The following is a 1,076,378-nucleotide window of genomic DNA, read 5'->3' as shown; positions in this document are numbered from 1 at the left end:
AAAAGTTTAAAGACTCGATTCACTCCGCTTTTCGTCCTGCTGGACGCATAGGAAATAATGCCAGCTCGGGGTTTTTCGATTCTCCACGAGCAGGTCAGGGGGTCCAGGCCGGACACCACAATGAAACTGGTCACCCCCAAGGAAACATGTACGTAGGGGACAGGGGAAATTTGGCAGCTGTGTCAGTGTTTGTCTTTCCTGTCGCACTCTCACGGGGACCGTCCTCATCCCAGCGCGGCCCCACGACCGTGGCACGGACATCGTCAATTCCGACTCCCACCCCGCTTCGCCCGTGCCCTTCTTGGGCGCTCAGACGGGCGAAAGCGCAGGAGCGGGTCCCCGAGCGAGCATGCGCGACGGCTGCGCCGAGCAGCGCGAGGACGCTTCTGCGCGATTGGGCAGCCGCGACGCACGCCAGCCAATCAGGGAAGGCGATAGGGGCCGCGGGCCCGCTCGCCTAAAAGTTTGCCCCACCCTCGCGGTCTGTCACTGCTGCAGCGCCTCAGGGAAAAAAGGCGCTTTTTAATGGCGCTGTCCCCATTAAAATGCCAAGTCCTGGAGAGAGACTGTTAGGAACTTAAACTTTATCTCCGCCCCGCGCCACTGCTGCGTCATTAGAGGCTGCCTCATTTGAAGCCATCATCACAAACTTGGACAGAGACTGCGGAACTGGGCAGAGCCTCTCCCTGGAGCTGGGGAGGAAAATGGCTGTTACAGAAGGAGGGGGATGATGGCGAGGGTGGAGCGAAAACTGCATAATTCAAATTTTTCTCGTTTTAACTGAGCTATTCCTTTCGGTTTTATTCCTTTTGAAAGGAGCCCTAGTGGTGCAATGGTTAAAGCGCGCGGCTGCTAACCCAAAGGTCAGCGGTAGGAACCACCAGCCAGGGGGAGAAAAATGTGGCAGTTTACAGCCCTGAAATCCCTGTAAGGCGGTTCTGCTCTGTCTTTAGGGTCACGATGAGTCAGAATTGACTGGATGGCAGTGGGTTTGGTTTTTGGTTTATATCTGTTGGGCTTCTCCAAAAATCGTAGTTCTAAAAACACGATATCTTGCGTAGATCTAATGCTAATAAATGTTTCCAAACATTGCTTAGATACTAATTTTAAGGAAACGTGTTTGTCAGCACGTTTAGAATCAAATAACTCCATTCTCTTCTCTACAACTCGCAGTAGTTTAAAGTGTTTATATTATGCATTTGCTATAAGTATAATTTTTTTATAAGTATATTTCAATTTCTGGGCACTAGTCATATCCAGGAGCAAGATTTGCCATTTTGAAACGTGAGTTTGTTGTTTGTTAGTTACTGTTAAGTGGATTCCGACTCATGGCGACACCATGTGTGCAGAGTAGAACTGCTCCTTGGGATTTTTAAGGCTGTGATCTTTCAGAAGCAGATCACCATCTTCTGGGGCACTTCTGGTGGGTTCAAACAGCCAGCGTTTTGGCTACTAGTTGCCTGCTTAACCGTTTGTGCCCCCCAGGAACTCCTTTAAAGGTAAATGAGTCAAATTGCTGGTTACTTTTTATTGTTGGTCAGAGAGAATCTCCTCTTAACAATTATTTACATTTTGCAATTAGTGTAACTTGTTATCTGTGAAAATATGTTGTTCCAGTCAGCAGAATTACTCAGTGGTTAAATGTGAAGCTTTTACACATTTGCTCTCCTGTGCAATATAATACGATAGAAATTTACCATCTTTACATGGTGTTTATAATAATTTTAACAAAATGCTCCTCAAAATACTAACTTCCCTTACTTAAAGAAATGCTTTAAAGGATGGGTCGAGTGCTCCCACCTGCGAAATTTGGGACGGTATGGTAATTAAAAAAGAATAGTTAGAAGATTTGATTGTAACACATTGAATTTAAAAAAATGCATACGTTCACAACGCAACTGGAATAAATAAAAGCGAGGAAGGAATGAAAGTGTTTGTTTACAGAAGAATACCAACTAATGTTTTACATTCCAGATATAATATATTCAAGCAAAGTTCATCAATGGAGGCTAAGAGCCACTGGGTGAAAGATTGTAGGAATACCAGATCTTCACATGGTCTCAAAGTATCAAGCCATAAATTACTTATTACAAAAGGGAAAATGTACCTTTAAAAAAACCCTATCTGAAACAAGTGACCAAAGTTAGCATCACTAATACTGGAAAAATCTTATGTGCTTCCTCATGTAATGAATTAGAAGACCATAACATCTAAGAGATACTCTTGCCAAAATGATTTAGCCTGAATTTAAGCAAGCTTCTTTTAAACATCAGTTCTCAATCAGAGGTCCCATTCTGCCCCCTCTCCGCAGGGGGCATTTGGAGACATTTTTGATTGCCAGAACCTGAGGATGGGGAAGACGGGGGCAACTGGCATCCAGTGGTTAGAGACTAGGGATATTGCTAAATATCCAACAATGCACAAAAGCCCCCACCCGCAACATCCAACAAAGAATTTTCTGGCCCAAAATGTCAGTAATGCCAAGGTCAACCTCTAGATCTAAACCCTGCTCTAGACCCAAACACAAATTTAGGGGACATATAAAGGATATTGGAAGGAATTACACATGGAGAGACGTAAATCCCAAACGTGCCATGTTCTGCAAGAAACGTGGCCTGGACTCTTCAAAAGAGCCACTGTAATTAAAAAACAAAATGCAATAAGCTAGCCTTTATTGGATACTGGTCTAAGAAAAAATATATATATATAAAAAGGTATTTTGGGACCAATTAGAGAAATTTAAAGATAGAGTGGATACTAATTAGTATAATAATGGTTTTCTCAGATGTGATAATAGTATTGTCTTTAATCTTGGGAATTTATGCCAAAGCATTCACGGCTGAAGAGTTGTAGTGTGTACAACTTGTTTTCAAATGATTCAGCAAAAAATAATATATGTATAATATATAAAATATATACATATACAGTATATGTATAACATTTAAAATATATAAAATAATACGTATAATACATAAAATATGAAACAATATGTATAATATCTATAACAAAATAAGAGAGAAAGAAGGTAAACATGGCAAAATATTAACAATGGGTAAATGTAATTTAACGGCCCGGGTACCTACTGTATTTTTTTTTTTTAACTTTTCTATGGGTTTAATTTTTTCAGACTAGAAAGAAAAAATATAGATTATACTCACTTCCTTCACACCTAAATTTTTAAATTGAAGTTATGTTCTATAGATAGGGAACCCCTGGTGGTACAGTGGTTAAGCACTTGGCTGCTAACCAAAAGGTCAGCAGTTTGAACCCACCAGCTGCTCCTCGGGAGGAAGATGTGACAGTCTGTGTCCTTTAAGATTTACAGCATAGGAAACCCTATGGCGCAATTCCACCCTGTCGTATAGGTTTGCTATGACTTGGAATCGACTCAGCGGCAATGGATTTGGTTTGGTTTTTCTGTAGATAAGTTATTGCCAGGAAGTATGATTATAGCTGGCTAGACAGAAAAAAAAAATGGTTTTCCATTTTTAGTAAGATCACTAATTCACATATAATGGAAAGTCCACAATGAGCTGAAAGTTGGAAGAAATCCTAAGGATGACAAAAACTTTGTTAGGTATAAGCAGACAAAAAGGAGTTAAATCTGTTCAGTGAATTATGTAAAATAACAGAAAAAAAGATAGATTGAGAATCCATTCACCCTCTGTTTTACCTCTGTCGTATCAATGAAGGAAAATGTTCTCAGACTGAAAAGGAAAGAATGTGGATAAGTAGGAAAAGATACCAGAATAAAAAATGAGATTATAAATGCGCCTAGCCCCTCTGATGTACTTGAAATCTTTTGACCCTAAACCAGTTACGTCATGTTGTATGCCACCAAGTTAATTCGGACTCACAGTGACCATGTATGACCCCATGGGGTTTCCAAGACTGTAATTTTTATGGGAGCAGGACGCCAGGTCTTTTCTCTCACAGAGCCATTGGTGGATTCAAACTGCCAACCTTTCGGTTAGCAGCTGAGCATTTAACCATTGCACCACCAGGGCTCCTTAGTTACATCATAGGGAATACTGCAATAACCTGTGATGGACTTAGATGAACCACTTCCCAGGAGCCTTGAAAAACTGCTAAGTTCTTCAGGAAATGTGCTAGAAGTCTGAAAACTGGCAAAAAAAAAAAAAAAATCAGTTTTAAAAAAGAATCTTTTCAATGAATGATGGAAACATCTCAGTCTCTATTCAAAAGAATAACTTTGAACTCCTTCTTCATATGAAAAATTAACCCAAAATGGATCACATACCTAAATAAAAAAGCTAGAAGGAATTACAGGAGTATATCTTCATGACCATGGGTTAGACCATAGATATAACGCATACACACACAAAATTCATTGCTGTCAAGTCGATTGATGGCAACCCAATGTATTTCAGAGTGGAGCTGCACTCCGGAGGGTTTCCAATGGCTGTGATCTTTTGGAAGTAGATCTCCAAGCCTTTCTTCTGAGGTGCCTCTGGGTGGATTCCAACCACCCTTTTGGTTAGTACCCATGCGCTTAACCATTTACACTACGCAGGGACTCTGTAACATCCAAAGCATTAAGAAAAAAAATAGATAAATTGGAATTTATCAAAATTTAAAATTTCTGTGCTTCAGAGGATACCATCAAGAAAGTGAAAAGTCAATCCATAGAATGGGAGAGAAAAGGATCTTGTATCCAGAACATACGGAGAACTCTTATAATTCAATAAGAAGAAGTCAGATAACCCAAAGATACAATTTCACAACCACTAGGATGGCAACACAATAGCAAGTGTTGGTGAAGATGTGGAGAAATTGGAATTGTTGGGAGAATGTAAAATAGTGCAGCCACCATGAAAACAACTTGGCCAAGCCTCAAAAGGTTAAATGTAGAGTTTCCATATGACCCAGCAACTCCGCTCCTCAGTATACAACCAAGAGAAATGAAAACATACGTCCACACAAAAACTTGTACATGGATGTTCTTAGTATCATTATCCATAACAGACAAAAAGGTGGAAGCAAGCCAAATGTCCATTAACTGATGAATTGATGAAGAATAGCAGTGGGGTTCCACAAACTAAAGACCAGGGAATTTGCTGTTAACTCCCTAGTCATGATTCTAGAGCTTATTATTTAAAAGATGAATTTTTAGTAGAAAGAGGAAATAGTTGACGTTGAAGATTGATTCCTAGAATTCTAGGATTCTAAATCATGTCAGATATTCAGATATATATGTGATAAGAATAAAAGCAATTTTTAATATGAATTCCTATAAATCACTAAGAAAGTGGTAGGGTGGAGAAGGGAGAGTTGACACATCATGGGGTTGGCAACTAATGTCACAAAAAAAATTGTTTTAACTGTTTAACATTTTGTTTAATGTTTGCTCTGTAAACTTTCACCTAAATTACAATAAAAAATAAATATCCACCCATTGCCGTTGAGTCAATTCTGACCATAGCAAGCCTATAGGACAGAGTAGAACTGCCCCAGAGAGTTTTTAAGGACAGCTGGTGGATTTGAACAGCAGATCTTTTGGTTAGCAGTTGTAGCTCTTAAGCACTGTGCCACCAGGGCTATATATTTAAAAAAAAAAAAAAAAAGAATAGAGGTAAATAGCCCAATAGAAAAATGAGCAAACTATATAAATAGGCAATTTACAAAAGTAAAGTTTAAGTATTCAATAAATATTTATCCACCTAAATAAGAAAATCAAAGCAATGAGATACGATAATAAAATTCCATTTTTAACCAAACCCAATGTTAAACAAACAAAATGGCAAGGATATGAGGAAATTGATTTTTTAACACACTGCTCATAGAAGTTGATAACAGCCACTTTAGAGAGTATTTTGGCAATACTTAGCAAAATTGAAAATGTGCGTATATTACAATAGAGCATTTCCCTGTCTAAATACTTATTCTAGAGAAAGGTGTTCACTATCACATTGTTTAAAATAGTAAAAGATTGGGAACAGGACCCATACCTCACCATACACAAAAACTAACTCAAAATGGATCAAAGGCCTAAATATAAAACCTAAAAAAAGATCATGGAAGAAAAAAGTGGGGACAAAGCTAGGGCCCTAATATATGGCATAAATAGAATACAAATCATAACTAACAATGCACAAACACCAGAAGATAAATTACATAACTAGGAGTTCCTAAAAATTAAACAATTATGATCATAAAAAGATTCACCAAAAGAGTAAAAAGGGAACCTACAGATAGGAAAAAATTTTTGGCTATGACATATTTGACATAATCTCTAAAATCTGTAAAATACTCAACAACAAAAAGATAAATAATTCAATTAAAAAATAGACAAAAGATATGAACAGATACCACCAAAGAAGACATTCAGGCACCTAAAACAAGAGGAAGTGCTCAAGATCATAGCCATTAAAGAAATGCAAATCAAAACTACAATGAGATACCATCTCACCCCAATATTACTGGCACAAATAATAAAAAATAATAATAAATGTTGGAGAGGCTGTGTGAAGATTGGAACTCTTACGTAATGCTGGTGGGACTGTAAAATGGTACAGCCACTATGGAAAACGATATGGCGCTTCCTTAAAAAGCTGGAAATAGAGATATCATAAGATCTAGCAATTCCACTCCTAGGAATACATCCTAAAGAGCCATCACGTGAATAGACGTATGCACGCCCATGTTCATTGCAGCATTATTCACAATAGTGAAAAGATGGAAACAATCGAAGTGCCTATCAATCAACAGACGAATGGAGAAACAAATTATGGTATATGCACACAATGGAATACTATGAAACAAGAACAATGATGAATCTGCAAAACATCTTACAATGTGGATGAATCTGGAGGGCATTATACTAAGTGAAATAAGTCAATCACAAAAGGACAAATATTGTACGAGACTTTGTCTTAAGCAGGGCTGTATAGAGACACAAAACCAGCAAAGCATATAAATACATATAGAGAGAGATTTATATCAAGCAAATGGCTTATACAGTTGTAGAGGCTGGAAAGTCCCGAGTCCATGGATCAGGCTAGAGTCTTCCCCTGACTTATGTCCCTCAGGGGCTGGGGAACCTGATTTTGGCAGGTCAGTCAGCAGACCTCTTGCTCACAGGCTGTAGAGATTGATGAATCCCAAGATCAGCAGGTTAGCTGCTGGCTGAAGTCCCAAGAACCAGAGGTCAGATGAACAGAAGCCAGCTGCATGATCCAGACTGAGCAAGAGTCAATGAGCTTTGCCAGAAAGCCCACCTATATTGGACGCAGGCCACACCCCAAGGAAGCTCCCTTTCAACTGATTAGCTGCTCGTAACATCTCATCATGGAAGTGATTACATTGTTACATAGTTACCAAACTACACCATAACTGCCAAACCACTGAGAATCATGGCCCAGCCAAATTGACACACAAACTTATCCATCACAGACCAGTATTACAAAAACTCAAGAAAAGGTTTCCACACAGGAAAAAACAATCTCTGATGGTTATGAGGGAGGGAAGAGGTGGGAAGGGGAAGTCACTAACTAGATAGTAGACAAGTGTTAACTTTGGTGAAGGGAAAACAACATACAATATACAGGAAGTGAGCACAACTTGACCAAGGCAAAGTCAAAGAAACTTCCTAGACATATCCAAATAGCTTAAGGGACTGAGTTACTAAGGCTAAGGGCTGGGGCCCATGGTCTCGGGGGACATCTGGGTCAATTGGCATAACATAGTTCATAAAGAAAATGTTCTACAGTCTGGTGAGTAGTGTCTGGGGTCTTGAAAGCTTGCGAATAGCCATCTTCCCGTCCGAGCAGCAGGGAATGAAGAAAACCAAAGACACAAGGAAAATATTAGTCCAAAGGACTAATGGGCCACATGAACCACAGCCTCCAACAGCCTGAGCCCAAAAGAATTAGATGGTGCCCCCAGCTACCACTGACCACTCAGACAGTCCCAAACAGAATAGAAGGAAAATGTAGAACAAAATTCAAATCCACACACACACACAAAAAACAAACAGATTTACTGGTGTGACAGAGACTGGAAGAACCCCCAAGACTATGGCCCCTGGACACCCTGCTAACTTAGAACTGAAGTCACTCCTGAGGTCCACCTATCAGCCAAAGATTAGACAGGCCTCTAAAACATACAATAACACATGAGGAATATGCTTCTTAATTCAGTTAAGTATATGAGACCAAATGGGCGACACCTGCTCAAAAGCAGAGACAAGAAGGCAGGAAGGGCCAAAAAAACTGGACAAATGGCCACAGGGAATCCAGGGTGAAAACAGGGAGAGTGCTTGACACATTGCGAGTATTGCAACCAATGTCACAAAACAATGTGTGTACAAATTTTTGAATGAAAAACGAATTTGTGCTGTAAATTTTCACCTAAAGCACAATTAAGAAAAAGATTAGAAACAACTTAAATGTCCAGTTGGGGAGAAATGGGTAAAGAAAGGGTGATATTTTCACAAAATAGAATGCTCTGTGCCAGTTTAAAGACATTAACTAGGCCTCTCTATATATTAGCATGTGCAAATCTCAACAACATAATGCCAAGTTAAAAAATTGATAAAGATATACAGAGTATTACATTATGTATGTGAAATTTTAAAAGCACATACTAAACTACATATATATTCCGACAGAGTTCATTCTCTGCAATGATAGAAAGGTTCTATATCTGCACCGTTCAACATTATAGCCACTAGCTACGTGTAGCTATTGAGTGCTTAGAATATGGCTAGTGCAGAGGAAGAACTGATTTTTATTTTACTTTACTTCGATTGAAATTTAAACAACCACATGTGGTTAGTGGCTACATACTGGACAACAGAGATATATTTATGTCTGAATGTATAGATGGATGCATGTGTATGCAGAAGTATAAAAATAGATTTGAGGGATGCACAACAACCTCTGGACAATGGTTGATTCTGTGGGCATGGGGAAGGAAGGAAATGGGTCAAAGGGTAGTTTCCAAAAAGTGTTTTTATCTGTGAAATTTATTTCTTTAAAAAAGAATGAAAACAATTATGACAACATATAGTTACTGTTGTCTGGGTAGCAAAAATATGGATTTTTCATATTCTCATTTATACATTTTGTTATATTTTGAATAGCTCACAAAAGCAAGTTATAACACTTGTATTGCATATTTTTATAATAATAATATACATTTACTTTGTATGGTATATTCTGTTACATTGTTAATGTGATCATTTTGTAATACGAAAAGAGGACAAAAGAAGTACTTTAATAGTGACCTTCAGAAATCTGAAAGACTCTCACATGGGAGAAAATGTAGGCTTGTTCTTATTAGTCCCAGAAGATAGTCCTAAAACAAAAGGGGAGAAGACTTCGGCATAATGTAATAAAGAATCTTAATCTAAGGGCAGTCCAACAAGGAAACATGCAGCCACAAAACAGGGTGAGTTCCACAGCATTGGAGGTATTCAAGCCTCAGCTGGATGAGAAATCCAAGTGGTTGGACTGGTTCTGTGGTCTTCAAAGAGTTTTCTAAGCCAAAGTGGCTCCATTTGGTGGTGCCTGAGGAACCACTATAGGGGGCAAGGAAGAGGATCAACAAGCTGGATTCTAGGCCCCTAAGTCCCATTCGAAGCAGAGCAGCACTCCTCTTATCTGTTTTATAAAAGGTGTGATTTGAATAAAGGATTCAATAAATAAGAACTTTTAAAAACCATAGGACTAAATAAATAAATCAATCTTTCATTAAACTGCAATTTATTAAACCCATAATATGAGTCAACTGTTATGCCAGGCACTGTATGTTGGTGAGAATGGTAATCATGAGCCCCCCACTTTTGGAATTTCTAGTCTATCTGAGGAGAAAAACATTAAACAAATGACTTATGTATAGTTATCCAATTAGTTACAATTATAGTAAGTGCTATGAAGATATCCATTCAGAGCTGCAATCTTATGATACCGTGAATCCACATTTTAATTATTAAAATAAGTAATTTTTAACTAAATTGATTTTGTGTTCTGTATTTTATGTGTGTCCTTGAATGAGACTCTGGATTGTTGATTTATTCAAATACCTTTTAACAAAAATTTACTTAGATACTAAAAAAAAAACTTAGATACTAGGTATGGGAATATAGCAGTGAATAAGATAAATGGGTCCCTACCCTTGTAGAGATTTCCTTCTAATTGTTTAGGGAAGAAACCTTGTGTTATATTTAGCAATTAAATAGTATATTTATTAAATATTATTTATATATTATATTTAGCAATTAAATATTAAAGCTCACCACTGTGGTTTCTGTCTAGTACACCTCCTTCAGTATGGATTGCACCTCAAAATAAAGAAAAAAAAATCCTCACAACTGGACCAATCAGCAACATCATAATAAACGGAGAAAAGATGGAAGTTGTGAAGGATTTCATTTTACTTGGATCCACAATCAACAGCCATGGAAGCAGTGCCCAAGAAATTAAAAGACGCATTGCATTGGGCAAATCTGCTGCAAAGGACCTCTTTAAAGTGTTGAAGAGCAAAGATGTCACCTTGAAGACTAAGGTGCGCCTGACCCAAGCCATGGTATTTTCAATTATATCATATGCATGTGAAAGCTGAACAATGAATAAGGAAGACCAAGGAAGAATTGATGCCTTTGAATTGTGGTGTTGGCAAAGAATATTGAATACACCATGGACTGCCAAAAGAACGAACAAATCTGTCTTAGAAGAAGTACAACCAGAATGTTCCTTAGAAGCAAGGATGGCAAGACTGCATCTTACATACTTCGGACATGTTGTCAGGAGGGATCAGTCCCTGGAGAAAGACATCATGCTTGGCAAAGTATAGGGTCAGCGGAAAAGAGGAAGACCCTCAATGAGGTGGATTGACACAGTGGCTGCAACAATGAGCTCAAGCATAGCAGTGATTGTGAGGATGACTCAGGATCCAGCAGTGTTTCGTTCTGTTGTGCGTGGGGTCGCTATGAGAACCGACTCAACGGCACCTAACAACAACAACACACCTTCTCCTTACTTATCCACATGGTTAGGTTCCAAAGACATTATGTAAAATCAGTGTTATGTGAAAATGGAGGATGAGCATATCAGATCACAAAACAGAGGATGACTATATCATGACATAACTGCCAAATTACATCATTGCATGACTGCCAGGTTACATCATTACATAATTGCCAAATTATATCATTACAAAACTACCAAACCAGTCTGAATCATGGCCCAGCCAAGCTGACATATAACCTTAACCATCAGCCAAAACCAAACCAAACCCAGTTCCGTCGAGTGAATTCCGACTCATAGCGACCCTATAGGACAGAGTAGAGCTGCCCCATAGAGTTTCCAAGGAGCACCTGGTGGATTCAAATTGCCGACCATTTGGTCAGCAGCCGTAGCACTTAACCACTACGCCACCAGGGTTTTCTTAACCATCAAAGCTAGCTTTATTCTCGCCTCGCACCTCAGTGTTCGTTACTGCCAGATGTATGTCATTAATGCACAAAATAGATCGATAGATTTTTTACCATCGTCATAAATGCAAAATATTAAATAATGAGATAGTTGATAAGTGAGGAGGAGGTATACTACAAATTATAACAATCCAAGAGCGTAATTGTACATAAATATACAAAATAAGTGAAGAAAAAGAGTGAGAGGATAGATACGGAAATGTTTCTGGTGTAGATTTAGGACAGAGACCATATTTATTTTGTGCTCAAAAGATGATCTGGTAACGGTGCACAAGGTGATCTGTTTTTAAAGAGAAGTAGGAAATGGCCAAGCAAAATCTTTGTAAATTTTTGCTATAATTTTCATGCTTGATGAAATTTGCAAAGATTATCCCATGTATTTTCTCACATTCCTCAAAAAAAGGCTTTTTTGGTATTTTTTTTTTTAATTATGCTTTAGGTGAAAGTTTACAGAGCAAATTAGTTTTCCATTCAATAGTTTGTACATCAACTGCTCCATGACATTGGTTGCAATCCCCACAATGTGTCAGCATACTCCCCATTTCCACCCTGGGTCCCCCATTTCCTTTTGTATGAATTTTCTCCCCCTCCCTGCCTCTTTGCTTGTGGGCAAATATTGTCCTTTGATCTCATATAATTAATTGTTCTAAGGAACACATTCCTCTCGGATGTCATTGCTTCTTTTATGGGCTCGTCTATTGTTCGTGGCCCTGCTGGCACAGTGGTTAAGAGTTCAGCTGCTAACCAAAAGGTCAGCAGCTTGAATCCACCAGCCATTCCTTGGAAACCCTACGATGCGGTTCTACTCTGTCCTATAGGGTTGCTATGAGTCAGAATTGACTCTACAGCAATGGGTTTCATTTGGGGGTTCTTTTTGGCCCGTTGTTTGGCAATATTGCAATATTGAAGGATTCTATGGCTAAAATATTGAACGATGCAGGATGTATCAAAAGTAGGTTGAAGGAATACACAAAGTCACTGTACCTAAAAGAACTGGTCAACTTTCAACCATTTCAGGAGGTAGCATATGATCAAGAACTGATGGTATTGAAGGAAGAAGTCCAAGCTGCGGTGAAATGAATGGCGAAAAACAAAGCTCCAGGAATTGACAAAATACCAGTTGAGATATTTCAACAAACAGATGCAGCACTGGCAGTGCCCACTTGTCTATTTCAAGAACTTTGGAAGACAGCTTCCTGGCCATCCAGCTAAAAGAGATCTATATTTCTGCTCATTCCAAAGAAGGGTGATCCAACCAAATGCAGAAATTATTGAAGAACATCATTAATATCACACACAAGTAAAGTTTTGCAGATTATTCAAAGGCAGCTATAGCAGTACATCAGCAGGGAACTGCCAGAAATTCAAGCCAGATTCAGAAGAAGACATGGAATGAGGGATATCACTGTTGATGTCAGATGGCTCTTGGCTGAAAGCGGAGAATACCAGAAAGATGTTTACCAGTGTTTTATTGACTATGCAAAGTCTTTCAACTGTGTGGATCATAGCAAATTATGGATAACATTGCAAAGAATGGAAATTCCAGAACACTTAATTGTGCTCTTGAGGAGCTTGTACATAAACCAAGAGGGAGTCTTTTGAACAGTACAAGGGAATACTGCATGGTTTAATGTCAGGAAAGGTGTGTGTCAGGGTTGTATCCTTTCACCATACTTATTCAGTCTGTATGCTGAGCAAATAATCTGAGAAACTAAACTATATGAAGAATAGGCATTAGGATTGGAGGAAGACTCATTAACAACCTGTGATATGCAGACAACACAACCTTGCTTGCTGAAAAAGAAGAGGACTTAAAGCACTTACCGATGAAGATCAAAGACTATAGCCTTCAGTATGGGTTACACCTCAACATAAAGAAAACAAAAACCCTCACAACTGGACCAGTAAGCAACATCATGATAAATGGAGAAAATACTAAAGTTGTCAAATATTTCATTTTACTTGGATCCATAATCAACACCATGGAAGCAGCAGTCAAGAAATCAAAAGACACATTGCATTGGGCAAATGTGCTGCAAAAGACCTCTTTAAAATGTGGAAAAGCAAAGACGTCACTTTGAAGACTAAGGTGCACCTGACCCAAGCCATGGTATTTTCAATCACCTCATATGCATGTGAAAGCTGGACAATGAATAAGGAAGACTAAAGAAGAACTGATGCCTTTGAATTATGGCGTTGGTGAAGAATATTGAATATACCATGAAATGCCAGAAGAATTAACAAATCTGTCTTGGAAGAAGTACAGCTAGAATACTCCTTAGAAGGGAAAATGGTGAGATTTCATCTTACATACTTTGCACATGTCATCAGGAGGGACCTTGATAAAGTAGAGTGTCAGAGAAAAAGAAGAAGACCCTCAATGAGATGGACTGACACAGTGGCTGCAACAATGAGCTCAAACATGGCAGTGATTTTCAAGATGGCATAGGACCAAGCAGTGTTTTTTTTTTTTTCTGTTGTACGCAGGGTTGCTATGAGTCGGGATCAACTTGACAACACCTAACAACAGCAACAAGAAATATTTTATAAACCACTAATTCTCTTCAAATACTGACACTTACACCCAACCTAACATGCTTCTCTCTCTTTAGAGCCTCCCCTACCCCCAGAGCTCAATCGCTGCCATGAATCCCTGCTCTTTGGTACTTAGCCAGTATTTAAAACACTAGTAAGACCAATTTGAATTAATTTTAGAGCTAACATTTCACAAGAAACTATGTCAATGAAAATACAAATATTCTTTTTTAAACTAACATTATTTAGAGTACAAAAATTAACTAAAAATAGGTCAACGATCCAAATAAAAAAGCTAAAACCATAGAACTCCTAGAAAAAAAAAAAAACATAGGCATAAATCTTCAGGACTTTGTGTTTGACAATAGATTCTTACATAGAAACCAAAAGCACTAACAACAAAGGACAGAAGAGATAAATTGTACTTCATCAAAATAAAAAAAGCTTTGTGCATCGAAGTACATAAGAAAGCGAAAAGACAATCCACAGAATGGGAGAAAATATTTGCAAATCATTTATCTGATAAGGGTTTATATCCAAAAAATATAAAGAACTCCTACAGCTCAACAACAAAAAGACAGCAACTGAATTAAAAAATGGGCAAAGGACTCAATCAGACATTTCTCCAAAGAAGATGCACAAATAGCCAACAAACAGATTTAAAAAAAAGTTCAACATCATTAGGGAAATGCAAGTCAAAGCCACAATGAGATACCACTTCCTACCTTTTAGGATTGCTATTGTCAAATAAAATAACCAGCAGAATCCTCGCGCATTGCTAGTCAGAGTAGAAAATAGTTTGGTGGTTCCTCAAAAAGTTAAACGTAGAATTTACCATATGACCAGGAATCCCACTTCTAGGTATATACCCAAGTGAATTGCAAACAGGGACTCCAACAGACACGTGCACACCAGTGTTCATAGCTGCATTATTTACAATCACCAAAAGGTGGAAACGACCCGTGTCCATGAACAGATGAATGGATATATACGTACACTAGAGTATTAATTCAGCCACAAAAAAGGAATGAAGTTTTAATACATGCTACAGCATGGCTGAACCTTGAAAACATTATGCTAAGTGAAATAAGCCAGACACAAAAGGACAAATATTGTATGAGTTCACTTACATTGAATAACGAGACCAGGCAAATTCATAGAGACAGAAAGAAGATGAGAAGTTACCAGGGGCTGTGGGAGTGGGTAATGGGGAGTAATTGCTTCGTGTGTACCCAGTTTCTGTTTGGGGTGATGGAAAAGTTTTAGAAATAGTAATGATAGTTGCACAACATTTTTAACGCAATTAATGCTACTGAATTGTGTAAACTTGAAAATGATTAAAATGGCAAATTTAATGTTATGTATTTTGGAAAGTTGCATTAAGTTGAACACCTCTTTCTGTGAGATCTTTAATTGTCACCTTGGTTCTAGGGATGCATTTTACATGTTATATTTTACATTGGGCTCAGTTATTTACAGTTGGGTTTCTGTAACTCTTCCTGTAGCTCTGATCCCGGGGATGCTTTCCATGTCATTATACACCTCACTTGGCAGATTTTTTTTTTTTTTTTTTTCAGATTCATGCTCATCAACTGTCAGGGCACTAGCTGGCATGCTTTGCTTCAGTGGAATGTTTCTAGGCCCAAAAAAAGTTGATCTGGGCTTTGAGACCCTGCTTTCATAGTACAAATCTCTTCACTGGCATCCAGGGCTGAATATAGTGAGACCTCTGAATCACCACCATGAGTCACCTCTGCTCATTTTTGCTATACGTGAAAATTTCTAAGCCCAGGGGAAAGGCAGCAGGTCCATATTCACTTTTATGCCAAAAATGTCTCAGTAATCAATAGAAGGTGGTTATTGCTGTTCAAAGCTTTATTTATTTATTTTTTTTAACACCTCTGCTCTTCCAAACTAGCCAATTAGCATCTGTGCTCGACTTCTCCAGAAAGACCATTAGACCCAGGTCAGCTCATGCAGAAGAATATGGTATGAACAGGGATTCAGGGAAGTATTGGGCAGAGGTGCTCTATCCAGCTAGTGCTATTAAAAAAAAAAAAAAAAAAAAATTGGCACATAACTTTCCTATGACCTACGTGCTATGCACCTTTCTATGTGTTAGCTCATTTAATTCTCACAACAAAGTGTGTGTGAGTTTGTGTGTGTGTGCATTAAACCCCCATTTTGCAGATGAGGAAACTGAGGCTCAAATTCACATGGTTAATCAATGGCAAATCTGGGATTTAAGTCTAAACTTCTGATGCAAGTCATCTAACATCCACCACTTACTTAACTCCACTCCACTTGCACACACAACTCAAGTTATATTTGTGATTTTGTAAGCTTCCGAAGTTACCCTGGATTCTGGGTGACATGAGGACTTAGAGGTGGGAGAGAAAATGTTAGAATTCTGGGAACAGCAAAGAATAAAACAGTAAACAGGACACCCAGATTAAAGGTGTGGATGGCTAAATTTCAGCAGTAACAACAAAAAGTAGTCTAAATGTTTTCAAATAGTTAGATGCTTCGGTAAATGTTTTTTAAAAAGGTGGTAAGTGGAATGATTTTACATGCTTCTGCTTCACTCAGAATGAATGGGCGGGGGGTGGGACTGGGAGGGCGATAAGGGGTAGTTGAGCCATGTGTGAGCACTGTAGTTATGTTTCAAAGAGTAACAGTAAAATTTGAGTATAAATGCTAATGTAGCCTCATTTAATGTATTCTCAGCATTTTTAGACATAAGGTACCAAAATCGTTCTTCCAAACCAAAAAGGAAAAACCCAATGCCGTTGATTCCAACTCATAGCACCCCTATAGGACAGAGTAGAATTTCCCCATAGGGTTTCCAAGGCTGTAAATCTGTACAGAAGAAAACTATCACATCTTTTTCCCGCAGGCGGGCTGCTGGGTGCAAACTGCCGACCTTTCGGTTATCAGTTGAATGCTTCAACACTGTACCACCAGGGCTCCTCATTCCTCCAAACACCCTTCAAAATTCTAAGAGGCCAAATAAAATCGTTGCTAATTAAATGTTAATTGTAGATCATATATTAGTTACAATCCAAATTTTCCCAGGCCTCATCTGCCTGTGGACTCAAATGAGGCTACATTAGTATTTACACTCAAATTTTACTGTCACTCTTTGAAACATAACTACAGGGCTTATACATTGCTCAACTACCTCTTTCCAGCCTCCCAAATCCCACTCCAGGCCAAGTGATAACTAATCCTAGCGTTACCAAGATTCCTCAGGCATACCTGTGCAACATGTGGTCAGTAAGAGTCCTCCACCATCTTCTGTTCTGGCCTCTTAGTTATGCCCAGTGTGCTCATGGCTCATTAGAGGAAAGTACCCGGATATTTTAACTGTTGCAGTGACCTCTTTGAAAATGCTGTTTCTTTGCCTTGAGTATCGTTATTAGCTCCTCCAAATCTGCAAAACTGCAGTATATCAATCAGCAATGTGTTCCCTCCATTATGTAGGGACTGCCCCTGGTTGCACTTGGGTCACCCAGGATCCAAAGCAGCTATTCTCAAACTATGGGTCTCACAAATTCCTTTTGAAACAGCTTTTGCATCAACCCTCTGGTTCCCTAAAGCTCAGCCAAGAAACTGCGTGGAACAGGCTGAGGAACAGACCCTATCCTCTCCACTTTCTGTCTTGCAGAAGATTGCGCCACACGTGCAAGTAGACACCAAAGAGGTCACCCACCAGCCTGTTTATCAGACGCCACCTATAGTTTTTTAATCCCAGTTGGAAACCTCCTTCCCCAAAATTAGTTATAATAATTAAGATTTATCATAAATAGGAATTTTATTTGTTTTAATGTGGATGGATAATTTCAAATACATTAAGCTCCTTTTCTAATCAGTAAATAAATTCAGACACATTTGGTGGAATTTTTATAGGGAAAGTTAGTGTAGAATAGGGATTCAGCAAACCTGGTTCAACTGTGGACACCGGAATAACTAGTTGAAAGGCCTCATGTCCATCATTTGCTTCTCTGGGCCGCTGCTTTTCATTCAGACAGAGGGTTGAATTTCCCAAACGGCTGGGTTATGCAAACCTCCAAAACAAACAAACAACAAAAAAAAAAACAAACCCATTGTCGTCAAGTTGATTCAGACTCATAGAGACCGTACAGGACAGAGTAGAACTACTTCACAGGGTTGGCTCTTAGGATTTCCAAGGGTTTCCATATGCCTAATATCTACGGAAGCAGACTGCCACATCTTTCTTCCACAGCGCCGCTGGTGGCTTCAAACAGCCAACTTTTCGGTTAGCAACCCAGAGCTTAACAACTGCGCCACCAGGGCTTCTTATAAAAAACTCTAGATTGTCCCAGTTACTATGATTTTAAGAGTAATTTTATTGTATTTCCCAAATATTGGGTGTGCATATATACATATATGTGTATACCCAGACCCAGTGCCCTCCAGTGGATTCCGACTCATAGCAACCCTATAGGACGGAGTAGAACTCCCCCATAGAGTTTCCAAGGAGCGCCTGGCAGATTCGAACTGCCGATCCTTTGGTTAGCGGCCCTAGCACTTTACCACTACACCACCAAGGTTCCCGACTATATGTGTGTGTGTGTGTATATATATATATATATATATATATATATACACACACATAAATATATCATCACTCATAGCGACCCTATAGGGCAGAGTAGAAGCACCCGGTGGATTCGAACTGCTGACCTTTTGGTTAGCAGCCATAGCACTTAACCACTACGCCACCTGGGTTTCCTACAGGGTCGCTATGAGTCGGAATCAACTCCACGGCAGCAGGTTTTGTTTTGTTTTTGCTTTATATATGTGTGTGTGTATGTATATAAGATCCTACACGCTCTTCACACTATGTGCCATTGACATGCCGCCGCTAAGAGGCGAAAAATATATTTCATCCTCGTAAATCTTTATAACTTCTTTGACCAGCAGAGCATGTAGAAGTAAGGTTGCTTGACTTTCGAGGCTAGATCATAAAAGGCAATGCAGCTTCAAGCATAGTCTTGCTAGGTTCCAGACACCATGTTGTGAGGAAGCCCATGCCACACAGACAGGCCACATGTAAGTGCTCCAGCCAACCCAACCCGTTAACCCATTAACCCATTGCCGTTGAGTTGATTCCAACTCATAGCAACCCTAGAGGACAGAGTAGAACTGCCTCATAGGGTTTCCAAGGAGCACCTGGTAGATTCGAACTACCAGCTTTTTGGTTAGCAGCCAAACACTTAACCACTACGCCTCCAGGGTTTCCGCTGCAGCCAACAGCCCTAGTTAATCCCCAAATGAAAGCTACCATCAACTACCAGACATGTGAACAAATGAGCCTTTAGATGATTCAGCTGTCTGCTTTTGAATCTTCTAGATGAGGCCGCAGACATCAGGGACCATAAAAAACCTGCTGTTCCCTGTCTGAATTCTCAATCTACAGGAACCATGAGAAATAATAAATGGTTATTATAGTTACAAGTAATAAAATTTTGGAGAAATTTGTTAGGCAGCCAAAGCAACCAGAACCTGGGATGAGAAAAACTAATATATATGGATTGCCTACTGTCTTAGGCTGGGTTCTCTAGAAAAGCAAAACCAGTAAAGTGTATAAATATATAGAGAGATTTATATCAAGGAAATGGCTCACACAGTTGTAGAGGATGGACCGTCCAAAGTCTGTGGATCTGGATAGATAGAGGTTTCTCCTGATTCACATAGCCGAAGGGGCTGGAGAATCCAAGATGGGCAGGTAGGAGAGCAGGGCTCTTGCTCAGGGGCTGTGAAGATCAAGGAATCCAAGGATCCGCAAACAAGAGTGCAGGTAAGCGGTAGCTCACATCCCAAGAACTGGAGGTCAAACGAACAGGAGCCAGCTACAGGATCCAAAAGGAACAAAAGCCCCCAAGCCTTGCCAGAGCATCCCATTTTATTCAGATGCAGGCCACACACCCAAAGAAACTCCTTTTCAACTGATTGGCTATTTACAGCAGATCCCATCATGTGGGTGATCACACATCAAATCTCAACAGGGAAGTGATCACAACATTATCGGACTGCCAAACACTGAGAGTCATGCCCTAGCCAAGTTGACACAAAACCTTAACCATCATACCTACTGTATGCCAGGCACTGTGTGAGGCCCCTTGTTTGAATCATATCCTTTAGTCCTCACTGTAACACATATTTGTTTTTATGCTATATTATTGGATGTATCTGTGATTATGCCAAATCATTGGTCAGTAATACAACTCCCAGATACAACATTGTTCCTTGTGAAAAATAGTGTTTACTTTATGATGTTCAACTCCCCAACACTATTGCCAGAGGGGCTCTGCACTGCCTGATTAGTACAGAGAGAAAACTACCATAAGGAAATAGAGACTCATCTCAAAGTTGATGCTCTGGGAGAAATGTTTAAATACTGACAATTTTTAAATAGCTGTTTTAAAGATGATTACGGTTTAACTCTAAACTGCCTTCCATCTCAAAGGTTTAATTCTGTAAAATTATCAGCATATTTATTTTTAGACACCTTTTATAAAGGAATTTTAGTCACTATCCTAAAACATTTCTTCCACTTCTTCTCTCATATTAATAGACATTTTTCTTTAACTTTGCTTAAGGTAAGAAGTCTAAGGAAAAAAGTGGTCAAATGAGACAGAGGTGTTGACACTTTAAAAATTTTATTAAAATATATGTTATTGCCAGACTCTGGTTTGTTACAGAAATGCAACCAGGAATTTACCTAGTATCTAAGGAAGACGACTTTCCCCCAATCAATCTATCATGCAAAAATAAAAAGGTAAATATAGTCATATAGTAAAATTATATATACATATAAACACATAGATATTGATGTTTATGTTTAATTTTATGCTTAATTATGATTGATGGTAATTAGTACCATAAATAAATATTATTATCATTATTATTATTGAAATACTTGGGGGGAGGAATTCAACCCATACTGAGTTCAAAGCAGCAATTCAAACTGCTTTGTTTTTTTGGTCATCATTAAATGAAACATGCAGTATTATGTTGACAGATAATATTCAGTGGTATATTGGATCTTGAACTAGAAACACCGGTGAATATTAAAGTCATAAATTATTCAATCCTTTGTAGAGTCAGTGCATGGCCTCAAAATAACCTTGTTCAATCTGAAGCCACTGGTAATGGCCCAAAGTTCGGCAAGGCCAAATCATACCCTGCCATATATAGTAACACACTGTAGTATGGAGTTTCAACAAAGAAAATACAGTTAGCATAATAATGAGGCATTAGCTGAAATGCACACGGAGTTGTTGACCTGAAACAAAAAATCTACAGAAAGGATGTGTTCTGAAGGATGCTGACAAAGTAATTAAAATAACTAGAGAAATAGACCTCGCTTAAAACTTAGCAAGCCGTAAGTCCTGTCTTAGTCACTTAACCTCTAACTTATGCTCCCTGACCCTTACAGACTATTTTAATATTCAGATATGCAGTAGTGTAAATTCAGAGCAGTGCCGTATTTAATCCAACACTCTTGCCACAAGCACCTCTACCCCCATAGCAGGCTTCATGATTTCCATAAAGTGCTAATGTCTTTTCCTTGTTGGTGGCTTTTGACTTACTGTGCTCTTAGCCTTGATTGTGTCTCTTCTCCTTCCTGCTGCGGATTTCACTTCTGTGAAACCACCCCCTTCCCCTCCTCATTTACCCAGATACAGCTACTGCCTCCCTCGTCTGTGCTTACGTGACATCTTGTACATTCATTGTCTGCTGTTCCCGCACTGATAACATTTATCTACTTATCCATCCATTTCCGCCTCTACATTGTGAGGTTAAAAGCAAAGACTTTCTCATTGTCATTTTACTACCCAGCACAGACCCAGAGCATGATAGTCAAGAGTATTGGCATTTTTGGAAGCTAGATTCCCTGGGTTTCGATCTTGGCTCTGCCTTTTATTAGCAGTGTGATACTGGAAGAGCTACTTGGCTTCTCTGACCCTCATTATCCACTAATGCATCATCCTGATAGGATTGCCTTGAGGACTAAATGAGATAAAATACAAGCACAGTGCCTGTTACACAGTAAGCACTAAAAAACATTGGCTGTTGTGAGTAGTAAATCCTTGCAGTCATCTGATTAACTGGAAATGTTTACTCTAAATTAGATCAGTACCTGAACAGACTGAAATGAGTATAGTGAAATCATATGTCCTCTCTGGATTGAAACAACTTTATGCACATATGAATGATATCCGGTAAATCTCCAGTGCAACATGGGCAGCCATTAAAAAATTCTTACATTATTTGAGTCAATACCTTCACCTGTTCCAAGATACTCTAAAATTCAACAGGTGATCACAATAACCATAATAGTTATCATTGATACCAAAATCACTTCCCACAATCTTTCTCTGTTCATATGGGAGTGCATTTAAATTGATCTGTTAAAATTTAAATGTGAAAAGTTGATGCATAATTAGCATGATAGCAAATAACACTATTATATATAAAAGATTCAAAAACGAATCAACTATTTAATATCTTTAGAAAAGGGAAGTAATGGTGAAGAAGTAGGAACCAAGGTGGAATAGTTTTTAACTGTGTTTCCTTACAAAATAGCACTGCTTGGCATTATGCCTAGCCCTACACTAAATACGGTGAAAGTCAATATTCTGAAATATGCATCCGCAGGCTGCGTGAAATATAATCATTCAGCAAAGGTCACAATCAAGGATGTGAACTGTTCTGTGAGGAGGGCAAGTGAACTTAATGAGGAATAGGATCCTGCGCCTGCTACAGGGCCAGGAGTTTGAAACATTTTGCATTTTTCAGTATCAAACTCACCCTGAGAATGAATTTAATTTGGATAATTGACTTGATATAAGTTAACCTTCCTCATGGCCCCAGACGGTAATAATAATGAGCTGCCAACTGCCTGAAGCCATAGTCCTGAAGACAGGACAGTGGCTGATTGAAGGGGAAATCTCTGTTTAGAGCAAAAGAAGTCAGAAGTCCTTCCCCAGGGAACTGGAGAGCGTTTCTGAAATACGGCAAAACCGAACCGTGTCTCTCCTATCCATGCCAACCTTTTTGCCTTATAAAGGCTGCAGATGCTTTTCTCCTCTCCACATGAAAATGCAAAGTAACATTAAGGACATCCCCTACTACTTAAAAACTGTGTGCAGGAGGTAAGAACTTAGCTGTATAATAACACTGTTCAACATTCGTTTTCATTATCACTGCTCTTCATTTTTTCTTGTACTTATACTCTTTTCAAAAATATTGAGCAAATAGCCAGTATGAAATTACCTCAGAATGCACATTTTAGCTACAAATAGTGCCGGGGAGAGGAGTAGTTGATACTTATTACATAGAAAGTCTGAGGCTTTTAAAATTCAAAGCCCTTAGAGAAGGCTGAGTAAATTCATTCATTCTCAAATTTAGACCTTCCAGCTGATAATACCTTAAAAACCGATTATTTTGACTTTAACAAAGTAAAGTGAGATTTCTGAATAAGTATAAATAAAATCCCCCCCAAAAAACCCAGTGCTGTCTAGTCGATTCCGACTCATAGAGACCCTTTAAGACAGAGTAGAACTGCCCCATAGAGTTTCCAAGGAGCACCTGGAGGATTCAAACTGCCAACCCTTTGGTTAGCAGCTGTAGTGGAATGAAATATAATGGATAAAAATATAAATAGATTAATAATGCCTTGGTTTTATATTGCTTTTGTTCATGAGACCTCAAATTATCTACTAAATATGCTTTTGTTCTGGTTACTCTTTTAATCTTCTCTGTATGGATGAAAGAACTTACAAATGTATTTGTGGGAAGTTAGGTAACTGTCTCTTGATAATTTTGATGGCAAATGAGTTAAAAGCAGAACTCAAGGATTCTAAGTAATTCAAGTCAATAAATATATTAGCTGTCATAAATTTTCAACCAAGGTACCATGAGCCAGTAGGGTAGTTACACGAATGTGACAGACTCAGTAGAGAAATACCCTTCTTACTGAAGGAAATATATTCAAGGACATGTAGTCAAAAACTTATTAGGAGGAGAAATAATACCAGAAGCTCTCCTGTGCAACCAAACTCCTTCAGAGACTCAGTTTCTCCAGTTCCTGTCCTCCCATTCTCACTGAAACTCATTTCATTTTGTTGCCATTCTAAACCTGTTGCCTTGAAGTGCATTCTGATTCCAATTCAGCAACCCTAAAGTAGAACTGCCCCATAGAGTTTCCAAGGCTGTAACCTTTACAGAAGCAGACTGCTGCATCTTTCTCCCGTGGAGCTGCTGGTGGATTCGAACTGCCTTTCGGCTGAGCACTTAACCACTGAGTCACCAGGGCTCCTCCTTGCCCCCATTACTCCATTGAAACTGCTCTCAGCAAGGTCATCAAAAGCCTCCACATTGCTAAATTATGCTACCAATCTTTCCTCGTTTTTTTTTCACCTCTCAGTGTTGACATGTAGCACAATGAACACTTCTTCCTCCCTAATATACTCTCTTTACTTGTCTTACAGAATGGTATACTCTCTTGATTTTTCTCCTGTAATAAAGAGAAATTCATAGAAATTGATCCATTTGAAGAAAATATATGAAGAAGCACGTTTGGCAACTGTCCTATAATCCAAAAGGCCTCTGGGTCCACTGAACTGTAGGTTTGCAATATTGTAAAAATAAAATTCTCTGTACCAAACTAGAGAAATGTAAATGAAGCAGGAAGTGGGAAACATAGCATGGGGTGAGATTGGCACCTAAAAGAAGCCTAATACTCAAACTCCTACCTAGCATCTCTTGTTATGAATTCTGTTCCTGCAAAAGGGAATAATTACTCTAATTGCCAATATTCACTGGGCATGCAGCTTGGAAACCAGCAGCTGATTAGCCATTGCCTTCTCACCCGCAGACCACATGTTCATTGTGCTGTGAGATAGAAGCCAAGATAGAGGCCTTGAAACTGAGGTCTGGGCAAAAAAGAAGGAACTGAAGGTAGGGTCTAAACTGAACATCTCTAACTTGACAAGATCAGTGGGTTTGGTGATTAACCCATGGCGTTGCAGACTCAGAGCCAACTACGTTCTTAAGAAATTTGTTTTTCTAGAGCAATCTCAAGTTTATTAAACAGATTTTGAGATGCTCAATCCCTAAGTCTTAAGTAATCTGTGTTGTTTTTAGCTGCTGTTGAGTCAGTTCTGACTCATTGCAAGTCCGTGTACAAGAAAACAAGTTCTTGCACCATCCACACAATCGTTGCTATGTATGAGCCCATTGTTGCTGCCACTGTGTCAAACCATCTCATTAAGAGTCTTCCTCTCTTTTGCTGGTCTTTCTAGTTTTTCAAGCATGATGTCCTTCTCCAGGGACTGGTCCCTCCTGATAATATGTCCAAAGTATGTAAGATAAAGTCTCATCATTCTTCCTTCTAAGGAGCATCCTGGCTGTATTTCTTCCAAGACAGGTTGGGTCTTTCTTTTGGCATTCCATGATATATTCAATGTTCTTCACCAACACCTTAATTCAAAGGCTTCGATTCTTCCTTGGTCTTCCTTATTCATTAGCCAGCTTTCACATGCATGTGAAGAGACTGAAAATACCATGGCTTGTCAGGTGCACCTTAGTCCTCAGAGTGACATCTTTGCTTTTTAATACTCTAAAGAGGTCTTTTGCAGTACATTTGCCCAGTGCAATGTGTAATCCCTAGGCCTCCTCTTATTTGTGTGCTGGTAAATTCTTAACTAGCTAGGGGTCAGGAAAAGCCTTGATTGGTAGCATTTACTGATTTCTGTGTTATAAATATTCCATCATGACCAATTTCAAGCTACCAGTATGTGCCACTGAATACAACATTAAGAGATGTACACAGTCGGCTCTTACACACCTACCTCCTCAGCACCATTAGGAAGGTGTTTTCCATCTACAATTGCATTTTGAGTATATGGAAGGGATTTTATTTATTGTTTAGCCATAGCTTGCCAAATCATGAGATTACTAGAACTAGTTGAAAACATGCATCACCAGATATCCTAGATTTAGAGCTATATGCAGTAACTATACCAAATGTTTCATTGTCTCCCTTTAGGGAAGACATGAGTATACATGAAAGTGCACCATTATGTTAGGCTAAGGCATGCTTGAGAGTTTATACGTATGGAGAAACATGTATTGACATTGGGGTACCAAAGGATGGACTCCAATTGTTTTTCTCTAATAGTCCTTCCCCCTTCTTTTGGTAACTGTATCCTATTAAGATTTCCATTGGGACCCAATTTATCTCCCACTCTCATTCATGTAGTCTGAGCACAGTTTCATCTCTTGCTTTAGGGGTAGTCCATGCAACTCCATGTGATCAATCAGACCACTGATTTCCTATAGAAAGTGATTTGATCTGGGATGGGCATATGGCCCCAGTTGGCCCAGTAATTATGAAATGGGGACTTCTGCAGGAGTTACCAGTAAGAGACATTTTCTCTTTTCTCCTGAATTTGAATCTTAGAGATACAAGCCTGGAATTGCCAAAAACCCATGATTTGCGGCCTTGAAATGATGGCCCACAATGGAAGATGTGGTTGAAAGAAATAAATTGATTTATATTAAACCATCAGTTAGGCCAAGCCTGAAGAAATTAGGTTCATGAGCCAATAAGTTCTGTCTTACTACAGCCAGTTTCAATGGAATTTTCTGTCTCTTGCAACTATTTCTTGTACTTCTCTTGAAACCCACTGCCATCGAGCGACCCTATAGGACAGAGTAGAACTGCCCCATAGTGTTTCCAAGGAGCACCTGGCGGATTTGAACTGCCAACCTTTTGGTTAGCAGCCGTAGCACTTGACCACTATGCCACCAGGGTTTCCGTACTTCTCTTAGCTTATTTTAAATCAAAGAGAAAAAATTTACCCTAGGTTATAGAAGTTTTATATTTGTATTTAAATATTTATGCCTCCTCAGATCCCCTTAGCCACAATCTGCTTCTTTAGTTAAACCAAACACTATCATTTTTAAAAAATAATTTAATCTTATTTAGGAAAGATAGAATACTGATTATCTTACCTTTTAAAAAACTCCAGAAATTTAATACATAAAGCAAACACAGGCATATTTTTGGTTAACAAATTGAATTGAAAAATGGAGATTTCCATAGTAGCTGGTTTTTGTGACATTGGCCCAGGCCTGTCATCTATGATCAAACGTTCTCCTGCCATCAAGAGCTTGTCTCTGCTGTGTTCTGCTCAATTTTATTGACCCTCAGACTCATCAGATCTCTTGTCTCTACAGAAATCAAGATGATAAATAGCTCATATAATTAAATAATTTATATTAAAAAAAATTTTTTTTTATTTAATAGGAGAAGGATATTCCCTAGTAAAATATCCTTTTTGCCATGACACATAGAAATACTTTGAAACAACCTGACTTTTGGTGTCCTTCAAATCAAAATTGTGCTGGAAACTTCCTACTCTGACAAATTACTACAACAATTCAAGTGACTTCCTTTTAAGTCATAAGTTAAAATATGATTTGAAAGAGCATAGGATTTTTATCATGGCAAAGTTTTACTGATGTTAAAGGCAATTGAGTAACATTTGATATAGGTAAATTGCAACTCATACATAAATTAATACAGTATATTTTTTTATATATATTTCTTATATTTAATGACCTATAACCTGAAATAATATATTTGATCTTTCATTGAACAAAGAGGCTACATTTTCTTTTTTTGTTGTTGTTGTTTCTTAAACAATGTATTTCTTTGTTTTCCATTCTTGTATTCATAAGGAATTCTTTGTTCTCCCTATTATATGAAGCCAAAAAACCAGACCTGTTGCTGTCAAGTCACTTCTGACTCAGACCAACCCTATAGGACAGAGTAGAACTGCCCCATAGCGTTTCCAAAGAGTGGCTGGTGGATTTGAATTACCAACCTTTTGGTTAGCAGCCAAGCTCTTAACCACTGGCTCATGTAAATTCCCAGGCTGGGTCATTGAGTACCAGAGCTCAGTTGTTGGTCTCAGAAAGACTAGAATTTGAACAGAGGAAAGCAGAAAATGTGTGTACAGCAAAAATGAAATAAATTAGGTACTAAATTTTCATTTTTAGAAAAATATTGAAGCACTTACTGGGATATAGTGAACTAGGGAACATTTGTTCTTAGTCTGCTGTGCTAAGGCTAGACCAGCACTCAGAGCTCAGAGGGCACTTTGTAGGGAATAAATAAGATTAAGTCAAACACTGAATCTAGCCCCTGACTTCTAGTTCCTTCTCTTTGAGAAAGAGGTGAATGCATGTGCCTGTTTTGTAAAGTTTACAAAAGAAGGATATTTATCACAATCTGTTAAGACCATGTCTCTTTCTGCTCTGTGCTGAAATTGTTGCAGGCATTTGGGGGGGTTTGTCTAAGGGGAAGCTGAGTCGGGGGTGCATTTAATTTGGGTCTGTGCAACCCCATTTTCTTTGAATGCTGTCTTGATCCAGGTTGGAGGCTCTGGCTGGAGGCCGGTCTGTTCCTTCTTGAGCATCTGAGTAAGTCCACTCTTCAACCATTCCCCTTCTCAGGCTCTCACCCTCATGTGCCACTATGCACCAGTTCTAATCACCCCAGGGCCAAGTACCCAACAACTAGGGACAGCCCCTATGTCCTGTGAGCCTGCGGAATTATTAAAAATGCCCAATTCCCTAGAAGCCCAAGAAACCTAGTTAGCCCTGCCCTGCTTGCCATACATATATGCTCTCTTCTACAATTTCAGCTTGTTAACGTGTCCTCAGTTGCAACCCTCTGTGTAACCCTAGGTCATGGCATGCTGTGCTTCCCTGTCTCTGGGAACTGTGAGTATAATTAACCTCGTTACTTTTCATGACCTCCCTGACCTCTTCCTGTGTCTCACCTTACTAACCAAACCCATTGCAGTTGAGTCAATCCCGACTCACCGCAACCCTATACCAACAGCAGTTTTGTAGTATACGTTTATGTGGTTTGTAGGCATTTCCCTATATAGTTGTTTTTGCTAGCTGTCCCAGGATAGGAATGGCCTCCAGGAATCTTCTGAGAGTCCGCCATGCAGACCCACCCAGCAACACAACACAATGACAAATCGGTTAATGAGCACCCTCAGATCGGTCACTGTCCAAGAGATCCTTACATGTTTTGACTGTATGCTCATTGTTTCTTTTATCATTTCAAAGAGACAATGAACATACAGTCAAAATGTGTAAGGAAAAAAGTGTGAGAGAAAAGTATCATCTATTAAAGCATTTTGTTTATTTTCTGATCTTTGTGGTATTTTTCAGATTTTTGAGATTTGCAATTTATTGTGATTTCTACTATTTTCTGCCCTGGTGGCACAGTGGTTAAAGTGCTTGGCTGCTAAGCAAAGAGTCAGTGGTTTGAACCCACCAGCTGCTCTGCGGGAGAAAGATGTAGCAGCCTGCTTCCGTACAGAAATCCCATGGGGCAGTTCTACTCTGTTCTGTAGGGTTGCTATGAGTCAGGATTGACTTGAAGGAGGTGGGTTTGGTTTTTCTTACCAAATTTCATACTCACAATTTCATATTCTTTTTCTTAAAGAAGCCCCCCCAAAATTGTATAAGCTTCAACACACACAAAACTTAGATCCATACACACCTTCAAAATAAACAGCAACATAATTCTCTCTGAATAACCAAAACCAAAACCAACCCAGTGTCACTGAGTCGATTCTGGCTCATAGCGACCCTATAGGACAGAGTAGAACTGCCCCATAGAGTTTCCAAGGAGCTCCTGGTGGATTTGAACTGCCGACCTCTCGGTTAGCAGCCGTAGCACTTAACCGCTTTGCCACCAGGGTTTCCTCTCTCTGAATAGAAAGTAAAAAATTCTATCATTGAACAGGTTCTACATATCTAGATGGTTCACTTATTTTTGTAAACTTCTCACCAAAACACTTAACCATCAGAGAGTCAAATCGATGAATGACATCCCAGAAACAAACACATTAGGATCTGGTTTAGAGATTGCCAATTCCCCATGCAAGGAAGCCTCATAAGTTGAAGGAGTCAGTCCCACTGAAAATTAAAGAAAGTTTTAAAGTACTATGATAATCATGAAAAATCTTGTTTGGCTCTTTATCTCTTTGTCATATGGGTCTTCTCATCTAAACACAACAAGTTCTTCCTTTAATTTTTTATTCAATATCTTTTGACTAGGCATAAAACAGTCACTATCAATTTCTCAACAGTTTCTGAACACCCTAAGTTGAAATTATTTTAGAGTAGCTATTCACAGAGGCTTGCAAGTTGAAATGAAAATGCACTGAAAATCAATTTCATTATAAGCTTTGAAGTAAAGGCATGTTGCATCAAAAAAACTCAACTGGTTGGTAGGTGGTATTTACTTATTTTATTCTGGAATGCTACAGCAGAGCAGCTTTTAAACCACTGAAAAACCCAGCTGGTGATGTTCTGAATTGCATTCCTAGTACATAATCAAGGAAGTCTCAGCTTGACTGGATGTTTGCACAGAATTCACTGTAAAGAATACATCTGTATTATTTCCTGGCAGTGGCTTCATTTATAACATTATGCACTTTCCTTCTGCTAGTGGATGCCTCGGTTAACGACCCTGTTCCATAGCAGGTTGGATATTTTCCCTGATGGGTATCGAAATAGTGAGATGAACAAACATTTCTCAGAACCCTGAGGACAGTTCAAAAATCAAAGTTTGCAGTATTTAATGGGCCGGAAGCCTAAGGTTCCAAAGCCATGCATACATAAGCAATGTGAAGTGAAGAACTGCAATTGACAATCACAAATTTTAATACCCCAAGTGATGCTTCTGTTGGTGGCATACCAACTTCTACGGGAAACACAGAGTTCATTTCTAATCCCATTCACTCTACCTTGTGAAAAGAATCAAGGACAAAATGGAGTCCCATTGAGTTTAGCAGAAATTGCAAAGGTATAGTTAACAGAACTCAAATGAGACCATCAGCCTCCCCTCCTATGCCACTGGACTGGATTTCTCCTCAGTGTCCTTATGTGACTCGTGTGCCAGAACAGAGTCTGAGAACATTTCTTCTATGGAACACCCTTTCTCCCCACACTTAAGCAGTGTGGTTCTTTGTGATACTGCAATATCTGAGAGCAACAGAGAACTGTTTACTAGCAGAATCCTGACTGAGGATGCCTTAACTTTGGACGGTCTAGTGGACATCAGGGTGGGGCCAGTGAAAAAAGAGGTGCAAGGTCCTCTAGTCCACAAGGAGAAGGATTCTCTTTTTCTCTGCCTAGATTCATAGGTAAAGTTCCAGGGGTGGGGAGGAAGGTCAGTGGTTTAAACCTAACAAAGAAAACCAAGGAGCAGGCCCCCACCCTACCTTTGGCATAAGCTAAGAAATTATCAGGAATCACAAGGTGTCCAACTCCTTCACCAAGCAGGTGACCAGATAGTGGTTTCCACCAAAGCCCATACTTCAGTCTTACACATTTCAATGACTGCTGTCAGTCAGGCAGATAACAGGCTGAGCCAGGCAAGCAAGGTCAAAGGAAAACCACAGCATGAGTGCTATGATAAATGATCAATGACTCTTACCCTCAGGATCAGAGAGGCAGGAGTGTGGCAAACTGGAGTGCCCACCCGATCCAAAATGGGCAGCCGCTCCTTCAAACAACTAGAACGGCCACAATGATTTCCCAGTTAGTGATCACATCCTTTAGCTGTGACTTAATCATCTTCAGAAGGCAAGTAGACTTCCCATTCAGGCCCAAAGGATAAGAATCATTGAGCCCCATGAATCAAAAAAAAACAGAAAATAACAAATGTTGGAGACTGGAACTCCTATGCACTGCTGGTGGGAATGCAAAATTATACAACCATTTTGGAAAATGATATGGCACTTCCTTAGAAAGCTAGAAATACGAAATACCAGATGATCCAGCAATCCCACTCCTGGGAATATATCCTAGAGAAATAAGAGTCGTCACATGAATAGACATGTGCATACTCATGTTCATTGCAGCATTGTTCACAATAGTAAAAAGATGGAAACAGTTTAGATGCCCATAAACAGATGAATGGATAAACAAACTGTGGTACATACACACAATGTAGTATTACTCAACAATAAAGAATAACAATGAGCTTGTGAAGCATCTCATAATATGGACGACTCTGGAGGGCATAATGCTGAGTGAAATAAGTCAATCACAAAAGGACAAATATTGTATGACACCACTACTATAAAAACTCATGAAAAGGTTTACACACAGGGAAAAAAAAAAATCTTTTATGGTTACGAGGAGTGGGGGATGGAAAAACACTTAAAAGACAATTGGTAAGTGATAAGTCTGGCAAAGGATAAGACAATACCCAGTACTGGGGAAGCCAGCACAACCTGTCCAAGGCAAGGTCATGGAAGCTCCAATAGACACATCCAAACTCCCTGAGGGATTGAATTGCTGGGCTGAGGGCTGTGGGAACCATGGTCTCGGAGAGCATCTAGCTCAACTGGCATAACATAGTTTACAAAGAAAATGTTCTACATTCTACTTTGGTGAATAGCATCTGGGGTCTTAAAAGGTTGTGAGGAGCCATCTAGGATATTCCACTGGTCTCACCCGTTCGGGAGCAAGGAAGAAGGAAGAAAACTAAAGATACAAGGGAAAGATTAGTCCAAAGGACTAATGGATCACATCTACCATGGCCTTCACTAGACTGAGTCCAGTACAACTAGATGGTGCCCAGCTACCACCACTGACTGCTCTGACAGGGATCACAGTAGAGGGTCCTGGACAGAGCTGGAGAAAAATGTGGAACAAAATTTTAACTCAAAAAGAAAGACCAGATTTGCTGATCTGACAGAGACTAGAGAAACCCTGAAAATATGGCCCCCAGACACCCTTTCACCTCAGTAATGAAGTCATCCCTGAGATTCACCCTTCAGCCAAAGATTGGACAGGCCTATAAAACAAAATAAGACTAATGGGGCACCTCTGCCCAGGGGCAAAGACTAGAAGGCAGGAGGGAACAAGAAAGCTGGTGACAGGGAACCCAAGGTTGAGAAGGGAGAGTGTTGACATGTTGTGGGGTTGTTAAGCAATGTCATAAAACAGTATGTGTACAACTGTTTAATGAGAAACTAGTTTGTTCTGTAAACCTTCATCTAAAGTACAATTAAAAAAAAAAAGAATAATTGAGCCCCATGATGACAATGGTGTCAGTACAGCAATCAGCACAGTGTCCACTTGTGGAATCAGAATACTTGTTCCATTACATGCTTTTATAAAAGAATGAAACAATCCCAATAGTTTATGTAACTTCCTATGTCACTTTGTCCCTTCCTTCCTCAACTGTTATCTTCTTTACTGTGTGTTTTTGTGAATATAAGGAGTAAGTGTTCCAAAAAGTGTGTTCACATCAGAGCAATTTACTAGTAATTACTTAAATGTATCTTCTCTTAGAAATTAAAAATGGAAAAAAGAGAGTGCTGCTAAGTAGAATTACAATTCACTTAAAACATGAATTAACATTTTTAAGGTGAAAACATGAAGAGTTAAATTTCGTATAGTCTGACTTAATATAATTATTTCCATTTCACTTCCCTGACTTTTAAAACAAATTTATCTAACTTCTAGAACACAATTGGAAACATTAGTGGTCTTAACTCATTTAAAAGCTATATATATATATGACTAAATTGGATATTTCTAACTATACTTCAAGAGATAATTCAGAAAGATACTTGTATACACCATAGAACAATTAAAACTTGATTTCTACCTATTGTGCTCAAATTAATCACCCAATATCTTCATTTCACAATTCTCTACACTTAGTTAAATACATGTTTCTTAATATATCAAAAAATTGCACCAAAAAAAGAATTAGATAAGTTTATGATATGATCAGTAAATCCAATTAACTTGATCCAGATCAAAGATAATGGAAGAGAAATTATTTTTACAAAGAGATGATGAATCAAGAATGTTAAGTGCTTAATAATCATTTTTGCATTGCCATTTACATAGCATTTGTACCCAATAAGTAAGGCTGAGATTCAGCCTTGACCCTGAGTCTAGTTATTTATTGACCAAACTTTTGCTCCTCTTGAATTATGTTAGAATTAGAGAACAGTTTGTATATCTTTGTGTGTTGGGGTGGGAATAGGGGTATCTGCTATGGCCTCCTTGTGCTCCATGAATTGACTTTCCTGACCACAATGAGAATCTAGGGTGAGCATTCAGCTGAATATGGACTATTACACTACGTTATCCCTCTGTCACAGTGATTCCAGGGGATGGGTAAATGGCTCAAGAAAAGCCCATCAAAACTTTCCCCAGAAGCTGAGATGTCATTCCTAAATGATGATGAAACTGAGAGGAAGGGAACTTAGGGTTGGGCTTCTGCTCCCTCCACCGTCTTGAAACTACTGAGGTGAAGATCAACAAGACCTTCAGTTTGCCAAAGCTAATAGCCATTTTTTCTCTTCTTCTCTTACTTGACATATCAACAGCATTCAACACAGTTTACCACTTTGCCCTCTTTGAAACTTTTCTCTTGACTTCTATGACACCACACTTGATTTTCTCCTACTTCACTGGTATCATGGATTGAATTATGTCCCCCCAAAATATGTGTCAACTTGGTTCCTGAATAAACTGAACACTTCGGAGGCCAGTGTAGCAGGGCCAGGGGTTTGGGGACCATGGTTTCAGGGGACATCTAAGTCAATTGGTATAATAAAATCTATTAAGAAAACATTCTGCATCCCACTTTGAAGACTGGTGTCTGGGGTCTTAAATGGTAGCAAGCAGCCATCTGAGATGCATCAATGAGTCTCAACCCACCTGGATCAAAGGAGAATGAAGAACACCAAGGACACAAGGTAATTATGAGCCCAAGAGACAGAAAGGGCCACATGAACCAGAGACTACATCATCCTGATGGTGCCCAGCTACCACCGATGACTGCCCTGACAGGAAACATAACAGAGAACCCCTGATGGAGCCGGAGAGCAGTGGGATGCAGACCTCAAATTCTCATAAAAAGACCAGACTTAATGGTCTGATGACTAAGACTAGAAGGATCCTGGTGGTCATGGCCCCCAGACCTTCTGTTGGCCCAGGACAGGAACCATTTCCGAAGCCAACTCTTCAGACATGGATTGGACTGGACAATGGGTTGGAAAGGGATGCTGGTGAGGAGTGAGCTTCTTGGATCAGGTGCACACTTGAGATTATCTTGGCATCTCCTGCCTGAAGGGCTGCTGAGAGGATGGAGGGGCTTAGAAGCTGATGAAATGGACACAAAAAGAGAGAGTGGAGGGAGGAAACGGTCTGTCTCATTAGGGGAAGAGTAATTGGGAGAATGCAGCAAGGTGTATATAAGTTTTTGTGAAAGAGACTGACTTGATTTGTAAACTTCCACTTAAAGCACAATAAAAATTATATTAAAAAAAAAAGTGTGTCAACTTGGTTAGGCCATGACCCCCAGTATTGTGTGGTTGCCTTCCATTCTGTGATTTTCCCATGTGTTATAAATCATAATCTATGCCTGTAGTTAAAGATGATTACAGTGGGATGTAACACCCTTGCTCATGTCACATCCCTGATCCAATGTAAAGGAAGTTTCCCTCGGGTGTGGCCTGCACCACCTTTTATCTTACAAGATATGAAAGAGAAGCAGAGAATGGGGACCTCATACCACCACAGTGCCGGGAGCAGAGCGTGTCATTTGGACTCAGGGTTCCTGTGCGAGAAGCTCCCAGACCAAGGGAAGACTGATAACAAGGATCTTCCTCTAAAGTCAACAGAGAAAGCCTTCCCTGAAGCCTACACCCTGAATTTGGGCTTGTAGCATACCAGACTGTGAGACAATAAATTTCTCTTTGTTAAAGCCATTTACTTGTGGTATTTCTGTTATAGCAGCACTAGATAACTAAGACAGCTGGCCATTTCTTTTTAGCTTCTTACCTGTCTCCGCCTTCTTAGTTCCTCTAAATGTTGGAGTACTGTAGTGTTCTTTCCTGGGCACCATTCTCTTTTCTATCTATACTCTTGCTCAGAAGTTCTTATCTAGACCCTAGGCTTTAAATGTCTTTTATATACCAGTTGCACCCAAGTTTCTGTGCCTCCAAGTCCATCCCCTCACTTCTGCCTATTTGACACCCCTTTTAGATGCCTTGGATTCTCAAACCTACAATGGTGGAGCATAATTCGTGATTTTCACTGTCATTTCCTCCCACCTCCATTCTAAACTCTCTTTTTTCCTCTCAGTTCTTCCCACCTGAATAAACAGTACTGCCATTGACCCAAACCAAATTGGTAGCGTAAAAAAATCTAGGAAGGGCTGTGGGGACCATGGTCTTGGGGAACATGTAGCTCAATTGGTGTAACATAGTTTATAAAGAAAATATTCTACATTCTACTTTGGTGAGTAGCATCTGGGCTCTTAAACTCCTGTAAGTGGCTGTCTAAAGTAATCCACTGGTTTCACCCCATCAGGAGCAGGGGAGAATGAAAACTACAGGTAAAAGGGAAAGATTTGTCCAAAGGGCTAATGGACCACAACTACCACTGCCTCCACCAGACCGAGTCTACCCGGCCTCCACCACGGACTGCTCTGACAGGGATCACAATAGAGGGTCCCAGACAGAGCTGGAGAAAAATGTAGGACAAAATTCTAACTCACAAAAAAAGACCAGACTTACTGGCCTGACAGAGACTGGAGAAACCCTAAAAGTATGGCCCCGGACACCCTTTTAGCCCAGTAATGAAGTCACCCTTGAGGTTCACCCTTCATCCAAAGATTAGACAGGCCCACAAACACCCCAAGACTAAAGGAGTATATACAAGCCCAGGGGCAAGGACTGGAAGGCAGGAGGGCACAGGAAAGCTGGTAATAGGGAACCCAAGGTCGATCGATAAGGGAGAGTGTTGACATGTCACGAAGTTGTTAACCAATATCATAAAACAATATGTGTACTAACTGTTTAATAAGAAGCTAAAGTACACTTAAAAAAAAAAAGAAAAAACATGTAGGCATTATCCTTGATTATTCTTATTCCCTCAGTGCCCAAATCAACAAATCTTGTCAATTCTACCTCGAAAACATGCTCCAAGTCCACTCACTTCCCTCTATCTCAATTATGACCAACCTAGTCCGAAGCACCTTCATCTCTTACCTGGACCACTAAAATATCTGACACAGCACCTAGAGTGATCTTTTTAAAATGCAAATATGTTCATGTCACTCTGCTTCTTAAAACTCTCCAATGACTTACTGTAGCACTTATAATTAAATCCAAACTCCTTCCCCCAGGTAACAAAGCCTTAAGGAACTGGCTCCTGCCTACCTTACCAACTACATTTTGTACCACCACTCTCCCCCTCATCCACCGATGTTCAACTACATTTCGCTTTCCCTTGCACAAACTTGGTCAGGTTTAGAGACTTTGCACTAGCTATTTTTATTTTCTTCTGCCTGGAATGATTTTCAAGAAGCAGGCTTCTTGTCATTCAGATATCACCTTAAATTTCACCTCCTCAGAGGAGTCTTTCATAACCATACACATCCATTCCCTTCACATTCTGTCTCTAATTTATTTATTGTTGTTGTTAGGTGCTGTCCAGTCACTTCCAACTCATAGTGACTCTATGTACAACAGAATGAAACACGGCCCAGTCCTGCACTATTCTTACAACTGTTGCTATGTTTGAGCCCATTGTCGCAGCCAGTGTATCAGTCCATCTCCTTGAGGGTCTTCCTCTTTTGTGCTGACCCTCTACTTTACCAAGCATGATGTCTTTCCCCAGGGAATGGTCCCCCCGATAATATGTATAAAGTACCAAAGTATGTGAGACAAAATCTCGCCGTCCTCACTCTAAGGAGTTTCTGGCTGTACTTCTTTCAAGACAGATTTGTTCCTTCTTCTGGCAATGCATGACATATTCGGTGTTCGTTACCAACACCATAATTCAAAGATATCAATTCTTCAGTCTTCCTTATTCATTGTCCAGCTTTTGCATGCGTATGAGGCAATTGAAAACACCATGGCTTGGGTCAGTCTCACTTTAGGCCTTCCACAATACTTCATGCTTGCTCACTACCTTATCACTAGCACCTAGCACAGAGTATACACTTGATAAACATTTCTTAAATGACCAATTGAAGGAGCAGCTATGCTCCCTGGAGCTTCTCTGAATAATTTTCTTTCTCCTGCCACATGACATATTGTTGTTGTTAGACGCCATCAAGTCGATTCTGAGTTATAGTAACCCTATGTACAACAGAACCAAACACTGCCTGGTCCTGTACCATCCTCACAATCAATGCTATGTTTGCGCCCATTTTTGCAACAACTGTGTCAATCCATCTTGTCTTATTTTGAGTGCCTTCCATCCTGAGGGGCTCAACTTCTGGCACTATATCAGAAAATGTTCCACTGCTAGTCATAGAAATTTTCACTAGCTAATTTTTTCATATGTAGACTGCCAAGTCCTTCTTCCTAGTCTGTCTTCGTTTGGAAGCTTTACTGAAAACTGTCCACCATGAGTGAACCTGCTAGTATTTGAAATACTGGTGGCATAGCTTCCAGCATCAGAGCAACACGCAGGCCACCACAGTACAACAAACTGACAGATCTGTGGTGGACCACGTGACATACGATCATGTATTTCACAAGAGCTGCTTTATATTTGCATGCCATTGCATCAACCTAGCCACCCTCATAAGCCTATTGAGCTGTTTCTAAGAAGCACCCAAATTTGCAAAATTGAGGGGTTTGTCTTTTACTTATTAATTTGCAAGGCTCTTTGTACATTAAAATATTAGACTTCAACTATCAAATTGCATTTTTCCAATATTTTGTCACTGGTAATTTAAATTTGTTAATAAACTTTCATGTTTATTTATTTATGTTGTTGTTACGTGCCATCGAGTCAGTTCCGACTCATAGTGAGCCTATGTACAACAGAACGAAACACTGCCCAGTCCTGCGCCATCCTCACAATTGTTGTTATGCTTGAGCCCATTGTTGCAGCCACTGTGTTGATCCATCTCACTGAGGATCTTCCTCTTTTTTGCTGACCCTCTACTTTATCAAGCATGCTGTCCTCCTCCAGGGACTGATTCCTCCTGATAATATGTCCAAAGTATGTGAAACAAAGTCTCACCATCTTTGCTTCTAAGGAACATTCTGGTTGTACTTCTTCCAAGACAGATTTGTTTGTTCTTTTGGCAGTCCATAGTATATTCATGGTTGAGAACTACTGCTCAGAAAAAAAAATTATCACTCATTGACAATGTACCTGGTCACCCAAGAGCTCTGATGGAGATGTACAAGGAGATTAATGTTGTTTTCATGCCTGCTAACACAACATCCACTCTTGCAGGTCATGGATCAAGGAGTAAGTTTGAATTTCAAGTCTTATTAAGAAACACATTTCATAAGGCTATAGCTGCCATAGATAGTGATTCCTCTGATGGACCCGGGCAAAGTAAATTGAAAACCTTCCGGAAAGGATTCACCATTCTAAATGCCATTAAGAACATTCAGGATTCACAGGAGAAGGTCAAGATACCAACATGAGCAGGAACTTGGAAGAAATTGATTCCAACTCTTGTGGATGACTTTGAGGGGTTCAAGACTCCAGTGGAGGAAGTACCTGCAGATGTGGTGGTAACAGCAAGAGAACTAGAATTAGAAGTGGAGCCTGACGATGTGACTGAGTTGCTGCAATCTCATGATAAAACTTGAGCACATGAGGAGTTACTTCTTATGGATGAGCAAGGAAAGTGTTTTCTTGAGATGGAATCTACTCCTGGTGAAGATACTGTGAACGTTGTTGAAATGACAACAAAGGATTTAGGATATTATGTAAATTTAGCTGATAAAGCAGCAGCAGAGTTTGAGAGGATTGACTCCAATTTTGAAAGAAGCTCTACTGTGGGTAAAATGCTATCAAACAGCATCACATGCTACAAAGAAATCTTTTGTGAAAGGAAGAGTCAATCGATGGGGCAATGTCTTATTTTAAGAAATTTCCACAGCCTCCTCAACTTTCGGCAACCATCACCCTGATCAGTCAATAGCCATCAACATCGAGGAAAGACCCTCCATCAGCAAAAAGGTTATGACTTGCTGAAGGCTCAGATGATGGTTGGCATTTTTCAGCAATACAGTATTTTTTAATTAAGGTACGTAAATTGTTTTTTAGACATAATGTTATTGCACACTTAATAGACTATCTATTAAAAAAAAATTGCCATTGAGTCAATTCGGACTTATAGTGACACTATAGGACAGAGTAAAACTGCCCCATAGAGTTTCCAAGGGGTACCTGGTGGATTCAAACTGCTGACCTTTTGGTTAGCAGCTGCAGCAACTAACCACTACGCCACCAGGGTTTCCTACAGTTTGAATAGGTATGGTGATATGATACAAACATGACGTACACCTGTCCTGATTTTAAACCATGCAGTATCCCCTTGTTCTGTTCAAATGACTGCCTCTTTATCTATGTACAAGGTTCCTCATGAGTACAATTAAGTGTTCTGGAATTCTTGTTCTTCACAATGTTATCCATAATTTTCTATGATCTATAAGCCGAATGCCCTTGCATAGTCAATAAAATACGGGTAAACCTCTTTCTTGTGTTCTCTGCTTTCAGCCAGGGTCTGTCTGACATTAGCAATGATATCCCTCATTCCACATCCTCTCTTCTGAATCTGGCTTGAATTTCTGGCAGTTCCCTGTTGATATACTGCTGCAGCCACTTTTGAATGATCTTCAGCAAAAATTTTACTTATGTGTGATATTAACAATATTATTTGATAATTCCACATTCAATTGGGTCACCTTTCTTGGAAATAGGTGTAAATACGGATCTGTTCCAATCGGTTGACCAGGTAGGTGTCTTCCAAATTTCTTGGCTTAGAAGAGTGAGCATTTCCAGTGCTGCACGCATTTGTTGAAACATCTCAATTGATACTCCATCAATTCCTGGAGTCTTGTTTTTCACCAATTTCTTCAGTGCAGTTTAGACTTCTTCCTTCAGTATTATCAGTTCCTAGTCATATGCTACTTCCTGAAATGTATGAACATCAACCAGGTCTCTTTGGTGTAGTGACTCTGAGATTTCCTTCCGTGTTCTTCTGATGTTTCCACATCGTTTAATATTTTCCCCATGGAATCTTTCACTATTGCAACTCGAGGCTTGAATTTTTTCTTCACTTCTTTCAGCTTGAGAAATGCTGTGTGTGTTCATCCCTTTTGGTTTTCTATCTCCAGCTTTTTGCAAGTGTCATTATAATACTTTACTTTGTCTTCTCTAGTCACCCTTTAAAGTCTTCTGTTCAGCTCTTTCACTTCATCATTTCTTCCTTTCCTTTTAGCCACTCGACTTTCAAGAGCAAATTTCAGTGTCTCTTCTGACATCTGTTTTGGTCTTTTCTTTCTTTCCCCTCTTGCTTTCTTCATGTGTAATGTCCTTGATGTCATTCCACAACTTGTCTGGTCTTTGGTCATTACTGTGCAACACATCAAATCTGTTCTTAAGGTGGTATCTAAACTCAGGTGGGCTATACTCAAGGTCATACTTTGGCTTTTGTGGACTTGTTCTAATTTTCTTCTCTTTGAACTTGAACTTGCATATGTGCAAATTGATGGTCCGTTCTGCAGTTGACACCTGGCCTTGTCCTGACTGATGATATTGAGCTTTTCCACCTTCTCTTTCCACAGATATAGTTTATTTGATTTCTGTGCAACCCATCTGATGATGTCCACATGAATAGTTGCCATTCATGTTGGTGAAAAAAGCTATTTGCAATGAAGAAGTTGTTGTCCTTACAAAATACTATCATGCAATCTCTGGCAAACTTTCTATCACCAAGGCCATATTTTCCAACTACCAATCCTTCGTCTTTGTTTCCAACTTTTGCATTCCAATCACCAGTAATTATCAGTGCATCCTGATTGCATGTTCAATCAGTTTCAGACTGCAGATTTGGTAAAAATCTTCAATTTCTTCATCTTTAGCTTTAGTGGTTGGCGCATAAATTTGAATAATAGTTGTATTAACTGGTCTTCCTTGAAAGCTTATGGCTATTCTCCTATCACTGGCAGTGTTGTATTTCAGGACACATCTTAAAAATTATATGTTACTGCCTCTGATTTCTGCTTAAAATATTCTTTCTTCCCAAAGACTATATAACTATTGATCTATTGTTTGCTAATATATTTTTGGGCAAGTTGTTTACATTTAATCCCTCTGGAATTTGCTTTGCTGTCAAGTGGGAGGTAAGGATCCAAGCTTATTCTCTTCCAGATAGTAAGTCAATTGTCACAACACCAGTTACTCACTCATTCTTCCTTTTGCCAGCAATATGAACTTGAGGCAGTATGTGTGTGTGGTGGTTGGTAGGATGGCCTTGAGTTCAGACTGCAGAGGTTACAATCAGGCTTATCTTCTTATTTGCATGCTGTTTAATGTTTCTAAAGCTCAATTTCTTCATCTATACAAATGAGACAATAATAGTATCTCCCTCAAAGAGTTACGGCAAGGATAAAATGAGATAATTGAAAAATAACATGATTCCTGGCACATGGTAAACTTCATTACTATTTTTATTGTTACTAGTATTCTTCTGCTTATCTGTCTAATATCTGATAACTCCACGTGATGGTTTTTTTCCCTAAATTTTTTTATTTCTTAGTCTAGTCTTTCAACTTCAAATGGAATTTTTATTGGGTTTGTACTGACTGTATAGATTGATTTATAGAATCACCACACTTACAATATGCAGTTTTCCCATTCAGGAGCACAGCATGCCTCTTATTTTTCAAGTATTTTTTTTAGGGTCTTTGTAAAAGAGCTGTGCTTTCTTTTTTCCACTCTTATTAAGCTTATTCCTATGTAATTTGTATGTTTTTATTACTATTGTGAATAGTATATTTTTCTCATTATGTTTTCTAATTGGTTAGCTTTACTTAGAATTCTATAATTTCCAAAAAAAAAAAAAAACTCTGAACATGTGATCATAGCTCTTCTTTCCTAATGATGTGTATTTCTGCCTTCTCTCTTATTTCACTGGTTAGACTTGCCAGATGTTAATCTATCTTACTGACCTTTTTAAGATTTACACAAATTCCATTTTTGTCTTCGTTTGCCTATTTTGTTGTTTCTGTTTTATTTTAAGCTTATAGAGTTAGTAATACTGTATTTTTAACCAAGTAACGCTCACCTTCTATGTTTGTTTGCCAGCCACTTCCTCTCCACCACGAGATATTTTCATAAGTGCTACTGTGCCATCTTTTTTACGTGTTGCTGTTAAAAAAAAAAGTAGCATAACGAGCTTATGAAAATACCACGTGCGAGGGAGCTGTTGGTAAACAAATGTAGAAAGGGGTGTATTATTTACATAAAAATAAGGTATTTCTTCTTCTTCTCTTTTGGTTTATATTTTTGGTCCTCCCTCCGCCCCAACTTTTTAGTTCTGCTCATTACTTATTTAAAATAGAGCTTTCACTGTATTCCATAATTTTTATCTCCAGGATGCTCTCATTTTTAATTTCTAAGTTGTCAGAAAATTTCATTTCTGATAACATCAGGGTGGAATATTCAACACTCCCACCGAAAACAAGTAAACAACAACAAAAACCACTTCCTTAAAATGTTATTAATTAAACTATTGATATCCCATGCATGTTCATTTGTGCTCTACTCAACTTAAATGGTCTCAGTTTTTACATTTAATTCTCTCATCATTTTAGAATTTAGGTTTAAGGTCTCTATTTATTATCCATTACTATGTAACAAGTTACCATAAACTCAGAGGCTTAATACTACATGCATTTATTATTTCACATTTTCCATGAGTCAGGAGTCTAGGTCCAGTTTAACTAGATCCAGTGCTCAGGATCTCAAAAGACTGAAATCATGTTGCCAGCCTTGATGTGAGTCATGATGTGATCCTTTCTGGAGTTGGGCTCCTTTTCCAAGCTCACTTGTTTGTTGGCAGAACTCAGTTTCTTGTGTGTTCTAGGACTGAGCACCCTCTTTTATGCTGGCTTTTAGTCAAGAGTAACTCTCGTCTCTGATCCTGCAGTTCTTCGCCAAGTGGCAAAGAACTCGTAATAACAACATGGGTATTTGTTTTTTCAAGGCCAGCAGGAGAATCTCTGACATCTATACCCTCTTTTAAAGGGCTCAGCCGATTATGCCAGACTTATCCAAGATAATCTTCTTTTAGATTAATATAAAGTCAACTGATTAAAGATCTTAATCACATCTGCGAAATCCCTTCAGTTTTGCCATATAATATAACCTAATCACAGGAGTGACGTCTCATCAAATTCATTAGATCCCACCTAAAAGTGAAGAGGACATGAAGCACTTACTGATAAAGATCAAGGCCTCTCTGTGTGGATTACACCTCACCATAAAGACACCAAAAATCCTCACAACTGGACCAAAAGCAACATCATGATAAACGGAGAAAAGATTGAAGTTGTCAAGGATTTCATTTTACTTGGACTCACAATCAACATCCATGGAAGCAGCAGTCAAGAAATCTGCTGCAAAAGACCTCTTTAAAGTGTTGAAAAGCAAAAGATATCACTTAGGATTTAAGATGCCCCTGACCTAAGCCATAGTTACACAAGCCATGGTACTTTCTATCACTTCATATGCATTTGTGAAAGCTGGGCGGTGGATAAGGAAGGCCAAAGAAGAATTGATGTGTTTGAGTTATGGGTAGTAGAAAGAACATTAAATGTACAACGAATTGTCAGAAAAATTAACAATCTGACTTGGAAGAAGTCCAGTCAGAATGCTCCTTAGAAGCGAGGGTGGGGAGACTTCATCTCACTTACTTTGGACACGTTGTCAGGAGGGACCAATACCTGGAGAACGACATTGCAGTAAGTAGAGGGTCAGCAAAAAAGAGGAAGACCCTCAACAAGATGTATTGACACAGTGGCTGCAACAATGGCCTCAAACATAGGAATGATTATGAGGATGGCACAGGACCAGGCATTGCTATGAGTCAGAAACCACTTCAGGGCATCTAACAAAAACACCCCCAACAAAGCAGAGGGGATTATACAGGGCATGTACACCGGCAGGCAGGAGTCTTGAGGGCCATTTTAGAATTCTGCCTACCACAAGGCGTGAAGTACAACATCTCAGAGATACTGTGGTTTCTGTTCCAGACCACCACAATAAAGTGAATATGGCAATAAAGCAACTTGCATGAATTTTTTTGGTTTCTCAGTGCATTTAAAAGTTATGTTTATACTTATGCTGTAGTCTGGTCCCCCTTGGAAACTCTATGCAATTCTACTCTGCCCTGTAGTGTCGCTGTAAGTCGGAATTGACTCAATGGCAATGTTTTTTTTTTTTTTTTAATAGATAGTCTATTAAGTGTGCAATAACATTATGTCTAAAAAACAATTTATGTACCTTAATTAAAAAAATACTGTATTGCTGAAAAATGCCAACCATCATCTGAGCCTTCAGCAAGTCATAACCTTTTTGCTGATGGAGGGTCTTTCCTCGATGTTGATGGCTATTGACTGAACAGGGTGATGGTTGCTGAAGGTTGAGGTGGCTGTGGAAATTTCTTAAAATAAGACATTGTCCCATCGATTGACTCTTCCTTTCACAAAAGATTTCTTTGTAGCATGTGATGCTGTTTGATAGCATTTTACCCACAGTAGAGCTTCTTTCAAAATTGGAGTCAATCTTCTCAAACTCCGCTGCTGCTTTATCAACTAAATTTACATAATATCCTAAATCCTTTGTTGTCATTTCAACAACGTTCACAGTATCTTCACCAGGAGTAGATTCCATCTCAAGAAACCACTTTCCTTGCTCATCCATAAGAAGTAACTCCTCATGTGCTCAAGTTTTATCATGAGATTGCAGCAACTCAGTCACATCGTCAGGCTCCACTTCTAATTCTAGTTCTCTTGCTGTTACCACCACATCTGCAGGTACTTCCTCCACTGGAGTCTTGAACCCCTCAAAGTCATCCACAAGAGTTGGAATCAATTTCTTCCAAGTTCCTGCTCATGTTGGTATCTTGATCTTCTCCTGTGAATCCTGAATGTTCTTAATGGCATTTAGAATGGTGAATCCTTTCTGGAAGGTTTTCAATTTACTTTGCCCGGGTCCATCAGAGGAATCACTATCTATGGCAGCTATAGCCTTATGAAATGTGTTTCTTAATAAGACTTGAAATTCAAACTTACTCCTTGATCCATGACCTGCAAGAGTGGATGTTGTGTTAGCAGGCATGAAAACAACATTAATCTCCTTGTACATCTCCATCAGAGCTCTTGGGTGACCAGGTACATTGTCAATGAGTGATAATTTTTTTTTTCTGAGCAGGAGTTTTCAACCATGAATATACCATGGACTGCCAAAAGAACAAACAAATCTGTCTTGGAAGAAGTTCCTTAGAAGCAAAGATGGTGAGACTTTGTTTCACATACTTTGGACATATTATCAGGAGGAATCAGTCGCTGGAGGAGGACAGCATGCTTGATAAAGTAGAGGGTCAGCAAAAAAGAGGAAGATCCTCAGTGAGATGGATCAACACGGTGGCTGCAACAACGGGCTCAAGCACAGCAACAATTGTGAGGATGGCGCAGGACTGGGCAGTGTTTCGTTCTGTTGCACATAGGGTTGCTATGACCCGGAACTGACTCAATGACACCTAACAACAGCAGGTCTCAACAGTGGGCTTAAAATATTCAGTAGATCATGTTGTAAACAGATGTACTGTCATCCAGGCTTTGTTGTTCCATTTATAGAGCACAGACAGGGTAGATTCAGCATAATTCTTAAGGGCCCTAGGATTTTCAGAATGGTAAATGATCATTGGCTTCTACTTAAAGTCACCAGCAAGAGAGGCAGCGTGTCCTTTGAAGCTTTGAAGCCAGGTATTAACTTCTCTCATCTAAGTCCTAAATGGCATCTTCTTCCAATGTAAGGCTGTTTCATTTACATTGAAATCTGTTGTTCAGTGTAGCCACCTTCATCAATTATCTTAGCTATCAATTATCTTCTGGATAACTTGCTGCAAGTTCTGTATCAGCTCTTGCTACTTCACCTTAAAATTTTATGTTATAGAGACTGATTCTTAAGCCTCATGAACTAAACTCTGCTAGCTTCAAAGTTTTCTTCTGCAGGTTCCTCACTTCTCTCATCCTTCACAGAATTGAAGAGGGTTAGTACCTTCCTCTGGTTTAGGCTTTGGCTTAAGGGAATGTTGTGACTGGTTTGATCTTCTTTCCAGACCACTAAAGCTTCCTCCACATCAGCAATAAGAGTGATTCACTTTTTTATCATTCCCCTTTTCACTGGATGCCATTTATTGAATTGTGTCCCCCCAAAATATTTGTCAACTTAGGACATGATCCCCAGTTTTGTGTGGTTGTCTTCCATTTTGTGATTTTCCCATGTGTTACAAATCATAATCTCTGCCTGTGGTTAAAGAGGATTGGGGTGGCATGTAACACTCTTGCTTAGGTAACATCCCTGATCCAATGTAAAGGGAGTTTCCCTGGGGTGTGGTCTGCACCAACTTTTATCTTACAAGAGCAGAGCGTGCCCTTTGGACCTGAGTTTCCTGCACTGAGATGCTCCAAGACCAAGAGAAGACTGATGCATCACAAGGACCTTCCTCCAGAGTCAACAGAGAGAGAAAGCCTTGCCTGGAGCTGGCACCCTGAATTTGGACTTCTAGCCTACCGGACTGTAAGAAAATAAACTTCTCTTTGTTAAAGCCATGCACTTGTGGGATTTCTGTTATAGCAGCACTAGATGACTAAGACACTGGAGTAACACTTCTAATTTCCTTTTAGAACTTTTCCTTTGCATTCACAACTTAACTGTTTGGCGCAAGAGGCCTAGCTTTCTGTCTATCTCTGTTTTTAACATGCCTTCCTCACTAAGCTTAATTATTTCTAGCTTTTTTTAAAACTTGATTGTGTTTTAGATGGAAATTTGCAGCACAAATTAGTTTTTCATTCAAAAATTTTATACACGAATTGTTTTGTGACATTAGTTGCAATTCCCAAATGCTTCAGCACTCTCCCTCTTTCCCTTTCCACCCTGGATTCTCCATGTCCATTTGTCCCATTTTCTTGTCCTTTTCTGCCTTCTTATCTTTACTTTGGGGCAAGTGTTGCGCATTTGGTCTTGTATACTTGATTGAACTAAGAAACACATTCCTTATGTGTGTTATTGTTTGTTTTATAAGCCTGTCTAATCTTTGGCTGATAGGTGGACCTTGGGCGTGACTTCAGTTCTTAGTTAACAGGGTATCCAGGGGCCATAGTCTCGAAGGTTCCTCCAGTCTCTATCACACTAGTAAAATGGTCTTTTTTTTCAAGTTTGAATTTTGTTCTACATTTTTCTCCTGCTGTGTCTGGGACCCTCTATTGTGATCCATGTCAGAGTGGTCAGTTGAGGTAGCAGGGTACTATCTAGTTCTTCTGGGCTCAGGCTGGTAGAAGCTGTGGTTCATGTGGCCCATTAGTCCTTTGGACTAGTATTTTCCTTGTGTGTTTGATTTTCTTCATTCTCATTTGCTCCAAACTTGATGGAACAAATAGATAATGTCTTAGACGGACATATACAATCTTTTAAGACTCCAGTTGCTACTCACCAAAGTAGGATGTAGAACATTTTCTTTATGAACTATACTATGCCAATTGATCTAGATGTCCCCCAAAGACTATGTATGGCCCCTACACCTCAGATGCGGTAACTTGGTCCCTGAAGGTGTTTAGATATGTCTAGGAAACTTCTATGATTTTGTGTTGGTCAAGTTGTCCTGAGTTCTATATTGTGTGTTGTCTTTCCCTTCACCAAGTTAAAACTTGTCTACTATCTGGTTAGTGATTGACCCTCCTCACCCCTCTCCTTCCTCATAACTGTCAAAGATTGTTTTCTTCTGAGTGTAAACCTTTTCTTGGGTATTTATAATAGTGGTCTCATACAATATTTGTCCTTTTGTGTTTGACTTATTTCACTCAGTATAGTGCCCTCCAGATTCATGCATGTTGAGATATTTTGAGGATTCGTCATTGTTCTTATTGTTGCATAGTATTACATTATGTGTATGTGCCAGAATTTGTTTCTCCATCCATCTGTTGATGGGCACTTAGGTTGTTTCCATGTTTTTGCTATTGTGAATAATGTTGCAATGAACATGGGTATGCATATGTCTATTCGTGTGACAGCTCTTATTTCTCTAGGATATATTCCTAGGAGTGGGATTGCTGGATTGTATGGTATTTCTATTTCTATTTTCCACAGTGGTTGTACCATTTTGCATTCCCACCTGCAGTGCATAAGAGTTCCAATCTCTCTGCAACCTCTCCAACATTTGTTTTTTGTTTTTTTTTTAATTCTTGCTAATAATGTTAGGGTGAGATCATATCTCATTGTGGTTTTAATTTACATTTCTCTAATGGCTAATGATTGCTAGCATTTCCTCATGTGTCTCTTAGCCACCTGATGTCTTCCATATCCTTTGCCCACTTTTTCATTGGATTATTTGCCTTTTTGTTGTTAAGATGCTTAAGAATTCTATAGATTTTAGAGATTAAAACCTTGTCAGATATGTCGTAGCCAATTTTTTTTCCCAGTCCGTAGGTTCTCTTTTTATTCTTTCGTTGAAGTCTTTTGATGAACATAAGTGTTTAATTTTTAGGAGCTCCCAGTTATCTAGTTTATCTTCTGGTGTTCTGCATTAGTTATGGTTTATATTATCTTTATGCCATGTATTAGGGCCTGTAGAGTTGTCCATATTTTTTCTCCCATAAACCTTATAGTTTTTGGTTTAATATTTATGTCTTTGATCCATTCTGAGTTAGCTTTCGTGTATGGTGTAAGGTATGGGTCCTGCTTCATTCTTTTACAGGTGGACATTCAGTTTTGCCAGTACCATTTGTTAAAAATACTGTCTTTTCCCCATTTAATGGACTTTGGTCCTTTGTCAAAAATCAGCTGACCATAGCTTGATGGATTTACATCTGATTTCTCAACTCTGTTCCATTGGTCAATGTGTCTGTCACTGTATCAGTACCAGGCTGTTTTGACTACCGCGGGTGTATAATAGGTTCTGAGATCAGGTAGTGTGAGACCTCCTACTTTGTTCTTTATTATTTCTAGCTTTGGATTTCAAGTGAGAGCTGTACAACTCTTCCTTTCACTTGAACACTTAGAAACTGCTGTAGCATTATTAATTGGCCTAATTTCAATATGGAAACCCTAGTGGCTTAGTGGCTAAGTTCTATGGCTGTTAACCAAAGGGTCTGCAGTTTGAATCCACCGGGCAGTCCTTGGAAACTCTATGGGGCAGCTCTACTCTGGCCTCTAGGGTCACTATGAGTCAAAATCTACTCCATGGCAATGGGTGATTTCAATATTGTGGTGTCTCAGGGAATAAGAAGGCCCAGAGAGAGACGAATGACCAATTAGTGGGGCAGTCAGAAAACACACAACATTTATCGATTAAGTTTGCTGTCTCATATGGGAATATTTCGTAGCGCCCCAAAACAATTACTATAGTAACATCAAAGATTACTGGCCACAGATCACCATAACAGATATAACAATAATGAAAAGGTTTGAAATATTGTGAGAATTGCCAAAATGTTAGACAGAGACATGAAGTGAGCACATTCTGTTGGAAAAATAGACTTGCCTGATGCAGGGTTGCCAAAAACCTTCAATTTGAGCAATAAAGTGAAATCCAATAAAATAAGATGTGCCTGTATCTCAATTTTATTTTCCAGATAGAAATCCACTTTTTTCAATACCATTCATTGATTAGTCCATTTCTCACCTGGTTTCAGTTGCCACATTGATCACAGACTAATTTACAATACACATCTGAGTATGCCCCCACATGTTTGTCAGTTGGTCATACTATGGGGGCTTGTGTGTTGCTGTGATGCTGGAAGCTATGCCACCAGTATTCAGATACCAGCAGGGTCACCCATGGAGGACAGGTTTCAGCTGAGCTTCCAGACTAAGACAGACTAGGAAGAAGGACCCAGCAGTATACTTCTGAAAAGCATTAGCCAGTGAAAACCTTACACACAGCAGTGGAACATTGTGTGATATAGTGCTGGAAGATGAGCCCCCCAGATTGGAAGGCACTCAAAAGATGACTGGGGAGGAACTGCCTCCTCAAAGTAGAGTGGACCTTAATGACGAGGATGGAGTAAAGCTTTCAGGACCTTCATTTGGTGATGTGGCACGACTAAAAATGAGAAGAAGCATCCATTAATACTCAGAACCTAGGATGTATGAAGCATGAATCTAGGAAAATTGGAAATTGTCAAAAATGAAATGGAACACATAAACATCAATATCCTAGGCATTAGTGAGCTAAAATGAACTGGTATTGGCCATTTTGAATTGGACAATCATATAGTCTACTATGCTGGTAATGACAACCTGAAGAGGAATGGTGTTGCTTTCATCATCAAAAAGAACATTTCAAGGGCTATCCTGAAGTACAACACTGTCAGTGATAGGATAATATCCATACGTCTACAAGGAAGACCAGTTAATACGACTATTATTCAAATTTATGCACCAACCACTAGGGCCAAAGATGAATAAATAGAAGATTTTTATCAGCTGCTGCACTCTGAAATTGATTGAACATGCAGTCAAGATGCATTAATAATTACTGGCGATTGGAATGTGAAATTAGGAAACAAAGAAGAAGGATCAGTAGGTGGAAAATATGGCCTTGGTGCTAGAAACAATGCCGGAGATCGAATAATAGAATTTTGCAAGACCAACGACTTCTTCATTGCAAATACCTTCTTTCACCAACATAAATGGTGACTATACACATGGACCTCACCAGATGGAACACACAGAAATCAAATTGACTACATCTGTGGAAAGAGATGATGGAAAAGCTCAATATCATCAGTGAGAACAAGGTCAGGGGCCAACTGTGTAATGAACCATCAATTGCTCATATGCAAGTTCAAGCTGAAACTGAAGAAAATCAGAGCAAGTCCACAAGAGCCAAAATATGACCTTGAGTATATCCCACCTGAATTTAGAGACCATCTGAAGAATAGATTTGATGCATTGAACACTAGTGACCGAAGACCAGGCGAGTTGTGGAATGACATCAAGGACATCATCCATGAAGAAAGCAAGAAGTCATTGAAAAGACAGGAAAGAAAGAAAAGACCAAGATGTATGTCAGAGGAGACTCTGAAACTTGCTCTCAAACAACCAGCAACTAAAGCGAAGGGAAGAATTGATGAAGTGGAGGAACTGAAGATTTCAAAGGGTGTCTCGAGATGGCAAAGTAAAGTATTATAATGACATATGCAAAGAGCCAGAGATGGAAAACCAAAAGGGAAGAACACACTTGGCGTTTCTCAAGCTGAAAGAACTGAAGAAAAAATTCAAGCCTCGAGTTGCAATAGTGAAGGATTCCATGGGGAAAATATTAAAGGACACAGGAACCATCAAAAGAAGATGGAAGGAATACACAGAGTCATTATACCAAGAAGATTTAGTCGATGTTCATCCATTTCAAGAGGTGGCATATGATCAGGAACCGATGGTACTGAAGGAAGAAGTCCAAGCTGCTCTGAAGGCATTGGTGACAAACAAGGCTCCAGGAACTGATGGAATATCAATTGAGATATTTCAACAAACAGGTGCAGTGCTGGAAGTGCTCACTCAACTATGCCAAGAAATATGGAAGACAGCTTCCTGGCCAACTGACTGGAAGAGATCCATATTTATGCCTATTCCCAACAAAGGTGATCCAACTGAATGTGGAAATTATAGAACAATATCATTAATATCACACACAAGCAAAATTTTGCTAAAGATAGTTCAAAAATGGCTGCAGCAGTATATCGACAGGGAACTGCCAGAAGTTCCAGCCAGTTTCAGAAGAGGTCGTGGAACCAGGGATATTATTGCTGATGTCGGAGGGATCCTGGCTGAAAGCAGAGAATACCAGAAGGATGTTTACCTGTGTTTTATTGACTATGCAAAGGCATTTGACTGTGTGGATCATAACAAATTATGGATAACATTGCAAAGAATGGGAATTCCGGAACACTTAATTGTGCTCATGAGGAACCTTTACATAGATCAAGAGGCAGTTGTTCAGATAGAACAAGAGGATACTGATTGGTTTAAAGTCAGGAAAGGTGTGTGTTAGGGTTGTATCCTTTCACCATAACTATTCAATCTGTATGCTGATCAAATACTACGAGAAGCTGGACTATATGAAGGAGAACAGGGCATCAGGATTGGAGGAACACTCACTTACAACCTGCGTTATGCAGATGACACAGTCTTGCTTGCTGAAAGTGAAGAGGACTTGAAGCACCTACTAATGAAGATCAAAGACCACAGCCTTCAATATGGATTGCACCTCAACATAAAGAAAACAAAAATCCTCACAACTGGACCAATGAGCAACATCATGATAAACGGAGAAAAGATTGAAGTTGTCAAGGATTTCATTTTACTTGGATCCACAATCAACAGCCATGGAAGCAGCAGTCAAGAAACCAAAAGACTTATTGCATTGGGTAAATCTGCTGCAAAGGACCTCTTTAAAGTGTGGAAGACCAAAGATGTCACCTTGAAGACTAAGGTGCGTCTGACCCAAGCCATGGTATTTTCAATCACATCATATGCATGTGAAAGCTGGACAATGAATAAGGAAGACCAAAGAAGAATTGACACCTTTGAATTGTGGTGTTGGTGAAGAATATTGAATATACCATGGACTGCCAAAAGAACGAACAAATCTGTCTTAGAAGAAGTACAACCAGAACACTCCTTAGAAGCAAGGATGACGAGACTCTGTCTTACATACTTTGGACATGTTGGCAGGAGGGATCAGTCCCCGGAGAAGGACATCATGCTTGGCAGAGTACAGGGTCAGCGGAAAAGAGGAAGACCCTCAAGAAGGTGGATTGACACAGTGGCTGCACCGATGAGCTCAAGCATAACAAGGATTGTAAAGATGGCTCAGGACCGGGCAGTGTTTCGTTCTGTTGTGCGTAAGGTTACTATGAGTCAAAACCTACTTGACAGCACCTAACAACAACAACAAGAACAACATTGGTTTTTCTGGGGGCTTTGTAATATTTTAATGTGTGTAACTCTAGTTCTACCTCATTGCTTTTTTTTTAGGATTTTTATGTTTTATTCTTGCTTTTTTATTTTTTGACTGAAATTTAGAATAGCTCATGTATGTTAAAAATAAATTTGTTGTATTTTTATTGAGATCACATTAAATTAACAAATCAGAGGAAAATTATTTGGATCTTAATCAAGAATATATGTTTACCACTAATTCAAGCATTTTATATGTGTACTTCTTTTGTATTTTAATTTTTTTTTTGTTCATATAGGCTGTATAAAAAATAATTTTGCGATTTTATTCATTTATTTCTTTCATGCTTGGAACATATCAAATAGCATTAGAATTTATCTTTTTGAAAGGTTTTATAGAAATTCCTATAAAACTGTCTGGGCCTGGCAACTTTTTTGGAGAACAGCTCTTTGAGAGCCACTATTTCTTCTTGGAAGTTAGCCTATTCATATTTCTGCCTCTTTTGTGGTAATTTATTCATTTTAAGCCAGGATTTTTCAGTTATTTGCATAGATTTAAATAGAGTAATTTCTTAAATTTCTTTGACTGTCTTCCATTTTGGGGGTTACTTTCCCAGTGCCTGTAACTACTTTAAACTACTAGTAGTACATAACTACTTTATGTAGTTATACTTTTTCTATATTTTTCCTTGATTAGGTTATCTAGTTTATTTGCTTTATTGTTGTTCCTCAAAGATTCAGGTTTTGGGATTTATTTATCAGTTTTATGTTTTTCTGTTTTCTAATTCATTACATTCTGCTTTTAAATTCATTAATACTTCCTTCTCTTTTACTTTATCTCACTCTTTTCTTCAAAACTTAATTCATTTATTTTTATTCTTTCATATAAATATTTAGGACCATGAACTTTTTTTGAATACTGTTGTGTATTGTTTTCTTTATCATTATTTTTAAAGAAATTTGTTTATAGCTCTTTTTTTAACCTTGAACCAAAAATTGTTTAAGAGTTTTAAATTATTGGGTTAAAGGATATTTTTATTTTCTAATTTATTTCTAGTGTTATTTGATTGTGATTGAGAAATTATTTGGTTATGATCAAATATATGGTTGAGAACTTCTCTATAGAGTAATATTTGAGCAATTTACATGATTGTTCCATAAGCATTTGCAAACAAGGTGTAGTTTTTATTTTCAGGTACAGAGTTCAACATATATAAGTTAGACTTATTTCAATAATGTTTTGGTCCCTTAAAATCTTAGTGCCCTATACTACTGTATTTTTGTCTATCTCTCCCTGTATTTCCTATCATTCTATTTTATGAATATTATTATTATTTTGATTGGTGCATAGATATTCATGACTTTTATATCTTAATTTTGAATTATAGCCTTTGGTATTATAAAGAATATTTGTTAGAAAATGATTTTTATCCTGAATTCCACTGACCTGATATTAATATCTCAACACCTACTTTAATTTCAACTCTTCCAAAAGTTTTAGATGTGTCTCCTGGATGCACAACAGAGTTGAGTTTTGCTTGGTTTCCAATCTGAAAATATTTTTTAATAAAAAAATTAGTGAGTTAAATTCATCTACCATTGATATGATAGATATGTTTGACCTTAATTCTGGCATATTGTTCTATGTTATGTTGTCTTATAACAATTGTTATTAAAAGTTGTTCCAATGTAATTTGTTTAATTTTGTGTGTATTTAGTTTTTTGACATTTAAGGCAGCCTATGTTTTTTATTTCTATGTTTAGCCTTATTTTTTAAGATGTTGTGTGTGTCCTATTATGACCAATGGTCATATTGGAATGTTTTCTTCTTTTCCTTTCTCATCCAATATGAGTCAATAAAATTATACTTATTACTGTTTGCTATAAATGTTTTTACTTCCAATATATGACTGTCAAGTTGAAATAATACCTTTGAGTTCCACATATGACAGATAAGACAATCCTCATCCTTCTAATTATGTTAGTTAATTCTAAATTGTGAGGATATGTAAGGTTTAACTTCTGTCACCTTTATCTCCTTATTTGTCTTAGTCTTATAATTCTATAGTTAAATCTATTTAATTTTTGCAGCAAGTTCTTTGGCTATTATTTCCCTAATTATTTTTGGTTGATACAGTTTATCCCCCAAAAAACTTCTTCAAAAGGTCTCATGAGGATACTGCTCCTTCAGTTCTTTATGCTCAGAAATGTTTGTCTAAGATCTTGAAGGACAACTTGAGTAGAAATAAAATCATAGCTCAGTAACTTTCTAGGATGTCTTGGAAAGATCATTTTAGTTTCATTTCCTGACTGAAACTGTGTAAGCCCTTTCAATTGGCTGATTCCCCGAAATTTTAAGCCTTAGGAAATTTTTTTGGTAGTTTCCACTGACCTATTCTTCCTTTTTAAGGACTTCAATCATGCATACATTAGATCTTCTTTGCCTGACTTCTCTATTGTTTTCTCAATAATTTTTTAACTCTTTTTTTTTTCATTTTTCCAGTTTCTATTTCTTCTATTCCTTATAATCCTTATAATCCTTATATATTTCTCACAGTGTCTATTTTCTCTTGCCCTTTTACCAGTTCATCTTCTTTTCTATAACGACTTCACCTTTTTCTTTCTACTTCTTCCTTGAGTTCTCCCAGGTCACATTTCATTTATTTCTGTTATCCTACATTTACTCAAATTCTTGTATATAGTTCTACACTGAAAAAATTGTTTCATTTACCATTTTGAAAAGGTTTGTTATGAAAAGCTGAGTTCCAATCATCAACTATTCTATGGCATCAATTTTTGTACAGTGTTCAGCTCTTGATTGATATTGCTGCTCAGTTCTTTTTCCTAGAGCATCTTTGTACCAATGCTGTTCCAGTTTCTTTTTCTTATTAACCATTCTTAAAGACTGAGATTTCTTTTTTTCTGGCTATCTGTAGTTGTTTCATATGGAAGGGTTGGAGAAAATTGCTATGCAAACCATTGAAACTACACTGCCAATGATACCTTATTTTTATTTAATACTTCATAATTAACAAAACACTAAGGACACATACTCTCATTTTTTTTGTCTCATTAATGCCCTTTGAACTAGAGTGGGCAATTATTATATCCATTTTCAGATGAGGATATTTGGGCTCAGACAGATTATAAAATGTTTCCAATTAGCAAGTGATTAGGACTTGGTGTCCATGGCTCTACACTTCAAGTCTAGGCTTCATTACCAAGTGTTCTGAAACTAATATCTCTCCTTGTACTTAGCATAGGTATCTTTCCTTTCAGTGCCCTAACACATCTGTCTTAGTTATACAGTGCTGCTATAACAGAAATATCACAAATGGATGGCTTTAACAAAGAGAAGTTTATTCTCTTGGTGTTGTGAGGTTCCCCTGTCTCTCTGCTTGTTTTTTTTTTTTTTTCTTTTATATCTCAAAAGAGATTGACTTAAGACACAACATGATCTTGTAGACTGAGTCCTGCCTCATTAACAAAACTGCATCTAGCCTCATTAATATAGACGTAGGATTTACAACACATGGGAAAATCACATCAGATGACAAAACGGTAGACAATCACACAATACTGGGAATCATGGCCTAGCCAAGTTGGCAGATACCTTACTCTTTCTGGGGTGGGGGGAGAAGGGGGGGACATAATTCAATTCATGACACCACCTTATAATTGGTAGTGAGACATGAATTTGTTGTTGTTATGAAATAACTCAGTAAGAGAGTAAATTCATTTACTATTGGCTTCCCTCTTAAATTCTTAAATTATAAGGCAGTTCTACTCTGTCCTAGAGGGTTGCTATGAGTCAGAATCCACTCCATGACAGTAAGTTTGTTTTGTTTTGTTTTGGTTTTGGTTTAAGAATGACCTCAAGGACATAATATGTCTATCTCCTGTTCTATGGAAAAATAACTGACTAGCTAGTTATCGAACCTCCATGGGTCTCAGTTTCTTTATCTTTAATGTGCTTAGGTTTTAACTCAAGTATCCAAAACTAACATTCAAAGGCACAACTCTCAGTATCTATTGAACAGAGACAAGATCATGATATCTTGAATCAAACAAAACATTGAATCACAAGATGAGACTCTCATTACCCTTTTCCTACAGAAAGGTATATACAGTTTCCTAATAGGAGGGTACAGCATGGGAAAAACAATAGGACATTCTATGGATTGTCTAATGTGGCATTGACAGCCTCAGCCTTCCTCCCTGCATAGCAATTCAGTTTTACCCAGAGTCTCAAGGCTAGACAAACTTAAACTAATGTTGAAGGTAATTTCATGGGACAGAGAGTTGGAAAGTCTCTGCTCCCTTTCTTTTTTCTACATTTTCTTCCCATCTCTACGTCTTTGAACTCATTGCCTCTGTTTGATATAATGGCAACTGCTGCTGTGCTTCTATGACTCAATAAACATATTTTTTTTGCCTACTACATGACAACACGGTGTTATGAACTAAAGCTAATGCTTGAGAAATAATTATTATTGAAAGGTATAAAATCTCAATCTATTCTGAGGAATAAAGCTATGGAAGTTCAGTCAATAAGGTAGGGAAACTGTTGTACTATAGCTTATTGTTATCTCCAATCTGGAAATGTAACAACAAACATACTTTGTGGTTTACACAGTTTTTATTTATTACGTATCGTTTTCTCCTTCATCCAGATTTGTAGCTTACAAAAATAACCAAATATTTGTTTACAAATTGTTATAATGAAAATCTGTAGCCTGCTGCAGTGAGATTCATTGTCATGAGAACTCTGAAAGCATTTGTTTGCATTTGGAGTATGGGGGAATAATTTAAATTTAAAATTTTTGCATAAATTATTTATATGTTGAGTCCAAGATGTAGAGCAATCACTACAATGTTCTTTAGAAGTCAGGCAGAAGTATAAAATTTATAAATACCTCTTTACATTTTGGCTACACTACAGATAGTTTTCTAGAAAGCTGTATTTTTTGTTGTTTGAATAGCAGTTAGCTGTTTCCCTTCTCTCTAACAGATGGAACCAAAGCATTGTGAACATTTTTATTAAAACAGCAAATGAAGCTATGAAAGAAGTGTCACATTGCCAGATATTCATCTTGCAAATTAAATTCTACAACTTAGCAGGTGGTTGAAGTTCCCTTTAGAAATTTGAAATCAGCTTATTTCATTTCTCTGTGGTTTAACAGAGACACAGGTTCACTGCTGCATTCACTCACACAGAATCTGTTTGCACGCATCCTAGAATTGGCAGTTGGGAAAATATTTGCTAACTGTCACTCAAAACGCCACATTCAGATGACTGAGTCTTCAATTGCCTTCACTGTTGAAGTCTACCATTTGTCTATGGAGTCTATTTACAAGGTCCTGATGGATCCCAAAACTAAAAACCTGAATTCAGTAGGTTTTGGATCATTCTGATACACAGCGTTCAGTGAACTGGTACTATATTACCCAATACAGAAAACTCTAATATTAGGTGGTAATAGTTCTAGTTCAGAGGATGACAGTGAAATAATTGGTACTTCCAGGTCTTTACAAGACTGTCCTAATGAGCTGAGGTCAATCAGATACATTAAAAAGTTACCTTTGGTGGCATTTCAGAGGTGAACAAGTAAAACTACTTTTACTTCTTCTAATGGCACTGCCACAAGATTAATTTCACAAAACCATCATTTCCCATACACAAAAGTTTTCAATTTTTTTCCATTACCTACTGAGTAAAACTTAGACTCATCATTTACCAACTTCTTCAGTTTAACCCCCAAATTCTTTTCATAACTGCATCTCAGCAGAACTTCTTGTTCCAGTTAAAGTGGTAGGGAGCAATGGGTTGCTTTTATATGGCCTTTCTAACCATGATATTGTAACTTTCACCAAAAGATTGAGTGGGACTACCTAAATAAGTTTTTTGTGGCCCACCCAGGGGATTGGACAGCTTGCTAACAATACAAATAAGGTGCATGGCACCCTTATGGGGATGGGACGATGCAAATAAAGTGTATGGAACCCTAATGAGGGGTTTGGCCGGATTTGCCATCCACTAGGCTTAAAATAAGCCATCCCAGAGGCAGAAAGGGGGGCCTTACTACCACCAAGAAAGAAGAGCCGGGAGTGGAGCATACCCTTTGGACCTGGGGTCCCTGCACTGAGAACCTCCAAGACGCATAAGACAGAGAGCTGTAACACTAGAGATGGTACAAGAAGGTAAGAAGTGGCGGCAAGTGCGGCAAAGAATTGGCAGCAGCAGAACCAGGAGACTGGCAGGATATAGCACAGTGGGCTTCCCAGCCCATGGAGCAAGAAAGCTGAGTGCCTTCAGGCAGGAGGCTTGCTGGTGGAGTAGGGTGCCTCTGGACACTTTTTGGCTGTAGAGCTAGACTTCCTGACCAGGGAGCTAAAGAGTTGAACTTCTTCGGGCCGAAGCTTACTGGTGAATTGGGGTGCCTCTGGGCACTTATCGGTGGAGCTAAAGAGCTTTATAACACTTGTCCCAGAAGGGCAGGGGATGGTCTGGCCCAAGAGATCCAAGAAGGCCAAGGGGCCAGAAGGCTGAGGAGCTGAGGGTCAGGGAGAGACCTGCCTGTGGGCACGGCCAAGAAGCTGCCCTGACCAGAGAACTGTATCCTGAGTTGTTCCTGATCCTGAATTGTAATCTGTTACTTCCCAAATAAACCCCATATTTGTGAGCATTGTATGTGAGTTCTTTGTGGCCATTGCAATGAATTATCAAATCAAGCAAAGAAGTAGAGAGTGCCATAGGAGGGATGGCTGGTGTCAGATTTGGTAAAAAGGTTGGAGATAGTCGGTATATCTGACCTGTGTCTCATAGCAATCAGCCTTGGGCTGTTAATGATTCTCTTCCCTCCTTGTGAAGTTAGCTGAGGAGGGCTGAGGCCCACACGCTACCATGTTTACAAGTAGTCTATTGTCTCCCAAGCAGGTTGCTACTTCTTTGCCTATCCCTCCTTATCTTCTTTCTCTTCTTCGGTTGTCTAAGTTCTTCTTTTCTAAGCAGACACGGCTAAATCATAACAAAGAAAATAACAAGAGTTGGTGGAGAAATTGGAATCCTCATACATTGCCAGTGAGAATGCAAAATAGTGAAGCCACTTTGAAAACAGTGATAGTTCCTCAAAGACTTAAACATAGAGTTGCCATGTGACCCAGCAATACCCAAGAGATTTTAGAACAGATGTTTGAACAAAAACTTGTACACAAATCTTCATAGCAGCGTTATTCTTAGTAACCAAAAAGTGGAAACTACTGCTGAATAGATAAATAGAATGTGGCATATTCATATGATGAGATATTATTTATCCATAAAAAAGAATGAAGTACTGATTCATGCTACAACATTGATGAATCTTGAAAACAACGTGCTAAGTGAAAGAAGTTGAAGCCAAGGCCTACGTCTCAACCACCCCAGTGAGTTTCTGTTTCTTATCTAACCTCCCCCATGCCCTTTGCTTAATCACTTTCATTAGCTTGTTTTGCTGAAAAACACTGGATGTTCCAGGAAACCAAGACCAGAGTGGTAAACAACAATCAGCCTGAACCAGATCTGGCTGTCAGACCATGTGCAGGCCAGCCAAGCCTACTGAAAGTAACTTTATGACATATCCCCTGCGAAAACTCCTCTGCCGATCACGCTAAGGATGCCACATGCAAAGAATGACTGTTGAGCCTGCACTCTCTCTGCTCCGAATTACCTATGTATGGAATTTCCCAGAAAATTGATGAATATGTATAACTTCCTAGACTGGAATCCCAAAAAAGGCTGTAACCTTACCCCTGCTCAGGGAGTCAGATCTGATCAAGTTCCCTGGCTCCTTGCATTGCTGCTCTGCAATAAACTACTCTTTTCTCAAAACTCGGTGTGTCATGTCTCGTTGGCTTTGCAGTACACTGGGCAGGGACTCACTTGGTCCAGCAGCAAAGTCAACCACAAAAGACCACATATTGTATGATTCCATGTATATTAAACAACCAGAAGAAACAAATCCATAGAGACAAAAAGTAGATTGGTATTTTCTAGGTGGTGGCAGAGGGAGAAATGAGGAGTGACTGCTAATGGTTATGAATTTCTTTCTGGGGTGATGAAAATATTCTATAATTAAGTAATGGGATGGTTGTACAACTGTGACTATACTAAAAACCACTGAATTGTACACTTAAAAAGGATAAGCTTTATGGAATGTCAAGTCTATCTCAACAAAGTGCTTATTTAAAAATAAAAAAAGAAGCGACATCCATCATATCTGCTCACTGTCATTGGTCAAAGAAAGTCATGTGGCCATGCCTAACTCTGATGGGACCAGGAAATGCAAATCTATTTTGTACCCGGAAGGTAAGTAGAAATATTGGTGAACAGTACTAGTGACTTCACGGTTGCCCTCAGCCTTTAGCCATAGCTGTGGCAGGAGTCTCAGTGAGGGCCAGTCATGATATGATTGGTCCAGTAGTAAGCATGAGTTATAACACGGTCAACCACCTCTCTCTTCTGATTAATGTGTGATTACAGGCAGAAAGATCTTGGGATTACTAAATAGGAGGGTAGAAGTCTGGAACTATTAGAAGCCATCTTATCAGCCTGGTGGAGAGAGATCGTGTGCAGAATGAATCCAGGCAAAGACAAAGAGACTGGCCAGGATGCAACTATTTGAACCATATTTAGTTGTAATTGTTCAACCTCCCCAGTTTTCCAAGATACAGAAGAATTCTGTTTGATAAGTTGTCAACAGCAATATTGGAATTACTGGAATTCTAATCTTATATTTCATTGTTGATCGGATATCTCACATATTTTCCAAGCCATCCTGACAGTATTTCTTCTTTGCCCCTTTCTGGCATCTGCTGTTTTCCTCACACTTCTTCCAGTGCTCAGAGGGGAGGATTGTCCTTCTACCTCAGTTGCCTGTGTTCTCCCTTTGCTATAAGCAGGGCAATTTCAGGCACCATCTTTGATGGTGCTACCAAAGGGAAAGATTTCTGATGAGGCTTGTCCTTTTGCATTTTCCTGCCTGTGATGAACAGCTTCTAAGAGATGCATCCCAGTGATCCCCACCTCCTGGTAGCCATGCCTATGAGTAATCCCTACCACTTGTGTGCAGACTGGACCTAGGGACTTGCTTCTAGCAAACAGAACACAGCAGAAGTAGTGGGAATTCACTTCCAAGATGAGGTTACAAAAACACTTTGGTTTTAGATTCCCCTATCCTCTCTGGATTTTTTTTTTACCCTCTCTTACTCTCTTGCTTGCTTACACTGATGGAATCCAAATGCCATGTTGTAAGCTGTCCTGTAGGGAGGCCCACCTGACAAAAAACTAGAGGTGGCCTCTGGTCAGCATTCCATTAAGAACTAAATCCTACCAACAATCACATGAGTAAGCAAAGAAGTGGATACTCAACCAGCACACATTCCCAGTTGAGTCTTGAGATTTCTGCAGCCCACCTGACACCTTGATTTCTACCTGTGAGAGACCCTGAAGCAGAGGATTCAGCTAAGCCATGCCCAGATTTCTAACCTACAGAAACTGTGAAATCAAAAATGTTTGTTGATTAAAGTTTTGGGGTAATTTACTATATAGAAATAGATAACAAATACACTGCCCCTCTTTCAAAATTTTGGTGTTACCCAAAGCGGTCCTGCTCAGTGCAGCTCCTCATCAGTAAAGACACACTGAGGTGAGGAGGGAGAAAAAGCAAACTCTTTATTGCAAGAGTGCAGGCAAGGAGCAAGAAGGTGTATGCCTCAAATCAAGCTCCCCCACGAAAAGGAAGGCAGAAACTTTTATACCATCTCTCACAAAGAAGTACATACAAACATTATGGACTACATAGATTATCATGGCTCGCAGTAAGACAAATTGCGTTTTTTTCTTTGGCGTGTAGGCTAGTAAACTGGGTTTGACTGGCTTGAGCTACACGCAGAGCTTTGAGGACAACGGACAGGAGGAGGCAGGTTCTGCTGAGTCTGAGCAGTTGCTAATTAAGCCACACCCAGTGCTATCACTTAAGACATTGTTTAATAAAGGCTAAGCAGCTCCTTGTTGTGTTGGCTATCATTAGCACAAGCTCTCTTTACATCTGGGCTGGGAGTCAAAACGTATAATCTCGTTCTAAACTGTTTTCAAAAGTATCCATCCTTACTGACTGAATAGATGGAACACAGGACATTTTTAGGGCAGTGACGTACTTGTTACCCAGTTAAGTTCTGGGTTTTGGGCCCAGTGCAACTCTTGCCAATAAAGACAACGCCAGGGTGAGGAACAAAGACAGGATTTATTCCGAGTTTGTGCACCAGCTGAGGCAGAGTGGAATACAGTCTTCAGATTCTGCCTGCCTTGGGTTACACAGGTCAGATCTTCTATATTCAGAGAAAAGGGAGTTCTTAACAAGTCATACAATTACAGGTTTCTGTATTTTGTAAGATACTAGGCAAGCACAATACAGTCCTAACCTCATTATAATGTTAACATGTCTCATTATCCTGTTAAGTCTCTGCCTGAGGGAATGATTTTTACTATGCTAATGAGCCCTTTTCTGACCTTTGGGCTCAAGGTTCTGGTGCAAGGGTTAATATTTGACAGTTGGCCTCTTTGTGGTTATTGTTCTGAATGTTTAACAGGGAGTTGCTGTTTTGTTCTTAGTGAGCTTTGTGTAAACTAGGCTCTTTCAGGATATACCGATGATATCCGGCTCACTGTAATGGTGGTCATATGACATTAAGCATTTGTCAAAATGCATAGGAGTGGATAACATGGAGTGTCAACCGTAATGTACACTACGGACTTAATTAATAACAATGCATCAATATTGGTTGATCAGTTGTAACAAATGTCCTACAGTATAAGAATATAAGATGTTAATAGGAGAAACAGTTGTGCAGGAAGGAGGGAGTATATGGGAACCGTGTACTTTCTGCACAATTTTTCTGTAAACTTAAAATTGCTCTGCGATAGATTGAACTCTGTCTTTCAAAATATATGTTGAAATCCTAAACCCTATACCTGTGGATGTAATCTAACCTAATATAACATAATCACCTTTCATAATTCAATCTAAGGTAAAGTAATCCATCAGTTGAGGTCATCCTAACCTAATCGCTTCTTTGTTATATAAAGAACAACATAGACATACACACATGCACATACACGAGGGAAGACAGATGCCATGTGAGGGTCACCAAGGAACCAAGGAACACCCAGAGCTGTTGACAAGAGAGAAATTGACATGGCCCAAACCCTGGTTTGGACTTAGCCTCCAGAACTGTGAGAAAATTATTTTGTATTCTTTAAAGCCACCCGTGTGAGATATTTGTGTTACACAATACTAGGAAACTAAGACATGCTCTAAAAAATAAAGTCTATTAAAAATTTTCTTGTCTCATGCCAGTAAGTTTTGAGGTAATTTGTTACATAGCAATAGATAACTAATACACTGTTCCTACCTCAAAATCTTGGCACAAGCTCCTTGTAGGTCTAGAGGTCAATATGTGTGACCTTGTTTTAATCTGTCTTCAGAAAGTATTTGTCCTTATTGAATTCTCATTCAAGGCTATGCACCAAGCAGATTTACCCTGCTTCTCTTCCTTTCAGTGAGCTGCTTCCCCATCACTCAGGCTGCCTGGGGAGGTTAGCATTTGACTTATGCCTATTCTCTTGTCTGGTTTTAACTCCAATATGCCCAGTAGTTTTCTCTCCCAAAACTGTTTTCACACTAACAGAGCCTCATTCCTCCTGGACACTCTTCAACATGTTCCAATTTGCAGTGAGCATATAGTTAATCACTCAATATAGGAATCTCATTACAATAAGTTCTGGGTGAGAATCAGGATAGCAGTAAAGTACAGAATAGGCTTAAGCAGGCTTTTGATATGAGCAAGTGAAGGTTCTACAACAAATATCTGATCATGTCACTGCTACTTTTAATCCTCCAATGATCCATCAATCTCTACAGAATAATGTCCCAGCTACCGATCATTCCCCCTCTATCCTCTGCCCCATAATCCTTCCTCACATCCTGGGGTCCAACCATGCTACGTTCTTTGGCATTCCCTTGACTTGCTAAAACCTCTCAAGCTTGGTATCTTTAGTAAGTGGTTCCCTTGGCTAAGAACACTCATTTTTAGGTTTCCTTAGGCTTCAAAACTTAGCTCATATAGCACTTTGTGCCTCTCAGGGAAGGTCAGGGCTCCTCTCCAATCTGTCCCTCCTCAAGAAACCCTTCATCAAGATGGGGGGCAATTGTTAAGACTGGTCATTTTAAAGACATTTTCTTGATCATTGTGAGAGGAAAGGAGCTTTTCCCTGGGCTGAACAAAGGAGTCAAAAGTTGAATCCACGTGTGGAGAGCCTGTGTGGTCTGGTCTGTTGCTAAAGCTGTGCAATGGTAGGGACCGCTGCTGCAGCCTCAGCCGGAGGGCGCAGGAGGTAGGTGGTCTGTTCATGGGTGGGAGTGGGGGTGAGAGAAAAAAAGAAAATATGGCCAAGAAGGACTTGGGGGCTACTTTTGCTCTGGCAACTTGACTTACATAGTTCCCATGATCTATCCTAACTCATCCACATACAACTGGCTTTAGGACCAAAATTGGTCATTAGACTGTACATACATTTTTCTGTTGGACTTTGAAAGGCGCGATTACTAGTTAAAAAAAGAATTGGTAGTCCAGGATTCCCTGTTCTAGATATCCGTATATTGACATCCCATTTGATGTGACTCACTCCCTCCGGAAGGATGTCTCTAGCTGCCAAGCTAAGTTGGATATCATCCTCTGCACTAGTATTAGACTTTGTACTTGCATCTGATACAACACAGTAGGCTATAATTTTTCTTTAGCTTGTGTTTCTCCACCAGACAGGAAGCTTCTTGAGAGCAATAGTCATGTTATTCATATTTGTGTCCTCAGGGCCTGGTACGGCTCTTGCCCCATAGTATTTTCTCGTATATTTAATATATGAATTAATGTTCTTCAATGACCTAGTTCTAATCCAATGTTTATTACATGATACTAATTGATCATATATTATCTTAACTTGTTATGTAATAAATTAACTTTCACAAGTATTGTCTCCCCATTTTTATAGATTGTGTCCTTTAAAAATATGTGTTGTAAATCTCAACTTCTATGCCTGTGATTATAATCCCATTTGGGAATGGGTTGTCTTTGTTATGTTAATGAGTTAAGATTAGTGTAGGGTGTATCTTAAATCAATCTCTGTTGAGTTGTAAGAGATTAAACAAGTAAGTGAAAAAAGCAGAGAAGGGGGAAGAAAGATATCAAACCACATAAAGATTGCCCAGGAGCAGGAGCTCAGAAGAGACAAAGACCTTCCTCCAGGGCCGACAGAAATAGAAGCCTTCCCCTGGAGCTGGCACCCTGAATTTGGACTTTTAAACTGTAGAGAAAATAAATTTCTGTTTGTTAAAGCCATCCACTTGTGGTATTTGCATTGTCGCACCACTAGATAACTGAGACACCCATTCAGAAATGAAACTGTGTCCAAACTGATGTCAATTCCTGCTCCTGCCCCAGCCCTTTTCCAAATGGTACCAATGGCCCTCTGTATCTGCGTGCTGCTCTGTCCTACCTCAAAATCAAATGAGAAGATACTGAGTCAGCACACCTTTCTCATCCAAGGAACCAATTGGGTGTGAAATATTCAAACCAGAGACAAGGAGCCCATGATATAACTCCATTGGAGAACAGACTACCTATCTGGCTCTTCTGTGTGGGTTTCTAGGATTCCTCTTTCTTGGCCAATGCCTCCCACACACAGACACCCACTCACACACACAACCTTAAACATACTAACCAGAGCCCTAGCTCTCTGTGAGACCTCAGACAATATTTCCTGCCAAAAGCTGGGATCTGCTAATCACCTTGATCCTGCCAGCCCTACTCCCAGAGGACTGGGGCCAGCTCGCATCTTAATTTGATGACAATAGTAATATAATAGTTTAATACAATGGTAGTATATGGTCCCTGGGTGGCACAAGTGGTTTGTGATCAGCTGCTAAACTAAAGGTTGGAGGTTCCAGCCCCGTCAGCGGCTCCACAGAAGAAAGGTATGGCAATCTGCTTCCATATGGATTATAGCCAAGAAAACCCCATGGAGCAGTTCTACTCTGTAACACATGGGGTCACCATGAGTTAGAATCGACTCGAGGGCAACAGGTTTGATTTTATTGGTTTATAATAGTATAATAATAATAATCATACAAATAAATTCAAACATATAAAGTATTTTGTAATTTATTGTGGTCTTTTTCTCAAGTTGGACAGCTCAGGCAGCATGGGTGAGTGGTTCTTCTACACATCCTTCTGTCTGGCTGTATCAGCTTTTTACCCCCTTGGCATCCTCTCAGGTGACCTAACCTGCTGAGCATAGTCCATGGGATGGGGGTCAGGCCTTCACACTCACAACAGTGCCTCTGCTGGAGTTTTGGTTAAAAATGTTTTCTCCTTCTCATTATAGTTGCTTTGGATGCAATTTCTAGCATGATCTGGCCCTATGCCTGATAAATCCTTCTTTCTCTGTAAATCTCTCCACTCCCATCTATTCAACCATCCCTCCTCCACCTCCCAACAATAAAGCACCCCTTTTGCTTCCAACACTTGTTCTAGAACTGGGCTGAATTGTCAAGCCTTGGTTGCCCTTCCCCCAGCTGAGCCTACATTGTTTACCACTAAACCCTAGCTTTGGGAAAGCCCTGACAATAGACTGGGACAGCAAAGCTTTTTTTGTTCTATAGATGTGTGTGCTAAGCCCGAGGCGGTGTTTTCTCCTGGATCTGCACGCAGGGAAGCAGATTAATCAAAAAAGATCTTAAGCAGGCACTGTTTGTTTTGCATGAACAAACAGCAATTGCTCTTTGTTTAAATTTAATAGTTAAAAATGAATAGTTCTGGTGATAATTGCCACATATTTATCTCGGCATTTTACCTTTTAAGTTCCAGAAGAACAGCAGTTTAGCTCAACTGAATCATATTTATGAAGCAAAGGTTAAGTACTATTGCCTTTTAAAATTAGAGAAGACAGTGAACTAACTAAGAAAATGCCCCCAAATTAATAGTCACATATAATATACATGAATTTGTTGGGGAAGGAGTGAAAAGAGTAATAAGAGGAACTAACAATAGGTCGAAGGAAATAAGTAAAACATTTATCTACTAATATCAAAAAAAACGAAGTTCAGAAAAAACGGTGCAAACCATTAACGCATTTGGCTGCTAACCGAAAAATTGGTGGTTCGAATCCACCCAGAGGCACCTCAGAAAAAGGCCTGGCAACCTACTTCTGAAAAATCAGCCACATTGAAAACTTTGTGGAACACAGTTCTACTCTGACACACATGGCTTCGCCACGAGTCAGAATCGACTCGACCGCAACCAGTATCAGAAAAAGTACACAGAAAATTATCATTGCCGCTCACATTTGCACATGCTGACTTTGGTCAAAGAAACATGTTTGTAGTAGGAGACACTGCAGCACAAACCAAACACTACAAAGTTCACACCACAAAACTAAATCCTGCTGATGCAGCTCATAAAACCAAAAACAAAAGCGAACTAGTTACTATTGAGTAGATTCCAACTCATAGCAACCCTATAGGACAGAGTAGAACTGCCCTATAGGGTTTCCAAGGCTATAATCTTTATGGAAACAGGCTGCCACATCTTCCTTCCACAGAGCAGCTGGTGGTTTCTAACCACTGACCTTCTGCTTAGAAGCCAAGAGCTTGATGCAGCACATACCACACTATAAATAAGAATGTTGAGAATGGTGTTTTTCATGAGAATATTGCTAGTGATAATCTCATGGCTTATGAAATGCATTGTTGATTTAAGAATCATGGTTAATTTTAATCTTGTTTCTAACCACCACAAAGAGGGTATTTCCCTTTTTCATTGTGACCATCTATTTGCATCTCTAAGATGTTTTTTGCCAGTGCTTTAGTACAAAGTATTTTAATTAAAATTTATATATATGAGAACATCTTACCTGCTCCTAGTAAATAATTCCAAAGAGAAATGTTTGGAAAGAGACCAAGTTATGAATTGGAAGCAAGTACTAATTTGGAATTAGAAATAGAGTAGATTACACTTAACATGTTTGTTAAAATGTGCTTACAGAGACACTACTTAAACTATAGAACGGGAAGGGCTTTACAGATCAAGATCAACCTCATCTCACTTTACTACACGAGGTAACTAAAAAAAAAAGAGGTTAATTATGTTTCTGAGACCACACAACTGGTGACAGTGGTGGAACTAATACACTGAGCTCTTGATTCCTAGGTTAGCATTCTTTCTACAACCTTAGTGTTCCACTAGTAAGTTAAATTAATTTGAAGTATTAAGCTTCATTGTATTTTAATAGATCAATTTGCTAAATGAAATTAAGATATCAATATTTCAACCAGTCAAACCATTGGCTTTGCGTGGATATATTTTCATGTTTATAATACTTTGCATATTTAATATTCTAGATGTTCTTCCCAAAGACCTAATTTTCAATCCCTACAATTACTCAAGGTTGAGGGAAGGATAAAACATAGGCTTTTAATATTTGCATCCTTCATGCCAAATGAGAGCTCAAAAAATTAGTTTCAGTGAGGTTTTAACATTAAAATATGACTTGAATTGTAGAAGTATACATTAATAAGAAATACATATTCATTCTCAGATAAGTAAAATGCTTAAGCCATTATTCCTAAACTGGTTTTTTGTTGTCTTATAAGATTAAGTTGCTGATTCCATTTTATTAGAAAAGTGCTTTACAACACTCCTTGAATAATGCTTCATACAAATAACCTTTTCTTGAGAATTTGAAATAAATCAGTACTCTATGACAATTAAAAATAGAAGCAGCCTTAATATATCACTGTATCAGATAAGACACTTCAGCTACAAGTACCAGAAACCTTAAATTAAACTGACTAAACAACAAGGAAATACATTAGCTCAAATAACAAAGTTTGTTTTGGTTGATTTGGCCGCTCAGCCATGTCATCAAGGACTTTGGTTCCTTTAATCTTTCTGAACTGGTGTCCTAAGTGCCAGTTTCATCCTCTGTTGGGTAGTGTCTTAGTCATCTACTGCTGCTGTAACAGAAATACCACAAGTGAATGACTTTAACAAAGAGAAGTTTATTATCTCACAGTCTAGTAGGCTACAAGTCCAAATTTAGGGCATCAGCTCCAGGGGAGGGCTTTCTCTGTCTGCTCTGGAGGAAGGTCCTTGTCATCAATATTCCCCTGGACTAGGAGCTTCTCAGCGAAGGAACCACCCTGGTCCATAGGACATGCTCTGCTCCCAGCACTGCTTTTTTGGAAGTATGAGGTCTCCCACTCTCTGCTTCCTTCCCTTTCCTTTTATCTCTTGTAAGATAAAAGGTGGTACAGGCCACACCCCAGGGAAACTTCCTTTATATGGGATCAGGGATGTAACCTAAATCAGGGTGTTACAATTCTACCCTAATCCTCTTTAACATAATCTTGTCTCATTAACTACAGGCAGAGATTAGGATTTACAACCCATAGGAACATTATAATCACAAAATAGAGGACAACCACACAATACTGGAAATCATGGCCTGATCAAGCTGACACATATATTTTGGGGACACACTTCAGTTCATGACAGGTAGGTAGTAGCATTATCCCCATTTTACAAATGAAGAAATCCACGGTCGAATGTGCCCTCACGGTTCCTTTGTGTCATAAAATGACTTCCAGTAACAATCCAAAAAAACCCAAAACTCACGGTGACCCCATGTGTGTCCCAGTAAAACCGTGCTGAACGTGGTTTTCAACGGCTATGATCTTTCTAAAGTAGATTGAGAGGCCTTTCTTCTGAGACGCCTCTGGGTTGAACCGCCAACGTTTTGTTGCTAACTGCTTAATCCTTTGCTTCACTCAGTAACAATCCAGCCCACTGCCGTCGAGTTGATTCCGACTCAGAAATGCCATGGGGTTTCCAAAGCTGTAAATCTCTACAGAAACAGACTGCTACATCTTTCTCTCGTGGAGCCACCGGTGGTTTTGAACTGCCGACCTTTTGGTTAGCAGTCAGTGGCTTTCACCACTGTACCACCACAGCTCCTCAGTAACAATCAGGGCTATATTATTTGCACCCTATGAGAGACAGACACTGGCTTCCTGTTGCTCTCTAATAAAAGAGACAGAATATTTACAGCAGCTTCTAGTACATTTCTCCTTGTGTGGTAGTGTCAGAATTGGACCTCATGCCCATCCTTGAACAAACATTTGCAAGAGATGGGATAACTTTTAACTCAGTCTTGAGTCAGTGTCACTTTTAGTGCTACAAAAGAAGAGGATTACGGGTTGTGGTGGGCAGGTAATAGCTTCCACCCCTCTCCAAGCTTATAATATTAACTAATCAGTAGCCACACTAGCTTTTATTTTCTCCAATACCTATGGGACATTTCTACTCTGTCCTATAGGGTCACTATGAGTCTGAATCAACCTGACACCAATGAGTTTTTGTACCCATCCTTATGGATCCTTGACTTGTTCCTTGTTCTTTATTGGATCTGTTGCTCTCTTATATATGTCAGATTCTTTAGTACAGGCATCCTTTTCTCATGAGCACTTCTCAGTGGCTTCTTTTACTTTGGTCATACTGTGCCCACTATACCCACCTTTGGTGCACCTAAAAATGTGATTCAGGAGAAATGGCAATTTAATGTTGCTGAGGCAATTCCTCTAAACAAACCTACCTGATAACACACCTCCCCCAGGAGTAGGGTGGGATTGCCCCCCATCCAGGCCTTTACCACTCCCATACAGTCTTCCCCAGTGCAGGGCACAAGGAATAACTTGTTTTAAGAATACAACATATTGTACTGTCATAGAGAGAAGCTCATGGTAGGAACTATATTCACAGGGTCGTCTCCGTAGGCTTTTTGGGGGGCCTTTTTCCCAGGGTCCATCCACACACTAGCTCCAATCCTTAGTCATGCCCTTCTTTCCTGTTACAGCACCTTCTATTCCTCAGCCAAGACAGATGACTTCTCTTACTTTCTTTAGTCACTACAGAAGCTTAGCTCTAGGTCAATGCATTGGTTTTGGATTGAAATTATTTTTTTCATCTCCACCTGAAGATCCATTTGGTTGCCTCCAGGAATTCAACCTAATTCATTCAGTAAACTCCCAATAAGCATTTGACTAAGTGCCAGGCACCATGCAACAAGCTGGGAGTCTGAAAGTGGTTGCTTTTCAAACTCTGACGTGCACAGGAAGCACCAGGGCTCCTTGTTAAAATGCAGATGCCTATTCAGTAGGTCTGGGGCGGGGCTCAAGATTCTGCATTTCTAACCGGATCCGGATCCGAGGTGATACCTATTTTGCTGGTCCTAGGATCACACTTTGAATAGCAATAGAGAAAGGCAGGCATATAAAGAAATAAGCAATTAAGTTCAATAGTTATTGAATTAAGTTCAATAAAGATGCTGTGGTAAATAGCTTTAAACAATAGATTGACAAACTGAGAATGGAAGGGGGTCTCTCAAATCCCTCTGGTCTGAGCTTTTTCCTCAGTAACCTCCCCTAGGCTGCTCTTGGTTTATTTCAGTATTCCCAGTCTTAGTCTAAAAAAAAACCTACCCTAAAAATTTGCTAAGTAGCTACTCACAACGAATATTCTTTTTTTTCTTGTCTACCAAAGCATCTCTTTGCTTGGCTATTTCCTTAATACTCTTTCTTTGTTTCACTTAAGACTTTACAGAATTCCCACATTCTGGCTTTTAACTTCTCATTCTTTATAATCAGTCATCCCTTAGGCAGTTTAATTTTTCAAGCATTTCATCCTTATACTTACCAGTTGCCGTGAAGTTGACTCTGACTTATGGAGACCCCATGTGTGTCAGAGTAGAACTGTGCTCCATGAGGTTTTCAATGGCTGATTTTTCCAGGCCTTTCTTTCAAGGTGTCTCTGAGTGGACTCAAACCTCCAACCTTTCACTTAGTGCTCAAGCACACTAACTGTTTGCACCACCCAAAGACTGCTTATGAACACTAACCAAAAAAAAACCAAAACAAAAACCAAACCCATTGCCGTTGAGTCGATTCCCTTATGAACACTAGTGGTGTATAAAACATGTTGTTAGGTGCTGTCGAGTCACTTCCAACTCATAGTGACCCCACGTACAACAGAACAAAACACTGCCCAGTCCTGTGCTATCCTCACAATCATCCATATGTTTGAGCCCATTGTTGCAGCCACTGTGTCAGTCCTTCTCATTGAGGGTCATCCTCTTTTTTACTGACCCTCTACTTTACCAAACAAGATGCCCAGGAGGGGATTAACCAGTAAGCAAGGTACTCACAGGCTTAATTGTACTTACTTACTAATCTGCAGTGTACAATTTCACATGTGGTGAAACCCATGTGAAATTGTGCAGTGCAGACTAATAAGTAAGCACAAGTGAGCTTACGCATACCATGCTTATTGAAGAATCCGTCCCTGATGAAGTCTTTCTCCAGCGACTGGTCCCTCATGATAACATCTCCAGAGTACGTGAGACTACGTCCTGCTATCCTCACTTCTAAAATACATAGATGTTAAAATTTTACATTCATGTATTGATTCTTTGTAAATAATAATAATAACAATATCTAACACTTATGGGGAGCTTAAAATATGCCAAGCACTGTGCTAGGGGCTTTACATGTACTAATTCTTTTGATTCTCACAATAGTCCTGGAGACAGATACTAACATTACCCCATTTTGCAGACTGAACAGAGCTGAGACTTAGAGAGATTAAAGCTACACCTTTGAAGTGTCAAGTGGTGGAGCCATGACATAGGTAGGTCTAAAGAGAATTAAAAAAAAAAAAAAATTTTTTTCTACAGTGAACCGTACCTTTTAAAACAAACTAGCTGCAGCACAATCTACTCACCTTTGTGGTAAGGAAGGGAATGTGCGTGTCTCTTAACCATCCATGTAGTAATGGTGTCTTAGTTATCTACTACAGCTATAACAGAAATGCCACAAGTGGATGGCTGTAACAAACAAATTTATTGTCTCACAGTTTAGGAGGCTAGAATTGAAGTCCAAATTCAGGGCACCAGCTCCAGAGGAAGGGGTTCTGTCTCTATCAACTCTGGGGAAAAGTCCTTGTCATCAATCTTCCCTGGTCTAGAAGCTTCTCAGTGCAGGGACTCAGGACCCACAGGACACGCTCTGCTCCTGGCTCTTCTTGCTCTCCTTGCTTCGTGGTAATGAGATCCCTCTTCTCTCTGTTTCCTTCTCTTTCTTGTATCTCAAAAGAGATTGTCTCAAGATACAACCTAATCCTATAGATTGTGTCCTGCCTCATTAACGTACCTGCCTGTCATCCTGCCTCATTAACATCATAGATGTTAGAATTTATAACACATGGGAAAATTACAGATCACAAAATGGACAACAACCACACAATACTGGGAATCATGGCCTAGCCAAGTTGACACATATTTTGGGGGGAACACATTTCAATCCATAATACCTGGGAACCCCTCTCCTCCATGATACGGAAGGAATTGGGCATTTTCTCCTCCGCCTATCAGTGGAAGGGCATTATGGAGAACTGGTATTCAACAAATGTGATTTCAAAACCAGCTTAAAAGACTGTGTATCTTAACTTAGGTCCCCGGAAGGGGTTAAATTCTTAATCCAGTTCTGCCTTTTATAGATGAGAGATTCACTTTTATTTGATGCTTTACGTTTTGATCCAGCCTCTCAGTCAAGTGTGTCAAGATGCAAATACAAATTATGGGTTTATAAACTCATCTGGGTTTAGCAGTAAATCTGATCTCAATAGAGAATTGTATCACGTTCGATTCCTTTTATGCTGTCACTGTAATTGAATTGCCTTTTCACCAAAAGGATTATTTTGAACTCATGGAAAACTTCTTAAAAAAAAAAAAAGTAAATGGCAATGAAAGCCCAAAGGACAGCCAATATGAAACCAAATTATTATAGCATTAAAGGATCTAAGTTAAATCTGTGAATGCAAGAAAATTCAAAGCAAAGTTTCAGAAATAAAATTCCTCAGTTTCATGCATGGTCCTTTCCTTAAAAAAAAAAAAAGGAGGGAGCTCTGGACGGTACAAATGGTTAAACACTTGACTACTAGCCAAGAGGCTGGAGGTTAGAAGCCACTCCGAGACACCCGGGAAGACAGACCTGGCCATCTGCTTCTGAAAGGTCACAGCCTTGAAAACCCTATGGGGCAGTTCTTCTCGGCACACGTGGAGTTGCCATGAGTCAGAATCAACATGACGACAACTAACAACAACACAGGCAATTAATTTAGCTGACGACAAATCCCATTGACCTTTAAATCAAGACAGGAACTTAAAAATATTGGTAATAGGAGCAGAACCATAAGTGAATGATCCAATTTTTTTTTTCCCCAAATGAAATCTTTCATTATTTCTATATTCTCTCCCCTTTCTTTGTCCTTGGTATTTTTTCAGCTTGCTTCCCAGAAGCTATCTTTTGGTCATTAAAATATTGCTATAAAATAATAAGAGTTCATTTCAAGCACTATTACCGTACTTTTCCCCTAACCTACCTACCTCCCACCCCCAACCAACCATCACTGCTTCCCAGATTCCACCTCCTAATCTTCATTTTCATTCTTTCCGTTAGCCCATCCTAACAAAAACAATCTTTCTTTGTTCTTTCCATTAAGGCCAATAAAAATCTCAAACACAATTACTCCATTTCCTATGCTAGTGTCTTCACTAGGTGTCTGTATTATCCTGATGACAATATATGGCTGTTTTCAACATACACTCTTGTGAAGTGTTCTAATATTATGAACAGGCAAGGACCATGCTCCTGAATCAGTTAGCAAGTGGGAGCTTTTTTCTATTTAATCAGATTACTCAAAAAGCCTTGAACCTCTATAATGTGCTTCATATTGAACCTAAGAGGAAAATGCTTCCTGTATCTTTTTATTCCAAAGTACATATTCTTGAATCCCTTTCATCCATACATGATAACTCTTTTTTTGTAAGTTACAATAACGTCTATCAAATCCTCAGATTCTTTTTCTACGGCAACTAGAGAGCGTCCCTGCCTGGGCAGGCTCTGGTGAGTGCAGGTGTTTATCCAGCGCTGGGAACAATTTCCTTTCCCTCAGTTGTGTTTAACAACACCTTTGGTTTAAGTATGAACACAGCTTTACAATTTAGAGCATCGAGCATAATTTTCCCTCTTCTCCTTTTGGAATCAAAATATTCTGAAATCTGGCAATTCCCCTTGCAGTTTCAACTCAATATGTTAACCTTCCCTTTCTGATCTTCTAGGCTCTTATCCATGCTACAGAAATATCTGGGAGGGTGGCATGTCCACCTACTTTTTACTTGTCAACATTAAGTCTAGACAAGTTAATGGAAGTCTACTGATTAATCTTTATTACGCTCAACTCTTCAGCTCTATATCCCTTCCCTGTCATATTTCAGTTTATTCAGCTTATATGCTGCAGTTCTGCATCGTTTCCACAAGGTGGCACTACAAGTTTCCTTATTTATTATCAAGCAGGGACATATAACAGAATTCCAAAATTTATAGTTTAAATTACATAAATTGTAGTTGAATATTAAAGAGAATATAATAGCAGAAAACTATATATGATGATCTAATTTTCTTTAAGATATTTTAACTCCCTTTAAAAAAGTAATCAGTGAAAATCATAATGAACTCAAGGAAATTTGCATTTTTATTTCTCCCTTGTTTTTAATATCTACTAAATCAGGAAAGGAGACGATATAGTATTTCCACTGGTGCAGAGATGTCACACCTCTATTTAGCCTCTACTTTCTTGATTCATTCTTTCAAATAATATAATGAATACCAGGAAGTCAACCATTCCATTGTTATTAATATATAAAAATGTCAGAATTTTTCCAGAAATTTTGTCTGGGGGAAATCACAGACCTATAAGCTCAAAGTGGGTTCTTAATACTACCTATGAGCATGACCTTATAAAGAGTAGACATTTTTCAAAAGAAATTAACAGATAATGGAAGTGGTGGGGAAATAAGAAGTAAAGAGAACATGTAATTATTTAAATTCTCCTAGTGCCAGGCAAAGAATATTAAAAATACCTTGGACTTCCAGAAAAATGAACAAGTCTGTCTTGGAAGAAGAACAACCAGAATGCTCCTTAGAAGCAAAGATAAGACTTCGTCTCACATACTTCAGACGTGTTATCAGGAGGGACCAGTCCCTGGAAGAGGACATCAAGCTTGGTCAAGTAGAAGGTCAGAGGAAAAGAGGGAACCCCTCAGTGAGATGGACCGACACAGCGGCTGCCACAACGGACTCACACAGCAAGAACTGTGACGGTGGCGCAGATTTGGAGCAGAGTCTTCGGGAACTAACAACAAAGTGGCCGGGCCCTAAGATATGCATTTCTAATTATTCTACGGAATAATAATGACAATTAACATTTATTGAGCTCTCACTCTGCCAGACACTATGCTGGGTTGTTTACATGCATGAGCTCACTTAATCTTCAGAGTCCTGTGAGGTGGTTACTACTGAGAGCCGCATTTTGTGTGAAGGAAACTGATCCTCAGCAAGGTCAGCCGCCTGTTTATTTATTCATTCAACAAGTAATTATTGAGTGCCTACTATGTGAATTGTACTTTTATAAGGAGCAGCACAAAGTACTGTGAATGTGAATTAAAGCTGTACTGCCCGTGAAGCACCCGGATACCATAATCAGGGCTTAATATTTGTGGAGACAAAACTCAAGGTGCAGATCTTTTACTCAGCAAGAAATTGATTTCTCTGACTAAAGTCAGAAACTGAGAAAGAGTTGTCCTGCCATGGGGCTAACGGGCCTTAAAAAAACCCCGAAGACAAGTATCTGCCTGGGGACGTGGTGGAAATACTTTACATGGAAGAGTTGAATCTATGCTCAGGTGAAAGTAGCTAAGTTTGCATGACAAATATCACTAAAAATTCTCAAACTAAAAAATATGATAGCTCAGGAACTCAGTAGAGGTGATATGAAACCACTTCTATGGAATGCCTCTAGAGCCCATATGAAACTGCTGTCAATGATAAATCTTACAAGAGATGAACTCAGAAGCAGAAAGTGTGTGAGAAAGCTTAGTGGCAAACAAGGGCATTGGTGGTTCAGTGGTAGAATTCTCCCCTTCTGTGAGGGAGACCCTGGTTCTGTTCTGGCCAATGCACCTCATATGCAGCCGCCTACTGTGTGTCTACTCGACGGCACTGGGTTACTGGGACTGTGTGTCAGTGGATGCTTGTGTGTTGCTATGATGCTGACAGGTTCCAGTGGAGCACCCAGTCTAAAATGGACTAGGAAGAAAGCCAGGTGATCTACTTCTGAAAATCAGTAAGTGAAAACCCTGTGAATCACAACAGTCCCATCCTCTTATGCACAGAGCTGTCATGAGTTGGGGGCTGATTCGACAGCAGCTAACAATAAATACAGAGTTCGTGAGTCTTGGTACGGGAGATGGATGACATAGAGGGGACCCACTATAAATGCAGAGAGAGGAAATGCAGCAAGGTGTCAGACTAAGCCTGAGACTTAGAAAGTAGCCTACAAAAGAACGACAGGAAAAAAAGCACAGCAGTCTACAGCAGCAGCAGCCCTCAGTACTACGCTGTGCAGGAGAGCATAACTGCAGAAGGAAAAAGAAAGTGGAAAGAAAATCATGCCTACATCCAGGACACTTACATCTAGGACAGCAAAGATTTAGTAATATTCAATGGTGCGTTCTTTTATCGCTCATTCATTCATTCAAAAAGTATTTATGGAGCTGTAGTAAGGAGTCCCCACTTTATATTTTAAGAAATCCAGAGATAGTAAATGATATTAAGCATGAAGAATATGGCCAACACTTGTTGATGAACTACCCAAAGCCATTCCCATCTTCCTTCTTCCTTGTCCATCTCCTGTTCTAGATGCTGCAAAAAAAAAAAAAAAAAAAAAATTATGTATTTACTTTCTCAGCCTCCCTTGTAACTTAGATGTCCATGGGACCCAGTTCTGCTCAATGCAACTTCAGAGGAAGTCTGACGGATGGATAGGCTTCTAGGAAACATTTTTCTTCCCGAGTAAAAGGGGAGAGGAATGGGTGAGAACTCTCTCACCACCCTGGCCCCACTCTTACTTCTTGTCTTTGAATTTTTAGGCCTGAGAACATGACGTCTGGTGCTGCAGGGAAGGCCAAGATAATCACAGAGATATTAACAAACACTTAAAATTCAGAGCCACTAATCTAATTCCCAAGCTATATGCCTTAGGGCTTTAGTTACATAAACAATAAATATTTTCATAGCTTAAACCACTGTCAACCAGAGTTTTCTGTTACATGCAGCCCAAAGCATTTCTGCTATAGAAAGTGAGCTACAATATTCATAAACTAAATTAAACTTGTTCTAGAATTTACCAAAGACTCTAAATCAGCAGCCCACTTACAGTTAAATAATGTTGCAAATTCTTACTATTTATGCATTGTAGATAGTTGAAATTCTTCCTGCTTTCTGGAAATGCTCTTTATTATCAGTATATCAACAGTGTATTGTTGATTTCCTCATTTTTTAAAATGCACTCTTATTCTTACTCTTTAATTATAGAATACTGTTAGCTTCAATATTATCAATTTAGTTTGTTTTGCATTTACTGATTAGGCTTACAATGTAGGCTTATTTACATTTGATCTATAATTTTCCAAGCGTTAGACTTTATTTGGTGAAGGGTAAGACAGTACACAATACTGGGGAAGCTAGCACAACTTGTCCAAGGCAAGGTCATGGAAGCTCCATAGACACATCCAAACTCCCTGAAGGACTGAATTACTGGGCTGAGGGCTGTGGGGACCATGGTCTCAGGGAACATCTAGCTCAATTGGCATGACATAGTTTATAAAGAAAATGTTCTACATTCTGCTTTGGTGAGTAGCATCTGGGGTCTTAAATGCTTGTGAGTGGCCATCTAAGATACTCCACTGGTTTCACCCCATCTGTAGCAAGGGAGAATGAAGAAAGCCAAAGACAAGAGAGGAAGATTAGTCCAAAGGACTAATGGACCACAACTACCACGGTCTCCACCAGACTGGGTCCAGCACAACTACATGGTGCCTGACCTCCACCAATGACTACTCTGACAGGGATCACAATAGAGGGTCCCAGATAGAGATGGAGAAAAATATAGAACAAAGTTCTAACTCACCAAAAAAAAAAAAAAAAACAGGCTTACTGGTCTGACAGACTGAAGAAACCCTGAGAGTATGGCTGCTGGACACCCTTTTAGCTCAGTAATGAAGTCGCACCTGAGGTACACCTTTCATCCAAAGATTAGAGGGGCCTACAAAACCAAACAAGACTAAAGGGGCACACCAGCCCAGGGTCAAGGACTAGAAGGCAAGAGGAGACAGGAAAACTGGTAATGAGGAACCCAAGTTTGAGAAGGGGTAATGAGGAACCCAAGTTTGGGGTTGGAAACTAATGTCACAAAATAATGTGTGTCCTAATTGTTTAATAAGAAGCTAGTTTGTCCTGTAAACCTTCCTTTAAAGTACAATTAAAAAAAAAAAAAACTAGACTTCATGTATACATTGTGGTTCAAATAGATCTCAGCCACATTATTACTGATAAAACATATGTAATTGTATCTCACAAAATTTTGTTTGTACAAGGACACTTCATTGGTGACGGGCTATCACTGGATTCGTGATTAAAAACAACAACAAACTTACAATATGCTATCATGGTGTCATAAAATTACCGGGTTATTTTTAAATTTAAAATATGAAATCATGCTCATATTCTTCTCCTATAAAGTATAAGCAATTCATGTGTATTATGACATTCAAATGTTTCCTAGTTCCCTCTCTTCCACTTTCAGGAAGAACTCTCCTTTCTATAAAGTTAACCAGGTTTGAGCTTACATTTCTTTAGAATGTGTCTCTAAGATTGCTCCCACTGGGGACTGCCCGATAGCACTGCTAATCAGCACTTGGAACTCTGACCTACAGTCCACTCAATAGGCCAATGCCACCTTCCCTGAGGCTGCCATGTTCTTTCTCTCTCTTCAGACTTGCTAGCAACTCACACTGTGCAGGCATATGCAAATTTTTCTTCTGGAAAGTTGGAGTGAAAAAGGTTAAATATCTAGTTAACATAAAATTTTAATTTTGTTATCAGAAGGAAGGGCACCAGCATCTTGTACCTTCAGAAAAGCTAAGTGTCCCTTCATAACCTGGCTCTCCTGCATACAGTTCTCTTGAGCTCTCTTCTGGGAACATTCTGCACCTTTGCACAGTAAGAGACCCCATTTCCTGGTTCTTTTTCCTTCTTCACATCAGGCTGTTGTTGCTGGCTGCCTTCAAGTCTTACCATGACTCCTGGCATGCACAAAACGCTGCCTGGTGCTGCACCATCCCTATGATAGATTGCAGATGGACCATTGTGATACATAGGGTTTGCATAGGCTGATTTTGGAAGTAGATCATCAGATCTTTCTTCCTAGTGTGTTTTAATTGGGAAGCGCCATTGAAACTCATTCAGCTTCATAGCAAGACCCAAGCGTCCACTGACATTCGGTTGGTGGCCATGCATCAGGTGCACTGGCCAGGAACTAAACCCAAGTCTCCTGCTTGGAAGGTGAGATTTCTACCACTGAACTGCACGCTTTTCCATCATGTCATTGTTGTGTGCCATCAAGTCGATTCTTACTCATAGCCACCCTAGATGGCAGAATAAAACTGCCCCTTAGGGTTTCTTGGCTATAATATTTATGGGAGCAGGTCACCAGGTCTTTTCTCCAAAGGAGCTGCTGGGTGGGTGTGAACAGCCAACCTTTCAGTTAGCAACCAAGTGCTTAATCATTGTGCCACCAAGGTTCCTTGCACTACTAAGGCCCCTTCTTCCCATCACACAATACCACAAATACAAACTTCAGCCAGGAGATTAGGGTTAGGTTCCATTTCCATGTACAAAAAAAGTTGTTGTTAGTTGTTATCGAGTCAGTTCTGACTCACAGTGACTGCATGTATGAGGAATAGAATTGCGCTGCAGGATTTTGAAGGCTCTGACCTTTCAGAAGTAGATTGCCAGGCCTGTCTTCCGAGGCAGCTCTGGGTGGGTTTGAACTCCCAATCTTTGGTTAGTAATTGAGCACTTAACTGTTTGAGCTACCAGAAAAAAAAAGTGGATATTCTCTATTTTGAATTCCTGTTCTATTTTTCCAGTAGTTTCTTTACCTGTGACATGTAGATAATAACAGTACCAATCTCACTGAATTGTTAGGAAGATTAAAAAAGTTTGTATTCATAGCTTATCCATTTAGTTATTATTGTTGTAACCATATGCCAGCCACTTTTTATGCCTCTGAACCTCGTAGGTAGTACATTATTCTGTTTCCAATGCATTTAGTGTCAAGGTGGGTCCCTTTTGAGATGGGTAAAGCTCAACAGACCAGAGTTGGAGCCTCGTTGTTGAGTAGGTTAACCATTCCATTAGGTGATTTTCCTGGATGTGTTATTTTTATAAACCTTTGCTGTTTTTCCCTTTATTTCTGTAAGATAAGATTTGCAAGCATGATTACGGCTTTCCTGTGTGATAGTTAGGGAGTTCTGATGGGTTTGCTCTGGTTTTTCTGTGTCATATTTGGAAAACCAGCGTTTCCCCATGTAACCTAATGGAAAGGCACTCGCAATAAACTATTTAGGTCTTAACAGTATATTGTCATACCACAGACTGTTGGTGCCACTTGACTTATTGGTGGCTTGTATTACCAGATCATATATGTCAAAATGAGTCAAAATCCATAATGCACATCAAAAATTCCAAATTGGTCTTTGAATCATCATGCCATGATTAGTGAAAACATATAGCATCAAATTTTTTTTTTCAGTATGAATTTAGTAACAAAAGGGTTATGACAATGATTCGCACATAGAAATTGCTATAGAGGAGTTTCTGTTTTAAAAATGTGAGAGTTCCTTTGACTAGTGTATTTAATTAAAATGTGTATATCTCCTTACAACACTAATTTTCTGGTTAGAGTAGAATATGCTAGACAGGTCTGTGCCTGGCTATTAGTTTGTTTAAATGGATGAATACAATAAGTAACTAAGTAAGAGGTTTAAGTAGTGCTATGCCAGATAGCAGAAAAAAGAAAGGCAGAAAACAAAAAACTGAAACTAGAAAAGGCCATTGGATTATTTTAAAAACAACATAAAAGGAAGATAATGAAATAAAAAGTAAAACAAATAAAACAATGGGAAACACAGTAAGAAAACATATTATGGGAGAACAAAGAGAAAAAAGGAAGAAAATCAAGTTGTTTGTTTCATTAAACAAGCCCAAGAGTTAATGAATCTAGTTTCCTGTGGATTATGGCCAGAAGAAAATTAAGAGTTTAGGTAACAGCCAATCCTCACTGGATGCAGAGGTCCAGAAAATTGCCAAGGCAATAGCAGCTATTTATGACATTCTGAGAGGAAGGGATTTTGGGAATTTCTCTTTATTAAGCAGCTGAGACAATGGCAAGATACCATCAAATGGTGGAGGTGAGGAACAGAGCATGTCGAACACCCAGTGGAAATGCAGACAGCAGCAATACCAGTGCAGGGGAGGCTCAATAAGTGTTTGTGGAATCCAATTGAAGTGAACGATAAAAGAGATGTAAGAATAGTGAAAAGAAATATGGACGCTAAAGGAGAAACAGAAGGAGAAGCTCTGTGTTTTACAGCCTCTATAAAGATGGGACATGGCTTTTAGTGCCAAAAGAAAACTTGGCTTTGAATCCTAACAGTATGTCACTGGACAAGTTACTTAAACACTCTGAACTTCGGCTTCTTTACCTGCAAAAAGGAGCTAATCTTAGAGGATTACACTGGAGATTAAGTGGAATCGTGTTGTCCCTGCCGATTTTATGATAGGTGCTTCATAAATTTTAGATCTTTCTCCCTTTCTTCAATTAAATAAGAAATTTTATTTTTTATGATGAACAATCAGAGTACTTAAAAATTGTTGTTAGGTGCCATCCAGTCGGTTCTGACTCATAATGACCCTATGTACAACAGAACGAAACAATGCCCGGTCCTGCACCATCCTCACAATTGTTATGCTTGAGCCCACTGTTGTAGCCACTGTGTCAATCCATATTTTTGAGGGCCTTCCTCTTTTTCACTGGCCCTCTACTTTACCATGTCCTCCAGGGACCAGTCCCACCTGATAAAATGTTCAAAGTACGTGAGATGAAGTCTTGTCATCCTTGGGTCCAAGGAACATTCTGGCTGTACTTCTTCCAAGACAGATTTGTTCATTCTGGCAGCCCATAGTATATTCAATATTATTCTTCACCTACACCATAATTCAAAAGCGTTGATTCTTCTTCGGTCTTTCCTTATTCATTGTCCAGCTTTCCCATGCATATGAGGCTACTGAAAACACCATGGCGTGGGTCAGGTGCACCTTAGTCTTCAAGATTACATCTTTGCTTTTCAACACTTTAAAGAGGTCTTTTGCAGCAGATTTGCTCAATGCAATGTGCTGTTTGATTTCTTGATTACTGCTTCCATGGTGGTTGATTGTGGATCCAAGTAAATGAAATCCTTGACAACTTCAACATTTTCTCTGATTATCATAATGTTGCTTATTGGTCCAGTTGTGAGCATTTTTGTTTTCTTTATGCTGAGGTGTAATTCATACTGAAGGCTGTAGCCTTTGATCTTCATTCATAAGAGCTTCAAGTCCTCTTCACTTTTAGCAAGCATGGTTACACCTTCTGCAGGTCATTAATGAGTGTTCCTTCAATCCTGATGCCCTGTTCTTCTTCATATAGCCCAGCTTCTCGGATTATTTGCTCAGCATACAGATTCAATAAGTGTGGTGAAAGCATACAACTCAAAATTAGCATAAAACAAAACAAAACAAATGAATAATATTGGTTTGTATTTGGACTGTAATTAAAGTCGAAAAATAACTGAAAGGGTTCTGAGATTCATTTCGACCCTTTAATAATCTAAGGATTATTACCAAGCATACCCCCCCGCTGTATATATTTGAATACGTAGCTTAACTCTAGAATATGATTGGTTTTATGCCTATCGTACCTAACTCAAACTCATATATCTAATTTCCTAAACAATATCTTAACTTGAATATCTCATCCCAAAACCAAATCCGTTGCTGATTCTCACTCATAGTGACGCTATATGACCAAGCAGAACTGCTCCATAGAGTTTCCAAGGCTGTAAATCTTTATGGAAGCAGACTACCACCTCTTTCCACTGTGGAGCAGCTGGTAGGTTCAAACCTCTGATCTTTTGGTTGACAGCCAAGCTCTTTAACACCGTGCCACCAGAGCTCCCTGAATACCTCATTTAAAAAAAAAAAAAAAAAAAACCTCTTGCCATCAAGGCAATTCCAAGTCATTGCAACCCTATAGGACTGAGTATAGCTGCCCTATAGGGTTTCCAAGGAGTGGCTGGTGGATTTGTACCACTGACCTTTTGGTTAGCAGCTGAGCTCTTAACCCCTGCACCACCAAGGCGCCTGAATATCTCATAAGTCAGACCAAACCCATTGTCGTTGAGTCGATTCCAACTTATAGCGACCCTACAGAACAGAGTAAACTGCCCCATAGAGTTTCCAAGGAGCGCCTGGTGGAGTTGAACCACCAACCTTTTGGTCAGCAACCATAGCTGTTAACCACTACGCCGCCGGGGTTTCCGAATATCTCAAAAAAAAAAAAAAATCTCATAGGCACCTCAAATTTAGAGTGTTCAAAACCATTCCCCTAAGTCAATCAACACATAGTTCTCTTTAGGGCCTTCTCAGCACAATAAATAGCAGCACTGTTCACTCAATTCACACTCAAGTCCTAAGAATTTACCTTGATTCATCCTTTCCTTCAGCCCCACATAAATTTATTTTTAAGTTTATTCATCCTACCTCCAAAATCTGCCCATTATTATTCATGTCTATCGCCACCCTTTGCTCCAAGCCACTATCATCTCTAGGCCAGATTACTGCAATATGGTTCTACTCAGCTTCCAACTTCAAAAAAAAAAATTTTTGTACTTTAGATGAAGGTTTACAGAACAAACTAGCTTCTTTATTAAATAGTTAGGACACATACTGTTTTATGACATTGGTTAACAACCCCACAACGTGTCAACACTCTCCCTTCTTGACCTTGGGCTCCCCATTACTAGCTTTCCTATCTCCTCCTGCCTTCTCATCCTTGCCCCTGGGCTGGTGTACCCCTTTAGTCTCATTTTGTTTTATGGGCCTACCTAATCTTGGGATGAAGGGTGAATCTCAGGAGTGCTTTATTGCTGAGTTAAAAGGGTGTCCCGGGGACATACTCTCAGGGTTTCTCCAGTCTCTGTCAGACCAGCAATTCTGGTCTTTCTTTTTGAGTTAGAATTTTGTTCTACATTTTTCTCCAGCTCTGTCTGGGACCCTCTGTTGTAATCTCTGTCAGAGCAGTCAATGGTGGTAATTGGGCACCATCTAGTTGTGCTAGACTCAGTCTGGTGAAGGCTGTGGTAGTTGTGGCCCATTAGTCCTTTGGACTAATCTTTTCCTTATGTCTTTAGTTTTCTTCATTCTTCCTTGCTCCAGTTGGGATGAGAGCAGTGAAGTATCTTAGATGGCTGCTCACAGGCTTTTAAGAACCCAAACGCTACTCGCCAAGGTAGAATGTAGAACATTTTCTTTATAAACTGTGTTATGCCAGCTGAACTGGATGTTCCTGGAGACCATGGTCCCCACAGCCCTCAGCTCAGTAATTCGTTCCCTCAGGCAGTTTGGATGTGTCTATGGTGCTTTCATGACCTTGTCTTGTACAAGTTCTGCTGGCTTTTCCAGTATTATGTACTGTCTTACCCTTCACCAAAGTTACCATTTATCTATTGTCTATTTAGTGTTTTGCATCCCCACCTCTCTTCCCTCATAACCATCAAAGATTGTTTCTTTTTGAGTGTAAACTTTTTCATAAGTTTTCATAGTAGTGGTCTCATACAATATTTGCCCTTTTGTGATTGACTGATTTCAGTCAGCATAATGCCGTCCAGATACATCCATGTTGTGAGATGCTTTGCAGATTCATCATTGTTCTTTATCATTGTGTAGTACTCCATTATGTGTACATACCAAAGTTTGTTTATCCATTCTTCTGTTGATGAGCGTCTAGGTTGTTTACATCTTTTTGCTATTGTGAACAGTGCCGCAACGAACATGGGTATACATATGTCTATTCATGTGATGGCTCTTATTTCTCTAGAATGTATTCCTAGGAGTGGGATTGCTAGATCATGTGGTATTTCTATGTCTAACTTTTTAAGGAAGCACCACATCATTTTCCAAAATGGCTGTACCATTTTCCAATCCCACAAGCAATGCATAAGAGTTCTAATCTCCCACAGCCTGTCCAACATTTGTTATTTTCTGTTTTTTTTTTCATCTGTGCCAGTAATGCCGGGGTGAGATGGTATCCTATTGTGGTTTTGATTTGCATTTCTCTAATGGCTAGTGATTGACAGCATTTCCTTATGTGTCTATTAGCTGCCTGAATGTCTTCTTTGAAGTGTCTATTCATTTCCTTTGCCCATTTTTTAATTGACATATTTGTCTTTTTTTTGTAGAGGTGTTGGTTTTCTTGTAGATTTTAGAGATTAGAACTTTGTCAGATTTGTAATAGCCAAAATTTTTTTCCCAGTCTGTAGGTTCTCTTTTTACTCTTTTGGTGAAATCTTTTCATGAACATAAGTGTTTCATTTTTAGAAGATCCCATTTATCTAGCTTATTTTCTGGAGTTTGTGTCTTCTTAAAAAGGTTTGTATCCTGTTAATGCCATGATTTATGGCCTCTAGTGTTGATTTTTTTTTTTAGTGTTGATCCTATTTTTTCTTCTATGATCTTTACAGTTTTTGGCTTTATATTTAGGTCTTTGATCCATTAGCTTTTGTGTATGGTGTGAGGTATGGGTCCTGTTTCATTTTTTGGCAGATGGACATCCAGTTTTGCCAGTGCATTTTGTGAAAAAGAATGACTTTTCTCCATTCGATGGACTTTGGGCCTTTGTCAAAGATCGGGTGACCGTAGGTGAATGGATTTACATCTGGGTTCTCAATTCTGTTCCATTGGTCAATGTATCTGTCATTGTACCAGTACTAGGCTGTTTTGACTACCATAGCTGTATAGTAGGTTCTGAGGTTAGGTAGTATGGGTCCTCCTACTTTATTCTTCATCTTCAATAGTGTTTTACTTATCTGGGGCTTCTTCCCTTTCCATATAAAGTTAATGATTAGTTTTTCTTCTCTTTAAAGAGTGTTGCTGGTATTTGAATCGGGATTGCATTGTATATGTAAACCACTTTGGGTAAAATTGCCATTTTCACAATGTTGAGTCAACCTATCCATGAGCATGGTATGCTTTTCCATTTATGTAGATCTCTTTTGGTTTCTTGCAGTATCCAACTTCAACTTTTGTTTACTTACAGTCTATTCTTCACATAGCCACAAGAATAATCTTTCGAAAACACAAATCATGTCTTTTGTGTTCGAAAAGCCTTCAGTGATTTCCCTTTGAATTTATGTAAAATCCTACTCCTTTCCAAGGCCCTATATGATATGACCCAGGATTACTCTACCACATCTCATGCCACCCTCCACCTCATGACACCCTCCACCTCACACCATTGTCCACCTCACGCCACTCTCCACCAGGCCACCAACCTCCGACAATTTCTAGAACATGCCACGCTCTTTCCTGTTCCAAGGCTTTTGTGTTTGCTATTCCCTTTGTCTGAAAAACTCTCCTACAGCCCCTGACATGGCTGACTCCACCCTTCCCTTAGTTCTCAGGCAAGTCTTTTCTGAACATCCAATGTAAACAATTCCTCCTTTTTACTTTCACTCACTATCACAACCTGTAATTATTTATTGATTTATTGCTTTAGCTTTTACTTATCTGTCTCTCCCACTAGAATGAGGCTCTATCAGGATATAGACTTATTCTGTGGTGTAACCTTTAAGTCCAGGATTTCCTTGGCATATATTAGATGCTTTATAACAATTAGTGAAATTAATGAATATTTAATATGTTTTCTATATTTCTCTTTCTGTTAATATGTATGTATGAATATATACATTTACACATATACTCAGGGTTAAAAAATATTAAGCCTCCCTAAGTGCAATTAAAAGTTTCTTTTCCTTTAATTTTCCTATCATCTAAAAAATATTCTGCGTTTTCTTGTTTCTGTGATTATTCAAGCCAAACACAAAGATTATTTTCCCCCACAGTAATTAGCTCCTTCTGGGAAAATTTTTTAGAAAAGTTCTTTGTGGTCTTGCCCGATATGAGCACTGGTCTTATGTTAATTTTTTTGCCTGTTATATTTTCTCTCAACTGGCAAAAATACTAACTGACAGCTTAAAAATCCATGTCCCTCTCCTGGAGCAGAAATTGATACAGGGATTAGGAAACACCAGCCCAGAGTAAGAAATTCAATTGGCTGCTACAAATTTGAAGTTCAAAAGAACACACGGGCCAGATGGTTTAAATGTGCGTTGTAACTAATAACAGTACAAAGGAGAAAATAACTCCCTTGGTAGACACCATGTTTCAAATGGTTTTAGATATAGAAATTAAGGTAAGGAAAAGCAGGTGAATAAATACCAATTTTTCTTGTTGAAAATGCAGGTGGTACTTTCAAGTGCAGCTGCAAGGTTTTAAAGGAAGGTATTTTTTTTAATGGAAATGTAGATTTTTAATTCTACAATTTTGAAACTTCAGTTTTCTTTGGAAAAGTGTGAAACACTGCACAAATGCAAGATGTTATGATAACCAAAACCAAACAAACCCAGTGCCATCAAGTCAATTCCGGCTCATAACAACCCTATAGGACAGAGTAGAACTGCTCCGTAGGAGTTTCCATGGAGCACCTGGCAGATTCGAACTGCTGACCCTTTTGTTGGCAGCCATAGCACTTAACCACTATGCTACCAGGGTTTCCAGATGTTATGATAGTTACCATTAATAATGACATTACTGTTTTATTACTTATCTATCGTTTAACAAACTACCCCCAAACTAGGTAGCTTAAAGTAACATTTATCATCTCATAGTTTCTATAGGACAGGAATCTGCGTATGGCTTAGTTGGGCCCTCTGCTTTCAGGTCTCTCACAGGCCATAATTAAGGTGTCAGTGGGCTGCAGAAATCTCAAGGCTCAGCTAGGGGATGGATCCACTTCTATGCTCACTCACATGTTTGTTAGCAGAATTAGTTCCTTACAATGTGGGGACCTCCCTAAAGCCAGTTGCTGTGGAGTTGACTCTCACTCAGGGCAGTTAACTGCATGTGTGTCAAAGTAGAACTGCGCTCCACAGAGTTTCCAATGACTGATTTTTCAGAAGTAGGTCTCCAGGCCTTTCTTCTGAGGGGCCTCTGGATGGATTTGAGCCTCCAATCATTCAGTTAGAAGCAAAGCACATTAACTGTTTGTACCACCCAGGGACTCCACAGGGCAACTCAAAGCATGGCAGCTTGCTTTAGTAGAGTGAGTGAGCAAGAGGGCAAGAGCGAATGCCAGTAAGAGAGCACCATCAGGACTGAAGTCACAATCTTTTATGGGCTAATCTGAAAAGTGACATCTCATCACTTCTGCTGTATTCTATTTGTTAAAAGTGACTAGGTCGGGCTTACACAAGGGAGTTAATATCGGGAGATGGGAATCATAGGAGCCATTTTAGGAGCAGTCTGCCATGTTATTACTATTTTAGGTCTGCTAGGACAATGTAGTATTGTACTTAAGAGCACAGGCTTTGAAGTCAGGCAGAAGGCTTTGAGTCTCAGATCTGTTACTTTGTTATTTATTAGTTATGTGACTGAACATTTTATCACCTGTTTTTCAATCTGTAGTTTTCTTCCTCTCTTCATGGCCACATTGTCATGCTCGGACAACAGCTTACCCTCTGTCTTAGTTACTTAGTGCTGCTATAACAGAAATACCACAAGCAGATGGCTCTAACAAACAGAAGTTTATTCTCTCACAGCCTAGTAGGCTAGAAGTCCAAATTCAGGATGCCAGCTCCAGGGAAGGCTTTCTCTCTTGTTGGCTCTGGAGGAAGGTCCTTGTCATCAATCTTCCCATGGTCTAGGAAATTCTCTGCTCAGTGACCCTGGGTTCAAATGGTATACCCTGCTCCTAGCACTACTTTCTTGGTGGTATGAGGTCTCTCTGCTCAATTCTTTCTTTTATATCTCAAAAGAGATTGACTTAAAACACAACCTGATCTTGTAGATCGAGTCCTGTCTCATTAACATAACTGCTGCTAATCCCACCTGATAACATCATAGAGGTAGGATTTTACAACACATAGGAAAATCACATCAGGTGACAAAAAGGTGGACAATCACACAATACTGGGAATCATGGACTAGCCAAGCTGACACATATTTTGGGGGGACACAATTCAATCCATAACACCCTCCTAACTGGTCTCCCCAATTTGTCTCTTTAGGTTCTCCACTGAAGCAACATACAGCAACCAAGGCAATATTTAAAATATTATAAAACACCAAATCACATCGCAGCTTTAACATCTTTCAGTGACTTCTTGTTTTACACAAAATTCAAATACTTTAATGTAGTCTATAAGGTCCTGCCTATCTTTTCAACTTTATCATGTTCCATTTGTGCATTGCCCTTTATACTCAGCTATACTGGCCCTTTTTTGCATGCCTCAGGGCCTTTGCACTTGCTGTTTTCTCTGCCTGACTCTCTTTTTCAAACACTCCTTCTAGCTGACTCCAGTCATCCTTCAGGTTTCAGCTCACATATCACTTCCTCAGAGTAGACTTCCATCGTTGTTCTCCTCCAGTCCTAATGAGGCTTTTTTATTCTTTCTTCTTATAACATCTTGTTCTTTTCCTTCACAGTTTCTATTTTTCCATTTTGGAGGAATTATTTATTTAACACCTGTCTCTTCTGAGAGGGCTGAGGCTGTGTCTGTTTTATTCATCATCTTGTAGCCAAGCCTAACATAGTACCTGGTACATACAAAAAAAGAAAAAAGTTGCCATCAATTCGAACTCATAGTGACCATATAAGACAGGGTAGAATTGCCCTGTAGAGCTTCCGAGGCTGTAATCTTTCTGGAAGTAGACTGTCACATTTTTCTCCCAGGGAGTGGCTGATGGGTTCAAACCACTGACCTTTCGATTAGGAGCTCAGTGCTTAGCCACTACAGGTGGTAAATCAATGAGAGAGAGGAGAAAGTTCAATATTTGGACTGCAGCATTTACCCTAGTACAAAACTTCTGTCCTCACTTATAACACTTTACCCTACTTATAACAACTTATTTTCTGTTTAAAGAGGTAGATAGCATCTCTAAGTTTCAGGAATACTTACATCCATTAGAGAACAACTCAACTTTCTCCTCATCTCATTCCATCTTAAGGGATAGTATTTGATAAACTTTAAATTAAGCATTTAAAGACTCAAAATAGTCTCATATTATTTTTAATATTTTAGCTGAAATATTAACATTAAGGATTAAATAAAGTCCTTCCTCAATTTTAGAGATATATACTGAAATATTTTCAGATGAAATGATATATTGTCTGAGTCTTGCTTTAAAAATTTGGTGTATTTGTGGGGGAAATTGTGGGTATATATGAAACAAGACTGATATGTTTTGAAGTTCGGTGATGGGTACATGAAGGCTCATTATACTATTCACTATATTTGATACTTTCATATTTGATATTTTTCATTAAAAAAGTTTAAAAGAATCCTTATAACATTTTTGAAACTTTCTAGATTATGTATGTTCACTTTCCTTTCCCCAGCCCCACCTTATGTTATGATTCTGACCACACAAACATACAATCCTGTTGATTAAGAGTATGTTATGGTTAAGACTGATCACTCATCTGTCAGTTTGTTTTACTGTGGTGGCTTGCATGTTGCTGGGATGCTGCAAGCTATGCTACCTGTATTTCAAATACCAGAAAGATCACCCATGATGAATAGATTTCAGTGTCGCTTCCAGACTAAGACAGACTGGAAAGAAGGACCTGGTGATCTACTTCTAAAAAAAATTGGCCAGTGAAAATCTTATAATTAGTGGTAGAAAATTGTCTGATACAGTGCCAGAAGATGAGCCCCTCAGGTTGGAAGACACTCAGAATACAACTGGGGGAGAAAGTAGAGTCAACCTTAATAACGACAATGAAATCAAGCTTTCAGGACCTTCATTTGCTGATGTGGCACAACTCAAAATGAGAAGCAGCAGCTGCAAACATTCATTAACAATCTGAACATGGAATGTATGAAGTAAGAAGCAAGGAAAGTTGGAAGTCATCAAAAGTGAAATGGAATGCATAAACATCGATATCCTAGGAATTAATGAGCTGAAATGGACTGATATTCGCCATGTTGAATCGGACAATCATACAGTCTATTATGACGAGAACGATGAACTACAAAGGAATGGGGTCATATTCATCATCAAAAAGAACATTTCAAGATTTAACCTGAAGTACAATGCTGTCAGTAATAGGATAATATCCATATACCTATGAGCAAGAGCAGTTAACACAACCATTATTCAAATTTACACACCAACCACAAATGTCAATGATGAAGAAATTGAAGATTTTTACCAACTTCAGCAGTCTGAAATTGATCAAACATGAATCAAGATTCATTGATAATTACTGGTAATTGGAATGGAAAAGTTGGAAACAAAGAAGAAGGATCAGTAGTTGAAGAATAGGGCCTTGGTGATATACACAACATGGGAGATCATATGATGGAATATTGCGAGACCAATGACTTATTTATTGCAAACGCCTTTTTCAACAACGTAGACTACACATGTGAACTTTGCCAGATGGAATACACAGGAATCAAGTTTACTACATCTATGGAAAGAAACAATGGGGAAATTCAATATCATCAGTCAGAACAAGGCCAGGGGCTGACTGTGGAACAGGTCATCAATTGCTAATATGTAAGTTCAAGTAGAAGCTGAAGAAAATCAAAACAAGCCCATGAGAGCCAAAGTGTGACCTTGAGTATACCCCACCTAAATTTAGAGACCATCTTAAGGAAAGATTTGATGAATTGAACATTAATGACTGAAGACTAGCCAAGTTGTGGAATGACATAAAGGATATCATACATGAAGAAAGCATAAGGTAATTAAAAAGACAGAAAAGAAAAAAATGGATGTCACAAGAGACCCTGAAAATTGTTCTTGAACATAGAGTAGCTAAAACAAATGGAAGAAATGATCATGTAAAAGAGGTGAACAGAAGATTTCACAAAGGGCAGCTCAAAAATACAAAGTAAAATGTGCAAAGACCTGGAGTTAGAAAACCAAAAGGGAAGAACACACTCAGCATTTCTCAAGCTGAAAGAAATGAAAAAATTCAAGTCTTGAGTTGCAATATTGAAGGATTCTATGGGGAAAATGGAAACCCTCGTGGTTTAATGGTTAAGAGCTACAGCTTCTAACCAAAAGGTCAGCAGTTCGAATCTGCCAGGTGTTCTTTGGAAACCCTATGGGGCAGTTCTACTCTGTCCTACAGGGTCACTCTGAGTCAGAATCAACTGGACAGCAATGGGTTTTTATGGGTATGGGGAAAATATTGAATGGCGCAGGAAAAGGTGTTCCAGCGGAATGCAGAAATTATTGAACAATACTATTAATATCACTCACAAGTAAAATTTTGCTGAAGATAATTCAAAAACAATTGCAGCAGTACATTGACAGGAAACTGCTAGAAATTCAAGCCAGATTCAGAAGAGGACGGGGAACAAGGGATATCACTGCTGATGTCAAATGGATCTTAGCTGAAAGCAGAGAATACCATAAAGATGTTTACCTGTGTTTTATCAACTATGCAAAGGCATTCAACTGTGTGGATCATAATAATTATGGATAACATTGTGAAGAATGGGAATTCCAGAACACTTAATTGTGCTCATGACAAACCTGTACATAGACCAAATAACAGTCATTCGAACAGAACAAGGGGATACTGTGTGGTTTAAAATCAGGAAAAGTGTGTGTCATGGTTGTAACCTTTCACAATACTTATTCGATCTGGATGCTGAGGAAATAATCTGAGAAACTGAACTATATGAAGAAAGACAGAGCATCAGGATTGGAAAAAAACTGATTAACAACCTGTGATATGCAGATGACACAACCTTGCTTGCTGAAAGTCAAGAGAATTTGAAGCGTTTACCGATGAAGATCCAAGACTATAGCCTTCAATATTGATTACGCCTCAACATAAAGAAAACAAAAATCCTCTTGACTGTACCGATAAGCAACATCATGCTAAATGGAGAAAAGATTGAAGTTATTAAGAATTTCATTTTACTTGGAACCACAATCAATGCCCATAGAAGCAGCAGTCAGAAATAAAACAACGTATTGCATGGGGCAAATGTGCCTCAAAAAGCCTCTTTAAAGTGTTAAAAAGCAAAGATGTCACCTTGAGGACTAAGGTGAGCCTGACCCAAGTCATGATATTTTCAATCACCTCTTATACATGTGAAAGCTGGACACTGAATAAGGAAAACCCAAGAAGAATCAATGTGTTTGAATTATGGTGTTGGCAAAGAATATTGAATATACCATGGACTTCCAGAAGAAGGAACAAATCTGTCCTGGAAGAAGTACAGCCAGAATGCTCCTTAGAAGCAAGGATGGTGAGGCTTCTTCCCATGTACTTTGGACATGTTATTAGGAGTGGCCAGTCCCTGGAGAAGGACATCATGCTTGGTAAAGCAGAGGGTCAGTGAAAAAGAAGAAGACCCTCAACAATATGGACTGACACAGTAGCTGCAACAATGGGCTCGAACATAGCCACGATTGTGGGTATGATGCAGAACTTGGCAGTGATTCATTCTGTTGTACGTAGGATTGGTATGAGTCAGAACTGCACCTAACAACAACAACAACATTTAAGACTTCTTGAGTTTGAATCCTGGCTCTATCATTTACAAGCATGCATTATTGAAACATGCTGGAAAAAGTCAGCATAACCTCTCCATGACTCACTTTCCTTGCCTATAAAGTGGTGATGACATTATCGATCTCATAAGATGATTGTGAAAATACAATGAGGTAAAAATTGTGAAAATACAACGAGATAATGAATGTTAAATGCAGAGTTTGGCACATAATAAGTACTTATTCCTGTTAATAATAACAATCATTCTAAATTAATCCCATTGATTATTTATTGAGTGCCTATACTCCATGGTGCACTGTTTTAGAGGTATGTGTTATTAGTCTAAGATTTGGCTATCAGCTATAAATACACAGAAACAATGAACAACAGAAGAAATTTGAAGAGTTGGGAGAGAAAAAGGAAAGGCATTGAAGAATAAGTATGAGAAAAAATGAAATCAAACAGGAAATAAAAAAGTGGATACTGATTTTGTCTCTATTTTCCTCCTTTGTCCTTTCTTCTTTGTACAGGGAGGGGAGAGAAAAGAGAACGTTTTTGGTTTTTGGAGGACATAGGCCCCACAGACAGAAGATATACTTTGAGGGTCATCTTTATAATGAATAAGAATGCAATTGCCTGGTTTAAAAAAAAACAAACAGAAAACTGTGTGTTGGGAATGCTTATCCACTCAGTAATGACAAACCTGAAATTTTTATCTCAAAATCCTTCAGAGAAAATATTCATAAAAATTTGATATGAATTTCCTTTTTAGGCTACATTAAAGGGAAAAGTCCCTCACATCAGCCATGTGTCTTGGGTTGCTTATTTATTCCTTAGCCATCATGACCTTAGAAAGGTCCAGAAGCAAGTGCAGATCGGCATTTTTTTTCCTCAAGGATAAAGTTTGTTGACTTTGTGAATGCCCCTCTTCTCCATTTGTGGATTCCTGGACCTGTCCCCTGTACTAATTCTCTTCAGCCTTTACCTCTGGCCAAGGACTTCAGACCCTAGTGTCTGGCTCTTTGTATGAGGTCTTCTTTATTGCCTCTCCTCTGCTGCCTGCCTGTCTCCTGGCATGTCTGCTTAGGGCCTGGCCTGCCGCTGTCTACTTCTGTGCCCCCCAGGTCAGCAATGTCATGAGCCAGCCACCACCTCAGGCCTTGACACTGTCAAGAGAGAGAAAGAGCAAGAATCATGCCCTTGGAAATTAAAACTTTTAACAGTAGCAGAATTATTAAGAGTTATCTTACAGGCAAGAAAGGGAGAAAACAGAAGCAAAACTTTTCTTTTTTGGACAGCATATTAGTTAGTTAAAATGTGGAAGTTTTATTTAGGGAAAGAATTCCAGAGAATTTTTTTTAGAATGTATTTGAAAGACTTAGAAAACTAAAAACTTTTATAGAAACCTCAATTATCTCCTCACTCAGGATGATCACAGCATGACTTGGGGAAGGAGGCATCCTTCTACCTCACCGTGTGGTATCTGTGACAAAATAAGAACCGTGTGTCTTTTTAAAAGTTATTTCGTTTATTTTGATATTTGTCAAGATATGAATTAAAAATGATTTTTTTCTTTTCTTCTATTTCTTAAGCCATCAGCTGGAGAGAAAGATCATCTGATAGTATCTTCCTTCCAGTGATATTTGTAGTAATTACAGGAAAGAACTGAAACTCGGTTCTTTCTGAAGAGAAACAAATGAATCGATGTGATCTTTAAAAATTGCTATGAATTTTATAGAATAAATGACAGTCTTTGATGAGTATTTTCCTAATATTGGTGTAGGGGTGGGATGGGAGTTGGTGGAATGCCCACTTTTAAAATCCTGAGGGTAACTGAGCAACGTTCAGTTGTGTAAGTGCTCAGTATTGCTCAGTAACTATTTCATTCACCCCGAGCTGATTTTCTGTTGCTAACAGCCATTGTGGACATTTTCCACTCTCCTTAACCCTTCTGAGCCCTCCCTACTCTTCATTGTCTGCTGCTAATATCACCTCCTGTTCTTTTTAGGTCACTCAGGATCATGGAATGTAAGCTTTCTCAGCCTTCCTCTTCTTCACTGTAATTCTTAAAATTTGTATAATCTCAATTAACATTACAAAGTAGGTGTTATGGGGAAAAAGGAGCCCTAATGGCCCAGTGATTAAAGCACTCAGTTGCTAACTGAAAGGTCGGCAGTTAGAACCTACCAGCCGCTCTGTTGCAAAAAGATGTGGCAGTCCGCTTCCATAAAGATTAAAAAAAAAAAATTATAAAGATTACAGCCTCGGAAATCCTATGGGAGAGTTCTACTCTGTCCTGTAGGGTCACTATGTTACCGCAAACTGCAGATTCATGCCGCCTGCTGCAAAGCCAGTACTGAGACAGGAGGAGGTAAGCAACAAGAGGGCTTTATTGAATATCGGTATTCAAGAGACAGAGAGGGTTAAATTGCTCTGAAATTCTGTCTAAACTTAGAGGACTAATTGGAGAGTTTTATAGGGGGAAGGTCGGGGTTTAGAGGTTTTCAGGAATGTTGGTTTTTCTTGGAGGTAGACACGATGATAAACTGATCTATTATTGAAGTCCTGCAAGTCTCTTCATGCCATCTTGGAGTCCTGCAAGTCTCTTCATGCCATCCTGGTTTCTGTCACAAGATGGATCTAAGCTTTGTTCAGCTACCTCAGTTTTGTGTGTGTTTTCCTTGGGAGAGGAACATAATTTAATCAGCAACTAAAAATTGATTACCTTATTTTCCTTTAAAGGAACAATCATGGGACAGATTCCAGAGCAAGTAATTACGTTTCAAAGACTAGCTTATACAGTTATATTAAAACATTAGAAAATATATTATCTCTACTTCAATACTAAAACACTAAAGAAACCATGTTTTCTCTACTTCAACTATCAGTCAGAATTGACTTGATGGCAATGAGTTGGGTGTTGGAGGAGCAGGCAAGAATTTTACAAAAATACTAGCAGTGGTATTCTTTCCTGGGGAAATTATAAGGAATTGCTACTTGCTTTTTAACTTCTCTGTCCTTTTCAAAGGAAAGAGCAGTCAGTAATATTTTGATCAGAAAATCTCTACTTTGCAAATGACTTAGAGAATTTTTTTTCCTCTTCCCCTTGTTATTTCTCCTTCTTTACCTCTGATACCTCCTTTGTTCCTCAGCTAGTATCAAAGGAATAGGGAAAAAAATATTTTGGAGACTGTCATAGATTGAATTGTGTCCCTGCAAAATATCTGTCAACTTGACTAGGTCATGATTCCCTTGTACGATTGTATGATTGTCTACCATTTTATCTTCTGATGTGATTTCCTTATGTGTTGTAAATTCTATCACTATGATGTAATAAGATGGATTAGAGGTAGTTATGCTGATGAAGTCTACAAGATCAGATAGTATCTTAAGCCAATCTCTTTTGAGATATAAAAGGGAGAAGCAAGCAGAGAGACATGGGGACCTCATACCACCAAGAAAGCAGCACCGGAAGTAGAGTACGTCCTTTGGACCTGAGGTTCCTGTGCTGAGATGCTCCCAGACCAAGGAAGACTGATGACAAGGACCTTCCTCCAGAGACGATAGAGAGAGAAAGCCTTCCCCTGGAGTTGATGCCCTGAATTTGGACTTGTAGCCTACTTGACTGTGAAAGAATAAACTTCTCTTTTTTAAAGCCATCCACTTGTGGCATTTCTGTTACAGCAGCACTAGATGACTAAGACAGAGACCTAGAAGCAAAACAAAACAAAAAAAGTCCTTTCCCCTCAGCCCAGTATTCATAGTTCCCAGGTACCCAATTTCCATCTAGTCATGAGGCTAATTCTTCTTCCCTCTTCCCCCATCACCCTCCGTCTTTATCCCTCACCCTCTGGTCTTTTTCCTGGTGCTTTTCCTAGACTCCCTGTGCTTAATCTCATGAAATCCCTCACCCCTTCCTGTCCTTCCTTTGTCCTTCTAGATCCATGGTCTGCAAGCCCTCCTATGTCTCCAACTTCCTGAGTGCAACTTACATCTCTGGTCTTAACTGAAATCTGGCTGTTTCCTGAGGGTACCTCTCCCTTGCAACCTTCACACACTCCAGTGCTCACTTCCACATCCAAGCCATTTTTATTCCTTCAAAGTCCCAGATCCTTTGGTTCTCCTGCTTCCTTACTTGCCACATTTTCGTCCCTTCTTTTGCTGTTCTCTACTGACCCTATTCACTCTTCTTTGAAGATTTTTATATATTCACCCTTCTTCGAAGATTTTTGCTCATTGTCTTTACACCCTCATAATTATCACCATTCCCAGTGACTTTTGACATCCACAAGGATGACCCACCCTGACTTCTCTAACCTTGGCCCCCTCAAGTCTATAAGCTTTTCTTCAAGCCCATGTCAGTCAACCACACTCATGGTCACAGCCTAGTCCTTGTCATCATCAGTAACAGCACACTTTGGAAATCTTTCTCAATAAATCACCTTTTAAACACCACCTCCTGTCTGTCCAGTTCACTTGTTGCAAAACACACTCTGTACCAATTCTTTGACCCTTCCCCCTTAATTATTTAAATGACCTCTTTCCTCTATTCCTTGTTCCTTTACTGTTTTCATTCCCCTGGTCTCAGATTTCATGCTCTACCACTCCCATGCAACCACTCTCAAGAAACTTTTCTGTCCCTTCTTTCATCACACTCACCTGTCAAAACCCCAACCTGCTTGAAACCTTATCTGCACCAAAGTCATTGACTTTTGCTAGGAAAATGATACATTGGACTTATGGGATAATTGGTTACATCCAAATTCATGATCACAGACTCTAAATGAGCAGCCAACAGTGCCCAACAATCCCACCACATTTCCCTAGTGACTTTGCTTTCCCCTATGTGAAACCACTCTTTCACACCTTCTGCTCTCTTCCCAAACCTCCCACACTCTCTTACTCCCTCACTCCAGCTGATGACCTTTCCTCATACTTCACTGACAAGATAGAATTAGGAATGCTCTCTTCTTCCTACCACCAAATCCAAAAACCTTTTTACTTCTTATGTTCTCTGCTTTCCTGTATTACAGAGTGTGATGGTTAATTTTATATGTCAACTTGGCTATGCTTTGGTTCGCAGTTGTTTGTCCAAACACTAGTCTCATTGCTGTCATGGAGTAATTACATGTGATGAAATCAGTTGGCCTTGGGTAGAACAGATTACCTCATGATGCAATGTAATTACTATGTTAGTACATCTGATGTAATATAATCACAGTCCATAATGTAATCTGGAGCCCTAGTGGCGCAGTGGTTAAGGACTTGGCTGCCAGCCAAAAGGCCGACAGTTTGAATCCACCAGCCATTCCTTAGAAACCCTATAGGGCAGTTCTACTCTGTCCTATAGGGTCGCTATGAGTTGAAATCTACTCAATGACAACCGATTTGTTTTATATTGTAATCTGATCAATCAGTAAGCTGAAGTCATACCACTGTAAGATGAATCCTAGCCCGAATCAATTCTGAGTTAATAAAACACCAGAATAGACACAGATGCACACTTGCAGGGGAAGACAGATGACATGTGAAGATTGTCTGCAAGCAAAGGAACATCAAGAATCTCTAACAGATGCCAGAATGAGGAGAGAAGCTCTCTGAAGAAATCTGCATGGCTGAGACACTGGTTTGGAATTTTAGCCCTCAGAAGTGTGAGAAAATGAATTTCTGTTCTTTAAACAATTATTTAAATTTAAAAGCTTTAAATAACAATTTCTGTTGTTCAAAAAAAAATGTTTTTTTTCTGATACAGCAGCAATAGAAAAGTAAGAAACAGGGGAAGAAATGTTTTTCACCCCTTCTTGTGTCTTGGATTTCATCTCCTCTCTCTTTCTGAATGACTTCATTCCTTTGATTATTTCCTTTCTTTCCAGAATCTTCAGTTTCTCGTTTCCTGTTGGATCATTCCCATTAGCACAATAAACATGCTGTGGTGTGTCCTATTTAAAACAACCACTTCTTTTATTCCATTTTTCCTTACAGTTTTCTCCTTATTTCTCTCTTGCTTTCAGTGCAAAACACCTCCAAACCTGGTCTATATTGTTTCCACTTCTTCACCTTTCATTCTCTCTTCAAATGACTTCACTCTGGCTTCTGCCTCCACTATTCTACTGAAATTCTCTTGTCAAGGTCACTAACGACCTCCAGTTTGCTAAATCCAATCGGCACTACTTTGTTCATATCCTAACCTTTTGGCAGTGTTCGACAGAGTTGATAACTTTCTCTTTCTGGAAACAGTTCCACTCTCCAGGTGTTCTCTTCTACCCCTCTGGACTCTTGTTTTCCATTTCAAATGTTTAAGGGCTTCAGGGCTCCCCCCTTTTTTCTTCTATAGTGATGTTCTCTCCACAGGTGAATTCATTCACCACTATGTCTTTACTGTTTTTGTTGCTGTTAGGTGCCATCCAGTCAATTCCGACACATAGTGACCCTATGTACACAGAAGGAAACATTGCCTGGTCTTGTGCCATCCTCACAATCCTTGCTATGCTTGAGCCCATTGTTGCAGCCACTGTGTCAGTCCATCTCATTGAGGGTCTTCCTCTCCTTCTCTGACCCTGTACCCTACCAAGCATCACGTCCTTCTCCAGGGACTGATCCTTCCTGATAATATGTCCAAAGTATGTGAGACGTAGTTTCACCATCCTTTCCTCTAAGACCATTCTGGTTGTGCTTCTTCCAAGACAGATTTGTTCATTCTTTTGGCAGTTCATGGTATATTCAATATTCCTCGCCAACACCACAATTCAAAGGCATCAATTTTCCTTCGATTTTTTAATTCATTGTTCAGCTTTCACACGTATAGGAGGCTATTGAAAACACCATGTCTTGGGTCAGGCACTCCTTAGCCTTTGAGGTGATATCTTTGCTTTTTCAACGCTTTAAAGAGGACTTTTGCAGCAGATTTGCCCAGTGCAATGCATCTTTTGATTTCTTGACTGCTGCTCCTGTGGATGTTGATTGTGGATCCAAGTAAAGTGAAATTCTCAACAACGTCAGTCTTTTCTCCATGATGTTGCTTATTGGTTCAGTTGTGAGGATTTTTGTTGTCTTTATGTTGAGGCGTAATCCAATACTGAAGGCTATAGTCTTTGATCTTCATCAGTAAGTGCTTCAAATCCTCTTCACTTTCAGCAAGCAAGGTTGTGTCATCTGCATAACACGGGTTGTTAGTGAGTCTTCCTCCAATCCTGGTGTTTCTTCCTATAGTCCAGTTTCTCAGATTATTTGCTCAGCATACATATTGAATAAGTATGGTGAAAAGATACAACTATGACACATACATTTTCTGACTTTAAACCACAGAGTATCCCCTTGTTCTGTTCAAACGACTGCCTCTTGATCTTGTACAGATTCCTCATGAGCATAATTAAGTGTTCTGGAATTCCCATTCTCCACAATGTTATCCATAATTTGTTATGATCCACACAGTCAAATGCCTTTGCATAGTCAGTAAAACACAGGTAAACATCTTTCTGGTATTCCCCGCTTTCAGCCAGGATCCATCTGACATCAGCAATGATATCCCTGGTTCCACATTCTTTTCTGAAACTGGCTCGAATTTCTGACAGTTCCCTGTTGATAACTGCTGCAGCCACTCTTGAATGATCTTCAGCAAAATTTTACCTGCATGTCATTTTAATGATATTGTTCGATAATTTCTTCATTTGGTTGGATAACCTTTCTTGGGAAAAGGCATAAATATGGATCTCTTCCAGCTGATTGGCCAGGTAGCTGTCTTCCAAATTTCTTGGCATAGACAAGTGAGCACTTCCAGCACTGCATCTGTTTGTTGAAACATCTCAATTGGTATTCCATCAATTCCTGGAGCCTTGTTTTTCACCAGTTCCTTCAGTACAGCTTGGACTTCTTCCTCCAGTACCATCAGTTACTCATCACATGCTACCTCCTGAAACAGTTCAATGTCAACCAGTTCTTTTTGTTATAGTGACTGTGTGTATTCCTTCCATCTTCTTTTGATGTTTCCTGTGTCATTTAATATTTTCCCTGTAGAATTCTTTAATATTGCAACTCAAGACCTGAACTTTTTCTTCAGTTCTTTCAGGTTGAGAATGCTGAGCATGTTCTTCCCTTTTGGTTTTCTATCTCCAGGTCTTTGCATATGTCATTATAATACTTTACTTTGTTTTCTTGAGCCTCCTTTGAAATCTTCTGTTCAGCTCATTTACTTCATCATTTCTTCCTTTAGCTTTAGCTACTCTCTGCATTCAAGAGCAAGTTTCAGAGTCTCCTGTGATACTCATTTTGGTCTTTTCTTTCTTTCCTGTCTTTTTAATGGCCTCTTGCTTTCCTCGTATATGACTTCCTTGATGTCATTCCACAACTCGTCTGGTCTTCAGTCATTAGTGTTCAAAGTGTCAAATCTTTTCTTGAGATGGTCTCTAAATTCATGTGGGATATACTGAAGGTCATACTTTGGCTCTTGTGGCATTGTTCTAATTTTCTTCAGTTTCAACTTGAACTTGCATATGAGCAATTGATGATCTGTTCCACAGTCTAATGTGCATCTGAAAATTGGCATGTCCAAAGTTTCCCACCCTCAAAATCATCTGTCTTTCCAGTCTTCCATGCTTCAGATGATAGAACCATCCACTCAGCTATTAAGCCAAAAACCTAAGGGATATTTTACTTCATCTTTTTTTCTTTCTCCTTCCTCCAATTCATTAGCAAATCCTGTCATTTCTTTCTCAAAATATTTCTAGAATCTTCCCATTTTCTTCATATCCACAATCACCACTCTCTTCCAGGGTACTGTAAAATTCTCTTAAATGAGTTTGTGCATCCACTCTTGTCCCCTTTCAATCGATTTTATACAAAGCAGTCAGTAAGTGTAATCCATTAAAGTGCAAATTGGATCTTTTAGCACACACTTTAATGGCATGCTGTTATACATAGAATACATTCCAAAATCACCTTACCTCATTCCCTTATGTCCTAGCCCAGATGTCACTTTTTCCATATACTATGTCCTTTCACTCCACTCTAGGTCTGAATCAGCTGCCCTTCTCATGATCACGGCAGCCTGCCTTTTCCCTATAATTCTGCCCCCATAATTCTTTCCCTACAACTCTACCCCACTATTTTTCCTCATTGTCTACCTCTGTCATGCTGCAGATCCTGTTAGAGCAGGAAAAAAATGCTTATTACGCTCATCATTATATCCCAAGCAACTACCTAGCACAGGGTCTGCAGGTACAAAGTAAATAATTATTTATTTATAATTATTATATAAACAGATGGATTATTCTCTCTCCTCTGTCTGCCTCTCCCCTGTAACCATCATATTTCACACTTTACATCACTCTGATAGACCCTTCTCCCCACCTGTAACAGATAAAGAATCTTGTCACTGATTTAAGAGAATTTTTTGTACAGTACAGATTCATTAATCCTTATTTGATGAACATTAGGCAGATAAGCAGCATTTTTTCTTTTCATAGTTTGTAGAAGACTTGAAGGTGTGAAAGGGATCTGTGAGTGTATTTTTTGTGCCTCCTATTATGCCAGTGACTATAATTACATGTGGGACAGCGACAGATATTCAGGACCTCCAGTCTTCTGTAGCTAATAGTAAGAGCCTAAAACCACATAAAGTATATCTCATTTGAGTCCTTTTGGACTTTTTAAAAATGTCTACAATAAATATTTAATAAGATAAATAGTTCATTCTATTTTATCAATTATATATTCAATAAATGTCCTTTGAGACCTTCTATGTGATGGAGCCCTGGTGGTGCAGTGGTTAAGAGCTCAACTGCTAACCAAGAGGTGGCAGTTCGAATCCACCAACTGCTCCTTGAAAATCCTATGGGGTAGTTGCACTCTGTCCTATACGGTTGCTATGAGTCAGAACCACCTTGAAGGCAATGGGTTTTGTTTGGTTTCCATGTGTAAAACATAGCAGAGAGCAAGACCCAAAGGTGTCTGCTGTCACAAAGCTTACATTCTAATAGGGAGATAGACATTAAACAATTAGTTACAGAATCCATCCTTTAGTTACAATTGTGACAAGTAACAAATAAGGAACACAAGAAATTATGAGAGCACATGGTGGGGCACAGTCTCCATTTGGCCCTCCATATAATCCTCTCCCTTTTCTGCCTGCTCTGTGCCCTGGGAGGGTGGCATCCTTGGGCTACATTTGTGAGTTTCCTTTCTTTCTGGCTTCCCCTTGTGTTCAGCAGGAGATTAGAGGACAGAAGGGGAGTGAGACCAGGGTATGTACTGCCTGGGCTCTATCCCTACCCAACTCTGGAGTGGCAGTGGCTGCATTCCTCTCTTCAAGTTCTGGGAATCATTTCTTCCCCTTTTCCCTCAGGCCAAAGGGTGGTCATGGCTCCCCACTTGCTAGCCTGGCATTTCTCACCATCTCTGTTGGTTTCCCTTAACCCTGCACATTTGGGAATCATCTCTTTGTTAAACTCATCAGTTTCCCAGTTTGAGTGTGTCACCTATTTTCTGTTGGAATCTTGACTAACTCAAAGCAGATAGCTAGGGTATCTGACCTGATGTAGACAGAGGGGGTGCGGGACATAGAAGACTTCCTTGACAAAGACATGTTTAAGTAGTGTGCTACTGAGGAACTGCTGGGTGGGTTTGAACCCCAGTCTTTCAGGTAATAGTCCAGTACTTAACCCTTTGTGCCACCCAGGGACTAGTTACTATCCCTTCTTATACCCCTGTTTTCCCTCTGCCTCAAAAGATCATGTCAAGAGGACAGTAACAGAATAGTCCATCATTATTCGTACCTTCATCCCTTTTCTCCACTGCCCTGCATCAACCCTCACAGCAAACACTTTCTTTCTAGTTTTACTAGAACGGACCCTACTCATAGGTCTTATGTCTTCTGAGATCTTTCTTTCTTCCTCGCTTCTCCTCCCTGATCTCCCGTGTCCTGTCACCATCCCTTAAATATGTGCACCCTCCCCAGTGAGACCCCTGATGTGACCAGTATATGTTTGTCTCTCCTGCTCCTATATATTCAGCCAAACCAGACCACTTGCTGTTCCCAGGCCTTTGTTCACACTGTTTTCATCTCCTGGGTCATTCTAACCTCACCTGCCCCTTCTGTTGAAATCCTATCCGGTTTAAATGCCATCACATCTGTAATGCCTTCCTAAAGGTCTCAGCAGGATCTGCATGCTTCCATTATTTTTTGTTCCCGTAGTACTTTTTTACCTTTCTTGAACTTCCCACAGTTTATAGTTTTGATTTTTGTGAAAATGGTTTATTTCTCTCCCAGGATTATCAGAGAAGGCAGGAACTAATATATTTTTGGAGGATCTACAATACCTGATATAATGCCCAACACATAATAGGAGCACTATGGTTTTTAACACCTATTTATATATAAACTTCTATGTCCTTAGAATCAAGGACGGCAAGACACATCTCACTTACATTGGACATATTATCAGGAGGGACCAGTCTCTGGAGAAGATCACTGCCTATGTCATAATAGGGCAGTAGAAAGTCATTCCTAAATTTTCCCCTTATACAGCAAAATAAATGCAGGCATTGGAGTGCCCTCTCTGTATGTGATCCTTGGCGTGGTTACTTCCATAATCTGTTTTTTATTGCAATGCAATTAAATTGTACAGTTAAAGCAACAATAACTAGGGGAAATAGAGCTAAGAATATTTTTTCCAGTTAAATCTTGTAAGGCCTAACTTTATTCCTCCATTTTCTAGTCTTTTAATATTCCAGAATCAGTCATATCAAAATATTTACCATTTCAGGAAAAATATAATAAATATTTTAAGGGCCTCCAGATACCATATCGCTGCATAGGGCTAAAGAAGTCAGAACAGGACTTAGGTTGAGGAGAAGATGACAATATGTTTCCTTTGCTCCGTGCCTTACCCTTCAAAGTGGGATATCTGGAAGTTCTGCAGGAGGTTTTTGTTATGTCTGTTGCTTGGCTTATTAATATTGGAAGATGACGAATGTAAAACTTGTACGGTTAGAGGAAAACAAGACAAAAATATCTGAAAGAAAATGGCTTTATAGGGGAGAAAAGTTTTAGGAGCGTGAAGAAAAGTATCAATCAATGGCGAGGCAAATGAAAGAGGTAATTAGGGATAAATAAAATGGCAGGCACATTGCTGGGAGTTTTAACCCACAGAAGAGTTTTCAATTCATGTTCTGTGAAATTGAATTTGGTTTGAACGGCAGTTTCCTTATTTTCAAGATATATTTCGAATAAAGTTGCAATAATGTAGTTACCGTTTATTAATCACTCAATAATATTTTTCATCTTTAACTAGTTCTAATGCAGATATTACTGCCCCCATTTCACAGATGAGGAAACAGAGATTCAAGATGTTAATTGCCCTGTTCCAGGGCAGTTTCCATGTGGCTTCTCTGCCTTGGTCCAATGCTCATGCTCTGAGCTGCTATGCATACGTCTTTCTGACAATATCGCTGACAATGCGCATTTGCTTGGCCATCTTCAGTGTATGCTGTGAATGTTCTACAGCCCTCTGAAACCTGCACTCCCTCAGCCCCTTCCTCAGAAAGGAGAGAGTCATGGAGAGCTCAAGAAGAGATGGCCTGGCCAGAAAATGGACCAGACAAAACGTGCGAGAAGTGGATCAGCTCCACACAGTGCCTTAATAGGGCTTCTCGTGCCTTCTCAATCAACAACAGCTGGGAAATGAGTCTGTTAATTGTCTGGGAAGGAACGTATGGAAGGACCAAAGAAGGACTTTCTGCCCTGCACATGAAAGTGACCATGCTCTGAAAGCATGTATCAATCATATTCTATCTTAAATATCACACTCTTGTAAGAGCAGCTTTTATGGTGGTTAAGGAGCCCTGGTGGCACAGTGGTTAAAGTGCTTGGCTGTTAATCAAAAGGCAGGCAGTTCAAGGCCACCAGCTGCTCCAAGGGAGAGCAATGCTTCCATAAATATTTACAGCCTTGGAAACCCTATAGGATAGTTCTACTCTGCCCTACAACATTGCTATGAGTCAGAATTGACTCTGTGGCAGTGGATTTGGTTGGGTGGTGGATTTCTTATGCTGTTTTCTATGCATATCTAAATATATTTTTTTCAGTTGTTACATAAGTCGTTTAAACATCAAAAGCTTCTAAGACAAAGAAAGCTGAGGAAAACATTTTTAACTGGAGTGAAGCTACATTTTTTAATCGAAAAAGCAGTCATCGAAGTGGTTTTCCTCTTTTCTATCTCACATATAACAAAACACCTCAGCGGTAAGATGAGAGACAGTATTCAGAAAGCAATTCCAAACACGTTAAAAAAGCTGCTTTGGAAAAATGAGTCAAGTGAGTTTTTCCCCTTCAAAGGCCACCAAAAAAAAAAAAAAAAAAAAAACCTTCTTACAGGGCAATAGGTTGAACAGGGGATAAGAGGGGGACACAATATCTCATCTAAAATCTGGCAGGCAAGAACGTTTATTACTGCAGGAATCAGAAGGTGAGCTGAGCTTATAAACGAGGTTCTGCGGATGAGGGAGATGTATCTTGCTGAAGTTTTACTGTACAGAATGAGCCTTAAAGCTTGGACACCGAAGGCATAAACCATTGTCCAATAAATCTAAACTGATGAATTCATTTTTAATAAAAGAAAATGCTACATAGCGTGACCACAATAATATGTAATTTTTCCCTTGTGTTTTAATTCTCAACAGTTGGTTCGTTTTCCTTAAAATGTTACAGAAAACTGCAAGGGATTAGATGAAAATAACTATCCTCTCCTAGAACAATGTTAATTTCATCAACATTTTCCCTGACACTGAGAAACAATAACAGAATACTCAAATATGAAGACTTATTTATGGTTTACCTACTTAAAAATTTTAAATACTCAGATTGACACATAAATAGTTACAGGAAGAGATGGTGAAAAAAATTTTTGAATATTTGTAAGTCTTTTATTTGGATATCTAAATTTCCTGCAAAGAAGGTAACTCCTATAGGAAGGAAATAAATATTAATTATGAAAAATAAAGAGCATTGAACAGGCCTAGTATTATTTTGTTGAAAATGGTCCTCAATATGAATAATCCGTGTGGTTAATTGTACCCTTGAGTTCAAATGACTGCTGAAGCTGGTTTTTTTTTTTTTTTTTAATGTTTTGCTTAATATTATATTAGGTTTTTGACCTCAGCTTTGTTTTTCTCTCCCCTTTTTTCCCCTACTTTCTTTCCTGCTGCTTTCAAAATAGGATTTAAGTTAATCTTGTTAAAGAAGGCACAAACAAGAAAATAAATGAACTAGAAATAGAAATAAGTAGGAATGAGATAGTAATAACAGTTGTTTGAGATTGCCTCTGGATTTTAGAATCTTTCTGTGTCACTGACAATGCACATAAGTGAGTTTTATGATGGCCTGTGGTTTCTCTTTGCTCTGTTTACCTGGTCCCATTGCCATCAAGTCAAATTCTGACTTATAGCAACCCTATAGGTCAGAGTAGAACTGACCCGTAGGGTTTCCGAGGCTGTAGTCTTTAAGGAAGCAGACCACCACGTCTTTCTCCCAAGAAGTGGCTGGTGGGTTCGAAACACCAACCTTTCAGTTAGCAGCTGAGTGCTTACCCACTGTGCCAACAGGGCTCTTTTTATTTACCTGGTAGATGCAGGCAAATGTTAGTCCTTCTTTCTCAACGACCAGAGTTATCAGTTACTTCCCCTCTGCCAAGAGCCAACTTACCAAAGAAACTTCTCATTTCAATTACATAATTGTCTTTAATGTGAGGATGTTTTTCTCGAAGTTCATATCACTCCAGAAAAAAAAAAAAGTCTGGATGTGATTCAAGCAATACTGATTTTCAGAGATTTAATGTCTAAAACTTTAGTTTTTATGTTGAAGAGAATTTTTAAAGGTTAAGAAATGACAACTCAAAGCTGCTGGAAGAAATTATGGCTCAGAAAAATATTGACAAGAGGCATTGTACACCCAGAATGCATACTTATCAGGAAACAAAAGAAAAGTGAGCACAATACTAAGTATAAGAACAGCAGACTTCCATTGACAGACAAACTCAACAAGGCTGTCTCTGAAGCACACCTAAGAGAAGCCGTTTTTAAATGAATGAAATGTAAATAGTAGCCATGTTTTTAAAATTTATATTATTGGACCAATTAACTAGTAAAGGTCCTAATTCAATTTTTTGTTGATAATAGATGACACATAATTAGTTTATTAAATTATATAATTAGTATCAAACATATGGTGTAATTCAAGGAGTTTATATATGCTCCCCGAATCTTGTTTACAGTAGAGTTGCTGAATATGCCCTGTTTTCAAAATTAAAGCAAAGGAAAATTTCAGTCTATCTCTGGTTTGTTGTCAAAAAAATTCTGAGTACCTAAGTTAGGTGTAAATTGGTGAGATTTTTAGCATGCAAAAACAAAGAACCATATCAAAGTAAGGGATGTGGAGCAATTTTAAATACAGAAAGAGGGCTATAAAAGTCCACATGTTGGGTCCGTGTTATAGAGATAGTCTGATACAGTTATTTCAAATAATTTTAATGATTAGGGTAAGTTAATCTGGAAAAAAGGAAAAAAGCAATTTGAAAAGTGGAGACCTCGTTGAGTACAATACAGAGGATAAGAGAGCAAATACGAAAAAGAAATGGAAAGTGTTCAGGAAGCAATTACTTGCTATCCTAGGGTTCTGTGAATGATCTAACAGTAGGTGCCCCGGGAGTGGAAAGGGGCCACTGTGAGTGAATAGAACCTGAGGGAAGTAATCAGAGATAAGAATACCATGTATCAGAGGCACAAGATATAGAATAGAGAGAGAGGATGACAAAGTTTACAGCCTTAACTTCAAAGACGTTACACAATGAGAAAGAAAGCTAAAGCTGAGAATTAAATGGAGAGTCTGCTCACAAATATTATGAAAATGTAAAGTGATGGAATACAGGTTTGCTGAAGATGGTAGTTAGGGCAACTGAGAGAAAACCCAGGAATGATGTACAGAAAGCAGGGATGTTATCAAAAGCATAAATGAATTTTTAGACTTCATGTTCAAATGTGTAGATGGGAAAGGTGAGTAGGTCCTGTGGTTAGGAATATAATTCTCAGAAGAAACAATTTTGAAAAACCACAGTCTCATTTAAACTGAAAAACAGAAAATTAGTCACTGGCTATCATGGATGCCACAGGGGTCATTTTCCCTTGCAGAAGTTTCAAGGATATGCCATTAACGGAAACTAAAACAGAAAAGCTTAGAGCCTTTCCAAACTGTGTATTTGGGAAAATATCAAACACACAGAACAACGTAAATGTTGAAAATAAATTAATAAGAATTATGAGAAATAATGCCTTATACATTGATAAACAAATGTAAAAACTGAGGAACTATTTGAATTATTCTACAACAAGCCTACCATCTCACAACCTCCCCCCGAAACTTATTTCTTTATATTTATGTATAAATATTGGTATCAATCCAAGTGTTTATTTTTAATTGAGAGTTACTGTTTTAAACGTCAGATGATATGGTTTTATATCCAGTTTTGTCTCTTTCCAGCTGTGTCACTTAATACTGCTAAGTCTCAGTTTTCTTATCTGTCAAAAGGAGCTAAAAATGCCTGCAGTATATACTACATACTGTTATCACTGTAAGGATGGATCGTATGAGATAATGTAATGAAGGCTGAAATTTGTGACCCATTTTGTTACATTAATGTTAGTGTGACTAGTATTGTTGTTCTGTTTTTTCTTTTGTCACTAATAGTCATATTACCAGTCTGCCTCAGTCAGATACCATGAAAAGAAAAAAAAAAGGTTTCTTCTAAAACAACATAAAGTTTGTTTGAGATAAGCTTGTTTTTCCCTACAGAATTTTTTAATTAAATCCTAAATTTTATTAATAACCATATTTTCTGCAAAGAGAAGAGATGCACATGAAAAATCTTTTAAACAGAAATTAGTCCAGTGTAATTAGTGTGAATTACTAAAATACCAGCATATAAGAGTATATATGGAGAGGATTCAAGATGACGGCCTAGTCAGATGCACCACACCATCCCTCTACAGCAAAGACCTGAGAAACAAAGTGAAGCAGGTACAGATGACAACCCTGAAACCCTGAGCAAGAAATGAAAGGATATAGAATTAGATCAAACACCAAGTGGAAAAAGAAACTGAAAACAACAGCAGTGAATAGGGAGAAATACAGAGTAGAGGTATCCTGCCAGACAGTCCAGCACAGTGGGGCAATTTTGAGACTAAGCCTGCAGTGACACTGGGTGAGGAGCACAGGAAGACAACATCATGGAACTCCCAATAGGACACAGAAAAATTGTGTCAACATACCTGGCGTAAAGCAAGGTGAGCAGGACGTAAACTGGAGCTAAAGAGGGAAAGTACAGGAAGGAGGACAGGCACTTCAGGGATTCTGACATACACAAAGCAGAGATGAAGCCAGGACCCAGAGACAGGGTGACTCTCCATCAGTGGTACCTGATTGGTAGGTGGGTGGTGAACATGGAGCAATAGATGAATCCTCCCCCCCCTTTTTTTTCATTTTCTGTCTCTCTCCCCTCCTCTTCTACCACTTGCCCCTCTCCCCCACCCAGCACAGTGCCTGTGTGATCCCCAGCTGCCTGCCCCTCCCCTGCCCAGAAGAGTATCTGTGCATGCCCTGGCCACCTGCCCCTTTCATCCCCAACTGGAGAGAGCACCTGCATGACTCCTGATCACCCACCTCACCACTCTCCCATCACAGGGAATGCCTGTATGCACCCGGGTAAACTGTCCCACTGCTCCCCTACTGGGAAGAGCACCTGTGTGCCCCCAGGACAACCACCCCTTGTCCATGAGAGGGTGAGTGCCTTAGCACCCCCAGATGCCCACCATGCTTCTTGCCCATTACCCACCCACCAATGGGAGACTGTGAGCATTCCCATTTGGCTGGATTGTGCCAACCCAATACATCTTCAGCCATCTCACACACACAGTGGACGAGGAGGGCTTACCCCAACCACCATTGCCCCATCCAACTGGGGGCAGGAAGTGCACACTCCTGTGCCATCAGAAAAGCGATCACCACACTACACCCAACACACCCACACTGATAGATCAAAACAAAACAAAAAAATCAAAAATAAATAAAACAATACTTTAATGCCTCAGAGACAGTAAATTCCAAAAAATTAAACCTGTTGCTGTCAAGTCGATGCCAACTCATGGTGACCCTATAGGACAGAGTAGAACTACTCCATAGGGTTTCCAAGGAGCAGATGGTGAATTCAAACTGATGAAATTTGGTTAGCAGCTGTAGCTAGCTCTTAGCCACTGCATCATCAGGGCAGACAATATCAAATTTTATGAAGAAACGAGACAAGATGGCTAAACCAAGTGACCAAAATAAAGGGGCAGAAAATCTTCCTGAGGAAGAGATGGTAATGGAAATGCCTAATAAGGAATTCAAAAGGCTTATATGAAGGTTCCTCAAAGAGATCAAGGAAAACACGGACAAAACACTAGACAAATCCAGGAAAACAATACAAGAGCAAAATGACAAAGTAAATAGATAGTTAGAAATCACACAAAACAACAACTAGAAATCAAGAAGATTAACACTAAAATATCAGAAATAGGTAACTCAGTAGAGGAACACAGAAGTAGAATTGAAATAATGGAAGAAAGGATTAGTGAAATAGACGGCAAATCCCTTGATGCCAATTTGTTTGAGGAAAAATCAGAAAAAGAGTGAAACAAAATGAAGAAAGCTTAAGAGTTATGTGGGACACTATGAAGAGGGATAATTTACACATGCTGGGAATCCTAGGAGAAGGCAAAATACTTAAAAATTTTTAAAAATCTCAGAGAGGATTTTTGAAGATTTACTGGAAGAAATCTTTCCCAATATCATGAAAGACAAGATTTCCATCCAAGAAGCTCAATAAACCCCGTACAGAATAGACCCCAAAAGAAAACCAGCTAGGTATATCATAATCAAACTTTCCAAGTCCGAAGATAAAAAGAATTCTGAAAGCAGCTCAGGAAAAATGAAATATCTCCTACAAGGGACTCCAATAAGACTAAGCTCTGATTTCTCAGCAGAGACCATGCGGGCAAGAAGGTACTGGGATGATATATATAAAACCCTGAAAGAAAAGAATTGCCAAACAAGAATCATATATCCAGCAAATTTGTCTCTCAAATATGATGACAAAATTAAGGACATTCCTAGATAAACAGAAATTAAGGGAATGTGTAAAAAACAGACCATGCTTACAAGAAATATTAAAGGGAGTCCTTTGGATAGAGAACCAATGACAGCAGATAACAACCTAAGAGTGAGTCACACAATAGCATCACCAAGATGCCAAACCAGATAGAGAAAACTCAGAAGTAAAATAAAGCTACAGAACCAAAAACAGGGAGCCAGAGGTTAATCCTGAAATTGATGACAACTTCAGAACAAAAAGGGGGAATGAATGGTGTAGTTACAGACCTTTCATACGGAGAGGAAGTCAAGGCAATATCTAAAAATAACAGACTGTTTTAAACATGGGATGGTAAAAGTCAACCTCACAGTAACTGCAAAGAAAATTAACAAATCCACCTGCCAAAATAAAGAAAATAAAAAAAACTCAGTAAACACAAAATCAACAAAAAAGAAGGAAATGAAAACAAATTCATGAACAAAAAGAACTCAGCACAAAAAATTAAGCAGGGCTAAGAAACTGTCAACACCACAAAAAAAAGCATAACAAAATGACAGCAGTAAATTCCTATCTACTGATAGTCACAGTAAATGTAAATGGTTTAAATGCACCAGTCAGAATGGATAAAAAAACATGAGCCATCAATACGTTGCCTACAAGAGACACGTCTTGGACACAAAGATGAAGAAGTTCAAAATCAAAGGGCGGAAAAAATACATCAAGCAAACAGTAACTAAAAAAGTTCAAGATTATGGCAATATTAATCTCTAATAAAATAGACTTGAAATCAAACTCTATCATAAGGGACAAGGAAGGACATTATATAATAATTACGGGATCAATCCACCAAGAGGACATAACCATAACAAATGTCAACACACCCAATGACAGATCTCCAAAATACATTAAACAAACCATAAGAGAAATGAAAAGAGAAATAGACAGTTCTACAATAATAGTAGGAAATTTTATCACCTACTTTCAACAATGGAGAGAGCAACTAGAAAGAAACTCAGCAAAGATACAGAAGATCTAAATAACACAATCACTTGGCCCTATAGACATATACAGAGCACTCCAGCCAACAGCAGCATAGTACACATTCTTCTTCAGCATGAATGGATCATTCTCTAGAATAGACCATATCCTAGGCCACAAAGGAAGCCTCAATAAGTTTAAAAATATCAAAATAATACAGAGCATCTTCTCAGACGACAGCACTATAAAATTAGAAATCAATAACATGAAGAACAAGGAAAAAAAATCAAATACTTGGAAAATAAGCAATGCCATGTTTAAAAAACACTGGGTAAAAGAAGAAATTAAAAATAAAATAAAATAAAAATTCCTAGAGTCAAACAAGAATGAAAATATAACATAACAAAACCTTTGGGACACAGCAAAAGCAGTGCTCAGAGGACAATTTATAGCAATAAATGCACACATAAAAAAGAAGGACCAAAATCAATACCTTAATCCTACAACTTGAATAAATAGAAAAAGAACAGCAAAAAAAGAAAAAGGCTCACAGCTGTCAGAAGAAAGGAAATAATAAAGATTTGAGCAGAAATAAATGAAATAGAATACAGAAAAATGGTTCATGGCTCTTTGAAAGGATAAATAAAATCAACAAACCAATGGCCAAATTGCCAAAAAAATAAAAGGAGAAGATGCAAATAACCCAAATAAGAAATAAGATGGGCAACATCACAATAGAACCAACTGAAATAAAAAGGATCACAACAGAATACTACAAAAAATTATACTCCAAAAAATTTGAAAACCTAGACAAACGGACAAAATCCCATAAACATACCACCAACCAAAAATAACACAAACTGAGGTAGAAAATCTGAACAGACCTATAGCAAAAGAAGAAATTGAAAAAGCCAACAAAAAACTGCCAACAAAAGTCATGGCCCGGACAGTTTCACTGGAGAGTTCTACAAACATTCAGAGAAGAGTTGACACTAATACTACTCAAACTATTCCAGAACATAGAAAAGGAAGGAATACTCCTGAATTCCTTCTATGAAGCCAGCATAACCCTGATACCAAACCCAGGCAAAGGCACCACTAAAAAAGAAAATTATAGGCCACTATCCCCCATGAACATTGACACAAAAATTCTCAATAAAATTCTACCTAATAGAATCCAACAACATATCAAAAAAAAAAAAAAAATGACCAAGTGGGATTCATATCAGGTATGCAAGGAAGGCTCAATATTAGAAAATCAATCGACATAATACACGACATAGGTAAAACAAAGGAAAGGAATCACATGATCATCTCAATTGATGCAGAAAAGGCATTTTATATAGTACAACACCCATTCCTGATAAAAACCCTCACCAAAATAAGAATAGAAGGAAAATTTCTCAACGTAAATAAGGGCATATGCTTTAAACCAGCAGCCAATATTATTCTCAATGAAGAGAGACTGAAAGCATTCCCCCAGACAATGGGAATCAGATAATGACACCCTTTTACTCAACCACTCAACATTGTACTTGAAGTCCTAGCTAGGGCCATAAGACTAGAAAGGGAAATAAAGGGCATCCAAATTGGTAAAGGAGTAAAACAATCCAATTTGCAGAGGACATGATCCTATACATAGAAAATTCCAGAGAATACACAAGAAAGGTAGTGGAACTAATAGAAGGATTCAGCAAGGTGGCAAGGAACAAGATCAAATCCAAAAATAAGTCGGATTCCTCTACACTAACAAAGAGAACTCTGAAAAGGAAATCAGGAAAACAATACCATTTACAATAGCCCCCAAAAGACAAAATACTTAGGAATAAACCTAACTAGGGACATGAAAGGCTTATACAAAGAGAACTATAAAACATTACTGCAAGAAACCAAGAGACCTTCATAAATGGAAAAATATACCATGCTTATGAATGGAAAGACTTAACATTGTGAAAATGTCAATACTACCCAAAGTAATCTATAGAGACAACGCAACCCTGATCTAAATTACAACAAAATTCTTTAATGAGATGGAAAATCTAATCACCAAGTTTATATGGAAAGAAAAACGCCACCAGATAAGTTTAAAAAATTACTGAAAAAGAGCAACGAGGTATGAGACCTCACACTCATCTCAGAGACTACTATAGAGCTACAGTAGTAAAAACAGCCCGGTACTGGTACAAAAACAGACACATAGACCAATAATGGAACAGAATTGAGAACCCACACATAAATCCATCTACTTATGGGCACCTGATCTTTGACAAAGGGTCAAAGTCCATTAAGTGGAGAAGTGATAGTCTCTTCAACAAATAGTGCTGGCAAAAGTGTATATCCATTTGCAGAAAAATGAAACAGGATCCACACCTCACCCCACACACAGAAATTAACTCAAAATGGACCAAAGGCCTAGATGCAAAACCTATAACTATAAAGTTCGTGAAAGAAAATACAGGACAAAGCTAGAGGCCCTAATCAATGGCATAAACAGAAATACTAAGCATAACTAAAAATGTACAAACTCCAGAAAGCAAACGAAATAACTAGAATTTCCTATAAATTAAATACTTATGCTCATCAAAAGGCTTTTACAAGAGAAAAAAAGAGAACCTACAGACTGGGAAAAAATCTTTACCAATGACATATCTGATAAAGCTTTAATTTCTAAAACATACAGAAGACTTCAACAACTCAACAGTAAAAAGACAAGCAACTTAATCATAAAATGGGCAAAGGATATGAACAGACACTTCACCAAAGAGGACATTCAGGCGGCCAACAAATATATAAAAAAGATGCTCAGGATCATTAGCCATTAAAAAACCAAACAGAGATGCAAATCAAAACCACGATGAGATACCATCTTAGCCATGCAAGAATGGCACTAATAAAAAAATCAGAAAACAAGGTCTTAAAAGCCTGTGAGTGGCCATCTAGGATACTCCACTTGTCTTTTTCCTTCAGGAGCAAGGAAGAATGAAGACAACTAAAGATACAAGGGAAAGATTAGTACAAAGAACTAATGGACCACATCTACCATGGCCTCCACCAGACTGAGTCCAGTACAATGAAATGGTGCCCAGCTACCACCACTGATTGCTCTGACAGGGATCACAATAGAGGTTCTCGGACAGAGCTGGAGAAAAACATAGAACAAAATTCTAACCAAAAAGAAAGACCAGACTTGCTGGCCTGACAGATACTGGAAAAACCCTGAGAGTATGGCCCCCAGACACCCTTTCAGCTCAGCAATGATGTCACTCCTGAGGTTCACCCTTCAGCCAAATATTGAACAGGCCCATGGAACAAAACAAGACTAAAGGGGCACACCAGTCCTGGGGCAGGGACTGAAAGGCAGGAGGGAACAGGAAAGCTGGTAATAGGGAACCCAGGATTGAGGAGGGAGAGTATTGAAACGTCATGGGGTTGTTAACCAATGTCATAGAACAACGTGTGTACTAACTGATGAGAAACTAGTTCATTCTGTAAACCTTCATCTAAAGTACAATAAAAAAAAATTTTCAGAAAACAATAAATGCTGACAAGGTTGTGGGGAAATTGGAACTCTAATACACTGCTGGTTAGAATGTAAATGGCACAAACACTATGGAAAATGATATGGCACTTCCTTAAAAAGCTAGAAATAGATATACCATATGATCCAGCAATCCCACTCCTAGGAATATATCCTAGAGAAGTAAAGCCATCACACAAATAGACATATGCACACCCATGTTCTTTGGAGCATTATTCACAATAGCAAAAAGATGGGAACAATTTAAGTTGTTGGATAAACAAATTATGGTACACACACACAATGGAATACTATGCAATCATAAAAAATAATGATGAATCCTCAAAACATCTCACAACGTGGATGAATCTGCAGGGCATTATGCTGAGTGAATAAGTCAATCACAAAAGGACGCATACTGTATAGCACCACTTAAGTTTTATAAAAACTTAAGAAAAGGTTGGCACAGAAAAAAAAAATCTTTGATGGTTGTGAAGGAGGAGAGGGGTGAGGAGGGGAAATCACTAAGTAGATAGTAGACAAGTGTTAACTTTGGTGAAGGGAAAGACAATACACAGTATAGGAGAAGTCAGCAGAACTTAACCAAGGAGAGGGAAGATATTTAGAGGAACATAAGGGAAAAAAAAAAAGAGAAAGAGGCAACCACAGTAAATACTATAGCATACAACAGTACAAAAACAGTAAAAACAAGTAATAACTTACAAGCAGATACATAGGAAAATATGTATGCTGAAAAGGGGTTGGAGGGTGGATAGGAGTATACTCACATGTATAGGTTAGGCTGCGAATATTTTTGCATACATATTTGTGTGTACAGTATGATTATTCACATATATAATAGAGCACAGTCATAGAAGCTTCCTAGACACATCCAAATACCTTGATGGACTGAGTTACTGGGGCTGAGGACTGGGGACCATGGTCTCAGGGGACTTCTATGTCAATTGGCATAACATGGTTCATAAAGAAAATGTTATACATCCTAATTTGGTGAGGAGTGTCTGAGGTCTTAAAAGCTTGCAAGCAGCCATCTAAGATACGTCTATTGGTCCCATCCCATCCAGAACAAAGGAGAATGAAGAAAACAAGAGACACAAGGGAAATACTAGTCCAATGGACTAATGGACCACATGAACCACAGGCTCCACCAATTTGAGCCCAGAAGAACTAGATGGTACCTGGCTACCACCACTGACCACTCTGACAAAGATCACAATAGAGGGTCTCAGAAAGAGCAGAAGAAAATTGTAGAACAAAATTTAAATTTACAAAAAATATCATACTTGCTGGTCTGAAAGAGACTGGAGGAACCCCTGAAACTATAGTCCCTGGACACCCTTCTAACTCAGAACTCCCGAAGTTCATCTTTCCACCGAAGATTAGACAGTCCTATACAACAAACAAATAATAACACACATGAGGAATATGCTTCTTAGATCAATCAAGTATATGAGACCAAATAGGCAACACCTGCCCAAAAGCAAAGCAGAGAAGGCAGGAAGGGACAGAAAAACTGGACGAATGGGGGACCTGGGGTAGAAAGGAGGAAATTGCTGACACATTGAGGGGGACTGCAACCAACATCATGAAACAATTTGTGGATAAATTTTTGAATGAGAAACTAATTTGCTCTGTAAACCTTCACCTAAAGCACATGTACACACACAAAAAAGAGTATATGTGTCCTATTATAAAAACCAGGTGTTTAAATAAGATAAAACTGTCTCCTTGAATCAATAAGGGATTTGAGTTAAGGTATACTTTTTAAATACAAAAAATATTATTTCTAATTGTTTTTCCATATATACCAAATTCATGCATTTTATAAAAATTTTCAAAAGAAAATTATCAATGCAGTGTGGACATTTGCATGCATTTCAGCCACTCTCAGTGTATCTTTGGCCCTAAGAATGGGAATTTAACTATCAATCTACTATAGAATAATAAATGAGAAAATGCAAACCAAAATGTAAGAAAAAAATTTTTTCTTACAGAATCTTGTGTTTAGCACAGGCATTTCTGCATAAATGTTTAAACCTAGGAAGGGAATATAAACTTAGCACATGGTCCTAGACCTGGAGGAGGCAAGAGGTGACCGGCTCAAGTAACAGGTAGGAGGTTTGGCAGGAGAAAGGGACACCAACCATCTGAAACAGGATGAAAGTAACTGATTACAGGTGTGAACGCAGTTTCTACATGGGGAATTTAAGGATGGCCATGCTCAATGGCCTCAATATCCTTGATTAATTGGTAGGCAAGATTGTCTGCTGAGAGTGGAGTTGGCAGGGGAGAAGGAGCTAAAATTAAAAGCAAAACTAAAAGAAGCATTATCACAAATTTAAGGACTTAGATAAACCCTAAGAAATGTCAAACATTTATCATTTATATCTTTCTTTTTACATCTGTTCCCAAAGATGTAAAAGATCATAATCTAGAGTCCTAAATATTTCACATGGCCATTGGATTATCCTTTAATCTCCCATGTAGTTTACACACTTATAAACATTTTCAGTACCAGTGCTACACACAGAGGCATAACAAGGTTATGGCAGGCAGGGCTCAAACCCTGGCCACCACTTGAGGAGGGGTGCTAATGGGCAGTTTCTATTGGCCATTGCAGCTTCCATTGTCAGCTATGATGAGAGATCATTCAGCAGTTTAAAACTAGGTGTCATAGGTGCTATATTCCATAGCTAGGCCCCTGGCATACACATTATTTGTGTCTTACTCTGTCTGAAAAATCAGTGCATCAGTCTGTAGTTCTCCAAATATATCCATGCTTGCAAAAGTTGATTTTCCTCAGACTTATAAGAAAGATCATCTCTAGGGCCCTATATAGTGGCTCAAACGGTTTGTGCTTGACTACTAACCTAAAGGTTGATAGCTAGAACCCACTCAGTGGCATGGTGGGAGAAAAGGCTGGTGATCTGATTCTGTAAAAATTGTTGTTGTTGTTGGGTACCATAATGCCATAATGCCGTAATGAGTCAATTGTGACTCATTATGACCACATGTGATGGAGTAAAACTGTCCTATAAGGTTTTGTTGGCTGTTATCCTTATGGAAGCAAATCATCAGGTCTTTCTCCCTCAGAGATGCTGGGTGGATTCAAAACTCCAACCTTTTGGTTAGCAGTTAGACACTTAACTTTTGTACCACCAGTGCTCCTTTTCATAAAGATTGCAGCCAAGAAAACTCTATGGAGAAGTTCTATTCTGTAGCAGTTGGGGTCAACATGAGTTGGAATTGACTCAATTACAACAGGTTTTTTGTTTGTTTGTTTATATGTGCATGAGGCTGTGTCTTAGCAAAATATCATCATGAAACTTTGGTTCTTACTGAGTAATTTGGTCTCTAAAGATTATATTCTAGGAAAAATGCCTATAATTCCTAATTACTACGGTTTTCTGGAAGAAGCCCTGTTTGAGGGTGAAGACAATTTGTCCTGCTCCTTTAGTTTACTGTTTGCCAGGAAACATCTTGTCCCTTCAGTTTTTACCAAAAACTTGTGGGGTAAAGAAAAGTTTTTAGCACCTAGCCAACAAAACTTACCTGTCTGATTAGCAATAATATTTGTACTCCTCAGACATCAGTAATTGAAAGTAGGCGTGGTTAGAGAGGAGGCTTAGGCTCAGCACAATGCCAAAGCCTCAGCCCAGATAACATGAATTTGTCAAACTACTGTGAAAGTGAAACCCATCACATCATGACACCTGGTGGTATCATTGTCTTACTTTAGACCAGGGCTTTGAACCAGTTTGTTCAAGTTCGAACTCCTGCTGAGAATTTGCATTTCTAACAAGTTCCCAGCTGATGCTAATGCTGCTGGTTAGGGATCAACTCTGAGAATCACTAGTAGAACAGTGGTTCTCAACATTTATTACACATAAGAATCACCTGGGGAATATCAACAGGCCAACATTTGCCTAAAAGCAAAGATGAGAAGGCAGGAAGGAGTAGAAAATCCTGATGAAAGGAAACAGGGAACCCAGGGCAGAAATAGGGAGAGTTCTGACACACTGAGGGGAATGCAACCAATGTCATGGAACACGTTATGTACAAACAATCGAATAGGAAACTAATTTGCTCTGTAAACTTTCACCTAAAAAAAAAAGCACAAAAAAAAAAAAAAGAAAAGAAAGACAGACTGACTTGGGGGTCTTGTTAACATGTAGATTCTGAATCAGTATATCTGGGATGGAAATTAAATTCTCAGCAGAGGTTCAAACTGGAGTAAACTGGTTCAAAACCCTGCTTTAGACAAGCCCTTCAAATAGATCTACGATGGTTGAATCAATTTGTGGTTCACCTCCAATCAAATAAGGTGTTGGAATATTCATGAGAGAAGTCTGCTGCCACTTCTGTTAGGGAATCCCCTTTTGTCTTTGATTAATCTTCATGAAACCCTGGAACGGTTCTTCAAAACAGCTGGTGTAAGAAGGATTTGGGGCCCCTGGGTCTGGAATTTGAAAGTATTAAACTTAACTACCATATATAGGTGATGAAGACAGGAAAATATATACCACCTAAAAGTACCATTTCATCACCCACTTCCATCTATAGCCAATTCACGAGGAAAATCAAATTTCTGGGTGTTATGTTGTTGTTAGGTGCCATCGAGTTGGTTCCAAATCATAGCAACCCTATGTACAACAGACCAAAACACTGCCAGGTCCTACTCCATCTTCACAATCGTTGCTATCTTTGAACCCATTGTTGCAGCCACTGTGTCAATCCATCTTGTTGAGGGTCTTCCTCTTTTTTGCTGACCCTTGACTTTATGAAGTAGTATGATGTCCTTCTCCAGGGATTGGTCCCTCCTGATAACCTGTCCAAATTACATAAGACAAAGTCTCACCATCCTCCCTTCTAAGGAACATTATGGCTGTACTTCTTACTAGACAGATTTGTTTGTTCTTCTGGCAGTCCATGGTATAGATTGCAATAATAAAACCCTAGGTGGGTGGCTAAGAGAAAGGAAGTGATGAAGCTACACGATGTTCTAGAAACAGCCAGAACTGATTCAAAGAGATGGAAGCTCAATTAGCTAGAGTATATCCTGTCCTCTTACTAAAAATCAGCAGATGAAAGGCTGTTGCTGTGGCTGAGCACTGGGAATCAGCAGTTTGACAGTGTACATTGATTTGAAAGTCACACATCTCAAAAGATCAGTAGAAACCCAGGACCCAAGCAAATATGAACACCCAAGGAGAGGCAAAACTGTATAGCATGATTGGATTTAAGCACACTTGCTTACTCATTATCCAACCACCTACCTCTTAATAATCATAGTTCATCAATCAGAAAAAAAAGGAAAAATGCAAAAAGAGGCTGCTGTTTTGAGTCACTGTGATTTAGTCTAGGCAAATGTAATCTAAGATGGAAGTTCTACCTTTCTCCTTTGAAAATAAGGAATAATATCTGTGTCTTTCTCTCTGTTAATAGTATTGTATCAATTTCAATATCCTAATTTTAATAATATACTGTGGTTATGTAAGATGCTATCATTGGGGAAAGCTGGGTGAAGGATATATAGGAATTCTTTAGCAATTTCTTGTGAGTCTTAAATAAAAAGTTTTAAAATATCAGTCCAAACAACTCTCCAAATCTGTTCTGCAGATTCAGTGCAAATCCTTTCAGCATTCCAGCTACTTCTTTGTAGAAACTGAAAAGTTGATTGAAAAATTTATATGGAATTGCAAAGGTCCTAAAATAGTTAAAATAATCCTAAAAAGAAGAATAAAGGAGGAGGACTCACACTTCCCAATTTCAAAACTTACTACAAAGCAAAGGTCATCAAGAGTGTGATACTGGCATAAGTGTAGACATACAATTCAATGGGCTAAAACTGACAGTCCAGAAATAAACCCGTACATCTATGGTCAACTGATTTTTGACAAGGCTATCAAGTCCATTCAATGAAGAAGGAATAGTCTTTTCAATAAATGGTGCTGAGACAATCAGATTTCCGCATGCAAAACAATGCAGTTGAGCCCTCATCACACACCATATACAAAAAGTAACTAAAAATGAATCGAAGACCTGTATGTCAGAGTAAAAACTATAGAACTCTTAAAAGAAAACATAGGAACAAATCTTCATGACTTGGGATTTGGCAAAGGATCCTTACATATGACACCAAAAGCACAAGGAGCAAAAACAACAACAAAAATAGACAAATTAGACTTCATCAAAATTAAACATTTGTACTTAAAAAGAAACCTTTAAGAAAGTGGAAAGACAACCCATATAATGGGAGAAAATATTTGCAAATCACATATCTGACAAGAGACTTCTATCTAGAGTACATAAAGAACTCTTACAATCCAACAAGATGATAAATAACCCAATTTTAAAATGGGCAAAGGCTCTGAGTTGACATTTCCCCAAAGAAGATATACAAATGGCCAATAAGCACATAAAAAGATGTTCAAAATAATTAGTTAAGAGGACAATGCAAATTAAAACCACATTTCAATACTACTTCCTTCACATTAGGCTGCCTAGAATCAAAAAGTCAGATAACCGCAACAGTTGGTGAGGGTGTGAAATTATTGGAATGCTCATACACTGCTAGTGGAAAAGTAAAATAGTATAGCCACTTTAGAAAACACTAGGGTAGTTCTGCAAATTATTAAAAATAGAGTAATCATGTGACCCAGCAATTCCATCCCTAAATATAAACTCAATAGAAATGAAAAAATAGGTCCATATAAAAACTTGCACACGGATATTTATAGCAGCATTATTCATAATAGCCAAAGATGGAAACAGCCCAAATGTCTAACAGACTAATGAATAAACAAAATGTGGTATAGTCATACAGTGGAATATTATTCAGCCACAAAAAGGAACGAAGTACTAATACATGCTACAACGTGGATGAACCTTGAAAACATTATGCTAAGGGAAAGCAGCCAGTCACAAAAGACCGCATACTATATGATTCCATTTGTATCAAAGTCCAGAATAGGGAAATCTATAGAGACAGAATGTAGACTATTGGTTGCTTAGGGTTGTGGGCGAGGGGGAAATAGGGGGATAAAGGGGTGATAGCTAAAATGTACAGGGCTTCTTTTTGAGGTGATGAAAATGTTCTAAAATTGGCTGTGCTGAAAATGTTCTAAAATTGACTCTGCTTACGCATATCTGTGAAATGAACACTCCAAACGGGCGAATTACATGGTATATGAATTATACCTCAAGAAAGCTGTTTAAAAAAAAATCAACCAAACAACAATCTTTCCCAATCTGTCTCCAGTGACCTGTTAGTCAGAAAAAGATTATCTGCATTGTTCGCAGAGGAGCCATTTCCTTTCTTTCCTTGTCCCAGGAGATTTCCACCTTACTCATTGCTTAAAGGTGGTAGTAGAAGTAAAGGAGGTCTGAGGAACAGGCCCAACCTACACAGGCACAGTATTAGTGAGAAAATGTTGTATTAGAGCTACTGTATATTTGACTTCTGTGGGGAAACAAAGCCCAGGCAGTCTTTGATTTATGAGGGTTGGTACAACTGGTACTAGGCTGACTTTACATCCTGTACCTGAAGTGGGCTCCTGGTTGGGCCTGGAACTGGCTTCTCTTTCCAGGGTCAAGGAGAAGGAGAAGGCTAGCTCACTAGCCCATTTATTTCCGCCTTTTATATCTCTGTTCACTCCCCTTACCTCCCCACCCCACCAGCTAATGGAAAAGAGAGGGGTTGAACAAAACCAGCACAGGCTTCATAGACTCATCTATTCACCTAGAGATTTACTAGAAAGTGCTCTTCTCTGAACTGGATAATGCTCCCAGGTAATCCCCACTGCTCATTACTCCAGCCACATCCCTAGCATCCCATGGCCAAGTCCTTCTCCAAAGCTCATTTACTAATGTCCCAACAATCCAAAGCAAGGCCTTATTACTAGACAAAGTCTAACTGCATTTTTATTTCTTCTTTCGGCTCTACTGTTTATGATTTTTACATTGTAAATGGCCATTTGGTTCACCTGCTACACATGTCCAGTTCACCAAAGATGTGTAGAAGAAAGCACTAGCACAGAGCTTGTAAGCTGGCTCTGCACTTTGGTCGACTTAGACACTGGTCCTTATTCTCCAGAAATATGCAAGGCAGATTAATACGAGAGCTAAGGGACCTCATCCAATATGCATCTGCCTCCCACAGTATTTTACTGCTTAAAAAAAAAAAAAAAACAGTAAAATATGTGGGAGAGATCTCAGACAGGCTATGAGTCAGGCTTGGAAGACAGAGTCATGAAATACACTGGCCATGCTAGCTTTTCACTTTGGCAGGTATATTAAGAAGTGTTAGGTGAATATGAGGAATACAAACCAGAAATGTTGAGATGCAAGACAACAGAAGGAGGCAAAAGGTAAGAAGCGGAAGGGAACATCCAGTAAGCCAACAAATACATGAAGAGATGCTCACAATTATTAGCCATTAAAAAAAACAAATCTGTTGCCATTGAGTGAATTCCAATCCATATCAATCCTAAAGGACAGAGTAGAACTGCCCCATAGGGTTTCCAAGGAGTTGTTGGTGGATTTGAATTGCCGATGTTTTGGTTAGCAGTCGTTTCACTTAACCACTGCGCCACCAGGGCTCCCATTAGCCATTAGAGAGATGCAAATCAAAACTATTATGAGATACCATCTCACACTGGTAATAATGGCCCTGATCAAAAAAACAGAAAATAACAAATACTGGAGAGGCTCTGAGGAGATTAGAACTCTCATACACCGATGGTGGGAATGTAAAATGGTACAAGCGCTATAGAAAATGATGTGGTGCTTCCTCAAAATGCCAGAAATAGAAATAACATATGATCCAGCAATCCCACTCCTGGGTATCCGTCCTAGAGAAATAAGAGCCGTCATTCAAATCGATGTATGCACACCCATGTTCACTGCAGCACTATTTACAATAGCAAAAGATGGAGACAGCCTAACTGCCCATCAACAGATGAATGGATAAACAAAGTGTGGTACATACACACAATGGAATACTACACAATGTTAAGGAATAATAATGAACCCACGAAACATCTCACAACATGGATGAATCTGGAGGACATAATGCTGAGTGAAATCAGTCAATTACGCAAGGACAAACATTGTATGAGACCACTATTAACAAAAATTTCAAGAGAAGTTTTTCACACAGACAGAAACATTCTTTGAAGATAACCAGAAATGGGGCGGGGGAGACCACTAACCAAATAGTAGACACGTACTAACTTTGGTGAAGGGAGAGATAATACACGATATGGGCGAAGTCGGCACAACATAATCAAGGTAAAGGAAGACATTGGAACATACCCGAGAGTAAAAAGCCGCAATTAAATACTAATACATATGCAATCCTGCAACAACAGTAATAACAAACGACAATGTACGAGTGGATACATAGGTAGATATGCAAGCTGAACAGGGATGGGAGGGCATATGGAAGTCACCCGTGCACATATATATTGTGTATATGCTGCAAATATACCCATATGCAAGAGTGCATACAGGGGTCACAGTCATGAAAACCTAGCCATAACCATATACCTCCTGGGATTGAGATACTGTGCTTGAAGGTTAGGGATCATAGTCTTGGGGGACATCTAGGTCAATTGGCATATCATTGTCTCCATAGAAAATGTTCTACCCTTGGTGAGTTTGCAAGTGGCCATCTAAGATACAACAACTGGTCTTTTCCCGTCCAGAGCAGAGTGAAGAAAACCAAAATCTCAAGGAAATAATTAGTCCAAAGGTCTAATGGACCACATAAACCATGCCTCCACTAGCCTGAGACAAGAAGAACTAGATGGTGCCTGGCTAGCACTACTGACCACTCTGACTAGAACCGTCATAGTAGGTCATGGACAGAGTGGGAGAGAAATGTAGAACAAAATTCAAACTCATAAATAAGACCAGACTTACTGGTCTGATAAAGACTGGTGGAACCACCAAAACCACAGCCCTTAGACACCCTTCAAACTTGGAACTGAAATCACTTCTGGAGATCACATACAGCCATACAATAGACAGGCCTATTAAATGAACAATAACACCAGTGAGGAATGTACACCTCAGAACAATCAACTGTATGAGTCCTAAAGGGCAGCATTTGCCCAAAAGCAAAGTTTAGAAGGAAGGACCAAAAAAAAAACAAACCTGTTACTGTTGAGTCAATTCTGACTCATAGAGTGAACCTATAGGACAGAGTAGAACTGGCCCATAGGTTTTCCAAGGAGTGTCTAATGGATTTGAACTATCGACCTTTTGGTTAGCAGCCAAGCTCTTAACCACTGCACTACCAGGGCTCCATAATATGTACAACGAAGAAAAATAAGCAGGACAGTAAAACACCTCAGGAAGTGGGGTGTTTAATTTTAAGTAAGGTGATTAAGAAAGTTTTCACTAATAAGTAGACCAAGGAGCCCAGATCTGAAAGAGATAATAAGCCATGAGGATATCTGGGGGGTGGGGGGTGGGAGGAGGAGAGTTCCAGGGAAAGGAAGTAACAAGTGCAAAGGTCCTGAGGCAGGAGAATGCTTAGGAACAGCAAAAACATCAAGGCGACTCACGTGAAATGAGCAAAAAAAAAACCAAACCCATTGCCATCAACTCAATTCCAACTCATAGTGACCCTGTAGGACAGAGTAGAAATGCCCCATAGGGTTTCCAAGGAGCACCTGGTGGACTTGAACTGCCAACCTTTTGGTTAGTAGCTATAGCCCTTAACCACTACACCACCAGGTTTTCCAGAATGAGCAAAGGGGAGAGTAAAAGGAAGTGAAGTCAGAGGGGAGAGTAATAGGAAGTGAAGTCAGAGAGGAGAGTAATAGAAGTGAAGTCAAAAAAGTAATGGGAGTTCTATCATGTAAAGCATTGTCAACCCTTGGCTTTTACTTTGAGTGACAAGGAAGGCTTTGAAGGGTTTTGATCAGAGAGGAACTACGATCTGACTTACATTTTTAAAGAATCACTCTGTCACTCTGGCTGTTCTGTTGAGAATGGACACTACAGGGGCAAAGGAGCAAGCAGGGAGGCTAGTTAAGTCACCTATTACGGCAACCTGGGGGAGAAATAACGGCAGCCTGGACCAGGGTGGTAGTGATGGAGATGATGAGAGGTGGTCAGATTTAAGGCACATTTTAAGGACAGAATTAATAGGGTTTGCTGAAACACTGGACATGGGATGTGAGAGAGACAGAAGGGTCAAGGAAGACTCTAAAGTTTTTGAACCATAGGGAGAATGGAAAGCTGGAAGGGTAGGATGAGGAAAACTGCAGTACAAGCAGTTTGGGGCAGGGTGTGGGGAGATAAAACATGAAGAAGTGTCAAGGTCATAAACATTCTCATATGTTTATAATGTCTAAACAAAAAAACCAAACCCTGTTGCCAGAATGTTTTTTTATTTATTTTTAAGCCCCCTCAAATGATTGCTAGTATGGTTATATAATAATACCTAATTGCTTAAAATTAACTTTATTTTCATGCTACTGCATATGTTAACATACTCTTTTCTCAAGGGAGCAGGAATTAAAACAACTGGTTGCAAAGAGAGTAACACAAGAATAAGCGAAGGTTGAATGTGATCCAACTCATTTTGTATGTTAGTCGCGTAATTTGGAAACCTCTACATTAAAAACGAAACAAAACCAAAAAAGCCTCACAGTCTTCTGTTCTGGCTATTGTTGATTTCATATCCAAAGGCATCTATGCTGTCAATGCTATGAAAATGAAAAACTATTGACCTCACTGTATCCACAGATACATGAGAAATAAAATTTGACTTATTTCTCATTTTTTTTAAATTCACAAGCTTATATCTGGTGTTCAGTCACACAAGACTGTAATCAGCTACTCTTAACGTTCTCTTCATTTTCTAAAGTTCAGCTTATTTGACTCTCGGATATCAGAACAAATGTGTTCAGAGTCTTTCAAAAGACTGCACGTCATCCTTTCTGTCTCACAGAGTTCCAGAAAGTCAGAACCCAAGCCCGGGGCACTGGGAACTCAGGCTGTGCTGAGCCCGGGCAAGTGGGTTCCCGTGTTCATCATTTCTGTGGATCAGAGACAAGTGGGTATGCAAGGCAGAAATGCAGCCATGTGAATGTTGTTATTCTGGGATCGAACTGGTTTAACTCTGGCATTTTATCTGATCTATCTTTTCTCTCAACATCCCTTGGGTGAACAATAAAAAGATCCTGGATTTCAATTAGCAGAAGAAATTCTTTTATGGCAATGAAAAGAGACATGGAGGAAAGATACAGTTCAAAATAAGAAAAGAATATTAAATACAAAAGAATATTTTTAAAAAAAGGTAAGAAAAGAAAGAACAAAACAGGGACTTCCCCAAATACAGTTTGTGTCATGGCTACTAAACTCAAGGTTGGCAGTTTGAACCCACCCAGCGCCTCCATAGAAGGACCTGGAGAACTGCTTCAGTAAAGATTACAGCCAAGAAAACCCTATGGAGCAGTGCTACTCTGTAACACATGGGGTCTCCATGAGTGAAAATGGACTTGACAGCAACTGGTTTGGTTTTTCGGTTTTATGTTTTCCCCAGTTTTTGTCCTGTCCCCCATTTCCTAGTCACTATTGTGTTTTTTTGTTTTGTTTTGTTTTTTTTATTGTGTTAGGAGGAGCTCTGGTGGCACAATGTTTAAGAATTCGGCTGCTAACCAAAAGGTTGGCAGTTTGAATCCACCAGCCTGTCCCTGGAAATCCCATGGGGGGCAGTTCTACTCTGTCCCATAGTGTTGCTATGAGTTGGCATCCACTTGCTGGCAATGGGTTTATTGTGCTAGGAAAGGAGCCCTCGTGGCACAGTGGTTAAAGCACTCAGCTGCTAACTGAAAGGTTGCAGGTTTGAATCCACTAGTCATTCCACAGAAGAAAGATATAGCAGTCTGCTTTGTAAAGACTTATAGCCTTGGAAACCCTACGGGGCAGTTCACTTCTGCCCTGTTGGGCCTCTATGAGTCAGAATCAACTTGGCAGCAATGGCTTTGGGTTTCGATTATTGTGCTAGGTAGTTTTCAGATTCCAATTGGGTTGCCATTGTGATTTCTATCCCTCTATCCCCTCCTCTTTCTTTTCTATTAACCCTTAGAGAGCTTTAAAACAGGTAAGCATGGCCATTAATGTAAACAGAACATTTTGATGTAAGCAAAAAACCGGAGTGAGTAACTGGTTACACAATTAGCAGGGTACTCCATTTAACCTCAAGGTTACCAGAGAGCTTCCTTCCCCACACCATTGCCTTAGCCATTGCCATGGAGTTGATTCTGACTCGTAGCAACCCTACAGGACAGAGTAGAACTGGTCCACAGGGATTCCTAGTCTGTAAACCTTTAGGGAAGCAGATTGCCTCATCTTTCTCCCTCGGAGCTGCTAGTGGGTTCGAACTGCCGGCCTTTTGGTTAACAACTGAGCACTTAGCCACTGCACCACCAGGGCTCCTTCCGCCCTCCTTAGGGATGAATACATTCCTCCTAGTTAGTTAAAAAAAAAAATAAAATAAATCCACAAGCTTGTGCTTGGCCTGCTATGCAAGAGAATGAAGTGTTTGAATGGGGAAGGCTACAGGCTAGCATTTTTTAATTAAATAATCCAGATAATTGCTCAATTCTTCATATCATTCCACTAGAATACACAATAACCAAAAACCCCAGTGCCATCGACATAGACCGAGCTAAAAACTTGCCTACCATCCTAACTTTTATTTGTTTAGGTGCAACCATTGAACTTTCTCGGGTTATTTTTTTTAGTCCCTAGATTTAAAAAAAAAGTAGGCAAGGGGGGAAAAAAAAAAAAACCCAGAAAGGAGAAGGAAAGATGAGTGATTTGATCATCACAAATCCCAGAGCCCTGTTAAAAAGTATTTGTACTTTAAAAAATCTTTTTTGCTGAAAGGTTTTTCAGGAGAAATAAATTATACTGACTCTATATAAATAAAAGCAGAAAGAGCAAAGATGAACATGAACATATATTACCAATGCCATTCATCAAATATCGTTGACACTTCAATCTAATCCGGCAAATGAAAACACAGACGTTTATAGAGTTATAGGAAGTAAGCAATTTAAACATACCAGGCCACAAGGTCATCTAACAACTCGCCTAGAAGATGTTCCCTTTTCTTTTCCCTTTTCTGTCTTTCATCCTTTCAAATCTCTCAAGTTCTGATTGATATCCATGTTTCTCACAGGCTGAGGTGATCTTTAAATCAAGCAATTAATAATAGTCATCCAAATGTCCCCTAACAGGTCCACCTTCCTCCAATGCCATAAAATAAAAGGACATTTCACACTATCATTACGGCGCAAGGTTTCTCTTTCCATAATAAAGTCATACATTTCTTAACTAATTAGTTCATTAATGTTAAATATGATTCTCAGTAAAAACTCTTTGAGACAGTTCATCTTTCTTAAAAATGTGTGAGGTTGTAAAGAACAGTTCTCTGAGCTCCGTCACCACCAATCATTAAGGGTCTGAATGGGTGAGGAAACACAGAGCTGCGAAAACACATCTCATTTGTTTTTAAAAGCAAACCTCCAAGGCCACTTTATACCCAGAAATCATAGCCACGTCATGCAGCTGTGGCAAACTTTACGGTTCCAATTAGGAGCGGACAGTTTTCAATGCACCGCTCAAATGCTTTGCTAGTCTATATGTAAATACTTCACTAAAACCACTGAACGGTGATGGGGTTCAATATTAATATCACAAATTAAAGATGCCATCCAAATGCCTACTATCCAGAAGAGTGATCAGAGCTCATGGTAAGGCAATAATCAGTGGCTTAAGCAACTTTCAGGCACCATGGGGAAGAAAACAAATGTGATGGAGCTTGGAAATTTTACTGGTGCGTGAAGAACATACCATATTAAAGAGCAACTGCTGATTGACCTGGTGATGAAGTGGAGGATATGACCATATGCTTCCATAAAGGAGGCGTGGAAATGGCTTTGGGATGATCCCCTGAGGGCTCATGACTATTACCTGGTGTATTCCCATTAATCGACAATGTAAACTTTCTCAGTAACAGTGAAATAAGCTGTCAACATAACTGCCTGTCCTCTTGGAAGGAAAAAATTACCTGAATAATTATCATGCCCAGGATATTTTCCCAACAGAAATATCAAAGGGTTATGCTGGCTGGATTTCTCCTAAGTATTGTAGTCATCGGTTGGAAGGAAGAACAGTTTACTTTATTCAGGTAATTTGGATGGAGAAAGTAGGCATGTCAATGTGGAAATTAGGATGTAAAGTATGCGGTTTCTCTCTGTTTTATGAAGTTAAATGATTTTGTTTATATTTCTGGAAGATAAAAGGAAGTTGTGAGGCTCTTAAAAGATAGATGTCCAAGTCAATACTATTATAGAACATATACATTACGTTAGAGAAGTTTTGACCACCCAAGGCTAGAGTTCCTCAAAGTAGCTGAGGCTAAGGGTGGCCAGCCCATATTCTCTAGGCCCTACCATTTTGCACACAAGGCCTGATTTATAACCACTAGCACTTGAGCATCTTTGCCTGAAATTCCCTGTCTCTACAGTTTGTTTGCTAGTGCTACTGTAACACAAATACCACGAATGGAGTAGCTTTAAAGAACAGAAATTTATGTTGTCACACTTCTGGAGGCTAAAAGTCCAAATCAAGATCCTAGCCATGTCAATACCTCCTATGGGCTTTTCTTTTAGTTTCTGGTGACTGCCAGCAATCCCTGGTGTTTCTTTGCTTGTAGATGATCATCACATGGCATCTGCCTTCCCCTGCGTCTATTCTGCTCTTTTGATAAAACACCACTCAGAAATGATTAGGTTTAGGACCCACCCTACTTTGGTATGGCTTCATTAACATAACAAAAAGCCCAAACCTGTTGCTGTCGAGTCAATTCTGACTCATAGCGAGCCTATAGGACAGAGTAGAACTGCCCCATAGAGTTTCCAAGGAGCTCCTGATGGATTCGAACTGCCAACCTTTTGGTTAGCAGCCTTAGCTCTTAACTACTATGCCACCAGAGTTTTCAACATAACAAAAGAACACTCCTATTTCCAAACATGGTCTTATTTACAGGTACAAGGGTTAGGACTTCAACATAACTTTTTGTTGTTGTTGAGAATATACATAGCAGAACATACACCAATTTAACAATTTCTACATGTAAAATTCAGTGACATTGATTACATTCTTAAAGTTGTGCAACCATACTCACCCTCCTTTTCCAAACTCACTGTCCCCTAAGTTCCCAATCTAATCTTTCAAGTTGCTACTGTCAATTTGATCCCACATGGATAGTTCTTAAAAAAGCACAACGCTCAAGGCATCAACATAACTTCTAGAGGGACCCAATTCAATCCATAATACTCTGTTTGCCCTCACAGGTAGCAAATCAGAAGTACTGGTGAATCAATGCCCCTGGAGCAATCTTCAATAAATAACTGAGAGAAATTGGTCCCTAAATGCCCAGCTCCCTCCCCCTTTGAGCAGGATAACTCTGAGGAGAATGTTCTATACTGTGTCTCAATGACATAGTGGTAACTAGCTTAGTAATACACTCTTTATTGACTTCAGCCTGTTTTTCATCTTACTTCCCCACTCTCCTTCCTGGTTTCCTGCGATCGTCTCCTAAATAAAAAAAAATGTGTATACATATACTAGAATCCTTGTCTCAGGGTCTGCTTCTGCGGAAACCCAAACGAAGACATTCAGTCAGCATTTTTTCCAGTGGTTATCACTAGTGCCTGCCATAGGTTGAAGAACTCCAGTGGTTACACTGAAGGTTACAGACACTGTGTCAGCAGCAGCAGCAGCAAGGCAAACACCTGTCAGTGAGTGAACAAGGTGAGAAATAACCATAGAGACTATCATTTTACGGGAATCCTCCATGGCTTTTGTTTATGGCCTAGTATCTTTCTGCATATTCTCAGTTCCAAGAGGCTTTAAACTAGGAGTACTAGAAGAAATGAAACAAGATATGGAAAGAGTACCAAACATAATGTTGCTTTACTGTAATTGCTGTGAGCATAGAGACAGATTGTGAAGAACAGGTGTAACATTGGGTCGAGATTTTCTCACCTGCACTTTTTCCAGGGAGGCAGTCACAAGTTGAAGGATGTGACCTGAGAGCAATCTCCCTGTAACAGCCATCTACCACAACTGTGCAATCCGTAAGAGCTGAAATAGAGAAAGCAAGCCATAATAAAGGTACATTACCTTGCCTCTGTGAGATCAAACAACGCTCAGGTTGATGGAGGGGACCTTTTAATGTCTCCTGAAAAGTCCGTATTTCTGGATATGGCTGAAATACCAAGACTTTTCCTAAGGTAAGGTTAAAAAAATAATTGTGGTTTAGGCTTCTGTTTCAAAAGGGGAACAAACTGTTATTTAAGCTCTGGAGAGGACAACGGAGATGCTGAATATAGACAGTGTCTCAGGCCCACTGTATAACAGAATAAAGATAAAGCTGGAGCTATCCATTAATACCCTGCCCTGAATTTAAGGGCCATTGGAGTGGGAAGGACAGATGGGGGTATTATTATTTTTTAATGGCTACTTCAACAGAGATGTTCGCGTTCACCTTGTTCTTGGGGAAAAAGTTTTCATTCTGTAAGATACTTGACACACTCCAATTAAAAACAGATTTATTGTGAAGAGGGAGTAGAATATCAGTTTCCTTCCACCTGCATTTTGTCTATTGTTGGAAATCTTATATTAAAAAAAAAAAAGCTGTAAGACCGAGAAGAGCTTTTACAAGTCCAGAGTGCGGAAATATTGCCACTTTTAAGAAATATCATTTCTGAAAGACAGCAGAGGTGTCGGAGACAAAGAGAAAAGACAGAAGATATGTCAGTCAGTCAATGGTATTCACTGAACACTCACAGTGCGGGGAGGACAGAATACACTTGGTGCTTGTTCTCCAAGTGCTTGTAAACTAACGAAAGGACGGCATTAACACAAGTAAACACTTTTAAAACAGACACCTAGAAGAAACCACTTGACTAATTGAGACTTTAAGGAGCTATATACGAGCATATGTGTGTGTGTGTTTAACAGGAATTCAAAAGTAAGAATTAACCACAGTAATGAAATCAGCAAATAAGCGCCACTGAACACATGAGAAATGATATAAGAATACAAATTATCCTGTTAGCACTTTTGTCTTTCAATTGACTCTTCTCCGACTGTAAATCAGAAGACAAAATATAACACAGGGTACCTTTCTTGTCATTGGGATGTCAAGAAACTGGCATCTCACCATGTCTGATAGCTAATGCTTAAAAGATATCCATCATATGTATTTCTGTTCCACCTCGTGGAAGTGATTTGACTTGAAAATACAATGACAGGGAGCCATATTGGGGAACAGAAATTGTTTACATAATTGCTTGGTCTGTTGGTGAATCCAGGCCTTCATTTAGAATTCATTAGTTTATAATCTGCACAAAGGGATTTCCAAGTTGTCAAGCTTGGTTTGTAAAAAATAAAATAAAAAGATATGATAAAATGTCCGGCACCAGCTTTTCGGAGTTTAATTTTTTTTTTTTCTTCTGTACTATTCATCTTCCCAGTCATAGCAGGTACTCCATCAGCAGTGATAGCTGCTATTTTCTCTGGATTTAGATCAAACAACCTCAGAACATCCATCAGGGCCAGTTTTACATCCTTTTTCCTTTGATGCCAAACCCCAAAGATTCCCCATCATGTACAGTCTGCAAGTTGTTGGACTGACAAGCATCAGTAACCTTGGTATGTCATCCAGACATCAGCCTTCATCTTGGAGAAGGCTAATGAATTTTGCTGCAACCAACTTGGTCTTGAAATGATTTTTCTTTAGGTCACCTTTCATAGTTAAAGTAGTTTGTTTTCTTATACTTTTTGTCTGCTGAGGTAGTGTGGCAGAGAGGACTGACCACGAGGCTAGAGAGCCTGGGCACAAAACTCCCATATCTATTTTAACACTGTACAGGCAGTCCCCGAATTATGACAGGATTCCATTCCAACAACTCTGGTTTAAGTTGGTTCTGACATAAGTCAAATACCCCCCCGTTTTTTTTTAGTTTTCATTATTAGTGCCTTTTATAATCAGTATCTTTATAAGTCATAACATTTGAACATCTGGGAGTGAACATCTGAGAATGATATCATCAGCAAATTACCCACTGCGACACTGTATGTTGTACATATTACTAACATTTTAAGTATGGTTCCTGGTAACTTGCATACATCATAAGTCAGAGACTACCTGTACATTTTTCTAACCATCCAGAGCAAAACTTAGAGTGTCCCCATCTGCTAAATGTGAATATAAGAGTATAGTCCATAATTTAGAGTTTTCAATTTTTTTAAGCCTGAGAGCCCCTTTTAAAACACTATATATATACATTTAGTATGCTTTCAATATACATGCATACACATATGTGTGTATAAATATATTTTTTTATTTATATACACACACACAGGCTCCCATGTCAAATCAATGATACATTTGGCACCCCTTAAAAGGGGAAATGCAAAATGACATAAAGCTAACTTCTGGAAATTTTAAATGAATTTGTGTTTTATTAGGCACAATGGCAACGGCAGATACACCTTAACAGGACAATGTACATATGTGTCATATAGCAATTGTCAATGCAGTTCTGGTATGCATAAAATTTACCTGTTTTTCAAAGTAACTGAGTTCTATGAGGGTCCCACAGATTTAAGAACCACTGGTCTAGGGCTGGAGCCCTGGTGGCACAGTGGTTAAGAGCTTGGGTGCTAACCAAAATGTTGGCAGTTCGAATCCACCTTGGAAACCCTATGGGACAGTTCTACTCTGTCCTATAGGGTCACTATGTGTCAGAACTGGCGCGATGGCAATGTGGTTTGTTTTTTTGTTTTTTGATCTAGAGCTGGACCCCTGGTGGCACAGTGGTTAAGAGCTTGGCTGCTAACCAAAAGGTTGGCAGTTTGAATCTACCAGCTGTTCTTTGGAAACTCTACGCGGCAGTTCTACTCTGTCTTATAGAGTCGCTATGACAGGAACAGGCAACCGTCTAGAGCTATAGTACATAATAACTGTTCTGCGTCTACAGATATACTCACATACAGAATAGCGTCAGTGCAGTTCAAGTGTTCAAATCCAAGATTTATGCATTTGTGTAATTAATATTTGTTGAAGCCTAACTATATACATTTCACCACTGTTTTCCCAGCTTTAAATACATTGCTTGGGGCAGAGGAAAACAAACAAACAAAAAAAACCCAGTGCCGTCGAGTCGACCCCACAGGACAGAGTAGAACTGCCCCATAGAGCTTCCAAGGAGCTCCTGGCGGATTCGAACTGCCGACCCTTTGGTTAGCAGCCCTAGCACTTAAACACTACGCCACCAGGGTTTCTGGGGGATAGGTGACCCTCAAAATTTCACATCAAAATAAATAAATAAATGTATGTAACTTAAGTTTTTTCTTTGTCCCCTGGGTCTATGGCTACCACCGGAGTTACTCAAATTACTGAAATATTCACTGGTTCCTACCCTCACCAGCATATTGCAAGGCTTTAATTACCTGAAAAAACACGGGGCATTTCTGAGTCTTCAGGATGAGTCTCACAGGTGCTCAGAGTCTTTGCCTGATCTTCACTCCAGTCGCCACCCACAAATCCACTGGAGGGCGCCAATGCCCTCCATGAGAAGGCGCTGTCTCCCAAGGCTCCCAAAGCTGCAAAGTAGTCGTTTCAGAGGACTGTCGCATTCCCTAAGGACTTATCATTGACACTTCACCATGTTTGTCACAGGATTGTAGGGAATTCCCCTCTTTCCAACTTTGTGTCACATTTTATCAGCTAGACATCCAAATAGCAGATGTCTCACCTAATCCTTCATGAAAACAGCTCCCTCAGCTTTTTCTGCAGCCACAATTCCACAGGGCTCATGAGGAAGATCTGAGAAACCCGTACCTGAAAGGTGCCCTCTACACTATCCTCCCCAGACCCACTTCTTCCCTGCCTCCTTCACATCTAATCGCCTTTACACTACCAGTTCTTCTGTCACGACCCCGCAGTGCTTCTCAGACTTTATTACGCATCTGAATTGTCTGGGGAGTTTGTTAAAATGCAAGTTCTAATTTAGTTAGTCTGCCCTGGGGTCCTGGTGGTGCAGTGGTTAAAGGGCTCAGCTGCTAACCAAAAGGTCATCAGTTCAAACCCACCAGCTGACCCACAGGAGAAAGACGTGGCAGTCTGCTTCCATAAAGATTTATAGCCTTGGAAACCCTATGGGGCAGTTCTACCCTGGCCTATAGGGTCTCTAAGAGTCGGAATCAACTCCACAGCCCTGGGTTTTTTGGTTTGGCCCTGGGGCCAAGGAGCCCTGGTGGCACAGTGGTTAAGAGCTCAACTGCTAACCAAAGGTCAGAGGTTCAAACTCAACGGCCACTCCGAGGCAGAAAGATATGGGAGTCTGCTTCTATAAAAATTATAGTCTTGGAAACTCTATGAGGCAGTTCTACTCTGTCCTACAGGGTCACTATGAGTCAGAATCAACTCCACTACCGCAACAAGTTTGGCCCTGGGGCCTGATATTCTGCATTAACAGGGCCAGGACTAGGAACAAAGTTTAAGCGGGGGTCAACAAGCTCAATGTATTAGTTTCCTAGGGCCGTCATAACAAAATACTACAAAGTGAGTGCCTTATCCAAATGGAAAATTATTGTCTCACAGTTCTGTACGCTGAGAGTCTAAAACAACATGTCGACCAGGCCGAGCTCTCTCCGGTATGACCTCATGTTAACGCAAACTATAATATATTCAAAGACCCTGTTTCCCAACAAGTTCACGTTCACACGTACCTGGAGTAAAGACTTCAACATATCTTTCTGGGAGACACAATTCAATCCATAACACTCAGTAATCAAGATAAATAATATTTTAATAAGTCAAAATTAATGAAAAAAAATCCATGATGAGCAAAATAACCAAATTTTTAATCACAGGATTAAATATTCTAAGTGATATTGATCAGATCACATTTTGAGCAGTGAGGTTCCATTGTCAAAAATTTCTTAATTCACTCCAAGAAGTCATGCCCCTCATTTTACCAATGATGTACTGATCGGCTAATTTGGAAGCAGGCTAGGACCATTGATATACACACAACTCATCCTCACTATTCAGTGAAGCCGTATAATTCGCTGAAGAAACTTATCCTCCAGAGCAGTGGTTCTCAACTGAGGAGGAAGGCAAGTGTTTGGTGGTTAATCAAAAAGCAGTTCTAATCCACCAGCTGCTCTCCTCGGAAATTATGGGGCAGTTCTACTCTGTCCTATAGGGTCGCAGTGAGTTGGAACTGACTCGAGGACAATGGGTTTAGGAGACATTTAGCAGTGCCTGGAGACATTTGTTTGCTAAAAAGAGGAGGAGGGTACTAGCATCTGGTTAGGTAACCAAAAAAAACAAGCCAAACCCATTGCCACTGAGTCGATTCTGACTCATAGTGACCTTATAGGACAGAGTAGAACTGCCCCACAGAGTTTCCAAGGAGCTCCTGGTGGATTTGAACTGCTGTCCTTTTGGTTAGCAACGGTAATACTGTACCATTATGCCACCAGAGTTTCCTCTGGTTAGGTGGATGCAAGGAATACTGCTGAACATTCTGTAACCTACACTATTACTCCCACAACAAAGAATTATCTGGCCCAAGAAGATCTCTAACCATATTCTCTGGTTTGAAATTCAGAAAGTTTAACTTATCTTTACATTTTGTAGCCCCTCAGATTTGAAGCTAGTAGAAACTCGTCTTTTTAAACTTCTCATATCTGTCAGTTGAATAAGAATCCCAAATGCAAAAAAATCGCTTAGGAACATTATTTAAATTTGTGAGTGCGTGAATTAATGAAACTTCAATATAATATGTTCATCTCACAATAATATTTTAGGGGTATTACAAATGTTAGGATCCAACCTTACTCTGTACCCCTTGTGATCATAAAAGACCAAGGCATAAAACAACTATGAATGATTTTAAAGAGTTTAAAGAAAAAGTAAATTTTGCTGGCCCAGTATAAAATATTTAAACATAAATGTACTAAATTAGCTAATAATTATTGTGGAGCTATAGGCTGATGATTTGCATAGTGTCTTTCAGCCCCAAAGCCACCCTTCTATGATCTGCTCTGTGATGCTGTGGCCAGGACACTAAAAGTACATTTCCCAAGCCCTGTTGACATCTACCTTCTGTTAGTTTCCTCAGTGGAAGGCATAAACAGGAGGTTGACAGGCAGAAGGAGGAAAGAGAAGGTATTTCTATTTTGTTCTGCTCTGTCCTATAAGGTCACTAAGACTCGGAATCGACTGGATGGCAGTAGGTTTTTGGTCTCTAGCTTCTGGACAGCCACTGCTCCAGCCTCCAGTTTCCTATGGAACTCCCAACACTAGACATGCTGTAACTCGTCAGGGACCACCAGCAGCTGAGAGGAGTGACGTCTGAATCTCCTCTGAGCTTCTAGGTTCTGATGACCCCTTCACTTTCCTTTTGTTCCTCCAGGCCTAGGGTTGGTAGCTGTTCCTTGAGCTACATCAGCAGTCCCTTTCTGCTCTCTCAGCCTTCAAACTTCTGTGTAAATAATTCTCTGTATGAAATCCTTCAGCTTGAAATAGCTATCTCAGCTTTTATTTTCCTGACTAGAACCTGACTGATACACGATATTATGGCCACCTAAAGTAATATATGTTTTATGGAGTTTTCCTCTTGAAAATACCGTGTGTTTCGGTGGACTAGACGGCATTAGGTTTGGCTGCCCCAACAAAACTCATACAAGTGTGCTGATTATCAGTTGCTGTTGAGTCAACGCCAACTCATGGTGAGACACGTGGGGTCGTCATGTGCTGATTGTGCCCTTTCAAACACAGCTTAACAGTTGTGCATTTCCCAGTGACCCTGATAGAAATAAAGTATAGAAGATTACAAGCATGCCTGGCACAGAATAGGTGTTTACAGAGGGGTGTGATGGTTAAGGTTGTGTGTCAACTTGACTGTGCCATGATTCTTAGTGGTTTGGTAGTTGTGTAATGATGTAGTTGGGCAGTTATGTAATGATGTAATTTTGGAAGTTATATAATGATGAAGTCATTCTCCATGATCAGCCAATGTGATCATGTGATCAGCCAATCAGTTATAGGGGGAGTTTCCTCAGAGGTGTGGCCTGCCTTCAATGTATATGGGCATTTTGGCAAAGCTTGCTTGCTTGCTCTGGATCCTACATCTGGCTTGTCATCATCTGACCTCTGGTTCTCAGGACCTGAGCCAGCAGCCTGCCATATTACCTGCCAATCTTGAATTCATCACCCTCCTCAGCTTGTGAGCCAGCAGCCTGCTGTCTGACAGCCAATCTTAGGTTCATCAGCCCCTGCAACTCTGAGTCAAGAGAAGCATCCAGCCTGACACCTGACCCACAAACTTGAGAGTTGCCAGCCTTTACAGCAACATCAGCTATTTCCTTGAGGTAAATCTCTCTCTCTCACTACAGACACACACACACTCACATATATACATAGATAGATAGAAATATAGATATATACTTCACTGTTTTTGCTTCTCTAGAGAACTCAGCTTAAGACATTTGGTACTGAGGATGGTTGTAGAGAAACAAAATAATAAGGAAGAGTTTTCTAAATTGATTCTCAAGCCTGACTAATCTAAAAGGTGCTGATGACTCAGCCTCCAAAAGTAAAGAGAGTACTGCTACTCCATGGCGTGATGTGGCAATATTAATACACAAAATATTACCACCAATAAATCAAGTATTGGAGAGAAGCTAGGCTCTGGGTGATGGCATGTTTGATGCTTTTCTGTAATTTTGTCAGAATGAGAAGTATAGGGAAGTTGATTGGTTGTTCCTACTTTTGCTGGACAAAGTGGTGAAAGAAAGGGATGAGCTCAGGGCTTCACTATCACAGCTAAAGCACCATACAAAAGACCTTAAAGTTGCCACTTTTGCCCTAAAAGAATGCCTTATTTCTTGTAGTAACAGAGCTGATATTGCTGCAAACCAAACCCGGAGGCTTATCATGAGAGTGGCTGGATGACAATGCCAACTGAATTCCCAGCTTTGAATGGTGTCTGAAGTTAAAGTGAGGGCATTGATTGGGAAGAAGTGGGGTCCTGAAATTTAGGTTGGGGATACATGGTCAGGTAATCAGGAAGCTGGGGACATTGAGCCCCTAAATTCCAGCACTCTTACTTCTATCTGAAGTGATTACTCCATCTTTGTCTGCTAAGCCACGCTCCCCAGTAAAGCCGCTACCTCCACCACCTCTATCTAATAAGATTAAACCAGCTGTGTCTGAAAAGCCTGGAAATCCTGGTGGCGTAGTGATTAAGAGTTTGGCCGCTAACCAAAAGGTCAGCAGTTCGAATACATCAGGCGCTCCTTGGAAACCCTGTGGAGCAGTTCCACTCTGTCTTATAGGGTCACTATGAGTCAGAATCCACCTGACAGGAACTGGTTTCTAAAAAGCCTTTGTCGGAGACATCACCTGTGTCTGCATCTGAGTCATTGCTTGAGGCATCACCTCGCATAGTTGCCTTACAAGACATTCCTAAATGTTCCCACGACCCATTCCCACCACCCATGTTTGCTTCTAGACCCATTACTAGACTTAAGTCCCAGAGAGCCCCAAAAGGTGAAGTACAAAGTGTGATCCAGGAGGAGGTATGCTACACTCCATAAGAACTGCTTGACTTTTCTAATATGTAGTAACAGAAACCTGGGGAATATGTGTATGGCTATTAAGGGTGTGAATATGATGCAAGGAACGTAAAGTTGGATCAGTCTGAGTTTATTAATATGGGCCCACAAAACACAGATTCTTCATTCAATGCTTCAGCTTGGGAGGTTAGAAAAAGATGCAATAGTTCATTTGGTTTGTTCTCTGAAGCATAGATTACACAGTGGCCTACATTAAACTACCTTGAAGTACCAGACCTGCCTTGGCGTATTGTAGAAGAAGGTATCAAAAGCCTTAGGGAAACTGGCATGTTAGAGTGGATTTATAGGTTAGACCCACAGGCCCACATGCAGAGTGCCCAGAAGACACACCTTTTACCACAATGTCACGGAAAAAATTTGTGAAGGGAACCCCGGCATCTTTGAAGACTGCTGTGATTGCTATTTTATGTAAGTCAGATTTGACAGTGAAAATTGTCCTAACTGAATTAAGACACCGAACTACGATGGGGCTGACTGTACCCCATGGTGGTAGGGGACAAGTGGCAGTACTCAACAAGAATAAGGTGGGCGTGGTTATCGTAATAGTGGAATCAAAGCAGTAATCAGAATGGTCTGACTCCTGTGGACGTATGGCATTGGCTACTAATTAGTCATAGTGTTGGTAGAAGTGAAATAAATGGAAAATATACAAAATATTTACTTGATCTGCACGAGCAGCAAAATGCTAGATCAAGTGAATGGCAGTCGCACTCAAATCACTAAATAGAGAGTCACAGCCCCTCAATCAATTCCCAGACTTGAGCCTGTTTGCACACCTAAACTCCTTGGCTTTATTCTGTTACTCTTACTCCCAGCCTTCCCCAAAGATATCTACAGCCTTCTACGAGAGTGACTGTTCACTGGGGAAAAGGAAATAATCAGATTTTGGGGGGATTACTGGATACTGGCTCTGAACTGACACTAATTCCAGAAGACCCAAAACATCACTGTCGCCCACCAGATAGAGTGGGGACAAATGAAGGTCAGGCTATTAATGGAGTCTTAGCTCAGGATCTTCTCACAGCAGGTCCAATGGGTCCCCAAACCCATCCTGTAGTGATATCCCCAGCTCCAGAATGCATAATTGGAATAGACATACTCAGCAACTGGCAGGACGCACACATTGGATCCCTGATATGTGGAGTAAGGGCTGTTGTAGTAAGAAAGGCTAAGTGGAAGCCATTAGAACTGCCACTACATAGGAAAATACAAAGGGATACTGCATTCCTGGAAGGATTGCAGAGCTTACCGCCACCATCAAGGGGTTGAAGGATACATGAGTGGTGATTACCACCACGTCCCCATTCAACTTGCCTATTTGGCCTGTGCAAAAAACAGATGGATCTTGGAGAATGATAGTGGATTATCAAAAACTTAACCAAGTGGTGACTCTAATCACAGATTAGATGTGGCTTCGTTGCTTGAGCAAATTAACATATCCCCTTGTATCTGGTATGCAGCTATTGATCTGGCTAATATCTTTTTCTCCATACTTGTTTCGAAGGACTGCCAGAAGCAGTTTGCCTTCAGCTGGCAAGGCCAGCAATACATCTTCACTGTCCTGCCTAAGAGGTATATCAATTCTCTAGCCCTATGTCATAATGTAGTTTGCAGGGACCTTGATTGCCTTTCCCTTCCACAAGACGTCACACTGGTCTACTATATTGATGACATTATGCTGATTGGACCTAGTAATGAAGAAGTGTCAATTACTCTGGACTTATTGGTAAAACATTTGTGTGCCAAGGATGAGAAATTAATCCAACAAAAATTCAGGTGCCTTCCATCTCAGTGAAATTTCTAAGTGTCTAGTGGTGTGGAGCAGGTTGAGATATTCCCTCTGAAGTAAAGGATAAGTTATTGCATCTGGCCCCTCCTGCAACTAAAACAGAAAAACGATGCTTGGTGGGCCTTTTTAGGTTTTGCAGGTAACATATCCCTCATCTAGGTGTGCTGCTCCAGCCTATTTATCAAGTGACTTGAAAAGCTGCTAGTATTAAGTGGGGCCCACAACTAGAGAAGGCTCTGCAACAAGTTCAAGCTGCCGTGCAAGCTGTTCTGCAACATATCCCTCATCTAGGTATGCTACTTACTCCAGCCTATTTATCAAGTGGCTTGAAAAGCTGCTAGTATTAAGTGGGGCCCAGAACTAGAGAAGGCTCTGCAACAAGTTCAAGCTGCCAAGCAAGCTGTTCTGCCACTTGGCCCATATGATCTGGCTGATCCAATTGTGCTTGAAATGTCCGTGGCAAATACAGATACTGTTTGGAGTCTTTGGCAGGCCCTTATTGGTGAAACACAGTGCAGACCCTTAGGATTTTGGATCAAAGCTCTGCCATCCTCTGCAGATAAAAACTCTCTTTTTGAGAAACAGCTTTTGGCTTCTTGCTGTGTCTCAGTAAAGACTGAATGCTTAACCGTGGGCCACCAAGTCACCATCTGGCCTGAGCTGCCCATCATAAACTGAGTGTAGTCTGACCCAAAAGTCATAAAGTTGAACGTGCACAGCAACACTCCATCGTTAAATGGAAGTGGTATATATGAGATAGACCCCAAGCAGGACCTGAAGGCACAAGTAAGTTGCAAGAGGAAGTGGCTCAAATGCCCTTGATTGCCACTCCTGTCACATTACCTGCCCTTTCCCAGTCTGTATCTATAGTATCATGGGAGTTCCTTATGATCAGTCGACTGAGGAAGAGAAAACACATGCCTGGTTTACAGACGGTTCGGGGCGATTTGCAGGCACCGCTCAAAAGTATACAGAACCAGCACTACAGCCCCTTTCTGGAACCTCCCTGAAGGACATTGACAAAGGGAAACTCTCCCAGTGGGTGGGACTTCGTGCAGTGTACCTGGTTGTTCACTTTGCTTGGAAGGAGAAATGGCCAGATGTGCAATTGTATACTGATTCATGGAATGTGGCCAGTGGTTTGGCTGGATGGTCAGAGATTTGAAAAAAACATGTTTGGAAATTGGTGACAAGAAAGTATGGGGAAGAGGTGTGTGGATAGACCTCGCTGAATGGGCCAAAGAAGTGAAGATATTTGTGTCTCATGTGAATGCTCACTAAAGGGTGACCTTGACAGAGGAGGATTTTAACAATCAATTGGATAGGATGATGCATTCTGTGAAAACAAGTGTTTTTTTTTTCCCCCAGCCACTCCCAGGATTGCCCAATGGGCTCATAAACAAAGTGGCATGGTGGCAGGGATGGAAGTTATGCATTGGCTCAGTAACATGGACTTCCACTCACCAAGGCTGACTTGGCTGCAACTACGGCTGATTCCCAATCTGTCATCAGCAGAGACCAACACAGTGTCCTCAATATGACAATATTCCTTGAGGTGATCAGCCAGCAACCTGGTGGCAGGTTCATTACATTGGACAGCTTCTATCATGGAAAGGGCAGTGTTTCATTCTTGCCGGGATAGACACTTATTCCGGATACAGAGTTGCCTTCCCTGAACTCGATACTTCTGCCAAAACTGCCATCCAGAGACTCACAGAATGCTTTATCCACTATCATGGTATCCCACGCAGCATTGCCTCAGATCGAGGGATTCACTTCACAGTAAATGAAGTGTGTCAATGGGTCCATGCTTATGGAATTCACTGGTCTTACCATGTTCTCCATTATCCTGAAGCAGCTGGCTTGATAGAACAATGGAATGGCCTTCTAAAAACACAAACATGATGCCATCTAGGTGGGAATACCTTGCAGGGTTGGGGCAATGTTCTCCAGGAGGCTGTATATGCTCTAAACCAGCGTCCAAATACAGAGCTAGTTCTCCCATAGCCAGAATTCATGGTTCCCAAAATCAAGGGGTAGAAATGGTGGTGGCACCACTCACTATTGCTCTTAGGGACCCACTCGCATAATTTTTGCCTCCTGTCCTCATGATCCTATGTTTTGTGGGTCTAGAGGTCTTAACTCCAAAAGGAGGAATGTTTCCACCTGAAGACACAACATGGATTCCATTGAACTGGAATTTCAAAATGCCACCTGGCCACTTTGGGCCCCTCATGCCTCCTGATCAACAGGCAAAGAAGGGAGTTACCATGTTGGCTGGAATGATTGATCCTAACTAAACCCAGTGCCATCGAGTTGATTACGACTCATATGAACCTATAGGACAGAGTAGAACTGCCCCATAGAGTTTCCAAGGAGCGCCTGGTGGATTCAAACTGCCGACCCTTTGGTTAACAGCCATAGCACTTAACCACTACACCACCAGGATTTCCTGATCCTGACTGCCAAGAAAAAATCAGACTGGAGCTGTGTAATGGGGGTAAAGAAGAGTATGTGTGGAATATTAGGGTGTCTCATATTACTGCCAAGCAATGTGATTAAAGTCAATGGAAAAGTACAGCAACCCAATTCCAACATGACTACTAATGACCCAGACCCTTCAGGAATGAAGGTTTTGGTCACCCAACCAGGCAAAGAACCACGATGAGCTGAAGTGCTTGCTGAGGGTAAAGGGAATACAAAATGTTGTGGTGGAAGAAAGTACTAAGTACCAGTTATGACCACTAGACCAGTTGCAGAAACAAGGACTGTAATTGTTATGAGTACTTCTTCCTTGTATGTTTGCATCAAATATTTTTGTTTTCTACACTTATAAAATAAAATAAAAATCCAAACCCATTGCCGTTGAGTCAATTCTGACTTATAGTAACCTTATAGGACAGAATAGAACTACCCCATACCGTTTTCAAGGAGTGCCTGGTAGGTTTGAACTGCCAAACTTTTGGTTAGCAGCCATAGCTCTTAACCACTATGCCACCAGGGTTTCCACTCATAAAATATAAGATGTAAACAGGGCTAGTTCATTTTTAGTTGTACTCATGTTAGTTGTATCATGTTAGGCACAAGTATGACTTTATACTTGTCTTTGTTTAGAGATCGTGTATGGTTTAAGATATGTACAGGTGCCAAGTTGACAAGAAGTGGACTGTGATGATTACGGTGTGTGTCAACTTGACTGGGCCATGATTCTCAGTGGTTTGGCAATTGTATAATAATGTAATTTGGCAGTTATGTAATGATGTAGTCATCCTCCATGATATGATTTGATGTGGTCAGCCAATTGGTTGTAAGGGGAGTTTCCTCAGGGGTATGGTCTTCATCCAATATATAAATGGACATTCTGGCAAAGTTCACTTGCTTGCTCTGGATCCTGCATCTGGCTCATCATCATCTGGCCTCCAATTCTTGGTACTGGAGCCAGCTGCCTGTCATATTGCCTGCCCATCTTGAGATTCATTGACCTTCCCAGCCTGTGAGCCAGCAGCCTGCCATGTGACCTGCTGATCTAGGGTTCATCAATCCCTGCAGCTATGTGAGTCAGAAGAAACTTGATGCCTGACACCTGACCCATGCACTTGGGAGTTGCCAGTCTCTACAACCATGTGAGCCATTTCCTTGAGGAAATTTCTCTGTCTTTGTATATATGTATGTATGTGTATATATATCTATGTATATATATATATATGCTTCACAGGTTTTGCTTTTCTAGAGAACTCAGCCTAAGACAAGGGGGTATAGGTAGTCTCCAAGTATGCTTTTTCCCCCCATCAGAGAAAGTTGAAGATTTAGGCAGATCAAAATTATATTAAAAAAATTCCAGCTGTTTGGCCAAACGAGGTAATGTCTGGAATACATTTCAATAATATATCTCAACCAGATGTTAGCTGGAGTTTTCTCCTTTTTAAAGCACAATGAAGCCTGTCTGAAAGAAACACTTTAATCATCCCGCTCTTTCTTTGGGACTATGGGAAATTGCTGCTTCCAAATGCTACATGTTTAATTGATCATGTGTGCTGAGTATATATGTATGACTTTGTATAACTTACTTTATGGTATTCTATTCCTGACTTGCCTATTCATTTTAAACAAATACTTCTCCATTTTTCCATACATCCTGGGTGTTCTTAAGTCTTAAAAAAAAAAAAACTTCAATATTTTGGCAGCCTGACTTCCATTACGTACATTTTACTATGCCCTGAAACAGAGTCCTAGGAATGTTGAAATTTTTTGTCTATTCTGGCAATCATTTTAATCTACACAGACATAGCAGTTAGTGATTTTATACCAATTTCAATGACATTTGGTATGTGGGTAGGAGATAAATAAATGTCTGTATGATTATAAAGCCACTTAGACATCTTAGAAAATACTATGCCTTGTTGTTCATAACATCCTTGTTGGAGGAAAATGTTCTTTTGCTTTCATTCATGAGACGACAATGAATGAGATCTACAGTTTATAGAACCACTTATATGGCCACTTTCTGCAGTTTTCCTGTGGTCCGGCGTCATGGACAATCCAATGAATGCAGAAGCACATTCTGGATGTTACTAGGGGATAGACACAAAGGGAATATAAGATATGGGCCCTGCTTTCCTAATCCATTGTCTCTTGCAGGAAGCGATGGAATAATCATATGTACCCTTACATCAGTGTGACGAACTTTATAAATGCATGCACAGATGGGTGACTTTTTGTGCTGCACTGAGAAATGCTCCCATGTTAGATGATTCATGGTGGAGAGGTCATGTGGAAGTTAGGGGAAGAATTACAGTGACCTGTGGTATTAGTCTGTTGTCTTAGCTTAAGTTCCTCCCAGGAAAACAAAGCCTCAGAGCAGGGCTTATGTGCAGGGAGTTCGTTTTAGAACGCAATTTCAGGGAACAGAATTGTGGAATCAGGAAGCATGAAACCAGGAAGGAGGAGAAGGCAAATCAGGAGTGCCTTATTGAGTTAGTCACCACTGTGGGCAAATGCAGCTCTGCTCCTGGTACCTTCTGAATGGCTGAATAGAACGTCCCTCAGACTGTCCACCCAAATGATCATGTTGCTGTTATTGTTAGCTGCCGTCCAGTCAGCCCCTGACCAAGAGGTTCCCTGATTCATGGCGACCCCATGAATAATGGAATTGGACCATTGTGATTCATAGGGTTTTCACTGGCCGAATTTTCAGAAGTAGATCACCAAGCCTTTCTTCCTGGTCCATCTTTGTCTGGAAGCTCTGCTGAAACCTGTTCAGTTGGTAGCAACCCACAAGCCCCCAGTGACAGATGGGTTGTGGCTGTGCTAGAGGTGTATTGACTGGGAATCAAACCTTCATCCCTGGCGTGGATGGTAAGAATTCTACAACTGAACCACCAATGCCCCTAAATGATCATTGGATTTCTTTTGGCTGAGGGTTGACCATAGGGTGTTAATTCCCTCATTCTTCCAGGGTCACAGGTGAAATGTATCATAGCATCAGAGAAGCCCAGAGGCAGACTGTGAAAAAAGCTGGGCTTTCAGCACAAAATTGCTTAAAGCTTGTGTAAACCTATTCACAGTAGCCATAGCTACAAGAGGAAGCGAGACTGAAAGGAGTGAAGCAGTGCACAAGAGGAGTCCAATAGATCTGAATGTACTGAACAGGGTTTACACAAGCAAGTCCTCTATAACAGAGATTTGGCCTTCTATACTATAGTGAGTGTTTTCATAAGAAAGTACCTATCAGTATATCCTGGTTTGCAATTTTCTTATTTTTATGAACCATCTTATTTTTGCAGATAGCCCACTAATCTGAACTACTTTACTTCTTAACTTTCATGTAAGAGATATGTCACCGATTTTGAAGGGAGGCAAACTTTCTTGTCTTACTTTAATCTGGTTAGAATTTTAATCCTTTTTTTTTTTTACTATAGCTCTTCTCAGAGGCACCCCTACCTAGGGTGTGTGAGGAAGCCAGGCAAATGGTTTTTTTTACAGGGCCCATGTCTACGTAAGGAGTCCCTGGGTGGTACAAATGGTTAACATGCTTGTCTATTAATCAAAATATTGGAGATTCAAGTCCATCCAGAGGTACCTCAGAAGAAAGGCCTGATGACCTATTTCCAAAAAGTCAGCCGTGGAAAATCCTATGAAGCACAGCTCCACTCTGGCACAGTTGGGGGTACCGTGAGTTCAAGTTGACCAGACGGCAATTTTTTGGAATATATAAACAATTTGAGTCACCTCTTAGCACCATTCTGATGGCTCAACCTCACACAACCCCACAAGATAAATACTGAGCCAGCCAGCAAGAGTGATCTTTCCTTACCAGGCTGCCCTCTAAAACCAGCATCAGCTACAGGACCACAGGACAACCCCACAGACATGAGTCCTAGAGCTCTGCAGCACATGTGACCAGCCCCACACTTGGGGCAGTGTTGTGGATAAAGGACGGAGAGCACCCTAACAGTGAGAAACGGGATCCAGGGCCCACACAGGTCCTGGTCCAGCTCAGGGCACGCTGCAGGGGTGACATGGCTACTCTAGTTGGTCCCAGGTGCTGGAGAAGGACTTAGAAATTTTTGATCAAAGTACTTCAAAGGACATGGGGCAAAGATGGGATCCTCCTGGTCCAGGGTGCAGAGCTGGGGCCTTTTTGCCTGGGTCTAAGGGTATCACTAGCTTTCTTAGCACCTGCTCTTATTAGCTGTCATTGAGTCAGCCCCCAGTTCACGGCAAACCCATGCACCATGGAACAAAATGCTGTCCAGTCTTGTGTCATCCCCACGATTGGTTGCAGATCTAACGGTTGTAATCCATAGGGGTTTACTGACCAACTCTCAGGAGTAGATCGCCAGGCCTCTCTGCCTAGTCTGTCCTGAAACCTATTCAGCATCATAGCAACATATAAGGCTCCACTGACAGGCTAGCGGTGGCTGCGTACAAGGTGCATTGGCTGAGAATCGAACTCAGGTCTCCCACACGGAAAGCAAAAACTCTACCAAATGAACCACCAATGCCCCCTCTAAGTACCTTACAAAAGCATCTTTTCGAGAAACCAAGTCACTGTTATTCTGATAGACTAAGCACTTGGAGAAATGGATTTGCCTTTGTGTGCTAACGCCAAGCGGTTTTAATTTGGGCTTTATGCGGTGCAGAAATGTGTATGTATATTGGCAGCCCTTCTTTATCTGCAGTACAACCAAGGGGCAACTCATTAGTGGTGTTAAAACACCATCTTCATGCTTTATAGATTACTCTCCAGACATTCATATTCCACTTAGAATGTACTTCTAGTTTGAGCGAAATGGAACTTATCTCATTTTCATTTGATGTGTAATAGAACCTGTAGGTAACACTGTATATTTTCTTCTTTATTTTGAAAGGTGCCTCTTTATTATCTTAGCACTTGGTTAAGATTTCTTACAGCCTGTATTTACCACGCATTCTACAGGAAACATTATCAAGGTCATCTAGTGCAGACGTTGTCACGTATACCCTTTCTTAAGAAGACAGCATTAATGTCGCAGTTACTGTTAAACTGTTCCTGTTTCCATGAGGTTAACATATAAAAATGCATTATTCATGAAAGAAAATGCATTTCATGTATTTTGCCAATTGTTATTATTGTTCTAGAGGGTGAAATAAATGAAAATGGTGGTAGTTGCAGAAATGCATCCTTATTCAGGACTTAATATACAATACCAAGTTAGACTACTTACTTCCTCAACTTTAAACCTTCCATTATACTGCAAAGTTGATGTCAGCTAAACTCTATAAATGTTAATTTAAGGTCAAGGTGCTCCTGGGAAGCATTTGAATGCTTAGAGCAGAGGCCAAGAAAACTTCTTTTCAAGGATTTATGGCTCTTTTCTGAAAAATGGGAACCCTATTTCTACTTTTTCCAATCACTTTCTATTTCAAGCTCTAGGACACACTTTCTTTATGGATCTTTCTGAGATATTTAATAGCATTCTGGAGATGTTAAAATGCAAATTTTTCTATGTGTAATGTATAGTGTCTCTCCAATTTAAACTTCATTTAGTAAAGCCAAATGCTTTGTATAGTGAGGCATGAATCATTCGTAACTCAGAAGCACCTTCCTCCATAACAATGTCCAAAACACAAATGCATTATTTTTCACAACCAAATTATCATGAAGTAAGGTTTTTAGCCAATAATGTCTTTTCCTAAATCACATACCAAAACGCATTTACAGTTTGGTTCAAAGAGGCTCAGGGTCCAGTTTTCTCTGCTGTAACAACGACTGTGTGGAACAGCTTCCCCTTTTCGTATGCTACCAAAGTTTCCTGAGCCCCTGGGTGCTCAAATGGTGGCTCAACTACTAACCAAGAGGTTGGCAATTCAAACCCACCCGGAAGTCCCTCGAAAGACAGGCCTGGCAATCTGCTTCCGAAAGATCACAGTCTTGAAAGCCCTATGGAGTACAGTTCTACTCTGACACTCATGAGGTTGCCATAGTCAGAACTGAGTTGACAGCAACTAACAACAACAATGAGCAAAGTGTCTTTCATCAGGGGTCTGGAATCTTTTTTTTTTTTTTTTTGATGCGGGGGTGGCAGCATGGTTGCTTATTTTCCTGGAAGCCATGAGATCATTCTCTGCACCAATGTGAGGGGCTGAGTGTGAACTCTCTCAAAGAGGGGGAGACATCATTGCCATATCCATAACTCTCTCTGAGTCATTAACTAGACAGACCAATGTTTACTGACTCTCCTAGGAAACCCGCATCCACTGCCACTGTCAAGAAAAGGAGACCTGGGTGGCCCTTAAACATTTTATGTAATATGCCATCTCCTAGATCAAGTGAATACACTCAATGACAGGCCACCCAATATATAGCCTTTCTCAGAGGTTTATTAGGCAGCCTGACACAACAGCTTCCTCCAAAAAGGGATGATGTTGATGAGTCCAGGCAATGAGATTCTTTTCTCTCAGGAATTTGAAAGTGAAATAAGAGACAGAGTTGAGCAATTAGTGGAGGAGTTGAAGGCAAAAGGACACACTGAGAAGGCCGTTTGCAGAGGCCAAGAGGCAATAAAGGGTCATAAATGAGCAGAAGCTCTAATAATGCTGGAGTCATAAAGTAGAAAATGGATATGTAGAAAGTCCTCAGAAACAACAGGAGAGGGAAGTTAAGTTGTGTTAATTACAAAATACCAGAATATAAACCCTCTCCATGAGGCTTTTTTGTAAGCTTTTTTCCTAATTCCCTGAGGTACTTGCTGTCCTCCTTCCCACATGTTTTTTCACAATAAATTCCTTGTTACTTGATAAAACCTGATTTCCCTCTGCCCAGGAATATCTAAGAAAATACCAACAAAAAGAAGCATGATGGTAGCAACCAGCTTGGCGCTTCCAGGGAAGGCTGTGAAATGAACTAATGAATCCTTGACTTTTGATGGAGGACTTCTGAGTTCTCATGACTGACAAACCAAAAACCCGTTACCATCGAGTTTATTCCAACTCCTAGCGACCCCATAGGACAGAGTGGAACTGCCCCATAAGGTTCTCAAGGAACAGCAGGTGAATTCGAACTGCCGACCTCTTAACCACAGCACCACCAGGGCTCCAAATTATGCAGACTTAATAATAATCATTGCATACTGTGAAGAGTTCTGTCTAAATAGCACCCCTTTTTTGGTGGGGAGGAGTCCCTGGGAGGTGCAGTTAATGTGCTTGGCTGCTAACTGAAAGGTTGGAGATTCGAGTCCACCCAGATATTCTTCAGAAGACAGGCCTGGCAAACTCCTTCCCCAAAATTAGCCATTGAAAACCCTATGGAGAAGCTTTACTCTGACACACGTGGGGTCACCATACATTAGAATCTACTCTAGAGCAACTGGTTTTTTGAGGGGAGGGGGCAGTTGGAGGTTGGTGTGGATGTGGCTTGCAACAGCAGCAGCAGAAGGAGTCCAGATGGGCCCAGAGTAAATGTTACCCTGAGGGCCTGAGGGAAGAAAGTCTTTCATAGACTTATTGTTAATGCTTTTCCCCAGTTGATGTTGATGGGCCTAGTTTTCTAGGCAAAAGTATATCTTTGGGTCTCTCATTTATTTGAGCCTGGAAGAAAGACCCCAAAATTAAAACAGCCTCTTGTAATCCTTAACAGTAAGATTTGCTAAAACCAGTTTTGGCCTCCCATTAGGAACTCATTCTGTCAGAAAAAATCTGGACTAAAAAAAAAAGGAAACTAGAGAGTTGTGACGAATTTCTAATTAGCTTGGCCAGCCTTGTCTGTGAGGCGGGGCATGGTGGAAAGAGCACTGAGTTGGGAATATGGAAACTATCTGTGACCAAGAATATCTCACTTCACTTCTCTGGAGCTCAGTTTGGTCATGGGCAAAATTGGGTGGTGGAATTAGATACATCATAAGGCCCCAATTCTAAAGACTGGAGGTCTCTGATTCGATTCTGGCTTTCTCTGGGACATATTTGGAGACTGGAAATGGAACATTTTTCAGATAAAAGCTTTGCAATTGTTGGCTATAATTACCAAATGTTAACTTTCAAGGTTGTGGGTAGGTATGCAAATATTGACCCGTAGCCGGCTCAGACTCTATAATAATTTGGCCTAATCAAATTTACAAGATGCATGAGAATGCGAAAGGGTATAATTCTCTAGTAAGCAATGTGAACAACAGCAGCCTGTTAAACCCCTAGGGAATACTTGTCCTCTGAGCCAATGTTCAGTTTCAATCTCCCACCAGTCTAATCTAATCTTTCCTAAGGAGGAAAGCCCCTCATGGTAATTCCCATCTGTCTCAGGCCTCTCTGACAAACTTATGCCCAAGGATGATAGGACATCAGCTTGTTGAGGTTTGTCTTAATTTGAGGTTCCCCTGGAAGCAAACCCTGAGATGAGAAATGGAGTTTATTTGGGTATTAATCTCAAGAGAAAGGGCAGTGGTGGTTCAGTGGCAGAGTCTCGCTTTCCGCGTGGGAGGCCAGGGGTCAATTCCCAACCAAAGCACCTCACACACAGCCTCCACCATCTGTCAGTAGAGGCTTGCGTATTGATATGATGCTGAACGGGTTTCAGCAGAACTTCCAGATTAAGGCAGACTAAAACAAAGTCCTGGAGATCTATTTCCAAAAATCAGCCAAGGAAAATCCTGTGGATCACAAGCGTTCCATTTGCATTTTGTTCCATTGGGCATGAAGTTGCCATGAGTCAGGGGCCAACTTGACAGCAGCTAACAACAACAATCCCAGGAAACTGTGAAGAGGTGTGAGGCAGTAAGACACGGAAGCAAGGAAAGGTTCACAATCAAGCCAGTCCCACTGTGGGCAGCAGAAGCCCATTTTCACCAGGGAAACTGTGGCAGCCAGTGTAGGACACATGCCTTAATGTTATCCCACCTGAGGGGCAGTTAGACACAAACTCCCATGAATCATTGGTTGAGGGTTCAGGAGGGAGGTCAATTCCCTGGCACTCCTGGCCTGCCCAATAGACTACAAGGTGAGCACTGGCAGCAAGAGAAAGTTGGAAGCAATGAAACGCAGGAGCTAGCAGCTGGAAGTCATCTGGTGTGCAGTGAAGCTGTAAGGAAGAGCCCTGGAAGTGCAGTGGTTAAGAGCTTGGCAGTTAACCAAAAGGCTGGCCAGTTCAAATCTACCAGCCGCTCTTTGGAAACCCTATGGGGCAGTTCTACTCAGTCCTACAGGTCACTATGAGTCAGAATCGACTCAATGGTTTTTTGGTTTGGGAGCCGTAAGGGCAAGGAGATAGAACTGGGGGAAGACAGGGCCTATTATGAGGATGCTACAGTTTTTGCACTTTCACAAAATGTGAAAGGGAGAAACCAAAATCTTTGCTCCTCAAACTCAGCTAAGTGGCCCTGCGCCCTCACCTATAGTCTACCTCACTTGCTTTGTGAAACTCGCTGGACTCAGCTCTTCTCATTATGGAGGAATATTTAGCTCTGTGACTGCATGCTCAGTGTTGCACTCAGAAATTAGAATTTTTCCTGGCACATAGAAAGAATCAAGGAGTCATGATTAGTGTCTCATAAATTGGTATATTAACAGTGGCAGGGTTCTTGCCTCCTCACATTTTTGGAGAAGAGCTCATTCATTTACTCATCTCTTAAACAAATACATAGTCACCCTCTACAATGTGCTTGATCATTGCGGCCTATAGTTAAGAAATGGTTCTTAGAATATCTACTGATATATTGACTTTCTATAAAGGATATGAGGCCGATTTGTTGCATCGTAGTCTTTAGAGTTTGAAGAAACTTGCAAAGTTTCTTGGAACAGTTGGTCCACTGAGGAGTTGTTTAACATAAATTGGTATATTAACAATGGCAGGGATCTTATCTCCTTACATTTTTGGAGAAAAGCTTATTCATTTACTCATTTATTGAACAAATATCTAGTCACCCCATACAATATCCTTGGAACTATTTTAGATGCTGGGATACAGTAATGAAGAAGGTATGCTCCTTATGTTCAAAGAGCTTTCTGTCTAGTGAAAAAGAGAGAACAGCCAACTGCAATACAATGTGATGAGCTCATTAATTAGGGACATAGACGGGGTGCTCCAAGGAGTAGGCCCATGGGAAGGGTGGCACTGAGCCTTGAGGTGTGGAAGACCAGAGGGAAAAGTACGAATTTAATAAGGCTAAGGACAGAGATGGGAAGTATGTGTGTGGAAGTGTTTGGATGTGTGTGGAAGCATGTAGCTGTGTGTGGAAACCTGTAGATGTGTGTGTGCACTCATGAGGCCTCTATTTTTGTATGTCTGTATGTGAGAATTTTTAGGGCTGGGCGGGGGTTTTAGGTAGAGAACACTACATGGGCAGTAGACCCAGGAGTAAGGGAAAAAAATGGCAAGTAGCTCACAGTGGCTGGAGCTCAAGGTAGAGCGAAGAAAGAAAAGGTTTGAAATGAAGCCCATAAACCAGATTAAAGATTTGGATTTTATTTCTGAGGTGATAGAAACTTATTGAAGGCTTTTACATGAGGAAATGACATGACCAGCTTTCACTTTCGGGAATGTTACACTGGCTGCAATCTGGATGAAAAAGTGGAAGCAGCAAAGCTGAATGCAGAAAGGCCAGCCCTGATGATACCGGTTGTCATGGATTGAACTGAGTGCCCCCCAAAAAATATGTGTCAACTTGGTTAGGCCATGATCCCCAGTATTGTGTGGTTGTCTTCCATTTTGTGATTTTCCTATGGTTATAAATCATAATCTCTGCCTGTGGTTAGAGAGGATTAGGTTGGGATGTAACAAGAAAGAAGTACCGGGAGCGGCATGTGTCCTTTGGACCTGGGGTCCCTGTCCCTGAGAAGCTCCTCAACCCAGGGAAGATTGAGGACAAGGACCTCCTCCAAAGCCAACAGAGAGAGAAGGCCTTCCCCTGGAGCTGACGCTGTGAATTTAGACTTTTAGCCTACTGTACTGTGAGGAAATAAATTTCTCTTTGTTAAACCCATCCACTTGTGGTATTTCTGTTACAGCAGCATTAGGTAACTGAGACACCAGTATAGTAGTGAAGATGAGAAAGAGTTGTGGGTAAGGTGGTGGCAGTGCGGATGGAGAAAAGTAGGCAACCCCAGGCAGACACAGGCTGTCTTCCTGTGTTTTCTCATTGAATGCCACACATACCTCTGTGGTTTCATTTTTCCTGTCCTACTATAATTGTTTGTTGCATGTCTGTTTGCACACTGGGCAGTAAATTCCCTGAAGTGAATATCTGATTATTTTCATCTAGTTTCCAATCTGCCAGCACTCGGCCTATTGCCTAAATGTTTGCTGAAGGAGAAAAAACTATCCCTTATACATTTCACCCATTTTCTTAATTCTACCACTGTGCAACTACAATGACCATATTTAAATCCCTTTCTATATAAAGAAACCTGGTGGCACAATGGTTAAGTATTCAGCTGCTAACCGAAAGTTCAGTGGTTTGAACCCACCAGCTGCTCTGTGGAGAAAGATGTGGCAATATGCTTCCATAAAGATTAAAAACCCGTTGCCATTGAGTTGATTCTAAGGAGCAGCTGGTGGATTTGAATTGCCAATCTTTTGGTTAGCAGCCATAGCTCTTAACCACTGTGCCACCAGGGCTCCTTAGAAACCCTATGAGGCAGTTCTACTTTGTCCTATGGGTTACTATGAGTTGGAGTCAACTTGACAACAATGGGTTTCTATATAAAGTGTCTTCAGAGTTGCCTCTCCACTTCCGGTTTCAACAACTTAATCCTTTCAACAGTACGTTGTCTGGCATGGTTTCAAATCCGTCAACATCCTGATTCACCTAATTATGCAACCCATTGCAGTTGAGTTGATTCCAACTCATAGAGACCCTGTAGGACAGAGTAGAATTGCCCCATAGGGCTTCCAAGGAGTGGCTGATGGATTCGAACTGCCAACCTTTTGGTTAGCCGTCAAGCTCTTAACCACTGTGTCACCAGGGCTCCTAGTTATACTAAACTCTTAGTATTCTGGATTGCACTTCTGGAATCTTGAGAAAAAAGAGCCAATTTCCAGAAGATAAATGAGACTGAAGGATCTAGCCAATACTATACTGTTTACCAATGCCTATTATCTGCAGCTTGCTGCTGTTGTTTTTGGTTAAGTGTCTTCAAGTAGGTTTTTTCCAACTCATAGTGACACCATATGACAGAGTAGAATTGTTTCATGGGGTTTTTTTTTTTTTTAATAATTTTTATTGAGCTTTAAGTGAACATTTACAAATCAAGGCAGTCTGTCACATATAAGCTTATATACACCTTACTCCATACTCCCCCTTACTCTCCCCCTAATGAGTCAGCTCTTCCAGTCTCTCCTTTCATGACAATTTTGCCAGTTTCTAACACTCTCTACCCTCCTATCTCCCCTCCAGACAGGAGATGCCAACACAGTCTCAAGTGTCCACCTGATACAAGTAGCTCACTCTTCATCAGCATCTCTCTCCAACCCATTGTCCAGTCCCTTTCATGTCTGATGAGTTGTCTTCTGGAATGGTTCCTGTCGTGGGCCAACAGAAGGTTTGGGGACCATGACCGCCGGGATTCCTCTAGTCTCAGTCAGACCATTAAGTCTGGTCTTTTTATGAGAATTTGGGGTCTGCATCCCACTGATCTCCTGCTTCCTCAGGGGTTCTCTGTTGTATTCCCTGTCAGGGCAGTCATCAGTTGTGGCCGGGCACCATCTAGTTCTTCTGGTCTCAGGATGATGTAAGTCTCTAGTTCATGTGGCCCTTTCTGTCTCTTGGGCTTATAGTTATCCTGTGACCTTGGTGTTCTTCATTCTCCTTTGATCCAGGTGGGTTGAGACCAATTGATGCATCTCAGATGGCCGCTTGTCAGCATTTAAGACCCCAGATGCCACATTTCAAAGTGGGATGCAGAATGTTTTCATAATAGTATTATTTTGCCAACTGACTTAGAAGTCCCCTTAAGCCATAGTCCCCAAACGCCCGCCCTTGCTCCTCTGACCTTTGAAGCATTCAGTTTATCCCGGAAACTTCTTTGCTTTTGGTCCAGTCCAGTTGAGCTGACCTTCTGTGTATTGAGTATTGTCCTTCCCTTCACCTAAAGTAGTTCTTATCTACTAACTAATCAGTAAATAACCCTCTCCCTCCCTCCCTCCCCCCTCGTAACCACAAAAGTATGTGTTCTTCTCAGTTTAAACTATTTCTCAAGATCTTATAATAGTCGTCTTATACAATATTTGTCCTTTTGCCTCTGACTAATTTCACTCAGCATAATGCCTTCCAGGTTCCTCCATGTTAAGAAATGTTTCACAGATTCATCACCGATCTTTATCGATGCATAGCATTCCATTGTGTGAATATACCACAATTTATTTACCCATTCATCCGTTGATGGACACCTTGGTTGCTTCCAGCTTTTTGCTATTGTAAACAGAGCTGCAATAAACATAAGGGTGTGCTTATGTCTGTTTGTGTGAAGGCTCTTATATCTCTAGGGTATATTCCGAGGAGTGGGATTTCTGGGTTGTATGGTAGTTCTATTTCTAACTGTTTAAGATAACGCCAGATAGATTTCCAAAGTGGTTGTACCATTTTACATTCCCACCAGCAGTGTGTAAGAGTTCCAATCTCTCCGCAGCCTCTCCAACATTTATTATTTTGTGTTTTTTGGATTAATGCCAGCCTTGTTGGAGTGAGATGGAATCTCATCGTAGTTTTAATTTGCATTTCTCTAATGGCTAATGATCGAGAGCATTTTCTCATGTATCTGTTAGCTGCCTGAATATCTTCTTTAGTAAAGTGTGTGTTCATATCCTTTGCCCACTTCTTGATTGGGTTGTTTGTCTTTTTGTGGTTGAGTTTTAACAGAATCATATAGATTTTAGAGATCAGGAGCTGGTCAGAGATGTCATAGCTGAAAATTCTTTCCCAATCTGTAGGTGGTCTTTTTACTCTTTTGGTGAAGTCTTTAGATGAGCATAGGTGTTTGATTTTTAGGAGCTCCCAGTTATCTGGTTTCTCTTCGTCATTTTTGGTAATATTTTCTATTCTGTTTATGCCTCTTATTAGGGCTTCTAACGTTGTCCCTATTTTTTCTTCCATGATCTTTATCGTTTTAGTCTTTAAGTTTAGGTCTTTGATCCACTTGGAGTTAGTTTTTGTGCATGGTGTGAGGTATGGATCCTGTTATATTTTTTTTGCAAATGGATATCCAGTTATGCCAGCACCATTTGTTAAAAAGACTATCTTTTCCCCAATTAACTGACACTGGGCTTTTGTCAAATATCAGCTGCTCATATGTGGATGGATTTATATCTGGGTTCTCAATTCTGTTCCATTGGTCTATGTGCATGCTGTTGTACCAGTACCAGGTTGTTTTGACAACTGTGGCTGTATAACAGGTTCTAAAATCAGGTAGAGTGAGGCCTCCCACTTTCTTCTTCTTTTTCAGTAATGCTTTACTTATCCGAGGCTTCTTTCCCTTCCATATGAAGTTGGTGATTTGTTTCTCCATCACTTTAAAAAATGTCATTGGAATTTGGATCGGAAGTGCATTGTATGTATAGATGGCTTTTGGTAGAATAGACATTTTTACTATGTTAAGTCTTCCTATCCATGAGCAAGGTATGTTTTTCCACTTAAGTAGGTCCTTTTTAGTTTCTTGCACTAGTGTTTTGTAGTTTTCTTTGTATAGGTCTTTTACATCTTTGGTAAGATTTATTCCTAAGTATTTTGTCTTCTTGGGGGCTACTGTGAATGGTATTGATTTGGTGATTTCCTCTTCAATGTTCTTTTTGTTGATGTAGAGGAATCCAAGTGATTTTTGTATGTTTATCTTATAACCTGAGACTCTGCCAAACTCTTCTATTAGTTTCAGTAGTTTTCTGGAGGATTCCTTAGGGTTTTCTGTGTATAATATCATGTCATCTGCAAATAGAGATAATTTTACTTCCTCCTTGCCAATCCGAAAGTCCTTTATTTCTTTGTCTAGCCTAATTGCTCTGACTAGGACCTCTGGCACAATGTTGAATAAGAGCGGTGATAAAGGGCATCCTTGTCTGGTTCCCGTTCTCAAGGGAAATGCTTTCAGGCTCTCTCCATTTAGAGTGATGTTGGCTGTTGGCTTTGTATAGATACCCTTTATTATGTTGAGGAATTTTCCTTCAATTCTTATTTTGGTGAGAGTTTTTATCATAAATGGGTGTTGGACTTTGTCAAATGCCTTTTCTGCATCAATTGATAAGATCATGTGGTTTTTGTCTTTTGTTTTATTTATATGGTAGATTACATTAATGGTTTTTCTGATATTAAACCAGCCTTGCATACCTGGTATAAATCCCACTTGGTCGCGGTGGATTATTTTTTTGATATGTTGCTGAATTCTATTGGCTAGAATTTTGTTGAGGATTTTTGCATCTATGTTCATGACGGATATAGGTCTGTAATTTTCTTTTTTTGTGGTGTCTTTACCTGGTTTTGGTATCAGGGATATGGTGGCTTCACAGAATGAGTTAGGTAGTATTCCGTCATTTTCTATGCTTTGAAATACCTTTAGTAGTAGTGGTGTTAACTCTTCTCTGAAAATTTGGTAGAACTCTGCGGTAAAGCTGTCCAGGCCAGGGCTTTTTTTTTGTTGGGAGTTTATGATTACCGTTTCAATCCCTTTTTTTGTTATGGGTCTATTTAGTTGTTCTACTTCTGATTGTGTTAGTTTAGGTAGGTAGTGTTTTTCTAGGAATTCATCCATTTCTTCTAGGTTTGCAAATTTGTTAGAGTACAATTTTTCATAATAATCTGATATGATTCTTTTAATTTCAGTTGGGTCTGTTGTGATGTGGCCCATCTCGTTTCTTATTTGGGTTATTTGTTTCCTTTCAGTATTTCTTTAGTCAGTCTGGCCAATGGTTTATCAATTTTGTTAATTTTTTCGAAGAACCAGCTTTTGGCTTTGTTAATTCTTTCAATTGTTTTTCTGTTCTCTAATTCATTTAGTTCAGCTCTAATTTTTATTATTTGTTTTCTTCTGGTGCCTGATGGGTTCTTTTGTTGCTCACTTTCTATTAGTTCAAGTTGTAGGGACAGTTCTCTGATTTTGGCTCTTTCTTCTTTTTGTATGTGTGCATTTAACGATATAAATTGACCTATGAGCACTGCTTTTGCTGTGTCCCAGAGGTTTTGATAGGAAGTGTTTTCATTCTTGTTGCATTCTATGAATTTCTTTATTCCCTCCTTTATGACTTCTATAACCCAGTCTTTTTTCAGGAGGGTATTGTTCAGTTTCCAAGTATTGGATTTCTTTTCGCTAATTTTTCTGTTATTGATTTCCATTTTTATGGCCTTATTGTCTGAGAAGATGCTGTGTAATATTTCGATGTTTTGGATTCTGCGAAGGTTTGTTTTATGACCTAATATGTGGTCTATTCTAGAGAATGTTCCATGTGCACTAGAAAAAAAAGTATACTTTGCAGCAGTTGGGTGGAGTGTTCTGTATAAGTCAATGAGGTCAAGTTGGTTGATTGTTGTAATTAGGTCTTCCGTGTCTATTGAGCTTCTTACTGGATGTCCTGTCCTTCTCTGAAAGTGGTGTGTTGAAGTCTCCTACAATAATTGTGAAGGCGTCTATCTCACTTTTGTTAAAGTTTGTTTTATGTATCTTGCAGCCCTGTCATTGGGTACAGAAATATTTAATATGGTTATATCTTCCTGGTCAATTGTCCCTTTTATCATTATATAGTGTCTTTCTTTATCCTTTGTGGAGGATTTAAGTCTAAAGTCTATTTTGTCAGAAATTAATATTGCTACTCCTGCTCTTTTTTGCTTTTTGTTTGCTTGATATATTTTTTTCCATCCTTTGAGTTTTAGTTTGTTTGTGTCTCTAAGTCTAAGGTGTGTCTCTTGTAGGCAGCATATAGATGGATCGTGTTTCTTTATCCAGTCCGAGACTCTCTGTCTCTTCATTGGTGCGTTTAGTCCATTTACATTCAGTGTAATCATAGATAAGTATATGTTTAGTGCTGTCATTTTGATGCCTTTTTTATGTGTGTTGTTGACAATTTCATTTTTCCACATACTTTTTTGTGCTGAGACGTTTTTCTTTGTAAATTGTGTGTTCCTCATTTTCATAGTATTTGACTTTATGTTTGTTGAGTCATTATGTTTTTCTTGGTTTTTATTTTGAGTTATGGAGTTGTTATACCTCTTTGTGGTTACCTTAATATTTACCCCTATTTTCCTAAGTAAAAACCTAACTTGTATTGTCCTATATAGCCTTGTTTCCCTCTCCATATGGCAGTTCTATGCCACCTGTATTTAGTCCCTCTTTTTGATTATTGTGATCTTTTACATATTGACTTCAATGATTCCCTGTTTTGAGCGTTTTTTCTTTTTAAAATTAATCTTAATTTGTTTTTGTGATTTCCCTATTTGAGTTGATATCAGGATGTTCTGTTCTGTGACCTTGTGTTGTGCTGGTATCTGATATTATTGGTTTTCTGACCAATTTCCTTTAGTATTTCTTGTAGCTTTGGTTTGGTTTTTGCAAATTCTCTAAACTTGTGTTTATCTGTAAATGTTTTAATTTCACCTTCATATTTTAGAGAGAGTTTTGCTGGATATATGATCCTTGGATGACGGTTTTTCTCCTTCAGTGCTCTATATATGTCATCCCATTGCCTTCTTGACTGCATGGTTTCTGCTGAGTAGTCTGAACTCATTCTTATTGATTCTCCTTTGTAGTAGACCTTTCTTTTATCCCTGGCTGCTTTTAAAATTTTCTCTTTATCTTTGGTTTTGGCAAGTTTGATGATAATCTGTCTTGGTGATTTTCTTTTTGGATCAATCTTAAATGATGTTCGATGAGCATCTTGGATAGATGTCCTTTTGTCTTTCATGATGTCAGGGAAGTTTTCTGCCAACAGATCTTCAACTATTCTCTGTGTTTTCTGTTATCCCTCCCTGTTCTGGAACTCCAATCACACACAAGTTATTCTTCTTGATAGAGTCCCACATGATTCTTAAGGTTTCTTCATTTTCTTTTAATTCTTTTATCTGATTTTTCTTCAGCTGTATTGGTGTCAATTCCCTGGTCCTCCAGAGCTCAAACTCTGCATTCCAATTGCTTGAGTCTGCTCCTCTGACTTCCTATTGCATTGTCTAATTCTGTAATTTTACTGTTAATCTTTTGGATTTCTGAATGCTGTCTCTCTATGGGTTCTTGCAACTTATTAATTTTCCCACTATGTTCTTGAATAATCTTTTTGAGTTCTTCAACTGCTTTATCAGTGTGTTCCTTGGCTTTTTCTGTAGATTGCCTTATTACATGTCTGAGGTCATCCCTCATGTCTTGAAGCATTCTGTAAATTAGTTTTTTATATTCTGTATCTGGCAATTCCAGGATCGTATCTTTGTTTGGGAAAGATTTTGATTCTTTAGTTTGGGGAGTTGTAGAAGCAATCATGGTCTACTTCTTTATGTGGTTTGATATCAACTGCTGTCTCCTAGTCATCACTAAGATATTGTAGTGATTTATTCTATATTTGCTCACTGAGTCTTATCTTGTTTTTTTTTTTTTTCAGTATATGTAGATGGGCTACTAGATTGCCCTGTCTTGATTGTTGTAGTCCTTGAATCACTTATGTCCTATTACCAGCTGGTTTGGGCTGTTACTAGATATATGAGCCTAAGAGTCCATTCACTATTCTTGAGTAGAATCTGATTTTGGGTCATCAAGCGTGCAGTGCAGACTGTCATCTATCCACCTAGAGAAGTAGTGGTTATAGTTTTGTGCACCAGATTCTAGTAGCAGCTGGGGTTCACACTCCAGGGGCAGCAGGATGCTGACAGGCTTCCCCCAAGTGCCAGTGAGGTAGGTGTGTCTCTATTCCTGAAGCACTTTGGTGGGTGGGATCTGCAGCTGTACCTTAGGCCCCCAATGCAAGCACCTCTACAGATTGGTAGGTGTCACCCTCCTTAGACCCCTAAGGCAGGAGGCTAGGTGGTCGGGGGGAGCTTCAGCCCTCAGTTCCCTGTTGTGGGTCAGTGAGGGCTCTGTTGAATATGCAGAGATATCAGACCTGGGAAACTTGTCTTTCCAGTAATCTGCTAAAACAATTATAGTCAGATCCCTATCAGAAATGCCTTTGCATTGTAATAGCCACCTTGTTCCCTGTAGGGATGAAAGCCCAAGACTGCGGATCACATATGTTTGGCTGGAGCTGGTTCTGTGTTTTCAGTCCAACTAGGGAAGGATTTTTGGTCCCTGGGTTTTTTGTAGCTGCTTCTCTCAGGCCAGGAGAATGGGTTAGGAAAAGACCTAAAAAAAAAAAAAAAAGAAAGAAAGAAAAACCGCAGCGCAGTTCACTCTCTGGCTCAGGAAATTCCAATGTTAATGAAGCTGCCTGGGAAGGGGAGGGGAGGGTTCAGATAAATAGGAGAGAGTAGCACCCCGGAATATAGACAAAGTTACTTATCTTGCTTAGGATGACTGTTTTATCTGAGATTCCTGAGGTGCGCACCGACTGTGTGCACTGGCTGGGTAGAGATTGCCCCTGAGGGTCAGGCCTGCGTCCCGTGCTTGCGCTGTCTCAGAAGCCGTGGTTAGTTCCTCCGGTCCCAGTCCAAAGCCCAGTGCCAAGGTTCCCCAGCTGGAGCACCGCACTCCAGGCTCCAAAACCAGTCGCTGCCTCCTGGTGACTTCTCCTCCTGTCAGCTGCATCGCTGCGCTGTCTGTGTGCACTGGCTGGGCTTCCCCCGAGGTCACTTGGGGGGCTAGGGCTGCGTCCCCTGTTTGCACCGTCCCAGGATGCCCTGCTCAGCTCCCCTGCACGCAGTCCAAAGCCCGGCTCCAAGGTTTCCTGACTGGGACTCTGGCTCCAGGCTCTGAAAACAGTCGCTGCTTCCTCGTGGTTGTTCATTCTCAGTCTCTGTCACTCAGGTCAACTCTTTAGATCTGTGTTTGGTGGTCAGGGTTCATAGATTGTCATGTATGTGATCGATTCACTTGTTTTTCTGAGTCTTTGTTGCAAGAGGGATCCGAGGTACCTTCTACCTAGTCAGCCATCTTGGCCCTGCCTCAGTTTTTTTTTTTTTTTTTTTTTTTAAATCATTATTATATTTTATTGTGTTTTTGTGAAAGTTTACACAGTAAACTAGGTTCCCAGTTAACGATGGCTGCTAACCAAAAGGTCAGCAGTTCAAGTCTACCAGCTGCTTCTTGGAAACCCTATGGGACAGTTCTGCTCTGTCCCACAGGGTCACTAAGAGTCAGAATTGACTCATTGGCAAAAGGCTTGGTTTTTGGATACATATTGTTCTGTGATATTGGTCATATTTTCCACAAAGTGTCAATATTCTCTTTATTTCCATTCTGGTTGCTCGGTTTTTATTAATCTAGCTTCCCTGCTCCCTACCCCTTACTTTCTCATCTTTGCTTTAGGGTAAATGTTAACCCTTTGGTCTCATACAGATAATTTTTCAGAGGAACATGGTACTCAAGGGTGATATTGCTTATTTTATGAGCCAATCTGTTATTTAGCTGAAAGGTGACTTTCAAGTGTAGTTTCAATACAAAGTTTAAAGGGTATCTCAGGACAATAGTCTTGGGGATTCCTCTAGTCTCTACTGGTCCAGTAAGTCTGGCCTTTTTAAAGAATTTGAGTTTCATTCTACATTTTTCTCCCATTCTATCTGGGACCACCTATCGTGTCCCTGGTCAAAATGGCCAGTAGCATTAGCAGGCCCATAGGATTTTTTTTTTTGGCTATAATCTTTATGGAAGCAGATCGTCAAGTCTTTCTCCCACATTGCTGCTGGATAGGTTTAACTGCCTACCTTTTGGTTAGCAGCTGAGTGCTTAACCATATGTGCTAAGAGGGCTCCTACCTGCACCCTGCATAACCCCGTTTTCAAAGATCAAGCCAGAGACTAGAGCAAAGAGAAAGCCCCTCAAGGAAGTGAACAGTTCCCCCATACATTCTCCAGTAGTTTCTTTCATGTAGATGTTTGTGGAGGAGTAGAGAGACTGGGAGGGAAGGCGCAACGTGCATCCTAGTTGCAGGCTTCTAGTCAACCCCATTAGCAAAAAGTTGAAATGAAAACCTAAGAGGGTCTGTATTGCAATCTATCCCTTAGGCTGTCAAAGCACTGGATATAACAATAGAATATCAACTTCAATCCCACTCACAAGTTGCCCAGCCATCTCTTTCCCACAAAACTGAAGTAGTTAACATTCCTTGTCATTTTTCTTTAGGTATACATACATAAGCACATACTTTCTAGCAAGAGGAGAAAGATGGCAATATTGAAGAATAAAAGTCCCATTGTTCTGTTGCTTCTGGAGTAAATGATGGAAGTTATAAACTAATTTACATATCGGAGATTAGCAGAGTATCCTTTTATTCCTATTAATATATTTTCCTCTCCTAATTATAAAGATTTGAATCTTTCTAAAACAACTTTATACAACACATTTGTGTGGGTATAAGAACTGCATGTTAAATGCTAATTCTGGATGAGTTATTTGCATAACCTTACAAAGGCGCTAAATTGCTTGTATTTAATAATAAATAGAGAGTTTAAAAAGGATTGCGGATATCTTGAGAGAATGTGAAACAGAGAAAAAATTTGCTTCTATTTTAAGATATGGAACTTTTTTTTCCCCCCCAGTTTGAATTTAAAACTACCCTCAACCCTCTAGGGAAAACTTGTCCTAACTTTCAGATAAGCTTCATATTCCAAGGCTCCTACAACTTGGCGATTCAAATAAATTGAAGGTGAAAAGCATGTATGTTTTTAAATGAAACAGGTCGTTTTCAAAAAAATAATAAAGTGTATGTAAAATAGTTTTACATTTGAAGAGTAGAGCTTTTTTAAAATGATAGAGTCTGCATATGATAGCAAAATGGACAGAACCATGGAGACGATCCAAAGAATTCAGAAAGAAGCAAAATTCTTAAAGAAGGATTAAGGACTTTTATTTAAAATTTGTCATTTGATGGAGTTCGTGACTCAGAGAATAGTCATCATTTCTGAAGACAGACAGGAGAAACACACTGGTAGGTGAAATACATGTGAAATAACTAAGATGACAAACACATCTAATTTTGATTTGATGCTTATGCTTTTTGAGGTCAGGAACCAGTTTCTTATCAGCATTCAGTACAATGGACCCCTTCATCCTTCTCTCTCTTCCCTCACCCCTAGCTGTTTGTTTAATTGACACCACACTTTCTTGGTTTACCTTCTACTTCTTTGCTAAATACCCCTCAAGTTCCTTTGTGGACCTGTCCTTCTCTCCTTGACTTCTAATTTTTGCCATTCCCTAGAATTCAGTACTGAGTCCTCTTCTTTTTCCTCATCACCTTCTCTCTAAGTGATTTCTTCAGTTCCCATAGCTTTAAACACTATCTATATGCTCCCGATTTCCAACTGTACCCCCCAAAGCCTTTCCTCTGAGTTTCAGTTTCCAGATTCCTGCCAGACAGCTCCTCTCAGATGTCTCCGAATATCTAAAGTACCAACCATTCCAAAATGTTGCTCACCACCCTGCAAAGGGGCTTTTAAAATTGAGGTGCTTGGCCTATTTGAAATGGTTAGTTCAGGCGTGGACCCGACTCCATTTTGCAAACTTCTGCTTTTGTCTTAGCAACAGTTAACCTTTGTATAGGCCTAATCATTCAGCCAAAGAAATGTTTTTCTCCTTACCTAGGCTACTGAATGTCACAGTATGTCTTGTAGCACTAGGGGATAGGAGAGAGTTATCGAAACCCATTGTGTAAAATGTTCTCAAAAGAACTTTGCCTTAAGCAAGTTAATCTTTACCATCTGTTCTCAGAAAATTCATCATGTAATCATTTTGTGACCACCTTGTGACTCTCTTGCAAGTATGTACTGTACCCAATCCCCCCTCCCCTGAACCCACATATACTTTGTAACCAAGTTAAGGTCTCTAAGGAAATGTTTGTTTTTGTAACCAAGTTAAATAAGAAAGAATACTGTCAGTATTACCCCAGAGAAACCACATAGTAGCCAATCAACTAAACCCCCATCCAGCTTTTAAGCAAATCACAGAAGTTTTCCTGCTTCCAGATATCCCACCTTCGACTACCTTAACTCACCAAACACCAATCAGAATATTGCACCTTAAAGTTCCTGCTTTTACTATATGTGATCGTTAAGGCTGTGTATCAACTTGGCTGGGTCATGATTCTCAGTGGTTTGGCAGTTATGACATAGTTTGATTATCGTATAATGATGTCTCCCACGTGTCTGTCAGTTTGTTGTACTCTGGGGGCTTGTGTGTTGCTGTGATGCTGGAAGCTATGCCACCAGTATTCAGATACCAGCAGGGTCACCCATGGAGGACAGGTTTCAGCTGAGCTTCCAGACTAAGACAGACTAGGAGGAAGGACCCAGCAGTCTACTTCTGAAAAGCATCAGCCAGTGAAAATCTTATGAATAGCAGCTGAACGTTGTCTGATATAGTGCTGGAAGATGAGCCCCCCAGGTTGGAAGGCACTCAAAAGATGACTGGGGAAGAGCTGGCTCCTCAAAGTAGAGTCGACCTTAATGACGTGGATGGAGTAAAGCTTTCGGGACCTTCATTTGCTGAAGTGGCAAGACTCAAAATGAGAAGAAACAGATGCAAAAATCCACTAATAATCGGAACCTGGAATGTACAAAGTATGCATCCAGGAAAATTGGAAATTGTCAAGAATAAAGTGGAATGCATAAACATCGATATCCTAGGCATTAATGAGCTGAAATGGACTGGTATTGGCCATTTTGAATCAGACAATCATATAGTCTATTATGCTGGGAATGACAACTTGCAGAGGAATGGTGTTGCATTCATCGTCAAAAAGAATATTTTAAGATCTATCCTGAAGTACAATGCTGTCAGTGATAGGGTAATATCCATATACCTACAAGGAAGACCAGTTAATACGACTATTACTCAAATTTACGCACCAACCGCTAGGGCCAAAGATGAAGAAATAATAGATTTTTATCAGCTGCTACAGTCTGAAATTGATTGAACATGCAATCAAGATGCATTGATAATTACTGGTGATTGGAATGCGAAAGTTGGAAACAAAGAAGAAGGACCCGTAGTAGGAAAATATGGTCTTGGTGATGGAAACAATGCTGGAGATCGAATGATAGAATTTTGCAAGACCAAAGACTTCTTCATTGCAAATACCTTCTTTCACCAACATAAACAGCGACTATGCACATGGACCTCGCCAGATGGGACACACAGAAATCAAGTTGACTACATCTGTGGAAAGAGATGATGGAAAAGCTCAATATCATCAGTCAGAACAAGGCCAGGGGACGACTGTGGAACAGACCATCAATTGCTCATATGCAAGTTCAAGCTGAAACTGAAGAAAATCAGAGCAAGTCCATGAGAGCCAAAATATGACCTTGAGTATATCCCACCTGAATTTAGAGACCATCTGAAGAACAGATTTGATGCATTGAACACTAGTGACCTAAGACCAGATGAGTTGTGGAATGACATCAAGACAATCATCCATGAAGAAAGCAAGAGGTCATTGAAAAGACAGGAAAGAAAGAAAAGACCAAGATGGATGTCAGAGGAGACTCTGAAACTTGCTCTGGAGTGTCGAGCAGCTAAAGCAAAAGGAAGAACTGATGAAGTAAAAGAACTGAACAGAAGATTTCAAAGGGCCTCTCTAGAAGACAAAGTAAAGTATTATAATGACATGTACAAGGAGCTGGAGATGGAAAACCAAAAGGGAAGAACATGCTCAGCATTTCTCAAGCTGAAAGAACTGAAGAAAAAATTCAAGTCTCAAGTCGCAATAGTGAAGGATTCCATGGGGAAAATATTAAACGACTCAGGAAGCATCAAAAGAAGATGGAAGGAATACAAGAGTCATTATACCAAAAAGAATTAGTTGATATTCAACCATTTCAAGAGGTGGCATATGATCAGGAACCGATGTTGCTGAAGGAAGAAGTCCAAGTTGCTCTGAAGGCATTGGCGAAAAACAAGTCTCCAGGAACTGATGGAATATCAATTGAGATATTTCAACAAACAGATGCAGCACTGGAGGTGCTCACTATGAAATATGAAAGGCAGCTTCCTGGCCAACTGACTGGAAGAGATCCATATTTATGCCTATTCCCAAGAAAGGTGATCCAACCGAATGTGGAAGTTATAGAACAATATCATTAATATCACACGCAAGCAAAATTTTGCTAAATATAGTTCAAAAATGGCTGCAGCAGTATATGGGCAGGGAACTGCCAGAAATTCAGGCTGGTTTCAGAAGAGGACATGGAACCAGGGATATCATTGCTGATATCAGATGGACCCTGGCTGAAAGCAGAGGATACCAGAAGGATGTTTACCTGTGTTTTATTAACTATGCAAAGGCATTCGGCTGTGTGGATCATAACAAATTATGGATAACACTGCAAAGAATGGGAATTCCGGAACACTTAATTGTGCTCATGAGGAACCTTTACATAGATCAAGAGGCAGTTGTTCGGACAGAACAAGGGGATACTGATTGGTTTAAAGTCAGAAAAGGTGTGTGTTAGGGTTGTATTCTTTTACCACACCTATTTAATCTGTATGCTGAACAAATAATACGAGAAACTGGACTATATGAAGAAGAACGGGGCATCAGGATTGAAGGAAGACTCATTAACAACCTGTGTTATGCAGATGACACAACCTTGCTTGCTGAAAGTGAAGAGGACTTGAAGCACTTACTAATGAAGGTCAAAGGCCACAGCCTTCAGTATGGATTGCACCACAACATAAAGAAAACAAAACTCCTCACAACTGGACCAATGAGCAACATCATGATAAATGGAGAAAAGATTGAAGCTGTCAAGGATTTCATTTTACTTGGATCTGCAATCAACAGCCATGGAAGCAGCAGTCAAGAAATCAAAAGATGCATTGCACTGGGCAAATCTGCTGCAAAGGACCTCTTCAAAGTGTTGAAGAGCAAAGATGTCACCCTGAAGACTAAGGTGCACCTGACCCAAGCCACGGTATTTTCAATCACATCATATGCATGTGAAAGCTGGACAATGAATAAGGAAGACCAAAGAAGAGTTGATGCCTTTGAATTATGGTGTTGGCAAAGAATATTGAATATACCATGGACTGTCAAAAGAATGAATAACTCTGTCTTGGAAGAAGTGCGACCAGAATGCTCCTTAGAGGCAAGCATGGCAAGACTGCGTCTTACATACTTTGGACATGTTGTCAGGATGGATCAGTCCCTGGAGAAGCACATCATGCTTGGCAGAGTACAAGGTCAGTGGAAAAGAGGAAGACCCTCAATGAGGTGGATTGACACAGTGGCTGCAACAATGAGCTCAAGCATAACAACAATTGTAAGGATGGCACAGGACTAGGCAGTGTTTTGTTCTTCTGTACATAGGATCGCTATGAGTCAGAACCCACTCGATGGCACCTAACAAAAACCACAACATCACGATGTGATCCCCTCCACGTTGAGATCTGATATAATATGATCACCTCCATGATAGGATCTGCTGTGAGTAGCCAATCAGTTGAAGGGAAGTTTCCTTGGGTATGTGACCTGAGTCCCATATAGGTGGACTTTCTGGAAAGGCCCATGGGCTTTTGCTCACTCTGGATCCTGTAGCAGCTCCTGTTCTTTAGACCTCCGTTTCTTGGGACTTGCGCTATTAGCTTACCTGCCGTCTTGCCTGCCAATCTTGGAATTCATAGTTCTTCACAGTCTGTGAGCCAGAGCCCTGCTGTCTCACTTTCCGATCTTGGGTTCTCCAGCCCCTGTAGTTTCATGAATCAAGAGAAGCCTCCAGCCTGACCTACAGGCTTGGAATGTTTCAGCCTCTTCAACCAAGTGAGCTGTTTCCTTGATATAAGTCTCTCTATATATATTTATATGCTTTACTGGTTTTGCTTACCTGGAGAACGCAGCCTAAGACACTGTATAAATATGGCTCTGTGACTTCCAACACAGTGAAGCACTGACTTTCACTTTGTGAGATTCAGTGTCTTCCTGGCTAGAACTGCCTCTTTGCTTTCAATACATCTCCTGATTTTATTTTATAGTTGGAATTGACTAGACAGCAGTGGGTGGGTTCATTGGGAAAACTCTTTTTCCTTGCTTTTTATGTGACTAACTCTTCCTTTCTCAGCTTAAATGCCACTCCCTCAGAGAGGCCTTCCCTGCCTGCCAATTTTGAGTAGATTCTCCTGTACAATGTACTATGTATCACTCCACCCTGTTTTCTTCAAGGCACTTATCACAATTTGTATTTTTATATTTATTTTTTACTTGCCTATTGTTTGCCTCTTCTACTACACTGCTAATGCCTTAAGGACAATGAATAACCTGCTTTATTCACTAAAGTACCCAGAGCCTAGTGTCACATAGTAGAACTTCAATAAATATTTGTAAAATCAGTGAATGTATGAATAAATGAAAGAGCTGGAGGTAATTACAGAGATAAAGTGTTCTACCAAATTACTGGACAATCGACTTGACAGCAATGGGTTTGATTTTTTGGTTTTGGGAGCAAAACTAGTCAACTGCTTAGTATCCGGAAACTTGGTGGTTGGTGACTATACTTTGTTGCTTTAGAGTTAATGCAGTTTAGAGAAGAAATTATGTCCTCTAACAATGTTTTCATGTCTGAGAATATTAAAAGTCTTAAAATGTAGCCTTCTGAAATGTCAAGTGCCCATCGTGTTGATGTTTTTAATGCTTTACAGTGATTTAAGCTAAATTGCATTCTCATTATTTACTCACAAAATCCTTGCCTGGCCCCAAGGAATAGAGCCAAGCCCTACAAATGAAGACAGGGAAGTCAGCACTCAAAGGCTGAAGTGGGCTGTCTTTGCAGGTCTCTAATTTTCCCAGCATGAGATGGAAAAGCTTCATGGCAGGTGGCTGGAGAGTAGAATTACTCACCAATGGGGCTGTGACCAATTGACTTTTACTCTGAAAGTACATGATTCAATGACTGTCAGCATATTCAATGAGCTGATATGGCTCCTTGGACTTCTATGCTATTTTCTCTATTCCGATATAATTTTTCCTTAAGTCTTACACATTGCTTCTGGAGTTATCCAGAACAAGTATGTATGCAAGGGCCATGTTAAAACCTTGGCAATTCCAAGCATATATATGGTGACCCATCAGGGAATATCTTCTGCCCTGCTGATTCCCTCTGAGTGACATTTCAAAGCTGATTACTTAGTCCCATTCAGACAGAAATCCCACTGCAATCAACATCCTTCTTGTGTTAGCCTCAGTGGGGATTTTTGCCTTAATAAGAAATATAGAATTGGATTCTTAATAATAATTATGATAATTTTCAAAGGACAAGTCTTTCCCTTAATAAATAATCCTTATCTAAGAGCAAGCATCCTTGAATCTTATCTCTGCTGTTTTTCAAATTAACATTTCAAGAATCAATTTTGATACTTGAGACCTATGCAAGGATAAGTGGAATTCAGAAGTGACAGATTCTGCTTTTATGTGGAGATGGATGTGCACCTAAAGCCAACAGAAAGGAGAAAATAAGCAAATTTATATATTAAGGTCCTCTTTAAAATTCTAACATCAAAGACAACCTCAGATTTATATTAAGTAAAATATCCCACCCTTGTCATAAATTAATTAAAGCTAACAGAGGCTGTCTTATCAGCATATTGTTGTAATTGTGGTTTAATAGAAGACAGGTGGTACTGGGATAGCTTTAGGAGATTTAGCACCCACATTTCCATTGCTAACCCCCACCCTGCCAATTCACCTCCAATAAACACAAAATTAAGTAAAAACAGAGCTCTTTTGGTAGACAGATACAGCTGTAAGTCCTCGGCCCTCCTTTAAATTCAGAGTGCTGCTTCTAAGATGCTCGTATATGAGAATTCTGGATCCACCATTGGAGACCAGCCATGTGTTGACGTAGCTCAAGCTATACAAAGGTTCTGAAGGAATACAGAACTATTTTAGGTTCCAAGAGGCAGTGCGGGTATATGGGGTGGGGAGGGGAGTCTTACAGGGTTCTCATAACACTGTCTCTTGTTACTGCATCACAACTCAAGGCAGACACCAGGGTGCATTATTAGAATGGTAAGAGCCCTGAACAAAGAATCCAGACAGCAGGGTTTTAATTTGGTCATGTTAGTAGTGGATCCTTATCAATGCTTTAATTTTCTCATCTTAAACTTGAATGTTTCAAATTTCTGCTTCTGGAGAGATAGATGTATTTTCCTTATTTGCATCACTAAGTACAACTCAAAGCTGTGGACATTGTATACAAAACATAAGAACACAAGAAGACACTGAAAGACAGACAGAAGGCAGCAGACCAGCAAGAGACCTTGGGACATGAGAAAAGACACTGTGGTGAGTTCCCTGGGTATTCTTTTCACTTCATATACCCCAGGTTTGGACCTGAAGTAGCTAGCAACATGGAAAAGCCAACTGGTACAAACAAGCAAACAAAAAAAAACTTGCAACAGAGACATTCTCTCTCTAGCCATAGAAACAGGAAAGGAACAGCCTAAGAAGACAGAAATCTTTTAGACAATAAAAACAAAACACCACAGAAAAAATTGTGACCCTTCTCCCACCCATGTCAGCAAAGGATGAGTATACTGAGGAGCTGAGATTTTTGCCCATACAGGACTGTAACAAGGCACTACAACATCCCCATGTGTTGGTATCTGAGAAGGCCAAGTAGAGAGCCAGGACATTCATTTCTGCTAGCCAGGACAGCTCTACTCTGACACACACGGGATTGTCATGAGTCAGAATTGATGGCAACTGGTTAATTAATTAGTAATATTAACAATGACCCCACAATGAGTATATATTGTTCCTTGAGACATTAGTGAAGCCATTATGATTAGAAAGACTTTTAAAACCGAAGTATCTCCATGAAGCAAACCTCTACTATTTTCAGCTACATTTAAAGGCATGTGATATACAATCCAGGACAAAATTTCATTAAATTTGATGATAAATTTTTAGAAACCACTTCTGGATTTTCTTACATAGCAGCAGAGGCAAAAGGTCACATACTGCTGGGGAATGACTTGATGTTTCTGGTGAAGTAAAAGTGACTGAAAGACTACATGAAAAACCATATGGCAACCACTACAATGAATACCTAGGCCACCAGTACTGTTGGAAGACCCTTAGAACACTCTGCCAAGTCTTTAAGAAGCAAGTATTACAAGATGAATCAGTTTTTAGGGTTTGGTTTTCAACTATAAATAGACATCCAAGAACCAGTAGGTGTGTGAGGATATTTTCCAGTGTAAAAGATAAAAAAAAAATTAACAGAAAAATTAAATATAAAGGAAATATATGCAAGCAAAAAGCAGGGAAAAAAAGGTAAAATTGCTAACTAAATAGTAACGTGACGAGAAAGACAACACACAATATAGGGGAAGTCAACACAGCTTGACCAAGGCAAAGTCATAGAAGTTTCCTACACACATTCAAACACCTTGAGGGACCTAATTGCTGGGGCTGAGGGCTGGGAACCATACTCTCGGGAAACATCTAGATCAATTGGCATAGCCGTTCATAAAAAAAAAAAAAAGTTTTACATCTTGCTTTGGTGAGTAGCGACTGAGGTCTTAAAAATTTTTGAGTCATTGCCACCTAGGATACATCTATTGGTCCCATCCTGTCCAGAGCAAAGGGAATGAAAAAAATTAAAGCCACAAGGAAAATATTAGTCCAAAGGACTAATGGACAACATGAACCACAGTCTCCACCAGTATGAGCCCAGAAGAACTAGATGATGCCTGGCTACCACTACCTACTACTCTGACAGGGATTACAATAGAGGGTCCCAGATACAGTGGGAGAAAAATGTAGAACAAAATTCAAATTCACAAAAAAAAAAAAAAAAAAGACCAGACTTATTAGTCTGACAGCTACTGAAGGAACCCCCAAGACTATGGCCCCTGGACAGCCTGTTAGCTCAGCACTGAAGCCACTCCCAAAGTCCATCTTTCATCCAAAGATTAAAAAAAAAAGCATAGTACACATGAGGAAAATGCTTGTTAATTCAATCAAGTATATGAGACCAAACGGGTAACACTTGCCCAAAAGCAAAGACGAGAAGGCAGGAAGGGACACATAGACAAGGGGAACCTGGGGTGGAAAAGGAAAGCAGGAGAGTGCTGACACATTACAGGGATTGCAACCAATGTCACAAAACAATTTGTGTATAAATTTCTGAATGAGAAACTAATTTGTGCTGTAAACTTCCACCTAAAGCACAATTTAAAAACTTTTCAGTTAAAAGAAAACCTACCATTAATATTAGTAGAGAAGAAGGAGAAGATATTGTATATTGTATCCTAGGACATCATGTTCGGTAAAGTAGAGGGTCAGTGAAAAATAGGAAGACCCTCAACAAGATGGATTGACACAGTGCCTACAACAACGAGCTCGAGTGTAACAACGATTGTGAAGATGGCCCAGGACTGGGCAGTGTTCCCTTCCATCGTACGTAGGGTCATTATGAGTCAGAACCAACTCAATGGCACTTGACAACAACAATCCATGAAAAAGATGAGGGGGAATAATAAGCAGATAAAAACAGCTTTAGAGAATTAAAAACATGATAGCAGAAATAAATATACAGATGGTTTGGGGCAAAAAGATGATAAAGTGACTTTTAAGAAAGCAGAGCCAAAAGACAGATAGAAAATACAGAAGAAAAGGTAAAAATTAGTTGATTTGGATTGGAAGTACCATGAATGAATATAAGAATTTATAGAAAGAGACTACAGAGAAAATGAATGGAAAGCAGTAAAGAAAGCAACATTGAAAACTTGGAGCAATGCGTTCAAAATTTTGTAAGAAAGAAAAGGATTTCAAACTCAGTTAAATTATTATACAAAAAAGATGTTTTCAAAATGTAACTGTTCAGAAATGTTACCTACCATGTATCGTTTCTCAGCAAGCTATTGGAAGATGTGTAGTAAATAAGCCAAGGAATGTCTATAAGTCAGGGTGGGCTAACTGCTATACAAGAACAATCTCCAGCTCTTACTGTCTGGACACAGTGAGATTATTTATTGTTTATGGATGTGTCCAACAGCAACGCTTTAGAGCAACTCTCCTCCAAACAGTGACTCAAAGACCTCTTCTAGGTCCCAGAGTCTTCTCCATTCAGCCAGAAGTTGAGGATAATACATGGGAGGTTTTTAATAGGCATGAAAGTGGCTTACATCACTTTTGCTTACATTCCATTGGCCTGAACCCAGTCACACAGCTGCAATTAACTGCAAGGGAGGCTGGAAAAAGTATTGTACCAAAAATTTTTTAAAAAGAGCTGACAGTTTGAAGTCAGTATTTGTGTTGACTAAGACTGGATGCTGGGAAGTAGGGAAGGGAGCTATTGTATACTATTCTATTTAATTGTTAAACTGTATGATGGATTTTTTGAAAATTATTCTGAAACTTTTTTATAGTAATAAAAACATAAAATAAATGGGCACCTAATATAAATGAACAGTCAGTCAGGTATTTAGAAATGGTAACCAATCTGTTTTGGGTATGTGATTTTCTTTTCTAAGTTTTTTTTTTTTTTTTTTAAAGATATATCAGTATCTAGGCCTATTTGTCAATGTAGATGAAGAAACAAACAAGAAAATAATGCTTAAGTTCAGCTAATATTTTATTCAAAATACATATAAACATCTTTTTACTGGATTCATGTAAAAATAACCACGCCATTAACAGATGGGGTGTGTGATGAAGACTAAGCATTAAACTATACAAATCTAGATGAGTTTACTTTCTTTTTAAAATTAGTCTATAAACTAGTATCGAAGATGACCATTTCTGAATGCTTAATTGATATCTAATAATATTCTCTAGAATTAGGGAATTAATCTAATTAATTTTGTTAAGCTTACAACAAAAAGCACAGAAAACAACTCGAGAAATACAGATCACATAACAGATGACTATTCTTATTACCTCTGGAAATAATAATTCCCAGGGAAGATAAAGCGTTCATCATGTTGTTATAAAAGGAATGAAAGCTGCAATTTACAATTCCAAATCCTGATAACATAACTGTACAAGAGAGGAAAGTAAAATTTACAGGGAACAATTAGAAAAATTATAAACACTTAGGTTTTCTAAAATTATTTTATAATGTATTTGATCACTGAGCTATTAAGATTTTTCTCTCATAAAATTATAATAAATTCTAGGCAGTCTGAAAACCCTATCAGCAGGAAGCATGTGTCTCTTTTTAATGCGATGTGGCTTTTAAGATGAGCAATTCCCAATTATTAACCTTAAAACAGCTCAACAGACAGAAATAGAGATAAATGCTTTGTTTTTCTGGAGCCCCACACCAGGCATTTTCATTCTTTCATCCTCTTCATAGGAAGCAATTAAATCTTTGCATATACGATTTACAAGTCTTTGGGAAAAGCGAAATCATTAGGACAAAAACAATGTGACCATTTGAAAAGAGTGTTGGGGGTAGATAATGACAACTCAACTTTGAGTTATTAAAGCAATATATTTTTTTAATCAATTTGGGAATTGTATCTGAAATCTTTACTTGGTATTAAAGGATTTTCCTCTTCTGAGGTAAGCATTCTCAGCCTGACCTCTTAAGGTTCCTTCAAAGCCTCTTTTTTTTTTTTTTCAGACCTCCTAAAGAAATAAAGTTTTGTTTTTTTTTTTTTTAAAGATCAATTTGTTTCATTTTGTATAATTCTTGTGTAAGTTAGCTCTCACACAAATTCTAGGGTATTGGTAAATACACTTCTCCTTTTTAACCTCATCAGATACCTGAAGTTGACAGAAGCTCTAATGCCCTTAGCTGACACCCAATCAGCCCCCAGCTCATGGCGACCGACCCCATGCACAGGAGGATCAGACCATTGTGATCCATAGGGTTTTCACGGGCTGATTTTTGGAAGTATTTTGCAAGGCCTTTCTTCCTAGTCTACCTTAATCTGGAAGTGCCACTGAAACGTTTTTAGTATCACAGCAACACAAAAGCTTCCACTGACAGATGGGTGGTGGTTGCACATGAGGTGCATTGGCTAAGAATCAAATCCGACTCTCCTGTATGGAAGATGAGAATTCTACCACTGAACCACCAACAGCCTTATTAGAAGCTACGACACCGTCCTTCTAGTAAGGTTAATACACAATGATATTTGTCAGATCACCATTACTACATAAGTTTGAGCATGTTCCACCAACAATAGAGTGAAGCAAGGTGCTTAACAGGCCCAGTTTTTAAATAAGCAATTGCAAACAGGACCCCAGAAACCAAGAATGAGATTTGCTTAAAACCTCCAGGGAAATCCTTTCAGCTCAAGAGAGTGCAAACACCATAAAAAAAGGATCTCGGTTGTCAAGCAGCTGAATGCTGATGAATGTGCAACCGTACTGCACACACCAGCAGATTTGCTAGATGTGGTACTGTTTTGGGAAGTCAGCACAGAGTGGTGTGTTCATGACCAGTGAAAGACCAAGGACAGGTCACAGCCCAAAGATATGGAGAGCAAAAGTTCAGAAGCACACAGCTGTGGGCTGAGACCAATTCAAAAATGCCCTAAAACGTTTTTGAGGGGATTGAACTGTTTATTTGCTGGACAAGTACATCATGTTTGGTGAAGCAGAGGGCCAGCAAGGGCAAGGGAGACTTTTTGTGAGATGGACTGGCACAGTAGCTGCAATGATGGGCTTGAACCTGCCAGTGATCCGAGGATGACACAGGACCAGGCAAAATTTCATTTTGTTTTACGTAAGGTGACCATGATTTGGAGTTGATTAGAAGGCAGCTATCTATCTCTACTTTTTTGTTATTGGTGTTTACAGCTCTTTAACTTTGAGGTAATCTATATAATTTATAATAAAATTTATATATATGAATTGTACATTCATTGAGTTTTTAAAATGCAAACACCTGTGTAATACAAACCTCTATCAAAACATAGAACGGTATTGTCCTCCCAGGAAATTCTCTAATACCACTTCCCAGTAATTTCCTCCACCACTCCCAGAGGTAACAAACTCTTCTGATTTATTCCACCAAAATTTAGTCTTATCTGTTCTGAAACTTCATATAACTGGAATCATAGAGCCTGCTTCCTACTTCTAACAAAACGAACAAAACTCCTTACAATACTGCTTCCATTCTTGTCCTGACCCCAATACCTTTTACCAGGATTACTGATACCAAAAAACCAAACCTGTTGCCATCGGTTCTGACTCATAGTGAATAGTGACCCTATAGGACAGAGTAGAATTGCCCCATAGGGTTTCCAAGGAGTACCTAGTGGGTTCAAACTGCTGATCTTTCTGTTAGCAGCCATAGCTTTCAGCCACTACGCCACCAAGGTTTACTGATGCAGCCCCTATTTCCCTAACTTCAGTCTGTTTCTATGAATCCTCAGATTTGACTGTGAGCTGTTGCCAAACTAATCTTTCTAATGTGTTGTTCTCACGCATCCTTCATCTTTGCACATCCTCTGTACTTCAGTGAGGTTTGCCCCAAGTGGAAGATTGTTTGCTTAAAAGGCTCCTCCCTACTTCCATATCCTTTGCAATCTGACTCTGAAGCTTCTCCTATCAAGGCAAAAAAAAAAAAAAAAAAACCCAAACCTGTTGCTGTTGAGCCGATTCCAACTCATAGCAACTGTATAGGACAGAGTAGAACTGCCCCAAGGAGCACCTGGCGGATTCAAACTGCCAACCTTTTGGTTAACAGCCGTAGGTGGAGTCTATTTCTCCACCACTTAAATTTGTGCTGGCTTTGTGATATGCTTTGACCAATAAAATGTGGCAGAAATGATAATGTGCCAGGTTTGAGACTAGGCCTCACAAGTTCTTGGCGTGCTTCTGCTCTCACTCTTCTTGGCCTCATGATGAGGATAAACACATACCAGCCAGCTGCAGAATGAGACACTAATGGAGACTACATACACCCAACCCATAAGTGAGTTATTCTAGACCAGCCAACCCCCAGCTGACCAACCAGCTAACTGCAGAAACATGAGCAAGCCCAACTGAGATCCTCAAGCCTGGCCCAGGATAGCAGAACCACCCATCAACCTTAGAATCATGGGCAATAGCAATGGCCTTTATTTTAAGGCACTAAATTGGGAGGTCGTTTGTTACCTAACCAAAAATGTAGCCCCCACACTTTCCATGTCCATTCCTAGCTCCGTGTTTATACCTACACATCGCTCTTCCTGGAATGCCTCTTTCATCCACCTCCGTCTGTCCAAACCCTTTTAAGGCCCAAGTCAAGTCCTATCTCAGGAAGTTTCCTTAGATTATTTCAATCTACGTAAATATTCTCCCTTCAGGACTTCCCTATATTTCAGTTCAGTATTAAAAAAAAAAAAGAAGTTAATTTTTCTCTGGCATGTTTCACGTATCCTTTGCTAGATTATACATGCCCTGAGTTTCCCTCAGTCCCACATCCTGAATGCTAAATAAAAATTTACTGGCTAAAAGCAAACAGATTTGATATTCTCCCTACCCACCCGACGTGTATCCTGGTTTAGGCATCAGTGCTAACTTTCTCAACTGACTGTGTCTTGGAACTCATTAACAGGTACAAACATTTCCCTGTGGAAGTTCTTTATAAAGAGAATTGATGGCTGTATAAATACAGTTTACTTAAGCCATCAATTTCCTTTAAATAAAAGCACAGTGTTGGTAGATTTTTCATGTATATAAAAAAAGCTTGAGAGAATTCCTCCTTTGTAAGGGCTATCAGTTCTTGTTTCTGCTTATTAAGGATGCACTTCATATTCATTTTTCTTGACACTACAGGAAATTGTGCATGCCTCAGGCTACATAATTCTGAGCCTATTTCAGAGATGCTTTGTCTATTATTTCAAGCTGTCACAAGGTCGGTTGACTCTTAACATGCATCAGGTAAAATAAGAAATGTGTATAAACATATTAATTTAAATACCATAATAAATTTCTATGTTCAACATAATCCATGAGCACCTCAAGTTCTAACATCATTTTTTCAGAATATGTGAAATTTCTACATGATAGTGCAAAAATTATAGCATTGGCATTTTAGTGCAATAAACAATTATAGCATATTTACCATTTTGGATTCACCCATCATCTCAGTACAACTCCAACAATTAGACTGAGTAATTTAATGATTTTAAAATTAATTTCTTTTAAGGATAGTTTTTCTTTTACTGAATTTTCCTTAGAAATCAAGGAACATATGTTCATTACAAAAAGTCTTGACTCAGCACAAAACTTATCTCATTCAAGATTCATATTCAATAATAATATTAGTGAATATCATAAACAGGCCATTCGAGAGGCAAATGTAAGCCAATTCACAACTTGGCTGATACAAAAATTGCTATCTGCTAAGAGTGGTACTGGTTAGAAGGAATGAGAGTAGCAATTCCTTATTTAAAAACAACCATTTACTGAGTATTTACTATGTGTCGGGTACTGTATAAAGAACTTTAACTTTGTGATTCTGATTTAATTCTCACAGCAATCCCAGGAAACAGGTACAACAAAACTTGCAAAAGCCAAAAACTGTGTAAGGCAGAAACCTGTCAGAAAAGGAAAACTCAAATATTTTTCACTAACAGCAATAGAAAAGTGGTAAGACTGCACCCTGTCAAAGGCAGAAGACTTGTGAGACCCGGAAAAACAAGGCAGTGCCATTGAGTTCCAGCTCTCACATGTTTCACTGTATTAGTCTCATTTTTTTAATCACACAGATAATGGGCCACATTTTTAATATAATGTACCTCCCAGATTGTTCTGTTTTTAAGAAGTCTATATCTATTGCTAAGGTTCCTCTTGGCATAACTCAGTTGACAAATCTTCTGCCGCATCACATCCACTTTGTCTAGGTACACTGCAATCTTCTGTGCACAACCAGAAAAAAAGGACTGAATATGCTGCATAGATTTTTTTTTACATAAATAATGTTAATGCTTATGTCTTGATTTTAAAAATCAGCTAAACTTATTAGTGCTAAATTATTTGGAATGTGTGTTATAGAAGAAGATAACCAAGAAAAGGAAATACTTAATCCAAATGAAGCAGTTGCTAGTGGCAGACTATTAGGTAGCTGTAAGGATATATAAGGAGCCCTGGTGGTGCAAAGGTTAAGTGCTCAGCCACTAACCAAAAGGTATGTGGTTAGAACTCCAAGGGGGAAAAGACCTGGCGATCTGCTCTGGTAAAGACTGCAGCCAAAGAAACCCTATAGGGGCGTTCTACCCTGTCACATTGGGTTGTGAGGAGCTGGAATTGACTTGACAGCACACAACAACAACAACACAAGGATGTACAGGTAGAAGAGTGGCTCTCAGTCTTGGCAGCACATTAGAATCACTTGTAGAGCTTTTGAAAAGAATCTTTACTCAGTGATCCCCAGAGGTCCTTATTCAAGTGCTTTGTGTGGTAAATATTGGGTACCAGTGCATTTTATAAAAGCTCCCCAGGTCAACGAGGGTAGAAAAAGCACTATAAGAAGATAACCAAGAAAAGGAAATGCTTAATCTAAATGAAGCAGTAACTAGTGGTAGAATATTAGGTAGCTGTGAGGATGTATAAGGAGGGTAAGGAGGTCCTAGAACTGTCTAGAACAAAATATCTACATATCCAAAATTTGAATCTGGTCTTGGTTTTCCTCAGTGTACCAACCCATGGTGCTGAGCTTACTCTTCAAATGAATCAAAGAACTCTTAACAACATACTAGTATGTGCACGTCAAGATTTAAAAATTTTTTTCTATGAGGATGCTACAAAAAAAATGGAGGGAAATGTTGATAATTCTAAAGTGTGTAATGGCTAAATAACATAATACTCAGAAGCCAAAACAAAAAAGACTGATAAATTGGGCTACAAACCTACTATTTCTGCATAGCACAAGTTACCATAAAGAAAAGAAAAACCTTAAACTGAGAAAAGTTATTTATAACACATACCAAAAATGGATAATTTTCTTAAAATATAAAGGGCTTGAAATGACTGAGAGGACCTGGCAGCAACAACACCTCAGTAACAATGAGCACACCAAGAAATCAAGTCTTGTTTTCTAAATACCCTTCTCTATTAAAAGGAACTAGGGCTCCTTGAAGAAACGGCTTATTCCAGGGCTAGGACAGGGAAAGGACAAGATGAACCTGGAACATTTTGATGTGCCAGAAGGTAAGGAAATACTTTTAAAAAATGATGGGAGCATGTGAAAAAGGCACAGGAATCAACATCAAGGGGATTCCATTGGGCAAACCTGAAACAAGATGAGCATAAAAATAAACATCATAAGGGATTACAATTCATTGAATAAAACATATTCCTGAGTTCATACTGATACAAATAAATAAAATGAAAGATGAGGAACGGGTTATTTACATATTCTTAAAGTGAAAAAACATATTCTTAAAGTAGCTACCCACAAAATACATATTAATTACAAAGGAAAGCAAAAATAATAACAGTCCTCTAGATACAACAAATGGGTAAACAATTTGAGAACCTGCTATGTAAATATATGCATATATAAAATATATATGCATATACATATATATATCCATCCTGCTCAAAGATTCCAACATTGATCTTCCCTTGCCCTCTGACATTTAGGATTGCCTCTATGAACAGCATCAGGTAAGAGAAATAACCTGTACTTTCTTGTCAAAATTCATGGGGGAAAAGAAGGAATCTGTGAAGAGAAAGTAAATGAAGCCCAAAAGTTCTGTAGCAGCTCTCTAACAAGCCTGAACATTTAACTACATTAAAAAAAAGGGGGGAAGGGGCATAAAAGATTTATAAAAGGAAAACTATAAAACACTACTGCAAGAAACCCAAAGAGACCTACATAAACAGAAAAACATTCCATATTCATGGACTGGAAGACTTGACATTGTGAAATGTCAATATTACCCAAAGTGATCTGTAGATATAATGCAATCTTGATCCAAACCACAACAACATTTTTTAGTGAGATGGAAAAACTAATCTCCAAATTTATATGGAAAGAGGTCCCAAATAACTAAAGCAATAGCGAAGAAGAACAAAGTAGAAGGCCTCACACTTCCTCACCTCAAAACTTATTACACAGCTACAATAATCAAAACAGCCTGGAACTGGTTAAATGACAAACACATAAACCAATGGAATAGAATTGAGAATACAGAAATAAATCCATCTGATCTTTGACAAAGGAGTGAAGCCTATTCAATGGGAAAGAAACAGTCTCTTTAACAAATGATGCTGTTAAAACTGGATATCTATTTGCAGAAAAATGAAACAGAGTCCATACCTCACACTATACAAAAAGACTAACTCAAAATGGATCAAAGACATAAATGTTAAAGCCAGGCTATAAAGTTCCTGGAAGATAACATAGGGACAAAACTAGGGGACATGATTTTTGGCATATCAACTATCAAACACACCTAAACATGCACAAATGACAGAAGATTAATTAGATACCTGGGACCTCCTAAAAATTAGATACCCATGCTCATCAAAGACTTTACCAAAAGAGTAAAAAGAGAACTTGCAGACTGGGAAAGAACCTTTGGCACCAACATATCTGTAAGGGTTTAATCTCTAAAAATTATAGAAAACTTCAACAACTCAACAACAAAAAAACAAACAATCCAATCAAAAAATTGGTAAAGGACATGCATAGACACCTCACCAAAAAGGATATTAAGGCAGCAAACAAACACATGAAAAGATGCTCAGAATCATTAGCCACTAAACAGAAAAAAAACCCAAACCCATTGCCTTAAATTAAATTTCGACTCATAGCCACCTTATAGGACCGAGTAGAACTGCTCCATAGGGTTTCCAAGGCTATAAATTTTTACAGAAGCAAACTGCCCCATCTTTCTCCCGTGGAGCTGCTGGTGGGTTCAAACTCGAACTACTGAAATTTTGGTTACCTGCTGTGTGGTGTAACCACTGTGCCACCAGAGCTCCTTCAATAGCTATTAGAGAGATGCAAATCAAAACTACAATGAGATACCATTTCACTCCTGCAAAGATGCTCTGATCAAAAAAACAGAAAACAACAAATGCCGGCAAGGTTGTTGAGAGATTATAACTCTTATACAATGGTCCAAGCCTTCTGGAAAACAGTATGGCACTTCCTCAAAAAGCTAGAAATAGAAATACCTTATGATCCATCAATTCCACTCCTAGTGTATATCCTAGAGATATAAAAGCAATGGCACAAATAAACACATGCACATCTATGTTCATTGTGGCATTGTTCACAATAGTAAAAAGATGGAAACAATCGAAGTGCCTATCAATGGATGAATGGGTAAACAAATTGTGGTACATACGGTCAATGGAATATTACGCAACTACAAAGAATAACGAGGAGTCTGAGAAACATCTTACAACACGGATGAATCTGGATAACATTATATTGAGTGAAATAAGTCAATCATAGAAGGACAAACACTGTATGGTCTCACTGTCATAAAAGTCAAGAATAGTTATATATACAGAAAGCTATATTCTTTGATGGTTACCAGGGATGGGAGGACGCTGGAGGCAAAATCATTTTCTAGATAGTAGAGATTTGTTATTTTTGGTGATGTGAAAGGCAATACCCAATATGGGTGAAGTCTACACAACTTGACGAAGGCAAATGAAGACACTAAAAAGTACACAAGAATAAGGGACAATTTTGGTAAATGCTACAACATACAATTGTACAACAACAGTAATAATAAAAACAACAGTAATAACAACCAAAAAAATATGAATGTGGTTACATAGGTATATATGTATGAATACAGGTGTATAGGAAGGCATATATGCATGTATAGGTGTATCTGTAGGCATATGTATATACATGCTTGAGTGTGTTGCATATATATTCATATATATAATAAACTATATAGGAGGCACAGTTACAGAGACTTCCTGGACATATCTAAACACCTCACAGGGTAGGTTTCCTGGGTTAAAAGGCTTAGGACCATAGTCTCGGGGGACAACTCAGTCAATTGGCATAACATAGTTCATAAAGATAATGTTCTACATCTTAGTCTGGTGAGTAGAGTCTGGTGTCTTAAAAGCTGGCAAATGGCCATCTAAGATACAACTATTGGTCTCTACTAGCCTGGAGCAAAAGAGAATGAAGGAAACCAAAGACTCAAAGAAGAAACTAGTTCATGGGACTAGTAGCCCACATGAACCATGGCCTCTTCTAACCTGAGATCAGAACTAGATGGTACCTGGCTACCACTACAAACCATTCTGACTAGGCACACAGTAGAAGGACCTGGATAGAATGGGAGAAAAATGTAGAACAAAATTAAAAGTCCTACAAAAGACCAGACCTACTGGACCAATAGTGACTAAAGGAACCCCTGAGACTATCACCCTAAGATCCTCTTTGAACTTGGAACTGAAGCCATTCCTGGAAGTCAGCTTTCAGCCAAATAATAGATTAGTTTAAAAAAATAAACAATATCACTCTTGATTAATGTGCTCTCTTAAACAATCAAATATGCGAACCCAAACGGTCAACATTTTCCCAACAGCAAAGATGAGAAGGCAAGGAGGGGCAGGGAAGCTAGATCAATGGAAACAGAATAACAGAATGGAAATGATGAGAATGCTGACACATTGTGAAAAACTGTAATCAATGTCACGGAATAATTTGTATAAAAATTGTTAAGTGGGAACCTAATTCGCTGTGTTAACTTTCACCTAAAACACAATAAGATATTAAAAATAAAAAACACCAGTATTTATGAAGTTTCAACACATTCACAAGTACACTTTTTCAAAAGTACACTCTTAAGTTTCTAGAATGTTACTTCTAAGAGATATGAAGGGCATGCTGTTCATTGAATTAGAGCTTAAAGAGACCTCAGGAGCTCATCTAACCTAAATACCTCCTGCTGTAATATCACCCCCAATGCCTTTTGTTCTGCCCTCGGTTGGTGTAAGAACAGATGGAAGTCATCCTTTGATGGGGTGAGCTCCGGGTCTGCAGGTAGAGAGCCTGCCACCTGCATAGACCTGTACAGTTACCATCGTGCTGTGCCTGACTCTCCATCCCGCTCCTCCACCTGACGTCTGTGTCTCCTGGTTCACAAGCTCCGCAGGCAACACATTCTTCAGGACAGCAGTGCTTACCTCCCGGCTGGTGTTTCTCATTCTCCTGTGTTGTGTTGCTTCTGGACAGAGCTTCTAAGTACAAAAAGGAGGAAATTACCCTTCATTTATGCTCTAAGTATGTCTGTGGAGCCCACGATGGTCATATTTCACCCCTTCACAGAGTATAATCATCTTTCACACAAGATTGTTTCTTCAAATCACCTACCCAGCTTCCCTTCCCAGACTTCAGACTACCCCACTACCAGCACATCACACTCAGTCTCACTACCTCAGGCCCTTTCTTCCTGGACCCTGTCTTCTATAGGATGGCTTTACCAACTGTCAAGTGGATTGATTGAATTGCCCCTTCCTGTTTGCTGTTGTGGATATGAGATGAGAGGAACCAATGTGGAGAACGACACAGGAGAGGGCAGAGATAATGCTAAAAATAGAGAAATAGCAGGGAAATATTTCCCTAGGAATCTGAATCCAAATGTTTTATACCTGAAATAAACCACAGGAAATCACTGAATCTTCATTAAACCACAGTGGGGAAAGACTTTATAGTCGCTTGGTCCAGCCGAAACTTGCGCACTAAGGATACTCAGGAGATATAGTCCACATAAACTCATGAGCTAGAATCCTCTTTCTTTATTAAAAGTGTTTTTCTTTCCTCCCTCAATCTACAGGAAGAAAGTTTGTTTCATATGGCCTGATCCCTACAATTTACCGACTGAGTCTTTCCCTCCACCAGGACAAGGATGTATAGAAAGTATATTCCTTAAGCCTCTCCAGCTCCCTATGAAGTACCAGTTAACCAGTACCTGTTGAGTCAATTCCAACTCACAGTGGCTTCATGTGTGCCAAAGTATAACTGTGCTCCCAAGGATTTTCAATAGCTGATATTTCAGAAGTGGATGTCAGGCCTTTCTTAAGTGCCTCTGGGTGGGTTCAAACCTCCAACTTTTAATTAGCAGCTGAGCATGTTAACCGTATGCTCCACCCAGGGTCTCCTGTTCCATAGAGTTTTCACTGGCTGATTTTCAAATATAGATCACCAAGCCTGTCTTTCTAGTCCGTCTTAGGTGAGAAGTTACACTGACACCTGTTCAGCATCATAGCAACAGACAAGCCACCACCGACAGTCACGGGGTGGCTACGCTTGATGTACAGTGGCCAGGATTTCTCAGATGAGAAAATCGACTGTTAGTTAAGTGACATACCCAGAGTCCCCAAGCCAATGAGAGACGGAGCAAGAACTTGAAGCCTGAACTGTCTAATTCCAAGAAATTGTTGTAGTAATCTCACTTTTGAAAAATAATTGTAATATATAATGCATACAAAAGATTATATGTACCATATTTATAATGTTCTGGTTATCTATCACCTAATAAACCACTCCAAACTGTGTGACTTAAAACAACTTATTACTGTATCTCTCTCAGCGCTGAGGGTTGAAATGCCTTTCTCGCCTCCTCCTGCCCCCAGCTGCATCCAGTCTATTCCTTGTCGTTGCACCTGTTGTTTTTTATTTTAATTACGTTTCACTGTCAGCCTCTCTTAAGAGGAAAGGTTTGGGAACTCAAGTAATGTATCTTATTGCCCATGCTTAAGGAATATTTGCTAAATTCAATGATTTTCCCAAGGTCACAAAACCAGTTCATCTACGATTAAAAAAAAAAGTTGCTGTTGAGTTGATTCTGACTCATAGGGACCCTACAGGACAGAGTAGAACTGCCACATAGGGTTTCCAAGGAGTGGCTGAAGGGTTTGAACTCCTGACTTTTTGTTTAGCAGCTGTAGCTCTTAACCACTGTGCTGCCAGGGCTCTGTATCTAGGATGAGAACCTAAAATCTTTTGTTTCTAGTCCAGTGATATTCGTACCCCGTGTAGTCAGTCCTAATGACTAAACGTCACCTTACCATAGTGTTCCTAGTGTCTGGGCTGAAAGAAGAGGGGTCACCTCCATTCCCTCCCTTAGGAAAGAAGTACAAATTCATCCCTAAAGGATTACACTGAAAATAATGTCAGAAGTGTACGCAAATTTTCAGACCTCGATATCGTCCCAAAAGGACTACACCATAGTTGTCCAGCAGCCCTGGTGGCATAGTAAAGAGCTTGGCTGCCAACCAAATGATCTATAGTTAAAATCCACCAGCAGCTCCTTGGAAACCCCAAGGGGCAGTTCTACTCTGTCCTACAGGGTTGTTTGCTATGAGTTGGAATCCACTCGTTGGTACCTAACAACAACGACATAGTTCTCCAAGGAGCCCTGGTGGCACAGTGGTTAAGCGCTCAGCTGGTAACCGAAAGGTTGGCAGTTTGAACTCACCAGCCACTCCACAAGATAAAGATGTGTCAGTCTAATCCCATAAGGATTTCAGCCTGGGAAACTATCAGTAGTTTTCTGTTCGTCCTATAGGGTCACTATGAGTCAGAATCTATTCGACGGCACACAACAACGTGGATCCGCAAAGCATAAGAAAAATTATTTCTACTCATTTTAGTAAATATCTTAACTTTGAAAACCTACCATTGTTTTTAAAGGTTGCCTTTGCAAAAGTAAGATTTACTTATTTTATCACTTACCTTTCTCCTATTTGTTGTAATTTCATTTACCTTCAAAAAAAAATTTTTTTTTCATTTACCTTCACCTGCTATTATAAGCCTTTTCTGTCTGTAGTTATAGTTGTCTCCATTGTTTTAATAAAAACCCAGACCATGTGGAATTGATATAAAACTACCCATCTTTCATAATGTGCTTTTTTGGGGTGGAGGAAGGCAGGGTGGGAAAGGATTCTCCATAGAGCAGAATGTAGATTGAGTTTTTGTGTTGTTGAATTTGGCTTCTAGCTTTGGAATTCTCTCCAAATGCTCTTCCAACCAGGCTTTTAGGCTCTGCTTTCAGTTAGTGTTTTCATGCTTCTGAATCTCTGCGCTTTATAGAACAGCCATGCTACATGCAACTTCAAAGAAAATATAAACAACAGAAAAATACTGATCTGAAAAGTCAGTAAAGGTGATTATTGGTTAAATGCGGTTAATTCCGTGTTGGATTAAGTCAAGGTACTTCCGTTTCATGACAAATCTTATTTTACTAATATGAATTCTTGCCTGACCGTAAGCCAGCAGACAACTAGAGACAAGAATCATTAATTAAAAGATGCATTTCATGAAGCCGATGACATTGACGGAGTAAGAAATAAGTAAAGCCGAAAGGCAAAGCAGAATTCACAATCTAAAGATGAGACACTAAAAACAAAAAACAAAAAAAAAACCCCAGCCCTTTCAAGTGGTGTAGGTATTTTCTTCTGATGAACAAAAATGCAGAAGGCAATTCAACCCTTTAGAAGTCTGTTTTTCATCAGCTTTGATCTGAAAATTGAGACAAGTGTTTGGAGTACTGTCGCTGATAAGAAGGGAAGTGAGGATTGGCAGCACACTCGAGCAGAATGTGGTTACTCACACCCTGAGCGATTAAACACTCACTGTATTTTTTAAGGCAAATTCCGCAAGTCACACAGCTTCAGAAATCATTGCAGAGAAAAAGAACACCACACATTACTTTCATAAGAGCAAAAGCTGTCATGACCACAGAATACCAAAGCATAAGTTGTGCACATATTCCCAGTTTCATCTTTAGTTTTTCTTATTTGTTTCTAGACACTGTCTTCTCTGCCACCGACAATGTTTACAGTTTCCGACTGTCACGTAATGAAACAGAGGCGGAAAGCCTTTATTGTGGTGTTAGTACTTTAGAAAGATACCGGCATAGCTGGGTGTTGGACTGCCTTTTCTTTTATTTTCTTTTTATTCTCTCTCCTGGGGCAATGCTATTTCCTCAATCTGAGCTATCCCAAGGAATGGTCTGCAAGTCACCAATGTGCTGGTCCTTGGAAGGTCCCATTAATAGGACTAGATATATGGTTAAGGTGCAATCAAGAGAAACCAAAATGATTATCAGCATTTGCCTCGTGGAAGAGCCATCCTAACAGCCAACCCCTTAATGCAAGAGGAGATGCCCTGGGCGGCAAAACAGTTAAGCGCTTGATTGTTAACTGAAAATTTTGTGGTTCAAATCCACCGAGATGCACCTTGGAAGAAAATCCTGGCAATCTGCTTCAGAAATGGCACAGCTTTGAAAACCCTGTGGAGTGGTTCTACTCTACACACATGGGGTCGCCATGAGTCAGAATGGACTCAGCAGCAAGTGGTTTGTATTTTTGTTGTTGGTGTTTTGTTTTGTTTTAATGTAAGAGGTAGACCAATAAAAGTGAAACTTCTCCAGCTCTCCCAGGTTCGACCTGTGGAAAGTCTGACCATTTTATGGAGTGCACCTCTCAGTTTTAGGAGGGGCAAGACTCCACATGCCATCAGCTGTTAAACAGAAACTTTTCACTTAACCATTATGCTTTAGTTTCCCCATCTGCATTGATGGAATGCATGAAATTTCTTTGGAGTTGTGGCTTTTCTGTATCAGTGCTAAATGACTGTGCATGTGTGACGAAGAAGTATAGTTAATGAAATCACTTAAACATGACTCATTGCTCACTGTGTGGCAGAGACTGCAAGGCACTGGAAACACAAAGGGGAATAAGACATAATTACCCCAGCCCTCAAGCAGTCCTGGTCTAGTGGGGGGAGACAGCTCCGCAAACACCTAATTAGAATACAATGGCCCACTGTGGTAAATGCTGTTACAGAGGCATGCACAGCAAGCTGTAGGAGCTCAGGGAAGGATGAAGTAATCCGACTGGGTTTCCAGGAAAACTGGGCCTGGGATCATATGACAGGGGATGCAATAAACTAATCAGCTCTCCATGTAAAGGTGGCACAGAAACCATTCCAGAAAGAGGAACCACCAAAAGCCAAGAATGGCTGTTTTAAAGGGTGTATAGGAAACAATTTTTTATAGGAAACAACTAGTCAGGTAGGTCTGTTATCAAATTATCTCATTGGACAAGGGGAAACCTTGGAGATAAGAACTTATCTTCACCCTAATATTAGCATACTCGTATAGGGTCACTATGAGTTGGAATCAACTCCACAGCAGTGGATTTGGTTTGGTTTCAACACTGGCCTACAGAGGAAAGCAGACAAAAGAAACATTAGAGCTGCCTTGAAAGGGAGAAGTAGAGATGATTCAAAGAGACTACAGGAAGCATGATGGGAAGGGAGAAGGGTAAGACGAGGTAAAGCCAATCCGTGGCTACTGAGTGGATTCCTACTCACAGGGACCCTATAGAACACAGTAGAACTTTCCCATAGGGTTTCCAAGGAGTGACTGGCAGATCTAAACTGCCAGGCTTTTTGGCTACCAACTGTAGCTTTTAACCACTGCACTACCAGGGCCCCAACATAAAGCCAAACAAACAAGCAAAAAACCTAAACCCATTACCATGCAGTAGATTCCAACCCATAATGACCCTATAGGACAGAGTAGAGCCATCCCATACAGTTTCCAAGGAGCTCCTGGTGGATTCAAACTGCCAACCTTTTGGTTAGCCGCTGTAGCTCTTAACCACTATGCCACAAGGTTTTCCAAGATAAACCCAGTCCCGGGCTAATGACCTTCTCTTTACATGCTGTTCCCATGTCCACACATTCATCTGTTTGATCCTTTTTAGTTTTCACACACCTTACCCAGCAATCTGGACTCTGAAGCAGTACCACACCTCTTAAGTGACTGGGTTCAAAGATATATCCAGGCTTTGCCATGTTATTTAAATTCCAAGAGGGAAGTTGACTAGAGGTTCCTTCAGAAAAACAAAAATAGAAGGGAGACAAACACTGCCTCAGTAGAATTTGGAATCCTGAGAAGAAAAACTCTTTGGAGTAATAGAGCCCCTACCACCAGTAGAGTTTGGGAAGCCTGTTACCTGACTGACCGGGGACACTCAACCAGAGCTATTGCTGATGATGGGAGGATGCAGTGAGTAGACAGAATTTAAACTCCGTTGGTTTCCAAAAGATTATGGGCAGACTGATATGTCAATGGAAGAAAGATTTCTCAGGGAAGCCTTCTCTTACTCCCATGATAGGTAAAGTTCCTTTCTTACATTCTCTCCAAGAACTGTGTTTCTTATGCCATAGTATTTAGCTCAGTTTATATGATTCGGTTTCATTTTTATAATTATTTCATTAATGTCTTTCCTCCTTCTGTTATACTATAAGCTCCACAAGAGCAAATTCTATCCTATTTTTGTTCAATATCATACCATCAGTGCCTAGCACACAGTGTTCTTCTTGTTGGGTGTCCTTGATTTGGTTCTGATTCATAGTGACCCCATGTATGCCAGGAAAAAATATGACTCAGTCTTGTGCCATCTTAACAATAGTAGGTATGTTTGAGCCCATTTTTGCAGCCACTGTGTCAATTCATCTCACTGAGGGTCTTCCTCTTTTTTCTGACCCTCTACTTTACTAAGCATGACGCCCTTCTCCAGAATTTGATCACTCCTGATAACGTGTCCAAAGTAGGTGAGATGAAGTCTCCCCATTCTTGCTTCTAAGGAGAATTCTGGCTGTACTTCTGCCACAGATTTGTTCATTCTTCTGGCAGTCCATAGTATATTCAATGTTCTTCACCAACACCACAGAAATGAGTCAAGTCCTCTTCGGTCTTCCTTTTTCACTGTCCAGCTTTCACATACGTGTGAATTGATTGAAAATACCATGGTTTGGGTCAGGCACACCTTAGTCATCAAAGTGACATCTTTGTTTTTTAAGATTTTAAGAGATCTTTTGCAGCAGATTTTCCCAGTACAATATGTTGTTTAATTTCTTGACTCAATACATGTTTGTTGAATGAATGCAGTTCCTCCCATCTTTTGGGAGATTACAACATAATTATGCATATAATCTCCCTTGTAAAATAGCTGTTAGGTGTTTGACCTATGAGTATAATGTAGATCACTTACAGTTAGGAGATAAAGAAGAGGGCAGAATTTGCCAGGTAAAAGCCCCAAAGAGGACCTGAATTCCTTGGTAATATTACTGAAAGCAGGTCATTTTCACTCTACCTTTTCTCCTAGTGCACCCCCTATCTCACTGCACTTATTTCTGTTCCTTAAACACGACATGTTCTCATTTGTGTCCTGGCTTTAGCACATACTATCCGTTCCTCTCCAAATAACACTATACCACCTTTTTTAGTAAATAAAGTTTTATTGGAACACAGCCATGCTCATTCATTTACATATTTTTCTATGGCTGTTTTAGTGCTGTTTCAATAGCAGACTTCAGTAGGAGTGACAAAGAGCTTATTATCTACCTGGCCCTTTACAGAAAAGGTTTGCTGACCCTGTTCTAGATATAGTCTACAAGTTTCAGGAAATACAGTGTCTATAAAGCCAAAGCCAAGTTAAATGGCATGACAATGATATAATCAGCCAAATCCAGAATGTGGCATATTCTAGACCAGTTTCTCAGCATACCAGTGGCTTTAAAATAAGGGTGAGAGAGGCTGTTACAAACTGCAAGGCACTTACCAGTCAAAAACGCTTACAAGGAGTCAAAGAGATGAATAAATGGATAAATTTTGGTAAATATACACTAGTAAAAAATGAGTGGTAGTGCCTAAATGAATTTAAAAATTTTTTTAAGTGTTTTTTTTTTGTTGTTTTTTAATGTTATGGAGCCAACAAAACATGCAGACTGACTGCATTCGGCCAAACACAATTAACTTGTGACCTATCCTGTGGATGACGAACACCTCTTAATGAAGTCGGCTTTATTATCCATTTATTTCTCAAGCTTGTTCAAATTAAATATCTGTTATTTTGTTGTATTATTATTAATTGGTCTATTTATCACTCCCAAGCCCTTTAAGGTTTATATATATACATATTTTTTTTAATATTTTATTGCATTTGGGTGAAAGTTTACACAGCAAATTGCATTCCCATTTAACAATTTCATACAAATTGTTCCATGACATTGGTTACAATTTTCACAATGTGTCAGCATTCTCATTATTTCCATTCCGTTTGTTCTGTTTCCATTGACCTAGCTTCACTTCCCCTCCTTGCCTTTTCACTTTTGTTTTTGGGTAAATGTTGACTGTTTGGTCTCATATAGTTGATTGTTTAAGGGAGCACATTACTCACAGGTGATATTGAACTTGGAACTGAAACTATTTCTGGAAGTCACCTTTCATCCAACTAATAGATGGGCTTATAAAATAAACAACATGTACCAAGTTTTGGTTCTTTCTTATGTTGAAAACATTTCATTTAGTACCATCTGCAAAGCTTACTACATTTATTTCTTCTTTCTCAGAACTAATAGAGTATTAAATGAGACCTTTTAAATAGTAAGTAGAAGTCACATAACTCAATCTTTAATTAAATGACTATTTAATAAAGCTGTTTAATCTCTGTTGTTATTGTTAGTGGCCATCAAGTTGACCCACAACTCACAGTGACCCCATGCACAACAGGGTCGAACTTTTGTGATCAATAGAGTTTTCATTGGCTGATTTTTAGAACTAGATCACCAGGATCTTCTTCCTAGTCATCTTAGTCTGGAAGCTCCACTGAAACCTGTTCAGCATCATCGTAACATACAAGCCTCTGCTAACAGACAACGTGGCTGCATTTGAGGTGCATTGGCAGGGAATCGAAACCCCATAGAAAGTGAGAATTCTACCACTGAACCACCATTGCCCTTTGTTTAATTTCTAAGTACTTCCGTTTTCTCCATGCTTCATTGTCTTAATTTATTTATTACCACAAGTTCAAATATTCATGAGGCGATCTCCTCCTTTTTATATGAATAAGCATCAGTGCCATAAAATGGCCCAGTTGGTATATCTTTTTTTCTTTTTTAATGTTTTTTGTTTGTTTGTTGTCACTAACTAAGTATTACAAGAAACAGTCTTGCATGAAGGAGTCTTGCAAGAATTTGTTTCTCTGGTTCTGCTGTGTCATTTAGCAATGTGATTAAAATTTGTGTTTGTAAAATACAAGAAATATAACTATAATAGAAAATGTGAAGTGCTCTAACTTCCAACTAAGAAAAAAAAAATGTGATATATAGGGATATATAAAATATATTTGGTTTCATTGAAACTGTAAATCTAGCACATGAGCAGCAGAATTTGTATAGGCCTACAAATGACACATCTGAACAAAGACACTTAAATAGTTTCTATACATGCGAAAATCAAGAATTTGGAGAAGATTCAAAAGATCTGTTGGAGATGAGTTGCACAGAATAGAAAGCCCAGAAATAGGCCCAGGTACAAATTAAAATATAGTATATGAATAAAGGTGGCATCTCAAGTCACTGGAGCAAAGACGAATTTTTTTCAACTGGTGATGGGATAGTTTTGGGTAAAAAAATAGATCTGTTTCTACCACTATACACAAGAAACTCCAAATGGATTAAGGACGCAAATTTTTTAAAATGAAACTATACGTGCATTTGAATTAAAACCATGTATGGAAACACTTTGTGAGTTAAAATTAGAGGCTATGAACTTGACTATACAATAATAAAAAATTTGTATGGCAAATATAAAAAAATCACAGAAATTTACAAACTGAAGTGTGGAGGACACACATTTCCTGGTTTCAAAATTTACTACGAAGATACGGTAACCAAAACTGGGGTACTAGCATAGAATAGACATACAGATCAATAGCACAGAATCTGCAATAGACCCTTATGTTTATGGTCAATTGATTTTTTTTTTTTTTTTTTATAATAACTTTTATTAAGCTTCAAGTGAACGTTTACAAATCCAATCAGTCTGTCACATATAAGTTTACATACATCTCACTCCCTACTCCCACTTACTCTCCCCGTCTTGAGTCAGCCCTTTCAGTCTCTCCTTTCTTGACAATTTTGCCGGCTTCCCTCTCTCTCTATCCTCCCATCCCCCCTCCAGACAAGAGTTGCCAACACAATCTCAAGTGTACACCTGATATAATTAGCTCACTCTTCATCAGCGTCTCTCTCCCACCCGCTGACCAGTCCCTTTCATGTCTGATGAGTTGTCTTCAGGGATGGTTCCTGTCCTGTGTCAACAGAAGGTCTGGAGAGCATGACCGCCGGGATTCCTCTAGTCTCAGTCAGACCATTAAGTTTGGTCTTCTTATGAGAATTTGGGGTCTGCATCCCACTGCTCTCCTGCTCCCTCAGGGGTCCTCTGCTGAGCTCCCTGTCAGGGCAGTCATCGATTGTGGCCGGGCACCAACTAGTTCTTCTGGTCTCAGGATGATGTAGGTCTCTGGTTCATGTGGCCCTTTCTGTCTCTTGGGCTCTTAGTTGTCATGTGGGCTTGGTGTTCTTCATTTTCCTTTGCTCCAGGTGGGTTGAGACCAATTGCTGCATCTTAGATGGCTGCTTGTTAGCATTTAAGACCCCAGACGCCACATTTCAAAGTGGGATGCAGAATGATTTCATAATAGAATTATTTTGCCAATTGACTTAGAAGTCCCCGCAAACCATGTTCCCCAGACCCCCGCGCTTGCTCCGCTGAGCTTTGAAGCATTCATTTTATCCCGGAAACTTCTTTGCTTTTGGTCCAGTCCAATTGAGCTGACCTTCCATGTATTGAGTGTTGTCTTTCCCTTCACCTAAAGCAGTTCTTATCTACTGATTAATCAATAAAAAAACCCTCTCCCACCCTCCCTCCCTCCCCCCCTCGTAACCACAAAAGTATGTGTTCTTCTCAGGTTTACTATTTCTCAAGATCTTATAATAGTGGTCTTATACAGTATTTGTCCTTTTGCCTCTGACTCATTTCGCTCAGCATAATGCCTTCCAGGTTCCTCCATGTTATGAAATGTTTCAGAGATTCGTCACTGTTCTTTATCGATGCGTAGTATTCCATTGTGTGAATATACCACAATTTATTTACCCATTCATCCGTTGATGGACACCTTGGTTGCTTCCAACTTTTTGCTATTGTAAACAGAGCTGCAATAAACATGGGTGTGCATATATCTGTTTGTATGAAGGCTCTTGTATCTCTAGGGTATATTCCGAGGAGTGGGATTTCTGGGTTGTATGGTAGTTCTATTTCTAACTGTTTAAGATAACGCCAGATAGATTTCCAAAGTGGTTGTACCATTTTACATTCCCACCAGCAGTGTATGAGAGTTCCAATCTCTCCGCAGCCTCTCCAACATTTATTATTTTGTGTTTTTTGGATTAATGCCAGCCTTGCTGGTGTGAGATGGAATCTCATCGTAGTTTTAATTTGCATTTCTCTAATGGCTAATGATCGAGAGCATTTTCTCATGTATCTGTTGGCTGCCTGAATATCTTCTTTAGAGAAATGTGTGTTCATATCCTTTGCCCACTTCTTGATTGGGTTGTTTGTCTTTTTGTGGTTGAGTTTTGACAGAATCATGTAGATTTTAGAGATCAGGCGCTGGTCGGAGATGTCATAGCTGAAAATTCTTTCCCAATCTGTAGGTGGTCTTTTTACTCTTTTGGTGAAGTCTTTAGATGAGCATAGGTGTTTGATTTTTAGGAGCTCCCAGTTATCGGGTTTCTCTTCATCATTTTTGGTAATGTTTTGTATTCTGTTTATACCTTGTATTAGGGCTCCTAGGGTTGTCCCAATTTTTTCTTCCATGATCTTTATCGTTTTAGTCTTTATGTTTAGGTCTTTGATCCACTTGGAGTTAGTTTTTGTGCATGGTGTGAGGTATGGGTCCTGTTTCATTTTTTTGCAAATGGATATCCAGTTATGCCAGCACCATTTGTTAAAAAGGCTGTCTTTTCCCCAGTTAATTGACACTGGTCCTTTGTCAAATATCAGCTGCTCATACGTGGATGGATCTATGTCTGGGTTCTCAATTCTGTTCCATTGGTCTATGTGTCTGTTGTTGTACCAATACCAGGCTGTTTTGACTACTGTGGCTGTATAATAGGTTCTGAAGTCAGGTAAGGTGAGGCCTCCCACTTTCTTCTTCTTTTTCAGTAGTGCTTTGCTTATCCGGGGCTTTTTTCCCTTCCATATGAAATTGGTGATTTGTTTCTCTATCCCCTTAAAATATGACATTGGAATTTGGATCGGAAGTGCGTTAAATGTATAGATGGCTTTTGGTAGAATAGACATTTTTACTATGTTAAGTCTTCCTATCCATGAGCAAGGTATGTTTTTCCACTTAAGTATGTCCTTTTGAATTTCTTGTAGTAGAGCTTTGTAGTTTTCTTTGTATAGGTCTTTTACATCCTTGGTAAGATTTATTCCTAAGTATCTTATCTTCTTGGGGGCTACCGTGAATGGTATTGATTTGGTTATTTCCTCTTCGGTGTTCTTTTTGTTGATGTAGAGGAATCCAAGTGATTTTTGTATGTTTATTTTATAACCTGAGACTCTGCCAAACTCTTCTATTAGTTTCAGTAGTTTTCTGGAGGATTCCTTAGGGTTTTCTGTGTATATAATCATGTCATCTGCAAATAGTGATAACTTTACTTCTTCCTTGCCAATCCGGATACCTTTTATTTCTTTGTCTAGCCTGATTGCCCTGGCTAAGACTTCCAACACGATGTTGAATAAGAGCGGTGATAAAGGGCATCCTTGTCTGGTTCCCGTTCTCAAGGGAAATGCTTTCAGGTTTTCTCCATTTAGAGTGATATTGGCTGTTGGCTTTGCATAGATGCCCTTTATTATGTTGAGGAATTTTCCTTCAATTCCTATTTTGGTAAGAGTTTTTATCATAAATGGGTGTTGGACTTTGTCAAATGCCTTTTCTGCATCAATTGATAAGATCATGTGGTTTTTGTCTTTTGTTTTATTTATGTGATGGATTACATTAATGGTTTTTCTGATATTAAACCAGCCTTGCATACCTGGTATAAATCCCACTTGATCAGGGTGAATTATTTTTTTGATGTGTTGTTGGATTCTATTGGCTAGAATTTTGTTGAGGATTTTTGCATCAATGTTCATGAGGGATATAGGTCTATAATTTTCTTTTTTTGTAATGTCTTTACCTGGTTTTGGTATCAGGGAGATGGTGGCTTCATAGAATGAGTTGGGTAGTATTCCGTCATTTTCTATGCTTTGGAATACCTTTAGTAGTAGTGGTGTTAACTCTTCTCTGAAAATTTGGTAGAACTCTGCAGTGAAGCCGTCCGGGCCAGGACTTTTTTTTGTTGGGAGTTTTTTGATTACCGTTTCAATCTCTTTTTTTGTTATGGGTCTATTTAGTTGTTCTGCTTCTGAATGTGTTAGTTTAGGTAGGTAGTGTTTTTCAAGGAATTCATCCATTTCTTCTAGGTTTTGGTCAATTGATTTTTGACAAGGATTTCCAGAATAGTCTTTTCAACAAATGGTCCTAGGATAACTGGATATCCACATGCAAAATAATGAAGTTGGACCCAACTCACAAAAAAATTTAATTAAAAAATAACACAGAATGGATCATAGACTTAAATTGAAGAGTTAAAACTATAAAAGGCTTTCAAGAAAAAAAATAGACATAAATCTTCACAACCTAAAAAAATAAATTAGACTTAATCAAAACCAAAAATTTTTGCGCTTCAAAGGATACCATTAAGAAAGTGAAATGAAACAACAGCTCACATCATCCTAAACGGAGAGAATGAAAGAATTCCCCTTGAGGACGCAAATCAGATAAGAATGTCCTTTATCACCACTCTTATTCAACATCGTGCTGGAAGTCCTAGCTACAGAAATAAGGCAAGAAAATAAATAAAGTACATTCAAATTTGTGTGGAAGAAGTAAAACTATACCTATTCACAGATGATGCGATCTTATACACAGAAAACCCCAAGGAATCCACAAGAAACCTACTGGAACTAATTGAAGATTTCAGCAAATTAGCAGGATACAATATTAACATACAAAAATCAGTTGAATTCCTCCCCAAAAAGAGAATTTCAAAAAGGAATTCAGCAAATCAATGCCTTTACAATAACACGAAGAAGGTAAAATAGGAATAAATCGAACCAGGAATGTAAAACCTATGCAAAGAAAACTAGACAACACTAATGTAAGAAACCAAAAGATATCTACCTAAGTGACAAAACATACCATGTTACTGGACAGAAAAACTCGACATTGTAAAATTGCCAACACTCCCCAAAGAGATCTACAGATACAATGCAATCTTGATTCAAACTCCAATAAAAAAAAAAATTCTTTAAAAACACAGACAACCAAATCACCACCTTGGTATGGAAAGGGAAGAGCCTCCATATAGGCAAAACATTAACAAAGAAGAACAAAGAGGAAGGCCTCACACTACCTGATCTGAGAACCTATTATGCAGCCACGGTAGTCAAAACAGTCTAGTACTTGTACAACAATGGGCACGTAGACCTATGGAATAGAATTGAGAATCCAAATGTAAACCCATCCATCTATGAGCAGCTGACATTTGACAAAGGGTCAAAGTCTACTGAATGGAGAATAGACATTCTGTTAACCAACAGTGCTAGCATAACTGGATGTCCATCCATTAAAAATGAAACAAGACCCATATCTCAAATCCTCACATCATACACAAAAACTAACACAAAACAGATCAAAGAAAACAAAAAAACCAAACCCGTTGCTGTAGAGTCAATCCTGGCTCATAGTGACCCTATAGGACAGAGTGGAACTGCCCCATAGAATTTCCAAGGAGCCCCTGGTGGGTTCGAACTGCCAACTTTCTGGTTAGGAGCCATAGCTCTTAACCACTACTCCACCAGGATTTCCATGGATCAAAGACATATAAATATAAAACTTAAAATGATAAAGAGCATGGAAGAAAAAATAGGGACAATGCTAGGAGCTCTAATACATGGCATAAAGAGAGTACACACCATAACTATTAATGCACAGACACCAAAAGATAAAGTAGATAACTGGGAGCACCTTGAAATTAAACTTATGTTCATAAAAAGAATTCATCAAAAGAGAAAAAAGAGACCTACAGACTGGAAAAAAAATTGGCTACACATTTCCAACAAGGTTCCAATTTCTCAAATCTGTACAATACTTTGACACCTCAATAACAAAAAGAAAAATAATCCAATTAAAAAAATAGGAAAAGGATAAGAACAGATACTTCACTAAAGAAGACATTCAGGCAGCTAACAGATATATAAGGAAATGTTTGTAATCATAGGCCATTAGAGAAATGCAAAAAGAAAAAAAAATCTATGGTGAGATACCACCTGTTATGGATTGAATTATGTCCTCCAAAAAATGTGCATATCAGTTTGGCTGGGCCATGATTCTGGTATTGTGTCCACCATTTTTCATCCTATGTGATTTTCCTATATGTTGTAACTCCTGCCTCTTTGATGTTAATGAGGAGAGATGGGTGGCTGTTATATTAGTGAGGCTGGACTCAATCTGCAAGAGTGGATTGTGTCTTGAGGCAGTCTCTTTTGAGATATAAAATAGAGAAGTGAGCAGAGCTACAGGGGGAACTCATAGCACCAACAAAGCAGCACCGGCAGCAGAGCAGTCCTTTGGACCAGGGGTATCTGCATGGAGAAGCTCCTAGTCTGGAGGAAGATTGATGGGAAGGCCAACAGAGAAAGAAAGCCCTCCCCTGGAGCTGATGCCCTGAATTTGGACTTCTAGCCTACTTCACTATGAGGAAATAAACTTCTCTTTGTTAAAGCCATCCTCTTGTGGTATTTCCGTTATAGCAGCACTGGATGACTAAGACATTACCACACCCAGACATTACTGGTACTAATAAAAACAACCAGAAAAAAAAAATTTGGCAGGTAGCAAGGAAATTGGAACTCTTATGCACTGCTGGTGGGAATGTAAAATGGTGCAAACACTATGGAAAACGATATGACAATGTGGTGTTTCCTTAAAAAGCTAGAAATAGAAATACCACACAATCCAGCAATTCCATTCCTAAGAATACATTCTAGAGAAATAAGCCATCACACAAGTAGGCATATGCACAGCCATGTTCTTTGCAGCATTATTCGCAATAGCAAAAGTTGGAAACAATCTAAGTGCTCATCAACAGATGAATGGATAAACAAATTATGATACACACAATGGAATACTATGCAATGATATAGTACAATGACGAATCTGTGAAACATCTTACAACATGGACGAATCTGGAGGGCATTATGCTGACTGAAATAAGTTAGTCACAAAAGGACAAATATTGTACAAAACCGCTATTATAAAAACCCAGGAAAAGGTTTACACACAGATAAAAACAAACTTTAATGGTTACAAGTAAGCGGAGGGATAGGGAGGGGAGAAATCACTAACTAGATAGACAAGTGTTAACTTTGGTGATGAGAAGGAAAACACACATTATAGGGGAACCCAGCACAACTTGACCAAAGAAAAGTCATAGAACCTTCCTAGACACATCCAAACACCTTGAGGGACTGAGTTACAGTGGCTGACAGCTAGGGACCATGATCTCGGGAAACATCTAGGTCAAACGGCATAACATAGTTTGTATAGAAAACGTTCTACCTCTTGCTTTGGTGAGCACAGTCTGGGGTCTTAAAAGCTTGTGAGCAGATGTCTAAGATGTACTTATTGGTCCCATCATGATCTGGGCAAGGAGAATGAAGAAAACTAAAGACAAATGGAAAATACTAGTCCAAAGGACTAATGGACCACAAGAACCACCAAAACCAAAAACGAAAACCCACTGCCGTCGAGTCGATTCCAACTCATAGCAACCCTATAGGACAGAGAACTGCCCAATAGAGTTTCCAAGAAGCGCCTGGCGGACTTGAACTACAGACCTCTTGGTTAGTAGCCGTAGCACTTAACCACTATGCTACCAGAGTTTCCACAAGAACCACAGCTTCCACCAATCTGAGCCCAGAAGAACTAGATGGTTCCTGGCTACTGCTACCAAACGCTCTGACAAGGATCACAATAGAGAGTCCCGGACTGAGCAAGAGAAAAATATAGAAAAAAATCCAAATTCACAAAAAAACACTAAACGTACTGGTCTGACAGAGACTGGAGGTGTTCCTGACACTATGGCCCCGAACACTGTGTTAATTCAATACTGAAACCTTTCTTGAAGTCCACATTTCAGCCTAATTATTAGACAGACGTATGAAATAAAAACAACACACCTGAGGAATATCCTTCTTAATTAAATCAAGTATATCAGACCAAATGGGTAACATCTGCCCAAAAGCAAAGACGAGAAGGCAGAAAGGGAAGGGAAAACTGGACGTATGGACACAGAGAACTCAGGGTGGAAAGAGAGAGGGGAAGAGTGCTGACACTTGGCAGGGATTGCAACTAATGTCACAAAACAATTTATGTATAAATTTTTGAATGAGAAACTAATTTGTGCTGTAAACTTTCACATAAAACATAATTAAAAAAACAGTGGGAAAAAAAGAAAGTGAAAAGATAACCCACAGAATGGGGAAAATATTTTCACATCATGCAATTGATAAAGGACTTGTATCCAGAATATATAAAGAATTCTTACAACTCATCAATAAAAAGTCAAATAACCCATCAAAAATGAGCAAAATATTTAAATAGGTATTTCTCCACGGTAGATATACAAATGGCCAATAAGCACATGAAAAGATGTTCAACATCATTCAACATCATTAGTCATTAGTAAAATGCAAATCAAAACCACAATGAGATAACACCTCATACCCATTTAAAATGAAACAGTTATTAAAACTACGATGAGATTCCATCTCACTCCGACAAGGCTGGCATTAATCCAAAAAACACAAAATAGTAAATGTTGGAGAGGCTGCGGAGAGATTGGAACTCTTATACACTGCTGGTGGGAATGTAAAATGGTACAACCGCTTTGGAAATCTATCTGGCATTTCCTTAAACAGTTAGAAATAGAACTATCATACAACCCAGAAATCCCACTCCTCAGAATATATCCTAAAGAAATAAAAGCCTTTACATGAACAGATATATGCACACCCATGTTTATTGCAGCACTGTTTACAATTGCAAAAAGCTGGAAGCAACTAAGGTGGCCATCAATGGATGAATGGATAAATAATGGTATATTCACACAATGGAATACTATGCATCGATAAAGATCAGTAATGAATCTGTGAAACATTTCATAACATGGAGGAACCTGCAAGGCATTATGCTGAGTGAAATTAGTCAGAGGCAGAAGGACAAATATTGTATAAGACCACTATTATAAGATCTTGAGAAATAGTTTAAACTGAGAAGAACACATTCTTTGGTGGTTACGAGAGCGGGGAGGGAGGGTGGGAGAGGGTTATTTACTGATTAGATAGTAGATAAGAACTACTTTAGGTGAAGGGAAGGACAACACTCAATACAGGGAAGGTCAGCTCAACTGGACTGGACCAAGAGCAAAGAAGTTTCCGGGATAAACTGAATGCTTCGAAGGCCAGTGGAGCAAGGGTGGGGGTTTGGGGACTATGGCTTCAGGGGACATCTAAGTCAATTGGCAAAATAAATCCTATTAAGAAAACATTCTGCATCCCACTTTGAAGTGTGGCGTCTGGGGTCTTAAATGCTAACAAGCAGCCATCTAAGATGTATCAATTGGTCTCAACCCACCTGGATCAAAGGAGAATGAAGAACACCAAGGTCACAAGGTAATTATGAGCCCAAGAGACAGAAAGGGCAACATGAACTAGAGACTTACATCATCCTGAGATCAGAAGAACTAGATGGTGCCCGGCCACAACCGATGACTGCCCTGACAGGGAGCCCAACAGAGAACACCTGAGGGAGCAGAAGAACAGTGGGGTACAGACGCCAAATTCTCATAAAAAGACCAGACTTAATGGTCTGACTGAGACTAGAAGAATTCCAGTGGTCATGGTCCCCAAACCTTCTGTTGGCCCAGGACAGGAACCATTCCAGAAGACAACTCATCAGACGTGGAAGGGACTGGACAATGGGTTGGAGAGAGGTGCTGATGAGGAGTGAGCTACTTGTATCAGGTGGACACTTGAGACTATGTTGGCACATCTCCTGTCTGGAGGGAGACGGGAGGGTACAGGAGGTTAGAAACTGGTGAAATGGACACAAAAAGAGAGATTGGAGGGAGGGAGTGGGCTGACTCATTAGGGGGAGAGTAAGTGGGAGTATGTAGTAAGGTATATATAAGTTTTTGTGTGAGAGACTGACTTTATTTGTAAACTTTCACTTAAAGCACAATAAAAATTATTTTAAGTAAATAAATAAATTAAATAAAACAGTTGCCTTGGAGTTAATTCTTACTGAATGGCAACCCCATGAGTGTAAAAGAGTAGACCTGTACTCTATAGGATTTTCAATGGCTGATTTTTCAGAAGTAGATAGCCAGGCCTTTCTTCTGAGGCACCTCTAAGTGGACTGAAACCTCTAACCTTTCAGCTAGCAGCTAAGCGCGTTAACCATTTGCACCACCCAGGGACTTCTATGTATATTTATAAACTAAAACCTAAAAAAAACCACTTTGCTCTCAATTCCAACTCATACCAATCCTGTAACCACTATATCAACCCTGTAGGACAGCATAAAACTGCCCTATATGGTTTCCAAAGCTGTAAATATTTATGGAAGCAGAATGCCACATCTTTCTCCCTGAAGAAGCTAGTGGGTTCAAACAGCTGATGTTTGGGTTAGCAGCCAAGCACTTAAGCACTGTGCCACCAGGGCTTCTGTATTTATATTTATACATGCATATTATTTCTTCTCTTCTCTGCAAAAGACTAGAAGCAATGATACTTCAGTAGCAATAAGCCCACCTAGTACTGAGATCTTGAATTCTAAAACTTTTTTCTGTAAAAGGGACCAATGCTTTCAGGAGAAATGGATGGTCCAAGGACTGAGGCAAGAAAAATACAAGAGGAGACTGAAACACCTTTGGTTGCCAGACAGTAAGGAACTACTCAAAAATTGAAGTGGGCATGTCAAATGGATACAAGGGCCAATTTGAAGAAGCCCTTCATGGCCAAAAGCTGGAAAAAACAACAAAATAAATAATGAGTCCCAGCTACCACTACCAACTATTCTGACCAGGGACACAATAGAAGGTCCCAGATAGAATAGGAGAAATATGTAGAACAAAACAGAAATTCATAAAAAAAAAAGTTACTGGACTGATAGAGACTAAGAGTTACCCCCAAAACTATTGCCATTAGACACCCTTTTAACCTGGAACTAAAGCCACTCTTGGAGGTCACCTCTCAGCCAAATAATAGATTGGCCTATAAAATAAACAATAACACTCCTGAGGAATGTGTTCCTTTGAACAATCAACTATATGAGACCAAACTATCAACATTTACCACAAGCAAAGATGAGAAGGCAAGGAGGGGCAGGGAAACTAAATAGATAGAAATGGGGCAGATGGAGTGGAAATGGTGAGAGTGTTGACACATCGCGAAGATTGTAACCAATGTCACGGAGAAATTTGTGCATGAGTTGTTGAACGGAAATCTCATTTGCTGTGTAAACCTACACCTAAAACACAATGAAATACTTTTTTAAAATAATAAATAAAGACAGAAAAAAATAAATATCCATGAGTCCATTCTTATATAATTTCGTTATATCTTTTCCACAATGTATGTATTTACAAAAATGGGGATAATAATATTTATCTTGCTTTCTGTTGTGACTATTAATTGATGGAAAGTGTTTGAAAGAACAATTAAAAACACACTTTAACCTGAAACACAATAAAGTTAAAACACACACACACACAGAAGACGCCTATGAATGTTAATTTATTTCCCTGCCTCATTCTCTTTGTGAACAGTCATTTCCCAGAAAACCAAAATATCACAATTCTGAAGTTGAATAACTGGTAGAGTTTGATTTAGTTTTAGGAAGACAGCCTTAGTCTTTTTTTTTTTTTTCTTTTTTGAAGCTGGTTCCTTCAAAATGGGGCCTGGGTGGCACGAGTGGTTTGTGATGAGCTGCTAACAAAAAGGTAGGCAGTTCAAACCCACCCAGTGGCTCCGTGGAAGAAAGACCCTAGGTGGTGCAAACGGCCTGCACTGAACTACTAAGCCAAAGGTTGGCAATTTCAGCCTACGCAGCAGTGCCGCAGAAGAAAGGCAAGACTATCTGCTTTTATGAAGCTTACAGCCAAGAAACCCCTGTAGAGCAGCTCTACTCCATAACACGTGGGGTCTCCGTGAGTCGGAATCCACTTTAAGGCAACAGGTTTGGTTTGATTTACCTATTGATTTGTCAGGATCTTTTTTTTTTTTTTTTTTAGCCTAGAATAATCCTTAGGAATTCATGATCACTCCTCTGTGTACTCTGCCACCCAGTTGCTTCTACCCTCAGGTAAACTGTAGAAGTGAAGCTCAGACTTAAACTGTCAGAATGCTGATTCTCTTGCACACCCTGGACAGCTGGCAGTTAGGGAGCATTGCAGGTTTGGAAAAGGAGAGCTACCTCCTCCTCAGTGTATAGCCCCAGGTAAGAGCAGCTGTCATCAGAATAAAGATACTGATCTTCCCTGGAAGAAGTTCCAGTTGACCACAAGAGGTTTTTTCAGCATTATTTCTTTTTTTGTCTCAATATCTGTGTGGTCCATTTTTAGAGTTGTTGGGAAAAGATGAACCTGTATTTTCTATGCATATTGTCTTCTTTGGACAGTTGGTATGATCCTTGAAGGCAGAGAACGTTCCTACTTTGCTAATCTCTCAGCATTTAATTTAATATTCTGTACACTGGACTTGATGCTATCAATCCAGTTTTGGTTGCAAACTAATCTTAGGAGACAGATATAAATCCAATCCTCCCTCTGTTAGAAAGAGATAATAAGACAGATCTGTTTTTACTGATCATATAGACATGTGTAGCCATGTCATTTTTAAAAAATGAGAAAAACATAACATGACTTATGCATAACTGCTTAGGATTCTTTGGCATAAAGATAACTAATTCATTGAATATATTATTACTTTACTCATACAACAAATACTTATAAAGCACTCAGTATAGATAGGCCTGGACTTCATTAAATAGTGAGGATGAATGTGATTCAGGGCAAATAAAAATACATCTGCCTTCAATGGATTTACAGTCAAATGGAGGGTAACATATGAGTAAATATATACAGTAAAGTGTTATTGTGCCATGTAACCATCTCTACAGGCTACACTGAAGCACAAGAGTCAGTGAATCTATTGAAACTATTGAGAAAGCCTTCACAGAGAAACTATTAATTTGAGCTAATTTGGAAAAATAATCTACTAAGAGCATGAAGAACAGGTAAAAGTGTGTCCTGTCTGCAAGCAATGAGACCAGTTAGGGACAATTGTAAGAGTTCAGGCTGGAGACAATGAGATCTGGGCAGTGACAAAGGAGAGCACTCAGTACTAGGCCTGCCTTCTGGGAGGAGCTGAGTGCATACATATTTACTGAATATATGAAAGAGGGATATAATACAGACAATGAATCTTAAAGAGTTAGATATGACAGGAATTGATCATTCATTCATTTAACAAATATTTATTGTACAACTACTAACTGCCAAACACTGTTGGAAGTGATAAGGATATGTTATTGTTAGCTGCCCTTCAGTTGCCTCTGACTCATGGCAACCCCATGCACAATGTAATGAAAGGCTGCGTGGTTCTGCACCATCCCCATAATCGGTTATGGATGAGGCTGTTGTGATCCACTGGGTTTTCACTGGCTAATTTTCAGGAGTAGCTCGCCAGTCCCTTTTGCCTAGTCCGTCTCAGTCTGTAAGCTCCACTGAAACTTGTTTAGCATCATAGCAACGTGCAGCCTCCACTGACAGACGGATGGTGGCTGCACATGAGGTGCTTTGGCTTGGAATAGAACCTGGGTCTCCCACATGGAAGGTGAGATTTCTACCACTGAGTCACCAACATTTCATGATAAGGATATAAAGTTCATAAAAAAGACTCTGCTGTTAGGGAATCTAAATTCTAATGAAGAAGAAAGAATAAGCAAGCAGACAATAAAGAAGAATAAAGCAAGAGCAGAGGACCAGAGAATGTTAGGGGAGTGGGTTGCTGTTTTATATAGGGTATTCGGGAAGGCCTCTCTGATTCATTGTTAAATCAGCAGAGAGTTGAAAGAAGGAATTGGGGAACCATCTGAGCATCTAGGGAAAGAAAGATGCAGGTGGAAATAAGAAGGCTAATGTTTCTGAAACAGGGGGAGTGAGTGAAAAAAAGGCACCAGGTGAAGGCAGAGAAGAAGAATATGATGGGGTGATCTTGGGTAGATTGTGGTGGATGTCTTTTCAGGAGCACAGGTTGTCCTGCAGATCCTGAGTTCTGTTATTAGAGTTCTAACAGCCACCATTGGTAGCTCCACTGATGGTGGAGGTGTTATCTCTAGGAACACAGAGGGCTTTGTGGATGTGGAAAGACTAAAGAGCGACTTCACTCTTCTTGGATGTATTACTAGTGCCATCCAACCAGATATATAGTATAGAAAACACAGACTGTGGGTGGGGAGGGGATTCTATTTTGGATATGTTGAGTTTGAGTAGTCTAGGAGATGGCCAATGCAAAAGTTGGAAACAAAAACAGAAGGATAAGTAGTTGGAAAATATGGGCTTGGTGATAGAAACAACTCTGGAGATCACATGAGAGAATTTTACAAGACCAACAACTTATTCATTGCAATAGCTTTTTTCAACAACGTAAATGATGACTATTTCATACAGGTGGACCTCACTTGATTCGACCATACACTAGAATCAAATTGACTATATCTGTGGAAAGAGATGATGGAGAAACTCAATATCATCAGTCAGAACAATGGCTGACTGTGGAAAAGACCATCAATTGCTCATATGCAAGTCCAAATTGAAGCTGAAAAAAATTAAAACAAGTCCGCAAGAGCAAAAGTATAACCTTGAGTATATATCACCTGTTATGGATTGAATTGTATAGCCCCAAAATGTGTGTCAACTTGGCTAGGCCATGATTCTCAGTATTGTGTGGTTGTCTACCATTTTGTGATCTCATGTTATCATGCTATGTGTTGTAAATCCTACCCTCTATGATGTTAATGAGGCAGGATTAGAGGCAGTAATGTTAATGAGGCAGGATATAATCTATAGGATTAGATTGTATCTGGAGTCAGTGTCTTTTGAGATATAAAAGAGAAAAGCAAGCAGAGAGGAGGGGGACCTCATTACCACCCTTCAAGAAAAAGCAGGAGCAGGGCATGTCTTTTGGACTCTGGGTCCCTGCACTGAGAAGCTTCTAGACCAGGGGAAGATTAATGACAAGGGCCTTCCCCCAGAGCCGACAGAAAAAGAAAGCCTTCACCTGGAGCTGGCACCCTGAATTTGGACTTCTAGCCTCTTATACTATGTCAGAATAAATTTCTGTTTGTTAACCCATCCACTTGTGGTATTTCTGTTATAGCACCAATAGATAATCAAGACAGCACCTGAATTAAAAGATTATCTCAAGAGTGGATTTGACACATTAAACACTAATGTCTAAAGACCAGAAGAGTTGTAGGATGACATTAATGACATTATACATGAAGACAGCAAAAGATCGTTAAAAAGAAAAAGACCAAAATGGATATCAGAAGAAACTCTGAAACTTTCTCTTGAACATAGAGTAGCTAAAGTGAGCAGAAGAAATAATGAAGTAAAACAGCTGAATAGAAGATTTCAAAAGGTGGGCCGAGAAGACAAAAGTATGATGACAAAATGTGCAAAGACCTGGAGTTAAAAAGTCAAAAGGGAAGAATATGCTTGGGATTTTTCAAGCTGAAAAAACTGAAGAAAAAAAATTCAAGCCTCAAGTTGCTGTATTGAAGAATTATATGGGCAAAATATTGAACCATGCAGGAAGCATCAAAAGATGGAAGAAATACACAGAGTCACTGTACCAAAAAGAATTGGTCAATATTCAGCCATTTCAGGGGGTGGTTGTTGTTGTTTTTGTTAAGTGCCCTCGAGTCGATTCCGACTTATAGCAACCCTATGCACAACAGAAGGAAACACTGCCTGGTCCTGTGCCATCCTTACAATCGTTGCTATGCTTGAGCTCATTGTTGCAGCCACTGTGTCAGTCCACCTCATTGAGAGCCTTCCCCCTTTCCCCTGACCCTGTACTTTGTCAAGCATGATGTCCTTCTCTAGGAACTGATCCCTCCTGACAACATGTCCAAAGTATGTAAGACGCAGTCTTGCCATCCTTGCATCTAAGGAGCATTCTGGCCGCACTTCCTCCAAGACAGATTTGTTCTTTCTTTTGGCAGTCCATGGTATATTCAATATTCTTCCCCAACACCACAATTCAAAGGTGTCAATTCTTCTTTGGTCTTCCTTATTCATTGTCCAGCTTTCACATGCATAAGATGTGATTGAAAATACCATGGCTTGGGTCAGGCGCACCTTAGTTTTCAAGGTGATATCTTTGCTTTTCAACACTTTAGAAAGGTCCTTTGCAGCAGATTTACCCAATGCAATGCATCTTTGATTTCTTTGCTCCTGCTTCCATGGGTGTTCATTGTGGATCCAAGTAAAATGAAAACCTTGACAGCTTCAATCTTTTCTCTATTTATCATGATGTTGTTCTTCGGTCCAGTTGTGAGGATTTTTGTTTTCTTTATATTGAGGTACAATCCATACTGAAGGCTGTGGTCTCTGATCTTTACCAGTAAGTGCTTCAAGTCCTCTTCACTTTCAACAAGCAAGGTTGTGTCATCTGCATGTTAATGTTGTTAATGAGTCTTCCTCCAATCCTGACGCCCCGTTCTTCTTCATATAGTCTAGCTTCTTGGAATTATTTGCTCAGCATACAGATTGAATAGGTATGGTGAAAGAATACAACCTGATGCACGCTTTTCCTGACTTTAAACCACTCAGTATCCCCTTGTTCTGTCCAAACAACTGCCTCTTGATCTATGTAAAGGTTCCTCATGTGCACAATTAAGTGTTCCGGAATTCCCATTCTTTGCAATATTATCCATAATTTGTTATGGTCCACACAGTTGAATACCTTTGCATAGTCAATAAAACACGAGTAAACATCCTTCTAGTAATTCAGCCAGGAGCCATCTGACATCAGCAATTATATCCCTGGTTCCACATCCTCTTCTGAAACCAGCGTATATCTCTGGCAGTTCCCTCCCTATATACTGCTGCAGCTGTTTTTGAACGATCATCAGCAAAATTCCGCTTGCATGTAAAATCAGTGGTACCAAAGGAAGAATTTCAAGCTTCTCTGAAGGCATTGGCAAAAAGCAGGCTCTAGGAATTGATGGAATATGTACCAATTGAGATGCTTGAACAAACAGATGCAACAATGGAACACTTGCTCATCTATGCCAAGAAATTTGGAAGACAGCTACATGGCCAAACAACTGGAAGAGATCCATATTTATGACCATTCCAAACAAAAGTGATCCAGTGGAATTCAGAAATTATTGAACAATATCATTTATACCACATACAAGTAAAATTTTGCTGAAGATAACTCAAAAACAGTTGCAGCCCTACATCTACAGGGGACTCCCAGAAATTTAAGCCCAATTCAGAAGAGGGCGTGGAATGAGGGATATCACTGATGATATCAAATGAATCTCGGCAGAAACTAAGGAATACCAGAAAGACACTTACCTATGTTTTATTGACTATGCAAAGGCATTCAACTGTATGAATCATAACAAATTATGGATAAAATTGCCAAGAATGGGAATTCCAGAACACTTAATTGGGCTCATAAGGAACCTGTACATAGACCAAGAGACAGTCATTGGAACAGAACAAGGGGACACTGCATGATTTAAAGTCAGGAAGGTGTGTGCTAGTGTTGTATCCTTTCATCATACTTAGTCAATCTGTATGCTGAGCAATAATTCCAAGAAGCTGGACTATATGAAGAAGAATGGGGCATCGGGATTGGAGGAAGACTCATTAACAACCTTCGATACGCTGATGACACAACTTTGCTTATTGAAAGTGAAGAGGACTTGAAGCACTTACTGACGAAAATCAAAGACCACACCCTTCAGTATGGATTATACCTCAACGTAAAGAAAACAAAAAATCCTCTCAACTGGACTAAGAAGTAACATTATGATAAACGGAGAAAAGATTGAAGCTGTCAAGGATTTCATTTTACTTGGATCCACAATCAACACCCATGGAAGCAGCAGTCAAGAAATCAAATGATGAAGCACTACATTGGGCAAATCTGCTGCAAAAGATCTCTCTAAAGTATAGAAAAGCAAAGACGTCACTTTGAGGACCAGTGTGTGCCTGACCCAAGCCATTGTATTTTGAATCACCTCATATGCACGTGAAATTTGAACAATGAATAAGGAAGACCAAAGAAGAATTGGTGCGTTTAAATTACAGTGTTGGTGAAGAATAAGGACTATACCATGGACTTCCAGAAAAACAAACTAATCTGTCTTGGAAGAAGTATAGACAGAATGCTCCTTAGAAGCAAGGATGTCAAGACTTTGTCTCACTTACTTTGGACATGTTATCGGGAAGACAAATCCTTGGAGAAGGAAATCATATTTGTTAAAGTAGAGGGTTAGCAAAAAAAAGGAAGACTCTCAATGAAATGAATTGGCACGGTGGCTGCAACAATGGCAACAATTGTGTATATGATCCAGGACTGGGCAAAGTTTCCTTCTGTTGGGCATGAGGTCACTATGAGTCAGAATTGATTCGACAGCACCTAACAATAAGGGGATGGCCAAGAGGAGATATTCAGTAGATGATTTACAGAGCAATCTGTCATTCAGAAGGGACTTTGGAGTTGAAAATGAGAGTCATGAGCTCAATTGTTATAGTTACATCATGGGAGTTGCAGTCACTGAGGGAGAACATATAGGGAGAAGAGGGCCAGTGTCAGTACTTGAGAATTACTAACATTTTAAGAAAGAGCAGAGAAAAGGAGTCTACAAACTAGACTGAGAAGGAATGTCTCGGAGAAGAAGTAGGAGAAATGTGATGTCTTAATATTCTCTAGAGAAACAGAACCAGTGACATACATATATAGAGAGAGAAAGAGACAGGAGTGGGGTAGAGAGAGAGATTTACTTCAAGGAACTGGCTCGCATGATTGTGGGGGACAAGCAAGTTCAACATTCATAGGTCAGGCAAGATTCCTGCAGGCTTGAGTTCAAAATCCATAGACCAAGCAACGGACGAGTGCAGTGTAAAATTCTGCTAAAATATCTATTTATATTCTGGAGGAAGAACAAACGCTAGGAAAACTCTCTTTTCCACTGAGTGATTGATTGCATTACATTGGATTACATTATGGAAAGTAAATACAATTTACATTTTATTTTACAATGTATGGAACAGCAACTAGAGTAGTGTTTGGCCAAACAACTGGGACCTATAGTCTAGCTAAGTTGACACATCAAATTTACCATCACATGTGATATCATGGAAGTCAAAGAAGAAGAGGTTTCTTAAGAAGGCAGAAATAATCAACACTGTCCAGTGAGGAAATGCCAACTGGGAGGTGAGAACATAAAGATATTTAGTGCGGATTGTTTTTTTAATGAACTTTGGTGTAAAGGGAAGAAGTGAGGGAGGTGCTAGCCAGAGGGAAATAGAGGCAGTTGAGTAAGGCAGTTCTTGCTTTTGTTTTTGTTTTAAAGGTTGTTGAAAATTAAGCGTGTTTACTTTGAGAAACAAGGGGCAGTACAGAGAAAGACACTGAAATGCTACGAGCCAGATAAAATAGCTGAGAGAGCAAACTCTAATAGGAGGCAAGAGGAAATGTAAACAAGTGCATTCCATTTGAAAGACTTGTTTATTAGTGAGAACATGCACCCTTTTTACTAGTTTGATCTTGTATTTCAAATATCGATACTTTGTAAATCATGGACTTCTTATATTAATTTTGATTTTTTTTTAAATCAGATTTTGCCTCATTCTTTTCACCCTAGTCACAGTCCTGGATGACCCAGACACACACGTGCAACTTACCCACCAATTAAAATGTGAGGGTTAATTGTCCAGGGAAGAGGTTAATTCTGAGACAAGCCACGAAGTTTTAATTGGAGGTGGACACTCTTTGTGGCTCAGAGGTGTAATGGCCCTACACTCCAGGAGAGCAGAAATGTTCAGTGAGTTCCCTGGTGAAGGAAAGTAGATAGAAACGCACCCACAAGGGACCTGCTTACCAATGGGACTGGTTTTAAATGTGAGCACCTAATAAAAAAAAAAAATTTTTTTTTTTTTATAGTAGCCTTTAGATATTTGTTATGTAGCTCTTATGTCTTAATCCTAGATTATCAGTAAAGTCTTCTTTCTACCAAGTGACAAACTGGTAACTACCCAGCAAGAAAATACCACACTCTTGCCAATGAGCTCATATTATTACCAAATTATGAATCCACACACTACATTTCCTTACTTTCCTTTACACAGCACAATTTACGTGTTTCCCCTCGTGATGGATTTTTCTCTATCTCTGTCTGATATATTCATGCAACAGATTTATGAATTTCATCTTTACTGCTTTTCTAACAATATAAAATGCTACCCACACAGTTGATTGGCATCGTTTTTATTTCTTGTTGAAACCCAGCTTAATTCTATATCGCTGCTGATATACAATTTTCACCGACGATAAGAAAGAATAAGGAAATCCACTTGTCGGTATGACAGCTCACAAAATTATATAAATAGCTAGTACATGTCAAAATGCCCCACTAGCTAGCCGTGTAAGCCTAAGTAATTGTTTTGTCAGGTATTGACAAAAAGAAATAGACATTTATCTATGCGCTCCTTACCAATGGTGGGCTTGTAAATGTTTAACAACTAGCTCTGCACAAAAGAAAAAAACCCCTAATTTTTAGTGTTTCCCAATTTCCGTGGTGTAAATACTTCTACCCACGGTCAGTTTTAAGCTACCAAACTGACGTCACTGAATGTGGAATGGGGAAGAGTTGTCCAGCAGCTTATCATTATGTACTATTTCTACCATACAGATATAATAGACGTAAATAATCTCAAGAGCATAGACAGTTATAAAATGTAGTAAAATAACTAGAAATTCATGAGTTTTGAGTATGTGTTACCTTTATTTTTAAATTAATTTATGTCTAAGTTTATACAATTTAATTTATTAATAATGACCTGCAATATTCCTGAAAATCTAACAATCGGCTCTAGCGAGCCAGTGTAATCCCACTTCACCACACCACTGCTCCCTACCAACCTTAGCGAAAGGATTTGATTATTAAAAGGAAGAACAGTCCTTCTGAGCGACATTGCCTGCCTTCACTGAAGGAACTACAACAGAGAAACTGGGAGACTCCGGAAAGAAGCTTTTCAATGCAAGGGTGCAAGATTAAAATATATTACGGCTATCATATGCTCTGAAAAATTCGTAATGCTTCGTGCTATACTAGTTGGGCCACATTACTGAATCTTCCCTGCTCCACTACCCTGCCAAGTAACTTTGTTTAAAAAGAAAAAAACCAAACCCAGAGCGGTCGAGTCAATTCCGACTCATAACGACCCTACAGGACAGAGTAGAACTGCCCCATAGAGTTTCCAAGGAACGCCTGGTGGATTCAAACTGCCAACCCTTTGGTTAGCAGCTGTAGCACTTAACCACTATGCTACCTGTTTAGGAGCTTGAAAAGTTTTTCCTCTGTAGGTTTATACAAAGGAGCCCTGGTGGCACAGTGGTTCAGAGCTCAGCTACTGACCAAAATGTAGATGGTCTGAACCCACTAGATGTTCCATTGGAGAAAGATGAAGCAGTTTGCTCCTGTAAAGATTTACAGCCTTGGAAATCATATGCAGCAGTTCTTCTCTGTTCTATAGGGTCACTATGAATCAAAATCAACTAGACAGCAATAGATTTGGGTTTAGGTTTATACAATCCTGGGATTCCGCTCTGGAGCTGGAAAATGGAGGCTCGTCATGGAGATGGTTAGGTTTCCCAAACATAACACAGGGTGTTGTTATTTGTAGTGTAATGCCTCTGGGATCAAAGTCCCTTTCAGCAAAACAAGATCTGGCCTGCCTGGGTTGGAAGAAAATTTCCATTCTTCCCAGTCCTATATGAAAGTTATAGCTACCTAGGAGAAAGTCTTTGTGCTATCTGCACTACAGGTTCCTTTCAAATGGGCCATCTTCTGGACCTACACTCCCAGAATTTAAATCAGTCACGCAGTCTTGAAAGCACTGGACCGAGGCCATGTGCAAATTTTAACTACTGGATGGACACCCACTGGGAGAGAGGCAAGAGAACCCTCTATGTGTTGCTCCAGAGTCCCAGCTCATCACACCTTGAAGAAGGTACAGAATGAAAACTTAGAAATGCAATCTTGAACTCGTAAGCCACTTCTATCACTGGTGACAAAGCATAATACTATAATGAAACTTTTCATTAATGTAGTTATTTTGTTTATACTATAGCACTGGTTTCTTCTGGTAAAAACAAAATATAAGTAAATATTACTTTAAAAACCCTGTATTACTTATGTTCTACTTAATGAATTTCTATTCTTTGAGCAAATAATATTTTTATTGCTTCCCTGTTCTGCTATGAAATCTGCCAGTCTAATAAAGAATTTTTGTCATAGGGCAGTAGTTTTCCAATGATCTTCCCCATAGGAGTCTCTTTCTGAGCAGCTCTGCTTTGCTGCTTGACTCCTGAGTATGATTTTATTTGATAAAAGAGTTTCCTTAGCTCAAAAATCAAATTTGAACACCACTGGTGAGGGGGAAAAGTGGCTGTATCTGTGCAACATGACAAAAATAGGAAGGAACTAATCTAAAAGCACTAGAAAGGCACTGTTAGAATTTAGACTATGATACAAGCCAGTTGGTTTAAAGCTAAAAGAGATGTGAAAAAAAGACCACAATATTAAATTGAAGATTGTTGTCCTGATATCATTCTTACTTGAGGACTATTGATTTTTTTTTTAATCAAACTGTTTAAAAATGTTGTGCTAAGGATGAAACCATATTCAATAACAAATGGACTGCATAAACTCTCTTCACAGGGCCTTATCAAAGCCTTTCACATGGTGCCTGGGTGGTTTGTTTTGATGGGCAGAATCTGAGTCCTGCACCCTTATCTAGCTTCATTATTATGGATATGGACCTGATTTCCGAGACTCTCACTGGTTCCACAAAAGGAGATTTTTTTTCAAAAGCAGCCTGATAAATTCTCCATTCAATGAGAGCTGGAGAATATTTTATTCCGCTGCACTGTAGTAGCTTAGAGGCATCTGATCTGAGTTTCTGGATGGAGTTGTTTTTATAGGGAGAATATTTTGTTCACAATCTTTAAATACTATTCTCCTCTTTCCTCTTTCACCTGCTCCAAACCAGGATGAAGTGCTTTTTTTTTTTTTTTAACTTTTCTACCCTTAAAACTTCAGGAACAACTAGGAGGGAGGTCTACTGCCAGAGATCAGGGGAGAAGGAGCCAAGAGATTTGCCAAACACCTGGAAGAGTTTCAGAGGAGCATCAAGTTCCCTTTACCACTCGATTCATTCAGATCAGTCCAACTTACTTAAAAAAAAAAAAAGTAGTTTTAGGTCTAAAGTACCACAGCACATTTTCTGCTACATATGTCCCCAGTTTATGCAGTTCTTCTCTTCTGGTCTTTGGTTAACAAAAGTTGAAAAGAGCTGAACTTATAGCTGAAGAAGAAGGAAGGCGGTCATCAGAGTCAGTATCATTAGGCTCTCAGCTTACTAGCATGAGTATTTACTGCAGGCTAAACATCATGCAGGTTTCCCTGGGTGGCATAACTGGGTAAGCATTTGTCTACTAACCGAAAGGTTGATGGTTCGAATCTAACTACATGCTCTTCAGAAGAAAGGCCTGGTAATCTACTTCTGAAAGGTCACAGCCTTGAAAACCCTGTGGAGTGCAGTTCCACTCTGCACACCTGAGGTTGCTGTGAATGTCTGTGAAGTGGATTCTGGCTCATTGTGAACCTATCTGTGTCGGAGTAGAACTGTGCCCCATAGGGTTTTCAATGGCTGATTTTTCAAAACTAGATCACCAGGGCTTCTTCTGAGGCACTTCTGGGTGGTTAGCTATCAAGTGTGCTAACAGATTGCACCGCCCAGAAACTCTTATGCTCAGATTATCTAATTTATTTCTTATAACAACTCTCAGGAAGGAAATTATATTATTCCTATATTGTAGATTAGAAAATTGAAACTTAGAGGGGTTATGTGACTTGCCCAAGTTCCCTGAGCTAGTAAATGGTTTAGAAAAAGAAAAAGGACACAAACCTGGGCTGTGGATTCCCAGATCTGAGCACTTAACTGTGTATACCAAAAAGCAAACAAACAAAGCCCATTGCCATCAAGTTGATTCTGACTTATAGTAACCCCATGTGTTGCAGAGTAGAATTGCTCCATGGAAGGGAGGAGGAACTTTGCTATAATCTCTACAGAAAGCAGCCCTGGTGGTGCAATGATTAAGTGCTCAACTGCAAACCAAAAGTCAACAGTTCAAACCCACCAATGGCTCCATGGGAGAAAAGACTTAATGATCTGCTCCCGTAAAGATTTACACATAGGAAACCATATGGAGCAGTTCTGCTCTGTCCTATAGTGTTGCTATGTATTGGGATTGACTCAATGGCACACAACAACAAGAATCTTTACAGAAGGAGACCATCAGACTTTTCTTCCTCAGCACCATTGAGTGGGTTCGAACCATCAACCTTTAGGTTAATAGTCTAGCTCAAACCACTTATGCCTCCCAGAGACCTGTGTACTGTTTAGCAGTAAAGTAAATGGAAGTGGCAAGGGGAAGTATAACTGCAACAGCACATTAATACAGGGAGAAGCCTTAAGAGACAATAAAGATTCTCCTCTGCCATGAGACCAGAAGAACTGGATGGTGCCCGGCTACCATTACTGAACATTTTAATCAAAGATTCCATAGAACTATCCTGATCAAAAGGGGGAAAATGCAGAACAGAATTTCAAATTCTCATGAACTTCAGACTTTGTGGAGCCATAGAGGCTGGATAAACCCCTGAAGCTATTGTCCTAAGATAATCTTTAAAACTTCAACCAAAAATATCACCTGAAGCCTTCTTAAAACCAAACAATAGTTTATCTTAACTAGTAAAAAATGTTTGCCTTGAGCATTATGCTCTTTCAACATCTATCTATATGGGATCAGATTGACAACAGCAACTGGAAAGATTAGATAGAAACTTTAGGGGGCAGTGAGCTTATGTTAATGGAAGAGAACAAACTCAGAAAAGGAGGGTGAGAATGGTTGCACAACTCAATGTATTCAACGTCACTGAAATGTACATGTAGAAACTATTGAATTGGTGTATGTTTTGCTGTGTATATTCTCTACAACAACAAAATAAAATATTAAAAAAAGAGAGAGAAAGAGAGGGAGACAACAAAGATGAAGAACAATCTCTTTTCTTCTGTACAGGCTATTTTGGATCTTGCTTCTTAGTATTCATCTATACACAGGACTACTTTTGGTTTCCATACATAATGTAAAATTTTCTACATCTCTAAAACTTTATGATGTACCTTATGTAATACTCTGTAGAAGGTCAAATTTGCATAAGACGAGTGTTGAGTAACCTGATAAGCATCTGTACATTGTTATGCTGTAATAGAAAGGGAGAAGAGAAAGATGGGTAGGAGAGAGAGAAAGGAGCATAAGGAATAAAGAAGTAAGGATGGGAAGGAAAACAGAGATTAGGAGAAAGGAACAGCAATTGGAGGGTGGAAGTTAACTCTTACTTTTTTGTGAGAATGCCCGTGTTAACTTCAATCCTTCTTGCTTTTTCTTTTTCCCCTTCCTTCCTTTCTTTTCATGTTGGTTTCTTCCTTTCTCCTTTTTCTTTTTCCCTTTTTTATGTCTTCCTTTCTCTTTTTCTTTTTTCTCTTCTCCTTTCTTCCTTTCTAGTCATTCTTTCTCCTTTTATCGTTTTTTCTCTTTTTCTCATTTCTCTCTCTCTGTTTCGTATTGGTTTTGTTATTAAGCTCTTTCAGATTCTCAGCATCATAAATGTGCTTAGGGCTTCTCAATTAATGGGAATTATTTGTAGGGAAACCAAGGCAAATAAGGAAGGTAAGAAAATAGGTGCGGCCGGGGGAGGGGATGGAATTCAGCGGCTAAACAAATAGGTCTTTAGAGTAAAGGACATTTATTCACAAAGTCAGAACTCGAAAAGAACCAGAACAGTACTCAGTCCCCACATGGTAAATCAAAAACCAAACCCATTGCGGTGAGATCAGCTTTAAATCATAGTCAATCCTGTAGGGCAAAGTAGAACTGCCCCATAGAGTTTCCAAGGCTGTAAATCTTTATAGGAGCAGATTGCCACATCTGTTCCCCACAGAGTGACTGGTGGGTTCAAACCACTGACCTTTCAGTTAGCAGCCCAGTGCTTTAACCATTGTACCACCAGGTAGTGGCTCATTATTTCACCATCTTCTCATCAATAGGCTTCTGGTATCTCTCTCTGTCTCTGCTTCTACTTCTCCTACCACCACTGATTCTCCTTATTCTCTCCTTCTTTCTACCTCATGGCTTCTTCTTATCCATGACTTCTACTGCCTCATGCCTTTGCCTTCTTCCATTCATGGCTTTAGTACAACCATCCAAAAAAGTTCCACTTATTCATTCTTTCATTCAAGGAATAGTAAGCCTAGACTAGATGCCTCCCCTATGCGTTCCCTTAACACCTATTTCTTCCCTGATTGGATAACTTTTAGAACATCTGACCAACTCACAAGTAGTCCCCTTAACTGCCCTACCCATCCATGATAAATGTGGACCACCAGCCATTTTACAACATGGTCCCACGTCCCTTCCTAACCTCACCTGTTTCAAGCTCAGTCAATCAGAGCTCCTTCCTTGGTAATTTGAAACTATGACCAAAAGAATGAGTCAGTCTCTCCAGGTGGCTGGGCCTTTAACATGTGTAACCCATGTGCCTACTCCTTCCTTTGTGCATGTGCTATATGACTTTGCTCTAACCTCAGCACCTTCACTAGTTTCCATTAAAAAACTCAATCAGTCCAAGGCCTTATAATTTTTGTAGTTTCTACTCAAAATGGGGTAGAGGAAGGAAGTCATTCAATTCCTTCTCTCCTCTTTCTCCTTTCTAACTCTGTCCAGAACCCCAAAAGAGCCAAACCTGTTGTCGTGGAGTCAATGCTGACTCACAGCAACCCCATGTGTAACAAAATAGAGCTTCTCCATAGGGTTTTATTGTCTGTAATCTTTACGGAAGCAAATTGGCAAGCCTATCACTCTCAGCACCACCGGGTGAGTTCAAACTGCCAACATTTAGATTAGTCGTCAAAAGCAAACTGTTAGCACCACCCAGGGAACTTCTTTGTTCAGAGCCGTTCTTCTCTGTGTTTTATGCACAGCAGTTTAGAGCAGGAGTCCTGGTGGTACAGTGGTTAAGCACTTGGCTGCTAACTGAAAGGTCAGCAATTTGAACCTACCAGCTGCTCCTCAGAAAAAGATGTGGCAGTCTCCTTCCGTAAGGATTACAGCTTTGGAAATCTTATGGGGCAGTTTAACCCAACCCCATAGGATGGCTATGAGTCGAAATCCCTTTGAGGGCAACAAGTTTAGTTTAGAGCACCTGTCTTTTACAGTTTGAGCACACCCTGAGGACTAATCCTCTAAGCCAATCAGCTTATCAAAGTATTACTTCCAAACTATATACTTCTCCTTAGGGGAATTCTGGTGAATATAATTGCCTTCATCTCCTGATAGGTCTGTAGTTGGAAGCAGTAGATCAGCTTATAACAGCAAGCAGGCTAGAGAGCAAGGAAGTTGGTCTTTGGAGAAAGATTTAAAAAAAAGAGAAAGGAGAGTCAGAAAGAGAACATTTCCTGGGTAGACAATGGGTCTCCAATTCCCGGTCCTTGTTCCCCCTAAAGACCAAGCTACCATCCTCTCTTTATATTCTGTGAAACACCCCATTACCTAATAATTTTCTTTTCAACTTAAATGAGCTATGTTATTTACTTATCACTCAAAAACCTTAATTAATACATTCCTCTATCAAAAAAGATCACTTGTTATTACAATTGCCAGTTATCTTGTCTGATTGAATGACTCTTACGACAAGGATTGGTATTTGTGTCATTCACTACTTTATTCTCAACACTTAGCATGTTGCCTGGACACTTAATAAATATACCTTGAATGATTGTACAGTTATTGAATGCCAGCTGTGTACCATGCACTATTTTATATGCTGTAATTATAAAGATGAAAAGACATGGCCCTTGATCTCACCTTGCTTAGAGCCTAGGTTACTCCCAAATCAATCTAGTTGTATTTCTACTTAATTACCCCTTTTATTGGTTAGGACTCTTTGAGCTTCAGCAAAAGGGGGCAGTATTGGTTCATGTGACCAAATCTCATGAGGGTATGGATAAAACTGTGCCTCACGGATGGCTGGAACCAGGGACAAATATAGCTAGAACTCTTCTTGCTCTCTTGTCTCAACCTATAGATTGACTTTACCATGTCAGACTCATTTCCCTTGAGAGTGAAACAGTATCCACCTGCAGGTTTCAGGTTCATGTTATTCCAGCTTTGTTGTTGTCGTTAGCTGTCATCAAGTTAGCCCCTGATTCACAGTGACCCCATGCACAATGGAACAAATTGCTGCCCAGTTCTGTGCCATCTTCATGATCAGTTGCAGATCAGACCATTGCCATCCATAGGATTTTCACTGACTGATTTTTGGAAGCAGCTGTCCAGGCCTTTCTTCCTAGTTCGTCTTAATCTGGAAGCTCCACTAATACCTGTTCAGTATCATAGCAACACACACGCCTCCACTCACAGGTGAGTGTGGCTGTGCATGAGATGCATTGGCCCTGTTCTCCCTCGTGGAGGGCAAAAATCCTACCATCGAACCTCCAACGCCCCATAATTCCAGCTCTGTGTTGTTGGATGCCATCAAGACAATTCTGACTCACAGCAACCCCATGCGGCAGAGTAAAACTGCCCCACAGTGTTTCTTGGCTGTCATCTTTATGGAAGTAGATAGCCAGGTTTTTCTGCCAGGGTGGGTTCAAACCATCATTTCGGTTAGCAGCCAAGCGCTTAACAATTGCACCACTAGGGCTCCTTTAATTACAACTTTATCATTCTCAAATTCACGCTTTTCCATGGTTCCAATAGGAAAAATCCTGGGGAAGACCTCTGATTGGCTCAGTTTGGGTTAAGTGTATGTCCCTAAACCAATCTCTACAGAGGGGGAAGGGGGAGGCAGTATGATTATTTCTCTTTAGGTTTCTATCCCTACACCAATCACAGAAGAATCTGCAGGAAGATGGTAGCTTCTATTCTTAGCCTCATGGATGGAACATCGCCCACGAGGGGGATACATGTTCCTTTGGCAAAAAAAAAAAAAAAAGCAAAAACCAATAGAGATCCACTCCATCCCCTCATCCTTATATTCTTAAACTGCTTTCCTTGACTTTGTTCAATAAATATTTATTATGTACTCATTTCATTCAAAGCATTGCACTAAGCTCCTAAACCAAACTTTTTTATTTTATGCATCAAAATCAATTATTTTTAAAGGAAAAACAGCTTTCCTTAATCCCTATGATCATAACCCGATCTTTTATGCTTTTGTTTTTCAGAGTTACAACATAGTGCAATCTTCAAGCACTGGTTTATTTGGGCCATCCCAGTGCACATGAATCAGGTGATTTTATCTTTTGTTCTTATTCTGCCATCCCTAATCTGTCAGGCAGCCCTGAATCTATACCATCAGGCTTGTTTGTTCTGTTTCTCTATCCTTTTATCATGGTTCCATTAACTCACATCCAAGGATGTCAAGAGAATAAATAGCCCAATAAAATAAAAGAATATACTCCAGATTCAAAAAGACAGAAACATAGGAGAAATACATAAATCATACTGTATGACAATAGCCCAGAAGATTGCATGGGAGCATCTTTGTGTTTTCTGTAGAAGAAAAGAAAAATCGAATTTCCATGCCTTGCATCAACACTTGGCAGCTAGTTATTGTACATTTTGGTGCCAAAGAGGAGGGATAAGCATCAGAAATAATTTTGCCTGAAATAGATACAGTTCGATGGAGGATGACCACATATTTTCTCTGGTGATGTTTTTCTTATACTCAGAAACAATTTATACAGGAGTCTAACCTACACTTTATCCAGGAAATTCTTAAACATAAACTCTTCCTCCTAAAAAAAAAAAAAAAAAAACCAAGTTCCTTTAGAACATGAGCTTGACACACCCACTTTTTGTTACTTAATGTCACACCTATGTAATAGAGATTCATGGCTCAGTGAGCTAGTCCCAGATAAACAGAAGTCACTTGTCCAAGAGTAATAAACACCTGGTATACAGGTTGCTAAGAGCTCAAATAAAGATAAATTTGTTAGCCTGACCCAAATGTTCCCTGGATCTCAAATTAATCTAAATGTTATCTGACGTTTGGCACTTTATCTAAACCAAAAAGACCACTCTGATGAGGGTCTCATCACTCTTCTTCAAGAAGTGACTGTTGCTTTGCCTCCCGGTGTTAACATGCTGCTTCAGTAGGGTACATTGTGATCTCTAATGCAGCACCCAAACCCAGGCAGAATGCAATTCTAGTCATTCCTGGGATAGATGCTAATATAAGTCCAAGCCCAGCATCAAAAGGGAACTTTTTTCTTAGGTTCTCTCCACGACTTGATTTAGAAATAAATTATGCTAGCATTTGAAAATGCACTATAGACATCTCTCAAGTTAAGCTTCATAGTTTTACAGTTGAGGGAACTCAGACTCCAAGAAGTAATTTCCCCAAGGTCACACAAATCTTAGCGACAGAGTGCTAACTTACACCAGAACATAATTTTGTTTTTACCTTAATTGTGGAGAAAGTGAAACCATTTAACTCTTCTAACTATGCTCTATATACTTTTTGATACGTGTAGTTACAGCAAACAAAAGAAATTCTTTTCTGTCAACAGAAAGCCGGGCTGTCAAGCCACCAGCAAGCTTACCTGGGAGCTTCTATAGATTAACAAGGTAATAATTACCTTACCTTTCTATGAAGTAAAGATTCAGAACACTAAGCTCTGAGAGGAAGAAGGCAATGCAGAAGCAGAGAGACATCACTGAGAAGGTCACCAGCTGTAGATGCAGGAAGCACCTACCCCAACCTCCCGCATTAGATAAGAACAGACATAGTCAACGATAATACTATTCTTATTTAACTTAACCTAACTTCTGTGTCCTCCCAGAGCAATCTCTCAAACAGTCTGCAGTTCTTGGGAATCTCTTCTCCTTTTCTGATCAAAGCCCACCTGTTGTTTTCTAGAAGCCTGGGGTTTACAAAGGGCAGTTTGCAGACAGCTAAGACCGTAATGAAAACTTTTCCTTGCCATTCCCACTGGAACCTAACCTGGCCTTCTGCCTAAAGCAGGTGAGATGGCTTTGCAGTAGAAATAGAACAGGCGACTGGAATCACACTATGCTTCTGCCTCCAACCTAGAAGGGTTTTTACGGCCCTGTGCTCCCTGCAAACCTCGAGGCATACAACAAGTTTCCCTTGCTTACCATGTTGTCAAGCTGGTCAATCCCTCTCCCTTCCAGCTCTGCCTATGCTCTCGTCAGGATGGCCGGACAGCCCTACAGATTTTCCAGAACTGCTGCCACTTTTACTAATTCAGAAGTGACAGCTCTCCAGCTATGACAGCCTGACCTCCTGTCAGGGCCAAATACTTTAAAGGGAACGTTTTACTTTTTTTTTTTATTTCATATTTTCTCCTCTTAAGAGAGTTTATTTAACAATGCATTTCTTTACATCAGAGCAAAGTTTAATTAAAAGGAAATTTACCATACGGGCACAGTTACAATCCTTCTTAGATGTTACCAAATAACTCACAGGATTGGCTTTCTGGGTTTGAAAACTTAGGACGGTAGTCGCACGTGGCAACTTGATCAGTTGGCATAATATACTTCATAAAGTTTATGTTTCACATCATAGTTTGATGAGTAGTGTCTGGGGTCTTAAAAGCTTGTGAGCAGCCATCTAAGATACAACTATTGGTTTCTACTCGCCTGGAGCAAAAGAGAAAGAAGAAACCTCAGACTCAGAGAAGAAACTAGTTTATAGGACTGATAGCCTACACAATCCACATCTCATTTACTCTGAGACCAGAAAAACTAGATGGTGCCCAGCTACCACTACTGACCATTCTGACCACGAACACTACGGATGGATCCTGATAGAATGAGAAAAAATTTGAAACAGAATTCAGCTTCTTAAAAAGTTCAGACTTGCTGGACTGTTTGAGACTAGAAGACTCCCCAAAACTATCACCTTGAGGTACTCTTCAAACCTTGAACCAAAACTATCCCCTGAATTTACCTTTTAGCTAAACAACCACTGGCTCATAAAATAAAGAATATCACCCCGGAGTACAGTGCTCCTTTAAAAAGATAACTATATGAGACCAAATGGTCAACAATTACACTAAAGCAAAGATGAGAAGGTAAGGGGACAGGGAAAGTAGATTGCTGGAAATGGAAAAACTGGAACAGAACTAACGACAACATTGACACATTGTGAAAAATATAGCCACAGTCACTGAAAAATTTGTGTAGAAATTGTTAAATGGGAGCCTAATTTCCTGGGTAAACTTTCACCAAAAACACAAGATATTATTTAAAAAAGAGGAAGAAATTCACTAAATTTTTTTGTGTTTTGCAGAAGGCAGGTTACAGAAATCTAAAGTCCAGTGACAATAAATACTCCACAGCAATGAAAAAGAATGAATTCCAGCTATACACATATTATGAATCAATCTCCTACATATAATGTTGAGCCAGAAAAGGTATACACACACACACACACACACACACACACAAAACCACTGGAAATTCCGTATTTATTCAGTTCAGAAGCAGCAAAACTAATCTATAATGAAACAGGTCAGATGGTGGCTGCCTTTGGCAGGACACTGATGTTGGCACTAGGAATCAGCTGGTGATACCAGCAGGGGCAATCTTGATTTGGGAGGTGGCTAAACTATTTATTCATATATAAAAACTCATCAGTTGTACATTTGAGATTTGTGTACTTTGCTATATATAAAAAATATATATATATACATGTATAAAATATTTTTATTTTGTTTTTGGCAAAGTTTTACACAGCAGTTTAAGTTTCCATTCAACAATTTCTACACAAATTGTTCAATGACATCGGTTACATTCTTCACAGTCCATGGGCATTCTGATTGTTTCCATTCTGGTTGTTCCATTTCCATTAATATAGTTTCCCTGCCCCCTACATTCTCATCTTTCTTTTGAATTAGTTGTTGACCGTTTGGTCTTGTATAGGTCATTTTTTAAAGGTGCACAGTATTTACAGGTGATATTCATTATTTGTGAGCCAAAATGTTATTTAGCTAGCTACAAGGTGACCTCAGGGTTTAGTTTCAGCTCAAGGTTTGAAGACTATCTCAGGGCAATAGACTCGGGAAGTGCTCTAGTTTCCAACAGTCCAGTAGGTTTAGTTTGTTTTTTGTTTTTAGGAATTTGAGGTTCTGTTCCACATTTTTCTCCATTCTATCAGGAACCATCTATTGTGGCCCTGATTAGAATGATCAGTAGTGGTAGCTGGGCACCGTCTAGTTCTGCTGGTCTCAGGGTGGATGAGGCCATGGTTTGTGTAGACTGTCCTATAAGCTAGTTTCTTCTTTTGGGACTTTGGTTTCCTTCTTTCATGCTTGCTCCGGAAAAGTGGAGACAAATAGTTGTATCTAAATATGTTATTTTTAAAAAGGTTCAGTGATATACTCCAGTCTCTCAGATTCACATAGAAGCATTCCTCAGGGTCACCATTCCTGTACTTATGAATTTCCTTTTCAGGGTACACAAAGGCTACAGTCTTACTTTTTGCTGGTGGAGGAGGCTCATGTCTCCTCATGCTCCACCAAGGGGCATTCCCAGGCAGACTACTCTGCAGGGAAGGTTGTTAGCTACCCTAGAGAAAACCCCAACTCATGGTGACCCCATGCACGTAGACCAAAATGCTGCCCAGTCCTGCACAGTGGCTGATCAGATCATTGTTATCCAAACAATTTCCATTGGCTGCTTTTCAGTAGCCCTCTTCCATCTTAGTCTGAAAGCTTCACTGATATTGTTCAGCATTCTAGGGTCAAAGCTTTGCTGAAACCTCTTCAGCATCATACCAACCTGCAAGCCTCCACTGACAGGCAGTAGTGACTGCACATGAGATGCATTGTCAGGGAACTGAAACTTGGTCTCCCTCATGAAAGGTGGGAATTCTACCACTGAACCACCAATGCCCACACACAGGGAATGTTGTTGCCCCACATTCCTTCACTGCAGCCCTCTAGATCTTCTGGTGTTGCTATGATGGCCTGATGTTTTCTCCTAATCAGAATCATCTCCCAGACATCTAAGCTACCCGTGGGTCTTTCTGGGCAGACCAGAGATAACAAAAAGAAAACTAAGACATTCTCCTTTAAATATATTTTTTTAATATTTTAAACATAACAGCTTCATAGTAATAAGGAATATTGATGTAGATTCATAATCATGACAAAATAATACAAGAAACGCAGGAATGGGGTGTCTATAATTATGGCACACTAGAAAATCACTTACCCTCGAATGTCCATCTTCTTTGTTGATGCTTGTCTAAATGTAAAAATATTTTAAAAGACATAATCATATTTAATTTTTTTAGGTAATAATTAATCATAGATATTTTTCCCATCCTGTAAGTCTTTAAAATTTTAATCTTAGCAAATGAAAAATCTTTCATTAAACTGATATGTTATTTAATTACGCAGTCATCTTGTTCCATTTGTGGACCATTTTCAGTTCTTTGATAGTATAAGGATGAATATCTTCAAGCACATAGGTTTTTCATTTTTTTGGACACCATCAATGGTCTAAATTTTCAGAGGCAGGATTACTGGGTAAAAAGACTTCATATGGCTCTTGGAACATACAGTCACATTTGCTTTGGAAAAGGGTTATATTAATTACCACAGCTGCTAGCAATGTATAATTGTACCAGTTTCACCATAGCTTTGCCAACACTGAATAACATCATTTTTTTAATAACAACTTTATTGAGATATAATTCACGCACCACCTGTACCCACTGGTAGTCACTTCCCCATGTTTCCCTCCCGTCAGCCCCTGGCATTGATCTACTTTCTGTCTCTGTGGGTTTCCCTCTTCTGGGCATTTCATATAAATGCAATCATACAATATGTGGCCTTTCATGTCTGGCTTTTTTTTTACTTAACCTAAATTAACCGAATGGTAGGTGGTTCAAACCCACCCAGAGACACCTTAGAAGTAAGGCCTGGAGATCTGCTTCTGAAAGGTCACAGTCTTCAGAATGCTGTAGAGTAGTTCTACTGTGCATTCATGGGGTCGCCAGGAGTCAGAATTGACTCAATAGCAACTAGTAACAACAACTAGAATTTTTTCAGATTTATCCATGCCGTGGCATGTATCAGTATTTCATTTATTTTTATGACTGAGTAATTAATATTCCATTGTATAGATTTATCACATTTTGTTTATTAGTACATCATTTGATGGACATTTCAGTTATTTCCACTTTGGGCCTTTATAAATAATGTTCATAAACATTCATGTATAAGTTTTTGTGTGGACATATTTCTAGTTTTGTTGGATATATAACTAGGAGCCTAATTGATAGGTTATAATAACTCTATGTTAAACTTTATAAGAACTTGCTTAATTGTTTTCCAAAGTGGCTACAGAATTTTACATTTTCACCTGCAATTTCAGTTTCTCTATATTTATATCCTCATCAACACTTGCTTGCTATTCTTTGTCTTTTTTATTATAGTCATTCTAGTGGGCATGAAGTGGTAGCCTCTTGTAATTTTGATTTGCATTTTCCTAATGACTAATGATAATGAGCATCTTTGCATGTGTTTATCGACCATTTGTATATCTGCCTTAAAGAAACAGCTATTCATATTTTGTCCATTTTTTAATTGGATTATTTGTCATTTTGTTGTTTAGTTGTAAAAGTTCTTTGAGTATTCTGGATACAATCCCTTATCAGGGACTTGATATATGATTTGCAAATATTTTCTTCCATTCCATGCATTGTTTTTCATTTTCTTGTGGGTGTCCTTTGAAGTCCCAAATTTTTAAGTACGATGAAGTCCATTTTATCTTTTTCTCTTCTTATGGCTTTTTGGTATCATATCTAAGAAACCACTGCCTAATCCTAGGTCACAAGGATTTACCTCTGTTTTCTTCTAAGGTTTTATAGTTTTAGCATTTATGTTAAAGTCATTGATCTAGTCTGTGTTAATTTTTGTATTAATTTGTGTGAGGTACAGACCAACTTCATTCATTTGCATGTAGCTATCCAGTCGTGCCACCAACATTTGTGGAAAAGGCTATTCTTTCTCGCGTTGAATAATCCTGTGACTCTTGTTGAAAATCAACTGATTATAAATGCACAAATTTATTTCTGGATTCTCAGTCCATTTTCGTCAATATATATCGCTATTCTTATGCCAGTACTACAATGTCCTGATAATTGCATCTTTATAGTAAATTTTGAAATTGGGACGTGTGAGTCCTCAAACTTTATTATTCTTCTAGATTGTTTTGGCTAGTCTGGGTTCCTTGAATTTTAAAATCAGCTTGTCAATTTCTGCAAAAAAGATATCTGGAATTTTAACAGACTTTTTTTTTTTAATCTTTAAAAAATGCTTATTGTTGTGAATTATATATAACAAAACATTTGCCAATATAGACATTTTTATGCGTACAATTCAGTGACATTAATAACTTTCACAATGTCGTGTAACCATCACCACTATCCATTTCTGATTTTTTCCATCACTCTTAACAGAAATTCAGTACACTTTAAGTAATACCTCCCTCACTGCCCCCTCACATCTGCCCCTGATAACCATTAACAAACGTTGGTCTCTACTCGTCTGCCTGTTTTAGATATTTCATATAAGTGGAATCATCCACGTTGAAGCATATGTCAGAACTTCATCTCTCTTTATTGCTAAATAACGTCCTATTGTATGGATATACCACATTTTATTTACCCATGCATTTCTTGATGAACACTTGGTTTGTTTTCACCTTTTGGTTACTGTGAATAATGCTGCAATGAATGTACAAGTAACTGTTTGAGTCCCTGCTTTCAATTCTTTTGTGGAATTACTGGATAATATGATAATTCTATGTTTAACTTTTGAGGAACCGCCACACTTTCACAGTGACTGCACCATTTTATTATCCCACCAGCGATGGATGAAGGTTCCAATTTCTCCACATCCTCAACAACACTTATTGTTTTCCTTTTTTCTAATAATAGCCATCCTAGTGGGTGTGAAGTTGTGTCTTATTGTGGTTTTGATTTGCTGCTCTCTAATGACTATTGACATTGAGTATGTTTTCATGTGCTTATTGGCCATTTGTCTATATATATATATAACCCAAAAAAAAAACCCAGTGCCATTGAGTCATTCCCCCACCCCTTTGGTGAAATGTCTATTCATGTCCTTTGCACATTTTTTAATTGGGTTGTCTTTTTGTTGTGGAGTTGTAGGAGTTCTTTATATATTCTGAATATTAAAATCTTAGTAGCAATTTCTCAAATATTTCCCCCTTTCTGTAGGTCGTCTCTTCACTTAGTTGATAAAGTCCTTAGATGCACAAAAGTTTTTAATTTTGATGAAGTCCAATTTATCTCTTTTGTCTTTTATTGCTCATGCTTTTTGGGGTCTTGATAGGGATTTTGTTGAATCTGCAGATCAATTTGGTGAGTACTGCCATTTAAATGGAAACCCTGCTGGTGTAATGGTTAAGTGCTATGGCTGCTAACCAAAAGGTCAGCCATTCAAATCCACCAGACACTCCTTGGAAACTCTACGGGGCAGTTCTACTCTGTCTACAGCGTCACTATGAGTTGGAATCGACTTGACGGCAACGGGTTTGTTTGTTTGGCCATTTAAATAATATTAAGCTTGCAATACATGAACATGGGGTGTTTTTCCATTTATTTAGGTCTTCTTTAATTTCTTTCAAAAATGATTTGTGGTTTTCAGTCTTGTTCATCTTTTTTTAAATGTATTTCTAGGAATGTTACTCTTTTTGATGCTATTGTCAATTAAATTGTTTTCTTAATTTCATTTTCAGATTATTCATTGCTAGTGTGTAAAAATACACTAGCATGTATATTGATCTTGTATCCTATAACTTTGCAGAATTTGTTTATTAGGTTTGATAGTTTTTTGTGAACTCCTTAAGATTTCTATATACAAGATTATGTCATGTGTGAATAGAGATAGATTTATCTCTTCCTTTCCAATCTGGATTCGTTTTATTTCTTTTTCTTGTCTAATTGCCCTACTTAGTACCTCCAGTACAATGTCAAATAGAAGCAGTGAAGGCAGACATCATTGTCTCATCCCTGACTTTAAGGGGGTAATATCCAGTCTTTCACCATTAAGTGTGATGTTAGCTTTGGGTTCTTATAAATGGCCTTTATGAGGTTGAGGGAGTTCCTGATATTTCTAGTTGGTCAAGGGCCTTATTATGAAAGAGTGTTGTGTTTTGTCAAAAAGGTTTTTTCTGTGCCAATGGAGATGATGATTTTTTTTTCCTTTCATTCAATTAATGTAGTGGTATGAATTGATTTTCATGGGTTGCACTACCCTTGTCTTCCTGGAATAAGCCCACTTGGGCATGTATATAATCTTTTTATATGTTGCTGGAATTGACTTTCTAGTATTTTGCTAAGGGTTTTCATATCTACATTTATAAAGGATATTGGTCTGTAGGTTTCTTTTCTTGTGATGTCTTTGTCTGGTCTTGGTTTCAGGGTAGTACTGGCCTCAAAGAAAGAGTTGGGAAGTGTTCCCTTCTCTTCAAGTTTTTGGTGGAAGAGTTTGCCCCGGAATGGTGTTAATTCATTAAACATTTGGTAGAATTCACCAGAATATAATTTCTTTTTGTACATGTAAATGGTGTAACGTATTAACACAGTGTTATTTTAGCTGGTCTTTCTTTGATAGCTAGCAAGGTTAAACGTTTTCTCGTATGTTTACTTGCTAATTATCTCTGCAGGTGTGTATATTTTGTTCACATGCCCTGCTAATTTTCATATTGGGGTCTCAGTGTTTTTCTTATCAACTTTAATAGCTCTTTACAGTATTAACCCTTAGGCCATTTATTTTAATCTAATAATTTTTCATTGTTCAGAAGTATTAATGTATTGTAGGCATAGAGAAGATAAGTCAGGTTTTATGAACAGTTGTGTTTATAATAATTTTCTTACAACTTTTATCCTGTTGGCACACAAAATCATTCCATACTTAAAAGGAAAGTAGGAGGTCACAAATCTAATTAAAAATGGATTTAAAAATAAATCTAATTAAAAATAAATTCATTTGACTCCCAGATCAATGTGTCTTTAAAATTTTATTTTCTTGCCCATTTATTGGTTTACTATACTAAGCTGGGTGTATGTATCAGCCATATTAGATCCACAAAGTCTTAACCTTTCTCTGAGTTCTTGCTAATGTCTTCATTTAGTCAGTTTCTTTTATTAAGTATCTTGCCTACATACTCACTTCATCCCCTAATCCAACTTCCTCCAACTTTTTTGCCCCAGGCAGATATCAAAATGGGAATCAAACAATTTAAAAAACATGTACATTCAATAACTAAAATTTTCACTGTGCTAAGGAACAGCTAGTGTTATAAGATAACACTTGGTGAGCCCTCTGTAGGATCTGCCTTCTGACTAAGAGGAGCAGTTGACATAAAAAAAAAAAAAAAAAGTTGACATAAGGTCTGACTAAAGGGTTTTAAGTTAAAATGCCATTCCTCACAGGCCTATCACAGTGCCTGACCTCCCCACTACAAATGTATTATTTGTGATTAGATCTGGAAAGGAATGAGCCCTTATTCATACATACATTTTGTGTGGGTTATACTATGTCTGTGTGCATTGGGGTGGTGGATATGTGTGTAAAGGGTGAGTTGAAATGCAAGAAAAGTAAATAAAACACACAGAGGCACAAACATGTATTTTGGTATCACAGATTAGGAACCAAATTACTCTTAAAATATGTCCCAAGGAAGTAATTTAATCTGGCTGATGTGCGACCTTTTACTTGAGTCTTTGCACTGTCACCAGAAACAAAACTGCGTTTTGCTTTAAGCGATATTGATCTCCTACTCCCTTGTCATATAGGATGGGTACTGCGCACAGCTATACAACTTCTTCCAATTTCAGTGCTGCAGAAACAATGCTCATGAAGTACTGGGGGAAAAAGAAGTTTGCTTTGTTTTAGTGATTTGGGTCAAGTTTCTCTTGATCATAAATGGCCACCATTTCTATGCTTTAAAAGACATCTCCAAAGAATAGATATCTACCCCAAAAGTACAGCCCCTGAACGCCCTTTTAACTCAGTAATGAAGTCACTCGTGAGGTTCACCCTTCAACCAAAGGCTAGACAGGCCAATAAAACAAAACGAGACTAAAGGGGCATACCAGCCCAGGGGCAAGGACTAGAAGGCAGGAGGGGACAGGAAAGCCAGTAATAGGGAACCCAAGGTCAAAAAAGAAGAGTATTGACATGTCATGGGGTTGTTAACCAATGTCATAAAATGATATGTGTACTGTTTAAGGAGAAGTTAGTTTTGTAAACTTTCATCTAAAGAACAATTAAAAAAAAAAAGAATATGTATCTGTATGTGCAATTTAATAAAGCTATAAGAACAAGCACACCCTTTTGGAGCAGTGGTTAAGCATTTGGCTGCTAACCAAAAGGTGGGCAGTTCAAATCCACCAGCCGCTCCTTGGAAACCATATGGGGCAGTTCTACTGTGTCCTATAGAGTCACTATTAGTCGGAATCAACTACATGGCAACAGGGTTTGTTTTTTGTTTTGTTTTGTTTTGTTTTAGAGTGGGTGGAACCCTGGTGGTGCAGTAGTTAAGAGCTGCGGCTGCTAACTGAAAGGTTGGCAGTCAGTCTTTGGAAAGCCTATGGGACAATCCTACTCTGACTTTTAGGGTCGCTATAATTTTTTTTTTTTTTTTTATAAGGCATAATAGACTCAACAGCAATTGGTTTGGTCTCTACTTTTATAAATTATCTTTCTGACTCCATTTTTTAAACTAGGCAAGGCTGATATAGGATCGTTGTACAAGTTACTTAACCTCTTTGGACCCCAGTTTTACATTGCTAAAAACCAGTTGCCATCAAGTCGATTCCAACTCATAGCCCCCTGCATGTATGTCAGAGTAGAACTGTGCTACACAGGTTTTCAATGGCTGATTTTTTGGAAGTAGGTCACCAGACCTTTCTTCTGAGGTGTTTTGTGTGGACCTGAACCTCCAAAATTTTGTGTAGTAGCCAAGTGCATTAACCATTTGCACCACACAGAGACTCCATTAGTAAGGTGATAATTCCTTCCTCTCGAGATTGCTGAGAAGGTTTGCCAAAATTTTGCTCTTGTTAATGTTCAGTTGTGAGGCTTTTTCCTCTTGGTCAATGAATGCAATAAGCCTGTTCTTTTCAGTCATAATTGGGTTTATGTTGCCAAAGTAGCTGGAAGATTTTAGAGATGAGTGGGTGTGTAAAGTTGTTTCTGTACCTGTTCTCCTTATTAAAAAAAAAAAGTATAAGAATTGTAGAATGCTTCATAAGACAAGCATTCAATTGCTGGCTGACATAGTCTGTCCCCAAATTATAAATGTTGACATCAACACTTAGACATCTGCTCCCTTTTGAAGAAGAAAGATTTGTGAGTCACTGCTTGAAAAGTTTTCCCCAAACTCATTGCTGTTGTTTTAGGTCCTGTCAAGTTGGTTCTGACTCATAGAGACCCTATGTACAGCAGAACAGAACACAGCTCAGTCCTGTTCCAGCCTTACAATTGTTGCTGTGTTTGAGCCCATTGTTGCAGCCACTGTGTCAATCCAACTCGTTGAGAGCCTTCCTCTTTTTTTGCTGTCCCTCTACTTTACCAAGCATGATGCTCTTCTCCAGGAGCTGGTCCCTAATAACATGTCTGTCTTAGCCATCTAGTGCTGCTAAAACAGAAATACAACAAGCAGATGTCTTTAACAAACAGAAGTTTATTCTTTCACAGCCTAGTGTGCTAGAAGCCCAAATTCAGGGCTCCAGCTCCAGGGGAAGGCTTTCTCTCCCTGTCAACTCTTGGGGAAGATCCTTGTTATCAATCTTCCCCTGGACTAGGAGCTTCTCAGTCACAGGGACCGTGGGTGCAAAGGACATACTGTGCTCCCAGCACTGTTTTCTTCATGGTATGTGTTCCCCTATCTCTCTGCTAGCTTCTCTCTTTTATATCTCAAAAGAGACTGATTTAAGACTCAACCTAATCTTATAGATTGAGTCCTACCTCATTAACAGAACTGCCTCTAATCCTACTTCATTAACATCATAGAGGCAGGATTTACAACACATAGGAGAATCACATCAGATGACAAAATGGTGGACAATAACACAATACTGGGAATCATGGCATAATCAAGTTGACACACATTTTTGAGGCACACAGTTCTATCTATAACATTCCACCTTTGGCCCCCCAAAATCCATGTCTTTGCCACATGTAAAAACACATTCACCTCATCATATCATAGCAAAAGTCTTAAATCAACTCCAAGTACTACATCTCAAAATTTCTCTTCATCTGCAAAATCTAGAATACAAGTTATCTGCATCCAAAATAAAACAGTGAAACAGGCACAAGCTAGATATTTTCATTACAAATAGGAGAAATTGGAAGGAAAGAAGGAATAATAGGCATCAAGGAATTCAGAACACATTAAATTAGCCCTCAAGGCTTGAAAATAACCCTCTGTCCTCTAAAACCATTTACACATTTGCCCTGCCCTCCAGCCTCTAGGTGTAGGCCACACTCTCCAGATTCTGGGTAGAGGCCCCTGGGCCCTAGGCTTCAGCTCCACCTTCCAGGCCACTGGAATGGCAACTCTGCTCCCTCAAACTTGGGAAGCTCCATTTTCCTAGTCCATCTGAGTGGCAATTCCACACTTTGAGACTTCAGATGTCATGGCCCTACCCTTTGCTACTGAGGCAACTCTGCTTCCTGCATTCCTTGTCTTTTCAGCTTCTGCTTCCTGGTTCCTTGGACTCTTAGCCCCTCAGGCCTCACCACCCATGCTGTCCTGTTGGGGGAAATGTTCCAAAGCTCTTCAGCTCCACTGATAAACATCTAGAGGCATCCCACTCCACCAGTAAACTTCAACTGGAAGGCACTCAGCTCTTTTGCTTCATGGGTCATCTCCAGTGCTGCTAGGCACTGGTGTCCTGGTTCTGCTGCTGTTTCTCACCATATGTGCCATCTCCATTTTAAAGCTGTCCTCATTTCCTTGTGAGTCCTAACCAAGATTGTCTTTGATGTCCATAATTCCACCAGTAGTCTCTTCAAGGCAATCTAGGCTTTTACTACGAGGTACTTTAAAGTTTGTCCAGCCTCTATTTGCTCAGTTTCAAAACTGCTTCCACATTTTAAGTATTTGTTAGAGCAGCAGCCCACACCTGGTACCAAATTCTGTCTTAGTCATCTAGTGCTGCTATAACAGAAATACCACAAGTAGATGGCTTCAACAAAAAGAAGTTCATTCTCTCACAATCTTTTAGGGTGCCAGCTCCAGGAGAAGGCTTTCTCTCTCAGTTGGCTCTGGAGAAAGGTCCTTGTCATCAATCTTCCCAATTCTGTCTTAGTTAACTAGTGCTGCTATAACAGGAATATCTCAAGTGGATGGCTTCAACAAAAAAGTTTATTTTCTCACAGTCTAGCAGGCTAGAAGCCAGAATTCAAGGCACCTGGAGGAAAGTCCTTGTCATCAGTCTTCCCCTGGACTAGGAGCTTCTTAGGCACAGGGACCCCAGGTTCAAAGGATGCATAGTGCTCCTGGTGCTGCTTTCTTGGTGGTCTGCTTGCTTCTTTCTTTTATATCTCAAAAGAGATTGATTTAAAACACAACCTAGTCTTGTAGATTAAGTCCTGCCTCATTAACATAACTGCCTCTAATTCTGCCTCGTTAACATCACAGAGACAGGATTTACAATACGTAAGAGAATCATATCAGATGACAAAATGGTGGACAATAACACAATACTGGGAATCATGGCCTAGCCAAGTTGACACACATTTTTTGGGGACACGATTCAATCCGTGACAATGTTCAAATTACATGAGTTGAAATCTCGCCATCCTCACTTCTAAGGAGCACTCTAGCTGCACTTCTTCCAAGACAGATTTGTTTGTTCTTCTGGTAGTCCATGGTATATTCAGTATTCTTTGCCAACACCATAATTCAAATGCATCAGTTCTTCCTTGGTCTTCTAAGGTCTCCACCCTTAACTCACCATTTATGTTTGACCTATTACTAATGGAAATATTTTATCCAAAGTCGAGGAAAAATGTACTTTTTACTCACCTTACTCACATAATTATTCAAATTATGAAAGTATCTACAGTCCTGGCTAAGTGTATCAACATTGCAAATAATTGCAATTTGGTCATCAGAACTTGAAATAGGTATTAAGCATTACCATTAGCAGCCACCCAGAGAGCAGCAGTCAAGAGTTAGGTTTTCATACAAACCAAAGACTTCTAAAAGCTTTAAAATAGAAAAGTGTTTATCAGCTCTTTATATCCAGTGACACGAATATGTTTTATTCATCCAGGGAGTGCACATTGATGCTATACAGGAAGAACTTTCTTCCCTATAGACATCTTTCTTATCACCATCAGCAATGAATCTTCTGGAAAGAGTCAACACCGTGCCTTCACATTATCTCTCTCGACAACTGTGAGCACTTCACAGCAAGAGTAGGAGAAAGAACAAATGAGAACCTGAAAACAACCTGAAGAAAATGAAGGCATGTCATTTCTCATTATGGAGTTCAACTGAACTGAAAAATTTTCCCTAAGTTTGGTGTGAATTCATTTGACAACATAGCCTGACTGGGGATAAGGCTGTTTAAAGACTGTATTTATCCCACTTTGTATGAATATTCATTCATTTCTCTGCAGAAATAGCAATGTCTTTTATTACAGGGCACTGCCCCAGACCTACTGAGAGTGTTACATACTATATGTCAGTACATAACATAAGGTACATGGATTGTATTACCTTTCTGAAAGCTGAAAAATTCTGAATTCTAAAATTCTTCTAGCCTCAAAATTTTAGATAAGGGACTATGAATTTGTACTAGTTATTCCACTTATGTTATACGAAGTTATTCCAGACACTTTAACTTTATATAGCATTTTTAAAAACCCTTTGCCATGAAGTCAATTCTGACTCATGGTGACCCAGGTGTTACAGAGTAGAACTGTTCCATAGGTTTTTTTGGCTGTAGTCTTTACAGAAGCACAGTGATGCTGGGTGGGTTGAAACTGCCAACCTTTCAATTAGGAGGTGAGTGCAAACTGTTTGTGCCACCCAGGCACCTTATACATTATTATACAAAAAAAGAAAGAGGAAAAACAAACCCATTGCTATTGAGTTGATTCCGACTCATAGAGGCCCTATAAGAAAAAGTAGAACTGCACCATAGGGTTTCCAAGGAATGGATGGTGCATTGATCTGCAGACCTTTTTGTTAGCAACCAAGCTCTTAACCAGTGTGCTACCAGAGCTCCATATGGCACTATACTTAACCCTTATTCCTGATTTTAATTTCTTTATTTGTATTCATAACATCTCATCTTACTAAGAATACTAGATAATTACTGATAGTTAAGCACTTAAATTGGTTGATGTTCAACCATTTCAAGAGGTAGCATATGATCAAGAACTGAGAATTGAAGGAAGAAGTCCAAGCTGCACTGAAGGCATTGGTGAAAAACAGGGCTCCAGGAATTGCTGTAATACCAATTGAAATGTTTCAACAAATGGATACAGTGCTGTAGGTGCTCACTCCTCTATGCCAAGGAATTTGGAAGACAGTTACCTGGCCAATCAACTAGAAGAGATCCATATTTGTGCTTATTCCAAAGAAAGATGGCCCAACAGAATGCAGAAAATTATTAAACAATATCATTAATATCACATGTAAGTAAAATTTTGCTGAAGACAATTCAAAAATGGTCGAAGCAGTATATCGACAAAGAACTACCAGAAATTCAAGTCAGATTCAGAAGAGAACATGAAATGAAGGACATCATTGCTAATGTCAGGTGGATCTTGGCTGAAAGCAGAGAATACCAGAAAGATGTTGTCTTAGGCTGGGTTCTCTAGAGAAGAAAAACCAGTAAAGTGTATATAAATAGAGAGAGACAGAGAGATTTATACCAAGGAAACAGCTTACATGGTTGTAGAGACTGGAACATCCCAAGTCTCTGGATCAGGATAGTGGCTTCTCGTGATTCATGTAGCTGCAGGGTCTGGCAAACCTAAGATTGGCAGGTCAGAAAGCAGGGCTTTTGCTCACAGGCTGTGAAGATCAACAAATCCCAAGGTTGTCAAGCAAGACCTCAAGGCTTCTTCTGATTCACGTAGCTGCAGGGGCTTGTGAACCCAATATCGGCAAGTCAGAGAGCAGGGCTCTTGCTCACAGGCTGTGAAGATCAACAAATCCCAAATTTGGCAAGTAAACTTCTAGCTCAAGTCCCAAGAACCAGGAGTCAGGTGAACAGTAGCCAGCTGCAGGATCCAGAGGAAGCAAAAAGTCAGAACTTCTGCTTATGTTTGGACGCAGGCCACACGCGCAAGGAGATTCCTTTTCAACTGATTGGCTACCCACAGCAGATCCATCATGGGAGTGATCACATAGAAACACTGAGAATCATGGCTCAGTCAAGTTGGCACACAATCTTAACCGTCACAGATGTTTACCTGTGTTATTGACTATCCAAAAGTATTCAACTATGTGGATCATGACAAACTATGGATAAAATTGCAAAGAATGGAAATTCCAGAACACTTAATTGTGCTTGTGAGGAACTTGTACATGACCAAGAGGTAGTCATTTAAACAGAACAAGGAGATACTGCATGGTTCAAAATCAGGAAACGTGTATGTCAGGGTTATATCCTTTCACCAGACTTATTCAACCTGTATGCTGAGCAAATAATCTAAGAAGCTGAACTATATGAAGAAGAACATGGCATCAGAATTGGTGGAAGACTCATTAACAACCTGCCATATGCAGATGACACAACGTTGTTTGATGAAAGTGAAGATGACTTGAAGCACTTACTGATGAAGACCAAAGACCACAGCATTCAGTATGAATTATACCTCAGCATAAAGAAAACAAAAATCCTCACAAATGGACCAATAAACAATGTCATGGTCAACAGAGAAAAGATTGAAGTTGTAAAGGATTTCATTTTACTTGGATTCACAATCAACGCCCATGGAAGCAGCAGTTAAGAAATCAGATGAGGTATTCATTTGGGCAAATCTGCTGCAAAATACCTCTTTAACGTGTTGAAAAACCAAGATGTCACTTTGAGGACTAAGATAAGCCTGCCCCAAGCCATGATATTTTCAATCATCTCATATGCATGTGAAAGCTGGACAATGAATAAGGAAGACCAAAGAAGAATTAATGTCTTTGAATTATGGTGTTGGCAAAGAATACGGAATATACTACGGACTGCCAGAAGAATGAACAAATATACCATGGACTGCCAGAAGAATGAACAAACCTGTCTTGAAGAAGTACAGCCAGAGTGCTCTTTGGAAGTGAGGATGGTGAGACTTCGTCTCACGTACTTTGGACATGTTATCAGGAGGGACCAGTTCTAGGAGAAGGACATCATGCTTGGTAAGGTAGAGGGTCAGTGACAAAGAGGATGACCCTCAACAAGATGGACTGACACAGTGGCTGCGACAATGGGCTGAAACGTAACAGTAATTGTGAGGATGGTTCAGGAAGGGGCAGTGTTTCATTCTGTTGTACACAAGGTCACTATGAGTTGGAACAAACTCGATGGGACCTAATAACAACAACAAGCACTTAAAATGATATGTGTGCACACATATATAAGATATATATAAACATATATGTATAAATACATATATATACAGATGCGTTGCTGCTGTATGTGTTACATACACTGCTTCTATGAACACCTTGAATTTAGCAAACACAGGTTTATAATTGATAATCTCCTTCAGTAATCTATTTCTCAGAGGCACAGTTTTAGTTAAGGGCCCTAGAAGCAGATAGGAAAGGGTTCCACTGAAATATAGCCTGAGTTTAAAGAGGCTATCTTCAGGCAGAGAACTCACAGATATCTCATCAAATTGCTAACATCTTAGAGTAGCCTGCTATTCAAAGTGAAAACTAACTTATCTATGTATTGGTTAAAGAATTTATGTGTGACATCTATACCTAACCTGAGCACTAAGAGCCTTTCTTCTTGATTATATTGCAGGAATAACTTAGATTTATATAATGTTTTTCAAAGATCTGCAATATATATTCTCTCTATATAATTCTGCATAATGGAAATAATAATAGCCTCATCAAGAGTTGTACTGAGGATTAAATGACACATTAAATGTCAAGCCCAATGCACTGCACACAGTACCTCTGCGAAGTAACACAACTGGTATTATTATCCAAGTTTAGAAATGAGGCCCAGAAATTACAGGTAGCTTGCCCAAGGTCAGATGACCATAGAGCTGGAAAACTGAGCACTGGGCCTCATTTTGTTGGCAGCAAATTCCGTGTTCTTTCCATATCATCTCACTATTTAAAATTAATGATGGTAATATTTATCATGCCCAAAAAAAAAAAAAAACCTTGTTGCCATGGAATCAATTCCAACTTGTGACGAACCCATGTGTTTCAGAGTAGAACTGCACTCCATAAGGTTTTCAATGGCTGTTTTTACAGAATTAGATCATCAGCCCTTTCTCCCGAGATGCCGCTGGGTGAATTCCAACTGCCAACTTTTCGGTTAGTAGCCAGTGTCTGTGTGTGCTACCCAGAGACTCTGGAAATGATTTTGACATTTTTACTGATTATTCAAATAATACATGCTTCTTTTTCTTATAAAAACAATTGCATAGATCTAAAATTGGATAGATATAAAGAGAAAAGTACCATAGCAAAAAGTAGAAATTATTCATCATTCAACTATATGAACAGAACCATCTTTAATTAGGAGTATAACCTTTCAGACATTTTTCTGTGCATAAATACATGTATATATAACAACAAAATAGGATAATAACATGTTCTGTAGTGTTTGTGGTAGAGTGTTTTAGAGGTAATAATGTTTTTTTAATAAGATTTTGTAGATACCACCCTATGTCAATAAATATATGTTTAGTTATAAGTTTCAGAATCACTACTAAGATGTACAAAACTGCATCTTTCTAACTTGTTTCTGTCATTAGCTGCCACTGAGCCGACTCTAACTCATGGTGACTTCATGTACAACAGAACAAAAGATTGCCCAGTCCTTCATCATTCTCACAATTGCCAGCAGGTTTGAGTCCATCTTTGCAGTGATTGTGCCAATTCATTTTACTGAGGTTCTCCCTCACCTTTGTTGGCCTTCTGTTTCACCAAACGTGATGTCTTCCTCTATCAGTTGATCCCTCCCGGTGATGCATCCAAAACAAATAAGTCGAACTATGTTCTGTTGTGGTCCATAAAGTTTTTATTGCTAGTTTTCAGAAGTAGGTCTCCAGGCCTTTCATCTTAGTCTGTAAATGCCACTAAAACCTGTGCACCATGGGTCATCCTGCTGGTGTTTGAAATGCCAGTGGCATAGCTTCCAGCATCAGCAACTCAAAAAGTAACAGGTGGGCATTCTCCTATAATGCTACTTAATTTATTCCCATGGATCCATTCACCACTGTAGTAGAAAAATCTGGCCAATTCATGGTAGACTCTGTCACTCCAGTGTTTTCTTGGTTACTCAGTTTTACACAGTCACATCATTTCAGAATTTTCTCTTTCCCATCCTTCCTTTCTCCCAGGGTGTTCCCCCCCCCCCCCTTATTGGGCAAGCACCATAAATCACCCAGACCTCAGTGGGGACAGGGTTGGATCCTTGATGATTTCCTCTGTCCTATGTTGCTTTTTATCTGCCCTTCAGCCAACTGCCTCTAATTCTTGCTTCATCTGCTAAAAGAGTTGGAATCCTACCTTGACCTCTAGCTGTCAGAGTTCACATCTTTCATCTTTCTTATTCCAAACACAATGCCTTCTCAGAGCTACCCATCTGTGCCTTCTCAACTGCTTTCCCAATGCCAAACTGGGATGTTACCCGATGTTACCTTGGGACTACCTGATGATACATCTAACACAGCCATTGCTAGGATACCATAATAGGGTAGGCTCAATAATGACCCACAAAGATATTCATTTACTAATCCGAAGACCTGTGAATATGTTACCTTACATGGTGTTATGGACTGAATTGTGTCTCCCCAAAAATATGTCAAATTGGCTAGTTCATGATTCCCAGTATTGTGTGATTGTCCACCATTTAGTCAACTGAGGTGATTTTCCTATGTGTTGTAAATCCTACCTCTATGGTGTTAATAAGGTGGGATTAGTGGCAGTTATGTTAATGAGGCAGGACTCAATCTACAAGATAAGGTTGTGGGTTAAGTCAATCTTTTTTGAAATATAAAAGAAAAGAGCAGAGAGACATGGGGACCTCATACCACCAAGAAACAAGAGCCAGGAAAATAGCATGTCCTTTGGACCTGGGGCACCTGTGCTAAGAAGCTCCTCAACTGCGGAAGATTTATGACAAGGACCTTCCCCCAGAGCTGATAAAGAGAGAAGGCCTTCCCTTGGAGCTGGCACCCTGAATTCAGACTTGTAGCTTCCTAGACTGTGAGAGAATAAATTTCTCTTTGTTAAAGCCATCTACTTGTGGTATTTCTATTATAGCTCACTAGATGACTAAGACATGTGACAAAAGGGACTTTGCAGTGTGATTAACTTAAGGATCTTGAGATGGAGACATCATCTTGGATTATTGGGATGGGCCCAATAAAATCACAAGGACCCTTGTAACTGGGAGGCAGAAGAGTAAAAAGTAGGAAAGAAGATGTGACAATGGAAGCTGAGAGAGAAACTGGAAGATACTACACTGCTGGATTTAGAGATATAAGATGGGGCCATGAGCCAAGAAATGTCGGCAGCTTTTAGAAACTAGAAGAAAGGAAAAGATTTTTCCCTAAAGCTTCCAGACGGAATCCAGCCTAGCCAACATCTTGATTTTAGCCCAGTGAGACTGAATTTGGATTTTGGGGGAGACTGAATTTGGATTTATGACCTCCAGAATTGTAAGGTAATAAATTTGTGTTTTTTAAGTTGCTAAGTTTGTAATAATTTGTTACAGCAACAATAGGAAACTAATATACATACTGAACATAGTGCCTTTAAAAGACCTGAAGTGTCCTTGGGATACACCTAGGGAAGTGGAACACAGGTACCCTCTCATTTGGTGCCCCCCCAGCCTCAACTGGATTTCTATTGTCCCCACTCATTCTACCTCCAAAGTGTGTTCTACTATACTCCTTCTTAGAGGCACCAACAGCAGCCGATTCTATGACCCCACTCTCTGCCTGTAAAAAAAAAAAAAAAAAACTTCCTCCCTGCCCAGAAATGAATAAGAACTGGCCAGAGAATCATTCTTCAACATCTATCACTTGGGTAGATATCACGCTTCAGGGCTTTGGCTTTTAATATCCAAAGTTAAGCTTTTGAAACTAAATATCTTTCCAAAAGTCCAGCTCTGGAAAATTTAAGCTTCTCAATTTAAGTTTAAAATTTCATTCACAAGCACCTTTGTTTTCAGTTATATTTGTCCTCAACCTGCCAATGAATGCATTGGCTCAATGGTAGGTGAGGAGAGAAAGTAGGTTAATATTGCCACAATTTAACCATGGTCACGTAGGCCTTAGACCTCCATCATCATTTTTAATGATTGTGGAATATTCCATTTTGTGGCTACTCCAGAACTTTTCACCTAATTCCCTTTTGATGGACATTGATTACTTTGGTGTGTCCTTTCTAGCCACGGTCTTGAAACTCCCAAACAAGTGATTGGGTGGGACTGTGTAATAGGGTAATTGCAGCCCACCAAAGGGATTGGTGAGTTTTGCCATTCTCCTAGGCTTGAGATGAGTGACCCCAGAGGTGGGAAAGAAGATTCCACCACCACCAACAAGGAACTGCCAGGAGCCAGCATGCCTTTAGACCTGGATCACTGTACTGAGAAGCTCCAGGGAGCAGGAAACGGAGAGAGAGAGAGAGAGCTGTAATCCTGAAGACCGTTAGAAGCGATGGCAGAAGAGACTTGGTAGGAGATACCTGCAGCAGAGACATGGCAGCAGGAGACCATGCACTGGGCTTCTCCGCCCACAGACAGAGAAAGCTGAGTGCCTTTGGGCAGAGGCAAAGGACCAGGAAGAGGCATGCCTGCGAACGTGGCTGGGAAGAGGCTGTCCTGAGAAGAACTGTCTCCTGAGTGTTCCTGAGCCTAAAACGTAACCTGTTATTTACCTAATAAACCCCTTAATCAAGAGTATGGTCTGTGAGTTCTGTGTGGCCATTGCAATGAATAATCAAACCCAGCAGAGAAGTAGAGAGCGCTGTGGGAAGGACAGTTGGTGTCAGAACTGGTAAAGATGGAGGCGAGAGGCATGACTGACCTTCACCTCGTAGGAACAGCCTTGGACTGTTGGTTTTGATTCTCCTTTCCCCTTGTGAAATTAGAGGAAGTCAGACACCACCGTTATGCTGTTTTGACACTTGTACATATATTTTTGATCAGCTATGTAACCCTTTCTTCAAAGAAAAACCATAGGACAGATTTCTAGGTCAAAGTGTATGTACATTTTAAATTTGGAAACTTACTGCCAAATCATTTTTCTTTTCTGGTAGAAGTAAAACAGGAACCATTCCTTTGGTTGTGCCAATTTTTGCTTTCATCTGCGTACAAGTGTGTGAGAATCTCAGCGTTGTTCTTTTTCCTTTATTCTCTTAATAGACCAAAAATAGTATCAAGTTGATATTTTAATTTGCATAATTTTAAGTAGTAGATTAATCACTTTTTTCCATGTTTTTTGGCCATTTCTATTCCTGCTGTGTGTTCTCCAGTCACATTCTTAGACCACATTTCTCTGTCATCTTCCTATTAGCCTTCGTATGTCGTAGCAATTTTTTTTCTCCCCGTGCTTAAAAGGCAAACTTGTCTTTTACCTTTTTATTTCTTTTAACTTTGTATTTTACTTCATTCTTATGGTCTCTCTGCCTCAGGAGGTTGTCAAGTACGTCAATCATTCCTTTAAATTTTCTGATTGAGGTGATTTTCCAGCTATTAATTTTAGTGCCTTGTATGATTTGCGGAATGCGATATTTGGATTAACCAGGAAACATTTTTAAACTTTTTAGTGGCACATGTCAACGGGGTTTATATCATAATAAATAAATAAATACACTTTGATTTAACTGAAGATTTGGGATCCTTAAAAGCCATCAGGCATAATCGAGTGGCTTTCTGAAGTTATGCAGTAATGTTTGTAGCAGCATGTCCCCATGAAAGCAGTCATTTAATGTTTGCAGTTCAACTAATGAGTTATATTTCGCATTTGGCATTTTTTTTCTTCTACAGACTAATAGACTGTCTTGAACCCATTCACCTGAGACTTCTCTTTCAGCCATGCCTGTCTTTTGCGGAACTGTTTGAAATTTTCAAGATAATTCGGAACACTTAGTCTCTAGACAGTTTCTTTCAATGTAGCGTCTTGCTATTCAGACATCTATGACAGGAGTCATATCACTGTTGAGCACACCAGAATTACCCCTGGGTCTGCTGCAAAGTTAGCGTGCTTTGTTAGGTAGCACACATCTTGTGTCTCTGAGGGAAATGGATCCTCTAATTCACCAGGGAGGCACACTGGGACAGAGTTTACACTAGATTACCAGATCAAACACTCAGACTAAAATGAACAGTCAATTCAGTTAAGCACTTTAACAGGTCGTGAAAGTGAACAATTGTGTGTGTGAATTATAACCAATTTAACTAGCAGTTTGGTATTTTGTAAACATGAGCTCTATTTTGGATTCTTTAAACCATTGTCATGGTCTGACATCAGTGCATATATTTTATTTCAACACGTTGTTGCCCTTAATACTCTGTAGTGTGTATGTAAATATGTGGGTGTTGGAGACAGGTAGGTAGTAAAGAGAGAAATCCAAGCCAAGTAACTCCTTGATAGGTCAAAGTGCTTTCACATGGGGTTTTCTTTTTTTTCAAACATCAGTAACTCTTTCCAAGAGATTCTTTATGAACTGATATTAATAAACATTTCTCTAAATAAACACTATTACAATGATGTTTCCCAGATAATTTAAAAGTCCTTATTTAAAACAGCTAAGTAAAAATACTGTGAAATATTACACAGTCAACAAAATGAATTAGCATACATTTAAAAATCGTATTTGTTAATTTTTTTCTCCTAATGTACCAAGTGAAACTTACTTCATCTAACTGATACACATATTCAAGAATGGTTAAGCTATGAGCGGAAGGAAAACTAATGCATTTATTTAAAAAATAACTTCTGGCTCAAAGAGTCATATTATATTGAATATTTCTGAACGTCAAACAGCTGAAATGCTAAAAATCTCCGATTTGGGTTTGCTAACACAGCCTGGTTTAAAAGTTGAGTCCATAGGTAGTATGGTTTTGTCCTGATAAATTCAAGTAGCTTGTAAGAAAGACTATTCAAGTAGTCTCATTTTATAATCTTTACTACAGACATTCAGAAAGCTTTGATACCTCTTGACCACATTCTATCTAAATCAAATCTATTTTTATTTAACAGAAAGTTCAGGAAGACTGCCAGAAAATATTATTAATGTTGAAATACCAAAAGTTTTCTTGGTAATTTTATTTTTAAAAAGATAATTCTAAATGGGATTTTTTTTTAATCTTGATAATGTGTTACTATTTATTTTTCTTGGAACCATTTTTTTCCCCGATACATACAGTTTTTCTCCTGTGGAAGTGAAATCACTGTTTTGCTAATAGATAAACAATATATTTCCCAGATGGTCATTCCCTCTGCCTTGGATCCTTGACCTTTCCCTTCAGCAGTGCAAACTTCTTTTCGACCAGTTCTATCTAAAGATATCCACTGGCTTTTAACAATTAAATTTGCGAAGAACCAATCAGCCCTCTCTCTAATTGCTTTTCATCTCCGGCCTGCTTGTCATTTGTGCTTGCTGACTTATGTGTGCCCAGAATGTCTAACTTCCTTATCAGTCTTGTTATCAATTGTTACTTTGGCAAGATCTTTATTGTATCTAAATTGCATAAATTTGTTTTCATTTTTCTTGTTAAAAGAAAGATTTTTTTCTTAATGACTTCAGTTTCACAGGCATTTTAGAGACATAATTTCATGCTTATCCTCATTTATTAGCAAACTTACTTCCCTTTTTTTGTGTCTCCTTCCCCTGATATATTTGTTAACACCCTATTGATCAGTGTTAATCCTTTATATTAATGGAATATTTTGCTTACTCGCAAACACATATCTTTTCAACTAAAGTCTTGTCTCTGACATGCTAGTTTTGTTTCCTTGTCCTCTTCTCGTTTCCCACGTAGATTGTATTTGTCAGAGAATCTCTTAGTGGTATGTACTCAGGCCACTTGTGGTAGATTTTGTTTTATAGAATCTTCACTCTCAAAGGATAAATGATAGGTTGGGTTTTAATTAAAATCTTTTACACTAAGTACTCCTTCATATCTCCTGATTTAAATATATTTCTTTCCCTGAACACTTGGATTATTTGGGATTATGTTCGTGAGTTATCATACACTCAAATATTTAGTATTATAGTGGCATCAATAAATTTCTGCAGCCATGCAAATAAAAGAGGCAGATTCCGGGAAGGGCCCAACAAGGCTGCATCCTTCAGCTGTCTACAGGAAAATGTCTTACAGTCTCATCCATGTGGTCAGTTCTCAGGCATGAAACAGGGAAAAGTCAAATGTATCAGTCTGGCAGGGTCTTGACAGGAAACATGGCATGTACAAATAAGGTAATTTGAATAGAGTTTTTAATAAAGAGAGTATTTAAAAAGACATGGACAGAATAAAAGAAATCAGAAAGGATAGTTCAGAATTCCAGGACTAGAAACAATGGAATGCAGATCACTTCTGGGCACGAATGTTTTCCAAGTATTTGGTCTTTCAGGAATTTATTTTTTTTAATTTTTTTACTAATTTATCTCCCTGCCCTCTTATTGTACTTCTTAGTCTATTTATATTATTGTTGTTGCTAGCTGCCTTCAAGCTGACCCCTAATCATGGCAACCCCATGTACAATGGAACTAAAGGCCACTGGGTCCTGTACCATTCCCATGATCAGTTGTGGATCAGACCATTGTGATCCACAGGGTTTTCACTGGCTGATTTTCAGTAGTAATTTGCGAGGCCTTTCTTCCTAGTCTATCTTACTCTGGAAGCTCTGCTGAAATCTGTTCAGCATCATAGCAACATGTAAGTCTCCACTGACAGATGGTGGTGACTTCACATGAGGTACACTCGTCAAGAATCAAAGCCAAGTCTCCGACATGGAAGGCAAGAATTCTACCACTGAATCACCACTATCCCCTAGTCTATCTCCTCCTGTCTGATTCATCACTGTATCACCAGACTCTTTGCTGTTGAGTTGACTGCAACTTATAGCAACCCTATAGGACATAGTAGAACTGCCCCATAGGGCCTGTCCCATAGGGTCTGACAAAGACTAGAGAAACCCTGAGATTATGACCCCTGGACACCCTTTCAGCTCAGTAATGAGGTCACTCCCGAGGTTCACACTTCAGCCAAAGATTGAATAGGCCCATGGAACAAAACAAGACTAAAGGGATACACGAGCCCTGGGGCAGGGACTGGAAGGCAGGAGGGAACAGGAAAACTGGTAATAGGGAACCCAGGGTTGAGAAGGGAGAGTGTTGACATGTCATGGGGTTGTTAACCAATATCATAGAACAATGTGTGTACTAACTGTTTGATGAGAAACTAGTTTGTCCTGTAAACCTTCATCTAAAGTGCAATTAAAAAAAAAGACTGCCCCACAGGGTTTCCAAAGAGCAGCTGGTGGATTCAAACTGCCAACCTTTTCGTTAGCAGCCAAGCTCTTAACCACTGTGCCACCAGGGCTCCAACTGTATCATCAATCCCTTTTAAACGCCTAGCATTCAATGAAGGAATGTGGTTGCAATGAAATGAAGGTATACATATACATAGTCTTTTACCAGAAGGTTGGTATGAGTTGGAGCTGACTCAAGGGCACACAAAAACAGCATAGTCTATTACCAAATACCAGAGCAAAGCAAAAGACAGACTTTTTGGAGGGGGTGTCTGATGAACTGTGACATTGAGTTGGGGGATGCAGCCAGATTGCAGGGACTCTGTAGGACAGTGTTTTATTACCACCCCCCCCCCACCATTAAAGAGCCTTTATAAGCATTTGATTCCTAATTGCCTCTCCCCCATGAAAGCTTAATACCACAGACTTAGTGTAGATCTGTTTATGTACTATGACACTTTGGAGACTCACAAACCACTGTAATAGCTAAGGTTTTTTGCCCTTAAGTACCAATTTTCACCCCCTTGGGGGTGAAACTGCCCCCAGTGAGAATATGTACTAAAGGGCGAGAGACGAGAGAATAACTATTTTGAGCTAAGTTATCACCCTCCTGCCCAATAATCTAGTAAACTAGAAGTGAAGGCACGCACAGATGTAGTCTCTACAGATCAGTCTCCTAGGGCACAGAGCTGGGAGGAGAAGGGTAAAGAATGACTCTGGAGGGGCAAACAGAAGGTATTGATACAGATAATAAGTCAATAGCCATGAAATACATTTTGTAAATGTGGTGGTTTTGAGAACAGGCAAAGTCAGAGGAGCTAATGCTCTGAAGGAGATAGAGCAGACAGAAAATCAGAGCAATAAAGGGAGAACTTAATACAAAGAATAAACAAACAGCTAGGGCTAAGCCAATTCAAGACCTAGTTCTTCTACCCAAACCTTTAATTCAGTCATTCTCAAATAGGATATTAGGGTTGATACTCTCTGGTTAGTGTCTAGGTACATTAAGGCTCTGTCAAGAAATGTAGTCCAAAAGGGTTGAGTACCACATTTCATTAAATAGAAGAGAAAATGAGGCCCAGGAGAGAAAGTGATGTAGAAGAATTAAAACTTGTACCCAAATCTTTAATATATCCCAGGCTTTCCTGGTACACCACACTAGACTACAACTTTCTTGCTGACACAAATTTCCCAGATCTTTCCTGAAAACTTCTGCTTCCTTCTTTCTCTATTATGAGAGTGTCTCCTCTACACTTGTTTTTCCTTAAGATTTTACAAGTAGTATTGATAATTAACAAGCTTTTACATTGGAAAATGGTACCAAAAAATTGGTCCTTAAGCATTCACATATTTGACTTTCCAACTTTTGACTGTGAATGACTCCAAATTTTTATTTCATATAGTAATTCGGAATTTTGCTGGAGGTGCTAGTTTTAGTTCTTCATGCTACAAGTTTGTTGTCCTTTAGCAAGTGAGTAAGGCTGGCCATCCATCCCACATCCACATTTAAAATCCCTTTGTAGTTAGTGACTCTTACGGTCATGCACGTGTTTCATGGCAAAAATTATGCATTATTGAGGTATTTAGGAATCATAAGATTTGCAAAGGTGTGCTAGGGGCCCACCATAGTTGAAAAACTAAGACTATAAAATGTAAAAGATCAAGATTTCTCACAGGATTTTGGTTTTGCTATTTTTTAGGAGGTACACTAGAGAAGTTGTCAAGAAATGCACAACTAGAAAGAAAAAAGGAGAAAGACTAATCAATTTTCTCTCCCTGATAAAGCCCCATAACAAACCAAAAGTTTTTCTCAATTTATCTAATACTCTTTATAAGAGGCACAAAATAAAACAAATGGCAATTTTAAAAGCATGAATACTCATACTGTTCTGTTTAAAATAATGATACATATTCCCTTGTAAAAGAAAATGTGTCAGAATTATCACAGAAGAATGAATTCTTGTTATTAAGAATTCACAATTAAAATATTAAAATTCTGACATTATAAAAATGCTCATAAACCCACCAACATCATTTGATGTCAGGATGATATTATAGTCATTAAAAAATAATATTACCTAGAAATTCCATTCTGAACAAAGAAATTAGATAGAAGAATTTTATTAAATAAAATTAGCATTCCTAAAGATGTTTGAAAATCTACCTAGGGTACCTCTTGTATTTGTGAACAGTAAATATGAGCACTAAATACATATTTAAACATGGTGAGTTACATTTAATTTTTATTTTAATCACACATTGAGTTCTTCAATTTGTAGGAAACACTAGCAAATTTATATTCAAATCGACTTTCAATATTTACATGCATATTTAAACATGTTAAAGACACATTTCTTAGCAATATGATACTTTAATAGGCACTTTATATATAGTCAATTTAGCACTGAGGTTGAGTTGTATTCACCTATATGTTCATCAGCAAAATACATTTTTTGAGTAGAGTAGAACTTATGTTTTATTATCTACATATTAAAGCAACAGTTGCATAAACCCAAACCAAACCTGTTGTTGTCTAGTCAATTCCAACTCATAGTGACCCTATAGGATAGAGTAGAGCTGCCCCATAGGGTTTCCAAGGAGCAGCTGGTGAATTCAAACTGCAGACCTTTTAGTTGGCAGCCGAGCTCTTAACCACTGGGATATTCTTCACCAAAACCATAATTCAAAGGCGTCGGCCTTCCTTATTTATTGCCCAGCTTTGGCATGCATATGAAGCAATTGAAAACACCCTGGGTTGGATCAGGCACACCTTCGTTTTCAAGGTGACATCTTTGCTTTTCAACACCTTAAAGAGGTCTCTTGCAGCAGATTTGCCCAGTGCAATAGGTCCCTGGTGGCGTAGTGGTTAAGTGCTATGGCTGCTAATCAATAATTAAGAGGTCAGCAATTTGAATCTGCCAGGCACTTCTTGGAAACTCTATGGGCCAGTTCTACTCTGGCCTATAAGGTCGCTATGAGTCAGAATCGACTTGACAGCAGTGGGTTTTGTTTGTTTTTTCGGTAATATGTCCTTTGATTTCTTGACTGCTGGTTCCATGGGCATTGATTGTAGATCCAAGTAAAATAAAGTCCTTGACAACTTCAATATTTTCTCTGTTTATCAGGATGTTTCTTATTGGTCCTCTTACGAGGATTTTTGTTTTCCTTATGTTGAGGTATAACACATATTGAAGGCTGTAGTCTTTGATCTTCATTAGTAAGTCCTTCAAGTCTTCTTCACTTTCAGCAAGCAAGGATGTGTCATCTGCATATTACAGTTGGCTAATGAGTCTTCCTCCAATCCTGATGCCAAGTTCTTCTTCATATAGTCCAAACCAAAAAAACTGAAACGCATTATCGAGAAGTTGATTCCAACTCATAGCGACCATATAGGACAGAGTAGAACTGCCCCATAGAGTTTCCAAGAAGTGCCTGGTAGATCTGAACTGCCAACCTCTTGGTTAGCAGTGGTGGCTCTCAACCACTACATCACCATGGTTTCCTCATATAGTCCAGCTTCTCAGATTATTTGTTCAGCCTACAGATTGAATAAGTATGGTAAAAGAATACAACCCTGATTTAAATGAATAAGTTTAATAAATGTAATGAGTTATCATACATACTTGAATTTGCTTCTGAAGACTATTCTGTTCTCTGGATCCATTTGTTTTATTCCTATACCAGTATATTGATTTGATGAGTACATGCCCTGCTACATAGTTAAGCAAGCTCTGCCCCATTCAAATTGCTTTTCTTTCCTACATTTATTGACTATCCAATCTATAGTGTACAAAGAGGTTAAGATGAATTTAAAAAAGACAACCTAGTAGAAAAATGTGTAAAGAACACGAAAAGGTTATTTACAAAGTAGCAAATCTAAATGACTAACAAACATATAAAACTATGCTCAAATTCTCTAATAGTCAACGATATTCAATTAAATTAACAATAAGATACAATCTTATTTATCGGACTGGCAATAATTTGAGAGCTCTAATATTTATTTCTGATAAGGACTCAATGAAAAGGGAGTTTTCGTATCTTCCTTTTGGAAATGTGTATTGTTACAGTCTTTTGGGAAATCTAACTGGTGACATCTAAGATAATTGAAAATATGTATATCTTCCAATCCAGCACCCTCTTCCTGAGAACCTATACCATAGAAATAAATTAAGCCATATTTCAAAACATTTAGACAGGTTTGTCGAAGCAATGCTCACTGTAGCACAAAACCAGAAGCAATGTTAATGTCCATTAGTAGGGGAATGGTTCAGTATGTTACAGTACATATGCATTACGAAATGTGTAATTATTTAAAAAGAATTTATTAATGTTTTATCAGTTGGTTCAGAGATTTTCACAATGAATTGTTAAGTGAGAAAAGCAAAATGCAGCAAAGCACATGTAACATGATCCAGGTTTTGTAAAACAAACAATACCAAAAAAATACCTATACAGGCAATTTTCACTTTGCATGATAGGGTGGGATTGTAAAAATAACAGCTCAAGCTGAAACTGTGCAAAGTGATCTCAGTGATCAAGGAGAGACATTATAATTGTTTTGTGACCTTTAACAATTTTAATCAAAACATTAACAACTTTCTGTCAGTTATAATTGTATAAAGAAATGAAAAAAATTGTAAAACTAATATTTTTTAGCACACTATAATTTAAGACAGTAAAAACATTGTGAATTGAAGTTTCATTTCTTTGAAAAAACTTATCAACAGTAGTTTGAATAGTGCTTGCCTTCTCGTCATATAAGTGAGCATCTTTTCTATGCCTTGTTGGATTGTCATACTCTATTCTAAGTTTAGATGAGCTTCTGACATTTTATCCTTTGCTCATTCAGTGTTGTTAAATGTCTTCATAAGTTCCTTTAACATGAAATGTTAGTGTCACTTCCTCTGGGACATCTTCATCCTTTTCATTACAGCCACTTTCCTCATTTATGTTGGTAAATTCACCTTTACTAAGTGCCCGTGGCTGCCCATCTAGACTGGTGGGCAGTGTCCACATTTCGATGGTCAGTTATTTCTTCTATGACTCTAACTGGATTTAAGTTTCACTTCCAGCTTGATTGTTTTTTTTTTTTTTTTTGCTATACTTTCATCTTTGTTGGCCAATTTCCTCTTTCAATTATCCATTTTTGTAAAATGTCACATGGGCGTATCAATGTGGGACAAGGCGGTAACACAACTATACCCTTTGCTGTCTGTGCATGAAATGAATAACAGCTATACAGTAACAAATCACCAAAAGATTTTGAGAGAATTGAAATGATTGGACAATGATCATGATGCCTATCTATTATTTACACAGTGATTTGTAGAGTGAAGAGCTAGGAGCAAAGTTTGTACCGATGCAATTATTCACAATTAATATACTGTGGCAATTGAAATTGGAACACTGTTGTTGGGGGACTGGTGTTATTTAACTGAAATCCATGTATATTGGAATCACGCGAAGTGAGGACTGACTGTATATGTACATATGTACTGCATATATTTTTATATATGATTATATAATCATGGCAAAAGTTGGCAGTTCAAATCCACCTAGATGTACCTTGGAAGAAAGGCCTGGTGATCTACTTCCGAATAATCAGTCACTGAAAAGCCTATGGAGCACAGTTCCACTCTGAAAATCATGGGGTCACCATAAGTCGGAAGTTACACATGGTAACTTGTTAAAATATGTATTAATGGATAGAGGCTGTGTTTCTGAAGTGAAGGCGGAAGAATTAAGCAAAAATGGGAAGGAAAAAAAAGCCTTCATTAAAACAAAACATGTATATAAAATCACATTTAAGTACCTATGGTAAATGTAGATATATTCTTGTCTACATATATGAATAAAAATAAAAAGAACTAATTGAAAAAAATAAAAATAAAATTAGTAAAAGTTGAGAGAAGGACAGTAGATGGCAGAGAGGTAGAAGTAAGCTATTTTCTCATCTATCATTAACAGTCAGTTGATACCTATTGAACAATGATTAATGGAGAAAACAAAGCATAAGCATAATACTCATTATTATGGACATAATGACCAGGAGAACTAGCAACAGAAAGTTAAATGTGGTTATCTCTGCTGAATTGGACTAGACATAGAAAAGGAAAGATTTTAGCTTGGCACTTTATAATCTTCTGTAATGTTTGATTTTCTTTATTACCATGTTTATCTTACTTTTATAATTTAAAAAAATAGGCAAACTTAGTATATATCCCCTAGGTGCTTACAATCAGGTTATATATCACATAAATAATTAAAGTACTGCAAAGGGCAGTATCATTCAACACTATAATTTTGTGTTTGGAAATATGTACATAATATGAGCATTTTTCCTTAAGGAGCATGGTAACAGCATTAATGAGGAGAAAGGAAGCATTACACTTAAAACTTCTGTGATCATTATGCAGACAGTAATGTCTGACATCAAAAAATACTAAGATGAATTAAAGTAAGTAGCAGGACAGCAGTAAGAACATTAACCTAAAATTTGAAATCAATTTAAATATTCTATGGTCAGCTATACTACATAATGGAAAACCATGCCAGTTTCCTCCTTCGGTGGACTAAGACACTTTAGAATTACTAGAACCCATTGCCATCGAAGTTAGGTAGAAATAGAAAAATGGACTCTGATCTAAAAAGTTTTCTAGAACATGCTTGACGCTGAGTAAATTTAAATAGAAACCTTTCATTTTTCTCAAAACTAGCCACAATGAAATCACGGTTTGAATATAATAATGGCCAAATCTCCAGACTTAGAGACTATGTGTGAGTGTACATCAATATTGGGAGTGGCGGGGGTAAAAAGAAGAAATGATTGAATTTGCCAGATTAAGTTGATAAGTACAGATATTAAAAATCTTGAAGTGTATGATGGTGTAGTAGTTGTGTTTGCTGCTGTTCTTAAAAGAATATATTTTGATTTTTTTTTATGGAGCTAAAGAATAATGCGGATTTTTTATTTGTGCATGATGTAAGGTTACAGGCTGGTAATAGACATTCTTCTCTGTATGTTTTGATCTTGAAAGATGTTGTAATAATGTGAAAACTTAGATTTTTTTACCAAGAGGAGCAGAAGATCTAATTACGCTTTCTCAGTACTTATTTCCAGAACTGCTGATATAAATGGACAGAAAGAATGAAATAAATTGGCAAACCACGTGTAAGGGAACATCTGTTGTCCAATCTCACACGTGGCAATTAAGGCAAATCACCTGTTTGTTTGGTCCCTGCTATCTATGAATGCATGGAAAAGCCATCTTGCAGTGATGACTGTTGCTTTCCAGGACTATCATAAAGAGTTTGAAAAAAAAAAAAAAGACATAGGTCATGTATTTAATAGTTAGCATGCTTTCTCCATGAATAAAAGAAAAAGAGATAGCCTCAATATTTATAGAGGATGTTCAGTGCACATAAAAAACAACCTTAAAACATTTTTCCATTGGGTATTATATTTTAAAACTACATACACAAAAACAACCTACTATTAGCCATATTAAAAATTTTCTACTCCTCAATTTAGTTCTGAAGGCATAGTCCATACTAACAAAAGCAAAATGAAGGAAAGAATCAAGGTAATTAAATAACTTTCAAAACATTTAATGTTTAAGAAAATTGGCTGTTTCTGGAGCCTTGGAGTCTGGATGAACCCCCGAAACTATTGCTCTGAGATAATTTTTAAAACTTGAATCAAATAAACCACTTGATATCTTCTTAATACCAAGCAATAGTCTAGCTTACTAGTAAAAAATGTGTGCCTTGAGCATTATACTCTTAAAATCTATCTATATGTGATTAAATTGATAACAACAACTCCCAAAGATTAGACAGGAACCTTAGGCGGCAGTGAGTTTATGTTAACTGAGGAGTAACGACTCAGAAAACGAGGTGAGAATGGTTGCACAACTCGAAGAATGTATTCAATGTCACTGAATTGTACATGTAGAAAGTGTTGAATTCGAGTATGCTTTGCTGTGCATATTCTTAACAGCAACAACAAAATAAATACATTTTTAAAGAAATGAAATGAAAATTGGCTGTTTATATTGGTGGTTGGTCAATTTACCACATCATTCCATTTGTGTAACAAAAACAAAAGTTGATCCTACTTTTAGCATTTCCTTTTACCAAGCCTCTTGTCTACAATAGATTCCCTATTCAGCTCTTCCTAGAAATTAAACTTTATTCCTTTCCCCTCTGGGACTGTGGAAAGCCTCTTTCTATTATCTGATAAACTTTCAGAAATGCACAGGCTAACGTATATCCAGTACACCCACACGTTAAAAAATAAATAAATAAAGGAAACTCCGGAGTTTGGTTTGGAAAACTGAATGAGAAAGGTATAGAAATATAGCAGGCTGGACACATATTAGGTGACACCAGGAGAAAGTCTCTATAAAAGGGCTTGCCCTAGGATTCTTAGAATAAAATCTTATTTAGTAAGTTGTTTTGTTTTTTAATTTCCTCATATTATCTCCAAATTTTTAGGACAGCTTGGTTTACCATTACAGCTTATCCATCTGTTTTGAGGGGGACTAAAGTACAGATAAAATATTTTCAAACAACCTGCAGTGTTTCTACTTGTGAAAGCATGCTCTGAAAAAAAGTCACACTCCTCATTGTAACACAGAAAAGCTTCTTGTCACGTGCCCTGTCATTTGTCCTCCAGCTTTCTCTCAACAACTCTATATGCAGGCTTTACACAAAAGGTTTAGAGCTAGTCTAATCACTGTGTAGTTCTTTTTTACAGATACACTTGAAAACTGAGCCTCAGCCTAAAATTCATAATGAAATACTTTTATACCCTGGAGTCCACAGTCATATTAAACAAACAAACAACAAAACACCAAAAAACTGAAACCCATTACCATCTAGTCAATTCATAGCAACACTAGAGGACAGAGTAGAGCTGCCCCACAGGGTTTCCAAGGTTGTGAATCTTTACTGAAGCAGACTGCCTCATCTTTTTCCCATGGTGCAGCTGGTGGGTTTAAACTGCCAGTCTTTCAGTTAGAGAGAAATGCAGTTTAACATACCAAAGGTCTTTCATGAGAATCAGTGAAGATTTCTCCCCAGAAACTCTAGGACCAGAAGACAATGAAGAAACATATATAAAATACTGATCCAAAACAATTGCCAACCAAGAAAAACTTACCCAGCAAATTTGTCATTCAAAAACGGGAAGGTAATCAAGACATTGAGAAACAAACAAAAGCTCTGGGAATTTGTCACTACTAGACCAGCTTTGCAAGTATCACTCAAAGGAGTACTCCAAATGGAAAGGCAAGAGGATTAAGAAATATATACAAACTAAACCTATCAAATATAGGTTGTATATTGATGTTAATGCAGACACACCAACAGAAATGGAGGAGGGAGGAGCATATCAGGAAGATTTATTATGTTAAAGTTGTATGTTAAGAGTTATTCATATGCTAGACATTGTAGTAATTTTAAGTCATGTAATGTGTAATGTAACATATGTGATAACCACAAAGAAATCACCAAGAAGGAGCATTCAGAAGAAAAGAAGGAAGTTACCCAAATTAAAAAAAAAAAAACAAACAGAAAAATCAGTTTCCTAAAACATAGAAGACATGAGACGCTCAAAAAACAAATACCAAAATGAGTGAAGCAGACAATTCGTTTTCGGTAATAACCTTAAATGCAAGTAGTCTAAACACCCCATGCAAAAGGCGTGAAGCTAGGAATCAACAATAGGTTAAATAAGGGAAAAATAATAAATACATGGAAACTATATAATACAAAAAAAAAATATAATACTATACTAAGAAACTATTGTGTCATAGAAGAAATCTAAAAATGAAATTAAAAAATTCCTAGAATCAAACAAAAATGAAAACACACCATATCAAAACCTTTGGGACACAGCAATAGCAGTACTCAGAGGGAAATTCACAAAAATGCCTGCATTAAAAAAGAAAGATCCAAAATCATTAACCTAAACTGACAACTTGAACAAATAGAAAAGGAAGAGCAAAAAGAAGCCAAAAGCAGCCAGAAGGAAAGAAATAATAAAGATGAGGGCAGAAATAAATGAAATTGAAAATCAAAATACAGTTGAAAGAATTAGCAAAACCAGAGGCTGGTTCTTTGAAAGGATCAATAAAATATACAAACCACTGACTAAACTGACAAAAGAAAAAAAACAGAAAAGGCAAATAATCAAATTAAGAAATGAAATTGGCGACATTATAACTGATCCATCAGAGATAAACAAGCATAACTAACTGCTATGAAAAATTATACTCCAACAAATTTGAAAAGTAGATGAAATGGACAAATTCCTAGAAACACACTACCTACTCAAACTAACACAGAGAGGTAGGAAATTTAAAAAGAACCTTTGCAAAAGAGGAGATTGAAGATGTCATAAAAAAAGAAAACTACAAAACATAAAACCCAAGACCAGATGGCTATACTGGAGACGTCTACCAAACATTCAGAGAAGAGCTGACACCAATCCTACTCAATCCCTTCAAAAACGTAGATGAGGAAGGAACACTACAAAACTTTTTTTTTTTTTTAATTGCGCTTTAGATGAAGGTTTACAGAAAAAAAACTAGCTTCTCATTAAACAGTTAGTACACGTATTGCTTTATGATATTGGTTAAAAACCCCACGACATGCTGACATTCTCCCTTCTCGACCTTGGCTTCTCTGTTACCAGCTTTCCTGTCCCCTCCTGCCTTCTAGTCTTTGCCCCTGGGCAGATGTACCCCTTTAGTCTCATTTTGTTTTATGGGCCTGTCTAATCTTTGGCTGAAGGGTGAGCCTTGGGAGTGACTTCATTAGTGAGCTGAAAGGGTATCTGGGGGCCATACTCCCCGGGTTTCTCCAGCCTCTGTCAGGCCAGTAAGTCTAGTTTTCTTTCAACTTAGAATTTTGTTCTGCATTTTTCTCCACCTCTGTCCAGGACCCTCTATTGTGATACCTGTCAGAGCAGTCAGTGGTGGTAACTGGGCACCATCTAGTTGTATTGGACTCGGTCTGGTGGAGGCCGTGGTAGCTCTGGTCCATTAGTCCTTTGGACTAATCTTTCCCGTGTGTCGTTGGTTTTCTTCATTCTCCCTTTCTCCTGAAGGGGTGAGACCAGTGGAGTATCTTAGATGGCCCCTCAAAGGCTTTTAAGACCCCAGGCACTACTCACCAAAGTAGAATGTAGAACATTTTCTTTATAAACTATGTTATGCCAATTGAGCTACATGCTCCCTGAGACCATGGTCCCCACGGCCCTCAGCCCAGTAATTTAGTCTCTCAGCGAGTTTGGATGTGTCTATGGAGCTTCCAAGACCTTGCATTGTACAAGTAGTGCTGGCTTCCCCAGCATTGTGTGCTATCTTATCCTTCACCAAAGTCACCACTTATCTATTGTCTATTTAGTGTTTTTCCATCCCCACCCCCCCGCCCATGTAACCATCAAAAATTATTTCTTTTTGCATGTAAACCTTTTCATGAGTTTTTACAGCAGTGGCCTCATACAATATTTGTCCTTTTGTGATTCACTTATTTCACTCAATAATGCCCTCCAGATTCATCCATGTTATGAGATGCTTCACAGATTCATCTTTGTTCTTTATCACTGCATAATACTCCATTGTGTGTATGTACCAGAGTTTATCTATTCATCTTTTAATGGGCATCTAGGTTGTTTCTGTCTTTTTGCTATTGTGAACAATGCTGCAATGAACATGGGTGTGCATATGTCTATTTGTGTGACGACTCTTATTCTCAAGAATATATTCCTAGGAATCGGATTGCTGGATCATATGGTATTTCTATTTCTAGCTTTCTAAGGACGTGCCATATCATTTTACAAAATGTTTTATCATTTTGCATTCCCGCCAGCAGTGCAAAAGAGTTGCAATCTCCTCGCATTTTTTATCTCCAACATTTGTTATTTCCTGTTTTTTTTGATTTGTGCCAGTAATACTGGGGTGAATGGTATCTCATTGTGGTTTTGATTTGTGTTTTCTGTAATGGCTAGTGATCACAAGCATTTCTTCATGTGCCTGTTGGCCGTTTTAGGTCTTCTTTGAAGAAGTATCTGTTCATTTCCTTTGCCTATTTTTTCACCGCATTATTTGTCCTTTTATTGTAGAGGTGTTGGACTTGCCTGCAGATTTTAGAGATTAGACCTTTGTCTGATTTGTAATAGCCAAAATTTTTTCTCAGTCTGTAGGTTCTCTTTTTCCTCTTTTGGTGAAGTCTTTTTCTCAGTCTGTAGGTTCTCTTTTTCCTCTTTTGGTGAAGTCTTTTGATGAGCATAAGTGTTTAATTTTCAGAAGATCCCAGTTACCTAGCTTATCTTCTGGAGTTTGTGTGTTGTTGGTTATGGTTTGTATCCTGTTAATGTATTAGGACCTCTAGCGTTGACCCTATTTTTTCTTCTATGAACTTTATAGTTTTGGGCTTTATATTTAGTTATTTGGTCCATTTTGAATTAGTTTTTATGTATGATGTGAGGTATGGGTCCTGTTTCATTTTTTTGCAGATGGACATTCAGTTTTGCCAGCACCATTTGTTAAAAGACTGTCCTTTTCTCATTTGATGGATTTTAGGCCCTTGGCGAAGATCAGGTGACCATAGCTGAATGGGTTTACATCTGGGTTCTCAATTCCGTTCCATTGGTCAATGCATTTATTGTTGTATCAGTACCATGATGTTTTGCTTAACGTAGCTGTGTAGTAGGTTCTGAGGTCAGGTAGTGTGAATCCTCCTACTTTCTTCTTCTTCAATAGTGCTTTACTTATCCAGGCTTCTTCCCTTTCCATGTAAAGGTAATGATTACTTTCTCCATCTCTTTAAAGAATGTTGATATTTGGATTGGATTGCATTGTATTTGTTAATTGCTCTGGGTAGAATTGTCATTTTCACAATGTTGAGTCTACCTATCCATTAGCATGGTATGTCTTCCCATTTACATGGATCTCTTTTGGTTTCTTGCACTAGTGCTTTGCAGTTTTCTTTGTATAGATCTTTTACACTCCTGGTTAGATTTATTCCTAAGTATTTTATTTTTTTAGGGGCTATTATAAATGGTATTCTTTCCCTGATTTCCTTTTCATCATTCTGTTTATTGGTGTATAGGAATCCAATTGATTTTTGCATGTTTATCTTGTATCCTGATACTCTACTGAATCTTTATTTGTTCCAGTAGTTTTTTTGTGGAGTCTTTGGGGTTTTCTATGTATAGTATCATATCATCTGCAAATAGGGAGAGTTTAACTTCTTGATTACCAATTTGGATGCCCTTTATTTCTCTTTTCTTGCCTTATTGCTGTACTAGAACTTCCAGCACAATGTTAAAGAAAAGTGGTGATAAAGGGCATTCTTGTCTTATTCCTGTTCTCAGGAGGAATGTTTTCAGCCATTAAGAATGATATTGGCTGTTGGTTTTGTACAGAAGGCCTTCATTATGTTGAGAAATTTCCCTTCTATACCTATTTTGTTGAGAGTTTCTCTCAGGAATGGGTGTTGGACTTTGTCAAGTGCATTTTCTGTGTCAACTCAGATAATCATGTGATTCTTTTCTTTCCTTTTATTTATGTGGTGGATTATGTTGATTGATTTTCTAATGTTGAACCATCCTTGCTTACCTGCTATGAATTCTACCTGATTGTGGTGTATTATTTTTTTGATATGATGCTGAATTCTATTGGCTAGAATTTTGTTGAGAAGTTTTGTATCTATATTCATGAGAGATATTGGTCTGTAATTTTCTTTTTTTGTGGTGTTTTTGCCTGGTTTTGGTATCAGGGTTATGCTGGCTTCATAGAATGAATTTGGAAGTATCCCTTCCTTTTCTATGTCCTGAAATCATTTGAGCAGTATTGGCATAAGTTCTTCTCTGAATGTTCGGTAGAATTCTCCAGTGAAGGTTTTTTTTTTTTTTTTTTTTAACCTTTTCAATCTCTTGTTATGCATCTGTTCAGATTTTCAATATCATTTTGTATTATTTTCGGTTTGTGTTTCTAGAAATTTGTCCATTTCCTCTAGGTGTTCAATTTTGTTGGAGTATGGTTTTTCATAATACTATGTTATGATCCTTTTTATTTCAGTTGAGTCTGTTGTAAATTCTCCATTTCATTTCTTATTTGGGTTATTTGTGTCCTCTCCTGTTTTTCTTTTGTCATCTGGTCCGTGGTTTGTCGATTTTGTCGATCCTTTCAAAGAGCCAAGTTTTATTTTTGTTGATTCCTTCTATTGTTTTTCTATTCTCTAATTCATTTATTTCTGCTCTGATCTTTATTATTTCCTTTCTTCTAGTGGCTGTAGGCTTCTTTTGCTGTTCTCTTCCTATTTGTTCAAGTTGTGTAGCTAATGCTTTGATTTTGTCCCTTTCTTCTTTTTTGACGTGTACATCTATAAATTGACCTCTGAGGACTACATTTGCTGTGTCCCAAAGGTTTTGGTATGATGTATTTTCATTCTTGTTTGATTCTAGGAATTTTTTGATTCCATCTCTGATTTCTTCCATTACCTGGTTTTTAAGCAGGGTGTTATTCAGTTTCCATGTTCCATGTTCCAAGTGGTTACCTTGAAATTTACCCTTATCTTCCTAGGTTTGAACCAGTCTATTATTACTTGGTATCGCCTTGCCTTCCTCTCCATTAGACAATTCTGTACCTATACCGTTCATTCCCTCTTTTATTGTTCTGACGTTGTTGTCATCTACAGATAACCTCTCTGGTTCCATGTAGTAATTCTTTTGGTTTCAGATAGTCCTTGAGAGTTCATTTCCTAGGTTGGTATCTGGCTGGTATGGTCTTGACTCCTAGATTCAGGCTGTGGTCTGATGTTGTTTGTTCTCAAATTGGAGGGGTCCCTTTAATAATACTTGTAAGTTTGGTTTGGTTTTTACATATTCACTTAATTTCTGTTTATCTGGAAATGTCCTAATTTCACCATCACATTCGAATGAGAGTTTTGCAGGATTTATTATTCTTGGTTGGCAATTTTTTTCTTCCAGAGTTTTATATAGGCCATCCCATTGCCTTCTTGCCTGCTTGGTTTCTGCCAAGTATTATTGTTTCCCCTCTGTATGTGACCTTTTGTTTTTCTGGAGCTGCTTTCAGGATTCTTTGTTTTTGGTTTCAGCAAGTTGTGATTATGATATGCCTTGGTGATTTTCTTTTGGGATCTATCCTATATGGGGTTCATTGAGCTTCTTGGATGGTCAGCTTTTCATCTTTCATGATATTAGGGGAGTTTTCTGTCAGCAATTCTTCAATGATCCTCTCTGTGTTTTCCATTTACTACACCTGTTCTTCTGGTACTCTCATCACTCACAAATTTTTGCTTTTGATTGTATTCTACATAATTCTCAGGGTTTCTTTGTTCTTTTTTCTGGTTTTTCCTCAGAGATGTATCCAAGTGTTTGTCTTCAATTTAGCTGATCCTGTCTTCCATTGTTTCAAACCTACTCCTCAGCCTTTCTATATCACTGTTTCTGGAATCTTGTTGTTTATCTTTTGGATTTCTAATTGTAGTTTTTGTATGATTTCTAATTGTGAATTTATTTTGGCATTTTGTTCATGTATTATTTTCCTGGATTCTTACTTTTTTTTGGCTGTATTTTCCATGAATTTGCCTGACCTTACATGAATTTGTCTATTTTTTCCTCATTTTTGTTGCTTTTTGCTTCTACTGTTGGATAGCTCTGAACATTAGAGATTTGAATTCCCTATCATGTAGTTCTAGTGCCTTTTCTTCTACTGGAAAGCCATCTGGTGTTTTATTTTGGATGCCTCCTGGAGCCATCCTGTCCTTTTTTTTTTTTTTATGTTTTGATATTGTCTGCTTTCTTTGGAGCATTCAGTGGTTATTTTCTTCATTTATTGATTGTAGATTTGTTCATTTCATCCTGATTTTTGGTTTATTTGGTTATGTCTGAGCAGGTGGGCTGTGTGTTCTTTGTTATTTGCTTACCTGTGGGCATGATACTTTCACTTCTTTGTCAAATGGGCAGGGCCAGGTGCTCAGCTGTGGTGCAGCCTGGCAGGTCCAACTGAAAGAGAGGGGTTGGGATGGGTTGTTTGTGGCACATACTAGGGCACACAGGGAAGGCCAGAAATCAGTGCAGGGCAGGTTCTGGTAGGCCGTGCCTGTGCTGCCCTGGGATGTGATGTTCAGCCTATGGTACAGGTAGGCAGGAAGGAGGAGGTAGGTTGTGATGTGTGGAGGTAAGATGAGTAAGGGAAAGAAGAAAGAGGAGAAGGAAACGGGGCTAAAAACAAACAAAAGAAACAAAAATAAAATAAAAAGAGTGCCAACGGAGCTTGCCATTGGAGTGTAGAGACAAGGAACCAAGAAATGGAGAAAAACAAAAAGGAGAAAAAAATGAAAAAGAAAACGTAATTAAATTAACAAAAATTAGAAAAGAAAAGCCCCCAGGGATCCCACCAGCATGGCTGCACAGGCCCAGGGAGTGGCTCCTAAGCTGGGCAGTACAGCCTGGCTAGAAGGGGATCTCAAGCCTTGAAAAGAAAGAAAGAAAAAAAAAAAAAAGCAAAACAAAAAGGCCCCAGGGATCTGACCAGCATGGCAGTGCAGTCCAGGGAAGCAGTTCTTCAGCGAAGTGACACTTCATAGCCTTTCAAAAAGAAGCAAAGCTGACACACGAAGCCAGGTGTTCTAGAGAAAGGGGCAGGTGGGGTGATGAGAGGCAGGGTAGAAACCAAAAGAAGCAGGAAAAAGCAACACCACCAACAAACAAATGGCACTGATGGAGCCTACCAGTGTGGGTGAGGTGAACCCAATCAGCATGGACCTTGCTCTTCCCAGCCAGCCCAGTGACCGCAGCCAGCTAGGAAGTGGTGGAGGCCAAGCAGCAGTGTGGAGAAGGATAGGGGGCAGTTAAGTGTATAACACTGGTTACTGTGTGCTGTTTCCTGCTAGGAGCTCCATGACGCTGCTTTCCCGCAGTCCTTGTCCTTCTATCTCAGACAAGAGTCCAAAATGGCAAATCTGTGCTGCATTAGCTGATAGTGGACCTCCACATAGATTTGTCCTCACTGTCTGTTCTCCGTCAGTTTCTTATTTCATTCGGTGCTTGGCTGAGTTCTTTATCTCTTCATTTCACACTTAGAGTTCCAGTATTGACATTTGTGTCTGTTTTACTTAGTTTTTCAGGTCTTTTCTGCAGAGGGATGGCATCTACAGTGTCATGTTGGTTCCCAGGACCGAAACTCCTTCTATGAAGCCAGCATAACCCTGATACCAAAACCTGGCAGAGACATCCCCAAAAAAGAAAATTATAGACCAATACCCCTTATGAACATAGATGCAAAAATATTCAACAAAATTCTAGTCAACAGACTACAGACATATCAAAAAAATCAGGTGAGATACATACAAACATTACAAAGGTGGTTCAACATCAGAAAAATTGAAAAAAAAGGAAAAAAAGCATATGATCGGATCAATGGATGCAGAAAAGGCATTCAATAAAATTCAACACCTTTTCCTAATAAAAACTCTATGGCAAAATAGGAATAGAAGACAAATTCCTCAACATAATTAAGAGCATACATGCAAAACCAACAGCCAACATTATACTCAATGGAGAAAGGCTGAAAGCCTTCCCTTTGAGAACAGGAATGAGACAATGATGCCCTTTGTCACTACTTTTATTCAACATTGTACTGAAAGTCCTTGCCAGGGCAATAAGACATGAAAGAGAAATAAAAGGTATCCAAATTGGAAAAAAGAAGTAAAATAATCTCTATTTGCAGATGACATGATCCTATATGTAGAAGACCCTAAAGATTCCACAAGAAAACTGCTGGAACTAATGGAAGAATTTAGCAACATTGCAAGATACAAGATCAAGACACAAAAATCAGTTGGATCCCTCTACACTAACAAAGACTACTCCAAAAAAGAAATCAAGAAAACAATACCATTTACAATAGCCCCAAATCAAGAAAATACCCAGGAATTAACCTAACCAGGGACACAAACACGAAAGACTTATGCAATAAGAATTATAAACACTGCTATGACAGACTAAAAGAGACCTACAAAAATGGAAGGACATCCCACGTTTATGGATTGGAAAGCTTAATATAGTGAAAATGTCAATACCACATAAAGCGATCTACAGATACAATGCAATCCCAATACAAATCCCAACAACATTCTTTACTGAAATGGAAAAAACTAATAACCAACTTCATGTGGAAGGGAAAGAAACCCCAAATAGCCAAAGCAATACTGAAGAAAAGAACAAAGCAGGAGGCCTCACATTCCCTGATATCAAAACATAACATACAGCCACTGTAATCAAAACAGCCTGGTACTGATTCAATGATAGGCACGCAGACCAGTGGAATAAAATTGAGAACTCAGAAATAAATCCAAACATCTACAGGCAACTGATTTTCAACAAGGGATCAAAGTCCATTCAATGGGGCAGACACAGTCTCTTAAATAAATTGTGCTGGCAAAACTTGATATCCACCTGTAGAAAATTGCAATAGGATCCGTAACTCACACCAAACACAAAAACTAACTCAGAATTGATCAAAGACCTACTCGTTAAACCTAAAACTATAAAATTCCTAGAAGAAAACCTAGGGAGAAAACTATGAGACCTGATCTTTTGTAAAAATGTATAACAAACATTACAAAAAATGGATGAATAGAAGAAGATAAAATAGATAAATGGGATCTTATAAAAATTGAAAACTTCTATTCATCAAAAGACATTATCAAAAGAGTAAAAAGAGAACCTACAGAGTGGGAAAAAAAGTCTTTGGAAATGATATATCAGATAAGGGTCTGATCTCTGAAATTCATAGAAAACTTCAACAACTCAACAACAAAAAGTCATGTTTGACCCAATTATAAAATAGCAAAGAACATGAACAGAACCTTCACCAAAGAAGACATTCAAGTAGCCAACAAACACATGAAAATATGCTCACAATCATTAGCCTTTAAAAAAAAAAAAAAATTGCCGTTGAGTCAATTCCAACTCATAGTGATGCCATGGGTTTCCAAGGAGTGGCTGGTAGACTGGAACCACCAACTTTTTGGTTAGCAGCCAAATTCTTTATCACTGAACCACCAGGACTCCTCACAGAAAGATGTAAATCAAAACAACAATGAGATACCATCTCACTCCTACTAAAATGGCACTGACTGAAAAAACAGAAAACAACAAATGTTGGTGAGAATGTGGGAAGATTAGAACCCTTATTCGTTGCTGGTGGGATTGTAAAATGTTACAAACCACTACGGAAAGCAGCATGGAACTTCCTTAAAAAAGTAGAAATTGAGATAACTTATGATCCAGCAATCCCACTCCTAGGAATATACCCTAGAATATACCCTAAAAGTGCTGACAGGAACAGTTATATGCACTCCTATGTTCATTGCAGCTTTATTCACAATAGCAAATAATGGAAACAACCGAAGTGTCCATCAACAGACGAATGGATAAGCAAATTGTGGTATATGCATATTATCTTACTTATCTCATGCTGCTGTAACAGAAATACCACAAGTGGGTGGCTTTAACAAACAGAAATTTATTCTCTCACATATTAGGAGGCTGGAAGTCCAAATTCAGGGTGCCATCTCCCAAGAAAGGCTTTCTCTCTTGGCTCTGGATAAAGGTCCTTATCATCAGTCTTCCTCTGGTCTAGGAGCTTCTCAGCACAGGGAACATAGATCCAAAGGACAAGTTCCACTTCCGGCGCCTTTTTCATGGTGGCATGAGGCCCTTCTACTCTCGGCTTGATTTTCTCTTTTATATCTCAAGAGAAATTAACTCAAGATATAACCTAATCCTGTAGATTGAATCCTGCCTCATTAATGTAACTGACTCTAATCCTGCTTCATTAATATAGAGGTTAGGATTTACAACACATAGGATGATCACATCAGATCACAAAATGGACAACCACAAAATACTGGAAATCACAGCCTAGCCTAGTTGACACACATTTTGGGGGGTCACAATTCAATCCATAGCACACACAATGGAATAATACACAACTATAAAGAACAATGATGAGTCTTCAAAACATCTTATAACATGGATGCACCTGGAGGATATAGTGCTAAGTGAAATAAGTCACACATATGAGGACAAATATTGTACTACCCCTCTTTTATAAGAAGACAAGAACAGATAAATACAGAGAAACCAATGTTTATTGGTGGTTATCAGGGAGAAGAGGTAGGGAGGGGGAAGCATGCTTTAGAATGTACAGCATTGTTACTTTGGGGGATGGGAAAAGTAGCATCAAGTACGGAAGTGAGCATAGCACAACCATAGTAAAGATGAGGGTTTGAACACAAGCAGAAGGGTACAGACATAATTAAAGACGATACTGAAAAATTGTGATAAATGTAAATAATGTCAATGAACAATTTGTGTGGAGAATGTCAAAAATAATTCATTGGGGAATATGTTGCAACAACAGTAATAACAACTAAAAACATGTGCATGATTTCATAGATATTATGCATATGTATGTACAAGAAGGCATATATGAATATATGGATGTGCATGTATAGCTGTAACTGTAGGCATATGTATATACATGTTTATGTGTTCTGCATATGTTTTCAAATACAAAATCAAGCACATGGGGGCACAGTTACAGATACTTACTAGACATAACCAAACACCTTATGGGTTTGGTTTACTGAGTTTGAGTGCTTAGGACCATAGTCTCCTGGAGCAACTCAGTCAATTGGCACATAAAGACAATGTTTGCATCCTAGTTTGGTGAGTAGCATCTGGGGTCTTAAAAACTTGTGAGCAGCCACCTAAGATACAACTATTGGTCTCTACTCATCCAGATCAAAAGAGAAAAAAGGAAGCCAAAGGCACAAAGAAGAAATTTGTTTACAGAACTAATAATCTACACAAACAATGGCCTCATCTACATTGAGCCCAAAAGAACTAGATGGTGCCTGGCTACCACTACGAACCGTTCTGACCAGGGACTCAGTAGATGGTCCTGGATAGAATGAGAGAAAAATTTAGAGCCAAATTCAAATTCCTATAAAAGGCCAAACCTACAGGACTGATAGAGACTAGAGGAACCCCAGAGATTATCCCTGTAAGACATCCTTTGAGCATGGATCTGAAGCCACTCCCAGAGATCACCTTTCAGCTAAGTAATAGATTGGCTTATCAGATAAACAATATCATCTGTGAGTGCTGTGCTCCTCTAAATAATCATCTAAATGAAACCAAATAGTAAACATTTCCCCTAGATCAAAAATTACAAGGTAAGGGGAGACAGGTAAACTAGATTAAAAGAAACAGAACAACCAGAACGAAAATAATGAGAAAGCTGATATATTGTGAAAAACATATCCAACGTTACTGAACAAAGCATACAGAAATTGTTAAATGAGAGCTTGCTGTATAAACTTCCAACAAAATGCAATAAAGTATTAAAAAACAAACTATAACCAGTATGTTGACAAGTCAAAACCTAGTGGTTTTGTGTAATTATTTCAGCCTTGCCTACTCAGGATACTGTTCTATCTTGTTTTTCTTGGTAAGAATACACCAATTTCCTTTGAAGGACTCCTCTCCAACTCCTTGTGGTGTGGGTGCAATCAGACAATCCTACTATCCCACATGTATGATTCCACCTCTCTGTTCTCCTACCCTCAAAAACAAGGTTTTTGATTCAGACTTGACCAATCAGAGCCTTCTCTAGGGCTTTATTTACCGACCTAGCAAAGAAGACTGGCAAACTCTTTCTACGGAAGGAAAGAATAAAGAAAACAGAGAAACAAAGAAAAGTGGACACGAAAGAGGTCAGGGAGAAGAAGAGAAGGAAAATCTTGGCTGACTTGAACCTCTAGCAGGGCCAGCATCATGGGCATATGACCTGGGCAGTCACACAGGTTTAACTCTCTGCTGGAATCCCTAGGTGGTGCAAACAGTTAAAGTGCTCAGCTGCTAACTGAAAGGTTGGCTGTTTGAGTCCACCCAGAAGCTCCTTGGAAGAAAAGCCTGGTGATCTACTTCCAAAAAATAAACCATTGAAAACCCTGTGGCACACAGTTCTACTCTAACACGCATGGAGTCACCGTGAATTGCAATCAACTTGATGGCAACTGATTGATAGTCATCTTGCAATTCTTAATAGTTTTTAAACAAGATATCTCACTTTTTCATTTTGTGAATTATGTAGCCAGTCCTGATTGCTAGCTCTCTAGCTCTCTAGCTCTCTAGCTTCCGATCCCTAATTTTTTCCCATTATGTGAACTTCTCTAGTAATTTTTTCAGTTTTGCAAGAAAATAAAATGCCCTTTAGTGCTTAGGCTACTTTGAGTTGAAAATTTGTGCATTGCTACAGAAACAGTCCTGGAAGTTACATCTCCAAACCTGTACTTTCCTCCAGTCCTCTGGATGTGATACCGTCAACCCCTGATTATCTGTGAAGGATAAATTGTTCACTTAGGAATGATTTATGACACTGTTTTAACACTAAATGTTATTTTCCCACCATCTGTCATGCTTTTCACCAATTTCACATCAATTATGTGTATATATTTGTGTATGTACATGCATGTGTATATACATATGTATATGTGTGTATATATGTACATGTGTGTATATGTCTATGTGTACATGTATATGTACGTGTGTGTATATATATGTTTATGTGAGTGTGTATATATATATGTATATGTGTTTACCCACTGCCCTTGAATGAATTCGCACTCGTAGTGACCCTATAGGACAGAATAGAACTGCCCCACAGGGTTTCCAAGGCTGTAAATCTTTACAGAAGCAGACTGCCACATGTTTCTCTCACCGAGGGGCTGGAGGGCTTCAACTGCAGACTTTTCAGTTAGCAGCCGAGCACTTAATCATTGTGCCGCCAGGGCTTCTGTATATGTGTGTGTGTATATATATGTATGTATATGTATATGTATATGTATATGTATATGTATATGTATATGTATATGTATATGTATATGTATATGTATATGTATATGTATATGTATATGTATATGTATATGTATATGTATATGTATATGTATATGTATATGTATATGTATATGTATATGTATATGTATATGTATATGTATATGTATATGTATATGTATATGTATATGTATATGTATATGTATATGTATATGTGGGAGACTGGTGGTGCAGTGGTTAAGAGCTCAGCTGCTAACAACAACAAAAAAAAAATCGGCAGTTTGACTCCACCAACTGCTCCTTGGAAACCTTGTGGGGCAGTTCTATTCTGTGTGTGTGTGTGTTTGTGTGTGTGTGTGTAATTGAGTCCCTGGGTAGCACCAACGGTTAAGCACTCTATCAGCCAAAAGTTTGGCAGTTTGAACCCACCTACAGGCACCTGGGAAGACGGACCCTGTGATCTGCTTCTGAAAGGTCTCACAGCCTCGAAAATCCCGTGAAACAGTTCTACTCTACAAACGTGGGGTTGCCATGAAAAAAAAAAAAAAAAAAGTCGGGATCAATTCAACGGCAATAGGTTTTGTTTCAATATGTGTATTTATCTATCTTTCTCTATATATGTATTTATCTATCCACATAGCTATCTGATATCCATGTAGAAAACATGTGCTGGGAAACTTATGATAATTTATATTTTTAGAGTGATTTGAAATTTATAAAATGTTTTCACATACAATATATTAGTTTAAGAAGTTCTTTATTTTGAACAGAACTAATGCGCCATTGAGAAGGGTTGTGGGCTTAATAGTGTCCCCCAAAATTCAGGTTTCACGAGGAACCTCAGAATGTGACCTTATTTGGAAATAAGATCTTTGCAGATATAATTGGTTAAGTCAAAAAGACATCATACTACATTAGGGTGGGTCCTAAATTCAATGACTAGTGTCCTTGTAAGATGGAAGAGAAGACACAGACAGAGAGACATACAGAGGTAAAAAAATCTGTGAAGATGGAGGCAGACATTGGAGTTACACTGTGACAAAACAAGGAATGCCAGGAGCCACCAGAACCTGGAAGAGACAAGGAAAGACTCTGTCCTAGAGGCTTCGAAGGGAGCCAACACCTTGATTTCTCAACTGTACCTTCCAGAACGACCAGAGAATAAATTTCTGTTGTTTTAAGCTACCACATTTTTGGTAATTTGTTCTGGGAACTAACACAACAGTTAAGCTATCTATTTGGATACAGGTACATTTTCACACTTGAATATTTTGAAAAAATTAACCCACTATTATGTCAAAGCATATTTTATCTACATCTGAAATTCAGTTTGTTATTCTGGTGTTGATAGCTAGCCAGCTAGCTAGATAGACAGACAGATAGATGTGTGGATGTCTGGCTAAATGGATGGGTGGGTGGGTGGGTGAATGGATGGGTGGATGGATAGATAGAGAGATTGACAGAAAGACAGAGAGATACGTAGGTAGATAAATAGATGATATGTAAAAAAAAAAAAAAAAAAAGATATGTAGGTGGGTATAAATATGATAGATGACAGGTAGGTAGGTAGATACAGTTGACTCTGACACCTCATGTCAGCCCACATGTACAACAGAACAAAATGTGCCCGGGCCCGTGTCATCCTCATGATTGCTGGCATGTTCAAGTCCATTGTTGCAGCTATTGTGCCAATCTATCTCACCAAGGGTCTCCATCACCCTCACTGGCACTCTACTTCACTAAACCCAAATGTCCTCCTGCAACGATCATTCCCTTCTGAAGCCGAGTCTAAAGCAAGTGAGTTGGACAAAGTTCTGTTGTGATCCATAGGATTTTCATTAGCTAATTTCAGAAGTAGACCTCCAGACCTTTCTTCCTAGTCTGTCTTAATGTCAAAGCTCCTCTGAAACCTGTCTACCATGGTGACTCTGCTGGTATTTGAAACACCAGTAGCATGGCCTCCAGCATCATAGCAACACACCAGCCAGCACAGTACAACAAATTGACAGATGGGAGGTGGCTGGTTATCACATGTCAGTAAAAATATAGAAGAGTAGAGAAAAATCCATATGTGACCAACCAAAACAACTGAAGGGATCAGGTTCTGCCTTATTAAGACAGAACTCAAAGATGGAAATTTCAGTTTCTTACTGGAAGATTGAAGACTAAAGGAGGACATGGTCAAAATAAATGAATTTGTATAAATTAACTAGATGAACAAGAACAGGTATTTCATATTCTGAAATATTTGAATGAGGTCCTGCCATCTGAAATTCCAGTTTAGGAAGTTAGGCCAAATTAGAAGTGCCCCTTCATTTCGTAAAGCATGTGCACAAATGTATTAAGGACAGAGGACTAAGTGGTTGCTAAAAGAAAATAGACTATGCCTGAACACTAAGATTTAACATAGATTTAAAGGAAGATAGTCACGTCTTCCCATTGTCTTCTGGTTTGGGCTGTCAACAGAATTCTGTGCTAGAATTCTCTCCCCACGGGACTTCTACAGGGCCATAGTGTACCAAAAGAAATGTCTTTTCAGAGTCCTCAATCGTTCTTCTCACTTCTCCTTTTTGTCAGTGTAGTTTGTCCCTGCTCAACACACTTTTCAGGGAACGGGTGAGGTGCAACTGTTCCCTGTCATAGTGTAAATGAACAGAGGATGTTTTATTTTGTTTACGATAAATAGTTCACTCCCTCTTGTTAGTAAGAAGTGGAAATTAGGTTTAGGGAATCATATAACTGAGACAGGTGAGAAATAGAGTTATAGAAATGGCAGGACCTTAAAATGAATTCAGGATTTAGTAACTGTCTGAAGGACGAGGACAGATGGTAAGTTTAGAGGTGTACAAATATAACGGGAAGAGGTCAGATGAATTTCTATAGCAATTGCAAAACTGAGTGATTGTTTTGAGGAATAAAGACGAGACAAGAAGCCATATGGTGGAATGATAATTAGGCTCAAGCATTTGCCTTTAAGAAAAGAAAAACCTTCAAAACCTATTTAGGAAGATACAACCTGAGGTAAAGGAAAAGATTTACTGGAAAAGAGAAGAAAACAATGATGTGATAGTTTTAAATTGCAGAATTCTGGTGAGAGTTTGCAATAAAATTAAAACTAGGAAAATGAAGAAAGGAAATATATAGTAATTTAAACAATGCAGAACTATGAATCAGGCTTCCTAATTATAAGACAGTAGAATCGTACTGACAAATTGAACAGAGCACCCAAAGAAAGTATTTATGAATACTAACAAAAACATTTCGAGGCTGAAAATAAATGAAGTGAATTCTCTACTCCATAATGTAGATTTCTTCTTTGTGTCCAGGAAGAAAGAGTAAGCATCCCTCTACAGTATAGAGAAAAGTCTCTTCCCAGTGAGTGGGTAACTGGCTAAGAGTATTAAACTTGGAAAATTGAGGGATCACTCCCTTCACTAGGTTAGGCTCATATTTGATTTTTTTTAGTGTCAACAGAATGTAAAAGTTTTGATGTCAAACAACTAACCAAAAAAAAAACCAAATCCATTGCCATCAAGTCAATTCCGACTCATAGGGGCCCTATAGGACAGAGTAGAACTGCCCCATTCTGACTCACAGGGACCCTAGAGGACAGAGTAGAACTGCCCCAAGGAGCACCTGGTGGATTCTAACTGCCAGTCTTTTGGTTAGCAGCCGTAGCTCTTAACCACTACGCTATTAGGGTTTCCACCAAGCAACTAGTTAAAAGGTTTTCCTGCTGCTTTTTTTTCTGCTGGTTTCTGCTGAAGAGGTTTCCCCTTCTCGTTCTTTTTTTCTTTTGTAGTTGTTGAGACAAGCCCTGGTGGCGCAGTGTTTAAGTACTCAGCTACTAACCAAAAGGTCTGCAGTTCAAATCCACCAGCTACTCTGCAGGAGAAGATGTGGCAGTCTGCTTTCATAAAAATTTACAGCCTTGGAAACCCTATAGGGCAGTTCTACTCTGTCCTTTAGGGGCACCATGAGTTGGAATTGACTTGGAGGCAATGGGTTTTTTACAGGCTGTCGTTGAGAAGATATACAATAAAACATACACCAATTCAACAGTTTCTACATGGACAATTTAGTGACATTGATTACATTCTCCATTTTCACCCTCCATTAACACAAACCAGGTCGTTCCTCTCCATTAACATAAACTCACTGCCTCCTAAGGTTTCAATCTAAGATTTCAAGTTGCTGTTGTCACTTTGATCCCATGTAGAAAGTTCTTAAAAGAGCATAATGCTCAAGGCAGGCATTTTTTACTAGTTAAGCTAGACTATTGCTTGGTTTTAAGAAGGCTTCATCCTCCTTTTTCTTTTGAGACATCTGAACTCATCTTTTCATCAGTGGACTGGCACAAGAATTTTGTGGGCATTACTATAATTATTAGAATAATGTAAAATTTGTATTTCTGAGGAGGGTGCACACAGTCTTGGTGTGATTCACTTGAAATAACAGCTGGTAGTCTCAATTTGTTGTTTCTTTCTTCCCCCCAAAAGAATGAATAATCATAAAATGTATAGCTAGTACTAACGGAATGTCTTCCTAGTCTCTTTGTAAGGGATACAAATAGCCTCTAGAAGAATAACTCATGATTGACTTCCCTAGGAATTTGGACTTGAGAATTTGGAAGGAATGGGTTAATTGGTTCTCAGTCAAAGGCAGCACTACCCCACCTCACAAGGAAAGTTTGGAAATTAGTAGAAGTGTTTTTTTTTTTGTTGTTGTTATAATAATTGGAGAGAAATACTGGCATTTAAGGGTGGGATGAGGGATATGAAATATCCTGTAATGTATTGGATTGATTGGTACAATAACGAATTATCTGCCCAAAGGACTTGATAGACATTTCATGAAAAAGGATATACAAATGTCCAACGGGCACATGAAAAGATGCTCAAAATGTCATTGTTCATTCCAGACCAAAACCTGTTGCCTTAGAGTCGATTCTGACTCATTAGGGAGATGCAAATTAAAACCACAAAGAGATACCACTTCACCCCCCACTAGAGTGGCTATGATAAAAACAGACAAAAATAGAAAACAGCACGTGTTGACAAAGATATGGAGAGTTTGGAGCCCTCATCCATTGCTGGTGGAAAAGCAAAATGGTTCAGCCACTGTGGAAAACAGTTTGGTGGTTCCTCAAAAAGTTAAACATAGAACTACCATATGACCCAGTAGTCCCAATCCAGGTATATACCGCATAGGATTGAAAGCAGGAATGCAAACAGAAACCTGTGCACCTATGTTCATTGCAGCACTATTCACAACAGGCAAAAGGTGGAAACAGCCTCAAATGCTCGACAGATGAACAGATAAACAGAATGTGGTACATTTATACAGTGAAATACCACTCAGTCACGAGGAGAAATGAAGTCCTGATACATGCTGCAACATGGATGAATCTTGAAAATATTGTTGAGTGAAATAAGTCAGTCACAAAGGATAATTGTATGATCCCACTTACACGAAATAGGCAAATATATAGAGACCAAAATTTATCAGTGGTTAACAGAGATGTGAGGGAGGTGAACAGGGACAGCGATTGCCTTGATGGGGCGAGGGAGGGACAGTGAGTTTCTGTTAATGGTGGTGGAATAATTTGGAAAAAGTGGTGATGGTCGTAGAAGATGAATGTAGTCATTGTCACTGAATCATACATGTAAAAATTTGTTACAAAAAATGTTTCGTTACATATATTTTTACTACCAAAAAAAAAAAAAAAAAAATCTACCCAAAACTGTTGGTAGCTGGACATGTAGAGATATTTTCTGAAAGAGAGAAATGGATTGCACCATGATGGAAAGCCTGCCTCTAGTATCCCGATGGCTTTTCAGGTTAAGCGTGCTGTTACAACAAACTGAAGTTCTTAGGTGGCCTTCAAGGGGCCCATGGCTTTGCAGCCATCAAGGCCTACTACTGGTCTCTATCCGAGGCTTCTGCTTGAGATTTGCCACTTCCTCCCACATTGTTCCCAAAGCTGTGGCACAATCTTACTAGGGGCCAGTAAAGGGAGACTGGAACTTCCTCTCAGGAAACCTTCAAGTTAGATAAGAAGGCTGGAAATATCGGAATTTTCTTAAAAGGATACCTTTTTTGGGATGTTTAAAAGTGGAAACCACAGGTAGAAAGAAACTTAAGGATGCCATAGAGTCAAATGATGCATTTAGGAAGAATGCAAGAAATTCAATAAAAGGTATATAACAACAGGGATGGGGAGTTCAGAGGAAGATGAGAATTGGATATGATTTCTGTATCTAATCTGAGGGATTTCAAAATTGATCCTGAACACTATTAGGATAAGGGCGATGTTGAGAAGGAGGGATGTGAAGGTAGAATATCTAGATTTTAAGCCCGGGAAGTAACATAGATGACCATATGTCTTACAGAGAGCACTCTGGCAGCAGTCTCCAGAATAAATAAGAGAGGTTACAGTTGCATCTGAGACAGCAGTTGAAGATTGGTTCAGTTGAGTGCAGGCAGAGCCTGGCCTGTGACAGGGGCAGCGGTGCAGGAAAAATACTTTTGAGAGGAATTAAGGCCAAGGAATTGAAAGGATTTAGACTGGATGTGAAAGGAGTAGGTTTCTGCTTGGGTAACTGGATAGGCGGTTGTGATATTTAACGTCACGTTGTCAACTTGGCTAGACCATGATTCTTAATATTATGTAATTATCCTCCATTTTGTGATCTGATGTAATTATTCTCCATTTCATGATATAATGTAATCAGCTCCATGATGTGATCAGCCAGTCAGTTGCAAGGGGAGTTTCCTTGGGGGTGTGACCTGCACCCAATAAATATATGGATGTTCTGGCAATGCTCACTTGCTTGCGCTGGCTACTGTTTTCTGCCCATCCTGATCTGACCTCTGGTTCTTGGAACTTGAGCCAGCAGCCTGCCATCTGACCTGCTAATTCTGTGTTCATCTTCACCTGCAACCACGTGAGTCAAGAGAAACTTTCACCCAATGCCTGACTCATGGACTTTGGGATTTGACAGCCTCCACAACCATGTGAGCCATTTCCTTGAGATAAATCTCTCTTTCTTTATATATACACATATATGCTTCACTAGTTTTGCTTCTCTAGAGAACCCAGCCTAAGACATCACTCTTGCTGTTCATTGAGGTGAGCTTGCTGGGTGTGAGGCAGATATGTAGGGAAAGATGCTGAGTTTACTTTTATATGTGCTGAATTTTAGGTGTCTGTTGGATAGTTTAATTTCTTCTTTCTAATTCTGACTGTCAAAGTTCTAATAAATATTGTTATTTAAATGGATTAATAAACTCTAGAAATCAAATATTGGTCCCCTAATCCAGGGGAAAAAAAAAAAGCCTCTTCCCATTATGTGTTAGTCTAATTATTTTAAATCTCAGAAGGACAACCTCATTTCATTTCTCTTTTCCAGGCTTTGGGGAAGCACTCACCTATTTACCCTATGCCACCTTGAATTGGATGCATTTTGTGAAAGAGAGGGAAAAGTCAAAGAAAACTTTCAGAATTTCTACCTAGGGCACTGAAGAATAGTGGTGATGCTGGTTGTTGTTGTTGTTAGGTGCAGCTGAGTCAGCTCTGATTCACAGTGACCTGGTAATGCAGAACAAAACACACTGCCCAATCCTGTGCCATCGTCACAATCATTTTTATACTTGAACCCATTGTGGCAGCCAAGGTGTCAACCCACCTGGTGGAGGGTCTTCCTCTTTTTCCCTGACCTTCTACTCTACCAAGCATGATATCCTTCTCCAGTGACTGGTAGCTCCTGCTAACATATCCAAAGTACATGAGACCAAGTCTCAACATCCTTTCTTCAAAGGAGCATTCTGGGTATACTTCTTCCAAGACAGATTTTTTGGTTCTTTTGGCAGTCCATGGTATATTCTTTGCCAACACCCGTATTCAAAGGTATCAATTCTTCTTTGGTCTTCCTTACTCATTGTCCAGCTTTCACAAGCATATGAGGTGATTGAAAACCCCATGGCTTGAGTCAGGCATACCTTAGTCTTCAAGGTGACATCTTTGCTTTTTAACACTTGAAAGAGGTCTTTTGCAGCAGATTTTCCCAATGGAATATGTCCTTTCAGTCTTAACTTCTGCTTTCATGGGCATTGATTGTGAATCCAAGTAAAATGAAATCTGTGACAACTTCAATCTTGTCCTCATTTATTATGATGTTGCTTACTGGTCCAGTTGTGAGGATTTTTGTTTTCTTTATGTCGAGGGCAATCCATAGTGAAGGCTGTAGTCTTTGATCTTCATCAGTAAGTGCTTCAAGTCCTCTGCACTTTCAGGAAGAAAGGTTGTGTCATCTGCATATCGCAGGTTGTTAACGAGTCTTCCTCCAATCCTGATGCCACTTTCTTTGTCATATAGTCCAACTTCTTGGATTATTTTCTCAGCATACAGATTAAATAAGTATGGTGAAAGGGTATAACCCTGATGCACATCTTTCCCGACTTTAAACAGGCAGTATCTCCTTGTCCTGTTTGAATAACTGCCTCTTGGTCTATGTACAGGTTTCTCATGAGCATAATTAAGTATTCTGGAATTTCCATTCTTTGCAATGTTATCCACAATTTGTTATGATCCACACAGCTGCATGCCTTTGCATAGTCAATAAAACACAGGTAAACATCTTTCAAATATTCTTTGTCTCAGGCAAGATCCATCTAACATCAGCAATGATATCCCCGGTCCATACCCTCTTCTGAATCCAGCTTGAATTTCTGACAGTTCTCTGCTGATGTACTGCTGCAAATGTTTTTGAGTTGTATTCAGCAAAGTTTTACTTGCCTGTGATGTTAATTATACCATTATGAATTCTGTTCGATCACCTTTCTTTGGGATAGCCACAAATTATGGATCTCTCGCAGTTGGTTGGCCAGGTAGCTGTCTTCCAAATTTCTCGGCAGAGATGAGTGAGCACCTCTAGTGCTGCATCTGTTTGTTGAAACATCTCAATTAGTGTCCCATTAATTCCTGCAGCCTTGTTTTTCACCAAAGCCTTCAGTGCAGTTTGGACTTCTTCCTTCAGTACCATTAGTTCTTGATCGTATGCTACCTCCTGAAATGGTGGAACACTGACCAATTCTTTTTGGTACAGTGACTCTGTGTATTCCTTCCATCTTCTTTTGATACTTCCTGCATCATTTAATATTTTTCCCATAGAATCCTTGACTATTGCATTTGAAGCTTGGATTTTTTCAAGTGGTGACCTTGGTAGACACTGGGAATTGGGAGGGGAAGTTGATTAGAATGGCCTTGTGAGAGGTTCAGTTTTTTAAATGCTTAATTTGAGTGCATCCAAGTAGAATTGTGATTTCATAGAATATCAGAGCTGTGAGGAACTTTCAAAGTGAAGGAAATTTAACATTTACTGAACATGTACTATGTACCAAGCACTTTGCTAGAATCCTTTCATGTCACCTCAATTAATCCTGATAATATGCTTATAAATTATTTCTGTTTTGTAAATGGAAACAGTTTAAGTTGGTAGCTAAGAGGGTCACCATGAGTCAGAATCAACTTGACATCAACTGGACTGATTAAGTAGCTCAATGTCACCCAGTTATTAATAGGTTATTTAGAGCATGCATTCTCAACAGGGGCGATATCATCAGGGAGGAAAACACGTGTAGAAGGCAAAAATAATCATAATTTTAAAGATGTATAAAGCACAGATATATATATAGTACTGAGAAACAGTTTTAATGCTCCTGGAATCTAGATTTCTGGGTCCAAGGAGTTTGGTTGACCCTCCCAAGCCATTGCCCTGAGGTGATCTTTTAAGCTTTGAGCCTTGAGAAGACCAGTCTCCTAAAAGTCACCTTTAAGTCAAACAGTACTCTTGCTAATTAGTAAAGACTTTTATCTCGGACATTGTGGTCTTTTAAGAATTCAGTCAGTTTTGGAAAGTAGGAACTCTAAGGTCAAACCTGGAAACTGTGTTTTAGAGTAAATTGGTATTATGAAAACACTGTTTTTGGTCCTTTTGCATGGCAATGTCAATAAGATGGGGTGTGAGAATTTTTGGAAGTTCTTTTATCTTTAGGACCTTTTTGACTTCCTAGTTGAAATGTTAACCCAACTTGCAAATCATGTATTATGTAAACTTCAACCAATTTCTATTTGCTTACTGTAATTTTTGTTTTGACACTACATAAACAAAGATACAGTGTATCTGAAATATTAAAATTTCATGAGGAGGGGAGATTAAGAAAAAAATGTCTAAAGAGACTCCTTACAGGGATGATAATGAGAAAAGTTTGAGAAATTTTGATTTAGAGCTAGGAGTCTTTGCCTCTCAAGTCCACATCACTTAATAAAGCTGTTTAATATCTTTCCGTTTTTTAGAGAATCTTTTGTTTTGTTTTGTTTCACATAAGACCTCATATTGAACAGTAATACAATAGGTAAAATCAGTGTTGGTTTAAATGTCAGGGGGGAGAGGGCCCAGAATCATAGTCTCTAGGATGTATTTTTCTCACTTTTTGCAGTGGCCCTTGAAATACTGACATGAAAACCTGGCGCTGAGCATTCTAGTTTGGACATATGAGGAGCATAATTTAAACTCCACATTTTGCAGATAAATTGAGGTAAGCATTAACTCTAGTCATTTACCACAAGATCTAGAGAACTGAATCAGGCTTTCCACCTATCACACTAGAAGAGGGGAAGAGAAAGAAAAGCCGCAGCAGAGGTCAGAGAAGGAATGTTTAGAGAAATGACAACAGAAGTAAGTGAACTGAGAAGTTCCAAGAGGATACTGTAACCAACTGTGATGGAGAAAGTTTAAAGACTGGGAATGAGGAGCTGACAGTACAAAATTCTCTGGTGACTTCTGACTACAGATTCAGGAGAGTGTGTGAGCAAAACTTGATTTCACAGGAAACTGTAAATATTTTCACACATCATCTACAAAAAAGGTAAGCATGTTAACTTTGCTAACTATTGCAACTAACTATACAGTATTCTTCCTTGCCTCAAATACAAACACCAATACAGTAATCAGGGCAAATTGAGGAAAAAGTTTTTAGTCATTGTGTTACAATAGGATCAGTTGAAGAATTAGAAGGCAAAGCAAATAAGGCACACAGATAAAAGTTTTTAGGAGAGAATTCAATACAGATAAGGTTTATGTGCATTTGGTCTTACAAAATGCCCAAAACCAAACCAATGGCCATAGAGTGATTCCGTGTGCTTCATAGCAGAATTGAGCTCCATAGGATTGCAATGGCTGTGGCCTTTTGCAAGCAAATTGCCAGGACTTTCTTCTGAGGGGCTTCTGGGTAGGTTCAAACCACCAACTTTTCAGTTAGTAGTCAAGGACTTAACCGTTTGTACCACTCAGAGACTACTCAGAATGTCTAAACACCCCCAATGCCCTCGAGTCGATTCCGACTCTTAGTGACCCTATAGGACGGAGTAGAACTGCCCCATAGAGTTTCCAAGAATAGACATTTCAGAATGTCTAAGACCCCTGCAATTAACCTGAGGATAAAAAAAGAAAAATATATTTGGTGATAAGATAGAGACATAGAGGAAAGAAAATTTGAAAATTTTCTACTGGGCACCATTGAATTCTTCTAGTTTATTTTGCATTTATATTTGCTTTGGATGACATAGTTACTATTTGCTATTGTCAGACAAATTACTTTTAAAGTGACTCAACAAATTGTATTTGGGCTTTAGTAATTGTGCTTTAATATGAAGGAGTTAAACTTTAATTTTACAACAGTCTTAATAATTACTTAATTCCTTTTTTCTATTTATTTCAAAAATTGGGAGTGTGATCTGATAGTGACATCTAATACTTTCAACTGAACCTTAGTTAAGTGTCTCATACTAATAGGAATATTCCTGCTTTCCTTTAAATGGCTCTATCATCTACAAACATGGGCAGATTAATTTTCTAATCAAAACATTCTGGGAAACTATTAAGCATGACATTAAACTGTGTTATACTAATTACATTCCTTATGAAGAATTTCATTTGAACTTACAGCATAAGACCCTGGAGAAAACTTATCAGAGCACAAATTGCTTAAATGTATTTTAAGAAGAATCACACAGTCATATAATAATTTTGCTTTTTATACCCACCTTAATCAACTCTGTTCTCTACATTGATTCATTATGATGGCAAGGTCTTCCTGACCTTGTTAAACCGGTTTTTTAAAAAAGGTGTGAAAAGCCATGTGGTATTTAGCTACCTAGCTACCTAGCAAACATTTGTTCAAAAATTAGTATTTGCTTTTTACTAGAGTAATACCTTCATTGAGGTATTTCTAACAGAAGTAATCATTCTATAACAAGGGAAGAAAAAATCCTTTAGCAGAGGTCAGCAAGCTTTTTCTGTAAAGGGTCAGATAGTTAACATTCTAGGATTTGCGGGCCATATTGTAGATACGATTCAATGATGCCGTTGTGGTTCCAAAGCAAACAGATGATACATAAATTAATGGGTGCAGTTGTATGTCAATAAAATTTTATTATCTTACAAAAGGTGGTGGTTCAGCCAGTTGTAGTTTTTTAAACCTTGATTTAGAGAATAAATAATCACAAAACTGGAACCCAAAGAGTCAGAAATCATTGTTTTGAAGTTTTAACTGAAAGGAATATTAACTTTGCTTCACTATGAAATTTTTTAATTAAGAAAAATGTATATGATGTTGCAAAGATTAGTTTGCATGAGGAACTACCTAAACTCATTGATCCTTCTTAATTAACATCACTAAGAGTGGGAAAACCAGAGTTCATGTGCCTTCTTATATGAGGCAATAAGATGTAATCAGCACCTATTTTTGCCCAAAAGAAGAAAACCTGAATTTAACTGTTTTAGTCATTTTGTGCTGCTATAACAGGAAATACCACAAGTGGATGGCTTTAACAAAGAGAAATTTGTTTCCTCACATAATGTAGGCTAACAGTCCAAATTCAGGGCGTTGGCTCCGGGGAAGTCTTTCTCTCTCTGTTGGCTCTGGAGGAAGGTCCTTGTCCTCAATGTTACCCTGGTCAAGGATCTTATCCACGTAGGGACCCAGGTCCAAAGGATGTGCTCTGCTCCCGGCACTGCTTTCTTGGCGGTATGAGGTCCCCCCTCTCTGCTTGCTTCCCTTTCCTATCTCTTTAGAGATAAAATATGGTGCAGGCCACACCCCAGGGAAACTCCCTCTACATTGGATCAGGGACGAGACCTAGGTAAGGGTGTTACAATCCCACCCTAATCCCCTTTAACATAAAATTACAATCACAGAATGGAGGACAACCACACAGTAGTGGGAATCATGGCCTAATCAAGTGGACACATATTTTGGGGGGGGATGTAATTCAATCTATAACACTACAAGTGAAGATTCCAGTTTATAGGAAATATGACAGATAGAAGAACATGTTAGATGACACTGTGAGGAAATTCTGACAAATTTAGAATGTAGGAAATTCTATAGGAGGAATGATCCTCCCCCCTTTTTTTTTCAACAAGGATACAAAGGAAAGATTAGTTCAAAGGATTAACGGACCACAACTTCCACAGCTTCCACCAGACTGAGTCTAGTACAGCTAGATGGTGCCTAGCTACCACCACCAAATTCTCTGACAGGGATCACAATAAAGGGTCCTGACCAGAGCTGGAGAAAAATGTAGAACAAAATTCTAACTCACAAAAAAGGATGAGACTTACTGGTCTCACAGAGACTGGAGAAACCCCAAGAGTATGGTCCCCAGACATCCTTTTAACTCAGTACTGAAGTCACTCCCGAGGTTCACCTTTCAGCCAAAGATTAGACAGGCCTATAATACAAAACAAGACTAAATGAACACATAAGCCCAGGGACAAGGACGAGAAAGCAGGAGGGGACAGCAAAGCTGGTAACGGGGAGCCCAAGGTCAAGAAGGGAAGAGTGTTGACATGTCGTGGGGTTGGCAACCCAGGTCACAAAACAATATGTATATTAATTGTTTAATAAGAAACTAATTTGCTCTATAAACTAATTTGCTCTATAAACCTTCATCTAAAGCACAATACCCACCACCCACTGCCGTCGAGTTGATTCCAACTCATAGTGACCCTATAGGACAGAATAGAACTGCCCCGTAGAGTTTCCAAGGAGTGCCTGGCGGATTTGAACTGCTGACCTCTTGGTTAACAGCCATAGCACTTAGCCACTACACCACTAGGGTTTCCTAAAAGCACAATAAAAAATAAAAAAAAATTGATTTTGTCACTTTGATAGTACACAAATTAATCAGCAGAAGAATTTTATAACAAAATAAACAGCTCTTTTTTTTTTAATGCGTTTTTAATGGCAGTTAAACATAGAAGAAACCCACAAACAAATAAATCAGAGAAAAAAAAATTGGGGGCCTTTTTTTTCTTTTAGGAGCTATCTCTCAATGTCGTGTGAGTAAGTAGAATATGATCAGCAAAGCCAAGGCACTAAATTTACATAAAGAAACCAGAACAAATAAATAAAAAACCCTTAGTGATTTTTTAAATCATTCTTAGTATTTTTTATTATTTTCATTTTTATTACGTAATTATTAAATGTCGATGTACAAATACTGGACAAAAAGATAAAAGAAAAAGTCATTCAGCATTCTACAATTCAGAGTTGACCACAATTAACTCTATCCATATCCTCAAAAATTAATATATATGTATAGGCCAGTGGTTCTCGGCAGTGGAGATTTTTTGCTCTAGAAGGATATTTGGCAATGTCTAGAGACATTTTTGGTTGTCACAACTGGGGGGGCTGCTACTGGCATCATGTGGGTAGAAGCTGCTAAACATCCTAAAATACACAGACCAGCTCTGCACAATAAAGAATTATCCAGCTCCAAACATCATTATGGCCAAGGCTGAGAAGTACTAGTATAGACACATACATTTATACTTTGCTTCCCCCCACCCCCCATTTAACATCACACTGTAAAACAGCAAAAATTTTAACTAAGACAGACAAGCACATAGGTAGTATGGAAGTGACATTTACTCTTTGGTTCATGCCCCAAATCTGGTAGGGCAAGCAACACTATTTATACCTTGCTACTGAGGGGTTGAAAGAAAGATGCAAAGTCGGTGTGAATGAACAGATAACTATTCTAATACCCTGTCATTAAGTACAAAATGATGTAGAATTGAGTTGTGTACATTGAGGTATATACCTCCACTGTATCAGGTGGCAAAATAATGGTGAAAATGGTAAAAAAAAAAAAAAAAACCCAAAGAACAAGAAAACCTGTTGCCCTTGAGTGGATTCTGACACATAGCAAACCCTATAGGACAGAGTAGAACTGCCCCATAGAGCTTCCAAGGAGCCCCTGGTGGATTTGAACTGCCGACCTTTTGGTTAGCAGCTGTAGCTCTTAACCACTACACCACCAGAGTTTCCAGTGGAAATGGTGGGTGCTGTTAAATCACTTAGGCTTTGAATCAGGCTTGTAATCAAGTGGTTCTTGTTTTAATCCACAGGCTCCTTGGAAAGCATGCATGGCAAAGGAATGAATCTTCAACCTGAAACTGGAAGAGAGAAACACAGTGGCTTTCCTTTTTCCTTGGCTCTCTGCCTCTTGCACTCCTTGGAGGGAGAGAAGAGGGATGTGAGATGACTGAATAGAAGAGGGAGGACAAGGTGGAGGGAAGAGAATAGATTACTCAGAATTAAAACAAAAACAAAAACATAAAGTTGTCCTAAAAGGAAATTAATTATTTCATTCTTCCTTACCTGGATTTACTAGCTAGGGGGAACATGATCAGCAAGGCAAAGCATTAAATTTACTTAAAGAAACAAAACAAACAGAAAAAAGCCTTATTGATTTTTTAAATCATTCTTAGTATTTTTTAATTATTTTCATTTTTGCTATATAATTATTAAATGTTCATATACAAATATTGGACAAGAAGACAAAAGAAAAAGTCATTTGGCATTCTACCACCCAGAGTTAACCATAATTAACTCCATATTCTTAAAAATTGTAGTCTTAATGCCAATAAACTAAGATTTTGTGGAGGACAGGAAGAGTTAAAAAGGGATCTCTCTAAAGTTCCTATTTTTCTTTTAAGACATGTATTTTGTTAAAAATTTATTAAGAAAAATTTCCAACAAACAGTAAATTACATAAAATAATAAAACAGACATCAATATACCCACCACTGAAATTAAATAAATGTTAATATTTTGCTAGGTTTGTTTTAGATCTCTTTTAATAATTAAAACATTTACAGATACTTAAAAAACAAAAACCATTGCCATCAAGTCAATTCTGACTCATTAGCAGCCCTACAGGATAGAGTAGAACTGCCCCATAGGGCTTCCAAAGATTCAAACTGTCAGCCTTTTGGCTAGCAGCTGAAGCTTTTAACCACTGCACCACCATGGCTCCACAGGTACTTTAGCGATAAAGTATCTCCTTCTTGTTGGTGGTAAGAATGAGGGGCATTGCATACTATTGTGAGGCTTAATTAAATAATAAACACATATAATGTACTTTAAAAAATAAAAAACTTTATATAAATGTATTATTTTCACGAGTACATTACAGTTCATCTCACATACTTTGGACATGTTATTAGGAGGAACCAGTCCCTGAAGAAGGACATCATGTTTGGTAAAGTAGCGGGTCAGTGAAAAGAAGGAAGACCCTCACCAAGATGGACTGACACAGTGGCTGCAATGATGGGCTCAAGCACAACAACGATTGTGAGGATAGCACAGGACCAGGCAATATTTTGTTCCGTAGTACATAGAGTTGCTATGAGTTGGAATCAACTCAACAGCACCTAACAACAATGACATTGCAGTTTAGATGAATTTCTGTGAGGAAATTTTCCCAAAGTGCTCTTTGTAAAGCTTGAAAATTAATTCTAATAGCTGTTTATTTATATTTACTACCCTCTATTTTTTTTTTTTTTATATATGACAAGGACGTGAGGACATGAGAAGGAAAAAAGCAACCCCTGACATCTGGGAACTGGTCTGACAGCTAGGCCTCAGTCTTGTTAGAAGCTGGCCTGATTCTCAAAGCGAGGCTATATTTTTTTCCTGTTGGCCATAAACAATCTCACCAAGTATTCACATCAGACAAGGTCACTCTGTGACTGTGATGTGAGACATAACAAGACCACTTCCTAATTTTGTCTAAGCACAGACAACAAGGTCACTTTGCAAACCACAAAATATCAAACATCCGTGTCTCCTGGCAAATTTGATGACTGCTACTTCTATATCAATTATAGATTTAGACTCACTCTAGTCTGCCTAAGGAGCCCTGGTGGCACAGTGGTTAAAGCACTCAGGTTGGCAGTTCGAACCCACCAGCCGCTCTGTGGGAGAAAGATGTGGCAGTTTGTTTCCGTAAATATTACAGCCTTGGAAAGTGAATGGGGCAGTTCTACTATGTCCTATAGGGTAACGGTAAGTCAAAATCTGCTCAACAGCAATGGGCTAGTCTGTCTTCCTTCTGTGTAAGATTTATTAAGATACCCAATCATTATTGAACTGTTTGTCCCTGCTACCAGGCATCACCCAATCCAGAACAACACTTGCAGCTTTGTTTCTGTGGAGTATTCCCCAGTTTACCTAACCAAAGCCCAAATCACACTAGTCCTAATACCATATTACTGAGACACTCCACAGTTAACCTTGGTGTACATTCTCATTCACTATGAATAATAAACCCAACATGTTCAACTACAAGGTGTTCGTTTCTCTTGGTGGTTGTTGGCTCCAGTGCACTGACACAGTTCTAAGAGCTTTATGTATCATTTAAGCCTGACAATACCCCTATTTGGCATGTATGTATGTATGTGTGTATGTATTACTAACAGTTTGTTGTACTGTGGTAGCTTGGTGTTGTTGTGATGCTAGAAGCTATGCCACAGGAATTTCAACACAAACATGTTGTTGTAGTTAGGTGCCATTGAGTTGTTTCCGACTCATAGTGACCCCATGTAAACAGAACAAAACAATGCCCAGTCCTGCGCCATCCTCACACTCGTTATGCTTGAGCCTATTGTTGCAGCCACAGTGTCAATCCATCTCGTTGAGGGTCTTCCTCTCTTTCGCTGACCTTTTACCTTACCAAGCATGACATCCTTTTCCAGGGACTGGTCCCTCCTGATAACACGTCCAAAGTATGTGAGATGAAGTCTTGCCATCCTTGCCTCTAAGGAGCATTCTGGCTGCACTTCTTCAAAGATACATTTGTTTGTTCTTTGGCAGTCCGTGGCATTTTCAATATTCTTTGTTAACACCATAATTCAAAGCAGTCAATTCTTTGGTCTTCCTTATTCATTGTCCAGCTTTCGCAAGCATATGAGGCGAGTAAAAACACCATGGCTTGGGTCTGGTGCACCTTAGTCCTTAAAGTGGCATCTTTGTTTTTTAACACTTTAAAGAGGTCTTTTGCAGCAGATTTTCCCAATGCAATATGTTGTTTGATTTCTTGACTGTTGCTTCTATGGGCATCGATTGTAGATCGAAGTAAAATAAAGTCATTCTTATTATTAATGGATGCTTGCAGCTGTTTCTTTTCATTTTGAGTTGTGCCACATCAGAAAATGAAGGTCCCAAAAGCTTGACTCCATCCACGTCATTAAGGTCGACTTTACTTTGAGGAGGCAGTTCTTCCTCAGTTGTATTTTGAATGACTTCTAATCTGAGGGGCTCATCTTTTGGTACTATATCAGACAATGTTCTGCTGCTATTCATAAGGTTTTTCACTGGCTAATTTTTTTTCAAAAGTAGGCCTCAAGGTCCTTCTTCTTAGTCTGTCTTAGTCTGGAAGCTCAGCTGAAACCTGTCCACCATGGGTGACCTCGCTGGTATTTGAGTACTGATGGCATCGCTTCCAGCATCACAGGAACATGCAAGCCCCCACTGTATGACAAACTGACAGACATTTGGGGATTACAGGCATAACTCATTTTATTGCGCTTCGCTTTACCGTACCTCGCAGGTACTGAGTTTTTACAAATTGAAGGTTTGTGGCAACCCTGCATAGAGCAAGTCTATCTGTGCCATTTTTTTAAGTGAGCACTTGCTCACTTCCTGTTTCTGTGTCATATTTTGGTAATTCTTGCAATATTTCAAACTTTTTCATTATTATTATACCTGTTATGACGATCTGCGGTCAGTGATCTTTGATGTTAGTATTGTAATTGTTCTGGGGCACCACGAACCACGCCCGTATAAAATGGCGAACTTGATTGATAAATGTTGTGTGTGTTCTGACTGCTCCACCAGCTGGCTGTTCCAGCGTCTCTTTCTCTCTCCTTAAGCCTCCCTATTTCCTGAGACCTGACAGTATTGAAATCAGACCAATTAATAACTCTATGATAGTCTCTAAGTCTTCAAGTGAAAGGAAGGGTCGCACATCTCTCACTTTAAATCAAAAGCTAGAAATGATTAAGCTTAGTGAGGAAGACATGTCTAAAGCTGAGACAGGCTGAAAGCTAGGCCTCTTGTGCCAGTTAGCCAAGTTGTGAATGCAAAGGAAAAGTTCTTCAAGGAAATTAAAAGTGCTACTCCAGTGAACACATAAATGATGAGAAAGGGAAACAGCCTTATGGCTGATACGGAGAAAGTTTTAGTGTCTGGAGAGATCAAACCAGCCACAACATTCCCTTAAGCCAAAGCCTAACCCAGAGCAAGGCCCTAACTCTCTTCAATTCTATGAAGGCTGAGAGAGGTGAGAAAGTTTCATAAGAAAAGTTTGAAGCTAGCAGAGGTTGGCTCATGAGGTTTGAGGAAAGATGCCATCCCCATAACATAGAAGTGCAAGCTGATTCAGCAAGTGCTGATGTAGAAGCTGCAGCAAGTTGCCCAGATCTAGCTAACTGACGAACGGCTACACTAAACAACAGATCTTCAGTGTAGATAAAACAGCCTTATATGGGAAGAAGATGCCATCTAGGACTTTCATAGCTAGAAAGGAGAAGTCAATGCCTGACTTCAAAGCTTTAAAGGACAGGGTGACTCTTATGTTAGGGGCTTATGCGGCTGGGGAGTTTAAGGTGAAGCCAATGCTTATTGATCATTCTGGAAATCCTAAGGTCCTTAAGAATTATGCTAAATCTACTCTGCCTGTGCTCTATAAATGGAACAACAAAGCCTAGATTATAGCAAATCTGTTTACAAGATGGTTTACTGAATATTTAAAACCTACTGTTGAGAACTGCTGCTCAGAAAAAAAAAACATTTCTTTCAAAATATTATTGCTCAATGATGAGGCACCTGGTCACCCAAGAGTTCTGATGGAGATGTACAAAGAGATTATTGTTGTTTTCATGTCTGCTAACACAATACCCATTCTTGCAGCCCATAGTTCAAGGAGTAATTTCGACTTTCAAGTCTTGTTATTTAATAAATACATTTCATAAGGCTATAGCTGCCATACATAGATGTGGTTCCTCTGATGGATCTGGGCAAAGTAAATGGAAAACCTTCTGGAAAGGACTCCCCATGCTAGAGACCATTAAGAACACTCATGATGATTTTGAGGGGTTCAAGATTTCAGTGGAGGAAGTAACTGTGGATGTAGTGGAAACAGCTAAAGAATTAGAAGTGGAGCCTGAAGATATGAGTGAACTGCTGCAATCTTGTGATAAAACTAATGGATGAGGAGTTGCTTCTCATGGATAAGCAAAGAAAGTGGTTTCTTGAGATGGAACCTACTCCCAGTGAAGATCTGTGAACACTGTTGAAGTGACAACAAAGATTCAGAATACTACATAAACTTAGTTGAGAATGCAGGAGCAGGGTTTGAGAGAATTGACTCCAATTTTGAAAGAAGTTCTGCGGTGTGTAAAATGCTATCAAACAGCATTGCATGCTACAGAGAAATATTTCATGAAACCAAGGGTCAATCAATGTGGCAAACTTCATTGCTGTCTTAAGAAATTGCCACAGCCATCTCGACCTTCAGCAACCACCACCCTAATCAGTCAGCAGCCATCAACACTGAGGTAAGACCCTCTACCAGCAAAAAGATTACTACTCACTGAAGGCTCAGGTGATGGCTAGCATTTTTAAGCAATAAAGTATTTTTTAATTAAGGTATGTACATTGTGTTTCCATAGCTGTCCCCTGGCCCTACTCTGCCTGATATTGAGCTCTCCATTGTCCCTTTCCCAGATGTAAGTCAATTTGATTCTTGTGTATTCCATCTGATGAGGTCCACATGTACAGTCACCGTTTATGTTGTTGAAAAAAGGTATTTGCAATGAAGAAGTCATTGGTCTTGTAAAATTCTATCTTGTGATCTCTGGCATGGTTTCTATCACCAAGGCCACATTTTGCAACTACTGTTTCTTCTTCTTTGTTTCCAGCATTCACATTTCAATCACCAGTAATTATCAATGCACCTTGATGCATGTTTGAACAATTTCAGACTGCAAAAGTTAGGACAAATCTTCAATTTGTTCATCTTTGGTATTAGTGGTTGGTGCATAAATTTGAATAATAGTTGTATTAACTGATCTTCCTTGTAGGTGTATGGGTATAATCCTATCATTGACAGCATTGTACTTCAAGATAAAGGTTAAAATGTTCTTTTTGATGATGAATGCAATGTCATTCCTGGCATAGTATATCATATGATTGTCTGATTCAAAATGGCCAATATCAGTCCATTTTAACTCACTAATGGCTAAGGATATCGATATTTATGTGTTTCATTTCATTTTGATGACTTCCAATTTTCTTAGATTTATACTTTGTACTTTTCACATTCCTATTATTAAAGGATGTTTGCAGCTGTTTCTTCTCATTTTGAGTCATGCCACATCAGCAAATGAAGGTCCTGAAAGCTTGACTTTATTCATGTCATTAAGGTGGACTCTACTTTGAGGAGACAGCTCTTCTCCAGTTGTATTTTGAGTGCCTTCTAACCTGAGGGGCTCATTGTCCAGCACTATATCAGACAGTGATCTGCTGCTATTCATAAGGTTTTCACTGGTTAATTTTTTCAGAAGTAGGCTGCTAGGCTCTTCTTTCTAGCCTGTCTTAGTCTGCAAGGCCAGCTGACACTCCACCATGGATGACCCTGCTGGTATTTGAAATACCTCTGGCATAGCTTCCAGCATCACAGCAACATGCAAGGCACCACAGAATGACAAACTGACACACACATGAGGCCATATTAACAATATATTTGACTCATTAAACACTAATGACTGAAGACTAGTTGTGGAATGACATCAAGGACATCATACATGAGAAAGCAAGAGGTTAAAAAGACAGTAAAGAAAGAAAAGACCAAAATGGACATCAGAAGAGACTCCGAAACTTGCTCTTGAACTCTGAATAGCTAAAGTGAAAGGAAGAAATGATGAAACGAAAGAGCTGAATAGAAAATTTCAAAGGGCAGCTTGGGAAGATAAAGTCTTATTATGAAATGTGCAAAGACCTAGAGTCAGAAAAACCAAAAGGGGAAAACACACTTAGCATTTCTCAAGCTGAAAGAACTTAAAAAAAAATTCAAGCCTAGAGTCGCAATACTGAAGGATTCTATGGGAAAAATATTAAACAATGCAGGAAGCATCAAAAGAAGAGGAAGGAATACACAGTCACTGTGCCAGAAAGAACTGGTTGATGGTCAGCCAGTTTAAGAGACAGCATATGATCAAGAACCGATGGTACTGAAGGAAGAAGTTCAAGTGGCACTGAAAGCATTGGTGAAAAACAAGCCTCTAGAAATTGATGGAATATCAATTGAGATGTTACCACAAATGGATGCAGAGCTGGAAGTGCTCACTCATCTATGCCAAGAAATTTGGAAGACAGCTACCTGGCCAACTGACTAGAAGAGATCCACATTTACGCCCATTGCAAAGAAAGGTGCTGCAACAGAATGTGGAAATTATTGAACAATATTTTAAGATCACACACAAGTAAAATTTTGCTGATGACCATTCAAAAACTGTTGCAGCAGTACACCAATAGGGAACTGCCAGGAATTCCAGCCAGATTCAGAAGAAGGCATGGAACGAGGGATGTCATTGCTGATGTCAGATGGATCCTGGCTGAAAGCAGAGAATACCAGAAGGATGTTTACCTGTGTTTTATTGGCTATGCAAAGGTATTCAACTGTGTGGATCATAACAAATTATGAATAATGTTGCACAGAATGAGAATTCCAGAACACTTAATTGTGCTCATGAGGAACCTGTACATAGACCAAGAAGTCATTTAACAGAACAATGAGATACTACATAGATTAAAATCAGGAACAGCGTGTGTCAGTGTTGTATCCTTTCACCTTATTCAATCTGTATGCTGAACAAACAATCCAAGAAGCTGAATGATATGAAGAAGAAAGTGGCATCAAGATTAGAGGAAGACTCATTAACAACCTGAGATATGCCGATGACACTACCTTGCTTACTGAATGTGAAGAGGACTTGAAGCACTTAATGATGAAGATCAAAGACTACAACCTTCAGTACTGATTGTACCTTAACATAAAGAAAACAAAAATCCTCAAAACTGGACCAATAAGCAACATCAAGATAAACAGAGAAAAGATTGAAGTTGTCAAGGATTTCATTTTACTCAGATTCACAATTAAAGCCCAGGGAAGCAGCAGTCAAGAAATCAAAAAACGTATTGCATTGGACAAATCTGTTGCAAAGACCTCTTTAACATGTCGAAAAGCAAAGATGTCACTTTGAGGACTGAGGTGTGCCTGACCCAAGCCATGGTGTTTTCAATCACTCCATCTGCATATGAAGGCTGGACAAAAAATTAAGTAGACCAAAGAAGAATTGATGCCTTTGACTTATGGCATTGGCGAAGAATATTGAATATACCATGGACTGCCAGAAGAATGAACAAATCTGCCTTGGAGGAAGTACAGCCAGAATGCTCCTTAGAAGCAAGGATGGCAAGAGTTCATCTCACATACTTTGGACATGTTATCAGGAGGGACTACTCCCTGGAGAAGGACATCATGCTTGGTAAAGTGGAGGGTCAGCAAAAAAGAGGAGGACCTTCAATCAGATCGACAGGGGCTGCAACAATGGGTTCAAGGATATCGATTGTGAGGGTGGTGCAGGATCGGGCAGTGTTTTGTTCTGTTGTACATCAGGTCGCTATCAGTTGGAACTTGCCCAACAGCATCTAACAACAACACACCGTTTTTTAGACATAATGCGATTGCACACTTAACAGACAACAGTATGTGTAAATGTAACTTTTATATGCCCTGGGAAACCAACAAACTTTTGTGACTCATTTTATTGTGAAATTAACTTTATTGTGGTGGTCTGGAACTGAACCTGGAATATCTCAGAGGTATGCCTATACCAGCAGGGTTGCTCATCATGGACGGGATTCAGGGAGCTTCTAGACTGAGTCAGAGAAAGAAAGGCCTAGAGATGTACTTCCAAAATTAGCCAATGAAACCTTATGGATCACAACAGAACATTGTCTGACTTGCTAGCTTTAGAGGAGTCATTAGGAGGGATCAATCTTTAGAGAAGGACATCATGTTTGGTGAAGCAGAGAGCCAATGAAGGCAAGAGAGACCCTCCGTGAGATGGATTTTCACAATAGCTGTAACAACAGACTTGAAAATGCTGTCTCAGTTATGTAGTGGTGCTATAACAGAAACACCATAGTAGGTGTCTTTGTGTAAAAAACAAATTTATTTTCTCTAGTTTAAGCCAAACCAAACCCACTGCTGGTGAGGTGATTCTGACTCACAGCAATCCTATAGGACAGAGCAAAAATGCCCTACAGGGTTTCCAAGGAGTGCCTAGTGGATTCCAACTGCCTACCCTTTTTAAACACTATGCCAAATCCAAATTCAGGGTGTCAGCTCTAGTGAAAGGCTTTCTCTCTCTCTGTTGGTTCTGGAGGAAGGCCCTTGTCTGTTTGGGCTTCTGTGCCTGGGCAGTCTTCATGTGGCTTGGCATCTCTCTCCTCCCACCTCTGCTTGTTTGTTTAACCTCTTTTATATCTCAAAGGACACACCCTACACTAAATCTGTCTTATTAACATAAAAAAGACAACCCATTCTCAAATGGGATTATAACTACAGGCGTGTTGTTGTTGTTGTTAGGTGCCATGGAGTCGGTTCTGACTCATAGTGACCCTATGCACAATAGAACGAAACACTGCCCAGTCCTTTGCCATCCTTACAATCGTTGTTATGCTTGAGCTCATTGTTGCTGCCACTGTGTCAATCCACCTCACTGAGGGTCTTCCTCTTTTCCACTGACCCTGTACTCTGCCAAGCATGATGTCCTTCTCCAGGGACTCATCCCTCCTGACAACATGTCCAAAGTATGTAAGATGCAGTCTCGCCATCCTTGCTTCTAAAGAGCATTCTGGTTGTACTTCTTCTAAGACAGATTTGTTCATTCTTTTGGCAGTCCATGGTATATTCAATATTCTTCGCCAACACCACAATTCAAAGGCGTCAACTCTTCTTCGGTCTTCCTTATTCATTGTCCAGCTTTCACATGCATATGATGTGATTGAAAATACCATGGTTTGGGTCAGGCGCACCTTAGTCTTCAGGGTGACATCTTTGCTCTTCAACTATAGGCGAAGAGGTTAGGATTTACAACACATATTTTTTGGGGACACAATTCAATACATAACACATGCCAACCATTGTGAGGATGACATAGAACCAGGCAATGTTTCATTCTGTTGTACATAAGGTTTCCATGACTGAGTTGAATCGCATCTATCTTTTATTACTATTCCCCTTCTACACATAGAGAGTCAAAGAAAGTTAACCATCTTCTGCAACATCATGGAATTAGTAAACAACAGGAATTACATTTACATCTGGGTCTAATGGTCATTAAGACACAAGGAACCCACTTGTAGTTCTGACCTTGCTGTTCTCCTGGAAGTTTCCCTAACGATTAGGTGCTCCTTGAGGAAAGAGACAGAGAGGCTGGCAGAGCAAAAACAAAAAACAAAAAAGATAATCCCCACCCCCCCAAACAAAACAAAACCAACCCAAATCTCAACAACAAACCTGATTTACCTGGACCAAGGCCCATTTTCTGAACCCCTGTGTCAATACCTAATAGATTACCTAGGGTTGTTGTCTTTTACCAAAGTCAATACCGCATGCTCACCAGTGTCTTGGTCCACACCACCTTCATATAGTCAGAAGGCAGAGAATTTAAATAAAAGGCTCAAAACAAAAGATGACTTTTAAAGGGGGAAGAAAGAACACTGACATGAGAGCAAACTGCGTTAGCTCTGCCTCTGTTGTCACTGATTAGTAGCTTAACCTGGGGTATATACACCAAACTTTTTTGTATGGTTTCAGTTCAAGGCCCTTCTATCAACCCCTGAAGTTTTTTCAACTCTAAGCTGTTTACACCTGGTGACCTACTGCTGCCTGGAATGTACTTTAACCGGAGAGCTCCGCCATTCTTTTTGGCCTAATGAAACCCATGGACGCTTCTTTTCGCTCTTCCAAATCTATGCCTTCAGATTTAATCTCTTGTCTCTTTGTCCTCAATAAGCGTCCAAAATAATTGCTGTAACAGTCACATTATTTTGTCATCTGTGTAAAGGTCTGCGAGCCACACATGACACTGGAGCTTTGTGAACTAGCTCTTTCTGTTTTATGGACACCCCCCTCACCCACGTGAGGCCCTAAGTTTGGCACTCAGCAGGTGCTCAGTAAATACGTCGGGAATTTATCCTTTTGGAGCGTCGTGGACACTGTCGTTCGGTACAACCAAGCACCCTAGAAAGCATAGATCCTAGAACTACTGTTCCCGGCAGCCATCGCACTGTGGTGCCTCAGGGGACGACAGATATGAATAGCGGATCATTTCGCGTTCTACAAAAAACAAAAACAAACCAAACCGAGTGCCGTGGAGTCGATTCCAACTCATAGCGACCCTAAAGGACAGAGTAGAACTGCCCCGTAGAGTTTCCAAGGAGCGCCTGGCGGAGTCGAGCTGCCAACCCTTTGGTTAGCAGCCGTAGCACTTAACCATTATGCCATTATGCCACCAGGAACATAACACCAGGTCATGTTCTAGGGCTGTTCAAATGTCGGTGCAGAGCCGGTCTCGCTTGCCTTCCAGAACCGTTGTCCAAACTCCAATCAAATCCAGGAAAGTGACTTCCTCCTCCGCTCTCCCGGCTTCGCCAAGACCCACCCCGCACCTTTTTTTTAACCTGGATGGCATGAAGACTGGCGTGAGGAATTGACGGGTTCCGTAGCCAATCACGTTTCGGAGAACCCGGAAGGGGCGTTTCCTAGGTGTGTCACTGACCAGGCGGCGCGGGATTGGCGGGCCCCGGCGGGCCGGCGGTGGCGGGAGTTTTCGGATGTGTTGGCGGCGGCCCCCTCCGGCAACAGTTGGGCCAGCCTGGCAGGAGGCGTGGGCGGCGAAGGCGGGCCGGCGACTGGTTGCGCTATCACTCTCGCCAATCTCCTGGCTTGTGACTTGCGGAGCCTTTTGTGGCCCCCTCGGTGTTGCGGTGAAGGATGGAGCGGCATCGGCAGCGCCTGCAACACTCGGCGCAAGGCTCCGCGGCCAGGGCCCCATACCCCTCCTCGGCCTCCCTCCGCGGCTGCCGGGACGGCAAAATGCAGCGCAGGAAGGATCCCCAGCACCCTCCACCGCCCGGCGGACCCGAGGAGTCTGGGGAGAAACGCCCCAAGTTTGTAAGTGTCGCCTTGAACTGGGGTGGGGAAGCTCCTGCCCTGCCGATGGGCCGAGGGTCAGGTCCGGGGTCCTTTAAGTTCATTTTCCTGTGACTTGGCTGACAGCTGAGGGTGGTGTCGTGCTTGGTCCCGGGGGGTTAAATTTTGGTCTAGGTTTCCAGAGCTGCCACTCTCATTATAGACTGATGACAACAGAGTCCAATTCTCTTTGGATCCCGTTTCCTAAGAAGATGTGAAAAAGCAATTCAACTGTCGATGTATTGACGTCATCTAGGTGGACACTGCATTCTTTAAGTCGACCGCTCCCTCCCCCAGTGTGAAAGGATATGAGAGTATCAGAGTGAACTTATAGTAATGTTTCTTTTCCTGCTTAATATTTTAATGCAAAAAGAACTCTTTTTTTGGTAACGTAGATATAACTTTACAAGTTGAAACAGCTTGTTTTAAACTTGGCGGGCCATGTGGTCACTACTAAAGAATGTTTTATTTAGTTTGGAAGGAAGTCTAAGTATTTGAAACTCGCTCTTCTGTTTGCTTCTCTTCTTTACTTAACACTCAACAGAAATGTCTTAACATCCTGTAAATCATTTTGTTGGTGTTAACTAGTGAAAGAATACCCAGAGATGTGATAATATGTGTGTAAATAAATCACTTATTCGGTTGATAGGTTTGGGATGAGTCCAACAGAATTGAAAATTTAATACTGACACCTCTGTTTTACTTACAAATATAGGAAAACACTTTTTAGTGATAGGTGAAATTTTACAGAACAGATGTGTCTTTTCTTGTAGACAGGTAAAAACTGTGAAGAATTTAAATCATAATTCCAAAATTAAGGCAATAAATGTTTGTAAACCAGGATTAAGTCACTAAGTGTAACTTTTAGTTAAAAATGATAGGAGTTGACTAAAACTTAGAGCAGTTATAAAATGTATTACGATACTGAAAATAGGGAATAACATGGATTAATCATGCTGGATTAAGTATCAAGATGGCCATGTTGTTGTTGTTGTTAGGTGCCATAGAGTGGATTCCAACTCATAGCGACCCTATGCACAACAGGACGAAACACTGTGGGGTCCTGTGCCATCCTTACAATTGCTATGCTTGAGCTCATTGTTGCAGCCACTGTGTAAGTCCACTTTGTTGAGGGTCTTCCTCTTTCCTGCTGACCCTGTACTCTGCCAAGCATGATGTCCTTCTCCAGGGACTGATCCCTCCTGACAACATGTCCAAAGTATGTAAGATGCAGTCTCACCATCCTTGCTTTTTTAAGGAGCATTCTGGTTGTACTTCTTCCAAGACAGATTTGTTCATTCTTTTGGCAGTCCATGGTATATTCAATATTCTTTGCCAATACCACAATTCAAAGGTGTCGATTCTTTTTCTCTTCCTTATTCATTGTCCAGCTTTCACATGCATAAAATGCGATTGAAAATAACATGACTTGGGTCAGGCTTACCTTAGCCTTCAAGGTGACATCTTTGCTTTTCAACACTTTAAAGAGGTCGTTTACAGCAGATTTACCCAATGCAATGCATCTTTTGATTTCTTGACTGCTGCTTCTGTGGGTGTTGGTTGTCGATCCAAGTAAAATGAAATCCTTGACAACTTCAGTCTTTTCTCCATGATGTTGCTCATTGCTCCAGTTGTGAGGATTTTTGTTTTCTTTATGTTGAGGTGCAATCCATACTGAAGGCTGTGGTCTTAGATCTTCACCAGTAAGTGCTTCAAGTCCTCTTTACTTTCAGCAAGCAAGGTTGTATCATCTGCATAATGCAGGTTGTTAATGAGTCTTCCTCCAGTCCTGATGCCCTGCTCTTCTTCATATAGTCTAGCTTCTCAGATTATTTGCTCAGCATACAGATTGAACAGGTATGGTGAAAGAATACAACCCCGACGCACACCTTTCCTGACTTTAAGCCAATCAATAGCCCCTTCTTTCTCTGAATGACTTCCTCTTAATCTAGGTAAAGGTTCCTCATGAGTACAATTAAGTGTTCTGGAATTCCCATTCCTCGCAATGTTATCCATAATTTGTTATGATCCACACAGTTGAATGCCTTTGCATAATCAATAAAACACAGGTAAACATCCGTCTGGTATTCTCTGCTTTCAGCCAGGATCCATCTGACATCAACGTTGATATCCCTGGTTCCACATTCTCTTCTGAAACCAGCCTAAATTTCTGACAGTTCACTGTTGGTATACTGCTGCAGCCGTTTTTGAATAATCTTCAGCAAAATTTTGCTTGCGTGTGATATTAATGATATTGTTCTATAATTTCCACATTCGGTTGGATCACCTTTCTTGGGAATAGGTATAAATATGGATCTCTTCCAGTCAGTTCACCAGGAAACTGTCTTCCATATTCTTGGCATAGACGAGTGAGCACTTCCAGCGCTGCATCCATTTGTTGAAACATCTCAATTGATAGTCCATCTATTCCTCGAGCCTTGTTTTTCACCAGTGCCTTCAGAGCAGCTTGGACTTCTTCCTTCAGTACCATCGGTTCCTGATCATATTCCATCTCTTGAAATGGTTGAACATCAACTAATTCTTTTTGGTAGAATGACTCTGTGTATTCCTTCCATCTTCTTTTGATGCTTCCTGCATCATTTAATATTTTCCCCATAGAATCCTTAAGATGGCCATAGGAATGGCAAATTTTTGCATATTTTTAGTTATTTAGCAGGGGGATCCAATATGTACTTGACGACTGTCATCATGACAGAGCTGAAGAATGAATAGGATAGGGTTAACCTGGCAATGAAAGAGTCTGCTCAATATGAGAAGAGTCCACTGGGGCAATGACTTTTGCTCCTTTTTCAGTGTACTCTCGGAGTTAAGAACCACATCTCATTTTGTCTCTGATTTCTGTGGTCCAGAATATAATGGTGAAGTGTGATTTGCTGTGACTCATTTCTAGCAAGTAGGTTATGAAAACAGGACCTAAATTGATGTTTAGGTTTAATTTCATTGAATTTCCACTAGGTGATTTGGGCTCTAGTCTTTGTGGTATTTTTCACTTCTTATTTAAGTCGTAAATGATCTCAGCATGTCATTTGTTAAAAGGGTTATTTTTGAAGATGTAATAATGTAATAGAAGAGACAGTACTTTCAAGCTCTAAAACTAGTAAGGGTATCTAAAATACCGTGTGTTTTGTTTTTTGGGGTGGTGGGTCTGATTTGAATCATGACTTCTTAGTTAATTTAGAAGGGATTTGGACCCTTGGTAATCTCTGAAACTAATTTAGGTTCTTGCTTACACAGCAGTTTCTTCAGATACATCTTCCAGTTCACTAATTTTGCCATCATTTGTGTCTAATTTGTGCTTTTAACTTGTTCACTTAGTATTTGATTTTAGCAATTATACTTTTCATTTCAGGCAGTTGAGTTAGTTTCTTTTTCAAATCTGCCTGGTCACTCCTGAGAGCTCTTGTTTCTTACTTTTTTGGGTCTGCAATTTATTTAAATATTTCATGCCTGGCTCTTCTTATCTTTATTTTACAAATGTGATATTTGGACTGTCTAAATTGATTCACAGGGAGCCCTGGTGGCTCAACGGTTATGTATTTGACTGCTAACTGAACGGTTGGTGGTTCGAACCTACCTAGCAGCTCCGTGGGAGAAAGACCTGGTGATCTGTTACCGTGAAGATTGGAGCCTAGAAAACCCTATGGGTAGTTCTGTTCTGTCACAGGGGTCACTGTAAGTTGAAAATCGACTGGACAACACCCAAAAACAGCAACATATTGCTTCCACCATGGTAGCTTGCTCTCTCTTGTGCTTGATGATCTTTGTAATCTCATTGCTTGATCTTAACCTGTAGGGTTCTTGGAGGCCTAAATTAGGTACGTTTTTCTCTAGAGATGATTCGAGTCTGTTTCTACCAGGAGTCTGGGGGTGCTGCTGATTTGGGACCACCTCCGTATTAAGCTGGGACTGTTAACAGGGGTTGGACTTTAGGCTTAACTCTCTAACTCTGTTCCTGGCCCAGGGGTCAGTATCTCAACCTCAAAGCTGCCTCTAGTCAGCCCTTCCCAGTCTGCCCACTGCTATCAACTCCACCCAAGTAATTTTTATTTTTGGGGTGAAGGGTACTCTTTGGAGATCCCAGCAATGCCTCAAAAAGTTATTGTTCAGTGGTACAGTCTGCTGGATTGCCGGATGTTGAGTCAGTTCTTGGCTTTCTCTTGATTTGGGATGAAGTGATATTTGCCTGATTCTTCCAGGTGCCTGGTCATTATTCAAGCCGAGGGCAGCTGCTTTTGACTGGATCAAGTAATATAGGTTGGTGATGTGACAGGAATAGGGATAATTTAGATGTTTGTTGGTTTGCACACTCTACAAAGCTGCAAGTTGTTAGTATTACTGAGTGGTTGACTGGGCACTTGCTCCTGTTTTAGTTCAGGAAGCAGGAGCTCTGATACCTGTTTTAGTTTGAGCCCTGAAAAAACAGACAAACAAATCCTTGTTTTCTACTGAATGTATAGTTGTAGGCTTCAAGTCACTAGTGGACTGTGTATAAAAGTTTGCAGCATAGTCGCTTTCTCTCTATGTATGTAAGAATATTAGAAATTAGTCTGTTGTAAATATATGATAGTTTGGCTGCACTATGAATCAACTGTTTTTGGGCTATTTGTGAATTAACCAACTTGTTTTCAGTAGAATATATGTTAAGCAGTGAGTACTAAGATGCTGGGCACTACTGGGGGACTGGATGCAACCTGAGTAGGTAGGGGGGGACAAGGCAGGTACTGTGTGAAGCTGTGAAGGTAGATGGAATTCAGTAGGATCATTAAACTTGGTACCTGCCCTAGGTCACATCTTCAGTACCTGGACCTGAGTCTTATTTCCTTTCTAGAACAAAACTAAACAGTTGCCCTCCACATCCTGAAAAGCCTCTCAGTGTGATACGTTCTAACCTCCCACTGCTGTTAGCAACATACGGGACACACAGTGGTGGCCACCAGATCCAAAGTGAGAGTGAGACAAGTGGCTTCTGGGAGAAATTTCCATCTCTAGAATGTGGACCAGTAGTTTAAAAAAACCCCAAAACCCAGTGCCGTCGAGTTGGTTTCGACTCATAGCGACCCTGTAAGGAGACCTGTAAATTAGCTGGTCCATGTTGGAGCATATTTTAGTTTCTTAGTGCTGCTGTAACAGAAATACCACCAGAGCGTGGCTTTAACAAACAGAAAATTATTTTCTCACAGTCTGGGAGGCTGTTGTATGCCGTCTAGTCGATTTCGACTCATAGTGGCCCTATAGGGCAGAGTAGAATTGCCCTATAGGGTTTTCTAGGTCACAGTCTTTATGGGAACAGATTGCAGGCCTTTTCTCCAGTGGAACGGCTGGTGGATTTGAACCACCAACCTTTTTGTTAGCAGCCTAGTGCTACCAGGGCTCCTTTAGGAGGCTAGAAGTCTGAATTCGGGGCTCTGTCTCTAGGGGAAGGCTTTATCTGTAGGCTCTGGGGGAAGGTCCTTGTCTCATTTAGGCTTCGGTTTCTGGGTTCCTTGGTGATCTTCATGTGGCCTGTGTCTTTCCCTCTATTTGTGCTTCCTTCTCTGGGCCTAATCTGCTCTTTCCTGCCTCAAAAGTGATTGGTTTAAGACACATCCTACACTGATATGGTCTCACTAACATAATGAAGAAAGCCCTGTTTCCAAATGGAATTACATCCGCAGGTATAGGGGTTTTGGATTTACAACACATATTTTTCAGGGACATAACAGGAGAGTAGCTCTTCTTTTTAATTAAGAATATCCTTTAAAAACCGTCACAGACTTTAATGCAGATCTTGAATCTAATTTTATGGGATTGTTAATTATTCTTTAATCATGTCATTGCAGTATCCCCAGTTTTCATTCTGTTTCTGTCCCTTAATATCTGTATGTCTACTGTGTTTGGACATTGCTAATCAATAAGTTAATCTTCATGAGTGTTTACTGTATGCCAAGTTTATGGTAAATACTTTAAAATATTAACTCCTTTCATCCTTATAACCCTAGGAGGTAGGTATTATGAGCCCTGGTTTACAGATAGGGAAACTGAGGAACAGAGGTTAAACTGCCTTAGGCCACACAGCTGCCAGTTGGTGAGGCTGGGATTTGAACCTAGGCAAGCTGACTCCAGACTTCTTGTTAGATGCCGTCAAGTAGGTTCTGACCCATAGTGACCACCTGTGACAGAGTCTGCCCTATAGGTTTTTTTTTTGGCTGCAATCTTTATGGAAGCAGATTGCCAGGCCTTTCTTCCTTGAAGCCAGCCAGCCTTTCAGCTAGCAGACCAGCGCACATCCTTAATCACTCTTCTGTAATATCCTCCCGTGGCTGTTGAGAGTTTTAATTTTTGCTGCTTTTTTCTCAGCCAGGAACCTCTAACAATGGTTAGTAATGCCTTTAATGAATATAGAATTTGTGATATCCTGATTGTAGGCAGGTTGTGAGGTGGGAAGTGAGATAAGGGTGGAGAATTTTTGCCTATTGAAATGGGACTTGAGTAGAGTTGAAATCAGCATAGAGTTGATGAGATCAGTGCATGCTCATCCAATTACTTTGTGTTTTTTAGAGGCAGGAATAGCTGTGAGAATGACTGCATTTAAAGGTCTGGTTGAACAGTTTATAAATGTGTGTTTTAGAAAACCATCAAACTCATTTAAGTCCCTCCCTTGTGGTATCATTTTATGTCAGAAGGTTTGTAATTCTGGAGGATACAAAATAACTGAGGTTTGGTTTCTTAGAATAACAACCAGAACCTTCATTCATCTTGGTTTGCTGTATCGTTTTCATAGTTGTTAGAAAGCTGCAAAAAGATGAAAGTGATTTCTGTATGCTATTTTTTTGAATTTATGTCTTCTTTGAGTTCTCAGTTTAAGTGATACTCTCACTTACCCTAGAGTTAAGTTGTCAAGAATTAGAGATTGTGTTCCTAGTTGAAGGCTTTAGGTACCTGAATTTTATTCATGTCAAAATTCTACCTAACATCAGACATTGAAACCTTTATAAGAAGGTGAAATCATTTTATTCAGGCCACCCTTGTAAGTACATTGCTCTAAACCTTCCCAGACTTTCTTTTCTATTCTTCTGAATAGAACTGAAAAAAAAAAAAAAAAAAAAGGTTTTTGTTTATTAATATGTGGTTTACCAAAAGAAAAATACATATCAAGTGGCTTTTTGGAGGTTACATTCAGCTGCTCAAAGTTGATCATAGTAATAATCACTTCTAGATCACTCTGGATCTTTTCTTTGAGGGTTAAAAAGGGTGGGGGTGGGGATGATTGTCTCAGATTTAGAGCAACGCTTAATTGTTTTTTTTGAAAGACTCATGTCTTTAATTATGAAGCAAGCAAACTGACAAACATTTATTACACCGTGAAACCTTGCATCTCATCCAGTCTATCTTGTAGCAATTGCTTCTGAACAGATGTTACCTGAAACACCTTTGTGCAGTTGGTGGAATGCTAAAATTTGTCACGCTTTTATTATTGTTGTCTTGAATTAACTCTACTTTATGGCATAACTTTATTGCTGTGTCCTAGAATCTTTATATATTTATTGCCTTATAAATTGGATTTAAAATTGGCTTTTTTATATAGAATGTAAATTAACATGTGTATAACTTGTTTATGCTTGCAGAATAGTATAAGAAAAAACTGCTATGTATTACACTAATGTAATTGTCTTTAACTCAGGACATAGTATCTTCCAAACTAGGCATCAAAGGGATGCTAAAGAATATGCTTACCATCACACTCTTGCTTGTTTATTCCAGAAGCTATTTTGACTTTTAGGTCTATAAAATATAGATTAAGCATAACTTTTACTTCACAGGATATTAAGGATCAAAGCATGGACTTTCTTTGAACAGGGTCTGCAAAGGTAGCTTTTCTCTCCATAGCAGCAGGTGGCATTGGAATACCTTATCATTGGGAGTAATTTTCTCAAATAGCAAAGCAAATAGACACCATTAGGGGGGAATTTAAGAGTTTAAATAAGTTAAGTTTTTGGTGCAAGAATGTTCAAGTTACTAGCTAATTGGTGAAAAACTATTTGGAACTGCTTGCCATAGATGATTTTATTCTTCAAATGATCCCCTTCCATCCTTCTTACAGCTTTTTTTTTTTTTTTTGGTAGGAGAGGCATTATGAATAGAATTTATTTATGAACGGTGACTTGTACCACTTTCTCGGCTCCAGCCCCAGCTATGTCATTCACTAGCTGTAGGAACTGGGACAGGTTACTTAATCTCTGCTCAGTTTCCTTGTGTGTAAATGGATTGTTGTGGAGATTAAAATTTAGTATATGATGGGCCTCATTTATAAGCTCTATGTACATATTTGCTATTTATATGATTGTTGTTTTGTTGTTACTATTAGTAATAGAAGTATTTTAGGGCATTGGGATTATTACATTGGATATTTGAATAATAACTTTCTTATACTGGAAAATCTTAATTGTCCTGGGTATTATGGGAAGGCAAGAAACTATGTAAAATGACCAAAAACAAACAAACAAAAAACCCCAGTCAGTTTTGAGCTCTTTCCTCCTGGTGAGGTGGAGGCAGAGCCATTCTGTTCTCAGTTCTTATGCTAGCAAGCCAGGTGACATTCGGATTGGTGCAGCTGACTGAGGTTCTGATTCCAGTGGCTGAAGGGCCAGAGCAGGGTCCTGAAGCTTTTGAGGAATATGTTCTTTATTTGGAAAATGAGAATCGTGCAACTATGAAACTTGAGTACAAATGAAATTTATAAAAAAGAAACCTACAATAGAAGCACTCTTCTCAAACTTAGAAAAAAATTCTTGTGCTACTCCAGTATGGACTTAGAATGGTAATAAAAATAATTTTATATGTGTAGATATAAAACTAAGTATAAACTCTTTATGTTTATGGCTTTTTGTTTTACAACTTTAAAATGAAAACAAATTTACATGTAAAATCCAAAACAAAACTATAAAACCAATAAAATTCAAATTAACAGCACCATTAATTTAATGTGATTGACGATGATATTATGCTGAAATTAAGTCACCATTATTGCCTTTAATAGTGAAAAGATGTATATATGGTTTTATGTTTTCATTTTTGTCAAGTTGATATCCTTAGATGGAAGTGGAATCTCAGAGGGTTGAGGGAGATAAGTGCAGGCTGATGAGCCCAAAGACTGCCTCACGTTGTTGGTCCTAATGATTAAGCACTTGGCTGCTAACTGAAAGGTCGTTGGTTCAAACCCACCCAAACCTGTCATCAAACACCGCTGTCTTTGTTTGTGTTACAGGGCCCTGACTTAAGACTGTGAGTAAAGTAGTGGACTGTCATAAATCTACTTATGATAAAAAGAAAATTGCCATTTATAAATATATTTTAATAAATTATGTGGCACTGTTGAAAATAATAAAAATCAGAACCAATACCACCAACATCTATATTTATTTTTGTCTTGAAATTTAACTTCCCGTAGTTGTGGATAATTGGTTCCTTGAATGGTGTCAGTAATGGTTTGAATTGTGTCCTCCCAAAATATGTTAGGCCACGGCTCCCAGTATTGTGTGGTTGTCCTCCATTTTGTGATTGTAATTTTATGTGGAGAGCATTAGGGTGGGATTGTAACACCACCCTTACTCAGGTAGCCTTCCTGATCGAAGGTAAAGGGAGTTTCCCTGGGATGTGGCCTAAACCACCTTTTATCTCTCAAGAGTTAAAAGGAAAGGGAAGCAAGCAGAAAGCTGGGGACCTCATACCACCTATAAAGCAGTACCAGGAGCAGAGCGTGTTCTTTGGACCGGGGGTCCCTGCTTCTGCGAATCTTCTTGATCAGGGGATGATTGAGGACAAGGACCTTCCTCTAGAGCCAACAGAGAGAGAGAAAGACTTCCCCTGGAGCTGACACCCTGAATTTGGACTTTTAGCCTACTTTACTGTGAGGAAATAAATTTCTCTTTGTTAAAGCCGTCCACTTGTGGTATTTTTGTTGTGGCAGCACTAGATGAGTATGACAGTGTCATTTTGGAATAATGAATGCATTTTGTAGCCGAAGTCTTTCCTGAGTAGAGGAGCTTATGAAAATCTACTGTGTCATGCTGTTGTTTGGCCCTCACTTGGTACTATATTGGTAGTAAACACACATGCAAGTGTGGTCACCAGAAGTGCCTGATGGGACATGGTTATAGGGTCGTCATTAGGGTAGTACGGAATATGCTTACCTTACTATTGATATTTAGGATAATCTTGATAAAGTATACAATTTAAAACATTTATACAACTGGAGAGGCTGTGGAAGAATGCCGCAGACTTTAGTTTGAGGAATCCCAAGATGACTTATGTCAAGAAGTCAGAAGAGTATTTGAACCAAGCAAAGGTCTTGTACCTTTAGTCCTTTGGCTAGGAATGAGATAAAAATGATTTGTAAGTATTTATCAGTAGTGAAGGATCCATACAGTGTGTTTCAAAACAATTTACTTCTAAATGATTTTCTTAGGGTAAACTTTTCGCTTGCAATCTTTAAAAAACACATCGTATATGTTTATCGTACAAAGAGATACAGAAAATATCTCACACACCACCTACGCTTACTTTCAAGCTTAAGAAATGAAACCTCATTTGCTCTGTTGATAGGTCTTTTTTCCTCTCTCTCGATCTGTATCTCCTTTTAATCTTTACTTTTGTTTCCGTGAGCTAAGGGCTTACAGGCCTGTTTTTTTTTTTTTTTAATTTTAATTGGTATTCTGTTTTTTTGAGGGACCCTAATTTATATCTTTCTCTCTTCCTTATAAGTAGATACCTGAATGGAACTTATAACCAATGGCTTTTTTTTTCTTTTTATAATTTTTATTGTGCATTAAGTGAAAGTTTACAAATCAAGTCAGTCTTTCACACAAAAACCCATATACACCTCGCTGCACACTCCCAGTTACTCTCCCCCTAGTGAGACAGCCCGCTCTCTCCCTCCACTCTCTCTTTTCGTGTCCATTTCACCAGCTTCTAACCTCCTCCACCCTCTCATCTCTCCTCCAGGCAGGAGATGCCAACATAGTCTCAAGTGTCCACCTGTTCCAAGAAGCTCACTCCTCACCAGCATCCCTCTCCAACCCATTGTCCAGTCCAATCCATGTCTGAAGAGTTGGCTTCGGGAATGGTTCCTGTTCTGGGCCAACAGAAGGACTGGGGGCCATGACCACCGGGTTCCTTCTAGTCTCAGCCAGACCATTAAGTCTGGTCTTATGAGAATTTGGGGTCTGTATCCCACTGCTCTCCTGCTCCCTCAGGGGTTCTCTGTTGTGTTCCCTGTCAGGAGAGTCATCCGTTGTAGCCGGGCACCATCTAGTTCTTCTGGTCTCAGAATGGTGTAGTCTCTGGTTCATGTGGCCCTTTCAGTCTCTTGGGCTCCTAATTGCCTTGTGTCCTTGGTGTTCTTCATCCCCCTTTGATCCAGGTGGGTTGAGACCAATTGATGCATCTTAGATGGCTGCTTGCTAGTGTTTAAGACCCCAGATGCCACTCTTCAAAGTGGGATGCAGAATGTTTTCTTAATAGATTTTATTATACCAGTTGACTTAGATGTCCCCTGAAATCATGGTCCCCAAACCCCCTGCTACACTGGCCTTCGAAGCATTCAGTTTATTCAGGAAACTTCTTTGCTTTTGGTTTAGTCCAGTTGTGCTGACCTTCCCTGTATTGTGTGTTGTCTTTCCCTTCACCTAAAGTAGTTTTTATCTACCATCTAATTAGTGAATACCACTCTCCCACCCTTCCTCCCTCCTCTGGTAACCACAGAAGAATGTTTTCTTCTCAGTTTAAACTGTTTCTCAAGTTCTTATAACAGTTGTCCTATACAATATTTGTCCTTTTGCAACTGACTAATTTCACTCAGCATAATGCCTTCCAGGTGCCTCCATGTTACGAAATGTTTCACAAGATTCCTCACTGTTCTTTATTGATGAGTAGTGTTCTATTGTGTGAATATACCATAATTTATGTATCCATTCATCCATTGATGGACACCTTGGTTGCTTCCATCTTTTTGCTATTGTAAACAGTGCTGCTGTAAACATGGGCGTGCATGTATCTGTTTGTGTAAAGGCTCTTATTTCTCTAGGATATATTCCAAGGAGTGGGATTGCTGGATCGTATGGTAGTTCTATTTCTAGCTTTTTAAGGAAGCGCCAAATCAATTTCCAGAGTGGTTGTACCATTTTACATTCCCATCAGCAGTGTAGAAGTGTTCCAATCTCTCCACAGCCTCTCCAACATTTACTATTTTGTGTTTTTTGGATTAATGCCACCCTTGTTGGAGTGAGATGAAATCTCATCGTAGTTTTGATCTGCACTTCTCTAATGGCTAATGATAGTGAACATTTCCTCATGTATCTGTTAGCTACCTGAATATCTTCTTTAGTGAAGTGTCTATTCGTATCTTTTGCCCATATTTAATTGGGTTACTTGTCTTTTTGCGGTTGAGTTTTTGCAGTATCATGTAGATTTTAGAGACCAGGCGCTGACCAGAAATGTCATAGCTAAAAACTTTTTTCCAGTGTTTAGGTAGTCTTTTTACTCTTTTGGTGAAATCTTTGGATGAGCATAGGCGTTTGATTTTTTAGGAGCTCCCAGTTATCTAGTTTTTCTTCTGCATTCTTTATAATGTTTTGTATACTGTTTATGCCGTATATTAGGGCTCCTAACGCCGTCCCTATTTTTTCTTCCATGATCTTTATCGTTTTAGATTTTATATTTAGGTCTTTGATCCATTTTCAGTTAGTTTTTGTACATGGAGTGAGGTATGGGTCTTGTCTCATTTTTTTGCAGATGGATATCCAGTTATACCAGCACCATTTGTTAAAAAGACTGTCTTTTCTCCATTTAACTGTTTTGGGGCCTTTGTCAAATATCAACTGCTCATATGTGGATGGATTTATGTCTGGATTCTCAATTCTGTTCCATTGGTCCTTGTATCTGTTGTACCAGAACCAGGCTGTTTTGACTACTGTGGCGGTATAATAGGTTCTAAAATTGGTAAAGTAATGCCTCCCACTTTGTTCTTCTTTTTCAGTAATGCCTTATTTTTCCGGGGCCTCTTTCCCTTTCATCTGAAGTTGGTGATTTGTTTCTTCATCTCATTAAAGAATGTCATTGGATTTGGATCGGAATTGCATTATATGTATAGATCGCTTTTGGTAGAATAGTCATTTTTATAATGTTAAGTCTTCCTATCCATGAGCAAGGTATGTTCTTCCACTTATGTAAGTCTCTTTTGGTTTCTTGCAGAAGTGTGTTATAGTTTTCTTTGTATAAGTGTTTTACATCTGTGGTAAGATTTATTCCTAAGTATTTTATCTTCTTGGGGGTTACTGTAAATGGCATCGATTTGGTGATTTCCTCTTTGATGTTCTTTTTGTAGGTGTAGAGGAATCCAACTGATTTTTGTATGTTTATCTTGTATCTCGATACTCTGCTCAACTCTTCTATTAGTTTCAGTAGTTTTCTGGAGGATTCCTTTGGGTTTTCTGTGTATAGGTTCATGTCATCTGCAAATAGAGCTACTTTTACTTCTTTCTTGCCAATCTGGATGCCCTTTATTTCTTTATCTAGCCTAATTGCTCTGGCTAGGACTTCCAGCACAATGTTGAATAAGAGTGGTGATAAAGGGCATTCTTGTCTGGTTCCTGATCTCAGTGGGAATGTTTTCAGGCTCTCCATTTAGTGTGATGTTGGCTGTTGGCTTTGTATAAATGCCCTTTATTATGTTAAGAAATTTTCCTTCTATTCCTATTTTGCTGAGAGTTTTTATCATGAATGAGTGTTGAACTTTGTCAAATGCCTTTTCTGCATCAATTGATAAAATCATGTGATTCTTGTCTTTTGTTTTATTTATGTGGTGGATTACATTAATTGTTTTTCTAATGTTGAACCATCCCTGCATACCTGGTATGAATCCCACTTGATCATGGTGAATTATTTTTTTGATATGTTGTTGAATTCTATTGGCTAGAAGTTTGTTGAGGATTTTTGCATCTACATTCATGAGGGATATAGGTCTATAATTTTCTTTTCTTTTGCTGCCTTTACCTTGTTTTGGTATCAGGGATACGGTGGCTTCATAGAATAAGTTTGGTAGTATTCCACCCTTTTCTATGCTCTGAAATACCTTTAGTAGTAGTGGTGTTAACTCTTCTCTGAAAGTTTGGTAGAACTCTGCAGTGAAGCCCTCTGGACAAGGGCTTTTTTTTGTTAGGAGTTTTTTGATTACCTTTTCAATGTCTTCTTTTGTTATGGGTCTATTTAGTTGTTCTACCTCTGTGTTAGTTTAGGTAGGTAGTGTGTTTCTAGGAATTCATCCATTTCTTCTAGGTTTTCAGATTTGTTTGAGTACAGTTTTTCGTGGTAATCTGATATGATTCTTTTAATTTCAGTTGGGCCTTTTATAATATCACCCATCTCATTTCTTATTCGGGTTATTTGCTTCCTCTCTTCTTTTTTCTTTTGTCAGTTTGGCCAGTGGTTTATCAATTTTGTTGATTTTTTTCAACAAACCAGCTTTTGGACTTGTTAATTCTTTCAATTGTTTCTCTGTTTTCTATTTCATTTAGTTCAGCTCTAATTTTTATTATTTGTTTTCTTCTGGTGCCTGTGGGTTTCTTTTGTTGCTCTCTTTCTGTTTGTTCCAATTGTAGGGATAATTCTTTGATTTTGGCCCTTTCTTCTTTTTGGATGTGTGCATTTATTGATATAAATTGGCCTCTGTACACCGCTTTTGCTGTGTCCCATAGGTTCTGATAGGAAGTGTTTTCATTCTCATTGGATTCTCTGAATTTCTTTATTCCATCCTTAATGTCTCCTATAATCCAGTCTTTTTTGAGCAGGGTATCATTCAGTTTCCAAGTGTTTGATTTCTTTTCCCGTTATTGATTTCCACTTTTATGGCCTTATGTTCAGAGAAGATGCTTTGTAATATTTCAGTGTTTTGGATTCTGCTAAGGCTTGGTTTCTGACCTAATATGTGGTCTATTCTAGAGAATGTTCCATGTGCACTAGAAAGGAAAGTATACTTAGTTGATGTCGGGTGGAGCGTTCCGTATATGTCTACGAGGTCAAGTTGGTAGATTGTGGCACTTAGATCTTCCGTGTCTTTATTGAGCTTCTTTCTGGATGTCCTGTCCTTCACCGAAAGTGGTGTGTTGAAGTCTGCTACTATTATTGTGGAGCTGTCTATCTGACTTTTCAATGCTGATAGAGTTTATTTTATGTATCTTGCATCCCTGTCATTGGATGCATAAATATTTAATATGGTTATATCTTCTCGGTGTATTGTCCCTTTAATCATTATATGCTGTCCTTCCTTATCCTTTATGATGAATTTAACTTTAAAGTCTATTTTGTCAGAAATTAATATTGCCATGCCTGTTTTTTTTGATTGTTGTTTGCTTGATATATTTTTTTCCATCCTTTGAGTTTTAGTTTGTTTTTGTCTCTAAGTCTAAGGTGTGTCTCTCGTAGGCAGCATATAGATGAATCTTGTTTTTTAATCCATTCTTCCACTCTCCGTCTCTTTATTGGTGCATTTAGTCCATTTACATTCAGTGTAATTATGGATAGGTATGAATTTAATGCTATCATTTTGATGTCTTTTTTTTTGTGTTGACAATTTCTTTTACCCACTTAATTTTATGGGCTGAGTATATTTTCTTTATATATTGTCCTTTCCTCATATTTGTTGTTGTTTTTGTTTCTGCGGAGTCTGTATTTTTCCCCGTATTTTATTTTGATGAGTAGGATAGTTCTTCTCCTTTGTGGTTACCTTATTATTTACCCCTATTTTTCTAAATTTAAACCTAACTTTCATTTCTTTATATTGCCGTATCTTCCTCTCCATATGGAAGGTGTATGATTACATTTCTTAGTCCCTCTTTATTATTTTAATGTTATCTTCTTTTATATAATAACATTGCTGTTACCCTGTTTTGGGCTTTTTTTTTTTTAAATAATCTAGCTTTGTTTTTCGGATTTCCCTGTCTGGGTTGACTTGTGGTGCTCTGCCCAGTGTTCTAGTCTTGGGTTGATACCTGATATTGATTTTCTAACCAAAGAACTCCCTTTAGTATTTCTTGTAGTTTTGGTTTGGTTTTTACGAATTCCCTAAACATTTTCTTATCTGGAAATGTCTTAATTTCACCTTCGTATTTAAGAGACAGTTTTGCTGGGTATATGATTCTTGGCAGGCAATGTTTTTCTTTCAATTTTTTAAATACATCATCCCATTGCCATCTTGGTGGCATGGTTTTTGTCGAGCAGTCCAAGCTTATTCTTATTGGCTCTCCTTTGTAGGTGACTTTTCGTTTATCCCTCGCTGCTCTTATAATTCTCTCTTTATCTTTGGTCTTGGCAAGTTTGATTATAATATGTCTTGGTGACTTTCTTTTAACATCTACCTATGTGGAGTTCGATGAGCATGTTAGATAGGTATCTTCTCATGTTTCACAATATCAGGGAAGTTTTCTGCCAACAAATCTTCAACAGTTTTCTCTGTATTTTCTGTTATCCCTCCCTGTTCTGGTACTCCAGTCATTCGTTCGTTATTTCTTTTGATAGAGTCCCACATGTTTCTTGAGGTTTCTTCATTTTTTAAAAATTCTTTTATTTGATTTTTCTTCAAATATATTAGTGCCAAGTGACTTATCGTCGAGTTTAGAAATTCTAGCTTCTTCTTGCTCAATTCTGCTCCTCTGACTTTCTATTGACTTGTCTAATTCTGCAAGTTTATTGTTAATCTCTTGAATTTCTGATTGCTGCCTGCCTATGGATTTTTCCAGCTTATTCATCTTTTCATTATGTTCCTGAATAATCTTTCTAATTTCTCCAGTTGCTTTATCTGCGTGTTCCTTGGCTTGTTCTGCGTATTGCCTCATTTCCTTCCTGATGTCTTGAAGGGTTCTGTATATTAAACTTTTGTATTCTGCATCTGGTAATTCCAGGAATGCACTTTCATCCTGAAGATCCCTGGATTCTTTGTTTTGAGAGCCTGTTGAGGTCATCATAGTCTGTTTCTTTATGTGATTTGATATTGACTGTTGTCTCCGAGCCATCTATAAGTTATTGTATTAGTTTATGCTTGCTTACTGTGTCGTAGCTGCTTTCTTTGTTTTGTTTTGGTATACCCCTATGGGTTGCTTGAGTGAGCTAGCTTGATTATTTTTGCCTTTGGTGCTCTGATGTCCTGTCCCCAGCTGGCTAGAGCTGTTATCAGGCATATCAGTCTAGGAGTCCATTCAGTTTTCTTGTGTGAATTCACCTCATGTTTCCAGGTAGCTGATCATCAAGTGTGTGGTACAGGCTCTGTCCTACAGTCTTAGAGGGGCAATGATGATTGGTGTATATACTGGTATCTGATTGCAGCAGGGGGCCACACTCGGAACAAGGCAGGGTGCTGAGAACTGACCCCCAAGTGTCTCTGAGGAAAACGCGTCTGTGTTCCCTAGAGCGTGTTGGTGTGCGGGTTCTCCAGAGGGACCGTGGGCACCCAAAGTTTTTGGTTGTAAGGACTGGGAGGTACCAGTTATCTTTGGACCCCTGTCGAAGGTGGCTGGGTGATCTGAGTGGAGCTACCAGTCCTTAGGTCCCTGATGTGGGTAGGTGAGAACCTTGTTTAATAGGCAAAGCAATGTCAAATGTCAAACACCCACTTCTCCACCGCACAGCTGAAATGGTTGGAGTTTGCCAACAAGGGCCTATTCTTCCAAAATAGGCTCACACAGGTCGATGCAGAAGGGAAAGGTGCTTAAGGTCCACGGACGGTTTATGCCTGGACAGGAGCTTCATCTGTCCTGAGCTTCCCTGGTTAACGGAGCTAGCAAATTATCTTTTCCCCGCAATTGCAAATCTTTTTCTTCCCCAAGCCCGGGAGGATGGCTGTAGGTGCTCACCAGGGTCTATCTCGGGCCCAGGTATTCAGCCACTGACGTGTGAGTAGGCTGTGTGGCTGGCTGCTTCTCCCTGAGGAAACTGCAGCTGAATGCCAGTGCCAGCCTGCCGCCGCTGCTGCAGCTCCGGGAATGGTGCCTGAGGGCTTCCCGCGATTCAGGTCCGGTAACTCCTCTCCACCTCTGAACGGTCTCTTCCTTCCCCTGCCCCTCAGTTCGTTGTCTAAGCTTGCCTTTGATGCTCAGGGCTCCCAGCTTGTCACAGATATACTCGTTTCACTTGTTTTTTCGGGTCTTTGTTATAAGGAGGGCTCGCTGGAAGCATCTGTGTATTACACCATCTTGGCTCCTTCACCAATGGCTTTTAAATCTTTCCATCTTTGAGTATCATAGCACATTTTAAATACTGAAATTTAAGGGGGACTAGGTTTTGGGATTTACTGTACCGAATATGTAGTAAGGGTATTCTCTGTGCTGTGGGACATGACCCAAGTAACTACGGTCCAAGTTAGATGTTCATGGGTTGTTGTTGTTGTTGGGTGCCATGGAGTCAGTTCTGACTCACAGCAACCCTATGACAGACAGAACCATAAGGTTTACTAGGCTGTAACCTTTTTGGAAGCAGGTGGACAGGCCTTTCTCCTGTGGAGTCTCTGGGTGGTTTGAATCACCAACCTTTTAGTTAGCATCCGAGTGCTTAACCATTAAGACATGACCCAAGTAGCTATGGTCCAACTCAGGTTTTCATGGGTTCCAAAAAAAAAAAAAAAAAAACCTGTAACGACCCTGTAGGACAGAGTAGAACTGCCCTATGGAATTTCCAGGGAGCACCTGGAGGATTCAAACTGCCGACCTTTTGGTTAGCAGCTGTAGTTCTTAACCACTACAGCACCCGGGCTTCCTTTCATGGGTTAGAAATGGCTAAATATACATTCAGAGTGCTATAGCTTTCTCCAAGGAAATCACTACTAATTCTAGCCCATTCTGGAAGTAAAAAAAAAAAAAATGCATGCTTCTTTCTTTTTTTTTTTTTTTTAATATTGATTGGTATTCTGCTTTTAAGGGTCCCCAATTTATATCTTTCTCTCTTCCTTGTAAGTTGATACCCGAATGGAATTTATTTATAACCAATGGGTTATGGTGCAGAGTTTCTTGAAATCTTAGGAAGACACATGAATTAGTTTAATTGTAGGATCCATAGGACAGCATTTATTTGGTTAATATTATTATGAAGTATCTTCCCAGGACGTTGGTGAGTTTATCCTGTAATTGTTGCACTTTTCTGCAGTGGGCTGTTTATTTGGATGTCACAAAATGACATCTAGTAACACTCAGTTTTTAAAAGATTTGCAAATTGGTGACATTAGTTATGGATTTTAATATAGAATTAAACTGTTTTTGTTTACCAAACTCTTGGATAGAATTCAATCCTAAATGACAATTACAATTCATTTTTTAATGAAAAATTTGACAGCATGAGAAATGAACATGAAAAATGGAATGCACATAATCTGCATATAGAAATTCCTTGTGCCAGTTTCATTTTGTTATAAAAGTGATGGCCTCAAGTTAAAACCACTGTTCTAACTTCATTCAGCTCATCTTCTGAGAGTATTATTTTGATTTTGTTGATATGTTATCTTGAAACTGCTGTAGTTGCTGATGCATGTATACGTAAATTTTTGGGAATCACTTTCTCTGTTGTACCTGTTGTAGACTTGTGTTTACAGTCTGAATCTGAATACTTGGCTAATTGAAAATCTATGCCCAAATTACTCTTCTGACCTTATACTGCTGGCTCATTAACCCATTCCTGATTAAATTTAAGTGTTATTGACACACCCCAAATGCCATTTCCTTTATAAAAGATTCCAATGGTGACTGGAAAGGACAGGTAAAGACTACCAGAAACCTATCAGGGTCAATGGAGAACAAAGCCTGCCAACTCAAGCTCCCCTAGGGGCCTAGCAGTATGGTTTTAGAGCCCCACCCCTAACCACTGTGATAAAAAGGGCCCGAAACTCTTCAGACAGGGATTGGACTGGACTATAAGACAGAAAATGATACTGGTGAGGAGTGAGCTTCTTGGCTCATGTAGACACAGGAGACTATGTGGGCAGCTCCTGTCTAGAGGGGAGATGAGAAGGCAGAGGGGGACAGGAGCAGGCTGAATGGACAGGGAAATAGAGGGTGGAAAGGAGTGTGCTGTTTCATTAGAGGGAGAGCAACTAGGAGTATATAGCAAGGTGCAAGGTGTATATACATTTTTGTGTGAGAGACTGACTTGATTTGTAAACTTTCACTTAAAGCACAATAAAAATTAAAAAAAAAAAAAGGGCCCAAGCAGGATTCAAATATGGCTGTAGTCCTTGGGCAAGTTAATTAACCTGTTCACCTCAGCATTCTTATCTGTAAAATGGAAATAATTACAGTATTTATGCTGTGAATGTGTTGTGAGGGTTTGTTGAGTTAATGCATGTTGTAATAGCTCTAGGCACAGTGTCAGGCATCGAGTCAACATCAATTATCTAGTTCCTCAAAGTTGCTAGATGATGGTCATTATCATGATAGCTATATTTATTCAGCCTTGCAGTGTGCCAGGCACTGTATTGATCACGTAATCCTCATACAATGATGGGAAGTAGGTACTCTCTTTACCCTTGCTTTGCAACACGATGGAGCTGAGGCACAGAGAGGAAATATTCAGGTGCCACAGCAGGGAATAGGCAAGCCTGGAAATGAGTAGTCAAGCTCTACCTCTTTTTAAAAAAAGTTACCTCTTTTTCCATTTCTCTCAGCATTTCTGTTAAACCCTTATTACTCTCTTTACCTCCTTTGTGGTCCTACCTCCTATTTTTGGTAAATGATTTTAAATTGAAAAAGTAATATATGCACGTGATAAAAAATAAAATCCAAAATAAAGTAAATCCAAAAAATCCAAACCCATTGCCATCGAGTTGATTCTGACTCATAGCCACCCTGTAGGACAGAGTAGAGCTGCCCCATAGGGTTTCCAAGGCTGTAAATCATTACAGTAGCAGACTGCCACATCTTTCTCCTGCTGAGCAGCTGGTGGGTTCCAACCACCATCCTTTCTGTTAGCAGCCAAGCTCTTTAACCGCTGTGCCACCAAGGCTCCAAGTTTAAGAGTATAAAGTGAAATTAACTAAGCCATCCAGACCACCAGTTCAGGATCTCCCCATAGAGGCAACAATGCTTATCATTCTTTTTTTGGTAACCTTTCAATGATATTCAGTGTATATGTATAGATGTACTCCCTACTCACTTTTTACCTGGATGGAAGCATACCATAAAAAAAAAAAAAAATAGCATTCGCTTAATAGATCTCAGAGGTGATTGCCCTTAGCTCCTGGCACTCACGTTGACACCTTCTTCAGAGAGAAAATGAAGACCATTTTGCTTGAACTTGATCAATTTCCTGCTACTGCAGCTATAATCTTCTGTATCTGCAACCAACCTTCATCCTTTTTCCTCCAATATTTATAGAAGAAATGTGTGTTTTCTTGTTCAGGGTTAATCCTTTCATTACAACTCTTGACCCAGCCCCATTCCACAGGGATGTTTCACTCTCTTTATAGCCTCATCTCATAATGCTTAGTTCTCTGCCGTTATGAAAGAAAAAGCAGAAACAAAACCAAACAAGCCCAGTCTCCAGCTTTCCCTTGACCTTTTGCCACCTCTAAATACCATTCTCTGCTTCCTTCCCTCATAGCCAGATTTCTTGAATTAGTTGGTTTTGTTTATTCACTAAATATTTGAATGCCCCTAATTGATGCCAAGCATAACACACGTGGAAACAGTTTGGTCCTTGACTTAAAGAGGAGACTCACAGTCAGTTTAGAATGGAGAAAGAGAAGTGTGAACTAACAAGTGTGCTGAAGTGTTACCAAGGAGTAGGTGTTGTGTAATATTTAAGGACTCACGCTCTGGAGTTAACCTGGGTTTATTTATATCCTGACTTTGATAGCTGTGTAACCTTGGAGGATTACTTTTTCTTGTTTTTTATTTTTGTTTTGTTTCTTCATCTCTAAAGTGGGAATAATAGTACCTATTTTTTTTTTTTTTATATTAGAGGGCAGATACAATGATTCAATGTGTTATAATAGTGGTTAACATACAATAAGCACCAGATAGCTCTAAGCTTATTGCTGCTGTTACGATGGCATCGGTAAAAGGCAAGGTGGGTTCATAAAGGAGAGGTCAGGCCATCTCCCATTAGTTCTTCAACCTTGCCTTTGCTTCTGTCAGTCCACTGAAACTGCTTTGGCATATCACCCACTGTCAAACCCAGTGGCTGATTTCCAAGCTTCATCTTGCTTGACTCCTTCGAAGTATTGACACTCACCGCTTACTTCACGAAAACTTTGTCATAAACAGTGTAATGTCCTTTTTTTTTTTTTTTGATCTTTGCTCATACCTCTTTCTACCCTTTCAAATTAGTGTGCCCAGGTATTATCTCTTTGATCCTCTTGTCTTTTTACTTTTGTACCTCCTTGCAGCATGAGCTTCTGTACAGAACTTCAATACAGAACTTTCTGTATTGATGGAAATGTTCTGTTCTGCTGTGTCTGGTTTGGTAGTCACTCACCACATGTGGCTGTTGAGCACTCGTAAATGTAGTTAGTGCTACCAAATAACGTAATTTTAAAATTTTATTTAATTTAAATTTAAATTACATTTAAATAATCGTATGTGGCTGTGGCTATTAGATAGCTCAGATCTAGATGCTGATGACTCCCTAAACTTGATCCCTGTTTGAGGGTCCTCTCCTCTGCTGTCCAAAATATTCCTATTTTTCATGGATGGCCTACAGATGCCTCAGACTTAGCATTTCTCTACTTGAACTCATTATCTCCTTCCTGCACAAACTTCTTTCTTTTGTATTCTCTGAGTAAGTGATATCGTTTTACCCTCGGACTTGTTCTTGACTTCTATTTGATCTTTAACTTCCTTATCCATTTCGCGGAGTCTGTGGGTGAGGCAAATGGTTAAGTGCTGGCTCACTACGAATTGAAAGGCTGGTGCTTCGAATCTACCCAGAGGTAACTCAGAAGAAAGGCCTGGTGATCTTCCAAAAGGTAATAGCCATGAAAGCCCTATGGAGCGCAGTTTTACTCTGAAACACATAGGATTGTCTTGAGTTTATGGCAACTGGAAAAAATCCATTTGGCTACCCAGGTACCTTGATTGTACCTCCTGAGTACTTTTTATAGCATTCTTCTCCTCCCTGTTCCTCCTGTCCCTGATCCAATTCCAATTCAATTCAGCCTTATTCTTTCTGCCTGGTTGTTGTAGTAGCTTCCTTACTGATTTCCTTGGCTCTGGTCTTGGCCCCACTCTGCTTCATCCATCACATTGCTGCCATAACGGTTTTTTTGGAACACGAATGTGATTATGGAACCTACTTAAAATCCTTCAATCTTTCCTCTCCATTATCCACAGTTTATAGGCCAAGCTATTTAGCATGGGATATAATCCCTTTCATGACCTTGTCGTCACCCACATTTCTAGCTCCATCTCTTTAGTTGTTATTGTTGTTAGGTGCCGTCGAGTCGATTCCAACTCATGGCGACCCTATGCACAACAGAACGAAACATGGCCCGGTCCTGTGCCATCGTTACAATCGTTGTTATGCTTGAGCTCATTGTTGCTGCCACTGTGTCAGTCCACCTCATTGAGGGTCTTCCTCTTTTCCGCTGACCCTGTACTCTGCCAAGCGTGATGTCCTTCTCCAGGGACTGATCTCTCCTGACAACGTGTCCAAAGTATGTAAGACGCAGTCTCGCTATCCTTGCCTCTAAGGAGCATTCTGGTTGTACTTCTTCTAAGACAGATTTGTTTGTTCTTTTGGCAGTCCGTGGTATATTCAATATTCTTCGCCAACATCACAATTCAAAGGCGTCAACTCTTCTTCGGTCTTCCTTATTCATTGTCCAGCTTTCACATGCATATGATGTGATTGAAAATACCATGGCTTGGGTCAGGCGCACCTTAGTCTTCAGGGTGACATCTTTGCTCTTCAACGCTTTGAAGAGGTCCTTTGCAGCAGATTTGCCCAGTGCAATGTGTTGTTTGATTTTTTTGACTGCTTCTTCCATGGCTGTTGATTGTGGATCCAAGTAAAATGAACTCCTTGACAACTTCAATCTTTTCTCCATTTATCATGATGTTGCTTATTGGTCCAGTTGTGAGGATTTTTGTTTTCTTTATGTTGAAGTGTAATCCATACTGAAGGCTGTGGTCTTTGATCTTCATTAGTAAGTGCTTCAAGTCCTCTTCACTTTCAGCAAGCAAGGTTGTGTCATCTGCATAACGCAGGTTGTTAATGAGTCTTCCTCCAATCTTGATGCCCCGTTCTTCTTCATATAGTCCAGCTTCTTGGATTATTTGTTCAGCATACAGATTAAATAGGTATGGTAAAAGAATACAACCCTGACACACACCTTTCCTGACTTTAAACCAATCAGAATCCCCTTGTTCTATCCGAACAACTGCCTCTTGATCTATGTAAAGGTTCCTCATGTGTACAATTAAGTGTTCTGGAATTCCCATTCTTCACAGTGTTATCCGTAGTTTGTTATGATCCACACAGTCAAATGCCTTTGCATAATCAATAAAACACAGGTAAACATCTTTCTGGTATTCTCTGCTTTCAGCCAGGATCCATCTGACATCAGCAATGATATCCCTGGTTCCACGTCCTCTTCTGAAACCGGCCTGAATTTCTGGCATTTCTTTGTCTGTATACTGCTGTAGCTGTTTTTGAATGATCTTCAGCAAAATTTTGCTTGCGTGTGATATTAATGATATCTCTTTAGTTACCCACCTAAAATCCCATTCTTCGTCCGTACGAATTCCTCATAGGTCCCTGAATGATTATGATGTATTTTTAAAAGCTAGAAATGCTTTCGTGATAGCTTTCCTTCCCTTGTTTGTCTGGTCGATTCCAATCAGTGGCCGCTTTACGACACTCAAAGTGTATCTGGGACCCTGAGGTCTTCCCTACCTTCCTGAAGCAGCCCTTGGGAATGCCTGTCCTCCACCCAGGCCTGTTGGGGCACTCATCTCACCACGTTTAATCCTGAAGTTACTGTCAGCCTTACTAAACTGTCAAGTGTGGGAGTGTATGGTTGGAGGAATGCGTCGTTGTTTGAGTCTCTAGTTCGAAACAGGCACCAAGCAGGCCATCCTACGAATTTATCTTTTTCGTCCCGATCTCCTGTACTTAAGAACCTGGCTCATCAGTCTTCTATAAAAATGGCAGTTCTTTCCTAGTGACTTTGCATTTTCTGTGTAAGTAGACTGAGGTTTTAGGCTTAGAATTTCCATGTGCCCTAGGCACCATTTTTTCCCTCTAGTTCTCCTTTAGCTTAAAGACTTTGGCCTGCATTCAAGCTGAAAGGGACTTCTGTGGTCCTTGTAGTCTTTGCCTGTAAATCAGGTGCTGTTTTCAGATTGCCTTCTGGTGATGTGACAGTTTTCCTCAGACAGATAACATGCACATCTTATCTGGCAAAGATGATGCACCTTCATAGCCTCAGAAGCTACCCTCAGTGATAGGTTTGCAAAACAGAACAACCTCAGCAATGACAGAAAGAGGCACAGAATCACCAGAGAATTATCTTTATATCCTTGCAAGATCTGCATTCCTCAGTAATTTCCACCAGGCTATTAAGATCATTGGATGCCTTCCCATACCTGTTGCTGGCTTCCCTACAACCTTTGTTGACTTGTTTTATTAGTGTGCTTGAATGGTGTGATAATGAACATAAAACTACTGTACTTTAAAAAGTCCTATACAAATATGCTTGGGTTATTGGTAGAGGGTCATTGCGGGACCCTCCTTCTGGAGCCATTGGGAGATTGCCAACGGCAGTAAGGCAGCACTTGCTTGAGCTAGCGCTTGACTGCGGAAATTGGTGTGTTCGTAATCTAACACACAGAACGTTGTAAGTTGGAATTTAACTGTGCTGTCATGTGAGCACGTATTAGACCACTCTGTATCTAATCCCATTCAAGGATTTATCTCTCCAGATTCACCACATTCTTTTGGATGAAACATACAAAGGAAACCAATAATGTGAGCAACCTTTGTATGTCAGTGTTCGTAGCCTTCCAGAACAGTTACTGATGCTGTTTTTGAATCACCAAAAAGGAAAAATAGGTAACCCAGTCTGTTTATTTTTCCTCAAGAATCTGTTGGATTGTAAACTCCTTGAGGGCAGGTGCTGTGTTTTATAGGTCTTTATATTTCTATGCCTAGAATAGTGGCTTGCTAGCCTAGATGCTTAATAGATACGTTCTGCTTGATTAATATTTCTAAAAGAAATGTAAAATACCCGCATATTATGCATAGTACTGGGACTGCATTAAAAGCTGGGATGATGCTTTTTTCCCCTCCCTTTTTCATACATGGATTTTGTAAATATACAGTCATCTTTGTGACTTGTTTTAAGTGATACAAAAATTTAGAGGATAGCCAAAAAAGTAATATTCAAATCATGCAAGAAAACTTAACAGTGACTTAGTTATTTAAAAAAAGAAGTTCGAACTTTATCAGTAATTTAAAAGTGAAATTTCTTTAATTAGCTGTTGCCCTGTAAATAATTTCTGACTCGAGTTGTTTTCGTGAGTGACATGTAGTAATGTGGATATCTTTGTGGCTTATGTTTTAGTCTGAATTGGGAGGACAGGGTTTATAAGGCTTGTGGTATGTATAAAAGCTTAAAAAAAATTTATAAATGAGAAATTAAAAAAAAACCTAATTCATTACATTTCTAATGTACACTTGAAGAAGCACCTTTAGGAAACAAAGGGGGAAAACCTATAACAAAACATATATTATTATCATTATTAGTGTTAGACAGTTTACAGATAATATAACCTCCCCACTAGTTCTTTATACATACCTGAATTTTTAAGATATGAGTTTGTAGTCATTGTTGTTAGCACTTAATAATTATCCAATTGGAATTATGCTCATTTTTCTTGCTGAGGTTTCATTTTCAAGTTTCTTTGCCCCATAAGTAACCCGGAAACTGTTTCATTTCCACTGTAGCACTTCCTTCCTAGGTTTGATCACACCTGTTGGAGCAGTAAGGACTAAGGGGAGTGGAGCATTTCTTGAGAGGCAGGGCTGGGAAGTGAATCCAGCCTAAGCCTTTGAGTTAGAGCGGTCAAAGTTATATTCCCAGACTTGCCACGACCAGGTCTGGCAAACCACCTCTCTGAGATGCCATCTCCTTATCTCTCAGATGAGGATAATGGCTCATTTATAGGATTGTTGGGTGTTGTAGGGGAAAAAAAATCCCAAAGTTTAGTAAAGCAAAAAGAAAGTTATATTTGGCATATATTCAAAAAGACAAAAAAGTGGAAAGTGGACAAGCATGCTGCCAGAGCTAATGTCTGCCCGAATCCAAGGAAATATTACAGAGTAAGCAAGAAAGGGAAACCGACAAGCATGCTGCCACAGCTATGTCTGCCCGAGTCCAAGGAAGGTTACAAAGTCATCAGTCTATAATAACATTACAAATGGGAAAAACCGTTGAAAGCTTCGCCTTTTCACAGATCGGCTAGAAACTGTGATCTTATATTTTGAATTGGCTTTCTTAACAATCACTGGTACAGGTTTCAGTAACTGACAGCCAGGAGAGTCTTCATTGGTCCAACAAATTTCTTTTCACTAAATGCTAAGAGAAAGTGATAAGAGTGGGAAGTCTTTTGTGTTCTGGCTTATGTGAAAGTTTCTCTAAAGGTATTTTCCAAGATTGTCCCATCTATTGTCTTTATACCTCAGGGCCCAGTTGATGTGTCACATCAGTCAGGTCACATTCTCTATGCTTAAGGACAGGGAATGATGACGCCAATATTATTTCCTAAATCAGTGTGTTAGTAATTGTGGTATGTGCTCAGTAAGTGGTGGTAGTAATGATGATGAGGTGGGATATATTATAGGGGTACCTAGAATCCATTTTACAATCTTGGGTTCTGTCTCAGTCAAAGCTTATTTGGCTTTAAGGAACAGAACCCATACATTATCTAGTTTAAGCTTGAAAAGGCGAGTTACAGGTTTAAGGATACATCTCTCCATAGGATCAAGCACAAAGTGTAGCTGGCCCTCATGAGGAACTGGAACCAAGAACATGAAGCAGGTGGCTTCTCTTATTCTTTCCCTCTGGGGCCATGTAGTCTCATCTTGCTTTTCATTAGGTATTTGCTTCACTGTTGTGATCTCTGCCTAGATCGGCTTCCACTGCTTTGATCTCCATGTAGCCTAATCTAAAGCCTCCATTTCCATTTGTATGCCTGTGCCCTTGGTTTATGCAAGAACAGAGCCTGATTTGTATCTCTGAGTCCCATTCCCTGAGGACTTGATTGGCTCTGCTTAGGTTTGGGTGCTGAGCCCTGTTGACATCAGCTAGGGCCAGAGCTGAGTCACTAAGAGCAATAAAGAATTCTGGTTCATCACTTTGGCACAGGCATTTTAGAGAAGGGATGCTGTACATGAGGCAGATAAACCAACAAGGCTCTACAATATCTACATGTATGGATCTTTGGAGATTGAAGACAGTTGTGGTGCTAGAAGGCTGAGTTTATAATAGTTTGTGTAATTTAGTGGTTTTCAACCCTAGTTGCGTATTAGATTTACCCGGGAGAGCTTTAAAAATACTGTTGTGATGCCCCACCTTTGGATGTTCTGACTCAGTTGGTCTGGGATAGTACTCAGGTGTCTGAATTACCAAAAAAAAACTAAAACAACTTTTCAGATGATTTTCAAGTGTTTGTTGTTGTGTGCTGTTGATTCTGATTCGTAGTAGCCCTATATGACAGGGTAGGACTGCCCCATAAGATTTCCTAGGCTGTAATCTTTGTGGGTGTTTAATCTTTGTGGGAAGCCCTGGTGGTGCAGTAGTTAAGCATTCATCTGCTAACCAAAAGGTTGGTAGTTCGAACCCACCAGCCACTCCTTGGAAATCCTACGAGGCAGCTCTACCCTGTCCTATAGGGTCGCTTTTTGAGTCAGAATTGACAATCTTTGTGGGAGCAGATCACCAGGTCTTTTCTCCTGTGGAGTGGCTTGTGGGTTCAAATCTCTGACCTTTTGGTTGCCAGTCGAGTACTTTAACCATTGTGCCATCAGGGCTCACGTTCAATCAGGTTGAAAACCACTGGCCTAAAATGTTCCCCGCACTGCTAAGTGTTAAAGATTCACAGATAAAGGAAACATGATTCTTGCCACCTAAAAATAAAGATGAGACATAATCATAGGCAGTTAAACTGCAAGGCAAACCAGGGATCAGTGACCCAAGTCATTGTAAACAAAAGTGCTATGGCAAGACAGAGGTGGGACCATCAACATTTCTGACTACACTCTAACCCACCCTTAGTATGAATTTATCCAGTCAATATTGGATGCATTCCCCCAATACTGTCTGTTTACTTCGCATCTCATTCTTTTATCCTCCTCTGTGTTAGCCTCACTTCCTGAAGTCCAGGCAACATGCTGGCTCTGGGAATAGCAAAGTGAACACGACAAAAATCCCTGCCCTCAAGGAGCCCAAGCCTAGTAGGGGAGACAGGCACACATTTAAATCAATCATAAATGAATAAAATACATTAGAGAATGATTTCAGGGCCCAGAGCGGGAGGAGACTGTTGGGGTAGCCTTGAGGAGAAAGTGGATGACCTAAACAAAGGTGATGCCTGCTGGAAGGAAGGAGACTAACATTTATTAAATCCTGCTAGCTACTGGGTAGGAGTCCCTGGTTGGTGCAGGCAGTTAACTGGTTAACTACTAATTGAAAGTTTGGCAGTTTAAACCACAAAGAGGTTCGTTGAAAGACGGGCCTGACAATCAGCTTCTCTGAAAAGCTATAGCCTTGAAAACTCTGTGGAGCAGTTCTACACATGGGGTTGCCATGAGTTGGAATTGACTCCACGACAACCAACAACAACAAAACCACTAGCTAGTATGTTACATACTTTACAAGGCCTTCTCTATTAAGTCTCCTAACAAGCCTATGAGGTACATACTTTCTTTCTCATCAATAAGGAAACTAAGCCTCAGGGAGTTTAAGTAACCTGTCCACACACCTGTCACACACCTGATCAGTATCAGCTGGATTCCAATCCAGGTGAGTTTGACCCCAGAGCCCAGTGTTTTGACCTCTGCTCTGTATTCTTTATTGTCCCAGAAGAATGCAAGGCAGGATGTAAGGGTCATAAGACAACAACAGCAGCAGCAACAACAACAAAAAACAAAACAATCCAGTTATTATTGAGTCAACTCATGGTGACCCCACGTGTTTTAGAGTAGAACTGTGGTCCATTGGGCTTTCAATGGCTGTGATCTTCTCGAGGTAGATAGATCATCAGGCCTTTTTTCTGGTGATTTACCAGAAATTTCTGGGTGGATTTGAACTGCCAGCCTTTCAGTTAGTAGCTTACTGCTTAACTGTTTGTGTCACCCAGGGCAGCCTAAAGTTGGAATTGACTCTGGCAACTGAAAAAGAATCACAGGAGAGGCCCAAAGAAAGTTTTGATGCAGGGAGGATCAGAGAGTCTTCATGAAGCAGGCAGCATTTGAAGACAAGTAGGTGAACTTGTAGAGTAACAAAAAACAGCCTGCGCACACATGTATTGAGAGGAAAATGACAAGAAATAGAAACCACAGTAGGTTGATTTAACAGGGGGATCATTTACACAGATGTTGGAAGGGAAAGAGCAAAAAGGAGATGCTGAGGTCACCCAGAGATTAGTAACTATGGGATGGAAAGAGATTCCTAGATTGTAGAAGCTGGAGGAGGGGCGGCCACATGGATGGTGCTGGGTGGTCTACAGGATCCCTGTGGTTGGGCTCAGACATCTGTGGAGCTCTATACCATTTGTATACAAACTTCTGGGGGGAAACTTTAGGGCTGATCTCAGACTGCCGAGGGGTCTGCAGAGTTACATTTAAATGCTTATAATTAAGGTTTTTCTTCTTTCTCACCCTCTTTTCTCCAAACATGCTTGTCTCTATTTTTTTCTGTCTGGACTAATTCTACTTAAAAAAAAAAAAAAAAAAAAAGTGTTGCTATAACAGAATTAACTGAGTTTGTGCAAAATTTATACCTTTGTTGGATTTACAGTGTTTAGGGAGTATTTCTAATTCCTTTTAGTAATTGACTCCTGGCAACATAGCCACACAAGTCTGTTAAAGCCCTGAAATAAATGATTGTATGAGTATACACCTGTCTTTTTTCTTCCTGCCCTGTTTCTCTTGTGCAAATCACTGATTCAGCTATTATTACTGTTGAAGTTGATTATTTAAAAAAATTTTATACTGACGAATGGAGTTTTTAATTTTTGTGGAACCCAGATTTCTGGATTCCATGGAGGTCGAGGTGACTCACCTAAGCAGCTGAATAGCTGAGCTTTTGGTTAGCAGCTGAGCTCTTAACTACTGCGCCACCAGGGCTCTGATTTATATTGAGGAACGGAGTTTTTAATTCTCCTGGAATCCAGATTCCTGGATTCCATGGAAGGTGAAGTGACCCACCCAAGCTATCACCCTGAGATGATCTTTGAACCTTGAGTTTTGAGAAAACTGGTTTCCAAAAGTCACCTTTAAGTCAAGCAATAGTCTAGCCTTGGGCTTTTGTAGAATTATCTCTGTGCAGTCAGTTTTGACAAACAAACTCTGAAGGTCAGACTAGAAGCTCTGTCTTAGGGTAAATCAGTATTTATTTTAATTGTTCTTCAAGACGATGTTGTATGAATCCCTCATAACCACAAATTGTTTTTTAATCAGTTCTGTTCCAGCCCCTTTCCATGGCAATGTGTAATTACTAGCGATAAGATAGGGTATAGACTCTTTGGAAGTTCTTTCTTCTTTGGAACATTTTTGATTCTCTAGTTGAAGTGTTATCCTGATTTGCAAATTGTATATTAAATAAAACCAAAAAACCAAACCACTTACCATCAAGTTGATTCTGACCCTTAAAAACCCTATAGGACAGAGTAGAACTGCCCCACAGGGTTTCCAAGGAGCGGGTGGATTCCAACTGCTGATCTTTTGATTAGCAGCCAAGCTCTTAACAACCATGCTTGAGTTAATTTCTATTATTGGCTTAATATGTTTTTTGTTTTCACGATACTTACAAAACACTTGTGATTATTCAGTTATAAGAATAAAAATCCAAATTCTTAAAATGGACTGGGATTGATCTTGTCTCCTCCCTTCTCTCTGACTTCATTTCCTACCCTCTTCCAGAAGGCTATAGCTGTTCTGGCTTCCTTCTTCCTTGAACATGCCAGTGGCCTTTGGTTTGGCTATTCCCTCTATCTGAAATACTTCCTTCCATATCCACGTAGCTAATTCCACTTCATCCACTTTAAGTTCAGTTCTTTGCTCAAATTCCACTTACTTTTTTTTTTTTATGCCTACTCCAGGCCCATTTAAAATTGCAACTTTGGCCTGGTTGAATGGTGGCGTAGTGGTTAAGTGCTATGGCTGCTAACTAAAGGGTCAGCAGTTCGAATCAGCCAGGCACTCCTTGGAAGCACTGTGGGGCAGTTCTACTCTGTCCTATAGGGTCGCTATGAGTCGGAATCGACTTGATGACCCTGGGTGCTGGGTTGCTATGAGTTGGGTTTCGTTTTTTGGTTTTACCCTATACTACTTATTTTCCTCAGGGCACTCATCACCTCCTAATATTTACTTATTGTGCTTATTGTCTGTTTCCCCAATAGAAGGTTAGTTTCCTTTAGGATGGGAATCTTTGTTTTATTCACTGATGTATCCCATGTCAAGAACATAGTAGATGTTTAACAAATATTTGTTGGATGAGTGAATGAATAAATGAACATCTCATTCTGTAAGAAGAACTAATTTTGTATTTCAGGTTTTCCCTAAATCATGACTAAAATGTTGGATTTAGTCTTAGATCACTGCTATAATGTTTGCAGGTTAATTAGCATATATTTAAGCATATGCATTTAGCTGGTAGAGCCTCTCCCTTTTCTTCCAATCACCACTGAGTACCTTTGTTATGGTAATTATCCTGTTGTCTTGCCTTTTGGCTATTTGCTTACATGTCTTTTCACTCTTTCCATTGTAAGCTCCTAAGGTAAGTTCAAATCCACCAGCTGCTCCTTGGAAACCCTGTGGGGCCGTTCTACTCTGTCCTATAGAGTCGTTATGACTCAACGGCAATGGGTTTTGTTTTGGTTTTTTGGGAAGGTGAGGGACTGGGTCCTCATCATATTTAATGTAGGGTCGTGCACATGATGTGGCTTAATTATATTGTGTAGTAGAAAAAAATTAGGTTTTGAGACTAGATCTTGTTTGAACAATCACGAGTCTTAGATTTTGGCATCACGTCCTCATTTATGTTAAGGATTATCAAGTCAGTGGTATTTACCTCAACTTTCTTGAGATGGCATGGTATCATTTACATTTATAAGAAAGAAAAATGATAGATTTCTTTTATCTTTCCTATTAATAAGCATCACAAAATAGAAAAGTAAAGCTAAGTCAATATATTATTGTTACCACAGAAATTGAATTTGTGTCAAAAGGATTTGTGCTTGTGATGTAGTGATTCTTATATTTTCCTTGGAATTAAGTCACTAGCAGGTGACAACATCAATAATTCACAAAACCAGGGAGCTTTTTGAGATTGGTTAATTTATATATGTGAATTAGAAAACAAATGAATAATGTGCTTAATATATTCTGACATATTTGAAAATATGCATTAAAAAACCAGCTTATTAAAAAGCCTGTGTGCACAGTATTTATTAGATTCTTCAGATTTTCATTTTTTCTTTTACTGACTACTACATACATTTTTATTTGAAAAGGAACTAATCTGTATTTTCTGCTTAGTATGAAGAGTATTATCCATGGTAACTTAAAAAAAAAAGTTTTTCTCATTATAAAAGTAAATATGCTCATTGTGGACAATTGGGAAAATACAGGAAAGTATGAAAAAAAAAACCCATGATCCAGATATTTACAAATAACAATGATTCCTGTCTTAACTTTAAGACTAACTTTTTAAATATAACATTGTATTGTAAGCATTTTCTCATATGGCGGTATTATAATTTATTTAACCTTTCTCATGTTTTAGGAAGTTTTATGTTGATTATAATTATAGCAACCTAAAGTAATGTTGTAGTGAAACATATTTATATTTAAACCTTTGACTGTATTTCTTTTTTGTTTAATTGACTATTAATCTAAGAAGTAGAATTACTAGGTTAAAGAGCATGAATATAGCATTTGTTTCACCAAAGCGTTCTCTAAAAAGGTCTAACCAAATTTCCTCCCTTATGTGATGGTGAAGCCCTGGTAGTGCAGCGGCTAAGAGCTCAGAATGCTACCTAAAAGGTCAGCAGTTCAAATTTACCAGCCGGTCCTTGGAAACCTTTGGAACACAGTTCTACTCTGTCCTATAGAGTTGTTATGAGTCAGAATAGACTCCATGGCAACAGGTTTTTTTTTTTTTTTTTTTTTAATGTGATGATAGAATGTAAACAAATAAAATTTCTTTCAAATATATGGTAGATGAGGGCAAGGCGAAGATGGCATAGTAGTCAGATGCTTCCAGTGGTCCCTTTTACAACAAAGACCCGAAAAAACAAGTAAACAAGTAAATCAATTATATATGACAATCTAGGAGCCCTAAACATCAAAGGCAAAGTTGAGAAATTGGACTGATCGGCAGGAGGAAGGAGAGATGATTGAGAAGCAGTGAGGAGTTGCCAGACCTGACCTGGCGGGGAACCGGCACCCTGCAGGCTGAATCCTCTGACTAGCCTGTTGAGGCAGGGATGTGTTTTCCACATTGGGAGAGCCCAAGTGGCGGAGAGTCTACTCAACCTTCCAGAACTAGCGAGAAGCAGCCCTCAATCAGCAAAAGATAATTACATGTGTCTACGGGGAAGTTCTACTCTGTCCTATAGCGTCGCTATGGGTCGAAATTGACTCGACAGCCGTAGTTTTTTTTTGGACCTACTGCACGGATCACAAAACACCCTGTTTGAGAAGAGCCTCTCTCCCTGCTCCCTCCCCGCTCTGTATCAGGTCCTGGGTTGGCTTCAGCGATTGCTGATTGCCACTTCCCCTGGGCCAGAAGTAGGGCCCATCACGCGCTCTGAGCCATTCTCCCAGCCTGGGAGAGAGAACAAATTAACAAACAGGAAAAAATAGTCCACCAGCTCCCCTAAGCTGGGAAGTCAGAGCAGATACAGCTCCTTTGCCTAGGCAGAAGCATACAGGGTCCATGGACTTTGAATGCCTTTCATCCCTGTATAGACCTGTGTGGGCCCATTTCAACAGCGTAGGCCCTTGTTAGCACAGTACAACAGAGTATATACCTGAAGCCTCACTTCACTGTATCAGCTATATGGCGGAACGGCATGTTCGTGACATTTGACACCGCTCTGTCCATTAAGCGGGGTGCTCACCTACCCACGTCAGGGGCCTGAGAACTGGTGGCTCTACCCATGCCACCTAGCCACCTGCAACAGGGAACCAAGAATAAGTGGTGCCCCCCAGTCCTTACATCCAACAGCGTTGGCTGCGATAGTCTGGCTGCAAAACCCACCCACCTATGCATTCTAGGGAACAGGGACACGCTTTCTTCCCAGACAGTCAGGGTCAGCCGTCAGCCCCCTACCTTGTTCAGTGTGTGACCCCATACTGCAGCCAGATACCTGCGCCTACTCCAATCACCCTTGCCAGTCTAGGACTGTAGGTAAGAGCCTGCACCATGCACTTGGTGACTATCTGGACACCTGAGCTGAATCCGTACAAGAAAAGTAAATGGACTCCTGGGCTCACATACCTAGTAACAAATCTAACCACCTGGTGACAGGACATTAGAGCTTCAAAGATGCCAATAATCAAACTCTCTGTCATGAGCAGCCTATTTGGGCATATCAAAACAAAAAACAAGAAGCTAGGACACAGTAAGCAAATATAAAATAAATATAATAACTTATTGATGGCTCGGAGGCAACAGTCAATATAAAATCACATAAAAAGGCAAACCATGATGGCTTCAACAAGCTCCCAAAACAGAATCAAGATATCTTCCAGAAGGAGAGAATTTTCTGGAATTACTGGAGGTAGAATACAGAAGATTAATATATAGAACTCTTCAAGAGATCAGGAAGGAGATCAGACAAAATGCAGAACAAGCCAAGGAACACACAGACAAGCAATAGAGGAACTTAAGAAAATTATAGAAGAGCACAAAGACAAATTTAACAGATTGCAAGAATCCACAGAGAGACAGCAAACAGAAATCCAGAAGATTAATGATAAAATTTCAGAATTGAACAACTTAAATATGAATTTAATAAAGTGTTAAAACTGCATTGTTAGAATTAACTGGTTGCCTTCGAGTCAGTTCTGACTCATGGTGACTCCATGTGTCTCAGAGTAGAACTGTGCCCCATAGGGTTTTTAAGTCTGACCTTTTGGAAGCAGATTATCAGGTCTGTCTTCCAAGGTTCCTGTGGGTGGGTTCAAACTGTCAATGTTTCAGTTAGTAGCGAGTGGTTAACCATTTGTACCACCCATGGACTGTTACTAGAATTAGCCATTATGTTTTCCTGTAATTTCACCTTAGTTTTGAATGAATTCATTGAAGAAAAAGAACACGAGTTATGACAGAATGAAAAACGACTTGTTAGGTGCCCAGGCACTGTGATGTACAATCCAGGTGAGAGTTCCAAGTAGCAATTTGACAAGTGCCTATTCTAGAGAGGTGGTTGTTTCTTAGATGGTATGTGGCAGCCTTTTAATCCTTTAGAAAATGTTATGTTCTCATTAAAATGAATTTTTTCTCTTTACTTATGTGAATACTTGAAAGGTGTCTCCCCCTCTTGAAAGGTGTTCTTGATGACCCTCCTTTCACAAAGTAGGAATTATGGAGAAGGGAAATCAGGATTCTGGGGTCTGTGAGAGAAGAGACGCCTGGATAGTGGACTCGTTCTGAGGTAGGCAGTATTAGGGTGGACAGATTAAAAAAGACATAAGAGCTTTTCGTAATTCACACCTGTTCCTAATATTTCCTCTCACTTTTCTCTATCTCACATTCGAAAAATGGACGCATTAAGTGCAAGTCAACTTAAAAACTTTCTTTACAGGATCAAAGAGCCAACTCTACTCTTGTCCTTAGGGTTTTTTTTTTTTTTTGACCATTTTGAGTTATGGTTAAATTTGGAGCCCTTGAAGAATAGTATTTTTATACATAGGTATGTTTGTAGTTGCCAGAGAGATGACCCCTAGATAGACTCTGTAGGTGTGTTTAGTGTCATGCTTAGTAGTAATATTACATTTATTACATTTCCATAGGCTTTGTAATTAGTGTTCACATTAAAATAAACACAAGTATGTGTACCAGAGAATATACCATGAACTTCCAGAAGAATGAACATATCTGTCTTGGAAGAAGTACAGCCAGAGTGCTCCTTGGAAATGAGGATGGTGGGATTTCATCTCACATACATTCAAAAATGGCTGTAGCAGTATATTGACAGGGAACTGCCAGAAATTCTAGGCCAGGTTCAGAAGAGGACGTGGAACCAGGGATATCATTGCTGATGTCAGATGGATCCCGGCTGAAAGCAGAGAATACCAGAAAGATGTTTACCTGTGTTTTATTGACTATGCCAAGGCATTCTACTGTGTGGATCCTAACAAATTATGGATAACGTTGCAAAGAATGGGAATTCCAGAACACTTAATTGTGCTCATGAGAAACCTGTATATAGATCAAGAGGCAGTTGTTTGGACAGAACAAGGGGATACTGATTGGTTTAAAGTCAGGAAAGGTGTGCGTCAGGGTTGTATTCTTTCACCATACCGATTCAATCTGTATGCTGAACAAATAATCTGAGAAGCTGGACTATATGAAGAAGGATGGGGCATCAGGATTGGAGGAAGACTCATTAACAACCCGTGTTATGCAGATGACACAACCTTGCTTGCTGAAAGTGAAAAAGACTCGAAGCACTTACTGATGAAGATCAAAGACCACAGCCTTCAATATGGATTGCACCTCAACATAAAACAAAAATCCTCACAACTGGACCAATGAGCAACATCATGATAAATGGAGAAAAGATTGAAGTTGTCAAGGATTTCATTTTACTTGGATCCACAATCAACAGCCATGGAAGAAGCAGTCAAGAAATCAAACGATGCAGGGCATTGGGTAAATCTGCTGCAAAGGACCTCTTTTAAGTGTTGAAGAGCAAAGATGTCACCTTGAAAACTAAGGTGCGCCTGACCCAAGCCATGGTATTTTCAATTATGTCTTATGCATGTGAAAGCTGGACAATGAATAAGGAAGACCAAAGAAGAGTTGACACCTTTGAATTGTGATGTTGGTGAAGAATATTGAATATACCATGGACTGCCAAAAGAATGAAAAAATCTGTCTTGGAAGAAGTACAACCAGAATGCTCCTTAGAAGCAAGGATGGTGAGACTGCGTCTTATATACTTTGGACATGTTGTCAGGAGGGATTAGTTCCTAGAGAAGGACATCATGGTTGACAAAGTACAGGGTCAGCGGAAAAGAGGAAGACCCTCAATGAGGTGGATTGACACAGTGGCTGCAACAGTGAGCTCAAGCATAATGACAATTATAAGGATGGCTCAGGACCGGGCAGTGTTTCGTTTTGTTGTGCATAGGGTTGCTATGAGTCGGAACTGACTTGACGGCACCTAACAACAACAACAACACTTTGTACATGTTATCAGGAAGGACCAGTCCCTGGAGAAGGACATCATGCTTGGTAAAGTAGAGGGTCAGTGAAAAAGAGGAAGACCTCAATGAAATGGATTGTTACAGTGGCTGCAATAATGGGCTCAAGCATAACAACAATTGTGAGAAAGGTGCAACACTAGGCATTTTGTTCTGTTGTACATAGAGTTGCTATGAGTTAGTTGGAACTGCCTTGATGGCACCTAACAACAAGAACATGGGTACCAGAAACATGAGTAGGTTAAAGTACATATTCATATGTATACTGGGAAAGGAATAAGATGGGAATTAAAACAATGTGAACAACACTTTAACATATGATCATTAAACACATGTTATGATTAAGAGAAAACAAATATTTGCCTTTTTCTCTTAAGATGTAACTTTGCCATAACTTCAGTTGGTAACCTGCTATTTACTCAGTTTGTCAAGCAAATAGTGTGGTGTTATGGTTTGATATAATGAACAATCTTTGATATGCAGGTAGTATGTCTATGCTTATAAAGATTTAATTATTATACCTTAGAGATAGACAAGGCATTTGGATAAGTGATAAAATTGTTAATTCATCCTACATACCAGACATTATTGTGTTCTCTTAAAACAGTACTAGTTGGTACCTGTCACTTCTTTTGTTGTCGTTGTTAGGTGCCGTCAAGTTGATTCCGACTCATAGCGATCCCATGTACAACAGAATGAAACACTGCCTGGTGCTGCGCCATCCTCAGAATCTTGTTTCGCTTGAGCCCGTTGTTGCAGCCACTTTGTTGCAGCCACTTTGTTGGTCCATCTCATTGAGGGTCTTCCTCTTTTTTGCTGCCCCTCTAATTTACCCAGCATGATATCCTTCTCCAGGGACTGGTCCCTCCTGATAACGAACAAAGTATGTGAGATGAAGTCTTGCCATCCTTAATACTTTTAAGGAGCATTCTGGCTGTACTTCTTCCAAGACAAATTTGTTCATTCTTTTGGGAGTCCGTGGTATATTTGATATTCTTCGCCAACACCATAATTAAAAGTCATCAATTTTTCTTCGGTCTTTCATATTCATTGCCCAGCTTTTGCATGTCACTTCTTTGGTGACATGTAAAACCTCTCCCAATTGTACCAGCCCTTTGTCTTTCACTTCTTCGAAATTCTCTTGTACTTGTTATCTGCACCACTCATTTAGCTTATTTTAGTGGTATTTGGCTTTTTAAGTAAACCACATGATGAGAAATTCATATGTGTTCAGGCTGAGGGAATGTTTAATGGCTGATAGTGGTGAAGTGAGGAGCAAGGTTTCTCCCTTGGTTCTGGGCTAGCTGCAGCAGCATCACACAGGGACCTTTATTTAAGCATGTGGATTCCTAAGCTGCACCTCAGACCCACTGAATCAGTTGTGAGAGGCTGAGACCCTGCAAGCTACTTTTTCAAAGAAAGCCTTGTTGTGCCTTTCTTGTCACATTGAAAAGCTGGAAAACGGCAGGTTGAGAAGGTCTAGTCTGTGAAAATTTGGGTCGCAGCCAAGTGTGTTTGGAACCTTTAATCTTACAGGTTTTTCTTTTGTTGGTTATCCCTCACGATGTTAAACAATGTAAGTTCATTGGGATTAAGTTGCAACAGCAAGAATCATTTCTAAAAATACAGTCATTTGGCTTCAGTGACATTGACAAATTGATCCAAGCCTGCTTGTTAGCTTGACACCTGGTGGTGGCTGTCAGGTACCTAATGACGTCAATGGACAGATCCTGTGTTCCATGATTCATACGTGCTAAGCGATGAAATAAAACATAAAATTTGTTAAAAAATCTGGGGTTGGAATCTTTTTCATTGCTTGTGGACCTCAGGGGTTTTTATATTACTTTGTATTTTTATAGAACTTATTGGTTCTTTGTTACTTGCTTGTAAACTAAGCAGGATGAGGGAGGGAATCTTTCTTCGGACCTCTTTATAGTCACAAAATTCAGCACAGTGCTGTAAAAGCTCTGGATCTGTTTTTTGTCAGCATGCACTGTCTTCAATAAAAGTTTTGATGCATTACTTAAATGAGAACAGAGAAACCTATGTTCTGTGTTTCTCCCCTTTTTTTGGGTCCTGTGTTCTTTAGAAGAAAAGCCTGTAAAGGCTTTTCCAACTCTTTCAATCCCAGAGTGATCCCCTTGACCATACAGTTTAGGAATCGTTATTAGCAGAAACATTGGTATCCATCTATATTTGGTGCTTCTTACTTTTTAGGGAAAAAATAGAATTAGCAAATTGAGAAACATAAAGACCACAGGAAGAAGAGTGAGTATTTGGCTCAGTACATGAGAGGCAACCTTAGTTAAAGAGCCCAATGCACTTTAATACCACACCTTAATCAATTACCAGTGGTTCCATGTAAATAACTGTTCATATTTTGATGTTATCATCAGTTTTATTTTACCCAAATGCCATAAACCATTACTAACACTTAGTAGAATAATAGGCCAGGAGATATGACTAAAAGTCACAAAACACATTTATTTAGGTATGAATGTTTTAAAATGTTTAAAATTGTATCTTTTAACACATATATTAAATACATATATGACATGCATCATATGTATGTCAAAAACATATGTTAATGCATATGACATACAGTGGTGTGTGTCATATATACAAATATAACCCTAAGAAGTTGCTATCAGGCTATTATTTTTCTCATTTTGTTCCTGTTTACTTTCATTTAACAGTCAATTTTATGTTTCAAATTCCTTCTTGCAGTGTATGTCAACAAATGCTTCTCATGAACTAGATCGATGCATGCAGCTTCTGTTTTGCCCAGCCAGAAGACAGTAAAGAACATTGTTGGTGGCTATAAAATAAGCATTTCTTCATTTTTAAGTGTCTTGATTAACCAGACATTTCAGCATATCTCAAGTACCAGTATAAAAGCAATATTTTTGTGTAATAAAGTTTTTTTTTTCTTTTTTAAACTAAGAACATTACCCTTGTAGTATGTACTTACAAAAGGCAAAAAAACCTCACATAATTGTCTGAGGGTTTCCTCTCATCGTCTCTCTCTTTGATAGCAATATCAACTTAATGGGTGGTCATCTTCTTAGAAGTATACAATCTAAACTGGTAGGACCGTGATATAATGTACACTTTTTAATGATAAACTTGACTTTAATATTAACATTCAAACATTCTATAAAAGGGTGTCAGTTGATAATGCCTTTGTATTTTTTTCGCTGAGAAATTCTATTTGATTACTGTAGTTTTCTTTAAGTCATGTTTGAGGTAGTCTGTGATTGGAAACATCACTTTTTAGGAGCTATTCCTTGTTCTTAGATCTATTCAGATTTTAATGCTAACATGCCTTTTTGGTTTCTTTAAGATTGAATGTGTGTAAACTAATAGACGTTTCATCTCTGTTCTTCTGAAAGCTAAATCTTGACGTGAAACCTATTCTGACTTTACTGTTTCAATATAGCAACACAATTCTTAGATCAGTTTTCCAGCCACTTACTCTGTTAGTCAGTATCTCTAGTCCTTTCATAGGCCATTGAATTTGCTGTCATTTCCTGGCCTCCTGGCTTCTCCTACTGGTGGTGAGAATCAAATAGGTATTTCCCCAGAAAAGAAGGAATAATGAACTTGACCTTAGCTTCTTGCTTTTTTCCCAGACTGTTATACTTTCCATACCTACATCCCATTGAGTTATCTTATTTCTCCTTGTTTAACTTTTCCTGCATTATACTTCTTTTGTGATCCTTACTTTTTTTTAAGATTATTTATCATGATATAGGTTATAACTGGGCTTATATATATAACTACATGGTTTAAACAAAAAAAAAGTAAAAACAGGTTAAGCATTTAACAAAATAAGTAATCCTTTTAAAAGTGAGTCCCTCAATAAGATGGTTTAAGAATATCAAAAAACTATGACAAAAAATGGGTCTTGTTTTGTGTCTTGTGTGATACACTGTGTCTCTCTTTTTTTTGAAAATCATGAGTCTAACTCTAACTTAAAAGACTATACAATTTTAGGTTGTTAAAGTTACATAAAAATGCTCTTCTTAGATGTTTACATCTTTGGGATTTTACATCATGTAACTTACATTCCCTACTTTTTCTATATAGTACTTTACTTTCCATATCTTCTATGTAGTTTTTAGATCATAAATCTTGCATGGGCCTTAGTTTCATTTCTCTTAATATTGTCTCTTTTCATTGTTTACTATCTTGTTTTTAATACCATGTTTATGGCATTTTCCTCAGGCAACTTAACCTGGTATTTGGGGATATTTCATTAGTGCAAGTAGATGTTTCCTCTTTAGTGTGTCATAGTATTCTGTATAGGATTTCAGCTTTTATGCTTTCTTTGGCATTTTTTTAAATTAATAATTTATTATTTTTTTTTTGTTGTTGAAAATACACACAGCAGAACATACACCAATTGAACAATTTCTACATGTGTCATTCAGTGACATTGATTACTTTCTTCAAGTTGTGCAACTATTCTCACCGCCCTTTTCTGAATTATTCCTCCCTATTTTCTTTATTAACACAAACTTACCGTCCCCTAATTTTCTTGTCTAACCTTTTGAGTTGCTGTTGTTAGTTTGATCCTATATAGTTCTTAAAAGAGCACAATGCCCAAAGCAGACATTCTTTATTAGTTAAGGAAAACTATTGTTTGATTTAAAAAATACTTGAGGATATTTTTGGTTTAAGGTTTAAAGATTATTTTAGGGTACTGGTTTCAGGGTTCACCTAGCCTCAATGGCTCCAGAAAGTCTGGATCCCATGAGGATTTGAAATTCTCTTCCACATTTTCCACCTTTTGATCAAGATTATTCTATCAAATCTTTGATCAAAATGTTCAGTAATGGTAGCTGGGCACCATTCAGTTCTAGTCTCATGGCAAAGGAGGGAGTTGTTCAGGGAGGCACTTGGCCATGCATTCCATTTTCTCTTCCTATTCCTGACTCTCATTTTCCTCTGTTGCTCCAGGGGAGTAGAGACCAATTGTTGAAACTTGGAAGGCTGCTTTCAAGCTTTTAAGATCTGAAGCACTATACAATGAACTAGGAGATAGAACAGAAGCACTAAACATGGTATTAAGCCAGTTAACTGGGATGGCCCATGAAGCCTTGATTTGCCCTTACTTTTTTAAGTATTAGGCCACTTGGTATGCTTCTATGTCAGAAGATGGCCACTTTCCTGTTTTTTTTTTTTGTCACAGGAACCTGCAATGACCCCTTTCAGGAGTGAGTGATACGGGTTGTGACTGAGACAATATCTCTGGTTCAAGAATAACTAATAAAAGAGACATGTGGTTAACCAAGTGCAAGGAGGGTAGAAACCTCTTTTGACTGGAAAGTACACATACAATGGGCAGTCAGAGGAAGTGAGCCCCAGCAGCCATTTTCATTGCCCCGTTCTCTGCAAACTCAGCCATGCAGTTTTTAAATCTAGTATTGTGATTTAGGGTTGAGACTGTGGCCCAGAGTGCCTTAGAAATTTTATAATCCTGCCCAGGATCATACCCACTTTTAAGGACCTCTGCGCACACTGGTTAATTTAAAAGGCTGAAGAGATCGATAAAAAATAATTTTTTTAGCTCAGAATTAGATATTACTAACCCTTAGTTAATCCAGTATTGTTCCCGATATCCCAGGTTAGAGTAAGAAGTTCTAACTCAGCACACAGTTCAATCTGGAGCCTAGTCGTGTGGCTAATGGTCTTTAATTCAGCTATCTCCTCTTGGATATACAGAAAGTACATTTTGGTTCTCTGCAGTTATTTTCTTACCTCCGTATTAGAGAAAGGAACATCTTGGTCAAAGGAAGGGAGAGGAGAATATGGGATAGTGATTCGTATTGCATGAATTTTTAATCTGGGTCATCACTGAGGTATATACATGAGCAAAAAGGTGTACTCCAGGGTACAGACAGGAATGATAAATTTCATCCTGTTCAATAAACGCTGAATTTAACTATGTGCCACTTACTCTGTTAGGTGATGATTGCTAACATATTTTTTTATGCTTATAAAATAATAGACCTGGTTTACTGTCTAGAATATATGTTTGACCCTTTCTCTGCCTTTTTAAGGATCTAAAGTTACAGTGAATAAGAAGAAGAACCAGAAGATGATTCCAGCTACTTGAATATGAAACCTTGCCTGATTCTGGGATTTATAAAACTTTAGATTCCTTCTTTTTTTGTAAATACTTATTTTTTCATTTGAACACCACTTTGCAGGAAAACTAATTTATTCACTTTCTAAGTGGCCTTATGTTTGTCTAACAAGGAAATCAGCAAAAGGGTTCTCTAAGAAGCTAGCAATGAAATTAAAGTGTCTACTGTCACCACTGGTGATAAATCAAGCTGATGTTAAACATGCAAATAGTCATTGCAGTACACTCTTCTTCCTAGAATTGTTTAAGTTAATTAAGCTGACAAAGTACTTCATTATCTCTTATGCTGCATGCTAATGGTGGATCTAAAGTTTCACTGTCTTATAATATGAAAATGTTCTGAAAATAAAATTTACATCCCTATTCATTGTATTACCATATATTTAAAGGTAATTAATAATATTAATTGGGAGAATATATTTATTGTTCCACAATTAGGCTTCTGTTTTTCTTTACAAAATCAGGTAGTTTTAGTAAATGTTTGGAACGAGTGCACTCAGGGCAAATTTTGTCCATCTTTTTGAGAAAGAGATTAAAACTATATATAATGCATTTTTATTAAATTGTCGAGAATTTAATTACATTCGACTTGGGATTGTAGAATTTTAAACGTATTCTATTAACTAAAAAAAAGCTGTTATAAATTACTGATATGCTTGGTTTTTTTCATTTGCAGCATTTAAATATTAAGACACTGACGGATGATATGGTAAGGTTATCCTCAATGTTTCCTTTGCTGTGAATCTTAACTAACCATGCAATGTTGATGGCGTGCTGCGCTAACACCTTCCTTTGAAATTGCTAAAATTGCATGTATTGGCAATGGCTATTTTCATAGTGTTAAAATAAGAGGCAGAACTGGTAAAAACATTCACCTGTTCCTTTTAAATAGTAAAAGAGAATAAACGGTGTGTTAATTTAAACAAATTTGTTTAATTACAAATTGATAGTCAACCCTGAATCAATCAAATCAGCTCTCATTCTCTGGGGGTGACTTACACATTTCAAAAAGAGGGAGAAAAAGAGCTAAAGACATGCCTGCTGTTCAGAAGTACGTAGTTGCTAAATGAAGTAAACCAGACTGAGATATCATGCATGTATTTAAAATTTTTTTTTGCTTAAAAATGTGAGAACCAAGCATTTCTTACTATATGTTCTACATGTTGAAAATAATAGTTTTCTTATAAGTAATTACCACTTTATAGCATGTCTTAGTTATCTAGTGCTACTATAACAGCAATACCACAAGTAGATGGCTTTAACAAGCAGAATTTTTTTTCTCTCACAGTTTAGGAGGCTGGAAGTCCAAATTCAGGGTGCCAGCTTTAGGAGAAGGCTTTCTGTTTTTATTGGCTCTGGAGGAACGTTCTTGTCATTAATCTTCGCATGGTCTAGGAACTTCTCAGCACAGAGACCCTGGGCCTGAAGGACATGCTCCACTCTGGGCATTACTTTCTTGGTGGCATGAGGTCTCCCTTTCTCTCTGTTCACTTCTCTCTTATATCTCAAAAGAGATTAACTCAATATACAACCTAATCTTATAGATTGAGTCTTCCTCATTAATATAACTGCCTCTAATCCTGCCTCATTAACATTAGGATTTACAACACATAGGAAAATCACATCAGATGACAGAATGGTGACAATCAGTCACACAATACTGGGAATCATGGCCTAGCCAAGTTGACACACATTGCTGGGGGACACAATTCAATCCATTGCACCATTACAGCTTCTTGAATATTCAATAAATTTTTCTGAGAAAGGTATTTTTGAATGTAACTCTTATTTGATGGTAAAGGAATGACAATAAGAACAACAACAAAAACCTAAATAAGCAATAACACCAAAAATATTAGATGCACATATAGATGAAAAAGCAGGGCACTCATTAGACCAAGTTTTGAATTCAGCCTCACCACAGGTCAAAACCGAAGTAGAATGCCTGGAAGATGGTAAGCACTCAAAAAATGTTCAGCACTTCTGATCTCCAGGGTACCCTCCCTAGGCCCCTGGGACATGCATATATTAGTGAGACATAGATTTTGACTAGAAGAATTTAAAAAATCCAATTAGATTGTTAATATATTTTATTCCTGTGGACATCTATAAAAAGGATATATATGTAAAGTTTTCTGGATAACATATATTCTTCATATAGTAGTATTTATAAAGTGAAAGCAATATGGAGCCCTTATGCAGATTACATGTTATTTCTTACCTTGCAAGGTAGATTCTGTCTTCATTTTACAACTGAGAACATTAAGGCTCAGACAGCTGAAGTAGGGAGCTTGCTCAAGTATAGACAGCTGGCAAGTGGTGCAGCCATGGCTTGAATCTCGTTCCACTAGTTCCCCGTGCTGTACACTTACTGTGCTGATTTAATCCAGCCTTCAAATGGCTTCTTAAGGCCAACAATAAAACCGTCTGCAATTTTTATTTTTGAACTTTTATGAAAGTTTATAATGGTATATTTTTAACAGCTTTCTTGAGATATAATTCACATACCATACAATTCAGCCATTTAAAATGTACAATTCAATGGTTTTTAGTATATTCACAGAGTTGTAGACTAGCTCTACAATCAGTTTTAGAGCATTCTCATTACCCCAGAAAGAAACCATATCCCCATTATTACTCATTCCCATTCCTTTTCTGTCTTCTGTTGTGTGTGTGTCTTTGTGTCTATTCTTGTCTTTTTGTAGCTCAGAAGTGTTAGGTTTAGGATCTACCCTACACTGGTATGATCCCATTAACATAATAAAAGAAAACCCCTATTTCCAAACAGGATCACATCCACAGGTACTACGGCCAGGAATTCAACACATAGTTTTGGAAACACAGTTCAGTCCATAACAGGACAGAATTTCTGGGTTGCCTTACCACAGTGGTTTAGGCATATTTTATCAAAGCATTACATTGTTTGCCTGCTTAGAAGTTTAAACTTTTTGAAGGTGGAGACAATGTGTCATTAGTAATACTTCCGGTACCTAGTACATTGTCTGGCATATAGTAAGCATTTTAGTAAATTTTTAAATAAATTTTTTGTTGAATGAATGAAAGAATGAGTCACTGCCTTGACAGCCTACCTGGTATTGTGGTTTCTTTGCATCTGGGCCTGACTTGTTGGCCCTGGCCAGGCTTCCCGGAGATGGAGTCTGACAAGGAAGCTTTGGTAAGGACTTGCTGTTGATCTCTGCCCACTTGCCTGGATCGCTGACTGTTGCCTTCCCTTGCTTTCATCTTAGATGCCTATGTGGCCATCTCTCTGGGATTCCTTGTTGACCTTCGTGACTTTGACTCACTGGCTGGACTGCTATCTGTACACTCTCACTGCTCTCTTTTGATCTTGAGCTTTAGTCTGCTTCTGAGTAGGCTAGGGATTTGGTCCAGGGTAGGATCAAGCAGGCAATCTAGTTTAGGCAACTGGATCCATTGTTGTGGCGGTCAGAGAGTAAGCATAGCTGTCTTCAACAGGAGACTCCAAAATTATTCTTTTTTACTCATTGTTGACTGCTGCAGTGTGGAAAGAGCACTGGATTTGTAGTCAGAAGACTCTTGCTGGAAGACAGGATTTTACCGCTTACTAGCTCGGTGACCTTGGCAAATCAGTTATTTGATTGTTCACTTTTTCACTTATTTGTAAGGTAGGACTAATTATACCTTCTCTACCTTCTTCATAAGGTTTTGGTTTCACTTATGCTGAAGTGTGTTGAAATGCTACATTCATTTTTTCCCCCCTTTAAAAACATTTCCTGATGTATAAACACAGGTGGTGTGAGGAACTTGCAACTGAGCCTTACAGAAGAAATGTACTGCAGATCAATGTAGAGATGTGAGAAGGGAAAGAGATATTCTGAGGGCTCTTTAAACTATTTTTGGTGTGTTAGAGCTCAGGGAAGTGTTTGCCACCGATGCTTTGATATGTGTTGGCAATATGTTTTCTAATTAAAGTTTGCCACCTCCACAACATAGACTTGGTATGCGAGCTTTTAATTTAGAATTACTTAATTTGAATAGTCTTTTTTGGGGCAGAGCTTGAAAGAAGGCATGTTAAGAACGGTGTTCTGCTGCAGTCATAAATTTGAATAACAGTATTTTAGAACCATTAAACAGAAACATCATGGGAAGCATTAACGTTCAAACCCATCTCTTTAAGTTGCTTTGTTAAAGGGCTGCAAGAGTACAGTTCTTTACATTTCAAGGTTATTTCTTCAGTTACTATCAGAATTGAATTTCAAAGGAATGAAGGATTGCTGTGGTGTTGGGGTCCCTAAGCAGAGGGTAATGTACTTCAAACAATGTTCCTTCTACAAACATTTGAGCATTCACTATGTATAAAGTGAATTCAAAGGTGAAGAAGTTGTTGTTTCGTTTATAACTTTCCTTGATTTATATCCGGGGTTGAGATGACTTTCTTACTACAGGCAAAAAGATCAGAAGGTAAGAGAGTGAGGGGAGAGAAGTTTGAAAAGGTATGGTGGAAGAAATTGAATGTGGAGGTCATAATGCCAAATTATCCACCAAAGTGTCCATTGAGTGTTTTTATACTTTAGGAGTTGTTTTTGACCTGCTCTTTTCTGCTGTGTCCTTTACAACCGTTTGTGTAAAGTACAACACTCCTATCAGTGTTCTTCATCCTTTCTTTTATTGCACTGCAGCAACATTACTGTTGTCATCCCTTGTTTCGCCCACAGCAGTGGTTTTCAAAGTATTTTTGACGAAGACCCACAGAAAAAAATAAACATTATATTGTAGACCAGTGTACTCATGCACACACACTCTCTGTCCTTGAAACAAAAGTTTTAAGAACCAGTATTTAACATTTCTAAACATAATAATCTTTTACTTTCCATACCTTTCCCCTCCTTTTCATTTCTCTTGATACCTTAAAAAAATAGTGATCCCAAGCCATTAAATTGATTTGACACACAAATGGTTCACAACTACAGCTGGAAAAAACAACATTGGTCCACACAGCAGCCAGAGGAAGTCATGAGGTGATATGGCAGGGCCTGATAGGGAAGACGTGATAGCACAGTGATTAAGCCTTGCTACTTATTAGCTCTGACTCTCAGCAAGGTACTTACTTCTCAGTCTAACTGGGGTGAAATCAAGGTGCCGTCAGGGCCGCATTCCCTTCTGGAGGCTTTGGGGAGAATCTGTTTCTTTGTGTTTTGTAGCTACTTTGCCCAGTTTGAAACTGCTTAGTTACACCTCTTATTTATAGGTTAAGCCTAAGCTCTTTAGCATGGCATATGAGGCCTCCATGGCAAGACTTTGCCTTTCCAACGATCTGTATCTCTCAGTTAGCCTGCAGGAAACTTCCAGGGAAGAAAAAGATTTAAGTTGTTAGAGAATTTACTTACAGAATAAAACATAACTAGGGAGTAGTGGAGGAGTGTTGATGGTTCAATGGTTAAGCACTCGACTGCTAACCGAAAGGTTGATGGTGTATACCCACCTAGCAGCTCTACAGGAGGATAGGCCTGGCAGTCTGCTCCCACAAAGATTCCAGGCTAGAAAACTCTGAGGCAGTTCTACTCTGTCATGTGGGGTCACTATAAATCAAAATCAACTTGACGGTATCCAGCCACAACAAAAAGGAGTAGTGGTTGCTGGTGAGAAGAATGGTGTATTGAGTAATAGTAAACCAAAAAAACCAAACCCGTTGCCATCGAGCTGATTCTGATTCATGGTGACCCTATAGGACAGAGTAGAACTTCCCCATTGGGTTTCCAAGGAGTGGCTGGTGAATTTGAATGGTCCATCTTTTGGTTAGCAGCCTGTCTTAGTTATCTACTGCTGCTATAACAGAAATACCACAAGTGGATGGCTTTAACAAAGAGAAATTTATTTCTTCACAGTAAAGTAGGCTATAAGTCCAAATTCAGGGAGGCAGCTACAGGGGAAGGCTTTCTCTCTCTGTCAGTCTTCTCATCAGTCTTCCCCGGACCAGGATCTTCTCTGCGCAGGCACCCCCAGGTCCAAAGTATGCACTTTGTTCCCGGCACTGCTTTCTTGGTGGTATGAGATACCCCCTCTCTGCTAGCTTCCCTTTCCTTTTATCTCTGGAGAGATAAAAGGTGGTGTAGGCCACACCCCAGAGAAACTCCCTTTACATTGGATCAGGGATGTGACCTGGTAAGGGTGTTACAATCCCACTGAAATTCTCTTTAATGTAAAATTACAATCACAAAATGGAGGACAACCGCAGAATACTGGGAATCATGGCCTAAGCAAGTTTATACACACATTTTTTGGGGGACATAATTCAATCCATGACACAGCCTGAGCTCTTCACTACTGTACCACCAGGGCTCCTGAGTAATAGTAAGAGCTATGTATTTGTTAGCTTTGTGCAAAGTAGTGTTTGAAATGTTAGCTATATAAACACATATAATCTTTACAACAAAAATGAGTAGGCACTGTTACTATTCCCTTTTTTAAAGATGGGGAAACAGACAAGAAATTAAGTTAACTTGTTCAAAGTCACATGGGGCAGCTGGGAAAAATATCTCTTGGGGTGGCTGCAGAGTCCATGATCTTTACCAACAGTGCTATACTGCTTCTTCAGTACTATTCCTTTCTCTACTCAGAGTGCCAAATTTAAAAACTAGGACTATATCTCATTATTTTGCTTTTTCCTTGAAGCTATCCAGATGAGACTTCTGACCTTTAAATTGACAAGAAAAAATTGTATCATAGCCATTGACCTTAATTTTGAGAAAAATTACTGTAAAGACATCCTGTATCTATGAAGTTTCCTACAGTAAGGAAATGAACTATTTTGAACTGTAAGTAAACAGAATTGAAAAAGGTCTACTCCAATGGAATAGTGATATATTTGACTAAGAGATGGCAACAGATAAAAGAGGTGTTTTGTTTTTTTTTAATTGCAAAGGACACAGAAAAACCTTCCGGTTTGGAAGCCACTTCACAGGTCTAGCAACAACTACAACCTGCTCCCATATACAAGTCCAGGCTTTCCTAGTGGCTCCCAAAGTTCTCCATGGGAATGGGACCTTAGAGCAACTGCTAATGTCACCTGATCTGGGTATGGGTTCTAATGAGCAAGAAGCTTTCTACCCCCTGTTTTCTTGCCCTCCTGATTATTCTCTAGGTGCCTACTACCAAACAACTCCAGTACATTCCTGGGTGTTTTCTGCAAAACTGGTTCTCTCAAAGATGAGTTTCCCACATGAACATGGCCTATCAGGAATGGGCTTCATCTACCTGTAGACTATTCCTGTACCTACCTAGATCTGATGTGTCATGTGGGTTATATGCTAAATTGGACATCATGCTTATAAAAAAAAAAGATTTTGATTATCTGAACTTTCAAGTCAGGTAACAGAACATAAATCATTAGCTTTAAAAAATAACAGCACAAATTAAAAAAATTATTTAAAGTAATTTTTCTCTTTTTGTCCTAGTAGGATACAAAGCTTTCTATTCTACAGTTTAAATTAATTTACATTTTTATTACCTTGCCTTGCGTATTTTCCTTGATAAGTTAAACACAATAGGCAATAAAGCAAAAAGTATTATGATATTTTCCACAATTTTTCTCTAAAATTATATATTTGAAATATACTCTTTCTACTGTGTAAAGTGGAAATACACAGTATGGATTGGGGCAACTGAATAAATGTGGCAAAATACATCAAAACAAATTCAATAAAATTCAAACTACTCATTAAGTCAGGTGGGCCTTTCTTAGCCCATTAATATGAGTTAATTAGGGCTTCCTGTACTTCGATTTTCAGTAGCAACACTTCAGTACTATCTTAGAATCTTTAAATATTTATGGAATAGTTTAGAGAGCTCCTTCTCAAAGTAGTAGAAACTTGAGAATATGATCAAGAGCTCTCAGAATTGAATATACTAAGATATAGTAGGGTCTGCATACTTATTCATTCTTTTGTCCATTCATTCATTAAGCATTTATTGAGTACCTAGTACTTGCTAGGATGAGTAAGACCCTCTCTGCCCCCTGGGACCAGTGGGGGACACAGATGTGTATACAGTTAGTGATTGTAATGCAGTGTAATAAGGGTTGGGATTGTATACAAGGTCCAGTGGACTTGGTAAGGTTAACTTGATCTTGGGGAAGAGTTCACAGAGAAAGTGACTTTTCAGCTGAGTATTGAAAGACAAGTTAGAATCCTGGCTGACAGGGGCTGGGTGCTGGGAGAACCAAGCAGTAATTCTTTAATCTGTACAGAGTTTACTTCCTGGATATCAACTGTATGGATACTGTGAGGTTTGACCTAGAGGAAGTATGTCAGTTTGGCAAGGAGAAATTAGTTCTCTGTCTTCAGATGATTTTTGTGTATGGGTAATTTTAACCAAAGGAGCTCTAGTGGTGCAATGATTAAGCAGCTCAGCTGCTAACTGAAAGGTTGGCTGTTTGAACCCACTCAGTGGCTTCATGGGAGAAAGATGTGGCAATCATTCGCCGTAAAGATTACAGCCTAGGGAACCTATGGGATAAAAAAAAAAAAAGGGATAATTACCGTCAAATCTGTCCTGACTCATAGGTAAAATTGGACTATGTCTTTTAAAAATAAAGGGTAATATTTATTTACAGAACTAATTAATATTTCCTTTCAATATATATTTTTAAGATATTTGTATCTATACAATTAAAATTATACTTTTAGTAGATATGGATAGATAAAACTTTGGAATTTTTTTGAGTCTTAAATTCCTTTTTAGAGATTTGTGCTTCCTCTCTTTGAATGGACATTTTTCTTCATACCTAATTCTTGATATTGAATTAAAGAAGTTCCTGCTTGTTTTTAATGAAGGGACTGCTTTTTAAATTATCAGTGTTAGGAAGAATCTGGGTTTTCTTACTGAATGCATAAAAAGCATAACAGTTGACATTCTCCTGGATATGCTATGTTAATCATTTTTTCTTTAGAATATTATTGAGAAGAATTTAGCAAGGCAAGAAGCAATGATTATTATCCCAGACCTGGAAGAAGCTATTCATTCATTTATTCACTTAAGAAATATTAATAGATTGATATGCTTAGTACCATGCTGAGTACTGGGGGTTGGTTCAGTGAATAATGTTACATCCCCATTCTCAAGAATTTGAAGCCTCGTTCAGTAAACATATAATTTAATAGGCAGTTTCAGAATAATATGTATTGTGAAATGGCAAACACAAGGTCTGAGAGCATCTAACACAGTCTTGAGAGGAGTCAGGGATGGGCTCTTTCTTAGTTGTCTAAACCCATAGTCGTCTAGTGCTGCTATAATAGAAATACCAAAAGTGGATGGCTTTAACAAAGAGAAATTTATTCTTTCAGTCTAGGAGGCTGGAAGTCTGAATTCAGGGTGCCAGCTTCCAGGGAAGGCTTTCTCTGTCGGCTCTAGAGGAAAGTCCTTGTCATCAGTCTTTCCCTGATCTAGGACCTTCGTCATGCAGGATCCCCAGGTCCAAAGGACACACTCTGCTCCCTGTACTGCTTTCTTGGTGGTATGAGGTTCCCCTCTCTCTCTGCTCACTTCTCTTGTATCTCAAAAGAGATTGGCTAAGACACAACCTAATCTTGTAGACTGAGTCTTGCCTCATTAACATAACTGCCACTAATCCCATCTCATTAATAGATAGGATTTGCAACACATAGGAAAATCACATCAGATGACAAAATGGTGGGCAGTCACACAATACTGGGAATTATGGCCTGGCCAAGTTGACACACATTTTTGGGGGACACGGTTCAATCCATGACATTCCACCCTTTGGCTCCCCAAAAGTTACCACATGTAAAACATATTCTCCCCATCATATCATAGCAGAAGTGTTAAATCAACTCCAAGTTCAAAATCCAAAAATTCCTCTTCATCTGTGAAATCTACAATACAAGTTATCTGCTTCCAAAGTACAATAGTGGAATAGGCACAAGCTAGACATTTCCATTATAAATGAGAGAAATTGGAGGAAAAGAAGGGATAAGAGGGACCAAGCAAGTCAGCAGGACATATTATATTAGCCCTCAAGGCTTGAAAATAGTCCTCTGTTATCTGAGACCATTTACACAATTGCCCTGCCTTCCAGACTCTAGGTATTGGCCACACTCTCCAGATTCTCCGTGGAAGCCCCTTTGCCCTGGGCTTCAGTTCTGCCTTCCATCCACTGGAATGGCAACTCTGCTCCCTCAGGTTTGGGTGGCCCCATCCTACTAGTCCAACTGAGTGGCAACTCTACTGAGGCAGCCCTGCTTCCTGTGTTCCTTGTCTCTTTAGCTTCTGCTTCCTGGTTCCTTGGCCTTCTCAGCCCCTTGGGCCTCACTGACAGCATCTGCCCTGCTGAGACAAGTGTTCCAAAGCTCTGTAGCTCCACCGATAAGTGCCTGGAGACACACCACTCTGCCAGTAAACTTTGCCTGGAAGGCACTCAGCTGTCTTGCTCCATCGATAAGTGCCCGGAGGCATCCCACTCTGCCAGGAAGCTTCTTGCGTAATGGCCTTCAGTGCTCTTGCTCCGTGGGTCGGCTCCAGGGCTGTCTTGCACTGGTCTCCTGGTTCTGCTGTTGTCATTTCTCTGTTGCTGCCATTTCCCTAATGCTGCTTCTCGCCATCTGCGCTGTCTCCGGTGTAACAGCTCTCCTCATTTCCTTCTGAGTCCTCGCCAGAATTGTCTAACGTCCATAATTCCACCAACAGTCTCTTCAAGGCAATGTAAGCTTTTATCATTAGGCACTTTGAAACTCTTCTAGGTTCTATCCATTCACAGTTTCAAAATGGCTTCCATGTTTTAGGTATGTAAGAGCAGCACCCCACTCTCTAGGTACCAAATTTTGTCTTGGTTATCTAGTGCCACTGTAAAAGAAATACCACAAGTGCATGGCTTTAACAAACGGAAGTTTATTCTCTCACAGTCCAGTAGGCTAGAAGTCCAAATTCAGGGCTTCAGCTCCAGGGGAAGGCTTTCTGTCTCTGTTGGCTCTGGTGGAAGGTCTTTGTCATCAATCTTCCCCAGTCTAGGATCTTCTCCATACAGAAACCCCAGTCCAAAGGACGCATTCTGCTCCCAGTACTGCTTTCTTGGTGGTATGAGGCTCCCCTCTCTCTCTGCTTGCTTCTCTCTTTTATATCACAAAAGAGATTGACTTAAGATGTAATCTAATCTTGTAGATTGAGTTCTGCCACTAATCCAATTTCATTAACATCATAGAGATAGGATTTAGAACACACGGGAAAATCACATCAAATGACAAAATGGCAATCACACAATACTGGGAATCATGGCCTATCAAAATTGAAACACATACTTTTGGGGGACATAATCCAATCCATGACAGGCTCCTACATGAAATGTAGCTCAAACTGAGACCTGAAGGTTGAGTCAAAACTAGCCAGTCACAGGGGATAGGGCATATGACAAGGATGTGGGCAGATTCTAGACACAAGGGATAGGATGTTCGTTTTAGAATATGTTCAAATTATTATATCTAAAGCATACAGTAGGAGGGTGCTGGAGTGGTAAAAAGACTATCTGGAGAGGAAATAATGTTCAGATCATGATGGGCCTTTGAGCCTTGGTAAGATATATAAATTTCATCTTTTGAAATAGGGATCTATTGAATGGTTTTAAAAGCAGGACTGAGGGACATGTTGGATATACGTTTCTGTAAGATCCATGTGATGTCAGTGTATAGACTTGTTGGGAATGGCAGGGGTAGGGAGCAAATAAAGACAGGGAAGCAAGTTAAGAGACTATAGCAGTAATCCAAGTGGGAACTGATAGTGGCAGTACAGGCAGGGAGAAGGTGAATTAAGAAAACATAGTCCACGTTGTTTGATGATTTACATTTAAAATCACATTGTTTGATGATTTGCAGTTAAAATCACATCAGTCATCATCAGCTGTAATCATCAGTCTCTATCATCTGAGCGACTAGATGCTTCTCTCCCCATTCAGGTCCCTTTATTCTCCTAATCTAACTTTATTTCCCAAATTCCACACTGCCGAAAACCTCCTACTTTGCCCTTTTGAACTCAAAACCTGTCAACTTCTTTGAATGTTCTCTTTCCTTCTCCCTTTAATTGAAACCTAGGTGTTCTTTGAAGACTTTACTTCCCAGTGGCTTCTTCCTTCAAAAGCTCCCAGCTCTTTTTGAAGCACAAACCGTCAGAGTATATAGTCTCTTACATTCTTCCTCGTTGGTTTCAACTGTAGGTCTTCTAGTTCCTCCCACTGATTCATTAAATGCATTAGATCTTGAGTTACTTTCTTCTTTTCCACCACTACTTCTGTTACCATTCCATAACCACCTACCACGGGTTCTTAACCTAGAATCAGTAGACCACTAACGGGTCTGTGGTGGACAATGATGTCCTTGGATTAACATTGGAAAAAGTATTAAATCTTTAGTCTTTTTAGCCATTAATTGAAATTTAGTATTTTCTTCGGTTATAAATATAGGGAACAAACCACAGTAGTATGTGACTTGTGACTTTATCACTAACAGAAATCACAGATGTTTTCAAAGTGTGTTACAGTTATTGAAGATATTTCAAAATATTGTTTATTTTAACACTGGATATTAGACTTGCCATTAAAAAAATTTTTTTTAATGCCATTAGCTCTTGTTATTTAATGCATTAATGAAGAACATATATTACTATATTAAGTTTTATTTTTAATATTTTGACAAGTGTATTTTACTTTAGTTTTCTTTGTAATCATGTGTATTTTATTTTAGGCATTTAAAATATTCTGTGACCTCTGTATTATCTATTGCCACATAACAAACTATCCCAAAACTTAGTGGCTTAAAGCAGTAATAAACATTTAATGTTTCAATTTCTTGGTTCAGAAATTTGAAGTCGAATTAGCAGGATGGTTCTGGCTTGAGGTCTTTCATGAGGTTATAATCAAGATGTCCGCTTGAGCTGCAGTCGTCTGAAATCTTGATGGGGCTGGAGAATCAAGATGCTTCACTCACAAGGCTGGCCAAGTTGGTGCTGATTATTGGAAGGCAGCTGTGCAGGTCTCTCCACAGAGCTTGCCATGACATGGCAGCTGGCTGTAGAATACATATTGCATGCTGTAGCTTATTTTCAAGCAATTTAAAGGAATTTTAAGAGCATAATTATTAAATATGCTTCTCATTTGGTAATATTAGAATACTGTGTGAAATCTAAATGTCAACAGAGTATTGTTAAGTAGGGATTAAGTATTTTGAGGAGGAGTAAAATTTTTTCCAAGAACCTCTTTCTAATAAACTTTTTATAAATTTTTCTAAAATAGAAATTAAGGAGCTGAAGCACTGAATTATAATATTTAGAAATACTGAAGTTAGTGTAGTGGTTGTTGGGTTGGTGGGAGTTGTTACTGAGTGATAAGATCATGGTTTATGGCTAGGATGGCTAAACTTATCACACTTGAAATAATTTTTTCCCCCACAATGATAAATCTCTTTGTAACAGTGATGTCACTAGCATAGTAAAGACGAGGAACCAGGCAGGCGTCCTCCTTATCTGTTAACATGTATGATCTGGTGTAATTCTCATATTAGCCTCACAGGGTTCCCTGATGAATTTGTTTTCCAAAGCTGCTCTTGAGGTACCTTCATCCCAGAATTAATCACTCTTTCTTATCAGTTGCTAATTTACTTGTCCTATGTTTTTCATGGGGGCACTTGTAATATTTTGCCTTAAATTTTGATTAGTTCTTTATTATATATTTTTCTTTCAAGTGGTAAACATCTCCAGGGGTGGCACTGTACTTTTTCATATGAACTGAACACACCCCATTACTGTCGAGTTGATTCCAACTCAAACGACTGTATAAGACAGAGTAGAATCTCCCAAAGGGTTTCCAAGGAATGAATGGTGAATTTGAACCGCTGACCTTTTGGCTAGCAGCTCTACCAGGGTTTCTTATTCATTGAAACAAATATTAGTTGACTCCTAGCGCCAGGTCTTGTGTTATACACTGAACACACAACATTGACTCTAATAGTTATCTGTTGTTGTGTAACCTTAACCCTAAACTTAATGGCTTAAAACAACAAACATTTATTATCACATACAGTTTCTGCAGGTCAGCAAATTGGGAGTGGCTTAGCTGTGTGGTTCTGACTTGGGGGCTTGGAGTCTCTCATGAGGTTGCAGTCAAGATGTTGGCTGGGGCTACCATTATCTGAAGACTTGACTTGGACCGGAGGATGGCTTAGTCACATGGCTATTATCGTGAGGCCTCTGTTCCTCTCTAGCTCTTGGCTGGAGGCCTCAGTTCTTTGCCATATGGACATTTCCTTAGGTTTTCTTTAGTGTCTTTATCACTTGGCAGCTGGTATCCCACAGAGTGACTGATTCAAGAAAGGGCAAGGCAGAAGCTGCAATGTTTTGTATGATCTAGTCTTGGAAGTTGTACTTCATAATTTCCATAGTATCTTATCGGTTAACAAGTCAAAGGATCCTTGGGGGCCATCTTAGAGACTGGCTACCAGGTGACTAAGACAGTTGGTAGTTTGTCTGTCATGGCACTTATATTTTAGTGGGAAGGACAGAATCAACAACTACGAAGTAAATGAGATAATTATGGATTTTTGTATGTCATATGAAAAGACGTATAAAGGGAATACACTGTGTGCTGGGAATAAAATTGGAGATGGGCGAGTGCCTGTGCTACTTTAGATAGAGAGGCCAAGGCATTTCAGTCCTTTTCAGCCCCACGTTGAAAGTTGAGAAGTAGTTTTATTTCTGGATAACAGCCCTCTTGTGGTAGGCACCATCATGGAATGTTACATGGCTTGGTCAAGGTACCACACTGAGCAGCTGGCTGGGTAGGATTCAGAAGTCAAACACGGGAGCCATGTTTTTAATCAGCAAGTTGTTTGTTTAGAAATAAAGCTAATTAAAAAGCCAAGATATGTTAGCAGCTAGACATTTTTTTTTCCTCCTTTTAAATATAGTACAAGATTAATTGAAAATTGTTAGATAAGCAATATATACATTTTTTCTGGATCTCTGTCTGGTATGCATTCAAATAGAATTGATTCTATAATTAGAATGGATTTATGTTCGCTAAGTAATTCTGGATTGCATGAAAATTTCTACTCCCTTCTGAGTTTTAAGGAAGTAAGTTTATGACCATATATAGTTTTTCATACTTTTGAAATTATGAGATGACTAATAATTGTAGTATCTTTCTCTCCTTTTAAGTTAAAAAAAAATGCAATCACTACTCTATTGATATATAAAATGTTATAATAGTGAAAATCCCAAACGCTGAGTTTTCACTATTACAATATTATAGCTAAAAGTTCAGATAGAGTTTTGTTAGAACCTATTTTTTGTTTAATTAATTTTGTTTAAACTGTCATTACTGATTATCAGTGTGATTATTCAGTATGAGATAATACGCAGTAGGGTACTCATTTAACACCCCCTGAAGATAAGTGATAACAATTAATAAAATTTAGTATACCCCAGATACATCCAAAGCCATGTTAATTAAGTGTACCACCTCCAAATGGCATTATGATAGAATTCTCTCAGTCTTCTTTGTGTTTAGTACTTCCACAGAGGGGAATTGTTTACCTCACGTGCCTGGGTTGTATTCCTAGCCCAACTTTACAATAAGAACTTCATATAAAATTAACAGTGGCTACTGTGGTGGCATAGAGGTTAAGAGCTACGGCTGCTAACCCAAAGGTCGGCGGTTCAAATCTACCAGGTGCTCCTTGGAAATGGTGTGGGGAAGTTCGACTCTGTCCTATAAGTGTCGCTGTGAGTTGGAATTGACTCCATGGCAATGGGTTTTTTTTTTTTTTACTACCCACGTACACACGTTGTCCCCCACGTGTCTGTCAGTTTGTCGTACTGTGCAGGCTTGTGTGTTGCTGTGATGCTGGAAGCTATGCCACCGGTATTCAGATACCAGCAGGGTCACCCATGGAGGATGGGTTTCAGCTGAGCTTCCAGAATAAGACTAGGAAGAAGGACCCAGCAGTCTACCTCTGAAAAGCATTAGCCAGTGAAAACGTTATGAATAGCAGCTGGACATTGTCTGATATAGTGCTGGAAGATGAGCCCCCCCAGGTTGGAAGGCACTCAAAAGATGACTGGGGAAGAGCTGCCTCCTCAAAGTAGAGCTGACCTTAATGACGTGGATGGAGTTAAGCTTTTGGGACCTTCATCTGCTGATGTGGCACGACTCAAAATGAGAAGAAACAGCTTCAAACATCCATTAATAATCGGAACCTGGAATGTATAAAGTATGAATCTAGGAAAATTGGAAATTGTCAAAAATGAAATGGAATGCGTAAATATCCTAGGCATTAGTAAGCTGAAATGGACTAGTATTGGCCATTTTGAATCGGACAATCATACGGTCTACTATGCTGGGAATGACAACTTGAAGAGGAATGGTGTTGCATTCATCGTCAAAAAGAACGTTTCAAGGTCTATCCTGAAGTACAACGCTGTCAGTGATAGGATAATATCCATACGCGTACAAGGAAGACCAGTTAATATGACTATTATTCAAATTTACACACGAACCACTAGGGCCAAAGATGAAGAAATAGAAGATTTTTATCAGCTGCTACAGTCTGAAATTGATCGAACATGCAATCAAGATTCATTGATAATTACTGGCAATTGGAATGCAAAAGTTGGAAACAAAGGAGAAGGATCAGCAGTTAGAAAATATGGCCTTGATGAGAGAAACAATGCTGGAGATCGAATGATAGAATTTTGCAAGACCAAAGACTTCTTCATTGCAAATACCTTCTTTCACCAACATAAACGGCGACTATACACATGGACCTCATCAGAGGGAACACACAGAAATCAAGTTGACTACATCTGTGGAAAGAGACGGTGGAAAAGCTCAATATCATCAGTCAGAACAAGGCCAGGGGCAGACTGTGGAACAGATCATCAATTGCTCATATGCAAGTTCAAGCTGAAACCGAAGAAAATCAGAGCAAGTCCATGAGAGCTAAATATATCCCACCTGAATTTAGAGACCACCTGAAGAATGGATTTGATGCATTGAACACTAGTGACCAAAGACCAGATGAGTTGTGGAATGACAGCAAGACAATCATCCATGAAGAAAGCAAGAGGTCACTGAAAAGACAGGAAAGAAAGAAAAGACCAAGATGGATGTCAGAGGAGACTCTGAAACTTGCTCTTGAGCATCGAGCAGCAAAAGCAAAAGGAAGAATTGATGAAGTGAAAGAACTGAACAGAAGATTTCAAAAGGGCTCTCGAGAAGACAAAGTAAAGTATTATAATGACATGTACAAGGAGCTGGAGATGGAAAACCAAAAGGGAAGAACACACTCGGCATTTCTCAAGCTGAAAGAACTGAAGAAAAAATTCAAGCCTCGAGTTGCAATAGTGAAGGATTCCATGGGGAAAATATTAAACGACGCAGGAAGCATCAAGAGAAGATGGAAGGAATACACAGAGTCATTCTACCAAAAAGAATTAGTCAATATTCAGCCATTTCAAGAGGTGGCATATGATCGGGAACCGATGGTACTGAAGGAAGTCCAAGCTGCTCTGAAGGCACTGGCAAAAAACAAGGCTCCAGGAATTGGTGGAATATCAATTGAGATGTTGGAACAAACAGATGCACTGGTGGAGGTGCTCACTCGTCTATGCCAAGAAATATGGAAGACAGTTTCCTGGCCAACTGACTGGAAGAGATCCATATTTATGCCTATTCCCAGGAAAGGTGATCCAACCGAATGTGGAAATTATAGAACAATATCATTAATATCACACGCAAGCAAAATTTTGCTGAAGATCATTCAAAAGCGGCTGCAGCAGTATATCAACAGGGAACTTCCAGAAATTCAGGCTGGTTTCAGAAGAGGACATGGAACCAGGGATATCGTTGCTGATGTCAGATGGATCCTGGCTGAAAACAGAGAACACCAGAAGGATGTTTACCTGTGTTTTATTGACTATGCAAAGGCATTCGACTGTGTGGATCATAAGGAACTATGGATAACACTGCTAAGAATGGGAATTCCAGGACACTTAATTGTGCTCACGAGGAGCCTTTACACAGATCAAGAGGCAGTTCAGACGGAACAAGGGGATACTGATTGGTTTAAAGTCAGGAAAGGTGTGCATCAGGGTTGTATTCTTTCTCCATACCTATTTAATCTGTATCCTGAACAAATAATCCGAGAAGCTGGAGTATATGAAGAAGAACGGGGCATCAGGATTGGAGGAAGTCTCATTAACAACCTATGTTATGCAGATGACACAACCTTGCTTGCTGAAAGTGAAGAGGACTTGAAGCACTTACTGATGAAGATCAAAGAACACAGCCTTCAGTATGGATTACACCTCAACATAAAGAAGACAAAAATCCTCACAACTGGAGCAATGAGCAACATCATGATAAACGGAGAAAAGATTGAAGTTGTCAAGGAGTTCATTTTACTTGGCTCCACAATCAACAGCTGTGGAAGAAGCAGTCAAGAAATTAAAAGACACATTGCATTGGGCAAATCTGCTGCAAAGGACCTCTTCAAAGTGTTGAAGAGTAAAGATGTCACCCTGAAGACTAAGGTGCGCCTGACCCAAGCCATGGTGTTTTCAATCACATCATATGCATGTGAAAGCTGGACAATGAATAAGGAAGACCAAAGAAGAGTTGACGCCTTTGAATTGTGGCATAGGCGAAAAATATTGAATATACCGTGGACTGCCAAAAGAACGAAGCAATCTGTCTTGGAAGAAGTGAGGCCAGAATGCTCCTTAGAGGCAAAGATGGCGAGACTGCGTCTTACATACCTTGGACATGTTGTCAGGAGGGATCAGTCCCTGCAGGAGGACATCATGCTTGGCAGAGTACAGGGTCAGCAGAAAAGAGGAAGACCGTCAACGAGGTGGATTTGAACAGTGGCTTCAACAAGGAGCTGAAACATTACAGCGATTGTAAGGATGGTGCCGTGCCGGGCAGCGTTTTGTTCTGTCGTGTGCAGGGTTGGTATGAGTCGGAATCGACTCGACGGCACCTGACAACAACAACAACAACAACACATAGATTGCAAAACATACATAAACTGCCCACAGCCAAATCAGCAAATACAAAATAACAAGCAACTTAAGAGTCAGGATGTGTTTTTGTGTACAAAAGCATACTGCTTTTATGTTCTGTGCTTTGCTTGAATTAAATCGTGTATGCAATTCCATGAAAGATCAATTAGGAGCGATTTTTCCATTTATGCAGGGAGTCATCGTAGCATTTGATTAAAAAAGGAAACTTCTTTAGAACACTTAAAATGACTTGATAGTAGAGTTTCCTTTGCACCTAGGTTTGTAATCATGTCCAGATTATGTGGAATGTAACTGTAGTGCTTCACAGAGCATCATGCGCTTGGGAATGCTGAGGTAGTCACCAAATTCAATTTACTGTACTAGTGTATGAGGAAGGATTTTTTCCTCCCTTATGACTCTTGCCTTGCTTTGTCTTTCATCCTTTCTAGAGTCGGAATCGACTCAATGGCACTGGGTTTTTTTTTTTTTTTAATCAAGGAAAACAAATAAAAGCATTATATGGAAATTATGAAACACTGATCCTTTTGTATGTCATATTAGTCTTCAGACCTTTGTAAATTTTTAAGAGCTGGATGTGGGATATGCTGATTTTTCATATCTTGCCTTTAGCAGGTATGATGGTGGTAATGTGCAGATTTGTTTTTCCTCTTGGGTGGAACCCAATCTTTTCCCAGAGTTTAGGTGCTAGGCATAGGGGAGAGGTGTGCTAACTCTCAGTCTATTTTATTGTTTTTTAGTATTTTTACAAATTATGATACTGTATATTGATTCAAATGCGCTTCTACTTCTAAAAATGTAATGTTTTTTTTTTTTTTGCCCCCCTTTTATGCTATTCTAAATACTATGATTTTTTTATGTATAATAATGCTTTGGAGCTTGTCATTAGTTGTTCAGACATGCAGTTTCCTCATTATAATGATTAAACAAATGCGCTCAGCCTGATGTTTCTTTTCAAACTCTGAACACAATGCCTGGGAAGAGGCTTAATAAATATTTGTGATTGTTTTAATTAATTTTAGAGGTTCATATTTTAAAACTTTTGGCTTTTTTGGTCAAAACTACAATTTTTTTGGTATTTTTCTATCACCTATAGAACCATTTTTTTTTTATAGAACCATTAGTTTATGCATTTACAAATTAGCCTGTAAAATGCTTAAGCTTAGTATTCCCATTTATTGACATGTTTACATTTATAATATTGATGTTGCATTAATGATGTTTTGCTTAATTTCACTATAAGTTTAGCATATTAATTAAGTTACCTGCTTTTTATTTTTTGTAAAGAGGAGTTAGGATAGTTTCTACTATCAGTAATTGATATTACTTGTACGTAAGTGATGGCAATGAAGTAGTGAGTCAAGGTACAGTAACCAGTCCTAGTTCTCTTTTTTAATTTTATCTATTTTCTTGTTGTTGAGAATATACACAGCAAAACATACACCAATTAAACAGTTTCTAGATGTAGCATTAGTGACACTGTTTACATTCTTTCAAGTTGTACAACCATTCTCACCTTCCTTTTCTGAGTTGTTCTTACCCCATTAACATAAATTCAGTGCCCCCTAAGGTTCCTATCTAATCTTTCCAGTTGGCTGTTGTCATTTTGATTCCATATAGATAGTCCTTAAAAGAGTGTAATGCTCAAGGCAGACTGTTTTTTTACTAGTTAAGCTAAACTATTGTTTGGTTTTAAGAAGACATCAGGGAATATTTTTAGTTTAAGGTTTAAAGGTTATCTCAGAGCAATAGTTTCAGGAATTTATCGAAACTTCATGGCTCCAGGAAGTCTAGATTCCATGAGAATTTGAAATTCTGTTCTGTATTTCCCCCCTTTTGATTAGGATTCTTGTATAGAATCTCTGATAAAAATGTTCAGTAGTGGTAGCTGGGCACTATTCAATTCCGGTCTCATGACAAAGGAGGCAGTTGTTTATGGAGGCAAGTAGCCACACATTCCATATCCTCTTCCTGTTCCTGACTCTCCTTCTTCCTCTGTTGCTTCAGGCTAGTAGAGACCAATTGTTCTGCCTTGGATGGTCGCTTGCAAAATTTTAAGACCTCAGGCACTACGCAACGAACTAGGAAATAGGAGCGCTAAACATGTAATTAGACCAATTAACTGGGATGTTCCACGAATACATGATCCCAAGCCTCCAAACCAGGAACCAAATATCATGATGTTTTTGGTTGTATATAAGCAGACTTAACAGTTACTCTTTTTTTCTCTTTGTTGTAAATATGTCTATCACACAACTTTTGCCATTTCAACTTGTTACAGGTGTACAATTTATTGACAGCAGTTGCAGTAATCAGCTGTGTGACCCTATAATCAATGTACTATTTCCATCACCGTTAACCTCCACTTTCCTTGTCCCTCCCACTCCCGGTAACCACTACCATATTTTTAGGCAAATAACACACGCCTTCTGTGTTTGTTTGCCAACCAGGCTCTCCCCCGTGATGAATTTTTGTAACTGATCAGGGTAGTAGTTGCTGAAGATTCGGGTGGCTGTGGCTGTTTCTTCAAATAAGACAACAATGAAGTTTGCCACATTGATTGACTCTTTCACGAAATATTTCTCTGTAGCATTTGATGCTGTTTGATAGCTCTGTACCCACAGTAGAACTTCTTTGAAAACTGGGGTCAGTCCTCTCAAACCCTGCCGCTGCTTCCTCAAACGAATTTATGTAATATTCTAAATTCTTGGCTGTCATTTTAACAATGTTCACAGCATCTTCACCAGTAGTAGATTTCATCTCAAATAACTACCTTCTTTGCTCTTTCGTAAGAAGCCACTCCTCCTCCATTAAAGTTTTATCATGAGATGGCAGCAATTCAATCACATCTTCAGGCTCCACTTCTAATTTTAGTTCTCTTGCTGTTTCCATCACATCTGCACTTACTTTCTCCATTGAAGTCTTAAACCCCGTCAAAATCATCCATGAGGGTTGGAATTGACTTCTTCCAAATTCCTGTTAATGTTATTTTGATCTCCTCCCACGGATATTCTTTTTCTTAAAATTTTAAACTGTGCTTTAAGTGAAAGTTTACAAATCAAGTCAATCTCTCATACAAAAGCTTATATACACCTTGCTATATACTCCTAGTTGCTCTCCCTCTAATGAGACAGCACACTCCTTCCCTTCACTCTATTTTTGTGTCCATTCGGCCAGCTTCTGACTCCCCCTGACCCCTCATCTCTTCTCCATGCAGGAGTTGCCCACATAGTCTCATGAATCTACTTGATCCAAGAAGCTCACTCTTCACCAGTGTCATTTTCCTTTCCATCGTCCAGTCCAATCCCTGTCTGAAGAGTTGGGTTTTGGAATTGTTCCTGTCTTGGGCTCACAGAAGGTCTAGGAACCATGACCTCCGGGATCCTTCTAGTCTCAGTCAGACCATTAAGTATGGTCTTTTTATGAGAATTTGAGGTCTGTATCCCACTGTTCTCCTGCTCCTTCAGGGGTTCTCTGTTGTGTTCCCTGTCGTGGCTGTCATCGGTTGTAGCCAGGCACCATCTAGTTCTTCTGGCCTCAGACTGATGTAGTCTCTAATTTATGTGACCCTTTCTGTTTTTTGGGCTCATAATTACCTTGTGTCTTTGGTGTTCTTCATTCTCCTTTGATCCATGTTGGTTTAGACCAATTGATGCATCTTAGATGGCCACTTGCTGGCATTTAAGACCCCAGACACCACTCTCCAAAATGGGATGCAGAATCTTAATAGATTATGCCAGTTGCCCTAGATGTCCCCTGAAACCATGGTCCCCAAACCCCTGCCTCTGCTACGCTGGCCTTCAAAGCATTCGGTTTACTCGGGAAACTTCTTTGCTTTTGGTTTAGTCCAGTTGTACTGACCTCTCCTGTATTGTGTTATCTTTCCTTTCACCTAAGTTAGTTCTTGTCTACTATCTAATTAGTGAAAGCCCCCTCTCTCCTTCCCTCCCCTCTCTCGTAATCACCAAAGAATATTTTCTTCTCTGTTTAAACTATTTTTCGAGTTCTTATAATAGTGGTCTCATACAATATTTGTCCGTTTTCAACTGACGAATTTCACTCGGCATAATGCCTTCCAGATTCCTCTATGTTATGAAATGTTTCACAGATTCATCGTGGTTCTTTATTGATGCATAGTATTCCATTGTGTGAATATACCATAATTTATTTATCCATTCATCCGTGTTGGGAAACTTGGTTGCTTCCATCTTTTTGCTGTTGCAAACAGTGTTGCAGTGAACATTGGTGTGCATATATCTGTTCGTGTAAAGGCTCTTATTTCTTTAGGATGTATTGCAAGGAGTAGGATTGCAGGATCATATGGTAGTTCTATTTCTAGTTTTATAAGGCAGTGCCAAATCGATATCCAAAGTGGTTGTACCATTTTACATTCCCATCAGTAGTGTAGAAGTGTTCCAGTCTCTCCACAACATCTCCAACATTTATTATTTTGTGTTTTTTGGATTAATGCCAGCCTCGTTGGAGTGAGATGGAATCTCATTGTAATTTTGATTTGTATTTCTATAATGGCTAATGATCGTGAGCATTTCCTCATGTATCTGTTAACTACCTCAATGTCTTCTTTAATGAAGTGCCTGTTCATATCCTTTGCCCATTTTTAATTGGGTTATTTGTCTTTTTGTTGTTGAGTTTTTGCAGTAACATGTAGTTTTTAGAGATCAGCTGCTGATCTGAAATGTCATAGCTAAAAACTTTTTCCCAATCTGTAGGTAATCTTTTTACTCTTTTGGGGAAGTCTTTGGATGAACATAGGTGTTTGACTTTCAGGAGCTCCCAGTTATCTAATTTCTCTTCTGGTATTTGTACATTTGTAGTAACGTTTTGTATACTCTTTCTGCCATGTATTAGGGCTGCTAGTGTTGTCCGTGTTTTTTCTTCCCTGATCTTTATCGTTTTAGATTTTATATGTAGGTCTTTGATCCATTTTGAGTTGGTTTTTGTGCCTGGTGTGAAGTATGGGTTTTGTTTCATTTTTTAGCAGATGGATATCCAGTTATGCCAGCACCATTTGTTAAAGAGACTTGTCTTTTCCCCATTTAACAGACTTTGGGCCTTTGTCAAATGTCAGCTGCTCATGTGTGGATGGATTTATGTCTGGATTCTCAATTCTATTCCATTGGTCTATGTGTCTGTTGGACCAGTACCAGGCTGTTTTGACTACTGTGGTGGTATAATATGTTCTATGATCAGGTAGAGTAAGGCCTCCCACTTTGTTCTTCTTTTTCAGTAATGCTTTATTTACCCAGGGCCTCTTTCCGTTTCAGATAAAATTGGTGATTTGTTTCTCTATCTCATTAAAAAATGTCACTGGCATTTGGATTGAGATTGCATTGTATCTATCGATCTCTTTGGGCGGAATAGACATTTTCGCAATGTTGAGTCTTCCTATCCACGAGCAACGTATGTTTTTCCACTTATGTAGGTCTCTTTTGGTTTCTTGTAGTAGTATCTTATAGTTTCCTTTGTATAGGTCTTTTATGTCTCTGGTTAGATTTATTCCCAAGTATTTTATCTTCTTAGAGGCTATTGTAAATGGTATTGATTTGGGGATTTCCGCTTCGATGCTTTCTTTGTTGTTGTGGAGGAATCCAGCTGATTTTTGTATGTTTATTTTGTGTCTTGATACTCTGCTAAGCTCTTCTATTAGTTTCGGTAGTTTTCTTGAGGATTCTTTAGAGTTTTCTGTGTATAAGATCACGTCATCTGCAAACAGAGATAGTTTTATTTCTTCTTTGCCAATTTGGATGCCCTTTATTTCTTAATCTATCCTAATACCTCTGGCTAGGACCTCCAGCACAATGTTGAAAAAGAGTGATGATAAAAGGCATCCTTGTCTGGTTCCTGTTCTCATGGGGAATGCTTTCAGTCTCTCTCCATTTAGGGTGATGTTGGCTGTTGGCTTTGTATAAATGCCCTTTATAATGTTTAGGAAATTTCTTTCTATTCCTATTTTGCTGAGAGTTTTTTTAATCATGAATGGGTGTTGGACTTTGTTAAATGCCTTTTCTGCATTAATTGATAAGGTCATGTGGTTCTTGTCTTTTGTTTATGTGATGGAGTACATTGATTGTTTTTCTAATGTTGAACCATCCCTGTATACCTGGTATGAATCCCATTTGGTCATGGTGAATTATTTTTTTGATATGTTTTTGAATTCTATAGGCTAGAATTTTTTTGAGGATTTTTGCTTCTAAGTTATGAGGGATATTGGTTTGTAATTTTTATTTTTTGTGGAGTGTTTACCTGGTTGTAGTATCAGGGTTATGGTGGCTTCATAGAATGAGCTTGGGGTTATTCCGTCCTTTTCTATGCTCGGAGATGCGTAGAAAGTTTGGTAGAATTCTCCAGTGAAGCTGTCAGGGCCAGGGCTTTTCTTTGGTGGGAGTTTTTAAATTACTTTTTCAATCCCTTCTTTTGTTATGGGTTTATGCAGTTGTTCTGCCTCTGGGTGTGTTAGTTTAGTTAGGTAGTGTGTTTCTAGAAATTTGTCCATTTTCCTCTAGGTTTTCAAATTTGTTAGAGTAAGTACAACTTTTCATAGTACTCTGTTATGATTCTTTTAATTTCAGTTGGGTCCATTGTGATATCGCCCATCTCATTTCTTATTCGGGTTATCTACTTCGTCTTCTGTTTTTGCTTTTCATTCTGGCCAATGATTTATCAATTTTGTTAATCTTTTCAAAGAACCAGCTTTCAATTGTTTTTCTGTTTTCCATTTCGTTTAATTGTGCTCTGTTTTTTTATTATTTGCTTTCTTCTGGTGCCCAAAGATTTCTTTTGTTGCTCACTGTCTATGTGTTCAAGTTGTAGGGATAATTCTTTGATTTTTGGCCCTTTCTTCTTTTTGTATGTGTGTGTTTATTGATATAAATTGACCTCTGAGCACTGCTTTCGCTGTGTCCCAAAGGTTCTCATAGGAAGTGTTTTCATTCTCATTGGATTCTATGAATTTCTTTATTCCATCCTTAATATCTTCTGTAACCCAGTCTTTTTTGAGCAAGATATTGTTCAGTTCCAAGTATTTGATTTCTTTTCCCTGCTTTTTCTGTTATTAATTTCTACTTTTATGGCCTTATGGTCTCAGAAGATGGTGTGTAATATTTCGATGTTTTGGATTCTGCAGAGGCTTTCTTTATGACCTAATATGTGGTTTATTCTGGAGAATGTTCCACGTGTGTTAGAAAAGAAAGTATACTTGGATGCTGTTGTGTTGAGTGTTCTGTATATGTCTGTTAGGTCAAGTTGGTTAATTGTGACCTTTAGCTCTTCTGTGTCTTTATTGACCTTCTTTCTGGATGTTCTGTTACTCACTGAAAGTGGTGTGTTGAAGTTTCCTACTATTATTGTGGAGCTATCTATCTCACTTTTCAATGGTGTTAAAGTTTTTTTTTTTTTTTTATACGTTTCTCGAAGCCCTGTCGTTGGGTGCATAAATATTTAATATAGTAATATCCTCCTGGTATATTGCCCCGTAATCATTATATAGTGTCCTTCCTTATCCTTTGTGGTAGATTTAAGTTTGCAGTCTGTTTTGTCAGAAATTAGTATACCCACACCTACTCTTTTTTGATTGTTGTTTGCTTGATATATTTTTTTCCATCCTTTGAGTTTTAGTTTGTTTGTGTCTTTAAGTCTAAGGTGTGTCACTTGTAGGCAGCATATAGATGTATCATTTTTTTTTTTTTATCTATTCTGCCATTCTCTGCATCTTTATTGGTGCATTTAGTCTGTTTACATTCAGCAGGATTATAGATAGGTATGAGTTTAGTGCTGTCATTTTGATGTCTTTTTTTGTGTGCTGTTGACAGTTTCATTTTTCCACTTTTTTTTGTGCTGAGTAGTTTTTCTTTATAAATTGTGTTCTTTTTCATTTTAGTTGATTTCGCTGAGCCTTCATATTTTCTTGTTTTTTATTTTGATGTGTAGGGTTGTTAGTCTTCTTTGTGGTTACCTTAATATTTACCTTTATTTTTTTTAACTTTAAACCTAACTTGCATCTCCCTATATCACCTTGATTTCCTCTCCATATAGAAACACTGGTGGCATAGTGGTTAAGTGCTATGGCTGCTAACCAAAGGGTCAGCAGTTTGAATCTGCCAGGCGCTCCTTGGAAACTCTGTGGGGCAGTTCTACTCTGTCCGATAGAGTTGCTATGAGTCGGAATTGACTCGATGGCACTCGGTTTGGGATGGAAGATCTATGACTACTTTATTTAGTCTCTCTTTATTGATTTAATGTTGTCATCTTTTACATAATGACATCACCGATTCCCTTTTTTGAGCATTTTTTTTTTAAGTTGATTTATTTTTGTAATTTTCCTATCTGGGTTGATATCTGCTTGCTCTCTTCTGTGTTCTAGTGTTAGTTTGATATCTGATATTATTGATTTTCTAGCCAGAGAATTCCCTTTAGTATTTCTTGTAGTTTTAGTTTGGTTTTTGCCAATTCCCTAAGCTTCTTTTTGTCTGGAAATGTCTTAATTTCACCTTCATATTTGAGAGATATTTTTGCTGGATATATTATACTTGGCTAGCCATTTTTTTTTCTTCAGTGCTTTATATATGTCATTCCATTGCCTTGTTGCCTGCATGGTTTCTGCTGAGTAGTTGGAACTTATTCCTATTGATTCTCTTTTGTAGGTGACTTTGTTTATCCCTGGCCACTCTTAAAATTTTCTCTTCATCTTTGGTTTTGGCACGTTTGATTATATTTATTGGTGATTTTCTTTTGGGAAAAAGAAACCTTGAGTGGGGTTCAATGAGCATCTTGGATAGATATCCCTTCATCTTTCACGATGTCAGGGAAGTTTTCTGCCAACAAATCTTCAACAATCCTCTCTGTATTTTCTGTTATCCCTCCCTGTTCTGGTATTCCAATCACTGGCAAGTTATTCTTCTTGATAGAGTCCCACGCGATTCATAGGGTTTCTTTATTTTTTCAAATTCTTTTATCTGATTTTTCTTTGAACATATTGTTGCCAAGTGTTTTATCTTCAATCTCACTACCTTCCAGTTCCTCATTCTGCTCTTCTGACTTTGTATTGAGTTGTCTAATTCTGTAATTTTATTGTTAATCTTCTGAACTTCTGATTGCTGTATTTCTATGGATTCGTGCATGTTATTAAATTTTTCATTATGTTCTTTAATAGTCTTTTCAGTTTCTTCAACTGCTTTATCTTTGTGTTCGTTAGCTTGTTCTGCATGTTGACTGATCTCATTCGTGATGTCGTTCCTGATGTCTTGAAGAGTTCTGAATATTAGTCTTTTGTATTCTACATCTTGTAATCCCAGTAATACATCTTTATCCGGGAGAGTCCTTGATTCTTTGTTTTGGGGGTTTGTTGCAGCAATCGTGGTGTGCTTCTTTTTGTGATTTGATATCGACTGTTGCCTCTGACCCATTATTTTATTTTCTGTTTCCTCACTATGTCCTAGTTTCTTGCTTTGTTCTGATATACTCAAATAGGCTACTAGAGTGAGCTAACTTGGTTATTGGAATCTTTGAAGCACTAATGTCCTGTTACCAGATGGCTAGAGCTGTTACCAGGTATATGAGGCTAGGAGTCCATTCAGTATTCTTGTATAGATTCAGCTCAGGTGTCCTGATAGTTGGTCACCTTGTGTTTGGTGTAGGTTCTCACCTACTATCTTAGAGGAGCAGTGGTGATTGGTGTATGCATGAGTTTCTGGTAGTAGCAGGGGGTCATACTCTGAGGAAGGCAGGGGGCTGACAACCTTCCCCTGAGTGTTTGTGAGGAAGGCACATCCCTGTTCTCTTGAGCGCTCTGGTTGGTGGGCTCTGCAGCTATACCATAGGCACCCAATGCTTTTACTTGTAAGGACTGGTAGGCACCACTTGGAGCCTTTTTGCAGGTGACTAGGTGGCATAGATGGAGCCTCCAGTTCTCCGGCCCCTGCTGTAGGTAGGTGAATGATATCGAACATCCATAACCTGCCTCTCTACCACACAGTTGAAACAATTACAGTCAGGCCTCAAATAGATTTGCCCTTGCGGTGTAACAGCCAGATCCCTTCTGGTGTAGTGGAGCCACCTGGATCCATGCAGGGGTAAAAGACAAAGTCTGTGGATGACTTGTGCCTGGACTGGAGCCACTTCTGCTCTGAGTTTCCAGTTTAGGGGAGTTGGCAGACTATTTTTCACTTGTTTGTCAATTTGTTCCATCTCCAAGGCCAGGAGAATGGCTCAGGGAGTGCAGCAGGTCCTAACTCAGGCCCAGGGAAATCAACTCTTAATGAAGCCTGCTGGGACAGAGGGAGGAGGGATTCAAATAGATAGGAGATAGCTCTTTCAAAAGGAGGAGCTATCAGATCTGCTTTTGGTAAGTTAGACAAAATCACTTATCTTATGCCAAGAGCGCTGTTTTATTTCAGACTCCAGAGGCGTGTGTATCCTGTGTGATCTGCTGGCTGGGTCTCCACTGCATCCTGCGCTTGCCTTCTTTTGGTGAATCTTCCTCATCTTAAGTACCACAGCCAGCCCCGCTGCAGATACGCCAGAGGGCCAGGGGTGCGCCACTTTGCTTGCCCTCTTTTGCTGAAGTGGATGTGTCCCCGAAAACTACCATCAGTCCTGCAGAAGTTGCGCCAAGGAATCGGGGATGCTGCCGCTGGCTCTGCAACTTCTTGCTGCTTCTTCATCGTCTCTCCCTCGCCTGTCACTCAGTCCGATTTCTTAACTTTGCTTTTGATGCTCAGAGTTCCTAGCTTGTCATACATATAATCGATTCAGTTGTTTTTTTGGGTCTTTGTTGTAAGAGGAAGCACCGGAAGCGTCTGACTACTCTGCCATCTTGGCCCTGCCTCCCTGTTTATTTCTATCGGGTCAGTTTTAATATCCTCACTTTGATTTATTTTGGTTGTTTGTATCTTTTCTTTGTCAGTTTAGCTAAAGGTTTGTCAATTTTGTTGATCTTTTCAAAGAACCAACTTCTGGTTTTATTGATTTTTTTCTGTTGTTTTTCTGTTTTTGATTTTCTTTTTAATTTGTGCTCTAGTCTTTTGGTATTTCCTTTCTTCTGGTAGGTTTAGGCTTAGTTTGCTGTTCTCTTTCTAGTTCTTGGAGTTGTCAAGTTAGAATGTTAATTTGAGTTCTTCTCTTCTCATGTAGGCGTTTATTACTGTACATTTCCCTCTGACCACTGCCTTTGCTGCACCCCATAAGTTTTGGAATGTTGTACTTTCATTTTCATTTGACTCTAAGAATTTGTGATTTCTCTCTTTGTATTGTTAACTTAATAATGTGTTGTTTAATTTCCATATATTTGTGTATTTTCCAGTTTTTTTTTCTGTTAATGATCTTAGCTTTACTCCATTGTGATCAGAGAAAATACTTTTTGTGATTTCAGTTTTCTTAAATTTATCAAGAGTTGCTTTATGACCTAACATGTAGTCTATACTGTAGAATGATCCATGTGCCCTAGAGTAGTATTTGTATTGTGTTGTTTTTGGGTGGAGTGTTCTGTTAAGTGTAGTTGGTTCAGAGTCATTCAGATCCTCTGTTTCCTTGTTGATCTTCTGTCTCAATGTTCTGTTCAGTATTCAGAGTGGTATTTTGAAGTCCTCAGCTATTATTGTTTCTCCCTTCAATTCTATCAGCGTTTGATTTATGTATTTAGGTGCTGTGATGTTGGGCGTATATGTATTTACGGTTGTTAAATTTTCTTGATTAATTGACCCTTTTATCACTATTTAAAGTCCATCTTTATCTCTTCTGACAGATATTGTCTTAAAGTCTACTTTGTCTGATATTAGGATTACCACCCCAGCTGTCTTTTGAGTTATAATTTGTGTAGAATATTTTTTTCCATTCTTTATGCTCAATGTGTCTGTTTCTTTGGGTTTAAGGAGTGTTTCCTGTAAATATCATGTAGTTGGATCATGTTTTTTTAATCCATTCTGCCACTCTGTATCAGAGTATAACTATGTTCCTTGTGGTTTTCAATGGCTCATGTTTTGGAAGTAGATTACCAGGCCTGTCTTCTATGTTGCCTCCAAATGGACTCGAACCTCTAATTTTTGGGGTGGGAGCTGAGTGTGTTAACTGTTTGCGGTTTCCAGGGACTGCCTTTTCTTTACCCTTCTCTAACTTGCTCTTCTCTCCCTTTTTGCCAAAGACTAGCCTGCCACTTCCTAGTATTTAGTTTAGAGAGGTTTCTTTGTGTCCTCACCTTTCTAATGGGTTAAAAACAACATCAGCTTTGATTTGGTAGGTTTTCTGGCTTGCTTTGGTTTTTTTTTTTTTGGTTGTTAGGATGAGAGCAGTGGTGTCTTGTCACTACTTTTAAAATCTTACTGGAATCTGTCTTATTCTTATGACTTTAATATTCATATCACGTGAAATGAACCATGTGTGAGCATGTACATTGTATGTTTCCAAGGTATTGCCTTTTTAGTGAATTTTAAAAAATAAGTTATTTTATTTTTTGTTGTTGTTGAGAATATATGCAGCAAAACATAAACCAATTCAACCATTTCTACATGTACAACTCAGTGACATTGATTATTCTTTAAATTGTGCAACCATTCTTATCCTCCCTTTTTGAGTTGTTCCTCCCCCATTAACATAAACTCAATGCCCCCTAAGTTTTCTGTCTGATCTTTCAAGTTGCTCTTGTCAATTTGACACCATATAGGTAGATCTTAGAAGAGCTCAGTGCCCAAGGTAGACATTCTTTACTAGTTAAGCTAAACTATCATTTGGTTTTCAGCAGACTTCAGGGGGTACTGTTGGTTTAAGGTTTTCATAGTGACTTTAAACACTTTTTTCTTTTTTTTAGACAGGGTGGTTACTAGAAAACTTTTCACTTCCTTTTAGTTTTATTGTTATTTTTGAATCTAAAAAATTTCAGTGCTGAATGTTTCTCAGTGGGATTATATTGATAATGTAATTGACTCTCAAGTTTTTTTCCATTTGATGAATTACATAAATAATATTGGTGAAGGAAATACTTGTATGTTTGCTATTTTATCTTTGTAGTTGGACAAATTTGCCAGTATACGAATTCCAGGGAGCAAGAAAGAGAGACCACCACTATCTAACCTGAAGACTGCATTTGCAAGTAATGATTGCTCTTCAGCATTTTCAGAGATGATGGAAAACAACCCCAAACCACTTTCAGAAAATGAAGTCTTAGAACTTTTTGAAAAGATGATGGTAAGAATTTTAATTCTTTATATAAAAAATGTCTTTGGAGGGTCACATCTTAGCTTCTGCTCGTGTTAGTAGAACACAAACTGTATTTGGAGCTCATGTTACCTAGAGTGATTTTTTTATGTCATTTAATATAGCACTTTTAGGCCTTTAGGATTACAAAGATAAAAATCCAAAGAAAAATGGCACACCAGTTTTTAGTTGCATGCAGAATATTTAAAAACATAAACATTTTAAAGCAACTTATGGTAGATTTTTGTCTCAAATGGATTGTGTAAGTGATCTGTCTGGGTTCTGTTGCATTTTACAGTGAGGGTCACATTGTTGTGCTGTTGATGTTAAGTGAGCAATTTTTTTACCTTACTTGTTTTATTTTATTCTTAATTCTCCAGATAATCAGGCTCTTTCTATTCTTCCAACAATTATATCTGTGTAGACTTGGACATATTCTTTTTGGGACTGTACCTTTTCTGGTAGAGACATACAGTGTTGTTTGGGACCTTCTTGGTTTCAAACTGGCAATTCTTCAACTGACTCAGCACTTGCCTTTTGATCTGGCTGGACTAATTTGACCAATAACCTGAATACATATGTTAAGTATATTCAAATCATTACAACGAAACTAATGCTAATTTAATCAAAATAAATTTATTTACATATGTAGTTTCTATACTCGTTACTTATCTCCTAGTATTCATAGCAAGGTTTGAAAAATTAAACAAGTAAGAATTGCCAGAAGGTAGTATTTAATGATTTTTTTTATAACTTCAGAGTAGGAAGAAATTGCCTTAATTTTTTAAGATACCTAATTAGCTTCAGGGAAAGTGAGAATAGAAACCATATTTTAGAAGTCTAGGGAAGTTTTATGGAGAGAGTGAACTAGAGCCAGGATTTACAGGAGGATAGGATTTGGATAAATGGAGAGTGGGCATTCTTTTGAGGTAGGGGAAACAGCAGTGAGCAAAGGCAAAGAGCTAGGGTACAGATAACTCATGGAAAGACCAATAGGAGGTTGGAAAAATGAGATTGGAATGACAATTTGGTACAGATTATGAAAGGCTTTTATATGTCATTCTGAGCTGTTATGTGTTATTTCAGAGTTGTGATTTATTTTATATGTATCTTCTTTCATGTATTAGTTTTGAATAACTGTATCAGCATTCTGGTTCCCAGGGAAATTATTTCAAGCAACTATTTGGTGGCTTGTGTATTGCTGTGATGCTGGAAGTTGTGCTACCAGTATTTCCAATACTAACAGAGTCATCCATGGTGGACAGGTTTCAGTGGAACTTCCAGGCTGAGACAGAACAGGAAGAAGAGCCCAATGGTCTACTTCTTAAAAAATTGGCCCATGAAAACCTAATGAAATAGCAGCAGAACATTGTCTGATATAGTGCCAGCAGATGAGTCCCTCAGGTAGGAAGGCACTCAAAATACAACTGGAAAAGAGCTGCCTCCTCAAAGTAGAGTCGACCTTAATGACATGGATGGAATAAAGCTTTCTGAACCTACATTTGCTGATGTGACATGGCTCAAAATGAGAAGGAAGAGCTGCAAACATCCATTAATGATCGGAATATGAAATGTATGAAGTATGAAGCTAGGAAAATTGGAAGTCATCAAAAATGAAATGGGATGCGTAAACATTGATATCCTAGTTGTTAGGGAACTGAAATGGACTGGTATTGGCCATTTTGAATGGGACAGCCATATGGTCTTCTATGCTGGGAATGACAATTTTTTTGTCATAAAGAACATTTCAAGATCCGTTCTGAAGTACAGTGTTGTCAGTGAGAGGATAATATCCGTACACCCACAAAGAAGACCAGTTAATACAGCTATTCTTCAAATTTACATACCAATTACTAATGCCAAAGATGAAGAAATTGAAGATTTTTACCAATTTCTGCAGTCTGAAATTGATCAAACATGCAATCAAGACATATTGGTAATTACTGGTAATTGGAATATGCAAGTTGGAAACAAAGAAGAAGGATTGGTAGTTGGAAAATGTGGCCCTGGTGATAGAAACAAAGCTGGGGATTACATGATAGAATTTTGCAAGACAATGAATTATTTGTTGCAAATAGTTTTTTCAACAACACAAATGGTAACTACACCTGTGGACTTCTCCAGATGGAATACACAGGAATCAAATTGACTGCATCTTTGTAAAGAGGTGATGGAGAAGCTCAATATCATCAGTCAGAGCAAAGCCAGGGGCAGACTGTAGTAAAGACTATCACTCACTCATATGCAAGTTGAAGCTGAAGCCGAAGAAAATTAAAACAAGTCTACGAGAGCCAAAATATGACCTTGACTATATCTCACCTGAATTTAGAGGCCATGTCAAGAATAGATTTGGTACACTGAATACTATTGACCAAAGACCAGGCGAGTTGTGGATGACATCAAGGACGTATGTGAAGAGAGCAAAATGTCATTAAAAAGACAGAAAATTAAAAAGACCAAAATGGGTGTCAGAAGAAACTCTGAAACTTGCTCTTGAACATAGAATAGCTAAAGCAAATGGAAAAAATGATGAAATAGAAGAGCTGAGCAGGTGATTTCAAAGGGCAGCTTGAGGAAGCCCCTCAATGAGATTTAACTGAGACAGTGGCTGCAACAATGAACTCAGACATGACAATGATTGTGAGAACGGCACAGGACTGGGCAGTGCTTTGTCTTGTATATAGGGTCATTGTTAGTTGGAACCGACTCCACGACGCCTAACAACTGTAAGAATTTAGTTTATAGCTTAAGGTACGCTTGAAATTTGAAAAGAATAAGCCGGTGTCTTCATTGTTCGCCTGAGATTGATGATGTATTTGCCATTAGATAGATAGATAGGTAGATAGAGGGAGATAGGTAGACAGATAGACAGACAGAAAGAAAGCTGCCATGGAGTCATTCCGACTCATGGTGGTCTTATGTACAACAGAATGAGATGTTACCTGATTCAGCGTCATCTTCGTGGTAGCTAAGAAATTTGAGTCCATCATTATGACTGTTGTACCAATCCATCTCACCAAGGGTTGCCCTCACTCTTGGTTCTCTATTTCAGCAAACGTGGTTTCCTTCTGTAGCAACTGATTTGCCTTGATTATGTGTTCAAAATAAATGAGTCAGATAGTGTTCTCTGAAAGTTTTATGCACAGTGATATATAAGGTTTTCATTGGCTAATTTTTGGAAGTAGACCACTGGGCCTTTCTTCCTAGTCTGTCTTATTCTGGAAACCCCACTGAAATCTCTTCACTACTTGATGTCATTGCTGGTATTTAAAATATGGGTGGCATAGCTTCCAGCATCATAGCAACTTGCAAGCCATCACAGTCGGACAAGCTGTGACAGATGGGTGCTGAGTAATTACCATTACATTGCCTTTTTTTCTGTTCATCAACAAGTATTTTTGCCCAGCTGTACACATGGAGCTTTGATCTCGGAGAGAAAGAATGTCTAGTTTGGATCTTCATGGAGTTTTTCATCAGTGTCAGTGATTACTAACTTTCCATTACTGAGCATGCCCTTTATTATTATTTATTTGTATGAACCCTAGTCTTAGGAAAATATTAGCTATTATTTCAACTCTTGTTGAAGTGCTTAATTTTGTTTTTTAGTTAACCACACATGGATTACTCCTTATGAACTCTTTATCACCATGAGTTGATATAATTTCTGCCAAGAACAAAGAAAACTTAGCTTTATTTTGGTCAGCCTTTGCATCTGTTGTTGAGGTCTGTATGAAGGTAGCTGTCTTTCAGTATTATCCCAGGACTCAAAAGAGTAAAGTGCCCCTCATATCAGTATCCTGTATGAGACCACTCACCTCAATTTGTGTGACTCTTATTTTGCTTTACTTGTGACTACCAGTTGCCTTGTTAAAATATTGGGGGGAGACCAACATAATTACTGGTGCCACCTAAGCAAATAGCGCATGAAGTTAAAACATTTATGTGGGCCACATTTAATTATCTGGAGCTGTTCAAAGTGGAAAACCAAAAACCCAAGCCCATTGCCGTTGATTTGATTGACTCATTAGGACCCTATAGGACAGAGTAAAACTGTCCCATAGGGTTTCCAAGGAGTGGCTGGTGGATTCCAACTGCTAACCTTTTGGTTAGCAGCCAAACTCTTGACCACTGAGCCACCAGGGCTCCGTGAAAAGTACAAAACCAAAAAAAAAAAAAAAAACCAATACTGTCAAAAAAAAAAAAAAAAAACCAGTACCGTCAAGTCGATTCCAACTCATAGTGACCCTATGGGACAGAGTAGAAGTGCCGCATAGGGTTTCCAGGTAGTGGCTGGTGGATTCAAACTGCTGACCTTTTGGTTAGCAGCCAAATGCCTAACCACAGCGAAACCAGGGCTCCGTGAAAAGGACATCTACCTAGAAATACTGAATATGATTTATGGTGTTCTGTTCTGAACAAGATCCCTTTAGAAGTATTGTTTTTTTTAAGTCTTAGCCAGGAGAAGGGTAAGACTATCAATTTGAGTGATATAAACAGGGCAGGTACATACTGACATTTTTGAGGCATTTACAGGATGCATATTTAATGACTGGACCAGATCACTTCTTAAACCTTAATCAGCTCTCCCTGTTGGCAGCAGATCTCTTGCAGTCAAACCCTCACATTACTCAGCAGAAGTAAAATGAAATTGTTTTCTTAGGACTGCCTAACTTGGTAGGGAATGAGTTAGTAAAAAATAAGACCTTTTTCTAAAATAATGAGCGGTGTGTTTTCTTCTCTTTGATTCCTTGACTGTATCACAATTTTTTGTAGGGAAAACCTGCCGATGGTTCTGAAGCCCAAAGGTCTTTGAAGCTGAGAGGGGTCTTTTTCCTTCTTTAAACATGCGTTAGTGGTATTTCTCTGGTTTTTCAGAGTACCATATCTTTGTAAAATTTAAAGCTGTTTCTTTGTGGAGGATGCTAGCTTTAAATTGGGTTTGATTTTTGGCTCGTTTTATTCATAAAAATTCTATTGAGAAAGCAACGTTCAGTAATAAATCAGCCATTTTAACCTTTTGGCATTTGCACTTAAGTTTAATACCATTTACCATTTGCATCTAGGTTCTTTGATTTGGCATTCTGTAATTTTTAAAATTATTCCTATTTACCATTATCAAAGTTATTTAAATAATTTTTACATGAAGTAAAAGGTTTGCTAGGAAGAATACCTGTTTTTCACCTGCAACACTTTTTTTTTTAACACAGTCTTTTGAAAGACTATATGCTGAGTTGCTTAGTTAATGAGTTCCAAATATAGTGTAGTGCTTCGGCGTTGGTACTCATTTTACTTTTACTTAGCAAATTGATTTTTTTTTTCTGGTTAATAGTCTTGTTGATATGTGCTTTCTTAAAGTAGTGGTGAATTTCCAGTTATACTTTTTAAGGGCTTTTTCTCTAATTTATGTTTTGGTGAAAGCAGAATATTTAGCTGAAAGCCCACCTGGATCTTAAACATGTGAATTAGTTGCGTGAACATCCTTGCATATGCAACTTGGATTTCTGGAAGTCAGTTTTAGTAGTTTCGCTTGAACTCATCATAGCTATAAGTAACCGTTTTTTTTGAATGAGGTGAACATAGTAAGATACAAGATGTGTCTTCAAACCAGCCCTCTCAGTTTATTCTTTCCTACCTTTGGATAAAATCCCTATCAGGTCCCATAGCTTTCTGGTTGCTTTCAAGTAATAAAAACATTAGCTTAATATAAAAACTTAATTTCCATCCGTAGAAATTTTCTTACTTTCTCTAGTTCAAGCCTGCCTCACTTGGATTCTCCCTGTATTTTAGGGAGATGGTTCACCTCCTTTTTTCCCTACCTCGCTTTTCTGTTCTTCCTTCCTCACTATATAGGCCAGAAGTCCAGGCTGGCTTGACTAGTTTACTCCTCTAACACACAAAGATTACACAAAGAGCAATCAAAGAGAAATGGAAAGTGGCATTTTATTAATTATAACTGGTTATTAGACTTAGAATTTCAAATGAAAGAACTCTGGTTAACAGCTCTGGCCCATGTGGTACATTCCTTCCTCCTCAGAGAATTAGACCTAACTAGTTTCAGACCAAAGCAGACATCGAGGTCTTAGATATTCTGCATTCCCTTCTACCTTCGTTCCCCACCAAGTTCTCCTCCCCATATGCTTAAAACAATAGTAGATGAGATGAGGAAGTACGTAAAATCTACCTATAGTGATAAAGAGGTTATAGAGTCTTGAGAGTTTCCAAAGCGGTGATTTCAAATAGGGGTTATATACTCCAAACTGTATCTGAAGATTTTTCTAGAGACTTGTGATCCTGGAAAATGCATGTAATTTTCATGCATTTGATTGGTCTAAAAACTTATCATGGTGGTTCCTCTTCTCCCACTTTATAAAAGAAAGGCATCCTTTTTATTTATTTGTTTATTTATTTTGGCTGTCTGCCCACTAAATTAAACCTCTGCAGTCAGGTTTATTATAGTCAGGTAGTGACATTGAGTTATCGTCCCAAACAAATGTCCGTTGAATTGTGACTTCTTACCCTTTAAGATTTCTAAGATAATTCAGTTCTGTTCACTTTAAAAAAAGACAACAAAACAAAACAAAACCAGTTGCCACTGAGTCAGTTCCTACTCATGGTGACCCAGTGCATTGCAGAGTAAATCTGTACTCCAAAGGGTTTTCAAGGCTGTGAACTTTCAGAAGCATATAACCAGGCATTTCTTCTAGGTACCTCTGGGGAGATTTGAAGTGGCAACCTTTTGATTAGTAAATAGTCCAGCACGTAACCATTTGTGCCACCCAGGGACTCCTCTGTTCACTTTAGACCTGGTGTTGAGATGGAAATTTGCTTTAATTGCTAATTTGCCCAACGACACAAAAACATTAAAATAATGGATGGAGGAGTGATTCCATGCATTCATACCTTTTCTAGTGTTATTACCTCCCACCCACCCCCATCCCCCGCACCCCCCGCACACACACAGAGTAAATGACAGGGAAGATTCAGACGTTAGCAGTCAGATGGTGGGAGTACGAGAAGGTTGCCAGAAACATGGGTTTTGATTCATTATCTGCTGAGAGAATGAAAGTTATGCAAAAAGGGCATCTATCATGATGTGATCATTAACAGGCATTAAGTAAGCACCAGAATGGGAATTCTAGAACACTTAATTGTGCTCGTGAGAAACTCTACATAAATCAAGAGGCAGTTGTTCGGACAGAAAAAGGGGATACCGAGTGGTTTAAAGTCAGGAAAGGTGTGCATCAGGGTAGTATCTTTTCACCATACCAATTCAGTCTGTATGCTGAACAAATACTACGAGAAGCTGGACTATATGAAGAAGAATGGGGCACCAGGACTGGAGGACGACTCTTTAACAACCTGCGTTATGCAGATGACATGACCTTGCTTGCTGAAAGTGAAGAGAACTTGAAGCACTTACTGATGAAGGTCAAAGATCACAGCCTTCAGTATGGATTACACCTCAACATAAAACAAAAATCCTCACAACTGGACCAATAAGCAAAAAAAAGACTGAAGTTGTCAAAGATTTCATTTTACTTGCATCTACGGTCAACACACATGGAAGCAGCAGTTAAGAAATCAAAAGACACATTGCATTGGACGAATCTCCTGCAAAGGACCTCTTTAAAGTGTTAAAAATCAAAGATGTCACCTTGAAGACTAAGGTGCGCCTGACCCAAGTCATGATATTTTCAATCACATCATATGCATGTGAAAGCTGGACAATGAATAAGGAAGACCGAAGAAGAATTGACGCCTTTGAATTGTGGTGTTGGCGAAGAATATTGAACATATGATGGACTGCCAAAAGAACAAACAAATCCGTCTTGGAAGAAGTACAACCAGAATGCTCCTTAGAAGCAAGGATGACGAGACTACACCTCACATACTTTGGACATGTTATCAGGAGGGATCAGTCCCTGAAGGAGGACATCATGCTTGGTAAAGTAGGAAAAAAAAAAAAATTTTTTTTTTTTTGGGTCAGTGAAAAAAGGGGAAGACCCTCAACGAGACGGATTGACACAGTTGCTGCAACAATGGGCTCAAGCATAACAACGGTTGTGATCATGGCGCAGGACTGGGCAGTGTTGTTCTGTGGTACATAGGGTCGCTATGAGTTGGAACCGACTCGATGGCACCTAACAACAACAACAGTAAATAAGTGACAATAATAACAAAATTATTTTGACAAAAATTATTTAAATGGTAGGCTTCCAATCCCATTCTCTTGTTATTCTCTTTTTCTGGAGGTGAAAATACCCTGAATTTGATGGTTGTCATTCTCATGAATTAATTATTTTTCCCTTTGAGAATAATCACAGACGTTTGGGGAAAAAAAAAAACAAAAACAACTTTTTTCTCTGAACTTCTTGATTCTAAGTTTCTGACTTAATGTCCCAGAATCTGTTTAATTTATATTTCTGATACATAAAGGCAATCTCTTACGTAACCACAGTACAACTACCAAAATCAGAAAGTTAACACTGACTATTTTCTACCAACTAATCCTCAGCTCCTTTTCAGGTTTCACCAATTGTACCAGTAATGTCTGTTATGGGTTGAATTATGTCTCCCCAAAATGGGTGTCAACTTAGCTAGGCCATGATTCCCCGTATTGTGTGGTTGTCTTCCATTTTATGATCTGCAGTGATTTTCCTATGTGTTGTAAATCCTAATCTCTATGATGTTAATGAGGCAGGATTAGAGGCAGTTATGTTAATGAGGTAGGACAAAATCTACAGGATTAGGTTGTGTCTTGAATCACTCTCTTTTGAGATATAAAAGAGGGAAGCAAGTGGAGAGGTGAGGGACTTCATTACCACCAAGCAAGAAGAGCCAGGAGAGGAGTACATTCTTTGGACCTGGGATCCCCACGCTAAGAAGCTCCTAGTTCAGGGGAAGATTGATGGCCTAGAGCCATCAATCCTTCATCAAAGCCTTCCCCTAGAGCTGGTGCCCTGAATTTGGACTTCTAGCCTCTTAAACTATGAGAGAATAAATTTCTCTTTGTTAAAGCCATCCACTTGTGGTATTTCTACTATAGCAATACTAGATAACTAAGACAATGTCCTTCTAACAAAAGAAGCTAGTTCAGAATCATGAGTTTCCTTTGTCATCTGTTTTTAATCTCAGTCTGGAATAGTTCCTCAGTCTTTCCTCTTTTTTTTTTTTATATTAATTTGGACACTTTTGAAGATTTCAAGCTGGTTAATTTGTAAAGTGTCCCTCAGTTTGCATGTTATAAGACTTTTTAAGTTTTGCAGATATGTTGGATGTGTATAAGTTATCTCCTACTTTAAATTTTTTTTCTTTTTCTCTGATCACAAGTGAGGTTGAACATGTTTTAACGTGGTTATTGGCCCCTTGGTTTACTTTTCTATGACTTACTTGTTCATATTTTGTCTTTTTCATGTTGATATGTACAATTTGTCATATATTCTGAATAATAATTATTTACTAGTTTATATTTGTTGTGAATATCTTATCCCAGTCTTTTATCTCTCTCTCTCTCTCTCTCTCTCTCTCTCTCTCTCTATCTCTCTCTCTATCATTTATTTTTTGGGGGTTGTTGAAGTAAAGAAATGTAAAATTTGATATAGTCAGATTTATCAGTGTTTTTATGGTTTGTGCTTTTTGTGTACTGTCTTAAGAAATTGTTCTTGACCCTTATATCATAAATGTGTCCTCCTATATTTTCATCTGAAAATTTTGGAATTATTATCCATGTCTGATGTGAAGTACAGATCCAGTTTTTTTTCCCATACCTGGGTAACCAGTTTCCCCAGCACTATTTATTGAATCCTTCAATCTTCTATATCATTTTTAATACCGCTTCTGTTATAGGGAGACCCTGGTGGTGTAGTGGTTAAAAGCTATGGCTGCTTACCAAAAGGTCAGCAGTTTGAATCCACCAGGTGCTCCTTGGAAATCATATGGGGCAGTTCTACCCTGTCCTATAGGGTCACTATGAGTCAGAATTGACTTGACAGCAATGGGATTGGGCTTTTTTTTTTTTTTTTTTCCTGTGTTATAGAGCAAGTTTCTGCACATATGTGGGTCTGTCTATGAAGTTTTGTTCATTGGTCCTTTTATGCTAGCTCTGCACTTATATCCATAATAAGCCATGATATCTAAGAGTCCCTGCCCTTATTCAAAATTATCTTGGTTATTCTTGGCCCTTTGCTTTTTCATATTAATTTTAGAACCAACTAGTTAAATTGCATTATAAACCCTGTTGGGACACTGATTGAAATTTCAATGAATTTATTGGTTAATTTAGGAATGATGCGTACCTTTTTGACAGTCAGTTTTCCCATCCATGAATACCGTATGCATTTATATCTTGATTTATTTAGATCTTCAGTAAAAAACTTAAATTTCTCTAAAGGTGTTATACATCTTTTTATTAGATTTATTCCCAGATTTATTGATAATATGTAATATTACTAACATTGTTGTCTTTTAAAAATTGTTTTCCTATTAAGCATATTGTTGATTTTCATTTATTGATTTGGTATTCAGCCACCTTTCTGAACTCTTGTACTAGTTCTTCTAATTTGTAGGTGTTCCCATATTTATTATCTATATAATCAGAATGTCTATGAATAATGACTATTTGGTTTCTTTCTTTACAATTCTTCTATTTTTTTTTTTTTTTTCTATCTCGTTGCACTGGATAGGGTTGTACAATAAAGGGGATTATAGCAGTCTTCTTGGCTGTTTAAATGTTTGTTTTTCAAATTTCAGATTTGATTCCAAAAATAATAAACATAATAAAGAATCCTTAATTTTGGAGAGCTGAGAAACAACTGTTACCTGATAATTTATCTGCGTACTCAAGCAGTATCTGCTTCACCCTCCAAAAAAATCTTACTCTGTTTTCAAAACGAAGATCAAACATGACCAGTTCCATCATGCTTTTTCTGATACCTCCAGGAAATATCTTACTTTTTTTCTGTTTCTAAAGTATTTATTAAAATCCTTTTGCTTTCATTTTGCATTACAGTTACTTAAATGATACTCCATGGCCTTTCACTAGCTTGAATTTCCTATGAGGTAGATGCTTGGCCCTTTTATTTATTTATTTTAATAGACTTTACTTTTAGGAAGTTTTAGGTTTGCAGAAAAACTGTGCAGAAGTTCAGAGATTTCTCATATATCTCCTGTTCCCTTTGCACACAATTTCTTCTGTTATTACCACCTTGCGTTTGTGTAGTATGTTTGTTACAATCAATGAACCAACACTGGTACATTATTATTAATTAAATAGTTAACATTAGGGTTGACTCTGTGCTGTGTAGTCCTATGGGTTTTGACAAATGCGTAGTGTCATGTGCCTACTATTATAGTACCATACAGAATAGTTCCACTGCCCTAAATATGCCCTGTATTACATGTATTCATTCCCCACCCTGCCCCCTGAATCCTCAGCTGAGGATTTTTTTATTGTTCTACAGTTTTTCCTTTTTCTGAATGTCACGTTATTGGAATTATATGGTATATACCTTTTTGGGATTGACTTCTTTCACTTAGAAATACACATTTAAGGTTTTTCCATGTCTTTTTATAGCTTAATAGCCCATTTCTTTTCATCACTGAATAATACTCCATTGTATGGATGTACTACAGTTTGTTATCCATTAACCTACTGAAGGGCATCTTGGTTGCTTCCAATGTTGGGGAATTATGAATGAAGCTGCTATCAATACTCATGAGCAGGTATTTATGTGAACTTATGTTTTCAACTCATTTGAGTAAATATACAGGAACACAGTTGCTGAATTGAATGACAAGCCTGTGTTTAGCTTTATAAGGAACTGTCAGACCATCATCCAAAGTGGCTGCACCATTTTGCATTCCCACCAGTAATGAATGAGGATTCCTGTTGTTCCACATTCTCACCAGTATTTGGTGTTGTCAGTGTTTTGCATTTTAGTCATTTTAATAGGTGTAGAGTGTTACCTTACTGTTTGTTTTAATTCTCAAATAATATTGAGCATCTTTTCATATGTTTATTTGCTATTTGTTATCTTTGATGAGGTGTCTGTTCAGATCTTTTGCTCATTTTGTAGTTGGGTTGTTTTGTTTTCTTAGTATGTTTTGGATACAAGTCTTTTATCAGAGATTTGTTTTGCAAATAAATTTTCCTAGTCTGTGTCTTTTTAGTCTGTGGCTTGTCTTTTCTTTCTCAGTCTTTCACAAAGTATAAGTTTTGAAGCTTCAAATTTTAATGACATCCAACTTTACTAATTTTTTCTTTTATGGACCGTGCTTTTGATTGTATCTGAAAAGTCATCACCAAATCTGAGGTCACCTAGATTTTCTCCTATGATATCTTCTAGAAGTTTTATAGTTTTGTATCTTACATTTAGGTCTATGATCCATTTTCAGTTAATTTTTTTTTTTTAAGATTTTTTTCTGAAAGCTGTATGGAGATTAATTTTTTCATTTTTGGCATGTGGATGTCCCATTGTTCCAGCACCATTTATTGAAAAGACTATCCTTTTATCATCTTTTATCATTGAATTGCTTTTGCTCCTTTGTCATGGATCAGTTGACTAAATTTGTGTGGGTCTATTTGGAATGAACTAGATGGCAATGGGGTATAGACTTGTTAGTATTTTGATTGGGATTGCATTGAGTTTATAAATCAAGTTGGGAAGAATTGACATCTTTATAATACTAAGTCTTCCTATCTATGAATACTAATATCTCTATTTAGATCTTTGATTTCTTTCAATAAAGAAATTGTAATTACAATCATAAATCTTATACATATTTTGTTAAATTTATACCTGATTTTCCTTGGTGCTAATGTAAATGGGGTTGAGTTTCTAATTTCAAATTCCAGTTATTCATTTTTGGTGTATAGGAAAGCAACTGATTTTTGTATATTGACTTCATATCCTACAATCTTGCTATCTCTTATTAGTTTTAGGAGTTTTTTTTTTTTTAATTCTTTAGGATTTTATATGTAAACAATTATATCATCCTTGAACAGAGACAGTTTTCTTTCTTCCTTCCCAATCTGTCTACCTTTTATTTCCTTTTCTTATCTAATTGCATTAGCTAGGACTTCTAGTACGATGTTGAATAGGAGTGGTGAGATGGGATATTCTTGTTTTGTTCCCAGTCTTAGGGAGGAAGCATCTAGCTTCTCACTATTAAGTATGTCCTGTTAATTTTTTAGTCCTTAAGCTGAGTATATCCACAATGACTGATTGAGTGACTCTGTATGATATATATGTATTTTTGTCTTCCTTCTGTTTGTTGATTTATTAGATTAGTTTTCCAACCTTTATATCAGAACCATATTTGATTCAACTATGAACATTTAAATTTATTTATATTGCTCATCCATTTGTGTCTTCACAGTGACTATTGCGTGTAGTCATTTTTTATTGAATTGAATGAGTTGATTTCCTTCTGCTTTGGTAAACAGCACGTTTAAGCAAATGATATAAATCTGTGTACATAAAGTTAAATATTGAAATGTCTGTGTGTTTATCTGAGCCTGTGGCAGATTTAGAAGCAATGACTTTTTTGCCTGAAAGAAGGTTAAGGTCCAGGAGAAGGAAGAGTTCAAGTGACCTGATAATACAGGTTGTGTTCATTTAATAATTTGTGATTCAGTGCGTGGGAGGAGGTTTCATCTTGAATGCCTTTTTCCATGCTGCCATTCTGTGTACACACCAATGGTAATTTTTCTTTTCTTTTTATTCTCTTTTTTATTTTTAATCTTTCATGTTAAAGATTTATGCATACCGATTTTTTTACTCATATAAAATAATGTTTATTTTGATTAGTATGTAAATGATCTTTCAAGGGACAGTAGGAATTGAATGAAAAGAGAAACCAGCAAAGAGCCCTTTGTGTAAATTTTCTAAGTGTTTGTTGGCTGCTGTAGATTTCTACCACTAGTTAGTTTACTTCAAGTGTTAGTCTTCTTTACCAGTTTGTTTTTCTGTATCATTAGCATTTTTTATTTCTCACAAACTAAAAAGTATGTTTCAAGTTGACCAGATAAAGTAAGAGAGGTTCTGCGGGAATGCTTTGTTCTGATCTATTAGTTGTCACCTTTGGGTAGAAATGGAAAAATTCAGGGAAAGTTGGTTTAAAAGCAGCCCAAGTAATAATCCCAACATGAGGAAGAAGTGCAGGGCAATTGTCAAGGTGATTTGTGGGTTGTGTTTGTCAGGGGGATAATGTCAATGCTTAGTTTCTCTTCTAGATCCACAAAAATGAGAAAATAAATGATTTAGGAGCATTGGATTTTGCCTGGTAGGATTTTGCCTTGTGGGAGTTTGTAGAACCAATGAAACGGGTAAAGAAGGGATTTTTAAAAGGATGAATGTTATGGTAAGGTTTAAGCATGCTGTTTCACCAATTAGGAAGCATGTAGGCACATCATTTTATAGCTGTGAGGGCCTTTTCTCAGTCTTATTTTTTTATTTTCTTTCACAGAAGAGCCAGCCTTTGTATTTTAAGTCAAATGACTGTTTTATCCTTTATGTAATTTATGACAAAATTGCTGTTTGTTTAGAAAACTTGAAAAGCAAATAAATGAACGAAACTCTACTTATCAGGCCACAGTATTCTTCTGTGCAGGATTACATAACAACTTTATGTGATGGTAGGTGCTTGTGCATATTCTGGAACAGTTTCAGCAAGGTTATGCTCTAAATTAGAGTTGTGCTTGTTAGTTGTTGTTGTTAGGTGCCTTAGAGTCGGTTCCGACTTGTAGTGACCCTGTGCACAACAGAACAAAACACTGCCCGGTCCTGCGCCATCCTTACAATTGTTGTTATGCTGGAGCTCATTGTTGCAGCCACTGTGTCTATCCACCTCATTGAGGGTCTTCCTCTTTTTTGCTGACCCTGTACTCTGCCAAGCATGATGTCCTTCTCCAGGGACTGATCCCTCCTGACAACATGTCCAAGGTATGTAAGATGCAGTCTCGCCATCCTTGTTTCTAAGGAGCATTCTGGCCGCACTTCCTCCAAGATGGATTTGTTTGTTCTTTTGGCAGTCCGTATTCAATATTCTTAGCCAACACCACAATTCAAAGGCGTCAATTCTTCTTCGGTCTTCCTTATTCATTGCCCAGCTTTCTCATGCATATGATGCGATTAAAAATACCATGGCTTGGGTCAGGCTCACCTTAGTCTTCAAGATGACATCTTTGCTCTTTGACACTTTAAAGAGGTCCTTTGCAGCAGATTTACCCAATGTAATGCATCTTTTGATTTCTTGACTGCTTTCCATGGCTGTTGATTGTGGATCCAAGTATAATGAAATCCTTGACAACTTCAGTCTTTTCTCCGTTTATCTTGATGTTGCTCATTGGTCCAGTTGTGAGGATTTTTGTTTTCTTTATGTTGAGGTGTAATCCATACTGAAGGCTGTGCCCTCTGATCTTTACCAGTAAGTGCTTCAAGTCCTTTTCACTTTCAGCAAGCAAGGTTTTGTCATCTGCATGACGCAGGTTGTTAATGAGTCTTCCTCCAATCCTGATGCCCCGTTCTTCTTCATATAGTCCAGCTTCTCGGATTATTTGTTCAGCATACAGATTAAATAGGTATGGTGAAAGAATACAACCCTGACGCACACCTTTCCTGACTTTAAACCACTCAGTATCCCCTTGTTCTGTCCAAACAACTGCCTCTTGATCTATGTACAGGTTCCTGATGAGTACGATTAAGTGTTCTAGAATTCCCAATTTTTGCAATGTTATCCATAATTTGTTAGGATCCACACAGTTGAATGCCTTTGCATAGTCAATAAAACACAGGTAAACATCCTTCTGCTATTCTCTGCTTTCAGCCAGGATCCATCTGACATCAGCAATGATATCCCTGGTTCCACGTCCACTTCTGAAACCAGCCTGAATTTCTGACAGTTCCCTGTTGATATACTGCTGCAGCCATTTTTGAATGATCTTGTGCAGCTCCCTGCATATTCATCTTGGTTCTTGTTTGTTCTGCCAACATATATAATACTCTCACATTTCTTGAGTTTAGGTTTAGGATTCATGGAAATTTGGTTGTAAGTTAAAATAGTTTATACTCTTTTCCTAAGGTCCAGTTAGAATGTTTGACCAAATAATAGTGTTTATGAGTTCATTGTTAATTTCTCGGTATATATCTTTTTCTGGCTTCTCTCTGGTTGATGATAGGCCCCTGGGTGGCTCAAATGGTTTGCACTTGACTGCTATTGGCACACACGGTTGTGTGCTTGACTATTAGCTGAAAGTTTGATGTTTCAAACCCACCCAGAGGTACCTTGGAGGATAGTCCTGGTGATCTGTTTCTGAAAGGTCACAGCCTCGAAAACTCATGGACTGCAGTTCTACTCTTCACTCATGGGGTTACTTGGGGGTGCTGTAGTTGGAATTGAGTCAGTGGCAACTAACAACAACATTTAACCTGAAAGTTGGTGGTTTGAGTATACCCGGTTGCACCATGGAAGAAAGGCCTGGAGATCTGGTTCTGTAAAGATTACAGCCAAGAGAACCTTATGGTGCACTTGTACTCGCTAACACATGGGATTGCCATGAATCAGAATCAACTCGGTGGCAGCGGGTTATCCTGTTAATGAACTATCTTACTTCCTATTAATTTGATGGAACAGTGAAAACCCAGCCATGCTGTTTTAGTTTCCTGGGACTGTCATGACAAAATACAAAGAAACGAGTAGCTTTAAGGAACAGGAATTGATTTTCACACAGTTCTGGAGGCAAGAAGTACAAACTCAGGGTGTTGGCGGGATTATGTTCTCTATCTGTCAGCTCCAGGGAAAGATTCTTCTTGTCTCTTCGAGTTTCTGGCAGACCCTGTTTCTTGGCCTTCCTTAGCTTGTAGGTGGATCCTCATGTGGTATCTGCCTCCTGTTTGTGCCTTTTTCTTCCGATGATTTATTCTCCCCTTTATAAGATACCACTCAGAAGGGATTAGGACCCACCCAACTCAGGTATGACCATGTAAACATGACTGATAGGCTCTTCAAAGAAAGACACGGTCACATTCACAAGTACAGGGGTTAGGACTTCAACATATCTTTTTGGAGGATACAATTTAATCTACTGCAGTCAGGATTAATAAAACCAAAATACATAAGCTCTTTAAATCACATTTAAGCAGGATTATAAAGTTTTATATAAGAAGTTGTATATGGTTAAAATTATGGGCAAAAGAAAAATAAGCTTTTTTTTTTTAATAGCTGTAGCATATTTATAGACATTTGCCCATATGAATATAAAGAAGTAGTAATAAAGTTAATTCTAACTTCCAGGTTCTTGTGTAGTATTTACGGTTTAGTTTCCTAATTATATTTTAACAAATATAAGAGTAAAATTTATTGAATTTCAGAACTAGATAAAATTTATTTGGCATACCCTGTTTGAGAGTATATAATGACCTGGAATGAGGTCATGAAACCTCCCATTGTTTATTTGGCACTACATAGTTCATACTGGTAAAACCCTGTGGTTATAAGAATAAACAATAGCAAGATCTTATGATGTGTGATATGGAAGGTAACTTCAAATATGGATAAGAACTGAATTATACCTTTAGAAGAAATATGGGTAAAATTGTGCTTATGGGATGTTGAGTTCTGAAAAGAGAATTAGGGGATCATTGTGGTCCTCCTCTTAAAATGCTTAACCAGTGTGGGTGTAGTAATAAAATGTTAGCCAAACAGACTGCTACCAAGATTAATAATATTGGCTTTAATCGATGAAATAAAACATAAGGCAGCATTTAAATTCAGATGATGGCTGTTGACTTAATAAGAATTAATTTTTGGTTTTGCTATTTCTGGGCTTCCAGTTTTTACCTTCAACTATTATCATATTGATCCATATGTATGTTTTGATCCATTGTGATACTGTATTTTCCAGAATCCATTTTACAAATCTAATCATGCCTCTGCCTGTCTGCAGTGTTTTTCCTCTCTGGGTGGATTGCCTTGAACCTGACCATTTTCAACAACTTACTGCTTGTGTATATTCACTTAATTTTCCAAATAGTCAATCATTTTAAATTTAATCTGACTCTCCATGGTGTTAACTATCCCACTCAACTTGATGTATGTAAGTTTAATGAGCATGCTGTCTTGTAAAATCCACATCCATGAGTGAAACTATTGAGTCTAACGTTTGTAATTCAGTTGAAAAAATGTCTGCTCTCTGGTTGCCATTCTCTGCTTGATTACTCATTGGTGTTCTAACTAGGTGTTTATATATACAAGAGTCTTAAGATTATATCTTTTTTTTCTCTTAATTTTGCCAAAGGATACCTAGGAAATATTTTTTTTACCAATATTTTATCAGTCTACGTGTGTAAAAATAGGAGCAAACTGGTACTTACCTGGTTGTGGGAACTCGTGGCGCCATCAGACCCATAAGGAGAATCTTTTGGAGTGTCTTACAAACTGCTGCCTTGACCACATGCCATTGACCTGGTTTCCTGGTCAGCGCTGCCACTGACCAATATAATGTCTTTGTGCAAGTTAGGTTCGCTATAACGAGGAGTATCCTTGCCAACATCAGGTGGATCTAGGCTGAAAACAGAATACCAGAAAGATCTCTACCTGTGTTTTATCGACTATGCAAAGACATATGACTGTGTGGATCATAACAACTTGTGGATAACATTGCGAAGAATGGGAATTCCAGAAAACTTAATTTTGTTCATGAGGAGTATGTACTTAGACAAGAGACAGTCATTCGAAGAGAACAAGGGGATACTATGTGGTTCAAAGTCAGGAAAGGTGTGTGTCAGGGTTGTATCCTTTCACCATACTTATTCAGTCTGTGTGCTGAGCGAATAGTTCATGAAGCTGGACTATATGAAGAAGAACGGGGCATCAGCATTGGTGGAAGACTCACTAACAACCTGTGATATGCAGATGACACAATGTTGCTTGCTGCGAGAGAAGAGGATTTGAAGCATTTACTGATGAAGATCAAAGACTACAGATTTCAGTATGGATTACACCTCAACATAAAGGAAACAAAAATCCTCACAACTGAACCAATAAGCAGCGTCATGATAAATGGAGAAAAGATTGAAGTTATCAAAGATTTCATTTTGTTTGGATCCCGTGGAAGCAGTGGTCAGGAAATCAAATGATACATTGGATTGGGTAAATCTGCTGCAGAAGACCTCTTCAAAGTGTTAAAAAGCAAAGCTGTCACTTTGAGGACTGAGGTGCGCCTGACCCAAGCCTTGATGTTTTCAATCTCCTCATATGCATTCGAAAGCCGGGCAATGAATAAAGAAGACCAAAGAAGAATTGAAGAATTGATGCCTTTGAATTATGGTGTTAGCAAAGTACCATGGACTTCCAGAAGAATGAACAAATTTGTTTTGGAAGAAGCACACCCAGAATGCTCCTTAGAAGTGAGGATAGTGAGATTTTATCTCACATACTTTGGTTGGTTGACTAAAGGCAACTAACAACAAAAAGTGTTTAACACAGTGTCTGGCTAAAGAACTTAACCATTATTTAAGATTATAGGAGTACTATGGGTCCTTGTGAAAAACTAGAAAAGGGTACTGGGAGAACAGACAGGAAGGATAGTTCACAGAACAGGCTTGGAAAGAAAATAGGAGGAAATGTAAGCAACTTTATAGATCGAAAAATTCCAAAGAATGTCTGGCCCTTAGGTTCTGATTGAGAATTCTGTGCCGTGTCTTAACTCATCCTTTCAGAAACCTTGGATTTGCCTTGCTAGTGGTTTCTTCTCTTCCCTTCCCTTCATCAGGTCAGCATCTATTTATTCTACCTGAATATTCTGCAAATCTTTTCTTTATATTTAGGGGATTTGAAAAAATTGTTTTATTTAGAGGACTTTTTTAAAAGAATTTCGAGAGGTTGTTCCATTTTTCTCATTCTTCTCAAATTATTTTGATAGCGTTGTTATTTATGACATTGACACTTTTGAATAATCCTGGCCAGCCACTTTGCAGAATGTCCCTCCTTTTGGGTTTCTCTGGATTTTTCTTACACTTTAGATTGAGGTATCTTGGAGAAAAGAATACCACAGAGGTGACATATCCTTCACAGTACATCATATCAGGGGGTGTGCGATGTGGATTTGTCTTATTAGTGGTGGGTTAACCTTGATTACTTCTTTAAGGTGGTGTCTGCCAGGTTTCTCCACTGAGAAGTTACTATTTTCAATTAAGGAGAAAAAGGTGCTTGTACAATCTCAAAGTATCTCCCCTGTGTATTTTATTCTTTGGGTTATAATCCAAATTGTTCCAGCTTCAGCCATTCGGAGCTCTTTCAGGCTGGCTTTTGTGTCCTTTTGACATGCTTTCCCCATTTATTTTGGCGCACTCTTTGTTACTTTCTGACACTGCATGTATTTGGTGTTTTTAACTTTACTTTTTTTTTTTTTTTTTTATGATGGCATAGTTGTGTTTACAGGTATTGAATTAAAAAACTTATTTTTTTGCTGTGTTTCTTCTCTGTGTTTCTGAAATCTATCCCTAGTGCCTGTCAGACTCATGCTGTCAAACAGCACAGCCATTCAATTTATGTGTAGTTTTTAATTAGAAAGTAATTAACTAAAGGAAAATTACTTTTCGATGTTGCAACTTACAATTTCCTCAGGCAAAACCGTGTCTTAAACAGGTAGAGGAAAGTAGTGCAAAGAATGAGTTGATTCATGATGTATATTCCTGACGTATTAATAGAATTTGATAAGAAGAGCAATAACGATATACTTTTCAGATAGAGACTGAAGTTTCAAATTGGTTAGTGCTTACCTCTTTTGAATGAGATATATTCAGCTAGAAAGCCTTTATAAATTATGTTCCTCCCCACATAAAAATTATGTGTTGTAAATGCCTGTCCTTAAAATCTCATTTGGGAATGGGTTGTCTTTGTTACATTAATGAGGCAGGATTAGTGTATAGTGTATCTTTAGTCAATTTCTTTTGAGATATAAAAGAGATTAATCAAGCCAGCAAAGCAGAGATGTGGTAAGGTAGATGCCAAGACCCGTAGAGATATCTAAGGAACCAGGAAGCAGAAGCTGAAGAGACAAGGACCTTCCTCCAGAGCTGAGAAGCGCTTCCCTAGAGCCTGTGGTCTGAATTCGGACTTCTAGCCTCCTAGATTGTGAGAAGATAAATTTTTGTTTGTTAAAGCCATCCACTTGTGGTATTTCTGTTGTAGCAGCACTACATAACTAAAACAAAAGCCAACTGATAAGATTTTTCCATTCAGAGTAGACATTTATTTATCTCATATATCCACTGATATTTTAGTTTCATTTAAATTACTCATCATGCATTATGCATTTATGTGTCCTGTGTTTTTCCTTGGAGCCCTGGTGTTGCAGTGCTTAAGCGTTTGGCTAACCAAAAGGTCGGCAGTTCGAGTCCACCAACCGTTCCTTGGAAACCCTATGGGGCAGTTCTACTCTGTCCTATAGGGTTGCTATGAGTTGAAATTGACTCAATGTCAGTGGATTTGGTTTGTTTTGCTTTATGTATTTCATTGCTCAGTATCTTACCTATAGTAGACATTCAATGAACTGTTGTTGTTAGGTGTCCTTGAGACGATTTCAATTCATGATATCCCATGCAACAAAGTAGAACTGCCCTATAGGGTCTAGGCTGTAATCTTTACGGGAACAGATTGCCAAGTCTTTCTCCCATGGAGTCTCTGGGTGAGTTTGAACTGCCAACCTTTTGGTTAGCAGCTGAGTATTTAACCATTCGATGAACTGTTGTTGTTAGGTGCCGTCGAGTCGCTTTTGACTCATAGCAACCCTGTGTACAACAAAAAGAAACACTGGCCAGTCTTGCACCATCCTCGCAATCGTATTTGTGCTTAAGTCCATTGTTGCAGCCATTGTGTCAATCCATCTTGTTGAGGGTCTTCCTCTTTTTCGCTGACTCTCGACTTTACCAATCAAGATGTCCTTTTCCAAGGACTGATCCCTTCTGATAACATGTCCAAAGTTTGTGAGATGTAGTCTCCCCATTTCTAAGGAGCATTCTGGTTGCACTACTTCGAAGACAGATTTGTTCATTCTTTTCACAGTCAATAGTATATTCAGTATTCTTCTCCAACACCACAATTCAAAAGCATCAATCCTTCTTCAGTCTTCCTTATTCATTGTCCAGCTTTCACATGCATACTAGGTGATTTGGAAACACCATGGCTTGGGTCAGGGGCACCTTAGTCTTCAAGGTGACACCTTTGCTTTTCAACACTTTCAAGAGGTCTTTTGCAGGAGATTTGCTCAATGCAACGCATCTTTTGATTTCTTGACTGCTGCTTGCATGGATGTTGATTGTGGATCCAAGTAAAACGAAATCCTTCACAACTTCAGTCTTTTCTCCATTGATCATGATGTTGCTTATTGGTCCAGTTGTGAGGATTTTTGTTTTCTTTATGTTGAGGTGTAATCCTCACTGAAGGCGGTGGTCTTTGATCTTCATTAGTAAGTGATTCAGGTCCTCTTCACTTTCAGAAGGCAACATTATGTCACCTGCATAATGCAGGTTGTTAGTGAGTCTTCCTCCAGTTCTAATGCCCCGTTCTTTTTCATATAGTTCAACTTCTCAGATTATTTGCTCAGGGTACAGATTGAATAACTATGGTTAAAGGATATAACCCTGACTCATACCTTTCCTGACTTTAAACCACTCAGTATCCCCTTGTTCTGTCCAAACAGTTGCTTCTTGATCTATGTACAGGTTCCTCATGAGCACAATTAAGTGTTCTGGAATTCCCATTCTTCACAATATTATTCATAATTTGTTATGATCCACATAGTCAAATGCCTTGGCATAGTGAATAAAACACAGGTAAACATCTTTATGGTATTCTCTACTTTCAGCCAGGATCCATCTGACAGCAACAAGGATATACCTGGTACCATGCCCTCTTCTGAATTTGGGTTGAATTTCTAGCAGTGCCCTGTTGATATACTGCTGCGACCGCTTTTGAATGATCTTCAGCAAAATTTTACTTGCATGTGATATTAATGATATTGTTTGATAATTTCCACATTCGATTGGATCACCTTTCTTGGGAATAGGCATAAATATGCATCTCCTCCAGTTGGCTGGCCAGGTAGCTGTCTTCCAAATTTCTTGGCATAGATGAGCGAGCACTTCAGCGCTGCATCTGTTTGTTGAGACACCTTAATTGCTGTTTCATCAGTTTCTGGAACCTTGTTTTTGCCAGTGTCTTCAGTGCAGCTTGGACTTCTTCTTTTAGTACCATTGATTCCTGATCATATGCTGCCTCCTGAAATGGTTCAGTGTCGACCATTTCTTTTTGGTATAGTGACTCTGTATTCCTTCTGACTTCATGTTTCTTGTGTCATTTAGTATTTTCTATGTAGAATCCTTCAATATTGCATCTCGAGGCTTGAATTTTCTCTTTAGTTCTTTCAGCTTGAGAAATGCCCAGCATGTTCTTCCCTTTTGATTTTCCATCTCCATCTCTTTGCACATGTCATTATAATATTTTATCTTCTCGAGCCACCCTTCGAAGTCTTCTATTCAGCTCTGTTACTTCATCATTTCTTCCTTTCACTTTAGCTACTTGACCTCTTGCTTTCTTCATGTATGGTATTCTTGATGTCATTCCACCACTCATCTAGTCTTATGTCATTGGTGTTCAGTGTGTTAAATCTACTGTAGAGATGGTCTCTAAATCCAGATGGGATGTGCTCGAGGTTGGACTTTGGCTTTCGTGGACTTGTTCTAATTTTCTTCAGTTTTAACTTGAGCTTGCGTGTAAGCAATTGATGATGTGTTCCTCATTTGGTCCCTGGCCTTGTTCTGACTGATGATATTGAGCTTTTCCATCGTCTCTTTCCACAGATGGAGTTGATTTGATTCTTGTGTATTTCATGTAGTAAGGTTCATAGGTTCAGTCGCTGTTTATGTTGTTGAAAACAGGTATTTGCAGTAAAGAAGTCATTGGTCTTGCAAAATTGTATCATGCAATCTTCAGTGTAGTTTCTATCACCAGGTCCATGTTTTCCAACTACCGATCCTTCTTCTTTGTTTCCAGCGTTTGCATTCCAATCACCAGCAATTATCAATGCATCCTGATTGTACGTTTGATCAATTTCAGAGAGCAGAAGTTGGTAAAAATCTTCAGTTTCTTCATCTTTGACCTTAGTGGTTGATGCATAAATTTGAATAATAGTTGTATCAATTGGTGTATTCCTTATAGGCATATGGCTATTATCCTATCACTGACAGGGTTGTACTTCAGGATAGATCTTGAAATGTTCTTTTTGACAATGAATGCAGTACCATTCCTCTTCAAGTTATCATTTCCAGCATAGCAAACCATATGATTGTCTGATTCAGATTGACCGATACCAGTCCATTTCAGCTCACTAATGCCTCGGGTATTGATGTTTATGTGTTCCATTTCATTTTTGATGATTTCCAATTTTCCTAGCTTCATACCTTGTACATTCCACGTTCTGATTATTAATGGATGTTTGCAGCTGTTTCTTCTCATTTCGAGTCATGTCATATCAGCAAATGAAGGTGCTGAAAACTTGACTCCATCCTTGTCATTAAAGTTGACTCTATTTTGAGGAGGCAGCCCTTTCCCAGTTGTATTTTGACTGCCTTCCAACCTGAAGCGCTCATCTTCCGGCACTATATCAGACAATGTCGTGCTGCTATTCATAAGGTTTTCACTGGCTAATTCTTTTCAGAAGTAGACCGTTGGGTTCTCCCTGTGGTCATTCTTAGTTGGAAGCTGAGCTGAAACCTGTCCTCCATGGGTGACCCTGCTGGTATTTGACTACATATGGAACAGGTTCCAGCATCACAGCAGCACGGAAGCCCCCACAGTTAGACAAGCTGACAGACACGTGGTAGATTCAATGAACTATATACATATATGTTCAATATATTGATATATTGCACTGAACTGCCATTTCACGGTTGTTTTAAAACCTATAGCTGCAGTGTCATTTTGAACCTATGCAGTGTAATATGTGTCCTGACCTATGTTTGCATGGAGGAGTTGGTTATTATGCAACAGTTTTTTTGCTTGTTTAGGCCATATATGTAGGTTTCTATATTTATTCCATTTTATTTAGAAAAATGCCTTATTTTAATAAAATGTAACGTATTTTCAAGTGGTGCAGTGAATGCCATTGATGCCCTTCCTGGTTCCCCTTTATCAGGCTGGTGTATCTGCCCCCAGCATGAAGTGAGCTTTTTCCTCTAATGGCTCACAGCTGCCCCCTTTTCCAGATATTTGCTCTCAGCAGAACTGGGGTCCTGCAGCCAATGAGTGACTGACTTGGGGGTGTCGAGGTAGGGCTGACTGCAATGCAATTCAGCTGAAGCAAGAATCCAGCTGAGGCCCCATCTTTGTGTGACTCTTTTCCCTGTCCTGTCTTGCTTCCCTCCCTCCCCTTACCCTGAGAGCATCTCCTCCATAAATCACCTGCATTAGAATCACCTGACCTAAGATAAAGGGTTTACGTTATAACAACATTGAGCAAATGTAAACTTATAAAAAAAACAAAAACAAAAACTCTAAACCTGTTGCCATGGAGTTGATTCCATACTAAGACACACTAGGAAGAAAGACCCGGCAGTCTACTTCTGAAAAGCATTAGCCAGTGAAAACCTTATGAATAGTAGTGGAACATTGTTTGATATAGTGCTGGAAGATGAGCCCCCCAGGTTGGAAAGCACTCAAAAGATGACTGGGGAAGAGCTGCCTCCTCAAAGTAGAGTCGACATTAATGCCATGGATGGAGTAAGCCTTTTGCGACCTTCATTTGCTGATGTGGCACGACTCAAAATGAGAAGAAACGGCTGCAAACATCCATTAATAATCGGAACCTGGAATGTACAAAGTATGAATATAGGAAAATTACTTTATGCCACTGTGAGTCTGACAGCTATTGTGCTGGCTGATATAAAAAAAAAAATATAGTGTGCTCTTATGGTAATTCAGATACCACAAGCAGTACTGCCCTGGAATACCTAAAGTTCAGAATTGGAACACATCTGGTTGTTAACCTTAAAAACATAAAAATGAAAAAAAGCACAGTGTAACTAGTTCAGTGGTAGAATTCACAGCCTTCCATGTTCCATGAATTGACCTGGGTTCAATTCCTGCCCAATGCACCTCAAGCTGAGCTACTGCCTACCTGTCAATGGAGGCTTGTGTGTTGCTATGATGCTAATAAAAAGTTTCAGTGGAGCTTCCAGACTAAGATGGTCTAGGAAGAAAGTCCTGGTGATCTACTTCTTGAAAATTAGCCAGTGAAAACCCTATGGCTTACAATGGTCTAGTGCCATTGTGCATGGCGTCGCTATGAGTCGGGGAACAACCTGGCCACATCTAACGACAACAACATCAATTAACAGAGTAGGTAGATTCCTGAAAAATCCAATGAATATTAAAACCATGTGTATAAAATATTTAGTCTACCTTTTTATATATTAGTTCAATTTTACATCTAGTACCATTATATTAGAGTCTATTGTTAGATACTTGAATCTCTATGGAATACAAGGCCGTTCTTTATTGTGCAGTACTAGCCTATGTGTGGTAGAATGCCTCCTATACCTGGCCCCTATAAATGCTAGTAGCATTACCTCAACCACAGTGATAACCAAAAGACTTCCAGAAATTTCCAGTTTCCAAAATGCTACCTAGGTCAAGTTATGGCCTATTGAGAATCACTAGCTTGGGGGGGGGGGGGGGGGCAAAAAAAAAATTATTCACATAATAGGATATTTCTAACTAGAACAGCAAGAATGACAATTATTAATTGCTGCCTCTTATTGATGTGTCAAATGGATCAACTTCCAAGATCTTAAATATTTATACCAAGATGAAGTGACAGGATTTTTGATTTTTAAGTGTTTGAAGGGTTTTATAGTCAAAAACTGAGTGAGCTAAGGGCGTAAACTACCATGTTTGATGAATAAGGCACCCTTAAAAAACTTGAAGAAAATTTAATTTTCTGGGCACCATAGGTGCTCCACAGTTCTGATTTTTATGGATCTGTTTCTGAGTAGGTATGGAGTTTGTCCATTCAAGGGTTTTCCCTTGCATATTACAAATGACCCAGGGCTAAGATCAGCAGGAAATTCATTTCAGTCCCCATTCTCCTTCAGCCATTGCTGTTTTACTTTGGGCTGTCTTTCCTTTGCCAGGACAGCCTCATGTTCAAGCAACTTAGTGGGTAGATTTTGGTAGCAATTCATATGTTTATGTGGATATACCTAACTTATATTTTTAGTCAGAATTGGGACTGTACAAGTTCTGTGTTACTTAAACCCTTATTTTGGTTGGTGCCATTAAGAAATGTTACATTTTTTAGGGCATACCTCATTCTATATGCTCAGCTTTTATGTGATTTAGAATATTCAATAAATTAATGAATGAATATTTTTGATGGGTGTGGGAAAAAGACAATTAAAACTATAAAGTGCTTTGCTTTTGATGACGGTATGTGTTTATAGCTATCAGAATCTAGAAAGTGGTTGCTTTATTTTTAATTTTTATGATACACACACAGAGCTGTGCTTTCAAAATGGTGCAAGATAGCTTCAGGTGGTAATGTTAAAATACACACACACACACATAAATGATGAATCTAAAGATCTTATAAGTAGAAATCTTCAACTGTCTAATTAGCTATAGTGATGTAAATGTAATTTTACTAGCCTGCTGTGAATTTAGAAAGGCTTTTCTGTTAAATATTTGTCTCACTTACCTCATGCTGCTATAACACAAATACCACAAGTGAGTGGCTTTAAAGAATGGAATTTACTTTCTCACAGTTGGAAGCTTAAATTTAGAGTGTGGCTCTAGAGGGAAGGTACTTATCAGTAGTAGTCTGAGGTGCATGGTGTGCCTTGGCGTTCCTTAGCATCTGTTTCCCCATACATGTGTCTCAGTGTCTGTGCTGGTCTTTTTATAAGTCAGAAGTGATTAGGTTCAAGCTCTTCCCTACTCTGTTACGACCTCGTTAACATAACAAAAGAAAACCCCTTATTTCTAAACAAGGTCATATATATAGATACAGGGGTTAGGATTTCAACCTTTTTTTTTTGGGACACAATTCAATCTGTAACAGTATTTTACCTGCTAAAATAATCTAGATATTTTCTTCTCTGTTTCCCCAGTTCTTTTCTTTCCTTCCTTAAGGCAGAGCGACACGTAAATCATTCTAAAACAATTAATGCTGCTTTAGTCACAAATTATTGATTTTCTGTTCAAAGCGTATATAGAATTGCTGCTCTACTTAGATTCTAAAATGAGGCTTTTTAATTGTGTTTTCCAGGAAGATATGAATTTAAATGAAGATAAAAAAGCACCATTGCGGGAAAAGGACTTCAGTATCAAAAAAGAAATGGTGATGCAGTACATCAATACTGCTTCTAAGACAGTAAGTAAAACTGTCAAGTGGAAAATTACTGCTGAGACACATTGTAGTATAGAAGACAATGTTATTTGTCTACTGAAGAGCTTAAGTTTGTGGGCAGCCATAATCAGAGGGCTTTTGAATGTACAATTAGAGGCATTAGTAGTATTATAACGTTTATTTAATTTAAAAATATTTGCCATCTTAAAACTTTTAAACTGTTTTTTTGTTTGTTTTTTAGCCAGTTGCATCGCTAAGAAACACTGTGGTTGGTTTCTTCACATTAAGACACTTTTCCCTGTTAGTGAGTTAAGATGTTTATTGATTTCTAATGTCATTTATGAAGAGGGATAATATTTGTGTTGTAGAAAAGTGAGAATGTGATTTTACTCTAACCACCTTAATCAGGACGAATATTTGTAGCTGAAAGGCATACTTTAATTTGAATTTTTCTATGGATAAAATTATCTTGTAACAAATTATAAATTTTGGTATTGAAGGCGCATTAAACCTCCACATGGCTGCCAATTTTCCAGGAAAACATGAAATATGTGGGTGGACATAATGACTCAATGTCTAAGAAACCATTACTGACACAGAATCAATTGCATTTATTTCATGGAACAACAAATGAGCTTGATCAGTCATATAAAAATTGTGAATAAATGGATTGGTCGAAGAATATAAAATGGAAGCTAATGAGGAAGAGATCGGTAGAAAGATAGTAGAAAATAATTCTGGCTGAATTATAATAGAATTGGATTAGAGAGAAGTAGTTTAACATGCTGCAGTTTTCACTGGATACTTTAACCTAAGGCCAGGTTACAAGAATGTAAGGTATTATACTTTAACCCCGTTTATCTATCTACCAGAACAGTCAGTGACTGTGAGGTTATTTTTTTGGAAGAAAAATTCTAGTGATGTTTAATTTTTAAACATGTCTCATGTTTTGGCAGCTCAAGCTTTAGTTGTAGAAATCACTGTGGGCCCTGTGCTTTTTCCAGCTCTTTATATTGTGGTGTTTTTTTTTTTTTTTTTTAATATTGCTGGGCTCTGCACCCTGCTATTGTGATGCTAATTGCTTTCCTCCCTTAATGATACTTAGATCTCACAAATTAACTTAGGGCTTTGGGAGTCAAGAGTTTTTGTGTTCTGGATTTGCTTATTTGCCTTCTTTTCCATCTTAGTCATGTTATTTTCCCTTTCTGGTTTTTAGTTTTCTCATTCCTTAAATGGGAATCATAACTACCTCATAGCTAATTACCAGAATTAAATCAAACCATTTATATTTTTCATGCTTAGAGCATAATAGATGTTTTAGAACTGATACCTGCGTCTTGGTGGTGGTAGTAGCAGTTGCTTTTAAAAAAATATTTCCTTCTGATTTGTTTATTGTTCTTGCTTTTGGAATCATTACACCGTCATGAAAAATTTGATTTTTTGTGAACCCTCATTTCTAAGACATTCGTTTGTTCACTCAATACACTTTAGTGTTTATGCTTCAGGCACTATTCTAGGTGCTGGAGAAGGGAGCACCAAAATGGTCTATGACTATGTCCTATGGCGCACCATTCTCGTAGGGAAGACAGACAGAAACACAGAAACACGTGTGCAGTAGGAGGTGAAACATGATGTGGAGAAAAACAAAGCAGGGTGAGTGGAGATGGTGTAGCTGTTTTATATATGGTAATCAGGGAAGACTACCCTGTTAGGAAATTGTAAATCCACCAAGCATGAATTCACTTAATAGTATGGTAAGAGCTACTACGTTAGTTACAACTGGCTTAGAAAACCATTTTAATATCAACATTTTAGTACCAGCTTTTTAGTATCAGCATTTTATTTCTTAAATTTGAGATAATAAACAGAGTCTTTAATAGAAGAACAAACTTCATTATAGTGGTTCTATTTCAGTTTGCACTCAGTGTTTTTAAACTTTAGTCACTTTGGACTAAGGTTGGAGTTTATTTCCTAGACTTAGATAATTAAATTATAAGGACCAAAATAGATTAGTTATCTCAAGTATGATTACAGCATTGACTCATTTAATTAGTGTGTAGAGGATCACGACTTTCTAGGAGGGTCCTGAATAGTATGGCAGGTGGTTAACATTGCAGAAAGTTCAAGCTGACCAGTCATCTATTTTTGCTCTGGAAGTAGGAACATGTTTTATTAACTCTAGATTAGAGACTTTGTCATGCCACTTAATTTATGTTAGTACAGGAGCATCTGAAAAGTTACTCTGAGAAAAACAGAGTCAGAATTGTTAGATTGTTCTAGAGAGGATGTGGGGAGTCTGTACTAGATACACTTTTGCTCTGATTTCAGCTTTAGAATTTGCTTTGAGGTTCTCATTTGTGGATAAGCCATTGCTATTAATTTTTGAGAAATAATAACAATGCCTACAGTTAATGATTTGAAAATGCTTTAGAAATGTTAGCCCTCAAACCAGCCCTAAAATAGATAAACATGGTTTCTGGAACAGAAACAAAAAAGCAGCTGTTAAGTTTGGTTATTTCTAAGATCTTAGTTTGAATTTAGGCGGCCAAATAGTAAAACTGAATTTCTGTAGGTGGGAAGGATTATTAAAATTTTATCAAAGCTGTGTTATATTTAGAGGCTGAAAATGCCAGACACATTTTCCTACCTTTTTAGGTTGTAGATATGTGATCCAGGCATGACCAGTACAATCTGATGGTGGAGCTGCTGGGGGACTTCTGAGAAAGGCTGCCCTTCCTCATAAGAGGATCCAGAGCAGAAGGGCTGCTTTTTTCTGTCATTGGACGTGGTTGTGAGAGGCTGTGGGATGCCTGGACCGTGACATCCGGGAGCTGATGCTCCCCGCTGACCTAGTCCTGCCTCTAGACTTCTCCATTATGTGATGGTGGATATCTCTATTTAAGCTGCTAATGTAGGCTGAAGCCCTGGTGGTGCAGTGGTTAAGCACTCAGCTGTTAACTGGAAAGTTGATGGTTTGAACCTACCTAGCAGCTCCATTGGAGAAAAGACCTGGCGATCTGCTTCTGTAAGGATTATAGCATAGGAAACCCTATTGGGCATTTTACTCTGTTGCATAGGTTTGCTGTGGGTTGGAAAGGACTCTATGGCACACAACAGCAATGTAGGTTGAGCCTGCCCTCATTTACCCCTTGTAAGCATACTGATATACCATCCTACCATCCAGATACATCTTTACCTATGTGGGCTCTCTTTTTAGCTCTAATTCACTGCGGAAATGACTCCATTGAAAGGAGCATCTTAGGGTCCTCAGGGTATAGAGGAGAGAGGCCTGGTGACCATTGCCTTGTAAATGGCTCACCGCAGACAAGTTTATTATAGAAAACTTCTTCAAAAAGGATGATGCAGACTTTACTTTTGATGGATTACATAGTAAGAGGGTGAGACTATTCAGTTAGTGGTAAAGACCTTGAAAGTAGAATGTGACATAATAGTCCAAACTGAAGAGGATCCATAGGTCCCAAACAATGCAAGAAGCAGAGAATTATGGAACACAACAGAGGATGTTTGCTTCTGCTACAACTAAGGATTCTCACTCTTTTCTAGGTGGAGGGGAATTAGGAATTAATGTAGAAATCTACTATATGAATGTATTTAATTATGCTTAACCTGACTTTGAGTATAGTTCTCATTCCTTAAAACCAAACCTAGCTCATTGCTGTCAAGATGATTCTGGCTCATGGCGACCCTATGTGTTATGGAATACAACTGTTTTCTTGGCTGTAATCTTTATGAAGAACAGATTGCCAGGCCCTTCTTTTGTATCGTTGCTGGGTGGGTTTAAACCGCCAACCTTTAGGTTGCACCACCTAGGGACTTTTATTGTTCCTTTTCTGGTTTAATTATTTTTGATCCTTTTCTCTCCTTAAAAATCCTTAAAGGATCCCTGCAGATATTGTTAAGAATGTTTGTTTTAGTCAAGATTCTTGTTCTTCAAATGGATAACCTGGGCTTAGGAGATATATCCTAATAGAGTTGCTGCCTTCCTCAAATTTATGAACCCCTTCAAGTATTCTTTTTGGTTTGGGTACATTACATCTTTACCTGTGACACCAGTATTTATTTGAGTGCTTATTCTCTTGTTAGGTTCTTGAGTTGTATTCAAAGTGAGCTGTCACTGGGTTTATTATGTCTGAGTGAATAGAAAGTCTCTCATAACATGCTTAACGGAAAGCCATGGATTACTTTTTAACGGAAAGTCATGGATTAATTTGTACCAAAAAAAAAAAAAAGTTAAAAGGGAAGCCTGTAGAGAATTGGATTTAGATCAATAAGGTATTTATTTATTATTTTTTTTCCTATCACAAAGGATCAGTAAAAAAGAAAATATTCACTATACCCTCCTTTCTCATCTGTTGAGAAGAAAGAATCTTCTATTTGTTGTTCCCCTTTTAGGCTTTTTCAGGGTGATCTGTGGCAATACAAAACTAAAGAAGTCCTGAGAGACTAAAAACCCTGCATCCCAGAAAAGTGAAAACCGATCCCTGGAAGGAAGGATGGTCCTGGAAGGAGGCAGAGACTTAGAGGTGGCAAGAGGAAGTGAGGAGGACAATCAGGGGGCAAGGTTTGAGACAGGAAGGAAAGAGACCTGGAAAGAGGCCAAGTTTTTTGTGGCATGTGGTGATGAACATTTATTTGCTCATTGGTGCTTTTGGAGTCTTTTTTTTTTACCCATTTTTTATATATTAATATAATGAGACTGTTTAGATAGTTTACTTAGATACAGATTATATCTGGGTTATTACCTGTGAGCATTTAGTTAGAGTTTTTTGGCTGTACCATTAGGTGTGGATAAAATGCTTTAAAATTTTGTCTTCAAAATGTATTATACTTGTAGTGAAAAGCCCTTCTGGAATACACTAGGCTCTCCGTTCCCCTTCTTCCCTCATCCATACGTCAGGGGCATCTTTATCGCACCTGCAAATAACATGCTTACTTTAGGTGAGGTGTTATCTAATAAGAAAGACTAATCTCAAATTTTTGAGTCTTAATTAGAAGATCCACCCCTTATTATGGTTAGCTTTTTCCTTTTTGAGCTCTTTTTCCAAGGAAAGAAAAAGAATTCCTCTTTGAACATGCTCCTGGAAGTTTGTTAGCCCCTTCTGACTATGTTTTTTAGGTATTTTTCTTCCCTAGTGAACTGGTTTGCAGGTGCCTGCAAGAGTCCTCTGAGGCATTTGTTGAAAAAGCTTGTGCAGAGGCAGGGCCAAGATGGCGGAATAGACAGGCACTTCCGGTGAGCCCTCTTTACAACAAAGACCTGAAAAAACAAGTGAAACGAGTATATTTGTGACAAGCTGAGAGCCCTGAGTATGAAATCCAAGCATAGACAACGAACTGAGGGGCAGGGGAAGGAAGAGACCGTTCAGAAGTGGAGAGGAGTTACCGGACCTGAATCGCAGGGAACCCTCAGGCACGATTCCCGGAGCGGCAGCGGTGACGGTGGCCTGGTACTAGCGTTCGGCCGCAGTTTCCTCAGGGAGAAGCAGCCAGCCATGGCTTCTAGTCACACCTCCAGAACCTGAGGAGAATGGTGCTCTTGGCAAAAGCTAAATACTTGTGTATATTTTGTTGTGCCCCCCCGCCAAGGCGGCTTCAGCGGCTGAATACCTGGGCCTGAGATAGACCCAGAGCCATCCTCCCGGCCTTGGGGAAGGAAAAAATTGCAACTGAGGGGAAAAGATAATTTGCTAGCTCCTTTAACTGGGGGAGCTCAGGACAGAAGCGGCTCCTGTCCAGGCATAAACCATCCGTGGACGTTGAGCACCTTTCCCTTCTGCATGGACCTGTATGAGCCTATTTTGGAAGAATAGGCCCTTGTTGGCAAACTCCAACCATTTCAGCTGTGCGATGGAGAGGTGGGTGTTTGACGTTTGACATTGCTTTGCCTATTAAACAAGGTCCTCACCTACCCACAACAGGGACCTAAGGACTGCTAGCTCCACTCAGATCACCCAGCCACCCGGGAGAGTGGTCCAAAGATAACTGGTACCTCCCAGTCCTCACAACCAAAAACTTTGGCTGCCCATGGTCTCTCTGCAGAACCCACCCACCACCATGCTGTAGGGAACAAAGACTTGTTTTCCTCAGAGACACTTGGGGGTCAGTTCTCAGCCCCCTGCCTTGTTCAGAGTGTGACCCCCTGCTGCAATCAGATGTGGGTATATACGCCAATCACCCCTGCCCCTCAAAGACTGTCGGACAGAGCCTGTACCACACACTTGATGATCAGCTACCTGGAAACCTGGGCTGAATTCATACAAGAAAACTGAATGGACTCCTAGTCTGATATACCTGATAACAGCTCTAGCCATCTGGGGACAGGATACCACAGCTCCAAAGGTGAAAATAATCAAGCTAGCTCACTCAAGCAACCCATAGGGGTATACCAAAACAAAACAAAGCAAGCAGCTACGACACAGTAAGCAAGCATAAACTAATACAATAACTTACAGATGGCTCGGAGACAACAGTCAGTATCGAATTACATAAATAAACAGACCATGATCACCTCAACAGACTCTCAAAACAAAGAATCCAGGGATCTTCTAGATGAAAGTGCATTCCTGGAATTACCAGATGTAGAATACAAAAGTTTAATATACAGAACCCTTCAAGACATCAGGAAGGAAATGAGGCAATATGCAGAACAAGCCAAGGAACATGCAGATAAAGCAATTGGAGAAATTAGAAAGATTATTCAGGAACAAAATGAAAAGTTTAATAAGCTGGAAAAATCCATAGACAGACAGTGATCAGAAATTAAGAAGATTAACAATAAACTTGCAGAATTAGACAAGTCAATAGAAAGTCAGAGGAGCAGAATAGAGCAAGTAGAAGCTAGAATTTCTGAGCTCAAAGATAAGTCACTTGGCACTAATATGTTTGAAGAAAAATCAGATAAAAGAATTAAAAAAAAAATGAAGAAACCTTAAAAATCATGTGGGACTCAATCAAGAGAAATAACCTATGAGTGATTGGAGTACCAGAACAGGGAGGGATAACAGAAAATACAGAGAAAATTGTTGAAGATTTGTTGGCAGAAAACTTCCCTGATATTGTGAAACATGAGAAGATATCTATCCAACATGCTCATTGAACTCCACATAAGGTAGATGTTAAAAGAAAGTCACCAAGACATATTATAATCAAACTTGCCAAAAACAAAGATAAAGAGAGAATTATAAGAGCAGCGAGGGATAAATGAAAAGTCACCTACAAAGGAGAGCTAATAAAAATAAGCTCGGACTACTTGGCAGAAACCACGCAGGCAAGAAGGCAATGGGATGACATATTTAAAAAACTGAAGGAAAAACACTGCCTGCCAAGAATCACATATCCAGCAAAACTGTCTCTTAAATATGAAGGTGAAATTAAGACATTTCCAGATAAACTCAAGCTTAGGGAATTTATAAAAACGAAACCAAAACTACAAGAAACACTAATGGGATTGCTTTGATTAGAAAATCAGTAATATCAGCTATCAACCCAAGACTAGAACACTGGGCAGAGCAATCAGAAGTCAACCCAGACAGGGAAATCCAAAAAACAAAGCAAGATTATTTAAAACAAAACAAAACAAACAAACCCAAAACAGAGTAAAAGCGATGTTATTATATAAAAGAAGACACCATTAAAATAATAAAGAGGAACTAAGAAATGTAATCATATTCCTTCCATACGGAGAGGAAGATGTGGCAATACAAAGAAATAAAAGTTATTTTTAGGTTTAGAAAAATAGGTGTAAATAACAAGGTAACCACAAAGGAGACAAACCATCCTACTCATGAAAACAAAATGCCAGGGAAAAACAGAGACTCAGCAGAAACAAAATCAACAACAACAAATATGAGGAAAGGACAATACATAAAGAAAATCTACTCAGCACAGAAAATTAAGTGGGAAAAAGAAACTGTCAAGAACACACAAAAAAGACATCAAAATGATAGCACCAAATTCATACCTAGCAATAATTACCCTGAATGTAAATGGACTAAGTGCACTAATAAAGAGACAGAGAGTGGCAGAATGGATTACAAAACAAGATCCATCTATATGCTGCCTACAAGAGACACACCTTAGACTTAGAGACAAAAACAAACTAAAACTCAAAGGATGGAAAAAAATATATCAAGCAAACAACAATCAAAAAAGAGGAATGGCAATATTAATTTCTTACAAAATAGACGTTAAAGTTAAATCCATCAGAAAAGATAAGGAAGGACACTATATAATGATTAAAGGGACACTACACCAAGAAGATATAGCCATATTAAATATTTATGCACCCAATGACAGGGCTGCAAGATACATAAAACAACCTCGCTCTATCAGTATTGAAACGTGAGATGGACAGCTCCACAATAATAGTAGGAGACTTGAACACACCACCTTCGGTGAAGGACAGGACATCCAGAACGAAGCTCAATAAAGACATGGAAGATCTAAATGCCACAATCTACCAACTTGACCTCTTGGACATATACAGAACACTCCACCCAACAGCGACCAAGTATACTTTCTTTTCTAGTGCACATGGAACATTCTGTAGAATAGACCACATATTAGGTCATAAAGCAAGCCTTAGCAGAATCCAAAACATTGAAATATTACAGAGCATCTTCGGGCCATTAAAGTGCAAATCAATAACAGGAAAAGAAGGGAAAAGAAATCAAACACTTGGAAACTGAACAATACCCTGCTCAAAAACGACTAGATTATAGAAGACATTAAGGATGGAATAAAGAAACTCAGAGAATGCAATGAGAATGAAAACACTTCCTATCAGAACCTTTGGGACACAGCAAAAGCGGTGTTCAGAGGCCAATTTATATCAATAAATGCACATATCCAAAACGGAGAAAGGTCCAAAATCACAGAATTATCCCTACAACTGGAACAATTAGAAAGAGAGCAAGAAGAGAAACCCACAGGCATCAGAAGAAAACAAATAATAAAAATAAGAGCTGAACTAAATGAAATAGAAAACAGAAAAACAATCAAAAGAATTTACAAGACCAAAAGCTGGTTTTTTGAAAAAATCAACAAAATTGATAAACCACTGGCCAAACTGACAAAAGAAAAAAGAGGAGAGGAAGCAACTAATCCGAATAAGAAATGAGATGGGCGGTATTACAACAGACCCAACTGAAATTAAAAGAATCAAATCAGATTACTGTGAAAAACTATACTCAAACAAATTTGAAAACCTAGAAGAAATGCATGAATTCCTAGAAACACACTACCTACCTAAACTAACACAAACAGAGGTGGAACAACTAAATAGACCCATAATAAAGAAGAGATTGAAAAGGTATTCAAATAACTGCCAACAAATAAAGCCCTTCTCCGAATGGCTTCACTGCAGAGTTCTACCAAAGTTTTAGAGAAGAGTTAACACCACTACTATTAAAGGTATTTCAGAGCATAGAAAAGGATGGAATACTACCAAACTTATTCTATGAAGCCACCATATCCCTGATACCAAAAGCAGGTAAAGACACCACAAGAAAAGAAAATTATAGACCTATATCCCTCATGAACGTAGATGCAAAAATCCTCAACAAACTTCTAGCCAATAGAATTCAACAACATATCAAAAAAAAATAACTCAGCATGACCAAGTGGGATTCATACCAGGTATGCAGGGATGGTTCAACATTAGAAAAACAATTAATGTAATCCACCACATAAATAAAACAAAAGACAAGAATCACATGATTTTATCAATTGATGCAGAAAAGGTATTTGAGAAAGTTCAACACTCATTCATGATAAAAACTCTCAGCAAAATAGGAAGAGAAGGAAAATTTCTCAACATAATAAAGGGCATTTACACAAAGCCAACAGCGAACATCATCCTAAATGGAGAGAGCCTGAAAATATTCCCATTGAGATGGGGAACCAGAGAAGGATGCCCTTTATCACCACTCTTATTCAACGTTGTGCTGGAAGTCCTAGCCAGAGCAATTAGGCTAGATAAAGAAATAAAGGGCATCCAGATTGGCAAGGAAGAAGTAAAAGTAGCTCTATTTGCTGATGACATGATCTTATACACAGAAAACCCTGAAGAATCCTCCAGGAAACTACTGAAACTAATAGAAGAGTTCAGCAGTGTATTGGGATATAAGATAAACATACAAAAATCAGTTGGATTCCTCTACACCAACAAAAAGAAAATCGAAGTGGAAATCACCAAATCAATGCCATTTACAGTAACCCCCAAGAATATAAAATACTTAGGAGTGTAAATCTTACCAGAGATGTAAAAGATTGATACAAAGAAAACTACAGTACACTTCTGCAAGAAACCAAAAGAGACTTATGTAAGTGGAAGAACATACTTTGCTTGTGCATAGGAAGACTTAACATTGTGAATGTGTCTATTCTACCAAAAGCGATCTATACATTTAATGCAATTCCGATCCAAATCCCAAGGACATTCTTTAATGAGATGGAGAAACAAATCACCAATTTCATATGGAAGGGAAAGAGGCCCCGGATAAATAAGGCATTACTGAAAAAGAAGAGAAAGTGGGAGGCCTTACTTTACCTGATTTTAGAACCTATTATACTGCCACAGTAGTCAAAACAGCCTGGTACTGGTACAACAACAGTTACATTGACCAGTGGAACAGAATTGAGAATCCAGGCATAAATCCATCCACATATGAGCAGTTGATATTTGAGAAAGGCCCAAAGCAGTTAAATGGGGAAAAGAAAGTCTTTAACAAATTGTTCTGGCATAACTGGATATCCATCTGCAAAAAATTGAAAGAAGACCCATACCTCACTCCATGCACAAAAACTAACTGCCAATGGATCAAAGTCCTAAATATAAAATCTAAAACGATAAAGATCATGGAAGAAAAAATAGGGGCAGCGTTAGGAGCCCTAATACATGGCATAAACAGTATAGAAAACATAAGGAATGTAGAAGAAAAACTAGATAATTGGGAGCTCCTAAAAATCAAACACCTATGCTCATCCAAAGAGTTTGCCCAAAGAGTAAAATGACTACCTACATACTAGGAAAACATTTTTAGCTATGACATTTCTGATCAGCATCTGATCTCTAAAATGTACATGATACTGCAAAAACTCAACTGCAAAAAGACAAATAACCAAATTAAAAAATGAGCAAAATACATGAGTAGACATTTCACTAATGAAGACATTCAGGTAGCTAACGGATATATGAGGAAATGTTCAGGATCTGTAGCCATTGGATAAATGCATATCAAAACTACAATGAGATTTCATCTCACTCCAACAAGTCTGGCATTAATCCAAAAAAACACAAAATAATAAGTGTTGGAGAGGCTGTGGAGAGATTGGAACACTTATATACTGCTGTTGGGAATCTCAAATGGTACAACCACTTTGGAAATTGATTTGGCCCTTCCTTAAAAAGCTAGAAATAGAACTGCCATACGATCCAGCAGTCCCACTCCTTGGAATATATCCTAGAGAAATAAAAGCCTTTACACAAACAGATATATGCACACCCATGGTTATTGCAGCACTGTTTATAATAGCAAAAAGATGGAAGGAACCAATGTGTCCATCAACAGATGAATGGAGAAATAAATTCTGGTATATTCACACAATGGAATACTACACATCTATAAAGAACAGTGATGAATCTGTTAAACATTTTATAACATGGAGGAACCTGGAAGGCATTATGCTGAGTGAAATTAGTCAGTTGCAAAAGGACAAATATTGTATAAGACCACTATTATAAGAACTTGAGAAATAATTTAAACTGAGAAGGAAACATTCTTTTGTGGTTACGAGAGGGGGCAGGGAAGGAGGGTGGGATAGGGGCATTCACTAAGTAGATAGAATATAAGAACTACTTTAGGTGAAGGGAAAGACAGCATACAATACAGGGGAGGCCAGCACAACTGGACTAAGTCAAAAGCAAAGAAGTTTCCTGAATAAACTGAATGCTTCAAAGGCCAGCATTGCAGGGGCAGGAGTCTGGGGACCATGGTTTCAGGGGACATCTACGTCAATTGTCATAATAAAATCTATGACGAAAACATTCTGCATCCCACTTTGAAGAGTGGCGTTTGGGGTCGGTAATGCTAGCAAGCAGCCATCTAAGATGCATCAGTTGGTCTCAGCCCACCTGGATCAAAGGAGAATGAAGAACACCAAGTACACAAGGTGATTAGGAACCCAAGAGATAGAAAGGGGCACATGAACCAGAGACTACATCATCCTGAGACCAGAAGAACTAGATGGTGCCTGGCTACAACGGATGAGTCTCCTGACAGGGAACACAACAGAGAACAGGAGAGCAGAGAGCAGTGGGATGCAGCCCCCAAATTCTCTAGGGAACACAATAGGGAACCCCTGAGGGAGCAGGAGAGCAGTGGGATTCAGACCCCAAATTCTCATAAGACCAGACTTAATGGTCTGACTGAGACTAGAAGGACCCTGGCAGTCATGGCCCCCAGACCTTCTGTTGGTCCAGGACAGGAAGCATTCCCGAAGCCAACTCTTCAGACGTGGATTGGACTGGACAATTGGTTGGAGAGGGATGCTGATGAGGAGTGAGCTTCTTGGATCAGGTACCCACTTGAGACTATGTTGGCATCTCCTGACTGTAGGGGAGATGAGAAGGTGGAGGGGGTTAGAACGTGGCGAAATGGATTCGAAAAGAGAGTGGAGGGAGAGAGTGGGCTGTCTTATTAGGGAGAGAGTAATTAGGAGTGTGTTTTTTTTTTTTTTAGGAAGGTGTATTTTTTTTTTTTTTTAGAAAGGTGTATATGGGTTTTTGTGTGAGAGACTGACTTGATCTGTAAACTTTCACTTAAAGCACAATAAAAATTATTAAAAAAAAAATTTGTGTAATGTTTAACTTTACACGTTGAACTCTTCCGTAAATATCGTTGTAGACTTAGTTCAGACTTCTTGAACAAGAAATAAAGCTAAATGTCAAGTACTATGGAGCATAACTGTTAAAGACACGTAAAAGACCAACAAAAGTTTTTAAACAACGTGATAAAAAGACTCTTTGAGTCTGAATTGAGTTAATAAATGTAGGATTATAGATTATCATGTATGTATATGTATATTTTTACTGTTGAAAGGTATTATTGAAAGGTTTCATCTTGGTACCACTTGTGCTATCCCTGTAGGGCATGGCGTTCTCAAGTACAGAGAACATGGTATTCTGCAGTATTGTCCTTCTAGGCATATCTTGATCAGAGAAGAATTGTGTTTTGAGAAAACATTAATCATATGTTAAGATTTATGTGTATTTCCTCTAGGTAGAAAGTGTAGAATTGGTTGTTAGCTTTAGTATTGATTTGTTAATATTAGTGAGGGCCGTTTCATTCCTTTCGGTATCTATTTTTCTTGCTTAGAGTTCATCTATTTTTCTTGCTTAGAGTTCAGTTTCACATGTTAATTTTGGAAAACATTGTCAGATAATGGCAAACTAAGGTTTTTTTTTTTTCTTTCAATTTTTTTCTCATTTTCCCTTATGATTATTATTTTTTAAAGAAATATATATTTTAATTACTAGAAACTTAGATGAACCAGTCATAGTTTTATACATTCTTGGCAGTTAAAGTTAACAGGGATTATTTTTTGACTTATATTTCAAGTTAGAGATTTGATAAGAGCAACCTGACAACACAAAAGCTTAGTAAAGTTTTTGCCTTTGGTGCTTGGTAAATTGGTTAAGTATCTAATAACAACAACAATGCCCTTGCTTAGGAAACTTGGCTTGCTTGTCTCCAGGTCTTGCTTGCTGACTAGGAGAAAATTTCAGAGCCGCAGGGCAATGAACGAATTTCTTGTTAAGAGTATTTCCTAATAATATATCTGGCACTTTAATTTCCATTTGTGCTTATAGAGGACAGTTTTTATTTATGTACAATTAAAATTATCTTCCAGTAGCTCACATTCATCCAGCTTCTTTATGAGTCGTTTCTGGGCAGCACTAGTGGCGTTTAATGTTCTCTTCCATTACCACATTATATTTTTGTTTAGGCAGAAGATGATAATGAAGAAAACTGATCATCTTTTTTGCGGGTGGGCGGGGGGAAGAAATTATATAAGGTTCAAATTAGAATTGTATTTCTGGTCTTTCTGAAATCATATAGTTAGGTCACTGTGTTCCTGTATTATAGGGCTTTTTTTTTTGGAGGACTCACCAGATACAGAAACACTGTTATTTATTGGCTGAATTTTAGAGCCTAAAGTGGTCATTGATGCTTATAATACCAATTGATAGAATTCTGAGTTTGTTTATCTTGGTCATTGAATTGTTTCTTGGTCTAAGATATTTTGCTGTGCTTATGCTTATTTTTCAAAATTTTAGGAGCATAATTAAACTCGTATGTCTGATAATTGCAGAAGCTGTAATAACTTTAAAAGTGCCAGTACAAAGGGGTTTGTGATTATGGTGGAAATGAAGGTGATGAGACTGTATCCATATGGGACACACTTTTTTTTTTATTTATTGTGCTTTAGATGAAGGTTTACAGAGCAAATTAGTTTCTGATTAAACAATTAACACATGTATTGTTTTGTAACGTTGGTTGCCAACCCTGCGACGTGTCAACACTCTAATACTCTCCCCTTCTCGACCTTGGGATCCCCATTACCAACTTTCCTGTCCCCTCCTGACTTCTTGTCCTTGCCCCTGGGCTGGTTCTGTTTTATGGGCCTGTCTAATCTTTGGCTGATACTCTCAGGGTTTCTCTAGTCCCTGTCAGACCAGTAAGTCTGTTTTTTTTTTTTTTTGTGAGTTAGAGTTTTGTTGTATGTTTTACTCCAGCTTGGAACAAACTTTTTAGCAGAAGTAATAGTACTGAAGAAAAAAGTGAAGAACTGAGAAAAGTTGTATGTATGTACAATTGTCTTTCAGTGATCAGAGGGGGAAAGGTTATTGATGACTGGGGGAAAAATGGAGTAAGCGGCCAGAAAGAATGGTTCTCAGCCTTGATAGGCATTAGAATCATCTGGAGAACTTTAAAAATCCCAGTGTCCAGGCCCTATCAGTTAACGATTAGAATTTCTGTGTTTGGGACTGAGGCATCAGTATTTAGTAAAACTCTCCTAGTGATTCCAGTGTGCAGCCAAGGATGAGAACTACTGGGCTACAGATGAGCCTCATCACCAGATATCTTAGTCTAATGTTAATTCAGCAAAAAGGCTAGGAGTTGATAGAATTTAAAGGCTAAAATTGGTGGATGTTTACTAGTAAAACTTTGTTGTCAAGCCACTGTGGATTCAAGGTTAGTTTACATGTATATAACATCAATATAAGAGTTAAAATGGTATACTGTAGCTACTAAGAAGTTCTCTATGACACTTGGCCACTTGTGGAAATTAAGGGGGAAGGTTAACTACTTAACAAATAAAAAAATCTGGTCCATTTTTAGGAAAAAGATGTATAATAGCACAGTTATCAGCAAGGAGGCAAGGAGCATGCCTGGTTTCAAAGCTTCAGGGGACTGATTTCACCTTCCTGGTTGGTGGCAGTGAATCTAAACCCATCTCAAGTTTGTTTGGATTTAAGAGACATCCATTAAGTTTGTGCTTATTCTTAAATACAGTAAAATACAGTAAAAAAACAAAAACAAAAACAAAAAACAAACCTTTATTGCTTTATTGATTTTGATGCATTAAAGACCGTCATTCCTAATTTCATGGTTTCTTGATTTATTACTACTTTCTAATTGGTGCAGTATAGTGTTGTTTTTATGTCAACAAATAAGTATGGTCGGTATAGCCTCTTACTCTCATTATGATACAAAATTATTTTCAAACCCCTTCATTATCATTCATTATTAAGTTAAGTTAGGCACTCTGTCCATGGGATTCACTGAGGTGTGAAAACAAAATAGGCCAAAAGTCAATTAAAACAATTCAGAGGATCCAAAGTTTTGAAAAACCAAAACCAAACCCGTTGCCTTCGAGTCTGTTCCAACATATAGTGACCCTGTAGGACAGCGTAGAGCTGCCCCATAGGGTTTCCTAGGAGCGGCTGGGAGATTTGAACTGCTGACCTTTTGGTTAGCAGCCAAACTGCGCCACCAGGGCTGTTGTGTATTACCCACTTTAGTTTTTTTTTTTTTTTTTTAAGACCTTTTCTTGGCAAAACAGTGTTACACTGTTTTACTGAGTTAAAAATGTTTTCCTGGCATTATTTTTGTTTGCTAAAGATAGCTTTGTTTTGTACTTTCTTATTTAGTAGGCATGTCTAGTAGTTATTGCTGTTATTTACATTGTCTGGAATACATCTTAGAGTATCTCCACACTTGTAAATGAGAAAAGACCCAGGGAGTGTGTGACATCTCCAAGCTAGTGCTACATCTGGGACTAGAAAACTAGGGTTCCTGATTTTTAAAAAATCTTTTTATTATAAAATAAAATGAGATATTGAAAACCACAGAAAACAAAATATATAGCTTAATGAGTTATAAGGAAAACACCACCCAGATCAGGAAACAAGACATTGCCCACCGCCTCAGAAAGTCCTTCATGTTCCCCATCCCAGTCTCATATCCCCTCTTCCCACTAAAATAATCATTATCTTGGCTTTTATAGGAATCACTTCCTTGTGTTTCTTCATTCTTTTATCACCCAAAAGTGCATCCCTAGACACTTATTTTGCTCATATTTTAAAGTTTGGCATATATTTAAGCTTCTGTTAATCTTTAGGTTCCCCATCCATCCCTTTATTTTATCGAGGATAGCCTGGATTTTGTTGACTGCATAGTCATGGTACAGTCAAAATGTTTCTCTGTTCTCTGTTTTTCTTGCAAGGTGGCAGCTAGATCCAGAGACTTGATCACCCTCAGTGTTGAACCCTTTGGTGCGACCATAGGAAATATTGTGTTCTTTTATTAGGAGGTGCTTAATGTTTTTTTTTTTTAATGTCTGGTTTATAATTAAAATCCTACAATTTTATTTTCATTTAGTAGTTGGAATGCTTTTATAAAGAGACATTTCCTCTCAAATACTATTTAGTTACCTAGAAATATAGGAAAGTCAGGGTAAATGCTTTATTCTTTTCCTTTATTTGCCAGTTTTGAAAATATTGAATTTGGTCCCCTATCTTTCTCTGAATATGACCAATTATTTTTAATATCATTAAGAACTTATGCCTCACAATTATTAGTATTATTATTGATGCTCAAATTGTCCCATCTTTGGCCAATGGAAGGCTTGTTCAGTTGGCTCCAAGTTCTTTTGACCTGACCCTAGTAGTTTTGGACTTTTCATTCTTGTCTGGTAAGATAAGATGATCTACGTGACTCTTGTATGTTTCCCACCCCAGACCTGAAATCCACCATTTCTCTTAGTGGGAAATGATATTTCAATCTGGGTTGCAGGGATGCTTATTGCTAGTGGGTTAGCCACTGTTTCCAGGCCTCTTCAGTGGACAGGTAGCAAAAGAAAAAAAATATGTTTTTGTGTGTGCGTGTATTTAAAAAAAACAAAAACAAAAAAAATTTTTTTTTTTTACATATACTGTCCCCATCACCTATTGTTTTTTTTTTTGTTGTAGTACTATATCAGCATTAACTGAGCATATAACTATTACAGTTTATCTTGCCCTACTTTTAGCCCTCATTTGCTCTTCTATGAATTAAATGTGTTTTAATGCTCACCACCAGTCCTTATGTCGATGTTTCTGGAAGCTTTTGTCTGAAGTTTGTCCTTCATTCAATTCCTCAGAAGAACTCATGCATGTCTTGCTTGTTAATAACCATTTTTTATCCCTTTTATACTTGAAAGTCAGTTTTACTGGATATAAGATCTTTGGCTCATGTTCTTTTTTTCTTGCTGTCCGGTGCGGTTGGCTCAGTTCCGACTCATAGTGACCCTATGCACAACAGAAAGAAACACTGCCCAGTTGTGCGCCATTCTTGCAGTTGTTGCTGTGCTTGAACCCATTGTTGTAGCCACTGCGTCAATCCATCTCTTTGAGGGTCTTCCTATTTTTCCCTTAGGATCTTAAATATATTATTCCATCTTCTTCTAGCATAAAGTGTTTCTGTCAAGAAAGTCTGGTGGTAGTTAACTTTTATTCTTATAAGTCACTGGCTCTTTTAGTCCAGATGTCTGAGTTGGGGTGATGAGGAATCCAGTGTGCTCTTTTGTTGTGTTTTCAAAAATTTATTTATTTTTTTAATTCCATGGAAGTGTTCTGTGTCCTTGTTTTGGTTTTCTTCTTCAGGGATCCTGTATCTGTATGTTCGATTTTTGCCTGTCTTTATATCTCACTTTCTCTCAATCCTTTTAATCTTATTTTTCATTTCTTCCTAATTTTTGAAAATTTCATCTCTGAATCTCTTATGACATTATCTATTATGTTTATTTGTTCTTAAGTTCCTTCTAATTTAGTCTTCATTTCTGAAATGATTTTTCATTTTGTTTCTATTTTTTCTTGTTCCTTCACCTCATTCAGACTTTATCTAGCTCTGCTTTAGGTTTTTTTTTTTTTTTTTTATGTCTTATATTATTCTCTTAGTGTCTCAACTCATTTTGAAATTGTAAGTTATATAGTTTTGATCAGTTTCATGGGTATGTCTTAGTGGTGGCCTTTCATTTTCTATAGGATTTTTCTGCTCAGTCTTAATTCCACTCTCAGTACTTTCTCCTTATGAGGTGCCTTGTTCTGGAAAGGAGCCCTGACAGCATGGTGTCAAGAGTTCAGAGGACGTAGACTCCTCCAGCCTCTTCAGATCTTACCCTGGGCACTTGTACTCACCCATAATTGGAATGGACCAAATTCTTTCCAGTTTCATCTTCTGTCCCCAAATTGGCCTCCTGAGATGAGTAAATATACCTTTGAGCTATTTTGGGATTCTCATATTTTCTAGTTCATCACATACCTTGTTTCTTTCTCCGCTCCTTCCACATAGATGCTGATACTGTGCAGGCCCTGTGGCTGTTGGTGGTTTGTCTCCAATTGCTTATAATTTGAGGATTGTGGAGATAACCTCATCATTCAATATTGTTGGGCTTTTGACCTTGGTATTTAGTTGCTTGATTTCTTTTTCTGTGGGCGATTTGGTGTGTTTATACTGAAGCTGCCATCTACCCATTTCTTCCAGTATTCTGATTCTTAATCCCATATTCCTTTCTTTAATATTTGCCATTTATATCTTCATTTAAAAAACAATCTGGGTTGTTAGCATCCCTCTTTGACTTTCAGGGAAGAAAATGATGATATATTAAGGAATGACATATTTTTGCATGTAAATTTAACTGATAACTTCAGATTTTGCTGTTTATTTCATCCTTAAACTTTCATCAGACCTCTTAATGGTCCATGACCTACAAATAGATTTAAAGAAAGCACCAGTCTTAGTCTTAATTTCTATGTTATGTTTGTGTGGCATTATGATCTTCTCATGTAGTTTTCATAAGTTATGCAGGGTGCGTGATTTGTATATCCATTATTAGCTGGGAAATTCAGACTGCCCTTCAGTACTTTACCCCACCCTGCAAAAATAGGTCTCATCTGCTGTGTGTGTCTATAAATTAGTGAGTGTGTTAAATCTATCACAGCATGAAATCACTTCAAGCACTGTGAATGACTATCTTAAAGAATTTAAATTGATTGCAGATGTTGGTACAATTAAGCAGGCCTGATGAGCTCAGAATCTTGTTTCTCAGAATTGAATATGAATGCTTTAAAAAATATAGTGATGTAGTCCATGTAAATGAAGTTCATAGGCATCTGAGAGTTTTTATCACCTTGTGTTTTAAAATGGTTCAGCAGTGTGAAAAGTGATGTGCGAACCCTTATGCAGATATCTATATTACTTAGAATGAAGATACTTTATTCATCTTAAGTATGTAGTCCTGTGCTGTCGTTAACTAGAATTGACTTTGAAAGATTATTTCCTTGGTTATTTTATTTGTCTCTCAATTAGTTTGTCTACTGTTTGTGCCTATAATCAATCCATTTTAAAATTATTTTATAGACAGAGAGAAAGCATTGTTATTTCATCCCCGTTTTTAAGAAGGAAAAAAAAAATGAATATACCAAACAAGCCAAATGAGTTGGCATAGATTATAGAAGCATCCCAGTAACCCAGTGCCCTCGAGTTGATTCCGACTCATAGCGACCCTATAGGACGGAGTAGAACTGCCCCATAGAGTTTCCAAGGAGTGCCTGGCGGATTCGAGCTGCCGACACTGTGGTTAGCATAGGACCTTTTTTTTTTCCCTCGAGATCAGACTTCTTGACTAGTATAACTCTGCCTAGCTTAGTTGCTTTGGCTTTAAATGCTGAAATATAAAAGAGGATTTTCTATTTACTATTTTAAAATATAACTTACTGGTTGCAAATCAGAAAGTGAATTCTGAAAAAAAGACCATATCAAGATTAAGTAGAGTGTATGGTGTGTTCATTTTCAATTTATTTCAAATTGATCCATGAACATTAAGTAATTAAATGTATCAATTTCTGTAACACATTGTAAAATGTTATGGACATTAGGACTTTATTATCTATACAGTAGTAAAACTAAATTATAAAAATGATGAGTAATTATATATAAAAAATAGATAACTGTTTTTAAATATTAAGAAAATTACTGAAATATTATTTAAAGTATAGTGACATTAGTGATTTTAAATAGGAACAGAAGATACATAATTTGTAGACGGTGAGATTTAAAGTTGTGTTCTACAATATTTTATAAAGGCTTATTTTACTTATCATGGCAGACTATACTTTGTTTTCATGAGTTAAGAGTCCAGGTTTGTTGGTTGCTTCTAACTTCGTGGTTTCATAAAATTCATTATTTCTGTCTGGAATTCAGTTTACTAAATTATAAAATTTAGGGGTTTTTATGTGGGAAAGTATGAAATGGAAGGTGGGGATAATTTAAAGTCTCTTAATAGTTCAAATGAACTGTAAATTGTGACTGGGTGAACGGATGTTGCAGTAGAAGCCCTCTTACCAGGCTAGTTCTTGAATAAAAAGTCATTAAAAGTGGGAATCATAAAAAATAATACATAAACATGGTATGTTCTTCCACTTAAAGTATACATTCATGTGCCAATCGTTGGATATAGAGCCAAGTCTTTTTTTTTGAGTAGGTTGCTGCTTTGGTTTTTCCTGCATAAGGCATACCCATAAAACATTACCCGAGATCAGCATTTTTTGCTTTGTTTTAAAACCAAGCACTTACATGGGTAAAGGAAACTAAGTTCAGACTCATAAGAGATTTGTATGATTTTTTACAGTATTTTTCCAGTTATCTTGCCTAATTGCCTAATTTGAAAAATAAGTTTTTTTTAATGTAACTCATCCATCTTTCCTAAGTATTACAGTACATCATCAAAGAAGCAACTCTTTCTTTTCATTCTCATACATAAGTACATTAACAAATACAGCTGTTAGAACAGTTCATATACAGCTGGAGGAGCAAACATAATCAACCCTTGACATTCACAGAATTCCATTTCTAGAAGCAGACATGTACAATAGTCCCCCTTATCCACGGGGGATACTTTCCAAGATTCCCATGGATGCCTGAAAGCTGGCTTAGAACCCTATTTATACTATGTTTTGACCTATACGTACATACATATGATAAAGTTTAATTTATAAATTAGGCACAGTAAGAGATCAAAAACAAGACTAAAATAGAACAATTATAACAGTATACCGTAATAAAAATTATGCGAATGTGATCCCCTGCTAGGATGGAGCGGGAAGGTGGAACATTTCATTATGCTACTCAGTTAACATTTTCGGACCATGGTTCCGAAACCCCGAAAAGTGAAACTGAGGATAAGGGCGGGGGTGGGGTGGGGCGCTACTGTATAGCCTACAGCATGCTTTGAGCATCCATCACTATATGTAACAGAATAATGGGAAGCCTAATAGTGGATATCTATCTCTAGAACCTTAAAGAAGCCACACTGCAGATTTTATGGTGAATTGTATTCATTAATTTTCTATAACCTATTTTTTTCCCCAGATAATTATTCTATTCTCTTTATGTTAGCGAAGATTGAAATTCATCTCAAATGGACTCCAACAAAGACAGGAATATGTGGGCTCATGCATCTGGGAAGCCCAGGGCTATAATGGCTTCAGGCAGGGCTAGACCCAGGTTCTCAAATGGCCCCAGGACCCAGCCTGACTCTATCTCATCCCTACTTTACTTTGTGTTGACTTTATTTATGCCCAAGGGCGGATTATCCCATAGGTAAGCATGGTGCTTACTTTGACTACCAGATCATCTGTAGTGAAATTGTTGACTACAGTTTAGTAAGTTAGCACAAGTAAGCCTGTGCTTACCTTGCTTACTGGGTCATCCACCCCGTCAGTGGCTGTAAATTTGAAGAGAGGCTTTGATTCTGTAGGAAGGTGCTGTGGGGTTGGGAGAGAGAAAGATGCCAGCCACACCAAGGCAGAATCTTTGATGTGGTGAAAAAATGTGAAATTGCTCCCTACAGACCAGATAATCTGGTAAGCAAGGAAAGCACCATGTTTACCTTGTCAGTTGGATAATCCTCCCCTGTTTATGCAGGTTCTTTCCATGAAATACAGATGGCTAACTGAAGCTCCTGGCTTACATCCTATGTTTTAAGTCAGTAGTCTCTAAAAATTTTAGATCACTCACCTCATCAATTAAGAAAAAATTGATTACATATGTCACCAAGCAAATCTATGTTTATTAGAAACATTTCCATTGTACTAGTATATTGTATTTTAATATTTATTTTATATGTGATGTAGACCAATTTTTTTATTTCAAATATGTGATATGAACCAAAAACTTAAAATATAAATTAATATTTTAGTGGAAAAATTTTCCTCATAGTCACAATTAAAATCAGTTCAGTTTCTCTTTATTTCATTTTTAATAACTTTTTAGCTATGCTAGATTTATCACATCGACAGATAAGCATACCTTTTTTTTTTCTGCTCTGACATACTTTTACGTAAAGTAGGCATTACTTGATGACTTGTTATTTTCAAGAGCTATAAGACTTTCTGGGCTTCATGCCTTTTTAAAGGTAAATGTTCAGCTTTTAAATTTCTTTTATTAGTTTTCTTCTAAAAATTATACTCCTGCCTCCTGTCTACCTACTTTTAAATGTCCGTTTAGTTTTAAAGTATCCATTCTATTTTATCCCTCATAACGGAACTGTCATTCCTATTTTGAAATGTTCTGGGAGCATGGACACATAAGTGTTTGCACTTCCTGTCCAAAGTTCATGCTGGCCTTCATCTGGCCCACTTTAACTCCTTGTTCTTGCCTGTATTCCCTCTATTCTTGTGCCACTCACCAGCTCCTTTTTTCCCTTTAGCCACATTTAATTAAAGGCTCAGTTTGAATGTGCTGTTTTGACCTCAGCATTTTGTTATTTGCTTAACGGGTGAGTGCTTGAGAGTCCTGAGCAAGATATGAAATGCCCTGTCTCTGCCTTTATGTGTTGTATTTGGAGGAAAAAGACCTAAAGACATACATTGAGGTCATGTGTCATCCAGACAAGATGTTTCTCCATAGACAATATTAGCTTTATGAATTCATCGTTGTCCATTTGTGATGGGGGTCTTGAATGTTCACAAACATGATTGGTCAACACACTAAGACTCAGTATGCATTTCATGAGCAGTATTATAGATGTAATCTAAGCTAATAGAGACTTGTGCATAAAAACCCAGTGTCACTTTGTTAATTTACAATCAGAAGTATTATAAAGGAAAAGATTCATGTATTCTCTTTCAATTTTTTGGTTAGCAGCCGTAGCTCTTAACCACTGCACCGACAGGGCTCCAGTCTATATAGGAAGCCGAATGATTGTCAGAGAGTTGCTTACTTTGTTTGTTGGATGATACACTGGAGATAATGGAGCATGCATTTAGACTAAGTTAGATTCTGCTCCTGTGTGTGCTTGTAGCATCATATGCTTTTCCTATTTCAGCTGTTACCTTACTTCATGTATGAGGCATGTGCTTCAATTCCATAATTAACTGAATGTGATATACTGGAAGCTCCATGAGGGCAGGGAATACCTGCTATAGCACAAACTATTTGTGTTAACGTGCCTGGGCACGCCCTTTCTTGGAGAGTCTTGATGAAATCTCTGTAGAACGTTGGGACTCTGGGTATGTCTGCAGGTGGCAATGCAGACAGCCTCACTTCTATAACACATTCTCACTGTTTTTAGAGTACCTTGAAATTGCTGAGGTCATACTTTTTTATGGTAATTAAAATAAATTAATTTTATCTTGAAGTCACCCTTGATCTTGGTACACATGTGTCATTTTAATGGGAGGCTACTATTATCTCTTATAATTTGGCTTTTCGTAATTTTATTGTCTGAAGTCAGTTTACAGTTTAAATTTGGGGACATCTTAAAGTTGGTAAAATATATCACCCCTGGAGTGCATTTCTTACCTGGTTACCTTTCAGAGGAGAACCAGACAGGAACTGGTGTTTTCATTTTATTTTCTCACTAACTGTTTAGATTTTATAACTCATGATCTTTATACATTTCCCCCCTGTCATTTTTGAGAAATTTCTTAGGAAACAAAGGTTGTTGAAATAATCAAAATGAAATGATTAGAAATTCCAAGATCAACTTGTTTAGTAATCAAGTAGCATTCCAAGTATCATTCATTTATTCAGATGCTCAAATTTAAATTATTAAAATCAAAGATACAACTTAAAAAGACAGAATATCCACTTAATGAGGCTGTCTTCAGCCAATGTGGAATAATTTCTTACTATCTTATTGCATTGTCTGGGCTACTGAGGTGAAAAAGGTACTTGAGTTCCAAATTTCCTTCACATTCACAGTGCTGTAGGAAGAATGCTTTCCTTGTGAGGTAATGGTCAGAATTTAAGTATTATCTTAATTCACAAATAAACAGAGAATTGTTTTAAATAATAATTTTTCTTTGTGTAGTGTTTAAAGATTAATAACAACTTCCAAGTTAAGAATGTGACTATTGGAGAATGTGCTAAATAGAAGTCATTTAAAATATAACAGTTTAAAGTGGCAATCATTTTTATTTCAAAAGGAATGCATTGTAGAAAATACAAGACATACAAAGAAAGAAATTAAAACAGAAAACAAACCAAAGATGAAGCATTCAGTTAAAATCTTAAGGTTGCTTTGATTTTGAAATAGCCTAAAAAGGAGTTATTATTACAGTAAAGCTAAGGTTTCTATAATGGAAATATGAAATGTGACTTTTCCTAGTGTGTCAGAGTTTGGGCCACAGTCCAAAGGCTGAGGATCCAAAAAAAACAAAAAAAAGGAAACCCTGGTGGTGTCAGAGTTTTGGCCAAAGTCCAAAGGCTGAGGATTGCCGGTGCCAAACAACTGGCCCTGAGAAGAAATTGTGAAACTGATTATACCATTAGATTGTTATCCACCTCCAGGCTATATAAGAATAGGTTCAGAATTATTTAAGACATGGCTTACTGTAGAGAGAGGGATGTCAGAGTGCTGTGACATTATCACTGACGCCCTTGTGAGGGAGTGGAGCTGAATGAGTGGGCATTTGAGAGAACCATTCAGAGGTTGATATGTATTACCTCCAATTCAGGGGACATGAGGATTGAAACCTGACTCTACATGTGAATGTTAGGGTCTAAAGGCTGTGTGAGCTACTCTGGTGGCAGACCAAGGAGAAAGGTTCAGGTCTGTTGGAACAAGCTGGACCTGCACCAAAACATTGACTGGGTGTAGACCTCTCAGAAGGAGGCTGGCTTTGAGTTATCTTGGCAGGAATTTTGTCCGGAGGCACTACTTGCATGTGAGATCATCCAAACAGAAAGAGTCAATGTAGGATGAACTACTAAGTCTTAAGCAAGGGCTCTGCTGAGAAACCTACATATAAATACTTCACAGAAGAAGTCAGCATTGGGATAGCAGTAACATCCACCCAGAAGACAGTGGCATCTGGGTACAGCAGTGTAACCTTATGACAGCAGTTTCTTGAATCTTACCTCTCTTTCATCCTCACACCCTCCAGTCCTGCAGGTGCTGGAGGAAACCTGAAGGGCAGGGATAGTGGATTTGAAGAACAAGGGGGAAAATAGTGATGATTTACAGTCCTATTTGTCACTATAGATTTCCGAGCCTGAGTGAGGTCCAGACTGAGGGAGGGGAGGAACTATAAATTAGTTAAGATAGAACTTTTGATATTAGACCTGACTCTTCAGAAAGAAAAAAATTCACTCTTTACTAATAGGCTGCGTACCTTACATGAAACATAGAATATCCTTTTGAGGTGATGTGACTAAAAGTAACCTTGGTGTTAAGAGTGTGTTCTTAAGCAATTCAAATCTAGAATTTTGCCTGGCTTTGGTATCAGGGTTATACTGGCTTCGTAGAATGAATTTGGAATTATTCCTTCCTTTTCTATGTTCTGAAATAATTTGAGTAGTACTGGTTTAAGCTCTTCTCTGAATGTTTGGTGGAATTCTCCAGTGAAGCCATCTGGGCCAGGGCTTTTTCTTGTTGGGAGTTTTTTTTTTTTTTTTAATTACCTTTTCAGTTTCTTCTCTTGTTATGGGTCTGTTCAGATTTTCAACATCATTTTGTATTAGTTTGGGTAGGTAGTGTGTTTCTGGAAATTGACCATTTCCTCTAGGTTTTCAAATTTTATGGAGTATAGTTTTTTATAATACTCTGTTATGATCCTTTTTATTTCAGTTGGATCTGTTGTAATGTCCCCCATTTCATTTCTTATTTGGGTTATTTGCATCCTCTCCTGTTTTTATTTTGTTAATTTGGCAGTGGTTTGTCTTTTTTGTTGATCCTTTCAAAGAACCAACTTTTGGTTTTGCTGATTCTTTCTATTCTCTATTTCATTTATTTCTGCTCTGATTTTTCTTACTCCCTTTCTTCTGGTGGCTGTGGGCCTATTTTGCTGTTCTCTTTCTGTTTGTTCAAGTTGTGTAACTAATGTTTTGATTTTGTCCCTTTCTTCTTTTTTGATTTGTGCACCTATTGCTATAAATTGACCTCTGAGGACTTCCTTTGTTGTGTCCCAAAGGTTTTCATATGATGTGTTTTCCTTCTCATTTGATTCTAGGAATTCATGGATTCCATCTTTGATTTCTTCTATTACCCAGTGGTTTTTAAGCAGGGTATTACTCAATTTCCATGTATTAATTTTTTTCTTTCTTTGCTCTTCCTATTGTAAATTTTTACTTTGATGGTGTTGTGAGCAGAGATCTCAATGTTTTAGATTTTGTTGAGGGTTGCTTTGTGGCCTAAGATGTGGTCTGTTCTGGAGAACATTCTGTGTGTGTTGGAGAAGAATGTATACTTTGCAGCTGTTGGGTGTAGTGTTCTATATATGTCCATGAGTTTAAGTTGGCTAGTTATGGCCTTTAGATCTTCTGTATCTTTGTTCAGTTTCTCTCTAATGTTCTGTCCTTTACTGACAGTGGTGTGTTGAAGTCTCCTACTATTATTGCGGCACTGTCAATTTCTCTTTTCAGTGCCGTTAGTTTGTTTTATGTATTTTGGAGCCCTGTCGTTGGGTGTGTAGATGTTTATTATGGTTGTGTCTTCATGATAAATGGTCCCTTTAATCATTATATAGTGCCCTTCTTTGCCTTTTATGGTGGGTTTTGTTTTAAAGTCTATTTTATCTGAGATTAGTATTGCCACTCCTGCTCTTTTTTGGTAGTTATTTGCTTGATATGTTTTTTTCCATCCTTTGATTTTTAATAAATTAAAGTTTTGTTTCTAAGATGTAATCTCTTGTAGACAGCATATTGATGGATCCTGTTTTTTTAATCCATTCTGTCACTGTCTGTCTTTTTACGGGTGCACTTAGGCTATTTACATTCAATATAATTATTGATAGGTGTGAATTTACTGATGTTGTTTTGTAGTGCTTTTTTTTTTTTTTTTGTGATGCTGACGTTTTCTTTGTTCCTTTTACCTTCCTGTGCTGAATGCCTTTTGTTTGTGGATTTTTTTTTTTTTCATTTCTTTTGTTTTTGCAGAATTTTTTTTTTAACCTGAGACTTTGTTTTTCTTCTTTATTTTGATGAGTAGGTTTGTTAACTTTCTTTATGATTCCTTGAGATTTACCCCTATTTTCCTAGGTTTGAACCAGTCTATTATTACTTGGTATCACCTTGCCTTCCTCTCCATTAGGAAGTTCTATACCTACACCATTTATTCTTTCTTTTATTCTTCTGACATTGTTGTCATTTACAGATTAACCTCTCTGGTTCTCTGTTGTAAATCTTTTGGTTTTGAAGAGTCTTTGAGAGTTCATTTCCTAGGTTGGTATCTGGCTGTGAACTTGCGTTCTAGATTCAGGCTGTCATCTGATAGTTTTTGTTCTCAAACTGAAGAGCTCCCTTTAATAATACTTGTAAGTTTGGTTTGGTTTTTACATATTCACTTAATTTCTGTTTATTTGGAAATGTCCTTATTTTGCCATCATATTTGAACGAGAGTTTTGCAGGATACATTATTCTTGGTTGTCAGTTTTTTTCTTTCAAGGTTTTACATACGTCATCCCATTGCCTCCTTGTCTGCTTGGCTTCTGTCGGATAATCAGAGCTTAGTTTTATTGTTTCCCCTCTGTATGTGACTTTTCGTTTTTCTCAAGTGCTCTCAGGATTCTTTGTCTTTGTTTTTAGCGCGTGTGATTATGTTATGCCTCGGTGATTTTCTTTTGGGGTCTGTCCTGTATGGGGTTTGTTGAGCTTCTTGGATGGTCAGCTTCTCGTCTTACATAATATTAGGAAAGTTTTCTCTCAGCAATTCTTTAATGATCCTTTCTATGTTTTCCATTTTCTCTTCTTTTTCTGGAACTCCAAACACAGATTTTTGCTTTTCATTGTATCCCACATCATTCTTAAATTTTCTTCATTTTTCTTCTCTTTTTTTCCCTGAATTTTTCTTCAAAGTGGTGTCCAAGTATTTGTCTTCAATTTTGCTGATCCCGTCTTCCATTGTTTCACACCTGCTCTTCAGACCTTCTGACACTGTGCATCTCTGAAATCTTGTTGTTTATCTTTTTGATTTCTAATTGTTGTTTTTGTATGATTTTTAATTGTGAATTTATCTTGACATTTTGTTCCCATATTATTTTCCAGAATTCTTCCATCATTTTGCATGTATTTTCCATGAATTTATCTACCTTTTCTATGACTTTGTCTATTTTTTCCTCTTTTTGGTCTGCTTTTTGCTTCAACAGTTGAATAACTCTGAATATTAGAGATTTGAATTCCCTATCAGGTAGTTCCAGTGCCTTTTCTTCTACTGGAAGGTCATTTGGTGTTTTGTTTTAGATGCCTATTGGAACTATCCTATCCTGTTTTTTAATGTTTTGATATTGTCTGCTTCTTTGGAACATTTAGTAGTTATTTTCTTTGTTTATTGATTGTAGATTTGTTTGTTTTGTCCTGATTTTTTTTTTTTTTTTTTAATTTGGTTATGTTTGAGCAGGCGGGCTGTGTGTTCTTTGTTGTTTGCTCATCTGTGGGCATGATACTTTTCACCACCTTGTCCAATGGGCAGGGCCAGTCACTCAGCTATGGTACAGCAGGGCAGCTCCAGCGAGTGCTCTGTCTCTTGGTGGGAGCTCCATGAAGCTTCTTTCCTGTACTCCCTGCCTGCCAATCTGCTATAGGAGTCCAAGATGGCGTATCTATCTGCATTAGCTGATATGGGACCTCTGCTCATATCTCTCCTAGGTTTCTGTTCTCTATCAGTTTCTTATTCCATTTGGTGCTTGATTGAGTTCTTTATCTCTTTATTTGGTACTTAGGGTTTCAGGATTGATGTTTGTCTCTGTTTTACTTAGTTTTTCGAGTTTTTGCTGTGGCGTGTTGCTTCTGTCTATAGCGCCATGTTGGCTGCACCCTTATAAAGAAAAAGATGTGTAAATTTGCCAATATAACAATTATAAACTTATGTTTAAGTGGTGATCGGGGGGTTAACAAAAAGTTAAAAGATAAAAGTGAAAGAAAATATTTGCCACCTATGTCTCATTTTAAAGAATATCTACCAATCTTCAAGAAAAAGGTGAACAACCCAATAGAAAGAAATTTACTTAATGTGAGTAGACAATGACCCAAGAAGAAATACAAATGCCAGACAGCTATTTGAAAAGATATTCAATCTTGGTATTAAATTAAAATAGGTATAGAGAGCATTTTTCATCTGACAAAACAGAAAAATAAAAAAGAGTACTAACAGTGTTTGGTGAGGGTGTGGAAATACATATATATCAATGCAAACTTTTTGGAGTATAATTTGGTAGTATCTATAAAAAAAACTAAAAAAAAAAAAAAACAAAAAACTTTTTTTAGTTTTTTTTATCAAAATAATAATAATATAACAATAGCCTAATAATAATAATGTATAATATAATAATATCACGTGTAAGTAAAATTTTGCTGGAGATCATTCAAAAGCAGCTGCAACAGTATACTGACAGGCAACTGCCAGAAATTCAGGCCCTATTCAGAAGAGGATGTGGAACCAGGGATATCATTGCTGATGTCAGATGGATCCTGGCTGGAAGCAGAGAATGCCAAAAAGATGTTTACCTGTGTTTTATTTACTATGCAAAGGCATTCGACTGTGTGGATTATAATAAATTATGGATAACATTGTGAAGAATGGAAATTCCAGAACACTTAATTGTGCTCATGAGGAACCTGTATATAGATCAAGAGGCAGTTGTTCGGATAGAACAAGAGGATACTGCATGGTTTAAAGTCAGGAAAGGTGTGTGACAAGGATGTATCCATTGCCATATCTGTTCAATCTGTATGCTGAGCAGATGGTTTGAGATACTGGACTGTATGAAGAACAGGCCATCAGGATTGGAGGAAAACTCATTAACAGCCTGTGTTATGCAGATGACACAATGTTGCTTGCTGAAAGTGATGAGGACCCTAAGCACTTACTGATGAAGATCAAAGACCACAGCCTGCAATATGCATTACACCTCAACAGAAAGAATACAGAAATTCTCACACCTAGGCCAATAAGCAACATCATGATAAATGGAGGAAAGATTGAAATTGTCAAGGATTTAATTTTACTTGTATCCACGATCAACACCCATGGAAGCAGTAGTCAAGAAATCAAGAGACACATTGTGTTGGGTAAGTCTGCTGCAAAAGACCTCTTTAAAGTGTTGAAAAGCAAAGATGTCACCTTGAAGACTAAAGTGCATCTGACCTAAGCCATGGTGTTTTCAGTCATATCTTATACCGAAGACCGAAGAAGAATTGATGCCTTTGAATCATGGTGTTGGCAAAGAATATCGAATACACCATGGACTTCCAAAAGAACAAACAAATCTGTCTTGGAAGAAGCACAGCCAGAATGCTCCTCAGAAGTAAGGATGGCGAGACCACATCTTACATACTTTGGATGTGCTATCAGGAGGGATCAGTCCCTGGAGAAGGACATGCTTGGTAGAGTATAAGGTCAGTGAAAAAGAAGAAGACCCTCAACGAGATGGATTGACACATTGTCTGCAACACTGGGCTTAAGCATAACAACAATTGTGAATATGGCAAAGGACTGGGAAATGTTTTGTTCTGTAGTACATAGGGTCGCTATGAGTCAAAACTGACTTATTGGGACCTAACAACAACATCAAAATAAACTTGTATACCCTACTGACCTAACAGTCCCACTCTTTTGAATCTATTTTATAACAATAGCTTGAACATATAAAGAACTATGTATGGGGTGTTTCTTGTAGCTTTCTGTGAAATCTGAAGAAATTTAAACTAACAAAAATTATCATCAAAAGAGAAATGATTAAATAATTTATAGCACATTAATGCAATGATGGACAATGCAACCCTTAAAATGAATGAATGAGATATGATTTGGAAAGTTACCCAAATTAAAGCAAAACAAAACAAAACAATATAGAAACATATTTATGGTGTGAACCAATTCTTGTTTTTAAAAAGTTGATGTTTAAACATATACAGGCATATGTGAATGAGTGAGTCTCTGAATATCTACCCCTCTTTAAAAACAAAAAACAAACTGTTGATGGATTTTCAACAAATTCTTTAAAATATTTGCAATGGTTATCTCAGGATAGAAGTGGAGAAACTGGACCAAGAGCTTTAACTCCTTTGTCCACTTCAACAGAAAGGAGTAGTGGGAGTGAGTGACTTTTAGTTTTGGATGTTTTGGTACATTTCTCAAGATAAACAATTTTTTGACAAAAAAAGGAAGAGGAGGTTGTGGGTTGAAGGGTTGGGGAAGGTGAGAGGACAGACATCTACCAGAATATGTGAAACTCCTGATAGTGGTTAGATAGGAAGCATGAGCTTAACCAGCTGCTCCTTGATTTTAGGCTATTGTAATCCATTCTTTTTCCCACTAATGCAAGGTCCTGGGGAAGTTAATATATGTAAGACAAGGTCTCTGGCACTTCAGAGAGCTTGTTGGTTAGTAGCAACAGAATATATTAGCACATAAGAAGAATCCAGTGTGATATGTGGGCCCTAAGTATATGGCAAAGTGCTGGGTTATTGCCAGCAGCACAGTGTTGAAATTCTGTCATTCTCAGTTGTGTGGAGTTAACGGGAGAGACCCAGGACTGTCAACATCTTGGCTGCCAATCTAAGCATTTCTGGAGTTGCTGCAACAGGCTGCTCCTCCTATGACCTCCTTTATCCAAGTTTTCAGCATTGGAAAATATCCTTTTAGAATATATATTTTATTTGTTTTAAGTATATAGATAACAGAACATTTGCTATTTGAACAATCATCACATGTATGGTTCAGTGACATTATGTTCACCACGTTGTTCAACCATCACCCTTAACTGTTCCTGAATTTTTCCATTACTCTTAAAGATGCTTAGTTGCCTAAGCGTAGAATAATACTTTCTTAGCAAAAACCAAACAATCTGATGTTGTTCCTAACAAAGAATACAATTTTTGTCTTGTTTATCAAGTCATTTTGCCACAGCGCAGATGGCCTGATAACATGGACCACATTTCAATTAGAGAAATAAAACAAATCAGCAGAGCTAAGAGTGTGCTGTTAGCAAAGCTTTTAAATGTGATTTGGAATAGCACACAGATCCGTGTTTACATTCTTGCAGTAAATTGGCACTCATTTAATAATCGCTGTTATCTACAGAAACTTAAGTTTTGGAAATATCTGAATAAATCTGTGAATAATCTAAATGTTCTGCTTGTGATCATTGCCAAATAATACTTATTATTTGGCAAAATAAGTGAAATGAAATAAATGAAAAATATAGGAAACCTGGAGACTCGGCTTATGAAAGAAGTTTATTAACACATTAAAATATATGACAACTATTATTTTATATTCGAAGTATTTCAGGTAATTTTTCTGTCTGCCTTAGAATTTATTTTGTGTTACCTAAACTGATTTTTCCTATTTGAAAAATTAGGGGACTGGATCTGATAACATCTAAGTTACTTTCCATTTTTGAAAATCCTTTGCTTTCTTCCTTTATCAGGAAATGACACTCAAATACAATCTCTGCTTTCAAAGCCATTTAATTGAAAACTTGATGACTTCACCTTAGATACCTTTTTGAAAGTAATGTGTGATAATTGCAGAAAATACAAATAAACAAAAAAGAAGAAAATAAAAGCCTCCTCTTATTTTTTCACCAGCAATAAGTGTTATTTACATTTGTGGTCACTTTTTTCCAGTCCTGGAAAATGGAGTTGAGAATACCAAACTCAAAGCGTTGTTGTGGAGAGTAAATGAAATACTGTATGTTGTTACTCTAGGTGTGGTGTCTGGCATATGTGTTACATAAAACATCCAGCAACATTTAATGACAGGTGTATTCTTTAGTTCTGCAACCTGTTAGTTTGTCTTAACTGTGGTGGCTTGCGTGTTGCTATGATGCTGGAAGCTATACCACTGATATTTTAAATACCAGGAGGGTCACTCATTGTGGACAGGTTTCAGCAGATCTTCTAGACTGTGACAAATTAGAAGAAAGGCTTGGCTATCTACTTCTTAAAATTGTCCAGTGAAAACCGTATGGATCACAATATTGTCCAATACAGTGCTGGAAGAAGAGTCTCCTAGGTTGGAAGGCACTCAAAATACAGAATGACCACAATGATGGACTCTAGCACCAATGATTGTGAAGATGGTATAGGACTGGGTGATATTTTGTTCTGTTGTATGTGGAGTTGCCATGAATCAGAGGTGATTCAACGACAGCTAACAACAATTCTTTAGTTATTTTCTAAGCCAGCATTAATTTTGATATTTTCATCTGTATTTCAATACTGCCCCGATTATATCCCAACTCCTTTTATTCTGTGTACTGTGGTTTGTTAGAGACCCTTAGTAACTATAACTTATAATAAGTAATGTGAAGTACTCTTTGATAAAGATGCATTTGTTTTCCAGTGTTGTTATCGTGAAATTCTGTGTCTCAGGGGACATTTCAATGTTTATGAGTATATAGAAGTTAAGACTGGTGGAAAATCTGTCTGTAGAGGACAGCAGAGTACACATTTTTACCAGAAATTCATAAAATTTATCAGGGCCACCTAGAGATTAGTTTTTTTTTTTTTTTAATTCATTTGTGTAATGATGTGGTTAAAAACTTATCAATGAAGTTAACCTAGCAAGAAGAGAGCAAAGACAGAGGCATAGTGAGAGTTTCTGTTAAGGGGATAGAGGAGGAGGAACCCAGTAGAGGACAATGACAGAGTGCTATACATATATCTACACCCATGGATGCTATAGGGAGAGACAGAGAAGAATTAAAGGATAGTTTAGGGAGTGGGTGTGCAAGTGGGATCATACAACAATGCCTTGTTCGGAGGGATTGGTGAATGGGCATTGAGAAGAGAGATGTGCCTTAGGAACGCCTTCACGTTCATTTGCGAGAGAAGCTCTGGGAGAGGGAACCAAATCTATAAAGGCTTAAGAAGTGGATGTACAGTGAAGAAGCTGAATATGTACCACACTTGTCAGTTGTTTGGTGGTGATGATAGAAATGAGAGAGATGAATTAGTAGCCTGAGAGTGAAACAGAATTGAGGGAGGTCAGGGTGGGAGGGTTGATCTGGTTGAGAAGTTTGTAGAAAAGGTATCACTGGTAAGAAAGAGATTAAAGAGGGACACAGATGTTGGGACTGGACTAATAATTTAGGATTAAAAGTCATAAAATTCAGGAAGCATACATATTCCTTTAGGCAGGGAAATCAGGTAAAGGTAGAAGAAACTGGTTTCCGTGGTGGAAGAGGAAAGTTGAGTCAGTTCATATTGACTAGCTTCAATATTCTCAGTGAAGTGAGGGGCAACATAATGTATTAAGAGTAGGGCAAAGATGGGGTAAAGTTTTGAAAATAGCTATGGGTTTCTGAATGGGCATTGAGCCCGTTGCCGTTGAGTCAATCCAGACTCATAGCGACTCTATAGGACACAGCAGAACAGCCCATAGGGCTTCCAAGGAACAGCTGGTGGATTCAAGCTGCCTCCCTTTTGGAGCTCTTTCCTGCTGTGCCACCAGAGCTCCAACTCGTTTTTGAGTAGGCATTGAAGGAAATGGGGTATGAGGAAAAATAACTGAAAAGTACCTTGAGGGTTCTTTTGAGGATAGAAAAATATAAACAAATACTAATGCAGAATAATGGTTCTCAGTCTGTTTAGTGCAAGAACCCATTTTTAAAAATGGAGTCTTACAGAGAACCTTCTGGATTTGAAAGATAAAGGTGGAGCTGTTCTGTTTGAATAAAGGTAATGGCCCTTAGAGGCAGGCCATGGTTAACCTTTCTGTGGTCAGCCCTGAGCTACCCTGCAGGACCCTAAAGCTCCAAATCAAACAAAAAAATCTGTTGCCATCGAGTCGAATCCAACTCATAGTGAACCTATAGGACAGAGTAGAACTGCCCCATAAGGGTTTCCAAGGAGTGGCTGGTGGATTTGAATTGCCGACCTTTTGGTTAGCAGCCGAGCTCTTAACAACCACTATACCACCAGGGCTCCAAGGGACATCATATAGACTGAGATCGGCTCTCTGGATGGAGGGCAGAGGAAAGAAAGAGGACAGAAATGAAGAGGCTGGCCCTGCATATGGTTACATAGTACACCTTGGTATGAGCTTCTTTGGGAATCAAAAGAAGTTTAAAAACAGTGTATGTAGCACATGAGGTTAATATCGCATCCTATCTTTATGCTCCCGTTGGATATAGATAACTTTGACTGTTTTTTGTGTGTGGCGGGAATGAGTTCTGGGTAAATGTTGCTTCCGTAGTTGTGTGCGTTTGTGTGTGTGTGGGATGGTGGGGATGGTTTCTCAGGGTTCCATATCATGGCTGCGGCAAACATCACCAGATGCCTTATTGTCTCTGCTGCTTTTCAGGGTAGCTTCTGAAGTTTAAGAAATCAGTTGCAGTCACTTGTTGACTTTCGGTAAGTCCGGTGCTGATTTTATTAATAAGTTCCAGAGATCTCAGGATGGGGGGGAGTTCAGGTTTCTGTTCTTGATCCAGATTCAGAGGACTGCACCTACACACCCTTCTTTAGCTCATCTATACAGTGAACTTGTATGTTTGATTTCTCAATTCTTTCCTCCTAGCATGAGACCACTCCAGCACAGAAAATATTTGGGGCAGCAAAAGGTTTCTATATGTTTTATGTATTACTACTGCCCCTTTGTCTTATGTGGTTATTTCTAAATGGTTACTGTGTAGTTAGGAGTCCCTGGGTGTTGCAAATGGTTAATGTGCTTGCTGCTAACCAAAAGATTGGCTATTCTGGTCCATCCGGGGTGCCTTGGAAGAAAGGCCTGGGGATCTACTTTTAAAAACTGGTCATTGAAAACCTTGTGGAGCACATAGTTCTACTCTGACACATTTGGGGTTACCATGGGTCAGAATCAACTCCATAGCAACTTTTTAAAAAAATTATGTAATTGGATTTTTTTTTCTCTCTTCCTCCTCTAAATTTTAAGAGGAGGAATGGTGGAAGTTTGTAGGAATCCTCAAATCCTTTAGGAATCTAGATTTTTCAGTGAGAAAAACAAGTAGCATTGTAAGTGCTTTTTAATTTTACGTATTAGCCATCATATCCAATTCTTTCCAGCCCAGTATCTGAAACTAAAGCTTATGTCACTTCTGGTGTGAAAAGATAGAAAATTCCAAGAATAAAAATGGAATACACATTATTTAAGAAAAAGGCATGTGTCAAGTAGAGCCTTTCAGTGTGTTATCATTGTAGTTCTTAAAAAAAAAAAAAAAGTATTAATTTCAAAAGTTTTAGTATTGTGCATTAATAATTTGATTCCATTTTCCTTAGAAAAAAGAAACCTACTGTGATATTTTCCATATTTTCATTGTATTAACATGTGGAGATTTAGAAACACTGATGTGGGTAATGAGGATGGGAGATAATATACATAGTACTGATATTCTCATACTGGCATAAAAAGCACAGAGTAGCATGCATTAACAATGCACTTGGGTAAGTATATGGCAATATCTCTTTTGGTTGTCAGTGATAGAAGCCCATTTAGAACTAACCTGAGCAAAAAGGGGAATTTATTGGCTCCTGTGCCTGGAAGGGAAGGGGTAAGGCTGGAGATGACTAGACTGAGGATCTGCTACCAGGACCTTCTCTCCCTCTCTCCTTGGCCCCTTCCTTGAACCTTGGTGTCCTTTTTTTTCTGGCTGCTTTCTCCAAGAATTTAAAGTCATGGCTGCGAGCAGCTGCTAGGTTTGGATTTTGCCACCAAAGTGAAAAGAGTTCTCTAACCTTAGTTACAGTTGGACAGATCTAGAGAAAGGGACTAATGGATTCTTTTTGGGACCAAAAAACCAGACCAAACCTACTGCCATCGATTCGATTCCAACTCATAGCGACCACATAGGACACAGCAGAACCACGGGGTTTCCAAGATATGGCTAGTGGATTCAAACTGCCAACCTTTTAGTTAGCTGCCTTAGCTCTTAATCACCACGCCACCAGGGCTCCTTCCTTGAACCTTAGTGTCCTTTTTTTCTGGCTGCAGAACCGCTTTCTCCAAGTGTCCGAAGTCATGGCTGCGATCAGCTGCTGGGTTTGGATTTTGCCACTGAAGTGGAAGGAGTTCTCTAACCTTAGTTACAGTTGGATTGATCCAGAGAAGGGACTGATGGATTCTTTTGGGGACAGTGGAGGGTATTATAATTGGCAGCTCTCTCTGGCTAAGGGAACCCTGGTGGCGTAGTTATTAAGAGCTACGGCTGCTAACAAAAAGGTCGGCAGTTCAAATCCACCAGGGGCTCCTTGGAAACTCTATGGGGCAGTTCTACACTGTCCTATAGGGTTGCCATGAGTCAAAATTGACTTGATGGCAATGGGTTTGGTTTTGGTTTGCTCCCTGGCTAAAGTAGAGGAGGAATATTTCCTTCAAAGAGGAGGATCCCAGAGACAGGGAGGGATGTTGTGCTTACGATACAAGCCTCTGCACGATCTAACTTTGTTCAACTGTTGTAACATGTTCTCTATATAAACTTAGAAAGCCTGTAAATTATACTTAATTATTCATATTATAAAAGATTTACTATAAAATTTAAGTTCTTCCTTTTAGGGTTGTGTCAAGGGTATATTTGTAAATTATTAATCCAAAAGGATAATCCCCCTTTCAAATTTGATTAACATGAGAAATGGAATTGTCTTAAATTCCCACTGGCTGCTTTGTTATTCCTTAAATACCCCAGGCTATGCTCCTACTTCTTGGTCTTTGTGCTTGCTGCTTCCTCTTACTTGAATGCTTTTACCCTGTGTAAGCATGACTGTGGAGCTCTGTTGGCGTAGTGGTTAAGAGCTCAGCTGTTAACCAAAGGGTTTGCAGTTCGAATCCACCAGATGCTCCTTGGTAATCCTATGGGTTAGTTCTGCTCTGTCCTGTAGGGTTGCTATGAATCGGAATCTACTCCATGACAACAAGTTTTTGTTTTGTTTTGTTTTTAAGTGTGAGTGAGGGAGCCCTGGTTGTGCAATGGTTAAGCACTTGGCTGCTAACCAACAGGTCAAAGGTTCAAACCCACCAGACTCTCCAGGGGAAAAAAGACCTAGTGATCTGTTCCCATAAAGATTGCTGCCCAGGAAACCCTATGGGGCAGCTCTACTCCGTCTGTAGGGTTGCTGTGAGTCAGAATCCACTCAAGGACACATGACAACAACCATGACTAAATTGCTCACCTGCTTTTCAGGTTTTCTAAAGACTTAGATGTTATGAAATCATTCAGGAAAATACACCTACCATTAAGGGCAGGTGATAAAATAGACATAATGGACTATAAAAAACCTGAAATTTTTTGATGACCAACTAAACAGGCAATAGACAAACGATGTTGTTATGTGCCGTTGAGTTGATGATAGACCCCGTAAAAAAAATACTTCTAGTGGTTTTGATAAAGGATTAATACCTATACCCTAGAGTGAGTTTTTATCAATTGACTAGAAACACATACACACACACACACACACACACACAATCCAATGGAAGCATGGGCTAAGGGTCTAAAAAGACAATTTAAAAGAATAAATCCAAATAGACAAATACATATGTAAAGATGTGTAGTTATGGACGTTCAAATTAAAATAACTTTATACCCATCACTTAAATTTTTACTGTTTTGGTGGGGGGAAAAGTACCTCTATATATGGCTAGTGGAAGTGTGAAGTGATAATGTATATTTGGAAAGCTATCTGGAATGTCTGTGAAAAGTGAAAATTTCTCTCCTGGGAATTGATGACAGAAATAAAAGCACCAGCAGGCGAAGACATATGCACAAAGATGTGTTTCCTGTGGTATTATTTACTGTGGTAAAACCTGGAAACAAAGTGAATGGAGACAATGGCTGAATAAATTGTGGTTTGGTTTAAACATTCAGTAAATTTAGGTCCTCTGCACTTTTTACCCCTTTATTTATTTAAGAAGCATTTAGAGAGTATTTGCTTAGCACATAGTAGTGCCAAAGTGTCTGATAAATATACAAGACAATTTCACCTTTTTCATATCTGTCCATTTAGTTAAAAGGAAGATGAAGCATAAACAAACAAGTAGTCCAAGTTTTTTGTTTGACTTTTACTGGCTCTTTGCCATTTTGATTAATGCATCACTTCGTGCTGTTCCCTCTGCTGCTCCCTAAACCGTGGGCTCCTCTTTCTCTACCTTTGCCTTGATCTATAAACTGTACAGTTAAAAAAAAAAACTGCTAATTTAAATGAATGAATGAATGAATAAATGCAATAAGCGCTTATCATGACAACATCAGATAGTACAGATATATCTCAAAAAAAAAATTTTTTTAGTGTACTTTAATTTTGCAGTTTTCTCCATTCCATAACCACTGTGGACATTTGACACCAAGAAAACCAGAGGCCAAAGTCATATTGCAGGTTGTAGTGGGATGTGATTCTGATCCTGATCCAAAGATTTTATTCTTTTCACTCTACGACTGATTTTTTTTCTCTTATATTTGTTGATGTTATTCATATGAAGACTATTCTAAAAACTGTATTAGATTTTGAACTGTTTTGTATTTTCGAGCTTTTTACTAGTGTATACAGATTTGTAGGCTGTTGTTGTGCCGTCAAGTTGATTCCAACTCATAGCAACCCCATAGGAAGGAGTAGAACTGCCCCATAGGGTTTCCTGGCTGTAATCTTTATGGAATCTGACAGCCACATCTTTCTCCTGTGGAGCGGCTGGTGAGTTTGAACTGCTGACCTTTTGGTTAGCAGCCAAGCATTTAACCATTGTACCACCAGGGCTCATTATTTACAAGCTAGCATGTGTATATTAGGAAGTAAGGTGGTTGTCTTCTATAAGACAAGAAAAATAAAGAAGGAAAAGGAAAAAAAAAAAAGATGGCAGATAACTGTAAAAACACTGAGGCTTGAAAGTACTACTTAGAATTGTGGAGGCAAATAATTGTGCAATTACCTGGAGGGATTGAAAAACAAATTGCCTGATTTTAAAGACTAGAACAGCTGGTGTTTTCTTACCTCTTTTTTTTTTTTTTTCCCTTTTGGTGGCTGCCCAATGAAGTTTTGTTGTGCTTTTTCTTTCTACATAAACATAATCAACACAATAAAGGAGATAATGAACCAATGACTAAAAGCATCATGGTGTTTTTTTCTCTCTGTTCAGATGTGCCAAATAGATCTTTGTTCTTCATTGAACCATCAAATAGAGGCTGGCAAATTAGAACATCCATGCTTATCAGCTCCCCCATCCCCAATTTTGACTGTTTTTTAGTCTTTAAAGTGCAATTCGTTATTCAGATGAAACCATTTTCCACTTCTAAAAGGTATATTGATAGTAAATAAAAACAGCCTTATTTGACACTGTATAACTTTTTTCATTTAATTTTTTTTTCAGCAAGGGAATGTATAAAGATACTCTGTGTACAATAGTCTAAATAGTATGTTTTGAAGTCTAGATTAAAGATTGAAAGGAATTCAATTTGAATGTCCTGTCTAATCTTAAAAATAGCATAAGCATAAAACATTAGATTTGAAAATGTCTTTTTAATACTTAAAAATTTTTACATTCATGTGGTAAAGTATATTCTTGGTTAAGCTGTCCCTGACTTAAGACTTATTCGCGTTACAACGAACCACACTTACGACTGTCCTTTTGTTTATTTATCGGGGCTTACCTAATGTGCATACAGCTGGAAAAGCAGGAAGCTCCAGTGTTGAAGCTGTAAGTTTATGTAATGTTTCCAATCCCTCAACCCCCAAAGACAAAGATTAGAGTTATAAAGATACTGATAATAAAAGGCACACACACGCGCGCGCTCACACACACACACACACACACACACACACACGCACAAAACCATTGCAGTGGAGTAGACGCTGACTCAGTAATAATGAAACCTTAAAAAAACAAAACAAAAAACCTCGAGATATTCGACTTATGTCAGAACCAACTTACGACGGAATCCTTGCAACGGAGCCCCATCCTAAGTTGGGGGTTACCTCTAATACCATTATCTTATCTATTAAAAAATAACCAAAACCCAGTGTCGTGGAGTCAATTCCGACTCATAGCGACCCTATAGGATAGAGTAGGACTGCCCCACAGAGTTTCCAAGGAGCGTCTGGTGGATTCGAACTGCGGACCTCTTGGTTAGCAGCCGTAGCACTTAACCACGACGCCACGAGGGTTTCCATGTAAGCAGTGGGTCTACTAATGTCTTTACTTGTAAATGCGTTTACTTCTTTGCCTTCTCAGAGCTAAGAAATACACGCATGTGTGTATATGCCACATATGTGTATATGTGTGCAAGTATGTGCTTTCTATCCATATACAGAAAAGAAATGCTATGTGTATATGCACACACCCATCTATATCTATTGCTTTTCTTTATATCTATGCATACAAAAAACCACAAGTATACTGATACCTTCAATCAGAGTCTAACATAGAATTCCTTCTTGTCTTTCATAGTTTCACTCATTTCTGTGACATTTATTGGAAATGCAGTTAGGTTCATTTGTTTTGGATTCACTCCATTTTAGGATTTTCTTTCTTGGTTTTATTTTTTTATTTTAAATATATGAGACATCAACATGGTTCCAAAAGTCAGAACTATGCAAAAGGCATAGTCAGAGAAGTGTTTCTTATCCCCTTCCCTTGTATGGTGTTCTTACTTCCCCATCTTTTCTACCACATTCCCGTTTACCCTCTGAAGGTAACCAGTCTCACTAAAAAAAAAAAAAAAAAAAAAATTCCTTGCTGTCGAGTTGATTCTGACTCAAAGTGACCTTATAGGACAGAGTAAAACTGCCCCATAGGATTTCCCAGGAGTGGCTGGTAGATTTCAACTGCTGACCTTTTGGTTAGCAGCCTGAGCTCTTAACCACTATGCCACCTGGGCTTCCTGGTCTCACCAGTGCCTGGTTGTTCCTTCCTATGTCTTTTTGCACAAATGAACAGATAGATGTGTATTTTCTTATTTCTTTTTCTTTCATAAGTAAAATATAATACAGTGAAACCTATGAGAGCCAGAACTTAACGAGACTGCCTTGTTTTTTGGGTCTCAAAAGTTTTCTGCCTTTAATAGTTCTCTATTGCTTATCAGCTTTCTATTGCTTGTTTTAGTGGGAAATTGAGTTTTCCTTCTTTGACAGTTTTTTGCCTTATACGAGTTCTTGCTTTCGCAGGTTTTACCGTGCACTATAGATATTCTTTTGTACTTTTCCCATTTAAAAATATGTCCTGGAAATCATGCCATATCAGTTCATAGCGATATCCTCATTCATTTTCACAGCTATATGCTGCTCCATTATGTGATTCACCATGGTTTATTCGATTACTATTTTTAAATGTAACATTCAAGTTGTTTTCATTATTTTGCAATTACAAACAATGCTGCAGTGGATAACCTTATGCATATGTATTTTCTATGGTTGGAATTCTCCAACAGAGTAATTTCTAGGAGTAGAATTTCTGCATCAAAAAGTAAATCGTACGTATTTTTGTCAGATAATGTAGGATTCCCTTTTACAAAAAAAAAAAAAACAACTTTTACAGGTATTGTACAAATTTGAGCTTGTCTGTGAACTTTATTTAAGCATACTTGCTTTGAATAGATGTTAATTAAGCTGTCTTTTAAAATTGGTCTAAAACAGCCTAATTGAAACATAAAAAGGAGAATATTTACTTAATCAGTAACACACACTATGATTTGGTGGAAAAAAAATGATTTAGAAACCAGAAATTTCCACAAAATAAAACTTCCATGCTTCATGTCAGGTCTAGAGCTGACAGCAGAAAGTTCATATTTGGTCTGTGAGCTCAGTATTCTCGACCTTACTTTCTAAAGCCTGTAGAAATAAAAATTGATAGAAAAAGATTAGCAGTGTTGAAGTTGTTGGATAAAAATTAAACTTGCAAGAGTGTCATTTCAGGGTATCTCAATGAATCAGGCTTTACATATTTAGTGTAGTCTGTACTGAAGACATAAATTCATAGCAAAAAAAAAATGAAGGGATCATCAGCTCTACGAAACAATTGAAAATGGTATGTAGTACTGATGATTTTATTTTCTAGAGTCAGTTTTAACAGCAGTTTTGGGGAGGTGTATAGAAGATCATGAGAAAATAATAGGTAGTAAAAACAACTCTTGCCAAAGTTAGTTTGTAGTAATTTTAGAAAGAAAATGTGGAAGAAAAGACTTGTACTTTTAGCGCAAGGTTGTTAAAAATATGTTAACACTTGCACAGAAAAATATCAATAAACTTAATATTTAAAAAATTAGAAAAAACACCCTCAAAAAACCAGAAAGCTCTCCATTTAGAAGGATTACCTTTTTTTTTTTTTAACTAAGGATTGAACTTTAAGGAAACCATTTCTTAAAGCATTTCAGTCATTGGACCGTCCATTTTCAACCTAGTAGCCTGTGTAATCATTTAGAACCCTTTGCTCGATCCATGTTTCTTGCTTGCCTAAATCCTTCCAATGATTCTTTACCCTGTGCACTTCGAACATATAAAATCCAAACTCCTTGCTTAGCTGACTTTGGCCTCATGGGACCTGTCTTCTGCCTGCTTCTCCTTTTGCCTCTTGAGTATTGTGATTCTTGCACCACTGGACTTCTTCCCATTCATGGATCACTCCAGGCTTATTGCCGTATTAGGAGCTTTGTATAAAAATTACTGTTCCATTTGCCTGGATGGACCACTGTGCCCATGACTGGCTCTGTGTTATCATTCGGGTCTCAGATCAAATGTAACCTTATTAAAAATTAGTGAGTCTGAAGTGGGTCAAATGTGCAATCAAGATGCATTGATAATTACTGGTGATTGGAATACGAAAGTTGGAAGCAAAGAAGAAGGAACAGTAGTTGGAAAATATGGCCTTGGTGAGAGAAATGATGCTGGAAATCACATGATAGAATTTTGCAAGACCAACGACTTCTTCATGACAGATACCTCCTTTCACCATCGTAAATGGTGACTGTATATGTGGACCTCGCCAGATGGAATACACACAATCAAATTGACGACATCTGTGGAAAGAGATGATGGAAAAGCTCAATACCATTAGTCAAAAAAGGCCAGTGGCTGATTACGAAACAGGCCATCAATTGCTCATATGCAGGTTCAAGTTGAAACTGAAGAAAATTAGAACAAGTCCACGAGAGCCAAAGTATGACCTTGAGTATATCCTACCTGAATTTAGAGACCATCTCAAGAATAACTTTGACTCATGAAGCAGTAATGAGCAAAGACCAGACAAGTTGTGAAATGACGTCAAGGACCTCATACATGAAGGAAGCAAGAGATCATTAAAAAGACAGGAAAGAAAGAAAAGACCAAAATGGATGCCAGAAGGGACTCTGAAAGTTGCTCTTGAATGTAGAGTAGCTAAAGTGAAAGGAAGAAGTGATGAAGTAAAACAGTTTAACAGAAGATTTCAAAGGGTGGCTCAAGAAGACAAAGTAAAGTATTTTAACAAAATGTGCACAGACCTGGGTTAAAAAAAATCAAAAGGGCAGAACATGCTCGGCATTTCTCAAGCTAAAAGAACTGAAGAGAAAATTCAAGCCTCGAGTTGCAATATTTAAGTATTCTGCAATGATAATATTAAACAATGCAGGAAGTGTAAAAGGAGATGGAAGGAATACATGGAGTCACTGTACCAAAAAGAATTGGTTGATGTTCAGCCATTTCAGGAGATACCATGTGGACAAAAACTTAGGGTACCGAAGCAAGAAGTCCAAGGTGCACTGCAGGCATTGGTGAAAAACAAGTCTCCAGAAATTGAGAGTATACCAACTGAGAAGTTTTCAACAAATGGATGTAGTGCTGGAAGCGCTCACTTGTTTATGTCAAGAAATTTGGAAGGCAGCTTCCTGGACAACTGATTGGAAGAGATCCATATCTGTGCCCATTTCAAAGAAAGATGATCCAGCAGAATATGGAAATCATTGAACAATATTAATATTACACACAAGTAAAATTTTGCTGAAGATCATTCAAAAGTGGTTGCAGCAATACATCAACAGGGAACTGCCAGAAATTCAAGCCGAATTCAGAAGAGGACATGGAATGAGGGACATCATTGCTGATGTCAGATGGATCTTGACTGAAAACAGAGAATACCAGAAAGGTGTTTATCTGTGTTTTATTGACTATGCAAAGGCATTCTAACAAATTATGAATAACATTGCACAGAATGGGCATTCCAGAACACTTTAATTGTGCTCATGAGGAACTTGTGATCAAGTTCAAGAGGCAACAGCACTGCATGGTTTAAAATCAGGAAAGATGTTATATCAGGGTTATATCCTTCCACCATACTTATTCAGTCTATATCTTAGTAAATAATCTTAGAAGCTAGACTATATGAAGAAGAATGTGGCATCAGGGTTGGAGGAAGACTTATTAACAACCTGAGTTATGCAGATAACACATTCTCGTTTGTTGAAAGCAAAGAGGACTTGTAGCAGTGAGAAAGATCAAAGAATACAGCCTTCAGTATGGATTACACCTCAACATGAAGAAGAAAATATCCTCACAACTGGATCAATAAGCAACATCATGATAAATGGAGCATACATTAAAGTTGTCAAAAATTTCATTTTACTTGGATCCACAGTCAACACCGATGGAAGCAGCAGTCAAGAAATAAAATGACGCATTGCATGGGGCAAATCTGCTGCAAAAGACCTTTTTAAAGTGTTATAAATCAAAGATGTCACTTTGAGGACTAAGGGTGAACCTGAACCAAGCCCTGGTGTTTTCAGTCACCTCCTATGTATGCGAAAGCTGCACAATGAATGAAGAAGATGGAAGAAGAATTGATGCCTTTAAATTGTGGTGTTGGCGAAGAATATTGAATACACCATGGACTGCCAAAAGAAGGAACAAATCTGTCTTGGAAGCAGTACAACCAGAATGCTCCTTAGAAGCAAGGACAGCAAGACTGCGTCTCACATACTTTGGACATGTTATCAGGAGGAACCAGTCTCTGGAGAAGGACATCATGTTTGGTAAAGTAGAGGGTCAGCGAAAAAGAAGACCCTCAGCAAGATGAATTGACACAGTGGCTGCAACAATGGACTGAAGCATAACAACAATTGTGAAGATGGCGCAGGACTGGGCAGTATTTCCTTCTGTTGTACCTAAGTTCACTGTGAGTTGCAGCCGACTGGACGGTATCTAACAACAACAACCACAGCAAAGTTGGTAGTGAATCAAGCATATTTTTTTCAATAGAGATCATTTCAAAGCTAGTAGTGGTTGGGGGAGGGGTAAGTTTTTGTATTTTATCCTATTTCTTTGTAAAGTATAATTGGTAATCTTAAACTTCTGACGTGTGCTATTTTTAATGTACATTAACAGCAATTTTTGTGATTATAGACATAATTTTTGGCATGCAATAGTAATCATTAAATGTTTATTGGAAAAAAAAATCATAAGTAATTAAGGGAGGTCCTTGCTAAACTTTATTGGCAATTGCACCTTTCTTTAGTACTTTTCATCTTATGATTTCTATTACAAGCTTGTGTAAAATCTTTTGTGAATAACAGATTTTATTGGCAGTGGAGATTTGTTGGGATTGTAAATGTTCTGAAAATCAGTAATTCATACTGCAATGACAGCTTTGTGTTTTTGTTGATCAGTGACATTAGAGATGCTGGAAATAATTTGAAAAATACGAGGAAATTGTATTACAATATACATGATAGTAATTTAGGTTATAATTATTCCCTTGGAGGCAACTGTGCTTACCCTTGTTTTATACAATGTTGACTTTGCTGTTTTCTTAAAATATTGTCATTAGCAATGCAAACTATTTCTTTAAATAGTCTCCACATTTTTGTATCATCTTATTCTTCTTCACAAGTCTCATAACCTGAATAGTTACCGGAGATTCAGGAATTACAGTACTAGAGAGAAGCCAAGGAAGGTAATTTCTGGTAACCGACGTAAATAAAACCCAGATATTATACACATACATGTAGGCACCCATGCAAGAGTGTATCCATGTTCTCATGTAGTATTAGGAGAACTTAGGCTTTTTGTTGATGGTATTTTTCTGTTTTCTGCAGTGTAAAACCTACTAAAAATTACAAAGCAAATGTTATGGATAAGGGTCTGGTATGTAGTAACTAACTTTGCATAACAAAATCAAACAAACAAAAAACGTAAGGTTCAACCTTATAGTCCCTCAGTATTTTGATTTTTAGAGGCCGTATAGTATTACCAGGGAAACCCTAGTGGCGTAGTGGAAACCCTGGTGGCATAGCGGTCAAGTGCTATGGCTGTCAACCAAGAGATCGGCAGTTCAAATCTGCCAGGTGCTCCTTGGAAACTGTATGCGGCAGTTCTACTCTGTCCTATAGGGTCGCTATGAGTCGGAACCGCCTCGACGGCAGTGGGTTTGGTTTTTTTTTTGTTTGGTATAGTATTAGGCCTTCAAATTAAAAATTGCTGGTTTCTCATATTGCATTTTAATGTGATTAAAATACTAAACTATTACCTGCAGTTGAGGATGCTGCATGGTGGATTTTGGTATACGTTATGTTCCGGGAGGAATGAGGTATTGTTTCGTGATCTGGGTAATAGTTTGTAGTGATTGGACTGATGCTTTACAATATAATTTCTGACTCCTGTTTGATGTCTCAGGTCATCTAGGCAAGTATTGAGTAAAGCAAGTGCCCTGTGTTAGGTACTCTACCAGGCATAAAAGAGGGTCATTGTCCTCACCCATTTTGGCATTATTGCTGTGTCATCTTCCTGCAGGGCATACTGGTTTTATAGGTTTAGTTTTCTACTCTTAATATTTTTAGATTAGGTCATCATTAGATGGTGGATTTTCCGTGGTTGTATAAAAATCATTCATTCAGTATTTGAAAAATAAAGTCAATTCCTTAATACTTCCACTGGTAACAGGAAATATGATATATCTTTATTTTGCCATAGGAATGGCATTCCAAATTACTTTGCAAACAAATAAATTAGGCAGAATAGTGAAGAAACGTACACTAAACATGTCTTACACCTGAACTGTGAGGAAATGCAGGTATTGAGGCAGGGACAAAATAATATGTTCTTAGATCAAAGGAAATGGTTACTATTACCTGTAATAGTTACACAACAGAAGAAAAAATGTTTGGTTCTAGAGAAATAGAAATAGTAAGGGAAATGAGTGTGTGAAAGGGTATATTACTTTTTATACTTTAGAATACTTTAATAAGAAATTTGACAAGAGCAATGTATACACTTTCCTTCCTATCCTGCATTTGGTATTTTAGAATAAAATTTACTAAGAGATTAAAAAAGATTTAAAAATTATGTTGGATAAATATCCTTCTAATTTTTGTAATGTCAGGCAGACATACTTATCTCACTAATGTGTTTTGATACCACAGGGGATAAAGCTTTCTAAGTATTTTCATCTTCATGGCTAATGGACTTAGAGAGATGCAGACATATCCTTCCTCTACCCCCCTTCTTCCTACTTCCTTTGAAGTATATAAAAATGAAAGAAATGTAAGAAGAGCTAGGCTTAAAAGGAATATTTTTGGTTATTTATGTAACTCATTTTCTCCCTTCAATTTCCTTTCTTTCATACCTGTATTTTGATAGTAATATAATAAAAGGGGGAAAATTGTACTGAAAACTAATCTCCCAATTATGTGGTCAATTTCCTATGTGTTTAATTTGAACTGTTCCTTTCCAAGTAAACATTTGGTGTTTCTTTTTTTAGTGACTTATCTTCCTTTCTTTTCTTACTTTAGCACTTAGTGTTTATACGCCTTCCATTTTATTTTAACCTCATTCATTCATTGAATGGTGATTGGTGATATGGTATAAACGAGGCAGGAGCCAGTATTGCCCTAGGAGGATGCTTTCTATTCCAGAAAGTGGCTGTTAATCAGAGAGATGCTGGAATGTCCTGACAGATTCCTCCTTATTCCTAGAAGATTTGTCTACCTAGCTTACTGCTTTTCTTCCTGCTACTACCAGTGTCGTTGTCCTTGGTAACTTTATCATTCACATAGATGATCTCTCCAACATTCCACCCTTTCATTTCCTTGATACCATCACTTCCAACAATCTTTATTTTTCTGTCCAGTTTCAAACACATCGTTATACCTTGTCTTAATCATCCAGTGCTGCTGTAACAGAAATACCACAAGTGAATGGCTTTAACAAAGAGAAGTTTATTCTCTCAGTCTAGTAGGTTACAAATCCAAATTCAGGACGCCGGCTCCAGGGAAAGGCTTTCTTTCTGTCAGCTCTGGAGGAAGGTCCTTGTGATGCATCAGCCTCCCCTTGGTCTGGGAGCATCTCAGCACAGAAATCTTAGGTCCAAAGGACGTCCTCTGCTCTTGGTGCTGCTTTCTTGGTGGTATGAGGTTCCCAACTCTCTGCTTGCTCCCCTTTTATCTCTCAAGAGATAAAAGAGATAAAAGGTGGTCAGGCCACACTCCAGGGAAACTCCCTTTATTTTGGATCAGGGAGGAAACCTGAGTAAGAGTGATGTTACCCACCCTAATACTCTCAACATAAAATTGCAATCACAAAATGGATGACAGTCACACAATACTGGGAATCATGGCCCAGCCAGATTGATATACACATTTTTTGGGGGACATAATTCAATCCATGACGCACCTCTAAATATGTTTCACAGACACTCTCCCCTGGGCACTATCTTTCTGGTTTTCTTAATATCCTCACTTCAGTAATTCATTCATCTCATTCATCCTGCTAATCCATTGACATTTTCATGTCCATCACGCCCCTGCCACACCCTTACTTCTTTTTATCTTAGACCCCACAGTCTTTTACCCTCTTGTGTAAACCATCAGATCATTTGCCTTTCCATACTTTCTTTTTCATCTGCAGAAACCTTGCCCTTGAGTAAACCAAACTTTTCCCCTACTCTGCACCTGCACCACAGAACAGCATGCATCTGGAAGGAAGCTTACAGCTGCACTGACTAGTCTTTCCTGAGTGACCACAGCTCCCAAGTAAGCCCTTAGCAGTGGTCAGATATCCTACCTCTTGCTTCTTGTCAGCACACTTCTTTACTATCTGAAAACGATTTCACACCTCTTCTCATAACCCCAGCTTTGCCTCCTCCCTTTTAGATGGTTATTTTTTTTTTCTTTTTCACTCAGAATGTAGATGCAGTCAGAATATAACTGCCATATCTTACTTCCTATCACCAGTTCTAACAATATACTGGAATGTGTTTTCTTAAAGTAATTTTGCTTTTTTTATACAGATAAACTGTATAAGGCTGATCCTTCCTCTTGTATAGCAGTCACATCCTCTGTGGCTTAAGAGTTGTGTGTTTCTCCTGTATCTGTATCTGCCCCCTGCATCAACATGGAATATACTTTGCTTCCTCATTCTCTCAACATACAACCATGCTGTGGTTTCCCCTCAACCCCTCAAAAATCACACCCTGGGGTCCCCTTTAGCTATTGTACCAGTGCTCTGTTCTCCTTTACAGAAAACCTCCTGAAAAGAGTTGTCCATACTTCCTCTTGATCTCCCCTTCAAACTTATGACTTGGCTGTTATACCTAACCCACCACCAAACCTGCTTTTCTCAAGGTCACAATGATCTCCAAGCTGGCTGCTAAATCCAATGATCCAGTCTCCATACTTTCTTACTTATTAGCAGTATTTGACATAGTTGATCAGTACCTTTGATTTTCCTCCTATCTCCCTGTTACTCTGAAAAAAGATCTTTATTTTCCTGAACTCTTAAATTCTGTGCCCTCCAGTCCTGTGGGTGTCAATTCCTAAATCCACATCTCTAGTCTCCCTTTCCCCTCTGAACTCCAGACTCGTATATCCATTTGCTTGCTTAGCATAGCTACTTGTTTGTCTAATAAGCAACCTAAGCCTAACATGTCCAAAATTAAACTCTCGGTTTGGCCCCCCGAAACTTGATAATCTTCCTTTTTTGTTGATGTTTTACCAGCCTTTAAAAATGTAAAAACCATTCTTTGCTCAAGATCACACAAAAACATTTTGCCTGCAGATCTTTGTTTGGTGACCCCCTGCCTCCCTGATCAGGCTCCTGCCTGTTTTGTCTGTCCTTGTCGTCTGTAACGCTTCGTCATGCTCACTAGGATCTAGATGAGCCATCTTGCTGTCCTTTGAACATGCCAGGTTCATTCTTGCCTCAAAGCTTTGTTCTTGCTCTTTCATTTGCTTGAAATATATTTTTCTTTCAGATTTCCTATGTCCTCCTTTTTTTCATCCTGGTCTCTGTGCATGTATTATTTTCTGAGAGAGAATATGCTGTTTTCTCAGACTGTGACTCTTAAATGTGTACTTCCCCTATGGTACTCTCTTCTTTGCCTGTCTTTTTTTTTTTTCTATTTCTCTCCCCCCTTCCCTTCTTTCTTCCTTCCCTTCTTCCCTCTTTCCTTCCTTTGTCTCTCATCTCTTCTCTTCTTCCTCATTTAAATGGATGACACCACATTTTTGTGTAGGCCAAAAACCTAGGCATCATCTTTGATGCTTATGTGACCCCTGCATCCAATACATATGTGTTACTCAATACATATTTTAAGTAATAAATGGTGATTAAAATTATTTTAATACAGAGTGGTGAATGTAATGAAAAAGGAATTCACAGAGAGGGGACTCAGCCTGTGGCTTATGAAAGACCTCCCTGGGGAAGTCATTCTCAGCCCAGCTCTAACCCATGTCAAGAGAGGCCCTGAGAAAAAATGTAAGAGAAGAGAGTGTTGGAGGCAAGAATAGCAGGTGCAGATGTAGAAACTGAGACATTAAACAGCATGTTAGGCTTCACAAACTGGGGGAAAAAAAAAAAATAATGGCTGAAAGAATTATTTCTAAACAGTGGGTTTAATTGCTTTCCCAGTGTTTATTGATCAAATGTACTTTCAGCCCCAATATTACCCCTTTTCACCCCTGTTCTCCAACCATGTATACCAAAAAATTCGCTTCCAGCTCTACTTCTATGCCTGAACTAAAATGGCCCCAGACAAAAGACTGACAGACTGGCCTTGGTCTACTATACAAATGGAACCATATACTATGTACTTTTTTTTTGTTTGACTTTTTAATTCAGTATAATTTCTTTTATTCATCTATCTTGTTGCATGTATCAATACTGCATTCTTTTTATTGCTGTATATTATTCTAGTCTATGGGAATACCACAATGTATTGATGAACACCTGGGCTCTTTCTAGTTTCGGACTATTATGAATAAAGCTGTTCTGAACATTGTATGGATGTATATTTTCCTTTCTCTTGCATAAAATCTAGTTGTGCAGTTGCTGATCATATGGTTAGCATATATATAACTTAAAAAGAAACCGCCAAACCGGGTTTCAAAAAGTGGTTGTAACAACAGTATGTGAGGGTTGCAGTTGCTTCACACCCTTACATTGGTGTGTGGAGGGCGGAGGGTGTATAGTCTTATCTCATTTGTTGTTTTAATTTGCATTTCCCTGATGACAAATGATCTTTCATGTGATTATTGGCTATTTATGTATCCTCGTTTGTAAATATTCAAGCCTCTCGCTCATTTTAAAATGAGCTGCTTATCTCGTTACTGTTGAGTTGTAGTAGTTTTTAAAATATTCTCGATACAACTACTTTATCAGTTATATTTATTGTTGGGAAAGGCAGTGTGCCCTGGTCCCTGAGCATTTCTGCATATTTTTTCTGGTTGTGTCAAGGAGGCAAGGCCATGACTGCTCTTTTCCCATGCCATTTCCCAGGATTGTGTTTGCAGTGAGCAGCTGTAAAAGATGAGGTAACATCTTCCTCTGGACAGTGAGGAGGCTTGCTATTGTTCTCCATAAAAATGGCAAATCCTCAAGCTCAGTGTTCTTTTCCTATGACACAGTCCACTGCTGGCATCCATCATGGGCCCTGTGTGGTCCCTGTGGGATTTGGGGTTGGGGTTAGAGAATAATCTTTTTTGTCTTTGACCCAGGAGTCTCATGTTTTCTGCTAGCATCTGTGAAACAATAATAGATTAACTTAGCTTGTACATAGGGTAAAATCTTAGACCCTGCACAGTTCTTGACACATATTGCAAATATTTTATCCTAGCCTGTGGCTTACATTTTCACTTTCTTAATGAAACCGTCCCAGTTAGTCTTTTGATAAGTGGAAGTTTTAAATTTTAATGAAGTCTAGTTTATTAGTATTGAAATTTTATAGTTTTTTTCGTGTCCTAAGAAATCGTTGCCTTCTCCAAGTTAGCTAGATATTTTATTTAGCGTTTACATTTAGGTCTAGGATCTAGGTTCACTTTCTTTGATATGACTGTCCAGTTATTCCAGCACAATTAGTTGAAGAGATTGTCCTTACTCGTTGAATTACATTGGTTCCCATGCTGAAAACAACCAGATAGGTGTGGATGTATTTCTGGACTATCTCTTCTGTTTAATTGAGCTGTATGCCTTTTTTAGTGCTAATAGGTTTCCAATTTGAGTACTGTATCTTTATATAGTAAGTCTTGCAATTAGATTCTATAAACAATTCCTGACTTTGTTCTTCTTCAAAATCGCTTTGGCTGTTTTAAGTCCCTTGCATTTCTATATAAATTTTACAACCTGCTTGTCAATTTCTATCAAAAAGGTTGCTGGGATTTTCATACTGGTTATATCGAGTCTACAGATCAATATGGGGAAGATGGACTTATTAATAATACTGAGTCTTCTGATCCATGAACACGGTATAACATCTTTATTTAGTTCTTTAATTTCAGTATATAGGTCTTCCCCTTTTTTTGTTAAAACTTATCCTAATTATTTTGTTTTTGTTTATTTTTTGGCATCTGTATTTATAGATTAAAAAAAAAAAAAAAAAAAAAACCAAACCCAGTGCCGTCGAGTCGATTCCGACTCATAGCGACCCTATAGGACAGAGTAGAACTGCCCCATAGAGTTTCTAAGGAGCACTTGGTGGATTCAAACTGCTGACCCTTTGCTTAGCAGCCGTAGCACTTAACCACTACGCCGCCAGGGTTTCCATTTATAGATACAATTGATTATATATTGAGCTTTTATTCTATGGCTTTGGTAAATTCACTTATTTACTCCAGCACTTTTTAAAAATAGGTTTCTTAGTATTTTTTGTGTGGATAATCGTGTCATTTGCTGGTACAATTTTATTTTTTCCTTTCTAATCTGTATGTCTATTATTATTGCCTATCGACGGCACTGGGTTTCTGGGTTATTATACTAAGACCTCCATTACAATATTAGATAGAAATATTTAAGAGCTGACATCCTTCCCTTGTTCCCAATTTTTGGGGGAAAACACTCAGTTTGACTGCCAAAGAAATTATAGTAGCTGGAAGACATTATGAATGGGAACACATAATGTCCATATTCAATGTTATTAAAGAGGACTAAAGAGTTATTAAGATTTCTGAATGCCTGAACTCATCTCTCTGGGACCTTTGCTATAAGGACCCCATAGAGAATGGGTACAGTTATTCTCTTTTCATGAAATGACATCTTTTAGTTCAGATGAGTTTATCTATAATAGTATTTAGAAGATAGAAGAGTAGAAGTTCTAATAGTTTAAGATAGTTTAATCTATATCTTTCATAATAGAAGTTAAAAGTAATATTGAAAACTTACAAACTAAAGAAATATCAGAAGAAGCATATTATATATAATTATCAGAAGAAAGAGTAAAGAGAATTAAGAGTGATTGTGAGGCAGAACTAAGAGGTGAGGCAGGTGGCTTCTGATTTTTTTTTTTAATCTTTTAATACCACTTTTATTTCTAACCAAATGAATTTATTACTTATTATTAAAAAGTATATACTATATAGGGCTTACCCATGTGTTGTTGAAGGAAACAATCCATTTATTCAGTTGTGGTTTATTTTGATCCTACCAAAATCAAGATTAATAATAAATTTAAAAGGGCTAAGGAGATCATGTTGTTTAACCTCTACTGATGTATGTTTGCATAAAAATATTGGCCTGGCAACATGTACAGGAAACCTGAAACATTTATGATAGCAAGGAATTATAAGCAGCATACCTGCCCAAGAGTAGGGGGTTAGGTCGGTAATGATAGGTTAATTACTCTGTAGCCAGGAAATAGTCATATTCTTTAAGACTAATTTACTGACATTGGAACATGTTCTTGAAATATTGCTTAAAGAGCAATGTATATTATATAATATTTTTATATAAACTAAATGCATTTAAATGTGGATATGTATACATATCTGTGTATAAGAAAAAATACTTTAAATAGAAATATCAAATTAATGGTACTCATTTTCAGGTACTTTTTTTTTTTTTTCTATGTTCTCAAGATTTTCTGTGTTGTTCAACTTGTGTTGAACAAGTAATATTTTGGTGATTTAAAGCAAAAAAAAAAAAAAAAAAAGAGGACATTGATAAATCCCATGCCAGTGCAAGTTGAGTATGTTCTCTTTTTAACTACTTAACATAGTCACTGATATAAAAATTGGATGTTCTTTTTCACTGCTCTCACCATGTCCCCTTTCAACTTTATTTTCTTTATCATTTTTACTTCTCTTTTGAGATTCTGCCAGTGAAGTTTTCTTTAGTAAATTGCCACTCTGCTACTGATGTGAATGAAAATAGCCTCCCATCCCATTGCTAAGTTGTTTTGCATTTTTGGAAATGTTTTCTTCCACTACATTATAGCAATTAATAAAAATTAAAAGAAATGAAAAAAATACATCTAATTTTCTGCTAACCCAGCTAATCTGCTTTTGTTTTATTCATGCACATTCCCTTTCCTTGCCCTTAAATGTGTTATTTGTAATTAAATAGATAATAATTTTAGACTTTCTCTTCAGTGTTAGTTCCACATCCTCATCATTCCCCAGCTGTACTAATCTGTACCTTCTCCACAGGTCCCTCTGCTTCTGATCTCAGAGAAAAAGTCACAGTTCTTTTGGTGGTCTGTAAAGCCCATAGTCCCCTCTTTCAGAACTCATTTTCCAGATATCTACATGCTTAGTTCTTCACCTCCTTCAGACATTTATTCAGATACTCAAGTTCAAGGCCTTCAGATTCTTCTCTGTGAGGCTTTCTGTGTTCACCCTATTTAAAATTGCATCCTTCACATCATGCTCCTTATTCCCCTTCTCTCTTATTTTTCTCTATAGCACTTCTCACTGTCTGCAATGTGATATATTTTACTCATTTTATTTATAGGATAAGTTCCAAGTGGTATGGGACTTTTATCTCTTGTTTACTGCTCCATCCTCTGTAGTTAGAAACAGTGCTTGTCACTTGATAGGCACTTAGTGTTTGTTCTCCTAATCCATGTTTCACACTGCTGCTGGATAAAAGTAACCTATCGAGCAATATGTATCATATCGTGGTTCTGTAAGTAAAGTATACTTATTTAAGTCTGAATATATAGAGAATATTATATACCCATCTGCGCATGAGAAAAATACCTTAAATAAAAATGTCAAATTAATGGTAGCCATTTTGAGGTACTTTTTTTTCCCTCCTCCCTGGTACTTTTTTATGTTATCCTTCCAAAACTCCCATGGGAAAACTAATCGTATAGTGGTTTTCTATCATTTCATCATCCGGCCTCTATGTGTGTCTTTTGCCTTTTTCTCTGCCACCCCTGAAGTACCCTAGTCTCTCTCTTTTTCTCTCTCACACACACACAGAAATACCATTGATTAATTTTTAGAAATGGTACCTTTGTAGGATCCCATAGATTAGTGTTGCTAAACTTACCAAATAAAAATACAAGATGCCCAGGAAAATTTGAATTCCAGATATACTAAAACATTATTTTTGTTTCTCTGTTACATTTTGGTCTGGAAGATACTCTTTTCTAATTCTTTGCCTCTTTTGACTCTTAACTCACCTTTTACTTGTTATTCAGGCTTCCCTGATCTGCTTTGCCAAGTGTGGTTTTCATCCTTAGAGTTCCCTTGCAACCGTATTTTAGAAATTAGACTGGTTTTCCAAGACATTTTGTATTTGCAGAAGTAATTTTTAAAAAATTTGCAGACCTTTTGATGTTATATTGCTGTCTTTTGTGGATACCATGGATTGTGAGTTGATAGATTTATAGGCAGAAATAAGAAAATCATCCTCCCAAAATAATATTACTTATAGTAATTGTGTACAGCATTTAAAAATGAAAGGTGAGATTAACTATTATTATTTTGATGAATAATCTTTACTTTTCATAAACTAAGAAAATTTTTTTTGATTTATTTTAAAGGGAAGTCTTAAGAGTAGCCGACAGATCGCCCCTCAGGAATTCATCCATGAACTGAAAATGGCATCTGCAGATGAGAGACTTGTCACATGCCTCGAGTCTCTCCGAGTGTCTTTGACCAGTAACCCTGTCAGGTAATTCACCTATTGGAACACCGTTTGGGCATGTTACTGAATTTAACAGATGTCATCAATCTGTTGTTTTTATTTAATATTTCCCTCAGGCCAACTTTAAATAAAAAGCTGGTCTACCTCAACAACTTCTCAAGGTAAAAATTGAATACATAATATTTATATGCACGAAGAAATATAGTCTCAATAGTAACTTTAAAAAAAAATTGTTTTTAAGTGGTGCATAGCTCATGGACTTTTAAAAAACTCGTTCTTTTATTTTTTTTTCTTAGATCTTTAAAAAACTTAAAGTTTTTTTTTTTAGAAGAGAGAAATCATGATCAGAAACTATCAATTTAATGTGGTTGAGTTTCATTCTGAATTTTGGCATTGTAGATATTCTTTTTGGTTCTTGCTTGACATAGCAAGAAAAAAAAAAGCCATTGATTAATTTTTAGAAATGGTGCCTTTGTAGGAGCCCATAGATTAGTGTTGCTGGACTTAGCAAATAAAAATACAAGATGCCCAGGGAAGTTTGAATTCCAGGTATACTCACACTAAAAAAAATTCATCTTTATCAGACATCTAAATTTAACTATATTTTATCTGGCAACACTACCATTGAATGTTTCTATAAATCAGTTTTCAAGCTTTTGGAGTGGGTTTAAATTTTGATACCTTTGAGAAATAAATATGTAAGAAATTTAAAAATCAATATAACTATATTTTGATAAACTAGCATATTTAAACTTGTGAGATTATTGGATGGTAGGAGACAGACATTAAAAAATCCCAACGAGATGTACCTGAAGTATATCATGTATGTTAATTGTAGTACCTGAATGGATGAGGTTGAATCTATTCAGAGGCTATATGCTAACCTTGAATTAAGGAGATGGCTAAACCAATTACTCTGGAAAAAATTCAGTCTGGAAGTATCATTATGAAATATTCGAGCAGTGATAGAATATTGGGGAAGTATAAGAGACTAAGGTAGATCAGCTTTGGCTTCTTATTGAGTAATAAATGAATATTTATTTATGCTTACTAACATGTATAAATGTGTATGTATATATATTCTGAGGGTTAGAATGGCATGCTATAATTGAATGAATGTTATAAAATGATCTCTTTGACATCTCTCAGGTTAATAATTTTTTTGGATGTTTTTCACATTTGGCTATAGTATGAAAAAATCCTTGATAGTACAAGTTTTTTTTTTTTTTTTTCTAAGTTTCTGTCTACTGAGACAGGAAAGTGAGTGAGGTTTGACTAAGGAATATGAACAGTAAACAAAGACCCTGTAATATATTTAAATTTTTTTTTTTTTGGTGCCACTTTCAGTCTGTTTTCTAGACTCTAAACTAGTGGTCGGGCATGAGAACTGGGATTCATATGTCTTATTTACCTCCCTTTACCAGACACAGTGCTTAGCACATATTTTATCTTGAAGTTTTAATTTTCGCCTTCTTAAGTCTTACCGGTTCTGGGTTTTTTTAAGTCTTACCTAGGCTGTTGTTAGAAATTAAGATTGGACCACGGCATGCATTTAATTACTTATTTATCAGTTATAAGTGAAAAGCTTTGATTTCCAATTTAATTTGTACATGTAAAGTGTAGTCATTCCAAAAATATTGATTCAGCACTTGCTATTTTCCAAGTACTATCTGAGGTGTGTGGCTTGAGTAAATAGCAAAGCAGATCCAGGCTCTGTCTCTGTGGAGTTTAAAATGTAGGAAGCATGTATTTTGGGGTAGAATGGGGAGCTAGCTCACATTCATTTCTGAGTTTATCTGGCAGCCACTGGCCACTGGAAATATCATTTATTGTTTTTCAACATAATTAGCAGTGGTCCCTTCCTTTACCTTTTGTGTTTCAGGTTTTGAGTAGATGAATATGATAACAAAGGAAAATTAAAGTGTTTTATGTTAAGTATAAAGGTATTTATTTTACAATGGATAGGATTATTTATTGTGATGTTACTTAAAAACACTGAGAAATGATACCATATGTCTTTTTCATTTGAAAGAAAGAGAAGTGAGAAGATACCGTAGAGAGTTTCTTTGCCCAGTGCTCCCGATAGAGGAATGACTTAGCTGGGGAGGTAAAGCTTCAGGTTATGGAAATGATCAAATCTTTGTAGTTTTTTTTGCCATTAGTTATGATGTGTCTGCTGGTAAAGTCAGTTTTTCATATATTCTTGTTTATGTACAATATGTGACTAAATTTTAGGGGGGAAGAAGTTCTAATTTTTGTAAGCTTTTGAGGTCATTGTTAGAGCTGTGATATCATTGAGTAAATCAGAGTAAAAAGCCTTTAAAATTCATGAATAGAAATGAAAAATAAACAAGTGAGCTGAGCAATGCTGGTTTGGGATCAGGATTTATTTAAATCAAAAATTTTAGGAAAAACCATAAGCAACAAAAAGTTAGCTATTTTTTCCCATAGGATGTGCAATATTTTTGGAGTCATCCATCAGCTTTGGAAACTCTGCCTAGCAATTATGACCATGTTAACCTTTTACTATCAAGATCATGAATTATATGAAATTATATGAAAAACAGTTCACAAAGTTTTTTTTTTTTTTTGGTAATAAGATTTATTGGTTATCCAGTATTCTTGGGGAGTGTTTTGAGTAAAAGGTACAGTTGCTGTATGTCTTCTTTTTTTTTTTTCTGCTCCTTTAACAGATATACTACAAGTGGGTGGCTTTAACAAACACATTTATTTTCTTACAGTTTAGGAGGATAGAAGTCCGGCTCTAGGGGAAGGCTTCCTCTCTCTGTAGCTTCTAAGGGAAGGTCCAATTTTTTTTTTTTTTATTAACTTTTATTAAGCTTCAAGTGAACGTTTACAAATCCAATCAGTCTGTCACATATAAGTTTACATACATCTTACTCCGTACTCCCACTTGCTCTTCCCCTATTGAGTCAGCCCTTTCAGTCTCTCCTTTCGTGACAATTTTCCCAGCTTCCCTCTCTCTCTATCCTCCCATCCCCCCTCCAGACAAGAGTTGCCAACACACTCTCAAGTGTCCACCTGATATAATTAGCTCACTCTTCATCAGCGTCTCTCTCCCCCCCGCTGACCAGTCCCTTTCATGTCTGATGAGTTGTCTTCGGGGATGGTTCCTGTCCTGTGCCGACAGAAGGTCTGGGGAGGATGGCCGCCGGGATTCCTCTAGTCTCAGTCAGACCATTAAGTATGGTCTTTTTATGAGAATTTGGGGTCTGCATCCCACTGATCTCCTGTTCCCTCAGGAGTTCTCTGTTGTGCTCCCTGTCAGGGCAGTCATCGATTGTGGCCGGGCACCAACTAGTTCTTCTGGTCTCAGGATGATGTAGGTCTCTGGTTCATGTGGCCCTTTCTGTCTCTTGGGCTCTTAGTTGTCGTGTGACCTTGGTGTTCTTCATTTTCCTTTGCTCCAGGTGGGTTGAGACCAACTGATGCATCTTAGATGGCCGCTCCTTAGCATTTAAGACCCCAGACGCCACATTTCAAAGTGGGATGCCGAATGTTTTCATAATAGAATTATTTTGCCAATTGACTTAGAAGTCCCCTCAAACCATGTTCCCCAGACCCTCGCCCCTGCTCTGCTGACCTTTGAAGCATTCATTTTATCCCAGAAACTTCTTTGCTTTTGGTCCAGTCCAATTGAGCTGACCGGGAAGGTCCAATTTTTAATGCATATGTTAATATAAGTACATGTTTCATTTATTCTTTTTTCCTATTAATAATATGTTTTAATTTATTTTTATGCCCATGATATGTTTTGGAATTTTAGATTAGGCAGGCCTGAGATGTAAACATTTTTAAAAATTAGTTCTAGGTTTAAAAAATTTAAGAATTAACAATCTATATAGATTTCGAGTGGTATTAACTGGGATAATTTCTGAAATGGGCAAGAGAAGTAAAGGTTTTACTAGGTGACTTACATTCTTATATTTCTTTTTTCTTTTCTTTCTTTCTCTATCTCTTTTTGATAATGATCCCAGGGAAGTAAGTAATGGCAGGTAGCTTTCTATGTTTTATTTCTTGTGTTGTTCAGTACAGTAGCCACTAGCCACTTGTGGCTTTTAAAATTTAATTTACTAAAATTAAATGAAATAAAAAATTTAGTTTCTCAGTTACACTAGCAACATTTCAAGTGCTCAATAGCCACACGTGGGTAGTGACTTACTATATTAGATGGCACAGATATAGACTATTTTTGTCATCACAAAAAAATTGTATTAGGTAGTTCTGCTTAAACATCTTAGTTCTTTTATGTGGCCACTCACTTCAACAATATTAACTGTAGATTATTATGTTCTCTATGAAAGACCTGGTGATCTGCTTCTGTAAAGATTACAACAGAGAAAACACTGTGAGGCAGTTCTGCTCTGTCACATGGGGTTACCATGAGTCAGAATACACTCGATGGCACCCAACAACATTTATCCAGGAATATGAGAGTATGCAGTGGAAGTAAACTCTGAAAGAGTAACGATTATTTTTTAAAAAACTTCAAGAATGAGTAAACATTCATATCAATGGAGTCTTGAGAAAAGAAAAGAGTGATCTGCGGGAGGTTACCTGGGTAGGTTAAAAATAAGGGGCTGGGCTTTGTACGTGCTATTAAGGAACAGAAAAGGAATGTCTGACAGGCAGTGCTACGGCGTTTGATCATTGGTGGGCTTCCTTGTGGATGCTTGTAGCTGGGAAGAGGGGACGAATCAGCAGTGTGGTATATCATGGAAATCAGAAACCTCCCCTTTGGTAGATTAAAAAATTAGTGGGATGCATAACATTTTTATATTTTTTTATCAGAATTTTCTTCAGAGATATGTTTACTTTTTTTACCTTTAATCTCTTAGAAGTATTTTTTTCATGGTTGTTTCCAAAAGAAGTCAGAAAGTGTAAGGTAGAATTTTAAGGTTCTTCCTTACCTCTTGATTTAAATACTATCATACATCTTAGTATATGCCTTTTATTATTTTTGTCTAAATTATCATTCAGGATCCATAACTTTTATGGTACTTAATATTGATTATTAAATAAATAGTTGTTGAAAATGCCCTCTATTTTTAGGCCATTTTGCTGTCCTTTCCAAAAGCAGTTTAAATGAATGAAAAATTAATGAAACATGCCTTGAAAGAAAATAACTATTAATGCTTTCAAATAAATACTAAACTAGCTGGATGTGTTTAAAGGGCAAGCCACTACTTTCTAGGGCTTTCACAGGTCTTCCAACCTGGCGCCATTGTTCCAGTAGATGCTTTAGAAGACTGAAAGTTCACCAAATGGTAGAGGCTTTCCTTTTGAGGAGCCCTGTTGGCGTAGTAGTTAAGAGCTTGGCTGCTAACCAAAAGTTTGGCAGTTTGAATCCAGTAGCAGCTCCTTTGAAACCCTATAGGGCAGTTCTATTCTGTGCTATAGGGTCGCTATGAGTTGGAATTGATATGATGGCAACAGGTTTGTTTTTTTGTTTTTTTTCTCTTTTGACTGCTGTCATTCACACTGTAGCTTTGATTTAGCTTATAAATGTATTAAGATGTGTCGTAATTATTTGGTTTCAAAATTAACTTTACCTGTGTCTTAAAAGTTTTGATTTGGAATGTAGGATTAACAATAAAAGTAAACACTTTGAAAATATTGTAATTTGTTTTCAAAAAGAAATACATACTCTGTGTACATGGTGAAGAAGAGCTGTTCAACTCAATCTATATTTGACCTGAATTGTCCTAGAATTGTGAAGTATTCCCAATCTCTTCATAAGAAAAATATACATATTGCTCCCAGTCTATTTAGAATAAATTATAAATTGCTTGTTGAACTGCCAAGCTTGTTAAGAGCTCATGCTGCTAACCAAAAGGTCAGCAGTTCAAATCTACCAGCTGCTTCTTGGAAACCCTATGGGCAGTTCTACTCTGTCCTATAGATCACTATGAGTTGGAAGCGACTCAGCAGCAACAGATTTGTTTCTTGTTTTGTGGTTTTATCAATATTTAAAGTCAGCTACAGTGTAACATAGGGCCCAAAATCTTCATTTGTAAAAAGAATAGTTTGATATTCAAGCATAAAAAGGCAGATATATGACTGAAGACTATCTGGAAAGATCAATTTACTGTTTAAAAGACAGCAACAAAACAGAGTTAACACTGTAACAACTTTGGAGAAATACTATTAAGCTTATACAGTTCCTTATGATATAAAGATGAAATATAAGAAAATCCCCTTATATTTTTAATGATAGTCATCTGTTTCTGGAAATATGAACCTTATGCCTTCAAGGCTATAACAGCTATCGGTAAGAAGTTATGTATTGAATATTTTGGTTTCTTTGGCAAACACAAATATTTTACAGGAAGCTAAATTATTGAACTGCAGCAGCTCAGTCCTCTGATTATTACTATTCTACATACAAAAAACTTGATGTGGTTTATTCCTTAGACTTGTATTTTAGCCTTGTTACTGTGTCTTAGAGTATTGCTAGGTGAAGTAAGCAACAAATTTAAAAAACGATGATCTTTGTCTTAGTATTCCCTGACATATCTATAAATAAAGAAAAGGAGGCTTAATACAAAGGGAGGCATAACACTGGCCAAGGAAGAAGTTTAAATTTTTATGTTTCAGGAAACCTTGTACAGGAAAATCCAGTTTTATCATGCATATTAGCCAGGAATTTTTAGTCGTTTTGTTGTTGTATTAGTTGCTCTGGAGTTGGCTCTGACTCTTGGTGACCTTATGTATAACAAACAAAATGTTGCCTGGTCCTACGCCGTCTTCATGGTGGTTGATAAGTTGGAGCCCATAAAGCCATCCTAACCCAACCCATTGCCGTGGAGTTGATTCCAGCTCATAGCGACCCTATAGGATGGAGTAGCACTGCCCCATAGAGTTTTTAAGTCTGTAATCTTTCCAGAAGCAGGCTGCCGTATCTTTCTCCCACAGAGTGGCTGGTGGGTTCAAACCAATGACCTTTCATTTAGCAGCTGAGTGCTTTAACATTGCCACCAGGGTTCCTTTCGGATAGTATTCTATTGTGATCCATATGATTGTCATTGGCTAGTTTTCATGAGTGTATCTCTGGACCTTTCATCCTAGTCTGTATTAGCCTGGAAGCTCTGCTGAAACTTGTCCACCACGAATATGAGTGGACATGGACTACCCTGCAGGTATTTGAAATCCTGGTGGCATAGCTTGCTGTATCATAGTAACATGCTGTTTTGTTGTATGGGCAATATATGTCAGAAAGAAACAGATACAGTTTATTACAACTTCTGTCATATATTAAAGTCATAAAAGAGGACAGAAAAGAATCATGCGAATTAACATTAGAACCATTGAGGTCACCTTGAGTGCCCTGCAGAGCAAAATAGAAGTTAGGGTCATTTGAGCAGATGTCCTATGGAACTTTCTTCAGTGATGAAATTGTTCTGTGTCTATGTTGTTCAATACATAGCCACTAACCACATATAACTCTTGAGTACCTGAAATGTTGTAGTGCGACGGAAGAATTGAACTTTAATTTAAACTTCAATAGCCACATGTGGCTGGTGGCTACTCTATTGGACAGCACTGTTTTGTAAATCAGAAATTGATGTAATTTTCCTTGTGTATTTATTTTGAGCCTGTGCATTGTTGGGTCTCTGTTTTCTGTATGCACGGCTGCCCTGTCCACCATGCTGTGAATTTCTGGGGAGAGGGACAAAGTATTATGTTGTTGTGGAACCTTAATATGGGACCAGAAGAGATGATTAGAATGCAGGTTAAATTCATTTGAATGGTAACAAAAGAATACGAAAATTAAAGCATGGAATAAAATGAAATACATGAATGTGTTCTGCCCATTTTGAAAGTGTTTTGAGTGTCTGTGCACCACCCTGGTGGAAAACCAGACAGCTGCAAAGGCTTCTCCCTGTCCTCAATATGCTGAGCTTCTGTTTGGAGAGAAACATCTACTGTACTTTAAAGAATAGATAATACTACCAACTCTTACCTAGTTAAGTCCTTAAGTACATGGTATGGATAATATGCCAGTAAAATATAACTGAGTATTTATCCATTCAACAAGTATTCCAAGGAGCTGTGCTAGGTGATAGAGTAAACAAGAGACATAAGGTCTTTACCTTCTTTTATCTTACTGTGTAGTTGGAGAGAGAGACCTAGAAAACAAGTAAATAAATAAATAAAACAATTGGTAGCATTACTTCAGTAAAGGAAAAAATAAATAAGGGATTGAGAGAGTAATGGATAGTTTGTTTTTTAAATTTGTATTGTGCTTTAAGTGAAAGTTTACAAATCAAGTCAATCTTTCATATAAAGATTTATATACACATTGCCATATACTCCTAGTTTCTCTCCCCCTAATGAGACAGCACCCTCCTTCTCTCTACTCTGTATTCCCGTATCCATTCAGCTAGCTCCTGTTCCCCTCTGCCTTCTCATCTCCCCTCCAAACAGGAGCTGCCCACATAGTCTCAAGTGTCTACTTGAGCCAAGAAGCTCGCTCCTCACCAGTATCATTTTCTATCTTATAGTCCAGTCCAATCCCTGTTTGAAGAGTTGGCTTTGGGAATGGTTCCATACTTGCGCTAACAAAAGATTTGGGGACCGGGACCTCTGAGGTCCTTCTAGTCTCGGTCAGACCATTAAATCTGGTCTTTTTATGAGAATTTGAGGTCTGCATCCCACTGCGATGGAAAGCTTTTTGATGCAGGCTGGTCAGAGATTTTTCTGAGTTGGTGAGGTTTTTAAAAAAAAAAAAAAAAATTATTAGTTTTTGTTGTTATTTTAGAATATGTATAGTAGAACACACACCAATTTAAGTTTCTTCATGTACAGTTTAGTGACATGGATGAGTTGGTGAAGTTTAAGACAAAGAACTAGTTAAGATAACTGTGGGCAGTGGTGGTGGACCTGGAAGCATCCTGGGCAGGAGGCACAGCATGTGCAGAGACCCCGAGGTGAGGGAAACATTATGTCAGGAAGGTAGAGAGAGGAAGGTAGACTCCCAGAAGGCCCTAGAGATGTCCAAGAGGTGGGCAGGGGCCAAATTGTGAGGGGCATTAAAAGTCATGGTAAAGAAATTAGATTTTATTCTAAATATAGTAGGAGGCTATTGAAGAGTTTTAAGCAGGAAATGACAAATTCTGATTTACTTTTTTAAAAGGATCACTCCTGCTGCTGTGGGAAGAGTGGATTGGAGAGGGGTGAGAGTGTACAAGGAGATCAGATAAGCTATGGTAGTATCCCACAGGAGAGACGAGGGTACTGGGATGAGAACTGTGGCAGTGGTGAGGAGAGGAATGGGAGATTTTACAGATTAACTCTAGGCAGAAACTCTACCACTCGTAGGAAGTGTTGATGAGTTGGATACAGGGTGTGAATGAAAGGGAGGAATCAAGAATTCACACCTAGGTTTTTTATTTCAGCAATGAGTGGATAGTTGTGCTGGTATATGGGGTGTTTGTTGTTACTGGTTTGATGCATTTTTGGGAAGAAAATAAAAATTCATTTGCAACATATTAAGTTTGATGTGTCTGTGAGTTTTCACAGTTAGAGACATCAAACAAGCAGCTGGATTTGGAGTCTGGAACCCAGAGGAGAAACCTGGCCTTGAGATACGTATTTCTTGTTTATATATGGATTGTATGTAAAGCCCTAAGAATTGATGAGATTACTGGGGAGGATGTAAAGATATAGAAGAGTAACCAGAACAAGTCCTGAGGAACTCCAGCATTTATATGTGGCTGGGCAAGTGAGAAGGAGCCAGAAAAGCAGACTGAGGGGTGACCTGTGAGGAGCAGGAGAACCTGGAAAGGCTGGCTTCATAAAACATAAGAGAGAAGGCCTTCAAAAGAAAAGAGTGGCAAACCATAAAGAATGCTACTGAGATGTGGGGCAAGCTATTACTGTTGTAATTGGCAAGATGAGGGTTGTTGGCAACCTTTGAGAAAAGCAATTTTTGGAGTCTTGGCGGCAGCAGTCAGGTAGAAGTGAGTCTGAATGAATGGATGGCGAAGTGCTGTTCATACTTGTGATAAAATTATATGAGACCTTTTGCTGTAAAAGAGAGGAGAGAAATGGGCAGTCAGGAACTGGAACCCAGTGAGCAACAGAAGAAGCAAATTAATGAAGATTCTAAGAAGGAAACTCGAATTAGCCCTTGAAAAGTGAAATTATTTCAGTCATTACAGAGGAGGTAGTTCTGTGGAGGGGAGTATTACGAATGAAGACACAGCAGTAATACTGAATTTTATAGACTTAAGGCCAGATTATGGATTTAATAATTAAGTTTATGGTCTGAGCTGACTAGTATTGGACAGTAGTGACAAGTATTTAGGGTGGGAACAGATGATGGAAGGTGACCGTGATTTCTCTTTCCCCATATATGAGTTGACAAATTAATCTAAATTTTAAAATGAATAATTCAGTTAATGCTTTCATGAACTAATGATGTGTTTGATTTGATACTAAGAAACCTACTGATATTTAAAATGTTTCAAACTGAATATTCCCTTTCCTACAGTATGTTTCTTTTAATAAAACCCGTTACCCTCGAGTTGATTCCAACTCGTAGCGACCCTATAGTGATTCTGTATAACAGAGTAGAACTGCCCCAAGGAGTTTCCAAGGGGCACCTGGTAAATTCAAACTGCCGACCATTTGGTTAGCAGCAGTAGCTCTTAACCACTATGCCATCAGGGTTTCCGTTTCTTTTAACAGCGACCTCAAATTTTGATTAGAGTACATACTAGTATGTATTATTTGAAATCCATAGTTCTCTTACTAAATTTTCATTGGTAGATCAAGAATTAATGTTCCTCTTATAGGAGCTCTGTTTTACATTATTGCTGTTAATCTAGTTTTCTTTTCATTTTATTTGTGAGTAATAATCATAGACATTTTACTGAGAATACATTTCTCTAGATATTTTATGCCTTGCAATATGTTACAGTTAAAAAGGGACTAGGAGAAATGACTGTAAGTTTGTTACTTTACTCATCTAATACCAGGGGGTGAATAAATGATGTTTTAAATACATAATTTTTATACTTGTTTTCCAGACAATATACTTATTAATATTTTGAAGTTTGGTAGATTTTACAACCAGAACATTATTTAGTTTCTGAATTCCTGGTCTGGTTCTGTAATTTAGTATAATTTTTGTGTATAGGCCATTGAATGAGATGTGGGTGTGTGTTTGTTTTACCCTCCAGGACATGCTAATTGCTTTGTACTCTCCCTCACAAGTGTTCAAGTGTTTAGTCACCTTGCTAAGGGTAAGTGAAAATGAAAGCTCAAAATAAGCTATAATTATATTCAGCATTGGTAATATATTACTCTGACAGAAGAATGTAAATTGGATCTGGATATTATACTGTATTAAAGCTGGCCTTCTAAGTTCAAGGTATGAAATTTGTTACTTTGTCACTCGTGACCAGTGATATGTATATACATTTTTTCCTCTTCAAGACACTTCTTATATTGATTTTTAGCAAAGTAACTTTGTGTTTCCCTGGGCATTCATGTATGATAATTCCATTGGGTAATTAAAAATAAATACTTTTCTTATTACAAAATAATATAAGTTCATGATAGGAAAATAAATAATACCCAAAAGCAAAATAAAAAGATGTATAATGTCATCTACTTAGCTGGTCTCTGTCACTTCTTGGGTTGAAATATGTGTGTGTGTGTATGTGTGTGTCTCTCATGTGTCTACTGAAGAAGCCTTCTCTAATGAAATTGGTTGGTTATTTGAAAAAGATAGTCAAAGCAGGAAGTTATAAAATAAGTGATTCACACATATGTAAATATTTTTTTTGATTCAAAACAAAAACATTCATTCTTTGTGACTTTTTCTTTGAGTAGACAAAAGCTGGTTTTGGTGTTTTAAACTGAAACAAGAACATAGAGGCTCTTGGGAAAATAATGGGTACAGAATTACTCCTTTTTTTAAAAAAAGGTTTCAGTTATATCTCCCAGTAACTTAGTTTTTGTGTCCATCTACTTTTATAGCAATTTTATAATATAGTTTTATTTATTTTATTGTTGTTGTTAAGAATATACACAGTAAAACATATACCAATTCAACAGTTTCTATATGTACCATTTAGTGACAGTGATTACTTTCTTTGAGTGGTATAACCATTTTCACCTTACAGCAAAATTTTTAATAATTCATCCCTTTAAACTTTTGCAAAGCATTCTGTTGTACATAGGGTCACTGTGACTCGGAACTGACTCGACAGCATCTAACAGCAACAACAAAAGCATTAGACTTAGTTTTCATAGAAACACCAATTCCTTTCCCAATAATATTTTATCTGTTTATGCAGCATTAATTAAATTATATAGTTATAATAATAAACACAACTGGCATAAACAGATTTGGAAACAAGCCCAACTGATTCGTGGTGGGAGCAGAAGCATGTGGGCATTTTAGAGAGAAGAACATTAGCTCCAAATGTGCATTATGCCAAGGTCATGGAAGCTCTGTAAACCTCCACACTCCCTGAGGGACTGAATTACTGGGCTGAGGTTCTGTGGGGACCATGCTCTCGGGGAGCATCTAGTTCAATTGGCATAACGTAGTTTATAAAGAAAATGTTCTATATTCTACTTTGATGAGTTGCGTCTGGGGCCTTAAAAGCCTATGAGTGGCCATCTAAGATACTCCATTGGTCTCACTCCTTCAGGAGCAAGGGAGAATGAAGAAAACTAAAGACTCAAGGGAAAGATTAGTCAAAGGACTAACGGATTACAGCTACCATGACCTCCAACAGACTGAGTCCAGTACAACTAGATGGTGCCTGGCTATCACCACTGACTGCTCTGACAGGGATCACAATAGAGGGTCCCAGACAGAGCTGGAGAAAAATGTAGAACAAAATCTTAACTCACAAAAAAAGAGCAGTCTTACTGGCCTGACAGATACTGGAGAAACCCCGAGAGTATGGCCCCTGGACACCCTTTTAGCTCAGTAATGAAGTCATTCCTGAGGTTCACCCTTCAGCCAAAGATTAGACAGGCTCATAAGACAAAATGAGACTGAAGGAACACAGGAGCCCAGGGGCAAGGACTAGAAGGCAGGAGGAGATATGAAAGCTGGTAATGGGGAACCCAAGGCCAAGAAGGGAGAGTGTTGACATGTTGTAAGGTTATTAACCCATGTCATAAAACAGTATGTGTAGTAATTGTTTAATGAGAAGCTAGTTTGTTCTATAAACCTTCATCTAAAGTACAATAAAAAAAAAAAAAAGAAAAAAATGTTCATTATGCCATAGGCATTATTCAGTGTTTCACATGAGGTTGGAAAACAGCTAGTAAGTGAGTGACATAGTTGGGTAAGGGTTGATTAATAATATGTTTGTTTAGTTACACTTACATACACATATTTTCTATATGTGATCAAAAGCATATTTTTGAACAAAAATAGAAAATATGACATATACCATTTTTGCTTTTTAAACTTAATGAATATATTGTGAGCATCTTTCCAAATCAAATTGTAGGCTAAGCTTTCTTTGAATTGAGAAGTACTATTTCCTGTAGGGATTTTTCTTTAGCCTCTGGCTAGGTTAGGTGGCCATCTCACCTACTTCTTTGACATCCTTTGCTCACTTTTGTCATAGTGTACATTTTTCACACTATTTTAATTATTTATTGGTCTCTTCCTGTGTCTCTTTCTCACCACCCATTGTCAATAGGAGGTGCTCCTACAAGAAGGTTAAGCCAAATTAGTACCTTTGTTCATGCTGTTTTTCTTTCTTAAAAGACTCATTTAATGTATCTGGACCAATTTCAGGTCCTACATCCTTTGTCAATTTCTTAACTCCAGCATCTAATCACTAGATTCTGTTGTCAGTCGTTATCTCAAGGGCTTTAGTCTCCTAATAAGTATTGCCTCTGACTTCTTAATCGTTAGTCTGTCCCTTTCTGTTGATTTTTTTCCCATATCATGGAAATGTTCAGATTTCGCCCATTTTAAAAACTCTTTATCTCTTATTGTTTACTTTCTCTATTCTTTTCACCCCTTTCACTGCCAGTTCTCCTGCAATCAGAATTTCACTCCCTATTTTTTTATTGATTATAAACTGCTCTCGAAGTCACTTCTGTTGTTCTTTTTTGCCCTTAGTTTATTTGACTTCACTTCAGCAGTTGACTCTGTTGACCATTCTCTCTTTTCAGACTTTCTCTTCTCTTAGGGTTTGCTACATCATTTTCACTTGGTTATCCTCTTACCTCTGTCACTACCTTTTTTAAGGTATCTTGATGGGAGTCTTTGCCCACATTTACACGTTTTTATCGGTGGATATTTCAGATTTGTGCTTCTGGGAAGTTGGAGTAGACATGCTTTTTTCTGTTCCACTCACTAACCATAATTAAAAGCTTTGGCTATTATAATCAAAAAGATGGAAACAACAAAGTATGGTATATATACACAATAGAATACTATGCAACTATAAAGAACAATGATGAATCTGTGAAACATCTCACAACATGGATGAATCTGGAGGCCATTATCCTGAGTGAAATAAGTCAATCACAAAAGGACAAATACTGTATGAGATCTCTTATAAAAACTCATGAAAAGGTTTACACACAGAAAGAAACAATCTTTCGTATTATGAGGGAGGGGAAGGAAGGAGGGAAAAACACTTAACTAGACAATAGGTAAGTGGTCACTTTGGTGAAAGGTAAGACAGTACACAATACAGGGGAAGTCAGCACGACTTGACCAAGGCAGGGTCGTGAAAGCTTCATAGATACATCCAAAGTCCCTGAGGGACTAAATTACTGGGCTGAGGGCTGGGGACCATGATCTTGGGGAACATCTAGCTCAATTGCCGTAACACAATTTATGAAGAAAATGTTCCATATCCTACAGTGGTGAGTAGCATCTGGGGTCTTAAAAACTTGTGAGAAGCCATGTAAGATACTCACCTGGTCCCACCCTGTCTGGAACAATGGAGAATGAAGAAAACCAAAGACATAAGGGAAAGATTAGTTCAAAGGACCAGGGGACTAACCACAACTACCACAGCCTCCATCAGACTGAGTCCAGCACAAGTAGGTGGTGCCTGGCAACCACCATGGACTAGTTTGACAGACATCACAGTTTAGGGTCCCAGACAGAGCTGGAGAAAAATATAGAACAAAATTCTAACTCACAAAAATAGACTAGACTTACTGGTCTGACAGAGATTGGAGGAACCCCAAGAGTATGACCCCCTGACACACTTTTAACTCAGTAGTGATGCCACCCCTGAGGTTCATCTTTCAGCCAAAGATTAGGTAGGCCCATAAAATAAGTGATAATACATGTAGCTCAAGCATGTATATGAGACTAATTGAGAAGGCAGGAAGGGACAGTAAAGCTGGACGAATGGAAATAGGGAATCCAAGGTTGAGAAGGGGAGAGTGCTGACACGTTGCGGGGTTAGCAGCCAGCGTCACAAAACAAGATGTGTATTACTTGTTTAATGAGAAACTAATTTATTCTGTAAATCTTCATCTAAAGCACAATTAAAAAAGAGAGAGAGTAAAAAAAAAACTTTGGCTATTATATATGAAACAAATGTAAGAAAGCAAAAAGGCTAGAGACTTCAAGACCCATGAAACAGCTTGGTGGTGAGTTCTCTGGGTTTTTGTTTTTCTTTCTATAGTCTGGACTTGTAGCTGAAGAAGGTGGCAAACCCAGAAACACCAACAGACACAGCCAAAAAAAAAAAATCTAACAAAGGCCTGCTCTCTCTAGACAAAGAACCAGAAAACGGGCAACCAGCAAGACAGAAAACTTTTAGAAATAACCACCCGATTTCCACCAAACAACACAGGTAAAACTGTGGTGCTGTTCTCAGCCACATCAACAGAGATTGAGTGGGGAGCTTGGATTTCTACCACTTTACTTCGTCCTTGCTGGGGTGGTGTCAGAGGAGGCCTAGTACAAAGTCAGGACTTTCACGACAGTCCAGTGGTAACAAGGCCACCCCAAGCCCCTACATGGTATCAGAGGAGATCGTGTGGTAAACAGCGATGAGGCAGTCCTATTTCTTCCAGCCTCAGAAGTATTAGTGGAGACCTACGGGTGAGCCAAAACTTCCACCCATGCCCAACAGTAATGAGGAGCACTTCCCCTCACGTGTCAGCAGATGCCGAGTGCGGAACTTAGACATCTATTCCTACCTGGCAATAATGAGGTGGCACTTCTCCTTCATTTGCTGAAGTAGTGCCACAGGATTTATGTAGGATTCATAGTCTTATAACTAATATCCGAAATTTCCAGATTTCAGTATAAAGTCATGTCATACCAAGAATCAGGAAGATCCCAAACTGAGTGAAAAAGACAACCCATAAATGTCAACACTGAGATGACACAGATGTTAGAATTATCTGACAAGGATTTTAAAACAGCTATCATAAAAATGCTCCAATGAACAATTATAAATGCACTTGAAACAAAAGAAAAATAGAAAATCTTAGCAAAGAAATAGAAAAAACCTTTAAAAAAACAGATGGAAATTTCAAAAGTGAAAAATATGATAAAATGAAGTAAAAACTAAATGAGTGGGCTCAACAGCAAAACGTAAGGGACAGAGGAAAGAATTAGTGAATTGGAAGATAGAAAAATAGAAATTAACCAGTCTGAAAAACAGAGAAAATAGACTGAGGAAGCAAAACAAAAGACATGGACAAACAAAAATCAGAGCCTCAGGCACCTGTGTGTCTATAACCAAAGGGCTGACATTCCTGTCACGAGAGTCCTGGAAGGAGAGATTAAAGAGGGCAGAGGTAAAAAGTACTTGATGAATTAATGGCTGAGAAGTTCCGAGTTTGCCAAGGCAAACCTACAGATTCAAGAAACTAAGTAAACTCCAAACAGGATAAACTTAAAATAAATAAATAAAGTCACAGTAAGGCACACCATAGTCAAACTTCTCAAAAATAAAGACAGAGAAAAAATCTTGAGAGCAGTGAGACAGCAACAACACTTTACCTATAGGGGGAAAATTTTCAAATGACAGTAGATTTCTCACCAGAAACCATGGAGGCTAAAAGGAAGTGGCATGCTTTTGTTTTTGGCTGTTCTTTTTTTTTTTTTTATTGAGCTTTAGATGAATGTTTACAGAACAAACTAGTTTCTCATCAAACAGTACACACATTGTTCTATGACATTGGTTAACACCCCCACGACATATCAACACTCTCCCTTCTCAACCCTGAGTTCCCTATTACCAGCTTTCCTGTTCCCTCCTACTTTACAGTCCCTGCCCAAGGGCTAGTGTGTCCCTTTAGTCTTGTTTTGTTCCATGGGCCTGTTTAATCTTTGGCTGAAGGGTGAACCTCAGTGACCTCACTACTGAGCTGAAAGGGTGTCTGGGGTCCATACTCTCAGGGTTTCTCCAGTCTCTGCCAGGCCAGCAAGCCTGGTCTTCTTTTTGAGTTAGAATTTTGACCTGCATTTTTCTCCAGCTTTGTCCTGGGCCCTCTATTGTGATCCCAGTCAGTACAGTCAGTGGTGGTAGCCGGGCACCATCTCGTTGTACTGGACTCAGTCTGGTGGAGCCCGTGATAGATGTGGTCCATTAGTCTTTTGGACTAATCTTTCCCTTGTGTCTTTAGTTTACTTCATTCTTCCTTTCTCCTGAAGGGGTGAGACCAGTGGAATGTCTTAAATGGCTGCTCATAGGCTTTTAAGACCCTAGACGCTACACACCAAAGTAGAATGTAGAACATTTTCTTTATAAACTCTCTTATGCCAGTTGAGCTAGATGTTCCCTGAGACCATGGTCCCCAAAGCCCTCAGCCCAGCAATTCGGTCCCTCAGGGAGTTTGGGTGTGTCTGTGGAGCTACCATGGCCCTGCCTTGTACAGGCTGTGCTGGCTTCCCCAGTATTGTATACGGTCTTACCCTTCACCAAAGTTATGACATATATTGTCTCTTAAATGTTTTTCCATCCCCACCCCTCCCCACTGTCATAACCATCAAAGATTGTTTCTTTTTATATTTAAACCCTTTCATGAGTTTTTACAGTAGTCGTCTTATACAATATTTGTCCTTTTGTGATTGACTTATTTCACTCAGTATAAGGCACTCCAGATTCACCCATGTTATGTGATGTTTCACAGATTCTTTGTTGTTCTTTAGCATCGCGTAATACTCCATTGTGTGTATGAGCCACAGATTGTTTATCCATTCATCTGTTGATGGGTATCTATGTTGTTTCCATCTTTTTGCTATTTTGAACAATGTTGCAATGAACATGGGTGTAGATATATCTATTCTTGTGATGACTCTTATTTCTCTAGGATATATTCCTGGAAGTGTGATTGCTTGATCATATGGTATTTCTATTTCTAGGTTTCTAAGGAAGTGCCATATCGTTTTCCAAAATGGTTGTATCATTTTGCATTTTCACCAGCAGTGCATAAGAGTTCTGATCTCACCGCAGCCTCTCTAACATTTGTTATTTTCTGTTTTATTGATTCATGCCAGTAATGCCAGGGTGAGATGTTATCTCATTGTGGTTTTGATTTGAATTTCTCTGATGGCTAGAGACCATGAGCATTTCCTCATGTGTCTGTTGGCCTCTTGAATGTCTTCTTTGGTGAAGTACCTGTTCATATCCTTTGCCCATTTTTTAATTGGATTATTTGTCTTTCTGTTGTAGAGGTGTTGGGTTTTCTTGTAGATTTTAGAGATTAGACCTTTGTCTGATTTGTAATAGCCAATTTTTTTTTTTTTTTTTCTAGTCTGTACGTTCTCTTTTTACTGTTTTGGTGAAGTCTTTTAATGAGCATAAGTGCTTAATTTTTAGAAGATCCCAGTTGTCTAGCTTAGCCTCTGGAGCTTGTTGGTTATGCTTTGTAGCCTGTTAATGCTGTGTATTAGGGCCTGTAGTTTTGATCCTATTTTTTCTTTTATGAAGTGCATAGTTTTTGGCTTTGTATTTAGGTCTTTGATCGATTTAGAGTTAGTTTTTATATACGGTGTGAAGTATGGATCCTGTTTTATTTTTTTGCAGATGGACATCCAATTTTGCCAGCACTTTTTGTTAAAAAGACTGTCTTTTCCCCATTTGATGAACTTTTGACCCTTGTCAAAGATCAGGTGACCATAGGTGGATGGATTTACATTTGGGTTCTCAGTTCTGCTCCATTGGTCAATGTATCTGTCATTGTACCAGTACCAGGCTGTGTTGACTACTGTAGGTGTATAGTAGGTTCTGAGGTCAGGTAGTGCAAGTTCTGTTAGGAAGTGGCATGTTTTTGAAGTATTTAGAGCAAAGAAGTGTTAATCCTGAAAACATGTCCAAAGTATGTGAGATGTAGTCTCGCCATCCTTGCTCCTACGGAGCATTCTGGTTGTACTTCTAAGACAGATTTGTTCGTTCTTTTGGCAGTCCATGGTATATTCAATATTCTTCGCCAACACCACAATTCAAAGGCATCAATTCTTTTTTGTTCTTCCTTATTCATTGTCCAGCTTTCACATGCATAAGATGTGAATGAAAATACCATGGCTTGGGTCAGGCACACCTTAGTCTTCAAGGTGACATCTTTGCTCTTCAACACTTTAAAAAGGTCCTTTGCAGCAGATTTACCCAATGCAATGTGTCTTTTGATTTCTTGACTGCTGCTTCCATGGGCGTTGATTGTGGATCCAAGTAAAATGAAATCCTTGACAACTTCAATCTTTTCTCCGTTTGTCATGATGGTGCTCATTGGTCCAGTTGTGAGGATTTTTGTTTTCTTTATGTTGAGGTGCAATCCATCCTGAAGGCTGTGGTCTCTCATCTTCATCAGTAAGTGCTTCAAATCCTCTTCACTTTCAGCAAGCAAGGTTGTGCCATCTGCATAACACAGGTTGTTAATGAGTGTTCCTCCAATCCTGATGCCCTGTTCTCCTTCATATAGTCCAGCTTCTCGGATTATTTGCTCAGCATACAGATTGAATAGGTATGGTGAAAGAATACAACCCTGGCACACACCTTTCCTGACTTTAAAGCACTCAGTATCCCCTTATTCTCTCTGAACGACTGCCTCTTGGTCTATGTAAAGGTTGCTCATGAGCACAATTAAGTGTTCTGGAATTCCCAGAACTATTAAGTTGTTGTTTATTTTGCTGTGTATATGCTCACCACCACCAACAAAATAAATAAAATAAAAAAAGTAAAAATAAAGATATATGCAGGTTAAAAGTAAAAGGAGAGTAAAAACTTATATTACGTAAACATTAACTAAAAGAAGGGCTATATTAGCATCAGAAAAAGTACTTCAGAACAAAGAAAATTTCCAGCTACAGAGAAGGACATTATGCAGTGAAAAAAGGATCAGTCCACTGAGATGTGGTAGGAATCGTAAATGTTTATGCTGTAAAAAACAAAGCTACAAAGTATATGAAGCAAAACTTGATCGAACTGAAAGGAGAAAGAGACAAATCTGCCATTATAGTTGGGGACTTCAACACCCCTCTCTCAAGAACTGATAGAACAACTAGAACAAAAATCAGCAAGGATATATAAGAACTCAACGTCATCAATTAGCAAGATTTTTAATCTATGTTAGGCACAGTAGTTAAGCACTCAGCTGCTAACTAAAAGGTCGGTGGTTTGAACCCATCCGCCACGTCATGGGAAAAAGATGTGACAGTCTGCTTCCATAAAGATTACAGCCTTGGAAACTCTATGGGGCTGTTCTGCTCTGTCCTTTATGGTCACTGTGAGTCTGAGTCAACTCATTGGCAATGAGTTTTAATGTATATTTATAGAACAATCCATCCAAGAATAGCAGGACTGGTATTGGTGGCATGAAGGTTGAGGCAGGCTCTGTGATATGGTATAGTATGCATCATCTTTTTGTGCCTTTTTCTACATATATAAAGTAAGGGCACTGGCCTGGGCATCACAAACTTAGATGCTATTTCTAAGTGACTGTAACCTCTCTGTATATCCCTTTCCTTATCTTTACAGACGGAAGGGGATTCACGTTTTATTCCCAAACTATTTATTGTGTGCTTACTTTGTCCCAGGTGCTGCGAATTCCAAGACAAATAAGAAATGGCCCTCTATTCACTGAGTGTGCAGTCAAGATTGTCTGGTAGGTTTATTACCTACCTGACAATCTGTGATGCATTTGTCTTTCCCTTCCTAAGAACACATCTGGGAAGAGAGGTAATAACTCTAAACAAAACAGAGGGTCAATGTATGGGAAGCACACATGATGGTGCTTTGTTTCATTTGGCCACAAAGTAAATCTGATACCTGATTATTGCTCTTACTGCTCAATGAGGCAACTGCATTTGCTTCCTAAAGTCAATAATATGTCGGAAACCACTTAGTACACTGTTGATTTCATCCTCTGTCTCTCAAAGCAGTAATTGAATTTCAGAGCCTAAGCTGGATTGAACTTTTACATTTAATCTTAGAGACCTCTTCTCCCTTTCCCTCACTTTTTTTTCCTCCCCTGCTATATACCTCTTTACCTCTTCTTTTTTCCTATATTGAGACTCCTACTTGGAAAGTGCTGTACTTAGAAGTTTCTGTTGAGGCAAATAAAAGACAAGAGTTTGATTTTTTTTTCCTGTTAGGGAATTTTAAGAGGTAGATTTTGTATTAAAGTAGTATTTAGCACACTGCTTCTTGTCATTTTAAAGCAATTTTTTCCAGTACAAATGTCATACTGATTTCTGTGTCATTTCTATTCATGAAGAGGAAACATTTACACGATGCTCATCCATCCGTGAGTGCAGTTTCTAGTTAAACCACGTAATGCCTGATTATCCTACGTTGACAGGCTCAGAACAAATAGTGCAGATTTTGTTTCCTGAAGATTGATCATTTGTAGATTAGTTGATCATTTTGTTTTTTTCCAGATTATTTCTTACACTGATGATTAGAAATTTTACACTTTTGTAGAAAGCTATGGATTTCAATAAACTTCTGTCAGGAACGAAGACCTACCTACGGAATATCACTTTTTATCTTGACCATCTCTTGCAGAAGACATAGCGAGTGATATTTGCGCCTATCCTCAAAAATGATATTGCTGAGAATAGTTGGGGTGGGGAGTGAGGGGGCTTAAGAGAAAGAGGTTTGTGAATGATACCTTTTTAATACGTTGGCCTAACACTAAGCAAAAAAAAAAAAAAAAAAAAGCAAATAGGGAGACTTTATATGCACATTTAATTTCTGTTGTAATATCTTTTCAATAAATATTTTCATCAGCTTTCTTTCCATGTTTCAAAATTCAAGTGTTTCTTTTGGTATTAAACATCTTAGTCACCTCTCCACTTTTTTTTTTTTTTTGATATGTTTTGTGTAATGTGGGATGTAGTCTAGTTTGCAGAAGGCAATTGCCTCCTCTCTAATTGTGTAGAGATTAATTCTCACAGAGTTAAAGCGTTGTAATCTACAGTGGTTTGGTATGATGGCTTTTTGTATTCAACTTTAGTAAGTTTTGTTTTATAGAGAATTAGTTTTTATGTAATATACACGTGTGTCATTTTTTTTTTTCTTTAGTGATTCAAATTCTGCAGTGTAGAATCAACTTATCCATTGTGTCCAGAGATGGTTGATTTGAGATTTTCTGTGAGTTTTATTATTCTAGTGATAGTTGCTGTGTTAGGGATGACATATTTTAAAAACAGCTAATGTTTGATAATTAATTACTTAGATCAGAAAGCTTACTAATCTAGTCGGATTGCTATACTTCCTGAATTTTACCATGGGCCACAACATAAGCATATTCAGTACAACATCTTTTTGTTATATTAACATAACTTAAAATACTTTTTTATAGTTTGGTAGAAGACAATTTTGTGAATAGTGACTTCTTTGTTTTCCACAATGATTGAATATGATAGTATGACTAATCTTAAACCGTTTATATTGGCTTTAGAATATCTTTATAGATATAATTTTGAATATAGAAATTGTTTAAAATGCACTTCAAACAAAATGTCTAAGTCCCACTGTGAAGTACTAACCCAGGAGGGCCTGATGAACAGAGACTCTGGCCATGGATCTCCACACCAGCCCAAGTAAAAGTCTCCAATTACTCCTTCGTGTTTAGATCTCAGGCTTCCCTGGTGCATGTGAAATAGGAATAAATGCCAACAAGGCAAAGTTACGCAGGATGCTGTAGGTGTTTTCATGAAACATGAAAGCAAGATTTGAAAAGCCTACGGGTAATCTGTCTGTGGCTGATAGTGAAGGGTAAACTCTTCACTTTTTGAAATTGCATCTGAGTTTGAAAACACCAACTTTTGTTTAACCTTTTCCTTACTTCAACTATAATAGCAATTTTCAGTCTTCTCCTTTAAGGAAGGGTATCTTTCCTGTTTAAGTGCATTCTTGAATTTTCTTATTCCATAGCTTTTACTGGATCAGTAATATAGCCCAACAAGAGACTGCTAATCTAAACGGCAAGTGTCTTTTTTCTTTTTGTAATATTAAAAATTGTGCACATTTATAGGTGGTCAAACTGTGTGCATAGAAGTGTACAAATGAGGAAGATGAAATTTTTTTTACAGTATTTTTATTTTTCGTGTAGATACTTCAGTAAGAATTTGGTTCTTAGCCTTTTTTGTTTTCACTGTAAATGTTATTATATTTTATCTTAAGCAAGCAAATGTTATATTTTATCTTAAGCAAGAAAACAGCATTTTCTTCTGATACGTGACTTAAGTTTTTTATTATTCATAGCACCCTGCTTTTTTTTTAATTGTACTTTAGATGAAAGTTTACAGAGCAAATTAGTTTCTCATTAAACAATTAATACAATTAATTAATTAAACAATTAATACACATATTGACATTGATTGCCAACCCCATGACATGTCCACACTCTCCCCTTCTCAAGTTGGGTTTTCCCTATTACCGGCTTTCCTGTCCCTTCCTGCCTCTGGTCCTTGCCCCTGGGCTGGTGTGTCCATTTAGTCTTGTTTTATTTTGTGGCCCTGTCTAATCTTTGGCTGAAGGGTGAACCTCAGGAGTGACTTCAGTAGTGAGTTAAAAGGGTGTCCAGGGGCAATACCCTCGGGGTTTATCCAGTCTCTGTCATACCAGTAAGGCTCTTTTTTTTTTTTTTTTTAGTGAGTTAGAATTTTTTTCTACATTTTTTCTCATCTCTCTCTGGGACCCTTTATTGTGATCCCTGTCAGAGCAGTCAGTGGTGGTGGCTGGACATCCATCTAGTTGTGCTGGGCTCTGTCTGGTGGAGGCTGTGGTAGTTGTGGTCCATTAGTCCTTTGGACTAATTTTCCCCATTGTGTCTCTGGTTTTCTTCATTCTCCCTCGCTCCAGATGGGGCGTGAGGAGTGGTGTGTCTTAGATGGCTGCTCACAAGCTTTTAAGACCTCAGATGTTGCTCACCAAAGTAGGACGTAGAACATTTTCTTTATACACTGTTAGGCTAATTGAGCTAGATGTTCCCTGAGACAATACCCTGCTTTTTTGACTGAATTTTGTTTTTAGCATTTCATCATTCAAAGGCTACGCATACATGTATAATCATACAAATACACATATATATGTAAAACACATACATACCAAAAATATACTCACATACATATATCCTATTATCTTTTTCTTTCACCTACATTTTGGGAGACAGCTTATTACCAATATTTTATTTGTTGGTCTAGGTTTTCAGATCACCACTGAGAAAAAGTGTTAATTTCTAAGAAAAAAGGTAGTTTTCCTGTAATCAATGTGAAACCTTGTTTAGTGGCTGTGATGCCCTACTTATGTACAATACTGTGATTAAATCAGTGAGTTTTGGAATAGATGTGGTTTAGTCAAGATGAAAATAATATCTCTTTTTTAAATATTCATTTAAAAAATGATGGAGTTTTTTGTTTTTTAAGATGACTGAACTTTGAAACTTAGAAAATTCATAATGTTAGTAGGTGCATTCTAGTGACCAGAGGGATTGTCTCCTAAATTTGTTTTCCACAATGATTAAATATGATAGCAGTATGACTAGTCTTAAACCATTCATATTGGCTTTAAAATATCTTTGTAGCTATATTTTTGAATATAGAAATTGCTTAAAATGCACTAGTAGCCTTGATTGGCAGCCTTTGGCGGTTTTTGTGGTGTAACTACTGCCACCATGGCCTGCTTCCAGCTACCAACAGGATGTTACTGATCACGGAGCAGGGAAGAGATGTGCCCAGTTGGCTCTCAGAAGTCAGGAGGAGCTGGCACGTGCACACCACTGGCTTATCACAGCTTTACTTCTTTCTTCATGTCTGAGATTATGAATCATGAGCGATTTTGTAAGTGGTATTATTTTTATATTGTATTCATGATCATGAACATAAAACCAAACCAAAAGCCAAACTTGTTGCCATTGAGTTGATTCTAATGGCAACTCCACACACTACAGAGTAGAACTGCTCCATAGGGTTTTCTTGGCTGTAATCTTTATGGAAACAGGTTACCAGGCTTTTCTTTTCTTGTGCCATCGGGTGGATTCTAACCAGCAACATTTAGGTTAGTAGTTGAGCACAAACCGTTTGCACCATCTAGGGACCTTCATTAACATAACAAGCATAAAATATTTGTGGGTATATAACAGCAACAGACAACAAGCAGTATCGTGATATTTCAAACTAGGATATATTTAAAACTCTGAGAATAATGTAAAATTACATTTTTTCTTTTCAGCTGGGTACAAAGCTTTGGACGAGAGGGACTTGGATTATTATTGGACATTTTGGAAAGACTGATTAATGGCAAAATGTAAGTTTTGCTAAGAATTATTTTCAGTTAAGCTACATTTTGCATATCTGATTATGATTTTGACACCAGTATCTTCCATGTTGATACAGCCAAGAAAAAGTTGTAAAGAAGAATCAGCACAAAGTCATACAGTGTCTAAAGGCCTTGATGAATACACAGGTATGTATATAGATAAATTGTATTTGTCCATCAATTTTTATGTGAATTAGAGTTTTGTAATAGAGGATTTTCACCTGCTCTAAAGTGATGTATTGTTTTACCACTCTTTTTGGCAGGCAGTGGAAAACATACTGAATTCTACTGAATTCTAGTTTTGTATCAAACCTACTAGCTTCCAGTTGGGAGAAACTTGCGGGTTAATGGACCATTTTCTGGTATATAATTCCTCATGTGTAAATAAATTCTCTTTCTCTGAGATGTGGTTTGGCTCCCTCCTCTTTTCTCCCCTCAGCTCTCTTTTCTTCCCCCTTATTTCCTCTCTCTTTCCCTTCTTTCCTTCCTCTGTCTTTTAATTTACAGATGTATAGCATGATTCAGCTTTAAAGTACTTAATTAAATGCGGTCTGCAGTAATATTTATTACCAAAGATTCAAGTTGATAAGACTTAGTTTTTCTAATGTAGGAATTTAAAATCTATGATGAAATTATGGGAGCCATGATGCTTAGTACAAGTAATACTGAGACCATCTGTGAACATCTGCAGAATTTTGTTTGTTAAATAATATACATTCAGAAGGGAGGTGCTGTTTAAGCTTTTCACTGAAGTTAGAGTTATCCGAACAGTGTTTTTTTTTTTTTTTTTAATACTGTTAATTGCGGAAATTAGTATTACCCCATTCCATGCATATGCATTGTCTTTAGCTCCAATATCCAAACCCATCTACCTCATGATGTGTACAGTAATGATAGCTGTTTTAGTTGCTGTTAGACAGCAGGAGAGGACATTTTCCTAGGGTGGTGTGATGATCTTTTTCTTATAGCTCAACGAGCTGTATATTTCTGATTAATTGTATTCTGAATTTTATCTTCATTCTCATTTTTAAAATAAGCTTTTAGAGAGGTGCACACCTAAAGTACTGCTAATTAAATTGTTAATATTTCTATATTTCTTTTTATTAAATATAGCAAATATTTTTATTTTCCAGTTATTTTATATTGTTTATATATTTTTAAAGAATTATGAAAGTACATTTTTAATTTTTATTGTGATTTAAGTGAAAGTTTACAAATAAAGTCAGTCTTTCATACAAAAATTTATATACAGCTTGCTATTAAAAAAAAAAAAATTTTTTTTTTTTTTTTACTCCTAGTTGCTGTCCCTCTAATGAGAGCACACTCCTTCCCTCCACTCTCTATTTTTGTGTCCATTCGGCCAGCTTCTGATCCCCTTTGCGCTCTCATCTCCTCTCCAGACAAGAGCTGCCCACATAGTCTCATGTGTCTTCTTGATCCAAGAAGCTCACTCTTCACCAGTATCATTTTTCTATCTTGTAGTATAGTCTAATCCCTATCTGAAGAATTGGCTTTGGGAATGGCTCCTGTCTTGGGCTAACAGAAGGTCTGGGGACCATCACCTACAGGGCTCTTCTAGTCTGAGTCAGACCATTAAGTCTGGTCTTTTTATGAGAATTTGAAGTCTACATCCCGCTGCTCTCCTGCTCCCTCAGGGATTCTCTCTTGTGTTTCCTGTCAGGGCAGTCATCGGTTGTAGCTGAGCACCATCTCGTTCTTCTGGTCTCAGGCTGATGTAATCTCTGGTTTATGAGGCACTTTTTGTCTCTTGGGCTCATAATTACCTTGTGTCTTTGGTGTTCTTCATTCTCCTTTGCTCCAGGTGGGTTGACACCCATTGATGCATCTTAGATGGCTGCTTCTTAGTGTTTAAGACCCCAGATGCCACTTGCGTTTTTAATTTTTAACCAGTGAAGTATTTTTCTTCCTCTCCCATCAAATGTGATTTTCAGGGAAAAGATCTGATGTAGTCCTTTCTATACTGAACCCACTGTTCTGTGAGAGCTAGATTTTAGGTATGTATATGTAGCCTATTCTATAATCTGTTATGAGCATAAGTGAATAAAGGAAGGAATCAGAAACTGCTTATAGAAAGAGGTCTTACCATACTGAGTACCTAGTACTACTTCAGGGGGATCCTTCTAAATGAGTATATAGAAATTGGAAATGTCATTGGTGATGGAAAGTCTGAGTGGAGAAAAATCAGGAATGTTATTTTTAAACCAAAGAGCATGTGGGTCGTATCACACTTTGGGTTTGAGAAGAATATCATGATTAAAGTGAGGCAATATATAGAAGATAATACTCCTGCTTCATTTGGGACTTCACTGGAATTAGAGATATGCTTTTTATATATATTTATCTTTTTTTTTATCTTCTAATTAATCTAACTTATGACAACAAATTTTTTGCTTATAGTTTTTATATGTGAAGTTGTAAAATATTGCCATTTGCTTTTGGTGCTATTACCTGTGCTAATAAGAATACAAAAAGTTAATTTAAGTTACTGATACTTAAAAGCATTAAAATCACATGCTGCCAAGTCGATTCTGACACATGGTGACCAATGTGTGTCAGAGTAAAACTGTGCTCGAGGGTTTTCAGTGGCTGATTTTTCTCAAGTAGACGCCCAGGCCTTTATCTTCTGAGGCACCTCTGGATGGACTTGAACCTTCAGCCTTTCTTCAGCTGAGACCGTTAACTATTTGTACCACCAAAGGACTCCACTGATACTTAGGATTAGAGTTTTACTATCCTGAAGTCTAAACTTAATAAAATGTGGCGTTTTTGGTAAAGCCATTTTTCAAGACTGCTTTTCTGAAACTTTATTTGATCACATCTGTAAGTACAAAATTTGTTAAACCTCAGTATGCTGTCTTAGAGTTCACTGAATAATGAAAAATGGGGTTTAAGAGAAAAAAAAAATGTGGTACCTTATTTGGAACCAAAAATAAATTATATAATTAATACAGTGAGTAAATTTAAGAACATCATACACAAGTGAATTTCTTATAACACTAAACTGTATTAAATAGTATTTCTAAATGGAAGAAGATATTGAAGACTTAGGAGGGAGAAAAAAAAATGAGAAAGTCAGTCAACTTTAATTAGAAGATAATGAGAACAGAGGCTTTGGTCAGTTAACTTTGTGTTTGTTAATGTGAATTGTGGGCACACTTACCCACAGTGTCTCTGCTACTGGCTTTAGCTTACCATGCATAGTTGCTTAGCACTGGTATTTGTGTAGTGTGGGCCCAGAGGTTGGGCATCCTACACAGGGATTTAGGGAATTAGCCTTCTCCTGCCTAAAGCATCATCTTCAATGACCTGAAATTCCATTTATTAGGTAACAATGGGCCTCATGTGGAATGTAAATGTAACCTGACATTGGTCCTCTGATTAGAACAAGCAGGTTGTCATATTAACTAGAGCGGATCCTTGATATTCAAGAGATACACCCTTGGACCTTCCAGAATTTGTTACCACCTTTTTCTAACCTATAGTATCATTCACTCAATGCACATTTATGTCAGCACTGGTAAGTTAGCTATTTCTCACAAAGAGTCAGAGGGTTTTGTTTGTTTGTTTCCTTGGGTTTTACATAACTGAAGGAGAATAATGTTATATAAGTAGGTAGCAATTTTGTCTTCAGTTACAGACACTAAGTAGTGGTAATCTGGGTTAATTCCAGCACTACACATTTATACATTAGGCAAATCAGAGGACACTGTCTATGATGGATTTGCGGGGGGTGGGGGCGGTTACTGGATAATAGTCAAAACCGTGAAATCAGAGAATATTTCACCTTCATATTCCACCCTTCACATGTGGTGGTTTGGGGCTGGAGGGCTTGACAGAGAAGGTAGGTAGTATTACTTGGGAGGGATTGAGTATGAGTCCCTTTCAGTGGCTGGAGGAGCCACAGGATTCTGATTCCAGAAGGGCAGGCATTTGCTAAGGACATTCACATGGTGGAAAATGAAAGGAAAATGCTGGAGACAGGCTTAATCAATCCTCAGCTGTGTTAGAACAGAGTCAGCCCTTGGGTACTTGGTACTTGGTAATCATTGACTGATTGGCTTTTTCAACTGGATCTAAGTGGTGGTTTATAAGCCACTGACAATTCCCTGGAAAGATTATCAAGACATATTGTAGTCTCTGGCCCTATGCCTGCTTTTTCATTCTTTGTTTCCAGTTATGAAACAACCCAGGGCATCACAAAAGTGAACACTTCCTGGCTGGTTTAGCTATCCATTTAATAAACTTTTCCTCTGTCACCAAAAAGACAATTCTCTACAAAAATCATTTCCTGGGGTCCTTGACCATTCTGGGTGTACTTCTTCTGTTGTACCTCTGTGTTTCTTAGATAGTGGTTTATAGCAAATGCAGTATTTACAGTATAGTGTGTGGGAATCTTTATATAAATACCATGTACAAGATTGATAAATTATAAATAGAATTTCTTAACACTCAAAGCACTTTGGTCTAGGCTTGTCATAGATTCAATTTTGATGCTTACTTCTAGTACTGATTTTGAGTTTAAGCCGGAGTCCATAGGTCTGCAATTGGGATTAAGGTTATTTTATAGTGCTTAGAAGTAACTCTTATAACATCAACCAATTCCTCACTCTTAAGAAGGACTTTCTGGGATTCATGATAGATAAATAGTATTGTTTTATTTTTTCTATTGATTGTATTTAGCATTTACCTTCCACAGATTGTAAGAAGTCCCCTAAGAGATGTATGCATCTTTAAATCAAACACTACATCATTAACATAATTCCTTATCTTCTCATTGAATGTAACATCCTGGCAGTATCCACAATTTTACCCAAAATTGTCCCATTTATATGATGTGTATGCAACTGCTTTGTCTTCCTGATGATAAAATACTGTTTCATTAGAATACATGTACTGATTATGGCCAATTCTACATGATATTTGCTTAAATCCTCCTTCATATTTTACACATTTATGAGCTGTTACTATCTGCATAAGCCTGCACTGTCTATTACACACTGTCTCAAGTGGCTGTCAAGCTCCTGAAATGTGGCTAGTTGGATTGTTCTGTAAGTGTAAAGCACCCTAGATTTCAAATATTTAGGAAGAAAAGGATTTAAAATATCAATAAATATTTTATCTTGATCATATATGTATACATGATAATATTTTGGGTTTTTTTTTTTTTTACTGGGTTAATTTTATTAAAATTAATTTTGCCCATTTCCTAGAAATTTAACATTACACTTGTGGTTTGCATATCAGTGCATTTACATGTGGTACTATGTCTCTTACCAACCTCCCATCCCAGGAAGATGATCTTCATGGCCTCAGTGTCTGGTCTAATACCTGTTTTGTATGTTCTTGCTGGGAAATCCTAATATTTCTTACTGTTGCTTCCTTTTTCCAGTTGGCTACTTTTCTAAATGAGTATCAGTCATGTTGTAGTAAAATCACCCGTGGGAGTAATCTGCATTTGGTTGATTCTCATATATAGTTCTTGATGCAAAGTGAATGCTTTTATTGATTTTTTAGGGTGTTACGTGTTCTTTATATTTTTAGGCATGACTAAGTGTAAAAAAATGTATTATCCTTTAAGTATTTTTTAGTAACTATATTTCCTTCAGGGCCCTGTTTTTCTAACTAACTGCTAACATTTAACCTCTTATTTCCAAAATTTTATAGTATGGCTTGGAAAGAATTATGAGTGAAGAGAGGAGTCTTACGTTACTGGCCAAAGCCATTGATCCCGAACATCCCGTCATGATGACAGACGTGGTTAAACTGCTCTCTGCAATATGCATTGTAGGGGAGGAAAGCGTGTAAGTGTTCTCAGTTTACTTCTCTAACTGCATAATAATTTAATGCCGTTTGATTCTGTTAATATTTTTGTTATCTATTCTAGATTAGAACTTACTTTAAATACAATTTGAAGTATATTTTAGCAGTGGATTTAGATTGTTAATAGGTTATTGGCTGAACAGAAATGTTTGAATAATAATTATTGCTTTTAATCAGTACAATAGTTACAAAAATGTTCCCATAAAAAATCAATTTCTTCATCATGTTGACTCTAAATTGTTTTGTACTCAAACCTTAAATTCTAAATGAAGACTTTGAAAAATATACAAATGGGTCCTGTTTTTTTATGTGATTTTGTTTTTCAGATAGATTAATTTAAACTATATCCCATTATAAAAGCAATCTTTATACTATTTGAAGAGCTATATATAAGACAGATTTCCAAAACGATATATGTAATTGTACTTTACCTGTCGTAGGTACATAGTCCTTGAGTATAAAGTACATATCAGAACTTTAAGCTTTAAAGACGTTGACCACATTTGTTAGAGCTGTGACTAAAAGACCATTGTTGTTGTCACTGTTCTTGTTAGCTGCCGTGGTGTTGACCCTTGACTCATGGCGACCTAACACACAACAGGACCAGACCATTGTAATATGTAGGGTTTTCACTGACTGATTTTTCAAAGTAGATCACTGGCCTTTCTTCATAGTTTTCTTAGCCTGGAGGCGCCGCTGAAACCTGTTCAGCATCATAGCAACATGCAAGCGTGCAGTGACAGATGTGTGGTGGCTGTGCCTGAGGTACATTTTCTGGGAATTGAACCCAGGTGTCCCCATGGAAGGCGAGAATTCTACCACTGAATCACCACTGCCCACAAAAAAGACCACTTACATGTACATTAAAGGATAATTATAGAGATAAATCTTTTTTCTTTTTAAGAAGTTTTGTGTTCTAATTACAAAGAAACATTTAGAAATTGTTGAACATTCCTTTTAAAAAGGATGAACTTGTTGCCATCAGGTCAATTCTGACTCATGGCAGCCCCATCTGTAAGAACTGCTCCATAGATTTTTTTGCTGTAACCTTTACATACGCAGATCATCAAGTCTTCCTTCCGCAGCACCACTGAGTAGTTTCAAACCACCAACCTTTAGGTAAGTAGTCGATTGCAAAACATTTGTGCCGTCCAGGGACCTTACAAAAATATGAAATACATGCAACTAAAAGAATAGCAGTATCTTTCTCATATAAAGGTAGGCAGAGCCCTCTGAGTGGAACCTCTTGTATACATTTGAAAAGCAGCCTTGCTGTCATCCTGCCAGAGCTGGTGAGGGCTGACTGCTCAGTTTGAGAGTCAGGGGCTATGATGTGTACTTATAACTATGTACCTATAGCGTATATCCGTGGAAGAAGCTTAGCTGTACGCAGCTGAAGCTCTGAGCACACAAAGCCAGGCGTACAGTTTCAACACTTTACCTTTTTCATTTTAAAAAGGCCATACATATAATTTTGCTGTAGACTTTTAAGAGTAATGTTGATACACAGGACACATCGTATGCTCCCTCCTCTCTCTTTTTCCATTCTCCTCTCTCTCCTTTTCCTTCTTCCCCTCCTTTCTCCTGTTTGCCTACTTTCCTCTTACCTCTTCCTCCCTTCTACTCTTTTCCTTCCCTTCCCTCCTCCTTTCCTCTGTGCTTCCTCCCTTTTCTTTCCCTTCTCTTACTTTATCCTACTTCTCTTTTTCTTTGCCTCCTCTTCCTCTATATTATTTTTATTATTTATTGACTTCAGAATAGATGTCTTTTATAATGTAAATAACTTTGAGGATTAAGGCCACGAAGTGAGCTTCTGCAGTATGCTAGGTACTTCACAGTCCTGTTCTTTCTAAGCCACACTGTAATATTGTGCATATAGATATATGTAAAATGTTAGGAATTAGTTGGAAAAAAGTGCCCTGAAGGAAATGTAGTTATTCAAAGTTATTTATAGAATAATACATTTTTACAGTTAGTAGTGGCTGATAATACAAAGAACATGTAATAGCCTAAAAAAATCCATAGAAGTATTTGCTTCACATTAAGTACTATCAAAAGTAATTTTTCTGTAATTATTTTATTTTATATATGACTATAATACCTCACTAGTTTTTTACCATCACAACTTCATTTACTTAAACTTGAGGGGCAGTATGCTCAGTGGTTAAGAGCTTGGCTGCTAACTAAAAAGTCAGCAGTTTGAATCCACTAGGCACTCGTTGGAAATCCTGTGGGGCAGTTCTACTCTGTCCTGTAGGATCGCTATGAGGCAGAATCAACTCTACAGCAATGGGATTGGTGTGCTGTTTGTTTTTTTTTTTGAAGGACAGTAGAGTATAGTGGTTAAGAGTATTTTTATACTGCTCACTACACAAACTGTCTGGTTTGAAATCCTTGCTCTACCATTCAGTAGATGTGGGACCTTGGACAAGTTGCTTAATTTTTTTCTGCCTTGGTTTCCTAATCTATAATATGGTATCATAATTGTACCTATTTCCTAGAGTTATATATTAAAATGAATTAATGTTTGCAAAAGTAATTGGAGTGTTGCCTGGCATGTGGTAAGTACTAAGTACTTGATAAATAAACGTGCTCATAGGATTGTGCAAAGATTAAATTAATTAAATGGATTAAAATGAATTAAATGTGTAACATGCTTACAGTAGAACGCTGTACATATTACATGCTCAGTAAGCTACTTCTAAAATGTTATTTGTTGCCTATATGTAGTTATTCCTTTAGTAGAAATAAGTAACTATATTATGGCATTTGTGTTATTTACTACGTGAAATTTAATTAATAGATTAAAAATTTCCAACAGCCTTGAAGAAGTTTTGGAAGCTTTAACATCATCTGGAGAAGAAAGAAAAATTGACAGATTTTCTTCTATTGTGCAAGGTCTTCAGCACAATTCAATTCAACTACAAGTAAGTTTTCTGTATATAAATGTATTTTTAAGTGGTTTTATCATGCATACTGTTTTTTAACTGTTTTGTGGCTCGATTATTTTTAAATAGTGTATTATGAAACTGTGTGCCATTTAGTAGACTTTTATATCATTATTTTTAATGACCGAATAGAGTTTCAGTTTATGTTGTTGTTGTTGTTAGTTGCTGTTGCCTCAGACTCATGGTGACCCCATGTATGCACAGTAGAATTACTCTATAGGGTTTTCAATGCTGTGACCTTTTGGAAGCAGAACACCAGGCCTGTCTTCTGAGGTGCCACTGGATGGGTTTGAACCACCAATCTTTCAGGTACTAGTTGAGTGCGTAACCCTTTGCACCTTCCAGGGACCTCTGCTAATACTTATGAGATAAATCTTTTTACATTTAATGAAAATAAAAAGTTATAGTTTATATATATTTTTTAAGCTCTGAATAGCTTGATTATTTAATTGTTACTAATTCTGACAGCAATAGAAAAGCCAAATCTTAGTGGTTAATTTAAAAAGTAAGTAACTTTTTAGTTGCCTAGTGCTGCCATGGCAAAAATTACAGATGGGTAACTTGAAAGAACAGGGATTTATTTTCTCACAGTTTTGAAGGCTAGAAGTCCAAATCAGGGTATCTGGTCGAGGGAAGGTCTTTTTTTGTTGGTAGCCCCGGAAATTCCCCGGTGTTACTTGGCATTCGTCTCTCCCCATACATGTGTTTCTGTATCCATTCAGTTCTTTTTTAAGACACCACCCAGAAGTGATTAGGTTTAGGACCCACCCTGCTTGATATGATCTCATTAACATACCAAGAGAAAACCTCTATTTTCAAACAGGGTCATATTCATAGGAACAGGGGTTCAACACATATTTTTGGTGGACACAATTTGGTCTATAACAAATGATGTTGGGAACTGTCAAACTAATATGTTCATTTTGATGTCATGATAACAATGTTTTGAATAGCTAGCGAGGAACCTTGTTGTGATTTGTTTCTTTCAGCAGAAGGTAGAATTGGCAAGCTGAGTATATGGTCTCTGTCGCATGGGCTACTGGATGCTCAGGAAAAGTGTCCCTGCTCACTCATTTGGGCTTGTCAGAGGATGTTTGAGTGGAATTAGAAATGTATCCTCCATTTCTGCCAGAGACCCTGCTCCTTTAATTGATTGGATGCTAGGGACTTTTAAGTCATATATTATTGTTGTTGTTAGGTGCCACCGAGTTGATTCCAACTCATAGCGACCCCGTGTACAACAGAACGAGATACTGCCTGATCCTGCTTCATCCTCACAGTCATTGCTATGTTTGAGCTCATTGTTGCAGCCATTGTGTCAGTCCATCTTGTTGAGGGTCTTCCTCTTTTTCACTGACCCTCTACTTTACTAAACATGATGTCCTTCTCCAGGGACTGGTCCCTCCTGATAACCTGTTCAAAGTACATGAAATGATACCTGACCATCCTCGCTTCTAAGGAGTACACTGCCTGTACTTCCTCCAGGACAGCTCAGTCATTCTTCTGGCAGTGCATATGTTCAATATTATTCACCAGCACCATAATTCATTTACTCCTTCCTTTTTCCCCTCCATTCTATAATTCCCTTTCTTATCCTCCTCCTTTCTTCTTTTTTCTCTACTATCTTCTATCCCTTCTCTCCCATCTCTTCCCCATTGTCATTTTCCCTTTTGCTTCCCTCCTCTCTTTCTCTTTTTTTCTACTATTCATGTTTTTGCTTTGTGTAGTTGTGTTTTTCATAAGTCCTTTTTCATCTGGCTCCAGGCTTCCTGAATTCACCAAAAGGCTAATGAAGAGTAAACCTGAAGGAAATTTTATAGAGAAGAGTTGAACAATCACTTTATCTGAAATTTTCTCCATTGTTAATATTAACTTATACAATATTTGTGAAAATAACAGTGGGTTGTTAGATATTATATGTGTAGCACCCACCCCAGTGCCATAGCATATAATTTTTAAAATATCATTTATGAACTATAATAGTCACATGTAAACTTTGTTCATCGAATAAAGACTTTTTATGCTAGTATATTGCTTATATGAGTTATAGGGGTGGGAAGTAGTGTCTTATTATGATTAAAGAAATGGGCTTCTGTGTCAGGCAGGCTTTGATTTATGTCCTAGTTTCTTCACATCCTAGCTTCGTGACTAAGAACTAGTTCCCGAACCTCTTCTATGTGTGTTTCCTCTGTTGTAAAATGGGAATAACATCAGTACCTAGCTCATCGTTTATTCAGGGATCACATAGTATAATTATTTAAAATACTTAAGTATAGTGCTTGGCCCATTAGCCTAAGGGTTAAGGAAATTCTAGCTTTAAAGAGTAATTTTGTTATATTAGAAAAAAGAAATCAATAGAGGGTAGATTGAAGATGATCTTAATTTTTGCGGAAACATTTCCAGTGTTGACATTAAAATTGGTATTTAACCATACAACCTAGCAATTATACTTTTGGGCATTTATTCCAGAGAAATAAAAATATATGTTCATTTAAAAACCAATATACATATTTTTATAGCCACTTTATTTTTCATAGCCCCAAACTAGAAACAACCCATTTGTCATTCAGTATGTGAATGATTAAACAAAATGTGGTACATCCATACCGTGAAATACTACCCAGCAATAAAAAGGAACTATCTCCAGATAATTATCAGAGAGTAAAGAAAAAGCCAATCCTGAAAGGTTACATATCGTGTGGCTCCATTTATTCAACATTCTTCAGAAAACTTACAGAGGTGGAGAACAGATTAGTGGTTGTCAAAGTTTGGGATGGGATCTGGAAGAGGAGTGGGTATGCCCATAAATGAATAGCAGGAGAGGGTTTTATGGGGGATGGGCCAGTTCCATATGTTGATTATCATGATGGTTACATGAATTTAAACATGTGCTAAAATTGTATATAGAACTGTAAACACACACACAGAGAAAGATGTTTACCTGTGTTTTATTGGCTATGCAAAGTTATTCGACTGAGTGGATCATAACAAATTATGCATAACATTGTGAAGAATGGGAATTCCAGAACACTAAATTGTGCTCACGAGGAACCTGTACATAGACCAAGAGAAAGTCATTCAAACAGAACGAGGGGAAACTGCGTGGTTTAAAGTCAAGTAAAGTGTGTGTCAGGGTTGTATTGTTTCACCATAATTATTCAATATGCATGCTGAGCAAATAATTAGAAGAGCTGGACTATGTGAAGAAGAAGGGGACATCAGAATTGGAGGAAAACTCATTAACGACCTGTGTCATGCAGATCATACAACCTTCCTTGCTGAAAGTGAAGAGGACTTGAAGCACTTACTGATGAAGATCAAAGACTATAGCCTTCAGTAGGGATTACACCTCAACATGAAGAAAACAAAAATCCTTACAACTGGACCAATAAGCAACATCATGATAAACGGAGAAAAGATTGAAGTTGTCAAGGATTTGATTTTACTTGGATCTGTAATCAACATCCATGAAAGTAGCAGTCAGGAAATCAAATGATGCATTGCGTTGGGCAAATCTGCTACAAAAGATCTCTTCAAAGTGTTAAAAAGCAGTTTTGTTACTCTGAGGACGAAGATGCACCTGACCCAAGCCATGGTATTTTCAGTCACCTCATATGCATACAAAAGCTGGACAATGAATAAAGACCAAAGAAGAATTGATGCCTTTGAATTATAGTGTTGGCAAAGAATACTGAATATACCATGGATCTCCTTCCAGAAGAAGGAACAAATCTGTCGTGGAAGAAGTACAGCCAGACTGTTCCTTAGAAGTGAGGATGGTAAGACTTCATCTCACGTACTTTGGACATGTTATCAGGAGGGACCAGTCCCTAGAGAAGAATGTCATGCTTGGTAAAGTAGAGGGTCACTGGAAAAGAGGGAAACCCTCACTAAAATGGATTGACACAGTTTCTGCAACAATGAGCTCAGGAAGAACGATTGTCAAGATTGTGTAGGACTGGGCAGTGTATTTGTTTTCTTGTTGGTAGGGTCGCTATGATTTGGAGCTGACTTGTTGGCACCTAAAAACAACAACAAATCTATATAATTTAGGCAAGATGTTACCATTGGGAGCAACTGGGCGAAGGGTATTTGGGACCTACTTTTTTTTTTTTTTTTTCAACTTCCTATGAATTTATAATTATTTCAGAATAAAAAGTTTAAAAAATCTTTGTATTTTAGGAAATGCTGCTGAAGTTGAAATCTGAGGTTCCTTCTTGTTTACAACATTAGATTACTTGACGTTTTAAAGCTTTGAGTGGCAGAGTGAAGAACAACTTACTAATGACAAAGCCAAGTTGTGCCTACATAAATGACATGACTGACTAATGCAATCTTAAAATTCATGTTTATTTGGTATGTTACATTTTAGTACCAGAGGTTAAGGTAAATCTGTCTGATCTTTTAAAATTTTTATTGACTGCCATTTTAAGTTAAAGGCAAGCTGTATTAATTAAAAAAAAAAAAAAAAAATTCTTGGGTAAACTTAATCATTTCCTTTATGAGCGGTTATTCTAGCTTTACTGAAGGTGCTGTTAGGGGAACACATTCCTATAGTTATGATAAAGTTGTACTTAGCCAGGAGATATCTACAGAATTCTCTGAAAGATAACTATCAATCAAAAATTGGACATTTTATAGATTACCATTATATAGAAGATATTAAGACTTGAAGAAATTTTTTATTAAAATATATGTATTTATTTACATGTCTGTCTATATATCTATGTATCTATCTATCTACCTATACCTATATACCTATAACCAATGATTTTATGGTTTTGAAATGACCTTTTTTTAACAGCTGTATTGAGTTAAAATTCACATACCATGTAATTTACTCATTTAGGGAATTATTTAATTTTTTTGGTATATTCACAGAATTGTACAACAATTACCACAATCAATTATAAAACACTTCTATCACCCCAAAAATAAACTCTTCACTCTTGACCGTCAGCTTTTCCCCCCGAAACGTCTCATTTCCCTGCAGGCCTAGGCAACCACTAATTTATATTCTGTTTCTATATATTTGCCTATTCTGGACATTTCATATAAATGGAATCATACATTATGTGGTCCTTTGTGACTGACTTCTTTCACTTAGCATAATGTTTTCAAGGTTCATCCATGTTGTAGCAAGTATAAGTATTTAATTTGTTTTTTATTAACAGGCAATATACCATTGATGGACATTTGGGTTGTTTCTACTTTTTGGCTATTATGATCAATGTTGCTGTTATCATTTGTGGAAATGATTTCTTTGTCACTTCTAATTTGGTGTATTTAATGTTAAGGGTGTACAGTTGGAGGGGATGAGAATAGCAGTAAAACCTGCCTTTGAGAGTTGTGGAAATCATGGATTCAATAAGATTTTTGAAACTTTTTTTTTTGCCAAGATGTAGATGGTTGATTATTTTTGCTTTTTTGAAACAAATTGCTTTATTTGTTGATTTTCATGTTTTCTATCATGATCAGTAGTACTGTTAATTTGTGGATGTCATATAAACACCAAAATAAATCTCTTGATATAGTATCAAAGTTCCATTTTTATTGAGAAGTAAAGTGTCATTTTAGCACCATTTTAACTCATTCATTTCTCATTTTTCTAATCAATTAAAGTTAAATTTGAGTGCTCATCATTAAAAACAGGCAATGGAAAGAATTGTTTCTAAAGTCTTAGTTTTCCTACTTAACCATTGTGGTGTAAGTTTTTAGCATTCAATGAAGGTTTCTCACTATTAAGCCTAGGGTGTGAAATAGTCTCGCAGGTGGCAAACTCAAGTTTAGAGTAAAAGGTACTATTTTCCAGATAGCTTACTTAGAACAAACAAACAAAAAAAAGGAAAGTAGATTACTTTTTCTGCCATTGCTGATCACAGTTTTTCTATTTCCTTTAAAATTATCAAGCAATACTTTAGTACTATCTAAAAATACTTTCCTCCTTGGGTGTTTCTGAAATTTCCACAAATAAAGTATATTTTACAGCTAGCTGGTTATCAAAGTTCCCATACAGCTATTGCTTTAAGTGCCCATTTTATTCCATTAGCTATATAATTTGCATTTATTAAAATGTACTAGTCTGGATGATATTAGCAAATCATCAAATTAAAAATAAAACTTGTTTGTCGCTGAATAAAATAGCAACCAATTGTTTGCTTTTAAATTAGAGAAAATGGGAGATAGTAAAATTAAAAAAAATCCTGATTGTTCTTTTATTGCAAAGTATATTTATAACAAAGTACTTTTTAAGGATTATTAGATTTTCTCGATAGTCAGATCATCATAATGAAGATAATTGGTCTGCCTATGATTATAATAGAATTGAGCATACTTTTTTTTTATATTATTATTCTACATTTGATGTAGTGAGAAAGTGAAAAACTGTGCACCTGAAATAAATTTATCCTCGGACCTGGAGAATCTCACTATGTAGAAGGAAATTATAAATATAAGTATCAGACTTAACATTAATACACATGACTTTCTTTTCTGTTCTCACGTGTATCAGACAGGACTGTTCAGCTGCCAGCAACATAATCTACTCTAGGTAATTTAATAAGAAAAGATAATTGGTACTTTACAGATTTTCTAGTGGGCCAAGGAACCATGTGTGGATAACATATAGCCAGAAGTAATGCAGAAGAAAAAATGCCATGCTATACCACAGTAATGTTCTAATGGAAATACCACTCCCAACACTGTCTTCTGGCCAGCACCCAAGACCTAGGGAAAGACAATAGAATTTCTGCCACAGCTGCCCTAGGAGAACCCGACCCTGCATTACAAGGTGTAGTTATAATGTATGCAATTGCCCTCTCGTGTGGGTTGGTTTTTCCTTGGTAGAAGAGAGTTGGAATAAATGTGGGTGAACCGATCTTCAGTTTTTGCCACAATTTAATTTTATCTGTTATTTCCATTTCTTTCCATTTTTATTTTTTCTTTTCCTTTCTGTGCATTTCTGCTGTCTTCTCTTGTCTGAGCTAAAGTTTGCTAGGGTATAAAAAGAATTATCTAGATCCCAAAGAGTTTGTTGAAACCTTTGATGTTAGTTATAGGGTTGATTTGGGTTTGGTAGATTTTTGTCAGAAAAGAAGTCCAATAATGGGAATCCTGGAGTTTTTCAGGTGGATGTTTGGCTTTCCTTCTGTGTGTATGTCATCTGTATATATGTTCTCAGGTGTGTAGTGACAGCTTGCTGTATTTTCTCTTTCCTGTGGTGTCTTTCTGATACAGTCCCCTTGGCATCGGGGCTAGCGAGTGTTAGGAACATGAAGGATCTGAGATTTAACCCTACTTGGGAGCCCTGGTGGCGTAGTGGTTAAGAACTCAGCTGCTAACCAAGAGGTCTGCAGTTTGAATCCATCAGCCTCTCCTTGGAAACTGTATTGGGGCAGTTTACTCTGTCCTATAGGGTCTCTATGAGTCGTAATCAGCTCGACAGCAGTGGGTTTGGTTTTTTTTTTTTTTTTGGTTTTGTAAACTAGTTGGTTTTGTTACTTTATCTCAGTTTTATGAATGCTGTCAGAAGACATGAATACAGTAGCAGAAGCCAGAGTATCAAGATTTCCTCCCACCAGTTCCTTGATCCCCAATTCTCATAGCGTGATGTGAAGAGGGACAGTTGCAGTGGGTTGTATTTCAGGAGAGGATCTCTGAGCTCCAGAAATACGACTCTTGTATTATGCACAGAGATCAATTGCTCTGATTGATCTAATTGATAGAGGCTGTGATCAAATCTTTTCAATTTGTTTCATATAATACATAATTAAGGCTATTGTTAAGAGGACTCCAAGAAACAGGATGAAAGCCAACCTGCAGTATTGACCTCAGCCATTTCCTTCTGAACAAATCCCATGAACCACCAGTTTCTACCTTAAAATACCAGGTGACTTTCTCAAGTTTTTCCCTTGATCTTTCCACTCAGCCCCGAGGTATTAATTCAGGTAGAAGCAGTTGTGGTGTAGTGGTTAAGAGCATGGCTGCTAACCAAAAGGTCGGCAGTTCAAATCCACAAGCCGCTCCTCGGAAGCCTTTTGGCATAGTTCTACTCTGTCCCGTAGGGTCCTTAGGAGTCGGAACTGACTCAACGGCACCTAAGAACAAGAAGAAGCAGATGTGACAGTGATTGCATATATTGAACCTTGTTCTGCAAAAAGGAAGCCTAGGACAATTATTTCATTCGTAACAACCCTGACCAGTTCTTTGATGGTGACTCCCATCGTGGGGTAAGAAGTCAGTTATCCGTCCAGGAAGCTGCTCCCCAGAGTAACCAAGGGTAGCCTCAATTTGGAGAGATCTCTGTAGTTGTCTGAATGCTATATGATGTACTGGTAGTGTTTCCTTAAATACCTGAACGTCACTTATGACAGCGCTTTTGAGACAGAACCAAGTTAATACCTGATTTCCACACAAAATTTATAGTGCTGAAGGTATACCTAGTGTTCCTGGGAAAAAAAGTGTTGTTTGCAGTTGCTGAGGTTCCTCAGCTGGGACCTTTATCAATTAGAGTGCTACAGGTTGACAATGGTTTCACCGTGCCTTCTGGCTAGCTAATAAACCTTAGCGTTCCCATTTCATGAAATAATGGAGTCTAGTTCTTTTTTTCGGAACAGTCTGAGAACAGTTGGTCCAATATGTCCTTTTGTCCAATCCACCAGCTGGGGTAGTATTTGCCCACCCCACAGAATGATTGAGCTACGGCTATAGGAATAGGGTAGAGCAGACATCCAGAGATGTTCATGGATGTTTTGTGGGAGGTGCAGGGGCTGGCGACATCCCTTGCTATTTTTGACAGACTTCTTAGCAACTTTAAGGTTGTTGTTATTGTTAGATGCTGTCGAGTCGATTCCGACTCATAGCGACCCAATGGACAACAGAACGAAACACTGCCTGGTCCTGTGCCATCACAATTGCTGCTGTGCTTGTGCCCGTTGCTGTAGTCACTTTGTCAATCCATCTTGTTGAGTGTCTTCCTTTTTTTCGATGACCCTCTACTTTACGAAGCGTGATGTCCTTCTTCAGTGACTGATCCCTCCTGATAACATGTCCAAAGTATGTGAGACATAGTCTTACCATCCTTGCTTCTAAGGAGCATTCTGGTTTTAGTTCTTCCAAGACAGAATTTGTTCATTCTTTTGGCAGTCCATGGTGTATTCAGTATTGTTCTCCAATACCACAACTCAAAGGTGTCAGTGTTGAGGTAAAGGTGATAAAATAGGTAGAACTGTTTGGCTGGAAATGTCAGGCCAAGCTACAGGAGAGGAACCCTGAGCTTAGGGAACCAGAAACCTTTTATAATGGACCAAAAGCATGCTGGTCCTAGGCTCCAGAGGGGAACACTATCTTTTTTTATTATTGGACATGAAGCATACCTGCCCTTCATTCTGGAGGGAGACACTCTCTGTGTCTTTATAGGGTTGTTTGCTATGCAGACATCTTTGAAAAGATTATTCAGAACAAAGACTATCAATGTGTCTTTTTGCAAGATGTGCAGAAATGTGAGGGAACCATGGAGATTTGTCTCACAACAGAAAGCAGACCACTGAACCTCCTACTGTCACCTCCCTGGCTTCTTTGCCTTCTATCTGATGCTCCTTGTGTTGTTTCTATATATACATTGTACCTTAGATGTAGATTGAATGGATTGAAGCCTTTAGTTCTTTTGGTTCATCTGACACTATAGGAGTATTTGTCCTACATTCATTATTGACTGAAGGGAAAACATGTTTTCAAAGTTTTTTAATCCAGAGGGGAGGGGAACTAGTTCTGCTAGGAGGGCAAACACGAATAAGGGAAAATGGTGAATCTCATTTCAGAGGGACAGAATTAATGTCCTCTTGTCTTTGATTTCTTAATATGAACTCACAGCATCTTTAGTTTGGAACTTGATCACTTAAAAATCTACTTAAATACTTTGATTTAACTGCCTCCAGGTTTCTAAAAATTTGATCTAGTACACTAAAGGGGATACTGGTAATTAGCTGAGTTTGTGTTTTACTTTTGTGGACTCTTACTATCATTTACCATTCTTTAGTAAAAATAAGTCAAGTCTTCTAATTTATTTACCTGCTGTTGAAATACATAGCTTTTGCTCTTTTTAGGCTTCTTTAAACTTCAGTGATTGCTATGAATTAAATTGTATCCCCCAAAAGTGTGCGTCAACTTTGCTAGGCCATGTTTCCCAGTATTGTGTGATTGTCCACCATTTTATCATTTGATGTGATCTTCAAATATGTTGTAAATCCTACCTTTATGATGTTAATGCAGTGGGCTTAGCAGCAGATATGTTAATGAGGCAGGACTCAATCCGCAAGTTTAGATTGTGTTTTAAGTCAATCTCTTTTGAGATATAAAAGAGAGAAGTAAGCAGAGAGATAGAGGGACCTCATTCCACCAAGAAACAAGAGCCAGGAGAATAGCGTGTCCTTTGGACCCGGGGTCCTTGCGCCGAGAAGCTTCTTTGCTGGGGAAGATTGATGACAAGGACCTTCCCCCAGAGATGACAGAGAGAGAAAGCCTTCCCCTGGCTCTGGTACCCTGAATTTGGGCTTCTGTCACACTAGACTGTGAGAGAATAAACTTCTGTTTGTTAAAGCCACCCACTTAAGGTATTTCTGTTATAGCAGAAATAATAGTGATAATCTTGATGCATCAGTGGACAGAGGTGATAGGTGGTAGGTATGTCCTTCTAGAATACCTATGGACGATATTCCTCTACTCTGGAATATCTTTTCCAAAAAGCAGAAGCCAAGATTATAATTCAGGCCTTTGTTTTCTCTGGAACTCTTACTAGAGGAAAACTGTTCCAAACATGCCCAGGTGTCTGGCATGTCCACGGTCTTCACAATTATCTCGTGGCAACATACTAAAGTACAGAGGCCAGCACAGAGAACAAGAAGGAAAAGTAAAAGTGCTCTGTCAAGTATTTAAAAAATCAAAATTTGATGTAGTTTCATAGTATTTATGAATTAGACAATTTGAAAATGATATGCTTACTGGAAGTTGTTTATAAAACAAGACTGTTATTTTGAGTCCTCTGAGAAGTAAGAGGTTTGGTATGCAAGGGACTGGGGGAAATGCCTGTGATGAAACCTGGGAAGGGAGCTGGTGGACGCTGGAAGAGCCATCAGCCTGGGCTGCAGGTTCAATCCCAGGTGAAGGAGAGAGGGAACAAAGAAAGGTCTTAGGCTGATGGTAGTTCCAAGAGATTTTGGCAAGGCTACCTGGGAATCCTTGAGCCAAAGTCTCTCATGTGTCCCAGAAGAAGGTCTGTTTTACTAGTCTTCCTTTTTTCAGACATTGACTGAGAAGAGCTCATGGGAAGTGTGACCTCAGCTCAAACCCTGGGATGGGCTTCAGAGGGCAGCAGCTGGGACCATTGGTCTTTTATGCTCCTCAAAATTGAAGAGAGAGAGGTGCATTTTCATGACTGCTGCAAAGACAGTTTTTTCCATACGTCTTTTTAATCATTTCAATCTGTGAATTTTATTCAGTTCTGTTGGAGAATAGCTCTTTAACATTTTGATTGAATCTCATTTTTCCATGTTTCAGAAAGTAGAAAAAAAAACCCAGAATTTTATTTTTTAAAAGTTGAGAAAATTTTCCCATTGTATCAATAGTTTCGATTCATTAAAGTGTAAGATATTGAGTAGGAAAAATCACACTTAAGCCACTTACAATCATTGTACTTTGAAATTTGTTATCGGGCAGCAGTCAGACAAATAGTACATTGGGTAGTTGAATTAAAACAATTTAGGGGATAAAATGCCTTTCTGGATTTGCCTAACTTAGTTGCTTCTGGTTGTTTTGTACCCTCTACCCCATAATTACTCAAAATTCATTCAAGTTTAATATTACCCAGAACCAAATAAAGGTCTTCCTATTAATGAACAGTCACATCCTGATTTACTTTTTTTTTTTTCCTGTTGTGCAAATCTCCTTCTCTCCCCAAATCACTGTTCAGTAATTTTCAGTTTCAAGTAAATTGTTCTCACAGTTAATGAAGGACCAACTGAAGAATATAGAGTATCATAGAGGATTTATACTTAAGACTAAGTCGTCTCAGAAGCATTTGTCTTTATTCCTTTCTGTTTTGACTACTACTTTTATTGAGTTTTGCATCAGTAGGGTTAATTCATCAGTTCAAATCAGTTAAAATGTCAACTTTTATTAAAATGAATTGGTAAATAATATGCTAGTAAGTTTTTTTTTAAGCTAATAGACATTGAAGAAACACAGTAAATTATTATTCTAATGTGAACCAATATGGTCATATGGAGCACATATAAGTATAAACAAGTGCATCTAAGTATAAACATTGTGGTCTAGAATTCACTGCCAATTTTTTGTGTCTAATACACTTCTCCAGTTATGCTACGATAGACCACAAAAAAGATAAACTTAACTCATGCCTCAAAGTTAACTACAAAGTTTCATAATTAACCAATCACTTTCTTATTCAGGGACTGCTGTACACTGGGCTATGGTACACATTGAACTACAGAGATCCCTAAAGTACTCTCCTGCCCTTAAAAATTGTTCACTCAGGAATTTAAAGCCAGCTAATATATTTTTTTAATACATTTTTTTTAGTATTTCGTATAAATATAGTGATACTAGCAGTTTGAACAAAATGCATGGGAGGACATAGAAGAACTTAATGATGTCTCACTTAGGGGGAGTGTCTGAATAAATATTAAAATAATCCCAGTTTGTAATTTCAGTATTCCTCGTCATGAAAATGATAGCCTGTTGAGTCTTTCTCTGAGTCTTGCATCAAGTATGTAGTTACCTCAGGCTTTGACACGCTGTTTTACTCTGTCTCTGGGTGGTACAGTTAAGTGCTTGACTGCAAGCCAGAGAGTTGGAGGTTTGAACCCACCCAGAGGCGCATCTGTCTGTCTTCCAAAAGGTCACAGCCATTGAAAACCTTATGGAGCAGTTCTACTCTGCATATATGGGGTCACCATGAGTTGGAATTGACTCACGGCAACATCATTTACGGAATATTCAGCCAAAAGAACAAATAAAATTCTAGAACTTTATATCTGCTGATATATTTTACTATTTTTGTATCTGCATTATATGGTTTGTTTAGTTTTTATTCTGAATTAATGCATGTGCGTAGAATTTTTAAATCTTTGGATTTTCTTTATTTGCACTGGAGGAGAAATATTTCTCTGTAAGCATCATTTACTCTTTTAACTTGATAAATGTGGAATTTGATTGTGCAAAGAGAAACAGATGATTTCTGCTCTGGGCTAGAGAAGGTGAGTAACAGCCTAGGCTGTATCTTTCAGGCCCAGATAATAAGTATTTGCAGATCTTGATAGAATTTTTATCTAAGAACTTTTCGAGTACTTATTTGCAATCTGGATTTAGCTCCTGAAGTGGATATATTTTCACAGTGTAGTACAGCCATCATTTTACTTGTAAAAACATCTACCTGTATCCAGGACAAACATGTTGACCTAAGAATGAACTTTCTAAAGAACATTTTCTTTTACTGTTCATTAGACTGCCTGTTAGAGTCCTTCAGCAAAATCGTGTAGAAAGTACTTGCTCTGCAGGCTTTTGAAAAAGTTGGATAGGCTTTGTCGATGGGGCTCAGACCTTGAACTTGTTAGTTACTATACTTTGAATTTTGTGCTTAAACTTGTTTGTCTAAAGGTTAGAAATGCATAAAGTGTTTATTTTTCTCATGTTTGTCTAGCGTATAGTGACACACAGCAATAAATTGTGTATTAGAGGAAACTAAAAATCAAAACCCACCAAACTCATTGCCGTTGAGTTGATTCCAACTCATAGCGACCCTATAAGACAGAATAGAATTGTCCCATAGAGTTTCCAAGGAACGCCTGGTGAATTCGACCTTGTGGTTAGCAACCGTAGCACTTAACCACTACACTGCCATGGTTTCCAAATTTAGGTAGTATTTAGTCACATATGAAGAAACTTCTCTTTATTTTCAAGGACATAAAGCTACTCTGCTGTTTAACTGATATTGATAATGCTATGTTCTTGTGTTTGGCTGTTAACCTCTTCCTTCCATTTCTAATGATTTTCCTTTGATCATTTGCCTTGTTCTTAAGATCACCTTTGATTGTCTCTATCCCCTCATATTGAATAGCTTTGAGATTTTTGTTTACACTTTATCTGTTTCATTGTCTCCTGATATTTGTCTTTATCTTCTTAGTTTTGATATTGCTGACATCTGCCCCACTATTTGTAATTACCTTTTTGGCTGCTCGTGTGCTATTTTCCTGGTCTTTGCTGTGAAGACTTTGATGATCTCAGTTCTTGTACTACATCTTCAGACTGTTGCTGCCCTCGAAGAAAGGCTCAAATATCCTAAATTCTGGATTGACACAAGTGTGCACATGCATGTGCACACACACAAACACTTGTAAACACCTCCAGTTAGGATTCTATGAAAAATACCTTTTCTCAAGTTAAGCCCCTTCGTGGTAATTGGAACAAGATTAACAAAGTTGTTTTACAGTATTTGATTTCACAATGTTGAAATTGAGTTCATGATCTCTCACCATACAGTTTCCAAGGAGCACATGGGTGGATTCGAACTGCCAACCTTTTGGTTAACAGCTCTTAACCACTACACCACCAGGGTTTCCAATTGCCTTACGTAGATTTGATGAAGGGAAGGTTACAAAGCAGTATTTCTAAAGGATAAAGATGTATTTGGAGTAAGGAGGAGAATATTCCAGAGCTAGTTTTTTTTTTTTTTAGTTTTAACTGTGTATTTTAGATTGCATAGGGTTCATGTGAAAAGGTAAGTGTTTTTTATTTCCACTTGGAACAGCAACTTTGTAGAAATTGTTCTTGACAAGCCACCAATGCTTCCATTTTGTTAAACGCCATGGTAATTGATAAATCTTTATTTGACCTATTAGGAACATCTGACACAGTTGATCACTCTTTCCCTATTAAGACACTTTCTTCCCAAACTTCCAGGACACCACAATCTCCTTTTCTTCTACATCACTGATGGGTTCGTGCTTTCCTTTTATTTATTCCTCTGACCTTTAAATATGAGGTGCCCCAATCAGTTCTTACATCTCCTCTTTTCTCTCTCTGTATTGCTCCCAAGGTGATTCTGTCTAAGAATCTGTCCTGGTTTTTATGTACTATATCTATGCTAACCTCTTTCTTGAACTGGTGTCTCCTTTACACAACTGCCTTCTCAACTTTTTCCATTTGGATCACTAATGGATATTTCCAGCTTAGCATCTCCAGGATTAAGCTTCTGATCTTTCTTTCCAAGCCTGTTCTTTTGACAGTCTTTTCCATCTCAATAAATGATAATTTCATCCTTCTAATTGCTAAGGCCAAAACCTTGGTGTCAATTTTGACTCCTCTCTTTCTCTCACAGGGATTTCTGTCTTTTTTTTTTCACTGCTGTATTTCTAGTACCCAGAACAGCTTTGGGCACATAGTAGATACCAATAAATAGGCATTAAAGAAATGAAATACATGTGCTAGTAAAAAGAGAGGGTGAACTGTAGTCTGATGCCCAAAGATGGAGCTACCAGAATCTATTAACTTTGGATGTACCCAGGAAGGCAGAAACCCCTATTCTCTTATCCTCATCAGCTCCAGAGGGAAGTAGCTTTTGTAATACCATCGAAACAATTAGTTTGATATAATGCAAATTAATGGAGATCATATGCTACATTTTTGGAACATCAACCAGAGCATGGTAATTACTTCTTTTTGATGTATATCTCACTTTCATTTCCTTTTCTGTTAGTGTCTCCTGCTCATAACAGAGTAAGTACTCCATAACAATTTTTTTTTTAATTAATAAATGAATATTTGTAACATATATCTCAATCTCAGAATTTTAAAAACTGTTCTCTTAAAATTGTTTCTCTCCTTGAATTTTCTTTTTCTGTTAATGGCACTACCTCCTATTTAGTTGGACAACAAAAGTGGGAGATCTCTTTTCTTCTTCTACATTCCCACATCTGTCCAGCCATCAAATTCTATGTTTTTCTTATTTGTATTTCAGCTGTGGTTCAGACCTACCTCATTGCTTACCCCAATTTTTTCCAAAATATCTTAATTTGTATCCATGTTGCCTTTATTACTTTCTTTGCATTAAACCCATTAAGGTTGCCACTATTTCCAGTCGAATCTGAATTTCATAGCTTGGCACATAAGGCTGGGCCTTATCTGGTCCCTGTCACCTTGTCCGGCCTCATATGTATTGCCTCTATTCTCTGCTCTCCCTTTTCTTACCTCCACAAAATACTTGTGCAGTCTGAATTACTTGCAATTTAATGAACGTGTCCATGTCTTTGACCTTGTTTATTCCTCTCTATAAAACATCCTTGTCCACTTCTTCAGTGGGCCACCATCATATTCATGTTTAAGAGTCATCCCTATTATCCTGCTGTCCTTCTTCTCATTTAGTGTCTCTGTATTCCCATAATATCTTGAGTATATCTTCTTGTACTATATTTTGTGTGATGTTTTTATCATTGTGCCTATTTGTCTTTGTTTAGACAGACAACATGTCCTGTTTACTTTTGTAGTTCTTGAGCTTTTCCCAGTGTTTAGAAATTAACTGATGCAGAGAAGCCAGATCAGTACCATGTCTGCTGGTATGCTGAATTAGTGTGAAATCGTGGGTTTTAAAACACGTCTCTCAGTATATGTTTTAAAAACCTAGAAGGAACTCTTTGGTCTTTGTCTTGATTATGGAATATTTTATCCGTAAGAAAACAATTATACTAAGTTTTGATGCATGCTTATGTATATGCACAGGCATATGTTTGTAGGATCTAAGTTAATCAAAGAGTGCTTGTAGGCCATGATAGTGGCAAATTACTATTAGAATTGAGAAAGGATTTTATAGATTTAATGTAAATTCATTATTTCAATTTAAATCGACAGTTTAAATGTTTCTAATTTTTTTTTAGTAATTTTTATTGTACTTTAAGTGCAAGTTTACAAATAAGTCAGTCTCTGACATAAAAACTTACATACACCTTTGCCACATACTCCCAATTACTCTCCCTCCAATTGTTTACAGTTTTTATTCTCTGGACAATTATCTTTTTAAATGTTTCTGTATATAATTTGTATAATCCTTTCCCTTCTTTCTCCTGAATTTCACAGTATTGTTATCTATATGTATCTACTTTCCAACTAAGTGCTATTTGCTGCTAATTTTGTTTTGTTTATTTTTCTGCTTTCTTTCAGTTGTTTTTATTTTGTCTTTCTAGAAACGAGGTAACGGACTGGTCTAGTTTCTCTGAATGTAGAGAGACGTTATATTCTCTCTGAGATCTTTTAAAATAACTTGGTATTGCTAAAAAAAGTTTTTGTGGGTATTGGATAATGACTGGCAAGGGAATGGAAAGAAAGCATTTTTAAACTTGACTTTTTGACATGAACTGGTTACAGCTGAGCGAACCTGTACTGAAAAGGTAGACTCTGTTTTAAGTATTTTTGTACTGTGTTTTGTTAAGGTACGTTTTCCCTTTCTCTGTTTTTCTTCTGCACATTTCCCCACCTCCACTTAAAACAATCTAAGTTCTGACAGCAGAGGCATGCTGGTCAGATTTGAGCGGTTACATATCAAATACAACAATTACTAAATATTTCAGCCAGCAGGAACTGAGACTCCTGTTGGCGTCTTAATCCAAAAGCGGCATTTTAAATTCATATAAACCTTGCCTTAAGGGTTTGAGAAAGGACAATTTAGGGAACAGCATGAGGTTAAACATATTGATTAGTAGTCTGGTAGTTCCAGCTAGACTTGGGCAGAATGTAGACTTAGGAAAATAGCACCATCAGCAACAACAAAGAATACCATGCTTCTATTGAGAGAATTTCTTTCTTTCTTTTTTTTTTTTTCCTGTTATATGGATTTTAGATGATGAAAGATGTACTTTAGCTAGGAATTAAAAAAAAAAAAGTGGAGAGGTTGAAAGTTGGAGTGTTAAAACATTAACTGAAAAATGTTGTGATTTAAATTTTTTTGTCATTAAAGCTATATACTAAAGGATTTAGTTAATTATAGTATCTATTTATGTGTTCTTAATAAACATGACATACCACAATATTGAATTTTTGCCAAAATATGAAAACCATTGCCTGGTAATTTAACTTCTAGAAATTGTTATTTTGATCTACAGTGTTCATAATACAGTTTTTAGTTATAAGAATTCCATTAACCAGATTCAGGATACTTCTTGATCTTGAGGACTTTGAGAGTTTGGGTGTCTCTTAATGCATGGATAATTATTTCTTAATTCTATATCCCTAGTGCCATCTTAGATTTATAATTTTTCATCTATCATGTGTTCAATTTAAGTTGCATGTGTGTGAGGTATAATTATTTGTAAGAACCTAACTTTAGGTTATAATCTTTTTTTTTTTTTAATACAAGGTACTAATGGCGAATGCTTCTCCACCTCCTTTCCTCCCCAAAACCACCAAATAAATGAAGAATAAAAACTCCGCTGAAACTGTAATTCTTTTATAATTTATAATTGACTAAGATATTTTACTTACAAATTATTGTTTTAATAGGCTTGGCTATGAGAGAAGGATGGTGAAAATAGTTAAGTGCCGGACTGTTAACTGTAAGGCTGGCAGTTCAGACCCATCCAGAGACACCTTGGAAGTAAGGCCTGGTGATTAGCTTTCAAAAGGTCACAGCTTTCAAAACCCCATGTAGTGCAGTTTCTCTTGCACACATGGGGTCACCATGAGTCGGAATCAACTCAACGGCAACTAAAAACAACAACAACAACACTGTGAGGGAAGATACTTGCTAATACTTAGAATAAAAACTTGATGTTTCAGTTCTGTTACTCGTTCTTTAATGTTGGAAACCAAGTCTGAGTCTTGCCGTATAATATTATTATCTGTTATAGGTAGCTTGTATGCAGCTCATCAATGCTCTTGTTACATTTCCTGATGATTTGGACTTGAGGCTTCACATCAGAAATGAATTTATGCGTTGTGGATTGAAAGAGATATTTCCAGTAAGTGCCCTGTAGTCTCCTTATTTATATTTAAATTTAAAGAGTATTTGAGTAGGGGGAAATTTAGATAAATTACTTTCAAGAGTAATTTATCTCTGGGAAAAGGTTTGAGTATAAAAATATATCTTTGAAATATAGATGATAAATTTGAGTATTATTTAACACTTTAAATGTTTCAGTGCCATAAATCAAGTTGAATAGTTGGAGTACTGTTTAAAAAATATATATTTGCTCTATATGTTATTCATTTTTTTATGTAATTAAAAAACAAAATTGTTCATCATAATTTCTCTATTCAATATATTTAGAATTTAAAAGGTATTAAGAATGATGGCCTGGAGATCCAACTTAAAGTCTTTGATGAGCATAAAGAAGAAGATTCAATCGAGCTCTCCCATCGCTTTGAAGATATTAAAGCTGAATTTGAATATCCTTTTGTTCTGAAGTGTAGTTCAGTTTGTAAAATTATCGCTAAAATCACAGCCAACCCCACTCCCTAAAAAACTAAACATCTGAAGCCATTTCTATGTAAACAATATGAAACCAAACCTTTATGAATCAGATGAATGTTTGTATAAACCTTTCTTTCTTTATTTAATGTGTATTTTTATGAATGCACACATGTAAGTGCACAGGTGGGTTCTGTTAGACATGTTCTTATATGTATATATGCAATGTGGTCTTTTTTCGTTTTATGTTTTTTCCCCACCTCAGTGCTTATAACATTTAGGTATAGGGTGACCTCAGCTCAGAGGTTAACTCCTTCTCTGAACCTTGGGTGCATACTCATGTGGGCCCCATGTTAACACCGTGGGTCTGCAGATGTCTGTGTTCTTCGTGAGGTCCACTAGTTCCTAATGTCCGCTGGGGCTTTTTCATGATCAATAAAGCCTGACACCAATTCTCTTGGTCAGGGTACTCCCAGAGCCCAATGCGGTATTCACAATCAGCTGCCCCACTACCTCTTGGCTAAGGAGAGACGGCCCGGTTGGAGTTTACTGTAGAGAGGGAGCCAGGAAGTATTAGGTCAAGTCATCATTGCCACAGTTTGCCCCCATTCTCATCCTAACTACCTGTGTTTTATCTCATGTTGGATATAAAGTAACAGAACAAACAAAAAAGCAACCAGTTGCTGTTCTGTCTGACTCATGATGACCCTGTGCATGTCAGAGTAGAACTGTGCTCCACAGGGTTTTCAGTGGCTGTAGCCTTTCAGAACTAGATAACCAGGCCTTTCTTTCAAGGCAGCTCTGGATGGACTTGAACCTTCAACTTTTTGGTTAGGAGCCCAGCATGTTAGCCATTTACACCATACCAGTACTCCCATGTTGAATACACATGATACCAATTTTAGAGTTACAAAACCAAAAATCCAAACCCATTGCCACTGAGTTGATTCTGACTCACAGTGACCCTGTAGGACAGAGTAGAGCTGCCCCATATGGTTTCCCAGACTGTAATCTACCAAAGCAGATTGCTGCATCTTTCTCCTGTGGGGAGTGGCACAGTAGTTGAGAGCTTGGCTGGTAACTGATTTTAGAGTTAAAAAAAACAACAACAACAACAAAAATAACTCAAACTTGTCCTTGAGTCAATTCTGACTTATAGCGACCCTATAATAGAGAGTAGGGTTTCCAAGGAGCGGCTGGTGGATTCAAGCTGCAGCTTTTTACTTAGCAGTGGAACTCTTGACCACTGTGCCTCCAGGGCTCCATTTTAGAGCTAAAAAAATAGAGTTAGAGACCCAAAAATCTTTCCAAGCCTTATAGAACAGATACTCTGTTCTTGCTTTTTTTTTTTTTTAAATTTTTTTGCAGCTGTTCAGAGTAGAGTATAAATAAAATTACATATTCCTTAATCAATTTACTGAAGCGTGTGATGTTTACAACATGGTGTGGAATATGGTTAAGGAAACTAGAGCAGAGGGATATTTCATTTCTATTCTTCAGCATCTTTTGCTGATTCGAAATGATTATTTTATAAGGTAAGAGGACACTGAATTCTAATGTTTTCTTTCCCTAATAAAAATCTGTTAATTGTGAAATTCACCTGATGTTCGATTTGGGCAAGGGAATAGTTGTAAGATTTTTATTTCTGTCATAGTATTCATAGTATATGTTATATCCTCTGGGCATACGTTTAGATAAATGATTGTAAAGTGACATTACTATTACCTTTTAGGCTCCAGTGGATTCTTGGTTACAGCCTTTCAGCTGAATAAAAATGCAAACCAGCAACAAATTGCTAGCTTATCATGTGATTGGTTATATTTCCTGGTCAGTGCTTAGGCAGTAGGAATGATGTTGATACATTTCTTTTTTTTAAATTATATGACGGGCACTAAATATTGCTCTTATTAGTGTTTAAGGAGCTAGAAAGCTGCATATAATGCTGCTGTGTATCAGAAAAGCTAGACAAATGGCTTTTCAAGTTTGGTTATGTTGTACATATCTGAGTTTAACAAATTATTTATCTCTTCTCTGTGTCATCTGCATCATATGTAGCTATATGTGGATATTACCACCTAACTCGCCGGGTTGTTTGGAAGGTGAAATATGGCAGTATGGGCAAAACTTTTAGCCAAATACCTGGCACAAGGTGTACAGCCATAAGTGTCGTCTATATCCTCTTTCCACTTTTATTACTGTTTTATGAGGGAAGCAGAGATCTTGGAATTAAAAATCATTTTTGTTGCCACCAGTTTAGCTTTGCTGAAATTTCATTCTCAAATACTGTGGGTAGGATGTCTTATTCTAATTTCAAGTAGAGGGATTTGCTGGGTATTTCTCATTCAGGCTGTGTCCTCTGAGTGACGTCAGGGGTGTAACTTGGTGATGTTTTGTTCTACTGAACGATGTAGTAGAATAAGGGTCAAAAAAAGTTAAAACTTAGATTCTTGTGAGTACAGGCCATCCATCTAATCTCCTACCTTTGCAGGTAAAAATTCTATTCCTTTTCTGAAATGTAAGAGTTTAATAAACTCTATGAATTGACACAGAGGCCACAATGATGGGCTCAAGCATACCAACAATTGCGGAGGGCACAGGACCCGGCAGTGTTTTGTTATCAGAGGGTTGCTGCTAGTCAGAACTGACTCGGTGACCCCTAACAACAACAACAACGATAACAAGATGGTGTTTAGTTTGCTCCTTTCTGATAGTTCAAAAATAAAATATAACAGTTTGAATATTTAACTATTTTATAAAAGCTAGATTAAAGATACTAGTAAGTTAGTGAGATATTTAAATATCCTAGGCACCCAGCTAATTATAATACTATATGTCTATCCCAAATTTACATACAAATGGAGTTGAAGCTTCCATCTACTCTAAAGTAACCCCATCTGTTCCTTGATCTGTGTATAGTTAGTTGTTCCTGTCAACCTGATGCTGTTTGAGTTCCCAAGAACTCATGTCTGCTGTTTGCTTTCAAAGGTTTGAATGTGTCTGTACTACTGCTGCAGTTGTGTCTTACTTACGAACTAATCCCTTTGTCTGTGCTCCAAGAGAGCGTGTGGTAGTGTCTAACTTCTGTAACTGAATAAAAAGCACAACAGTCCTGGGCCAGGCTTAGGAGATCCTGTCACTTAAAATCAGTGGAAGTAAGAGGCTTAGGGAAATAGTGAATTGTGGCATTACCAGATTACATTAGTGAGAAATAGGTGTTTAGCTACTTTCACATCCTTTGGATATCAACTTTTTAATTTGATGCTCACCCATATGACTTTCCTCCTTAGATCTTAAAGTCCCAGGACCTTGCTCTTTGTTTTAGATACAGTTACTATGAAGGCAGTGTTCCTTCTATGACTGACTGTAGGGTCACCATGAGTCAGAATCGACTTGACGGCACACAACTGTTGTCAAGAAAATTCCATCTGCTTTTTTCCCATGTTCCAAATCTCTCGTAGTTATTTATTATAATTGTTGTAGTTACTTTTTTCAAAAAACATACCTTTATTATAAGATCATGTCAGAATTATGATCATCTACCTAATATTTTGTCATACATTTATTTTAGAAAAAATTTGTTGAGTTAAAAAATTTACAAACGATAAAGTTGACTTTTTTTGGTTTATAGTTCTGTCAATTTTGTGCTTTTGGTTTTTACCTTCATTTTGCAGTTTCATCTATTTCAGATGGAACTGGATTTTATCTCAAATAACCTGAACATTTTAAACTAATTGTGATATACATAAACATAATCTTTCGTTTTTATAAATAAGTAGATCATGTGTTTTATTACTGAATGCAAAATGTACTCATTTAAAAGAATTAATAGATAAAAATTAGGATCTTTTGTCATTTTCACATTTGAAACAAAAGGAAATTTTACTGAAATGGAACTCAATTAGAGAATATACCGCAAAGGCGGGTTTCCTCTCCTCCAAGGCGGGGGGTGGGGGGGGAATCAAATAAACAGGCAAGGTAATTGGAGTGTGGAGAAGATAAAATTCTATTCTGCAACAAGTAATTAATGACTTACCATGTTCAAAATAGGAGAAACTAGGTAGTGCAAATAGTTAAGTACTAAAGGTTGGCAGTTTGAACCCTTCTAGAGGCATCTTGGAACACAGGCCTGGTGATCTGCTTCCAAAAGGTCACAGCCTTGAAAACCCTATGGAGCAGTTCTACTCTGCATATATGGGGTCACCATGAGTTGAAATTGACTCAACAGCAACTAACAACAACAGCACTTTCAAAATACCATGCTTGTTGAATGTGCATGGGAGATAATTCCTTATATTTGTTCAAAAGACTGCAGAGAAAATGAGGATGATTTCAAAATCCTCTTCAACAAAAATGATGTTTTATCAGTGCAGTAATGGCAGTTTATGCTCATCCCTTAATTAGGATATTCACACATCATCTGACATGTTCATAAATTTACCAATATCACCCATAGAGATTGTTTTCTAGATTTGTATTTCTAGAACCTAGAAGTACATTATTTCTTGCTGGTATTGCCTGCTGAACAAGTTTTTACACAATATTTGAGTTATGTTCTTCTTAATGAACTCATAATTGGGAGTCGTGCAAGAAAAAAATACTGAAATTATGGTTCTTTTAAAAATGACACAAAATAACTTGTGCTGTTAATTTAAGTCATTTTTTATCATTAAAACAACATTATAACATTGAGTAACGGTAAAAAAACAAATTTTCAAACGTGAAAGAAAAAATGTGAAACTTACATACCTTAGGTGTAAATGTTGTTATTATAGTTAAAAAATTAGATGATGGGAGATATTTCATTTGAAAGAAGTTGAGAAAATTGAGTGTATAGATGAAACCATCTAGATTTTTACTCACAAACAGTTTCTTGAACATTTGTATTCTGTGACAATTAATGAGCATTAGTCTTCTTTGCAAATGTTTAACTATAATTTTGTGTAGCATGAAAACCAAACCCCAACCGGTTGTTGTCAAGTTGATTCCGAGTCATAGCGACAAATGGAACTGCCCCATAGGGTTTCCAAGGAGGGGCTGGTAGATTTGAACTTCTAGCTTTTTGGTTAGCAGCCGAGCTCTTAACCACTGCACCACCATAGATGGTTTGTGAGTGCTAGGTAAGTAGATCGTGGAGCCCTGGTGGAGCAATGGTTAAAGTGCCCTGCTGGTAACTGAAAAGGTCAGTGGTTTGAACCCACGCAGCGGCTCCACGGGAGAAAGATCTGGTGATCTGCTCCTGTAAAGGTTATAGGCTGGGAAGCTCTGTGGGGGTGGTTCTGCTCTGTCACATAGCTCTCTGTGAGCCAGCATGGACTCAGAGGCACCCAGTGCCAGCAACAGCAATGAGTGGGTCATAGCGCAGCAGGTCATGGTTCACGGAGAAGGAAAGATGAAGAGGTTAGCGTGCCCATCACATTAATGTTGAGGAGGGGTTAGAGAAGAAAGGTGTGCTAAAAGTCATCAAGGAAAGAAATGTGTCCTACATGGTGGCTAGGGATGAAGGACTATACCTCAGTAGAGTAGCACCCAACCATGACTTTAGTTCCATCCTGTTTATAAAATTCTCTGGCTATTTCTTTCATACATGTTGCTTAGAATCTTTACAGATGTTCTTCAGCTTAATATAAAAGTAGATGGACTGAACTTAACTCTCGTGACAATATGAACCCTAAAGTTTAGATTTTGGACAAACATTGTTATTATGCGTAATTATTTTTCTAGTTTTCTTTTGAGTAAGATATGGTAATTTGATATTTAGTTTACAGTGTCAACTTTTAATTTGATTCCACATTTTAAAAACAGCACTGACAATGTACCAGTTTTAATAACCTTTCATAGAACTTCCTAGAAAAGATATTTGTTTGTTGTATATTAATAAAATTAATTAACAGTAGCAATTATAGAATGTTACAGTAGAAGCAGATTATCTCTACTAAGGACAACTCTAAGCATTTGTCACTTCATCTTAATATTATCTTTTTTACTAAGTCAAGGCTCTGACTTTTATAAGCAAATAATCTTTAAAGCACACTATATTTGCTAAAAGTACAAAAAGATTATAAAAATATGTTTTGAAGTCATTAGAAGGAAAGTGAGGACAATTGTATTTACTCTCACTTTCATGTTTAATCTCTTTAACTCCCATGTTAAATCTGTCAACTATTGAAACTAATAATAAATTATTGAACTCAAAATCATGCTTACCTAAAAAAATATTTTGTTTTGATATAAGTTACAATAATAAGTTGAGTGTACATTTACTCTTTTGTTTGATTTTAGACAACAGTACTTCAAATTAATTGATGAGTGTGTATCCCAGATTGTATTGCATAGAGATGGAATGGATCCAGACTTCACTTATCGAAAAAGACTAGATTTAGATTTAAGTCAATTTATAGGTGAGTATTTCTTTTTTTTTTTATCACTTAAATGGAAATACCTTACTGTCTCTCATTTCGTGAGTTAGCGCAGGGTACTGGTTCTCAAAGTGTGGCCTGTAGTTGCCTGAGTTCTTGAAACCATTTTTGGGGTCCTAAAAGTCAAAACTATTTTCATAAAAATACTAAGATATTGTTTGCATTTTTACTAAGATATTTGCATTTATCGTGCAAAACAATGGTGATGGATAAAACTTTGATGCCTCGTTATAAATCAGGGAAATACCACCAAACTACTGTTAGTCTGTATTTTTCACTCTAGTAAAATAAAGCAACAACTAAAACTGACATTTTTGACAAAAATATTAAAAATATTGATTGCATTAAATTTCAACCTTTGAGCAAACATCTTTTTTAATATTCTGTGTGACATAATGGGGGATATACATAAAGCATTTGTGCTGCACAGCAAAATATGATGGAAAAATACTTGTGTAATTGAATTGTGAGCTGAAGTGACTGTATTTTTTTAAGGAATGCCATTTTTAGTTCGAAAGAAAAACTGTCATACAAGCTGTGGTTATTCAGATGAGTATTTTGCACATTTTTTTCTTAAAAATGAGAAAGTTTGTGGCCAATAATAAAATTTAAGCTTTCAAGTGAGAATTCAAAATTTGGAAAAATTCTTTCTGCTGCTGTCAGATTGACGAATTCTCAATACTAGATTTTTTTGATGAGATTAGTGGTGATACTAACTTACATAATTTTGATTCTTTTTTTTCTGGATGGGTTATTTTTGATACTGTGTAATGAAATATGTCAACGTTTAGATGGTCTTCATGACTCAGCAAGCCACGCTTTCAAGTTACCACTGTGTGATGATACAAATTCTGCATGGGTGAAAAATCCATTACAAGTACAAGATTGACCAATATTTTTAATAGAGTACAACAAATTCATTGATGTGATATGTGATTCTACATTGTAACTAATCTTTAATAGGCTACACTTTGTCAAATTTTGGTGTAATATCAAAGAATATCTACAATGATCTGATAAGCTTGTTAAAATACACCTTCCTTTTGTAACAACATATCTGTTTGAGGTGGTTTCTTCATATATTATCTGAGTCCAGGAAGAAGAATGGATAGAACGAGTAACGAATAAGATAATATTAGTGATAGTGATAAAGAAAATGCTTGTCTTTTTCAACAGAAGAGACAACATTAGAAATCCTTGGGGAGGTGGGAGAACAGGAAAATTAAGAAAATCATGGTCTAATTATGCAATCAACTAAAATGTGGAATGATTTTTGAATAGTGTCAAAAAAGAAAATTCATTCCACCTGGACGTTAGAAATGTTTTCTAGAGTAAGCGAGGGGTTTTGACATTTAGCTGTTTAGAAGGAAATATGATCTTTGAACACAGATTGACTGTATAAGTGGAATGTATTTGCATAGTTAGAATAATTAATATTATTTATTGATTATAAATGTTTAGAATAAACTTATAAACAAGATACAGAAGACTTAATGAGGTAGGGAATGCCACTGTATTTACATGAATAGCTGAGAGAAGAGGAAAGGTTGGGCAGTGGGTGAGAAAGATGTGAAATAACTTTGAAATAACTGTGAAATAACACAGATAACTTTATGAATTAGAGTAGGTTATCAAGAGACACTGTCTAACAGAACAGGAATAAAGATTTACGTATTTATTTAGTGGTACTAAGCCAACCAATTTAAGAAGTAAAGTTATAATTAATTAAGATTAGGTGGAGAATACCATTTTCATCTTTAATAGCAGGAAGTTATATATGATGTCTTAAGTTGATAATCAAGAAATAATGGTATGGCATTTTATTTAGAGATAAGCAGATAACGACCAGAATAATTTAATGCAGAAAGAGCTGTAAGAAGTTGCATTTAGGAAGTGGGACCGACATTTGGATGCAGTGATTTGGTTACTTTTTATTTTAAGCCCTTCTGTTTATATATATAGTCTGTGTGTGTGTATGTACATATATATTCATTTATTGCTTTTATTTAAAAAAAAGAAAGAATAATACATCATGGGAAATCTTTCCATGTCAGTCCATATGTAGCACTTCTGCATAGAATCCTATGATGTGAATATACATCATAAGTTAATCAATCCTTTATTGATGGGCATTTAAATTATTTCATTTTTTTTGCTAACACAAACAATATTTTAATGTGTATTCTTGCCCAAAGGCAAAGTTCCAGAATTGCTGGTGAAAGAAAGTGCATATTTAAACATTTTAGTCCATATTGTCTAGTTTCTCATCAGCAAAGTTCCTTAATTTATACTTTCACTATTGTGTGGTAGAATCAGTTTCCCATGCCATTTCATTATTTTCTGTTTATTACTATCGACTGTTTTCTGAGCTTGTGTTGGGTATCATTCCTGTTTCCTCCTTCAAAATATGTATGGATTGATGATAGAAAGAAATCTTTCAGGATTGTATGTTACAACTGATCTTCCTCCTTTTGTCTAATAGAAAGAAGTTAAAGATTATAACTGGGTTTGTCTTTTCCTTTAGTTTAGTGGCCTTGCTGTCATACTCAGAGAAACCTTTTCCATTCTAACAGTATAATAGTATTTTTCTTGATTTCATTACATTGCTGACAGTATTTCCAATTCTTTTCTATGATTTTTTTTTTTTTTGGTAAACTTTTCAAATATAATGAATTTAGAAGTACTGCAGTTAAAAGTTGCCTGTCATTGCAATTTTAGATGTTTGCATAGATCAAGCAAAACTAGAAGAATTTCAAGAGAAAGAATCAGAACTTCATAAGAAAGTAAGTAATTTTCTAAAGACTAACTTTGCAATATTATGTGGAGAACCACTGCAGACATCCTTCTGCCTCAGGGACTTTGCTTGTTGTTCCCTTTTTCTTCTTTGCCTCTTTCAGATATTTGCATTGACCATTCACCATATTTAAAATTTCTAACTCTTTACTCCCAAACCTGACCCTCCCCATGCCTCTTTCCTGATTTCTTTTTCTTCCATTGTATTTTCTGACATGCTACATGTTTTATTATTTCTTCGTATTTGTCTTTTTGTTGTTGTTGTATATTGTTTATTTCTCTCTCTAGAGAAAACCTCCGGAGGGATTTTTGTTTGCTTTATTCACTACCCCTGCACCTAGAACAATTCCTGGCCAGTGTAAGAAATAAAAAATAAATACATTTTTTGAAAGAGTGTATAGAATCACAATTTTAAGACTGGAGTAATTCTCAAGAAGTCATATAGTTTAATCCCTTAAGATTGAAATTATGGCTAAGGGGTTTTATCCTTTTACCTCTTGCTTAAAAAAAAAAAAAAAATTTACCATTTACTTATTAGACTGTTTCTCTGTCTTTTTTGTTGGGTTATTCCCATTTCAATCCTCATCTTAATTTAAATTCTTAAGGCTGCATTTCTCATATCGGAGGAATGAAAATAAGTATTATTGCTACTACCACAATGAACAGTTGCAAAATGAACGTTTACTATGCATTAGGTACCATGCCAGGAGCCCTTGTGGCGCAATGGTTAAGCTCGAGGCTGCTAACCAAAAGGTTGACCTTTGCAATCTACCCAGCAGCTCTGTGGGAGAAAGACCTGGTAGTCTGCTCCTATAAAGATTAAACAGCCCAGAAAATCCTATGGGACGGTTCTACTGTGTCACATGGAGTTGTAATGAGTCAAAAATTGATTCCATGGCACAGAGCAAGCACAGGCACCATGCGAAGGAGTCTGCGTGTTTGATGTAGTGGGTCCAAAACTTATCTTGAGAGAATTGCACACTTTGATGATGTTTTAAGATGAAGCATAATTGTAAATTGTAGGTATCCTTAACTCTCATCTTGTTTAGTCATACTGATCCTACAGAGCTCATATTAGATATCCATGGGCAAGCTTTCCCTGGCTGTCCAAGACCAGATGAGGAGCCTTCCTACATGCTTACAAAGCACATAAGGGGTTTTCTATCATAGAAATTATCACGCTGTAATATAATAATATCACAGTGTGACATCACATACCTTTATAACATTCACCTGCTGCTTGATGTATCAGATCCGAAATATATCTTTACACTTACGGATGAGGAATTGGGACACAGAGTGGTTAAGTAACTTACTCAGGGTCCTACACCAGCTGCAAACACAAAAGTGCTCTTAGAGTACTTGGTTGTTATGAGTAACTTATGAAAAACACTGTAAATGTCCTGTCCTAAGAAGTCCTAAGGTTTTGAGTTAACCAAACATTTATTGAAAGGGTATTATATCCCAGGCCCTTGGCTGGATGCTGGGGTTATAGCAAGGAGTATGATACTATCATTACTCTGAAGTGACTTAGTTTAGCGGGGGTACAAATTAATGGATCATTTCGATTAAGTATCATACAGAGAGTATTGCAGTTGATTGATATACATGGTATTTAGGTTGTAAGGGGGTTTGACAGAGGGGCCCTTCACCCAGCCACCTTTGTATTCCAAGCTCAGTAAGAGTATTCAAGTTTCACTGGAAAGTAGTAGCAAACTCTTAAGTACTTAATTTGATACATCACAGATAGTGTAAATTTGTTCTCGTTATCATTTGTAGGTGTTAAATATGATCACTTTCTCAAAACATACTTTTAAAATTTTAAGCTTTAGATGTAAGTGGAAGAAAGACCTTGTTCAAGGTTAATTGTCTCCTTTTAGTCAGAAATTATATGTCTTAGGTATATTCAGAAAATATTGTTTGCTCCATAAAAGATTTCTATTGCTGTACCATTTTGAGTACATCAGCAAACACTTCTTTCTGATGGCTTTATAAGGACACATGTAAATGCTTTAGGCAGGAAGCTATCACAGTTGCTAGACACATTCTTTATTTTGGTGCATAAATTTGAAAAATGAAGACCAGAAATGTCAGAAAGTACATAGAGAATATTGAATTATCAACCTTCTTGTACAAAGGCACTAATGCATTTACCCTAGGGGATGAAATTAAGCAGAGTCTCAACCTTAACTGTATTTCTTGACATTTTTGTGTGTAATTTTGTAAGTGTAATTTTTTTAGTAGCTCTTTTTGGAGAAGAAAGCTATCACATCAGTTTTTATAACGTACAACTTTAATGGAGATTCATTTTATCCCCAAGGCTACAGTGATTTGACTATAGATATTATGAAAATGATAAAGCAAAGTTTATATTTCGTCTGGTCCTTTTGTAGGGGAGGATGTTGAAATTTATCTCTTTGGTAAGTAATATATGCTTTCAGTATGGCTAAGTTAATGTAATAAATTTTCTCAGAGTGTACTAATTATGACTGATTGTTTTGATAGCTTTATATTTGTTTTTCTGAATGATCCTTTTTCCTTCTGATTCTTAGTCTAAGGCTTATGAGATAGTGTGGTGTACACATCAACATTGTGGAAAAAGACTTCTTCATTCTTACTCTCCTAAGAAGAATTCAGTTTTTTATTTCTTGCCATACAACTGTAAAACTTGAGCAGTTGTATAAAGACAAATAGAGACAATGACCTCTCAGGTTTTTGGTGCTGGGAGAGTGAGTGCTTTAATATGTGATATTGACATAGCCCTTCAACATATAAAGGAAGATTTGACAGGAGGTAGCTCATTCATGTCACTCAACAAATATTTATTGACTTTAATTATAAATGCAAGTCACTGAAACAGTCATGAATAAAATAGAAAAGATTATCACCTTCAATAAACTTCCAGGTTGGTGAGTGTTACTGAGGTATATGATATCACATTATGGTATTTTTATATTACAGTGCAATAATTTTTATGATAGAAAACCCCTTATGTGCTGTGGAAAATGTGGGAAGCGTGTACAGGAAAGCTTGCCCAAGGAAGTGATATCTGCTATGTAGGATTATTATAAGTTAATAAGGTGAGAAATTTAAGTAGGAGGAATATATAAATTTGTGTCTATTCTAAATTCCCTAAAGGTGTCTCAAACTTTAATATATTTAAAACCAAATTCATTTTTCTTCTTTCTAAAAGTGTCCCCTTCCGTGTATTCCAAATCCTAATTTTTTAAAAATCACAACACTTTATTTCCAACTTGCAGAGTCACAAAACACTAGTTATCATAGATAACTTGTTCATTCCCTTCAATCAGACACAACTCTTGTTTCTATAATCTTCATTTTCTCTCTGTTACTCTGTCCTCTATTTTGATTCAGGTAGGCTCTCAGTTCTTACTTGGATAACTGCAATAGTTTCCAAACTAATTTCCTTGCTTCTGATATTTCTCTTTCAGGCCATCTTCCACAGTGTTGATGGTTGGATTTCCCAAAGTGCAAATTTGATCATGTTATTTACTTATTATAAAATACTCTAACAGCTCCCTGTGGTTTTCAGGAAAGAAAAATAACTCTGGCTAATTGCAGAATTCTTTTCAGCAATCTCATTCCTGTGTATGTTTCTAACTTCATTCCTTGCAGTTTGTTCTCATACTCGTTTTGTGCCCCTTACAAGGAGTTACTGGCCATTCATCTACTTATTGTGCTATTGCCTCCACGTGTAATGCTAGCTACGCTTCTCAGCTAGCTCCTGAAGTTCTTCAAACCTGAAGGCACGCATCATATCTCCAGGAATCATTTACGTGCCACTGGAGACTCTCTCTATCTAGCTTGCTGGTAGTTCTTATGGATTTTGGATTAATTTGCTTTTGCTTTACTACCAGATACTACGAAAACAATGGCCATGTTCTGTTTAACTCTGTATCTCCAGTACTTACTACTATAAGAGACACATCATAGGCATACTATTAGATATTTAGTGTATAATAGGAAATATGTTCAGGGAGGTAGGTTTGGGCCAGATCCCAGAGAGGGTTCATAGATATTAGTTTAATGGTTGTGGCCTTCATAATGAAGCCATTGAAGGTTTAAGAGGCTGTCCTTTAGAAAGAAGAGAGATATTTAAAAAAAAAAAAAAAAAGTTTTAAGAGACAGAGATAAGCAGAGTTTTGAAAATATCATTTTTTTGTGTCTTGAAAAAATGTCAAGTAAGCAGTTAAAAATACCTTTATGGACTAATCCATCGCCTGGAAATTTGATGAGAAATTAAGCTGGTGATAGAAATTTGGAAGCCATCAGTGTATCAGCGGTGGTTGATGCATATGGGTGTGGAAGATACCCTCTTACAAGAAATATGGAATGAGACTAGCAGAGAGGAGTGAGAAAAGAATCTGTGGAATGCCAACATTAAAGGTCTGTGCTGAGGAATAACCAAAAACCCCATTGCCATCGAGTCAATTCCAACTACTAGTGACCCTATAGGACAGAGTAGAACTGCCCCATTGGGTTTCCAAGGCTGTAAATCCTTATGAGAGCCGAGGGCCACATCCATCTCCCATGGAGCAGCTGGAGGAATAGGAACCCATAAAGAAAATTGGAAGGAGCAGTGAAGGACGTGGCAAGAGAAACAGAGAAATGCATTGTAATGGAACATAACAAGAAAAGAGAGCTTGAATATGGAGGTGTATAGTGCAGGACTGCCCAATATGAGATGCTGGACGTGTTTTATAATCTATGTGCTTCAACATGGCAGCCATTAGCCATGTATGCCTAGTGTACATATGTAAAATGGCTAGTGTGACAGAGTAACTGAATATTTAACTTATAAAAATCTTTTAAATAAATATTTAAATAGCCATATGTGGCTAGTGGTGATCCTATTGAATAGCATGACTATAGAAAATAAACTTATAGATAAGTGAGATGAAGTGGGAAGTCTGGGAGATTTGTAATTTGGAAAGGCACAGTTTTGAAAGTGAAAGAATGATAGCTAAGTTGTAGTGGATAATGAAGTGAGGGTCAACAGGGCAGAAAATAAGTACAGACTAAGCACTCTTTGAAGAAGTTGACTTTGAAGAAAAATAATGTTTCAGCTTTAGGGGTGATACGGGGTAAGATGAAGGGCAGTAGAGCAGAGAAGTTAATGGTGCAACAGATGACATCCATGGGAAAGTGGGAAGGAATTTTCTCCAGAGGACAGATAGGGAGATTTGCACTGGGTAACAGGTGGAATTGAGTGGGCTGTCCCTTGAGACCTAAGCAAGGTTGGGGTGGTACATCAGTTATTTTGTTAGGCTGAGGATTTGTACCTTTTATTAAAAAAAAAAAAAATTTTTTTTTGGGGGGGCTTTGGAGTTGTAGGAATAGTGGGAGTGGTAATGTTGGTATGATTTGGGAAAAGTGAAGGACATTTGGGCAGTGATTATCAGTTTCTATTCACTTTGGGAAGAAACACAGGATAATCTGGTGAAAGTATGAGGCTCAGGGACTTGAGATTTGCTTTCCTCCCTGTAAAATAAGAATTATTATAATATTTCTTATTTTACAGAGTTTTTTATCATATGCAAAAATACCTATTTTTGTGCTTTAAAAACTGTGAAGCATTATGTAAACATTAATTGCAAGAGGGTGATGTAGTTTCATGTGAATAACTTAGGCTTTGAGGACAAAATCTGGCTTTTTTAATCTTACATCTTTCACTTACTAGCTGTAGGATGAGGGACTAAGAGCTACCTCTTTGTGTTCCTAAGGACGACTTAAGACACACATACGAAGCCCTTTGTAAACTGTTGAGTTCTGTATTGTTATTTTCCTAATTGAGGTTTGACTGTATTTAAAATCTGTTTGTGAAGTTGTATGTGTGTGTATGTTTTAATGATCGATCTTTTACTCTATTTTTTTTAACAGAGTCAAATACTTGTTCTTGATTATGAAACAATACCTTATTTAAATTCCCCTCTATTAGGAGAGATTTTCAGTCATGATGATGGCAGAGTGAAGCTTTTTGAATCTTAAGATGGGAACTAGAGATTTTGATAAATGGCTATATAAATTAGAAAACTCAATTAATTCACCAAATTTTATGGTTTTCTTTTTTCCCCACCTTATATTGCACTAGGAATTTTGAAAGATTAATTTATCTTTGGAAGATCAGTGATAAATATGACAGATTTTATTCTCTTAAGTGGTTGAATGTTAGGGCCTATGTGTGAGTCCTTATATCTCATAATATTATTATAAGGAGGAAGTAAGTAATGGATGCATTTACAGAATGAAATTGTTTATTCACTAAAAAATGAAAATGGAACTCTTTTAAATAATGAAGATAAACTTCAGATAAGTTTCAAGCATCAGTATTTTGCAGGTGGGGGGAAGGGATTTCAGCACAATGCTTTGCTGTCTATTATTTTGCACAAAGTCACAATGATATTTAGGGACTTTTAAATAAAATGCCAAGGTTGTAGATAACTATGGGCCAGTTTGCTCTGCTCAGAGAAGGTCACAGACTCCATCTCTGGCTTTGTCTGCTCCCTTGCAAATGAATGATTTTGGTGGGACCTGGAGGGACCCAGAGGAAGGTTGTGGGTGACTTAGCAAAAATGTACCTTTTGCTTTCATAAAACCAATTCAGAAGTTTATATTCTACTGACAGATCATTATATAGTGTTTGTCAAATTCCCATCTTTCTCTCTCTTTTTTTTTCTTTTCAGTTTGAAAAAGAGTTTACTGACCATCAAGATACTCAGGCTCAATTGCAGAAAAAAGAGGAAAAGATTAATGAGCTTGAAGCAGAATTACAAGCGTTTAAATCTCAGGTAAAATACTGTCCTGAGTGAATTTGGATATTGAAACCTTACCAGGGGATCAAAGGTCATGTAATATCTTCATTACATGTAAACTGTATGAACTTTCATTGCACATGTATGTTTTCCTAGTTTTGTTCATATGTATTTTTGTTCTTCTATGTTTATTTTAAAACAATTCACGTTGCCACTTTCTTTCTATTTGCATTTTTAGGAATATCCCAGCCTTTACTAATGAATTCTGCTACCTTATGTTTTATTTGAGCATTGTTCCTAATATCACTTATTTCCTAAGTAATTAAGCATAAAGGGTAAGAAAGCCTTTTCCTCTTAGATTTGTCATTGATCATGGATTTTTATCCCACGATAAGAAATTATTGCTCAAGCTATTTATTTTTCAAAACATTCAGCCTATGGGTACCTTGTAGTAAAAGATAACCTCTAGCTGAAATGGGAACATTTTCTGATAATTTTTCAATTTCCAGAAGTAGACAGATTAAAAACTTGACAAAAAAGAGAGCAAATCTAGATTACGAAGCAGATAGCTCCCATACACCCTCTATACATAAAACATTTAGATAGCAAGGAATATATATCATCTGCATGTTTTTTTTTTTATGTTTTAAATGGATGAAAAGGGGGTAAAATATTCATAGCTAGATTTCTGGATGTAGATTTACATACAGGATGATGAGCAGTAAGTATCGTTTTGCTATTTTCTTTTCATCCTAATTTACGATTATGGTGGAATATTCTCAGGTATACTATTTGCTATGTTATTGGCAATTTTGTTTTCTTTTAAGTACTTAGTAGATAGGTTTGTTATGGGGGCTGTGTGAAGACAACTTAAGAGATAGCTATCTGTTAGTGTTCAGTTTTAGAAAAAAAAATTAAATCTCCCATCTATGAGAAGATTATTCTCACTGATTTTCCTTTAGTGCCTCAAGGAAGAAGTACTACATTTTGTCAATTTTTTTTCATCTTTTCCACGTGGCTTCTCGTGTTTCATATTGAAAGAAACATTTACTTGTGTTACATGCTTCAGATTGAGTTATAGACAATGACTGATGTATTTATGACAAGTTTTTCCTGGTCAGGGCTAATATAAATTTAAGAACTTTCTTTTCTTTTTAATTTTTCCTAGCTGAAGGAATACTTGTAGATCTACTCTAGAAAAATCTGTTGATAAGAAATATGTCCACCATCTTTGGATAAGTTATTGTTGAATGGTGCTTTTTTGTAAAGTGGGAATAAATTCATGTTTTGAAACTGAAATTAAATCAAAGTGACTCTTAGGTTGTTTTAAATTGTTCAAAATGGACTATATACAATGATGGCTATCAGAAAAAAGCCTGATATTAAAGAGTTAATAATGGCCACCATATTCATTTTTGAAGAATGGTTGGATAAATTCTTTATTTGGCTATTAGTTTGTATTTCTCATGAAATCTGTGTATTTGTCTTAAGAAACCTTGCTTTGATCAACAGTATGGTGACTACGAAGACTATCAAGAAAGTAAATATCTTCTGTAATCTGTGATTACATTTCTTTATTAATTTAGTTACTTGACAACCAGGCACTTTGTTAGATGCTGGGGATATAATGGCTTCGTGACGGATATATTCAAGCTAATCATGCTTACTGTCTCAGCTAGGACTATTCTTGATCAGAAATGTAGCCATATTTTGTTTTAAGAAATGAATCCAAAAACCCGTTGCCATCAAGTCGATTCTGACTCATAGCGATCCTATAGGAAAGAGTAGAACCGCCCCGTAGGGTTTCCAAGAAGCACCTGGTGGATCGAAATGCTGATCTTTGTGTTAGCAGCCGTAGCTCTTTGATTTGTGGTGTCAGCTTCTTTCATAACACTGTTTTTCTTTGTGAAGATCTGACGGATCATAAAGATCTTAGATTTTAGACAACATCCTAGGCAGAGGGAACAACATGTACAAAGGCTCTGAAATGGGTATGGTGTTGGCACATCCATGGAATTAAGAGAAAGTCACTTGAAAGACTACTTGGCAGGGGACAGGTGATGCCATGCTTTTGTAGCCCTACTAAGAATTTTAGATTGCTTCTCAAGTGCAGTGGGACACCATTGAGAAGGCTTAAGCAAAGCATGATGTGGCAATACCATTTTTTTTTTGATCTTATTTTTTACTTATCATTTAAATGTTAGTGTACCATAGAATTGTGTACATAGGCCTTTTCTTATGCTGCGTGCTCTCTCTGGATGAACTGTATCTACTCCCATGGCTTCAACTGTCACCTAGAGACTGCTAATTTTTAAATCTTCTAAATCCATATATCCATTTAACTCTGAGACATCACCACGCAGATGACCATAATGACTTCAAACTGAGGAATAATATTCTGGCAATTACACTTTTATGAAAACAAAAGCTATAATTATATTCTTAAATTGAGAAACAAATATTGGAATTTTGTTACTAGGTTTGAACCATATAAAGCTATGGATACTCACTAATTTTTTTTTAAAATGAATACCTTATTATTTTTGAGAAAAGTATACTTTTATGTGTCGTGCAGAGTTTTCTTAGTTGTATTTCTTATTATTTTTTCCTCTAGTTTGGTGCCTTGCCAGCTGATATAAGCACCTCTTTGATCCCATCAAAAGAAGATGGGACCGGCCACCCAGGACTCCCTCCTCCTCCCCCACTTTCCTCTTGTGGAGGGTTGCCACCTCCACCACCACCTCCCCCACCCCCTCCACTTCCAGGAATGCCGATGCCGTTTGGTGGCCCCGTGCCTCCGCCACCTCCCCTTGGATTTCTGGGTGGACAACATTGTCTTCCTCCACCAATACTGCCATTTGGGTTGAAACCAAAGAAGGAATTTAAACCAGAAACCAGCATGAGAAGATTGAATTGGTTAAAGGTAAAACAAATAAATGGGGGAAAACGTTTATTTAGATTAAACCATAATCAAAGTGACGTCACATAAAATAGCATTTTTAAAATAAACGTGCTAAGACAAAGCTCTTTGCTATTGATGAAGGCTTTCTGATTTATAAATGTGATGGGAGTCAATGTTGTTACAATGAGATTTAACCTGCAATTAATTGCCTTGATAATTCTACATTACTGTGATCGAATTCTGTATTTTGGAAGAGTGTTTCTTAAAAGTACAAAAAAGTTAGTGTCCTTTGGAAATTTAGCAAAAGTATCATTCGATGTAAGAATTGATCTTTAGTGAGGGTGTAGGAATTCTGAATCCTAAATTCTTAACCAGCTGCAACTTCTTTTGAGAGGTCCTGGTAGAAGAGGACAAGGCCAGATTAAGAAACAGTTATTAATAGCTGGGACATTGACCCCAGCTCTGAGTGTAGTTTCTATAGAAATTCTATCACCTTTTCTGAAGTAAGCTTGGCTGGACCTTGATTATCTGCTATGAGGGCTGACCTAGAGGTGGCCTATTGTTTAGTTAAACTCGAGGCATGTTAGTAACCCCCTTTTCCCAGGAATCCATATGCTAATATGAGTCTCTGGATTTTATACATTTGATGACAAGAAAGTATATCAAATGTGTAAAAGTGGGAAATAGGAAAGAGGAGAAAGGGACTGTTTTCTAGAGCCCCCATTTTTCACATTCATCTTACTTTCTCCGGCTTTCCAATCTTATTTCCTGTCAACTTTCTGGAGTATGGAGAGGATTTCTTCACCCAAATGGAACAAGGCCCTGAGTTCCAGTCTTACTGTGCTCGTTGAATGGGAGAAGATGGTAGAGCATTATAAACAGCTGAATCTAGAGCCCTAGGGTTGAGATTGGCAGTTTTTTACGGATAGCCACAAGCCTGTTAATTTACTGGAGTCCTGGTGGCACAGTGGTTAAGCATTTGGCTGCTAATCAAAAGACTGGTAGTTCGAATCCACTAGCCACTCCTTGGAAACCCTATAGGGCAGTTCCGCTCTGTCCTATAGGGCGCCTATGAGTCAGAATCGACTCGACAGCAGTGGGTTTTTTTTTTTATGGGGACATTTAGCATCAATTACTTCTGAGCTGCTGTATAGAATATCCTGTGGCAGAAGCTGCTGCGTGTGCTGTGATATGACCAAACTTATTGTTACATCCATGGTTGTTACAAGTCTGGGAGGGGAGTTGGTGGTAAGTTTGGGGGTAGAGGGAAGGGATTATAAAAATCCCATGTTGTATGAGTGAAGGAATACATTTATTCATTCAGTAAGTACATACTTACAACCCTCCTTAATATATCTGGCTATTTCGTACTAATATGTCAGTTTCCTCTATTTGCTAAAAAGTGCTTTGAGAAAGGGTCACAACTCAAGTGATTGTCATATGCAGCCTTGCCAGGCTGTGCTCCTTTGTCATTGGTTTATGTCAGATGACCTGCAGAAAAATGGCTTCATGGTCACATAAACTTGGAAATACTGTGTAATATGTCTTGTACATTAATAGTACATTAATAGTCATAGTATAGGTGAGTATTATCAAAGACTTGGAGAAGTATAATTGAGAAGAAGCAAATTAAACTGTATTTCACTCAGGATTTCCCAGCTATTTAATTTTGGAAACTTTTTTTTTTCCCTCATGAAATCTTAGTATTTTGTAGAACTTGTTTCATTGAACACACTTGGGGGGAAATATCTTACGGGATATTTCCTGATAATATGTACAAATTATTATTAATTCATAAACATCTGCTGGCAGCTCTAGGCTCTTGGGTGTGTATATTGGGTATTAACAGGTAAAGCACCCAACTGCTTATGAATCAGTCTTCTCTCTGATTGCAGATCAGACCTGAGGAAATGACTGAAAGCTGTTTCTGGATAAAAGTAAATGAAAATAAGTATGAAAATGTGGATTTGCTTTGTAAGCTTGAGAATACATTTTGTTGCCAACAAAAAGGTAAGTTTAGCATGTTGGTTATTCATTAATTAACTTTTTATAATTTAATGCTGCTACATTTTGTATACAAATCTCTAGAAAGCATTAGTTGAAGAATCTGATACAGGATTTTTTTTTTATATTATTAGTGGGAAATTACATAATCTTATCTAATGAACTGTTTTTATAAAGCCAATTTTGTTTTACAGTGTGTCAAAGAAAAGCAACATTTTAAATGTACATGATCAATACAGAACTTTGTTAAATTTTCTGTGTATCTTTTTTGAAGCTGCTCCATTGGGATCAATCCTACTTTTGTAAGGGAGGATACTTACAGAGGAAATTTTGACATGAAAACACATTCACTTCAGTCATTGTTGTTGTTTTTAGCCGCTGTTGTGTTGGCCCTCAACTCATGGTGACCTCGTGTGCACAAAGGAGCAAAGTGCTGCCAGGTCCTGCACTGTTCCCAAGACCAGTTGTGGATCGGACCATTGTGACCGATAAGGTTTTCATTGGCTGATTTTTGGAAGTAGATTGTTAGGCCTTATTTGTTAATCTGTCTTAAGTCTCGAAGCTCCGCTGAAACTGGATCAGCATCATAGCATTGTGAAAGCCTCCATGGACACATGGGTAGTGGCTACACAATGAAGTGCATTGGCTAGGAATTGAACCCTGGTCTCTCTCATTGAAGGCAAGACTTCTACCACTGAAACACCAAAGCAACAAAAACTAAACATAAGCGTTCCTCTTGTCAGAATTTAACTACGCCTTAATATTTCACGTGACTATCACATAATTAATTGCTGTTGTTGTTGGGTGGAGGCAAGCCAGTTCCCATTCATAGCGACTTTGTGCACAACAGAACGAAACACTGCCTGGTCCTACGCCATCTTCATGATCGTTGATGTGTTTGAGCCTATTGTTGCAGCTTCTGTCACTCCATCTCGTTGTGGGTCTTCCTCTTTTTTACTGACCCTCTACTTTACCAAGCATGATGTCTCTTCTCCAGGAACTGGCCCCTCCTGATAATATGTACAAAGTATATGAGTTGAAGTCTTGCCATCTTCGCTTCTAGGAAGCATTCTGGCTGTACCTCATCTGAAACAGATTTGTTCATTCTTCTGGCAGCCCATGCTATATTCAGTATTCTTCGCCAACACTATAATTCAAAGCATCGATCCTTCTTCAGTCTTCCATATTCATTGCCCAGCTTTCTCATGTATATGAGATGGTTGAAAATACCATGGTTTGGGTCAGGTGCACATTAGTCCTCAAAGTATTGCTTTTTAATACTTGGTTTTCGCTGGCCATTTTTTTCTGGAAGGGGATCCCCAGGTCCTTCCTCCTAGTCTGTCTTATTTTGGAAGCCCTGCTGAAACTTGTCCACCGTGGGTGACCCTGTCAGTATATGAAGTACCATTGGCACAACTTCCAACATCACAGCAACACGCTAAGCCACCACAGTGACAAACTGACAGGCAGTGGTGAAATTAATTAATTATGGGATAGAAATCACATTTATTGAGTGTCTTGAAAGTTGAGAAGTGAATATCAACAGTTTGAAATAGAAGTACATGAGTGGGTTATATGATCTTCTTATTAAAAACAATGGTGTTTATTTTCCAAACTATTTTGTGGTAGCTTTTACCTGTGTAGTGTGATTAAAAAAAAAAAAAAAAAAATCAGGCTTTACCTCTTATCTGAGAATTGAATTTATTTAACCCAATCTCCTGGGCCTACCACTTACATTTCAGGGCTGACAGCCACATATACTGTCAAATTAACTTTTAAGCATTATGTAAAGTTTACATTTTAGTTCTGTAGCACAAGGTGCTTAGATTAGTCATTACCTTTTAATTTTCCAAAAGAACTTTTTCTGTATAGACTTATGTTACTTATGACCTTGGGCTCATTGAACACAGAGAGAGATTGTAGGGGATGGAGGTTTGAGGGCTTAGTGTAGAAAGGGAAGAATTGACTTCTTAAAATGCCTACTGTGTACTAGGTAACATGCTAGATACTTTATCTGTTTGATTAAACTGATTGTCTCAGCAGTCACGGAATGTTGGCAGATATATTAAAAATCATTTTAAATTCCTTTGAAATGCTTTCCCAAAACAATTGCATATCTTTCTGAAAGATCATTTCAAATTAAGGTACCTTTCTAGAATTTGTGGTAAATCCAAAGCCTTTAATAGATGTTTTTGAGCACCATTGGTCTTGTGTAAAATATTAAAAATGATATATTTAGGTCTTTGAAAATAGGGAGAATTTTCTCACCAAGCTTACCCTGGGAAAACTGGTGAAGTAAGCAGATCTTGATTTTACCTTTTGATTATGGAGAATCAAAATTTTCTTTGAATAACATTAGTGCACTCTTCAGGCAATCAAGGAAAATATATGGCAGTTAAAATGGGTATTTACATGTAAAACACTTCAGACTTTCAGAGTTCATAATCTGGAATTGATTAGTTTTCCCTTTGCTTGCTTTGTAGGCAAGAACGGCGGTGCCTGAAAGCTGTCTCAGGGATGCTGCCATCCGCTGCTTTCTCTGTCTTTTTTTTCCTCTCTTTGCTCTGATTACTTTCTTAATTAATGAGGCTCAAAAGGGAAACTTGTTAGCATGTCTTTAATTTAGCTGTAGTGTTAGCCCTAAATGAAATAATTGGACCTTTAAAAAATTCTTAAGTCATCTAACTTTAGCCTTGAGATTCAAGGTTGAAAAAAAAAAAAAAACAATCTACTTGCTCAATCTAATACTAGTTATAAAGATCAAGGTCAGGGAGTGATGACCATTTTCTAAATATTCTGTGCTTTTCTGTCTCTCTCTGCCTTTGTACATGTGGTCCACTCTGCCTGGGATCTCCCTTTCACTTGGCCTAGAGCCTGATAGGGGCCTATGGCTTCATATGTCTCATTTCAAATGCTGTTCTCTCTTTGCTGTGAGAAACCAAAAAAACCAAACCCGTTGCCATCGAGTCGATTCCGACTCATAGCGACCGTACAGGACAGAGTAGAACTGCTCCATAGGGTTTCCAAGGAGTGCCTGGTGTATTTGAACTGCTGGCCTCTTGGTTAGCAGCCATGGCACTTAGCTGCTGCACCACCAGGATTTCCTTACAGGAGGTGATATTTTCCAGGAAGATCAGAAAAGATGGGGAAGCCCAGTGTTGTGTGATCCTGGGCAATGCTGACATTTGAAATGCTGATGGGAAAGGAGCTGTGGAGGTGACTGTTTTTAGCTCTGAGTTTTTAAGAATAGTTCCTAGAAGCATTACTTGAAGACCCTTATAGAAACCTTGGCGGTGAAGTGGTTAAGAACCATGGCTGCTAACGAAAAGGTCATCAGTTTGAATCTATCAGGTGCTCCTTGGAAACTCTATGGGGCAGTTCTACTCTGTCCTATAGGGTCGCCATGAGTCTGTGAGTCAGAATGCACTGAGTGGCAATGGGTTTGGTTTTTTTTTTTGGTTTTTGTAGAGCCCTGGTGATGCAGCTCAGGCTGCTAACTGAAAGGTCAGCAGTTTGAATCTACCAACCGCTCCTTGGAAACTCTATGGGGCAGTTCTACTCTGTTCTGTAGGGTTGCTTGAGTCAGAATCGACTCGATGGCAATAGATTTTTGTTTTGTTGTTTATAGAGTCGGTATGAGTTGGAATCAACTCTGTGGCAGTGGGTTTGATTTTTGGTTTAAGTGTGCTTTTTGACATTAGCTCAAACAAAAGACCACATCCAGTGCTGTCGAGTTGATTCCGACTCATAGTGACCCTGAAGAATAGAATAGAACTGGCCCATAGGTCTCCAAGGCTGTAGATCTTTACAGAAGCAGACTGCCGCATCTTTCTCCTGTGGAGCAGCTCGTAGATTCCAACTGCCAACCTCCTGGTTAGCAGCCAAGCACTGCAACCACTGTGCCACGAGTGCTCCTTTGTTGACATTACTAGTAGGTAAATCCACCACCCATCTGCCAGTTTGTTGAACTGTGGTAGCTTGTGTGTTGTTACGATGCTGGAAGCAATGCCACTAGTATTTAAAATATCACAGGGTCATCCGTGGTGGATAGGTTTCAGTGGAACTTCCAGACTAAGGTAGACTAGGAAGAAAAGCCTGGCAACCTGCTTCCAAAAATCAGCCAATGAAAACCTTATAGATTACCACAGAACATTGTCTGACTTACTTGCTTTGGATACGTCCTCAGTAGGGATCAATAGCTAGAAGAAGAGGTCATGTTTGGTAAAGTAGAGGATCACACAGGACCAAGAGATTCTCAGTGAGATGAACTGGTACAAAAGCCACAACAGTAGACTTGAATATATCAACCATCATGAAGATGGCACAGGACCAGGCAATGTTCCCTTCTGTTGGACATAAAGTCACCATGAGGTGAAGTCAACTTGGCGACAGCTGCCAACAACTAGTTAAATATTTTGTAAAAGACTTTGTTGCCTTCAGACAAAAAAGAAGATTTTACATAGATATTTTACTGAAAAGATCAGAAAAGAAAAAGAGTAAGAAAGTGGTATCCTGAAAACTTAGACAAGACTAAGGGCTTTTGAGTGAACAGGCTACCCCATGCTGTCTCTTTTCTTATGGTCTGGCTGCAGAGACATTAGGTCCAGATATTAGCATTTCCCTGACCTCATGACTCCAAAGGTCACTTTGTTTAAATCAGTTTTGTATGTTCTGCAGAACTCAAACTTAAACCTGGTCTTCATTGTTCACTGCAAGGTAGAGATACAATTCCTTCTCCACTCTCTAGCAAGCAGGGGGAAGATGGAGACATGGGCTGCAAGAAGCTGAAGGGAAATTTTGGATATGATTGATTTTCATGGTTGGTTTTGCATTACAACCAGGCAGAGAAGGCCAGAGAATTCAGATAATTGAAGAATAGTCTGTTTTTAGGGGAGTGAGATAGCTCTGTTTTTTATTGCCATGATTCTTTGGAATAAAAACCATGCTTATTTCTCTGATTATGTAGGTAGGATATTCCATCCCAGGCATCTAGAATGGTATATGCCAATCTTTTATGTTTTCTAAGCATTTGAAATAGTAAGAATAAAGGAACTGAATCTAGTGATTTGAGGAGAAACTTGACATTTTCTCTTATGTATTATTTAATCTTTGTCATTATGTATTGCTTTTTCTTACAAAGGGCACAACTTTACTTTTCTGTGACTTTTAGGTTAAGATTATTGTGTTTTGTATGTCTCATACCTTAAGAATTAGAAGAGGAACTAATAATACCTCTTGAGCACCTGTGGTGTACCAGCCCCTGAACTGGGTTTTCTTCATGTTACTTTTTTAAATCTCTACCACATCTTTCCTCCTGGTCTGTTGATTGCAAACCTAGAATGCTGTGCACAACAGCACCCTACCGCACCTACCCATAGATTAGCCATATATTCTTGGGTTTAGCTTGGGCATTTTATCTGAACTCAAATTGTCCTTTCTTATATTTCTTTTTTTAATTTTTATCATTTAGATTTTACTTACATTGTTTTTTTAAACTAAGCTTCTCCCTATGACCATTTATAGCATTGCTTCTATGGCACAGTACCTTGTGCCATTATCTTAAGGAATATGGGAACCCCTTTCTAAGCCTTTTCTTGTAAAAGCAACATATATTCCTGATTCAGTTGTATCCTTTTCTCATTTTCTCTTTCATATGTTATCTTGCTATTAAATATCTCACTCTGGTTTTTTTTTCTCGGTTATAAGTTTTGAGATACAGCTTAGCTTTCCATATTTTAAATTCTTCTGGAAATACATATGGGTATTTTTCCAGATGATTTTTTTCTTTTTTTCATTCCTCCTCTCATTGATTTCCCCCACTCTTTTCTGTTTTCTATATTTGACTTCCACTATTCAATCCCACAAATATTTATTGCATACATATTATAGGTTAGGCTTTGTGTTTGGCTTTGGGGATGCTGTGGTGAATGTGACCGGCATGCTGCCTGCATACGTGTTGTTTTTACAGTCTTAATGAAACTTGGTCAAGCTCTTAGTTGAAGTGTGAGCATGAGGGGTGGAACAACAAAAGCTGATTTTGGTTTTAGAGAAGATTGCCATATTTTACTATCTTCAGCTTCTGTTAAGACTTAACAAGGTTATAAATAAAAAAGCATTGTTTATACATCTCTCAGAAATGTAATCACAATATTCATATATTGAACATTTGGTATCATCAAAATAATGTTAATGACCTGCGTATTTTTTACCAGATTGGTAGCATCTGTTGGTTAATTTTTACAGGCTGTTGGAAGTGGATTAAAGTATACAGGTTATTGGTGCTAGATTTTTCAACTAAAATGAATATTAATTATGTTTATTATTCACAAACTGTTAATAAGGATTAAAGGGCTTCCTGAAAGTATATGAATAGTCTAATTCAGTTAGATGGCTTATTATGAAAATGCGATTCCACAATTGTAAGCTTTCTGAAGTAATCACATTTTATAACAGGTATGTCATATTTGCCAGGTAGGGATAATAAACTGGTTTATAAATAATTTCTCAAATGAACAGTTATGGCATATGGAAAGAGTTAATGGATTTTGTACTTAAAAGCAAATCCAGCTTAGATTCCTGACATCCTAGTTCAGTGGACAAACTATTGGGATTGGGAGTGATAAACCATGGATTATCCCAAGGACTAGGCTATGTGCAGTATTTCAAACACAGTTTATTCACCTGCATGAACAAATATGTATATAAAAAAATTCTCAACTACCTCACAAGCCTACAATTAAGATTTATAACAGAGAAATATGTTTCTTGGAAATGAATGTTAATAAAGAGATGATGCCAAAAATGAATGTAAGGTATCTTTCTTAAACATTCTAAAGTTTTCTGAAAAGGGAATTTGAATCAATGCTAATTTGGAAAAATTGGGGAGGATGCCAGTGGAGGATTAAATATTTGTCTAAGGACTTTTCATTGGGTTCTTGTCTGTGGCTGAACCTTAAAAGGACTAGAAATTTAAGGTAATTATGAAGTAGTTAGTAATATCTTACTTCACCATTAGAAAATATCTCATTGTTATCAATTATATTGTCTTCTCTGTTCGGTTGCCGAAGAAACAGAAGAAACAGAAATTTACCCCGAAAGCTTTAGAGAAAATCAAAGTCAAAGCCTAAAGATAGTGGGTTTATTTAGCCTGGAGAAACAGAAGGCTTTTGGTCCAGAACACTGTTCTGTAACATGCTTCGTTATACAGAGTGTCTTTCAAATGGTATGATGGCAATTTTAAAGGTCCCTGTAAATAGACATATTTCTTGTATAGTGTACAGATGCTATATATAGATAAGGAAGAGGCTTGAGTGTGTGTGTTTGTATCAGAGATGAGTGTGCATAAACATAGTCCCCCTCCACTCCCACTCAATCACTTTTCTTTCTTCCACTGGAAAGGAATGGTAATGGACACTGGATTCAAAGGGAATGGCTTGAATCTTGGTAGATTGGGAGATGCTGGCTCTCTTCCTCGCAGGATTTCTCTTCCATTTCCTCTGTCTTCTGCCTTATTCCCCACTGGATCTCTAATTGCTCAAAGTGTACTTCCCTATCTTAGGCAGACATTTTTTTTCTTGTCCACATCACATTGTCTCATTTAGAACTCCCACTCATAATTAGTGCAAATTATTATTCATCTAAAAATATAAATGAGGCTCATCCTTCTAAATGTACTATTTTAATCTTAAAAATAATAATTTTGTAAATCTGGCCAGTCTTTTCTTTTGTACCCCCCCCCCCACACGTGCGCGTGCACACACACACATGCACACACCTTGTTTGCCTGACTTGGAAAAGATAGAATCACATGGGGTTATCATCTTACTTGGGTCCCGTCCTTGGGGCACAGGAAGAGAGCTAGCTTACGGTGTTAGAGTTACAAATAGATGCAGGGGGCTTCTTGCTGAATAGTATAGTATAGGATTCTGATATTAAATAAATTGTGGGATAAATCCTTTTCTAACAAAACTTTCTGTAGAAAAGCAACTTCATTATGTATTTTATAATCTTGAATTTCACAAGTTAGATTTTTGAGATAATTATATTCAGGTGTTTAGGTAAGCTGAGTGTTTTTTTGTTTTTCTTTTTGGTCCCCCTATAATTAAACTATGTCAGCACATGACCTATAACTAGTAACATAGTCTGCATTTAACACAAGCTTGCACGGGGTTCGTGGCATCTGAGAAGGCAAGCCCCTTTAGGGACAGTTAGTTACCACAACTCTAGCTAGTCTAGGTGCATGTGTGTGTGTTAAAAGCATGGATCTTTCAAAGTCAGACATACTCTAGCCCAGGGGTCCTTAACTTGAGGTCCATGGGTAGAATTCTGAGGTCTCTGAACTCTGAAAAACTCGCATCATTACTTTCGCTAATCTCTAATTGAAATTTAGCTTTTCCTTCAGTTATAAATATAGGCAACAAACACAGCAGTACTTAAGACTTTCCCACCAATAGAATTCATATATATTTTTACCTCACAGGAGGTTTATTTCAGATATGTCCAAATATCGCTTAAACTTATCACTATGTTAAATTTAGCGTAGTTAGTAGACAAGTGGCTGGATTTTGTTATTTAATACATTAATGAAGGGCATATTTTGTCAGTTTGGTCCTGCAGGAAGCAATGAAATGAAATTGGAGTGCAAGAGGTTTATTAGGAAGTAGGGAGTGGGTAATGCATGTGAGGATTCCCTGGCTGGTGCAAAGTAGTTAATGTGTTTGGCTGCTAACTGAAAGGTTAGCCGTTTGAGTTCACCCAGAGAACCTTGGAAGAAAGGCCTGTTTATCTAGTTCTGATAAATCAGCCATTGAAAACCCTATGGAGCACACTTCTGCTCTGACAGAGATGGCATTGTCATGAGTCTGAACTGACTCCACAAAAACTGGTTTTAATGCATGGAAAAGTAAAATGTGGGAAAAAGAGGACTGGGCAAGAAGAATCTTAGACCTTGATGCAAACCGGACAGAGTGTCAGCCGATCCAGCTGTGGAACTCTGAAGCAGAGAATACCTGTTAGAGGAGTCCTAGTTGAATCTAAATGCCATGCTCAGTCATTGGCTGGGGGCTGCCGGGAAAAGGTGTGACCTGGGCTGAATGGCTGCATAGGATGCTGAAGGTACTCATAGCTTGGAGCATGTCACGTTAGTGCTCCCCTTGCAGCTGAATGAAAAGTTCTTTCCTAAAGGGAGCTCTGAGCAGTACGCCTCCATGGCTGCCTCGCACGTCTATTACTATATCATAAACTGGTATTTACAGCATTTTGATAATTGCATTCCAATGTAATTTGATTCCTTTGAAATTTTATATATTTTATTCATTTAAAAATATACTAAGAAGGGATCCTCATCATCTGACTGCCAAAGGGGACCATGGCACAAAAATGGTCAAGATAGCTGCGGCAGCGTTTCTGATTTGTACAGTGGCGGGGGTGAGGTAGTGAGCCTGGGCCTGGGCTTGACTGTTGCCTGCTCCAGTGTGTGTGTTTTTTTTTTGTTTCTAGAGCCAATACATTATTTGTAATGAGATATTTCATCTAACATAAAATAATTTTTTTTTAAGGCAGTTTCAACATCAAGCCATACATTTTTAAATCTCAGTTTAGCAGACTACTGTAATGCATTTGTTGAGAAACATATCAGAAAAAAAAAATATCAAGGCTGGGAGAAATATGAAACTCACTCTTTAATTAGACTAATAAAACAGCAGTGATAAATGTATTTTTTTATGCAGCGAATGTTTACTTCATTTCTGTTGTTTTGTTTGATTCCCCCAAACAACCCTGTAAATGAGCCAAGGCAAATGTTAGGTGCTTTTTATGTATTAGAAAAAGTTACACTTTTCAAGGGAAGTTCAGCTAAAGGAGCAGCCGCTCTGAATGGAATATAGATCTGAGTCTGAAGCCATTGCTCTTTCTGCTGTGCCACGCGGCTTCCCTGATTAAAAGAAACCCTATTATGTTTTATTTAAAGTGCTCTTCTTTGATTTAAAATAATTTTCCTCTAATCTCCTGCCACCTTACCACTGCCCCACAGCAGTTCACCCTCATCCCACAATTTGTATTAAAGGCTTTAAAAACTTGCTATTTTTTTATTAAGACCACCTTTCATCATTTTGTACCTCTATTCACTTCTGCAAGTATTTGAGCTGTAAATACTAACACCATGCTGTGGCAGAATGTACACGAGAAGTGAGAGACCCTCTGGAGTCCCCCCAGAAGGGTGAGACCCCAGCTTTTACAGCTGTAGATTTTTCCTCTGTAAACTGGAGGAGATAATACCCATCTCATGAGCTTGTTGTGAGGATTCTGTAATAGGATGAATATTTTAAAACACCTTTGACAGTGCCCAGCTCACTGTAGTTGCTCAGGAAATGTTAGCTGAACTTGAAAAATTTGAGACTACAAGGCTCATTTCCACTGGTAAAGTTTAGTGTGTATCATCTCTGAATTTTCTACAGTAGCAACAACCTAAATGACCTCCCGCCAACTTCCACCCCACTTCCAAATGAAGCGTTCAAAATCACAAAATTACCATGGTAACTGACCTATGTCAGTAGACACCTTAAGGACTTGGATAACTCTGGTCTGTACCATTAACTTAACTTTAGAAAATAATAATAGTAAACTATCCTGTACTCCTTATTTCTTTTATGTTTGTGTATGCCTTACCTATGCAATCCTTGGAAGGTGCAAACAATTAAGCGCTCAACTACTGGTCAAAGGTTGGTGGTTTGAAGCCACCCAGAGGCCCTTGAGAAGATAGGCCTGTTGATCAATCTGCTTCTGAAAGATCATGGCCTTGAAAACCCTTCAGAGCAGTTCTACTCTGCACACATGGGGTCTCCATTAGTTGGAATCAACTTGATGGCAACTAACAACAATATGTCTTACCTGCCAAATACTTAATTATTAAGTTCTTTAAAGACAAGGATCAGTTGAATTCAGGAATAAATATAAAGACAAGACTTTTTTTTTCTTTATTAAAATTTTTTTTCTGAGTTTTTTCATGATTTTTCTTTTAGTTTATGAGTCATTCATGGAGCTGGGGCCTAACAATTTTTGTAATTTTATGAAGTTGAAATACTGAAATTTTTTTTATGCACTTTGCTTTTCTTGGCATGATTCAGTTTTCAAGCATTTAGCTGATGACTTCAGAGTGATCCTCAAAAGCTTATTTAGTCCTTTTTAAAACCTTACTGGCTCTTGTTAATAATTCCGTATTTTTTTTTGACAGTTATTTATAGTTTCAAAAATTAGTGAGAATGGTATGGATGGCTTAATATAATTATGAAATTGGGATGCGTTAAAGTGTAGGGAAACTAGCTGATAGGCAAGAGTGCCAGCTGAAGCTTATGGCCTTAATTATCCCCAGAGTTGCAGGAACAGAGATAACTGTTAATTTTCTTGGTTTTGTAGAGCGCTAGCAGAAGGCTCAGAGAAGTGATAATTTTGGGGAATAGGTTACTCCTTTTCTTCTCTAGCTGTATGGTGTAAGCTAACAAACTATTTGGTTGAGCCATGTGAAGTAGTGAAATTTTCAATTTTGACTTGTCAAAAATGGAAACTTCATATGGTTGAACCAAATACTTGTTTCCTAAGCTGGTAAGAAATTAAGGAAATACATGAAAAGATGTCTTTATAGCTTAATTGAAAATTGGTATTATCTTTCTACTTCTCAAGCTTGTCAAGTGTTAGGAAAGGGGGGCAAAACTCTTGAAATGAAGAGAAAAATATCCATCTCAGAATATGACTTTTAACCGCCAAATCTAAGATTGAAGATGACCATGAATTTTTACATGTTGTCTTAATGTATATAAATAATTTTTAGGAAGTTTGGCTGCAGGGAACAATACATAGTCAAAAGTTATTCAGTGTGTCATTGGTGGTTCACTTGTAGAATTCTTGCCTTCCATTGCAGGAGACTTGAGTTCGATTCTTGGCTAGCGTACCTCATGCATAGCCAGTACCCACTTGTCATTGAAGGCTGTGTGTTGCTATGATGCTGACCTGGTTTCAGCAGAGATTCTAGATTAAAATGGGCTGAGAAGAAAGGCTTGGTGATCTACTTGTGAAAATCAGCCAATAAACACCCTATGGATCACATGATGGATCATGGGGATGATACAGGACTTGGTGGTGGAACATTTTGTTCCATTGTGCCAACAGGGTCACCATGAGGCTGGGCTTAAAGAACAGGCAGCTAACAACAGCAACAACACAAAAATGATTTAAACAAGAAGTCTGGTGATTGGTGTTCCCAGAGTTGGTTAATTCTGTACCCCAATTGTATCAGGAGTCTAGGTTACCTTCTAGTCCATTTTATTTGCTTTCTCTCTAGTTTTAGTGTACGTTAGCTAGCAGTAGAGGGAGGAACCATTATGCTCACAACTGGGATGCTGTATTAGTTTTTTATTGCTGCTGTAGTAAATTACTATAAATTTAGCAGATTAAACAACATAAATTTATTATCTTAGAGTCCCGTGAGTTAGAAGTCCAACGTGAGTCTCACTGGGTTTAAATCTAAATTTGGGCAGGGCTGTATTCTTTTCCCTGGTGGCATAGTGGTTAAGTGCTACGGTGGCCAACCCAAAAGATTGGCAGTTCGAATCCCTCAGGCACTCCTCGGAAACCCTATGGACCAGTTCTTCTCTGTCCTATAGGGTTGCTATGAGTCGGAATCAACTCGACAGCAATGGGTTTGGTTTTGGGTTTTGTTTTCTTTTCTGGAGGGGGAGAGTTAGTTTCTTTGCCTTTTCCAGCTTCTACAAGCCACTTGGAGCCCTGCTGTACAGCAGTTAAGAGCTATAGCTGCTAATCAAAATATTGGTAGTTCAAATCCACCAACCACTCCTTTGAAACCCTTTGGGGAAGTTCTACTCTGTCCTGTAGGGTTGCTGTGAGTCGGAATCAAATCCACTGTAACAGGTTTGGTTTTTTTCGGTTTAGAGGCCACTCAGATTCCTTGGCTTGTGGCTCCCTTCCTCCATCTTCAATGACAACAAGTGGCTGGAGTTCTCAGTCACATCTCTCTCACCTTGCTTCTTTGATTATGTCTCTTCCTCTGACTCTGGCTGGCCTCAGTCAGGCAAAGTTCTTTGAAAGACTCATGTGATTAAATTGGGCCCATCTGGATAGTCCAGGCTACTCTACCATCTCAAGGCCCTTAACCTGTTATCACACCTGCAAAATCCCTTTTCCTATGTAAGGCTGCATATTTACGGGTTCCAGGGATTAGGACATTCACATCTTTGGAGGAGGCTGGCGGCGGGGGCGGGGGGGGGGGTGGTTAGGGCAACTCTATGCCATACAGTGCAACATTTCACAAGGTACTTGGCCCTATTAATCCTATCTCATTTACATTATGTCAGTGATCTTGAACCCTACATTCCTTTTACAGGGGTGCCGTTTTAGGGTCCTGGGAATTTTGACTAAGCTTTTAAAATTATTCATCTTGTCCACTTAGTCTGTATTGAGCTTGAGATCTTTACCAATGACATTAACATACATTTTTGTTTTCATAACTAAGTGCTTTTCTGATTTTTTAGGAAAAATCCCTATATCATGTCTTTCTAAGGGCTAGGATTTTTTCCTTCTTTGAATATACTCTATTTTGTTAATGTGCAAGAGGTATTTCAGTCTTTTTTGGGGAAATTATTAAATTCTGAATATGTATCTTCAATTTTTTTTTTTAAAAGAAATCTAGAAAACCCTCCAGAAATTTAGGGTAAAGGACCATTGGTATTTAAGAACAAGTTGATTATTGACTCTCAATGTTACTATTTATTTTAAGGATGAAAGAGAGACTAATCCTAATTTAGAAAAAGGAATTTATTGTACTTTATACATTTTTAACTTTTGGGTGATAACTTTCTACACTGCATGTTGAAAAACTTAATTTCCTCACTTTAACATTTAGGTATATCTTAAAATATTTTTTTTAAAATATAGATTGATGATTTTGTTTCTTTTATGATGTTTCATAACATCTTTTTATTTGAATAATATTCGTGTTCATATGATAGTGACTTTGAGAAAAAAGACCTTTTCCTGGCCCAAATATTACTCAGACCTAATAAGCACCTGTGGAGCCCTGGTGAGTCAGTGGTTAAGAGATACGACTGCTAACCAAATGGTCAGCAGTTTGAATCCACCAGCCACTTCCTGGAAACCCTATTTGGCAGTTCTGCTCTGTCCTATAGGGTTGCTATGAGTCAGAATTGACCCATTGGAAGTGGGTAATAAGTGTCTACAAATGAATATGAATATGTACTTTCATTACAACCTGGAAAGTATATGCTATTATAATTGCATATTTCATTGGATAATTTAGAGCACAATATATAAAAAGTTTATTTTAACTGGAAAAATTTCATCACTGGGGAAAGCACATTTATCAAAAGATCTAATGCAAGCACATTTCACAGAAAATAAGCAATTTATTTTAATTTAATTGTTGGCTCATAGTCATTTGCTAGTCTACTCTTCTGTCATCATATTGCCTGAGATGTTTCCTGAAGCAGCTTCTTCTTCCTTCTTTAATCTTTTCTTTTTCAACTAGAGAACTAATTATTTTTCAGGGGTTCACAGGTCACAGTGGGACAGTTTGGCTCTTTGCTCCTGTAGCATAAGATTCAATCCAAAAGAGTTGAAATAGCCAGTGGGATAATTATGTTTGTTTTTAAATGAGAGATGTTACTCTTTAGAGCTTTTATGTTTTTTGTATATTAGAATTATATTCTTTCTGAACATATTTTTCTGTTTTTTTTCAAATTTTAGTTTATTTTTAATCTTATCTATATAAAAATGAGTATGAAAATTTATTTAAATTGATCAATTACTTGTATTTCCATTACATGACTTTAGCAAATTTAGCAGTGTTTTTAGTACCAAAACCAAGCAAAATTTTAGTTTGTATCAACCTCTATGTAGTAGCAATACCTTTGTTTTATATATTATTTATGTATGTTTTATGTTTATATCAATATGTTTATATTATACATACAATTTATTATACACATATACTGTTGTATTTATTATATATATGAAAAATAACATTATATAAACTAAAACCCAGATAATCTGAAACTGACTAATCACTGGATTTTTCTTTCATTTTTTTTACCATCTTTTTTACTTAGTAAGATTGTCTTAGTGCAGGGAAGGCAACTAACCACCTGACGTGATCATCCTCTGCCCTCTTTTGTATCTCTGAGGTCTACTTTATCAAAAAAAGCTATTTTCATGAATATGCTTGATGAATAAGCAATAACCCACAACCTCAGTAATTCAAAAGTGGTCTCATTATTCTTGATTATATTACAGTTTTAAGAAGGCCAGAGCAGCTGTTGGAAACAAGAAGGAATGGGAGAAAGGAACTGATTTTCACAGTGTAGGGGAATAGGAGTGTCTGCTAAGCCCCAGTGACTGTGCCCAGCCCTTTCATCCTATGGATTTAGGTCTTTGCCTCATTTTAATGTGAAGGGGCTGAGGCTCAGGGAAGTTAAAAATCCTCCCTTAAGGTTGCATTATCTGACAGGAGTTGAACATCAAGATTTGAATTCACTTCTTCCTGACTTCATAACTTGTGTCTTTTCCCCCTGATGGGATCCCAGCTGATTCCATGTGTTACAAAAGCAGACTGTCCTTTCTCATTTTAAGCAAATAGGAATTTTGGAAGGAAAGTAGAAATGTTTCAATGATCTAGATTCCAATGAATTCTGCCACTGATGACTCCAGTTCTGAGTAAGTAACAGGCTCTTTTGTAAATTAAGTAAGAAATTCAGAGAATAATGAAGGCGGCTAAGAGTGGGATAGGTTTGGGACCTATGTTCTAAAATGATTCACTTTTCTTCTTTCCTATTTTAGCAGCAAGCATATATGCAAAGAGGAAAGGATTTATTTCAATTCTATGTTACTGTTGAATAGACCTTGATTTAGTGTCTGCAAACCAGGAACAACTATTAGCAAGCAAATTGTAACATGTTTTATGTTTTTTTTTTCCTGAATATTACTCCTTGGAGGTTTTTGTTTTTAAATTGAGGTGAAAAACATGTACCACATTAACCATTTTAAAGTCAACAATTCGGTGGCGTTTAATGTGCTCGCAGTGTTGTACAACTACCATCTCTAATTCCAAAAAATTTTCCATCACCCCAAAATAAAACCCTGTACCCATTAAACGGTTATTTCTCATTCCCTCCTCACCTTGAAACCTGGCAGCCACCAATCTATTTTCTATTTCTATGAACTTTTCTATTCTGGATATTTCATATAAATATGACTTTTTGTATCTGGCTTCTTTCATTTGGCATAATGTCTTGAAGGTTCGTCCATGTTGTAGAATATATTAATACCATTTCCTTTTATGGCTGAGTAGTTTAGAATTCATATAGGTGTTACGACTGAGAACTTTGTAATTTTCCATGAAAGCTAAATGTGTTCTGGGCTATTTGGTGTTATAACTACAAAGTAGTATATGTACGTTAGTAGTGAAGTAGACAAAGTATTATTTATGTATTTTATTAAAATTACATATGAACAGTTAATTAACTATTTAAACTGTTATAATTTATTTATTATAAAATAATTCTTTTACAGCAATTTTGGATAATTGATGAGTGAAAAAATACCACTTTAACCTCCAGTACTTGAATTCATTGTAGAATTTTGCTGTATTTCCTTTTATCGTTTCAAAATTCATATTTTTATTAACATGATGTTAATCACATTATATATGAAGTGTTATTTCCTGTTGTTTTCATATGTTTCCATACTGTTAAATAGCTTTTGTGATCTCTTGAATGACCATGTAGTATTACATCTACTCATTTTATCATAACTATCTAGAAATCTGTTGATTTCTAGAAATCTGTTGATTTAAACTGGGGCAATTTAGAAAGACTTCATGAAGGAGGTGACTTCATCTTGTTGACCCAATTAATACTTCATGTCTTGGTTTAAGTGTCATTCCTTAGGAAATAACTTCTGAGACTTCTCAGATTACGATAAACCAAAACCAAACACATTGCCATTGACTTGATTCCGACTTATAGCGACCCTATAGGACAGAGTAGAACTGCCCCATTGGGTTTCCGAGGCTATAAATCTTTACAGAAGCAGACTGCCCCATTTCCCTCCCGCAGAGCAGCTGATGGGTTTGAACTGCCAACCTTTTGGTTAACAGCCAAGCACTTTAACCACTGCACCACCAGGGCCCCTCAACGTGATGTTAATCACATTATATATGAAATATTATTTCCTGTTGTTTTCATATAACATGTTTCCATACTGTTAAATAAAAAAAAGCTTTTATAATCTCCTGAATGACCATGTAGTATTCTACTCATTTTATCACAACTAAAAATGTGTTGATTTATACTGGGGCAATTAGGAAAGACTTCATGAAGGAAGTGGCTTCATCATGTTGATGCCATTAATACTCCATGTCTTGGCTTAAATGTCATTCCTTAGGAAATAACTTCTAGGACTTCCCAGATTAGGATAGATCCTTTTGTAATTCAATTCCACAACATTCTTTATTTTTCATTCATAGCACTGGTTTGTGAATGTAATAAAATATTTGTGTTAGTTAATTCAGTGCCCTCCTTTCCTATTATCTCTCCGTGGACAGGAACTATATGTTTTCTCACCACTGTATCCTTTTACCAGGGGCACTGTCTGATGTCCATTTAATAAGCATGTTGGATGGATGAATGAATGAACAAACAGGGAGAGGGAGCTATGAGTGTCATCAAAGGCACTGACATATCTGTACTGGGGTATTTGGGCAATTTATGAAGGCTTGGGAGCTAAAGGGTAGCGATGGAGCATACTTCATTACGTGTTCATGGGGATGGGGAGATAAATGAGGCAATGTCCTTGGATGCTGAGCCTGGAAAGAGTTTGTGTCCATATTAAACCCCCCAAAACCCAAATCTGCTGCCATCAAGTTGATTCTGACTCATAGCGACCCTATAGGACAGAGAACTGTCCTATAGGGTTTCCAAGGAGCAGCTGGTGGATATGAACTGTTGACCTTCTGGTTGGCATCCAAGCTCTTAACCACTGCACCAGCAGGGCTTCACATTAGGGAGGGCTTTATCCATAGAACTTAGTAATTTAAATTGTTCTGTCATTTATAAGGAGTGCTGGTTGCACATGGTTAAAAGCACTCAGCTGCTAACCAAAAGGTCGGTGGTTTGAACCCACCAGCCACTCCACAGGAAAAAGACATGGCAGTCTACTTCTGAAAAGATTTTTGAAACCCTATGGGGCAGTTCAACTCTGTCATGTAGGGTCGCTGTGTGTCAGAATCCACTTGTTGACACTGGGTTTGGTTGTTTTGGTTTTCTGTCATTTATAGGAATTAGTTGAAACATTTTGATGAGGAACATAACATGATATTATCTATGTATTAGCATGGTAACTAAGTATCAGGCAGCTCTGGGTTGTAGGTAAAGACCACAGGGTAGAATATCAATTAGTAGACTAGTTTAATTATCCATGGGATTGGTGAGGAAGTCCTGAATCTAGGTTATTGCTATGGGGGTACTGTAGATTTGAGAGACATGTGTGAAAGTATAATCAACCGGATTTAGACAGTCATTTGCTGATGGACTTTGGGAAGAGAACAGAGCTGTCAGGGGACAGCTCCAGCAAGGAAAGACCCTCACTGTGCATCCTGGTAGATAATCTGAAGAACTGACACATAGCCCTTTCCAGATTCATAGGTTCAGGGAAACTTACTGACATGGGCAAGCAGCTGCTCTCCAGTGGCGGCCGGCTGGAGTATTTTCCACGGCCACCTAGCAAGGGACCCAAGCTTATATACCATTCCTGCTGAGACCAAGGCTCATTGTTTTCTCCCACGTCCTTGGGTAGTCAGTGTTCCCAGGGACTTCATGTCCAGGCCCAGATGTTTGCCTTCTTGTTGCTAAAGCATTCCTTGGCCTTGGCCACTGGCCCAGTCATGCCACTCCTGGCCTTGTACCTTAGCCCGGGTCCATCCCGAATTCATCCCCAGCATGCTTTGGGGAAGAGCAAAGCTGATTCCATAGGGAGGGGGTGCATATAGCTGAATAGCATTGCCCTACAAGAGCCTAGGATTACTTAGGTTGATAAACTGAGTTAGGCTGGTGTAAGTAGATTTTAGGTTGAAGATAAATGTGTTTTGTTTATATCCAGTTGATTTGAGGTATTGTTATGAATTTCCATTGTAGGTTATATCATGAGTCAGCAAAATTTGTTTGTAACAGGCCAAATAGTAAATATTTTAGGCTTTGTGGGCCGTATGGTCTGTGTCACTGCTGTTCAACTGTGCTGTTGTAGTGGGAAAGCAACCATACATAGACTATATATAAACTAGAGGTTGTTACTCTGTTTCAGTAAAACTTTATTTATACAAGTAGGTGGTGTACTGGACTTGGGCTGTAGTTTGCTAACCGCTGGGTTATATTTCAGATTATATTAAATTGTAGTGAATCCCAGTGTGGATTTAATTTCAGCAGTGATCACTGATTAGAAGTAGGACTGGAAAAATGGACTGTTGGAATTACTTAGGTTTGTCATTCCGCCTTCTAGACCTTTGTGACAAATGTCAAATAACCAAGATGGAGAAAGAGACGTAGGTAGGAGCTACGCTAAGAAGTTCAATTAGGAAAGCTAAGCTGGGTAGTGGGAGAAATAACGATGGGGGCTGTCAAAGAGAAGCTAAGTAGAAATACAGGGACTAGAGGTTTTACGAGGGTTAAGAGCAGACTTCTTGGAAATGAGAAGAATGAGAAAATGTGGAATTTTAAGTGGAATAAAGACCTTGCAAGAATAGATCTAATCCTAGAGAGTCAAAGACCTGTGTGGCACTAGTGTTTGGATGAAATAATGGAAATATAAGCAAGGTTCTAATGTAGAAATTAACAATGAAGCCAGGTGAAAAACATCAGCTTTGGAATCAGACTGCCTGGTTTGGAATCCTGTCTCCATGATTGACTTTGGACTAATTTTTAATCTCTTTCAGTTTAACTACAATTTTGCTCATCTGAAATAGAGGATTAATAATAGCTAATTACAGGATTATTAAGAGACACTGCCTATTGAGTCCTTGGCATGATACCTGATTCACATTACTCTGTAAATGGCAACTATTATCATTGTTATATCTATTTCATTTTATTTGTATTACATTATGCACAGAGATTGAGTAGCTGCCAAAGCTGTTATGAATGGAACATTGGACTAGATATTCTCTATTGCATATTCTCTTGCATATCTGGGATTCCTTTTTATTGATATTATTCCAGGTTTCTTCAATGACATTATTTTTATAAAGTCACCTTTTTCAGCATAGTATTCAATGCCACTTTTTGGATAATAAATAATGCTTTTATGAAATTACCATGATTATTAGACATATATGAAACTGTTCCCTTCCTCTTGGTAATCTTTAAATTAGGTCATAAATTTAGGTTATGTCTGACTGCACTACTTGAAAAATATTGCTTCCATTCATGAGCTGGTACAGTAACCCAGATCAGTGGTTGCCATTGTTCTATTTCAAAATAGTAAAATGTTAAGAGAATCCTGCAGAGGGCCATGCAGAGTTAAAGTTAGAGGAGATTGCTGTTTTTGTTACTGCTGTTTCCTGAACTTCTTTTGAACGCTATTGAACATGAGTATCTGACTCCTTATGCTAATTGTAATGCATTACTGTACCCCATAATCTATGAGAGCATTCACCTCTGCACTCTGCCTGTCCAGCTGTTGTCTTGAACAATTATCAGCGAGTTATTATTCTGGTATGAGCTGTGTCATGCTCGAAAGTGGGATGAGAAAATGATAATGAGCATGCATGAATGTTGGCTGATGAAGGTTAAGTGGTTTCAGATATGCACTCTGCATTCTTTCCTGTGAATGTTCAGACTGAGGCAGTGGATTCTGATGAGGGATTACAAACAAATGGTGCTGATTGACAGTTCTTGATTTAACATTAAAATCCAGGCAAATTCTGAGTTTCAGCTAAAGAATAAGCACAGTGTTGTTGACCCCCGGGTGCAGCTCCACACTTCATCATCAGTTTTATTTTACAGTTGTAATTTTTTTCTATTGTACTGGATTTTCAGATTCCTTCATTTTGTATTACACATTATTTTCAAATTGTGCCTGGTGATAGTGGTAGACTATAGTTACAAAGGACAGAAATCATTATGATGTCCATTATGCACTTGGGTTTTTAGAATAATAACTTTGCAATTTTTAGTCTGTTCAAATTAAAATATTGCACACAATAGCTGTCCAAGTAGATCAGCATGGGCCCACACTCATCAGCAGTTTTTTTTTCCACTTTGTGTGTGTGTGTGCATGCATTTTCAAATGATGACCCAGGTGCTTTTTTCAGCAATTTTGTTGTTTATCTGTATGCTTATTCAAGCTACATACATTCTTTTTCAAAAATAATTTTTGCAAACATTGAATTTCATATGCTAGGTAGTGAGCATGGACTTCAAATATATATCTATGTTTTTAATGACAAAAATGCCAGAAATAGTATCAAGAAGTATAAGTGAACTATTATCATTTTCCCCGTTAATAACTGTGAACTTGATGTACAAACTGAAAACTGGGCTTCATGACAGAGATAAGACAATGCTTTGTAAGCTTTAAAATGTTATACAAATATTTGTTTCTACTAACCTATTTTAGCAGAAAGGACAACACAAGGACCACAATGCTTTGTGGCTTGTTAAAAGAAGTAGAAAAAGTAGGGGATGTTTGTTAAATGCTTATAGAATTAGAAAGTTTGTAGGATCCGTAGCTATCATTTTATTTTTTAACAGATGAAAACATTGAGGGCTGACCAGAGCAGACTTAAAACCTTTGCTAATAGAATATCATTTGACATATTTGGGTTATTTGTTGATTGTTGAGAAATATTTTATTTTTTTATGCATCAGAGTTATTTCTCATTTTTTACATAAGCATATTCCTTAATATGTTGGGCTTACTTTTTAAAATTAAATTTATAGGTTTTTAATTTTTTTGATAAAATTAATTTATAATTCTTATAGAAAATACTCATGCATAAACCCTGAGTTCTGAAGGAAATATGACAGGAGTATCCACCTGTACCTCTTGGCACTGTTCCCACATCCTGTAGATCGATATTCCTCTGCAAAAGAGGGCCTTCTTGTCTTATAGTCCAGCAGCTTTGTGCTTAAGGACTATTTCTTCTCAGAGCTATATAATCCCTATTGTATTAACTGCTTTTGTCTTAGTGCTAAAGTGGCTTTTTTCTCTCAGTGAGTGAAATTGGATATACAAATCATACTCCCTCAAGGCTAGCTACTTCTCAATACAGTGCCTAGGATTGCAGTTAGCTGCCATCAGCAAGCAGGTTTTGGTCATTGAGTCAATCACGGCAAATCACGCAGCCAGCCATTCAACCAGCCTGGCCATTAACAAATAATATCAGATGCTTCTCCTATGAAAGGTACCATCTTAGCTCCCAGATGCAGTGTTAAGCAAGACGGCTAAATAAACTCTGCCTTCGTGTAGTATATGTTCAGGTGGAGAAGGTGGAAAATAAATAGTAGACAAAAATAACTATAAATTTTGAATGTGCCATGAATAAATTGAGCAAGGTATGATAGGTCGTGGTCATGGAAGCCCTTTGAGGACATGACATTTAAATGGAGACTCAAAGGAGACATAGGAATTTTGCTATCAAAATATTACAGTGAACATTCTTGTACGTATATTTTTCCATACAAACACAAGCATTTGTTACATCTACTTATAGCTATGCCTAAGTGTCAATTGAGGGAGAAGATCTCCAGGTGTAGGAATAGCATGTGTAAAGGTACTCAGGTTGGGAAGGCTCTGTAATCTAGGATCCATCCATTCTGTAATCTAAGATCAATCAGAAATTCATTATGGCTGAAGCATATTAGGAAACCCTGGTGGTGTAGTGGTTAAGTGCTATGGCTTCTAACCAAAAGGTTGGCAGTTCGAATCCACCAGGCTCTCCTTGGAAACTCTATCGGGCAGTTCTACTCTGTCCTACATGGTCGCTATGACTCGGAATCGACTTGATGGCAGTGGGTTTGGTTTTTTGTTTTGCACATTATGTGAAGGAGAGAATGGCAAGAGATGGCATTTGAGGACTGGACTGTTTCGAAAAGCTCCACAGAACCATTTGAGTTGTCTTAAAGAATGAGTGTGATTTTTGAAAGGAGGAGGAAGGAGAAGGCTAATCCAGCAGAAGGAATGATGTGGGCACAAGACAATTTTACACTCTACTGCAGTGCCTACTAGCCTAGGGCATAGGAAGGTAGATGATGGTGGTTTTTCTGGCCTGCCAGATGGGGTGGTGGTTTTATAAGGCAGCAGTGACTGTTTGGAAAGATTGATTCCAAAGGTCAAATTCTGTCCAGAGGCTTTGCCTTTCTCCTCTCTAAAACGAGGCATAGACGACTCCAGTACCTTTTTTTCTGGCACACAGAAAGTTTTGTTTGAACCATATTAGTGTTAAATAGTGGTTTTTGATGCAACCGTGTATTAATAAATAAATTAATAGGTATATTTAAACAAATAACTATCAAAAATCTCATTGGATCCAGGCTCAGTAGAAGAGGAACTGTGCTAATGTTAGTAAAATGATTATATTTATTCTTATAAAGTTATGAGATTATCACTTAGGTACAGCTGTAAGTAGACGCAACAAAGGCTTATGTACGTATGGAAAATAAAGGTACAAGAATGTTCACTGTAGTATTTTTGATAGCAAAAGTTTAGAAGAAATGTAAATACTTATCAATCAGGAAAATAGTTAAATTATAGTTAAATGGCTAAATTTTGTTACTAAGCTGGGTAGTGCAAACGGTTTATGCTCAACTACTAATTGAAAGGTTGGCGGTTCAAATCCACCCAGCAGTGCTGTGGAAGAAAGGCTTGGCAGTCTACTTTCATAAGACTATCGAAACCTGTTTGCCATTGAATTGATTCTGAGCCATGATGACCTCATATATTACAAAATAGAACTGTTCCATAAGGTTTTCTTGGCTTTGATCTCTATGGAAGCAGATTTTCAGGCCTTTCTTTTATGGCATCATTGGGTGGGTTCGAACAGCCATTCTTTAGGTTAGTCATCAAGTATAAGTTGTCTATACCACCTAGGGTCCTTTTCATAAGATTACAGCCATTGAAAACCCTATGGAGTGCAGCTCTCTGAAACATATGTGGCTGCAATCAATCACAATCGACTTGATGGCAATGGATAGAGGTGATACTATGAAGCTGTTAAAAAGAATGTGGTCTACGTATACATATGAACATGGAAGCTGTTAAAAAGAATGTGGTCTACGTATACATATGAACATGGAGAGATAGCCAGGGTTTATTGTTTCTTGACACAAGCAAAATGCAAAACAGTGTATATGGTACACAATCATTTGATGAAAAAGGAAAAATTAAAACTATATGTTTGTATACATGTACATACTTGTGTTTGTATTTGTATATATAATCATGCACACACATATTTATATTATAGAAGGTTAGGAGTAGTAGCTTTTGTTATTAGTAAGTATTGTTACCAGTAATTTTATTTGGGGGAATACTTGTAGATATGTGTAGGGAACTTTCCCTTTTTTAAAAATGTACTTCTGTATTGTTTTTACAATATTTTTATATTAATTTCTTTTTCCTAGAGAACAAGTTCAGAATTATAGGACAATTAGCTGGAATAGTATGTTTAGGTTTTTTAATTGTATGTTTTTTATGCGTATTGTTTAACAGGAAAGTAAAAAGGTGACTTTGCTTTAGCCAATATAAATGTATCTCAAAAATTGTAACATATGAGTCCTTTGTTTTATTTTTAAACAGCCACAGCTTAGAAATGACCTTAGCTTTCCACAGTGAAAGAAATTTTTTTCAGAGTATATTATATACACGAGGTTCCATTAATTCAATAAACTCCATTCAGAAAGCAATGTATTCAGTAGTTAATTATTCCAAATGGTGCCTCTGATCAAAAGGGACACCCATTTGTAATGAAGGAAATCTGTGTAATGGTTATCCTGAAGAATGTTTGCTCAAGTGTGAGGATGGAAATAATTGATGAAGTGAAGAGTTGCATATATCTTCTTCAGGCTTAGAGGGGACAGCTTGTGAAAAGCTGAGAAAGCATTCTGAGTATTTGAGTAAGTAAAGAGGGCAAAGTGTGGGAATAAGATTTTCAATTTGATGATTTAAGGTAAAGTAATATATATATATAAAAATATAGGTCAATAGAAATCCTTGTTTTATGTGTTACATTCCACTGGGCACTTACCTGTATAGACTTTGGGAGGAAATAGTTTCTTTTTTTTTTGAAGTCCTTGTCACCACCCTACTTCTTGAAATTTAAAGAAAAAACCAAACGCATTGCTGTGGAGTCGATTTCTCGACTCATAGTGACCGTATAGGACATAGTAGAACTGCTCCATAGGGTTTCTAAGGAGCGCCTGGTAGATTTGAACTGCTGATCTTTTGGTTAGTAGCCGAACTCTTTACCACTACACCAGCAGTTATAATATTTGCTGCCAGCGTGGCCTTTTTTTTTCACTCCGTTACAATTGCCTGGTAGATTCAAACTGCTGACCTTTTTTGGTTAGCAGCCAAGCTCTTTAACCACTGCACCACCAGGGTGCCAGTACAGTTGCACGGGACTTTATATCCACTGTGAATTTGAGTCATCATTTTGAAAGTCGAATGTGGAATGGCACATATTCCTGAAAATCCTATGTCCACTGGACCTGTTAGCACAGGCTCATTTACCACTTACAGAACAAGTGTCCCCTTGTTACCAGAATAAGGTTCTTGCCTCTCACTGGTCAAGAATGAGCAGGTAAGGCACGTAGTTTTCCACACGAGCAAAGCTTTATTGAAGAGGCTCACAAGCGGAGACGAGGAGGGCCTAGAGCAACGCTTACCCTCATCTCCCAGAAGAAAAGACAGGCCTGAGTTTTTAAAAGTTCTCGGGTGGGAAAAGATTCATGTTTATTCATAGGCACAGGCAGGGATATGTTAACCAAGGTGTGTGCATAGTAGCTTTCCAAGATGGCTCCTGTCCCGGAGGCCTCTGGGATTCGTAGCAGGACTTATTATGGGGTGTCATGCCTGCGCAGTCTCCCCGCTGCTGCTGCAGCCCCTCACTGCCCCCGGTGGAAGGTCACACAGCGGTCACAGGTGGATGTTCTGCGCATGTCCCTGGGCCTGGTTTTCTCTAGCTGCTTCTGAAAGGCAACTGTAAAGAAGTTTGTGGGCTATTTTTAGATACCCTGCCCCATCATTCTGGGGAATGGCTTTGTTTCTGTGCCCTGGCCCATTTCTTGTTACTTTGTTTGCAGATTTGGGGACCCCTCTGTTCCTTGTCTTACTAAGTGTCTAGGTTCCACACTCAACCCCCTATTACCTCCCTTATAAACCCAGACCCAGTGCCGTCGAGTCGATTCCGACTCATAGCAACCCTACAGGACAGAGTAGAACTGCCCCATAGAGTTTCCAAGGAGCGCCTGGTGGATTCGAACTGCTGACCCTTTGGCTAGCAGCCATAGCACTTAACCACTAATATAGTCTATTTCTCTTTTACCTGTTTCTCCTCTAACCACACCAGTCTCTTCACTGTTTTTGAAACAGGCAGCCTCTGATCTCAGGGCCTTTGCTCCTTGTCTTACCCTCAGATGCACTCAGCGTTTAAAAGTGACGTGCACTCTTCTTGTTCTTCAGAGCTTATTCCATACTGGTAAAGTCACTGTAAGGCAGTCTTTTTGTTATTGTTTTTGTGCTTTAAGTGAAAGTTTACAAATCAAGTCAGTCTCTCATATAAAAACTTACATACACCTTGCTATGTACTAGTTGCTCGTCCCCTAATGAGACAGCACACTCCTCCTCCCCACCCTGTATTCCCTGTATCCATTCAGCCAGCTCCTGTCCCTCTCTGCCTTCTCATCTTGCCTCCAGACAAGAGCTGCCCATATAGTCTCACGTGTCTACTTGAGCCAAGAAGCTTACTCTATGAGTCAGTCTTTTGATAGAGTTCCAGACAGGACCGTTGCCGTCAAGTTGATTCCAACCATAGCAATCCTACTAGGGCAGAGAAGAACTGCCCCATAGCGTTTCCAAGGAGTGGCTGGTGGATTCAAACTGCTCACCTTTTGGTTAGCAGCCAAGTGCGTAACCACTGCACCTACAGGGACAGGAAGCTGGGCACAAATCCCCTCTCTTTTGGGGTTGCCATACTCACTCTTTTTTTTATACTCACTTTCTTTGGTCTTCTGTCACTCCCTGTACCCCTCTCGACACCCCCATTTTGATCTGAGGGAGGAGGGAAAAGAGCACACACTATATGTTGTTATTTTTGTTGTTGAGTGCCAAGTCAGTTCCAAGTCATGGTGGATCCCACGTGTGTCATAGTAGAGCTATGCTCCATAGTGTTTTCAATGGCTAGTTTTTTGGAATAGATCACCAGGCCTTTCTTCCGAGGTGCCTCCGGATGGACTCCAGCAGCTCAGTGTGTTAATGTTTGTATCACCCAGGGGTACCCACATCCTATATAAAAGCAAAAAAAAAAAAACCCAAATCCAAACCCACTGCTGTCAAGTTGATTCCGAATCATGGCAAACCTATAGGATAGAGGGGAACTGCCTCATAGAGTTTCCAAGGCTGTAAATCTTTACAGAAACAGACTGCCGTGTCTTTCACCTGTGGAGCAGCTGGTGGGTTCAAACCGCCAAACCTTCAGTCAGCAGCTGAGCGCGCCTTAACCACTGCACCAGCAGGGCTCCTTACATCCTATATAGTTGTATCTAAATTCCGATACTATCTCCTCTTATCCCTTACAAGTTCTCCGTTGGCCCAAGAAGGACTTTTGTATATTCCCTGTGTCTGAGATTTTGCCCTTACCTCATATTCTGCATCTTTCTAACTTATTGCTGGTAGTAAGAGCTCCTTCTCCATTTTAAATAGTTAAAGTTTTGTGATTACCTTAAAAATTTTTTTTTTTCCCTTTAAGTACCCAGCTCTTTTTTCTTGGAATTGAATACACAGCTTTCAAGACTATCGTCTCCCTGGAGATAATAACAAAAATCTAATTTTCTACCCAGTCCTGAGGAATGACCTCTTATTGTAAGCTTTATCTTCCCTCCCCAGAGGAAGTAAATACCACTGATCCTGAAATGGCAAGGCTAGGGGGAATATTTCAGGAAAGAAAAAAAAAAATTAATCTCCAGTAATCATCTCCAATTATTATCTGGCTCTACTTTCTCTGCAGGGTAGAATGAATCTTAGTCATTCTGCCTTTAATTCCATTCAATTTTCATGTCATCACATTTGCAGTTTGTACTGATGGTCTAGATAGGCTCTGAACAACCAGGACGGGAAAATTTCCAGAGTGGAGTAAGCAGAAGAGTGTGAACCTAGAGCCCTGGTGCCCATCTGCCAAACCCTTAGCCTCTCTATTAACATCCCTGGTGGCATGAACAATTAAGCACTCAGTGGTTAATCCAAAGATTGGAGGCTCAAGTCTACCCAAAGACACCTAAGAAGAAAGGCCTGGTGATCTACTTGTGAAAAATCAACCACTGAGAACCCTGTGAAGCGCAGTTCTGCTCGGGCACACACGGAGTCGCCGCGAGTCAGAATCGACTTGACAGCAGCTGGTTTTGTTTTTGTTTGTCTGTTGTTTTGCTTTAGACGATGCTTCAGTTTTCTTCTCTGTAAAATGAAGAAAAAAAAATTTTTTTTAATTAGATGATTTTCCACTGTCCATTTTAATTGGGAGAAAAAAGGATTTGAAGGTTTTAGAAATTTAAATAATCATATTAAATGTAGGTTTGATGTTTCCAGTACAAAGTAAAGTGTTCTAAAGGATATGAATGTGATTTTCTAAAACATTTTAAAGATTAGAAATTTTGACATGCACCAGAGGGTCCCCCATTAATAGGTGTTCCTAGACTGTCAGAGGTGGTGTTCTGTTTAGTGTTTAATTTCCTGTTCTGCCTTGGCTTGTTGGTATATGTCTTATGAACATTAACTTTTACTGTCTGACATTTTCACAAAGCGTTTAAACTAGAGATAGTTTTTAATTAGCTAGGTTGGAGAGTTTACAGTAAGGGGAATTTCAGTTCCTGTAAAGATTCTTCTCCACTACCACGTTAATGCGTCTCTGCTCAAGTGACAGGTGGCCAAACATAATTGTGAAGTAATTGAGTTTAAAGTGAGATTTTCCAATAAGATTTAAGCCACTCCATTTCCATTAATGAAAGGGTTCCTCCCTTCCTCCTTGTACAGAATGATTCTGTTAAGTACTTTCTTCTTTCTTTTTAATAGCGGATTTGGTCAGTAAGCAAAAGGTAAGATTTTAGGGGGAGGCAGACTGGAATACATTAAAACCAAAAAAACCAAACCCGTTGCCCTCGAGTCGATTCCGACTCCTAGTGATCCTATAGGACAGAGTAGAACTGCTTCATAGGGTTTCCAAGGAGCACCTGGTGGATTTGAACTGCCAACCTTTTGGTTAGCAGCCATAGCTCTTAACCACTACGCCACCAGGGTTAAATTAGAATTTCATAAAAACCCTGTAATTTTTTAAATAAAATTTTTAGGCTTTTTATAAAATTTTTAATTGGGGAGGGGGACGTAAGTGTTCCTTACCTTAAATTCTTAACAGTTTTTGTTGGGGCTTGAGAAGTAGAAAGTATCCAAGGACTCCAGAATCCTGTGTTGGCTCAACTCCCGCCCCCCCCACCTTGGACATTTTCTGGAGATATATACACACAGAGATCCACAACGATGGAAGATAAAGGACCATTTTATTGTTAAATTGACTTTTGTGTCTTTGCCTCAAATAGAGCTTTCTTATCTTTGGCCTGAGGAAGTGGTTTGAGGCTGAGGCTTAAAGCAGGCCCTTACCCAGAACCCAATATTGTACTTTATCCACGTGTGTGCCCACGGCTTCTCAAGGAGAGGAGAGGGGAGATTTCAGTGCAGGAAAATGCCAGGCTCTCCTTTACCTGCGTTGACTTGTTTGAAAGGAAGGATATAAAAGCTGAGAGGACTGCAACCCTTTGCCTGACCTTTTAATGTGAAGAGGAAAACTGAGGGTGTAAAGAATTGCTAAGAGCCTCCTTCTTTATAAAAGTCCGCTTTTGCTTCCTCATTATGCTTCTTTAATGATCCAGTAGTTGACATAGGCTGACATTCTCAGAAACCCTAGAGCTGGGGTGCGGCATTCAAGAAAACAGAAATTTGATTAGGTTCTTGAAAACACTAAATTGCCCAAGAATTAAATTCTTTGAACAATTTGGAGAGGTAATCCAGGGCAAGGGAGTCAAAGAAGAAGGATTCCTTTGTAGAAGCATTATCTATAGTATAAGCAGTCACACAAGTGTGTATGTGTGAGGTGTATTGTCCAGGATATTAGCACTGCCTCTGCCTTTGAACAGTTCTTGGAAAAGACCATACATGTTTTAAATTATACTAGTTAGGCCTGATTTGAGAATTTTGGGGTCACTTTGATTTCTGTCTCCCTACATACATTTTGAAATCAAGGAGAGATGAAATTACCACTATTTTTAAAAAGACAGCAATTTAAAGCTTAACTTTATAAAGATTTTTTTAAATTCTTCCATTAGGAATAACATGAACCTGACTTGTCCCCTCTTAACCTCCTCTCCATAGTTGGAAGGCATATATGGACACTAGAGTTAGGTGGTGAAGTTATAAAACAGGTCTGTAGGTGAACCAGAAGCTTTGTGTGGTGATGTCGGGTCTCTACAACATGAGATCTAATTAGAAAGTCAGATAACATAGTTGTATAAGTATCAATGGTTCAGATGTAAAAATTGGTCTTAAATTCAGGCAGTTGTGGGGACAGAAATTAGCGCAAACTTTGTTTTCTAGAAAACAGATGACATATATAATGGAGATCTAATTAGCTGGCAGCACCCTAGAGCATGGAGAAATAAAGACTCAATAACTGAGAGATTGGGGAAATCACCTGAATTTCCAACTGAGCTATCAGAGACAAAAACATAAAAGCAGGGTAACTACGCATCAGAGAAGCTGGATGAGAAAGTTGCAGTTGAGTTGAACAAATACATAGGTATTGTCACCACCTCCTCTTCTTTCTCACTCACACATGTGCATGCACACACACACACAATAAAGTATTTTTGATTAGAGTAGTGCTGGGCTTATAGGTGGAGATAAGTCCGTAGCTTTTATGGCAGGGGCATGGTACCAAAACTTTATTTCTCTAATCCTAAAGTAAAGGTTAATGTGAAATTGGTGTTGGTATTCCACACTTTTATTGATTAATTCCCTTATGAATACAAGATCCAAAGGAACATGAGAATGCTGTCATAGGATAGAAGTAAGTTCAAGATAAAATTCTGCTTCTTCATTTCTCTATCAGCAAAGTTCTTTTTCACTGTTTTGTAATAATTGGCATTTTATGTCTGATCACATTTCTCCTACCAAGGTTTGGATAATCACTTGCCATTTTGATATGGCTGTGTGTTATTTTCCCCACATGGTGATACACCAGGGGCAGCCTGCTTCTCACCATTTAATAAGGCATGCGTTTTTATCTTTCTTTCATTTTTTTTATCTGTTAGTTAATGTAATTTATCATTACTTTTTCTATTCTCAAGTTGCTTAGCCTTGTGTGTACAAATACCAATAAGTTGGCTTATTAAGTCTTTCTCTTCTACAGTTTGCTAGATATCTGGAATTACCTGTGTCCTCATTTGGACTTAATCCTTCTTTGAAATTAGAAATGTACGCTGAGTTCTCATTTATTATAATGGGTTTTGTTGTTGTTGTTCTCGTTTTTTTTTCCTTCAGTACATTCTCTTGTGTATGCATTAGCATGTCATATATTAACTTTCAGAGCCTTTGCTTTGTAATTTCTTTTAGCAGAGGTATGTTTCTAGTTTCTAATATCACCAAAGGCTATATGGGTGAAGGTTGCACTGGCAAAACAATAGTTAGTAAAAAAAAAATCATGAATGTATGTACAGTTATGAGTCACTTAATTTCCAAAACACATTCTGTGAAATGGAATGTTACGTGATTCGGACGTTGTGAGAACACCATATTATATAGACAGTCCCCGGGTTACAAAAGTCTGACTTAGTACAACCCATAGTCAGGAACCAACCCCATAAAGCCTATTATATTAAAACCTTACGGTAGGCTGCTTTCAGTCGTCCTCATCGCCATGGCTGCCTTGGCTGCTGCTGGAGCCGCTGGCGGAGGCCAGAGGACAGACAGCACAGGCAGTGGGGCAGCAGGGCTGTGGAGGCAGAGGTGAGCAAGGAGGAAGCAGAGTGCCACCTGCCCTCTCACTCTTCCGTCCGCCTGAGGAGCAGGAGCAGCCTGGGACCTTCAGCCCCTGCCCACCTGCCAGCCAGCCAAAGGCTGGGTGCCCGTCGCTAGAGCCATGTCCACATCTTCTGGCGTTGACCACCAGCCCAGCCAGAGCCACGCCATCCCCACCTGCACCATGCCCATCATGGCTTTAAGAGTCTGGGTTTGCGGTCTTTAGAACCATTAGGCGGAAATAATAAAAGGAGAGCTGCTTTCCCTTAAAGAAAGAAAGGAAGGAAGGAAGGAAGGAGGGAGGGAGGGAGGGAGGAAGGGAGGAAGGAAGGAATCTTGTGGGTACATCGCCGTTGCCGTAACAGATACTATGTGGCATATGACTGGGAAATACCCACAGTGAGGAAGAATTCATAGGGGGTAGGAGCTGGAAAAGTTTCTTATAATGGGGAGTTTATGAAGATACATAAAAAAAAAAAAGCAGTTTCATTATGAGACATTGTAGTGAGCCAAGAAAAAAGGTCATATGAAAATAGGATTCATTTTTCTTTTAGCTGAGTTTTTTTTTTTTCTGAATTCCTTTTATGTTCCACTCTCAAACCTTGGGTCTATTCAGCCAATGTCCATCTCAATTTGTAACTAATTTTATTAAAATAATTAACACTAAGATATACACAATAGAAGACTTAACCTTCTCAGGGTTATTTTTCTCCCCAGTGTATAATTTGTTAAGTTAAAGAGGTGTGGATTTGAAGATGTTGATATTTTACTTTATTTGAGCACTGCTTTTCTTGCTGTCTAAATCTTTGGTTGTGAAACCCAAAAAACCAAAACCCGTTGCCACTGAGTTGATTCTTACTCATGGCGACTTCATGTGTTACAGAATAGAGCTGTTCCATAGGGTTTTTTTTCGGCCGTATTCTTTACAGAAGCAGATCTCCAGACCTTTCTTCTGTGGCACTGCTAAGTGGGTTCAAACTCCCAACCTTTAGGTTAGTAGTCAAGCACAAATCATTTGGACCACCTAGGAAGCTGTTTATGTACATGAGGAGCACAAGACAGTGGTTCTTTTTAGTTTCTAGAGGTAATGTTTTTGAAAAGAGCAAATTTCTATGTTAATTTCTATGATTGTGAAGGTCTTTCTAAATCAAGCAGTTTTATAAAATATTTTGATCTACTTGGTATTTAATATGGGAACAAAGAGATGGGGAAATAAATTCTTTTAGGTTTACTTCGCAGGCATCATTATCATTTTGAGGTATCTGTTTTAATGTTTTATATTCCCAGTGCCTTAATGTAATGGCTAAAAAAAAAAAAAGGTCAAGACATTACCTTATTTAAGGGTTTGTTAAATAGGGAGATCCCTTTCCCTATCTATATAGGACTTGACTGTCTAGAGAAAAGTCCTCAAGACTATTTGTTGTGTGACATTGTCTACTACAGTTGAATGTCACAAAAGAAATATACATTTTTCTGTACAATTTTGATGAGTGCTATAGCTGAAATCTGTTCCACACAATTTTATTTAGAGCTTCAGCCACTCTTCCTATATATTACATAATTCTTAGCCATGGATTGCCAAACAGACATCTTTTTGCTAGTAAATATTCTGGTTAGTTATGGCAGTCATATATTAATATTTAAATAGAAAAATTGTCTGCTTCTCCCCTTGATTATTTTCTATCTGCTTAGTTAGATGCATAACCATTTATTTATATGCCTAGAAATATTAAAACTGGGTTTGACAGATCAGATGGGACTAAAGCAATTTATAAAATTATGCTTTTCAATTTCAAAGCGTTTAGTTTGGTATTTTGCCAAGGTTATAGTGCCAACTTAAAAAGTAATTCATTCTAATTTTTTTTTCCATTTTTTTCCGTGTGTTCCATATTTTCTCCAAATCTTCTTTAAAACCATGTTGTCCTATTACATGCACCAATACTGTTTACTCTCAGACATTTATTTTCCTTTCTCAGCCACTCTTCTATTCTCAGATTCTGACCCTTAAGACTTCAGGTGCAGTCCATTCACACTATTGCGTTAAATAACTGAATCCCATCCAAAGTTGTCAACCTTTTTAGAGGTAATGATGGGAAAATTCTTGACTCTTCCTTTGAAAGTGTAGCTTTAAATCCTATTCATTGTGTTCAGGCGAGCAAGCATTTCTTTTTCCTCTCCCAGGTACTTTCCGCTTCCCATTCCATCTCTGGGTGAAATTGTGCAGCAAGACAAACTGGATCAGATTTAAAGGCCAAGCTTGGGGAGCTATGGTTTTCTTGTATGTTTGGTTGCAATGTGCTTTGTTCATGTAGATTCCTTCCCAGGAGCTGCTCCTAGGCCTATGGTGTGGGGGTCAGTCCCCTGGTCTGGGATTTGATCGCAGCCAAACTCTGTGTGACCTTGGTCAAGTAGCATATCTTCTCTGTGTTTTTAGATTTACTTGTCTGTTCAATGAGAGGGTTGAACTCCATATTCTCAGGTTACTCCATTTCTAAAATTTGGATCCTATAAATTTTTGATACTTTATTAACCTCTTAGTGCTTCGGTACTTAAGGAGGCAAGGAAGAACAACTGCAATTATGCAAATAACTTGTAATTCGTAGATGTCTCCCACCCCCACCCCATTCCATTTATAGACTGTGTCAGCCCTCATGTTTTTCTTTTCCTAAATAAATGAATTATCCTCACTTTTTTTCCCTATAGTCTAGTTGAATTTCTTGGCTTCTTTCAGTATCATAGGGAATGCTTATTTAATTGGCTATATTTCCTTTTATCCTCTCAAGGCTAATGTAATAACAACCTAAGGAGCAAAGGTAATTTATTTTAAACATATAACATAAAATTTAATAAAATTTGTGGTAAGTGAATACCAGAATAAAATTTTAAAATGCTTAATATTTTAAAAGGGCATTGGCATAAGATACATTTACCCAGGGAGCACCAGCTAAAAGAGAATAAACAGTTATTTTAGTAGTATTTTAGTAACATTTACTGGTTTAAATAATTGCAGAGAGAGGAAATCTGTGTTATTTTTTACCATTTGTGCCTCTACCAACTCCTTGCACACTTAGAACTGCATATTCTAGGGTTATTTTTTGCAATGGTGAGATAATTTATGATAAAACTTATATGGAATCTTATTCCTAAAGAAAGGGAAAGTCACATTGTAAATCAATCTGATCAGAACATAATGGAGAAAGAACTGGAATAGATGCATTAACCATGTATTACAGGGCTATGATTTTTAATGGATAATTTAGTATGAAAGAAAAAAATTTGAAAGGAGATTCTTTATATAATTTTGCTGCTATTTTTGAAACTTTGAAAATAGAAAAAAGAATAAAGAGAAAATGTAATTAAAAAAGACTTTTTCAGTTCATGGCTGCGGCAGTGAAGAAAGTTTTGTCATCTTTGACTTTCTTCTGACATAAAACCCTTATAAAATGCGGCATATGCTGTGTTAGTGATGAAAACCGTTTTTGAACAGTATTACTCTTCTGTCGAAAGAAAATGCAGCCTTCCTCGGCATCTCTAGGAAGCAAGATTAAACACAGACCTCTAATGGCAAAAAAGCTAGATCACTAGTATAGTTGCCACTAGTAATCTGATTTTATGATTCAAAGTCTCATCTTTTACTTGAGAAAACCTAGTCTTTTAGTGACAGTGTTTTGTACTGGCTTTGGAAGAGTTGTCTACCAGTGGATAGAACTGAGTCCCGACTGGCTCTCCTCTTGGCTGCTGAGTTGTAGTTAACTGCTTTGATTCCGATCCTTACTTCTCTGTCACTGTAGGTGGCGTGGGGGTGGGGGATTACATGAAAGTAATTATTCTCTCCTTTCATTCTTAGAACTACTCTCAGAGGGCAGGTAGTCCTGTGTTACAGAGGAGGGATTTAAGGCACAGTGAGGATCAGTGTCTGGTGTGTGGTGGGCTTGTGATGCAGAACCTGATCTCAGCACTCTCCTGGTGTGGCAGTATTTCATGGAGATGTTCTCAGCATGGGTAACGGAAGTAGTATTTTGTGTGAAAACTTCATTCTCCCTGAATGTCCTCCTTTATTCTGATCCCTCTTTAATTCGCCCTTCTTATTGTTGCCAACATTTAGATGCTGCTTTATCAGTGATCTTGCATAAACATTTTCACTGGTTTTCCACTGATAGGAGGCAGTTCATGATCTGGCTGTATTTTTTTTTTTTTTTTAACTTCCCTTTCCATTACTTCTCAATATGAAAGATTTTATCCAAATCAGTCTATTTGGGTACTATACTGATTTGATTTCATATCACCATAAGCATACTTTGCATCTTTCTTTCCGTGCATTTTCTGCTTTGTAATTTACTTTCCACCTTTTCCCAACTATCCTGTGACTATATGGTAGCAGAGAAAATGGGAAAAATCCATCATTTGATTTTATTATAAGTCTCCTCATATATTAAACCCAGCAAGAGCTTAATTTATAATTTTCTAAAAAAGAGGCAGAATTGGCTGAAGTTACTTCAGTCTCTATTTGAAGTTTGGAGACTTGAAGTGGTCAAGGCTGTTTGGTAAATTTTTTCTTTACTGTGACACCTAACATACTTTCGTAAATGGTGGAAAAATGTTGGAGTCAAAATGAGATGTTTTGTATTCTTTTATCAGATCTGTTGATTACAGTTGGTTAACCTAAGTATCGTTTTCCTCATCATGATTACTGTGATGATAATAATAGTAATAGTCATAGTATAAGATGAGTATTGTAAGAATTATATAAGAAACTGAAGTAGGAAGTAGTATAGTGCCTAGCAGGTGCTCAGCAAATGGCATTTCTTCAAATTTTTATCTTATATTCTTAAAAACTGAAGGTTACTTGTTCCTTTGACATTTATTTTTCTTTAGCTAGGGAAGAAAATGTTTCAGAAAGTGGAAGAATGAAGGAGATAAATCAATTTTAAAAAATTAGTGTCTTCTCTTCTTTTGGAGATAAAGAAAAGAAATTGAAATATATACGTATTCTAATAAGTAGAGGATTGCCATTTGGCCAGGTTAAGCAAGGAAGCCCACTATCATTTTTATTTGCTATCCTCTCAAATTTTAGCCAATGTAACAGGACAAACAAAAGATTTAAATACTAGGAATGAGGAGAGAAGAGTTTTATTGTTTGCTGGTACTAGAAATTCTGTGATAGTCAGTGGAATTACTAGAGGACCAATACCTCTATCCCCATCCCACATATCCTTCCTCCACATCTGTGCATACACCGCCTCTTATACATGGCCATGCGGATGTCCAAGACCTTCTCATACTGAGTATGTCTATGAAACTGCACTGGTCTAAACCTCTTCCTCCTCATTCGTTGATGAATTAACAGCATTGAGTGTCCTGTTCTCTCTCCTTTACTCTGCAGGTTGATACATACCTATACACAATCAACTGTACATGCATATATTCAACAGATTTATTCAGCACCTTTTGTATTCTAGGCTTTATTCTTGGTGCTGAGGATACAGTAGTAAACAAAGTTCATGCCTTCAAGGGGCTTGCTTTCTAATGAAGGAAGAGAGACAATATCAAATTTATGATATGTGAGGAGTAAGTGCTTGGTGGGCTCAGAGGTTAAGAGCTGTAGCTGTTGACCCAAAAGGTCAGTAGTTCAAATCTACCAGCTGCTCCCTGTAAACCCTATGGGGCAGTTCTACTCTGTCCTATAGGGCTGCTATGAGTCAGAATCAACTCATCGGCAACAGGGTCCAGGGAGGAGGAGAAAAGTCAGAGCAATGGTGGTAGGGAGTACTGGGTGGGGGGTTTGCTATTCTATATATGGCAATCTGGGAAGACTTTTGCAATAAGGTTTTAAAGGATTTTCGGCTACATTGTAGAGAAGAGACAGCATGTCAAGCCTGAAAGCTGGGAGACTAGTGATCTAAATGAAAAAAGATGGTGGTGGGTGCAAAAAGGGGAGAAGTAGTAGCCAGGGAAGGAGCCTTATAGGTCATCGTGAGTTGGAACAACAACAGTAGCCAGGGAGGTAGATTTCGTGTATAATTTGGAGTTTGAATAGACAAGATTTGCTGGTGGATTGGATGTGGTTGTGAAAAAAATACTAGAAAAAAAGATGACCTCACAATTTTTTACTTGAACAACTGGAATGAGAGCATTATTTCCATTTTCTGAGATGAGGAAAACTGTTGGAAGAACAAGTGTGGAGGTGGCGATGTGTGTACACCAGGAATCTGGTTTTGGATGTGTGAAGTTAGATAGCCACGTAGAAATACTGAAAGCAGGCAGTTGGATATACAGGTATTCAGGAGAGAGACCTGGGGTGGACCGATAATTAGTCTACTGCCAGAATTCTCGCTTCTCTCCGTTCCTGTTACCTCTGCTCTAGGTGAGGGCGCCAGTTACTCTCATTTGGATTATTTTAACTCCGTTCTCCTTTACCCTTGCCACTGCTTTTGCCACTCTTTCAATCCCCACTGGATACCATAGCCTGAGTTTTTCCTAAAATGCAGTTAGATGAATGTTTCTCATATACTTGAACTGTCACTGGCTCTTCATTGCTATGAGAATAAATCCAGACTTTATAACCTGATTTAAAGGTCCTGCATGATCTGGTGTTTAAGTCATTTCTTTCTACTCAGTATTCTCTGTACTTAGTATCCTCATTTTTTTCTATGTCCTCCAAGTTTTCTCCTCTTTAGACCTTCAAATACTATCCTCCCATTATTTATATCTTTTCTCACCCCCAGATACCTTCTCACCTGGCTAACTCCTGTTTCTCTTTCAAGCTTTAGTTTAGGTATCATTAGTTCAAGGAGTCTGTCCCTGACAAGTATGTGTTAAGAGCTCTTTTTTATACTCTTATGGTACTTGCCATAGCATCGTTGACCTGTCTATGTATTTTAATTGCCATTTTCTTTATAGTCACTTCTATTGGACCTTAATTTCTGTGAAGCCAGGGACATCGCTATCTTGTCTAGCATTTTATCCACATTGCTAAGCATAGTCTCTTGCTTTTAACCCAGACCCAGTGCCGTCGAGTCGATTCCGACTCATAGCGACCCTATAGGACAGAGTAGAACTGCCCCATAGAGTTTCTGAGGAGTGCCTGGAGGATTCAAACTGCCGACCTCTTGGTTAGCAGCCGTAGCACTTAACCACTATGCCACCAGGGTTTCCCTTGCTTTTAGTTAGTGCATAATAAATATTCCTTATTTCAATGGAGAGAAATAATAAGTGACTGATTATAAAACATCTATGGGAATTCAGCAAAGTTTTTATATCCCAATGGTAACTAGTTACGAAGGATGATGTGGAGAAATATAATGAACTAACCACCTCCCCCATCAACAGTACGTAGAAGTATTGTTTAAATGTACTTAGGACAACACTAACAAGAAATACATAGGTCCTCTATGAAAAAATTGTATAAAGTGGAATAACTATAGACACATGCCATGTTCATGATTGGGAAGCTTCAAAGTTGTCAAGATGTCAACTCTGTCTGAATCTATTTGCAAAATGTCTTGCAATTGAAATAGAATTCTAGTGGATTTTCTTTTTAGAATTACTGAATTATTCTAAGTTTCATATGGAAAAATAAACAAGTGAGAAAAGCTAAGTTAAATTTTAGAAAAAAGGAAAATGAATAATTTGAACAGCCAATTAATAAAATATATTACAGATCTATAGGACTTAAGGCAGAGTGATAGTATCATAAGAGTAGTGGACAGAGCGATGGAACAGAATTAGAAGCCCAGAAACCCAGAATTAGTGTATCTAGATACTAATTATAAAATAAATATAATTTAAAATCAGTTGAGAAAGATGGTTGACTGTTCATAAAGTGGTACAGAATTAATAATTGTTTTGAAAAATATAAAATTTGATCACTATCTTACAGTGCACACCAAAAGCAAAAATAATACAATTATATTGTGCCTCTTTCTGATAAAAATTATACAATTATAATGTGCCATCTTTTATATATGAAGATCTTTAAAAGTGTTATTAATTTTGTGTGCTTCTTTAAAATTATTTTTCCCCAATGATAGTGATTTATTTGTGCATATCACTTTGTCGCATTGTTCTTTGTTGTGAAGATCCTAATTTTTTGAAATGAGTGACTTTAATCAATTATCAATGGCCGTAAAGCAGGGGAAAAAATAAAGGAACACATTATTGGCTCTAACACTTAGCTTTGACTATCATATATGGTGCTCGTAACCACAGGTTGTATACTGTCATTTAACATAACACATTCATTATGTGATATATATATTTTTTTATGTTTTTCAAAAATAAGCTTTATTCTATTATAGAAGGAATATTTAAAGATTTTTCTACAATCCTATTTTTCAGTGGACTCTACTGTAAAATCAGTAAATTTTTTTTTTATTAACTTTTATTGAGCTTCAAGTGAACGTTTACAATTCAAGTCAGTCACATATAAGTTTACATACATCTTACTCCTTACTCCCACTTCCTCTCCCCCTAATGAGTCAGCCCTTCCAGTCTCTCCGTGACAATTTTGCCAGCTTCCCACTCTCTCTGTTATGTGATATATTTTTTTTGAGAATAAAGAACCTAAATGCATTTGTTGGTTTTAGAACACTCATAAAATAAATTGAATGTGAAAGCTTGACTGATTTTCAAATATTGGGAAAATAAACAAACAAACAAAAAAACAGTTTCTGTCGAGTCGAGACCCCATGTGTGTCAGAGTACAAACAGTGCTCCATAGGATTTTCAATGGCTGATGCTTTGGAAGTAGATCTCCAGGCCTTTTTTCTCAGGTGACTCTGGATAGACTCAAACCTCCAACTTTTGGTCAGCAGCTGAGTTTGTTACTTGTTTGTACCACTCAGGGAGATATTTTAAATAAGCTTGGTATATTAAGCATAAGAGGAGCCCTGGTGGTACGGTGGTTAAGTGCTCAGCTGCTAACTCAAAGATCAGAGCTTCGAACCCACCAGCTGCTCTGCAGGAGAAAAATGGCAGTCAGCTTCCGTAAAGACTTATAGTCTTGGAAACCCTATCCACAGTTCTACTCTGTCCTATAAGGTTGCTATGAGTCAGAATCGACTAGATGGCAATTGGGTCTTGGTATTAAGCATAAAATCACTGTTAGTTTTTGTTTAACATCTTATAGCTAAGAGCTTAACCCATTCTAAGTATAAGTGTATTATTTTTTATAATTGTGTCCTGTAAAATGTTCTTAAAAGCTAGCTATACTTGTGTTGCACATATAGGTTACTCGAAAGGCTGTCTCAGGATCCCATGTAGCCACCAGACTACTGGGATGAGAATTCTATCCAGTGGTACCAACCACTATTGGTAGGGTGTTATGTGCATTTAGTCTGATCAAGTCATCCACACGAGACACAAGTGCTGGCAAATGAAAGCCGTTTTAATTACTCACAGAAAACAGAAAGCATACAACAGACTAGTTCCATGACAAGTGGCCCCCTTGGCACAAAAGCTGTTTGGGTGGATATGAAAAACTGTGCATGCCCATACTTTGTATGCCAAGTGAGGGACCAAGACAATTCTATGATGACCAGTCCTCACTGACCCCAAAGTTGTCTGGGCAGGCTGGAAACTCTTCTATGCTTGCCCCAGGATGCTCTGTAGACAAGGGACTGGACCGGAGGGCTTTCCACCACCCGGTTTTATATTCCAGAGGCTATGGAGCACAGTAGATTTTCCCATCTCACCACCGGAGGAGAGGGTGATTAGACTTGTAGGCACCAGCATGGAATTATGTCTCTTTAGTCCTGCTGCTTATTCAGGCAAACCATTAGACTTCGGGCTGTGGAGGAGGGTGGGTGCAGGGGGTTTGTTCCTGAAGCCTCAGATGTGGGCAGGGGAGGAGCAGGAAAGACCACAGTCGCTGGGCTTGTTGGAAGGACTGCCTTCTCTCCGCAATTTATTCTTGCACCCAATGGTATTGGTTTCCATGGTGCTGTGTAGCATATCAGTTTTCCTGTTTACCTTCAAATATTTATTCTGAAGAGTTTTTGTGTGTGTTTGTTTTTTTGTTTCAATAAATAAGAGCCACTAGTGCCTATCTGAAACAATTTATGTCTTGGAATTGTAATATTTTATTACTGATTTGTTTTTTTTTTTACTATTCTTTGATGGTAAAAGATTCACTCCCTGCCCTTTTACGATTTAATGCCTTAGTAGTCCTAACATGATTCTCTCCTTGCTCTTACAGAGAGAAGAGAAGAGGAAGGTTTTGAAGAGAAAAAAGCTATTAAGAAAAAAATTAAAGAACTTAAATTTCTAGATTCTAAAGTTGCCCAGAACCTTTGTAAGTATCATATTTCAATACTATTAAATTATGAAAACACACTAGAGATGGCTTCTTTAAATTATTTCATTTTCTTTATGACTTGTTTTTCATTTTATGTTACCTGAAATTTATTATTATTACTATTTGCTTAATAAATTCAAAGGTAATTTTCCTTTCTTTGAGACAACTTATGGGATTAAATTCTTCAAAAGATTAATGCGTATTAGAAGATAAAACGAGAAAGGAATATAGAATGAAATTTTATGTACCTTCACTAAAAACAGAAAAGTACTTTTTTCCCCTAAATTTTATATTATTATTGTTGTTAAGAATATACACAGCAAAACATACACCAATTCAACAGTTTCTATATGTACAATTTAGTGACATTGATTATATTCCTCAAGTTGTGCAAGCATTCTCACCCCTTTTCTGAGTTAACATAAACTGCCTCATTAATGTAAACTCACTGTCTGCTAAGATTCCTGTCTAATCTTTTGAGTTGCTATTGTCAATTTGATCCCATATAGATAGTTCTTAAAAGAGCATAATGCTCAAAGCAAACCTTTTTTACTAGTTAAGCTAAACTATTGTTCAGTTTTAAGATGATTTCAGGGGAAGGTTTTTATTTAAGGTTTAAAGATTATCTCAGGGAAATAGTTTCAGGGGTTCATCCACCTTCCACGGCCCAGAAAGTCTAGAGTCTATGAAAATTTGAAATCTGTTTTGCATGTTCCCCCTTTTGATCAGAATTCTTCTATGGGGTCTTTGGTCAAAATGTTCAGTAACTGTTACTGGCCACCACCTACTTTTTGTGGTGTAATGGCAAAGGAGGCAGTTGTTCATGGAGATAATTAGCCACACATTCCATATCCTCCTCCTATTCCTAACTCTCCTTTTTCCGCTGGTGCTCCGGGTTAATACAGACAAATTGTTATGCCTTGGGTGACCGCTTATAAGCTTTTAAGTAGTATCCTTTCCAGATGGCTCAGCCATAATATTAGCCTAAATATTCATCTCGAAGTGTAGTATTTGATTTGTTGAATGGGGTTATTTAGAATTATTTATATACGTACTAAATCGGATTTCAGTTCTAAGCATAATAGCTGACAATTACAGATTGCTTTTGTGTGCTAGTTCTATATTTGTCCCTTTAATCCTTACTACAACCACAGCAGGTAGGTATTCACATTTATACTGTAATAAGAAAACTCCCAGGTGTAGCAGTTAAGTGATTTGAATAACGTTGTTCATTCTGAAAATAGCCAATGGGTATACCCATTGCCATTGAGTCGATTCTGATTCAGAGTAGAACTGCCCCATAGAGTTTCTAAGGAGTGGCTGATAGATTTGAACTGCTGACGTTTTGGTTAGCAGCTGAGCTCTTAAGCACTGTGCCACCAGGGTTCCAACAGCCAATCTATCTATATATCTATTCCTGTTTCCAGATAACAAAGTCACATTATCACCATAGAGAAAGATCCTGCTTGTCTTGTTTGTTTTAGCTAGAAGCTATGTATCACTTTCATTCAGCTGATAAAGCATTACAGTGTAAGATCAAAAGGTTCAGGACCTATACCGTGTCATGTTGTCTGTGATGTAATCCATTCTAGAATTATTCTTATCCTCTCTAATTATAACCAGTGTTGTGATTTAAGCTTTATGGTTTGATTCACAGCTAGTTTTTGTCTATGAAATTCGGAATCCTTCCAGATGCTGAATTCTGAGAAGAGCCTAATGATGGTGACAACTGATTTATGAATAAGATAAATTGGAGTAAAGCAGTGGTCAGTAGTGGAATACTGATTTTAAAATGGAGAGAGTCACTTCTAAAGTTTATTGAAGAGAAAAATGATGGAGGTGTACTAGATAATTTCTTTCAGATTAACTGAAATATTCCATAGAATTTTGAGGAAAAGGTCTAAATTTCATTCATTCATTCATTTACTGGTTTATGTAAAGGTGGGTTAGGTTCTCTGTATTTTGAGTTATTAGAGGTTTTGGCAAAGTCTCTAGGCTCATCATTATAGAATTCTAGCCATTTGATGATAAAGAAAAGGCTCAGGATTTTACAAAGTTCACGTTGTACAGATTTTGTTGAGTGGGTGTTAAAGTTGTAAAGGGAGGAACCCTAGAATATACAAATTATTGCAAAGGTTTAAATATTTATAAGTTCCTTTGCAGAAAACATGGATGACTGCTTCCAAAATCTGCACACTTTACAATCCTTAACTGAACCCCAAGGTTCCCATTGGGATCTTTATAATCACATTCGGAAGAGTTAGATGCGTATTAGTAAAAAGATTCATTTTAATGGGTCTTTTGAAGCTTTAACTGGGTATCTCCTATGTTATTCTCACTAACTTTTAAGTATTTAAAAAACAACGTCTTTGCTTGTCTTCTGACTGCTGTTAACTGTTAGGCCTTTTCCAATTCCAGTTCCAAAAAAAGCCAAGAGTAATTTTTTTGCCCTTAGTTATTATGGCAAATATTTTCCAAAGGATAAAAAAACCCAAAAACCAAACCAAGTGCCGTCGAGTTGATTCCAACTCATAGCGGCCCTATAGGACAGAGTAGAACTGCCCCATAGAGTTTCCAAGGAGCGCCTGGCAGATTCAAACTCCCGATCCTTTGGTTAGCAGCCATAACACTTAACCACTACTCCAAAGGATAGTTTATTAATAAATTAGGAAAAACTCTTAATTTGTTCAAGCTTTAAAAATATGTGTTTAATAATATATTCTATTTTAATTATAGAATAATAGCCATAAATGGTACACAAATTACAAATATTGAAGAATGTAAAAGAATAAATTATCTGCATTCATAAAGCAAAGTTTTCTCATAATTATTTATCTTCTTTCATGTTATTTATTATTTATTTAATAAGTGTGTAACTAAGATTATATAGTTTTATATCTTCAAAGTTAGAGAACTCCCAAGACCACCCACACTACTAACCAGTGGAAAGTTCCAGTGTCCAAGACATTCTCAGGTTCGATAATTCATTAGGAGTCACAGAACTCACTGATAGCTATTATACTCACAGTATCATTTATTACAGTGAAAGGATACAGGTTAAAATCAGCCAAGGGAAGAGGTACATGGGGCAGAGTCCAGGAGAGTTTTAAGTGTGAAGCTTCCAGTTGTCTCCCAGTGGACTCGTGGACAGCACTAACTTCTTCAGGCAATAATATGTGACATTTCTACAGAGTATTGCCAACCAGGGAAGTTCACTCGAGCTTTGGTGTTCAGAGTTTTTATTGGGCCTTGGTCATGTAGATATCGTTGACTGTTTGTGTATCTGATCCTAGTTTCCGGTCCCTCTGGAGGGCGAGCTGATACTACATGGCTCAAAGACTCCACCATAAATCATCTTGTTAGCATAGACTAACTGATGTGGCCCAAGGCCCCCAGGTAAATGGAGATACTTTTATCAAGATATGCCAAAGGCTTAGAGATCACCTACCTCCCAGGAGCCAGGGACAAAGGCCAGACCACTCTTTGAGTAGAGTTAACGTTAGACTTCATGGTATACTACTTTTGGGGGTGCATTTTCTTTTTGTAGTATTCACTTTAAATTATTTGGTTTATTTTATTCTAGCACATATTACACATAATTACACATAGGAGAAATTACATAAAATTCATGATGCATTTTTAATATAATGGGTCAGGTACTCATAGCTAAACAAATAGAACATTACCAGCATTGTACAGGCTTCTATATGGTTTTCTCTGATCTTATTCCCCTCTTTCTGTTAGAAGTAACCTTATCCTGAATCTTGGGTTAAACATTTCCTTTCTTTCTTTAAAGTTTACCAACATATACATGTCTCTAAACAATAAATTGTTTACTTTTGACTGGTTTTGAATTTTATATAAATAAAATCATGTCATTTTAATGCATCAAGCTATAGGATATTATTTTTCATTCCTGGACAGTATTCCATTCTTTGGCTATCACAAGCTATTTATGCATTCAATAGTTGGCTGGCATTTGAGTTGTTTCTGATATTTGTTGGTAATAAGGCAGAATTTTAGAAACCATGGCCCTCAAACCTAATCTGGTCCATTGACTTCTTTTATAAACAAAGTTTTATTGGAACCCAGTGAGGGGCATTTGTTTTTATATGATCTATGCCTGCTTTTGTGTTATAATAGCAGAGTTGAAAATTTGTGACAGAGAGAGCATGGTTCACAAACCCTAAAATATTTACTATGTGACTCTTTACAGAAGGAGTTTGAGAATCCCTGATCTTAGTATGTATCTGTTTTTTATTTGTACCAACTTACACTTCTACCACCAGTGCTTGAGTATTTCCATTCCACAGCCTCACCAATGCTTGGTGTTTTACATGTGATCTAGTGTGGCTTTGTTTTTATTTATTATTTTCGGGATTTGTTGAGCCTCCTTGATCCGATGATTTGTGTCTTTCCATAATTCTGGGATATTCTCGGGCATTATCTCTTCAAATTTGTTTCTTTCCTGTTCTCTTTGCGATTTTCTTTTGGAATTCCAGTTAAACATTTAAAGATATTTTTACTCATCTCCCATGTTTCTTAAACTAATGTTTTTCATCTCTTTTTCTCTTTGCAGTGTATTTTGGATAACTTCTTTGATTGTGTCTTTCACGTCACCAATTTTCTCTTTAGCTAATGTCTAGTCCATCTGTTGAGTTTTTGATTTCAGTAGTAAAATACATATGTATACATATATATAAGGGACCTGGTGATGCAATGGTTAAGTGCTCAGCTACTAACCAAAAGGTTGATGGTTTGAACCCACCTATCAGCTCCAGGGGAGAAAAACCTGGCAATTGTTATTAGAAAAGATTATAGCCTAGAGAACTTTATGGGACAGTTTTACTCTGTCATATGGCATTGCTATGAGTCAAAAATCAACTGGACAGCACAATAATACATATATATATATTTTTTTATGAACCACCACTGTACCCCCATTTATGTATAAAATAGGGGGTGCGGTGGTAGCTCAGTGGTAGAATTCTCACCTTCCATGCAGAGACCCAGGCTCAGTTCTCACCTAATGCACCTCAAGGGCAGCCACCTGTCAGTGGAGACTTGTATGTTGCAATGGCAGTGACCAGGTTTTAGTGAAACCTCCAGACTAAGACAGACTAGGAAGAAAGGCCTGGTGATCTTCTCAGGAAAAATCAGCCAGTGAAAGCCTTGTGGATCACAACAGTCTGATTCTATTGTGCATGAGGTTGCCATCAGTTGGGGGCTAACTTGATGGCAGCTAACGACAACATATATATACATATGTATATATATAATTTGTATTTTATATATGTATATATACAGACACACACAGAGGCATAACTTGTTTTATTGCGCTTTATTTTATTGCACTTTGTAGATATTGCGTTGTTTGCAAATCGAAGGTTCGTGGCAATCCTTCCATCAACCATGTCTATCTTTGCCATTTTTGCCAACAGCACGTGATCATTTCATGTCTCTGTGTCACATTTTGTTAATTCTTGCAGTATTTCAAAATTTTCATTATTATTATATCTGTTATGGTTGTCTGCGATCAGGGATCTTTTTATGTGTGTGTGTAAACCTTTTTATGAGTTTTTATCATAAGGGTCTCATACAATATGATCTTTGATGTTACTGTTGTAATTGTGTTGGGGTGCCACAAACTGCACCCATATAAGATGGCAAACTCAACCGATAAATATTATGTGTGTTTTGACTGTTCCGCCAATTGGCCATCCCCATGCCTGTCTCCCTCTCCTCAGGCCTCCCTATTCCCTGAAACAGAACAATATTGAATTTAGGCCAGTTACTAACTCTACAAAAAAAAAAAAAAAACAGTGGCCTCTAAATCTCTATTCTACCATACCGCCTGAAATGCAAAGCTATCATTTTTCTCTTCCATTTATTATATTATGCCCCCAAAGTATTCTATCCTTTTGATTTTTTCTATTTAACATTATTTGATGAATACTTTTCTAGTCAATACTGTACCTATATATTTATGTTCTTTACCATTTTATGTCATTTTAAGTAGTACTAGAAAGGATACTTTAGTAGGTATAAGCTTCTCTATCTCTCTTGTTGTATCTGTAGACTAGATTTCTTGAGCAGAGTGTTTTGTATTTCAAAGGGTATCAATATTTTCAAGGCTTCTGATTAATGTAAATTTGTATACCAGAAATGCCTTGATTAAGTTTCTCAATCTGCTTGCTAGCAAGATTTAACATATTACTTGCTATTATTATTTTTTGTGCCATTTTTATTTCTTATTATTTTAATTGTTTTTACATGTATCTTGCCCATTTTTCTATTTGGAGCTCATGGTAATCTATTTATTTTTGGATGCTTTGAAGGAAAAATAACACTCTGTGATTTTGAGGCAGGTTTTCCCTCTAGCTTGTTTGTTTTTTTAATTGTTTTACGTGCTTTGAGATTAGCATTTTCCTTTTATGTTTTCAGATATCAGTCTTTTCACATATTTCTCATTGACTTTTATTCTTGAGAAGTTCTTCTCTAACCAGAGATGAGCTAATTTGTCATATTAAATTTCTTTTAGTATTTGTTTTTGTTGTTAACACTTCCATTTAATCTTTAGTGATCTGCAGTTTTCTACGTGATGTGATTTAGATTTTATTCCTTCTTCATAATTTATTTGTTGATTATTCCTTTGAGATTATATAGTAATTAAATTTGCATGCTTTTTATTTTCTACTGTGGGCTTATACATTTTAATTGTATTAATCTCTATTACCATGTCATTTAGATCCTTTCTTCCAACTTCTTTTTATCACCATGTGGTCTGTTAAACTCAGGGATGATGGATTTTAAAGATTAGATACATTCCTATTTTCTAGCATTATTCCATGTTTATGACTTGGGTTCAGAAATGTGTGATTGAAGCTGGTGATATGAACACAGACTTATTTATCTGTAGGTAAATACGTGGCATCCTCAAGAATGTATAATACAGCTTTAACCCAAGAGAAGCAGATGATGTTTTCTGAGTGTTATGAAAAATAGTGTATCTATATGGAAATACCTACAGACCAAATGACATAGAAGTTTTGTATATAAAATAAATGAGTTATATGTAGCAAGTGTTGAGTGTATTCAAGAAGCGACATCTGTCACTGGAGAGAAGAGACATGAGAATAGTACGATAAGGGGGAAGCAGCAAAAGCATTATATTTAATGCTGTGAAAATATTCTTATATAACTCAATAGCTTTTTGAGTAGACCATTAAGTTATATCACAGGATATCAGAGGTATTAAGAAAAATTTAAATAGTGTTTGGAATTCTCGTTTATAACATATTATGCTATCTAATCCATTGGGACATGTTTTCATGGAGATTTGTTTTCTAAAATTGGATAGTTAAGCTTTAGTTACGTGCAAAGACTATTTCTTTAGCATAGTATTTGCAATGTTTCTGAATGGTGAAGAGCTACTATAGCTTGTACAAGTGTTAATGCACTGCTTAGCAGTCTTCTAAGTGCAATATTTCTGAACTATTTAGTAGGACTGGAATATTTTATATAAGCTAATGACATACATATTTAGATAAATACTGCATGTATATACTGAGGTGTCATGATTTTTTTCATTACAATGTGATATTTTCATAATGTACCAAACATATTTCAGGTTTTTATCACATGGAAATTGGCATCATTACCATGGTAGGCTAATAAGTAAGCATTAAACATCAACCTCGTGACCAGCATAATCATACAGGACTGTTGTTAAACCCTGGAGCTACAACACGAGAAGAGAATAAAATGTGCTAATGAAAGTTTAGCCCATAGTAGTTAATATTAAATGTTTAAGATCTTGTTTTATGTAATTTTTTGGTTTTATAAATAGAAGTACATCTCAAATTCTTTTCTTACCTAATTCATTATAAACCTTTTCTCCCCGCTTAGCAATCTTCCTGAGCTCTTTTCGGGTGCCATATGAGGAAATCAAAATGATGATATTGGAAGTCAATGAAACACAGTTGGCAGAGTCTATGATTCAGGTAAACAAACAGGCAGAGAGCTGAACCTCCACTATTTCACTACAAGCTTCTCATTAAATAGAAATCTGTAAGTGAAGCAAAATTCTTAACCCAAATCATTCAACTGGAAATCATTGCTACATAATTAGTTTCAGCATCACTTCTGCATTGCCGGGAGATAAAACTCTGCATCCTCACTTAACTGCAAACTACATATAGTGCTATCAAAATGATTATATTTCAATTATATGTAAGTGACTCATTTTTTTGAATGGCAATTGATTAATTTTATATCCATGTTTCTGTTTTTTACAGTTAAAACAACTAATATGTTAATTTAAATTTGTTTCTACAGTTCTTTAAAATGGCTTTTTCTCAGATTTTTGTCTTACTACAAATGTTTGTATTAATATTTGCTGTAGAAGTTTGAGGGTGTTTTTATTTTATGTTGCCTTTACCAACAACCCTTCCTTCATCCTGCTCCTGTGAATACTAGAGATTGTTTGATAGTGTTCTGAATTTACTCAGAAGCGTAGAAGTTTTTCTTTTTTTTTTTTTAATGTTTACTGTGGTGCTTTTCTGAATTCCATGTCATGAATCAATAATATGTATCTTGATAGAATTTAACTCCACTGCCCCTGAGTCAATTCTGACACATAGCGACACTATGGCACAGAGTAGAACTGCTCCATAGGGTTTCCAAGGCCGTAAATCTTTACAGAAGCAGAGTGCCACATTGTTTCAAACCGTCCACCTTTCAGTTAGCAGCCGAGTGCTCTAACCACTGGACCATCAGGGCTCATTGATAGAATTTAAAAGTGATCCAAAACACAAATTACACAGTGAGAGAGTATTTTCCATTTACTATCTTTTATTTTTATAATGAGTAAAAGAAAAATAGGATTTGTTTTTAGCAATAACAGGAAACCACTGGTTATTTATTAGTATCAAAAATACAGTTAAAGTTATTCTAGACGTTTTATTCTGTCATTAATAAATGGTGTTCTTAGAAGTTTATTTTTGGTTTTGCCTCTCTGTCTTGTCTTCTAAATGTGGTGGTGATATAACTTCGTAAGTGATTTGTGCTGTGAGTCTCTGAGACTCATAAACAACATAATTCAACAACCCTTCTTTAAACATTTTTTCTAGATTTTTTGCCTTTCTTTTGAGTGATTTTGTATGTGGCTTCTTTCTTAGATTCCATGTTCTTTAAAGAAAGTCTTTCTATTAAATACATGGTTGTATTTTTTAACAATGCATTTGGTAAATAAATATTTACAGAGTAGCTTTAACTTGATTACATGAATGTTTTGGATGATCAAATGCTTTTTGTTGTATAGAGATGGAAAAAAAGATGTTTTGCATTTTTAAATTCATGTCCAAAGAACATTCAGCTACATATCATTTCTCATGTATTAGTTTTCTGTTGCTGCTGTAACAAATTACCTTACACTTTTTAAAACAACACAAATTTATTATCTTACATTTCTATAGATCAGTAGTCTAACATGGGTCTTACTGGGCTAAAATCAACATTTTGACAGGGTTGCCTTCCTTTCTGTGGGCTCTAGGGGAGAATTTGTTTCATTACCCTTTTTAGCTTCTAGAGGCCATATTCTTTGACTTGTGGGCCCTTCTTTCATCTTCAAAGTCAGCAACATTGCATGTCTCTGAGCGTTCTTCCATAGCACATCTCCTTCTAATTCATCTGTCTCTGTCTTCCACTTTGAAGGACTCTTATGATTACATTGAACCCACTCAGATAACCCAGAATAGTCTCCCTATTTTAAGGTCAGCTGGTTAACAACCTTAATTCCATCTGTAACTTCAGTTCCCTTTGCCATGTAAGCTAATATATTTACAGGTTTTGGGGATTAGGACATGGACATCATGAGAGGTGGGGGCATTATTCTATATATCACACTTATCAAATATAAACCAGTCTTAAAAATTTAAAAATTTATTTTGGGCATATTCGCCTCCATATATTCTTTTTTTTTTTTTTTTTTAAACTAGTACTGCTTTTTTTTTTTTTTATATCGTGCTTTCAGTGAAAACTTACAGCTCAAGTTAATTTCTCATACAAAATTTTATACACATATTGTTATGTGGCAATACCTATAATGTGACGGCATACTCCTGTCCATCCAGCCAGTTCCTGTCCCTTTCTGCCTCCTCATCCTGCCTCCAGACAGGAACCACCCATTTGGTCTCGTGTATCTGCTTAAACTAAGAAGCACACTCTTTACAAGTATTATATTTTATAGTCCAATCTAATCTTTGCCTGAAGAGTTGGCTTTGGGAATGGTTTTATTTCTGGTTTAACAGAACATCCGGGGCCATGTCTTCAAGGGTTCCTCCAGTCTCAGGCCATTTAGTCTGGTCTTTTTATGTGAATTTGAGTTCTACACCACACTTTTCTCCCGCTTAGTCAGGTACCCTGTTGTGTTCCCTGACAGAGCGGTCATTGCATATATTCTTTTAAAAGTAGGAATTTCATGCCATTTGAAGTCTCATTTTTAATTTAAAAAATGTGTTCCTCATTTTAAAGTGAAGAGCTGCCCATTTTGAACAGAGCATGAAAACAGCATTATTTTGTAATAATCATCATTTTGGTGGAATTTGCTCATTGTCATCATTTTAGTTTTCTACTTATTTTTTTGATATAGAACAGAAAGTCTGTAGTAGGTTATTTTTGATGCCATTTTTTTACATCATTCTTTACCCATTTCCCCATGTTTGTCCCATCAGTCTTCTATTAGTTAATTCACTTAGCAAATATTTTAATGTACCTACCATTTTATGCAGGGCATTGTATTAGGCTCACTGAGACACAGACTTTGCCTTCTGGGAATTTACAGTTTGACAAAGAAGATGACAGTTACGTGTGCAATTATAATTCAAGATAGATATAGCTATATTAAAATTGACTTAGAACTGGATAGTGTGTGTATGTGTAGAGGCAGGGGCACTTGAAAGATGGGTAAGGTGTGGATGTAGAAAAGAGCAGGCGATTGTGTGAGCAATGTAATGAAAGATAATTGTTCATACAATAATAATTGTGTGAACTGTGAAGGACAAGCTGGGTGTGTGTTGACAATTGTGACGTTTCATTTGAAAGGACCTTGGGATTTGTGATGGGTATGGGATATTCAGTAAGGAGAGAGATGAAGGGAGGTTGAGCCTGTATTCCTAAAAATCGCAGTAGTTTTAGTACACTAGGAAGCAAAAATAATGAAGCGAAAAATTAATAAACTTTTGATGAAAGATTAAAATCTAACTACATCTTAAGTAAAAATATCCGAGGAGATTTGATGGCAATCTTAAAAAAAAAAAAAAAGAAGGATTATCAGGCTAAAAAAACTCAGAGTCCTGATGTAATAAATAACTCAACCCAGCTATCAACTAAAAAAAAAAAAAAAAAAAATTTTTTTTTTTTTTTTTTTTTTAATGGTTAAAAGAAAATGTAAATAACCTGGTCATTTGGTCTCAGGCAGTTCCACTGAGAAAGAGATATTTCTGTTTGTATTGGAAAATCGTATACCTTTATTGTTTTAATTCAGTTTAATAGTATTAGTAATAGATAATTTTTCTAAGGATGACATTAAATTGCCACTTTTTGTTTTTGACCAGTTAACCAAGTTTTTGTCCAAAGGTACACAGTGAGTCTATAACTTGTTCTTTGATCTAACTACTTTGATGTGTAATATTCTCTAACACTACTCTTAACTAATACCACCTTTGGGGGATTTTTTTCCCCCATAAATGTGTATAGCATGATGTAGGCTTAATTCTAATTTGAATTTGACTTTGACTTGTACAAAATTTACTGATGCTGTAATTTGGAATTGTGAGCACCAACCCTGCAATTTGAAATTGTGAGCACCAACCACTCTTTTTAATTGGTTTTATTATCAATATACTAACTGGTTATAATACTACTGTAGTTGACTACATTTTGACAGAGAGGGTCTACATAGACCTTGTCCAAAGATTTGTTTAATCATTTAAGCAGTAACAGGGAAGCACGATTATGTGCATTTCCTTGGCCTTTCTCCAATGGGAGCTGTTCTCTTGTCTAAGCCTGGAGGGCTGGGCATGGACAAAGGAGCCAAAGCAGCCAATTGAGCCTGTGGTTTCTGGACTGCAGATGATAATAGGCCAAGAGCTGTTACAGCGATGGGCAGTTAAGTACCTAAAGGATCTCTTTATATGTATTTCATCTACAAGGTATATTATCCTGTATCTTCGATGCCTTTTTGAATTTTCTTTTACATTAGAAAAGTTACTTTGTTTTAGAGATGTCTTCAATTTTTATTATTAAAATCATAATCCTATTGATCATATCTTGCAAGCACTGTCATTAAAATCCCCTATATTTCTGTTCTATCCTTTAGCTCTCCTTTTAGTAGCAATGTGATGATTTCTTTTATTCCTCTGAGTGAACTGTTAAAGTATGTTTGGCTTTGCCTAAAATTTCTGACATGTAATTCCTTAAAGCTGAAATGTAATGGAATACTGTTAGCCAGGTAAGGAAACCGTTCCTTTGGTATTTAGATTGAATTCTTTTTTCTCAATTATATAGGTGATCAAATAAACATTCAGTAGTGCTTGATTTGGATATGTAATGACACTGATAGAGAAGAGGAAGTGTAAATTAAGGTTACAGGGAATGTGGCTTAAGGTTTAATATAAAGGAGGTTACCAAGAAACAAGACTGCAGATTAGCTTCTTCACTAGATTCCATCCTACAGTTTATTTGTGTATGTATATATATATATATACATTTTTTTTCCCCCTGAAAGTTGAGAATTGCATTTAATGAAGATTTTTTTTCTTTTGGTTTTAATTTTTAGAACTTAATAAAGCATCTTCCTGATCAAGAGCAACTGAATTCGTTATCTCAGTTCAGGAGTGACTATAACAACTTATGTGAACCTGAGCAGTTTGCTGTCGTGGTGAGTACTGTTTCTCAGTGCTAACTCTTTTTTGAGGGGACTAGTATACAAAACAAGACAAAGACAGTGTCAAACTTTTTCACATCATTGTTACTCACATTCATTGAATGCCCATCTTGTTTTTTTTAACCTAGGGATATACTTGAGAAATTAACTTAAAACACATACTGAAGCTCTGGCCTTCAAAATCTGAGGGGTTTAGAAAAGTATATACATCATTGTTTATGTTCTCTATTTAATGTCAGTTATGTAAAATGAAGGAAACCGTGATGGTGTAGCGGTTACGAGCTATGGCTGCTAACCAAAAGGTCAGCAGTTCGAATCCACCAGGCGCTCCTTAGAAACCATATGGGGCAGTTCTACTCTGACCTTTAGGGTCGCTATGAGTCAGAATCGACTTGATGGCAATGGGGTATGGGTATATAAAATGAAAGTTGCACTCCTTATTAATACAGAGTATATTTATGATTTATTCCTATATATTGCAAGCATAGCCTCAGGTTTTCATTATAATCACTTCAGTTCGTCTCATGGTTTAAACTCTAAAATTAGAAATGTAGTCTCTTTCTTGGCAATAAGAGTGAAAAATGAATATATTTTAAAAAAATCTTGGAGGAACTTTGATAATTGTTTTGTGCCAGCCCTCTGTTTTATAGAAGCTGGGGTCTAGAAAGGTGAAAAAACTTGCCAAGGTTATATATTAGCTGGGTTGCAACTTAAAATTAAGATTTTAATCAGACTTTCTTTCCTCTGTTCTTTTCTCCTACCTTTAAATTATCATTTTTAGGTTGGTTACACTCATTCATCATGGTGATGCTTTAAAATAGTACTTTATTATTTTTTTTATAAGATGATTTATTCTTTTTTTCTTTGTCTTCAGTTATATTATTCTCAACTTCCAGGGACAGGATGGAGTTGTGTTTGATGTAATTTTGCAAATTCAGATTGGCTAACTAAAACTAAAAGTCCGTGTGTACCCGCCCATGTTTGGCATGTTGTCGGCATTTGTTGTGAAATCCCTTCCTGTCTCTGCATAAACCTGCCCTGCCCAGACCCCTCCCCGCAAAAAGGCTCCAAAGACCCCAGATTGAACACATACACAAAAAGCTGACTTTTCCTTATTCACAGTCTTATAATTTTTATTATAAAGCTTTAATTCATTTTTTTACATCGTGTTTTATTGAGTTTTTGGTGGAAGTTTACATAGCAAATTCGGTTCTCATTTAATAATTGCTCCATAATTGTTCTTTGACATTGGTTACATTTTTCACAATGTGTTAACATTCTCATTTATTCCATTCTAGATGTTCCATTTCCAGTAGAATATCTTCCCTATTTCCTTACCCTTTTGTCTTTGCTTTAGAGTAATTGTTGACTCTTTGGTCTCATATAGATGACTTTTTAAAAGTGCACAGTACTCACAGGTGTTGTTATTTATTTTATGAGCCAATCTGTTAATAGCTAAAAGGTGACCTCAGGGGATAATTTCTGTTCAAGATTTAAAGAGTATCTTAAGTTGATAGTCTCAGGGAATTCTCTAGTTTTAACCAGTCCAAAAAGTGGGCTTTTTTTTTTTTTTTTAAGAATTTGAGTTCTGGTCCATGTTTTTTTTTTTTTTTTCCCCCCATTCTATCAGGACCCATCTATTGTGGCCCTGATCAGTATGGTAGTTAGTGGTAGCCTGGCACCATCTGGTTCTGGTCTCAGAGTAGATGAGGCCGTGGTTCCTGTAGACTGTTATCCTTTAGACAAGCTTCATCTCTGAGTCTTTGGTTTATGTCTTTCTTTTATGCTCTGGATGAGTAGAGACCAATAGTTGTATCTTAGGTGGCTGCTCGCGAGCTTTTGAGACCCCAGACACTACTGACTGAACTAGGATACAGAACATGAACTTCATGAACTATATCATGTCAATTGACTGAGTTGTGCCACAAAACTATGGTACTAAGCCTTCAAGCTTAGAAAACAAATCTTGTGACGTGTTTGTTTATGTCTAAGGAGTATCCATAACTGTGCCATGTGGATAATTTTATATATGAGTGTACATGCATATACACATACATACAGACACATCTGTATGTGCACACATATGTACGTACACTACATACTATACTCCTACTGTACCACACACATATTTTTTTAGTTGTTAGTGTTGTTATAACATTATAAATGTTATATCTTTTATCAAAAATGCCCCTGTCTCTTGTGTACTTCTTAGCAACATAATTCACTTTTCATCCACATTTGGTGCTACCTTTCCCATCACCAAAAATGAATAACAGAAGCCTACTACATAGAGTAATTCTCAATGCATCTTGATTGCATGTTTGATCAATTTCAGACTTGTAGAAGTTGACAAAATTTTTATTTCTTCATCTTTGGCATTAGAGGTTGGTGCATAAATTTGAATAGTAGTTGTAATTAACTGATCTTCCTTGTAGGTGTACAGATATTATCCTATCACTAACAGTGTTGTACTTCAGGATAGATCTTGAAATGCTCTTTTTGACAGTGAATGTGTTGCCATTCCTCTTCAATTTGTCATTCTCAGCATAGTAGACCATATAAGTTTCAGATTCAAAAAGACCAAAGTAGAAGGATGAGTAGTGTCTTAGTCATCTAGTACTGCTATAACAGAAATATCACAAGTGAATGGCTTCAAAAAAGAGAAATTATTCTCTCACAGTCTAGCAGGTTACAAGTCCAAATTCAGGGTGTCAGCCCCAGGGGAAGGCTTTCTGTCTTTGTTGGCTCTGGAGGATGGTCCTTGTCCTCAGTCTTCACCTGGTCGAGGAGCTTCTCAGGCACAGGGACCCCGGGTTCAAAGGATGCACTTTGCTCCTGATGCTGCTTTCTTGGTGGTATGAGGTCCCCAACTCTCTGCTTGCTTCTTTTTCCTTTTATCCCTTGAGAGATAAAAGGCAGTGCAGGCCACACCCCAGGGAAACTCCCTTTACATTGGATCAAAGAGGTGACCTAAGTAAGGGTGGTGCTATAATCCCACCCTGTTCCTCTTTTTTTTTTTTTAATTTTTATTGTGCTTTAAGTGAAAGTTTACAAATCAAGTCAGGATCTCACACAAAAATTTGTATACACCTTGCTACATACTCCTAATTGCTCTCCCCACCTTAATGAGACACCCCGCTCCCTCCCTCTGCTCTCTCTTTTCCTGTCCTTTTCGTCAGCTTCTAACCCCCTCTACCCTCTCATCTCCCTTCCAGGGAGGAGATGCCAACATAGTCTCAAGTGTCCACCTAAAACAGAAAGCTCACTCCTCACCAGCATCCCTCTCCAACCCATTGTCCAGTCCAATCTCTGTCTGAAGAGTTGGCTTTGGGAATGGTTCCTGTCCTGGGCCAACAGAAGGTCTGGGGGCCATGACCACCGGCGTCCTTCTAGTTTCAGTCAGACCATTAAGTCTGGTCTTTTTATGAGAATTTGGGGTCTGAATCCAACTGCTCTCCTGCTGTCTCAGGGGCTGTCTGTTGTGTTCCCTGTCAGGGCAGTCATCGGTTGTAGCCAGGCACCATCTAGCCCTTCTAGTCTCAGGGTGATGTAGTCTCTGGTTCATGTAGCCCTTTCTGTCTCTTGGGATAGTAATTACCTTGTGTCCTTGGTGTTCTTCATTCTCCTTTGATCCAGGCAGGTTGAGACCAATTGATGCATCTTAGATGGCTGCTTGTTAGCATTTAAGACCCCAGACACCACTTTCTAAAGTGGGATATAGAATGTTTTCTTAACAGATTTTATTATACCAATTGACTTAGATGTCCCCTGAAACCATGGTCCCCAAACCCCCACCTATGCTACACTGGCCTCTGAAGCATTCAGTTTATTCTGGAAACTTCTTTGCTTTTGGTTTAGTCCAGTTAGGCTGGCCTCACCTGTATTGTGTGTTGTCTTTCCCGTCACCTAAAGTAGTTCTTACCTACTACGCATTGAACAGTAGTGACCGAAGACCAGACGAGTTGTGGAATGCATAAACATCGATATCCTAGGCATTAGTGAGCTGAAAGGGACTGGTATTGGCCATTTTGAATCGGACAATCATATAGTCTACTATGCTGGGAATGACAACTCGAAGGGGAATGGTGTTGCATTCATCGTCAAAAAGAACATTTCAAGATCTATCCTGAAGTACAACGCTGTCAGAAATAGGGTAGTATCCATATGCCTACAAGGAAGACCAATTAATACGAGTATTATTCAAATTTATGCACCAACCACTAGGGCCAAAGATGAAGAAATAGAAGATTTTTATCAGCTGCTACAGTCTGAAATTGATCGAACATGCAATCAAGATGCATTGATAATTACTGGTGGTTGGAATGCAAAAGTTGGAAACAAAGAAGGATCAGTAGTTGGAAAATATGGCCTTGGTGATAGAAACAATGCTGGAGATCAAATGACAGAATTTTGCAAAACCAGTGACTTCTTCATTGCAAATACCTTCTTTCACGAACATAAACGGCGACTATACACATGGACCTCACCAGATGGAACACACAGAAATCAAATTGACTACATCTGTGGAAAGAGACTATGGAAAAGCTCAGTATCATCAGTCAGAACAAGGCCAGGGGCTGACTGTGGAACAGATCATCAATTGCTCATATGCAAGTTCAAGCTGAAACGGAAGAAAATCAGAACAAGTCCACGAGAGCCACAATATGACCTTGAGTATATCCCACCTGAATTTGGAGACCATCTGAAGAACAGATTTGATGCATTGAACACTAGTGACCGAAGACCAGATGAGTTGTGGAATGACATCAAGGACATCATCCATGAAGAAAGCAAGAGGTCACTGAAAAGACAGGAAAGAAAGAAAAGACAAAGATGGATGTCAGAGGAGACTCTGAAACTTGCTCTCAAGCGTCGAGCAGCTAAAGCAAAAGGGAGAACTGATGAAGTAAAAGAGCTGAACAGAAGATTTCAAAGGGCCTCTCTAGAAGACAAAGTAAAGTATTATAATGACATGTGCAAAGAGCTGGAGATGGAAAAGCAAAAGGGTAGAATATGCTTGGCATTTCTCAAACTGAAAGAACTGAAGAAAAAATTCAAGCCTCGAGTTGCAATAATGAAGGATTCCATGGGGAAAATATTAAACGACACAGGAAGCATCAAAAGAAAATGAAAGGAATACACAGAGTCATTATACCAAAAAGAATTAGTCAATATTCAACCATTTCAAGAGGTGGCATATGATCAGGAACCGATGGTACTGAAGGAAGAAGTCCAGGCTCCTCTGAAGGCATTGGCGAAAAACAAGTCTCCAGGAATTGATGGACTATCAATTGAGATGTTTCAACAAACAGATGCAGTGGTGGAGGTGCTCACTCATCTATGCCAAGAAATATGAAAGACAGCTTCCTGGCCAACTGACTGGAAGAGATCCATATTTATGCCTATTCCCAAGAAAGGTGATCCAACCAAATGTGGAAATTATAGAACAATATCATTAATATCACACGGAAACAAAATTTTGCTGAAGATCATTCAAAAACGGCTGCAGCAGTATATTGGCAGGGAATTGCCAGAAATTCAGGCTGGTTTCAGAAGAGGACATGGAATCAGGGATATCATTGCTGATGTCAGATGGATCCTGGCTGAAAGCAGAAAATACCAAAAGGATGTTTACCTGTGTTTTATTGACTATGCAAAGGCATTCAGCTGTGTGGATCATAACAAACTATGGATAACACTACGAAGAATGGGAATTCCAGAATACTTAATTATGCTCATGAGGAATCTTTACAGAGATCAAGAGGCAGTTGTTCGGATAGAACAAGGGGGTACTGAGCGGTTTAAGTCAGGAAAGGTGTGTGTCAGGGTTGTATTCTTTCACTATACCTATTTAATCTGTATGCTGAACAAATAATATGAGAAGCTGGACTATATGAAAAAGAACGGGGCATCAGGATTGGAGGAAGACTCATTAACAACCTGCGTTATGTAGATGACACAACCTTCCTTGCTGAAAGTGAAGAGGACTTGAAGCACTTACTGATGAAGATCAAAGACCACAGCCTTCAGTACAGACTGCACCTCAGCATAAAGAAAACAAAATCCTCACAACTGGACCTATGAGCAACATCATGATAAACGGAGAAAAGATTGAAGTCAAGGATTTCATTTGACTTGGATCCACAATCAACAGCCATGGAAGCAGCAGTCAAGAAATCAAAAGACACATTGCATTGGGTAGATCTGCTGCAAAGGACCTCTTTATAGTGTTGAAGAGCAAAGATGTCACCCTGAAGACTAAGGTGTGCCTGACCCAAGCAATGGTATTTTCAATCACATTATATGCATGTGAAAGCTGACCAATGAATAAGGAAGACTGAAGAAGAGTTGATGCCTTTGAATTGTGGTTTTGGTGAAGAATATTGAATATACCATGGACTGCCAAAAGAATGAACAAATCTGTCTTGGAAGAAGTACGGCCAGAATGCTCCTTAGAGGCAAGGATGGCGAGACTGTGTCTTACATACTTTGGACATTTTGTCAGGAGGGATCAGTCCCTGGAGGAGGACATCATTCTTGGCAGAGTGCAGGGTCAGCGGAAAAGAGAAAGACCCTTAACAAGGTGGATTGACACAGTGGCTATAACCATGAGCTCAAGCATAACAACGATTGTTTAAGGATGGTGCAGGACCGGGCAGTGTTTCGTTCTGTTATGCATAGGGTCGCTATGAGTCGGAACCGACTCGACGGCACCTAACAACAACAACAACATCTAATTAGTGGATACCCCTCTCCCCCTCTCCGTCCTTCCCCACTCTTGTAACCATCATCCCATTGCCTTCTTGCCTGCATGGTTTCTGGTGAGTAGTCCAAGTTTATTCTTATTGGCTCTCCTTTGTAGGTGACTTTTCATTTATCCCTAGCTGCTCTTAAAATTGTCTCTTTATCTTTGGTTTTGGCAAGTTTGGTTATAATATGTCTTGGTGTCTTTCTGTTAACATCTACTTTTTGTGGGGTTTGATGTGCATCTTGGATAGATATCCTCTCATCTTTAATGATATCAGAGAAGTTTTCTGCCCACAAATTTTCAACAATTCTCTCTTTATTTTCTATTTTCCCTCTCTGTTGTGGTACTGCAACCACTCGTAGGCTATTTCTCTTGATAGAGTCCCACATGATTCTTAAGGTCTCTTCATTTTTTAAAATTCTTTTATCTGATTTTTCTTCAAATATATTAGTGCCAGGTGATTTATCTTCAAGTTAAGAAATTCTGCCTTCCATTTGCTCAATTCTGCTTCTCTGACTTTCTATTGAGTTGTCTATTTCTCTAATTTTATTTTTAATGTTCTGAATTCCTGGTTGCTGTCGGTCTATGGATTTTTCCAGAGTATTAAATTTTTCATTATGTTCCTGAATAATCTTTTCAATTTCTTCAATTGCTTTATGCAGGTGTTCTTTGGCTTGTTCTGTGTATTGCCTCATTTCCTTCCTGATGTCTTGAAGCGTTCTGTATATTAATCTTTTGTAGTCTTCCTCTGGTAATTCCAGGATGGTACTTTCATGTAGAAGATCCCTTGATTCTTTGTTTTGAGAGCTTGTTGAGGTGATCATGGTCTGTTTCTTTATGTGATGTGATATTGACTGTTGTCTCTGAGCCATCCATAAGTTATTGTATTAGCTTATTTTATGTTTTCTTACTGTGTCCTAGCTTCTTGCTTTGTTTTGTTTTGATATGCCCAAATGGGTTGCTTAAGTGCGCTAGCTTGATTATTTTTGCCTTTGGAGCTCTGACATCCTGTCCCCAGATGGCTAAAGCTGTTATCAGGTATATCAGTCTAGGAGTCCTTTCACTTTTCTTGTATGAATTCAGCTCAGGTGTCCAGGTAGCTGATCATTGTGTGTGTGGTACAGGCTGTCCTACAGTCTTAGACGGGCAGGGGTGATTGGTGTGGGTACTGGTATTTGGTTGCAGCAGGGTGTCACACTCTGAACAAGGCAGGGGGCTGAGAATCATCTCCCACGCGTCTCTGAGGAAAGCGTGTCCCTGATCCCTAGAGTGTTCAGGTGGCTGGGCTCTGCAGACAGACCATGGGCTCCCGGTGTTTTTGTTTGTAAGGACTGGTAGGTACCAGTTATCTTTGAACCCGTGTCACAGGTGGCTGGGTGACCTGAGTGGAGCTACCAGTCCTTAGGCCCCTGATGTGGGTGAGGACCCTGTTTAATAGGCAAAGCAATGTCAACCATCAAACACTCACTTCTCCGCCTCATAGCTGAAACGTTTGGATTCTGCCAACAAGGGCCCATTCTCCTGTAATAGGCCCACACATGTCCATGCAGAGGGGAAAGGTACTTAAGGTCCATGGACTGTTTATGCCTGGACAGGAGCTGCTTCTGTCCTGAGCTCCCCTGGCCAGTGGAGCTGACAAGTTATCTTTTCCCCCAATTGCAATTTTTTTTTCCTTTTCCAAGGCCAGGAGGATGGCTCTAGGCTCTCAACAGTGCCTATCTCAGGCCTAGGGAATTCAGCTGCTGAAACTAGCTTGGGCGGGGCAGGGGGTGGGGTTGTGGTAAAATATTTGCAAGTACTTAGCTTTTGCTGAGAGGGCCGTTCTTCTTTGGTTCCGAGAGTGCCGTTCTTCTCCCTGAGGAAACCAGCTAGTACCAGCCTGCCACTGCTCAGGGAATGGTGCCTAAGGGCTTCCTGTGATTCAAGTCCGGTAATTCCTCTCTGCTTCTGAACCATCTCATCCTCCCCCTGCACCTCAGTTCATTTTCTAAGCTTGCCTTTGATGCTCAAGTTTCTTAGCTTGTCATAAATATACTCGTTTCACTTGTTTTTTCAGATCTTTGTTCTAAAGAGGGCTCGTTGGAAGCGTCTGTCTATCCCGCCATCTTGGCTCTGCCTCTGGCACCCTATTCCTCTTAACATAAACTTACAATCACAAAATGGAGTACAACCACACAATACTGGGAATCATGGCCTAACCAAGTTGATGCACACATTTTTGGGGGGGACGTAATTCAATCCATGACAAGTAGTTAGAAAATATAGCCTTGGTGATAGAAATGACGCTGGGGATCGCATGATAGAATTTTGAAAGACCAAAGACATATTCATTGAGAATACCTTTTTTCAACAATGTAAATGATGACTATATATATATGGAGACTGTCAGATGGAATAAAAAGGAATCAAAATGACTATATCTGTAGAAAGAGACAATGAATGAACAAACCCAATATCCTCAGTCTGAACAAGGCCAGGGGCTGACTGCAGAACAGACCAGCAAGTGTTCATATGCAAATTCATGTTGAAGCTGATGAAAATTTGAACAAGTCCAAGACAGCCAAAGTACAACCTTTAGTATAACCTACCTGAATTTAGAGATTATCTCAAGAATAGATTTGACACATTGAACATTAATGACCAAAGACCAGATGAGTTGTGAGATGACATCAAGGACATCATACATGAAGAAAACAAAAGGTCATTAAAAAGACATGAAAGAAAGGAAAGACCAAAATGGATGTGAGAAGAGACTCTGAAAAACTTGATCTTGAATAGCTAAAGTGAACAGAAGGAATAATGAAGTAAAAGAGCTGAACAGAAGATTTCAAAGAAATGCTCATGAAGACAAAAGTATTACAATAAAATGTGTATAGACCTGGGGTTGGACAACCAAAAGGGAAGAACGTGTTTGGCACTTCTCCAGCTGATAGAACTGAATAAATTCAAGCCTCACCTTCAATATTAAAGGATTCTTTGGGCAAAATATTGAACGACAAAGGAAGCATCAAAAGAAGATGGAAAAAATACACAGAGTCACTGTACCAAAAAGAATTGACTGATATTCAGCCATTTCAGGACGTGACATATGATCAAGGGCCGGTGGTACTGAAGGAAGAAGTCCAGGCTGCACTGAAGGCCTTGGTGAAAAACAAGGCTCCAGGGTTTGACGGAATACCAACTGACATGTTTTCAACGCTAGAATCACTCACTCGTCCCTGCCAAGAAATTTGGGACACAGCTACCTGGCCAACCAAGTGGAAGAGATACATATTTGTGCTCATTCCATGGAAAAGTGATCCATAAGAAAGCGGAAATGATCAAAGAATATCATTAATATCACACGCAATTAAAATTTTGCTGAAGAGCATTCAAAAGTGGTTGCAGCAGTACATTGACAGGGAACCCCCAGAAATTTAAGCCAGGTTCAGAAGAGGACATGGAACGAGGGACGTCATTGCTGATATCAGTTGGATCCTGGCTGAAAGCAAACAATACCATAAAAATGTTTACCTGTGTTTTATTGACTATGCAAAGTCATGCTACTGTGTGGATCATAACACTTTATGGATAACTTTGCAAAGAATGGGAATTCCAGAACAGTTAATCGTGCTCATGTGGAACCTGTACATAGACCAAGAGGCATTCATTCAAAATGAACAAGGGTTTAAACCTGTGTGGTTTAAAATCAAGAAAGATGTGTGTCTGGATTGTATTCTTTCACCACACTTACTCAATGTGTATGCTGAGCAAATGATCTCAGAAGCAAATAAACATCTCATCAGGATTGGAGGAAGACTAACAATCTGTGATATGCACATGGTACAACCTTGCTTGCTGAAAGTGAACAGGACTTGAAGGTCTTAGTGATGAAAATCAGAGACTAGCCTTCAGTATTGATTATACTTCAACATCAAGAAAACAAAATCATCACAACTGGACCAATAAGCAACATCATGGTAAACAGAGAAAAGATTAAAGTTGTCAAGGATTTCATTTTATTTGGACCCACAGTCAATGCCTATGAAAGCAGCAGTCAAGAAATCAAAGGACGAATTTTGTTGGACAGATCTGTTGTAAAAGACCTCTTTCAAGTACTAAAAAGCAGAGTTGTCATTTTGAGGCCTAAGGTACGCCTGACCGAAGCCATGGTATTTTCAGTGGCCTCATATTCATGCAAAACCTGGACGGTACATAAGGAAGACCAAAGAAGAATTGATGCCTTTGAATTATGGTGTTTGTTAAGAATATAGAATAACCATGTACTCCCAGAAGAAGGAACAAATATGTCTTGAAAGAAGGACTACCAGAATGTTCCTTAGAAGTAAGGATGGCATGTCTTTGTGTTACGTACTTTGGACATGTTATTAGGGGGACCAGTCCCTGGAGAAGGACACCTTGCTTGGTAAAGTAGAGGGTCAGTGGAGGAGAAGAAAACCAACGACGAGATGGATTGACACAGTGGCTGTAATGATACACAGTGGCATAGCAACAATTGTAAGGATGTGCTACGTGTTTCTTTCCCACAGTATCTGGTGAGTTTGAACCACCGACATTTTGGTTAGTAGCCAAGTGGTTTAACCACTGCACCACCAGGGCTGCTACCCTATCTCCTAATAAAAGCTCAAAATACCCCAAATTGAACTCACACAACAAAAGCGGACTTTTCCTTATTCACAGTCTTATAACTTTTATTATAAACCTTTAACTCATTGTCTTTTAAAAAACAGAAAATTTTTATTTTACTTTTTTACTCATTTCTCCATGTACTCTTTCTTCCTATCTTTTTTCCCCCTTCTTTTTCCTAAATTTCCTCCTTTGCCTTTTTCCTATTACTTGTCACTTTGTCTTTCTGTTAATCCTTTTTTGATGTTCTGCCTGCCATGTCTTCCATATGAGGCCAGGGAATAAGGGAGAAGTTGAAATACATTTATAAGCACAGACTAATTAGTGTCGTGGTTTTTTGCCCATTCTTTTTGACTCTTGTATTAAAATCATAACCAGTAAGATAGTAGATAGAATTCCAGTTTTGATGTATTTTCCAAACACATTAAATCAGAAACTGAAGCAAGCCTGTATTAAAATGTCTATTTCACACGCAACTTTAATGATTTAAAATTATTCTCAGAAGACTGAGCTCAGATTTGCAGATATGTTATTTTAGGTTTATTTAAAATAGCCAGGTTATGCTCGTCTTTGAAAATCTGGAGTTATCACCAACAGCTGTGATTTACAAGCAGTGAACTCTTAAAGAGGTCAGAAAGTTAAAACAGATATAGTTCCAGATACCACTGCTAGAGGTTACTGTTTTGACTTTAAGACAGAAGTGCATCACCCTCATTTCAGGATATGTCAACTCAGGCTTGACTGGAACCTGCACATTTCATGCCAGGTCAAATGTGAGTGAACACGGGGCGTGATTTGCAAAGACTAATGTTATCGTGAAATATCCACTATGGAGTGTATGAACAGTGGCTTAGTCATCTGTTGGTTATGAGTATTCCTGAACATACTGTTTTAAGTTCTGGTTTATGTGGTATTAACACTGAAATGTGTTTGTTTTTGCGGAGAAAGAGAATTAAGGAAAAATGGCAACTTTTAATATTTTTCTTCATCAAATAGTAATGTTAACTCAACTTTAGGTTTTCTTGTTTCAGCTTTTCACCATTTCCATTTCTGGCTCTTCCCCAAAAAGAGGGAACCTAAAATTCCAAACAGTCTTTGAGAATTGGCAGAAAACCAAACAAACAAACTTGGAATAAGGAGTATGAAACAATGTGGATGCCTGAGATTTTCATTTTCCTTTTTAGATTAAAAGCTCATTTTTAAGTTTGCTAATTTATTAAAGAGTGATATATTTTCAAATAATCACCATTGTATCTATAATACAATAATTTTTGGGGGGGTATTTTATATTGTACTTTAGATGGTTTAAAAAGAGCTAATTAGTTTCTCATTAAACAATTTATGTCATTTTGTGACATTGGTTGCCAACCCCTCGACATGTCAACGCTCTCCCCTTCTTGACCTTGGGCTCTCTGTTACCAGCTTTCTTGTCCCCTCCTACTTTCTTGTCCTTGCCCCTGAGCTGGGGTGCCTATTTCGTCTTGTTTTGTTTTATGGGCCTGTCTAACCTTTGGCTGAAAGATGAACCTCAAAAGTGACTTCAGTACTGAGGTAAAAGGGGGTCTGGTGGCCATACTCTCAGTTTCTCCAATCTCTGTCAGCTCAGTAAGTCTGGTCTTCTTTTGTGAGTTAGAATTTTGTTCTACATTTTTCTCCAGCTCTGTCCTTTATTGTGATCCCTGTCAGAGCAATCGGTGGTGGTAGCCGGGCACCATCTAGTTGTTCTGGACTCAGTCTGGTGGAGGCTGTGGTAGTTTTGGCCTATTAGTCCCTTGGACTAATCCGTCCCTTGTATCTTTGGTTTTCTTCACTCTTCCTTGCTCCCAGCAGGGTAGGACCAGTGAAGTATCTTAGATGGCCGATCACTATAGTATAATAACTTAGTGGTTTAGCCAATTCATTATAATTTTTATGTATATTTCTATGAAATTCCCATAATACTAAGTTTCATTTTTAACATAACAAAATTTTCAAACTACGTTTGTATCAAAAATGGTCAATTAACTTGAACTGTGCTAACCTGCAGATTTCTACTTTTATCTTACCCTCGAAACGCATTTATTTTTTACCTTAGCTGAGCTTTAAAGTATTAATAATTTCTACCAGAAAAATCACCACACAGTGACGAGCAAGGAATAATCAAGGGTTGGAGGAGCTCTTATGCTTTCACACTCCATGATAGAGCCTAAGCGTGTCTTTTTTTATTTTTCACCACAGGTGGATTAACTCTTTGTTCTGTTTCATCTTCAGGTTCTATAGACTGATATTGTAACTTCTAATATTTTCAGTTTAACAAAAGTTAGTTACAATTTCACAGTTATGTTAGTTTCCAATCATTTTGACGTTTTATTTTATCCAATTGTGTAAAGTCAGTAATTTGCTTATGTGAATTACAAATTCCCCAAAATCATAGTTTATATAATAAAAAAAATACAAATTTACTGTATTCGTTTGCATTACATAATCAAGTTTAATTAAAGACAACAATTATATAAGAAACAAACAAACAAACCAAAAAAAAAAGCAGCTTCTGGGGCCCTCGGTGCGTAGTGGTTAAGGGCTCAGGATGCTAACCAAAAAGGTCAGCGGTTCGAATCCACTAGCAGCTTCTTGGAAACCCTATGGGGCAGTTTTACTCTGTCCTGAATGTTTGCTGTGAGTCAGTGTCAACTCCATGGCAATGGGTTTGGTTTTTTTTTTTCAGGACATGGATGTCCCTTTATATTATTTTCTCTTTGATCAAAAGGCAATGTACATAAGCAACAAATTCAAAATGTTAGTAACCAATGTCAATTAAACTAATTCTAACATACTAAAAAAAAAAAAAAAAATTCTAACATACTAGAAACATAAAAATTAGAGATATATTTTACCTTTATTATGGGCTATTTAAGTATAACTTCGGAGGGCTCTACGTCCTGTAGAGTATTAGTATTCAGAGATACGATTTCACTATCCATAACTGGTACATCCTTCAAGTATTCTTCTAACACTGAACCATTTGACATGTCTATATTCTCTCAAAGTTTCCTGTAATACAGAATTTTATACCCATTTTATTGATTTTTCCTTTGAATTGAGAAATAAAATTCTTTAATGTTGATAATACCTCTCTTTCTAATTAAATGTTTTAAATATGTGTGTAGAAGACAGGAGTGGTTTTATGTGACTAAGCGTTGAGTCCTTTCACCCATCATTTCTGGCAATTCAGAATCTTAACATACCTTCCTGAACTGACTATCCTTGTAGTCCCATGACTGGACACTGGCCAATTTGAGGAGGGCAGCTCTAAATGTGTTCTAGAGTTGACCTCACCCATAAGTAGAGTGGTGATAGTGGATGGACTGACAAATTTTAGAACTGAAATCCAGTGGTATGGATTCAGGGCCTTCTAGCTTAATGATATTACTGGCTTGTTTTGTAGGGGATTTTGGTAAATGAAAAATAATAACATGCCAAAAAGAAAACTAATAAGTTGTCATTTAATGCTAAGAGAATAAGGGTTCTGGTCAAATGGTATTTTATAGAAGTGCTCTGGGAGGTAGCTGATTGTGTAGCTGGTATTGAATGAGACAATATTCATGCCCTTTTATTTGTTGGTTTAAGGTTCTGAGCAGAGGAAACTGAATACTGACTGATGTGCTTAGTCCAAAATATTTTTTCTCAGGACTGTCCGGAACAAACTTTCTTGTTGAGAAGTTGGTTTATATTTGGAAGGCAGTAGCCTCCTTCTTTATTCGCCTTCATTTTCTACCAGTAACGCCAAGAAATGAACATACACTTCCTACCTAGAAATAGCCACTCACTGAATCTGTCTCTGTCTCTGTTGTTGGACTTCTTGGTTCCCTTCTCCAGCTCCAGTACCCCCTCATCCATCGCCTCAAGGTCTAGTTTACTCACAAAAGGTGTGTTCCAGAAACATAGACCCTGGCTTTAGTTGTACAACGGCATTTCTCATATTCGCAGTATTTCTTTGATCAATAAACCATTAAGTACAATCTCTGCTCGTAGTGGCATGTTTTAACTGTGTGAGGAATAAGACATGTAAATATTCAATGGGATTAGAAGATTAGATGCAGTTTGGAAAGAAGCCTAAACATTTGCATTTGAAACTTGGTGTACCAGATTTTCTTTGATTAAAAATTCTAGTTTTTGTAGTATTTGTATCCATATTATTAATTCTGTTAAGCTGTCTGTTCCTTAAAGGAATCAAAACATTTCCAGGAAGAATGAATTGAACAATAGTCCTGTTTGTGGTAATGTATTTTGATCTGCCACCATTTGGTGTCACTATAGGGCAGAGCTTTTAAACTTTGTTTAATAGTTCTTTCTTTCTTTTTTTTTAATCCAAGGATGTGGGAACTTCATGAATGTTACCTTGTGTTCCAAATGCCTCGTTTTAAACTATACCGTAATATTTTTGTCATAAAACATTTGGATAACAAATAAAAACATTCAATGCCATGTGGAAGTTCCCCATGTCACAGTGCTTCATTGCCCTCCCCACAAATCATTTTTAACTGTTTGTGGTCCTTTGTCCCAATCTTGTTTCTTTGTATGCATACGTGTTCACATGCACATTTTAAAAAATACGTAATTCTGAAGCTTTTTTCACCTTTGGTGAATTTCTTTTCATGTCGTACTGTTTTTAAAGTCTTGTGTAATATTTCATATTTTGTACTGTGATTTTATCTTTTATCCATTCCCTTAATGAAGGTTGGTTAATTGTTTTGTTTTTGTTGTTGTTCAGACTTTTTTAAAAGATATTTCAGCGTACATCTTTGTATATGTATTTGTGAGGTCATGTATTATAGAGGTGAAGAGCACGACTCTGGGTTCAAATTCCAACTCTACTATTTACTACCTCTGTGATCTTGGGTAGTTATTCATTTTTCTGTGCCTCAGTTTCCTCATTTATAAGTGAAGATTGTAGTAATTTCCTATTGCTCCTGTAACAAATGACCACAAAGTGGCTTAAAACAGCACAATTTATTATCTTACAGTTCTGGAGGTGAGAGGTCCACATGAGTCAACACGGCTGCATTCCTTCTGAAGACTCTGGGGGGGAATTTGTTTTCTTGCATTTTTTAGCTTCTCCAGGCTGCTCAGATTTATTGGTTTATGATCCTGCATCACTGACCTCTGCTTTTGTCATCACATCTCTTTTTCCGACTTTCTTGCCTCATTCTTTCCCTTAAAAGGACCTTTGTAATTATTTATTCTGAGCCCTCATGGCTCAGTGGTTAAGAGATAGGCTGCTAACCAAAAGATTGGTAGTTCGAATCCACCAGCTGCTACTTGGAAACTTTATGGGGCAGTTCTACTGTGTCCTATAGGTCACTATGAGTCAGAATTAGCTCATTGCCAATGGGTTTTGTGATTACTTTGAACCACCTCTCCAGATAACTCAAGGATAATCTTCCCATCTCAAGAGCCTGTATTTGATCATGTCTGTAAAGTCCCTTTTGCTGTGTGAGGTAACATAGTCAAAAGTTTGAGGGTAAGGACATTGACATCTTGGAGGGGATGCTATGTTCTGCCTACCAGAGGGACAATAATAGTACCTACTTCCTTTGAATTGTTCTGAGTATTAAGTAAATACCATGACTTAAGACAACACAAATACAGTGAGCATGTATAAATCACTTTGTAATCCTAAACTCTTTATAAAGCTTAACTTTTATTATTAATTATATGGTTATTTCTTTAGGAAAGAGCCCTAGAATTTCAATTGCTAGGTCAAAATTCATTTTTAATCTTGATAACCAAAAAGTTAAAACAATTCTGACTCATAGCGACCCTATAGAACAGGGTAGAACTGTCCCCGTAGGGTTTCCAAGGAGCGACTGGTGGATTTGAACTGCCCTCTTGGTTAGCAGCCCAGCTCTTAACCACTGTACTACCAGGGCTCCTTAATCTTGATGGCAACTGCCAAATTGCCCTTGCAGGAGGTTTGTCAATAAATAAACAGTGTAAGAGAAGACTTCTTTTTTTTTTTTTTTTTTTTTTACAGTATCATCTGTATTTTATATTTTTTCACTTAGTGTTTGTTTACCTCATGTTTCCTGATTATTGAATGAGATTGAAGGATTATTATATATTTATTGGTATTTATATTTCTTCTTAGAAATAAATATTTCTAATTGCCTATTAATAGTTTATTTTTCTATTGTTTTATCTTTTTTCTTAAAGTAATTTCTTATATAATGTATATGAATATTTTCTGTTTTTCTCACTGCCTGTTGCTTGTCTTTCAGCTTTTATTTATGTATTCTTCTGTTCCTTACATTTTTGAAGTTTGTTTTTAAAAACTGACAAACTTTGTGCTGTGTACCTAGTGGGAGCGTAGTAAATAGCAGTGGATTGATTCTTTGGTGTGATTTTTATGAAGCATTTTCTACAGATGCAAAATGGAAAGGGGCCTGCCCCTGGATATTCTTTATGGGTTTCCTAAAACCATTCACTTCCTCCCCATAACGTTCACATTGACATCCAAAATTCTTAGAATGACTTTAGGGGTTTTTTTAAGAGCAGCTCTGTTTAAGTATAATTGTCATACAATAAAGTGCACATATTTAAAGTGTACAATGTGATTAATTTTGACATTTGTATACCCATGATACCATCACCATAATCAGGTAATGAACATATCCCTTATCACTAAAGATTTCCTTGGGCTTCTTTGTAATCCCCTCCTTCCCACCTGCCTACCTAGAATTAGGTGTTTAGTGAAGCAATTCCTGTCATCCCTCCCACCTCATATCTGACTTTCTCCCTGTGCTTCCTCTTTGCTAAACAACTTACTGTGCTCTGAAGGCACCATGCTCAGGCCTGTCAGCATCCCTCTTTTCATCTCCTTTTGAGAAAATCTTCTCTGGATAGCTTTCTCTCACCACTTGTCTTGTTCCCTACAAAATTCAGCATCCTTCCTTTTTGTTCCTTGTGCATGTCTCTAAATGGCTCTTATTACACTGGAATGTAAATGTTACTTTACAAGTCCCTGTCTTCATTTATGTCCTGAACTTTTTGACTACCGTGAATATATCATACTCATCTTTATGTTCCTAGCACATGCCACATCTTCTGGCATATAGTGGCCACATAACGTTGGTTAAATGGATTATGAAAGAAGCAAGAGATAAAGAGATGGAAAAAATATGGAAGAATTTTTTATGTAAAACATGCTTCTTAAAACCACTTTTCAAATAAATATTTTGAGGATTTTTGGAGATAATTATTTAAATTTTTATTAAATTTTTTTCTCTCCATGGTGATTTCTCTGTGGGTAAGAATGGACTAATTCAAAAGTAGACCAAGTAACCAACGCCTTTAAATACAGAAGTCTTGAGTTCACAACTTAAAAAGAAAAAAAAAATAAAAAGATCACCTTAAGTGATTCTGGCTGTTGTAGGCTACTCAGCTGCTGGTGCTAATATTCTATAGCCCTCTTCATACCTCACCCTAGCTAGATAGGACTTTCTCCTTGTCCTTTTTTAACTCAAAGGCCATGTTTGAGTCTTTGAATATTCAAAGTATCCTAGACAATACTTCTTTTAGTATTTAGTAGATTTCCTTTCTAAAATGTATTCAGCAAATTGTGATTTGGTGTAAGAATTATGCTTATTGAAACACCTTCAGAAAAGACTGACCAAGATAGGTAAGGAACGTAGAAGAATATTTCCACTGAGCCATTGCTTTCCCAGTCTAAATATTTGCAAGGCTTTCTTTTGTTCCTTAGGTATTCATTATTTCAAGCACTTTGCAAATGTCCAGGTATAAAATCAATCATGTTTCTTGGAATTAGCACTTTAAAACTCTTAACAAAAGATATGGAGTTAGTCTGATATAATTTCTTCTTTAAGAACCCATTTTGGCTTCTTGTAATTACTGCTTCCTTTTCTCTTTAATGATTCATCTTCAGTTCTTGTCTGTCAACGACGTAAATCTTTCCAGTCTGAAGTTGGCAGAATCTACTGTCTTACTCCTTCTGGAAAACAGGAGTGCCTTCGTCTGCTGCTGCTGCTTTTTGGTACCTGTCCAGTTGTCCAAGTTCCGTCAAATTCCACAACGCTTCTGATGGCACTTTGACAGTCTCATCTGAAAATTTTTCGCTACTCAGGAAGGACATTTGTTAGTTCTGTGGAAGGTATATTTTTATATACCTTTTCTATTTTTACCTATATAAATATAAAGAAAGCTATTATAACTATATTTATAGCTACTTAAATCTTAGAGTTATGCTTCTCCTAAGATCATAAGCAGATTTTAGTTATTCTTGTCACTTTACCTTGCAACCTTCTTGACATGATTCTACCAGAATTCAGGACTTAATATAAGCTCGTTAGCACAGATGGTTTTTCTTTCACCTAGTTCAGGGCTTATTAATTTAGCTTGCTTTCAATTATCATTGATTTGTAGCTTAAAATTCTTCAGACATTTAATGCTTCTATAATTTCTCTTATGAACTGACTCCATTCTTCCATCACTTTCAGCAGCCTAAGTCAAAACAGTTACAATGCCATTTGAATTTTTAATTAAACTGATTAAAGTTTTGTTGGTTTAAGTAGTTAAAATCAGTCATCACCTGATAGATAGCTTCACCTTGCTCACTCTAATATAATCTCTGCTGATCTTTTCCCTATGGATTTCATCTCAGACTTCTTACATGTGAGACAGTAGAGTTATGTGCTTACACAGCTCTTAGTAGGTGATATATATCTTTTTTTATTTGTTACATGTTTTATACCAAGTACTTCAAAATAATTTGTATAGCAGTTTTATTGATTTAACCAAATATACTAAAATTCACAGAAGATTACAAGCATTTTAACAGTTAATATTGCCTCACTGCTGATACAAAAACCCAGAACCAAACCTGTTACCATCTAGTTGATTCTGACTTATGGTGAGTCCATGAGTTTCGTAATAGAACTGCGCTGTGTAGGGTTTTCAGCGTCTGTAATCTTATGGAAGTAAATCTCTAGGCCTTTCTTCCACGTGCCACTGGGAGGATTTGAACTGCTGACTTTTCATTTAGTAGTCGAACGCAAACCATTTGTGCCATCCGGGGACCTTGCTTCACTGCTGATTGATTGGATATATTTAAGAACTATTCTAGTATTGATCTGACCTTTCACAAGATAACTCTGAAGAAATGGCTTCGGGTAACAACTTTTCTATTAACACAGGCCTCCACCTTTTGGTATTCTAGGGACTTGGACTGCCAGATATTTCATGGATTAATTTAGACCATGAGGTTATATTGGTAACTATACCACTGCTTTGATACATTTTATTTGAATGCCTTGTCTCCTTGCTTGATTGATTGAGTTGATATTTATTGAACACCTGCTCTGTGTTAATCATTGCTCTAGGCTCTGAGTGTATTACAGTGAACATATGCCTTAAACATTATGGATCTTACGTTTTAGTTGGGGACAGTAGCAATATACACGTAAACAGAAACATGCTGTAATATCAGATAGTAGTGGATGCTCTGCAGGAAGTGGTGCGGTGAGTGTGTGTATGTGTCTGTGTGATTAATATGGCTAGGGAAGGCTCTCTGAAGAGGTAATATTTGATTAGAAGCCTGAATGACTTAGCTATGTGAATATCTCAGGAAAACATGTTACAGGCAGAGAGCACTGCAAGCACCAAGGCCTTGAACGATAATCAAGTTTCGCATACTTGAGACCAGTGTGGCTGAGGCAGAGCGGATTAACGAGTGGTAGGATAACGAGTGGTAGGAGAGGATGTTAGAGAGGCCGCCCACACCTTGATCATGCAGGGCCTTGCAGGTCATGATGTGAGGCCTGTGAATTTTCTTCTAAGAAGGCTACTGGAAAATTTTAAGCGAAGGAGTGAAATGACCAGATGTCATCCTGGCAGCTGTGTGGGGGGAACAGATTGTGGGGTGGGGGTGAGGGTGAGGGTGAGGGTAAGGGGGTAGAACATAAATTGAAGCCAATGGTCAATTGGGAAGCTATTACAATGATCCAATTATTAAGGTGAGAAATAGTGGTGGCCTGACAGTGGGCTCACTGGTGAGAAATGGTCATATTCCAGATATATTTTGAAAGTAGTGAAGGCAGAATTTTTTGACTGATTGTGTTTGAGGTATGAGATGAGTCAGGGATGACTCCAAGGTTCTTGGCCTGTGCAATTAGAAAGACAAGCATTTCCAGTTACTCAGAAGAGGGAAAGCCTTGCAAGAGGAGCAGATTGTTGGAAGGGACGATCACTTAAACTGTCCGTAGACATCCAAGTGGACATATGAATTATGCAGTTGGGGTGTAAGCTGGGAGTTCAGGACTGACGATGTAAATCTGAGAACCAGTAGCATATAGGTGGCATTTGAAGCCATGGGACTGGATGAGATCACTTAGAGAGTGAATTAGAAATGTACCACAAGAGGCAGTGAGGGCAAGGTGAAATATGCGAACCTTACTGTTTTTCTCAGCTTTCTCCCTAGAGAGGGACTCATCCTCCACAGGGTTTTGTTTGTTTTTGCTGCTGGTTACCACCTCTCTGAGGAAAATTACAGTCCCTGGTCTGGGGAGTTGTCCAAGGTGATTTTATAATGACACTATTGCAGTTTGTTTCAAAAACTAAGCCTGAGTTGGGGTGAGAGAGCTATTTGGCATTTGTAGAATATATGTCTACGAAAAAAAAAAAAATGTTTTTTTTTATGTCTACGAAAAGAAAGAAAAAACTGCTTTTGCCTGCAGACCTTGCTCTCATGTGAAAGGAAATGAAATAATCTCCAATAAAAAAAAAAAAAAAATCTCCAATACATCGTAATAAATGGATAGTGCATATATTTTGAACTCAGATTGAGTTAAAATGCCAAAAGTGTCCAGACATATTCTTTGATAGCCCTGATTTAATCAAAGGATTGAGTTCATTTAGTTCAAATCTACATCAAAATAGTAAAATGAAATCCTCCATTAACGGGAAAAATCACTCACGTACTACCAATTGTGTTCTCTGTAGAGTGGGCGGATAAGTGGAATTGAGCTCTGAATGAATTCTCTTCTGAGCTTTTGTTACTCCTGTTCCCTTGAAATTAGTAGAATGTCAACTACATTAAATAACTCTGCAATTCTTTAATTTATTAGGACTAATAAAAATACAGCACGACTGAAATAATATGCTATTTCATTGAGTTGCTAACACTACTGAATTTCTTAAAAAGTCTGAATTTTTGAACTGTGATATGTATTGATTTTTCCCACCTTTTTCATTTGGTTGCAAAAGCTACATAATTTTGCTTGTGTTTTATGTAGTGTGCATACATTTGTGAAAGAATCTGTTAATATTCAGAAATGATATATATATCTCAATTTATCTTTAGCATAGTCTACTTTTAATGTAACAACTAGTGATTTCTGTCAGACAATATTCTGTATCTATAACCTAATATAATATCACATAGTAATGTCAGTGATTTCCCATTTTAAAGGAAAATCCTCAATCCTTGCAATGGTCTACAAGGCTGTGCATAATCTACCCCCATCTAGGCATTTCTCGCCTTATTTCCTACCACTCTTCAACTGTGTAACTCAGTTTTGGCTACACGGCCTCTATACTGGTCATCAAACATGCTAGTCACATTCTTGGGGGTTTTACCTTTGCTGGGTGGATTTTATATTTGATGTTTATTTTCCTTGGATTATGCTTCCCATATATATCCAAAAGACTTGCGCCCTCACGTCCTTTGGTCTTTCTTCGTATGTGAACTTCTGGAGATCTTCCTTTAGCACCCTATTTGAAATTGCATGCACAACTGCTTGTTAAATGGTCTCATGTAACAGAATAGCTAGAGGAGATTAAAATATTATTCTGCATTAGTTTGATTATTTTTTTAATATGGTATCTGAGACTTGTTACATAAGAAGATGAGTGTAAGTTTTGGGCCAATGATATCAAGTATGGCACTTACTTAAGTATGGTGACACTGCTACCATAGAGTAACCAGGTAATTCTATACCAGTTGTATTATCTGACTTTTGTATAGTAATGTACAGTTTAGAAAGTGCTTTTATATACATTTATCTGCTATATCCCTCACAACAGCCCCTTAGGTTTACAGGAACTGGAACTCTTATAAGGAGCCCTGGCGATACAGTGGTTAAAGCGATGGACTGCTGCTAACAGAAAAGTTGGTGGTTCAAAACCACCAGCGACTCCATGGGAGAAAGATGTGGCAGTCTGCTTTCGTTGAGATTTACAGCCTTGGAAACCCTGTGGGGTCTCTATGAGTCGAAATCTACTCGACAGCAGTAGGAGGGGCATGGAAACTCATCTACAATAGGTGACTTAACCAAGAACCCCCACACTCCACAAGCAAAAGACAGGGCTTCAAACACAGACTTTCTGACTCTATTTTTCAACATTTCATTTTTAGTATGCTCTGCTGTTTCCAGGTAAAGGGCTCTTGATATACTCACCAAAAAAGTAGATGTATATAGGAAGTGGGGAAAAGGCAGATAAATGCAAATGAAAAGGTTTTTAATGATTGACATAGCTTACATCATGTTTGCTTAGGATCAGTCCTGTTTTCTTTTCTTTTCAAAAACCAAATACTAACCATTTTCTATCTTTAGGAACACAGGACCCGAGTAGGGAGGTGACCTTCTATCCCACCTTAGAGAGCCTTTTTGGGCCTCTCCTTCTGTGGAATGTGAACTGCCTTATCTGATTCATGACTCTTATGGCGTGACTGCTGACCTCACTTGGCAAGGTCTTTCTGCCTTCTCTAAGAGCCCTTTAAAACTTCTCAGTACACAGAATTGGTTGTATAAAGTTTTACTTAATTATGGTGTGGCTCCTGGGACAGAGGGTGCTGGTGTTTGGCCCCATGTTTATTTGGTTAATTATATGACTTGTCTGAGTTTTGCTTTTTTTTTTCTCTTTGCTTATATTTTTATTTTTGTATAGAATTGTATATTTCATTAAACATTCTTATCTTCCATACTAGACTTGGCTCCTGTGAGAGGATAAATGTGTGTGTTTTTTTTTTTTTCTTCCTTCTAACATTGGGTCAAGTTTCTTGTCCTGCAACTCAGCTGTTATCCATTATTATGGCTATTTTTCTTTCTTTCCAAGAATGCCAATTTTGTACCCAAGTTCAGATATTCTTTCCAAGAATGCCAATTTTGTACCCAAGTTCAGATATTGTATTTATTTAGAGGAAGGGATAGGGAATAAAGTACTTTTTTCTCCCTTTGGTGAAAAGCTACGGTTAATTTATATACCATCAGCATCACCACCAGATAATTTGACTTTATATATGTGTTCAAATGTCTGTTAGTAAAATCTAATTATATTCGTGTGTGCGTGTGTGTACTGTACCACTTCGGTACATTGTCTTATACATGAACTAGTCATTACTTAGTAGTATGCATTTTAATTTGCTTAAAGGTTCTCAAACTTTGTGGTTGTATGCTGAAACTGTTTGGGCTAGGGTTTATTCTGCCAGTTTTTATCCACTGATGTCACATTATGTATCTTTTTTTCCTGTAGTAAGCTATGTGGCATTACGAAGTTTTATGCTGTGAGCGAGTCTTTCATATAAGAGTCTTTCATATCCTTTAAGTATCCATAAGTTGCTTCTCACGGAACAACTAGCCACAGTAAAGCACCTAAATCCCTCTCATCAGTTGAAGGCTACTGTGTTCTAAGGGCAGCTTCGTACCGTGGATTTCCTTGACACTCTTTATTTGTGCTTTTCCTAAGTTCTGACCCAGAATTTTTTTAAAGCTTTATATGTTTTGAATTTAATCAAGAGAAAACTAGTTCTGTTAGTTATGGCATGCCTTTCCTTTCTGCTATTCTGTTCTCATTATATCACTTTCTGTACTCTTCTGCCTTCTTTGCTTTTGTAAGTGCTTTTCTGAGGAGAGACTATGTCTACTATGTTCTTAGCCACTTATTTCTTGCTGGGGTCTTAGAACTTCCTTTGGAACTATTGATGATTCTGACCACTGATTTTAATAATTGTCTGTCTTGCCAGTAAAAGAGTACTCACCTCCGCCACCCAACTTTCTCCTCCCTATTATGCTAACCAAAGGGTTGGCAGTTCATATCTGCTAGGTGCTCCTTGGAAACTCTGTGAGGCAGTTCTACTCTGTCTTATAGGGTCGCTATGAGTTGGATTTGACATGACAGCACCGGGGTTTTTAGTTTTATGATGCAGATGTCTCTCAATTTTTTTTCCTAACCAAAGATCTTAGCTATAACTCATCCTTTATTTGTTATGTCCATTGCCTGGACCCAACCCTTCATCTTATCTTAACAGACTTTCATTTGTCCTTAGCATACCTTCGTTGGTACCCACATAGTTCTCCCATTCTGCCTATAATGCAGATCACAGACCTGGCCCTTGTGGCATCTTTGGACAAAGCAATGGACATACTTGATACTGAAGGGCAGAGGAATTGCCTGAAAAAATATGTCATGGTGATTTGATTTTGAATGCTTCCAAAACACACTGACCAAATCAATGGCTTGAACTGAAGCATGAACCCAAACACCCAATGAATTTCTGAAAGGCCATTGATTTATTTTTAGAAGCCCCTGAATGTAGAAGCAGAGAATAAAAACTGCAATCAGTACTAAGAAACACAGCAAGGTATCATTCTTAATAGGTTAATGTTTAGAATAAATACAGAAAAACCTTTCCGTTAATATTCTTGCATCAGAGAAAGAGCAGGGATCTGGAAAATGGCATGAGAAAAATCAAAAGAAAGGAGAGGAAATGGTCATTTGAGGTTATTTGGGGTGAGTCGATATTTTAAAATATGAGCTAATCAGTAGATATTATAGGAAAAGATCCTCTTGTTCGTTATTACTTTTGAATAAACTAATCTGCAATATTGAGGGCTTTTCCTGTGTCACTAACTCTATCTCCACTACTCCCCACCCTGCATCCCCAAAGTACTACCAAAAACTTTAGTGTCTACTAGTGGTATCGGCTTCTGGGGATGGGGATAAAAGGGCCAGCTGACTAGAATTAGGTCCAAGGATCTGTTATAATTTTTGTTTAGATTCTTTGCCTAGCTCCAACTTCCCCTTTTACTCTGTGACTAGCCCACGATTTCCTGGTTCACTGGTCAGTCTTGAACATGCAATTAATTAATCCACTTGCAAGTTCAGAAAATTTAGCTATAGTGACTCTTGAATGTAAATACCCAGTTTATGGTGTTGTCATGATTTCTGATAATCCCTCTTGTGTTAAATGAAATCCTGACAGGCAGGCAGTGTTCGCCATGCTTAGAGTGCTTTTATTTCATAAATGTTAATGAAATGGGAATGGCAAGCCAAATTTAAAATAATATCAAGTGTAGGTGTTACTTTACAATATTGTTGAGAAACAGTATATTCTCAGTGATGGAGATGCGAGGCCAGTTCATCATAACCGTATTTATTTTTGTGTTTGCCGAGTGTTGATCATCTACTGCATTTCAGGCCCGGTGTTTCGTGTTTATGCATTATCCCCTTCCACGTAGCAGCTAGTGACCTTGTGTTATAAAACTATAGAGATTGTACCAATATGAGATTATACCACTTCCAAACTTAAAGTATTCTAATGATTTTTGAAATTTACTTTGTGTACCCTGGTGGCGCAATGGTTAAGCGCTCAGCAGCTGACCAAAAGGTCGGCAGTTTGAACTTACCAGCTGTTACACAAAAGGATGTGGCAGTTTGCTTCCCTAAAGATTTAAAAACAAAAACAAACCCTTGTCAAGTCGATTCCAATTCATAGTGACCCTGTGGGACAGAGTAGAACTGCTGCATACAGTTTCCACGGAGCAACTTGTAGATTCAAATGGCCAACCTTTCGGATAGCAGCCAAGCTCTTAACCGCTGCACCAGCAGGGCTCAGACTTGGAAATCTTATAGAGTTGATATGAGTTGGAATCCACTTAACAGCAATGGGTGTATAAATTTAACCACTCCACTTTTAGTTTGATTAATGTTAGCATGGTATATCTTTTTCTGTCCTTTTCCATTTAACTTACTGGTGTTGTAGGAAGCATATAGTTGAGTCTTGCTTTTCTATTCATTCTGAAGATCTCTGCCTTTTAATTGGAATGTTTAAAACATTCTCATTTAATCTGATTATTCATATGGTAAGGTTTGATTCTACAATCTTGCTTTTTTTTATTTCTCATCTACTCTTTGCTACTTTTTTTCTGCCTTCTTTTGAATTTTTTAAATGACTTCATTTTATCTTTCTGTTGGCTTATAAGCAAGTACTCTTCATTTTGCTTGATTAGAGATTACTTTAGCTACCTTTAAGCGATTTTTTAAAAATATTTTATTTTTGGTGAAAATATACACAGAACACACATCCATTCAACAATTTCCTTTTTTTACTGTACTTTTGATGAAGGTTTACAGAACAAAGTAGCTCTTCATTAAACAGTTAGTACACATATTGTTTTATGACATTGGTTAACAACCCCATGGTATGTCAGCACTCTCCCTTCTAGTCCTTGCCCCTGGGCTGGTGTGCCCCTTTAGTCTTGTTTTGTTTTATGGGCCTGTCTAATCTTTGGCTGAAGGGTGAACCTCAGGAGTGACTTCATTACTGAGCTAAAATGGCATCCAGGGGCCATACTTTTGGGGTTTCTCAGTCCCCTCCCCTCTCGTCTTTCTCTTTCTCTCTGTCTTCTTAGTTATAGTACATTCCATGTGGGCCAGATACTGTCTTATTTTTATTATGAATGCCCTTGACCTAAAACAGTATTTTGCCAGTAATAAATATTTGATACATTAATGAGTGAATAATTCTCCCTGATTCTCTTATAACTCCGGAAACAGGCATTACCATATCATAGATGAGGCAACTTGTTCACTCACCTAGTAACTATTATACCTCAGAGAAGAGCCATGTCTATTTGATACTAAGAACATACTTCATTTTTCATCATAGCAATCACTCTTGTATTTCTGTTTGTTGTAGACGCCTACTGTGCTTGAAGTTGTCTTTAGCAGTAGTTACTTGCTGTATGCTTTATTACTGAAGCAATTAATTTTTTAATATTTGAAGGTTAATGTTGACTTATTAATAGGTACAAATTACTTAGAATGTTTAAATACAAACTGAAATTGATGCTAACTCAAAATAAGTTATTGGAAGTTATGTTAGTTTCTGCTTTTTCACTTAGGGATTTAATTACATTTCTAAATCTTTTATATAAAACCCAGTAGAGTTTCCAAGTCTTTTATATAGAAAGCTTTTTTAAAAATGAGACATTTAAGTCCGAGATCTGAATTGTACATTTTTTTTTTTTCCTAGTATGGAAACATGATGTGTTCTAGTCAAATCATCTATGTAGTATTGAAATTTTATGGCACAATTTGCTTAATTTGTTTCATTTGGAAAAACAAAACAAACCTCATTACAGTCACATACTAATTACTAGCCATGCATCACTCACTTGAAATAAAGCCTAAAGCATTTTATAGTTATAAGCAAAAAGGTCTCTTATGATTCATCACTTTGCAAACAGTACTGTTTTAGGTTGCTTTTTAAATGTACCATCAAGTGCCCAAGAACCATTTTTCTGTATTCCACAAGTCTGATTATGTAGCTGTACATATTCTCTTCTAAGACTATGTTGGAAACATAATGAAGAGGGCAGACTGGACTTATGGAGCTAAGTTACAAGAGTTAGGCAACTTGGTAGCATTTGTTGCATAAGGTAGCAATTGTAGATTTGATAGTTCATTTGCATTTTTGTGTTTTATTCTTGAAGGTACCTTTATTTCTAGAACAATCCATAAAGTGCATTTTAATAAAGTTGGTAGATACTGTAATGGCTATTCTACCCATTGGGCTACCCCCATTAATACAAAAGTGAAAGTTTGATGAGAATTGTTTATTTGCATACTATTTACATAATCTCAAAACATTTGCCCCTATATTATTTATTAACTATAAGGAAAAAAAACTGGTGGGCAATACCTTATGTTAATATGTGTATACAGAGAAGAAAAGGGAAAGAGACTTATAAAGGAAATGGGGCAAAATGTAAAAACTTGATTAACCCGGATAAAGACTTATTACATCATAATAAAAAGTTTAAAAAAAAATTCCATTTACAGTAACATCATAAAATAAATTACTTAAGGATAAGTTTAACAAAAGATATATAAAATACTAACAATGACAAAAGTGGACAAAATATGCAAGTCAACTGTTCTCAGGCAGTGGACAACCAGTAGAGAAAAACTGCAATTCCTGAGAGAACAGAAACTCATAAGCCTCATGACCTGGTGAAAATTTCCAAATTGTAGCACAGAGAACTGGAGTTTGAGCAGAGCATGTGATTCTCTCTGATCTGAAGACATAGAGATCAGAATTTATGGCAGCTGAAACAACTAGGATCTGTAGGGCAGGCACAGAATAAAAGGGAATGATGTAGAAAGGGACTCCAGTAGTCCATGTAATCTCCCTTGAGTCTGTTCCTTAGGACTGGGATGTTCATACACTGGGCAAAACTTACCAGATAGCCCAGCTGTTACAGGATGAGAGTGGAACAGAGATACTGGAGGTTTAGCATTATTGGAGAGTCACTTGGTGGTGCAAAATGGTAATACCCTTGGCTGTTAACCAAAAGATTGGAGATTGGAGACTGGGCTTCACCCAGAAGCCCCTCAGAAGAAAGGCTTGGCACACATGGGGTCTCCATGACACATATGGGGTTGCCATGAGTCAGAATTGACTCAGTGGCAACTGGTAGCATTACTGTGAGGCATTGTAGTTTTGTTCCTGCCAGAATACATATGTCTTCTTAACACATTGTTAACATATCTGACATTAACTCAAATAACAGAAAGATTTCACATTAAAAATAAGGCCACACCCTAAAGTGGAACCTACTCTAGAACTATTCTAAACCAAAAATCTGTTGCCGTTGAGTCAATTTTGACTTATAGCGACCCTATAGGACAGAATAGAACTACCCCACAGGGCTAACAGCAGCTGGTGGATTTGAACTATTGTCCTTTGGTTAGCAGCTGAGCTCTTAACAATTGCACCAACAGACCCATCCTAATAAAGCCTATAACCAAGCCTTGGTAAATTCCTCAGTATAGACAGAGTTTTGATTGATTTGCCTGCTAAAATAAAAATGAACTTTCTTCAAAGCCATATTACAGAATTCAGATTTGCTACAACATTTTACATGTACAATGGTCAATATTCAATTAAAAAACTAATTATAATAAAAAGTGATGTACTGCCTGGGTGGGGGGGAAGCAGCAACAATAAACCAGATCCAAGATGATCCAAATTTTGAGTTTCATTTGAAAAGACTTGAATGTGGATATTATAAATGTCTTCAAAGAACTAAAGAAAATTATCTTCAAAGAATTAAAGGAAAACATGGTCTTAATGATTGAACAGATAAGAAATCTTAGGGAAGTTAAAACTGTAAAAAAATCTACAATATGGAAATTCTAGGATTATAAACATCAATAACTGGAAAATTTAGTGTGTGGGTTTATTAGTAGATTGGAAGTGGCAGAAGAGTCAGTGAATTTGACCTCAGACCTATAGAAATTATTAAGTCTTAAGAATAGAGACAAAAATGATTGATATCATTGTTAAGATGTCATTTCTTTCCCAAAATCTGGATTCACACATTCCTAATAAAAATCCCAGCAGGTTTTATTATGGAAATTGACAAGTAATTACTAAAATTCATATGGAATCCAAAAGACCTAAAAAAAAAAAAAAAAAAAACTAGTGCCATCGAGTCGGAAAATCAATTACAAAAGAAGACACAGTTGGAAGACTTAGACTACTGATATGATATCAAAACTGTAAGGTTTTGGCTTAAGGATATACAAGTATGTTTGTTTTTAGATTGTCTAGAAAGAGATACAGAAATATACCATCAATTGAATTTCAGTGAAAGTACTATGGTACTTGGATCTGCTTTGGACTAAAATGAATCCCAGCTTTGTCATACCACACGGAATAATTAGGGATGGAGTATAGACTTATAGATAAAAAAGGTAAAATGAAGAGCTTTCAAAATAAAACACACATAGGTGGAGAGAGTGCAAAATGATATAAATCACTCTGGAAGAGAGCTTGGCAATTTCTTAACAAGCTAAGTATGCATTTAAACTATATGTTTTAGATATTTAGTGGGGAGAAATGAAAAAGACTCATACAAAACTTTTCATATTAGGCTGTATTAGTTTCCCAGGGCTGCTCTAGCAAATTACCACTAACTTCATGGATTCCCCAAAATAATCCATTGCCATCAAGTCAGTTCCAACTGAACAACACTATCGGACAAAGTAGAACTGCCCCATAGGGTTTCTAAGGCTGTAATCTTTACAGAAGCAGACTGCCACAGCTTTCTCCCACAGAGCGGCTGGTGGTTTCGAACCACCAAACTTTTGGTTAGCAGCCAAGTGTTTAACCACTGCACCACCAGGGCTCCTGCTTCATGGCTTAAAACAACAGAAATATATTCTCTCACAATTCTGGAGGCCAGAAGTCTTAATCAAGGTGCTGTCAGGATTGGTGCCTTCTGGGGGCTCTGGGGAATAATCTGTTCCATGCCTCTGGGGAATAATCTGTTCCATGCCTCTCTCCTAGCTTTTGATGGCTGTAATTCTTGGCATTGTTTAGCTTATCAACAGATCACTCTAGTCTCTGCCTCCATTTCCACACAGACTTCTTTTTCTCTCTCTTCTTTCTCTTACAAAGACCCAGTAATTGGACTTAGCTACCATCCAAAATTTAGGATGATCTCATCCCAATATCCTTAACTTTATTACATATGCAAAGACCCTATTCCAAATAAGGTCACATTCATAGGTACTGGGGTTAGGATTTGGACATATCTTTTGGAGGGGGTCACCATTCAGCTCACTACATAACCCAAAACTGAAACAATTCCAAAAGACTGTCAACAGGAAAATCATTAAAAAAATTTTGATGTATCTTTGCAATGAAATGCTGCTCATTAATATAAAGGAATGAAATACTGAATCTCACTACATGTACATTGAAACCTGCGAGAGCCAGAACTCACAGGACTGCCTTGTTTTCCGTTTTTGACAGGGTGATTTCTTAACACTTTTCTGTTTCTCTCTATTAATGGAAAATATTTGAGTTTTCCTTCTCTGACAGGTTTCCACCTTACACAGGTTCCAGCTTTTGCATATTTTACTGTATCCCATATTTTACTGTATACAAATCTCAAAATCATTTTGTTGAATGAAAGAAGCTAGACACAAAAATATTTACTGTATTATTGTTGTTGTTAGATGCTGTTAAGTTGGTTCCAACTCATAGTGAACCTGTGTACAACAGAACAAAATACTGCCCAGTCCTGCACCATCCTCATAATTGTTGTTACGCTTGAGCCCGTTGTTGCAGCCACTGTGTCAGTCTATCCCTTTGAAGGTCTTACTCTTTTTCACAGACTCTCTACTTTACCAAGCAAGATTACTGTATAGTTTCAGTAATGTAAATTTTAAGCACAGCCAAACTAAGCTATAGTGATAGAAATCAAAAGATTAGTTTTCTATGAGAGAGTGGGAATTGTCTGGAAGTGGGCATGAATGAATTTCAGAAGCTAGGATGGTTCTGTTTTTTTTTTTTTTTTTGCCAGCTTTTTAATTCAACAGATATGCAACTTATGTGTTAAGAGTGTTTGCTAAGACTGCCAGCTTAAATAGGAAGTCTCTCGCTGTCTGTCTTTACCACTTGCACATCCTGAGTATCTACAGAGCTCATTTGGACCTCCTGTAAAATCCTTAGTGGTCCAGTGTTGATAAGGAATTGTGAACAAAGGTGAAGCAATATTTGATATCTATAACCATTTATCTGTTTCTTGACTAGCAGCGAGGATATGTGTTTTTAATATTTTTTTGTACTATTCTTGGCTTTACCTTGCTACTATGAAACATGGAAAAAAGGTACCATATGTACTTTGCTCTGTCGTAGTTTTCTTAAATAATTTTAGCTTAGCAGACATTAGTATTATAAGAGCACATTTATTTAAAGTTTTTTTTTTTTTATATATAGTATTCTGAGCACTACCTAAGCATAAGATATTTGAATAGCTACTTTTTGATGCCTTTATTGAATATAGGAGCTCTGGTGGCACATAGTTAAGAGCTCAACTGCTACCCGAAAGGTCAGCTGTTCGAACCTACCAGCCGCTCTGTGGGAGGAAGATGTAGCCACCTGCTTCCGTAAAGATTTATAGCCTGTGAAACCCTATGGAGCAGTTCTACTTTGTCCTATAGGGTCGCTATGAGTCAGAATCGACTCAATAGCAATGGGGTTTTTATTCAATATGGGATTTTCAGTCTTGAAGCTAAATGAACTTTTCTTTCCCTGAGAGTTCTGGAGATCCTGAAAATACTGAACAGCTAACAGTAAAGGGTAGGTATTTTTCCTGTAGTTTAGTTGAAAAAATCTGATTTAAAACTTTTTTTGAAGGATCTGAATTCTGTTATTAGCGTACTGCTTTCTCAGATGTCACTTCCCTTCCTCAGCCCTTTTTTTTCCTTTTCTCTAGTCTTATAGTTCACAAAAAGGCATTTGATTTTTCGTGTTCTCCTTGCTTGTCATATCTCTCCCATAAAGAACTGAAGAATTAACTAATAGAGAAGTATGAGCGGAGAATACAGTGTGGAGGGGACAACAAAGTGGATCTGGAGAAGTATTACCAATTCGACACAATAGGACATAGTTGGAAATACTAAGGAGAAAGGAAAGAAATATTGACATAGTAGTAGGCAGAGCTCACATCAAAGTCTTTCTCCAAAGTGTGTTATTTAATAGCTTAAAGAAACAAAAACAGTTGCTGCTAAGTTGATGCCGACTCATGGTGACCCATGAGTCGGCATCAACTTAGCAGAGTAGACCTGCTCCATAGGGTTCTCAAGGCTGTGACCTTTTGGAAGCAGATCTCCAGGCCTTTCCTCCAAGCTGTCTCTGGATATGTTTGAGTAGTCAACCTTTCGCTTAGTAGTCCAGCACTTAACCTTTGCACCACCTGGGAACTCCATCCAATAGCTACTGTGGGGGAAATTAAAGCCCATTTTTACTGATAAGAAGGTATAGTAGAGGAAGCTTTGTGCTTATTAATTTCCAATTGTGAAGCTCTTGAGTGGCAAGAAGACTTGATTGCACCAAGTTAGCTCTAGGCCCAAATCTTGCCAGCCATGTGATCTTGAAGGGGTCCTTTAACCTTCCTGAAACTCTGTTCCATTATTCCTTATAATTATGAAGTCACAAAGTATATGAACTAAAAGTTTGCAGTATCATAAAAATTAATGTCAATTAAGACTGAAGCTAGTAGCTTTTCAGTCAGGGGCTTACTATAGTGTTTGAAAGGAAGTCAGATGAATGGTTAAAAAGTTTTATAATGACTTCAGGGAAGAATAACAAAGATATGGAGCATTTACTAAAATTTCTTTTGAGGTAAACCTACGTGAGTCTGCACGGCAGAAACCGAGGAAAAAACCCCAGCAGATTTTGAAAAAGTTGGCTACTGAAAACCTCTTATTTATAAAAGAAACTGTATGAAGGAAATCATATATGATGTTAAACATAACTGGTATAAAAAATGTCAAATTTATTTTGATTTTTTTTCCCCCATGAAATAATGGATAAGATTGAAATTACATGTGGAAAACATAACCATAATGGGTTATGGGAGATGGCATCTCCCTGGGGACTTTTCTGCTTTGCACCCTTTACGACAGATGGAAGGAATTAGATGATACATGGTGCAAGGGCAGCAGCCATGACTTCTGGGCCTCTCACAGCACTGAGTGGGCACCCAGTCAATACTTGTTGGTTCATTGATTTTATAAAGGTCTTTTCATTGTACTTTTTCTCTCCTCCAACAACACATATGTTGCCAAAAAATAAAACTTTGAAACAGAAATTACCCTTAGGGATCTGGATATTGCTTCCTATTTGTTTTTGACCAGTTACTGCTTTCATGGTTTCTTCATTCTGACATGTAGCATAGGTGGGTTTCAGGGTGGGGAGACTGCTCCCGCCTTCAAGAAATAGCAATGAAATCTACGTACTTTTACTTTCTTTTTTATGCCTTGAGATGGGTCCTCAGCTTATAACTCCTTATCGTCATACATTTTGGTGCCCAGAGTTTACACTGCTAAGACTCCTTAATAGTTCAATTATCAACTATTTACAGTTACTTTTACTGTAATCCTTCCCTTCTTCTTTTTTAAATGACTTTCTCTTGCCATTCAGAATATTATTGGGCACCATGGCTTGCCAATTCTGCATTCAGTTTAGTCTTTGGCAGCCTAGACAGAGTTCCAGGCTTCTTAGCATGTGAGCATGAAAATTCCTGGTGTTGAAAGATTACGTGAAGTGGTGAAGATGAGGAAACGTGCTTTGGTTTTTCTAAGCTTTCTCACCTTTTCCTTCAATTGATCCCATCTGATGAAACAAACTTTAATTTTACTAAAGAAAAAAAAAAAATCCTGCCATTATCATTATAGATTCCACAATTTAGGGCTTTAGAACATTAGCTACAATTTAGACTTTTTCTTAAATAAAAAGGGCAACCATTTGGTTTTGGGGATCAATAGTAGAGTACAGACAGGAATTAGCTCAGTAATTTTGTTTACTAAAATACATTTATTTCATAATAGTTAGAAGACTTATCTAAATTTGGGAGAACAATATGAAAAAGGCTTCTAACAAATTTGTCGTTCAGATACCTGTTTTTCAGATTATCTTCCCTGACTTTGCTTTGTCAGGGCTTTTCTTGAACTCATAGCACTTTGTTCTGCATTACGTCATAGACTTACTCTATCTTTTCAAGGTACCTGTCCCTAGTGCCAGATAAACTCATTACTCATACAAATCTAGGTTATATTTTTCTAGGAAAATTAATTACTTTGTGCTGGCTACATATGGTTAGCTTGTCAGCAGGAAAGCTTTAACATATTTTGGGGTGGTATAATGTAAGCATTTAAGCAGTCTTTTTTTCTCTTATGCACAAAGTAGTACATTAATATATGTTAGAATTAATATATTTACGAATACTAATATTTTGCATGGGGTACTGGAGAATTCCTCTCATGCTTGTTTCATAGTGCCAAATACCTGACTTCATAATCATGACTCAGGGTGTAGACTGAAAACAGACATGCTGTAGGCCCAACGTGTCCCTTCTGAATGGCTGTAAGTAATGTATACTATGTGCATGCCGTTTTGGGTGTCTCGCAATTCTACAGGATACCTAAAGAAGGATACACCATTATACACAATTAGGCCAATAGAATATGAATCCCTACCATTTGTAATGTTTAAGTAAGGATAAAAATTCTAGGGAAGTGAATCTACTTGGGGGCCTTACAATATATTTTAAGACAAATCAGATGACTTTCCCAGAAGTAATCACTGCTTAATCCTACTTTGTATGCTGGAGATACAAAATCCAAAAACGATTCATGCCTTCTAAGAATCGATACTAAACTTATTCTATAAAACCCTCATTAGTAATGTTTCTTTATATACATATATATCTTTTTTGAGCTTATAGTCTTGTTACTCTCAGAGAAAAAAAAATATCACCGTATTTTCTCTAAACAGGGGAATTTGAAGACATTCCATCAAATCTAGGAGTTTGAAGGCCTTCTTTAATGTACTGTGTGGAGGGGTTCTCTTATTAAGTACATCAGTTTAGCTCTCAGAACCTTGCTTGTGTTACACAGAAACATTTAACTTGCCAAGTGGGTAGGGAGAATACTAGATATAAACAAGCTAATTATATTATTTGCTAATGAAACTTTTCAATTACTATAAGACTTTGGTCTATCTGAAAATAATCTCTCAGAACTGTCTACTGAAAGCTAATTCTTTACTGCTTAGTTTTTTGGTGTAGGCTGGGTTTTATCATTATGTCATTAAGGCAGTGTCTGTATTATGATAGGGGAGTCTAGTAAGAGTCAAGATTTTGTGTGGTTCATTTTATTTTAAGTAGCAATCGTTATTATAAGCAAGTAGCTTTTTGTCTCTTTAACAGTCATGTTTTCATTGTATTTAGCATCCTACAAGCTTCATGAATTATTGCTTCTAGGCTTTCCTTTAGGGTCCGCAACTAATAGAACTAATCCCCACTTTAACTTTATTGGCTGTATCGCTTGTTTCCCCTGACCTTACCTCAAACTGTTTTCGATATCTAAAACAGTTATTGAATTGCGACAATCAGCTGTCACTGCTGCATCTATATGTTTTAAGTCTCAAGTCCCTAATGCATTTGGTCAAGGAATTTATATACAGCTTAAATGACCTGTGTAGCCAGCCCTCATGTAAGTGCCCCCTCCCCCATTTGTGTTACTAGGACCCTGAGAAGTGAGCTTAAAGACAAAGACTTGCTGCCCCTCTAGCCCCCCTTTGTTCTTTTTGACACCTGCAACTCCTCCCCCCGACCCCCGACCGCCCCACTTTCCAACAGGGAAACCAGGAGTCCCAAACAGGGTTAACTTGGCATGTGACAGAACTGTGACTTTGTACGCTTCTATCTCCCGTTATTCCCACGTTTCCTAACTCTGACTCTGCTAATTTAGTATGTGTCAGGAGTCATTCTACTTTCCTGTGTTTCAGAAGAAAGTCAATTTAGTACAAATTGGGACCTATTTACTTTCCCTCTAACACACACTGTTAGGCAGCAGGGCTTCGACGGAGAGCAATTGCTATTTGAAGAAAACAAACCTTTTTTTGGCCATTCTGAATATGTTTTAAACATGACCCAGCATACATTAGTATTCATCAAAAATTATTTCAAGTAATGATATGGATGGTTTGTACTTTGTCACCTATGTGTCCTATTACCTTTTTTAAAGTTTAGTTTAAAAAAAAAATTACACTTGCTTTTTTACTTAATTAATACTTTCTTTTCATTGAGCATCTGAATTGTTACATTTTTTCCTTAAAGGATGACTCTGGATTCATTACCAAAACAAGCAGGGTTTTTCTCCATTCCTGCTATCAGTTTAGGGGGCATATTGCTTCTTAGGTCCTGTCATACCAATAAATCATCCCAGATTACTTGCAGCCGTGCAGTGCTAAAGTATACCATGCATTTTAAAGGAAATCTGCTATTTTCTTTTCAATCAGATGAGCAATGTGAAGAGACTACGGCCACGGCTCAGTGCTATTCTCTTTAAGCTGCAGTTTGAAGAGCAGGTGAACAACATCAAACCTGACATCATGGCTGTTAGTGCTGCCTGCGAAGAGATAAAGAAGAGCAGGAGCTTTAGCAAGTTGTTGGAACTTGTGTTGCTAATGGGAAACTACATGAATGCTGGCTCCCGGAATGCTCAAACCTTCGGATTTAACCTTAGCTCTCTCTGTAAAGTGAGTTTGTTTTTTTTTAAAACACGTATTTGCCTAGCCACTTACTTTTAAATGTCAGTCCCGATGACATTATTTAGGTATTTTGTTTTGGTGTGCTCATTATCAAGAGCTTGAACTGAACCATGAACTCAAACCCAGAGTGAACTGAGATAATTTGCTCAACCTCTGAACTAAATCCAAATATTACTTTTCTCTGATCTGCCAATCCAAGTGGAAGATTTTGTTTAATAACAAAATTACATCATAAATCTATGTTTTCTCAAACCAATGAAATGGAACATCAAAATATTATTGAAATCTAACATATATTCAGTTCAGGTACCTGGATATGATGGCGTATATATATATTTAGAGTATATATATGTATGTGTGTGTGTATATATATACACACACATACGTTGGTATATGTATATACATATATACAGAGAGTATTGTTTAGAATTGTTACTAAAATTTTTACCTTTAACTATTTAAATCTTTGCAATTTTTTTATAAGCAGATTAAAGGGAGAGAAAATGAGACTGCTTTATATAAAGGGAAAATGTATTATATCAGATATAAACATATCTCAGGTATTATTGATGATTTGAAATATTTTTGTCTTTCCAAATATAATTTTAGAAAATATGGAAATTGAGTAAATTGAGTTTTTTTTTCTCCTTGGTTCTTCCACTGGTAAATATTCCTTACAGCAAACAGAGTCAATTTTTTTATACCAGAGCTCTTTTCCTGAGGAGTGGTCCGTAGTAGAAGTGCTGTATTGATCTGCTTACAACAGATTCTTCTCAGTTATGCATCACAAGAAAAGCTTTCTCTTGTTCTTGACCTTGTAACATCTGCACTCCCCGATTAAGGAATCTGATGATTACTATTGCCAGTTAGGTAGGGAAGGTGAGAATAAAGTTCAACTGTGACTCTGGGTTTTTTTTTTTTTTTTGACTCTGGGTTTACTGAAAAGTTATTCTCTTGGTGCTTTTGTAAGTTTTTTGTACACAATTTCCATGACCTCAGTCTCCCGTTGGCATCACTGCTTTGTGAACCTCCCCCCTCCCCCATCTCTGTCTTTCCATTTTCCTCCCTTTGGTTTCTTAGCCTGCTAGTTTCAGCTTGAGAGACCTAGCACGGGGATGTAGTTCCTAAAACATGTATTGAAGACTGCACATTTATTGAGTGCTTACTCAGAGTGAAATTCTGTGCTAAATGCTTTACCTGATCATCCCATTTAATGAATGGGTTTAATATTTACCTGGCATATGTGGAACTGTTTTTTTTTTTTTTTTTTTAATTGTGCTTTAAGTGAAAGTTTACAAATCAAACCAGTCTCTCACACAAAAACTTATATACACCTTGCTGCATGCTTCCAATTGCTCTCCCCCTAATGAGACAATCCGCTCCCTCCCTGCACTTTCTCTTTTCATGTCCATTTCGCCAGCTTCTAACCCTCTCTACCCTCTTATCTCCCCTCCGGGCAGGAGATGCCAACCTAGTCTCAAGTGTCAACCTGATCCAAGAAGCTCACTCCTCACCAGCATCCCTTTCCCACCCATTGTCCAGTCCAATCCCTGTCTGAAGAGTTGGTTTTGGGAATGGTTCCTGTCCTGGGCCAACAGAAGGTCTGGGGGCCATGACTACCAGGGTCCTTCAAGCCTCAGTCAGACCATTAAGTCTGGTCTTTTTATGAGAAATTGGAGTCTGCATCCCACTGCTCTCCTGCTCCCTCAAAAGTTCTCTATTGTGTTCCTGTCAGGGCAGTCATCGGTTGTAGCCAGGCACCACATAGTTCTTCTGGTCTCAGGCTGATGTAGCCTCTGGTTTATGTGGCCCTTTCTGTCTCCTGGGCTCAAAATTACCTTGTGTCCTTGGTGTTCTTCATTCTCCTTTGATCCAGGTGGGTTGAGACCAGAACTCATACTTTTTTTACGTGTAAGCCATTCATTATAGTGGGGATATATAGGAAAAGTTATGGCAGCAGAGTTGAGAGAGAAATGGGCTCCTCTAAGGAAAGACAGGTAAGTGTTCAGAGAGCTGGGACTTCTTAAAGGATGAATAGGCATTCTCTGAGAGGAAAAGACATTCTAAGCAAGAACCGGCAGTTTGTACAAAGGGTTACAGCATGGCATGTGTGAGCACACTGAGTGGTAGGTAATGGGGCTGGGACTAAATTGGTTTAGATTGTAAAGAGCTTGAATGTCACACTTTGTCATGTAGGTTTTATGGAGATGTGGATTCTTTAAGGCAAGGGATGTGATCAGATGTCTTTTAGGAAGTTAATTCTAACAGTAGTGTGGAAAAAAGTTAGAGATGTGCTGTCTAATACTGTCGCTGCTAGCCACATGTATGATTTACACTTGAATTAACTAACAACTGAAAATTCAGTTCCTCAGTCATAATTTTCAAGTGCTGCATGCCTATGCATGTTCGACAGCAGAAATGTAAAACATTGCCATCCCTGCAGAAAGCTCTGTTGTTAAAGGGTTATAGTGGGGAGAGACTCAGAGATCAGATGACAAGTAGTGCCTGTTCTTAGACATTAACAGAGGAAATGGAGCTGATCTGGAAGACAGTATTGGAGGTGATGGAGAAGAAAGAGGAATCAAAAATAACTCCCAGATTTCTAGTGTAGCCAAGTGGGCGGGAAATGATGCTGCTGATATGTTTAAAGTGGTTGCTCAAAATGCTTTCAGGGTGTTTTAGAATGCTTCCCTCCCCTTGTTTATCTCATTGTATTAGAGGGCTTGTGGTTGAAGCTGTATTATTCAGTTATTCAGCAAATATCTGAGTATCTACTACGTAACAGTCACTGTGCTTGAGATGATGGAGGCCCTAGCTAAGGTAGTGATAGAGGCGTTTGAGGCAGAGTTGTAGAGGGGATGGAGGGAAATACAAATTCAGTTATCAACTTGGAAGCTGAAGGAGAAGGAGGCAAAAAAGACTGCCAGGTTCAGGTCTTCAGCAAAGAAAGGAAAACAGAGGATGGGTCACCAAGGTGAGGGAGAAGCTAAGTTCATACCCAGAAAACCACGGGGGTGTGTTTTCTAGTCCTAATTGCCTTGTTCTTCTTTAGACTTTGCTTCTCACAATTACTGTTGACTCGTTAAAAGTCTGCCCCATGCCCTCCCTCATACCTTCCCCTAAGGAGAGCTCTGGACAAGAGACTGGATCTGATTGTGAGGAGGTGTAACCTAATACATAGTAAATAATAAATTACTGTTGAATGAATGAAAACACGTTGTAAGAGACACAATATAGTGTCTCTTGATTCTTTCGTAGTTGAAAACAAATAGACATTATCTCATATGGAGATATAGTCACATAGATAGTAATTTTGAGATCTTTTACAAATACATTGCATGTTGTTATTGTTTTACTGCAGTTAATCTGTAAACTAGTTAATCTGTCTCCAGATAATAAAGAGTTGACTGTATTTTCATGCAATGATACCGGATATTTTGATCATCTCTATCAGGAGCTTTCTATTGTGCAAGAAACAAAATAAATACCACAACTTCCTACTTTTTATTAGCCTACATGTCAAGTTGAAAGTTATATTGAACAAGATAATATCTCATCATGTTTGTTATCAGAAGTAGCAGCTTAATCTTTGACAATTGTGATTGAATTTCCACACTGAGTATAAAGTGTTTGGTTTGATGATAAGCCCCCACACAAGCAATTCCATATTTATTTGACAGTAGAAAGACAAGGTAATATTTTAATCTGTTAAAACATGCTGGGTAATTATATGAAGCTTAACATTCTACATCCAAAATTTTTAGTTTTATAAATTTATAAAAATTTAACTGAAGAATGAAAAATACATGAAAATTCCTATTATTAACTTTGCTTTGTTTAGAAATATGTGGATCACGAGCTCCATATATATTATAGTTTAATTGCAGCAACTATATTATATCTTCGTCTCTGTTTGTAATCAGGTTGGCTAACCATAATAACTCCAAGTTCAGAGAGAAGAGATTTATTATCTTACTTATATCCCAAAGATTCGATGTGGCCTCTGGTACATAGATATAAAAGATGTAAAGTAAACTTAGAATCCCTTATTAAGGTGCAGACAAAAATTAAAGCAGGTATATATGTTTGGACTTTAAACCAAACCAAACCAATTGCCGTCAAGTTGATTCTGACTTATAGAAACTCTATAGGACAGAATAGAACTGCCCGCATAGAGTTTCCAAGGCTGTAAATCTTTATGCAAGCAGACTGCCACAGCTTTCTCCCATGAAGCAACTGGTGGGTTCAAACCACCAACCTTTTGGTTAGAAGCTGAGAGCCTAACTACGGTGCCTCCAGGGCTCCTACATTTGGGCAAAACTAAGTGGTCAAAGTGAAGTAGTAACATAGCCATGAAGCTTTTCATGAGCTAAAATAATGGTTTCTCTGATTACCTGAATGGCAACAGAAGTTTTACATGTATGTCTTTATAGAAGAAAAATGTGGTATTGGGGTGTGTTTTTATAAATAGCAAATGAAAGAGTCGGTTTTATGAGAATCTTTCTTCTAGCACCATTTCTCTGCCTCCTCCCCTCCCTTCTTTCCACAAATACGTATTCAGGGTGTCTTAAGTTCCTTGACCTCCATGAGAACCGTCATGGTAACAAACAAATGTACTTTTCAATGACACCAATGTTACTCCTGCTTTGGGTAAAGTGGTGAAAGTAACTTGCTCTCTGATGTCTTGACTTTTTGTGAGGAAAAACCTTAGAATATACAGAAGAATGGAGGGACGGCTTATCATTCATAAAGTCCTTCAATGATATTTACTGGGAGCCCTGGTGGCACAATGGTTAAGAGCTCGGCTGCTAACCAAAACGTCGGCAGTTCAAATCTACCGGCTGCTCCTTGGAAACCCTGTGGGGCAGCTCTCTGTCCTGTAGGATGGCTATGAGTCGGAATCCTCAAAGGCAATGGGTTTTGGTTTTTGTTTAGATAAAGATTAGGTTAATAGTTCAAGATTGTATTCCTTTTTAGGAATCTTATTGATTAACTGCAAATCCATACCTTTAGAAATCCAATCAGCAGATGGCAGATGGTTGCGTGACTGAAATGCCTACTTGGAAAATTTTATATCTAGTTTCTGTTGAAGGTGCTTCTCTAAGAGAACCTGTTGGTAGAGCCAAGATCTTTTTTTTTTTTTTCCAAGTAGATTGGCATCCTAGCAAAAGAGTGAATTGACCTAACCATCAAAGTTCAATACTTTATTAAAATATATTCGATGATTTTAGTTTGTAAATTTAAAAAGCAAATGTTACAAAGCCACACACAATGGCTATAACATGCTTTTGCTAATGTCCAATGAGATGTGTGATTTTTTTAATAACAAATCGTTTCAATGAATACAACAGAATGATGCAGCTGCATAATGCAGCTCTTGGTCTAGGACATTAAATAAACTGACTTCCTCTTTTGGAATAGTAAGTATAAATTTTGGAGTAGTTTGCAAACTATAATAATTTTTATTAGTGTTTATGCTAAGTTATTCTTTGGGAAAATTGCAGAAACAAATAACCATTGAGTCCACTTTAAATGTATCCATACGACTTTCTATTCTCTATGGCGGTAGAACTTGAAATGAATTCATCTCAAAAATGAAGTTATCAAAGGATACATAGTAATGGGGCAGTGCATGTTTGGAAGTTGGGCATTAAGGGGGCAGCGGGTAAGATTTTTTACTTTTGCAGAAGTTCTCTTTTCTACTGCATGAAATTTTATTCTGATCACCTGGATATTCCTTTACAAGCACATGCTAACCAAAAGTAGAATGACTTCACCAAATGTGTGTTGGCCATAATTTTTTAGAAACAACCTTTCAGTTTTCTTTCTCTTTAGTGCCTCCTCCAACCCAAGTGAGTGACTTCTTAAAATTGTAAACAGCTTTTCTTTTGCATGGATTTGCAACCCAGAGTATCCTTTAAGAGATACTGGTACCTGGGCCCCTACACTAGCTTGATTACTTCAGAGTGTATGCATGTGGATCGTGGTTATTGGGGTTGTTAAAAAAGCTACCACAGTTGTATTTTAATTTACAGTCTGAGCTGAGAATCACTTTATCTCTCTTCTGTCTTACTTATATATCCCAAAATCGAAGCTCCCTGGTAGGTGATCTAGAGCCAACAAATAAAAGAATAACCACAAAAAGAAAAAAAAAAAAACAATAATTCTATTTCTTCAGTTATGGATTAGTGGTGAACATATTTCAAAAACTGTTTTTGTTTCATGCCAAGCTGAACAGTATTCTGAAAAAGAAGTCTTTTAAAAGGATCATGAATTTCAGGCACAAAGTAGAGCTGAGCTAAATTGATGGCCAGTATCCCAAGTTGTTTTGGATTGCTCTACCTGTACAGGTTGAATATCAGTGATTACAAAAAAACAAGAGTCAGAATACCTCTGCCTATCTCAGGTTGTTTGTATTTTGTATACTTGTCACAATCATACAGGTTAATATTGTGCATCTTTTTTTTAATGAAATTTTGATCCTTGTATTACACATTTTCCTTCATACTATGAAGTTATTTTTTAAGATCTCTCCCAAACAAATCCATTGTTCCATCTGCATTCAGTATATATTTTAGAAGGAGTTTTATTCTATATCAGATTGACAAAATTATACCAGTACACTCTGGCACCCTTTGAAAGTAGAACAGTTTTTGGCCAAAGACTTGCAAGTAACAAATGCCATTTTTATTTTACATCCAGCCCATTAAATCACTGAAATACTGATTTCCAAAGCAATGGGAAACTATTTAGAATTCTTAATCCCCTTTGACTCATTCATTAACATATTTAATCTATAGCATTTTTCGAGAAATATGTACTCAGCTTTACTAAGTAGTGTAGCTTGGTAATTTCTATTCACATAATTTTATTTCAATTGCTAATAAGTATTAAAAAATTAGAAGTTTTCTCTTAAGAGAATTATAAAAGACAGAGAGGCTTCGCTCAGGAAGAACAAATATACTGGATGTGTGCTGTCATCTTGCCTTTGTCACTGATAACAAGCATTGCTATTCTGTCAAGGTTCGTTTCCCACCCAGTAAACACCAAGCCTCAGAATCCTTCTAAACACCGTTCCTTAGGCAGCTCTGTTACCACAAATTGCGGGTTCGAGGCGCCTTCTGCAAAGCCAATACTGAAACAGGAGGAGGTAAGCAGTAAGAAGGCTTTATTGAATACCAGTATTCAAGAGACAGAGGTGGTTAAATTTTTCCCAAATTCTGTCTGCCCTAAAGGGTCGATGGGAGGGTTTTATATGGGAAAGATCAGGGTTACCTAGCGTTTTGAGCACGTAGTCCACAGATGGTCTTATACATCACAAAACAACTACAAAAACTCTTTATTAAACTAAAGATAAACATGTCAGGCATCTGGACTCTAATCAGTATGTTTATAACAGCCTGAAAAACTCTCATAAGAATCTCTCGGCTAGTGGAGCTGTTTTGCCAAGTCCACTGTGGCTGAGATAGGGAGCAAGAAAGAAAGCCTTCCTGTCGGTTTTCAGGCTGAAGGCCATTTCTCAAGAGAACAAAGAAAGGAGAAGAGAGACCAAGGCCACAGGAGCTGAGATAGCTCTGTACCCATTTGGAAGAGACCGGTGCAGCTAGTGCAATTAAGAAGTGTTTAGAGATTACTTAGAGCATCACTATGGCGTTAGTCATGTCAAGCTCTTAATCACTGATTTTGAATAGGGGAAAACATGTTGTAAGGTCTTAGGGTGTCTGTTATGTTTAAGAGTGGAACAGGCTGGTCAGCTATATTTTGAACAGTACCTGCACCATTTTCTAAGGACTGGAGATTAATCACAGCCTATACAGCTATATTAAAACAAATGAGAAAATATATTCTCCCTAATATTAAAACACTAAAGAAAATGCATTTTTGCTACTTCAGCTCCTCCCCATCAGAGGTGGGTAGGTAAGGTGAATCTTACCTACTGTCATCTGGTTTAATCCAGTCTCCTATTTTTATAAATTTTATAAATGGAAGATCAAAAATTAAACAAAATGCCCCAACCCTGATACTCTGGGATACTTATTGTTTACCTCTCCTTCACCAAGGGCCTGCATTGTCTCTACATTTTCATGATTAGAGGCAAAACACGTGACATTATTATCCATATACTTTGTCAGTGGTATTTATGAGCTTTTGTCTTTTGGAGGATGATATGATGATGATGCATAGGTGGCTTTGAACCATGGTTGCAGTGTGGGGACGTGCAGAATAAAACTATCTGCACTACAACAATAACACATGAGGTATATCAGGTAGGGAGTTCTGTTAAGTTCCTAAAACGTAAAGTTTGGAAGTTCCTGTTTTGTTTTTTTCCCTAATGGGGGGAAAAAAAGATCATTTAAAATTAGTGTATTTGATCCACTGTATTAAAGATCTAAACATTTTCACTTTCTTAGCATTTACTTCATTGTTTTTATTAATCATTTCCTTTAAAAATTCTTATTATTGGATTAAGAACTCAAGGCACTAAAATAACACTTTAGTTTAATAGCTTTGGTTCAACAGTATTGTATTCCATTGAGTTTTTTGAGACCATACCAAACCAAGAATATTTTTATAGCTCTTGACATATATTACAGAATTGTTTTTCTAGAGGATGTAAATAATTTGCACATGCCATCAGCAGTATATGAGAATGCCAGTTTCACTGCAGCCTTGCCGTGATTACGTGTTCTCAGTAAAGGGTTTTTGTTTGTGAGAGGGGGCCGATATAGAAATAAAGAAAATTCTTATACAGAATATATAGAAAAATATTATCTTGTATTTTTTATATCTTTGATCACCAGAGAGCTTAACATATTTTTATGTTTGTATTCTAATTGTATTTCTTCCCTTGTGAATTATTTATTCTTGTTCTTTTTCCATTTGGCTATTTAATTGTAATGTTTTCTCTAAATATTAAAAGGAGCTGATAAATAGTCCTTTTTATAAAGAACACTGAGCAGTTTCAGATATTTTGTGGAATAAGGTGGCAGTATAAATAAACAGAACATTGAACAATGCAATATATACTGTAACAAACTCAAATTTTACTAATATGCAAAAATGCTTTTCATGTAGCAGTTGCTATGCTTATGAAAACCCAAGAGAAATACATTAGAAATAAAGTTCAAAGTATGTCTGCGAGGCTATGGTAGAAATCAGCCTATTGCAGTTATAAAGGTCCACGTTGTTTAAAACATTTTCTTACTTATGTTTCAACCCTCTGCTTATGAAACTGGTTATGGAAGTGGCAAAGAGAATGCCAAACTTCTTGTTTTATTGATCTAAGTATTTTTTTTGCCATTCATATTGGAGAGATACCCAATCGCTTTGAAAAATTTGACTGATGCAATGATGATTTTTTTTATATGTATTTATGTGTCAAAAACAATATACTGGTAGTTGGTTTCACGAGTGAATTTGTACTTGCACATTTACTCTGAACTTCCTAAGCAAATAGGAGATAGTCTCAGTGTGTACGCATACATCCATAATACCCATGGATACCTTTAACTTACTTTTACTTAAATGCACAATCCACTTCATTTTGCAAAAGATTTAACGTGGGATCTGATGTTAGTAAATACACTTAAGTAAATCTGTTAAAGGTTAAATTTTACAGATATATTTTCCTCAAACCTTATTGGTAAAATATTTTATCAGTAATCATTTTAATTAGAAATATACTGTTTGAGTGATATGCTTCAGATGACATTTTCTTTATTTTATAGGTAAAACAATAGAATATGATGCTCTCTGAGCTAGAAATGACCTCAGAGGAGACAGTGTCTGTTTTTGGAGGCTTTCCAGAGTAGAATTAGCAGATTATAGGGCTTTAGTATTTTGAACTGCATTAGTGCTCTTTTGTTGTTTTACTACCATATCTGTCCACTGTTTCTGAGAATTTTGTTTCATTTAGAGAATAATAATGAGAGTCGGAATCGACTCAACGGCAATGGGTGGGTAGACTGAGACTTTTGCAAGAAAATTATGTTGTATAGTGGTTAAGAGCTTTGGATTCACAACACCTGGTTTTAAATTTTCCTTTTACCTGTTTAGTAGTTATGTGACCTTGGAGAAACTCCACGGTCTCTTTAAATCTATGTTTTCTTCTCTTAGAAACAGTATAGCAATTGTTCTTCCCTCATAGGGATCTCGTGGGTTTTGAGAGCTTATTATGAGTACCTGCTTCATAGTAAATGCCAAACAAATGAGAGCTGCTGTTATTATCCTCAGCATTAATAATATGCACAACTTCACGTTTTCTAAAATGTTCATGAGGTCATTACAGGGTTCTCAGAATTTTGTCGTGTTTTTGGTGTTCATCAATGTCTACAACATCTAAAGGCTTACTGCTGTTTTGATACAGCTTTAGATCCTAGAAACTTAATGGAGAGAAAAGTTACTTATTTTACAATATTATTAAGATATAAATTTTCTTTATTCATAGAGTGAAGGGTTAGCATTCTTTGGATTCTAAATATTACTGAGAAGTTACTTAGTTATTATTTTTGGAATTTTCTTTCTTGTGACTGAAACAATGGAATATTCTTTTAAGTGCCATCCAAATATGTGCTGATACCTTAAATTTTTTCCAGACCTTGCATTGTAGCTACAAAGGAGTTCTCCAGACTGACAACTAGGCCATGATTTATTACAGGATCTGCTTTTAACATTATTTTGTCTGGAATGAACAGAGTGGTTGGAGAAACTCCATCCATCTTTTTGTTTATTTGACATCTACGCCACATTAAATGTACCTTAAAGAAACAATACATGAATAAGAAATTCTGTTTAACAGTGATGATTACTTATCAGCAAGATAAATCTCTTGACAATAATACAAAAAGAATTCTGTCAAGCAATGTCTGTGAAAATTTAGATAAAGTATATTTCTTAACCTGAACAGATTTTTGAAACAAATATTTAGCTTCATTTTCTTTCCAGGAGTTAGCATTACAAAATGTGCTTTAGTCATCCTTCCTCTGTAACAAAATTAGTACTATTTCCCAAGCTTTTCTCATCCTAGATCAATCACTGACTATGATGAGTCATTTGTAGAAGTAAAATGTGCCCTTTTTATTGTTAATGTTATTCAAAGAAATTAAAAAACTGAGCAAATAGGTAAAGACACTTGATAAATACAACTTACCATGCTTGCATGCTTTTGGAAGGATTGCTTTAAGAAAAAAAAAAAAAGTACTTTGGAGGAAGGAGGTAGGGAGGGGATAGAGTAATTGAGGTAAGAAGAAAACCCTAGCAGCACTGAGAAATTTTTCCTGTGAATGTTAGGAAATAAGTGAAGAATCTCTGCCGTGGCACTTGGAGCTGCATACGTAGTAGGTTGTAATGAGACACCGTGACTTACCAGTAAAAGGGCACCGTCTGTGCTTCCTAGCTGAACCTTTTCTCATTTATTGATCTAGTTTCAAATTTATTTATTTGAAACTTTGAGTAATATTTTAGTCTCCTGATCATTAAGTACAGATTTTGGAAGGATGGGAGAATTGTGCTTCCATTCAGTGAGTACAGTTTTTATTATTAGCCTCTTATCAATATGCTGCTTGCTAATCAATTGATGTTTTTGAAAATACAGCCCACAGAAGTGTCCTCCTCCTTAAATTAGTTCTTAGCTTAATGATTATCTCTGAATAATTAGAGTCTGTGTTTGACATATGTACTTAATGTTTAGTAAACTTGTAGATACTACAAACTGTATTATGCTCAAGAGTTCCAATTGTGAATTCTTGTCGCCCATGAATATAGGTCAGGATTGATACCGTTGATTATTGTTGCATTACAGAGATTTTTCTGGCTGCATTAATGCTGAGGTTAACCACCAAGCCCCCCTTTTCTAATGTCTCCCCAGCATGTGCATCAGGTTCTTCCCACCCCGCGTGTGTTTGTGTGTGTGTTTTCATCACTGCACTCTCCTAGCAGTTTTTGGCTGCTTAGTTACGTCCTAAATACCACTGGAAAACTCTTCCCAGGTTTTACAAGTTATAGAGATAGATGGTGCTTGTCTTAATCAGCATTCCACACAGGTTATCTAAATTCCCAGGAGAGGAGCATAGTAAGGAAGATTGGTGACAGCCTGGGACCAAGAGTCCAGAGAAAGGGCCATTTTCCCCTAAGTAGTCAAATGCTGTAAAGGAGGGGGAAAATAAGTAAATAAAAGAACTTTACTACTCGGGTGCTTAAAACAAAAGAACACAGCTTTTAGCTAACTCTTTGTCTAGGTAAGAGAAAAACATTAGTGAAGGTTTGCCACTTTTTCTTGTTGTTGTTCATTCCAAGATGGTAGTATTTTATTTATACTAAGATAGAACACAATTGTAGAGTTGTAAGATAGCTTTTCCAATAGGATTTAACGCTCTCAAGTTTTTGGTAAAAAGTGAGGCTCACTGACCTAAGCACTCAAAAATAACTTCTGAACTAAGATTAGAACTAGGTTTCCTTATTTTTATTCATATATATATATATATATATATATATATATATATAAGTTACATGTCACTATGTCTACCACCACTTAACCAGTTGTCATTGGGACACTTCCAATTTATGGTGACCCCATGTGTGTCAGTAGAACTATGCTCCATAGGGTTTTCAATGGCTGATTTTTCAGAAGTGGATAACCAGGCCATTCTTCCCAGGCACCTGTATAGACTTGAACCTCCAACTCTTTGGTTAGCTACTAAATGTGTTAACCCTTTGCATCAGCCAGGGTCTCCTATTAACACTTTAGTCCATTATGATGAATACTTACTGCTTGTGGAATAGGAAGTGAACTCAAAGATCCCTTTCTCTGACCAGTTCTGCTTTCTTATTTCAGCCATGTGAAAACTAAGGCCCAGTAACTTGCCTAAGACGAGTTAAAGAAAAGCTTTAGCATTACCAGACCAGCCAGGCATGCTAGTTGGAATTATTCTAGGTAGTAATCAAGTCATTTTTTGAGGCATACTCTTTCAAAACACTCAGCTGGATGTTGTGAATCTATGTTCCTTATAAATGAAACATCAGACAATGGACTAAATAATCATATTCAGTCAGTTTTGAAGATACATGTATTCAGAGGGTCAGCATAGCATTTGAACCTATTGCATGAGTAATCGTGAACATCAGCTGTTTAGGAGGGTAGCTCAGTGTTTCCAGGGATTTGATAGTTTTGGCATCAATGAATAGACATATGTGCAAAATTGTGTGATGACACAGTATCTCTCTCATTTTGCCACTATCAGATATTAACTATTACTCAGTGTATTTCTGATAGTGACATAATATTCAGTGGTATGGAATTTAAAAAATTTTACATATGGCAACATCAATATAGGAGACTATTTTAAAATAAGAAATTGTTGGGAAAGAAGTAAGAAAATAGGGCTGTGTTCAGTTAGGTATGCCAAGAATTTCCAACTCTAAATTAAATTCTGGTATGAAAAGTGATTTTTTTTTTTTTTTTTCCATTTTGTGTATCTGTTCTGAATGTTTACTCAATTGTAGGGAATGCTACCAGATTACATATGTGTTCTCCGTCCACACTCCTTCAAATCCTTTCTCCCCCACTCAAGACACAAAACCTTGGCTAATTTCTGTTCATCACTTAGATTTTAGCTTAACCACCTCCCCCTTCTTGTAGCAATCCCTGGCCATTCCAGCTCAGGATGGGCCTACCCTGCTCTTTTCCTCAAGCCTCAGTCCTCCATTCTTTCATTCTACATGCTTATTTTTGGCTCATTTAATCACCTTTGCTAGCCTTGGGGGGTAATACCTCACAAATTGGTGCTTCTAGACCTGTCTGCCCCGAGTTCTACACCATGCCTTTTAAACAAGAAAAATATCACCTCTGAAGGATCGAAAATGGGTTCTTGGAGCTGAAAATATCCTGCTCTTTTTGTGTATGAAGCAGAAATAATACAGTACATGAACGTGTATACAGCCTCTCTGTGGTTTTAAAAGTTTATGGAGCAGGACAATTAGGAAAAAGGCATCTAAAAAAGCTTGTTGTGGGGTAGGGCTGAACCCAATGCTGTGGTGTCGATTCTGACTCATGGCAACCCCATAGGGTTTTCTTGGCTGTAATCTTTATGGAAGCAGATCTCTAGGCCTTTCTTCCATAGCACCACTGGGTGGTTTTAAACTGCCAACCTTTAGGTTAGTAGTCGAGGGCAAACTGTGTCACCCAAGGACTTTTTGGGGGGAGGGGGCAATAATAAAAACATTGAGAAACATTGTTCTACATCTATATGAACCTTTGTATCTTCAGGACATTTCTACCTGATGTGACATAGAAACTTCTTCAAATTCAACTTGTCCAAAACTGAAACAGTTATCTTCTTTGCCTATCATACTTAAATCTGTTTCTCATCCAGTCTGTTCTATCTCAACTAATGACATTATCTGTGTTTCTGGGCCTGCTTTTCCCTCTTGTCTCCATTCCCAGGCACGACCTCAGTTAAGGCCATCTCCTTTCCCTGCCTGGATTATTGTCACAGCTTTTTGAATTTAATTACTCTTCCTGCTTCTGTTATTGCCCCTTCTCTAATCTTTTATGCGTAACTGCCTAGAAGGAGCTTTCTGAAGTGCATGTCTGATCCTCTCTGGTCCAGCTTAAAACTCCCATTGCTTTTAGGACCAAATCTTATTCCCATTTCATGGCATACCTGTCCTTTTATTTTCTGATCCTTCCCAGCCTTTCCAGATTTCTGTCTTCTCCCTGCTTGCCCTTCCCAACACATGTATGCTGGAGTCACTCAGACCCCCCAAATGTGCCATATTCTTCCTCATCTTTGGCCTTTTTCAGATGCTATTCCATCTGCCTGTGATATTGCCCTTTTGAATTTTCTCCTTTCCTAGGCCTGCGCAGCTTCCTATCTTCCAAGATTCAGTTTAGATGTCATGTCCTCCTTGATGTAGTCTGATTATTTTTTACTGTACTATTTATCACACCAAAGGAGCCCTGGTACCTCAATAGTTAAGGGCTTGGCTGCTAACTGAAAGGTCGGCGGTTCAAACCCACTCAGCCACTTTGTGGGAGAGAAGACCTGGTGATCTATTCCTATAAAGATTACAGCCTGGGAAACCTTAGGGGGCAGTTTTGCTCTGTCACATGAGGTCACTAGGAGTAAGAATCGACTTGCTGACACACAACAACTACATTTATCATGCCAGGGTAAATACATGTTTTCTGTTTCTATCAGCTTCCTGAGAAAACATTGTCTTAAATATTATTTTATTGCCAACTCCTACAGTAACTGGTAGGCATTCAGTAAGCATATGCTAAATGAATACATCGATGAATGCTCAGACTGTTTATTTCAAGCACTACTATTGTTAGACTTTCAGATTATTCCATTTTCCTAGGCATTTCACCATATTTATATTTTTCCATAAAGCATTGCGTACTAGATTGAGTTAAACTTATTGCTTCTTTATAACAAATATTAATGATTTTGACTAAACAAGTAAAATGTAGCTTTTCAAGAATTTAAATATTTATTTTTCAAAATGGAATCAACTAATGCAACTCTCATCTTCTCTACAAAATACAGTATTAGCTTTGTGTAAGTAGGCCAATTATTAAAATATTGTTGCATCTTATTCTGTGTTTTTCTCTCTATTTAGCTAAAGGACACGAAATCAGCAGATCAGAAAACAACACTACTTCATTTCCTGGTGGAAATATGTGAGGAGAAGTACCCGGATATCCTGAGTTTTGTGGATGACTTGGAACATTTAGACAAAGCTAGTAAAGGTTTGTGAATTTATAGACAACGTTGAACTGCTCTGGGTCCTTAGTTAATATCTAAAGATAGTAATAGTGTCTTTTACTTGTATAGACTTTCAGCTTTGTCACAGAATTTTTTATACCGATTATCTAATTTTAAAAATAAATAGAAAGTTGTAGGATATTTATTTTAAGAGTTGTCATTATTGGAGCTAGGTTTTTGGTTAGATAATGAGGCCCTATATTAAAAATATATTATTTTGCAGTTTAAACCTTACGAATATCTGCCAACCCTGCCCTCTGCTGTTCAGGCCTCCTCTCCTGTGGCCAGTGTGAATGCTCCCTTGGTTCAGTGTCATCTACAAAGCACTGACTGACTCTTATGTGTCTGAGCCCCCACACCTGCAATCAGTGTCCCCTTTTGCCTGAATTCCAAACCTAACCCTCACAGCTGAAACATTCCTTCTCTGCCCTAAAAAACCACCCAAACCCATTGCCATCGAGTCGATTCCGACTCACAGCAGCCCTATAGGACAGATTAGAACTGCCCCATAGAGTTTCCAAGGAGCACCTGGTGGATTTGAACTGCCTACCTTTTGGCTAGCAACCATAGCTCTTAACCACTATGCCACCAGGGTTTCCAAGGCCCTAGTAGACACCAAACTGCCAAAAATTCCACTCAACTCTTACTGATACCCACATTTCTAGCCTGCTTCCAGCCCCTGCTGTGGACTCAAATCAGGGAGTAAATACGGTCTTAGAAAAAGTGTGCTTTGAATGCCATTTTGTGACCATTTGCAGAATCCCATTTTCATTTACATATCCTATGGAAAAAAAGGTTACTCAGTTTCAAACAACCAATTTATGAGTACATTTTAGAGGACAGCTCATTTGGAAGTGGGAAGTATCTGTAATCTCATTATTTCCTTTTTAAATTAGAATTTGTCAGCTTAAAGAGAGATTTTTTTTTTCCTTCATAACAGTGAATAAACCCAAAACCAAAGCCATTGCTGATGAGTTGATTCCGACTCATAGTGACCCGATTGGACAGAGTAGAACTGCCCAAGAGGGTTTCCAAGGAGCAGCTGGTAGATTCAAATTGCCAATTTTTTGGTCAGCAGCCGAGCTCTTAGCCACTGCCCCACCAGGCCTCTCTGAAGCTTTGTCCTGAGATGTTTCTTTGAAATGTGTATTCCATACAGCTTGGTGAAAAAGTTCAAAAAATTTTGTCTAGAATTTTAAAATCAAATATAACCTCGTAAGTTTATTTTTTTAGTACCACATCCTAATGTTCTCATGATACTAAAATCACTTACTTTGCCCTTCTGTTACCTGAAAAGTTCTCTTTTAAGAAGAAGAAAACCACTAATATATAAACACTAGTAAGTGTTTTGTTGCAATTTAAGAAGGAAAAAATAACTGGAATTATTTTTTCATATTAAACCATTTAGGGCAAAAAGACAGAACAGAATGGGGGGGAAAAAAACATAACTCAGTGATACTCAAAATAGCTTTTAACTGATTGGTTCATTAACTCAAGGGGGCTAACTTTCCTAAAGGGAGATTTATGAAATTTTGGAATATTTGAGCAAACCAAAAAACAGGATGAAAAAGAATTGAAAGTGGCTGTTCTTGCTGGACCTTAAGCCTGCTGAGTAACGGAATACAGTGGTAGATGAAAAGTGGTGCAAAGTGCCTTGAAATACATAGGGAGTTCTCTTTCTGAGGGAAAGATGAATGGGTAGTTAACACCTTGTACCAACCCTAGACCTTTAGCAAGAATTAATCAATGCAAGCATTTTTTGATAATTACAGTTTGCATTTCTGACCAATTCACCATCTTTTGTACCAGTTCATAGTCTGAACAAGTAAGCAGGAGCATACTTCTCTTTCAGATTTGTTTTTTTTTTTTTAGTTGTAGAATTGATTTTCTAGGAATCTTTGGTGTGAACGAAGTTTTTAAAATACAATTTATTTAATTGTAATTAAAATTCTCTATCAATACTACAAGTTTTTGCTCTCTTCAAATATTTAACATTCATAACAGCTTGCAGAGAGAATTCTAATTTGGCAGTTAGAATCTTCAGTTTCTTTTCTTTTTTGGTGTTTCCGTGGGACATTCTGGGGCTTCGGGGGCGTTTAGTTTCCATCTGTTACAGCAGAGGCAGGTGTGTGTTTATGGGTCAGTAGATAGTGCTAATGTGTTTCACAGGGAGCAACCGACTTCATATATGAAACAAAAAAGCCATCACTGAGTTTTTTTTAATAGTGTGGGTGATTGTTGAGCATAATATCTTTTTATGATTGTGTTACCCTATTAATGAATGAGATTTTAAAGGAATACGTGTAACATTTTGGGCGAAAGAAGTCTATGTTTCCTTTGAAGAATTCCAGTGTTCTTATATATCATCATTTAAAAGTTTCCAGATTTGAAATCTCCTCAGTGAGCTATTACATGAATTTTAAAAAAAAAGGACCTTTGTTTTTGAGACGTAACAAATCCTGGTCATTAGCTACTCCTGGATCAGCAGGGGGAACTTTCATTGCAGCTAATGAGCTTACCCATATGACAATTTTCAAAAATCTACTTCATTAGGGCCGCTTCTTCTCTAAGAGATAATGGCTTACAGCTTCTCTGTTGTGTTTCAGTGAAAATATTTGGGGTCATTATTGTATTTCTGTGTGATCTTTCTTTCTTTTACGAACTTGTAAGGGATGAATTATATTTTCCCCTTGTCTAAACAATTGAAATTAATTGACTCTAATATTTTTTAATCTATGAAAGTTTGATTGATTACTTCATAAAAGTCTGTTTCATTATTAACCTGGAATGGTATTTTATTAATGGGTAGAAAACATAACTCTGTTTTCTATATAATAAAAACCAAGATAAGTGTATATTGTCACCTTACTCAGCCCTATCTTTTTTAGGATGATCAGAGCTCTCATGTATTTCCATCATTCCCTAGATACTCAGCTCTGAATTCTAGAAATACCATGCTCATCTGGTCTCTAACTCATTGAGTCACTCATTCATTTAGTAGACATTTGTCGAGTGCTTATTCTGTGTCAGAAACTCTGCCCTTGTCTTAGTGCTGATCCAGGTGTAGTTTCTGTGTCTTAATGCAGCCCAGTCTTTAAGAACTCCCTCACACATCTGGGTTCTGTCTCCTTCTTCTATCAAAGCTCTGAGTGTTCTTGTTGTTAGTAGCCAAATACTGAACGCTTCTCTCTTTTTTTTCTCCCTGTGGCTTCTCTTTAAGCGATCTCTTCAATTCCCAAGGATTTACATGTCATCATTATGCTAATGAATTACAAATTTACATCCCATACTTTCTCTCTGAGCTCACACTTGTATATCCAACAGCTTTCTTGCCATCTCCATCTGCATGTATAATAGGTATCAGGATCATAATATGGTCCAAAATGGGGCTTTTGCTCTCTCCCTTCCAACTTTATGTAATTGAGAAAATCCTTGTCTTCTTTTCTTGTGATTTTCTTTCCCTCATTCATCATGTCTGTTTAGAGCCTTCATCACCTCAACTTAGAGCTGTGTGGTGGATTCTGTGTTCATTAAATCTATAGGCGGTGACAGCTGTGGCCTAGAATGTTGTCTAGTTGTCTCCATCAAGTAACTTAAGTACGTGTCATCTTACCTTTGATGCTTTGGTCTGGTGCTTCCTGGAAACCTCACCTGAACTCTTGCGTATTCCCCTCTTGGTGATAAATTCATAATTTTCTCTAGAAAATCCTTAGACCAGTATTTAAATAACTGCTCTCTAAACTGGGAGGAGCCCTGGTGGTGCAGTGGTTAAAGGGCTCAGGCCACTATCGAGAAGGTCAGTGTTTCGAACCCACCAGCTGGTCCGTGGGAGAAAGATGAGGGAGTCTTCTTCTGTAAAGATTACAGCCTTGGAAACCGCATGGGGCACTTCTACTCTGTCCTGTAGGGTTGCTGTGAGTCGGAATTGACTTGACAGCATTGGATTTGGTTTGGTTTTTTGGATCTAGACCAGGTAATGTTCCTGGACCAGCTGGGAATGAAATGAACTTTTAGAGAAAGGGCAGTATTCAGTGTTATAATGCACTGAGTAGATGCAGTGATCACCCATTTCTAATTTTTCTCACTTTTCTCAGTCTCCACATTTTTAGCTTTCAGGAACATTCTTTGATATCTTATATTTGATATTTTTCTCCATTCTATAGACCTCTCTCTGCTTTTAAGACTTTATTTGTTTGCTTTTAGCTCATAATTCTTTGGTCTGACCCAAATATTTATCTGCCCAAATACATCTCCTGGTTTCTAGTTCCTCATGCCTTTCTAACCTTTTATGATAAATGCTGTACTAAATACCAAATGTTTGTCTTTTATTCACCTACCGTGAGCTCTTAGAACACTTAATTTCCAGGTGGCTGCCACCTGGAAACTGCATAAACTGCGTAGTGTTTGAAAATTTCAAATTCATCTGCTATAACAGGCAGTGTTTTTAAAAGCTTCCATTAATCTCCTCATACTATAGCCTTCCAAAAATACCAATTAAATTTATTAGCAAGCTGATATTCCTTTGAATGTTCAGTATTACTTATTAATTCAGTTGCATTTTATATTTTAAGCACAAATTACAAATATGTGAAAACATTTATTGTACATCAGAGTTAACAATATAGCTGCTAGCATTGTGTTAGTTGGGACCATTATACCATGGAGGCTATAGGTTGTTTGTTTGTGGGAAATATGTAATTCATTTGGTCTTTCAAACCAATTGTAGTATATTAGAGTTTTATGAAAATATACAGGAAACCCTGGTGGTGTAGTGGTTAAGGGCTATGGCTGCTAACAAAAAGGTTGGCGATTTGAATCCACCAGGTGCTCTTTGGAAACCCTATGGGGCAGTTCTGCTGTCCTTTAGGGTCTCTATGACTCAGAATCGACTCTACGGCAACATGCTTGGTTTTTTTTTTTTTTTTTTTCCAAATCAATTGTAGCATATTAGAGTTTTATGAAAGTATACATTAGTGTACATTTCTGCTGATATGATGAAGTAAACTGACAGGACACATTGTTGATGGTGGGGTCATTTAATAAATGATACAATAAATCCAAATTAAAAAAAATTTAGTTGTAGAAGGTAACTATATGGAATTTTGCTTTAATTGAGTTAATGAAGAACACAAAAATGTGTTCTAATGTAAGACATTGTTTCATTTGGTTATAGTTCTTGGTCTTAGAATAGGGTAGTCTACTCTGAATGATTTTCCATTTTATCAGATCAGTTGAAAAAACAGTCTATGGACCTGCTTTTTTGGATATTCACTAGTAATCTATCTAGGAGTATCAAAGGTTCTGCTGCAAACCATGGCTTAATCACCCGATCTTAAATAATTATAAGTATGCCTCAATTCCACTTTTCAAAGAGACAGGACACACAAATTAGTATGTGTATAAGGAAATAATTGAGGCATTCTAAATAAATATATTTGTGACCACCTGCATTTCATTTCAGGGCTAGATCTATGGTATCTCCTGGATTTCATTTTAGAATGCATTTATTCACACTGAACTGTATACTCAGTTTTTTTTTTTATTCACTTATCCCTTATTATTCTTATTCTTATTTTTGCTACTATAATAGTTCTAATTTTATTATAAGCATGTAGCTGATAAAAGCTAGTAAAACTCTGAATTATCTGTTGACACTCTTCCATAAAGGAGATATGGATAGATGGTTTTCCTTTTTTTAAATTATCTGACAGAAATAGTAAAAATCTTTGTTGTCACCTATCTGCATAGCACCAGCTCTACAGATAGACATAAAGTAACAAGCTATGTCTGGAAAGTTAGCCTATGATTCTTATGTAGGCATGTCTCAATGATCTAATTTGCCTATCTGTGGTCATCAAAAGAGGAACTATAAGATAATTTTAATATAGATACAGGCCAGATGTAATAAAAATTACATAACTCACACGTAGGTTTACATATACTTACCATAATGTAATACATGTAAAATTTTGCATTCAGCAAATTCACACTTTTAACACACACAAAAAAAAGTATGACGAATTATAACTGGACCATTCACAAGGTAATTACAGGATTTATGAAAAATACTTATAATGCACTAAAAGCACAGTGGGACCCCAAGGTCCAGGTTGTCTGATGAACAACATTTTATTTCAATCCTGCCAGTTTGTATTTGGCATTATTTGTACAGAGTTGGCATCAGAAGTCTAAATTGGAGACTTGAATGTAAGGTTTTGTGGGTAATCATTTTGAAGTCCTAATATAAACTATTTTTGAAAGCAGCATAGCAGAATAGAAAGAGCATGGCCAAAAATCACGAAAAGGATTAAGGATTCTGTAGAGTGACACTGAAGAACGCTGGGCATGGAGGAGCTACTTGCAGCTGAAGATTGTTTTTTGAGATACTGAGCTAGGAACATTTCTTGAGTCTGCTACCGTTTGGGCTGATAGATGATGATGAAGAAGAAAACCACATCGGGAAGACCTCTATATCTTTTTGGACGTTAGCAGACTGAAAGTGGCATCAAGGCAGCATTGATCTTTTGGAGAAACCAACAGTTTACAGTGTTTGGAGGTTTTTGGCCAAATACAGATTTGAAATAGCTACTCAAGCAGTTCTATCAATGTCACCTATGAGCCATAGGTAACATCAGTAACAGGACATTATCACCAGTGATGGCCAAGGTCTTGGAGCTCTCATAGGCTCCTGCTTGTGAAGCAGTATTTATTGCACCTCTGTTTTGTAACATGAAGTGGGAAATTACAAACAAGGTAGATTGAAAAAAAAAAACACACCAAGATTATTCTGCAGGATAGCTTAACAAAGCAAATGTGTGTACTGTACTACATAGAGAACTAAACAGGAGATGGAACAAATGTGTTTCTGGAAACCTGCTGAATCATGTTACTGCCGAGGTTGACAAGTAACCTACAGGGCGAAGAGGCTTGAAAATGATCATAGACTGCAGATAGCAATGTTAAACTGCTCCCCAGAAATCAGATTGTATTTATGCAGCTTGCAAAATCTTGAATTGGTATTCTTGTCCCTGTAACTCCTGTAACTGCATGGGGGTAGCACCATCATCTTTGAGTATTATGAAGCAGTTACAGGATATTACACTAATGGGTACGTATGGAAAACATTTATCACTAAATCGTGAAATGATTTGGTGTTTAAGGGTGATTATTGATGAGCTGTGACATACCTTTTTCTTATGTCGTTATTTAAAAATACTAGAACAGCTAACACTATATATGCTTCTGAATTTAAGGAATTTTTTACTGACAGGTAATGACAACTGCAATATCTTCAACAAATGATTTTCTTGGGCAAAATGCAAATGTGATCCCTATTAAATTATAGAAGCATTGTATTATGGGAGAGGCTGTGGTTAAGATCACAGATTTTGAAGGTAGACAGTCACAGTTCAAACTCAGGCTGTGCCTCTTGCTAGAAGTATGACCTTGAATGTGTTACTTATCCTCTCTGCACCTCAGTTTTCTTATTTATGAAATGGGAATCATAGTAGTATGGTACTTAGATTTGTTGTGAGGACTAAATAGGTTAATATTTATAAAGCTAGAACAGCACCTAATAAGCATTGTGTAAATATTCTCTATAGCTGATGTAGTTGTTGCTGTTGTTCTTCAGTGATTATGTCTAGTTGCCAAACAGCTACCTGTACTGCCGTTAAAGATACAGGTAACCATGAGTCGATGGGAATAATACATTATTGTAGAATTTGAGTACATACCCAAAAGTGTGTGTTGCCTGAAAATTATGCAACTTTTAGAAATTCTGAAAACACCAAGAATTTTGTAGAATTCTTTTATGGAAAAAATGTTTCCACTTTTTCAAAAGTTGAAGAATATACAAGGGATACATATAGAAAGCTGCACAAACCGTAAGTCTATACCTCAATGTATTTCCATAAATTCAACGTACTCGCATAAGGAATGAAGTCTGAAAATGGCTTCTATTTAACCTTCTCTACTTATCCCAGAACTCTATATTTTTATTTCATATCTTGAACTTTGACATAAGATTCCTTTCAAAAAGGGTTTTATAACTTACTGAATGCCTTTTAGAAACAACTGGTTATTTTTTCTGAAGGTTTTTGGATATTTACCAGGCACAAAATTATTAAAGTATGCCATATGGAAATATGAATTATTGTGCTTATGATAAATGATATGTGATAGAAACATCTAAAATGTGAATCCATCACATTTGTAGGAAAACTTAAAGAAAATCTGATCTTGGGTAATCTTCTGCTTTCTAGAAGGAGATTATCTTTAGTTATGGATTAATAAATGCTTGGTTAGCGAGGCTCTGTAGTCATGTAAATATGTCCATCACTTTGATGGCAGTTTCTCAGCAGCTGTCTGCCAAACTACTTATTTTAAAGAAAAAAGAACTAGTGTTCATTAATCATTTTATATATATATATACATATATATATATGTATATAATTTTTTTTTTTTGGCCCAGTAGGGAAAGAACTCCTTCAAAAATGTTTATTGGACTCTTACCACGGGGCACGCACTGTGCTAGGCCCTTATATCAGTAAGGATTAGGCTTGACTGAGTGACAGAAAACAAAATGATATTGGCTTAAATTAAATTCCTTCATCCATTTTTTCACCAGCCATTTATCAAGTACCTCTTCTGTCCCAGGCATTGTTTCTGATACTGGATAGAGCAGTGAACATAAAAGAAAAGCCTCTGCTCTCTTGCTTCTTACATTTCAGGTGAGGAATACGGAACATAAACCTAAAAAGAAGTCAAGATATTACGTCAGATATTACGTTAGCTCTAGAATGCCAGAGCAGGTTTTTTTTTGTTTGTTGGGTTTTTTTTTTTTCCAATTTTAAATTGAGTGGCCAGAGAAGTCCTCAAGGAGAAGATGATCTCTGAGCAAAAACCTACAGGAGGTGGACCAGCAAAGCATTCGGATATTTAGGGGAAGCACATTCCGGCCAGAGGGAAGAGCAAGTGTGTAGGCCTGTCGGCATGGAAACTGCCAAGCAGTGAGTGAAGTAGGATATAAGGTCAGAAAGGTAAGAGGTCCAGATCGCATAGGACATTACTGATCATCATAAGGATTTTGCCTTCACTCTGAGATGGGAAGCCACTGAGATTTTGAGCAGAGGAGTGATACCTGACTTATATTTTCAAAGGATTGTTTTGGCTGCGATGTTGAAAAAAAAAAATGTAGTAGAGGAAGAGTGGCAGTGTAGTGAAACTACTTGGATGCTATTATAATTCAGGGGAGGGATGATGTTGGCTTGGACTGAGAGGAGCTAGTGAAGGTGGTTAGAAGTATTCAGAAAATTAATATGTCTTGAAGATTGTAAAAGCATCATGGAAGTGGTATTTGCTAACCAAAAGGTCGGCAGCTCGAATCCACCAGGCGCTCCTTGGAAGCCCTATGGGGGCAGTTCTACTCTGTCCTGTAGGGTCGCTGTGAGTCAGAATTGACTCGACGGCAACGGGTTTGGTTTTTTGGTTGTATAGTAAGTTAATTAGGAATCCCAAATTGTGTGCTAATTACATGCACTCTCGTCAAGGATCAGCGCAATGGGAGGGAAGAAGAGCTGAGCAGAGGAAGGCACAGCCACTTGGCGAGGGTGACTGGCTACTCACTTAGCTTTGATTCTTTGAATTTACCTTTGTCTGTTAGAACCAAGCTGCAGTTTATTTTGAATTTGTACTTTTTTACCATCTTGTTTCAGTTTTGTACTTTTTCATCGTAATAATGGGTTTTATAATGATATTCTAGAACTTAGATTTTTTTATTGGCCTTCTTAATGTTCAGATTGCTGTTGTTATTGTTGTTTAATTATACTGTGATTCGTGTTTGCCAGTTTTGTTCTTCCAACTTATTTTTTAACTTGCGTTTATAAAACATTTTTATAGCTTTATAAAATACCTCTATTACTGTAATTACAAAATTGTTTTTTTGGGAGCCCGAAACTTTGCAGTTCCTAGTTTCCCTCTCAATTTTTTCTGTGAGCCTAAGAAGATTAGTTTTGAATGTTTAAACTGGCTTGTGGTACTAAGGTATTTTTTAAGCATTATTTAAAGAAATTAATTTCTCTAGATTGCATCATGATACTTAAGAATGAATGTGACATTTCTTAGTGAGTTTGTTATGAACAAATGACCAGCTGCTCCAGAAGATAGTCAGAGGATTATTTTTTTAATTACAAAGATTATTTAAATGTTCGTTGTTGGAGCCACTGTGTCAGTCCATCTCGTTGAGGGTCTTCCTCTTTTCCACTGACCCTGTACTGCAACAATGAGCTCAAGCATAACAAAGATTGTAAGGGTGGCGCAGGACCGGGCAGTGTTTCATTCTGTTGTGCATAGGGTCGCTATGAGTCGGAACCGACTCGGCAGCACCTAACAACAACATTTAAATGTATGTAATCTCAACCCTGTTATTTGAAATCTTAATTTAGTAAATATAGAGGCTGTGGTTTTACAAAAAGCCTATATTCATGATTGCTTTAAACGTAAATATTTATAGTTGTGACTTCAGCTTTTATGCTACAGCTTCTTTAACAGCTCTAATGTATAATTATCACAATGACAAGACACTTGAAGACAAGTCTGTTTCTTAGACTTTAAGTTCTAGACATTTAATCAGTTGTTATATTTTCTCATTTCATAGTCAGTGCTCAAGAGAGGTTAAAGTTAAATCCTAAATCCAAAATCGGTTCCTTGAACAAACACTTGAGTGCCTGCAATATGTTATGTAATCGAAGATACAAAGATGAATAGAATGTGATCTTTTCACTCAAGGAATTTCCAGTCAATTAGAAGAGACAAATAAAAAGATGAATGCAATAAAATGTAGTAATTGTAAAGATTGAGATAATTATCAGGTATGATGAGAGCCCAGGGTAGGGAGAACACCTCACCTGGGAACTTGCTGAAATTCTTGACTCTTGACTCTTGTTATAAAGGATGAGTAGGACTGACCCAGGGAAGGAGCGGACAAGGAAGATAGACACATATTATTTCTAGCATCAGATAAAGAATGGATAAAGGGATTGGGGGAAGGGCAACTACAAGCTTGTGGTATCTTGGGAATACAGTGTAGGAGAATATGAAGTTGACTGAACAAAGTTGGGTCTTGCTTAGGAACTCAGATGTTATCATGTAAGCAGTTTATGGGCAGATTTTAAACAGGAAAGGAACATCTTTAAATTAGTGTTTGTCCAGGAACCCCCATGGGCAGTGTGTCAAAGGCACCGGAGGAAAACAGTGGGAGACTAGTGATCGAAGAAGAGATAATGGTTCATGATGATTTGAATAGTGTTCAGACCAGGAAGGAATTAAGTCGTACTCGTCAAGTAAAATAAATGCAGTATCATAATCTGAGGGTTGCAAGACAGAGGAGGGTTATGGCTAGCAGGTACCAGCACAGGAAACAGAATCGGGATTACAGATGGGGAGCAAGTTGGGGACCAAGGCACATGACATTTAAGATGCCTGAGAGATATCCCATCTGACTGAATATTGTTGTTGTTGTTGTTGTTAGGTGCCATTGAGATTCTGACTTTCTGACTCATAGTGACCCAATGTGACGGTAGAATTCCCCATAGGGCCTTCTAGGCTCTACTCTTTTTATTTATTTATTTATTTGTTTGTTTGTTTGTACTTTAGATGAAGGTTTACAGAACAAACTAGTTTCTCATCAAACAGTCTGTGTACACATTATTTTATGACATTGGTTAACAACCCCACGACATGTCAACACTCTCCCTTCTAAACCTTAAGTTCCCTGTTACCAGCTTTCCTCTTCCCTCCTGCCTTCCAGTCCCTGCCCCAGGGCTGGTGCACCCTTTTAGTCTTGTTTTTTTCCATAGGCCTGTTCAGTCTTTGGATGAAGGGTGAACCTCAGGAGTGACCTCATTACTAAGCTGAAAGGGTGTCCAGGGGCCATACTCTCAGAGTTTCTCCAGTCTCTATCAGGCCAGCAAGTCTGGTCTTTCTTTTTCAGTTAGAATTTTGTTCTACCTTTTTCTCCAGCTCTGTCCTGGACCCTCTATTGTGATCTCTGTCAGAGTAGTCAGTGGTCGTAACTGGGCACCATCTGGTTGTACTGAACTCAGTCTGATGGAAGCCGTGGCAGATGTGGGTCCATTAGTCCTTTGGACTAATCTTTCCCTTGTATCTTTAGTTTTCTTCATTCTTTCTTGCTCTCAAAGGGGTGAGACCAGTGGAGTATCTAGGCTCTAGTCTTTTGGGGAGGAGATCACCAGGTCTTTTTCCCATGTAGCTGCTGGGTGGGTTTTAACTACCAATCTTTCGGTTAACAGCCAAGTGCTTAACCATTGTGCCACCAGAGCTCCTTTAATTGAATATTAACTAGGTAAAGTACAAAATTCAAAATGGCCTTAAAATAGACTAGTCCACTCTTTTATTACAGCTATGTGTTGTTACTTTTCTTCTAAAAAATGAAAAAAGAGTTTAAAAAAATGATTAATTTCTTGGTCAAGAAATGTGACAAAGTTGAAAGATAAAATTCACTCACAGGTCACATAAAGAGACACCAGTCAACACATCTTTGAGGGCGTACAGTTTAAAACTCCCTGCTCTAGTTGAGATTTCTGATACAAAAATATAGTCACTGACCTCAAAGAACTTGAGATGTGTGAAAAGTGTGACTAAAAGTGTAAGTATTTGAAGATACATAAAGGCACTGTCTATGGAAATATAATAATTGCTAAAAAAACAAAACCAAAACAAACAAAAAAAAGGAAATTCTTAAAACACCTCTTTAGTTTTACCTGTCAGATAGCTCTGAATGTGAGATTGTATTTTATTAGCCTAAAATTTGTGCATGCCTTTCTTCTAAGCGTGCTTTGGTCCTTATTTAAAAACCAACAGTGAAAGGTTGGTCAATTACACTTAAATCCACTTAACTATAATGTACATGTAACGTAATCAGAGACCACTGATGAAGCTTAAGAAATGCCTTAGAGGGATTTTCATCTGTGGAGTAGCCATAAGAACCATTTTTTAAGACAGCTTGCTTACTCTTTATGGTGTGGACCTTAAATGTTTGCATATGCTCCAAACATTGCCAATATTTTACTCTTGAAATTAGCGACTCTTCTTCTTAGCCTGACTTCCGCAGCACTGTTCCTGGTCTGATGATGATGATAATGATGATGATAGTGATTTTCTTTACTTTTCCTTTGATTCTAATATTATTTCCTTCAGTCTTTAAGGGTTACCTTCAGTTCTAAGGATAAGAATAACATACCACATAGTACATTCTAGTTTTAAAAACTTCTTTATCCTATGTCATAGCATTAGACCTTTTATGAAATATCTGTGAGGTAAAATTTAAGGCAGAATTCTTTCCATTTCACTGACTAGAAAATTGAGTCAATGAGAAATTGCTTCGATCACAAAGATACAAAGTAGTTCCTGACCCTTGGGCTACCAAAGTGTTAGGAGAAGCTCAAGAGCCTTTCATCCCGTGGAGTAAGTCCTTCTCTCATGCTACTGTACTGCTCACTCTATCTTTAATTACAAGAACTGATCTTCTCTGAGGGCAGCCCAGACTGTTTAGCTGCTCTGAAGATGTCAACTCTTGAGGCAAAAATGTGCCTCTCTTACACCTCAGGTACTCTAGTTTTTGCCCTCTAAACTCTGACATACACTTCTCTATCTGACATTTGCCTTGTGTTTATTTCCACATGGGTGTTCCTCACAGTTCCTCCTTTCTACGGACCTTTTCCAAATTTGATGTGTATGCGTAATGAAATTGGATAAACAGACTAAAACATAGTACTTTAAGTATATGGTTTTGTTCAGTGGTGGAATATTATCTTAAATGATCATTTAAAAAATATATGTACATAGTAGCATATCTTTCTGTGTAAGTGTCTGTCCATCCATCCAGAACGCTTGAGTATGTTCCCCTGACTCTAGCCGTATGTGGATTACTTTGGATTGCACTAGGCAAGACAGTACAAGAAACCAATCATTATGTGAAAACCACGTCTATTGATTTAACTGTCGTCATTGACAGGTAAGCAGTGACTTTAAAATGAAAGAATAATTTCTATAAAACAGTATGGTTAAAAATAAGGTCTGGAATGAAACTACCTGAGTTCACATTCTGGTTTCACCACTTCCTAGGTTGTCCTTATGTACCCACTCTGCTCCAGTATCTTATGTAAAACGGAAAATAACAATACCTACTTTGTGATGTTCTTATGAGAATTAAAAGAATTAATTCATGGAAAACACTTAGAACATTACTTGACGTACATACCCCACCCCAACAAAAAAAAAAGATCAGTTGCAGTATAATCATTTCCAACTCATGGTGGCCCCATGTGTTTCAGGGTAGAACTGTGCTTCATAGAGGTTTTCGGAGCCCTGTTAGTGCAGTGGTTAAGACTTATGGCTGCTAACCAGAAGGCTGGCAGTTGGAATCCAGCAGCCACTCCTTGGAAACCCTATGGGGCAGTTCTACTCTGTCCTATGGAAACCCCGGTGGCGTAGTGGGTAAGAGCTACGGCTGCTAGCCGGAAAGTTGGCAGTTTGAACCTACCAGGTGCTCGCTGGAAACTCTATGGGGCAATTCTACTCTGTCCTATAGGGTCGCTATGAATCAGAATTGTCTCGACAGCAACAGGTTTGGGTTTTTTTTTTTTTTTTTTTATCAGAAGTAGATCACCAGATTTTCTTCTAAGTTGCCTGTGAGTGGATTCAAACTGCCAGTCTTTCGGTTTGCAGCAAAGTACATAACCATTTACACCACCCAGGGACTCCCTGATGTGCGTTTGCACTTAGTTTTAGTTACTATTACTACTTCTACTACTATTATGATGATGACTATTACTACTATTACTTCCACTATTATTTCTCTACCAATATACTGCCTTTTATGAACCTAATTCATATCACAAATTGGATGTATGGATGTTAAATTTTTCTGAGCATACACTGTCCTAATGAAATAATTTTATGTTTTTGAAGCTTTGTTTATTTAATCAGAAGTTTCAAAGTTTTAGGAAGTATAAAGTGGTCAAACCACCTGTAAGATTTCTTGAGAAATGTAGAAGAAATGCTGATGAGCCATTAGAGGAGAGATCAAATAGACTAGATGTATGCACATGTCTGTCTGTCTGTCTGCATTGCACATGCAGGCAGGCTGTGCTTCAAACTTCCAAGCAGCATAAGACTATAGGAGTGAGACACATACACCCCCGATACCAACCATTCTATAGGTGCTACGTTCACCTGTGATCAAGCCGGACACACGAGAGGCTGACACAGGGAATAAACAGTGAACAATAACAGCAGATTCTTGAAAGGAGCACCGCTTACTCTTCCCCAGATCACCTATGTCCATTCTTATGTTGCTGGGCATGCACACTGTGGTTCAGGTCAGGTGTTGTGTTCATGTCATCACTGCCTCTGAGTGCCAACATACTGTTCAAGGCTGCTGCTCTGCCACTGGGCCTTGCTGCCCTCTGGTTCCCTTGCTTTGCTGCTGGGCCCTTCTCAGGCCTCTGCTGCTGGCTCCCGCCATGCTACCCAGGCCTGCGGGGCTCTCTTGCCACCACACTACCTGGGCCCCCACTTCCCAGGGGGGAAGCATGCAGCCCCTGCACAGGGCACACCCAGGCCTCTCTTGCCCTGCACAAGCAAGTGATACAGCTCTTTTAGCTCCACTGGCAAGCCTCCTGCCCAAAGGCATCCGGTTATACGCTGCTGTAGGAAGACCCCTACACTGGATCTGGCAAGGCAGCCCCTGCACTGAGCACACTCAGACCTCTACCCTGCATGGGCAAGTATTATACAGCTCTTTTAACTCCACCGGCAAGCCTCCTGCCTGAAGATGCTCAGCTCTCAGTCCGTGGGCTGGCAAGCTCACCATAGCCACCTTGCTTCTTGGACCAGGAAGCCTACCACAGCTGCCTCACTCTGTGGGCCGCTGCTGCTGTCTCTGACCATTTGTGCCATCTTCAGGGTTACAGCTCTTTTTTCTGGGTCTAAAATATTCTCAGCAAAAAGACCCTGGGTCCAAAGGACATGCTTCACTCCAGACACTTAATGATGGTAGTGAGTTCCCCCTGAACCTCTGTAGGATTGGCCCTTATATAAGCAAACTCCTTGTCAACTTTAAGACATGGCCCTCCTACCAGGACCACAAACTGACCAACCCGCTCTTTGAACTGTGAGTCACTTATTTTGCATCCAGTCACCTTGGTGGATTTCAAGACACTCAATTTGCCTAGTTAACAGACCAATCCCGTGCAAGATTGTGGCCCAGCCAATCATTCTGGGAGAGGTAGAAGACCGTGACTAGAAGGCCATGTAAACAATTCACTACACCACACTAGAAGAGCAAAAGGATTTTCTTCTCTGATGCAGAGGACTTTGAAAAAAGAAAAGAAAAATTGGATATAAGAAGAGTAAATGAAATACCATAAACCAAAAAAAAAAAAAAAACTCATTGCCATTGAGTCGATTCTGACTCATAGTGACCCTATAAGACAGAGTAGAACTGCCCCATAGGGTTTCCAAGGAGCACCTGGTGGATTGGAACTGCCGACCTTTTGGTTAGATGCCATAGCTCTTAACTAGTACGCCACCAGGGTTTCCATAGACTGAGTTAAATAGATGTCTTGGTTATGAATAACTGCCAATCGGAAAGGAAAATGAAAGAGCATAACATAGGATCTATGTGTTACCACCATGGGTAGTGTACTGCAAGATATTGGGGACATGAATTACATAGACTGAATTGATACACTAAATGCAATCTTGATGGAAATATTTCATGTACCCATTATCTGAGTTGCTGCCTCAGTTTTAAGAGTCACCACGAGAGAAGATACACAAGTAACGAAGACTACCGAGAAAATATGTCTGGGTATAACTTCAGAATGATTTCACAACAGTGGGAGCCAAAGGTTGTACTACCATCATTCTTTAGACACCAACAACTATTATATGTGGCTCTCTGAAGAGTCAGTCATTGGACTTTACTAAACATTGTGTCTGAGAATTAGCCTCTGAATTTTCTTTATAGCAAATATGTTATTAATAGCTGTTAAAATGGAGGATGTTGTTTTGGATATAACTAGTAAAAAATAAAAACCAAAAAACTCAATATTCTTTTACAACATTATTTTTCATGCCTGTTTACTATTCCATTCTATTGAACTAAGGTTGTAAACCATGTGTGTGTGTGTATTTTTTTTTTTTTTAAACTCAGTCCCATTTTGTGGAGCATTTAGGTTGCTTCCAAGGATGTTCCCAGCCTTACATCCATGGTGACAATTGACTTACATGTATGGTTAGCTCCTACATCTATGGTTAGTTCCTCAGGGTAAATTTGAAGTATGAAATTTTGCTACATTACCTAGAACTATTTTATGCATTTTTAAAGCATCGTTCTGTATAAATCACATTGACTAGAAGCAAGATTTTTTTTTTTTAAGTAAAATTTATCTGAACCTAAAGGAAATTTCCAGAAATGTTGTTTGTGACATTGTACATGTCACTGCAAGTAGCCTCTGATGCCTTTTTGTTCCTATGGTAGATTAGCTTGGACCTGAGCTAATCCATCTTCTTAGTGTCTATATACTCACTGCTGCCTCTCAAAAGGTTGTGATTTAAAAAAAAAAAAAAAAAGTTAAAATTATTTTTAAATAGATTTCATTATGAAAAATATACTCTTTCTTTGACTCTTCGTCTGAATAGACTGTTTATATTATAGTGATCATGGACTCTAATTTTAAACAAAACTTTTTTCTTAAACATGGTCTGTTCATATAAGCATGTCCTAAATTTCTTCTTCTGTTTTAAAGGATCTCTTACTAATTTTTTTTTTTCCTGGGTTTAAAAATTAAAAAGATTAAAAAATTAAACTTAATGTAGTTCATCTTTCTTTTTTTATGTGAATTTTCTTTATTATTGTGAAGTTTTTTTAATGCATGTTTCTGAAGTATGTTACCTTTTATATATTATAATTTTGTCCTTTCAAGGCATTTAATACGCTCTCTTTTAGTCTCTGTAGAAATGCTGGAAAAGAATTTGAAGCAGATGGGAAGGCAGCTTCAACAGCTTGAGAAAGATTTGGAAACCTTTCCCCCTCCTGAGGACTCACATGACAAGTTTGTGACAAAGATGTCCATATCCTTTTGATATCTAAATAACTTAAGTCATCAGTCAACTAGAATTACAATTTATTTAATGTTTTAGATGTATTTGCGTGACTAGAGATCATCCTATAGTGCCAAATAGTGTAAGGTGTAACCTTCGCCTGATTGCAGGGAAATTTATCATGACTATCTACTATCAATATGTGTCGCTATGAGTCGGAATTGACTCAACGGCACTGGGTTTTTTTTTTTTTTTTTTAACTATTAATATTCTATCATGAATACTACATAAATGTATTTCTATTGGTTCTTATTTTTTTTTTTTCCTTTCATATGCATTATTTCCTCCTGTCATTGCTGGCAAATTGAAAGAATATTAAAACTGAGTTTGAGGAAGTTTCAATCTAAAGTCATGGTGTGATTTGGATAGTTTAAAAACGTTTCAGGAAGCAAATAAAGGTTTTATAAGCTGGTGTGACTAGTCAGCTTAATTTGAAGGGCTAGTTTAGAGGGTCAGTGAAAAAGGGGAAGACCCTTAATGAGATGGATTGACACAGCGGCTACAACAATGGGCTCAAGTATAACAACGATTGTGAGGATGGCGCGGGACTGGGCAGTGTTTCGTTCTGTTGTGCTAGGGTCGCTATGAGTCAGAACCAACTCAACGGCACCTAAGAACAACAGTTTATGTTAGAAATTAACCCATGTTTCAGAAAATTTAATATTTTCTTTAGAAATACTTCATCATTCCAAAATCAAAATTGAGTTTGTCACTATTACTACTTGTATAGTTGTTCTCCCAAATAAAACGCACATACATACACACACGTTTTTAGTTAATAGCATGGTTCATATGTCCTTCTGTTTAATTTAAGGCTTCCTTTGTATTCAATTATCTTTGTTATCACCAACTTTGTCGCTTAATCTCTAATGAGTAACTGAAGTAATAAACTTTTTTATTTCCTGAAACTAATGTTGAATTGCTTTGCAAACCATTCTGTGAAATTAGAGACTGATATCTTTTGTGTTGTAATAAAATATTACTACTATGCATTATTAAAATTCCAGATGGACTTCTGAATTCTGTATGAAATGATAACCTACTTCTAACATGATCTCTTATAAGTCGTCATTGCTAATATTTTATTTTAAACTAAGGTGCTTGAAATCAAATGACTACTTTTTTCTATCCCTAGAGATTTGGTGAATCAAGATTATTGTTACTTGGTTTGTCATAGATTTTACTGTATATACTTTCATTTTAATTGTGAATTAGTTCAATTTTAGCTTCTTCACTGTCTCTTTTGGGAAATATTATAAAAATGCATTCCAGCAACAATCAATTCAGGCTAATGTGTTTGTTTCCTTCAGTATCTTTTCTATCCATCTCGTTTTCTCTTTTATTAGGCAGGGTGCTTTTATCACTAGGCCATTTTAAACATGTTAGAGAAGCTGTTTTTTTAAAAAAAAAAAAACTAAAGTTGGAGTCTGTATTATGCATCAAAAAATATATTTTTGCAGCATCTTCTCATTTGAAAACTTAGGGTTTTTAAAAATAAATCTGTAGTTGTAGAGCTATATCAGTTCCGTCATTCATATTTTTTCTTCAATTGTTTTATTGTGTTAAAATATTCATATGTTAACAGTTTATTATTTTAATCTTTGAGTAATGTTAATTGAAGTACTGGTTATTGTTCCCTACAGACAGAAAGTGTTTTAGGATGGGTTTTGCTTGCGTACAGCTTCTGGTAATCCACCGTGAGCACAATAATTATGAAGCTCTGCTTCTGGAACACATAACTTAAGATAAATTCCTGAGCCAGGAGTAAAGGTTGTAGAATCCTGCTCAGCAGACCTCTCAGGATTCATCCATACTGGTATTCATATGACACAAGCAGCAGAATGATGTCGGCTTCTTGAAAGGTATGCAGCTCATAAAAAGCAACCAGCAGGAAATCAGAAACAGGAAGGATGACGCTTTGCTGGAAACAATTTTTCATTCTGAGTACAATTATACTCCATGGACAAGAAACCTACTGCATCCTGTCGCTAAATATCACAAACTAGAAGCCTCTAATGAACTGATTAGCATTCATGTATCTCTTGGAAGTCAGATATATGAACAGTTGGTGCACTTTGCTATTGACAAAGCTTATAATCATAAATATTCTTTGCCTAGATTAGATTGCACTCATTTGCTTTTCATCTAGTTAGACATACTAGTTTCAAAGTAATTAAATTCATTCATTGCAAAGCTTTGTTTGCTTTAATTAGGACTGACAACAAGTCAGATTTTGAATATTAAATGCATTTATACAAATCTTATTAAAATGGCAAATTGTTAGCTTCCCAGATCTTAGGAAATGGAAGAATTTGGAAACTAAAATGCACAATGAATAAAAATGTATTTAAAGTTTAGATTATTAACACTCAAACTTAGTTCATATTTTAATTGCTTATTAGTTGAAGCATATTTCAAATATTTGGTTCATCAACCAATTCTGAAAAAATATGTATATTTTAATTGTTAAGGAGTCAGTTTTACCATTCCATACATAGTTTAAATGATGATTTAGTGAATTATTAACACATCTGTTAATTGAATTGTTTATAAATTATAATTGATATAGTTTTGTTATAATATGGAATTTCAATAATAGTATTCAATTACAGTATATTGTATTTGCATACTTCCAGTGCAGACTCTTGTTACATATACTCTGTAATGTAAAAAAAAAAAAAAAAAAAAGGAATTCAGTTCATCCTTTAAAAGATATACGTAATTATATATATAAAACCCACTGACTTTTTGTTAAGCCTGGTACAAATGTAAGTAGAGTGTAGTAGTTGCACTGTAAATATATGCTTGAAAAATGCATAACACAGATTTGAGGTAGGGTCATTAATATTGTTATATACAAACTATTACATGTGACATGCAAATTAATTTCTTACTGGTGAGAAAATTAGGAAAATGCTAGCATTGTGTCATACAGTGCCTGTTCCCTTCTTCTGAGCCTTAAGATTCTGGGATTTCTCTTATTTTAAGGAAAATAACAAATAGATCCTGGGGCTTTGCTCTTGAAATTCTCCTTGCTCAAGTATTTGCCTTTTTTTAATTTTCTGCTTTTCCTACCCCACTCTCCTGAGTCTCTTAGAAAATATTATTTTGGAAGGTATTTGTCTATTTTTGTATTTGTCACAACTTACATGACAAGTTACTTGACTCTATTCTGTGATAATCATTAAATTTCTTCAGCACAAATGCACTTTTATTTTCAGGCTTTCTGTTTTTGTTTTTTCCACTTTATAGCAATGTCTTACGAACTTCTGAAATTACCCGGTAGACGGTAAAACCACCCCCGTAAATTTCTTGAGATAAAAACTTATATTTTATTCTACATTTCACATTGCACAAAACACAGTGTACTGCAGGTAAGGCAACTCAACATATTTTTCTGTAATTGAACTGTAATTAGAATGTAAAATAGAGGGGTGGGGTGGATCAAATATAAACGTATGTATAAAGGACATGGCCTAGTTGCAACGGTGGGACGTTGAATAATTGGGCGATTTGTAATAGCAGATTTTTCTTCTCTTGAGTTAGTCTTCTTTCTCTCTCCTTTCTTCCTCCTTTTCTTCCCCTCTTGACTTTCTTCCATTTAATTTTTTTTTTTTTTTAACAAACTTTATGTCTCAGGTTAAATGTCCTGTCCCTCATCCTCTACATATACCCCGATTTGTAATGCTCTTTTCTTTCTCTGAAGTCTTACTGCATTTACAGAGAATGGTACACAACTTGATGCTCACTGAGCTGACTTTTATAGTCATATCTCAGTTGTTTCCATGAACGTGACCTTCTTAATCAGGACTTGTCTGATTACCCAACCTAGCCTCTATCACTCTGTATAACATCACAAACTTTTATTTTCTTTGTTATACTTATTACTGTCTGAAAATCTCATTTACTTCTTCATTACCTGTCTTCACACTCCCGAATGTATATATGGTTCGTTAAGGCAAGGACTTTGTCTATCTTGTTCCCTACTTTTTCCCCTAGTGCCCAGAAGAGTGGAATACAGTAGAGTTCAATGGATACTTACTGTATGAAGGGATGGGTACATGCAGGATGAATGAATCTGGGTACTTAAGAAGGTCCACAAAAGTATTAGACATATGGGACTGATTGAAGTTAGTCCTTGTAAGATGTGTTAATGGAGTAATGGACATCCTTGGTGGAGGAAGAGAAACCATGAGGAGAAGAACTAACAATTAATATCGAATCTTATCTGTAGTGGGTGGTTTGGCAATGAGCAATACTAGCTTATCAGAAGAATAGCCTCCTTTGGAATTCCAAATCTCAGTTTGCTGCTTAGGTGGCCAACCCTAAATACTTGCGGTTCAACGTGTTTAAACACAGAACTGGTTGTCCTATACCTTTCAAAGGGGAAGGTGATAGTGGTTCAAGTAGAAATTACTGAGAATTTGGCCTTATTCTTGGTAAAGGAAAAGAAGGTAGATTTTGTAAAAACATAAAATAATTGGATATATATCAATATGTTTGTAATAAATTCCATCAGATATTTATCTTGTTGAATATCTCACATAGTTCTCTAAAGCTCTTTGCAACTATAGAGCTTGATACGGGAGAGAAGAAAAGTAAAGCCTAATTACTGACATGGACATTGCTTTTATCTGGAGCTGAACAGTTGATACAAGAACACCTACTGTTGCTTTTTTCTTTTAGATGATGATAATGATGATGATGGTTCTTTATTTGAATGTATCATCATTGAGCGATGACTTAATGAGAGAGTAGCCTGTCACTACGGATGCAGAGTGCCTCATATAACCAGTTATTCCATTCTATCGGGCAAGCATTTTAAACTAAGGATTAATTTGGCTGTTTTCAAAATTGTTTCAGTTCAATCACAATTTTACCATTCTTTTGGAAAATTCCAGTTATTTAACAACTCCACTTCATTTCCTTTGGGAGTACATTGTTTTATGGATAACAATGATAAGAAAATTAACTTAAAAGCTCTCTTGCTGTTAGAACAAGACCATGTCATTTCCATGGTTCTGGCTCTTGGTCATCTTTTCCATTATATCTTTTAATAGAATTGTAATGTTTCTATTAAATATGCATAGGCATGTTTTTGATGTTTCATTACTTGTGACTCTTATCTGTAATCTAAAAAAAAAATGTTATTGGGTAATACAGCTTTATCTTAACTTTTTGCTGAATGGATTCTTGAATGGGGTTATTCCCTGGTGTTAGGATAACATTGACTAGTATTTATGAAGCGCCTATTATTTAAATACAGAGACTCACCAGCAGCGTGATGGGCAGATAAGTAGCAGCTAGAGAAACACCCACCAAAGAGGTGTCCTTAACTTCTTGTCCAGGATAAATGTGATTCAGGGACTCTCTTAGCTTTTAATATCACATCCAAGTATATGTGTGTGTGTGTGCATTTTTTATGGATAGAAGCTCCATAACTTTAATCAGACTTTTGAAGTGGTCTATTATACCTCCCACCAAAGTTTAAGACTAAGTCATCTGCGCCAATGTAGTTGTAGATGATTAGACTTAACACAGCCAAAAAAGTGGAGCATGGCACCGAGAGAATGGACTGTGAGAGGTAATCACAATTGCCAGAAGTGGGAACGAAAAAGGACTACTAGGGAATTAGACTCAGAACCTCAGAACCCACTGCCATTGAGTTGATTCTGACTCACGGAGACCCTATAAGACAGAGTAGAACTGCGTCATATGGTTTCCAAGGCTGTAATCTTTATGGAAGCAGACTACCACATCTCCCGCAGAGTGGCTGGTATGTTCTAAGCACCAACCTTTTGGTTACCAGCTAAGTGCTTAACCACAGCACCACCAGGGTTCCTTGGAATTAGTCTAGAAGGGGAAAAACCACAACTTCATTATAGATTGGGAGTAAAAATATGCCTGATGAATTTCCAGATTAGTTCAATGGACTACAAATGCTGTGTTTTCTGTGGAACAAATGGTCACTCTCAGCTATAGAGATTAGAGAAAGCTTCATGGAAAGGAAGACTTGAACAAAGACTCGAATGATAGATTTGGACAAGCAAAGATAGAAACAATTTCTCTTGAATGGATTGAAAAAACAATTAATTCACGTGGCTATATCCTTTATCACTTTAGATGACAGTTCATAGAGTAGGAAAACAAATTTGTAAACTAGTGTTGATTTCTGAACTTACTAGGTAAATTAGAGAATGCTTACATTACAGCACAAATGAAGCATCATATGTTCCCTTTAATGTTAGCTGCTAAATGCATTTCAAATGGAAGTTTGTTTCAGGAATGTGGTATTTCATAAGCTAAAGTATGGGAAGCCTGTCTTGTATTTCTTGTAATTTTTTCGAGTTGACTAATTATGTAAAATCATTTGTTGTTCATTAAAGATTAAGAAATGATGTCATATAAATGCATTCATCACTAGCGTTTTTATGATCCAGATTCTAGGGGAAAAAAAAATCAACTATTTGAATCTCAGTTCCCTTCCTTCTAGCCCACTCTTCCTTCTGAAATACTATATAGCTCACCACGTAGAGCAAAATACAAAAGAAGAACAACAGTCTTGGAAAGGTGATAAGTAATCTGTGGACTGACTGGCAACATGGGTTCATGTAAGCTGTGATTGATGGGGATGCTGTAGTTCCTCGTGGGGAGGCTGAATTCTAACTATCAGAACTCTACGCTTGCTAGCGCTCTAGATTCACTGTCTACCTGGAACCAGTGCTGCACCTTTCATCCTTGGTCTTTAGTTCTCTTTCTCTTCAAAATGAAGGGCTTAGACCTGTTTTCTTATTTCATCCTCTACCGGGGAAAGCTCTGGCCAAAAGAACTGTGTATCTTTTAGAAATTATAGAAGATTGTTCTCTTTAGATACAAACATTTCATGTTTGGTTTCTTTCTCTTCGCAAATTACTCCCTTTGTTATTGACTTTTTTAATTTTGCTAATGTCTGTTTATACTTTTGCATTAGTCAAAAATAGTAAAATGAATTCAATAATTTAATTTTGCATCTTCTGTTTCTTCAAATGTCCCAGTTTAAATGAAAGCCATACACAATTATGACTGATGCTCCAAAAGAGTCATCTTTTCGGAACACGGTGTGGTGATTCTGTATCAACTGTATCAGCAATTCGTTACGCCACAAAAGAAATTCAACGGTTTGTTTGGAAAATGTTTTCTAATGCCCTGTAACTATCACTGAGCCCTGGTGGCGCAGTGATTAAGAGCTATGGCTGCTAACAAAAAGGTCTGCAGTTCGAATCCTCCAGCTCCTCCTTGGAAACCCTATGGGGCAGTTCTACTCTGTCCTATAGAATGGCTATGAGTCAGAATCAACTCAAAGGCAATGGGTTTGGTTTTTTTTTTTTTTTTTTTTGGTGATATCACATTAATCTTAAATTAGTCCTCTCAATCTCTGTTTGCTCTTGACTTGTTGAAGCCCTGGTGGCACAGTGGTTAAGAGCTCAGCTGCAAACCAAAATGTCAGCAGTTTGAATCCACCAGCTGTTTCTTGGAAACCGTATGGGGCAGTTCTACTCTGTCCTGTAGGGACCTGTGAGTTGGAATTAACTTGATGGCAACAGGTTTAGGTTTTTGGTATGTTGTTACAAAGGAGTTCCTGGGTGGCACAAGTAGTTAAGTTCTTGACTACTAGCTGAAAGATTGGTGGTTCAAACCCATCAAGAGGTGCCTCTGAAGACAGACCTGGTGGATCTGCTTTCAAAAGGTCACAGCCTTGAAAACCTTATGGAGCAGTTCTACTCTGCACACATAGAGTTGCCATGAGTTAGAACCAACAGCAATTAACAAGAAAAACAAAAGTGAGAGAGGAATATAGTGTGCAAGTGTGTGTATGTGTGTAATAATTTTAAATCACATAACACGTGGAAGAAATTACATGCCAATTTTCCAAAGTAGAAGTGAAAACATTCTTTTAGTTATATAAGAAGTTTCTTATTTAACTCTTAAAAATTTATTTTTATCGTAGAAACTGAGAAGAACACATTCGTTTGTGGTTATGAGAAGGGGGAGGGAGGGAGGGTGGTAGAGGGCTATTTACTGATTAGATAATAGATAAGAACTATTTAGGTGAAGGGAAGGACAATACTCAATACAGGGAAGGTCAGCTCAACTGGACTGGACCAAAAGCAAAGAAGTTTCCTGGATAAACTGAATGCTTCAAAGGTCAGCGGAGCAAGGGCGGGGGTTTGGGGACTATGGCTTCAGGGGACATCTAAGTCAATTGGCAAAATAAATTCTATTAAGAAAACATTCTGCATCCCACTTCGAAGTGTGGCATCTGGGATCTTAAATGCTAACAAGCGGCCATCTAAGATGCATCAATGAGTCTCAACCCACCTGGATCAAAGGAGAATGAAGAACACCAAGGTCACAAGATAATTATGAGCCCAGACAGAAAGGGCCACATGAACTAGAGACTTACATCATCCTGAGACCAGAAGAACTAGATGGTGCCCGGCCACAACTGATGACTGCCCTGACAGGGAGCCCAACAGAGAACCCCTGAGGGAGCAGAAGAACAGTGGGGTACAGACCCCAAATTCTCATAAAAAGACCGGACTTAATGGTCTGACTGAGACTAGAAGAATCCCAGCAGTCATGGTCCCCAAACCTTCTATTGGCCCAGGATAGGAACCATTCCCGAATACAACTCATCAGACATGGAATGGACTGGACAATGGGTTGGAGAGAGATGCTGATGAGGAGTGAGCTACTTGTATCAGGTGGACACTTGAGACTGTATTGTCATCTCCTGTCTAGAGGGGAGATGGGAGGGTAGAGATGGTTAGAAACGGGCAAAACGGTCGTGAAAGAAGAGACTGGAAGGAGGGAGCGTGCTGACTCATTAGGGGGAGAGTAAATGGGAGTATGTAGTAAAGTGTATATAAGTTTATATGTGAGAGACTGACTTGATTTGTAAACTTTCACTTAAAGCACAATAAAAATTATTTTAAAAAATTTATTTTTAATTGCTTTTAGAATCTAAATAAAACTTAGAATGAATAAGTGAGTAATAATAATACCAGGTATTTTTATGTATTTAGTAAATACCAATCCCTTTTCTAAGAATTTTGCATACCTTAACTCATTTAGTCCTTAGTACAGTCCTAGTAATTAACTGATGTTATTATCCTGTCTTTACAAATGAGGAAATTGATGAAGGAACTTGCCCATGGCATACCACTATCAACTGTAGAAGCTAGGAATTGACAGCACGTTGTCCAATTTAACTACTGTACTTGATGACTGCATTGTTGAGACCAATATCATGCAATTATCAATTGGAGCTACTGAACTGTAATAATTTTAAATCACATTATATGATCTGAGATTATATAGGTAGGCAATTTGGAAGAAAATTTCTTTGAACTCAATTATAAAGAAATATCAAATACTGAAATCTTTGAGTTTTCTGATAATTTTGCCAATGGTAATTAGAAATTGAATTTAAGATTTCATTGCTGCACAATATAGACTAACTTATAAAGAGTGGCTAACTATTAGAGGTAATTTTGAAATTTTGGAGATTTAGTAATGGTGCCTAACAATTAGACTAAAACATTGGATTTACAGGTCTTTGTCTTAAAGCATTACTTTGTAGATTTCAAAATACCTTAACTATAATATACAGCTTTGTTATCAGTGCAAAAGAGCAATATGAGAAACTTTCAAAATTACATGAGAACATGGAAAAGTTATACCAGAGTATAATGGAATACTATGCTATTGATGTGAAGAAGGTGTCCGTGGAAGACTTTTTGACTGACTTGAATAACTTCAGAACCACATTCAAGGTATGGTTGAAAAATATATGTATGTGTGTATTTGTTTTCCCAAAAGTACTTTTATCTGTAATATATTGCCTGTTATTTCTTTGATTTATTTCATTACTTCATTCAACTTTTGTTACCTGTATTAAACCTACCTTTCCTGATGTTGAAAGTTAGCTTTAAAATTTTCAGATTTAAATCTATTGAAAAATATGTGGTTAGTTCTCTTTTTTGGTCTTTCCAACATTAAGCTGTAATCAGAAATTTTGATTGAAAAAGTGACAAATTCTGAAGTTCTTCATAAAGACCCCCTTGTCAACTGATTACAGAGCGCTTTTATCCTAAGTTTTTGGCAATGAATTTGTTTCTTTATACTTAAGATCAATTTGTATTTTTGTGGTATTATTTTACCAAAATGTCTGTAGCTCTCCTGAAGCTTTTTTCCTTTTTTGTTTTCTTAATGCATTGTTCAGTAAGCTACCTGTGATTTGCCTGTGAATGGATTTTAGGTTCCTAGGGTTTCCTTTAGATACTTTAATAGGGAGGTCAGGTCTTTGATGTGGAATCCTTTCATTTAGGTATTAAAAAGATCTTTTGAAAAGTATTAGCTGATTAGGTGGGGGGGAAAAAAACATTGTTGTCTCCCTAGGGAAACTGGTGATACATTTCTATAACGAAAAATTGTGTTATTCTTAATAGATGGGTAAGTCGTTTCTGTATTTCAGCAAATGTTTCTGGGGATTAAAAAGTTTTGAGGTGTAAAGAGAAGGAAGGTTGAATTTCAAGAGCTGGTTCTTTTTAATCTCGGGTTTTTTTAATGTATATGCTGGATTTGTTGAACTTTGTTACGATTGCTTATTTCTGATTAGCTGACCCTTGTGGCACAGTGGTTAAATCACTGGACTGCTAACCAGTCGACTCCAGAGCACTGGGTTTTTTGGGTTAGCCAAAAGGTTGGCGGTTTGAAACCACCAGCATATCCACTGGAGAAAGATGTGTCAGCCTGCTTCCATAGAGATTTACAGCCTTGGAAACCCTACAGCGTTGCTGTGAGTCAGAACTGACTGGATGACAGTGATTTCGGTTTAGCCTTTGAATAAAAAGTCCCAATATTTTAAAGAAAAAGTAGTCTTCAATAAGTACACATTTGCTCACAGCTCTGGCTTATTTTCTCCCACAGATTTAAAATGACTATTTTTTTAATACCAGAAATGAATTTGGTTAATTATTATACTCAAGACATTGCTACTGTGTCACATGCTATATAATATATTCATTTTATTTTTATAACATTTTATAAGGCAGCATGGCTTGGTGAAATAGCATAAGTTTTGGAGTCTGAAAGAGCTAGGTTTGGATTCCATGTTAATTATGTGACTAAACACTTATTTAACCTCCCTAAGCCATTTTTTTTTTTTAAGCCATGGTTTTCTTATTTGTAAAAAGAGATGTTAAGACTTGCCTCATAAAAGCATTTAAGTATTAAATGTGAAAATATATATTAAATGTTTATCATAGTTCCTGGCATTTAGCAGTTGCTTAATAAATTGTACATAAAAGTATTAAGATAGATATATGAAATGTTAATACCAGTCATATATTGGGAGCCCTAATGGCACGGCACAGTGATTGAGAGCTATGGCTGCTAACCACAAAAGGTCAGCCCTTCAAATCTACCAGCCGCTCCTTGGAAATCCTGTGGGACAGTTCTGCTCTGTACTACAGGGTCGCTATGAGTCGGAATCGATTCGATGGCAATGGGTTTGATTTTCTGCGTTATCTATTGAGTATTTCCTATGAACCAGGCATTCTTCTAAATTCCTCAAAGGTACTATTTCACTAAATCTTGACAATAATTCTACATCTTTTCACTGTTACCTTCTCTCTGTGATAAATGAAGAAATGGAGAATCAGAGATAGAAGATATCTAGCTCAATGTCATATAGTTATAAAAGGGTGAACTAGTATTTGAACCTGTACATTCTTCCTCCAGAGCCTGAGCTCTTGAATGCTATGTTATACTCTTCCCATATTCTATATAATTTGTGTTCTGTTTTACAAATGAGACCACTGATGTTTGGAGGGTTTCCTGATGGGACCAAGGCTGTATTGTTAGTAAGTGACCGAGATGGGATTTGAATTCAGGTCTTATTTCAAGTCTTCCTGAGATTCAACAGGATTAGAGGGTTTGGAGCATTCTGTGGGTAATGTGGCATTTCTCTTATTAAGTGATGTGCAGAGGGAGAAAGTGTTTGAATAGAAGAGTGACTCAAGAAAGAAGGGTAAATAGAATGATAGCTGTACTTTGCTTCAGAGTTTGCGTGGATCCTAGAAGTAGGTTCTGTCACACATACACACGCACACACGCTTACACACACATACACCCATATACACACACTTTATTAACTTAAAATTCAGAGGTAAATATAAAAAAATATTTTTTGCCTAAATAAAAATTTGGAGACAAAATTTTCTTTAAGCTAAAATAAGCACAAAAAAGCCTGACAGAAAGTGTTATATCCAAGGTGGTGAGAATTTTGCGCAGGTATTTTATTGTTCTTCTATTTTTCCTTTTTTTTTTTTTTACTTACTCCAAGGACTCCATCATAAGTCGGTTCTGATGTAAGTCAAATACCTTTTTTTTTTTTTTTTTCAAGTTTTCATTATTATTGCCTCCTCATGGCTCAGTGGTTAAAGTGATCAACTGCTAAGTGAAAGGTCAGTGGTTCTAAACCACCACTGACTCCACAGGAGAAAGATGTGTCAGCCTGCTTCCACAGAGATTTATAGCTTTGGAAACCTTATGGGGTTGCTATGAGTTGGAATTGACTTGACAACAGTGGGTAACCCTGGTGGCATAGTGGTTAAGTGCTACAGCTGCTAACCAAAGGGTTGGCAGTTTGAATCCACCAGGTGCTCCTTGGAAACTCTATAGGGCAGTTCTATTCTGTCCTATAGGGCCTCTATGAGTCAGAATCAACTCGACAGCACTGGGTTTGGTTTTTTTATCTTTATAAATCATAACATTGAACATCTGTGAGTGAATGCTAAGAATAAGACCAGCAAATTACGCTCTGCCACACTGCAATACATATTACTAACAACGTGTACTAAAAAAAAAAAAAAAAGTCGTAAGTGCAGCTCTTCGTAACTTGAGGACTACCTGTATAGTTGTACTGCATGAATTCTAGACAAAATAAATCTTAAAAAAAAAAAAAAAAAAGTGTCAAGATTGCAAAAACCAACCCCATCATAAACAATTTAAATGCTGACCAACTCAGAATATGGCAGATAAATATCTTGTTTCTCGAGTCTTCTGATCTCTTAAGTTGTTGTTTAATTCTATTCTATTCTATTTTAGAAACTAGGTTAACTTGAATGAGTCAGTATGAAAAAAATTAGGTCTATACCTACAGATGTGGAATTTTCATGTTGAATTTTAATTAATCTGGAAAGCCACAAAAATATAACAGGCTTTTTTTTTTTTTCCTTTTTTTTAATAAAAAATACTGTTAAAATGTTTACATTGTTACTTTATTCACTATTGTTGAGGTATACACCTAGTCATGAATGAGTAAATTTTACCATAAGTGAAGATCCATTTTGTATTACCTGTGTGTTGAAACCACCATCCTCACTTCAAACCCACCCCCAACCATGGCAGTTTTGAATGGAATGTTTTCTCTCAAGTCTAGGCCTTTCTACTCATTGTTTCCTATGCCTGGAGCACTCTCTACTTACTTTGTTGAGCTAAATTCTCATACTCACCCTCTGATCTCTCTGCAGACTCTGCTTATTCAGGTAAGACCTTTGTCTTTCTTGTTTACTTTTGTGTGTCTAACACAGTTCATAGCACATAATAGATGCATTTGTTGAATAACAGATGTGTCTGTCTATAATCCAAACCAAAAAACCCAAACCCATTGCCGTCTAGTTGATTCTGACTTGTAACGACCATATAGGACAGAGTAGAACTGCCCCATAAGGTTTCCAAGGAGTAACTGGTGGATTTGAACTGCTGACCTTTTGGTTAGCAGCTGTAGTTCTTAACCACTATGCCACTAAGGTTTCCCTGTCTGTAACCAATGACATGTTTAATTGCTGACACTTACGTAGCACCAAACAGGTGCGAGGCACTATTGTAAGAACCTTACCTCTATTCACTTACTTAATCCTTACAATAACCCCATCAGGTATGTGTACTTTATGACTCCCACTTAACAGATGAGGAAACTGAGGCCTGGAGAGATTGTGACTTGCTTGCATTATACAGCTAGCGAGTAATAGAGCTGGGATGCTAACCCAGGCAGTCTGGCTCTGGAGTCCGTGCCATATATGGCTGTATTCACTCCTGTTATATGTGTAGCTACTATAACCGTTTTAAACAGGACTAACTTGAAACCCAACCCAAAAATAAAAATATGGCCACTTCTATTTGTAACCGTAATTTAATCTGTGAATAACTTATTTATATTTTAGGATTGCCTCAGAATTTAAACTTGAGCAACCAAAGCCTGGCTCACTTACTCACAGCCCTTGATTTTTACATTTTATTAATTCGTTTAATTACTCATCAGTGTTACTAGGGTTTTACAACTAGTTTGTATAGATACAGCTCTTCGGGTTTATTCGGTTCTGTGAGAGCCTTGTTACAATAGCTAAGGAAGGAACAGCTGTTCCAGACTGTGGCCTCAAGCCATGTAGACAAAAGGGGAAAAGCTTCAGCATCTTGTGTCTTCTCCTCTGAGGAACAGCTGTTCATTTTGACAGCAGTTTAATGAACCCCTTTTCTATTTTAGGGTTCTCAATTTTTTTTTTTCAACTGGGATTTGTTTTTGTTTATTTTTTTTAATAGTAGACTATAGGAGCATGCTTAGCAGGTACGGCTTCCATTTAGAACTACTAATCAGCTTCCTAAGAGAAAGGAAATAAGTTTGCATTGTAATTTTATTTACCTTTATTTTTATTGCCATCTTCAACAGGAAAAAAAAAAAAAAAGGGCCAGTGATTGAGTGCTTCTTTTTGCGGGACCCTGTGCTATGTGCTTTATGTGGATTCTCTTAATCCGCTCCTTTCTGTGAGATCACCTTGTTACATGTGAGATAACTGCAGGTAGAGAAGCTCAGTGCCTTTGCAGAGGTGCTTCGGAATGGATAACAAACAAGCAAAAATCTGGTGCTGTTGAGCTGATTCCAACTCATGGCAACCCCATGTGTTGCACAGTAGACCTGTGCTCCATAGATTTTTCAGTGGCTGTAATCTTTGTGGAACTAGATCACCAGGCTTTTCTTCCATGGAGCTGCTGGGTGGTTTTAAACTGTCAATCTTTCAGTTAAAAGCCAAGGGCAAACCATTTGTGCCACCCAGGAACCTTTCAGAAGTGGTAGGGGCTAGGATTTGAAACTAAAGAGCCCCGGTGGTAAAATAGTTAAGTGCTTAGGTGCTAACCGAACCCAGCAGTGGTTGTGAAGAGACCTGGGGATCTGCTCCCTTAAATGTCACTGCCTAGAAAACCCTATGGGACAGTTCTACTCTGTCTTAAAGGGTTGCTGTGAGTTGGAATGTACCCAGCGGCACCCAACAACAGGATTTGAATAGAGGCCTACAGGGCTCAAAACTCTGTACACTGCTGCTCAGAGTTTGTAAGAAAAGACAAAGTGACATTTATATGGGTCTTTTTGATAACTTACTGGAGGGAATCAGCGCTAGGAATACTTTATTTTCTTGTACCTTGGTATGATAAATTTCTATTTACATTATTGTGTCCATGATAGGAGAATGCTGGCAGGTCTAATTCTATTTCAAAGTATGAAATATTCTCTTTTAAGAATTAGATGACTGTTAATATAAAGCCTTGCTGCTGGGATGTGAATGGAGGTGAAGGTAGAGAGTCAGCACTTTTCCATAATAGATTTTTATGTCCTGTAGGATTCATGTGAAGCATGAAGTTCGAATTAGAAATATTAAAAACCAAACCCTTTGCCATCGAGTCAGTTGCAACTCACAGTGATCCTATAGGACAGAGTAGAACTGCCCCATAGGGTTCGAAGGAGCGGCTAGTGGATTTGAACTGTCAGCCTTTTAATTAGCACCCAAGCTCTTAACCACTGCGCCACCAGGACTCCTGAGAGATATTGGGTGGAAGTATTTGACCTCATACTACAGGCTGAGTAAATCAGTGGCCTATGAGGCATCAACTTATACCAAGTGAGTTCCTGCCTTTCTTTGTGTAGTATTGTATAACGATAATCGTCTTTTATCTGCTTGTCTTTGGTGTTAAATCCATTCTCACGTGCCATTACCAGTCTCCCTGTATTAACAAATAATAACATGATTTTATAACATCAGCTGTGCTCATTATGAAATTTTTGTTGCATCCTGCTTGCAGCCTCCACGCCCCCTTTGCCTTATCCAGCACCATAGCATGTTCATATTGATCCTTTTAGTGTAGGCCTAATTTTCTCATCTCTCCTGGTCACTGTGGCCTTGAAGCATAATGTGTCCTAATCTGACTTCGCATTCATGTTCTTATTAGGGACTCTTGCTCTAACTTATTTTATTCACATGGGCCTGAACAGCATTTCTTCTTCTTTAATACTCTCATTTCTCATCCTGATGACACTTCATCTTTTTAAATCAGTGTAAGCTCTTTTCCGGAAACCCTGGTGGCGTAGTGGTCAACTGCTATGGCTGCTAACCAAAGGGTTGGCAGTTTGAATCTGCCAGTTGCTCCTTGGAAACTCTGTGGGGCAGTTCTACTCTGTCCTACAGGGTAGCTATGAGTCGGAATCAACTTGACGGCACTGGGTTTGGTTTTTTTTTTTTTTTTTTGGAAGTTCTTTTTCTAGTCTCTCTCTCTTTAACTGGAAATTTTAGCACAGTAAGAAAGCACCCACAGCTCCTTAAGCAAATTTCATCTGACACATTGTTTGTTTTGCTTAATGTAGAAATACTCTGCATGCTTTCACCTCTTGAGACCCCTTTGTTCTTTGTCCCCTTCTTCATAACGTGTTTCAAAAAAATTTTTCTACCAAATTATACTTTCTAAGCATTTGTCATTTTTCTGTTTTAATTCAACATATGTAAATGCTACAGGGAGCCTCTCAGTTTGCAATAACATGTATTCCCATGTAGAATTGATGTGATTATGCTTAAAAAAGTCATTTTGGCACATGTTGCTTTTCTGAGCCCATGAACTTTTCTGATGGAATTTTAAAATACTGAAAACGGCCACTAGACTGCCCTCTTTATTTATAGTTCCCAAGACCCTGAGTGGGTCCCTGGTGGCTCAGTGGTTAAGAGCTCGGCTGCTAACCAAAAGGTCAGCAGTTTGAATCCACCAGCTGCTCCTTGGAAACCCTATGGGGCGGTTCTACTCTGTCCCATAGGGTCACTATGAATCTGGAAACCCCACTCTGGGGTTAGGATTTAAAGGGCAATAGAAAGCAATCCTTGCCTTCAAAAGGATTACTGCTGCACACACAAGAAGTAGGGGAGTTTTGTATTGTTTCCTTTTTGTATCAGGTATACATTATTTGTGCAGAACTCTGCAGTTATTATTTTCTAATCCATAAAGTCCAGTCTGCCTCCCCGCTATAAACTTTTTTGTTTCCTCATATATAAAACTCAGATCTGAATTCTGTGTAATGACAGCCAAAGAGAGACATTGTTGGCTCTGATTTCTTCGAATCTTAAGTAACTGATGAATTTAGCATCAGATCAACCTGACCCCCTTTGTTGGCTTGTTTGTTTACTTTTAATGCTGTGCTTTGCTGTTTACCTCCCTAGTGGAGAGACAGCAGTAGTTGAGAGTTCAGGCTCTGGCATTTGAGCACCCAGCATTTGATGCCTGTCTCAGCTGATTATCAGCGATATGACTGTGAGCAAGTCACTTAACCTTGCAGAGCCACACTTCCTAGATAATGACAGCATGTGTTTCTTAGGGACGTTACATTTTAAAGATAAAATGACATAATGTACATCTACCCTCAAAACAAGTTATCTGTCTGCAAATAGTAGAAGTATAGTCATTTTCACTTTTCCTATATCATTATGGCAGGATAGACATTTAAAGTATTTTTTATCCCTTTTTTGTTTTGTGCTTCCATACGAAATACTGTGAATTAAATAAACAACTTCTTATCAATAGTTTTGTCTTTAGATTATTTCTGTAATTCGTTAAAATTATGTTTCATCCAGTTAAAGTTTTGTCATTCTTGTAATTTTCAGGCTTTAAGTTGAATTTTGATTTATACAATTGAAGTACCTGTCGTAAAGAAATGTAAAATCAGTTATAACCTATTTCTTGTTGTTGCATCTGTCGATCAAATACAATTTAGTATTCTCTGGAATGCTCTGACTAAGGTAGTGAATTGCCAAACAAAAATGAAACCTTCCAATTCGAGAGGGTATTTTTATTGCAACGATTTCTTGAACTCACTTTGCCAAATCATTTAGATTACACAAATTTGATGCTTGACAGCCCTAAATGCCATTCATGCTGACTGCTACATGGACCAACCGCCTGGCCAACAGCACCTCCAAAGGAGTGTGCATTTCCTGTGAGCGTCTTAAATCTTGTAGATTGACTCATTATGTGCTGTCAGAGGAAAGCACATCCTGTACAAGACCTGTGGTTGGATGTTGAGCCAGCTTGTATAATTATAATATGAAACATCTTATATCCTCCTTATTTTGATGAGCTTACAACTTGAGTCTTCACATAGTGCTCATGTCTTCATTAGCACCAATGTTATTCTGAGATTATATTTGGTGGTATAATGCTTTATATGTAAGTGAAGTTGTTCATTAGGTTGAAGTACCTCATTTATTTGAGAAATATATAGTGTTTGAAGGAATTGCAAACAAACTCACGGGATAGTTATGAAGGGTCAGTAGCGTTGAGTCCCTGAAGGGCTAATAAGTAATTTGTTGTTTCATCTGAGACTGACTTGACAATAAAGATCAACTTGAAGCCGAAACAGTTTAATCACCAGCACTTGCACACCCTCTGGAACATTTTAAGTTTACTTCTCATTTTTATAAGTTTCATGGTCATACAAAGCTCAACTAATAACACTTTGTATTGAATGTTAAGATAATTGTGGCTCTGCATAGATATTAAGGATCTCATATTCTCATTGATAGAATTTTTTTATTTGGTTTGGTAATATAGAAAAATGATTTCATTTAATTTTAACAATCATCCTACATTTCTTTCTAAAACATCTACATTGTAATTATTATAAATGCAAGTTTGTAAGAATAAACTTCCTTTCTATAAGGTAGTTTTAATTTGTTGTTACTTATTTTTTATGTGAATAAATTTTTATATCTACTTACAAAAGGAAATAATTTTGGTGGAAAACTGACAAGCAGAACACATTTTATATTTGTAAAGATTTTTGTACTGGTATTAATAAATTATTTTTCATACTCCAAAGTATAGGAATGCATGATTTAATTTTTTTTTTTTTTTAGTTAAAACATATTTTTCATTCTTTTATGAAGTTAAAGTCATCAGGAATTTCTAGAAAGAAGTCAATAAGGAGTCCCTAGGTTGTACAAATAGTTAAGCCCTTTACTACTAATCAAAAGGTTGGTGGTTTGAACCCACCCAGAGGCGCCTTGGGAGACAGGCCTGGCGATCTACTTCAGAAAGGTAATGGCCTAATCGAGCAGTTCTACTCTGCACACATGGGGTCGCCATGAGTCGGAATCAACTTGATGGCAACCAAGAATAATCATTAAGTGTGGCTCAGTACTGCCTCTTCCTAAGATTAAGCAAACTTCGAGCAGGGCATTTGTTGGAAATGTGCTGAACCCTTACACAGTTGTTTACTTTGAAAGCATTAGCCTATGTTTTCTTATTGCCTAGCACCCATTCCCCTGGAAAGCATGCAGATTTAAGTTCAGTTTCTCTCACAGCATTTTAAGGACTTCAGACAAAAATTTAGTACTTAAGAAAAAGATAGGATTTCTGAATTTATTGAAATCTTTGTTAAAGAGATCCCTGGCTTACATAGCTTATATTCATTAATGTTGAAAAAAATACACCTCTGAACAAGTGGACATTTGTAAGAGTTTTAACTTTTTTTTTTTGCTTTTATAAAATCTTCACTATTTTTCTAAGGGCACAAAAAATACTAGATATTATAATACACTGGAAAATGTTGAGTGAGTGAAGCTATTTAAACGGACTAAGACTCAGAAATAAAGATGAGATACCACCAAAAAGTCAGGAATCTGAGGCAATCTACTTATATTTAATAAAAATATCATCCTTATATTTTATACTTTATTGCGATTTTATCTTATAAAATAAAACTGGTGTATCTGTCAAGTAAAGGCATCTTTGAAGAAGACTATTAAGCTTTTTGGAAGAAGGTAAAATGCACATACTAATTTTCCCAATTTTGCTTTTGGGAAAAAATTAAAACTATTAATTGTATCACTGGGCAATATATTAAGTTAATTTATCATAAATATCTAATTTCAACTGTAAGCAGTACTTGGGGGAAAAAACACAAACCAAAATTAACTCTCTTTTCTAGAATAAAATCTCATAAAGGCATATTAGATTTAGAAATATTAAAAACAATGTGCCTATATATGTTAGTTCAATTTTTAGAAAGTATAGTAGCTAGATTTGAGGTCAAGAGCTACATCCTTTCTGTCATATTTAATCACCACTGTACCCTCCTGCCAAGTAATCAAACCTGTATTGGATATATCCATTGACAATATTTCCAGTCAACTCAATGGATCATCATATTCCAACCATCTCTGAATAGAAAGCATTTATATTTTCATAGGAATTATGAAAATTTGACTCTCCTCCTTATGCTTGGTAGAAGCATATATAACTGATGTAAGCTAGAAAGTGGCTCTTCCATGAGTTGTTCCTAGTTAATTGTGGTTTGAGGCACTCTAGTAATGATATTGTAATAATGGTTGCTAACATTTATGTAAGGTTTGCTATGTGCCAGGCACTGCTCTAAGCCATTTACACGTTACCTTATTTAATTCATACACTATCTCAATAAAGTAGATACTCTTTTCTCCATTTTACAGAATAGGAAACAGAGGTACTGGTCACACAGCTACATAGTGGCAGTTGGGAATTCAAACCAAGACAATATGATTTCATATTTCCTCCTCTAAACCATTATACTATCTTTTTAATATGCAGTAATAACCTCAGATAAGTATTTTTAAATTGTTTATAACGTTTAAAGGGGATGAAATGTCCTATTTATTATGACATGCATTATTATTATGAAACATGAACAGCAACACATTAAAACTTAAAGAAGAGTGTATGTCTTTGAAACAAGGTGTAAAATGTGCCAGCAATGAAGAAGAAAAGAGATCGACTACATAAATTATAGGAATTTCTGTTTGTTGAAAGACAACGTAAAGTACAGTTATAATCACAATCCAGAATATATTTGCAAAACCTACACCTGGCAAAGGCTTAGTATCCAGAATATTGAAATAATTACACATCATTAAGAAAAAGTTAACAACCTAAGAAAAAGTGGACAAAAATGATGAATAGGAATTTCACAGATTAGGAAATGCAAATCCTTTATAAATGTGAAAAGATACTTGAACTAGTAGAAACACAAAGATAAAAGGTGAAAGCATGATTCAGTGTTGTTTTATGCCTGCCAGATAGGTAGAATTAAAAAGACTGATGATAACAGCTTTGTTAAGTCTGTATATCAATGACTGTGATTATACAGTGATGGTAGGATTATAAATTGAAAAAAAGAAAAAAACACTTTGAAAACAATTTGGCATCATCTATTAAGATCATAAGGAGCCCTGGTGTCACAATGGTTAAGTGCTTGACAGCTAACCAAAAGGTCAGTGATTTGAACACACCATAGATCTGTGGGAGAAAAGACCTGGCAGTCTGCTCCCAAAAGATGACAGCCTAGGAGACACTAAAAAACTGTTGATGTCAAGTCTATTTCAACTCATAGCTACCCTACAGGACAGAATAGAACTGCCCCTGAGGGGTTCCAAGGAGCTCCTGGTGGATTCGACCTGCCGACCTTTTGGTTAGCAGCTGAACTCTTAACCACTACACCACCAGGGTTTTATAGGGCAGTTCTTCTGTGTCCTCTAGGGTTGCTATGAGTCGAAATCAACTCAACAATAGCATTAAAGATTGTAGTTGCACCTATGCTATTATTCCTCAGATCTGCCCCTAAATATATATCCTAGAGAGCAGTGGCTTTCAAAATGTTTTCACCATGACACAAATTGTAAAAAAAAAAAAAACTCTACAATACGATCCAGCACCCTCACATATATGTATTTATAGGACAGAGACAAAAGTTTTATCAAACAGTATATTCCTGCTGCTTGTGTTATGCTCTAAAATATTCCCTTTCATTTAAAGAATGGTTGCAATACTTTCTAAACTGATTTAACAATTTAACAATTTTTAACCTGATTAAATAACCAACTCATGTGGCCTGCCATTAAACATTTACATACGTACACAAAGAGGCATGCACAAAAATGTCCATATGTTCATTGTGCATCATAGCGAATAACTGGAAACAACTCAGATACTCACTGCTAGGAGAGTAAATAAATAAAACATGGTGTGCAGGTAGTCCCCAACTTACAGTGAGGTTTTGTTCCGATGACTCCATTATGTGTCAATTCTGAGGTAAGTCAAATGCCACATTTCTTTTTAGTTTTTATGATTCCATTTTATTATTGGTAACTTTATAAATCTGATCATTGCTTGTCTTTGTGAAATGATAACATCAGCAAATTCCATGCTGCAACGTTGCATATAGTAAATGTTACTAATGATTTGATGTACCTAGAAAAACAGTCATAAATGCTGTTTGTCCTAACTCAAATACATTGTAAATCTGGGACTACCTATATTTACAATTTAATGTTATAGCCTATGAAAATGAAATACAATTTACACGTAAAAATATGGATAAATCTGAGAAATGTTTTTGCTGTTGTTAGATGCCGTCAAGTCGGTTCTGACTCATAAGGACCCTATATACAACAAAATGAAACACTGCTCAGTTCTGCACCATCTTCACAGTGGTCGCTATCTTTGCACCAATTGTTGCAGCCACTGTGTCAGTCCATCTCCTTGAGGAGCATCCTCTTTTTTCCTGACCCTTCACTTTACCAAGCATGATGGCCTTCTCCAGGGTCAGGTCCCTCCTGATAACATGTCCAAAATGCGTGAAATAGAGTCTCACCATCCTTGCTTCTAAGGAGCATTCTGGCTGTACTTCTTCCAAGATAGGTTTGTTTGTTCTTCTGGCAGTCCGTAGTATATTCAGTATTTTTTGTCAACACCATAATACAAAAGCCTCAAGTCTTCTTTGGTCTTACTTATTCATTGTTAAGCTTTTGCATGCGTGCGAGGCGACTGAAAACACCATGGCTTGGGTCGGGCACACCTTGACTGCTGCTTCCATGGACGTTGATTGTGGATCCAAGTTAAATGAAATTCTTGACAACTTCAGTCTTTTCTCTCTTTATCATGATATTACTTATCGGTCCAGTTGTGAGGATTTTTATTTTCTTTATGTTGTGGTGTAAACCATACTGAAGGCTGTAGTCTCTGATCTTCATTAGTAAGTGCTTCAAGTCCTCTGCACTTTCAGCAAGCAAGGCTGTGTCATCTGCATAGAGCCAGTTGTTAATGAGTCTTTCTCCAGTCCTGATGCTGTGTTTTTCATGTAGTCCAGTCTCTCGGATTATTTGCTCAGCATGCAGATTGAATAAGTTTGGTGAAAAGATATAACCCTGACGTACGTGTTGGCTGATTTTAAACCACTGAGTATCCCATGGTCCTGTTTGAATGACTGCCTCCTGAGAAACGTAGTGTTGTTAACAAAGCAAGTCACAGATGTCTACATAAAGTATTTTCATAAAACTCAAAGATAATGGTTCTGATAATGATAATAGCCAAAATTTATAGAGCTTTACTCTGCCAGACACTGCTAATAAGTTTTACACACACACTCATTTAAATTTATTTACTTTGGGAAATTTTGCTTTCTCTGAGAAGAAAATATCATATATAATGGTATAATATATATTTAAAGTATTTGTGGCAAAATTCTTTTTATAACATTAGTTATGTAGAAAACCAGTTATGGGGAGTGGGGATGATGGTGAACTCATACAGTTTACTTCCAGAAAAAAAAAAAAATATATATATATATACACACACACACACACATATACGAGTCGGAATCAACTTGACGGCACTGGGTTGGATTATACACACACATACATATATTTGTTAACCAAACCTGTTGTCATTGAGTCTAAATCTTTACGGAAGCTGACTGCCACATCTTTCTCCCATAGACCAGTTGGTGGGTTCCAACCACTGACCTTTCTGTTCGCAGCTGAGCGCTTGACCACTGCACCACCAGGGCTCCTATATTTGTTAACATATCTCTATATATTTTTACTATACATATACTGTTTAATATACTTGTATATTTTATATAGATAATATACAATCTTCTGTTAATCATAAAAAGCATTTGACCATAAGGAACTCAGATAAGTTATTGATGCCCTTGAGATGAACACTCAAAAATGTGCCTGAAGTTTTGAAACCTTCTGTGGTCATTGCTGGGGGCTGGTAAGTCTCCAAACCTTTCAGAGAACGGCATGTACTAGGTTCTGTCTCAGAAATTCTGCAAACACTCAGAGAATTTATTTAGGCAACCCATAGCTGAAAGTAATCAGTGGCAGGGCAATTTATTTAGCAACTGACTAAATAGAAAACCAGGTCAAGAATAATAAGATTTAAAAAAAAAAAAAAAATCAATTTTTTATAGCCAACTACCTTTATGTCTGGTTCACACTTAAATTTCCTCCTTGGCTTTGTATTGAGGATTGAAGAAACTAAGAGGCAATTGTATTTAAAATAATGTGTTTCTCTCACCATTTAGTTTTTCTGTTTTAGACTACTACTTAGAATAAAAGAGAATACCAGATTACTATTTGAACTGGAATATTAGTTTCAGAATAAATGCCTATTTCTGTGCTGTCCATTGGTATTTTTAAAGCTAACATTCTTCTCCTAATTGTTACAAAGTCAGAATAAGATGCGTTTTAAATAAGATGAGGTTTTAAATGAAAATCAATAGTGTATTTTCCATAAAACAAAATAGCTTTTAGAACTACCTGAGACCTTATTTCTAAACATAAACATTATTTTTATAGGTCCTAGAAAGTAATTTTGACTTTTTATTGCCCAATGATATACTAAAAGGGTGTGGCAATTAAGTTTGGTACTGAGTGGTCTATTAAAAGCTCACATTGAAATGCATCCAGTCATTTAAGGAAAAATTCACATCAGAAAAATCTAGACTTTAACAAAAAAGATTCATAAATAAGTTACACGATTATTATTTCCCACAGGCAAGAAATATAATTTCGATTTCTGAGTATTTGCTTATTTTTTCTTTACTATATTTTTCTCATCACTACTTCCTATACATGCAAACACATACAGGTGCACATGCATACATGTACAGATACACCTGTCTTTGAACTCCTTTTATGCTTATGGTGTCTTTCCTACCTTCCTAGTCCCTGTTGATTTTTATAGCAGGTATTGTCTCATAACTGCCACTTAACATATGATAGCATAATATGAAACAACATGGTGAAAAAAACAGACTGTAGCTAGATTTCAGGTCTTGCTTCTGCCTCTTACTAGTTTTATTACAGGAAACAATTGCTTCACCATTTTGAGTCAGAATGGAAAATACAGAATCCATTTTGGAGTTTGACATGATTGTATATTAAAACATCTAGTACTAAAGTAGTATTTCATAGCTTACTAAAAATAATTAGTGTTAATAAATTTCAAGAACCGTGAAAGGTCTGAGATTTTACCTAGCACCAAGCTAACACATTAGCCTGCTATGGTTTTATGGGTGCTGGCAGAAGAGACAACTCTATGGGTCAAGAAACAAAACAGTTTATTACTAACAGCAATAACAGTAGCCAGAGTATTAGCATTTGTGTAGGTTCTTGAGCCCAGATTCCCACGGCAACACAAAGAGCCTGGTGACACCTGCATTCACTGAGGATTGTGCTAAGAGAGAGGAACCTGAACTAATGGGCAGTAAGTCTTTTTGACCTTTACCCCAAAGGGAGACATAATTATACTGGACAATACACAAACCCATTCGCTTGAGATAGACTCTGTCTTCCAAGCTTGTTCATTATACAGACATCTTTGGAAAGGTAATTTAGAACAAAGTTCCTTAATGAGTGCATGTATCTGTGAAAGCTTAGTCTCACACTGTCCTGCTTGAAAATCTCCGTTGATTTTCCAGTTCTCTTAAAATGAAATCCAATCCCCTTATCTTGGCTTAAACTCATTGATCCAGTCAATTCTGACTCATAGTGACCCTATAGTTCAGAGTAGAACTGCCTTCTCCATAGGGTTTCCAAGGCTGTAACCATTGCAGAAGGTGATTGCCATACCTTTCTCCCAGGGAACACCTGGTGGGTTCGAACTGCTGGGCTTCCAGTTAGTGGCCAAGCACTTAACCAGTGCACCACCAGGGCTCCGAGGATCCTAAATTATCAGGCTTCAACCCACCTCCCTAATGTCATCTTGTACCACTATACTTGCCTTTCTTTCTAGCTCTCAAACCCTGCAACAGCCTTTGCATTAGGGGTTCCCTCTGCCTGGTGTGTTCTTCCCCCAGATCATCACCAGCTAGCTCCTTGATGCAACATTTAGGTTAAATGTCAAATCAGAGAGTGAGGCTTTATCTGACCATCCATTATGAAGGAACCCCCAAAGTATTCGGCAACAGTATTCTAGTTTCTTTTTGTTTTCATCATACTATATCATTTTGTTGCTGTTTATTGTCTGTCTCTGCCCCTTGTCTCTACCGCATAGGATGTAAATTTGTTTTAAATACATAAATACTAGAAGACCTTGACACAGTATCATTTAGAACTTTCTCATTAACTATTTTTTTAAATGAATAGATGAGTATTACCTCTAATCTGTGCTCTTTTTTATTCCTCCTTTTTTCCCTTGTACTTTTCCTTTTCTTATTTTGGTCAGTAACATTAACCTTTATTCTTGGTTTCTAATGAAGGACTTGCAGTATCTCCAGGGCTAAAAAACTAAGAATGCTGCAACAAAGAAGAAATTAAAACATTCCAAAGAATAACATAAGCTAAAAAAAAAATAATAATAAAAAAAAAATAAAATTTTTTTTTTATTTTTTTTTACCTACTTGTTAGTTGTAGTTTAATTATTTACTTTTCTATTTAATCTACCACTGGTAATAAAATAGCAAAGTGATAACCTGTCTTAGATTTCATTGACACTGAAAATGTGCCTGATCCATATACAGGCAATCATAATGCGATTCCATGCTGTTTGTTGGCGCCTACAAAAATCCATGTTTGCCTACTAACTCCTACTAACACCACTTGAGAGGCATTTCCTGATTTGTGTAAAACTTAAAGAATAAAAAATTAAATGAATAGATCTTACATTGACTGAAATTTTCCTGTGGTTACTATGTTGTTACTGGTTTTGATGAACAGTCAATAGACATTTTAAGGCTTTGAGGAAGGAACTTCCCATGTTTCTCCCCTTTCTTCTAGTGGCTACAGGCATTCCTTGGCAGTCCTTTGCTGCCTATAGATGTATCTTCACATAGTATCTTCCTCCTTTGAAATATCAAATATTTACAGCTCTTTTCTGTTATTTCCTCAGTTATTTTTCTTATATCCAATGATTCCCTGGGCACAGGAGTCATGGAACACTCTAATACATTCCTAGATAGTCTTTTGGAAATATATATGAGAAAACAGTTCTGATTTGTTAATTATATGCTTTTGAATTTTTAGTTTCTGTTTTTTTCCCTTTCTTAGTTGATTCCACTAAGATTCAGGTGTTTTAAACATAAGTTATATGTACTTAGTATATTTAACAAGGGTTTATGTGCATATCTTTTAAAACACTATTACTAACGTAAGAAGTAACTATTATCTAAAAGATAAGTTATTCACAGTTACAGTATAATTTCAGGTTAATAATTTTTCTTTTTTTTTTTTTTGTGGAAACACCATGGTTAAAATTAGTTATTTTTCTGAATTTATTTGTAATAGCAAGCAATAAAGGAGAACACCAAAAGAAAAGAAGCAGAGGAAAAAGAAAAACGTGCTAGAATAGCCAAAGAGTTGGCAGAGAAAGAAAGACGCGAACGCCAGCAAAAGAAAAAGCGCTTATTAGAAATGAAGACTGGTGAGTTCTATCAGATTTGCTGTTTATACTATGTATACTCATGATTTTACTTCATTAGCATTTTAATGTACTTTGGTGGAAAAGGAAAATACGATCATATATTTGTATGTTAAGCCATAGAGAAGTTCTTTTTTCATGGGCTTTCCCTTTCCCCCTCTTTAGTTTACTAACAAATAGTGTCTTTTTTCTATTGTTGATCATAGTTGATTTGGTCCTCTGGTGTACTCTTTTGGCTCCAGTATATTCACATTTCTTTTACTTCTCCTTCAGTAATCAATCTGTAATAATTTATACCAATTAATAATTAATTAGTAGCTATAAGAAATGGACTGTAGGGAATTCTACAGGGCATATAACCTCCCTCCAAGGGAGGGGGGGAAAAAGTGATAGAGGACTCATTAATTAAATGAGACTTGTTAATCAATTGTAATATATGGAATTTATTTGTATTTAAATCTAAACAAATAACTAGAAAAAAGCAGTGAGAAAAATTTGGATACCTTTTTTTACGCATTACAGCGTTGTTGTCAGTATGTTTTAAAGTATCTTTCAGAGATATTGCCTTAGTCTCCTAGGGCTCCCATGACAAAATACCACAAAGTGGGGGATTTAAAGAAGAGAAATTTGTTTTCTCACAGTTTGGAAGGTTAGAAGTCCAAACCAGGGTATCACCCTTGTTGATTCCTTCTGAGAACGCCCAGGGAGGAATTGTTCCATTCTTTCTCCTAGCGTCTAGTGGCTGCTGGCAAGCCTTAACCTTCCTCTGCTGCTTGAAGATGTATTTTCACATGGTGTCTTACCCCTGTGTGACTGTATTTCCATGTCTGTTCTCTCCTTTTATGACACCACTCAGAAGATGTTAAGATTAGGACCCACTCTACTCCAGTGTGACCTCCTGTAATTAACTGATAACAAAAGAAAAATCCTATTTTCTCAAAGTCACATTCACAGGGTACAGGGTTTAAGACTTCAACATATCTTTTGGGGAGATACAATTCAGTCCATAACAGATGCATACTGAAATTTTATACATGAAAATATATAACGTCAGGGATTTCAGTAAAAATAATCTAGAGTGGTTGGACAGTGGATGAGAGTATACAGCCTACTCCTTATTTATCAACTATCTCCTTATCCATCAACTATCTCCTTATCCGACATCGCGCGTTTACGACAATAATAAAAAATCTACTATTTTGCACATTAAAGGGGAGCTGAGGAGAGATGGAGAGGAGAAGCAGGAGCAGGCTTGTGAGAGGGAGCTGGACGGCCGCCAGAGGTTCATATTTCCTAGGTGGGACAGAGGAGCTGGGCCAAGTCCGCAGCGAGAGTGGGGCAAGCCGGCAGCGCTCAGGAGGAGTGGGCTAGGAGGCTGCGAGGAGGCGGCAGGAGCCGGGGCTGCAGGAGCTGGGGGGAGGTTCAGAAGTCTCTTCTTCCACAGAGGGCTCTCCGCCACCTCTGCAGTCTCCGCCAGGCCGAGGTGGCCAGGCCTCATCTGCATAGAGGCCCAGAAGCTGCCCCTTGCCAAGGCCCATCTCAAAGGGCTGGCGGAGCAGGAAGGTTGAGAGGTGAAGTGCAGAGATCTGCTTGGACGCCTGGAGCTCGGCCAGGTGATGGTGGGCCCCTGCTGCTCCGAAGGCGACGGGCAACCCCCAACCACCACCACTACCCCCAACACCCACTGGCTCCAAAGTGGTGGGGTAGGTGTGGTGTGTACAGGGGCCCTCTTTGCCAGGAGCATCCTGAGATGTGCCAGGGGCGTGGTTCGCATAACGACCTGGTCTTTGCAACCTAACCCTGCGGGTAAGCGGAGGCGTTTGTGTAGACGAAAGAAGATTTGCCATAAATTGATAATTACAAAAGTTGGGTGATGAGGACGTGGGGAGAGTATATTACATTATTTCTCTACTTCTGAATAATTTGAAATGGTCTATAATAAAAAGCTTTTGGAGAAAAGTTAACACAGAAAATACAAAAATTACAATTTTGAAGAAGCATATGTTTGTATTTTCAAAGCTAAAATATTCCACTAACTTAGAAGCGAAAAGAATTAAGTAAATTGTAGTTATATTTTCACTCCCTGAAAATTTTGTCTCTTCCATCTCGGAGCCACTAAGGACTGCAGAAGGCTTTAATTAAAATTCATCAGCATCACTGCTAAATTACCATAGTTTATAATTCAGGCTGCAAATTCACCCAAGGTTTCCCCAGGGATAGACAGAAATGGCTACTTTGCCTCCTTTACTTTCACTTTTACAGACATATTTTGTTTAATAAAGCAAACTGAGTACCTTAATGTATCGTACTGTTTCTTCCAGGGAAGAAAATTTATCAAGCACAAAATCTTGTTTACCAACTACATTTGAAACTCAGGGAATGTTTTCAGAAATAAGAAAAATGAAGATCAGAGCCTAGCATTGATTTCAAAAATATACTTCTAGAAATAATTTTTAAAACTATGTTACTACCTAATTTACAGAACATTCTGGTGTTTGAACATTGGCTTCTTTGGCTGAAGAGTCATCTAGATGAGTTAGTTACTTGAGGTAAAATTGACTGTATTTTTTGTGGTTTTTTGCCAGAGGGTCTATGATGCAGAGCCTTTCAGCAATTCTCTAGTATATCAATTGGGAAAGTAGAAAATCTGATAGAATTGTAACAAAACCTCAAATCTAATGTAATCTCAGTAATGATTTAATTTAAAATTATTTTTCTCCTGAAGGAAAGTGACATTTTTAAGAAGATTAAATTTATTTTTCAAATTTAAAAATAATACTTTTCTATTATAGAAAACACAAGTAATAAATCAAAAGACTCATAATTTCCCTCTCCATAGAATCACTGTTAACATTTCGGTACATCTTTCTTTCATTTTTAAGATTCCCTGTCTTTTCGTAATAGCTATGATTCTGCTGAAATAATACTGTTTAGTGTCTCACTTGATCTGTCTCAAGATTGCTTAACTTTTTGACTGTTTCATGTTATTCATAACTTGTAATTCTTAATTTGTAATTTCTAATATCTATGTCAAAGTGCATCCACTGGATTTGAAAAATCTAATTCAATTTGCTTTGGTCAGTGATGAAGTCATAGAACAATAGTTATTTTGAACTTTTAATATGATAGATTCATTTATGCATAAATAAGTGAAGACAATGTTTGTAATTATTTTGTTAGGATATGGAATAGTAAAGGAGAATCCTTTTCAAAGTGATTTATGTTGCCAAACTGATGCCCAAATGTGTTATTTTCCCAAACTGATTTTAAAAAGCATTATTCTCATTTCATCAACTTTATTGTCATTGGTTTATGAATGGGCCTCTTTCTCATTTTTTGAAAGATTTTTGCAAATTTGATAGTTAAAGGTAATGTTTCATTTCCTTAAACAAGTGATTATAGCCTATTTTTTGTATCTTCACTTTTGTGTCACGTATTAGTCTTTTTCTTACTGATTTATTTTTTTTTTTAGTGCTTTAGGCATTAATATTTACCTTTTAAATATCTTTGCCCAATTTGCCTTTTTATTTTTATGTCTAGACATATATAAAATACTTTTATTATAACCTTTTAATAGAACCTTTGCTTTTTAATTTTTCTAATCATTTTTAAATTTAAGAAGTCATCTTTTCAGAAATTTCATACCCACTTCAATTTTCTTCTAGTTTCATTTATTCATACTACCTTTTTTAAACTTATTTATAATTCTTCCTTTATCACATATTTTATATGTAGATTTTGTTACAGTAGAGTCTATTTCTGAATTTTACAAATTTCTAATATTTAACCATCAATTCTTGTTAATAATATTTGAGACCTTTAATATGGTATGGTCCATATGTGCCATGCATTTTGACATTTTCAAAAAAGAGTGTTCTTCAGAACATAATTGGGTGACACTGATTTATATAGATTATATTAAAGAAATACTTTAAAATGATATATGTATTATGAACATTCTAACAGATTTAATCAGAAAATCATTTGCCACAAAATGCTGAAACCATTAGAAAGGTATGATGTCAGAAGCTACTGTTGAGACATTTTTTGTCATTTAAAAACATTTTAAAATTTTGGAAAGTGTCAACTTTGGGTTTTTTTTTTCTTACAAACTGGGATTTTAAAGAATCTTAGAATTTATTCGAAATTTAATAGCATGTAAAAATATATTTTTCTCAGCAAAGTGAGATAAATAACCTCTTCTAAAACACCTAATTATTCTGGATGGTTGTTAGTTTTCTTTACACACAGCATAACTATTAATATGAAAGAACAAAGTATTCAGTCTCTTTATGTTAATGTAGCTACTATTGCCAGGTAGGTCATATCAAAATCAAATGTATTTACAGAAAGAAATAATCTTTGATCACTATGAGGGAGAAGAGGAGTGGGAAGGGAAAAACACTAAATAGACAGTAGATAAGTGGCAACTTTGGTGAAGGGTAAGATAATACACAATATGGGGAAGTCAGCACAAATGACCAAGGTCAAGCTATAGAAGCTTCATAGACACATGCAGACTCCCTGAGGGACTGAATTACTGGGCTGAGGGCTGCGAACCTGGTCATGGGGGACATCTAGCTCAATTCGCATAACATGGTTTGCAAAGAAAATGTTCTACATCCTACTTTGGTGAGTAGTGTCTGGGGTCTTAAAAACTTGTGAGCAGCCATCTAATATACTCCAATGCTCCCACCCTGTCTGGAGCAAGGCGGAATGAAGAAAACCAAAGACACAAGAGAAAGATTAGTCCACTAATGGACCACAACTACCACAGCCTTCACCAGACTGAGTCCAGCACAACTAGATGGTGCCCAGCTAGCACTACTGACTGCTCTGACCAGGACAAAGCTGGAGAAAAATGTAGAACAAAATTCTAACTCACAAAAAAAAAAAAAAAAAACCAGACTTACCAGTCTGACGGGGACTGGAGAAACTCCGAGTGTATGGTCCCCGTCACCCTTTTAACTCAGTACTCCTGAGGTTCGTCCTTCAGCCAGTGATTGACAGACCCATAAAACAAACAATAATACACCTAACTCAACAACGTATATGAGACTAAATGGGCACACTAGCGTGGGGCATGGACAAGAAGGCAGGGGGGGACAGGGCAGAAAGGGGGAACCCAAGGTTGAGAAGGGAGGGAGTTGACAGATCTCGAGGTAGGCAACGAATGTCACAAAACAATATGTGTATTAATTGTTTAATGAGAAACTAATTTGCTCTGTAAACCTTCATCTAAAGCACAATTAAAAAAAAATGATAAATCACTAAATTAAGAGAAAAAAGTACAAATAGTCACCTTTTTCATTCCATACTCTATGTAGAATGTCTTTTTTTTTCAAATTATGATTTTCATAACATGATAACAGAAAATAGATGATGATTTGGAGACTTGATGAAATAGAAGTTAGTAAAGTAGTAGGTCTCATTAGTATTTATTACTGAAAATATTATCAAAGTATCAGTTTTTTACCCTTCAGGTGGATACACTGAATTTTATGCGTTTCTGATATTCTGACAAAATGATTTGTAATAAGGACATTGTATCATTATAAAAGGATAAAAGTGCTAGGTCTTCCATTGTTATTTTATTGGTATAGGAAAGTAATTTAATAGCTAAACCACTTTATTGTTTTGTTTATTCATCAGCAAAGAGTTTATATTCTGGGATTACAGTGGTAAACAGGGATAAATAAAGTCCCTGCTATAATGAAGTTTAAAAATCTAGTGAGTAAATGAGACCAAAAAAAAAAAAAAAAAAACACTAAGATAGTTTTGGATAATAAGAAATTACATGAAATAGAGCAAGACAAGGTAGTGAGAGGGAGACTGATGGGAGGGGTGGTAGAGGCAAAATTTGATCTTAGGAACAGGAGAAGATATATATATTAATATTTATCAGACTTCCCAACTTAGAATATTGATTAATAAAAATCTTTAGAAATTGATAGTCTTAATAATTGAAGTTTTGTTGTTTTTTTTTTTGAGATAACCAGGTTCTTGTATATATGCTGTACTATATGTGCTGGTTGGTGCTTTTTTATATGTGCTGGTTGGTGCTACGGCTGCTAACCAAAAGGTCAGCAGTTCGAATCCGCCAGGCGCTCCTTGGAAACTCTATGGGGCAGTTCTACTCTGTCCTATAGGGTCGCTATGAGTCAGAATTGACTCGACGGCAGTGGGTTTTTATATGTGCTGGTATATGGTATTTTTTTGAACATATTATGAGAATCAGCTAAAACTTTATATAATTTATCTTTGTAGAAGTTGTCAGCCTACCTTTCCTAGTCTTAAAAAAATGTAGAAGCCTGGGTTGTTGAATTTACATTATTGTTTTGTTATCTCTCTGGACCAAGAACATGTTGTTCTATATTAATTTTTTATATAGGACATACACCCCCAAATGATAAAGGAATAGAAAAATCTCCACACATTCCTGCCATAAACCCATAGGGAGCCTTTTCCCATATAATTTTTATGGCTTTAGTATTTTTACCTTGCAAATAAGATCTTAGTTTTTGCACAGATTCACAAATTCTTGTATCACCACCTGAAGTAGAAGAGTAAATTAAATTCCTTTTCTTTATTTCTTACCCATCATAAATCATTGCTTGCCTTTGGCAAGGAAACAAGCAACTATTTTCAAGTCAACTATTTATTATCACTATCATTTTAGAATGTGATTTTTGTTAATAGAATGAAAATAAAGATAGAATAATGGGCTAAATTTCCCCAAGAAGAAAAATGAAGCATTAAAAATCCTTTTAAGCAGCAAAACTAAGAAAGCATAGGAATCTTACATTATCATCTTAGAAGTTTGTTTTTTCATCATTTTTTACTTTCTAAAAATGATGAGCCTGGAGGTCTCTTAAATATTCTTGTAAGTAGTTCTGGGTACTTCTGTCGAATGATATAATATTTTATTAAGCAAACAAGCAAACTAACAATATTGTGATAGTTTTATTTCATTGATATGTAAATTTTGAATAAATTTTCTAAGGTTAATATTTAAATTATGTTAATTTAGAAGGTACTCAAAAGATTAAACATCTGATGTAGAAGCTATCTAGTCAGGAGAAACACTAGTATCTATTTAGTTAAAGTGCATAGCTACCCTGATGTGTGATCATTTGTAGCAAAACAAATAGTGATAGTGAGTTCATGTAATTATGTACAAGTTTTTCCAAACTCCATTTCTGTTTCTTAGTCATAAAAACAAATAGGTCATTTGATAATAGAATTCAAATGCTATGCTTTAGGACTTCCTGAGTATGTAAGTTGATTCGCATAATTTTTAAAAAGCACATCAGAATGGCCTCGAAATGGACCTAGTGTTGTATAATTATGTTTTGTGGAGGGAAGTAAATACGAGCTTATTTAATGGAGCAATAAAAACTATACGAGTGGCTCCTATATTTTAGTCTTTAGGTTACAATTTGTTTATTATTTATTAGACTTAAATGTCTCAGTTGGCACAACTTCAGTCTATTAAATAAAGAGATAATTAGCTTTTAGAAATCTGTTGTTTACCCACATGGCCAAAACTACTCCTTTGTTTTCTATTTTGCAATTTAGGATAACTGAGCAATTAGGCCTCCATTTTCGAGGAAATGCATATTACATAAATACTACTTGGGAATGGCTCTGCCAGTCTCAACAGATACACAATTAACGTGTGTTCTCGCTTTCATAAAGGCTTTGACAATGACTCTGTCCTCTCAAATGTCATAAAATGTAGATTATTTTCCATATATTCTAGTTTTTTGCACTAATGCTTTCAATTTTCTTGAGTTATTGGAAGTTTGTACGTAAAAATAAGCCATAGTTTTAATCATTTCCATAAAATCAAACGTACTGCCATTGAGTTGATTCCGATAGCGACCCTATAGGACAGAGTGGAACTGCCCCATAAAGTTTCCAAGGCTATAATTTTTATAGAAGCAGACTGTTACATCTTAACTGCAGACCTTTCAGTTTGCAGCTGAGTACTTTAACCACTGCACCACCAGAGCTCCTTAGAAGGCACAGAAGGATAGTACAATTTAAATTGCATTGGCTTCAATGTATTTCTCTTTCCATGGCCCCATCTTTTATGGAACAGGGATAATAATAATAACGATGATGATGATAAAAAAATAATAACGATGATGATGATAGTTAACATATATTGAGGACGTATTATGTGCCAGGCTCTGTGTGTTGTTCATTATTGCATGAAATGCTTACAGCAAACTTATGTTCTGTTTTTATCATAGGGGGGTAAGTACCTTATACATGGTCACAGATTTAGCTAGCAGTGGAGCCAAGACTGCAGTCTTCTGACCCGAGACCATATTTTTTAACTTATTATTCCTTTACTTCTGATGGTGTAAAAGTAGTGCTAAAAAAGGGGGCAAAAAAGAATATCAGTATTTGGGAACTGGCAGTAGACTATATCTCTATAAGTAGTTTGAGAATTATCTTCCCTGGATATCTTGAGTGAGAAGAGCAACCACATTTTTAGAGGTACCTTCATCAATGGTTTTCTACCTGATGGGCTTTTCCTTTGTGTTAGGAATTGGCGGGGGTGGGGGGGGGATTATATAATTAAGACTATTTCCCCACTCCAGACCATATTCAACTTTGATTTTTCTTTTTAAATGTTGATTTACCCCAGTGCCAAGGACTACCAGGATACCATCAGAACCCTCCTTTGGCCTTGTAGAAGGGACTTTTCAATAGTCAGAATAATTCCGTGCCCAATAGGTTGCTTGCCAGAGCTCAGTAATTCTGAGGGGGATGGAAATGTCTCTGATACTTCTGTTGGTTGGTCTAGAATATCACTTACCAGTTGCTCTTGTGTCAGTTCTGACTCATGGTGATCCCATGTGTGTAGAGTAGAGCTGCTCCATAGAGTTTTCAAGTCTGTGACATTTCAGAAGCAGATTACCTGGCCTATCTTCTGAGGCACCCCTAGGTGCGTTCAAACTGCCAATGTTTCAATTAGTAATCAGTTGCCTAACAATTTGTGCCACCCAGGGACTTCTTCAATCCAGGTTAGAAGCTAAATTTTCAGAGAATTTGCAGAGGTAGATGAGGTAGTTTTTGGAACTGGCACAGACACCTTGATTGAATTAATCAAGAGCAAGTGCCCAGAGACACCTCTACTCCCACCACCATGTAACAATGTTTTCCTTCTCATGGGAAGTTGATGGTATTAAGAGACTCAGATACCACTTCATGAATAACATCAAGGGGTATCCCAGTGGGAAGGTTTTCCAAGGATCTCTCCAGCAGTTATACAAGATTTCATTTATGTGCAGGAATCTCTTTCACTTGAATAAAAGCTTCAATTCTGAAAAATCATTCAGGCTCCAGCCTGAGTGTGCACTGAGCGATGTCACGTATGCCTCCCAAAAAGCCATTGAAAACTTAAGTTAGGAGGCTCTTGGACTTCTCCTTGTTTATTTATTTACTTACTTTCTTGAGTCATCTGTGTCACCATCTATGTGGTACTTCCTCACACTGATTGGTTTACTGCTTATCCAATATTTAAAAAACAGTTTCAAAAAATTTTCATTGTTTTTTTAGTAGTATTATATGAAATTAACTATATGCCAAATAGAATATAGACTCCAATTTTTATTGCTTTAATATGTTTTGGAATGGAAGATCAAATACCAATTACCATAAACTTTATTTGGGGCAAAATAATTTAAATCTTTATGGTACAGCATGGATTACTTCCAAGAGTTTTACCAAGGAGATTTTAATGTCAACATCACTTATACATAACTTTTCTTTTACCAAGCACAGATTCACCCTGTTCATATTCTTGAGCAAAATCATACTAATCATTTTGATCTTATCACAACATGGAGACTCTAAACTGTTATAATACCATTTACATATATTGTATTATAATTGATACCTCAGTTACAGTGTCATCTTCTTTGTGTGTGATGTTAAATACTACTAACCCAACACTAAACCCTTTACCGTGGAGTTGATTTCTGACTCATAGCGACTCTAGTAGAGTAGAACTGTCCCCCATAGGGTTTCCAAATCTGTAATCCTTATAGAAATATTTAAGTTGTTAAGGATTTCATTTTACTTGGATCTACCATCAATGCCCATGGAAGGAGCAGTCAAGAAATCAAACAACGTATAACCTTGGGCAAATCTGCTGCAAAAGACCTCTATATAGTATTAAAAAGAAAATATGTCACTTTGAGGACCAAGTTGTGCCTAACCCAAGTCATGATATTTTCAGTTGACTTATATGCATGTGAAAGCTGGACAATGAATAAGGAAGACCAAGAATTGATGCTTTTGAATCATGGTGTTGTCGAAGAATATTGAATATACCATGGACTGCCAGAAGAATGAACAAATCTGTCTTGGAAGGACAGCCAGAATGGTCCTTAGAAGCAGGGATGGCAAGACTTCCTCTCACATACTTTGGACGTGTTATCTGGAGGGACCAGTCCCTGAAGAAGGACATCATGCTTGGTAAAGCAGATGATCAGCGAAAAAGTGAAAGACCCTCAATGAGATTGATTGACACAGTGGCTGTTACAGTGGACTCAAGCATAACGATTATGAGGATGGAGCAGAACCAAGCAGTGTTTCATTCTGTTGTACACAGAGTTGCTATGAGTCAAAACTGACTTGACAGCACCTAACAAAAACAATCTTTATGAAAGCAGCCTGCCACATCTTTCTCCCACAGAGGGATTGGTAAGTTTGAACCATCGACCTTTGGGTTGGCAGCTGAACGCTTTAATCACTGTGCCACCAGGGCTCCTTTTAACTGCCCCCCAATCGGTAGCTATTTAAATAGTGTGCAGTTTTCAAAGCAGGAGATTGTTGCTCCAATGAGCCCTTCAACATCAGATTGCCAATCCTAAATGAAATTATTATTAAAATTTGAAGGGAAGCTGTATTCTTTTTAATTTTAAGATAGAAAATGAGTATTGTCTTATTTTCAGACTTAACCCTAAATCTTTCCATCTTTTAAGCACACATTCCTTTTCCATTATCTAAGGTATACCTTTTAATCATTATGTAAATATCTGTTTTTAGTGTTTACCCTGAGAAACAGAGACCTCCAGAGGCCTGCAATTGTTTTAGATCCATAGAAAGAGCTTTGAATCTGGTTGTTCACTTCACAGATTCCCAGTCCAATGCTTCCAACTAAGAAAAAACATATGTATATTACAGTGGGAAAAGAAGTGAAATTTACACTATCAGTAAATTCTAAAATGTACTGGTGCCAGTCAGAAAACTTTAGCAACCAGAGTTGCCACAGAAACAGGATTGCTTTTGCCCTCAGAACAGCTAAATTCACTGTATTTCCACAACCACTTTTATAATTCAAAAACCTATGAAACCAAAAATTTTTCAATAGCGTTAGTGCCCAGACTCATTTACTGTCAAAGCTGACCTGAAAGGATGGGAAGCGTCATGGAATATGGATATTCATGATGCAGAGATAATAACTGATGGGGAGCAATAATCCATAGTCGCTCTTCCTTGTTGTTTATAACACAGTGTGAAGAACTGCTCTGTTAACTTTTATTGTTCTACTCTTGTGGCCAAAAGCATGCATTTACAAAATGAGAATCGAGTAATTAAATGAGTTAATATATTGACAAAAATAATGGTACTTTGTCTGCAGAGTAGAACTGCTCCATCAAGTTTTCAGGTCTGTAACCTTTCAGGAACAGATTGCCTGGCCTGTCTTCTAAGGCACCCCTGAGTGGGTTTGAACTGCCAACCTTTCTGTTAGTAGTCGGGAAAACTTACTAGGAAAAACGTAATCTTTAAGCACATTTCTTACAGCAGAGAATTGTCTGCTTTTAGATTCTCTTAATTTGAAGTGGAAAGTTGTATAGTTGAACTTTTTAAATGCTAGCAAGCCTGTGGGCTGCAGATTGTTCCAGTAACCAATCTAGCACAACCATTGTGTTCTTGTCCTTTTATCCCAGCTTATAGCCACCAGTATTTTCCTACTACTGTTTTTGTATCTTTTAAGATGAAAATACCATTGTGTCAAAAGGTCATGGGGGAGCCAAGTTTTTATTTCTTTATTAATAGGCTGTCTCTTTTCTCTCCCTCTTTTTGGTCATTCTGACATTAAATCCTTAAAGTTGAAGGAAATCCATTCAGCAGTGCTAAACTTGGTCATGAAGGTTGCTCAAAGTCTAAAGTGATTATCGTGTGGAGGAAAAAAAGAATTCAGTACTATTTGGCTTTTGATGATGAATAAATTTTTTTTTTTAGGGCAGTCTGGAAAAATTAAACAGAAATTGAGTATTTATGTGTTAGTTGAAAATGGCATAAATAGGAATTAGAGTTTAGATGAAATTAGGCATTATTTTGTAATGAGAATTTAAAATACTGTTTCCTGGATAGCTTCCTTCCTCAGATATCCAGTGTTGTTCAAGAAAATGAGAAGCAGCATTATATTAATGGAGTTAACATGAAGGACAGCCTTGACACAGGCTAGTATGCCCCAATGCACAACAATTTGACAGACCAGAGTATTAGCAGAAGATAGATGACCATTTTAGAACCAGCAAATCTTGGGAGACCATTGTTTGGCTAGAGTGAACAATTGAACTCCAATGTACAGCCTGGAAAACCCTGTGGGGCAATTCTCTTCACACTGGGGTTGCTATGATTCGATTTCTACCTAACAACCACAGCAGTGCTTGCGTAGGAGTTCCTGGGTGGCGCGAATGATTAAGTGCTCTACTACTAGCCGAGAGGTTGGGAGTTCAAATCGTGCAGAGGTGCCTCAGAAGACAAGTCTGGAGATCTGCTTCTGAAAGGTTATAATCTTGAAAACCCTATGGAGCTCAGTGGCACACATGAGGTCGCCCTGAGTCAGAATCAGCTCGACAGTAACAACAGCAGTGTTTTCCAGGCAAGGAAAAAAGGGTCTGGAAACTCACCATTGTGCCTAGAACTTCTATCTATAATTAGCATTAATCAGTAAATGTGACTGTTACTTTAGTTCAATATAATTATCGGTGAAAAAGGGATCCTTGTGAAGTAGATTTTTTTTCAAATTGGTGTTGAATCAGAGGCTCCATCACTAACTTTCAGGAGTATTGAATAAAGGATCACTGCATTTGGAAGCTGGATAGATTCCCTCCAGTCATTCCAACTCTGATTCTCTGACTTGCCATTAGTTCTAAGCTTCTAATTGTGTGGCAGTTCATCTTTTTGACTTAACTGCACAGTAAAAACTGCAGTTTTTAGCTTCTTAACTGTCATAAAATGAAGACGGTTGCTTGGTGAACAAAAAGACCTATTTTAATTCAAGACCAAGAAATAAGAAAAAGGCAGTCTTTCTACTACATTGCAGATTATTTTAGAAGTATTGATTCTTTAAGTGCTGAATTACAGTTATAATATCTGATTGCTAGTGGATGTTGTGGGTGCTAATTAGGTTGTTTCCTACTGCATTCACGTGCGAATAAGTGTACCTTTTTTTTTTTAATCTTTGGCCTCTGTTATTTATCATAATGCTTGTTGTGGAACAATGATGTTCTTATCTTCTCTCAAAAAGCACAGTGCCTTTTCATACAAAAAACCAAACCCATTACCGTGAAGTTGATTCTGACTCATAGCGACCCTATAGAGCAGAGTAGATCTGCCCCATGGGGTTTTCAAGACTGTGATCTTTATGGAAGCAGACTGCCACATTTTCTCCTGTGGAGCGGCTAGTGGGTTCGAACCGCTGACCTTTTGGTTAGTAGCTGAGCTCTTAACCACTATGCCACCAAGACTCCTTGCCTTTTGAGAGTAGTCACTTATTCCTTATTCTTTGAATGTATGGAATATTTTTATGTATATATTTTAATAGATCATCCTGCCATCTTGCTGTGACTTTGTTGATTGTATTCAGTAATTTTGGCTTTGGTAAATGAAAATATCATTTATGGTCATTGGAAACACCTTTCATCCTTGAGAAGAGACTATACTTCCACCTCACTCTCCCCATAGACCGAAATGTATACAGGCCTCCCATGAGATGGTAAAGAAACTAGTCAAAGGAAACATGGAGTTTAGGTTATCCTGTGTTCAAAAATTCTTCTATTGAAACACTTTAAAGTGCACAGCATTGCAATCTGAGGAACTATTGTTTCCTAAATCATGGTATCTGCTGGGATTGAACATAAAATCTCTTAATGTTATACTTAGAGGCATAGCAGGGAGTTTACAGACCGTTTCTACCTTGCCTGGAAAACATTCAAAGAATTTTATGTGATACCAAGGTTTGGTCAAAACTGCTGCCTTCATGTGGTGGAAGAAAGCTTGAGGAGAAATGTTGTTATTTCAAATCTTTCTTCTCCCCCCTGAGAAAGTTCCCATTTATGTTTGGCACCATCCTACTTCTAAAGCATCGCACTTTGATATAATAGAAATAGAATACTTAACTACATTGCTATTCATCAACTTTATAAAGGAAAATGTAGGTAGAGAAGAGGGAAATATCTCCAACAGTGTTTAGCATTCTTAGAATCTGAGAAAATCTTAGGTACAGAAAAATTTCTACCTGGGAGTTAAAACCCAGCTAATGGAGGCTGGTGTGTGTACATCCACACATGTGCACTTGCTTTTATCTTGTTCAGATTTGGGGCCAGTTGATTCTGAAGCCAGAAATCAAAAGTTTTGAGAATTTAGTGTATTCCTTCTAGAAATTTATCAGAGGCCATTTTGAAGTAAATGTTTATCTCATTTCATTAATTAGATAGCCAACATTAATCTTTTATGAAAACAATAAAAGAGGAGAATGACATGAAAGATTCACTGTAGTGTAGTAATTTTAAATGTTACCTCAGTTAAGGTTCTAATTGGTATGGAAAGTTTGCTTTTTTATACCTGGAAATCAAACATACCATTATTTCTTAATTAACAAATCTTACAGAAATGATACTCTTTTACAAAATGAGCCATGTTTTTGAAAAAAAACCTTTTGAAATGACCTGTCATTTATAATATAGTATCTTTCCATTGCAGGTGTTCAGTAAGTGCTTTTAAAATATTTATGGAATTCATGTCTGTGGGACAAAAATTCCTCAATCGTACATGTTCTATGCACACAGACCCACTTAAAGGTAAATTGGTCCAATCCTAGGACAAGATATGACATCAATCAAATTTGTTTTATGTCTTCTTATACTTTTGGTAACAAATAGGAATTTCACAGTGTGCAAAGATGTAACTGTTTCTCTAAATGTAGTTTAATTTCTGACTCTGAGCCACCAGCCTGCCAACTGGTAACTTAGCCCTCCCTCTCCCTCTCTCAGTTTAAATTAAGTAAGTACAGCATAGAAATCAGTCATTCATGTTTGAAATTCCTTTCCTCACCTGCTGTCATCTTTGTCCTCCCTAAGAGGAATCCCAAGCTTGAAAGCAGGCTTAGGGTATCCTTCTAAGGTACTCTTCTTGGCTTAGTTATTTCTAGGCCTGAAGCTGCCTCCTTACATTGACATACTTTGCCCTATCTGCTCTTGGTAAAGGTTTTGACTCTTTTGCCCTTGAACGGTAACCTAGGGCATCTGTTGGATTTCCTTTATTCCCCTTTCTGCTCCCCAAATCACTGAAGCTTGGAAATGTCAACATGTTCTTCACTTGAGCTACGACTCCTCACTGACTTTTTTCTCCCCCGTCAGGCCCATAGGAAGTTATCGTGTTCCTCCAACAGCACACAGCTGTTTTGAGGGCTTCTACAGTCTTCTTGGAAGCTGTGGTGGTGTAGTTGTTAAGTGCTACAGCTGTTAACCAAGAGGTTGGCAGTTCAAATCCGCCAGGGGCTCCTTGGAAACTCTATGGGGCAGTTCTACTCTGTCCTATAGGGTCGCTATGAGTCGGCATCAACTCGATGGGAGTGGGTTTGGTTTTTGGTTTTTTTTTTTTTTTGCTGTCTTCTTGGGTGGTGTAGTGGTTAAGTGCTATGGCTGTTGAAGGAAGGGCCGGTGGCTCGAATCCACCAAGAGCTCCTTGGAAACTATGGGGCAGTCCTACTGTGCTCTATAGAGTCGTCGGAATAGACTCAATGGCAACGGGTTTGTTTTGGGCAGCCTTCTTGTGCCTAGACATGCTCCCTGGCCTCATCCCAGGAGCGTGGGACAGACACATCTGCACAGTGTGTCAGTGGGTCTGCCACTCAGCAGTTCCACATGTCAGGCACAAGATGCTTCCACTCTTCATTTCTACTGCTTGCAGCTCCCTGGGAAATGCTACCCTGTGTGTCCCACTCCCTCCTAGAGTAAGGAGCAGTACACGAGGCCCCTACTACGTGCAAGCTCTACCCTTCCCAGTCTCTTACTCACCAGATAGGGTATCATTTCCATTTACAACCCAAGAATGTGGTGAGCATTCTCAGCCTTGTGGATCATTCCTAATGTGAATGGTCCTTTTAATGGGCAGTGAGGAGGGAGGGCTGGTGTCTGAGCAATAGGTCAGAAAGGAGTGTTGGTGTTAGGTACCTTCGAGTCAATCCTGACTCAGAGCGACCCTATGTACAACAGAATGAAACACTGCCTGGCCCTGTGCCATCCTCACAGTTGTTGTTATGTTTGAGTCCATTGTCGCAGCCACTGTGTCAGTCCTTCTCGTTGAGGGTGAGTCCATCTCATTCCTCTTTTTCACTGATCCTCTACTTTACCAAGCATGATGTCCTTCTTCAGGGACTGATCCCACCTGAAAACACGTCCAAAGTATGTGAGTTGTAGTCTCGCCATCATTGCTTCTAAGGAGCAGCCTGGTTGTACTTCTTCCAAGACAGATTTGTTCATTCTTCTGGCAGTCCGTGGTATAGTCAATAGTCTTAGCCAACACCATAACTCAAAAGCATCAATTTTTCTTCAGCCTTTCTTATTCATTGTCCAACTTTCGCATGCATATGAGGCAATTGAAAACACCATAGCTTGAGTCAGGTGCACCTTAGTCTTCAAGGTGACATCTTTGCTTTTTAACACTTTAAAGAGGTCATTTGCAGCAGATTTGCCTCATGCAATGCGTATTTTGATTTCTGGACTCCTGCTTCCATGGGTGTTGATTGTGGATTCAAGTAAAATGAAATCCATGACAACCTCAGTCATTTCTCCATTTATCATCATGTTGCTTATTGGTTGTAAGCATTTTTGTTGTCTTTATGTTGAGGTGTAATCCATAATGAATGCTGTGGTATCTGATCTTTATCGGTAAATGCTTCAAGTCCTCTTCACTTTCAGCAAGCAAGATTGTGTCATCTGCATAACACAGGCTATTAATGAGTCTTCCTCCAACCTTGATGCCCCATTCTTCATATAGTCCAGCTTCTTGGATTATTTACTCAGTATACAGATTGAATAAATATGGTGAAAGGATACAACCCTGACGCACACCTTTCCTGACTTTGAACCGGGCAGTATCCACTTGTTCTGTTCAAACAACTGCCTCTTAGTCTAGGTACAGGCTCCTCATGAACACAATTAATTGCTCTAGAATTCCCATTCTTTACAATGTTATCAGTAATTTGTTATGATCCACACAGTTGAACATCTTTGCATAGTCAATAAAACACAGGTTAACATCTTTCTGGTATACTTTTCGCAGTCCTTTGAAATGCAGGATCTTGAATTAGGCAGTTACCAAATGAATAAGCAGTAAATTGAGAGGCCAGGACTTCCAAGCCTGGAAATCCATGAGATTCTTGTTTGGAGAACAGGATTTAATATAGTGGATCGGAAGTGATCTTTGGGTAGAGTTGTAGGAAGAGATGAGACTGAATTGAAGTCAGGAGAGTGTGCTATGCTTTGGATTCTTTGCTTCATCCAGCAGGCATACTCCAAGGATGTTAAGCAGGGCAACGCTATTGTCTGCTTTTAGAGAGATAACCCTATGAAAAAAATTGGAGATGGTTGGGGGAGGAGGGCATCCAGAAGGAGTAAGACAACTGCTAACCAAAAAGTTAGAGGTTAGAGCCTACCCATAGGCACCTTGGAAGGAAGGTCTGGCAATTCACTTCTGAAAAATCAGCCATTGAAAACAGAGTGCAGTTTTACTCTGACATGCATGAGGTCACATGAGTTGAAGTTTAGTAGACAGCAACTGATTTAAATGCCTAAGGCCTGATTTAGGAGGGACTGAGAAAGAAAAGAGAAGGTGGATTTGAAAGGCAGTTTAGAGGTTCAAGGGGGAGAGTGTACCCCATTATCCTTTTGAAGGAAAATGAGTCAGCCCCACTCCTTCTACTTCCGCTGAAACCCTGCCAAGGTATTTAGTTCCACCACCACCACCAGTTGTCTTTGAGCCGATTCCAACTCCTGGATGACCCCACATGTGTCAGAGTAGAACTCTGCTCCACAGAGTTTTCAATGGCTGGTTTTTCAAAAGTAGATCTCCACCCATTTCTTCCAAGGTGCGTCTGGGTGAACTCAAAACTCCTACCTTTTGGTGAGCAACCTAGTATGTTAACCACTTGTAGCACCCAGCAACTCCACATTTAGTTCCAAGGCTCTGGGATTCTTATTATTGAAGTTTGCTCTCAAGTTTGTTTTCCTGGCATATGTGATGATATGTTAGTATTTAGTTTTTTTTTTTTTTTTCTTTAAGCATTAATTAATCTTTATCTAGTATTCTGAAGGACATTCCCAAGGCTCTTGTGTGGTTCTTGTGGTTATTAAATTTCTGACAAAAGTTTTAAAAATTGACATCAGAGTACCTTATTCATTAATAGAATAATTACTGTGTGGATGAAAACAAATCCTTTCTATCAAAATCTTTATTTCACAAATATTTTTTGAGTACATATAATGTCATGGTACTCTCCTGAGTGCTAGGGATACAGCAGGCAACCAAACAAGCAAACATCCCTGCCCTCCTGGGCTTACATTCTGGCAGAAGAAATAGACCACAGATGAGAAAAATATATAGTATTAGAAGTTAGTAATTTCTAAAGAGAAAAAATAAGGAGGGATAGAGGGGATAGGAAATGTAGGAGAGAGAAACATTTTAGATAGGGTAGTTTTTCTTTAGTTTGACAAAATTCTCAACATTGTGGACACTGTCATGATTCTCTCAGGTTACACATGGTGTGGTATAATGTTGAGCACCCAGGCTCAACAGTATTCCAGTGACCAGTATTGCAGCCCCCATTCTACCAGTAGCTGGGTAGTGGTGAACAGACCAGCTAGCCTCCAAGAGCATATCTCCCCATATTTATTCTGTAAATTAATTTTTAAATAAAGCACATGCTTGCTAGAGCCCAGGCAATCCAAATTTGCTTAGGCTTCCACTAGTTCTGTAACACTGACCTCTGTAAGAGTACAAGCCCCATTGTAAGATGGTGTTCATTGGGCAATAAGTGCAAGACTCTGTGTGTAGTTTGTTTTTTGCTTTCTATTTTGTTATAGGGCAGATTTATTTTCAAGTTATCTGTTTAGATTGATTTCCCTACATTTTGGATCAGTAAAGAGGTATGTATTTGGAAAAAGATATCGAGAGGGAGAACTTAGGGAGATAATATGTATGTAGGCAGGTGTGTATGTATATAGACAAGCCTTTTCATTAATGAATTGTGTCATATGTCAATTACTAGTTTGCGATCTACGTTCTCTTAATTTTCTGAATGGAAGGTGTTTAATATGTATATAGAACAGAAATGAAAATGTCACATGTCACAGACTCGGTTGACCTTTTTACAGATTGACAACTTCCCATTTTCCCTGACAAATACTCAGTCAGCACTTCAGTCTATTAAGAGCAGAGCTCATTAACATGCGTAAACTAGCAGCCCGATATAGTTATAATGCATCTTTAATGTGTGACATGTTCAGCGCAGTGTAGCTACTTAGTCTTGTAATAAAAGGTAGAATGGCCTCCAGTGATCAGCAAGGTTCGAAGATCAATTTAACCTGGATAAAATCTTTATCCACAACAACTGTCATTAGAAATGACTAGCATTTCACTAATTAGCCCTCCGTTTACAACCCATAAGCTTCTCACAGATGGTAAGTGTTTATAAACACCCACAGATGTGTGCACAGCTGACTCTCAGTTATCCGCAGAAATAGGAGACATAGATAATTTAAATTCGCTTGCAATACAAACCCCTTATCTTAGCTAGTTTCAATCTCCTTTCTCTTTGGACCTTTTACCACAGCTGTTAATGAAATAGCAAATTAACTAATCTAATTTCAACTTCTCCTTTTATTGATGCACACATCCCCTGATGAAAGCACTAATATGTACAAATGTGGTCATAGGATGGCTGGCAAAAAGGAGAAGATGGATAAGCACAAGCTAATATAAATACATTGAACAATGGAGAGTTGTTCACATATGTGTAGCTATGTGCCTAGTAAGGAATTTTATGTTATGAACCCACAGAAAGCCACCCACTTCAGCATTAAACCTATTGCTGTCGAGTTGACTCCAACTCATAGCGACCCTATAAGACAGGGTAGAGCTGCCCCATCGAGGAATGAGAGCAGATCATCACCAATAGCCTTTGTGTTAGGGGTTCCCTCTGCCTGATACGTTCTTCTCCCAGATCATCGCCAGCTACCTCCTTGATTCAACATTTAGGTTAAATGTCAAATCAGAGAGTGAGGCTTTATCTGACCATCCATTGTGAAGTAACCCTCGAGGTATTTTGTCACATCATTCTAGTTTCCTCTTTTTTTCAGCATGCTCTATCAATTTTTGTTGTTATTGTTTATTGTCTGTCTCTGTCTCCTATCTCTATTACATAGAATGTAAATTTGTTTTAAATACATAAATACATCAAGTCCTTAAAATAGTATCATTTAGTACTTTCCTTGTAAGTATTTGTTGGATGAATAGAGGAGTGAGTTAATATTCCGTCTATTCTATGCTTTTTTTGTTGTTGTTTCTCCTTTTTCCTTATACTTTTCCTTTCATTTGTTTTGATCAATAATATTAAACTTTATTCTTCGATTTCTAATGGAGAACTTATAGTATCTCCAGGGTTAAAAAAAAAAGTCAGAATACTGCAACAAAGAAGAAATTTCTCCCATTGAGTGGCTGGTGGGTTCGAACAATTGGCCTTTCTGCTAGCAGCCATGTGCTTGACCACTGCACCACCAGGGCTCTTCAACATTACTAGACCTAAATTTCCTGGAACAGAAGTGAACATCTCCTTAAGTTCAATAGAAAGGAAAGGACAGACACCATTTCCCTTGGCAGTTTGGTCCTGTATTAACAATTGTTTTTTTTTCAGATAATTCTTTCTGAAGTTTCATCTCAAATTTTTGCTGTAATGTCAGCCTGTTTACTGTCTCATGCTGAATGAAGATGAAGAAATATAAGCATAATAACCCAGAGCATCATGATTGTTTGTCTTATTTCCTTTGTCCTAAAGGGTCTTATGTCTTAGTCTTCTCTTATAGGCTCTTAACCTAAAAAAAAAACCTAAAGCTTCCCTCATTTTAGTGTTCTCCTTCATGCACTCAGCTGGTTTTCACTTGTCCCGGCAAGTTTAAGGGCAACATTTGGTGGAACCCACACAAAGCTAGGAGCCTTCTGGAGGCCCACAAACCATTTAAAGAGTAAACTGTGGAGGGCAACCATTTTGCTTCCTGGTGACCTACAGATGTGTACTGTGCCTTCTAGACTGAGACATTCACAAGTTAACACAAGTTGTTTTCCAAGGTTTCCTTACTTGAGGAACATTTCTGCATTCCAACTAACTGGAGAGGAAATGAATCATTCCTAAACAGGACAGTAGAAATATTCCAAGGTGCATGAGGAAAATTTGTTTTGATTTGCACAGTGATCAAAATTATTGTCAAAAATTATGCCAGGAGAATGCAGCACTGAAGAAAGAAATCTTACATCTCTGGAGCTATCCAACAGATCTGTAATTTTTCAGATAAGTAATACATTCATTTTTATTATTTCTTTTTCACTGAGGATTTACAAGTGCTAACAGGCTATATAGAAATCCTGTTGGATATCCCCCCAATAAGAAAAGTGACTGGGACTTAGTGCTTAGAATACAGAGATCCTTCTTTGTATAGTTTTCTTGAGTAGTTTTTAAAAAAGTATTCATAAACTTCTGACTTGAACAGGTGGTGCTATTCGCTGAAATAAGGAACACAAGAGAGGCTGGAAGTTTGGGGAAAATGATGAATTCAATTTGATATATATCACATTTGAAGTATCTATAGGACACCCAAGTTATCATGGCTAGTGACTGATTGGGTAAGGACTAGGGTGACCAACTCATCCCACTTTGCCTGGAACTTTTCCAGTTTTAGCAGTGAAAGCCCCATGTTCCAGACAACCCCTTGGTTCCTACCAAACCAAGATGTTTGGTCAACCTATTCACAGCTCAGGAGTAGAGTTCTGTGCTGGTAATAGAAATTTGGGAGTTCTCAGTATAAGAACCTGTAATGTCTGGGTTTGTGTCTTTGTGTGTGCATCTGCACCAACTAACTCTAAATCTAAATATCCTCTGTGACACCAACTACAAATGCAGTACTTCTTCCTCTGATCCTAACCACCAGAGGTAGGTCTGATCTTACAACACAAAAGACATAGTCTTTCAGATCACAAAATCTGCCGAAGACTTCAGAGGCCAGCTGTAAGTTTAGAGGACTTCAGCACCGCCCTGCCTTTCTAACCTGTTGGCTTCAAATTTGGGGGCCCCATTCCTTTTACCACTACGACCACTTGATTCAAAAATTTACTAGAATAACTCACAGAATTTAGGAAAGCACTATACTTAAAATTACAATTTTATTACAGCAAAAAGGATACAAATGAAGAGACACATAGGGTGAGGCATGGGACCATCCCCAGTGTGAAGCTTCCATGTCCCAAAGGGTGTGCTATCCTCCCGAGAATGTCTTTCACCAACCAGGAAGCTCCTCGAGCTTCAGTGTTCAGAGTTTTTATTAGGGTTTCATTCATAGGCATGATTGGTAATATCATTGCCTACATGGTCGAACTCAACCTCCAGATCCCACCACCACTTCCACCAAAAACAAAACAAACAAAAAAATCCATTGCTGTTGAATCAATTCCAACTCATAGCAACCCTATGGGACAGAGTAAAACTACCCCATGGAGTTTCCATGGAGCACCTGGTGATTTTGATGGGGTACTTCTGCTCCGTCCTATAGGGTTGCTATACAGTCGCTATGAGTCAGAATCGACTCGACGGCAGTGGGTTTGTTTTCTTGGTTTTTATAGCAATATCCCAAGGAGCCGTAGTGGTGCAGTGGTTAAAAATTTTGCTGCTAACCAAAGGTTAGTGGTTTGAACCCATCACCAGCTCTGCAGGAGAAAGATATGGCGATTTCCTTCAATAAAGATTAAAAGAAAAAAACCAAACCCATTCCCATCGGGTCGATTTCTACTCATAGTGACCCTATAGGACAGAGTAGAAGTGCGCCATAGGGTTTCCAAGGAGCAAATGGTCTATTCGAACTGCCACCCTTTTAGTTAGCAGCTGAGCTTTTAACCACTGTGCCGCCAGGGCTCTTCAATAAAGATTACAGCCTTGGAAACCCTATGGGGCATTCTTCTCTGTCCTATAGGGTCCCTATAATTCAGAATCAAGTCAACAGCAATGAGTTTATGTCAGTCTCCCAATGGATGGGTTGTGTGGGGAGGGAGGAGACAACTGCAGACTGGATGGATTGCAGTGTTTCTCAGGAATTCCTGATTCCAGGAGAATGGAAATGTCTAAGGCCTTTTTTTGAAGGGAAGGAGTCGTCACTTGCCTGGATCTCATTTATTGCCAGGCTTTAGGCAAAGGCATATAGCTCTCCGTGAATTTGTGCTTAAATCTGTGGTTAAAGGAACCCTGGTGGCACAGCAGTTAAGCGCTCAGCTGCTAACCAAAAGGTTGGCCATTCGAATTCACCAAGCATTTCCACAGGAAAAGGACCTGGTGATCTGCTTCCATAAAGATTATAGCCAAGAAAACCCTGTGGAGCCGTTCTACTCTGTCATTTGGGGTCACTATGAATCAGAATCGACTTGATGGCACCTAACAAAAACAGTCTGTGTTTGCTTGTTAAATTTCCAGCTATAAAGGCTACTAGTGGTTTAATGCATTTCCCAAAACACCTTTAAGTACAAGTCAATGAAGTATAAAGATCTGAATATTTAATTATCATTGCAATACCTCTGATTCAAGAAAAGTCTATAGTGGAAAAAATGTGAACTTTAAAATCAGAAAGATGTTGGTTCAGTTCTCCTCTGCAAGTGACTTTAACCCCTTTAGCTCCAGGTGCCCTGCTTTTAAAATGAATCTGACTTAATAGCTATGTGCAAGGTTGGAGTGAAAATTAAATGAGTCAATCTAGGTAAAATGCTCAACAGACTCTAGCACACAGGCATTCAATCAAAATGATAGTTCCTAGTCTATTTAATTCATATTTAGATTTCTGTTCTTTATCTCATGTAGTCCTTATTTCCTAAATTTGCGAAAATTGTTCTCAAACTTAGCTAATACCAGTTTTTATTTTAGGGCTCCTGTATTCATTTTGTCAGCTTTTTTTGTATTGAAGGGAAAAAAATCTTCCATTGTTCTCTTGAGAGAGTTTAGCACATTTTTGCCTCCAGTTTCTTTGCAATTGTTAATGAGTTCATTGAAAGTTCAGTTGTCTAGAGTTTTTATTTCTTTTCTGTTATTTGCCTTCTCCCAAAGCGTATGTCAATTCCTTTTCCTCCCCAATTTCCACTCAAGCACATTTGCCTTGTTGTCCTTGCCGACTTCCTTTCTCTCAAAAATATATTGGTGTTATTCTGATTGGAATTTTTTAATTTCTTCAAATTTTAATACTAATGTCACAATTTCTGCTTCTAAATAGAGATAAGAGAGGAAACACTATATTTGTGCAGAATAGATCTGTATTTCTCCTTTGAATTTAAATAAAACAATCATGAATACTTACAATATTTTGAGCCAAAAACTCATAATAAAAATGAACTTAGAACTTGAATCATAAAATTCATTTTGGGGAGCAAAGTTGACAGTAGTGAAGTGGGGTTTTATGAATAACATTCTTGGCACCCAAAATGATAATACACAAACTGCCACTGGTAACTGTGCTGTACCTATAATCCATTGCCTTCAAGTCGATTCTGATTTACAGCGACCCTACAGGACACAGTAGAACTGCCCCGTAGGGTTTCCATTGAGCCAGCTGGTGGATTCAAACTGCCAGCCTTTTGGTTAGCAGCCAAGCTGTTAACCACTGTGCCACCAGGGCTCCACTTATGTTTATAAAACCAGAAAACCAAACCCGTTGCCATCAAGTCAATTCCAACTGATTGCGACCCAGTAGGATAGGGTCCTACACCTGGAGTTAAAGAGTAGAACTGCCCCATAGGGTTTCCAAGGAGCAGCTGGTAGATTTGAACTACCAACCTTTTGGTTATCAGCTGAACTCTTAGCCACTCTGCCACCAGGGCTCCAGTTACATCTGTAGGGTCCTGCATTTTAAAGTACAAGTAAGGTATATCTTTGGAAATATAAGTGTAATACAAATATAAAAAAAAAATAGCCCTTGAAATTGTCACTGGGCAGCCATTGCCATATTTCTAACCTATCTCCACTGCTTTTGTATGAGGAATGTCATAACACCTTTTTGTAACACCTGTCATATAGGTAGTCTCTACTTATGTATTGACATCACCCTTAAACTGGAAGCTTCTTGAGAAGAGAGCTGGCCCTGATTCCAGTACACATAGTCCTTATTGCATATTTGTAAGATTGAATTGAACTTCAGATTTTATATAGTTTTATATTTTCAAGTACTTCCGGGACAAAACAATTTGAATATTCTGCTAGCACCTCAAAATCAATTCACCAAAACCTAACTTGTCATGTTCCACTAAAACCTGATTTTCATGTTCTCATTTGGGGTTAATGATACCACCATTTTTCTAGTTACCCAGGCTTGACACCTTCACACTATGCCAGCTTTAATCACAGTGAAGTACAGTTTTGATTATTTCACACCTTTCAAAAACATTCTATGGCAGTTCTTCAGCTTTGATTCCAAGTTCCCCTAGCCTGCCTTCCCGACCTTTTTTTCCCCTTCTTCCACTGTGCAACCATATGCTGCTGTCAGAGCAGGACTGTTGGGTCCCTCTGGACCCACGCAGTGCTCCAGGCAACACTTGCTCAAGGTAACACTGGCCGAGAGGAGCAGCCTCCTCATTGCCTCAAGTCCGTTTATCCTAGCTTCTCCCGAAAGATCATTTCTGTGAAATTAGTGATATATATCGTAGCCTGTCCACCCCTCTCCTTTTTATTTTTATTGTGCTTTAAGTGAAAGTTTATAAATCAAGTCAGTCTCTCATACAAAAACTTATATACACCTTGCTATGTACTCCCTCTCCTTTTTTGATTCTTGGTGTTGAATTAAGCATTTTCATTTTTTCTATCTAAAATGATTTCATTCTCTGCTCAAAAGCTGCATAAGGAAAAAAGCCTTTAAAAAAGTTCTTTACTAGTACAAGAAAATATTAGAACAGTTCTAAAATGTATTCTAATGTATTTTCAACGAGAAGTAAGCTTTTGCCAAGCTTAAGTCCTGTCCAATTTACTGCTCAGAATGAAATGAAGCTCTCTCGCAGGTGACAAGTGAAGCTTCTACCCTGAAGTGATGGTGTTGTACCACGTAATTAACCTTTTCCTCTCTGGGTTACTTTGTGATTAAGAGGGTCAGGCGTGTTCACTGTGTAGGAGAATCACGTCTTGTTCAATGTCATTATCATTTCTCATCTACATATATATTTAACTCAATGATTTTTTTCCCTGACATTCTGTGTTTTTGCAACTAAAGGCATCTGCTCAGCACCCTAGCCTATAGGAAACACAGAGGCCAACTTCAGCAACATTCTTTTTCCAGGGAGTCTCCGCTGGTAATTTAAAATTTTGTTTCCTTTAGTAAATGTAGAATAGGTCAGTGTGAACTTGAATGCTTACGTGGGAGACTTTCTAGCCAATGTTTAACATAGAAAGAACCATTGAGTAGTGCCTCTCAGCACCATGTGGTGGAGTAATTGCTAAGGAGGAAGTCAGAAAACCTACCCCTGGCTTTGTAGCTCATAGCTGTGAATGGTCTTGGAAAGGTCTGCATCCAATTTCCTCACTGGTAAAATAAGAAATTGATGTTTTTCACTTACCATATTTTGCAGATGGTCCATATCAGTAATTAAATGTGCTTCATTATTTTTTCACATCCCAACATACTCTATTACGTGGATGTCACAGTTTATTTATTCAGCCTCTTGCAGATGGACATTTAGGTTGCTTCCAATCTCCTGTTATCTTAAATAACATTGTAATGAACATTCTTGTACATATGCCCTTACACACATGTGAGTTATGTAGGTTGATTTTCTTAGAAGAAAAATTATTCCATCAGATGGTATGTGCAATTTTATTCCTGTTAAAACTTACTAAATTACCCTCTAAAGAGATTGCATTAGTTTTATATTCCCACCAAAAATGTAGAGAGCAGCCTGTTTTTCAAACCTTTGCCAGTACTTATCTATCCTAACTTTTTATTGATGAGATGCTGATAGGTGAAAAATGATCTCATTGATATATTTGGAATATCTTTAATTATGGATGATGTCAAGGATTATAACCTATGTATAAAAGCCTTATTTATTCATTTCTTTGTTTAATTTATAGTGGGTTCCTTGAACATTTCATTTGCCCAATTTTCTGTTGGACCGTTGGCCTTTTTCTTGCTGATTCGCAAGAGTTCCTTATTTCAAGAAAATCAGTCCTAGACGTGCCTGTGTTTTAAGTATTTTTTTCCCCATTTATCTTTTCATTGTTTGTGTATAGACTTTGTCCTTGCAATTCTTTTGATTTGTAGACAGTATAATACCATTTATTGATTGGTCCTTGTATGGCATTTGGATTTTGAGGTTTCTCTTATGAAGACCTTCCCATTCTAGAACTAATGAAAAACATACTTTTATGTGCTATCTGCTATACTTTTAAAATTTAATTTTTAATGTTGAAAATTTAATTCACTTGGAATTTATTTTGGTTTCAGTAGTAAGGGGGGAACCAAATAGCCTATTGTCACCATATTATTTATTGAACATTTTCTTATCTCCTACTGATTAATTTTAAATGCTACTTTTTTCATGAACTGAATTTTCATGTGTATTTGATATGAGTTACCAAGAGCAGTTTATGTTATACATTCCAAACTTATGTGGCCACGGAACACACGTACATACATACACACACACACAGCTTCTCATGGAACTAGTGTTCTGTGGCACACGCTTTGGGAAATGCTGTCCTAAATATTGAAGAAGTTTTTTTTTTTTCAATATGGGGTGTCTGCTTATAATATTTATAATGTAATGATGAATTCATCCAGAAATTATATGATTACTTTTAAATATGCTTTAAGTAAGTTTATGTTCCAGAAATGCTTGTGCCTTTTTACTTGAGTGGAGGATTAAATGAGCATAGAAGTAACTTTTTTTTTTTTCCTGGAATTTTGCTACTTGTTTACAATAGTTTTAAAAATGAAAGAACTTTATTAAAAATATTACAGAAGTTAGATATCTTTATGAGTTCAACTAGATGATTATAAGCAAAAGCATTTTCTTATAATAGAATAAATCATAAGAAATTTAGAAATTACAAATTGATGACAATATAGTATGATTTGTTACCATATGTTTCTATTGCCACTTTTTTCTGGTTATTTGTATAATTAAAATGGGACCTTGCTTTATATGTATTTCCAGTAATAGATTTTTTTTTTCTTTAAACTTGAGAGTTCATATGAGAGTAGTCCTTTATTTTACAGATGTCATCCTTATAAGTCTATTTACTAAGGGCTTGGGATTATTTAGATTCAGATTTGGATATAATGTTATAAAGAGTATAATAATTTCATTTTACGCATTCAGATATATCTGTAAAATATTTTTCACTTAAGCTTTGAAAATATAGCCTTATATTTTATTTAGACCAACTGAAAGAATGGCCCTCTTACAGAAGAGGAAGAATGAGGATTTAAGCCCAGTATTTGACTTCTTTGTTTTTAACGGTTCTATTTTAAGAAAACACTTCCTTCTTTGTAAATTTTTTTTCTTCTTCTGAACTTATAACAGAAAATATATTTAACTTAAGTTGTGTAAATATTGAGAAATAAGAGAGAAAAAAGGTGAAATATTAAACTACTGGCCTTGTTATTTTTTCATAAATTCTACTTGTTATGGTTAAGCCAATCATTTGATTGCAGTATAAATGAGAACTATATCTAATTATCATTTCACCAGTTAAATTCCAATGAAAATTGACTATCTAATTCCCTGGACTCAAAGTTTTCAGTTTCACGTTTGGATTAAGACATGTTCAAAGGCTTAGTTTTAAGTTATTCCTACCTTTTTACTGTCTGGTTTCAGTAGAATTTTGAGCTTTGTTCTAGATGGTTAATGAATAAAATAAGTTACCAAGTAAAGCCATATAATCTATTTCCCAGAAGATCTATAACCAGCAACATAGAGCAATAATTCATGTAATTGTGTTAGGGCAACTCTCTTGTGTTTCTTTTAGAAAGAGTTGGGTTACACTATGAGCCTATGCATTCTGTGCATCAACTACTCACTTTCAACAGTTCTTTGGGGAAAGTGAGTTTTCCTTACGTATCCCCACTCCAGATTCCAGGTTGCAATTCCTATGTCACTTTCTACTCCTAGAATCATATGAAATGTGGTGAGACTTACAGAAGGTACAACAAGAGGCAATGCGAAACAAAAAGAGAAGCTATAATGTCCACGCAGAGTAAACCTAATGGAAAGTGGTCACATGTTAAGAACGGTTATTTCTTCCTAAAATCCCCTTGCGTGTTAGTTTACTTTTATGGCTTACCCTCAGCTCTCTTTTTTTGTCACTACACACATCTCCCTGAGAGAACTCATGCTCTACCTTGATACCAAAAACTACAACCAAGATTTAACCATTCAGTGGTAGAATCATTGCCTTCCATGTGGGTGACCTGGGTTGGATTCTTGACCAATGTACCGCATGTGCAGCTACCACCCATTTGTCAGTAGAGACTTGCCCGTTGCTATGATGCTGAAGAAGTTTCAATGGAGCTTCCAAACTAAAATTGACTAGGGAGAAAAGACTTGGCCATCCACTTCTGAAAAAGCAGTCAGTGAAAACCCTATGGATCACAACAGTCCAATCCCGTTATGTATGAGATCACCATGAGTTGAGGGCCTATGCCATAAAAAGTAGCTAGCAATGACAACATGTGTCAGGCACTCTGCTGAGCATTTTATATCATTTATCTCCTTTAATCATCCCAATAACTTTGCAAAGGAGATGCTATTATTATTCTCGTTTTAAAACTGAGGGGAAAAAAATGGTTAGAAAGGTTAAGTAACTTGCCCAAAGTCACAGTGATTGGTAATTGGAAAGCCAGTATTGAAATCTAAGTTGTCTGAATTCAAAACTTGTGTTCTCTACCACTTCACTGGGCTTGTACTCATTTTCATAGCTGCAACTACAACCTGTGAGCTTTTAACTCATAAATATATTAGGATAATCAATTCCTGCCCCCCAAGTTTTAAACTTGTGAATCCATTAGCTTGCTGGACATCTTTAATCCCCTACACTTGGATATCCCATGAGCATTGTAATATATACAAAGTCGAACACTCTAGGCTCAGCACATTCTACCACCCAACAATGATGATTCAGTACTTGGCGAATGGTATCAACATATGTCTAGTTGACCAAGCAACCCACTTGCAAGTCATCCTAAACTCTTCTTTAATACATCCAAGCAGACCAAGATTTTTATATTCTTCCTCTTTTCTCTTTTTCATTTTTGCCATTAACATTCCTTAGTAGGGCCCTGCAATCGCATTTTCCCTAGATTCAAATCGCTAAAGCTTCCTCTCCTGATTTCCCTTGCCCTCAATCCTGTCTCTCCTCAGAGTGATCTTTCTAAAGTAGAAAGCTGATTATATTACTCCCTAGCTTATGACCCCCTTAGAGGTAAAAGCCAAACTCCCTAGCTTATGACCCCCTTAGAGGTAAAAGCCAAACTCCATGGCATGGGATATTTAGTTCTGATGAGTTGGCCCCCACCTGCCATCTCAACCTCACCTTTCAGCACTTCCCCATTAGTACCCTGCTCTGCAGTCCTCCTCATATCTGAGCTCTCCAAATCATTTCATGTCCCTCCAGAAACCAGGCCTTGGACAGCAGCCTGACAGTTTCAGCATGGCCCACCCTCTTCCTGCAGCTCAGGAAAACTTAAACCATTCTTCAAGACTCCTGTGACTGCTGTCCCTTTGCCCCATATCAGGTGTCCTCCTGGGCTATATATGGATATCTGTATCTTAATATTTGGAGCCCTGGTGGCACAGTGGTTAAGATTTCCGCTGCTAACTAAAAGGTCAGCATTAGAATCCACTGCTTCTTGGAAGCCCTATGGGGCAGTTCTAGTCTGTCCTACAGGGTTGCTATGAGTTGGAATCAACTCGACAGCCACAGGTATCTGAATATTCACCATGTCCACCATGTGGACCATTTGTTACCTGCCTTTCTCCCCTTTCTGGAGGTAAGCACGTTTGGACAAGAGCTGCCCTCTTACTTCCACTTCTGCTCTTCTTCAGCCTCCTCCTTTTCCTTTAGGGTTTTGTTGTTGCTATTTTGTATTTATCAACATATTGCATGCAAATAACTAAATAAAATGTAACAGGCTTGTAGTATAATAAAATATCTCCTCTCTCACTCCTCTCAACTCCCACCCACTTTCCAGAGGCAATCATTTTTAATTCTTAGTTATGTCTTCTGTTGTTTACCTCTGCTGTATGTCTAGATAATACACTCAGACTGATATTTATCAATTTATTAATTGTAGACATTGGTGAGTTATTAATGAATAGTTGAGGATTTAATTCCCTTATGCCCTTTCTCCATTATACTCTCCTATGATGCCCCTCCTCCTTTATCCCTGCTGTCTTCTCATTATATGATATCACACTTGTGGTCCAAATAATAACCAGTATTTCTAATATTACAACTATATAAATTCAGTGAGTACTCAATGATTGTTTCCTATTGGACAGGTTTTCTATTTCTAGGTTAAAATAATTTGCTATTAATTTGCTTAATATTTGTTTATACCTGTCACTGTTTATGCATACTCTCTAAGAGGCCTGTGAAATAATCAACAGTAATTTTTGCAAATGGTACAACATACCTGCTATGCCCACAGCTGTTGGCAGCTGCTCTCTCCTGTAACCTTTTTTCCTCCCACGTGATCTGAGCTTGCTGCTCTGGGCCTGGGCACAGTGTCATCCTGCAAATTCCTTTTGACTCTCTAATCTAATGTTGCCTCCTCATGTGCTGTGTCTAATGTTTTCCTTTTTCCTACTTTCCTCTTTTATTTTGCAAAAGCATACCTTCCGGTAGCTTTCTAAGAAAGGGTGCGTGGAAGATTTATATTTTTCTTGACTTGCAAACCTGAAAATGTCTATTTTCTATCATCATCTTATTAGAAACATAAAAATTTCTTCACTGGAAATAATTTCTCTCCAAAATATGGAGGCCATTTCTTCCCTGTGTTCTGGAATCTAGTGTTGCAGTTGAGAAATTCAGTTCTATTCTGATTATTTTCCTTTTTTGTATGTTACCTAATTTTGCTTGTTGGCTTGTTTTTAATTTTATGGAACCTTTCAGGGTCTTCTTTTTATCCTTCATTTTCTGAAATCTCAGTGTTATACTGTGATGTTAGAAAAATGTAATAACGGAAAGAGCTCCCACCAGATAACTCACTAGTATTTTTTTCTCCTGCCATTTACATTTTGGTGATTCCTAAGTTCCCATCTCTCTTGATTCAGACATATGCACTTCCAGAGTGCCACAATCACCTGTGAGGCAAGGATGAAGTCTTCAATGGACATTTCTAGGACCTTCCTCAGAGTCTGGCCCAGCAGTGCTGAATGACCTTTTTTTGCACTATGGAAATGACTTTTAAAAATATTACCCTTTTGTTTGTTTGAGTTTGAGGCCAGAATTTCCAGCTGACTTTCAGAATTTATCTGGAGTTCTCTCTGAGCACCTTGCACGCTCACGTGTCCAAAAGGAAACTCATTATCTTCTGCAACCTTTTTCTTCCACCAAAATCAACATTATTATTAATTCCCCCCATCCCAGAGGCCTCCAACACCTGAGTCAGTCCTTAGCTCTGCTGCCCTCAGCTCGCCCCTCCTTCTACTGATTTGGCTTTAGAACTATCTATAGCTCTCCCTTATCCGTTTCGCTTGACACTATGTGATTCTTAAAAATACCATTTACAAATTAAACAAAGTGAAATGCTAGTCAGACATAGAAAGGCTTTGACTGTTGCAGTTAGACTATTTATTTAAAAGAGTTTCACAGCAGGAGAGAGGCTATAAATATTTTGAATATAAATTGACTTTTAGTTAGAGAAATTGAAATCTAGTCTACACTAAAAAAATGCCTGATTTTTTATTTCTCTGGTTTGTATTAGAATAATATAAAAATGAATTATTTAAACACCTTATTATACCTCATCTTTTGTTTTTATTCTTAACTTTTGGCTTTGTACCTGCTAATCTTTCTGCCAGGAATGCTATTCACTCCCTAGTTGCTGCCACAGTTAACTCATGTGTATTCTTCAAGAAGGACATCATTCACTAGGACACTTTACATCTCCATGTACATCTTTCCATACTTATCACACTTTTCTACTTCTTGAGAACAGAAAACATCTCTTGTTATCCCTTGGGGCCTAGGTATCCTCAGTACCTAATAATGCCCTGTTACATAGTAGGCCCACAGTAAACAGGTGCTGAATGAATGTTCTAGATGCATTTTTAACATTTGAAATAACATCTTCATTCTATGTTCTCAAATTACACACTGATTTTATTTCAACAGTCCACTTGTACTTCAAGTCAGAATTTCCCATAGAAATGTTATACATGAATATGCCCTTAACCAAAGTTAATCAACTGTTCTGTAAAAATCGTATTTAATCTGTAATATATCTGAAGCAGTGCTTGAAACATTTACTAATAAGCAGATATTTTATAAACTTACTATAGTTCATATAGAGTCCATTTATTTATTTCCGTACATTTTTATATCACTTAACAATTTACCAAGTGCTTTCATTTGTATTTTGGATGTATTTGTATTTGTAAATGGATGTATGAGACAAGGGAAAAGGAAGGCGTGCTGTTTACATTGGTGTTGGGAATATATTCCTACCACTTTCTGCTCTCCATAAGACCACCATGTTTAGTCCTTCTGAGTGACTACATTAGTGCCTCACTTATTAATTTAGTCAACTTGTATTTATTGAACATCTATGTAATACTAGTATTTTGCTAAGTGCTACAAATAAATGAAAGCCACAATCCCTGCCTTCAATGAGCTCATAGTCTAGTAGTAAAAACAGTCAGGAAAACAATATAATCTTGTCAAGGGTTTATTGCTCCATCTACCACTTGCCATTGGGATACAGAGGGGCTCCTGATTTAGCACAGGTTGATCACAGAAGGATTTTCTGTTCAATGTCTTCACAGAGAAGTAAAACTTAGCTTGGCGAAGAAAGTTGGAGGATATTCTTTGTAGAGAAAAAAAGCAAATTCAAAGGCATGGAGAAGAGTACGTGAACTATGTAAATTGTTCAATCTATCTCCTGAGAACAAAGGGATTATCCTACCTAACCATGATATAATTATCACATTCAGGAAACAGTATGGACATAATTGTCTTGTTTCCAATCCATATGAAAATTTCCTCAATTATCCCAATAATGTCATTTATAACTTTTTTACAATCCAGGAGCTAACCAAGCATAGGCTGTTGCATTTAGATGTCTCTTTAGTCTCCTTTAATCTAGAAACATTCCTCAACCTTTTTTTTCTCTCTCTTTTCTTTCCTCTCCCTCTTCTTCTCCCTTTCTAGGTCTGCCATGATATTGATCGTTTTTAAAACCAGGCCCAGTTGTTGCACTGAATGGGCCTCATTTTGAATTTATATGTTGGTTTCCTTACGATTAGATTCAGGTTAAATATTTTTGTGTAAAGTACTACATAGGTTATACTGTGGTGTTTTCAGTGTATCACTTCAGGAGGCAGTTGATGTTTTTTGTTGTTGTTTGTTTTATTTTCTATGTGTGATAATCCATTTCCATCATTACCTATTTCATGTTCAAATTTTCCTAAAGTTAGCCAACTTAACTTTTTTTTCCGGCTCCTCTGCCCTTTTCACACATCACTGTCTGTTTTGGAGCATTTTCTTATTTTCTGGCACAAGAATATGTTTTTGACTTATTTTGTACTTTTTCTTCCCTAACCTCAGAATCAGTCATTTCTTCAAGTGCTCTGGTTTCTTTTAGTGAGTGAGTAATGGTATGTAGAAACCAAGACCTGAGGGCTAGCTGTGCTCATTACTAACACAGTGTCATTGTATCTGGACTTTTTTTGGTACACAAAACTATGAATTTTTTTTTTTTTTTTTTAAGCCTTAAGCTCATATTGTTATCTTTGAGTCCAGCTGAATACTTTATGGTTCTTCCTCTCTTTCCTCCTTTCCATATTTATGTCCCCTTTTCTCACAATGAGTACCATGTTGCTAACAACATCAACATATTTGCCCATCTGCTTGGTCTCACAGTGCACGCATGACAGATTCAGAATTACTAAATCAGTACCACTACCAACAACTAACTTAATAAGGAAAGTTCACATTTTCTTTGTAGTTCTGTTTTCTTTAAGGTGTAGGCCAGTAAGGGGGTTGAAAAGTTTCTTTGATTAATTCTGTTTCTACCACATCTTTACGATTAATGTTACTAACATGATACATGGGTTCATTTGTTTCTATTTAATTTCAACTTTAAGGTGTTTATTTTTGTTATTTTCTTTTCTTATGCTTGCTTTTTTAAGGTCTTATATTTTTAAAATGTTTTCTTTTACTAATGAAATAAATTTGCTACCTTAAATGTTTGGTATTACCTGGAGTTCTTTCCAGGAAAAATACAGTTGAATTTGGGTGCACATTTTCAAAGATAGCTAGCTAGTTTCATTACTTATTAAAGTATCTGAAATATTTCTTGTATTTTAATTAAAATGGTCATCTAACCACTTTAGAATTAAATTTACATGTAAATCAACAACCTCCAAAAACTGTATTTCTCACCCACCTTTACTTGATAACACTAAGATATAGTGCTTTTCGAAAAATATGAAACAGAACAGATGGAAACAGGGCTGATGCATATTTAAATTTAAATATTTGTTTATAAATTGTAAATGAGTTTACTGCATTCATTTGTCAACTGTTCTCTATAAAGGGATTGCATCTCAAAAAAGGAAACAAAAAAAAAATTAAAAATCCAGAGGAAACTGGTTTTCTATTACTTTGGACATAACTGTATAGTAGACCTACAATTTAATAGGAATGCCTGCAAATAACCTCTTTGTATGGGGCAAAAAAAAAATTCTTGGAGTTTCCTTTAAGTTTGTGTTAGCTCAGTAGTTTCTTTGGAACTTCATTTTCCACTTCATTTCAGTAATATTTAGCATTGATGACTATAAATAGCTATGAATGTTATAAGAATAATCTGTTATTTATAGAGAGAATTGACTACATAACCACATTCTTCATTAATTATATATAAAATATCAATTTAATTAATAAGGGGATGCAGTCTTTTAGATTTTTGTGAGCCTCTTTTGGTTTATTTTTCAGTATGGAAGACAAACTTTTCCTGTATATCCTGCCAAAGTTTTGTAGTAATTGTTCTGTGTCACCTTGAGTCATGGGATGATTATTTTCTCTGATATGAAAAATCAGTTGTTGGGAGCATGTTCACAAAAGTTAACATGGAAATGTAATTTTCTACAATCAAGTCAGACAGCAGAATCTCAATAGCAAAAACAAAAACACTCTCCAACACCTAGCTGATGTTAGAATAGAAGCTGATACCTTGAAAATAACCTATTTCTACAAGGAAAGAGTGATTTATGATAACCTGAGACACAGGTACAACTAGAACCACATTCCATTTAAAGGTATCATGCCACTGGATTATAAAAGTAGCACTCTGAAGTGAATCAGTGGAACTGGGTTCTTTTTAGTGGACAGTAACACAGGCACTAATGAGACAGATTTCGTTAAAAGACAGTTGATTTACGAGAGAGTTAAAGTCCTATTTTATTTTGAAATTGCTGTGTTAGTCCTGGCACCCGATCTTTTCTCTCCCCACCACCATCATCACCATGACCAGTTTCTGTGTGTGCTTTGACATTGCTATGGTAACCCTGAGGGCTGATGGAGTTCCCTGCATCTCTTTTCACAGAGGGTGATGAGACAGGAGTGATGGATAGTCTGCTGGAGGCCCTGCAGTCAGGCGCTGCGTTCCGCGACCGAAGAAAAAGGACACCGAAGCCGAAAGGTGAGTACTGTACTTGTTTCATGTTACTTTCTAGGGAACTATCACAAAGAAGAAACCTTTTTTTTTTTTAAAGTCATGTGTCAGGAATGCCGTGCTGTGGACAACAACTGTTCAGGAGTTCTAGAAGTTTGCTTCATCCTTCCCTTGCCATGATAAATGTCAGAGAGGTATGCATTCCAGTTGGCCCATGTCAGTAGCACATTAACAAGTCAATGCACTGCACCTAAAAAACCCTGATTAGTGTGACAAATCTCATTGAATGATCCATGTGTACCGTATCCCTGTGGAGTTTACATTAGCTTAATTAAATGGGAAGTAAAATCATAACATTATATATTGCTTCAAGTATTTCAGGGTATTGAAGCATTGCTTTGATTCTAGAAACACTTAACTTTGGAAAAAGTCTACCTAATATGTAATATGGTTATACTTCTTGAGATGAACAGGCCTCTCTATTAAGTTTCTTCTTTTATTTATTTCTTTTTTTAACAGATATTCGGCAGAGTCTCAGTCCCAACTCTCAGAGGCCTGTTCTGAAACTTTGTAACCATGGTAATAAACTTTATTCCTAAATTGCACATTCTTCTTATCTTCTTATCCTGTTGATCTCTGATTTTAGTAAGCTGCCATAAAGTTCTCAAGTTTCAATATAACTAAAATAGTAAAAATGTGTGGGTGTGTATATTTGCTATGAGGTTGTGTACTCATGTTTCCCATCCTTACATTGTTCTCTTGAGGTGATATCTTAGGTTCGTATTTCGTATCTCGAGTGAATTTTTTAAATTTATTTATTATTATTAATTTCAGAGTCTGGGTGGTGCAGTAGTGAAGAGCTCAACTGCTAACCAAAATGTCAACAGTTCGAACCCCCCAGCCATTCTTTGGAAACCCTATAGGGCAGTTCTACTCTGTCCTATAGAGTCACTGTGAGTTGGAATTGACTTGATGGCAATGGATGACATGTTTCTGATCGGTGTTGCCTAGTGTACCCACTTAAAAGCAGTGTGCACTCGTAATACTTTTTAAGTAGTAGATTTACTTTTAAATCAAGATACCATTTAAAATATTGAATCTATTAACCTGTTTTTGCTACTACAGTTTGAAATACTTAGACAGCACTTTGGCAAAATCATAAATACAGATGAGCTTCATGTGATACTATTGTGGATGAATGTGATAAAATTACTAAAAAGAAGGTGAATTTACAATCAAGAAAAAAAATATTATGGGCTCTGATAATTACCCCAGATTGACTTTTCAAAACTCCCTAACTAGCTCCTACTTGCCCAACCTCACGTAGACTTCTCCTCTGTTCAGGGTGCCATTTCACATTGATTGGGCTTTATTTACTTTGGCTCCTGTTTTCTCAATGTTCCATATGTGGAGTTCCACTTACCTTGCAGAGTCAGACCACATTTGTCCATTCCGATTGGCATTTATTCAGAATGAGATTGCCATCAAATTTGCCATATATTTAAATCAAATAATACTTGGTAAATTTCATTTAAGGGTGATTTGGTGGTACTAACGAGTTAAATTCTAGAAGTTCTAAAGTGTGACTGAATAGAGAAGCGTGTGCCAAATTTCTAGGGTAGCCTAAAAAAATTGTTTGAGTTCATTGCTGCAGGTATTGTGCCAATCCATCTGACTGAGATTCTCCCTCACCGTCATTAGTCCTCTACTTCACCAAACACGATGTTCTTCTCTACGAATTGATCCTTCCTCATGACATGTCAAAGCAAGCAAGTCAAGACAATGTTTTGTTGTGATCCATAGGTTTTTACTGGCTAATTTTGGGGAGTAGATCACCAGGCCTCTCTAGTCTTAATCTAGATGTTCTGCTGAAAACTGTCCACCATGGCGACCCAGCTGGTATTTGAAATACTGCTCGTGTAGCTTCCAGCATCACTGCAACACGCAAGCCACCACAGTACAGCAAACTGACAGATGGGCAGTAGAATATAATAATAGGTGCTACTTATCAAGGACTCATACCAGGCCCTTTCCAAGGTCTTTGCAATTATTAATTCATTTATTTGTCTTGACAACCCTATAGAATAGGTACTGTTCTGATACAGGAGGCTTCAGTGTCTTGTTCTAGGAAGACTGAAGAGCTATCCAGTGACAGAACTATGATCTCCTTTCACTCTCTGACTCTGGAACTAGAACTTTTACCTATAGGGGACCTAAAGTACACATCACCAAGCAACAACATAAAATAAAACGAAGACTTCTGGTATCTCAATGGCCAGAAGAACTTGATTGCACCAATTCTCTGAGCCAATCACTGGCAAGAAGAGATTTCCATAATTGGTTTAGACCATTCATGATTTATCCCCTGGGGTTTGGCACTTGGCTCATTAAAAAAAAAAAAAAAAAAATCAGCTTTCCCTAAACTGGGGGTCTGCAAATCTTTTTGGTAAAGGGCCAGAGAGTAAGTGCTTTTGGTTTTGTAGACCATACGGTCTCTGTTGCAACTACAAAACTCTGCAGTTGTAGCCCAAAAGCAGCTATAGACAATACATAAACAAATGGGAGTGGCTGTGTTCCAATAAAGCTTTATTTTTGGACACAAATTTGAATTTCATATAATATTAACATGTCATGAAATATTTTGATTTTTTTCAACCATTTAAAATGTAAAAACCATACTTAGTTCTTGGACAGTATAAAAACTGGCTGCTGGTCAGATTTGGCCCAGGGCAGTATTTTGCAGATTGCCACCCCCGAAAAAGGAGCCTGGGTATCAAAAGTGGTTTGCGATTGGCTGCTGACATAAAGGTTGGCGGTTTGAACCCACCCAGCAGCTCTGGGGAAGAAAGTCCTGGCAAACTGCCAAGAAAACCCTGTGGAGCAGTTCTACCCTGTAACATACAAAGTCACCATGATTTGGGGCCAACTCGACTGCAACCAATAACAACAAACCCCGAACAAAGAAAAAAGGGGAACGGATTCTTAGTTAGGCAACGCGAGGCACCTGCCACCCCTGAAAATATTCTTTACCATCTCAGACTCTAAGGCGCCTGATTTTGATTTTTTTAAATGTCTTCCTGGTTGCAGATCATCATGTCAGACCATGGAGTGGCCTCTATGAGTCTTATAACTGATAAAAACAGTTTCCTAAAGATAATTATTAAAAGGAAACACAAAATTTAAAAATTCTTGTAAATCTTGCAGGCATCCAAGAATAATTTCTCAGACCCCAGTTTAAAGAATATACTTGTTGGCATCTTTTTCTACTATGTCTTCTCTGTTTTTTTTTTTTTTTTTTTGCATATATATGTTTTTTCTTTCTTTTGTCTTTTGTTCCTCGACAACCTCCAATATACCACTGAGTGACTGGTATTTTTCAGGGCACATTAATTCCTACTCTCTCCAGGAACTTTCCTTCCCTAGTAACACTGTAAACACTCTAAAACTTTTGTGTCAGGGTTCCACAAATGTGAACTGTTCGGCCATACCTTTTGGTACATCTGCCTGCAATTTGATCACATCCTCATTAGCTGGTTCTCTTTTCATTAAGTGGTACAGTGGAATTTTTTTTTTTTTTTCAGTTAAATGGCTATAGAACAATCAGAAAGAATTCTCTAAGCTATATGCAATTAAAACCCCTAATGATAAAACTATTTAACTGTGACAAAATAAGATAAAACATAATCAAAATTTTAGGCAAACAAGTATTACACATTTTTAGTGAACATCCATAACCTAAACAAAATCTTTCTATATTATCTTCACACTAAATCAATTCTTAATAGCCTTAATTTGGATTTGATTTTCTATTTTTACTCCTCCATTTATATATGGAGCTTTGAGAGATTTTTATAGAAATAAGATTGTATTGCCTCCAGGCACAGCTGCTGTGCCGCACTAAGATTTGAAGTCAAAATTTCGTGTGAAGCTGGTTAGATATCCTTGAATTAGCATATTTCTCTATAAAATAGACTGAGGAAGGCACACAAGACCCATTTTGTTGTTGATGCAGCAAAACTTCATACACACCCGTCTCCTCTCCCTAACCCACTCAGTCTTGGGTCCCCTTATTTTTCTGACCTGTCTTTTCCGCAATCGGCAAGAATTTGTCCGGAGGCAGAATTTAGAGTTTCTAAGGTTTTCAGTGGTGTCTGCTAAACCCTAGCTGCCTTAGACTGCTTTGAGAGCAGTAAGGACAACACCAAAGCAGCCCTTATCTAGAGGACCTTATCTGTCAAAGTAGAAATGTTGACAACTACCATTTCCATGTCTTTTAACTGTACCCTTTTTTAAAGTATAAAGAGCATAATGAACAATATAGTAAAAGTACATGATTTTTTGAAAGTCATTGGCTTATTGTCTTGAGAGTTTTTTTTTTTTTTTTTCTGTTCTCTTTCTGATGAACTAGTGCCAGCCAAATAACCTAAGAAAGGAGCTATTAAAATTCTAATTGTTTTTGACACCCTTACACTTGGGCTTTCAAGCAGAATCAAATGCTACCTGTAGCTTTCAAAAGACTTAAATATTTTTTAAGGAGACTTTTCTAGGCCAGGAACATAAAACAATTTGGGTGATTTCATATTTTATTCAAACATCAGTCTCTTGTATTTACTAGGTAGTCAAGCAAAAGGGAGAATGGGTATCAGCAGGGCACCTGCCTACCTCAGGATATCCTGTGGGTAGACTGCAAAGGCTTTTCTTTTCTAATTTATAGTCCAGGCAGGACGACCTTTTGGCATAGTCATTATCAAACACACTCTTAAGCATGAACAGGTTAGAAAATTCTCAAGTAGTGAGGAGTTCAAGTTATTTGAAAAGGACATTTATTCAAAAAATAGTAAATGTCTTTCATTTAATGAGCATTCCCAGATGTATGCTGAAGGATGAGCATAAATTGAGTGAAAAGGAGATTTAAAAAAAAAACAAGAAAAAAACACTGTTATATAAGGAAAGGAATACCTTTGGCTCCCCTGAAATAGTTGTTAGTATTAATATGTCTTCTTGTTCTGTTTCTATCTGTAGTAGACTATAAATATGATCATTTTTTAATCTCATTTTTTTATTTTGTTTTTTGCCCACTGTAAAATTTTCCGTTCTTTTCTTGTAGCAGAGATTCAGAATCTGAGTTTATAAGGAGTCAATGGGTGGGCTTTAGAAACTTTTTGAATGCCTTTTACTTTTATTTTAAATTTTGTTTTGGGGCATTTTTCTCCTCTGGGAAAAGAATCTGTTGATTTCATCAAATTTCTCCAAAAGAGGGGGAAAAAAAGATGAACTATTTGTTGTTTGCTGATTTCGTAAAAAAAATTTGTCTATTTCTACATGCCATATTTTATTAATTTAATACACTTAAAGGAAGCCATTTTTACTATAATTGTTTGCCATTTGAGACTTAAACTTCTGTTGACATGCTCACAAATCTGAAAAGTATGTCAAATAGTTGTCAGGTCTACAATTTCAGGGACAAATAATTCAGGACAAGCAGTTAAGAACCAATACAATGGTGCTACCATGGAAATTTAATCAGAATACATGGATGGAGAAGACATCATCTGTACCTGGGATATCTTTAGGCCTACTAGATTTCCCAGAGCAGGACGGTGTCCAGGTCCATGTGGGTTAGGCCACTTGGAGGGACCAGGTAGGGGAAAGAAGGGCCTGAGGAGGATCACACTTTCCCAGAAGCCACCAGTGACAGAGTAGCCAAGGGAAGGGGTAAGTCAACAAAGCCGCATGATTCAGCAGGGCCGGATAGGGGAAGGATGGAGATGAGCACCTGAACATAGATTGTATTGAAAGACACAGATGCCGTTGATTACCTCAGGAAGAGCAGTTTTGGTAGAACAGCACATACTGAGGCCAGACAGCCTTGGCTGGAGGAATGCAGCCTGTCCTTTCTAAAAGCCTAGATGTGGAGGAAAGAAAAGGGAAGGGAAATACAGTAAAACCTGTGAAAGCTGGAACCTGTGTAAGGTGAAGCCTGTCAGTGAAGGAAAACTTAAACACTTTCCACTAATAGAAAGGATAGAAAAGTGATACGACTGCACCCTGTCAAAGGTGGAAAACTTTCAAGACTCAGGAAGACAAGGTGGTCCCCTCGAGTTCCCGTTCTCACAGGTTTCACTGTAGCTGGAACTAGAAGGGATTATATTTTAATGAGTGGTTATGTTACTTACCCTTCCTGTGACAGAGGCTTTACTGTCTTTGTAATCTGAAGGGACAGTGCTCTGGAGGAGAGCAATAAAGATTTAAGGGGGCGGTCATTAGGGTCAGGTTCCTGAGGGATTGGATAAGAGAGTCCATGTGCAGAGCACCTGGACAATAAAAAGGAAGGCTGTATGTATAGAACAGGATGTAAACATCAAATAAGGCAGACTTTTGAGATCTCACCTGATAGCATCTATTTTCTCTGAGATTTAGAATGTAAGGTTTCCTTTTAAAAGTGACCACCTCTGGGTGGAGAAGGGAGACACGGGCAGTGGAGGACGGCACATCTCCCGTACGGATTGGGAGAGATAACAATGCTTACTTTGATGGTCCAGCTGAAACAGAACCATTTTTGTGTATAACAACAGTCTGCAAAGCCTGAGGGAAAGAAAAGTAGCTACCAAGGTGCTACCAGGGCCCTGTGTCAAAGTCCTAACAGTTCATCTCCACATATGACCTCAGTGCGCAGTTAGACAACAGGCAGACCAGATGTGCTTTAGATGGCCAGCCAAGCAGAGCCGTTGCCTTTCCTTAGAGAATAAGATATCTCATATCTAAAAAAATTACAGAAATTATCTAAGTAACTTATTTAGAAAAATATTTAAAACTCTGTTGCAATGTCTTATACCAGTTTGTGTTTTAGCCCTGTTGGTATTGCGTTACATATGTGGAAAACACTGTAGCTTGAATAGTGGTGGGGTGCTCTAGCCATCTTGTCTGGTGCCTGCCCTTGCTGGATCATGACCCTAATGCAGCTGACTTTCCTCTAGACTCGTGCCAACTCCATTATGTGTCTGAGATCTTTCCCTCAGAAAGAAACACTTGATGTTTAAACTACTTATTTCTAAGGAGTCCTTCGGTGGTACAAATGGTTAACGTATTAGGCTGTTAATCAAAAGGTTGGAGGTTCAAGCCCACCCAGAGCTTCCTCGGAAGAAAAGCCTGGTGATCTGCTTCTGAAAAATCACCCATTGTAAACCCTATGTCACACAGTTCTGCTCTGACACACATGGGGTTGCCGTGAGTCAGAATTGACTAGACAGCGACAGGTTTTTTGTATACCATTAGATTTACATGTATATTTATGTAAGTACTTATTTTTTTTCTCTCATTAATGATCAATTACTGAGTAGCCGCAGATAGATACAGAAACCATTTTTCAAGATGTTTGCCAGGATTAAAAATAAATATGTTTTACATAGTGCCTGGCACATAGTAGGTACTTAGAAATAACAATAGTTGTTCTTATTCAGTGATCATTTGTGAAAGCATCAAACTAGCCAGATTTTCAAATACTGTTTATAGATGCTTTGACTAATCTGGTAGAGCAGTCTGACCTGAAAAAACAGCATGGAGTCAGGCTTGGGCATCAGAGTCTGACAGGTTTTGATTTGAATCATTGACTTAGTAGCAGTGTGGCACGTGCTTCATAGACTGTTTGGAAAATAAAATAAAAAGCATGTGAAAATACAGTGCCTAGAATTGAGTAGATATTCAATAAATTCAATATGTGTTAGGTCTTCCTCTTCCCTTCCCTCTTCTCTACCTTCGTTCCATGATGCGCTTGCCAATAGAAAGGTAATGGAAATTCTTGAGCAAAGTGGCAGTGGTATGCAGAATGATTGGTTAATCAAAGAGATTGAGACTAGGTTTTTTGTTTTTTTTACTATGAATGTTACTTACCTATACTATTATTTAAGACCATGTCTGTGTTTTTATAATATGTTCTTAGAAAAAATATGATTTCTGTTGTCCTTGATAAATAAGAAATCTGCTATGTGACTGTGTAGTTAATATTTTCTATTTCAGTATATGAATTAGAACCTGTAGGACCCAAAGCCATAAAAAAAAAAATAATAATTGATCCAAATTCCTTTCAACATTGATTTAATACCAAAAAAAAAAAAAAACTTCCTTTCCTACTTTTCCTTTTTTCCTTTCTTTTCTTCTAAACAATACCTCTTAAGGGCAAGAAAAATAATGATTTCAGTTATAATAAATCACGAACTTACCATCTGAACTTAGTTTAAGTTTTTTCAGGAAACAAAGATGACTACTATTAGGGCAGAGTAGTGTGTATGTCCTACCAGTTAAACACCATTCTAGTTCCTATTTACTTTATATTTCAGAGGATAAATGGCAGCTCGTCAACAAATGATTATTCTAAACATCTTATTCAAACATCAGAAAGGTTTGTTACTCATGAGTTGGAGCACAATCAAATAATTTTTTTTTTATAATTTTTATTATGCTTTAAGTGGAAGTTTACAAATCAAGTCAATCTCTCACATAAAAACTTATATACACCTTGCTACATACCGCGATTACTCTCCCCCTGATGAGGCAGCCTCTCTCTCTCCACTCTCTCTTTTCATGTTCATTTTGCCAGCTTCTAACCCCCTCTACCCTCTCATCTACCCTCCAGGCAGGAGATGCCAACATGGTCCCATGTGTCCACCTCATCCAAGAAGCTCACTCCTCATCAACATCCCTCTCCAACCCATTTTCCAGTCCAATCCATGTCTGAAGAGTTGGCTTCGGGAATGGTTCCTGTCCTGGGCCAACAGAAAGCCTCGGGGCCATGACCACTGGGCTCCTTCTAGTCTTAGTCAGACCATTAAGTCTGGTCTTTTTATGAGAATTTGGGGTCTGCATCCCACCTTTCTCCTGCACCCTCAGGGGTTCTCTGTTGTGTTCCCTGTCAGGGCAGTCATCGGTTGTAGCCAGGCACCATCTAGTTCTTCTGGTCTCAGGATGATGTAGTCTCTGGTTCTTGTGCCCTTTCCTGTCTCTTGGGCTCATAATTACCTTGTGTCCTTGGTGTTCTTCATTCTCCTTTGATCCCGTTGGGTTGAGACCAATTGATGCATCTTAGATGGCTGCTTGGTAGCGTTTAAGACCCCAGACAGCACTCTTCAAACTGGGATGCAGAATGCTTATTATGCCAAATGACTTCAATGTCCCCTGAAATCATGGTCCCCAAACCCCTGCCCCTGCTACACTGGCCTTCGAAGCATCCAGTTTATTCAGGAAACTTCTTTGCTTTTGGTTTAGTCCAGTTGTGCTGACCTCCCCTGTATTGTGTGTTGTCTTTCCCTTCACCTAAAGTAGTTCTTATCTACCATCTAGTTAGTGAATACCCCCTCCCACCCTTCCTCCCTCCCTCCTCTCGTAACCACAAAAGAATGTTTTCTTCTCAGTTTAAACTATTTCTCAAGTTCTTATAATAGTGGTCTTATACAATATTTGTCCCTTTGCAACTGACTAATCTCACTCAGCTTAATGCCTTCCAGGTTCCTCCATGTTATGAAATGTTTCACAGATTCCTCACTGTTCCTTATCGATGAGCAGTATTCTATTGTGTGAATATACCATAATTTATTTGTCCATTCATCCACTGATGGACACCTTGGTTGCTTCCACCTTTTTGCTTTTGGTAAACAGTGCTGCAGTAAACATGGGTGTGCATATATCTGTTCGTGCAAAGGCTCTTATTTCTCTAGGATATATTCCAAGGAGTAGGATTGCTGGGTCGTATGGTAGTTCTATTTCTAGCTTTTTAAGGAAGCGCCAAATCAATTTCCAAAGTGGTTGTACGATTTTACATTTCCACCAGCAGTGTAGACGTGTTCCAACCTCTCCACACCCTCTCCAACATTTATTATTTTGTGTTCTTTGGATTAATGCCAGCCTTCTTGGAGTGAGATGAAATCTCATTGTAGTTTTGATCTGCGCTTCTCTAATGGCTAATGATTGTGAACATTTCCTCATGTATCTGTTAGCTACCTGAATGTCTTCTTTAGTGAAGTGTCTATTCATATCTTTTGCCCATTTTTTAATTGGGTTAGGTAGTTGAGTTTTTGCAGTATCATGTAGATTTTAGAGATCAGACGCTGATCGGAAATGTCATAGCTAAAAACTTTTTCCCAGTCTGGAGGTAGTCTTTTTACTCTTTTGGTGAAGCCTTTGGATGAGCATAGGTGTTTGATTTTTAGGAGCTCCCAGTTATCTAGTTTTTCTTCTGCATTCCTAATAATGTTCTGTATACTGTTTATGCCATGTATTAGGGCTCCTAACATTATCCCTATTTTTTCTTCCATGATCTTTATCGTTTTAGATTTTTTGTTTAGGTCTTTGATCCATCTTGAACTCGTTTTTGTGCATGGAGTGAGGTATGGGTCTTCTTTCAATTTTTTGCAGATAGATATCCAGTTAATGCCAGCACCATTTGTTAAGACTATCTTTCCCCCATTTAACTGTTTTGGGGCCTTTCTCAAATATCAACTGCTCATATTTTTTCATATGTGGATGGGTTTATGTCTGGACTCTCAATTCTGTTCTAGTGATCCATGTATCTGTTGTTGTACCAGTACCAGGCTGTTTTGACTACTGTGGTGGTATAATAGGTTCTAAAATCAGGTAAAGTAAGGCCTCCCACTTTGTTCTTCTTTTTCAGTAATGCCTTATTTATCCCGGGCCTCTTTCCCTTCCATACGAAGTTGGTGATTTGTTTCTCCATCTCTTTAAAGAATGTCGTTGGGATTTGGATCGGAATTGCATTAAATGTATAGATCACTTTTGGTAGAATAGATATTTTTATAATGTTAAGTCTTCCTATCCATGAGCAAGGTATGTTTTTCCACTTATGTAAATCTCTTTTGGTTTCTTGCAGAAGTGTACTGTAGTTATCTTTGTATAAGTCTTTTACATATCTGGTAAGATTTATTCCCACGTATTTTATCTTCTTGGGGGCTACTGTAAATGGCATTGATTTGGTGATTTCCTCTTCAATGCTCTTTTTGTTGGTGTAGAGGAATCGAACTGATTTTTTATGTTTATCTTGTATCCCAGTACTCTGCTGAACGCATCTATTAGTTTCAGTAGTTTTCTGGAGGATTCCTTAGGATTTTCTGTGTATACAATCATGTCATCTACAAATAGAGATACTTTTACTTCTTCCTTGCCAAACTGGATGTTCTTTATTTCTTTACGTACCCTAATTGCTCTCATTAGGACCTTGAACACAATGTTGAATAAGAGTGGTGATAAAGGGCATCCTTGTCTGGTTCCCGATCTCAGTGGGAATGTTTTCAGGCTCTCTCCATTTAGGGTATGCTGGCTGTTGGCTTTCTATAAATGCCCTTTATTATGTTGAGGAATTTTCCTTCTATTCCTTTTTTGCTGAGTGTTTTTATCATGAACAGGTGTTGAACGTTGTCAAATGGCCTTTTCTGCCTCAGTTGATAAAATCATGTGATTCTTGTCTTTTATTTATGTGGTGGATTACATTAATTGTTTTTCTAATGTTGAACCATCCCTGCATACCTGATATGAATCCCAATTGGTCTGGTGAATTATTTTTTTGATATGTTGTTGAATTCAATTGGCTAGAATTTTGTTGAGGATTTTTGCATCTACGTTCATGAGGGATATAGGTTTACAATTTCCCTTTCTTGTGGTGTCTTTACCCGGTTTTGGTATCAGGGATACGGTGGCTTCATAGAATGAGTTGGGTAGTATTCTGTCCTTTTCTATGCTCTGAAATACCTTTAGTAGTAGTGGTGTTAACTCTTCTCTGAAAGTTTGGTAGAACTCTGCAGTGAAACCCTCCTGATAAGGGCTTTTTTTTTGTTGGGAGTTTTTTGATTACCTTTTCAATCTCTTCTTTTGTTGTAGGTCTATTTACTTGTTCTGCCTCTTTTTGTGTTAGTTTAGGTAGGTAGTGCGTTTCTAGGAATTCATTCATTTCTTCTGGGTTTTCAAATTTGTTAGAGCACAATATTTCAAATAATCTGATATGATTCTTTTAATTTCAGTTGGGTCTTTTGTAATATCGCCCATCTCATTTCTTATTCAGGTTATTTGCTTCCTCTCCTGTCAGTTTGGCCAGCAGCTTATCAATTTTGTTGATCTTTTCAAAAAACCAGCTTTTGGTCTTGTTAATTCTTTCAATTGTTTTTCTGTTTTCTATTTCATTTAGTTCAGCTCTAATTTTTATTATTTGTTTTCTTCTGGTGCCTGTGGGTTTCTTTTGTTGCACTCTATTTGTTCAGGTTTAAGGATAATTCTTTGATTTTGGCCCTTTCTTCTTTTTGGATGTGTGCATTTATTGGTATAAATTGGCCTCTGAGCACTGCTTTTGCTGTGTCCCAAAGGTTCTGATAGGAAGTGTTTTCATTCTCATTGAACTCTCTGAATTTCTTTATTCCATCCTTAATGTCTTCTATAATCTAGTCTTTTTTGAGCAGGGTATTGTTCAGTTTCCAAGTGTTTGATTTCTTTTCCCTGCCTTTCCTGTTACTGATTTCCACTTTTATGGCCTTATGGTCAGAGAAGATGCTTTGTAATATTTCAATGTTTCGGATTCTGCTAAGGCTTGCTTTATGACCTAATATGTGGTCTGTTCTAGAGAATGTTCCATGTGCACTAGAAAAGAAAGCATACTTGGTTGCTGTTGGGTGGAGTGTTCTGTATATGTCTATGAGGTCAAGTTGGTTGATTGTAGCATTTAGATCTTCTGTGTCTTTATTGAGTTTCTTTCTGGATGTCCTGTCGTTCACCGGAAGTGGTGTGTTGAAGTCTCCTACTGTAATTGTGGAGCTGTCTATCTCACTTTTCAATGCTGATAGAGTTTGTTTTATGTATCTTGCAGCCCTGTCATTAGGTGCATAAATATTTAATATGGTTATATCTTCTTGGTGTATTGTCGCTTTACTCATTATATAGTGTCCTTCCTTATCCTTTATGATGGATTTAACTTTAAAGTCTATTTTGTCAGAAATTAATATTGCCACTCCTGGTCTTTTTTGATTGTTGTTTGCTTGATATATTTTTTTCCATCCTTTGAGTTTTAGTTTGTTTGTGTCTCTAAGTCTAAGGTGTGTCTCTGTAGGAGGCATATAGACGAATCTTGTTTTTTAACCCGTTCTGATATTCTCTGTCCCTTTATTGGTGCATTTAGTCCATTTACATTCAGGGTAATTATGGATAGGTATGAATTTAGTGCCATTATTTTGATGTCTTTTTTTGTGTGTTGTTGACAGTTTCTTTTTCCTACTTAATTTTATGTGCTGAATAGATTATCTTTATATATGGCCCTTTCCTCTTATTTGTTGTTGTTGATTTTGTTTCTGCTGAGTCTCTATTTTTTTCTTGTATTTTTTTTTTTTTTTTGATGAGTAGGATAGTTTGTCTTCTTTGTGGTTACCTTATTATTTACCCTTAGTTTTCTAAATTTCAACCTAAGCTTTATTTCTTTGTATCGCCGAATCTTCCTCTCCATATGGAAGGTGTATGATTACATTTCTTAGTCCCTCTTTATTATTCTAATGTTGTCTTCTTTTATATAATAACTTTGCTGTTACCCTGTTTTGAGCTTTTATTTATTATTTTTTTAATATAATCTTGCTTTGTTTTTTTGGATTTCCCTGTCTGGGTTGACTTCTGGTTGCTCTGCCCAGTGTTCTTGTCTTGGGTTGATACCTGATATTATTGATTTTCTAACCAAAGAACTCCCTTTAGTATTTCTTGTAGTTTTGATTTGTTTTTTACGGATTCCCTAGGCTTGTGTTTATCAGGAAATGTCTTAATTTCACCTTCATATTTACGAGACAGTTTTGCTGGCTATATGATTGTTGGCAGGCAATTTTTTTCCTTCAATTTTTTAAATATGTCATCCCATTGCCTTCTTGCCTGCATGGTTTCTGCCGAGTAGTCCAAGCTTATTCTTATTGGCTGTCCTTTGTAGGTGACTTTTTGCTTATCCCTTGCCGCTCCTATAATTCTCTCTTTATCTTTGGTTTTAGCAAGTTTAATTATAATATGTCTTGGTGACTTTCTTTTAAGATCTACCTTTTGTGGAGTTCGATGAGCATCTTGGATAGATATCTTTTCATCTTTCCCAATATCAAGGAGGTTTTCTGCCAACAAATCTTTAGCAATTCTCTCTGTATTTTCTGTTATCTCTTCCCTGTTCTGGTACTCCAGTCACTCATAGGTTATTTCTCCTGAGAGATTCCCACATGATTCTTAAGGTTTCTTCATTTTTTTAAATTCTTTTATCTGGTTTTTCTTCAAATATATTAGTGCCAAGTGATTTATCTTTGAGTTCAGAAATTCTAGCTTCTACTTGCTCAGTTCTGCTCCCTTGACTTTCTATTGAGTTGTCTACTTCTGTAATTTTATTGTTAATCTCCTGAATTTCTGATTGCTTCCTGTCTATGGATTTTTCCAGCTTATTAAACTTTTCTTTATGTCCCTGAATAATCTTTCTAATTTCTTCAATTGCTTTATCTGTGTGTTCCTTGGCTTGTTCTGCATATTGCCTCATTTCCTTCCTGATGTCTTGAAGGGTTCTGTATATTAAACTTTTGTATCCTGCATGTGGTAATTCCAGGAATGCACTTTCATGTAGAAGATCCCTGGATTCTTTGTTTTGAGAGCCTGTCGAGGTGATCATGGTCTGTTTCTTTATGTGACTTGATATTGACTGTTGTCTCCAAGCCATCAATAAGTTATTGTATTAGTTTATGCTTGCTTACTACGTCATAGCTTCTTGCTTTGTTTTGTTTTGGTATACCCCTATGGAGTGCTTGAGTGAGCTAGCTTGATTATTTTCACCTTTGGAGCTCTGGTGTCCTGTCCCTAGGTGGCTAGAGCTGTTATCCAGTATATCAGTCTAGGAGTCCATTCAGTTTTCTGTATGAATTCACCTCAAGTTTCCAGGTAGCTGATCTTCAAGTGTGTGGTACAGGCTCTGTCCTATAGCCTTAGAAGGGTAGGGGTGATTGGTGTGTGTACTGGTATCTGATTGTAGGAGGGGGTCACACTCTGAACAAGGCAGGGGGCAGAGAACTGACCCCTGAGTGTCTCTTAGGAACGTGCATCCCTCTTCCCTAGAGTGTGCAGGTGGGTGGGTTCTGCAGATGGACCATGGGCATCCTAAGTTTTTGGTTGTAAGGACTGGGAGGTACCAGTTATCATTGGACCCCTGTTGCGGGTGGCTGGGTGATCTTAGTGGAGCTACCAGTCCTTAGGTCCCTGTTGTGGATAGATGAGGACCATGTTTAATAGGCAAAGCCACGTCAAACGTCAAACACCCACCTCTCCACCACACAACTGAAATGGTTGGAGTCTGCTAACAAGGGTCTGTTCTCCTGAAATAGACCTACACAGGTCCATGCAGAAGGGAAGGGTGCTCAAAGTCCACAGACGGTTTATGCCTGGACAGGAGCTGCTTCTGTCTTGAGCTCCCCCAGTTAGTGGAGATAGCAAATTATCTTTTCCCAAAAATGCAATTTTTTTCCTTCCCCAAGGCTGGGAGAATGGCTGTAGGTGCTCAACAGTGCCTATCTCACGCCCAGGGAATTCAGCCGCTGAAGCTGGTTTGTGGGTGGGGAGGGGGGCGTTAAAATATATGCAAGTATTTAGCTTTTGCCAATAGCACCGCTCTTCTCAAGTTCCAGAGGTGTGAGTAGGCTGTGTGGCTGGCTGCTTCTCCCTGACGAAACTGCGGCCAAATGCTAGTACCAGTCCGCTGCTGCTGCTCCGGGAATGGTGCCTGAGGGCTTCTTGCGATTCAGGTCCAGTAACTCCTCTCTGCTTCTGAATGGTCTCTTCCTCCCCCTGCTGCTCAGTTCATTTTCTAAGCTTGCCTTTGAAGCTCAGGGCTCCCAGCTTGTCACAAATATACTCGTTTCACTTGTTTTTTCAGGTCTTTGTTGTAAAGAGGGCTCGCGGGAAGCATCTGTCTATTCTGCCATCTTGGCTCTGCCTCTCTCAAATAATTCTTAAAAGTTATAGTAGTTGAAGCTTTTTGCCAATATCTGGAACATGTTGCTGATGATAGCATAACTCTAGAAAGACAAATTATTCAATTGTGAAAACTGAACTTTCAAAAAAATCAATTAAATTTTAAATTTTTAATATTGACTGAGAACAGAGGGTATATCTATAAAAGATTTTCGTATTAAACACTAGTCAGATCTCACTAATTTGGAGTTTGTGCTAATTCCAAATGTTCTAAAAAAAAAATGTTCTAGCCCCTGTTTATTTTTATGCCATTTACTAAGAAAAAGTGTGTTAAGGAAGTCAATAGTATGAACAAGTTTGGAAGAAAAAAATAGAAAAATTTAAAGATTAGAGAGACTTTTGATTTTAAAAGAATGATAAAGATTTTTTTACTCCCTTTCTCCCTTGGAAGTCACCACAAAGCCACCAGGAGAAGTAATAAAAACACACTTTCCAACTCCTATGAAATCAAGATATCTGTAACCTGGAGCAACAACATATAAAGACAGAAAGAAAGGAGAAGAAGATGCAGTGTGGAGAAATCTGAAATCCAATGAGAAACCACATAAGGGCTAAGGAATTACAGTGCTGGGAATTACAGATGGAAGGAGTGAGACTCAGAGCTGAAGATGGGGGTACTGGTAAAGGAGTGGTTCCGCTTCCATCCATTGCCTCAAGTCACTTCTGTGTCCTCCATCGCTCCAAGAGATGAGAAGTTTATTGTTTGGAAGATTGTGCTAGAGACTCACTAGAATAGAAGTACAGGATAGGGGTGAGGTGCTGTAGTGAAAAAAGGGATTATTTGAACTCATAGGAAGGTATCCAGGAGGAAAAAGAAGAAATGAATGTTAAAAGCCACCCTTGGCCCCTTGTACCGCTTCGTATTTAGACCACCGGTGCCAAGCTTATACTCTAAGCAGAAGACCTAATACCCCTCTGGAGGTGATGCACAGGCTAGAGAAAAGGCCTTCAGATACTAACGTTTGGCTCCTCTGCCGCCACCCCCCAAAAAAGGCTAGTTCACTGCCAGATCATCCAGAGGCCCACTCACACAAAATTCTCACTCTTAAATACTAATGTAATCAAGGGTCTATTCAGCTGATATTTGAGGAGAACCTCCAACCTGAAAAAAGAAACAAAAGAACTCAGTAAACAGAGGAAATGCAGAAAATAAAATTTTCAAACAAAACACCATAATAATTACAAAGAAATCAAAAACTGTTTCAACAATGAAAAGAACAGGATGCTATATATTTAAAAAAAAAAAAGATTTTTATATAAAAAATCATAAAATGAGAAAAATCTCTTGAAAATGAAAATACGATAGCAAAAAAAAAAAAAATAGTACAATATTTGAAAGAGCATAAAGATAGAGGGTTCCAGGGGAAGAATCTCAGGGAAAAAACTATAGAACTTTTAGATAACCTCATCTATTTGGCCATGTGTACAATTGCATTCAATAGATTTGGGGGCAAATTTGGAAAGATTTAGTGGTAGTACAAAGAAAATAAAAAGAGGTAATTATTAACTCTAGAAACCCTGTTGTCATCCAGGCGATTCTGACTCATAGCAACTCTATGGGATAGTGTAGAACTGCCCCATAGGGTTTCCAGGAGGGGCTGGTGGATTCAAATTACCAACCTTTTGGTTAGCGGCCTGAGCTCTTAACCACTGTACCACCAAGGCCCCAGTCATAGAACACTACTTGACATAGCCCTGTATGCTATTTTACAGTCATGATAATATAAACACTATGATTGCCAAACTCTAAGATGGCCTCCAATGATCCCTGTCTCCCTGTGTTCACACTTTTTACAGCCCTGTGTTTACAGCCTTGTGTAAATCCCTTGTCTCCTTACATTGTTTCAGCTCTAGCCTGTGTAACCAATAGAATATGACAGAAATGATGGTATATCACTTTCACAAATTAGGTTATAAAAGAGATTGCATCTTTTATCTTGGGTGCTTTGCTATTCTCTCTTTTTCTCTCTGTCTCCCTCCTCCCCCTTGCCCCCACCACCAAAGCTATGTTGTGAGTAGCACTTTAAAGAGACCCAAGTTTTGTGGAACTGAGTCTTTTGTGCAACAGCCATGAGAGTTGTAAGCAGATCCTCTGCCCAGTGAAGTCTTTAGAGATTACAGCCCTGGCAAAAAGCTTAACTGCAGCTCATAAGCGACCCTGAGCTAAAACCACCACCACTAAGCTGCTCTTGAAACCTAACACTCAAGAAACTGGTTGAGATGAATGTTTGTTGTTTTAAGCTGCCAAGTAATTTGGAGCGATTTATTATGCAGCAATAGATAACTAATACAAACACTAAATATTAATTTTACCAAATGTTTATGTAACTATTTTTCAAGAATAGAGGAGAGGAAGCTGGAGTACAGGAGAGTCAAGTCTTTATTGCAATAGGAAATCGGTAGTTAATATCTAAAATTGAGTAATCAAGAGAGAGCAGGAGAAACATAAATGAGGCAGAGAATCAGGGACAAGCAGCTTTGAATTTTATTGGAGGCCTACTAGATTTATTTGTAAAAGAAATCATTAATCTTAAAGTAAGTTAATGGAGAAATACTGAAAAATTTAATGAGCAACAGGCAGGCAATTAGGATACTAAGACTTTTCCAAGAGTAATTTAGTATATTCCCATTAAGATATAACCAGAATCAAAATATTTTTTTCATTAGTTTTCTATCTCCTTTTCTCCTAAAGTAGAAAAAAATTTTTTTTTTTTTTTAGTATAGTTGTATTTTTATTTTTCATTTTTTCTCTTCATTCTTTCTCTCTCCCAATGCCATATGTGAACATGAATGGTACTTCTCTCTGTTCTTGCTCTCATCTTATCATTTTTGTGTGATCCAGAAATGAAAGTGTTCTCTAACGTTCGTTCCTAAAAAGTGATAGGAGATGATAAGAGTCAATGGCAGTGCCTCAAGCCCAGGATAATAAATGCTTCTGCATATGAAATGGATGCTCTTTCAACCTTACTTTTGTGTAGTGGTCTGTAGAAAACATTGGCCAGTGATTTTGCAGTGCATCTCTAAATTGTTTTCTTCTCTTTCATTCTTACAGTGAAAGAAAATAATGATGGAAATGAGTCATAGAGAATATCAAGTATTCCTGTACTTTTTACTTTTAGAGCAAAAATGTAGCCTTCTGGTACTGCATAAAAACTTGATAGCTAATCTGTAGCCACTTGCCTTAAAAGGCAAGAGAATGAAATGGAATTAGCATTGAGACGTTGACAGTCATAATCATTGGCTGTTTTGTAAGTAACGTATTACGTTGACATCGTGAAAGCCAGGGATGTAGTGATTATAGCAAGAACTATTTGTGGCTTAGAGCAAAATAGTGGTGGTGTGGTTATGTGTTATGTAGTCTAGGTAAGGAGATAAATATAAATACTATTTCTAACTAAAAAGGCCTATAAATTTATTGAAACAAGCATTGACATGCAGTAAGAAACTGCATGTCCCATTGGTTTCCAAGTAAATTAGAAAGTATTAGCTTTGGCCATGATCTATGTTATCGTGATGTGATAGCATTGGGTTAAAACAGCTTTACCATTTATTAGTGCTGATATTAGAATAAACGATAATGATCATTAAGTGCTATGTACATGATCATCTAACTAGTCATGCTTGCGATCTCATTCTATTAGTCAAAGCACTGTTGGTTAATTAGTCAAAGGAGCTGTCTTATCCCGATTTCTGAAGGAATAATGAAATAAAGGAACATTAAATTATACTGTAGAAAACAGTAGTGCATCACCATTTACCACATATATTGACTTTATTTACCCTCACTTAATCCATTATACTTTAAGGTTAGAAGATTCTGGCAATTTTTAAAGTTTTGAAGTGTGACCATTTTGCCTATTAATTTATATGTGCATATTTTCCCCCATTAAAGCATTTATGCAGCTGAGAAGTGTCTAATATGATGTGCAAATAATAAACAAAACCCTCATTTATCAACAGATCCATATTGGAAGATGAACCAGTAAATACTGTTTAGATTTGGCATTAAAAATGTTAGTAGCATTTTGTTGTAGTTGAGGTCTGACAAGCCAATAACTCAGAATCTACAGAACTTGAAGGTTACAACTACAAGGTGCAGCTAAGAAACTTTTGCAATCAATTCTTGTAATCCTTGTCTTGTTAGTAAAGTTAACCTGAAGAGTTCTTATGTTGATGTTTGATAAATCATGAACAGGGTGTAATTTAATCCAAAGTGCTATTTTTATCACTAGGTGGAAGGCATGTATTCATATGTTTTCTTTGTCTTCCTCCTGTCCCAAAGGAAGGGAAAAAGAGAAAGGGAAGGATCTTTTAAAATTCATTGTGATCCATCTTCAAGTAACTTTCAAATAATAATAGTGATGCCACTGCTATATTTTTGAATGTGTAGACAGAAGGAAGTGTCCACATGCATTAAGTTCATGGTACAATGAGGGATCTCCAGTATATTCTTACAGGGCAGAGAAAACCACTGCACAAGACAGCTCCCAGCATTTGTTGCCACACTTGCAGCCTTTGGCAGTAGCATCCTCTCTAATAAGTCTCAAGGCTTTCATCACTTCTTAAACACGGGTCTTCTGTTTGCTACTCACTCGCTGGAAACTGGACACGGCCTATTACTCTCCATTCTGTTAACCTACTTTCTCTTTATCCCCTGATCCCCATTCCCTTTCCTCACCTAAACATAAAAAGACATGATCTACACGGGGTGAGACATAAATACATTCAGTAATAGAATGAAATATGGAAGTCAGTAACTCTAGGTACTGTATTGTAGAAACTTGTAATCTTTCCCAGAAATTAACTGTATAGTTTCTACATATTTGTTCTAATAACCAGAAAAAGGAAGTGTTTGAGGGTAGTTTTTAAATTATTATTTTGTGATCAGTGTTCAGATCCTGCTAATACCACTTTGGTCATGTGCATTCATGTGTCCCTGGGACCAATGCTTATCTGTTTAAAAAGTGTCGTTCATTTTGTCCATGTAGTTAGTCACATGTTCTTCTTCCAAACAGATCTCTGGTCCTATCTATGATCTCTTTGTATTTTTTACGCTCTGGTCTCCCTTAACCTTGTCACTATCCTCTTTCAAGAAATATCAAACACTATTTCCACTTTCAAAATCAGAAATAAAAGAGTATAAATGTACAAAGCTTTTGGTTTTTGCTAAGTTGCTGGGTACTCTTTTAAGAAGTTTTGCTTTGTTTTAACTTTGCATATACTCTCTTCTGCCTTCCCTCCTTTTAAACATAAACTTTGTTTTGAACCATGGCATATATACAGAAAACTACACACGCATTCCATAGGTAGCCCCTATGCTGACTGTCAGCATAAACTAGTTCTACCTAGTTTTGTTCTTTTAATAAGTAGAATCAAACACTTTCTGTCCATATTGTTGTGTGAAGTTGTAATTTGTTCATTCTTATTGTTGCTTAGTATTCCACTATATCACAATTTATTTTTTCATTCATTGGTGGATATTTATGTTTTTTTCTAGATTTTGGCTATTAAAAATGGTGCTGTTAAGAACATCTTTATATATGTCTTTTAGTTCCCTTAAGTATATACCTAGGAGTTCAATTGCTGTTTCACTGGGCATGCATATATTCAGCTTTAGTAGATACTGCTGAACAGTTTTCCAAAGTGGCTGTACCACTTTACATTTCCATCAGCAATGTGTGATAGTCTCATTTCAACCATTCTGATAGGGCATCTCATTGTGGTTTTGATTTGCATTTCCCCTGTGAGTAACTTGAGCACCTTTCCATATGCTTACTGGCCTTTTGAATATCCTGTTATGTGAAGTGCCTGTTGAAGTCTTGTGTCCATTTTTCTTTTGACTCATCAGTGTTTTTCATATTCAGAGCAAATATATTTTGACACAACTTAGAATTCCATCATATCATGTAGATCAAACTGCTTATTAAAGGAATGACTCCATGTCATTTTACAGGATTCTTATACTCCACTTAGCTCCAGTCTTCCAATAAGAGGCTTTAGAATGGCAGGACCACTCAATATTTTACGATAGAGAGCAAGCATGCTGTAGGCTATTCTGCCAGCTTACCCTCTTCTATCAAATTCCTCTTGGTGCACCAGTCCCTTGTTTGCTGCTCCTTGTTGTCATATGATAGCAATTCAGAGCCCCTGTAGCTTCCCTGGCTGACCCTCAAAGAATGTTCTTCCAGGAAACCTGACTATGCCCTGGTGAGACTTCAAAAAATCACTTATTGAATGAACGCATATGTAAATACATGAATAAGTACCTGAAGGAAAGAATAAGTGAATGATCAGATAGCTGGGACTTGGGGCCTCCCAGCTCTAGGTCTAGGGTACATGCCATTACGTGCCATTATACCCCAATAAATGCCATTATGCCCCAATAGTTACTGTTAAACAGGAAATATTGCCTGAACTGTGTGAACCATTTCATAAATACTTGCCTCAATGAATGATGAGTAAACTCTCAAGGTAAAAAACTTATAGCACATTTAAACCTAATTTTATAATAAAATTTGAGTAACTTTTTTATAAGCAATTTTTAAACATATAGTCTATAACCACTTTTCTCAGTATTTATCAAAATATGTCATCCTTTATGGACAAATCAAGCACATTTAATATTATCTCCTCTGTCTTGCATCTTCACTAGTAACAATTATTGGGAACACTGGTAGATTGGTGGTAGAATGCTCACCTTCCACGTGGAAGACCTGAGCTCAGTTCCTGGTTAATGTACCACATGAGCAGCTACCTCCTGTCCATCAGTGGAGGCTTGTGTGTTACTACGATGCTTCCAGCCTAAGATGGGCCAGGAGGAGAGTGCTGGTAATCTGCTTCCAAAATCAGCCAGTGAAAACCCTGTGGATCACAATGGTCAGACCCGCAACTGACGATAGGGATGGCCCAGGACCTGTCAGCATTTTGTCCCATTGTGCATGAGGTCACCATAAGTCAGGAGTAGACTGACAGAAGCTAAAAACAAAAAAACGAGTAATTATTACTGTTTGTTTGTGATGATTTTCAGTGCTGCCAGTCCAGAGGTAGATTTTCCTTATACATTAATAATAATAAATGCAGTCAACTCTTGATTTACTGTAGTAATGGGATGGAGAAAGGGGCATAGAAATACAAATCAGAGATAAACCTAAATCACAGTTAAATTTATAACTCTTATTACCTCTTGGTCATCGAATGGCACATAACTGGTTAACAGATAACTGGAACCTCAGATAGAGTCACACGCCCGCCCCCATGGGTTTGGATAATTAGGCAGCAGCTTAATAGATCTGAAAAGATACTTTTGACTAATCCCAGTCTACTCGATGCCAGCAGAGCCAGTTGAAAGGTAAGAAGCTGAGCCAACCAGCTAATTAATTTTTCTTCCAGACTATTCTAACAGATTTTTTTTTTCAGTGAATTTACCGCACTGATCCTTTTAATAAAATGTATTTCAACAGTGAAGGTATTTGTAGGTTATGATCACTTTGTTAAAATGTGATATTTTCAAATGTAGAATTTATATAGCCCACTTATTTCTAGGAAGAATTTGAGGTGGCTTACAGAAGGAGGCATGCAGTAATCCTGTAATTATGAGAAAACACACGCTGTAAGGAATCATAAGGGAGGTGACTCTGTACCTTAGAGCTGTGGTTTTTTAGTATGCATTGGAATCACGGGGTGGAGGGGTCCAAAGGGGGAATTAAAATTCTAGTTGTTGGGCCCCTACCCAGAGATTTCTGATTCAGTAGACTTGGGAGGGAGGACTCAAATTATATTTCTTTCTACTTCTCAGGTGCTACTGGTCCAGGAACCACACCTTGAAAACCACAGATCTAGATCATCTTGTTTTGGTTTCAGTATTTGGAATCATCAGTGATTTTTTAATTTTTTTAATTGTGCTTTAAGTGAAAGTTTACAGTTCAAGTTAGCTTCTCATATAAAAATGCGTACACACGTTGTTATGTGACCCTAGTTGCTCTCCTTATAATGTGACAGCACATTCCTCCTTTCCACCCCTGATTTCCATGTGTCCATTTAACCAGCTCCTGTCCCTTTTTGCCTTCTTATCTCACCTCTGGACAGAAGCTGCCCATTTAGTCTCATGTATTTACTTGAGCTAAGAAGCACTGTCTTCACGAGTATCATTTTATGTCTTATAGTCCAGTCTAGTCTTTGAAGAGTTGGCTCCAGGAATGGTTTCAGTTCTAGGCTAACAGTCTGGGGGCCATGTCCTCAGAGGTCCTTCCAGTCTCAGACCATTAAGTCTGGTCTTTTTACTAGAATTTGAGTTCTGCACCCCACTTTTCTCCTGCTCCATCAAGGACTTTCTGTTGTGTTCCCTGTCAGGGCCAGGAACCGGTGGTAGCTGGGTACCTTCTAGTTCTTCAGGTCTCAGGCTGATGGAGTCTCTGGTTAATGGTGCCCTTTCAGTCTCTTGGGCTCATATTTTCCATGTGTTTCTGGTGTTTTTCATTCTCCTTTGCTCCAGGTGAGTTGGGACCAATTGATGCATCTTAGATGGCCACTCGCTAGCTTTTAAGAACCCAGACTCCACTTACCAAAGTGGGATGCAGAATATTTTGTTAATAAAATTTGCTATCCCAGTTGACCTAGAAGTTCCCTGAAACTATGGTCCCCAGACCCCCGCCCAGCTACTCTGTTCCTTGAAGTGTTTGCTTGTATTCAGGAAAGTTCTTAGCTTTTTGCTGACTTCCCCTATATTGTGTGTTGTCCTTCCCTTAACATAATTCTTGTTTACCATCTAATTAGTGAATAAATACCCTTCTCTCTTCCTCCCTACCCTTGTAACCATCAAAGAATGTTTTCTTCTGTGTAAATCTTTTCTTGAGTTCGTTTAATAGTGGTCTCATACAATATTTGCTCTTTTGCAACTAATTTCACTTAGCATAATGCCTTCCAGGTTCATCCATGTTATGTTTCGAGGATTCATCGTTGTTCTTTATCGTTGTATAGTATTCCATCATGTGAATATACCGTAATTTGTTTATCAGTTTGTGCATTGATGGGCACCTAGGTTGTTTCCATCTTTTTGCTATTGTGAATAGTGCTGCAGTGAACATGGGTGTGCATATATCTATTCATGTGATGGCTTTTATTTCTCTAGGATATTAGAATCATCAATGATTGATTTTTTTTTAGTTAAATAGTTTGTCTTCGTGAATCATCTATCCCAATATTTGATCGTACACAATAATAGCTATATTATTATTTTGATAAGCCAAGGCTTTTCATATGGGTACAAGAATGTGATTGATTACATATTCCTATGGTTTTGAACCTTGGCCACATCAGAAATGCCTAGAGTTTTTAAATAACCAATATGGAGCCTTATCTAAACATATTCAGATTTAGTTGGTCTAGGATGGGGCCTGGACACCAAATCTCCCCACGGTGATTCCAACTTGTTGCCAGAAATATGAGCCCCTTGTAGATAGATATAAAAATAGCCCATATTACAAACATTTGTGGCTTTTTTTTTTTTTTTTTTTTTTTTGCTGCATCCCTATGCCTTGCTGCCACTCCTTCCTATGTGTAGTATGTTTTTGGTTCCTAAGTATACCATTTTGTTCTCTTAATTGAAATTCATTCTGTTTTGATGAACCATTTCTCTAATCTATCAAGGTCATTTTAAATTCTTTCCCTTTCCTCTCAAGTGTTTAACCCCTTGTCCAACTATGTCATCTGCAAATTTAATGAGCAGATTTTCGATTTCCTAATTGAGACTATGCTCATTAAGTTTTAATATTTTATAATTTTATTGCAAATTATTTCTACCATGTGAGTGATGCTACCTTGACTTTGCCCTGGCCATGTACATTTTCTTCATTATCAGTGAATGTTTTTTAGTGCTTAGAAGTTGTATGATATTGAATCAGATTCTGTGACTTATAAATATTTCAAAATAAGTCCTGAATCTGATTTCATGTAGTTTTAACCTTAAAGAGAATATATACGTAACATGAGATGCTGGACAACACAGAGCATATAAGCATTTAAGCACAAAAATTAAGCATTGAACATATGTACATAGGTTATATGCAATGATATTGAATAAAACTCTACAGGGTCACTATGAACTGGAATCAACTCAACAGCAATGGGTTTTTATAGCTCTGTAAAACAGATGTTCAGAGTACAGGGTGCCGTTACTAGCTGTGTAAACTTGAGCAACTTTCTTGCTCCTTGAGCCTCAGTTTTCTCATCTGTTAAGTGGGATCATAATTGTTCCAGTCTTGGTTTGCTCTAAGGATTAAAATCAGATAATGCATGGAAAATCCTCAACAGAACATGACACATAGCAGCAGTTCAAATAAATGGTAAGGATTAGGAGCCAAGTAATTGAATTCATAGCAGAAGTTATTTTAGGTTTGTTTGTTAAGATTGATGATAACCAAGTGGCTGTGACACAAGGATGGTCTGGAATCAGTGACTAATGAGGTCAGTCTGGAACCTTCAGTTTTTACAAGTTAAACATGTTTTTCTGCGAGCGAACAATTTAGATTTTAATTCTAAATGCAGTATGTTCATTATTGGGAGGTGGGATTTTGCAGATAATTAGTAAGTAGTAGAGCCGGGATTCAAACTCAGAATTTCTGTCTACAGGTCAGTAATTGCTAAGTAGTAGAAGCACAGGGAACAGACTTGCCCCAGACCTAAGGGGTGAAGGGGTTGGGAATCTATTACAGAAAGATAGGAATCCAAAACAATGAAGTAGCTAGTGTTGGACACTTACTGCATGTCAGACACTGTGTTGAGCGCATTATTTACATTGTCTCAAACTGAGCTTAGAAAGGTTAAGTAACTTGCCCAAAATCATAAAGCTCATAAACGATAGAGCCAGGAATTGAACCTAGATCTGTGACAGCAAATTCCATTCTCTAAATCACTTTAGTAAATTGCCTTTCGTTGAATAGAATCAGGAGATTACTTTTGCTGAAGACGTGCTGAAGAATATCAGAAGTACAGTATAGAAAGATAAGGTAGGAACAGGAGACAGGAGTTGTATTTACTTCCGAACTGTTTTGTGACAGTGTAAATGGGAAAAATCAGCTGAGGAATTTCTCTTGAGCTTAGCATATATTTAAATTAATTAAATAGGTAAGGTATCCCAAGAGAAGGAGGGTTGAGATGGCTTAGATGAGGATTTTAGAAATAAAGGTAGATCAGAAGGGGTGAATTAGGATATGCAATTTATATACTTTTTCTCCTTTTCTCCTTTGATTTACTTAAATAGATGTCAAAGGTGGTCTCCTTAAGCCCATAAAGTTAACACTTTTTTTGTGTGTGAAATACATGTTTTTATAGCACTTTATAGTTTTCATAGTACTTTTACATACATTATTTTGTTTGATCTTAATTGATGTAGACTCATAATTTAGCTTCAAGTATCCTAAAATATCCTCAATTGCAAGAAACAACTTTATACCAAATTGAGTGGAAGGCACTGCTGTAATGGAGTTGTTTTACGTTTATCCTTTATATGTATTTACTTCATTATGACCAGTTTAATTATGATCAAAAATAAAAATATAAATAGAATTTGGAAAATACTGGTCAGAGGGCAATTTCATGAAAGGATCTTTGCTTTATCTTTCCTCTCATTTTACACCTTCTCTTTCTATCTCAAGAATCTCAACTTGCTACTGCACAGACATATTCAGAGTGAAGCAATTTTCTCCATGAAATGAAGTTTTGAGACCCAAAAAATCAGTGCAATAAAAAACTGTATTTTTCCAGAGTGCATTACTGTAGTATTTGGAGCCATGAGAAACTTTGAGGTACATTTTGTCTCAAGTTTGACTGCTTATGAAAACTGTCATTTTTATAAATTAGAATTACATAAATAAATATTTAGTGATTGATAAAATACAGAAACCTCAGATATTGGATTTCCTGGAAAGTTTTTCTAATAGTTTAAGTATAGATGGGAATAAAATTGAACTTAATCAGTTTTGTCTGTTTATAAAAATAGTGTTTTTAACCCTACATATTTCTGTTTTTGTTCTTTGACCCAACTTGATTGACAATAACCTAGAAGCTGTGTAATACAGTGTCATCATTTAAAAAGCTATGAAGCAGACTGATTTCTACCAATCAGTAAACTATCTTTACCTTTTAGTAATGGTTACTTACCACTAGTAATCTGTTTACACAATATAGCTGAAATTAAAAAAAAAAAAAAACTATATTGTAGCCTTAGTTTTGAATTCCAGCTTTATTGTAAGCTGGCAGTTAGTGAATATCTTTGTACCTGTTTTTTCATCTGTAAACTGGGTATAGCTTATTACCCATCTTATAGAATATTTGTGAGAACTAAATTAAGTAAGGCACACGTGCATTTAACAAATATTTGGTGTTACTGATGATGGTAATATTTGGTCCCACTCTGACCAAATATTGGCTGAGAGGGAGACAGTTCTCTGGAAATATTCGAGTTTAGAGAATTTTAGTAGCGAAGGAAAAGGACTGTCATCTGCCAAATTATACCAGCTAGTCTCATCCCCTTGTGTTGTCTCATCACGTCCCCCTTCTTGCTCATTAAGAAGCGCTCTGGATCAGATCCACAGAATGGTTTGCGTGACACTGAATGGCACTGACCCAGTTCTGTAGCCTAACTGCAGAGGCATTTAGTGGTAGCCAAGGTAGCTTATTTTTATGTTATTTCGGTTAATTTTCCATTTTAGTTGTAGTTATAATAGAACCAATTTCAAGATACTTTTTGTTTCTTGCTGTACAAGTTTACTTTGAAAACAATGTTGTGGCTATTGTTTGATCGTAAATGATTTAGATGACCTGCAAGATTGTAGGTCTTGATGTAAGTTGCTTAGATATCATTACTCCTTCCTTCATACAATTTCAGACATCCAGAATGTGGTTGAATATCCAGGTGTAGGGAAGCACGTGTTAATTTTTCCAGGTTGTATACATTTATGTCATAGCAACTGCTTGAGGCAAAAAATGGGGTTGTGGATAACATTGTTGCAACAATAAAAGTAAGAGCTGCCTCTTAAGGTGTTTATAAGTAGGGAAGTCAAGTTAAGAACAATCTAATTTAATCACCTTTTTTTACTGGAATTTTAAAAGAATAGAGCAATAATGATATTTTGCTTCTGACTGTTAACAAACAGGACTTTGGCTCCCAAAATTAAGAAATCAGTTCTTGTTAATTAAATTTAAATATGATGGCAGAGATCTTTGTGCAGTGAAGCGAGAGCCTGATCTACGGCTTTTTTTTTTTTTTTTTTTTCCTTCGGTACCTAGTATAATGCAGTACACTGTTCTCCGCCAAAGCTCTGTGTTGTCTGGGCAACTCCCGTTGCCATAGCAATGAAATTCTTTTGCGAGCAGGGCGAATGCTAATTGTAGCCATTTGTTGTTCCTTCTGTCGATCCCTTAACTAGCACAGTTGTAGAGCAGCCAGAGATTCTGGGTGAACAGCACGGAATGCCCCCAAAAGCATTGCTGCTGAAGGCAACCGGCTGCTCTGCTTAAAAAATCATTTGAGCAGCCGACAGGGCTGGCAGTGCCACTATGTGGGCAGAAGCACCGCTTGACTCAGACCCTGACAACTGTTGATCTGGGAATTCAAGGGAAGGAGAAGACTGTTTAAAACCTGTTGAGAAGGTTCTGATGACACGGAGATTAATTTGACACCAGCCCCTCAGAGGTAGGTGCTAGGCAGATGATCACAACTGTTTATCCAGGCCTAAACAACACTGGAGGACCCAGAGGCGATAGGAGGGACACCAGTGGCTATTCCTTTTATTTTCATCTGAAACTGCTTTACTGTGGCCTAAGGTAAAAATATTTATTTAGCAGGGGCCAACCAATTGTCATTCACATAGGTATTAGATCTGTTTGTGCTGGTAACTCCCTCCTCTTTTCTTTGAATCCCAAATTTTTAGAGACTTATGATTTAACTGCCAAGAATGAGTTGAAACTGAAATCAACTCAACATAAATGACGACAGACCGCATTGGAAAAACGAAAGGCAAAGCGATAGCTACCAATCTTAGGGTCTTTCATACTAGTTTAATTTGAGAAAAAGTTCTTTAACCTGGCCAGTAGTAATTCATTGTAAAACCTAGGTGCTTGCGGAAGGAAAAAAAAAAAAAAATCATTGTAATGGTAAGAGAAAACACGTGGGGTGCTGCTATTTCGTAGCTTCCCTTTAAACGTGTATTGGCCGTAAAAATGACCAAGTTCGTGAGATTTGTAAAACCAGCTACTTTGTAAACATAGTAATAAATTTCAAGGTAGTTTTTCAGATATAAATTTAATGTATATGCCTTCTAATTTGAGTAGACTAATAGTGCATCCTGGCTGAAAAGTTCTTAAAAATCTTGTTATATTGAACTGTTCCTCACTTTAGCTTTATGTTTGTTTCCATTGAGGTAGTCAAAGCTGGTATAATGATGGCCCCAAAATAACTACATATTCCTTTTTTTACTTGAAAGCAGAGAAAGAAGGCCTTTCAACTTACTGTGATTTTTTTTTTTTTTTTTGTGGAAGAACCCAATGCTTGTCCTATTCTTTCCAGGACGACAGCTACCAGAGTACCATTCAGTGCCCTGAAAGAAATTAGTTTCTGATGATGGTAATTACAATAAGTCATTCATGTGCTACAAACCCTAAATGAATTAGTCCAACCTCAATGATTAAAATAGATGCCCAATCTTTAAATTCCCAGGATAAAAGACTTGAAATTTTCTAAGACCTATTGTCTTTTATTTTTTTTCCCGTAACTTTTTATTATTCTTTCATAATTTTTCAGAATACCTAGGAGTCTTAGTAGCACAGTAGTTAAGAGCTCGGCTGAGAATCAGAAGGTCGGCAGTTCAAATCCACTAGCCACTCATTGGAAATCCTATAGGGCAGTTCTGCTCTGTAGGTTTGCTTTGAGTCGGAATCAACTTGGTGGCTTTTTTTTTTTTTTTCCAGTTATAAAACAAGTGCTATGTTTTAAATACTATAAAAATCTTATTTGTTAATTTTATATGCAACATATTTCCTAGATAAGCTCTATGGGATATAATAAAAGATTATTTTATTAAACCTTCAACTTTAAAATAGTTAACTTTCCTTCTAAAACACTATATTCCCAGAATGATAAATGAGAAAATAGCTCTAAAAGGTAAGAATACTCTATTTCCTCAGGCAGCAGAGATAGATGCTGTCAAATTTATCACCAGTCATGTCTTCAGATCCCCCTCAAATGATTAGGTCTACCATGGGGTTCTTCAAACAAATGAAGCCTAAAATATTCTTACGAAGAAGCTGCACATCCAGTATTCTTGGCAGAAAGAATTTGTGTTAACACAGACTTAGCTGTGGACTGGATGATAACTGGCAGGATAGATTTCCATCACGATCAGGTCATAGCAGCACTCTGGAAAAATAAGAGTAGACAGCCCATCCTCACTCCTGCCAAAGTTCTTTTTGATAATGGCCAGAGAGATGAAAGGCTTAACACTTGAATACAAAATGAGCAGTACTTTAATATCAAGGAGTTTTCTGCAAGCACATAAATAATAAAACTCATCAGGCAAGCCATCAGCCTTGTTCCAGGGGCCAAATCATAGCCGTTGCAGATTGTTTCAGAGTCTTCCCATCTAAAAACTCACAGCTCTTTGTCTTGTTAAGTTGCAGGCGTTTCCTTTTAGTGATGCAATATACCCCACATCTGGCTAGCTAAGCTGATTTGGGCCAAGATGACACGTTCCCAAACAATTTCTAGTGGAAAGTCTGTGGGCTTTTAGAATCAGCTGATTTGATTGAGGTGGGACTAACCAAGGAATTGTCACTTGGAGTAGAAGAGTTGAATATGAGGAAAAGGGATCTGAGGGTCAAACCATGGTCCTGCTCCCTCAGCCTGGTGTGAGTAATAGGACTATCGCTTCTTGAAATGAGAAGGAAAACTCAGCCATGTATATCATTCAAATGTAGAACAGTTCTGCTCATGAAGAGAGTGCATCCATAGTAGGGTGTAACTCAAGAAACTAAGAGAAGATATCTGAATACTCACGAAATGAGCTCATCTTCTCTTCCAGCCTTAGATTTCTTAGGTGGGCCCAAATGGCTGAGATAGAACCTGATGGCTTCGACGAACCATACCAATGGAATAATGAGAAAATGAGTGACCTGGATTCTAAAATTTTAACTCCTGCCCAAAACATTTGCTCTTTGCCCCTCCTTTTAAATAAAGGAAAGTTGAAGGAGCTACATCTCACAATGATCTTCCCACTATCCTCGCAAAATCTGCACCTTATGTGAATATTTACTAAAAGATTCAGTCTGTCTTGATTTGCACCAGAGTCAGGCCTCCCCAGGACATAATCTGGACAATCCCACCCTGAATATGTGTGCCTGAGAAACCATCTATAGGAGAAGAAAAGCCAAAACAGATTGTGAATAAATCTAGTGCTTTTTTCCCCCTGCACGTATTGTTAATTGGTAGTATGGGTCACATTGCCAACCTGTTATGTATTATTTAGTATTTTTGTGTTTTACAGTTTGGTTTGTTGTTGCAGCTACTTTCTTGATCTTTTTCAGCCAAATACGTCTTCTTCACATTTTAGCAATGTTATCTGAATTTTTTTTCATTGTGCCAGCACTAAATTAATTACTGTTAAGGAAACTGGTCACAAATGAATGTTTCCAAATGCTAATTATTATTTTCTATATTTTTTAAAAATCTTAACATGATTTTATAACTTTTAGATAATCATAATTTACATTTTTACTTTTTAACAACTTAAATTCACTTTTCTCTTTGACCATCATTGCATGAAAATTATTAGCCAAGCCAAAAACTAGCACTATTTAGATGATAAATTGTACATAATCAGAAGTACTCTATTGGTGACTCCAGAGCTTGTTGTGTGTCACAATCAACTGGGCAAATTCTTTAAAGCAATATTTTGTGTGCCTCTTTTCAGACCTACTGCATCAGAACTTTTGGACTAGGTGCCCAGAAACTGTTTTTACACAAATTTCTCAGATGATTGTGTAGCCAAGATATCCCTGTTTGAAAGAGGGGCATTTTGGAAACAAGGGTCTGGAGTAATATTTCTCACCTTTTAATACTGGGTTCTGATGTGAAAACAAGTCTCAAAATCTTGATGACCACTCCAGGAACATTCTAAACTAATGTAATTTTTCTCTTTCTGATCCTTGTTTTCAAAACTGTTTGTATATAAAAGAGAGATATACGATAAAAATTTACGTCAAATGAGAAATGTAAGTATGACTAACTTAAAATGAATTAAAATAAAAGTCATGTCACGCATGGTCAGAATTGCTGTTTTTAAGGTGTAAAAAGTTGTAAAAATGAATACCACAGAGTGCAAAAAAAAATCATTGCATGAACTAGTGATTGGAAAAACTCATTTTCAATCTATATTCTTCCAGACTATTTACTTAGAGCTTGAAATATATAGTTTCAACATTAGTAAAAAACATTGCCGAACAAGCAGAGTAGGCATAACTGGCTGAAATTTAATTAGAAAATTTCTTTGTCTAAAAAGTAATTTTTGGGAAACCCTCAAATGTGCATTGATTATCAGTATTCGTTTTTTATCACTGTACTAGAGACAGGTCAACTGGAGCTGGATAGCGCAACTCTAAGTAGACTGCTCTTCTCCAGCCTTTTATGTCCTAGCTAATAAAAAAAAAATAGCAACTTATTTTTTCAATAAAATCTGGGCTCAGCTCACCAGAGTACTATGAATGACAAGTTAACCTGTATTTATATGTGCAACCTTCTTTTACCTCATATGATACATATGCTTGGGAATTGATAACCGTTGGCATGCAACTAAATCTCAGTAGAGTGAAGGATATCCCTATTACACATGCTAGTCATTAGTGAGTCCATTTCTTCTCTGGAATCATGAGAGTTGAAAACTCAACACCTTTGAAACATTTGTCTGAAATACCTTTTCTAAGGTATTTCACTCTCCCATTATTGGAGTTGTTGCTGTCCAGATATACCAGAAGAAATGCTGAAACTTTGGCATTCTGTTTTAAAAAAAAAAAAACAACCCTTACACTGAACAGTTCAGCATTCACACTAGAAATAGTATTGGCCCTTTACTTGTGTTGGGTCCTGTCTCCCTTCTATTTTGCCTTCTCTTTCTTGCTTTGCTCTTGTTAAACATACTGATAAACCTCAGGCTGTGTGTTAAAGCTGGAGGAAAATTGAAAGACAAAGAAATAACTGAAGTTTTCAAGTTCTGCCTTCCTGGCAGGCTAAAGTCCGTTCTTATGAAAGCAACTATACCAAGAAACCTTCCTGGAACAAAAAGGCTCCGAGTTTTACAAATTGTCCTTAAACTCCACTCCATCCATTCCAAACTAAAATGCCTTTGTCTCTCCACATTTTAGCTCAGTCCCTCTGATTGGGAGTCTTTTTCTTCCTCATCCAGGTACACTCTTAATTTCAAACCTCTGCTTCAGATGTCACCTTCCAGGCCCACTCCTTACTCCACTCCTAGCCAAAGAAAGATAATCGCTGTTCCTCTCTGCTGCAATAGGACCTTATGCCTCTGTTGTGAGTTGGTTACTTGTTGATGTAGTTGTCTTTCCCACTAGTGTAGCTCCTGGAGAGCAGCGACTATCTTCTTCACCTTTGATTCCCTCATTTTTAGCAGAGTACCCACAAATAGTATGATTTAAGTGAGCTTGGTGGTTATTATTGTTCCTACCCGTAATGTCATTTGTCCCTGGATTGTGTTTGTTTTCCCAGATAATTGATCGGTGTCATCAGTCCATTGATCGGGTATTGCATGGTACTATGCATAAAATAAACCAAACCCATTCAAGTCAGTTCCAAAAATAGGACAGAGTAAAACTGCCCCACAGGGTTTCCAAGGAGCAGCTGGTAGATTCGAATGACCAACTTTTGGGTTAGCAGCCGAGCCCTTAACCACTGTACCACCAGGGCTCCCCACTGCACCACCAGACTCACTCAAATCGTCTTTAATAGTTGGGCTTATATTTTTGATTGTTGTATTTTTTTTTTCTAGCAGTATAAAATTTTACCAGGGAAAATAATGAATTGGTCCTAACATAAACTTAGTGTTAGAATAGCATGGATTGCAACCATTTTACTTGATTGTGTGTGTGTGGTGTGTGTGTGTGTGTGCGCGCGTGCATACACGCACGCACTCTTTGAGACAAGCAAGTGACAGTGATGCCTGTGGTGTGTAGACATTTTTCCTCTATTAAAATACTTTTTTATTTTCCCTGTTGCAATCCCTTGGCATTTTCAAAGGAAATTGAATTTAAATATACTTTTCTAGCTGCATTTAAATGTATGCAAATGGATTGTAAATAAAAACTTTAAAGAAAGTGAAAATGCTTTACAAATATCCCATTAATTCCCCAAGCATCCCTATATGACTGTGAAAAAGGCAGTTGTCATAGAATGAAAGGGCTAGAAGAGACCCTTCAGTCGATCTGTGAATAGCCGTTACAGAAACATAATTGGCCACTTTGCCTTTAAAATGTTAAGAAAAGGAAACTTTGCACTTTTTCTTGGCAGCACAGTACATTTCTGTGTCCTCTGTTTTTGCTGTCATGCAGACCTATCAGGCTTGAGGCAAGGATGAGCTCCCTGGGTGTTCTCATCCATTCAAGCAGTTATCCCTCAGACAGGCCTAACACTGAGGGTCTGAATCCTCTTATCCCATCTCCCTGACTCTAAGCCTGCCTGCCCCTGTATTCCAGCTCCCAGGATGAAAACCTCCTCCCTTGCCTCAGTCACCACCATTACCACATACATACCACATTAGCAACCACGTACAATTTATTCCATTTCCTTAAGATTGCTTACATCCGACCTTCTCTTGCTTCCTGAGCCACTGTCTGTCATCATCGTTCTAGGCTGTTTTACTACAGTAGTATCCTCCTCACTCTCTCTCTCATCCGACTCATTCTTCACACTTCCATTACTAAAGGGACCATTCAAAGATGCAAATATTCACATGCTCTGTGTAAATTCCAGTGGTTTGTAAAGTTCCCTCATGGTCCTGTGTGTACTTCTTCAGGCTCTTTTCTCGGCACTTCATCGGCAAATTCCATTGCTTGACTAGAGGCATTTGCAGTTCCCAGTCTGATGCACACTTTTCGACTCTTACACTTTTCGACTCTTCGTACAATCTCTTTCCTCTTCTAGAAACTAGCACCTCTTTATTTCACATTCCAACATTTTACTGAGATTGAAAATGTGAATGCTGTCTTTGAGAATGCCTACCCCAAAATCTACCATTTTTCATCCCTGTTGAGTTTTGTTGTAATTTACGAAGAATGAATTTTCAAAGCAGCTTAATTATAAACATAAAATATGATAGAAAAAAAAATGAAGTATGCCCTACATTGTAAAGTAGCCATGTTTTGTTCTGTCCTTATTACATTTCTTTTCTCTTTTTGTTCTTTTTAGCAGCATATATGCTTATTTTTTTTTTTATATGCTTAGATCAGGAGCCCTGGTGGAGTAATGGTTAAGAGATGAGCTGCTAACCAAAAGGTCAGCAGTTCAAATCCACCAGCCCCTCCTTGGAAACCATGTGGAACACTTCTACTCTGTCCTATAGGGTTACTATGAGTCGGAATCGACTCGACGGCAGCAGGTTTGGTTTTTGGTTTGATGCTTAGATCAAGGAGCCCTAGTGGCACAGTGGTTAAAGCATTGGCTGCTAACAAAAATGTTGGCAGTTCAAATCCACCAGCCTCTCTGTAGGAGAAAGGTGTGCCAATCTGCTTCCTTAAAGATTTACAGCATTGGAAACTCTAGGCAGTTCTACTCTGTCCTATAGGGTCCCTATAACTCATGGCAGTGGGACTTTGGTTTTTATTTTTAGATCAGAGCCATATGTTGATTTCTTTTAGATCACTAATCTGTCCGTTGCTGAAAATAGTACGGGGAAGGATTGAGATGGGTGGATGGTGATAGTGAGTTTGTTTAGTTTCAAGTTGAGATACATTTTTTCAGATATTTTCTTTCCATTGCCTTCTGGTCTTCCCTTGCTTTCCACTGTCTTTCTTTCCCTTTTATAAAAAATATTGCCTCACATTTTTTTTGTGTGTATTTGTCTCCCGTATGTAAAACCAAACCAAACCCATTGTTATCCAGTCAATTCCAACTCATAGCGACCATGTAAGACAGAATAGAACTCCCATATGTAACCTCATACCCCAAAATCCCTGTAACAAGAAGAATCTCAAAAAAAATCTTCCCTTTATATTTCCTCTTTTCAAACTACCTCATCCCTTGAACCCCGTTGCTTTCTTTGAACTAGCAACTGATTTAATCTGAAAGTTTATTTAAATTGACCATGTTCATCTTGTTGAGAATTGACAATGGGTGAAACTGTAAAAATAACTCAGGCCAGTTAATGACCTGAGCAGGACACCTTGCTTTCCGACAATTCCAGGTCACCACTTACCACCAGCCCTATTTGTTCTTCTTCCCCATTGTCCCTTTCCTTCCTGGCCTTGGGTGTGGATTCGTTGAGCTACCACTGTTCACTAACTCTGTTTGACAAAAATACCATTTATGTTTTGGACTATACCTCCTGGGTTTGTCTCTTCTTGTTGCCTAATCCCCTACCACATCCCCTTATTATAGTATGAAAAAGGTCATGGGGAACGTAAATATATTGCTTCTCTAATGTATATCAAATGGTTCTAACTGGTAAAAGAAAAGTAGATAAATTGCCTAATTCTAGCTTGCATAATTATAGTTATAAATTTCTTGACCCTTTACATACATCTTGATGGTAAAGTTTTCACTGATATCTAAGTTAGAATTAAGCTTGCTTTTACTTTTTACCATGGCATTTTTATCGCTTAAATATCCATTATTGCTAACTTTTTTATACAGACTGTCGAAGGCCTTAGTACATGATGTTGTACTTAGCATCTAGGAGATCCCAGCAAACAGGTTAATTAAATGTCTTTAGTGTCATCACTGTAATTAATATTAGCATGCACCATTTACTGAGCGTTCTTTATGTGACAAGCTTTGTGCGCTATCTTACTTAACATTTAACAACAGTCCCATGAAGCATGTCAAATTCTTTCCATCTCCTAGGTGGAGGAAAAGAGGTAAAGTCATTTGTACAATGAAACTTGTGAAAGCCAGGACTTGATGGAACTGCCTTGTTTTTCTAGGTCTTGAAACTATTCTGCCTTTGACAGGGTGCATTCTTAGTACTTTTCTATTGATCATCTTAGCGGAAAATATTGAAGTTTTCCTTCTCTGACAGGTTTCCACCTTATGCAGGTTCTGGCTTTCACATATTTACTGTATTTGGTCTCCTAGCTAGAATATGATGAAAAGAGACAACCCTGACGCACACCTTTCATGAATTTAAACCACACAGTGTCCCCTTGTTCTGTTTGAACAACTCCCTCTTGAACTATGTACAGGTTCCTGGCGAGCACAATTAAGTGTTCTGTAATTCACATTCTTGGCAGTGTTATCCATAATTTATTATGATCCACACAATCGATCCACACTGTATGCTGAGCAAGTAAGTCAAGAAGCTGGACTATATGAAGAAGAACAGGGCATCAGAATTGGAGGAAGACTTATTAACAACCTGCGATACACAGATGACACAACCTTGCTTGCTGAAAGTGAAGAGTACTTGAAGCATTTACTGATGAAGATCAAAGACTACAGCCTTCAGTATGGATTACACCTTAACATAAAAAAAAAACAAAAACCGTGACAACTGGGCCAATAAGCAATATCATAATAAAAGGAGAAAAGATTGAAGTTGTCAAGGATTTTATTTTACTTGGATCCACAGTCTACATCCATGGAAGCAGCAGTCAAGAAATCAAGACACATTGCATTGGGTAAATCTGCCGCAAAAGACCTCTTTAAAGTGTTATAAAGCGAGGATGTCACCTTGTGGACTAAGGTGCAACTGCCCCAAGCCGTGCTATTTTCAATTGCCTCGTACGCACGTAAAAGCTGGACAATGAATAAGGAAACTGAAGAAGAATTGATGCCTTTGAATTATAGTGTTGGCCAAGAATACTGAATATGCCGTGGACTACCAAAAGAACGAAAAAATCTGTCTTGGAAGAAGTATACCCATAGTGCTTCTTGGAAGTGAGGATGACAAGACTTCGTCTCACATACTTTGGACATGTTATCAGGAGACACTGGTCTTTGGAGAAGGACATCATGCTTGGTAAACTAGAGGGTCAACAAAAGAGAGGAAGACCCTCAATGAAATGGATTGACACAGTGGCTGCAACCGTGGGCTCAAGCATAACAACAATCATGAAGATGGCATAGAACCAGACAGAGTTTCGTTCTGTTGTACATAGGGTTGCTATAGTCTGAACTGACTCGAAGGCACCTAATAGCAACAAAGCTAGACTGTGGTTGAGGTGGATTAGAACTCAAATCTTTCTGACACCAAAATAGGTGTCTCTTAAGTGCTATGTTTAACTTTTCCTTGAATGGTCTTAGTCAAGAGTTTATTTCTCATTAATAAGGAAAAAATATTCTGAAATGATTCTGCAATATAGCCTTGAATAAAGTAAAATGGGTGTATATGCAGTATCCAGAAGCCTTGGTTGCACAGTGGTTAAGAGCTTAACTGCTAACCAGAAGGTTAGCAGTTCAAATCCACTAGCTGTTCCTCAGAAACCCTGTGGAGCAGTTCTACTCTATCCTATAGAGTCCCTATGAGTCTGAATTCACTTGATGGCAATGGGTTTTTTAATGCAGTATCACAAATGTGAATGGAACACGTCTGCTCAAGTTTCAGCATATAAATATACTCGTGTGTATTTTCCTGTGCTTTAATTGCATTTTTTGAGGGCTTCACAGGAGTCACATAATACCTTGTACCTCAGTACTGAGGATGTGCTGTGGGATAAGCACAAACCAGGGTTTAAATCCTAGCGCTGACATTTACTTGGTGTTTAATCTCTCTATACCTCAGTTTCCTCCTCTTTCAAAATTCATAAAATAAATGTACTTCATAGATTGCTGTGCGTACCAAATAAATTCTGTATTTAAAGCTTTTTCCAGATTGCCTGGTCAGTAGACATGAAAGACCACAGATGCTGTTTGGTTTCTGATACTACTGGTCCTGGTGTTATTATCATTGGTACTCTAAACAGCACTGTGGGTAGCACATGCTGATATTAGTATTCCTAACTAGCAAATTCTACCACTTCTCTGTCGGTTTGTTGTACTGTGGTGACTTCATGTTCCTGTGATGCTGGAAACTGTGCTACTGGTATTGAAATATCAGCAGGGTCACCCATGGTGGACAGGTTTCAGCAGAGCTTCCAGAGGAAGACAGACTAGGAAAGACCTGGTGGTATCTACTTCAGAAAAAATTGGTCAGTGAAAACCTTATGAACAGCAGCAGAACATTGTATGATACAGTGCCAGAAGATGAGCCCCACAGGTTGGAAGGCACTGAAAATACCACTGGGGAAGAGCTGCCTCCTCAAAGTAGAGTAGACCTTAATGGTGTGGATGGAATCTAGCTTTCGGGATCTTCATTTCCTAATGTGGCAGGACTCAAAATGAGAAGAAACAGCTGCAAACATTCGTTAATAATCAGAACATGGAATGTATGAAGTACGAATCTAGGAAAATTGGAAGTCATCAAAAATGAGATGGAATACATAAAGATCGATATCCTAGGCATTAGTGAACTGAAATGTACTGATACAGGCTATTTTGAATCAGACAATCATATTGTTTTATATGCTGAGGAATGACAAAATGAAGAGGAATGGAATCGCATTCATCCTCAACAAGAACATTTCAAGATCTATCCTAAAGTACAACGCTGTCAGTGATAGAATAATATCCATATTCCTACAAGGAAGACCCAGTTAATACAATTATCCTTCAAATCTACACACCAACCATTAATGCCAAATATGAAGAAACTAAAAATTTTTACCAACTTCTGCAGTCTGAAATTGATCAAACATGCAATCAGGATGCATTGATAGTTACTGATGATTGGAATGTGAAAGTTGGAAACTAAGAATCATTATTTGGAAGATACGGCCTTGATGATAGAAACAATGCAGGAGACCACATGATAGAATTTTGCAGAAACAATGACCATTAAAAAGACAGAAAAGAAAGAGAATACTAAAATGGATGTCAGAAGAGACTCTGAAACCTGCTCTTGAATATCGAGTGGCTAAATCAAATGGAAGAAATGATCACATAAAAGAGCTAACAGAAGATTTCAAAGGGTGGCTCAAAAAGACAAAGTATAATAGTGAAATATGCGAAGACCTGGAGTTAGAAAACAAAAGGCAAGAACATGCTCAGCATTTCTCAAGCTGAAAGAACCGAAGAAAAAACTCAAGCCCGAGTTGCAGTATTTAAGGATTCTATTTTTTTTTTTTTATGGGCAAAATATTGAATGACGCAGGAAGCATCAAAGAAAGATGGGAGGAATGCACAGCATCACTGTACCAAAAAGAACTGGCCAACATGAAGCCATTTCAGGAGGTAGCATATTATCAAAAATTGATGGTACTGAAGGATGAAGTCCAAGCTGCACTGAAACATTACTGAAAAACAAGGCTCGAGGAATTGATGGACTACTAATTGACCAGTTTCACCCAAAGGATGCAACGCTGGAAGCCCTCACTCGTCTGTGCCAAGAAATTTGGATGACAGCTACCTGTCCACCCAACTGGAAGAGATCCATATCTGTCCCCATTCCAAAGAAAGTTGATCCAACAGAAGGCGGACATTATCAACAATATCATTAACACCACATGCAAGTAAAATTTTGCCGAAGATAACTGAAAAATGGTTGCAGCAGGACATTGCCAGGGAACTGCCAGAGATTCAGGCTGGATTCAGAACAGGCCGTGGAATGACCGATATCGTTGCTGATGTCACATGGACCTTGGCTGAAAGCAGAGAATACCAGAAAGATGTTTACTTGTGTTTTATTGACTATGCAAAGGCATTCAACTGGGTGGATCATAACAAATTATGGATATCATTGCAAAGATTTGGAATTCTGGAACACTGAATTGTGCCCATGCGGAACCTGTACATAGACCAAGCAGCAGGTGTTCGAATAGAACTAGCAGATACTGCATGGTTTAAAATCAGGAAGTTTGTGTCAGAGTTGTATCCTTTCACAGTTCAACCTGTGTGTTGAGCAAATAATCTGAGAAGCTGAACTATATGAAGACAAACAAGGCATCAGGATTGGAGGAAGACTCATTAACAACCTGTGTTATGCAGATGACACAACCTTGCTTGCTGAAAGTGAAGAGGACTTGAAGCACTTACTGAAGAAGATCAAAGACCACAGCCTTCAGGATGGATTGCACCTCAACATAAAGAAAACAAAAATCCTCACAACTGGACATATGAACAACATCATGATAAATGGAGAAAAGATTGAAGCTGTCAAGGATCTCATTTTACTTGGATCCAAAATCAACACCCATGGAAGCAGCAGTCAAGAAATCAAACAACATGTTGCATTAGGCAAATTTCCTTCAAAAGACCTCCTGAAAATATTAAAAAGCAAAGATGTCACATTAAAGACTAAGGTACGTCTAACCCAAGCCATGCTATTTTCAGTCACCTAATATGCATGCAAAAGCTGGACAACTGAATAAGGAAGATCAAAGAAGAATTGATGCCTTTGAATTATGATGTTGTCCAAGAATATTGAATATACCATGGACTACCAAAAGAGTGAACAAATCTGTCTTGGGAAAAGTATAGCCAGAATGCTCCTTAGATGCAAGAATGGTGAGACTTTTTCTTACGTACTTTGGGCATGTTATCAGGAGGGACAGTTTCTTGGAGGACCTCATGCTTGGTAAAGTAGAGGGTCAGCGAAAAAGAGGAAAACTGAAAACAAAATGGATTGACACAGCGGCTACAACAGTGGGTTCAAACATAGCAATGATTATGAGGGTGGTGCAGGACCTTGCAGTTTTTCATTCTGTTGTACATAGGGTCGCTATGAGTGGAGACCGACTTGACTGCACCTAAAGGCAAAAATTAACAAATTAGAAAATGAATACTTAGAGTCGTTAAGTGATCAGCTCATGTTGCTACATAATGGCATAAAGAATTTCTGATTCTTGTATCTGATATATTTTTTCTACTATGCCAAGAAGCCTCCAACATCCAAGAGTTCACTATTAGGATGCCAAAGACATTCGAGATCCAAATTACAATTCAGTAGATGAAATGTAGTTAGTTTATTTTATACACCACATTATTCTAGAGGCTCACATTCTTAACAAAATGCAAATTCAAATCTTCAAATCCCTTTGCTAATCCCTCTACTAACAGTTGTTAATTTTGATACTTTGGACCTAAGCAGGAGGGATGGCTCTTTACAGCCTGGTCAAGAGAGATGTGAGGCCAGTAAGGAGAGTTTAAACTTCAACTCTTAAATGGTTTTAATGCATGAAGTTTTTTTGGCTTTACTGTTATAAACAAAAATCCTTCCAAAAGTGGAAAGGCATTGGTTGTAAACATATTCAGTCAAGTTTTTCTGGACAGATGATGTGGTGATAAGAATAGCTCCATATACAAAGAGGCATGTAATTAATACACACGATGGCCAAACTACCTAAAATTTGAGAAGTTACATTTTAGTCAATCCATGACTATTGTTGGGAAAGAGGAATTGTTGCAGCTGCTGTGTCAGTCCATCTCGTTGAGGGCATTCCTCTTCTTCGCTGACCCCCGACTTTACCAAGCATGATGTCCTTCTCTAGGAACTGATCCCTACTGGCAACATGTCCAAAGTATGTGAGACGTAGTCTCGCCATCCTTGCTTCTGAGGAGCATTCTGGTTGTACTTCTTCCAAGACAGATCTATTTGTTCTTTTGGCAATCCATGGTATATTCAACTTTCTTCTCCAACACCACAATTCAAAGGTGTCAATTCTTCTTTGGTCTTCCTTAGTTGTTGTCCAGCTTTCGCATGCATATGAGGTGATAGAAATCACCATGGTTTGGGTCTGGTGTACCTCCGTCCTCAAGGTGACATTCTTGCTTTTCAACACTTTAAAGAGGTCTCTTGCAGCAGATTTAACCAGTGCAATAGGTTGTTGACTGTGGATGCAAGTAAAATGAAATCCTTGACAACTTCAATCTTTTCTCCGTTTATCATGATGTTGCTTATTGGTCCAGTTGTGAGGATTTTTGTTTTCTTTATGTTGACGTGTAATCCATACTGAAGGCTGTGGTCTTTGATTTTCATCAGTAAGTGCTTCAAGTCCTCTTCACTTTCAGCAAGCAAGGTTGTGTCATCTGGGTAACGCAGGTTATCGGTGAGTCTTCTTCCAATCCTGATGCCACATTCATATAGTCCAACTTCTCTATTGCTCAGCATACAGATTGAATAGGTACAGTGAAAGGATACAGCATTGACGCACACCCTTTCCTGACTTTAAAGCTTGCAATATCCCCTTGATCTGTTCGAACAACTGCCTCTTGATCCATGTATAAATTCCTCATGAGCACAATTAAGTTTTCTGAAATTCTCATTCTCCACAATGTTATCCATAATTTGGTATGATCCAGTCGAATGCCTTAGCATAGTCAATAAAACACAGGTAAAGATTTTTCTTGTATTCTCTGCTTTCAGCCAGGATCCATTCGAAATCAGCAATGATATCCCTGGCTCCACATCCTCTTCTAAATCCTACTTGAATTTCTGGCAGTTCCCTGTCCATATACTGCTTGCGATGTTTAAGATTGTCTGTCAGTTTGGCTGGACCATGATTCTCAATTTTTATGTGTGATCACTTCCATGATAGAATATGCTGTGAGTAGCCAATCAGCTGAAAGGGACTTTCCTTGGGGGTGTGGCCTGCATCTGGATATAAGCAGATATTCTGGCTTTTTTGCCCGCTCCGGATCCTGTGGCTGCCTCCTGTTCATCTGACTTCTGGCTCTTGGGACTTGAGATATCAACTTATCTGCCCATCTTGGGATTCATAGATCTTCATAGCCTGAGAGCAAGAGCCCTGCTCTCCAACCTGCCAGTCTTGGTTTCGCCAGTCTCTGCAGCTACGTGAATCAGAAGAAGCCTTGCAGTCTTGCCTGCCAGTCTTGGAATTCATTGATCTTCACAGCCTGTGAGAAAGAGCCTGCTGTCCTCGACCTCCCAATCTTGAGTTCACCAGTTTGTGTGGCTACGGGAATTGAGAGAAGCCTCTATTCTGATCCATGGACTTGGGATGTTCCAGCCTCCACCATTGAATGAGCCATTTCCTTGATATAAATCTCTCTCTAACTTTTTTATATATATGTGTATATATATTTGTACACTTTACTGGTTTTGTTTCTCTAGAGAACCTAACCTAAGACACTGCTCCAGCCACTTTTGAATGGTTTTCACCAAAGTTTTGCTTGCGTGTGATATTATTGATACTGTTTGATAATTTCCACATTTGGTTGGATTACCTTTCTTGGGAATAAGCACAAATATGGATCTCTTCCAGTTGGTTGGCTAGGTAGCTGTCTTCCAAATTTCTTGGCATAGGCAAGTGAGCACTTCCAGCTCTGCATCCGTTTGTTGAAATATCTCATTTGGTATTCTGTCAATCCCCAGAGCCTTTGTTGCCAGTGCGTTCAGTGCGGCCTGTACTTCTTCCTTCAGTACCAGCAGTTCCTGATCATATGTTACCTCCTGAAATGGTTGAATGTAGACCAATTCTTTTTGGTACAGTGTCACTGTGTATTTCTTCTATCTTCTTTGGATGCTTCCTACGTCGTTTAGTATTTTCCCTGTGGAATCATTCAGTATTGTAACTCAAAGCTTGAATTTTTTCTTCATTCCTTTCAGCTTGAGAAATGCTGAGCATATTCTTCCCTTTTGGTTTTCTATCTCCAGCTCTTTGCACGTCCTTGTAATGCTTTACTTTGTTTTCTCGATTAAAAAAAAAAAAAAAAAAGATACGCCCTTTGAAATCTTCTGTTCAGCTCTTTTACTTCATCATTTTTTCCTTTTGGTTTAACTACTCAACTTTCAAGAGGAAGTTTCAGGGTCTCTTCTGACATCCATTTAGGTCTTTCTTTCTCTCAGGTCTTTTTTATGACCTCTTGCTGTCTTCATATATGATGTCCTTGAATGTGGCAGTTCTACACTGTCCTATAGGGTCACTATGAATTGGAATTGACTCTACGGCAACTGGTTTGTTTTGTTTTTTGATGTCATTCCACAACTCATCTGGTCTTCTGTCATTAGTGTTCAATGCGTTAAAATCCATTCTTGAGAGGGTCTCAAAATTCAGGTGGCGTATACTCAGGGTCATATTTTGGCTCTCATAGACTTGTTCTAATTTTCTTCAGTTTCAATTTGAACTTGCATATGAGCAATTGATGATCTGATCCACAGTAAACCCCTGGCCTTGTTCTACTGATGATGTTGAGCTTTTCCATCATCTCTTTCCACAGATGTAGTGGATTTGATTTCTGTGTATTCATTCTGGTGAGGCCCATGTGTACAGTGACCGTTTATGTTGGCAAAAAAAGGTATTTGCAATAAAGAAGTCATTGGTCTTGCAAAATTCAATCATAGGATCTCCATCATTGTTTCTATCATGAAGGCCATATTTTCCAACTACCGATCCTTCTTTGTTTCCGACTTCCGCATTCCAATCACCAGTAGTTATCAGTGCATCCTGATTGTATGTTTGATCAATTTCAGACTGCAGAAATTGGTAAAAGTCATCAATTTCTTCATCTTTGGCCTTAGTGATTGATGCATAAATTTGAATAATACTTGCATTAATTGGTCTTTCTTGTAGGTGTATGGATATTATCCTATCACTGACAGCGTTGTACTTCAGGATAGATTTTGAAATGTTCTTTTTGGCGATGAATGCAACACTATTCCTCTTCAAGTTGTCATTCCCAGCATAGTAGACTGTATGATTGTCTGATTCAAAATGGCCAATAGCAGTCCATTTCAGCTCACTAATGCCTAGGATATCGATGTTTATGTGTTCCATTTCATTTTTGATGATTTCCAATTTTCCTTGATGCATACTTCATACATTCCAGGTTCCATTTGTTATCTGAGGGGCTCATGTTCCAGCAACTTATGGGCATTTTCCCCAAAGAACTTTCTCAAAATAGTTCCCCCCGCCACAATTAGCTTGTCAGAGGAACAGCTCCTGGTCATTATGCTTTTCTTTTTTAAAAATCACCTGCAAAGAAATTCTACAAGTGATCAGGCATCTCTTTTGGAATGCAGCATCTAGCGTACTTTAATTCTTTAGTCAGAACTTGCAGCGTAAGATCCTGTTGTAACTGTTTCTCAAAATATTGTAGTATAGATGCAAAGATAATTGAATTTTCACATGTCCTCTCTCTTCAAGAGTTATGAATTGAAGAGTACAAAGCAGTCATGTATGCAATGCAATCAGTAAGACTTAAGCGTTTTTAAATGATGGAGAAATAAGTTCTGTTTAGGACGTGTGGGACGTTTCAGAGAGAAAGATGGAGTATGAAGTAAATCAGAAATGATAGGCAATATTTTAAATTATATAAATCAGGTAGTTTTACATTTTAAATGAAGGAGATAGGCCTTCTATATTTCTGAGGATGACAACTAAACTTGAACGTGTTTGAAGGTGAAGGTTTTTTAATGTAAACGAAAAGTGAAACTAATATTTAATCAACAACTACCATATGTGTCCAGTGTTTTCTTATATAGTTTATTTTGTTTGGAACTGAAAACATTTTTTTTTCTTGAGATAAATCAATTTTTACAAATATAAAAAATGGCGAGGTTAAGAGAGAGACTTACCCAAGGTCACAAGAGACTTACCCAAATTCACACAACTAGTTTGTCAAGCCGAGATTTAAGTCAAGTTTTGTAAACCCACACATACTGGAGTTTGCACTGGTAGAACTCTTACTCCCTTACTCATTGTGCTGTTCTTTTCATACCTTGGTTTTGTTTCTCTTCTGCTTACCTGTAACCCTAGTACTTGCATTTTATTCATTTTTCTAAATCCAGTCCTTAGTTTAGCAATATAGTAAATTCTCAGTACATGGTGAATTAAGTGCTAAATAAGCACTCAAAGAATATAGGCTTTGAGATCTGGCAAAACTGAGTTCAAATTTAGACTCTGATATACTCTTATGTCCTTTTTTGTAAATTGGAAATACCTACCTTAGAGATTAGAGGCACGAATGAAATCATGTATCTAAATCCTATCAGTGCCTTACATAAATGGGTCCTTAATACCTTATTTGCCTTTCCCCTCTCTTTCTCTTCCTCTTATATCAATGTTTTATTTTATTGTGAATTATCTTTGTTTTACTCTTATTGTGCTTGATCCCTACAAGAATCGTTCTTCCCTGTTTAAATTAGCATGTTGCCTAATAGGATGTCAAATGTACTCGGATTTTTAATTAAGTATTTTTTGAGGTGGACAATTGTAAAGATGAGAAATGTATTACAAATTATCAAAGTATTCTGCAAATTAGATCAGTGTTTTGTTTTTGTTTTTTCTTTTCATGCAAATAACTAGACGTGATTCAACACCACAAAATATTTAAAGTGCACTGGTCTCAATACAAAACTAATAATTTTTTCTGAAAATTTTGTATTTTTCTATCTTCAAAGTGCAATCTTCTACATGCAGTTAATATTCAATGTTTGTTGACTAATATCTCTTTATAATATTTCATTTATGTTTTATTTTCTTTTTGTAATGAAATTGCTTAATGGTAAAAAAAGTTTTGATAAGTTTTATTGAAATATTTTTCACACAGTCAATTAAAAAACATACCATATTTTATGCAAATAATGCGCACCTTCTATGTTTGTTTGCCAACTGTGCCCGTCCCTTGCAAGATATTTTTGTAAGTGCACTATGCTAATATTTTTACATCAACGTGTGAAAGAAAATTGGCATAGTGACGCTTATGAAAATATCTTGCAGGTGGAAGATACAGTTGGCAAACAAACATAGAAGGCACATATTATTTGTGTAAAAATACGGTAATGGGATCTGAAGTAATCTGAAAGAAGTGTCGTTGTTCGCTACTAAACATAAAATCACAGAATTTCAGAATGTAGAATTTTCTGTCTCAAAGTTTCAGTAGCATTTTAACGCTTCCTTTTAGAAACTGAAATAAAGAATAGGAACATTTTGTGATATTAATTTTTTAACTGGGGATTTTGTATTATGAGATTACTTCCATGTAATATTAGATACTTCTAGAAATAAGTTTTTAGCATTAATCTTACTTAATAGTGATATTTTTAAAATTTAAAAATAAAATGAGGCCAGATGGACTGGAGAGAGTCACCAGCACCTTCCTGCATGGTGGAATTGCTATTGATTTATGACAATGCCAGTAGGAGCAGGCAGGGACTGTGCTGTTGCTGTCAGATGAGAACTGAAAGCAGACAGGTTTTGTTATCAATCACTGGTTGTCGGTGTAAGACAGCAACGGCTGTTATAATTGATTTGATGGCTCTGAACGACTTGAGCTTTAGTGGCCAAAGAGGATTGTGGCAACTCAGCCATGCAAGACATTGACATGAAGAGGAAGTGACATGACTCCTTAAGAGGCAAAATTGGATAATTTAAAGGGTCAAATTTGCTCACCAATTCTATCATTCATAAACTAATTCATGACATGAGATTATGTTGATGAAGAAAAGGAGAAAATTAAGTTTTTAACTGTTAGACTTTATGATGCTTTTTGTTGAATTAGACTTGCCTTCCGTGTTTTATTTTTTCACCTTCAGGACTGTTATCCATACATAACGCTTGTAGTATTTGTTTTAATATGCAATATCACATATCATTAGATATCATTTCCATTACTAAGCCACTTGGTGGGGATGTCAGTTTTAATGGGAAACAAAGAAAAGGAGATAATAAGCACCAGATATATATGCCTTTATATATGACCTTGATTCTTGATATTGAACAATGTGAATAAGTTGAGCTTCATTAAATCATGGGACATGAAGAACTAAACATAATAAAAGGTTAGAGTTACTGACTTTATTATACCTCATTGTAATCCAAATCAACCAGATTTCTGAACGTATGTATGTGTCAGTCATTTGGGCACAGATAGAGCTCTGTGTGTGTGTGTGTGTTTGTATAATAGCAACTTGGTTTCCATACCAGTTTTACCAAAATTTTTTTACATAAATGGATTCTGGTCTAGGCAAAGCAAGGAAAATATTTTCTTTCAACGACTCAGTGATTGTGGCTCACTTCCTGGCGCACTGGGTTGGAAAAGGCTCAAACTAGAAAGAACATTATTATTCACTTAATAATGTCTACAATAGATGCAGAATAGGGAAGTAAAATATTACAGACCACACATTTGTTCTCACTAAACAGTACCTCTCTCTACCTGTTGAGTTTCATAATGGAAAAAGGTTGGAGTGGACATTTGCTTTTCTGTTCCTATGCAAACATATTAGAAACCTAAGGAGCTGTGATGCTGAAGGTACAAAAGATTTTTAAATTAAACATAATTAAACCCTCATATCTTAGATGTTATTCTTCAAATGTTATCTGTAGAGAATTTGGCAAGGTTATGTATTTTTGTTTTATGAGGACTTCTTCCAGAAATTTGAACTTAGATATATTTATTTTATACTTTAGAATAGGATGATATGAAACAAGTTACACATTAGGTTTTCCATAGTAGTTGTTGCTAGCTTCTTCTCAGTAGATATCTTAGATTATGGATATTTCAGATGGAAAAGTTTTATGGATATTAAGTTCTGGCTTTGTAGTTTTTTGTTTCCTTGTTTGTTCATTTGTTTTTGTTTAATTAATTTTTACTGTGCTTTAAGTGTAAGTTTACAAATCAAGTCAGTCTCTCATACAAAAATTTATGCACACCTTCCTATGCACTCCTAATTGCTCTTCCCCTAATGGGACAGCACACTCCCTCCCGCCACTCTCTCTCCTCATGTCCATTCGGTCAGCTTCTGGCCCCCTCTCCCTCTCGTCTCCCTTCCAGACAGGAGATGCCAACACAGTCTCATGTGTCTACTTGATCCAAGAAACCCATTCTTCACCAGTAACATTTTCCATTCCATATTCCAGTCCAATCCCTGTCTGAAGAGTTGGCCCCGAGAATGGTTCCTTTCTTGGGCCAACAGAAGGTCTGCGAACCATGACCTGTGGGGTCCTTCTAGTTCCAGTCTGACCGTTAAGTCTGGTCTTTTTACGGGAATTTGGGGTCTGCACCCCACTGCTCTCCTGCTCCCTCAGGGGTTCTGTGTTGTGTTCATTTTTATGACTTGAGAAAAAGAAATTGCTGGAAATATATTTCTTTCAAGTTGTATTTACTTATGAATATTTTCATATTTATATTTCCATATTCATTATGTGCTTATATTCTTAATAGTCTCTTTTAGATATAATTGCATGTAATTCAGCAATAATTCTTAATTAGCACTGATTTAAGAAGAAACATTAACATTTAGGTGAATACCAGAACACTTAATTGTACTCATGAGGAACCTGTACATAGACCAAGAGGCAGTCACTGGAACAGAAAAAGGGGATACTTCTTGGTTTAAAGTCAAGGAAAGTGTTCATCAGGGTTGTATTCTTTCACCATACTTATTCAATCTTTATCTGAGCAAATAATCCGAGAAGCTGAAGAATATAAAGAAGAACAAGGCATCAGGATTGGAGAAAGACTGACTAACAACCTGCAATAATACAGATGAGAAAGCCTTGCTTAGTGAAAGTGAAGAGGACTTGAAGCACTTACTGATGAAGATCAAAGACTATATCCTTCAGTATGGATTACACTCAGCAAAAGAAAACAAAAATCCTCACAACTGGATCAGTAAGCAACATCATGATAGACAGAGAAAAGATTGAATTTGTCAAGGATTTCACTTTACTTGGATTCACAATCAGTGCCCATGGAAGCAGCGGTCAAAAAATTAATGCATTGCATTGGGTAAATCTGCCTCAGAAGACCTCTTTAAAGTGTTATAAAAAGAAAAGATGTCACTTTAAGGACTAAGGTATGCCTGGCCCAAGCCATGGTGTTTTCAGTCACCTCATATGCACGCAAAGCTGGACAGTGAATAAGGAAGACCGAAGAAGAATCGACGCCTTTGAGTTGTGGTGTTGGTGAAGAATATTGAATATACCGTGGACTGCCAAATGAATGAACAAATCTGTCTTGAAAGAATTTCAACCAGAAAGCTCCTTACAAGCAAGGATGGTGAGACTGAATCTTACATACTTTGGATATGTTGTTAGGAGGAATCAGTTCCTGGAGAAGGGCATCGTGCTTGATAGAGTACAGGGTTAGCAGAAAAGATGAAGACCCTCAACAAGATGGATTGACACAGCGACTGCAGCAATGGACTTAAGCATAACAACGATTGCGAGAATGGCGCAAGACTGGTAGTGTTTCGTTCTGTGTTATACATAGGGTAACTGTGAGTCAGAACCAACTCAATGGCACCTAACAACGCCTTAGGAATTTCAGAATCTAATATTGAAGGACTTAAAGTTTTTTGACCAGTGGCTTACAAAGTTTTTGGACTACAACCCACATTTAGATAACATGTTACATCAACCCACTGCACGCATAAACACACGCCAACCTAAATTTCACAGTTCTTACCTTTACACATGTGATGTACTCTGATATTTTCTCTTCAAATTCACTGTTTTAATCTACTATAAAAAATAAAATAAAAAACATGTTGCCATCAAGTCAATTCCGAGTCGTAGCGACCCTATAGGACAGAGTAAAATTGCCCTGTAGGGTTTCCAAGGAGCAACTGGTGGATTCGAACTGCCAACTTTTGGTTAGCACCCAAATGCTTAACCACTGTACCACCAGGGCTCCTAATCTACTCTACTACATTAAAAAAGAACATGTAATGGCAGTTTTAATGAATAAAGACCTGCAGTTCAGAAAATACTGTTCTACTTTAATCCTCTCATTTTACTGATGAAGAAACTGTTCTACTTTAATCCTCTCATTTTACTGATGAAGAAACTAAAGATAAAATTAAGAAGTTTCCTGTGTCAAAAGAAATTAGTTAATGCCAAATTACAAATCTCCTATTAAGAAGTACCAGAAATTAAGCTCCAAACCCTCAAAGAGTTTAGAGACTGCAGTGTAAATAAAACAAACACAATGAAAGTTTATTACATCGTTAATGGTCAACCCCCTTATAACAAATAAAATTGCAAGTAAATACTAATGAGGAGAATAGGGATAGACTAGGAAGACTTGAACAAAATGTAATGGAGAAAGAGTGGAGAAAGGTAAACTTTTTTGCACAAAAGGATCTTTTTGGGAAGGCGTCAGTGTAGAATTCTATACAGGTAAGAAAATATGACAAATCAAATTTTATAAAACAATAGAGTCAGAGTTGAAGATTGTTAACTCACTTTGGCCATAAAAAGAATATTATACTATTGTTCTAAGTGAATCTGATATACCACAAAGACTTGACGTAGTTTAGCACAGTGGATCAGTTCCCGTAATAGCAGGCTTATGAACTTTTTTAGTGACACAGACACCAGAATTCTGACAGATGATCAGTAAAACCATCTAGATGTTAAAAATCTTCATATTCAAGTGAAACCAGCAGAAAATAAGCTAGAGATCTTTCTAAATTTAGGTCTAGATTTTTTTTTTTTTTCATTTCAGCTGTGAAAAGCTAAGCAACCTGATTGTTTGGATCTTCTTTCTGTCTGTGTTTCTTTCTTTTAATAATTATATTGGCCTGCTGATAACAAGCAGCCTCATAGGAATATGGCAGTTATGTCTTTTAAGTTGATTTACTCGTTAGCTCTCTTAGCTTTTAGACTGTGGTGATCGGTATAATTACAGAGCTGCCTCTACAGTGTGAAGGCACAGTTTGCGGGTCAAAAATACTGTATGGAAGCAGGTATGGCGGCTGTCAGATTAGATTGCTTAATATTTATTGAAACAGCTTTCTTTTCTGTACTGGTACTGTTGTTTGTCTCTGAGTCTCAAATTTCTTTCTGAATATAATTACATGATTGGATTTTCCTTTGAACTTTATGGGACATTGATCAAAATTAAACATTTCAGTTTGAAATATGATCTTCTGTTGGATATAAAAGCTACAATTTCTTCAGAGTTTTGTGGTTCGATGCTGAGAAATTCATTCAGCAGATGTTCTAGGTACTGGGCTAGAGCTGGTCCTGCCCTTGTGGATCTTAAAAGGTCTACCTGCTCCTGCGGGAAAAGCAACAGCTAGTAAATAAAAGAAATAATTAGAGCTTATAAAAGTGCTATGATGGAAATAAATGAGGGAATGTGATAATTGGCAGAAATTTTCTTAGACATTAACATTTGAACCACATTGTGAAAGGAGCACCTGGAAGGACCAAGCTAATGCAAGACTCTGGGAGAAAGCAGGAGGTGATGTTGCAAGTGGTGGGCAATGAATCTTGTGCAGCAAAGAAGTTAGAGAGCTAGGCTGGGATCAGACACCAGTGGTCTTCTAGGAAAGGTAAGGAGTTTGAATTTTATGCTGACAGCAGTAATACTATCTAATTTTTACGGAGCTAACTTGGAACTGGGAACCGGCTGTGATGGTTAAGATTGTGTGTCAACGTGGCTGGGCCATGATTCTCAGGGTTTATATGTGATCACTCCCATGATGGAATCTGCTATGAGTAAGCCAATCAGTTGAAAGGGAGTTTCCTTGGGGGTGTAGACTGCATCCAAAGATAAGCAGACATTCTGGCTTCTTTGCTCACTCTGGATCCTGCACAGCCTCCTGTTTGTCTGATCTTTGGCTCTTGAAACTTGAGCTATCAGCTTATCTGCAGATCTTGAGATTCATTGGTCTTCATAGCCTGAGAGTGGGAGCCCAGCTCTCTGACCTGCCAATCTTGGGTTAGCCAGCCCCTGCGGCTACGTGAATTGAGAGAAGCCTCTATCCTGATACATGGATGTTTCAGCCTCTACAATCACGTGAGCCATTTCCTTGATATAAATCTGTCTATATATATATATATATGTACACATATATATATATATATTCATACGCTTTACTGGTTTTGCTTCTCTAGAGAACCCAGCCTAAGACACCAGGCTAAGTATTTTACATGCATTATTTCATTTGATCAATGCGACATTCCTTGGAAGTAGATGGTAATATCATCCCCACTTTATAGATGGCAAGAGTGAGGTTCAAAGAGGTGAAGCAACTTGCCCATGTGACAACAGCTAGTATGCGGAGTGACTTCAAATACCAGTAGTCAGGTTCCAGGGCTAATGTTCTCAATTATTCAGGCATACTTTTTGTACCAATGTCATTCTACCTTTGTTTACTTTCCTGTCAATCTTTTTTTAAAAAAAGTATTTTTCCAGAGTAGCTAAAAAATAGCATACTTACTCTTCCTTGATAAGGTTTCTGCCCTACAATTTTTACTTTTATAATAAAATTAACTTAAAAGGTATTAACTGTTCCCAGTTTATCATCTTTCTTTTTTCTTTTCTTTGTTTTTATGTAGTCAGATGCAACACTTTCTATTTATGTTTTCAGTACTTCCAGATTTATGAAACATGAGATCATCCTACTTCTAGAGTAGGGATAAAGACTAAAATGCTGCTGGAGGGTAGACACAGGATGGAAATGGATGCACCAAGCAGAGGGCTGGGGGGAATTGGGGACTACACTCCCTGTCTGAAGAGGGCAGCTGCTCAGTTCACCACAGGATGCCTTACTCGCTGGCCAGTTCTTCTGATTTCTGACAAGAAACCAGAAATCTGTATGTTTATGTGAAATCTCACAGCTTAACATTTTGGGCTGTTTAAAAACAAACCAAAAAAACCACATTGACCAGATGTGTCCCATGGGCTGACACCTTTCAACAGTTAGTCAAGAGCCCCACTACGCATTCTTTCCTTCTCATTGTTAAGAAGTATATTTAATTCTGTGATTCGTCTCAATTTTATTTTGATTCATAATATGTGGTATAGGTCTAAATAGTTTCTTTTTAACTTTTTATTTTGAAACAAATTATAAATTCACAAGACTTTGCAAAAATAGGACAGAGAGATCCCATGCACCCTTTACCCAGTCTCCCCAGTGGTAGTGTTTTTACCTAAGCAGGAAATTGACCTTGGTGTAGTCCACAAACTTTATTTAGATTTCACTACTTTTAGATGCATCTGTGTGTGTGTAAATCTATGCACTTTTATTGTATGTGTAAATTTGTGTAACTTCCGTCAACCACAATCAAGATACAGAACTAGTCCATCACTGTAAAGATCTCTCTCATGCTGCCCACTTACGGTAAATTTCTTTCTTCCTCCTCCTCTCCCCAACCCCCCATAAAATTGCCAGGAGCCATCATAGCCCTAATTATTGAGTAATGCTTTTCTTCCTCATTCTTTTCTAATCTCTGTTTCATTATTGATTGCTTCTATACTAGGGTTCTTTCTGGTCATCATTTCAACTCTTATCCAAATTACTATAATCTTAATAACAGAGAAAAAGAGAGAGTGGGATCTCAAGCCAGGCAATGTTAAATGTTTTAAGTACTGCCTGACTGATTTTTCAATCGGCTTTTGTTCCTCCAGAGATAAGTCAGTGTTGGGTCTATGGGACTGTGTTGCCATTGTTTTATCTCTCTTTTTTAATGTATCTTAAGTCTCTATATCTGTTTTCCATTTCTATTGAGTGATTTAGTCTTTATCTTATTATTTAAGAATTGTTTATGTAGTAGTTCATAAAGATATCAGTCAACATTAAGTCATTTACAATTACCTACAGAATTTTTCATAGGCAATCTAATTCTAAAATTCAAATGGAAAAATAAGCAAAAATAGCTAGGAAAAATATTTAAAAAATAAGAGTAACCAGTAGGTGGCTGGCCTTACCACATATAAAACATAAAGTAACAAACAAGAAACTAAGAGAATATATTTTCAACTCACAGGGCCAAATATGTCTATTATTTTCTCTTTAATATTCAAATGGTCAAACTTAGGCAATGAGAACGCTCTTTAAGTTTCTGTATTCCTTTAAAACTACCCCACTGTCTTAGTTGTCTAGTGCTGCTGTAACAGAAATACCAAAAGTGAGTGGCTTTAACAAACATAAATTTATTTTCTTACAGTTAGGAGACTAAAAGTCTGAATTCAGGGTGCTGGCTCTCGGGGAAGGCTCTCTCTCTGTCAGCTCTGGAGAAAGGTCCTCATCTCTTTTGAGCTTCTGATCCTGGATGATCTTCATGTGGCTTGGCATCTGTCTCCCCCCCCATCTCTGCTTGCTCACTTGCTTGTTTAATCTCTTTTGTATCTCAAAAGCGATTGACTTGAGACACACCCGGCATGAATCCTCTTCCATTAACATAACAAAGACAACCCATTCCCAAGTGGGATTATAAACATAGGAGTTTAAGATGTACAACACATATTTTTTGGGAACACAATTCAATCCGTAACACCCACATACTTTTTAATGAGTCCTTACTTTTTGGTACAAGATGCCCCAGAACCATTTTGACTATTACAGGACATGGAATCAATTGCTCTCCACAGAAATTTGCTTTCTTTAATGGAGAATGGTATTACAGACCAAAACCTGGGCGTTAGGGCTGTATGTCATCTTATGTATATGGAGGTAGGCTGGCTGCATAAGGCCATAGCTAGGCCCCTTTAGTAACAGACTAGACAAGAAATTTCCTTTTTAAATTCAGGAGAATTTAAATGGTTAACAGTGGTTTGTTTTCTCTAAGTCATATCTCCTTAATAATAGAAATAATAGTCAACATTCATGTGGCATCTGCTGTAGCTAGTCAATGTTTTACCTGTCATAGGTACCAACTCATTTTATCATTACAAAAATCTCATATAGATTTTTTGGTTTGTTTTGTTGTTTTAAATATAAATGAAGAATTTTAGGCATAGTGAGATTAAGTAACTTGTTCATGGTTAAACTTAGTAAATGGCAGAGATGGGATCTGAACCCAGGCATTTGCCCAAAGTCTTTACTTCGGAGAGAAAGATGGATGAAGATGTACTACTGTAAGAAAGAATTTTTAAATTCCCCAGTTCATTTTAGAACAGATGTTTAGAAAGGAAGCTGGCTGTGGCTAAGCCCAGGCAAGTTCTCACAGTTCTCTTCCCTGGGTACTAAATGACTGTTTATTCTTTTCTGTGTAGCCCCCTGGGTATTAGACCTGATTATCATTCCCAGTTTCCTAGTTTCCTAAGCAACAGTCCACACCCCTAAAGAGCAATAGCCTGGATTTGACCACCAGCTAGGGTTGCTGGGGAGAGTAGGCAGCCAGCCCTTTGTTGCTACAGGACACACTGACCTTAGAAGAAATCCACAGAGGTTTGCTTTGTTTTTGAAGTTTCTTCAGATACAACTAATTCACTGCCCCATTAAGAGACATGGTTAGAAACAAAACATTTAATGTAAGAAGTCCCTGCTTCTATTTCTTTGAAGTTCTTATGTTCTTTGTGGAAAAAATAATTTATATGAAAAAAGAAAAAAATTAAACCTATTGCCATCAAATCAGTTCCGACTCATTATGACCCTATAGGACAGAGTAGAACTGCCCATAGAGGTTCCGAGGAGCACCTGGTGGATTCAAACTGCCAACTTTTTGGTTAGCAGGTGTACTTCTTAACCACTATGCTACCAGAGTTTCCAATTTATACAAAAGGGCTCTATTAACTGAGTACTATTATTATCATCACTGATTTCCTCTCTCAGATCTCTAGGGCATTCATTGTAGACCCTTAGCTAACAGTCTTATATACTTTTTTAAAAAATGTTTTTATATTTCCCTCTTTTCTCCTAAGGCTAATTGTTTTATTATGCTGTATCTTAATACCCACTTACCCATTTTTCTGGAGCCCTGGTGGCATAGTGTTTAAGAACTCATCTACTACCCAAAGGTCAGGAGTTTGAATCCACCACTCACTCCTTGGAAACGCTGTGGGGCAGTTCTACTCTGTCCCGTAGGGCTGCTGTGAGCTGGAATCGACTTAACGGCAACAGGTGACGGTAACAGTACTTGTTTTTCTAAAAGGTCTAGAGAGGACAGTTAAACCATTAGATTGAAAACCAAAATATCAAGACAGGAAGAGTCAAATAAATCAACCCCTTTGTGAGCGAGGGACTCCTAGGTCAGCCATCTCAGCTGGTGGAGGTAGACTCTCAGGCTGGATCTTTGACTAAATGGAAATAGAAGAAATACCTAAAGGGTTGAGGGATTCCTAAATTGATTAACTGGACTGGGAGGCTTAATTATCTCATGAAAATGAGGTCCTAAAATAGGCATTGGGAACAATACGTAGATCCATAGCCCAGATATGAAAAGGCCAGAGACGGAAGAGCAGACATAAGAACCCAGCCATTGCCTGGGGCTGATGGTTCCCCCCGATCCTGTGGTGGTATGTCCAGATTACCTAGTTTTATCTGTGAACAAAACATTCACACAAAATTGGAACTGATTGATTCAGTGGTTCCTGTTTTATTACATGTGTATGCTGGAGAAAATGCAGTTAAATTTACAGTATTACGTGTGTGTGTGTGTGTGTAGACTTACACACACACACACAAATATATAAATATAAGAATGAAAATAACTGGTTTAGTACAAAATGCTTTCTGTAAATTTGGTTATATGAAGTAATATATGCAATTCTATATATTTAATTCTAGAATTAATGTATTTGTAAAATGAGGTTCTAATGTATGTAATAGAGTAGGCTTTACCCAAAAAAAAAACCACTGCCATCAAGTCGATTCCGACTCATAGTAACCCTATAGGACAGAGTAGAACTGCCCCCTTGAGTTTCCAAGGAGCGCCTGGCGGATTCAAACTGCCGACCTTTTGGTTAGCAGCTGTAGCACTTAACCACTACGCCACCAGAGTTTCCTGAATAGGCTTTAGATTCTGTTAAATATGGCAGCTACATTTTCAAAAGAAATACTTCCTTGCCACATTAATAATCAGATGTGAGTTTTAATAAGTAATTATAAATTTTAGACAGGGAAAGTCATTTGGTCAGCAAAGCATATGATGCCGTTTTTTTCCTGTCTTTTACCTTTGAAATGAGGCTTTTTCTTAAGATGCTTTCTGCTGTTTAAAATGGTAGCATTCGTGTTCTAGCAATAATTCTAGAGGTTTGAGTTATTATAAACTTTGAATATCAATTCCTCCCCTTCTGTGACAGTTCTACCACTAGGGAAGTCAGGCTCACAAGGTCTAATTACAGCAGCATTTTGATATCCCCAGCTACAATATTGGCAGGAATTTAAGCCATGGTAGAATTCATTGGTGACACTGTTGTAATGAAAAAGCACAGAATCTGTTTTCAAGCCTGTTCAGGATGGAATCAAGTGTTGGATCATGTCAAATAGTCTTGCTGCAAGTTCAGAAGTGCCTTGGACAATTCTAATATGAAATGCTAATTATTTGCAATAGAATGTAAATAAGGTGGCACTAAGTCTTATTTGCAGTGACTAATGAAAGCTGTTGTACTGTAATCAGTGAGATACAGAGCAACAGGGCAATTCATTAGGAAAACCATAGTTGACAAGCAGTTAATGCATGCCAGTCTGGACCTTTCCTCTTGCTTCTGTTTACTCCTATTATTTCTTCTCGTTGATAATAATAAATCCCATATGGAAAACGTGTAACAAGGATAAGAAGAAACTAGCAGCTGAATTTTGCCACGCTTTGCCAGATGTCTACAGACTGCTAAATTTTCCTTAGCTTTTCTTTGCCTGTGAAAAACAACTGCCATATTAGAAAAAAACAAACCAGTCCCAGTGCTGTTGAGTGTCGAGTTGATTCTGACTTATAGCGACCCCATAGTGTTTCCAAGACTGTAAATCTCTCCGGAAGCAGGCTGCCACATCTTTCTCCCCCAGAGCAGCTGGTGAATTAGAACCCACCGACCTTACGGTCAGCAGTCCAGTGCTTTAACCACTGGGCCACCAGGGCTATCATTGAAAGTACAGTGATTTCCTAATCAGCTAATTGTTAGCCTGATAATTTTTCATGTTCTTTCTCCAGACATGAACAAAACTTGGCTGTGTTGTGATTTTTTTTTCCAAATATATATATCACATTTCAAAGTTTAGCTACATTTTCAGTTTTCACACTTCACCTACAGAACACTTTTGACAAATAAAAACACAGCATTGCTTAATACTGCTCTCTTCTCTGTGTTACAGAGTACATGCCTTGGTCAATAAAAGTTGAAACTCTAGAGTACCTTTTTTCCTGTGGGGTATTCTAGAGTTTACCAGTATAGCAACGGTAGTGCAGGCTGTTGTTGTTGTTGTTGTTAGGTGCTATTAAGGCAGTTCCGACTCATAGAGACCCTAGTACAACAGGAGACAATACCCAGTCCTTCACCATCCTCACAATCATTGCTATGTTTGAGCTTATTGTTGTAGCCACTGTGTCAGTCCATCTTGTTGAGGGTCTTCCTACTTTTCACTGACTCTCTGTTTTACCAAGCATGATGTCCTTCTCCAGGAACTGGTCCTTCCTGATAACATTTCCAGAGTACATGAGACAAAGTCTCATCATCCTCACTTCTAAGGAGCATTCTGGCTGTACTTCTTCCAAGACAGATTTGTTCATTCTTCTGGGAGTCCATGGAATATTCAGTAGTCTTTGCCAACATCATAATTCAAAGGCATCAATTCTTCTTCAGTCTTATTTGTTGTCCAGCTTTCTCATGCATATGAAGTGATTAAAAACACCATGACTTGGGTCAGGCACACCCTAGTCCTCAAAGTGATATTTTTGCTTTTAACACTTTAAAGAGGTCTTTTCCAGCAGATTTGCCCAATGCAATGCGTCCTTTGATTTCTTGACTGCTGCTTCCACAGGTGTTGGTTATAACTCCAAGTAAATGAATCCTTGACAACTTCAGTATTTTCTCCATTTATTGTGGTGTTGCTTATTGATCCAGTTGTGAGGACTTTGTTTTCTTTATGTTGGATGTGTAATCCATACTGAAAGCTTTAATCTTCGTCAATAAGTGCTTCAAGTCTTCTTTGCTTTCAACAAACAAGGTTGTGTCATCTGCACATTGCAGGTTGTTGAGTCTTCCTCTAATCCTAATGCTGCATTCTTCTTCATATAGCCCAGCTTCTCGGATTATTTGCTCAGCATATAGATCGAATAAGTATTGAATAACCCTGACGCACACCTTTTCTGATTTTAAGCCACACAGTATTCCCTTATTCTGTTTAAATGACTGCTTCTTAGTCTATGTACAGGTTCCTCATGAGCACAAATAAGTGTTCTAGAATTCCCATCCTTTGCAATGTTATCCATCATTTGTTGTGATCCACACAGTTGAGTGCCTTTGCATAATCAATAAAATACAGGTAAACATCTTTCTGGTATTCTGTACTTTCAGCCAAGATCCATCTGACATCAGCAGCGATAGCCCTCATTCCACATCCTCTCCTGAATCCGGCTTGAATTTCTGGAAGTTCCCTGTCGATGTACTGTTGCAATAGTTTTTTAATTATCTTCAGTATAATTTTACTTGCATGTGATATTAATGACATTGTTCGATAATTTCCGAATTCTGTTGGATCACCTTTCTTTGGAATGGTCACAAATATAGATCTCTTCCAGTCAGTCGTTCAGGTAGCTGTCTTCCAAATTTCTTGGTATAGACATGCGAGCACTTCCAGCATTGTATCCGTTTCTTGAAATATCTCAGTAGTGCAGGCTACTACACTGCTTTTAAACTTGTGTAGCCAAATTTTTAACTTATATCGGTATTAATGTGAACAAAAAATTATATTCCCAAAGATATAGAAATTAGGAAGTAGATTCTGTTATCTGTAATTTTCAGAACTGTTTCTTTCATTGACCATTCGTGACTACAGTAGAGTAAAGGCAACTTCTTTGATTTAATCAATAATTTATAGTCCATCTCTTTTTTAAAATAATTTGAGATGACTTGGAGCCCTGGGTGCAGTGGTTAAGAGCTCAGCTGCTAACCCAAAGGCCAGTAGTTCGAATCTACCAACCACTCCTTGGAAACCCTTTGGGGTAGTTTTACTCTGTCCTATGGTGTTGCTATGAGTTGGAATCAACTCAATGGCAATGAGTTTGTTTCTTAGGGGGGGGTTTATTTTGTTTAAAATGGACATAGACTGTCTAGATTTTTTCATAAAGTTTAATGAGTTTATAGATGTCTGAATGTAGTTATCTGTAGGTTACAAGAGGACAGGTGATTTTTAAGTTTCTTTTGTACTCATCTTAATTTCCCACATAACTAGCAATTTAGAAAAATTACACGTGTCTGCAAGGAATTTAGCCAGCTATAGAGTATGAGGAAATAGTCTCCATAAGACCTCACACAGTGAGGGCTGTGGGGACCATGGTCTCGGGGAACATCTAGCTCAATTGGCATAACAGAGTTTATAAAGAAAATGTTCTACATTCTACTGTGGTGATTAATGTCTGGGGTCTTAAAAGCCTCTGAGCAGCCATGTAAGATACTCCACTGGACTCACCCCTTTGGGAGCAAGGAAGAATGAAGAAAACTAAAGATACAAGGGAAACATTAGTCCAAAGGACTAATGGACCACACCTACCATGGCCTCTACCAGACTGAATCCAGTACAACTAGATGGTACCTGGCTACTACCACAGACTGCTCTGACAAGGATCACAATAAAGGGTCCTGGACAGAGCTGGAGAAAAATATAGAACAAAATTCTAACTCAAAAAGAAAGACCAGACTTGCTGGCCTGACAAGAGACTGGAAAAACCCTAAGAGTATGGCCCCTGGACACCCTTTTAGCTCAGCAGTGAAGTCACTCCTGAGGTTCACTCTTCAGCCAAAGATTGGACAGGCCCATAAAATAAAATGAGACTAAAGGAACACACCAGACCAGGGCAAGGACTAGAAGGTAGGAGGGGACAGGAAAGCTGGTAATGGGGAACCCCAGGTTGAGAAGGGAGAGTGTTGACATGTCATGGGGTTGTTAACCAATGTCATAAAACAATATGTGCATTACCTATTTAATGAGAAACTAGTTTGTTCTGTAAACCTTCATCTAAAGCACAGTAAAAAATAAATAAATAAGTAAGACCTCCCTCGGACAGTGGGAACTCTGCTGATACTATGGAAGGAAAGCAAATGCCTCCACAGCCAAACTTGCAGGCAAAAACAACCAAATCCTGGTTCCCACCTAACTTCTGATGTCCAAACTTGACCAATTTGGAGACTGGCCAAACATAAATCACATTTAAACTCTAAGAGGGCCTTTGACATGGCTTTTAGCTTTCTAGCCTTATAGTACAGAAAGGCACTCTAGAAGGGGTTTAGAATGGATGCTGATGTTTTAAGTGTTAATTGTCACAAGGAACATCTTACTAGTTCTTCTTTACCCCACAAAAGTGAAATATCAATAAAGGCTATGTCAAGAGGATCTCAGACCCCTTTTTATCATTATTGTTTCCTTCTATAAGATCATATACCAACTCTTGAAGAATGGCAGGCTTTTTTTCTGGCCTTGAATTCCAAAAGGCTTTATTACACAGAACCTTTGACAAGGAAAATTAGGTGCCTTATGGACAGTGTTTTGACAATAGTTTTATATCAAATGTAAAAGCTGTCTTTCTATGGTTGTATCTTTATTCAGCAGCTTTTGCCTTCCTTTTGCTGTCAAGTTAAGCTGACTTCTGAAAGCACACAAGCAGCCAGTACCATTCAGGCCATTACTTTGGTGGTGCCCATACGTGGTTTGAGAACATCCATTGTCTAACTTGATTGGTTCTGCTTTGGTTCCTTCAGACACAAGCAAGTAACCTAATAGGAACGGAATTCTTTCCCTCTTTTACTCACCGTTATGCCTGATTGATGCCAAGTGGCATGTACTCAAATCTCCCAAGTTTTGTTTTGTTTATGGTACAGCATTCTCTCCCACTGTCGTTACTATTATTTTGTCAAATGGGCTTAAAGTGAAAAGGTTCCCAAGGCAATGGTGAGGGGTAAATAGAGCAGAATAAGTGATAGTCCAGAAATTCTGGGACTATTACAGTTATGGGGGCGGGGGAGGGTGTTTCATTGTGTGCAATGTGGAGAAAGCCATGCCATCTACTCACTTAGTTCCTATACAAATGGAGGAATATTGACAAATAACTTAAAAAGAAACATGAGTTAACAGCTTGAGTACTGAAGTATGGTTCTTCCTCATACCACTTGAGGAACCATGGTTGTGTAAAAATCACAGTGCAATAAATGCAATGAAAATCATCTTTATTTATCAAAATAACATTTATTACCAAGACATGAAAAATGAACCTGACTAAGTTACACATTCCTATCAATGTTTCCAAAATTTCATGAATTTGCTCGGTTAAAAAGTCCTTATTTGCAAATTCCATTTGAGCTATTCTAATCAAATTTTCATATAAGCTGGTTATAATTATTAACACTCCCTTGTGGGAAGATGAGTGATTTTTTTTTCTCAGTTAAAAAAAAAATGTCTTATAGTATATATGTAAAACATAAATCAAAATTCTTCATTGATATAATATTTAGAGAGTTATTGATTGAAGTTTCCAGTATAAAAATTTAGCTATGTGTGCATTTAGTAAGATGTAATCTTTTGGATACCTTTAATAGAGTAAAAAAAAAAAAAAAATTTTTTTTAAGGTAAAAAACAATAATGGAAATTGGGGCTAAGTTTTTACAGTGCTTCTTTAATAACAACTCTCCACCTAACCCCACAAAATACTTTTTTAACCTTTACCTGGGGATAATTATATATGCTAGATAGTTAGTGAATACTTGAAGAGAAAGTGAGTTATTGGGGCAGATAAATGGGCTTATAATGTTTGCTTACTAGCTTAAATAACTATCAATAACTGTAAGCTTCTACTCAAAAATTCTCATCTTTTCCCTCTCTGTTTGCATAAAGTCTTCCCCATGCATTCCTTTTTATGGAACTCTCAAGCACATAGAGATAAGAGCATTTTTCCAACGGTGATATATTTTATGGCATTTTATTCATTCAACAAGTATTTTCAAGCACCGACCATATGCAGAATACCTGACTAGTTCTCTTGCTATGATGCTGAGCACAATGTATCCTTTTGATGGAATTCACAGTTTTGCCAAAGAAATGACTTCAGGTTTATATCACATTGCCTATATTTATTAAAATAAATATTTTGTGTCCAGGTTAGTATGAAATTTTTTCATAAAATAAACTTAAATGTTTTAATTAAATAATAACAGTTTCTAACTCTTAATTTTTTATAATTTAATTTAACTTTTGACTAAGTAATATATCTACATGGTTCAAAATTCAGGTTATCAAACAAAAAATACAATGAAAAATCCCTCTCTTCCCCATGTCTTCCTGTCACCCAGTTTTCCCTCCTAACAAAACTGCGTATTGGTTAGGATTAGGTTCAAGTGCATATAAGGTAAGACTCAAATACCATTGGCTTAACTACTTCAGGGCTTATTTTTGTCATACAGAGAAATTCAAAGGTTGGCAGTCATTGCTTGTGTGGAGATTTCACAATGTTGTTAGGGACTTGGCCTCCTTCTGTCTTTATCCTCTACCTTCTAATTTCAAGGTTGCCTCTTGGTTCAGTTTGGCAACCGGAGCTCTATCCATCATTTTTGTATTTCAGGGAGCAGAAAGAAGCCAGTAAGAGCCAAAAAGCACTATCCTTTAAAGAACTTTCCCTAAAATCAAGAAGCAAAGATGTAGACAGATGTTTAGATCACAGAGGACCCCATTTGAAAGGAATGCCTTAGTAGATAGGCCATGAACTGCTTGAGAGAACATATTGCCTGGGGTGAAGGGCAAAAATGGAATGTCACCAGAGATAACAGTGACCAAAGGCAGGTTTCATTTACTTTACCTTTTTACCTAGGACTGACCTTTTTTCTTAACTTATATGAATTATAACTTGCAAGTTAACCCATTCTTTATTAATATCATAGTGTTTTATTAGCTGTAACTTCACCTAGAAATATGAAGCAAAACTAATAGTATTGTATTTGACAGATACCTTCCCTAAGTGAAGACATGGCTCTTAATTATACATTCTGTAACTCAGCACAAATTTACATCTATACATGTGTCCCACCTCACTAATATACTGTTTTTCAAGCAAGGCATTTTATTATATGACTTAATTTCAATGGGAAAAAACTATTCTGGAAGGGAGACATTACATGGTTGTCAAAAGAAAAAGAGCAGTCTGCTTTTTTTGTGCCAGAGAAAACCACGAGTACTTTTCAGAAAAATGCATTTCCTTATCAGAGACATACCATGAACTGAAATCTCAGAGAGAGAAATGGACTATCAATGTATAAATACTATAATTATTTATTTCAGTGTTGGATCCTAAATATATTTTCTTGAACTTATCAGTAGAATGGGGGAAAAAAAACTTTTTTTGAGGCAGCACTGTTATACAAATACATGAATGTTAAGTATTACTCCTCACAGAAGCCTTGATAAAATATATAGAAAGCCATTTTCTAATCTTTATGACAGAGAATTAGTTCAAAAAGTTACTGTGTTGAGAAGCAGCCTGCCGAAGGGATTTAATAAATAACAATTCCTTTTTTTTTCCTTTTTAGTTGTGCTTTAGGTGAAAGTTTACAGCTCAAGTTAATTTCCCGTGCAAAAATTTATACATGTATTGTTATGTGACAGTAGTTGCAACACCCACGATGTGACAGCACACTCCCCCTTTCCACCCCAGGTTTCTTGTGTCCATTCTAGCAGTTCCTGTCCTTCCTTGCCTTCTTGCCTTCTTATTCTGCCTCCAGATAGGAGCTGCCCATTTGGTTTCATGTATTTGATTGAACTAAGAAGCACACTCCTAACGAGTATAATTTTTTGTTTCATAGTCCAATCTAATTTTTGTCTGAAAGTGGGCTTTGGGAATGCTAAAATCATTCTGGGTTTACAGAGCATCCAGGGCCCATAGCTTCGGAAGTTCCTCCAGTCGCTGTCAGACCTTTAAATCTGGCCTTTTTATGTGAATTTGAGTTCTGCTCCATACTTTTCTTACGCTCCGTTCAGTACTTTCTACTGCGTTCCCTGTCAGGGTTGTCACTGATGGTACCCAGGCGCCATCTAGTTCTTCTGGTCTCAGGCTGATGGAGTCCCTGGTTTATGTGGGTGGACCTTTTGTCTCTTGGGCTAGTATTTTCCTTGTGTCTTTGGCGTTCTTCATTCTCCTTTGTTCTACGTGGGTTGGGACCAATTGGTGCATCTTAGATGACTGCTTGCAAGCTAATAAATAACAATTTCTTTGTGTATGTATGTGTGTATAATTTTTCTTTCTCAACATTCTACTTAAAAAATTTCTCAGTGATACCAAAAACTAAACCTGTTGGTCTCAAGTCAATTCATATGACACAGTGGAACTCCCCCATAGGGTTTCCAAGGAGCAGCTGGTGGATTCAAACTGCTCACCTTTTGGTTAACAGTCGGAGCACTCAACCACTATGCCACCAGGGCTCCCAATGATAAATACTATATAGTAACTTCATTAATATAATTTTATTTTTAAGAAATATTTTAAGAAGGCACTACAATTAAACTTTGGAAACTTGCTTGTAGTGATCTTTCTGTGTGTCATCTTAACAGCCACATCACAATTAGCTAATACACATTCAGTAGCTATGAATAGGTGTCCCTGGATTGTGCAAACAGTTGAGGTGCTTGGCTACTAACCAAAAAGTTGGTGGTTTCAATCCACCTAGAAGCACCTTGGAAAAAATGCTTGGCAATCTACCTTTGATAAATCAGCTGTTGAAAACCTTATTTGTACTCTGACACACATGGGGTCGCCATAAGTCAGCATCAACTCAACAACAACTGCTCTTTTGTTGCTTGTTAGCTATGAGTACGATTAGGTACTGTGTTTCGTTTAGACCAATAACATTTTGGTGTTTCTAATTTATAATATTTGTTTTTATTTCTATCATTATTGTGAAATGTTGAACAGACTGTCAAGTGCTACACAGGTTTGGTTTTCTTCTTGAGCTATTTAAATAAACTTCAAAACAATAGGAATTTAGCTTAGGAATTACATTCAAGAACTTTCCATAGAACCGTCTCCAAAAGTTTAAGATCTTATTAGAGTGATTTATATTTTGTGACGTTTTTCTTAAAGGGAAGAATGTTAAGTGTGAGTTCACCTCAGGCATCACGGTGTTAGGGAAATGACCAGCAGTGTGACCTGGAGCTTGTAAGCCTGTTTGCCTGTCTGTAGAACTGGAATAACAGTTCCAACCTTGAGAGGTTGTTACAGGTCTGAAAATGAATTAATAGGTAAAAGTACCTGGCAAGTGCCTTGTATGGAGCCCTGATGGCACAATGGTTAAGAGCTTGGCTGCTAACCGAAAGTTTGGCAGTTCGAATCCACTCGCCATTCCTTAGAAACTCTATGGGGCAGTTTTCCTCTGTCCTGTTGGGTCACTATGAGTGACAACCCACTTGACGGCACCAGGTTTGATTTTCAATAGTGCCTGGTATATACCAGCTCAGTAATTAACTGAGTTTTCTTTCTTTCTAATGTTAAAATTGCATGTTGTATTTTTAGTGATTTCTGTAGAAAGGATTAAAAATTCAGTATAGTTAGTGACATAGAATATTGTCCATTTTATTGCTTGCTGTCTTTTTTTACATTTGGAACTCCAAGGCTAGCACTTTGGAAGGTTTATTCTCCTGTGCCTACAGTTCCATTTGATATTGTCTTAGTCATCTATTGCTGCTATAACAGAAATACCACGAGTGGATGGCTTTAACAAAGAGAAATTTATTTCTTCATGATAAAGTAGGCTAAAAGTTAAAATTCAGGGTGTCAGCTCCAGGGGAATGCTTTGTCTGTTAGCCTTCTCATCAATCTTCCTGTGGACTAAGAGCTTCTCCACGTAGAGACCCTGGGTCCAAAGGATGCGCTCTGCTCCCAGCACTGCTTTTTTGTTGGTGTGAGGTCCCCACTTTCTGCTTGCTTCTTTCTCTTGTAAGAAAAAAGTTGGTACAAGCCACAACCCAGAGAAACTCCCTTTACGTTGGATCAGGGTTGTGACCTCGGTAAGGATGTTGCAATCCCACCCTAATCCTCTTTAACATAAAGTTACAATCACAAAATGGAAGACAACCACACAGTACTGGGAGTCATGGCATAGCCAAGTTGACACATACATTTGGGGGACACAGTTCAATCCATGACAGATACCATCAGTGGTTTATGGTTATGAGGGAAAGCCAACCAGTGTTTTTTCTTACATAGATAACTAAAAACATAATCTAACCACTTGTGGGCATTTTTCTTTTTTTTTTTTAGTTCTATAAATACAATTGTTTTATTAGTATGACATTCATCTTATTTGTACCCTAACAGTACCTACATGGCCAGGAAGTAGGATTTCTGCCAGAGCGTCTGAATGACCTTGGCTGGAGCAGGAAAGGTAGGCTGGCAGGTGACGGAAATTAATGCCAGACTTAGAACTAGATGCAGCAGCAGAAACTCTAGGCCCCTGCTACCATGGATCACTGGACAACACTGACTGACAGATGGCTGCCCTATATGCAGACTGATAAGTACCCCCTGAAATCGTCAAGTTAATCTGAACCAGTTGGGGCCTAGAAATGTTGAGTTCAAACAAAGCAACCATAGTGTTGGAGAAGTCATGACTAAGGAAAGGAACTCCAGAGATGGATCTAGGGTTTCCCTATGGCAGCAAATTGTCAGATGGAGGAAATTTGAATGTATTTGGAGAATAGAGTCAAAGGATTAACTGATAGATCAGATGAGGGAAAGAAAAGTACAAGGTAGGCCCTTAGATAATCGGAAGAATCAATTGTGGAGGTGCATTAATTGAGTTGCCTTTTACTGAGGGAGGAGTAGGTTGTTGGAAACTAGGAAGTGTTTCATGTGAGCTATATTAGATATTCAAGTGAAAATATTCTGAAGATGTTTGGGGTTGAAACATCAAGTTGGGAGTCGTTATAACTGGGTTTAAACCCAGGAGAAGAAGCTCTGGTGGTGCAATGGTTAAGTGCTTGGCTGCTAACTGAAAGATTGGTGGTTCAAACCCACCCAGTGCTCCAAAGGAGAAAGACTTGGTGATCTGCTTCTGTAAAGATTACCAAATAAATACCAAACCCGTTGCAATCAAGTTGATTCCAACTCATAGTGACTCTGTAGGACAAAGTAGAACTGCCCCCATAGGGTCTCCAAGGCTGTAAATCACTATGGAAGCTGACTGCCACATCTTTCTCCTTTGGAGCAGCTGGGGTTCAAACTGAGGACCTTTTGGTTAGCAGCCAAGCACTTAGCTGCTATGCCACCAAGGCCTCTGTGGGGCTGTTGTGCTTTGTTATACGTAGGGTCACTATGGGTCAGAATCAACTTGACCACACCCAGAAAGATTCTTGATACATATTGCTAAATTTCATCAGTTACTTTCAAACATAATTTTTACCAACAGACTAAAAATTTAGGGAATGACTTCCACTTGATGGAAAATAAAGGAGTTACTTATCCTTCATACTGTTAGGTAAAAATATATTTGGCAGTCATTCATTTGAACACATACCCAAATCTTGGATATGTATCAGGGAATACTTCACTATAGCTAACATGTAAGAGTAACATTTATTTTTTACAGAGGAAGTACTCAAAAACTTAAATTAGTGTTTATAGGTATTCTGATTTCAGTATTAAGCCAATATGTTATAAATGCTGAACATTTTAATGACGACAAGGTTTTTTTTAATTTGTTTTGTAAAATCAGAATAGTTTACGGTAAATGTTACTCAGTAATATTAATGAATTTAACATTTTTCCAGAATTTTACTGATTCTTTCCAGTCCTATATTTGGATTCCTATTTAAAATGCAAAATCCTCTAGACTATTTCATTAAAGATCTTTTGAATAGATTTTTTTTAGCATTTTGAGGATAGTATTATGTATATGCTTGGTATATATACTACTGTGTGTTTCTGCTGAATTTTTTGATAGTTACCACAGTGTACAAAATTTTAAAGGGTAAAAATTTTTATGAAAATGTTATTATTCCTACCTTGTTTTTTTTTGTAATAGGTATACCTGTCACTGTAGTCACAGAATCATCATAAATGAAAGTTGATGTAATAATGTGTACTACCAAATAGTCAAATATTCCCTTGTTACTAGACAGTTAATTGCATTTCAAACACTCCAGTGAATGTGTATATTTTATAATTCTGTCATAACCACTCATCATATGTATTAAAGAACCTAACAGAGGGAGTATAATGTCAAGAGACCAGCTTTCAAATTCAGACAAAGCCACTTAGGTGGTTGTTGTTAGGTGCCATCGAGTCTGTTCTGACATATAATGACCCAGTGTGACAGAGTAGAACTGCTCCCTAGGGTTTTCTTGGCTACAGTCTTTACTGAAGCATATTGCCAGATCTTTTCTTCCACGGAGCCACTAGGTGGGTTTGAACTGCCGACCTTCCTATTAGCAGTTGAGTGCTTAACTGTTTACGCCAGCAGGACTCATACTTACTTATAGTGTAAACTTTTTTGGGTTATGTAAGCTATCATAGATTCAGTTTCCTGTTTGTAAAATGAGGTTGATAATAATATCTAGTTCAAAGGTTTTTATGAGCACTGAAGCTGTACAGCATATGGAGTATTTTCATAATGGCTGGCCCAGAACGTGTCTCCATGAGAGGTAGCTGTATTATGTACAGTGCATCAACATCATTTTCATTATCATCTCTTTGGAATTAATGTTTCTTGGATGTCCAAGCCCACCATCATTTCTGCAAATGTCTAAGCATAATGAAAGGTGAAATCATGAATATTGATACATTTTAATAAAAAATTATCATCAAAATATTAATATGTCCATAACCAACTGCTAGTAAAATTATCTGAGATTATCTGTTAAATGACATATTTGTGCAGTAATATATTTTAATTTTAATTAACATCGATATGGCTGGTCCACTTTAAAAAAAATTTTTTTTTTTTAATCTTACTCTCATCTTTTTGCAAAGAGTAATTCCTAGAAGATCTCAGGGGTATTATTACCTTATTGCACACTTTTTAAAAATTTTATGCGCAAGCAAGCACTTGTTCTTTCACTTACATAATCTAATTTTTCACAGTACATGCATCAGGTGAGCATTGTCATCCTTAGAGAAAGAAAAAATAAATCTCAGAGAGCTTCTGTAACTCACTCAAAGGTATCCATTGTTGGTGTCACTAGGTCACTGTTAATTCAGACCAACTACAGGAATTTCAACTAGGGGAATAGATTTTGTTTCACTGTAAGACCATTACAGCAGTCAGAACTGTTCAATGGTAGGCTGGTCTCCCTTAGAACAATACAATGATGTCCTTACCAGTTGTAGTATTCAGGCAAGGGCAAGATTGCTTGGCAGTGATGTTATGGAATAAATTGAGGTTTACATGAATGCCTGGACCACGTGTACTTTGAGGATTTTCCAAAGCTCAAAATTCTAGTCATTCTCAATGTTTTCTGTTTCCTCACCTGTCCTCCTTCAGATGCCATATTCTGAAGATGTTACCTTCCCAAGGTTTCTTTGGAATCCTCTAAAAATACAGTGCTACAGAACAGATGTATTAAACAAATGCTTGATTGCTACCATGTGCTAGGAACTTTGCTAAGCAGATACATGCAAAATTTTCTTAAGGTGAATTCTGATTAATTCTTTGAGGACAGAAACAATGATATTTTCTAATTAACATCAAGATAATAGTTAAAGAATAAATGGTAACAAATGTTGAATGAATGAAGCAGAAGAAGACAGCCACAGAAAGAAATATGCTGCAGGTAAATACATAAAAGAGAAAAACAGGGTCTATTACAGGGTCTTCCCTGTTCTCTGGAGCCCTGGTGGTATAGCAGTTAAAGCTGCTAACCAAAAGGTCAGCAGTTCGAATCCACCAGCCACTCCTTGGAAACCTTATAGGGCAGTTCTCCTCTGTCCTATGGGGTCACTGTGAGTCGGAATCAACTCTATGGCAATGGGCTTGGTTTTGGGGGTATCCCATTGTCTAGCATATAATAAGCATTTCAAATTTGTAAGAAGTGTTAGTTAAAAGAAAAAAGTTGTGATATTGCCTTTCCTCATTTTTCTCCTTTCTCTTTTGTTTTCATGTATATGGGGGAGAGTATTTTAGGATTTTATCTTTGATGGATAGAAGATTTATGTTTTGTTATCGAAAAACCATTTTTGTATGCTGCATGCTACTTGCTGGTAAGTAAGGTTGCAGGCTCTCCTGGCCTTTTTACCAGCTCCCTGAGGCCCCAGTCACCTGGGAACAGACTCTGGAGTGAGGCAATGTCCCAAGCTCTAGGAGGTCTCAGAGGGTTGAGGGAGGTGAGTCTCCTGTGGTGGCAAACATTATATATGCTAGAGATATGGAAATTTCATGTATATATAATTCATTACTACATTTATTTTCTACGTGTATGTGGAACCTTCCTAATAAATGTCCTTAAAGTGAAAAGGCACCTGCAATCTTTGCTCATTTATGAAGAAAAACATTTAAATGTATGTTATTATTTCTAGTTTCTTGGTGGACATGTATTCCCGCCTGGTTGTCTTACAAGCCCTCAAATTTGGTACATTCAAAACCAAATGCATGATCCCAAGCTATTTATTCCTTTTGTCTTCTTTTTCTTAGAAAATATCTTCTCAGTCTTTCTTGTACAAGTTCTTTAGCCTACTTTATCTATAAATAACTTTACCTTTTTCCTCATCCCCCTTCCTCTAATAAGATACCATGTCCTGAAGACTATGCCTGCATACTGCTTCCTTCTAGCCACCCCATCCATCTATATCAGCCTATACTAACTTCAAGCAAAGATTACCTATTAAAGTACTTTCAATAAGAGGTATATTTTATTATCTCGCTTATCAAGAAATCTACGTTTATTTTGTCATTTTGAGGTGACTGAAAGGGGGCCTTGGGCAGCTGGCCAGGGAGAGGCCAAGAGAGCACACACCTCTATTTTCTACTATGGAACATACGGCTCAATTTTATAAGAAAATTATTTTTTGGAACATAAAAATAAGTACTCTGCCCATAAAAAAAAAATTCCCAATCTACTCCCTCCTGCCCCCACAAAATGTGAAGATGCAAGGAGAAGAATTAAAGAATTATAAAATTTGTTGCCTTTTAACAGAAATTTGTTTTTAGTTAGTTTAATTTTGATTCTAGGAGCCCTAGTGGCATAATGGTTAAGCGCTCGGCTGCTAACCTAAAGGTTGGTGGTTCAAACCAACCAGCAGCAGGAGAAAAGTCCGGCAGTCTGCACCTGTAAAGATTACAGCCTAAGAAGCCCTATGGGGCAGTTCTACTCTGTCGTATAGGGTCTCCATGAGTCAAATCAACTCAACTGCACACAACAACAAAAACAATTTTGATTCAGTGGTTCAACAATGTCAAGATGGATTTGGACTCTCTCTAACCTTCCTCTTTGCTCTCCATGTCTCTTGTTCTTGGGCTCACTAACTCATTCTTGCAAAATAGCTGTCTGGGATCAGATCCGTGCACAGCGAGGTCTAGAGACATAAGGGCCTGGGAGGGGCTCTCTTCTCTCAAGTCTGTCTTTTCAAGAAGGGAAACCTTTCCTGGAACTCCTTTAACAGAAACCAGTAAAACCAAACCCGTTGCTGTCAAGTCAATTCCAGCTCATAGCAACCTGTAGGACAGAGTAGAACTGCTCCATAGGGTTTCCAAAGAGCAGCTGGTGGATTCGAACTGCCAACACTTTGGTCAGCAGCCAAACTCTTAACCACTGTGCCACCAGGGCTAACAGACTTTAAGTCATGGTGGCCAGAGCTAGGTCACATGACCATCTTGGTTGCACGTGAAGCTGGCTGACATTATCAACCTCTGTTATGGGAGGCTGGCTCTCACATATACTTCTAAAAGCTCCCTAATTGTTACTCTTCCTTCCTTAAATCTTCACACACTTCAGTCCAACCAACTGCCACCAAATTTTTCTCCCGAAAACATAGATCTGATCAGGTCATTCTGCTGCTTAAAAAATACTGATGGCTTCCCTTTGGGTACTGAATGAAGTCTCTGTTCCACACCTCTTCCCCATCCCAGATCATCCAACGCAAAGTACACATAATTTCAGACTTCCGTGAAGGTGGGCCAGATTTTAGTTTCATTAATTATGTAATATCTATAAACACTTTTCAGATCATATCAAGGATTTTTTGAGGGGTTTCAAAAATTAGAGCCCCTCAAGTTACTGCAGATGATGCATTATGTGAAGAAATAGCAGTATTTATTAAACAAATATTTATTTCCACATAGAGGCCAGGCACTGTACTTAGAGTATAGGATTAAACAAAACAAATCCAGTGTTGTCTTCATGGAGTGTAGAGTCTAGAAAAGAACACATATGGAAATGAGCAACTAATTGTAAACGTGATGAGTATTTAGAAAGAAAAGCAGAGGCTGGCAAAAGACTCAACAACAGAGGGACCAGCCTTACTCTGAAGATGAGTTTCCCCATACAAATGGTGTTTCGAAGTAAGATTTGAATAACTCTGAGCTAGATGAGGGAAGTGGGTGGGAGAGCCAGCTTCATGGAGAATGGATTAGGAGGGACAAGAGTAGATTGGCAGGAGACCAGTTAGGAGGAAATCACAGTAGTCCATACAAGAGATAATAATGGCTTGGCCCAGAGTTGAAGCAATGAGAAGAGAAAAATACAAAACGTGGTAAGTAATAAAATGTGGAAATAAACATCCTACTCTCCAATTACCAGCTTAAGCAGATGAATGAAACTATCTTTTACTAAGAGAAGGATTGCTCCTTGGTTAGTGAAAGAGGAGCCAGCAAAAAGGCATATCGACAGCTACCCAGTCAGGCCACTTGCAGAACTAGAGAGCTGTTCAGGATATTGCCATTGCCCCAAGGCTGTTGTGCTGTCCTGGTGCTGGATCTTCTATTGTCTCTGCCTGTCTGTTCCTGTCGTCACTGCCAACGGGATATAATGCTGCCACTTTTTTTACTTATGTTATACATGATTTCCCCAACTTTATGACTCTAGCACACTGTTTCTCTCTGGTTCTTAATTTCAGTGCCCCTCCCCATGTGTCTCAATGTATCTCAGTGCTGGAATGGAATTTATGGGGTGAGTTGGGTAATATCTAGTACAGAATGTCCTGTAGGGCAGAGTCTTCCACCAGATCGCCTCATGCCAAGCTCACACTGTCTTTGGGTCAGATATCCTTCACTTGTCCATTGGCACAAAGCATGACAACCTTATACCTTCATGCAATAAATATTTTTTCAGCATTGTCTCTTTGTCCAGCAATATTCTAGGCTGTGGAAAGAACATATGCCTTGGAGTTTTTTAAAGTTTTATTTAAATCCTGGCCTTCCCATTCATCAAATATATGAAGACAGGCCAAAAAATTATGTTTACGTTCTCTGTGCCTTGATTTCCTCATCTGTAAAATGACTACAACATATCTTGAGTTGTTCTGAGGATTAAATGAAGTAATGCAAGTAAAACTTAGCACAGTGCCTTATTCAGTTACCAGTGGATGGAGTAAAGCTTTCAGGACCTTCTTTTGCTGATGTGGCATGACTCAAACTGAGAAGAAACAGCTGCAAACATCCATTAATAATCAGAACCTGGAATGTACGAAGTATGAACCTAGGAAAATTGGAAGTCATCAAAAATGAAATGGAACACATAAACATCAATATCCTAGACATTAGTGAACTGAAATGGATTGGTATTGGCTATTTTGAATCGGACAATCATATAGTCTACTATGCTGGGAATGACAACTTGAAGAGGAATGGTGTTGCATTCATTGTCAAAAAGAACATTTCAAGGTCTATCCTGAAGTACGATGCTGTCAGTGGTAGGATAATATCCATACGCCTACAAGGAAGACCAGTTAATACGACTGTTATTCAAATATACACACCATGCACTAGGGCCAAAGATGAAATATAAGATTTTTATCAGCTGCTGCAGTCTGAAATTGATCAAACATGCAATCAAGATGCATTGATAATTACTGGTGATTTAAACGTGAAAGTTGGAAACAAAGAAGGATCAATAGTTGGAAAATATGGCCTTGGTGATAGAAACAATGCTGGAGATTGAATGATAGAATTTTGCAAGACCAACAACTTCTTCGTTGCAAATACCTTCTTTCACCAACATGAACGGTGACTATACGAATGGACCTTGCCAGATGGAACACACAGAAATCGAATTGACTACATCTGTGGAGAGAGATGATGGAAAAGCTCAATATCATCAGTCAGAACAAGGCCAGGGGCCGACTGTGGAACAGACCATCAATTGCTCATATGCAAGTTCAAGGTGAAACTAAAGAAAATCAGAGCAAGTCCACGAGAGCCAAAATATGACCTTGAGTACATCCCACCTGAATTTAGAGACCATCTGAAGAATAGATTTGATGCACTAAACACTGGTGACTGGAGACTGGACGAGTTGTGGAATGACATCAAGGACATCATCCATGAAGAAAGCAAGAGGTCATTGAAAAGACAGGAAAGAAAGAAAAGACCAAGATGGATGTCAGAGGAGACTCTGAAACTTGCTCTCGAGCATCGAGCAGCTAAAGCAAAAGGAAGAACTGATGAAGTAAAAGAACTGAACAGAAGATTTCAAAGAGCAGCTCAAGAAGACAAAGTAAAGTATAATAATGACATGCGCAGAGAGCTGGAAATGGAAAACCAAAAGGGAACACAGTCGGGGTTTCTCAAGCTGAAAGAACTGAAGAAAAAATTCAAGCCTCAAGTCGCAATAGTGAAGGATTCCATGGGGAAAATATTAAATGACACAGGAAGCATCAAAAGAAGATGGAAGGAATACACAGAGTCATTATACCAAAAAGAATTAGTCGATGTTCAACCATTTCAAGAGGTGGCATATGATCAGGAAACGAAGGTACTGAAGGAAGAAGCACAAGCTGCTCTGAAGACATTGACAAAAAACAAGGCTCCAGGAATTGATGGAATATCAATGGAGATGTTTCAACAAATGGATGCAGGGCTGGAGGTGGTCACTTGTCTATACCAAAAAATATGGAAGACAGCTTCCTGGCCAACTGACTGGAAGAGATCCATATTTATGCCTATTCCCAAGAAAGGTGAACCAACTGAATGTGGAAATTATAGAACAATATCATTAATATCACACACAAGCAAAATTTTGCTGAAGATCATTCAAAATCGGCTACAGCAGTGTATCGACAGAGAACTGCCAGAAATTCAGACCTGATTCAGAAGAGGATGTGGATCCATCTGCTGATGTCAGATGGATCCTGGCTGAAAGCAGAGAATACCAGAAGGATGTTTACCTGTGTTTTATTGACTGTGCAAAGGCATTCGACTGTGTGGATCATAACAAATTATGGATAACATTGTGAAGAATGGGAATTCCAGAACACTTAATTGTGCTCATGAGGAACCTTTACATAGATCAAGAGGCAGTTGTTCGGACAGAACAAAGGGATACTGATTGGTTGAAAGTCAGGAAAGGTGTGCGTCAGGGCTGTATTCTTTCACCATACCTATTCAATCTGTATGCTGAGCAAATAATCCAAGAAGCTGGACTGTATGAAGAAGAACGGGGCATCAGGATTGGAGGAAGACTCATTAACAAGCTACGTTATGCAGATGACACAACCTTGCTTGCTGAAAGTGAAGAGGACTTGAAGCACTTACTGATGAAGATCAAAGACCACAGCCTTCAGTATGGATTGAACCTCAACATAAAGAAAATAAAAATCTTCACAACTGGACCAATGAGCAACATCATGATAAATGGAGAAAAGATTAAAGTTGTCAAGGATTTCATTTGACTTGGATCCACAATCAACAGCCATGGAAGCAGCAGTCAAGAAGTCAAAAGATGCATTGCATTGGGTAAATCTGCTGCAAAGGACCACTTTAAAGTGTTGAAGAGCAAAGATGTTACCTTGAAGACTAAGGTGCGCCTGACCCAAGCCATGGTATTTTCAGTCGCATCATATGCATGTGAAAGCTGGACAATGAATAAGGAAGACTGAAGAAGAATTGATGCCTTTGAATTGAGGTGTTGGCGAAGAACATTGAATATACCATGGACTGTCAGAAGAACGAATAAATCTGTCTTGGAAGAAGTACAACGAGAATGCTCCTTAGAAGCAAGGATGCCAAGACTGCATTTTACATACTTTGGACATGTTGTCAGGAGGGATCAGTCTCTGGAGAAGGACACCATGCTTGGCAGAGTACAGGGTCAGCGAAAAAGAGGAAGACCCTCAAGGAGATGGATTGACACAGTGGCTGCAACAATGGGCACAAGCATAACAACGATTGTAAGGATGGCACAGGACCGGGCAGTGTTTCGTTCTGTTGTGTTAGGGTCACTATGAATCGGAACCAACTCAACGGCACCTAACAATAACAACAACAGTGGTGGTAGTGGTAAGAGTGCCAGTGGTTGTAACGGCAATAAAAGTGGTCAAGATGGAAAAAGAGGCTGTGATACAGATAGTGATGCTGCTAAGAGTGGCGGCAGCGGTGATGATGGTGGTAGTAAGAGGGATGGTGGTTCTGACGATAATAGCAATAGAGGGAATGGTGGACGCAATGGGAGTAATATGGTAGTGATAGTAGTGATAGTAAAAAAAAAAAAAATTTTTTTTTTTTTTTAACTATGTAGAGGGCGGTAAGTATGACCATCGTAGGGGTGGTAATTGTAGATTATATGCACCAAAAACTGCCTGGGGCTGCTTTGCTCGGAAGGGCTGTGGAGAAGAAAGGCACTCAAAGCTTCAAGGACTGTCCAGTACAAAGGATTTTTTAAAATTTAGTACAGCTCTATTGTTAGGAAACAAATCACTATGCTCACTTAAACTTAGACCTTGGAGAGTATATTTTATGAGTTCAGCACTGAATTACTTTCACAGTTCAAGAACACTGACAAAGTGACTTAAAAGTGTACAACAGTTATCTAACTATTTCAGAAAGTATGTTAAAATGTGCAAGAACAATGCTCACTTGCAGGTGTTTTAAAGAGCAAGCTAAATAAAGCCTCACTCTTTGGCCAGGGTGCACTGTAGTCATTCAGTTACATCCTCTGAGCTTTTTTTTTTTTTTTTGTCTTTTTGACAGAACAAACTGATTTCAAAGTTTTAGCTTTGTTCTCTGTAATAAATTGTGTTGTTTAAAAACTTTCAGGCAGAATTCAGAGCTCAGCATGAATTTTCTCTCTTTAATTTTTTTTCTTGTTCATTTGAACAGCTTTGGTGAAAGAGCTTCTTAGCAAAAACAAGAGGTAGCAGCTACCGATACTGAACATTTAGATCAAATATTCCATAGAAGAATCCTGATCAAAATGGGAAAATGCAGAACAGAATTTCTAATTCTCACAGACTGCAGACTTTCTAGAGCCATGGAGGATGGGTGAACCCCTGAATCTATCACCCTGAGATAATCTTTAAGCCTTAAACTAAAAATATCCCCGAAGTCATCTTAAAACTAAAAAATAGTTTAGCTTAACTAGTAAAAAAAGATTTTCCTTGAGCATTATACTCTTTTAAGAACCATCTATAAGAACTATCTATATGGGATCAAATTGACAACAACTGGAATGATTAGGCAGGAACTTTAGGGGGCAGTGAGTTTATGTTAATGAGAGAGGAACAACTCAGAAAAGGAGGGTGAGAATGGTTGCACAACTCGAAGAATGTAATCAATGTCACTAAATTGTACATGTAGAAACAGTTGATGTATTTTTTTTTTTTTTGCTGTGTATGTTCTTAACAACAATGACAAAATAAATAATGTTTAGGAAAAAACAAACAAAAGATGTTAAATAAGTTTAAGAAATTAAGTAATGATAATAGCTAGCACTTGTTAAGCACTTAGTTTATAGGCTAGACACTGTGCTAAATATTTGTATATATTATCTCATGTAATACAATCATCAGATGGGAATCAATATTATCTTCATCTTACAGATACAAAATTCAAGGTTTTGACTTCCCCATACACACACAACTGGTAAGAGATAGGGCCAGCATTCCTATTCCAATTTGAGCCAGAGTCCATGTTTTGAACCCCATTGTTAGTTGAACAAATTCTCTATTGTTCCTTTTTATTTTATTGTTTAACAATAAATGGATAAGTAAGGATTGCATTCAAATTCAGTGGAATTTGGTTTCTATACTTTTTTGAGTTTTATTAATATATCCACAATCTACTTCCCTATTTAAAATTGCATGCCTTTTTGAAATTGCAGTTTTGATTATCATTGTTGTATCATTTTTTAACTCACTTTAAATGTAGAAAGCACATTTCAAATGGATTGACACAGTGGCTGCAACGATGAGCTGAAGCATAGCAACCGTTGAGGATGGTGCAGGGCCAGACAGTGTTCCGTTCTATCGTACACAGGGCTGCTGAGTCAGAGTCGACTCCATGGCACCTAACAACATTTCAAATAACAATACCGAGACTTAAAAAAAAAAAAAAAACTTAATATCTTTAATAAAAAAAGATGTTTGCAGGTATACCATGGTATTTTTTGTTGTCGTTTTTGTGCTTTGGTTGAAAGTTTGCAGAGCAAATTTCGTATTCAGAAATTCATATGCAGATTTTTTCATGACATTCGTTGGTATTGTTTTTAACACAACTTTTCTATCTTAGCTAGCCCCAATCTATTACTTTGCACGAAGACGAATTTAATAAATTCGTCTTCGTGCAAATAAATTTAGTAAATCGCATTAAACTAATGATTCTATAAATTCCAGACTTACTCAAAAAAAATAAATTATTCATTAAAAATCTGAAAAGTAAAAGTATGTCTGCACCCATTTAAAAACTTTTCATCAGGTACTATTTTGTTTAAGGAGCCCTGGTGGCGTAGTAGTTAACCAAAGAGCTCGGCTGCTAACCAAAAAGTTGGCAATTCAAATCCACCAGCCACTCCTTGGCAACCCTGTGGGGCAGTTCTGTCCTGTCCTATAGGGTCGCTATGAGTTGGAATCAACTCAATGGCAATGAATTTGTTTTTTGGGGGGGTGGAGGTTATTTTGTTTAAAATGGGCATAGACCTAGATTTTTTCATCCATCTTAATGAGTTTATACATGTTTGAATGTAGTTATCTCTAGGTTATAGAAGGGCAGGTAATTTTTTTTTTAATTTTTATTGTGCTTTATGTGAAAGTTTACAAATCAAGTCAGTCTCTCACATAAAAACTTACATACATCTTGCTACATACTCCTAATTGCTCTCCCCCTAATGAGACAGCCCACTCCCTCCCTCCACTCTCTCTTTACGTGTCCATTCTGACAGCTTCTAACCCCCTCTACCTTTGAAGGACACGTAATTTTTAAGTTTCTTTTTACTCGTCTTCATTTCCTACATGCCTAGCAATTAAGAAAAATTATAAGTGTCTACAAGGAATTTAGGCAGCCATACAGTTTGAGGAAATAGTCTCCATAAGACTTCCCTCACTCTGACACTAACTAAAGTTTGGGGGGGGTGGTTCCCAAAACCACCCTAGTGTTCGATAATTAGCTATTATACTTAATTACAGGACAGGGAAAGGATATAGGTTAAGATTAGCCCAAGGAAGAGATGTGTAGGGCAGGGTCTAGGTTCAAACATGGAGCTTCCAATTTCCTCTCCCCTAGGAGTCCTGGCCAACATTTCCTCCTCCTGGTGACCACCTCTGACAGTAGGCCCAGAGTATTGTCAAGCCCTAAGGCTTGCCTGAGTCTTTAGTATCCAGGGGTTTTATTGAGGCTTGTTCGTATGCTACTTGAGTACCTGACTTTTAGTGGTTATCGTCCCCTACATATCACATTGTTAGACTGTTTGGTGCCCAAAGCCCCCAGCCAAACAAAGATACCACTATCAGGCAAGACTTTCCAGGTGCCCCAAGGGCACAAGGGTTAAAGTGCTAGACTGCTAACCAAAAAGGTCAGTGGTTCGAACCTACCGGCAGCTCTGTGGGAGAAAAGCCCTGGTGATCTGCTGCTATAAAGATTAAACCAAAAAAAAAAAAAAAAAAACGGTTGCCGTTGAGTCGATTCTAGCTCATAGCAACCCTATAGGACAGAATAGAGCTCCCCACAGGGTTTCTAAGGAAGGAGTGGTGGATTCGAATTGCAGATCTTTTGGTTAACAGCCGTACCTCTTAACCACTATGCCACCAGCATTCCTCAGGAAACTCTATGGGACATTTTACCCTGCCCTATAAAAAAAAAAAAAAAAAATTTTATAGCTGGATATAGAGGTATATCCTCCCGGTAGCTGAGGGCAAAGGCCAGACCTCTCTTTAATTCTTCACTGTTGTTGTTGTTACTTGTTAGTTGCCCAATGAGTTGATTCTGACTCATGGCAACCCAATGTATGCAGAATAGAACTGCTCCATCCAGTTTTCAAGGTTGTGTCCTTCCTGAAGCAGATTGCTAGGCCTGTCTTCTTTGGCACCTTTGGGTAAGTTTGAACTCAGAACCCTTTCAGTTAGTCATCAAATGCTTAACCATTTCTGCTGCCCAAAACAAACAAACAAATCCATTGCCGTCAGGTCGATTCCAACTCTCATCGACCTCTGGGTCAGAGTAGAACTGCCTTAGAGAGTTTCCAGGGAGCTGGTGGATTCGAACTGCTGACCTTTTGATTGGCAGCCAAATGCTTAGCCACTGTGCCACCAGGGTTCCCTAAAAACTCCTAATTCTACAGCGTCAATAAAGGCTTTTTGAATAAATGGACTTTTTAGTTTTGATTGTCCAAAAGAAATAAGGTCTGTCTGTCTTATTTTTTTTTTTTCCAGAAGAAAAGCAGTGTTACTTTTTCTTATGAAAACAACACACGTTATTTAAATATGCAGAGATGCATGGATAGAATTGTACTCAGCAAGCACTACACAGGTGTCAAAATTGCAAGCAAAAGATGTTGTCAATAATAATAATTGGGGCATAAGCTATAGACCAACTCCCAAGCTCCAACTCAGTGTTTTGGAGAGTTGATTAAAATTCCTTTAAAAAGTGATGGCCTGGGGCAAGGAGCTGGAGAAAGATTGACTCCAAAGAGACCTGAGGAAATGTCTGATGCATTGATTATAGTGGCATTTCATTTGTCAGAACTGATAAAACTGTACACCTAAGATGAATATTTTGTATTGTATCTAGATTATACCTCCATAAAAAATTTTTAGAATCTTTTTAAAATACAGTAAACTGTGAAGAATGACGGTCCAGCCATCACAGAGCTTGTTCTTACAAGTTAAATGAGTAGATATTTCATTAGAGGTTAAAATTGACCTTTGTAATGATTGGTCATTTATGAATTTATCAGCATTTTCATGCTTAGATTTTCAATCTATACAACATCCTGGGGTGATGAGTTTTATAAATTTACCACTTACTCTGTAAGTAATTTTCCTAAAGCTTTGAAGAGTTTGATAAACAATTTCCATATCCTTATCCACAAACTTTATTGAGCCTTCCTCTTTAAGGATAAGGGCCAGGGGTAGCCCTTTCCCAACCCAGATACCTTTAAATGCATCTCTACTGTTAATTTTCTTGCTTTCTTTCCCTTTGAGTAGAGCTACCAGCATGAATTTCTCCAAATGCAGACACATACGTAGTTCCACTCTTTCCAGTGTTTGATGGTGTAGACTTAGCCTTAGGGTCTCAACCATGATTAAATCACATGTACCCGGATGTGTTAAATCAGATTCTTAGGAGCGAGACCTGGGCATCAGTACTGTCTTAAACTCCCCAGGAGATTTCAATGCGCAGCGAAAGTTGAGAGCCATTAAATTCTGAGATTTTAAGAATTAGGTTGTTCTCATCATGATCACACCAAGTGAGCCTTTTGCCCTATTTTCAACTCACAATGGGGCACATTTTCCCAGGCCACTTTCGATCTTAGTAGACGTTTCATGGTAGGCAGCCTTTAAGATGGTCCACATGGTCCCCACTCCATGGTACTCACATCCTTGTGTAATCTCTTCCCCTTGAATGTGGGCCAGACTTACTGAAATGATTCTAATGAATAGAATAAGGCAGAAGTGATGGGGTGTCATTTGTGAGATTAGGTTATAGAAAAACTAACTTCTGTGTGAGGGCCCCCCCTCATGCTCACTCTCTCACTGGCTCTGAGGAAAGTCAGATTCCATGTTGTGAGCTGCCCTGTGGAGAGGCTCACATGGCAAGGAATTGATGTCTGGCCAACAGCCAGCAACAACCTGCCTGCCAACAACCATGTGAGTTTGGAAGAAGATCTTCACCCAGTTTATTTCTGGGATGACTGCAGCCTTAGCCTACCCCCTTGATTGCAGTTGTATCAGAGACCCTACGCTAGAAACACCCAGCTAACCCGTGCCTGGAATTCTACCATTTAGAGTGTTTTGGTAATTTGTTACCTAGCTTTTTTTTTTTAATAGATAACTAATATATTTTTCCTATAGTACAACAAATTTAACTTATGGTTATAACAGACTCCTTCGTCTAACAAGCAACTACTTTCAGTAATCTCATGTAATCTTAAGTAACTTCTCCCTTTTTCCATAATACATTTTCTTTCGTTGATATAGATGTTCCCACTGTCCACAAATTAATTCTACCACATGCCTCACACACAGAATAATAATGAAGCTAACATTTACGTAGTGTTTATGTGCCAGGTACTGTTCTAAGCACGTTAAGTATTTTAACTCATTAGCTTATGAAGAAGGTGTATTAAAGATGAGGCAACTCAGGCACAGAGGTGCAAAGTAATTTGCCCAAGGTTATACAGCTAATAAGTGGCAAGGATAGGGTTAGAAGCCCAACAGTCTGGCTCCAGGATCTATAGCACCCTTGGAAGAAAACTAGTTATAATTTTTCTTAGGTTGTGTTTGCTCCTGCCGTTAGATTTTTCTGTTTAATTAGATTTTATGTGGCTGTGTAAATCTGTATGTGTTTATCTGCTGGTTCTCTGTTTTGAAAAGAAGGATGCCATGTGCAGCAATATTTGAAAAGTGTTATTTAGTAATTATTTCATGCTATGAAATCAGATTAAATGTTTGCAGTCCTTGCTTAAACTTAGTTTGTAATGTTCCCTTTTGATATAAGATATGAGCTCTTTCAGAAAATAGCTCAAAACTCTTACTGAGGGCATATGTATTATTTCTCTGTCTTACCAGAAAGTGGCTTTGGCAAATAATCTTCTCTAATTAGGCTGTCATTTTGTAGTTACTTGTTCATTATCTAAAGCACCTTTTTTTTTTTTTTTTAAGGAATGTGACTTTAGACAAGTCACTTAACTATTCTGAACCTGTTTTCACTTATATAGAATGGTAATAATAATATAATAGATGTCTTACCTCACAGGCCTACTCTGAGCATCAATGAGTTACTATATTAAGTTCTTTAAACTCAATGGTTACATCTTCAAGGCAGAGAAAATATGACTCATCAAATGAAGATTTCTTCCATTCCAAAAGAAAATTATCTTGACTTTACTTACCCCTTCAGCTACCAGCTTGCTTCTCTATTTTGCCCTGTGAAGTTTACAGGGAGTCCCTAGGTGGCGTAAACAGTTAAGCACTTGGCTACTAATTGGAAGGTTGGCAGTGTGAATCCACCCAGAGGCGCCTCAGAAGAAAGGCCTGGCAGTTGGCTTCTGAAAGGTCACAACCTTGAAAACTGTCTGGAGTCCAGTTTTACTCTGCACAGATGGAGTTGCCATGAGTTGGAATTGACTTGATGGCAGTGGGTTTTTGGCTAAGTTTTACAGAAAACTCCTCAAAAGAATTGTGAGGAGTTGTTTATACTCACCATGTTCAATTTATTTCCTCCCATTTTCTCTTGAACTCACCGCAGTCAGGCTTTCTCCCTCATCTCCCCCCACAAAACTGCTCTCATCAGGATTACCGATGGGCTATTGCTCGGTAAATTCAGTGATCGTTTCTCAGTGTTTATCTTCCTTGGTTTTATTAGCATTTGACAGTTGATCATTCTTTCCTCCTTTAAATACATTCTTGACTTCCAGGACACCACACTCTCCTTGTTTTCCTCTTTCTTCTCTCAACTCTCTTCTTTGGCTCCTTTGCTTTTTCCTAACTCCTTGCTTCTTCCCAAGGGTCAATCCTGGAACCGCTCTTCTTTTCCATTTACACTTACTCTCTTGGTGTTCTCATTCAGCTTCATGCTTTTGGGTGTCACGTATACACTGTTGACATGCTATATCTTTAGCCCTGATCTCAAATGCGTGGTCATATGCTTGCCTGCTAACCAAAAGGTCAGCAGTTGGAACCCACCAGACGTTCCATTGCAAGAAGACGTAGCAGTTTGCTTCCTTAAAGATTACAGCCTTGGATATTCCTATGGTCAGTTCTGTTCTGTCCTATAGGGTCGCTATGAGTTGGAATCAACTCGACAGCAATGGGTTTTTTGATTTTGATCTCAAATGTAAATTTCTGACATGTATAGCCAACGACCTTCTTGACACCTTCACTTGGATGTTTAATAGATGTTTTAAACTTAGAATCTCAAAAAGTGAGTCTGTGATCATCCCCAAAACCAACTCCTCCCGCAGACTTTGCCATCTCAGCTAATGGCAATTCCATTCCTCTTATTGCTCAGTTGAAAATCCCTGGTTTTAAAATTAACTCCTCTCTCTCACACACTCCACGTTTGACGATTTTGAGAAGAGAAGTGACATGATCTAGTTTATGTTTTAACAGTATCAGCATGTTGTCCATTGTGAGAATAGACTGTGGGGCAAAGGACGAGGAGTACAGAAATCGGAAGATCAGGTACGAGGCTGTGGAAATGACCCAGGGGAGAGGTGATGGTGTCCCCGGGGGGGGGGGGGGCAGTGGCAGTGGTAGTAGAGCTCTTGAGGAGTTGTCAAGCTCTGTATGTATTTTGAAGTTAGTTCTTACAAGATTTTATAATTTACAGACAGGCACAATGCTCCCAAGAGGTCAAGTAAAGTGAGAACTAAGAAATGACCATTGGATTTAGTAAACAGAGTTTATGAGTGACCTTGAAAAGAAGGGCAGTTTTGGCAGAGTAGAGGGACCACTACCTCACTGGAATGGGTTCAAGAGAGAATAAGAGAAATTAGAGACTGAGGTTATAGGTAACTGTTTCAAGGAAATTTGTTGTAAAAGGAAGGAGAGAAATAGATTTGTAGTTTGAGGAACAATTAGAGTCAAGAAAATGGTTTTGTTTTTTTTCTTTTTTAAGATGAGAGAAATAACAGCATGTTTGTTTGCTGATGGGAATAATCCAATGAAGTGGAAGGGGCAGGGAATTGACGATATTAGAAAGAGAGAAGAAAATTGCTAGAGCATTGTCCTTGAATGAGAGTTTATGAGGTCTTGGTGGCACGTGGAGAAGCTAGCCTTCCTTGCTAGACTTGTAGAAACAGGAAGGAAGGTGGAATGTGTGTGAGGTATATGGGAGGATGTCACCAGAGAAGGGACTTTATAGAAGTTCTTGTCTAACTGGTTTAGTAATTTATTTTCAGTTCTTCTCTTCTGGTTTAAGAATTTTATAAAAGCTTTTTTCAAAATGTACAGTTTATTTAAACCACCTTCATAGAAATTTTAAACCTTGACATGAAAGGTATCATCAGTTCTTCTAAGTTATAAACTTTGGAGAATTTAAACTTTCCAGAAAATACCAGGTTTTCTACTTCAGTCCCTTTGATTCCAGTTGCCTGTAATATGTTCACCCAATTTTAACTTCCTGAAACCTTATTCTGCAGTTTTCTTCCTGATATGTTGTGACTGTGAGAAAGTCCATTTCATTTCTCTGAGCTTTCACATTTAACTTGAGAAAGCCTGTTTTCCAGATATTTAACCAGTTTCTAAATTACTTAACCAGGTGCCAGTGTACTACATTTAATGTACCAAGTAATGATTACTGATTGCTGGTCAAACCATATTCTAATTGCTTTTCCCCTCAAGGTATTGTTCTCCTGGGGGAAATTGTCAGCTGTTCAATGTTTTGAGACCAGAAACATTTAAAAATGCATTTAAAACTTAAAGTCAGAGCTTGGTAGAAACACGTTTAGCTGGCTTTACTACTAGCTTCTAATCACTTCTTTCATGTAATGAATATGACTTCATTTTGTGTTAAAGTCAGTTTTCTCAGACAGATGGATACAACCATTTTCTGAAATTATTGCCACAATAACTGCTAATAATATAATCATAATTACTTCCTTGCATTTATATTGCGTGTGTCAACACTACTCAATCAAAATATTCCCATTGAAAATATGTGATATTAATATAAAAGATTAACATATTTTTGTTAGTAGTTTCAATTTGAAGAAGTCAATTTAACTATCTTTATTGTCCAGAAATGCTAATATAACGAATCTGGATTATTCATAGAATTCTGAGAATGACGAACAGAGAGAGAGAAAGGCAGAAAGAAGAAAGGTGACCTCTCAAGGACTGTAGTAGCTGATATTAGTAGCAGACCTCTCATAAACCCAAAACCAAACCCATCGCTGTCCCGTTCTGACTCATGGCAACCCTATAGTTAAGGGAATCTAGACAACAAAAGAAATAGCCTCTCAAAGTGCCTATTTAAGCCTCATAAATGCCTATGGCTTATGGATACTTTTGATTGTCTGTTCATTGGAGGTCGTATAATAGTTTATAAATAAAAATGTCAGAACATTTAGCAAAGTATATATTAAGAAATATATTAGAGTAACTTAATCACCATTATTTGCAGCCAATTTTCAGTTTTGTAGTTTGCGTTTTGTTCATGTTGCCTGTGTTTTTCTTTTCTTTCTTCTTACCTCTGTGACCTAGTAGCCCCTCAAATAAAAAAGAGAAAAGGTGGCATTTTTCTTCACTGCTGTGCCTTATTATATGTATTATCAACTTAAAGTCTGAAAGTGATTCTAAATTGTATGATGTAAAAAATATATGCATACATATGTATTCCTAAATGGACAACAACAATATGTGAGAGAAATTGTGAAGCATATGGACAGAGTTCAGTGTCATGAAACACAAAATAGAACTGTTTGTTATAAAGGACCTGTTTAGTAATACTAACACAGGAAAATGGTATGTTCTAAGCTAGGAAATGCAGGATTTTAAAAATTTAAATAGTTTAATTTACTCTAACATAATTCTCAATATGCTTCCCTGGGTTCTTAATAGGCTACCTGTTCTTTCCTATGTTCTTTAACTCTTAGCTTTCAGTGGGCATTATATACTCCAAAAATTGTATTTTCAACAATAGGACTAAAGTCATGAAACAAAACACTGAAATACTTATTTCAACAATGTTTTCATGCTTATAAACTTTCAAATTTCTTCAAATTGCCTTCAGAGCCAGTTTACAAACCACACAAGAAAAGAAGGCCCACTTCATAGTTTTCCCTCATTGATCAGAAATGATTTTATGAAGTTCTGTTTTTATCAGATCTCACTTCAAAGGGCATCTGATTGTTTTTCTAACATTAAATCTACTTTCAAGGGGAAAAATATTTTGCCACCATTGAAAAAAAGATGCTTCAGGCTCCGAAAGCAATTATAGAAAAATTGGCAGATTGTTCTGAGCAGAACCAACCAGAGGGGTACCATGGGAGTAAGAGTATAACTTCCCACGGAAACTTTGACAGGTTCATTGTTAATTAGGGTCCTCATATGTTTAAAAATCAGTTGCTCTCTTGTCATTTCATGAGTCAAAAAAGTAGTTTTATTTTGTTTGTTTTTTAATCCTTATTTTTTTGTTTATTTCTTTTGGGTAGGAGCTTGCTGTATTCAATTCTTAATGCTCAGCTCCTGACATGGTCTTTAGCACACAGTAAACCAAAAAAATCCATTGTCATCAAGTCAGTCCTGACTCCTGGCGACCCATATGTTACAGAGTAGAGCTAAGGGTTTTCTTGACTGTAATCTTTATTAAACTAGATCACCAGACCTTTCTTCCACAGAGCCGCTAAGTGGGCTTGAACCACCAACGTTTTGGTTAGCAACCAATCACAAACTGCTTATATCACGTAGGGAACTTTAACATATAATTTAAAAAAAAAAAACCTGTTGCCATCCAGTCGATGCTGACTCACAGCAACTATAGGACAGAGTAGAACTGCCCATAGAGTTTCCAGGGGGTGCCTGGTAGATTCAAACTGCCGACCTTTTGGTTAGCAGCTGTAGCACTTAACCACTACACCAACAGGGTTTCCAGCATACAGTAAAGACTCAGGAAATGATGGTAGAATTTCTTTTTTCTTGATTGTTAAGAATGGGAGGACAGATCAGTTTGTCTTTACTTAAGAATCATTTTTATTCAGGTTTCTTTTAATTTAATACTACTGATGGTCATGAGGAACTCTGGTGGCGCAGCAGTTAAGAGCTACAGCTGCTAAACAACAGGTCAGCAGTTCGAATCCACCAGCCACTCCTTGGAAACCCTATGGGGCAGTTCTCTTCTGTCCTATAGGGTTGCTATGGGTCGGAATCAACTCGGCGGCAACGAGTTTGGGTTTTTTTGTTTGTTTGGATGGTCATGAATTCATTTTTGATACTTTTTGCATTCACTTCACTTTTCTTTTTCTAACTGAAGGTTGTTGTTAGGTGCTGTCCAGTCATTTCCGACTCATAGCGACCCTATGTACCATAGAACAACATACTGCCCGGTCCTGCACCATGCTCACAATCGTTGTTATGCCTCAGCACATTGTTGCAACCACTGTGTCAATCCATCTCGTCGAGGGTCTTCCTTTTTCTGCTGACCCTGTACTTTACCAAGCATGATGCCCTTCTCCGGGGACTGATCCTTCCTGACAACATGTCTAAAGTAGGTAAGCGCTCTCGCCATCCTTGCTTCTAAGGAGCCTTCTGGCTGTACTTCTCCCAAGACGGATTTCTTTGTTCTTTTGGCAGTCCACAATATATTCAATATTCTTTGCAAACACCACAATTCGAAGGCGTCAATTCTTCTTCAATCTTCCTTATTCATTGTCCAGCTTTCGCATGTGTATGATGCGATTAAAAATACCATGGCTTGGGTCAGGCACACCTTAGTCTTTAAGGGGACGTCTTTCCTTTTCAACACTTTAAAGAGGTCCTTTTTTGCACAATAGATAAGTAGTAACTTTGGGGAAGGGTAAGGCAGTACCCAATACTGGGGAAGCCAGCACAACCTGTACAAGGCAAGGACATGGAAGCTCCATAGACACATTCAAACTCCCTGAGGGATTGAATTGCTGGGCTGAGGGCTGTGCAGACCATGGTCTCGGGGAACATCTAGCGCAATTGGCATAACATAGTTTATAAAGAAAATGTTTTACATTCTACTTTGGTGAGTAGTGTCTGGGGTCTTAAAAGCCTGTGAGTGGCCATCTAGAATACTCCACTGGTCTCACTGTTTCAGGAGCAAGGAAAAATGAAGAAAACTAAAGGTACAAGGGAAACATTAGTCCACAGGACTAATGGACCACATCTAACACGGCCTCCACCAGACTGAGTCCAGTACAACTAGATGGTGCCTGGCTACCGCCACTGACTGCTCTGACAGGGATCACAATAGAGGATCCTGGACACAGCTGGAGAAAAATGTAGAACAAAATTCTAACTCAAAAAGAAAGACCAGACTTACTGGCCTGACAGAGACTGGAGAAACCCTGAGAGTATGGCCCCCGGACACCCTTTCAGCTCAGAAAGGAAGTCACTTCTGACGTTCACCCTTCTGCCAAAGATTGAACAGGCCCATAAAACAAAATGAGACTAAAGGGGCACATCAGCCCTGGGGCAAGGACTAGAAGGTAGGAGGGGACAGGAAAGCTGGTAATAGGGAACCCAAGGTTGAAAAGAGAGAGTGTTGACATGCTGTGGGTTTGTTAACTAAAGTCATAAAACAATATGTGTACTGACTGTTTAATGAGAAACTGGTTTGTTCTGTAAACCTTCATCTAAAGTATAATAAAAAAAGAGAAAAACCTAAAGAGGTCCTTTGCAGCACATTTGCCCAGTGCAGTACTTCTTTTGATTTCTTGACTGCTGCTTCCATGGGTGTTGATTTTGGATCCAAGTAAAATGAGATCCTTGACAGCTTCAATCTTTTCTCCATTTATCATGATGTTGTTCGTATGTCCAGTTGTGAGGATTTTTGTTTTCTTTATGTTGAGGTGCAATCCATACTGAAGGCTGTGGTCTTTGATCTTCATCAGTAAGTGCTTCAAGTCCTCTTCACTTTCAGCAAGCAAGGTTGTGTCATCTGCATAACACAGGTTGTTAATGAGTCTTCCTCCAATCCTGGTGCCCCGTTCTTCTTCATATAGTCCAGCTTCTTGGATTATTTGCTCAGCATACAGATTGAATAGGTATGGTGAAAGAATACAACCCTGGCACACACCTTTCCTGACTTTAAACCAATCAGTATCCCCTTGTTCTGTCCAAACAACTGCCTCTTGATCTATGTAAAGGTTCCTCATGAGCACAATTAAGTGTTCTAGAATTCCTATTCTTCACAATGTTATCCATAATTTGTTATGATCCACACAGTCGAATGCCTTTGCATAGTCAATAAAACACAGGTAAACATCCTTCTGGTATTCTCTGCTTTCAGCCAGGATCCATCTGACATCAGCAATGATTTCCCTGGTTCCACATCCTCTTCTGAATAGGGCCTGAATTTCTGGCAGTTTTCTGTCAATATACTGCTGCAGCTGCTTTTGAATGATCTTCAGCAAAATTTTGCTGGCGTGTGATATTAATGACATTGATAATTTCCACATTCAGTTGGTTCACCTTTCTTGGGAATAGGCATAAATATGGATCTCTTCCAGTCAGTTGGCCAGGAAGCTGTCATCCAAATTTCTTGGCATAGACGACAGTACTTCCAGTGCTGCATCCGTTTGTTGAAACATCTCAATTGATATCCCATCAATTCCTGGAGCCTTGTTTTTCGCCAGTGCCTTCAGTGCAGCGTGGACTTCTTCCTTCAGTACTATCTTGAAATGGTTGAACATTGGTCAGTTGTTTTTGGTATAATGACTCTGTGTATTCCTTCCATCTTCTTTTGATGCTTCTGCATCGTTTAATATTTTCCCCCATAGAATCCTTCACTATTGCAACTTGAGGCTTGAATTTTTTCTTCCGTTCTTTCAGCTTGAGGAATGCTGTGTGTGTTCTTCCCTTTTGGTTTTCTATCTGCAGCTTTTTGCACATATCATTATAATACTTTACTTTGTCTTCTCTAGGTGCCCTTTGAAATCTTCAGTTCTTTTACTTTAGCTGCTTGACATTCAAGAGCAAATATCAGAGTCTCTTCTTACATCCATTTTGGTCTCTTCTTTCCTCCAATTTTTTTAATGACTTCTTGCTTTCTTCATGTATGATGTTCTTGATGTCATTCCACAATTTGTGGTACATCGAAACTGTTCTTGACATGGTCTTTAAATTCAGGTGGGATATACTCAGGGTTGTACTTTGGCTCTTGTGAACTTATTCTAATTTTCGTCAGTGTCAATTTGAACTTCCATATGAGCAATTGATGGCCTGTTTCACAGCCGGCCACTGGCCTTGTTCTGACTAATGATATTGAGAGCTTTTCCATCACCTCTTTCCACATGTATAGTCAGTTTGATTCCTGTGTATTCCATTTGGCAAGGTCCATGTGTATAGGCAGCCGCCGTTTATGTTAGTGAAAAAAGGTATTTGCAGTGAAGAAGTCGTTGGTCTTGCAAAATTCTATCCTGTGATATCCGGCATCGTTTCTATCACCAAGGCCATATTTTCCAACAACCAATTCTTCTTTTTTTCCAACTGGAGCATTCCCATTGCCAGTAATTATCAGTGCATCCTCATCATATGTTCAATCAATTTCAGACTGCAGAAGCTATTAAATATCTTCAGTTTCTCCTTCTTTGGCCTTAGTGGTTGGTGCGTATATTTGAATAATAGTTGTATTAACTGGTCTTCCTTGTAGGTGTATGGATATTATCCTATCATTGACAGCGTTGTACTTCAGGAGAGATCTTGGAATGTTCTTTTTGATGATGAATGCAATGCCATTCCTCTTCAAGCTGTCATTCCTGGCATAGCAGACCATATGATTGTCCAATTCAAAGTGCCCAATACCAGTCCATTTCATCTCACTAATGCCTAGGATATCGATCTTTGTGTGTTCCATTTAATATTTGACGGCTTCCAACTTTCCTAGATCCATACTTAGCAGATTCCACGTTCCGATTATTAATGAATGTTTTCAGCTATTTCTTCTCATTTTGAGTCGTGCCACATCTGCAAATGAAGGTCCTGAAAACTTGAATCCATCCGCATCATGGAGATCGACTCCACTTTGAGGAGGCAGGTCTTCCACAGTAGTCTTTTTTTTTTTTTTTTTTTATTAAGCTTCAAGTGAACGTTTACAAATCCAAGCAGTCTGTCACATATAACTTTACATACATCTTACTCCGTACTCCCACTTGCTCTCCCCCTATTGAGTCAGCCCTTTCAGTCTCTCCTTTCGTGACAATTTTGCCAGCTTCCCTCTCTCTCTATCCTCCCATCCGCCCTCCAGACAAGAGATGCCAACACAATCTCAAGTGTCCACCTGATATAATTAGCTCACTCTTCATCAGCATCTCTCTCCCACCCACTGACCAGTCCCTTTCACATCTGATGAGTTGTCTTCGGGGATGGTTCCTGTCCTGTGCCGACAGAAGGTCTGGGGACCATGGCCACCGGGATTCCTCTAGTCTCAGTCAGACCATTAAGTATGGTCTTTTTATGAGAATTTGGGGTCTGCATCCCACTGATCTCCTGCTCCCTCAGGAGTTCTCTGTTGTGCTCCCTGTCAGGGCAGTCATCGATTGTGGCCGGGCACCAACTAGTTCTTCTGGTCTCAGGATGATGTAGGTCTCTGGTTCATGTGGCCCTTTCTGTCTCTTGGGCTCTTAGTTGTCGTGTGACCTTGGTGTTCTTCATTTTCCTTTGCTCCAGGTGGGTTGAGACCAATTGATACATCTTAGATGCCCGTTGGTTAGCATTTAAGACCCCAGACGCCACATTTCAAAGTGGGATGCAGAATGTTTTCATAATAGAATTATTTTGCCAATTGACTTAGAAGTCCCCTCAAACCATGTTCCCCAGACCCCCGCCCTTGCTCCGCTGACCTTTGAAGCATTCATTTTATCCCGGAAACTTCTTTGCTTTTGGTCCCGTCCAATTGAGCTGACCTTCCATGTATTGAGTGTTGTCCTTCCCTTCACCTAAAGCAGTTCTTATCTACTGATTAATCAATAAAAAACCCTCTCCCACCCTCCCTCCCTCCCCACCTCGTAACCACAAAAGTATGTGTTCTTCTCAGTTTTTACTATTTCCCGAGATCTTATAATAGTGGTCTTATACAATATTTGTCCTTTTGCCTCTGACTAATTTCGCTCAGCATAATGCCTTCCAGGTTCCTCCATGTTATGAAATGTTTCACAGATTCGTCACTGTTCTTTATCGATGCGTAGTATTCCATTGTGTGAATATACCACAATTTATTTACCCATTCATCCGTTGATGGACACCTTGGTTGCGTCCAGCTTTTTGCTATTGTAAACAGAGCTGCAGTAAACATGGGTGTGCATATATCTGTTTGTGTGAAGGCTCTTGTTTCTCTAGGGTATATTCCGAGGAGTGGGATTTCTGGGTTGTATGGTAGTTCTATTTCTAACTGTTTAAAATAACGCCAGATATATTTCCAAAGTGGTTGTACCATTTTACATTCCCACCAGCAGTATATAAGAGTTCCAATCTCTCCAAAGCCTCTCCAACATTTATTATTTTGTGTTTTTTGGATTAATGCCAGCCTTGTTGGAGTGAGATGGAATCTCATCGTAGTTTTAATTTGCATTTCTCTAATGGCTAATGATCGAGAGCATTTTCTCATGTATCTGTTGGCTGCCTGAATATCTTCTTTAGTGAAATGTGTGTTCATATCCTTTGCCCACTTCTTGATTGGGTTGTTTGTCTTTTTGTGGTTGAGTTTTGACAGAATCATGTAGATTTTAGAGATCAGGCGCTGGTCGGAGATGTCATAGCTGAAAATTATTTCCCAGTCTGTAGGTGGTCTTTTTACTCTTTTGGTGAAGTCTTTAGATGAGCATAGGTGTTTGATTTTTAGGAGCTCCCAGTTATCCGGTTTCTCTTCATCATTTTTGGTAATGTTTTGTATTCTGTTTATGCCTTGTATTAGGGCTCCTAGGACAAAAAATTGTCCCTATTTTTTCTTCCATGATCTTTAACGTTTTAGTCTTTATGTTTAGGTCTTTGATCCACTTGGAGTTAGTTTTTGTGCATGGTGTGAGGTATGGGTCCTGTTTCATTTTTTTGCAAATCGATATCCAGTTATGCCAGCACCATTTATTTGTTAAAAAGACTATCATTTCCCCAATTGACTGACACTGGTCCTTTGTCAAATATCAGCTGCTCATACGTGGATGGATTTATACCTGGGTTCTCAATTCTGTTCCATTGGTCTATGTGCCTGTTGTTGTACCAGTACCAGGCTGTTTTGACTACTGTGGCTGTATAATAGGTTCTGAAATCAGGTAGAGTGAGGCCTCCCACTTTCTTCTTCTTTTTCAGTAATGCTTTGCTTATCCGGGGCTTCTTTCCCTTCCATATGAAATTGGTGATTTGTTTCTCTATCCCCTTAAAATATGACATTGGAATTTGGATCGGAAGTGCGTTATATGTATAGATGGCTTTTGGTAGAATAGACATTTTTACTATGTTAAGTCTTCCTATCCATGAGCAAGGTATGTTTTTCCACTAAAGTATGTCCTTTTGAATTGCTTGTAGTAGAGCTTTGTAGTTTTCTTTGTATAGGTCTTTTACATCCTTGGTAAGATTTATTCCTAAGTATTTTATCTTCTTGGGGGCTACTGTGAATGGTATTGATTTGGTGATTTCCTCTTCGGTGTTCTTTTTGTTGATGTAGAGGAATCCAAGTGATTTTTGTATGTTTATTTTATAACCTGAGACTCTGCCAAACTCTTCTATTAGTTTCAGTAGTTTTCTTGAGGATTCCTTAGGGTTTTCTGTGTATAAGATCATGTCATCTGCAAATAGTCATAACTTTACTTCTTCCTTGCCAATCCGGATACCTTTTATTTCTTTGTCTAGCCTAATTGCCCTGGCTAGGACTTCAAGCATGATGTTGAATAAGAGCAGTGATAAAGGGCATCCTTGTCTGGTTCCCGTTCTCAAGGGAAATGCTGTCAGGTTCTCTCCATTTAGAGTGATATTGGCTGTTGGCTTTGCATAAAAAAATGATGCCCTTTATTATGTTGAGGAATTTTCCTTCAATTCCTATTTTGGTGAGAGTTTTTATCATAAATGGGTGTTGGACTTTGTCAAATGCCTTTTCTGCATCAATTGATAAGATCATGTGGTTTTTGTCTTTTGTTTCATTTATGTGATGGATTACATTAATGGTTTTTCTGATATTAAACCAGCCTTGCATACCTGGTATAAATCCCACTTGATCATGGTGAATTATTTTTTTGATGTGTTGTTGGATTCTATTGGCTAGAATTTTGTTGAGGATTTTTGCATCTATGTTCATGAGGGGTATAGGTCTGTAATTTTCTTTTTTTGTAATGTCTTTACCTGGTTTTGGTATCAGGGAGATGGTGGCTTCATAGAATGAGTTGGGCAGTATTCCGTCATTTTCTATGCTTTGAAATACCTTCAGTAGTAGTGGGGTTAACTCTTCTCTGAAAGTTTGGTAGAACTCTGCAGTGAAGTCGTCCGTGCCAGGGCTTTTTTTGTTGGGAGTTTTTTGATTACCGTTTCAATCTCTTTTTTGTTATGGGTCTATTTAGTTGTTCTACTTCTGAATGTGTTAGTTTCGGTAGGTAGCGTTTTTCCAGGAATTCACCCATTTCTTCTAGGTTTTCAAATTTGTTAGAGTACAATTTTTCGTAATAATCTGAAATGATTCTTTTAATTTCATTTGGTTCTGTTGTGATGTGGTCCTTCTCATTTCTTATTCGGGTTATTTGTTTCCTTTCCTGTATTTCTTTAGTCAGTCTAGCCAATGGTTTATCAATTTTGTTAATTTTTTCAAAGAACCAGCTTTTGGCTTTGTTAATTCTTTCAATTGTTTTTCTGTTCTCTAATTCATTTAGTTCAGCTCTAATTTTTATTATTTGTTTTCTTCCGGTGCCTGATGGATTCTTTTGTTGCTCACTTTCTATTTGTTCAAGTTGTAGGGACAGTTCTCTGATTTTGCCTCTTTCTTCTTTTTGTGTGTGTGCATTTATCGATATAAATTGGCCTCTGAACACTGCTTTTGCTGTGTCCCAGAGGTTTTGATAGGAAGTATTTTCATTCTCGTTGCATTCTATGAATTTCCTTATTCCCTCCTTGATGTCTTCTATAACCCAGTCTTTTTTCAGGAGGGTATTGTTCATTTTCCAAGTATTTGATTTCTTTTCCCTAGTTTTTCTGTTATTGATTTCTAGTTTTATTGCCTTGTGGTCTGAGAAGATGCTTTGTAATATTTCGATGTTTTGGACTCTGCAAAGGTTTGTTTTATGACCTAATATGTGGTCTATTCTAGAGAATGTTCCATGTGCACCAGAAGAAAAAGTATACTTTGCAGCAGTTGGGTGGAGAGTTCTGTATAAGTCTATGAGGTCCAGTTGGTTGATTGTTGTAATTAGGTCTTCCGTGTCTCTATTGAGCTTCTTACTGGATGTCCTTTCCTTCTCCGAAAGTGGTGTGTTCGATTCTGTTAAAATTTGGTTTATGTATCTTGCAGCCCTGTCATTGGGTGCATAAATATTTAATATGGTTATGTCTTCCTGATCAATTGTCCCTTTTATCATTATATTGTGTCCTTTATCCTTTGTGGTGGATTTAAGTCTATAGTCTATTTTGTCAGAAATTAATATTGCTACTCCTTTTTTGCTTATTTTTTGCTTGATATGTTTTTTTCCATCCTTTGAGTTTTAGTTTGTTTGTGTCTCTAAGTCTAAGGTGTGTCTTTTGTAGGCAGCATATAGATGGATCATGTTTCTTTATCCAGTCCGTGACTCTCTGTCTCTTTATTGGTGCATTTAGTCCAATTACATCCAGGGTAATTATAGATAAATAAGTTTTTAGTGCTGTCATTTTGATGCCTTTTTATGTGTGTTGTTGACAATTTCATTTTTCCACATACTTTTTTGTGCTGAGACGTTTTTCTTAGTAAATTATGAGGTCCTCATTTTCATAGTGTTTGACTTTATGTTAGATGAGTCGTTACGTTTTTCTTGGCTTTTATGTTGAGTTATGGAGTTGTTATACCTTTTTGTGGTTACCTTATTATTTACCCCTATTTTTCTAAGTAAAAACTTAACTTGTATTGTTCTATATCGCCTTGTATCACTCTCCATATGGCAGTTCAATGCCTCCTGTATTTAGTCCCTCTTTTTGATTATTGTGATCTTTTACCTATTGACTTCCATGATTCCCAGTTATGTGTATTTTTTTTTTTAATTAATCTTAATTTGTTTGTTGTTGTGATTTCCCTATTTGAGTTGATATCAGGACGTTCTGTTTTGTGACCTTGTGTTGTGCTGGTATCTGATATTATTGGTTTTCTGACCAAACAATATCCTTTAGTATTTCTTGTAGCTTTGGTTTGGTTTTTGCAAATTCTCTAAACTTGTGTTTATCTGTAAATATCTTAATTTCGCCTTCATATTTCAGAGAGAGTTTTGCTGGATATATGATCCTTGGCTGGCAGTTTTTCTCCTTCAGTGCTCTGTATATGTCGTCCCATTCCCTTCTTGCCTGCATGGTTTCTGCTGAGTAGTCTGAACTCATTCTTATTGATTCTCCCTTGAAGGAAACTTTTCTTTTCTCCCTGGCTGCTTTTAAAATTTTCTGTTTATCTTTGGTTTTGTCGAGTTTGATGATAATATGTCTTGGCGTTTTTCTTTTTGGATCAATCTTAAATGGGGTTCGATGAGCATCTTGGATAGATATCCTTTCGTCTTTCATGATGTCAGGGAAGTTTTTGTCAGGATTTGTTGAACTATTTTCTCTGTGTTTTCTGTCCCCCCTCCCTGTTCTGGGACTCCAATCACCCGCAGGTTATCCTTCTTGATAGAGTCCCACATGATTCTTAGGGTTTCTTCATTTTTTTTAATTCTTTTATCTGATTTTTTTTCAACTATGTTGGTGTTGATTCCCTGGTCCTCCAGATGTCCCAGTCTACATTCTAATTGCTCGAGTCTGCTCCTCTGACTTCCTATTGCGTTGTCTAATTCTGTAATTTTATTGTTAATCTTTTGGATTTCTACATGTTGTCTCTCTATGGATTCTTGCAACTTATTAATTTTTCCACTATGTTCTTGAATAATCTTTTTGAGTTCTTCAACAGTTTTATCAGTGTGTTCCTTGGCGCTTTCTGCAGTTAGCCTAATTTCATTTGTGATGTCTTTAAGCATTCTGTAAATTAGTTTTTTATATTCTGTATCTGATAATTCCAGAAGTGTCATTTGGGAAAGATTTTGATTCTTTTGTTTGGGGGGTTGGAGAAGCTGTCATGGTCTGCTTCTTTATGTGGTTTGATATGGACTGCTGTCTCTTAGCCATCACTGGGAAACTAGTTTTTCCAGAAAATCCGCTAAAAAAAAATGCAGTCAGATCCCTATCAGAGTTCTCCCTCTGGCTCAGGCAATTCGGATGTTAATGAAGCCGCCTCGGGAGGATGGGGGAGGGATCAGAGAGATAGGAGAGTAGCACTTCAGAATATAGCCAGAGTTGCTTGTCTTGCTTGGAATGACTATTATATCTGAGATTCCCGTGGGGCACGTCGCCTATGTGTGCTGGCTGTGTGGAGATTGCCCCCGGGGGGTCTGGCCCGGTGAAGTCACGGTCAGATCCTCCTCTGCCAGCCCCACGCCCAACGTCAAGGTTCCCCTGCTGGGACGGTGCACTCTCAACTCCAATATCAGTCGCTGCCTCCCGAGGAATTCTCGTCCCACCAGCCGCGTTACCGTGCTGCCTCAGAGAACTGGCTGGGCCCCCTCCCGGGGTTAGTTCAGGGGAGTGGAGCAGCTCCCTGTGCTTGTGCCGTGACCGCGTGTCCCGGCTGGGACGCTGCTCTCCCTGCCCCAAGACCAGTCGTTGCCTCCTGGGGACTTCTCCCACCGGCTGCGTTGCCACGCCGCCTGCGCAAACCGGCTGGGCCCCCTCCTGAACCGGCTGGGCCCCCTCCCGAACCGGCTGGGCCCCCTCCCGGAGTGAGTTCGGGGGCTAGGTCTGGGCCCCTTGTTTGTGCTGTCTGCTCCCCTGAGCTCTGCCCTAAGTCAGGCGCCAAAGGTTACCTGACTGGTACGCTGGCTCCAGGCTCTGAAAACTATCGCTGCTTCCCCATATTTGTTCTTTCTCCGTCTCTAAATCTGTGTTTGTTGTTCAGGGTTCGTAGATTGTTATGTATGTGATCAATTCACTTGTTTTTCCGAGCCTTTGTTGCTAGAGGGATCCGAGGTAGAGTCTACCTAGTCTGCCATCTTGGCTCCGCCTCCCCCAGTAGTCTTTTGAGTGCCTTCCAACCTTGGGAGCTCATCTTCTGGCACTATATCAGACGATGTTCTGTTGCTATTCGTAAGGTTTTCACTGGCTAATCCTTTTCAGAAGTAGACTGCTGGGTCATTCTTCCTAGTCTTTCTTAGTCTGGAAGCTCAGCTGAAACCTGTCCGCCACAGGTGACCCTGCTGGTATCTGAATACTGGTGGCATAGCTTCCAGCATCACAGCAACACGCAAGCCCCGCAGTACAACAAACTGACAGACATGTGGGGGAACTGATGATACAGCTATGAAAAAATAGGCACAAACTCTAGCCCTCCGGAAAGTTACACTCTACTGGGAGAAGACAGATAAGAAACTAAATAAAAAGTATGTTAGATGGCGAAGAGTGCTCTGAAAAAAAAAATAAAGCATGCTTCTGTGGGGTGAATGGAGTTGGAGGCAGATAAGCATTCCTGCCAGGTATAGCTAGACTGTTAGATAAAACGAAAAAGCATCTGAGAGCTATGGAAACCATGAGGAGGAGAGACTAAGTTTTGGAAAGAGAACCACCTTTTAGTGAGTTGATACCTAGCTGAGGCTAGAGCCTGAGAACCTGGGCTTGGTAAGGCTGCTACTGCAGGGTAGAGACACCACCCAGATTTTGGGAGCCGCACAAGGCTGGGATGGCAAAAAGGGAGACTTGAAAGGCTCAACACAGAGCCAATTTCCCCTTTGACTTGTTGACTGAATTCTGAAGCTGCAATTGGTGATGAACTACACGAGAGACTAAAAATCTAAGCAGAAAACTCCTTGTTGAGGAAATAATGACCTGCTGAGCAATCATTTGAAAACCCTGAAGGGCTATGACCTAGGAACTGGGGCACATCAGAGTAGATTGAGTTTTGCAAAAATTGCAGCCAGCCAACGTTTAGCTCAGTCCCTGATTAAGTTAAGGTAATCAGTCACTTATTCTTTTGGCCCAGGAGAGGACAGCGTGAACCATCTGTGGTAGAAGACACCACCATCTGGGGCCTCCTAGATTTTGTTTTCTGTTTCTTTGTTAGTTTTTGTTTTTAATATTTATATAATGTCCAGAGTGCAGTAGAACATTGCTAATGGTTAAGAGCTACAGCTGCTAACTAAAATGTCGGCAGTTCAAATCCACCAGCCACTCCTTGGAAACCCTATGGGGTAGTTCTACTTTGTCGATAGGGTCGCTATGAGTCAGAATCAACTCTACAGCAATGGTTTAGCTCTGCTAAGAGATAGGGTATATAAACACATGCTCCAGTAATAGGTACCTAGATGATCTAGATATTAGAATTTTTAATATTAAACACAGTAAGAAGAAAAGGTTGAGAAGTTTAAAGAGTAGGTTTCCTCGTGGACTGATGTAGCATTACTTAACACTTTTACAAATAATCTGGAGAAAAGTAGTAAATAAGGATATAATTGATATAAATATATTCAGAAAATAAAGACAAAACACATGAAAAGTTATAGTCCTTCACTAGAGAATTGAACCTGAACCAAAAAATACAGAATATGAAATGAAGAACTCAGTGTTGGTAGTGGAGGTCATGAGGAGGCCTGTAGTTGTAAACAAAGAGATTAGGGAAAGCCTGGCCATGAGGTCAGTATTTGATGGTAGACACTAAGGAGCTGCAGAAGCAAGTGAGTCAAGAAGGTTAAAGACAGGGACCTCAGGCAAGAATATGCTGATAATTTTTTAAAACAGCAAGAAGGTTGGTGTACGGTACAGGGATCCACAGGGAGACTAGAAGCAGATCAGATCAGAAAAGGGAAAGGGGGCCCAGATCACGTAAAGTCTTGATAGGCCTATTGGTTTTTATTTAGAGATAAAGAATATATATCTGTACATTTTAGTGTTTTGTTTATTCACTTCATATAAAGGAGAGAGAGAAAAAAAAACCTCAAAGACTTAAAAATTAACTTCCATTTTCTACCATTATTAATTAAAAAAAAAACTTCCTAAAAGTAACTGCTAGCTGAAAGGTTGGCAGTTCAAACCCACCCAGAGGCACCTCAGAAGAGAGATCTGGCAATCTCCTTCTGAAAGGTTACAGCCTTGAAAACCCTATGGGGCACAGTTCTACTCTGTACACATGTGGTCACCATGAGTCAGACTCAACTGAATGGCAGCTAACAACAGCAACAACAACAAAAGTGAACGACTGGTAATGTCATGTAATACCTTCACAGGTATGCCACTAAATATATAATGTGAAACGCCAGGGAATGTGCGTGTGGTTTTTTTAGGTTGTTTTTCAGGAGTCACTTTCCCCTAGTCCCTAGGACATGTTCAGATCTTTGAAGGAACAGCTTTTTCACACTGTGAATATAATATGTAGGAAGAGGAACAATACAATTAATTATTTTACAATTTCTTTCATTTTGTCTTCTTTTCTAAAGGTTGAAAATAATCCCATTATATTAGTAAATTAAACATGGACTTTTTTTTTTCAGCAATAGTTCTGTCTTCAGTTTATTATATCTTAGGAATCAGGAAGATATCTAGTTGAATAAGGCATTTCTTCATCTGACAAATGGAGATTTTAAAACTGAAGGTATATGATTGGTATATATTGTTTTCTGGCACAAATATATTTAAAAAGACAATTCCTGTAGCCAAGGTGTGAAAATCAAAATTAATCCTCGTTCACTGAGGTTGGATGAAATGTTTAATTATGGTAAAGGAACTATCTCAGAGAAGGAAAACAAATGGTAAAAAGAAAAGGTTGAAGTTGAAGGAATAGGCTTCCTCAAGAATTGATATTAGCTCTAGGCTTACTTAACGCTTTTACAAATAACCTGGAGAAAGGCAGTACTCAATCAAATATCAGAGGTTTTAGAGAACATTGAACTTCTCTGCAGTCTGAAATTGATCAAACATGCAATCAAAATGCATTGATAATTACTGGTGATTGAAATGTGAAAGTTGGAAACAAAGAAGAAGGAGGATCAGTAGTTGGAAAATATGACTTTGGTAATAGAAACCACGCTGGAGATTGCATGATAGAATTTTGTAAGACCAAAGACTTATTCATTGCAAATACTTTTTTCTACAACATAAACATGACTATACATGTGGAGCTCACTGGATGGAATACACAGGAATCAAATAGACTACATCTGTGGAAAGAGTCAATGGAGAAGCTCAATATCATCAGTCAGAACAAGGCCAGAGGCCGACTGTGGAACAAACCATCAATTCTCATATGCAAGTTCAAGTTGAAGCTGAAGAAAGTTTAAAAAAGTCCAGAAGAGCCAAAGTATGGCCTTGAGTTTATCCCACCTGAATTTAGAGACCATCTCGAGAATAGATTTGATGGATTAAACACTAATGACCGAACACCAGGGGAGTTGTGGGATGACATCAAGGATATCATATAGAAGAAAGCAGAAGGTCATTAAAAAGACAAGAAAGAAAGAAAAGACCAAAATGGATGTCAGAAGAGACTCTGAAACTTGCTCTTGAATTTACTTTGCAGCTAAATCTACATGCAGCTAAAGCAAATGGAAGAAATCATGACATAAAAGAGCTGAACAGAAGATTTCAAAGGGCAGCTTGAGAAGACAAAGTATTGTAATTTGCACAGATCTGGAGTTAGAAAACCAAAAGGAAAGAACATGCTCAGCATTTCTCAAGCTGAAAGAACTGAAGAAAAAGTCAAGCCTCAAGTTGCAATATTGAAGGATTCTATGGGCGAAATGGAGCCCTGGTGGTGCAGTGGTTAAGAGCTACAGCTGCTAACCAAAAGATCAGCAGTTCAAATCCACCAGATGCCCCTGGGAAACCCTATGGGGCAGTTCTGCTCCATCCTATAGGGTTGGTATGAGTCAGAATCAACTCAATGACAATGGTTTTTTTTTTAGGGTTGTGGGCAAAATGTTGAGTGACATGGGAACCATCAAAAGAAGATGGAAGGAATACCATAGGGTTACTGTACCAAAAAGAATTGGTTGACGTTCAACCATTTAAGAAAGTAGCATATGATCAAGAAGCAATGGTATTCAAGGAAGAAGTCCAGGGTGCACTGAAGGCATTGGCGAAAAACAAGGTTAGAGGAATCAATGGAATACCAATTAAGATGTTTCTACAAATGGATGCAACACTGAAAACACACACTGATCTGTGCCAAGAAATTCGAAAGACAGCTACCTGGCCATCCAACTGGAAGAGATCCATATTTGTACCCATTCCAAAGAAGGGTGATCGAACAAAATGCAGAAACTATCAAACAATATCATTAATATCACACGCAAGTAAAATTTTGCTGAAGATAATTCCAAAACAGTTGCAGCAGTACATCGACAGGGAACTGCCAGAAATTCAAGCCAGATTCAGAAGACATCACAGAATGAGTGATAACCTTGCTGTTGTCAGACGTATCTTGGCTGAAAGCAGAAAATACCAGAAAGATATTCGTTTGTGTTGTATGGACTATGCAAAGACATTCGACCGTGTGGGTCATAATACATTATGGATAACATTGTGAAGAATGGGAATTTCAGAACACTAAATTGTGTTCGTGAGTTACCTGTACATAGACCAAGAGGCAGTCATTTGAACAGAACAAAGGGATACTGCATGGTTTAAAGTCTGGAAAGGTGTGCCTCAGGGTTGTATCTTTTCACCATACTTATTTAATCTGTATGCAGAGCAAGTAATCTGAGAAGAAGCTGGACTATATGAAGAAGAACATGACATCAGAATTGGAGGAAGACTAAATAACAATTAACTAATTAACCTGCAGTATACAGATTACACAACCTTGCTTGCTGAAAGCAAAAAGAACTTGAAGCACTTACTGGCGAAGATGAAGTAGGGGTTATACATTAACATAAAGAAAACAAAAATCCTCACAAGTGGACCAATAAGCAGCATCATAATAAAAGGACAAAAGATTGAAGTTGTCCAGGATTTCATTTTACTTGGATCCACAATCAATGCCCGTGGAAAGCGGTAGTCAAGAAATCAAATGACAAATTGCATTGGGCAAAGCTGCTGCAAAAGACCTCTTTAAAATGTTAAAAAGCGAAGATACAACTCTGAGGAATAAGGTGCACCTGACCCAAGTCATGGTATTTTCAGCCGCCTCATGTACATGCAAAACCTGAGCAATGAATAAGGAAGACTGAAGAATTGATTCCTTTGAATTATGGTGTTGGCAAAGAATATTGAACATGCCATGAACTTACAGAAGAATGAACAAATCTGTCTTGGAAGAAGTACAGCCAGAATGCCCCTTACAAGTGAAGATGGCAAGACTTCATGTCACTTACTTTGAACATGTTATCAGGAGGGACCAGTCCCTGGAGAAGGACATCATGCTTGGTGAAGTAGAGGGTCAGCAAAAAAAAAGAAAGACCCTCAATGAGATGGATTGACACAGTGACTGCACCAATGGTCTCAAACACAGCAACAATTGTGAGGATGATGCAGGACCAGGCAGTGTTTCATTCTGCCGTACATAGTGTCACTTTGAGTTGAAACCCACTCGATGGCACTTAACAACAACAACAAACTTCTTAGTAGGAAAGAGTCAATAAACTGGTGAGCAAGAAGGCCATAGCTAGATGGTGGCGTAACCACATGCATGCTTCCAGAACTCCTGCCCCCCAAAAAATTGTTTTAAAAAAGCAGAAATTGACAGAATCAATATGTCAGACTCTGAAAACCAGTCAAAGTGATAAGCAATAAGCAAACACTGAGTCAAGATAAAAGTGATATCTAAACAGTGGAAGAGCCTTGATTTTTCTACTCACCTGCGCCCTACTCTTTCCCTGGCTCAGATGGCCATCTTAAAGTGGCAGCAGCCCGTACTCTCAGAGAGCAGCGAACAAATACTTATTGAGCTTCATCCATAATCTCAGCCCTGTATTAAGATACCAAGTACTAGAAATGGATAGAGACTAAGACAAACATGGCCTCTGACCTCACATAGATTACATTTTGGGGAAGGCTATAGGTGATCAGGCATTTATAAATAAGTATATATTTACAAAACATGATCCATGTAATTGATATCACTAAATTGTATACCCGAAAAATGTTGAACTGGCAAAAAATAAAATAAGTGAGTATATATATAGAGAGAAAGTTGTCAATGTTGTATAAGCAAAGACTTACTAAATCCCCAAACACTGTTGTTGTTAGGTGCCGTTGAGTCGGTTCCGACTCATAGCTACCCAAATTCTAGAATAAAAGAAATATACCTTTGAAACTTGATCTGGGTAACTTCTTTTACTAACTAAGTAAACTTCTTGACTCATTATTTTAAAGATTGTACTGGAAGGAAAAATTAATGGAAATGAAAACTTTTAATAGGTTTCCAAGACGTGCCTAGTAGATTCAAACTGCCGACCTTTGGTTAACAGCCATAGTTCTTAACCACTAAGCCACCAGGGTTTCCTTTAGAATAACAGGAGTATTAAAATCTACTATTTCACACGTAAGGTTGATTTTAGCCAAAATAACCCAACAATCTTTATTTGTCAAGGTAATTAAGACTTACTATCACAACAGACAAACCCTGGAATCTCAGGGGTTAACACAATACAGGTTTTTTTTTTTCTCTCCGACATGAAGTCCATTAAGGTAGGGCAACATTCCTCCATCATTAGCTACATCATCTGGAAGACCACTGTCTCTGCAATAAGGGCAAAGAGATGGGGAGACACTTTGGCCCTTAACTGCCTCATCCCAAATGAGTCACAAGTCACTTTAATTTGTACTCATTGACCAGAGCTGGTCATATGGCCTCAACCTTGTTGCAGAGGACTCTGGCAAATATAGGGAGGCCCATGGAACATTGAGCCTTCATACATTTGAGCACTGTGTCTTCCGCACCCTCTCACATTGCCCTCTATGGTGACACTTGTCAGCAGAAGGAATTTATACGTACCTCTTTTTTTTTTTTTTTCCTGTATGCACCCTGCATGCCCACATGGCACCCATCTATTCTGGGGCTCTCCAAAACAGGAAGTCACCACCAGAGAAATACTTGGCTGCTATTACAAAGGTTTATAGCTGAGTGATTGCTAGATAAAAGGGAAGGGGGACAGTTAGGTGTTACACTGTAAAGAGATAATCTATTATTAGAATTGTTATTTCCTTCTCTTTATTCTCCCCCATGATAGAACTAGTGGTCGAAGTAGGAAATGGTAGTACTACTAACTAAAAAGAAAAGAAGAAGAAAAATTGGAGTCCCTGGGTGACACACACGGTTAAGCACTTGACTACTAACCAAAAGGTGGCAGTTCTGAACCCACCCAGAGGTGCCTCAGAAGAATAGGCCTGGCAATCTGCTTCTGAAAGGACCCACAGCCTTGAAAACCTGTGGAACAGTTCTCCTCTGCACCACTGGAGTCACCATGAGTCAAAAGTAAACTTGATAGCAGTGAGTTAGATTGTTTTATTTTTTTGTTTTTGTTTCCTTTTTACAAACTAAAATAGGGAATGTAAAGAGGAAGAACAATTTTCCCCCCAGGAGAAAATAAGTCTGCATTTAAACATGAGAAATGTGAAGAAGGATACAGAGGCGTTCTAAACACAAAGTAAAAACTGAGATCAGCAACTCAGAAAAGTCTTTAGCACTATAGGTATAAAGTTTGGAGCCAAAAGCCTATGGTTGAAGCCATGGAGACAGATGAGTTCTCTTAGGGAAAGTACCCATATTTAAGGTTGGCAGAGAAAAAGGGTGTGATTGGAGGAGTAAGAGTATCACCCTGTAAAAGAAGTGAGTGAACAGTGTGAATTTAGGGGCAACAAGGCTATACCAAGAAGCCTGGAAGGAAAGGAAGAAAATAGCATAAGTTTTTCCAGCCTATTTAAAAGATCAGAAAATCCAAGTAAGACCAACATTATAATTCAGTGCCAACAGCCCATGGGAGGTCACTAACTGCTGAGCTTTAGCCAGTGGGCTCTTGATTCCAAATTCCAAACTGTTCAAAGTCTCAGAACTGTAAGGAAATCTTGGAGAAAACCAGTTCTAAATTAAGATAGAGTGAATTATCGAAATTGCTTACTATAAAAGCTTGGAATTAAGGCCAGTCTGTACCCAAAAACGTTTCTGAAAAACGTGGGATGCTGGGAAAAATTAGGAGGTCATTATTAAAATGGTTGCTGTTGAATTGATACCTCACGCTTTATCTGGATCTCTTTTTTCAGTAGGAGAACAAATCTAGTCACATTATCTCACCTGTGTCATCTAGTCATATCATCTCTCACCTCCTCACTGGCCTACTTCCTTCGAATCTGCCCTCTGGTCTATTCTGAACAAAACTGCCAGGCTGAGCTTGTTGAAGTGTAGGTGAGATTAGATAATTCTTCTTCTCAAACCCTCCAGTTGGGTAACAGACCTACAAGGTCAAGCCAACTGTCCCCATCATCTCTCTGATCTCATTTCTGCTACATCTGCCCTTGATCACTCCTCTTCAGTGCCTCCCACCCCCGCTGTCTTGCTACTATATACTCGAACATGTCAAAGTCTTCTGGAAATTTTTCTTCCATCTCCATCTATTCCTTACTCAATCCCCATCTATTCCACACTCAATCCCCATCTATTCCACACTCCATCTGTTCCTGTAGATCTCTGCTCCACTAATAAAGTTCAGCAGTGATTTCGCTTTATCAGAGCAGCTTGCTCTAACCATTCTTTGTAAAATAGCAACCCAACTCTCAGGACATCTACCCTGCCTTTTTCTCTGTATCACCCACCGTCGGATGTATTACGTATATACTTGTTGTGTGTGGAAACCCTGGTAGTGTAGTGGTTAGGAGCTATGGCTGCTAACTAAAAGATCGGCAGTTCGAATCCACCAGGTGCTTCTTGGAAACTCTATGGGGCAGTTCTGCTCTGTCCTGTAGTGTCACTATGACTCGGAATCAGCTCAAGGGCAATGGGTTTGGGTTTTTGTTTTGTTTTGTTTTTTGTGTGTGTCTATTGTGTGACTCCTCCAGCCTTACCTCCACAATACAAACTCTAGAAAGACAGAGGTCTTTCCAGTTTTGTTTTCTGCTCTTCGTAGAGCAGAGCTTGTCCCATAATAGGAGTTCAATAACTAATTGTGGAATGAATGAATGGGCATAAAGATTGATCCTTTGTAATCACCACTATTTCATTTTTAATAAGCATATTTTAACACTTAAAAAAGGAGAGAAGACATAATCTTAATTTTAAGTTTGTATACATTTAGCTTCAGGAATCATTGTTTTTCTCATCTTGCCTCAGTGAACACATGAGACCAGCTGTTGGGAACCACTACACCATGCCATCCTAATTCTTTTAGGCCTGTTAATCCTTGCTGTGTAGTATTTGTGTTATTCACAGGAAATAAATTACATCAAGCTTGTTTAAAGAAGTATATTGCTTACTTCCTTTTTTTAAGGAAGCAGAAATGTGGCTTATTGCACTATTTAGATTCCTTTTGTCAAGATATAATGTTATAATACTTTTTCATGCAGTAATTTAAAGCTTCTTTTTTGCATGTTTGCCCCACAATATTTGTGCAACAAAGATTTTTTCAAGATAGATGAAAGGGATATTGCTGGTACTTTGTTATCTTTAGTATCATTAAATATTATTTTCATATTCAAGTTGCTTCAGCAACTACTGAGTTCTGAGGCTCTGATTTCCAAATGTAGCAGGTTGCGTAGGTTTGTTGTTCTTTTCTTTTTTCCTCTTTTTTGTTAGCTGTTTTTTTTTTAATTTTATTGTGCTTTAAGTGAAAGTTTACAGTCAGTCTCTCATACAAAAATTTATATATGCCTTGCTATATACTCCTAATTGCTCTCTCCCTAATGAGACAGCACACTCCTTCCCTCCACTCTTTATTTTCATGTCCATTTGGCCAGTTTCTGACCCCCTCTGCCCTCTCATCTCCCCTCAGACAGGAGATGCCAACATAGTCTCATGTGCCTACTTGATCCAAGAAGCTCACTCTTCACCAGTATCATATTCTATCCCCTAGTCCAGTCCAATCGTCCAGTCCAATCCCCGTCTAAAGAGTTGGCTTTGGGAATGGTTCCTGTCTTGGGCTAACAGAAGGTCTGGGGACTATGACCTCCGGGGTCCTTCTAGCCTCAGTCAGACCATTAAATCTGGTCTTTTTATGAGAATTTGGGGTCTGCATCCCACTGCTCTCCTGCTTCCTCAGGGGTTCTCGGTTATGTTCCCTGTCAGGGCCGTCATCAGTTGTAGCCAGGCACCATCTAGTTCTGGTCTCAGGCTGATGTAGTCTGTGGTTTATGTGGTCCTTTCTGTCTGTTGGCCTTATAATTACCTTGTGTCTTTGGTGTTCTTCATTCTTCTTTGCTCCAGGTTGGTTGAGACCAATTGATGCATCTTAGATAGCCGCTTGCTAGCATTTAAGACCCCAGAAGCCACTTTCCAATGTGGGATGCAGAATGTTGTCTTAATAGACTTTATTATGCCAATTGACTTAGATGTCCCCTGAAACCATGGACCCCAAACCCCTGCCCCTGCTACACTAGCCTTCAACTCAATCAGTTTATTTAGGAAATTTCTTTGCTTTTAGCTCAGTCCAGTTGTGCTGACCTCACTTGTATTGTGTTGTCTTTCCCTTCACCTAAAATAATTCTTATCTACTATATAATTAGTGAGAGCCCTCTCCCTCCCTCCTTCCCTCCCTCCCCCCTCTCATAACCATCAGAGAATATTTTCTTCTCTGTTTAAACTGTTTCTCTGGTTCTTATAATAGTGGTCTTATACAATATTTGTCCTTGTGCAACTGACTAATTTCACTCAGCATAATGCCTTCCAGATTCCTCCATGTTATGAAACGTTTCACGGATACATCATTGTTCTTTATTGATGCATAGTATTCCATTGTGTGAATATACCATAATTTATTTATTCATCCACTGATGAGCACCTTGCTTGCGTCCATCTTTTTGCTATTGTAAACAGTGCTGCAGCGAACATGGGTGTGCATATATCTGTTCGTGTAAAGGCTCTTATTTCTCTAGAATATATTCCAAGGAGTGGGATTGCTAGATCATGTGGTAATTCTGTAAACCCTGGTGGTGTAGTGGTTAAGTGCTACAGCTGCTAACCAAAGGGTAAGGAGTTCAAATCTGCCAGGCGCTCCTTGGAAACTCTATGGGGCAGTTCTACTCTGTCTTATAGGGTTGCTATGAGTCGGAGGCACTCCTTGGAAACTCTATGGGGCAGTTCTACTCTGTCTTAATAGGGTTGCTATGAGTCGGAATTGACTTGACGGCACTAGGTTTGGTTTTTATGGTAATTCTATTTCTAGTTTTTTTTAGGAAGCGCCAAATCGATTTCCAAAGTGGCTGTACCATTTAACATTCCCACCAGAAGTGTAGATGTGTTCCAGTCTCTCCACAACCTCTCCAACATTTTTTATTTTGTTTTTGTTGGATTAATGCCAGCCTTGTTGGAGTAAGATGGAATCTCATTGTAGTTTTGATTTGCATTTCTCTAATGGCTAATGATTGTGAGCATTTCCTCATGTGTCTGTTAGCTACCTGAATGTCTTCCTTAGTGAAGTGCCCGTTCATATCTTTTGCCCATTTTTTAATCGGGCTATTTGTCTTTTTGTAGTTGAGTTTTTGCAGGATCATGTAAATTTTAGAGATCAGATGCTGCTCGGAAATGTCGTAGCTAAAAACTTTTTCCCAGTCTGGAGGTAATCTTTTTGCTCTTTTGGTGAAGTCTTTGGATAAGCATAGGTGTTTGATTTTTAGGAGCTCTCAGTTATCTAGTTTCTCTTCTGCATTGTTAGTAATGTTTTGTATACTGGTTATGCCATGTATTAGGGCTTCTAGCATTGTCCCTATTTTTTCTTCCATGATCTTTATTGTTTTAGGTTTTATATTTAGGTCTTTGATCCATTTGGAGTTAGTTTTTGTGCATGGTGTGAGGTATGGGTCTTGTTTCATTTTTTTTTTACAGATGGATATCCAGTTACGCCAGCACCATTAGTTAAAAAGACTATCTTTTCCCCATTTAACTGACTTTGAGCCTTTGTCAAATATCAGCTGTTCATATGTGGATGGACTTATGTCTGGATTCTCAATTCTGTTCCGTTGGTCTATGTATCTGTTGTTGTACCAGTACCAACCAGGCTGTTTTGAGTACTGCAGTGGTATAAAAGTTTCTAAAATCAGGTAGAGTGAAGCCTTCCACTTCGTTCCTCTTTTTCAGTAATGCTTTGCTTACCTGAGGCCTCTTTCCCTTCCGTGTGAAGTTGGCGATTTGTTTCTCCATCTCATTAAAAAATGTCGTTGGAATTTGAATTGGAATTGCATTGTATCTATAGATCACTTTTGGCAGAATAGACACTTTTACAATGTTAAGTCTTCCTATCCATGAGCAAGATGTGTTTTTCCACTTACGTAGGTCTCTTTTGGTTTCTTGCAGTAGTGTCTTCTAGTTTTCTTTGTGTAGGTCTTTTATGTCACTGGTAAGATTTATTCCTAAGTATTTTATCTTCTTGGGGGCTAGTATGAATGGTATTGATTTGGTGATTCCCTCCTCGATGTTCTTTTTGTTGGTGTAGAGGAATCCAACTGATTTTTTATGTTTATCTTGCATCCTGATACTCTGCTGAACTCTTCCATTAGTTTCAATAGTTTTCTTGAGGATTCTTTAGGGTTTTCTGTGTATAAGATCATGTCATCTGCAAATAGAGATATTTTACTTCTTCCTTACCAACCTGGTTGCCCTTTATTTCTTTTATCTAGCCTAACTCTGGCAAGGACCTCCAGCGCAATGTTGACTAGGAATGGGGAATGCTTTTCAGAATCTCTCTGTTTAGGATGATGCCCTTTATTATGTTGAGGAATTTTCCTTCTATTCCTATTTTGCTAAGAGTTTTTTTCATGAATGGGTGTTGAACTTTGTCAAATGCCTTTTCTGCATTAATTTTATTAGTTGTTTTGAGGCAGTAAAATAGTTTTGTCTTTCTCATTAGGAAGACATCATTTTAAGTTATTTTAAGTCCTTGAGAAAACCAGTTTGCCGCAAGGGAATCAGGCAGCAAAAGTCTTTCAAACCCCATATTAAGTTCAAAGTGAAATCGTAATCAGGCAACCAATTATTTAATTTTCTTAATGATGCACTTTACAAATGTCAGCATAAAAACTTGTCATAGCGAGAAAATAAGAAAAGCGTGAAAATGTATTGATAAGTATGAGAGGGAAGAAGACAGACCTTTGAAAGGTTACTGCTCCCATTTCAGTAGTCATAAAATGAGCATTCTTAAGTTTATTTACATTTGGGCATATGTACTTTATAGCACTTTTCTGAGTGCCTTAGTCATGCTAATATGTAACAGAATTTTTGCATAATTAAAAAAATAAGACAAGAGCATTATTTATTTCTAAACAGAATTTTATATAAAAGCAACCATTGTTTACAATCACAATATCTTACAATCAAGGCATAATTATGCACTCTTTCTCACCCCTTCCTTAGAGATATAAAACCCTTAGCACAATAAAAAGATAATTAGTTGGATGATTTAAAGTTGTTTTAAACATCACGAGCCCTGTTCTCTGTTTTTACCAATGTTGTTGTTGTTGGTTGCTCTCAAGTCGATTCTGACTCAGGACGACCCAGTATGTGCAGAGTAGAACTGCTCCATAGGGCTTACAAGGCTGTGACCTTTCAGAAACAGATCAGCAGGCCTGTCTTCCAGGGCTCCTCTGGATGGGTTCGAACCCCCGAGCTTTCAGTCTTATTCATAGCTTGGGTAGAGTGAAACATCCTGCAGTCCTCGGATTCCAGGTTGATCCAATGGTGAGCCTGAAAAAAAAAAAAAAGGAGTCAAATTCTGTACAGGAAGGAATGATTCTTAGATCTGTCACATGCTTGTAATCATATGTTTGTCACAGCCTAAGCAGCAATGCAGTTTCCTGGTAGCAACGGGTTTATGATGACTTAGAGGCATTCGCATATTGTCTGTTTGTAGTGATATTTAAATAAACTATGTGAAATAATTGTAGGTGTGGGTACATGAGCCTTAATGTCAACTTTGAAAGACCTTTCTATCTTACTGCCATGATGTTGAGTAACCTAAATTAGATTAAAAATATCAATTCAACCTTTTTGAAGAGGCATTACTATTAATATTTCATATTGATTTGTTGAAATTTTTACAACTTTCATTAAATTATATACCTAAGCCAAAAACCAAACCTGCAGCCATCGAGTCAATTCCAACTCATAGCGACCCTTTAGGACAGAGTAGAACTGCCCCATAGAGTTTCCAAGGCTATAAATCTTTACAAAAGCAGACTGCCTCATCTTTCGTCTGTGGAGTGGCTGGTGGTTTCAAACTACTGAACTTTTGGTTAGCAGCCGAGTGCTAAACCACTGTGCCACCAGAGGTCCGTAATATACCGGGGCAACCTTTAATATACCATGTGCTCAAAAAAAAAAAACATTGCCGTCGAGTCAATTCTGATTCATAGTGACCCTATGGGACAGAGTAGAACTGCCCCCATAGTGTTTCCAAGGCTATAATCTTTAAGGAAGCAAACCACCACATCTTTCTCCCTTGAAGTGGCTGGTAGATTTGAACTGCCAACCCATGGGTTACCAGCTGAGCACTTAATCGCTGTGCCACCAGGGCTCCTTCAGAGGTATAAAAAAAATGGGATAATCCAAATCCCTTGTGAATATGATTCCTCTAGTCTAAATTCACTTGAAATACAATTAAAAGTTTATTTTACAAGTAACTAGGATGAAATTACAAGCTTACGTTGACTTTCTAGACGTAAAAGCAAATACATCTCAATTAATAAACTGAGAAGATGCATTTGGTTTCTTTATTAATGGTTTCCATAAAATCAAGAGCCAACTTATCACATACAAATAGGGAAAACAAAAGCACTGTAGAGAATTCAATTTAGCATTACAGAGATTACTGCAACACAACTCTTTATAGGGACGGGTATATAAAAGCACTCCTAACAGTGCATCAATTTTCACAGCCATTTAGTAGATTAGAAAGCAATTGTAAACAGCGTAAAACCCACATTAACTCCTGTCAACATCCTGCCTTTTGCTCAGTTATGGATTTGTTTGAAATAACAGTGAGAGCTAAAGTGATTGCATCGACATCACAAATTGCATTATAAATATGAATGAACCCATTGTAATGGAATGCATAGCATCCTATGGCAGGCGCTTGGCCTCCCTGCCATGGTAACACGTTTGTGACATAAGGGAACATGGCATTGTCTCTAAGAAATAACCCCACATGTTCTCAAATGCTAATCGTATCAAGCGACAGATTTTCAGTCAGCCCTAAATTTTATATTCTAATATTGTACTGTTAATAACCATCTGTTGTTTAACATTCAAAAATCAGTCCAGATAATACGAAATCCGTGGAGCTATTTCTAAAAAGTGATTGTTAATTTAAATAACATGCCATTTTGATTTTCAGTATATTATCTTGATTGATCTCTGCCCAAAAGCATAAGATCAAAGTAGCCATCTCATCAGAAGAGAAACCAGTGAGTGGGAGGGACTGTCTGCGGTGAGGAGAGAAGGCCAATTTGAATGAGATTTAGAGCTAAATTCTTACCTTTCAAACTCCTTCATTAAGGATTTCGTTAGCTGTTGATTGTTTCTTTTGAGGAGAAGGGTGTATGGTTTAGCTTCTGCCTTTTTTGTTTTTGTTTTAAGGTAATCTGACATTGAGAGGTTTTTGGTAGTGGAACAAAGAATTTTTTTAGGAGACATTTTTTCATACTGTTAAAAAGAAAGGGTACCAGTGCATATCTTTTTAATTGCTTGACTCAGCTTGAATTGTCCTTCTTTTTAGATAAGGGTCATTTTATTCCACTTAATGTCCTTTTGTTGAAAATGTGTTTTGCTGGTAAAAGCTAAGTACTAACTTATTAAGTACGTCTTTTTGTCTTCAGAAAGAATAAGCTTACATTTTAGTATAAAAACCATGATTTCAGTGTAGTTGTGTATTGCTATTCCGTTTATTAGCAGATCATTTACCTGAGTGTAGACATCTCTTCTTTGTTAGTAGGAACTTTGCTGATTAGTTTTCTGATACTTAGGAGAAGCAGTAAGTGGTCGGGGGTGGCACTGATATTTACGTCATGACTTATACATGTGAAGCACTGTGCTTTACATACACTGTGTTGTCTCATTTAATGCATTCTCCCTTTAATTTGTAAATATTTCAAGGGAAGAATCATCTGAATTTAGTCTAACAGTGGATTATTTCCAAACACACAGTTTCTGTACAAAAGCAAGTTCCGTAAGAGGGAGAATATAGGTTTGCTATCATCTGCTCTTGCGTTTCTCCCTCCTAACTCTATTTGTCACCTGATTTCTGGTTTCCTGGGTCACTATGAGTCAGAATCAACTCAGTGGCAACAGGTTTGCTTTAGTTACAAGGAAGATGAGAAGAGCACCCTGGTATACATCTCTGAGGGAAAGACATTTATGCTTGTTTCATGTAAATACCAGGCTACGCCCAGGAATACTTATTCTCACTGTCTTTTTCCTTATAAAGAAGAAGTTTGATGGGACCAACTACATTATATCCATAGGAATCTTATTTTTAAACTTGAGACCACAGGTACAATGAAGCCTAACTGTTGTGTGCCATCAAATCGAGTCCAACTCTTAGTGACCCTGTATGACAGAGTAGAACTGCCTGATAGGGTTTCCTAGGCTGTAATCTTTATGGAGAAGATCTCGAGGTCTTTTCTCCCATGGAGCAGCCAGTGGGTTCCAATCACTGACCTTTTGGTTAGCAGTCGAGCACATAACCACTATGCCACCAGGGCTCCTTCAAAGCCAAAGTAGTAACCTGCAAAATGTATTCATTAGAAGCTGTGACAGTGGCTTGAAGTTAGAAAGATGATTAGTATATTCATTTTTATCGACTGTAGCACTTTATGATGCGTTTGGAAATATTCTTAGTAAATTATTCAATCAAATAAATTTTACATGCGGGTTTTACTAACAAGTCTAAAAAATTATTTTCAACTAAATTCAGTCAGACAGATGGATTTTGTTCTCCAGGTGGTTAGGTATTTTTTGCTTGATAACCTATTTGACAGTACTCTTTTAAACCTGTGAATATTTATATTTCAGGGCCCTCTCAATAATTAAGAAATCCACATTCAGTACCAGATGTTCTGGGTGACTGAACAACTTTGTTTCATTCTAGAACTGTAACATTTTTTAACTTTGTTTTTGTTTTTAATAATGTTTTCCCAAAAATCAGGAACAAAGCAAGCATGTACTAAAGTTAGAGGCTCACTGAGAAGCTATGTTAAGGCTAACTGACCATATTAAGCAGAAATCTAGGCATCCCAAGAACATTATTTATTTTAACAATCAAGCAATTTAGAAGCTATAAAAATTAGCTGTTTTAAAATGTCTTCGGTTACTTCTAAGATTGTTTAAGTACCCAAATTTAAAAAAAAAAGAAAATTGTTTTAACTATGAAAACATGTTTGCCTCTAATGTGTAACGATGGTGGCGCAGTAGTTAAGAGCTCGGCTGCTAACCAAGACGTCGGCAGTTTGAATCTACCAGCCACTCCTTGTAAACCCTATGGGGCAGTTCTGTTCTGTCCCGTAGGGTCACAATGAATTGGAATCAACTCAACAGCAATAGGTTCAATTTTTTTTTTTTTTTTGGTTTAGAATGTACTATCTAACTTTTTGACATAGAGCCTTAAGTATTTCTATTAAGAACTGTGCAATCAATGAAGAATGACATAGCTTCTTTTGTAATAAATTAGACAAAATTCAAAGTCTATCAACCTCATACACTTTTTTGTTTTGTGGAACAAACACTGACCTAAGAAGAGATTCTTGATTCATATAGCAAATAAATTTTGAGTGTTTTGTAGAGGTGGGGGGGGGGTCATACACAATTCTCTGAGTTTTTCTAGTATCCTATTTCATTTTACCTTGATTAGATCCATTCAAAGCATTATTTTCTTAATATTATTGAGCTTGATCTTTGGTTATTAATACTAATATCAAAGCAAAAAAACAATTAATGTCCTCTCAGATCTATGTTTTCTCTGTTTTTATTGTTAAGTGCCATGGATTTGGTTCCAGCTCATAGCAAACCCACATCACAGAGTAGAACTGTCCCATAGGGCTTTCTTGGCTGTAATCTTTACGGTAGCAGAGCACTAGGTCTTTCTCCTGCAGAGCCACTGGGTGGGTTCGAACCTCCAACCTTTGTTAGCAGCGGAGCACTTAACCATTGCTTTTTCTATAATGGAAGGCAAGTTGAAGGTAACATTGGCTCATATACAGTACCACAAGAATAACACAGGATCAAAAAAAAAGCCACATTTCGGTATTGTTACTAGGGATTTTTCTTTATAAGGAATTTAGAATGTAATACTCAACAGACTGTCATTTCATAAAGTATTTCAAAAAGTAATTCCTTGAAAATTCATTTTTGGCCTTTTTTTAATAGGGATCATGGAGATCATTTAAAATTCAGATTAAAAAATATAATTTCCAATATAACTTAAGGCTCCAAGTTCATTTTGCAAGTCAGAGACTCAAGTTTGTCATATAACTTTGTGACAGTTTCCTCTGTCTTTATTTTTATGAACTATCGTTTTTATTATTTTAAAAATATATCACATGCTTCATGAATTTTTGCACATACTTTTGTTGCTTTCTTCTGAGATTGGGAAGTGTGCTATTTTTGTTCTGCAGCCCATTTCCATATTCGATTACAAATAAATCTACGATATTAGAGAAAGGCCATCAAGAGAACATTCGCTTTGAATTATCTTTACAAAGTAGAGAATGATTTGCACTGCTAATTCTCTTTGCTTCTTGGACTGATGACGTATATATTTAAAGCTGAGTTACAGAACAAGGACCAACAGAGAAATCTTTAAAAAGCACATCTGGTGTGTCACACTCCTGCTTAACATCTGTTAATGGCTTCCCACTTCTTACCATGTCCCAATACACCTTCACTGACCAGCTGCAGTCTACCTCTGGTCTCAGTTGCACGTCTCTTCCCTTTGCTTGCTACTCTCCACCCACAGGTACTTCTGCCTAAGGGCTTCATGCTGTCCCCTCTGCCTGGAATTTTGTTTCTTCCACTAAACCTATCTTGCTAACTCTTAATTACCCTTCTGCTCTCTCTTAAATATTATTTCCTTATAGAAGCTTTCCTCTAACTGCCTTCCTTCTGAAACGTAAATCAGGTCCCCCTTGTTACACTTCATAATTGCCTGCTTTACTTTTCCTTCATTGCACTTACAAGTTATAATTACATATTTGTTTGATTATTTGTTTAATGCCTGCCTCTCCCAATAGAGTGTAAGCTCTATGATTAAAGAGTTGGAGTCAGAGGAAAGACTTTATTATAATCAGTATTTCACACTTTTGACAGGTAAATTAGACCCAAAATAACTCCCAGGGAGTAACATACAGCCCGAAAAAGATGAAGTCAGAGTGAGACTATGTAGTACAATATAGGAGGTGCACCAGACAGATTTTCAGAGGCCTATTGAATGGGCTTGTGGTGGTGATGGGTTGTCTTTTACATAGAGAGAGTGTACCCTAACCATTGTCATTTGGCCATGTCTCTTGATTATTCTCACCTCTGTTTCCTAATCAGCAAAGGAAATCTATGATATTGTCAATCTCAATCAAAAGACTCAAATGAGGCTTAAGCTCTAGTATTCCTTCATCTTCAGAAGATGACATCTGGTCATGAGCCACACCAAGGACCCCAGACACAGCCAAGAGTACAGAGCTTTTTTATGGGGGAGAAGGGATTGATGTAGAAGTACTAGGGGAGGGGTACAACTCTAAACGCTATTGAAGTAAATGACCTGTTTTGTTATAAATTCACAATGAATTCTTTATCATTAACACTGCTTATTAATCCAATAGTCCTGATCTCAATCCTTTTTTCTCTGTCATCAAAATTCATAGATAAATTCTGAGGTATTCAGTAAACAGCTAAGAAAAAATCAGGTCTGAAAGCTGATATATTCTCTTCTAAAAAAGAACTAGCCAATAATTTTCTCAAAGCTACAAGGAGTGTATACCGACTAAGATTTGGAGAAAAAAATAAAACTTCTATTTTTTGTTTTTGAAAACATAAAACAGAATGCTATCAGCTAGAGCTGGGGTATTCTACATTCTGAATCCTGTACATGGCTTTTTAAAATCCTTTTTTGACTTGTCTTAGACTGAAAAAAAAAAAAAAAGAAAAAATATTTTTTCTTTTTTTTTTTCTAGACTGAGTAAAGTATTTTAATCCTAACATGTACATTGCGTAAGCTTGACACTGAAGGGTCAGAATTATTTTTAACTAATGTTTTTTAATGTTTACAAAAGATCAGTGGACTGTGTCATTTTGTTTATGTTGCACATGAAAGAAATACAGTTTACATAGCCCTAAACACCCTTAGTCAGCCATCTACAAATAGGTTATGTACTTGAATTTTTTTTAAAAAGTTCCTCATAAATTTAAAATGTACTTGCTCTGAAACAATCTTTCCTCTGTTTCCTTCTTTCCCTTTGCCTAGCTTTGCTTCCTGTCTATTGCTTATGTTTTAAATAATATTTATATATCAGTTTCATTTATACATTAGTTCAGCAGAATTAAGCATAAGGAAAAAGTTGCACTAGTCCAGTTTTTATTTTAACTGCTGATTCTTTAGTGTGTTTCCTAAAACAATAGAGAGCATTAGGTTAGGTTTCATAATCTTTGATCTGATCTCAGGGTTCAGCAAAAGATAACTATTGTGTGGTTAAAAACAACACTATCGAAAGGAGTAAACAGAAATTCAGTCTTCATACAGGAAACCAAAAAAAAAAAAAAAAAAACGCATTGCCATTGAGTTGATTCCAACTCATAGCAACCGTAGGACGGAGTAGAACTGTCGCATAGGGTTTCCTTACAGAAGCAGACTGCCATATCTTTCTCCCTTGGAGTGGCTGGTGGGTTCAAACCCCTGACCTTTCTGTTAGCATCTGAGTGCTTAACCACAATGCAACCAGGGCTCCTCTCATGCAGGACAGGGATCTGTATAATTCTTGAGCTAGTCCTCCTCTTTCCTTTGGAAAATCCAAGAAGGTGGGATAATTTAAGATGCCCCAATATAGACTGACTTTGCTTACAAGCTAATTCTGGCCCTTTCATATGAGTCCGTTCTCCAGCAATTACTTAAATTTTAGATTATTACTAAAAAGCAAACTTCAGTTAACAGACCACTTTCCCTCTATATTCCTGCTGTCATTTCCTCAACACACCAGGCCCTTTCACTTCCCAGTATTTTTATATATGTTCCTCCTTCTGCCTGACCTGCCTTCTACCCTTCTTTATTAGACACACTTGTACTTAGATGTCAAGACCCCACAAAAATATCACCTCCTGCACATAGCTCCTCTGTCATCTTGGCTCCTACAGCATTTTTTTTTTTTTCATCTCTGTTTTGGCACTTATTTATAATTTATTTGTTTTAATAATGTTTCTCTCTGCTAGATATGAGTGCCTCCGGGTCTAAGACCTTACTCATCTCTGCATCCCCAGGCTCAGCACAATGGCCGGTGGGTGCGTAGTAGGCACTCCAGTACTCATTGTTTCAGTGCATGAATTAAGTAACCAATTACATGAAATGTCAGACAGACAGCCTTCTACTTTGAAACCAGTTGTATTCCCAAAAATAATTTTTAAGTCAGTTGTTTGGAACTCACAAAGCAATTTCCCACAGAAACAATGTTATGAATGGTGGTTAGATTCCCAGGCTAGCCCTCAAGAGCCTATTTAACCCATAGTGTAGCTGAAACACTATGCAGTTGCAATGAAAAATAGCAGAAAACAGCACTATTGCAAATGTGCAGTGTTTTCGTTACGTTAGCTAAATACAATTCCTCTTCTGTATAGAAACTGCAGTCCAGGGCAAATCATACCAATGGGCAGGCATGGCATGATGTAGCAACAAGAGCAGGATAGCTGAACATAGGCCAAGCTTTTTCACTAACTCCCCTTACAAAGACTTTAACTTCACCATGGCTGAGTTCCTACATCTGCCCAGCAGACTTGGTAATCCTTACCTGCTCCCCCTGAAGAAGCACCAAGGAAATGTATATAAAATCACATTGAAATATGCAGAGCACTTTGTAAATGCAGTGTGTATCATGGCATAAAGTAGCCACAGGAAAATGAAAGTAAACTGAATTGCAAACATTTAATATAGTGGAAAATAAAGCAGCCAAGTGGGAGTTTAAACCTCAGCTGGTCTGACCCCAGAGTCTGGGAGCTGGGTTACTGCCATGTTCCCGTGTGATCAACTCTAAGGCACAATCATTAACCTCTCTGGACTCTAAATTTCCTCCTGAGTAAAGTGACATTGTGCAAATCAAATGACCTTCCAGTTCTTATAATCTGGATGTCCTTGTTTAAAATTATTTGCACAGAGTTGTAACTTTGATGGCATCAGAAATGTCCTAGAGGGCTCATTATTATATGGTCCAAATGTCCTCAATTGGCTCTTCTATGATTAGCTTGCTTCAAGCACCAATTGCCTGCATTATATTTTTATGCTTGATACAGTTTTTTTCTTACTAGGCTGAATATGCCCACCTTCAAACCAATGTGTTGCCAGCATCTGCCATCAAAATCTCCCATAATGTCTCCATCCAAACAAGAATAACAAGCTTCTTGTTTCCAACTTGGGATTCTGGCTTCTCCCGTGAAGAAAGAGGTTTTCCTTCATGATTACCCCGAGAGTTTGTCACTTGATTCTGGTGCAGTGGGTATATACTTTAGCTGTCTAATCAAGCTTTATTCTCTATTAGGAGCCATCTGTTTGCCGATGACTACTCTGTTTTTTTATTTTAGTGCAATCCATTTTAGTTCCTTCGTCTGTTTTTATCATACCGCCTGCACTTCTCATTCTTCCACGTCATTCCTTCCTTCCTTTTGTGTGGGTGAAGGAGGGGACAGAGTGTGAGGAGCAGGAGTCTTCGCTGTATTCTAAACAAAATGCTTGCGGCTCAAACCCTTCCCTCTGGCTGACTGGAATGCCTCTCTCCTCAGGCTGTCCAAGCCCTTTTTATTTTCTCCCCCATATCTAAGCTTTGTCAGAAATCTTCAGGACTTTCAGGAGACTTTTCTGGAGCAAAAGAAAGAAGTTGTAAATTCTAACAGTTTAACTTTTTCTAACCAAAGATTCACATTTGTCTCTTCCTCAGTCTTGCTCTCCCATGTCTGGGGCTTGACTGGGGAAAAAAAAAAGATCGCTTTTGAGTCGATTCCTACCCCTGGTGACCCCATGTATGTCAGAGTAGAACTATGCTTGCTCCACAGGGTTTTCAGGGGCTGATTTTTCAGAAGCAGACCCTCAGACCTTCCAAGGTGTCTCTGAGTGGACTTGAGTCCCCCAATATTTCGATAAACAGCCAAGTATTTTAATCTTTTGTCCCACCCAAGGACTCCTGGGGTTCGACTTAAAAAAACGAATAACAAAAAACAACCCCGCTGCCCTTGAGTCAATTGCAACTCATAGTGACCCTGTAGGGCAGAGTAGAACTGTCCTATAGGGTTTCCAAGGAGCGACTGGTGGATTCAAACTGCCAGCCTTTTGGTTAGCAGCCATAGCTGGCTGTAGTTCTTAGCCAAGTCTCCCCTTCTGTATAAACAATTGTTATTAGATTAGCCATATTATAAAAACATTTTCTCTGTAAAATTTCCAACATGATTTCGTACTAAACATGTCAATATTAGACAACCTATGTCAGGTGTTTTTTTCCATCATCTTCATATGTTCATCTGCAGCAGTGTCACCTGTCCTGTATCATAACCATCTGAACCAACTTAGTAAGTAGGAACTTTGTAGTATTTCGTAGATTGTCCCCTCAGGTAGGATTCTCTGCAGATAGTTTTGGATGTATCCAGGTCCTGGTGTTACTTCAAAGCTCAAATGAGACCCTACCATTGTGAAGCCTGCCTTCACTTAAACTATTCCTGGGTGGACCTCATGCCTCTAAAATCCTCTTGCATTTATTTTAGGTACAACCTTTTTGGCATTTAAAGAAACACTTAAAAAAAAAGTAAAGTCTGGTTTTTTGTTTTTGTCTCGGTTCCTTTTAGACCAGGGATAATTTCTTGGAGGTACCCCAGCTCTGTACCTTATGCATGTTGGTGCTCAATGAACATTTATTGATTTAGTATTCACGTATGTATTTGACTGACTTATTAGTAGTTGGGGTTTTCAACTGGATCCATTTTTTGACCTTTTCTATGATTAGCTTTTTGTCAGGGGTTTTGAATGCCCAGTTGTATTTCTTCCATCAATAGGTTATGTCTATAAATAGAAGTCTAGAGACATTTTTTAAGTGTTTAGAAAATAAATTGAATTAAGAGGCTTGGAGTTTAAAATCATAGATGAATATTGTGTTAGTTTGCAACAATTTATCTAGTTGAGGAAAAGATAATAGAGCCACCCCTTGTGACCAGAGTTTCAATGGCTTCCTTCAAAAATAGCCATTTTCAACTTTTTGTTTCCTTCTTCCTTTAATCTCTCATGTTATGAATAATATTTAGTTGAACTCCCAGAGCAACTGGGGGAAGAAAATCTTTGGAGCTGATTTTGGATAAAATAGGAGACATTAACTTTTGTGAATACTGATGTAAATTCCATGCAGTCTGGCTCTCAGGGCTCTTGAGCCATTCAGAGATTTAAATTTAAACACTTGGGTGTTTTTGACCACAAGAAAACCCACTGAAATACCAAAATAGGGAAGTTTTGGTTAATACCTATAGTATTTTATTATTGTTTTAATTGCCATTTCAGAAATTCTCAGATGGGTAATAATGACATGTTATCCCAAATGTCCTTCTATAGGTAGTTCATAGAATAATCATCCTATGTTACAATACTTTGTCTTTCATTGTTTCTTCTTTCCTTTTTTATCTTATCCATATCTGCTTGGCAACCAAGTCAAAACTGCCTAAAAAATATTATTCTAATTAATTACTCTCTGTGTCATTTAGATAAATCATTTCAAAGCATCAAGAAGAGATGCTAGGTTTTGTCCTGACTTGTCAAAAGAGTTAAAACTCTACTTCCTGTATTTGTTTTTTTATCCTTCTTGCAAGATGCTTTCTTTCTGTAAACTGCAAAACCTTATTGATCACAAAGGGCATTAATGGATTGAAAAGTTCAAATTATATTCTTTAAAATATATTATTTGTTGAAGGACAAATCCTTATATTAGATCAAAAGTTTTGTCCACTGTAATTCCATTTTGTAATTGTTTTATGAAGTCCAAACTAAGTTGTTTTCTCTCTGGTTTAAACATGTTGGCTGATTTTTAGACTTGGATGAATTTCACTGTAGTGCGATGTGACTCAAGCACCCAGGAGCTGTCAGGATGGCTCAGTGATTTACCGCTGGTGTCCTGCAGCTTTAACTGTAATCAGCAGATGCTGTGGTATTACCATAAATGTTTTCCTAACTGCTTCTGTCAAAAAGAGAAAATTCTTTCTGCACCAAGTCTGCCACTTCTGATTAAATTCAGCTTGCCTTCTTTTGCATAATTAATGTCCCATGATGATCTCTAACCTTTTGTTTTTAATATTGCCTCTTGGTCTAGACTCACCCTTTATGGGGAAGCTCAACTAAGAGTAGACAAAAAGAAATGGATAATGCTTTTACCTGAACCCCTAGCATCCCCATGGCTCTGAAGTTGTTACTATTTTATATACCATCACTTGTCAAAGATCATGAAAGGCTCTGGTCTTTGCAATGCTTTTCATTGTTGGGCCAGTGCTCTGTTCTACTTCTGAAGGCTGTTTCTGCAATGCTTTGGTGCACAGGGCTTTGCCTGAGGCTGTGTGATGATAGGATCTGCTTTAGAACGTGCTTAACCTGGGTATGTAAACTGTGATAAACCTCTGACATAAAACTGGAAAAAAGGCTTCCTATTCTTCTGCAAAACTTTCTATAGCTCTAGCCCAAAATAACTTAGAAACTGTATTCGCCACAACCAAGTGAATGTGTGCAAAACTTAAGTGTGTTAAAGATGAATACCTTGTTTTGTCATGGAAAACGTTTGATACATTATCTCAAAGGGAAAAGATCCTTGAATGTATTAAATAGCAGTACTTTCTACATGAAGAACCCAAAATGCGTCTTTGTTTTTCTCATTTGTTCTTTTAGAACCCGAGAGTACTCTTGCTTGGTAATCACCTATAAGTTGATTTTTTTCCCCCCTTTTTCAAATGGAACCTTGATGTGAATAGATATTCTTGGTGATGTTACTGTATAAGGTAAAAAGTGTACATGACATCTCTAAGGCACTAAATAAGACCTCAGCAACTGGCAGATTTACAGTTTAGAACCGCGCTGTAATCGTATTATCTGAAGTTTTAGGGCTCCTGTGTTTCAGAAGAAAGGAGGAATGCTGGAGCTTTACATTCTTCTGCAACTCACCTGCTTCTTTCTCCTATAGGCTATTCCACTAACAAATACTTATCATATTATTGTTAGTGTTTTTGTTTGTTTGTTTCTTTGTAGAATTAGAGAACTTTAGAATGGAGAAAAATCTTAGAGACCGCGAAGTGCTCATTTTATGACTGAGAGCACTGAGCCTAAATGATGATAAGTCACGGGCAGTGGCAGATTCAGTTTGGGGATTTCCAGCTTTTGACTATTAAAATGTTAACTCTGAATGTAGATTTTAATTTTAGCTCAGAGTAAAGCCAAATTAAAAAAAAAACAAAAAACAGGGATTTCAAAGTAAATGTGTTAGGCCTCAAATAGGTTCCACCTAAAAGCAAGTTTTAAAACATACAAAATTTTGTTTTGCCTTCCCCCCAGCCCTTACGTAAACTCTGTTATCTCCAAACTCTTCGAGCTTGTAGCTTCTTAGGTCTCCTGCAGCTCCAATATATTCTTTGTCTACACAACAAAAGCAGGACCACTTCTACCATCTCTGTTATTGGTCATCTCTCCGTATTAGCCAGCCACTTGTATAACAGAGAGCACCCCATTCAACAGGATAAGTAGGCTATGATCCAGAAGACAATGGCAATGGCCACTTGAAACTAAAAGATTTTTAAGTTTTCATCCTGGATCTGCCTTTCCCCATCTCTATCACCAGAGTAATCCACTTAGCTTCTCTGTGCAATTTTTTTTGTTGGTAAATGGAGATAAACGATAACCACCTCCTGGGAGGATTAAATGAGTGCTGTGTGTGCCAGTGTAGCCACACACCTGCTTATTTTAGACCTGCATTTGATAGCCAGCAAGAGCTAGGTAGACACTGAGAGAAGGCTAGGATATAAGAACAAGAAGGCTTTTATTTAACTAAACAAGGGATTTCAATGGTTCTTCCTAGTTTGTTGCCTCATTCGAAGCTTATTTGTGAACACAATGTGTTAGTTACTACTTAAAAAAGAAATGTCACAAATGAGTCTTTTTCAAGGTATTTGAAGGTGAGAGTTGATGAAGTCGCTTAGAAAAGCACCAACATTTTAGGAAAATGGGGAAGATTTCTGTAGCTTTAAGAAAGGAAAATCTTCCCTCCCTTTACACCACCCTACCCCCAAAAAACAAAAAAAGCCAAATCCATTGCCATGGAGTCAATTCAGACTCATAGCGACTCTATAGGTCAGAGCAGAACTGCCCCATTGAGTTTCCAAGGAGCGGCAGGTGGATTTGAACTGCCAACCTTTTGGTTAGCAGCTGAGCTCTTAACCACTGCTCCACCAGGGCTACACACACACATTAAAAAAAGTTTTTTATACTTTCTTTCTTAGCTTGAAAAACTTTAGAAGCCCTGCCTGAAATCCTCAAACTTGATTTTAAGTACCCTGCTGTTATGCCTTAAGAGTGAGCTGTAAGATGATTTTAAATGAGAAGAACTGTAATCTATAAGTATTACAGCTGCCATTCTCATCGGATATATTATTCAGAATTTGAATTTCCACCCACCGTATCACAGCAAATTAACACATAAATACATATCACAGGATGTGTCACTTTAACCATGAATTCAATGACACTACAAGTGAGCGTAAACCAGTTTGTTGATGAAGTGGGTTACATTAAAAGTCTTACAAGTGGAAAAAATTTTTTTCTACAACATTAAAAAACATATCTTAGTTATTCCAAAAGCATCTAGGCCAAGTTTTGACCCAAAGTTTTCTTTCTTCAGGAGTACCTATGACTAATCTATCTGCTGTAATCGCCAGAAAAGTAGCCCAAACACAGCCTCTTTTAAGAGTTGCGATGAGAGGACGCTTTACAATGTCTTATATTTATATGGTGATTTGCACTTTCCAAAGAGCTTTTGTAGAGATTGTTTTTGTCAAAAAGTCCTTTGTAGGTTTGGCTTATTTGATCCGTCCTCAGTAAACAAAGAGAGGTGCGGACGTTCAGAGAGATTAAGAGAGCCCTCCTAGGATGTAAAAAGTAAATGATAGAGCGTAAGTGGAAACCCTTATAATTTTTCCTTTTATGTATAAACTAACTGCATAATAGAGTATTCTCTGATCTAAGTAGGCACAAATGTACAGTTTGCAACTAACCAGATGAGTCAAAGGAAATTGTTTATGTTTCTTTTTCATGTAAATTCAAAGAACAAACAAATCAGTGAGCTTGATAAACTAAAAAAACTGCTTAAGCTCAGTTAAAGGCAGATCTGTAAAGACAGCAGGGAAGAGAATAAAGCTAACCTTTTCTCCCACAAAAGGGATTTTAATTTACCTGAGGAGATTGCTCTACCCTCTCAGGGAGGGCCCTGAAGAGAGACACAGCAGCAAAACAAAAAACATTCTAGTGTCTGGTAAACAGTAACTGACCTCTGGGCCTTAGTTTTTTGCCTGTATAATGGAAATAACAACACGAACTTTCTAGGGTTGTGTGAGAATTAACTGGGATATGGGTTACCATGAGTCGGAATCTACTTGACAGCAACTGACGACGTGGTATTAAAGCAACTAATCGTGCTGGCACACAAAGAGGCGCAGAAAGTGGTAGCCTTATCATCATCACCATTTGGATAAGAGCCAGTGAAAGATTTCTGTTACGTAGAATGTAGTTGAAGAGCCCCTGGGTGGTACAAATGGTTGAGCGCTCCACTGCAACCAAAAGCCTGGCAGTTTGAACCCAAGCGGTGCCTCGGAGGTCAGGCCTGTCAGTCTGCTTCCAAAAGGTCTTGAAAACACTGTGGAGCAATTCTACTCTGCACACATGGGGTCACCATGAGTTGGAATCAACTCAACGGCAACTAACAACAAAACAAGAATATCGTTAGAAGTATAGCTATAAGGGCGTCTGCTGTACCTACAGTTCCATTCTGAAAACACAAACAAGGGAGTTTAGATTCAGCCATTAAATCCTAGTCAAACTAGTATATGTTTTCATGATTAACTGAGTGAAGCGCAAGCAAAGGACAATGTTAGTGTAGATAATTTGGCATCCTAGATTAAGTCATTCATTCCATAACTACTTCCTGTGGCGTGTATTGTAGTTGAACGCTGTGCTGCTCTCTGATGGTGATACCACAGTAAACCAGACCAATGTGGTTCCTGCCCTCTTGGAGCTTACACTGTAGTAGAGGAGACAGACATGAAATATGTACACAAATGTGTAATGCTTGTGATAAGTGCTATGAAGCAAAAGAACAGGGTGCTGTGAGAATGTACCACAGTAGACAAGAGAAGTGAGTCACTCCTTGTGCCACAGTCCTTTCGGCCTGTTTTCAAAATGACCGTGGAAAGAGTGGGAAACTGGAACATCAGTCTCTTAAGAGAGGCCCAGGTAGTATGATGAATTCCGATCATTCTTCTCCCTTTAATATAGCATTGGTGGCAAGAAGGGACATGGACATTAACCGTAATGAAAGAACAGCGGCAGCAACTGTGCCTCAAACGCAGGTTTTCCTTTTCGTATGTCATTCTTCAAATCCTGTCCAATTCACCCTTTATAAACTATTCCAGATTTGATCACCTCCATACCTGGTTTTCTGCATAGCCTCTCTTATTCTCTCTCTCTCTCTCTCTCTGTTTCTTGTCTTTCAGTCAGTCCCCCAAAATTCTAGTTTGTTAGTTTTCTGTAGATTTCCCCTAACTCCTCCCTATTTCCTTCACATTGCTTGTGTTGCCTCCATTCACTGTCTCTTGCTACAAATGACATCCCAGCCCTAAGCATTTTCTTTTGAAATCTAACAGACCCACAGGACTTAAACATCAATGTTTAGTATTTAAGGGACATGTATCCTAATTTTGCTACAAGCCATAACAGAGACCAAATTCAGTAATGCACTAAAATAGATGAGAGGTATAACTGTTTATAACTGACTACTCAAAACACTTTGAACTGCTTTTCTTTCTGTGTCTTCTTTATACAGGGAAGGTGATAAACAAATATAAAGATGTATCATTGTGGTTAGATTGTAGGCTTCATGAAGACAGGAGTCATGTGTGGTCATTTTCTGCTATATCCCTGGCTCCTAGCACAGCCTGGCCTACTGTGTGTACTCAGTGTCTTTTTGACTAGCTAAATGGAAGCATATTGTCCATCTTATATCCTATGGTATACCAAGGAATTATGAAACATAATCTCTGCCCTCTTGAGCATAGAATCTTATGATGAATTATGACACATCTGCATGTGACGTACCGGTTTTAACACCACATGGGTTGAAAAGAACACAGACTCTACTTGAAGGAGATTATGGTCCTGTCGCTAGATCCTAGTGCGTAGCGGGAGCCCCCCCCCAAAAAAAAAACAGTGAACAAAAATCCCTGTGACACCAGGTAGACCAGGATGCACACCATATGAAAGAAGTACAAAATGCAGTAAGCATTCTATGGAAGGAGCCAGCACGACCATTTGGGAAATCAGGACGTGGTGTTTGATGAGATTTCAGGGATCACTAGACTATTACAGACAGTGATTAGGACTGGGGAATGGGGAACAGAGGAGGGCTAGTGTTGCATGGATAGTTCACTGCATAAGTAAAGCTTAAAAAATGAAAAATCATGTCTTAGTTTGAGGAATTGCACCATTTCCTAAAAGAATAGTACAGTTTCCTCAAGCATAGATTCCTAGTGAAAAAAGCTATGCGCTGAAACTTTAACACTTAATACTAGATTGAGGCATTTATGATTTGTTAATTTTCTTTAAAAAAACATAGAAAGTGATAATTTTATAATTCTGATCTCTCCATTTGCTATAAATTAGATAGTATTTGTTAAAAATATAAGTTTTTAAGTATAATAGTGCATGTAGTACTTTTGGAGTATCTTCTAATGCCCTAGTGAGTCTGGTCCACAGGTTTTGCTTCTTATATGAATAACTAGTTCTATGGCGAGTTTAAGTATAGACAATACTTTCTACCATATAATCAAAACCCCTGGAAATAAGCATTCCTGCTTCTGTTTAACTAGCAAGCTCAAAAGATTTTTAAGGTATTTGTTAGAAACAGTAAGGGTAAAATTGAAGTGTCTATGGTTCTCCTTTGGTTCTTTGTGCTAAAGTAGGAATACTGTTTGCTTCTCCTTCAGCATTTACAGCTTTGAAATGTTAAATAACAGTGCTCTAGTAAGGAGCCAGGAACTGAATCACAGGACTTGAAATTGAATCCAAGCTCCATCCTAACTTTAAAAATCACACTTCATTAGGCCGTACGAAAACTCATGTAAAACCCTCCTACAGACCTGGCACTTAATAAGTACCCAAACATGTTTGCATTGTTTTTATTGCTAGTTAGTCTTTTGTAAAACGGAACCCAAAAAGAAGAAAACTTGCAAAAATTATTTTATTAATAAGATGGTGAGAAAGTGTATATATGTTTGTTAGAGCTAATTCTGAGTTTCAATATTTGTAGACTGTATTATAAAATTTTAGGTTTTTGTTTTTTTTGGACAAAGTATTTTTGGTGTGTCGAAAAGTAAACCCCATTGGATAGATAAGGAGTGACCTCCCCATTGTAATTAATTCTTTACTATGATAAGAGAGCTATAAACGTGTAAGATAAGATTGCGTGTATTAAGAGAAATTGGCCACAAGACGTTACATTAGAGAAATAAAACGATTCACACTAGAAGATCCATGAGTGTACTGGTGCTAAATGGACTTGGTAAAACTGGAGAACAAATTGCTTCTGTCTTCTTCTAATCCAGGCAGAGACCCTTTCATGTCATGAGATTCTGTTAATTGCAATGGTCTATTAAAAAAACCAAAACCAAAGATGCCCTCGAGTCAATTCCAACTCATAGCGACCCTATAGGAGAGAGTAGAATTGCCTCTTGGGATTTCCAAGGAATGCCTGGTGGATTCAAACTGCCAACCTTTTGGTTAGCAGCCGTAGCCCTTAACCACTACACCAACAGGGTTTCTGCAGTGGCCTGGAGATTCCATCAATTGCAGTGGTTTCTTTCTTTTCTCCAAATAAAATGAGATGGTGGAAAAAGGTAGTACTATTGCAAAATCTAAGACCTTTAGAAATAAAATAATTAATTAGCAAATACATTATTATTATACCTCAGTATTTGTAGAAAAATGTACATGTTTCAAAGTTTTTAAGTCACTAAAACTTATTCAAAGTACTAGAAAGCCCACTTAAAGTTAGTGATTGGTGACAGGTGTGACTGTCTGACCTCTAGTGGCTATATCTTACAGCTGCATCTCAGTTGACTGCTTTAAAAAAGGGGGGGGGGAGGGGAACCCTTAAGACTATGAAAAGAAACCTGAGAGCCTCTTAATAGAGTTCTGAAAGTAAGTGTATAATTAGATTCCCTCAAGTTCTGTTAATTTAAGTTTTGGGGTACTGCTGCTGAGAACAGAGTTCAGAACCAAAGTCATTAATCTATGAGTTCAGGCACTTGAAATGTGTCAGCAGAACCTGCCATGAGGCCCAATAACCAATAAGTAATCTCTACACATTTCCAGTAGGCGTTCTAAGGTTCATAGTAAGCCCCCAGCATTGATGTTCAGCATTATTCCATAGGCTTGCATAGGCTTCCATTTTTTTTATATATGATTTAGGAAACCCTGGTGGCGTAGTGGTTAAGTGCTACGGCTGCTAACCAAGAGGTCGGCAGTTCGAATCCGCCAGGCGCTCCTTGGAAACTCTATGGGGCAGTTCTACTCTGTCCTGTAGGGTCACTATGAGTCGGAATCAACTCAACGGCACTGGATTTGGTTTGGTTTTGGTATATATGATTTTATATATATATATATATTAGATGTCTATATGAATAATGTGCCTTTCATAATGTGTAGATGTGTGTGTTTATATGAATATTTTCAAGTGCACATTGATAACATTGCTCTCCCTCATATAGTTTACCATCAAGCCACACATTTTGAGTTTTTTCACTAAGGATAATATATATTATTTTCCACTGATACAGAACCTGTTCTGTCACTCCACCATGTTTTTTGAGACAATGGATCTGAATTAAGGGTGCTGTTTGTGACCTAGGAACACACTGGAACCAACCAACAATTTTGGGACTATTCACTCTGAGATACTTACTATATTTAATATACCTCAAATTGGAAAAACATAAGAAAATCTGTATTGTCTTAAGGTTGAATAACAAAAAAGTGAGCATTCTGCTATGTGCTAGTAACTAATGTGTTTTCCTTTGTCTTTAAACACAAACCATTCTGGAATTTTTTTTTTTTTTTTTGTACTTTATATTTCAATGGACTGAGAACTCTTATTTATCTCAGTAGTTTAATGAACATGAATTACAAGACATTTATGGCTAATGTGGGTCTCCAATTTTTTTAATTATTTCAAATACGATGTGGATTATGAAGTTCCATATACTTGAAGGTTTCTTCTATGCTAACACTTGTAGCTTTTTCAAGAGAATGTTCGACAAATGAAACAACTAACAATTGCTGCGTCTTGTCCTCCTTGCCCATTTTCCTGCTCTTAACACCTTCTTTAGCTTACCAAGAGTACCGCACTCTAAGTCCTTTCTTTTCTGCCCTCTCTATGGTACATTTCTAGTGCTTTGTGTATTACGTTACCATAGAGACAGGAGGTGCTCCAAAGCCCCAGGAAGACAAGTAGAAGTAGGCCTTTGAGGAAACAGTCCCTGCTGGCTAGAGAAGCTGGCGGCTGGAATCTATAGCTGTAAACAGGAGAGAGGGACTCATGTAGCCAGATGCAATTGTGTATCCATGGAGTCTGAAGGGGCACAAGCCCAACCAGTGCTGCATTAAAAATAAGTCCTTTACAGAAACCAATTTCTCAGCTAGCTCAGTAAGGCTGGAGGTTTCATGGGAGCCAAACTTGGTGTTTTATTCACGAGAAAATAACTGAAATGATATTGACCTACTCCTTTTATTGTTTTCCTCATTAAAAGGGAGCAGCTTCTAAGAAAGATCCTCTTTGCCTGACTTACTTTGCCAATCAGAGCTCTCCCCTTTAAAATGAAGGTCGATATTCTTTGACTCAGCCAAAACCGTCAGAAGTCAAATTGCAGTTCTGAGCATAAGAGAGCCAACAGCCAGCACCCAGATCATTGATCCAAGTACCCTCCATCCAGAAATGAGTGCTGTATGTTTACTCTGAATTGTCATGTATTTCTTTCATATTTTAGAAACAAAGTTTTTAAACATTTCTCTGGATTTAATGAACTGTATTTCCTACCATAGGAGTCCCTGGGTGGCACAAGCAGTAAAGCACTCAACTACTAACCGAAAGGCTGGCAACAGGCCTAGCGATCTGCTTCCAAAAGGTCACAGCCTTGAAAAACCTTTGGAGCGCAGTTCTACTCTGACACACATGGGGTCTCCATGAGTCGGAATTGACTTGACCACAACTAGCAGCATTTCTTACTATATTAGTGCAACTCTTAGGTCATACTTGGTAATATTTTTATTTAGGAGAAAGCTGCTAAAGATTTTAAAATAATGTATGTATTTCTTCTCTTTTCCTTAGATTGTTAGGTGAAGCCCTGTGAGGAAAGGGGGATGAAGAGGAAAAATGAAAAATTTAAGAACAAAATAATGTGAAATATAATTTGAAATGAACAGATGTTGTTTTATGAATTACCTTTAAAACCAGCCCTTTTTTAGAGTGGAATAAGAGCCATGCTCTGAGGATTCAGCAGTCTAAGCAGGGACAGAATTCAGAAATCATCAACATATCCTATCAACATATCCAGCATTCCTAGGTTACCTGTCAGAGGGCATAATGTGCAAAACTGAAGAAGGCTGCGTGTCTTCTGAGGCTCTCACTTTCCTCAAACTGACGGTAGGAGGCAGTAGTGTACTAGCCTGAGCTAGTCTCTTTTACGGTAACATCTGTGACTCATGCCAGATTTCTCTTTTTCACTCATTTTCTAGAAATACATGAAACCAAAACCTTAGAAGTACCTTCATTTTTCATAATGAAACTTGGTACCATCAACCCAGTACAAGATAATGCTGCTATGCTATGAATAGAAAAATCAAAAGAGGCAGGCCTATCAGCTTCTAACATTGGCAACACTATGAATCTCAGCTTCAGTATAGGTCCTGTGCCAGTTTGGATAGGAGAATGACAAGGAACAAAGGTCCACCTCATTTTGGACAAAAAGAGAGTCACATATAACAGTTATATTCTTCTCATTTTCACTGATTTATAAATTAGTACAGAGCCATGAAGTCAAAGTAGATGAAGAGTTTTGGAGCAGTCACCTAGTCTTCCCATACCTAGGTGGCTGGGTGAACACAAGTGAAAACGTAGACATAGGAACAGTAGGCGTCATTATTATTTGCATTCAGGCTCCTTGAGTCCATTTTTCATTGCTGGTCGTTGTCTGTTTTGCCAGAGGACAGAAGTTACATCGATGCAAATTACCTTTTCAAAAAACAAAATCATGAAATGCTAAATGTTGGAACATGGCATTCTTCACTTGACTTTTTTTTTTGTAATTGAAAAGAGTATAATACTGGAAAAGCATTGTCCGTCTGTAGTGTTTGAAACTATCAATATGTTATCTTTCATTTATTGGCTAATCTTAACAGGTTATACATTTGGAATTTTTTCCCGTAGTATCGGGGATATATTTCTCTCTGCGTTCTTATTGTATTTCCCTATCAATCTCAAACAGCATGCATTTATTCAACAACTAACCATGATTAGGCAGGCAATCTGTGACCATAGAACAAAGCTAAGTTTACTAGTCCTTACAGGGGTGAGACTTATCTTGATTTTAGTAACTCTAGCCAAGTGAACTACACTTCCCTATCTTGTGACTAAAAAATAAATCATGAAATGAACAATATAAAAATATTTTATTTCTATTAGGATATGGATTTGTTCTAATTTGAGCTTTAAGTTTAAACTGAAGTTTTAAAAATTGCTTATTTTGTCCTAATTCCTGAATTATTTTTAGTAATAATTTTTATTAACATTCCAACAGTACATGAGATAAAGTTACTCATCACTGAAATTTTCTGTCAAGATATCCAGTTTCAAAATGTTATAAGTAATAGTACTGATAGATACTCCAGGTTCTAGACCTGTGCTTATCCACTTTGGTAGCCAGTAGCTGCATCTGGCTCTTGAGGTTTTGATACATGGCTAGTCTGAGTTGAGATGTGCTGTATGGGTAAAATGCATATTTGATTTCAAAGACTTATACCAGTTGCCATCGAGTTGACCCCAACTCATGGTGACCTCATGTGTGTCAGAGCAAACTGTGCTCCATAGTGTTTTCAGTGGCTGACGTTTCGGAAGTAGATCGCCAGGCGTTTTTTCTGAGGCACTTTGCTTGGATCGACAATCAATACCCATGGAAGCAGCAGTCAAGAAATCAAAAGATGAATTGCGTTGGGCAAATGTGCTATAAAAGATCTCTTTAAAGTGTTGAAAAGCAAAGATGTCACCTTGAAGACTAAGGTGCACCTGACCCAAGCCATGGTATTTTCAATCACATCATATGCATTGATGAATAAGGAAGACCGAAAAAGAATTGACACCTTTGAATTGTGGTGTTGGGAAGAATATTGACTATACCATGGACTGCCAAAAGAACGAACAGATCTATCTTGGAAGAAGTACAACCATAATGCTCCTTAGAGGCAAGGATGGGAAGACTGCATCTTACCTACTTTGGACAGGTTATCAGGAGGGATCAGACACTGGAAAAGGACATCATGCTTAATAAAGTACTGGGTCACAAAAAAGAGGAAGACCGTCAATGAAATGGATTGACACAGTGGCTGCAAGAATGGGTTTAGGCATAACAATTGTGAGCTTGGCACAGGACCGGGCAGTGTTGCGTTCTGCAGTACATAGGGTTGCTATGAGTTGGAACCGACTCGACAACACCTAACATGCAGAGATACCTATTTTAAAATCATCTTCTGCTTTGTCTATTGTGTTTGAATTGGGGGAGAAATTGTTATGTTGTTTTTGTTTTTACATAATTCGTTTCAATAAGAGTGTCTTGGCATGCTTAAAAAATTTTAATTATATACAAAATGTCATTTTTCTCTTTTTATCATTTTTACACATTTTGAATATGTAAGATAAAATAAACAGCAAAATGAAACCAAGAGAAGATAATTATTTATAGCATCAGTGAATCAACAGTAAGGAAAACCACAGGGATATGGGCTGCTGGCGGCCAGCACTAGCTTCAGTTATTGCATAGATTAAAAACATATATTTGTCACACACTCCACTATCATATGGACCCAGTGGTGCTTTTAAAAATTATATTTGTGGGTCTTTTCTTTTTCCTTTCACCAAAATAAAGGCATTGCTGGGGTGCAACAAAGCAGCTACTTAGTAGGTCAGAATAATAGTTAAGAGCAAGAGGTAGAGAATTATAAGGAGAGACCAGATTTCAGGAAGACTGAATACCCAGTACCGAAGACTGAATAAAAAATAAAAAAAAAAATAGATGTAATTAATTCAGGACACCAGAGTTCTGTATTCTTCCTCCTGTCATAGCTATCACAACCTCATCCTTGACCACAAAAGACAGGAGCTTGATTTTATATTTCATCTGAGAGTCTGCACTTCTAAGAAGCCAGTGCCCATTAGAACCACAATGTGATAAGGGAGCAATACTGACTTAAAGGGAATAATGCCTTTTTCTGAACCATAACTGATATATCCTGCCCTGGAAGGGCTTTTCCCCAAGGGCCTTCAGCCAAGGCCTTAGCCCCATCTTCTTAGCTCAAAAAGCATAATAGCCGTTGGCTGCAATATTTCCTCATTCACATGCCAAGTTACATATATTTATGTTTACTTTTTTCATCAGCAGCTTTCCTGATTTCCTGTTTCTTTTGTGTCACTCAAGAAACAATGGAAATGTTAGCTTAGACTGGTAGAGTTTGTTTTAAAGCTAAATCTATAGTCTGCCAAAGGTCTTGTGGGATCTAACGTTGGATGCAATCTAACGCCTTTATTCTCATTTTTATATCCAGAGGGTTGTCTGTATTTAAGAACCGTTCAACTTTTCAGCAATTTTCAGTATTTTCATTCAGTTTCAGAAAAAAGGTGTGGTGTAACGCAAGAATCATTTCTTATAGTAAGAATCATACAAGGAGTTAAACTGAGATAATAACTGAGTTTTCCTATCTTAAAGGAAAATAGCATGTATTCTTGTGCTATTTATTTCCGCAGAAACACAAACACAAGATGTGTGGACTAGATTCCTTTTCTGGTACTAAGACTAGCAGCTGGCTCCTTGCCTCTCTGTACTACAATCACCAGTGGCCCTGGGTATTGGCAGTGGTCCTAGATATACCAGACTTCCCTTCACAAACATCAATTATAATATCTTTAGGAGGGAAGAAAGGCTTGAATTTGATTCTGAAAACAGCATCACAGACTTTCTCTCTTTGGAGAATTAAGAAATCATCCTACTTTGCCTTAATATTTTTAGTTTCAGTTTGAAAGTCTGTTTTGGTAAGGGTTTGAGTCAAGAAGAAATTTTAAAAAAAAAAGCTTTTTATTCATACTCCAGCCTTTCCTTTCATTGAAAAGAATCCATGTGCCCAAGTGTGTCTTGTATTTGGAACCATCTCATTTCATATTAAAAGGATGAGCCTACATCTAAGATACTCCACTGGTTTCACCCCTTCAGGAGCAAGGGAGAATGAAGAAAAATAAGGATACAAGGGAAAGATTAGCCCAAAGGACTAATGGACCACAACCACCATGGCCTCCACCAGACTGAGTACAGTACTATGAGGTGGTGCCCAGCTACGGCCACTGACTGCTCTGACAGGGATCACAATAGAGGGTCCCAGACAGAACTGGCGAAAAATGTAGAACAAAATTCTAACTCAGAAAAAAAGACCAGACTTACTGGCCTGACAGAGACTGGAGAAACCTTGAGATTATGGTCCCTGGACACCCTTTTAGCTCAATAATGAAGTCACCCCGAGGCTCATCCTTCATCCAAAGATTAGACAGGCCCGTAAAACAAAACAAGACTAAAGGGGCAAGGTTGAGGAGGCAGGAGGGGCCAGGAAAGCTGGTAATAGGGAAGCCAAGGTTGAGAAGGGAGAGTGTTGACATGGGGTCGGTGGGGGGGGGGGGCAGGGGGAGGTATTAACCAGTGTCATCAAACAATATGTGTACTAACTTTAATGAGAAGCTAGTTTGTTCTGTAATCCTTCATCTAAAGTTTACAGTCAAAAAGAAAAAAGGATGAACCTTCATGCCTGAAATTACAATTTCTTTCATTCCTCTGAACACCTATATAAAGTTCTCTCTAGCTTACAGGGTGGTAGTATCTCCCATGTTCTTTGGAAGTTGAATATTTAGAAACTAAGCATGTGTTTTTGATGGAATTTGTGTTCAGGTCAGCCCACATAGAGCCACCAATAGCAAACTTTTAAAACAGCTACCAGCTACCAGTTGCTGTCAAGTTGGACTGATGGCAACCTATGTGTGTCAGAGTAGTGCTGTGTTCCATAGTGTTTCTTTGGAAGTACGTCTCCAGACCTTTCTTCCAAGGCACCTCTGGGTGGACTGAACCTGCCAACCTTTTGGTTAGCAGCGGAGCACATTAACGGTTTGTACCACCCAGGCACTCCTTTAAATAATAGTAATAGCAAAAGACATCTGGCCTTGAGCCACCATCATAATAAGGTTTCTATATAAATTTGAACTTCCAACTTCCTCTACCTTTAGGCATATTTTCTAGGTGCAGTGGAGTAGGAGACTCCTCCAACCCCTATTCATTTATCTGCTTTGCAATTCAAGGTATAGCTCCCCCAATTCAACACACTGGGTCTCCCGTAGCCTGGGATAAAAGCAAAGAGAAAGAAGCGGAGGGCCAGGCTGGGGATTGTGGGGACGCCAGTGAGATGTGTGAGGGCTACGGGTGAAGAGTTATTATCTATGAATTTCTAACAGAGCTCTGAACTCATTCTTACGCCAGCCCTTGTGTACTTTTCTTTTTATTTCTCCAGTGGTCTCAGGAATGACCTCTTTTGTTTTTATACCACCTTGCCTGTTGCTTCTCAGGAAAGATTATCCACCTGAAACCACAGAGGAGTCAAATACCACCACAGTTTTTCCCTTATCATTATGTCCCTAAAGCAAGCCCACAGCTATTTTGAGTTTCCTCAAAGGAGTAGAAATGTCTTGCTTGCATTGCCCTCCCATTTTTCTTCACCCAAGCCCCCAAAGAAGTTCAAACACTAAACACTAAAAGAAAATCTCAGCTTTTGCTGGCCATTTCACCCTTGGATCCAGTTTAGGTCAAGTAATGGAGGACTAAGATATCCAAGTGAATATAAATACCATCCTTGTTTTTAGCAGCATGCAGTTCATTAGTCAGCTTGAAAAGGGTTGTTCCGGAAGAGTAAGGGGTCAAAAGCATGATTGTGGGTTCAAGAGAAATATGGGAAGAGAGGAACTGAGACTGTAGTATGGGTGATCCTTTCAAGATGTTTTGCTATAAAGAGAGCCAAGAATTGAGGTAATTAACTGTAGCAGGGTGTGGGGTCGAATAGAGATTTTTTTTTTTCCTAAAGTTTAGGGCTAGTACACCATGCTTGTATGCTTGAGGATAATGATCTCATGGAGAAGAAAACTGGCTGCCAGAGCGATGTCCTTGAACAAATGAGAGAGGGCGGTGTCTGGTGCGCACGTGGAGGGGTAGGCCTCAGAAGGGAGCCCAGAAGGTTGATGCTGCTGATAGGAGAGAAGTCATGTATGTGTGTAGTATGTAGATGGTAAGTGTGGAGGGGGGAGCTCGTGGGAATTCTCTTCTGACTGCTTCTATGAATGAGTTAATTGACAGTGCAAGAGAACATAATGGCAGTTTGAAAAGAGAGGAGAAGGTATGGAATAGTTGTCTCAGAGAATGGGAGAGTGGTTGGACTAGGGAACTGTAGTGGGCTTACTATCAGACTTGAAGTTCATCAACATGAATTTCAGCAAGACCAGGAAAGAAAAGGAGAATGTGTGCAGCAGTGGACATACTGCACTAAGGCGGATTACAAAGCTAGACTATCTTCTTTACAAAGTTTTCAGGGAGAACTAAATGTGTCAGAAGGCATTTTGAAGTCGAAGTACAAGACATCGCTATTAAACTTAGCTTTGAATTACTTAGCACTTTCCTTTGGCAGAAAGCTTTTCAAATTTCTTTACAACAGCCTCAGTGTCTCTAGAGACAGCATTTGGCTTCTGCCACTGATTTACTCAGTAACTAAGTCTAAGCAAATGACTTAACCTTTTTCTGCTTTCACCTTTCAATTTATAAAATGAGGGTGATAGTGTTCAAAATGGAACAAATGTTTTAGAAATAGAGGTGCTACATAAATACAAACTGTTATTAAATGATATCTCAGCCCTCACTGGTACGGTCACTCTAATGTCAGAGGTCAGCATATCTGAACAAACCGCAGTCCTTGGGTGGGACAAGCTTCCCTGAGGAAACTTTGAAGGGGAGGAAAAGAAACCTGCCTTTAAGTACGCAGACACCAGGCTCAAGGTGCCACCACGTTATTTAATTCTCACAGTTCCTCTTTGAGATTGATCATTATCCCTGTTTTGTAGTGGAAGAACTTGAGACTCAAACTGGTTAAGTTACTTGCTAAAGCTGGTAGTAAAGCTTGGATTTCAATCCAGATGTACTTTAAACTCCCCTGCTCTTTCCACTTTACCACATACACAATCGGAGTTGATACCTCATAGCCACAGAAGGCATAGTGTATATTATACTGGCCATATTATCCAGACCTGTATTTTAGCCAGTTTAATCTCTCCTCTCACATCAAACATTTAACTGGAGTTGCCCAGTAGCAGAATAAACTGGTTTGTTGGAGATACCACCATATTTTGGAGTAGTTTACAAGAAGCCCAATGACAAGAAAGCTAGGAAGATTTGGGGGAAGGAGCAGTCAGCTGACTACAAATCTGCCCTTAGCTACAAATGCACTTTTCATATCCTCCTTGAGGTGGGAGTGGACTCTAGGGAGATAAAATCTGTGTGGTCATGGAAGCTGCGGGACACCATGTCCCTTGTGTTCTTTCCCACAAATGCAGTACGTACATTACAAGCCATAGAGCATAAACTAAGAGAAAAAGCACGGCTCCGTTAGGTGGTGATTTTTGACTAACAATTGCCCACCTGATAGAGAAGGTGATAGGAAAAGTGTATTTATTTTCTTCCAACAGCTGAAAGGTGATCATACTTCTAAAATTTGTTGAGATTGTTCAAGAAAGTGTGTAAAATACTCATCCATCACTGGAAGCCCCTGGCCAGGAAATGACAGTGCAGTAAATATCTTCAGCAGCCACCTTTGAATATACAAGCTGTTTTTGGTTGGAATTTGCAGCGCTCACATAAAACACGCTGTCATGAGTGACTGCCTGTGCTCCGAAGTCATTACTGTTGGGATAATGGAACATCTCTCAGCGAATAACCAAAAAACTTTAAATGTCACGTCAAGTTTGTCGAAGCCATTTTCAAGCCCTGTTCAAGGTTACATGAATATGGAGGGTGTCTGTTTTAAAAAAGTTTGAGGTCTATGAGAGAGATCACTCATAAGATTTTGTGATGTGAGTCAGTTAATTAAAAAAAAAAAAAAAATGGTGCTCTTTGGGAAAGTCAATCAGCCAGAGCCATTTAATCATTAGCTGTTACAACTCACTCCTTACAGCCGTGGTAAGTCAAGATCATTGTCACTTACCAGTAAAAGAATGTATGTATCTAGGTGTACATGGATATAGGTACACATGCACATAGGGTTACCATAAGCTGGAATCCACTTGATAGCAATGGGTCTGGTTTTTGTTTTTGTGTTTTTTTTTGTACATAGATATATTCATATGTGTATATATTTAATAACTAAATTATGACATAATTCTGGTTTGCTAGGAAGGTTTAACAATTTGCCTGCCAAATTCAGTGTTTCTTTTAAGGGAAATCGTTGGCTTTGTTAAATTCTTATCAGAAACATTCCTCTTTGGCTTTGTTCAAAAAGGAAATTAATGTCATTATTATTCAAGTAGAATGTGGAAATAATTTATTTATCCAACACAGATTTATTGAGCGCTGCTTTGTACCAGAGAGTCCCTGGGTGGTGCAAATGGTTAATATGCTGGGCTGCTAACTAAAAGATTGATGGTTCAAGTCCACCCAGAGGCACCTCAGAAGAAAAGCCTGATATGCTACTTCTGAAAACTTAGCCATCGAAAACCCTACAGAGCACAGCTCCATATGGGGTTGTCATGAGTCGGAGTCGACTGTCAATAACTGGTGGTACTTCGTACCAGAGCCATTCTAGGCACTGATGAATACAGCAGTATTTAAAACAAAGTCTCTGCTGTCTTGAAGCGTGTGTTCTAGTAAAGAGACAGACAATTAACAAGTAAATGAATATATGATGATTGGTGGTCATGAGTTCTTTGAAGAAGAAGGTGAGGGCTTGGGATAGAGACTGATAAAAAGGGGGCATGCTATTTTGAGATAGATGGTTAGAGAAGGCTTCTTCAATTAGACGACATTTGAGTAGAGACCTGAATGAAATACGGGACCAAGTCCTGATAGTAACTGAGGGACGGGCATTTCAGGCATAAAGGAGGAAGGAAATGAAAATTGATTCGAATGAAGTCGTCTGTTATATTTTAGTTTACTCTTAACCTCTGCATGTTTATTTTAAATCTACCTTACTCTGTTGAATATAGAAATTTTTTTTTTTTTTTCAGTTTGGTCTAAAAGGATGTGTTTGTTGAGAGTAATTGTTTTAAATTTATGCTTCATAACTATGCACAGTCTTGGTTTTCACAGTGATAAGTTTTATGTTTCTTCTCTACTGTAGAAAATCAGAAAGTGCAGTTGACAGAAGGGTCACGTTCACACTACAATAGCAATTGCAACTCAACAAGGACTCCAGTCGCCAAGGAGCTTAATTATCATCTAGACACTCGCCCGTCTGCAGGGAGGATCAAGGCAGTTGAGAAGAAGGAAGCCTGTAATGTAGAAAGCAGCAGAAAAAAGGAAATGGAACTTCTTGGCACTATTTCTAAACATGAATCCATTCCCGAAGTTGAAGCCCTGCTGGCAAGATTACGAGCTTTATAAATTAAACTGGTAAAAAATGATTAAGCCAAATATAAAGCCATGCTCAGAGCTGTAACACTTGAAAAAAATTGCTTTTATAAGTGACTTTATATAGTTTTAAATTATGATATATATTAGAAATATAAAGCTAAATGCATGATTGCAGTGCTTTTTCTATGTACTTGAGGCTTTGGCTTATTGAAGATTGTAATGGGCTTTAATGTTCTTTTGTGTCTCTTGGCATTCATCTGTTCTGTATTTGGTGGTTAAATTATACGTAATGCTTTAGAGAGTGGGTAGGTGACCATGTGTTCAGCAACGTGTCCTTAAGAAAATACCATCTTTCTAAGGCACTGTATTTTTTTTTGTTTTTACTTTTTTGAACATTAATGAATGTCCAGTCCCCAGCCTCATGTCTTGGTACATATCCATGTATGTTCCATGTATATTATTTATATTGGCCCAGGTTTCTCTTTAATTAGGATCTACCAGCGTAGCATCAAAAACACACAACTGAATATGTGAAGAAATGACTGGCAAGCTCATTAACATCATTGTTGAATTTGTGGTAATTTGACCCTGTAGAGGACCATAAGGCAATTGAGCACATTTCCAAGAATGACGTAATAGGAATGTATGTGTTCTGTTTGCACAATGCAGGTGTTTTTGTGTAAAGTGCATATATACAGTATTACAGCGCTGGGAGGGCATATTTTCCCCCTGGTAATTATGGCTCTGAAATAAAATTGTCATTTTGAGACTTCCGAAGTGACAAATTTCTTGATTTTTGGAGTACATAAACTTAGAATTGCAATTTCTGTGATCTGACAATCAGTAACTTTAAAAAAAGATTGTAATACAGATTTCAAAGGAAAGTTTTCATATGCAGATGTTGTGATTTTACCTTGTCTGGGGCATCCTTGCTCTTTTAGATGTGTATCAAAGACAATAAACTTGCTACTTGCACTAAATTAAAAAAAAAAAATGCTTGCTTTTTTCTCTCTTTTTTTAATATATTCTGTGGATAAACTGGAGATAGACTTGCTGCTATTGGTCTATCTTAAGCATCTGTTTTGTTTTATTACCTGCAATAAGTAAGTGACTGCTCTTTTACCTTCAGTTAAAAAGCAGTTACATGGAACTAGTCTGGCGAGGTCCACTGCTTTTTATTTCCTTGTTGAAGTTGCCACCTCCTTTCAGCTCCAAGTTAATAAAATTAATTAATTAGAACTAAGAACCAGGCCCTGTTTATAGACATTGGAGAACAGAGTGTTATCCATAGCCAACATGGGAATAAATTGTCCTTTTATGTATTGCTGAAATGTGCATTTTTGCCCCCCAGTTGCAATTCTTATTTTCCTGAAAACACATTTTAAAAACTAAAAAAGGTGAAGGACGTTTCCACATTTAAGCAGACAGCAGCCCTAACAGCAAGGCAGGGTTGTTTTGCTTAGGAAAGAAGTTAAATAGAAGAATTCTAAGTATCCATTGTTAAAGTGGTTTTGGAAAGACTTGGCTTTTCAGAAACAAAACTTAAATTCAACCAGATAGTCTGGGCATACAAAGTGTTAAGTAAACACCCTGGAAGTTTGGGGCCTGGGAGCATCCACAGGGGAGAAGAAGCCCAGCAAGTAAAGGGAAGTGAAGATGACACAGACTCCCAGAGGCAGAGGCTGTCAGGGAAGCCCAGAAACAAAGCAGTGGGCCCCAGAGCCTCTATCTGCAGGAGCTGAAGGACAAGCTTCTCGTGGGAGGGCCAGAAGCCGGAGGCAAGCAGAGCCTCAGCAGCTGGGCTCCGGCAGGTGAGTGGCCTCTCCCTTTCCCTGCCTGTCTCTGACAGGAGCTAGTTCTGAGCACGCCTGACTAGGAGAACTGTAGCTGAGGAGGGGAAAACTCAAAACAACAGAGAGGCTAAGTGCCAATGCCAAGAACAGATCATTTTCTGTTGGAGATATTTCCTTGATAAATGCCTCTTCAGCAATGGGGTGAGAGCATACATTGGGTTTTAAAATTCAAAATATGTCTTTAGTCAATTGTAGATGAAAACTATAATAATAACCCTTAATTTAGGGACAGACAAGGTACAGTTTTCTATTTTGCACAAATAGAGTTTATTCATTAGAATTAGCAGGATTGACAGTGTCTTAGTTATCTAGTGCTGCTATAACAGAAATACCACAAGTGATGGCTTTAACAAACAGAAGCTTATTCTTTCACAGTCTAGTAGGCTACAAGTCCAATTCAGGGCGTCAGCTCTAGAAGAAGACTTTCTCTGTCGGCTCTGGAGGAAGGCTCTTGTCATCAGTCTTCCCCTGGTCTAGTTCCTTCTCATCACAAGGACCCCAGGTCCAAAGGATGCTCTATTCCCTCTGTCTTTCTGCTAGCTTGTCTCTTTTGTATCTCAAAAGAGATTGACTCAAGATACAACTCAGTCTTGTAGAATGAGTCCTGCCTCATAACTACCTCCGGTCCTGCCTCACAGAGGTAGAGATAGGCTTTACAACACATAGGAAAATCACATCAGATGACAAAATGGTGGACAATCACACAACACTGAGAATCATGGCCTAGCTATGTTGACACACATTTTGGGGGGACACAATTCAATCCATAACAGAGACTAGACGAACCCCTGAGACTACGGCCCTAAGACATCCTTCAGAACTAGATCTGAAGACATTCCTGGAGACCACCTTTCAGCCAAACCCATAAAATAATAACACCTGAGAGGAATGTGCTCCTTAGAACAATGAATTATACGAGATCAAAAGAGCAACATTTGCCCAAAAAGAAAGATCAGAAGGCAGGAAGGGGTAGAAAGTCGGGACAAAAGGAAACAGGGAAGCTAGGGTGGAAATGGGGAGAGTGCTGACACATTGCAGGGAATGAAATCAATGTCATGGAACACTTCATGTACAAACTGTTGAATGGAAAACCAATTTGCTTTGTAAACTTTTACCTTACCTAATGCACAATAAAATTTTTTTATAAAAGAATTAGCAGGTAAAAGGCTGCTCTGACACAGCTCTGCCCTCCACGGAGAATGTTCCTTCCAGGCCAGAGACAGACCCAGAGAGATTCCCTTCCCTTTCTCTTGCCAACATGGAGAATTTGGCAAGACTGCCCAGACAACTAAGAGGTCATTAAGTTGTCCAAAAGCAAAGACCTGCTGCTAACAAATCTGTTTTATTTTAAAATAAGAGCAACACCCTAATTACATAAGCACGTATGTCCTTTTTGTTAACATTTAAAAATATATAAACAAAATCACAAAAACACCTGGTGTTTATATAAGGAAGTGGGCATTTCAATAACTCATATAAAAATTTTCTAGTAAATCTAAAAAATGCACTTATCTATATCAAGTTGCTCCAAAACACTTTTAATTATTACCATACTATTTATGCAAAAACAAGAGTTATTAATGACTTTAAACTGTTAGTGTAGCCATAAGTGATCATTTCCTGGGCTACCCATTCTTATTTTAAAGTATCATAATCCAATGTAGACCTGAGTTTTCTAGCTAGGAACTAAATTGCTTAGGCTATAACAAACATTTGTTCTACACTTCATCTTATTAAGCTCTCTCTTAGGTTAGGTAAATGTGGACTGGGAACACATTTGATGATTATTTTTGTGGCAACATTTTGGACAGACTGTGGCTTTTGGAAAGAAATAGGTCCTAATATATAAACTGCTAATTTGAAAACCCAAAAGAATGGCATTCAATTTATTTTTCTTTCATATTAATTATTAAAATTTTTTTTGAGATGTACAAATTATAGTTGGCAGTGACGCAGTACTTATTTTTGTCTGGTGAATTGCTAAATGGTAGCTGTTGGATGCCTTGCCAGGCGTGAGTGTTCTTAAAATATGTCCCAGGGCCAAATAGTTAAACCGTACTGCTCTGAGAGCTACTGTTGAGCAAAAAGCAGAGTCGCTAAAGAACCACAGAGACTGGATAGCATTTCAGAACTGTATCCAAATCTCCCCATAAAATGAAAATGCTGGAACTTTCCTCAGTTAAAGCTCGTTACTCCTAAACAGACCTTTGTCTTTAAAACTGAGTAGAGGGAGGAAGGTGAAAACTAAGACGGGGGTAGGAGTGGGTTTGCAATAGAACCAAAGTCAGCTGTGTCTCCTAATTAGGGTTTGACTACAGAGGCCTCTTTGTTTCCTGTTCAGCTAATTATATCTGAGTGTCATATTTGACTTCAACAATGCCCTCCCTTTACGCATCTCCAAGAGGCAGGAATTTAAAAGGAATCTTGGTTTCTTTCAGGAAACCTTAAAATGATAGACTGTTTCCTCTTCTGTCCAGTTTGAAAGCCCAGCTATTGGTTAAAATTGTTTAAAAGACACTGCCTCTTTATGTTTAGTATCACCGACATTCTCCATGTTCACATGGATCTTCATTATCGTAGATGTCTTGTTTTGACAACTTAATTTTTTTAAAAAGCCATTCTGATGATGGAATTGAAAATCAATATTTGGGATTAGCTCTTCAAGTCCTTTATGACAGCTTTTTAAAAGTATTCTAGTCAGTCTATATTATGTTACTTCTTTTTTCTTTTCAGTATTTAAAGATTGAGACTTTCCATTCTTCTCTTGGCATTTTTATTCTATATTATATTTGGATTATGAACCTATTTCTAAAAATTTCTCTTTTTCTCCTAATTTTCTGTTGGCTGCTAAAATTTATTATAAGGATGACTCTACTGAGAATGGATCTAATCATAACATTTCATGTAGAAAGCTAACAAGGTGTGATTGAGGGTCAGACATGAGGCTTATGATAGGAAGCTATAATACAATAATTAGATTAAACAGATGGAAACAAATGTTCTAGTGAACTATTTCTTCAGAGCAGGACTAGGTCCTCAGATATGTATATTCTGGTTAATTTCTTGCCAAAGCATCTGCTTCCTTTCACACAGACATGGCTGGATCTGGTGGAACAGATCTATGTTTGCATCAAAAAAACCAGAAGATTGACAACACATATTAAATAATGTGTATATTTAACTTGGAATCCCTGAGTGGTGCAAATGGTTAACGTGCTCAGCTGCTAACTGAAAGGTTGGAGGTTTGAGCCCACCCAGAAGTGCCTCGGAAGAAAGCCTGGTGATCTACTGTACTTCTGAAAAAATCAGCCATAGAAAATCAGCACAGTTTTACGCAGACACACATGGGGTAACCATGAATCAGGGCCAACTCGATGGCAACTGTTTTTTTATATTTAAATGAATACACTTGATAACAAGTATAAAAGAAAAAAAGCATGTATAAAGGCAAATATAATTATATATACATATATATTAATGGAAGCCCTGGTGACATAGTGGTTAAGAGCTACAGCTGCTAACCAAAAGGTCAACAGTTCAAATCCAGTAGGTGCTCCTTGGAAAATCTATGGGGCATTTCTACTCTGCCCTATAGAGTCATTACGAGTCGGAATCGACTCAACGGCAATGGGTTTGGTTTTTTAGGTTTATATATTAATGCCTGTTTACATCATTTGTAATTATTCCATTTCAAGGCTCAATATGGGTAAAGCATTCTCTACTAAAATACATCAAAAATAGGCAGAAAAAAAAGTTTAGACCTTATAATCAAAGTACCCAGCCCATCAAGGAAGCTTGATTTTAAAATGAGATATTTCTTGCCTTCCCTTGTATCAGACACAAATAATTGGTCCTTTCAATGCAAAACCAACGAGGTGCCTCATAAAAGCAAACAAGTGCCTCTTCAGCCCGAAGAAGGCGGCAGTTTCTCTGGAGGGTCGCTTCTTGAAGCCTTTCCCTTCCTTAACGACCTACCAAGAGCCATTCTGGTGATTGTAAGAGCCGTGACTGACAGCACACACCTGTGGCCTACCCAGAGCGTAAGAGTCCAATTTGACTGCGGTAATAAATAAAATCTTGTCATACTATTATAGAATGTGTGGCGAGGACAAGAATTAAGGCACCTTTGTTGGGTTTTTATAACTCCCAAAGGAATCTGGTGATATTTCTAACATGATCACACACAGCATCGTGTCCTGCCTGACCTTACTTGTATCACCCTCCTGAATTATAGCCTGTATCTGTTAGCCTCTATTCCTTTCTCGGCCTTTCCCCAAAATAAAGGATTGCTGACCTGAAGAAAACATATCTGATTTCTTTTTTTCAATCTTCATAAGAAAGTTAAAATGTCCTGGAGGTCACTCCATGTGTTCTCTGCAGAATATTTACTGCCTCTACTAGATTAAATATTATGCCTCATTTTACGAAATGAATACTGAAGGCCTCTTAAAGATTAAAGGACTTTGTCAAGAAGTGTCCAGACTCATTCCTTAATACCTTCTCAGGACCCAGCATATTATAGGAAATATTATGTATTTATCAAGTCCATTTTTTTTTTTTATCAGTTACCACCCTTTTTTTCATAGTTCCTTGATCCTGGTAGTCACTGGGGAGAGTCACCTCTCAGGCACTTTCTGCTCATGAATTGGCCTCAAAAGGAAGTTTTTTGATTTGCTGTAAGAGCTTTTCTCATACTCTCCAGAGAGCCTTAACAACTGCTGATGAGCCAAAGGATGGCCCACTTATATAGGAAGAACAGGCACACTTCAATGAAACTATTAAGCATGAAGATGTTAGTGGCACCTGGGAATGGTAGGCATTCCTGCAGAGACTAGTGCCCTGTTCAGGTAGGATAACCTCACTTAGGATGACTATCGTTTGGGCACACCCCGGTACAGCAGGAGGAAGGCAACATTTGACTTTGATAAGCCTGAGCCTTCCCTAGAAGCTGGGCTTCTGCTGTCCTTATGGCTTCTTTTCCCTACATCTGAGCCTCCTTTGAGTTTTTCAGATGGATGGTAACAGCAAAGTGTTACCTTTCCATGGGACTATTTGTGTATTAACTTCTGTCTGACCTGTAAGAGTTGAAAGTCTATTAATGGAGAATTGACAAGCAACAAACAGAAATCTATGCTCCCTTATGAAACAGCACCTTGAAGTTCTTTTAGAGTTCTTTCAATCTGAATACCCTGATCACCACTGCCCTGGTGTCACAGGGAGCTACTGTATTTTTTACGAAGATAACGTGCACCGTCTACATTTGTTTGCCAACTGTGTCTCCACCCTCACCCGGTGAGGTATTTTTATAAGCGCTGTTATGCCAGTTCTTTAAATGTTGCTGTAAAAAAAAAAAAAAGAGCATAACACGCTTACAGAAACACCTGGGGGGAGGAAGCGATTGGCAAACACAGAAAAAAAAAACCACAGAAGGTGTGCATTATTCACATAAAAACTACGGCACTTCCCCTTTAATGCTGAGGACAAAGCATGGACAAAAGTCCCTTTCCTCCATTCCCCTTTGCAGAGTTGAGACAAGATGGAACTTTCAAAATACCCTATAAAGCTTTGAGTAGAAAAGTGGAGGGATAGAGAAAGCAAGAAATATAAAGACATCCAAGCTAATAAGCAACAATTTTAGTTCTCCACAGTAAATTCTTCCATTTAGAGGAGAAGCTGGTGAGTGCAGTCTTCCAGTAGCACAGCAGATGATGAAAGGGACTTGATCACGTGTCCTTCAGAATAGCAACCACTGATCGCTTCAGCCCCAAGAATTATATCCCTCACATCCATGAGGATTCCTTTGGCCTTTCCTAAGCTTCAGAAATGAGACAGTAAGCCTTGCCTGAACTGTATAGTGTGGCCAGCTGTGTACGAGTCAGTTGGACCCTAGTTTTGGTGTCTGTTGGTCTGGATGTGTGGTTCCTTTGCTATAAGCTGCATGATACTCAACGGCAACCACCTTCAAAGCTGCACTCACCTATGGGCCATCACTGCACTGACTGGAGGGTGTGGGTGGGAACAGAGACTTTGCACACGTGCTGGAGTTAGAAGAGTAGAGTAGGGAGCGTGAGACCAGAGAAGGAGGTTTGCTAAGTGATGTAAGGAGCAGGTGTCTTTGACAGTGAGGGCTGGAAGCAGGATAGATGCACAAGCGTGTCTGACAATATTTGGAGGAAGAGAGGGCTCACAGAGGACAGAAATGCTGCCTTCAGATTCTTCAGGGATTCATACAGAAAAAGATAAGGAATTAGTTCTATGTCTTCAGAGGTTAGAGCAAGGGCCAAGAGATAAAAATAGAGTATATATGGAAAAGCTTTTTAACTGTAAGAGCTGTCCAGTGATGAGAGAGGCTGTCCTTGAAGGTTATGAAGTCATTGAGTCTTAGAACATTTGCTAGTTCCTATGGGGAACTTTAAAGAATCAACTTGTTCAAATCCCTTATTCTTCATATGAGAGGGGAAGGGACTTGCCCAGCCAGAGCTCATGTCTCCTTGCCCTTCCCCCTCCCTCCCTCAAAATGTTGCCTCCATTGCAGAGTTACCTCAACAAACCAAGTCCAGACTCTTTGACTGGGAGGTAATAAACGAATCTATTACTCAGGGAGATGTTTGGTATGTATGAGCTCTGAAGGACTTTATCACTCTTAGCATCTGTGTTTTGTGATTTTATGGAATCGTAAGTGGGCACCCCAGCCTTGGGGCTTATCACCTTTTTTTAGGCCGTCACATATTCTGCTTGCTTATCTCTTTGAGGCACATAATAACTGTCTTGGTTTAGTCATGTGCCTGCATCAAGTCTTGCATCTGAAATAAATCAACTCTACCCTAGGACAGAATGGTCTGGAAAGTCAAAAAGCCTAATGGGAAAGAGCACCTGCTAAGGATCTAGGCTGGTGCATTGCCTCAGTCTGAGAGGTAAAGGAGCACGCGGAAACGCAGCTGGGGATAAAAGCATGTGCTATCGAGTGTTGCACACTTACACGCCAGGCACTATTCTAAGCATGTCATGTGTATTATCTCACTTTATGTGAATAACAGCCTTAGGAGGAGCACTTGGCTATTAGCGACCCTACGTACCTGTGAAGAAACTAATGTATAGAAGTTCAGTACCTTACCCACAGTCACACAGCTAGTAAATAGTAAACTCCAGATTAAAATCTAGGGAGTCCAAAACTCCAGACCCTGTAATCTTAAACTAAACTCTTTCCTTTCACTGTCATGAACTACCTCCTGGAAACACACCAGGGATTACGATCAAACACCTGGTCTTCCCCACGGTTGTAAGTGGGTTTCTGGTTGTCCCTATAGATGAAACTCCCTCATAGCTTCATTACTTTGTCCCAAAATTCTATGAATTCCAAGAACCTCCAATATACCTATATGCTGAAAATAAAAATGAACAAGTTTTACAAAACCTTTTCTCATGTTGAATTCCTGTCATTTCTGCTTCTTTTTTAGGGTAAAAATTGTCAGATGATTGCACACATAAATTTAAGGTGAAGAAATTTAAGCATGTATACTTGCTGCCAGAGTTGGCCAAACTGACCAACAGTTGACAGGAATCTGCGATTGGCCAGCTTTCCATGCATGGCTCCCACTAGGAGTACTTTGCCTCTACAGATGAACAGCTTGTCAAACCCTCTGTGTTTTGAAGGCTCATGAGATTTCTGGAAGTGTGGTATGTACAGGAGATGAGCTCTTCCCAAACCGTTAGCCTCCCTGCACAACAACCATGTTGATCATTTTTGTTTTTCCCTTGGCTTCCTTTTTCTTTCCCTTCCTTTCTGGATTTAGAGGGAAACAAGCTCAATACATAAGTGATAACTTTGACAAGTCTTATTATTTGGCAAAGCAATCACTTTGTTTCAAATAGGCCTTTTAATAACACCTAAAAATTACAGACTGCATTTGAGTTATTTTTTCGGCAAATTCTGAATGTGTAAAGTTTTTAAGAGACTAATCCACTGATCAAAGTATTTCTCACACCTCTAATTTCCTTTTTTAAGTAGGTAGCTATGCATTTTGGGTTAGCATATCTTGAGAGATGTCTGAATTTCATCCTTTGGTTAGAGACAATTTATGTCCCAATTATATTGAAGGTAAGAGATTCACTGTAGACAAACTGAACTTGGCACTGGCCTCCCCATAGGTATGCTTCTTCCATTCCATATCCCAGAAATACTGACAAATAAATAATTGAAATTTTAAGACAAATGAAAAGTGCATGTGCCCCTGTATTACTAAAGCATCCCTGTATGAAGTTTCAATATTATCTGAGCATCTTTTTCTTCCCACAGTTTAATTCTAAAGTTAAAAGTTATACCGATATTATGCTTTGCACACAGATCTAGCAGGATACTTATCCATTATCTGATTTGCTTATAGAGAGCAAAGGCTGTGTCTTGCTAATCACTGTGTCTTCAGTGTCAGTGTCCTGTATGATACCTGGCATAGAGCTCAATAAAATTTACTTAACTGTGCTGAGAATAATTAATGAATAATCTGTTAATGAAAGGAGACCAAGGAATTCATTAGAGAATGATCTCGGTTTATTCTTAGACAACTCCTATCCCATGTATGGATGTGAAATAGTGATTGGATGCAAAAGCTTGTCCCAAGCTGTTGAGATGTCAATCCTTGATGGAAACCTACTCATTCAATAATACCAGGGGCTGTGCTAAATACTGAGGACACAGAGCTGAACAAATATAGTCCCTGCCTTGGAAAATTCTATAATCCCATACGGAGGACAAACACAGGAAAAGTGTGCTTGGTATAGGAAGTACAGGCTTTAGGAGGTGAATACAATGGGAGCCTAACTGAGTTGGTGGGGGCTCAGGGAAGGCCTCCTGGGTAGTGACGTAAGTGGAAACCCAGCAGACAGGCAGAACTAGGCAGGCAGAGGCATGAGGGGTGGGAGAGTGCCAGGTAGAAGGAAAACACCTACAAAGGCTTTGAAGTAGGGAACCCCATGGAACCTCCATTTGGGGGTACAAAATAGGTAACCAAGCTAGCATACTGTTTCCTGTATAATACACAGACTCACACATTTTTCTTAAACCACTGGATCGTTTTATTTGTGAGCAAGTTATATATACATTTTGCTGAGCCAACTACAAAAGGAGAATAGCTAACAATTTCTCATGATATCAAACTTCCTCAAGTTTTGTTTCATCTCTGTGAAAGGAAAACAGAGGTAATTAAATTAGAAGTCCTCCAAGTTTTTATTAATCTTAAATGCATCCAGATTTCTATATTTAAGGGATCCAAAGGTGAACATCTGTTATTAATTATGGGAAGAATTAGTCTGCACTAAATCATCTTGGTATTTAAGGCAAGCACATCACCTTCCTACTTGATACATTTTTGGTATGTGCTTTCATGTGTTTATTTTAAAAAATAACGATAGAGTTTGACATTCAGTCTGTCATTCTAATTTTTTACACTTCTGGTACAAAATGCCATTAGATCACCCACATCACTGTGGGATGTGCATTCTTTAGAAATGATGGGAAGAAAAAGAAACCTTGTAAAAATAGCCAATTTGTCTGACTTTTCAAAGAACTCTTTTTTTTTCCCCCCCTCTGCAGATGCATACTTTTCTGACAAATACTAGCAGTGGTGTTTTGTCTAGAATCCAGGCAGGCAAGGTTGTATCCACTGGGGAGCTTCCCGGAGACAGTCATTTTCAAATAATAGAGCAAAAATGCATAGATCAGCCAACTAATTTATGCTACATCAATTTTACACACTCAGAAAGCATGAAACTTTAATATGATCTCACCAAAGTCAAATAAGCCAAACAGAAGCTACCAAAACAGGCCTGGCCCTTTCATCTAAACAAATTTATGTCATGCCAGTTTTGAGAACACAATGTATTCTGAAAGGGCAGGGCAGCCATGCTTCTAAATGCATGTTATATTAGACAGCAAAGAACTACCAAAGATGCTCAAAGCAAAGTGTCTGGGAACCCAAGTGATTAATGTGCAGCTTTATTTCACTTCACGGGTAAAGAACTAGAGGGAAAAAAAGGCCACAAGCTCATTTGACAACTGTAAAGGTCACAAAGGAAATGATGGTAGGTAATGTGAAACTGTCAGGGCTGCAGAGAACCTCAGAAATGTGGGGCTCCCAGAGGGAGACGCCAGGTAGCCTGCCAACAACCAGAGGGTTCAGCGTAAATCAAAAGACTGTGGAAACATGAGCCCCCAGAACCCTAAATTCTAATTCAGGGCTCTCTTCCCCCAATAAGTGAAACGAAGCAGATCATCACGGGCTAGGATTCTCAGCTGCTAGCTCTGTGGACTTTGGTGTTTGGGTCTTCGTGACAGGTTAGATATCTAATAGTCACTGCTCTCTGGATCCACGGAGACATAGAAATAGCAGTGCTAGGTAATTAATGTCACTCCCCTCATAGAACAAGGCTATGGGCAGAGACACAGCCATTGAAGGACTGGGACGCTCCAATTCTGCTGGCTTCAGAGAAAGCTCAGGGCAAACAGCTTGAAGACATGTCTGTCCTCAAAGATTCTATGAAGTACAAAACAACCCTTACAGAACTCCTCTACTGTGAACCCTGTCAGAGCCGTCTTTTCTTTTTAACACTTTAAAGAGGTCTTTTGCAGCAGATTTGCCCAATGCAACAATCTTTTGATTTCTCAACTGCTGCTTCCATGGGTGTTGATTGTGGATTCAAGTAAAATGAAATCCTTGACAACCTCAGCCTTTTCTCTGTTTATCATGATGTTGCTTATTGGTCCAGTTGTGAGGATTTTTGTTTTCTTTATGCTGACGTATAATCCATACTGAAGGCTGTAATCTTTGATCTTCATCAGTAAGTGCTTCAAGTCCTCTTCACTTTCAGCAAGCAAGGTTGTATCATCTGCATAACGCAGATTGTTAATGAGTCTTCCTCCAACCTTTTGAGTGCCTTCTAACCTGAGGGGCTCATCTAGCAGCACTATATCAGACAATATCAGACAATATTCTGCGGCTATTCATAAGGTTTTCACTTGTCGTTGTTGTTAGGTGCTGTCAAGTCGGTTCCGACTCATAGCTGCCCCTATGTACAACAGAACAAAAGAGTGCCCGGTCCTGTGCCATCCTTACAATTGTTGTTATGCTTGAGCTCACTGTTGCAGCCACTGTGTCAATCCACCTTGTTGAGGGTCTTCCCCTTTTCCGCTGACCCTGTACTCTGCCAAGCGTGATGTACTTCTCCAGGGACTGATCCCTCCTAACAACATGTCCAAAGTATGTAAAATGCAGTCTTGCCATTCTTGCCTCTAAGAAGCATTCTGGCCGCACTTGTTCCAAGACAGGTTTGTTCGTTCTGTTGGCAGTCCATGGTATATTCAATATTCTTCGCCAACACCACAATTCAAAAGCGTCAACTCTTCTTCAGTCTTCCTTATTCATTGTCCAGGTTTCACATGCATATGACGTGATTGAAAATACCATGGCTTGAGTCAGGCGTACCTTAGTCTTCAGGGTGACATCTTTGTTCTTCAACACTTTGAAGAGGTCCTTTGCAGCAGATTTGCCCAATGCAATGAGTCTTTTGATTTCTTGACTGCTGCTTCCATGGCTGTTGATTGTGGATCCAAGTAAAATGAAATCCTCGACAATTTCAATCTCTTCTCCGTTTATCATGATGTTGCTCATTGGTCCAGTTGTGAGGATTTTTGTTTTCTTTATGTCGAGGTGTAATCCATACTGAGGGCAGTGGTCTTTGATCTTCATTAGTAAGTGCTTCAAGTCCTCTTCACTTTCAGCAAGCAAGGTTGTGTCATCTGTATAACGTAGGTTGTTAATGAGTCTTCCTCCAATCCTGATGCCCCATTCTTCTTCATGTAGTCCAGCTTCTCAGATTATTTGTTCAGCATGCAGATTAAATAGGTATGGTGAAAGAATACAACCCTAACACACACCTTTCCTACTTTAAACCAATCAGTATTCCCTTGTTCTATCTGAACAACTGCCTCTTGATCTATGTAAAGGTTCCTCATGAGCACAATTAAGTGTTCTGGAATTCACATTCTTCGCAGTGTTATCCGTAGTTTGTTATGATCCACACAGCCGAATGCCTTTGCGTAGTCAATAAAACACAAGGAAACATCCTTCTGGTATTCTCTGCTTTCAGCCAGGATCCATCTGACATCAGCAATGATATCCCTGGTTCCACATCCTCTTCTGAAATCAGCCTGAACTTCTAGCAGTTCCCTGTCGATATACTGCTGCAGCCGTTTTTGAATGATCTTCAGCAAAATTTTGTTTCCGTGTGATATTAATGATATTGTTCTATAATTTCCACATTCGGTTGGATCACCTTTCTTGGGAACAGGCATAAATATGGATCTCTTCCAGTCAGTTGGCCAGGAAGCTGTCTTCTATATTTCTTGGCATAGATGAATGAGCACCTCCAGTGCTGCATCTGTTTGTTGAAACATCTCACTTGATATTCCATCAATTCCTGGAGCCTTTTTTTTTTTTGCCAGTGCCTTCAGAGCAGCTTGGACTTCTTTCTTCAGTACCATCAGTTCCTGATCATATGCCACCTCTTGAAATGGTTGAATATCGACTAATTCTTTTTGGTATAATGACTGTGTATTCCTTCCATCTTCTTTTGATGCTTCCTGTGTCATTTAATATTTTCCCCATGGAATCCTTCACTATTGCGACTTGAGGCTTGAATTTTTTCTTCAGTTCTTTCAGCTTGAGAAATGCCAAGCGTGTTCTTCCCTTTTGGTTTTCTGTGTCCAGCTCTTGCACATGTCATTATAATACTTTACTTTGTCTTCTCGAGAGGCCCTTTGAAATCTAGGTTTTCACTGGCTGATGTTTTTCAGAAGTAGACTATCAGGTCCTTCTTCCTAGTCTGTCTTAGGCTGGAGGCTCAGCTGAAACCTGTCCCCATGCGTGACCCCGCTGGTATTTGAATACCAGTGGCGCAGCTTCCAGCATCACAGCACCATAGAAGCCCCCACAGTAGGACAGACTGACAGACGTGTGGGGGGTTATGAACTCTAGCACTGGGGGAAAAAAAAAAAACTTCTTGTTGTCAATTCAATCCCAACTAGTGGGGTCACAACAGATTCAATGTGTTATGAAATAGGACTGCTCTGTAGGTTTCCCCCCACCCCGAACTGTTCCCAATGGCAATTAACAACAACAACAATCTTTGTGGAAGCAGATTGTCAGGGCTTTCTTCTGTGGCACTGCTGGGTGGGTTCCAACTGCCAACCTTTATGTTAGTAGTAGAGTGCAAACTGTTTGCACCACCCAGGGCCGATAGCATCAGAGTCCTGAGTAAAAATGGAAACTAAACATTTAAAAGTAAATGCTTGTTCCTAGTGAGGAGCAGGCTTCTTGGATCAAGTAGACACATGAGACTATCTGGGCAGCTTCTGTCTGGAGGGGAGATGTGAAGGCCAAGGGAGACAAAAGCTGGCTGAATGGACACGGAAACACAGGGTGGAGAGAAGGAATGTGCTGTCTCATTAGGGGGAGAGCAACCAGGAGTATATGAAAAAAAAAAAAAGGAGTATATAGCAAGGTGTATATAAGGTTTTGTATGAGAACTGACTTGGTTTGTAAACTTCCACTTAAAGCACAATAAAAAAAAGAAAAAGTAAATGCTTGCATAAATAAAGGCTCTTCAGTCAATTCTCAATTGCTTATGTTAATGAAGTGGAACATTAACCCCTGCAAAGCTGAGAATTACAACTAATATGGAGAGAGGTCAGAGTCTCACTCCAAATTGCCTGGTATTTCCTATCCCAAACCTTTGCAATTCATTTAGTTATGGCTACAGGCTATTGGGGAATTGATGCCTTCTCCTTCAAAAGTAGAAAGAGCATAGGAAATAACCATATTATCCATATATTCCATAAAGCTTACATACCATTGTGATACAGATCAAATAAGTTAATGCATAAGAATTCACAGCCTCTTTCTTTCCAAATCCATGTCCCTTTCCCTGGACTTTCCTGAAGGTGAGGATATTGAGTGAGGGGTAGAGTATCTAGGGAAGTTGTAGAATAGGTAGCAGGATTTACATTGAAAAGAACGAAGTTGTTGTTAGTTGTCATGCAGTCACTCTGACTCCTGGAGACCCCATGTACAACAGAATGAAGTGTGACATGGTCCTGAGCCATCTTCCCAATTGTTGACATGCTTTAGTCTATTGTTGTGGCCGCTGTGTATTTTAAGTGTCTTTTTTTTTCTCTCATCTAGGGGGCTTATCTTCTACCACATATATTGGCTAATATTTTGTTTTGATCCACAGTTTTCATTGGCTAATTTTCAGAAGTATGTCATCAGGCCTTTCTTCCTAGTCTGTAAGCTCTGCTGAAACTTGTCCAATCTGGGTGACCCTGCTGGTATTTGAAATACCGGTGGCATACCTATATATAACAGAGAGAGAGTAGCAAAAGAAGAAGAGGAAGGAGGAGGAAAATATAAGGAGAGTACCACGGGGAGAAATGTTTGTGTATCCACTGCAAGGATTTGATAGAGATCAATGAATGAAGAGGAATTTTAAAACATTTTTCTGTGCATTCCGTGTATAAAGCCCTGCAGTATTCCTTCCAGAAAACCTTTGTTAAATATTCTTATTATTTCTGTAGGCTCCTAGAGTCAGATTCATGGAGTGTTTGTAGATGGTTTATCTATACTGCGGATAACATCTGAGACAGGCTCAAGAAGAGCAATCAAAAAGGTGGGCTTATTCTAGAAAAAGACAACTCTTTTGAAACTTCTACAGCCTATTCTAGAATAATAAAAAAAAAAAGAATAGCACATGTTATATTAGCTTTGGTTTTTGTTATAACTGTCATTGTAAAATATTTTGTTTCCTCTAAATATAAGAAGACTTGTTGCTGCTATTTTTTGCACTTTCAAAACTACAATTTAACTTTCAGATCACATTCCCATCCGTAATTGTAAGAAACCAAATGGATCTAGTGGAAAACACCGCTCTGTTTAACTTTTGGCATCTGAAATGTACCCATAGAGTGTGCCCGTTTCACACTGAGTGAAAAGATGAACAGTTTTGTACCCAGGAGATCAAATTAACTAATGAGGTAAATCTGACATTCATGGGTGAAACACCACACAGTATTTGAGGATTCATCTGAAAAAAATTTCATCCTCAGGCCATTATGAGCAACTCCTGGGAATTTGCCACTGTTTTAGTTACATGTGGTAGGGAAGATGGTAGAAGCAAATAGACCCAAATTCTTGAGGCTCAACATGATAACAGTTTACTTCCTGCTTGTCTAAAAGTCTAGGGAGCATCTACCGTGCTGAGCAGTGTTTAAGGTCTTAAAAGCCTGTGAGCAGCCATCTAAGATATATCTACTGATCTCTTCCCAGCTGAAACAAAGGAGAATGAAGAAGACCAAAGACACATGGGAAAGATTACTCCAAAAGAATGATGGATCACAACTACCGTAACCTCCATCAGACTGAGCCCAGAACAACTAGATGGTGTCTGGTTACTACCACTAACTGCTGTGGCAGGGATCAAAATAGAGGGTCCTGGAGAGAGTGGAAGAAAAATGTAGAACAAAATTCAAATTCCACCCCCCAAAAAAACCCAGGCTTGCTGGTCTGACAAACACTGGAGAAACCCCGAGAGTATAGCCCCCAGACTAAACTCAGTACTGAAGTCACTCCTGAGGTTCACCCTTCAGTCAAAGATTAGACAGGTCTATAGGGCCAACAATAACACATGGGAGGAACGTGCTTCATAGTTCAATTCATGCATAGGAGACTAATGGGCACACCAGCCCCAAAGCATAGACGGGAAGGTGGGAAGGGACAGGAAAACTGGAAGACTGGAAACAGAGAACCCGGAGCAGAGAAGGGGAGAGTGTTGACACATTGCATGGTTGGCAGCCAATGTCACAAAACAATTTGTCTATTAATTGTTTAATGAGAAACTAATTTGCTCTGTAAACTTTCACCTAAAGCACAATTAAAAAAAAAAAAAGTCTAGGGAGGTTTAAGGTTGTAGGAGTTGTCTCTGGGTGGCACAAACAATTAATTGCTCAACTACTAGCCAAAAGGTTGGCAGTTTGAACCCACCCAGAAGCACCTTGGAAGACAAACCTGGTGATCTGCTTTCAAAAAGTCACATTCTTGAAAACCATACAGAGCAGTTCTACTTTGCACACATGGAGCTGCTATGAGATGGAATCCATTCGATGGCAACTAACAAAGGTTGCAGGGGTAGAGGTGTGTGAGAATGCTCCATACTGCCATTCAAAGACCCAGGTTGATGGTAGCTTTGCTATTTCAACATGTGGCTTCTGAGTTTCTTGGGAGGTAGAAAGGAGTCCACCGTCTCAGGCGGCTTGAAGGAGAAAAGAGCATGGGAAGGGGTGGGCATGGGAGATTTTAGTGGTCAGGTCTGAGGGCAGCTGACATCATTGTGGTCTCATTTCTTTGGAGAGAACTTAGTCACACGTCCACTCCTCACTATAAGGAAAGCTGAGAAACAGTCTAATTTAGCTCTGTGACCAAAGGAGGGGAAAATAATAGACACATTGATAGTCTCCACTACAGCCATTCCTCTGATCTAATTTTCTGCTTTTAAGAATATTACTTACATGAGTTAATAATTATTGAGTATGCACAATGCCTCTGGTCCTGTGGTGTGACAATATGTACCCCATATTCTGTGACAGCTTAAATTTCAGGTCTCTGTTTTGATAAAATGATCTCTTGAAGAGAGAATTATTGCTAAATGCTAACTGACATGTAGGAAAGAATACTAACCATGACATATATGGAGCTTTATAGTTTAAAAAGCACAGCTTACCTTAGGAAATCAAGCTTGAAAGTTAGAAACTAAAACAGAAAATACATTCAATAGCTCTTCTAGGGAATTACAAACATTGGTCTTTTCAAATCACAGAAAATTCTCTTTGTTATATCCTGCAGTTTGATAAGTCTAATTTTATACATCTTTGTTTTTTATGTAAAAAGTGTATGTAAAAATGTAAAAAGAATTGAAAATCTCCTGAAATTTCAGCAAAGATTATCACCACTAAAATTTTGAGGATGACTTGTTTTTTACCTGAAGAAATATCAAGTGTCTTATGAATGGTCCAAACAGTTATTGTTCTTGGCTGCTAACTGAAAGGGTGGTGGTTCGAGTTCACCCAGAGGTATCTGGGAAGACTGGCCTGGTGATCAACTTCTGAAAAATCAGCCATTGAAAACCCTGTGGAGCATAGCTCTACCCTGACACACGTGGGGTCACCATGAACCTGAGCTGACTCAACAGCTACAGGATAGTTATTTCTCTAAAGCAGACATTGTACTCTAAACCATCACCTACCTATCTGGTGGAAATTCCATCTCAGCTCTATCTGGGGACTCCCTTCTGCTTGTCCATGGGATAATACAAGACTCCCAAGCTAAAGTGGTGCCAGAGAAACCAGAAGTACTTTAAACAGGGAACTTCCAGAAATTCCAGCTGCTTTCAGAAGAGAATGTGGAACGAAGGGTATCGTTGCTGATGTCAAATGGATCTTGGCTGAAAGCAGAGAATACGAGAAAGATGTCTACCTGTGTTTTATTGACTATGCAAAAGCATTTGATTGTGTGGATCATAACAAATTATGAATAACATTGCAAAGAATGGGAATTTCAGAACACTTAACTGTGCCAAGAGGCAGTTGTTAGAGCAGAACAAGGGGATACTGTGTGGTTTAAAATCCGGAAATGTGTGCGTCAGGGTTGTATTCTTTCACCATACTTATTCAATCTGTATGCTGAGCAAATAATCCGAGAAACTCGACTATATGAAAAAGAACATGGCATCAGGATTGGAGGAACATTCATTAACATCCTGCGATATGCAGGTGACACAACCTTGCTTGCTGAAAGTGAAGAGAACTTGAATCAGTTACTACAAAGATGAAAGACCACTGCCTTGAATGTGGATTACACCTCAAAATAAAGAAAACAAAAATCCTCACAACAGGACCAATAAGCAACATCATAATAAACGGAGAAAATTTGAAGTTGTCAAGGATTTCGTTTTATTGGATCCACAATCAACACCCACAGAAGCAGTAGTCAAGAAATCAAACAATGTATTGCTGCAAAAGACCTCTTTAAAGTGTTAAAAAGCAAAGACGTCACTTTAAAGACAAAGGTGCACCTGACCCAAGCCATGGTGTTTTCAATCCCCTCACATGCATAAGAAAGCCAGACAATGAATAAGGAAGATGGAAGAAGAATTGATGCCTTTGAATTACGGTGTTGGCGAAGAATATTGGATATACCATGGACTACCAGAGGAATGAACAAATCTGTCTTGGAAGAAGTACAGCCAGAATGCTTCTTGGAAGCAAGGATGGCAAGACTTTGTCTTAGGCACTTTGGACATGTTATCAGGTGGGACCAGTCTCTGGAGAAGGACATCAAACTTGGTAAATTAGAGGGTCAGCAAAAAAGAGGAAGACCCTCAACAAAATGGATTGACGCAGTGGCTGCAACAATGGGCTCAAACATAGCAACAATTGTGAAAATGGCATGGTTGGAACTGACTCAAAGCACTTAACAACATATTTTTTACACAGACGATCTTTTTTCTTTAGATTTATCCTATATTTGCCAATATCTTTGCTCATCATTCCTTTTTCTGGAATTATTTGGCATCTACCTTCAGAATTTCCTTTAGTAAAAATCTATTGGTGGTAAACTCTTGGTTTTTGTTTGAAAATTTCCTGTATTTCACTCTCATTCTTTTTTTTTTTAATTGTGCTTTAAGTCAAAGTTTACAAATCAAGTCAGTCTCTCATGTAAAAATTTATATACAACTTGCTATATACTCCTAGTTGCTTTCCCCCTAATGAGACTGCACACTCCTTCTCTCCACCCTCTGTTTCCATGTCCATTCAGCCAGCTTCTGTCTCCCTTTGCCTTCTCATCTCCCCTTCAGACAGGAGCTGCTCACATAGTCTCATGTGTCTACTTGAGCCAAGAAGTTCACTCCTCACCAGTATCATTTTCTATCTTATAGTCCAGTCCAATCCCTGTCTGAAGAGTTGGCTTTGGGAATGGTAACAGTCTTGGGCTCACAGAAGGTCTGGGGACCCTGACACCTGGGGTCTTTCCAGTCTCAGACCATTAAGTCTGATCTTTTATGATAATTTTAGGTCTGCATCCCCCTGCTCTCCTGCTCTATCAGGGATTCCCTCTTGTGTTCCCTGTCAGAGCAGTCATTGGTTATAGCCAGGTACCATCTAGTTTGTCTGGTCTCAGGCTGATGTAGTCTCTGATTTACATGGCTCTTTCTGTCTCTTGGGCTCGTAATTACCTTGTGTCTTTGATCTCACTCTCATTCTTAAAAGATAGATTTTAGGTTTCCATATCTTCTTTCAGGACAATGAGGAGGATGTTATTCCACAAGTTCAACTGTTGTTATTGAGATATCAGCTGTCAGTCTAACTGCTCTTCTTTAGCCATAATTTCTCTTTTCTCTCTAACTGCCTTCAAATCTCTTTGTCTTTGAGGTTCTGCAGTTTCACCATGACATGTCGAGGTATTGCTTTGCTTTTATTTATTTGCTCTATGTTTTATTGGATTTCCTGAATTTGAGCTTTGGCATCTCTCCATAATTCTGGAAAATTCTGGTTGCTATCTCTTCAAATACTGCTTCTTTTCTTTTTATTATTTTTTGGAACTCCTATCAGATATGTATCAGACTTTGTCTATCTTCTATGTCTCTTAATTGAACTTTTAAAATTCTTATTTGTAATTCTGTGCAGCACTCTGGATAATTTCTTCCACTTTATCTTCCAGGACACTCATTTCTCTCTAGCTGTATCTAATCTTCTATTTAATCCATTCACTGAGTTTTTTATATTACTTACTATATTACTTTTTTTTTCAGTCTGTTTGCTACTTTTTCAAGTTGGCTTGATTGCCTCTTTTGTTTCTTTGTCATGATTCTAAGCTTCCCTTGTATTTATTTACACATATTAAATATTTTATAGTGTGTGTCTGATAATTCTGACATCTAAAGACTTTGCAGGTTTGTATCCACAGGCTCTTGCTTCTGGTGCTTTGTTTCCTTTAATTTTTACCATAAACTCATTTTCTTTGGAATATAATCTTTGAGAATTCTTTGAGGTCTGAGTTAGATTTGCATGGTCTCAGAGAGGATCTACATTTGCTTCTGCCGGTCGCCTGGAGGTTACTACCAGCTTGAAGTTTCTTAGGCTACATCAAATTATGAGAATTCTGGCTGCAAATCCCCAGGGGAGATTTTTTTCCCCTCAGGGCCAAGATAGTCACGTCACGGTCAAGTTTCCTTGCTTTCCCCTTCCAAGTAGCAGGGCTTATTTCTCATTCACCCTTCAGTAAACGTGGAGCCTGTGCAGGCCCTTGCTTTATCTCATCTCCTTTACCCTGCACAACCAGCGAAAGAGAAGATGCATGTCATCAGAGTTGGCAGACACCTGCAGAGTGAAAACTGTCCTGCTGCTTTCTTATCTCACAGGTTCCTACTTTAATTTCACGTTGGCCTTTGCAAACTTACTTTTTTTTTTTTTTTTTGCCACCTCTGTGATACATCTAAAGAGCTTTAACATTTTTTTTAATCCAGCGTTTTTAATTGTTTTTGACAGAAAAAGTCTTTAAGCTATCTATTCCACAACACTGCCAGTAACTAAAGTTTGTTAGTATTTTTTCATCATATGTGTCAACATTTTTTAAGTATACAGAACTTTGTATTTTATACAGTAAAATTAATAACACTTTCTGTATTAATCTTATTTTTTGACATACTTAGAAAAACTCACACATACTCTGTTCATTACAAAAATATTTAAACATGTGTTCTTCTAGAATTTTCTTTGTTTAGACTTTTCCCCATTAAAATCTTTGGTTCTTCTGGAATTTGTTGTGATAAAAGCAGTGAGCTTGGGGACTCAGCTTTTTATTTTTTACAAATGACTAGCCAGTTATTCCAACACCTTTTATTAAATGATTGTTACTTTTCCCAATGATTAAAAATACCATCTTCATAAACTATATTTTCGTACAGTGTTCCTATATAGCCTATGTGGATTTCTAGACTCTCTTTTCTCTTTAACTGATCCATCTTCTATTATTGCACTAGCATGACTTTGTTTCAATTAATTAAGTTTTACAGTGAATTTTAATATCTGATAAATTAAGAGTTCTGTTATTGCTTTTCTTTAAAAAAAAAAAAAAATACCAAGAATTTTCCTAGCTATTCTTGAATATTTTTCTTCCAGACAAAATTTAGAATTATTCTATCAAGTTTCCCAATTTACCTGTTAAAATTTTGACTGGGAAGGACATAGTTATTTCCATACTCACCTTCGCATTATGTTACAAATGGTATCTCATGGCTGCTGTTTTCATCAGGGAGCAGATGGAAAACAGATGGCACCATTAAACGGTTTCATTGAAGAGTATTTAATCAAGGGACTACTGCCAGAGATGTGGCAGGTGTGAAGGAACCCAGGGTCCAACAGCAATGGGAAGTCACTAGCACCCCTGGGCCTTAGGGGGCAAGGGAGTTATCCTCTGACTGGGGCCCACAGGAGCTGTAGCAAACAAGAGGGGCCATCTGGCAGGAGCACAACGTCTACCCAAACCTAAGCAGGGCAGGAAGATGGGTGGAAAGGAAGTTAGAGGATAAATATCTTGGACTCTTTCACCTTCTGCTCTCTGAGCTCTGCTGGTGCCTACATTAGATGAACCCAACAGGAAGCTAGAGGGAAAGGAGATGAGGTGAAGCAGTTTGTAGAGGTCAGCCTCCTAGAGCACAGAGGAGGCCAGAGAATGGGTCTGGAGGGGAAAATTGTGAATGACCACCACAGCTCGATTTATAACCTGGTAGCTTTTATGCAGGCAACACTGTGTAGTGATGTTAGAGTTTGAAATGTATTCACAGAGAAATTCTACTGAAAGTCGTTCAAGAGAAATAACTGGCTCATTATCCTGAAGCCAGATAACTTGGTGAAAATCAAATGCATTGTTACCTCAAGTGGTAGCAGTTGTTTTTCACTTGCGGTATGACGTGTTTAGGCTGCAAACTTTCCTTGTCAGCATGTAAAGTTGACATTTTTGTGGTGACAGAGAACAGCAGCAGACCATTGCCTGTCTCCTCTATCTTCACCCCCCACCCCCACCCCCCCAACATAGGCTTATGTCCCATCTATTACAGGATGATCTCTCATTAGCTTCAACTTTGAGATACAATTTTCTACTTCCTGATTGTAAAATACCCAAAGACGCCTCTGAAGTTTTTTTATTTTTCTCCAAAGAAATGCAGAACAGTAAATCTTTCCACAAAGAGAAACCACAGAAACTAATAAACAGTGTTTTAAATTCAAAAGCACTTGAAAAGAGAGCAGAAATCAGCAGGTGAGAACAAATTGGGCCCTTTCCAGGAAAGGTTGTTTGGGATGACTGTTCCTCTCCTTCTGCTCATTTCTCTGTGGCCTAGCCACAGGGATCTGGGGTAAAAAGCCTCTGACTCAAAGAATGGGAAGGAAAAACCCAATGAAATCAGCCTTTGTATGTCCTGTGCTGGCCGGGCACTGCCCTCCAGATTTCACCTATGGCCTGAGAGGATTTGGAGCCTTCCTCCTAAAGAGCAGACTTCCCACTCTTCCTGGCAACCACCAGGACAGCGTGAGATGCAAAGCAAACTGACAAACTTTAACTGAAGGACAGACATGAGCTGCAGTGAACTCTCAGCCCTCACATTATTGCCAGTCATCTCCCCTATTACATGCCAACAGGGTGGTATTAACCACGAGCCACTGTTTTCTCTAGGAATAACAGCCTCTGGTCCTGACAATGTGCTTCAGCTTCAGGGCATCAAAGCAAATGCAGAGAATGTCCCTGGGATGGCCCTCTCTGCTCTGATAAATCACCTATCAATGGAGTGGCAGAGAGAGACTCCAACAAATGAACAGATTATTGAATTCTTCAGGTCATTTGAAGTATGTGAGCCTGCCTAGGATAAAGAAAGCAGATAGACCTGTCTCTTTTCTGTGTCACATTCCCTGTGATGCAGGTTCTTGAATAGCCAGGACAGCTCCAACCCTAAGGCCAGTGCACACTCTGGCTAATTTTATTATATAATTTCGGGTTAATGCACCACGTTGTGGATATACATACATACATACATACATATATATATACACTTTTATAATTCCAGACGCAGAAGATTTGGTCTTTGTTTGCTTTCTGGAGATGGATTTGTTTTGGTGTAATTTCACCTTCCATTTTTGAAACTTTCCCTGTTTGCCTCCTCTGGCCTTTTGCTGTCCTGGGTCACTTACTCGTGCTTTCTTCCTTCAGTCAGTGTCTAAATGAGGTCATCCCCAAGGATGTTCCTTGGCCACTGTGCCTTACGCCTTTCTGTTCTCTCAGCCCTTCACTCTAGTCTGTCTCCATAGCACCAATCCCTCGTTTGAGCCTCAAATATTCTCTTATCTGCGGCATCCCCATTGGACTTATTTCTAACACCTTAGACTGGATATGTGTGGAACTCAAGTGAATGTATTCCCTCAGCACCAAAGCTATGCCTCCTCCTAACATCCCTGTTTCTTCTCTTTTAGCCCCATATCATTTTCTGTACAAACATCAGAATTTAATTTAGCAATTTCCCTCAGCTCTTCACTTTCACTGTTTTTAGATCAGACCCTTGTCATCTCTTACCTAGATTATTATGATGGAGCTCTAATTGGTCCCATCTGTGTCTCCAGTGCCTTCTGATTCAGCTCATCGGAAGATGCTACCAGATTAATCAACCATACTTCTTCATACCTTCTGTTCCTCAAGACCTGCTACGGCACCTAATGTGTTACTGACTCCACAGTTTAGCATTAAAGGTCCTGCACCAATCTCCAATTCTAACCCTAACCCTCATTATTCCCTAGACCAGAGGTCAGCAAGCTGAAGCCCAGCGCCAAATTTAGCCCATCACTTGTTTTTGTAAATAAAGTTTTATTAAAACACAGCCACACCCATTTGTCTATTGTCTATGACTGCTTTTACACTACACTGGCAGAACTGAGTAGTTGCAACAGAAACACCTTGGTCCTCAAAGCCTGAAATATTTATTATCTGGCCCTTTACAGAAAAAGTTTGTTAATCCTTCCGCCAGTCATATCGTTATAATAAAACTAAACTCTTTTACTTGCCTTTTTCCAAAAAGTAAGCCCCAGACTTCCCACTTACACATTTTTCACTCTCCTGCAATGTTTTCCCTGCCCCATCGTCATGATTCCTTCAAAACTCTTCTCAAATACGACTTCCTTTAGGAAGTCTTTATTCTGTTGTTCTCATTCATTCATTCATTATTGAATCATTCATTCAACAAATTTCTTTATTAAACATCTATTTTCCAGGCACAATGATAGGCCATGTGGAAGTTGTGAGAAATAATGGCCCTAACGAAGTTTATCATCTAATGGTAAAGATAAGCAACAAATAAATAATCACACACCTAAATGTATAATTGCAAATGGTGATAAGTGGTGTGAAGAAAAAGTAAAGGTGCTATTGGAGAATATGATGGGGAACCTAATTTAAATGACAAAATCAAGAGAGTCCTCTTTGAGGCTGAGACCTGCAAAAAGAATTGGGTTAGAGTATTCCAAGCTCCCAGTAACCAGGGAGGCAACCCTGCAGCAGAACAGAGCTTGATATGTCTGAGGAACTGAACATGGCCTCTTGTGTCTAGTGCTTATTACAGAGGGCAAGGAGGAGCATGGTGGACAGAGGCCCATTAGATGGGTTTTGAAGGCCATACTAAGCGTTTGCATTTCTTGTTTTTGTCTTTTTTATGAAAAACCATTTTACAGTTTTGAGCCTAGAAGAACCAGCTCAGATTTATTTTTACCTCCATTTGGGCTCCTGTGTTGAGGGCCTGGCGAAACATACCCTCTATCATCTAAATTCCCATTGCACTGTTAATCTTCTTTTATGACCCCCACCAGCTCCTACCTTGTAGTTAGTTATTTGCATGCCATTGTGTATTATAGTTACATGTGAATGTATCCTGTTGCCCTGCTAGATGGTAACTTATTGGAGGTCTTGGACTCTCTTATCCAGCTTAGAATCCTCTGCACCATCTGCCACAGTACATTGTACAAAGCAAAAACACAACCAACGATGGATGAATTAAGTTGAATTAGTTGTCCAGACTGCCCTGAATTCACAGACCTTCACTTTTCTCTGGCCCTTACTGTTTCAAGCTCAGCTCTAATCATTTGTCTCATTGAAGAGAAACTGAATTTCCCCTGTATTTTTATCTCCATAGGCAGAACCAGAACTGATGGGCAACAGTAACAGAGATGCTGATGGGGCAAAACATTGGGTACAATATGAAGAATCCATTTGATCAGATTAGAGATCACCTATCTTATGAGGGAAGGAGTTGCCAGTCAGTACAAGTTTGAGCTGTGATCATACACTGCTGGTCAGAGATGCTATGAGTGGTATAGTGGGTTGAATGATGGCCCCCCAAAATATGTCCATGTCCTAAGCTCCAGAACCTGTGAATGTAACTGTGATGGTTAATGTTATGTGTCAACTCGGCTAGGCTATGATTCTCAGTGGTTTGGCAGACACTACATAATTACCTTCCATTTTGTGATCTGATGTAAGCATCCAATCAGTTGAAAGGGGCATTTCCTTGAGGGTGGGGCCTACCTCCAGTATACAAGTGGACGCTCTGGCGAAGCTCACTCTCTGTCTCTGGACTCTGCACCCTTCTCATCCCCTGACCTCTGGTTCTTGAGACGTAAGCCTGCAGAATCTCTGGCCTGCTGCCTGACCTGCAGATTTTGGATTCATCAGCCCTTGCAACCACATGAGCCAGTAAAGACTTCCAGCATGTCTCAAGACCCACAGATTTGAGACTTGCCAGCCCCTACAATTATGTAAGCCATTTCCTGACAATCACATGAGCCATTTCCTTGAAGTAAATGTCTCTATATATATATTCATGTAAGCTTCACCAGTTTTGCCCCTCTAGAGATCCCAGACTAAGACAGTAACCTTGTTTGGGAAAAGGGTCTTTGTAGATGTAATTAAGGGTCTGGGAAAGAGATTATCTTTGATTATCCAGATGGGCCCTAAATCCAATGCCAAGAGTCTTTATAAGAGACAAAGGAGGAAAAGACAAAGACACAGAAGAGAAGGTCATGTGGAGATGGAGACAGAAATTTTAGCGATGCAGCCACAAGCCAAGGAATGTCTGGGACCACCAGGAGCTGGGAGAGGCAAGGAAGGATTCTCCCTAGAGCACAGCCCTGCTGACACCTTGATTTTGGGCTTCTGACTGCCAAAACTATGACAGAATAAATATCTATTGTTTTAAGTTACAAAATTTGTGGTAATTTGTTGCAGCAGCCCTAAGAAACTTGTACAGATGGGATTCCTATCTGAGGAAACAGCTTGCCTAGATCCATGGCTTTCAATCTGAGTTTTAAAGGTATAGATCCTTTAGTTTAAATGGAATATTACTGGCAAAACAAGAGGTAAAATGCATAGAATTAGCCCTGTTATAGTTGAAGAAAATGTCCAAAGTCCTGTCTTCTTGCTTTTCCTCCCTTCTGAAGGCCTGTATGGAGCTAGATGACTTGGAAAGTCCAGTCCAGACCTATGATTCAATAGGCAGGTTTTTTATGTGACAAGGGAAGACAGAAGTCCAGAAAACATGGATGTCTTATGTGGAGCTCCCCCAGAAGCAGACCCTCAGTTTATTTGGAAGGTTATCTCAGGTAGCTCCAACAGGGAGTGAGACAGGAAACAGAAGGAAGCTGTCTTAGTCATCTAGTGCTGTTGTAACAGAAATACCACAAGTGGATGGCTTTAACAAAGAGAAATTTATTTTCTCGCAGTCTTTTTTTGTTTAGTAGGCTAGAAGTCCAAATTCAGAGTGTCATTTCCAGGGGAAGGCTTTCTCTCTCTGTCTCCTCTGGAGGAAGGTCCTTCTTGTCAATCATCCCCTGGACTAGATGCTTCTCAGTGCAGGGACCCCAAGTCCAAAGGATGCATTCTGCTCCCGGTACTTCTGTCTTGGTGTTATGAGGTCCCCGTTCTCTGCTTGCTTCCCTTTCCTTTTATCTCTTGTAAGATACAAGGTGGTGCAGGCCACAGCCCAGGGAAACTCCCTTTACATCGGATCAGGGATGTGACTTGAGCGAGGCTACTACATCCCACTCTAATCCTCTTTAACCACAGGCAGAGATTATGATTTAAAACACACAAGAAAATCACAAAATGGACAACCATGCAATACTGGGAATCATGGCCTAACCAAGTTGACACATATTTTGGGGGACACAATTCAATCCACAACATAAACCAATATAGGGTGCATTAGTAAGCAGGTAAGGAGCCCAAACTGAGCAAAGGTTAAGTGCTTGGCTGCTGACCAAAAGGTTGGTGGTTCAAACCCACCCAGCATCTTTAGGGAAGAAAGACTTGGTTATCTTCTTCTGTAAAGATTATAACCTAGAAAACCTTATGAAGGCAATTCTATTCCGATACATAGGGTCACTATAGGTTGGAATGGATTCAATAGCACCTAACAACAACAACAGTGAGCAAGTTACTTCAATGGGTTAAAAAAAAAAAAATTGCCATCAAGTCAATTCCAACTCATGGCAGCCTCATGTGTGCCAAAGTCGAACTGCTTCATAGGGTGTTTAATGGCTGTGACCTTTCAGAAGCAAACTTTCAGGCCTTTCTTCCAAGGCACCTCTGGGTGGATTTGAACTACTGAACTTTTCATTAATAGACAAGCACTTAGCCATTTGTACCACCCAGGAATGCCTACTTCTATGAGTAACTGGATTGAATTTTGCAGGGGCCTCTGGGATATGATGCAGAATATGTCTCAGAAATATCCCACCTGAGAGGCAAGGAAGGTAGGATATTTATTCACTAATTCTTATTTATCTCTGGTTAGGGAGGTTCCTAGGGGTGTTAAGTCCCTGGCAATTCTGGCCTACCCTTCTCTCAGGCTGAGCATGCACATGGCCAGAGGAAGCCCCCAGCCAGAGAACCCAGTGCTTGTAGTGTTAAGCCATTGGCAGGTACCAGAATGGTGTGAGTCAAGGAAATATAGGTGCGGCTCTGTACAGTGAGCATGCTGGGACATTGGAAATGCTGGCAGATCAGGGAAAAATTCACCTCAGAAATGGAACATACTTTAAATAAGTTGGCTCCATATACTCTGTGTAAGAACTGTTTAGGAGTCTAAAAGGGCAAATGAGTCTCTTACTTCTCCAGTATCTGTCTTAACTCAGAAATAGAAACTTTGCTCTAAGATGAGCTTCTGTGCAGCTAATCAATTGACTTTGTATCAGCAAATCATAGAGCAACTGAGCATTTGAAGCACACTAATGACACAAACCAAACAACATCTGGGTATGAGAAGGAAAGGAATAGAAAAACATCAGTTATCCAAATACGGTGACTGTCTTTGTTTTAAATAAATTCACAGGAATAACTAGAAAAAATATCCCTAATATTTTTTTATATTGAGGATAAGAAACCCTGACATTAAAAGAGTTATGGACATGCTTATCAAGCTGGATCTTTGACTCTGTCTTGGAAGAAGTATAACCAGAATGCTCCTTAGAAACAAGGATGGTGAAACTATGTCTCACATACTTTGGACATGTTATCAGAAGGGATCAGTCCCTGGAGAAGGACATCATGCTTGGTGAAGTAGAAGGTCAGTGAAAAAGTGGAAGACCCTCAAGGAGATGGATTGACACAGTGGCTACAACAGTGGGCTCAAGCAAAGCAACGATCATGAGGGTGGTGCAGGACGGGTCAACGTTGCGTTCTGTTATACATAGAGTCTCTATGAGTCAGAATTAATTCAATGGCACCTAATAACAACAATAACATCAAGCTGGATGGTAGGACACCAAAGAAAAACACAAACAACTAACAACACCGAAAATATCACCATGCCAGGGCAGTCTTGGTTGGAGGAATCCATGTGTCACAGGACACACGGACAGCTCATACATCACGGAGTATTGAAGGAAGCATAGCAAGGTGGCCAAATCCTATCAGAACTGGGACCAATCTCCACCCCACCACTTACTGGTTGTATGACTTTAGCAAATGACCTTTGTTCTTGTATAAAACAGAGACAACATAATCCCAATGAGACCACAGGAGGGATGCACCCAGACTAGTGCCTGGGACAGAGAGGGTGCTCAATACATCATTTTACTCCCCTATGCTGTTTGTAGGAGCCCTGGTAGTACAATGGTCAAACATTCTGCTGCTAACTGAAAGATCAGTGGTTCGAACCCACCCATTGGCTCCACAGGAGAAAGACCTGTCGATTTACTCCCATAGATCCCAGCTTAGAAAACCGTATGGGGCAGTTCTACTCTGTCGCATGGGGTCACTATGAGTCAAAATCAACTGCACATCACCTAACAACAGTAACGTGTTGTTTGTAAGGGGCTCACCCCTTCGGTTTCTGTGCTTCAGAAATACACAACTCAGGGAACAAGCAAAGAGAATCAGGCTGTGAACATTTCACTTCTCCAAAGCACAGGATGGGGTTAAGATTTTAAGTTACTGTACGCTTCTAATCAAACCTGGGGCTTATCACTGCTTTAAAGAATGTGAAGCAGAGGCTTAAAAGCCAGGGTAAAATCCAAGGGTTCAGAAAAGCAGGAGTAAACTCTGTCCCCAGGGCAATGATCTCCCGAAAAACTTGGATTCTCTAGTGAACAGGCACCTGTGGGGCCTTTGCCTAGAGCGGAGACAATAGACAACTCCTAGGCCTCAACTTACCAGACAGACAGTCTCGCTCTGGCTCCCCAAACCATGTCTCTGTTGGCTTTTCCAAATCATCCACATTTCCCACAAACTTCTCAAAAGTGTTTCCAGTCTGAGTCCTCGTCTGAGGCCTCCCACTCCAGTCCACCAACTCCTCATAAGCATTTTAAGCAGATGTCGTGGAATTAACAGAAAATCTATTTATAGGATTTCCTTTGAGGAGCTTGAAGAAGATAAAATTTGAGAGATGCAGAAGTCCCCCTGGAGCTATTTCTGTACCTGCAGAAAGGTAGATTAGAAAGATGACTGTCGTCTGATGAATGGTGTGAACCGTTTTCTTTCTAAGATCCTGGAGTTTCTGTGCAAGCCATGTGGCCGTCCCACTGGCAGGCCAAAACAAATTGCTGACACTCGCTGTGCCTCAGTGTTCCCATATGCAAAGTGGAGATAAAAATATACCTTCCCACTCGGAATGTTCCAAGGATTGAGGAAACAATACCAGTGAAGCACTTTGTGGTGTTATAGACCCCAAAAGGTATTACCATTATAAAAAATGCACAAGACTCTATTTTTGACTTCGTGGGTTTGATGGCATGAACAAACTTCACCCGCCAGCTTTTTAATATGATTATAAGTCCTTTACAAGAATACAGCTTTCACTCTGCACAGCAGGATACATAATATTTCTTATAAATTTAATTTCAAAAACGGCAGGAAAATAATGTTAAGGATTTGCCTTAAACCCACTAAAGCAAGGCAATTCCATTAATACTGCCACTCCATCTTTAACTTGGCACATTGTGCTTTCAGATGACAGTCCTCTAAGATTCCCTGCTATTCTTTGGAACAATAAAGGTAAACTTAAGATACAGGACACACTCTGTCTCTAAATTTTTTTTTCTTTCCCTAAAGAGGCCTAGTCAGATCTTAACAACCCTCTTCTTAACGTTTATATCTTCTTTTGAAGTAGTGGTCTGAAAAGTTCTGAGGTAGGTTTCACGTGACTTCCAATAACGGATGCTCTTCCTTTCATACTCCGCTGCCTACCTAGAGCTTCTGAATGCCTGCAGGCACAGCACAGCTGGTTTAAGCTGTATACACCATAGGGAGAAGTGGAATTGGGAAGCTTTTAGTCTTTGGTTTTTAAAGATGAGAAGGTGCTCTCTTCAGGGACTGAAAAAGTGGCTCAGTGCTTTGGTCAAACCATCCCTGGTGGGAGGGCACCTGGATCTTCACTTTGGAACGGACTTGTATTAGTTTCCTGTTGCTGCTGTGACAAATTACCTCAAACTTAGTGGCTTAAAACCATTCAAATTTATTATCTTACAGTTCTGTAGTTTAGATGTCTGACATGGGTTTCACTGGGCCACCATCAAGGTGTCCTCAAGGGCTCTATTCCTTTCTGGAGGCTCTAGGGAGACTCCAACTCCTTGCCTTTTTCAGCTTCTAGAGGCCACTTCAGGAGCCATGGTGGCATAAGTGGTTTGTGATCAGCTGCTAACCTAAAGGATGGAGATTCAAACCAACCCAGCAGCTCCATGGAACAAAGGCCTGGTGAACTGCTTCTGTAAAAGATTACAGCCAAGAAAACCCTAAGGAAGAGTTCTACTCTGCAACACATGGGATCACCATGAGTTGAAATAGACTCAACAACAACAGGTTTGATTTCGTTTCATTTTAGAGGCATTCCTTGATTCATGGCCCCTTTTCTCCCTTTTAAAAGCTAGCAAAGGTGGGTTGAGTCCTTCTCACATCATCACAATAAACTCCTCTTCTCTTCCAACTTTTAAGGCCACTCATTGGGTCCGCCTGAACAAACCAGGTCAGCAGATTAGCAACCTTAACTTCATGTATAACCATAATTCCTTTTTGCCATGCAAGGTAACATATTTCACAGGTTCTGGGGATTAAAACATGAACATCTTTGAGAGGGTATAATTCTCTTACCACAGAACCCAGATATATTTCTCAACTCTCTTTGCCTCCATTCCCAGGTGCTATGATGGACAGCATGGGTCCCATGAGCTACCAGGAAAGTGTGTGGAATGTTGTTACGGGTGTCAGAAGGAGTGCTGGACCACTGACCTTCCCAACCCCTCAAGTTTCTCACTCCACAGACAATGCCGTCTTCTTTACCATGCCTTACCCCTCATATCCCAGCCTCCACTCTACTCATGGGTAAGAAGCTCATCAAACCCCGGTCAGTACAATTATCTTCCTGCAATATACATGGCAGTTATATTCTTAGAGTGGTCTGAATACATCTTGAATGTTCTGAATGCTGAATGTGAAAGCTACAAGTCCTCAGTCTAGATCCCTGTTCTACACTTGATGAAATAGCAACTGTTTTGTGTTCCTATCTGAAATCTAGTCTGATCAAGGCTAAACTGTATGGTGAGTGGTATTTGCCATTCATTATGAAGCATCCGTGTTGCAGGTAGGCACTGTGGTAAGTCTTTTGCATACAGAATATCATTTAATCTTTCAAGTGTGATTAGTTTAACTCTAGACTCACATTATGCACCCACTTGGGGACCTGCTACTTGCAGCCCAGTGCCCTCAAATGTCTCTGGACACTCCGAATTTGTTCTTTGGTACCTTTTCTCATCCTTTTTCATTTATCCTTGTATGGGATCTGTCTTATGGCAGCACTCCTTGATCAGAGGCAATTAGTTAATTGTTCGAGAATTTCCTTATCCTTGGAAAGAAGCCCTAAGGAGTAACAGCAAGGGTCAGGTGATTTCCCACATGCTGACACTGAAGAAGACACCTTTGGTCATCTCGGGGCTCCTCAATCATTCCAAAGAGCAGCTGTCTATGTTTTAGCCACAGCTCATCCCATATGGAAGCATAAATAAAGCCAAAACATCCCCTCTGTGGAACTCTGAAGTATTCAAGGAGGGAAATGTGTTAGGTTGACTGGCAACCAAAGATTAATTGGGTCTGTGTGGGTAGGTGGTTGATGGGACAAGGTCAGCCTTTGCTCTGTGTCAGCTTGAAAGAGGATGTTGGCAGTGGAGTCAGAAGGCTGTGAAGGGCGGCCCCAGGGTCAGAATGACAGCAGCTCGGGGAAGGCTCTGGGCTGTGAAGTAAAGCAAGCACAAGTGTAAATGACCCGGGTCTCTGATGATGTGCTGCAGAGATGTTCATGCTTTTAGACTGACATTCAAATGACGGAAGTATCACTGGCCCCAGCGGCCAGGTCTGCACTAAGGGAGAGTGAACTCAGATCACCAACCAAGGGTTTAAAGTTTACTAAGCAGAGTGTTAAAAGGTTTCCCTGTCCCTAGGGTTTGAAGCCTTTGTGATAATGTTACAGGAAGGTCCAGTTAATGTAATGCATGGGTGGCCCCTTTAAAATATTTACTTCTAAATGAGCCCATTAAACTTCTAAAAATATGAAGTTTCTAACAGAACCCTTTTGTCAAAGACAGATTAAAAGAAAAACACATCAAATGCCTCGGCAGGTGCCACACCTGATCCCTTTGAAGAGAGGAACTATCAAACAGCCCTAAACCAAAACCCAAACCCCTTGCTGTCAAGTCCATGCCAGCTCATAGCGGCCCTATCGGACAGAGTAGAACTGCCACATAGGGTTTCCAAGGAGCACCTGGTGGATTCGAACTGCTGACCTTTTGGTTAGCAGCCATAGTTATTAACCAATACACCACCAGGCTTTCTGTAAAACAGCCCTTGCTGTTTCTTACTCTATGTGGTTATGTATCTTTAAGGGAAGATTTCGGGAGAGAAGTAAAAGAAAAATAGACATTTTCAAATATTGGGAGAATTATTATGTAGAAGAGTGATTAGATTTGAAGCATGTGATTCCACCTAACCAAACTGAAAACTGTGGAGTTTAAAGAGACAAAAGCCCACTATCCGGGGCAACCTGTTGGTCATATCCCAGGGATGGGGCTTCTTGGTGTAGCCACTGTTCCAAGGTTAAAACCTCACCCTCAGAGGCCCCACATCTCAATTTTTGGCTCTTTTCAGAGATGAATAAGTTTAGGGAGACTGACTCAAGCTAACCAAACTCAAAAGAGTGACTAAAGGCAAACACAGTGTTACGTTACTAATATTCATTGGGAGGAATGCTTTTTATTGGTGGCCAGGGTACTCAGAAAAACAGGTGCCTAGGAAGTCATAGTAATAATCAGAGGGTTTCTTGACTTGCAGAGGATCCTAACAAAAGGAGGTGGAGGATGTTGAAGGATAATTCACCCAGATCATGGGGTAACCAGTTAGAATTATCAAGCCCCAACAGAGCACCCCTAATACTATTATAATAAAGCTAATATTTACTTAACACTCATACATAACAGGGAGAGGGCTAAGCCATTCACGTGCTCACAATTATTATTCCTATATTACAGAAGAGGAAATCGTGGCTTAGAACTGATAACTTGCACGAAATCACATAAGCTACAAGGTGATGGATTTGAGGTTAAACCCAGGTCTGTCTGACTCCAAGCCCAGACTCTTAACCACCATTATATACTTCCTCTGCAGTGACTGGAATGCCCAGATTCACAGATTTATGGCTTCTTCCCTGACAGTGTTGGAAAAACACTGCCGAATCCAGGCTTTTCGACTCTACTTTGTTTAAGCTGCCACATTGACCATTTCTTTCTGTTAACATAATTTTTCTTCTGTCTTCCCCCTTCTAATTCATTCTTTACACTGCAAGCCACAGTGATCTTTCTAAAACACAAATCTGATCCTGTCATTCCCCTGCTTAAAACCCTTAATTGGGTTCCATAGGATAAAGTACAAACTCCTGTCCTTGGATTTCAAGCTCCTTGATGATCTGTCTGCTGCTTGCCTCTCCATCCTCACATCTCCACCCTCTTCCCCACCCCACTTTACGCTCCTGCCACATTTAATTTTTTCCTGTCCTTGGAATCTCCATCTCGAGCTCAGTTAATTTCTCTCACTGTCTCTCTTGTGACATTCTTCTTTCCGCTCTCTCAATATCTCTCCATATATTTCCATCTCTTAAGCTCTCCTTTTCTCCTTATCTTCTATCCATCCATCTCCTTGTTTTCCTCTACTTTTCAAGCTAATAGCATTCATCTATTCGTTCCAAAAATATCCGCTGAGCACTAAATATGTGTCAGGCACTCTTCTAGTCACTAACCCACTGCCTTGAGTCGATTCTGACTCATAGTGGCCCTACAGAACAGAGTAGAGCTGCCCCACAGGGTTTCCAAGGCTGTAAATCTTTATAGAAGCAGGCTGCCACGTGTTTCTCCCACACAGTGGGTTCAAACTGCCGACCTTTTGGTTAGCAGCTGAGCACTACAGATACGGAAACAGAGAAGATAGATACGGAGCATCCATTCTAGTGGCAATAGACAAGAGTCCAATAAACCTTTGGAAAGGAAAGCCCTAGATTGTGGTATTTAGTCTTCTGAGAATTAAAGTGGTGGTTATGTGATGGTGAATGGGAGATCAAGGACAACCTTTGAGGATGTGACTCTAAGCTGTGGTCTGACTGACAAGGGAACTAGCTATGTAAAGATGAGAAGAAATAGCACAAAGACCCAAAGGTGGGAGTGAAGTTGGTTAATTTGAGGCACAGAAAACAAGTACGGCTGGGGGAGGGCAGGAATATGAGGACTTGAACTTGAAGAGAAAGATATATATGCCATCAAAGACCAGGGAAAGGATTCGAATTTCATTCCAAGTGCAAGGAGAAGCTAACCAAACTCAATTCATTTACGTCGGTAAATGGCAAATCTGGTTTACATTTCAAAAGCTCACTCTGGCTGCTGAGTCAAGAATAGATGGTGTGTGTTTGAAGTTGGAAGGGGAGAGTAGAAGCAAGGACACCAGTTAGGACTCTCCAGCTGTGGAGCAGGTGAGCAATGCTGGCAGCTAGATGAGAGTAGTGGCTGTGGAGACTGCGAGAAAAGGAGAGATTCAGGACGTGTTTGGAGTTCGCAGAGCTTATTTCTGGATTATGTGTTGGCAGGTGGGAGGGTAGAGAGGTTTGAGGTTGAAGGAAAGAGAAGACTCAAGGATGACTCCTCAATTTTGATTTGATCAACTGACTGGATGTGGTAGTGTTTGTGTGGTTGGGGAGAACTGAAGGAGAAGTAGATAAATGCTAGAAGTTCTGAGAGGGCAGGGAAAAGTACATGTGCAATAAATACCTGAGAGGTGAGTTAATGGATTAAGTTAATTACTTCAACTCCATCTCTTCAGTGCGTTTGGATTAGATAATAGTTGTGACTTAATACAAACATATTGCTTATCGGTTATGTGTTGTCACATCTTCTCAGCCACGATTACAGATATTTCTTGAGGTCAGTCATTTCTGTATATAGCTAATTGGATTTTGATTCTAATTTTACTTTTAGCAGCTGCTTAAGGTTCCTCTTGAGGGCAGGGATTATGTTTTATTTGTTTTACCACCAGCACCTAGCACAGTGTCTGACATGTAGCAGATGCTTGCAATAGTTTACTAAATGAATAAATTCACCAATGTCTAAAAAGTACCCGGAGACAGGTTTCAGCTTTAACAAAACATTTTATCCAAATGGGGCATTGTTGTTGGTGTTAGATGTCATTGAATTGATTCCAATTCATGGTGACCCCATATGTGCCAATATACCCTCTCCCCCAGTTTGAATTTTTCACAGTGGTGATGGATAGGTGAGGTAATATATATGCTATAAAGGGATATCATTTAAAGGAATGTATTATTTATGACAAAGAACCCTGATGGCACAATGCTTAAGCACTTGGCTGCTAACTGAAAGGTAGGAGGTTTGAACCCACTCAGCAGCTTTGAGGGAGAAAGACTAGTGATCTGCTCCTGTAATGATTACAGCCAAGAAAACGCTATGGGGAAGTTCTACTCTGTCACGTGGGGTCTCTGTATGAGTTGGAATCGACTCAAAGACATCTAACAACAGTATTATTTACAACAAAACAAAGTTTCAAACATTCCTATGACTCTATTTATCATCATATCTTTTCTTGACATTATGGGAAAATTATCCAGAAACACGTTGCAGAGCTCTATGGGAATAAAATGATGCCCTGAACATCCAGAGCTTAGTTTTCTTGACTTATTTCAAGTAGCTCAATTTCTCCCCTATAAAGTGAAGGATCATATTATTTTCTACCTTCCACCCACCAACTTCACAGAGACCTTGTTGTAAGGATTAGCTAACAAATGGCTGTGAAGCACTTCTCCTTAGCGAGTGCTGAGTGTTACACTACACCACCAATCTGAGCAACATCCACATTTATCAAATGAAGGTTACCTTATAATAACAAGCATTAAATTATTCTGTAATGCTAGGGCTTGGAACATTTTGGTTGTGAGTTCTACGGTCGAGAAAATACACAAAGCAGCCTAATATTGTGCGTGACGCTTGGACTTCTGAAGAGCTTTGGTCTCCGTTTTGATAATCCGGCTCAAGGAAGATTTGGTTATTAAACCATCATTTACTGAGGTTTGTCGTGGTTGTGAAGTATGCAACAACGAAAAAAAAAATCCATAAACATTTTGGAATGTAGAATAAGCGTCCTTCTGGGAGTGGCAGAAATTTAAGTTCTTTCCAAGACTAATTACAGGTTTTTAACAGAAAGGAATAATGAGTAAAGATTCTAATCTTAACAAACTTTTCCCTGGAAGCAGTGACACTAGAGTGGCTAGAAGATCGCCTTCTAGCAATCAGATTAATTGCTTCAGGCAATCAGATTATAGCTAGCACTTTAGATTCATCTAGCACTTCGGAAGTTTTTATTTATTTTCTGCAAAGGAAGCTGAACTCTCCTCTGATTTAGGGAATGGATACTAAGGCAGACCAAGTGAGCAACTTGAGGGTTATTTTTTGCAGAGAGGGAAGAAAAAAAGAAAAAGAAAAAAAAAAAAAGCAGGAATAAACTTATTTTCCCATACAGGAAAATAAAACAAACTCCTTCATTGCAGCTAAGCCTTTATGATTTTCTCTTCCAACAAACCCCCGAACATAGATAAAGTGCTGCAAGTGCCAATTTGAATTTGGCAGGCAAGTTGGGCTGCAAATGATCTAATTTATCTCAATTCAAATCAGCTTAGCAAATTTGGAAGATGTTACATGAAAATAGGTAACACGGGAGTCACAAACACATGAATTTAAGGTCTTTAAGCAAAAGCGACTTCCTAGGACAAACTACTTCCTGTTACCCTTCCAGTAAATAGAGCACTCCCAAACCAAGGAGACAGGACCCAGGGCTACTGGGTAAAAAGCTTTCCCATTTAAATGCTTGGCTCAAAAGTAAGAATTACAAACCACCTGCCTTTTTTTCAGAAGGAAAGAAACTTTCAAAAGGCAACAATCTAGCTGAAACCCTAGGAAGAAGTGAGAGTACAAAGAGAGGCTCAGTGGGAGAACGTAGCAATTATTCAATAATTATTGGCAGTGAATAAGATGTCTGAAATGCAGGTGTAAATTATAATGCAAGAATGCCATCATATTCTAATGGCAGTGCTTCCTCAGTCCAGGAAAGAGCACCCCTAGGGGTTTTTTTCCAAGCCTTTTTAACTTTGCTAGGGGGAACTAGTTTTGTTTTTTTTTTTTAGGGGAGCTTTAGAAAGGATGGCAGACTGTGGGTTTATAAAAGCCACAGCAAATTTTATAAGAGGATTGTGGCTCAGTGGCCTAAGAATTTGGAGATTTTGCCTTCCCTTTTCTGAGTTTGGCCACTTTAGTATAAAATATAAATGATAAATTGAGGATTTGGTTCCTTGACTTAAAACCGTTAACAACAACAACAAAAAATAGCACCATAAAATGAAAAACTGAACCAAAAGTGAGGCTTCAGGCATGGGCAAATCTACCATGTTATTTTTACGGTGATCAAGGCCACTGAAAACAAATGATTAGTGTTGTACAATGCCCTATGTTTGTATATTGCTTTATTGTTTACAAAGGGCTTTTATATATTCATTTTCTCATTTGACTCTCATAGCAACTCTGTTTTAGGCAAGAATTATTAAATGAAATAAGAAGTAATAAGTTGTCTGGCATGTGCTTGGCACATAGTTGGTGCTTTATATGTGAGAACACCAGGGAGCGAACAGGCTGAGTTGCCCAAGGTCACACGTCCTGTTAGTGCCCAAATCACATCCAAGAACAGTAAAACCTGTGAGAGATGGAACTCGAGGGACTGCCTTGTTTCTCCAGGTCTCGTAAGTTTTCTGCCTTTGACAGGGTGCAGTCTTACCACTTCTCTATCGCTCTCTATTAGTGGAAAATATTTTAGTTTTCCTTCTCTGACAGGTCCCCATGTTACACAAGATCTGACTTTCACAGGTTTCGCTGTATTTGGATTCCAAGAGTAAAACATGTCGCTCTTCCTCATGCTGGCTTTCTGGGTTCTTAGGGCACAAAAACCACCTGCCTCTTAGGCTACAGCTTATATGACTTCCCCTAATGGAAGTTGTTAATTGGCTGTTGCCGTGGAGTCAATTCAGATTCAGGGCAGCCCCAAGTGTGCACAGTAGAACCGTGTTTTCAAGACTGTGACCTTTTGGAAGCAGATGGCTAGGCCTGTCTTCCAAGGTGCCTCTGGGTTGGTTCAGACTGCCAACCTTTTGGCTAAAAGTCGAACGTTTAACCATTTTCGTCACCCAGGGACTCCATGTTAATAGGTAGGAATGTCAAATGACTTAAGTATTACTTCCTCATTTCATCTTTTTGCCCTCTCATAGAGGTGATGATAAGCAGAAAAATGAGCCATCAAAAAGGGGGACAGAGGATCACCCCCTGACTCATTAATCAGTCCTGCTGTACTGACAAATTGAAGGACTCTAGAGTTTTTCATGCCCTCATTTCTCGGTTATACAACCTGGAACAAGTAGTGCATTTATGTAAGTTGTAAATGATGGAATTTCCCATCTTACACTCTTCAGAATCTCAGGGCCCACCAGCACAAAATAAGGCTGGGATTTGGAAAACATGGGATTAATTTTACCAATGTATAAAAAAGAGAAACCTCAGGACTCAGAGGGAATTTCTGTATTGGAATATCTCTGCCTACCCTTTGAATGTTGTCCTGGGGAGACCACCCCCAGCTGGACCCAGGGTGAGGCTCCAATTAGTCACCTCCCCATGAATAACTCCTTCATCTGTATGCCCCATCTAGACATCTTCTGAGCTCCAGACCCCAGTCCAATGGGCTCCTGGTCATTTCCACTTGGATGTCTCACAGACACTTCAAAATTATTATAAATGAATTCATCATCTTTATCCTCCCAAATGCCTCTCCCTCATCACTAGTGTCTTGGAGAATGATTCCACCATTCATTCCAGCTGAAACTCAGGAGGACACAGCAGGACCTACAAGGGCCCACAGAGATCCAAACACTACCGAGGAGACTACCTGGTCCTCATTCCACTGGCGAGATGGAGGGGGCCCCAAAATAAAATGTACTCCTGGTGAGTCTACTACTCCTGCCACCTTTCTGCCAGTTTGTCCACCTGCCTTATACCTGCAAGCTCTCTAAATGAACTGTTCTCAGACTCCCTAAGATGGATTGGCAAACTATGGCCTGCTACCATCTAATTTTGTAAATAAAATTTTATTGGGCTACACCTGCACCCATTTATTTGCATTTTTTTCTATGACTGCTTCGTGCTGAATAATTGCAACAGAGACTGTATAATCTACAAAGCCTAAAGCATCTACTATCTGGCCCTTTACAAAAAAAGTTTGCCAACTCTTGCTCTAAGGGAATAACAGGGTTAATCCCATAATTCCCTACATCCCTTGTCATCTCCCCCCAAAAAACAAACCAAACCCATTGCTGTTGAGTCAGACTGACTCATAGTGACCCTGTAAAACAGAGTAGAACTGCCCCATAGGGTTTCCAAGGTGCACCTGGTGGATTTGAACTGCTGACCTTTTGGCAGCCAAACTTTTAACCACTACACCACCAGGGTTTTGGTCCCCACAAAAAGCCCCAGGACAGTGGCTCTGTGCAGACCTCTTCTGACCCAAGTCAATCCTCCTACCCAAGCCCTTAAATCCTGTGACTGCGCTCTCTGGAACTCACAGCTTGTCATCATCAAAATCCCCTAAGTCCTCAGCCTCCACGTTCCTTTCATCTTCTTGCTCTTACAGAAATCTGGCTGTCCTTGAGGCCATGGCTTCTGCTGTAGCTCTCTCAAAAGATGGCTGTTTATATTCTTAGTTATGTTTTCCCTATCACTACATGTACCCCTGTGCCTAGAGGTGGGCCAACTATCCTCCTTGTTCTTCATTACCACTTTCAGACTGTTGTGTCTCCCAGCTCCTCCCTCCCCCGTACCCCACAAATGTTTTTTGACTATACTACCTGATATGCTTCCTTTTTATAATCACTTACGATCTTCTAGTCTCTTGCCTTCCTTAGTTGAAAAATTTAGGCCCTAGCTTGCTGAGGGTTTCCTTCTCGCTTTTCTTGCTATCATTGTTTGTGTTTTCAATATCTATGTGGATAATTTGTCCAACACCCTGTCCTTGCCTCCAGTGATTTTATCTTCCGTTGCAGCTTAGCTATCCGATCCCTTGGTAGGCCTTATTGCAGACACATACATATCCAAAATCTCAGGTTTAGGCTTCTCACTCTGATCACTACCTCCTATTTTTCCAGCTCACTTTAATATCCCCATGTCAGTGATTTTTTTTTTAACTCCACCGGAACCTTCTATTCATTGGCTCTACCACTTTTTACTGTCCACCACTGCCTCTGTGTCCTCACTCACCTCCTTTGTCCAACTTAGACTCCATGGTCCAGATTTATAATCACTCCCTGGAATATACCCTCAAATCCCTTCTCTTCTCTGTTGTGTTCACATTCAGAATCTCAGCCCTGATTAAATCTACCTTTTCACATTCTCCATTACTGCCCCCAAGCAGCTGATAATGGCTGAGGGAAAAAAAAAAAAAACATGCACAGGACCCTGCTGTGTTTAAATTAATGATTCCAGTCCTCGAGGACTTTCAACGTTGCCCAGAAAACCTACAATATTTCCCTGGTGAATTCATTCTCCCATTCACTTAAATAATTATTCCACACTTACTCCTCTCTCCTGCAGCTACCAAAAATCCCCTCTCATACTTAGCAATGGCCTTGCTTCTTATTACAGTGGGGAGATAGATGCAGTCTACTGATCTCCCTGCGTCTGCCCCTTCCCTCTGGTTAACAAAGGAGGAACAGTCTCTTTTCATGTCAAAGATCAGCTCCTCGACTTGTGTATGGCATCCTATTGCCCTCTTGCCCAGCCAAGGACTTTGCTTCTGCTTTAAACCCCTTCCATTCTGCTATTGCCCCCTCTCTACTAGATTACCAAAACCAAACCTGTTACCTTTGAGTTGATTCCAACTCATAGCGACCCTATAGGATAAAGTAGAACTGTCTCACAGGGTTTCCAAAGAGTGGCTGGTAGATTCAAACTTCTGACCTTTTAGTTAGCAAACTGAGCTCTTAACCGCTGTGCCACCAGGGCTCCCATCAGCACACAAGCTTGCTGAAATATCTCCAATGTAAAAATAATGAAAAGCAAAAAAATCAAAACAACAACAAAAAACAATGAAAAACCTCCCTTGACTGCACTTATTCCTCCAGGCTCTTTCCTCTATTCCTGTTTGGAAGAAAATATTCCCCTCCAGAGCATCTAAAAGTGATTATTCAAGATTGGAAATCAAGCAGTCAGTCCTTCAGGATTTTCTCGACACACTGAGGATAAAATCCTAAATCTTTGTCTTGGTTTAGAGGTTTTACATAATTTGAACCTAATTTGACCACACTTTTTATTCCTTTTCTCCCCAGTCACACTGTCTTTCTGCTTACCCTGTTTTATTTTTCTTTACCACATTTATTGGTATTTGACTCTGAGACCCTGAATAATGCTCTCCAGCCCCCAATGTTCACTTCCTGATTTCTGGAATTTGTGAACATTACCATGTGTGGAGATGGGATGAAGTTAAGGATTTTGAGATGGGAGATTATCCTGGATTATCCAGGTAGACCCAATGTAATCACGAAGGTCTTGATAAGAAGGAGACAGGAGATTCAGAGGAGACGTGATGATGAAAGCGGAAGTCAAAGTGATGCCATGAGCCAAGGAATGCAAGTTGCCTCTAGAAGCCGGAAAAGGCAAGGAAATGGATTCTCCCTAGAGCCTCCAGACAGTCCCACTGATGCCTTGATTTTAGGTTGTAAGATCTCTGACTTCTAGAGCTGTAAGTAAATTAATAGATATGTGTTATTTTAAGCCACTAAATTTTTGGTAATTTGTCATAGCAGCAATAATAAATGAATACATTGAGATGAGTTTGTTTCATTTCCTGCTTATTATCTGTCGCCTCTAATGGAATGAGAAGGTCCATGAAGTGAGAGATTTTCTCTCTCTTTTTCACTGCTATATGCCCAGCACTCAGGATAGGGACTGACACATAACCAGTTGCCCATGTGTGCTCATGTGCCGCCCCATGTATGTTAGAAAAGAACCATGCTCCATAAGGCTGTCAATGGCTGTGTTTTTTTTTTTGGCAGTAGATTGCCAGGCCTTTCTTCTGAGGCCCTTCTGGATGGATTCAAACTGCCAACCTTTCAGTTAATAGCTGAGTGCTTAACTGTCTGTGCACTCAGGGTCTCCTTGGCTGACACATAGGAGGTGCTTAGTTAAATATTTGTTGAAATAATGCATGCATAAAAATGAACACTAATCACTTTCTCTCTGACTAATGATGTCCTTCATGCTTCCTTTTTGCTCTGCGGCACTGATCTCTGGGACCAAAGACCACAATACATAGCACAGGGTCCTCCTTTGATCCCTGTGTTTCTGGATTTCCATGACAAATTCTAACAGGAGCAAAGAATAAACCTGAACTCTCTGCAGCACCAAGATAATCTGTCTCAGTGGGTCATCTTCAGGATATTAAATAAGAGTTCATTTTACTTTTTGGAAAACTGTTCATTTTTCATGTACACTTCATGCTAAAAGAGAAGATAGATTAACGGGAAGGCCACTAACTTGAAATTAAGTGAAGCTTAAACTCACTTAAACCCATTTATCATCTTTCTTTTTTCACTAGCATGTAAGCACATGAGAGCCCAGACCATCTTGTTTGCTGCCTTATCCTCAGGGCCCAGAAGTGTGCCTGGTACTTAGTAGGCTCTCAATCAAAGTTTAGAAAAATACATGAGTTTTCTTAGATTCCTCCTTCCTTTCAATCCCAAATCCGGACAAGTACAAAATCCTATAGACCCTTTGTTTCATTGTTGTAAAAATATATATGACACAACATTTGACAATTCAACATATTTTGGGAGCATAACATAGTGCCACCCCTCGTCCGTCAGCCTGTTGTACTGTGGTGGCTTGCATGTTGCTGTGATACTGGAGGCTATGCCACTGCTATTTCAAATACCAGCAGTGTTGCCCATTTTGGGCAGGTTTCAGGGGAGCTTCCAGACTCTTTTTTTTTTCCCAGACTAAGACAGACTAGGAAGAAAGACCTGACAATCTACTTCTGAAAAAACTGGACAGTAAAAACTTTATGAATAGCACTGGAATATTAGCTGATAATAGTGCTAAAAGACAGGCTCCTCAGCTTGGAAGGCACTCAAATACGACCAGGAAAGGGCTGCCTCCTAAAATTAGAGTTGATTTTAATGACGTGGATGGAGCCAAGCTTTCAGGATCTTCATTTGCTGACGTGACATGACTCAAAATGAGAAGAAACAGCTGCGAATATCCATTAATAATCAGACTGTGGAATGTATGAAGTATGAATCAAGGAAAACTGTAAAGTGTAGAAAATGAAATAGAACTCTTGAAAATCGATATCCTATGGATTGTAGTTGTTGTTTTTAGGTGCCATTGAGTTGTTTCTGACTCATAGCCACCCTATGTACAACAGAACAAAACACTCCCTGGTTCTGCGCCACCCTCACAATCGTTGTTATGCTTGAGCCCATTGTTGCAGCCATGTGTCAATCCATCTTGTTGAGGATCTTCTTTTTTGCTGACCTTCTACTTTACCAAGCATGATGTCCTTTTCCAGGGACTGATCCCTTCCTCATAATATGTCCAAAGTATGTGAGGTATAGTCTCGTCATTCTTGCTTCTAAGGAGCATTCTGTTTGTACTTTTTCAAGACAGATTTGTTCCTTCTTCTGGTAGTCCATGGTATATTCAATATTCTTTGCTGGCAACACAATTCAAAGGCATCAATTCTTCTTTGGTCTTCCTTAGTCATTGTCCAGCTTTCAAATACATATGAGGTGATTGAAAACACCATGGCTTGGGTCAGACACACCTTAGTCTTCAAGGTAACATTGTTGCTTTTTAATACTTTAAAGAGGTCTTTTGCAGCAGATTTGCCCAATGCAATACTTTTGATTTCTTGACTGATGGTCCATGGGTGTTAATTGTGGATCCAAGTAAAATGAAATCCTTGACAACTTCAGTATTTTCTCTGTTTATCATGATGTTGCTTATTGGTCCAGTTGTGAGGATTTTGGTTTTCTTTATGTTGAGGTGTAATTCATATTGAAGGTTGTGGTCTTTGATCTTCATCATTAAGTGGTTAAAGTCCTCTTCACTTTCAGCAAACAATGTTGTGTCATCTGCATATTACAGGTTATTAATAAGTCTTCCTCCAATCCTGATGCCCAATTCCTTTTCACATAGTCCAGCTTCTCAGATTATTTGTTCAGCATACAGATTGAATAATTGAGACATTAGTGAGCTGAAATGGACTGGTATTGGCCATTTTGAATGTGCAATCATATGGTCTACTATGCTGGGAATGACAAATGTAAATGACAAATTGAAGAGGAATAGCTTCACATTCACTGTCAAAAAGAACACTTCAAGATCTATCCTGAAATACGATACTGTCAGAGATAGGATAATATCCATACGCTACCTACAAGGAAGTCCAGTTAATATGAATGAATTATTCCAATTTACACACCAACCACTAATGCCAAAGATGAAGAAATTTGAAGATTTTAACAAATCTCTGCAGTCCAAAATTGATCAAACACACAATCACATGCATTGATAATTACTAGTGATTAGAATGCAAAGTTGGAAACAAAAAAGAAGGATCTATAGATGGAAAATATGGCTTGGTGATAGAAATAATGCTGGAGATCAAATGATAGAATTTTGCAAGACCAATGACTTATTCATTGCAAATACCTTTTTTCAACAACATAAATGGCACTATACACATGAGCCTACCAGATGGAATACACAGGAATCAAATCGACTACCTCTGTGGAAAGAGATGATTGAGAGGCTCAACATCATCAGTTAGACAAAGGCCAGGGACCAACTGCAGAACACACCATCAATTGCTCATATGCGAGTTTAAGCTGAAGCTAAAAAAAATTGAAACAAGTCCACAAGAGCTAAAGTATGACCTTGAGTATATCCCACTCGAATTTAGAGACTGTTTCAAGAACAGATTTGATGCAGTGAACACTAATGACCAAACACAAGATGAGTTGTGGGATGATATCAAGGACATCATACATGAAGAAAGCAAAAGATCATTAAAAAGATAAAGAAGGGGGGGGGAGGCCAAAATGGAGACTCTGAAACTTGCTGTTGAATGTAGAGTAGTTAAAGAGAGTGGAAGAAATGATGAAGTAAAAGAGCTGAACAGAAGATTTCAAATGGTGGCTCGAGAAGACAAGTAAAGTATTATAACGATATGTGCGAAGACCTGGAGTTAGAAAACCGAAAGAGAAAAATGGGCTAAGAATTTCTCAAGCTGAAAAAACTGAAGAAAAAATTCGAGCCTCGAGTTGCAATGTTGAAGGATTCTATGGGCAAAAAATTGACCAATGTAGGAAACATCAAAAGAAGATAGTACCAATATACAGAGTCACTGTACCAAAAAGAATTGGTTGACATTCAACCATTTCAGGAGGTAACATATGATCAAGAACCAATAGTACTGAAGGAAGAAGTCCAAGCTGCACTGAAGGCAGTGGAGAAAAACAAAGTTCCAGAAATTGACGGAATACCAATTAAGATGTTTCAACAAATGGATGCAACACTGAAAATGCTCAATTCTCTATGCCAAGAAATTTGGAAGACAGCTACCTAGCCAACCAGCTGGAAGAGATCTATATTTGTGCCCATTCCAAAGAAAGGTGACCCAACAGAATGCCAAAATTATCATTAATATCACAGGCAAGTAAAATTATGCTGAAGCTAATTCAAAAACAGTTACAGCAGTATATCAACAGGGAACTGCCAGAACAAGGGGTATCATTGCTGACGTCAGATGTCTGTGCTGAAAGCACAGAATATCAGAAAGATATTTACCTATGTTTTATTGACGATGTAAAGGCACTGGACTGTGTGGATCATAACAAATTATGAATAACATTTCAAAAAGTTGGAATTCCAGAACACTTAATAGTGTTCATGCAGGACCTGTGCATAGACTAAGAGGCAGTTGTTGAACAGAACAAGAGACTATTGAGTGATCTAAACCCAGGAAACGTGTGCATCAGTGTTGTATCATTTTACCATACTTATTCAATTTATATGCTAAGCAAGTGTTCCGAGAAGCTGGACTATATGAAGAAGAATACAGCATCAAGATTGGAGAAAGACTCACTAGCAATCTGCAAAGTGCAGATGACGCAACCTTGCTCGTTGGAAGTGAAGAGAACTTGAAGCACTTACTGTTGAAGAGCAAACACTACAGCTTTCGGTATAGTTTACACCTCGACATAAAGAAAGCAGAAATCCTCACAGCTGAACCAAGAAGCAACATGATGATAAACAGAAAATACTGACGTTATCAAGGATTTAATTTTACTTGGATCCACATGGAAGCAGCAGACGAGAAATCAAACGACGTATTGCATTAAGCATATCTGCTCCAAAAGACCTCTTAAGTGTTAAGTGTTAAAAAGCAAAGATGCCATTTTGAAGACTAAGGTTTGCTTAACTCAAGCTGTGGTATTTTCAGTCACCTCATGTGCATGTGAAACCTGGACAATGAGTAAGGAAGATGGAAGAAGAGTTGATGCCTTTGAATTATGGTGATAGCGAAGAATATTGAAGATACCATGAACTGCTAGAAGAACAAACAAATCTGTCTTGGAAGGAGTTCAGCCAGAATGCCCCGTAGAAGTGAAGATGACAAGACTTCATCTCATGCATTTTGAACACGTCATCAGGAGGGACCAGTCCCTCGAGGAGGACAGCGTGCTTGGTAAAGTAGAGGATGAGTGAAAGAGAGGAAAATCCTCAACGGGATGGATTAGCGCAGTGGCTACAACAATGGGCTCAAACACAGCAAAGATTGTGAGCATGGCACAGCTTTAGGCAGTGTTTCTTTCTGTTGTACATAGAGTTGCTATGAGTTGGAAGTGAGTAGACGGCATCCAATAACAACATAATATAGTGATACGTTCATAACGTTGTGCAACCATCACCTATAATTGTTGTCAATTTTCCTGTTACCATAAACAGAAACTCACTACTTCCTAAACAATGAAATTTCCTTTCTTAGTATGTTTAACAAATTTTCCTCTTCCCTCTGTCTCCACCACTCTGACCTTAGTTCAGGTCCTTTATCCTCTCCTGCTGTTGTAATTGTAGCAATCTCTACATTCTGCTACAATCACAACCATTCTGCACACTGCGCTACAGGGAGGTTTCCCAAATATGACCATATTAACCTCTACCCCTGGTCTTAGACCTCTTCATTGGCTTCTCCATTGCCCAGAGGTTGGAATCCTCACCCCCTGACATGACATTAGTGATTGTCCACATCCTGTTCCTGATTCTTCTGCCTTGTCTTCCCGTGCTCTCCTTCTACCTCTTTTCTCAATCACAATGGCCTGCAATGCCCACAGGTAGGCTATTGTTTGTTGTCTCTGTGCCATGGGTTAGGTTTCATCCTTTGTCTGTGTTCTAGTTGCCTATTGCTGCATAACAAACTGCCCTAAAACTTAGTGGCTTAAAACAGGAACAATCGATTACTATTATTATATCTCATGGTGATAGAAATTGATTAGATTCAGGTAGATGGTTCTTGCTTGCATTCTCTCATGTTGTTGCAATCAGAGGTGATGGTTGGAAAGTCAAGATGGTAACTAGTATTCGAGTCATTGCAAAATTTCCTCGTTTACATTCATGGCAATTAATGCTGACTGTTTGCTGGGAGCTCAGCAGGGGCTGAGAGCTGGGAGTTCTTGGTTCCTCTCCATATGGGCCATCCCATGAGGCCTGGACTTCCTCGCAACATTGTGACTGAGTTTCAAGAGTAAATATCCCAAACAGACTAGGTCTTTGTGGCATGGTCTTTTTTGACCTAGCCTTGGAAGTCACACAGCATATTTCTGCTATGTTCTGTTAGTTAGAAGCCAGTTGTTAAGGTCAGGCCATATTCAAGGGGAAAGGAATTAGGCTCCACTTCTTGATGTGAAGAGCATCATGCACGTACAAGGAGGGAAGAAAGTGATGGTGGCCATCTCTGGGGACTAGCCACCACAGTCCAGAATGCCATCTTCTCTTCCACTCCATTTTTACTATCTTTCTTTTTTTTTTTTCATCCACTAACAAATAACACCATTCACCTTTCAAATTCCAGTTTATCCCTGAACCCACGCAGGGAGAAGAATTAAGCCGTCCCCATTGAGGGCTTACTCTTCCCATGTGGGCTTTGCTCTTGGCATCTGTAACATGTTACTTAACTTACTGTTTACGCTTCTGCCTCTTCCACTAAACTGTAAACACTTTAGGACCTAAGTCTGTGTTCTTTCGTTGGTACTTAGGATGGTGCCAGACACAAGGTAACTAGCTAACCAGTTGCCATTGAGTCAACTGCGACTCACGGCAGCCTCAGGTGTGTCAGAGTAGAACTGTGCTTCATAGGGTTTTCAATGGCTGATGTTTTGAAAGTAGATCACCAGGCCTTTCTTCCAAGGCATCTCTGGGTGCACTCGGGCCTTTAACCATTTGCACCACCCAGAGACTCCAGATACAAGGTAGACCTTTAAAAGCATTTGTTGAATAGTAATAATAATAAATCCATTTCTTTGTTTTCTAGAATTAGATTAACCAGAAACATGCTTCACACAATTAGTAGTTGACAGAATGAAGCCCAAATGGAGATGTAGACAGATGGGTCTTAGGAAGTTCATCCTTGAGACATACAACCTGGGTCTGCTGAGTTTTGGTGGGATTTCATAGGATCCTGATCACATTTAAGGCAAAAGAGAGAGAGAAAAAAAAAAAACTACTTCAGTGTCAGGAGATATTTTAAACTTTTTCGAAGAGGACAAGGGTCACAGCAGTAAATAGAACCTTCAGCTGAAGAAAAGGGGAATTTTGAATGTAGCTGAGCTTTGCAAGTGCTGGTAAGCTGGAAACGCCTTTGGAGGTAGACAAAGCTTTCATGCCTTTTTTTTATGTGAACTCCAGCTGTTTGTGGTGAGAGCCCACAGGACACCAGGGCACCCACCGAGATAATGGTCAGGCTCTGGAGCCCCAGCTGACACCAAGACTGCGAATTATCCCAAAAGTTTACTGACTAATCTGGTGCATAATAAATTAAGAAAATGTTTAGCCAGGAGTGATAAGAAAATGTAAAATACTTCGCTCTTCAGATTTAATTTTCCAAGCAATAAAGCTCCTAATATTAACAAAGGCGGTAGAGCTCCTAAATTTTTTAAAAAATCTTTTTAAATTTCTTTGAATATCTCACTCCAATGACTAATCGGGAGATGATACCAAAATAGCAGGTGAGTTGAATTGTTCCCATCAGCATTACAAAGCCAACATTTTACAGAGTCAGTCCATTTGAATTTAATTTCCTAATTAACTTTTAAAAGAGAAATATAAAGGTTAAAAGCTGCTGCCTTTCCAGAATTCAAGCGTTTAAAACTCCCCTTCCAACCTGGAAACTTACTTTCAAAGTTAAAGACAGTGTCTCGTACAGAGCATCAAAGCAAATATCTAATAAAATCTGTTTATAGATTAGCAAAAGTGAAACATATGCAAATCTTGCTATGATGGGCTCCTTTTTTGAAAATTCAACACCATGTGGGCATAACTAGTGTCTTCCTAAAGCCTACTCTAAGGTTTATTTCATGCTGTTGGTGAAGTGTGAAACAACTGTTTTATGAATATGTCTGATCTTTGAGCTGGTGCGCTAAATCAGGCTAAGAAGCAGTGGTTTTTCCTAGCAGTGGTTAGGGAAGTAGGGAAGAGTTATGAATGTGGAAGGGCAGTTTGGGAAACATAAAGACTCTTGGGTTTCTCAAAAATTATATCTATATAAACAAACAAAATACTTGCCATAGAGTCGACTCGGACTCATGGCTTTAGAGTAGAACTATACTCCGTTGGGCTTTCGATGGCCGATTTTTCAGAAGTAGATTGCCAGGCCTTTCTTCCAAGATGCCTGTGGGTGGACTTGAGCCTTCAACCTTTCAGTTAGCAGCCAAACACTTTAACCATCTGCACCATCCAGGTACTCCCACATAGCACAATATTATTTGACTCACCAAATATTAAATGTTTTCATGCATCAAATCTGTTAATCTTTTCCTCCAATTTCTTTCATTAGTTAATATTTAGAAAGCTCTTTCAAGTCCAGATTTTAGAGAAGCATACATCCATATTTTCTTTAATTATATCTCTCTTTTTTCCTTTTAATCCATCAGTAAGGGTAGGCTTTAAATGGATTTTTTTTTCCAGATTGTCAATTTCACCAAAGTCATTTATCGAATAGTTCATTCCTTGCCCCATAAATACATACATGCTTCTATTCATCTTTCTGAATCTTCTTCTGGTATCAGTCACTTTAAAAAAATGTATTACTATAGCTCTGTAGAATTTTAAATATCCGGTAAGGAAAGATTCACTTTTTCATTCATCTTTTTTAAAATTTTCTGGCTAGTCTTGCCTTTTATTTTTCTAGATTAAATTTAGAATCACTTTTGTGAAGTTAAAAGAAATTTGGTTGCTATTTTAATTGAAATTGCATTCATGCTATACGTTATTTTGGAAGGAATTGACGTTGTATCCTTTTGAGTTAGTGTGCCTTACCATTTTGTCAGACTTTCTTTGGGATCTTTTTATAAACTTTATAGTATCACTCTTATTGGGATTGTATATTTCTTAGAAAGGTGCCTAGCGGTTTTAGTTTTTTATCCCCATTATAAATGAAGTGTGTTACCAATATTCATTTGAGGACATTTACATTTTTAATCTCACTTATTTTTCAGTTTATAATCTGATATTTTCTACATAAACAGTGACATTATTTTCAAGTAATAATTTTCTTTCTCTTTTCCAATAGCTATATCTTCATATTTTTCTTGTGTTGGTTGGAACTTCCAGGATAATAGGATTTATTTTGTTCATTGCTATACCCCCAATACCTAGAAAGATGTATGAACTTAATATGTATTTTTGGAGGAAGAAATGGATTTTGAGTAATTATTGTAGTAGATATCCTTGGTTTACTCTAATTTTAATAGATATGCTTATAGTATTTTACCATTGAGTATGATATTATCTTTTGGTTTGAGGTAGGTATTCATCAATATAGGCAAATAATTTTTTTAGTCCTAATTTTAGACCTTAAAATTAAGAATGGGAGTAAACTTTTTTTTATCAAATGCTTCTTTGGCATATACTGATATTATTCGGTAATATTTCCTATTTATTTTGACTTTATAAATGTGAAAACAAAAACCAAACCCAATGCCATCCAGTCAGTTCTGACTCATAGCGGCCCTATAGGACAGAGTAGAACTGACCCACAGGGTTTCCACAGAGCGCCTCGTATATTTGAACTGTGGACCTTTTGGTTAGTAGCCATAGCTCTTAACCACTATGCAACCAGGGTTTCCAACATGATACATTAGCACATTTCCTGTAACAAATTATGCTTGGTAATGGTGGATTATTATTTTAATGTATTACTAGTACTTCACATAGAATTTTCACACAAAGTTTCAAATTTTGGAGCCCATGAAGGTTGAATGCTTGCCCCTGAGTTTACTTACTGTACTCGCTTCCCCATGTGGCATGGCATGTGTTCCGAAAAGTAATGGAACTGATACCAGAAGGTATAATATTACATAGCCCTTAAGGAGATGGGGTCCTGGTATTAAACGCGGAAAATCAATCCTCATTTTCTTCAAATCCTCTGAAGCCATGCCAGGCATTCAGCCATGTGTTTTTCAGCTACCGCTCATAAAACAGTTGGACAATCTTCCTTGACTACAGTGTTGTCTGATGCCATCCTTAAGTCAAAGCATTTCCAACGATTCCTGAGCACCTTGAGATTCTGACTTTCTTTTCTGTGTTCATTTCCTTGAAGGAGACTTGAGCTATCATGAAACTTGGATGGTTTTATTGTTGTTATTGTTTACTTGTGACAGACCCAGTACTGCTATTTGCATACACTTTACCGAGCATTATAGGTCAAAATCTATTCATAAGAGACCAGCATAACTGATCAAGAGAGAGGAATAACCAATACAATTGCAGAGTGCAATAATATAGGATGACCCGGGAGAGCGCTAGCTGCCTCAGCATTAACTGGGTGGTATCCTAACGCTCAGTGATCAAAAAACGTATGTGTTCTTGCTGCCTCAGTACAGAATAGTGCTCAGAGCATGGGGAAAATCAACTATTACCCCCTCTTTTTTAAAATGTCTCAGACAAATAGTTTTGTGACTAATCCGTGCTACCTGTGACAACATTAAGCAGAATATGCATGTTTCAGAACATACCCAAAAGACAAATAGAAATGATTTTTTTTTTTTTGATAATATGCCATTTTGAATTGTAGAAAATAGTCTTACTTCCTTGCAGATAATTTAAAGGACCCCTGGTTGCATGGTGGTTAAGCGCTAGGCTGGTAACCTGTAGGTTGGAACTCATTAGCGGCTCCTTGGGAAAAGATGTGGCAGTCTGCTTCCAGAAAGATTAGAGCCTTGGCAACCCTATGAGGCAGTTCTTCTCTGTCCTATAGGGCTGCTATTAGTCAAAATTGACTCGATGGCAATGGGTTTGGTTTTCATTGTTGTTGTGTGCCGTCAAGTTGATTCCTACTCAGAGTGACCCTATAGGACAGAGTAGAAGTGCCTCATAGGGTTTCGAAGCAGCGGCTGATGGATTCTAACTGCTGACCTTTTGGTCAGCAGCCAAGCTTTTAACCACTGCACCACCAGGGCTCCTTTTGGTTTTTAGATGATTTAAAGTGGACTATAATTTTTATATGAACAAAGTAGATTAAGAAGAGGCCAAAATAGTGTTTGGTTTACTAAAGCTTACCTTATCACCCATACTGTGGAATGGGATGTGAGAACATTTCTGATGTTCTCAGGCTGCTAGGAGGTGCCTCAGCAAGCTGACCTGATCAAATGTTAATGCCACATTCCCTAGATATGACATTCACAATGTCTGGCACATTCTAGATGTGCAAAAAATATTTGTGAATTAAGTAAATGAATGATATTATGATAATGGATATTTCTTGTACCAAAAGACATAGTTGATTACGTTGGAGCAAATGTGAAGAAAATGACCGGTTTTTCTCAGCTACCCATTTGTGTAATACTGTAATGTTTGAAATAATGAGTTAAGAAGAAGAGCATAGAACAAACACCAATTTCTATGAAACTACTTAAAAGATCATGGCCAGAGACCATGGTAGGGGTGGCCCAGAAAGTTATGCATTCAAGGTTTACGTTAGCGCATTCTCTTTCCCTCATATCTGTTCTTCATTAACAGAGACAGGGATGGGGTAGGGTTGAAATTCAAAACTGGCTTCAGGGAAGAGCAATAAAAATGATGAGCAGGTTGGATATGTGATTATGAAGAAAGGGTAAGGGAATTAGGACTTTAGATAGGTGAAAAGGAGAAGGAGGAAAGCTTAATATTTGTCTTCAAGGATATGAGAAGTTATAACGAGAAAGGTGCTGATGATCTGTTCTTTGCTGTCACAGAGGGCAGAGTTAATAAAATAAAGGACACTTTGTAGAGAAGTAATGGGACTCTGTGGTGAGGCCTATTAAATACAAGTCTCTGTTGCCAAAGTGAAGTGGGTTTAGGATAAATCATTGGTTCACAGTGGAGCGTTCCTGCTTACCTGATACTCGAGCCCCCCTCCTGAGCATCATCATCATTACCTGGAAACTTATAGAAATGCTCGTCTGAGTCCTGCCCAGACCTAATGAAGCTCTGGGGACGAGGCCCAGCTACAGCACGTTTGCTACTCTTCTCAGGTGATTCTGATAGACATTAACTTTGGGAATTACTAGATAGTTTATTTCCAGATATTTTTTAAAGGCAAAGATCTAGAGGAAATGAAGATTTTTAAGCCTCTTCCAGCTTCATATTGTCTAACTTTTGTCAAGAAGACACCCTGTCAATGTATTGTGTATTTGTCGGTACTATAAATTCAAGGAATAAAACTCATTTACCTTGGAAGTCCCTGGTTGGTACAAAGGGTTAACATGGTCGGCTGCTAACAGAAAGGTTTGGTGTTCCAGTCCACCCAGAGGAGCACTGGGAGCACAGTTCTGCTATGACACACACAGAGTTGCCATGAGTCAGAATCAAATTGACGGTAATTTTTTTTTTTTAAACCTTGGAAGTAGTGAAAGTACTGAAGTAGTGAAAGCTGCCACAAAGTAAATTTCTTTTGCTCCAGAAGTTATGGAAGATATTCCTCAAAGAGCAATGCCTAAAAAAAATGTGCAAACTATCAGTCAAGGTTTTCAGGGTCCAGTGAGAGACTTGGACACCAGAGTGACAATTACAATTAGGGATGTTCTTAGAAGTAGAGTTAATTAAAAAAAAAAAAGAGTACAAGAATACTCAGTTTTGGGGAGTGTGCTGTAAAATAAACTCTGTCATACTCTGCTAGATATTGTTCCACAGTCTTTCTGAAGAAAAATTTGACAATGTTCATGAAGAATCTTAAAAAATGTTCTACCTCATTAATTTCCTAATTTAACTTCCAGGAATTTAGCCTAAGGAAATAATCAGAGACCGGGTCTAGAATGTTTTTTAGTCTTATTTGTAGTAGTAAAAAATGAGAAACAACTCAAATATAGAAGTTAATATACCAAACACCCGTTGCTGTTATAAATGCTGACTATGTGCTTGGATATGTTCGTATAATGGGAATATTATGCCACCATTAAAATCTGATTTTTTTAAAACAATTTTAACATTGAGAAAATGCTCATGATATAATAATTACTCACATAATTATGCACCTACTATGTTCCAAGCACTATTTTAAGTCCTTAATATGTATTTGCTCATTTAATTTTTACAATGACTGTGATTTGGAATTTTTCATTATTTCCATTCTGGAGAATGGTTACACAGCTAGTAGAGGTGAAGCTCGTATTTGACCAGATGGGCTGAATACATTACACCATAATGCCTATGATGCTAAGTTTGAAAAAAAAAAAAAAAGACACTGAACTATAAAAAGAACTATACATATAGCATAATCCCTGTTTTGTTAAAAATTAATCTCTTTTAAAAAACAAAGCACAAAAAAATTAACAACAATTATTGCTATATACAGGGAATATATGAGGATTTCTAATTTACACCTTAACAATTTCATGTATTTTCCAAATTTTCTAAAGTAAACATTTATATATATATTTAAGTTGTGATATTATTAATATACAATAACACAGAGTGATCTTAAGCACCAATTCTTTTTAAGTCTGTTTATGAGGTGAATTACAGCGATAGCTGTTTGAATGTCGAACTAGCTTTCTATTTCTAGGATAGACCCAACATAGTCACAGTGTAATAACATGTTTATGTATTGCTGGATTTGATTTGTTAATTTTTAAAAGAAATTTTTCATTAATATTTATGGGAGATATTGGTGTGTGCTTTTATTGTAATGTCTTTGGTTTTAGTGTCAGGGTAACGCTGGCTATATAAAAAGAGTTGGGAAGTGTTTGCTTCTCTCCTATTTTCTCGGAGACTTTGCCTAGAATTCCTGTTATTTCTTCTTTAAATGTTTTGTAGAATTTGCCAGTGAAGCCATCTAAGCCTGAATTTTTCTTTGTTGGAAGGTTTTTAACTATTAATCCAATTTTTAATAGAAATAGGACTATTCAGGTTATCCGTTTCTTCTTGTGTAAGTTTGGTAGTTTGCATCTTCTAAGGAATTTGTTCATTTTATCTATGCTGTCAAATTTATGAACACAGAGTTTTCCACAGTCCCATTAACCCATTTATTATCCTGTAAAATCTGTATAACTGTACCTCTTTCCATCCTGACACTGGTAAATTATATCTTTTTCTCCCTGACATCTGCCTACAAGTTTATACATTTTATTAATCTTTTCAAAGGATCAGTTTTTGGTTTCCTTAATTTTTTTCTATAATTTTTCAATTTCATTGATTTTTGCTCTTATCTTTCTTTGCTTGCTTTGAGTTTAATTTTCTGTTATTTTTCTCTTTTTTTGTATCATATTTCTTCTTTATTTTGTTGTTTCTGATAGCCTGCTGTCTTTTTAAAAATATTTTATTATGATTTTGGAGGAAATTTAAATAGTAAATTAGGTTCTCTTTTAACAATTTCCATACATATTACTCAGTGACATTGGTTACACTTTTCACAACACGTCAGCAGTCTCATTATTTCCATTCTGGCTGTTCTGTTTCCATTAATCTAGCTTCCTTGTCTCCCTTTACCTTTTCATCTTTGTTCTAGGGTAAATGTTGACATTAAGTCTCATTTAGATGATTGTTCAGAGGAGCACAGTACTCATGGGCTACTATTTGTTTTATGAGTCACTCTATCTTTCGGGTGATAGGTGGTCACCAGGAGTGGTTTGAGTTCCAAGTTTAAGGGCTATCCAGGGCAATAGTCTCACGGGTTCCTTTCTTCTTATTTTTCTAGTTTCTTAAGATGAAAGCTTAGTGTATTTATTTGAGACTTTTCATGTAATGATAAAATTTCCTTACAAGAACTGCTTTAGCAGTATCCCATAAATCTTAATATGTTGGGTTTTCATTTTTTTTTAATTCAAAATATTTTCTAGTTTTTCTTGTGACTTTCTCTTTGATACATAAGTTATTCAGAAGTATGTTTTTTAATTCCCAAATATTTGTGCATTTTTCAGATATCTTTCTGTTATTAGCTTTCTAATTCAGTTACAATATGGTCTGAGAATATACTTCATATGATTTTGGTTCTTTTAAATTCATAAAGGTTTATTTTACAGTCTAAAATTTGTCCTAAGTGAATGCTTCATGTGAACTTAAAAGGGAAGTGTATTTAGCTGTTGGTGAATTGATCAGTCTATAAACATCAATTAGGTCAAACTGGTTGATAGTACAGTTTATGTCTTCTATATCCTTCTACTCTGTCTACCATTTCTATCAATTATCAAGAGAAGAGTGTTGAAGTCTCCAACTCTTAATTGTAGAATTGTTTATTTTTTCCTTTTAGTTCTATCTGTTTTAGCTTCATGTATTTTTTAAATCTGTTATTCAGTACATGCACATTTAGGATTGTTATGTCTTCATGGTAGATTGACCCGTTAACCCGTTACTGTCCAGTCGATTCCGACTCATAGCGACCCTATAGGACAGAGTAGAACTGCCCCATAGAGTTTCCAAGGAGCGCCTGGTGGATTTGAACTGCCGACCTTTAGGTTAGCAGCCATAGTGCTTAACCACTATGCTATCAGGTTTTCCACAGGTAAATTGACACTTTTATCGTTTATATCACTATTTATCCTTGGTTATATTCCTTTTTCTAAAGTTACTTTGTCCACTTTCATTTGAATATTGTTTGCATGCCCTCTCTTTTTCCATCTTTTTTACTTCTAGCCTATCTATATCTTTAAAGTGGACTTCCTGTAGACAGCATATATTTAGGTTTTGTTATTTTTTTTTTTAATCCTATTTGGAAATCTGTTTTTTAACTGATGTGTTTAGACCATTTCATTTAGAGTAGTTGTTGTATGGTTAGATGTAAGTTCACCCATTTATTATTTGTTTTCTCTCTCCCACTTCCTCTGTTCCCCTTTTCTTGCTTTCATTTGGATTATTTGAATATTTTTTAATATTCCATAAATTTAAAATAATTATTTATTGGCTTTTGAAATATCTCATTTTTTTTTTAAGTGTTTGCTCTGGGGATTACAATATACATACCTAACCTTCCACAGCCTATTTAGAGTTAATGTTTTACCACTTCAAGTAAATTATAAAAGGTTTCAAGCATATAGGGCTTTATACCCTCCCCTCTTTATGTTGTTGTCACATTTATTCTATCTACATACATCATAAACCCCACCAGCATTATAGATTTTGCTTTTGACAGTCCTACCTATCTTAAAGAACAAAAGAAGAGAAAAATTCATTACATTAATGCAAATATATACTACTTAGGGAGCCCTGGTGGCATAGTGGTTAAGAGTTCAGCTGCTAACAAAAATGTCAGCAGTTCAAATCCACCGGCCGCTCCTTGGAAACCATATGGGGCTGTTCTACTCTGTCCTATAGGATCCCTATGAGTTGGAACCTACTTGATGGCACCTACCAACAACAAAAAATATTACTTATGTTGTTCTTCCTTCATTCCTGAAGTTCCACCTTTACCTCTGGTATTATTTCCCTTCAGCCTGAAAAACTCCTTTTATCATTTATTTTAGAGCAGTCCTGTGAATGACAAATTCTCTTTTTTTCCTTTCATATGAAGAATATCTTTATGTTGCCTTCATTCCTGAAGGGTATTTTTTTTGGACATGAAATTTTGGGTTGGCAGCTATTTTCTTTTAGCACTTTAAAGATGTTGTTTCATTGCCACCTGGCCTTCATGGCTTATAATGAGAAAGCTGCGTTTATTTGATTTGTACCTCTGCTATATACAATGTGCTTTTTTTCCTATGGCTGCTTTCAAGCTTTTTCTTTATAACATGTATCAGTTTGACGATGATGTGTCTGGGTATGGTTTTCTTTTAGTTTATTCTGTTTAGAATTCATTGAGCTACTTGAAACTGTAAATTTATATTTTTACACATATTTGGGATGCTTTCAGTCATTATTTCTTCAAATATATTTCTCTTCTCTTACCAACATCTTTCTCTTCTCTTTCCAAGACTTCATGGACATAAACTCTTAGACTTTTTGATTTTCTCCCACAGAGCCCTGAGGATTTATTCATTGTTTTTAATCTCTCTTCTTGAGATTGGGTAATTTTTATCAGTACATCTTCAAGTCCACTTACTCTTTTCTTAGTCACAATTCTGCTATTGAGCCATTCAATGAGTTTTTAATTTTAGACAGTGTAATTTTCAATCCTAAAATTTGTTTGAGTCTTTTTCTAGTTTCCATTTCTCTGTTGAAAAATTATATCCATTTACTTCATCTGTGTTTGCCTTTACCTTACAAAGCATAGTTTTAATAGCTGTATTAAAGTCCTTCTCTGATAATTCTAACATCTGGGTCATTTCAGTATTGATTATTTATTCCCTTGAGCATTAGTTATATTTTTCTGGTTCTTTGTGTATGTTGAGTAATTTTGGACTGTGTAGTGAACATTTTGGATATTATCACACAAGTTGGTTAGATTAAGATTGCAAGTTCTGTTTGTCTGCTGAGGATGGTTGTTCTAATCTCAGTTCAGTTTTCAAATCCTTTGTTATTCTGCTTGGGGTCTGTCCTGTGTACGAGCCACAAGAAATTAGTTGGAGACTTGGGTGGTGGTTTAAATCTTTGTTCAGTCCTCAAGACATGAGCTATGCTGCTTTGTGCTTGTCCTGACTGTGTGCAGCTCAGGGATGAGTCTGGGGCTTGTACAGGTTCATAGCCAGAAATAGGGAATCTTCTTCTTCAGCTGTTTCGTCTCAGGATTCTTCTCACACTTTCTGGACTGCAAGGGATTCTTTCTCTAGATATAGCCAAGTGTGCTGCTATTCCTGGGGTAAAACTGCAAGAGAAAACGAAGATTTCCCACACTGTTTGCACAAGTTTAACTGGCATATTAGGATGTTAGGGGGAGAAGAAGGTTTCTTGAGACTTCTACATCTGTAACAAAAGTTAAAAAAAAGAAAAAAATTTTAACTTTTGAAAATACTACATTTTACTATTTAGTAGGAAAAATATATATATAGTTTGATTACTTACTAGATGATGATATCACAGCTAAACGTAAAAGGCTATGAGGTTGAATCATTTCACAAAAATACCTGAAACTAAATTTCTGGTAGATTTAAGAATTAAATATATCTTTTTAATACAAAAAATTTAAATGTTAGGGTAAAAATCTAGGAGACTCTATGTACAATCTAGTAGTGGGGGATTTTTTCTTTTAAAGCTAGATGAGAAATGCAGAAGCTACAAGAAAAAGAAACATATAGATATATTTGACTTTATACAAATTAAACATTTAAATGGCTAGCAATAATAAATAGAAAAATCAAAAAAGAAATGATTGGAAAAGATAAGTGCAATACACACAACATATAATAGATTAAATTTACAATACCTAAGAGCCATCCACAAAGAGGCAAATAAAAAGGAAATTTATTAAAACAGTCAAAGGATATAAATAGAAATTTTACAGAAGAGGAAATACAAATGCAAAATATGCATACAAAAATATTAAAATTCACAAGTGATCATGAACAAGTTTATTAAGGTAATAAAAAGCTATCTCTTCTCTCATTAGACTGACAAAAATTTAAAAAGAGTGGTAACATCTACCAGTGGTGAAGTTTGAGAAAAAGAACACTCTTTCAATTTGTTGATAGAAATGTGAATTATGTAAGTTTTTTGGGCAAGTAATTTTGCAAAATCTATTAGAAGAATAAGTATACACAACCTTTGATACAGCCGTCCTATTCCTGGAAATGTAGCCAAGGAAATAAAAGTGACCAGTATATAAAGGCTATATGTAAATGATAAATATTCCTACGTTGTTTACGACGGCAAAAAAACTAGAAACAATGCGAGTATCCAATATGAGGTGAAATCTCATCACTACCTTAATCAAGAGAACGGTTAAATAAACTCTGGTAATCTGGACCAGAGAATGAATGAAATTTAAATTGTTGGCTTGGAAAAATTTCCCTGATACACTGATAAGTGAAAAGAGCAATATAAAGGTTAAAAATAGGTAACAAGATTTCAATAAAAATTAACAATGAGAACTCACCCATATTTGTGTACTTGTTTGTTTATGATTATATGAGACCGTGTGAGTGTGAAAATAAGCCAAAAAAAAAAAAAAAAAAAAAGACCTGTTAACTCCTCATCTGGGTTTTACACTGGTGTGCAATTTATTTTTATTTATTTATTTTTTTTCTAGCACAGAAACAGCTATAGTCCCATTGCCATGGAGTTCATTCCAACTCATAGTAGCCCCTATAGGGCAGGGAAGAACTGCCCCATAGAGTTTCCAAGGCTGAAACCTTTGTGGTAAAATATCGATTGATGCAGGAAACATCAAAAGAAGATAGAAGGAATACGCAGAGTAACTGTTAAAAAGAATTGGTTGATGTTCATCCTTTGCAAGAGGAAGCATATGATTAAGAACCAATAGTAATGAAGGAAGAAGTCCAAGCTGCACTGAAGGCATTGGTAAAAAACAATGCCAAAAACCAAAGCTGTTGCTGTCTAGTTGATTTTGCTTCATAGCGACCCTAAAGGACAGAGTAGAACTGTCCCATTGAGTTTCCGAGGAGTGCCTCTTGGATTTGAACTGCCTGCCTTTTGGTTAGCAGTAGTAGCTCTTAAATGGTAAATATTCCTACACTGTTTATGATGGCATTCAGACAGAGTTTCCTCAGGGAGAAATAGCCAGCTGCATAGCCTACTCATACCTCCAGAACCAGAGAAGAATGGCACTCTCCACAAAAGCTAAGTACTTGCTCATATTTTACCACACTCCTAGCCCCAAAGCCAGCATCAGTGGCTGTCTATTTCCCTGGGCCTGAGATAGGTCTGGTTGGGTGCCCCGAGACATTGTCCCAGCCATGGAAAAGGAAACCTGGGGAGGTCAGGACAGAAGCGGCTCCTATCTAAGCATAAACGCTCCATGGACGTTGAATAGCTTTCACCTCTGCATGGATGTGTGTGGCCTTATTTCAGGAAAATAGGTGCTTTTTCGTGGACTGTAACTGTTTTAGCTGTGCGGTGGAGAGGTGGGTGTTTGATGTTCGACACTGCTTTGCCTATTAAACAGGGTCCTCACCTTCCCATATCAGGGGTCTAAGGACTGGTGGCTCCATTCAAGTCACCCACCCACCCACGACAGGTGTACAAGGATAACTGGTACCCCCCACTCCTTACAAACAAAAGCATTGGGTGCCCAAGGTCTGCCGGCACAACTCACCCACCTGTGCACTCTAGGGAACAGGGCCATGCTTTCCTCACAGATATTTGGGGGATGGTTGTCAGCCCCCTCCCTTTTTCAGAACATGAGCCCCTGCTGCAACCAGATACTGGTACCTACACCAATTCTTCCTGCCCCTCTAAGACTGTGGGAAAGAGCCTGTACCACACACTTAATGACCAACTACCTGGACACCTGATCTGAAGCCATACTAGAAAAGTGAATGGACTCCTAGGCTCAAATACCTCGTAATGGCTCTAGCCACCTGGTGACAGGGCATTAGATCTTCAAAGATGAAAATAATCAAGCTAGCTCACTCAAGCAACCTATTTGGACGTATCAAAACAAAACAAAGTAAGAAGCTAGGAAATAGTAAGCAAACATAAAATAAACTAATACGATAACTTACAGAAGGCACAGAGACAACAGTCAATGTCAAATTATATAAAGAAGCAGATCATGATAGCTACAATAACCTCTAAAACAAAGAATCCAGGGATCTTCTAGATTATGGCTCCTTCCTGGAATTACCGGATGCAGAATATAAAAGATTAATATACAGAACTTCTCAAGGCATCAGGAAGGAGATCAGGCAATATGTAGAACAAGCCAAGAAACACACAGATAAAACAGTTGAAGAAATTAAAAAGGTTATTCAAAAACATAATGAAAAATTTAATAAGCTGTAAGAATCCATAGAGAGACAGCAATCAGAAATTCAGAAGATTAACAATAAAATTATGGAATTAGACAACTCAACAGAAAGTAAGAGGAGCAGAATTGAGCAAGTGGAAGGCAGAATTGGTGAGCTTGAAGATAAGGCACTTGGCACCAATATATTTGAAGAAAAATCAGATAAAAGAATTAAAAAAAATGAAGAAACCTTAAGAATCATGTGGGACTCTATCAAGAGCAATAACCTATGACCGACTGGAATACCAGAACAGGGAGGGACAACAGAAAATACAGAGAGAATTGTTGAAGATTTGTTGGCAGAAAACTGCCCTGGTATCATGAAAGATGACAGGATATCTATCCAAGATGCTCCTTGAACTCCACATAAGGTAGATTTTAAAAGAAAGTCACCAAGACATATTATAATCAAATTTGCCAAAACCAAAGATAAAGAGAAAAATTTAAGAGCAACTAGGAATAAACCAAAAGTCATCTACAAAAGAGAGTCAATAAGAATAAACTAAGACTACTTGGCAGAAACCATGCAGGCAAGAAGGCAATGGGATGACTTATATAAAGCACTGAAGGAAAAAAAATTGCAAGACAAGAAACATATATCCAGCAAAACTGTCTCTCAAATGTTATTGTTGTTAGGTGCCATTGAGTCAGTTCCGACTCATAGTAACCCTATGCACAACAGAACAAAACACTGCCCAGTCCTGCGCCATCCTTACAATCGTTGTTATGCTTGAGCTCATTGTTGCAGCCACTGTGTCAATCCACCTTGTTGAGGGTCTTCCTCTTTTCCGCTGACCCTGTACTCTGCCAAGCATGATGTCCTTCTCCAGGGACTGATGCCTCCTGACAACATGTCCAAAGTATGTAGGATGCAGTCTCGCCTTCCTTGCCTCTAAGGAGAATTCCGGCTGTACTTCTTGTAAGGCAGATTTGTTTGTTCTTTTGGCAGTCCACAGTATATTAAATATTCTTCGCCAACACCACAGTTCGAAGGCGTCAATTCTTCTTCAGTCCTCCTTATTCATTATCCAGCTTTCATATGCATATGATGTAATTCAAAATACCGTGGCTTGGGTCAGGTGCCCCTTAGTCTTCAGAGTGACATCTTTGCTCTTCAACACTTTAAAGAGGTCCTTTGCAACAGATTTACCCAATGCAATGTGTCTTTTGATTTCTTGACTGATGCTTCCATGACTGCTGATTGTGCATCTAAGTAAAATGAAATCCTTGATAACTTCAATCTTTTCTCTGTTTATCATAATGTTGCTTATTGGCCCAGTTGTGAGGATTTTTGTTTTCTTTATGTTGAGGTGCAATCCATACTGAAGGCTGTGGTCTTTGATCTTCATTAGTAAGTGCTTCAAGTCCTCTTCACTTTCAGCAAGCAAGGTTGTGTCATCTGCATAACGCAGGTTGTTAATGAGTCTTCCTCCAATCTTGGTGCCCCGTTCTTCTTCATATAGTCAAGTTTATCGTATTATTTGCTCAGCATACAGATTGAATAGGTATGGTGAAAGAATACAGCCCTGATGCACACCTTTCCTGACTTTAAACCAATCAGTACCCCCTTGTTCTGTCCGAACAACTGCCTCTTGATCCATGCAAAGGTCCCTCATGAGCACAGTTAAGTGTTCTGGAATTCCCATTCTTCACAGTGTTATCCATAGTTTGTTATGATCCACACAGTTGAATGTCTTTGCATAGTGAATAAAACACAGGTAAACACCTTTTTGGTATTCTCTGCTTTCAGCCAGGATCCATTTGACATCAGCAATGATATCCCTGGTTCCACATCTTCTTCTGAAACCAGCCTGAATTTCTTGCAGTTGCCTGTCAATATACTGCTGCAGCCATTTTTGAATGATCTTCAGCAAAATTTTGCTTGTGTGTGATATTAATGATATTGTTCTATAATTTCCACATTTGGTTGGATCAGCTTTCTTGGGAACAGGCATAAATATGGATCTCTTCTCAAATATGAAGGTGAAATTAGGACATTTCCAGATAAACAGAATTTTAGGGAATTTGTAAAAACCAAACCAAAACTACAAGAAACACTAGAGGGAATTTTTTGGTTAGAAAATCAATAATATCAGGTATCAACCCCAGACTAAAACACTGGACAGGGCAATCAGATGTCAATCCAGACAGGGAAATCACAAAAATAAATCAAGATAAAAAAATGCTCAAAATAGGGTAACAGTGACGTTATTATGTAAAAGAAGATAACATTAAAACAATAAAGAGGGTCTAAGAAATGTCGTCATAGATCTTTCATATGGAGCAGAAGACAAGGTGATATAAAGAAATAAAGGTTAAGTTTAAACTTAGAAAAATAGGAGTAAATATTAAGTTAACCACAAAGGAGACTAAGAATCCTACTCATCAAAATAAAATACAAGAAAAAAATAGAGACTCAGTGGAAACAAAATCAACAATAACGAATAAGAGGAAAAGATAATATATAAACATAAACTATTCAGGACAAAAAAAAAGTGGGAAAAAGAAACTGTCAACAACACACAAAAAAAATACATCAAATGACAGCACTAAACCCGTACCTATCCATAATTACTCTGAATGTAAACAGACTAAATGAACCAATAAAGAGACAGACAGTGGCAGAATGGATTAAAAAAACACAATCCGTCTATATGCTGCCTACAAGAGATACACCTTAGACATAAGAGACACAAACTAAAACTCAAAGGATGAAAAAAAATATACCAAGCAAGCAACAATCAAAAAAGAACAGGAGTGGCAGTATTAATTTCTGACAAAAGAGACTTTAAGGTTAAATCCACCACAAAGGATAAGGAAGGACACTATATAATGATTAAAGGGACAATATACCAGGAGGATATAACCATATTAAATATTTATGCACCCAATGACAGGGCTGCAAGGTACATAAAATAAACTCTAACGGCATTGAAAAGTAAGATAGACAGCTCCACAATTATACTAGGAGACTTCAACACACCACTTTTGGTGAAGGACAGGACATCCAGAAAGAAGCTCAATAAAGACATGGGAGATATAAATGCCACAATCAACCAACTTGACCTCATAGACATATACAGAACACTCCACCCAACAGCAGCCAAGTATACCTTCTTTTCTAGTGCACATGGAACATTCTCTAGAATAGACCGCATATTAGGTCATAAAGCAAGCCTTGGCACAATCCAAAACACTGAAATATTACCAAGCATCTTCTCTGACCATAAGGCCATAAAAGTGGAAATCAATAACAGGAAAAGCAGGGAAAAGAAATCAAACACTTGGAAACTGAACAATATCCTGCTCAAAAAAGACTGGATTATAGAAGACATTAAGGATGGAATAAAGAAATTCATAGACTCCAATGAGAATGAAAACACTTCCTATCAAAACCTCTGGGACACAGCAAAAATAGTGCTCAGAGGTCAATTTATACCAATAAATGCACACATACAAAAAGAAGAAAGGGCCAAAATCAAAGAATTATCCCTACAACTTGGACAAATAGAGCAACAAAGAAACCCTCAGGCACCAGAGGAAAGCAAATAGTAAAAATTAGAGCAGAATTAAATGAAATAGAAAAGAGAAAAACAATTGAGACAGTTAAAGAGACCAAAAGCTGGTTCTTTGAAAAAATCAAGAAAATTGGTAAAACATTGGCCAAACTGATTGAAGAAAAACAAGAGAGGAAGCAAATAAGAAATGAGAGGGGAAATATTACAACAGACCCAACTGAAATTAAAAGAATCATATCAGATTACTACAAAAAATTGTACTCTAACAAATTTGAATATCTAGAAGAAATGGATGAATCCCTAGAAACACACTACCTACCTAAACTAACACAAACAGAGGTAGGACAACTAAATAGACCCATAACAAAAGAAGAGATTGAAAAAGTAATCAAAAAACTCCCCCCCCCCCAAAAAAAAAACCCTGGCCTGGAGGGCTTCTCTGCAGAGTTCTACCAAACTTGCAGAGAACAGTTAACACCACTACTACTAAAGGTATTTCAGAGCATAGAAAAGGATGGAATACTACCAAACTCATTCTATGAAGCTACCATATATCTGATACCAGAACAAGGTAAAGATGCCACAAAAAAAGAAAATTACAAACCTATATCCCTCATGAACTTAGATGCAAAAATCCTCAACAAAAGTCTAGCCAATAGACTTCAACAACATATCAAAAAAATAATTCACCATGACCAAGTGGGATTCATACCAGGTATGCAGGGATAGTTCAACATTACAGAAACAGGTAAAGAAATCCATCACATAAATAAAACAAAAGACAAGAACCACATGATCTTATCAATTGATGCAGAAAAGGCCATGTGACAAAGTTCAACACCTATTCGTGATAAACACTCTCAGCAAAGTAGGAGTAGAAGGAAAATTCCTCAACATAAGAAAGGACATTTATACAAAGCCAATAGCTAACATCATCCTAAGTGGAGAGAATCTGAAAGCATTCCCCTTGAGATCGGGAACCAGACAAGGATGACTTTTATCACCACTCTTATTCAACATTGTGCTGAGGTCCTAGCCAGAGTAATTAGGCTAGATAAAAAAATAAAGGGCATCTGGATTGGCAAGGAAGAAGTAAAAATATCTCTATTTGGAGATGACATGATCTTATACACAGAAAACCCTAAAGAATCTTCAAAAAAACTACTGAAAGTATTAGAAGAGTTCAGCAGTGTATCAGGATACGAGGTAAACACACAAAAATCAGTTGGCTTCCTCTACACCAACAAAAAGAACATTGAGGAGGAAATCACCAAATCAATGCCCCCAAGAAGATAAAATACTTAGGAATAAACCTTACCAGAGATGTAAAAGACCTATACAAAGAAAACTACAAGACACTACTGCGCGAAACCAAAAGAGACCTACGTAAGTGGAAAAACATACTTTACTCATGGACAGGAAGACTTAACATTGTAAAAATGCCTACTCTACCAAGAGCCATCTATAGATACAGTGCAATTCCGATCCAAATTCCACCAACATTTTTTAATAAGATGGAGAAACAAATCACCAACTTTCCCTTCATGGGAGGGAAAGAGGTCCCAGAAAAGTAAAGCATTACTGAAAAAGAAGAACAACGTGGGAGACCTCACTCTACCTGATTTTAGAAACGATTTTACTGCCACAGTAGTCAAAACAGCCTAGTACTGGTACAACAACAGATACATAGACCAATGGAACAGAATTGAGAATCCAGAAGTAAATCCATCCACATATGAGCAGCTGATATCTGACAAAGGCCCAAAGTCAGTTAAATGGGGGAAAGATAGTCTCTTTAACAAATTGTGCTAGTGTAACTGGATATCCTTTGGCAAAAAAATGAAACAAGACCCACACCTCTCACCATGCACAAAAACTAACTCAAAATGGATCAAAGACCTAAATATAAAATCTAAAATGATAAAGATCATGGAAGAAAAAATAGGGACAAGGTTAGGAACCCTAATACATGGCATAAACAGTATACAAAATATTACTAACAATGCAGAAGAGAAACTAGATAACTGGGAGCTCCTAAATATCAAACACCTATGCTCATCCAAAGACTTCATCAAAAGACTAAAAAGATTACCTACAGACTGGGAAAAAGTTTTTAGCTATGACATTTCTGATCAACACCTGATCCTAAAATCTACATGATACTGCAAAAACTCAACTAAAAAAGGCAAATAATCCAATTAAAAAATGGGCAAAGTGTATGAACAGGCACTTCACTAAAGGAAGACATTCAGGTAGCTAACAGATACATGAGGAAATGCTCACGATCATTAGCCATTAGAGAAATGCAAATCAAAACTAAATGAGATTCCATTTCACTCCAGCAAGGTCCAAAAAACACAAAATTATAAATGCTGCAGAGGTTGTGGAGAGACTGGAACACATACACTGCTGGTGGAAATGTAAAATGGTACAACCACTTTGGAAATCAATTTGGCTCTTCCTAAAAACACTAGAAATAGAATTACCATATGATCCAGAAATCCCACTCCTTGGAATATATGCTAGAGAAATAAGAGCCTTTACATGAACAGGTATATGCACACCCTTGTTCATTGCAGCACTGTTTACAATAGCCAAAAGATGGAAGCAACCAAGGTGCCCATCAACAGATGAATGGATAAATAAATTATGGTATGTTCTCACAATAGAATACTACACATTGATAAAGAACAATGATAAATCCGTGAAACATTTCATAACATGGAGGAATCTGGAAGGCATTATGCTGAGTGAAATTAGTCAGTTGCAAAAGGACAAATATTGTATAAGACCACTATTATAAGGACTTGAGAAATAGTTTAAACTGAGAAGAAAACATTCTTTTGTGGTTACGAGAAGAGGGAGGGAGGGAGGGTGGGAGAGGGGTATCCACTAATTAGATAGTAGATAAGAACTACTTTAGGTGAAGGGAAAGACAGCACACAATACAGGGGAGGTCAGCACAATTGGACTAAACCAAAAGCAAAGAAGTTTCCTGAATAAACTGAATGCTTCGAAGGCCAGCCTAGCAGGTGTAGGGGTCTGGGGACCATGGTTTCAGGGGACATCTAAGTCAATTGGCGTAACAAAATCTTTTAAGAAAACATTCTGCATCCCACTTTGGAGTCTGGCTTCTGGGGTCTTAAACGCTAGCAAGCGGCCATCTAAGATGCATCAATGGGTCTCAACCCACCTGGAGCAAAGGAGAATGAAGAACACCAAAGACGTAAGGTAATTATGAGCCCAAGAGACAGGAAGGACCACATAAACCAGTGATGACATCAGCCTGAGACCAGAAGAACTAGGTAGTGCCCGGCTACAACTGATGACCGTCCTGACAGGGAACACAACAGATAACCCCTGAGGCAGCAGGAGAGCAGGCGGTGGGATGCAGACCCCAAATTCTCATCAAAAGACCAGACTTAATTGTCTGACTGAGACTAGAAGGACCCTGGTGGTCATGGTCCCCAGACCTTCTGTTAGCCCAAGACAGGAACTATTCCCAAAGCCAACTCTTCAGACAGGGATTGGACTGGACTATGGAGTTGAAGATGATGCTGATGAGGAGTGGGCTTTTTGGATCAAGTGAACGCATGAGACTATGTTGGCATCTCCTGTCTGGAGGGGAGATGTGAGAGCCGAGGGGGTCAGAAACTGGCAGAATGGACGCAAAAGTAGAGTGGAGGGAGGGGATGTGGTGTCTCGTTAGGGGGAAAGCAGTTAGGAGTGTATAGAGGAGTGTATGTAAGTTTTTGTATGAGAGGCTGACTTGATTTATGAACTTTCACTTAAAGCACAATAAAGAACTTAAAAAATTACGACAACCAAAAAAATAAGTGATAGACCAAAAAAAAAAAAAAAAACCCAAAAAATCCTCACAATTGGACCAATAAGCAACATCATGCTAAACAGAAAAAAGATTGAAAGGATTTCATTTTACTTGGATCCATAATCAATGCACATAGAGGCAGCAATGAAGAAATCAAACGATGCATTGCATTGGGCAAATCTGTTGCAAATGACCTCCTTAAAGTGTTAAAAAGTAAAGATGTCACTTTCAGGACTAAAATAAACTTGACCCTAGCCACGGTGTTTTCAATCACCTTATATGAATGCTAAAGCTGGGCAATGAATAAGGAAAACCAAAGAAGAATTGATGCCTTTGAGTTATGGTGTTGGCCAATAATGTTGAATATATCATGGGCTGCCAGAAGAAGGAACAAATCTGTCTTGGAAGAAGTGCAGCCAGAATGCTCCTTAGAAGCAGGGGATGACGGGACTTCATCTCATGTACTTTGGGTATGTTATCAGGAGGAAAAAAATCCCTGGAGAAGGACATCATGCTTGGTAAAGTAGAAGGTCAGTTAAAGTGAGGAAAATCCTCAAGGTGGTGGATTGACACAGTGGCTGCAACAGTGGGCTCAAATATAACAATGATTGTGGGGATGGTGCAGGATCGGGCAGTGTTTTATTCTTTTGTTCATAGCGTGGCTATGAGTTAGAACCAACTTGACAGCACCTAATGACAACAGATCTTTATGGAAGCAGATTGCCACATCTTTCTCCCATGGAGTGACTTATGGGTTTGAACTGCCAGTCCTTCCATTAGCAGCCAAGTGCTTCACCACTGCACCACAAGGACTCCTAACAGCTATAGTAGAATTACGGAAATGATATGACGCATATTGTGAATCAGCTGTCTGATCTTTCCAGAGTCCTTTCTACTTTACTCCAGTCTTCCTGCTGAACGTAATCGAAGTATCAGAAGCTGCACAACCTTTTGAAGCTACTCTGGGCAAACTCAAAGCTTTGATGGATTCTGTCCAGGGAAGAGGTGCTGTTTCCAGGCTAAACTAAGAATTTTATTCTAGGGCCCTTGGAAAAGAGGACACTGTGGCCACATGTCTACTCAAAGTTCTCTTCAAGAGTGGTGATGGCAGACTGGACAAGTGGAGATGGGGTAGCATAGTGGTGAAAAGAGTGGTCATGGAAGCAAACAGCCTAGGTTATACTCTGCTCCTCTACTTACTATGTGATTGTGGGCAAGCTGGTGCCTCAGTTTCCTCATTAAAACAGTAACTACTTAGAGGTTTGTTGAGAGGATTAAAGGAAATAAGTAAAATATTTAGAAAAGTGCCTGTCTGGCCTGAGGTAAGCTCTAGGTGATAATTAGCATTTCTTATTACTATTATTATTTATCCCAGGAAACCCAGAGTTGTGAATACAGTGAATGAAGTGCTTGGGTACCAGGTGTTCATTTCTTTAAGTAAGTGTTTTCTAACTGGGAAGAAGATTAGAGTCATCTGGTGAAAAAAAAAAAATCATCTGGAGTGCCTGTTAAATCTGCGGATTTTCAGCCCTTGCCCCTTGAGACTGATTCAGAAAGTCTGTGATCTGTAGCCAGAGATTCCCTTCAGGTGATCTTTATGATAACGCAAGTTGGGGAAACATTGCTTTAAGTGAATGAGGAAATAAATTTCTAAGTGCCTCAAATCAGCTAGTCTAAAGTTGGCTTCTGATTAAGAAGCCCGCCTAGGGCAGTTTTTGGAGCCTCAGGGCACCTTTTGGTAGTGAGAGCTAATTTTCTCTCTTTAAAGCGGTAGGTGAAGATTATAGACTTTGGACACTAAAACATTTGGGTTTGAATCTGTTACTGGAGCGTGACCTGGGGCCTCTCTCAACTTCCATTTCCTTATCTGCAAAATGTAAACAACAACAGTTCTTTCCACCTGGGATTCTTGTAGGACTAAATGAGATAATCTATAAAAAGCAGGAAGTAAAATTCCTGCATGGAGCAAGGGCTCCATAAGTGTTTATCATAATCAGGAATACTGGATTTCCCCTTCTAGTATGACCATACTGGACCTCACCCTCCTGCTGATAACAACTATACATTCTGGATGAAATATAAAAACAATGACTTGAAGGCACTAGAAACTAAACAAAAGCAGAGGGATTCTGTAGGAGAGTTGATGCTTAGAAAAAGGAAACTGTTTTGGTGAATTACCTGCTTTTTTAAAAAAAAGTATTTAGTCTGATGTTTTAACAAATGAATGCAATGCTGAAAGCACTTGTCTATGCCAAGAAATTTGGAAGACAGCTATCTGGCCAACCAACTGGAAGAGATTGATATTTATGCCCATTCCAAAGAAAGGTGATCCAACAGAATGTGGAAATTACCAAGAAAAAATCATTAACATCACATGCAAGTAAAATTTTGCTGAAGATAATTCAAAAGCGGTTGCAGCAGTACATCGACCTGGAACTACAGAAATTTAAGATGGATTCAGAAGAGGACGTGGAATGAGGGATATCATTGCTGATGTCAGATGGATCTTGGCTGAAAGCAGAGACTACCAGGAAGATGTTTACCTGTGTTTTATTAACTATACAAAGGCATTCGACTGTGTGGATCATAGCAAATTATGGATAACATTTTGAAGAATGGGAATTCCAGAGCACTTAATTGTGTTCGTGTGGAACCTATACATAGACCAAGAGGCAGTCCTTCGAACAAAACAAGGGAATATTGTGTGGTTTAAAATAAAAAAAAGTGTGATTTTATTCAATCTGTATGCTGAGCAAATAACCTGAGAAACTGGGCTATGTAAAGAAGAACATGGCATCAGGATTGGAGGAAGACTCATTAACAACCTTGCTTGCCGAAAGCTAGGAGGACTTGAAGCACTTATTGATGCAGATCAAAGACTATAGCCTTCAGTGTGGATTACAGATTAACATAAAGAAAACAAAAATCCTCACAAATGGACCAATAAACAGGAAATATTGACGTTGTCCAGGATTTCATTTTACTTGGATCCACAATCAATGCTCACGGAAGCATCAGTCAAAAAATCAAACGATATATTGCATTGGACAGATCTGCTGCAAAAGATCTCTTTAAAGTGTTGAAAAACAAAGATGTCACTTTGAGGACTAAGGTGCACCTGACCCAAACCATGATACTTTTCATCACCTCATACGTGTGTGAAAGCTGGACAACGAATAAGGAAGACTGACAAATTGATGCCTTTGAATTTGGTGTTGCTGAAGAATGTTAAAGATACTATGGAGTGCCAGAAAAAGGAACAAATTTATCTTGGAAGAAGTACAGCCAGAAAGCTCATTAGTTGTGAGGATGGTGAGACTTCGCCTCATGTATTTTGGACATGTTATCAGGAGGGACCAGTCCCTGGAGAAGGCTAGCATGCTTGGTAAAGTAGAAAGTCAGCAAAAAAGAGGAAAACCCCCAACAGGATGGATTGACACAGTGGCTGCAACAATGGGCTCAAATATAGCAAGAATTGTGAGGATGGCACAGGACCAGGCAGTGTTTCATTCTGTTGTACATAGGGTTGCTATGAATTGGAACTGACTTGACAGCACCTAACAACAACTACAGTCTGAGAGCAAGCCAAAGTTGACACCAGATACCACTAAAACTCTGGAAGAAAATTCTCGGTTTTTCTGGCCTGAAGAACCAGAGGACAGAGTTGGGGGCAAACACAGGCACTAGCAAAATGAAAAAAACCAAACCCATTGTTGTCGAGTTGATTCCAACTCATAGTTGTGAGCCTATAGTATAGAGTGGAAGTGCCCCAAAGGACTTCCAAGGCTGTCAATTTTTACAGAAGCAGACTGCCACATCTTTCTCCCATGGAGTGGCTGGTGGGTTCGAACCGCCAACATTTTCGCTAGCAGCTGTGTGCTTAACCATTGTATCACCAGGGCTCCCTGGTGAGGGGGAAATTCTAGAGAACTAGATAGCTAGAGACAGAAAGCCCAAGTTCTGTTAAAAATGCTGTCAAAAACCTCTGGCTAATCCCAGAGCCATGCATGTGTGGACAGTCTCCACCTAAAGATTAGATAACTGAAGTGAGCTGTAAGGAATTGCTCAAGAGCCAACGTTGTCAGTTTAAGTCCAACAAAATAATAGCTTGGTAAAACAAAATCAACACTCCTCAGAAGAATATAAAAGAATCCAGAGTCCCCACATCATAGTATTCACAATATCTAGGATATCCAAATTACTTGACATTCAAAGAGCCAGGAAAAAACAGTACATTCTCAAGAAAAAAAAAAAAAAGAAAAATCAATAGAGACAAACCCCTAAAAGAACAAGACTAGAACTGGTGGACTAAGATTTTTTTTAATGAACTTTTTTTTTTTTAAATAATTTTTATTGTGCTTAAGTGAGTGTTTACAAATCAAGTCAGTCTCTCACATATAAACTTATATACACCCTACTACATACTCCCACTTGCTCTCCCCCTAATGAGTCAGCCTGCTCCCTCCTTCCAGTCTCTCCTTTCGTGACCATTTTGCCAGTTTCTAACCCCCTCTACCCTCCCATCTCCCCTCTAGACGGGAGATGCCAACATAGTCTCAAGTGTCCACCAGATGCAAGTAGCTCACTCCTCATCAGCATCTCTTTTCACATTGTCCATGGACTAAGATTTTGAAGCTACTGTTTTACTATACTCAAGTACCTGAAGGAAAATATGTCCAAAATGAATGAAAATACAGGAAATATCAGAAGAGAAACAGAAACTCTACAGAAAACTCATTTAGAAGTTCTAGAACTAAAATATATAATATCTGAAATTAAAAGAAGTACTGAATCTGCATTTTTAAGAGAACAATGTGGATGACAGAGGAAACGGTCAATCACCTTGGAGAAAAATTAATAAAACTCATCTAATTTTTTTTTTTAATCTGAATAACACATAGAAAAAAATTGAACATATTCTTAGGGATCTATGGAATTATATAAAAGGTCTAACATACACAAAATTGAAACCCCAGAAACAAAGGAAAGAATGTAGTAAATCCTAATCCTAACATGAGAGAATAAAAATGGGGTAAGGAGACAGAAAGAGGCAAGGAGAAATTTGCCAGAACTTCACTGCTGTGAGAAGTTCTTCTTTTTGATCTCTTCCTGTATCATCCATTGGAATTTTTCTAAATTTTCAAAATGTAAATAGAATCTCATATTTGAAGCAATGATTCTTTATAAAATTTGTTCATTCATTCTTTTAGCAAACATTTACTGAGTCTCTATTTTCTGGCAAACAAGAACTTTAGTTTTTCTTGCAAGCTGTCTTAGGCTGGGTTCTCTAGAGTAGCCAAGCCAGTGAAGCGTGCATATGTATGTGTGTATATATATGTATATGTATGTGTATATATATATAGTGTGTATATACATATATGTATATTTGTTGTTGTTAGATGCTGTTGAGCCAGTTCTGACTCATAGAGACCCTATATGCAATAGAATGAAATATTGCCCAGTCCTGTGCTATGTTCTCAATTGTTGCTATGTTTGAGGCCATAGTTGTCCTTAATCTCTTTCTATATAAATATACATAGAGAGATTTATCTCAAGGAAATGGGTCATGCAGTTGTGGAGTATGGCAAGTGCCAAATCCATGGTTCAGGTGTCAGGCTAGAGGCTTCTCCTGTCTCATGTGGTTGCAGGGGCTGACGAACTCACAACCAGTAGGTGAGGCAGAAGGCTGCTGGCTACGGGGTTGCAGGAGCTGAAGAATCCCAAGATCTGCAGATCAGATGGCAGGATGCCAGCTCACATCCCAAGAACCAGAAGTCAGAGGTCAATGAGTCGGATGCAGGATTCAGAGACAGCTTTGCCAGAACATCCATTTATATATTTGATGCACGCCACAGCCCCCAATGGAATTGATTGGCTTTCAACTTGCTGGCCTTTCAACTGATTGACTGCTCACATCAGATCACGAAATGGAGGACGATTACATAATATCTGCCAAACTACTGAGAAGCATGGTCTAGCCAAGTTGACATATAACCTTAATCATCACACTAGCCTCCCTCATTGAAGAGTTCCTAAAAAGCTCTTTGCTTGGTTGTTAAGGCTCAGTGAACACTTGGGTTGAACTGTGGGAATCTGCTTGAGCAGTATTTTTTTCCTCTTGCCTTGGTTAAGATATGAAAGGTGGAAGGCAAAGGACCACGCTAGAGATTCACTCTAGCATCAGATTCTCTCTACTGCTTTCATCTACCAGAGATGCACTGAGAGCCTCAGCTTCATGGCACCAGGAATGTAGATGTTGCTTTGGTTCTGTGTAGGACTGGTGGGAGGTTTGCAGCTACATCAATACCCACCCACATCCTCTCTGGTCCTGTTGCTGCCCATAGTTTCCTTGCCTCTACTTAGAATCCTGGGTGATCGTTCTCGAATCAAATCTTAATGCTGCTTACAGTAGCCTGTCGAACTGAATCTAAGCATCTTATCTTGAGGTCCAGTCCTTTTGTATTTACCTTTGTGTAGGTTCCCAGGCTTATCTCAAGCTTTCAACAACTACTCCATATCCCTACATTCCCTGTTGCTTCATGTCTCCGTGTTTTCTCCCCCTTCTCCACCTGATGGAGGACTAGCCATCAATTTAAAATAAAAACACAATATGTTCAAATAAGACCTTCTCTAGGAAATCATCCCAGACCATCCCAGAGCAAATTAATCATTCTCTCTTTCATATTACAATATTAAATCAAATTGGAAGCACACTATTTCCACCCCACATCTTATCATTCCTGAAATTGGGATGCCCTATTGGTACTGATATTCTATAATCACTGGTGGCCAGGCAGCAGGCATGACATGGTTGTTGTTTTATGGATATACTCAAAGTTGATTTTTATGGTTAGAAACATGACTGAAGAACTTCAAACCCTCATTGTTTCAGTCAACAGAAAAATTAAGGAAGCCATTCAAAGAATGAATTCTAATTGTTTGAAAATTTGTTTACAACTTCTCCATAGGTTAAGAAAGGGTCATCATTAAAATTGCAGATATTTACAGAAAAGTTACCAGCACCTTGAAAGAGAATTTTAGAGACATGAGTGTAGCCCTTTTTAAATTGCTGTATCATGGATTGTCCTGAGGGCACAGAAGAATGCACTGTGTGGAAAGACATAGACATAAAAATTCTGACTCAACAAGTGACGTATAAAAGTCAAATTCTATATACGGAGAAGTTTCAGGATTACCTTTAGTAGTTTATTTCATTTACATTTTCCTTTTAATGCATATACAATATGATAAGATAAAAACTTGAATCTAAATAAGTTTAAAAGATCCTTTAATCCCAGCACAAAGCACAATGTCTGGTATATAGTAGATTTTTATAAATGTTTCTTAAAATAAATTCAACAAATTTTGAAAAGGAGACCAGGAGCTGACAGAATCAGGATAAAACCATTGTTTTAGAATAATTCTGCTAGTGACAAATTCTCTTAGTTTTCCTTCATCTAAAAATTTCTTGATTTTTCCCTTCATTCCTCAAAGATACTTTTTCTTTCTTTCTCTATTTTTTGTTGTAATTTAGGTGAAAGTTTACAGAGTAAATTAGTTTGTTAAACAGTTAATACACAAATTGATGACATTGGTTGCCAATCCTGTGATGTGTGACACTCTCCCCTTCTCCACGCTAGGCTCCCTGTTTCCATTCATCAAGTTTTCCCGTCCTTCCCTGTCTTCTCGTCTATGCTTTTGGGCTGATGTGCCCAATAGACTCATATACATGATTGAATGATGGAGCATGTCCCTCATGTGTGTTATTGTTGACCCTATCAAACCAAAAAACCAAACCCACTGTTGTAGAGTTGATTATGAATTGACCCTATAGACATGTCTAATCTTTGACTGAAAGGTGAACCTCGGGAGTGACTTCACTACTGAGTTAAAAGGGTGTCCAGGGCCATACTCTCAGGGTTTCTCCAGTCTTTGTCAGAGCGGCAAGACTGTTTTTTTTTTTTTTTTTTTTTCCGTTTGAGTTTTGTTCTACATTTTTCTCCCACTCTGTCTGGGGTTGTCTATTGTGGTCTCTGACAGACCAGCCAGTGGTGGTAACCTGGCACCATCTAGTTGTTCTGGGCTTAGTCTGGTGGAGGTTGTGTTAGTTGTGGCCCATTAGCCCTTTGGAGTAATCTTTTCCTTGTGTTTTTGGTCTTCATTCTCCTTTGCTCCAGCTGGGATGGGACCAGTAGATGGATCTTAGATGGCCACTCACAGGCTTTTAAGATCCCAGTCACTACTCACCACAGTTGGATGTAGAACATTTTCTTTACAGACTATGTTATGCCAGTTGAACTCAATGTCCCTTGAGACCATGGTCCCTAGCCCTCAGCCCAACCTGAAAGATACTTTTGCTGAATATATGATTTGGGGTTGACAGTCCTTTTCTTTCAGCACTTGAAAAACATTTTGCCACTATTTTCTGGCCTCCTCATTTTCCTGATAAGTAATCTACTATCATTAGAATTTTTTCCCCCTAATAGATAAGATATTTTCCTCTCACTGCTTTCGAAATTTTTCTCTGTCTGTAGTTTTCAGAAGTTTGATTACGATGTGTCTTGGCATGAATTTCTTTGGTTCTATCTCACTTAGGTTGGCTCAGCTTTTTTTGTCTGTAGGCTTGTATATTTTGCTAGATGTGGGAAATATTCAGCCATTATTTCTTCAAATAGAAACCCTGGTGGCGTAGTAGTTAAGTGCTACAGTTCAAATCCACCAGGGACTCCTTGGAAACTCTATGGGGCAGTTCTACTCTGTCCTGTGGGGTTGCTGTAAGTCAGAATCAACTGTACAGCAATGTTTTGTTTTGTTTTTTTCCTTTCAAATAGTTTTTTTTTTTTTTAAACCCTGCTCTTTTTCCTCTCTTTCTGAAACTCTAATGACATGAATGTTGGATTTTTTTTTATGGTCTCATAAATTTCTAAGCCTCTGTTAATTTTTTTTTCTTCTATTTTTCCATCTGTTGTTCAGATTGAATAATTTCTGTTGTTCTCTTTCCCAGTTCATTGATTCTTTCCTCTGTCTTCCATATTCCGCTGTTAATCCCACTCATTGAGATTTGTATTTCATTTGTTATAATTTTCATTTTAAAATTTCTTTTTGGCTTTTTTAATAATATTTTTTATTTCTTTGCTGAGACTTTGTGTATATATATATATGTATTTTTTTTTTTTTTTTGAAGAGACTTCCTATTTTTGTCATTGTTTAAATCGTGTACCTAACTACTCACTGTAACATTTACAGCATGGCTGCTTTAAAATCTGTCTATCTGTGTCATCTTTCTACTCATTCAAATTAAGGTTTTCCTGGTTCTTTTATGATGAGTGTTTTCCTTTTTTTTTTTTTAATTGTACCCTGGACATTTGGAGTATTATATTACAAGACTCTGGATTTTATTTAAATCTTCTGTTTTAAGCCTCCTCTGATACCACAAGGGTGGAGAAAGGTGGGGGAAAGATACTCAGATTCCACTGACATCCAGAGGAAGGATATCTTATTACTGCTGGGAAGGGGTGGGAGTTTAGGATTGCCATGTGTCCTTCACTGAAACCATGAGGGGGTGTTGGTTATCTCTAGGCAGTGGTGAAAGTCCTGGCTCCCCACTTGGTCTTCTCTGACATCACCTAGTAGGTAGTGAGGGATACCTCTTTATAGCCTGGTGGGGATGGAAGTCTAGGTTCCCCACTTGGCCTTTGTTGGTGGGGCATGGCTTCAATTTTCCCATGGTGTAAAGCTGGAGTAGGGCAGTTATTATGTAAACATTTTCTCTTTTGTTGTGCAGTCTCTTTTCTACTCCTTTGGATAGGGAGAAAAGACAATATTGGGGCTTTTTCTATGCCTTTGGTGTTTCTGGGAAGCTAGCTTCTCCAGTACTCAGTTCAGGGCCCCACCCAGAAACAGGGCATACAATGCAAAAAGAAAAACTCACCGCTATGTTATTTCTTGGGTCCCAAGGTCCCTAGGTGGCCTGCCTTCCTCTCTCCACCTTTCAGAGAGGACATTTATACAATGTCCAGGGGTTATTAAATGTACTTATCAGGAGGAATATAGAGAAGTATGTCTACTCCATCTTGTCCTAGAATTGAAAATTTCTGACTTCATTTTTAAATTAGATAAATGTGTATTGAGGTATACAATAAAATTCTGAAGAAAGGAATTATGAAATGCATCTGTCATGGATTGAATTGTGTCCCCCCAAAATGTGTCAACTTGGCTAGGCCATGATTCCCAGTATTGTGTGGTTGTCCTCGGTTTTGTGACCTAATGAAATTATCCTATGTGCTGCAAATCCTAATCACTGTCTACAGTTAATGAGATGAGATTAGGTTATGTTAAAGAGGGTTAGGGTGGAATGCAACACCCTTACTCAGGTTACAGCCCTGACCCTATGTAAGGGGAATTTACCTTTCCTTACTAGAGATAAAAGAGGGAAAAGGGAGCAGTCTACCAAGAATGAAGAACCAGAAAGGGAGTGCATCCTTTGGACCCAGAGTCCCTGCACTGAGAAGCTCCTAGATCAGGGGAAGATTGATGACAAGGACCTTCTCCCAGAGCCGACAGAGACAGAAAGCCTTTCCCTGGAGCTGTTACCCTGAATTTGGACTTCTAGCCTCCTAAACTGTGAGAGAATAAACTTCTGTTAATGTCATCCACTGGTGATATTTCTGTTATACCAGTACTAGTTAACTAAGACCCCACCTTACAAGGATGATTACTAAAACAGCTAAGTCAAAATTAAAGTGATTTAGAGCTTACTAACTTATTCTTTTAATGCCAAGATACAAAACCAAAATAATTCAATATATATTGCTTATTACTTTATTTGTAACAATGTAATGAAATACACAGGTAAAATTATAAATTACCAAAAAAATAGAGATTATGATAAAAGTCATGACATCCGTTAGGTAAATGCGTGTGCATATGCATATGTGGTGTGTGCATCATGTTTTGGTGTCTCACTTTTAAAGACCATAATCAAACCTATTGCTGTCAAGTTGGTTCCGACTCATAATGACCTATAGGACAGAGTAGAACTGTCCCATAGAGTTCCCAAAGCTATAATTTTGACAGAAGCAGGCTGCCACATCTTTCTTCCACGGAGAGGCTGGTGAATTCAAACCGCCAACTTTTTGGTTAGCAATCGAGCATTTAGTCACTGCACCACCAGGGCTCCTGTTTGGCTTTTAGGTGTAAGTAAATAATATTCAGGTGTAAACATAAGATAAAGCACCATTATTTTGGTTAGATACTATGGTTAAGGCTTCTACATTTGAAACAAAAGCAAAAGGTATGTAAATTGCTTAAAATGAATCAGTCTGGCAGTTAGCTTAGTTTTATATTTTATTAATAAGGGATAGAAATATTAAACTTTTCATAAGATGATTAGAATAAATATTTCATGATATGACTAGATGAAATAGTTTCAACTACCTTATTTAATAACACATGCCAAATCCTGAAAGATAACACACAAAAGTTTATCGGTGGTTTTATCTAATCTATCTTGAAAAATTTGTAGTCCCAGAAAACATTCCACTTGTGTTTAAAAGATCTGCGTCACTAACCCATACTGTTTTGGCTGATGGAAGGTGCTTTTCTTTGGAGGAAGAAAGCTACTTTTTTTCCCTAGCTAATGACATGTCTTAGAGATGAGTATTGAAAATAGCTGAAAAGAAGTGCTTACATTTAAATACGTGTTTAAAAAAAATCCGTTTTCAGTATTCAATATTTCCCACGGATGCTCTTTTTGCCTTGCTTTCAACAAATTCTCCCTGGTGGATGATGAATTCTTTGATAGTAGTTGAGGGATAGAGGAGGTAAAGTCATTAAACAAAAATTATCATTACTCCTGCCACCTTGTTGTATCATATACCTGAATTTAGAACATCCCAACAGGAACCAAAATTCTCATTTTTAATGCCCAGTTTCACCCTTATCAGGAGTACATAAAAGAGAAGGAATGACTGGAAGCCCTAAGAAAGAATGTATAAAAACCCAATCCAACAAAATATAGTGTCTTATTAATCATTAAAGGAAGCCCTTCTCCCCACCTTTTTATGGGATTCTGATAATTTTTACACTGGGTGTGGGGGAATAAGGCAGTGATTTTTTTTTTTTTTATTAGGAAAAGGGTTATTGGTGAATACAGGTGCATACTCAGGGAAATCCTTTTTTAAAAAGGGTATGAATGAAGTTTGAGAACATTGTGGTGGTTAATACTGTCTGCCGACTTGGTTGGGCCGTGATTCTCAATGTTTATATGTGATCACTCCCATGATGGAATCTGCTGTGAGTAGGTAGCCCTTCAGTTGAAAGGGAGTTCCCTTGGGGTGTGGCCTGCATCTGAATATAAGCAGACATTCTGGCTTCTTGCTCACCCTGGATCTTGCAACTGCCTCCTGTCTGACTGGCTCTTGGGATTTGAGCTATCAGCTTATCTGCAGATCTTGGGGTTCGTCGATCTTCACAGCCTGAGAGTGGGAGCCCTGCTCTCCAACCTGCCGATCTTGGGTTCGCCAGCCCCCTTGGCTATGTGAATTGAGAGACACCTCTATCCTGATCCACGAACTTGGGATGTTCCAGCCTTTACAATCGTGTGAGGTGTTTTCTTGGTATAAATCTCTCTCTGTATATGTTTATACACTTTTCTGGTTTTGCTTCTCTAGAGAACCCAGCCTAAGACAAACGTGGAGTTTGCATATACCTAATAACTTTGGGCATTATATTAAGAAAAGACAAAACAAGAATATTCTTAGAACTATAGAAATTCCCATACCCCTTGGAAAGTTTTTGTAAATCCTCAGGGCTTTGAATACCCCAGAGTCTCTGGGTGGCAAAAAAGGCTAAGCACTAGACTACTAACAGAAAGGTTGGTGGTTCAAACCCACCCAGAGGTGCCTTGGAAGAAAGGCCTGGTGATTTCCTTCTGAAAGGTCGCAACCTTGGAAACTGTATGGAGTGCAGTTCTACTCTGCAACACTTGGGGTCACCATGAATTAGAATTGAGTCAATGGAAACTGGTTTGGTTTTTTGGTTTGGTGAGTACCCAGTTTGACGATCACTGTGCAGATTACTACACTAGTCTATGGACCTTGGGGATGTGAAAGGGAACAAAAGGACACTTAGGAGTGCTGAGATGATATGAAGGACCATGGAAAAATGCCTCTTCCAATCATATTAACTGTTAGGTTATTAATGTCTTCAGTGATAACACAAAAGTTTTGAGAGATACCAGAAGAAATGCTAGGTTTGAAATGCCTTTCTTCATGTTGATTAGAATATATTCCCTTTCTGTGCACTCTTGCTTATTTAAGAAATTGTGTCTCTCTTCTTTAAGGGTACACAGGGCAATCACTCATCAATAAAGGTTTTAAAATTAGCTGGGAGGGTGAAAGGGTCACTAACTGGATTAATTAAATCAAATGCTAAAGCTGTCTCAGGGCTTAAAAATATTGCTTTATATTCCCTTTCTCACTTAATAGTTAAACTTTTGTTGATCATGTTGTATTTGTGAGGAGAGGAGACAGAAGAACTTGCAGGTTGCTTGTCCAGTAGTTAGAGAGATTTTGTAGGATTTTTGCTGCTGGAAGTAAGATCTATGGGTTAGGGATCATTAAAACTGTAAAAATTAGAGGCTGGAAACTGAAGTGCACAATATCCTTGAATGGCAAAGTCTGAATTGATATCACAGTTGCTTCTGAAAAACCAGAGTAGAAATTCCATATGTCAGAACCTAAAGGTATTTTATCAGCTTCTCAGCTCTCCAGATCCCCACTTGCAGTCTCTGGCAAGCCCCAGTACCATTAGTTTGCAAATTGTCAGTTCCCTTCTTTAAGAGTGAAGTCTAGGCCTCTGGGGTCTTAATTACTAGCAAGCGGCCATCTAAGATGCATCAGTTGGTCTCTACCCACCTGGAGCAAAGGAGAATGAAGAACACCAAAGACACAAGGTAATTATGAGCCTGAGAGACAGAAAGGGCTACATAAACCAGAGACTACATCAGCTTGAGACCAGAAGAATTAGATGGTACCCGGCCACAACTGATGACTGCCCTGACAGGGAACACAACAGGGAACCCCTGAAGAAGCAGGAGAACAGTGGGATGCAGACCTCAAATTCTAATAAAAAGACCGGACTTAATTGCCTGACTTGAGACTAGAAGGACCCCGGAGGTCATGGTCCCTGGACCTTCTGTTAGCCTAAGACAGGAACCATTCCCAAAGCCAACTCTTCAGGCAGGATTGGACCGGACTATGGGATAGAAAATGATACTGGTGAAGAGTGAGCTTCTTGGATCAAGCAGACATATGAGACTATGTGGGCAGCTCCTGTCTGGAGGGGAGGTGAGAGGGTAGAGGGGGTCAGAGGCTGGCCAAATGGACACAAAAATAGAGAGTGTAGGGAAGGAGTGTGCTGTCTCATTAGGGGAGAGCAACTAGGAGTATATAGCAAGGTTTATACAAATTTTTGTATGAGAGACTGACTTGATTTGTAAACTTTTACCTAAAGCACAATAAAAGTTTTTTTTTTTTTTAAAAAGAGTCAAGTCTTGTTGTTAGCTGCCATAGAGTCAGCCCCTGACTCATGGCAATCCCATGCACAATGGCGCAAAATTCTGCCCCTTCCTGCAGTATCTCCATGATTGGTTGTGGATGGGAACATTGTGATCCACAGGGTTTTCACTGACTGATTTTTGGAAGTAGGTCACCAGGTCTTCCTTCCTAGTCCATCTTAGTCTAGAAGCTCTGCTGAAAAACGCTGAGCATCATAGCAACACAGGAGCCTCCACTGACAGATGGATGGTGGCTGTGCATAACATGCATTGCTCTAGTGCATGGAAGGTGAGAGTTCTACCCCTGAACCACCAATGTCCCCTCTGTAAAGTCTTATGAGAAGCTTATCAAAATATGTGAAAGAGATGTAAGAAGGACATTATATGGAGATGCAAACCAGGCAACCAGGAACTATGGTGATCATCCATAAAAACAGAGAGGCTTTGACAGAGGGACAACTCTCAGCTTCCCGAAGAGAAATTGCTCATTGGGGGAACATGATCTGCTTGCCTGGATGTCATCTATTCATTGCTTTGTTTTGTTTCCAAATCAAAGATGACCACTTTGGGGAACAGCATTTCCATCCACTCTGGATCAGCCTCTTTGAAACAAGAAGTAGGATGGAGTACTTAATAGTTTTATTTAAAATGTGCCCAGGCCTACATTTATGATTTCATTAGGCCATTCACTGAAATTTCCTTTGAATAAAATAAAATTAATTCATGCCACAAGACAACAGAAGTTGTGCATCTTTTCACATGTTATGGCTGAGTGAATCGATTCAAATCTGTACATTTGAATTTTATTTTTGTGCTTTCCTCAGTAAGCCCATAGCAATGATGAGCTTGGGTGGGGGTTTATAGAGATGTCTTTTAATAGACTTAATATAAAGCACCAAGGAAGTTTATAATAATTTTAATTCATAATGAGGAGGCAGAGATGCAGAACGGAAGATAGTTTCTCAGTGTTTAGAGACCCTGAATTTATTGTTTCCTCTGACAAGTCTGCAATTTCAGGTGTTTGCAGTTACCTGACCCTTCAAAGCTACTCTCTGTGGACTCTTTATCCAGTCTGGCTGCCTCAGTCTGTGGCTGTTTTATATTCATTATTTGATTAAAGACTCATAGCAATTTTATTAAAGAAGTATTTTGCTCACTTTGCAGATAGGAAGTGTAAGGTTCAGAGAAAGAAGTGGTTTGCCCAAGGTTTGCAGCTCTCATCAGTGTCCAACATGGGGATTTAAACCTGGGCCTGCCCAACTCTGAAGGGTATCTACCTGCTATCTTTTGAAGCAAACAGGCAGAGTGAACCCAGACAAAGGTTCTCAAGGAGCTAGCTGACAGCTTTTGTCAGGTCGGGGGATGGGTACATCTTCTCCAGGGAACTTATCCACTCATATTCACCCCCTCAAGCACTCACATCCCCTAACTGAGCCCGAGGTCCTATTCCTCCTACCCATTTATTGGAGCACAGCCTAGATTTGAATCCACCAAGAGAACTTTGACATCCCCCCAAAATGGGTTTTCTAGATATGACACTTATCAGGCCATATAGCAATTCTTGTTTTCTTATCTGCGTCTTCCCTTAAACTGTAAGATTGTTCGTACCTTGTTTGCTATTGTTCCCCCAGTGCACATGTCTTGTGCTCACATATTTGTTGGAAAAATGAAGAATGCCACTATCTCCCTGAGTAACTTGGGTAAGTTACATGTCTCTGAGTCTCAGTTTCCTCTAGTGAAAAATGGGGAGGTTTTTCTATATAATCTTTAAGATAATTTCAGATGTAGCCTTCTATGATACAACTGCAAGTGATGCATCCTCTTAAAAGGTTTTTGCCCTGCTTAACCACGCTAACCTGAATTCTAGGAGCCTCTTCTTGCTTATTGTTTCAGAGGAGAGGAGGAACTCTTGCTTCCTTTGCCCCCCAGGTGCCATGGTACATGCTCAATATATATATCCATTAGACTAATGGATCTTTTAGTCTTTAGCCCCCAAAATTCAGTGTACAAAGACCACAAAATCTACTTCATCAGCATGATCATGCGGCCTTGTAAAAACAAAATTCCGCATCTAGCTCTGAGACAAAGTCAAAATGCTCCATACCAAATCCCAACCGAACTCGTTGTTGTAGAGATTGACTCATAGTCAGTAGATCTGCCCCACAGGATTCCCAAGGCTGTAATGTTTACAGAAGCAGACGGCCACATCCTTCTGCCACAGACAGGCTGGGGAGTTTGAACTGCTAACCTTTTGGTTAGTAGCTAAGTGCTTAATCACTGTGCCACCAGGGCTCCTTAAAATGCTCCATAGCTGCCTTTATTACTTTTTGTTTGTTTGAAACTTTTTTCTCTTCATTTTTTAGTTCTATTTTTTATAGTGGAATATATACACACATACACATGTACTCGCCAATTCAACATTTTTTTACATGTATAATTCAATGACATTGAGTACATTAATCATGTTGTATAACAATCAACAATATCTATTTCTAAAATTTTCATCACCATTGACAGATACTCAATACTTCCTAAGCAATGACTACTCCTTTTCCCTGACCTCCTGCCCCAGGTAACCACTAATAAATTTTGGTCTCTATTCATTTGCCTATTCTAGATATTTTATATAAGTGGGATCATACAATATTTGTTGTTTTGTGATTGACTGACTTCATTCAGCATAATGCTTTCAAGGTTCATCCATGTAGTAACATGTATCATGACTTCATCTCTCTTTATGGCTGAGTAGTATTCCATTGCATGTTGTTGTTATAGTTAGGGGCTGTGGAGGTGATTTCATCTCTCTGTGACCTCATGTGAAGGAGTAGAACTGCCCTATAAGGTTTTCTAGGCTGTAATCTTTACGGGAACAGATTGTCAGGTCTTTCTCCCTAAGAGCCACTTGGTGGGCTCAAACTGCCAACCTTTTGTTTAGCAGCCAAACGCTTAACCATTGTGCCAATAGGGCTCCTATTCCATTGCATAGATAAATTAATTTAAAACCATCTTTTTTTTTTTTTTTTTTAGTTAGAGGCAGTGGACAAATACTCAGTTCTACGTTAAGCCATAGAAACATAGACCTCTTGTGACTTTTGAGATTCCATTGACATTTCACAGCTGAGGAAATCTGAGATCCTTGGGAAGTAGAGTAATTTTCCTAGGCTCCCATCAGCAGGGAGAGCAGAGATGGGACTAGGTCCCAGGCCTTCCAACCCAAAGTTCAATGCATTTTCAATGTCCCATGTTGCTCCCAATAAGTCAATTATCTTTCCCTGTCAAAGCCAGCATCCTGAAAACCCATGTCACTGGCCACGCATGAGAGTAATTCATTCCAAACCCGTCACCAGTGCTCAAAATAACTGCCGACGCATACCTTGCCCCTTGGCAAGACAGCACCATTTTGTTGGGAGGGGAGCACCCTCACTAGGACTCACAGTCCATCTAACACCTTTTTTAATATTATTGAAATTCCCACTAGGAGACAGGAATTTCCTGCCACTCCTTCCTTCCTTCAATAGGAACATTAAACTATTAAATAACTGCATTATATTGATCAGTGTAGCTGTGTATTTTCTATACAGGCATCAGATTCCTAAAGGTAGTGACCGTGAGTCTTCTCTTTGAAAATCCAGGCTCCTCACAATAACTAGCACACCGAGATACCCAATCCAGAGGTGCCAAATGAACCAAAGGGCCTAGACAAGTGAAATGACTTGTCTAGATTATTTTAGCAGCGAAGGAAGTTAAAGAAACATTGTATTATTGAAATAAAACAAAAACTAAAATAACGCTGCTGGCGACAGGCCACCCAGGAATGCCATTTTCTTCACCTTTAGGGGCCTTGCCGGGCGTAATGAACAACACTTCCTCGGAGTGCAGTTTCACCTGCAGCGATTCTGTAGATCCCATCTCCCCTCCACCAATTGTGAAGCCGCTTCTCTTTTAATGCAGCATAACAAACTATTTTAATAATGCATTTATTATACAATGAGGTTCTCTTAAATCTAGTTCTGATGGTCATTTGGAAGCATAATATGCTCATAGTCTTCCAATTTTACTATTGAAGAAAATCTGAATCTGAATCTTTCCCTATGATCCTGATAAATTTCCATCCTGGACCCTTGTGCATAGTACAATTTAGCCAATGGCCTATTACAGATAATAGACCAATATATAAGAATTAAACAGAGCTGAGTCCATGCATCTTTTAAAATCATCAAATACAAAGTCCTCCTGGTCACATAAATATAAATGAAAGCTTGACTGTATCACCATCTGCAGGGATACAGTGGGTATAATGATAGCTGGCATACTAGCATAAGCTATTGATTACTCAATATAGATATGAATTTTTCCAGCAGTGTATCTAGAGTTGGTACTTTTAAGGTTTTCTCTTGCTGGGCGTATTTTGTAAAATCTGTATTTTTTCTCCCTATATGCAGGAGGGTGGGGTCTTTCCTAAGAGGCCAAGATGGTGCTTTAGATATTGATCCAAGCTCTAGCATGAGGTAAAGGTGATACAATGCCATGTGATGGCGCTGTGTCCTCAGCCCAGCAAGGCCACTGTGACCCTCAGTGAGGTGGTTGTGTGAAGCTGGAGAAGCCTATACTGCTACCCTGATTCTTCTGACACAAGCCAGACTGCAGATGGCTTTGTTTTGGTTTTTCCAAGCAAACCTCTATGTTTCTTAGAATTCCTTGTCATTTCCCCTCTAACCCAACATGAACTTTATAGACAGGAGAATCCTGGAGATGAGTAGGAGGAATTGGGAATTTGCGGATGTGTACAAAAGGTGACATTGGAAAGAAGGATGGCTTGGAATGTTTTTCTTCCCTACAGTCTCACGGAAAGACACATTCTGGGTGTCTCAGTCTGGGTTCTCTAGACGAGTAAAACCAGTGAGTCTGATGTACATATATATAAATTTACTTCAAAGAAATAGCTCACGCAACTGTGGGGACTGGCAAGTCCCAAATCCGTGGGTCAGACAATAGGCTGAAGACCTCTGCTGGCTCGCGTGGTTGCAGGAGCTGATAAATCCAAAATCTGCAGGTCAGGCGACAGGCTGGAGGCCTCTATTGGCTTACATCCCCAGAACCAGAGGTCAGACAACAAGAGGACTGCAGGGTAGAGAGAGAATGTTCTTTTATATACTGGATGCAAGCCACACCCCGAAGGAAACTCCCGTTCCAACTGATTGGCTGCTCACATCAGATCACATAATGGAAAGTGATTACATAGTGTCTGCCAAACCACTGAGAACCATAGCCTAGCCACACTGACACATAACGTTAACCATCACCCTGGGCAATAGTGGCTCCAGCATTTCTACATATTAAGTTGAGCCATATGAAATTGCCAACATTCAACTGTTCTTGACATACAAAAAGAGTTATTTAACATGATTCAATCTAATAGAAGGGCTAGGAGTCCCTGGGTGGTGCAAATAGTAAAAGCTCTTGGCTGCTAACCTGAAAGGTTGGAGGTTCAAGTTCACCCAGATGTGCCTGAGAAGAAAAAAAAAAAAAAAGTTTTGTTTCTTTTGGAAAGCCCAGGCAATCTACTTCCAAAAAATCAGCCATTGAAAGTCTTGTGGAGCGCAGTTCTACTCAGACACGTGTGGTGTCACCATGAGCTGAAATCAACTCACAGCAACTGGTTTAACAGAATAGACTTAGGGTTGGCAAACTGTTGGAGGTAGGCACTTGTGACTGGGTTTAAAACAAAAATCACATGGCTTTATTTATATTTATTCCTTGTATTTTTACATGGGTTTCTGGGAAAAGCACTGATGTAGATTATAGGGGGAGCGGAAGAGATGGTGCCGAAGCCCTCTTTATAGCCACCTCTTGGCACTGACCCCTGTTCTTGGGTTGATGGAGGGAAGGCAGGTGACCGAATGGCCCTGATATAACCATCAGTAATTAACGTCAATCCAGATTATATTCATATACACACTGTTCCCTTCCTTTTACTTTTTTTTTTTTTTTTTTTATCTTTTACTTGCCAGGGACCTGAAGAAGAAAGGAAAAGAGAATTCACCAGGAATCAGAAAATACCCCAAAATTATATCAGCTAAAAATAGAGTCAAAATGCAGTGAAGCAGAATCAGCCATGTGAATCATAAGCTGTGATTTTACTAGCGTAAGCATTTACAGGAGAAATTTTTCAGTATGAAAGAATACATTTTGAAAATGAAAGAAAACCTGTTTTAAGCACTCAATGGCAGAGTGTGTGAGTTCTACGTCACACAAGAATCTGGCCAAACAGACTGTGCATGGTACTCATAGGCTTTTTTAGCCATTTACCTTTTTCCAGCCAGTCTCTCTGTTTCTGGGGTTCAGCTTTTGTGTCTGTGTGGAAATGACTTAGGAGACTATGAGGAAGTGTATAGGTATATACATTTACAGGTAGATAAACCTGTTTGTGAATCCCGCCTTTTTTTCCTCACCCTCGGAGTGTTTCTACTTTCCAGCTTCAGCCTAGGTTATCAACCCAAGCTCCAGTCACTTCTCATAAAAAAAGGTGCTCTCCCCTCACGTTGCCATGTGATGGCGCTGTGTCCTCAGTATGCCAAGACCACCCAAGGCCCTGAGGGGGTGGCCCTGGGAGGTGAAAGCTGTTCATTCTAGCATTTAAATCCTCTAAAATGTACATACCCCTGGGAAGAGCTGGACTTCACCTTCTTCATTTCCAGCACCTCTGGCCCCTACTCTGTTACCAAGTCCTGCTATTTTTTATTTCCAAACATTTTTCAATTTTTTTTTCTTATCTTGCAATGTCTACTACCACTGACTTAGTTCAGTCTCTTATTGCCTTTTCCCTGGATTTCTGCAACCACCTCCTAATTGTATCTCTGCCTCCAGGATTCTGGTCTTGTCCTCCTCAAGTCTACTCCCCACATTTTTCCCGGGATGATCTCTCTAATAATGCTCAAAGCTGACCAGTTACTCCACTGTTCAAAACCCCACAATCCCGCCCCTTTCTCCACAGAGTAAAGTCTAAGTGCCTGTCATTACATATAAGGGTCCCTGTCCCACCCCCATGGAATGAGCCTATCTCTTACACTGCCCCTTCACATTTGTAATTTGCCACATAGACAGTGGTGTTGCACATTTCCTCTTTTGGTTATGCTGTGTCTCCTGCCTAGAATGACTTTCTCTAAACCAAGAACCACAGTACTTTTACATAGTCACACCAGTGATGAACTGTGCTTGCATTCATTCACTCATTCTTTCTCTGCTCTGTTCCAATGGATAGAAAGTGAAACCACAGGTGATACTGACCTTCTACATCACAATGAATATGAAGTTTCAACAAGAGGGGCTTTGAACTATAGGCAGCAGAGGAGTGAGTGGATATTTTGACTTAAATAATTGTCTACTCTTATTCCTTAGAGACTAGTCGTTCTTCATTAGGGCCTATGGACCCTGTATGTCAACGAGTTTTTTCCTTGGGAGAAGTTCCATAGTTTCATTAGGTTCTTAAAAGGGTCTGAGACCCAAAAAAGGTTAAGAACCACTGCTGTAAAGTGTGTGTGTGTATATATATAAGCATGCTCCAATCACTCCTTTTTTAATTCTCAGAAAATATCCCTCCATTTAGACCCTTCCCACTCACAAGCTATTTGCAATAAATTGCTTTTGCACATTCCCACCTATGACTCAATTAAAAAATCTTTCCTGAAATTTTAAGTCAACATTTATCTTTCTCATAAAAACCAAATTATTAGTAAAAACAGGTGTTCTGCAGTCCAAAGAAAACATTTAAGCCTGGATTTCAAAGTTTTTGAAAGATGTCCTTGTACAGAAACAATGATTAATTTTATCATAGGTCTGTTACTAAAGATCAAAGCTACAAAATAAAATCTGTTAACACAAGTTAGAAAAGGATAAAACAACAGCAACACATGTAAGAAAATATCCAGTGGGGGTTAAAAGTACTGCTCCTAAAGCTATAGAAGTAAATCTAACATGATAAAACAAATATAAAGGTAGACAGACAGATTAAAAGCCTATTAAATGCTCAGATGGCATAGTGGTTAAGAACTTGGCTACTAATCAAAAGGTTGGCACTTTGAATCCACCAGCCACTCCTTGGAAACCCTATGGGGTAGTTCTACTCTGTCCTATTGGGTTGTTATAAGTTGGAATCAACTCAACAGCAACAGGTTTTTACAATTTTAAATGCTCAGTTAAAACTCCATTATCTAATAAGACGATAGATACGAAAGAAGTTTTTATTTTGAAGATTAAAAAAATGATATTAGATAGAGGTTGAAACTGAGAAAACTTATAAAGATTATATGGGGGAATTTGCAAACACTTCCCCTGATATCTAAACGCATAAATATTTCCAATGAAAGAATCAAAGCTTGAGCTTTTAAAATGAAGACGAATAAGAAAGGTCCATATTTTTATGCTAAGAATAATAATTTAATGTAATTCTCTCAAGTTTATTTTCTTTCTGCAAGTGCTAACTTTTCTATGACATAGTACACCTGGAGGCCGAGTAGAACCAGGGTTGCACTGGGAAGGTTAGATAGGGATCTGCCTTCTCCCTGGTTGGGCAAGAAAATAGTTGAAACTACAAAAATAATGAAGAAATGTGCAAGGTAAACAAGAAGAAATTACTAGGAGAAGGAGGAGGAAAAGGGAAAGAGAAAGGGAGAGGAAAGGATGAATGGCAAGAAAAAAGGGCTAAAAGAAAGGGGTGTGGGGAGAGAAGACTAAAGACTCCTGTAACCTTGGCCTCTATTGGAATGCCTTGTGATAGATGTAGGATGCTGCTGAGGAATCTTGAGAATCATGTCCTTTGACCCCCTAAACTGTCTGGAAAGGGGTAAAGAGACAACTGCATAGAGTCAAGATCTCAAAGGCTAACAAGTTGAGAAATGTAAGAAGATTGCCTTTTCTTAAGGTCTGCTGAGTTCATGGAATAAGGAATTGATTTCAAATTAAAAGACATGAGCCAATGTGCTCACGCAATAGGATTCACTGGTCCTATTGTGTACCCTACCATCTGGAAGCAGCTGTCCTGATAATATAGTGGAACGGTCCACTGAAGACTTAGTTCCAACTCTGGTTGGGTAACAACTCCTTATGCAGCCAGGGTGTTGTTCTACAGGATGTGGTGTGATCTGAACCAGTGACCAACATCTAGTGCTGCTTCCTCCATAGCCAGGACACAATGCTCCTAGAACCAAGGGGTAGAAGTGGGAGTTGGTAGTGGCACAGCTTACTATTTTGACCAGATCACTCCAATGGTGTTTGTTTCTTATCTTTGCAATCTTTTGATTTAAAGGTGTTAGTAACCAAGACTCATATCACTCATGGGCACTGGGTAGTAACCAAGAGGGAGCCCTGGCAGTGCAGTGGCTAAGAGTTTGGCTGCTAACAAAAAGTTTGGCAGTTCGAATCCACCAGCTGCTCCTTGGAAGCTCTGTAGCACAGTTCTACTCTGTCCTGTAGGGTCGCTATAAGTTGGAATAGACTCAACAGCAATGGGTTGGTAACCAAGACAGAAATGTTTTCATCAAGAGATACAATTTTGGAAGTTTACATTTCTACTTGGCTATCTAGCAGTCTTTTTGCTTTTGGAAAACAGGCATATATAAGAATTCCATGATAACTGAAGTGAGTGATTCTTATTACCAGTGGGAAATAGGGTGCTGCAGTACGATGGACACAGGAAGGGTTCTCTACATGAAACCCAGGAAATTCTCTGTGATGTCTCTTGATTTTCCTTATCCAGTGATAAAAGATAAAACTACAGCAAGTCCCTACAGGCAAGATTACCAATGGCTTATGTATTTTAGGTATAAAGCTTGGATTATGCTACCTCTAGCTAACTGATGACAACGGGAACACGGAATGGGCAGAGGAGGAAAGAAATAAAAATTAATACTATATCCTTTTGATAGTTGCAGAAATGACTGTTGTATCTATTCCTGCAGTCCCAAGGTGGCACAAACAGTTAAATGCTTGACTACTACCTATAAGGTTGGTGGGTCAAACACACTCAGGAATACCTTGGAAGACAGGCCCAATGATCTGCTTCCAAAAGGTCATAGCCTTGAAAACCCCTTGGACCAGTTCTACTCTGACACATGTGGGGATGCCATGAGTCGGACTCGACTCAATAGCAACTAACAACAACATACTACCTACTCACATTTTCTTTCTTTCTGTTTCATGCATATATTCGTACATGTTAACTAAATTTTTCCCCTTTTCCGTTCACCTTCATATTTTATATAGACTGAGTAAAGTTACAGACAGAATTGTGAAAGGTGTAGAGGAAGAAGAGACCTCACTCAGGGATCTTGGATTAAGACCTGGAGTAGTAGCGGATTTTGAGTTGTCTCTTGGCTGCAGCTGCTTTTGAATGATCTTCAGCAAAATTTTACTTGTGTGTGAAATAAATGATATTGTTTGATAATATCTACGTTCTATTGGGTCACCCTTCTTTGGAATATACATAAATATGCCAGGTAGCTGTCTCCCAAATTTCTTGGCATAGACTAGCGAGCATCTCCAGAGCTGCCTCCATTTGTTGAAACATCTCTATTGGTAATCCGTCAATTTCTGAAGACTTGTTTTTCCCCAATGTCTTCAGTGCAGCTTGAACTTCTTCAAGTACCATCAGTTCGCAATCACGTGTTACCTCCTGAAATGACTGAACATCGACCAATTCTTTTTGGTACAGTGACTCTGTGTATTCCTTTCATCTTCTTTTAATGCTTCCTGCATCTTTCAGTGTTTTGCTCATAGAATCCTTCAATATTGCATCTCGAGGCTTTAGTTTTTTCTTCAGTGCTTTCAGCCTGAGAAATGCCAAACATGCTCCTGCCTTTTGGTTTTTTAACTCCAGACCTTTGCACACGTCATTATAATACTTTACTTTGTCTTCTCTGGCTATCATTTGAAATCTTCTGTTCAGAGCTTTTACTTCATCATTTCTTCCTATTACTTTAGCTACTGTACATACAAGAGCAAGTTTCAGAGTCTCTTCTGACATTCATTTTAGTCTTTTCTTACTTTCCTGCCTTTTTAATTACCTCTTGCTTTCTTCAAGCCAGATTCAGAAGAGGATATGGAATGAGGGATGTCGTTGCTGATGTCACGTGGATTCTGTCTGGAAGCAGAGAACACTGGAAAGATGTTTACCTGTGTTTCATTGACTATGCAAAGGTATTCTACTGTGTGGATCATAACAAATTACGGAAAACATTGCGAAGAATGGGAATTGCAGAACACTTAATTGTGCTCATAAGGAACCTGTACATAGATTAAGAGGTAGTTGTTCAGATAGAACAAGTGGATACTGATCGGTTTAAAGTCAGGAAAGGTGTGCATTGAGGTTGTATCTTTTCACCATACCTAGTCAATCTGTATGCTGATCGGATAATCCAAGAAGCTGGACTATATGAAGAAGAACAAGGCATCAGGATTGGAGGAAGACTCATTAACAACTTGGGTTATGCAGATGACACAACCTTGCTTGCTGAAACTGAAGAGGACTTGAAGCACTTACTAACGAAGATCAAAGACCACAGCCTTCTTTGTGGATTACACCTCAACATAAAGAAAACAAAAACTCTCACAACTGGACCAATAAGCAACATCATGATAAACGGAGAAAAGGTTGAAGTTGTCAAGGATTTTTGTCTTACTTGCATCCACAATCAACGTCACAGAAGCAGCAGTCAAGAAATCAAACGACACATTGCATTGGGTAAATCTGCTGTAAAGAACCTCTTTAAAGTGTCGAAAAGCAAAGAAGTCACCTTGAAGACTAAAGTGTGCCTGACCCAAGCCACGGTACTTTCAATAGCATCATATGCAAGTGAAAGCTGGACAATGAATAAAGAAGACTTGATGACTTCGAATTGTGGTGCTGGTGAAGAGTATTAAATATACCATGGACTGCCAAAAAAACAAACAAATCTGTCTTGGAAGGAGTACAACCAGAATGCTCCTTAAAGGCAAGGATGGTGAGATTTCATCTTACCTACTTTGGACATGTTATCAAGAGGGACAAGTCTCTGGAGAAGGACATCATGCTTGGTAAAGTAGAGGGTCAGAGAAAGAGAGGAAGTCCCTTAACGAGATGGATTGACATAGTGGCGGCAACAGTGGGCTCAAGGATAGCAATGATTATGAGGATGACACAGGACTGGGCAGTGTTTCATCCTGTTGTACATAGGGTCTCTATGAATCGGAACTGACTCGGTGACACCTAACAACAACTCTCTTGACAGATGGCTCATATGAGTAATATGTTACGTGGGAGTATTTTACATTCTGTAGCTGCTAAATATGTTAATGCTTAATTTTAAGTATGGAAAAAGTATACATATGTTGGCACTGGGCAACTTAGTCCTCTAGTGAATATCTCTCATGTTTTTGGGCTATCCAGCATTTCCTGGAACCCTTATCTTTGATGAATATTCAGCCTCATGAATACTGCCAACTCAGGGTAACAATGAAAGCACCCCTTTCCCAGATTCCCTGGCAGTTTGGACATAGGAAGTGACATAGGCCCCACCAATCAGACTTATGAGATTTTGGTTTGAAGCAGGCCAGCAGGCTCTGAGTGGGATCCGTTTGGTGGACTGCCTAGATATTTGGTTAGGTATTTTATTTGCATCATACTTAGTGATTCTCAGTGATTGGCAATGCTGCAAGGTCAAATTTTTGCACAATCAGCATATGACAGAGGAAGAGGTGTCTCTTCAAAATAGAGTCAACCTTAATTGCATAGATGGAGTTTAGCTTTTAGGACCTTCATTTCTTGATGTGGCATGACTTAAAATGAGAAGAAATACCTGCAAATATCCATTAATATTCAGAACATGGAATGTATGAAGTGCGAATCTAAGAAAACCGGAAATCATCAAAAATGAAATGGAATACATAAAGATCAATATCCTCGGCATTAGTGAGCTGAAATGGGCTGGTATTGGCCATTTTAAATCGGTCAATCATGTGATCTACTATGGCGGGAATGACAAATGGGAAAGACAAACGGAAGAGGAATGGCTTCACATTCACTGTCAAAAAGAAAATGTCAAGATTTATCCTGAAATACAATGCTGTCAGTGTTAGGAAAATATACATACACTTACAAGGAATACCAGCTAGTATGACTATTATTCAAATTTACACACCACCTGCTTATGCAAAAGATGAAGAAATTGAAGATTTTTACTAAATTCTGCACTCTGACATTGATCAAACATGCAATCAAGATGTACTAATAATTACTGGTGATTGGAATGCAAAAGTTGGAAAAGAAGAAGAATTGGTAATTGGAAAATAATGGCCTTGGTGATAGAAATGATGTGGAAGATCACGTGATAGAATTTTGCAAGACCAATGACTTCTTCAATGCAAATACTTTTTTCAACAACATAAACCTTGACTATACATGTGGGCCATGCCAGATGCAATACAAGAATCAAATTGACTATATCTGTGGAAAGAGATGATGGAGAAGCTCAACATCATCAGTTAGAACAAGGCCAATGGCCAAATGCAGCACAGACCATCTGTTGCTCATGTGCAAGTTCAGCTTGAAGCTGAAGAACATGAAAACAAGTCCACAAGAGCCAAAGAACAATTTTGGGTACATCCCACCTGAATTTAGAGATCATCTCAAGAATAGATTTGACACGTTGAACACTAATGACTGAAGACCAAACAAGTTGTGGAATAACATCAAGGACATCATACATGAAGAAAGCAAAATATCGTTAAAAAGACAGGAAAGACCAAAATGGATGTCAGAAGAGACTCTGAAGCTTGATCTTGAACATAGAGTAACTAAAGTGAATGGAAGAAATGACGATGTTAAAGAACTGAACAGAAGATTTCAAAAAGCAGCTAAAGAAGGCAAAAGCATTATAATGAAGTGTGCAAAGACCTGGAGCCCTGGTGGTGCAGGGGTTAAGAGCTAGGCTGCTAATCAAAGGGTTGGCAGTTCAAATCCACCAGCCACTCCTTGAAAACCCTATGGGGCAGTTCTATTCTGTCCTGTAGAGTCACTATGAGTCGGAATTGACTTGATGGCAACAAATTTGGTTCTGGTTTGGTGCAAAGACCTGGAGTGAGGAAACCAAAAGAGGGAGAACACACTTAGCATTTCTCAAGCTGGAACAACTGAAGAAAAAAATTCAAGCCTCGAGTTGCAATATTGAAGGATTCCATGGGCAAAATACTGAACAATACAGGAAACATTAAAGGAAGATGGAAGGAATACACTGAGTCACTTTAAAAGAATTGGTCAACGTTCAACCAATTCAGGAGGTAGCATGTGATCAAGAACCATCATACTGAAGGAAGAAGTCTAAGCTGCACTGAAGGCACTGGTGAAAACAAGGCTGTAGAAATTGATGGAATACCAATGGAGAGTTTCAACAAATAGGTGCAATGTTGGAAGCACTCACTCATCTATACCCATTTCAAAGAAAGGTGATCCAGCTGAATGCAGAAATTATTGAACAATATCATTAATATCACATGCAAGTAAAATTTTGGTGAAGATAATTCAAAAGCAGTTGCAACAGTACAGCAACAGGGAACTGTCAGAAATTCAAGACGGATTCAGAAGACGATGTGGAACGAGGGATAGAGGGATATCATTGCTGATGTCAAATGGATCTTGGCTGAAAGCAGAGAATACCAGAGAGATTTTTACCCGTGTTTTATTGACTATGCAAAGTCATTCGACTATGTAGATCATAACAAATTATGGATAACATTGCGAAGAATGGGAATCCCAGAACACTTAATTGTGCTCATGAGGAACTTGTACCTAGACTAAGAGAACAAGGAATACTGAGTGGTTTACAATCAGGAAAGGTGTGCATCAGGGATGTATTCTTTCACCATACTTATTCAATCTGTATGCTGAGCAAGTAACCCGAGAAGCCAGACTATATGAAGAAGAACTGGGCATCAGGATTGGAGGAAGGCTAATTAACATCCTGTAATATGCAGATGACACAACCTTGCTTGCCGGAAGTGAAGAGGACTTGAAGCACTTATTGATGAAGATCAAAGACTACAGCCTTCAGCATGGATTACACCTTAACATAAAGAAAACAAAAACCCTCACAACTGGACCAATAAGTAATATCATAACAAACAGAAAATATTGAAGTTGTCAAGGATTTCATTTTACCTGGATACACAGTCAATGCCCAAGGAAGCAGCAGTCAAGAAATCAAATGACATATTGCATTGGGCAAATCTGCTGCAAAAGACCTCTGTAAAGAGTTAAAAGTAAAGATGTCACTTTGAGGACTAAGGTGTGCCTGTCCTGCATGAGAAAGCTGGACAATGAATAAGGAAGACAGAAGAATCGATACCTTTGAATTATGGTGTTGGCGAAAAATATTGAATATACCATGGACTGCCAGAAGAAAAAACAAGTTTGTCTTGGAAGGAGTACAGACAGAGTCCTCCTTGGGCGTGAGGATGGTGTGACTTTGTCTCTTGCACTTTGGACACGCTATCAGGAGGGACCAGTCCCTGGAGAACATCTTTCTTAGTGAAGTACAGGGTCAGTGAAAAGCGGGAGACCCTCAAGGAGATGTATTGACACAGTAGCTGCAACAAATGTGCTCAAACATAGCAACGATTGTGAGGATGGTGCAGGACCGGACATGTGTTTCTTTCTGTTGTACTTGGGGTCACTATGCATCAGAACTACTAGACAACTATTAGACAACGGCCGACAACAGCATATATGTATATACATGCACACACATATGTATGTATGTACATGGAGACACACACATATATACAATTTATTTCAAGAAATTGGCCCACATGAATGTGGGGACTGGCAATCTGAAATCTATAATACAGGCCAGCAGGCTGAAAATCCTTGGGCAAGAGTTGACACTGCCGTCTTGGGGTAGAATTTCGTCTTTCTCAGAAAGTCTTCAGTTTTGGTTTTAAGATCTTTCAACTGATTGGATGAGGCCTATCACATTTTTGAGACAAATCTCCTTTACTTGATGTCAGCTGATTGTAGATATTAACCAGATCTACAAAATTCCTTCACAGCAATACTTAAATTAGTGTTTGATTGAATAACCAGATGAAATAGCCTAGCCAAGTTGACACATAAAACTAATAGCCACAAATCCTTTTCTGTTTTTTATCACCAAAGTTGTTTTCTGTTGTATGTAACCAAGAATTCCATCTGATGCTCCATCCATTGCACCCTGCTTTCTTGCTAAGAGAACTCCAATTTGTTTAGGTGTTCAGGGGGATCCCTGGATCTCTCAGTGAGTGTAGGCAAATGGCCATATCTAGAAAATATTACAATGCCCGTGTTTACAGATGGGAAAACTGAGGCTCATAGAAGTTAATAAATTAAGATACCAGAGCTACTACATGGCAGAGCTGAGGCTTGAACTCAATCTAATCTCTTAGCTAACAATGCTTTGCTGCTCTGTCATGCAATTATTTAAGCTACTCGGAACAGATGGGAGGAGGAGTGTCAGATCCCAGAGTAGGTCACAATTACATTGTAAGATCGTTGTCAGAATGTATCAATATTCACTGAATAGATTTGTCTGTCCCTAGGAGGCCTGTTGCTGTGATGAATTGGCTACTTGACATCACAGGAGAATTAATTCTCAGAAAAAAAAAAACAAAAGAAATATGGGTAAGAGGTCTCTTCTAAACATTTTCTGTAATATATAAATGCAGTCTTTTCTGTTCATCCTTTCTAAGACTGGAAGGAGGAGTTCTGGAAATCACGAGTCTCCGTTCTTGCTCACAATACATCCTCTGGGCATTGCAAGCCAGGCTCACAACTCCTCTTCTTAAAGCCCCCAGGGGACTTCGCTGGTGCTGCTGAGCCCAAAGGCTCTGCTTTCCCGAGCCGTCTGCTCACTGGTGGGTTAATGCTTACTTTTAAACTACCTTACAATATTTCCAGTTACATCCCCTGTTCCCCATGAAAGGGAAGGTTCTGGAAGAATGTTCTTTGGACCTACTGCTGTGATCTAATAGCTTTTGTGTCTGGAAAAAAAATTTCTTTGTATTTGTGAAATAATTCCAGATGTAACTTCCTCATTTCTGGTTATAAGCCTTTTCCTACGCTAAATAATTACTCTTCTTCAGAGTGTTTGCACCTTTCAAATAATTGCAGACTTTTCCTTAGTCTTGAAATTATAAATATTTATCCCCATTAACCTTTTTATTTGCATCACATCTGTTCTCTATTCTCAGACTTCTCCAGGTTGAATGCATTGCCCCAAACTAGGCACGCTGCTCCAAGTTCAGTGCCACTAGAGATGGGGGGAAGGGACATGTCATTTCTTCTCTCCAGAGGCAGCTTCTTCCTATTTAGCCTAAAATAGGCCTCCTTTTGCGCACAGGGGAGGCGGGGTAGTGGCTTTTATATGTTGTTGTGTGCAGTCTCCAGTCGATTCCAACTCAGAACGACTCTATAGAACAGAGTAGAACTGTGCCATAGAGCTTCCTAGGCTGTAGTCTTTACAGGAGCAGATTGCCAGCTCTTTTCTCCCATGGAGCAGCTGGTGGATTCGAACCACCCCCCTTTCAGTTAGCAGCCGGGCACTTAACCATTGCATGTTGGGGGCTCCTTGGCTTTTATTTAGCACCATGAAATGTGCGTGTTCTGTATAGCTTTCAGATATTTCCTGTGCTTCTTCCCTGTATTTTTAACCATCGGAGTTTATTTATTACCACATTGTGTTTGCTGGTACTAGCAATAGTTCCTAAAATTTAGCATCATCTGCAAAATTCATTTAAGGGCCATTTGGTGCCTCTGGGAGATCATTAATAAAGACTCCAACGATAGCATCTTGGAAAGTTGCTACAACACTTCTTCATCTCAGGAAAAAGGGAAGATACAGAGAAAGTTTAATGCTATATAAAATACTGAGATCCCTTCCTTATTGGCTTGCCTTTCAAGGCCCTCCCAAAGGTCTGCTGAGAGACAGCCCCCATCTTAGCAGAGGCTTGGCTGCCGGCTGCTTCTTGTCATGTTTTCAAATGTTAAAATGAGATTTCTTAAGTAATAAAAAAAGAAAAAAATTCTGACTTGTGTTAAATCATCAGAAAAATGTCAAATTCTTCTAAAAATTTGAAACATGTTTAGGACATCAGACAGGCAAAGAACTGAGTAACAAGGAATTTTATTCCCAGATAACTGATTTTTACAGAGAGTTTTAGTCTTTTAGGAGGTGGGTGGGGGTTTTTATGGGTAGGAAGCCACTAAAGAAAGGAAGGAACCCATTTACCTGATTGAGTTGTGATTCGGGTGGCATTTATTTACTCTTTTCCCTTTTTCCTCTCTTCTTATTATTCCACAGCCATCTGGTACCCTAGGTTTTGGTGATAAATAAATGCTCTTCCATGCTTTCTGACTGCCTCCAGGTTATTAATTTTAAACCAGGAGCAAACTTTGTAGGTACAGCAGTTAGATATAAATAGGCTTTTCCTCTTTCAGGTCCCTGGGTGACACAAATGGTTTGCACTTAGCTGCTAATTGAAAGGTTCGCAGTTCAAGTAAACCCAGAGGTGCCTCAGAAGAGAGGTCTGGTAATCTACTTCTGTAAAGATTAAAAAAGAAAAAGAACAACCAAAAATCAAACCCAGTGCCATCGAGTTGGTTCCAACTCATTGTGACCCTGTAGGACAGAGTAAAACTGTCCTATAGTGTTGCTATGAGTCGGAACCAACTCTATGGCACTGGGTTTGGTTTTTTTTTTGTTTTTTGGTTATAGGGTTTCCAAGGCTGTAAATCTTTCCGGAAGCACGCTGCCACATCTTTCTCCCCTGGAGCGGCTGGTGGATTCGAACTGTCTAACTTTCAGTTGGCAGCACAGCACTTAACCACTGCACCACCAGTTCTATTCAGTAATACATGAGGTCAAAATGACTCTAGATTGACTCGATAGAAACAGGTTTCCTCTTTCATGTTTTCTTCTTTGCTGTTCTCTTTTTCTTTTCCTAGAGAAACTCCTACATGGATACACATTAGCTGAGAATTTAAAATAGACAGCTCATGTGTTGAAGTATACTGGTTTTGATTTTACACACAGTCCTAGCAAGTTGGTGGCAGGATCGTTTTTTGATGATGATTTGTGATTTGTTTGCTGAATTTTTCCCTCCTCTTTCATTGTAAGCAGATGGAAATTTTGCAGAGTGGAAAGCAGAACCTGTTTGAGGGCCAAAGCTTATTCTGTCATTTGTTATGTTTCTCTGGGCTTCAGGCTTTCATGATATTTCCCTGCACAATACTGAGGGAGAGAAGAAAGGTTTATATAAACCTGGAATTATGGATTGAATCATGTCCCCCAAAAATATGTGCTGTAAATCCTAACCCCAATGGACTCTATGGCACCCAGTTTGGTTTTTTTGTTTGTTTGTTTGTATACCTGTGATTATAATCCCATTTGGGAATGGATTTTCTTTGTTATGTGAATGAGACAGGATTAGTGTAGGATATGTCTTGAGTCAATTCCTCTTGAGATATGAAAGAGGTTAAGCAAGCGAGTAAGAAGAGCTGAAGGAAGAAAGATACAACATCACCTGAAGACTGCCCAGGAGCAGAAGCTCAAAAGAGACAAGGACCTTCCGCCAAAGCCAACAGAGAAAGCCTTCCCCTAGAGCTGGCATCCTGAATTTAGACTTCTGAATTCCTAAACTGTGAGAAAATAAACATCTGTTTGTTAAAGCCACCCACTTGCGGTATTTTTGTTATAGCAGCACTAGATATCTAAGACACCTGGGAAGACCAAAAAAGATCCAGAGGCTCTGCCTAAAGGGGTCCTGGGACCTGTTCCTGACAATGCTAGAGTTGAGTGGAGTAGATGGCAGGAAGGTCTCCTCCAGGGCACAGCCTGGTTTGTACACCAGTGTTAGCCCCTGGAAATATTCCTATACTCTTTGTACAACAGGGAACAAGTAGAGTCAGACACTTGAAGGAACCATGCACCCAACACATATTGACAACTGATGATCAGAGGGGCTCCATCCATGACCTTAGCACAACTCTGGGAGGAAAATCTAGTAATGCCCAAGGCTGAATTTGTTGCCAGCCAGTAGCATGGGGGCTTAGAGTCAGATTTGGGTTGATTTAAAGCTGATAAATACTGTTATTTTTTCCCACCCAAGTTGTTGTCTAAGATTAATTCTAGCTATGCGTGATTGGGGGCAGTCGTAGTTCTGTGGTAGAAATCTCACCTTCCATGTGGAATACCCATCTTAAATTCCTGGCCAATCCACCTCAGGGCAGCCACTGCCCGTCGGTCAGTGGAGGCTGGTGTGCTGTTAATGATACTGAGCAGGATTCAGTGGGACTTCTAGACTAAGATAGACTAAGAAGAAAGGCCTGATGATCTACTGCAGGAAAATCAGCCAATAAATCACAACAATCTGACCCCGTTGTGCATGGATTGCCATAAGTCAGGGGCTAACGTGATGGAACCTGAAACAACAACATACTTGATTATCTGACTGTTTAACAATAAACTAGGGTGGTGACTGGTTTACTGACAGCCACAGTGGGTTTCTATTACTGACACTGGGAACAGTTAATACAGAAACTGAAGACCTATCAAGGAGCCCTGGTGATGCAAATGGTTTACCACTAGGGTGATAACCAAAAGGTTGATGGTTCAAATCTACCCACCTGTTCTGACTGAAAAAGACCTGATGATCTGCTCCTATAAAGATAACAGGCAAGAAAACCCCACGAGGCAGCTCTACTCTGTCACATGGGGTTGTTCTAAGTTGAATTCGACTTGATGGCACCTAACAACAGTAACAACAATGGGTACCCATTATGTCCTAGCAGATGCGGAAGAGATTAATTTTTTTTTTCTCAAGCATCCCTTGTCCTCTTCTTCCTTTAAGTCATAGAGCACACCCACTTCCCACCATATTTCCTAGCTTCTTTTACAGCTAGGTGTGGCCATGTGACCAAATTTTGGCAAATGGGAGCTGAATAGAAATGATGTGAACAACTCTCACAACCTTAGAAATTAAGTTTCTTGAATTTATTCCTCTCTTTTCCCTTCCTGTGGGCTAGAATAGGGATGTGGCACTGATACAGATTTGATCACACAGGAAAGAAAATAACTAGGAGGAAATAACCAAGATAGAAGAAACCCGGTGTCCTGAGTGATCTGGTAATCAGCCAGACTTTTGCAAGAAAGAGAAATAAACCTCTGTCTCATTTGTTGTTGTTAGTTGCCTGCGATTGATTCCGACTCATGGCGACCCCATGTGTGCAGAGCAGAGCAGATAACCAGGACTGTCTTCTGAGGTGCCCCTGAGTGGATTCAAACCACCAAAACCAAACCTGTTGCCATCAAGGCAAATTCTGACTCATAGCAACCCTACAGGACAGAGTGGAACAGCCCCATAGAGTCTCCAAGGAGTGCCGGTAGATTCGAACTGCTGACCTTTTGGATAGCAGCCATAGCTCTTAACCACTATGCCACCAGGGTTTCCACTGGCTAGTAGTCAAGCACTTAACTGTTTAGGCCACCTAGGGACTCCTCTGTCTTATTTAAGCCATTGTATTTTTTTTATTTTTGTATCTCTTTTTTTATAGCAGCTTAGCATTTACCTTAACGTCTGTAACAGACATCAATGCTTGCTTGTTATAATAAAACTTTGTCAAAAATTTAAATGATACTGTTAATGTCTTCTGTTTTAGAAGTGACGTTTGGATTATAAAATTTTTTAAAGAAAGACATGATGTTAAAGTTTCAGGCAATAACATATACATAAACATATAACTTTGTTGCTTTAATTTTACATTTAATGTTATATCATGATCATCTCTACTTTCCCTTCCCCCATATCCACATATCACTGAATATTCTTTGGAAATATTCTTTTTAATGGTACAACATCTGGGTATACATAATTTAACAAATCTCATGTTGTTAGGTATTTAAATCATTTCCAGATTTTCGTATTATTTACAGCATGGCCATGAATATTTTGGTACTTAAATCTCGGTCTTTATCTTTTCTAGTTTCTTTCAGAGGGAGTCTTACAAGTAGAATCTACTATATCATCTTTTCTCTTTTTTCTAACCCTGAATAACTAATGCCCACCTTTAAACATCTCCAATACCTAAACTTCTCCCCATGCACTCTAAAAAGAAAATATTTTAAAACCAGTATTTAAAAAGGAAATATTTTAAATACTTTAAAACTCCAGATTTGCTTCTAGAGTCGAATCCTTTCTCTCTAATAGGGACTTCAGGGCCCTTCTCAATTAGCCCACAGTTTACCTTTTACAACCTTATCTTTTGTGTTTATGAACACTCTGCTCCAGTTATCTAGTCTACTTGAACACATCTAATCATTTCCTACATTCATAACTTTTTACCTGAATGGAACACCCTTTTGTCTTCTTTCCACAAATTCTTCTGGTTATCAGCTACCACAGAACTTCAGGAGCTCTACAGTTTTTACTGGATTTTTGGCATCTATCTCACATGACAGCTATAAAATAGACCTAAATGACTACCCTTGCATGGTTCTTTAACTTTTATACAAGTGTGTATAAAGGTATGTTTGGAGGTACTTACTCTCCCAAGGCCCAGGTAAGGGTCAGCTCTGGTCTCCATGTGGTCACAAATCTTTGGCAAGACCAATTAACAACAGATGCACCTCTGAGCAAACAATCCAGACTGATTATAAGGGTGAGGAGGACACGCCCCAACAGAAGTCAGAGGTACATGCTGGTAGCATATCATATATCGTAGCATAAAGAGTTGGACTCTGGAGCTAAGAGTTAAGCTGTATCAGACCATATACAAGATAAGAAAGCAAAACTAACTAGGTAAGAAAGAAAGGACTTCAGGGCAAAGAAGCCAGCATCAGTGGAGACTAGGAAGCTTCTTATTTAGAGAAGGAGAGAATAAGTGCCTGCTTCAATTCCTAGCAGCGCTATTCCACTTTCCATTTCAGGCATACTTTATTTTCATTCTTTGAGACAGTCTTACAATAAATCGCCATTTTATTTGAATTGGAGTCCCAGAGGTGCCTTAGAAGGAAGGCTTGGCTATCTACTTCCAAAAAATCAGCCATTGAAAACCCTTTGGAGCACAGTTCTACTCTGACACATTCAGAGCCACCAGGAGTCAGAGTGGACTCATTGACAATTTTTTATTTTTTTGTTTATTTGGGTTATCATGAATGGTTTCTGTTTCACGTGACTCAAAGAACCTTGAATAGGACAGTCTCCAACTAGGAGACTGAGTTACCTAATGGTAGGATGAATATTTTGTACATTTTTGCCTTTTTCTACAGCATTGTGATATAAATTGATTTGAGTAATTTCTTTAATTTTTTCAAGCGTCTATGGTATTCTTATTATAAAAGGTATCCTCTCCAAAAATGTATCATATCATCTAAATATTCTTACAACTTCAACATTAATATGAGCTTGATTGGATTTTGGTCCCAGTTCTCTCATTTACTAGCTGTGAGATTTCACTATGAAGTGAGAGAATTAGATGAGAAGACGATTAGAAAACATTTCATACCATTGAGATTAAAAAACGTGATTAACAACCAGGGAAGGAAATTTGAGTTAGTGGCCTAACAAATACATTCCTCATTTTTCCACTGAGTAAGTGCCATGTAGAGAAAGGAAATACAGAATTTTTAATAAAAGATAAATGTGTCAATAGATTATATGAATTATTTACTATAATTTGAGGTTGAAAGATGTGTTACTCTACTCAGGTACAGTGTATGTTTACATAAAATATCATTTAATAGAAAACAAAATAGATGTGTAATTGCAAGGTAAGTGAGACATTGTTACTGAATAGAATAAAAACACCTAAGAAAAATAATAAGATGTTTAAGGTAGTGCATTACCCAGCTTTGTTATGAATGTTCACATCTAACAGGTATCTTTAGTTGGGGAGAGTGGTAATAAAAAGCTAACATTATGGAGTTCTTACAACATGCTCAGCATTGTATTTGCTTGTTACACGCATTTTATAAAGTAAGCCTCAAACAGTCCTATGATGTACATTCTGTAATATTTCCCATTTTACAGAAGAGAAAATTGAGGTTGAGAGAACAAAATATTCTTTCCAAAGATTCGAACACAAATTATCTCTCTGATTTATATTCATGTCAAATTACATCGCTTCATTTAAAACTCTCTTCTAATATGTAATAATGAACAAGAACAACAAAATCTTACACATAGAATTGTGATTTTTTGCTCAGGCCTGCCTGTGTGGAAACTCCAGAGCCTTGTAAAGTTCAACCTAGTTATTTCTAGCAGTGTCCAGAGGGTGTTTCATATGTGTTAATGGCCAAATCTGATTGGCCACAATGGGGTGCAGCAATTACTCGGGGTTAGATAATTGAAAGGACTCACAGGACTCTAACAAGGTATACTCATGAAAGATTTATTACAGGCAAAGGGCACACAGTGCCAGGAGCAAGAAAGCATAAAACAGCATTCCGGAGACCTGGAACACCTGGGCACTGCCTCCAAGGTCTTTCAGTTGCACGCAGGACGTGTTCTGTCTCCAGATTATAATCCACCACTGTGAGAATGAGGTTCCTGTCTTAGAGAAGATGAGGCAGAAATTTTGTGGGCAGTCCTTTATACTTTACTGCCCACACAGCCAAAATCAGGCAGAATGACCTGGTAAACCAGGTGTGGGCCATCAAACTATATATTTTCATTAAAGAATGAAGACAAGCTGGCGCCAGCCACCTCCAGGGGAGTTTCAGGCTTTAAACAGCACCTTATAATTCATTTCTAGTGTATTTTATCCCCATTTTGGTCAGGGGCCTGCACCATGGTTCCAAGCATCTCTGAAGATGCCTGCCGACAAGCTGTAATTTAACCTTATTCCTACATTTGTGGATCTGGCATTTAAGAAGTTCTTCCCTTGCTGTAACCCAGCACTGTCCAGTAAACTTTCGGTGAAGATGGAAATGTCCTTTTCTGCAATATCCAATATGGTGGCTACCAGCCACGAGTGGCTATTGCACACCTGAAATGTGGCTAGTGTGACCCAGGAACTAAATGTTAAATTTAATTTAATTTTAGTTTAAGTAGTGGTTAAACCCATTACTGTAGAGTTGATTCCAACTCATAGAGATCCTATAAGATGGGGTAGAACTGCCCCATAGGGTTTCCAAGGAGTGGCTGGTGGATTCCAGCTGCTAATCTTTTGGTTAACAGCCTGAGCTCTTAACCACTGTGCCACCAGGACTCCACAGAGTGGTTACCCACTGCCGTTGAGTTGATTCCGACTCATAGTGACCCTATAGGACAGAGTAGAACCGCCCCATAGAGTTTCCAAGGAGCACCTGGCAGATTTGAACTGCTGACCTCTTGGTTAGCAGCCATAGCACTTAACCACTATGCTACCAGGGTTTTCAAATAATGGTTAGTGGGTACTATATTGGAGAGTGCCATTGTAGCCCCTCCTTGTGTTGCATTCTGCTGTACTGTGTTCGCTAGGCACTGCTGATGCTTCCATTTGCTACTACCTTTCCTCCCAGGTGGAGCAAATTGTTAATGCCCTCAGCTGCTAACCAAAAGGTTGGCAGTTCAAATCCACCCAGAGGCACCTCAGAAGAACGGTCTGGTGATTTATTTCTGAAAAACCAGCCACTGAAAACACTATGGGGGACAGTTCTACTCTGCCACACATGGGATCTCCGAGTCAGATTCGACTTTACAGCAACTAATTTGGTTTTCCTTCTGGGCAGTGCTGCTTCCAGTAAACACTGATGCCATTTACTCTGGGTATGGCTCTGTTCAATGGGCACTGTTGTGTCCTCTGCTGGGTATTGCTGCGCATGTTCTGAGGCAGCCAAGGTGAGTGGTAGACATTGTTGATTGCGAATCCAAGAGCTTTTCCATACTCCCACTTGCTCGCTGTCAGAACCTGCCTCTTACTCTAGAGATTGAAAATCCCGAATTCTCATTTTTCCAGCCAACTTTGGATTTAAAGTATGGACATATGACCCAACCCTGGTGAGTGTCCACTTGGTTGAAGCAATGTTGACTTTGGTTGCTTAGAAAGGTTTCCGCCCCCAATAAAACAGAGATACATGGGAGGAAAGAACTCTTTTCTTTGGGCAGGCATTGAGGCTATGGCAACTTCCATGGGACTGTGTAGGGGTAAATCTGAGGACTGAGTCAACTCTCTGAGGATACCAGCGTAGAAGGATAGAAAAAGCCTGGCTTCTGACAACATCACTGGGTGGATGAACCAATCCTGGAAAAAGCTACTTCCTGATTTCTTGTTATGTTTAGTAATAAAATTGTGCTTCGAATTTCACAGTGCTTTTAATTACACCTCCTCCTCTCCAAAGAAATGACTGCATGGTGGGCTGAGGTAGGAAAAGGATTCAAATGATAACACATGTTTTACTCAGAATTACTCCTACTGAGGCTGTAAAGGAAAAGTGAATGGCAGTACAAAAATGGAGACACCATGTATAACAATCTCTCTCAGGAAGACTGGCTCAGCAAAATTTTGACTAGAGTGAGACATAGTCTTTGCAAGAACATGAGGGGCAGATGACCCAATAAGCAAATTAAGCACAGGCTTACTTGACTTTACTTACTAATCTGTAGTGTACAATTTCACATATGGTGAAAACGTGAAATTGTTCACTACAGATTAGTAAGTACAAATAAACCCACGCTTACCTTGTTTACTGGGTCATCCATCCATGTCAGGGATTATAAATTTGAAAAAGGGTTTTGATTCTGTAGGAAGGTGCTGTGGGGTGGGAGAGAGACAAACGTCAGCTAGAGCTGGAAGCAGAACCTTTGGTGTGGTGAAAAAATGTGAAATTGTTCACCTCAGATGACCCAATAAGCACGGTAAGCACTGTGCTTACCTTGTCTATTGGATAAACCACCCCTGAAGTGCACGTTGAAATGCCAATGAGAAAGATCCCGGTGAGAAGAAGTGAAAGATAGAGGCTTTATGGAGGGATTGAGTGTTGTCAGAAAGGGCTGCATCTCAGATTTTAACCATTATTACTCCTCTCTGGGTGGTGCAAACAGTGAAGTACTCGACTTCTAGCTAAAAGATTGGAGGTTTGAATCCTCTTGGGGTGCCTTGGAAGACAGGCTTGTTGATCTACTTCTGGAAGTTCATGGCTTTGAAAAACCTTGGAGCAGTTATACTCTGCACACATGGGGTTCCCATGAGTTGTGATCGACTCAATTGTGACTAATAACAGTTGCTCCTCATGTTTATCCTTCTCTTTCTTGCTTCTTTAACTTCTCCTTCCTGTTTTGTCTAACTGTATTACTTCACCTCATCTGCTCAGGTGAAATTATTTTTAAAGACATACAACATTTTAGAGTGTAGACACTTTGTAGAGCACTCTCTTATCATTGTCCTCCTTCCAAGAGGCACCTACATTCTGAATTGGTTATTTTTTCCATGTACATTTTTTATTCTTTAGTACATATGTATACACTATAATATTATATATGTCTACTATTGTATATATATGTATAGTGCTGTATATGTATATAGTATATTTAGAATTGCTTTGCATGTTTTTAAACTCTTAAGACGTCTATCTCACCAAATTGCATTTCTATATGCAATTGGCTTTTTTTTCCAGGGAGGAGGGTGTTTTGGGTTAGCATTGTGATTGGGATTTATCTACCTTGAAACATAAAAGCTCCATTCTAGTGATTTTAACAGCTTTACAAACATGCCATTTGTTGTTTTCCTTCTGATGGAAAACTGTTTACTTATTCTTAGAAATTCAGTCTTTTCTAATCAAAGTTTTATACATACACATAGTTTAAGAGAGTCAAGGCTATTACTAGGCTTGTTGGAACCACACTCCTCAGCTGTAATTCTGAATACCCAGAAACAATACCATTCAACTTATCTTGTTGATTGGTTTGGTATTTGCCTCTATAAATCTAAATTAAATGCTATAAAAAAAAATAAATGCTATAGCACTACTTATTTTCATATCTTAGGCTTTATCTGGGTTTTTTAGGCTTTATTTTCTATCTACTGAATTCCCACTATGGAAGATGAAGTTTTAGCTCCCCTTCACACACATACCCCCCTCCATCAGACACCGTACACTGCTATTCTCTCCATATTCCCAGTCGTAATGTTGGTTAGGTCAATGGATAGAGTTTATTGTAACTCTGAGAACACCATCAGAGCTGAGTCATACAGTAATCAATGATTACTTCTTTCTTTTCCTGCCCAACTTTATTTTCTCTAGAGTTAATAATAGTCATTTTGTTTATTTGGATAGTTTTCTGCATGCTTATAACTTATGCACACCCAGAATCTTCCCTAGTTGTGAACATATCCTCTGAATACATTTAAACACAGAAGATATTCTCTCAGTTTCATCTTCTTAAAGCCATCTTTATCAAAGCATTCTGATCTGACCCAGTCTAGAGTGATAGTCTTCTATGCAAAATGACTTGCAGTCTTAGTATTTCTCTTCACCATACTCTTGGGGATCTAAGACATGAAATCTAATTTCTGGTTTCAGGGCCCCATATCTTTCTTTCTTGATTTTCTTTCTCATTTTAATGAAGCACACCATCCTGAGAAAACGTCCATGAGAGATAAAATTTTGAGATCTTATTCACCCCTCGTATTTATTTGATGGAAACCCTGGTGGTGTAGTGGTTAAGTGCTACGGCTGCTAACCAAAAGGTCAGCAGTTCGAATCTGCCAGGTGCTTCTTGGAAACTCTATGGGGGAGCTCTACTCTGTCCTATAGACTCGCTATGAGTCGGAGTCAACTCGACAGCAATGGGTTTGTTTTGGTTTTGGTTATTTATTTGATAATTTGGCTGGAAGTAGAATTCTAAATAATTTTCCTTCAGAATTTTGAGATCATTCATCAGTTGTCATCTAGTCTTCAGTCTGCTCATTGTGAAGTTTGGTGTCATTCTGATTCTTGATTCTTTATATAAGTCAGGGGTGAGCAAACTTCCAGCAGTTTTGTAAGCAGCTAAATTTCTGTATTAAATCCCTTTCTGATTGCTACAAAGTCCAAGTGCTTCTTGAATGGACTTTCAATTTTTCAGTCCTTCTGCTTTTAGCCTCACCTCTGCCTGCACTTCCTGAGGTAACTTGGTGATGCCAATTTCTGTGCTTTTGTAGGGTTCTGAGATATAAATTAGGTTATTTCTCAGCTTCTCCCACTGCATACTTTCTCAGATTTCATAAATCAATTATTACTTGCCTACCTGCTTTTCACTTTCTTAAGTTTTGATGCCAACGTCTCCTCTCCATCTATCTCGGTTCCTCAGGGTTTATGCCTTTTATAAAAAAAAAACTCTCCTCTCTGTCATTTAATAATGGGGTTTTGGGAGGAAGCAGAGCTAATGCCTGTGTTCAGTCTGCTATACATCAACTCCTTCATTCACTCTTCAACCCTCTTCAACCTGAACTTTGAGCATTTCTCCAGCCACACTTTCTTCTTGATACCAGCTCCACTGATCTTGATTGCTAGTCCTTGAACCCACCAAGGCCTTTTCTATTACTTTTGCCTGATCCCACTCCCTCTTCTAGCCCCACACTAATCTAACGCATAAATGTTCGTTATATCTCTCAGAATGGCCTTCTGTGTCCACACACGTATACACTGGGTTATCCCTTTTGTTTTCATTGAATGTGGTCTTTTTTCTTTATTAGACTTGTATTTTGTAGTCATATTATTTATTTAATGTCTGTCTTTTCTATAAGACTTTAAATTTTATGCCTAGTGTACATAGTACGATTCCCATTAATAACTAAATCAATAGGGAAAATTTATTTTGAAAAAACTTATATAAAGGGAATGTTATGTGTATTCTGGTTCGACTACTGAGTTAGCAGCAATATCATTCAGATAGAAGGGACATTACAAAAGATCAATTTCTTAAAAGATTCACACATAAAATACAAATTTTCCCATCCTGTTTTAATTCCACAAACTATCATCAAGAAAACAAAAAATAGGACCAATTTATAGACTGTGAGGCATAGTATCTCTACAAGCTCTTTTTTTTTAACTGAAGAAAATCATTTTTTTTTCATTCCCTTAAAAAAAAAATTAGGGATAAAAAAAACTTCTTTAATAGTGTTCAAATTAAAAAAAAAAAAAGGAAAAGTGATGAGAAAATTAATATAATGAAATAATCAATCCAAATGACATTCCATTGTCCAGGAAAAAAACCCTCAATCAACTCTCTTAGAATTACTGAATCTGATGAGTAATTGTGGCTTAATCTGTAATTGTGAGATCAAGGCATGCTGTCAGAAGTACTGCCAACATTAAACAGACATTTTTATAGTATTCATTTTAAGGTAGAACTTTAAAGAATTTGAAAACCATTCATCAAAAACATAAATCATCCGCACTAAGTATTCACTGAAAATCCCTAAATCTAGTAAAATTAAAATTTATATTCATCATCAAATAACATTTATCAATGCTTTATTTTTCTAGAGTCTTCTAGAGCAGGAAAAGTTTTGAAGAATTTTTTTTTTTTAAATTTCAAACTGTATATCCTTATCAAATAACTGAGGTGAGTTTAAAGTGTGTGAAACGAAAGAATCAGGTTTTTTTGTGAGAGAGAAAGGAAAACTTTATTTATAATTTTGTTCTATGAAAATATATGACAATGCACCCATTGTTTAAATTATCCTTCTACCATTTGTTTTGAGGTAAATAATTTAATAGTTTCCTATATATGTGCATGCCTAGGAATTTCCAGTTTATAAAGTGTTTTCTTATAAGTACCTCATTTTATAATAGATTTTATTTTTGTAATAATTCCTTACCTCATTCAACCTTATAAAACGACATGATTGGGTTAAGCCATCATTAAGGTTCTTTCCAGCTTTGATTCTATTATGTTCTCAGACGGTGACTCTGCCTAATCGTAAACTCAGCTCCATAAATTCCTCTCTTCTGTGTATTTCTGTTTGTCTTCATCACTTTGGTGTTTTCCCAGTAGACACATCGAAGGGCATGCTGATTAAATTAGTCAAATTAACTCTTTGCCTGACTCTGTGCTCATTAAGCTAATGAGCAGACTCAGGAGTACATCTGTGTGTCTCAGTTGTCTTAGGTCAGAAGTACTGTCACTGGAAGTACCAATGAGAAGTTATAATTGTTACACTTTAGGAGTTTTTAGCTGGCAGCTCATTTTCCATCCTTTCTCCAGGGAGAGCATGTGGCTTGGTTGAATCGAAGCTGTAGTGTGCTGAGCAATCTCATTTTCTCTGCTGGATCACTGTAAAAGAAGGTGTAATTTTGTTTCCTACCCCAGGAAAGAGTTTCTTGGGTAGGCAGGGGTGAGAGATATTGAACAAGTATTAATCAAAAAGGGGAAAATCCTATTATAACCATAACGTGCTGGGAAGTGATAAATCATAATGATGGACTAGCCATGCGAGTAGTGGCTCCACGGATTTGTTTATGATTAAGTGTGCGTTTACTTGCAGGGGATGAGAGAAAGTGACTTGGAGATAGATTTGGGGGAAAGACAGATGGGGAAGGAAGAGGTAACAACCAGCTTTAAAGGATGAGTGCCCTCTGATTCTAAAAGGCATACTTCCCCTGTCCCAATTACAACTCAGCAGATTAGTTTGACTAGGTGGCATTTCATATACATATTAAGCATGGGTCTAATGTTTGTACACTGGCCAAATGATTTTCAGTGCTTGGGTACATTAAAAAAACTTAAAAAAATACTGAGGGTTTATAGCAAAGTGGTCCACACGTGGAAGGTGCCAAAAACATGTTTTTGAATGGACAGGACATGTGAGCAGCAATTGTGTTTAGATATCACAGCTTGATGAGTCCCAGTGGGAGCAGAAGATGGCCTACACAGTAGCTTCCTTTGGATAAGCAAACAGTCTGAACGAAGACATGGTAATACACCCAGAGATTATGGTCAATTTATGATGGAAGCCCTTTACTGGTTTTCTAGGAAGAAAAATATTTGCTGTGTCTAACCTTATGAATGTTGGGTAAGGCAGAGGTTTCTCTCCTTGGGGCTCTCAGGGGTACATTTGTGTTGCCCCACGGGCTTGGAAGTAGAAAATGTGAATATATCCAACTATCTAATATTCTGGAAATTATGGGAAAACTATGAGACCTTGAAAACTATGCATGATTCTTTTTTTTTTTTTTTTTTGAATTATGGCTATGTAATACACAAAGATCTTCCTTTAGTTCAAATGAAAATACTTCCCAGTTGTCTACTTCCCAGACATTCTCCTGGACTGCTCAGAGCATTGATCAAGATCTGAGGACTGGGTTTGTAAAACTCTATGGCAGCTATGAAAGTTGTCTACTGGGACCCTGAGCAGAGCCAGGGAGTATCTGGCACAGGTGCTTTATCAACAAAACCTAAAGTTCTACACTTTCCAACCTTTTATTTTCCCAGATCTTGCCAAGATGATAAGCAGTTGTGGAACACCCGTCCTTAGAGTAGGGACCAGGCATACAATAGGTACAAGTATTGTGGGAAAAATGAGGGCTTTTGGTAATGATTCCTTTGTGACTACACTATTTCAGATTTCACCAGCAGGTTTACCTCTACCTCTTTCCATCTATTTGTTCTCAAGGACAGCCTGCTCATATGAATAATGGGGGTAATTAAAAGCACCTACTCATAAGGTCATTGTGAGAATTAAATGAAAGAAGCCGTGCAAATACTTAATACACTGCCTCTTGTTGTTGTTGTGTGCCGTCAGGTCAATTTTGACTCATGACGACGCTTTAGGACAGAGTTGAACTGCCCCATACGGTTCCCTAGGTTGTAATCTTTACGGAAGCAGATCACCAGGTCTTTTCTACCTCAGAGCTGCTGGGTGGGTTCAAACAGCTGACCTTTCGGTTAGCAGTAGAGCACGTAACCGCTGTGCCTACTGGCTAACACATACTCCAACCAAAACGAAACTAATCAAAGCAGAGGGCAAGATACTACTCATCTGAAAAAAACAACCAAACCAAACCCGTTGCAGTCAAGTCAATTCCAAACCCATTGCTACAGAACTGCCCTGCAGGGTTTCCAAGGAGCAGCTGGCAGATTCGAACTGCTGACCTTTTGGTTAACAGATAAGCTCTTAACCACTATGCCACCAGGGCTCCAACACATAGTAGTCACTCAATAAATGTTAGCTATGATTACACATGTAGGCCCACTAACATGAATGTCCAATTCTCAGTGGCTCTGATCTTTGGAGCTGGGGCTGGAGTAGTTCCTATAGCAAGATTGTTTTGAGTGCCAAAGTATTACAGTGATTAGTGAATGATTTTTTTATTTGATAAAAGAAAATCTTCATAGCTAAGAGAATGCCCCACAGCTATTGTGGGCCCATGGAACTAGAATGGAGCCATTGACCCTTAAATTTTAATCTCAATATTGTCTCTCTTGCCACAGCTATTGTGGGTCCATGGAACTAGAATAGAGCCATTGCCCCTTAAAGCTTAATCTCAATATTGTCTCTCTTGCCAAATGAAGAGGATGCTGTTTCTCTGTTGGAGAGAGGGGCTAGCCCAGAAAATTTACTTATGGCCTATCGTCTGAGTTTGGTGATGTGGCTCTTTTAGGGAACAACAGCTTGTGCCTACTGAGAATGCACAGAGAAGCCAACTGTTAAAATGGTACTGAAGCATTAGGAGTTTTTTGGGTAAGATGAGCATTCTACTATAAGCCCTGCTCACAGGTCTGGAAGTGTAAGAGTACGGAGCAGATTCAGGGGAAATATGAGGAGGAATTGTTGGTGATATGATACCTTGGACTACAGTGAGGTGTAACCCAAGAACCTGGAAATGGGGAAATAAGATTATCCTACAACTGGTTCTATGAAACAAATATTTATTATATCAGAGCACAGACATATGGTTACCTTAAAGAGTTAGGCTGTCTCTCCCAGCCAACCGTTAAAAGAAAAGTATTCATATGTCAAAAGAAAAAAATGTCTTAATATGGAAGCTGATCGGTCAACTACTAACCAGTTGCCGTCAAGTTGACTCTGTCTCATGGCAACCCCATGTGTTTCAGAGTAGATCTGTGCTCCAGAGGGATTCCAATGGCTGATATTTCAGAAGTAGATCTCCAGACCTTTCTTCTGAGGTGCCTCTGTGTGGATGTGAACCTCCAGACTTTAGAGTAGCAGCCAAGTATATTAACCATTTGCATCACTCAGGGACTTCTGGTCAGTAACAGGGCAGATCACAGGGGCAAAAGATGGACTTATCATCTCTAGCTTTGTCCAGAAGACTGGTTTCCCTGACCAGTGAGCAAGCACAGGTGTTCCACAGTACGCTCATGCTTGACCATAGCAGCTGTTCGGATTGGGCAATAAGCCTAATTCCATATCCATCAAGCAACCTTCTGGAGAGTATCGATTGGCTTTCCCAGATCTACCAACTGTAGTTTTGGTTGTAAGTGAACACATTGGCATTCTGTATATTTCACCTTAGACTTAAAAGTTGAGTTGATATGAATAATTTCTCCTAAGCCTGATTACTTCTGTATGTACTGGCCACTGGATTTCCAGCCTCCAGATCCAAGACCCACACCAAGCATCTCCCCCTCTATGGGAACTTGTCTGAGGCCAGCTATCTTGTCCCAGAAAGTATTGCTTTGTCTTCTTCAAGCTGCAATATGCATGTGACATGACTACACAGGGAAATCAAAGCCTTTATCAGTGCAGGCAGTGTTAGTATTGTTGCCATCACCATCAAAATATTTGTGAAGAGGATCTGAAAACTGCCTCTGAATTTTAACTTCGTTCCAAAGTCTTCCTCATATTGGAAATGAAAGTCTTTATCAATAAGACCTTTCCACTTACAGCAAGACAAGAACGAGAGACGTCACCTTCACAAAAACCATCTCATCTGGTATTTTTACAGTAGGGTTGTGTTAGGATGAGTTTGGGGAAACAATAATGTGACCCTAGTACCTTGCAACATTTTTTTTCCTATTCAAAACTGGCAATTGAAAGCGGGACATAACTAACGCCAAAATGATGCCGTAAGTAATCTATAAGCATTTTTTATTGCACCAGCTGCACTGGGCTCTTCCAAAGGGGTGCGGAGCCCTCTCGGCTCCTGTGGCCTTTGTCTCTCACCTCTTCTTTGTTCTCTTGAGAAACGGTCTTCAGCCTGCAAGAGAGCAGCTAGGAAGTCTGCCTGGTGATTTGGGTCTGCAACTTTCTTTCTTGCTCTTTATCTTAGTCAGAGTGGACTTGGCAGGCCAGTTTCACTAGCCAAGAGAATCTTATGTACGTTTTTTCAGCCTGTTACAAACATGCAGATTAGAGTCCAGATGTCCGACATGCATATCTTTAGTTTAATAAAGAGTTTCTTGTAGTTGTTTTGTGATATATACAACCATCTGTGGGCTACGTGCTTAAAAACATTAGGTAATCCTTGCCAAAATGATACACAAGCTCTGATGTAAAAATTGTTCTTTGGGACTCCACAGAGAGAGCCGTATTGCTGCTGGGTCCCCGGTGATGTATGCATCTCCTGAACAAACTTCCTCACTTGGAGTACGTTTCATTGGCTTGACTGCTCCAGGGCACGGATCCCAATCGGGTAACAATAACACTACTATCAATGTCATATGTTGCCACGAAGGCTGAGTCTTGAGTGGATGAGAGACTCTGGCACCATTAATCAACAAATACTAATAATGCCTTGCATTAGTGTTTTAAATCTTTTTTAAAGTTTGTTTACTTCTTTCATATTGTTTAATATTCATGACAATCCATTGAGCTAGTAGGGAAGAGATAATTATTATAATTCCTATTTGAGAGTTGAAGAAACTAAGAGACAGTTTATAGGGCTCCCCAACATTAAATGCCCAGTTAGCGAGAGAGGGCAAAAGAGGTAAAGTCTCACCTTTATGCTTTTCCCACATTGCACCAGACTGCTTACTCATGTTCATTTTGACTGCTGGCAGTAATCATGGCTGCAGAATTGATTGTAGAACAATCTCCACAAATAGTAACAATGAATAGATGGTGCTGTAATCTGTTCATGTCATGTCTATAGAGAGTCATGACCTGGGAAACCTTCAGCTCTAATAAGCATTCAAGTTATATTTTGTGTGGATTGTTCTCAATGAAAGGAGCCCTGGTGGCACTGTGGTTAAGTGCTTGGCTTGCTAACTGAAAGACTGGCAGGTTGAACCCACCAGCCACTCTGGGAGAAAGATGTGGCAGTCTGCCTTAATAAAGATTACAGCCTTGGAAACCCTGTGGGACAGTTCTAGGATTGGGATTGGACAGGACTTTTCTACATCTTTAAGGGCAGGAGGAGTTCCTGTGTGCTGCAATAGGGTCTATAGGGTCACTATCAGTCAGAATCGACTCGATGGTAAAGGATGGGGTTTTTGGATTCTCAGTGAGAATGATCACCCTGGCTCTTTATTGTGTGTTGTTTTCCCAGGAATTGTGATGGAACCAACTCTGTCTTAGCATTTCTTATTTTCACATCTTTTCAGATGCCGAGCCAGAGATGGAATTCTAGTTTGTAGTCATGGAAAAGTTTGATTCCCATAGAAGCATTGAGTCTGTAATTCTGGTCTTTTCATTATAGTATCAGATAAAAAATATCACCTTACCTTTCCAACACAACTCTCAAAATGGCTGTGTATTCTTTTATAAACCCTTTTTACTTTGTTGCAGTTTCCTTCTGAGACCTCCTGTTTTTCACCGATTCCACTCTGGTCAGTTGAAAATGCTAAAACATTTTTCTTTTTCATCAGATCTGTTCTCTTCAAATCCCTCTGCTGCCTTTCCAAACCACATTTAAACTTTGTGGGATTTTTTTTTTTCCCTTTAAGATTCCTATCAAACTGAATTTTTAAACCAATCAAAAGAAGTTATAACTATAATACAACTCCTCCGTTTTCAGCAGTAAATAATTCTGGCAATTGAGTAGGAAAAGAAAATTAAACTACTGAATGCATTTCCATACCATGCTGGAAAAAATATCTATAGGAAATTATTAGATTCTCCTCTGTATATGTCTTAGTATAGACCCTGGCATTTTGCTAAGTTTTGTTTTCAAAGGATGTGAATTATCTAGCCAAAAATGCCTAAAAAGTTAAATGTGAACCAGATAGATATAAATATTGAAAGAGATCCAGGGAGGCAAAGAGAAAGAAATAGGGGTGGAAGAGGGAAAAAGGAAGCAGAGGGAGGGATTGATTGGAGAGTGTCATGGATTGAATTAGGTTCCCCCAAAATGTCTGTCAACTTAGCTGGGCCTTGAGTCCCAGTATTGTTTGATTGTCCACCATTTTATGTGATTTCCATATGTGTTGTAAATCCTACCACTATGATGAAATGAGATGGATTAGTAGCAGTTATATTGATGAAATATACAAGATTAAATAGCATCTTAAACCAATCTTTTTGAGATATAAAAGAGAGAAGCGAGCAGAGAGACAGGCAGATGTCATACAACCAAGAAAGCAGTACTGGGAGCAGAGTGCATCCTTTAGATCTCAAGTTCCTGTGGAGAGAAGCTCCTAGGCCAAGGGAAGATTGATGACATGGACCTTCCACCAGAGCCAACAGAGGAACCCTTCCCCGGGGGCCGAAGCCCTGATTTTGGACTTGTAGCTTACTAGGCTGTGAGAGAACAGATTTCTCTTTGTTAAAGCCATCTACCTGTGGTATTTCTGTTACAGCAGCACTAGATGACTAAGGCAGAGAGGGAAAGAAAAATACCTGCTCAGCACAAGCTGGTACTTTGAGTTACTCTGACAGGATACTGCACAGCGGAAGGATTGAGCAGGACTTTTCTACATCTCTAGAGGCAGGAGGAGTCCCTTCGTGGCATAAACAGTTAATACATTTGGCTGCTAACCAAAAGGTCGAAGGTTCGAGCCCACCCAGAGGTACCTCAGAAGAAAGACCTGGCAATCCACTTCTGAAAAATCAGCCATTGAAAACCCTGTGGCTCATGGTTCTACTTTGACACACATGAGGTTGCCATGAGTCAGAACTGACTTGATGGCTATTGGTTTTATAGAAGTTGGAAGCTCTGAAATTTTCCACCTTTCTAAAATCAACCTGTGATGTCTGGCTCTGCAGTTCCTGTGTTTGTCCCATAGAATAGGAATTTGTGTGTAAGGAACAGCCACAGAACAGTTCACTGGAGGCTCGTAATCAAAAAATTGAATTTTAAGCCTTGTTCCATTTTGAAAATGCACCATTTACTGGACAAAATAATCAAGCCACTCCACAATGCATTGTAAGCATTTCTATAGGCAGCTGGAAAGGATATTGCCTTGGGAGGCAAATACTTGTGTTTTCTATAAATATGGCTGGGGTCGGACCTGTTGACCTCCACTCACTGATATTTTGAACTATGTTACAGGAAGTCTGGGCAGGTGGGGGATGATTTAATAAATATCAGTCCATTCTGAACCAACAGGGATATTAAACCTGATATCCAAATACTCAGGATAGAAAGATATTTAAATTATGTCGTCGTCCCATTAGCAGGAACTGAATGCAATAAGCTCTGGGTTTTCAGAATTACTTTATGAAAAATGGCATAAATCAGAAATTAATTTTAAGATAAAGTGCAATTTTGACAAAAGCACATTACAATTAGCATTAACTGTATCGATTGGCCTATAACACAGCACCGTGTACCAATGCAACCTAGATGCAACTGCTCTTCTGTAGCCGCCTATTTAGGTGGACATTTATGAGTTTTCTATGCAAAGTGTCTTGCGTTAAATCTCTTTCACGTTAGTAAATAGAAATAAGAAGCTTTCTTCCTTATAAATACAGACCAGCAAGGGATCAATGGCTGCCAGTAATAGGGTTTTCAAGATTATAGATGTTAATAAAAGGAGGAGGCGATAAAATTGCTAATTGGATTCAGAAGGTATAACTGTGGCAGGGAATATCTTTTAAAGGTTGTGTGTGTGTGTGTGTGTGTGTTTTAATTGCTCTTTTTATTTGAAGGAGGTGGACCGGGGGACGACCATGGTGCTGGCATGTGGAACGGCCTAATTTTCTTTGGAAAGTCTCCATTTGGTTTATTGAACCTTGTATTCATAACTTCCTTGAAGCAGGAGGGCAGGATACTCATTTTCTTAGATTTTCTTCTCTGCTGCACAATGACAGGGCTTTGAATCACTTAATTTCAATTGACATTATTTTCTCTCTAAAGCTGCAAAAAGGCAGCAGGCAGCAATTATTTATGCATTTACTGTTTCATTGTTGGTGCCCATATATCTTCCACCTGGAATGGCTACAAATATTTCATGTTTGTCAACCTTTGTAATGAGACATTGGGTAATAATAATTAGCACTACGTTTGCATATGTGTGCCTCCCCATATACATATATCTCTCCAGAAGAGAAACTGGAAGATTTAAAGAAAAAAAAAAGTTACAACTTTGATTAAAAGATAGAATGCAAGAAAATAAATTTTTTAATTTTAGACCTATTGTAGAGATAATTGGAGAACTAAAAGTATTATCAGCTTTTCATTGAAATATGTATTTGCAGAGAAATTTATCTCTAAATATTTAGTAGATTGAAAATTCCTGGAGAACAGTGACTGAACTTTCTATAACTTTCTGTTTGCTGCAGCATCTCCTAAGAGACTTGAGAACTTCACTTGGTAATCTGCAAACCTCCTATTTAAAAAAAATATATATATATATATGTATACACACATATATTTAAGGTAGATTAGAACTACAGATGACTATAAAGTAGGCTTGCTGAAGATAAAAATAAAGAATTAAAATTTGATAGAGAAAGCAGGAAAAGGAATTAATTATACCCAAACCTGGGCTAATATTGAATTCTGCAAATTTTGCTCTAAGCTTCCTGGCAAATAAGACAAAAAAGAAAAAGATTGATAAATATTTCTCATAAAGGGATGCAAAAAATCAAACCATTTTGACAAGAGCAACAAGACGCTTACTGATAAACAATCCAGAAAGGGATTCATCATATGGATGTATATCAGGAGAATAATATGCAACATAAAGTCTATTTTGAAGAGTGGTTTTTATAAAAGCAGAAACGTTCTTGGTATGATTATTTCTTATATTGATACTTGAAAAAAAAAAAAAACCTCTTGCCTTCTATTAAAATGTAACTCAACAGACATAAATAAAAATATTGTGTTGAAAGATTGTCATATCCTAGAAATTAGATGGCTCACTGGAGAGTTACATAAACAAAGGAAAAGAGCTGCAAAGGGTTCAGCATAACACCAGCAACGAAAATAGACTCCTCCAGCAAAAGCCACACTTAACAAAAGCCTCACCCTGGCAAACTGCCAAGGGAAGTTACTGAGAAAATCGACTTCATATCACCTAACAACAACAATAACCCGCTGTGATCATTAAGATTGTGTGTCAACTTGGCTGGGCCATGATTCTCAGTGGTCTGGCAGTTACGATGTAGTTTGGCAGCCATATGATGATGTGATCACTTCCGTGATGAAATTTGATATAATGTGCTCACCTTCATGACGGGATCTGCTGTGAGTGGCCAATCAGTTGAAAAGGAGTTTCCTTGGGGGGTATGGCTTGCATCGAGTATAAGTGGACTTTCTGGCAAGGCTTGTGGGCTTTTGCTCATAAGGGATCCTGCAGCTGGGTCCTGTTTGTCTGACCTCTGGTTCTTGGGACTTGAGCTAGCAGCTTACCTGCCATCTTGCCTGCCGATCTGGGGATTCACAGGTCTTCGCAGCCTGTGAACCAGAGCCCTGCTGTCTGACTTTCTGATGAGTTCACCAGGTCCTGAGGCTATGCGAATCAGGAGAAGCCTCTAGCCTGACACATGTTCCAGCCTCTACAACCAAGTGAGCCATTTACTTAATATAAATCTCTTGCTATGTATATTTATATGCTTTAGTGATTTTGCTTCTCTTTTTGTTTTTTTTTTTTAGAGAACCCAGCCTAAGGTAACCCCCCCATCTATCCTCAGCTGGGCCAATATCCATTTTTCAGTCTGGGGATAGTCTCTGCTTGCCACTTCTTTCAGGAAGTCATCCCTGACTGCCCAAATCCAATTTAAAGAACCGCAGGCCAGAGGTTTGTATTCTTGGCTACACATTAGTATCACCTGGTATGCATTTAAACCATGCCAGGACACACTTCCCAGTTTTAGGGATTAAACTTCAGAGGTTCTGCCTTAATTGGTCTGGGTTTTTAAAGCAGAACTTCTGCTCATATGCTCTCTTAGCTCTCTAGAATTTCCCTATCGTGACACTTACCAACTTTCTTTAATTCAGTACTAGTTAGTTAAGCACCTACTATGTGTGAGGGATAATTTGGTGAATAATTACTAAGCAGACAGGATCTCTGACTTTTTGAAGCTTACAGAAGAGTAGGCAGACAGATATTGACAAGTTTGTGTAAGTGTGATGAATATTTAAAGAGGGGCAGGACAGGGTACAATGGACAACTGTAACAAAGAAAGTAATCTGCTATACTTGTTGCCGTTGAGTTGATTCTGACTCATAGAGAACCTTCAGGAAAGATAGAACTGTCCCATATGGTTTCCAAGGAGCCCCTGGTGGATTTGAACTGCCGGCCTTTTGGTTAGCAGCCGTAGCTCCTAACCACTACGCTACCACAGTTTCTGTAATCTGCTATGGTAGGTTGAATTATATTTTGCAATTTGTTGCATACTTCCTATATTGGAAGCATACATCCACACCCTTGCCAAGTAACTTTGCAATGTCCTCCCACAACGGGAATGTCCCTGCTCCACTGATGTTGAGCTTGGCCATGCGACTTGCTTTGGCCAGTGGAAAGTTAATGGGCACCATGAAGCAGAGACTTTTAATATGTTTGACTTTTGGTGCTCCAGTGATCCACCATGAGGAGAGCCTTCCCTGAGCAGCCCGTGCCACAGAATGAATACAAGTGCCCCAGGCTTAAACCTACTCACAGCCAGGAGCCAGGCTCAGCCAACCTGCAGCCTGAAGCAGAACTTCCCACCAGAGCCCAGCCAAGATCAACCAAACTATAGAGAACCTACAAACTCAGGGCATGAGAATAAATGCTGGCTGGTGTAAGCCACTGAGTTTTGGATGGTTTGTCACGTGGCATTACTGTGGCAGTACTAACTAACACACAAGTTCAGGGTTTTGTATTTGCATAAATAAGCTGTATTTACCTTTTTCATCATGGTTTTTCCTGTTCCTATTAGATTGTGTAATATGTAGCAGGTGCTCAAAAAATATGTGTTGAAGGAATGAAAATATGGTCCGTGACCTTGGTGATCCCATAGGCTAGTGTGGAAGACAGTTCTGTGAACAAATAGTTGCAATATGAAGTGATAAATGCAATAGGAAAAGGGCTATGATAGCTGGGAGGTGGAAAGCCTTCAAGCGTGGTGTTATCCACACCAAGAAAAAGTGTCAAAAAGCAAGCACTCAGATTTGAACATAATAAGAACCACTTATTGTATTGTCAGAAGCCTTTATTAAGCTTGCTAGTGCAAGCTGGACTAGTTTCAAAGTCACATAAATAGACCTATAATTCCTGCCATGGCTCAATAAATTACATGTTCAAAAGTTTCAACATATATACTGAATAAAATGAGATAAATAAGAATCTACATTGCATGCAAAAAAAAAGGCCATGGACTTAAAGGTGGGGTCTAGTGAAATGAAATTCCGGAGACTTGCAGAATGGAATAGGTGTTTAAATGCCCTGGAAAGGCAGATAGTTGCTTTATAAATCGAAATGAGAAATCATGAGAAACTGGACAGTGAGGGATAGAGAGTGGGCTGGGTGAAGATCACAATACAGAATGTGCCGACTCCCTACTTTCTACTTCAAATTAAAAACAAAGTTCTCTCCAAAAAACCAATGACCAGCCAGTGCATTCTCTCTCCGACTGAGCCTTCTGCTAGATCCAGCCCTCTTTGCAGGTGGATTTTGAGAGCTTACTGTTCCCTAAACATGGTGGAGTTAAGAAATGTGTTGTTATTCTTGACTGGTATTACAGTGAAAGATGTTTAAGAAGGATTATCTATAGGGACCACCACCCATCTGTCAGTGTGTGGTGGTTTTCATGCTGCTATGATGCTGAAAGCTATGCCCCTGGTATTTCAAATACCAGCAGAGTCACCCATGGTGGACAGGTTTTCAGCAAACTTCTGGATTGAGTCAGAAAAGCCTGGTGATCTACTTCCAAAAAATTAGCCAGTGAAAACCCTATGAATGACAACAGAAAATTGCCCGATATAGTGCTGGAAGATGAGCCTCCTCAGTTAGAAGGTACTTAAAATACACAGTGCCCAGAACAATGGACTTGAGCATACCAATGATTATGAAGATGGTACAGGAGCGAACGACATTTTATTCTGTTGTGCATGAGGTCACCATGAGTCAAAGCCAACTCAATGGCAACTAACGATAACATCTATAGAGATGAAATAACAAAGTGTTTCCTAGGGCTGAGCCTCTTAGTGTTTGTTAGGGTCAATTGTTTGGCATTTCATTGGAATGCCCCAGCAGGTCTCAGCTCTGTTGTCTACTAAATTAGTTACTCTTCTCCATCCTCTATCTTCCAAAAAATGTATTGAAATCTCTAATTTGCTGAGATGTCCTCTTGCGCTCTCTTTTTCCTGGTGGATGAATACCCTTTTGCTGATATTTTTACATGGTTAAGAAAGCAGAATGTTAAACTGCGTGGAGCCATTTTTGGACCCAGACATCCACAACATTATTTATTATGACGAAAAGTTGGAAAAAACTTACATTCCTAAAAACAAGGAAGTTGTAAAATAAATCAGGGTGTATTTATGTGCTAAAATAACACCTAGTCGCTAAAAATCATGGTTTTGAAGGTTATTTAGTGACAAGGAAAAATGCTCAGAATAGAAATTAATTACAAAAATCAGCATATGAAATTCTTTTCATAGTCTGACCCCAATTCTCTCACTCACTTATCAAAATGATAATAGCATATTTAGTATATTTGGGTGGTGGGCTTACAAGAAAATGTTATTTGCTTTTTTCTGCAATTCTAGACCTCCAATTTTTTTTTTTAAACAATGGGCATGTGTTCTTTTATAATCAGAAAAAGATAATTAAAAAACCCCTATGCCAATCTTTTTTTCATATCTATATTTTCAGAGAGCAAATCCTCACATCCTTGACCATAAAGGCTTTTATCTGTGAGTGAATAAAGCAATCATAATTTGATATTTTACCATCCAATTCCCAGATTGATTGATTTCATTTTTTTTCAAGGCCTTAAGTACTCAAAGTTTAGGTGCTAAAGATCTCTTATATGCCATTTTCTCTGGGGCATTTTGCTACCTCACACCACTTTCCAGAAAAATAAAGGTGGTGGGGTTATGGAAAGAAAGGCCTTTGTAATTTATGCGTTATAAACACGAATACATTTTTCAGTCATCCACCCTGATGCATTCAGCTTTGCACAGCTGAGTATGAAAAGTGTTCGCCTTCCATCTATATTAAATGTTGTAAATTGCATCCCCAAAAGTCCCTGAGGTGTACCTAACAGTCCCACTTACACTTCCAAACAGCATGACCAACTCAGGAAGTGGCATCCCTAAATAAGTCAGGAGATTCTGCTTAAAGCCGCACCATGGGACGTTTCATTTATTTTGAATGTGTGCAATGATTTGTTCCTTTCTAGTTTTTCCCATTGCAAGCATGTCTTCTAGATTATAGAGGTGAGAATACTAACATTTTTGTCTAGGTTGTTAAATTTCTTAGCTCAAGTGAGAGGGTATATCTATAGTCAATTACCTTAAATGTCATGATGGTTCTTTGCTTTTCTTTTTTTTCCCAAAGTCTATTGCCCTTGAATAAAAACTCAAGTTTCCTGCCATATTCTTCAAGGTTCTGTATTGTACACTGTGAAGGTAATGAACAGGGTGAATGTTAAATTAGGAAAGAAGAGGATTGACAAGGGTCTTGGTGGGATGGTCAGTTATCGTCTCTTTATTCTGAATGATAAGAACAGTGTGCAGAAGAGCCCAGAGACCCTGTGGTGGGATGGAGCTGGGCTTTTTCAAGGAATGGAAAGGAAGTCACTGCAGAGGAATCACAAAGAGCAAGAGAATCATGCAATATGGGACGGGAGAAGTCTCACTCTCCTGAGCTATGGCTTTTTAACAATACACACACTCACACACAGATACATATTTATGGTTGTAAAAATATAGATAATACAACATTTGCCAACTCAATATCTTTCATGTGTACAATTCAGTGACACTAATTGTATCAATCATGTTGTACAACCATCACCAATATCCATTGCCAAATTTTTCATAAACAGAAACTCAATGCTTCCTAAACAATGACTCCTCCTTTCTCCCTCCCTCCTGCCACTGGTAACATTCGCCTATTCTATGTATTTTATATAATATTATATTTGTCCTTTTGTGTTGGACTTATTTCAATGAGCATAATATTTTCAACGTTCATTCAGGTTGTAGCATGTATCAGGACTTCGTTTCTCTTTATAGCTGAGTAATAGTCCATTGTATGATCTCTGACTTGGGCATTATTTGCTCCTTCTTAAAGCTTCAATCCAATACTCTTTGTTCCTAATAGCCAACGCTATGTACCTCCTCTGCTCAGCATTGTGCCCAGACAACAGGCGCTACACTGGATGAACTGGAGACACTGAGGTGTACTCTGATCTGTCTGCAACAGATAACCCTCCCTGCTGGATGAAGACAGCCTTGGACTTGAAGGTGTTCCTTACAAGACTGCAGGATCTCCCTGCCATAGATTCAGATGAGACAGAAGTTTAGAGATTACAAGAAAGTTACTGAAGCTGCATTCAGTGAGCATTCAATCCAATTTGTGGGAAATTCATGTACTTTACTGCACAGGGATAGGATTAATGAGTATAAGATATGGGGAAGAAAATGGATTAATGTCTGTCTCATCTACTTAACTGTAAGTTCCATTAGGAAAATGCCCTTGTCCAGTTTTACTCAGCACTGTATCCATGGAGCCTAGCAGAGTGCCTGGCATACGGCAGAGGAATAAGTGAATGAGTGATAAGAATGGATACATGGCTGATTTCAGGCCTGGGGCAGGGAAGATAGAAAAAGAGCCTGTACTATCTTATGCCAGGAAGAATATAAGTGCTCAAAAAATGAATGGATGCTTGGAGCTCTGGTGGCTCAGTTGTTAAGAACCTGGCTGCTAATCAAAAGGTCGGCAGTTTAAATCCCTCAGCCACTCCTTGGAAACTCTATGGTGTTGCTATGAGTTGAAACAGACTCTGCAACCATGGGTTTGGTGTTGTTTTTTTTTTTTTTAGTTTGTCAGAAGGAACATAGATACCAGCTTGAAGAAGTTATCACTGGCCAAATCTGGGACAATTTTAAGCATAAAGATAAATAAGGACAATAATGGATTATAACCCATTAAATGAAACAGGAAAATATGAGACTACGCTGATAATAAATAATATAGACTCATAGCGTTTCCAAGGAGCAGCTAATGAATTCAAACTGCTGACCTTCTGGTTAGCAGCCAAACTCTTAACCACTGTGCCACCAGGGCTACAAAAACAGATAGTAAGTAAAAAAGGGGAAAAAGAGAGCTCTTTCTTATAGGGTAATTAAGATACAATAAATGTAGTTGGAAAGTCACCATTTTGCAACTATCACAGTGAAGGCTGATTTGGGTAAGGATCATCTTGGGTGCTAAATCTAGGGGGAAGAGTGTGATGAAAGCAAGGTATTTATATGTTCTTACTACGACTACCCACAGATTGCTTATTAGTTGCAATGATAAATGCTAACTAATGACATGACATCTAAACGCAACATGTGATCTTTGACTGAATCCTGCATGGAGGGAAAAAGTTATAACAGGTTTTACTGGGACAACTGACACAATTGGAATATGGGCTGCTTAGGTAAAAAGTACCATATCAATGTTAAATTTCCCCAAGTTGAGAGCTGTACAGTGATTGGTAAAAGACTATACTTATTCTTAGGAAATACACACTGAAATGAGAAGAGGTAAAGGGGCATGATATATGCAACCTAGTGTAAAGAAGTTCAGGAGGAAAATATATACATACGTGTATGCATATGCATGGAAACCCTGGTGGCGTAGTGGTTAAGTGCTACGGCTGCTAACCAAAGGGTCGGCAGTTCAAATCCGCCAGGCGCTCCTTGGAAACTCTATGGGGCAGTTCTACTCTGTTCTATAGGGTCGTTATGAGTTGGAATCGACTCGATGGCACTGGGTGGTGTTTTTTATGCATACACATACAGAGAAAGGAAAAACTACGACAACTATTGCAACTATTAAAATCAGTGTGTCTGTGCCAAGTGTATTGTGCTCTGTATTATTCTTGCAACTTTTCTGTGAGTTTGAAACTATTTCAAAGTAAAAAGTTTAAGAAGTGGTATAGCGAGTATAACACATAAAACAAAACAAAATAAGGTCAGAGAGGGTACAAGCCAAGTACTACTGCTGCTCAAAGAATGGGAAGAATTTTGACCAGTGGAAATGAGAGAGCAAGGAGGTCTTTCAGTCAGAAAATAAAATCCAAAGAACTGCAGAGAGCAGAGAGATGGAGGAAGGAAAGCAAAGGCATGAGGGGAAATAGGGAGTCCTGGTTAGCCAAAGTATGGGAAATTACAGAGATAAATCAGCAGCAGTAGTTTAGAGCTGTATTGTGAGGCTGTATTGAATGTCTGAGCACAGATTATCAACTCGTGTTCAAAAAATTATATTATAGATAATACATATTCTCTTAAAAAAAAAAAAGCCCATTGCCATCGAGTCGATTCCGACTCATAGCGACCTCATAGGACAGAGTAGAACTGCCCCATAGAGTTTCCGAGGAGCGCCTGGTGGATTCGAACTGCTGACCTTCTGGTTAGCAGCCATAGCACTTAACCACTATGCTACCAGGGTATATGGTAAAATATAGTAAGGAACATAAACCTGAAAACCAAACTCATTGCCATTGAATCGATCCAACTCCTAGCGACCCCATGTGACAGAGTAGAACTGCTCCATAGGGTTTTCTTAGCCATAATCTTTTACAGAAGCAAATTGCCAGATCTTTCTCCCACGGTGCTGCTTAGTGTGTTTAAACCGACAACATTTTTAGGTTAAGTGAGTGCAAACCATTTGTGCCACCCAACGACTTGTAAGGACCATATGGAACCTTTTTTTTTTTTTTCTTTAAAAATGTGGCTTCAGCTCAGGAAGAGATTATTTCAAAATCTGAATAAAAACCAATCTAATAATAACTTTCCTTACTCTAAAACTAAAACCCTAATGATGCTCAGAAAAATAAAATACCAAGACAATTTTTAGAGTGGACTTCAGATTCAATTCAGACACCTTCAAAACTTTTATTTTACACTCTTTGTTAAATTTCTGGAAATTTATTTGAAAGAAGGTCTGTGATTTCTAATTATTGACAACTCTTTTTTCAAGTCACTTCAGTTGGTGCGATCAATCTTTATTCAGCTTTCAAATAAAAAACTGATTCTCATCTCAAGGCCCCCCTTCTTTAGCTGAGACCTACTTTGCAGCATGCAAAATACCCTGGGCAGCCAGCTGTGCAGGCTCCTTTACATTCTAGACGGGGAGGGAACCCATCCCGGCTGGCCACTGTGGGAACCATCAATTGACCCGGGAGAGAGTGTTTCACAAAATCAAAGGCAGCTGTGAGGTCAAGGGGCCAAGGCTGGCACAGAGGCCAGAAGGCTGAGCCCCTGAGATGGAGGTAATTGGTAGCTTTGTGTTTCAATGGGCTGAAGTGGGTAAAAGCTGGATTCCAAAATCAAACCAAAACTGCTGCCTCTGAGTCGATTCTAACTCACAGCGACTCTATAGGAGAGTAGAGCTGCCCCATAGGATTTCCAAGGCTGTGAATTTTGCTGAAGCAAAAAAACAAAATCTTTCTCCCGCAGAGCGGCTGGTGGGTTCACACTGCTGACCTTTCACTTGGCAGCCAAGTGCTTAACCACTGCACCACCAGGGCTCCGTAAAAGCCAGATTAGAGAAGGTCAAAGAGAGAATTGGAGGAAAGAAATTTAGGGGCACAGGTGTGAACTTTTGGCCAAGCAGTATTACTTAAGCAAAAGAAGGGAAGTAATCTAAAGCCAAAGGCGTCAACAGGGGATCTAGCACACTCCTGGGACGTGGCTCTGAGTCGGGGCAAGATGAGAGTAAGGAAGATGGTAGGACAGCCAGATGAGAGAATTGAATGCAAAGGGCACAAGAAAAGCTGCCAATTATGAAACAGGGTTGGGAAAATCAGACTTGTAGAACTTGGATCCAACAGAGTATAATAAGCAGGGCATTTAAATCCATATGTCAGAGTGGTTAATGGATTAGAAGCTGTGAAAAGTACAAGTGGGGCAAGGATAAAAGAGGATTGAGTGTTATGAAAGAAAACGGAATAGACAGAGGCTTCCAGAAAGAGTTTATGTTAAAAGTAGGAGCTAAGCCAACAAAAAGGGCTTAGCACAATGTTCTTTTATAGGTGCCTACAAGATACTTCGTTTAAAAAGTTTTAATTATAAAATATGTGCTTCATAAAGAGGCTATGTTTAATAGATATGTAAAATATAAAGCAGATTAATAAAACTTTGTTCTCATAAAACTACCACCCTACCTAAGAACTGGAACATTACCGAAACCACATAAAACAATAGCCTGAGCTCCTTCCTCTGATTTGCTGCACAGAGGTAATGGGAATTTATACATTAAGGACTTATCCTTTTCTGCCTTTCCTTTTTTAAAATATTTTTTTCACATATGTATACATCCATAAACATGATATTGTTTAGTTTTGTTTCTCTTTGAGCTTTATAAATATGGTAAAACAGTACCATTGGATGTAGTTTTAATATGCTTTTTTCCCACTAACGTTTATGTTTCCTTATTGCTGCGTAGCTTTATTTCATTCCAGCTCATTGCTGAGTGATGTTCCATTATTTAGGAATTCTCTTATCTATGGACACATAAAACCAAAACCAAACCTGTTGCCATTGAGTCAATTCCAACTCATAGCAACCGTATAGGACAGAGTAGAACTGCCCCATAGGGTTTCGAAAGAGCGCCTGGTGGATTTAAACTGCTGACCTTTTGGTTAGCAGCGGTAGCTCTTAACCACTATGCCTCCAGGGTTTCCAATGGACGCATAGGTGTTTCCATTTCACTGGTGTCAGGAACAGAGCTTCAGTAAATATCCTTGTGCACATGTGCAAGAGTTTCTCAGGAGTATAGGAATGAATTGCGGGCTTGTAAAAATTGTAGGCTGTGTTAATTCAACTTTCAAAGATTGTGTGAAACTGTTTGCTAAAGTCATTGCATCAACTTACACTTCTGTGAAAACATTTTCATAGGTGGTGTTGTAGTTTTCAATATTCAAGTTTGAAAAACAGGTTTAGGTACATGAAAAGTTCAAATTATTTAGACAATTCGACTCTCAGCCACTCTGTCTCTCTCCCACCACACCCCCATATTTACCCTCCAATTATTTAGAAGGTGGAATTAGTAGAGAGGCGAGGTAAGCTTTATGAAGAGCTTTGAATAAAATAAGTTGTAAGCCACTCCTTCATGCAGCAATTATTTACTAAGCATCTGTTATGTACCCAGAACTGTGCTAGGCATTAGGCAGGGGATATAATGGTAAATTAGGAAGAAAGGCCTGGCAGTATACCTCTGAAAAATCAGCCGACGAAGACCCTACGAATCATAATGGTCCAATCCCATTGTCCATAGCGCCGCCACAAGTCAGGGTCCAACTGGATGGCAGCTAACAGCAACAACAACAAAAATAATGGTGAACCAGTCCCATCCATGCCTTAATAACTAACTCAGAGTCTGGAAAGGAGACAGATGTATGAATAGGCAATTTCAAACAGTCCTAAAATAGAATAAGTATATGATGCTATGACAATACACAGAAAGAGTACCTATTCACAGCCTTGAAAATTGAAGGGCATGCCATCGGATAATTTAAACTACCACGGTAACTATAATATACAGGCATGATTAGACAGGTGTAGATATATGCGTGGGTAGAGATACACGGCATTACATCCAATAAATATTTGAATTGCTATGTAGTGCTGCCTTGGTCATCTAGTCCTGCTATAACAGAAATACCACAAGTGGATGGCTTTAACAAACAGAAGTTTATTCTCCATCAATCTTCCCCTGGACTAGGAGCTTCTCCGCACAGGGACCCTAGGTCCAAAGGGTGTGGTCTGATCTTGGCGTTGCTTTCTTAGTGTAATGATGGCCCCCCTTTCTCCCCCACCCCTCCCTTGTCTCTTCCCTTTGCACCTCTCTTTTATACCCCAAAAGAAACTGGCTGAAGACACCATTCAATCCTGTTGATTGAGTCCTGCCTCATCAACACAACTGCCACCAATTCCCCCTCATTAACATCACAGAGACAGGATTTACGATGCAGAGGAAAATCACATCAGATGATGAAAATCACACAATACTGGGAATCATGGCCCAGTCAGCCTGATACACACATTTCTGGTGGACACAATTCAATCTATGACAAGTGCCCACTGGAGTTTGTACTAAGTCTACCTCCCTGGAGTCATACTTTATAAAACTTTTCACATATGCAGAGAAGTTGAGTGAAGCAGCATTTTTTATTATCCACAGGAAGAAATTGCTACCCTTAAGGTGGAAATTACTAGTAACAGGGACCCTTAATCTTCCAGATTAGGCCGAAGTCTCATTTGAATTTACCACATGGATGCTTCTCTTGGTCTCTTTCAGCAAGAGAGCAAGGAAGCCACGGAAGTGAATCTGTTTTTGATTCTGTCAGGAGCCTAACTCAAACCAACACTCTAGAAAAAGAGTGGGAAGAGTTTTCTTCATTCCCTCCCAGTGATGGTGCTGAATGCTTCCCATCTACTTGAAGTTTTAGGATGTCATTCACATAAGTTTGCCAAATCATATTGGATATTTCTAAATGATACTCACTTGAGAAAAATAAGCATTTGTCTCTTGGGAGTGGCAGTTTCTTAGCTTGTTTTTTCATTACTGCATACTTGTTAACAAGTATATTCATTAAGAATGCAAGACCTTCCCTTTGCACAATTTATTTTCTATAGCCACTCTTCATAATCAGGTCTTTGCAGTCTGTTATAAGCGTCTTTACAGGAACACATGCCTGCTAAAATTCAATACACAGAAACGGTGAGCTTCAGACCAGCTACCAGCAAGATTTATTTCAGCAATATAGTTCTATGTGAGGCTGCTGCCTGGTACTTCTTATCCAGCTTACAACATTTTATCTCCTTATGTCAGCCACAGTTAGTCCTAGGAGTAGGATTCATCTTTAGAAACCTTTAAGTGTCAATAAACTACACTAGTCTCGCAAAAGGCTCTAGCCCCATGCATTCTGAGCATGATGTCACATTGTCCAATAACTAACAGTTCCTTGGTCTTTACACTTCACTGCCTTTTTCTGTCCATTTGTCTGTCTCCCCTCTCCTAGTCACACTAGGTGTCACGGCACTTGCAATGGTACCACAGAGGTGGGGACTGGGGGTGTGGAACAGAGCTGAGAACAGGGCCATTTAATGAAACTGAATGCAGTAATTTTTGGAACCCTCATTACTGTCTTCTGCCTTAACTTCTAGAATGCTAACAGCCAGTTGAATGTTGCCTCTTCACCAGCCCTCCTCATTCCCAGCAGGGGATTACAGAACTCTTGGAGAAACATAATGCTCCCAGAGAAAAGATCTCCAGATACTATTTTATCCCTCACCAAAGCCTTGTTTACTTGAGGACTTCAGTTTCCTAGTGCTACTATAGCAGGAATACGACAAGTTTAAAGGATAAAAAAAAATTTTCTCCAGTTTAGAAGCCTAGATTTCTGAATTCAAGGCCCCGGTTCTAGGAGAAAGCTCTGTCTCTGTTGGCTCCGGGGGGAGATCCTTGTCTCTTTCAGCTTCTGTAGCCCCAGTATTCGTTGGTTCCTTGGTGATCTTCATGTGGCATCTATCTTTCCCTGTTTTTGTTTGCTTGTCTCTGTGTCTATGCCACTCTTTTTCTATAAGTCAGACGTGATTAGGTTTAGGACACATCCCAGACTGGTATGTTAATATAACAAAGAAATCCTTTTTCCAAAGAGGGTTACATTAACAGGTATAAAACAATACCAAACCTGTCGCCGTTGAGCTGATCCCAGGTCATAGTGACCCTATACAGAGTAGAACTGCCCCATAGGGTTTCCAAGGAATAGCTGGTGGATTCGCACTGCCCACCTTTTTGTTGGCAGCCATAGCTCTTAACCAGTAGGCCACCAGGGTTTCCATTAACAGGTATAGGGGTTAGGATCCCAGTGCATAGTTTTGGATTCAATCCATAATAGGGGCTCTCTTCCAGTTCAGCTTGTAAGTGGACAAGTCATGTCCATGCACACCACACTTTCCCTGGTGGACAAGTCATATTCATGAACACTGAGCTTCCAGTCAGCAACTTTGGAATTGCCAGCCTTAAATGTGAATGTACAGCCAAGGATCACTATATATTTGAGAAGCTCATCGAACATGAAAGAAAAAAGCAAATAAGCAAATGAAAAAGAAGGACCCATAAAAATAGATATAATGTAAAAGAAAACAAATAAACAAAAATCTATATTTTATATCTTCATAGCAATAAAAGATACTGCATCTATAAAAGAAACACAAGATACTATAAAAAATAAACAATCAAGGGATTAGAAGGGGTCCTTAATTAGAAATATGGCAGTAGAAATAAACAACTCAATAAAAGGATAACACTGAGAAACTCAGAAAGTAGAATAAAAAGAGACAGAAAATAGAGGGAAGAGAAGGAAATTAGAGAATCAATCAAGAAAGTCCAACATACAACTGTATGAGAGGAATTAACAATAAAAGTGAGGAAATTATAAAAGAAATAATAAAAGATTTTCCAGGCATTCAAAGACTTAAAGAAAAAAAAATGGACCTCTTTTCCTGGGAAGCTGCAGGAAGATGTACTTAAGCAAACTGGGGAGTAAACAAAGAAAGAGGAAAACCAAGAAATGGGTTTTCATTCAGCACAAAAGAGGGAAGAAGAGGAAGTCCTAGGAAGCCCTTGGAAGGGGGCTGATTGATCCATGTAAACGTTGGAAACAGAGACAGTTACATACAAAACAAGAAGCTATAATTAACTTTAGGGAAAATATTTTACAGGAAAGTAAATGCAATCATAGCATACTTCTCAGCTCAATGCAATATTTATATAGCTATGAAGACATAAAATAAAGATCGTGATATGACAATATTGGGGGAAAGTGAGGATAGGAAGTAAGGATGAGTGGGGATAATGATGAAGCAAAGTTGAAGTCTCAGATACCACAATAAGATCAATATAGTATGTCTAAAACTGATGAATCAGAAAGAAGCAGGATAAGCATATTATTTAAAAAATATGGAGCTACATATCAGAAAAAAACACATCAAAGAGTAAAAACGCATGAAAGCTGAGGAATGGGTTTGTAGGGATGAAAATTATTAGGGCAGGGGCTCCTTTCTTCACCATAATCCTCATAACCTATTTCATATTTAAATTAGGTGTATGTATTCCATTGACGGAAACCCTGGTAGCATAGTGGTTAAGTGCTACAACTGCTAACCAAAAGGCTGGCAGTTCATATCCACCAGGTGCTCCTTGGAAACTCTATGGGGCAGTTCTACCCTGTCCTATAGGGTCGCTATGAGTCGGAATCGACTCGACGGCATTGGGTTGGGATTCCACTGATAGAAATGAAAATTAGCTTCGATGTAATGTTGCAATGGGAGTTATTTTATATAAATTGTTGTGTATAACAACGTGCACAAGGTAAGGTCATGGAAGCTCCATAGACACATCCAAACTCCCTGAGGGACTGAATTGCTGGGCGGAGGGCTGTGGGGACCATAGTCTTGGGAAGCATCTGGCGAAATTGGCATAACATAGTTTATAAAGAAAATGTTCTACATTCTACTTTGGTGAATAGCATTTGGGGTGTTAAAAGCCTGTGAGCAGCTATATAAGATACTCCACTGGTCTCACCCCTTTGGGAGCAAGGGACAATGAAGAAAATCAAAGACACAAGGAAAAAATTAGTGCAAAGGACTAAGGGACCACGACTACCACAGCCTCCACAAGGCTGAGTCTAATACAACAGGATGGTGCCTGGCTATCACCACTGACTGCTCTAACAGAGATCAAAATAGAGGGTGCTGGACAGAGCTGGAAAAAAAATGTGGAACAAAATTCTAACTCACAAAAAAAGACTAGACTTACTGGCCTGACAGAAACTGGAGAAACCCCGAGAATATGGCCCGCAGACACCATTTTAGCTCAGTGAAGTCACTCCTGAGGTTCACCCTTCATCCAAAGATTAGACAGGCCCATAAAACCAAACGAGACTAAAGGGGCACATCGGCCCAGGGCAATGACTAGAAGGCAGGAGGGGACAGGAAAGCTGGTAATAGGGAACTCAAGGTCAAGAAGGGAGAGTGCTGACATGTCGTGGGGTTGTTAAACAATATCATAAAACAATATGTGTACTAACTGTTTAACGAGAAGCTAGTTTGTTCTGTAAACCTTCCTTTAAATTACAATAAAAAAAAATTGTTGGGCATAAGTCTAATTATTTCCTTAGCATTGATCACTAAAAAAAGGAATTACGGAGTCAAAAGATTTGATCATTTTTGAGATTATTTGTATATATTATTCAATTTTCTCCATAACTCACTGGCAATGTGTTGCCGTTAGGAGCCATCAAGTCAGTTCCTATTCACAGTGACCCCAAGTACAACAGAACGAAACTCTGCCCAGTCTTGTGCCATCCTCATAATTGTTCTTATGTTTGAGCTCATTGTTGTAGCCACTGTGTCAATCCATCTCATTCAGGGTCTTCTTCTTTTCCACTGACCCTGTACTTTACCAAGCATGATGCCTTCCTCTTTTTTGCTGACCCTCTACTGCACCACCAGGGCTCCAGGTCTTTGTACATTTCATTATAATAGTTTACTTTGTCTTCTCTAGCCACTTTTTGAAATCTTCTGTTCAGGCTGTTTAACTTCATCATTTCTTCCATTTGCTTTAGCTATTCTGCATTCAAGATCAAGTTTCAGAGTCTCTTCTGACAGCCATTTTGGTCTTTCCTGTCTTTTTAATGACCTTTTGCTTTCTTCATGTATGATGTCCTTGATGTCATCCAACAACTGGTATGGTATTTGGTCATCAGTGTTTAATATGTCAAGTCTATTCTTGAGATAGTCTCTAAATTCTGGTGGGTTATACTCAAGGTCGTATTTTGGCTCTTGTGTAGTTGTTTTAATTTTCTTCAGTTTCAACTTGAATTTGCATATAAGCAATTGATGGTCTGCTCCACAGCCAGCCCATGGCTTTGATTTGACTAAGGTTATTGAGCTTCTCCATCGTCTCTTTCCACAGATGCAGTCATTTTGATTCCTGTGTAATCCATCCAGGGAGGACCATGTGTATAGTCACCATTTATATTGTTGAAAAAAGGGTATTTGCAATGAAGTCGTTGGTCCTGCAAAATTCTACCATGCTATCTCCCCCTTGTTTCTATCACCCAAGGTATATTTTCCAATTACCAATCCTTCTTCTTTGTTTCCAGCTTTCACATTCCAATCACCAGTAATTATCAACACATCTTGATTGCATTTTATTTATTTATTTATTTATTTATTTATTTATTATCAATTTCAGACTGCAGAAGTTGGTAAAAATCTTCAATTTCTTCATCTTTGGCTTTAGTGGTTGGTGTGTAAATTTGAATAATTGTCGTATTAACTGGTCTTCTTTGTCACCATATGGATATCATCCTATCACCTACAGGGATATATTTCAGGATAGCTTTTGACATATTCTTTTTGACAGTGGATGCGATGCCATTCCTCTTCAATTTTTCACTCCTTGCATGGTAGACCATATGATTATCTGATTCGAAATTGGCCAATACCAATTAATTTAAGCTCACTAAGATATCGATCCTCAAGAGTTCCATTTCATTTTTGACAACTTCCAGTTTTCCTAGATTCATACTTCATATACCAATGTTACAGTTATTAATGGATGTTTGCAGCTTTTTCTTTTCCTTTTGAGTCGTAACACATCACCAAATGTAGGTCCCAAAAGCTTTACTCCAACCATGTCATTAAGGTTGACTCTACTTTTAGGAGGCAGCTCTTCCCCAGTCATATTTTGAGTGCCTTACAACCTGAGGGAAAACCTTGTGGTATAGTGGTTAAGAGCTATAACTGCTGACCAAGAGACTGGCAGTTGGAATCCACCAGCCCCTCCTTGGAAACCCTGTGGGGCAGTTCTACTCTGTCCTATTGGGTCACTATGAGTCGGGATCGACTCAACAGCAACAGGTTAGGTTTTTGGTTTTACAGCCTGAGTGGCTCATCTTCTGGCACTATATCAGACAATGTTTCACTGCTATTTAGAAAGCTTCCACTGTCCAATTCTTTCAGAAATAGACTGCCAGGTCCTTTTTCCTGTCTGTCTTAGTCTGGAAACTCTGCTAACACCACCCCACCATTGGTAATCTTGGTGGTATTTGAAATACTGGTGGCATAGCTTCCAGCATAACAGCAATACACAAACCACCACAGTAGAACAAACTGACAGACGAGTGGTGAATACACGCATGTATACACACAAAAATTATTTTTAACTAAATGGAATCATACCACTTATGCTGTTTTGCAAATTGCTTTCTTCTCTTAAGAATACCTCTTGGATCTTAAAAGCTTGTGAGCAACCATCCAAGGTGCGACAGTGGTCCCTGTTCGGCTGGAGCAGCAGAGAAAAAGGAGAGCCAGGAGGAGGAGGAACTATACTCCATTTCTGATTGTCTCTATTAATAACAGCCTCCTTTGGCATGAGGTCAGAAGAATCAGATGGTTCCCGTCTACCATTATGAAAATTGTTTTGACCAAAAATTCTATAGCAGAATCCTGATCAAAAGGAGGAAACTGAGAAACAGTTTTAATTCTTCTGTAATCTGGATTTCTGGGATCTACCCAGGACATTTGCCCTCAGATGTCTTTTTGAACCTTGAGTCTTAAAGAAACTGATCTCCTAAAAGTCACCTTTAAATCAAACAATGGTCTAGACAAACTAGTGAAAACAAGTTTGCCTTAGGCATTAGGCTCTTTTGCAGAATTATCTATGTGCAGTCAGTTTCAAGGAACAGAAACTTCAAGGTCAGACTAGAAGCTGTGTTTTAGGGTAAGTTGTTATTTATAAACACTGTCCTAGCCCCGTTTCCATGGCAATGCCAATATAGTAATGTAGTATAAGAATTTTGGAACTTTCATCTTCAGAATATTTTTGACTCCCTAGCCAAAATGTTACCCTGATTTGCAAATTGTATATTAAATAAACTTCAATCAATTTCTTAGGAAAGAAAAGAATACCTCTTGGGGATCTTCCCATGTCAAGATTTAAAAAAAAAATATTTTCTATTATTCATTTTAAACACTATATTGTAGCCATCCAACCAAGGTGATCCAACCAAGGTGGGGTGGAACCGCATCCAAAATTTGGTTGTGATGACACCACATACTTACTAAGAAGGTATGAGAATGTTTATGACTCACATAATGAGACTTTCCGGCATGAGCAAGGCAGGCTCCCAAGCTAGCCTGAAATGGCTTGAGAAAGCAGAGAAAAGAAACTGGCTTAGAATTTTATGGTGGTGTCCCAGGGTGAAGGTTCCTGCATGTGATGGGAAGGTTATGTGTCAACTTGGCTAGGCCAGGATTCTCAGTGGTTTGGCAGAAATTATGTAATCATCCTCCATTTTGTGATCTGATGTGAGCAGCTCATCAGTTGAAAGAGGAATTTCCTTGAGAGTGTGGCCTGCATCCAATATATATATAGATGTTCTGGCAAAGCTCACCTTCTCTGGATCCTGCATCATACTTGTCATCCTCTGACCCCTGGTTCTTGGGGACATATGGGCAGGTAATCAGGAAGCTGGGGACACTGAGCCCCTAAATTCTGTTGAATCCCTCCTACCAACAGACCAGTCCTCTCACTCCCACCTGAAGAGATTACTCAATCTTTGTCTGCTAAACCACCCTCCCCAGTAAAACAATGATCCCTTCCACTCCCACCTGATGAGATTAACCCAGAGGTGCCTGAAGAGTTTTTGTCTAAGACATCACCTGGGGTGGTGCCTGGGGTGTTGCTTTGGACATTGCCTGAGGCAGATGCCTTAGAAGATATTGCTAAATGTCCCTAGAACCCAGTCTGACTACCCATTTTGGCTTCTAGACTTATAATTAAACTTAAGTCCCAGGCGGCCCCAAGAGAAGTACAAAGTGTGACCTAAGAGGAGGTGTGCTACACTCCAAAAGAACTGCTTGATTTTTCTAACATGTACAAACAGGAACCTGCAGAATATGCATAGAAATAGCTATGAAGGGTGTGGGATAATGGTGCAAGGAACATAAAGAATCAGTCTGAGTTTATTGATACGGGCCCACTAAGCACAGATTCTTCAATGTTTCAGCTTGAGAGGTTAGAAAAGGATCCGGTAGTTTATTTGTTTGGTTCACTGAAGCATGGATTAAGTGGCAGCCTACACTAAATCAAGTTGAAGTGCCAGACTTGTTTTGGAATACTGTAGAAGGTATCCAAAGGCTTAGGGAAATAGGCATATTAGAGTGGATTTATCAGGTTAAACCCCCAGGTTACTCCACACATGGAGTTCTAAAAGGCCACACCTTTTACAACAATGGTGAGGAAAAAATTGTGAAGGGAGCCCCAGAATCCTTGAAGACTGCTGTGATTGCTATTTTATGTAAGTCAGATTTGACAGTGGAACTCCTATAATGAATTAAAACACCTAACTATGAGGCTGATTGGACCCTGTGGTGGTAGAGGCCGAGTGACATCACTTAACTGACAAAGACAAGGTAGGCATGGTTACTGTAATGAACAGCAAAGAGGTAATTGGAATAATCTGACTCATATATGAATTTACGGCATTGACTATTTAGTTACAGTGTCCCTAAGAATAGAATAGATGAGAAATCTACTAAGTATTTACCTGATCTGTACAAGTGGAAGAATTCTAGGTCAAGCGAACAGTAGTCTAACCAAATCACCTGAATAGTCACAGCCCTGCAATCAATTCCTACATTTGAGTGAATTTACAGACCCAAAACTCCTTGAGTGAAGAGGGGCCCAGCCCCCTTGGGGAAGGACCTCACTACACTGCCAAAAATTTATACTGTTAATCTTTCTCCTAGCATTCCCCAAAAGAATCTAAGGCCATTTATGAGAGTGACTGTTCATTGGGGAAAAGGAAATAGTTGGATTTTGGGAGGATTACTGGACACTGGCTCTGAACTGATGCTAAATCCAGAAGACCCAAAATGTCACTGTGGCCCATCAGTTAGAGTAGAAGTATACGGAGGTCAGATTATTAAGGGAGTCTTAGCTCAGGTTCATCTCACAGTGGGCCCAGTGGGTCACTGAATACATCCTGTTGTGATTTCCCTAGTTCCAGAATGCAAAATTGGAATAGAGGTACTCAGCAACTGGCAGAAACCTCACATTGGATCCCTGACATGTGGAATAAGGGATATTATGTTAGGAAAAGGCAAGTGGAAGCCATTAGAACCGCTCCTACTTAGAAAAATTGTAAAGCAAATGTGATACTGTATTACTGGAGGGATTTCAGTAATTAGCGCCACAATCAAGGACTTAAAGGGTTCAGGGGTGGTGATTTCCACCACATTTCCATTTATCTAACTTATTTGGCCGGTGCAAAAAACAGATGGGTCTTAGAGAATGACAGTGGGTTATTGTAAACTTAACCAGGTGGTGATTCCAATTGTAGTTGCTGTTCCAGCAGTGGTTTCATTGCTAGAGCAAATTAATACATTCCTTGCTACCTGGTATGCAGCTATTGATCTGGCCAATTCCTTTTTCTAGATTCATCTTTCAAAGGAACACCAGAAGCAGTGTGCCTTCAGCTGGCAAGGCCAGTAATTTGCCTTCATTGTACTACCTCAGGAATATATCAAGTCTCCAGCTCTATAACATAATTTAATCCACAGGGACATTGATTGACTTTTTCCTTCCAGAAGAGGTTACACTGGTCCATTCCATTGATTACATTATGCTGATTGGACCTAGGACCTAGGAAGGAAGAAGTAATAATGGATCTAGACTTACTGGTAAGACATTCTGAGGGTGGGAAATTTATCTGACAAAAATTCAGGCATCTCCCAGCTCAGTGAAATTTCTAGGGTTCCAGTGGTTTGGGGCATCTCAAGATGCTCCTTCTAAAGTGAAAGGTAAGTTGTTACATCTGGCCCCTCCTACAATTAAAAAAGAGTCAATTCTCCTGGTACGCCTCTTTGGATTTTGGAGGCAACATGTCCCTCATTTGGATGTGCTACTCTGGCCTATTTATCAAGTGACTCAAAAAACTGCTAATTCTGAGTGGCGCCTAGGTCAAGAGAAGGCTCTGCAACAGGTTCATGCTGCCATGCAAGCCACTCTGCCACTTGGACCATATGATCCAGCTGATCCAATGGTGCTTGAAGTGTCAGCGGCATATAAAGATGATGTTTGGAGTCTTTGGCAGGCCCCTGTTGGTGAGTTACAGCACAGACTCTTAGTTTTTTGGAATGAAACTCTGTCATCCTCTGCAGATAACTACTCTCCTTTTGAGAAACAGTTTTGGCTTCTTACTGGGCCTTAGTAGAGACTGAACTCTTAATCATGGGCCACTAAATCACCATGCAGCCTGAGCTGCCCATCATAAACTGGCTGGTGTCTGACCCACGGAATTATAAAGTCGGAATCGCACAGCAAAACTCCATCGTTAAATGGAAATGGTATATATGAGATAGCACTCTATCAGGACCTGAAGGCACAAGTAAGTTGTGTGAGGAAGTGGCCCAAATGCCCATGGTCTTCACTCCTGTCACATCACCTTCCCTCTCCCAGTCAGCACCTATGGCCTCATGGGGAGTTCCTTATGATCAGTTTACTGAGGAAGAGAAAATTCATGCCTGGTTTACAGTGGTTCTGTTCGATACCCAGGCACCACTTGAAAATGAACACCAGCAGCACTGTAGTCCCTTTCTGGGACATCCCTGAAGACAGTGGTGCAGGGAAATCAGCCTGATGGGTATAACTTCAAGCAATGCACCTGGTTGTTCATTTTGCTTGGAAGGAGAAATGGCCAGATTTGCGATTGTGTACTGATTCATGGGCTGTGGCCAATTGTTTGGCTGAATGGTCAGGCATTGATGACAAGGAAGTATGCAGAAGAGGCATATAGATAGACCCTTATGAATGGGCCAAAGTAGTGAAGATATTTGTCAAATGAATAGGATGATGCATTTTGTGAAAATCAGTCATCTTTTTCCCCAAATACTCCTGTCACTGCCCAATGGGATCATAAACAAAGAGGTCATGGTGGCAGGGATGGAGGTTGTGCATGGGTTCAGCAATGTGGACTTCCACTCATTGAGGTCGACTGAGCTACAGCCACTGCTGAGTGCTCAATCTGCAAGCAGCAGAGGCTAACGCCGAGTTCCCAGTACGGCACCATTCCTCAAGGCAATCAGCCAGCAACCTGGTGGCAGGTTGATTACATTGGACCACTTCCATCATGGAAAGGGGAGCATTTTGTTATTACTGGGATAGGCACTTAAGCTGCATATGGATTTGCCCTCCCTGCGTGCAATGCTTCTGTGAAAGCTACCATCTGTGGGCTCACAGAATGCCTTATCTACTGTCTACATAGAGTGTTGCCTTGGATCAAAGAACTCACTTAACAGCAAATGAAGTGTGGCCACTGGCCCATGCTCATGGAACTCAGTAGTTTACCATGTTCCCCATCATCCTGAAGAAGCTGGCTTGATAGAACAATGGGATGGCCTTCTAAAGACACAATTAATGTGCCAGCGAGGTGGCAGTACCTTGTAGGGTTGGGGCAATGTTCTCCAGGAGGCTTTATATGCTCTAAACCAGCATTCAATATATGGGAAATTGACAACAATTATGTGCGGTGGTTGCACAACATGAAGAATGTAATTGATATAGATATATTGTGTTGTTTAAGGAGCCCTGGTGGCACAATGGTTAAAGTGCTCGGATGCTAACTGAAAGGTTGGCTGTTCAAACCCACCAGCCAAAAAGCAGAATAAAGAAGTGGCAGTCTGCTTATGTAGAGATTATAGCCTTGGAAACCCTATGGGGCAGTTCTACTCTGTCCTACAGGTCACTGTGAGTCAGAATTGACTTAATTACAATTGGTTTTGTTTGTTTTATATTGTGTTGTTGTTGTTTTTAGGTACCATTGAATTACTTCCTACTAATAGCAACTCTATGAGACAGAACCCACCAGAACGAGATATTGCCTGTCCCTGAACCATCCTCACAATTGTTGCTTGCCGTGTTTGAGCCCATTGTTGGAGCCACTGTGTCAATCCACCTCATTGAGGGTCTTCCTCTTTTCCGCTGACCCTGTACTCTGCCAAGCATGATGTCCTTCTCCAGGGACTGGTCCCTCCTGATAACATGTCCACAGTATGTGAGACAAAGTCTCGCCATTCTTGCTTTTAAGGAGTATTCTGGCTGCACTTCTTCCAAGACAGATTTGTTCATTCTTTTGGCAGTCCACAGTATATCTGATATTATTTACCAACACCGTAATTCTTCTTTGGTCTTCCTTATTCATTGTCCAGTTTTTGCATGCATATGAGGCAATTGAAAATACCATGGCTTGGGTCAGGCACACCTAGACCTCAAAGTGACATCTTTGCTTTTTAACACTTTAAAGAGGTCTTTTGCAGCAGATTTGTCCAATGCAATGCATCGTTTGATTTCTTGACTGCTGCTTCCATAGGTGTTGATTTTGGATCCAAGTAAAATGAAATCCTTGACAACTTCAATATTTTCTGTTTGTCATGATGTTGCTTATTGGTTAGTTTTGAAGATTTTTTTTTCTCTATGTGGAGGTGTAATTCATGTTGAAGGCTATAGTCATTGATTTTCATCAGTGAGTGCTTCAAGTCCTCTTCACTTTCAGCAATCAAGGTTGTGTCATCTGCATATCACAGCTTGTTAATTTGTCTTCCTCCAAACCTGATTCTGTGTTCTTGTTCAAATAGTGTGGTTTCTTGGGTTATTTGCTCAACATGCAGATTGAATAAGTATGGTGAAAGGATTCAACCCTAATGCACACATTTCCTGATTTTAAACCATGCAGTATCCCCTTGTTCTGTTAAAAACGACTGTCTCTCGTCTCTGTACAGATTCCACATGAGCACAATTAAGTGTTCTGGACTTCCCATTCTTCCCAATGTTATCCATAATTTGTTATGATCCACACAGTTAATTGCCTTTGCATAGTCAATAAGACGCAGGTAAAATCTTTCTGATATTCTCTGCTTTCAGCCAGGATCTATCTGACTTCAGCAATGATATCCTCAGTTCCACATCCTCTTCTGAATCCAGCTTGAATTTCTGTCAGTACCTTGCCAATTTACTGCTGGAACTGCTTTTTGAATTACCTTAAGCAAAATTTTACTTGCGTGTGATATTAATGATATTGTTTGGTAATTTCCACATTTGATCAGATCACCTTTCTTGGGTGTAGGCATAAATATGGATCTCTTCCAGTCGGTTGGCCAGGTAGCTATCTTCCAAATTTCTTGACCCAGACGAGTGAGCACTTCTAGTGCTGCATCTGTTTGTTGAAACATCTCAATTGGTATTTCATCAATTCCTGGAGCTTTGTTTTTTGCCAATTCCTTCAGTGCAGCTTGGGCTTTTTACTTCAATACGATCTGTTCTTGATTACATGCAACCTCCTGAAATGTTTGAACATTGACCAATTCTTTTTCCTATAGTGACTCTGTGTATTCCTTCCATCTTCTTTTGATGCTTTCTGTGTTGTTCAATATTTTGCCCATAGAACACTTCAATATTGCAAATTATTCCATTGCTTATTATAAAATATAATATGTAAACAGGGCTAGGGCATTTTCAGTTGTATCTAGTGCGCATGTGTGTGGTATCATGCTAGGCACAAGTATGACTTTATAATTGTTTTTATTTAGACATCATGTGTGATTTAAGGAGATGTGTACAGGTACCAAGCTGACAAGAGGCAGACAGTGATGGTTAAGGTTATGTGTCAACTTGGCTAGGCCAGGATTCTCAGTGGTTTGGCAGATATTACATAATTATTCTCATTTTGTGATCTGATGTGAGCAGCTGATTGGTTGAAATGAAGTTTCCATGGGGTGTGGCCTGCATCCAATACATATAGATTTTCTGGCAAAGCTTGCCCTTTCTGGGTCCTGCATCCAACTTGTCATCCTCTGACCTCTGGTTCTTGGGATTTGAGCCAGTCGCTTGCCATCTGACCTGTAGATTTTGGGACTTGCCAGCTCCTGCAATTGTGTGAGTCAGGAGAAGCCTCCAGCCTGACACCTGACCCAAGGATTTGGGACTTGTCAGCCTCCACAACTATATGAGCCATGTCCTTGACTTAAATCTCTGTGTGTATATGTGTGTGTGTGTATATATATGTGTGTGTGTATGTATGTGTGTATATACATATCTATAGGGTTGCTGTGAGTCAGAATGACTCGACAGCACTGGGTTTGGTTTTATATATATATATGCACATATATTATGTTTCACTGATTTTGCTCCTCTAGAGAACCCAGCCTATGACTCTGCATGGATGGGGGGCTTATGTGGTTTTAATTTCCTGCTAGAGCCAAGGGAGGAACCATCCAGACTTTCTTATCAGCTTGCCAGATGTGGGCCAGAAGGGAAGGAGGATTGTTGGGGCTTGAAAGTTGTCAGCAGTGAAACATCAAAAATGAAGTTAGACTTGTTATTATCCATTTTTTGCTATTGCTTGAGACTTCTGTTACACAAATCCTCTTTACTCTTGGAAAACAGTCCTTACAACTTCAAAAAAGCAGATAGAGCTAAGCTGACATACTAAGGTAATGAATTTGTGTTTATTATTTGTTTAATAACCTCCCATGCATAACATCCGTGCTCCTGATGGCAAATAAATAGTGGTGACAAGCACAAAGCAGCACACAGCACCTTTCAGGGTGTCCATCTGGAGTGATAGATGCCCTCTTGGTCTGCTGGCTCTGGTCTCATTGTATTGCTTTGCACAAACCAACCCTCCCTGTTCTTGAGGTCCTGTGTTGCCAGCCTGGTTCTGTCCCAGCTTTCTAATGTGACTCTGTGTTGCTTCAGGCCAGTTTCCCATATGTCTTTTATAAAAGCGAGTCATATTCTGCTTTGTTCCCTGTAGGAGGACTCATCTTTGGTCTTTCCCCTTGGAGCTCTATAGGCACAGAGATTAAAGGTAGAAGGGGGCCTAATAGTTTTTCCCATCTCAAAACAGCAGAATTGACTATTTTCTATTCAGTAAGTGTGAAGGACTAAGTCAGGGTAACCAGAAGGCAGGCTGACTGAGGTCTAATCACTGAATTTTGGGTAAAATCACGAAAATGCCTTGTTGATAGTACATAGTAGTCAGAACAATTATTTTTCCACTTGCAAAGAATTCTGATTAACATGGAAATGTAAAAGAAAAACCTGAGTTGAGAACAGAAGTTTTAAGGCAACAAGAGTCTGGCTCTCCCGTCAGCATTTGTAGCACTAGGAAGCATTTAGGCCCAATTTGACATTTGAGATCAAGCAGATTAAAGCGCATGTTTTTTTCCACCTGGCATAATAGTAGCCAGTGGAAGCCACAGTTAATAATTATTTCCCTGAGCCTAGAGAAGTTTCCACAATAGAATCTTTTTTATCCTGGCAAAATGAGGGCATATCGTAGCCAGCACTTACAAAGCTGGCAAACAAAGGTTTGGCCTGCTCTGGCTGAAAATATCTTCAGCATGACAACCACTGTTGTTCCCTTGCCTTCTACCATCTTCCAATTACCCTTTGTCTCTGCATCATTAATCTTTCAATTCCGTTCATGTTCTTCATACTTCAGGGTAACTTTACACTCAGAAGAGTTTGTGGGCATATGGAGTAAAAGGAACAAGGGTTTTTATTGCTGTAGATGTTTAGATCTATCAGCCAAAGTTCCAAGGTGGAACTTCTCTGGCCACATTCATGCAAACATTTTGGAAATTTGAATTGCTGACAAACTGAAGGGTAAGGATTTGATCACTTAATAATGAGAACAATGTGGGGTCAGTCAGGATGCAAGAAATTATAATCCAAGTCAAATCAATAAATGAATACTGGGTACTTACTCTGTCTTAAAGACATAACCAGAAAGTACCTTAGAAGCAAGGATATGAGACTTCAGCTTGCTTACTTGGACACGTCATCAAGAAAGACCAATGACTAGAAAAGGACATCATATTTGGTAAAGTAGAGGGTTAGCAAAAGCAAAGGAAATCCTCAATGAGATGGATTGCTATAATAGCCAGAAAAATGGACTCAAGCATTCTACTGATCATGAAGATGGTGCAGATACAGGCAACGTTTTGTTCTGTTATACATAAGGTCATCATGAGTCAGAGTCGATTAGATAGCAACTAACAACAAAAAGAGAAACGACACTGTCTAGAGTGCTGTGCTGTGTCTTAGGGGTTACTGAAAGCAATGCTGATAAAATGACAGAAAGCGTTCCTAGAAGGAGGTATAAGGCAGAGTTTCCACCACTGACTCAGTGTTATCAAACCACTGGCAATAGCTTTGTTTTGTCATCTGTAAATGATTGTTGTTGTTATGTGCCGATGAGTCAGTCCCCATTTATAACAGAATGAAACAGTGCCCGGTCCTGCACCATCCTCACAATCATTGCTATGTTTGGGCCCATTGTTGTAGCCACTGTGTTAATGCATCTCATTGAGGTTCTCTCTCTCTTTTTTCCTTCCTTTCCTCATTCCTTCTTTTCCTTTCCTTCCTTCCCTGCCTTCCTTCCTTTCCTTTTTAAATTTCATTTTGTTGTCATCATTGAGAATATACGCAGCAAAACATACACCGATTCAACTGTTTCTACATGTACAATTCAGTGACATTGATTACATTCTTCAAGTTGTGCAACCATACTCACTCCCCCTTTTCTGAGTTGTTCCTCTCCCATTGACATAAAGTCACTGCCCCCTAAGGTTTCTATCTAATCTTTCAACTTGCTGTTGTCACTTCGATCCCATGTAAATAGTTCTTAAAAAGAACATAATGCTCGTGGCAGAAATTTTTTACTAGTTAAGCTAAACTATTGTTTGGTTTTAAGAAGACATCAGAGGATATTTTTGGTTTAAGTTTTAAAGATTATTTCAGGGCAATAGCTTTAGGGGTCCATCCAACCCCTTTGGCCCCAGAAAGTCTCCAGTCCATGAGAATTTGAAATTCTGTTCTGCATTTTTGCCCTTTTGATCAGGATTCTATTGTAGAAATTTGTTCAGACTATCCAGTAATGGTAGCCAGGCACCTTCCATTTCTGGTCTCATGACAAAGGAGACAGTTCTTCATGGAGGAAATTAGCCACACATTCCATCTTCCTCCAATTCTGAATCAGTCTCCCTCTTTTTCACTGACCCTCTACTTTACCAAGCATGATGTCCTTCTCCAGGGACTGGTCCCTCCTGACAACATGTCCATAGTAAATGAGACGAAGCCTTGCCATCCTTGCTTCTAAGGAGCATTCTGGCTGTACTTCTTCCAAGACAAATTTGTTCTTCTGGCATAGAAGGGTGAGCACTTTCAGTGTTGTGCCCTTTTGTTGAAACGTCTCAATTGGTATTCTGTCTATTCCGATCCTTGTTTTTCATCAATGCCTTCAGCACAACTTGGACTTCTTCCTTCGGTACCATTGTTTCATGATCATATACTACCTTCTGTTAGTGATAGAGTAATATCCTTAAGCCTATAAGTAAGATCAGTTAATATGATAATTATTCTAATTTTTGCACCAACCACTAATGCTAAGTTGAAGAAATTGAAGATTTTTATCAATTTATGTAGTCTGAAATTAGTCAAACATGCAATCAAGATGCATTGATAAATACTGGTGATTGGAATGTAAAAGTTGGAAACCACGAAGAAGGATCAGTAGTTGGAAAATATGGCCTTGGTGATAGAAATGATGTAGGAGATTGCATGATAGAATTTTGCAAGACCAACCACTTATTCATTGAAAATAGTTTTTTTGAATAACATAAATGGTGATTATACACATGGAACTCTTCAGATGGAATAAACAAACATCACATCAACTACATTTGTGGAAAAAAGATGGAGAAGCTGAATGTCATCAGTCAGAACAAGGGCAGGGCCAATTGCAGAGCAGACCATCAACTGCTCGTATGCAATTTCAAGTTGAAGCTGAAGAAAACTGAAATGAATCTATAAGAGTCAAAGTACAATCTTCAGTTTATGCCACTGGAATTTAGAGATCATCTCAAGAATAGATTGCGGGGGAGGGGGGGAACAGGACCCATACCTTACACCATACACAAAAACTAACTCAAAAATAACATCTAAATATAAAATTTAAAACAATAAACATCACTGAGATAAAAATAGAGACACAAGGCATAAATAGTATACAAACCTTAACTAACAATACACAAACACCAGAAAAGAAACTAGATAACTAGGAGCTCCTAGAAATCAAACACTTATGCTCATCAAAAGACTTCACCAAGAGAGTAAAAAGACAAGCTACAGACTGGGAAAAATTTTTTGGCTATGACATATCTGACAAGGATCTAATCTCTAAAATCTACAAGATACTACAACACCCCAACAACAAAAGACAAGTAATCAAATTAAACAATGGTCAAAGGATATGAACGGACACTTCACCAAAGAAGACAGTCAGATGGCTAACAGACACATGAGGGAATGCTGACAATCATTAGCCATTAGTGAAATGCTAATGAAATCAAAACTACAATGAGATACCATCTCACCCCAACAAGGCTGGCACTAATCCAAAAAACACAAAATAACAAATTTTGGAGAGGTTGTGCAGAGAACGGAACTCCCATGCATTGCTGGTAGGAATGTCAAGCCACTTTGGAAAACAATTTGGTGCTCCCTTAAAAAGCTAGAAATAAAAATATCATAGAATCCAGCAATCCCACCTTAGGAATATACCCGAGAGAAATCAGAGCTGTTACACGAGTAGAAATATGCATACCCATGTTCATTGTAGCACTATTCACAGTAGCAGAAAAATGGAAACAACCAAAGTGTCCATCCATGGATGGATAGAGTAACAAATTATGGTACGTACACACAATGGAATACTATGCAATGATGAATCCTCAAAACATCTCACAGCATGGATGAATCTGGTGTGCACTATACTGAGTGAAATTAGTCCGGCATAGAAGGATAAATATTGTATTACACCAATATTGTAAGAACTCAAGAAAAGGTTTAAATACAGAAAAAAGCATTCTTTGATGGTTATCAGCATGGGGAGGGAGGGAAAAGTGAATTCACTAACTAGATAGTAGACAAGGATCAACTTTGGTGAAGGGAAGGACAACATACAATACAGGGGAAGTCAGTGCAACTGGACCAAAGCAAAAGCTAAGAAGTTTCCTGGATACATCCAAATACTTTGAGGGACACAGAAGCTGGGGCTAGGGTCTGGGGACCAAAGCTTTAGGGGCACCTAGGTCTTTTGGCATAACAAAATTTATTAAGAAAATGTTCTGAGTCCCACTTTGGTGAGTGACATCTGGGGTCTTAAAAGCTTTCGAGGGGCCATCTAAGATGCATCAGTTGGTCCTAAACTACTCAAAGCAAAGGAGAATGAAGAAAACCAAAGACACAAGGAAAATATTAACCCAAGAGACTAAAGGACCAGGTGAACAAGAGACTCCACCAGCCTGAGACCAGAAGAACTAGATGGTGCCTGGGTACCATCAATGACCACCCTGACAGGGAACATGACAGAGAGTCCCAGATGGAGCAGGAGAAAAGTGTGGAGCAGAACACAAATTCACATAAAAAGACCAGACTTAATGGTCTGACAGAGACTGGAGGAACCGCCAAAAATTTGGCTGCTGGACACACTGTTAACCCAGAACTGAAACCCTTACCGAAGCCCACTCTTCAGACAAAGATTAGACAGGACTATAAAACAAACAAACAAAAAAACACATGAGTAATGTGATTATTAGTTCAATCAGATACACGAGACCGAATGGGTGAATCCTGTCCAGAGACAGGGAGAGAAGGCAGGAAGGGACAGAACTGGTTGAACAGACACAGGGAACCCAGAAAAGGGGAGTGTGCTGTCACATTGTAAGGATTGCAACTAATATCACAAAATAATATGTGTATAAATTTTTGCATGAGAAATTAACTTGAGCTGTGAACTTTTACCTAAAGCACACACACAAAATAAATTAATTAAAAATAAATAAATAAAAGCTATCAGACAAAAAAGAAAGAAAATTACAGACCAATATCCCTCATGAATATAAATGCAAAAATTCTCAACAAAATTCTATCGAAGAGAATTAAACAGTGTATCAAAAAATAATTATTTCATGATCAAGTGGGATTCCAACCAGGGATGCAAGAATGGTTCAACATTAGAAAATCATTCAATGTAATTCACCACATAAATTAAACAAAGGAAAAGAACCATGATCTTCTCAATGGATACAGAAAAGGCGTCAGATACTCCACAAGAAAGTTACTGGAACTCATAGTAGAATTCAGCAAAGTGGCAGGGTACAAGATCGACACACATAAATCAGTTGAGTTCCTCTACACTAACAAGGGGGACTTCTAAAAGGAAATCAAGAAATGAATACTATTTACAATAGCCTCCCAAAGGATTAAATACCTAGGAATAAACCTAACCAGGGATGTAAAAGACTTATACAAGGAAAGCCATAAAATACTACTGCAAGAAACTAAAAAGAATAGAATAAATTTGAAGCATTGAATCCTATTGATGGAAGACCAGATGAGTTGTGGGATGACATCAAGGACATCATACACGAAGAAAGCAAAAGGTCATTAAGAAGACAGGAAAGAAAGAAAAGAACAAAATGTACGTCAGAAGAGACTCTGAAACTTGCTCTTGAACATAGAAAATAGCTAAAGCAAGTGGAAGAAGTGATGAAGTAAAAGCTGAACAGGAGATTTCAAAAGGCATCTGGAGAAGACAAAGTAAAGTACGGAAATATGCAAGGCCTGGAGTTAGAGAACCAAAGGAGAACGTGCTTGGCCTCTCTCAAGCTGATGGAGCTGAAGAAAAAATTCAAGCCTCAAGTTGCAATATTGATGGAGTCTATGGGCAAAATATTGAACGATGCAGGAAGCATCAAAAGAAGATGGAAGGAATACACAGGGTCACTATACCAAAAAGAATTGGTCAATGTTCAACCATTTCAGGAGGTATGATCATATGATAAAGAACTGTAAATGATACGCCTTGTTAAGTTACCTTTTCTAAAAGTAAGCCTTTGGGGATAGGTACTGTCATGGATTTAATTGTGTTCCCCTGAAATACCTGCCAACTGGGCCATGATTCCCCGTATTGTGTGATTGTCCACCATTTTGTCATCTGATGTGATTTTCCTATATGTTTTAAATCCTATCTCTATGATGTTGATGAGATGGGGTTAGCCGTAGTTATGTTGATGAGACTCAATCTACAAGATTGGATTGTATCTTAAGCCCATCTCTTTTGAGGTATAAAAGAGAGAAGCAAGCAGTGAGACAGAGGGACATATACCACCAAGAAAGCAGCTCATGGAGCAGAGTGTGTCCTTTGCACCTGGGGTCCCTGCATGGAGAAGCTTCTAGTCCAAGGGAAGATTGATGATAAGGACCCTCCTCCAGAACTGACAGAGTAAGCCTTCCTCTAGAGCTCGCACTCTGAATTTAGACTTCTAGCCTCCTAGATTGTGAGAGAATAAATTTCTCTTTGTTAAAGCCATCCACTTTTGGTATTTCCGTTATAGCAGCACTAGATAACCAAGACAGGTACTAATACACTAACTTCACAATTTCATCCCAGAGATCTAAAGCAATAAATAAATACCTTCAAATAAGATAATGTATGTAAATTACAGCACTGTATTGGGAACATGATGCTCAATGTTCTTATAATTTCCTTACAGTTACATTTATTATCCCTTCCCACTCATCCATTTACACCTTTCTTTCCCACCTACTTCCCTCCTCTGTTCCCTTTTTTCTTCTTTCTCCTCATTGACTGATCTTGATATGATTGCTGCCCTCTTACTTCCATTGGATTGAAAGCTCCTGAGAATAGTGTCTGTGTTTCTGTGTTCATCTCACTTCCTTGCTGTTTAATTATTGAAGTAGACATTTCAGAAAGTGACCTGTAAATATAGCATCTTCTTATCCTCGGAAGGGGTTACCTCTCATTGGGAGTCCCTGTCACCATTATATTTTCATCCCATTTTAAGCAGGGAAGGACATGAGCCCTGGGCCCCTGTCATCGTAAGCGCCTTGTCCATTCCAGCATGTATGCTGTATAAAGCAAAAAAAAAAACCAAACCCATTGCCTTCAAGTCAATTCTGACTCTTAGCGACCCTATAGGACAGAATAGAACTGCCCCATAGGGTTTCCAAGGAGTAGCTAGTGGATTCAGCCTGCCGATCTTTTGGTTAGCAGCCAAATGCCTAACCACTGCACCCCTGGGGCTCAGTATGCTGTATGGAGGTGGGGAAACAGGGAAGAAGGCAGAGGTGTTGTCAGATGGTAACTGTAGCTCTTCTCATGTATTTTGTGGGTTTCAGAACTGACAAAATCTTCATGTGGAATTTTTATAGCAAAATATGAGAAGATGATGACTTGCTCAGGAGCTTTCTTCCTGCTGCCTGAACTCCAAATCAGATTGTCTATAAACATGGACTTTCTGACTAAGATATTGAGTACCAGCTTACAGTATCTTCCCAGAGAAAACCTTATGTAAGATAAGTAAGAGTGCTTAAGATTAAAAAAAAAAAAGTGCTTAAGATAGACACGTAAATTTTTGTTTGTCAGAGTAAGAAAGACATGAAAAAATTCCCAGGAAGAAATAATTCTTCACTAGAGATAGAAAAATACTGGTTGTTGGTCATCATTATCTGTGGATTTTAGTATGTGGTACTGAGTATTGGCCACCACCTCCAATGCTCTTTATCAGAGTCTCTTTTCCCACTATTTCTCATCCGATAGAATCACATACCTTCGCCCTTCTGAAGCCTGTCAACTACCCAAACCTTCAGATTCCTACTGTCCACCATTCTTCCCTACCATGTCCCATGTCCCTCCCTTTGTCCTATTCCATCAGTTGCCTCCATCAAATATTATTTGCCTTATTCCTTTAAGCCCTAACTGCTGTGTTGAAATCCATGCTAAAGGCCGTTGCAGGAAATATTCTGTGCTGTATAATATATTACTTCCTTTTTAACAAGAGTCTCCTTAGGAACACCATAGTTTAAATCCAGAGAGAACTCTCTAACGGTGAGGTTTTAAGACATAAAGAGGGACTAGTGGGGATAACCTATTTCAGTGGGGAGAAAGCAAGACATGGCTGATGTCTACTAGACAGCATTTTCATAATTGTACAGTTATCATCAAATTATGCTTCTCAGGCAGAAGCAAAGCTTAAGGCTTTTCTTGTACCTCTCAACTATCATTACTTAGATGTGCTCTGGTATATGCCCTGAATGATTTCCTGGCTGGACATCAGGAAACCTGAGTTCCAGCACCAGTTCTACTGCCATATAGCTGTGATTTAGAAAGTCACTTTGTCTCTCTGGGCCTGAGTTTCTCTTTCCTAAAATAAATGTGAGAGATTAGGTCATCTATAAAGTTCCTTTCAGATATGATTCTATGCCTTTCTGATAGGGTGCTTCACAGGTCTTGATTTAAACATGGCAGTAGGTGATAATCAAATGGTACTCATAGAAACAGGTTGCATGGATATGAAATGCTATTGGAGGCCTTGTAGTGTTGCCTGTTCTGTGTAAAAAGCAATGTTACAAAACAATTTGTGTATACATTTTTGAATGAGAAAGTAATTTACACTGTAAACTTTCACCTAAAACACACACACACACGCACAGCAACTATGGAGGCAGTGCTTCCCTAAGCAGCTCTAATTTATATGGAACTTCTATTGCTGAAGTGGAAAAACTCAGGGCTAACACTTTCAATTACGTTAAATGACTTCATGTTCTGTTAAGTTCAGACTGGCTAGGAATTTCATGACTTTTCAGTAGTTCATTACAATAATGCTTAGCAGTAGGTTCACATGGCTAATGTCTATTAGATGGTATCTTCATAATTGTACAGCTATCATCAAATTATGTTGATTCATGGCTGGATAAAAAATGGCAGTGACTAGCATAATTGTGAAATTTCACAAGGCACTGACATTTGTGTTTAAAACCCTGAAATATTCAGCAAGTATGACTACTGCAATGGAAGTGCAATTGTGAAGATTTCACAGAAAAGTTCATGAGTTTAAACGTAATTAAGTATGAATTAAACATGATGAGTTACAGGGCTAATTCTAGCACAGAGGAAGACATATTAGGAAATTCATTTCAGAAACATGACCAGCTCCTTTTAAACATATGTCAGATGCCTAACATATGGTCTCCTAAGGCCTCCAGCATATCTTGGGTGATCCAGGGCAGCAAACGTATGCTTGGCACAGTTGACGGTTCAGCTTATTAAGCCAAGAAGCTAGGAAACGTGATGAGAAATCAACCTATGCTTGTCAGAATCTCAATTCTCCTTCAGAACAAGTACTATAAATTCAAAGAAAAAATTGAGTCTTGCATGTATGATGAAGTACTGTGTTCTGACTTAACACTGATGTGGTAAACAGCAAATGGTAAATGTAGGTTTATGCTTATTTACAATCAATTTATCAAGGATGATAGCAAAGAGACAAATTTCATAAGCCACACCCACAAGCTAAATCAATCTTGCATGGGTTGAGGGACTCAGATAACTTGGAAAACAGCTACTGCTCATTTCCAAACCTCCCTTGCACTCTTATCCCCCAGCCTCCTTTTCACCCTTACCTTAGCCTCAAAGGGAAAGAAAAAGAAACTGAAAGGCAGAGTACCAGGCTCAAATCTTGTACTGACTGCTTTGGGGCAATTGATTTGCCTCTTCTGGTGTCAGTTCTATGTATTTTGTATATATTGTATTACTTGAAGGAACCCTAGTGGTGCAATGGTTAAGCACATACCTGCTAACCGACAGATCGGTGGTTCAAGCTCACCAGTGGATCCATGGTAGAAAAGACCTGGTGATCTGCTTCAGTAAAGATTACAGCTTGGGAAACCCAATGGCTCGCTTCTACTCTGTCATATAAGGTTGGTACAAGTTGAAATTGACTTGACAGCACACAATAACAACATATTACTTCACCTACCTCACAGGGCTGCTAGGTGAATGCTTTGTTGTGATAAATGCAGAAGTCATATATATATTTATAAATACATGTCAACATATCACCTAAATAGAGGCACACTTAAAAGTTTTCTTGTCATATCTCATTGGTCTATGGGAGATGATGATCATAATGATGGTAATAACAGCACCAATGATGATCATTTATTAAGAACTTATTCTGTATCAGGCACTATACTAAACATCTTACATATGTTTTATATATTTACTTAAAGAATGGAATTTTATCACATGATCTTGTCTGAATCTTAGAATGGTTAAGATTAAGAAGAATAAAAATGTCTAAAATATAATAGCTAGACTGTCTTCATATAATAATGTATTTTGGGGGCTATAATTATTGAAGTAAAATTCAATATATATTTCTTCATTATTGGCAAAGGTTTGTGGTTTTTGTGTTGAAAGTTGTGGCTGTCTCCCGCCCAGTGAAAGGTTTAGGGGAAAATATTAAATATTTTTCTGTTTTAGCTTATAGTTCTACAAAGCAAGCATTTCCTCCATTGCAGCCCTTCATTATTTGTCCCTAAATTTAGGTACACCTGAGTGACCCTTCATTTTGAGAGGAGTACATTTGGAACTTGAGAAACTCACTGCCCACTAATGGTGAAGGAGACTGACAACATCGGTGCCTTATAGGTCTGCTTTAGATAAATAACAATGACAGATTATTAATGCAAGTCCAGGCTTGTCTTGGAGGTTGATGTGAAAGGGCACAGAGAGGTCCTTTTACAGCACAGAAGTCAGTGCCTCTGACAGAGACAGGGTCCACCATTTGTGCCCTGCAGTACAATTGTATTTTCATGTAAAAATCTTCCTTAAGGTTGTAGAGGTTAGAATCATCCTTTGGGGGAAAAAATGTGTATATATATACACAAACACACACAGACACATACAAGAAAAAAGAATTCATTGATCAGCATCTTCTTTGTCATTGTTTGACTATCTCCTCATCATTAATTACCCAGGGAGCATCAGTTAGAACCTAAGTTTGCACCGAGCACAGTACAGTTCTTCTTATTCTGTATGTGTCACAACAAATAAGTGAAAAAGCATAGAAGAACATGCAAACAAATCATTTCTAATAGAGGTAAAGATAAAAACAGGCACAAGAAAGATTTTGTAGTTTATATGCTTTTTATCTCAAATTCTTCTGCCTACTCCAATGTGGGTTGCAAAAAACAGGCACACAGTCCTTGAACCATTGAAGCCACTAACAGGCATCATATAAACAGTTTATTCCCTATTAGCCTAAAATCTAAAGTCTGCTATTCCCATATCTGGCTTCCTGGGTATTGAATTTAGCACTGGAATGCAAATCTTCTGCTGAGTATCTTAGTTATTTATCCCCTGTCTTAGGCTGCTTCTCTAGAAAAGCAAAATCAGTGCAGTGTATAAATACATATACATATAGAGAGATATTTATATCAAGGAAATGGCTCACGTGACTGTAGAAGCTGGAAAGTTCCAAGTTCTTGGGTCAGGCTGGAGGCTTCAGGTACTGGTGAGCTCACGATTGGAAAGTCAGACAGTAGGCTTCAGGCTCACAGGCTGTGGAGGCTGACAAATCCCAAGATTGGCAGGTAAGATAGCAGGTAAGCTGCTAGCTCAAGTCCCAAGAACTGGTGGTCAGATGAACAGTATCCAGCTGCCAGTTCCAGAGGAAGCAAAAAGGCCACAAGCCTTGCCAGAAAGTCCACCTATATTGGATGCAGGCCACACTCCCAGGGAAACTCCCTTTCAACTGATTTGCTGCTCACAACAGATCTCATCATGCAGGTGATCACATTATATCAAATCTCATTATAGAGATGATTACATCATTAAAAAGCTGCAAAACTACATCAAAACTGGCAAACAACTGAAGATTATGGCATAGCCAAGTTGACACACAACTTTAACTACATCAAAACTGGCAAATAACTGAGGATTATGGCCCAGTCAAGTTGACACACAACCTTACCAATCACATTCACTGAACATTTGCTGAGTTATTACTAGAGTATTACCTAATTTTTCTGAGCACTGTCTTGTATGGGGTGCTCTTCTAAGTACTTTGCACGTACTAATTCATTTAAGCCTCACGAAAATCTCATGCAATAGGTATTACTAATATTAAAAAAAAAAAGCTTATTGTAGGGGTTTTAAGAGTATTTTTCAGATTGTGAGTCACTTGTATGATAAGATAGGAAGTTCTTTTTTTTCATTTACCTTAAAGTATGCTTTTTAATGAATGATAACTCTGGATGACATATTTAAGGGGAGTGGAATATAGGCAATAAAATAATTTAGGAGTCCATTGTTATAACTCAGGGAAGTAATGATGAGAACCTAACCATGGCAGCTGAATGTAGAAGCAGACGTGGGAAAAAGTATTTAAGAGACAGAATCAATACTATTTTCTGACTAATTGGGTGTGAAGATGAAAGGATAGGCAGAAATCTACCCTGACTGAGATTCCTGGTTCGGGTGACTGTGGTGATTTGACTATCTATCAAGGGCAGGATCTATTTAAAAAACAAAAAAGATTTTTTGGAAATACATGAGTTTAATTTGGGGCATGATTAATTAGAAACTTTCTTGGGATGTCCAAATAGAAACTTTTGGTACAGTCTAGGACATAGTTTATAAATAAGGAGATCAGGGTTAGCTATTTGAAAGTTATGTGTATATATGTGGTTGGTGGTGATTGGTGTGGGTAAGATTTTATAAGTAATTTATGTGTACTGTGAGAAGAGAAAGGAAGCAGAAGAGAAGTTAGCAAAAGAGACTGAGAAGGAATGGACAAAGTATGAGAATAAAATTTAGGAGAAAGTGTTGTCTCGTAAGCCAAGAGAAGAGAAAGTGGTTCAAGAGTGTCAGATGCAGTGGGTGAAATAAAAACAGAGAAAAAGTGATCATTGAGTTTGACCATGAACAGGTCATTGTTGACGTGGTGAGAACTTTTCAATTGTGCCTGCTGAACAAGAGGTATTGAAATAGAAACCTTTGAGTATAGAAGAGTCATTTAAGAAACCTGATGTCTTAGTTATCTAGTACCGTTATAACAAATACCACAGGTGGGTGGCTTTAACAAACAAAAATTTGTTTTCTCACGGTTTAGAAGCCTAGAAGTCTGAATTCAGAGTGCCGGCTCTGGGGAAGACTTTTTCTCTCTGTCAGCTCTGGGAGAATGTTGTCTCTTTTCAGCTTCTATTCCTTGGCAATCATGTGGCATTTCAGCATCTATCTTTGCTTGTTTAATCTGCTGTTTTGTATATCAAAAGAGAGTGATTTAAGACACTCTACATTAATACTGCCTCATTAATATTTTTTCTTTAATATAACAAAGAAAACCCTATTCCCAACTGGGATTATAAACACAGGTACAGTAGGATTTACAACACATATTTTTGGAGAGCACAATTCAATCCATAACACCTGGTAAAGTTGGGAAAGGAAAAGATAAAGGGAAAACTTTACATTTTTTAATGCGAGGAAAATTCTTCGACACGATAAAGGGCGTTATGAAAAAATACACAGCTAACATCATATTCAACAGTGAAAGACTAAAACCTTTCTCCTTAAGATGAGGAACAAGACAAGATGTCTGCTTCCTCCATTAGCATTGTACTAGGAGTTCTAGTCAGGGCAATTAGGTAAGAAGAAGAATTAAAAGGCATCCAAACTGGGAAGGAAGAAGTAAACCTAACCATTTTCACAGACAATGTAATCCTATGCATAGAAAATCACAAAGAATCCACAAGAAAGCTACTACAGTTAATAAATGAATTCAGTAAAGTGGCAGGGCAAAAGCTCAACAAACAAAAATAGCTGAGTTTCTTCTATACACTAAAAAAAAAACTATACACTAGCAATGAATAATTTGAAAAAAAAAATCCCATTTACAAAAGCATCTAAAAGCATAAAACACCTAAGAATAAATTTAACCAGGGAGATGAAAAACTTGTACACTGAAAATTATAAAACATTGCTGAAATTAAAGAAGACCTAAACAAATGGAAAGACACCCCATGTTTGTGAATTGGAAGATTTAATTTCCTAAGATGTTGTCTTAGGTTGAGTTCTCTAGAAAAGCAAAATCAGTGAAGCATAGAGAGAGAGAGAGTTATCTCTAGGAAATGGCTCACATGGTTGTAGAGGCTGGCAAGTCCCAAGTCCATGGATCAGGCATCAGGCCGGAGGCTTCTCCTGACTAACGTGGTTGCAGGGGCCAATGAACCCAAAATTGGCAGGTTAGATGGCAGGCCACTGGCTGCAGAAGCCAGTGAATTCCAAGATCAGAAGGTAAAATGTCAGGCAGCTGGCTTAAGTCCCAATAACCAGAGGTCAGGTGAGGATGAGTCAAATGCAGGATCCAGAGCAAGCAAGCTAGCTTTGCCAAAATGTCCATATATATATTGATTGTAGGCCACATCCCTGAGGAAACTCTCCTTACAATTGATTGGCTGATCATATCAGATCACATCATGGAGGATGACTACATCATTACATAACTGCCAAATTACATCATTAGAGAACTGCCAAAATACCTCATTACATAACTGCCAAACCACTGAGAATCATGGCCCAGCCAAGATGACACACAACCTTAATCATCAAAGATATAAATAGGACTCACGTGATCAGCAGATTTAACACAATCCTTATCAAAATTCCAACGTTATTTTTTGCAGAAGAGTAAAAGCCAATCCTCGAATTCATATGAATTTGGAAGGGGTGCTAAATAGCCAGAACAATCTTAAAAAAGAAAAACAAAGTAGGAGGACTAACACTTTACAGTTTCAAAGCACACTATAAGGCTATAGTAATCAAAGCAGTGTGGTATACTGGTATAAGGATAGACATACAGACCAACAGGATAGAATTTAGAGTTTAGAAATAAACCCATAGATTTATGGTCAATTAATTTTCACAAGCATGCCAAGTCCATTCAATGAGGAAAAAATAGTCTGTTCAATAAATAATACTGGGACAACTGAATCTCCACATGCGAAAGTATGAGTACGATCTATACCAAATACAAAAATTAACTCAAAATGGACCAAAGACTTAAATATAAGAACTAAAGCCATAAAACTCTTGGAAGAAAACATAGGGGTAAATATTACTACCTTGGTTTTGGTAATGGATTCTTAGCTATGACACCAAAGTACATGCAACAAAAGGAAAAATAGGTAAATTGGACCTAAAATTATTATTATTTTTTTATGCATCAAAGGACTTCATCAACAAAATAAAGAGATAATTTACAAAACAGGAGAAAACATTTGGAAGCCCTATATCTGATAAGGGTTTAATACCTGGAATATGTGAAGAACTCCTTGAACTCAAGAAGAAAAAGACAAACAAACCAATTAAAAAATGGACAAATATTCAAATGGCCAATAAGCACATGAAAAAATGCTCAATGTCATAGCCAATGCAAATGAAAACCACAATGAGATATCACTTCACATCCACTAGGATAGCCGCTATCAGAAAAATGGAAAACAAGTGTTGGTGAGAAGTTGGTGAGAAGTGTTGGAGAAATTGGAAGCCTCATTCATTGCTGGTGGGAAAGTAAAATGTGGTAACCCCTGTGGAAAACATTTTGGTGGCTCCTCAAAAAATTAAACATAGAACTACCTACATAAACCAAGCCAAAACCAAACTCATTGCCATTGAGTCTATTCTGACTCCTAGTGACCCTTTAGGACAGAGTAGAACTACCCCATAGGGTTTCCAAAGCAGTAATCTTCATGGAAAAAAAAAAAAAAAAACCTTTTTGGGAATCTTAATGGAAGCAGACTGCCACATCCTTCTCCACAGAGTGGTTGGTGGGTTGGAACCACTGACCTTTGGGTTAACAGCTCAGAGCTTAACCACTGTACCACCAGGATTTCTCTCATGACCATAAAAACCCAGAACCCAGTGCCATCAAGTCAATTCCGACTCATAGCGACCTATAGGACAGAGTAGAGCTGCCCCATAGAGCTTCCAAGGAGCACCTGGCGGACTTGAACTGCCGACCCTTTGGTTAGCAGCCGTAGCACTTAACCACTACGCCACCAGGGTTTCCCTCATGACCGTATGACCCAGCAATTCCACTGCTAGATATAAACACTTGAAAGCTGGGACTCAAACAGATACTTGTTCGTTGTTGCATAATACATAATAGCCAAAAGGTGGAAACAACCCAAGTGTTCATCAACAGATGAATGAATAAACAAAATGTGGCATATCCGTACAATGGTATACTATTCAGCATAAAGAGAAATGAAGTTTTGATAAATGCATGGATGAACCTCAAAAAGAGTGACATAAATCAGACACAAAAGGACAAATCTTGTATGATCCCATGTATATGAAATATCTAGAATAGGCAAATGCATAGAGATAAAAGTGTACTTACTAGTGGTTACTAGGAGCTGGGGGTGGGGGCGCGGAGGAAGAATGAAGAGTTATTGCTTAAGGGGTATTGAGGTTCTATTTGGGGTGATGAAAAACATTTGAAAATGGGTAGTGGCGATAGTTGTTGTTGTTGTTAGGTGTCATCGAGTCGGTCCTGACTCATAGTGACCCTGTGCACAAAAGAACGAAACACCGCCCGGTCCTGCGCCATCCTTACAATCGTTGTTATGCTTAGCTGATTATTGCAGCCACTGTGTCAATCCACCTCATTGAGGGTCTTCCTCTTTTCTGCTGACCCTGTACTCTGCCAAGCATGATGTCCTTCTCCAGGGACTGATCCCTCCTGACAACATGTCCAAAGTATGTAAGACACATTCTTGCCATCCTTGCCTCTAAGGACCATTCCGGCCGCACTTCTTCCAAGACAGATTTGTTCCTTCTTTTGGCAGTCCATGTTTTATTCAATATTCTTTGCCAACACCACAATTCAAAGGCGTCAACTCTTCTTCGGTCTTCCTTATTCATTGTCCAGCTTTCACATGTATATGATGCGATTGAAAATACCATGGCTTGGGTCAGGTGCACCTTAGTCTTCAGGGTGACATCATTGCTCTTCAACACTTTGAAGAGGTCCTTTGCAGCAGATTTGCCCAATGCGATGTGTCTTTTGATTTCTTGACTGCTGCTTCCTTGGCCGTTGATTGTGGATTCAAGTAAAATGAAATCCTTGACAACTTCAATCTTTTCTCCGTTTATCATGATGTTGCTCACTGGTCCAGTTGTGAAGTTTTTTGTTTTCTTTATGTTGAAGTGTAATCCATACTGAAGGCCGTGGTCTTTGATCTTCATTAGTAGGTGCTTCAAGTCCTCTTCACTTTCAGCAAGCAAGACTGTGTCATCTGCATAACACAGGTTGTTAATGAGTCTTCCTCCAATCCTGATGCCCCGTTCTTCTTCATATAGTCCAGCTTCTCGGATTATTTGTTCAGCATACAGACTAAGTAGGTATGGTGAAAGAATACAACCCTGACGCATACCTTTCCTGACTTTAAACCAATCAGTATCCCCTTGTTCTGTCTGAACAACTGCCTCTTGATCTATGTAAAGCTTCCTCATGTGCACAATTAAGTGTTCTGGAATTCCCATTCTTCGCAGTGTTATCCATAGTTTGTTATGATCCACACAGTCGAATGCCTTTGCATAGTCAATTAAACACAGGTAAACATCCTTCTAGCATTCTCTGCTTTCAGCCAGGATCCATCTGACATCAGCAATGATATCCCTGGTTCCACATCCTCTTCTGAGACTGGACTGAATTTCTGTCAGTTCCCTGTCGGTATACTGCTGCAGCCGTTTTTGAATGATCTTCAGAAAAATTTTGCTTATTTGTGATATTAACGATATTGTTCTATAATTTCCACATTCGGTTGGATCACCTTTCTTGGGAATAGGCATAAATATGAATCTCTTCCAGCCAGCGGTGATAGCAGCACAAATTAATTAACGTCACTGAATTGTATACTTAAAAATGGTTAAGATGGTAAATTTTGTGTTTTATATGTGAAAGTAAAGTATGCCATCTCAACCATTTTTAAGTGCATAATTCAGTGTACCACAATAACTTTTTTTTTTTTCCAAGTGTGTAGTAAGAGAAAAGTTAAAGATAGAGGAAAGTTGAAGGGAGGGCATAATTGTTGGAACAAAATTTCTGAGGACTGGGATAAAATGTAATCTGGAGTGAGCTTGGAGGGCTTAGCCTTAAGTAGCAGTAGATTCATCTCTTCTGAGTCAGAAAGAAATAAAAAAGAGACCTGGGCACCCTTTGAGTTCAAAGGGTAGAGGCAAGAGGTTGAGGATTTCCTGCTATGCGCTTTTTATTTTTTTCCACAAAATAGAAGTGCAGTTCACTGAGCAAAGAGGTGGGAATGGGACCTGATGGGAGCAGGGAAGGTTTAAAAGAGCCCACTGGGGTGTTACAGGTTTTTGAATAGGATCTTGAGAAAAATGACTAGAAACTCAGGTATGTGAAGAGGTCATAATTAGTAATCATGTCATCCTATACGTTTTGGAGATTTTTCTCCTGAGATACATAATCAGCAGATGAATAGAAAGGTTGGTGGTTGAATTAATGCAAGGTTGGAGATTTTCCTGGCGGGCCATCAGAGGGACAAAGATCAGAAAATGAACCCCTTAAGACATTAGGGGATTGCAATAAGATTCGAGGAGGAGTGAGTGTGATAACGTCCGCTTTCTGTCCTCCCTGTTTCTCAGTTCTCACACCATGCACAAACCAGGTTTACTTGGCTTCAGGCCTTGATTCTGTTGCCCAGTTCCTACTATCCCCTTTCGTAGAGTTGGACCTTGCTTCTAACATCTTTCATAGTCCATGCCACAGGCACTATCTGATGCCCAGTATTTCTACCACCTGGAAATCCCTTAAAGCACCCTGGGATTAGATACCTTTGCATTGACTCCATTTCAGATCAGACAAGCTTTCATTACACACTCTGGGCCAGTGTCTGGGACCCTGACTCCTTTCTAAAGGTGACCATCTCTTCTGTCCAGGTTGGTCACTCCTCTGCCAGTCATACCCTACCTGGTTAGGATATTATGTTTTTGTGGGAGCGAGAAAAGACAGGGCCAGAAAGCATTACCCTTATTTTTATGTCACTTAAATGTGTCACATGGAAATGGCAGAAAAGAAGAAAAATCATGCTGCAGCATTTGAGTCTTTTCCTGTTTTGAGACTGAAAAGGTGATAGCATATTGTCAAGTAATACAGAGTGGCTGCTAAACGGTCACATACTCAAATTTTCTGGATTAATTCCAGGAAATCAGCCCTTCCATTCTCTACATCTTGACCACATTTTACTGGCCCTGAGAGGGTCAAAGCTAGACCTAGCCTGGCATTGTATGGATGTCAACAGGCTGCTGGCTCTCTGCCCTGGAGCGTTCTCCTGCTCTCTGCTTTGTATCTGGGTCATATCTAACAGTCATTCTGTGAGGCTGCTGCAGGGTTTCCATCTGTCTTGGGCTCAGCAGAACTTCAGGGATCGCAATAGGAGATTCACGTGCATTGACAAGATTTTTATTCCACCTGCTGTTGATGGTTGATGAAGGCAAAAATGAAAATTCTGTATATTTAGGCTATTCTTTATCTATGTAGTATTCTTTTGATAGACATTTATTGATCGCCTACTCAGTGCCAGGCACTGACTCTTTTTGGTGCTTAGAGTACCACAGAGAATAAAAATTAACACAATTTTTTTACGGTCTGGTGGAATAGAAAGATAGAAATTAAATAATTTTCTAAATAAATGTAAAATCCCAACGGACTATAAAGAAAAAGTCCATGTGCTTTGAGAATAGATGAGAGATACTCTGCCTTAGTACCTGGGGGTCAGGGAGGGCCTCATAGAGAAGGTCATGTTCGAGTTGGACTGGACAATGAAAAAGGAAAACCAAAAAAGAATTGATGCTTTCGTATTTTGGTATTGGCAACAAATATTGAATCTACCATGGAGTACCAGAAGAATGAACAAATCTGACCTGGAGTAAGTATAGCCAGAATGCTCTTTAGAAGCCAGGATGGCAAGACTTTGTCTCACTTACTTTGGACATGTCATCAGGAGGAACCAATTGCTGGAGAAAGATATCATACTTGGTAAAGTAGAGCGTCAGTGAAAAAGAGGGAGAGCCTCAATGAGACGGCTGCAACAATGGGTTCAAATATACCTACTATTGTGAGGATGGCACAAGATTGGGCGATATTTTGTTGTGTTATGTATGGGGTCAGTATGATTTGGAGCCAACTAAACAATACCTAACAACAACAAGAGTGATGAGTAGGAATCGATCAGATATTGCACACAGGATGGGATAGGCAAAGGCCTTGAATAGAAAGGAGATGTCCCAGGGAATGAAGAAAGCTAGAATTCAGAGACTAAGGTGAAGGGTGGGGCAAGATGAGTCCTCAAGAAGGAATAGTCATTCATCCACGTAGGAAATAGGAAGTAATTTTTAAATAAAGGCATAATATGATCAGATTTATGTTAGTGAAAAATCACTTACTCTGGCTACAGAGGATCCATTTAAGGTGGGCAAAATGAATATTGGGAGAACAGTTAAGGGACAGCAGCCGTCCCAGCTAATGATGATGGTAGGTTAGAATAGGATTGTGGCAATAGATACTGAAAAGTGTAGATGAATTCATGCTGTATTTTGAAGATATAACTGATTGGATTTTTTTTTCTTTAAATTTTATTGTACTTTAGCTGAAAGTTTACAGAGCAAATTAGTTTCTCACTGAAAAATTTATTTATGCATTGTGACCCTCATACTCCCCAGCATGTTTTCTCCTTTTCAAAATGGGGGACTGAGAGCTTGACAAAACTAATGCCCTAATGAACCTATAAGTTTTTCTCCTTCCTCTGCCTGCCTTCTCCTTTCCACATGCCTCTACTAATGACTTTGTTTTGATCTGATACAAATAACTTTGATCTTTGTTTTGATCTGATGTAAATAACTTTGTTTTGTTCTGTCCTGCCACATGAGACTTATGACCCCCTACACATAGATTAGAGCCCAGGTGTCTGAAATGGATATCTTTAGCCTGATAAGGAGATGTCCGGCATGTATCTCTTTAGTCTGATAAAGAGTCTCTTGTCATTATGTTGTAACGAATAACTACTCCAGCCACGCCACCTGCGGGCTACAAAGACTCTTCTAACCCTTGTGAAAATCACATAAAAGCTCTAATGTAAAATTGTCTTTTGGGACTCCATACAGAGAGTCTGCGTTACTGTCTGATTGCCGGTGGCAGACACCTTCTAAATAAACTTTCTCACTCTTTCTGACTTGGAGTACATTATAATGGCTCAACTGCTCCAGGGTACAGACCCTAATCAGGCAACATACACAAATTGTTTTGTGACAGTGGTTGCAATCCCTGCAATGTGTCAGCATGCTTACCTTTTCTCTTTCCACCCTGGGTTCTCCATGTCCATTTGTTCAGTATTCCTGTCCCTTCCCGCTTTCTCACCTTTGCTTTTGGGCAGGTGTTGCCCATTTGGTCTTGTATACTTGACTGAACTAACAAGCAAGTTCCTTAGTGTGTTATTGTTTGTTTTATAAGCTTGTCTAATCTTTGGCTGAAAGGTGGACTTTGAGAGTGGTTTCAGTTTTGAGTTAGCAGGGTGCCGGGAACCATAGTCTCATGGTTTCCTTGAGTCTTTATCAGACCAGTAAGTCTGGTCCTCTTTTTGTGAATTTGAATTTTGTTTTACATATTTCTCCCACTGTGTCCAAGACCTCTGTTGTGATACCTGTCAGAGCTGCTGGTGTTGGTAGCCGGGTACCATCTTGTTCTTCTAAGTTCAGGCTGGAGGAGGCTGTGGGTCCTGTGGTCAGTTAATCTTTTGGACTTATATTTTCCTGTGTCTTTGATTTTCTTCATTCTCATTTGCTCTGAACAAGATGGGACCAAGAGATGTATCTTAGATGGCCGCTCACAAGCTTTTAAGACTCCAGATGCTACTCACCAAAGTAGGATGTAGGACACTTTTTTAATGAACTATGTTATGTCAATTGACCTAGATGTTCTTCAAGACCATGGTCCAGAACCCTCAGCCCCAGTAACTTGGCTCCTGAAAGTGTTCAAATGTGCGTAGGAAGCTTCTATGACTTTGCCTTGGTCAAGTTGTGCTGACTTCCTCTACATTATGTGTTGTCTTTCCCTTCACCAAAGTTAACACTTGTCTGCTATCTAGTTAGTGTTTTCCCCTTTCTGCCCTTCTCCACCCTTGTAACCATTAAAGATTTTTTTTTTTCTGTGTGTACCTATTTTTGGGTTTTTATAATAGTGGTCTCATACAATATTTTTCCTTTTGTGATTGACTTACTTCACTCAACATAATGCCCTCACCGTCATCCCTGTTGTGAGATGTTTCGAAGATTCATCATTGTTGTTTAGCATTGCGTAGAATTCCATTGTGTGTGTACCATAATTTGTTTAGCAATTCATCTGTTGATGGGCACTTAGGTTGTTTCCATCATGTTGCTATTGTGAATAATGCTGCAATGAACATGGGTATGCATATGTCTGTTGGTGTGATGACTCTTATTTCTCTAGAATATATTCCAAGGAGTGGGATTTCTAGATCATATGGTATTTCTATTTCTAACCATATCGTTTTCCATAGTGGTTGTGCCATTTTACATTCCCACCAGCAGTATATGAGAGTTCCAATTTCCCCACAACCACACCAGCATTTATTGTTTTCTGAATTTTTGATCAGTGCCGTTCTTGGCATCTCATCGTGGTTTTTATTTGCATTTCTCTAATGGCTAATGATTTCGAGCATCTTTTCCTATATTTGTTGGCCACGTGAAAGTCCTCCTTGGTGAAGTGCCTGTGCATGTCCTTTGTCCATTTCGTGGTTGGGTTGCCTGTCTTTTTATTTTTGAGTTGTTGAAGTTTTCTCTATATTTTTTTAGATTAAACTTTTATCAGATATTTTGTTGCCAAAGATTTTTTCCCAGTCTGTAGGTTCTTTTTTTACTCTCCTGGAAAAGTCTTTTGATGAACATAAGTATTTAATTTTTAGGAGGCGCCAGTTATCTAGTTTACCTTCTGGAGTTTGTGCATTTTTAGTTATGTTTGATATTCTGTTTATGCCACAGATTGTTATTTTCTGGCTTTTTTTTTTTTTATTAGCGCTAGTAATGTCCGGGTGCAGTGGTATCTCATTGTAGTTTTGATTTTCATTTCTCTAATGGCTAATGATGGTGAGCATTCCCTCAGGTGTTGGTTAGCCACCTGAATGTCTTCTTTGGTGAAGTGTCCATTCATATCCTTTGCCCATTTATTAACTGGGTTATTTTTGTTGTTGTTGTTGAGATCTGGAAGTAGTCTATAGATTTTAGAGATTAGACCCTTGCCAGATATGTCATACCCAAATTTTTTTTGCCAGTCTGTAGGTTCTCATTTTACTCTTTGGTGAAATCTTTTGATGACCATAAGTGTTTAATTTTTAGGAGCTCCGAGTTATCTAGTTTACCTTCTGGTGTTTGTGTATTGTTAGTTATGTTTTGTATTCTATTTATGCCATGTATTAGGGCCCCTAGTGTTGTCCTTATTTTTTCTTCCATGAACCTTATCATTTTAGATTTTATATTTAGCTTTTTGATCCATTTCGAGTTAGTTTTTGTGTATAATGTAAATTGTAGGTTCTGTTTCATTTTTTTACAGATGGGCATCCAGCTTTGCCAGCACCTTTTGTTAAAAAGACTGTCTTTTCACCATTTAATGAACTTTGGCCCTTTGCGAAAGATCAGGTGAGCATAGGTGGATGGATTTATATCTGGGTTCTCAATTCTGTTCCATTGGTCTATATGTCTGTTGTTGTACCAGTACCATGTTGTTTTAACTCCTGTGGCTGTGTAGTAAGTTCTGAGATCAGGTAATGTGAGGCCTCCTAATTTTTTTTTCAATAATATTTTGCTTATTCAGGGCCTCTTTACTTTCTGTATAAAGTTGGTGATTAGTTTTTCTATCTTGTTAAAGAATGCTGTTGGAATTTGGATCAGGATTGCATTATATCTATAGATTGCTTTGGGTAGTGTTGGTATTTTCACGGTGTTGAGTTTTTCTATCCATAAGCATGGTGTATTTTTCCATTTATGTAGGTCTTTTTTGGTTTCTTGCAGTGTTTTTTGGTTTTCTTTGTATAGGTCTTTTATGTCACTGGTTAGATTTATTCCTAAGTATTTTGTCTTTTGGGGGGCTATTGTGAATGGTATTGTTTTCCTGATGCCTTTTCGAAGTTCTCTTTGTTGAGGTATAGGAATCCAAGTGATTTTTGTATGCTGATGGTCTTAGTCATCTAGTGCTGCTATAACAGAAATACCACATGTGGATGGCTTTAACAAAGAGAACTTTATTTTCTCACAGTCTAGTAGGCTAGAAGTCCAAATTCAGGGCATCAGTTCCAGGGAACGGCTTTCTCTCTCTGTTAACTCTGGAGGAAGATTCCTTGTCATCAATCTTCACCTGGTTGAGGAGCTTCTCATGTGCAGGGACCCTGTGTCCAAAGGATGCACTCTGCTCCTGGTGCTGCTTTCTTGGTGGTATGAGGTCCCCACTCTCTGCTTCTCTTTCCTTTCATCTTGTAAGAGATAAAAGGTGATACAGGCCACACCCCAGGGAAACTCCCTTTACATTGGATCAAGGAGGTGACCTGAGTGAGGGTAGTGTTACAATCCCATGCTAATCCTTTCAACACAAAATTACAATCACAGAATGGAGGCAACTATACAATACTGGGAATCATGGCCTAACCAAGTCGATACACACATTTTCTGGGGGACATAATTCAATCCATGACACTGGTCTTATATCCTGCTACTCTGCTCTATCTTTCTCTTAGTTCCAGGAGGTTTCTTGTTGAATCTTTGAGACTGTCTATTTATAAGACTGTACCATCTGCGAATAGCGATAGTTTTACTTCTTACTTTCCAATTTGGATACCCTGTATTTCTTTTTCTTGCCTTATTGCACTAGCTAGGACTCCCAGAACAATGTTAAATAAGAGTGGTGTTGAAGAGTATCCTCGTTTCCATTCTCAGAGGAAATGATTTCAGCCTCTATCTGTTTAGAATAATGTTGCCTTTGGTTTTGTATAGATGCCCTTCATTAAATTGAAGAATTTCCCTTCTATTTCTACTTTATTGAGAGTTTTTATCAGGAATGGGTGTTGGATTTTATCAAATGCTTTTCTGTGTCTATTGAGATGCTCATGTGATTCTTTCGTTTATTTATGTGGTGAACTACATCGATTGATTTTCTAATGTTGAACCATTCTTGCATACCTGCTATCAATCCCACTTGGCCGTGGTGTATTATTTTTTTTATATGACGCTGAATTTTATAGTCTAGAATTTTCTTGAGAATTTTTGCATCTATATTCATGAAAGATGTTGGTCTGTAATTTTCTTTTTTTTGTGGTGTCTTTGCCTGGCTTTGGTATCAGAGTTTGGCAGCTTCACAGAATGAGTTCAGGAGTATTCCTTCCTTATCTATGCTCCGAAATAGTTTGAGTAGTACTGGCGTGTGCTCTTCTCTGAATGTTTGGTAGGATTCTCCAGTGAAGCTGTCCAGATTGGGGCTTTTTTTTGTTTATTTTTATTATCTCTTCAATCTCTGGAAACCCTAATGGTGTAGTGGTTAAGAGCTATGGCTGCTAACCAAATGTCGGCAGTTCGAATCGACCAGGCGCTCCTTGGGAAACCTATAAGGCAGTTCTACTCTGTCCTGTAGGGTTGCTATGAGTCATAATCAGCTTGATGGCAGTGGGTTTTGTTTGGCTTCAATCTCTACTCTTGTTATGGGTCTGTTCAGATTTTCTATCTCAGCTCTTGATAGGTTAGGTAGTTAGTGTGTTTCTAGAAATTTGCCCATTTCCTCTGTTGTTGTTGTTGTTAGGTGCTGTCGAGTTGATTCCAACTCATAGAGACCATATTCACAACAGAATGAAACACTACCTTGTCCCATGCCATCCTCACAATTGTTGCTATGGTTGAGCCCATTGTTGCAGCCGCTGTGCCAATACATCTCATTGAGGGTCTTTCTCTTTTTTGTTGACCCTCTATTTTACCAAGCATAATGTCCTTCTCCAGGGACGGATCATTCCTGATAACATGTCCAAAGAATGTGAGAAGTAGTTTCGCCATCCTAGCTTCTAAGTAGCATTCTGGTTGTACTGCTTTCAAGACAGATTTGTTTGTTCTTTTGGCATTCCATGGTATATTCAATATTTTTCACCAACACCACAGTTCAAAGGCGTCAAATCTTCTTTGGTCTTCCTTATTCATTGCCTAGCTTTTAAATGCATATATGAGGTGGTTGAAAACACCATGTCTGGGGCCAGGTGTACCTTAGTCTTCACTGTGACATCTATGCTTTTCAACAAAGTGAAGAGGTCTTTTGCAGCTGATTTGCCCAATGCAGTTTGTCTTTTGATTTCTTGACTGCTGCTTCCATGGGTGTTGATTGTGAATTCAAGAGAAATGAAACCCTTAACAACCTCAATCTTTTCTCCATTTATCATGATGTTGCTTATTGGTCCAGTTGTGGGGATTTTTGTTTTCTTTATGTTGAGGTATAATCCATACTGAAGGCTGTGGTCCTTGATCTTCATCAGTAAATGCTTCAAGTCCTCCTTACTTTCAGCAAGCAAGGTTGTGTCATCTGTATAACACAGGTTGTTAAAGAATCATTCTCCTATCCTGATGCCATTCTTCTTCAGATAGTCCAGCTTCTTGGATCATTTGCTCAATATACAGATTGAATAGGTATGGTGAAAGGATGCAATCCTGAAGCACACCTTTCCTGACTTTAAACCATACAGTATCCCCTTGTTCTGCTTGAACAATTGCCTCTTGATCCATGTACAGATTCCTCATGAGCACAATTAAGAGTTCCAGAAATCCCATGCTCTGCAATGTTATCCATAATTTGTTATGATCTACACAGTTGAATGCCTTAGCATAGTCAATAAAACACAGGTAAACGTTTTTCTAGTATTCTCTGCTTTCAGCCAGGATCCATGTGACATCAGCAATGGTATTCCTGGATCCACATCCTCTTCTAAATCTGGCTTGAATTTCTGGCACTTCCCTGTCGATATACTGCTGCAGCTGCTTTTGAATGATGTTCAGCAAAATTTTGCTTGCATGTGGTATTAATGACATTATTTGATAATTTTCACATTCAATTGGATCACCTTTTTTGGGAATAGGCATAAATATGGATCTCTTCCAGTCAGTTGGCAAGGTAGCTGTCTTCCAGATTTCTTGGAGTAGGTAAGTGAACACTTCAAGCTCCACATTGGTATTCCATCAATTCCTGGAGCCTTGTTTTTCGCCAGTTCCTTCAGTGCAGCTTGGGCTTCTTGCTTCAGAACCAACAGTTCCTGATCATATGTTACCTCCTAAAATGGTTGAACGTTGGCCAATTCTTTTTGGTATAGTAACTCTGTCTATTTCTACCATCTTTTTTTGTGGCTTTCTGGGTTGATTAATATTTTCCCCATAGAATCCTTCAGTATTGCAACTTGAAACTTGAATATTTCTTCAGTTCTTTCAGCTTAAGAAATGCTCAGCGTGTTCTTCCCTTTTGGTTGTCTTTTAGTTATCATGTTTTCCTTTTGCTTTAGTTACTTGATGTTTAAAAACAAGTTTTAGACTGTCCTGTGACATACAGTTAGGTCTTTTCTTTCTCTCCTATCTTTTTAATGACCTCTTACATTCTTCACGTATGATGTCTTTGATATTTTTCCACAGCTGGTCTGGTCTTTGGTCATTAGTGTTCAATGCATAAAATCTACCTTTGAGATGGTCTCTAAATTCAGGTGACATATACTCAAGGTCATGCTTTGGCTCTCGTGGACTTGTTCTAATTTTCTTCGGTTTCAACTTGAACTTGCATATGAGTAATTGATAGTCTGATCTGCAGTTGATCCCTGGCCTTGTTGACTGATGATAGTGAGTTTTCTGTTGTCTCTTTCCACAGATGTAGTTTATTTGATTCCTGTGGCGAGGTCCACGTGTATAGTCGCTGTTTATGTTGGTGAAAAAAGGTATTTGCATTGAAGAAGTCTTGGTCTTGCAAAATTCAATCATATGATCTCTGGCATCGTTTCTATCACTAAGACCGTATTTTCCAAGTACTGATCCTTCTTTTTTGTTTCCAACTTTTGTGTTTCAATCACCAGTAGTTATCAGTGCATCACGATTGCATGTTTGTTCAATTTCAGTGTGCAGAATTTAGTAAAAATCTTCAATTTCTTCATCTTTGTCCTTAGTGGCTGGTGCATAAATTTGAATAATATTTCTGTTAACCGGTCTTCCTTGTGGCATATGGACATTATCCTATCATTTACAGTGTTGTACTTTAAGATGGATCTTGAAATGTACTTTTTGATGAAGAATGCAATGCCATTCCTCTTCAAGATGTTGTTCCTGGCATAGGAGACCATATGATTGTCTGATTCAAAATGACCAATACCAGTCCATTACAGTTCACAAATGCCTAGGATATCGATCTTCATGTATTCCATTTCATTCTTGATGATTTCCAATTCTAGATTCATAATTCATACATTCCAGCTTCCAATTATTAATGGATGTTTTCAGTTGTTTCTTCTGATTTTGAGTCTTGCCACATCAGCAAATGAAGATCCTGAAATCTTGATTCCAACTACATCATTAAGGAGACTGCTCTTCCCCAGTCATCTTTTGAGTGACTTTAACCCTGAGGGGCTCATCTTCTGGCACTATATCAGACAGCGTTCTGCTGCTAGTCATAAGGTTTTCACTGGTAATTTTTTTCAGAAGTAGATTGCTGGGTCCTTCTTCCTAGTCTGTCTTAGTCTGAAAGCTCATCTGAAACCTATCTGCCATGGGTGACCCTGCTGGTATTTGAATACTGTTGGCATAGCTTCCAGCATCACAGCAACACACAAGCCCCCACAGTATGACAAACTGACAGACTCATGGGCACCATTTCCTCGGGGTTCTCAAATTTGTTGGAGTACAATTTTTCATAGTATTCTGTTATAATACCTTTTATTATAGTTGGGTCTGTTGTAATGTCACCTATCTCATTTCTTATTTGTGTTGTTTGCTTCCTCTCTTGTTTTTTCTTTTGTCTGTTTGGCCAGTGGTTTGTCAATTTTGTTGTTGTTTTCAAAGAACCAACTTTTGGTCTTGTTGATTCTTTCTATTTTTCTGTTTTCTGTTTCATTTATTTCTGCTCTAATCTTTATTATTTCCTTTCTTCTGGTGGGTGTGGGCTTTTTTTGCTGTTTTCTTTTTATTTGTTCAAGTTGTAGGGCTAACATTTTGATTTTGGCTCCTCCTTTTTTGATGTGCACATTTATTGCTATAAATTGACCTCTGAGCAGTGCCTTTATTCTGTTCCAAAGATTTTGGTATGAGTATTTGCATTGTCATTTAATTCTAGGAATTTTTTTTTATTCCCTCTTCGATTTCTTCTATTACCCAATGGTTTTTAAACAAGGTGTTTTTCAGTTTCCGTATTTTTTTTTTTCAGTTTTCATTTTTTTTTATTTGCTCTTCCTGTGATTGATTTCTATTTTAATGTATTGTGATCAGAGAGAATGCTTTGTATTTCAGTGTTTTGGACTTTATCAAGGGTTGCTTTGTGGCCTAACATGTGGTCTACTCTGGATAATGTTCCATATGCATGGAGAAGAATGTGTACTTTCCTGCTGTTGGGTGAAATGTTCTATATATGTCTATGAGGTCAATTTGGTTGATTTTGGCCTTTAGATCGTCTGGATCTTTGACAAGTCTCTTTCTAGATGTTCTGTCCTTTACTGAGAGTGGTATGGTGAAGTCTCCTACTATTATTGTGGAGCTATTTCTCTTTTCAGTGCTGTTAGGGTTCGTTTTATGTATTTCGAAGCCCTGCTGTTGGATATTTACTAAGGTTATGTCTTCTTGGTGGATTGTCCCTTTTATCACTATATAATCTCCTTCTTTGTCTTTTATGGTTGATTTTGCCTTAAAAAGTCCATTTTATCTAAGATTAGTATTGCCATGCCTGCCCTTGTTTGGTTCCTGTTTGCTTGATTTTTTTTTTTTTTCCATCCTTTGATTTTTAATATATTTTTGTCTTTTTGTCAAAGATGTGTCTCTTGTAGACAGCATATTGATTTGATGGGTCATGCTTTTTTATCCATTCTGCCACTCTGTTTCTTTACGGGCGCATTTACCTTCAGTGTGATTATCGATAGGTATGAATTTATTGCTGTTCTATTGGTATGCTTTTTTTTTTTTTTGTGGTGGTGAGGCTTTCTTTGTTCCTCTTTCTTTTGTGTGCTGAGTTCATTTTTTTTGTGGATTTTCTTTTCTTTCATTATTGTAGATTTTGTGTTTACTGAGACTTTATGTTTTTCTTGTTTTTTATTCTGATGTGTAGGTTTTTAAAATTTCTTTGTGGTTACCTTGAAATTTACCCTTATCTTCCTAAGTTTAAACCAGTCTTTTGTTACCTGAGATCACCTTGACTTCCTCTCTATTTGAAAGTTCTATACCTGCAATGTTTATTCTCCCTTTTATTGTTCTGATATTGTCATCATTTACACATGGATGTCTTAGTTTCCCTGTTTTATGTCTTTAAGCTTTGTTTATTATTAAGAGTTCTTTACCTAGGTTGGTATCTAGCTGATGCTGTTCTGTGTCCTAGACTTTGGTTTTTGTCTAATGTTGTTGGTTTGCTAAATGAAGGACTCTCTCTAATATTTCTTATAAATTTGTTTTGGTTTTTCTGAATTCCTTTAACTGCTGTTTATCTGGAAATTTCCTAATTTTGCTATCACA

The 1,076,378-nt window shown here is 38.3% G+C and overlaps 1 protein-coding gene across 2 annotated transcripts; it reads left to right on the top strand.

Annotated features, from left to right (window-relative positions):
• Positions 1-310,241: 310,241 nt before the first annotated feature.
• DIAPH3 (diaphanous related formin 3) lies at positions 310,242-891,479 on the top strand. 2 transcript variants are annotated; one of them, XM_049853086.1, is made up of 28 exons: positions 310,242-310,605; positions 356,139-356,171; positions 387,536-387,712; positions 416,046-416,150; positions 474,357-474,487; positions 500,128-500,202; positions 500,292-500,361; positions 505,900-506,036; positions 508,877-508,982; positions 527,912-528,022; positions 528,331-528,449; positions 529,890-530,006; positions 534,751-534,869; positions 537,606-537,670; positions 544,385-544,489; positions 547,068-547,376; positions 549,251-549,365; positions 591,904-591,999; positions 599,911-600,005; positions 604,841-604,942; positions 643,474-643,713; positions 659,347-659,476; positions 677,527-677,651; positions 687,332-687,496; positions 705,644-705,779; positions 743,144-743,239; positions 743,732-743,791; positions 891,163-891,479. In XM_049853086.1, exons 1-28 carry the CDS (start codon positions 310,426-310,428, stop codon positions 891,423-891,425), a joined length of 3,582 nt encoding a protein of 1,193 aa, XP_049709043.1. In that variant the 5' UTR covers positions 310,242-310,425; the 3' UTR covers positions 891,426-891,479. The 2 variants fall into 2 exon arrangements, with proteins under 2 accessions (XP_049709043.1, XP_049709044.1); XM_049853087.1 differs by lacking the exon at positions 356,139-356,171.
• The last annotated feature ends 184,899 nt before the right edge of the window (positions 891,480-1,076,378 follow it).

This window comes from Elephas maximus, chromosome 14 (assembly GCF_024166365.1).
Source record: "Elephas maximus indicus isolate mEleMax1 chromosome 14, mEleMax1 primary haplotype, whole genome shotgun sequence".
Lineage (NCBI taxonomy): Eukaryota > Metazoa > Chordata > Mammalia > Proboscidea > Elephantidae > Elephas > Elephas maximus.
Note: the sequence above shows the minus strand (reverse complement) of the source record. Positions and strands in the feature narration are given on the sequence as shown.

Excerpts from the sequence above, each read along its gene's own strand:
- DIAPH3 (XM_049853086.1), top strand. The coding sequence starts at position 310,426 with ATGGAGCGGCATCGGCAGCGCCTGCAACACTCGGCGCAAGGCTCCGCG. Across the intron at positions 528,450-529,889 it reads GATATTAAAGCTGAATTTGA|TGAAGCGTGTGATGTTTACA; the intron begins ATATCCTTTTGT and ends TAATCAATTTAC. Across the intron at positions 659,477-677,526 it reads TTTAGACAAAGCTAGTAAAG|TCTCTGTAGAAATGCTGGAA; the intron begins GTTTGTGAATTT and ends GCTCTCTTTTAG.